Here is an 827,587-nt window from a genome sequence, read left to right on the forward strand (position 1 = left end):
GTTTTTCCTCCGGGAAACTTGGGTTTTTTTTCCAGCAAAATAAAATCGACCACAGAACACACGCAATTTATAGACAGTATATACGGAGCAATATTGCCTTAGTCGCTGATGGCATTATATGCTCCTAAAACTCAACAACATCTCTATAGTGTTATGACTATTATAGTTAGGCATAGACAAGTAATACAATCCGGTTATGTTCTGATACTAGGGAGGTTTCTGATGGAATGTCTGTTCTGCAATACCTGAACTTAGAATCAGGTCGTGACGGTTAATTCCTCTTGTTAGTTCCCCAGTATATATTACAATGGTCATCACTGACCATTGTAATATATACTGGGGAGAGATTGTGTTCCTTAGTCGTTGGAAAAGATTACTCAGATGCGGTGGAAGGTTGCATTCGTGCCGAGTAGATGAGGGGTATTGTAGCTTACTACTTATCCAACCAGTGGTATCGTATCATCTATAGTAGTATCTAGTGTTGGTGGGTTGTAAATTGCAGCTACACCCTACCTTTTCCTTATTCTCTGCTGCTTCGTAGAATAAGGAGTTACTAGATGTCGCGTGATCAAATTTAAGTTTGGCATTATTAATGAGAACGGCAATCCATACCTCCTCTGGTATGGAATCTTGATGTCTAAAAAGATGTATCTCCAGCAGTGGCAACACAGGCTATTGACTCTTGTTCAGGTTAGAGCCTTGTTTCAGAAAGGAAAATTACATCTGCGTTCTTGGACAAAAGGAGTTGTTCGAGGATTTCGAGTTTATTTCGGAATCTCTAGACATTTTAGTAGAAAACTTTCACAGTGGTGTGATAGCGAATTTTGATAAGCGTTGATCTATCTGTTATTGATTTGGGTTCGATGAAAATTATGCTCTGAATTGGTAGTGATCGAGAGGCAGGATAGTGAAGTGTCACATCAGGTTGACTAGCAGTTATTGATGCAAGAATGATTGGAGCGGAACATGTGATGTAGTAGTTTTCGACAGTCAACAGACAATTGGACTGTTTCATGGTTTGTCGGTCATGCAGGAAGAAGGGATATCATCCGTTGGTTTTGTGATAAAGCTGGAGTTGTAATCGTTGGTTTTGACCATTCGGTTCATAATATGGCCTAATAAGGTATCAGTAGCCACACTGATGTAGATGCAGCCGAACTGAAGTCCCGAGTATCGTATTTCACTCTAAAGGAGGTATAATTTGTCATTTTCCTGAGCCTGTTGTAGAATCAATATCTTCAGCTGTTGCCTGTGACTCAATTCAGTAATAAAGAGGCTTGTGATGGAAGGTGGACGAGCTGTCGACTAAGAAGAAGAAGGAGAGAGAGAGAGAGAGAGAGAGAGAGAGAGAGAGAGAGAGAGAGAGCGCTGCGCGAGCGAGCAAGCAAGCAATGGCTATCTAGTTTTTCAAATGCTAGTTGTTCTCTGGATTTTTATCTACGAAGGTAGAGATGTTGTTTAACATTGTAGGTATTACTGGTGTCGATATTGGAATTAGATTGCTAATATGATAGTCCACTGCTTGTGGATTTTGTCTTGGTTCATGCGCTTGTTCATGAACTTATAACTGGGACATCACTGCACTGAGTTCTATATTAGGGAGGTGCAGTTCATCTGTAAAGTGATTAACGTCCTGAATATTTGGTTCAGTTGCTGATTTATCGGGATAAAGACAAGTCAGTGTCTACCTCTGTTGACTGGGTGGATGGTACAGTTGACCTGATAAAGGAAATGGGAAAAGAGAATAAGGCAGCCCACGAGTAACCCATTCTTGGAGAGCAGAATTGGCAACAAAAATGAAGTGAGGGGACAAAGTTGAAAGAACTGGTGAGGAAAGTTCCAAAATATGAGGAAAATGGAGGAGGCTTCTCCAAGTAATGCTATTTGGAGAAGCACAATCCCACACTTAGGATCTAGGAATCAACAGGAAGGAACATGGAGTAGTTTAAATAGATAGGGGTAAAGGCGAGAGAAGAAAAGTAATGACTTACCTACGAGATTCCCACTCCGCAGGATTAGAGATTAACAAATTTTCACTCCTAGGAACTCTAGAGGTCATTAATAAAAGAATAGAACAAAAGCTAGAGATAGGGTAGGAGAAACTGATACTAAGGCCACCTGAGAATGATCTCCCTGTCTGTGTGTATTATGTCGTTTGCGTGTGTTCTCTGGTCGAGTTATTTAATTTTCTGGACGAAAAACCTGAGTTTGTGTAAGGGCTTCCCATTAGATAATCCATCCCTGGAGAACCCAGAGATCAACGTGTTATCCCATGCTAGGTAAGAAAGTATGCAGTACCAGCATGGAGGTTGCCTTGATGGATGGAAGATCTTAAGGATATTGAGGGAAATCCTTTAATTTAGCGGTATTACTTTAAAAGAACTCTTTGGTGGATAAAGACGGATATGGAGAACACAGTAAAATGCTGAAAGATGACTGGTGGTTATAGGGTTTTAGGCATTAGCAACTTGAGCTACATTGCACCGTATATAACATGTTTGTAAATTCCGTTTGTTCTCTGGTCGAAAAATCTGAGTTTCCCGGAGAAAAAAGAATGCTACTCTTGTCTAAGACCGACTAACTCAGCTACGTTGTGCACGGGATCCATAAAAATTTCTCGCTTCACTGACGAACTCAGGTCTTATCCCTGTGTGGTGAGGGCGATGATTATACCAACTGTGCTACCCACAATGGCAAGCTGACTAGATTCCTTAGTAAGACTTAATTCATGTATATGGTGGAGATAGGTAGTAGGTTAAGCATTTAATTTCTGCAATAAAGTTGGGCCCTCGTGGGTAGCACGCATTGATCAACGTCTCGCCACACCGGGTAAAAAAAGACCTGAGTTCGAGTCCCGTCGATGACGTGAGGAATTTTTATGGGCCTTTTTCACAACGTGGCTCAGTTAGTCGGTCTCAAGCGTGGAAGCATAGCCCCCCCCCCCCCCGGAAACTCAGGTTTTTCGTACAGCAAACAGAAAATCGACCACAGAACACACGCAATTTACAGACAGTATACACGCAGCAATATGGCCTTAGTCGCTGATGCTCCTAAAAACCCTACTACAACAACAACTATAAAAGTCGAACGATAAATTTGGGTATTAATTTTATTAAATTTTTTATTATATTTGAGAGCTTTGTCAATCTATTTCGTTCTGCAATCTGCCCATAGAGATAAAAATGATGATCTGACCTTGTCAGTATAAAAGTTTATGCATCACTGGATTTGGTTTTAGGCATATTGTTTATCACCATCAAAAGGTTGGTCAGTAATTAACAGCTAAAGGAATCGTTAATGGAACAATGAGTACAATTTTCTGTTGACAGTTACTAAAATGCAGTATAATGAGGGATTAACACAGTGGTTTTCAACCTTTTTTTTAATAACGGCACCCCTAAGTAATTTATTTTATTTTGCGGCACACCTACTCAATTTTCTGCCTGTTTGATCCGATTCTCGGTGTGTGTGCGTGTGTATATATATATATATATATATATATATATATATATATATATATGTTGTGTTTTTAAATTATTATTATAAATGTCTAAATGATTATTTTAAATTTATCACTTGCAACGTTAATGCTATTGCCGTGTGGCAATTAGACATTATACGTGCTTGATATATTATAGTTTTATTGTTTAAACTACTTCAATTTTCTAGTATTTATTTTCTATAAAGGTATTAAGGTGTACACGGAACAGGAGAATTCAGTTAGAATGTGTAGTCTAACCTATTCCTGAGGGTCTGTAATGGTATTAAAGATATGATTAATACTTAATGAAGTTAAAGTTAAAATTATAATTATTTCAACAAACTTTAAATATCATTAATTAATCATCAAATCAATATCAACTAAACATTCCTTTACCTGGTCATCTATCCGCTACTTCATCGGGGGCTTTGAGCGGATAGATAGCCAGATTAAATTAATGTCTCATAATTACCCGTTTCTGTTAACTCCTTATCAGTTTTGCCATTGTATTGAGATTATTTTTGCTCTTATAAATTAATCTAGCTATCGATCCGCTCAAAGCCCCCGATGAAGTAGCGGGTAAAGGAATGTTTAGTTGATATTGATTTGATGATTAATTAATGCTATTTAAAGTTTGTTAAAATAATTATAATTTTAACTTTAACTTCATTAAGTATTAATCATATCTTTAATACCATTACAGACCCCCAGGAATAGGTTAGACTACACATTCTAACTGAATTCTCCTGTTCCGTATACAATATTATATAATTTATAATTTTATATAATTTTATACAACAGTATATAATTTTATTCTTTATATAGAAGTACTAAGTAAACGTCAATTATAGATCACCACAAAATTAAAAAGATACTATGCACCATTTTATAATGAAATAAACATATAAATTAAAAAATAATAATAAGTTTAAGTAACTTAAACCCAAATTACTTGGCACCCCTGGAATGTTGTTGCGGCACCCCGGTTGAAAACCACTGGATTAACAACTACTCAGTGATGCAAATATTTTCACGAAGTGTGTGAGAAAAGCGGTTTAAACCATTTTCTTACTTCTCATCAACCTACTGCTCTGCCAGATAAGGCACCGCCTTGTAGGAAGGGGCAGGGAAGAATTACACAGCGACCTTCTTTCCGAAACTAAGTAGAGAAACAGCTCGCTTCTGATGATGTTCTGGATTTTATCCACTTTATTTTAATGCCTGCTTTCCAGCTGTTCATATTCGAATATTCCGTAGTTTCAAAATCTCTTTTCAAAGGCCAGCAGAAAGAGAATAAGCATAATGACGGGAAAATCTGTAAAGTTGCCTCTGTAGCGAGGTTCATGACCTTTGGATGAGTTAATATGAATTTCAGTTAGAGAGCGAAAGTTTTGTGCGAGATGTATTTCATAATATAAATTCGTGAAGTGTTGGATCCGGAACGCTTTTTATAAAGCATATTCTTACTTCTCTCTCTCTCTCTCTCTCTCTCAACTGCAATAACCCCCCCTCCCCTATCCTTCTCTATTCTGCAAATATGGTTATAAGTCACGGACTTGGAGGGAAAGAACGTCATATTATTTCGTCAAGGGCAGCGACCTCCGGTAGACGCCACCAAATGCTCGTTCAGCAGGCTTTGCTGATTCACGAGTAAAAGCTTCTGAAGGAGAGACGGAAAAGAAAGAGAGTGAGAGAGAGAGAGAGAAAAAAAAAACTTTTCTCAGCCAACGTGTTTTTGAACTGCTCTGCACATGTAGCAGAAATCTAATCTTTTCGACTATTTTTACCTCTTTGGAAGACTCCTTTCACGCCCAGGTAATTAAACGTTGTCGCCTCCGGCTGAAATTTGATAAATGTTTGAATGTCTCTTTATATTCCCTTCCACAGCTATGACTTCAACCTCAGTCTGTTTTGCAGACTACTTCCGTGATGAAACACATACAAACACCGTGCGATGTACTCATTCGCTTTTATAGAGGTTACGTTAAACCAAATTTTAGAATCAAGTTTTCGACATTTGTGCTGTTTTGCTTGTTATTTATTCCACATTCAGACCCCTTGCTATGAATCTGAATATGAAATTAGTATTATTTATATGAAAAATTAAATAACAAAAATTGTGAAATTTATGTGAATACAGGGTTATTTATTTCACACATAGACCCGCGATTTCGTTCCTGGGCATCAAAACAAAGGATTTATTGACCTGAAATAGGATGCACGTTGCACATGGTTAATAGTAGATTGACAAATTTGATACAAGCTGTACTATCTCTGTTTATAATGGTCATCGAACTGAAATTTTTTCCCTCTGGTTTTCGTTCCTGTTTTTGAAAAACTCAAAATTTCGGTTTAGCTCCAGTTTCGCTGCGACAGTCGCCAGTAAACCCGGTTATTTTGTTTCCCACAAAATTTGGGAATTAATTATTTTGTTTTCCACAAAATTTCGAATTAATTTTAAAACTTTACATTATCGCTGTATTTTATTATTTATAATTTTATTGTATTATATTTCACATTTAATATTTTAAAATTAATTTTACTTTGCTTTACTGAAAAATACAAACGAAATTAAAGTCTAATATTGCAACTTGGTTTATATCGTAGTCAAAGAGGACGAAGATTTCGTGCGGCCCTGGCGAAAATAACTTCAGGATCCTTAAAAAGATTAACTAAAATTTGAATTAGGTATCTTTATTATAATAGATAAAAAAAATAATAATAAATAAATGGGTACATAACATTGAAGGGTTGCCCTTAAAGACTTCAAGGCCAAGGGTTAACAGTGGAAATGAGAGGAAATACTGTATAAAACAATTACCGTTAAATGCATAAGTATATTAGAGTAACATTAAAATAAATATGAGATAAAATTGTAAAAGATAACTAAATTAATAAATGAGCGCACATTGAAATGAAAACTGGTGGTATAGGAGATAAAACATGAAAATAAATACCAAATATTTGCACATTGAAATCAAAATATGCAGCATAACCACATTACTTTTGGAAGGTCAGTAAAAATGCAAAGTTTGTCATTATTCATCATGACTTAAGAAAGTTGGTAACTGTAGTTATCCCACTTCGCGACAGAGAGCGTAGATGACCTTCATAGTGGAGAAAGATCAGGAACAGAAATTTGTAACTCAAAGATGCGCTGTCTGTATTCTCCATCACAAGTGAACTTATTAAAGTCAGCATCCAGTGACTGGACACATGAGAACATCTGAAAGGACAGAAAACGATTTTGCGCTTTAAGACAGCTGAGGGGCAAGCACCTGGTTGGAATTGCTAATGAGGGCTGGCTGAAGGATTCTCAAAGTGTACATATCCCCGAATGATGGTGCAGAAATTTGGTCATATGTTGCAATAAGAGGCTTCCCATAATCAGCTTGGCAGTCACTGAATTTGCAAAGTTAATATTTAACTACAAGAAACAAAACTATTACACGAATATAATAACCCAGAGTAAATTTCAACCCTATCACTTCATCTGTAATACCAGTGCGCTTCATATGTAATACTAGTACAAAACTTTCATTTAAAAAAAAAAAAAAAAATCAGAGACAACAAATTCGCCCGTTACATTTCACTTCATTTACAATTTTACTGCATTACAATTTACTAGAGTAGAAAGAAAAAGAAATATGTAATAGAGTCAATTAAACGAATGTGCCATGAAGATGCAAACGACCCGAATTATCACTTATGAGGAAATAGTTTCTCCATTAATTATATTAATCCAAACGAGACGATTTGAAAATTAAGAGCGATATTATGATGAATACGCACCACGGAAAATAACCACCAGACGAGCTGAATCGCAAGAAGGATTGAGTGCGAACCAATAATGTGTTTGAATAAAATATTTACTTTTGCAGCAGGAAGAAGACTGAGATCTTTCAAGTAGAAAACATTAGCTATTAATTTTAAAGATATTTTAAACATGTACAGTACATAACGTGTGTAATAAATACAAGTTGCTGTAATTTTCTCTCATCAGTTTTTTTCTCTTTTTTCCCTGCTTTTATACGGAAGATAGACTGCATTTAAAATCGATTATACGAAAATAATCGGCTATCCTAAATATTCTCAGTTCATTTGTTTTGGTTAACCATGAATCTACTGTCCACCTGAATGTGAAGCAAATTTAATTCTAAACATTTCGCTGCTTTGCACGTTATTTTAGTTAATTTCTGAAACAGCTAGTGGAAGTTGAAATAAACCACATAGTTTGACCCTTCAGGGTCTGATCCAGACGAATTTTCTCGGTGGAACGAATTTTCTCGATATAACGATGATGATATTTGTTATTAGCAGTAACTGAACTAATATCATAAAAAAGAGGGAATTTCTCCCCCTCACCACTGGATTCGCCACTAGCTTATTTGATCTTTAGACCTGAAAAGGACTACTGTTTTTGCTTTAACGATATTTCTATATTTTCATCGTAAAAAGATATTTCTCTAAACACACTTAACACTTCTCTTTAGAATTACTGCGTATGATCAAAAGCATCAGTTTGTATTTGAAACTGTTTCTAGAAACAGAATTCCAAGGCATGTTGCAATGTTTCACAGCGATAAAAAACCAAATTGTTTATTCTTGATCTGTAATGTTTCTCCACTATTACCCTTCTTCACTATTCCCCATTCTCCTCCATTTAATCCTTCTCGTTGATATCGAGCTTCGTAATTTGCTCCCCAACATCTCTGTTATCTAAATATGCTCTAATTACCTTGTGCATCAAAATTTTGACACATATAACATCAATCGTCTGTTATCAACATACAACGTTGTGCGAATTTGATAATACACTGTTTAAATGTGTTTAATTCCTTGCACCTGTCATCGAAATAGTTTTCAAGAAACATTTAATGCAACCTCTTTCTAGCATTTATCCTTCTCAGAATTTCAGTAACACTTTAGTTTCTATTATACAGTTTATGATTTTTGGTTTGTGTATGTTATTTTAGTATTAGTAGTGACAAATGATGCAAGGAAGCGACATTAGCCAAAAAAAAAAAAAAAAAAAATCCCTACCCACCTGTCACCTCTAATAATTTGTCTAATTCTTCCTTTGTCTAATTCTTTCCTTTGTCAATAATTTGTCTGATTCCTTTAAACAGAACACCACACGAAGGTACATACGTTCCAACGATCAATCACTCTCTGGCTGAAAGTAAATTTTTGTACATCTGCCCTACAATCATCCTTTTTCAGTTTTAAATTTGTCCCTGTGTGTTTTAAAGATTTAAAATACGATCACATTAAGTTTGCTGTATCAATTTTCGTACATCTGTTCTACAATCATCCTTTTTAATGTGACACATCCTTGGGGGTACCTGCAACCGAGTAAATCAGATCGGTCACGAAAAATGCGTCACGGAAGTGACATCATCCTCGGTTTCCTCCAGAAGCGCTTTTCTTTTCACGCATCCACCACTAGTCTGTGCCAAGCACTCACTAGTAGTGTGATTAGAGCGCTTGATGCATTTTTCGTGATACGATATCTAGAGTTATAATGAACCGATTATACAAAATTCAAACACCATTCGTTTGAATTTCGACGATCTGCATTAGAAAAACACAACAAAATAATAAAAAAAAAATGCGTGTATACCTTTGAACACACGAAAGATATATATTATGTGAAAACATCCTTGGTTTGGAAGCAGTTAGCGAAATCAAAGCATATTTGTCATATGACTGCAACGTTACAAATATTTGTCAACAGTTTCGTCTTTTCGTCTCGCATTTTCGTTACATTCCATTGTTAGGTGCCGCTACAGAAGTTTTCACATCAATAAGTTTGGAAAAGGTGTTCAATGACCCTGAAGTAAGGTGTAAGGTATATTGTTGTCATGTGGCACCAGGGGTTTCCCCCATCTCCGCGTTGCTTTCTTTGTGGGTGTACCACTTTGCTGGGAATGCCAGAGGTTTAAAAGTGTGTGGGTATTGTTCCTGTGTAATGTCGTGTACTGTTGTTCATGTGGTCATTTAGCGTTTGACCCCTGCTGGAGCCCAGCGTTACCCCATCTTCACCCCGTGGAGGCAAACCAGGAACCCAGGAGACTTAAGTTACTCTGGCAGGTCCTGCCGCGTAATATCGTGAGATTTCATCGGCTAGGACCTAAAAAAAAAAAAAAAAAAAAACTTATGCACACATGCACATATAAAAACATACATGTATATGCACATATACAAAACAGTGATACATAATATACACGCATCCATGCAGTCGTAATTACTTTGGATGTTTGCATACAGCATGTGTGCATGCATTCATATGGCAGGAGCAGGGTAGTGCGCGGGATGATTAGGCCGAGACTGAGCCAAGATTATTTTTGGGCTAGATTAAATTTAGTGTGTAGGACGTTCGCATTGTGTATAGGTAGAGTGGGCGAGGGGAGGGGAGGCAGAAGGTTGGGCGAGAAAGGGGGAGACAGAGGAGATTCCCACAGGTGGTCAGTGAGGCATGCCCATGCCTCACCAGAAGGAAAGGTGGAGTAGCAGGGGGGTCTAGGTGACTGGTCGTCTCGTCCTCCTGCCAGGAAAGGGTATTAAAGGAGAGCCAGGCTAGTGCTTGGCTCAGGTTATCAGAATGGCTGTTATTCGTCCTTCATTCAGATTTTTTGTCTATCTTCATGGTTGCTTGGTAGGTCATCATTGGTGTTATGCACATTTTTACTTCTAGCCATTATGTGGCTAGTGTGCATTTAGGTCCTGTCTTCTGTACAAGTCTTCAGCGAACTTTGAAAAGGCAATATATTCCTGCCTCCCGTCCAGGAGGTGCTGTTCTCTATTTCTGGGCAAAAAGGTGATCTGGGCGATGAGCTGGCAGCGGAGGTCATCATAAAGCTGGCATTCATGCATGAGGTGGTGCCAGCTCTCTAACTCTCCACAGCAGCAAGGAGGATCATCTCTAATGCCCAGGGCTGTCCTGTTAGCAGGAAGGTCGTGTGGAGTCCCAACATGAACCATGCCGGAGCCATTGGGTAGAGTTTTCCAACGTTGGGGAAGAATCGTTTGGTGACTTCTCCCTTTGGGGAATTCTCTCATCTGGTTTGCCAGGTCTGTATGAGGTGATTTGTAAGTCTCTTTTTCTCAGTCAAACGGTTTGTGGTAGGATCTGCGTCGAAGCCAACAAAGGTACAGGCTCTTCCCTTGGAGAGTCCATATAATACTCCACATATAGCTACTTCGAGGTCTAAAAGTAGGGTTCCCACCAGCACCTGCAGCACGTGCGTGGGTGCTAACTGTGCTGCAGGCCCGGGTTATAGCGAGCAGCATGGCTCTATGGATAGAGTCGAGGATTCTGCGATTTATAGCCATTGTAACTTTGGGGTACCATGCTCCGGAAGCATATGTAGCTATCGGCAGGAAGGCGGCTTTGTAAAAGAACTTGAGGGTCTTCTTTTTCAATCCCCAGTCCCTTTTTGCGACTCTGGTAAGAAGGGCTGTATAGCCCCGTATCTTCTTGGGCATGTATTTCATGTGTGCCTGGAAGGGGAGAGTGGGGTCCAGTATTACTCCCAGGTATCTAAGTTCCTTGGACAGTCGTAGTGTGATACCACCAATCTTAATCTGTGGGGGGTCTCCTGTAATCTAGGGCACCCTTGGGGAAAATGGAATTCGTTTTGGTTGCAGAGATCCTAAGGAAGTGGATATTGGTCCACTTTTGTAGGATTTTAAGGGCATGATTTGCCTTTCTTTTCAGCTGGATTCTGCTGTCTGCCTCTATGATCAGGATGAGGTCGTCTGCAAAGGCTTGTGAAGATGCCTCTCCAATATCAGTATTTAGGAATTCATCCAAGACGATGCTGAAATAAAGTGCAGAGCGTTCTCAAGAGTATCGAGCAAGAATGAAAGCGACAAGACCTAAGAAAATAAAGATGAAGGTAGCAGTGAGTGTGCGAAAACAAAAAACACTATCGAGATTGCTTAAAAGACAAACAGAAAATCAAGCATTGGATTTAGCAGTGCCGCTGCTCCATCTAACAGTGGTGTACCCGAAGTGAGTATTAATTAAATACAACAGAACATTTCTCCAATTGCGGAACAGATGAGTTTAAATGATCAAGCTTCTTTTCCTTACGCCAATTACTATATACATCTTTTCCTTACGCCAATTCTATATACATCTATATACATTTTTCATAAATCTCCTTCGAAAGGAGATTTATGAAAAATGATTTCTGTTCTGTACTATGCTAAATTGCGATGTCTGTGGTCGAAAACGACACAAAGAAACTAGCTGCTAAAGATACATCATCGATACACATTGCATTTTCCGATGTTGACGTTGACGGGATCCTTGTGTGTAATAGCTGTAGGGGATCACTTAAGAACAACACCATTCCAGTGCTATCTAAGTCAGCTTTGTCTACCCGAAAATTCCATCTCATTTACTGAAGTTGGATTTAGTGACATAGAGGCTCATTTTTCCTCTCTTACCGTTCATGCAGATAAGGCGCCTGAGGCACACATACGGCATTCTGGGCCAAGTGATCAATGTGCCTGTTTCAGTAAACACGATGGTCCATCACTTGCCAAGAGAGATTGACGAAGATCATTGTATAAACGTATATATAAAACGCAGGAAAATACACAAGTCCAGCTATTTGATTGGGTTAGTAAGAAAGCGAGTGGTTCAAGTGTGGCTTCAGTATTTGGTTGACACACCTATCTGTTGATTGTATCAAATTACTATAGATCAGTCATTCATTGATGACTGATCTACTGAGTCAATTATATCATACATGATATAATTGACTCAGTAGATCAGTAAATGAATAAAGTCAATTATATCATATATGATATAATTGACTTTATTCATTTCGTTTTGCTGCCGTATCAATTCAAGGGGCAGCTCTGTTAAAGAAAGATTTACATAAAATACCCATGATCATGGGCTGCGATTTCAACGTTAAGTTTGGATTGGAAAAAACTAAACCGTTAATTACTTTCTTGCAAGTAACGTTCGATCTAACTCTAAACACGAATCCCTCAGGATTGTTCCTTCCTATGGGACCCTCTCCAAGATTACATTTCACGGCTGTCCACAGGGTTCGGTCCTTGGACTACTACTGTGGAACGTAGTAATGGACTCCTTCCTAGCCATAGACCTTGACGAGATAAAATCACAAGCCTTTGCTGACGACCTCTTACTAACAGTGTCAGCGGACTCAAGGGCACAACTGGAGACATTGGCAAATCGGGCTTTGTCCACCCTTCAGGAATGGGCAAAGCAAAATCAACTTAGAATGTCTCCTGCAAAGACAAACTCCATTCTGCTCAAGGGGTAGCTCAACCTCAGGCGGCCTCCACAAATCAAGATTGACCAGAAAACAATTAAATTCTCAAAACAGCTAAAGTACCTAGGTGTGATTCTAGATCCGAATCTGTCATTTCAGGACCACCTGAAATACTTGTGCATAAAAGTCAGACGGTACACTGCATTGGTTGCCAGAGTCACTCACAGAGACTGGGGCCAAGACAGACGGGTGCTACGTTTTTTCTATAAAACCATCTTCACCCCAATAGTCACGTGTGCATCTGGCGCATAGTATCACAAAGCCACAACTGTTGTCAATAAACGAATCATTGACTCTATTCACTGATCAATCCTTCTGACCACTACTCGAGTTTCTGACCACTATGCCCTGCAGGCTCTTGCTGGTGTCCTTCCACTGGACTTAGCGATCATTCGACAGGGCCTCACGCACCACCTGGAAAAGGGTATCCCACAGATATGTTTGGGATTCAGCACCAACATCATCAATAGCAAGACTATGGAAAAGAAAAAGCTGCATGCTCACCAGCTGCAGTTGTGGCAGGATAGATGGGCCACCTCGCGAAAAGGCGAAATCACCAGAAAGTTTCTGCCCAACATTGGCCGGGTTTTTCCGAACTTCCCACCCTGGTTTTCCCCGGGCCTACAAGTAACATACCTACTGACAGGACATGGAGCTCTGAATGCAAAGCTGTCCCTACTCAGAATACAGGAAAATCCCACCTGCACCTGCGGGAGGCTGGAGAGCTGGCAGTACCTCATGCATGATTGCCAGCTCTATGACGACCTCTGCAGTGCATTCATCACCAAAATACAGTATCTACCATACGGCCAGGAGCACCACATCTTGGACACCAGGGAAGAATATCAGGTTTTCTCCAGCTATGCACTGGCCCTGTTCACAAGACGCAGAGCTCTTATCGCAGCGAACCGCAACCAACTACTAACACAATAAGGAAATGAACAAATCTTGAAGACAGTCGTCCTGCCGAAGACGCCTGGAACCCTCCGATAATCGTCCCACAGAAGATGCCTGGAAACCTCCGATAATCAAGGCACTAAATCCTGAATCAATGAGAATTTCTCGAATCAATGAGAAATGACTCTATAAACAACATTGACACAAACACCACATGGTTGGGAAATGACACAAGAAAGCCCCACAAACGCCGACAAGCAAACCAGGACCATTTGACTGTAAAGACTGCAGAACGGACGGGAACCATCCCATGAACGATCACGCTTTGTCCGATCTCTACTGGGAACAGACCACCAGCAGCTCCGCTGCCAAATGCTATATGGCGAGCTGAATGGGGTGTCCTATTCAGCTCGCCATATAGCTGGAGCCGGACCTGCTCTACTATTTTGTCTTTTGGGCCACTGCACATTCCTGCACCCGACAGTATTGCACTTTTTCTGTCGGGTGCAGGATTGTGCTTTGGCACTAAAGATCATAATAGTAGAGCAGGTCCGGCTCCACGTGCCGGGGACGGGCATCACTTAGCAGCTGTGGATGACAGCTGCTTCCTGATGGCAAAGTGACCTGACATTTACAACACACTATACACACAAACACTTCTTTAATACAATTTTAACCTTTCCTATACAAAATTCAGTTATTAGTTTTAGATCATTGTTCAAAATTGAATCCATCTCAAAATTTTCTTCTTTTGAATATTCTATTTCTTAGCTATAATTCAGGCCCACTTTACAGTTTTTCTGTTAAAATGTTTTAGGTGGAGATGGGCACATGCCTAGGTACCACCCCGACACAGTATATACACACACACACACTCCCCTGCCGACCACCCCTGGTGCCGTTTGACGCGAATACACTTTACACTTCCCCTGCCGACCCAGTCTGCACAGGTAGCACAGTGGTATCATCACCGTCCTCCCCACACTGGGTGGAAAAGGCCTGGGTTTGAATCCCGTCGATGACGCGAGGAACTTTAATCATCTTTTTTCACTCCGTGCCTGAGTTAGTTGGTCTCAGGCGTAGATAGCAAGGTTTTTCTCCCCAGTAACTGGGGTTTTTTCGTCCAGCAAAACAGGCAAATCAACCATAGAACATACGCAATTTACAGACACAAATACGGGTTAATGTATTTAATTACGGGCAACCCTAAAATAATAATAATTTAAATAATAATCCCATGCTGACCCATCTCTTTGCCTGGTGAAGCATGGGCCTGCCTCACTGACCACCTGGGGTCACGTTCTCTTTCGACCCCATACTTCTGCCTTTCAACCCCCCCAGTCTTCAGCCTCCCCCAATCTACTTGTATACCCTATCCATAGCAGGGGGAGATAACTCTTCTTTGTCTCCCCCACCTGCCATCCAAACTTCCCTCTGGTGTGGCATGGGCATGCCACACTGCCTTGCAGGGGTTATCTCCTCCATCGACCCTTTACTTCTATTTCTATTCCCTAGTCTTCGGCCTCCCCTCCCTCCCACTATTATCTTTCACCTAACATATAGCCCACACGTCTAAATTTAATAACAACAAAATCTGCCCAACCTATTAGGCCTTTTAACACATCTCTCTAGCATTCAACCCCAACAAGCGATTTGCTAACAGCAATCTTATTAAGAATTAATGTTAAACACGTAGATTTTTTATTTAATTATTTATTTTGAGGTCCTAGCCACTGAAATCCCAGGAAACTAGGTGGCGGGACCTGCCAGAGCAACTTGTCATGATTCTGGACACACCCGGCTAGCCTCCACGTGGCGAGGTATGGGCATCATCGGGCCCCCACTAGGGGCCTGGCGGCCAATAAGCTGGACAAACAATGGTTACTACACATCACACTGCACAGACAGGGCCCACACACTTTCAAGTCTGTGGCTTGACAGTGTACTGTCCTCGAGGGGGCTCGGGGTGAAGGTTTTTCTCTGTGCGGTCGCATGTTTTCAGGCTCCTGTTTGATGAATAGTTTAAAGGATTATGCTGAACATCTTGTTGAGTTTCTGGTATCCAGAGAATCAGTTTCTTGTGTGCTTTTTGCTGAGGCAAGTTGTACTCACTAAATGATCAGGTAAACAACTTTATTCTCAGTTTAAAAACTTGAATACATATCTTATTTTGTTCAGCCAAGCAATATAACCAACGGAATGCTTTCCAGCACAAGGTCACGTTGACCAGCATTTTAGAGATCACCTTAATCGGGTCAACCGGCAGGTGGTCTGTATATGTTGTCTCACTGCAGTGGAGATCGGCTTCCCACTGGAGCACTTAATGAAGGGAAACTTAAAAGTGCTAGAAAAAGCAACGCAGAGAGAGACAGCACAACAACTGACCAAATCTCTCCCATTCCTGCGGACTTATCTGTCGAGGAGCTACGATTAGACGAAAGCTACTGCCCAGAAAAGGGAAAGAGAAGTAGTTGTGAACCCAAGGATTCACAACAGTTGACTCTCTTGCACCCGGATGTGACTGAAGAGACCACCAAAGAGGTGAACAAAGATGCAAATAAAGAAACAAGCGAAGTGCCAGAACCAGCTGCAAACCCGAACCCCACTGTACCCCCTCTAACTGGAACCCCAGTTGACCAAATTATGGTTATCAGGGGGATGCTTGAGGAGTATGTGGGAAAATCAAACAAAATTACTGCTGTTATCTGCACTGACCTCATTACTATATTCAGTAAGATGGAGACGGTGATTTTAAACCTCTACGTCGAAAAACTGCAAGCGAAATGGGAGGTTCGCCCTCAGAAAGGGGAAAAACAAATGTTTCAACGCCCCCGTACCTTCGCGGAGGTGTTGCGGAATGGCGCTAAAGTCGCATCCCATAAACCAGATGGACCCCAAACCAAAACACTAACAAGAAAGACAGAATCACATATAATCCTAATTAAGCCGACAGAAGACGCGCAGCTTGACACAAGTGACACTGTAAATTAGACCTTAGCAAAAAATCTAAAAGACCAAATGAAGACGATCCAGATCAAAAGTATGCGGAAGACTAGACACCCAGGCGTGGTAATTGAAACCATCTCCAGAGAAGAGGCACAAACAATCTTAATTAATAAAAATATGACCAAGTACGGTTTAAAGGCAGAGGCTCTCAAGAAAAAAGGACCCTCAATTGTCTTATTTGATATACAGTAAGGTGTAACCCCAGAAGAACTCAAAGAGGAAATTTACCACAAAAACCTAAGTCTCCACCTACCTGAGGACACTGTGGAAGGTGACGTTAGCCCAAAATACAGTACTAAATCTAAAACACATTCAAATGTCAATTGGGTAATCCAGCTCTCCACGCGAGCATGGCAAATCTTAGAAACAGAGTCGCATTTTCATAGGCTGGGGAAGCCATAGGTTTAAGGAGCATATTTCAGTTACAAAATGTTACAAGTGCCTTCGCTTTGGCCACACATCACACACATGCAACCAGCGTGATTCAGCATGTGGCCACTGTGCCCAAAAAGAGCACAAGTACAGAGACCAGCTCCCAGTCTGTGCAAACTGCAAAGCAGTGAAAGCTCCTCATCAACACTCAATCAGGGATGGGAAGTGTATGGTATACCTAAAAGCCAAAAGCCAATACCAAATGAGAATCAACTATGGATAGAGGCCCCTCTACAAACTGCCACCATGAAATAAAAATAGTTCAACTGAACGCACAACGAGCAAGGCTGGTATCTGACCAACTAAAAGTGAAAATAGAGGAAAACCATTTTGATGTGGCCTTATTACAGGAACCGTATGTTCGCTCAGGTGTGGTCACAGGTTACCCTGCATCCTATAAAATGGTATACTGTAAAACTGAAAACCCATGGGCAGCAATAATCATCAGAAACCTAGAAATCAGCACAACAAAGTTTACACCACTCTGCACTGCAAACAGTGCCTGTTCACAAATCATAACTCAGTTAGGGTCCTTGTTCCTGTTAACAATATATACTCACCCTGGTGAAGACATCGCCCCAGCGATCTCAACCATTCAGACGGCTCTTGAGACTCTCCCGGGGGGCACGACTATTAATAGCTATGGATGGAAACTGCAGATCTCTGCTCTGGCACAGTCGCACTCCTGACAGATCTGCACAAAGAAATGGTGCAAAACTAGAAGAATTCTTCCTAGCCACAGGCCTCCAAGTAATAAACCGCCCAGATCAACTTCCAACTTACAGCGGTCCCCTTTGGGACAGCACCATAGATGTTACAGCAGCCACCCCAGACATTGCCAACAAACTAGCCAAATGGACTGTACAAGAAGCCTGGACCACGTCAGACCACAGAGCGATATCATTTTCTCTGGTTCGCTCTGTGGAACGGACTCCTCCGATCCCATGAGATGTGATGCGGTACAATTCAAAAAAGGCAGACTGGCAACGCTTTCGTACTGAGCTAACAAGAAGACTCTCTGAAGCACTCCACTCCCTTCAGACGATTGCGTACGGATTATTACCACTGCGCCATAAGATCTGCATGTGATCTCTCCATCCCATGCAGAAGGCCCTACCGGTATGCAGTTCCCTGGTGGAATCCCCAACTATAGGATCTCAGAAGAAGAGTCCACCATGCAAGAAAAATGTTCCAGCAGGCTGGTTCAAGGCTACCTCCCCATGAGGTAGATGCCGCCAGGGGGCCTTACCGCATTGTCAGAAATGAATACACAAAGCTAATACGTAAAAGTAAAAAGCAAACGTGGCAAACCCTGGTATTCACTTCTCGGAATAAGGACCCCTGTGGCATCGTTTTCAAGATCGTAACAAGCAAGCTGCCACGAGGAGAGGTACTCGATACGACACTAAAGATGGATGGCTCCTCTACTTACACCTGTAAGGATAGCATTAACAATATTCTAGACACCATTTAACCATTGAAGCTGCAACTATGACTCAACAACAACAAGAAATAGTAGATGAAAATCACAACTATCATCCTGCCTCTGTGGAATCCCCCTTCACTAAAATTGAGATGGACTTGGCAATAAACAAAATGAAAGTAGGAAAAACACCTGGTGCGGATCTGCTGGAAATGGATGTGGTTAAAACATTTGCAGAATACTATCCTGTTACTCCCCTAAGCCTTCTAAATAGGTGCCTGACAGAAGGCACCTTTCCAACATCCTGGAAAACTGCAAGCCTGAAATTTATATTGAAAAATCCCGACAAGCCACCGCAAATTCCAACCTCCTACCGCCCGATTGCCTTGCTCTCTGTAATGGCCAAGTTACAAGAACGCCTGCTCCTATTTCGCTTAACCGCCAGATATCAAGAACAAAAACTTCCAAGTGACAAGCAATTTGGATTCAAAGCAGGTTGCAGCACAGAAGATGTCATCAACAGATTAATCACTCAAGCAACTCACACAGCCTTTAAGTACTCCCTTGCAATCGTGGTAGACTTCGCTGGGGCCTTTGATCGACTATGGTGGCCCAGTGTTCTTCGGAGGCTTCGGCAATCAAATGTTTCCAACAACCTATACAACAGTTTAAGGTCATATTTAACTGGTAGAAAAGTCCAATTTACCAACAGATTCCAGACAGTGACTAGGTACATCGATCGAGGCTGTCCACAGGGCTCTGTGCTTGGCCTGTTCCTCTGGTCTATTGTGCTGGATGAGTTCCTGGGCATGGACCTGGGAGGTGTTGAGCCCTTGGCCTTGTGGCGCCTCCGTAGCCAGGTGGGAAGGAGCAGCAGTGCGTAGCACACGCTTCTTGATTAGACCGGGGTTCGAGCCCGTCACCACCAAATACAGAGGATGTGGAAAGGTTGGGAATGACCACCGCATATCCCCGAGCAATATGGCCTTAGTTGCTAATGCTCCAAATAACAAACAAACATACAAGCCCTTGGCCTTCGCGGATGATCTTGTCCTTTTGGTATGTGCTAACACCAGGGCAATCCTGGAGAAAATGGAAAATGGAGCACTGGTAAAATTCCAGAACTGGGCAGCCCTGCACAACCTTACCAAAATCCATACTCCTTAAAGGCAGGCTACAAATCACAAGACCACCTACAATAAAATTAAACTTTACACCCATACTACTGCACACTGAAGTCAAGCTCCTAGGTATCTTCTTAGACTCGGGTCTTACCTTCCACCACCACCTAAAGTATCTAGCCAACAAAATTTAAAGGTACAGTGCTATGATAAGGCGGGTCAGCAGGGCAGACTAGGGGCTGAAGCACAAGGCTCTAACTCTCATATACCAAGCTAATACTCTCATATGCTAACTCTCATATATCTAAGCAACTATACTTAGAAGTGGTTAAAAGAGGGCTTTTTTATCATTTAAGGAAGGGAGTTCCAACCCAACTGCTTAATTTTCAACTTGACACCACAAAGGTAATAGTTAAAATATAAAGAAATAAATTATATATATATATATATATATATATTTTTTTTTTTTGGTTTCAATGTAATTTGAGAATAATACAGTATAGTAACAACAATAATACATATTACACTACAAAGTTATGTTATTATGCTATACAATTGCGTTCGTAGTGTTATAAAATTAAGACACTAATAATACTGTATTAATTATAGTCCTACGGAAAACAATGTTGTAAATCTAAAAAAAAAAAAAAATAAATAAATAAAATGTATATATAATTTATTTATTTATATTTTAACTATTATCTTTTGAATGAACGAAATTTCTTCATATGTGATTTTTCTGCTAATCGGGAGATTTAATTTTCAGATATTACTTGCTTCTATTTAGAGCTGTTTACTTAACTGTTAAATAAAACAGATTTTACTCTTTTTCTTTTCTTTTCTTTTTTTTCTTTCTTAATCTCCCAAACAAGGAAGTTATATTTTACATGTCTCAGCTAATCCGGTTGTAGAACGGTTGCATTTGACACTGTCAGGTAATGGCTCTGCCTTTAACTGGTAAATTTGAAGAGTTCTGTGAGTGCTATTGTTCGTGACATATGTTCCATTACCATCGTGAAATGTGCCTACTGCTCTTTTTTTCGTGTCGGATAAAGTTATTGCTGGAAATCCATATTGCTTAACGCCTTTCACACTCCCAAAACACAAATACAGCATTTGCATGCATGTAACTAACGATATGAATGGTTAGTTAATTCTTCAATAGTTTCCTGATGCTCCGTGACCTTGCATTTTAGTCCTCTATGCACTCTGTTTTGGTAATCAGTCATCACGCCACTCCCATACTGGGCGAACTTCATTGTCTTTCTTTTCTGCGATACATGTCTGGCTAGCTGTTCTTTATTCTATTGTACTGTTCTCGTGATTATTTGCATGGTATTACGTATTCAGCCGTAGTAATTCTTCATTTATGCAATCCTTCAGTATCTTACAGATGGCTTATTCGTTGTGCAGCCTAATTACAGTTATCGCGCATGTGCGCAGAATACCAGATTCACCTTGTCATTTATAAAGCAAATACAGTATTTTCTTTCGCAACAAGAACTTTCCCCCTTTGTATTCAAGGGACTGTAAATAAAAACATCTTAACTGTACGATACAAAGAACAGAAACACGAAAACGTGACGCTGGAATTTTCTTTCTCTGAAAAAGTGTTCTGAGGCGCTGTTCTTTTCCTGCTTTTTCCTTTCCTAAATACAAAGATGACTAAACGGTGAAGAAGAAGAAATAAAGTTATCCGATAGTGGAGAATGCCACATACAGCACATGCAAAATAGCATGCATTCCGTTTTTCAGAGGTGTGCTACGAAGACTGACAGATGCGGACGCCCTCTCCAGATACATTGCTAAGAATTGTGAGAATTTCAGGGAGTGTTATTGACACTCAGGCTAATTGACAGCCACAACTGACATAGCGCATATACAATAACCTCTCAATTTACGAACATTCGATCTTGTCACGAACGTTTAAAAAGTTCTTATCAAAAACATTTGTTGTCTTAAATTCGAGCTGAGAACACAAAAGCTCTATCTTACTAACTTTTTCTAAACTTCACAAACTTTACGTTACATTACCGTTACCTTTTAAAAGAAAAATGGTTGAGAATAAAATAATTTCAACGTTTATGTATTTAAATTGTATTTTACAGACACCTGCAACACGGTACGCTTCGTTTTGTAAAATTAATGTTGCCACTTCAGTACTTTCTTCATTTTCTGTTGATCCAGCATCGGGGTCGGAGTGAACTTTTGTGAGAAAAGAGCATGAAGATTTCGCGAAGTCGCGAATAGTAATTTATTATTCAATATTTCGAAATGTACGTGCAATCGCTTTAACACGAGGCCAGGGTAAGGGTTCCAGTTGTTGCGTCGCTCCTCCGGTTTTCGCGTGATAAATGTTTATTCTGATCTTTATCGTCCATCATAGCGCAGCGTAGTATATCAGTACACTTCACTTTTTTTTTTATAACTTAGAACTTAAAAAAAAAAAGAGAGAAAGAAATAATAAATAAAAATACATAAGTAAATAACTAATAAATATAGTACAAACACTCTTGCAACCTTATCAACATATTTCAGTATACATATATGTATATATTTTTTAACCCCCGTAGTTAGCACAGTGGTTATAATCACCGTTCTTCTATACTGGGTAGAAAGGCCTGAATTCGAAGCCGAATTCGAATTTTTATACGTATACTGAAATACTTTTTTTTCGCACAATGTGATTGAGTTAGTATTGTTATTATAATGGCTAAATGTTTATTTATTTATTTATTTATATACACTTTTCTCACACACAGGGCATACAGACCCTAAATAAAGGTGAGAACGCTAGGAATTAAGGAATTACATAAAATACAAAACAGTAGTAATCAATATAGAACTAGAATTATAATATATACAAAATATAGAACTAGAATTAAAATACAGGGTGTCCCAAAAAGGTGTAACCAATTTTAAATGTTTGTAACAAATGTAATTTTAATGATAGAAACACAAAACCTGCGCTAAATGTGAGAAAAACAGGTGACGTTTTTACTGACATTCAACATGTGCACCACTTGTCACACTAACAAAAAGGTGTAACCAATTTTAAATGAGCAATACAAACAACAGGAAACTAATAATCCGTTCTTTTCTTTTACAGATTGTGACGGTTGTCCTGAAGTTTAAGTAGAGAGGTAACAAATGGATCCCGTGACCAAAGCACAGGTAGTGGAGTGGTTTATCGAAACTCGGTCTGAAACGCAGGTTCAGCGTAATTTGAGGAGTAAATACGGTCTCTTGATGACAAGTTTCTTGGCCGTTGGATTGGGCGTGATGGTCATTGCGTGGCCACCACGTTTACTAGATTTTAGCCCCTTGCGATTTCTTCTTATGGGCATTCATCAAAGACACAGTCTACAAGACCCCTCTTGCAGACATCGCAGACTTAAAGCGCAGGATTACAAATGCAATTACCATGATTAAGCGTAACATCCTTGGAAAAACATGGGATGAATTTTATTACCGATTAGATATTGTTCGTGTGACAAGTGGTGTACATGTTGAATGTCAGTAAAAACTTCACCTGTTTTTCTCACATTTAGCGCAGGTTTTGTGTTTCTATCATTAAAATTACATTTGTTACAAACATTTAAAATTGGTTACACCTTTTTGGGACACCCTGTATATGCAAAATTTACATTAAGAAAAGAGAGTAAGGAGCAAATTCTTATAGATAGATGGATTAAGAGTAAAATCAATATTGTAATAATTCATTACCTGAAAAAAAACGAAACAGAGGACTACCAAGTAAGTGATGAGTACAAGGAACAGGCAGTGAGAAATTAATTTTATAACGAGAATTCAAACGGGGTATAGCGAAAGGTATTTGTTCAAGAAGAGATGGAGAATCGATAACAGAGTTTACGATATTGTAGACAAAAAGAGACCCATAGAGTTGTCTAGAGTGAAGAGGAATGATTCTGAAGCGACCATAAAGAGCTCCATAATTTCGACGGGGAAAGGCAATGTGATTTCGATAGCATAAGAATTTAATGAATTTAGTTTGAATTCTCTCAAGTCTGTGAGAAAGATATTCCTGTTATTGGGACCAGATAATATCACAATAATCAAAAATGGGAAGTATAAGCTGCTTGTAGAGAAGAATTATAAGTTTGTCACTCTTGAAAACAGCGGAAGAACGCTTGATTAATCCAAGAAGTTTAGAAGTGTGAGATATTACATGATCAACGTGGGAAGAGGGATAAAGGTCATATCGAAATAGGACACCTAAATCCTTGAACGAATGAGTACTTGCAATTAAAGGGTTTACAATATAATAATCAGTAAGGATGGAGGGTCTAACTACACGATTCGAGCGAAAGCGACATAATTTACATTTTAACGGGTTTAAAAACAAGTTATCTTTATTGAGCCAGAGTGAGAGGGAATCGAGACAGGCCTGGAGTTCATCTCCGTGAGTTGAAGAACGAATTGTGGGGGGGGGGGGATATTTATAATTTTTATTTATTCTCTTCTTCTATTTATATTTATTTTCTTATTATTCTTTTTGACCTCATTTTAATCTATCCCTTAGCTATTTCTTTCCCCCTTTTCTTTTGGAACCATAAAGGCTGTTGTTGTTATTTTCTTTATTCCTTTAAACAGGGGGGTCCTCACTTCCCTTCCAAGACCCACAATCTATCTGCTGCGCAGTTAATCGGCACGCTTCTTACTCACTCCTTTGTCATTAAGGTTTTTTTTTTGTATCAGAAGATCCAAGTTGGAGGAAATACTAATTTTCTCTTATTTGTGTTATTATCTCCCCGTGCTAGAATAGTTCCCGTGACTTACAGTTAATGCTTGGTGTCAATATCACACTAAAGCTCATGATAAAACAAACTAGATTTATTTACTTGTTTATACAAGATATTTACACACACTATATAATTCATAATATCCAATTTCTTACAACTAATTATTAATATACAAGGGGTGATTCAATTAAGTTTCACCTTCATCCTATATACTCTAGAGAGGAATGTTCTACAGAATAAATATTATACACTGTTATTACTAGTTATACATTCCATAAACTTGACCCTTTTCAGGTTTAACAACTTTCCTTATTTTTCAGATACTTCTAATCACAGATGAGTAACACTCACACACTTTCTTTCTCTCTTTTTCCCTAGTTAGTGACTCTAATTTCTATCACTTACGATAGTGTTCATCTGGTTTCAGTTCTTTACTGACTGTCCTGTCCATTACTTTTTCTTTCGTTTATTTCTTTATAACACCGTTTCTGTTAATAAATATTCTACATAAACTTACTTGCTTTCCTTTTCTACCACCTGGATGAGTTTTCCTTCTTTGCTTCTTCCGCTATTTCCTCGCTGGACTTGGCCACCGCAAACTCGCTAGATGTGCTCCCGACTCGACCTCAGACGTTCCTATTGCGCACAGGATCTTCCTCCAGGACTGTTGCTTTCTTTCCTCAGTGGATAACTCGAACGACCTTCCTTACGCTGACCCTTCCGCCTTTTTTTTTTGCTATTATTCTACCCACTATACTTCCATTTTTTCGGAACTTTCTATATGCGCTTCCCGCACTCCCAAAAATATCTTTCCGCCACTCTCACGCCTCTCCCCGAAATTTCCTCCGGATCCTTCCTTCCAGGCTTCGGGACTCTGACTTTCGGGCTCTCGCTCCGTCTTCTTCCTACATCCGAGTTTTGTTTCCAAATCTCCCTTATTTTTCGTCCAATCATATTTTTCTCTCCCTCTTCATCTTTAATTTCATTCGCTTATTTTTTTTTTCTCGTCGTCCGGACCCGCGTCTGGTAGGTCGAGCTCCCTTCTTTGTGTCGAGAACAGCCAGGCACTAAGCAATCTGTAGAACTATCTTTGGGATGCCCGCTACCACTTACCTCTTCCGTCACGCTTCCTTCCAAGATACCGCCTGTGAAATTATTGAGAGTGCCTCCCGTGTCGGCCTGTTTGGACTGTTTACCGCTCGAACACGGTGAGCTCTCTGATCTGGGTCTTCCCTTTGGATGGAGTACCGAACCACTTTAGGGGTGTGGGCGTTCTTTTGTCCCCCGCTACCGTCAGTAGGCCACAGCCCTTTTTCTGTACACACGAACTGTGTCAAACTGGCCTACCCATTGTATCACAGTTCTGTCAGCGCCCCCCCCTGCTGTTAAGCTAATCTCTCAGTATTGAAAGGTGCACCGCACAAGCAAATCAGCTGAGTGCTTATCTGTTAAAAACATTAGATATTGTAAATTATAAATTCCTAAAAATATATGTAAGAATAGTTCTTACAGAATAACTTTGTAAAGTTTAATATCATCTGCATAGAGTTGCCACTCAACATTAACAGACTGAAATAAGGTTGACAAATCATTAATATAAACAATAAAGAAGAGCGGACCCAATGGTGAGCCTTGAGGAACACCTTGCGAAAGAGTAAACGGATTCGATGAAGTACCATCGTTTATTATGGATAGTTTACGATTTCTAAGCAGTGAATCAAGCAAATCTAGTAAAGGCGATCGTAGACCATACGATGACAGCTTGAACAGCAAAAGATCGATGTGGACAGAGTCAAATGCATGTGAAATATCAAGGAAAAGCGAATCAATTTGATTTCCTTTGCCCCATTTAGTTTGTAGGAAATGAGAAAACAAAGCAAGATTTGAAACAGTTGATTTCCTAATGTTGTAACAGTTGATGTAAGGAAGTGAATTCTTTTCTGCATCTTCCAAAAAAAAAAAAAAAATTTCTATCAATGACACACTTTCCCGTCGCCAAAAAGTGGCTATCGAATTCCGCTTTGAATTTTACAGGAAATTCACTCCAATAACCTGGAATGAACTTCCGGCATTTTCGGACAATACGCTGTCCAAAAAACAATTTATGACATCCAGCCTTCATATACTAACGCCTCATATTCTTATTTGCTGTTGCTCTTAATACACCTAACCTACCTTTGTTTTTACTATGATTCTAGAAACTCCAACTTTCTATGCAGGGAAAACTAACCGTCTGCCGTAAACGTATTCTGAATATCCGTGTGTGTGGAGTGGTGGAAGAACTCATGACACAAATTATAACTTCAAGAAATGAAATGACGCATCAGCACGATTAATTAACAAGAGGGATTCAGTTAAAGTGGTCTGTGAGCTGATATCACCGACCATATCTCAGTGAAAAACTCAAATGTACTGGTTTACTAACACATGACTTGTAAATTGAGAATAAATTCGGAAGATTTCCTTAATCTCTGCTAGAACTGACAAAACATACTTGGACAGATTCAGAAGACAAATGAAAAAGTAAAAATAATTAACCTGTTTCACCAATAGATAAAATATACTCGAAATTTGTGCCTGGTTTTCCATTTCACGTTTTTGACATTGACTGACGTCTACGCTAGACTGGAACAGTTAGTCAAAGGTTTTAGGTGCGTTAGGTTTTAGGCGCGTTAGCAAATGGTAATAATTTATAAAAACAGTGAAAAAGAACGACTTTTATACCCAAACCGAGAGCATTCGTTTCTGCTCGTTCACCATACCGCCGATTCAATTCTAGTCAGCGATGCAAAAATAAATAAATAAATAAATAACATCCAGAGCTTCAGCTACAATATACCGTACATGAGTAGTCTATGTGATTTTAATGGAAAAAAAAAAAGAAAAGAAATACAGTAATAACTGCCGAATTTCTGATTTTAATTAAATTTGGGGAGGCTCGGCGGATTGTCCTAAAAGAACGAAATTTAAAATATCATGAAAATCCATGAACTAGGATTCAAGTTATTACATGCGGACCGACAAAGAAATAACAATGACCAGATTTATTTTGGTCCCATTTTAATGAAATTTGGGATGGCGCTCGACAAATATTTCTACGCTGGCAAAATATAAAATATTATGAAAATCCATCTATTATGAGTTGAGTTATTACATGCCGGCAAACGGACAGACAGTAGGAGTCTTATGCATCTGTGCTAGGTACCTAACAATAGGAGATGTATATACTGTATGGAGATTGATATAACGCTGTAACACATGACTTGTAAATTGGGAATAAATTCGGAAGATTTCCTTAATCTCTGCTAGAACTGACAAAATATACTTGGTATATGAAAAATATAGAAAATAGAGTGCAGTACATGCATTAAATAAAAAATGCTTCAACCATTAATTTCCTTGCATCACTTGACCATTTTAATGCAACCATTTTGTAACAGATGCGCATTTTTTCCCCCATGCATCTTTCCGTTATATAGTAAATTCTGTAAAATTCGGACAGCACCAGTGTGAATCTCTCCTTTTTGATAGCCTTGTTTGCAGCATTAGTGACGAGCTTTGTAATTGCGCATTGATGCTGGTATGGGCTGGGGCCGCTAGGATTGAAGCGGCTGGCTGCGCTGGTCAATTCCTCCTTAAAACGGTTCAAGTCAGCCTTATTCAGAGCATATCTTCTTTGTTTAGTTCGGTTGGGCGACTAGTGAATGGTGTAGATGGAAGGTTAATACCCTATGGTCAGTGATCCAGTCCTCAGGGACTGTCCAGGCAGCAAGGTGCTGGGCAATGGAGTTGAGGCTAAGGTCACATCTATGATAGCTTCCCACAGGGTACTGGAGAAAGTTGGCAGGCAGTTAGGTTTGTTTAGAATGACCAGGTTGCTCTTAGACAGGCAGTCCTCAAGACGGTGGCCATTTCTATTTGCTCTGCGATCTTGAGTCCTGCTGTGCCAGGCTGGGGACAAAGAATATAAATAAATTTTTACAAAAAGCGGATTTCACAAGGTCAAATTACATAAATAACAGCAATAAATAAGAAATATTTACAAATTTAAGTCTCCGATTTAACAGAAAACAAATTTACAAATTTTGGTACAACTTTAACAGCAGGAGGCAGGGCAATTCTAAACACATCTCAGTATCTTGGTTTCTCGGACTTTTTTTTTTTTAATGGTTAGTAGATGTCATAACTCCATCCACTTGAAAGTTTCCTGCAGTTTTTCGGATCTGTAAACTTTTGAGTCACCGAACTTGTCTAGATCAATCGCTAGTCTGTTGATAAGCTAGACAATGTTTCTGGGAAACATATTACTTAAGCGATCTAGATTGTCTAGTGCTGCTTGAAGAGGAAGCCGAGAGTCAGCCTGGTAGCGTCCTGCTGACCTAGGAGTCCTAATGATATCGTCGATTCTGGGAGCATCGATGCGTCCGGTTATGAGTTTAGTGAGTGGTAGAAATTTTTGGGCAGCAATCTGCTGTTTCCTTCGTATCACGTTTAAATTCGAGTACAGCACCAATTTAGAAATGGTATTCTGCCTCCCTGTTATTCTATAAAGCGTTTAAGGATCCAATACTGTAACCCGAGAAATCAAAGTGGGTTTTGGTCCCTTAAGACCAGATGAGTGAGGAACACAATAGTATGGGATAAAGGTAGCGTTGAACATATCGGATGATGAGTTGAGGATCATGTCTTCCTGCAAGCTCTTGACGTAGCAGCCACATTGCTGCATAGGTCTTCGTTTTAGTGATGCTTAGATGCTGCTGAAATGTGAGGCCCTCATCCTACGTTAAGCCTAAGTCCTTATGCGTGATGACTTTTCCGACAGGTTCCCTGCGATATAGATTTCTATGTTGTTCCTTAACCTTTTGTTTATAAAGGTCATTTGAACTGATTTAATATGATTAAGTTCTAACCTGATTGAATCTAGATACATTTTAGTTGTATTTTTTGATTGGCTAGTTGATTGATGGTATCTGCTTAATTAGGATTAGATGAAGTGCCGTAGAATTTAATGTTGTCCGCATAGGACAAAAGGTCATGTTGTGATGCAGTGAAGGGTTCAAGAGCTGCAGCGGACAGTAAGGGCCAAAAGACCCCTCTAGTGACCAGGCACCTATATTGATAGTTTTCATGAGCAACTAGAAGTCGTCTGGGTTTTAGAACTATGTACTTCTAAAATTCGCAGAGCATTACCAGTAACGTTGAAATAGTTCTCCAAGATATCTATTAATGCATCAATACTGACACGGTTATATGCTGCTTTCACATCGAAGAAGACGACATCAAGCTGCGCTCGGGTGCTGAGGGTTCTTTGAATTATTTTAAGTGTCAAGCAGGTTGGTACTAGTAGACCTGCCTTTGATTACCGTGTGGTTACCGTTTTGATAAGAAGCACGATACCACCACCCCTCCTATATTCTCTATCTTTCCTAAATATATTATACATACCATAGTGGAACTCGTCATTCCCAATTTCTGGGTGGCACCACGTTTCTATTAGCCCTACTATTTCAGCATTAGTTGTCTTATCCAGGATTTCAAATTCAGCCATTTTATTGACAAAACTCCTAGCATTACTGTAGACACAGTTAAGGCTAAGTATTCTCTGTAGTTTACTACCCTGACACACCCCTTGAAGTTATTTAGCTTTATTTCCCTATCTTTCTCATCCCGCTCATTTGAAACGTTGCTACCCTCAGAACAACTTGCAAACATCGGCTTTTTGGCAACAAACAAGGATCCTTGAGGTGAGTGCAAGCATTCCTTTTACCCTATCATTAGATAAACGCGGATCTATATTATTCTTCTACCCCAACTAGCAGTTCCCTGAACCCTTAAGACAGTGATTTTCAAACGGGGTGCCACAAACATTCCAGGGGTGCCACGTAACTTGTGTTTAAGTTACTTAAACTTATTATTGTTTTTTAATTTATATGTTTATTTCATTATAAAACGGTGTACAGTATCTTGTTAATTCTGTGGTGATCTATAATTGATGTTTACTTAGTACTTCTATATATGTATAAAGAATAAAATTATTATATACTGTATATATATAATTTGTATTATTAAATGTAATTTTTATAATTATTTATTGTAATAACTATCATATAACATATATATTTTTTAATATTACACACACACACACACACACAGAATTGGATCTAACAGGCAAAAAATTGAGTAGGGGTGCCGCAAAATAAAATAAATTACTTAGGGGTGCTGTTATTAAAAAAAGGTTGAAAACCACTGACTTACATGTTCCGTTTTCCATAGAACAGGGGTCGGCAATCTTTTTTGAGTGAAGAGCCATTTTTGATCTAATTAAAAAAAAAAAAAAGAGAAAAGGAGCCTCACCTCACCTCAATCTATGGGGGGTGGGGTGAGGGAATTTTTTAATAAATGTAATAGTGGGAAGGTGTTTTATTAAAAAAATATATTTTTTGAAATATTATTTATTAACACTGAAAAAACGTACCTAATTAACAATTAGGTACGAATTAATGTGACTTTTGCTGCTGAACTTCTTGAGCGAGTCTCTCAACATCAGGCGAGTATGCCGTAAATTTCATCTTTAAACATGCTGAGAGACTCGCATTGTTCAAACGGTTTCTTGGATTATTTTTAATATAGTTCATGTTCGAAAATATTTGCCTGCAGAAAAACGTCGAACAAAACACTGAGAAGTCCAAACGCAAATATTTTCAAATTTATATACTTGTCTGGTGAGCTACTTCACGCTTCGAACACAATTTGGTCTTGTTTTTTCAACTCATGTATCGCCTTCCATTTGTGTAGAATTGCAAGGGCAGCCTTTTAAATAAATTTTCTATTTATACTCCGGCACGACAACCAAGTCAGTAGAGTTTACAATAAATCGTCAATACAAATATTTATCGTATTTAGTAGTCACGGGCTTGAACCCCGGTCCATTCAAGGAACGCGTGCTATGCACTCTCGCTCCTGACCACTGGGCTACGTCAGGCCTTGCCTTTCCAAATCCTCAATTTTAGTCTTGCACTCCACGTCCTTGATTTTCAAGTCCTCTAACTCCATTTTAAATTGTGCTTCATGTGGGCTAAAAGTTAAAGAGCCGCAGTTACATGTTCAAAGAGCCTCAAGTTGCCGACCCCTGCCATAGAGGAGATTGACATTGCTATTCAGGTTTAAACGGGAAAGCCCCTGTCATAATCTGATAGAGAGTGAAACCATCTTTGAACGCTTCCCATATATTCTGTTCGACATTTTTAATAGTTGTTTTTGGGAAGGAATTTTGTCCCTATTGTTTGAAAAAATCCAATTTCAGTTGCTCTCTCTAATTATTTTCTCTGTTCAAAAAGTATTGGTTGCTGTGGTGAATTATATACACTGTTTTATGTTTTTGTTATGCAATGATCGTTTATATCAATTTTATGAAATTGCTTTTCATAATATATTCGATAAATATCTTTAAAAACATACTCATACGTCATACAAATACACTGAGGTAGTAACACCTACATAATACCTGGTACATCCACCTTTTGCCTGTAATATAATAATAATAATAATATGATCTTTATTGAAAGGTGCAAAAAAAAAAAAAGCTATCATATATGGCCACCTGAATAATCAAATCATATGCCGTGCTGTTTGTCTGATGCCTGCTTGTGTTCTATGGTCGATTTGACTGTTTTGCTGAATGAAAAACCCCAATTTCTGGGTGGAAACCTTGTATCTACGCCTGAGACCAACTAACTCAGCCACGGAGTGAAAAAAAAAAAAAAAAAAAAAAACCCATTAAAGTTCTTCGCGTCGGGATTCGAACCCAGGTCTTTTCAGCCGGTGTGTGGGGATGATGGTGGCGATGCCACTGTGCTACAGCGCAAACTTACAAGGTTCAAAGGTACACGCAGGTCTGGGTACCTGACTTTACAAACACTTCACGGCACTAACCAGGAGTTAACAAGTGGCAGAGATATCATCTCTGCTCCAAGACTGCTGTACAAATTGGAGCGGTATTGCAAGTTGCTACAATGGATAAAGAGATAGTTGAGTGGGAGACAGCAAATAGTGGTAATAAATGGACACTGCTCTACTTAGACTATTGTTAATAGTGTAGTCCCCAAGGGTTCGGTGCTGGGCCCAATGTTGTTTTGTGTATTTATCAATGATATCGATAGAGGTATATCAGGCTTAATGTCCAAGTTTGCACATGATACAAAGGTTGGTAGGGTTGTTGAGCAGATGGGCTGAGAGGTGGCAACTGTAGTTTAACATTGACAAATGTAAAGTACTGCATATGGGTAGCAGTAACCCCAGAGTAACGTATCAACTGTGTTGTACTACGCTCAGAGTGGTAGACAATGAAAAAGACCTGGGGTTATTTGTGCAGGCAGATATGAAGTTCTCTGAGAAGTGGAGACGGGCTACCAGAGCAGGTCATGGAGTTTTGTCAATGATATATAGGAATTTTGCTAGCAAAGAGATGGAGGTGATTATCCCTTTGTATAAAGGCAAGGGTCAGGTCACTGACCATTGCTTTGAGTACTGCGTACAGGTCTGGAGGCCTCATTTTAGGGAGGATGTAGAGTTGCTAGAACGAGTACAGAGAAGGGCAACAAGATTAATGAGAGGAAGAAAGGGATTCGCTTACGAAGAAAGGCGTAAGGTCTGCAAGTTGCAGCATCTGGAGACTAGGCACCTGCGAGGTGATCTGATTGAGTTGTATAAGGCTTTGAATGGTTTGAGCAGGCTCAATGCTGATGGATACTTCCGCATGCTCAGATTAAGAACCTGAGGGGGCATAGATTCAGATTGTGAAAAGATAGTTGTAGAACAGATGTGCGGAAGTTTGCATTTAGCCAGCGGGTGGTTGATTGCTGGAACAGACTTCCATAATTTTTTTTAATAGAAACTTAGTTTTTGAATTTAATCCCTTCTCCTTTAAAATTGGTTGGTGTTACAGCAATATGGTTGCCATATTTGAATTCAGCAACGTGAAATCTACAGAAATCACCCTGAATCTTAACAGCAACGGAAAAAAAATGTTTTTTTTTTTTTTTTTTCTTTTTCTATCCCGACCAGTGCAAGTTATAAGTTACGTGTTGATGAAACAGGTAAATTTTTCATTTATTATATGAAGTAAACAGATGTAATACAAAGTACTTCCTAGTGACAGCAGTGGACTTCGCTGGGGCGTTCGACTCACTTTGGTCGCCGAGCGTCCTGGCGAGGCTGCGTGAAGCCAACATGCCGGAAAACCTCTATAACGCCATCAAAAGTTACCTAAGCAACAGAACCATCAAAGTCACCGCCCTCTATGGCACAACCTCCAGGCATGTCCATTGGGGCTTCCCTCAAGGTTTGGTTATTGTCTTGGACACCTTTCTTAACATCGATCTCTATGAAGTACAATCTCAGGCATTTGCGGACGATCTCATTCTGACGATACAGGCAGACTCAAGAGCCGCGTTAAAGGTCCTCGCAAATCGGGCCTTGATCACTCTCCAAGAATGAGCAAACCGAAATCAACTCAAAATACCCTCCCACAAAAACAAACTCCATCCTACTAAACGGACGCCTTGATCTTAGGTGGCCTCCGCAAATAAAAATTGGCAGGAAACAATCAAATTCTCCAACCAACTGAAATACCTAGGCGTGATGTGGGACCAAAAACCTGTCATTTCAGGACCATCTGAAATATCTCCGTCAAAAAATAAGATGCTACGCAGCCATGGTTGCCAGGGTCACCCGTAAAGAATGTGGCTTGAAAAAGCGAGTCCTCCAACTGTTCTACAAAACTATCTTCACTCCGATCGTCACGTACTCAGCCGGCGCATGGTTTCAAAAAACTACAACAGCAGTAAACAGACGTATCACAGACCAAATTCACAGATCCATCCTCCTAACCATCACTCGCGTTTGCCGCACGGTGAGCACCCATGCTCTGCAGGTGCTCGCCGGCACTCTCCCGCTGGACTTAGAAATCATACAACGCGGCCTACTGTACTACCTAGAGAAAGGTACTCCACAGACTTTTCTGGGGTTCACTATTGACCTAACTAGCAACAGAAATATGGAAAAGTAGAGGATACAAACTCACCTGCAGCAGGCATGGCAGGAAAGGTGGAGCAACTCTCAAAAGGGAGAGATCACAAAGAAGTTTCTACCCAATATTGAACAAAACTACTCAGCCTCACCCAACTGGTTCTCCCCAGGTCTACAAGTAACTTACCTCTTAACTGGACACGGAGCGATTAATGCCAAACTGTCTCTACTTGGGATCCAGGATGAACCAACCTGCACTTGTAGGGAGCTGGAGAGCCGACAGCACCTCATGTATGACTGCCGGCTCTATGAAGACCTACGTAGTGTTTTATTCACCAGAATCCACTACTTACCACAGGGACAAGAATATTACCTCCGAGACACGAAGGAGGAGTATCAAGCCTTCTCAGATTACGCACAGGCACTTTTCGCGAGGAGGAGAAACCAAATGGCCACAACCCACTACCATTATAACCAAAGAACATATGTTCTTTTGCTCGCTTGGACTGGGACACCAGAAGTGACCTACCCCCAAAAATTAGAAAACTCAGGAAACAAACTATACCAAAATAGACTAACATGGATGGGACACATGTCACATGAATGACAAATGGAAATGACTATCAAACTTAGACACCCCACCAGCTGGGTCTATGTGAACAAGACACATTCCTGAGAACTGGAAGGCTTAGGAAATAAACCACACTAAGGTAAAGGACTAACATGGGACCCAGGTCCCACGGATGACAACTCGGACATCACACAAGATTGGACACCACCAACAGGGTCATTGTATAGTTTTCCTGCAACCGCCTGTTGCCGATCGCACCGGGCTCCCTTTCCTGGTGCCTTTCCACGGCCTCCCCCTGCGCCCCTACTTTCTCCTGGTGAGGCATGGGGCCTGCCTCACTGACTTCTGGGGTTGCCTACACTATCATCCCCATATTTCTACCTTAACCCCCCAGCCTTCAGTGTCCCATCCACTCTATCTTTAGCCAGCGAATGCCCCACACACACAAAAACTTAATTATGTCAAAATTACCGTTCGCCCATTTTTTCGGCTTTTATTATGCAAGCGTTATCCCCCTCACGTAACGATAATCAAAACCGACGATGACGTATATATGTATCGCATATATATGGATCTGTCTGTATGTACGTGCATATAAAAGAGCGCGCCCGTTTTTTTTTTTTTTTTCTTTTTTTAAGGTCCTAGCCACCGAAATCTCAGGAAATTAGGTGGCAGGACCTGCCAGAGTGAAACTAAAACTACTGGGTTCCTGGTCTGCCTCCACGGGACGAAGGTGGGGCAAGGTTGGGCCTCAGCAGGGGTCCAGCGGCTAAACGACCAGATGAACAACGGTACATGACACTACACATATACAATATCCATACACATTTAAACCTCTGGAATTTCCATCAAACTGGTACACCCACAATAAAAACTACGCGGAGATGGGGGAAACCCCTGGTGCCGTCTGACACTAAATACACCTTATTATATGAAGTTAAGATATTTTCAAACTCTCTAGTTTTATCTCCCAGAAGCTGTTTTTTCTTTTAGCAAATAGGCAAATCGACCACAGAATCATACAATTTACCGACACAAACTCCTAATTTCTTTAGCTGCTTTGGTGCTCAATGCACAGACAATCTGAGCATGCAAGACATTCGCTGTACTGGCAATATACTACGTACTTGCAGTAATTCCCCCCCCCCCCTGTTATCTGTATTCTGGGAAAATAGCAATTTAAACGCGTTTTCAGAAATAATATGTGGATTGTTTCTGTCAATCAATGTTTTTTTTTTTTTTTTTCTTATGTTAACCCCAAACACTAGAGGTATTAGAACCTATGGTACTTAGTACCGTGCTTGGGTCGGATGTTGAGAAGACGAAAGAAGATATTTGTTGACATTGGACTTGAACTTCTGTAGACTGTAATTTTCAGGAAATACGTATGAAGGAAGGTTGTTCCAGAAAACGGCAGTTGAATGAATAAACGAGGAAGATGAAAAGTTGGTTCTGTGAGTTTGAAGTTGGACAGTTGGCACGTGTTCGGACTGTTTTGAAAGAGAGAGCGGGAATTATAGAAGCCAATTCAGAAGAACAGTGCCCATGGAAGTATCTGTAGAAGAGGCATGCAGCAGAAACAGTACGTGTATGAGACAGCGAGTGGAGAGACTTAGCAGAGATGAATCATTAATTAACCTAACTGCCCTCTTCTGAATGGAATCAAGAATCCTGAGAGAGGTTTTGGGGGCACCACCCCAGATGAGGGAACAATATTCCATGGCAGGGCGGATTTGCGATTTATATAGAGTGAGCAGCTGTTTGGAAGAAAAGGAACGCCGAGACCGAAATAGAAAACCAAGTTTTTTAGATGAAGAGGACTCAATATTTGTAATGTGCTTGTGCCACGAGAGATTAGAAATCAGGGTAATCCCCAAAAGAGACATACATTTTTCCTAGAATTCGGAGTGTCACTAAAGATAAGCATAGGAGCAGAAGAATCCTTTTTGCGAGATATAAGACAAGACTGAGTTTTAGAAGGGTTGAAATCAACTAAGTTATCTTTGCCCCACTGGAGAATTACCTGAAGATCGGCATTTAAGGAATTCGTAGCAGATTTTCGAGAATTTGAAGCTGATTGAACAGGGCAAGATTTCTCAAAATGGAAAGTGGAATGCAATGTGCTATCATCGGCAAAACTATGGATAGAATTTCCATTCAATAGAAGAAGGTCATTAGTATACAAGAGGAAAAGAGTGGGGGAAAGAACTGAACCTTGGGGGACACCGGCATTAGTGGAAAAGTTAGAAGACAGAGAGCCATCTACTAATACCCTCAGTGAGCGATCAGAGAGAAAACTGGATAACCAATTACTAAAAACAGTTGGCAAACCATAAGATGGAAACTTGTTCAGAAGACCTTTATGGCAAACACGATCGAAAGCCTTTGAGATGTCAAGAGCAACTACTTGTGTTTCACCGAATCTTACCATTGAATTAGTCCATAAATGGGTAACATAAGCTAGAACATCACCAGTGGATTGACACTGACGGAATCCATACTGGCGATCGTTGATCAGACGGAAGGTTTCTAGGTAGTTTAAGAGTTGGCGGTTAATTGATTTCTCCATTACTTTAGAAAGAGTAGAAGTAATTGAAATGGGACGATAATTGGATGGGAGGGATTTGCCACCCTTTTTAGGAACTGTCTGGATATGAGCAAATTTCCAAGCAGAAGGAAAAACACCTTTGGAACAAGAAAGTGAAAAAAGGCGGCAAAGAATAGGAGTAAATTCAGGAGCACAGGTTTTGAGAACAAGTGGAGAAATACCATCAGGACCTGGAGCTTTCTTAGCATCAAGATTCGTCAAAATCCTTCTGACATCCTTTTGAAGGAAGACCACAGGAGGCATTGAATGGAGCGTGTTGGGAATGATGGGAGGTATTTTACCAAGATCATTAATATATGAGTTGGAATAAAAATGGGATGCTAGCTGGTCAGCTTTATCCTTGGCTGAAGTGACAACAGAACCATCTGGTTTGGACAGAGGTGGGAGCAGAGATGGGCAAAAGTTGCGGCCAATAGCTTTGGCAAGAGACCAGAATGCTCGGCTACCATTAGGGCAAGAAGCAAGTTTTCTGCTCTTAGCCTGTTCAAACTCTAGTTTGGACTGATTAATAACTGCTTTACAATTGTTGCGAGCTTTGGTGTAGGCAGAAAATGAAACTGAAGAATTAATAACAAGCCAATTACGATATGCAATTACGATATGCAACATTCTTCTCTTGAACAGCCTTAGCACATTTATTGGAAAACCAAGGTTTAGATAAAGGACGAGATTTTAAAGTGGAGTGTGGGATAAAGGATTCAATTCCTACAAGAATAATTTCACTGACACGATCTGAGCAAACGTTAACATCAGAAGTTTTGAAACAGTAATCCGACAAAGGAAAAGAAGAAAAGAAATCTTGCAGGTCATCCCATTTTGCATTCTTGTAATGCCAAACAACGCGAGGTTGGGAATAGCCATGAGATAAAGGCTCCATTGGAGAAGAGACAATCACCAAGTTGTGATCTGAAGTGCCTACAGGACCTCTCACTTCGACCGTGTACTTAGAAGGGTTGTTTGTGAGAAAAAGATCAAGTCAAGCGTATTGGCTGTATGATTAGGATTATCCGGTCTTCTTGTAGGTAAATGAACAGTCTGTGTAAAGTCATTAGTAATTGCAAAAGCCTCAGCAACTCGACCAGCTGGGTCGGTGTGACTAGAAAACGGAAGCCAGCTGGAGTTGTGAACATTAAAATCACCAAGGAAAATTACCTCACTGTTAGGAAAGTTGGACTGGAGAAAGTCAAGTTGCAAAGAGAGGAAGTCAAAAAGCTCCAAGTGATTAGTGGAGTTGGGAGAACGGTAGAGACAACAGATGAATTTTACATAATGGGGTAGAGATGTTTTAAGCCAGAGAAGATCAAAAAGAGCAGATTACAAATTGCGAAGTCTCTGACAGGGAATATCAGAACGGACATATGCACAAGTACCACCTTTGAGGCGAAAGGAATCATACAGCGAATAATTTGGGCATCTGAGATGAGTAGTAGTTGAATCAACCGATAACTGAGATTCTGTCAGAAAAAGTACATGGGGTTTGGCAGACTGCAAGTGGAAATGGACATCGTTGAGATTAGAATTGAGACCACGTATATTTGTGAAATGAATTAGGAAGTACTTGGGAGGTGTATATCTTTTCGCAGATAAGCTTGCTCTATTAGTTTGACAATTCATGGTGTATTCAATAGTAAGAAAAAGTTGGTGGGACATGCTGTATGAAGTCATGAAATTTTTGGATATGGCGTACACATGGTAAGAATATACCCAGATGCTTGACATAACGTGGCCTCGACAATGCTCCCCGTATACACACTACTCGGACTCCCTCCAGTCACTATCTGGCAGAGTAGAGTTAGCAAGGTTATACACTAGCTGATCCGGAAGCCTCCTAGAGAGTTACCATTAGGTTCGGTCGGGCGTACTAACTAGCGGCCGGCCTGCGAACACCGTTTCAGAGCTGTACCCTCGAAATGTAAGGAATAGTGGAGCTCGCCACGATGTTCATCATAACCTCAAAAGTCATCAATCATACGGAATGATGGAAGAGATAGGGAAGGGTTGACCGGAACTTAGCTGTAGAGACTAAACATGGGCATCATCTCGAGTAGTGTATAAAAATGTGCATCATTCTCCCACGAATGCACCAAATATAAACCGTACTTTAATTATTCTGCAATTCATGCATATCCATTAATATTAGAAATACACCTCTGAATCCTAAGATTTCATTGCAAAAAATAAACAAATAATAATAATAAAATATATAATTTACAAAATGTATACATGAATTTTTTGTCTATCTATCTATATATATATAGATATATATATATAGATATATTAACCACGGGCTTTCCTATGGTATGTTGCGCCCGGGTGTCAAATGAAATTTGGCGCCCCCTTTAAAATTTTCTTTATATGTCTATGTAAGTTTCAGGTGCCCCTTGAATGTTCCTTGGGACGGCCCGCCCCTGATTAAACTTTCTAAAAATACGGTAGTACCTTTGTTAAAAACCATTTCAAGTGATAATAAACTAAACATATGCAATGAAGATGTGTTATTTTAATTGAATTTTTCTCCCCTCTGCCGAAGAGAATCATCAATAATTTTATTCTAATTTACGTGAGTTTCAATGGATATGCAGTAATTAATATATTGGTTAGTCGTTCTTGTCCAGTTGTTGATCTAAGGTGATTTTTAATCAATTAAATTTACCGGAGGACCTTTCACAAGAAGCTACTGTTACAGGCAGGGTAAGAAAAATTCGTAATGCTACTTCGGTGTTTGGATAAGATTCGATAACACAATACTCATGAATGAATTGGAGAAGTTGAAAAGGGGTTATAGATTTTATATCCTGCAAAACTGATAAAACATGATTTTTGAAACTTTCAGTTTCTGTTGAAATATTTGACGCATTTAAATGTTTGTTGTATTGTAATGCAAGGTCTGAAGCAGCATTCTGCAAGTCAGATTTATTAATGAATGCGAGTGACTAGATATACAAGAGGGAAAAAAAAAAATAATAATAAATACTGCGAGTAAGTAGTACGTTACCTGCATATAGACCGGCAGATACAGTGGGTGTTGCGCATGCTCAGTTAAGTCGGAACTGCTCCGTCAGAATACGATTAATAGGTTGGAGCTGGCGGTGACTTCCGACACTAGACTGCAGGTAATCCTGCACTTTTGTATCCAGTATAGTTGTATGTTTAGTAAAGTGCAGTGCTGTACAGTACAATACAACGTTTTTGCAAACACGTTTCCCTAAAAAATGTTAACTCTTTTTTTAATAATAAAAGTTTCATAAAATCGACACTTATTTTCTCAATTCGCTTTTTTACGTCAGTTCATCACTATAAATGTATTAAATTTCTGAATTTCAATTGTTTTTATTGAAAATATTTTCATTTTTTTAAATAAGAATTTACAGGGTTCCGCTGTCGTCCTTGTAATCTCTCGAAGGCTTTCAGAGATTCCTTAAGTCCTTGCATAGCACAAAAAGCATTCAGCATCATTAATCACTCCTTTTCAGACAACTACTATTCGAATTCCGTTGATGACGGGAAGAATTTTTTATGGGTTTTTTCACAACATGGCTGAGTCAGTCGGTCTCAGGCGAGGGTAGGATAGTGTTTTTTCTCCCGGAAACTCGAGTTTTTCGTCCACAACAGAAAATGGACCTCAGAACACATGCAATTTACAGACAATATATACGGAACAGCACGGCCTTAGTTGCCGATGCTCCTAAAACAACAACAAATATGATATCAAAAACTGACTTCAAAAGTGCTGAAAAAATGATCTAAATGGACTGAATCCGGTAAACTACCTGACTTCCATAGAAATCGCCGAATTTTCTCAGTCATCTTTTATGAAATCCTCCAAAATATTCATGTATCCGGTAAAATTATGGTACCGTGAATTTGTGTTTTATTTGATGCGAACAAAATACTCGCGCAATTTCTTCAGCTAATTTATCCTTAAACTGAATTTACCTTTAGTTTGACAATGATACATAATTGCTCAATTTTACATATTGCTTATTCATTACGGTTCCCAACCTTTTTTGACTCGCGAACCCCTTTCAATGTAATATTTTTTATCGCGAACCCGTTTCAACACAATATTTTTAATGCGAACCGCTCGCTAAGCCTATATTCTCTGAAATCGTATAATATTTCTGAATTTTTATTATAAAATATTTCCAGTACTACGTTTTTATAAGCGACATTGCATAATAATAAAAATTATTATTAAGTATTATTTATACGTTTGTAAAGCAGTTATTAATAAGTCCAAACTAGATTTCGAACAGGCTAAGAGTAGAAAACTTGCTTTTATTCCAAATGGTAGCTGAGAATTCTGGTCTCTTACCAAAGCTAATTGCTCGCAATTTTTGCCCATCTCTGTTCTCACACCTGACAAAACCAGATGGTTCTGTTGCCACATCAGCTAAAGATAAAGCTGACCTGCTAGCATCCTATTTTTCTTCCAACTCATGTATTGATGATCTTGGTAAATCACCTCAAACCATTTCCAGCACATTCCATTCAGTGCCTCCTGTGGGCTTCCGTCTAAAGGATGTCAGAAGTATTTGTAGCATGAATGAATCTGATGCTAAGAAAACTCCAGGTCCTGAGGTATTTCTCCACTTGTTCTCTAAATCTGCGCTCCTGAGCTTACTCCTGTTTTGTGTCTTTTTTTTTTTTTTTTTCACTTTCTTATTTCAAAGGTGTTTTTTCTTCTGCCTTGGAAATTTGCTCATATCCGGCCAGTTCCCAAAAAAAGGGTGACAAATCCCTTCCATCCAATTATCGTCCCATTGCGATTACTTTTACTCTTTCCAAAGTAATGGAGAAATCAATTAACCTCCAACTCTAAAACTACCTAGAAACCTTGCGTCTGATCAACGATCGCCAGTATGGATTCCGTCAGTGCCGTTCCAGTGGTGTTATTCTGGCTTATGTTACCCATTTATAGACAAATTGAGAGAAAAAGTTTGGTGAAACTCAAGCCATTTCTCTTGACATTTCAAAGGCTTTTGGTCGTGTTTGGCATAAAGATCTTCTAAATAAGCTTCCTATGATTTGTCAGCTGTTCTTTGTAACAGGGTATCCAGTTTTCTCTCTAACCGTTCACTGCAGGTGATGGTAGACAGCTCTCTGTCTTCTAACTTGTCCACTAATGCTGGTGTTCCCCAAGGTTCAGTTCTTTCTCCCACTATTTTCCTTTTGTATATTAATGACCTTCGGAAGATCCAGAAATCCTATCCATAGTTTTGCTGACTATAACACATTACATTCCACCTTCCAGTTTGAGAAACCGTGCCCTGCTCAAACAGTTTCAACTACTCGAGTATCCACTGCCAAATCCTTAAATGCTGATCTCCAGTGGGGCAAAGATAACTTAATTTCAATCCTTCTAAAACAATCCTGTCTTATATCTAGCAAAAAAAGGATTCTTCTGCTCCTATGCTTATCTTTGATGACGCTCCGATTTCTAGGCAAGATCTTGGCGATTACCTTGACTTCTGATCTCTTTCTGTCTTGGCATAAAGCACATTACAAATATTGCTTTCTCTGCATCTAATAAACTGGGTTTTCTCTTTCGCTCTCGGCCTTGCTTTTCTTCCAAACAGTTGCTGACTCTGTAGAAATCGCAAATCCGCCCTACCATGTAATATTGTTCCCACATATGGGGCGGGTTCCCGAAATCTCTCTCTCTTTCAGGCTTCTAGATTCCATTCAAAAGAGGGCAGTTAGGCTAATTAATGTCTCATCTCTAACAGAGTCTCTCCACTCTCTGTCTCTCTGTCTCATAGATTTTCTGTTTCTGTTGCATGCCTTTTCTGTAGATACTTGCATGGCACTGTTCTTCTGAATTGGCTTCTATAATTCCTGCTCTCTCTTTCAAAGCAGTCCGAACACTTGCCGCAACCAGTCAACATCATTTTACTGTCCAAGTTCAAACTCACAGAACCAACTTTTCTTCTTCCTCATTTACTCATTCAACTTCTCTTTTCTGGAACCACCTTCCTTCATAATTTCCTGAAAATTGCAATCTGCAGAAGTTCAAGTTTAATGTCAACAAGTATTTCTTTCAACTTTTCAACCCATTCACGATACTAAGTACTATAGGTTCTAAAAAATTAAAAAATAAAAGTTCCTCTACATAAAAATTATCCTTAAGAATGAAAAAAAAAAAAAAAAATTAGTATGGAATACATTTATTTAACATGATATGCTGTAAGATAATACACTAATTATGAGGAATTATGGAAGATGTAGTTTCTTTCTTTGGCAATTTTTACTTTTTATTTAATTTTATTTTACTTTATTGTTTATTATTAGTTATATTTTGTAGTTTACAATAATATACCTATGTAAATCTAAGCAGTCGACATTGCAGAATTTTTATTGCGAACCCCCCCAGGGGCTGGCTTATTGAATGGAAACTTCAAGAATGAAAATATTACAAGAAGGTGCTTGGATGTATTTGAAAAATGAATAATAATAAACTTACAATTGCAGAACTTGACAGTAATTGTTTCATGTGATGCGCAGTTGTTCACATGCATTTAAACTCTCCTCCTGCTATCATGCATTCGTGCAAATCCGGTGTCATTGTTGCCCCTTAAGCCCGAGGGGCTTAAGGTCATCTTAAAGTCTTTTTATAAGGTCATCTGCAAGATTGTTTCGTACATTATTCGATCACTATTATCCTCTCCATTTTCCCCTTGTTCAGAGAATGTACTTCAGGACACTTATGATTAATTATTTTAAATAAAGGATGTAGAATTATGCCGCAGTTACCGACAGAACAGTAATCATTGAACATATTGCCACATAAACAGTTGGAAGCGTCGCCATCTAGTGAGTAAATATTAATAATGATTTTGCTTAGATCTCAAGACGTTTCATATTGTAGTAGATTTCCTATTCACCAGTACGTTTACATTAATCCAATTTGTTTATCAGAGTTCATTCCTGCTAGTGTATATAGGTTAAAAATCTGCATAATATTAATCTTTCATTGATCTAGACCGGAAGCAAGGCCCAGAAACCGAGTCCTATATAACCGGGAATCCGATAGAGCTGTCGTAGGGTTTCCATTGATGAAAGAAAATTGCCTCTCTCCAATTAAATATAGATTTCTAAGGTAAATTATTTATTATTATTATTATTATTATTATTATTATTATTATTGCTCATAGTATTTCTCCCTGACTGGGGGGTTCCACCCTGTGACGGATATTGCTACAAGTACAAAGGCTGTGGTTCTTCTTCTTATTATTATTATTCTTATAAAATACTTAGAAATAAACTTACAGATATGATTGAAAAACAAAAGAAATTCTTATTATAATCAAATTTTTATGGATAAGCATATTACTCAAAAGGAGAAATGGAATATTATAAATAATCTGGTAAGTGCAAGGAAGAGATTATCTAAGGGAAGTTAAATTAAAACATTATTATAACAGATTTCTCGTACAAATAAACAGTATGAATAGTTTTCATAATCATTACTGCCAATTTTTTTTTAAACAACAAGATAGTCTTCCTAAAATTGTGAATTTTTGTGTAGTTTTAACTCCACTGTATACTGAGACTCTTAGGATAATGAACAGTGCATGTTTGGTTGTCATGATCGCAATTTGCATGATTTCTCATATTTCCATTAATTACGCATTTTATCCTGTGGAAAGATATTTATGGCAATTAGGTATATCAGGTGGAATCTTTTATTGGATTTCATTCACAGCAATTCGAAATGCAATTCGAACATTTCTGCAACCTACAATGTAGTGCAAAACACATTACTTGCAAAATTCACAAGTGATGCAGTTTTTTTGTCCGCCACTGTAATTTAATAAATACGTATTCAGATGACATTGACGCTAATGTTTATAAAGAATTAACGCATTTTATACATTTTGCAAAAAAATGAAAATTTATGTTCACCTTTTTATTGTACGAAGCAATTCAAGGAGGACTAATATCAACTTTTCCCAATGTGAACATACCGTATTTTTAAAAATATTTTTGTCAATTCCTGTTTTGAACGCATCAGCAGAACGATCGTTCTCTGTGCTTAAAAGAGTTAAGAATTATATTAGAAATTCAATTGGACAAGAAAAATTAAGTGATTTGCCAATAATTTGTGTTGATAATGATATCACAAACAGGGTTGATTATAATGAACTGATATACAATTTCTCAGCCCAAAAAGCACGAAAAGTCCATATAAAGTAGTAAAAAAATACAGTTAGTTTAAGTGTATGTATTATTTCTGAATTATTCTTGTGGATTAGATATTTTTCTTATGTCATGTAATATGTTTTGTTGTCACAATAAAATGAAATCGAAAATGTTCTCTATTAGTTTTTTCTTTATATTGGGCCCCCAAATTCCATTTTGCCTTGGGCCCCTTCAGGGTATAACGCGCCCCTGATAACAGGGTATTTCTGCAGGGAAAACCCTGCTATTATGTTGGCTGTAATTTTTCGACATTTCCACTCTTTTTGAATCCCCGCTGTTGACTCAGTAGTAATAAAAAAAAAAAAAATTGAAAAAAAAAGAGAAATCCCTGTATTTTATTTTGTTGAAAAATCCACGTGTTATGTTCTGTGCTATTGAACTTGTGGAAAAATCTAGATTTCAAAGTTTTATTACTATTCGATAGCACACCATGCCGTCCGAAAGATTTAAGTCATCCAAACGTTGAAGTTTTGTTCCTACCGCCACAGCTGTACTTAGGTTAATACAACTCCTTTCATTCAGCCATTAGACCAAGGCATTATATCCACCTTTAAAACTCATTAATTCAGAAAATCGTTACAGTGGATTTTGGAAAAAAATTGATTCCGAATCTATTGAAGTAATGGAGGCATGAAAACATTTCTCAATTGTGGACCGTATCGGAATCATAGCTTTATCACTGAAAGAAGTAAAACCGTCAACATTAAATGCATGTGAAAAAATGTATCGCCAGAGTCAGTTCATTCAGGAAACATGGTCGAACTGGCAGAAAACGGAATCAGTGCGATAGTAGAACTTGCTACGTCGGTCAGTGGCGGATTTCCGCACAGGCACACGAGGCGCGCGCCTGGGGCCTCTTAAATCGAGGGGCCTCAGATCTCAGGTCTCAAAAAAAAAATTGTTTCATTTTAAATTTTTACACTCATCTTTATTACCGTTACTGAATAAAACTATAATTTAAGATGAGAAGTTAGTAAACTCTTATGCGAATATCCCTACATATTATATGAAATATCTATGCGAACTAAGTGAATCTGAAGTAGAATACATATTATCATTAATGCTTAAATTAAACAATTTCAATTTTTTTTCCTAGTGGAGGTAATTCCACGAGCGAAGAATCCTGTGACGATATTGTTCAAGAAACGATATTAGATTTGTTCGCGGAGGCAGTTCAAAACTATTCGCAACTAATTGGGAACCAATAAGCAAGCGCAGTAGTCTTTTAAAGCATCTGAAATCACTACTGCGCTGGCTCACATGTAACGGAGCATCGTCTTTTTAAATAGCTTTCGGAACTAACATTTCACTCACGAATCTGTTACAAATTACTAGTTTGGTGTGGTTGGTGTTTTAGTGTAGGAGTATTTTTGTTTTGTTATCAAGTAAGTATCTGTAATATCTTATGTATTGTTTATGTATTTATCAAAACTGAATTGTTTGACGAGGCTTGACATTTATAGCAAGTGATAATTGGGAATTAATTGTTTAATTCCTAATTAATAAAATATGTATGAAAGAATTGCGCAACCAAATTGATTAAAACCGCAACACCAAGTCTAGAGCGCGTGCGATAGTAAAAACGTGCGCGTAGAACGCACACTGTAGTGGTACTGAAAATATTTAAAGGGGGGGCCTCAAAATTGAATTGCGCCTGGGGCCTCTCAAGTGCTAAATCCGCCACTGACGTCGGTAGGAGGAGAAGGTTATGAAGCCGTCGTGGGTAGCATAGTTGATAGAATCACCCTCCTCCCCACACCGGTTGGAAAAGACCTGAATTCGAATCCCGTCGATGACGGGTGGAATTTTTATGGGTCTTTTTCACAACGTGGCTGAGTTAGTCGGGCTGAGGCGAGGTAGCATGGTTTTTTCTCCCGTTGTCTATAAATTGCGTGTGTCCTGAGACACACGCAATTTATAGACAATATACGCAGAACAATATGCCCTTAGTCGGCGATGCTCCCAAAAAAATAAATAAATAAAATAAATAAAAAAAGATATGATTACTGAAGACGTTCAAGAATTCCTGGTAGAAAAAGAGGCTGGCGAAGCGGATTTGGTGGAAATGGCATCGGAGGTAAAACCAAATCAATTTAGAGGATGATAGAGCAGATGAAAATTCTAAACTTCCAAATTTTTCATAAAAAGCATAGGGGAAGCTAACTTTCAAATCTGCATTCAAAAAATAAGATTCTAATTGCTCGGCTAACTTTATTCTCGGCATAAAGTTAGCCGAGCAATTAGAATCTTATTTTTTGAATGCAGATTATTGAATAAAAGGAGCCCAAAGTTCAAAAGCGAGCTTCAAAAATGCTTAGTTCCATACGATGAAATTCACAAAGATTTATGAAGCAAAAGCAAACAAACCCAGATTACTGATTTTTTAAAGAGAGCAGAAGATGCACGAAATCTAGAATTGTTTGTTTTTGTTAATTTTGGTAAAGAAAGTGTATTTTTGTTTGCTTTTGGAACTAATCTCCCTTTTTGTACTTTTTCTTAGTCCCGTATAAAAGGGTTTCACTAAAACAACATTTTATAGGAACCTAACTACCGTGTTATATGAGGAACTCATTCCTGAAGTTATGCCGTGTATTTTTGAGACACCCTGTATATATATATATATATATATATATGTATTATGTGAGGTAAAAGTTAGGTAAAAGTAATAGAAATAAATAAATATGACTATGTAGCTATCATTAGAGGCAGCAAATGCACATCCTCCACATGATGCCTAATTATATCTGATAATTAAAATAAATATGATATTTAAATAAAATCATCAGCCAGTAGTACGGCAATAATGCAGAGCGAAATGAAACGCAAAATAATATAAAATAAACAAACAGGGAAGGGAAAGTAGAGATAATAGGACAAAAAGGTAGTCGATAATCCCCTGTATAATTTAGTCAATTAAGTCATTAAACCCAATTAATAAAAAACGATATAAATTTAAATAATGCCAATTATAAATAATTTAGCGGTACCGCCCTTGAAGGTACCAGTTCCAAAAGACGTGAAATATCACCAAAAAAGGGTTAAAGAAACTACCAAAAAACTAAAATATCAAAATAATAGACTGACCATCATGCCCCATATCGACAGAGGACCACGAGGCCAATAATGGTCATGGAATCGCTGCATTTCAATCGTCATACAAATCATCGCAAAGGCAGAAATATCGAAGAACCAAACCACCCCTCCATTCTCCGATAGATCAACCAATGCAGAGGATTTGCATGGCGGTGGTCCTTATGCAGCGAAAAATAATCTATAGAACAGACAGCACTCTTGATCAGAGCCACACCTGGTGTGGCTCTGATCAAGAGTGCTGTCTGTTCTATAGATTATTTGCACTCTTGATCAGAGCCACACCTGGTGTGGCTCTGATCAAGAGTGCTGTCTGTTCTATAGATTATTTTTCGCTGCATAAGGACCACCGCCATGCAAATCCTCTGCATTGGTTGATCTATCGGAGAATGGAGGGGTGGTTTGGTTCTTCGATATTTCTGCCTTTGCGATGATTTGTATGACGATTGAAATGCAGCGATTCCATGACCATTATTGGCCTCGTGGTCCTCTGTCGATATGGGGCATGATGGTCAGTCTATTATTTTGATATTTTAGTTTTTTGGTAGTTTCTTTAACCCTTTTTTGGTGATATTTCACGTCTTTTGGAACTGGTACCTTCAAGGGCGGTACCGCTAAATTATTTATAATTGGCATTATTTAAATTTATATCGTTTTTTATTAATTGGGTTTAATGACTTAATTGACTAAATTATACAGGGGATTATCGACTACCTTTTTGTCCTATTATCTCTACTTTCCCTTCCCTGTTTGTTTATTTTATATTATTTTGCGTTTCATTTCGCTCTGCATTATTGCCGTACTACTGGCTGATGATTTTATTTAAATATCATATTTATTTTAATTATCAGATATATATATGTATATATATATATATACTAAATATTATATATATGTATATATATCAGATATCGTGAGGGAAACCGGATGTGCCCGTGTCAGATGAGAAGAAACGTTCAAGAAGCATCTGTGACGTCAGGCGAAAGTTCCAGAGGGACTGAGTCATGGTGGTCGGTCTAATTAACAGAAAGCAAGATCATGTACAGGCGCGTTTTTTGTATTTGCTTGTAATATTCAAAAGAACAGTGGAAATTAACAATAAAAAAAATTAGGTTCTGCTGGTTGAACTTATAAATGTTTGGGCTATTGAGCTAAGTTAAAAAATGTGTTTCTTCTCTGGAAAACGATGTGTAGCCTTGTGCTGGCGTTGACATGATGATGAGCGTATTTCCAGTGAACAAAGTGAAAAATCTTGGAATTCTGGCGAATAAGCCTTGTGTGTAATTCGCGACCGAACTGCACAATTCTGTGTTCACAGTGGAGCAGACCTAGTGAGTTTTTGATTTCAATTTTCAAATGCTCGATTCCTCAATAAAAGCTCTAGAGACACTACCCTTATTAATTTGTTAAATAGTTTTGTGCGCTTACTCATAAGTTTGTCATCCAGGGGGACTCGCTAGCCGTGAGTAAACGTCAACAACAACAACGAAGCAGCCACACCTCAGTTCAATTCTCAGCCCGAAGGCATAAATAAATTGAAATTATAATCTGTAAATGCCATCTATCCAAAGAAAATAAAACCACAAAAAAATCGCGATGAGAAACATTTTTTCCACCTCCTCATCCGAGTGGCGACCCTGACATTCGGTTCATACGGTATCCTAATACAGTACTACTATTACTTTTGAAAGCTTACAAGCTGCAATTAGCGCATCCATTAATACTGAACGAGGAATCGTGTTCTGCGTTGATTTCAACAGAAAATGGAAGAGGATGACGTTGCAACATGCCTTGTTTTGAGTGAAGATGCCACTTTTCAGTAGCCACAACATTGCTATGGGACATTTTAAATCGTAAGCAAGTCGAGCATGAATTTGATTTTCAAAAATAAATGTAAAAAAAATTGAAGCACTTTCTCTTTCATAAAAAAAGTCTATGAGTGGGAACATTTATTTGTACAAGTTAAATAACTGGCCTACGACTCAACTTCTTGAAGATTCCGCACCTTCTCTCTTTCATGTGAAAGATAAGAATGTCTTAATAACTTGCACCCTAGCGATGAATGGGACGAGGAACTAAAGATGATTTTGTCAAATGATTCGGTTAAGTATACCATTTGACAGTATCATATACAGTTCCAAATGCTTCCAAATAAAGTTGAATTGTTGCTTCAGCCTATTTCTATACTGGTGACGGCGAACCTTTTTTTCGACGTGCTTGCCAAAACTGAACTTGAAACAAAAATACTGTATAATTTTTGCCTGCCATGGATGCCAATATGATAATGGTCACTATTTTCTTCCCACTGAAGCTGATTTGTAGGAGGGTTGTTTTTTACTGTTTATTTATTTATTTGTTTTCCCCTTTACCTTTGTATTGCCGTCAGTGGCAATTGTTATTATTTTAGTACCCCAGTTCCCTCATATCAGAATTTCCAGGAGCTGAGGGATTTTCCCATATAATATATATCTTCTTCTTCTTAGGATTTATTGCTATATAAAATTTACATTTTATTGTGCTTTTCTATTGATTTATCTTTTATCCATTTGTTATTATTTATTTTGACATGGTGACCTAACTAGTTAGGTCACCATGTCAAACTTTCAGTGACCTAACTAGTTAGGTCACTGAAAGTTTAAATTTTTATTAATGACATGGTCTTGGCGCATTATAGCCTTAGTAGCTAATGCGCCAATAAAACCAAAACAAACAAACAAACAAACAAACAAATCTTAGGATTTATTCCGTTATTACAACGGTTCTCCTCAGCCTAACATCGAAGAGTCATTCCTTTATTCTTTTGTTTTCATTTTCTTCTAATTCCCAATCTCTATCCACCTCTATTCATAGCTGCTCTCACATCCTCTATACACGCCCTTCTTGGTCTCCTTTTCTTTTTCCTTCTCCATGGCATCCATTCCATGGCTCCTCTGGGCAATCTTTCGCTCTCCATTCTTTTCACATGGCCAAACCACTCCAATCTTTTCTCCTCTGTTTTATCAATGACAATAATTTGGACGTTCATTGTGTTCCTTATCACGTAATTTTTAACATTTTCGGTCCTAGACTTTCTTGCTAATTTTCGCCAAAAATCTATCTCAACAGCCAGTAGTTGATTTTTTTTTTTTTTTTTTTTTGTCTTTCAGTTAAAGTTCAAGTCTCACACGCATATAACAAAACAGTTTGTAGTATTGCATTATATATTTTATGTTTAGTTTTGTTAATAATATTTTTATTCCAAATCCCAGAATTGAGCATTCCTATGAGCTTTCTACCTTCGTCCAGTCTTTTCTAAATTTCCTGCGCAGATCATCCGTCAGCCTGAATACTTGCACCCAGGTATTTAAATTGCTGTACAGTTTTCACCTGTATTCCATTTAAATCCAGAACATCCTCACTTCGATTCATGTACTCTGTCTTATTAAAATTTTCTATCAATCCTCATGTTTTCTATTCTTCTAGCAACTTTCAGCCCATGTAATTTACATCGTCATCGTCCTGTGCACCCATCACTTGGTCGTCTTCAAACAGTAGATTGTAAAGGTACTTATTTTGACCAAGGGGAACACACCCATTGCACTGCCCTTTTGTGACCATGGTTATACACTGAGTGATTACTGAATTATGACCACCTACCTAATACTTCATAGGTCCTCCTTTTTCCCTCAGTACAGCAGCTATCCGATGTGGCATTCATTCAACAAGATGTCGGAAGCGTTCGGGAGGTATGGCCAACCAAGTGTAATTCGGTCAGCAATGCAGGTATGGAGGTGATTGGTGTATCCAGATGCCTGATATGCCTTTCCATAGTGTCCCACAAGTGCTCTATGGGATTGATATCAGGAGAGTTCGGAGGCCAGTCGATATGCTGGTAGTCAGAACTGTGTTCCTAAAACCATTCCTGCACAACAAGTGCCGGATGGCTCGGCGCATTGTCATCTTGGAAGACACTATCGCCATTCGGGGAAAAGTGTAACATAGCGGGGTGTACACAGTCAGCAAGCAGTTGACGATAGCGGAGACCACTGCACCAGGGGTACAGGTTCCCGCCAGTGAAACATGGCCCACACCATACAACTGTCTCCACCAGCCTGTACTTTTGATACCATGCATGGTGGATGAAGAGCCTCATGTTGTTGACTCCAAATTCGTACACGACCATCCAAAGTGTGGAGTAAATAACGTGACTCGTCCGACCAGCACACCTTTTTCCGGTCTTCTGACGTCCAATTTTTTGCACAAGGCGAGTCTTTTATGCCGATGAACCTTGGTTAGGAGAGGATGCCGTAGGGATCGTCAACTGGTATAACCCGTACATGCGAGCGTGCGACGCATGGTCATGCCAGATATTGTTCCGGGTTGGCCCATGTTGCATTGGGTTGCCAACTCTTTAACAGTTCTGCGTCTGTTCACCTGTATGAGTCGTCGGACCCGGCGCTCGCCTATAACATCAACCTTTCGCTGACCTTTGCAGTTTTGCCGTCGGGTCGTTGTTTGACCATTTTGACGCCAGTCCTGGTACACTTTAACTACGGCGGCTCTCGAACTCCCCACCAGTTCAGCCGTTCGGGAAGCGAGGCACCAGTCCGTCGAGCACCCACTATCTGTCCTTTATCAAAGTCCAATAAATCCATCCTTTTAACAATCACGTTCGAAATTTTACTACCTACTGAACCACTGACACCTTATCTATGCTACGTAGGTCGACTAACTGCGCACTCTGGTACCTTACATGGTCAACGGGTTGCATTCAGTTTTTATAGGGGTGGTCATAATTCAGTGATAACTCAGTGCATATAATGTATTTTATATGTGAGCTGTTAGTTTCTCATAAGCAGTGACAAATATTATAAAGCAAAGTCATTTATTATACAAAATCTACAAGTATAGTATATACATAACTGATATTCGTTTACATTTAATCAATTCATTTTTATCATTTAATCTGCTAATACATAACATCTGCTATCATTTCCATAAAATTTCTCTCAATTAACAATGTTAACTCTCTATACAGCTGCAAACATTAATCTAATTTAATCTTAATCACTTACTCATATTTTTCTTAATCAGCAATATCAATTCTCTTCACAACGTCAATCAATTGCTAACTTAATACTCACAATTCCATATATCTCTTTTAATTTAGCAATATCAATTTTATTTACAACTTCAACCAATAAACCAAATCAATACTAAATATTTCCTTATATTTCTCGTAATTTCTTCAACTTCAATCTTACTCTAAAATAATCTACAACTTTATCTAAGTATCCGTTCCAATACAACACAGCTCGAAAGAATTATGTTCTGTGGGGGGGGGTTTATAATGTGTATATATATATATTATTATTTTATTATTTATATTATTTTAATTTATTCCCCTATTTAAACAACTCCCCTTTATAATATCTCCCCACTTGCGCATCTGACTTTACTTCTCAGAAAATTCTAAGTTCATAGGGGAGAAACTCTTATATATGTTTAATTCCCATTGGTTAGGCTTGTGTCCAGTACAACAAATAACTACACAAATGTTATCCAAAAAAAAACACATTTATTATGCATATTTACAGTTAAATCAAAACAAATCTCATTAAGAATAAAATTTCACTGTTTCAACACCAAGGTACTTACAACATATCCAGTCTCTTCCTATCTAACAGGCTCCTTTACAGACTTGACTTTTTTTTTTTTTTTATCTCACCTCTCTCATTATGCATACACAGGTTAAATAGTTACACTCTTTATATGCTCACCTTATTTCTGCTCTTATTACAACACAATCAAATCATACCTCATAGGTGTCATTAACATTTTTTAATCATTAAAGTTAAACATATCATTGATCATATTACTTTTATGTATCATCATAACTATCAATTTATTCTTTAATTCCCTATTCCTCTTTCTTATATATTTCTTTAACCATTATCAGTTACAGAACTTGATTACCAAAATACAATATTACATTCAAACACACCTTTAAGGGTTGGCAATATACACAAATTTTATCTCCACACATTTAGTATTTCTATTTTTTTACTACAATTCCTTTCGTTAACTTTCTCATCTACATTACTATCCTCCTTATTCCAAATTACTGCCTAAACCAACTATAATTGCCTTAGAGTAGAATTTACTCCTATTTGGTTCACCCATCTAATCTTATCTTTATCATTAAATTCCCCAATTATCGCACTACAGTCCTTTCTCTAGCAGTTAACTTACAGTATTTTCAAAAATAACTTTCTCTTATCATTGAATTCCCCAAATATCGCTCTACAGTCCTTTCTCTAGCTTTTAACTTACAGTATTCTCAAATTAACTTTCACTTACTTAATTTCTGTGATCAGGTGTCTTCATAAGGGCCTTCTATTCTATCCTTATCCAGAGCTGTTATCTTCTGCTATCCAGGGCAACATCTTACAGCTTCCAGTGCAACATCTTACAGCTTCCAGGGCATCATCATATGGCATCACAACTGCTACTCCGCTTTCAGGATATTATCGCCTTCCTCTCTGGACTGGGTGTTCTAAGGGAATCTTCTTCTCTCATTCTTACTGTTTGCAGAACTTCCTTTTACTACCCCTTTCCAGTTCATCTCCTAATTTCTCACTCACTACATTACTGATAACCCCACTTCGACTTTTTTCGTCGGCTATTTCTTCATCATCTTTCAAGCAACTCCTCCCGACTCACCCTTTCACTAGCACCGCTCAAAAAATTCTCCTCTCCCCTTCTCTTCCTTTTCCACTCTCTCCCCTTGTGTCCATATCCATCCACAATTTTCTCCAGGAGTTTTCCACGCCTTCCCACAGTGTTTTCTTCCAATCACTCTTTCTTTTTCATTTTTTCTTTCTTTTCATTTGTTGGAAGGCCTAATTCAGCCTGCCCCGTAGCACTAGCACGTGATTCCCAATATCCCTCTCTTTTATTATTTTCAACTTGTTAACACGTGTTCTTTGATGTCGGCCGAATATTCCAAAACAACTCTTCCTGTCTCATAACAGCTTGTCTCTATTGCACTCAAAAAAAACCACAAATTGTGACACTGGCTACTATAGCGTCTATTTTTAGAAACTAGTGTGTGTTGTACAGAATACGTTTCCGGTGTGTGACCACTCATAAACTTTAAGTTGTTTTTGTAGCGCCGGACCCCCTGGTGGGTTTGTCATAGTATCCTCCATCTGTTCCCTGGTTTAACGGAAGTAAAGCTAATGGCTCTGTTTTCGTTCCCGCTACTCTTTTAATTTTTATACCTCTTACCAGAATAATTCTTATTTCTGAAACTGCATATATTACCCATTTATCCTATTAACGGCAAGAATCAAAAGAAAACTAACTTTCAAAGTCTTAATAAAAAAAATATTTTATTTTTGTAAGATTTTTCAAATCTTATAGTTCCTTCTCTTTCACGGTGTAGTTTCTTTGTGCAGTTTCCTTCCATGGAGTGCGATGAAGTCTCTCTTCTTAGTTGAAGTCGACCATATAGCTCCTCCAGCACTACTGTCTTATTTCGGGAACAGTTCTCTGTTAATACTGAAGGAAATTGCCACAGGAGTAGTAGAAGCCAGGGGTTACTGTCTGACTGACTTGTTACTCAACTCCTGGTTAAACTTCTAGCACAGTAACATGCCCAACGACAGATAAACTAAACTTGCCCTAATAACGTTACTGCTTAAGGAGCAACTGGACAAGACAGGTACACGGCGGAACTCTTCACTAGATAGCGGGACTGGACTGGACCCAGAATTGAGCTACAACACCAGCCACTCCAAACAGCAACAAAATTGGGGTTGTGGTTGAGTTAGTCGGTCTCAGACCCAGATAGCAAGGTTTTTTTCTCTCAGAAACTGGGGTTTTTCGTCCAGCAAAAACAGGCAAATCGACCTGAGAACACACTCAATTTGCAAACGCAACATACGGGTTTATGTAATGAATTACGGGTGACCCTAATATAATATTTTTTTTTAACAACTCGCTCATCTCATACGTGAGTATCTCACATTCTGTTTTCCCACACAACGGAACACTTTAATCTTTAACCTCTAGATCACCTGCTGACCATATCTTTGTATGTATGCTTTTTTTTTTTTTTTTTTTTTTTGTATGCAATACTCAGGCCACGTCTTGAGTACTGCATACAGGTCTCTGGAGGCCTCATTTTAGGAAAGATGTAGATTTGCCTGAGCGTGTACAAAGAAGTGCAACAAGATTGGTGAGGGGAATGAAGGATCCCTTTACCAAGAGAAGCTTAAGTTCTGTAAATTGCAGTGGCTGGAGACTAGGCACCTGCGAGGTGATCTGATTGAGGTGTATAAGGCCTTGAATGGGTTCAGTCCGCTGAATTCTGATGGGATTCTTCCACTTGTTCACTTTACGAACCTAAGGGGGCATAAATTCAAATTAAGGAAAGACAGATGTAGAATAGATGTGTGGAAATTTGCCTTTAGCCAGCGGGCGGTTAATTGCTGGAACAAACTTCTATCTGTCGTTGTGGAAGTTGATAGATTAAATAAATTTAAGGAGGAACTGGACAAATATTTAGTGGGATTTGTTTTGTCAATTTTTTTTTTTTTTTTTGGATGATGCTGCATAAGCTCATACACTTGCTTTCTTGCATCACATGCCACTACTACTACTACTACTACTACTATATCAGATGGTTTATTTTCCATATTTGTACTGATTGAGACCGTAGAAGCATTACTTATATGTTTGTCTTAATTCTCGAGCAGTGGCCAGATATTTCACTTGTGTCACGAGAACCGTGCGGTAGTGGGGGAGAGCTATACACTCCACACCCAGTTACAGTTAAATTGGAGCCCTTCTGATGTTTTCTGGAAGTACTGTACTGTACTTCCACACGCTATTCTTTCCAAGAGAAATATATTTGTAGGACTTTGCCTTACAGTTTCAGATACTGTTATAGATGGGAGTGGAGTGTAATTTTTGTTAAGCTGGCCCTACAGGTACAAATTCAAATTGAGGTTCATTCCTGTTATCGCATGTTGACGCATTAGTGTAGATTCTGGTAAAGGCTGAAACAGCGAAAACTGATCAAGGGCAGGGGCCTGGGAAATTTCGTTGAAGTTTTCTTGGCATGAGTGGCTCGAAATGAAACTAATGTCACTTCTGAAACCTTCGCGTGTTGGATCTATACACTTGTGATCACATTTTATTACTATTTCTCAATGAACAGATAATAAAATCTGAGGAAAAGTGCAGTCGTTGGTGTCTCCCCTATTTTGGTAATCATTTTTGCAGCCCACACCTCCGAAATGAGACTGTAGGGTTTAAATTCTGCCAAGCTGAAGACATCTTCTGGTGCTTATTCTGGAGTGGTTGGAAAGTAGGACAACAAAAGAGAGAGACAAAAAATAAAGTAATAAAAATGAAATAAATGAATCAGTGAATGAATAAATAAAGTAATAATAAATCGATTTAACGGTCATATGGTGATTGAAAATCATATAACGGTACTAGCGAGATGTTGCAACCAAAATATCGATATATTGAAAATTTGTTTATTATGTTGTCCAAGTTTTTTTTTTTTTTTTTTTTTTTTTCTGTTTACTAATAGTACTTTTAGTGGGTGCCGATATAAAAGTACGATATAAGAATTTCATTCATATCATGTATCCAAACCCACGCATCGATTTTAGCGATATATCGTTGATAATATAATGTTGTTTAATGCAGAATGTTTGGATATACTAATAGTGTGTTTAGGGGGTCAGACGCCACAATTGGTTTCCCACATCTGCGCCATAAATACTTTTGTGAAGAAATACAGCTGCACTGTAAAAAGCCAGAAAACTGTTGTGTGTTGTATATGTAAAGTGTTGTGTTGGGTTCTGTTGTTCTCTTCTGGTTTTTGGCCGCAGGGCCTCTGATGGAACCCTATGTTGCCTGTACACACCGCTAGGAGGTAAGCCAGGCTGTTCATTATTCTCTGGCTGGTCTCCACTTGGGTCGCCTGAGCTTCCTGGACGGAGGCCAAATTAAAAAAAAAAAAAAAAAACGAGGTAGAGTGTGGGGAGTTAACTCCTCTGACCGTTTGGTTGTCCCGGAGTATAAACAGAAAATTTATTTATTATTATTTACAGAGTGTAACACAGGAAGGTGGGTGAAAGTAGAGGGGATGTAGATGAAGGCATCCCCCTCTAGTGAAAGATGAAACATAAGCTCCACCAGGTGAAAGGGGAAGGGGAAGAAAAGCCACGCAGTGGAGTGCTGAGTGTGATTGCCTTTGGCATTGGTGTGGATTTAAGCCACGGATCCTCATCCCACCCTGGGAAACAGGGTCAGCAGAGATTTGTGGTTGTCAATTACCAGAATAAGTAAACAGGAGATAGGATCAGTCCAGTAGGTGCCACATCTGGGCGTGTGGTCAAGTCCAGGGATAAGTCGATACAGTGGGTGTCAAATCCAGAGATAAGTCGGTACAGTGGGTGTCAAAAGCTTTTTCATCACTGTTGTTTTGGTTTGGTGGGGGAGCGAGCAGGGTTTTTCTCTGTTCAAATAGACTCTGTGCAAAATGGGAGAGGCTTTTTAGCGATGTGCATCATTGATGTAGATATACTCGTGTCCATATACTAATACATTTATTTGTTGTCCTCTTATACATTTATAAGTTGTTTCAAGTAAATAATCAACAACCTCGTTCCAAATAAGATGATTTCCCGCCAGAGAAGTTCGAAATGTGTCTGTGCTTGACTAATATTCCGTAACTTTATGGTACTTTTTACGGTTTAGAATTGTCACCGTAACGATTGAAATTAGAATTTTGTAAAAGAAGGCTGTTTTGATCATTGCGAACTGACGTTTTCCCCCTCATATCGTTACCGGCATCGGTTTGAAGAAGGGGGAGCAGGGGGAAACTAATACAGAAGTGGAAAACCGCAGCAATACTTCTAAATAGCGCTATCAGTTTTATTGTTTTTAACCTGCCATCTCATCACCAAATGAAAGCCTCCAGTTTCTTGATACTAGTTTGTGTGAACCCGTACTGGAATGTACTGAGCGCAATGTGAAAATGCCTGGGTAGATTTCATTGCCGAAAACTAGGTCCTCGAAGCTTCTGCCTGCAACTAAGTATTTCAGTGTTGAAGCTAAACGTTTGCGAAGCAAAATGGCCTTTCTCATTACGGTGTCAATCTTTATTTTTATTACTGGAAATACCAAAGATAACAATAACAAATAACTGACATAGGAAATTCTGTCAAGCTGTTGGTTCATTTAATTTACGCAAGAAATTCACGTGGCATAACCGAATTCTTTTCAGTAACTAGTGTTTGCTCCATTTTGATTTGTTCTTTTTAAAATTTTCCTTTTTCTAGACAACAAAAATAAAGGAGACCCAATTTCTCATTTTCACAGAAATTTTATTAACAGCAACTGAATATCTGCTGCTGATTTGAACACCTATATGTTCGGAAGCGTTCCGTTCCTTGGACGGAGGGAATGTTCTTTACTTACAGCCAAGGTCACTAATTGCTTCAGCGACAGAAAGGTGTGAACTGCAAACATGAATCCTCTAAAGTTTGTGACGTGTTAGGCAGTGGCGTGTTATCCTATAGGCAAAAAAGACATCCGCTTAGGTCTCCGATCAGAGGGGCCCCCGAAAATCACTGTTTCAAAAACTCATTACTGTGTTTACTAATATTTTTATGGGAAACTAAATTTTCTACCTGCCAAAGTCAATGAACTTTACTTGAAGATTAATTTGAAAATTACGTTTTTTTCAAAAATGGTTTTACCGATTTTGATGAAATTTTATATTTAGTTCTTCCTTAAATAGTTGAGTTAACTGAAAAAAAACAAAGACTGCCTTGTATGTAACCGGCGCCCTTATGCAGCACAGTAGCAGGGAGAAGGTAGCCACCATCTTATCAACTAGTCTTGAATGAATGTCCAAGCAGAACAGAGGTGCAGCGTAACAATTCAGCAGTTTTTGATTTTAATGTGTAAGAAACATAAAAAAAACTAGTGTAAGAACATTAAATATTGAGTGACAGAAGAACACGGAGAGTTGAACTTAGTTCAGCTCCCAGTGTTCTTCTGTCACCCAATATTTAATGTTGATGGGGGCCCCTTTTTCTTTAGATGTCAGGTGGTAGATGACTTTCATCAACTGGTGAAATACCACCACTTTGCTTATTGAGGCTTGAAGTGGTGAAACCCATGTTTAGTCTCTAGAGCAAAGTTTCCGGCATCACCCCATACTTCTCCTTCAACCCATGCACGGTACTAAGTACTATAGGTTTTGATACCTTTCGTGTTTGGGGTTTTCATTTAAAAAAAAAAAAAAAAAAAAAACTTCCATTTTTGCCTTCGGCCTCATGAAGGTATAACTCGCCACTGCGTGCAGGGCCAGCTTTATGGCCGCTGTAGCCGAGTGGTCAGCGCGCAGGTGCATAAGTACACATGCCTTGAGTGTCCGGGGTTCAAGCCCATGACTGCTAAATACGGTGCTGTTTCTTGTATTCTGTCTATCTTGTGAACTCCTCTGACCGTTTTGTCGTCCCGGAGTATAAACAGAAAATTTATTTATTTATTTTATTTACTTCGTTATTCGTATAGCCGAGTGTAGATTTTTCCAGGTAAGGACCTGAAGGAAACGCACACGCATTAGCATGATCAATGCAATTCTGTGCTTAATTGTTCTCTGCTTATTTTGAACCGAATACTTGATAACAATTATCTTTACTCCTTCGACACAGCTATGTCTTTAAAAGGCTATATGAATGCTTTGAACTCCAAATCACATGTGACACTCATTCGCAGTGATTTATTGCGCCTCATTTGTTAAACCCCAACAGGGTCATCAAGTTTACCTGTTGTAGACAGTCCAGTTTAACCTCCCACAAATTGACCTTCAGAATTGACTCATTTGATTTCAGTAGCCGTATATGCCCACCTAAGCACGATGAACGTGAAAATGGATGCACCCATTAAGGTTACAAACACTTGACGGGCATCGTTACTGAATGATAGGCTAAGGGAGTGGCTGCTACACAACTATTTATTTTATTTTATTTTATTATTTTTCTTTTCGCTGCTTTTATGATTCGAAGGAAATTGGAATACGACAGCTGGAATTTTTTTTTAATAAATGAATGGTATTACATAGTATGGGTAGTTAATATTGATATATAATGACTACCCGAAATGCCGTTACCGTTCATGTGGTGGTTTTTTTTTTTTTTTTTTTTTATGTAAAAAGAATTAAGTTCAAACTGTTCGAGTTGTTAACTTTAAAAAAAATAATAAATAATAATAAATAAATAAAACATCCAGGATTTTAAGATGCCCATTGCCGATTAAAGTTTGACTCGGCAAACCTATAAGGGAAACGATGTATGATATTTACATGTGTCTAAACTTTTGACAAAAAAAAAAAAAACTATTTAATTCGGTTTTTGCTGACAAATATTAGCGTTCTGGTTGTTAATATTTTTGTAGTTCGAGCGCCGCTTATAACATCTGTGCATTCACTTAACTTTGCGAAGTTCTTTATTTAATTTATTTAGTTTTTTTTATTGTATTTATTTTTTAATCCAAATGTCGCAAAGTATGCACATATAAGAACAGAAAATCACATTTCATAGTTTCAAAAAAAAAAAAAAAAAAATCTTTCTTTCTTAGAAAACCACAACATTATTCATTTTACTATATGATCTTATACGTCATAAAAAAATTGACAATTCATTCGTTTCAGATATTATCAGGACATACTTCCACTTCATATTGTAACCCGCATTATTTGGTAAAATATCTGAAATAAGGATACTGGTTGAGGATAATAGGGCTCATGTAGTGCTTCTACAATTGCAAGTTCTCTGTCAAGTTTACATTACAAAACAAATAAAATATTCATGTTGTGCTGTCCAACTCATACCTAAAGAATTTCAAGACAAGTAAAAGCGATAATCCAATAGAAGCTGTTGTTGTTATTTGGTTTTTAGGAGCATTAGCAACTAAGGTCATATTGCTCGGGGGATATGCGGTGGTCATTCCCTGACCTTTCTGCATCCTCCGTATTTGGTGGTCTGGGACTGGAACTCCGGTCTAATCAAGAAGCCCACCTGGCTACGGAGGCGCCTCCAATAGAAGCACCTTAGCAATACGCCACTGGTTCGAGAGCGAATTGATAGTTACAAGTAGATACGGAAAATTGTTATGAGGATGGGATCAGCACTACTAGTATGTGTCCAATGAATATTATCCACTAAAATGAATATTTCAGAATTAGCAAGGTAGACGATACATTTAAGAGTGGTAAAATTTAATAAATTTTTCCACTCTTAAATGTCATTTCACATTAAAAAAATATCTAATTCCTGTGACTATGCTGGCATTCAGTTAATCGTATTAGTAGAGAGGGAAGGGGGGGAATATGATGTATGGAAGCAAGCAGCATCAGCCAAAAAAAGCAGAATACAACCCATTTTATTTGCCCATTCCTTCTAATAAGTTATTTTATTTTTTAAATTTATTCGAATTGCCCATTTCTTCATCATCAGGTGGAAGTTTGTATATCAACGACAAATGGACAAAAATTTTTCTTCTTTAGCATAAAAGCTTTAAAAAAAAAAAAAAAGAGGGCATGAGAAATAATTACTCCTTATCCTTTAATTTGAGATTTACTCAGTTTCAAAAAATCTTCCGTCTTTTTACGACAGAAGATTTCAATGAGCAATATAATGAAACTGTTATTCATATTAGTACATTGCGATTAGAATCCCTGATTGTGAGCCGCCTTTGTGAAAATCTGTATGGCGCTCCCCACATAGACAAAAAAAAAAAAAAAACCCTTACAACTATGCTCCAGCATTTTACAACAAAAACGAACAGTCCATTAATACCTTAATTATTTATAATAGGATAATAACAGGAAAACAAACAAATAAATTTTTTAGGTATGGTATGCTTATTTTATTATATTTCGTAACAATTTAAAATCGAAAGAAATAGAGTAGGAATAACAATATTATAACTTTATTTTTTGTTCAGTAGAATGCGGCACTATAAAAGCAAGGTTTTTCTCCCCAGTAACTGGGGTTTTTTCGTCCAGCAAAACAGACAAATCAACCATAGAACATACGCAATTTACAGACACAAATACGGGTTAATGTATTTAATTACGGGTAACCCTAAAATAATAATTTGGTTTTTTTTTTTTTTTTTTTTTTTTTGCACCATGGCACAACGCACCACCTCGAGGTCAAGGGGGAGTGCTCCCGCCAGAACCAGCAGAGCATGTGTACTCACAGTGCAGCAGGCCCGTGTAATAGAGAGGAGTATTGTCCGCTGGATGGAATCTAGTGTCCGTCTGTTAACTGCAGTAGTTGCTTTCTGGAACCAGATGGGTGACGCGTAAGTTATGGCTGGTATAAATGTCGTTTTGTAATACAGTCCCAAGGTGTGCCTCTTGAGTCCCCAGTCCCTTTTAGCTATTCTTGAGATGAGGGCGGAATATATCCTGATTTTCTCTCGGATATGTTTCAAGTGTGGGTTGAAAGATTGGTTCCTGTCCAGTAAGATTTATAGATATTTGATCTCACTGAGTAGTTTGATAGTTGTATTTTCTACTTTAATTTGCTGTGGTCTACGGAGATTTAATGTTCCTTTCAGTAGCATTGAGTAGGTTTTTCCCGGTGAGATCTTAAGAAAATGGACCTTCATCCAGTCTTGTAGAATTTGAATTGCTCGATTTGCCTGGGTTCCAATTGAAGTCGATTGTCTGCGGCAACAGTCAGTATCAGGTCATCTGCAAATGCCTGTGAGTGGACTTCCCCCAGGTCGAAGGACAGAAACTCATCCAATACCATACTCCAGAGAAGCGGTCCCAGTACCGAGCCCTGGGGCCAGCCCCTGTAAACAGGCCTGATCAGTTTCTTGTATGGAGTCACTACTTGTATTTTTCTCTTGGATAAATAAGACTTCATTATTTTGTAAAGGTTGATGGGTGTTTTTGCCTTCTGCAGTCTGGCCAGGACGCTCGGCCACCAGATGGTGTCGAACGCCCAGCAAAATCGACCGAAATAACCAAGAAGTACTTCCTATCACAGGCAGCAGCCAAACGTAGGAGGCTGTTGAGAGCATCCACTGTTGAGGTTCCGGGTTTGAACCCAAACTGTGTGGGCATCACGAGATTTGCAGCTTCATAGTGGTGCAGGAGTCGCTTATGAAGCATCTTTTCAAGGAGTTTACTAGCAACTGGGAGCAAGGAAATTGGCCGGTATGATTCGGGTTGTTCGGGTGGCTTCACAGGATTTTTTAGAATTAATTTGACGTTGGCCATTTTCCAGTCGGTTGGAAAGACTCCAGTCTTCAGGCATGTGTTGAAGAGGTTTAGTAAATTCTGCAGAGAGATGTCTACTACTTTTTTAATAATCTCCGGCTCCAGAAGATCTGGGCCTGGGCATTTATATTCCTTATTTGTTGCACTGCCTGTTGTAGTTCTTCTAGGGCAAAAGGTGGTTCCATTTCGTCTATGTGATATGCTTCATTTCCATCGCAGATCTGCAGTTGTTCTGGTAGTTGCGGGTGTGCTGGTTTTTGGAAAATCACATTGAGGATGTTGATGATAGACTGTTCCCAGGTGGTGGCCAATGTTCCCTGCGGGGTGCGGGTGGAGGTCATGACCTCACCTCTGGGGAGCTTATTCGTAGTGACTTTGTACACCACCCCCCAGGGGTCGGCATTTCCAGTCGTGCTGACTAAATGCTCCCAGGCCTTCTGCTTACTTTTTCGTATTAACTCAGTGTATCTGTTTCTCACTGCTGCGTATCTTTGTCTGAGTGCTGTTACTTCCACTTCCGGCCAGGTACGTCTTGCCCTTTGGAATTGTTTGCTTGCCTTTATGACTTCTCTTCTGAGGATCTGGATGTCGCGAGTCTACCAAGGGACTGCACCAAGTGTGGGCAATTTTCGCTTCATCGCAGCTTCACTGGCCGCTATTATGGTCTTGGTAATTTTTCTCTGGATGTGGTCTGGGTCTTCTTGTCCATCCGCTTCAATGCGGTGTTGGCATAAGGTTTGAGTCAGCAGTTCCCCAAAGAGTCTCCAGTCAGTTTTGTTTACTGTAAAGCGGTTAAGCATCTGTTTGGCTATTGGTGTTCTATAGAGAGAACGGTTGATTTGGAAGGTAATCACTTTGTGGTCAGACGTGGTCCAGGAGTCTTGGACTGTCCAGCCAGTCATGTGTTCTGCAAGATTTCTGGTGGCAAGGGTGACATCAATTGTTGCCTCTCACAGAGTGTTACAAAACGTAGGTAGGTGGTGAGGCCTGTTTAGGACTGTCAAGGGAGAATTCGCCAGGAACTCCTCGAGACGCTGCCCATTTCCGGTGCCCCTTCTGTCCTGTGTTTGGCTGTGCCAAGCCGGGGAGCGGCAGTTTACATCCGCCCCTACCAAGATCCGTTGGCCTGGAAGAGTGTCCAACACAACCTGGAGGTATCTCGTGGCAAATGTTATTTCTTCCCCCGGCCTACAATACAAGGCAATCGCGTAGAAGGATCCCAGGGGAGATATTATATGGGCACAAGCAGCCCAGCCTGTGCAGAGTTGTGTGATACAGGTGACAGTAATGGCTGGATTGCGGAACACTATGGCCGCTTTTGGAGTCTCATTCTCAGCCTTTATGATTTTATATGCTATTGGATAGCCACTTACTTTTTTGGAGTGGGTGTAGGGTTCCTGCAACAAGAGGATGTCGGCATTTTCCTCGTCCGCTATTTTTCTGAGTTATTCAGGCACTGCTCTGGCTTGGTGTGCGTTTTGTTGTAGTATTAAAAGCTTGGTTGTATTCAACTTTTTAAATTGTATTGCCATAATCAGTCCTCATTTGGTATAAACTCTTTATCTTGTAGTACGTCGGACATTTTGGGTCCCTGATGGAATGGGTGTGTTCGAGCTTTGAGGATTTACAATTCACACAAACCGGTTCTTGCTCCTTGTTTGGACAGCTGTTGTATTCACGCCCTTTGCTAGAGCAGTGTCTGCAAGTTGGTGTGATCTGAGTGCATGTATGGGAGGTGTGGCCATACCTGCAGCATTTATAGCATTTAGGCACAGTCACATGCTCCCTGAACCTGTGGCTACCCCACTCAATATAGTCTTGTCTGGTGTTTTGGAATCTGCCAAGCGGCAGGAGCCAGTTCCACTGTCCAGTTGTTTTCTCTGGACTTTGACTTTTTTGAATATCTTGGTTGCACAAGATTTGTCATGTCTTTATTTATCCCTTGTAGATTACGAGTTAGCACTTCCTCCGCAAGTTGGGTAGGTGTCACATCTTTGTTGACATCGAAAATTAAGATTGATGGCCCTCTTCTCTTGGGTGGCTCTGCAGTGATATCCAGTGTGGCTGTCTTGGAGTTTTCCACGATATTCGTGATATCCTCCCTTGACTCTGTTTCTATTATTACCCCTACATTTCTCGTCTTTCTAATCGCTTTTATCTTTGTTGTCTTTAAATCATCCTTCAGTTTTTCCCTTGTGGTGGTTTTAAAATCCTCACTTGTTTGTGTTCCTTCTATCCCTGGTGGTCTGAGGACCACAAGGTTTGGTGTTCGAAGCAGCGGTTGTTTTCTAGGTTGTGGGGCCTTTGGGTTTGACTCTTTGTTGTTTGGAATCCTCAGCGCTTGTGCATATGTGGGAGTACGCTGTGGAGACTGTGGTGTAGGAAGATTCGGTAGAGTGTCCAGCACCTTCTGAAAGATGGAGGTTCTTGTCTTAAGTTCCTCCTTAGTGGTTTTTAGTTTCTCGCTGTCGATGAGGAGGGCAGTGGTAATAGATTCCAGGGTGGCCCAGAGTTCCTGGACATAACTTGCCACTTGTCTGGTGAATCGACTATTATCTTGATTAAGAAAGGTCACAAGATTCCTATGTAAAGCAGATATTATTTGATGGGTTGGAGAGTCTTCATCTATAGGTTTGTGAGTTGTAGGGTATGCAGAAGGTGTAGTTGCTGTGACGGTTAGTTTTCTGGATTGGGGGAGGCCTTCTGCCTCAGTCTGATCCAATGCCGTGCGTGGTCCCTCTGGTTGTTTGGCAGAGGAGGTCTTAGGGACCCCTAATGGGGTAGGAAGATTAGTTGATAGTTTGGCTGCAGATACTGTTTAGGACTCTTGGCTAGATTGGGGGAGGGCCCCTAAAGCTGCCTGGGAGGCAGGAGGACTTATAGCTGTTGCAGAGAGAGTGGTTTGTAATTTCCCAGTGTAGGAAGAGCTTGCCTGTGAAGGTTGCAGAGTAGGAGGGACAGGGGCTAGGCGATCTGCTACTGGCGTTGAGGTGTTAAATTGAAACTTAGATGAGATCACAGGGTCAGATTCATCAAAAGGCACTTTGTTGAGAAATTCTAGTATGGTTTGAGGAGACCGGGGTGTTCTGGTTTTTGCTTTCCTCTTACTTTTCTGTTTCTTTTTCTTGGACTTGTTGACTTTGGGAGTCTGGAGGCCAACTTGGTCTGAATCGTCTGCTACAGCATTCTCGTCAGCCGACGATGAGGATGCCTCTCTTCAGCTCATGTCTAAGGGTTGTATGGTTGGGGTGAAAGACCAATAAAGTTAAAACAATTGTAAGGGGTTGCTCCTGAGTAAATTTGATTTCTTCTGAAAGGTCTACAGAAGGAGGTTTAACGGGTACGAAATTTTTTACGTTTCAAAGAGGACTGAAAATGCCGGCGAACGACAGTGCTAGGCCCGCGTGATGACCTGAAGCCGCACGTCAACGCCTCGAAAATCCTTGAGTCACCCCAGAACACAAGTGGGGGGGAAGAACCAGCCAGCGGCGAGCGTGGCCCTAGCGTGAGGAACCGACGGCGAAGCAGACCACTTTCTGATAGTTGCTATAAAGGGATTAGGCAAGATGTTTGTGGTAGCACAGCTCCCTAGTTTATTTCATCCGCAGTCTTTAAAACAGCCGGAGGCAATGACCTAGATACCAAGAGGTGGGAACACTAACAGTCGTCGAACACTGGTTGTCAATAGCCAACTGCTTTTATTCTATAGTCAGGAATTGGAAGTACTGTGTTGTATTGATAAAATCAGCCAAGAAATCATATATAATAAAACATTACCTGAGGAAGATGCAGGCGATTTGGCATCATTACCGGAACAATCAACACCAGAGGAATTCTTTAGAACATCTTTCTTGAAAATCAAAACAGTATAACCGCACAAATTATTAACTTTAATCGGAGATCATTCGCAGGCTGCCACACACTCTCGGTTGGGTTATTGATGCGGGTCAGAACCATTAGATGGGGTCATTCTCGTGTCCTTAATCCACTGCCCGCCCACACGCGCACTTTCCAAGGGAGGCGCCGCACAATAGATTTCTTCCGAGTTCAATTCTATTTTTCCAGCGAGCCGGTTCTAATGTCCCCTGACGTGGTCCTGGGAAGGAAGTCAACCAAGTACTTTCTGCCTATATTCCTTGGCGACTACGAATTTGTAGAGGTCGCCGTCCAAGGACTGTATGTCTTGCAGCATTTGCACGGGTAGGAACTGATCAGTTAGCTTTAACCGGTTTGGAATGGCCTGTATGATTGGATTAGCCCTAAGGCTTGGGACCGGGATCCTCCATCCGCAGTTAGACCCAGAAATCTGGTACTGAAATAATGCCGACCATTTACGTTTACTGAATGAATTAGTGTTCTTATTACGCTTCAAGTTCACACACTGTAATTACACACGGTAATTTGTTCATACACTGCAAAAGGTCAGAAATTCAATCACCAAAGAAGTCATGGCAAGATGTTCAGAGCTACCAGAGACAGAAAGACATTTGCCGCGGTGGTCGCCGACCTCCGTTAGGAGATGGCACACAGAGAAGAAGAAGTCATACAAGAAGTAGTATCACGCTTCAGAACTATATGTATTCCTTCTAGAAATTAATGACAGATTTCACTCCACGCAGGTTGAAGTGCTTTGATTTTCACTGTTCACTAAAATAATAACTGCACTGAATTTTATTACAGTAAAAATGCAGAAACAGTATTTGTAAGTCAAACAGAAAACTTAGGTGGATGCTAATTTTTTTTCAAGTGTTACTTTATGAAATACTGTTATTATTACAAAACAATACAATTTGACATGTTGACATGTCACATTGTAAAAAATTAACCTCATCTGTCTAACGGAGTCCTCTGGCTATCAAGTGATAGACAAATTGATATACTTCTTCAAGGTACCTCTACAAAGGTGTCCGAAACTGTAGGAGATTGAGAAGCGGTGGCGGCGTTCAAATATTCTTCCCAATGCAATGGCAGGCGACAAGAATTATTCTAACCGAATCTAACAACTTTAAAGCTCTATGTGTAACACTGGTAAACCGACAAGTGAGGATACAACTCTGTTTGGTCTACCTCTCCCCTGACCACACTGAAAATACACGGATTGAACTTCAGACCTGGCTAGTACAAATAGTTGTGGGAGGAGACTTCAATATTACTTTTCCAAGATGTGTTAAAACTCTGCAAGACTTAACATTAACCTCAGAAGACATATCACACTGCCCACGAGAGCAGGTCAAGCTTTAGACCTTGTTTTTTCCAACTTTCCCAACTGTAATAACCTTCCCAACTCTTTCGCATTTTCTTCAGATCACTCACCTGTTACCTGTGCCTTCTCAATATCTACTGTATTAGGAACTCAAGTTAGAAATTATAATTCAGATATCCACTCTCAACTGATATTTTCTACAAAATTCTTTAAACCTGAAATAGTCATCAACCATCTCTCCACCATTAATTGGGATAATTTATTTTCATTATCTGCTGAAGAGGCAATCCAATCCTCAGCTGCGCAGTTGAGACATATGGCCATGATTGGTGCTTCTAAACAAGTCAGGATTAGCGAGAGAACCCAACGGTGGACGGTTGTTTCACCCGGACATGAAAACTGCCTTTATACGTAAGCAGAGGGCATATAGAAAATGGATAAGTTCCAGAAACAGTACACACCACGAAGCCTTTAAAGGGGAGAGAGCTAACTTCCTGCGCCTCAAGAGAGGAGCACATCAACAGTACATCTTATCCCAAATTAAGAAATCCCGGAGAAATTCCCGAAATGCAACAATCACTTTAAAATGGAAGGAAAGCTATTTGAGGAGAGGACGCGCATATCTTTTGATCATCCACATGCGACCACAGAAACCGCAATCCTGCCTAGTCTAACTGGGAAAACTCTAACTGCTATGGATCAATAATAGGTACTAAGCAACAGCTCACTGACATGATAAATGGCCTGCCCAACAAGGCTACAACTGGACCTGACGGCTTTCCACTGTTTATGGTCAAGGTTGCTCTGTGTAAATTGTGGATTCCTCTTTAACATCTTCCAGAAGATTCTAGAGACAGGCACCATCCTGAACTCTGGAAATCTTATTATGTCAAACAAGTTCCTAAAATTGGAAACCCCAAGAATACTAAAGACTTCCATGTAATTGCCATAGGTTGTACTTTATTAAAATTTTTTGAAAAACTAATACATCCAGTAATTATCCAACACTGTTTTTCTCACCGACCACCTTACCTCCACAGAGTCCTACACCACAGGTCCACTACCTTAAATCTCCTCGATACTCTCTCTCTTCAAAGCACAAAAAAGCCCTGGATGACAGAGCTCAAACTGGACATTATCTTTTTCGATATTAAATCTGCTTATGATACTGTGTCAATTCCTACTCTTTTATACATCCTAAAATAATATTTCAACATTAATTTAGGATATTTTATATTATTTTAAATTATTTCAATATTTCAAGACATCAAACCAAATAGTAAGCATTTTGGAGCCTTTACTACAGCGGAGAAAGTTAATTATAGAAAATGGATCTCACCAAAAAACTATCTATGCAACGATGGGGATGCCTCAGGGTGGGGTGATGTCGACCACCCTCTTTGCAATTCTACTTGAACTTTTCCTTGCAGCACATCCAAATTTCTGCTCCTTCGCCAATGATTTTTATTATTTCAAAAGACCCCAAACAGATTCAAGAAATTAATAATCAAACTTCCAATATCAAATTCAGCAATTAATAGATTATTTACGGCTAGCTGGACTCCAACTAAACAATGCGAGGTCAGTCCATACGACAATTGCGAAGAGGAAGTTCAGGCATGACATCCGAGTTATAGTTAATGGCGAGACAATTCCAAAAGTTTCATCGCATACTGATCTTGGGCTAACGTGGGAAAAAAAAAAAAAAAAATCAAAGTTCACTGACTCAAGACAAAGAAGGAGACCTGTGCTGCATTCTGGGCTAACCACCAGGAGTTCGTAGGGTGCCAAAACATGAATTTGATTGGTCAATACATTGATAGATGTCTCACTCCTATAACTTTATATCCAGTTTCGAATCCCGTCGATGACGCGAGGAACTTTAATGGACTTTTCTAACTCTGTGGCTGAGATAGTCGGTCTCAAGCGTAGATAGCAAGGTTTACCCCCAGAAACTGGGGTTTTTTTCGTCCATCAAACAGGCAAATCAACCAGAGGACACACGCAATTTACAGACAAAATACATATATGGGTATACCAGGTGATTCACTACCAGTGCGACAAACTTGCAGGAGGTGTAGGGGGCACAAAGACGAATCGGAATCACATAGCATTGCAGGGTCCGAAATGCCTTCGTCATGCGGTAGAGGACGTTGAACGGGAACAGCGATCCCGCTGGAAGTCAGCATTTGCGAACCGTTTCTGTTGAAGAAACCAAGTAGCAAAAGTCCACCGGAGTGGATAATCCGCAGGCTCCAATGATTGGACGCGTTGCAGATGGTATGAACTCATTTGGTTTATTGACAGTATCCTCCATACAGTGGATTGGAAAATACCCAATCGTTGGCCTATCGCTCGAGTACTCGTACTAGGATTGCCTTCTGCAAGACGTAGGACATTCTCCTCATTGCCTGGCGTCCTCGTCGTTCGCTCTCGATTCATGGTACCTCTTATGAAACAACCAGTCTCAATAACCTTCTGTGCACACGTGCGAAAATCGTGTGATGAGGAGCACGCCTGTGCGGGAAACGTTCCTGGTACAAGCGCAGAGCGGCGCGCCCGTTACAGTCCACCGCTCCATACGCGAGGTGCATCTCGGCCAGTTCGACGTTTGAATACTCGTCCATCCTACTGCCTCGGGAACCGGTTCGCAAATGCTGACTTCCAGCGGGATCGCTGTTCACGCGACCTCCCGTTCAACGTCCTCTACCGCATGATGAAGGCATTTCGGACCCTGCAATGCTATGTGATTCCGATTCGTCTTTGTTTCTCCTACACCTCCTGCAAGTTTGTCGCACTGGTAGTGAATCACCCTGTATATTAGAAATAATGGTTAACCCTAATATAATAATTTGATTTTGATTTGATACCTTTATATGCATCTGCAATCTGGTCCTCAGTACCTACCTCTCTACGTAACAGATTCCTGACGATGCAATAATGGATTCTGTGGTGGCTGAACCTTCTGGGAGGGAACCCGTTCACCATATCGAAATCTATTCTTCTAGTCAATCTAGGCATTACCCCCTGTAAGCTGACTGTTCTAAAAAAAAAAATCTGTCCACATTCTCTAATCTGTTAACCCGCCAGATTAATGTCCCGTCGATAGAGGATATAATCATACTTCCAAAATCAAGCAATAGAAACCGCCAGAGCGGAAAACGTCCGCTAAGGATGAATCTCACTATCCTGGATTCCTTAAAAAGAATATTCCCGTGTAATATGATCCAACACTTCAACACCTTCACCATAGATCCAAATAAGTTTCGAGAAAATATAACATACAGAAACCAAATTACGGAAGAAATCTGGACCAAATCACCAGAACTACTATAAAATCTGAGTTTTTATTTACACTGAGTGATCACTGAATTATGACCTAATACTTCGTAGGTGCTCCTTTTGCCCTCAGTACAGCAGATATCCGAGGTGTCATTCATTCAAGATGTCGGAAGTGTTCGGAAGGTATGAACAACCAAGCTGTGTGTAATGCGGTCAGTTATGGAGGTGATTGGTGTATCCAGAAGCCCGATATGCCTTTCCATGGTGTCCTACAAGTGCTCTATGGGATTGATAACGGGGAAGTTCGGAGGCCAATCGATAGGCTGGAAGTCAGGGAAAGGGAAACATGTCAGGGAAAGGGAAACATGTCAGGGAAAGTACTAGAGAAAAGAATATCCTAGACCTCACCATCACCCATGAATCAGATGACATAACAGGGCTGACAGAGGAACCAGTAGCAGGAAGTGATCACGGAGTGCTACGGTGGATGATGATGAGAGAGGTAGCAGCAGTAAAAGGCAAAGGAATGGGTTTTAATTTCAGAAAAGGATATTACGATGCCTTAAGCTACTACATGGCCTCTATTAACTGGGTAGATATCGCGCAGAGAATGAACACATTTGAACTGTGGTACGCCTTTAAAACATTAATCCCAGATGCCTTGAATGCGTATATACCATTAAAAAAATACTCTACGAGGAGTGTTCCAAGTTGGATGAATAGTGAAGTTGCCACATTACTTGAGCAGAAAAAGGTGGCACGGAAAGTTACAGAGCAATAAAAAGTACTGAAGCCTATAACAGCTACAAGGTGATCTGTAATAGAGCCACAGAAAAGGTTCGACAGGCAAAGGCAGTTTATGAGAAATCACTAGCAAACAGAGCAAAGAGGGGGGGGGGATAAGGAATTCTTCACATATATAAATGCCAAGAAGAGCAGAACAAACCAGATCGGACCTTTACGTAAGGGAAAGGCGATATTATTAAATACACCAGCTACCGTTGCAGATGAACTCAACAGTTTTGCATCGATATTTACAAATGAAAAACCTTTTGTGGCAATGGGAATTTGTGGGAGCGAAGTTGAAAAATATGTAATTAATGATATTGAAATTTCGCAAGATTATTTAATGAAAAAACTTTCGAGCCTACAGGCCAGTAAGGCTCCTGGAGTTGATGGAATATACGCCATAATCTTAAGGCAGGCAGCAAGTGAGTGCCTTGAACCATTGAGGCTAATTATGCGAGCATCACTAGACTCTGGGGAGATTCCCTTGGATTGGAAAAGTGCCAGTGTATCTCCCATACATAAGGGTGGCTCTAAAAGTGAAGTGAGAAATCATCGACCTGCTAGTCTGACTTCAGTGGTAGGGAAAATCATGGAGGCAATGATCAGTGGTGGAATTCAGGATCATTTGGATCGAATTGAAATTCTCAAGGATACTCAGCATGGTTTTGTAAAGGGAAAATCATGTTTAACAAATCTGGTTTGCTATTTCGAAAGGGTCACTCACGAGCTGAATTTAGGGAATAATTTCGACATTGTTTATTTAGATTTCAGCAAAGCTTTTGACTCAGTCCCACATGAGCGGTTGCTTTATAAGCTGGAACAGGTTGGAATCACTGGGAAAACCCTTAGATGGATAGCAGGATGGCTTCAGGGCAGGAGGCAGAGGGCTGTGATAAATGGCTATTCCTCAGATTGGGTTGATGTAAGAAGTGGGGTTTCCCAAGGATCAGTATCAGGACCACTGTTGTTTTTAAGTTTCATAAACGACATTGATGAAAGGATAGAGGGCGTGATGTCTAAATTTGCAGATGATGTTAAAATTGGTAGAGTGGTTAATGATCACTGTCAAGCTGAGCTTCTTCAGAGAGACCTAGATAGACTTCAGGAATGGTCAGAAAAATGGCAGCTATGCTTTAATCCAACAAATGTAAGGTATTACACCTGGGAAACAGTAATCCCAAAATAACTTATTCACTTGGTGGAGTTCAACTAAACCCAGTACTGGAGGAAAGGGACTTGGGTGTTACGATAAGGGCAGACATGAAATTCTCTGAGAATTGTAAACAAGTTGCAAGGAAGGCCCATGGTGTCCTATCGATGATCTATCGAACTTTTGCAAGTAGAGATAGAGACGTGATAATCCTATTATATAAGGCTTTTGTTAGACCACACTTGGAATACTGTGTTCAAGTATGGAGACCGCACCTAAAGAAAGATATCGAGCTTCTTGAAAGGGTGCAAAGACGGGTCACTCGCCTGGTGAGATCCGCAAAAGGGCGTCCTTATGAAGAAAGATTTCGAATATGTGGGTTGCAGAGTTTGGAAACTAAAAACCTTAGTGGAGATTTGATTGAGGTGTTTAAGGCTTTGAGAGGCATCAGTAAAATGAATGAGGACGAAATTTTCAAGATTATAAATAATGCTAGAACTAGGGGACATAAATTCAAGATTCGGGGGGAAATGTTTAGATTGGACTGCAGGAAGTTTTATTTTAGCCAGCGAGTTATAAATTACTGGAATAAGTTGCTTACATGGGTGGTAGAGGCTGACAGTTTGGAGAAATTCAAAGGTCATCTGGATAGTACCTTCGCGTCAGGGAAGCGCATAGGATGATAGGTTTAATTTACTTTTTTTTATTAATTATTATTATTTTTTTATCATTGTTTTGTTCGTTTTTTTTTTTTTTTTTTTTTTTTTTGGCTGGTGCAGCATAAGCCATAGGTTTTCTTGCACCATGCGGCCATTACTAATACTAATACTAAGTCACTACTGTGTTCCTCAAACCATTCCTGCACATCAAGTGCCAATGGCTCGGTGCATTGTAATCTTGGAAGACACCATCGTCATTCGGGAAAAAATGTAACATAGCAGGGTGTGCATAGTCAGCAAGCAGTTGACGATAGCGGAGACCAGTAATACGTTGTTCCACATGCACCAGGGTTCCATGTTACTGCAAGTGAAACATGCCGTACACCATACAGCCCCCTCCAACGGCCTGCACGTTTGATAACATGCATGACGGATTAAGAGCCTCATGCTATTTACGCCAAATTTGTACACGACCATCCACGGTGTGGACTCATCCGACCAGCACACCTTCTTCCAGTCTTCTAACGTCCAACTTGTATGCTCTTTGTACCAGGTGAGTCTTTTACGCCGATGAATCTTGGTTAGGAGAGGATGCTGTAGGGATTGTCTGTTATCTATAGCCCATATGTGCGAGCGTGCAACGCATGGTCATGCCAGATATTTTCCAGGTTGGCCCGTGTTGTATTGGGTAGTCAACTCGTCAACAGTGTTGCGCCTGTTCGCCTGTACGAGTCGTCGTACCCGGCACTCACCTCTAACATAAACATTTCGCTGACCTTTACACTTTTGCCGTCGGGTCGTTGTTTGATCATTTTGACGCCAGTCCTGGTACACTTTAACAACGGCGGCTCTCGAACTCTCCACCAGTTCAGCCGTTGGGGAAATCGAGGCACGAGCTCTTGGAGCTCTCATAATCTGTCGTTTATCAAATTCCGATAAATTCTTCGTTTTACCCTTCATGTTCGGAATTTTAGTACCTACTGAAGCACTGTCACCTTATCTATGCTACGTAGGTCGACTAACTCCGCACCTCGTACCTCACGTGATCAACCCTTCGTATTCAGTTTTCATAGGGGTGGTCATAATCCAGTGATCACGTTGTATATATTAGAAATGTTAGCATTACCATTAGTTGAGGTATATGGTGAAAGAAAGCAAGCTTATACAGCATCAGCCAAAAAAAAAAAAAAAAAAAACCCCTTCCCATTTCACCCGTCCGGTTACTCCAAATATTTATCTAGTTCAGCCTTAAATTTATTTAAGCTGTCTACTTCCACAACAACAGATGGAAGTCTATTCCAGCAAACCACCACCCGCTGGCTAAAGGCAATCTTCCGCACATCTGTTCTTCAACTGTCTTTCCTCAATTTGAATTTATGCCTCCTCAGGTTCTTAATGTGAACGAGCGGAAGTATCCCGTCAGCATTGAGCCTGCCCAAAATATTCAAGGCCTTATACACCTTGATCAGATGAGAGTGTGAAGTTTATTTTTCCTCTCCTGCAAATTCGAGTTTTTGGACTTATTTGCTTATTTACTTAGACCACAGAAATATACATATACGACAAATACATGCCATTGTGTATCACGGTTCTTCCTTAATAATAATTCTGTGCGCAGACAAAGTAATTTTTTATTTTAATCTGAGATCGCCAAACCTATCCAAAGGTACAGTCACGACGCCAAACGAGCGTTTGTATGAAAGGAATTATCTATTTCATATAACATGCGGAGTTTGCGGTAGGCTACAGTAGACAACCACTTTGCTTGCGCATTGCGCATGCCATAAGCAATCGTCCAATACAGTACGTGCTATTCCTTCACTAGGCATAGTAAGCAATACTCTCCGAGCAAACTGTTGTTGATATTACTCCAAACTTTCAATTGCGGCTCTATAGAAAGTACAACATTTAACGAACGCTTATTTCAAATTGAGATACCAACAATTCTTCTTTTGTACAAGTTAAATCATAGTAGGCAGTTGTTTTAAACTCTAGACGAGCAATTTTTGAATTGCCCCCCTGAACAATCAAATTTCCCCCATGTGGGGCGTGGGACCCACGTTGGGAAACACCGTGCTAGAACATCCTCCTAGCATAGGAGTGGTTGGTCTTGGTGACTCGGGACCAAAATTACCTATCTCCTAAGAACAGGAGTGTTTGGTCGAAATACTCAGACCATAATGTATATAACTACTAGTTTTTTTTTTTCTTTTTGCTGGCTCTCTGGTAAGGGCAACCTGGGAGCGGGATTGCAGGCACTCGCCAGTATTGCACTACTTCTGGCGGGTGCGAGATTTTCGGTGGTAATAACACCGGTACAGGAGGACTGTTGACCCAGGCCCGGTGCTAGGGATGGGCACCAGGCAGCAGCTGCCCATACGTTGGCTGCACCCTGGTGGAATAATAGCCTTACACAAACAAAACAACACACATTAATATTGCACACATACACTGACACTTTTCAGGCCCATTATGCAGAGTTTCTGCACCATAACAGTACGAAGGTGGAGATTGGCTAAGGCCTAGGAGCCATCCCGATATAAGAACACACACACACAAACACACAGTACCTTCATTACCATTATTAATGTCTATAAAACTCTATATAATCTTGTATATAAATTGTTTATATCATGAGAATGTACATAAAATTGTGTGTGTAAATAAATGTAAAAGTGGAATGGAATGGAATGATAAGCCACCCGGAGACAATCCCGAAGTTTCTCACCGAAGGAATCACATATCTGAAGCCTAAAGACGAAGATACAAGAAACCATCGAAATACAGGCCAATCACCTGCCTCCCAACGATGTATAAGATCTTGACTAGCTGCATAACCAAGAAGATATCAGACCACTTAGAGAGTCAGAATATAATGGCCGAAGAGCAGAAAGGATGCAAGCGGAGGAGCAAAGGATGCAAGCGGAGGAGCAAAGGATGCAAGGAGCAATTAATCATAGATGCCGCAGTTATGGAGCAAGCCTACAAGAAGCACCGCAACCTATACACGGCCTACATCGATTAGGCCTTCGACACCGTATCTCATAGCTGGCTAATAGAGACCCTGAAGATCTAAAAGGTTCCTAGGAGCAACAATGGCGAAATGGAGTACCACCATTAAGGTCGAGAACATCACAACCAGGCCAATCCCCATTAGAAGAGGAATCTTTCAGGGAGATGTTCTAAGCCCACTGTGGTTCTGTCTAGCACTCAACCCGCTATCTACCATACTTAACAGCAGAAGTATAGATATAATCTCAAAGAAGGAAGAAAGAGCCTGTACACCCTCACACACCTGATGTACGTGGACGACATCAAGCTCTATGCGGCAACCGAGAAGCAACTCCAGCAACTATTCCGGATCACCAAAGAATTCGGCAAGGACATCAGGATGGAATTTGGTTTAGACAAATGCAAGACCCACACTCTGCACCAGGGTAAATTAGTTGGCCGAAACTACCAGCTGCTGACTGGTAAAGAGATCGAATCTATGACAGAAGTAGAGACCTACAAATACCTAGGGATGACGCAGGCTCAGCAGTAAGAGCAGAAGGAAATCAAGAAATGCCTGACCGAAAAATCATCAGAGACTCAGAAGCCTGCTGAAAGCAAAATTGAACGGAGGGAACACAGTTAAAGCCATAAACACCTGTGCAGCTCCAGTACTAACATACACCTTCGGAGTGATAGATTGGACTAACATCGAGCTAGAAAACAAAGACAATGATGACCAAGAGCTGCCAACACCACCCGAAGTCAGCAGTGGGGAGACTAACAATAGCTCGGAAAGTGGGAGGATTGGGCCTCAAAACTTCGATGGTTAACCTGAAGGATTACTTCGAGAACAACACAGCACCACTCCACCAGGCCATAAGGAAGATAGATAAATCGTATACCCCACTCAACCTAAGCGAGTAACCCCGACCCACCCAGACGGCACAAGAAACGAAGTTAGAAAGATGGGCAAAGAAGACACTCCATGGCAGACACCACAATGACCTCCATCAAGATTATATCGATAACATTGCTTCCAATGCTTGGCTCACAATCGGAACACTCTTCCCCGAGACTGAAGGATTCATGCTGGCCATCCAAGATAATACAGCCATCCAAGATAAGGTAGCCAGGATAATACAGCAGAAGCTAGCGAGGAAATACCAGTTGACCAAAGAAAGTGTACCATACTACAAGTACGAACCCCAGGCAGTACTAGAGACCCGAACCGACAGGCTGTACTGGGACCGCGCCATAATAACGGATAAGACCATCCCGCACAACAGACCGGACATAACCCTTGTGGACAAGATGGAATAGGCTACATACCGGATTGACACAGCGGTGCCCAACACTAGGAATGTCCAGAAAACCCACGAGGAAAAAATTCGGAAGTACCGTACACGAACCTGAGATATGAAGTGAAGGAGATGTGGCATATGCAAGAAGTATCGACTATCCCGATCATCGTGCCCTCCACCGGTATGATGCCAAAGACTCTACATAGCAGCAATAGGTCTCCCAACGAACACCTACAAGGAACTCCAGAAAGTCGCAATCCTGAACACCTGTAGGATAGTCAGAGATTTCCTCGACCAACAGTAACACCAGACATGACAACCACCCTGTGTACTTGGTAGCAGTACCTGTCACGGAGTGGAATCCCCCAATCAGGGAGGAAATGATCTAAGAGCAACAATAATGATAATAAGCGTGCTAATACATTGTGCGCATTATCTAAGTAGTCATTTCTTAATGTGTATGTATTAATAAATTAATTTTTAAATGTTAGAAAATTTATTCATTCCCACTTATTTCTGAATTATTTCTCATCTTTTATTATATTTCTGAATTTACAGTATTTTTCATTGTTGAAAAGGTCATATTCTTTATGACGAAATTTCTGTTTAACGAAATTTGTTAAGGGAAAGAGAGCGATTTCGTTATATACTGTATGTGTATATATATATATATATATATATTTATTATTATTTTCATTATTAGCAATAGTTAAATTATAGATATATTCCTACTACATTCTACACATAACAATAAAAATAATTTTATATATATATATATATATATATATATATATATATTTTTTTTTTTTTTTTTATTATTTATTTTTTTTTTTTTTATTATTTTTTTTTTAATTTATTTAATTTTTGTGAAGTATAGGTGGCGTGTTATTAAAATATGGCGCCGGATGTGAAAGTTGTTTACACAAGTTGTGCTTGTAATCGTTGCCCTCATGCTCTCGATTGGGGCTATAATAATCTTATTTGTTATGCAGCTTGCAACGCTGTGGCTATCTATGACCCCCAGGTAAGTGAGCTAATATATATACGTGTTTATTTATTTATCATAATTTCATGTAAGAATACGCGTATTGGAGTTTACGGGCGCCTCCGTAGCCAGGTGGGAAGGAGCAGCAGTGCATAGCACACGCTTCTTGATTAGACCGGGGGTTCTAGCCCGTGCTACCAAATACGGAGGTTGTGGAAAGGTCAGGAAATGACCACCGCATATCCCCGGCGCAATATGGCCTTAGTTGCTAATACTCTGCAATTCTGCCCAGACACGATAGGAGGGAGTATATGATGAGAGCCTTGTCGATCAATTCGGCCCTGGAGGGATTGTGCAAGGCTCAAGGGGTAGAATTTTTTTCAGCCTGGACTGTACTTGTTAACAGGAGAGATTGCTTCTACAGGGATGGGATACACTTAAATAGAAAGGGTGCAAGAATTTTTGCTGATGCTGTCGAGGCAGTGTTAGGTGAATCGGAAAACTGCTAGTTGGGGGGGATACAAGGACTAATAGATTAACAGTAGCCAGTGGCAGAGGTGGAAGTGATTCTTGCACTGCTTCTATTGAAATGAGCAGAAGTCTGAAAAACAAGATGCAGGATATTTCAGAGACTGCTGGTAGTCATTGCGGTACAAGTAAACACATGGGTTGTGTTAGGGTAGCTAAGAATAGAAACAGGTGCATGTATATCTGCGTGTACACCAATGCTAGGAGTTTGGTAAATAAATTTGATGAATTTGAGGTATTGCTCAAAACATCAAAGGCAGATATTGTTGGGATATCAGAGACGTGGTGTCACACAGATATAAGTATTGCGGAACTGGAATTTGGGGAATACAATGTGTATAGAAAGGATAGACAGGACAGGAGGGGAGGAGGGGTTATGCTATTAATTAAGAAACACATAAAGTCCAAGGAAGTGAAGCCAGTCGACATCGATGGACAGGGCAGCGTCGAGTCAGTTTGGTGTGACATAAGCATAGGGAAATCAAAATTGAGAGTAGGAGTGTGCTATAGGCCTAATGACTCTGATGAGTATAATAAGATATTGTACAGGGAAATAGAGTGGGCCAGTAAATCAGAGAGTCTTATAATGGGGGACTTTAATTTCCCAGATATTGACTGGAATTTGTGGGTTGGTCACTCGCACACTAGCAAGGCTTTTGTGGATTTATTGGATGATTGTTTTCTACATCAGCATGTTCGTGAGGCAACAAGAGGGAGCAATACTCTTGATCTGATTATCAGTAGTGATTCTTCATGCATTAAGAACCTGCAGATAAATGAACCACTAGGTGGCAGTGATCACAGTGTGTTGAAGTGGGATTTACTCAAGGAGGTAACTACCATCAGAGGTAAAGGGAAGGGTTTTTGTTTTCGTAAAGGCGACTATGATGGTCTGAGACAGTATTTAAATTCTATACAGTGGGACCAACTGATGATGTTACCAACAGCAAACTCAAAATGGGAAGCATTCAAGGAACTAATCTTGGAGGCTACCAGGCTTTACATACCAACTAAGAAATATTGTTCAAGGTTTAGGCCTAAATGGTTGTCAGATGAACTAATGAGACATGTGGCAGAGAAGAAAAATGCATGGGATACATACAAATTAATGGGTGACATGGAAGCCTGTGATAGATATAAGTTGGTCTGTAACCAAGTCACAAAGGAGATCAGGCAGGCAAAGGCAGACTATGAAAAATCCTTTGCAAAGGATGCAAAGAAAAACAGAAAAGAGTTCTTTACATACTTGAACTCGAAAAGGAAAGGGATGAATCAGATTGGTCCACTGGATATTGATGGTTCAACAGTTGAGGATCCTGCTCAGGTGGCTAACAATCTAAACGAGTATTTTGCATCTACATTCACGCATGAGGAGTTATTCAGGAAGGAGAATGATGTAGGTAAAGTAAACATTGGCAGTGAGCTGGATGATTTTGTAATAACTGAGAGGAAAGTGGAGGAGAGATTGTTGAGGATAAACATAAAAAAGGCACCTGGGGTGGATGGGATCTATCCAGTTATATTAAAGGAGGCAGCAAAGGAAGTAAGCAAACCCTTAGCCATAATTATGAGAGCTTCCTTGGACTCAGGGGAGGTACCTATGGACTGGAGATGTGCAAATGTGACCCCAATTCACAAAGGAGGTTCAAAGGCTGACACAAGTAATTATAGACCTGTTAGTTTAACTTCTGTTCCAGGTAAATTAATGGAGGCACTGGTTAAAGAAGCACTGCAGGATCATCTAGACAAGAATTCAGTTATAGCTCAGACGCAGCATGGTTTTGTTAAGGGCAGATCTTGCCTGACCAATTTGATTGGATACTATGATGTAGTCACAAAAGAACTGGATGCAGGGAATAACTTTGATATTATATATTTGGATCTTAGAAAGGCTTTTGATACTGTTGCACATGGAAGACTGCTGCACAAATTGGAGCAGTGTGGCATTGGAGGCAAATTGCTGCTATGGATAAGGGGATGGTTGAGTGGCAGAAGACAGAGAGTGGTAATCAATGGCCACTGCTCAACGTGGACTAATGTTATTAGTGGAGTTCCTCAAGGTTCAGTGTTGGGTCCGTTGTTGTTTTCGGTGTTTATGAATGATATTGATGATGGGATATCAAGTTTAATGTCCAAGTTTGCAGATGATACAAAGGTTGGCAGGGTCGTTAAGGACAATACTGATGCTATGCTGCTGCAACAGGATCTGGAAAGGTTGAACAGATGGGCTGAGAGGTGGCAAATGAGGTTTAACATCGACAAATGTAAAGTGCTGCATATGGGAAACAGTAACCCCAGAGCAACGTATCAACTCTGTGGTACTACACTGACAGTGGTGGAGAATGAAAAGGACCTGGGGGTAATTGTGCAGGCAGATATGAAGTTCTCTGAGCAGTGCAGACGAGCTGCAAGAGTAGCTCATGGTGTCTTGTCAATGATATACAGGAATTTTTCTAGCAGGGATAAGGAGGTGATTATTCCCTTGTATAAGGCAATGGTAAGGCCACATCTTGAGTACTGTATACAGGTCTGGAGGCCTCATTTCAAGAAGGATGTAGAGCTGCTGGAACGGGTGCAGAGAAGGGCAACAAGATTAGTAAATGGAACAAAGGGTTGCTCTTACGAAGAAAGGCTTAAGTTTTGCAAATTACAGAGTCTGGAGACTAGGCACCGGCGAGGTGATCTGATGGAGGTGTATAAGGCTTTGAATGGTTTGAGCATGCTCAATGCCAATGGGATTCTTCATCTTTCTCAGAATAATCACCTCAGAGGGCATAAATTCAAATTGAGGAAGGACGGATGTCGGATAGATGTGCGGAAATTTGCCTTTGGCCAGCGGGTGGTTGGTTGGTGGAACCGACTTCCATCACTTGTTGTTGAAGTTGATAGCCTAAACAAATTTAAAGCTCAACTGGACAGGTATTTCGAACGAACGGAGGGGTGAAATGGGAGTGGGTTTTTTTTTTTTTTTTTTGGCTGATGCTGAATAAGCTTGCTTTCTTGCATCATATGCCTCTGCTAATGCTACTCCTAAAAACCAAATAACAATAACATCTGACGCGGTCCAATAATTTTGGTTCAGACATTAACTGTGGCTCTTGGATACCTTCTCTAATTTCCTCTATTTGAATTCCCTGATCTATAACCTGAATCTGACTTCCAACATTCCCTTAAGCACCTAATGAGGTACTTGGCTCACTGCCTTCTGGCATGGAACCTGTAACCGCACTCTGAACTAACGTGTAACCTACTTTAACACCTTTAAGTTTAGGATCAAGTAATTTCTTAGAAACTTCACCTTGCAATCTTGGAACTCTAGAATGAGAGGGGGGGGAGTGAAAGCATTCAATTCAAATCTTCCTCCTTTCCACCTCCCCACCTCTAGGATTTTGCTTCCTATCCATAGTTAATGAATTAATCCATCAGCCTACAGGTAACCCAATTCACAAGCTCGTTAATCCAACCACGGATCACAAATCCGTTAATACCCAGTGAAACACTGTTGAAATTACAAATTGTTCTCGGTTAAATTAAGAACCTTTTACCTCCTTCCTAGGATAATAACACAATTTCCATGAAAACAACAAACTGGGAACCAAGATAGTGGCCCAGCATTACTAACAATGTAGAATACACAAGATTTTCAAAATTAATTAATTTGTTAGTATAAGTCACCAAACACTTTTATAATTATTAGAAAAACCCAACAAGAAATGATTAAATGCCACACAATCGATGACAGCCCAATGCAAACAAACACTTGAATATTTACCAGAAACTGTAAAACTATAGAACATGTGTACAGAAAGGACAGGAGGTTGGGGGGGGGGAGGTAATGCTCTTGGTTAAGAAGCATATTAAATCTAAGGCAGTGCATCCAGTCAACATGGATGGCCAGTGCAATGTTGAGTCAGTTTGGCGTGACATAATCACTGGGAAAACAAAAATGAGATTAGGGGTTTGTTATAGGCCTAATGACTGTGGTGAGTATAACAAACAACTATACAGAGAAATAGTCGGCCAGTAAATCAGAATATATATAATTGGAGATTTTAATTTTTCAGTTATTGACTGGAACTTGTGGATTAGTCACTCACACAGTAACAAGACTTTTGTGGATTTATTGGATGACATTTTTCTGCAGCAGTATGTTAGAGAGGCTAGAAGAGGAAGCAGTACTCTTGATCTGATTATCAGCAGGAACTCTTCATGCATTAAGAATCAGTAGGTAAAAGACCCACTGGGTGGCAGTGATCACAGTCTACTGATGTAGGATTTACTTAAAGACATATAACTACTGTCAAGGGTAAAGTGAAAGACTTGCTTTCGTGAGATGAGTACAGTGTAGTGGGACTAACCGATCATGTTATCAACAGCAAATTTTAAATGGGAAGCATGGAGGGAAGTAATTATAGTAGCTCCTTGGCTTTTCATACCAAATAAGAAATCCTGTTCAAGGCTTAGACCTAAATGAATGTCAAATGAATTGATTAGACCTGTGGCAGAGAAGAAAATGCATGCGGTGCATATAAATTTTTGAGTGCTACAGTGGCCTATGGTCGATATAAACTATAATCAAATCTAAAAGGAAATTTGGCAAGCCAAGGCAGGTTACGAGAAGGCTCTGGCAAAGAATGCAAAAAAATGCAGCTATGACTTCAATTTTATTAACAGTAGAAGGAAAGGGTTAAATTACATTGGTTGACAAGGTGTGAATGGATTAACTGTTGATTGATCTCGTTCAGGTTAATGACGAACTCAATAGGTATTTTGAATTCACACACAAGGAATTCTTTGGGGAAGGGTTTGCCAGAAGTTTATTCAGGATAGGAAGGGGGAGGGGTAAATGCTATTAGTTAAGAAACACATAAAAACCAAGGAAGTGAAGCCAGTCGACATCGCTGGACAGTGCAGTGTTGAGTCAGTTTGGTGTGACATAAGCATTGGGAGATCAAAATTGAGAGTAGGAGTGTGCTATAGGCCTAATGACTCTGATGAGTATAATAAGAAACTGTACAGAGAAATAGAGTGGGCCAGTAAATCAGAGAGTCTTATAATGGCAGATTTTAATTTCCCAGATATTGACTGGAATTTGGGGGCTGGTCACTCACACACTAGCAGGGCTTTTGTGGATTTATTGGATGATTGTTTTCTACATCAGCATGTTCGGGAGGCAACTAGAGGGAGTAATACTCTTGATTTGATTATCAGCAGTGATCCTTCATGCATTAAGAATCTGCAGATAAATGAACCACTAGGTGGCAGTGATCACAGTGTGCTGAAGTGGGATTTACTCAAAGAGGTAACTACCATTAGGGGTAAAGGGAAGGGTTATTGCTTCCGTAAAGGCGAATACGATGGACTGAGACAGTATTTAAATTCTATACAGTGGGACCAACTGATGATGTTACCAACAGCAAATTCAAAATGGGAAGCATTCAAAGAATTAATCTTGGAAGCTACTAGGCTTTACATACCAACTAAGAAATATTGTTCAAGGTTTAGGCCAAAATGGATGTCAGATGAACTAATGAGGCATATGGCAGAGAAGAAAAATGCATGGGATACTTACAAATTAACACATGACACAGAAGCCTATGATAGATACAAGTTGATATGCAACCAAGTTACAAAGGAGGTTAGGCAGGCGAAGGCAGATTACGAGAAATCCTTGGCAAGGGATGCAAAGAAAAACAGCAAAGAGTTCTTTACTTATGTAAACTCTAGAAGGAAGGGGATGAATCAGATTGGTCCACTTGATATTGATGGGTCAACTGTTGATGACCCTGCTCAGGTAGCTAACAAACTAAATGAATATTTTGCATCGACATTCACACATGAGGAGTTATTCAGCAAGGGGAATGCCAGAGGTGTATTCAACTCTAGCAGTAAGCTACAGAATCTTGAAATAACTGGGAGTAAAGTGGAGGAGAAACTGTTGAAGATAAACACAAGAAAGGCACCCGGGGTGGATGGGATCTATCCAGTTATATTAAAGGAGGCAGCAAAGGAAGTAAGCAAAACCTTAGCCATAATTAGGAGAGCTTCCTTGAACTCAGGGGAGGTACCTCCCCAAATGTGACCCCAATTCACAAAGGAGGATCAAAGGCTGACACAAGTAATTATAGACCTGTGAGCTTAACGTCTGTTCCAGGAAAATTAATGGAGGCACTGGTTAAAGAAGCACTGCAGGATCATTTAGACAAGACTTCAGTTATAGCTCGGACACAGCATGGTTTTGTTAAGGGGAAGTCTTGCCTGACCAATTTGATTGGATATTATGATGCAGTCACAAAAGAACTGGTGCAGGGAATAGCTTTGATATTATATACTTGGATCTTAGAAAGGCTTTTGATACTGTTGCACATGGAAGACTGCTACACAAATTGGAGCAGTGTGACATTGGAGGCAAATTGCTGCTATGGATAAAGGGGTGGTTGAGGGGGAGAAGACAGAGAGTGGTAATCAATGGACACTGCTCATCGTGGACTAATGTTATTAGTGGAGTCCTTCAGGGCTCAGTGTTGGGTCCATTATTGTTTTCTGTATTTATAAATGATATTGATGATGGTATATCAAGCTTAATGTCCAAGTTTGCAGACGATACAAAGGTTGGCAGGGTTGTTAAGGACACTACTGACACTATGCTGCTGCAACAGGATCTGGAAAGGTTGAACAGATGGGGCTGAGAGGTGGCAAATGAAGTTTAACATTGACAAATATAAAGTACTACATATGGGAAACAGCAACCCCAGAGCAACGTATCAACTCTGTGGTACTACACTGACAGTGGTAGAGAATGAAAGGGACTTGGGGGTGGTTGTGCAGGCAGATATGAAGTTCTCGGAGCAGTGCAGACAGGCTGCAAGAGTAGCTCATGGAGTATTGTCAATGATATACAGGAATTTTTCCTGCAGGGATAAGAAGGTGATTATTCCCTTGTATAAGGCAATGGTCAGGCCACACTTAGAGTACTGTATACAGGTCTGGAGGCCTCATTTCAAGAAGGATGTAGAGCTGCTGTAATTAAGTTTTGCAAATTACAGTGTCTGGTCTCTATCAGATCACCTCGCTGGTGATCTGATAGAGGTGTATAAAGCCTTGAATGGTTTGAGCATGCTCAATGCTGATGGGATTCTTCCTCTACCTCAGAATAATCACCTGAGAGGGCATAAATTCAAATTGAGGAAAGACAGATGTAGGATAGACGTGCGGAAATTTGCCTTTAGCCAGCGGGTGGTTGGTTGGTGGAACAGACTTCCATCCCTTGTAGTGGAGGTTGATAGCCTAAATAAGTTTAAGGCTCAGCTGGACAGGTATTTTGAACCAACAGAGGGGTGAAGTGGAAGTGGGTTTTTTTTTTTTTTGGCTGATGCTGCATAAGCTTGCTTTCTTGCATCAAATGCCTCTACTAATGCTAATGCTAAATGCTAACAGGGTGCTAAATGATTTTGAGATAACTGAGAGAAAAGTGGAAGAGGAATTGTCAAAGCTGAACATATAAAAGGCACCTGTGTTTAATGGGATGTATTCAATTGTATTAAGGGAGGCAGCAAAGGAAGCAAACCCATATTCATAATTGTGAGAGCATTTCTGGATTCAGGAGAGGTCTCTGTGGACTGGAGATATGCAAGTGTATCCCCATTTCACAAAGGGAGATCAAAAGATGATTGACATCAGTAATTACAGACCCATGTCATTCCCTTTAACTATGCTTTTTACTATTTTAAACTTTTTTCTTTTTTAAAGGTTAACGATGGAGCTGGAGCAGTTACCAGTGTTTTAGTTAATCATAAAGCACCAGTCAATTCGGTATGTTGGATCAGGAAAAGGATAGAAAGTGAGTGTTGATATTTGGATTATCTGTACAAGTTATACCAACAAATTTGTAGTTAAATTTCTTGCCACTAGTGAAGGAGTTAAGCTCATATAATTTATTTTCTCTGTACTATATTTTACAAGTGACCTATCTAATTTTACTATTAAAAGTAGTATTTAAAACGTGTCACTACGTGATATGTATCTGTATTGTATCATATCACTCTATGATAAATTGTATTATTGTATACATTCCTGGTGCTTAAAAAAAAAAATAATCAGATTTTATTTTTATTATTACTTCCAGAAGTTGAAAACTTTTTGACTAAAAGAAAATTTGCCAAATATCCAGTGTTATCTATCTTTCCTTACTTTGAATTCATGTCTGATTTTTTTAAAAATTATATTCGAAAGCAGAATTATACTTCCAGTATTGGGTGTGCTTAACTGTTTAATACATTCACTGCTACCTAAATGCGAGAGAACTTTTTCAATGTTCCACGATTTTCCAAATATTGAAAAAAAAAAAAAAAATCAGCATTCTGACATTCTGAGCATTCTGAAAGTTTGTACATAATGGTTGACAATTAAAAGTTTGAATTCTTTGCTAAATTTAAAAACACGTACTTTTGTGCTGAGTTGTAAATCAGAACAAATCTCTGAATTTTATATAAAGTTTATTCATGTATATAAACTAACATCAACACAAGCAAAAAACAAATAAAACTGTGTGCAACTTGTTGGTTGACTGCTTGAGACTGACCACTTATGCGCATTATGGCACACTGCTTGGGTGCATTTTGAATGCAGCTGTTCATTTTGGCACATCCAATAAAGGTTAAAGGAGAAGTGAGACAGAAGGAATAGGCAAAGAGATTGGTTCTTTAAGGCTAAAATAAATAAATTTTATCCACTGTTTTGAACATTCTTTCTAACTGCATTTTACAGGCTCGACCATTGGATAATGCTCAGTATGCTTAAGAAGATAGGAATTGAGAGAAAGGATTTAAGATTTATTCGGAACTTATACCAAGAACAGATTGCTGCTTTCGGAATAAATAACAAAATGACAGAGTGGTTCATGGTCAAATGCGACATAAGACGAGGTTGATTGCGGTTACCCTCCTTCTTCACCTTATATAGTGAGGAATTAATTTCGAAAACTTTAGAAGACAATTAATTTCAATAGGATTAGGTATGCAGATGATATTGTTATAATTACTGAAAGTAAACGTATAGTATATAGTAACGTATTTATGTACTCATAGATGAGGAAGAAATACACACAGAGTCGAAAGCTGCTGTGTATTTTATTTTATCAAATGAAGTGAGTGCAGCTCCCTAGTTATTATTATTACTGTTATCATCATTAGCCATATGGTGCAAGAAAGCCTGAGGCTTTTGCTGCACCAGCCAAAAAAAAAAAAAAAAAAAACTTGAGTTATCTTGAGAGAGAGAGAGAGAGAGAGAGAGAGAGAGAGAGAGAGAGAGAGAGAGAGAGTCAGAAGCAGAAGGGAATCACCAAGAAAGAGAAGAATAATGATATCCAGCTCAAGACCATGGGCATGCCAAGCCCACCAGATGTGAACCAGATGATTCACCAGATGTGAACCCCTGGGGTTAAATATAATGCATTTGGTTCAATTTCTTTTATGTGGGCTTGTGCACTGGAATAAACTCCACTCATAGTATTAGCCCCATCATATCCTTGGCCCCGACATTTAGACAGATGCCAATCTGATTTCAGCGTGTTGCAAAGTCATCATGATACCTGCAGTAGTTTTGCTTAGTTAGATTAGTGTTTCCAAACTGGTTTCCGTTAACCAGTTCCAGAGGGTTCACAAAACTTTCAGAAGGTGTCAAGTAATATGTGTTTATTTTCTTAAAAATTATACTGATAGAATCACAATGAATTTTGTTACCGAACATTACTTATTTTCTATATGATTAGTATATATAATTGTATACATATTTCAAATTAGTATATATAATTGTATACACCCACCCACACACACGCATAGTATGAAAACTAATTAAAAAGGAAAAGAAAATTGTCATAAAAAGAAAAGAACAGTAAAAAAGAAAAATTAGTATAGCAAACCTCAGTGGCAGCATTAATGCACATTCCACTTGTAATGATTAAAATAAAAATCCAATAAAATACATGCCAATAGCATGGTAAACCAGTGGAGCAAAAATAAATCAAGGGGGCATCAAGATGAGGGTATTGCAGAAGAAAACATTCCTAAAGTAATTTAGAAAAAGCAGAAAATACAATATCAAATAACGAAAAAATGTTTTAGAAAAAGCCAATTAGATGAAATTTAGCAGCTCCCTCTGACTAGCACCAGTTCTGAATTATGTGAAATATCACTAAGTTCGGAAAGTGTAAACTAACTACAATACATGACCAACAAAATTATAAAGTGAAAGTTTTCTTTTGCAATGTCCTCATCTTGATTCCCCGATTCAAGTTTAACGTTGACAAATGCAAAGTACTGCGTATGGGTAGAAGTAACCCCAGAGAAACGTACCAACTGTGTGGTACTACACTTAAGGTGGTAGAAAATGAAAAAGACCTGGGAGTAATTGTGGAGTCAGATATGAAGTTTTCTGAGCAATGCAGACAGGCTGCCAAGGCAGGTCATGGGGTTTTGTCAATGATATATAGGAATTTTGCTAGCAGGGAGAAGGAGGTGATTATCCCTCTGTATAAGGCAATGGTCAGGCCACGCCTTGAGTACTGTGTACAGGTCTGGAGGCCTCATTTTAGGAAGGATGTAGATTTACTTGAGCGTGTACAGAGAAGGGCAACAAGATTGGTGAGGGGAATGAAGGGATCCTCTTACCAAGAGAGGCTTAAGTTATGCAAATTGCAGTGGCTGGAGACTAGGCACCTGCGCGGTGATCTGATTGAGGTGTATAAGGCCTTGAATGGGTTGAGCACGCTGAATTCTGATGGGATCCTTCCACTTGTTCAGATACGAACCTAAGGGGGCATAAATTCAAATTAAGAAAAGACAGATGGAGATTAGATGTGCGGAAATTTGCCTTTAGCCAGCGGGTGGTTGGTTGATTGCTGGAACAAACTTCCATCTGTCGTTGTGGAAGTTGATAGGTTGAATAAATTTAAGGAGGGACTGGACAGGCATTTGGAGGGAATGGTGCGATTTTTTTTTTTTTTTTGGCTGATGCTGCATAAACTCATACACTTGCTTTCTTGCATCAAATGCCACTGCTACTACTACTATTTGTTTTATAAAGTCTGGTTTATTTTTGCTCCATTGGTTTCCACGCTACCGGCACTTATTTAATTTTTATTTTAGTTGTACACGCACACAGACATATTATATTTATATATATATATATATATGTTAAATTAAATTTAAAATTAAAGTTTCAGTTGATGGATAAAAATAAATAAGCACGGTATGATACTTTATCAGACTTATCTATTCTTACATACTTATATATATACAGGGTGTTTCAGTTAAACGTTTCAGAACTTCTAAGAGGGGTAGGGTACATCCTGACAACTCGAAATCATATAGCAATGTGGGGTCGGAAATGCTTTCCTGAAGCGGTGTTGTACCCAGAAGCACCATAAAGAAAAGAGACCGTAAGTGAGAAATCGTTTTAATAATACATGAAAAGAAGCAAAAGGTACATGGATTAAAGTAAGTGTTCGAAGTTTCTTCCACGGGCTACAATGCACGCCTCACATCTCCGACGCATGGACATCCGAACATTCTGGAATACTCCAGGCGAATTTCGAATTTCTTCGGCAGCTACTGCGATTCTTGCAACCAGTTCCTCAGCATTGTCAACAGGGGTGTCATAAACTAGCGATTTCATATGACCCCAGAAATAAAAATCAAGACATGATAGGTCGGGTGACCGAGCAGGCCAACGCACGGGACCATCACGTCCGATCCACTGTTGACCAAATGTGACATCCAGGTAGTTACGAACATCTCCGCTATAATGGGCAGGGGCTCCATCGTGTTGGAACCACATTGTCTGTTGCGTCGATGCAGAAATCTGTTCATCTCTCAAAAGTTGTGGCAATACTTGCTGCAGAAAGATCAAGTAGATAGGTCCGGTTAGACGACACGGTAACAGCTAAGGTCCGGTGAGGTGATCTCCCATAATACCGGCCCATACATTGACCGAAAATCGAATCTGTGCTGCACGACGTCGCACGACGAATTCTGTGTACAATACCGCTTCAGGAAAGCATTTCCGACCCCACATTGCTATATGATTTCGAGTTGTCAGGATGTACCCTACCCCTCTTAGAAGTTCTGAAACGTTTAACTGAAACACCCTGTATATATGATTAGTATGTATATGGGTCTGCAAACTTTTTTAAAGGGGTCCATAAATCTCGATACTTTGGGAACCACTGGGTTAGATGAACAAAATCAAGAAAAGACTCCTCAATTTTTAATCATGTAGGTTTATTTCCAATATCGCTGTTTAAAATTTTGACGTATTGACAGATAATGCTCAGCTGATGTTTTTTTGAAATGTCTTGAGTTGTGTCTAATATGACAGAAAAGAAAGGAGAGGCTTTTATTTGCATTATTAATTGTTTTTTCAAATACAAATTCAAACATTCTGTCAACTCATTTTGTATTTTATAACTTAGATATTTTGATGTGCCAAGACACAAATTTAACACGTCTCATAGTGTCATCATATTTGGCTAAAAATTTTCAACCAGACAAAATGTTTCCATTATATGTATCTTTTAAACTCTCTCGATGACCTCTAAATCCGATTGAATTTTTTGATAATTTTAGAGTTATTTTGATAAGCCTCTCCAAAACTTTACGTGAAAAATTACGTTCTTGTAAATTCTCTTCTACATTTTTATCCAAACATCTGTTTGCCATCCCTAATTTGCTTCTACAGGGATGGGATACACTTAAATAGAAAGGGTGCAAGAATATTTGCTGATGCTATCGAGGCAGTGTTAGGTGGGTCGGAAAACTGCTAGCTTGGGGGGAGACAAAGACCAATAGATTGACAGTAGCCACTGGCAGAGGTGAAAGAGATTCTTGCACTGCATTCTATTAGAATGAGCAGAAGCCTGAAAAACAAGATGCATGGTATTTCAGAGACTGCTGGGAGCCATTGCGGTACAAGTAAACACATGGGTTGTGTTAGGGTAGCTAAGAATAGAAACAGGTGTAGGTATACTTGCGTGCTAGGAGTTTAGTAAATAAATTTGATGAATTTCAGGTATTGCTCAAAACATCAAAGGCAGATATTGTTGGGATATCAGAGACGTGGTGTCACACAGATATAAGGGATGCAGAACTGCAATTTGGGGAGTACAACGTCTATAGAAAGGATAGACAGGATAGGAAGGGGGGAGGGGTTATGCTATTAGTTAAGAAACACATAAAAACCAAGGAAGTGAAGCCAGTCGACATCGCTGGACAGTGCAGTGTTGAGTCAGTTTGGTGTGACATAAGCATTGGGAGATCAAAATTGAGAGTAGGAGTGTGCTATAGGCCTAATGACTCTGATGAGTATAATAAGGAACTGTACAGGGAAATAGAGTGGGCCAGTAAATCAGAGAGTCTTATAATGGGAGATTTTAATTTCCCAGATATTGACTCGAATTTGGGGGCTGGTTACTCACACACTAGCAGTGCTTTTGTGCATTTATTGGATAATTGTTTTCTACATCAGCATGTTCGGGAGGCAACTAGAGAGATTAATACTCTTGATTTGATTATCAGCAGTGATTCTTCATGCATTAAGAATCTGCAGATAAATGAACCACTAGGTGGCAGTGATCACAGTGTGCTGAAGTGGGATTTACTCAAAGAGGTAACTATCATTAGGGGTAAAGGGAAGGGTTATTGCGTCCGTAAAGGCGACTACGATGGACTGAGACAGTATTTAAATTCTATACAGTGGGACCAACTGATGATATTAGCAACAGCAAATTCAAAATGGGAAGCATTCAAAGAACTTATCTTGGAAGCTACTAGGCTTTACATACCAACTAAGAAATATTGTTCAAGGTTTAGGCCAAAATGGATGTCAGATGAACTAATGAGGCATATGGCAGAGAAGAAAAATGCATGGGATACTTACAAATTAACACATGACACAGAAGCCTATGATAGATACAAGTTGATATGCAACCAAGTTACAAAGGAGGTTAGGCAGGCGAAGGCAGATTACGAGAAATCCTTGGCAAGGGATGCAAAGAAAAACAGCAAAGAGTTCTTTACTTATGTAAACTCTAGAAGGAAGGGGATGAATCAGATTGGTCCACTTGATATTGATGGGTCAACTGTTGATGATCCTGCTCAGGTAGCTAACAAACTAAATGAATATTTTGCATCGACATTCACACATGAGGAGTTATTCAGCAAGGGGAATGCCAGAGGTGTATTCAACTCTAGCAGTAAGCTACAGAATCTTGAAATAACTGGGAGTAAAGTGGAGGAGAAACTGTTGAAGATAAACACAAGAAAAGCACCCGTTGTGGATGGGATCTATCCAGTTATATTAAAGGAGGCAGCAAAGGAAGTAAGCAAACCCTTAGCCATAATTATGAGAACTTCCTTGGACTCAGGGGAGGTACCCATAGACTGGAAATGTGCAAATGTGACCCCAATTCACAAAGGAGGATCAAAAGTCTGACACAAGTAATTATAGACCTGTGAGCTTAACTTCTGTTCCAGGAAAATTAATGGAGGCACTGGTTAAAGAAGCACTGCAGGATCATTTAAACAAGACTTCAGTTATAGCTCAGACACAGCATGGTTTTGTTAAGGGGAAGTCTTGCCTGACCAACTTGATTGGATACTATGATGCAGTCACAAAAGAACTGGATGCAGGGAATAACTTTGATATTATATACTTGGATCTTAGAAAGGCTTTTGATACTGTTGCACATGGAAGACTGCTACACAAATTGGAGCAGTGTGACATTGGAGGCAAATTGCTGCTATGGATAAAGGGGTGGTTGAGGGGGAGAAGACAGAGAGTGGTAATCAATGGACACTGCTCATCGTGGAGTAATGTTATTAGTGGAGTCCCTCAGGGCTCAGTGTTGGGTCCATTATTGTTTTCTGTATTTATAAATGATATTGATGATGGTATATCAAGCTTAATGTCCAAGTTTGCAGACGATACAAAGGTTGGCAGGGTTGTCAAGGACACTACTGACACTATGCTGCTGCAACAGGATCTGGAAAGGTTGAGCAGATGGGCTGAGAGGTGGCAAATGAAGTTTAACACTGACAAATGTAAAGTACTACACATGGGAAACAGCAACCCCAGAGCAACGTATCAACTCTGTGGTACTACACTGACAGTGGTAGAGAATGAAAGGGACCTGGGGGTGGTTGTGCAGGCAGATATGAAATTCTCTGAGCAGGGCAGACGGGCTGCAAGAGTAGCTCATGGAGTATTGTCAATGATATACAAGAATTTTTCCAGCAGGGATAAGGAGGTGATTATTCCATTGTATAAGGCAATGGTCAGGCCACACCTAGAGTACTGTATACAGGTCTGGAGGCTTCATTTCAAGAAGGATGTAGAGCTGCTGGAATGAGTACAGAGAAGGGCAACAAGATTAGTGAATGGAACAAAGGGGTGCTCTTATGAAGAAAGGCTTAAGTTTTGCAGATTACAGTGTCTGGAGACTAGGCACCAGCGAGGTGATCTGATAGAGGTGTATAAAGCCTTGAATGGTTTAAGCATGCTCAATGCTAATGGGATTCTTCCTCTAGCTCAGAAAAATCACCTGAGGGGGCATAAATTCAAATTGAGGAAGGACAGATGTAGGATAGACGTGCGGAAATTTGCCTTTAGCCAGCGGGTGGTTGGTTGGTGGAACAGACTTCCATCCCTTGTGGTGGAGGTTGATAGCCTAAATAAGTTTAAGGCTCAGCTGGACAGGTATTTTGAACGAACAGATGGGTGAAGTGGAAGTGGGTTTTTTTTTTTTTTTGGCTGATGCTGCATAAGCTTGCTTTCTTGCATCAAATGCCTCTACTAATGCTAATGCTAATTCCTCGACAAACAATTTGACATTTTGTTCTTTGCAATTTGAAGTCCGTACATTCCCTGCTTTCTGAAAAACGTAATTTGCAAATGTCTCTCAAATGATCAACTACCCTTGATGCACAATGCACAGCTATGAAAAATGCTATGCTGCTTTCTGCCTTTACAACTTTTGTCTCCCCAATTTCATTGAATGCCAATACGCTATGATGCTTAAATCTAATGGGCTCTTTAACTTTCTTGTGCTTTGTTTTATGATGCTCTTCATATCACTTAATTTGGTTGTCAGCATGCATTTTCAATATTTGCAAAAACACTTTAAATAATCACCATGTAATTTGCAGGAGCCAGTTCTTATATTTAGTGTTCATTGATCACGAAAGTGTTGAATCTATTTTTCACTCATTTTCACAAAGAGGCAAAATTGCACACTATGGTTTAATATAAAATTCACCAGCAAAAAAAAAAAAAAAAAAATAATACTTACCTACTCAAAGTAATTGAATCATGACAAACAAAAAAGGACAAATTTTCATTAACACATGTTACACTTATTCAGAACAGAAACGATGCAGAAATCAATGATTTAAGTTACTGCATCTATGTTTTGGGAAGGATACTCCATAATTCAAAAAGTGAACCCATAAAGCAATCCGCTATATTAGGAACGTTAGACTGCAGAAAGTCGAATTTCAAAGGAAGGAACTTTAAGAGTTCTGAGTGACTGGTAGAAATTCATATTATATCTTTCTCTGATCTGTAAATGATCCAGCAACAAATTTTCAATAAAAAAATTATTGACATCAGAATAATAAAATTACAAATCAGTTTGTCAAACTGTAACAAAATGCAAAGAATAGTAAATAAAATAAAATAAATCTACAGCAATGTGTGAGTAACATATATTAGTATCACAAACTATACAATGTTTGACAATTGCCGACGTCATGGACCATTCAAAATTTGTGAGTGATCCATCATGTAAACTTATGAAAACTGGAATAATAAATTCACTTACATGGAATAATAAAAGCACTTATTACAGAATCACTACAAAGTTAGCGTTGGATTGTGCACATAAAGCAAATCAACATATTTCTCTATTCAGAGGTGCACATTCATTGTTCACTGAGCGCAAAATAAAAAAAAAAAAAAAAAACTAACGGACTGGAAAAATAACTTTTTGAAATTCATATTATAATGTTTTCCTGATCCATAAATGATCCAGCAAAAAATTTACAATAAAAAGAAAAAATTACTGACACCAGAGTAATAAAATTTTAAATCGTTCTATTAAATTGTAACAAAATGCAAAGAATAGTAAAAAATAAAATAAAAAAATAAATCTACAGCAATGAGTAATATATAGTATCAAAACTGGACAATGTTGGACGCTCGCCGACGTCATGAATCATTCATAATTTGTGAATGGTCCATCATATAAACTAACAAAATTGGAATAATTAATTTACTTACATCTTCAGCTTTTCTATTACAAGTTAGAAAATAATGATGGTAATGGGTAAATCTTTTTCATGCTCTGAGAAACTTGAAAATGTAGAATCACTGAATATTACATGATGTTTGATAACAGCTGCAGAACTTTACTTTCTCTGCCAATAAAACAAATGGAAATCTCTGTGTGATTGGAAAATCTTCAAGTAACTTTGCAGCAAATTTTCCCACCACAAACGAAAACAGAACAGATCCATATAAAAGGATTTTAAAATGTAATAGTCATAGCCAGCGACAAAGTCCAAGTCCTGTTGGCTGTACAGAAACAAAGCAGTAGACAAGGGTAGACTGTAGTTGTGAAAATGGCAAATGAACCTCGAAACCATAAATTTAATGAAACTACATGCTTTGGAGGGACTGAAGTAGAGTCTGCTTTACTCTGCCTGGTCATTGTTTATTCCGCTCTCTGAACACCGTGGAATAAATGTTAATTACAGGAAGGGTTCCTCCCAATTCTCTAGTCAGTTTTAAAATGTCAAATGCGAGGATCAAAGGATCCACAATTTAGATGTGTTTCTAGTTAGCATAGTAATAACTCATCCTAGTCCTTTTAGTTTTTCATTTCAGATAAATAAAAAAAGGCTATCTCTAGCATGAAAGACACTATAGCCTTTTGCCAGCCTTTTAGTTGATTGGTGGAACAGACTTCCATCTTTTGTTGTGGAAGCTGATAGCCTAAATAAATTGAAGGCTGAGCTGGAGAGGCATTTGGAACGAATGGAGGGGTGAAATGGGTGGTTTTTTTTTTTTGGCTGATGCTGTATAAGCTTGCTTTCTTGCATCATATTCCTCTACTAATGCTAAAGCGACAACACTAGCCATAGATAGACTTATGTGACAAATTTGTGTATTGTGAAATAAAACATATTGCCCTCTGACAACAGAGTATGCATACACACAAAAAATGTAAAATAAATTCCCAACACTAGAATACAATCAGACTGATATATATTTATATTTGACACTGGTTTTGCTGAATATTTCACGGCGATCTATTTACTAATATTTCTATAAGCATGGCATCAGTCTAAACAATACTCGGGCAGCCAGTCATTAAGTTGATAGAATGTTTTTTGTTTAATTTTAAAAAAATTGCTCATTTATGAATGAAATTCATTAATTATCTTGAGAAATGAATCTGTTCTCCAAATTTCATGGGCACATTTGAAGCTTGGGCCCACAGTGCAGCTGCATTGGCATAGCTACACTACTGGTTGGTGCACTACACAGTGGAGCCATGCTATCATTAGCACTCCTTTCCAAATTTAGTGATTGAATTTGAACTTCTGACGTTATTTACATTTAAACTATATTTGAATTTTGAATAACATATGGTATGTACAGTGTTCCTTAGGGTAAACAATAAAATATTCATTAAACGGTTATTTGTTTTATTTTGTTAAATTGTAAATATTTGAAACGTAAAATGAATGGGTCCTGAAGGATCCATTCATTTTAAGGTCACCAGTTCACATTTTTAATGATAGGTCCAGCATCTGATTGTTAAAAAAATAATTAATAGGGAAAAAAAGGTGACACGGAATATTTCCAAAATTATTTTATTAATTGACAAAGGTCCACAAAAGCTTTAATACTTTAAATTGTTATTAAAAAATAAAAATACTTATCAAAATTGCATTATTTTATCTACTAAATTTTTTAAAATCATTTAAAATTCTATGCTCCCTCGATTAGGGGCCCTGGTGCAGCGCATCCAGTGCACCCCATTTGCATGGCCCTGCAGGCAGATTGAAGTTTTTTGAACAGTGTAAACAGGCAACTAGGAAAGCCCATTGTGTCCTGTTGATGATTTATTGAACGTTATCCTGTAGAGATAGGGAGGTCATAATCCCACCGTATAAGGCAATTGTGAGACCACATTTGGAATACTGTGTTCAAGTATGGAGACCTCATCTGAAAAAAGACACTGAGCTTCTTGAAAGGGTCCAAAGATGGGCAACTCGAATGGTGAGATTGGCAGAAGGATGATCGCTTGATGAAAGATTGATTGTGTGGGCTACAGAGCTTGGTAACCAGGCACCTCAGTGGTGACATGATTGAGGTTTACAAGACTCTGAGAGGGATTAGTAAAATGAATGAAGGTGGAATTCTCACTGTTATAAAAAATTCCAGAACTAGTGGCCATAAATTCAAATTACAGGGGTTGAGGTTTAGATTAGATTGAGGAAGTTTTCTTTTATCCAGTAAATCATTGATTGCTGGAACAAGTTGCCCTTTCAGGTAGTTGAGGCTGATAGTTTGAATAAATTCAAAGGTGAGCTGGATACTTACCCGTGTGTGGAGGGAAGCATATAATTTGTTTCTTATCTACTTGGTTGTGGTTTTTTTTTTTTGGCCAGTGCAGCATAAGCCTGTGGTTTCCTTGCACTATATGGCAAGTACTGTTACTGTAATGCTGAAAATTCAAAATGGACTGATAAGATTAGGAATAAAGAAATTTGGAGGAGAATGGGAAGTGACTACAGTTTATTGAAAGAATTGATGAAAAGGAAGTGGATGTATGCTGGACATATCATGAGACATCTGAAAACAAACTAGTTACTGCAGTGGAGGGAGGGAGGGAGGGAGGGAGGGAGGGAGGGAGAGAGAGAGAGAGAGAGAGAGAGAGAGAGAGAGAGAGAGAGAGAGAGAGAGAGAGAGAGAGAGAGAGAGAGAGAGAGAGAAATGACAAGGGAGCCAAGAAGAGAAGAGAATGGCCAGGATAACTTAAAGGAATGATTCAATAGGAAGAAATTTCTTTGATCTGAAGAGACAGAAAGCTTTGGAGAATCATGACTGTGAACCTTCGACACCGAGACCTCGCCTGATGATGATGATGATTACTGCATATGATTTTCCATTAGGAAATCATTGTGCTCCTACTAAAAACACCAACGCCAAGTACATGGTGCTAAGGCTTGGAGTTATTTATAATAGATTCACCTCTTCAGATGAGTCCACTATAAATGTAATTTCTAGTATTGCTGATATCTTAAAATTTTATGCTATACAACTTAAAAAGCTTAGGCTGAACTATATTATGTTGTGATAATAGCATTTGCATATGAGTTCAACATAAGACCAGGCCTTAGCACCAAGTATTCAGCCTTGGTCTCAAGTGGCAGCAGAATGATTCCTGTGATTTAAAATAAAACCCAGTAAAGCATATGAGTATATTTGATTTCAACTTCTGCATTGAAACATCCTCTTGCAATCCTATAGTATCGCTTTTTAGGGCATACACAGCCAGTTCTAAGGTTTAAAGGCACACATAATGGTTGTTGTTTGTTTAAATGGAAGTTTTTCTTCCTTACACTGTGTGACTCTTTGATTATAGATAGCTGTTAATAGAGACCACCATCTAGCTGATGAGAAGCCAGTTTCTTCAAAACAGCTGTCGTGGCATTTTCTCAGATTTTTAAAGCAGATTCATCTGTTCAGATGATGCTATACAATTTTAGATGATATTAGCAACTTAAGCAGAAACTGTAGATAACAGTATTTATGTCTAACTAAATATAAGCTCAAGAGCCTTACTGCCAGGAACTTATCATCTGCCTTCAGTCAAAGCAGAATGAACCCATAATTGAAAAGTGAACATAGTAAATTGTACAAATTTATTTAAGTTCTTTGCATTGGGATATCCCTTTGCAATTCTATAGTATTGAAACAGCCTTGTTTAATGTGTCTAAAAATGTCTCATTCCATATTTAGTTATCTTGGTAATATCAGATATACCATACTCTCTGGATACCTTGATAATATCAGATTTCCCTCCCGCTGTTGCCGTACTTTGTACACCAGCAGTAAGTGAGAGATATGATTTTTTAATCTGCTTAATTGTTTAAAAAAATTTAAATAATTTAAAAATAAGATAGAACAAATAACACATCACTGCCATAGAGATGATTGTTGGTGAATGTTATTTTTGATGGTCTGTTGCATTGCTGCAATTAAAAAAAAAAAATATATATATATATACAAACAGTGGAACTTCTCTATTACGAACTTCTATTTAATGAATTTCTCTATATTATGAATTTTTTTGCAGAAAATTGCACCTTGAAACGAAATTACATGTAAAATTAACCCCATATAGTGAAGTGTTAGTCTCTCTATAACGAATTTTTAAAAAAATTAGTAAAAGCATTTTTGAAGATTTTCAAGCATTTACTGCTAAACAGCCGCTCAAATATATGGCGCCCTTCCCTCCGAATTGTGCATTAGCATCTGGAATTAATCATCCTTTTAGTGAATACTTGTGGCCATTGACGCCCGTAGGACGGTCTTTGTTTCATTTTTGTTACAGTTATAAAACCAAATGGGTTTCTTAAAAGTGGTCATAAACTTTACAATAAATAGGGTAGATTTGTAAATTGATGTTGGCTCAGGGGGAAAACGAAATTCGCTGCGGTAAACGTTTAGCGTGCTGTGACGGCAATACATAGAATGCTACCATAGTCGGATTTTATTAACGCCTACTGAGTGGCATTTGCTTCGCACCTCAACCGTACCATGTGACCTTCCTGTCAATCATTATATGATATGTCCATTCTCATCTAACTGGACTTCCAGTAGATAGTTTCATGATTTTTTTTTTTTTTTTTTTTTTAAATTTCGTTCTTTTAGAACAGCTTGTCATCAATCACATAGGCTATATGCTCTTGTATTTTTTATTTATTTTTTCTGAAAAGTAACATACAGAATACATTAACCATAAATTTTCTTTTGTGTATATATGAATGAAAGCAGAATAAAAGAAATTCACAAAGTCGTGTATTTCTTCAAAGTGATTGCTAGGAGGGGTCACGTGATACTGTTGAATTGGCAAGTGAACATCATTGAGTAGATGGTACTAACAATTCACTATACGGCCAGCGCACGAAGTTTGCGGTATGTGTATCGGCAAGAGCTGCAGTTGAGTAATTTTTACAATTGCGGAAACAATGTCGAAGAGAAAGTGTTTAAGTATTAATGATAAAGTAAAGCTTCTTCATGATATTGACCAGGGTTTTAAGAAAAAAGATGTTGCGGAGAAATATGGCATACCTGCAAGCAGCTTATCACAATTTTAAAAAATCGAGAATCAATTTTAAATGCCATTGAAGGAGAAGCAGACAAGAAGCTAATTAAGTTGTGTATATACGAAGATGTTGATAAAGCTGTTCTAAAATGGGTGCAAATGATACGTGAAAAGAATATCCCAATATCGAGCCTAATAATTAAGCAACAAGCTCTGAAATTTGCACAGTCCCTTGGACATAAAGAATTTAATGTGAGCACTGAGTGGCTAGATAAATTTAAGAAGTGCCACAGAATTGTGGAAAAGGTTATTTGTGGAGAAAGTGTTAATGTAAGCGAAGAAGATTGCAACAGTTGGAGGAACAATACCAGAAGATTTTGGAAGAATATGAGTGTAAGGATGTTTCTAATGCTGACGAAATGGGTTTATTCTTTAAATGTTTACCGAATACAACACTTGCTTTTAAGGATGATAAATGTTTTGGCAGAAAACAAAGCAAAGAAAGAATCACTGTGCTAGTTGGGGCAAATATGACAGGAAGTGAAAAATTAAGACTTTTAGTCATCGGAAAATCAAAAAACCCAAGATGTTTTAGAGGCACAAAATCTTTGGAAGTTGTCTACACCTTTTAATAAAAAAGCAAGAATGACAAGTGATATTTCTGAAGAATGGATATTAAAACTAGACAAGCATATAGCAAAAGAAAAAAGAAAAATCTTGTTGGTAACTGACAACTGTCCGGCACATCCTGCCAGTATTTCTGCTAAACTTAAAAGTGTGAAGTTGTTGTTTTTACCATCAAACGTAACGTCAAAACTCCAGCCAATAGACCAAGGCATTATTAAAAATTTTAAATTTCATTATCGAAAGAGAATAATAATGAAGATTGTCAATGTGTTATCAGAAAATAGAAACTTGGAGGTTACAATTAACCTTAGAGATTACATCTCCGAACTGGCAAAAGTTTGAACAAACGATGTCACTGAATACACTATTCAAAATTGTTTTTTGAAAGCGGGATATGCATTGAATACAGAAGTCGAACAACAACTGGACGAACAAGATGAATTGCCCCTTTCACAACTGAGAAACTTTTGGACATTATTAGAATCGTCCGGAAATATCGAAAATGAAATAACACTGGATAGTTATGTTTATGTAGATCAAGATCTGACTACAACAGAACATCCAAATGAAGATGAAATACTGCTGAACAGTGTTAGACGCAACCATGATCACGAAGAAATTGACAATGACGCTGAAGACGCATCAGAACAACCCATAGAAAAGCCAACTCGCGAAGAAATTATTAATGCTTTTAAAATGTTTGTATGGGTCTACAGTTTTGTGAAAATGTTCCTGATAATGTTTTTAATGCTCTGAACAAATGTGAGGTTTTCTTTGAGAATCGGACATTTTTTAATTGTACTGTGCAAATGAAAATTACAGATTTTTTTTTTAATTTGTGATACTTACCGGTGAAAATTGTGTAAACATAATTTAAATAAGTGTTTTTGAAATAAAATACATTAAAAATAAATGTAGATTTATTTTCATTTTCTAATTAAATAACAATTTTTAATAAAAAAAAGATATTCTCTATATAATGAAATTTCTCTATAATGAATTTTTTCGCTGGATTTATCGATTGCATTATAGGGAAGTTCGACTGTATATATATATACACACACAGGGTGTCTCAAAAATACACGCCATAACTTCAGGAATGAGTTCCTCATGTGTAGACAATAAAAATATTTTATATCAACATAGTTCCGGAAATGCTTGGTTCCCGAGTTATTAACCGGAATGTCTTATCTCCCGCAGGTGATTTCCTTCATCACAAGGTACTGACAGAATCTGGTGGTTTTCCATTCCGGCCATGTACTCAAATCAGGAACAAGCGGATATGCACTTTATGTACGGTTTGGCAGACGGCAGTGCTCTGGAGGCTTGTCGTTTGTACCACGAAAGTTTCCCAGAACAAAGATGTCCAGACAGGAAAACATTTGAAGGTATCCATCGCTGCCTTTGTGAACATGGGACCTTTACACCTTGTGCTGCCGACAGAGGACCAACAGCTACGACTCCTGAAGTAGAGGAGGAGATTTTGGATGTTGTGCATGCCCCTCCTGGAATCAGCACATGCAGAATAGCAATGCAACTGGCTGTTCAACGTTCGACTATTTGGAGAGTGTTGCAAGAACACCAACTGTATCCTTACCATCTGCAATGGGTACCGGCCTTGTCACCAGCAGATTACCCTGCGCGAGAAATGTTCTGCCTGTGGTTCTTGCAGCAGTGTGGTACAACTCCTCACTTTCCTGCCTTAGTGATATTCACAGATGAAGCACAGGTTCACATGAGACAGAATCCAAAACTTTCACAATCAGCATGTATGGACTGAGGAAAACCCACATGCAATTCTTCCATTACCAACGGCAGTTCAGCCTCAACATCTGGGCGGGTGTTTTTGGTGATAAGTTATTTGGGCCCCCATGTACTTCCAAACAAACTCACAGGGCAGGCATACAGAAACCTCCTGGAAAACAACATGCCTGATTTCTTGGACGACACGCCTCTGATCATTCATCAACAAGCACACTTCATGCATGATGGCGCTCCCACACATTTCAGCCACCTAGCCCGCAATTACCTGAATCGAAGGTTTCCTAGTCAGTGGACAGATAGAGGTGGACCAACTGCTTGGCCTCCACTTTCACTGATTTAAGCCCACTATGTTTCTTCTTGTGGGGCCATTTAAAGTCATTGGTGTATTCGACTCTGGTAGCTGATGTGGAAACTCTCTGCAGTTGAATTGTGGCAGGTTGTGAGACAATACGAAACATGCCAGGAATTTGGCATCGTCTTCGCGAGTCCATGAGACATCGATGTGAAGCCTATATTCAGGCAGAAGGTGAACATTTTGAACAATTACTATAAGGTGATGTGAACAGTTAAATGTCATAGACAGATCTTCAAAACTTGTTAACCAAGCATTTCAGGAACTATGTTGATATAAAATATTTGTATTGTCTACATATGAGGAATTCATTCCTCAAGTTATGCCGTGTATTTTTGAGACACCCTGTATATATATGTGTGTGTTTCCCAACCTTTTTCGAGTCGTGACCCCCTTTTATAATAGCCAAGTAACCTGCGGCCCCTGCCACATTTGCATAAAAAGGCATTTTTAATAGGGTAAAGAAACCACATTAAAAATAGATTTTTCAGAATATAATTCTAACCTAATATTTAATGCGATGATTTTACTTGCATCTGGATAACGACCTTCAAAATTCGCGGCTGAGTGTTTGTTAAAGCCAATTTCATGTCATTCTCAACATTCAGTCTGTTTCTTGCCTTTGTTTTGATATGAAGAAGCATTGAAAATCCACTCTCGCAGAGATATGTAAAGGCAAATGGAAGTAAATCTCGAAAGGCAAGCATGGTGACATTTGGATATGACTTATACATAACACACCAGAACTGAGTCAGCATTTTTTTATAAAACAAATTACGTGCCAAGGAATCATTCCACAGATCAAAGAATTCATCCTGTACTTCATCGGGAATGCTGGCTACATTTAGGGAAGCAGAGAATGCAGCTTCTTCTGTAAGCTCAGGGAAGTACTGCTGAAATTCTTTTCAAGGGATTTAAGGTGCCCAGTAATCTCTTCTTTCAGATTCTCATCCAGTTCACCTTCAGATTCCTCTACTGCACTGCAGAGTTTTTCAAACATGGCAATGTTTCCAAGATTTACTTTCTGATGCCAGTTTTGCAGCTTGGATACAAATGCCTGAAGATTGTCTTGAAATTGGATAATGTGTGTTTGTTTCCTTTCACTGAAATTTCAGGTTCAGCTTATTTAGCTGGTCTAAAATGTCTGCTAAGTAGGCAACTCTTTTCTTCCAAGCTTCATTAAAGTAAGCCACAAGGTCATGTTTCCCTTGCACTTCGAGAAACAACTTGATTTCATCTTTCAACTCAAAGACACGATTGACAACATTTCCTTTTGACAACTAGCATACAGCAGTGTAGAAAAGAAGAATCTCATGATCAGAATTCATGTCTTTACAGAGTTCTTTAAACAGACAGGTGTTGAAGGCTCCAGATTTGATGTAATTCACAATTTTGATTAGAGAATCAAGTACCTCTTGCAGAGGAGCTGGAAGAGAGTCTTACTGGCAAGAGCGTATTGGTGAATCATGCAGTGAATGCCCTTTGCTTGGGGAGCCAGTTCTTTCACTTTTGTCTGAAAGCCCGACTTTGATCCTAGCATAGCTGGTGCTCCATCTGTACAAATCCCACAGATATTTTTCCACTGTAGTGCTTCAGTTTCAAAAAAGGTATTTATCTTCTCCATAATATCTTTACCTTTTGTAGTAGTTTCAAGTGCAGTACAAAACAGGAACTCTTCTTTGATGTTATCTGAATGAATATATTTCATGAAGACAAGCAACTGAGAACATGAACTTACGTCCGTTGATTCATCAACTTTTGAAAAGAAAACAATAGAGAAACTTTGATTTCATTCAAAACCTGCTCTTTCACGTCTATGGACATATCTGAAACGTACCTCTAAATAGTGTTATTGGACAGAGATATTTGTCGCATCTTTATCTTGCTGGCTTCACCATCTTCAACATGCAGGGTTTAATGACCGTTTCTCCAATCGTGTAAAGTTTTTTTTGTTTGGCAATTTCCAATGCGATTTCATATGATGTTTGCACTGCTGTGCTCTGTTGCCGAAACCTTCCTGTAGGATCAAGTCTCTGATGTCTGAGACCAGTTTCATGGCGTCAGAAGAACTCCAAATCCTTTTTAGTGTGTTCTGAATGCATAGTGATTTCTTGCTTGCACTGACCAAATGAAAAGAATTTAATTAGTAAGTGAGAGAGTAAACACAGTAATGCATATAAAACTGACATAAGGCACAGATGGTTAGGAGATAACATATATTAAATTTAGAAAATATAGTTAATATATTTATCTCCTAAATATCTGTGTTTTGTGAGTTTCATGGCGTTGGAAGAACTCCAAATCCTTTTTAGTATGTTCTGAATGCATAGTGATTTCTTGCTTGCACTGTCCAAATGAAAAGAATTTAATTAGTAAATGAGAGAGTAAACACAGTAACGCATAAAAAACTGACACAAGACAGATGGTTAGGGGATAACCTATATGAAATTTAGAAAATACATTAATATATGTTATCTCCTAAATATCTGTGCCTTGTGTCAGTTTTTTATGTGTTACTGTGTTTACTCTTGAACTTACTAATTAAATTCTTTTCACTTGGTCAGTGCAAGCAAGAAATCACTATGCATCCAAATGCCGACCTCACAGGGTTCTTCAATCATGTTCTGAAGGCTTTGTCTCTAAGTGATATTTGCGTTTTGAAAGTTTCATAGATTTAGCACTGAGAACAACATTGCACAGAACACATTTATTTTTTGTTTTTATCATTGTTTTGTTCGAATTTTTTTTTTTTTTTTTTTTTGGCTGGTGCAGCATAAGCCATAGGTTTTCTTGCACCATGCGGCCGTTACTAATACTAATACAATGTGGCTTCTCTATGCCATTGCTGATCATGGTGGTATAGCCAAATTTTAGATAATCTTCTGAATATTTACGTTTTTTCTTCATGAGTACGGATTTAGCACGGACTGATGATGACTTACTGACGCTCTTTAGATTTTAGAAAGTGCAAGCAGTAGCTAAACCTGTGCTCGACAGCTGTGGCTGGTTTCTATCGTGGAATCAACTAAAGGTGGTTGACTATTGGCAAACTAAGTTCGCGCCAGTTTGCATTAGATGGCCCATCGCGGACATTATTGAATTATATCATTGCAAACATGGCGGCATCAGCAAAACATATGGGGTGATCTTCAACTGCGTTAAGAGAGTAACTCACCTTTATTCAACGATCTGTATTCAACAGTCTGTTATTCACACATCGAGACACCGATTAAAAATGAATTTTGATATTGAATTTTGCATCATAGTGAATATTTTTTTCAATTTACTATTTGTAACATAGAATTTTATTTTAATGATAACACTGCATTTGTATATTTTATTTTTAGGGAGTGAATCAAGGTCCACTGTGGCAGAAATTTGAAAAAATATTAAAGGCCTGCCATAGCAAATAATTAAAATAATATAAAATGTTTAATTTGTATGAATACGGCAGGCTTTTAATATTTTTTAAGTATCCGCTGCGGTGGACCTTAAGTCGCTTCCTATCATTTATCAAAAATCAGTGTTACAACCACTAGTAAAATATTGCAGTGTAGCCATATGCCATATTGAAATAAATAAATGTTGAAAAACTTCGTGGTGAAATTTCCTAAAAAAATAATTGCAACTAAAACTAACCGTGGCAACCCCCTTGGTGGGGTCGCAACCCACAGGTTGGGAACCCGGGATATATATATATATATATATTATTCATAATGCTAAAAGTATTAGATAGCATTGTGAAGTTTTTGTATCCTTTATTATATTCTAGTAGGAACTATCTGAGACTCTAAGAATATGGTAATATTCTTCTTGAGACGAAGAATATAGCAAATATAAATTGTAATATTTTAAATTCATAAGAAACAGATTCAAATAACAAAGAAATTTATAAAAATATATAAATTTTTTATACATTTATATTAATTATGCCTCTTACATAATATCCCCCTTTTTTTTTTTTACATCCAATTTGGCTTTAGCATAAATTTACTTCTAATTCATGATTTTATTTTAGTGTTGACTTTAGTTTTGAACTCACTTTTTTTTAGTATATATTTTGTGTTGAAACAGATACATGATATTCTTATATTTTCTTAGTCTTGATCAGAGGTCCCCAAACATTTAGAGAATCAGGCCACAAATGAATTTTTGGAATGTTTGGTGGACCAGAGAAAATTCCTGATTACTGAAAGCTACATTCTCTGCATAACTTTAATGTTATGCAGAGAATCGTAATATTTTAAATAACTTTAATATTATGCAGAGAAACAATTTTTATATCCACCTATATCTACAGATTCAAAAATAAATCGATAGATATGTAATATAAAATTTTAATTATTATTTCTTATTGTACTAATTGTACATAAAAATAGTCGGTAGCACAACAAAATTATAGTTAGTAATACAACAGAATTATAATTAATGTGATGAATGTGGTTGTACAGTGTAACTAATTTCGTAATATTGGGTTTTAAAGTACTAGTTCCAATTCGTAAAAAGTCATGTAAATGTAGGTCAGTTAGATGTGATCGTATTTTTGATTTTACATATTTCATTTTTGAAAAGGTCTGCTCACATATACATATACTTGATGTAACCTTTTGTGCAAAATTTTTAATTTTTGGATAATCCGACTCAGATAATATTGAATAAAATGAATTAGATTTTCATTTTTAAATATTGTCTTCAGTGCATCATTAGATGGAAGATCTACCAACTGTCATTGTAAATTTCCAACAGTAGATGGAAGATCTACCAACTCTCATTGTAAATTTCCAACGGTAGATGGAAGATCTACCAACTCTCATTGTACATCAAATGGATTTTGAAAACGTTCAAACATCTTTGAATTATTTTTAAAATCAGAAAATCTATCCCCAAAATTTTCCTGTAACAAACTATTTTGAACAAAATTTTCAGTGGAAAAATTACAACTAGGCATATTTTTAGATAAATTATTGCAACATGGAAAATGTGAAAAATTATTCCAAAGTAGTTGACTTTTAAATAATTCCAGTTTTGTTTTAAATGCTTTAATATTATAATAGAATTCATTGACAGGTTTGTCTCATCCTTTTTGTTTCATATTAAGAAAATTCAGGTGTTCACATATATCTGTTAAAAAGGCAAGGTTCCACAACCATTCGAGATCTAACAGTTCTGGAACAGGTTTCAATTTTTTGTTCATACATAGACCTATTTCAATCCTAAGTTCAAAATATCGCTTCAACACGTTACTGCAACTCAACTATTGTACTTCAGTGTGGTACAACAAATCACCGTATTCAGCCTCAATAGTTTCAAGAAAATTTTTGAATTGCTGATGATTCAGACCAGTCTTGCGAATAAAATTTACTGTTGATATTACAGTTGACATGACTGAATACATGCCCAAAAATTTTCTGCACAAAGACTTCTGGTGAATTATACAATGAAATTGCATTGGTTTTCTAATATTTTTACTCTCAAGATATTTATTAAGCTGACCCATGAATGCAATTTTAGTACCAACCATATTTTTTGCACCATCCGTCATGCCGACCGGGCTAGCCGAGTGGGTAAAGTACCTGCCCGGCAACCCAAAGGTCGCGGGTTCGATTCCCGCCTCGGGCTTGGATCAGAGTACTGCAAAAACCTTGGGAGGTGCAATATGGCCACAGAAGCCGATGCGCCAACAACTACCAAATCAAAAAAAAACCATCCGTCATAACCACTGCTAGCAAATCCCAATTCAATTTGGGGCTGTCAAATTGCTTCTCACACACTCAAAAATATATTTTCAGCTGTTGTTGTATCTTTCAAGCTTTTTAATGCAACTAACTCTTCAGTTACTGCAAAATTTTGATTTACACCTTAGATATAAATAAGTAATTTAACTGTATGGCTTGTATCGTCACTCTCATCAGTGACAATATGAAAAATGTGTGAATTCACAAACTTTTTCTACAAGTTGATTTTGAACATCAGCTTCTAAATCTTCAGTTCTCATTACAGTTGATGAAGATAAACTTACAGACCCAAAATTCTTTACTCAGGACATACTTCTTCTGCAATTGCCAAACATTTGTTTTACAAATTCTCCATCCGCAAAGGTCCTTCCTTCTTCAGAAATGATTTGGGAGGCTTGAAAACTGATATCTGCATAACTGCTGATAAATTTTGATGAGTAAAAGTTCTAATCTTCTGTTGTTGACTTTGAAAAGTTTAGGTTAGTTCTTGGAGTTTTTTTCTGCCGCGTAGTGTTGCAGTGTAGTGATGTTTCACATTATATTCCTTGAACACTGATAAGGCTTCACTGCAAATAAGACATGTGTAAGTATCATTGAGCAGTGCAAAAAAGTAATTAATTGGCTACCACTCATTAAAGATGCGACACTCAGCATCAACTTTTCTTTTTTTCGACATCAACTTTGACATTTTTTTTTATTCCAGTGGCCTCATAAAAATCATACTCGTGAATGTTGTAGTAATTAAACACTGACGCGTCTTAAAATTTTTATGAAATATATTAACATAAAGGTTATTATTATATTCATATCACTCTTATATCATGTGAAATTAATCTTCTTCTTTGTCTTCGCCTTTTCCCACGTTATATGGGGTCGGCATTCAATGTTCCCATTTCACACTTTACATCCTCTTCTTCTCCTCTAGTTGGATTAACTTCTTAACCGGAACACATCTATTGGTTTTGGCATAGTTTTTACGACCGGATGCCCTTCCTGACGTCAACCCTCACCATTTATCCGGGCTTGGGATTTAAGCTGCCGATCTACTAAACCTGCCGCAGCCATATAAATGGAGTAGCTCTTATTGAGTGATGTCACAATTTAATAATTTTACACAATTTATGCCCTGTGAAATTAATAATATAGTTTATTAGCTTGTTTGCCTAATAAACTACATTATTATAATATAAAACTTATCCAGGTAACCCTCGTATATAACACAGTAGTTTGGTTCCTACAAAATCTCGTGTAATGCAGGACTAAGAACCAGTACAAAAAGAGGGATTACGTTCCAAAAGCTAACAAAAATACACCCTTTTTTTATTTATATATATATATAACTATCGTAAACTTAATTTTTATAATAGTAATAAATTAATATTTTAGCTTTATTTTTATAATAGTAGTAACTTAAATAGTAATAACTGAACAAACATCTTACCTTACAAACTGTGATACTTATATGTGAGATAATGTACTTTATTTAATTTTCTTCCTCTTCATCGCTGCTAAGCACAATCTCTTCTGCAGCATCTAGATTTCGTCTACCTACTGCTCACTTCAAAATTCACAATCTGCACGCTTCGAAGTCACAATTTTTTATGGTCTAAACAAGCACGTTCAATAGCACAGAACCTAACCCAGGCATCTCCCAACAAAATACAGTGGACCCCCACTTTAAGTGATATGTGAAAATCGGAAGAATATTTTCCAGTTAGCAAAATAAATTTATGCTTATGTACATAGCTTATAATTAATACGTATTGTAATATGTAAATGCTAATTGATATTTCTGTTCACTGACTTTTTTTTTTTTTGGGTGTAAAATTTATAACAGTAAAAATGATAAGCAATTAGTAACAAAGAACACGGCACACACAAGTTGCAACAAACACGATACAGAGTAATGAGTTTCTGAAAATTTGTTTTTTATACAATTGAATATTTCATGGAAAGGACAACTCATTTCACCATAATAATGTGAAAACCCACAGAATTCCAGCTATCGGTACTATAGCAAATGCAAGAAGATCAAGTTTACTCTTCTTCTTTATCTTTGTCTTCTTCCCACGTTTATATGGGGTCAGCATTTCCGTCCTTAATTCTTTTCCTCCATCCCTCCCTATCCTGGGCTTCCTCTCTCCTCCATCCTTAATTTTTTTAAATTCTCTGCCACCTTGTCCTTCCATCTCAGCTTAGGTCTCCCCCTCTTCCTCTTCCCTATCACCTCCAACTTTTCACATCTCTTCCCCACATACTCCTCACTTCTTCGTTCCACATGTCCAAGCCACTTCAACCTAGATTTCTGCATTTTTTTACTCAGAGGCCCACCTTAACTATACCTCATCTTAGCATCTTCATCTCCGCCACTTCTATCTTCTTCTCCTGGGCCTTTGTAATCGCCCATGTCTCTCAGCTGCGTAAATCAATGCAGGTCTAGCCACAGTTTTATACAATCTTCCCTTCATTCTGCAATTTACTTTCTTATCACACAGTACGTTGCTCATCTTTCTCCAGTTCAACCATCCACATTGCATTCTATGCTGTATTTCTATACTCAATCCTCCATCCCTCTCCACAACGTTTGATCCCAGATACTTAAATTTCAAAACTGATGGTAGCTTTTCCTCCTGCAGTTTTATAGAACTCTCATCTTCTCCATTCAGTGCCATATATTCTGTCTTTGTTCTACTTATCCTCATGCCTCTCTCTCTCTCTCTCTCTCTCTCTCTCTTCTAACGCTTTTCTCCATTCCTCCAATTTCTTCTCTACCTTTCCTTGGGATGGTTTGCACAGTACGATGTCGTCTGCAAACAGCATACTCCATGTTGTTCTATTCTTCACACCTCTCACCAACACATCCATTACCAGATCAAACAGATATGGGCTGAAAGCTGATCCCTGGTGCAGTCCAACTACTACAGAGAACCCCTTAGTCATACCTACACTACTCTTAACCTGAGTCACCGCTCCCTCATATATTTCCTTCACAAGCCTTACGTACTTTTCTGATGCATCTTCCTCCCTCATGCATCTCAATTCCTCTTGTCTGGGAAGATCGAGATTACTACCCATTTATAATTGATTACACTAACAGAAAATACCAAGAAACCGGAAACTGCAAATTGTTTTTATTGTTTTATGGTAGTGACCTCCAGAAATGTGCTTTAGAAAAATATCACAAAGGCAATAGCAACTAGAGAGTCAACAGCAGGGATTCACAAAAAGGAATGGAAACGTTGAAAATTACATCTACCATAATATCAGGGTTTTCTCAGCACAAAAGCTCAAAAATACAATGTTATGCGAGATTTCCTGTAATTTCAAACTGTGTTAGAGCAAAACCGTGTTGTTGAAGTACTGCGTTAAACGGGGGTTGCCTGTAGTTTTATATTATAATTAATAATTATTTAATAATAAATTAATATAGTTTAATAAAGTGACGTTTCAAGGTATCTTACAGATTTCAATATTTTAGGATATTACAGGTTACAATTACCAATAATGCAATTGCAATTACCAATTTTACAGTTTCAGTTACCAATAATATAATTGCAATTACCAATAATGCAATTGCAATTACCAATTTTACAGTTTCAGTTACCAATAATATAATTGCAATTACCAATATTACAATTTGCAAATTACAATTCTAAAGTATTAAGTTTTGAATTGCTGTTTCATAGAAAACAGGAAATCTAAGGTAATACAAAGAGATTAAATTCATACCTGTCGACAGCCTCCTTTTGCCAATGCTAACAGAAACTTTATTTGCATACAGGCTGCCAGCAGTTAATTTATAACAGAGGGATTAACTCCATTAACCAATAGGATAGAGTTTTGTATTTTAATCCTGTATCCAGGCTTCTTGTATAGTAGAAGCCAGGGGCAACCTTTGCTCTCATGCTTTGCACATCAGGATTCATGTGCAGGCTGGTTCAGGTTCTTACCAATACCAATTATCAGACCATGCTGCTGTGCCAGATTTTATCCGGGATTCTTGTGTAGTGGAAAGTGCAGAGTATGGGAGCAAAGGTCACCCTTTGCTCCCATACTCTGCACATCAGGGTTGGTGTGTAGGCTGGCAAGGGATTGGGAAATCCCTAATTACTGACTCTAACGCCTATTGCTATTTAATGATAAGGTCAAGATTAACAGATTATTTTAACGATGTTTCAAAGAAGAGCTTTGAGTGGAAAAAACAGAATTAATATCTAACAGACTAAGCTGACACACAAGTGTCAACACTATTAATCAACCGACAAATGCAAAATAATCTGTAAAATGTGTTTTTCATAAATTTTATTGTGATCTAATAATAAATGTTAATTTTTACAATCTAATTGAAATATCCACGGTCTGGATAAAATTCTTTCGCGTGCCAGTTTGGGGACCACTGGTCTTGATGACACCTGATAAAGACACCAGGGTTGTAAGTTATGCAACAATATTCTTTTCTAGAATATTGCTTTTTTTTTTTTTTTTTTTAATATTTTATTTTTTTCATATTTTTATTCCTTCTTTATTCCTCTGCTATCTCTCTTCTTTTTCCCTCTTTTTTCTATTACTTTTATCATCAAACTACACGTGTGCACACGCAATATTTTTTATTATATTTCTGTAAGAGGCGAGATAGGTGAAAAACTGAACATCTACATTAATTACTCTGGGATAATGGGCACCGGTAGCATGGTGCAAGGTGGTGCAAACGTACCACCTTTCAATTTCGAAGTAATACACAATTTTTAATTTTTCATTAATTTATTGAAACATTAAAACAATACAAATTCTACAAAAAAATAAATAAAATATTAATTCAAGTATTTTCTTCCACTGATCACGAAACGCTGGCTCAGCTGTACATGTAAATCAGTAAAATAAATTTGACTTAATTAAGATTTGCATGTATTCGAAAATTTGGCAAACAAAAAATATATTTTCACATGCACTTCCTAGCAAAATATCCTGCCAGTGCCCATGTCTGGGATAATTCTTTATAAAAATTTAATTATCTAATTGGGAGAATATACTGCACAAGGGAATACAATAACTTGAATGGTCTGCATTTGGAAACCAATACATTAGCTGGTTATCCCTCCATGAGGTACGAAGTTTGTGTGCTTGCTGTAAACTGAATTATTTTTAGGCATGTTTGCATATACACTGAATTGGCTTTGCATTAGCAGTGTCTACCTTACAGTGAGTGTGGGTACTCTAATATCTTGTGGAGCCACCTTTTGCTTTTAATATAGCCTGTGCATGTCAGGTGTAGAATCCACAAGGATGTTGTAGGGTGTCTAATATAGTTTTCCAATAAGTCCCAAACATTCTTGATTGGGGTTGGAATTGAGTGAGTTTGGGGGTGCCTGTAGAAGGATGGAGAATTCGTTGTCATGTTCCAAAAACCAGCAACCTGCTGGCCTTGTGGCATAGCATGTTGTCTTGTTGGTAGATGCCAGAGTTGTCTGGATGCACTGTCATCACGAAGGGGTGTACTTGGTCGGCAACAATAGACAGGAAAGCTTTCCCATGGGCTATTAATTAATGGTGAACAGAGGGCCAAGAGTATGCTAAGAAAATAGTTCTCAAATCATAATGCCACTGCCTCCAGCTGGCTGAACACCAAAAGTGCATCCTGGTGCCATGGTCTCATGCTGCTTTCTCCAAATGTGGATATGCTCATCAACATAATAGAGCCAACAGCATAATACAGTCAATTTATCAGATTAGGCGACATATTTCCACTCGTTAGTGCTGCAGTGTTGGTGTTGGCATGCCCATGCAAGGTGCAGTTTCTTGTGCCTCACAGTGAGCATGGGCACCTGTGATGACCATTGATTGCCATAATCCATATGAGCTTTTGTCCAGTGTCTTGTGTCTAGTCTATGTGTGTATTGGTCTTGTTATTAATATGTTGTACTGGACAGTTAGCTGGGTAACTGTTCTGTGGCACCTCCTTAGCCAGGTGGGCAGAAGCAGCAGTGCGTAGCACACGCTTCTTGATTAGACCGGGGTTCAAGCCCGTGACCACCAAATACGGAGGATGTGGAAATGTCAGGGAGTGACCACCACATATCCCCAGAGCAATATGGCCTTAGTTGCTAATGCTCCTAAAAACCAAATAACAACAACGACTGTTCTGTGTCACCACTATTATGAAACAAGAAGACATCCTATGCTCACTAAGTGTTACCACACTTGGCTGACTCTTGGCTGGTTGTTTGACTACTGTTCAGCCAGTCACGATAGATTTGTGACACCACAGAATGGTCCATTGATCCTGAAAGGAATGATCTGTAATATAGAATTTCCAGCATTATATGAAATTCCATTTTTAGCTGAAAATGTAACTTATTTGTTCTTTGAAATTAAGTTGGAAATAAAAGCGATTATTTAAAAAAACAAATGTTAAATTATTTCCTTATTAAAAGTTGATATCGTTGTTGAATTAAAATGCAAATATAGTTGAAACCCTTAATCTTATGTGATTAGGACCAGTATTTTGTCATTCAATTGAAAAATTTGGTTTAAGCAGAGAGTCATAAAAAAAAAAAGTAAACATACGTACCTTAAGAATTTTATTCTCACTTAAAACATAATAGATTTAGAAGTTAACATGTGCTAGTATAGAATCTGTGTGATGTGATATGAGTGATAGTAATGTGTAAGCAAGATTGTGAAGATTACAGTGGGAACCTCTACATGTAAATGCAATGGGTGAGCAAGTGTGAATGACTCATGGGCAATTTCGATTTGCTTTAACTGATTGGAGCAAGTGGGATTGATCTCATTATGGGGGACAAAATTTTTAAACTTGATCAATGTTTTTTTGAGAAAGTACAAGGGATGAGAATATTATAGATCTTATCATCATCCATGAACCAGATATCATAGGGCTGACAGTACAGAAATCATTAGCATGTAATGATCACATAGTTCTGAGTTGAACAATGAGGAAGAAGGTAGGAGTTTCTAAATGTAAAGGAATGGGTTTTAATTTGAGGAAATTAGATTGACAGCTTATGGTTCTACATGGCTTCTGTCAATTGGGGAGGTAGCTCACTAGGCATGATTATATTAGAATTGTAGTATATAACTAAAGCTATAGTCAGAGAAGCCTTGAATTCATAAATATCATTAAAAAAACTTTGAAGGATCCGAGATGAAAGAATAATAATCTAGCCAGTTTAATAGGTAGAGGCATATGATACAAGAAAGCAAGCTTATGCAGCATCAGCCAAAAAAAACCCTCTCATTTCACCCACCCTTTTGTTCCAAATGCCTGTCCAGCTCAGCCTTAAATTTATTTAGGCTATCAACTTTCACAACAAAAGATGGAAGTCTGTTCCACCAATCAACCACCTGTTGGTTAAACGCAAACTTCCGCACATCTGTTCTACAACTGTCTTTCTTCAATTTGAATCTATGCCCCCTCAGGTTCTTGATCTGAGCAAGAATCACATCAGCATTCAGCTTGCTCAACCCATTCAAGACCTTATACACCTCAATCAGATCACCTTGCAAGTGTTTACTCTCCAGGCGCTGTAATTTGCAGAACTTAAGCCTTTCTTGGTAAGAGCACCCCTTTGTTCCCCTCACCAATCTTGTTGCCCTTCTTTGTACTCGTTATAGCAACTCTACGTCCTTCCTAAAATGAGGCCTCCAGACCCTTACTCTAGGTGTGGCCTGACCATCGACTTGTACAACGGGATAATCACCTCCATGTCCCTTCTAGCAAAATTCCTATATGTCATTGAGAAGACTCCATGACCTGCAATGGCAGGTCATGATCTGCACTGCTCAGCGAACTTCATATTTGACTGCACAATTACCCCCAGGTCTTTTTCACTTTCCACTTCCCTGAGTGTAGTACCACACAGTTGGTACGATTCTCTTGGGATATTGCTACCCATATGCAGTACTTTGCATTTGTCAATGTTAAATTTCAGTTGCCACTTCTCAGCCCATTTGCCCAACTTGTCTAGATCCAGTTGGAGGAGCATACTGTCGTTAACAACCCTGCCAACCTTTGTATCATCTGCAAACTTGGACATTAATCGTGAAATGTACATAAATCAATAATATTGATGAATACACAAAACAACAATGGACCCAGCACTGAACCCTGGGGAACTCCACTAATAACATTTGTCCATGAAGAGCAGTGTCTGTTGATTACCACTCTCTGTCATCTCCCGCTCAACCATCCCTTTATCCATTGTAGCAGCTTACCCTTAATGCCACACCTCTCCAATTTTTACAGCCTTCCATGTGCAATAGTATCAAAAGCTTTCCTGAAATCCAAGTATATGATATCAAAATTGTTTTTGACCTCCAGTTCCTTTGTGACCACATCATAGTATCCAATAAAATTGGCCAGACAAGACCTCCCTTTAACAAACACATACTGTGTCTTATCTTAACTATTACTGGAGTCTTGTCTAGATGAACCTGCAATGCTTCTTTAACCAGTGACTCCATTATTTTCCCTGGAACACAAGTTAAACTAACCGGTCTATAGTTACTTGTGTCACCTTTTGAATTGGTGATACATTTGCACACCTCCAGTCCATGGGGACCTCCCCCGATTCTAAGGAAGCGCTCATAATTATGGCTAAGGATTTGCTTACTTCCTTTGCTGCCTCCTTTAATGTAACTGGATAGATCCCATCCACCACAGGTGCCTTCCTTATGTTTAACTTTAACAATTTCTCCTCCACTTTGTTCTCAGTTATTACAAAATCACTTAGCTCCCTGTTAGAGTTTGATAAACGTCTGGCTTTTCCCTCATTGAAGAATCCTCATGTGTGAATGTAGATGCAAAATACTCATTCAGTTTATCAGCTACCTGAGCATGATCATCAATAGTCAACCCATCTATGTTAAGTGGTCCAATCTGATTCATACCTTTCCTTCTAGAGCAGGGGTGGGCAACTTTTTTCGTCAGCAGGCCGAATGAAATTTTCGTATCATGACGTGGGCCGGAATAGAATGAATGATTTAACAAAAAAAATCAGAACCTAAAAAATGTTATATTACATGAATTACCAAATTATTAATGTATTTCTTAAAAAAAAGTAAATACAATATTTAAATAGAAGTCGATTATAGATAGGTACAGATAAGAACTACGATTTGGAATAAACATTTTTATTGTTATGATAACAAAGTAAATGCAGAAAACCAAAAAAACTTTAATGTGAGGGATTACATTTGGAATGTTCCTGATTTATGATTTCATCAAAATTGGGATTCAATTTACTAGTGGCTATTCGTAGAACTGCTCCTAAATTTTCATCTGTTATTCTTGATCTAATTTTGCTCTTTGTATTTTTCAATAAAGAAAATGTAGTTTCACATAGGTATGTCGATCCAAAGAATGCCAAATTTTTCTGTGCATTATCCAGAATATTTTTAAATATTTCTGTATTTAACGAGGTATAAAAGTCCGTTATTGTTTTTTCAACAAATTGATTCTTTAATATTAAATATGATTGTAAATTTATCAGTTCCAACTGGATACAAGGATCTATCTTCATACACTTCAGCTGATGTTTTCTTGAAGTGGAAACAAAATTTGTGTGCAACATACTGTTCCTTGTATGTAACATCCATTGTTACATAGGCAAAACTGAACAGGCAGGAACTTGACCAACTGCCAAGGTCACACCATGCGTACGAGTCAACTACGTAGTTGCTATGAAATACAGCTTGGTTTGGTCTTAAATTCTGCAGTTCTGCTAGAAAAAGCAAGCTGTACATTTCTTAATGAAAAATTATGATCATTCTTTATCAAACAGTTTTCTTACAAAAAATGATTCAGTTTGAACAGAAGAGCTCGTTGAAAAACTGTCTATAGTCTTCAGAAGTCTATGCTAGAAAGTTTGTTTACTGTGCTTAATTATGTTGTCTCATTGGAATGATTAAATTTAAATAATTTTCCTTTAATTTTATATGCACTTATATTTATGTGATTTTTAATGAAAATTTCAGTTCCCGAAAGTGAATTATTGTCTACATCAGTGGATAAAACTGCTGTCATATGGAAAAGATGTGGAGAATCGGTTAGTAAATTAACAAAATACAATAATAAATAAATAAAAAAGAATAAATTAATTGTAAGATAAATTTATTAGCCCACTCTTGTTATACATCTGATAGCATATGTAAGTGCAACCTCAGAATAATGCAAGTGTTTAGGAGAGGAGGAGCAGGAGAACTTTTCTATCTTTGCAAAACTGATGTCTCAGAAAAATTGATATGCACTCTTGCTAAGAATATATAAACAAAGGTGAGGGTGGATGCTGCATTTCAAAATAGTGAGTAGGATGATGAAAAGGGGGGGGGATTAAATTAAATTTTAGTTGTGGTTCTGATGCAAGTGTAGTGTGAATTCAATGTCTAGTAAAGAAGAAAATATAAAGTATGGCAATTTTTCAGAATATATTGAGTGTATTATAGAATAGCATTTCATGATGTGCAAAATGAATCAGAAGTCAACATGATATTGCATTCGTTATTTTAGTTTAATTTTTTTGTTTTTAGCAAAAAACTTCTTTTGTGCATATTTTAAATCCTTAATTTCTTGTCTACCACTAGTAAAAAATAAAATAATTAAAATAATAAATAAATATTATTACTGATTTTTTTTTTTTTTTTTAATGCAACATAAACAATTATGATTAACTTTGAAAAAGATCTGACACACACAGCTGCAGGCAGAGAGAAAAAAAAATACCCGGATGGTAAATGAGCTAATGAAATAAAGATCTGTTTCTCCAATATATAATGTACTTTTCTAAATGCTGATAATGCTCTGTTATTTTTTGGGACACCTTTTCCTTAACAGTAAAATTTCAGTCATCAATCTCTCTGTGAGGGAAAAAAATCCACCTCCAGCCTATTGATAAAGTGGCAGACTACATATCGCATCTCCTAAATGTGGCCAAAGACACAATACAGCAGGCCCCCGTTATAACGCGGTTCGCTTTACGCTGATTCGCTATAACGCTGTTCTTATATTATAACCCGTATCTGACTATAACGCTGTCGCAGATCACTATAACGCTCTTTTACATATTACATTTTTGACATATTTAACGAAATCGTTTCATTTGATGGAGTCGATAGCTTGAAAATGGATAGCAAAACAGCATTAAAACGTTTCCCACGCCGACTTGAGCAATTTTCCCACGCTCAGTGAAATTTTCTCTCACGCTAATTTAAGTACAGTCACTTGTTACGTAGTTCCCAGATCAACATTTTAAAAAATGATCAAATATATTGCTTGTAATATTTGCGTTATATGCATTTATCCGAAGTCTAGTTAGTCATCACTCAGTACAGTATTAGACATCGTGCGTAACGGACAGTTTACTTCAACATTGTATCATAATTAATTCAACCAACGCAGTTATATTTTCGAAGAGCTAATAATGACCGACAGGAATGAAAATGCAACAACGTCTGGGCGCAGTACGAAGACTATAAATGTAAGAAAAAGACTGAATTTGAAAATTAAATTAGACGTTTTGAAGCGAATCACTTCCGGTCAACGACAAGCGGATGTGTGCCATAATTTAGGACTCACAAATTTAACTGTAAGAACAATTATGAAAAAATAAAGAATTAATTTTAGCAGCGGGAAAGATAGCTGTTCCACTGCAAGCAACTAGGACTAGACCGGCTATTAGGGTTGAAATGGAAAGACTAATTTTTTTGAAGATAATATTCCAATGCAGAATTCAGTTAAGTTAAAGCCAATACGATGATCTGAAGAAAACTCGCCTAAAAAAAAAAAAAAAAAAGTGGAACCATTTAAAACTGGTAGAATAGATTTAAAATCCTGGGAGAAGCCGCTAGTGCAGATTAAGGAGCCGAAACTTTCAAAAAAGAACTTGTTAAAATTATTGAAGAGGGGTATTATGTGTTATACTTCTCAACAAGTTTTTAACATAGATGAAGCAGGACTTTTGTGGAAACGAATGCCTAAAAGAAGTTTCATATTGAAAGAACAAAAAACATACCAAGTTTCAAAGCGGCGAAGGATCGGTTGACTTTATTGTTGGGTGGTAACGCTGCGGGCCATTTAAAATTAATATCCCTTTTAGTTTATTTGGAAGAGGGCCAAAGTTCAACTCAAAATCCACACATTTTTCATGATTAAATTCATCCATTAAATTAAATCAATTAAATTCATTATTTTAATTGGAATTTTGTTTACTTTTGAGACGCAAGTAGTTACCACATAATTATACGTATGTAATGCAGAATATTTTATATGTGCAAATATTTTAATATTAAATATTTTGACCGACATTTGTGCATCTTTTCATTACCGTTTATTATTGATTAGGAAATATCCTATGGCACCGACCGCAGCTCACAAATACATATGTTACCTTATGGGAAAGCGGCGCTCGCTTAGCGCGGATTCACTTAGCGCTCTGTTTTTCCGGAACGAATGATCAGCGTTAAGCGGGGGTCACCTGTACCATTATCAGATCCCCCAGGCAAAAAGCATTATAATTATTGGTGGAATGAGGAATGCACAAAAGCAAAGAAAGCAAAAAAAATATAGCCTGAAATTTTTTTCGGCAGTCTCCAACCACAGCCAACCTAATTAATTATAAGAAGTTAAGGGCAAAAGCACGTTTCATACAAAGGCAAGCCAATAAAGAATCCTGGACCTGTTTTGCATTGAGCATTAACAGAAACACTGACAGCAAAGTAATATGAAAAAAATTAGCTTTCTGGTGAATTTCCTACTGTACTTTCTCCATTCCTCTCCTGGATTGATCTGTCTACTCTCTCTCTCTTAGATATAACTAATGCTTTGGGCAATACTTTTGCTGAAATCTCAGCTGCATCAGCTTATACTACATCTTTTTTTCCAGCTAATTAAAAACACTGCAGAACAGCATTTTGGCGCCTCTGTAGCCAGGTGGGCAGGAGCAGCAGTGCGTAGCACACGCTTCTTGATTAGACCGGGGTTTGAGCCCGTGACCACCAAATATGGAGGATGCGGAAAGGTCAAGGAATGACCACCGCATATCCCCGGAGCAATATGGCCTTAGTTGCTAATGCTCCTAAAAACCAAATAACAAACAACAAACAAACAGCATTCTCTTAACTTCCAGACTATGCTCATTCTGTCATATAACAAACCTCCGCAATATTCTGAGCTTTCGAAGGCCATAAAAATAGCCCACAATGGTGCTGCTGGGCCAGATGGGATTTATTATGCCAAACTTTGCACCTCCTCCTCATTTTTAACAACTGTATATTTTTAGAAAATGTTTACTATCTCGACACTCTTGACATCATTCTACTGTTTTGGAATTCCTAAAGCCTGGAAAAGATCCCACCAACCCCCATAGCTATAAACCAATATCTCTCTCAAGCTGCCTCAGCAAAATTGTTTAAAAAATTGTCTATGGTAGACTTGTCTGGATCATTGAGTCAGAACATCTAATCAGCCATAGTCAACATGGCTTTCGACAAAACAGGTCATGCTTGGATCTCATGGTCAAGGCTGAATTTGCCATTCATAATCCCTTTGTTAAACATGAACATCTAGTAATGGTTTCAATAAATATAGAGAAGGCTTTTGACACCACCTGGTGACATGGGGCAACCTTCCTATATATGTGAAGATTTTTCTACTTGATTGTTTAAAGTTTGATACCAACATGCCCTTTCTGCAACCTTCATTCGGGAAGAAGGTGTCTTCCCGAAGATCAGCGCTGAGTGCCACTCTTTTTGCTCCTAGAATAGATTCTATAACTAAACAACTTCCAAATACAGTTGAGTCTTACCTTTATGCACATGACCTTTCCATATCCTGCCATTCCCAAAACATGAGATCTATTGAATGACAACTTCAGATATCACTTAATAAAATACAGCAGTGGGCCAGCCTCAACTGCTATCAATTCTCCCAGCAGAAAACAGTTGCTATCCATTTTTGTAGACAATGTAAACTTCATCCTATTCCTGAACTTTAAATCTCTAATATCTCCATCCCAGTCACTAATAACATCAGATTTCTATGATTAATTCTTGACAACATATTAAATTTCTTAGATCATATTAAAAATGCGTGTATTTCATGTCTAAAAAAAACTTAAACATATTCTGAGCTTTATTTGCTCAAGCATGGCGTGCTGATCGTACCTCCCTGCTTCGGTTACACAGCACATCAATCAGATCCTATCTTCGTTTCTTGATTAGACCGGGGTTCAAGCCCATGACCACCAAATACGGAGGATGCGGAAAGGTCAGGGAATGACCACCGCATATCCCCGGAGCAATATGGCCTTAGTTGCTAATGCTCCTAAAAACCAAATAACGACAACAACAGATCCTATCTTGATTATGGAGCTCCCATCTATGATTCTGCCAGAATGAGTGCATTTCACTGGCTTGATCCAATTCAGCATAGTGCTTTGAGGATTGCACTTGGTGCTTTCAGAACATCGCCAACACAGCCTCTACAGTGTACATTGATGCTCATGAGCCCACTAACTTTACTTAGAAAACACTGTTACTGAAGTATGCTGTCAAGGTACAAAGTTGTACCTCGCATCCCATTTGGTCCTTAAACCTATTAAATCCACCATTAGAAAACCTGTACAGAAATAAACCTAGCATAGTAAAACCAGCTGGTCTTCACCTTCTTGAACTGATGCAGGTTTGAAATGTTTCTGTCCATTCTGTACAATAGGTAGCAACTTTCACTCAACCAGCATGGGTTCCTCCTCCTATATCGACTTGTGACATTTAACTCTGCCAATGGGAAAGAATGTTTTGCAAGCAGCAAATGTTAAACAACTTCATACAATTCACACTCAAAGATCTATTGATTTTTCTTGAATTTATACAGATGGCTCTAAATCTAATTCAATGTTGGAGCAGCTGCAGTGTTTCCAAATGCCATTATTTCAGCATCTCTTCCATCTAAATTCAGTATCTTCTTGGCTGAATTATATGCAGTTAATCTGGATTTAGAAAATATCTGTTCTGACTGCTCTTTAAAATGTTATTTACACTGATTCCCTCAGCTCAATCATTGCATTACATAATTCCTCAGATATCAAGTCCACCTTGCTCTAGAGGAAATAAGAAGCTTATTAATGCAAATTGAAGAATGCCATCAACTAGTCACCTTCTGTCTGATTTCAGCACATCCTGGTATTCTGGGTAAAAAACTGCCCAATAAAGCTGCAAAAATTCCAACCACCTTAAATTTAACAAATATCCCTGTTCCAGCATTAGACTATGCACTAAACATTCATACTGCATGCCTATCAGAATGGACAGCACTATGGCTCTCAACTAATAATAAACTCTTTAAGTGTAAACTGGATCCGAAACTTTGGTGCTCCAGTGTCCATACATCAAGACGAAGTAGTCCTTTCAAGGGCAAGAAAGGTCATACTCACCTGACCCACTATCATTTACTTACAGGAGATGATCCACCACAGTGTCCATTGTTCAAAAAATCTGAACACCTAGCTAAACACAAAAACTCTTAAATACATTCTCATTGCTCCTACTGTAAACAGGACAGAACTTCAACACTTCTATCGCTGGTTAATCTTCTTAAACCAGTAACCGAGCAGAATCTTATTGGTGACAAGGCAAATAATTTTGAATTTTCCAACTTCCTCAAGCAAACTAGAGTTTTTAATCTTTTCTTATTGCAGATTTTTCTGACTTTACGAGAATATCTCATTTCTTTATATAATAAATGAATAGGTTCATTGTAGCACATTGAAATAGAAGCATTGCATCTTATGCACCAGTAAACCCCACAGCAACAAAAAAACAACTAGTTTTTGTTCTAGATAAAAAAAAAAGTACTAAACTTACTTAAATAGCCCATTTATTATTATCTAAATTTATTCAATTTTTCAATTTCTTCTCACCAGTAACCCTATCAATAAAAAAGAAATTATACCATTTTATAACAACTTCAGTAAATAACACTGGTCAACATGTAAAATGTTGGAAAAACGAAAATACCCACTCTTGACTAATATTGTGTTGCTGAGCTTGAAAATCACATTAAAATTTGTCAATTGGCTCTTGTTTTCAAATTAGATTCTTTCAGCAAAATGCATGGCAAAACTGCAGTTTCAGTACCGCAATGCTCTTATCACGTGATCAGCAACTGTTGCCTCGCTCTGCATCACATGACAAGTTGTTGCCTCAAATTGTTGACAAGTTGTTGCCTCAAGCTGTATTCAAGGATTACTTCAACTCTGTTGCAGTAATCCTTGAATACAGCTAGATACTGGGTGATTTGTTCTCAGTTAACAGTTCTCTGTGGGATTCCTATTTTCTGCACAGTATTTGTGTCGTATAAGATTAATATGCTCTGTAATTGTGTGAATAGTCCGGATAACTTCTGTTACGTATGTGAAGAAGTCATGTTAGCTTCAAGAAAGTGTCCCTTGATTCAAACCATTAAAATTGCCCATTTCTTATACTTTGGGTGTAAAGTAGGCGACCAGAACAAGAATTGGGGTCCACACATATGCTACACTACCTGTTCATCAAAACTCAACGCGTGGGTGAATCGAAAGTGACATTTTATGCCTTTTGCAGTGCCCATGACATGGAGAGAGCTAACAAATCATGTCACAGACTGTTACTTTTGTATGGTGCCTCCTATTAGAAAAGGGATGACAATGAAGCAAAACTGGACAGTGACGTGACATACCCAAATATAACATCTGGAATTCATCCTCCTCGTGGTGAAGTACTACCTATTTCTGAACCGTGACTTTTTTTTCTATTCTCTGAAGATGAAGACACTGAACAATCAACTTGATATACACAAAGAAGTACATCAGCGGTCTTCGTCAAAAGCTCCACAATTTTGTCAAAACCTTTATCATTCTGAACTACATAAGGTCACAGAAAGTGAGTTAATGACCTCATCAGGGATCTCAAACTGCGAAGAATAAGGTAGGTTTTGGCCTCGAGTCTACTTTAAGATAGTGACAAGAATTACATAAGTAATTAAATTCTTGATGCTCGTTTTTTTTTTTTCCCCCATAATAACACACTTTGCTTGATCAGTGTGCAGAAGTGACAGTTGTGTAATGGAACATGTGGCCACTTGATCCTGCCTCGTATCTCTAGGCAACAACTTTCATATCCCACAGTGCGTGTGTGCATGCACTAGAATTATCAATAGATGTGCATATAACTGAAAAATGAAGTACAATCTTATTCTTTGTGGGAAAAAAACTTTACACAGTATTTTCTTTCTGTATTTCAGTTTGCAGTTAGCAGCGTGCTTTTAGGACACAAAGCTTCTGTTACAGTGGGAACTGCTGCATACTATCCATCAAGCCATGATTTTTCAGATATGTATATTGCTACAGCATCAACAGATTCAACTGTCATAATATGGAAGAGGAGTTTAGATCAGGGTATGTTTTTAAAACTGCAGTTGCGCTGTATCTCAATAGAAATTAAAATATAGTATTACTTATTAACTCTTACTCAGCCATGATTTTTTTGTTATCTATCACAAGTTATCTAGTATTTCATAATCATTGACCCAATAAAGTTTTTTTAAAAATTAAACAAGTGTTATTGTTTTTCAATAGCTTTATGTTTTATGTAGCTGACTCTCCATGCACAATCAGCTCTAACGTTAAGAGCTGATTGTGCAGGCGGAAACATCACTTCCGAAACAAGGAAGGCTTTACTGATTTCAAGCCACATGGGGAAATTTGTTTGAAGAACATGGGATTATGTGCTACTATTCATGAACAAGATTAATAAATTCCAGAGTTCAGTGTCAGTGTTGGGCCCATTGTTGTTTTGTATATTTATCAATGATATTGATGAAGGTATATCAGGGTTAATGTCCCAGTTTGCAGACAGTATGAAGGTTGGCAGGGTTGTTAATGACAGTAAAAACAGTATGTTACTCCCACTGGATCTAGGTAAGTTGGGCAAATGAGCTGAGAGTTGGCAACTGAAGTTTAACCTTGAAAGGTACTTCATATGGGTAGCAGTAACCCCAGAGTAACATATCAACTGTGTGGTACTACACTCAGGGTGGTAGAGAATGAAAATGACCCGGGGGTAATTATGCAGTCAGATATGGAGTTTTCTGAGCAGTGCAGACAGGCTGCAAGAGTAGCTCATGGTGTCCTGTCAGTGATATACAGGAATTTTTCTAGCAGGGATAAGGAAGTGATTATCCTCCTGTTTAAGACAATGGTCAGATCACACCTTGAGTACTGTATACAAGTCTGGAGGCCTCATTTTAGGAAGGATGTAGAGCTGCTCGAACGAGTACAGAGAAGGGCAACAAGATTGGTGAATGCAAGAAAGGGTGGCTCTTATGAAGAAAGGCTTAAGTTCTGCAAATTGCAGTGTCTGGAGACTAGGCACCTGCGAGGTGATGTGATTGAGGTGTATAACGCCTTGAATGGTTTGAGCAAGCTTAATGCTGATGGGATGCTTCCTCTTGCCCAGATTAATTGCCTGAGGGGACATGAATTCAAATAGAGGAAAGACAGTTGTAGAATAAATCTGTGGAAATTTGCTTTTAGCCAGCGGGTGGTTGATTGCTGGAACAAACCTCCATCTGTCTTTGTAGAAGTTGATAGCTTAAAAAAATTCAAAGCAAAAGTAGACAAACATTTGGAGTGAATGGTTGGGTGAATTGAGAAAGCTTTTTTTTTTTTTTGGCTAATGATATTAGCTTGCTTTATTTCATTATATGCCTCTACTAATGCTAAAGTTTTGATGATTCATAGATCCAGCAGCAAGGCTATTACTTGCAGGGCAGGGCGGGGTTCTCACACTGCAGCAGACTCGGGTTATTGTTAGCAGTAAGATTCTGTGGACACTATCTATTTTTTGATTATTTCTGATTATAGGTGCTTGGGGGAGCCACATTTCAGAACCATAGGTAATTGCAGGGAGAAAGGGTTTAATGATAGGATTTTCTTCTTGATGTCCCAGTCTGAGCAATTGATATGGGGAATCATAGCTGCATAATTTCTGATTTTTTGGCCAGATAAGTGAGATGAGGGTAGAATGATAATTTATTGTCAAATGTTACCCCCAGATACTTCAGTTTGATGGTCATTTTGATTGAGGCACTAGATAATGTAATCACAGGAGGGCTCCTGGTATTAAGGGTCCCCTTGACCAGGATGCATTTAAGTTTTTGCTGCAGAGATTGTGATTTTGTGAGCACTTGCCCACTGCAGCAATGTCTGCAGAACAAGATTAGCTCTTCCTTCCATAAATGCTCTGGTGTTTGCTGTATAAGTAGAATAAGGTCATCAGCTGTGAAAGTGACTGTATTTACGGAATCTAGGCGATATTAAGAAATTCACCCAGCATTGAGTTCCAAAAGAAGTGACCGAGTCCCTGAGCCCAGGATATCCATTGGTCACAATGCCACTATTGCATGCAGTGGCAGATTCAGCGTAGGGGCACTTGCCCCCCCCCCCCCCCGTTGTTTTTTGGAAAATATACATCAATCATTTAAATTGCCTTTAGCTACAAAAAAAATTTTTTTTTTTTGTGGCTCAGCTATTTTCAATGACTACAGTTGGCAACACTAATGCTAATGTGATTGCCATTCTAGTGCGCGAAAGATTTCAACGAGATTTCTTTTCTTCTTTACCTGGTCGGATTACTGTTTCAAAACTTCTGATGTCAACATTTGCTCAGATCGTGTCAGCGAAATTATTCTTGTAGGAATGGAATCCTTCATTCCACACTCCACCTTAAAACCTCATCCTTTATCTAACCCTTGGTTTTCCAATAAATGTGCTAAGGCTGTTCAAGAGAAGAATATTGCATATCATAATTGGCTTGTTTCCAAATCTTCAGTTTTATTTTCTGCCTGCCAAAGCTTGCAACAATTGGAAAGCAGTTTGTAATCAATCTAAACTAGATTTCAAAGAGGCTAAGAGTAGAAAACTTTCTTCTTGTCCAAATGGTGTTGAGCATTCTGGTCTTTTGCCAAAGCTATGGGCTGGAGCTTTTGCCCATCTCTGTTCCCACTTCTGTTAAAACTAGATGGTTCTTTTGCCACTTCAGCCAAAGTGACCTGCTACCATCCTACTTTTCTTTCAACTGATGTATTGATGATTTGGTAAACCAGCTCCCACCCCATTCCCAGTACATTCCATTCAATGCCTCCTGTGGTCTTATGTCAGAAGGATTTTTACGAATCTTGATGCTAAGAAAGCTCCAGGTTCTGATGGTATTTCTGCTCTTGTTTTCAAAACCTGTGCTCCTGAACTCAGGCCAGTTCTGTCTCGCCTTTTTTTCACTCTCTTATTCCAAAGGTGTTTTTCCTTCTGATTGGAAATTTGCTCATCCAGCCAGTTCCTAAAAAGTGTGACAAATTGCAATTACTTCTACTCTTTCCAAAGTAATGGAGAAATGAATTAACCACCAACTATCTAGAAACCTTCTATATGATCAATGATTGCCAATATGGATTCCATCAATGTCAATCCACTATTGATATTCTGACTTATGTAACCTATCTATGGACAAATTCAATGGAAAAATTTGGTCAAACGCAAGCAATTTGCTCTTGATATTTAAAAGGCCTTTGATCCTGTTTGGCATAAATGTCTTCAAAATAATCTTTCATCTTATGGTTTGCCAACTTTTTTTTTGTAATTGGGCATCCAGTTTTCTCTCTGATTGCTCACTGCAGTTGATGGTAGATAGTTCTCTGTCTTCTAACTTTTCCACTAATGCTGGCATTCCCCAAGATTCAGTTTTTTCTCCCACTCTTTTCCTCTTGTATATTAATGATCTTCTTCTTCAGTTGACCAGAAATCCTATCCATAGTTTTGGTGATAATAGCACAATTGCATTTCACTTTCTAGTTTGGGAAATCTTGCCCTGCTCAAACAGCTTCAACTTCTCGAATATCCACTACCAATTCCTTAAATGTTGATCTCCAGTGGGGCAAAGAAAACTTAGTTGATTTCAATCCTTCTAAAACTCAGTCCTGTCTTATATCTCCCATAAAAGATTCCTCTGCTCCTATGCTTATTTTCGATGATACTCCGATTTCAAGGCAAGCTCATATATCTCTGTTGAGGATTACTCCGACTTCTAATCTCTCCTGGCATAAGCACATTACACAATATTGCTTTCAGAAATTAAAAATAACAAGGAAAAAATTTTAAAGTTTGCATCAAAACTTGATTTACATGATGGTGCAAAAAAAAGAGAGGAAAGCTATGAGAACAGCTAATGATCCATCCCTCGAAGATGCTATTTTTTGTTGTTGTAGTTGGGTTCTGGAAGCATCAGCAACTAAGGCCATATTGCTTTGTGTGTACTGCCTGTAAGTTGCTTGTTCTGTTTGATTTTCTGTTTGCTGGACGAAAAACCCGAGTTTCAGGGAGAAAAACCATGCTAGCCTAGCCTGAGACTGAACCATATTGTTAAAAAGGTCTATAAAAATTCTCTCAAACTCAGGTCTTTTACACCCAGGGTGGGGAGGACAGTGATTCTACCAACTGTGCTACTTGGTATGAGCAACAAACTGAATACTGTCCAACTCAACTACTCTGGCTGGAAAGAGTTAGAGATCTGGCCGCAAAGAAACAAAGTTCGAAAATGGTGGAGTAAAAAATAAGTAATTATTTTCGTTATGGCCTATACATATCTGTTATTGTGACTGAAAGTTCCATTTGTTTTGTGCCTATGAATAAAAATACATAAGTATTTTTATTCATAGGCATAGGCTGTACTGTATGTCCATTACTGCCTCTTGTCCTACTTTCGCATTAAAATTATCCACAACGATATTTATTTCCTGTTTCTTAGTTAGCTTCATCAAACTCTGGATCTCTTCATACAGTTTGTTTACTTCATCCGTCTTATCAGCTGTAGGGACATAAACTCAAATCAGATTAATATTTATTGGATTGCCCCTCAGTTGAAATAGCATTACTCTATCAGATTTTGGGATGAAATTGCTAACATATTTTATCATGTCCTTGCTACAAGGATGCCAACACCATTTACCCCACTGGAGCTTCCTGAGTTGTATAATCTGTGTCCATTATAAGTGTCACACATTCAATTTTCCTTCCGGCTCACTTCACTAAGCCTAAAATTGAATCAGCCACTTCATTGAATCCTTGAAGACAAAATGTTTTATATGTAGTGCTGTTTAAAATTTTTGTCTTTTGTTAAGAATCATAATTTCAGTTTATTGAATTATATTGATAAAATAAAATTATATTAACAGTATATGTAAAAAAACACAACTGTATGTGTTGTTTGTATCTGTTACCTCCAGCAATGCTTTACCACACACTGTAGGAAGTAATCAAATGATATTTAATCCCCGTGTGTTTACTGCCTATTGTCTTCCCCTTTCTGAAAATGGACTGTATTTTATTGTATGTAATATATTACAATTGTATATAATATATATATATAACAGTAATTGGGTTAATTTTAGAATGCCAGTGACAGTATTATTTTTTAAAAAATGGACCTTTGTTAATTTGTACAGCCTTAATTAGTGAACATTGTAAATTGTGTCACCTAAAACATTAAGTGCTAAAAAAAGTGCTTTGTACGTAATCATTTAAATTTCATCTCAATTTATACATTTTTGCATATAGGCTTTTAAATCAGAAACGTTTTAAATGTCAATGCAAAATCAGCAAAAGAATTTGTGTCGCTGAAAGACATGAAATTTTAAAGTTTAATGCATTACCTCATCCATGTTATCAGCGAGAAGCTTCAACAAAGTTGGGCCTAACATCTGGTGCATATGAGCTTGGCACACACCCAGAGTCATGAGCTGGATATCATCCTTCTTGGTGATTCCCTTCTACTTTTGACTCTTGTTTTCTGTCTCTCTCTCTCTCTCAAGGTAATTCAGAAATTTTTTTTGGTACAGCATAAGGCTAATAATAATAATATCACAAACTACATTTTGCAGGATCCTAAAAAATATCAGTAACTTATGCAATTCTAGTTACTCCATTCAGAATTACAGTAGAAAAGAAAATGCCAAGGAAAAACTGTTGAAAGTGTTTTGTTATGTTGGTTTAACCGAGCTAGGATATTAAATGCCCTCATAAGTAGAGGAATTCTTATGGAAAAAGCTGCAGAGTTTGCAACTGTTCTTGTTGAAGAAAATTTTAAAGCAACCAATAGCTGGTTATCCAGATGGAAGACCAGAAATAACATTGTTTAAAAAAAACAAATTTATGGTGAAAAAGAAGATGCAAATGTACCAGCAGTAGATGAATGGATAAAAACCATTCTTCCAAAACTACATAAAAATTATAATCCAAAGGATATATATACAATACCAATGCAGCTGACTTTATTATTGAGCAATTACCTGATATACTTTTAAAAACATCTCGAACGAAGTGGGGGAAAGGTTGAAAGATCAGGTAACAGTACTGATTATGTGCAATAAAATGTGTAAGTCAGCATTACGTATTGAAGGACTTTGAAAGAGGTTGGATCATTGGGTTGCCTGAAGCTGGATGTCCAGCACAGCATATCACCATTCATATCAGTTGGAATGCCAAATGGTTGAATGCTATTGGCAACAAGGGATATAGAAGGTAATCATGCATGTTGCCTAGACTTTGGTGGCATCAGAATTGGAGGATCGATGGATCAAGCGACCAAATACAGGAAATAGATCTTTTGCAATCTGCCAGATTTCCAGCATCATAATGCTCTCCGACTGAATTGTGTTAGGGGCATGGTTAGCAAACACCTGTGAGAAGTTGGGCTACATTCTTAATGTCCATTGCCCTGTCTGTCTCTGATGCCATTTTATCATCATCAGAGATGAAGATGGGGAAGGCTGGATTACCTCTATCCCCTGCATGTCTCCAGACATGCAGGGGATAGAGGTAATCCAAGCTTCATCAGGGAGTTGCATTTGGCCATTACCTGTAATCATGGTATCAGGGAGCTATCAGTTACAAGAGCTGTTAACCTCTTGTCATTAATTACATGTTAGTGGCAAGACATTATATTGAAACCATTCTGAGACCAGTGCTTCTTCCCTTTCTATGCTCCTCCAATACAGAATGCTGTTTTCCAGAAGGACAGTTGCTTGTCACGTAAGCCCTCGTATCCCAACAGTGCCTATGTAGACAATCTTTCTTGACTTGTATGTTTAACAGACCTGTTGCTTGTCATTTGGACATTTACTGACCTTTGTATCCCAGCCCCTAACACCGATTCCCAACTCACAGCACATGCAAAGAGCATAGCTCAGCATTTGGCTGCTCATGTTGCTGTTCATGGTCATACTTAGTATTGATGTGCACTACATTTCTTAAGTATTTAGTGCTGAATTTATACACAAACATAATCAGTTCCTGTTCTGTTTATATATTACACTCCACTTGTTTGAGCTCAAAACATATACAGTTAACCCCCGCGAATAGTGGGGGTTACGTTCCTGAGAAATGCCGCGAATACTTAATTATGGCTCTCATAGTAATAAAGGGGTTCCGTTCCAAAGTATGAAATATATAAGAAAAACTAGTCTAAAATTTTGTTTATGTATGTATTATATGTACCTTCATAATATGACTATGTACATAGGCAGCACATAGTGAAATGCAAGCATATGGTGTCGAAATGAAAATAAGAAACAATTTAATATTAAATGTAATATTTATTAGAAATTTCAAACAAATCTTTCAAACCAGTGCCTTTGCTAGCTAAAACTTATCCTGCAAGTGTTATCACCAGTTTTGCTAAAGTGTTGATAAAGGAGTTTTGCCTTTTCACGAATGTTGAGTGAACTTAACGGAATTTTATTTTGAGTTCGGCCTTCTATCCACAGATTTTAAGCCTTTTCCATTTTTTCTAATTTAACATCACGAGTTACAGAGCAAATTTTTGAAACAATTAGCACGTTTTCACGGACACTATGGCAGATTTTTCCTTCTGATTTCTTGATTGATCGTACCGTTGACTCATTGATTTTATAATATTTTGCCACTGAGGAGACACTTTCACTATTAGAAATTTTGTCTAATAACTCAATTTTATTTGCTAATGTCATCATCTTCTTTGATCTTTTCATATTTCCCTTGTTATTCGTAGCCATATTTTTATGGCTACGAATAGGAAAGAACTTGTCCACAGTAAAGTCACTTTCTTCCGTTAACACACTCGAAAAAGTGTGTTTTACACTGCAAAACGGTAGATTTATTACTTTTGTAAGCATATCAATTTATAAATGGATAAATTTATTCAATTTATAACATATAAATTAAAAGCAAACGACGAAACCTCCGATGACAAGCGCATAACACATACTGAACAAGGATTAGCGAGAAACATCCACCCTTGCGATTTTGTCACCCCTCTCCCCTCACCCACTGAGCGCTGTTTTGACCGGGGAAGATCATTTTAGCCACGCCCATGCTTTTTTATGGCGAAAAATGTTCACGGCGCTTTAAAATTTACATTTTTTTAGGTTTCATTTTATGTTAAATCAGCGACCGCGAATACAGATACCGCGAATAGCAGGGGTTTACTGTACTCCTTTTAGGTCGCCAATATGGCAGCCTTAGTGTCCGGACACGTTTTATCGCGCTCCTGATTTTTAATGGAATTTAGTAGTTTAAAATGTGCATATAGTACAAAAAAGTGTTCAAGCCGAAAGAACTTAATCGGAGGATTCCCTAGGTGAGACTATTTTTATATTCTACTGGGAATTTAGTAAACTACCAGCGTTTTTATCTGTGTCCTTTGTTGCCAGACCTACAATGGTCACCATGTGGCTGGCGGAAAAGCCATAGAGAGGCACTGATATAAAGCAGTGGCCACGTCGGTAGTTTGCCCTTGACTGGGGAGGTTCCCAAACCGTGTTAAAACCGAGCAGGAAGTTTGCTCCACCAAACTGTGCTGGTAACTGCTATATGTTATATTATGTGTGTATTAACTGCTTTATGTGTACATTAAACTAGAAGCAATGAATTCAGTGACTCCCCCCCTTGCCATAAACTTTGCCTGGCTGACTGTGAACTCCTTACCTATGCATTCCACGGAATTACTAATGGCACTATCGCCAGAGCCGGCCCGAACAAAAGCGGGGCCCGGTGCAAAGTTGACTTGCGGGGCCTTGATACAAATTTCGTACAACAAAATCAAAATAATTTATTGCATTTTGATATTTATTACGTTGCACAAATTGGTTTAGTAAGGATTACATGAAAATGATAAATAATTAAATTATTTTAATAAAATTAACATTTCAATCACAAAAAAAATCTTTAATAAATCAAATAAGAAAAATAATTGCTTCATATACTTATAAAATACAATTTGGTATGCGACTAATCGAATAAGGTCACAATATGTGATTTTGGTTTCATTTTCTTACATGTTTTATAGCAAATTCGTTGGTAATATCATCATAATTTAGTTTTTTGGCTATTTCGGATTCGATAGATAAAATGGCTAAGGAGGTAAATCGTTCTTGACTAATGCTAGATCTCAAGTAATTTTTTATTATTTTCAATCTTGAGAAAGATCTTTCTGCAGTTGCGATGGTAATTGGTAAGGTTAATATAATTTTCAGAACAGTAACAAAATTTGGATACAGTTCAAATAAATTATTTTTCAGTAAATATTGTGATCCTGGAAGGCAAAACTCGATGACAAATTTTGATATCATTAAATAAATCAATGCTACCAATATCGTCTTGCAAGGTCGCATTTAAGTCTTTGCAACATTTAAGAAGATCGTTTTCAGTCAGTTTTTGAATATTATCCGAATTATATAAAAAAACCATATGATGTCTCATGTTCCTGATAAATTTCGAATCTTTTCTTAAAAGAAATAATCCCACTATCGATTATGACTAGAAAATATTGAATTCTGAAATATTCTTCGCCTGATGAAATAAGCTGATCGGTTCCTTCATAACAAAATTGCTTTGTTTTTCGTCCAGTTCTTTGATTCTTAAATTCAGATGTCACTTGTAATTCTTCAGCTATTTCCTTTGCAGTTATTAAAGAAGATTTGAATCCCGATTCACGATACTATTCAAAAAAAATTTAAAAGGCCTTTTAAATGTGAATTTGTAGTACCGATATCTATATTTGAATTTTGAAATATCTTGCTCACAATATTTACTTCATTCAGTATGTCATACCAAATGACCAAACTTAATAAAAATTCAAATGAAGTAAGTTTATTTTCGATTGATTGGATTTCGTTTTCATGTCACGGGTATGTTCATAAAGGTATTTCAAAGCTAGAGAAAATTGTGGTACTTGGTATTTCACAGATTTCACACTTTCGAGGCGACATTCCCACCTCGTTTCTGACAGTGGTTTTGGAGTAAGATGTTTGACATGCTCTTTTAATATATCCGAGCGTATCACAGAACTTGCAAAAATATTATATATGCTTTGTAAAGTCCCAAAAAATGAATTTGCAAGAAAAGATGATTTTGAAATGTCTCCAAGAACTAAATTCAAATTATGACTTCCGCAGGGCATATACTTTGGAATTCTTTTGCAGGATAAGTGCTTGCACGCCTTTATATAAACCTCTCATATGAGCTCCGTTATCGTACCTCTGTCCTCGACAGTTCCCTAAATCTAATTCCTCCTTTTCTTATATGCTTTCAATTTTGGCTGATAACCCTTTTCCTGTCGAGTCTTTTACTGTTTCAAAACAAATAAATCGTTCTTGTATACTTACATCACTTTCAGAGTTATCTACATTAACATATCTTAAAATAACAGATAATTGTTCTTGATGGCTTACGTTTGGAGTGCAATCTAATAAAATTGTGATATACTTAACTTTCTTAACTGTATTTATTATATCCTTTCTAACTTTTTTAGGCAAAGCAGAAATCAGTTCATCTTGTATTCTATGAGATAAATAGGAACGCGATGCTGATTCTACGCACCGATCCAAATGTTGTTTCATGATTGGGTCAAATCTTGCAAGTAATTCTACGAGATCTAAGAAATTACCGTTGTGTGGTTTATATAAAGCATCGCTACTGCCCCTGAACGCCAAATTATGCTCTGATAAATATAAAATTGCAGCCACTATTCATTCACAAACACATTTTAAACGCTGTGTTTCGTTTTTAATTATTTTTTCATGTTCTTTGTCAATAGTGTTTCCAAGTTTCAAATTCTTTTCAAGTTGTAACAATTTGTACATAGTTTGCAAATGATATTCTGATCTTTCATGACTTTGTAATCGCGAACTTAAATGTTGTACCCAATCGTTAAGTCCAGTTAAACACAGAGAAGTGGTATTTGAAGAGAATAACTTACACGCATAACACAATGTGGCATCTTTGTACTTTGAGTAGAGTAACCACCTTCGTTCTTGACCTTCCCCATTTGTTAATTTTCTTAAATAATAATTTTCAGAAAAACTTTCGTTATTTTTATCTTTCGTAAAATCGTAGTTTTTTACTTGTGTCACGCCATTTTGTACGATAGCCATTCTAAATTTATCAGTTATAATTTCGGGCCAAGTACCAGGATCATTGATGTCGACATTTTCGTCTTCGTCGCTTTGTTGATTTTCTTGAAGGTCCTCGGAATAATTCATCTTGTTCTTTGTTCGACGCTGAAAAAAAATCCTCCGTCTGTACATTTCCCTCTGCTTCGTGATTATCTTCCCGTTCTACAGATTTCTTATCATCGCTTTCCTCTTCATTAGGAAAGATAATGTTAATAACATGATTACTGACATTTTATTTCTTATGTATATTAAAAATATGGCCATTTTATGGCGATGTCACTAGATTTTGCCACAGTATTAAAACAAAAAACAAAAAAAAAAAAAAATGAAACAATTTTTATTATTAGCAAAATCAGTCAGCGGCGCGGGGCCTTGTATGCTCGCACCGTTTGCACCCCCCCTCGGGCCGGCTCTGACTATCGCCTCCGGCGCCCCAGGAAGCCCCTATGAGAAGTAATCCTGCTCTTCTGGTAGCATATTCACACTAGGCTATTCCCCCCCCCCTCCCTTAGTGACCGAAGGGGATAGCACAAAACTTCAATTACCACCTGTGTGCCTTCAAATTCAACCACAGATTTGTGGAGGACATCGTCCGACAGCATTTTCAGTGCCCTACCAGATCATCCCAACATACGCCCGATAAACCGAACTGTCCCGGTTATCCGGAATTCGCTAAATGGAAGGGAAAACAGAAAAAATTATGGAATCCTTGATGCAGTCACAAAGTGACCATCTCGACATTTGAAGACCTGACCATCTCAGGTCTTCAAAGAATTGTTGAATTCCCCCCCTAAGCTTTTTTTTTTTTTTTTTTTTAAATAATTTTTCAGAGACACTGTATTTTACATATAATCAGCATACAGAGATGAATTTTTTCCTTCTGAATGTAGATGTTTTCTGTATGGCATCTTGAGAATTCTTGATAGAGAACAGATTGGGTGGAATTAACGGATAAAAAATTAATTCTTTGTCTCCATTGATTCTACCCAGTTGATACTATTTAACCAGCTACTTGGAAATTTTTTGGTCTGGTTCATACTTTCTCTTATGATAGATCTCGCTGAAAATATGATTTGTGAAGCTTGATATTAATATACACTGAGTGATCACTGAATTATGACCACCCCTATGAAAACTGAATGCAATCCGTTGACCACGTGAGGTATGAGAGTGCTTAGTTAGTTGACCTACGTAGCATAGTTAAGGTGTCAGTGACTCGGTAGGTAGTAAAATTTCGAGCATGATTGTTAAAAGGATGGATTTATTGGACTTTGATAAAGGACAAATTGTGGGTGCCCGACGAGCTGGTGCCTCAATTTCCCAAACAGCTGAACTGATGGGGTGTTCGAGTGCCGCCGTAGTTAAAGTATGCCAGGACTGCCATCAAAATGGTCAAATAAAGACCCGACAGCAAAACTGCAAAGGTTCACGAAAGGTTGATATTAGAGGTGAACGCCGGGTCCAACGACTCATATAGGCGAACAGGCACAGCACCGTTGAAGAGTTGACTACCCAATACAACATGGGCCAACCCGGAATGATATCTGGCATGACCATGCAACGCATGGTCATGCCAGATATCATTCGCACGTATCGCCTATACCAGCAGACAACCCCTACGGCATCTTCCCCTAACCGAGGTTCATCAGCAAAAAAGACTCGACTGTTGAAAAGAGCATGCAAGTTGGAAGTTAGAAGACTGGACGAAGTTATGCTGGTCAGATGAGTCACGTTATTTACTCCATGCTGTGGATAGATGTGTATGAATTTGGTGTCAACAACATGAAGCTCTTGATCCATCATGCATGGTATCAAAAATGTAGGCCAGTGGAGGGGGTTGTATGGTGTGGGACATGTTTCACTGGCAGGAACTTGGATCCCTGGTGCATGTGGAACAACATATCAGTGATCTCTGCTATCGTCAACTGCTTGTTGACTGTGTACAACCCGCTATGTTACACTTTTACCCTCAGTGGCGATGGTGTCTTCCAAGATGACAATGTGCCGAGCCATCAGGCACTTGTTGTGCAGGAATGGTTTGAGGAACACAGTTCTGACTTCCAGCATATCGATTGGCCTCCAAACTCCCCTGATATCAATCCCATAGAGCACTTGTGGGACACTATAGAAAAGCATATCAGGCATCTGGATACACCAATCACCTCCATACCTGCATTACTGACTGCTTTACACACAACTTGGTTGACCATACTTCCCGAACGCTTCTGACATCTTGTTGAATCAGTGCCACATTGATAGCTACTGTACTTACTGAGGGCAAAAGGAGGACCTACGAAGTATTAGGTAGGTAGGTAGGTGGTCATAATTCAGCGATCACTCAGTGTATATACGAAAGGGAAGAGTTTAAAAAAAGATTTATTCACCCAGAAGTAATTGTGATTGAAGGTTGAAAGAAACAAAATGTATTACACTTTTTCAACATAGTCACCGGACAAAGTGACACATTTTTGCCACCTCTCAACTCACTTCCACAGACCAGTTTTGTAGAAGTCCTCTGACTCTCCTTCATGCCACAACTAGGCAGCAGAAATAGCCTCACCATCAGCATCAAATTGTTTCCCACGAAGAAAGGACTTCAGGACAGGAAAGCAGAAGAAACTGAAGGTGCAAGGTTGGTGGAATAAGCAGGATGCGGCAATACATCAAACCTACATTAGTGGGCACACCTCATTGCAGAATGCGATTAATGTGCAGGGGCATTATCGGCACAAACCTTTTGACAGCTTTCCCTATCATTTTTCTTTTATAGCAGCATGTAGCTTTATGAATGGATTGGAACGCTTCACCATCACAGCCTAGCCCTTTTTTAAGGTAATCTGTTAGTATTACACCATCCTGATCCCAAAAGAACTGACAGCACACCTTTTCCTTTTGTGTGTGGGGGGGGTGATTCTGCATGCTTCAATTGTTTCAACATTTGTTTCGTTTCAGTATTGTAGTGATGGATCCAAGTTTCATCTACGCGGCACCTAGTCTTGAAAAAACTCCTCTTGCTTTTCCACCACGTCAACAACAGTTCATGTGCACATTTAGCCTTTTCCTTCATTGCTAAGGGATCAGAAGTCTGGGAACCCATCTATCAGATACTCTACTCATGTGCAACTGTTGATGGATGATGTTCTCCACAGACCCTGCACTAATTTTTCACTCTGCAGCTATTTCTTTGATGCTAATACGGCGATCTTTCAGGATTAATGCATAAATTTTTGCAACATTCTCTTCCGTTACAGCAGTTGCTGACCATCCTCGGGTTTTTTCATCATGCACTGAGGTTCTTCCACATTTCATTTGTTTATATGCAGCTACAACAACACTGTAATATGAGAATTGCTCTCCATAAACAGTGACCATTTCTTCGTGGTCACTGTTTTGGGTGTTTTTCCTTGCAGGAAGAGGATCCGTATCACCGATCTGTATTCCACTTTATCCATTGTGACACTTCGCTCACTGCTGCAAGAAAAAAAAAATAATAATAATAATTTTCAGATCAAAACCAAAATTTGTGTGATTCTTACAAAGATTTCAAGGTATGAAATGAAAAAAATAATTCATCTTTCTATCAAAACTGCTTATTTTTGGGTAAATACAAATCTTTTCCCCCCACCCCCGCCCCCTATATAATGGCTTGGAGTTCATATGGTTTTAATTTTTTGAATTTTTTTTTTTTTTAGTTTTTATTAGTTTACTTTTGTTCTAGCAAATCCATCAGTTTAGATTTTACTAAATCTTGGGTTCAGTAGGGATGTTACCATGAGTACATTGAATAGTTTCTGAAGGTAATCTTGTGATTAGAATGAGAATAGAATCCCTTTGTTTGTTTCAGAGATGTGGATGGGTCTTTCTTTCTCAGCATCCTAGAAGACTGCCTGTTCATTTTTGTTTGAAGTTATTTGAACTGGTTTATCTGGAGAAGATTTCCATGTCCCCTTATCTGTTTCATCTGATACTATCGAGGCAGAGTTAGGTGGGTCAGAAAACAGCTAGATTGGGGGATTCACAGACTAAAATATTAACAGTAACTGCAGGCAGAAACGAAAGTGATTCTTGCACTGCTTCTATTGTAATGAGCAGCAGCTTAGAGAGCAAGTTCTGGGAAATTCAAGAGCTGCTGGGAGTCAATGTGGAACAAGTAAATACATGGGCTGTGTTAGGGTAATTAAGAGTAAGAACAAGTGCATGTACACTAATGCTAGAAGTATAGAAAATAAAATTGATGACTTTGAAGTGCTGATAAAGACATCAAAGGTAGATATTGTTGGGATATGAGAGACATGGTGTCGCACAGATATAAGCAGTGCAGAATTGGAATTTGGGGAGTACAGTGTGTACAGAAAGACAGACAGGGTAGGAAGGGAGGAGGGGTTATGCTGTTAGTTAAGAAACACAAAATGTAAGGAAGTGTATCCAGTTGACACGGGTGGACAGTGCAATGTTGAATCTGTTTGGTGTGACATAAACACTGGGAAAGGGAAAATGAGACTAGGAGTATGTTATAGGCCTAATGACTGACGAGTACAATGAATAGTTGTGCAGAGAAATCGAATGGGCCAGTAAATCAGAATGTCTTGTAATGGGTGATTTTAGCTTTCCAGATATTGACTGGAACTTGTGGGTTGGTCATACGCACGCTAGCAAAACTTTTTTGGATTTATTGGAGGATTGTTTTCTACAGCAACATGTTTGAGGGGCAACCAGAGGGAGTAATACCCTTGATCTGATTATTAGCAGTGATTATTCATGCATTAAGAATAAGAATTTGCAGGTAAAGGAACCACTAGGTGACAGTGATCACAGTGTAGTGATGTGGGATTTACTTAAAGATATAATTATGATCAAGGGTAAAGGGAAGGGTTTTTGTTTTTGTAAAGGTGACTACACTAGTCTGAGACAGTTTTTACATTCTATACAGTTTGATCAACTGATGATGTTACCAACAGTGAATTCTAAATGGGAAGCCGTCAGGGACATAACCTTGGAGGCTACTAGGCTTTTCATACCAACTAAGTTCGAGGTTCAGGCCTAAAAGGGTGCCGGATGAATTAATGAGGCCCGTGGCAGAAAAAAAAAATGCATGGGATGCATATAAATTATCAGGCGATACAGAAGCCTACAGCAGACATAAGCTAGTCTGTAATCAAGTCACAAAGGAAGTTAGGCAGGTGAAGGCAGATTATGAGAAATCTTTGGCAAAGGATGCAAAGAAAAACAGCAAAGAGTTCTTTACTTATGTAAACTCTAGAAGGAAGGGGCTGAATCCGATTGGTTCACTTAACATAGATGGTTCGACTATTGATCATCCTGCTCAAGTAGCTGATAAAGTGAATGAGTATTTTGCATCTACATTCACACATGAGGAGTTATTCAAGGAGAGGAATGCCAGAAGTTTATCAAACTCTAACAGGGAGATAAGTGATTTTGTAATAATTGACAGCGAAGTGGAGAAGAAATTATTGAAGTTAAACATAAAAAAGCCATCTGGGGCAGATGGAATCTATCCAGTTATAATGGAGGCAGCAAGGGAAGTCAGCAAACCCTTTGCTGTAATTATGAGAGCATCCTTAGAGTCAGGGGAGGTCCCCATGGACGGGATATGTGTAAATGTATCCTCAATTCACAAAGTGGGTTCAAATTGTGACACAAGTAATTATAGACCCGTTAGTGTAACTTCTGTTCCAGGGAAAATAATGGAGTCGCTGGTTAAAGAAATGATACAGGATCACCTAGCCATGACAGCAGTAATAGATCAGACACAGCATTGGTTTGTTAAGGGGAAGTCTTGTCTGACCAATTTGATTGTATACTACGAAGTGGTCACAAAGGAATTGGATGCAAAAAATAATTTTGATATCATATACTTGGATTTCAGGAAAGCTTTTGATACTGTTGCATATGGAAGACTGCTGTACAAATTGCAGTGGTATGGCATTAAGGGTAAGTTACTGCAGTGGATAAAGGGATGGTTAAGTGGGAGACAGCAGAGAGTTGTGATAAATGGACACTGCTCTAAGTGGACTAATGTTATTAGCAAGTACCACAGGGTTCGGTGCTGGGCCTATTGTTGTTTTGTGTATTTATCAATGATATCGATAAAGGTATATCAGGCTTAATGTCCAAGTTTGCAGATTATACAAAGGTTGGCAGGGTTGTTAATGACAGTAAAGGCAGTATGTTACAGCAACAGGATCTAGAAAAGTTAGGCAGATGGGTTGAGAAGTGTCAACTGAAGGTTAACATTGTCAAATGCAAAGTACTCCATATGGGTAGCAGTAACCCAAGAGAAACATACCTACTGTGTGGTACTACACTCAGGGAGATGGAGAATGAAAAAGACCTGGGGTAATGGTGCAGTCGGATATGAAGTTTTCTGAGCAGTGCAGGTCATGAAGTTTTGTCAATGATATATACTAATTTTGCTAGCAGGGACAAGGAGGTGATTATCCCTTTACCATTAGCATTGGTAGAGGCATATGATGCAAGAAAATAAGCTTATGCAGCATCAGCCCAAAAAAAAAAAACACTTCCATTTCACCCCTCCATTAGTTCGAAATACCTGTCCAACGGAGCCTTAAATTTATTTAGGCTATCAACTTTCACAACAAGGGATGGAAGTTTGTTCCACCAACCAACTTCCCGCTGGCTAAAGGCAAATTTCCGCACATTTGTCTTTCCTCAATCTGAATTTATGCCTCTCAGGTGATTATTCTAAGCAAGAGGAAGAATCCCATTAGCATTGAGCATGCTCAAACCATTCAAGGCGTTCAACCAATCAAACCATTATACACCTCGCCGGTGCCTAGTCACCATGCACTCTAATTTGCAAAACTTAAGCCTTTCTTCGTAAGAGCAATCCTTTGTTCCATTCACTAATCTTGTTGCCCTTCTCTGTACTCGTTCCAGCATCTCTACATCCTTCTTGAAATGAGGCCTCCAGACCTGTATACAGTACTCAAGGTGTGGCCTGACCCTTATACAAGGGAATAATCACCTTCTTATCCCTGCTAGGAAAATTCCTGTATATCATTGACAAGACACCATGAGCTACTCTTGCACCTGTCTGCACTACTCAGAGAACTTCATATCTGCCTGCACAATTACCCCCAGGTCCTTTTCATTCTCTACCACTGTCAGTGTAGTACCACAGAATTGATACGTTGCTCTGGGGTTGCTGTTTCCCATACGTAGTACTTTACATTTGTCAATGTTAAACTTCATTTGCCACCTATCAGCCCATCTGCTCAACCTTTCCAGATCCTGTTGCAGCAGCATAGCGTCAGTAGTGTCCTTAACAACCCTGCCAACCTTTGTATCGTCTGCAAACTTGGACATTAAGCTTGATATACCATCATCAATATCATTTATAAATACAGAAAACAATGATGGACCCAACACTGAACCCTGAGGGACTCCAATAATAACATTAGTCCACGATGAGCAGTGTCCTTTGATTACCATTCTGTCTTCTCCAAAGCAGCGATTTGCCTCCAATGCCGCACTGCTCCAATTTGTGCAGTAGTCTTCTACGTGCAACAGTATCAAAAGCCTTTCTAAGATCCAAATATATAATATCAAAGTTATTCCCTGTATCCAGTTCTTTTGTGACTGCATTATAGTATCCAATCAAATTGGTCAGGCAAGACTTTCCCTTAACAAAACCATGCTGTTTCCGAACTATAACTGAAGTCTTGTCTAGATAATCCTGCAGTGCTTCTTTAACCAGTGCCTCCATTAATTTTCCTGGAACAGAATTTAAACTCACAGGTTTTTAATTACTTGTGTCAGCCTTTGATCCTCCTTTGTGAATTGGGATAACATTTGCACATCTCCAGTCTATGGGTACCTCCTGAGTCCAAAGAAGCTCTCATAATTATGGCTAAGGGTTTGCTTACGTCCTTTGCTGCCTCCTTTAATATAACTGGATAGATCCCATCCACCCCAGGTGCCTTTTTTTTTTATGTTTCTCCTCCACTTTGCTCTCAGTTATTGCAAAATCATCTAGCTCACTGCCAGAGTTTACTTCGCCTCAGGCATTCTCCTTCCTGAATAACTGCTCATGTGTGAATGTAGATTCAAAATACTCGTTTAGTTTGTTAGCCACCTGAGCAAGATCCTCAAATGTTGAACCATCAATATCCAGTGGCCCAATCTGATTCATCCCTTTCGTTCTAGAGTTTACATAGGTAAAGAATTCTTTTCTGTTTTTCTTTGCATCCTTTGCCAAGGATTTTTCAAAATCTGCCTTTGACTGCCTAATCTCCTTTGTAACTTGGTTACAGACCAGCTTATAACTATCATAGGCTTCCATGTCACACATTAATTTATATGTATCCCATGCATTTTTCTTCTCTGCCATATGTCTCATTAATTCATCTGACATCCATTTAGGCCTAAACCTTTAACAATATTTCTTAGGTATGTACCATCATCATTATGGTAGCTTCCAAGATAAGTTCTTTGAATGCTTACCATTTTGAATTTGCTGTTGGTAACATCATCAGTTGGTCCCACTGTATAGAATTTAAATATTGTCTTTCGTAAAGGCGACCATTGTAGTCTCCTTTACGAAAGCAAAGACCCTTCCCTTTACCCCTGATGGTAGTTACCTGTTTGAGTAAATCCCACTTCAGCACACTATGATCACTGCCACCTAGTGGTTCCTTTATCTGCAGATTCTTAATGCATGAAGAATCACTACTGATAATCAGATCAAGAGTATTACTCCCTCTAGTTGCCTCCCGAACGTGCTGATGTAGAAAACAATTATCCAGTAAATCCACAAAAGCCTTGCTAGTGTGAATTTGTGAGTGACCAACCCACAAATTCCAGTCAATATCTAGGCAATTAAAATCCTCCATTATAAGACTCTGATTTACTGGCCCACTCTATTTTCCTGTACATTTTCTTATTATACTCATCAGAGTCATTAGGCCTATAGCACACTCCTACTCTCAATTTTGATCTCCCAATGCTTATGTCACACCAAACTGACATGACACTGCACTGTCCAGCGATGTCAACTGGCTTCACTTCCTTGGATTTTATGTGTTTCTTAACTAATAGCATAACCCCTCCTCCTTTCCTATCCTGTCTATCCTTTCTGTACACATTGTACTCCCCAAATTCCAGTTCTGCATTCCTTATATCTGTGTGACACCATGTCTCTGGTATCCCAACAATATCTGCCTTTGATGCTTTGAGCAACACCTCAAATTCATCAAATTTATTTACCAAACTGCTAGCATTGGTGTACATGTAAGTATACATGCACCTGTTCCTATTCTTAGCTACCCTAACACAACCCGTGTGTTTACTTGTATCGCAATGACTCCCAGCAGTCTCTGAAATATCCTGCATCTCGTTTTCCAGGCTGCTGCTCATTCCAATAGAAGCAGTGCAATTATCACTTTCACCTCTGCCAGTGGCTACTGTTAATCTATTTGTCCTTGTCATTCCCTGGTCAGGGAATGAAAGGTCATTCCCTGACCTTTCCACATCCTCCGTATTTGGTGGTGACGGGCTCGATCCCCGGTCTAATCAAGAAGCGTGTGCTATGCACTGCTGCTCCTTCCCACCTGGCTACGAAGGTGCGATTGGTGAGAAGAACAAAGGCCTGCGCTTATGAAGAAAGGCTTAAGTTCTGCAAGTTGCAGCATCTGGAGACAAGGCACCTGCGAGGTGATTTGATCGAGGTGTATCCTTGAATGGTTTGAGCAGGCTCAATGCTGATGGGATACTTCTGCTTGCTCAGATTAAGAACCTGAGGGGACATAGATTCAAATTGAGGAAAGACAGTTGTATAATAGATGTGCAGAAGTTTGCCTTTTGTTAGCGGGTAGTTAATTGCTGTAACAGACTTGTGTTGTTGTGGAAGTTGATAGCTTAAATGAATTTAAGGCTGAACTAGATAAACATTTGGAGTGACCAGATGGGTGAAACAGGAAGGTTTTTTTTTTTTTTTTTTTGTCGCTGATGCTGTATACGCTTGCTTTTGTACATCATATGGCACCTTCTTAGCCAGGTGGGTGGGCACGAACAGCAGTGCATAGCAATTGCTTCTTGATTAGACCGGAGTTCCAGCCCGTGACCACCAAATCCGGAGGATGCGAAAAGGTCAGGGAATGACCACAGCATATCCCTGGATGACATCAGTATTTAGTTCAAAGTTGACATCAGTATTTAGTTCAAATTCTTTTAAAGCCTTATACAGTTCAATTATTAGCATTAGTAGAGGCATATGATGCAAGAAAGCAAGCTTATGCAGCATCAGCCAAAAAAAAAAAAAAAAACCCTTCCACTTCACCCCTCAGTTCGTTCAAAATACCTGTCCAGCTGAGCCTTAAATTTATTTAGGCTATCGACTTCCACAACAAGGGATGGAAGTCTGTTCCACCAACCAACTACCCGCTGCCTAAAGGCAAATTTCCACACATCTAACCTACATCTGTCTTTCCTCAATTTGAATTTATGCCCTCTCAGGTAATTAATCTGAGCAAGAGGTAGTATCCCATCAGCATTGAGCATGCTCAAACCATTCAAGGCTTTGTACACCTCTATCAGATCACCTTGCCAGTGCCTAGTCTCCAGACACTGTAATTTGCAAAACTTAAGCCTTTCTTCGTAAGGGCAACCCTTCGTTCCGTTCACTAACCTTGTTGCTCTTCTCTGTACTCGTTTCAGCAGCTCTACATCCTTCTTGAAATGAGGCCTCCAGACCTGTATACAGTACTCAAGGTGCGGCCTGACCATTGCCTTATACAAGGGAATAATCACCTCCCTATCCCTGCTAGAAAAATTCCTGTATATCATTGATAAGACACCATGAGCTACTCTTGCAGCCCATCTGCACTGCTCAGAGAACTTCATATCTGCCTGCACAATTACCCCCAGGTCCTTTTCATTCTCTACCACTGTCAGTGTAGTACCACAGAATTGATACGTTGCTCTGGGGTTACAGTTTCCCATATATAGTACTTTACATTTGTCAATGTTAAACTTCATTTGCTACCTCTCAGCTCTGTACTCGTTTCAGCAGCTCTACATCTTTCTTGAAATGAGGCCTCCAGACCTGTATACAGTACTCAAGGTGCGGCCTGACCATTGCCTTATACAAAGGAATAATCACCTCCCTATCCCTGCTAGAAAAATTCCTGTATATCATTGATAAGACACCATGAGCTACTCTTGCAGCCCATCTGCACTGCTCAGAGAATTTCATATCTGCCTGCACAATTACCCCGAGGACCTTTTCATTCTCTACCACTGTCAGTGTAGTACCACAGAGTTGGTACGTTGCTGTGGGGTTACTGTTTCCCATATATAGTACTTTATATTTGTCAATGTTAAACTTCATTTGCCACCTCTCAGCCCATCTGCTCAACATTTCCAGATCCTGTTGCAGTAGCATCCTTAACAACACTGCCAACCTTTGTATCGTCTGCAAACTTGGACATTAAGCTTGATATACCATCATCAATATTATATATAAATACAGAAAACAACAATGGACCCAACACTGAACCCTGAGGGACTCCACTAATAACATTAGTCCACGTTGAGCAGTGTCCATTAATTACCACTCTCTGTCTTCTGCCACTCAACCATCCCTTTTTTCCATAGCAACAATTTGCCACCAATGCCACACTGCTCCAATTTGTGCAGCAGTCTTCCATGTGCAACAGTGTCAAAAGCCTTTCTAAGATCCAAATATATAATATCAAAGTTTTTCCCTGCATCCAATTCTTTTGTGACTACATCATAGTATCCAATCAAATTGGTCAGGCAAGACCTTCCCTTAACAAAACCATGCTGTGTCTGAGCTATAACTGAAGTCTTGTCAAGATGATCGTGCAGTGCTTCTTTAACCAGTGCTTTCATTAATTTTCCTGGAACAGAAGTTAAACTCACAGGTCTGTAATTACTTGTGTCAGCCTTTGATCCTCCTTTGTGAATTGGGGTTACATTTGCACATCTCCAGTCTGTGGGTACCTCCTCTGTGTCCAAGGAAGCTCTCATAATTATGGCTAACAGATTGCTTACTTCCTTTGCTGCCTCCTTCAATATAACTGGATAGATCCCATCCACCCTAGGTGCCTTTCTTGTATTTATCTTCTTCAACAATTTCTCCTCCACTTTACTCTCAATTATTACAAGATCATCTAGTTCACTGCCAGTGTTTACTTCATCTATGGCATTCTCCTTCCTGAATAACTCCTCGTGTGTGAATGTAGATGCAAAATATTGCTTTAGTTTGTTAGCTACCTGAGCAGGATCATGAATAGTTGAACTATCGATATCAAGTGGACCAATCTGATTCATCCACTTCCTTCTAGAGTTTACATAAGTAAAGAACTCCTTGCTGTTTTTCTTTGCATCCCTTGCCAAAGATTTCTCGTAATCTGCCTTCGCCTGCCTAACCTCCTTTGTAACTTGGTTACAGATCAATTTGTATCTATCATAGGCTTCTGTGTCACGTGTTAATTTGTATGTATCCCATGCATTTTTCTTCTCTGCCATATGTCTCATTAGTTCATCTGACATCCACTTAGGCCTAAACCTTGAACAATATTTCTTAGTTGGTATGTAAAGCCTAGTAGCTTCCAAGATAAGTTCTTTGAATGCTTCCTATTTTGAATTTGCTGTTGGTAACATCATAAGTTGGTCCCACTGTATAGAATTTAAATACTCTCTCAGACCATCGTAGTCGCCTTTACGAAAGCAATCACTCTTCTCTTTACCCCTGATGGTAGTTACCTCCTTAAGTAAATCCCACTTCAGCACACTGTGATCACTGCCACCTAGTGGTTCCTGTATCTGCAGATTCTTAATGCATGATGGAACACTAATGATAATCAAATCAAAAGTATTGCTCCCTCTTGTTGCCTCCTGAACATGCTGATGTAGAAAACAATCATCGAATAAATCCACAAAAGCCTTGCTAGTGTGGGAGTGACCAGCCCACAAATTCCAGTCAATATCTGGGAAATTAAAATCCCCCATTATAAGATTCTCTGATTTACTGGCCCACTCTATTTCCCAGTTTCTTATTCTACTCATCAGAGTCATTAGGCCTATAGCACACTCCTACTCTCAATTTTGATCTCCCAATGCTTATGTCACACCAAACTGACTCAACACTGCACTGTCCAGCGATGTTGACTGGCTTCACTTCCTTGGATTTTGTGTGTTTCTTAACTAATAGCATAACCCCTCCTCCCTTCCTATCCTGTCTATCCTTTCTGTAGACGTTGCACTCCCCAAATTCCAGTTCTGCATTACTTATATCTTTGAGACACGTCTTTGATATCCCAACAGTATCTGCCTTTGATGCTTTGAGCAATACCTCAAATTCATCATATTTATTTACCAAACTCTTAGCATTGGTGTTCACGTAAGTATACATGCACCTGTTCTTTTTCTTAGCTACCCTAACACAACCCATGTGTTTACTTGTACCCCAATGACTCCCAGCAGTCTCTGAAATATCCTGCATCTTATTTTCCAAGCTGCTGCTCATTCGAATAGAAGCAGTGCAAGAATTACTTTCACCTCTGCCAGTGGCTACTGTTAATCTATTAGTCCTTGTATCCCCCAATCTATCAATTTTTCCGACCCACCTAACACTGCCTCGATAGCATCAGCAAACATTCTTGCACCCTTTCTATTTAAGTGTATCCCATCCCTGTAGAAACAGTCTCTCCTGTTAACAAGTACAGACCAGGCTGAAAAAAATTCTACCCTTTGAGCCTTGCACAATCTTTCCAGGGCCGAATTGATCGACAGGGCTCATATATTCCCTCCTATCATGTCTGGCAGAATTGCAGACACTTTCGAATTCAACCCTAATTTACGGCTTTTTTTCAACAGTGACCTGTACTTGTTAAATAATTCCGCCGGTCTTCTACTCTTAATATCATTAGTGCCAACGTGTACAACTATATCACCTTTTTTCATGGCGCCTCCGTAGCCAGGTGGGAAGGAGCAGCAGTGCGTAGCAGACACTTCTTGATTAGACTGGGGTTCGAGCCCGTCACCACCAAATACGGAAGATGCGGAAAGGTCAGGGAATGACCACCGCATATCCCGGAGCAATATGGCCTTAGTTGCTAGTGCTCCTAAAAACCAAATAACAAACAACCAGAACATATCACCTTTTGTGCCCTTAAAAGATGATATCCGCTCTACAAACTCATCAACCTTTGCCCCTGGCAGACATACCCTGGTCCTGTTCCACCTATCCTTTTTACAAAACATGTTTCCCGTTTCCCTGACAATAGAGTCACCAACAACTACTAGTTCCTTTGGGACCAGCGCATTCTGCCTTGGGGATTGCCACTGTGTTGCATGATGCCCAAGTGCAAGCTCTGCATTGGTGTGAGCAGCTGAGAGCTTGATGGGCCCCTCAATTTAGATCCTACGAGGGCATCCACCCTGTCCTTCAAGCTCTCATATAGGCCCATAACAACACTGAGTTGTCACCTGATTTCCTTACACTCCTTGCATTGCGCACATACAAAGACATCCCCCATGGCAGTATCATGTTCCGTATCTGACTTTTCCACAAACATCAAACAAATAGTGCATTTTAAAAGGCTGTGATTCAGAGGGCAACTGTCCCCCTCAGCTCTCTCCTGAGCCACAGCACTCCCATTAGCTTGAGCCTTTTGCTTTGTTGCTCTGGTCTGAGTCATGATTTCGATTTAATTTCAATAAAATGTCAAGTTCAGTACAAAATTAAAACCCTAAACTTGTATCCCAGCATAGTTATAATGCTGTATTTATGTTTCAGTATCGAGTGTTATCTACGAAATTTCTTTATATAACTTCCGTATCAAGTTAAGTGTTAATTATTTATTTTTGCTAATTATTTATGTTAAGTAATCTAAGTCGTTATATGTATATAGTTAAAGGTACAATTTAATTGACAATGAAGTTCAACAAGATTAATAGATTTACTGATTAATTGACAATATTATATTATGTACTATACTATACTAAGCTTATGCTATCTAGTTCGAGATATTTTGTATCGCATAACAATGGCGGCAATTTACGAATGGTAAATCTATGGACACTTAAGTATCGATTAACTTCCAAATCTCGCTGTTGCAATTCAGAATAAACTAAAACTAAGGATCCTGACTAGCTACTTACAGAAAATAATTTGATATAACAATTGGTTAATAAATCGGCTAAATATGGTTAAAAAAAAAAAAAAAAAAAAAACCTCTCATTCAACGGAGCTGCAACTTGTAACACGTGGATTTGATACCCTTACCGATACTAAGTGATACCTACAAATCTCTATCTAAGTTAAACTTTAAACTAAGTATCGTAACTAGGAATATAAAGCTACTCTAGAAAATAAGTTAATATGCCAATTTAAGCTAATAAAACAGAAAATAAATCATAAAAAACTTCTCTGTTCCAGGAGCGGCAATAATTATGTTAGTATTAGTAATGGCCGCATGGTGCAAGAAAGCCTATGGCTTATGCTGCACCAGCCAAAAAAAAAAAAAAAAAAAAAAACCAAATTTCAGTCTCTAGAAAGCATCCGTGTTCCACGTGGATGCTTTCTAGAGACTGAAATTTAGAGATCCCCAATCTTTCTTTGTTTCTTTGTTAAGAATATCCTTTTGTGTCCCAAACTAATCTTGTTACTCGTCTCTGCATTCTTTCAACAGATCTATATCCTTCCTAAAACGAGGTTTCAAATCCTGTATGTGGTATTCCAGATGTGCTTTACTATTGCACCATCCAGTGGGCTAATCACATCTTTGCCCTGCAGACAGAAATTCTGTTTATCACTGGCAGAACTAGTTATTCGGGTTGTAATAGTAGTGGCAAAAATGATGCACAAAAGCAAGCTTTTAAAGCATCAGCAAAAGAAAAAAAAAAAAAAAAACTTCCCACATAATCTGTCCATTCCCTCCAATAGTTTGTCTAGTTCTTACTTAAATTTATTCAAACTACAACCATCTTGCTAGCTTGCACTGCAGAGAGAATGTTATGACAGACTGTACATTTACACTCAGATCTATGTCATAGTCTACTATTTTGAGTTTTGTACCACCCAATTGGTAAGTTATTCTGGGATTAATGCTTCCCAAATGCATTACCTTGCATTTAGCACTGTTAAATTTCATTTGCCATTTTATAGCCCATCTATTTATCTAGATCTATTTAAAGACATTAGTTTATCTAGTTCCACTTGAAGTAGCTAACGTGGTTATATCATTAACTTTGTGTCTTTAGCAAACTTAGACATCAAACTTGAAATACCTAAATCAATATCATTAATAAATATTAAAAATTGTAAGGTGAGCCCCAATGCTGCCCCCTGTAGAACTCCACTCATCACATTAGTCCATGAAGAGGAGTGGCCCTTTATAACCACTCTTTGTCTCCTACCACTTAACCATCCCTTTATGCATAGTAACTTCTCTCTAATGCCGCATTGCACCATTTATATAACAGTCATGCATGTGGTATAGTATCAAAGGCTTTACTGAAATCTAAGTAGATAATATCAGAATTATTCTTCGTATTGAGTTCCTTTGTGACTACTTCATAATAACTAATCAGATTTGTAAAGTACATGACTTATGACCCCACTCTATTAAGATGACCTTGTTTTATTTCTTTAATTAATGATTCTATTATATTCCTTGGCACTGAGGTTAAAGGGATGAGTCTGTATTTACCTAATTTACTCTTGTTAATAGGAGACATATTTGCACATCTCCAATCTACAGATGTTTCTACTGAATTTAAGGATAGTGCTATTTCTTATGTCCAATGGTTTAGCTACCTCTTTTGCAGCTGATCTTACATTGGTGTGCAAAATTTAAGGACCAGTTAGGTTTTCACCTGTAGCTTCTCATAGGAGTGGCCTGGATATGGCAAAAGCATATCAAAGAAACCTCATGAGGTACAGAAATGAAGGAAACAAAACCAACACGATAACGGAAACAAAACGGTGTAGAGGGACTTCAAAAATGGCAACATAGCGCTGGCTGCCATGATACAGATGCATCACTGCCAAAGATGGAACAAAGGGAACAGGTGGTCCTCAGTAGGAGATATGGCCACCCCTAATGTTGATGCAGGCTTTGCACCACCTGTCCATACTTAGAACAATGTTGTTGATAAGTTCTTGTGGTAATATCGTCCATTGCTCTGTCAGTGTCATTTTCAGCTGGTGAACATTTTCTGGTGGGTGTGGACGTGCTGCTAGGCGTCTTCCCAGAGCGTCCCATATGTGTTCGATGGGATTTAGATCAGTGGAACGGGTAGGCTTATTCATACGAACAATGTCCTCACTTTACAAAAGCATATCAACAGCTGCAGTGCGATGGGGTGCAGCATTATCATTCATAAACACGAACTCGGGGCCAGTGGCACCTTGGAGCAGGTGCACATGGGGAAGGATTACCTTGGTACAGTTGCATGCACCGGTTACAGTACTGCCTTCCAGTATCTGGAATTCTGTACGTCCATTCAAGAGAACATCTCGACCACCATATCGATCTCTTTGAGTGATGTTTGCGGGACGATACCATGTGCCAACCTCTCGCCAGATTAGCTGACATCCAGAATCGCTGCTGAGACTGAATCTACTCTCATCAGTAAAGAGTACCTTAAGTAAAGATTTTGTGGTTTTAACCTTTAGAAATAGTGTTGGTCCTTAAGTTTTGCACACCGGTGTAATATAATTGGATAGATTCCATCAACCCTAGGTGCTTTGTTCATTTTTAGCTACAGCTATTTCCCCTACAGTTTTGCTTTCTGTTATTATAGTCATTAATTTCAAATCAGTATTCCATAGATTTCTGCTAATCTTGTCTCTTAAAATTTTTTCATTTTTGAATGTAGATGCAAAATATTTATTCAGTTTATCAGAAATCTATAAAGGATCATCTGTAGTTATACCATTTATATATAAATAACTAATGTGATTCATCCCGTTCTGTCTAGTGTTAACATATACAAAAAGATTGTTGTTGTTGTTTGGTTTTTAGGAGCATTAGCAACTAAGGCCATATTGCTCCGGGGATATGCAGTGGTCATTCCCTGACCTTTCCGTATTTGGTGGTCACGGGCCTGAACCCCGGTCTAATCAAGAAGCGTGTACTACGCACTGCTGCTCCTGCCCACCTGGCTACAGAGGCGGCTATACAAAAAGAATTCCTTGTTGCCCTTCTATACACTTTTTAGCAAAGGACTTTTTACCCCCCCCCACCTTGTATTTATTGAAGGACTCTCTGTATCTCTTCACAATTTATAATCATCCCATGCATTTCTTTCTCTGCTGTGAAGCCCATCAGTTCATTTGACATTCATTTTGGTTTAGATCTTGAGCACTATCTTTTAATTGGTATAAAACCATCTGTGGCTGCTAGATTACCTTTCTAAATCCTTCCAATTTAGCATTCATCTTTTTAAAGACTTTTTTACATTTTTTACCTATAGCTTCAACAACTTCTTGTCTTCTTTCCAATTAGTTATCACAAATTCATTTAGCTCCCTCTTAGAATTTGATACATGTCTGGCATCTGAATCCTAAAAAAATTGTCATTTCTGAATGTAGATGCAAAATATCTATTTAATTTGTCAGCAACCCGATCAGGATCATCAACAGTTAACCATTTCATGTCTAGTGGTCCAATGCAATTCTTCCCTTTCCTTCTAGTCTTTACGTAAGTAAAGAAGTCTTTGCTGCTTTTCTTTGCATTCTTTGCCAAGACTTCTCATTATCTTCCTTAGCTTGTCTAACTGCTTTTGTGACTTGATTGCAGATTTGCTTTTGCAAAGAAAGCAAAAGCCTTTGCCTTTGACAGTAGTTAATATCTTTAAGTAAATCCCACATCAACACAGTCATCACTACCACCTGGTGGCAGTGATGACAGTGTGTACTCTTTTATTTGTACATTCTTAAGATATATATATATACAGAGTCAGTGAAACAGAACTCTGTGATTTTCACATTTAATATCTGAAATCTAACACGATGATGAGATTTATTACAATGAATACCCTAACAGTTATTTTGCAGTAATTGATCCTTTCTAAGTAATTCAACTGTTTTCATCTTAACTGAAACTGTTTCTTCTCTATTTGAACAGGTTTATGGAAATGAACATAATTTCTCTCTTAGATGGTAAAATATAGATAGCACCCATAAATGTTCTATATGCCGAAACAGATCTAGAGGATTTTTTAACCACACATTGTGCAAATTTGAGTGTGAATATGTACACATTTGTAGAGAGAGCATGCACAACAACACAGTATAGTCTAAGTCATGGGTCGTCAACCAGCAGCTCTTTGAACATGTAACTGCGGCTCTTTAACTTTGAGCCCACATGTACAAGTGCAGCAAGCGCGGGCGGCAACATGAATATAGGATTAGTTTCAGTGCAAGCTGCAAACAGTTCTCAGTTTAGTTTGCCTGTGCATCACAAGGCGAGCACACGTACTGCATGGTGTCAAAGATTAATCGTTGTGGCGGTAGCGAATATAAAATATTAAAAACAGGAACAAAATAATATCCATGTGTATGTAGTGTTTGTGATAGGTGAATTCGTATTATAAATCACTTGACTTTTTAAATCAGTGACGTGTTATTAAACAAGTGAAACAAGATATCATTAAAATTGCTATCATTTTTAAAATGTCAACTCAAAAGAGAAAGATTAAGCAATAAAACCGGGAATTTAAGAAGGAATGGACTGTCATATGCATTTGTGGCAAATTCTACAGGACTTTTGTTGTGTTTAATAGGTAGTGAAAAACTTTCAAACAATAAAAAAACAAACACAGAAAGACATTTTTTGACTAAACATGATACATTTGCCAAAACCTATCCACCCTGTGAGGTAAGAAAAAAAAAGGCTGTAAACGAGTTGCAACAGGAAATAATTCATCATGAGGCACTTTGCTCACAAATGTTTCCAAAACGGATAATAGTAGTGATGGATATGGTCATAAAGATAGTCAATAAAATAATGGCAAGACCACTATATCATTGACAATTCCGTGAACTTCTTAAAGTTGATTGCCAATATACTGACCTTCTTGTGCATAACAACATTAGATGGCTTTCTAGAGGTGCAGTGTTGACGCCATTTGCCGCTTGTCTTGATGAAGCGAAATTATTTTTAAGACAGAAGGATATAAATGCTGAATATGAAGAGCTAGAAGACACCAATTGGTTACAAAAATTCTATTTTACGGCAGATGTGACTTCGCATTTAAATGTGTTAAATAAGGAAAAGGTAACACGGGAATTATGTTTTTGGAAGAAGTGCTTTCATTTGAACACAAATTATGTGTTTTCGAAGGAGACATAGTAAGTGGCAAATTATTACATTTTCCGATGTTAAAAAGAAATCAAGGAGATACTAAAAATAATATGAATCCTGTTAATGGGCCATTTTTTCAACAGACAGTTGTCAAAATACATACCAAATTTAGCCATAGATTTGAGTATTTTAGGAAGGAAAAGGCAACATTATCAGTTTAAATCACAAACCTCTTGAAAATGAATACGGCTCAGTTAAATTTTTTTCCATTCCTTGAAAGTGATGAAGCACAATTTTAAATGGAGTTAGAGGACTTAAAAATCAAGGACATGTGAAGTGCAAGACTTAAATGTCTTAAAACTGAAATTGAGGATTTGGACAGGTCTACCTTTGCAATTCTACACAAATGAATGGCAATAGATGAGTTGAAAAAGCAAGACCAAATTGTGTTTGATGCCTGGAGTAGCTTCCCGGACATGTATATAAATTTGAAAATGCTCTGTAAGGAGATTAATGGTACTGTATATATCCAGTAATAAATTTAATTACAAATGATTAAATTACACGCTTTACCAGAACATCTAAGAATGGAAGGGACCTGTCTACTTCTAATTCTAAAGTGAACTGGATGAATACTGATAAAGAATTGAGGTACTCCTCCGAACCACATGGGATGATGGTGAAGATGTCATCGACGTATCTGCACCAAACTGTAATAGGTACAGGCGGGTTCAGGAATATCTATTCCTCCATGGTGGTGTTGGCCACAGTGGAGCTAATATTGGTCATTTGTCATTAAATTTATTACTGGAGATATACAGTATCATTAATCTCCTTACACAGTAGAATCCAGTACAACAGGCCCATTTGTATTTATTGAAAATACTGACTGCATTTTGGTTTGGATTTCTCTCGGTTTTTGGTTCAATGTATTTCTGCAAGCAAATATTTTCGAACATGAGCTATGTTAAAAATAAATCAAGGAACTGTGGGAACAATGCGAGTCTCGCAGCATGTTTAAAGATGAAAATTTCGGCATAACTCACCTGATGTTGAAAAACTCGCTTGAAAAGTTCAGCAGCAAAAGTCACATTAATTCACACCTAATTGGATGTTTGTTACATTTTTTCAGTATTAATAAATAATATTTCAAAATACAGTGTAACTTCTATTTAACGAATTTCTCTATATTACGAATTTTTTCGCAAAACATTGCACCATGAAACGAAATTACATGTAAAATTAACCCCATATAACGAAGTGTTAGTCTCTCTATAATGAATTTTTAAAAAAATTAGTAAAAGCATTTTTGAAGATTTTCAAGCATTTACTGCTAAACAGCGGCTCAAATATACTGCCTCCTTCCTTCCTTCCTTCCGAAATTGCGCATTAGCATCTGGAATTAAATAATCATCCTTTTAGTGAACACTTGTGGCTATTGACGCCCGTAGGAGGGTCTTTGTTTATTTTTGTTACAGTTATTAAACCAAATGGGTTTTCTTAAAAGTGGTTGTAAACTTTACAATAAATAGGGTAGATTTGTAAATTGATATTGGCTCAGGGGAAAGCGAAATTCGCTGCGGTAAACCTTTAGCATGCTGCGGCGGCAATACATAGAATGCTATCATAGTCGGTTTTTAGTAACGCCTGCTGAGTGACATTCACTTCTCACCTCAACTGTACCATGTGACCTTCATGTCAATCATTATATGTCCATTCTCGTCTAACTGGACCCGCAGTAGATGGTTTTCGTGAATTTTTTTTTTTTTTTTTCCGTTCGTCATCAATCACATAGGCTATATGCTCTTGTTTTTTTTTTTTTTTTTTTTTTTTTTTCTGAAAAGTAACATACAGCATACGTTAATCATAAATTTTCTTTCGTGTATATATGAATGAAAGCGGAATAAAAGAAATTCACAAAGTCATATATTTCTTCAAAGGGAGTGATACTGTTGAATTGGCAAGCGAACGTCATTGAGTAGGTGGTACCTGTACTAACAATTCACTGTATGGCCAGCGCAACGAAGTTTGTGGTGTATGTATCGGCAAAAGCTGCAGTCCAGTAATTTTTACAATTGCGAAAACAATGTCGAAGAGAAAGTGTTTAAGTATTAATGATAAAGCAAAGATTGTTATGATATTGACCAGGGTTTTAAGAAAAAAGATGTTGCAGAGAAATATGGCATATCTGCAAGCAGTTTATCTACGAATTTAAAAAAATCGAGAATCAATTTTAAATGCAATTGAAGGAGGAGCAGACAAGAAGCGAATTAAGTTGTGTATATACGAAGATGTTGATAAAGCTGTTCTAAAATGGGTGCAAATGATACGTGAAAAGAATATCCCACTATTGAGCCTAATAATTAAGCAAAAAGCTCTGAAATTTGCACAGTCCCTTGGACATAAAGAATTTAATGCGACCACTGGGTGGATAGATAAATTTAAGAAGCGCCACAGAATTGTGGAAAAGGTTATTTGTGGAGAAAGTGTTAATGTAAGCGAAGAAGATTGCAACATTTGGAGGAACAATACCAGAAGATTTTGGAAGAATATGAGTGTAAGGATGTTTCTAATGCTGACGAAATGGGTTTATTCTTTAAATATTTACCGAATACAACACTTGCTTTTAAGGATGATAAATGTTTTGGCGGAAAACAAAGCAAAGAAAGAATCACTGTGCTAGTTGGAGCAAATATGACAGGAAGTGAAAAATTAAGACTTTTGGTTGTCGGAATATCAAAAAACCCAAGATGTTTTAGAGGCACAAAGTCTTTGGAAGTTGACTATACCTTTAATAAAAGAGCATGGATGACAAGTGATATTTTTGAAGAATGGATATTAAAACTAGACAAGTGTATAACAAAAGAAAAAAGGAAAATCCTGTTGGTAACTGACAACTGGCCGGCACATCCTGCCAATATTTCTGCCAAACTTAAAAGTGCGAAGTTGTTTTTACCACCAAATGTAATGTCAAAACTCCAGCTAATAGACCAAGGCATTATTAAAAATTTTAAATTTCATTATCGAAAGAGAATAATAATGAAAATTGTCAATTCGTTATCAGAAAATAGAAACTTGGAGGTTACAATTAACCTTAGAGATTGCATCTCTGAACTGACAAAAGTTTGGACAAACGATGTCACTGAGTAGACTATTCAAAATTGTTTTTCGAAAGTGGATTTGCATTGAATACAGAAGTCGAACAACGACTGGACGAACAAGATGAACTTCCCCTTTCACAACTGAAAAACTTTTGGATATTATTAGAATCGTCTGGAAACATCGAAAATGAAATAACAATGGATAGTTATGTTTATGTAGATCACAGCAGAACATCCAAATGAAGATGAAATACTGCTGAACAGTATTAGACGCGACTATGATCACGAAGAAATTAACGATGACGCTGAAGAGACATGTCAGAACAACCCGTAGAAAAGCCAACTCGCGAAGAAATGATTAATGCTTTTAAAATGGTTCGTATGGGTCTACAGTTTTCTGAAAATGTTCCTGATAATTGCTCTGAACAAATGTGAGGTTTTCTTTGAGAATCAGACAATTTTTGAATTGTACTGTGCAAACAAAAATTAAAGATTTTTTTTAATTTGTGATATTTACCGGTGAAAATTGTGTAAACGTAATTTAAATAAGTGTTTTTTTAATAAAATACATTAAAAATAAATGTAGATTCGTTTTCATTTTCTAATTAGATAACAATTTCTAATAAAAAAGATAGCCTCCGTATAACGAAATTTCTCTATAACGAATTTTTTTGCCAGATTTATCGAATTCGTTATAGGGAAGATCGACTGTATATATTTTTTTTAAATAAAACACCTTTCCATTTCTCATTCTATTCCATTTCTTAAAACACTCCCCCTCCTCCTAGCTTGAGCTGAGGTGTTACTCTTCGGATTCTTCTTCTTTTTTTTTTTTTTAATTACATCAAAAATGTCTCTTTACTCAAAAAAGGTTGCCAACCCCTGGCCTAAGTAGTTGATATGCCAAAAATCTAAACAGCAACATACATAGGACCATAAATCTGTGCTATAAATAAGTATAACCTATACCACCATTTTTCTCTGAAATTATAAATTAAATAATTTTAGCAGAGCCTGTAGAATTATTTTGCCTTTCTGGTTTAACTTCATATTTCATTCTCAATCTGCTAGTGAGCAAATTTGGACAAGCTTATTTTCAACAAAAATATTGTGGCCTTCCTTTCTCCAGTTAATGATAATCACTAATTGATCTCAGGAAATGTATTTGTCTTTGATATCAAAATTGGATTGTGGGCAAATTAGCACTGTTAATATTTTTATAGGACTACAAAAATAGTAACAGTCCCATCAGTAACAGGCACCTGTGAGGTGATCTGATATAGGTGTATAAAGCCTTGAATGGGTTGAGTAGGCCCAGTGCTGATGGGATTCTTTCTCTTGCTCAAATTATGAACTTTGAGGGGGCCATAAATTCAAATTGAGGAAAGACAAGGGATTATTCATCCATCTCATTTAATTCCACCCACCTTAGACTTGGCATGTCTTAATAATGGTCCTTGCATAAAGATACCCAAATTTTTTTTTTTTTTTTTTTTTTTGGAGGCCAGATTGTTGGATTCCTTCAACAACCTCAGGTTTGAATTTCCACATTTAAAGCACCACAAAACATAGCTATTGAAATGAGATGGGAAGTCACTTAGCTGCAAACAAGTGGATTTGAATTTCCCATTTAATATCATTATTTTACATGAAAATAAAAATTTTCAACATAAATTGGCTGAGATGTAAAAAATGCTCAAATTCAAATATGCTATTCTTGTTCATGAGATAGTAAATTTTAAAATGTTATTAAAATTGTTAATAACATTTTAAAAGTGCAGTATTCTTTATGTGAAACCTGATTTTTCATATTGAATGTAATGTTATTTATAATATTCTTATTTTTCAGGTGTCAGCATTGTGAATACTATTTCATTTAATAATGGCTTTGCTTTGGATCTGAAATTTGGTCTATTTCCAGGAATAAAAGGTATGCCAATATATAAATTTCTAAGAGTGTATATGCTACAAAAGCCTTGACAAACCTGCTTCTTTTAACACTTGTGCTATAACTTTTTTTTTTTATGGTTATCAAAGAACAGAAAAGGTTATTTGGAGTCTATGATACTATGTGCTCTAAGTTGCAGAAAGGAGACTATATGTGTAAACAAAAGCGCATGAAATATGCATGAAAAATCAAGTGTTTGTTATGTTGAGATACTGTTAATCCATCATTCAAACTGGCGAACAATAGCTCATTTGGAATTGATTCTGTTGTTTCATAGCATATTTGGGCGGAAAAAAATAGTGGAAGCGTTACAAAAATCTTAACATGCCTGGTTCTTCTGAAATTGTATATAACATTTTTTCTTATGGTAATCAAAATAACTTAATTGGTTACTGTAGTATATAGCAGTGCTTCTGAAACTGTCTGTGGTGAAGGACCAGTTTCTTTTATTTCCAATCTGTTGCGAACTGGTAATGGATGAATTGTCGGGGATCGAAACATCCGCGACCAATTTCCAATTCGTCGCAGACAGATAACAACAGTTCATGTGCTGCATCAGTCTGTGAACCACACTTTGAGTTGAGTAGCACTGGTCTATAGTCACAGCTAATGGAGAAAGCAAATGAATATAAAACACCATTATACCTGGCATTTGTGGATTATGAAAATGCATTTAACTCCATAAAGCGTAAGGCAATGTTTCGGGCACTGGAAAGACAAGGCATAGACACCCCATATATTATGATTTTGAAGAAAATATATGAGAACGCTACCTCCTTTATTAGACTAGACAAAGACAGTAGCAAATTTAAAATTGAGAAAGGAGTTCGACAAGAAGACAATATCTCCAAAGCTGTTTACTGCTGCCCTTGAGGAAGCTTTCAGAAGATTAGACTGGTAGCAGAAAGGAGTCAATGTGAATGGAGTGTACCTAAATCATTTACGATTTGCAGATGACATTGTGGTCATAAGCCAGGATCCCAATGAATTAGAGGAAAATCTTAATCAGTTATGCAGAGTTAGTAAGGATTTTGGACTAAAGATGAATATGGCTAAAACAAAAGTAATGATGAACAAGTATGCTACAGAAAGGGACATAATGATTGAAGGAGCAGTAATTGAAAATGTGGAGTCATATACTTATCTGGGACAAGATATTAGCTGTAATAATGATAAATGGCTGGAAGTCAAGAGAAGAATAAATTTTGGATGGATAGCATTCAGGAAATATAGTCACATACTGAAGGACAATATCCCAGTTTGTCTGAAACATAAAATAATGAACCAATGTATACTCTCCACCAGGACTTATGGAAGTGAAACTTGGGCACTTGCCAAAAGAATGGAAGAGAAGCTGAGAACTACACAGCAAAGAATGGTACAAATTATTTTGGGAATCAGACTGTTAGGTAAGAAGAGAAACACATGGATTAGGCAGCAAACTCAAGTAAAGGACATTCTTATCAAAACTAAAGAACTAAAATGGTCTTGGGCAGGACACATAGCTTGAAGACATGATGACAGATGGACTAAGAAAATAACAGAATGGTACCCAAGAGGAGCTAGAAGAAAACCTGGAAGACAACGGTGGAGATGGATAGATGAAATTTATGAATTTGTGGGTAGTAAATGGATGGCTATTGCACGAAACAAAAGGAACTGGAAAGTGCTGGAGAGGCCTTCACCCTGCAGTGGATTGAAAATGGCTGATGACGACGATGATGATGGTGGTCTATAGTACTTTAGTACTGTGTGTGTATGTGTTTAAAAAAAAAAAAAAAAAAAAAAAAAAAAATGGATATTGGACTTGAATTTCTGTTCATTATAATTTTTAGAAAGGAAAGTTTGAATTGTGAATGGATGTTGACTGGCTGGTAGTCAACCAGGTTGAAAGGGAAAGTAAATTACAGATTATAATTTAGTGGAATGATGTTGTAAGAGTAATCAAGTTAATTTGGTAGTAATATTAGTTAACTTGATTCCTCATTTTTAGCTAAATTTTTTTGAGAGTTTCTTAGTGCCTAGAGCTCTATGATAGAGCAGATTTGTACAGAGTTTGTAGATGTTTAGAGAAAAAATGTAATGCATGAACAAAAGTAAGGGCTTCTCTCTCTCTCTCTCTCTCTGTTTTTTTTTTTTTTTTATGTGAGGGAAGTGATATATATATATATATGATATGCTCATACCAAGGAAGGTTAGAAACAATGATTAGTCCCAATAGAGATGTGGGGTCACGTTTCTGAATCTGAGTGCTTAAGCTAAGCAAGAGAACAGCTGATTCACTGCTGCAGGAATATTTGTTTCAGATAGACTGATAGTCGAGGTTCTGTTAAAACGAGTGCAATAGGATTTGCTGAATAGCATGCGGTGCTTCTGAATCCCATATTCGGCAGTTTTGAGTATTGACAGTCCCATCGAGATAAAAATGGGCCTTATCTCCCCAAAGAATGTTCCACGGCTAGGTATTGTCCACTTCTACTCTGGCCAAAAACGTTAGAGCAAATGCCATTCATTTTTCGGGATCATCTCTTTGCAGCTGTTGCTGGCGACTGATCTTGTATGGATAACAGTGGATTAGTTTCAGAAGAATTTTCCACACAGAATATGGGACATCAATTGCCTGGTTATTCCCCATGCGCTGCTACTAGTTCTAGTAGCTGTATCCATGGATCGGTCGACAATCTAGTGAGTATGGGCTTGGCACACCCAGGATCCTGAGCTAGATATCATTATTCTTCTCTTTCTTTCCTTCCTACATATTTCTCTCTCTGAGGGTAACTCAGAAATTTTTTTTTGGCTGGTACAGCATAAGCCTCACGCTTCCTTGCACTATGTGGCTGATAATAATAATAATAATAATAATAATAATAATAATAGCTGTTGAAACTTCCTCTGCTACCTGAGGTGAATCAGGCTTCCTTCCTCTTCCAGGCTTAACAACAAAGGACTGTTTCCTCAAATTTGTTAATCATCTTTCTAACTGCCGCAGCTGATAAATGACCTTGACGTAAGTTTTTACAGCATCTATATTCAGCGGCTGCTGCATTTCATCCATTAACCTAGAAGAACTTTTCAATTAAAGCACGATCAAGCAGAGTGAAATGCATTGTTAACAGTAAACTTACAGAATATGCTTGCAACGTTTGTGTTGTGCCTTTATAGCTCTCTGCTGCTGGGAAAATTAAATTAACTCAGATTTATGCAAATTTTCTGCTCTCAAATTTTCTGCTGTCTTATTTTTTAGTTTAGATTTAAAACTTTAGTGTAATTCAGTTTCTTTCTGTTTTTGCAAAGTGCAAAAATAAAAATTTGTAATTTCGTTAAGGTTTGTCTTAGTTATTTATTTGTTGGTACTTTGTAATGTCTTTCCTCTTGTACCTTGCCATGTTATCCCCTATTGGCATATTTTGGAACTTTTTTTTTTTTTTTCATGGGGATCCTTCTCCCCATGCCTTGAATTGTTTACTTACTAATTTTGGTGGCATTCTGCTTATTACTTAGAGCTACAGAGAGCTCTGAATAGGGATGCTTTAATTATGGCCACCCTTTATTTATTGAAATTAATTGGGAAGTTTTTGGGCTTGTTTTCTTGCTTAAGTTTGTTTCATTAATGACTATTCACAATGATGTAAACAAAGTATGTAAATATTGGGGATGGGGCATTGTTGAAGTGGTGAGAGTTTTGTAGACATACCCTGCACAAGGCAGGGTACACTAGTCTTAATCTTATGGAATGAACACATGACATCGACATAATTCATAAAAGAATTCTTTTAAGTGATAGGAATCATCAGTTTTGGTGAAATTATTAGAGAAGGTTGATTAAATGGACTTACAGGAGAAATTACATGTGTAGATTGTGGAAAAGTTGATGCAGAGGATTTAAGATATATTCCGCTGGATGAGTTTCATGATGTCTGATCATATCACAACCACCCTGCAGCAGTTAAAGCCTTAAACTGTACCATAATCAATATTACTAGGTTCCCCCAACCACACAGCACTATTATTATATCCTGCAAACTTTAAAATCTTCTACCCCTACATTTTAAAATTTTCTGGTTTGATCAGTTATATCTAATGGTTGGAGTTTTGGAGAAGCACATTATTTTTTCATTAAACAACTGAATTTACTACAACTCTAAACATTTATGACTGAAATGTAGTCATAATTGTTACAAACATTAATAATAGTTCAATTTATTGAATGAAAACAAATGTCAACAAACAGAATCACAGAAATTGTAACATTTAAGATCATGCCTAGTAAAGTGTCAAGTATTAGTGAATGTGCTTTGAGAAAAAATACTCTTGCACTGCAGGATAAAAAAAAATGAAATGTTCTTCATTTTTTTTTTTTCAAATATAATTATTCAAATAAGTAATAATTATAACAAGGTATATACGACATTTGTTCGTTTGCTTGATATTTTGATTTTAATAATTTACTGTGAAGAGATTAGCCAGTTTCTTGCATGTAACAACAAATGTTGCAAAGTTTTTGCTGTCAGTATAATTTATCATGCATTTGATGAGTAGTTAGGGGCTTAGAGGGGAACAGGCATTCTGTATGTTATCAGACACTCAGTCTAAAACACTGATGGATCCAATATTTTTCTATTTCAGAAGATTTAGGAGAAGTCCGGTTGGACTGCCTCCCTAAAATCCACTCATGCACACCTCGATGGTAAGCCCTGTTATGTCACCTAGGTGGCAACGAACGTGTAGAGTGGTTCTCTTCAAGATGCCTGGTCAGCGTGAACAGGAAAAGACCAAACCCTCCATCACAAAACAGCAGGACAAAACAAATGGCCCTCAGTCCCCAATGGCTTTCACTCCCCCTCTTACGGCAGTGAGAGGATCATAGTGAAAGCAGAAGGTGCTAAGAATCTTTGGGTACGACCAGGTTGCCATGCAGAGAAACTGAACTTGGCCTGTTACAACGTAAGATCGCTCGTCAGTAAAGACAGGATATTAGAGCTGGAAAAGGAATTAGAAGATGTGGAATATCATCGGTTTGGCCGAAACAACAAGAAGAAATGAATCACTTATAATATCGATTTCACTGTTTCCACTAATGGAAACAGTGAAAGGAGCAAAGGTGGAGTTGGGTTTCTGGTCCATAGAGATATAAAAAAACAACATTTTGGAATTCAAAAGTACATCACCAAAGGTGTCAAGACTACTACTCAGGATTTCTAATAGGTACAGGCTAAAGGTTATGATTTATGCACCCACATCGAGCCATAATGATGAAGAGGTTGAAGAAATGTGCCCCGAAATTGAGAGTCTTCTAGATGAGCAGAAAACCCCCTACACTATCATTATGGGGGACTTCGGTGCTAAAGTTGGCAAGAGACAAAACAGTACAGAAAGGGGAACTATAGGAAATTTTGGAATTGGTGAAAGAAATGAAAGACGTGGAATTTTTTCAGAATCTCGAGGATTGTCAGTAATGAACACTTTTTTCAAGAAAAGGGTGAACTAGAAAGTGGTCATGGAAGAGCCGAAATGGATTAACAACTAATGAAATCGACTTCATCCTCACTAACAGAAGATATATCGTGAATGATGTTACCGTCCTGAATAAGGTACGTGTTGGAAGTGATCACAGAATGGTAAGATGCACACTTGATATGTAAGAAAAGAAAGGAAAAAACTGACTCGAGTAAAGAATACAAAGGTTTTTGAGATAACAGAAGAGGAGAAAAAGCAGTATGTACTGGAACTTAAGAAGTTTGAGCTTCTGCAGACTGCTCAGAACCAAGATATCGATGAGAAATATTACAACTTTCTGAAAGTGATAAAGTCGAAAGAACCTATGGGTAAAAAGAAATCCAAAGAAGAAAAAATTAGTAAAGAAACACTTGTCATGATGAACTGAAGACCGGTGCCTCCGTAGCCAGGTGGGCAGGAGCAGCAGTGCGTAGCACATGATCCTTGATTAGACCGGGATTCGAGCCCATTACCACCAAATACGCAGGATGCGGAAAGGTCAGGGAATGACCACTGCATATCCCCGGAGCAATATGGCCTTAGTTGCCAATGCTACTAAAAAACCAAATAACAAACAACAAATGAACCGAAGACAACAAACGAAGAGCAAACACTGACAAGGAGAAATTGAGTATACTGAGTTATGCAAAGCCATTAGAAAGAGACTCAGAGCGGACATAAGAAGGTTTAACACAAGAAAAGTAGAACCAGCATTAAGGGAAAACAAAGGACTTAAATTAGCAGCAATGATCAGCAATACATAAAGACAAATGATACTGAAACTGAAGAATAGCGATGATGTACTTATGTATAGCAGAGAATGCATAATTCAAATAGCAGAAGACTACTATAGAGAATTATACAAGGAGCAAGAGAATGATGCCAGAAAAAAATTGTTATATAAGTATATACAATCTGTATTATGAATTGTAATTTTGCTTATAATTATATTATTATATTAACTTTCATATTATTATTAAATATATGTTATTATATTATAATAACATACCGTAAAAAAATTACTGGGACACTAAGGGCGCCATGAACCGAGAAAGTTTGGGAACCTCTGCTGCAGAGTCATAAAAGAAGTTAGGCAAGGTAAGGTAGATTACGAGAACTCTCTGGAAAAGCAGCAAAGACTATGTAAACACTAGAAGGAAGGAGATGTGAAACACATTGGTCCACTATATATGGATAGTTTAATTGTCAATATGTAAGTAGGTGATCTCAGGTGGAGAGAGTAGGATTCCTCTTATTGGTTATTCTGTGTTTTACAGCCTGTACTATGTGTAAATTTGATACGAATGCCCACTCGTACAGACAGATGACATTATACATATAAACAGAAAGTTCTTATGGTATAAAAATGATAATGTGAATTCATAAATAAATGAGCTATAAACACTTAAATGACTCTTAAGTCATTTGATGGCCATCTTGTTTCAGAATGATGGATAGAATTGTCACTATTGGGGGTGCTTGAGTGACTTAAATTCATTCTGTGGCAGAAATGCAATAGTTTTTAGATGAAGCTTGTTTTCATATGTACAGAAATACAAACAAGCAGAACGTAATTTTGGGCTAGAGAACCACCCCACTGTTTTTACAAGAAATGTAGCTAAAGAGATGAAATATCAAGTCATGATTTTATTGGAACTTTCTTCATTCAAACTATTAACTTGAATTGGTTCCACTTTGTTTTAACAATTTCTGCTGCATCTCATGGACACCCATTAGTTTATGCAAGACAGCACCTCACTACATACAGCTAATATATTGGGTTTTTAGCACACTGTTTCTCACAAAAAAAAAAAAAAAGTATACCATTTATCCTCATTGTATTATCATGACTACAAGTAGTTTTGACTGCCTCTTCTGGTTTTCTCATTTTCTTCTGGGGTTTCTTGGAAGAGATATTGTTCCACAGGAAATCTCTTACACTCCTGGGCTTGAGAGTTATAATTTTTAAAGTTGTGTTGCACAAATTGACAAAGTTGTCAGTGTGTCATTACAAATATTGTTGTATGATAATATTTGTGTAGACACGATTATTACGTTATTGTATGGTTTCAGGAACTTATTCAAAAATTAGGTGGGGAGCATATTTGAGCATGGTAAAATATGAATGTTTTTCAAGTATCTGAGCATGAAGATTCATATTTTTTAACAGTTAATGAATAACTGAGTTTCTTGGGAAACATTTAAATGTGTCAACATTTTGTGCAACAACCCTGTATTAGAGAGGAGGTGGTTTGCAGCTTCCAAATTAAGTCTACCACCATCATATAATTTATCAGTGGAACATTTTTTCTTTGCAAACTAAACTTAACTTAAAGTTTGATATTTGGTATTCATATTTTCTCTTTCATAGAACCAATATAGACCGAAACTTCCACAGTACAGTAGACTGTCTGAAATAACAGCACCACAAATAATAGAATATTCGAGCTAACCGCACATTGAGATCGGTGCTGAAAAAAGAAAACGGCAAGTCACGTGATTACTGTATATGTTTAAGTTCACCATTTTGAAAGTGAATTCTGTACTGATAACACGGATTATATGCAGTTTTATATTTATTTTAAAATAAAAACCCCTCACTATGGCTCCTAATGCTAATAAACTTCATACAGAGAAGAAAAGAAGAGCAACATTAAAGCTTAGTGACAAACTTGATATAATAATAGAACGGGAGTAAGTAGTAGCAGAATATAGCACTGGATCATCAACATGTTTATGTTTTTTATGTGCAGTTAATAAAATTGCATTCTTAATCTCTCTATTTCTTATTTAGCCTCATTATATTCTGCATTAAATATATTAAAAATAAAACTTTCTAGATAACAGAAAAATCGGAATAACGGCATCTTGAATCCCCAAAGGTGCCATTATTTTGAATGTCTACTGTACTTTAAATTAAAATTCAGTTACGAGGGCCATAAAAGATCCTGAATGCAGAGAACATTACCCATTTAAACCACTAACATTTGAAGAATGTTTATGACAACATGACAATTGGGAACACAGTTCACAGTTGGTGGTGGGTTAAGCATGTCAGAATAGTGATTTGAAGAATGTGCCAGGGTCAGGGTGTTCTCACGCTGCTGCATTGGTAGTAACTGAGAAGAGAGTAGATAAAATGGTTTGTGAAGACTCACACACATCTCACCTGTATGAAAGTAGGAGTGCTTTTATGCATCAAAAACAATTCTGGTCAATCTGGGATACAGGAAATTTTATGCCAGGTGGGTTCCATGAATGCTAACAATTAGATACAAGCACCAGAGAGTGCAGGCTTGTGCTGATCTTCTTGAGCAGTGTATTATCATGAGTGACTTTTCTTGACAGTATCATTACTGAAAATGAGATGAGTACACCACTGAAGTCTAATCAGAGGAGCAATGTGTGGGGCGATGACACAAGGATCCACCGATAAAGAAAAGCTAGAAAAGTCATGTTCCTTTTTTTTTTGCACAAGAGAAAGAGTATCCTTGTGGACTGACTAGAGAGAGAGAGAGAGACTGAAGGCACAAATTGCAAGTGAGGCCAGAGAAATATGGAAAATAAATATAAGTACTTAAAAGACTGAAGTAAATAATATACAGAAAATAATATACAATGCAAGAAAAAATAAATTCAAAACCTTTGGTTTTGATTTGTCGAAGTGATCATGAGAGTTACACAGGTTTCTGGCAAGGTGTAAGTGAGTAATTCATTGTCTTATTTCTGAAATGAAGTTCTGTTTGTCAGAATTTGAATTTTTTCTTTTATTGTAGCACACATTACTTCCAAAAATGCTTAAAAGAGGTCAGAATTTCAGTTTTCTGTTGATTTAGTGGAGATAGCTGATCAGCATACATTGTATAATAATGTCTAATTAAATCAGTTTCACTCTTCAGCATTTTATTTATATGATACTCTTAGCAAAGTTCTATGTAATATAGCAAGTTCATGTAATATAACAAATTTCATGGTTTTCTCTCTCTCTCTCTCCCCCCCACCCCTGCCCCAATTATTAATACTTTCCTTTAGTTCCATTACTTGCTGTTGGTGGAGATGATTTAAAAGTTCACCTGTATGTATTTGGTGAAGAGGAACGATTTCAAAAAGTTGCTGCGCTTACTGGACACGAAGATTGGATTCGAGGTGTTGATTTTGCAGTTGGCGGTAAGTCTATCTCTTTCTTCTCTCTCCCTCCTAATCCTCCTTTATCTCTTTTCCAGGGATAAAATATATTTGTTAACCTACACCATTACACCATACATAACAGTGGTATTTGGTATCATCAGGAAGAGGAATATTTAGTCTCCAAAATGAGTTTGTCAGCTTCTGAAAGAAGTCATCAGGTAAAGTTATTTTATTAATTTTAGATCTGCATAAGCAACCTTACTGACAAAAGATTTTCCAACACAAGTAGTTCAGCTCGTACAAGAAGGGCCAATTAAGCAACCCCAAGGTCAAGTTAGCACACATATTGGGGCTATACTTTTACCGCTTCCTCCCTGCCACTCTTCTCCGTATGCCTATTTAACCATCTGAGGTAAATACCTCAAGGGTAAAAACCCTTCATCCCACAGAATTGCTTCTTGTCCCTAAAAATTGTATAGTTTCAGGATGACAGAACTTGCCCCGTGACAAAGGAGACTTCTCCATACTGGATCCCTCCCAAGAACAAACCCCCAACGTGGAAGAAAATACAGGCGCCACTAATTTGCGGTAAACACCGATAAGTTTCCACCTCTAGTTTCTTCACAGGAACAAAGTAAGACAAGGGAAACTACAAGTGTAACTGCTCCTAAGGCTAAATCAGAACATCTTGAATTTTCAAGTAAAGTACCAATTTCTATGACCACAAATGTCGCTACTGATTCTTCACAAATAAAACATTTTAGTCCTGACACAACTAGGGCTGCTACTTCAACTGCCAGGAAAATTAAAATACCAAAAGTTGGGACTGTCTTACTTTCTGATCTTTCTCCTGTCGATGCACTTACTTTCCTGCGAGAAGAAATTGAAACTTACTTATTAAATGACAATAGTAAGGTTACAAAAACTGCCATCAAAGCTATTCTTCATTCTTGGAGCGGTCTTGAATTAGTTGTGAATGGCTTGATTACAGAAAACGAAGCTCTTAAGATGAAAATAAAGATGCGGCAGATAAGAAGTGATGACTCAAAAACTATGCCCACACCTCTCTCATATGCTTCTGTGGCAAAATCTTCAACTTCTACAGAATTAGTTGATACTTCTTTGAATGTAGTTTCTCCTGAAAACTTCTCTGAGGCTACTGCACAATCCCTTGCAAAAATTTCTATTAACCAAACAGAACAGACAGTCTGCAATCCACTAATGTTAAAACTACTTCAACCAGAAAACCACATTTATTACTCCTTAAGGCATCTGAGAGTTCTACTCTTACTACGAGCACTGATGTTAAAGAGCGTATAGTGAAAACCTTAAAGCAAGACTTGAAAGAAGTCAAAGTTAAAGCTCTCCGTCTCATTAAAAACAAAGGCGTAATTTTAGAAACTGATTCACGTAAAGATTTGGATAGCATCTCTTGCTGAAAAATCCTACCTGATGTGGAATCACCCCTGAGATACCTAAGAAATTGAATCCAACCTTATTGGTATACAATATTGATAATGATTTAACCAAAGAGGAAATACTTGATGATTTCTACTTCAAAAACCTGAAAGATTTTAAATTCACACGTGATCACTTTCCGATTTAAAATTAGCTCCAAATCAAAGAACACTTCGAATTGGGTGTTTGACTTTACCCCACATATTTTTTCAACTATCTCTACTTTAGACAGGTTTTTTTATTGGGTGGACCGCTCACCGATTTAAGCCGTTAATTGTTGTGACGAAGTGCTATTGTTGTCTTGCTTTCGGACACACTTCAAGTACATGTAAACAAGAAAGACCTTCTTGTGGACATTGCGGAAAACTAGGCCATATCTTTTCTGAGTGCCCCGGCAAGGATCAACCGCCTGTCTGCATTAATTGCAAGATGCACAAACATGATGCTAATCATTTGGTCAGAGTTATCAACTGTCCTGAATACATAAAGGCTCAAGACACAGTAAGGCAATGAACAATTCCCTTCTAACATCACAGTCTTATCGAGTTCAAGCGCTTCCCAGCCAGATATCTCGACTGTCAACTTAAAATTTCTGCAAGCCAATGCTCACCATTCACGCACCTTGGCAGATGAGCTACGTCGTGTATCTGAGGAGGAACTCATTGACATTCTCATTCTTCAAGAACCATATCATAGCAAAGGACGAATTGTCCTTGCTCTTCTCGGATTTTACAACCAAATCATCCAGATCCTAAGGTAGCCATCGTAATATTTAATAAAAATGTTGACGTTTTATTCTTGTCCTGTTTAACATCACAGCATGCCATTTGCATTCAAGTCTTGAGTCCTAATCACTCGACTTATGTTATCTCAATGTATTGCCCCCCCGTCATCTGACTTGATTCCTCACTTACACTATATCGATTCCGTATTCAGTTTATTAGGCCCTATTCCTCTGTTAATTTTACTCGACTCAAACTCCAAGTCTGCATTGTGGCATAGTTCTTTCACAGATGCGCGGGGGTTACTGCTTGAGGATACTGTCTTCTCCCATCAGCTTACTGTCTTGAATCAACCAAACCAGCCTTGTACCTTTTATAATTCCTTGGGTGAATCAAATATAGACATCTCTCTGGCCACAGCCCATATTGCTCCTTATATTACTGACTGGCACATTGAAACTGACCTAACAACAAGTGACCATCGCTCTATCGTCTTCCTGCTGGGATCAACCCTTCCTCTTCAACAACCTCTTTGTAATCTCATACGTTACTCTCTTAGAAACATAAAATGGGAACGTTTTAATCGTTCCGTTCTCTCTCACTTGCCTGAAGACAACCTAGAAAATTTTAATTCTCTTACCACTGAACAACTAGCACTGCAGATTCAAAACATTATCATCACTGCAATTTAGAAATCTACGCATAAAAAGAAACTAAAAACTAACTGCACACCTTGGTGGAATAACAAACTTTCCTCTACTCGGAAACTTGTACACAAAGCCAGAAGAAATTTTCAGCGCAAACGGCGTACTTGGCCTCAAGAAGAAGTCAACAGATTACGTGAAGAATACAAAACTCTCAAAAGAAAATACGTAAAATTGATTTATGAAAGCAATTTGCAATCCTGGCACAATTTTGTCCGTACGTCTTTGAATAATAATCCCTGGGGCGTCATCTATAAAATTGCTAAAAATAAAATGATCTTGGGTGAAATTTTTAACTCCATTGCCTCCAACAGTATGGAAACTATTACACTAACAGACTCCATAAATTCCATCTTAGACCAACTGCTGCCTAATGATGATCTCACTAGTGACATTTCACACCATCTATCTATTCGAGACTTAAACCAAAAATACTGTCCTTTAGAAGAAACAAGTCCATTCACTGCAGAAGAACTTACTTCAATCTTGAATAAAATTCAGTCAAACAAATGTCCTGGCGATGATCTGATTGACAATATATTTATCAAACACTTTTATGACCTAAGGTCCAAAATTTTACTTAAATTATTCAACAACTGCTTAAATACTGGAACGTTTCCCAAACCATGGAAACACGTCATTCTTCAGATTTTACCTAAATCTGGTGAGCCACTAGATAATGCCAGATCCTACCGCCCCATAGCCTTGCTCTCTCACCTGGGAAAAGTGTTAGAGAGATTAATTGCCAATAAAATAACCACACTGCAGGGAGCCACAAGCTTTACATCCTCTCTTCAATATGGATTTAGACAAGGGCTTGGATGTGAAGACGCCTTACTCCACCATCTCATTGACTGCTCCACTTCCAAGTACGTTATGGCAATCTTTATCGATTTTGAGGGCGCTTTTGATACTTTATGGTGGGAGAGTGCCCTCAGTAGACTCTGTTCCAATCACTGCTCTCTTCAGCTTTATAAACTTGTTAGAAACTACTTTGCCGATCGCACCGTCATCACTAAAAGCACAAAGATTCACAGATCTGTCTCCCGTGGTTTCCCCAAGGATCAATTTTGGGTCCTTTGATTTGGAACCTAGTTCTCGATGATTGGCTGCTTAGGACGACTGAATTTCAAAATGTGCAACAACTTGCGTATGCAGATGACATTATCATTTTAGTAAATGGAAACTCAAGATCTGAATTAGAACTCTATGCCAATAAAGTACTCTTTGAACTATCATCCTGGTCCTCTAAGAACAAATTAAAATTATCCCCAACCAAATCGAAGATCATGATTTTTAAACACAAATTAGACTATCGCAGACAACCAGTTGTGAAACTTGACAAGAAATCACTTCCACTTGTCCGAAGCACCGAATTTTTAGGAGTCATCATCGACGACTGCTTTTCCTTTACTGAGCATATTCAACATCTGTCCGTCAAAGTTAAGAGTTTTACCGCAATGCTGCTCCAAATTACCAGACAAGACTGGGGATTGAACACTAAAGCCCTACATCTATTTTATAATGCTGCCATAATCCCAGTTACAACCTATGCTGCCAGCCTTTGGTTTAGACGTACTGCACTTAAAACTGTACAAACTAAGTTATCCACTATTCAATGTAGTTTTCTCCTTAGCCTACTTCATGTTTGCCGAACAGTATCAACTCCAGCTTTACAGACTCTTGCAGGCACCATACCACTTGACCTGCATGTTGTGTTTAGAGGGCTTTGCTTTTACATCCGCAAAGGCATTTCTACAGAATTTCAGGGAATCATTGTTAACTCTCAGGCTGATCCCAAAACTGAGCGAACCAGATGCTGGAATTTGTTAGTGAACACCTGGCAGAATAGATGCAATTCTACCGAAAAAGGAGCTATCACCAAAAACTTCATTCCCGACGTAACTGCACTACTCTCATCATCCAGCAGAAAATGGTTTTCACCCTCACTGTTTACCTCATACATACTAACTGGGCATGGTTCGCTTAACGCAAAACTCTACCAATTCAGACTTTGCAATACAGTCTCCTGTCGATGTGGTTTACCAGAAGACTCTCCTCATGTACTTTTTGAATGCTCCATTTACGAGCATCTAAATTGGCTCTTAAGGCAACAGTACCAAACTTGTGTCCCAGAGGTGAGAAGATACTCATTTCTGTCAACAATTTCCAGGCCCTTCAAACCTTCTGCAATGTTGCTTTTAATCGCAGGAAGGCTTTCAACCTCAATGTTAATTCAAGAAATTAACTGAAAACACATCATAAATCATAATACAACTGTGCGCTGCCTTGTCGTCTTGATGACGTCATATACAAAATTGTTGTGGTTTTCAAGAACACGCAAAGATTTTAACAGATGCTGCACTTTTCTGACTCATCCTTTATCAAGACTCTCTTCACCTAAATCCTTCCTCTGCTCAGTGATACCGTCATCGACCAGAGACTTCTGACACCACTCCAGATTAACAGAATTCAGAATTATATCTAGAACTTGTTCCTGCCGATCATGATTAAATGACATTACTGCTTCTGTTTGACAATACACCTTTTCTCTTTGTGGACCACTTTGGGCAGCACTGCATAAAGACGTGGGCAAGAAATGGATAAAGATTTTTTATTTTTTTTTTGTTATATATATATATTTTTTTTCTTCTTATTTTTTTATTATTTTTTCTTTTTCTCTCTTTTTTTATTTTTTATTTATTTATTATTATTTTTTTTTACTTTATGCTATTCTCATCCTTCTTTCTTCGTCTTCTGCTGTCCTGTCTCCTGGGAATGTGTGCGCGCGTGTGTGCTGGCACGGGGTTCTTTTGAATGGCTCCAAATCCTCTTTGGACATTCAGTACGTGACTGTTGAGGTTGGCCATGGTTCTTGCGCAGTTGTGGCCTACCTCCCCATGGTGTAGACAGACAGGGCAGGCTTTCCAGGTGATCGCCTGCCTGGTGACAAAATGGCCAGAAACAACTAAGGAACACAACAGCACACACACACTGCACAAACATAACATTACACACATTTCTGGCCTGTTACAGTGCTCTGTCACCATCACAGTGTACAAAGATGGAGTCGAACTTTCGTTCAAGTGCCGTCCTACATAAAATACTATACATGTCTACATACTTCATTTTACAGGATAACTTACTCTCCTACCAGTCTGAGAGCATGTTTGAGGGATTAGTAATAAAGAAAAATGTTCTTATCATGAATGTCATCATCATCATTATCATTGTTCTGCTGTTCCACTGGTTGACATAAGAAGCCTCTTCATCATGTTCTGTCAATGAGCTTCTCTCCTTCATTGATTTCACTCCAGTTTCCTCCTTTCCTAGTAACACCAGTCTTTTTAATGTCTTTACACCTCATTCTTGGTTTCACCTTGGTCTTTTGTTCTTATGACCATTGATAGAAAATGTCTTTGCTGAGTTGAAGCTTCATGAAATCTCATTCATTAAATAGTATGCACTTGGATAGTCTTTCATTTATATATTTGTTACATTTCAATTAATTTATCTTCATAAAAATTTGCAGCTTATACTCAATGCCTACCTTAAGCCCAAATGCATTCATATTTGGATGTCAGGAAAGCTTTTGACACTGTTGCGCTTGGAAGACTATTGTACAAATTGGAGCAGAATGGTATTAAGGGTAAGTTGCTACAATGGATAAAAGGATGGTTAAGTGGGAGAAGACAGAGGATGGTAATCAATAGGTGCTGCTCTTCGTGGACTAATGTTATTAGTGGAGCCCCACAGGGTTCAATGTTGGGTCCACTGTTGTTTTGTATATTTATCAATGATATTGATGAAGGTATATATCAAGCTTAGTGTCGAAGTTTGCAGATGATACAAAGGTTGGCAGGGTTGTTAATGACAGTAATGGCAGTGTGCTACTGCAACAGGATCTAGATAATTTGGGTAGATGGGCTAAGAAGTGGCAACTGAAGTTTAACCTTGACAAATGCAAAGTACTGCATATGGGTAGAAGTAACCCGAGAGAAAAGTACCAACTGTGTGGTACTACACTTAAGGTGGTAGAAAATGAAAAAGACCAGGGAGTAATTGTGCAGTCAGATATGAAGTTTTCTGAGCAATGCAGACAGGCTGCCAGGGCAGGTCATGGGGTTTTGTCAATGATATATAGGAATTTTGCTAGCAGGGAAAAGGAGGTGATTGTCCCTCTGTATAAGGCAGTGGTCAGGCCACACCTTGAGTACTGCATACAGGTCTGGAGGCCTTATTTTAGGAAGGATGTAGATTTGCTTGAGCGTGTACAGAGAAGGGCAACAAGATTGGTGAGGGAAATGAAGGGATCCTCTTACCAAGAGAGGCTTAAGTTCTGCAAATTGCAATGGCTGGAGACTAGGCACTCGCGCGGTGATATGATTGAGGTGTATAACGCCTTGAATGGGTTGAGCACGCTGAATTCTGATGGGATCCTTCCACTTGTTCAGATTACGAACCTAAGGGGGCATAAATTCAAATTAAGAAAAGACAGATGTAGAATAGATGTGTGGAAATTTGCCTTTAGTCAGCGTGTGGTTAATTGCTGGAACAAACTTCCATCTGTCGTTGTGGAAGTTGATAGGATGAATAAATTTAAGGAGGAACTGGACAGGCATTTGGAGGGAATGTTGTGATTTTTTTTTTTTGGCTGATCCTGCATAAGCTCATACACTTGCTTTCTTGCATCACATGCCACTACTACTACTATAACATCAGCATATATATTTCCACAGATAGGGCAACTGTTGTTGGACATGATAATATACCTTTTCAACAACATATTGCTTATACTGAAGTAATTCTTTTTGAATAGGTACCTTAGTTCTATATATCAGTTACTTTAGATATCTCCAAAATGAAAAAAAAATCGTAACAGATTTTGGTTAGAAGAATGGAAGAGTGCATGCAATGTCTGTGGAAATCAATTTTTTGAGAATATGAGGCATGTATTCAGACTTGGATATTTCAAATGATTGAGTTTTTTAATGTAAAAAGAAAAAGAAAATAACACTAATAGGAAACTTCTCCCCCCCCCCCCACACACATCTTCTGAGTTAGACTTGTGGAAAATTAACTGGGTTTCTGACCCAGTGTTCATTCTGACCTTCTCATGACATAACCTGTTAGTAAGTAGTTCATTGGCAAGGTGAAAAAAATCTACCTCTGCGATTGTCCGGAACCAGAACAAACTGTCGATTTTGTTACTCGAACAGCTCTCAACATAGATGCCACCTGCATTAGAGCTTAAATGGAAACAAAGTGGAATTAACTGATCAGCCATGTCAGTTTTGATATCCAAATAACAGGTATCGCAGAAAACAAGTGGGTGAATACAGGGAAGTTGCTGGGAATTGTTATCCAGTACAGCTATTTGGACACATTTTAAGATGGAATGTTGTTGATGAATTTTTGAAAAATTTGAGTCGGAGTTACAAATAAAGATAAAATAGTGGATTCTTTAGTATGTTAGAAAGAGCATTATAAACTAATGAAAAAGAAAGAATAACATTATAGATTTAAATAGCAGGGAACGAAAAGACATATTACGTCTGTAGAAATGGTTGAGAAAAATTTGGAGAGGCACATTAACACATTTGCTCTCACCTATATTTGCACAGAGCCTGTAATTTTTGGAATATTGAAAAATAATTTCTGAATTCCGAAATTTGTAAATAATGGTTAAAAAGTAAAAAGTCTGAAATTCTAAAGTTGAATGCATACTTTTGGGCTGAGTGCTGTAAATCAGAACAAGATTTGAAACTGTTATTGAAGGTTTTTCTTTGTACATAAACTAATCTCAAGACAAGCAAAAAAACAAATGTGTTACCAAACTGTAAACAAAAACAAATCATTGATTCTAATAGCTTAGAGTTCATTTTGCCAGCAGAATCAAGCAGTTGATCTCGTGTGCCTTTGCTTTTACACCATGCTCTCCATCCTAAATGAATTTGAGGTCAAGTGATCCTGGTGTAAATTAACTAGTGAACTTTCTCAGTGATAAAAGTTCTTTTTAAGTTTTATGGTTTTCTCTCAGAAGTTCATTTTTAAGTTAGTTATTTCTCTCTTCTTACTTGCAACTTGAAAAGTGGCAAGTAAGAAGAGAGAAAGGAAATTCACCTTTCTTTTTATTACATATGTTAATTACTCTTTCAGCTCTTTGGCCTCCTAGTGGTACTGCTCCTGCCTCCCTGGATCAGGGCCAAGAACCTGGGAGAGAAAGTTAATCTCCTTCTCAGGACAAAAAATGCAAAGAATAACTTTGATATCATATATTTGGATCCTAGAAAGGCCTTTAATACTGTTGCACATGGAAGACTGCTGCACAAATTGGAACAGTCTTGCATTGGAGGCAAATTGCTGCTGTGGATAAAGGGATGGTTGAGTGGGAGAAGACAGTGTGGTAATCAGTGGACACTGCTCTTCGTGGACTAATGTGGAGTCCCCTCAGGGTTCAGTGGAGTCCCCCTCAGGGTTCAGTGTTGGGTCCATTGTTGCTTTCTGTATTTATAAATGATATTGATGATGGTATATCAGGCTTAATGTCCAGGTTTGCAGACGATGCAAAGGTTGGCAGGGTTGTTAATGACACTAACGACAGTACGCTGCTGCAACAGGATCTAGAAAAGTTGAGCAGATGAGTTGATAGGTGGCAAATGACGCTTAACATTGACAAATGTAAAGTACTACATATGGGGAAACAGCAACCCCAGAGCAACGTATCAACTCTGTGGTACTACACTGACAGTGGTAGAGAATGAAAAGGACCTGGGGGTAATTGTGCAGGCAGATATGAAGTTCTCTGAGTAGTGCAGACAGGTGCAAGAGTAGCTCATGGTGTCTTGTCAATGATATACAGGAATTTTTCCAGCAGGGATAAGGAGGTAATTATTCCCTTGTATAAGGCAATGGTCAGGGCACACCTGGAGTACTGTATACAGGTCTGGAGGCCTCATTTCAAGAAGGATGTAGAGCTGCTGGAACGAGTACAGAGAAGGGCAACAAGATTAGTGAATGGAACAAAGGGTTGCTCTTATGAAGAAAGGCTTAAGTTTTGCAAATTACACTGTCTGGAGAGTAGGCACAAGCGAGGTGTATAAAGCTTTGAATGGTTTGAGCATGCTCAATGCCGATGGGATTCTTCTTTTTGCTCGGAATAATCACCTAAGAATACACACACACACACACACACACACACACACACACACACACACACACACACACACACACACACACACACACCAATATATATACACTGGGGCAGCCATTATTTTAAAGAACATGTGGCAGTCCCAAAGTGTTTCAACCGATGCAAGTTTGGTCACACCACACACACCTGCACTCAGGCTGAGTCAACATGTGGGCACTGTGCCCAGAAGGGACATCAGTATACGGACTGCCCCAACAAAACCAGCGAGCTGGTCTGCGCAAACTGCAAAAGCTCAAAACTTCCTCATAATCACTCAGTAAGAGACAACAGGTGTCCAGTTTATCTAACCACAAAGCGAGCACAACAAAGTAGAACTGATTATGGGCCTACGCCTTAAACAGTTCAACACCCAACAGATCAAATTCATCCAACTTAGTGCACAGTGGGCCAAGGTAGTTCCAGACCAGCTAAAAGTAATTACAAATGAGGAAAATATCGACATCATGATCCTTCAAGAACCTTATACCCATGCCAAGCAGGTGTGCGGTTACCCACTTGCATACAAAATAATCCAAGCAGATAATGAAACTCCCTGGGCGGCAGTTGTAGTCAGGAACTCAGAACTCACCACCACCAAAATATCAAGTTCTCTGCACTTCCCGGGCAGTGTGCCTGCATGTCATAGGTCCCCTTGGAACCTTTTATGTGGTCTCTATATATAACAGACCTGGAGGGGATATTCTACCATCTGTACTGTTTGGCTAGCAGACAGATGACTGGCTACATCTCTGGCTGGTGTGTCCAAGAGGCCTGCACCGGGCTATAACCTTCCAAATGTCTGGAATCCAACAGCAACCATTGAATCCTAAACTCACACTGAACAGGTTTAAAATAGAAAATGCTAACTGGAACAACTTCATAGCAGTTCTGGACATTTCTGTCATGCAACCCCCGCCAGGGGACTGTAACTTGCTGCATCCAGAAGTGTACCAGAGAACTGTTACCAGGGTCATTACAAACGCCTGTACCACAACCTTTAAACGAAAAAATCTGCTCCCGAGCACTGTTCCGTGGTGGTCCCAGAGCTGCAGTGCTTCTGCAGAGAGGAGAGGTAAATAGAAAAAGGAAAGCTTTTCAAAGAGCAAGGAGATCATGGCTGCAGCCAGAGGTGAAGGTCTTGAGACAACAATATAGAATAGTGAGGAACACCTATACAGCTCTAATCCGCCAAAGGAAAGGGACATCTTGGGAGCATCTGGTGGCATTGACTGGGAATACTGACCCTTGTGGGGGAAGGGTATATAAAATTACCACCAATAAACTGCCCAGGGGAGAGGTTCTGACAACCACTCTCACACCACAAGGTACAATAACCAATACCTGGGAGCAGTCAATTAATAATATATTCAATACCATTTTCCAGCCACCAATCTCTGACCTCACACCAATACGAGCCCAACTGTGTACCTCCAATGAGTGCTACACCATGCAGGAAACCGAAGAGCCCTTCACCCTGAGGAACTTCATCAAGCAGTATTGAAACTGAAGGACAGAAAATGCCCAGGTCTTGACCTTCTGGAGCCAGAGATTGTCAAAAGAGTAGCAGACTACAAGCCATACTTACTGCTGAATTTTCAACCACTGTCTGGCAAAAGGATCCTTTCCACTTGATTGGAAGACAGCTAATCTTCAACTTCTTCTCAAGAATCCGAATAAACCACCACAATAGCCAACATCATACAGACCAGTCGCCCTCCTAACTGTTCTCAGCCTCCTTGAGAGCCTAATCTTCTTCAGAATTCACAAGTATTGTACAAACAGAAATCTGCAGGCCAACAATCAGTATTGATTCCGTCAGGGGTGCTCGACGGAATTAGAGGTTACTATATAAGCTTGAACAGGTTAAGATTACTGGTAAGATTCTAAGATGAATCGACTAAATTAGAGGTTACTATATAAGCTTGAACAGGTTAAGATTACTGATAAGATTCTAAGATGAATTGCTGGTGGGCAGAAGGCAGAGGATTGTGAATAATGGATATTCTTTAGATTGGTGTAATGTGAGGAGTGGGATCCCTCAAGGATCGGTTCTTGGACCACTGTTGTTTCTCATTTTCGTTAATGACATCAACAAAGGGATAGAAGGTGTAATGTCAAAATTTGCAGATGACATAAAGATTGATAGTCATTAATGATCGGTGTCAAGCAGCACTCCTTCGGGACAACTTGAACAGGCTTCAGGAATGGTCAGAAAAGTGGCTGCTAAGTTTTAATGCAGCAAAATGCAAGGTCTTACATTTGGGAAGAACAACCCCAAAATGAATTACAGGCAGTTCCCGACTTTACGAGTTAATTTGTTCCTAGCGCGCGCTCGTAAAGCAAAAACTCGTAAAGGGGAATTTATAACCTATAGATATAATGTAAAAATAGGGGTTACGTTCTCAACAATGAAATTAGTTAGCTAATTAGTTTTTGTAATCAATGATTGATTTATCCAAAGAAAGAAAAACGTAGCCTATAAAATCAAGCAAATTATAATAATAAAGAAATTATTTATGACTTACAAATGTTAAAGAATGTTTATTCTTCATCATCGTCAACTAAATGCACACTCGTTGATCACTCATTGGTTTGTTGCACAGAGTCGTCTTCTTCAGAAATGCTTCAAGAGGCATTTATTTCCAAGATAATCTTCACTTTTCTTTATAAATTTCAATAGCACGCATAAGCATTTTTTTAACGGAATGCACAAATTGCAACTAACACGATTTGCATGGAGTAACAAGGCATGAAGAGAAGATTCTGAAATTTTCATTAAAGAAGAACACATTTTACCATAATAATGGGAAAAAACACAATTCCAGCCATTGGTATTTTTGCAAATGCAATAACATGGAGTTTACTACCCGTTAATAATTGCTTGTAGTAACAGAAAGGGCCAATAAACCGGAAAGTGCAAATTGTTTTTATTGTTTTATGGTTGTGATCTCCAGAAATGTGCTTTAGAAAAATATCACAAAGCTGTTCAAAATTGGTTCTTATAACAGAACATATGATAACGATGAACGTGTAGTGCATTTTAATGATTTGAATTGGTAACTAATACAATTTACACTATAAAAACTACCTTTTAGAGAGTTATATAGCAAAAATTTCAACTTCCGAGGTCATGGAACAAATTACCAAAAAACAATGTGTTATTGGGTTCACATTATATTTTCACGATATGATGGTGTCTCTGGAACGGATTAATATCGTAAAGCAGGGAACACTGTATTGTATAGCTATGCATGTGGTTTGAAATGCTGTATTTATGAATGTTTAACATTCATTTTTTGCAATTAATGTTCATATTTTCGATTTTGTTGGTACTTGATACCTGTGAAAAAAAAAAAAAAAACACCTCGTAAACCCGGGAACTCGTAAAGCGGGACCTGCCTGTATACACTTGGTGAGGTTGAATTAACAACAGTGGGGGAGGAAAGGGAACTATAAGTTGCAATGCAGACAGATATTAAGTTTTCTGAACAGTGTAAACAGGCAGCCAGGAAAGCCCATGCTGTCTTATTGATTATTTATCGAACGCTGTCCTGTAGAGATAGGGAGGTTGTAATCCTGCTGTATAAGACAGTTGTAAACTACATTTGGAAAACTGTGTTGAAGTACGGAGACCTAATCTTAAAAAAGACATTGAACTTCTTGAAAGAGCCTAAAGATGGGCAACTCTAATGGTGATCTCAGCAGAAGAACGATCATGTGAGGAAAGACTCCGATTATGTGAGCTAGAGAGTTTGGCAACTAGGCACCTCAGAGGTGGCCTGATTGAGATTTATAAGAATCTGAGAGGGATTATTAGAATGAATGAAGGTGGAATTCTCACTGTTTTAAACAATTCCAAAACTAGAGGTCATAAATTCAAACTACAGGACTTGAGGTTTAGATTAGGTTATAAGAAGTTTTTTTTTTAGCCATAAAGTCGTTGATAGCTGGAACAAGTTGCCCTCTCAGGTAGTTGAGGCTGACAGTATGAATTAATTTAAGGGCTATTGGATACTTAACTGTGTGAGGAGGGAAGCATGTCATTTGTGTTTTCTTATCTACTTGGGTGGGATTTTTTTTTTTTTTTGCCAGTTCTAGGTGGTAGATGACTCTCATCAACCGGTGCAATACCACCACTTTGCTTATTGGAGGCTTGAAGTGGTGGAACCCATGTTCAGTCTCTAGAGCTAAGTTCCGGTCAACCCTTCCCTATCTCTTCGATCATGCAGTATGATTGATGACTTTTGAGGTTATGATAAACATCATGGCGAGATCCAATATTCCTTACATTTTGAGGGTACAGGGGGAACACCGTTTTAGAGGGTACTCTAAAACGGTGTTCACAGGCCGGCCACTAGTTAGTACACCGGACCGAACCTATTGGTAGTTCTCTGGGAGGCTTCCGGATCAGTTAGTGTATAATCTTGCTACCTCTACTCAGCCAGATAGTGACTGGAGGGAGTCTGAGTAGTGTGTATGCGGGGAGCATTGTCGAGGCCACATTATGTCAAGGATCTGGTTATATTCTTACCACGTGTACGCCATATCCAAAAATTTCATTACTTCATACAGCATGCCCCACTTTTTCTTACTATTGAATACACCGTGAATTGTCAAACTAATAGAGCAAGCTTATCTGCGTAAAGATCTAAACCTCTCAAGCACTTCCTAATTCATTTCACAAATATATGTGGTCTCAATTCTAATCTCGACGATGTCCATTTCCACTTACAGTCTGCCAAACCCCAAGTACGTTTTCTGACAGAATCTCAGTTATCGGTTGATTCAACTACTGCTCATCTCAGATGCCCAAATTATTTGCTGTATGATTCCTTTCGCCCCAAAGATGGTACTTGTGTATATGTCTGTTCTGATATTTCCTGTCAGAGACTTGGCAATTTGGAATCTCCTCTCTTTGATCTTCTCTGGCTTAAAATCTCTCTACCTCATTGTGTCAAATTCATCTGTTGTCTCTAACGTTCTCTGAACTCCACTAATCACTTGGAGCTCTTTGACTTCCTCTTTTTGCAACTTGACTTTCTCCAGTCCAACTTTCCTAACAGTGAGATAATTTTCCTTGATTTTAATGTTCACAACTCCAGCTGGCTTCCGTTTTCTAGTTACACCGACCCAGCTGGTTGAGATGCTGAGGCTTTTGCAATTACTAATGACCTTGCACAGATTGTTCATTTACCTACAAGAATACCAGACAATCCTAATCATACAGCCAATACACTTGACTTGATCTTTTTCTCACAAACAACCCTTCTAAGTACACGGTCGAAGTGAGAGGTCCTTTAGGCACTTCAGATCACAACTTGGTGATTGTCTCTTCTCCAATGGAACCTTTATCTCTTGGCTACTCCGAACCTTGTGTTGTTTGACATTACAAGAATGCAAAATGGGATGACCTGCGAGACTACTTTTCTTCTTTTCCTTGGTCGGATTACTGTTTCAAAACTTCTGATGTCAACGTTTGCTCAGATCGTGTCAGTGAAATTATTCTTGCAGGAATGGAATCCTTTATCCCACACTCCACTTTAAAATCTTGTCCCTTATCTAAACTTTGGTTTTCCAATAAATGTGCTAAGGCTGTTCAAGAGAAGAATGTTGCATATTGTAATTGGCTTGTTTCTAATTCTTCAGTTTTATTTTCTGTCTACACCAAAGCTCGCAGCAATTGTAAAGCAGTTATTAATCAGTCCAGGCTAAGAGTAGAAAACTTGCTTCTTGCCCTAATGGTAGCCGAGCATTCTGGTCTCTTGCCAAAGCTATTGGCCGCAACTTTTGCCCATCTCTGCTCCCACCTCTGTCCAAACCAGATGGTTCTGTTGTCACTTCAGCCAAGGATAAAGCTGACCTGCTAGCATCCCATTTTGTATTAATGTATTAATGATCTTAGTAAAACACCTCCCACCATTCCCAACACACTCCATTCAATGCCTCCTGTGGTCTTCCGTCAAAAGGATGTCAGAAGGATTTTGACGAATCTTGATGCTAAGAAAGCTCCAGGTCCCGATGGTATTTCTCCACTTGTTCTCAAAACCTGTGCTCCTAAACTTACTCCTATTCAATGCCACCTTTTTTCCAAAGGTGTTTTTCCTTCTGCTTGGAAATTTGCTCATATCCAGCCAGTTCCTAAAAAGTGTGACGAATCCCTCCCATCCAATTATCGTCCCATTGCAATTACTTTTACTCTTTCTAAAGTAATGGAGAAATCAATTAACCGCCAACTCTTAAACTACCTAGAAACCTTCCGTCTTATCAATGATCGCCAGCATGGATTCCGTCAGTGTCGATCCACTGGTGATATTCTGCCTTATGTTACCCATTTATGGACTATTTCAATGGAAAGGTTTGGTGAAACACAAGTAGTTGCTCCTCATATCTGAAAGGCTTTTGATCGTGTTTGGCATAAAAGTCTTCTAAACAAGCTTCCATCTTATGGTTTGCCAACTGTTTTTAGTAATTGGTTATCCAGTTTTCTCTCTGATCGCTCACTGAGGGTGATGATAAATGGCTCTCTGTCTTCTAACTTCTCCACTAATGCCAGTGTTCCCCAAGGTTCAGTTCTTTCCCCTACTCTTTTCCTTTTGTATATTAACGACCTTCTTCCATTGACTGGAAATCCTATCCATAGTTTTTCCGATGATAGCACATTGCATTCCACTTTCCATTTTGAGAAACCTTGTCCTTCTCAATCAGCTTCAATTTCTCGAAAATCTGCTACCAATTCCTTAAATGCCGATCTTCAGGTAATTCTCCAGTGGAGCAAAGACAACTTAGTTGATTTCAACCCTTCTAAAACTCAGTCTTGTCTTATATCTCGCAAAAAAGGATTCTTCTGCTCCTATGCTTATCTTTAGTGACACTCCAATTTCTAGGCAAAATGATATATCTCTTTTGGGGATTACCTTGACTTCTAATCTCTCTTGACACAAGCATATTATAAATATTGCTTCCTCTGCATCTAAAAAACTAGGTTTTCTCTTTCGCTCTCGGCGTTACTTTTCTTCCAAACAGCTGTTCACTCTGTATAAATCGCAAATCCGCCCTGCCATGGAATATTGTTCCCATATCTGGGGTGTTGCCCCAAAACCTGTCTCAGGCTTCTTGATTCCATTCAAAAGAGGGCAGTTAGGTTAATTAATGATTCATCTCTAACAGAGTCTCTCAACTCGCTGTCTCATAGATGTACTGTTTCTGCTGCATGCCTCTTCTACAGATACTTCCATGGGCACTGTTCTTCTGAATTGGCTACTATAATTCCCGCTCTCTCTTTCAAAACAGTCCGAACATGTGCCACCACCACCAGCCAACATCCATTTACTGTCCAACTTCAAACTCACAGAACCAACTTTTCATCTTCCTCGTTTATTCATTCAACTACCGTTTTCTGGAACAACCTTCCTTCATACGTATTTCCTGAAAATTACAGTCTACAGAAGTTCAAGTCCAATGTCAACAAATATCTTCTTTTGTCTTCTCAACCTCCAACCTAAGCACGGTACTAAGTACTATAGGTTCCAATACCTCTCGTGTTTGTGGCTTACATAAAAAAAAAAAAAAAAATCCTGTGGCTTCTACTGTATGGTGAATACTGTTTACTATTACTCAGATGCATAATTTGAATGTGGGAAGTAAAATTGTATACAAAAAGGATAGACAGCACCAGGGGTAGGGGTTATGCCCTTAGTTAAGAAGTACATAAAATCTGAGGTAGTGCATCCATTTAACACGAGTATATAACTGTTTTCTACAGCAGCATGTTAGAGAGGCAACGAGAGAGAGAACAGTACTCTTGATCTGATTATCAGCAGTGATTCTTCACGCATCAAGAATCTGCAGATAAAAGAACTACCAGGTTGCATTTATCACAGTATATTGATGTATGATTTACTTAAAGATGTACCTACCATCAAGGGAAAGGGGATGGTTTTTTGTTTTTGTAAAGAGACTACACTGGTCTCAGACAGCTTTTAAATCCTATACAGTGAGACAAACTCATGTTATCAACAAAAAATACTAAATGGGAAGCATTCAAGGAAATAATCACTGAAGCTACTAGTTTTTCATACCAATTAAGAAATACAGCTCAAGGCTTAGACCTATATGGATGTCGGATGAACTATTGAGAAATGTTGTAGAGAAGAAAAATACATGGGATGCATATAAATTATCAGGTGATACAGAAGCCTATGGTAGATATAAACTAGTCTGCAGTCAAGTCACAAAGGAGGTTACACAACCAGGGAGGATTACAAGAAGTCTCTGGCAAAGAATGCCAAGAAATGCAGTGCTCAAAGACTTCATTACTGATATTAACATAGAAGAAAACTGCTGAATCCACCTGACTCAGCAGTTTTCTTCTACTGTTAATATCAGAAAACCACCTGATATTTGATGGTTTTAACTGTTGATGATCCTGCTCAGGTTGCTGACAGTCTGAATAAGTATTTTTGCACCTATATTCACACATGAGAATTCTTTAAGGAGAGTGAGGATGCCAGAAATTTATCAAACTCTAACAAAATGCATAATTTTGTGAAAACAAAATAACAATTTTGTGATTTTGTGGTAGAGAAATTGTTGAAGTTGAACATAAAAAAGGCACCTGGGGTGGGTGGGTGGGATCTATATAATTTTATTAAAGTAGGTAATCAAACCCTTAGCCATAATTATGACAACACCTTTGGATTCAGGGGAGGTCCCTGTGGACTGGAAATGAGCGAATGTATCCCCAATTCACAAAAAGTTACATGAGTAATTACAGACCTGGAACAGAAATTAGCTTAACTTCTGTTCCAGGGAAAATAATGGAGTCACTAGTTAAAGAAGTAATGCAGGATCATCTAGACAGGAATGCAGTTGTTAAGGCACAGCATGGTTTTTTAAATAGAGATCTTGTCTGATCAATATGATTGGGTACTATGATGCAGTGACAAAGGAACTTGGTGGAAAAAATTTTGCTATTGTATACTTTGATTTCAGGGAAGCTGTTGCATGCAAAAAAAAAAAAACCTGCTGGACAAATTGGAGCAGTGTGGCATTAAGGGAAGGTTATTGCTATGGTTAAAGGAATGGTTATGTGCGAGAAGACATTGTGTGATTATCAAGTAACACTGCTCTTTGTGGGCTAATGTTATTAGAGGATTCCCACAGGGTTCGGTGCTGGGCCTCTTATTATTTTCTATATTTATTAATGGTATTGGTGAACGTATATCAGTCTTAATGTCTTAATTTTGTAAATGGTACAAAGGTTAGCAGCGTGGTTAATGAGTAATGAAGGTATGCTGCCACAACAAGTTCTAGAAAATTGCAGATGAGATGAGATGAGAAATGGCATTTAAAATTAACACTGACATATGCAAAGTATTGCATATGGGTAGCAGCAATCTCATATTAGCATATCAACTGTGTTGTATGACACTTATAGTAGTGGAAAATGAAAAGAGCCTAGGGGTAATTGTGTACTCTGATATGAAGTTCTCTGAACAGTGCTGGCAGGCTGCCAGGATAGCTCATTAGGGTTTTGTTATTATACAAGAATTTTGCTAGCATGAATGTGAAAGTGATTATCACATTGTATAAGGCAATGGTCAGACGATATCTTGAGTACTGCATACAGTTCTGGAGGCCTCATTTTAGGTAGGTTGTAGAGCTGCTGGAATTGGTACAGAGGAATGCAATTAGATTGGTGGGGGAACGAAGGGGTGCTCTTTCCAATAAAGGTTGAGTTCTGAAAATTGCAGTGTCTCGAAACGAGGCATCTGCGAGGTTGATCTGATCGAGATGTATACGGTTGTGACTAGCTTGAGCAAACTCAGTGCTGATGAGATGGCTGTAGAATAGATGTACAGAAGTTTGCCTTAAGCCCGTGGATGGTTGATTGTTGGAACAAGCTTCCATCCATTGTTGCGGTAATGGATAGTTCGAATAAATTCAAGGAAAAGCGAGGCAAACTATCAGAGGAAATGGTTAGGTGAATTTTTTTTTTTTACTGATGCTATATAAGCTTCCTTTCTTGCATCATTTGTCACTATTAATACTATTACTAATTCCATGAGTATTTTGAAATATACATACAGTAAACTCTCGCTAATCTGGTTACAGTTAATTCAGATGTTGGATAATCCGGATCGAAATATGAAAAATTCTGTTCACAGTTAAGTACTTTGAAAGACACCCGGGATTTAGGAAGGCAGATGAGTAACTCTCACTGTGCGCTAATTGACTGTGCAGAGAGAGAGAGAGAGAACATACATTATATTGTCTTGTGTGCTATTCAGTATCGTTGTTGACTCTGAGTCAGACAGATGTTATTGCTTATATCGCTTCATTTGTGTACTTCTTAATATGTATATAAGTTAACATATTTTATATAATTATGGGTACTAAAGAATTAAAAAGCAAAATAAAAAGAGACCATTTTACTTTAACTATCATTAACAAGCTCAAAGTGAGAGAACAACTTGAAAATGGTGTTCCTGGAAATAAAAAGTTGCTGAAGAATTTGGTATTAGTCAACAGGCTGTGCCAGATATTAAAAAACAAAAAGAATCAATAAAGACATTTCCTTTAAAGTTCGATGTGGGGAATGATAAAAGCAGTCTATCAACCACAGATGATGAAGCCAACAAGCTTCGAAGCTGTGCTGTCTGGGTGGTGGTGCCCATCTGAGAATAAGTAACAGTAGTCTTCTCTCTCAGAGAGGTGTTACTTATTTGAAGTAGTGCAATACCTAGGCAACTCATTGTGAAGGTGGATTTAAAAAAGCCAAAAGAAGTGTTGTTGGAAGAAGCTGTATTTCAATGGTATTCACCGCAACAGTTAAGTGGCGTTGGCGGATGATTCTATTGCCACCTCGTAAATGTATAAAAAGAAAACATTTATCCATCTATCAATGGATAAATGTATTGTCTTTTTATAGTTTTTAAATAAAGGCTTTACAGTGATTTTTTTAAAATTTATTTTCATCAGCATTACTTATATCATTAAATTTTCATTTAATGATATAAGTAATGCTGATATAAGTAATTTTATTTGTGTTCTTTTTTTTTTTTTTTTGGCTGTCTTTTGCTTCACTAATCTGGATTATTGCTTAATCCAGATTAGCGAGGGTTTACTGTAATATAAATATATATAATAAAACTTAAACACCAATATAACTTAAACCTACAACATCAACTGACTAAAATCTAAATGTAAAACTGGTATTCTTGCCTCCCACTAGCTTACTGCAACTTATGGACTAAATTGTAATTGCAACATTCACATGCTTCTATTTATGTCATACAATTAGCCAAGTTGTAGCAGCTAGCAGTGCAGATGGAACTGTAATCCTGAAAGCCTTTTGGAAAGTATACAATATCTTAGAAGCAGTCAAAAACATTGATCATTACTGGAAAGACATAAAGCCAGCAACAGTGAACTGCTATTGGAGAAAACTGTGCCTACAGTTAATTTCTAGTTAACAGGAATCTGAAGAGCAAGTAGAGTTTCCCTCCACTTACTCCATTCAGTAAGGGGCAAATCAAACCCATCCATAATAAGACATTCACACTTGTTCACCCATTACAACTGCATAGGGCGCCTCCGTAGCCAGGTGGGAAGGAGCAGCGGTGCGTAGCACACGCTTCTTGATTAGACCGGGGTTCGAGCCCGTCACCACCAAATACGGAAGATGCGGAAAGGTCAGGAAATGACCACCGCATCTCCCGGAGCAATATGGCCTTAGTTGCTAATGCTCCTAAAAAAAAAAACCAAATAAAATAACAAACAACTGCATAAAGAGGACTCTTATCATGTTCTTCGCAATCTTGTGGTTTGTAGCATACTTCCATTTTCATTTTACCTTTGCTTGCTGCTATCTGCCCAGTCCACAGATTGGGCAGTGCTTGCATGCACAAGTTCTGAATCTGGGAAAGTTTTGGTTTTAGTCGTGCTATGAAGCTGCTTTTGATTAGAAGCATGGCCCTAACCCTCCATCCCTTGTATCTTGTTTATCCTTCCTAAATAGTTATACATACCATAATGAAACTCACCATTCCATATTTTTGGGGATACTACATTTCTGTTAGCCCTAATATATCAGAATCAGTTGTCCTAACCAGGAGTTTGTATTCACTGATTTTGGTGAATTAAACTAATTAATATTGAAGTAATTTTATTGAGTTAGTGAATACAAATAATTCATTCTTGTACACTTATGAATTCTTGAACATTTACATATACCAGTGTTACACTGCAACTCTAATTTTAACAAAATTTACTTATTTTTGTTTTGCATGTTAATTGTAAAAAGTGGCATTTAATGCCCTAGTAGGGTAGCCCCTTTTTTTGCAATAATATCATTAATGCACTTCTAGAATATGTAGCGCATAATTACTTAGTTTTATTAAATACGATAAATATTTGTATTGACGATTTATTGTAAACTCTACTGACTTGGTTGTCGTGCCGGAGTATAAAAACAGAAAATTTATTTATTTATTTATTTACAGCACTTCCGTAATTGCAGTAGATGAAGTTCAATGTTCTTGTATAGTTTACTGTACCAAAACACCCATTGAAGTTATTTATCCTGGAGGTGGTGACATCCCCAAGTGTAGCAAAAATGGTGTGCAAGTTACCTGACTTTCTTTTCTTAATGTATTGCAATACTTTTTAAGTTGTTTTAATAAAAAATTTGAAATATGTTGTTGCAGCTTTCATTTTCCAAAATATATATAAAAAAAAAGGAAATTTTAATTCCGTAGAAAATGCAAAAAAAAATGTTTTCATCATAAAATAGAAACATTCTCTTAGTTGCTTCCATTTTCTACTTTAAAAGACCATTAAGTGTGTAAAATTTAAAATGCGTGCATGTACTTACTTATATTTCGGCTTATTATTTATATAAATGTTATTAAAAAATTTGAAAAATTTTGAAAATTTTTCTTCAAGCAAAAAGCCGTGTAGTTGCGAAGAGGGTCACCTGATGAGTTCTTGCATGCAATTTCTCTATGAAAGCTGCAAAAAAAAAAAAAAAAAAAGATCACTTTTGAAACTACTGCAGTAAAAATTTGTCAATATTTGAGGAATTTTTTTACATTTTTAATCATTGATTAAAGGTTAACATGAGAATGTTATTTTTGAGAATCATCTGTTGGGTGACCTTCCTGTTTATTTTGGAAATGAATATATTATATTCAAAATTATTTATTTATTTTTATGATATGCACTTTTTACTCTTTGGTGTTGATAATATAGATTAATCATTTTCTGCACGTGTTCGTAATGTAATTTAACTGTTATATCTTAAATTTTAGCAAACGGAAACCTGTTATTAGTATCATGTTCTCAGGATTGTTTCATAAGAATGTGGAGTATTTCACTTGACACAGCTGTTAATACCGACCCAGTACACTCTTCTGTGAAGAAAGTGAAACCAAGAGAAGTATTATTTACTTCTAGCTCAAATGGTTAGTATTCATAACTACTGTAAAACTTTCATTTTATGAGATTGTTCAAAAATTAGTGGCAAAACAGCCTTTATAAAAAACAGACCTTAATTTCAAATGTTTAAATGTGTGACATGTTCTCAATAACCTTAAACCTCTTAATCTGATTAGCATCAGCATTTTTGTTTGTTGTGAACAAAAGGACCTACTATTTGTAATATCTTTGAATGGCATCTTTTTAAAAAAATCAAAGGAATCATGGCTAGGGAGAGATTGGGTCTCAAGGATTTCCTATTTCCACCATAGCAGTAATCTCTGCACTAAATTATTAAAATCTCCGCACTCCATCATGCAAATTCCATTACATTTTCCTTATGAAATTGCTTTCTTTATCTAAGAGTGCTGATATTGCTTTGTGAACCACTGTATGAACAGGAAAATGTGCCTGTGACACATTTTCCTGTTCTTGAACTTTTGCATGTACCAGTGTTACCACTATTTTTCGAACAACTCTAATATGAATAAAACTTACTTTTATTTTGTTTTGCATTTTATTTATAAAAAGTGACATTTTGTGCTGTAGTATATAGAGATAACCCTTTTCTTGAAATGGGTTATATTAGTCCAGTTCACAGGAATATCCATTGTATTTTCTTATTTTAAATTGTTAAAGCTTAGTACTTACTAGCATTTGAAAGCTCATTTTCACTAAGGAATATGGTTATGGTGGAATTTTTTGTATTTTATTACTGGCTATTGGTAGGGCCCTTTGGATCATCCTTTACAATGATTTTAATGTATTGATCCAAATAAGACAGTTGCAGTATTGTTTTATCCTTTACCCAGTGCTCCAGGCGCCTCCGTAGCCAGGTGGGAAGGAGCAGCAGTGCGTAGCACACGCTTCTTGATTAGACCGGGGTTCGAGCCCGTCACCACCAAATACGAAGGATGTGGAAAGGTCAGGGAATGACCACCGCATATCCCAGAGCAATATGGTCTTAGTTGCTAATGCTCCTAAAAAAAAAAAAAAAACAACCAAACCAAAACCCAGTGCTCCATGTAGTAATGATATGGTTTTAACTTAACTATGAAAACAGAATGTGGTTTGCCCTCAAGACAATTTAGAGAGATGCTATAAACCACCAAAATAGTAAAATATACTAAACTGCAATTAAGGTTATACTTTGGAAGGTACAGTTGTGCTACCTGAACACCAAGATGCCTTGACGTTCAAAGTAAAATAAAATTGGAAAGCAAACTAAAGTGACTTCAAACTCAAGGCAATGCAAATGCATGATTTCCTATCCTAGGGGACACATCCTTACACCCATCAAAGGAAGAGTACTTTATCCTCGATAAATAAAATAAAGACATGTAACCCAAAAGGATCACATTCAGTCTTGATTTCTATTCAGAATACTGTCAGCAGATGTCCCTGTATGATTCAAATATCAAAAAAATAATAAATAAAAAAATAAAGAACAGACTGAACCAAAAACATAACACATGCCATGGCTACTGACTCCATAGTTAAAATGAGCAAATGTAATAAATGGCATACATCCAGGCCTCGCGAATTTGATTAATGCATTTTTCAGTTACCATGATTTGAAAAAATGATACCACTTTTTACTTTACGTGATGCAAATTTCCAGTTAACGCGATCTTTTTTATGTGATAGTTGAAAAAGATTCGAATCGCACGCTAAGCATCTGACTGCCAATAAACAAGTGTTTGCACGCTGCCCCGCTTCAGTGTCTTCCGTCAACATTGGAAGTAGATGTGTTACTTGTTTGTTGCCTGCTAATAAAGTCATGTGCAGACGTATTTAAAAATTCTAATTTTCTACCCCTGTTAATTATGGATAAAAGAAAAAGTGAAAAACAATGTGATTGCAATAAAAAAAAATTACTTTATCTGAAAAACTTGGAAGTTATTAAAAAAACATGAAAGTGGTGCAAACCATGAAAAAATCATAAGTGATCTAGGATACAGTGAGTCTACTGTACAAACTATCTTGAGCTGTAAGGACAAATATAGAAAGGTAAACTTCATTTCATTTCAACTTCATTTGTTTTACAAAATACCAGAAACAGAACTCCAATAATGATTGAAATGGAAAGTCTTTTATCAATTTGGATAGAAGATTGCAATCAAAAAAGGATTCCATTATCTAAGGACAATATTCAGAGCAAAGCTATTAAAATTTTTACTAAGATCAAACGAGACTGAAATGTTTGTTGCTAGTTCAGTGTGGTTTGAATGTTTCAAAAATCAAGCAGGACTGCATAATGTTAAAGTAACAGGGGAAGCTGCTAGTGCTGATGAAGATGTTGCAGCCAAATTTCCTGCAGAATTGTAAAAAATCATTCAGGATGGTGAATATGACTATCGGCAAATATTTAATGTAGATGAAACAGGCCTATTTTTGAAATGGATGCCAACTAGAACTTATTTGGCTGCAAATGAAGCATCCCAACCTGGGTATAACGTCTCAAAAGATCGCTTTTATTAGGAGATTTTAAACTGATGCGGATGCAAGCGAATTCGAGGTCAAGCGTTCTATTGCGAAATAAAGAGTGATTTTCCCATTGATAAGTTTGTTTTAAGTTATATCGTTTACTATTAGCAGTTCATTTATAAACCCGTTCTACACGTGAAAAGCCTCAAGTAAGAAGAAAAAGGGGAAATTCACCTTTCTTCTTTATTACATATATTTATTTATTTACTAATCAACTAATTTTTCTATTCAATTGGCCTCCTTGTGGCACTGCTCCTGCCTCCCCTTGGCAGGACCAGAAACCTTGGCAGATAAGTCCTCTTGCCAAGGGCAAAAAGGAGCAAACATGGCAAATACAGACCATGTCGACACCGAAAATGACAACCCTGAGAGACAGGACTGATCGCATGGAGCAACCCTGCCCATCTTTCTTAATCTTCCACTCTCTTAATAACCAGCCTATGATTATATTGTCTCCATTTGTTATACAGAAACATCTGTAAGGTATTGCAGGATCTCCCATGATGGTGAAGAGACTGCAATCAGGAGACTTACTTATAGAAACCACGAATCAAAGACATTCTGAAAAGCTTTTACAACTAACAAGATTTGCTGGCATTCCTGTAAAAATATCTCCTCATGCAACCATAAATTCATCTAAGGGTGTCATATCTAGTTGGGATTTATTAAATGTCACCAAGGAGGAAATAACCCAAGAACTGCAGGGACAGAATGTAATAGAAGCAAAAAGAATAATGGTTAAAAAAGATAATCAACTGGCACCTACCAGAAATATTATTCTTACATTCAATATGCCTAACTTACCCTCTGCTGTAAAAGCAGGTTATTTATTTTGTTGCATCCGTTCCTACATTCCCAACCCTTTAAGATGCTATAAATGCCAGAAGTATGGCCATTCTCAAAGTGTATGTAGAGGAATTCCTGTCTGCCCCAACTGTGGATCCTCAGACCACATACAAAATGACTGCACAGTTACAAAAATGACCTGTCCAAATTGCAAATGTGACCATCCTGCATATTCCAAAACATGTGAAAAGTGGAAAACCAAGAAAAAAATAGCAAAATACAAGATTGAGAACAAAACCAGTTACTAAGAAGCGAGAAAACTAGTTGCACCAACTATAAACCAAAATTGCAAATATTACCTTTGTACCTAACCCCTGTTGTAAAATAATATCAAGCAGTCTCTGTTCAAATTGATGTTACAGTTCCTACTAATAAATCAATTTCTGATTGGGCAAGAAATGTCCTCTCTGAGCTCCAAACAACTTCACGCAAGCAACAATCCAAGACCACAGACCAAGCAAATAATACTCCTCTGACAATACCAGCGGCAGCTCCTCCTCCAGTGATTGCTACCACATCTCGTATTACAAACTCAAATGCTGTGAAAAATATTCAGGACACAGATGGCACATCTATACAGGAAGATCCTATTTTAGAAATCCATGCGCTGAAGAAGAAGAAATGGACACTGGTCAGCCAGTTTTCCAAAAAAAAAAAAAAAAAAAAAAAAAAAAAAGACAAACAAAAATTGGAACGTCATAAACCAGTCAGATTCAGCCCCATCAGCTAAACACAAATAATGCCTTGTATTTTACAATGGAACTGTAGAGGCTTTCGTTGCAAATATCCAAGATCTAATTAATCATTATTCTCCAGTTGCTCTTTTTTTTCCAGGAAATGTACCTAACCATGCAAATTTCTCCTTCGATAAAGAACTATTGCCTTTATCGAAGAGATCGAAATACAGCTAATGCAGCCCATGGTGGTGTGCAATCCTAGTTAATTCAAAGATCCCAACTAAACATATACCACTTCAAACGGAAATAGAAGCCATTGCTGCTCATATAACTCTCCACATTGCAATAAGACTTGTCTCAATCTACCTACTGCCAAACCATACTTACTCTTTAAAAGACCTTGAAGACCTCTTTTAGGGGACTTTAATGGTCACCGCCCCTTATGGGGGGCTACTAAATTAGATAGACAGGGTCGACTAATTGAAAGCTTTTTAGAGGCACTAAATCTCACCATACTTAATACTGGTGCACCCACATATGTACAGCTTCCAACTGGACACACCTCAGCAATAGATCTCTCAATTTGTTCACCACTAGTGGTCCCGACAATAGAGTGGTATGTATTAAATAATCGTATGGGTAGTGGCCACTTTCCAATAGTATGCAACTTTTTGATAGCACTGACTCCTTCAACTCAACCCTGCAGAAAATGGAAATTTGTCTGTGCAAATTGGACAAAATTTCAGTCATCAATTGCTCTTGATGAGAAAAAAATCTGCCTCCAGCCTATTGATAATGTGACAAATTACATTGCACCTTCTAACTTCTAAATGTGGCTAAACACACAATACCACTAACTAATCCGCCCGGCCGAAGCATTATAACTACTGGTGGAATGAGGATTGCACCAAAGCAAAGAAAGCCAAAAATAAAGCCGAATTTATTTCGGCAATGTCTGACCACACCCAATCTCATTAATTATCAATGGCTGTAGACTTTCACAGCAGAAAACAGTTGCTATCTATTTTTGTAAACAACGCCAAGTTTCATCCGGTCTTGAACTTCATATCTCTAATATCTCCATCCCAGTAGCTAATAACATCAGATTTCTAGGATTAACCATGGACAACAAGCTAAATTTCTTAGAGCACATTAAAAAATTACATACAGCCTGTCTAAAAAAGATAAACATACTTAGAGCACTATCTGACCTAACCTGGGGTGCAGATCGTACCTCCCTACTTTGATTATACAGGGCATTAATCAGATCCCTTCTTGATTATGGAGCTCCCATTTATGATTCTGCCAGAAAGAGTGCATTACCCTGGCTTGATCCAGTTCAACACAGTTCACTGAGGATTGCACTTGGTGCATTCAGAACATCACCAGCACACAGCCTTTACATTGATGCTCATGAACCCCACTATCTTTACGTAGCAAATCACTATTGCTGAAATATCCTTTTCAATCCACCATTAGAAAATCTGTACAGAAATAAACCTAGCATAGTAAAACCAGCTGGTCTTCAGCTTCTTGAACTAATGCAGGTTCGGAATGTTTCCATCCATTCCGTACAACAGGTAGCAACTTATACTCAACCACCATGGGTTCCACCTTCTATACTGACCAGTGACACTACCTCTGTCAATGGGGAAAGAATATTTTGCAACCATCAAATATCAGACAACTTCATGCAGTTCATACTCAAAGATATACTGATTTTTTACCAATATACACAGATGGCTCTAAATCAAATTCAAACGTTGGAGCAGCTGCAGTGTTTCCGAATACAATTGTATCAGCATCCCTTCCATCTAAATTCAGTATTTTTTCATCTGAATTATTTGCAATTAAACTAGCTTTACAAAATCTCTCTTCTGACCAGTCTTTAAAATCAGTAATTTACACTGATTCCCTCAACTTAATCAAGGCATTGTGTAATTCCTCAGATAAAGTTCACCCTGTTATTAATGAAATTAGAAGATTATTACTGCAGATTGAAGTTACCTTCTGTTGGATACCAGCACATTCTGGTATTTTGGGCAATGAACTGGCCGATAATGCTGCAAAAAACCCAACCACCTTACTTTTAATCAATATCCCTGTTCCAGCATCAGACTATGCACTAATGATTAATGCTGCATGCCTTTCAGAATGGGCAGCACTATGGCATTCTCAAACTAATAATAAACTCCTTCAGATTAAACAGAATCCGAAAATCTGGCACTCTAGCATCCGTGCATCAAGACGAGAAGAAGTAATCCTTTCAAGAGCAAGAATAGGTCATACTCACCCAACCCACCTTCATTTACTCACAGGAGATGATCCACCACAGTGTCCTCATTGTTATATAAATATGACTGTTAAACACGTTCTCCTTGACTGCCTCTATTATAAACAAGACAGAATTTCAATCCTGCAATTTCTGGTTAACATTCATCAACCAATAACTCTAGATAATTTGATTGGTGACAAAGCCAATATTTCTGAATTTTTTCGCTTCCTCAAGTAAACTGGAATTTTTAAACTTTTCTGATTAAGGACCTTACTGACTGTACGAGACTTTCTGATTTCCTTTTTATAATAAACGAATAGGCGCATTATAGCCAAGTAGCTTATGCGCCATGAAACCCCCATAACAACAACAAAAATAAACTGAAACCTATGCTTGTGTACCATACACAAAATTCTAGGACTTTAAAAGGATACAGCGATCGAACTCTTCCAGTCATTTTGCATTTGAATAAAAAAGCATAGGTGAACAAAGCCCTATTTGAAGACTGGTGTACAGCTTATTACTGTCCAACAGTTGAAGCTTATAGCAAGAAAAATAATCTTACTTTTAAAGCTCTGTTGCTTTTAGATAATCCACCTGGACATCCTTCTGCACTTGGTGTCTTAAATGAAAATGTGAAGGTTTTTTTTTTTTACTGGCGAATACAACTTCGTTATTGCAACCCATGAACCAAGGACGATTGCAATTTTCAAGGCTTACTATCTCCTTAGAACATTTGCACAGGCACTTAAGCTACAAGGGGAGACAATCCAATTTCTGTACCATTATTTTGGAAAAAATATAACATACGAGTGGCCATTGAAAACATTCATGCTGCATGGGAAGAAGTGACATCCAGCAATGTGAGAACAGTTTGGAAGCATCTTTTACCCCATTGTGCAAACGATTTTACTAGCTTCAAAGATGCAGTTCAAAACGTTATTGAAGACATAACTAATATTGGTAATGACCTTGGTTTCAACGACTTGGTTATGGCTAGCATTCGAGAATCACTGAATTCGCATTCAGAACAGCTAAGTGACAACGATCTCCTTCAAATAGAGGAACAGTGTGCGTACGAAGAAGCTGAAGAAAAAAGAGTGTGAGCCAGATGAAAATGTTACCACAAAGGAGATAACTGTAAAAGAACTGGGCGATCTTTCGTATCGTAGAGAATCTTAAACAAAAGGTAATGGATGTTGATCCTAACATTGAAAGAAGCATATTATTTCGACAGGGCCTAGAGAAGCTTGTTGTTGGCTATCAGAAATTGTATGATGAAAAAAAGAAAGCCAAAACTGTTCAAGCAACTGTGTTCAAATATTTCCCTAGAAATAGTTAGTTTCTTCGTTATGTATTTTATGCAATAAATATTTAACTCTATAATTATTTTTATTATCTTTTACATGGTATACAGTTAAAAAGTATTTTTAAAATTCTTTATGGACATTCCTGAAGGTCACAGACAAATTATAATTTTTTCTATTGATTATTATATTCGATTAATGCATTTCTGTTTTGCGCGATGCACTCACAAGACGAATTAATTGCGTTAATCGAGCCCAGCCTGTATAATTTCTTTGATTTGCATGTTTCTTCTGCCATTACCTTTTTAGTTTCTGTGTTTGTATATTCATAATCACCCCTTGTTTTCTTCATTATGGTTTAAATTAATCATAATGAAAGTTCATAAATTATAATTAAAGTGGTAGTAGGCATGTGTATTAGAAATTTTTGAAGTCCCAAATGTAGCTATTCCACTATCAATGTAACATGCTTGACAATCTGGTTGACATCTAATCAAATATATAATGTTATTGTAATCCTGTGTCATATACTCATGTTGTTCTGTATGAATTAAATTTAGAACCTAATTTATTATAAGATGTAAATATTAACTTGATATCTGTATTCTTAAAAATCTGTCGAAGCTGTCTAGCATATTGTTGATGGTATGGAAGGACAATAATGGGTCTGTGTATCTTATTCAAATGGTTATTAATGTTGGCTATTAATACTATTATGGACTTTAGTAATGGTTTCTTTCATTAGTTGTAATGGATATTTCCTGTCAATAAACTTTTTAGTGTGGTGTATTGCAAATCTGTCGATAGACTTGCTTGTGTGTGACTATATTTAATAGCATTATAAATATGATTATAAAGAACTGCTTTTTTGATGTATAGAGGATGGTGTGAGTAGTAATGTAAGAACTTCCTTGTATGCGTGTTCTTCCTGTATATTTTGGTGCCTAAAATTGAACCGATTTTATTTACAGTGAGATTCAGAAAATAAATTTTATTATCAGTTTCTACTTTGAGCGTAAATTTGAGTCTCTTATGCATTTTATTAAATAAAGTGTCAATAGTTGTTTTATTACCTATTAAAAGGACATCATCTGCATATCTCTTATATAATTTGATAACTAGAGGAAGAGGTTGAAGTACTTTTTCTTCAATAGAAGCGAGAGATTTTGGATAAAGGGGCCAAGATACTGAGGCACATAGGAAGGCCAAAAATTTGTTCATATATATATTATTTCGAAATCTAAATTGCTTGGCATTAAGTAACAGTGACGTGAGCTCTAAAATGTCATTAACATTTAAATCAGTACGTTTTGTCAAAGTGTTGTCTTTAGTTATTTAATAGTCTTTATTTAATACATTTAATACAATGCATGAGAGACTCAAATTTACCATCGAAGTAGAAACTGATAATAAAATTAATTTTCTAAATCTTACTATATAGGTGACCCCCTGCTTAACACTGATAATTCGTTCTGGAAAAACAGAACACTGAGCGAATCCAAGCTAAGCGAGCGCCACATTCCCATAAGGTAACATATGTATTTGTGAGTTGTGGTCTGTGCCATAGGATATTTCTTAATCAATAATAAACGGTAGTGAAAAGATGCACATTTACCGGCAAGACTTTAAATGGAGAGACTTTAACTAATTTTATCTTCAATAAAATTAGTTAAAGTCTCTCCATTTCAATCCTACTAGCCGGCCTAGCCTTAGCTGCTTGCAGTGGAACAACTGTCTTTCCCACTGTTAAAATTAATTCTTTATTTTTATAATTGTTTATTTATTTTATTTTTTTTTTTTTCTTACAGTTAAACCTGCCAGTCATAAATTATGGCACACATTCGCTTGTCGTTGACCAGAATTGACTCACTTCAAACGTCCAATTTAAGTTTCAAATTCAGTCTTTTTCTTACATTTGTAGTCTTCATTCTACATCCAGACATTGTTGCTTTTTCATTCTTATCCTCCATTATTAACTCTTCGAAAATGTAACTGTGTTGGTTGCATTAATTATGATACAATGTTCGAGTAAACTGTCCATTACGCACAATGTCTAATACTGTACTGAGTGATGACTAAACTTTGGATAAATGCATATAACGCAAATGTTACAAGCAATATACTTGATCATTTTTTAAAATGTTGATCTCGGAACTACATAACAAGTCACTGTACTGCAATTAAATTAGTTTGCGAGAATCTTTCACTGAGTGTGGGAAAATTTCTCAAGTCTTCGTGGGAAACGTTATAATGCTGTTTTGATATTCATTTACAAGCTATCGACTCCATCAGATGAAACATTTTCGTTAAATATGCCAAAAATGCAATCTGTACGCTGGTAAAAGAGTGTCATAGTGATTTGTGACAGCATTATAGAGAATCAGCATAAAGCAAACTGCATTATAATGAGGGCCTGCTGTATATAAAATCAGTACAATTTTAGGCACCAAAATATACAGGAAGAAGACACATACAGGGAAGTTCTTACATTACTATTCACACCCTCCTCTACATCAAAAAAGCAGTTCTTTATAATCAGATATATAATGCTATTAAATATAGTCACACACAAGCAGATATATCCACAGAATTGCAATACCTCACTAAAAAATTTATTGGCAGGAAATATCCATCACAACTAATAAAAGAAACCAGTACCAATTAAATTTACGCTCAAAGTAGAAACCGATAATAAGGGGTGATGCCCGTTCCAGTCATCCACGATAAAAAAAGATGGTGACAGCTGAGTAACTAAATCATCCAAATCTGCTAAACCATATGAATGATTGGGTGAAAGGTTTAAGAAAACAACTGTTACTGCAATCCAGACCATAATTCTAGCAGTGATTGCTTCTAAAGTTGTTGCAGTTGGGATAGGCCTGAAAGGAGTTCTGGAGTTTACTAGCAGTGCTACTCTTCCATATGCTATATTAGAGTTGTTCCTGTCTTTTCTAATCGTTATATTATGTTTTATGCTTATACAGGGTGTCTCAAAAATATTGGTACAAACGTTTAGGGGAGATAGGTAACATCTAAAGGATTGTGAATCGCATAGGAACCCATAACTGGAAACGTCACCGTAATTTGGTACATGGCGCTGTTCATCAGTTCGCAAGAGGGAAAATTTCTGGTTTACTCATTCAAGCAGCAGTAGTTGCCGCACGAAGAGCATGCATCGATATACGAACTGTGAGCTGGCAGACATGCACCTAGTGTATGGATTAGCAGAGGGCAATGGACGAGCCGCTCAACAAATTTATGGAAAATGCTTCCCAGACAGACATGTACCAGACCACCGTTTGTTTGTGCGTGTGCATCAAAATTTGTGTGATTATGGGTCATTTGGAGGTAACAAGAGTAGTGCGGGCAGATCACGTTTGACGCGAACTCCTGCCATGGAAGAAAGTGTGTTGAATGCCGTCTAGAATAATCCTACTACCAGCACAGATGCCATTGCCTCTGCCTTTGGAGTGTCTCGTTGCAGTGTACAGCGTGTCTGGCACGACGATTCCTTACACCCCTTTCATCTCCAAAGGGTTCCGTTACCACTCCCCCAAGCTCATCCTGCACGTGTGGCTTTTGCGCAGTGGTTTCTCCAAGAAAGTGTTCAAGACTTGAATTTTCCAGCCTAGGTTTTGTTCACAGATGAGACTTATTTCACTCGGAAAGGCTTATTCAATCCGCACAGTGCTCATGTGTGGAGGTGCCTCCGTAGCCAGGTGGGAAGGAGCAGCAGTGCATAGCACGCGCTTCTTGATTAGACCGGGGTTCGAAATCTTCACCACCAAATACGGAGGAATGGGGAAAAGTCAGGGAATGACCACCACATATTCCCGGAGCAATATGGCCTTAGTTTCTAATGCTCCTAAAAACCAAAAATAACAGCTCGTGTGGGCTCACGACAACCCACACAGTGTGCACCCCCATGCGGCACAACATCGCTTCGCAATAAATGTGTGGGCAGGTATGGTCGGTGACTGCTTAGTTGGCCCATACCTGTTACCATCCCGCATGAACTCCGCTAAATATCAGATCTTTCTTGAACAAGTTCTACCAGGGTTACTTGACGATGTTCCAGCAAATGTGAGATGCAACATTTGGTTTCAACATGACAGGGCACCTGCCCATTATGGAAGGTGTGTTCATAACCATTTGAACAGGTGTTTTGGGCATCAATGAATTGGCAGTGCTGGACCCGTTGCATGGCCCCCACACTCACCTGATTTATCGAGCCTTCATTTCTTTCTGTGGGGGCCCTCAAATGTATCAAGTATGAATCGCCTGTGGAGATGGAAATGAATCTCGTGGCGAGACTCGTCTGCACTGCTGCTACTGTCAAAGAAACTCCAGGTGTGTTCGACCATGTCCGCCAATCCATGCTGCATCGGTGTCATGCATGCATCGCGTCTTGTGGTGGAACCCTCGAGCATCTGTTGTAACATCATGAAATGCATCCATCTCGTACTCCATTGTTAATATTATGTCAAATAAATGTTTGCCACTAATTACTATCTTGTGTCATTTCTGCTTCTTGTGCCTCTGCTACTAGTTTTGTACCAATTTTTGTGCCAATTGGTACAAACAAATGTTTGTACCAATATTTTTGAGACACCCTGTAGATATTTGAGGGTTCAAGTTCGCTTCCTGTAACCAAAGAATAGTGCACTTATATTCAGTAATTAAGCCATAAATGTCATATGAGTTAGCTTGGAATCTGCGACAATTCCACTATGCATTACTCAGGATTATCAGGTGTGTCTCCTTGCTTCTGGGATGCAGATTGTTTTCACCTGTCCAGTCTTGATTTTTCCCTTTTTGGGAATATTGGTCTACTGATGTCCATGCCTTCCTCTGCATGTATTTCAAGAAGAGGATCATCTTTATGTGATTTTGTGTCATCGTCTATGGCAGGGGTGGCCAACTTAATTTGTGATGCCATCGACTTTTTTTCTTCAAAATGTGCCGTAATCTACCATCTCAAGAAGTTCATTGCTCATGGTTAAAAAGGTTAATCAACACATATTGTAAAATGTTGTTTATAAATTTTAAAATTAAATACAATTCAGAATTCTTATTTTAAATTCATACATATTTAAATTTTTTATTTATGTGAAGTTTGTCTTGTCATCTGCCAAGCTTTCAAAATCGGGGATATACCTTGGTAAGGCCAACCGTAAAGAATCTTCTGTATGCAAGTCCGTAAGAGTGGAGCGGTTCTTTGTCTTTTTTTTTTTTTTTGTTTCAAATACAAAGAGGCCGATTCACATAAATATGTGGAACAAAAACAGTAATTTAAAAATTCACTGCATTTTTTTACAGTACTTTTCTCGGCAAACATTTCCAAAAGTCTTTTTCTGATGACCTGGCTTTTAGGAAGATATCGTTTCGCAATGTAATAATTTCATTTTCAAGTAATATTTTCTCTGTGGGAAAAATCTCAGTGATTTTTTCTGCAATTTGTTTCATATCTTAGTCGACCTTAAATGTACAAGAAATATATTGAACAATGTCTTCAATTGTTTTAAAATCACTGAATCTGGTTTCAAAATCATCCACAACTTTCTCAATTTCAGAAATATTTCTCACTATTAAATTCAAAAACAGGATACTTTTGCAAATGATCATGCATATTTGCAAAATGATCGAATTTTTTTTCTTTGAGATCCTTAGCCATTGCCAAAAATTGATATTTTCAGATCACTTAATTTACTCGTAAAATCTGCCAAAAAGCCAGATCACACAACCACTCCGTATCTTGCAGATGCTGATAATAATCTCTACAGTCTCCTTTTAAGAGATTGCCTCTGATGGAATTCATGATTTTGAAAGCTATGTCCATAATACTTTTAGTATTTAATCTTTTGCTGGCTAACACTTGTTGGTGGATGATACAGTGGTAACTCAAAAAAACTGGGAATTCATCATCCTTTTGTCACAATGCAATGAATCTGTTAAGATGCCTTGTCTTTGCTTTAGCTCCATCTGTTGTTATTGATACGAGCGTAAATAGTGGTAATTTAATTTTTTCAATAAAATTTTTGAATGCATTAAATATATCAAGACCTCTAGTTCTTTCTTTTAACGAAACCATACCCAGCATTTCTTCTCTAGTGGCAGAATCATCGAAAAATATACCAACAAAAACGAGCAATTGAGCTGTTTCACTGATGTCTGTAGATTCATCTAGTTGTAAAGAAAAGGACACACAATTAGCAATATCAGCATGCAATTGTTCGGTCACATTTTTACTCACTTTTTCGATGCCTTGCATCACAATATTTCAAGATAATTGCAGATCTTGAAGAGCACTTTTAATTCCATTTTTGTTCTTAAAATTTTCAAAAAAGAGAATCTGTTATTTCTAAAAATGCGTCTTTGATGAACTGACCATCAGAAAATGGTTTGAATTTTTTTGCAATAAGATGGTTCACTTTAAATGATGCTACAGTTACTGCTTTAGATTGTAAATTAAGTGTCATGAAGAAATTTTGTTGCGCGAATAATCTGGATTTAAGTTCTTTTAATTTATTTTTTCTAAGGTCACTATTAGGCGAAAAATCCGATTGGTATTTACCATGGAGTGCTTTTCTTTCATCATTACAAAAAGTATTCTAGTTCCCACTCTTGATGAAAATGATACGTTTTACTCTTTTTCATAGTATTCAAATAAGAATTCAAAACATACGCTCTTCTCTCCTCAACGTAACTGCGTGAATTTTCACTAGAAAAGCCTAGGGGCTGCGCGGCAACAAGAGTGGTCATATAGTTCAATAGATTTGTAATAAGCGTATGCAGTGGGACGCACAATAATAATATTTAGATTTTGACTAATCTATTTTTATATATGTTTAAAATTCATCGTGATCAACCGAAATTAAAGCCACGTCGACTTGTTGGCCACCCCTGGTCTATGGTATCAGTGCGGGATTTTTAATCCTCTCCTTCAGAACTTTGCTTTATTTGGTACCGTACAGAGACTTTATCTGGTGGTATGGTCAGTGGCGTATTTACCAAAAGAGTTTTACGTTGTTGCGTAGAGCTTTCTTTTACTGAGGAAAGGATTGATATTACGCAGTCAGATATTGACATGCTAGGAGTAATTGAACAATCGGTCTGTACTGTTATGGATCATTGTTACTTTTGCACAACTGAAGCATAAGGCAATTTAGTGAACACGGCACTTTGTGTTCAACTCTGTATTTTTTAATTTTCTTTTCTCTCTGCCATTGGATGCACTTCTTTGAGTATGCCAAATGATTTCCTTGGCAATTTGGACAGCATCGTGTTTTAATAGTGCAGTCTGTGTGAATGTGCTCTTTTGAACTATAGGAGGCACAGGTAATTTGAACAATGTCTTCAATTATTTTAAAATCACTGAAACTGGTTTCTACACCTCTGGAGACTACTTGGGTGTGCCCAAATTAATGACACTTAAAACAGCAGACTGGGTTAGGAATGTAAGGTCGAATTTTACATCCCAAATATCCAGCTTTTACAGTTAATGGCAGAATTGGTGTATTGAATGTAAAAATCACTATTCCAGTAGGAGTAAGTACTCTCTATCTCTTTCTTAATGACTGTCCTTTTTGCGTGTATTAGCATTAGCATTAGTAGAGGCATTTGATGCAAGAAAGCAAGCTTATGCAGCATCAGCCAAAAAAAAAAAAAAAAAACCCAATTCCACTTCACCCTTCTATTCGTTCAAAATACCTGTCCAGCTGAGCCTTAAACTTATTTAGGCTATCAACCTCCACCACAAGGGATGGAAGTCTGTTCCACCAACCAACCACCCGCTGGCTAAAGGCAAATTTCCGCACGTCTATCCTACATCTGTCTTTCCTCAATTTGAATTTATGCCCTCTCAGGTGATTTTTCTGAGCTAGAGGAAGAATCCCATCAGCATTGAGCATGCTTAAACCATTCAAGGCTTTATACACCTCTATCAGATGACCTCGCTGGTGCCTAGTCTCCAGACACTGTAATTTGCAAAACTTAAGCCTTTCTTCGTAAGAGCACCCCTTTGTTCCATTCACTAATCTTGTTGCCCTTCTCTGTACTCGTTCCAGCAGCTCCACATCCTTCTTGAAATGAGGCCTCCAGACCTGTATACAGTACTCTAGGTGTGGCCTGACCATCGCCTTATACAATGGAATAATCACCTCCTTATCCCTGCTGGAAAAATTCCTGTATATCATTGATAATACTCCATGAGCTACTCTTGCAGCCCGTCTGCACTGCTCAGAGAACTTCATATCTGCCTGCACAACCACCCCCAAGTCCCTTTCATTCTCTACCACTGTCAGTGTAGTACCACAGAGTTGATACGTTGCTCCGGGGTTGCTGTTTCTCATGTGTAGTACTTTACATTTGTCAATGTTAAACTTCATTTGCCACCTCTCAGCCCATCTGCTCAACCTTTCCAGACCCTGTTGCAGCAGCATAGTGTCAGTGGTGTCCTTGACAACCCTGCCAACCTTTGTATCGTCTGCAAACTTGGACATTAAGCCCGATATACCATCATCAATATCATTTATAAATACAGAAAACAATAATGGACCCAACACTGAGCCCTGAGGGACTCCACTAATAACATCAGTCCACGATGAGCAGTGTCCATTGATTACCACTCTCTGTCTTCTCCCCCTCAACCACCCCTTTATCCATAGCAGCAATTTGCCTCCAATGTCACACTGCTCCAATTTGTGTAGCAGTCTTCCATGTGCAACAGTATCAAAAGCCTTTCTAAGATCCAAGTATATAATATCAAAGTTATTCCCTGCATCCAGTTCTTTTGTGACTGCATCATAGTATCCAATCAAGTTGGTCAGGCAAGACTTCCCCTTAACAAAACCATGCTGTGTCTGAGCTATGACTGAAGTCTTGTCTAAATGATCCTGCAGTGCTTCTTTAACCAGTGCCTCCATTAATTTTCCTGGAACAGAAGTTAAGCTCACAGGTCTATAATTACTTGTGTCAGCCTTTGATCCTCCTTTGTGAATTGGGGTCACATTTGCACATTTCCAGTCTATGGGTACCTCCCCTGAGTCCAAGGAAGCTCTCATAATTATGGCTAAGGGTTTGCTTACTTCCTTTGCTGCCTCCTTTAATATAACTGGATAGATCCCATCCACCCCGGGTGCCTTTCTTGTGTTTATCTTCAACAGTTTCTCCTCCACTTTACTCCCAGTTATTTCAAGATTCTGTAGCTTACTGCTAGAGTTGAATACACCTCTGGCATTCCCCTCGCTGAATAACTCCTCATGTGTGAATGTCGATGCAAAATATTCATTTAGTTTGTTAGCTACCTGAGCAGGATCATCAACACTTGACCCATCAATATCAAGTGGACCAATCTGATTCATCCCCTTCCTTCTAGAGTTTACATAAGTAAAGAACTCTTTGCTGTTTTTCTTTGCATCCCTTGCCAAGGATTTCTCGTAATCTGCCTTCGCCTGCCTAACCTCCTTTGTAACTTGGTTGCATATCAACTTGTATCTATCATAGGCTTCTGTGTCATGTGTTAATTTGTATGTATCCCATGCATTTTTCTTCTCTGCCATATGCCTCATTAGTTCATCTGACATCCATTTTGGCCTAAACCTTGAACAATATTTCTTAGTTGGTATGTAAAGCCTAGTAGCTTCCAAGATAAGTTCTTTGAATGCTTCCCATTTTGAATTTGCTGTTGGTAACATCATCAGTTGGTCCCACTGTATAGAATTTAAATACTGTCTCAGTCCATCGTAGTCGCCTTTACGGAAGCAATAACCCTTCCCTTTACCCCTAATGGTAGTTACCTCTTTGAGTAAATCCCACTTCAGCACACTGTGATCACTGCCACCTAGTGGTTCATTTATCTGCAGATTCTTAATGCATGAAGAATCACTGCTGATAATCAAATCAAGAATATTACTCCCTCTAGTTGCCTCCCGAACATGCTGATGTAGAAAACAATCATCCAATAAATCCACAAAAGGCTTGCTAGTGTGTGAGTGACCAGCCCCCAAATTCCAGTCAATATCTGGGAAATTAAAATCTCCCATTACAAGACTCTCTGATTTACTGGCCCACTCTATTTCCCTGTACAGTTTCTTATTGTACTCATCAGAGTCATTAGGCCTATAGCACACTCCTACTCTCAATTTTGATCTCCAAATGCTTATGTCACACCAAACTGACTCGACACTGCACTGTCCAGCGATGTTCACTGGCTTCACTTCCTTGGATTTTATGTATTTCGTAACTAATAGCATAACCCCTCCTCCCTTCCTATCCAGTCTATCCTTTCTGTAGACGTTGTACTCCCCAAATTCCAGTTCTGCATTCCTTATATCTGTGTGACACCACGTCTCTGATATCCCAACAATATCTGCCTTTGATGTTTCGAGCAATACCTCAAATTCATCAAATTTATTTACTAAACTCCTAGCATTGGTGTACATGCAAGTATACATGCACCTATTTCTATTCTTAGCTACCCTAACACAACCCATGTGTTTACTTGTACCGCAATGGCTCCCAGCAGTCTCTGAAATACCATGCATCTTGTTTTTCAGGCTTCTGCTCATTCTAATAGAAGCAGTGCAAGAATCTCTTTCACCTCTGCCAGTGGCTACTGTCAATCTATTGGTCTTTGTCTCCCCCCAAGCTAGCAGTTTTCCGACCCACCTAACACTGCCTCGATAGCATCAGCAAATATTCTTGCACCCTTTCTATTTAAGTGTATCCCATCCCTGTAGAAGCAATCTCTCCTGTTAACAAGTACAGTCCAGGCTGAAAAAAAATTCTACCCCTTGAGCCTTGCACAATCTTTCCAGGGCCGAATTGATCGACAAGGCTCTCATCATATACTCCCTCCTATCGTGTATTACATTTTGATCATTTAATTCTTGAATGATCCCTTCTTCAGATACATTAACCAGATCCCAATCTGCTATTACACCTTTAGAAGAGTTGAAGGTGGCATGCAGGGTAACCTTTGTGGCAATTCCACCAAATTTTGATACTTTTAAGAGCCTTTCTGAGTGTTTATGCTCAGTCATCTCTACTAGAAGGTCTCCTGATAAGTCTTCAGACCATTTTTGGTGGGCCAGTCACATTTTGAAGACATTTCTTAATTAAAAATTGGGACAGCTTACTCAATGGGTTGTCTGTCAAGGAGTGCAGAATTAGAAAAAAAGGAGCTTTCAGTTCCTTCTTTTTTTCTGCCACTTTGCATATGATGTATTCATATCATCTCTGGTCAGTGGAGCTGGATCAAGGGAACCATACGTCTGTTCATATCCATCGTTGCTCCTTTTAGCCCTGGAAGAGTGAGTTTCTTCTCCCAGGTTACTGGACGCAATATGTGAGCAGTGTCAGCAGTGACCATGGGTTGGAGAAGTTAGTAGATTTTGTTAGAAATTAACACACACACACACACACACACACACACACACACACACACACACACACACACACACACACACACACACACACACACACACACACTAAATAAAGAAAGGTAATTTCCTTTCCATGTTCTTACTTTAATACTTTTAAGTACAGAACCACTTGAAGTAAATAAAGCAGAAAGTCACTAAAAAATAAATAAAACTTTTTCGCTTGGAAAGTGTACTTTAGAAATCATAGGGAAAATTGCTTGATGCTCAAAACAGTTAATATGAATTACCAAATTAGCAAAACATAAACAAATATATTTCTCACTACTGCTACAATAGGTACCCTTAATTTTATGCTGGGAAATAGTTTCTTGCTTTGATTATTATTATTATTACGTGTGCATTTGTATTTTATTATTACAGGAACTCCCCGACTTATGTAATACTAGACTTACAGAAATTCGATTTTATGTAAGTTTTTGCCTGCCAGTGCAAACTTTAAAAAATTGTGGAAACATATTTTGCATCCCGTAGGCATAAATGGAGGTATTGTGAAAATACCATAATGTGAACCCAATAACACATTCCGCAATTGCGGTATGCCTGAGAATTGGGAACATATTCTTTACATTTGTCTTCACTATTATCCTTTTAGATGCAAGATGCTTCAAGCACTGGGTTCTCTTCCTCATGGCAAAGAAATCTTTTTTTGTCACAAACAAAGACCACTACAGGGAACTTTCTAAATTTTCATACAGAAGAACAAACCTCAGAAGAATCTACCTCCCTTAACCGTACAAAACTGTGAGTGGAAAGAGACATTCTGCTGACCTTAACACTACATGAAGACATTGTTAGTGTTCTGGTTACTGGACATGGGATCCTTGACCTTTTACCTGTACACTGTAAAGTGGGTCAGGTTCTGCTTCAGGTGTGGGAGGTCAAATTGATGCTCTACTTTGCAGGGCACCTTAGCCCTGCAATCATTCTACTTTCCTTGTATCTGTGTGGCTTCCCAGCCCAGGGTGATCCAATGCTTTGATCCCTCCATACCTCTCTCTCTGCTGGATGCCTTCTCTCCTCATCTTCCTACTTCTTACTCACTTTACCTTCCACTCTCTTACTATCATTCTCACATAAACTTTTTTTTTTTACTTGGTCTCCATCCAGGAAGCTCAGGTGACCCTGGCAGAGACTAGGCAGAGAAAATGGCACCTTACCCCAAACACTATGCCACTATGATTCATTTATCCACTGTAATAGCCAATATTCACCTCAGTACATTCTTTTGATGTTAATTGTGGCCCCAGATTTCTGTCCCATATAATACCAGTGGATGGAGAACATGATACACATATTCCTCTATGGTTTTATATCTCTATCATGCAGTAGAGCATTGAAAGGAAATCCTTTCATTTTCGGCAAATCTAGATTTGGATGACTGCATGTGCTGATTAAAACAACTTTTTTGTCGAAGATGATCCCCAAATGCTTCTCATGACTGAGATCCCAACATATGCCTCATCATTCAGTTGGTGAGACATATGTTGGAATTGGCTTTAGAGAGAAGGTAATATGGGCAACTTATTAGGATTAATTGCCAGTGCGAAATGTATGTTTCTAGAATTAGATTATTTAAATCATTCATGGCTGTTGTGGAATCCTCGTTTGCTTATGGGGCAGATCTGCTTTATGTCATCAGTGTAAGATATATTTTCAGCTTTATTTGCTGAGAATGATCAACGGCTGTATTTTTATATAAAATAGGTATTTTGTCAATGAAATTTAATTTCTAGTGCAGCGTGGAATTTAAAAAAAGACACCCCTCCTTTTTTTTTTGGTAAAAGCTCCATTTTCTCCTGCCTACAAATATCTAATCTCTGCCTTTGCAAAAGTAAAAAGATCAATCTGGCAGGTGTGCATGTTTTTATTGTTTTTAAACATTAATATGTATAAGAAAATTGGTGTACACATTGCTCCAATTAAAATGAAATGGTTAGTTTATTCCATGATATATTTGCAGAAAGATGTTGCTAATTTACTTTTTACAATATATTCTTGGTCCATCTTACCTTCTCTACTCCTCGAATGAGCATTGGATTGGCTAACCAGGTAGTTGCAGTTTATTTCAGGTAGTCAATGGTGATAAAACTGTACATTGGAACCTCATAAATTGGGCATTCTCAAGGACATAGCATGTTCCAGATTTTCGAAAATTCCAGGTTTTTTTTTATTTTTTTTAACGTTATACATAAAACCTAAGTGTTCAGAGATAATTCATTATTTTTATTACAATATATGGTTACAATAAGCTGTGATTGCTCTAATCTGCATAGAGCAATAGTCACCAGCATATGCTAAAATGTTAACCCTTCTGCCAGATTGATTCAGTGGGTCATACTTTTCTAAGAGATAAAGGTTATTGTTTCAAATGCTGCATCCAGTGCAAGTATTATAATTGTCCTATATTTTTTAATATGAGGTATAAATAGTGAGCTTCGGTTCCATCAATTTGTCAAAAAATTTTTCAAAAACTGTAGAGAAGCTGCTACATGCTCATTTGTAATGTTCTAAAACAGTTTTTCCATTGATCACAGTTTCCCATGCAGTCCCTTGATGAAAACTTCTTGTTTCTTTATTTCTCTAACTTATCTTAAATGAAACTGTGGTTAGGAAAATGAGGATAAGCAAATAAAATTTTGAATTTTAATTTGCTATTAAAAGAACAACGATATGTTTTATTGGTAGTATGATATTTATTGAAAAAGTCAAGTTGCCTGCAGTCATTCATTTACTGAAGTTTTCTGTGGGAAGATACTTTAACACGATGTGCATCAGCTCTGCATTATTATAAGTCACCACAACAGCCCTCAAAAATTTTTGATGTAATTAGTTGCCAATTTAAGATTATTGTTTTCCACATGCCTGTCACATTAGTTTCATTAAACTTACTGTACATCATTTCTCACTGCTCAGCTGCTCTAATGCCATCCAAACTGCCACTTTATTAGAGAAGCAAGTACCACACTCTGAACGAATGTCATATTCCGTGCTTTTAACGTTCACAACTTTCTTTCATCAGCTGCATCTTTCGAGTCAAGTGTAATCCTATTATAGTAGCTTTTGAAGTAGTTGAAAGTTATTGACTACTATCTGTTTGGAGGAAGAGGTTGGAGCTACATGGTGGTGTCTTTATTCATGTATTTATGATAGTTATTGGAGATTTAACTTGTGTAGCTCTCCCCAACTAGCAGCCTTTTGAGTCAATATAATTTAGCTATAAGTAGTACTTGGAATTCACAAGGTTTGGCTATTAAATAATGATACTGTTGCAATAAAATAAATATAATGAAATACACACACTGGCCAAAAAATAGAAACCTTTATTCAGTATTGAATCATACTGCCTTTGTTTCAAATAACAGCAAGTGTGTGTGTGTGTGTGTGTGTGTGTGTGTGTGTGTGTGTGTGTGTGTGTGTGTGTGTGTGTGTGTGTGTGTGTGGCGTGGCATGGCATGGATTCTGTATGGTGTATTTTAGTGTGTTTTGGTTTAATTGTATTGTTGTTGCAGGATAACTCTCTCCAGCATATTCCACACATTCTCAATTGGATTGAGATCATGTGAATGTGTGTGGGGGTGGGGGGGGGGGGGAGTTGGTGGAAATCCATGTCATGTTCCTGAAATGATTCTGGCATGACGTGCTGTTGCTTTGTCATCCATAAAGTGGTCATCACCTTTGGGATAAAAGTGTAACATTGCAGGTTGCAGTAGAGCAGATACAAAATCCAGTTACTCCCTGAATGACATTTGACCTTCCACCAGTATCAACAGACCCAGTCCATGCCAACGAAACATTTCCCATACCATGGTACCACCTTGAGATACTTGGGTTGTCTTAACAATGTAGGCAGGGTCCATCACTTCGTGAGTTTCTTGCCAACTCTCTGCCTACCAATAGGGCAAAACAAAGTGTACCATGATTTGTCTGACCACATGACTTTCTTCCATTGTTCAACTGTCGAATTGCAACAATTTCGGCACCACCGCAAGTAGATTCTTCTGTTTTTCTCTTGAAACAGTTGACTTAAGAATAGGCAGGCGACTGCCAATTTCTTCAATTCCCTGTACATGGTACAGGTTGAAATAGGGAAGTTCTGAGCTTGTTTGAATTCACATGTTATTTGCTGGACATTGGATGTCCTGTGTATTTTTAATGTAGCAGAAAAATAATATTGTTTTTCTGTTACATTTAATCCTTTGAGATGTGGAAGAACTGTTGCCTTTCAGTCATTAAAAACTTGAGAAACCAGTTCTCTCTCATTTCTGAATTGTTCGTTCGTTATTTTCGTTATTTGGTTTTTAGGAGCATTAGCAACTAAGGCCATATTGCTCCGGGCTATGCGGTGGTCATTCCTTGACCTTTCCGCATACTCCGTATTTGGTGGTGACGGGCTCGAACCCCGGTCTAATCAAGAAGCATGTGCTACGCACTGCTGCTCCTTCCCACCTGGCTACGGAGGCGCCCTTCTGAATTGTGACTCCTGCTAAACATGCACCCACAAACAAGCCCTTTTTCAAAGTGTGATAGATGGCACATTTTCCCCATTCTGACTTCAGATTACTGCGGGCAAACAACCTCTGCAATCTTTATACTCAATGAGGCAACTCATTATTACCCCATGCCATAGTTTTCTTTGCATGTATCTGCATTTATTTATATTTCTTTTGTCTGTGACTGTGTTCATACAGTGGTTCATATTTTTTTGGCCATTGTGTACCTTCTGAGTTATCCCCTTCCAAATAATTGCCTTGGGCTTGCACGCACTGTTCCATACATTTTTTCCAAGCACAGAAACATTTCTGAAAGTAGTCTTCTGTAAGTCCCCTTAACACTTTTGTCGTTTTTTTCTAAATGTCTTCAGTGTACTGAATATGGTTCCCTTAAGTACACTTTTCAGTTTAGGGAAGAGAAAAAAGTCAAGTGGCTAGATCTGGCAAGTAAGGTGCATGTTCATACACAGGGATTCATTTTTTGGAAGAAACTGGTGAAAAGAGAGCACACTGTGTAGTGGAGCATTGTCTTCATTCTTCATTGAGCATTCAACCAAACTTCCACAATTCAGGTCTCTTCTTTTGAATCTTTTAATGTTAGAACTTAAATATAGTATGTTTGATTGACAGTCTGATTTGATGGGATATATTCAACCATAATAATTCCTTTAATATCAAAGGAAAGAAGCAGCATGGTTTTAATTTTTTATAGTACTCACAAACTAGGAGTCTTCTAATTCTTTGATCATTGTTCACAATTTTTGGCGTCATCTTGGCATGCATGCACGCACGCATGCGCGCGCGCGCGCGCGCGCGCACACACACACACACACTTCTCAGTTACTTCAACTGCGCCGACCGGACTAGCCAGGTGGCTAAAGTACCTGCCTGGCAACCCAAAGGTCGTGGGTTCGAATCCCACCTCGGACTTGGATCAAAGTACTTGTTGTTGTTGTTGTTTTGGATTTTAGGAGCATTAGCAACTAAGGCCATATTGCTCGGGGAATATGCGGTGGTCATTCCCTGACCTTTCCGCATCCTCCGTATTTGGTGGTGACAGGCTCGAACCCCGGTCTAATCAAGAAGCGTGTGCTACTCACTGCTGCTCCTTCCCACCTGGGATCAAAGTACTGCAAAAAACCTTGGGAGGTTCACTATGGCCACAGAAGCCGATGCTCCAACAACTACCAAAAAGAAAGAAAGAGAAATACTTCAACTGCTGTGCCTTTGTTTAATTGGTGATGCTTATTGTATAGTGACTGCACATTCAGTCATTTTATTTAATAGCCACACCTCATATAATTGTGAAACGTGATTTGATAAAAAATAATCTTATTTCATATTTTAAATGAATATGTATAGGCTAGGATTTTCCATGCAACATAACAGATTTTATCTGATTGATGCATTTTGCTTATAGGTGTTATATACAGATTTGTTGTGATCCTGGAATCGGTATTAACAGCTCACGAGAATTGGATATACAGTATACACTGGGAACCTTCTAGACTTTGTGGTAAGTGATTCTTTGGTGGCCTATGTAATCTCTTCATTTTAAAATTATTTAAAGGAAATAAAATGTTTAGTTAAATAAATATATAAAAATTAGAAAGTTTTTTTTTTTTTTTTTTGTTTTGTTTTACAAATTCATCAAAAGGTAAGCAGAAGTACATTTTGAGAGCAGTTTTTGCTTGCCTCTGTTTTACAGATAAGCATTTTCAGCATCCACTTATCAACTTTTCTAGCAAAAGATTGTGAGTGACATTTTCCTTTATTTAGGAAATAATGATGATACTTGTATTCTGTCTTTAGCTGATGGAAGAAGCATTTGTTTTAGAGAACTTAGCTGCCCCTCTCCCTACCCTCCAAGAAACTTAGAACAGATGCTTGAAATTGTAACTATAAATGTTACAGATAAGTGAGCAACAGGCAAATTGGATGCTATAGAAATATGTAGAAATTGAAGAAACCTTTCTTTCTCTTTATTTCTGACCTACCATTTCAAAATATATACTTGTTTTAATATGGCTCTTGATTAGTATTAGCCATATAGTGCAAAGATACACCTGCCAAAAATAAAATAAAATGATAATAATGCAATAACTAAATAAAAAACAGAAAATAAACACTTGTCTTTTTCCCTCCTTACGTAGGTAACTATCCCATTGACTAGTTGAATTTTCCCTAGATAATTGAGGCTGATGGCCTCAATTATCTATGGAGATAACTTATTTGCATAATTTAAGAACACTAGAAGAAAACTTTCTGCAATCCAGTATTAATCTCCTTCCTGTAATTTGAATTTTTATGATCCTTTGTTCTGGAATCATTTACAAGAGTGAATATTTTTCCTTCAGTCATTTTACTAATTCTTTCTCAGAGCCTTAGCCCTCAATCAGGTCCTCCCCTCTAATGTGCCCAATTGCCAGCTATATAGTAGTAGTAATTGCAAATTATTCAAGAAAGCAGTTAAGGTTTTTGTAGTTAACCAAGAAAAAGTCATTGACATTTTCTTGGTTTACCGGAAATGTGCTTAGAGTTCAAGCTAACTTGTAAAGTACAAATCAGAGATACAGCTAAAAGGTAAGCTTCATGTCAGTTACCAGGACTAGTTATTTGATTTGATTACTGATTAAGTTTTATTGGGGTATTTGCAAGATTGTGAGTGGTGACCCAGCATTGGAGCTTGCTAAGTGCTTGGTTAGCCCTGGTTTCTAATTGAGCTCTAATGTATCAGCCAAAAAAAAATGCAGTTCACCCATCCATACCTTTCAAAATTTTGCCTAGTTCTCGGTTAATTTTATTCAAACTACCCACTTCCACACCAAAAGATGGAACTTTGTTCCAACAATCAACCAACTGACGGCTGAAGTCAAACTTCTGCATATCTATCCTGCAACCATCCTTCCTTCCTCGATTTGAATTTATGCCCCCTTGTATGTAGTCTCAGAAAGTAGGAAGAATGCCATCAACATTTAGCTTACTCAGTCCATTAAAGGCCTTAAACACCTCAGTCTGATCTCACAGGTGCCTAGTCTCCAGACACTGCAATTTGCCAAACTGAATTCTTTCTTGGTGAGAGCACCTTTTGTTCTCTTCACAAATCTTGTTGTAATTCTTTGTACCCATTCCAGCATATCTATATCCTTCTTAAAATGAGGCCTCCAGATCTATATACAGTACCAAAGATGGAGCCTAACCATGGCCTTGTACAAAAGAATAATCATCTCCTTATCTGTGCTAGCAAAGTTTCTATATATCATTGAACTGTCCTGGCAGCATGTCTCTACTGCATAGAGAAAGGTGCCCTTTAGTGATCTCACCAAGCAGATTGTTCATCTTTGAACACTTTGGCAGCTTTTTTTTTTTTTTTTCCTTATGTTCTGTTCTGTTTATGATTGCCTTCTACTTCACTCTCTACAACAAATAGTAGTAGTAGTAGTAGTAGTAGTAGTGGCACTTGATGCAAGAAAGCAAGTGTAGGAGCTTATGCAGCATCAGCCAAAAAAAAAAATCACACCATACCCTCCAAATGCCTGTCCAGTTCCTCCTTAAATTTATTTAACCTATCAACTTCCACAACGACAGATGGAAGTTTGTTCCAGCAATTAACCACCCGCTGGCTAAAGGCAAATTTCCGCACATCTATTCTACATCTATCCTTTCTTAATTTGAACTAATGTTTGATAAATCATCCAAAGGACATCATGGGCTTTCCTCGTCCTCCTGTCTACACTGCTTGGAGAACTGTGTCTGACTTTTGTAACTTCCAAATCCCTTTATTCCTCTGTTGTTTTTAATTTAACCCCACCATTAAGTTATTTTTTGGCTGCTATTCCCAAATTTTAGGACTGCATTTTGCTGCGTTAAAATAGCTGCCAATTTTTTTTTGACCATCCTTGAAGTCTGTCCAAGTTGTTGTAAAGGAGAGCTGCTTGGCACCAATCTCTTCATCACTGTCATTTAAGGAAATCAGAAACAACAGTGATCTCAGAACTGATCCTTTGTAGGATCCCTCTTCTGATGTTAGTCCAATCTGAAGAGTAAACATTAACTGTGACCCTCTTCTTCCTGCCACGTAACCACCCTGCAATCCATCTTATAATCTTACTCATGAATTGAACATGTTTCAGCATATACTACAGTTTCTCATTAACAGAGCCATGTTGTGTAGCCTTGAGAATTAAATTTTATCTGTATTGCATCCTTTTATCATTGCCTCCATCATTTTCCCTAAAACTGAAACTAACCTTTGTATAATTATTCACTTCACTCTTAGAACCACCTTTTGCACTGGCACCTCTAAAATCTGGAGGAATCTCTCCCGACTGCAATGATGCCCTCGTAACTAACCTTAATGGGTCAGTGCAATCTCTCACCACATTCAAAATTACTGGGTGTATGCTGGCTATTTAAAAAAAATTAATTAATTAATTAATTAATTAATTAAATAAACATAAAACTATTGGTCGTTTCCATTTTCAATTTTATAAAACAGGTGTTACGTTTAATTTTGCAAACATTCAAAGTGCCCTCCTGGCATTTTGCCATCCCAGGGTGGTTTCCTTTTGTGAAATTAAAAGATAATAATACAGGAACTCCCTGACTTGCTTAAGGGTTGCGTTCCATGGAATGCTGTGTAAGTCGGAATTTCCCCCATGCTTGTGCAGCACTCGCAACTGTGCTCGCTGAATTGATTGAATCAAAAAAGAAATGTTCGATGAACATGTAAATAGAATTATTTATTGTATTTATACAATTTTTTATCTCATGTGCAGGAAAAAATACAGAAGCTTGCAATTTAAAAAAATTTCAAAATTATAAAATTATAAAAAAAGAGACAGGCATAACGTCAGTAAGTTTTACCTCTCGAGCATCTTTGCCAGAATCAACGTCGTCAGCTGATAAGTGTGCCGCTGCGGAGGTTGAGGGCTGTGGAAATTTAGAAGGGGTCGACCGCTCAACCTTACGAAAGAACATATTAATGAATGACTGGACAGTGGCTTTTTTCTTTTCATCATAGGTTTCTTTGTAGCAAGCAAGCATATCATTCACCCCTCTGTTAACTTTTAAGAATCGTTTGCTGTCAGGATCCATCTTTTCAAACATCACCATTGCTGATGCAATTTCACGAAATGCCATTGCCATCTCTCTGGTGATGAAGCATCTCGGCTCCTCATTTGGTTCATCTTGAGCTTCATCAATAAGTTCTTCGTTAGATAATTCCTTCTCTTCTTCCTCTATTAACTTCTCCACATCTTTGGCATCAACCTCCAATTGAAGTAGCTCTGCAACCTTTACAATCTTATATGTAGCCTCTTCATATGATTCATCTTTTTCAAATCCTTCGAAGCCTTTTACATGCTGTGGGCATATTTTCTTCCATCCGCCATTTAAACAACTTTTAGTAATTTCCACCCAGGCCTTATTAATGTTTAAGATGGCATGGTAAATATTGTAAGATTTCCAAAAGTCTCTTAATGTAAAATTTTTCTCATCAGACAATGCCTGAGCAAATGTTGTGCATAAACAGTATGCTTTTAAATTTGAAATAACACCCTGATCCATAGGTTGGATGAGTGAAGTCGTGTTTGGCAGTAGAAATATGACTCTCATGTTCAAATTGAAATCATCTAGATGCGTACAATGTCCAGGAGCATTATCTAATAAAAGCAAAATCTTGAGAAGAATGTCATTGTCTTTACAATATTTTTCAACCTCGGGAATGAAGCGGCATTTAAACCAATCCTCAAAGAGAGAGATACTGTTATCCACGCTCTCTGGTTCGATCGGAAATGTATGGGTAGGGTGGTTTTAATCTGTAATCTCCCGCTGCATTAGCCCCAAGCAAGAGCAGCCCTATCTTTTGTCGCCCTGAAACCTGGCATTGTATTTTCCTCTTCAGCAATGTAATGTTCAATCTGGCTTTTTTTTTTTTTTTTTTTGATACAGAGCAGTCTCATCAATGATAAAAATTTTCTGAATTGAATAGTCGCCTTCATCAATAATTTTTTTCAACACATCACAAAGTTTCTCTGCAGCTGCAGAATCGGCACTGGCGACTTCACCCCATACTTTAATGTTGTGGAAACCAACACGATGCTTGAACCTATTGAACCACCTGTTGCTTGCCAAGAACTTGGCTTGGGGGTTCACCATACTTATCCTTAATATCTTTATAAATACTTGTTGCTTTTGCTTGAATGGTCATTAGACTCAGGAGCACTTGCTTCTGAATCTGATTTTCCATCCATATTATTAACAGCTGTTCCATTTTCGATATAGCACCCGAACACTGTTTTATGATCAGTGTTGATCCTGTGACATGTTCTTTTATACACGCACTGTCCTTTAAAAGAGTATTTACTGTTGAAGCAGCGAGACTTATTCCCTTGCAATAGATGACAAACTTTGTCCTACTTTGTACTTTTTAATCATTTTCATCTTCATTTCTAAATCAATTTTGTTTTGTTTCCCTGCACAGCCAGCACTTGCACTTTCCATTGGTCCCTTTCCCTTCATCATTGTAATACATAAATAAGAATGAAGAGAAGTTTCTGAAAATTTGTTTTTTATATGATTGAAGATTTCACTGAAGGGGAACACATTTCACCATAACATAAAAACCCACACAATTGCAGTTATCAGTATTATCACAAATGCAGTACGATCGAGTTTACCACCTGTTTATAATTAGATGCACTAACAGAAAAGCCCAATAAACCGGCAAGTGCAAATTGTTTTTATTGTTTTATGGTTGTGACCTCTAGAAACGTGCTTTAGAAAAATATCACAAAGGCATTCAAAATTCATTCTTATAACAGGAACATATGATAACGATGAAGGGTAGCACAATTTCCATTATAAATATGACCTTTTAGAGAGATAAATAGCTTAGTAATATATCGAAATTTTCAACTTCCAAGGACTTGGAACAAATTACAATAAAAAAAAAAAAAAAGACAATGTGTTTTGTGTTCACATTATGGTATTTTCTCGATACCTCCATTTATTCCTATGGGATGCAAAAATGTTTCCATGATTTTTTTAAGTTTGCACCGGCTGGCAGAAACTAATGTAAAGTTGAATTTCTGTAACTCGAGTATTGCATAAGTTGGGGAATTCCTGTAATAATAAAATACAAATGCACGTGTAATAATAATAATCAAAGCAAGAACCTATTTCCCACCATTAAAATAGCATAAAATTAAGGGTATCTATTGTAGCAGTAGTGGCTAGTGACTTTTTCTGCTTTGTTTTCTTTAAGTGTCTGTGTGTGTGTGTGTGTGTTAATTTCTAACAAAATCTACTAACTTCTCCAACCGATGGTCACTGCTGACACTGCTCCTGCCTGCACATTGCATCCAGTAACCTGGGAGAAGAAACTCACTCTTCCGGGGCTAAAAAGGAGCAACGATGGATATGAAAAGACGTATGGTTCCCTTGATCCAGCTCCAGAGATGATATGAATACATCATATGCAAAGTGGCAGAAAAAAAGAAGGAACTGAAATCTCCTTTTTTTCTAATTCTGCACTCCTTGACAGACAACCCATTGAGTAAGCTGTCCCAATTTTTAATTAAGAAATGTCTTCAAAATGTGACTGGCCCATCAAAAATGGTCTGAACACTTATCAGGAGACCTTTTAGTAGAGATAACTGTGCATAAACACTCAGAAAGGCTCTTAAAAGTATCAAAATTGCCACAAAGGTTATCCTGCATGCACCTTCAACTCCTCTAAAGGGGTAATAGCAGAGTGGGATCTTCTTAATGTATCTGAAGAAGAGATCATTCAAGAACTAAATGATCAAAATGTAATACACACACAAAAAGGACAGTCATCAAGAAAGAGATAGAGAGTACTTACTCCTACTGGAACAGTGATTTTTACATGCAATACAAGAACTATATTGCATGTAAAAATCACAGTTGTTTCCTTAAACCTTTCGCCCAATCGTTCATACGATTTAGCATGTTTGGATGATTTAGTTAAACTGCTGCGTGGCGCCTCCGTAGCCAGGTGGGAAGGAGCAGCAGTGCGTAGCACACGCTTCTTGATTAAACCGGGGTTCGAGCCCGTCGCCACCAAATACGGAGGATGCGGAAAGGTCAGGGAATGACCACCGCATGACCCGGAGCAATATGGCCTTAGTTGCTAATGCTCCTTAAAAAAAAAAAAAAAAAAAAGTTAAACTGCCACCACCTTTTTTTATCGTGGATAAATGGAATGGGCATCACCCCTTATGGGGTTCCTTGCATCTTGATAAGAGAGGTCAGTTAATTGAAAAATTTCTTGAAAGGCATAACTTAACATTATTAAACAATGCACTCACAAATACATGCATCTTTCCTCAAGGTCAACTTTTGGAATTGATCTTTCAATATGCTCGCGAAACCTATTTCCACTTATTGATTGGACGATCACTGACAATCTTCGTAACAGTGACCACTTTCCAGTAATATGCACACTGTCAACTAACTCTCCTTCTCAAACTGAACTAAAAACAGTCTGGAAGTTTGACAAAGCTAACTGGAAGAAATATCAAAAACTGACACATTTAGATATGAATGAAACCTATAACAGCTACAAGGTGATGTGTAATAGAGCCACAGAAAAGGTTCGACAGGCAAAGGCAGTTTATGAGAAATCACTAGCAAACAGAGCAAAGAGGGGGGATAAAGAATTCTTCACATATATAAATGCCAAGAAGAGCAGGACAAACCAGATCGGACCTTTACGTAAGGGAAAGGGGATAGTAATAAATACACCAGCTGCCGTTGCAGATGAACTCAACAGTTATTTTGCATCGATATTTACAAATGAAAAGCCTTTTGTAGCAATGGGAAACTGTGGGAGCGAAGTTAAAAAATATGTAATTAATGATATTGAAATTTCGCAAGATTATTTAATGAAAAAACTTTCGAGCCTACAGACCTGTAAGGCTCCTGGAGTTGATGGAATATACCCTATAATCTTAAGAGAGGCGGCAAGCGAGTGCATTGAACCACTGAGGCTAATTATGCGAGCATCACTAGACACTGGGGAGATTCCCTTGGATTGGAAAAGTGCAAATGTATCTCCCATACATAAGTGTGGCTCTAAAAGTGAAGTGGGAAATTATCGACCTGTCAGTCTGACTTCAGTAGTAGGGAAAATCATGGAGGCAATGATCAAGGGTGGAATTCAGGATCATTTGGATCGAATTGAAATTCTCAAGGATACTCAGCATGGTTTTGTAAAGGGAAAATCATGTTTAACAAATCTGGTTCGCTATTTCGAAAGGGTCATTCACGAGCTGGATTTAGGGAATAATTTCGACATTGTTTATTTAGATTTCAGCAAAGCTTTTGACTCAGTCCCACATGAGCGGTTGCTTTATAAGCTGGAACAGGTTGGAATCACTGGGAAAATCCTTAGATGGATAGAAGGATGGCTTCAGGGCAGGAGGCAGAGGGTTGTGATAAATGGCTATTCCTCAGATTGGGTTGATGTAAGAAGTGGGGTTCCCCAAGGATCAGTATTAGGACCACTGTTGTTTTTCATTTTCATAAACGACATTGATGAAGGGATAGAGGGCGTGATGTCTAAATTTGCAGATGATGTTAAAATTGGTAGAGTAGTTAATGATCACTGTCAAGCTGAGCTTCTTCAGAGAGACCTAGATAGACTTCAAGAATGGTCAGAAAAATGGCAGCTGTGCTTTAATCCAACAAAGTGTAAGGTATTACACCTGGGAAACAGTAATCCCAAAATAACTTATTCACTTGGTGGAGTTCAACTAAACCCAGTACTGGAGGAAAGGGACTTGGGTGTTACGATACGGTCAGACATGAAATTCTCTGAGCATTGTAAACAGGTTGCAAGGAAGGCCCATGGTGTCCTATCGATGATCTATCGAACTTTTGCAAGTAGAGATAGGGACGTGATAATCCCATTATATAAGGCTTATGTTAGACCACACTTGGAATACTGTGTTCAAGTATGGAGACCGCACCTAAAGAAAGACATCGAGCTTCTTGAAAGGGTGCAAAGAAGGGTAACTCGCCTGGTGAGATCGGCAAAAGGGCGTCCTTATGAAGAAAGACTTCGAATATGTGGGTTGCAGAGTTTGGAAACTAGACACCTTAGAGGAGATTTGATTGAGGTGTTTAAGGCTCTGAGAGGCATCAGTAAAATGAATGAGGACAAAATTTTCAAGATTATAAATGATGCTAGAACTAGGGGACATAAATTCAAGTTACGGGGGGAAATGTTTAGATTGGACTGCAGGAAGTTTTATTTTAGCCAGCGAGTTATAAATTACTGGAATAAGTTGCCTTCATGGGTGGTAGAGGCGGACAGTTTGGGGAAATTCAAAGGTCATCTGGATAGTACTTTCGGGTAAGGGAAGCGCATAGGATGATAGGATTAATTTCCTTTTTATTTATTTTTTATTTCATTTTATTATTATTTTTTTTTTATTTATTAATTATTATTATTTAGTTATTTATTTTATTTATTTTTTGTTTTTATCATTGTTTTGTTCGGATTTTTTTTTTTTTTTTTTTTTTGTGTCTGGTGCAGCATAAGCCATAGGCTTTCTTGCACCATACGGCCGTTACTAATACTAATATTCGGACCATTGAGGCTCTCACCATTGACTCTGCGGTTACTTACATCACTCAGCAAATAATAGCATCTGTAGAAACCGCCATACATAAATCATCCATGAAAACCCTCTTGCACCCAAAAATATGGTAGAATGAAGCCTCTAGCAATGCCAAAAAAGAGAAGAATAGATACTGGAATTTATTTCGCAAACACCCAACCACAGTTAATCTGATGCAGTTTAAGAAAGCTAGAGCCAAAGCTCGTCATATTCAATGAATAAGTAAAAAATAAACATGGTCCCAATGTGCCTCCACTATAAACAGAACCGCAGACATCAAAACAGTTTGGAATAAAGTGAAAAGAATTAATGGAAAATATCCTACCCTCCTATAACCACTCCGACACTACTTCTAAAAGGGAAATAAATCTGTAATCCTTTCAAGATTGCTAATTCGTTAGGTGAAATGTTTGAAACCCTATCAGCTATAACTGCATACGAGCCAACCTTTCAGTCACGTAAAGTACAGACAGAAAAATATAATCTGAATTTCAATACTACACATAAGCTTCCATATAATGTACCCCTTACCATGACAGAGTTAAGCAGTGCACTTGCAAGACCAAAGAATAGTGCTGCTGGCCCTGATGGACTTTATTATGCTATGATATGTCACTTGAGTGATGAGTCCCAATTTTCTCTTCTAAAACTGTATAATAGAATCTTTGGTGTTGATTACTATCCTGCTAGCTGGTGTCGTTTTATTATTTTAGCTTTTCCAAAACCAGGAAAGGACCATTCTGATCCAACAAATTACTGACCTATTGCTTTAACTAGCTGTTTAGGAAAAATATTAGAAAAAATAATGCCAGTTTGACATGGTTCCTAGAAACTGTAAACATCCTAAGTCAAAATCGCAATGGGTTTCGAAGAACTAGATCAACACTCCACCTCATGATCAAAGCAGAAGGAAACATTTGAAATGCATTTCTTAGGAACGAACACTTAGTGATGATATGCCTGGATATTGAAAAAGCTTTTGACACAACCTGGCTATTTGGGATTCTTCAAGATCTCTATGAATCTGGTCTTTGAAAGCTTCTTGCAAACAAGCAAAAAATAATCTTCTGTTGGATACCTGGACATTCTGGAATCACAGGAAACAAACAAGTGGATTTTGCTGCCACGAATGCCTGCCACATAGTATCACACATCCAGATCCCTTACACTGATTTCAAACACATTATACAATGTGCTAGCAGCAATAAACTGATCCAGATTAAAAACAATCACAAGCAGTGCCCATCAAGCCTAAGAGTGAATAGGAAGGAAGAAGTTATACTTTCTAGACTGTGAATTGGGCATACCCACCTAACTCATGGTTACCTACTCACACAGGATAATCCTTCACTATGTAGCAACTGTCAAACTCAGCCCAGTAACACACCTTATCCTTGAATGCCCATTACACTTGAGAGAAAGAGGAATAGCTTTCTCTTCACATCTGCATTCCTTTAATCAACTTACTTTACAGCAAATTCTCGGAGACTGACCAGATATAAATGATCTTTTTACCTTCCTGAGAATGATAAACAAATACCATCTCATCTGAACTCACCTATTTAGTGTATCAAACCTGTGCCAATGAATATTGTTATGGGTGCGTTATGGCCTTAGTAGCCCTAGCACCAAAAATCCAACAAACAACAATTCATATTACCAAACTATATCAGTGTCCCTCTGGTATCTATTTATTGAGGAGCATTGACTTTGGTCTGAATTCTTTAGCACAACAAATCACTTTTCTACACTTAATCAGGTCACAAAGGAGGTTAGACAGGCGAAGGTGCCTCCGTATCCAGGTGGGCAGGAGCAGCAGTGCGTAGCACGCGCTTCTTGATCAGACTGGGGTTCGAGCCCGTGACCACCAAATACGGAGGATGCGGAAAGGTCAGGGAATGACCACTGCATATCCACAGAGCAATATGGCCATAGTTGCTAATGCTCCTAAAAACCAAATAACAATAACGGGCAGGCGAAGGCAGATTACAAGAAAACCTTGGCAAAAGATGCTAAGAAAAACAGCAAGGATTTCTTTATTTATATAAACTCTAAAAGGAAGGGGATGAATCTGATTGGTCCACTTGACATCGATGGTTCGACTGTTGATGATCCTGCTCAGATAGCAAACAAACTGAATGAGTATTTTGCATCTACATTCACACATGAGGAATTATTAAGGTTTGAAAATGGCAGAAAGTTATCAAATTGTAGCAGGATACTTAATGATTTTGTAATAACTGAGAGCAAAGTGGAGGAGAAATTGTTGAAGTTAAACATAAGAAAAGCACCTGGGGTGGATGGGATCTATCCAGTTATATTAAAGGAGGCGGCAAAGCAACTAAGCAAACCCTTAGCCATAATTATGAGAGCATCCTTGGACTCAGGGGAGGTTCCCATGGACTGGAGATGTGCAAATGTATCCCCAATTCATAAAGGGGGATCGAAGGGTGACACGAGTAATTACAGACCAGTTAGTTTAACTTCTGTTTTGGGTAAAATAATGGAGTCACTGGTTAAAGATGCATTGCAGGATCATCTAGACAAGACTGCAGCAATAATTCAAACACAGCATGGGTTTGTTAAGGGTAAATCTTGTCTGACAAATTTGATTGGTTATTATGATTTGGTTACAAAGGAACTGGATGCAAAAAATAATTTTGATATCATATATTTGGATTTCAGGAAAGCTTTTGACAGGATGACAGGAAAGCTTCCTGTTGCGCATGGAAGACTATTGTACAAATTGGAGCAGAATGGTATTAAGGGTAAGTTGCTACAATGGATAAAAAGATGGTTAAGTGGCAGAAGACAGAGGGTGGTAATCAGTGGGTGCTGCTCTTCGTGGACTAATGTTATTAGTGGAGTCCCACAGGGTTCGGTTTTGGATCCACTGTTGTTTTGTATATTTATCAATGATATTGATGAAGGTATATCAGGCTTAATGTCGAAGTTTGCAGATGACACAAAGGTTGGCAGGGTTGTAAATGACAGTAATGGCAGTGTGCTACTGCAACAGGATCTAGATAAATTGGGCAGATGGGCTAAGAAGTGGCAACCGAAGTTCAACCTTGACAAATGCAAAGTACTGCATATGGGTAGAAGTAACCCGAGAGAAAAGTACCAACTGTGTGGTACTACACTTAAGGTGGTAGAAAATGAAAAATACCTGGGAGTAATTGTGCAGTCAGATATGAAGTTTTCTGAGCAATGCAGACAGGCTGCCAGGGCAGGTCATGGGGTTTTGTCAATGATATATAGGAATTTTGCTAGCAGGGAGAAGGAGGTGATTGTCCCTCTGTATAAGGCAATGGTCAAGCCACCCCTTGAGTACTGCGTACAGGTCTGGAAGTCTCATTTTAGGAAGGATGTAGATTTACTTGAGCGTGTACAGAGAAGGGCAACAAGATTGGTGAGGGGAATGGAGGGATCCTCATACCAAGAGAGGCTTAAGTTCTGCAAATTGCAGTGGCTGGAGACTAGGCACCTGTGCGATGATCTGATTGAGGTGTATAAGGCCTTGAATGGGTTGAGCACGCTGAATTCTGATGGGATCCTTCCACTTGTTCAGATTACGAACCTAAGGGGGCATAAATTCAAATTAAGAAAAGACAGATGTAGAATAGATGTGTGGAAATTTGCCTTTAGCCAGCGGGTGGTTAATTGCTGGAACAAATTTTGGTGGAACAAATTGCTGGAGTAAATTTTTCTTCTGGTGGAGTAAATTTTTATTATTAGTAGAGAAGATCGTTTGGGTACTACCCATTTTGTTTAAGAAAGCATTTTAGAAGAGTCCAAAAATGAATTTTTTTAAAGTTATAATATTTAATATTATATTATATTAATTAATGTTATTAATGTATTATATTAATATTTTATGTTTCATTTAGAATGCTAGTAGCATTATAAAGTTAATTTTAAAAAGTGGGGGACTACTGCCAGTATGACTATATTTTAGCGTTATACAAGTATACAAGACCTTCCAGTGTTTCAAATATAGTTTGTGTCCCCCACCATCCACTAACTTGTGTGCAATCATAGATTTGTATTTCATTGGAGGTTTCCAATGAAATACAAATCTATGATTGCACACATCAAGATTACAACTTTGACACTTTATAAAAGAAATCACCATCGTCACCCATAGGTGACGATTGAGATTTCTTTTATAAAGTGTCAAAGTTTGTAAAACTTTACAGTGTGCCTACTTATAACAAATTGTTTTTTGGTAACGATATCAATATAGAAACTTGGATGTGTATTTTATCAGGTAACAAATGTGCCAGGAAAATTTTATGTTAGCATCTGCAATACAATCTGTCACAATTGTATCGGTTTGAAAATTATTTAGTGTTCATTCCTATGTTGTATGAAAAAGTAAGGCATAAGCTGCTCATAATATATTGGTTTTTTAAAAACTTATTTTCAGAGTATCTTCTTGAATGTGTACAACAGATCTGGTTCCTCATCCTAGGATGACTGGGACCCTGAGAATTCCACTTAAAGTGAATCTACTTCGGGGGCGGCTCATTGATAGGCAATGCAGAACTGCAGCATCCCCCAGCTTTTTAAATCTAAATATACAGTCAACTGAGTTATATCAAATTTTGTGAAGAATAATGCAATGGAATGAATGTTTTTATTAACAGGTACTGCATATAGTATACTCATCCTCTATTTCCAATAATCATTTCATTAATAAACAAATAAAAACACGAAATCATTTTCAACTTTGAAGTTTACCGTAGGCAGAACTGTTATGCTACGCAGTTCCACATTTTGGTCCCAGTGGTTCAATCAATGCCTAGTTAACAGGTTGCCAATATGCATTTTTCAGAGGTGACAAAACAAGGCAAAGGAACTACGAAGCGAGCAGCACCAATTTGAACAGTGCACCAAACTTGAATGAAAAAGTTATTATTTATTTTCAAAAAATTAAAACTGAAGAATGGATTTTATTTTTTAATAAAATTTCAAGATTACCTCCAAGTCTGTTAATGGTAAGTGTCCAGTTAATGTTTTGTAGTATTTTTAACTCTTATTATTATTACTATTTATGTCTACATGTCTTATAACTAAGGCAGTTTAATATAACTTTAAGAAGTAGCACCCCCATACATCAGAGTCACGAGCCGCCACTGATCCACTTCGAGCAGGAATCACATTCTCATACAAAATTTTCTATTGGAATGTGTAGCAGCCTGGAAAGTAAGGTGCTGGGGATTTAAAGGCCTGCTGTGTCTCATGAAACAGGTAAATACATTGACTGTGTTAGAATTACTAAGAGTAACAGGTACATGTATACTTGCATGTACACCGATGCTAGGAATATAGTAAATAAATTTGATGGATTTTAAATGCTAGTCAAGTCATCAAATGAAGACATTGTGGTGTCACTCAGATTTAAGGGATGCAGAATTTGAATTTGGATTTCTGGAAAGCTTTTAATACTGTTGCAAGTAATAGACTGCTTTGCAAATTGGAGTAGTGTAGCATCAAGGGCAAGTTACTGCTATGGATAAAAAATGTAGTTTTGTATATGGGTAACAGTAATCCTAGATTAATGTACTAGCTGTATGGTACTACTGTATGGAAGTGGAAATTGAAAAGACCTGGGGTTTGGTTGTGCAGTCAGATATGACATTCTCTGAGCAGTGCAGATAGGCTGCCAGGGCAGCACATGTTGTTTTGGCTATGATAGGGGAATGTTAGGGGAATTTTGCTAACAGGGATAAGGACATTATTATTCCATAGTATAAGGCCTCACCTTGAGTACTTCATACAGGTCTAGAGGCCTTATTTTATGAAGGAGGCTTATTTTCTCTGTGGGTACAGAGAAGAGAAATGAGATTAGTGAGGGGAACAATTTGGTTGTTCTTCCCAACAGGTTGCTCTTACCAGGAAAGGCTTTAGGCTTTAATGTTATCTGAATTTACTTCCACGGCATTATCTAACATTACAGGAAATTTTAAACTTCGTTTGGTGGACAACTTTAACGGCATATTAGCTTTTGTAAATAACTGAAGTTTAAACTTTAAGAAAACAGAGAAGCAAGTAAAGATTTTTTTTTGCAAACCTTAAAGAGACTTAAAACAGAAGAATTTTGTTTATCTACATTGATAAAATGTGCAGTACTTTCCAAATATTGATATTTACTAACAAAAATGCTGTTTGATGGCATTTCGAAAGATACTTCTGTTTTAACTCTTGAACAGTGGCCACTGTAATTTAGAAATAATTATTTTGTTAAACTAGAGATAGTTGTACAGTGGACTTTCGAAATAATCACACCTTTGGGATTCAAGGTGCCATTGTTTCGATTTTTCCCTTATCTAGAAAGTTTTATTTTTAATGTATTTAATGCAGAAGTAATAAGGCAAAATTAGAAATAGAGAGATTAAGAATGTAATTTTATTAACTGCACATAAAAAAACATAAACATATTGACGACCCAATGTTATATTCTGCTATTAATACACTTCTGGTTAAGGCCAGTTCTATTTTCTTTATTATATCAAGATTCGTCTGCACGTGTAGCTCAGTGGTATCATCACCGTCCTTCCCACACTAGGTGGAAAAGGCCCAGGTTCGAATCCTGTCAGTGACATGAGGAACTTTTAGGTGCATTGTTCACTCCATGGCTGAGTCAGTTTTCAGGTTTCAGGCATAGATAGCAAGGTTTTTCCCCCCAGAAACTGGGGGTTTTCATCCAACAAAAAAAGGTAAATCGAGCAGAAAAAACACACGTAAGTTAAAGACACACAATACACATTAGTCACCCAGAAAGTTAATATGGATTAAATTTCTGGGTGACCCTAATGTAATAGTTTGATTATATCAAGTTTGTCATTAAGCTTTAATGTTGTTCTTCTTTTCTTTTCTGTATAGGGTTTATTAACTTTAGGAGCCATAGTGAGGGGTTTTATTTTAAAATAAATGTAAAACAGCAGCATAATCCATGATATCAGTACAGAATTCACTTTGAAAATGCGAGCGTAAACAAACACAGTAATCACATGACTTGCTGTTTTCTTTTTACTGGCACTGCAAGACATTTGCACTGTATGTATACATCCGATCTCGATGTGCCGTTATTTCGACAGTCTACTGTAGAATCATACTATAGTGTTGAAGAGCATGAGCTCTAAACCTTTTAATCTCAAAAGTTGTAAACTTAATGCTATTTTGCTTAGTTTCCTAAAAATGACTTGTTATTTCTCAGAACAAGTTTAATGATTTTCAAATTGAAGCAGATACAAAAATTGGACTTTGCATTTTGGGCCTGTGTTGCTCGGTATCCCATTCTGATCACTGAAAAGCAGTTTGTGTTAATTTTTTAAAGAAATACTTAGATCTTTTATTAATTTAAGGACAGTTATTTATAGGAATCTGTATGCTTGTTTGACTGTTCACTGCTAATGGCTGTTGCTCTCTTTCTCTGTATTATTTCTTAATTTTCAGGAGAAGAGCACAACAGCTGATTGAGTAATGTGTGTTGTGCCTTCCCTCTGTGGTTTCCTTTGGCAAGTCTGAGAGAGAGAGAGAGAGAGAGAGAGAGAGAGAGAGAGAGAGAGAGAGAGAGAGGATTTCTCCTTTTGGTTACTTAAAATTAGAAATTCATTTTGATTTAAGTAGATTCAAATCAAAATGGGACCACTCTGAACTTGCATAAAATTGATTGCTAGTGTGTAACAGTGCATCCAGGAAGCACCTTCAGTCACTGTATTGTAAAAAGGAGCAAGGAACGTTAAGTTGTTCTTTTGTTTTGGTGTGCTCTTTAAGCTTTAACACCAAGGAATTCATTGAGCATGCACTCTTTTAAAGTGCAACTCCTCATTAATGGTAGTATTCACTGAATCAACACTAATCTTGCATGCCGTGTCAATTCATTCAGTTGTAATGCAATGGTTTCCTTATATGAGTTCTGCTGTCTCTGTGGGTCTGGTTTTACAGTGCAGTGGGCTTGCCCTGGTCAAGAGATTCCTCAACACCTTCATTACCATAGTAACCAGTGTTATATCAAGGTTATGCTGTACTTGCATGTAATTTTATTCTATAATATGGACTCTGCCCCCCCATTAGACCATATTGGTGGACTAATGGGTGAGGAGGCCATATTATAGAATATAATTATATGTCCAATTGCTTATTTTAGTACTTTCAGTACAGTTGATGTACATCATCTAAATAATGTTGTGTATTTATGAAATGAACTGAAATTTTTTGGTTGCCAAAATATAATGTCATGTAATGCCTGTTTGTTTCTTAGGTGAACAAGTGAAACAGCCAATGAGGTTAATCTCAGCATCAATAGATAAGACTATGATTCTCTGGGAACCTGATGATTTATCAGGTGTTTGGCTTGAAAAGGCTAGTGATATAATTTTATATTTTAAATAAAATAATAGCACATTTCATATAAATGCAATTAGAGAATTTTTACCTTCATTTAACTATGTTGATGTTGAATAATACACATAAGTATGATTGACTTGTTGGTAGATGTAATTTTTAACTTCTTTATAGTGATCCTCATTGAGAGTAAATTTTGCTTGCTTGTAGTTCATTAACTATTCATGTGTTATCAGCATCTAGGAGTTAAATTGCATCTGCTAAGGTGATGCTTTCTCTTGTCACAGATCAAAGCTGCTGAGAAAAATTTATATTTCTGCCTAAGGAAAAATTACCTAAGGATAGATTTATTCTCTGGAGCATTGTTTACTCCAAATATATTAAGGGTCTAGTTCTAAAAAAAAAAAAAAAAAAAAAAAAAAATTTTTTAAATCCATTAACCCCAGAAACAGTTTGTAGCTTTTCAGGTGGATGAAATTTCAAACATTACCAAGCAGAAGTTAGTTGTCATTATCGTCCAGATCTGCTGCTGGCGCCTCCATAGCCAGGTGGGCAGAAGCAGCAGTGCGTAGCACACACTTCTTGATTAGACTGGCGTTCGAGCCCATGACTACCGCATATTCCCGGAGCAATATGGCCTTAGTTGCTAATGCTCCTAAAAAAAAAAAAAATAACAATAACCCAGATCTGATATACTTAACAAGTGTATTGGATGTAATACCATGATTTCATGGTATTACATCAATGGTAGGCGCCTCCGTAGCCAGGTGGGCTCCTGCCCACCTGGCTACGGAGTGCGTAGCACACGCTTCTTGATTAGACCAGGGTTCGAGCCCGTGACCACCAAATATGGAGGGTGTGTGGAAAGGTCATGGAATGACCACCGCATATCCCCGGAGCAATATGGCCTTAGTTGCTAATGCTCCTTAAAAAAAAAAAAAAAAAAACCAAACAACATCAATGGTATTACAACTCGGACCTTCTGGACTATCGTCGCCCATTCACTGTTTTCTTCTGTACGATCTTGCTGCCTTACTTTCAGTTAGATTTTTAGGCCTAGCTAGAGTGAGCCCTCTTTTTTGTGCTTTCTTCTGGTCAACTGCCTTTAGACCTATTACTATTCATTTTTGCTTTGGTTATGTATTTCGCTGATCTCCTTCCCCTTCGGAGTCTTATCTGTGGGCCCATGCCAGCTTAAAGTTTCTTTACTTTGATTGGATATCTGTCGTTCCAAGATTTTTTTTTATATATCTTGTTTTTGATCATATTTTTTATGATCTTGTCATTACTACTATCTGTCTGCTATTTTCATTTATTTTTCTTAAAAACTCATTTCTAGAGTTTAATTTTTGATCAATTCCTTCATTTCTTACTCAGCTTCATAGATTGGAATAGGCTTAAAAACTATTATGAATAACTAATTTTAACAGACAACTTCTGGCTAATTTATACTTTGCTTATTTTTTTATTTATTAATAAATAAATAAATTTCTTTATTTATTTGTATAATCCTCCTATATTAAAGTGTGTTCCTAGATAGAGAAAATTACTTTTTCCAATTTTTCATTTGTGAATATCTTTTTCATGCCATATTCTCTACATACTTCATCTGTTTTGTTTGGAGAACACAAAAACGTCTGCATGTAATAATAATACCACAGGAGATGCTAGGTGCAGAGAGGAATTTTGTTGAACAAATTTGGAATGCTTGAAGAAAAGGGTTGTTGCCCTGGAGGAATTAAACGAGGGGGACTCCTCAAGCACCCTACTGCTCACTGTAACAATAGTGAATAAAACAACCATCTTTTAATGGCACAAAATGTGATATTATTGTACATTACTATACTCAGAATGCCTATGCTTAATAAAAAATGCACGTTCTGAGGCATTGCTTAAAGAATGTGAGTTAGGGCTGAATTTGAAATTGTCTTGAATTTTTTGAGCTTTGTCTTGGTAAGATTGCTGATAAACTCAATAAATATTTTTCATCTCTATTCACACATGAAGTTTTTAGAGATGAAGTTAGCAGAAGAATTTTGAAACACTGATTTAGAGTTAAATGATTTTATAATAACAGAAATTAACGTTGCGTAAAATTGTTACAGCTAAAAGTGAACAAAATGCCTGGATCTAATGGAAGTCTAAAATGCTGATGGAACTGATATTCAGGTGACACTCAAGTCATTGTGGTGCAAGTAAACACATGGGTTGTGTTAGGGTAGCTAAGAATAGGAACAGGCGCATGTATACTTGTGAGTACACCAATGCTAGGAGTTTGGTAAATAAATTTGATGAATTTGAGGTATTTCTCAAAGCATTCAAAGGCGGATATTGTTGGGATATCAGAGACATGGTGTCACACAGATGTAAGGAATGCAGAACTGGAATTTGGGGAGTACAATGTGTACAGAAAGGATAGACAGGATAGGAAGGGAGGAGGGGTTATGCTATTAGTTAAGAAACACATAAAATCCAAAGAAGTGAAACCAGTCGACATCGCTGGACAGGCAGTGTCGAGCCAGTTTGGTGTGACGTAAGCATTGTGAGATCAAAATTGAGAGTAGGAGTGTGCTATAGGCCTAATAACTCTGATGAGTATAATAAGAAGTTGTTTGGTTTGGTTTTTAGGAGCATTAGCAACTAAGGCCATATTGCTCCGGGATATGCGGTGGTCATTCCCTGACCTTTCCGCATCCTCCGTATTTGGTGGTGACGAGCTCGAACCTCGGTCTAATCAAGAAGCGCGTGCTACGCACTGTTGCTCCTTCCCACCTGGCTACGGAGGCGCCTATAATAAGAAACTGTACAGGGAAATAGAGTGGGCCAGTAAATCAGAGAGTCTTATAATGGGGGGGATTTTAATTTTCCAGATATTGACTGGAATTTGTGAGTTGGTCACTCACACTAGCAAGGCTTTTGTGGATTTATTGGAAGATTGTTTTCTACATCAGCATGTTCGGGAGGCAACTAGAGGGAGTAATACTCTTGATATGATTATCAGTAGTGATTCTCCATGCATTAAGAATGTGCAGATAAAGGAACCACTAGGTGGTAGTGATCACAGTGTGCTGAAGTGGGATTTACTCAAAGAGATAACTACCATCAGGGGTAAAGGGAAGGGTGTTTGCTTTCATAAAGGCGACTACGATGGTCTGAGACAATATTTAAATTCTAGGCACCTCTGTAGCCAGGTGGGAAGGAGCAGCAGTGCGTAGCACACCTTCTTGATTAGACCAGGGTTCGAGCCCGTCACCACCAAATGCGGAGGATGCGGAAAGGTCATGGAATGACCACCGCATATTCCCGGAGCAATATGACCTTAGTTGCTAATGTTTCTGAAAACCAAATATCAAACAAACATTTAAATTCTATACAGTGGGACCAACTGATGATGTTGCCAACAGCAAATTCAAAATAGGAAGCATTCAAAGAACTTATCTTGGAAGCTACTAGGTTTTACATACCAACTAAGAAATATTGTTCAAGGTTTAGGCCTAAATGGATGTCAGATGAACTAATGAGACATATGGCAGAGAAGAAAAATGCATGGCATCCATATAAATGAACATGTGACACAGAATCCTTTGATAGATATAAGCTGCTCTGTAACCAAGTTACAAAGGAGGTTAGGCAGGCGAAGGCAGATTACGAGAAATCTTTGGCAAAGGATGCAAAGAAAAACAACAAAGAGTTCTTTACTTATGTAAACTCCAGAAGGAAGGGTATGAATCAGATTGGTCCACTGATATCGATGGTTCAATTGTTGATGATCCTGCTCAGGTAGCTAACAAACTAAATGAATATTTTGCATCGACATTCACACATGAGTTATTCAGCGAGGGGAATGCCGGCGAGGTGTATTCAACTCTGGCAGTAAGTTAGATAATCTTGTAATAACTGAGAGTAAAGTGGAGGAGAAATTTTTTAAGATAAACACGAGAAAGGCACCTGGAGTGGATGGGATCTATCCAGTTATATTAAAGGAGGCAGCAAAGAAAGTAAGCAAACCCTTAGCCATAATTATAAGAGCTTCCTTGGACTCAGGGGAGATTCCCATAGACTGGAGATGTGCAAGTGTGACCCCAATTCACAAAGGAGGATCAAAGGCTGTCACAAGTAATTATAGACCTGTGAGTTTAACTTCTGTTCCAGGAAAATTAATGGAGGCTGGTTAAAGAAGCACTGCAGGATCATCTATGCAAGACTTCAGTTACAGCTTGGACACAGCATGGTTTTGTTAAGGGAAAGTCTTGCCTGACCAATTTGATTGGGTACTATGATGCAGTCACAAAAGAACTGAATGCAGGGAATAACTTTGATATTATATATTTGGATCTTAGAAAGGCTTTTGATTCTGTTGAAAATGGAAGACTGTTGCACAAATTGGAGCAGTGTGGCATTGGAGGCGCAAATTGCTGCAATGGATAAAGGGATGGTTGAGGGGGAGAAGACAGAGTGGTAATCAGTGGACACTGCTCATCATGGACTAATGTTATTAGTGGAGTCTCTCAGGGTTCAGTGTTGGGTCCATTGTTGTTTTCTGTATTTATAAATGATATTGATGATGGTATATCAAGCTTAATTTGCAGACTATACAAAGTTTGTCTAAGTTTGCAGATGATACAAAGGTTGGCAGGGTTGTTAAGGACACTACTGACGCCATGCTGCTGCAGCAGGATCTGGAAAGGTTGAGCAGATGGGCTGAGAGGTGGCAAATGAAGTTTAATATTGACAAATGTAAAGTACTACATATGGGAATCAGTTTCCCAGAGTAACGTATCAACTCTGTGGTACTACACTGACAGTGGTAGAGAATGAAAAGGACCTGGGGGTAATTGTGCAGGCAGATATGAAGTTCTCTGAGCAGTGCAGACAGGTAACAAGAATAGCTCATGGTGTCTTGCACTGATATACAGGAATTTTTCTAGCAGGGATAAGGAGGTGGTTATTCCCTCGTATAAGGCAATGGTCAGGCCACACCTCGAGTACTTTATTCTGGTCTGGAGGCCTCATTTCAAGAAGGATGTAGAGCTGCTGGAACGAGTACAGAGAAGGGCGACAAGATTAATGAATGAAACAAATGGTTGCTCTTACGAAGAAAGGCTTAAATTTTGCAAATTACAGTGTCTGGAGACTAGGCACCGGCGAGGTGATCTGATAGAGGTGTATAAAGCTTCGAATGGTTTGAGCATGCTCAATGCCGATGGGATTCTTCCTCTTACTCAGAATAATCACCTGAGAGGGCATATATTCAGATTGAGGAAAGACATGTAGGATAGATGTGTGGACATTTGCCTTTAGCCAGCGGATGGTTGGTAACGTATCAACTTTACCAACAGGTATTTCGAAAGAACGGAGGGGTGAAATGGAAGTGTTTTTTTTTTTTTTTTGACTGAAGCTGCATAAGCTTGCTTTCTTGCATCATATGCCTCTACTAATGCTAATGCTAATTTTGGCGATGTCTGGATGAATGCTGCCCCTCTGTGTTACCAGTCAATACTAGGTGATAGATGACTCTCATCAGCTGGTACAGTATCACCACTTTACTTATTGGAGGCTTGAAGTAGTGGAACCCATGTTTAGTATCCAGAGCTATGTTCGGGCAACCCTTTCCTGTCTCTTCCATTAAGCAGTATGACTGATGACTTTTGTGGTTATGGTGGCATCATGGCAAGGTCCAATCTTCCTTATTTCGAGGGTACAGCTCTAAAATGGTGTTCCCTGTCCAGCCACTAGTTAGTACACCAGACCGAACCTGTTGGTAACTCTCAGCTAGTGTATAATCTTGCTACCTCTACTCTGTCAGATAGTGATTGGAGGAAGTCCGAGTAGCATGTATGTGGGGGGACATTGTCAAGGCCACGTTATGTCACGAATCTGGATATGTTCTTACCATGTGTGCGCCATATCCAAAAATTTCATTACTTCATACAGCATGCCCCCCCACCCCCCACTTTTCCTTATTATTGAATACACCATGAATTGTCAAACTATTAGAGTAAGCTTATCTGCGAAAAGATCTAAACCTCCCAAACACTTCCTAGTTCATTTCACAAATATACGTGGTCTCAGTTCTAATCTCAATGATGTCCATTTCCAATTCCAGTATGCCAAACCCCAAGTACTTTTTCTGACAGAATCTCAAGTATCGGTTGATTCAACTACTGCTCATCTCAGTTGCCCAAATTATTTGCTATTCGATTCCTTTCACCTCAAAGGTGGTACTTGTGAATATGTGTTCCGATATTCCCTGTCAGAGTCGTGGTAATTTGGAATCTCCTCATTTCAATCTTCTCTGGCTTAAAATCTCTCTACCTCATTCTGTCAAATTCATCTCTTTACCTTTCTCCCAAATCCACAATTCATTTGCAGCTGTTTGACATCCTCTCTTTGCAACTTGATTTTTTCCAGTCCAACTTTTCTAACAGTGAGGTAATTTTCCTTGGTGATTTTAATGTTCACAACTCCAGGGCTTCCATTCTCTAGTCACACTAGACCCAGCTGGTTGAGATGCTGAGGCTTTTGCAATTACTGATGACTTGGCACAGATTGTTCATTTACCCACAAGAATACCGGATAATCCCAACCATACAGCTTGACTTGGCGCATTATGGCCTTAGCTGCCAATGCGCCATAAAAAATCAAATCAAATCAAACCAACCATACAGCCAATTGCGCTTGATCCTTTTCTCTGAAACAACCCTTCTAAGTACACGGTTGAAGTGAATGGTCCTTTAGGCACCTCAGATCACAACTTGGTGATTGCCTCTTCTCCAACAGAGCCTTTATCTCATGGCTCTTCCCGACCTTATGTTGTTTGACATTACAAGAATGCAAAATGGGATGACCTGCGAGATCTTTTACTAGGTCCGATTACTGTTTCAAAACTTCTGATGTTGACGTTTCCTCAGATTGTGTCAGTGAAATTATTCTTGTAGGAATGGAATCCTTTATTCCACACAAGGAATAAAGTGAAATCGCTTTATTCCTTTTTAAGGATGTCTACTTTGAAATCTTGTCCTTTATCTAAACCTTAGTTTTCCAGTAAATGCAGTGTCTGTTCAAGAGAAGAATGTTGCATGTCGTAATTGGCTTGTTTCCGATTCTTCAGTTTCATTTTTTGCCCACACCAAAGCTAATAACAATTGTAAACAGTTATTAATCAGTCCAAACTAGATTTTGAACAGGCTAAGAGTAGAAAACTTGCTTCTTGCCCTAATAGTAGCTGAGCATTCTGGTCTCTTGCCAAAGCTATTGGCTGCAACTTTTTCCCATCTCAGCTCCCACCTCTGTCAAAACCAGATGGTTCTGTTGTCACTTCAGCCAAGGATAAAGCTGACTTAGTAGCACCCCATTTTTCTTCCAACTCATGTATTAATGATCTTGGTAAAACACCTCCCACCATTCCCAACACGCTCCATTCAATGCCTCCTGTTGTCTTCAGTCAAAAGGATGTCAGAAGGATTTTGACGAATCTTGATGCTAATAAAGCTCCAGGTCCTGATGGTATTTCTCCAGTTGTTCTCAAAACCTGTGCTCCTGAACTTACTCCTGTTCTTTGTTGCCTTTTTTTCACTTTCTTATTCCAAAGGTATTTTTCCTTCTTCTTTGAAATTTGCTCATATCCAGCCAGTTCCTAAAAAGGGGCAAATCCCTCCCATTCAGTTATTATCCCGTTGCAATTCTACTCTTTCTAAAATAATGGAGAAATCAATTAACCGCCAACTCTTAAACTACCTAGGAACCTTCCGTCTGATCAATGAGTGCCAATATGGATTCCATCAATGTCGATCCACTGGTGATATTCTGGCTTATGTTACCCATTTATGGACAAATTCAATAGAAAAGTTCAGTGAAACATAAGCAGTTGCTCTTGACATCTCAAAGGCTTTCGATCGTGTTTGGCATAAAGGTCTTCTAAACAAACTTCCATCTTATGGTTTGCCATAAGATGGAAGTTTGTTTAGAAGACCTTTATGCCAGACTGTTTTTGTAATTGGTTATCCAGTTTTCTTTCTGATCACTCACTGATTGTGATGTTAGATGGCTCTGTGTCTTCTAACTTCTCCACTAATGCTGGTGTTCTCCAAGGTTCAGTTCTTTCTCCTCACTCTTTACCTCCTGTATATTAATGACTTTCTTCCATTGACTAGAAATCCTATCCCTAGTTCTGCCGATGATAGCACATTGCATTACACTTTCCAGTTTGAGAAACCTTGCCCTGCGAATCAGCTTCAACTTTGTGAATATCCGCTACGAATTCCTTAAATGCCGATCTCTGAGTAATTCTCCAGTGGAGGAAAGACAACTTAGTTGATTTCAAACCTTCTAAAACTTAGTCTTGTGTTATATCTCGCAAAAAGGATTCTTCTGCTGCTAAGCATATCTTTGGTGACACTCTGATTTCTAGGCAAGATGATATATCTCTTTTGGGGGTTACCCTGGCTTCTAATCTCTCTCTTGGCACAAGCACATTACAAAGATTGCTTCCTCTGCATCTAAAAAAAATTGGTTTTCTCTTTCGTTCTCAGCGTTACTTTTCTTTCTTCCACACAGCTGTTCGCTCTGTACAAATCGCAAATCCTTCCTACCATGGAATATTATGCTGTCCATGAATAGACCCGCGATTAGGTTGCAATTGAAATACATCAAGAATTGACCCCTGGTTTATTTTTTCTTAAAGTAGAAGTGTCACAGAAACACAGAGATTTAAGTTTGAGCGAAATGACACAATTCTAAGTCCTTATCATGCGCTCTAAGTGTAGGCAGAAAGAAGTGCATTAAAACTTGGTGTTTCACAGCCTCTTTTTGTAAACTCTAAAGAATATAAAATCTCATGAATTGTCTGCATTTGAGTGATGGAGAATGATTATCTGAACAGGAAAAGAAAAAGATGTGGAAAGAATGAACTTGGGGAAGAAGCATTTCTGAAGTGGCTCACAAATACAAGATCATGACAGGTACAATAAGAATAAAAAAAAAAAGCAGCTTTACATAACTGGGCATGGAGATTTCTAAACTCAGCATATCTTCTGATATGAATGATGTATTAACCAGGCAGTTCAAATCCTGCTAGCATAACAAAAATGAATTTTGTTATGAAATGAGATATAAACAAAAACAATGACACATCTTTTTTGCAATTTTTGGTCCTTGAGGTTGTCACAGACATTCTCTCAGACATGCCAGACAAGCTGTACTTGCTACCTGGGAGTCTAAAACGCTGATGGAACTGATATTCGGGTGACACTCAAGTCAAGTGGACCCAATTTCAGCGAAGTCCGGACTGTCTGTGACAGCCAAATCCTCTGCTTGCACCTTCACGATGGTGGGACTGTTAGTAATCCTGGGTATAACCTCCATGCACAAGTACATGGTGGGTGACCACCCAGGTGTGAACCAACGCAAGCAGGGGTCGAGGTGTGGTGCCCACACCACATCGAGGATTGCCGTCCCTCTATGTTACCAGGCAATACTAGGTGGTAGATGACTCTCATCAAACGGTGAAATACCACCACTTTGCTTATTGGAGGCTTGAAGTGGTGGAACCCATGTTTAGTCTCTAGAGCTAAGTTCCGGTCAACACTTCCCTATCTCTTTCATCATGCAGTATGATTGATGACTTTTGAGGTTATGACGAACGTCGTGGCGACATCCAATATTCCTTACATTTCGAGGGTACAGCTCTTAAACGGTGTTCGCAGGCCGGCCGCTAGTTAGTACACCGGACCGAACCTATTGGTAACTCTCTAGGAGGCTTCCGGATCAGCTAGTACATAATCTTGCTACCTCTACTCTGCCAGATAGTGACTGGAGGGAGTCCGAGTAGTGTGTATGCGGGGAGCATTGCCGAGGCCACGTTATGTCAAGGATCTGGATATATTCTTACCACGTGTACGCCATATCCAAAAATTTCATTACTTCATACAGCATGTCTCACCCACTTTTTCTTACTATTGAATACACCATAAATTGTCAAACTAATAGAGCAAGCTTATCTGCGAAAAGATCTAAACCTCCCAAGGACTTCCTAATTCATTTCACAAATATACGTGGTCTTAATTCTAACCTCAACGATGTCCATTTCCACTTGCAGTCTGCCAAACCCCATCTACTTTTTCTGGCAGAATCTCAGTTATCGGTTGATTCAACTACTGCTCATCTCAGATGTCCAAATTATTCGCTGTATGATTCCTTTCACCTCAAAGGTGGTACTTGTGCATATGTCCGTTCTGATATTCCCTGTCAGAGACTTGGCAATTTGGAATCTCCTCTCTTTGATCTTCTCTGGCTTAAAATCTCTCTACCTCATTGTGTCAAATTCATCTGTTGTTTCTACCGTTCTCCCAACTCCACTAATCACTTGGAGCTCTTTGACTTCCTCTCTTTGCAACTTGACTTTCTCCAGTCCAACTTTCCTAACAGTGAGGTAGTTTTTCTTGGTGATTGTAATGTTCACAACTCCAGCTGGCTTCCGTTTTCTAGTCACACCGACCCAGCAGGTCGAGATGCTGAGGCTTTTGCAATTACTAATAACCTAGCACAGATTGTTCATTTACCTAAAAGAATACCGGACAATCCTAATCGTACAGCCAATACGCTTGATCTTTTTCTCACAAACAACCCTTCTAAGTACACGGTCAAAGTGAGAGGTCCTTTAGGCACTTCAGATCACAACTTGGTGATTGTCTCTGCTCCAATGGAACCTTTATCTCATGGCTATTTCCAACCTCGTGTTGTTTGGCATTACAAGAATGCAAAATGGGATGACCTGCGAGACTTCTTTTCCTTGGTCGGATTACTGTTTCAAAACTTCTGATGTCAATGTTTGCTCAGATCGTGTCAGTGAAATTATTCTTGCAGGAATGGAATCCTTTATCCCACACTCCACTTTAAAATCTCGTCCCTTATCTAAACCTTGGTTTTCCAATAAATGTGCTAAGGCTGTTCAAGAGAAGAATGTTGCATATCGTAATTGGCTTGTTTCTAATTCTTCAGTTTCATTTTCTGCCTACACCAAAGCTCGCAACAATTGTAAAGCAGTCATTAATCAGTCCAAACTAGAGTTTGAACAGGCTAAGAGTAGAAAACTTGCTTCTTTGCCTAATGGTAGCCGAGCATTCTGGTCTCTTGCCAAAGCTATTGGCTGCAACTTTTGCCCATCTCTGCTCCCACCTCTGTCCAAACCAGATGGTTCTGTTGTCACTTCAGCCAAGGATAAAGCTGACCTGCTAGCATCCCATTTTTCTTCCAGCTGATGTATTTATGATCTTGGTAAAACACCTCCCACCATTCCCAACATGCTCCATTCAATGCCTCCTGTGGTCTTCCGTCAAAAGGATATTAGGAGGATTTTGATGAATCTTGATGCTAAGAAAGCTCCAGGTCCTGATGGTATTTCTCCACTTGTTCTCAAAACCTGTGCTCCTGAACTTACTCCTATTCTTTGCCGCCTCTTTTCCCTTTCTTATTCCAAAGGTGTTTTTTCTTTTGCTTGGAAATTTGCTCATATCCAGCCAGTTCCCAAAAAGGGTGACAAATCCCTCCCATCCAATTATCGTCCCATTGCAATTACTTCTACTCTTTCTAGAGTAATGGAGAAATCAATTAACCGCCAACTCTTAAACTACCTAGAAACCTTCCATCTGATCAACGATCGCCAGTATGGATTCCGTCAGTGTCGATCCACTGGTGATATTCTGGCTTATGTTACCCATTTATGGACTAATTCAATGGAAAGGTTTGGTGAAACACAAGTAGTTGCTCTTGACATCTCAAAGGCTTTTGATCGTGTTTGGCATAAAGGTCTTCTAAACAAGCTTCCATCTTATGGTTTGCCAACTGTTTTTAGTAATTGGTTATCCAGTTTTCTCTCTGATCGCTCACTGAGGGTGATGGTAGATGGCTCTCTGTCTTCAAACTTCTCCACTAATGCCGGTGTCCCCCATGGTTCAGTTCTTTCCCCCACTCTATTCCTTTTGTATATCAATGACCTTCTTCCATTGACTGGAAATCCTATCCATAGTTTTGCCGATAATAGCACATTGCATTCAACTTTCCATTTTGAGAAACCTTGTCCTGCTCAATCAGCTTCAACTTCTCGAAAATCTGCTACCGATTCCTTAAATGCCGATCTTCAGGTAATTCTCCAGTGGGGCAAAGACAACTTAGTTGATTTCAACCCTTCTAAAACTCAGTCTTGTCTTATATCTCGCAAAAAGGATTCTTCTGCTCCTATGCTTATCTTTAGTGACACTCCGATTTCTAGGCAAAATGATATATATCTCTTTTGGGGATACCTTCACTTCTAATCTCTCTTGGCACAAGCACATTACAAATATTGCTTCCTCTGCATCTAAAAAACTTGGTTTTCTCTTTCGCTCTCGGCGTTACTTTTCTTCCAAACAGCTGCTCACTCTGTATAAAATCGCAAATCCGCCCTGCCATGGAATATTGTTCCCACATCTGGGATAGTGCCCCCAAAAAACCTCTCTGTCTTCTTGATTCCATTCAAAAGAGGGCAGTTAGGTTAATTAATGATTCATCTCTAACAGAGTCTCTCCACTCGCTCTCTCATAGACGTACTGTTTCTGCTGCATGCCTCTTCTACAGGTACTTCCATGGGCACTGTTCTTGTGAACTGGCTTCTATAATTCCCGCCCTCTCTTTCAAAACAGTCCAAACACGTGCCGCCACCAGCCAACATCCATTTACTGTCCAACTTCAAACCCACAGAACCAACTTTTCATCTTCCTCATTTATTCATTCAACTGCCGTTTTCTGGAACAACCTTCCTTCATACGTATTTCCTGAAAATTACAATCTACAGAAGTTCAAGTCCAATGTCAACAAATATCTTCTTTCGTCTTCTCAACCTCCAACCCAAGCACAGTACTAAGTACTATAGGTTCTAATACCTCTCGTGTTTGGGGTTCACATAAAAAAAAAAAAAAAAAAATTTCTCACTCAGAAATGACAAGAACTCAAAGTTGTATATTAACATATGGTAATATGAAGAGAATTTTTCACAATACTAGATACTTTTTTCTTTATTGAAATTTAAATGGTGTAAAAAGTACTTAGAATGTTGTTAAGCACTGGATGGACATACCCACCTGTCTAATTTCACACAACACTCTTAGAAGGACAGCAGTGGTACATGTACTATTTTGAATGCTCATATACCAATACAATACAGCCTAACCAGGAGATTCAACTTGAAATGTCACCTTGATAATAGGAATGTTTTTATATTATACAGGCGCTTCACCAATCCCCCATATTTTCCAAATTTGGTGTATGCTGATTATTTTCTGTTCCCCAAACTGAAATCCTACCTGAAAGGGCACCATTTCAAAGATCCAAACCAGCATGACAAGGGAATTAAACAGGGTTCCACCGAGCCCCCACATAAGCTGTATGACCATGCAAAGAGGTGTATTGAGTTATGAGGGATGTATTTTGAAGATTACATGGTAATAAATTTTTTCTTTGAGATTGATTTTTGATGAATGTAGTGCTAAAACATTTCAGACACATTATTATTGTTAGCCATATGGTGCAAGGAAGCCTGAGGCTTATGCTGCACCAGCCAAAAAAAATTTGAGTTTGTGTGTGTGTGTGTGTGTGTGTGTGTGTGTGTGTGTGTGGGTTGTGTGTGTTGTGTGTGTGCGCGTGTGCGTGGGTTGTGTGTGTTGTGTGTGTGCGCGTGTGCGTGGGCACGCGAGTGAGTGAGTGAGAGAAGTAGAAGGAAATCACTAAGAAAGAGAAGAATGATGATATCCAGCTGAGGACCCTGGGTGTGCCAACCCAATACTCAACACATCTTGTACTTTAATGTATTCAAATCAAATTTATTCATTTGCTCTGTTTCAAGAAACACACAGAGTTCAATCACAGAGATTACAATACTCTATGCAACAAGTTTCATTTAATTTCTCTTATGATGTGGCATTCAGTCTTGCTGTTTCATTTATAATTTAGTCCACAATTTTATTCACTCTCCTGCTCCTCTAACTCTTATTCCTTTGCACATTCCTCAAGAAAATTCCAGTCATCAATACATGTACTCCTTGCCTCTTAGAAAAAATTATTCATCTATGAGTCTGGTATTTCAACCTATGAAACAATAAATATTCACAAGAATGATAGTTTTGTTCCGAAAAAATTTGTTGTTGTCTTGATATGCTGAAGTAACTTTTTTTTAATTATAGGTTGTTCATAGCTGTAAACAGTTGCATATTCTTGATTACTGTACATTCGTGTTAATTCTTAGTTTGTACTTTTGTATACATGTTAATTAGTGTATGCATTATTCCAAATAAATAAATTACTTTCATCCATACTGTTTTTCTTGTATCACATCAAATTTTCTCTTTCTATGTTTATTGCTTTATATATATAAATATATACATTCAAGCTTGCTATCTTGACAGCCAAATCACTAACACCAATGACAATGTTTACACTCGACATTATGATAAGAGAGATCATTTTAGCTTCCCAGCTATAAAGCTTACCAACTGGGAGAGCAATCTGGCTAAACATATCCATGGCAACACTATTAGAAATCAGACAAACAGGTTAATACATATCTGCAATAATCTAGATAGCATGACGGAAGCAATAAAAAAATTGATAGATATTCTCATCAAGAATAATATACTTGCCAATTACAGCAGACATCATATTAAAGCGGTCATACTTGCGAACCTCATCCTACATCACCCCAACACCAATCCCAATACACTTATTGAAAATACACTGAACCAGTTCAGAACTATAATACCAATAAATGGCCCATAGCCCATCTTTGCCTGGTTGTCTAAAACCAGTGTCCTTCATCAAACTAAGATAAAGATTATTGCCCAGATAAATGACTTCCCAATTTTGATTCCTGGGTTTACTGCACTAAGAAGAGGCTTGTCATCTGACCGCACTGTAACCCGGCTGACTAAAAATCCCTCCCCCTCCAAAAACAGACAATCTAATAATTGGTAATTTATCAACTTGTATCAAACTCCTAACAACAGAATAATTGTGCCTAAGGTATTATTTTAAACACATAATAAAGTTCATGTCTGTTCATTTAATTACAAACACAGTATAAAACCTAGAGACGCAGGGTGAAAATTCACATTTTGAAGGAGGCTGTAAATATGTATATAGCTATCCCCTTAGACATACATGGGTCGTTATGCCTTAGAAAAGCTATACCGGCCGTTGTCCAGGGGATAGCATTTCCTATATATTTACCTTAACACACTTTTTCATTAACATACTTCTTGTAATTAATCATACTAACACTTATTGTACTTGTATAAACACATCATTTCATTTATATAGATTCCTTCCGCCATCAGAGGCAAACCCCCCCCCCACTAACTCAAATAAAAATCCTCTCAAGGCTATCAGAACATTTGCATTGACATAGGGCACATTGCCTACAGCAATTTCACCATCACACCATAGTCAATTAAAAGTACGGCTGCGCAGTATCATTTAATCAGCACACATAAAACAACCAGAAGGCGGGATTTGATCTCTTTTCAGCCTGACCAACACAGTACAAGAAGGAAATAAGAACCCATTCTCATTTAATACATACATACCCGTTGGGCTTTGTGTCGCCTATCCCAGTTTCCTGATTCTGACACTATTTTTACAAAATTTTAATTTAACACATTATTTTTTCTCATTTATTAGCATTTCCCATTTAATTTCTATACAATCACCAAAAAATTAAAATCAGGCAAAACTGGAATGGGGACAACAGAAATGGGTAGGTATGAGACATTCTTTTAGTATGGCTATAGGTCTGCTCAATGCCCCAGAAGAAGTAGCAGACAGATGACCAAGTGGAAGAATGTTATTTACAATTTTATTTTCATTGTTTATTATCATTTTTTATTGTTATTTTCATTGTTCATCATCACTTTTTATTTTTTATTTCCATTTTCATTAATATAATTTTATATAGGCCTTCCAGGCTAAAGCTAGTTTACTAACTTGTTAGTTTGGTCCTTATACACCAATTCCCTACACATAGATACCATTAAATAAAATTGACTAATATATATACTAGAAATATATAACAGTTAAGAAGCAAAATAAGCAGGAAAAGGAAAATAACAAAAGTTATAGTATGTCTAATGCTCCAAAATGTGCAGTGTAGCAGTAGAGGAAGCAGAAGGATATAAATAATGTGTGGTTTGTAGAATAAATAAAGTGTCTGTGAAAATGGAAATGAAAGTACACAAGGTGCCAGAACTAAGAGAAGTTTAAGGGACAGTAGAAAGTGGAAGTAAAGTAGTGGTTAAATAGGTGAAAGAATTTGAAAAACCTAGTGTAAAAATGAACTGGGACTGAGGGGGAAAAAAAAAAAAAAAAAAAAAAGGAATATACAAGTAAATAAATAAATAAATAAATAACACTATATTTTATATTCAGATATGGGAGGGCAATTTTAGCAAGAGGTCGAATCAGGGGATGGCAAATATGCTGAATCTGAACAGAGTACATGAAAATATGATACACATAGCCAGGAAATTCATCAGGGAACTACTCCTGACCATGTATCAGGCACTGTTTCCAAACTTGTCTGTAGTATTAGAAAAGGGGAGGGGGGCAAATATGCGGCCTTTTATCGTAATACTAGTAGACAAGGTAGTCCCCTATGCAGTGTAAAAAATGTAAATTAAAATAAATACAAATACAGTCGAACTTCCCTATAATGAATTCGATAAATCCAGTGAAAAAATTCGTTATACAGAGAATATCTTTTTTATTAGAAATTGTTATCTAATTAGAAAATGAAAACGAATCTACATTTATTTTTAATGTATTTTATTTCAAAAACATACTTATTTAAATATGTATTAAAAAATTAATACATATTTAAATAAGTATGAAAAATTAAAAATTAAATGCAAATTAAAAAAATCTGTAATTTTCGTTTGCACAGTACAATTAAAAAATTGTCTGATTCTCAAAGAATACCTCACATTTGTTCAGTGCATTAAAAACATTATCAGGAACATTTTCACAAAACTGTAGACCCATACGAACCGTTAATCAAGCGTTAATCATTTCTTCACGAGTTGACTTTTCTATGGGTTGTTCTGATGCGTCATCGTTAATTTCTTCGTGATCATGGTCACGTTTAACATTGTTCAGCATTATTTCATCTTCATTTGGAGGTTCTGCTGTGATCTACATAAACATAACTATCCAGTGTTATTTCATTTTTGATGTTTCCGGACGATTCTAATAATGTCCAAAAGTTTTTCAGTTGTGAAAGGGATAGTTCACCTTGTTCGTCCAGTCGTTGTTCGACTTCTGTATTCAATGCAAATCCCGCTTTCGAAAAACAATTTTGAATAGTATATTCAGTGACATCATTTGTCCAAACTTTTGCCAGTTCAGAGATATAATCTCTAAGGTTAATTGTAACCTCCAAGTTTCTATTTTCTGATAACACATTGACAATCTTCATTATTATTCTCTTTCGATAATGAAATTTAAAATTTTTAATAATGCCTTAGTCCGTTGGCTGGAGTTTTGACATTACATTTGGTGGTAAAAACAACAACTTCACACTTTTTAAGTTTGGCAAAAATACTGGCAGGATGTGCCGGACAGTTGTCAGTTACCAACAAGATTTTTCTTTTTTCTTTTGCTATATGCTTGTCTAGTTTTAATATCCATTCTTCAGAAATATCACTTGTCATTCTTGCTTTTTTATTAAAAGGTGTAGTCAACTTCCAAAGATTTTGTGCCTCTAAAACATCTTGGGTTTTTTAATATTCCGGTGACTAAAAGTCTTAATTTTTCACTTCCTGTCATATTTGCTCCAACTAGCACAGTGATTCTTTCTTTGCTTTGTTTTCCACCAAAACATTTATCATCCTTAAAAGCAAGTGTTCCATTTGGTAAACATTTAAAGAATAAACCCATTTCGTCAACATTAAAAACATCCTTATGCTCATATTCTTCCAAAATCTTCTTTAAGGTATTGTTCCTCCAACTGATGCAGTCTTCTTCACTTACATTAACACTTTCTCCACAAATAACCTTTTCCACAATTCTGTGGCACTTTTTAAATTTATCTAGCCACCCAGTGCTCGCATTAAATTCTGTATGTCCAAGGGACTGTGCAAATTTCAGAGCTTGTTGCTTAATTATTAGGCCCGATATTGGGATATTCTTTTCACGTATCATTTGCACCCATTTTAGAACAGCTTTATCAACATCTTCATATATACACAACTTAATTCGCTTCTTGTCTGCTCCTCCTTCAATTGCATTTAAAATTGATTCTCAATTTTTTTTAAAATCGTAAATAAACTCCTTGCAGATATGCCATATTTCTCTGCAACATCTTTTTTTCTTAAAACCCTGGTCAGTATCATAACAATCTTTGCTTTATCATTAATACTTAAACACTTTCTCTTTGACATTGTTTTCGCAATTGTAAAAATTACTGTCCGACCGGGTTAGCCGGGTGGGTAAAGTGCCTGCCTGGCAACCCAAAGGTTGCGGGTTCGCATCCCGCTTCTGGCTTAGATCAACGTACTGCAAAAACCTTGGGAGGTGCATTATGGCCACAGAAGCCGATGCGCCAACAACTACCAAAAAAAAAAAAAAAAGTAAAAATTACTGGACTGCAGCTCTTGCCGATACATACACTGCAAACTTTGCTGTACTGGCCATATAGTGAATTGTTAGTACAGGTACTGCCTACTCAATGACGTTCACTTGCCAATTCAAGTATTCAGTATCACTCCCTTTGAAGAAATATACGACTTTATGAATTTCTTTTATTCTGCTTTCATTCATATATGCACGAAAGAAAATTTATGATTAATGTATGCTGTATGTTACTTTTCAGAAAAAAAAAATACAAGAGCATATAGCCTATGTGATTGATGACTAACGAAATTTAAAAAAAAAAAAAATCATGAAAACCATCTACTGGGAGTCCAGTTAGACGAGAACGGACATATCATATAATGATTGACATGAAGGTCACGTGGTACAAATGCGGTGAGAAGCAAATGTCACTCAGTAGGCATTACTAAAAACCGACTATGGTAGCATTCTATGCATTGCCGCCGCAGCATGCTAAAGGTTTACCGCAGCGAATTCCGTTTTCCCCCGAGCCAACATCAATTTACAAATCTACCCTATTTATTGTAAAGTTATTAAACCAAATGGGTTTTCTTCCCAAAAATGGGAAGAAAAACCATTTGGTTTAATAACTGTAACAAAAATAAACAAAGACCCTCCTACGGGCATCAGTGGCCACAAGTGTTCACTAAAAGGATGATTATTTAATTCCAAATGCTAATGCACAATTTCGGAAGGAAGGAGGCAGTATATTTGAGCGGCTGTTTAGCAGTAAATGCTTGAAAATCTTCAAAAATGCTTTTCCTAATTTTTTTAAAAATTCATTATAGAGAGACTAAAGATGCATTGCAGGATCATCTAGACAAGACTGCAGCAATAATTCAAACACAGCATGGGTTTGTTAAGGGAAAGTCTTGTCTGACAAATTTGATTGGTTATTATGATGTGGTCACAAAGGAACTGGATGCAAAAAATAATTTTGATATCATATACTTGGATTTCAGGAAAGCTTTTGACACTGTTGCGCATGGAAGACTACTGTACAAATTGGAGCAGAATGGTATTAAGGGTAAGTTGCTACAATGGATAAAAGGATGGTTAAGTGGGAGAAGACAGAGGGTGGTAATCAATGGGTGCTGCTCTTCGTGGACTAATGTTATTAGTGGAGTCCCACAGGGTTCGGTGTTGAGTCCACTGTTGTTTTGTGTATTTATCAATGATATTGATGAAGGTATATCAGGCTTAATGTCGAAGTTTGCAGATGACACAAAGGTTGGCAGGGTTGTTAATGACAGTAATGGCAGTGTGCTACTGCAACAGGATCTAGATAATTTGGGCAGATGGGCTAAGAAGTGGCAACTGAAGTTCAACCTTGACAAATGCAAAGTACTGCATATGGGTAGAAGTAACCCCAGAGAAACGTACCAACTGTGTGGTACTACACTTAAGGTGGTAGAAAATGAAAAAGACCTGGGAGTAATTGTGCAGTCAGATATGAAGTTTTCTGAGCAGTGCAGACAGGCTGCTAGGGCGGATCATGGGGTTTTGTCAATGATATATAGGAATTTTGCTAGCAGGGAAAAGGAGGTGATTGTCCCTCTGTATAAGGCAATGGTCAGGCCACGCCTTGAGTACTGCGTACAGGTCTGGAGGCCTCATTTTAGGAAGGATGTAGATTTGCTTGAGCGTGTGCAGAGAAGAGCAACACGATTGGTGAGGGGAATGAAGGGATTCTCTTACCAAGAGAGGCTTAAGTTCTGCAAATTGCAGTGGCTGGAGACTAGGCACCTGCGCGGTGATCTGATTGAGGTCTATAAGGCCTTGAATGGGTTGAGCACGCTGAATTCTGATGGGATCCTTCCACTTGTTCAGATTACCAACCTACGGGGACATAAGTTCAAATTAAGAAAGGACAGATGTAGAATAGATGTGCGGAAATTTGCCTTTAGCCAGCGGGTGGTTAATTGCTGGAACAAACTTCCATCTGTCGTTGTGGAAGTTGATAGGTTAAATAAATTTAAGGAGGAACTGGACAGGCATTTGGAGGGAATGGTGTGATTTTTTTTTTTTTTTTTTTTTTTGGCTGATGCTGCATAAGCTCCTACGCTTTCTTGCATCATGTGCCACTACTACTACTACTACTACTTCGTTATATGGGGTTAATTTTACATGTAATTTCGTTTCAAGGTGCAGTGTTTCACAAAAAAATTCATAATATAGAGAAGTTTGTAATAGAGAAGTTCCACTGTATATACAAATTTACAAAAGTGTAATGTGGAATATAATACAAATGTATGTGAAGCACATGAAAAAGTATAGACAAGCAAATGGTATAGGGAATGGTAAATTCTAGGGGAAGGGGAGAAAAGTTGTTCAAAAGAAAGCGAAAAGGATTAAGGATAGATGGGGCATTTGTATTACCCTCATATTGCACTAATAGTTTTATGAACGGGGGGAAAAAAATAGAAAAAGACAGTATAAAGAAAAAAAAAAAAGTGTAGAAAAAGTCAATAAAAATACTGAACTTACTGGGTGTGTAAGGCCCAACCTTAAAGAAAGGGTTTAGGTATAAGCAAGCATTAGTAAAAATGGGTATTAATACCATAGGCTTGTAGAGAAGAAGGGAAATCGAAACCAAAACTAAAAGTTACCTGGAGTCATTAAGTAGAGCAGAAAAGCGACATACACAGCCAAGATGCGAAAGGGAGGAACAATGACAAGTCACTGAGTTTTTATAGATTTAGAGCAACAGATAGGGATGACCTCTATTGTTGAAAAAAAATTTTTTTAGGAAAGATGGCCTAAAAACATGAAACATCAGAAAGAAGGCCGCGGACATACCAAAATGTGAAGGAACATGCAAAACAGAAAATAGAACAAGAATAATTCCAAACTACAAGAGATAAAAATCCGGTAAAATTTAGATGAACATCTTTTCTCGCCTTCCCTTCCCCTAGAATTTAACCACTGCTTTACTTCCACTTTCTACTATCCCTTAAAATTCTCTTAGTTCTGGCACCTTGCGTACTTTTCATTTTCATTTTCACAGACACTATTTATTCTACAAACCACACATTACATATATACATATAACTTATTTATATATCATTACTTTTTATAATTCATTTTGGTACTACTTGGGAGCATTAGGTTTGTAGTGACCCCAACCTAATACCCTCATTTACGCTATTTAAAAATTTAATATTCAAATCTAATTGTCATCAGACATAATTCCAATATATATATATATATATATATATATATACAGTAAACTTCCATTATAATACTTTCGAGAGAAGTAGCATTAAAAGTAGCGAGACCCCCTTCTTGGAGGATATTTTTCATATTGGTTTTTCAGTTTCTTTTTTAAGCAGCATTAATGAAATTATGGAGCATGTGTAAGTTAAAAACCTGCTTACTTCATGTAATATGCTTGCTTTTTTTTGTTGTTGCCTTGAACCTTTTTTTGCATGCTATTAAACAGCATTAAAAATTTAAAAAAAGATTTTATTAAATTAAGCTAAACAAATCTTGAGTTATAAATATGATAAGTATAGTTAACACTATAGTAATAATAACGTAATCCTTAATTAAATTTATTAATGCTACATTTAAACATACACAGAGATTACTGCACTGGCAAGGAAATTAGACAAATAATGATAAACAACACTGCATATACAAATGCAGTGTTGTTCATCTTCCTGTAAGCCAAACTATATATATACATGTTCAATATGAGAAAATGACAATGAAAAGGACTTCCGAGAAAAAAGTACTTTCACACTGGAGAATAATAAAAAGTAAAAATAAATAATAAATAACTATTCTTCTTGGGGATTTCAAAAAAAATAAAAAAATAAAAAATAAATAAAAAATGTGTTCTTGCATAAAACAGCAAGAATTGCCAAGTTTTGATTTTGCTACAATAAAAGTAATTTGGCTATGTGTATGCAAGCTCTATATTAAAACAAGCACAATGTTGTTTATTATGTACAATTCTACATGCCTGCTAACAAGAAAGAATCCATATTCTGGGATATTATTTTGTCTTTCATATTTGTAATCCATGCAAAAAATGGTCAAATTTCCCTCTTTTAGTTCTGTCACCTATTCAGTAAACATCATAAATGATGTGTGAACTAGTCTTGCCAAATACAATTACAAAAACTGGTCAGATTTTGATTGTGATAGCAACAATCAATTTGATGTTACTTTATGACATCAAATTGGTTGCCCTGAGAGTGAATAGAGGGTATGCAACTGATAAAATATACATTTGACTACAACTCTGAAATTTTACCTTTGTTTGTAGAATTAAATCTAATTTTTTTGTTATTAATAACTGTTTACAAGCTCAATGTACTTTGAATTTTTAATGCAATTAAAAATTCAAAGTTTTAAGAGCATTAAAAGTTAATAAGTTATTATTTTAACAATAACTTATCTTTGTTATTTCTTACTATAAAATAAATGTATTTTAAAATAACTTCATAAAATAATGAAATTTCAGAGCTCTTCTAATCAAACATTTTAAGTATGCTCTCGAAGACAAAAAAAAAATAAACACAAAAGTAAATAAATGGTTGGGAACCCATCCACTCTGAACTCTCTGGATATAATGCATGCAATTTGTTCTGAGTTTATTATAACAAACTACAGACAAGACACATCACTGCCAAGCCCAAAGTCAGAAGAACTTCAATATAAGCCATTTTCAACTAGCAACCATTAAGTGAGTTAAGAAGTAAATCATGCATGCACTCAAATTGCTAATTGTTAGGCTTAAGTATGGCTGTCTCAGGTTTATGGAAATACAGTTTGTAGTTCCATGGTACAAGTTAAAACTGAATAATACCAAAAAAAGATAGGATGGAATGTGCAGTAATGCCAAAATTAAAATTTTTAAAGTTAAATTTAAATGCTAATCCAGTATAATTATTCTCTTGATAAATTAAACAGTCCCAACACCAGTCCTGGTAGAACTCCTACTTATTGCATTAATCCATGAAGAGCAGTGGGCACTTATCACCACTCTTTGTCTCCTGTCAATTACAAGGGCGAACAAAAAGTTCAAAAAGAGATTATAAAGGGTATTAATAAATTACAGAATAGGTTATTTTGACACCTAATATCTTATAAAATAACATGAAAAAAATTGTGTGTCAATATCTTATGCAGTTTCTAAAAGTAAATTTTTTATGTTGGTTTCTGGAAGAAGAAGAATGAATATCCAGCAAATCGAGCATTATTCAGTAATTAAATAATTAAATTTTTAACCAAAGAGGTTGAATGACAAAGAAATCCACAAAAGAATGACTCAGATGCTTGGGGAAGTATCACCTAGTTATGTTACTGTTGCAAAAGTTGGCAGAGTTCAAAAGGAAGGAAGGGTGGGAGTTGGATGAGAATGATACAAGGTCTGGCTAGTGATCTGAAGCAATCATTTCTGAAACAACTGCTACTGTTGAAGAAAAAATTTTAGAAAACAGAAGAATTAAAGTGTTTTAACTTAATTATTTACTATTTCCCAAAGATTTAGCAATAATACACGAATATTTGGGATGTCCAGCTGTTTGTGCAAATTGGTACACAGACATCGTACCATTCGTGATAAAAATCAGAGGGCGAAGTCATTTAAAATGAACTTCTGCTAATCCACATAAATATTTTTTATCCCATTTGATGACTGGTGATAAAACTTGCTTACTTTTTTTTATGATCTTGAATTTGAACAATTAAACCACCTACAGCCCAGATCTGACAAATGTTTGTTCAGAAACTTGCATCTCGTTTTAAATATGATGAGGGGCTAAAAGAGCTGCTTTGATTAAAGGATATTTATTTTTTTTAAGGATTAAACTCTTCGTAGATGAAATACAATAAGTGTATTGAACTTTGAGTTGAGTATATAGATAAATTCAAAACAAAACAAAGAAAAAAAAAAAAAATCTATACCTGTCTCTTTTATACCACATTCTTAAAACTTTATGGGACTACTCTCAATGCAATCCCTTTATCCTAAATAGTAGTAACTTGCCCCTAATGCCACATTCCTCCAATTTATGTGACAATTGTACATGTGGTACAGTATCAAAGGCTTCACAGAAATACAAGAAAATTGTGTAGAAATTATTCTTTCCATCCAGTTCCCTTGTTAAAACTTTGCAGTATCCAATCAGATTGATTTCCCTCTAACAAATCCCTGCTGTGACTGCCTTATGGCCTTACTCTCAACAAGTTGATATTGCATTACTTCAACTATTTGATTTTGTTACTTTCCCTAGCTTTTTTTTTTTTTTTTTGAAAACCACACACAAGACGTATTAGAACCAATAGTACTTAGTACCGTGCTTGGGTTGGAGGTTGAGAAGACAAAAGAAGATATTTGTTGACATTAGACTTGAACTTCTGTAGACTGTAATTTTCAGGAAATACCTATGAAGGAAGTTTGTTCCAGAAAACGGCTGTTGAATGAATAAACGAGGAAGATAAAAAGTTGTTTCTACTAGTTTGAAGTTGGACAGTAAATGGATGCTGGCTGGTGGCGGCACATGTTCAGATTGTTTTGAAACAGAGAGAGAGAGAGAGAGAGAATTTTATATGCCAATTCAGAAGAACAGTGCCCATGGAAGTACCTGTAGAAAAGGCATGCAGCAAAAACAGTATGCCTGTGAGACAGGGAGTGGAAAGAATCTGTTAGAGATGAGCCATTAATTAACCTAACTGCCCTCTTCTGAATGGAATTTCGAAGCCTGAGAGAGGGTTTGGGGGGGGGGCACTGCCCCAGATGTGGGAATAATATTCCATGGTAGGAAAGACAGTGGATACAGTACTGCAGATACACACTGAGATCACTTGATAACTTATGGGAAAACTTCTTACACTTGGATAGTTGATTAAACATCAATAAGTTGTTCATAGTTGTAAAACTTTAAACTAGTCAGTTAGATTTCTCCTCTCCCCATCCATATCACCCAATGGCAAAATCATCGTTTTCTTGTTTGTTCACTTGTTTTTGTTTATAGGCACCTTTCTGCTTTTCTTGAAAGCTATTTGACATATGGCAGGGATTAGAAGTTAAAAGGTATCGCTTTCACATAACAAAGGACGAAGTCATAAATATTATTTGGCATGGGCAGGGTTGTAAATAATCAACAAATTTCTGACTTATACACAATTTTAGGTGTTCTGGAAGACATTTTTCGTAATTGAAGTGAAAAATGATAATGTTAAACAAAGTATGATCATATAAAGCAGCAGAATTTATTTACATTATTGTAAGATAATGGTTTTGGATTTTCATTTTTGATTATAATAAGCAGCCATTAACAATAACCAGCAATAACATTAACCGGATTTTGCATCTACATTCACGCATAAGTAATTCTTTAGGGAAGGGGATACCAGAAGTTTATCAAACTCTAATGGAGAGCTAAATGATTTTTTGATAACTGAAAGGAAAGTGGAAGAGAAATCGTTAAAGCTAAACCTAACAAATGGTGGCCTTGGGTGGATGGGATCTATCCAGTTATATTAAAGAGGCAGAAAAAAAGGTAAGCAAGCCCCTTAGCCATAATTATGTGAGCATAAATACAAGGAGACATGAGTAATTACAGACTTGTTAGTTTAATGTCTGTTCCCGAGAAAATAATGGAGTAGCTGGTTAAAGAAGTAATGCTGGATCATCTAGACAGGGATACATTTATACTGCAGCCACAGCAGAGATTTGATAACAGGCAGCCTTGTTGAATATTGTGATACGCTAACAAAGGAACTGGATGTAAAAAAACAATTTTGATATCATATACTTGGATTTTTGGAAAGCTTTTGATACTGTTGCACATATGAGTGCTGTGCAAAATGGAGCAGTGCAGCATTAAGGGCAAATTGCTGCTATACAGGGTGTTTCAAAAATGATGGTCAATAATTTAAAGGTGAAAAGTACAAACTAAAATAAGCAAAAAAGTCCCAGTGAACATCGGGCCACAAATGAACCATTTTTGAAATAATGCACATTTTCTGTTAAGATCCACCACTGACTATGGGAGCACTAGTGTAGCAAAAAGCTGTGAATCCTTTGCTAAGGGTGGTTTTATTAAACATAAGATAATACATTTTTAATTTTTTGTTTCAACACCATAGGATTTTACAGATATTACATGTTACAGGATGTTCTTTCGAACACCCTTTCCTCAACATCAGGTGTTATGCTTCTGGGCCTACCTGCTCGTACTCCATGTGCGAAGTGCTCACGTTCTCTAAGGCGTTGATGTGCCCTGATGAATGTGTGCCTGTTGCGCTGCCTTTGGCTTGGAAATGCTTCTTGGTACAAATGTGCAGCCTCGAGTGCACTGCCGTTGGCTTTACCATACATGAAGTGCATGTCTGCATACTCTTCTTTGCTGTAACCACTTTCTATGTTGACTATCCTTTGACAAGCACTAGTATGCCTGTTACGTCTCAGAGCATTGAGAGGGGGGAAAGGAAGAGAATGAGCATAACCTAACCTAAACAAACAAGTCAGCGGTGGATCCCAAATAGAAATGTGCATTTTCTCAAAAACAATTCACTTAAGGACCCATGTTTACTAGGCTTTTTTTTGCATATTGTAGTCTGTACAGTTCACCTTTAAATTATTGACCATCACTTTTGAAACACCCTGTAGATAAATGGACGGTTGAGTGAGAGAAAACAGAATTTTTTATCAGTGGATACTGCTCCTAGAGCCCCCCCCCCACCCCTGGGTTCAGTGCTGGGCCTGTTGTTTTATATATGTATTAATAACAGTGATGAATGCATATGAAGTTTAATGTCTAATTTGCAGATGATACAAAGGTTTCCAAGGTAGTTAATCACAGGGTATACCACTGCAACTAGATATAGACAAATTAGGCAGATTGGGTTGAGAAGTGGCAGTTGAAGTTTAATATTGACAAATGCAAGTTGCTGCATATTGGGAGCAGTAATCACAGATTAACTTACCATTTGTGTGGTTCTGCACTCAGAATAGTAGAAAGTGATAAAGACTCGGTGTAGGGGGATAATTATGGAATCAGATATGAAGTTCTCTGAGCAGTGCAGACAGGCTGCCAGAATTCGTGGGTTGTCAATGATATAGGAATTTTGCTAGCAGGGATAAGGAAGTGATTATCCCTTTGTACAAGGTCGTGGTTTGGCCTCATTTTGGGTACTGTTTACAGATCTGGAGGCCTGTAAACAGAACCCCCCCCCCCTTTTTTTTTTCTTTTTTTTTTGCTGATGCTGTATAAGTTTGCTTTTGTCATATGCCATTGCTAATAATGATATCCCCTACCAATTCCTGTAATGCTGATCTTGATTTAAGTAGGGCTTAGTTAATTTCAATCCTTCTAAAACTCAGTCTTATCTTATATTGAAAAAAAGAATCTAATGCTCCTGTGCTTATCTTCAATGTGAGTCAGATTTCTAGACAAGATCATATATCTCTATTAGGGATTTCCTTATCTTCTGATATCTCTTGGCCTAAACACATCACAAATATTACTTCCTCTGTATCTAAAACTGTGTGTTCTTTTTTGCTCTCATTGTTAACTTTTCTTGTAAAAAGCTACTTACTCTATACAAACATCAAATCCACTCCACCTTGGAATATCATTTCCACATCTGGAACATTGTCCCCCAAAGTCTCTCTAAGGCTTCTAGGCTCTATTCAAAAGAGGGAAGTCAGGTTAATTAATGGTCCATGCCTTACAAAATAACTCTACTCTTTGTCTCGTAGATTCTGTTTCTGCTGCATGCCTTTTTTATAGATACTTCCATGGGCAGTGTTTTCTAAATTGGTTACTTTAATTCCCTCCTCCTCTTTTTCACGCCAGTCTGAATACTTGCTGCAACCAGTTAATATCCATTTACTGTCCCATTTCAAGCTCATAGAACGTTTCTTCTTCCTCATTTATCTCTAAGTTCCATTTTGTGAAACAGCCTTCCTTCACACATATTTCTTGATTTTTACAATTTATTTTATTTTTACACATATTTTTGCAATTTATTTTATTTTTACACATATTTTTACAATTTACAGAAATTCAAGTCTAATGTCAAGAAGTATCTTCTTTTGTCTTCTGCACCTTCAGCCCACACGTGGTACTAAGTTTGGGGGTTTCATTAAAAAAAAAATTACTCTCAGATCTTTTTTTCACTTTCCATTACCGTGAATGTCGTACCAGAGAGTTGATGTGTTAAACTGGAATTATTGCTACCCATGTGCAGTACCGTATATATTTGTCATTTAAACTTCAGTTGCCACTTTTCAGCCCATCTGTCTAATTTTTGTGGATCTTGTTGCAGTTTCATACCCTGATTACTGTCATATTACCCTACAAACTTTCATATCATCTGCAAACTTAGGTATTAGCATTAGTAGAGGCATATGATGTAAGAAAGTAAGCTTATATAGCATCAGCCAAAAAAAAAAACCCTTCCCATTTTACCCATGCAATCACTCCATATTTTTGTCTAATTCTGCCTTGAACTTATTTAAGTTGACCTCTATGACAACAGATGAAATTTTGTTCAAACTATCAACCACCTGCTGGCTATACGTGAATTTCCGCACATCTGTTCTGCAATTATCTTTCCTCAATTTGAATTTATGTCCGCTCAAGTGATTAATCTCAGCAAGAGGAAGAATCCCATTAGCATTGAGCTTGCTCAAACTGTTCAAGGCCCTATACACCTCAATTAGATCACCTCACAGATGCTAGTCTCCAGAAGATGCAATTTGCAGAACTTAAGTCTTTCCTGGTAACACCAACCCTTTGTTCCACTCACTAATCTTGTTACCCTTCTCTGTACTCATTCCAGCAGCTTTGCATCCTTCCTAAAATGAGGCCTCCACACCTGTATATAGTACTCAAGGTGTGGCCTGACCATTGCCTTATACAAGGACAAAATTCCTGTATATCATTGACAAGGCACAATGAGCAACTCTTGCAGCCTGTCTGCATTGCTCAGAAACTTCATATTTGAGTAAACAACCCAACCCCAGGTCCTTTTCATTCTCCACTGCCCTGAGTGTAGTACCACCCAGTTGATATGTTATTCTGGGATTACTGCTACCCACATGCAGCACTTTACATTTGTCAATGTTAAATTTCAGTTGCTACCCCTCACCACATATGCTAAACTTTTCCAGATCCTGTTGCAGTAGAGTACTATCATTACTGTCATTAACAATCCTGCCAATCTTTGTATCGTCTGCAAACTTGGACATTAAGCTTGATATACCATCATCAATATTATTTATAAATACAGAAAACAACAATGGTCCCAACACTGAACCCTGAGGGACTCCACTAATAACATTAGTCCACGATGAGCAGTATCCATTAATTACCACTCTCTGTTTTCTGCCGCTCAACCATCCCATTATCCATAGCAACAATTTGCCACCAATGCCACACTTCTCCAATTTGTGCAGCAGTCTTCCATGTGCAACAGTATTAAAAGCCTTTCTAAGATCCAAATATATAATATCAAAGATATTCCCTGCATCCAATTCTTTTGTGACTACATCATAGTATTCAATCAAATTGGTCAGGGAAGACCTTCCCTTAACAAAACCATGCTGTGTCTGAGCTATAACTGAATTCTTGTCAAGATGATCCTGCAGTCCTTCTTTAACCAGTGCTTCCATTAATTTTCCTGGAACAGAAGTTAAACTCACAGGTCTATAATTACTTGTGTCAGCCTTTGATCCTTCTTTGTGAATTGGGGTTACATTTGCACATCTCCAGTCTGTGGGTACCTCTCCTTTAATATAACTGGATAGATCCCATCCAACCCAGGTGCCTTTTTTGTATTTATCTTCAACAATTTCTCCTCCACTTTACTCTCAATTATTACAAGATCATCTAGCTCACTGCCAGTGTTTACTCCATCTATGGCATTCCCCTTCCTGAATAACTCCTCATGTGTGAATGTCGATGCAAAATATTCATTTAGTTTGTTAGCTACCTGAGCAGGATCACGAACAGTTGAACCATCAATATCAAGTGGACCAATCTGATTCATCCCCTTCCTTCTAGAGTTTACATAAGTAAAGAACTCCTTGCTGTGTTTCTTTGCATCCCTTGCCAAAGATTTCTTGTAATCTGCCTTCGCCTGCCTAACCTCCTTTGTAACTTGGTTACAGATCAACTTATATCTATCATAGGCTTCTGTGTCACATGTTAATTTATATGTATCCCATGCATTTTTCTTCTCTGCCATATGTCTCATTAGTTCATCTGACATCCATTTAGGCCAGAACCTTGAACAATATTTCTTAGTTGGTATGTAAAGCCTAGTAGCTTCCAAGATAAGTTCTTTGAATGCTTCCCATTTTGAATTTGCTGTTGGTAACATCATCAGTTGGTCCCACTGTATAGAATTTAAATACTGTCTCAGACCATCATAGTCGCCTTTACGTAAGCAATAACCCTTCCCTTTACCCCCGATGGTAGTTACCTCTTTGAGTAAATCCCACTTCAGCACACTGTGATCACTGCCACCTAGTGGCGGGCTGGCCGAGTGGGTAAAGTACCTGCCCGGCAACCCAAAGGTCGCGGGTTCGATTCCCGCCTCGGGCTTGGATCAAAGTACTGCAAAAACCTTGGGAGGTGCAATATGGCCACAGAAGCCGATGCGCCAACAACTACCAAATCAAAAAAAAAAAAAAACCACCTAGTGGCTCATTTATCTGCAGATTCTTAATGCATGAAGAATCACTACTGATAATCAAATCAAGAGTATTACTCTCTCTAGTTGTCTCCCGAACATGCTGATTTAGAAAACAATCTTCCAATAAATCGACAAAAGCCTTGCTAGTGTGTGAGTGACCAACCCACAAATTCCAGTCAATATCTGGGAAATTAAAATCCCCCATTATAAGACTCTCTGATTTACTGGCCCACTCTATTTCCCTGTACAGTTTCTTATTATACTCATCAGAGTCATTAGGCCTATAGCACACTCCTACTCTCAATTTTGATCTCCCAATGCTTATGTCACACCAAACTGACTCGACACTGCAGTGTCCAGCGATGTCGACTGGCTTCACTTGCTTGGATTTTATGTGTTTCTTAATAGCATAACCCCTCCTCCCTTCCTATCCTGTCTATCGTTTCTGTAGACGTTGTACTCCCCAAATTCCAGTTCTGCATTCCATATATCTGTGTGACACCAAGTCTCTGATATCCCAACAGTATCCACCTTTGATGTTTTGAGAAATACCTCAAATTCATCAAATTTATTTACCAAACTCCTAGCATTGGTGTACACGCAAGTATACATGCACCTGTTCTTTTTCTTAGATACCCTAACACAACCCATGTGTTTACTTGTACCCCAATGACTCCCAGCAGTCTCTGAAATATCCTGCATCTTATTTTCCAAGTTGCTGCTCATTCCAATAGAAGCAGTGTAAGAATCACTTTCACCTCTGCCAGTGTCTACTGTTAATCTATTAGTCCTTGTATCCCCCCAATCTAGGTTTTCCGACCCATTTAACACTGCCTCGATAGCAACAGCAAACATTCTTGCACCCTTTCTATTTAAGTGTATCCCATCCCTGTAGAAGCAGTCTCTCCTGTCAACAAGTACAGACCAGGCTGAAAAAAATTCGACCACTTGAGCCTTGTACAATCTTTCCAGGGCCGAATTGATCGACTTTGCAAATTTACACTCTGCAACAAACTATAAGCATGCATAAGCAAAAGAATCATGCAAAACCATGATTCTTTTACTTATGCATGCTCATTATATTAAGCAAACACATGAAAATCCAAGATTGAGCTATTTGTTCTGTTAACATGACAGCTCTAACTTGTGGGCTGGTAGTTTCTGGCACAGGTCGATCATTCATTGAACTTGCTGCACTTAAGGAAGGTGCAAGGTAAGTGGTAAAATGGAAGAGGTGAATATTTTATTTTTATTCTTGAAAACCTCTTTGAATGTAATCAGAACTACTTCTGACTTTGATTATAAAATTCATAGACTGCGCGTGTTCATCTGTTTGAATATATGCTAACATTAATTATTTGGCTTATTGTGATTTTAAATCTGGTTTTAGAGTACACACATAAATGTTAGTTTTAAAAAAATGTTTCCTTTCTCTTGCTACCAACTGGCTCTTAGCTACTGTCAACAGGCATTAATAACCAATTATCCTGTTTCAGGTTCGTGTAGGTGAAGTGGGTGGTAACACATTAGGATTTTATGGAGGAGTATTCAGTCCTGATGGAAATTCAATTATAGCACATGGATACCAAGGGGCATTTCATTTGTGGCATTATAATCAGGTGATTAATAAATTTTAATTCCTTATATGAATTATATAGTAAGTTGAATCTCTTTATAGTGACCACTTTTTAACATCCCAGCAGGTCTCCCATAAACTTAACATTGACAAGACACCATGAGCTACTCTTGCAGCTCGTCTGCATTGCTCAGAGAACTTCATATCTGCCTGCACAATTACCCCCAGGTCCTTTTCATTCTCTACCACTGTCAGTGTAGTACCACAGAGTTGATACGTTACTCTGGGAAACTGTTTCCCATATGTAGTACTTTACATTTGTCAATGTTAAACTTCATTTGCCACCTCTCAGCCCATCTGCTCAACCTTTCCAGATCCTGTTGCAGCAGCATAGTATCAGTAGTGTCCTTAACAACCCTGCCAACCTTTGTATCGTCTGCAAACTTGGACATTAAGCTTGATATACCATCATCAATATCATTTATAAATACAGAAAACAGTGGACCCAACACTGAACCCCGAGGGACTCCACTAATAACATTAGTCCACAATGAGCAGTGTCCATTGATTACTACTCTGTCTTTTCCCCCACAACCATCCCTTTATCCATAGCAGCAATTTGCCTCCAATGCCACACTGCTCCAATTAGTGTAGCAGTCTTCCATGTGCCACAGTATCAAAAGCCTTTACAGGGCATATTAATCTTACAGGACACAAATACTGTGCAAAAAGTAGAAATCTCTTTTCAACAACAACAGTTAACAGAACACATCACCCAGTACCTAGCCATATTCAAGGATTATTGCAACAGAGTTGGAGACACATTTGAGGAGACAGTTGCCAATCACATGATAAGAGCATGGTGGTGCTGAAATTGGTGTTGCAATGCGTTTTGCCAAGAGCCATAGTTGATAATGTAGAGAACTTGCTAACATGAGAACCCAACTGTAATTCGAAAACAAAAGCCAATCAACAAAGTTTAATGTGAATTCTGTGTTCAGCATCATAAAATTAGTCAACATTGGGTGTTTTTGTAATGTAACCACTGTTATTTTAATCTGAAACCAATTTCCCCCTGTTGGTGAATTGGTATCAGAATGCTGGTAACATTTTCCCAATTCCACTTATGGGGAAGCATTACTTATTTGAAGTATAACCAGAGGAGTCAACTCATTGTGAACACATTTACAATATGAGATGTTATGAAACGATACCATTATATTAAATTCTATACAGTGGGACCAACTAGAAATTCTAAATGAGAGGCATTCAAGGAATTAATCTTGGAAGCTACTAGGCTTTTCATACCGATTAAGAAATACTGTTCAAGGTTTAGACTTAAATGAATGTCAGATGAAATAATGAGACGTTGCAGAGAAGAGAAATGCATGGGGTGCATACAAATTATCAGGCAACCCAGAAGCCTATGTTAGATATAAGCTAGTCTGTAATCAAGTCACAAAGGAGGTTAGGCAAGTGAAGGCAGATTACGACAAATCTTTGCCAAAGGATGCTAAGAAAATCAATAAGGACTTTACTTATATAAACTCTAGAAGGAAGGAGATAAATCAAGTTGGCCTATTTCATATTCAAGGAGGAAAAGGCCAGATGTTTATCAAACTCTAACAGGGTGTTAAATGATTTTGTAATAACTGAGAGAAAAGTGGAGGAGAAGTTGTTGAAGTTAGTAAACATAAGAATGGCACATGGGGGTGGATGAGATCTGTCCAGTTATATTAAAGGGTGTGGCAAAGGAAGTAAGCAAACCATTAGCCATAATTATGAGAGCATCCTTGGACTCAGGGAAAGTCCCAACGGACTGGAGATGTGCAAATGTATCCCCAATTCACAAAGGGGGATCGAAGGGTGACAAGTAATTACAGACCTGTTAGTTTAACTTCTGTTCCAGGGAAAATAATGAAGTTGCTGGTTAAAGAAGCATTGCAGGATCATCTAGGCAAGACTGCAGTAATAATTCAGACACAGCATGGGTTTGTTAAAGGAAAGTCTCGTCTGACAAATTTGATTGGATACTATGATGTAGCTACAAAGGAACTGGATGCAAAAAGTAATTTTGAGATCAGATACTTAGATATCAGGAAGGCTTTTGATACTGTTGCACATGAAAGACTGCTGTACAGATTGGAGCAGTATGGTATTAACGGCAGTTTGCTACAATGCAGTGCAATATGGCCTAAGTTGCCAATGCACCTGATACCCTGCTGCAACCCAACAATCACATGATCATTTGCTATGGAGCTTACCTTCTCCCATGCTAATCCCAAATTTTATGCAGTATCTTTCGTTGTTAATGTTTTCTAAAATTCTAGAACTCTAATTTCTTTTTTTCTTGTTGGTGTTGGAGTTAACAACACCAGCAAGTAGCACACCACAGTAGTAGGCTTTGAAGTCTCAAAAATGCTCTCATCCAAGGGCTGAATTAGTGCAGTTGTGCATTTCTTGGCAGAAATGTGATTCTGAATTTGCCATCTTTCAATTTAAGGATATTCGCCAAAGGATGAGCTGCGCAGTGATCCAGCAGTAACAGAGCCTTTTCTTCAAGATTTTTTGAAAGCAATTGGCATCTCACCGATGGCACACAATCACTTTCAAACTATGAAGCAAAAATATTACTCATCATCCAAGCATTGAAGCACTATTTTTATGTTTTTAATTACTCACCTATTTTTATAAATCATAGATTGATTTCATTAAAATGCTTAAAACACCGAGGATTTCAACTTTTACCGATGCACAATGGCTTTAACTTGTGATTTTCAGTGTTGTTTGCACACAGTAATTCTCTCTTTGTTAGTTCTCAACTTTGTTAGGTGTCTTTTTGATAGCCATTAACATGTCAGTGAGAAGTTTATAGTACAGTGTAGCCTTGTCACATTTGTACAACTGTTTTGTGAATTCTCCTCCTTGAATCACATTATGCAGAAATTCATGAAAAGCTTTTGCTGCTTTAATATCACCAAATGCAGATTCGCTTACAAGACTAACCTGGGATATCCCACGACAAGCCTTTCATCTTCAAAGCCACCTTTTTGAAACTAAGTGTTTCATCATCTCCACCAAGTATCTTGCAGAATTTAAGTGCCTGTACTTTCAAATTTATACCATTTATTGCTACCCGTCATTATGCATTTGTAGGCACCACTTATATAAGCAATGGTCCACATTACTGATTTCACAGTCTAGTTTTCTTTCTTTGGAGGCCTACTTCATCTTCTACCGAGCCTTCGAATGAATGCAGTTTTTTTTCCTCCTTCATCCACCCGTGGGTCATTCCTTCTGGAATTTCAGTAGGTTTTTTTTTCTTTTTTTTTTGGTGGCCATTACATCAGTCCTACTGATTTATTAAAATTGTAATGTATTAATTTCTGATGCCCTAGAATTTATTTTATTTGCAAATTTTTTTGGAGTGTGCAGATTTTCAGTTTGGCTTGCCAAAAACACAACTTGTAAATAAAGCCAAATAAGACTACCTTATGATGGTCAACGGAATTAAAATTATGTTTTTATGTAGGCTACTAATGTTATCACAGAGCAACTTATCAATTCCACATTCAGCAACATTTTTAATGTTTTAAAATCAATGCAAAGTTTTTAGTGCATTTTTAATGTTCCTTCAAAATAGAAAAGAAATGGAAGCATTAAAGGTTTGTTATTTCCTAAATATTCCCTTCCATGCTTACAGTATTATTATACTTTAAGAGTCACCTGCTAAAAAGAAACTTTGTGTTTTCCAAGTTTGCAAAATGGGCCCCCAATCGCAGATTTATTTATTTATTATTATATATATATATATATATATATTTTTTTTTTTTTTTTCCTGTTTAAAATCCCCACTTAGAAATTACTTCAGAAATATTAAAGCTTACTTTTTTTCATCTAGCCAATTGCTCTATACCTTTTTAAAAAATATTTATCCATGTCTTTATTAAAACAAAAACTTCAGATAACAGTCTTTTAACAGTTGAACCTATTAATTGTTCCATTGTTCAGAATTACTTGATGTAATCTTCAGAATATAAACATAGCAAAATTAATGTAGATTAAAACTCGTCAAATATCAAACTTTGATGGGGCACAAACAGAATTCACATCAACATCCATGCAAAATTTGCAGACTGGTGCAAGATTTTATGTTTACCATGCAAACTTTCCATAACTGCCACTAGAGGGCCTCTCCCTGATTGCTACTGAGCAGACTCTGCGCATTCCAGTACTCATCGAGCTAGTGTTGCACGAAGATTTTTTTTAACCCACGTGTCACTGACGATTGTTTTGAAGCAAGTATCATGTCGGACATACAGATTGAACAGTGATATGTGATTTGTTATTGTGTCAAAATGGAATAATTAAATGCATCAGAAACAGTTAGAGGTGAATGAAGCGTATGGCATTTGAGTATCTTGGTAGGGTGGCCATATTTAAATGGCACGAGTGATTCAGTGAAGGTCGTGAGTCTGTTGCAGATGACCCAAGACCTTGTCAGCCTTCCTCTTCAGCAACTCCTGATCAAATTGCAAAAGCCCAGGAAATCTTAGGTGAAGACAGGCGAATTACACTTTGTGAATTAGCTGTTAGAATGTTCATTCCATATGGTACTGCTCACAATATTGTGAAAGATCACCTGAAAATGTTGCAAATTTGTGCCTGCTGGATTCCACACAATTTAATTCCAGAACAAAAACAGCAAAGAGTAGACTTGTGCAAAGAAATGCTTGATCATTTTGAAACAGAGGGTTAAAACTTTTTAAATTGAATAATGACTTGTGATGAAACTCAGATTTTTCACTATGATCCAGAGACAAAACAACAGTTGAGTGAATGGAACATTCTGATTCACCAAGACCTAAGAAATTTTGAACTTCTTGTTCAGCTGACAAACAAATGTTTCTTTATGTTTTTTGACATAAAAGGCATCCTTGTTACACATTTTGTGCCTTGTGGAATAACTATGAATAAGGAAGCATACTCTGAGATTCTCAGAGTATGCTTCCTTCACGTGTCATTCATGAGAAACATCAAGAACTTTCTGATGTGAAATGCCAGGCCCCATACAGCTAATATTTGCTGCCAGCGATTACGGCCTTCGGTGCCAAGGTTCTACCGTATCCCCCTTATTCGCTGTATTTAGCCCCATGTGATTTCTTCCTGTTTCCACATCTGAAGAAAGCTCTGAAAGGCAAGTGGTTTGCATCAGACAACGATGCTCGCAGAGCTGCAATAGAAGCATTTAATGTGTGGGGACGATGGTGGGAAAAGTGTGTAAAGTTCAAGGGAGAGTATTTCAAAAAGTAGAAATCCATAATCTTGCTGATTTTGGCAGAAATTGGAACAATGTCCATTAATTATACCATTAATATTATTACTTGTTACTTAAATGTTACTTCACTTCTATCTCTATTTACGTTGATTTCTTGCCCCTTTAACTTTATATTATTGCTGTATCAACTGATGATCTCTTATACAGGATGTCTCAAAAATATTGGTACAAACATTTAGGGGAGGTAGGTAACATCTTTCGGCGCAAACTCCCGCCATGGAAGAAAGTGTGTTGAAAGCCGTCCAGAATAATCCTGCTACCAGCACACGTGCCATTGCCTCTGCCTTAGGAGTGTCTCGTTGCAGTGTACAGTGTCTCTGGCACGACGATTCTTTACACCCCCTTTCATCTCCAAAGGTTTCAGTTACTGCTCCCCAAAGATCATCCTGCACTTGTGGCTTTTGTGCAGTGGCTTCTCCAAGAAAGTGTTCAAGACTTGAATTTTCCAGCCTATGTTTTGTTCATGGATGAGGCTTATATCACTCGGGAGGACTTATTCAATCAGCACAACGCTCATGTGTGGGCTCATGACAACCCACACGGTGTGTGCCCTCATGCTGCACAACATCGCTTTGCAATAAATGTGTGGGCAGGTATAGTCGGTGACTGCTTAGTCGGCCCATACCTGTTACCATCCCGCATGAACTCCGCTAAATATCGGATCTTTCTTGAACAGGTTCTACCAGGGTTACTTGATGATGTTCCAGCAAATGTGAGACGCAACATTTGGGTTTCAACATGACGGGGCGCCTGCCCATTATGGAAGGTGTGTTCGTGACCATTTGAACAGGCGTTTTGGACGTCGATGGATTGGCTGTGGTGGACCCATTGCCTGGCCCCCACGCTCACCTGATTTATCGAACCTTGATTTCTTTCTTTGGGAGGCCTCTCAAACCTATGGTGTATGAATCGCCTGTGGAGATGGAAATGGATCTCGTGGCAAGACTCGTCTGCGCTGCTGCTACTGTCAAAGAAACTCCAGGTGTGTTTGACCGTGTCCGCCAATCCATGTTGCGTCGGTGTCATGCATGCATTGCGTCTCACGGTGGAACCTTCGAGCATCTGTCGTAACATCATGAAATGCATCCATCTCGTACTCCATTGTTAATATTATGTCAAATAAATGTTTGCTAATTACTGTCTTGTGTCATTTCTGCTTCTTGTGCCTCTGCTACTACTTTCCTGTGACGTTTCCAGTTATGGGTTCCTATGCGATTCACATTCCTTTAGATGTTACCTACCTCCCCTAAATGTTTGTACCATTATTTTTGAGACACCCTGTATAGCAGCTAGCGACAGTAGTGGCAACAAACTTAAATGGACAGTACAAACTTTCTTAACAGTACAATGATTAAAATTGTGTTTTATATGCATAAAATAATGATAGAGAATTACTTTTTATGCATAAATTAATTTATGAAAACCAGTTTTTAAATTATTCTTCTTAGCTTTATAAATGTTTATGCCAAAATTATTATTTTACTCACAAACAATTAAATAATTCATGTTAAAGGAGAAGCACAGGTAAATGCATAATGCAATGATTAACAAACGTCAGTTCAGTTATCTAATTTTTTTTAATAAAGAAAATAGATAAGTGCAAGTAAGTCATTACAAAACCATTGCCTGTATAGTAAGAAAGTCAGCTATGAATTAAAATATTTTGTTTCAGCCATGCATCATTAGTTTAAAAAATAAAACAATCTTGAAGACTCAGAGCAACATAAACAAATAAACCATTTACAATTTATAATTTCTAACTTCCTTTACTGTACAACAGCTCACAAAATTTAACAGTCATTACTGCTGCTGTGTTGTGGAATTGTCACTAGAGGCACTTGCTATTTTACGAGCGATCAGTATGGCCCGGAACGTGCTATCATAGCATTGTCTCATCTTGTACCTGGCCATTTGTTTTTAAGTAGTTTAATACCAGGAAACCTGTGATGTGATCATGTGATCAAAGTACATAAGCATTTCATTGCATTTACTGGGCAGTTTGAATCCTACTGGCCAATAAACACGAGAGAGAGAGAGAGAGAAAGAGAGAGAGAGAGAGAGAGAGAGAGAGAGAGAGAGAGAGAGAGAGAGAGAGAGAGAGAGAGAGAGTGCTTTTACTTTTCATCATAAACAACAAATTGGGGATGTCAAAGATCTCACTTCCCATTTGAGACTGCAATGAATGCTTTTAATCACATTCTTATCTTCATTCATTGATAAAATTAGGGACCACTGGGATTACAGTAATCAGTAACTCATGAGCAGATACCAGAGGCTTTGCAACTTGCAGTGAACTGGTGCAACCCCCCCCCCCCCCAGCTGAAGTGGGTTTCCGCATTCTTATATCAAACCAATAAAATTAAATGATGGGGACCCAAAAATCAAAATTTTAAAATTTTGATTTTGGAACCCCTACTGCTAATTTTATCACTGGGTAACAGGAATTTGTATGCCATTGATATGATAAAGCATTTTTATGTTGCATCTGTTCATTTAAAACCTACACTCTCTTATAAAATAAAATTTTTTATATTACAAAATTTATTACCTTTGTTGTAAAGTTGATTGCTGTCTTCTTCCTACCTTCTCTGACAGCAAACTGAGAGTTGGCAACCTGGTGTTACTGTTGGTGGACATTTTGATGAAGTTCAGGACATAGCCTGGGATCCTGAGGGTAGCTATTTGATGAGTTGCAGTTCTGATCAAACTACTCGCCTTCATTCTCCTTGGATTAGGAATTCTGGAAAGGTAATAATCAGAATGTAGCATAAAAGCAAATATTTAATAGCATTTTAATTGTGAAAATTAATTTTTACAAGAATATTTGAACCATATATGGAACCTGTAGATTTAAAAATGGTGATATTCCTTGTGATATGGATAAGTTCACAACTTGTTTTAAACCTGAAAAGTTTTAATAAAATTTTAAAGAGATGAGTGAAGTATGCTCTTATAAAGTGAATGAATTGATTGAGAAAAAGAAGGAAAATTTAAAATGTGGGATAGTAGGTGTACTTTTGGATGTAAATTTACCATAAATAAATTATATAATGGACTGGAAGAGAATTTTCAGAGGTGAAAAACTCCGGCAAAATCATCAAAACAATATGTTTCCTTTTCTGGACTAAACTGAAATTCTCTGTCTAACTGAAATAAATTTAGAAAGGAATTCATCTAATGGCGGAGGTGAACAGAGATTGTACAGTTATATAGAGAGAAGGGATAGTAAAATTATATGATAAAAATGTAGGAGATTCAACCATAGACACTTCATCTCTTTAGGGAATGATACAAGGCACTCCATGAGATGAAGGAATAATGTAATATTTCTTTAACCCCACCTCAACACAGAAATATCTGAGATGAATAGCTGTTTCTCGGCACTACAGCAACCAGTGAACAAACACCTTTCTGACCATCAAATCTGTAAATATAAACTAAAAGTGTTTTGAATTTTTTGCTGCTGAGTTTCCTTTTAACATTCCTCTGTACTTCTGGAAGATTTTCACTATTTATATGTATGTCGAAAAAGGATAGATGGAATAGGACCAGGGTATGTCTGCCAGGGTCAAAAGTTGATAACATTGTAGAGCAGATATAATCTTTTAAGGGCACAAAGGGTGATATTTTGCACATGTTGGCACTAATGACATTAAGAGTAGGAGTTCTGTGGACTTACTTAACAAGTACAGATCAGTGTTGAAAAAAAGCTGCGAGTTGGGAACCAATGCGCAGCTTTTTTGAAAGTGTCTACAATTCTGCCCAGGAAGGAGTATATGATGAGAGCCTTGTCAATCAGTTCAGCTCTGGAGAGATTGTGCATGGCTCATGTGGTAGAATTTTTCTCAGCATGGTCTATGCTTGTTAACAAGAGAGATTGTTTCTACAGGGATGAGATACACTTAAATAGGAAGTGTGCAAGAATACATTGCACATACTGTACTGAAACTCATCATCCCCTATCTCCTGGTGGCACCACGTTTCCATAAGCTCTATTATGTCAGTGTTACTTGTCCTAATCAGCAGTTCGAATTCACTCATTTTATTGATGACACTTCTGACATTACTGTATAAACAATTAAGACAGTGTTCTTGTATAGTTAACTACCCTGGTATTAGCTACCTGCTCAATTATAAGGCCTTGAATGGTTTGAGCAAGCATCAATGCTGATGGGATTCTTTCTCTTGCTCAAATTCTGCAACTGAGGGGGAATAAATTCAAATTGAGGAAAGACAGTTGTAGGATAGATGTGCTGAAATTTTTATCCAGCGGGCGGTTGATTGATGGAACAAACTTCTCAAGGCTGAACTAGACAAACTTTTTGAGTGAATGGATGGGTGAAACTGGAAGGGTTTTTTTTTTTTTTTCGCCTGGTGCTATATAAGCTTGGTTTTTTGCATCATATGCCTCTGCTAATGTGTGTTCATAGTCACCAGCAAGATATTTTGCAAGGTGGTGCATGTGGGAATAAATTTTTTGCTCACCAAAATAAATTAATTAAAATATTAAAAATCCAAGGGTGGTGCACTTGCACCATGCTGCCAGCCCCCATGTGTGGCTATATATTTTTTTTTTTATTATTTCAGTTCACAATTTCGTTTCTTAAACTTTTTCAGTTTTATAACCTTTGCCCATGATATTGTTTTCCCATTTTTATTCTTTATGTGTCTGTATAATTTTAATTTCATTAAATCTAGTACAGTGATTTTTCTGGTGTATTTTGGTCTCATATTCTGTGTTAGCATGTGATCTGCCTAAGGTCTATCAAATTTTTCCATTTCTCACTTTGTCCTGTTGCTTAGTGCCTTTTTTTTACTTTTTATTTGCTGTTTCCCATCACACTTAGAAATCCTCACTGTTGATTCCTTTTTTCAAAATTACAACGTTGTTTTGGTTAATTTATATTTAGGTGTCATAGGCAATCTTTTATATTTAAGGTTTGAAATAAAATATAAATATTTATATTCATATTCATGCGTTTTATTTCAGTTTTACATTTTTGATGCTGAGGAAGTGTTTTCTTCCTAGTTGCCATAGTGTAGGGCTACAGCTCTACACTATGGCAACTACTAAGAAATCATCTCAGACATTTCTGATTCATGGGTTATTGAAATACTGAATTCTTCTTTTGCCCATTGGAGTGCCCTATATCGTTTCCTGAACAGGGTGTAGGTGGCTGAAACTCTCCTAAATTTTTTCCATTTATATTTTTTTAATCTTTTCTTTATACATGTTACAAAACCTCTGTTTTCTCTCCATTAGTTTATTTCTTTTCTAAATTAACTTCAGGTTGCAAGAGCTTTAGTTCAGTAAAGGCAACGTATCACCTTGCTGGTTTTGCCAGAATTTTTCACTTCTGAAACCTCTATTCCAGCTTGTCTGAAAGAAGACTTACATATCACTGACATTTTGTAGTTTCCTTCTTTTTATCATTTTGTTCACTTTATATAGGGGCAAACTTTATCTCCTTAAAATTTTATTACAGTTTTTGAGATTTCCACTCCCTCTCTGTTTGGTTAAGGATAGATGTAAGTCAGCGGTTCACAATCGGGGGTTTGCTAAAGTGTTCCAGGGGGCTCGCACTAAAAATTCTATAATGGCGTCTGCTTAGATTTACATAAGTATATTGTTGTAAACTACAAAATGTAACTAATAATAAACAATAAAGTAAAATAAAATTAAATAAAAAGTAAAGAATTGACAAAGAAACCACATCTCCCACAATTCCTTATAATTAGTTTACTAGCTTACAGTATATCATGTTAAATAAATGTTTTCCATACTAAATTTTTTTTTCATTCTCAAGGACCATTGTTATGTATAGGTACTTTTTTTTCTTTCTTTTTTTTTTTTTAGAACCTATAGTACTTAGTAGTCGAAGAAATGTACACCGAAATTGAGAGTCTTCTAGATGAGCAGAAAACCCACTACACTATTATTATGGGGGACTTCAATGATAAGGTTGGAAAAAGACAAAACAGCGCAGAAAGGGGAACTATAGGAAATTTACCTTATTCAGGAAATTTCACCAATTCTAAATTTTGGAATTGGTGAAAGAAATGAAAGAGGTGAAAGACTTGTGGAATTTGCAGAATCTCAAGGATTGTCAGTAATGAACACTTTTTTCAAGAAAAGGGTGAACAGAAAGTGGACATGGAAGAGTCCAAATGGATTAACAACTAATGAAATCGACTTCATCCTCACTAACAGAAGATATGTTGTGAATGATGTTACCATCCTGAATAAGGTAAATGTTGGAAGTGATCACAGAATGGTAAGATGTACACTTGATATAAATGTAGGAAAGGAAAGGAAAAAACTGACTCGAGTAAATAATACAAAGGTCTTTGAGATAACAGAAGAGGAGAAAAAGCAGTATGTACTGGAACTTAAGAACAAGTTTGAGCTTCTGCAGACTGCTCAGGACCAAGATCAGGACCAAGACGAGGAATATTACAACTTTCTGAAAGTGATAAAGCCCAAGAAACCTATAGGGAAAAAGAAATCCAAAGAAGAAAAAATTAGTCAAGAAACACTTGTCATGATGAACTGAAGACGACAAATGAAGAGGAAGAAAAACACTGACAGGGAGAAAATTGAATATACTGAGTTATACAAAGCCATTAGAAAGAGACTCAGAGAGAACATAAGATGATTTAACACAAGAAAAGTAGAAGAGGCATTAAGGGAAAACAGAGGATTTAAATCAACAGCCATGAGCAGTAATACAGAAAGACAAATGATACCGAAACTGAAGAATAGCGATGGTGTACTTATAAACAGCAGAGAAGGCATAATTCAAATAGCAGAAGACTACTATAGAGAATTATACAAGGAACAAGGGAAAGATGCCAGCAGTGGGGAAGATGGATTGCAAAGTAGCAATACGACATACCCGATATTCTTCCTGATGAGGTAGAACATGCATTGAAGAAAATGAAGAATCAGAAAGCCCCGGGGGAAGATGAAGTTACTGTAGAGTTGTTAAAATTGGGAGGAAGAGACATAACACAAAAACTGGCAAGGCTCTTCACAAAGTGCATTAAAAAAGGTGTGATGCCTAAGCAGTGGAATAATGCAATCATAGTTTTGCTGCATAAGAAAGGAGATAAATCAGAAATTGGAAATTATAGACCAATTAGCTTGTTATCCCATATCAACAAGTTGTTCACAAGGGTCATTAGTAACAGATTAGAAAGAATACTTGATGAGAATCAACCGAAAGAGCAAGCTGGCTTTAGGACAGGATTCTCAACTATGGATCACCTTCACGTAATAGCACAGCTAATGGAGAAACCAAATGAATATGAAAAGGCATTTGACTCCATACAGCATAAGGCAATGTTTAGGGCACTGGAAAGACAAGGCATAGATACCCCATATATTATGATTTTGAAGAAAATATATGAGAGTGCTACCTCCTTTATTAGACTAGACAAAGACAGTAGGAAATTTAAAATCGAGAAAGGAGTTCGACAAGGAGACACAATATCTCCGAAGCTGTTTACTGCTGCCCTTGAGGAAGCTTTCAGAAGATTAGACTGGTCGCAGAAAGGAGTTAATGTAAACGGAAAGTACCTAAACCATTTACAATTTGCAGATGACATTGTGGTCATAAGCCACGATCCCAAAGAATTAGAGGAAAATCTTAATCAGTTATGCACAGTTAGTAAGGATTATGGACTAAAGATGAATATGGCTAAAACAAAAGTAATGATGAACAAGTATGCCACAGAAAGGGAAATAATGATTGAAGGAGCAGTAATTGAAAAGGTGGAGTCATATACTTATCTGGGACAAGTTATTAGCTGTAATAATGATAAACGGCTAGAAGTCAAGAGAAGAATAAATTTTGGATGGGTAGCATTCAGGACATATAGTCACATACTGAAGAGCAATATCCCAGTTTGTCTGAAACGTAAAATAATGAACCAATGTATACTCCCCACCATGACTTATGGAAGTGAAACTTGGGCACTCACCAAAAGAATGGAAGAGAAGCTGAGAATTACACAGCAAAGAATGGAACGAATTATATTGGGAATCAGACTGTTAGATAAGAAGAGAAACACATGGATTAGGCAGCAAACTCAAGTAAAGGACATTCTTATCAAAACTAAAGAACTAAAATGATCTTGGGCAGGACACATAGCTTGAAGACATGATGACAGATGGACTAAGGAAATAACAGAATGGTATCTAAGAGGAGCTAGAAGAAAACCTGGAAGACAAAGGCGGAGATGGATAGATGAAATTCATGAGTTTATGGGTAGTAAATGGATGGCCAGTGCTCAAAACAGAAGGAACTGGAAAGTTATTGGAGAGCCCTTCATCCTGCAGTGGATTGAAAATGGCTGATGATGAGTACTTAGTATGGTGCATGGGTTGAAAAGTTGAAAGAAGATACTTGATGACATTAGACTTGAACTTCTGTTGAATTTAATTTTCAGGAAAGACATTAAAAGGAAGGTTGTTCCAGAAAATGGAAACCGAATGAATAAATGAGGAAGATTTTTTGTTGGTTCTATGAGTTTGAATTTTGGCAGTAAAAGATGTTGACTGGTTGAGGCACGTGTTCGAATTCCTTTGAAAGAGAGAATAGGAATTATAGAAGCCAATTCAGAAGAACAGTACCCGTGGAAGTATCTGTAGTAAAGGCATGCAGCAGAAACAGTACGTCTATGCGACTGTCTGCGCTGGTAGCACAGTGGTATCGTCACCGTCCTCCCCACACCAGTTGGAAAAGTCAGGGTAATCCCGTCGATGATGCAAGGAATTTTAATGGGCTTTTTTCACTCCGTGGCTGCGTTAGTCGGTCTCAGGCGTGGATAGCAAGGTCCCCCCCCCCCCAGAAACTGGGGTTTTTTCGTCCAGCAAAACAGGCAAATTGACCAGAGAACACACGCAATTTACAGACCCAATAAATATACGTGGTTGATGTAATCATTTACGGCTGATCCTAATATCATAATTCGTTTTTTTTTTTTTTTTTTTTTTTTCAGTGATGAGACATTAATTAACCTAACTGCCCTCTTTTGGATGGAATCTAGGAGCCTGAGAGAGGTTTTGGGGCCACTGCCTCAGATGTGGGAACAATATTCCGTGGTAGGCCGGATTTGCGATTTCTACAGAGTCAACAACAGTTTGGAAGAAAACTAATGCTAAGAGAAAAAGGGGAACCAAATTTTTTAGATGCAGAGGAAGCAATATTTGTAATGCGCTTTATGCCAAGAGAGATTAGAAGTCAGGGTAATCCCCAAGATCTTATCTAGAAATTGGAGCATCTCTAAGATAAACATATGAGCAGAAGAATCATTTTTGCGAGTTATAAGACAGGACTGAGTTTTAGAAGGATTGAAATTAAGTTATCTTTTCCCCACTGGAGAATTATCTGGAGATCAGCATTTAAGGAAATGGTAGTGGATATTGAAGAAATTGAAGCTGTTTGAGCAGGGAAAGGTTTCTCACACTGAAAGGTGGAATGCAACGTGCTATCGTCAGCAAAAATTGTGGATAGGATTTCCGGTCAATGGAAGAAGGTCATTAATATTATACAAGAGGAAAAGAGTGAGAAAAAGAAATGAACCTTGGAGGACACCAGCATTAGTGGAGAAGTTAGAAGACAGAAAGCCTCTACCATTATGACGTTGTAGAGCAGATATCATCTTTTAAGGGCACAAAAGGTGATATTGTTGTACACGTTGGAACTAATGACGTTAAGAGATCTTAATTGAAACTCTCGAACAACTCTTGTTGTCCAACAGCATGGATATAATTTGTCTATCAGAAACATGGCTTGAACCTGACCAGGGGTCAATAGCCTGTGCTCCAGCCGCTGGATTTTCATCGTTCTTCACATCAAGATCTCAATCTAGCGGGGGCAGTGTTGCCATCTTCATCAAAGATTCCAACCTGAAATTTGTGCACATCACATCTAGCAACTCCTTATTTTATGAAGCAATATTCGAAGTTTAATGCCTGTTTAATCGATTTAGCAGCAATCTACATACCCCAGTTCTAGATATTGCCACAATTGAGGATGCTACCGGCTGGATAATTAGTAAGTTACGCCCATCTGCTACTCACATTCTCTCCGGCGATTTTAACCTTCCAGTCCATCTCAGCCCTCTCTTTCAGTGACTAATGAACAATCTCTATCCATTAAAGTTTACGATTATCAATGAGGAGCCAATGAGAGGCACAAATCGCCTCGACTTGATTCTGTGTTCTAAAATTTGCAGAGTCGACATTCCGCCAGAAACATCCTTCAGATCAGATCACGACCCAATTGCATTACTTCTTGTTCTGCCTATTCCCAGCTTCAATTGTCATAATACTGTAGAAAATAAAATCATATTTTCACCGACTTTTCTGGATCCCAAAAAGTGCTTCGAGGCAGTACAGTCCATTCCATGGCATGTGCTTGATGGATGTGACCCAATCCTTGCAGTTGATCTAATCACAAGATGGATAAATACAGTCACCCTCTATGCCTCAGCCAAAACCGTGCACATTTCACCAAGGACTAGAGCTTGGTGGACCAAAGATCTACCGCACAGTTTCCACAACAAGCAGTACCTTCACAGGCTGTGGAAAATCTCTGGCACAACCCAAGATCGAATCCTATACTCTAGAGCAAGAGCTATTTTCAACAGACTCAAGACATCAGCAATAAAGAGATACACCAATGCTACCTTGTCTAAAGGAAAAGTGCCATACTCATCCAGACACAGTCTCATTAATTCAAATCTTGATCTAGATAACTGGATGGACTGCGTTTCAAGGTTCAAAGCCAATTCCGCTTCTGGCTGAAATTCCTCTCCAAAACTCTCAATTTGCTCATACTGACAACCTTTCCATAATTTCCATCACAAGACAGCAACTGATATATGCTCTTAATTCCCTGCGTCCATCTAATACCGCAGGCCGAGATAAGATACCTCTTTTCATAATTAAGTGCCTTAGACCCTACATCCTAGATGCATTGCTCTCAATCTACATAAGTCTTCGAAACTAAATCCGAATTAGCTATTGTGTATGCCGATATTGAAGCTGCTTTTGACAGCCTAGACGTCACAGCCCTTCTCGGTCTTCTGCAATTCTTCTTCAGGATTAATGGAGACCTAGTAGCTTTCTTCTCCGCCTTATTGAGGAATAGAAGTATTCACCTCACAATGAAGAAGACCCACTTTACAAGAAAAATCAATGCAGGAGTCCCATAAGGTGACGTCCTGTCTGGCCTTCTTTTCTCAGCCATTCTAATTCCTTTCATGAGTCCCTGTGATGATGCTCTAATATATGCCGACAATATAAAGTTTCTTACCTTAATCCCACTATCTGCAAACCCAATGGCAATTACGTCTTCAATCACAGAGAACTTGACCACTCTTTCAACTTACCTTGATGATGTTTGAGTTAAACCTTAACCCTTCAAAATCTGCAATAATGATTTACTCATTGAAACAGCAACCAACAGTAATTCACCCATCAGTTTTGGGTACTCTCATCTCAGTGGTTACCTGTCATAAGGACCTTGGTGTCTATTTTGATCCGAAGCTGAAATTTAACGTTCACACAGAATACCTCCGGAAGCAATTTAACACCCTACACTGGAGAGCAAAGCATCACTACTTCATTCCAACAATGCCACAACCACTACCAGATATCTTCAAACCACTGTTTATCTGGTTATTTTATATGCTGCTGAAATTTGGGCATCTGTGTCGCCCTCACTTCAAAAACTGGTGTTCTCGTGTGAATACTGGACCCTGAAATGGGCCACAAATAACCATTGCTTACCCCCTCATTTGAGAACAACTGACATGGCTGAGCAACTAAATGTACCCAGGCTCCCGAGGTTAATTGACAGCAGGCGTTTAATGACTACATTAGCATTAGCATTAGTAGAGGCATATGATGCAAGAAAGCAAGCTTATTCAGCATCAGCCAAAAAAAAAGAAAAAAAAAAAAAACAACCACTACTCCCATCTCACCCCTCAATTCGTTCGAAATACCTGTCCAGCTGAGCCTTAAATTTGTTTAGGCTATCAACTTCAACAACAAGCGATGGAAGTCTATTCCACAAACCAACTGCCCGCTGGCTAAAGGCGAATTTCCGCACATCTATCCGACATCCGTCCTTCCTCAATTTGAATTTATGCCCTCTCAGGTGATTATTCTGAGCAAGAGGAAGAATTCCATCGGCATTGAGCATGCTCAAGCCATTCAAAGCCTTGTACACCTCTATCAGATCACCTCGGCGATGCCTAGTCTCCAGGCTCTGTAATTTGCAAAACTTAAGCCTTTCTTCGTAAGAGCAACCCTTTGTTCCATTCACTAATCTTGTTGCCCTTCTCTGTACTCGTTCCAGCAGCTCTACATCCTTCTTGAAATGAGGCCTCCAGACCTGTATACAGTACTCAAGGTGTGGCCTGACCAATGCCTTATACAAGGGAATAATCACATCCCTGTCCCTGCTAGAAAAATTCCTGTATATCATTGACAAGACACCATGAGCTACTCTTGCAGCTCGTCTGCATTGCTCAGAGAACTTCATATCTGCCTGCACAATTACCCCCAGGTCCTTTTCATTCTCTACCACTGTCAGCGTAGTACCACAGAGTTGATACGTTGATCTGGGGTTACTGTTTCCCATATGTAGTACTTTACATTTGTCAATGTTAAACTTCATTTGCCACCTCTCAGCCCATCTGCTCAACCTTTCCAGATCCTGTTGCAGCAGCATAGTATCAGTAGTGTCCTTAACAACCCTGCCAACCTTTGTATCGTCTGCAAACTTGGACATTAAGCCTGATACACTATCATCAATATCATTTATAAATACAGAAAACAACAATGGACCCAACACTGAACCCTGAGGAACTCCACTAATAACATTAGTCCACGTTGAGCAGTGTCCATTGATTACCACTCTCTGTCTTCTGCCACTCAACCATCCCTTTATCCATAGCAGCAATTTGCCTCGAATGCCACACTTCTCCAATTTGTGCAGCAGTCTTCCATGCGCAACAGTATCAAAAGCCTTTCTAAGATCCAAATATATAATATCAAAGTTATTCCCTGCATCCAGTTCTTTTGTGACTACATCATAGTATCCAATCAAATTGGTCAGACAAGACCTGCCCTTAACAAACCCATGCTGTGTCTGAGCTATAACTGAATTCTTGTCCAGATGATCCTGCAGTGCTTCTTTAACCAGTGCCTCCATTAATTTTCCTGAAACCGAAGTTAAACTAACAGGTCTATAATTACTTGTGTCAGCCTTTGATCCTCCTTTGTGAATTGGGGTTACATTTGCACATCTCCAGTCCATGGGTACCTCCCCTTAGTCCAAAGAAGCTCTCATAATTATGGCTAGGGGTTTGCTTACTTCCTTTGCTGCCTCCTTTAATATAACTGGATAGATCCCATCCACCCCGGGTGCCTTTTTTATGTTTATCCTCAACAATTTCTCCTCCACTTTCCTCTCAGTTATTAGAAAATCATCTAGCTCACTGCCAATGTTTACTTCACCTACGACATTCCCCTTCCTGAATAACTCCTCATGTGTGAATGTAGATGCAAAATACTCGTTTAGATTGTTAGCCACCTGAGCTGGATCCTCAACTGTTGAACCATCAACATCCAGTGGACCAATCTGATTCATCCCTTTCCTTCTTGAGTTTAAATAGGTAAAGAAATCTTTTCTGTTTTTCTTTGCATCCTTTGCCAAGGATTTCTCATAATCTGCCTTTGCCTGCCTAATCTCCTTTGTGACTTGGTTACAGACCAACTTATATCTATCATAGGCTTCCACGTCACCCATTAATTTGTATGTATCCCATGCATTTTTCTTCTCTGCCATATGTCTCATTAGTTCATCTGACAACCATTTAGGCCTGAACCTTGAACAATATTTCTTGGTTGGTATGTAAAGCCTGGTAGCTTCCAAGATTAGTTCCTTGAATGCTTCCCATTTTGAATTTGCTGTTGGTAACATCATCAGTTGGTCTCACTGTATAGAATTTAAATACTGTCTCAGACCAGCATAGTCTCCTTTACGAAAGCAAAAACCCTTCCCTTTACCTCTGATGGTAGTTACCTCCTTGAGTAAATCCCACTTCAGCACACTGTGATCACTGCCACCCAGTGGTTCATTTATCTGCAGATTCCTAATGCATGAAGAATCACTACTGATAATCAGATCAAGAGTATTACTCCCTCTAGTTGCCTCCCGAACATGCTGGTGTAGAAAACAATCATTCAATAAATCCACAAAAGCCTTGCTAGTGTGTGAGTGACCAACCCACGAATTCCAGTCAATATCTGGGAAATTAAAATCCCCCATTATAAGACTCTCTGATTTACTGGCCCACTCTATTTCCCTGTACAGTATCTTATTATACTCATCAGAGTCATTAGGCCTATAGCACACTCCTACTCTCAATTTTGATTTACCTATGCTTATGTCACACCAAACTGACTCAACACTGCACTGTCCAGCGATGTCAACTGGCTTCACTTCCTTGGATTTTATGTGTTTTTTAACTAATAGCATAACCCCTCCTCCCTTCCTATCCTGTCTATCCTTTCTGTAGACGTTGTACTCCCCAAATTCCAGTTCTGCATTCCTTATATCTGTGTGACACCACGTCTCTGATATCCCAACAATATCTGCCTTTGATGTTTTGAGTAATACCTCAAATTCATCAAATTTATTTACTAAACTCCTAGCATTGGTGTACACGCAAGTATACATGCACCTGTTTCTATTCTTAGCTACCCTAACACAACCCATGTGTTTACTTGTACCGCAATGACTTCCAGCAGTCTCTGAAATATCCTGCATCTTGTTTTTCAGGCTTCTGCTCATTCCAATAGAAACAGTGCAAGAATCTCTTTCACCTCTGCCCGTGGCTACTGTTAATCCATTAGTCTTTGTCTCCCCCCAAGCTAGCAGTTTTCCGACCCACCTAACACTGCCTCGATAGCATCAGCAAATATTCTTGCACCCTTTCTATTTAAGTGTATCCCATCCCTGTAGAAGCAATCTCTCCTGTTAACAAGTACAGTCCAGGCTGAAAAAAATTCTACCCCTTCAGCCTTGCACAATCTTTCCAGGGCCGAATTGATCGACAAGGCTCTCATCATATACTCCCTCCTATCGTGTCTGGGCAGAATTGCAGACACTTTCAAATTCAACCCTACTTCACGGCTTTTTTTCAACAGTGACCTGTACTTGTTAAGTAATTCCGCTGGTCTCCTACTCTTAATATCATTAGTGCCAACGTGTACAACTATATCACCTTTTGTGCCCTTAAAAGATGATATCTGCTCTACAACGTCATCAACCTTTGCCCCTGGCAGACATACCCTGGTCCTGTTCCACCTATCCTTTTTACAAAGCATGTTCCCCGTTTCCCTGACAATTGAGTCACCAACAACTACTAGTTCCTGTTGGACCAGCGCATTCTGCCTTGGGGGCTGCCTCTGTGTTGCAAGATGACCAAGTCCAAGCTCTGGTGTTGATGTGGGCAGCTGAGAGCTTGATGGGCCCCTCAATTTATTTCCTTCGAGGGCATCCACCCTGTCCTTCAAGGTCTCATATAGGCCCATAACAACGCCGAGTTGTCGCCTAATTTCCTTGCACTCCTTGCATCGTGCACACACAAAGACATCCCCCATGGCAGTATCATGTCCCGTACCCGATTGCTCCGCAAACATCAAGCAAACAGTGCATCTTAAAAGGCCGTGATTCAGGGGGCAACCGCCCCCCTCAGTTCTCCCCTGAGTCACAGCACTCCCATTAGCTTGAGCCTTTTGCTTTGCTGCTCTGGTCAGAGTCATGATTTCGATTTAAATGTCAATAAAATTACAATTTCAGAACAAAATTAAAACCTTAAACTTGTATCTTAACACAGTTATAACGCTATATTTATTTTTCGGTATCGAGTGTTATCTACGAGTTCCCTTTATATAACTTCCGTATCAAGTATGTATTAATTATTTGCTACGTTTGTACTCTAAGTCGTTATATATATATAGTTAAAAGTACAATTTAATTGACAATGAAGTTTAACAAGATTAATAGATGTACTGATTAATTGACAATATTATATTATGCACTATACTGTACAAAGCTAATGCTATCGAATTCCGGATATGCTGTATCGCGCCACATTAAAAAAGTACACAGGAGTGATAAACACCCCAAACATCTGGGATTTTTGTCAGTGGCACAATCCTCTGCCATCCTTGAGGTCAGACCCCACACTAATCCTCAAATACAACCTGTTGAAACTGTAGTTGGTTCCCACCTGCCCAGGCACTCCCCAAAATTCAGGCACTGCTCCGTCTTGGAGTCAACCTACAGAAAATGGCTACCGACTACAAATACTGTCACATGCTCCTCGAGTGGATTACATCTGTGGAAATGGGATAAATTCCTCCAAACGGGGTTACTACGTTCAGTTCCTCTTTATATTTTCCTATTATTATAATTTCATTTTTACATGTTTAATTTTGTGTAACTCATAATTTCTCATGTAACTGTAATTTTTGCCAATTTATTCACATATATAAAGTAAAACTCCTGACCATGTCACAGTGATGAGAATTATTGTTACTAGTACATGTACCGTACTTAGCAGCAATAAAGAAGTTTATTATTAATGACAGTAAGAGATCTGCAGATTTACTCAACAAGTACAGGTCAGTGTTGGAAAAAAGTCATGAGTTAGGGTTGAATCTGAAAGTGTCTTCAATTCTGCCCAGAGATGATAGGAGGGAGTATATGATGCGAGCCTTATGATGCGTGCAAGGCTCAAGGGGTAGAATTTTTTTCAGCCTGGTCTGTGCTTGTTGACAGGAGAGACTGCTTCTACAGGATGGGATACACTTAAATAGAAAGGGTGCAAGAATATTTGCCGATGCTATCAAGGCAGTGTTAGGTGGGTCGTGAAACTGCTAGCTTGTGGGGGGGGGGATACAGACGAAAGGTTAACAGTGTTTGCAGGCAGAGGCAAAAGTGATTTTTGCACTGCTTCTATTAGAATGAGCAACAGCATGGAAAGGAAGGCAGTGCAGATTTCCAGAACTGTTGGAAGTCATATTCAAACAAATAACTATATGGGCTGTGTTAAGGTAACTAAGAGTAGGAATAGATACATGTATACTTGCATGTACACCAATGCTAGGAGTATAGTTAATAAATTTGATGCGCTTGAAGTGCTAGTCAAAACATCAAAGGCAGATATTGTTGGAATATCAGAGACATGGTGTCACACAGATATAAGCAGTGCAGAATTGGGATCTGGGGAGTATTGGTGTACAGAAAGGATAGACAGGACAGGAAGGGAGGAGGGGTTATGCTGTTAGTTAAGAAACACATAAAAATCTAAGGAAGTGCATTCAATTAAAGTTGGTGGACAATGCGATGTTGAGTCTGTTTGGTGTGACGTAAGCATTGGGAAAGGAAAAATGAGAGTAGGTGTGTGTTATAGGCCTAATGAATCCAATGAGTATAATGAAGAATAGAGTTGGCCAGTAAATCAGAATGTCTTATAATGGGGTATTTTAACTTTCCAGATATTGACTAGAACTTGTGGATTGGCCACTCGCACACTAGCGAGATTTTTTGAATTTATTGGATGAGTTTTCTACAGCAGCATGTTCGAGAGGCAACCAGAGGGAGTGATACTCTTGATCTGATTATCAACAGTGATTATTCATGCATTAAGAATTTGCAGATAAAGGAACCACTGGCTGATAGTGATCACAATGTACTGATATGGGAATTACTTAAAGATCTAACTACCATCAAGGCTAAAAGGAAGGAGGGGCTTTTACTTTCACAAAGGTGACTACAGTGGGATCACCTGAAGATGTTACAAACGTTGAATTCTAAATGGGAAGCCTTCAGGGACTTAATCTTGGAGGCGACTAGGCTTTTCATTTCAACTAAGAAATACTGTTCAGGCCTAAATGGATGTAAGATGAATTAATGAGGCATGTGGCAAAGAAGAAAAATGTATGGGATGCATATAAATTATCAGGTGACACAGTTGCCTATTGCAGATATAAGCTAGTCTGTAATCAAGTCACAAAGGAGGTTAGGCAGGCGAAGGTAGATTACAAGAAATCTTTGGCAAAGAATGCAAAGAAAAACAGCAAAGAGTTCTTTATTTATGTAAACTCTAGAAGGAAAGGAATGAATCAGATTGGAACACTTAACATAGATGGGGTGACTATTGTTGATCATGCTCAGGTAGTTGATAAACTGAATGAGTATTTTCCATCTGCATTCACACATGAGGAGTTATTCAATGAGGGGAATGCCAGTAGTTTATCAAACTCTAACAGGGAGCTTAATGATTTTGTAATAACTGAGAGCAAAGTGGAGGAGAAATTGTTAAAGTTAAACATAAGGAAGGAACCTGGGGTGGAGAGGATCTATCCAGTTATATTAAAGGAGGCAGCAAAGGAAGTAAGCAAACCCTTCGCCATAATTATGAGAGCATTCTTGAACTCGGAGGAGGTCCCCGTGGACTGGAGGTGTACAAATGTGTCAACAATTCACAAAGGGAATTTAAAAGGTGACACAAGTAACGATAGACCTGTTAGTTTAACTTCTGTTCTGGGGAAAATAATGGAGTCACTGGTTAAAGAAGTGATACAGGATCACCTAGACAAGAATACAGTAATAGTTAAGACACAGTATGGGTTTTTTAGAGAGACAGAGAGGTCTTGTCTGACCAATTTGATTGGATACTATGATATGGTCACAAAGGAACCGAATGCCAAAAATAATTTTGATATCATATACTTGGATTTCGGGAAAGCTTTTGATAATGTTGCACATGGAAAGCTACTGTACAAACTGGAGCAGTATGGTATTAAGGGCAAGTTGCTACAATGGATAAAAGGATTGTTGAGTGGGAGACGACAGAGAGTGGTAATAAATGGACACTGCTCATCGTGGACTAATGTTATTAGTGGAGTTTCCCAAGGTTCGGTGTTGGGCCCATTGTTGTTTTGTATATTTACCAATGACATTGATGAAGGTATATCAGGATTAATGTCCAAGTTTGCAGAAGATGCAAAGGTTGGCAGGGTTGTTAATGACAGTAAAGAACTGGATCTAGATAAGTTGTGCAAATGCGCTGAGAAGTAGCAACTGAAGTTTAACATTGACAAGCGAAGTACTTGCCAGGCCAGGTCATGGATCCTTGTCAATTTTATATAGGAATTTTGCTAGCAGGGACAGGGAGGTGATTATTCAGTTTTACAAGGCAATGGTCAGGCCACACCTAGAGTTCTGTGTACAAGTTTGGAGGCCTCATTTTAGGAAGTATGTAGAGTTGTTAGAACAAATACAAAGAAGGGCAACAAGATAAGTGAGGGGAATAAAGGGGTGCTCTTACAAAGAAAGGCTTAAGTTCTGCAAATTGCAGCACCTGGAAAGTAGGCACCTGCGAGGTGATCTGATTGAGGTGTATAAGGCCTTGAATTGGTTGAGCAAGCTGAACGCTGATGGGATCCTTCCTCTTGCTCAGATTAAGAACCTGAGGGGGCATAGATTCAAATTGAGGAACGATAGTTGTAGAATAGATGTGCGGAAATTTGCCTTTAGGCAGCAGGTAGTTGGGTGGAACAGATTTCCATATTTTGTTGTGGAAGTTGATAGCCTAAATAAATTTAAGGCTGAGCCGAACAGGTATTTGGAACGAATGGAGGGGTGAAATGGACGTGTTTTTTTTTTTTTTTTTTTTTTTTTTGTGATGCTGCTTTCTTGCATCATATTCCTCTTCTAATGCTAATGCACAAGTTGAGTAGTCAGGGATAAAACTTGATATCCAATTACAAAAAACAGCTGGCAAACCATAGGATGGAGGCTTATTTAGAAGACCTTTATGTCAAACACGAATGAAAGCCTTGGATATGTTAAGAGCAACTGCTTGTTTTCACCGAACGTTTCCATTGAATTTGTCCATAAATGGGTAACATAAGCCAGAATATCACCAGTGGATCGACACTGATGGAATCCATACTTGCAATCGTTGATCAGACGGAATGTTTCTAGATAATTTAAGAGGTGGCAGTTGATTGGTTTTTCCATTATTTTAGAAAAAGTAGAAGTACTTGCAATGGGAAGATAATCGGATGGGAGGGATTTTTCACCCTTTTTAGGAACTGGTTGGATATGAGCAAATTTTGAAGAAGGAAAAACACCTTTCGAATAATTAAGTGAAAAAAGTGGAAAAAAGAACAGAAAACAAGTGGAGAAATGCCATCGGGACCTGGAGCTTTCTTAGAATCGGATTCATCAAAATCCTTCTGACATCCTTTTGATGGAAGACCGTAGGAGGCATTGAATGGAGTGTACTGGGAATGGTTTGAGGAGATTTACCAAGATCATCAATACAGTCTGTCCTCGTATAGCACGATAGTTGCATTCCTAGAAACTCTCGTGCAATGCAAAATCGTGCAATATAAACAACAGGCCCTATGGGAAAAGTAGGGTTAGGTGCCGACCACCCAAGATTGAACACACATTTGGAACCAAAACATTACCAAACACAATAAATAATCTGGTAATTTTAATCGTTATAAAATACTTACGTATTTTATATCGATTAAAATACGTAATAAAAATATTATATTATATTATAATAAAGTATTTTTAGTATTTTTTACGGATAAAATACGTATTTTATTCGTAAAAAATTTATTATATTAAATAAAATAGTCGTAATAAAATACTTACGTATTTTTTAATACGTAAGTATAAATTATAATACGTAAGTCGTAATAAAATATTGCTAATGCTTTTGCTTCTATCGTAAGCAAACTTGCTTTTTGTTTGATTTTCTATCCAAAGAGATGACAGCCGTTCCATCTCTTCCAATTTCTTTGTGTCTTAATCTAATGGATTTTAATTACACTTTGAGTTGTTCCCGCTATGAAAGTTGTTTTTTTTTTCTCTGCATTCTTTGTAATTCTCCGCGTTGCCTCATTTATGTCTGTAGCACGTGCAATATCACATGGTCTTTCATTTCGCTCAAAGCGTTTCAAAATTTCATATTTTTGCTCTATCGACAGAAGCGGACTGGCCATAAGCCTTACGGGGGAAACCACGGTGGGCCTGAGGCCGGTGTGATTTTGGCCATAAACCGTAGTATGAGGCCACTACAAATTTTCCCGGGTAAGAATTTTTGACCCAGTCCGCCTCTGTTTATCGATATTGCTTCTTTTTTTTTTCTCTCTCTGAATCTGCAGTGTCTTAGCCAGGACGCTTCCTTTTCACACCTTTTAAGTATTTTACTAATTTTTAGGGAGTAAAGCACAATTACAAACGAGGTGGCACGCTTGATACACAGAAACAAAGCTGCGCGCGTGTAGCAACTGAATAAACAACACGGTAAAGGCCGAGATATGTTATTAACACCTCACATTTTGCTAAAGCACATTTCTGGGGGTTACTACCATAAAACAATAAAAACAATTTCCAGTTGCGTTTCTGCTAGTGGAATCTGTTATAAACTGGTAGTAAACTCCATCTAATTGCATTTGCGATTATATCGCTGGAATTGTCGGTTTTTACGTTATTATGGTGAAATGTGTTTCCCCCTCACTAACATAAAACACATAAGTACATTTTCAGAATCTTCTTCGTTCCTATCGTGTTGCGTTCAGTTGGGGTGATTCCGCATTCGACTGCCATTTCTTGTAAACACAAAGGGGAATCGTGTATGATCGAATTCGTGTAATGCAAACACGTGTTATACGAGGACCGACTGTACATGAGTTGGAAGAAAAATAGGATGCTAGCTGATCAGCTTTATCTTTGGCTGATGTGGTAACAGAACCATTTGGTTTTGACAGAAGTGGGAACAGAGATGGGCAAAAATTGCAGCCAATAGTTTTAAAAAGTCATGCAGTCAATTTCAATTCCTTTGTTATTGTCATTAGTACCATATCTCTTGTCATTAGTACCACATCTCTCTCTCTCTCATTTCAGGTGATAGCTGACTTTCATTAACCAGTGAAATACCACCACTTTGCTTATTGGAGGCTCGAAGTGCTGAAACCCATGTTTAGTCTCTAGAGCAAAGTTTCCGGCATTTCCCCCCCCCCATACTTCTCCTTCAACCCATGCACGGAACTAAGTACTATAGGTTTTTGATACCTTTCGTGTTTGGGGTTTTCATTAAAAAAAAAAAAAATTAAATGCTTTTGGCCTACAAAGAAAGTTGTGTACTTTTGCATATACCATCAACTTAAAGAACAAAGAAAGTCTCTCTCTTATTTAAATGCTTTTGGCCTACAAAGAAAGTTGTGTACTTCTGCATTTACCATCAACTTAAAGAATCAAAAGGATATGATACTAAATAATTACAGAATTCTTTGTGGAGCATAACATAATTTTTGGCAGGTACATTGAGTGTTGATGTTAAAAAAAGTTTGGAAAACACTGCTTTTGAAATAACCATGCAATATCAGATTTAATTAGAAAATAATGTTTGGAATTATTAGCATTAGCATTAGTAGAGGCATTTGATGCAAGAAAGCAAGCTTATGCAGCATCAGCCAAAAAAAAAAAAAAAAAAAAAACCACTTCCACTTCACCCCTCTGTTCGTTCAAAATACCTGTCCAGCTGAGCCTTAAACTTATTTAGGCTATCAACCTCCACCACAAGGGATGGAAGTCTGTTCCACCAACCAACCACCCGCTGGCTAAAGGCAAATTTCCGCACGTCTATCCTACATCTGTCTTTCCTCAATTTGAACTTATGCCCTCTCAGGTGATTTTTCTGAGCTAGAGGAAGAATCCCATCAGCATTGAGCATGCTTAAACCATTCAAGGCTTTATACACCTCTATCAGATCACCTCGCTGGTGCCTAGTCTCCAGACACTGTAATTTGCAAAACTTAAGCCTTTCTTCGTAAGAGCACCCCTTTGTTCCATTCACTAATCTTGTTGCCCTTCTCTGTACTCGTTCCAGCAGCTCTACATCCTTCTTGAAATGAGGCCTCCAGACCTGTATACAGTACTCTAGGTGTGGCCTGACCATCGCCTTATACAATGGAATAATCACCTCCTTATCCCTGCTGGAAAAATTCCTGTATATCATTGACAATACTCCATGAGCTACTCTTGCAGCCCGTCTGCACTGCTCAGAGAACTTCATATCTGCCTGCACAACCACCCCCAAGTCCCTTTCACTGTCCACCACTGTCAGTGCAGTACCACAGAGTTGATACGCTGCTCTGGGGTTGCTGTCTCCCATGTGTAGTACTTCACATCCGTCAATGTCAAACCCCATTTGCCACCTCTCAGCCCATCTGCCCAACCTTAAACCGAGAAGGTTGCTCAACCGAGAAGGTTAAGAGTTTTTAACTGTAAACTCTTAGTTATTGATTGACCTTCACAAAGAACGTCGTCTGTTTTGACCTATAAAAGGCATGTGGTAGAGCAGTGCTTCCGAAACTGGGGTCCGTAGATCAGTAGCTGGACTGTAGCTGGACCTTTCTAGTCCAGCTACAGTCACCTTTTTTAAAATTTTTATACAAATAAAGTGTCTCCCATAGAGACCAGTGCTTAACAGTGACTTTTTCACTATCCATAAGCAAACATATAGTAAGAACCATTAACACAATTTTATATGTAGGTACTTCTCTCAAAATATGTGAAGTGTAAGATTACAGCTCCAAAGAAGCAATAAACAAAATAAGCAAGAAACTAAGCTTCTATAATTATTGTGGACTATGTTCAACACTTGCAGGTTGGAGGTGTCTTTTTATGATTCTAAGATACAGTTTGATGAGAAACGTCACTTAGGAGAAGGTTAAGAGTTTTTAACTGTAAACTCTTAGTTTTTTTGTCTTTTTTTCTCTCGCTCTCTGTAATTTTTAACCTTCATAATATTTACCACACTGGCAGGACAGTCTGTAGACCACATCTCTCATTAGGAATGACAGTGGTGGGAGAGGAAGTGAAGGAGGAGGAGGAGGAGGAGGAGGAGGGTAGAATATTTGTTTAAGATTTTTGTTGCAGTAAATACCTTGTACCTTTACATTTGATTTTTCAGATAACCTCTGGACCATTTCAGCTATACTGGGGTAAAAGGGAAATGATTAGAGTATATTGAGATGGGAATGTATATGAAAACTTTTAATGGTTCAGTCCATCAACCTATTAATTAATTTTCCAGAGTATTGATTCTTACTGAGGCAGAATTTGCTTTTACTTAATTTTTTTTTTCTTGCATGAGGATATCAGGGGAATAGCTTTTGTGTCCTCAATGTCAGCACTTCATACCTTTTTACTGATGTTTTAGCAGTAGTAAATGATACCTAGGTGGTAGATGACTCTCATCAACCAGTGCAATACCACCACTTTGCTTATTGGAGATTAGTTTAGTCTCCAGAGCTAAGTTCCGGTCAACCCTTCCCCATCTTTTCCATCATGCAATATGACCGATGACTTGTGAGATTATGATGAACATCATGGCGAGATCCAATCTTCCTTACGTTTCGAGGGTACAGCTCTAAAACAGTGTTCACAGGCCGGCCGCTAGTTGATACACCAGACCAAACCTATTGGTAACTCTTTAGAAGGCTTCTGGATCAGCTAGTGTATAAGCTTGCTACGTCTACTCTGCCAGATAGTGACTGGAGGGAGTCCGGGTAGTGTGCATGCAGGGGACATTGTCGAGGCCACATTATATCAAGAATCTGGGTATATTCTTACCATGTGTATGCCATATCCAAAAATTTCATTACTTCATACAGCATGTCCCCCTCCCCCCCACTTTTTCTTACTACTGAATACACCATGAATTGTCAAACTAATAGAGTAAGCTTATCCGTGAAAAGATCTAAACCTCCCAAACACTTCCTAGTTCATTTCACAAATATATGTGGTCTCAATTCTAATCTCAACAGTGTCCATTTCCACTTGCAGTCTGCCAAACCTCAGATACTTTTTCTGACAGAATCTCAGTAATTGAATCGGTTGATTCAATTACTGCTCATCTCAGTTGCCCAAATTATTTGCTGTATGAGTCCTTTTGCCTCAAAGGAATCTCAGGTGCCTAAAGGTGGTACTTGTGCGTATGTCCATTCTGATATTTCCTGTCAGAGACTTGGTAATTTTGGATCTCCCCTTTTTAAATTTTTTCTGGCATAAAATCTCTCTACCTCGTGTCAAATTCATCTGTTGTCTCTACCGTTCTCCCAACTCCACTAATCACTTGTAGCTCTTTGACTTCCTCTCTTTGCAGCTTGACTTTCTCTATTCCAACTTTCTTAACAGTGAGGTAATTTTCCTTGGTGATTTTAACGTTCACAACTCCAGCTGTTCGAGATGCTGAGGCTTTTGCAATTACTAATGACCTTGCACAGATTATTCATTTACCTGCAAGAATACCGGACACTCCCAACCATACAGCCAACATGCTTGATCTTTTTCTCACAAACAACCCTTCTAAGTACATGGTCGAAGTGAGTGGTCCTTTAGGAACCCCCAGATCTTAGGAGAAGAGACAATCAACTTCGTGATTGTCTCTTCTCCAATGGAGCCTTTATCTCATGGCTTTTCCCAATCTCGTATTGTTTGGCATTAAAAGAATGCAAAATGGGATGACCTGCAAGATTTCTTTTCCTTCGTCAGATTACTGTTTCAAAACTTCTGATATCAGTGTTTGCTCAGATCGTGTTGGTGAAATTATTCTTGTAGGAATGGAATCCTTTATTCCACACTCCACTTTTAAATCTCGTCCTTTATCTAAACCTTGGTTTTCCAATAAATGTGCTAAGACTGTTCAAGAGAAGAGCGTTGCATATCGTAATTGCTTGTTTCCAATTCTTCAGTTTCATTTTCTGCATACACCAAAGCTCACAACAATTGTAAAGCAGTTATTAATCAGTCCAAACTAGATTTTGAACAAGCTAAGTAGAAAACTTTTGGCCACAACTTTTGCCCTCTCTGCTCCCACCTCTGTCAAAACCAGATGGTCTGTTGTCACTTAAGCCAAAGATAAAGCTTACCTGCTAGCATTCCATTTTTCTTCCACCTCATGTATTAATGATCTTGGTAAAACACCTCCCACAATTCCCAACACGCTCCATTCTGTGCCTCCTGTGGTCTTCCATCAAAAGGATGTCAGAAGGGTTTTGACGAATCTTGATGCTAAGAAAGCTCCAGGTCCTGATGGTATTTCTCCACTTGTTCTCAAAACATGTGCTCCTGAACTTACTCCAGTTCTTTGCCACCTTTTTTCACTTTCTTATTCCAAAGGCGTTTTTCCTTCTGCTTGGAAATTTGCTCATATTCCGCCAGTTCCTGAAAAGTGTGATGTATCCATCCCATCCAGTTATCGTCCCTTGGCAATAACTTCTACTCTTTCTAAAGTAATGGAGAAATCAATTAACCTACACCGATCGACTGATGATATTCTGGCTTATGTTACCCATTTATGGACAAATTCAATAGAAAAGTTCGGTGAAACACAAGCAGTTGCTCTTGACATCTCAAAGGTTTCAATCGTGTTTGGCATAAAGGTCTTCTAAAGAAGCTTCCATCTTATGGTTTGCCAACTGTTTTTTGTAATTGGTTATCCAGTGTTCTCTCTGAATGCTCACTCAGGGTGATAGTAGATAGCTCTCTGTCTTCTTACTTCTCCACCAATGCTGACTCCCCCAAGGTTCAGTTCTCTCCCCCACTCATTTTTTTTCTCTTATATATTAATGACCTTCCATTGAACAGTAATCCTATCCATAGTTTTGCCGACAATAGCACATTGCATTCCAGTTTTAGAAACCTTGCCCAGCTCAATCAGCTTCAACTTCTCAAATATCCACTACTAATTCCCTAAATGCCGATCTCCAGTGGAACAAAGAAAACTTAGTTGATTTCAATCCTTCTAAAACTCAGTCCTGTCTTATATCTCGCAAAAAGGATTCTTCATTATCACCAAAGTGTCACCAAAGATTATGCTTATCTTTGGTGACACTCCGATTTCTAGGCAAGATGATATATCTCTTTTGGGGATTACTCTGACTTCTAATCTCTCTCTCTTGGCACAAGCACATTAGAAATATTGCTTCCTTTGCATCTAAAAAACTTGGTTTTCTCTTTCGTTCTCGGTGTTACTTTTCTTCCAAACAGCTGTTCACTCTGTACAAATCGCAGATCCACCCTACCATGGAATATTGTTCCCACATGTGGGGCAGTGCTCCGAAAACCTCTCTCAGGCTTCTAGATTCCATTCAGAAGGTGGCAGTTACGTTAATTAATGACTCCTTTTAACAGATTCTCTCCACTCGCTGTCTAATAGACATACTGTTTCTGCTGCATGTCTTTTCTACAGATACTTCCATGGGCACTGTTCTTCTCAATTGCGGTCTGTAATTCCCACTCCCCTCTTTCAAAACAGTCCAGACATGTGCCACCACCAGCCAACATCCATTTACTGTCCAACTTCAAACTCACAGAACCAACTTTTCATCTTCCTTGTTTATTCGTTCAACTGCCGTTTTCTGGAACAACCTTCCTTCATACGTATTTTCTGAAAATTACAGTCTACAGAAGTTTAAGTCTGATGTCAACAAATATCGTCTTTTGTCTTCTCAACCTCCAACCCAAGCATCGTACTAAGTACTATAGGTTCTAATACCTCTCGTGTTTGGGGTTTTCGTAAAAAAAAAAGAAAAAGAAAGCGAGCTTATATAGCACCAGGCAAAAAATCTTGCTATAACACCTGGCCATTCCTTCTAGAAGTTCATCTACTTCTTCCTTGAATTTATGCAAACTGTTCACTTGCACAACACCAGATGGAAGTTTGTTCCAGCAGTCAACTACCTGTTGGCTGAAGGAAAATAATTTCTGTACATCTGTCCTGGTACCATGCAATCATCATTTCTAAATTTGAGTTTATGCCCCCTGATATGTGTAATACAGTAGATTGACAAAATAACGGTAACCTGAATAACAGAAAATTTGAGCTAACGGCACATTGAGATGTTTACATTCAGCGCAGATGCCTTGCAGTGCCAAAAAAAGAAAACGGCAGTCACGTGAATTCTGTACTGATATCATGGATCATGCCACTATTTTATATTTATTTTAAATTAAAAACTCCTCACTGTGGCTCCTAAAGTTAATAAACCTCATAGAGAGAAGACAAGAAGAACAGCATTAAAGATTAGGGATAAACTTGATATAATTCAAACTATTACATTAGGATCACCCAGAAAGTTAATTCATATATCCATTCATATATTCACAATTCATATATGTATTGTGTTTGTAAATTGTGCGTATTCTCTGTTCGATTAGCCTGTTTTGCTGGACAAAAAGCCCCGGTTTCTGGAGCGAAAACCTTGCTAGCCACGCCTGAGACCGACTAACTCATCCATGGAGTGAAAAAAGCCTATAAAAGTTCCTTGCATCATTGATGGGATTCGAACCTGGGTCTTTTCCACTGAGTGTGGTGAGGACGGAGGGCCGACCGGGCTAGCCAGGTAGGTAAAGTGCCTGCCTGGCAACCCAAAGGTCGTGGGTTCGATTTCCGCCTCGGGCTTGGATCACAGTAAAATGCAAAAACTTTGGGGGGTGCATTATGGCCATAGAAGCTGATGCACCAACAACTAACAAGGGGGAAAAAAAAAAAAAAGTGGTGAGGGTGGTGATGATACCACTCTGCTAGCCATGCAGATTAAACTTGATATAATAAAGAAAATAGAATGGGATGTAAGCAGGAAGAATGTATTAATGGTAGAATATTACATTGTCTCGTCAACATGTTTGTGTTTTATGTGCAGTTAATAAAATTGCATTCTCATTCGCTCTATTTGTTATTTTGCCTCATTATCTCTGCATTAAATATATTAAAAATAAAACTGTCTAGATAACGGAAAAATCAAAATAACAGCACCTTGAATCCTTGAAGGTACCATTTTTTCTGAAAGTCTACTGTAATTGGTGTTGATAATGCTCCTGTTATGGTAAGCCCAAAAGCTCTAGTAGCAAAGGTAGTAATAGAGGAGATTCAGCTCCTGATGATGGTAATAAGCCTCTTTTGGCATCTGATGGTTTGTTTTCATTTGCTCTGAGTAACCTTTGGGAGATATTTTACTGTATTTTTCTAGTGAATTGAGACATGTTTTTTGCACTTCCCATATGTTCTTAGGTCAATGAAAGGGATTATTAAGTTTGTCTCTGTAGACCAGTTCATCCAAAATAAAACTGCTTCCCTTCCATCCTCTTTCTTTCCTTATGGAAAAATTTCTAGTTTTTTGACAAAGTGCATCTCAATATCATTGAAGATAAAGAAATAGATGTTTGTCATTATCAGTTGAGTCAATTTCAGTGTGAGATTATAGCATATGTTATTATGAACGCAGAAAGAACTGATATACAGTAGTCCATTGTTGAGAAAATAACCAGTGCACAAGGAAGCTTAAAATATAACTGATTATCTCGTGTCATGCTTGGCATTTTAACAATTCCTGAAAGCAGCGTTGAGTGTGAGAGGATCTCTTTCTAGTGAAACTTTGGAAATGCTCTTGTCAACAAAGTATACACAACAGGGCTATTATTATAAATAAAACTTCAACTGACATTTCTGAAGAAGGCAGTTTTCTGCAGTATCTTGAAGCAATTTTAATCAGTTGATGTCTAACAGACAATCTGAACAGATTTTACCTAGACAAACAGAAAAATCCTACATAAGATAATAATTGAAAGCATACTATTCTAATGAACTAGCATACTATCCTAAGGCTGTGTTATTGAAATTTAATTTCAAGTTCTGTCTTGATTTTAATCTGTTAGGGGTAGTGAATTTGGCACAAGTCATGCATCTGACTTGTGCCAAATTCCTTTTTAATTTCTGAGGGTTTCTTGAATTCTACTTAGATAATACCAGTATATCATCTTTTTTAATGGATTCTAATACTTATTTTGTGTAACTTTTTAATTTGATTAAAAAATGATTTTTTTTTACACCTTTTATTTTCACTAAAAATTAATTATGAAAATAAAAACTTTTTGAACATAAAACATACAGGCAGTTCCTGCTTTGAGTTTTTTTTTTTTTTTCCCAAGTATCAACCAAATTGAAAATATGAACACTAATTGCAATGAATAAATGCTAAATATTCATAAATACAGCACTTCAAACCAATACAGTACTACTGTGCATGCATTTGTTTGTTCAGGCAGAGATAAGGAGAGAGGTCCAACTCTTAAAGAATTTTGGAAAGAATTCCACATTTTAGATGCAATAAAAATGGCGCCTCTGTAGCCAGGTGGGAAGGAGCAGCAGTGCGTAGCACACGCTTCTTGATTAGACCCGGGTTCGAGCCTGTCACCACCAAATATGGAGGATGCGGAAAGGTCAGGGAATGACCACCGCATTTCCCGGAGCAATATGGCCTTAGTTACTAATGCTCCTAAAACCCAAATAACACACACGCGCGCAATAAAAATAACGAAACGAGCATAGGACAAAATTACAGAGAAGAACATGAAGTGTGTTTTTGAATAAACTCTGTCATCAGTTTATTGATAACTGAAGGATATCAAGAACCAGCAGAGATCGTACAAAATTAAACAATCAGTCGTAAATGTTGCTGACCAATTTCAGCTTGAGGTTTCTACAACTGACGTCACTGATCTGCTTCCAGTACGCAACGGAGAGCTCACAAATGAAGACCTCATTGAAATGGCAAAATGTGAAGAAAGTTTAGCAGCTGAAACTCCTATTCATTCCTTCACTCTCAAGGGGCTTGACAAAGCTTTTCAAAACAGAAAAAGCAACTGAGATTTTTGAGTGCACTAGGAAATATGCTACAGATTTAAAAAATGCTTATGCATGCTGTTGTGAAATTTATAAAGAAAAGAGAAGACTGTCTTGGATACAAACGAGTCTTGAAGATTTTCTGAATAAGGAGACTACTCTCTTTGCTTTCAACAAACCAACAACGAGTGCCAAGCCAACAATAAGTGAAGAACCATCAACTTGTGTGCATTTAGTCAATGATGATGAAGAATAAACATTCTTTAATTTGTATGACATAAATAATTTCTCTATCATTATAATTTGCTTGATTTTAAAAGCTTTGTTTTCATTTCTTTGGATAAATAGATCATTGTTTAAGCATAAACTATTGTTTTGTTGACCTTTATTATACATTACTATGATCAAATTTCATTGTACAGAACATAACCCCCATTTTTAACATCACATCTGTGGGAAATAAATTCCCACTTTAAGAGTTTTTGCTTTACTAGGAACGAATTAACTCATAAAGCGGTACTACCTGTAATCTTTTAGTCCCTTCTATTTGTTGGTTTAAAAGTGTGATTAAAAATGCAAAACTTTAAACTCTTGCATCTACACATTTCTGCTTATATGTATAAATAATTTTAAACCAGATCAAACTTTAAAAAATGTTTTAAATAAATTTTTAAAAATAATATATATGTGTAGTTTGACCATCTGAAAAAAAAAAAAAAAAAAAATTGGCATTTGGGGAGGTGGTGGCCTTGGGGAAGAAGTAGGTACAGTCAGTTCTGCTATAACACAGTACATGTGTATCTAAAAATTTCCACGTTATGGTATTTCACGCAATAAAAACAACATGGCTTATGGGAAAATTAGGGATAGGAGCAAGCACTCAAAAAAAAAAAAGAAAGTTCAGTCTGGTAAGTAAAACACTAAAAGAAGTTAGAGACCCAATAAAATTGCTAATACAAGTTTATAAATTTTAAATTTCTAATAAATAAATGAATATTACAGTAAATATAGCTTAAAAAATAGGAATGATGAGAAGATTCTGAAAATATATTTATGTTTTTTATATGATTGAAGAATTCATGGAAAGGGAAACACATTTTGCTATAATAACGTAAAAACCCACGCAATTCCAGCTATTGGTATTATTGCAAATGCAATAAGATTGAGTTTACTAATATTTTTAATTAGATTGCACTAACGGAAGAGCCCAATAAACTGGAAACTGCTAATTGTTTTATGGTAGTGACGTCCAGGAATGTGCTCTTCTGCTCACGCTATCATGCCTCACGAAGTTTCTGTTCAAACAGGAAAATGTGAGCTCCTGAAAACGTGAGGCGGCCTACAATGTCACGTTATCTTGTGAATACAGCGAATAACAACATTGTGTCTCCGACCAATGCAACTACAGTAAGTGGGAAATACAGCTGTCACACATTTGACATTTGTATTGCTGTGCAGGTCACTACATTCAGCTTGGTGCCGGGTTTTGCATTCATCTGGTGGCACAGATGAAATCGCTCTATACTCGCATTGTTCCTTAATATATCAGTCGTGTTGCAGCAAATTTGCGTTGGAAAAAATATGCGTTATATCAGAACCGACTGTACTGCTGTATTATTTTCTTTTAAATGATTGATGTTATTATGGGAATTGCAAAAATTTTGGTTAAATAATGTACTTATTTTAATATTATAAGCAGTACACGAGTTAAATGTTTTCAACAATTACGAGGGGTATCAAAAAGTTCGTAACCTGATCTATATAAAACATCAGTAGGAAGGTGCTGTTTTTAATATAAGTTGTCTACATATTCAATAACTAGCATGTGAAATTTCATTCCTTTAGGTGATCATACACCAGAGGTGGAGCCCGGAATCTGAGGAAGGACGCTATAATTGACAAAGTGAATTATCGAGCAGTGATCAAGTTCCTGAATTTGCAGGGCAAGAAAGGTCGGGAAATTGATGAAGAAATGAAAGCTGTGTATGGACAGAATTGTCCGTCTTTGACAAGCCAAGAGAAGGAAGTCCATCAACATCTCCAGACAGTGAGATAGTTGCATAGGTTGAGAAGCTGGTGCTGAGTGACAGATGTGTGACAATTCCTTTCATCACAAATGCAGTGGAAATTAGTTATGGGTCTGCCCACAGCATTTTACATGACCATCTGCACAATAGGTTCCAAGATTACTGACATCGTTACCACCACCAATTTTGTTGCCCAGTGTGGCTTCGAACTACAGCAGCACCCACCCTATTTCTCTGACCTAGCACCATCAAATTTCTTGTTTTGAATAATGAAGAAACCATTGCGTGGATGCCGCTTTCATTCGTCTCAGGAAGTCATCAATGAAGTGGCATCATGGTTTCAGGCAAAAAGGCAGACTTCTATGATCAAGGCATTAAACAACTGATCCGTAGATGGGAGGGATTTATTACTATACGTGGAGAGTATATAGAAAAGGATTAAAGTTCCTGTGAAGTTTCACCTTTCTAGGGCTATTATTTCTAGATAAGAGTACGAACTTTTTGATACCCCGCTCGTACTATTTATTTATGCAACTTATCTTAACATTAAAAAGCAATATAAGGACATTGGTCAAAATAATATTTTAAAGTTGTTTCATTTGAATGGTTTTTGGCTTAGTAACTTATTTTTCAAATTATCTTCTACTTAAAATAATAAATTTAACACTGTTTCACTCCTTGCTTCATCACTACACCAGTCCTCTGATTCCATATCTTCGCAGTCAAAGAGTTTTTCTTCCCAATTTTCAAGGTTATCATCACATCTCAAAAGTTAAATTTACTTGAAATTTTTCCACTTCTCCTATCTGCATTAATTCCTTTTCAAGGGTTGATGTCCCTTGTATATCATTTTCCATATTTCCCATATTAATTCCACAATTTTGAAAAGATTTTTTGATGGGATCTTTCAAAACCTACTTTCTACATCCCTTTGATGTATTCAACACCATAACAAAGATTAATTTGCTTTATCAATTCTAAATTTTCAACAGAATTCATTTTTGCTACTAATGTCAAAAATCTGTTTCCTATAACGTAGCTTAAATGTTTGAATGACACCTTGATCCAATGGTTGTAGGGCACTCGAAGTATTAAGCAGTCAAAGTCAATGTGTGTATGTTTTATTGCAGTCTCCAGGGTTTTTCCTGTATACCACTTGTAGCATCTGAAAAGGCATAATGCCAAGACTGGCAAGCATGGTGTGTAAGTATGTGTATTGTTGTGTTGAGTGCCGGCACCTGGCGACATTGCAACCAGGGACTCCACCTTGGTTGTGTGGAGGTGCACCAGGGTTCACTGTCCACCTGAGACACTTTCTAGGCTATCAGGCAAGCCTGGAAGCCCCGAATTTTCAAAGAAAGGAAAATAGAAGGAATAATATGGGAAATGGTAAGGTAGGAAAGTGAATAGAAAGCAAGGGAATGAAAGTAAGAGGAATCCCCGAAAAGAAGAAAATAGAAGTAGAGAGAGAGATAGAGGTAGTACTAGTGAACAATAGAAAATCAATAATTAATTATATACACTACTATATAGAATTACACTGACGCTGCTCAGTTAGCAAAGTCCAAGAATAAGTTTTAACTTAAACTAAACTGGAAACATCCAGCTGCCCACTTGCAGCCATGATTAAATTTTAACAACCTATTAATCACCTGTCACCACCAAATATGGAAGATGCGGAAAGGTCAGGGAATGACCACCGCATATCCCGCAGCAATATGGCCTTAGTTGCTAATGCTCCTAAAAAAAAAAAAAAAAAAAAAAAAAAAAACCTATTAATCATTGCAACAACCCTCCACATACATAATTGACTACAGCCAAGACCGATATACAAAACTAATCAAATTACAGTCCAGAGTCAAACCACAAATATAACTGCAGTCCAAGTTCTAAAACTAAGTGAATATACATCTATAGTGCAAGCCAAAATATGTGCCCTGCTACACTAGAACTGGGACCACAGTGAGAAACAAATCCAGCCTGCTGATCTTATGATCAACCTAACCCTATTCACAATACACACAAACAATTCAACACCCATCATACACAATATACGCTAAACATAAACTATATACACCAAAATATCAAGTTATCTACATTATATATACAGTGGGATGATAACATGACTGTTATTATGAACTGTCCCAAAATGAAAAGTTTAAACTGCAAAACAGTCCCAATCCCCTTCAATTTCAAAGGAAACTCAAAATATTGTATCAACAATTCTCTTCCTGCATCGAAAAAAGCCTATAAGCAAAACTTGCCAAAGCCAAGGTTCTCCTGATTTTCCAGAAATTTTGGTAGGTCACATTCATCATATGTGCTAGTCAATAGTTGAAACTCAGATCATAATAATTACATTGAAAAATTAGATGTTGGACAGTCTCTGGAAAGCCACATTTGCACGTTGGAGAGGAAAGCCACATTGCACGGCGCCTCCGTAGCCAGGTGGGCAGGAGCAGCAGTGCGTAGCACATGCTTCTTGATTAGACCGGGGTTCGAGCCCGTGGCTACCAAATACGGAGGATGCGGAAAGGTCAGGGAATGACCACCGCATATCCCTGTAGCAATATGGCTTTAGTTGCTAATGCTACTAAAAACCAAATAACAACAACCACATTGCACATATTAGACAGTATAAATGCCAACTGAACGTTTGACAATACACCATTTTTTGGATGGCATGGTGCATTATCTAAAAAAAGTAGCACCAAGTTTCTAGCCACTGAGTGAAAATTATATTACTAATGCAATCATTTTTATTTGCATACCATTCAATTCCAAGTTTGGATATGTTTATTTTTTTGAAGCATTAAGGCCTCACTGCATTATTTATAATTAGTGGGCTTTCTTTTTCACCTAAAGTGAATTGGGTGAAAAAGAAAGCCCACTAATTATAAATAATGCAGTGAGTTATAAATAATGCACAAGAAAATTGCAAGTCTCTGTTTCCCTTTTTTAAAATCATGGAATTTAGACCCTTTTAATGCCAGTCATTTTGTGGACAAAGCTGTTTCATCATCATTGAACATGTCATTTGGTTCATAGCTCTCAGTCAAATCCATGAAATCATTTCAAATCTTGAAATCCAATCCTTGATTGTGTCTGAATTATTTGATGCACTTTCACCACAAACAGATTTTAACATGATATTGTTTCGATTACAAATCTTTTCAACCCTCCTGTTACTAGCTGTAAAATTTTTGGTACTTTAGCAAAACCAGGGGTTCACCAGATGATTGGCTGGATATCATCATTCTTCTCTTTCTTGGTGATTCCTTTCTACTTCTCTCTCTCTCTCTCTCTCTCTCTCTCTCTCTCTCTCTCTCTCTCTCTCTCAGGGTAACTTGGGAATCTTTTTTGACTGGTGCAGCATAAGTCTCAGGCTTCCTTGCACCATATGGCTAATAATAATAATAAAAACTCTTCTCTTTAATATTGGTCCATTTTTCAATAAATGTTCTGCACAAGCACTGTCGAACTAAGAACGAATCAAATCATTGATCTTTTTGTAGGTTTGATGAGAGTCCTGAAGATGTCTTCCATTTTTTCTTTATTGCCTCCTTATTTTTCAAAGTGGCCTGGATTTGAATCTTGTAGCAGTGTATTTTTTTTTTTTTTTTTTTTTGAGACATTCCTCTTTCAGCATCTTCTATCACTTTGCTTGTAACTCAAACGTATTCCACTTGTCGCTGACATGTAAATTGCAGCTTGATATTGTATTATTACTGTATTTTTGTTGTATTTATTTTGTTATTATTCTTATTTATTCATTTTTTATTTGTTACTTTTATTGTTGCTAAAATGGGGCTTATCCAAAACTCACACAAGTGAGCTAAAGAAGGGCATTTGTAAATTTCGGCATAAACAACAGGTCTCTTCACACCACTTGTAAACTGTGACTGTGTAACTGAAATTACAGTACGAATGTTTCCTTCCCTTTATTCCAATAGACTCCTCAAATTAATGCCTTGAAATATGAGATGTGAATAATGGGAAGTACAGTCCTCATTAATAGTCTGTTATTTTTTGATGACATTTCATGCTGCAATTGCAAGATCTCCCATTGCTTACAGTGTAATTTACATGTGTTCCCCAGTAAAAAAATGTGGTCATCCGGTACTTAGTAACAATAAGACAATCAATAGTAACAGAAACAGTAGTTAACAGCAGATCTCTTCCCCAGCATACCTCGAAAAATCCCTCTAAACCAGCGTTTCCAGACTGTGTTCCTCGGAACACCAGTGTTCCATGAAAAATCGTAATTAAAAAATAATAATAAATTTTGCATATTTGTAGCATATACCACTTTTGTATCATTATAATTTTTAAATTTTTATTTATTTATTTATTTTTTTTTTTTCAGTTGTTTATATACTGGCATAATAATCAAATAGACCACATTGGCTTGCTTTTGCATAGAGACGTATATGTAGAGGTAATGACATCTACGAAAAAGTAGCAATGTAGTGATCTAATATGCCATTCGTATACGATTTAGCCTGGAGTACACAGGTTGAAGGAGAGGGGAAGCGAACCGATATAACTAAACTCACTTCCTTGTATAATTTTTTTTTTGATAATTATCAGTATTTCAAAATAATATTATTAAATTGATAGTAAAAACCAGAGCTGTGATGCTCAATACGTTCTAAGTTGATCTCGATATTTGTAAAACAATAAGAGAAGTTTACCTCAATATGATACATAGAACACTTCCACATGATGGTAAAAATTTAAATTGAAAACAATCAAAAATCGAAAATATTACATTACAGTAAAAAATAAACTGGAAAAAAAAAAAAAAACAATTGAACACAATTAAAAATTAAGTAAAACATTAACTAAAAGAATTTAACATAAATTTTTCAAAATGATTTTCCTTCCTGAAGCTGACAACGCTTTTTGACCATATGTCGTGATCACAGGAATGAAAATTCAATAAGAGTTTAAAATATGAATTTGATAGTATAAACCAGAGCTATGGTGCTCAATACATTCTACATTGATCTCAATATTTGTAAAAGAATAAGAGAAGTTTACTTAAATATGATATGTAGAATACTTCCGTATGATACTCTACAGAAATTAAAACGAATATAACATTACAGTAAAAAATTAAATTGAAAACAACCAAAAATCGAAAATATTACATTACAGTAAAAAATACTGAAAACACAAAAAAAAAAAAAAAAACACACACACACACAAAAAAAAATTAACTAATAGAATTTAACGTAAATTTTTCAAAACCATTTTCCTTCCTGAAGCTGACAACGCTGTTCGACCCTATGTTGTGATCACGGGAATTTATAGTTAATCGGTATTGAGTTATTATTTAACATGTCCCAAAGAATATCTAATGTGTATTCAACGTTTATATTCATATATATCAAAGTAACAGCCAGGGAAAAATTATCCTTATTGCTGAGTCTACAGTCTTTAAGGTTATTAAATAATGTATCATAGATTATTAAAATAATGTATAACTACATTTTGCCCCATAATTCATGATTTCCTACATAAGATACATCAAAATACATGCTCTGACATTTAGCAGTGCTTTATGGCATTGATCACTTCAGAGTAAAATCTGGAGCTAAAAAAAAGCTAACAAACCAAACACCTTACTTTGAATTTCCAAAAAATATAAAGGAACTGACAAGAAAAATGGGATATATACACTGCCCTACATTTAATATCCAGAATCCCCGCCCCATTGATAGTTGGTTACGTATTGCCCAAGCTCCACTTGTCAGACACAACTGAAAAACATACTTGTAAGCCTTCAAGGAGACAGTAATACGATTGTGAATGCAAGATACATCAATTAAAAGCACATCAGCAAGCAGTCTGTTTGAATGGTGCTGAAGATTGCTAAGATGACAACAGTTGGTGATATGATCTATTAATGAAAGTGGACTGGTGTTGAAACCATCATGAAATGGCCTGAAAACCTCCAAAGCTGATGGGAGAACCCTGCAAAGAATCAGCACCAGTACAGTGTACAAGATGCTACATGGTATGGGTTACCATGGTCATGGTAACCCGTATCATGCAGTATACCATCTAGCTTGGTGTAAGCCCTGCTGTTCTTGGACTATAGACCAATGGAAAAGTATGCTTTGTAGTGACAGGTTATGGTACATGGTCTAGCAGTCTGATGGTTATGCCTGGGTGTGGCAGGTGTCCAGAGGCAGCGTGATGGTTTGGGACTGTTTTTCATTGTTTGGCTTGCCTAGGACCCTTGGCTGTTTTCGGAAAAATTATGAATTTTGAGGTATATCTAGATCTCCTGGAAAATATCGAAAAATGGATAGAACAGAATAACTTAACCCTGTTGAATGACGGCACACATACATACACGCATCTTCCATCGGGAAACAGCACAGCTATCGACCTATCATTATGCTCTCCAACATTATTTCCAATACTTGATTGGTCTGTACACAGAGATCCTCTCAGCAGCAATCACTATCCAATAATCATTACCATGATATATCAGGAACCACATGTCAGTCACGTAGAAATCCCAAATGGAAAGGAAAGTAAATGAAGCGGATTGGGAAAAGTATAAATCCATTGCAAAATTAGATGCAGATATTATCAAGCAAAAACTGTTAGATGCAGCAGTACAATATGTAACAAATAAACTAATCCAAGCTGCTGAGCAGGCTATTCCAAAAACGTCACCACACCTTCCAACACATCCAAAATCATGGTGGAATGAAGAATGTTTACACGCTAAAAGAGAGAGAAATAAAACTTGGAATAATTTCCGAAGATGTCCCACTACAGAGAACCTAGTATTATTCAAAAAGGCACGAGCACGAGCCAGGTATGTTAGAAGAGCCAGTAGCAAAGCATCCTGGATAAAATTTGCATCCACTTTAACAAGTTCCACACCATATCAAACTGTCTGGAATAAAATCAGCAAAATGAATGGTAGATACCAGATTAATCCACCTCCAATCCTATACTGGAATGGGCGAATCACCGCACAGCCTTCAGAAATAGCTAATGCACTGGGCGAAACCTTTGCCAAAACATCAGCAACCACATCATATACTCCTAGTTTTCAAATATACAAGGCAAGAATAGAAAAACACAAACTGAATTTTTCCACAAGAAATGATGAACAGTACCACCTTCTGTTAACTTTTCATGAATTAAAAACAGCTCTGTCGCAGACAAAGCAAAGCGCTATAGGACCAGACCAAATTCATTACATGATGATAAAGGAACTTGACCACCAATCCCAAATGGCATTACTTGAACTTTTAAACAAAATCTTTCTAGAAAACCAGTTTCCAGATAGTTGGCATCATGCAATAATTCTAGCTTTCCCAAAACCGGGAAAGGATCTTTTTAATCCATGCAACTACTGTCCAATTGCTTTAACAAGTTGCCTAGGCAAAGTTATGGAAAAAATCATCAACGCTCGTTTAATGTGGTATTTGAACAGTAATAATCTTCTCGACCCGGCACAGCATGGTTTCAGGAAAAATCGCTCAACACTAGACCTACTTATAAAATTAGAAAACCGTATATGGAATGCCTTCATCTGAAAGGAACATCACGTCATGATCTGCTTTGATATAGAAAAGGCTTACGATACGGCACAGCATTATGGAATCCTTCAAAACCTATACCTCCTTGGTTTACATGGACATCTTCCTAAATATATCCAAAATTTCTTGCAACACAGGACATTCCAAGTTAGGCTGCAGACAATCCTTTCAAAGGTTTTCATCCAAGAAAAAGGTGTCCCTCAGGGGTCTGTGCATAACACTACCCTTTTTGCTATTAAAATAAATACAATAACCGAGCACATTCCAAGAATCGTTGAGCAGCTTTATACGTTGATGATTTCAGCATTTCCTATCACTCTCAGAATGTGCGAAGTATAGAACGGCAGCTACAAGCAACAATAAACAAAATAAGCAAATGGGCTCAAACAAATGGCTTCCAGATTTCCACACAAAAAACTGCGTGTATACACTTCTGTAGAAAACGAAACCTACACCCTGATCCTGAATTGAAACTTGACGGACATATTATCCCAGTAGTACCAAGCATAAGATTCTTAAGACTTCTTTTGGATAAGAAACTAACATTCCTTGATCACATTAAACAACTCAGGCTTTCTTGCTTAAGGAAATTAAACATTCTCAAAGTTCTTTCCGCAACAACTTGGAGAGCAGATCGATATACACTTCTCAAACTTTATCGATCTATAGTTCGTGCCAAACTAGATTATGGAGCAGCTGTTTACGACTCGGCGAAACCAAGTGCTTTGAGATGGTTAGACCCCGTACACCACAGTGCACTCCGTATAGCACTCGGAGCTTTTCGAACTTCACCTATACAAAGCCTTTATGCAGAAGCCCATGAACCTTCATTAGAGCTTAGACGACAGAACTTGTTATTGCACTATGCCGTCAAGATAAAATCTATCAGTAATTTTTAGTATTTAGTATTAGTAACGGCTGCATGGTGCAAGAAAGCCTATGGCTTATGCTGCACCAGCCAAAAAAAAAAAAAAAAAAAAAATCCGAACAAAACAATGATAAAAACAAAAAATAAATAAATAAATAAAATAAATAACTAAATAATAATAATTAATAAATAAAAAAAATAAAATAAAATATAAATAAAAAGGAAATTAAACCTATCATCCTATGCACTTCCCTTATCCGAAAGTACTATCCAGATGACCTTTGAATTTCTCCAAACTGTCGGCCTCTACCACCCATGAAGGCAACTTATTCCAGTAATTTATAACTCGCTGGCTAAAATAAAACTTCCTGCAGTCCAATCTAAACATTTTCCCCCGTAACTTGAATTTATATCCCCTGGTTCTAGCATCATTTATAATCTTGAAAATTTTGTCCTCATTCATTTTACTGATGCCTCTCAGAGCCTTAAACACCTCAATCAAATCTCCTCTAAGGTGTCTAGTTTCCAAACTCTGCAACCCACATATTCGAAGTCTTTCTTCATAAGGAAGCCCTTTTGCCGATCTCACCAGGCGAGTTACCCTTCTTTGCACCCTTTCAAGAAGCTCGATGTCTTTCTTTAGGTGCGGTCTCCATACTTGAACACAGTATTCCAAGTGTGGTCTAACATAAGCCTTATATAATGGGATTATCACGTCCCTATCTCTACTTGCAAAAGTTCGATAGATCATCGATAGAACACCATGGGCCTTCCTTGCAACCTGTTTACAATGCTCAGAGAATTTCATGTCTGACCGTATCGTAACACCCAAGTCCCTTTCCTCCAGTACTGGGTTTAGTTGAACTCCACCAAGTGAATACATTTTTTTGGGATTACTGTTTCCCAGGTGTAATACCTTACACTTTGTTGGATTAAAGCACAGCTGCCATTTTTCTGACCATTCTTGAAGTCTATCTAGGTCTCTCTGAAGAAGCTCAGCTTGACAGTGATCATTAACTACTCTACCAATTTTAACATCATCTGCAAATTTAGACATTATGCCCTCTATCCCTTCATCAATGTCGTTTATGAAAATTAAAAACAACAGTGGTCCTAATACTGATCCTTGGGGAACCCCACTTCTTACATCAACCCAATCTGAGGAATAGCCATTTATCACAACCCTCTGCCTCCTGCCCTGAAGCCATCCTTCTATCCATCTAAGGATTTTCCCAGTGATTCCAACCTGTTCCAGCTTATAAAGCAACCGCTCATGTGGGACTGAGTCAAAAGCTTTGCTGAAATCTAAATAAACAGTGTCGAAATTATTCCCTAAATCCAGCTCGTGAGTGACCCTTTCGAAATAGCGTACCAGATTTGTTAAACATGATTTTCCCTTTACAAAACCATGCTGAGTATCCTTGAGAATTTCAATCCAAATGATCCTGAATTCCACCCTTGATCATTGCCTCCATGATTTTCCCTACTATTGAAGTCAGACTGACAGGTCGATAATTTCCAACTTCACTTTTAGAGCCACCCTTATGTATGGGAGATACATTTGCACTTTTCCAATCCAAGGGAATCTCCCCAGAGTCTAGTGATGCACGCATAATTAGCCTCAATGGTTCAATGCACTCGCTTGCCGCCTCTCTTAAGATTATAGGGTATATTCCATCACCTCCAGGAGCCTTACTGGTCTGTAGGCTCGAAAGTTTTTTCATTAAATAATCTTGCGAAATTTCAATATCATTAATTACATATTTTTTAACTTCTATCCCACAATTTCCCATTGCCACAAAAGGCTTTTCATTTGTAAATATCGATGCAAAATAACTGTTGAGTTCATCTGCAACGGCAGCTGGTGTATTTATTACTATCCCCTTTCCCTTACGTAATTGTCCGATCTGGTTTGTTCTGCTCTTCTTGGCATTTATGTATGTGAAGAATTCTTTATCCCCCCCTCTTTGCTCTGTTTGCTAGTGATTTCTCATAAACTGCTTTTGCCTGTCGGACCTTTTCTGTGGCTCTATTACAGATCACCTTGTAGCTGTTATAGGCTTCAGTACTTTTTATTGCTCTGTAACCTTTCCATGCCACCTTTTTCTGCTCAAGTAATGTGGCAACTTCACTATTCATCCAACTTGGAACCCTTCTCGTGGAGTATTTTTTTAATGGTATATACGCATTCAAGGCATCTGTGATTAATGTTTTAAAACCATACCACAGTTCAATTGTATTCATTCTCAGCACGATATCTACCCAGTTAATAGAGGCCATGTAGTAGCTTAAGGCATCGTAATTTCCTTTTCTGAAATTAAAACCCATTCCTTTGCCTTTTACTTCTGCTACCTCTCTCGTCATCATCCACCGTAGAACTCCGTGATCACTTCCTGCTACTGGTTCCTCTACTGTCAGCCTTGTTATTTCATCTGATTCATGTGTGATGATGAGGTCTAGGATATTCTTTTCTCTAGTACTTTCCCTGACATGTTGATACAAATAACAGTCATCTAGTTGATTTAAAAATTTTGTTCCCCATGTCGAGTTTCCTTCCCATTTACTCCAATCAATTAGAGGCAAATTGAAATCACCCACAATAAGGCATTGACGCTTACTTGCCCATTCCATTTGCATGTAGAGGCTTTTGTCATAATCTTCACAATCACCTGGTCTGTAGATTACTCCTACTCGCATTATACCTTTGTTTCCAACTATCTCACACCATACAGACTCTATACTAGCATGTGAAATGTCTGAATCCGGGAAAGCTATCGTCGTACTCAGGCTGCTTCTGATAAGAAGCATTTCCCCACCACCCCTTCTATCTAACCTATCCTTCCTAAATACATTATACAAGCCGTACTGAAACTCGTCATCCCCAATTTCCGGGTAGCACCACGTCTCTGTAAGCCCTATTATGTCCGCGTTACTTGTTTTAACCAGCAGTTCGAATTCGCTCATTTTATTGATGACACTTCTAACGTTACTGTATAAACAATTAAGATTTACTGTTCTTGTATATTTAACAACCCTAACGCAACCCTTGAAGTTTTTTAGGCTCTCTTCCCTGATATTAGCTACCCACTCACGTGAAACGTCTTTGCCCCCAGAACATCTAGATAATACGTCCAGTTGGGGTAACAGATAAGAACTCTTAAGGTATGTGCAAGAGTTACATTGACCAGTATTATCAGATAAACGTGTGTCAGTATTACCCACATCCCCCCTAACTAGCAGTTTCCCTGAACCTTTAAGGTATCCTCAATAATAGTGGCAAAAACTTTTGCACCACCTTTGTTTAAGTGTATTCCGTCTCTACAAAACAAATTCCTTCTACCTACAAGTGTGGGCCATGCTGATAGAAATTTACCCCCTAAAGCCTTGCAGATTCCTTCAAGTCTTGAGTTAATCCACAAGGCTCTTAACATATAATCCCTCCTATCGTGTCTGGGCAAAATTGCAGACAGACATTATGGCCTAGCTCGCAACATTTCCTCAGCATGGTCCTGTATTTTTCCAACAAATCGTCAGATCGTGTACGTTTAATATCGTTTGTCCCCACATGAATAATAATATTTTCTTTCCCCCCTTTAAAATCTGACAATCTGTTGGTGACATCATCAATAGTTGCTCCCGGCAGACATACCCTGGTTCTGCTCCACCTATCTTTATTACAAAAAATATTCCCCGTTTCCCTGACAATGGAGTCTCCTAATAAAACAATGTCCTTTTTAACCAGAGTAGTTTGCACTTGGTTTTTCTGTTTTGAGGCTCGAATCGGGTGTGCATCACTTGGTAGATTGCTGGAGTTTTGAGTCCCTGACGAGCTCCCAGATGCATTATTTTTGAGGGCAAGCACTCGTTTTTTCAGGGACTCAAATTGTTCCATCAGTGCACCAAATTGTAATTTAAGATCGGTGCACTCCTTACATCGATCACAAAGAAAAGAATCCCCAGGTGAGGTAGGATTAGTCACCAGGTCGACCCTGGAAAACATACCACAGGTTCCACAACGGATTAAATCATGACTCACCCGTAAATCGCCATCTGCTATTTCCGTGTGAGTCACGATACCCTGTGACGTGTTTAAGGCAGACCTCGTAACTACCATTATAAAATTAAATAAATATCAATGAAAGTAACTTTAAAAAATTATATCTATAATATTATTAAAATCAAACAGTTACAGGAAAACCTATAACAAAATAATCCAACAATATCTAAATAAATCAAATATTTAAAAGCACTATCCAAAAGTAAACCACTTAACTGAGGAGCCCTGTCTAAGCGCATCCGCTCACCTCAAATGCCAACTCGTAATCATCCAAATAGAGATTTTCTGTTTTCATATAACCGGGAAAACATATACCAAGCCCATCCATGGATGAATCGACCTGTCAACATCCGTCTGAAAGATTTACTACTAAGCCGAGAGCTTGATTATGACAGCGTAGCTACTGCAATTGCACAGACCATTCCATAGTGCATAGTTCAACCCATATATGATATGTATTTTCACATTAAACAACTCAGGCTTTCTTGCTTAAAGAAATTAAACATTCTCAAAGTTCTTTCTGCAACAACTTGGGGAGCAGATCGATTGTGCAATTGCAATTCTACTGCAATTGCGCAGACCATTCCATGGTGCATAGTTCAACTCATATATGATATGTATTTTCAAACGTGGGGGAAAAGCACTCTATCCAGAAAAAACTATCAGCAGTTATATGCAGCATACAAAGAACAATATCCACATCACACTTTCATATATACAGATGGGTCTAAATCAGAGACTTGTGTAGGAGCTGCAATTCATTTTGAGGATCGTACCTTCATCCAACAACTCCCAAAAGAATGCAGTATTTTTACTGCCGAATTACAAGCCATTTCAATGGCTATAAACCAAATCAAACATAAAGAGATGGCAAACAGCATTATTTTCACAGACTCGCTTAGCTCTGTTACTGCCTTGCAGAACGCAAATACCAAAGGACACCCAATCCTACAACATATCCAATTTTCAGTTTCAAAGCTATTACAAAGAAATCACAATATCAGATTCTGCTGGATCCCAAGCCACACAGGAATAACTGGAAACGAAAGAGCAGACAAAGCAGCAAAAGAAGCTTCCACATCTGATTATGCCTTTCACACAATGTCATGTACAGATTGCAAGTCCTTGATCCACCAAATCCCACAAGTCCTTGATCCCACAATGGGAACAACACTGGCTAGATCAGACTAACAACAAACTTCATCTAATAAAAGAAACACTTTGACCGTGGCCTACTAGCTTCCGATCGAATAGACAGGAAGAAGTGATCCTCGCCCGATTGTGAATCGGGCATACACATATGACTCGATCTTGCCTACTCAGAGGTGAAGACCCCCCCCCCCCAATGCTAAAACTGTCAAGTTCCGCTGACTATACATCACTTCATGGTGAACTGTCCAAAATTACATAGAGAACGTCAAAGAGCCTTTCAATCAATAATGAATAAACAAAACAACCTAATGCTTAAAACAATTTTAGATGACCGGCCAAATATTACCAAAGTTTTCTCCTTCCTTATGTTAACTGGATACTTTCAAAACATAAAATTAATAGTACACTTTTTATAGAGAAGCTACACAAATATATATATATATAGCAGAGTCTTGGTTCTGCCGTAAACCACAAGGAAAGTGAAAAAATGCTGATATACGAAACTCTGCTACCTAGGCTAGGCACATTATAGCCTAAGCTGCTCTTGCGCCAATAGCTTTCAAATAACAACAACAACAACCTGGAAAATAATGCATTACATACTTTCTGGCAGCACATTTGAGAAGGCCCCAAACTGTATCAGCAGGATAGTGTTCCATATCATACTGCTCATGATTTAACAAACTGGTTTGAGGGCATCAGCGTCGAAAAGGACTAGCCGGCCCTAGCCTCAATCCTATATAGAAGCTCTAGGATGAATTTGATCATTGGGTGCATGTGAGGAGAGACTGCCCAACAAAAAACCAGATGAACTGGTCACCACTTTGAAGGACATTTGCCCATTCCAATGGTTATATTATTTTCTGGATTAAGAACTTGTTTGTGGAATGGAGTGCAAAATTTAATAGTTGTGTGTGTGTGTGTGTGTGTGTGTGTGTGTGTGTGTGTGTGTGAGAGAGAGAGAGAGAAATTACTCTGTTGTGTTTTTAGGCTAATGAAATTTATTACTCCATTATTCAATAAATAAATTTATATATTGATTAACAGGATGATTTTTCTACTTGAGTGGCCATCATCTTAAAAGTTATTTTTAGTGCAGTGGTTCTTAAAGTTTATCATATTGTTGGCCGCTTAATTATTTTTCTCTTACTACTGAGATTTTTTTGCCCTTGCTCATCTTACCTGTCCTTATTTGATGTATACTAACATAGATAATATAGATATACAACTTTGCAGTTTTGCAATTATTTTCATATGCCATATAGTTGGATGAAAATATTAATATCACAAAGCAATTTAAGAACCGTCGAACTATTTGGTAATGATGTTCTTTCAGATTAGATGAATATAAAATGCAGACTATTTCCTTAAACGAGATAAGAAATAACTGTTTATTAACTATTTCTGTACAGTCTAGCTGGCATGAGATAGCTCGACCCCAGGTTCACGGATATGACATGAATTGTATTGCGATTGTTAATCGCTATAGATTTGTATCTGGAGCAGATGAGAAAGTTCTTCGTGCATTTGAAGCACCTCGCAGCTTTTTATCAAATGTAAAAAAATTGTGCCAAGTAGAGATAAGTACAGTTGCAAGCAAGGTAAAATAAATATTGACTACCTACTTATATTTGATGAATCAAATTTTATTAAATACCTTTGGTATTTCATAAACTTTGATTTATTTCTTGTTTTATTTAATCTGTAGAATGTTGTCTAAGAAATATTATATAATTCACAAGAAAAAAAATGTATTGAATACCATGCTAAATGCAGAAATCCAAATTTGAAGAATATTATACTACACTGTTCAGTGTTCTCCCCAGGACCTATTGAATAGGCACACTGCCCGGCTAAAATTTAGCTTTAGCATTAGTAGAGGCATTTGATGCAAGAAAGCAAGCTTATGCAGCATCAGCCAAAAAAAAAAAAAAAAAAACCACTTCCACTTCACCCCTCTTTTCGTTCAAAATACCTGTCCAGCTGAGCCTTAAACTTATTTAGGCTATCAACTTCCACGACAAGGAATGGAAGTCTGTTCCACCAACCAACCAACCACCCGCTGGCTAAAGGCAAATTTCGACACGTCTATCCTACATCTGTCTTTCCTCAATTTGAATTTATGCCCTCTCAGGTAATTATTCTGAGCGAGAGGAAGAATCCCATCAGCATTGAGCATGCTCAAACCATTCAAGGCTTTATACACCTCTATCAGATCACCTCGCTGGTACCTAGTCTCCAGACACTGTAATTTGCAAAACTTAAGCCTTTCTTCGTAAGAGCACCCCTTTGTTCCATTCACTAATCTTGTTGCCCTTCTCTGTACTCGTTCCAGCATCTCTACATCCTTCTTGAAATGAGGCTTCCGGACCTGTATACAGTACTCTAGGTGTGGCCTGACCATTGCTTTATACAAGGGAATAATCACCTCCTTATCCCTGCTAGAAAAATTCCTATATATCATTGACAATACACCATGAGCTACTCTTGCAGCCCGTCCGCACTGCTCAGAAAACTTCATATCTGCCTGCACAACCACCCCCAGGTCCCTTTCATTCTCTACCACTGTCAGTGTAGTACCACAGAGTTGATACGTTGCTCTGGGGTTGCTGTTTCCCATGTGTAGTACTTTACATTTGTCAATGTTAAACTTCATTTGCCACCTCTCAGCCCATCTGCTCAACCTTTCCAGATTCTGTTGCAGCAGCATAGTGTCAGTAGTGTCCTTGACAACCCTGCCTACCTTTGTATCGTCTGCAAACTTCGACATTAAGCTTGATATACCATCATCAATATCATTTATGAATACAGAAAACAATAATGGACCCAAACCTGAGCCCTGAGGGACTCCACTAATAATATTAGTCCACGACGAGCAGTGTCAATTGATTACCACTCTCTGTCTTCTCCCCCTCAGCCACCCCCATATCCACAGCAGTAATTTGCCTCCAATGTCACACTGCTCCAATTTGTGCAGCAGTCTTCCATGTGCAACAGTATCAAAAGCCTTTCTAAGATCCAAGTATATAATATCAAAGTTATTCCCTGCATCCAGTTCCTTTGTGACTGCATCATAGTATCCAATCAAATTGGTCAGGCAAGACTTCCCCTTAACAAAACCGTGCTGTGTCCGAGCTAAAACTGAAGTCTTGTCTAAATGATCCTGCAGTGCTTCTTTAACTAGTGCCTCCATTAATTTTCCTGGAACAGAAGTTAAACTCACAGGTCTATAATTACTTGTGTCAGCCTTTGATCCTCCTTTGTGAATTGGGGTCACATTTGCACATCTCCAGTCTGTGGGTACCTCCCCTGAGTCCAAGGAAGCTCTCATAATTATGGATAAGAGTTTGCTTACTTCCTTTGCTGCCTCCTTTAATATAACTGGATAGATCCCATCCACCCCGGGTGCCTTTATTGTGTTTATCTTCAACAATTTCTCCTCCACTTTACTCTCAGTTATTACAAGATTCTCTAGCTTACTGCTAGAGTTGAATACACCTCTGGCTTTCCCCTCGCTAAATAACTCTCATGTGTGAATGTCGATGCAAAATATTCATTTAGTTTGTTAGCTACCTGAGCAGGATCATCAACAGTTGACCCATCGATATCAAGTGGACCAATCTGATTCATCCCCTTCCTTCTAGAGTTTACATAAGTAAAGAACTCTTTGCTGTTTTTCTTTGCATCCCTTGCCAAAGATTTCTCGTAATCTGCCTTCGCCTGCCTAACCTCCTTTGTAACTTGGTTACAGATCAACTTGTATCTATCATAGGCTTCTGTGTCATGTGTTAATTTGTATGTATCCCATGCATGTTTCTTCTCTGCCATATGTCTCATCAGTTCATCTGACATCCATTTAGGCCTAAACCTTGAACAATATTTCTTAGTTGGTATGTAAAGCCTAGTAGCTTCCAAGATAAGTTCTTTGAATGCTTCCCATTTTGCATTTGCTGTTGGTAACATCATTAGTTGGTCCCACCGTATAGAATTTAAATACTGTCTCAGTCCATCGTAGTCGCCTTTACGAAAGCAATATCCCTTCCCTTTACCCCTGATGGTAGTTACCTCTTTGAGTAAATCCCACTTCAGCACACTGCCACCTAGTGGTTCATTTATCTGCAGATTCTTAATGCATGAAGAATCACTGCTGATAATCAAATCAAGAGTATTCCTCCCTCTAGTTGCCTCCCGAACATGCTGATGTAGAAAACAATCATCCAATAAATCCACAAAAGCCTTGCTAGTGTGTGAGTAACCAGCCCCCAAATTCCAGTCAATATCTGGGAAATTAAAATCTCCCATTATAAGACTCTCTGATTTACTGGCCCACTCTATTTCCCTGTACAGTTTCTTATTATACTCATCAGAGTCATTAGGCCTATAGCACACTCCTACTCTCAATTTTGATCTCCCAATGCTTATGTCACACCAAACTGACTCGACACTGCACTGTCCAGCGATGTCCACTGGCTTCACTTCCTTGGATTTTATGTATTTCGTAACTAATAGCATAACCCCTCCTCCCTTCCTATCCAGTCTATCCTTTCTGTAGACGTTGTACTCCCCAAATTCCAGTTCTGCATTCCTTATATCTGTGTGACACCACGTCTCTGATATCCCAACAATATCTGCCTTTGATGTTTTGAGCAATACCTCAAATTCATCAAATTTATTTACTAAACTCCTAGCATTGGTGTACATGTAAGTATACATGCACCTATTTCTATTCTTAGCTACCCTAACACAACCCATGTGTTTACTTGTACCGCAATGACTCTCGGCAAAACGAAAGTATGATGACAGTATTTGAATTTTGGCTTTACACGTGTTGGAAATAAAAATGCTCCTGATGCACACTGCATCATATGTAATAAAATATTAGCAAACAGTTCTTTGGCTCCCATTAACTTGTGCTTCATAAGTGTTCCGTGAATATGTTGCGAGATGAAAAGTGTTCTGTTACTAAAAAACTTTGGGAAATGCTGCTCTAAAATGTGATTTTTACGATGGAAATTGTACGTATTGATTAAAGCACAGCACAAAAAATCACTTCAACTAAAGGAAGCAAAAACAACACACGCGGTCAACACAGTTACAAAGGCTGCTATCAGCTGAGAGGAAGGACCACGTGGTTCAGTCGGAGACAATCACATACCCATTGTAAAGTGAAATAAGTATGCGCCAGTTAACATGATCACTGGTTAGTAGAATCAGCCACTTTATAAAATCAAATTTCAAAAACCAGTTCAAATCATTAAAATGTCTTTTACTACATCTTTAGACAAATATCCTTTGTGATATTTGTCTAAAGCACATTTCTGGTGGTTACTACCATAAAACAATAAAAACAATTTGCAGTTTCTTGTTTATTAGGCTGTTCTGTTAGTGCAATCTATTATAAACGTGTAGTAAATGCAATCTTATTGCATTTGCATTATTATGGTGAAAAGTGTTTCCCATACCATGAAATCTTCATGGAAGAGGAATTTGTTCATGGCATGTTCATTTTTATTGATTGCTTATTTTTTTTACTGTTTTAAATTTTAGAACAAAAAAAAAAAAAAAAGTCAGTGAACAGAAATATCAATTAGTTAGTATGTACCTATTACAGTATCAATTAAACTGTGTACGTAAGTGTAAATTTATTTTTATTTTACTAACCTGTAGAAAATATTCTTCCGATTTTCACGTATCAGATAATTTTGTTAATTGATAAGGTAATAAAGTGTAAATTTGTGCTTTATATCTTTTTTTGCTTCTTTTCTTTTATTTTATTTATTTATTATTTCTTTTATTTATTACTTTAATAATTTTATAGCCCGCAGATAATATTTCTCCTATTTTCGCTTATTAGAATCGGCATTTAATAGAATTAAAAATTCAATTCACAAACATGATCAAAGTGGCCAGTGTTTACCTCATATCATATAGTGAATAGTATTTTATTATGGAGAGTGCATTGTAAAGTGATTTGATCGTACAGTAAACAATCATAAAGCGGCAGTCAGTTGTATTTTAAAGCTATTCACTTGCTCATCAGTGACAAATCAATAACCTACTTAAGTTTTGACTAGGCTGTGACTAACAAGCATATTGCTCATTAGTTACAACCATTCTAACTTAGTATATTATAAAATCCTTTAAATAATGCAAGAAATACTTTTTTGTGTAATTCATATATATATATAAGGTTCATCCCATAAATAATGCCACTTTGACCATAAAAGTATAAAGACAACAACAGATACAAGGTAATTTGAAATTTATATAATTTATTAAACAAACACTAGGAGGCAAGCATATATACATTATAGAATATATATATAATGTAAACAAGATGGATGTATTATATATATCCACTTTATTTATCAATCCTTTTTTTGCCATCATTATTTCTATCTCACATGTGCACTATGGTAAAAGGAAGGACCCTATTGTTGAAGCAGCCTGTTACTGTCTTTTTCAGTTCTTCATTACTGAAAGTATTTTCTATAAAGATATATCTTCATACGGAAAATAAAAAATCAGACAATGCAAAGTCTGGGATGAGGCATTTTATCACATTAATAATATGATATGGTGTCCTGTTAGAACCCCCCACCCCCTTTTTTATCACTTTGTTATGAATATCAAGTGTTTGAGGATGTCTTATTTATAGTCTGACGTTTTGATAAAAAGTCTATCAAAATTAGTCATTCTTTATCCCAAAACACTTTGGTTATAATATTTTGTGTTGGTTCAAGTTTTTCCTTCATTGGAGATGACAGATATATGCATTCCATAGACTGATATTTAGAATAAGGGTCTTAAAGTAAGATCCATCTCTCATTGGCTCTTATCAGGACTTTAAAAATCTCCTTGAAAGTTATTGCACTCTTGCAACAGGTCTTGGCATATCTCCTGCCTAGCAAATTTCATTTCTGTTATTAACAGCATGTATGCCCATTTGCACATATTTTTCTATAATATAAAGCAGCGGCTCCCAAACTACTGAGTTCTATGGACCCCTAGATATATGTGTTTATATATATATATATATATATAGGCTGACCTCAATTAACACGATTAATTCGTTCCACGAGCGCATCATGCAAAACGGAAACACATTAATCGAATATAATAATCAGTAGGAAAAATTATAATTGTCCTTGACCTTCAGGAATGTCCATAAAGAATTTTAAAAAGTACCTTTTAAATAACTTTTTAACTGTATACCATGTAAAAGATAATGAAAATAATTATGGAATTAAATGTTTATTGCACTCTTGCCACTGTTTTATGCAATACGGAATATAAAATAAAAAACAATATAAAACCACTATTTTATGCAATATGGAATATTTTAAATTTTTGAGGGAAACACAGCAATACTTTACATCTGTCAGACATCGCACGAACTACTAGCTCAAGATAGTTCACAGTTTCAGCATTTCTTATTAAGTTGTTTGGACCTAACTACTTAATAAACGGAACTGTTAGGTATTTCTTTTGGTCTAAGTGCGCCTTGAAAAAATTACTGAGACACTAAGGGCACTGTGAACGGAGAAAGTTTGGGAACCTCTGGTATAAAATACACAATGAAGAAACAATTTGTTACAGAAATGTTTGAACAGTGTTGACTTTCTCTTTTCATCAATCAATTTCCGATGTTTGAGGTTCTCTGCGATTCAAAAGATATTCATCTATTTCTTTTACCGTTATCTCTTTCGCAGTAACATTTTCATCTGGCTCATTTAAAAATTAGAATTTTTAAATGCGAGTCTGCATTGACTTGATTACCAGGAGACAAACAAGGAACATGTCTTCTTCCGATGGTTGATGGAACATGCTGAGGTGGGCAGCAGGCAAATGTTTGTTTATTGTTCATCCAACGCGCAGTAAGCTTAACGTGCGATTCAAATCTTTTTCAACTATCACATAAAAAAAAAAAATCGCCGTAACTGAAAATTTGCATTGTGTAAAGTGAAAAGTGGTATTTTTTCAAATAGCGGTAACTGAAAAATGCGTTAATCGAATTCGCGTTATGCAAGGCCTGGCTGTATATACACTGTGCTGCCACTTTATTAGATACACCCCTGTTGTGCACACAAATGGCTTGTCCCACAATGTTGCAAGTCATGACCACAGTTGTGGATATAAATGCAGCAGAACAACTTTTCTAGTTTTCTACGGTTTGTACTCCAGTTAAGTGTACAAACCGTAGCAAAAATGTGGAAAAGGAGTGATCTAACGGACTTCGAACGTGGCATGGTAGTAGGTGCAAGATGCGCTGGACAAAGCATCTCTGAAACTGCAGTTCTCCTGAACTTTTCACGCCACAGTTTCAAGGGTGTGTGGTGCAACGAACAGAAAACATCCTCTCAACAGCACTCCTGTGGAAGAAAATCGCTTGTTGATGAGAGAGATAAGAGGAGGATGGCTAGAATTGTGTAAGCAGACAGACAGGCCACAATTTCGCACATCATATCAGAATACATTCTTGGTGCACAGAACAAAATATCGAAATGGACCACTAGTTGCACTTTGTCACGAATGGGCTACAACAGCTGACAGCCACATCTTTGGCCGTCAGCTGTTGTACCTTTGTTATCAATGAAGGACAAGAGAGCATGCCTCCTGTGGGCACAGCAACACCAGCACTAGACTATCGAGGATTGGAAAACAGTTGCTTGATCTGACGAGTCGAAGTTCCTGGTGCATTATTTTGATGGAAGGCTCAGAATTTGGCGAAAACAACGTGAATCCATGGAGCAGTCATGTCTGATGAGTACTGTGCAAGGTGGTGAAGCAATTCTTATGGTGTCGGGAATGTTTTTTGGCACACGTTGGGTCCATTGATACCCATAGATTCACATCTGAATGCCACATTGAACTTAAACATCATTGCTGACCAAGTGCATCCGTTCATGTTGACAGTTTATCCTCAGTCATATGGTTACTTCCACAGGATACGGCCCGAATCACTATGGAATGGTTCCGGGAACATGACAATGATTTTTCTTTGCTGCAGTGGCCCACTCAGTTCTTCAGATCTCAGTCCTATTGAACATTTTTGGGATGAGCTGGAAAGGGCTGTTCGCTGCAGGCCTACACATCGAATCTCAAGGAACTGCGTGACACACTCGTGTCTGCATGGTACTCCATTTCTGCACAACGTTTTCAGCATCTTGTTCCATCCATGGCTAGATGAATTCAGGCTGTTTTGAAGGCTAAAGGGGGCTCAACATGGTACTAGGTAGGTAGGTGTACCTAATAAAGTGGCAGCACAATGTATATATACAGGGTGGACACAAATTAGTTGGGCAATTTAGTAACTGAATAATTTGCGAAATATTAATTGTAAGGTACCAGATCAATGACAGATAAGTAGTATTGTATCCTAAGTTTGCGGATAGATGGTGCTAGGTGTCCACGTGTGTGTTTCAAGTCCACATATAAGTGAAATGCAGTTCGCGGTTGTTCATAATTCTTTGTGTTCTCGTAACAATGGAGACGTATAATGGCACTGAAAAAGTGAAATGCTGTCTGTGGTTTCATGAAACTCATTCTGCTGTGCAAGTGCAACGAAATTTCGGTTGAGAATACCAGAAAAGTGCCCTGAAAAGAGACACTATTGTAGCATGGTACAAGCGATTCACCAAAATGGGACATGTGGCTCGTAGGCTTATACGGGCAAGCAGACCTAAAATTCCAGAAGAGATGGTTGATGCAGTGAGAGATTCATTTTTGAGAAGTCCGACAAAATCTACAGCACAAGCTAGTTTACAGCTGGGAATTCCTAAATCAGCAGTTAACAAAATCATGTGAAAATGTCTGATGTTCAGACCTTACAAATTGCATAAGCAAGCAAGATCTTATATACATAGACTCCTTAAGTGCAGTCACTGCCATTCAATCTACTACATCTTTCCACCATCCCATTCTGAAACAGATCCGGTCCCAATTATATCAATATGAAACATCCAAACAGGTGGTCACATTCTGTTGGATCCCTGGTCATGTCAGCATCCCAGGTAATGAAAGTAGTAGTAGTAGTAGTGGCATGTGATGCAAGAAAGCAAGTGTATGAGCTTATGCAGCATCAGCCAAAAAAAAAAAAAAAAAAAATCACACCATTCCCTCCAAATGCCTATCCAGTTCCTCCTTAAATTTATTTAACCTATCAACTTCCACAACGACAGATGGAAGTTTGTTCCAGCAATTAACCACCCGCTGGCTAAAGGCAAATTTCCGCACATCTGTTCTACATCTGTCTTTTCTTAATTTGAATTTATGCCCCCTTAGGTTCGTAATCTGAGCAAGTGGGAGGATCCCATCAGAATTGAGTGTGCTCAACCCATTCAAGGCGTTATACACCTCAATCAGATCACCGCACAGGTGCCTACTCTACAGCCACTGCAATTTGCAGAACTTAAGCCTCTCTTGGTAAGAGGATCCCTTCCTTCCCCTCACCAATCTTGTTGCCCTTCTCTGTACATGCTCAAGCAAATCTACATCCTTCCTAAAATGAGGCCTCCAGACCTGTACACAGTACCCAAGGTGTGGCCTGACCATTGCCTTGTACAGAGGGACAATCACCTCCTTTTCCCTGCTAGCAAAATTCCTATATATCATTGACAAAACCCCATGACCTGCCCTGGAAGCCTGTCTGCATTGCTCAGAAAACTTCATATCTGACTGCACAATTACTCCCAAGACTTTTATTTTCTACCACCTTAAGTGTAGTACCACACAGTTGGTACGTTTCTCTGGGGTTACTTCTCCCCATATGCAGTACTTTGCATTTGTCAATGTTAAACTTCAGTTGCCATTTCTCAGCCCATTTGCCCAAATGCTCTAGATCATCTGCAAACTTCAATATTAACCCCGATATACCTTCAATCAATATCATTGATAAATAAAGAAAACAACAGTGGACCCAACACCGAACCCTGTGGAACTCCACTAATAACATTAGTCCATGAAGAGCAGCACCCATTAATTATCACCCTCTGTCTTCTCCCACTCAACCATCCTTTTATCCATTGTAGCAACTTACCCTTAATACCATTCTGCTCCAATTTGTACAATAGTCTTCCATGCGCAACAGTGTCAAAAGCTTTCCTGAAATCCAAATATATGATATCAAAATTATTTTTTGCATCCAGTTCCTTTGTAACCACATCATAATATCCTATCAAATTTGTCAGACAAGACGTTCCCTTAACAAACCTATTCTGTGTTTGAATTATTGCTGCAGTCTTGTCTAGATGATCCTGCAATGCATCTTTAACCATTGACTCCATTATTTTACCCGGAACAGAAGTTAAACTAACTGGTCTGTAATTACTCGTGTCACCCTTCGATCCCCCTTTGTGAATTGGGGATACATTTGCACATCTCCAGTTCCGTGGGGATCTCCCCTGAGTCCAAGGATGCTCTCATAATTATGGCTAAGGGTTTGCTTAGTTGCTTTGCCGCCTCCTCTAATATAACTGGATAGATCCCATCCACCCCAGGTGCCTTTCTTATGTTTAACTTCAATTTCTCCTACACTTTGCTCTCAGTTATTACAAAATCATTAAGCACCCTGCTACAATTTGATAACCTTCTGCCATTTTCAAAATTTAATAACTCCTCATGTGTGAATGTAGATGCAAAATACTCATTCAGTTTGTTTGCTATCTGAGCAGGATCAAACCGAACCATCGATATGAAGTGGACCAATCAGATTCATCCCCTTCCTTTAAGAGTTTATATAAGTAAAGAAATCCTTGCTGTTTTTCTTAGCATCTTTTGCCAAAGATGTTTTGTAATCTGCCTTCGCCTGCCTAACCTCCTTTGTGCGGATCATGCTGCTAAACATCCTGATAATGGATCTTCCTGCCATCAAAAAGTGCCATACACTGATTATAGATCCATTATTAGAACAGCATGTTGGAATCAATGGGCTGAACTGTGGCAAATTCAAGTCAATAATAAACTATTCCAGATTAAAAAAAACCTCAACTGTGGACTTCTAGTCTCATAAGAAACAGGCAAAAAGTCATTTTGGCAAGACTCTGAATCGGTCATTCATATATAACTGTTGTATAGTTTTTGCTTAGGGGAGAGAGAATCCTCCTCAGTGTTCCTTCTGCCAATGCCAATTAACAATCAAACATATTTTCATAGAGTGTCCTCAATATGCAAGTATCCGGAAATCCAGTTTTCATTCTCTAGCTAACTTTCAGGAATCTTTAACTTTACAACACATATTTGGCAATTGTACAGATTTCAAAGCTCTGTTTCAATACTTGACACGCATAAATATATATAATCGTCTCTGATAACTATAATATAAAATATTTAGTCATAAGTTAATGATGAACAGGCACGATATGGCCCAGGAGGCCCTTCTGCTAAAAAATCGTTATAAACACAGACTCTTGATGAACCCGTTTAAGTTGCTGACAAACTGAATAGATATTTTGTATCTGCATTCACACACGAGACTTCTTTAGGGAAGTGGGTGTCAGAAGTATATCAAACTAAATAATTTTGTAATAACTGAGAGGAAGGTGGAAGAGATTGTTGTCGAAGTTAAACATAAAAAGGCAAAGTTTCTATGCTTTCTTTTATAGGGCCATTTATAGTCTGTGAGATTTGTGTAATTACTGCACACATAACAAAGTTGTCTGATGGATTAATGTACTTCGTACGAAAAACTAGAAAATGAACAAAAGTTTAGTAATTAGTTAAAATGTTAATTCAACCTTTCCCCCCCCCCCCACACACACTCTTCTAATTCTGCCTTATTAACTTGTCTTGGTGGTTTCCTTTTTATAGTAATGTGATGTGCAAGGACTAGATGTGAATAATATTAAAATTAATAGTGGCAAATAATGCAAGGAAGCAGTCTTATATATCACGTCAAAAAAAAAAAAAAAAAAAAAGTAGTGTGTGTGTGTGTGTGTGTGTGTGTGACGAGCATGCGTGGTAGATGATTTTATGTGTAATATCCTTCGCATTTCTTTTAGGTATTTTGATTTGTAAATATTTTATTGATTAGCATTAGAGGCATTTGATGCAAGAAAGCAAGCTTATGCAGCATCAGCCAAAAAAATAAATAAATAAATAAAATAAAATAATAATAATAATAATAAATGAATAAATAAAAATAACCACTTCCACTTCACCCCTCTGTTCGTTCGAAATACCTGTCCAGCTGAGCCTTAAACTTATTTAGGCTATCAACTTCCACGACAAGAGATGGAAGTCTGTTCCACCAACCAACTACCCGCTGGCTAAAGCCAAATTTCGACATGTCTATCCTACATCTGTCTTTCCTCAATTTGAATTTATGCCCTCTCAGGTGATTATTCTGAGCAAGAGGAAGAATCCCATCAGCATTGAGCATGCTCAAACCATTCAAGGCTTTATACACCTCTATCAGATCACCTCGCTGGTGCCTAGTCTCCAGACACTGTAATTTGCAAAACTTAAGCCGTTCTTCGTAAGAGCACCCCTTTGTTCCATTCACTAATCTTGTTGCCCTTCTCTGTACTCGTTCCAGCATCTCTACATCCTTCTTGAAATGAGGCCTCCGGACCTGTATACAGTACTCTAGGTGTGGTCTGACCATTGCCTTATACAAGGGAATAATCACCTCCTTATCCCTGCTAGAAAAATTCCTATATATCATTGACAATACACCATGAGCCTCTTGCAGCCCGTCCGCACTGCTCAGAAAACTTCATATCTGCCTGCACAACCACCCCCAGGTCCCTTTCATTCTCTATCACTGTCGATGTAGTACCACAGAGTTGATACGTTGCTCAGGGTTGCTGTTTCCCATATGTAGTACTTTACATTTGTCAATGTTAAACTTCATTTGCCACCTCTCAGCCCATCTGCTCAACCTTTCCAGATTCTGTTGCAGTAGCATAGTGTCAGTAGTGTCCTTGCCAACCCTGCCAACCTTCGTATCGTCTGCAAACTTGGACATTAAGCTTGATATACCATAATCAATATCATTTATAAATACAGAAAACAATAATGGACCCAATACTGAACCCTGAGGGACTCTACTAATAACACTAGTCCACGATGAGCAGTGTCCATTGATTACCACTCTCTGTCTTCTCCCCCTCAACCACACCTTTCTCCATAGCAGCAATTTGCCTCCAATGCCACACTGCTCCAATTTGTGCAGCAGTCTTCCATGTGCAACAGTATCAAAAGCCTTTCTAAGATCCAAGTATATATTATATCAAAGTTATTCCCTGCATCCAGTTCTTTTGACTGCATCATAGTATCCAATCAAGTTGGTCAGGCAAGACTTCCCCTTAACAAAACCGTGCTGTGTCCGAGCTATAACTGAAGTCTTGTCTAGATGATCTTGCAGTGCTTCTTTAACCAGTGCCTCCATTAATTTTCCGGGAACAGAAGTTAAACTAACAGGGCTATAATTACTTGTGTCGCCCTTTGATCTTCCTTTGTGAATTGGGGTCACATTTGCACATCTCCGGTCCATGGGTACTTCCCCTGAGTCCAAGGAAGCTCTCATAATTATGGTTAAGGGTTTGCTTATTTGCTTTGCTGCCTCCTTTAATATAACTGGATAGATCCCATCCACCCCAGGTGCCTTTCTTGTGTTTATCTTCAACAATTTCTCCTCCACTTTACTCTCAGTTATTACAAGATTCTCTAGGTTACTGCTAGAGTTGAATACACCTCTGGCACTCCCCTCGCTGAATAACTCCTCATGTGTGAATATCGATGCAAAATATTCATTTAGTTTGTTAGCTACCTGAGCAGGATCATCAACAGTTGACCCATCGATATCAAGTGGACCAATCTGATTCATCCCCTTCCTTCTAGAGTTTACATAAGTAAAGAACTCTTTGCTGTTTTTCTTTGCATCCCTTGCCAAATATTTCTCGTAATTTGCCTTCGCCTGCCTAACCTCCTTTGTAACTTGGGTACAGATCAACTTGTATCTATCATAGGCTTCTGTGTCACGTGTTAATTTGTATGTATCCCATGCATTTTTCTTCTCTGCCATATGTCTCATTAGTTCATCTGACATCCATTTTGGCCTAAACCTTGAACAATATTTCTTAGGTGGTATGTAAAGCCTAGTAGCTTCCAAGATAAGTTCTTTGAATGCTTCCCATTTTGAATTTGCTGTTGGTAACATCATCAGTTGGTCCCACTGTATAGAATTTAAATACTGTCTCAGTCCATTGTAGTCGCCTTTACGAAAGCAATAACCCTTCCCTTTACCCCTAATGGTACTTACCTCTTTGAGTAAATCCGACTTCAGCACACTGTGATCACTGCCACCTAGTGGTTCATTTACCTACAGATTCTTAATGCATGAAGAATCACTACTGATAATCAAATCAAGAGTATTACTCCCTGTAGTTGCCTCCCGAACATGCTGATGTAGAAAACAATCATCCAACAAATCCACAAAAGCCTTGCTAGTGTGTGAGTGACCAGTCCCCAAATTCCAGCCAGTATCTGGGAAATTAAAATCCCCCATTATAAGACTCTCTGATTTACTGGCCCACTCTATTTCCCTGTACAGTTTCTTATTGTACTCATCAGAATCATTAGGCCTATAGAACACTCCTACTCTCAATTTTGATCTCCCAATGCTTATGTCACACCCAACTGACTCAACACTGCACTGTCCAGCGATGTCGACTGGCTTCACTTCCTTGGATTTTATGTACAGTAATACCCCGACTTAAGCTACCCCGACTTACGCGAACTCGGAGTTACGCGGTTCTTGATTTTTTCGTTTGGCAACGCTGCCGCCCACTATCTTCAAGGTCGTTTTTCATATGTTATCGATACACGGTGCGACGGCCGAGAATGAGAGCGAAAGATGAACAAAATTCAACTTTGCTGCTTTTATGTTTTTTATATCACTGAAGGGAAAAACACATTTCACCATAATAACGTAAAAACCAACACAATTCCAGCTATCGGTATAATCGCAAATGCAATTAGATCGAGTTTACTACCAGTTTATAACAGATTTCACTAGCAGAAACGCAACTGGATTTTTATTGTTTTATGGTAGTAACCCCTAGAAATGTGAGGTGTTAATAGTGTATCTCTGCCTTTATGGTGTTGTTTATTCAGTTGCTACATGCACGCAGCTTTGTTTATGCGTATCAAGCGTGCCTCCTCGTTTTGTAATTGCGCTTTATTTCCTAAAAATGAGTAAAATACTTAATTAAAAGGTGTGAAAAGGAAGCGTCCTGGTGAAGACACTGCAGATTCAGAGAGAAAAAGAAAAGCAATTATCGATAAACAGAGGCGGACTGGATCAAAAATTCTTACCCGGGAAAATTTATAGTGGCCTCATACTATGGTTTATGGCCAAAATCACACTGGCCCACCGGGGTTTCCCCGGTAAGGCTTATGGCCAGTCCGCCTCTGTCGATAGAGAAAAAATATGAAATTGTGAAACGCTTTGAGTGAAATGAAAGACCATGTGATATTGCACGTGCTACAGGCCTAAATGAAGCAACGGCGAAAAGCACATGACAATTGCAAACTTGACAGGTTGAAAATTGAAAAGGGCTCAATTGTAAAGGGCTTAAAAATTTTAGAAAACAGACTCCAACGAAGAATGCGTTATAGCTACAAAGCAAGGAATAAAAAAATTATTAGCTTGCTACGAAGAAATTCTGCGTGAAAAAAAGGCGCTGTGTCGTCAGACGAATTTGTTAGATTTTATGAAGCCATCGACATCGAAATAACTTTTTAACGTAAGTCATTTGTTTTTTTAATACATATTTTGTATTAATATGTATAAAGAACTGCAATTTTATTAATATTTTTCTTCTAAACTAGTGTTTTTGTTAGTCCTTGGTCCCAATTAAGCAAAATTTATATGTATTTATATGCAAAGTTGTACCCCGACTTATGCGAATTCGACTTACGCGATTTTCGTCGGACCCACCTATCGCGTAACTTTGGGGTATTACTGTATTTCGTAACTAATAGCATAACCCCTCCTCCCTTGCTATCCTGTCTATCCTTTCTGTAGACATTGCACTTCCCAAATTCCAGTTCTGCATTCCTTATATCTGTGTGACACCACGTCTCTGAAATCCCCACAATATCTGCCTTTGATGTTTTGAGCAATACCTGAAATTCATCAAATTTATTTACTAAACTCCTAACATTGGTGTACACGCAAGTATACAAGCACCTGTTCTTTTTCTTAGCTACCCTAACACAACCAATGTGTTTACTTGTACCCCAATGATTCCAAGCAGTCTCTGAAATATCCTGCATCTTATTTTCCAGGCTGTGGCTCATTCCAATAGAAGCAGTGCAAGAATCACTTTCACCTCTGCCAGTGGCTACTGTTAATCTATTAGTCCTTGTATCCCCCCCAATCTTTTGCAGTTTTCCGACCCATTTAACACTGCCTCGATAGCATCAGCAAACATTCTTGCACCCTTTCTATTTAAGTATATCCCATCCCTGTAGAAACAGTCTCTCCTGTTAACAAGTACAGACCAGGCTGAAAAAAATTCTACCCCTTGAGCGTTGCACAATCTTTCCAGGGCCGAATTGATCGACAGGGCTCTCATCATATACTCCCTCCTATCGTGTCTGGGCAGAATTGCAGACACTTTCAAATTCAATCCTAATTCACGGCTTTTTTTCAACAGTGACCTGTACTTGTTAAGTAATTCCGCCGGTCTCCTACTCTTAATATCATTAGTGCCAACGTGTACAACTATATCACCTTTTGTGCCCTTAAAAGATGATATCCGCTCTACAATGTCATCAACCTTTGCCCCTGGCAGACAAAGTCTGGTCCTCTTCCACCTATCCTTTTTACAAAGCATGTTTCCCGTTTCCCTGACAATACAGTCACCAACAACTACTACTTCCTTTGGGACCAGCGCATTCTGCCTTGGGGGCTGCTGCTGTGTTGCGTGATGACCAAGTGCAAGCTCTGGCATTGGTTGTGGGCAGCTGAGAGCTTGATGGGCCCCTCACTTTTAATCCTTCGACCGCATCCACCTTTCATTCACAAATTTCCATAATTTCAGCTGGAAGACAAGATACAATGATTTATGATAACTAAAGTAAGAGACGTATACTTGCGATTACAATGTATTGAAGTGTCTCTGGAAAACAGCATCGATTAAGGTATCTGATACTGTAGTTGAAATTGTGGGATTAGTGTTTAGAGTTAGATTGAATGTTTCTTGCAGGAAATGATTAACAGTTTAGTTTCTTCCAATCCAAAGTTAATATCGAAATCACCACTCATGAACATGAGTATTTTATGTAAATCTTTAACAGCACTGCACCTTGAATTGAGTATAGCAGCAAAATGAAATGAATGAAGTCTGTTGTATCACTTGGCTGTTGGGTAACAAGCAGTCTGCTGTACATATATCACCAACGAGCCAAAAGCTGATACTTGAACCAGTCGTTTTTTGATAGATGACATCTAAATATGGCATAACATTGTGTACCTCATCCATCTTGTTGTGATATATTGCGACTGCAGTCCGTTTAGTTTCACACTTGAATTTAACCATGCAATCGAAGTTTGAGATGCTGACATGCTCGTTATTGTCTAACCAAGTCTCAGATAGCAGCGGGATTTGGCATTACTGTGTAAGAGTGTCAGTGAGGTTGGTGTGGTGCACCTGTAGGCTTTGGCAGATAAGTGAGAGGACTGAGAGTTCCTTCCTATCGTGGATGAATTCGACAAGCTGTCCTCTTGGTAGCCAATTAGTCGAGAGCCTGGCAAACTCGTTTCGTAAATCAGTGGTTGATGTAGTGTTTCTCGGGCCTATGGTAGAATATCTTGTCACTGGTCAGTGAGATGATGTAAAGTCCTTTAGTGTCAGTTACATGCAACAGAGCAACGTAAACCAGCTGCTGTTCATGCCCCTTTTCATACTTTTAAACCACTGTTGAATGTGCTGCCTTGTGAGTTGTGTATCATCATTGCACAAGCTAGTATGAGAGAAAAGTGATTTCTTTTGGCAGTTGTTCAATGATATACTTGCAGTTCGTCTTGCAAGCTGCATGGCTACAGGATTGGTGTTTGCTCGCTGCCTTCTTGCAAGTTAACTTTCCAATCTTAGGCGAGGCGGTAAATTCGAGCCACAATCATATCTGTTGCTCTTCGTTGTAATCAATCTTGGATAATTTGCCCATCAGTAACGTTCACATTGGTAGTGACGATATACAACTTTCCAATAGCCAGTGGGAGCTTGTAGAGTAATCTGCCAGTGTGGATAACTGACATTTTATTGTTTCTGGTGAATATGTGCTTCTTGCTCTGCATTCATGCAGCCCACAAAGTTGTCCTGTGTGATGGATTCCACTTTCTCCTTTGCGGCACTGTGGATCATGTGGTTGTACTCTTTGACAGGATTATTTTGCAAGTAGAGTCGTTTACAATTTGGGCAGAGACAAACCACTTCCTCCTGAGCAAAGAAATGTGATAAGTTCTTGCTCATTCTCATAGCTCTATTACCGATTTCGGTTAACATAGAAGATAACGTTCCATTTGACTGGCACTTAATTTGATCAAGCTCGTAGTATTTGAGGCCATGCCAGAGGGTGGGGCCAGTGATGTGCTGTTTTTTTTTTTATTTTTATTTATAGACTAGGGTCACACGAAGCGGACGCAGCTGACATAAGTCCCCGAAGCTCATTTCGACATTTCCAGTTATCTGTTTTTATTTTATAAGTGGATGTCTTGAGGGCAGTGGGCACATTGGTCTATCGCAATGGCAGCCTTACCAGTTGAAAGGCATATATATTGTAGGCATTACAATACCCGTCTATATTGCTGAAGCTCAGTTATATATTTCCATCAAGAGGCGAATCACAAATGTTTTGCCACAACCAGCTTGATCAGTCCAGAATATCTGAATCAGTTTGCATTTGGGAGATAACAGACTCCAAATTACAATCTTTTGCTTGTCATTGGCCATTCTCATTATGTTAAAAAAGGCATCGGTTTGTTGTTGCATTTCTTTTCAATTGTCGCAAGTCGGTTCAGCGTAGCGAGCTTTAGATCCTCTTTCATCTCACTCTCTGGATAATTGTAAATGTCTCAAAAGTATCTTCTCGCAGTCACATAACAAGGCTATACAGGTATTACAACATGCTGCATCGGGGTTGTCATTGTCTTGACACATCACCTTACAAATTTCCATCGATTTGTGAATGTCTTCTTCTGATTCATGCAATTTATGCTGTTCTAGTATAAGCTCTTCATTGTCATCATAGATCTTGACATATGCCAACTCTGACAGTATCTCTGCTTCCTCGTTTCAAAATCGAATGTGCAGCGTTACCATTTTGTGCTTGTACTCAATGTGAACCTGAGCCATGTCATAGTTTTTAATAGCATATTATGCATGGATACCGTTATTTCTTGCAGATCCCATTAGCATTGCATGTGTAATATACGACAAAGCATGACAGAGTGATATGATCCAAGTGTGATCTCTTCTTGTATTTGTAAAACCAATTCTCTTTCCATATGTCACAAGAATCCTCCACAAGGTTTTCCTCGTTCATCCCTTTGTTAGACTTCCTTACACTCTGTCGCTCAATCAGCCAAACTGCGAGAATGTAACCTACCAGTGCGGAGCTCTCTGACATGGGCTAACATAGCAAATACCAGGCAACTTCTTGACTCGTGATCTCACCGCAGTCGAGCATGTCAATGGGTAGTTTTCTTGTGAATTCAACAATGTCGAACTCTGGGTGCTTGTTCATGATTGTGATGATCTGTCGCTGTAAATTGCCCATCCATCGGATTGTCTTGTTCACATACTCAACTACATGTGCAGCGCAAGAGTATTCCTCCCTGATGAATTGGATGACAGTGTTTGATTTCAAAATGTTACAGATGAACAGCTTAAATTGATTGTGCCACTTCTCACTCAATTGACATTTGAGAAATACCTTGGACTGATTTATGCGAGCTCTGAGCATATCCAGTAGAAGTTTATATTCATAGGAATTTACATCGTTCTCCTTGCAGAAGGCATCATTGTCGGCATAATCATTTATCCTCTAGATGTTAACACATCTTGTAGTAGGCGGCGTATTTTACTTTGCGTCCGTCTGTCTTAGGCATGAATGATGCCTTGAATTGACACGTCTGTCATTTATCCAGCGTTATTTTCTTGTAAAACATGAATTTATGTTTGTGAGTTTGAAGCTTGATGCTCTACAAATCCTCGCTAGCGGAGACAGACACTAACTTATTGGTTATTGCAATGGCATCTTCTTTGTTCTCACCCAAAGGGTCTTTGAGAGCATTATTTTGCCACAGAAAAATATGCATGTGTGGACTACTGCGATGTTGAAATTCTATGCATTTCAAAAAGTTGACCACATAAAATTGACCAAACAGGCTATTTCATTTCGACTGCAATATGTTCTTAATTACATCCACAATCTTGAAGTATGTCACACACGTTACAGCGTCTTTATTCACTACCATCACCTTTTGCATGAAGTTCATGTCGCTCGTATCGTCCTCACTAATATCACACACGTTATTTTGTAACTTGTACAAAGCTGAAGCAAGTGCGGCCAACTGATTTCATTCGCACCCAGAGTCAAGAACGCTAGTTTTACCAAATTGTCTGATTGTAGCAAATATATCGCGCTTATGTTGAGCTGCATAGTAGGTCGAGTTTGGAATTGTCCTATTAATGTTTGGATTGAAATTGCTTGCGGGTCAGTTTACTATCTTTACCTATTAGTAAATTAATAAGAGGAGTTTACCTCAATATAGTACGTGGAACACTTCCGTATGATACCCTCCAGAAATTAAAACGGAAAAAACGAAAAAATCGACAACTTACCGGTACATTAAAGTAAAATATAAATAATTAAAGTAAAATATAAATAATTAAATAATCAATTTAACACAATTCAAAACAATTAAAATTCAAATTGTTTTGAATTGTGTTAAATTGATTATTTAATTATTTATATTTTACTTTAATTATTTATATTTTACTTTAATGTACCGGTAAGTTGTCGATTTTTTCATTTTTTCCGTTTTAATTTCTGGAGGGTATCATACGGAAGTGTTCCACGTACTATATTGAGGTAAACTCCTCTTATTAATTTACTAATATTATTATCAACATAGAACATATTGAGTATTACAGCTCTGATTCATACTATCTTTACCTATGTATTTGAAATCCACCATCAAAGAGTCTCTTTCTCATTATCTTCGTTGCTATGTAAAGGAGATGATATGGAGTAACAGTGCATTGGGCAGATCGCTCACTCATTGCCATAATGAACGGAGTCACACAAAAATTCTCTCTGAACATTTTGAATCGTCCAAGATAAATGCTGGGAAAGGACAATTCCTCTGAGTGCTCATCAAACAGTAAGTTCTGCGGTATATATGTTTCTCCTTGGGCGATTCTAAAATACTTATTGTTGCTCCACAACAACATTTGCTGTTGGGTGATGGGACTTTCCTTGATTGGAACCACTTCACTCATATCGTCTTTAGACAAATTCATTTTCGTTTGACTGTCATCAAAGAATTACTGATCTATCGTGATTTGATACAATTGATAGAACGGTGTGTTAACCAAATACTGAAGCCATGCTTTAACCACTTGCTTTCTGATTTAACCCGATGAAACAGTTGGACTTGTATTTTCCTGTGTGTTATATGCTTGTTTATACAATGATTGTCTTCAATCTCCCTTAGCAAGCAATGGACCATCGTGTTGACTGAAACAGGCCCATTGATCACTTGGTCCAGAATGCCGTATGTCTCAGGCACCTTATCTGCATGAACCTCTCTGTCGCTAAATCCAACTTCAGTAAATGCGATGGATTTTCTGGGTAGACAAAGCCATTTGACGTAGCACTGGAATGGTGTTGTTCTTAAGTGATCCTCTACGGCTATTACACACAAGGATTGCGTCGACATCAACATCGGGAAATGCAGTGCATATCTTTAGCAGCTGGTTTCTTTGTGTCATTTTGGAACCATAGACAATCGCAAATGTAGCATACAGAACAGAAATCATTTTTCACAAATCTCCTTTAAAACTCTCAACGTGCATTCTTGTGTAAATAGTAGTTGGCATAAGGAAGAGGAGCTTGATCTTTTAAACTCACCTGCTCCGCATTTGGAGAAATGTTCCGATGTGTACTCACTTTGGGTACATCATTGTTAGATGGAGCAGCATTGCTGGTTGAAGGCGCTGCTAAATCCAGTGCTTGATTTTCTGTTTGTCTTTTAAACCATTTCGATAGTCTTTTTCATTCTCTTGCATTCATTGCTGCCTTTGTCTTTATTTTCTTAGGTCTTGTCGCTTTCATTCTTGCTTGATACTCTTGAGAATGCTCTGCACTTGACTTCAGCATCGTTGAACACCTTTACCAAAATTATTGATGTGAAAATTTCTATAAAAAAAAAAAAGGTAAAGTGCAGCCATTATCAACCCACTGCAGGATGGAAGCCTCCTCAACAATTCATGCTGAGGGAAATGGACCATAATCTGCCACGCTGGTCCAGTGCGGGTTGGCAGATCGACCGTATTCAGCAGTCAGGGGCTTGAACCCCGGTCTACTCAAAGAGCGTGTGCTACTGCACTCCCGCTCCCTAACAATGATGTGTAATGAAAATGCAAGACAAAAAAAGAAATTGTTTACAAATATTTGTATTGTTGCAATCATACTATTCAACAAATGGCTACAATCAAATGAGTAATTAGGCTATTGGCTTGGATTTGACTAACCAATTCCAAGCCAAGGATGTTTTCGCATAAAATAAAACATTTTTCGTGCCTACAAGGCGCACACGCACACACACACACACACACACAGTGTTTTTTTTTTTTGTTTGTTTGTTTGTGTTTCTAATACAATTTGAGATATCGTAGCGGTCGTGAAAAATATGTCATACACTCTAATCACACTTCTAGTGAGTGCTCGGCACAGACTAGTGGTGGTGAGCGCCTCTGGCGGAAGCCACGGATTTACTTGGTTGAAATTTATGTAGGTGCCCCCAAGGATCTGTATACACCCCCCTCTAATAATCTATCTAATTCTTTAAATTTATTGTAATCGATTCACAGTAATTGCTTGTTTGTTCCGACAATCAATTACCATAGCTTAATGCAAATATTCGCGTAACTATCCTCTTTCAATTTGTTTAAATTTTTGTAGGTCCCCAAGGATGTTTAGGATCAAAAAAAAATTCTTACAAGTTCAGTTTTTTAGCATTGAGCAGTGCTGGAACAAGGTATTTTCGCACCCCGGGCAGAAAGATTTTCCGGTGCCCCGTTTACTAAGGATATATATATATATATATATATATTATATGATTTGTAAAATTTGATGGTCCTTAAAGAATGGTGCCCTGGGCAAGGGCCCTTCTAGCCAGTGCCTTAATCCAGCACTGGCATTGAGAAGTAGTTTTTTGTTGTTATTAAGTTTAATTAAAAATGTTTGTTTTGTAATTTGACAGAATAAATCCTTATTCAAAATTAAATTTACAGTATTTCGATTTTCCTTAAACATACAACTAATTTTTCCTTAGTGCTGATTGAATTTTGAAATTGAATATTTTGCCCTTGAATGTTATCCTTAATTAGATTATATAGGAAATTAAATTCTTCTTTTCCATTCATAAGTACATCTTAAAATGATTTTCATCTTCTTCTAAGTCCTGCAGTAAATGATGGAATTTGCCTTTTTCTGTTCTTTTCCAGTTTGTAGTGTATCTATTGTGTACTCTCTTTTGATTTCTCGGCTATGGTAGCTATAAGAAGAGCACATGCATTTTCTAAATCTTCAAAATCTGAAGAAGAGGATGAGCTGTGGCAATTCATTTCGCTTCAGCTTTCCACAAAGAGGATAACATATATACAATGTTACACTAGGGTTGCTAGACGTACCCCATTTCAGGGTATAATACCCCTTTTTTTAAAATTTGAAATGGGGTATTTGAAAAAAAAGGAGATATCATAAAACACCCTGTTTAGATGATTATTTAGGAAGAAAGAATTAACTAACGATAAAGTTGTTGTTGAAATGCACCCTTAAAGACTCAAAAAATGACATTCTATTCTATTTACAAAGCAGGTTATAGAATATTTATATTATGCTTACCTTTTGTAACCTTTTGCATTCTACTTGACTGCTTTTTTATTTCATTGTAAAGTTTTAAGGAAGTACGTAATACAGTAAAAATTATTAATTTTGTTTTTTCTTTGCCTCACTCAAATGCAATGAGTGAGCGAGTATTTAGCTTAATGTTTAACGCATAGAAAAAGGATAGAAATAAATTAGACCTAAAGAATGTTGAAGGAGAACTGTTGATGAAAACCAATCACAATATGTGATTGGTTTTCATCAACCAAGGGCAAAGAATTTTATGCGTATGCACTAAAAAATGAAAAAACAGGTAAAGAAAATTTGCTCGAATGAAATGTATTGCTACGTAAATGTTTTCTTTTTGATAAAATAAATCAGGTTTATTGAATATGTATTGTAAACAATTATGTAAAACATTTGATGTTGATATTTATAAAAGTTTCCTTTAGTATTTATAACTCTTGCAGTAAAATTTTCCAAATTAAGCGAATTAAAGCACAGGCTATAATTCGCTTAATAAGAAATAAAATATTTGTTATTAAAATTATTCGTTTTTTTTTTTTTTTTTTTTTTAAGATATAATGCGAGTACCCCAAAACGAGAAATGAATGCCCCAAACATAAGTAGGAGTACTCCAAGATCAAATTTTTAATCTGGTCAACCTATGTTACAGTGATATGACAAGATTCCCTTGATGTGATAATAGTGTGTTTCTGCAAATCTACAAAGAAAGACTACAAAGTCCTTCTTTGTAGTCCTGTTGTTTGTTGTTTGGTCTTTTTTCCACCACTACATTTATCACCTTTAAATGTAAGTGTTTTATCCAGTAGCAGTTTAAAGTAGAGTCCAGATTCATTAGCATTAAAGATGTCATTGCGGTCGTATGTCAGCAAAGCATTTAAAACGATTTTCCTTCCATTCCTTTGTAGTGTCAATGTCCACAGCTACACTTTCACCACACACTTTTTTTGGAACCATCTTAAATTTCTGGAACCATCCATCTGAATTTTTAAATTCTTTAATATCCATTCGATGCGCAAATATTTCAGCCTTAGCTTTTAAAAGATTGTCATCTACAGGAATGTTTTTTCCATGCACCTTCATTAGCAATTCTAAAAGTACCTTTTCAAGATCCGAATACTTTGCCTTTTGTGCCCGAATCCTACCTGGTGCAGCAGATTTCTCTAAACTTTCGATCTTTTTCTGATCTTTCAGAATAGTGAACAGAGTACTCTTAGAAATGTGAAACTGTTTGGCATCAGTCTTAGAATGCACACCATTATCTACAGCTTGCAAAATCCTATTTTTATCTGCGATTGGCAAATCTGTCTGCTTTCTTGGGACCATACCAATAAACACACACACACACTAACTAATGAATAGAACTTCTAAATGCTGTTCATTTCATTACCGAACTGCTAGAAAAGAGCATGGGAAATCTTAACAAATGAGTTCTCATAGTCAGGCTGCAATTACTTTAATATATTTGAAGCATTATGTCATTTATAAATGCGAATTTTTTAATATAAAAGTAAAAATTCAGATTAAGAGGGGAAAAATTATGTTTATCGAGAAATCCTTTTATTTTCAAGGTCGTTATATTGAATATAATATAACGTTAGGTTAATGAGAAATTGGCCGGGACCTACCAGATAAGACGTTATAACATGTTGGGATGTTAAAAAGAGGGTTACTATAAAGAGCTTTGACTGTATTATTAATTTTACATGGTATCAAGTTTGAATAGCAAAGCTTAATAACTATAATTAATACCACTTTTACGTGGTATATAAGTGGTATTAATTATAGTAATAATCTTAATGGAAAACAACCACTTAATGTTGTTCCCTAACTATATTTCTTTCTTAAATAATTTAATCAAAACTTTAACACTTTTGATTAAATTATCAGCATTACAAAGGTGATTACCAGAATTTTACGGTCCGACTAACAGTACACCAGTGTATTTCTGCACGTCAACATCATTAAGGGATTATGGATTACTATACCTATTGCTGTGTTATAGTTGTATAATTGTAGATAGTGAAAACCTAACACTACAATAAATAAGAAAAGATATTTTGTATTCGAGTTAGATTTTCATATTGAATGTTAAACGTAAAACATATTTTATTAATGGTGGTGCCTATTTTAGGCTGCATCTGTGGCAAGTGCCTCGCTTGCGCACCCCTAGCACCCTGCAAAAAGGATCTATTGTGCCCTTTCAATGATTATCAAATATTTTCTTGATAATCATAGAGATAAAGAGGTCATAATACGTACTTAAAAAATAATATTGAACTTGAACGAATCCAAAGGTGGCCAACCCACTTGGTGCAATTTTCAAAAGTGTGTCCATATGAGGAAAAGACTTTAAATATGTATACTGCACAGCGTTGAAACTGGGTACTTTAGCAGAAACATGGTCTGTAAGTCTGAGGGAATATTAAAATGATTATTCATCATCATCATCATCAGCCATTTTCAATCCACTGCAGGATGAAAGCCTCTCCAGCAACTTTCCAGTTCCTTCTGTTTTGAGTACTGGCCATCCATTTTCTACTCAAAAACTCATGAATTTCATCTGTCCATCTCCACCTTTGTCTTCCAGGTTTTCTTCTAGCTCCTCTTGGGTACCATTCTGTTATTTTCTTAGTCCATCTGTCATCATGTCTTCGGGCTATGTGTCCTGCCCAAGGCCATTTTAGTTCTTTAGTTTTGATAAGAATGTCCTTTACTTGAGTTTGCTGCCTAATCCATGTGTTTCTCTTCTTATCTAACAGTCTGATTCCCAATATAATTCGTTCCATTCTTCGCTGTGTAGTTCTTAGCTTCTCTTCCATTCTTTTGGTGAGTGCCCAAGTTTCACTTCCATAAGTCATGGTGGGGAGTATACATTGATTTATTATTTTACGTTTCAGACAAACTGGGATATTGCTCTTCAGTATGTGACTATATTTCCTGAATGCTATCCATCCAAAATTTATTCTTCTCTTGACTTCCAGCCATTTATCATTATTACAACTAATAACTTGTCCCAGATAAGTATATGACTCCACCTTTTCAATTACTGCTCCTTCAGTCATTATTTCCCTTTCCGTGGCATACTTGTTCATCATAATAAAACACGCCTGCGTGCTCTGGATTCATAATTTATTTTATTTTTGTTACACAGAGCATTAAATTTTAATGCTCTGTGTAACAAAAATAAAATAAATACTTGTTCATCATTACTTTCGTTTTAGTCATATTCATCTTTACTCCAAAATCCTTACTAACTGTGCATAACTGATTAAGATTTTCCTCTAATTCTTTGGGATCGTGGCTTATGACCACAATGTCATCTGCAAATCGTAAATGGTTTAGGTACTCTCCGTTCACATTGACTCCTTTCTGCGACCAGTCTAATCTTCTGAAAGCTTCCTCAAGGGCAGCAGTAAACAGCTTCGGAGATATTGTGTCTCCTTGTCGAACTCCTTTCTCGATTTTAAATTTGCTACTCTCTTTGTCTAGTCTAATAAAGGATGTAGCACTCTCATATATTTTCTTCAAAATCATAATATATGGAGTATCTATGCCTTGTCTTTCCAGTGCCCGAAACATTGCCTTATGCTGTATGGAGTCAAATGCTTTTTCATAATCCACAAATGCCAGGCATAATGGTGTTTTATATTCATTTGCTTTCTCCATTAGCTGTGATATTACATGAAGGTGATCCATAGTTGAGAATCCTGTCCTAAAGCCAGCTTGCTCTTTCGGTTGATTCTCATCAAGTATTCTTTCTAATCTGTTACTAATGACCCTTGTGAACAACTTGTAGATATGGGATAACAAGCTAATTGGTCTATAATTTCCAATTTCTGATTTATCTCCTTTCTTATGCAGCAAAACTATGATTGCATTATTCCACTGCTTAGGCATCGCACCTTTTCTAATGCACTTTGTGAAGAGCCTTGCCAGTTTTTGTGTTATGTCTCTTCCTCCCAATTTTAACAACTCTACAGTAACTTCATCTTCTCCCGGGGCTTTCTGATTCTTCATTTTCTTCAATGCATGTTCTACCTCATCAGGAATAATATTGGGTATGTCGTATGTGTTGCTACTTTGCAATCCATCTTCCCCACTGCTGGTATCATTCCCTCGCTCCTTGTATAATTCTCTATAGTAGTCTTCTGCTATTTGAATTATGCCTTCTCTGCTGTTTATAAGTACACCATCGCTATTCTTCAGTTTCAGTATCATTTGTCTTTCTGTATTACTGCTCATGGCTGCTGATTTAAATCCTTTGTTTTCCCTTAATGCTTGTTCTACTTTTCTTGTGTTAAATCTTCTTATGTCCTCTCTGAGTCTCTTTCTAATGGCTTTGCATAACTCAGTATACTCAATTTTCTCCCTGTCATTGTTTTTCTTGCTCTTCATTTGTCGTCTTTGGTTCATCATGACAAGTGTTTCTTGACTAATTTTTTCTTCTTTGGATTTCTTTTTCCCTATAGGTTTCTTGGGCTTTATCACTTTCAGAAAGTTGTAATATTCCTCGTCTTGGTCCTGCTCTTGGTCCTGAGCAGTCTGCAGAAGCTCAAACTTGTTCTTAAGTTCCAGTACATACTGCTTTTTCTCCTCTTCTGTTATCTCAAAGACCTTTGTATTATTTACTCGAGTCAGTTTTTTCCTTTCCTTTCCTACATTTATATCAAGTGTACATCTTACCATTCTGTGATCACTTCCAACATTTACCTTATTCAGGATGGTAACATCATTCACAACATATCTTCTGTTAGTGAGGATGAAGTCGATTTCATTAGTTGTTAATCCATTTGGACTCTTCCATGTCCACATTCTGTTCACCCTTTTCTTGAAAAAAGTGTTCATTACTGACAATCCTTGAGATTCTGCAAATTCCACAAGTCTTTCACCTCTTTTATTTCTTTCACCAATTCCAAAATTTCCTATAGTTCCTCTTTCTGCGCTGTTTTGCCTTTTTCCAACCTTAGCATTGAAGTCCCCCATAATAATAGTGTAGTGGGTTTTCTGCTCCTCTAGAAGACACTCAATTTCAGTGTACATTTCTTCAACCTCTTCATCATCATGGCTCGATGTTGGTGCATAAATCATTATAATCTTTAGCTTGTACCTCTTAGAAATCTTGAGTATTAGTCTTGACACCCTTGGTGATGTACTTTTGAATTCCAAAATGTTGTTTTTAAAATCTTTATGGACCAGAAACCCAACTCCACCTTCACTCCTTTCACTGTTTCCTTTGGTGTACAGCAGATTTCCACTTGATAAACTTATAAGTGATTCATTTCTTGATTATTATTATAACAGTGCAAATTTCACCATTATAAATTCATTTTATACTTATAAATTTGCACTTTTACAAATTATGCCAAAACTAGTGCAATAAATTCAAATTATGGAAAAATAGGCTTTGATTGGAATGGAGAAAGCTTATTTTAGCAGCAAGTTTTAATTACCTTGATACGTAGTTGAGGCTGGCATCTTGGTAAAGTTCAAAGGTTAGCTGGATGAGTATGTACATGAGGAGAGGAACAGGTAAGAAGGATTTTATTTTATTTTGCTGGTGTGAAACCTAGGTCTTATTTGTACCATATGACTACTACATAACAAGTTGATACATTTATTTCTGACTTAGAAGCGTAAAATTTGATTGCCATTCATTTAGCAGCTTTTGTTTCCCTCCTTACAGTTGCCTGAAGGTGCCAATGTTCCAGCTTTAGGTTTGTCAAATAAGGCAGTATTTGAAAAAGATATTGAGATTTCAATCAAAGAAAAATACAAACATCCTAAGGACCAGTATCCAGACTTTTATTTTGTTCCTGTTACTCTTGAATGTAAGATTTTATTCCTTATTCTTGCAAGTAAAATATTACATGCATATGCATTTAGCTTTTTTTATATACAGCTAGGCCTCGCATAACGCGATTTTCAGTTAACGCTATTTGAAAAATTATACCACTTTTCACTTTACACGATGCAGATTTCCAGTTAACGCGATCTCTTTTTTTATGCAATAGTCGAAAAAGATTTGAATCGCGTGTTAAGCTTACCACGAGTTGTACGGTCAATAAACAAACGTTTGCCTGCTGCCCGCCTTGGTGTGTTCCATCAACCATCGGAAGAAGAAGTGTTACTTGTTTGTCTCCTGCTAATAAAGTCAATGCACACTTACATAAAAATTCAAATTTTTAAATGAGCCAGGTGAAAATGTTACCACGAAGGAGATAACGGTAAAAGAATTAGATGAAATCTTTCGTATCGCAGAGAACCAAACAAAAGGTTTGATGTTCTCTGCGATATTTATTTCGCCAGGGCCCAGAGAAGATTGTTGTCGGCTATTGGAAATTGATTGATGAAAAGAGAAAGTCAACACTGTTCAAATATTTTCGCAACAGTAATTTCTTCATTGTGTATTTTATGTCAGAGGTTCCCAAACTTTCTCGGTTCATGGCGCCCTTAGTGTCTGAGTAATTTTTTCAAGGCGCACCCAGACCTAAAGAAATACCTAACAGTTCTGTTTAGTAGGTAGGTCCAAACAACTTAATAAGAAATCTGAAACTGTGAACTACCTCGAGCTAGTAGTTCACGCGGTGTCCAACAGATGTCGAGTATCACTGTGTTTCCCTCGAAAATTTAAAATATTCCGCGGCGCACAGTTTGGGAACCGCTGTTATATGCAATAAACATTTAATTCCATAATTATTTTCATTATCTTTTACATTGTATACAGTTAAAAAGTTATTTAATAGGTATTTTCAAAATTCTTTATGGACATTAAAAATAAAATAAATTTTCTGTTTATACCCCGGCACGACAACCAAGTCAGTAGAGTTTACAATAAATTGTCAATACAAATATTTATCGTATTTAGTAGTCACGGGCTTGAACCCCGGTCCACTCAAGGAACATGTGCTATGCACTCTTGCTCCTGACCACTGGGCTAAGTCAGGCCTTTATGGACATTCCAGAAGGTCAAGGACCAATTATAATTTTTCCTATTGATTATTATATTTGATTCCCGCGTTTCCGTTTTGCACGATGAGCTCGCGGGATGAATTAATCGCATTAATCGAGGCGAGCCTGTACTTCCTCATGAGCCAAAATATTATGACCAACCCTGTATCCATGAGTGGACACACCCCAACCCACAGAACCTAGCAGTTATTTCACTGACCAGCACAGAATATAAAGTGATGGCACAGCTAGTGCCTGCCATTACAAAGCCCATGCAATGTGGAAAGGGAAGGATCCAAAGAGTTTGAGCAGGGAATGGGTTGTGGTTCTAGGAAGGTGGGCCAGCCTCTCAGCACAGCAGGCATTGTCAGTTGTTTAGGGGCTGCCATAGCAAAGGTGTGGCAAGAATGTTCCAAAGAGGGATACACAACCGCCCAAAGTGTCAGGATGAGGAGACCACCACTGGCTGACAGTAAAAGTGAACATCAGTTGGCACGTACTATCTAGAACAACAGATGACTCTTGATCCCTCAGTTAATTGCACACTACAACCAGGACACAGAAAGAAACATTTCTGAGCACACCATCCTGCAGATTGGCCTACAGGGTAGGTCACCATAGTGGACATAATTCATGAACATTAGTCCACTCAAGAAGAATTTCTGGTCTGATGAATCAAGGTTCCATGGTTGGGTGTGTATTTAACAGTGAGCATGTGAACAGCTGCAACTTGACCACACATTTGGATGAAAACAGGCCAGCAGCAATGGTATCATGGTATGGAGGATGTTTTCGTAGACCTCATTGGGTCCCCCCCACTCTTACCTACTGAACACATCCTCACTGCTAGCTGCTACCTGGCCTTGCGTCAGACCAAGTTTTTGCTATGTATCTGGATGACACACAAATGTCGAATTCTTTCAACAAGGCAATGCCTCTATTCTGCAGAAATGGTTTAAGGACCATGTGCTCTGCTGACCAACAAATTCCCCCGGAATAACGTCATTGAACATATGTGGGATGTTGGGGAATGCTGAACTCCAAGTTGTTCTTCTGTCAAGCCAGTCCAGAATACCTAAGAACACTATCTTCTGTGGTTTCATGGAGTTGATGCCATACCAGGTGCAAGCAGACACCCAACACGCTATTAGATAGGTAGTCACCATTTTGGCTCATGAATGTATTTCTAAAAATGTAAATGATTTATATTAATTCTAATGAATATGTAAAAATCAGTAATAATGTTAGTAATGTGAAGCTAATTTTTTTTTTTTTTTTGCCCTGTATATTATTTGTGTTGTAATTTTTTGAGCAGTTTCCCCTTGTGATAATTGTTTACAGCTCCTCCAACAGAAGAATTGCTCTTACAAAACACTCTGTGGCCAGAGATTCGAAAGCTGTACGGTCATGTCTATGAAGTATTTTGTGTAGCTGCTAATCACAAAGGCAATATTGTGGCTTCAGCTTGTAAGGTGAGTGTATAGTACCAAAGATCTTTACCCTAAGTGAATTAAGTCTCAATGCATGTTTAATTATTCATGTATGCATAAATAATTAAATATCACCAAGTCTTGTGAAAAAGAATATGCCGAGATAGTGCCTTTAATGGTATAATCGTGTTACTGTTGGCTTTGTTTTTCCATACTCTGACCTTAAATAAAAATATAGAGAAAATTTTGTGGAAAAATCTTGATTTTTGTCACTTAATATCTGTGGAAAAGACCATTTTCAAATCATGTCAGTGGTGTGAAGAGGCCATTTAAGTGGAGTTGAGTTAGCCAGTGTCTAGTGGAAGATTTCCTCTGGATGTTTTATTTTCAAAAGGACAAACCAATCGTAGAATACATGTTAGCTCACAAATACATTACACTGATGTCTCATATCCTGAATGGCTGTGGTGTTCTGATTAAAGATAATAAACAGACTTATTTAACCTCTGCACATTTTCGAACTGAATAATTCCTCCTAGGTAATTCACTCAACCACACAAGTAGTTCATCTGTTTTTAAAACAGTAACCAAAAAACTAAACTGAGAAACCCTTTTCTTAAAATTTTTAAAATAAATACACTTACTGCACTAGTCTGCACTTCAGAACTTAATATCCGATTGCACAATTACCCCCAGGTCTTTTTCATTCTCCACTACTCTGAGTGTGGTACCACACAGCTGGTATGTGAATCTGGAATTGCTGCTCCTCATACGCAGTACCTTGCACTTGTCAATATTAAACTTCAGTTGCTACTTACTGTGTTCACTGTAGTCGCCTTTATGAAAGCAAACCCTTGCCTTTTATAGTATTTACATCTTTAAGTAAATTCCACGTCAATACATTTGATCACTGCCACCTAGTGGGTCTTTTATCTGCAAATTATTTATGCAGGGAGGATAACAGCTGACAATCAAATCAAGTATTGCTTCTGTTGTTGTTTCTCTAACATACTGCTCTAGAAAAGTCATCTGACAAATGTCTTGCTATTGTATGAGTGACTAACTCACAAGGTCCAGTCAGTATATGGGAAGTTGAAGTCCTCCATTATAAGACATTCTAATTTACTGGCCCAAGTCTGTACAGTTGTTCATGATACTCATCACAGTCATTAGGCCTATAACACACTCCTACCCTCATTTTTGGTTTCCTAGTGCTTATTTCAAGCCAAACCGAGCCAATGTTGCACTGGCCACCCATTCCCAATAGATGCACTTCCCTATGTTTTATGTGATTGTTAAGTAAGAGCATGAAAGTCAAGTAACAAATAAATTCACCAGCTTAATCAGAGAATCACAAATAATAACTACACTACTAAGATTAAATCAAAAATTACAAAAAAATAATTTTTAAGCAATAAAGAAAGTTCCACTTAGGGGCTCACAAGAAATTGATTCCAATACTAAGCAAATTATTTTATTAATTAAAAAATCCAGCACTTGCACATTAAATGTATAATGCTTTTGGTCATTTTCTGTTGTAAAATTTAAGTGAGAAATTACTTATGTTGGCCACCACGGAATTTCTCATGGAATAAATTATAATAGATGCTCTCTTTGTTATCTAGAATGAATTTACATTAACTAGATAATGTATATTAACATTTCAACAACTACATTATGCTATTCATCTGTGTAGGCTAAAAATTAAGATTAACTAAAATAATGTAAAGATTTTTCCAATTCAGCAAAAAATTAAAAATAAATTATGGGAACACTGCAGGCGAATGTGGCTTTTACAGTAATACTCTGTAAGTTATGGTATTTTTATGGAGTGAAAACTTTAATTCCAGATTGCTCTGTCAGGGGCAGTGTTACACAACCGAAGTTCAGTTTAATTTATTAGTATTATTGTTATAGCAGTTGTTAATTTATTTCGATAGTTAAAAAACATTTGGAGAAAGATTTATAATATCATATTTGCATTTTAGGCAGCAAAGACAGAACATGCTGTTATAATACTCTGGGATACCTCATCTTGGCAACAACTGGGTCAGTTAGTCTCCCATAGTTTAACTGCTACCCAACTTGCTTTTTCTCCTAATGATAAGTTTCTGCTCTCTGTATCACGTGACAGGACTTGGTCCTTGTTTCAGTTAACATCCGGAGAAGGTAAATTGATAATGTTTCCCTATATTCAGTTGAATTCTATTCCATTTATTATTTGAAAACATTTTAGTGATAATGACTTTTTATAGCTCTGTGGTTAATATCAAAGTCTCTAGAAGCACAGTTTTACATGAATATGTTTTTCTTAAATAAATCTATTCATATTATTGATTGTGTGGCCATTTATGTAGTCTGATCAAAGCCATTGATTAGGCTTACTTGAGTTTGGTGAGTAGTGATGAAATGTCAGCAGTTTATCCAGGCTGAAAGTTAATTCTAGAGAGACTAGTGGAACACTGACAGAATCCTAGATGTCCAGGATTCTGTCAGTGTTTATGGTGAAATTTAGTCTCCTTCACTGTAAAGCTAATTTTAGTGCTCTGAAATGATGAGCAAGAGGAGGATTAAATTCTTTAAGATGCTAATATCTGCCAGGCTAGTAAAGAAATTGGCATGTTATGAATTTGAGGTAGCATAATGCTGTCTAGAGATTGGCAGCATACCGAATTCCAGGAAATATATGTATGCAATGGGTGGCCAGAAAATAAGTTTTAAAAATTTGAAATTATTACAAATCATAATATGAGCAATGCAAGGTAACTGTACTTCTATCCTACTACCCATTGACATACTTAAAAAAAGTAAGAGATAACCTCAATCTTTTTTGTGCAATGCTTCCAGTCAATTTTCTCCCAAATGTGACAAATAAAATAAGATGAAAAAAATAAAATAATGAATTCCTTCACTCATAGAGATACGACCAAATCCGATGCGCAACGGAATCGAAAGCCGAGAGCCCTAACTCGACCCCAAAACATCAAACCACCGCAGCAAGACCATGAGTGCGAGAAGACATTGTGTCAGAATAAATAGTTAAAACTGCTTCCAATAATAAATAATTAAAGTCACAATTAAAAAGATTAAAAACACGATTAAAATTAAAAGGATTAAAAGTTACAATTTGAATCTTGCTGCGGTAGTTTGGTAGTTTGGTGTTTTGGGGTCGAGTTGAGGCTTTCGATTCCGTTGCGCATCGGATTTGGTCGTATCTCTATGAGTGAAGGAATTCATTATTTTATTTTTTTCATCTTATTTTATTTGTCACATTTGGGAGAGAATTGACTGGAAGCATTCCACGAAAAAAATTGAGGTAATCTCTTACTTTTTTTTTAATATATTAAAAAATCGTGGAAGTTATTGGGTCCTGTAGCTCTGGGTTTTTTACTAATTGACATGGTCTATACAAAGGCCTAGACATATAACATATAATGGACAAGTTTTTCTACTTCATGTTGACAGAAGGCCACATTCGTTTTGCTCATCCATCATCATTTAAAAAATGTGTTTCCAGTGCATTTCTTCAGTGATGAAAAAAAAATTCCAACTGTCAAGTACTACATCAGAGATATAAGCAGATACTCCGACATTGAAGTGCACCTTAGGGAAGCCATTGCCGTATTCGTTTAATTGCTGTGTGTAAATGTCAGTGTTGCACAGTTACTCACTACTATATTGTTCTGTCTGTGTGCATGTGCATAAGGTCTACGAGCAAAGTGGCTTTGTGGTCTAAAAACAGCATCCGTCATTTTGTCAGTAAAAACTTCAGCCTTGACCTTTTTTTGTTTGTGGAAAGCCAGGGTGTTTCCATTTCATGGTGACCCATTTTATTTATTTATGAATCCATGTGTTGTCTTTTGTGACAATACAATTGAGAAATTCTTGACCAGTAAGCAGAATAATGTTTCAGAAATGACAGAATGCAAGCCATTCATTTGTTCTTGTGGTTTAGTACTCAAGGGCCCCAGAGATATTTTTAAACTCTAATTGGTATTAATCATCATATTTTAGCCATCTGCTTCCCAACACCAGGCACATGTTTATTCTGAAAGTCACTCATTCTCTTTCTAAAAATGTATTTCTGCATCTGTCCTGCAACCATCTTTTTTCTAATTTAAATTTATGTTGATGTCCCCGGCGCCTCCGTAGCAAGGTGGGAAGGAGCAGCAGTGCGTAGCACATGCTTCTTGATTAGACCGGGGTTCGAGCCCGTCACCACCAAATATGGAGGATGTGGAAAGGTCAGGGAATGACCACCGCATATCCCGGAGCAATATAGCCTTAGTTGCTAATGCTCCTAAAAACCAAAAAAACAAAAACAAACGTTGATGTCCCCCTTATATATGTGTTGTCTGAGAAAGAGTAAATATGCTAATGTTTAGTTCATTCAGCCTATTTCAAAGTGTTAAAATCAGGTCTCCAGCAGGTGTGTAGTTTCCAGATATTACAATTTCCAGAACCCAAGTCTTTCTTAGTATGAGTACCCTTTTGTGTCTTTGACTAAACTCATTGCTCATCTCTGAACCTGAACATTTTCCAACAGATCTAGATTTTTTCTAAAACGAAGTTTCCAAATCTGTATCATACCCACCATCTCTCTGAATTTACAAGACAGACTGTCTTATGGTTCACATCTACCTCTCCTTCTCTGTCTCATCTTCATAACATAGTTTACCTGACTTTTTTTACAAAAAGAAAAAAAAAAGTAAAACTCAGCTTTACTTATATTCGGAATTGTTTAAAAAAATTCCGCAAATTTCCGCTTATTTTCATTGACGAATTGGCTATGGGGGGGGGGTTGCATAAATTTTGTTGAATATGGAAAACACTTTGCCTTGTTCATTGTTATATGTAGTGTAGTGGTAAGTTTAATGATGATTTTTACTTATTAGAAATTGTATGGAACATTACGTAAGGATATATAGGTATGCCGAACTTAACAAACTTTAGCAATAGTTTTATTAAATTACCTAGATTACTTTATTAAGTAATATAAAAGTTATGATTTGTCCTTTTTTGACTAAAACTATCAATATCTCTAATGGGCATTATATTATTATTTACATTTAATTACAAAAGTTCTTTATTAGAGCTTTAGGACTGTATCTATCACTTATAATTCCAGCTTTTGAGAACAAGCAATTATGAGTACTGATTAGGTTAAACTTTGAAAATCTTTACAGATTAAGCAGGGTTTGAATAAAGATGTTCCACCTTCCAAGCACATCCCTTATACTTGTTGTTACCCTGTAAAATTAATAAAATACAGTCAAACTGAGTTAAAGCAATAGTGGAAATAATGATGACTCAGCTATAATGTCACAATTAAGAAAAATCTGTGTATTTTGTGCCATTTTACTTTGGTTACAATATCATTTCAAAATTGAATACCTCAGCTGTATTGTCACATTTTCCAGCTAACTGGCCAGCAGTATGTGTATAAGTTAATCACCTGTTTTACAGTTACCTACTGAATCTTGCATATTGTATTTCAAAAAATCTGCATTGAGAACCACCGTCTACTTTTAGTTCAGTTATTTCTGCTCTTTCTTTTAAAAGTTTATATTGTAACATTTTATTACACTCAACTTTTGATGTTATGTGTGTATAGGAAGAGCTTTCATTATGTAACCAAGGTATTCCTTGTGACCTCTTTAGTACTCTACTGCAAATTGGGTTTGGGTTTTCTGTAAATAGTGCTTCAATGTGGAAGGAACCTATTCAAAAAAATCTCAAAAGGTTACTTTTTTAAAATAAACAGTTAAGGATTTAGTATTACCCAGGCATGAAATGTTCAGGAATAGAAAATAGAAAGAAGAAATATGTCATAACTGTGTTCATGAATTTAACTAAACTCGATAGTGCACATAATTTGGAATTAAAAACAAAACCTTATCAAATCATTTGAAAACAATGGTAGCAAAATGAAATGCGTACTTAAGCCCAAACAGCACTGAAGTGAAAATGTCATTGTATTTGGTCCACTTTTAATGATTAAAGCAGAACATTTTACCAAATTATTATTATTTTTTTATTATTAGTACTAGCTATATAGTGCAAGGAAGCCAGAGGCTTATGCTGCACCAACCAAAAATTTCCGAGTTACCCAGAGAGAGAGAGAGAGAGAGAGAGAGAGAGAGAGAGAGAGAGAAAGAGAAAGAAAAGCAGAAGGGAATCACCAAGAAACAGAAGAATGGTGATATCCAGCTCAGGACCCTGGATGTGCCAAGCCCATACTCACCAGATGTGATCCCCTGGGGTTAATTTTGAGAACTTGGTATTCCACTCAGTGGTTGTTGTTATTTGGGTTTTAGGAGCATTAGCAACTAAGGCCATATTGCTCTGGAGATATGCGGTGGTCATTCCCTGACCTTTCCACATTCTCCGTATTTGGTGGTCACAGGCTCAAACCCCGGTCTAATCAAGAAGCATGTGCTATGCACTGTTGCTCCTATCCACTCAGCGGATAGATTGGTTTAATTTATGTATTATGTATATATGTAAATAATGTATGCTATGTCTATGAAATTAGCACTTCATTTAATATAACTAGGGTCATAACTATGTGTTTATATGTATGTATTTTATATATGTTAATTAGAATTTATAATTTCTATGAAATTTTAAAAAAATCACTGAATTATAATGTCAAGAATATTGCAGTGTCACTGAAATATTGAAATATTGCAGTGTCACTGAAATATTGCAAGAATATTTCAGTGACACCATAATTGAGTTTGATTGTATATACTTAATATACAATCATATAGATGCCTCCGTAGTCAGGTGGGCAGGAGCAGCAGTACGTAGCACACGCTTCTTGATTAGACTGGGGTTCAAGCCCATGACCACCAAATACAGAGGATGCAGAAAGGTCAGGGAATATTCCTGGAGCAATATGGCCTTAGTTGCTAATTCTCCTAAAAATCAAATAACAAACAAACAAATTTAACATATATAAATACAGTAAAAGCCTCTTACAGCAAATACCATTTTAACAAAATTTAATTGCTTTGTAAGTTTCATTTGACGAAATAGTTTTACGAAAAATTCATTAAAACAAATTATTTTCAAAGTTCACCTGTAAATTGTGTACTAGTAAAGTTATTTTCTAGTACAAATTTACGGGTGAAGTTGTAATTATGAATAGTGTTGTGTAGCCCAAATTGTAAATATGGTTATTGAAGTATTTGCTTAAGAATAAAATATATATATATATATATATATATATATATACAGAAGCTTTAAAAAAATACAGGAAAACGATTCAATATTACACCCTCTACATTTTCTATATTTTTGAATGAACATACCCCCTCCCCTTCACACACACACAAATACATCCACAGAATGCAACCAGTACAGAATTCCAGCATGTTTCACAAGAAATGGTTGAGGGTGTATTTACAAATCGAATTTATATGCCTGTAATTACTGATCCCTTCCACCTGTTTTGTAGAGTAAAGTTTTGGAAAAACATCTGAAAGCAGACAAAGAAAATTGCAGGCTGTACTGAAATGGGCCTTGTTTTTTCATGATTTCTATCTCTTCTGCTTACATTCATGTAAGAAAGTTCACTCAATTGGCAAAAGAAGTATTGAAATTAGTAATCAGATTTAACACTTGGTACTATTTGAAACTACATTTTTCCACATTAATCTGGGGATAAAAAGTTTCACCATTAATGTGGGAGGCAGTTCACTCGATTGGCAAAAGATGTAGCAAAATTAATAATCAAATTAACATGGGGCTAGTTGAACCCATGTTTTTCCCACGTAAAGTTTCAGCATTGTTGTGGGAGTTTTGATGTGTGCCATTTCTTATAAAAAAAATATGCTTTCAATGATATTCTCTGGGGGGGAAAAATTTTGACTGTTGTAGTACACATTTCCCCATTTTATTTATTTACTACTGATTTTAAAGGTCAATATCTAAGTAAAATATAGCAGAAATTATTACTTCTACATACTGTATTATAAAAGAACAACTAAGTGCATAAGGATTTGAACAAAGAACAAATAACAATCTATTTGAAATGATTTATGCATCCTGTGAAAGTTCATTGTAACAAAATTTTACTGTATTAGTACAAAAATTCTACTGAATATAATATCAAATAATACCACTCCGCATGGTTTTCAAAGTTTGTAAAATGATAGCTGTTTTTTCCTCAGTTTTTTACACTGATTTCAGAAATGTTATTTTTTATTTTTATTTTATTTTTTTCCCATTGTGTACCATTTTTTCACAAATCACTTCAGTTGATGTCATGAGTTGTATAATTTAATGTATTAAGTTAGGAGTAAATGCTAGGAATTTGTAAACTAAATCTTGACATGGTGGCAACGCTACATTCAGTCATTTGTTTGTTGTGAGTTATTTTGGGTTTGCTTTCCCCTACGTGTAAGGCATTGCATTTTTCTGCACTAAATCTTCTGCCACTTTTCTGACCATCTCTGAAGTCTATCTGAGTCATCCTGAAGAAGCTGTGCTTGGCACTGATCATTAACTACTCTACCAATCTTGATATCATCTGGAAATTTTGATATCACACCATCTGTCCTTTCATTGATGTTATTTAAGAAATTAAAGAAGAGTAGCCCAGTACCGAACCTTGGGGAACCTCACTTCTTATGTTAATCCAGTGTGAGGAATAATCATTAATCACAACCTTCTGTCCTGCAGTCCATCTGAGGATTTTCCCCTATGATTCCAACACATTCCAGCTTATACAGTAGCCCTTCCTGTGGGACTGAGTTCAATGCTTTGTGAAATCTAAATAAACAATGTCAAAATAGCTAACCATGCTGTTTCCGGAATTCCATTTTTTATCTAAATGATCTTGTAGTGAACTCTTTATCATTGCCTTCATGATTTTCCCTACAATTAAGTCAAACTGACCAGTCGGTATTTACCCACTTCACTATTAGAGCCACCTTTATGTATTGGCAATACATTGGCAATTCTCCAATCCAAGGGGATAACTCCCAAGTCTAGTGACAACATCATAATTAACTTCAATGGTTCACTCTCTTGAAACCCTGTCAGAATTACTGGGTATATGCCATCAACTCCTCCAGGTGCCTTATTCAACTTTAGGCCCAAAAGGTTTTTTTGATAAATACATAATCTTCTGAAATTTTGATATGACTAACTTCATGATTTCCAGCCTCACTTGCACAATTTCTCCTTGCCATGATGGGTCTTTTTTCTCTGAATATTGATACAAGTTTAATTGCCTGCAATGCCAGAAGGGTTGATTGTCAAGATTATAAGGGTCCTCTATGATTCACTCTTTCTTCTTCTGTTTTTTTTTTTTTTTTTATGAAAAACCCCAAACACGAAAGGTATCAAAACCTATAGTACTTAGTACCGTGCATGGGTTGAAGGAGAAGTATGGGGGGGGGGGGGAATGCTGGAAACTTTGCTCTAGAGACTATTTTTTTTAGTTCAAATATGAGAAAAACTCCTTATTACAGATCAGTTTGTAGCTGTTATGGGCCCAACTTTTTATCTCTCTGCGACTTCAGGCTAAATCTTTTTCTACATTGTTAACTGGATAGTTCATTATTAATCTATCTCAGACTCCTCCTTATGCCATATTTTCTTAGTGGTGTGTATGCACTTTCAAGGCTTCACTGACTATGGCTTTAAAGTTATACCTTCTGGTGTATGTACACCTGTGAGCTATCACTTTTCCTGAAATTGAAACCTATTCTTTACTTTTAACAACTTTTACCTCTCTCCTCATCATCCATCTTACAACTTCATTACCATTCCCTGCTAATACTCACATCTGGTGAGTATGGGCTTTGGCACACCCAGGGTCCTGAGCTGGATATCATCACTCTTCTCTTTCTTGGTGATTCCCTTCTACTTCTCTCTCTCTCTCTCTCTCTCTCTCTCTCTCTCTCTCTCTCTCTCTCTCTCTCTCTCTCAGGGATGGAGCAATATGGCCTTAGTTGCTAATGCCCCTAAAAACCAAATAACAACAACTCTCTCAAGGTAACTCGGGAATTTATTATTTATTTATTTTATTGGCTGGTGCAGCATAAGCCTCAGGCTTCATTGTACCATATAGCTAATATTAATAATAATAATAGTTCCTATATTTTCATCCCTATAATGTCATTTTGTTCATGGGATCAGATCTAGAATATTCTTGTCCCCTAGTACTTTCCCTAACATGCTGATACAAATAGCAATCATCTAGTTTATTTAAAAATTTTGTTTCCAATAGTGAATTTCCTTCTCACTTGCTCTCTCATTCCATTTGCATGTAGAGGCTTTCATTTTGATCTTCACAGTCTTCTGATCTGTTGATAACTCCCACTCTCACTATATCTTTGCTTAAATATTATTATTTACCGCCAATTTTTTCCTTTTTTTAAGATAAAGTTTCATTAGACAAGATTAATAAAAAAAGAAATGATCTAATTTTGGACACAATCAGATAAACTTAGTACAATAGTTATCAAAATCCTATCAAAGACTCAAATTTTAAAAAAATTGTAAAGAAAAATGTTTACACATTCACAAAACTAATGAAAGGGTTCTGGGTGGTGAAATCATAATATGCCAAGTGTGTTTCCCTTAAATGCCAGATTAAAAATTGTGATAATTTGTCAACCTACTTATTATTCATGTAACCAATTGATGTTGGTGGACAATGCAGTGTTGAGTCTGTTTGGTGTGAAATAAGCACTGGAAAAGGGAAAATGAGAGTAGGTTTGTGTTATATACCTAATCAATCTGGTGAGTATAATGAGCAGTTGTGCAGAGAAATAGAGTGGGCTAATAAATCAGAATGTCTTATATTTGGGATTTTAACTTAACAGATATTGACTGGAACTTGTGGATTGGTCACTCGCACACTAGCAAGACTTGTGGATTTATTGGATGACTGTTTTCTACAGCAACATGTTTGAAAGGCAACCAGAGGGAGTAATACTCTTGATCTGATTATCAGCAGTGGTTATTCATGAATTAAGAATTTGCAGATAAAGGAACCACTGGGTGACAGTGATCACAATGTACTGATGTGGGAATTACTTAAAGTTGTAACTACCATCAAGGCTAAAGGAAAGGGCTTTTGCTTTCGTAAAGGTGACTACAGTGGTCTCAGACAGTTTTTAAATTCTGTACAGTGGGTCAACTGATACTGTAACCAACGTTGGATTCTAAATGGGAAGCCTTTAGGGACTTAATTTTGGAGGCTACTAGGCTTTTCATATCCAACTAAGAAATACTGTTCAAGGTTTAGATCTAAATGGATATCAGATGAATTAATGAGGCTTGTGGCAGACAAGAAGAATGTATGGGATACATATAAATTATCAGGTGACACAGAAGCCTATAGCAGGTATAAACTAGTCTGTAATCCAATCACATTGGAGGTTAGGCAGGCAAAGGCAGATTATGAGAAATCTTTGGCAAAGGATACAAAGAAAAGCAGCAAAGAGTTCTTTACTTATGTAAACTCTAGAAGGAAAGGGATGAATCAGATTGGACCACTTAACATTGATGGGTTGACTATTGATGATCATGTTCAGGTAGCTGACAAACTGAATGAGTATTTTGCATCTACATTCACACATGAGGAGTTATTCAATGAGGGGAGTGCCAGAAGTTTATCAAACGCTAACAGGGAGCTAAGTGATTTTGTAATAACTTAGAGCAAAGTGGAGGAGAAATTGTTGAAGTTAAACATAAGGAAGGCACCTGGGGTGGATGGGATCCATCCAGTTATATTAAAGGAGGCAGCAAAGGAAGTAAGCAAGCCCTTAGCCATAATTATGAGAGCTTCTTTGGACTCAGGGGGCGTCCCCATGGACTGGAGGTGTGCAAATGTATCACCAATTCACAAAGGGGGTTCAAAAGGTGACACAAGTAACTATAGACCTGTTAGTTTAACTTGTGTTCCAAGGAAAATAATAGAATCACTGATTAAAGAAGCATTGCAGAATCATCTAGACAAGACTGCAGTAATAGTTAAGACACAGCATGGGTTTGTTAAAGGGAGATCTTTTCTGACCAATTTGATTGGATACTATGATGTGGTCACAAAGGAACTGAATGCCAAAAATAATTTTGATATCCTATACTTGGATTTCAGGAAAGCTTTTGATACTGTTGCACCTGGACGACTGCTGTACAAATTGGAGAGGTATGGCATTAAGGGTAAGTTGCTACAATGGATAAACGGTTGGTTGAGTGGGGGATGGCAGAGAGTGGTAATCAATGGACACTGATCTTCGTGAACAAATATTGTTAGTGGAGTTCCCCAGGGTTTGGTGTTGGACCTATTGTTGTTTTGTATATTTATCAATGATATTGATTGTGTATCAGGTTTAATGTCCAAGTTTGCTGATGATACAAAGGTTGGCAGGGTTGTTAAAGATAGAATGCTACTTCAAGTGGATCTAGATAAGTTGGGAAAATGGGCTGAGAAGTGGCAACTGAAGTTAACATTGACAAATGCAAAGTACTGCACATGGGTAGCGATAGCCGAAGAGAAATGTACCAACTGTGCGGTACTACATTCAGGGAAGTGGAAAGTGAAAAAAAAGACCTGAGGGTAATTGTGCAATTCTAAAACCAGAGAAGATTCATATATATACAGAGATAGCACAGAGATGAAGAGAGAGCACAGATATGAAGTTCCCCGAGCAGTATAGACAGGCTGCCAGGGCAGATCATGAAGTCTTGTTAGTGGTATATAGGAATTTTGCTAGCAGGACAGGGAGGTGATTATCCCGTTATACAAGGCAATAGTCAGGCCACAGTTAGAGTACTGTGTACAGGTCTGAAGGCCTCATTTTAGGAAGGATATAGAGTTGCTAGAACGAGTACAAAGAAGAGCAACAAGATTGGTGAGGGGAATAAAGGGGTGCTCTTACCAAGAAAGGCTTAAGTTCTGCAAATTGCAGCACTTGGAGAATAGGCACCTGTGAGGTGATCTGATTGAGGTGTATAAGGCCTTGAATGGGTTGAGCAAACTGAATGCTGATGGGATTCTTCCTCTTGCTCAGACCAAGAACCTGAAGGGGCAGTTTCAATACTATAATACATCCCTTGTTTCGTCTGTTTCTATATCTTCAATGACATTGAGAAGTACTGAAAAGTTATTCATAAAAAATTAAACCTTAAAATAATGCATTGCTAACTGATAAGCTCTGTGCTATCTCTGTATATATATGAACATAATCTTCTCTGGTTTTAGAATCTCCATGATCTTGGCAGTAGAAATGCCTATGACTAAGTCAGAATCATTCTTCTGATTCTATGTAGTTTTGGTAATCTAATTCCAAAATGGAAGTTGAAGATTTAATTATGTAGGTATACTAAATTTGTACATATTATTCTTCAACATATCGATGGGTAGTGACCTCAGTAAATGGATGTGAAGATTTGACAACATGCAACAGTAAAGTACTTCCTTGGTGAAGAAAAGAACAGAATCTTCTCTTGTTTCAGAATCTCTGTAACTTTGGTAGTAGAAGTGCCTATGACCAGGTCAAAATCATTCTTCTGCTTCTGTCTGGTTTGGTAATCTACTTCCAAAATGGAAGTGGAAGATTTAAAAATTGTAGGTATACCAAATTTGCACATATCATTCTTCAACATATCTAAGGGTAATATTTTTGGTAATGGTTTCTTTATTTAAGTCAGTAACATGAGCAGAATTTTTGCACAAGTGAGAACAACGTGCTTAGAGTTATCAACTTTCTTGGCCTATGTAGGATTGCTTTCATAAGAGGTTTATGATTCAGAAACTGTTTCTTGGGTAAGGCATTTGTCTCCTTTCAAAAATTCTCTTAGATCATGAATGAGTCAACGACACTCACTAGTGATTGCTTGTAGTTTTCAATTGGTTAACTGTCAAAAGTGTTTACCTGGATTTTCTCAACAGGCTAGTTAAACATTTATCAAAAGATTGCCAACCTACACACACAAATTGTCTTAACTGTGTATACAGTAATGCCAGAAGTGTCATCTGTAAAGTGAGTGAATTCAAACTACTGGTTAATACAACTAATGCAGACATAATTGGGCTAATGGAAATGTGGTGCCACCCAGAAATAAGTGATGAGGTGCATAAAGTATACAGGGTACATTTTTAAAGTAGCCTCTAATTGGTGCATTTAACTGTCTGGACAACAATGGGAAGGATAACTGAACTTCCTGAAGCATCAGTATATTAACAGATAGAGGACTCCTCTCAACATAACAAAAATTCACCCACTAGGTCTGTCACAAATTTATCACTTCCCAGATGGAGAATACATGCCACACTTCTTACCACAATAAGTGTGAAGATAGATGAATAAACTTTTAAAGCTCTATTAGACAATGATACACAGATTTCTCTGATTAACACATGCGATAGACCTACTCTCACTGAGAGACCTGGTCTGTACACACCCATTTATATTATATTTAATATATTTTATTTCTTTAAACTATTGCTGTTGGTTGTTGTTAACTTCTATCCTATTGAAGTCACGAGACAGACACAAACCACAACTCTGACTGCAATTTTCAGAAAATTCCAAATTGTAGGGTGTGTAAAGTGGTAAGTTAGCAGAGCATTATTAAAAATGACACAAAATTTACATAAATAACAAACGTTTTAATGAGAATTATATAACAACATTTACATAAATAGCAGTTTTTCTTTTATGAGACTTATAAATTAAAATTTACATATATACATACAAATTTAAATTTACATATATATTTATTTATTAATTAATATATATTTAAAAATTACATATATAAATTTATATACAGGGCTGTTAAAATTAAAGTATCCCTATGTAGAGGGCTCTGGAGCAAATTCTAAGGCTCATACTGAAGAGAAATTTGGACAACAGGTATGATAAAGAATGCACTCACCATTTATTGGAAAAACAAAATTAATTTAAAAATTTGTCACTATGTGGTGCTGTGGCAATATAAACCACTTGAACAGCACTACAGTTGTTCAGTGTGTCCTCCATTTTGGTTAACAACAGTTTCCATTCGAAGAACAGCATTTTCTACAGCAGAACATAACATGTCAACTGGAATAACCAGCACATGATATCTAATGCTGTCCTTCAGATCTGCCAGAGTTTGACATCCTTCCCGATACACCTGGTTCTTCAAAAAACCCCACAACCAGAAGTCACATGGGGTTGAGGTACGGTGATCAGGGTTGGCCAAGATGTCTGGAAACAATGGCTGATGACTTGTTTGTCTGTAAAGTGTTGCCTTAACAATCTTTGGACACAACGGTGGATGTGGGGTGGCGCACCATCTTGCATGAATATGGTATCCTGAAGGAACCCATGTTGCAGCTCTGGTTTTGCGAAATTTGCCAACATTTCATAATATCGCTGTCCAGCAATGGAACAGCTGCAGTGTCCAGTCGGTGTTACCTGTTCAAAAAAATATGGCCTGATCATGAATGTAGCCATAAATCCACACCACACTGTCACTTTTGGAGAATGCAACATGACCTCTTGGATAACTCGAGGGTTTTCTGTTGTAGTACCTAAATGCAACAGTTGTGCATATTCACTTGTCCATTTAAGCAGAAGTGGGCTTCATCACTCCAAAGGATGTTCCATGGCCAAGTGAAATCCACTGTCATTAGCACCAGAAACTAAAGTGCATATGTGAAATGAATATTTGCATCACCATGCTTTACCTGCTGTAGCATGTGCATTTTGTAAGGATAGTAACACATCTGACACATTACTAGCCTTACAGTGGAATGCAGCATGTCCACTTCTCGAGAAACAGCTGGCACACTTGCGCTACCATATGGAGATTGACTTGATAAATCCACGACAGCCATAGCCATGTCTTCAACATGAGGGGAGTTCACTCGTTTTTGACCTCTACCTGGTTGAACAGAGTGTAGAGTGTGTTTAGTGTCAAACGGCACCAGGGGTTTCCCCCATCTCCGCATAGTATATGTTGTAGGTGTGAAACAGAACACTGTCAGTGCCGGAGGTTTGAAAGTGTATGGATCTTGTATATGTGTAGTGCAGTGTACCGTTGTTCCTCTGGTCATTTGGCTGCTGGGCCCCCCTAATGGGACCCGACGTCCACACTCCGCCGTGTGGAAGCAGACCAGGTACACGAGTATTATAGCTATTTACTCTGGCAGATCCTGCCATCTAATTTCCTGAGATTTCAGGAAATTAGGTGGCTAGGCCTTTAAAAAAAATAATAATAAATAAATAAATAAATAATAATAATAATAATAATAATAATAAAACAACCGCTATAGATAGGGATCAGCCAAATGGAGTACTAGTTATGCGTTTGATGTCATTAAGTTTTTGGGTGTAGGGCTCAGGCAATTTAACAATGATTCAAACGCTAGTAGTTGTGGCGCCTCTGTAGCCAGGTGGGCAGGAGCAGCAGTGCATAGCACATGCTTCTTGATTGGACTGGGGTTCGAGCCCGTGCCCACCAAATATGGAGGATGCGGAAAGGTCAGGGAATGACCATCGCATATCCCCGGAGCAATATGGCCTTAGTTGCTAATGCTCCTAAAAACCAAAAAAATAACGATAGTAGTTGTAGGTTAGAGGGGGGAGACTGAAGGCTGGGGGGAAAGAGAGATATGGGGTGCATAGAGAAGATGGCCCCCAAATCAGTGGAGTGAACCTGCCCCACCAGGGCAGCGAGGGGGGACGAGACCAGAGGTAACCTCCCTCTTCCACCTGGGGAGTGGAGGCAAAGGACCACGCAAGGAAGCGTGTCTGGGAATGCCTAATGGCAGCAGCTGAGCTGTGCTGGTGGTTGTATCCCACCTGGGACAGCATGCCGGCTAGGAGCAGCCAACTGCATGGATGACCTTGTGGGTCCATAAGGTTCCCATGACCATCCATCCATCTGGTGGAGAGGCTAGAACAGAATATGAAATTTATATTATTTGCTCACACAAAAAAAAAAAAAAAAAAAAAAATTTTTTCCCCCACATTTTATAGGTTCTCCCCCTACATTTCTAGGCAACATTATTAAAAAAGCAAAACTGACACCAAGCTGTCAATCTTGCCTGTCCAATTATTGCTTTTAAAATAATTTAATGCTTGTTTAACCATTGCTTTAAAGACAAAGCAATAATTTTAAGAAAGCTCACACACTTTAAATGACATACAAATAATAATAATTAAAAAAAAGAACATACACATTTATATAACAATTATACTAATGCTAAATTTTTCCCTTTTTTTTTTTTTTTTTTTTTAAACAAACTTCCTGTCATACTTTTACATTCTGCTTTTGACATTTATACATTCAACACATTATTTCTTGCATTCATTCCTCATCCAGGCACACACTTTTACACTCTTACATTCACCCAGTCCATTTCACTCCAACTCCCCAGTCATTTGCTGATTTTACTCAGTTTCCACATTTACTCTTTCAGCACTCACCCCTTCTCACACATTCATCCTTCACACACTCAGAGGCATAAATTATCATCCACTCACCATTCCTAGCATTTCCTTTCATACTCTCGCCTTTACATTCAATCCTCATTCATACTAGCATACTTCAGAAACCTGCAGCTTACTAGTTTTTTCCAGCTGACAGGTAACCCTGGCTGCATGTCTATACCAGTCTCTTTAAAGTCCTTTCTATGAGTGTTGTCATGTTTGGGAACTCAATCTATTTTGGTTGGACATATGCTATGATGAGGGCAGTACCAGCCAGCCTTTATTCCCATCAGTCACATTTGGTTATTTTCCTACCTCTATGGCGCCTCCGTAGCCAGGTGGGAAGGAGCAGCAGTGCGTAGCACATGCTTCTTGATTAGACCGGGGTTCGAGCCCGTCACCACCAAATACGGAGGATGCGGAAAGGTCAGGGAATGACCACCGCATATCCCGGAGCAATATGGCCTTAAGTTGCTAATGCTCCTAAAAAAAAAAAAAAACTAAAAAAAAAAAAAACCTACCTCTATGGTCCACTGGAAATCAGGCAAAGGAGTTCCCAGGGTCAGGGTGTCAACTCTAGTAAAGTCCCGGTAATTTCTGAGTCAATTCAGGTATATTCAGTCATGCAGAGATTTTGTCATTCATTGGGCATGGGGAGGGAAATGGGCTGGTTATATATTTGGTCTATTGATTTGCCACAGGGACTGGTTGAAGAGTGTCTCTGCAAGGTTTGGCGGATTTCAAAAATGGTTTGAGCATACTTGGTGAAGGCCTTGTAAAAAGACCTCCTCCATGATGAATTGGTGTTCTTGGCCCCTAGGAAGGGGTCCAATTTCTGTGATTAATGTCTACGTTGATTTTCGTAGATTACACAGTCATATAGAACTTGTGTCCCTAATCCTCACTTTTGCCACAGGTACAGTGGGGGTCATTGGCCAGTCCCAAAGAGTGCAATTTAGCTTTAACGGATCCATGACCTGTCAATAGAAATGTGGTATAAAGTCCTGGAGCATACCACTTAGGTGGTTTTGGGATAACCATAGCCACCTGTGGAAAAAACGTTTTGGTAGTAGCACCTTTGGTCTCTTGCTCCCATTCAGTTTGCCATATCTGATGTAGTTGTGTGGCAATTTGTCGTTTCTCTGCCTTGATGTCATTGGCAAAGTTTGGGGTTATGCCTAGGAAACCCATGGGGATTCCTTTTATAAGTCTATAATATAGCCCTTTTTTTGCAAGTTCAAGGTGCAGTGATAGGATACCGGCCAAAACTTGCAGGGCCGGGATACTAACTGTACAGCATGCTCTAGTTATTATTAATGAGATTGTTCTTTGAATGCTATTAAATTTTGCTCTGTTTCTAACTATGGCTGTGCGATGGAACCATACGCCAGCACCATAGGAGATTACAAGTAAAAACACTGCTCTGTAAATGAGTGCCAGGGTTCTGCGCTTGAGACCCCAACTGGCTCAGCTGATTCTGGCAATCGTTCCAGCATAGTTTTGGACTTTTTTAGCCAGGTATGACAGGTGTGGATAGAAAGTTAATTTGGAGTCTAGAATTATGCCTAAGTATTTCAATTCTTGGACCATGAGAATTGAGGTATTACCTATTTTTATCACTGGTGGTTGTCTTATATTTAGATTTCCTTTCACTAGGATACACTTAGTTTTTTCTGCCAAGATTTTGAACATGTGGATTAGCACCCATTCCTGCAATTGTTTGAGTGCCACATTTGCTCTTTCTTCCTCCACCCTTCTGGTGTTACCTTTTACCAATAAGACAAGGTCATCATCAAAGGTGACCCTGTCTGTAGGGCCTAAACCTTTTGTAAGGAATTCATCAAGCACACAGGTCCAAAAGAATGAATCTAGTACTGAACCCTGTGGGCAACCTTTTGTTCTTCAAGTAATAAATTCCAAACTACCCTATAACATAGCACCGGTCTGGAATCTCATGCACCTGAGATTTCCACGTGTATCCAGGAGCATCGCGGGAACCTAGTCTTCTTAAATACACACGTTTACTCTCATTCTACCATTGCCAACTGAAGACGTGTAAAACGAAAGCCACTTGTTATGGCTATTGGCCTTGTGTTTCCAACCGTATAACTAAAATCGTTTCAAATTTCAACATTGACAACCAAGGACGAAGATGTGCACTTCTACTTCCTTGCGCACATTTTAATTCTGTTTTTAAATCCTAACTTATTCATGCTAACTTAAATTTAAAATTATCATCCAATTTATTCCAACATCAATGCAGATTATAAAAAGGTGAGTATCATAATAAATTAAATGATCTAATATGTTATTTACGGAGTCCGCCCAAGTGTGAGTTGCAGTTGCATCTGCCTTAGTTGTAGAGTTCACCACATCACCTCTTGGCAGTTTGTTGGTGACAATCCTGTAGACCACACCCCAAGGGTTGGCATTATCAGATGTACCCACCAGCCCGCCCACATTCCTTCTTTTTTGTCCTTATTAGAGCAGTATATGAGTTTCTGAGATTCCTATTGGAATCTCTCAGAGCATCAACCTCATTCTGGGGCCAAGTTGCCCTTGCTCTCTGGAAGTGTTTTCTGGCCTGGTGCACCTTTTGCCGGAGTATATCAAGTTCAGGGCACCACCAGGGAACAGCATTTTTCTTCAGTTTTCTTTTGGGTATTGGATGCTTTTTGAAGATTGGATGCTAGATTGGATGCTTTTTGAAGCATAATTGTGACATTTAGGTTGTGTTCATCTGGGCTATAGTTGTTATGGATCTGAGTCTGCTGCTGTTATATTTGATTTTGGATTTCAACTGTGAAGGTCTGCCAGTTGGCTTTCTTTAAGTTGTATCTGATTATATCTTGAGGCGGCTGTATCTGGCTGTCTATTTGTCTCTTTAAGGTAAAAGTTATAGCCCTATGGTCTGAGGTGGTCCAAGCTTCTTGGACCATCCAATCTGTAATTTTGGTAGATATGGAAGCAGTGGCCAAAGTTATATCTATATCACTTTCCCACAGTGTACTACTGTAGGTAGGTAGGTTGTGGGGTCTATTTATTACCTGTAGGGTAGAAGTAGCTAGATAGTCTGTTAGTAGTTTGCCGTTATGTGTTCCTGGTCTGTCAACTGTACATGGCTGTGCTAAAGGCTTGACCGACAGTTGTCATCCATGGAGACTATTATCTTAAAATTTGGAAGAACTCTCAATACATTTTGTAGATAATGAATGCTGGGATTTATATCCTCTCCTGGCCTACAGTAGAGGGATACAACATGGAAGGATCCTGTTTGACTAATTATTTGTGCACAAACTGCTAATTGGACACATGGAGAGTTAACCTTTGTAACTGCAAGAGAAGGATTTCTAATTACTATTGCTGTTAGTGAGGTTTCATGTGAAGATTCTATTATTCTGTATGTTCTAGAGTATCCCTGAACCCTACCCTGATGAGTATATGGCTCTTGAATTATCAGGATATCTATATTATTTTCCTCTGCTTTAAGCTGGATTTGATCCACAACTGTACGTGCTCTGTGAGCATTTAATTGGATGAACTTTAGAGCTTGTCACAAGTCTGGTTTAAATTAAGGTCCATAATTGGTTCTCAATTTAAGCTGTTTTACCATTTTTTGACAGCTGGGACAATTATTGTCCCTAAGACTATGGTGAAAGTCTGTTTTGGCCAACTTACATGTAGCACACTTAGATTGTGTGGTTCTACTGTTATAGTTTTTATAGTCATGGCCAGTGACTGTGTAGTGGCCACAGATAGGGTCTTTTTGCTGGCACTGCCTGGCTGTATGACCAAATCTGTGGCAGTGTTAACATTTTGTAACTGGAAAATATTCCCTGAATCTATGGCTGGTCCAGCCAGCATAGATTTTCTGCTGATTTTTTAAGATTGTCCATGGCCTTGGAGAAAGTTCCACAATGGCATTTAATTGGCCATTTTTTTTATTTGTTGTTCCATGTTTGATTTGGGATTCCTTAGCCATTTCATCTAAGGTTAATTGCTCATTGAAATTTTTATAATAAAAGTCTATCATGACTTCTCTCATGGGGGTGGTCTTAGGCATGTCAAAGACAAATATTTGGGTTTCTACCCTTTGGCTTTTCAGCTTTTAATCCTAGTTTTTGGATATCAGGATGTCCCTGTATAGTTTCTATATCCTCTTTAGTGGCTGCTTCAATCAGAATACCATTGTTTCTGGTTTTCCTAAGGCTATTAACTTTCATTTCCTTCAAGTGAGGTTTCAGTTTAGTCAATACTGTTTCTTTGAATTCTTCACTATTTTTAATGAGGATTTCTCTGTCACCTTTAATATTATTACATTTGCATCCTTTTTGGGAGACTCAGTCTTTTTTGTCCTTGTTATTATCTCTTTAGGTTGAGCCTGATCTTTGTTTGTGGCAGCTCCAACAGCCTGTGCATAAGTTTGCACATTTATGCTTTTATATGCTTCCTTTTCAGAGTTTAAAGCCTCAACTCTGGCTTTTGTTTTCCACATTCAGTTTGTTCACTGTGCTTTCTAATATTGTCCAGTATTGGACTATTTGTAAGCGTACTGCAACTATGATTCTGCTAGCAGCCATGAGGTCTTCCAAATGTTGTTTGGTTTATGGGTCCTTTATGTTTGCAGTAGAAGCCAGCTTTTCTACAACTTCTTTGCCCAGGATTTCATGCATTTCAATTGCTTCTTGAGTTTTTGGCTTTCTATTTCCCTTAGCACTAAGAGGCCCGGGTGGGCATTTTTCTATTTGCAGGAGTGTTTTCCCGTGTTTCGCGATCGATGTCTGTTTTTAGTGCATTTTTAGTTCCGGTTTCGAAATCAACATCTTGTGTATTTTCGTGCTTTTTTTTTTTTTTTTTTTTTGCATTTGTTTGGAGTTTCTGTATCTTAATAGCTTGTTAGAACACATTGAAAACTATCCAGCGATACTAAAATTGTGCTAAAATTCACAGGATAACTGGAGATATTAGCGTTTAAAGTTTTGTGGGGGGATGGAAGTTTCTTGAATTTCTAGTTCTATAACAAAGAAAACTATTTTAATTTTGTGTAAAATCCCCAAATAAAGTATATTAATGTACTCTATATGATAGATAAGCTCTCTTATTTCACCATTTATAATAGTAATATTTCTGTTATTTCGACAGTTCTGAGCCTTGACAAAATAGTAGGTGGTTACTGCACAATCGCTGCCGCTAGCGATATGGCGATCGCAAAGCAATGCAAACGGGTCAGAAATGTGTAAATAGGCTAATGTTATAACAAGAAAAACACTTACCTGTGATTCTTCAGCTTCAGTCATAAATACTTACCTTTAGTTTCCTCTGGTCCATGTTGGAAAATGCCAATCCTAAAAAATCTAAACATGTCTTACCTCCTCGATGACTTGTGCGCCTAGGTTGAACACCAACAATATGTCCTGTCGCTTCAAATTTTGCAATCATTTTGCGGACAGCACAAACAGTCATAGGTTCACACCTTATGGGCTTCTGATACCGGAAATCTCTGATAGTCACAGCTGCATTGGTGCTGTTCTGATAGTACAGCTTCACTAATAATGCTTCACTAATCTGCAACGTTGTTGGCATTGCTGCCATAGTGCAGGCAAACATCTATTGTATGATTTTGAAGAGACTGCTTTGCTTTTATACAGTACAGTAGAGCTGAGTAGTGGCACTGTGGCATTAACTTACGATTATGCAAATAACGTAAGTTATTTGCATAATCGTAATGAAGATAGTTATGCGCCATACAGTAACAAATTTTGTAACTAATTTTTTTTTCTTAATAAATGCCGAGCGCATTCTTTATTGTACCTGTTGTCCAAATTTCTCTTCAGTACAAGCCTTAGAACTTGCTCCAGAGCCCTCTACGTAGGGATACTTTAATTTTAACAATCCTGTATAACTACGATGCAAGACAATTCACCATCTTACACACATCATCAATTATTCTCAAATATTCCTCATATGTATACATGATTTACGTTGATTAACACAACCCTTCTCTTCCTTTACACATATCGCTTTACATCAGTTATCTCTTACTACAAATCAATGTAAATGATTTCATCACTTATTTCTATCTTAGTTACTCTCTCTTCTGATACAGGGCCGGGTACCCCTTTTCTCTCAAGGTTTTTCAATAAAATAAATTTTTTCTTCCATTTTCACATTAACACATTACCTAGAATCTTATCTGTTATATTAGCACATGTTAACACATTGTCCAGAATAATAAGATAGGTTACCACATTCTCATCCTACTATGCCTATGATTTATCCTATTATTAATTCCCTTATATATATATATATATATTTTTTTTTTTTTTCCCCCTCTCTCTTTACCCCTTTTACATTATTTCATGGTCATTAACTTTATCTATAATCTAACCCAACTTAATAACTCACTTGTACGTTACAAAAGGACTTCCTTTAAAAGACACTATCAAACAAATTTCTCACAGAGTTTAGCTTATGTGTCTATGAGTTTGGGGTTAAATAAAAACTGGAACACACTTACGTTCTGAATTGGGCTGCCTTCAATTCCTTTGCGCTCTGGATTTCCTCCATGGCAGACAGACTTTTTACATCCGTTTCAAATATCTCTGGCAGTCTATCTCTTCGGGGCTCTTGGACTGGACATTCCTTCCACATAGATTCTCGGCTAAAATATCTACACATCTGGCTCTATCTCAATGGGCCTGACCCTAGATGCACTTGTAGATTCCTACACATTTATTTACTTCAGAAATACATCATGTGATTTTGTTGCTAGGCACGCTGATAACCCTACCAATGGCCAACTCTACCTTTACTTTACTCTTCAGAATATTTTTTTCACATGTGCACACTTCCAAAAAAAATTTACAACTCTCCATGTTCTTTCCATAACTCTCTTGTTTCTTTTTCTTTTCTCTCATATCTCACTATTTCCAAACTCCAGACTTTAACTCTAAAAAAAATTCTCCATGTCCTCTCTGCTTCACTATTTTTTATTTATTATTATTTTTTTTCTTCCTCATCTTACTTCTCTTTCCCAGCTCGAACAACTCAAAACCAAACTCGAATCCACAACTCACAAACTCTCATCCAAACCAGTTTTCCTCAGCATTTTGGACTTCCTCCCACAAGATTTTCAACCAATCCCAATACTATGCTTAATTTTTCATTGCTTCCTGTTTGCTAAAAATAAAATTGACCACAGCCGTCCTCCTCGTTCACAAACGAAACCCTTTCTTGTAATTTCCTTGTTTTTTCTGTATATTTAACACCCTAGAAATACGCTCTTTCAACTATGCCGATTGTCTCCCAAAAGTAGCTATTTTCTTGTTTACACTTTCCATGCTAAATGTTGTCAACTTACCAAAAAATCCGCCACCCTGGCGGATTTTTTGACCTGAATACCAGACCGTCCACACGTGCCCAGATGTGACTTAGATCAAAAGTTCTTAATTACCTGGTCCTGTTGTTTATGCTCCTATTAACCCTTTCTCGCTTGTTCACAATTGACCACTCCTTCCCCAGTACCGTCCACTGTTTTATTTACTTTCAGTTCACCCTCTTTCCACACATCTGCATATACAGTACTTGTTACTCTTGTCTCTATTTAACTTCTATATAATTCACATCCTTTGTATCCTCCTTATTTCCAAAATCCAGTATTTTCCAAACATTAACATTTACTATATTCAAACCTCAATAATAATTTTCACTTTTCTCTGCCCTACAAGCATTTAATTCAGATTAAAAAAAATACAGTAAACCCCCACTATTCGTGGTTTCACGTATTCGCGAACGCTGATTTAATATAAAATGAAACCTAAAAAATGTGAATTTTAAAGCGCCGTGAATATTTTCCGCCATAAAAAAACATGGACGTGGCTAAAATTATCTTTCCCGGTCAAAACAGCGTTCAGTGGGTGGGGGAGGGGGTGACAAAATAGTGAGCGTGTATGTTTTTCGCTGATCCTTGTTCAGTATGTGTTATGAGCTTGTCATGGAAGGTTTCGTCGTTTGCTTTTAATTTATATGCTTATAAATTTATCAATTTATAAATTGATATGCTTACAAAAGTGATAAATCTACCGTTTTGCAGTGTAAAACAGACTTTTTTGAGTGTGTTAACGGAAGAAAGTGACTTTATTTGGACAAGTTCTTTCTAACCCGTACAAAAATATGGCTACGAATAACAAGAGAAATGTGAAAATATCAAAGAAGGTGATGACATTAGCGAATAAAATTGAGTTATTAGACAAAATTTCTAATGGTGAAAGTGTCTCCTCAGTGGCAAAACATTATAAAATCAATGAGTCAACGGTACGATCTATCAAAAAATCTGAAAAAAAAAAAACACAACCGTAGTGTCTGTGAAAACGTGCTAATTGCTTCAAAAATTTGCTCTGTAACTCGTGATGTTAAATTAGGAAAAATGTAAAAAGCTTTAAATCTGTGGATAGAAGACCGAACTCAAAATAAAATTCCGTTAAGTTCACTCATCATTCGTGAAAAGGCAAAACTCCTTTATCAACACTTTAGCGAAACTGGTGATAGCACTGGCGGGATAAGTTTTTTTGCTAGCAAAGGCGCTGGTTTGAAAGATTTTTTTGAAATTTCTAATAAATATTACATTTAATATTAAATTGTTTCTTATTTTCATTTCGATGACATATGCTTGCATTTCACTATGTACTGTCTATGTACATAGTCATATTATGAAGGTACATATAATACATACATAGACACAATTTTAGACTAGTTTTTTTTATATATTTCATACTTTGGAACGGAACCCCTTTATTACTATGGGAGCCATAACTCAGTATCCGCGTTTTCGGTATTCGCGACATTTCTCAGGAACGTAACCCCCGCTATTCGCGGGGGTTTACTATATATCCATTATATTTGTAAGAGTATAGTAAGGTTAAGTTCTGCAAATTACAAGTCTGGAGACTAGGCACCTGTGAGGTGATCTGATTGAGATGTATAAGGCCTTGGATGGTTTGAGCAGGCTAAATGCTAATGGGATTCTTTCTCTTGCTCAGATTACAAACCTGAAGGGGCATAAATTCAAATTGGGGAAAGACATTTATAGAACTGATGTGCATAAATTTTCACTTAGTCAGTGAGGTGGTTGATTGCTGGAACAAACTTCTATCTGTCGTTGTGGAAGTTGATAACTTAAATAAATTTAAGGAAGAACTAGACAAAGTTTTGGAGCGAATGGATGGGTGACATGGGAAGGGGGTTTTTTTTTTTTTTTGGCTGACGCTGTATAAGCTTGCTTTCTTGCATCATCTGCCTCTATTAATGCTAATGCTAATATGAGCAATATATGAGCTTTGCAGGCTCCTGCAGGTTGCAAGAAATTCTGTCTAGTTTCCATAATTTGAAGAATCAAGCCTTGGAAGTTTGCTCAGCAAAGGAGTTATTGCATGTCAAGATGATATGCTGGTATATTCTCATGATATTGAAGGACATAAAAGATTGCTTAGAGAATTTGTGAAGAGGCTGGCAAGAACGTATCTAGTACACATTGATGATGAAAGTGGTGCAAATCCAATAGATAAAAATGTTGCAGCCATACATAAAGAAAAGCCACCTACAAACACCAAGCAAGTTAGGAGCTACTGGAGTGCAGTAAATTATTATTATTGTAAATATAGCTTTAAAAGTTTGTTCACCTATGTTCACACTTATTGTGAAAAGTTGGCATGCATGCTCCCTGTTGGAAGTGAAAAATTAATAACAGACTTGGTGCGTGAATTCTTGTTATGCTGAGAGGATTCCTCTATCTGTAAAGATGCTGACACTCTAGAAGTTCAATGTAGTTATCCTTCAGACAACCCTGATTAGTTCTAACACTGTTCAGACAGCTCTATGCACAATTGGAGGTTACTTTAAAACAGGTATATTGTATACCTACTGCAGCGTCATGAGGTTGTTCAAACTCTTTGAAGTAATTAACTAATTTGGTTTGAAGAAGGAAAGATAGATTGTCATGGCTTTGATTTGACTCCCTTAGTGGAAACAGGCTTAAACCATATCTGATTCTGTTTATCTGTAAAAAAAAAAAAAAAAAGGCAAGTACATACAAGAGAAGCAAGTTATATACTTCCTTTGTTTTTGATGAGGATATTTAGAACTTTCTTAGCCATTCTTCCACATAAAGCATTTGTAATGCATTAAACAGATAGGTAGAGTTTATTGCAACATCTACTTGTATGTGCTAAATTCGTAGTGATAACATGCATAAAGAAAGCCCAAAAGAATTTGGTTGTATTTACCTGTTTATATTCCAGTGCCATATATTCATGAAGGATATCTTTGCTAAATATTTGGTATGATATTACTATTGTATAAAGCTCTTGTAAGTTTCGCAGTTCTGATACACGTCGAAAATAGAAAAAAAAAATAAATGGCTAACAGCATGAGCAGAAACACAAACACACAAGTTATGATGCCTTACAGATGTGTAAAACTGATAGTATAATTGAGAACATATCTAGTACACATTGTCATTGCCAGGTGAGATGGAACACATTTTAGGAAGAACACTAAAATGGCTTTCTAAATAAGCTCTAAACTATGTTAATCTCAGAATACAATGTTTAAATACATTGTTGCAATCTTTTATGGGCAGCTTGCTAAAGCATGAGGTAAGTATTAGCTATTTAAGTTATGTGCAAGCAAAATCATAATACCTTTAAATTAAATTAAAGTACTTGTAGTGAAACAAAACATCAAAACAAAAGTTTCCAACAACATAAGCAAGAACAAACTTTACTACAAATGAAGGATAATGAGATAATCAAGGTTTGAAAAATGAAAATAGATTTGTGCAGAACAATGCCTTCACCAGTAATGCTAGCTTTGTGGTTGCCCCTTTTATTTCTGTTAGTAATGTATAGAAGAACATTAGAGGGAGTACTATTGTAAATATTGTAAGAAAAATAGTGGCTGTTTCTTGTTTTAGAAGAACACTGCAAGCCTGTAATTTAGATCTTGATAACATTAATTTCTGTGAAAATGGAACAGAAAAACTTCAATATACAGCAGACTCGATTTACCAGGATAGGATTAACCCAGACACTTCAAGACTCCAAATTAAAAAAAAAAAAAAAAAAAAAGCATAATTCAAGTAATAATTAGAATAGGTATAAACAGATGTTTTGCAAGTTGTAAATAAGTGACAAAAAGTGGCGTTATAAGTGGTTATTGGGAGATTAATATACCTATTATCTTGCAACCCCCGCTGTCTTTCGCACCCACGACTCAAAAAAAAAAAAAAAAAGCTCTAAAACTAAAACAAACTAAACATTTAATGTTTAGTTTGTTTTAGTGCGTCGTGCCAGTTGTGTTCTGTCGCACTGCAAAAAGACAAGTTTTGTTATTTATGTCAGAGATGTCAATTTTTTTATAGTAAATATATTTTTTTTATTTGGAAATCGCGAAAATAATGGGTAAACACAAAAGTGTTGTGCTCTCAATTAAACAATCTTGAAATTATTCAAAAGTTTGAAAACAGTGCATCCATTAAATCTTTAATGAAACATTATAACGTTGGTGACCAAACCATACACAACATTGAAAAAATAAAGGGAAGCTATTAGATTTAAAATCAACCTTGTAAAAAATAAAGGAAAGCACTGTATTGGGCACGTGAGTAGTGTGTAGTAAGTTTTTTAATTTTTTATCTATCGCCATATTTTTCATGTAGGTTGCTGAACATTTTTTGTTCAATAAGTCCCCGACTTACGTAAATTTTTTTTCACTCAAAAATTTTTTTTTTTTTAGGATGGTAAAATTTAAAACAGTGGGGGGAAAAAAATAAAATAAGCAATCAATAACGACGATCATAGCACACAAATTTTTTAAAAAAAGTGAGGTACAGAGTAACAAGCTTAAAAATTGGAATGAAGAGAAGATTCTTAAAATTTGTTTTTTTATACGACTGAAGATTTCAGTGAAGGGGACACACATTTCACCATAATAACGTAAAAACCCACAAAATTCCAGTTACTGGTATTACCTCAGATGCAATAAGATCGAGTTTACTACCTATTTATAATTAGATGTACTGACAGAAAAACCCAATAACCCGGAGAGTGCAAATTGTTTCTATTGTTTTATGGTGGTGACCTCCAGAAATGTGGTTTTGTAAAATGTGAGCTCACGTGCAGTGATAATGGTGAGTTTATGCCTTAACCCCGTGAAGTTCTTTAGAGAGAATTTCATTTTGACCATTATCATCGTGCCGACTAAGAGAATAAGTGACAGCGGTACTAGTAAATCTACCAAGAAAAGGAAAGCTATCGAGTTGGATCAGAAAATTAAAATAATAAGGATGTATGGAAATGGTCAAACATTAACAAGTATCACACGGAATTCAGATTTGTCAGTGTCAATGGTGAACACAATAATAAAGGACAAAGACAGAATACAAGAAATGGTGAAGGGATCAGCACCAATGAAGGCAACTATAATAACCAAGGCTACAAAATACATATCAGTTTTTACTGTACAGTAATTTGCATTTTTTTCTTCATTCTTCTGAGAGGATATTATGTGGTTTTTGTAATTTTGGCATATCAGAGATATGGCAGCAATGTTTTATTAGTCATTCCGAGTTACGTAAAACTCGACTTACGTAAGAAGCCCTGGAATGTATATCTTACATATGTTGGGGACTTCTGTATTTTTGGATTAACTGGGAAATCAGTTATCCTGCATTTTTTATTTTTTTATTTTATTTTTTTTTTTTACCATCTATCCCAGAAAATTGAGAGTACTGTATGTCATTTTCTAAATATTTAAAACGAAATTTATTATGTTGATTTGTATTTATTCTTGATTTGGACACATCATAAATAAGCAAGCTGCCTAAAATTGGCTATTAAAGTAAAACACACTTGACTTATCATGTTTACATCACTCAGAAAACTTTGATAAGTTAATTGAAGGTGTAGACTTTTTTTATCATTTTTTTACAAGGTAAGCTAATGTTTAAAAGCATACTATAATGATAAACCTTGGTGCTTTTTAAGCTTGCTTTCTTGCATCATTTGCCAGTACTATTACTGATACAAGCAACTTCAATTACAAATGTATAATATAGGTTATAGATTTATTATCTTTAGATGTTGTTGTTAAATTCCAGAAAACTCATCAAAATTTAGATTCCACAGAAAAAGTGACTATAAAAATTTTAAAAATCTACAACACATTAGCAAAGCTATCTATGGGGTTAGGCATGGTCATTTTGAACATTCTTGATTTCAAGTCCAAAATTATGAAGTTATTTGACAGTTCCATCACTTGTACTTACACTAAATATTGAATCGAAACCTGAATTTTGTTTGGGGGGGGGGGGAGACCTCACCTAAACTTAAGAGTAAAATCAGCATTAACACCTATCTATTATTATCATCGATTTCGAACTTGCTATTATTTATATGAAGACTCAGAATGACAGCTTTCCTGCTCATCTATTAGTCAGAATTCCACCCCGGACAAACTACAGTATATTTAAATGGCTTTCCTCATTCTTTCTGCTTCCCTCCTTCAACACCAACAATATTTACTTAGCAAAATTAGGAGTCGTTACTATCCACCTTATGATATGCTGGTTTGCTCTGACGTTGAATCAATAAATTTAACATTCTCCATGCATTCTAAAAATCGTAGATTTTCATTGGGAAGGGAGATTTAAGTCTGAGGACCCATCTTCACTCCTCCCCCACCTGATCAACAAAATCTTCATAGAGCAGCCTTCATAACTTCAGGGCTTTCTTTCCAAACAATCCAGGTGCACCAGATTATGATCCAATTTGTGGACAATGCCTTTATCATTTGGCAACATAGTTAGAAGGAATAAGCCTACACCACTTTTCTGTAGAAGTGGTGTAGGCTTATTTTTTTATTAATGTTTGAATTTACATCAGTACTACTGTATGCAGATAAACCTGTGGATATTGGCTCTATTTTAATGACCTTCTGTAGTTTAGTTTCACTAAAAACTGAAACATTCAAAAACTATGCACATGATGATTCTCGGGAATGATATCTTGAATTTGACAACATACGAAATACATCCTTCACATTGCATTGAATACTTGTTATTCAATGAGATTATGCACAGAACTGTTTCTAATCTCTGTTCCCTCATCAGATATCACTCCTCTACACTTGCAAAATGGTCCAAATAAGAGAAACAACATAAAAATGTTCTTAAAGGTTCAAAAGAAAACAAATTTTTAGTATTCTTCTTTCTCCCTGCCTGCACCACCATTTAAATTAGAAATACTGTGCATAAAGCTGCATGCCAGAATGGCCATATGTGCTTAATCACCAACTGAAAACTAATTGAAAAGATAAAAACTCATCATCATTCAGGTAGATAGCACTAAGGTCGTTCATTTAATAACATGTTAGATTTGCTGATGAGGGTTTATCTGTAAAGAAAATTAAAGGGACGAATAAATCTGAAGACCTTTTCAGTATTCATATGAATGCAAGTCTTTTAGACTGGAAAAACTATGTGGGGATATGCCATGGCTAAACATGCTTTATATCAGAGTATCACAGAGGACTTAATGAGATTTAAGTCCTCTGTGATTTGAGGACTTAATTTTTAACATGGTGCTGGGCATGCAGGATTGGTCATGTGTCTCACACATATCTTGCCAACCTTTGTCTCATCTGCCAATTTAAACATTGAGTCTGATATTAGATGAATATTTGAGTCTGATATTCATCTAATAATTATTAAAAACAGCAATGTGCCCAATAGTAAAACATGGGAAACTTCACTGATAACAGTCCAAGAGGAGCAGTGCCTATTGGAAAGTTACTCTATCTCTTTTCCCACTGAACCATCCCTTTTATCAACAGTAATTTGCTCCTTTATTTTCATAGCAGTAACTTGTCCCCCCCCCCCCCCCCAATTCCACACTGCTTCAATTTGTATAGTAAAGTTTCACATGGAATAGTATATGTTTAATAAGAAAACAAAATTAACAATTTCACGTACCTGATAGAAAATAATAATAATAATAAAAAATGTGGTTGTGGAAGGACAAAGATAATTTTTGTTTGAATTTTAAATTTTTTGTGGACAAGTTTCATTCAATTCTTGATCTTGTCAGGTAAAGAAGTAGATGAAGTAGTAAATGTTTTGTAGAATTAGTTCTGTCAATCTCAGTCAAAGAAAAATAATTGACATAAAGTGGACCTTGGTTAGAGAACTGGCAGATGCACAAAGAAGCTTGAAGTATAACAAATTATCCCATATCATGCTTGGCATTTTAACAATTTCACGTCATCATCATCAGCCATTTTCAATCCACTGCAGGATGAAGGCCTTTCCATTTCCTTCTGTTTTGAGCACTGGCCATCCATTTACTACCCACAAACTCATGAATTTCATCTATCCCTCTCTGCCTTTGTCTTCCAGGTTTTCTTCTAGCTCCTCTCGGATACCATTCTGTTATTTTCTTAGTCCATCTGTCATCATGTCTTCGAGCTATGTGTCCTGCCCAAGACCATTTTAGTTCTTTAGTTTTGATAAGAATGTCCTTTACCTGAGTTTGCTGCCTAATCCATGTGTTTCTCTTCTTATCTAACAGTCTGATTCCACATAGCAGTGCTGAATATGGGGAATGTTCAACCAGGTTAGAACCATGCCAGTATACATTACTGCACATAAGTAAAGTTATACGATCTTTTGATATGTTTATATAAGATTAATATTTCTTTATTTTTATAATAATTATAAAAATGACTCTTACTAAAAATTCTAATCTTTCAGCTGTACCTTACAGGAAGATTGCTTACAGTGACAAAACAACTGGAATTCATACTAGGATCATATGGTCATGTTCGTGGTCCCATGACTCACAATATTTTGCTACATCATCTAGGGACAAGAAAGTAAGTATTTTAAGTTATACTTTAACTAATTGCCAGCATTTTTGTGTAGCCACCGGCGTGTCTATACATAGGACCCATACAGTTTTTTCACTTGGCAGCCACAGTGAGATAATGCTCTTTGTGAAGCCCCTGGTGTTCCTGTGGATTGAAAGAGATTTGAGTTAAGATTTATTAGTTCTGTTTTTGCTTAATTTTGTTCCTATCTCTTAAATTTTATTTTGTTAATTTTTGGACATTGTTTTCTGCAATCCTTTTTAAATTTTGTAAAGCTAATTCTTGTAAGTTGCATTCTTTTCAGTATCTTATAAGTTTAAATTCTTTATGTTTCATTAATAGGTGAATTTTTGGTATCTGCTTAATTCTTATGATATTCAGCAAAATATCTGTAAATATGGGAATGAACGACACAGGCTATGATCTTGTGGTAGATTAGTGTCAATAGCAAACTAATCTACCATGTGAAAGATTAAGCTGTTTTAACCAAAATGTTGCAATGGATAAATTAAATATACTTCAATAGAAACACTTAAAGAGTATAGCGATGTCTGAGGAAGTCACTTTTTTCTCATCATCAGGTCCAAATAATAATATGTAAGAATTAATTACAGAAATTAATTACAATCATTATTTAAACAAAGGGCAGTCAATAATTGTTAATTATTTACCTTCCTAGAAAAAGAGTTAGATTTGATATTGTGTGTGTATATATACACACACACACACACACACACACACACACACACACACACACACACACACACACACACACACACACACACACACACACACAAAGTCTCTAAGTACTTATTTCTTCTTCTTCTTCTTCTTTTTTTTTTTTTTAGATTCATCAGGTACTGAACTAGAGCCATAAATACAGTAAGAGGTAGGCATACTGTACAAGGTTGAAGTCTGTTCCATTATAAACTTTTCTCATTTGCAAGGCAAAGAAGCAAAACAAATGAGACTGGGGGGGACAGTTCAGTTATAGGCAAAGCAGAGTGTGCAATGACCCAAGAGAAGAAAAGCCCCATCTCCACCACAGACTGCCATTATGGCTAAGTGGAACAGTTAGTCCTTGAAGACATTCATGACTATAAATTTTGTAGTAGATGAAGAGAACATTGGCCATGGGTCTGTTTGCACCATAATGCACAAGTTACTGCACACATTTAAGGTGGCAACCCAGTGGGTTCTGAGAAGTTCCACAGGAAAGTTTTCTGTACAATTGTTCTAGCTTTCTAGAGAGAATGTCTGAATTGTTTGACCAAATTTCATGATGGTTGTATGCTGGGTATGTATGGATATAAGCTAGTCTGTATTCAAGTCACAAAGGGGGTTAGGCAAGAAAAGAAAGGAAGATTACAAGAAATCTTTGGGAAAAGATGAACTATGACCCAGTAACAAAACAGGTGAACAAACAGTGCAAACCAAGGTTCAGTTATCTACTAACAAGGTCATGTTGCCAGACATCTGGGACTCTAAAGGTTACAGCATTACTGAGAGTACTAGAAAAACCTCTGCAAATAAGTTGAGGTTACGAAGTTGAGGAAACAGTCAGTTTGGTATGATATAAGCACTGGGAAAGCAAAAATGAGAGTAGGAGTGTGTTATAGACCTAATGACTTTGATGAGTACAACAAACAACTGTACAGAGAAACAGAGTGGGCCAGTAAATCAGAATGCCTTATAATAGGGGATTTGAACTTTCCAGACATTTTTCTACAGAAGCATGTTCGACAGGCAACCAGGGGAAGTAATACTCTTGATCTGATTATCAGCAATGATTATTCATACATTAAAAATCTGCAGATAAAAGAACTACTAGATGGCAATGATCACAGCGTACTGATGTTAGATTTACTTAGAGATGTAACTACCATCAGGGGTAAAGGGGGGGGGTTGCTTACGTAATGGTGACTCTGGTGGACTCAATTTTTAAATTCTATACAGTGGTACCAATGGATGAATTACCAATAGCAATTTCTAAATGGGAAGCATTCAAGGAATTAATCTTGGAAGCTACTAGGCTTTTCATACCAACTAAGAAATACTGTTAAATTTTAGGCCTAAATGGATGTCAGATGAACTAATGAGACTCGTGGCGGAGAAGAAAAATGCATGGGATACATGTAAAGTATCAAGCGACACAGAAGCTTATGATAGATATAAGCTAGTCTGTATTCAAATCACAAAGGGGGGGGTTAGGCAAGAAAAGAAAGGAAGATTACAAGAAATCTTTGGAAAAGGATGTAAAGAAAAACAGCAAATACTTCTTTACTTATGTAAACTGTAGAAGGAAGGGGATGGATCGATTGCTGCATTTGGTATCAATGGTTCAACTGTTAATGATCCTGCTCAGGTAGCTGACAACTGAGTGGGTATTTTGCATATAAATTCTCACATGGGGAATTCTGTAGGGAAGTGGAGGCTAGAGGTTTATCAAACTCTTAAGAGGGAGCTAAATGATTTTGTAATATAACTGAGAATGCCAACAGGGCTAGCCGGGTGGGTAAAGTGCCTGCCTGGCAACCCAAAGGTTGCGGGTTCGATTCCTGCCTCGGGCTTGGATCAAAGTACTGCAAAAACCTTGGGATGTGCATTATGGCCACAGAAGCCTATGCGCCAACAACTCCAAAAAAAAAAAAAAACTGAGAACAAAGTGGAGAAGAAATTGTTGAAGTTAAACATAAGAAAGGCACCTGGGATGGATGGGATCTATCCAGTTATATTAAGGGAGGCAGCAAAGGAAGTAAAACTCTTAGCATTAATTATGAGAGCATCATTGGATTCAGGGAAGGTCCCCTCCCCACGGATTGGAGGTGAGCAGATGTATCTTCAATTCACAAAGGGTGACACGAGTAATTGCGGACCTGTTAATTTAACAAATTTCATTTGATACTACGATGCGGTCACAAAGGAACTGGATGCAAATATTAATTGTGATATCATACACTTGAAGTTTTCGCGTTTCTTTGCAGTTATCACAGTACAAGCACGTTACCATCTCGTGCTTGTTTGAATCATTGAGATCCTGAGCCAAGTCATAGTTTCAATAGCGTATTATGTACGGATACTGTCATTTCTTGCAGACCTCGTAGCACTGCATGTGTAATTTGCAACAAAGCATGACAGAGAAACATGATAGTATCAATACAAATACGTGTATTGTTGAAATCATACTGTTGAACATATGGCTACAATCAAATGGATAATTAGGCTATTGGCCTAACTTCTTCCAAACGTTGATTCGGCAGAGTAAGCAGCGGAGGTGTGTATCCTATTTATCACTAACATTCACAGTAGAGTAAGTAGTAGGCGTGAGCATAAATTACATCGTTCATGATTTCGGTTCTAGCTGTTCGAAATTTATTAGGTGTTGTCACATAAAACATCTTTTGTGCATACAGAGTACACACACACATGATATATATATATATTTTTTTTTTTTTTTTTTGTGACTGATATTGTACAAGCTTGCTTTTTTGCATTGTATGCCACTGCTGAAGCTGATGTCGACATCCTATACAACAAAGCTCCTGCTCAAAAGGCTACTTTCACAGTGGACTTTGTAATCAGGTGTGGCTTTGAACATCTGCAGCAACTACCTTATTCTCTTGACTTCTCACCTTCACACTTCTTTCCTAAAATGCAGAAACCATTACAGCGTCACAGATTTCTGAATTAAAAGGGGGTAACTAAAGAAGTGAAAGCCTAGTTTTCTGCTCAAAGTGAGGAGTTCTATTCAAGAGGTCTGAATGAGCTTATCCACAGTTGAGAAAAATATGTAGTTAAATAGAGGAAGATGAAATGGCCAGTAAAGTTTCAAATTCCTAAGAAATATTTCTAGGTGAGGGTAAATACTTATTAGCTGCTGCCCCTTGTATATGAATAAAATTTCAAAAAACAAAATTGATTTAACTAAATCACTGAAATAGTAGTAGTGGCATGTGATGCAAGAAAGCAAGTGTATGAGCTTATGCAGCATCAGCCAAAAAAAAAAAAAAAAATTACAAAACAATTCCATCAAAATGTTTGTCCAGTTCCTCCATAAATTTATTTAAACTATCAACTTCCACAATAACAGATGGAAGTTTGTTCCAGCAATTAACCACCTGCTGGCTAAAGGCAAATTTCCACACATCTATTCTACATCTGTCTTTCCTCAATTTGAATTTATGCCCCCTTAGGTTTGTAATCTGAACAAGTGGAAGAATCCCATCAGAATTCTGCGTGATCAACCCATTCAAGGCCTTATACACCTCAATCAGATCACCTCGCAGGTGCCTAGTCTCCAGCTGCTGCAATTTGCAGAACTTAAGCCTCTCTTGGTAAGGGATCCCTTCATTCCCCTCACCAATCTTGTTGCCCTTCTCTGTACATGCTCAAGCAAATCTACATCCTTCCTAAAATGAGGCCTCCAGACCTGTACACAGTACCCAAGGCGTGGTCTGACCGTTGCCTTATACAGTGGGACAATCACCTCCTTTTTCCTGCTAGAAAAATTCCTGTATATCATTGACAAAAACCCCATGACCTGCTCTGGAAGCCTGTCTGCATTGCTCAGAAAACTTCATATCTGACTGCACAATTACTCCCAGGTCTTCCATTTTCTACCACCTTAAATGTAGTACCACACAGTTGGTACGTTTCTTTGGGGTTACTTCTACCCATATGCAGTACTTTGCGTTTGTCAATGTTAGACTTCAGTTGCCACTTCTCAGCCCATTTGCCTAAATTTTCTAGATCCTGTTGCAGTAGCACACTGCCATTACTGTCATTTACAACCCTGCTAACCTTTGTATCATCTGCAAACTTCGACACTAAGCCTGAAATACCTTCATCAATATCATTTATAAATATACAAAACAACACTGGACCCAATACCGATCCCTGTGGGACTCCACTAATAACATTAGTCCACAAAGAGCAGCACCCATTGATTACCACCTTCTGTCTTCTTCCACACAACTATCCTTTTATCCATTGTAGCAATTTACCCTTAATACCATTCTGCTCCAATTTGTACAGTAGCTTTCATGCTCAACAGTGTCAAAAGCTTTCCTGAAATCCAAGTATATGATATCAGAATTATTTTTTTGCATCCAGTTCCTTTGAAACCACATCATAATATCCTATCAAATTTGTCAGACAAGACTTTCCCTTAACAAACCCATTCTGTGTCTGAATTATTGCTGCAGTCTTGTCTAGACGATCCTGAAATGCATCTTTAGCCAGTGATTCCATTATTTTCCCCCGAACAGAAGTTAAACTAACTGGTCTGTAATTACTTATGCCACCTTTTGATCCCCCTTTTGTGAATTGGGGATACATTTGCACATCTTCAGTCCATGGGGACCTCCCCTGAATCCAAGGATGCTCTCATAATTATGGCTAAGAGTTTGCTTACTTCCTTTGCCGCCTCCTGTAATATAACTGAATCGATCCCATCCACCCCAGGTGCTTTTCTTATGTTTAACTTCAACAATTTCTCCTCCACTTTGCTCTCAGTTATTACAAAATCATTAAGCACCCTGCTACAATTTGATAACCTTCTGCCATTTTCAAAATTTAATAACTCCTCATGTGTGAATGTAGATGCAAAATACTCATTCAGTTTGTTTGCTATCTGAGCAAGATCAAACCAAACCATCGATATGAAGTGGACCAATCAGATTCATCCCCTTCCTTCTAGAGTTTACATAAGTAAAGAACTCTTTGCTGTTTTTCTTAGCATCTTTTGCCAAAGATTTTTTGTAATCTGCCTTCGCCTGCCTAACCTCCTTTGTGACTTGCTTACAGACTAGCTTATATCTGGCGTAGGCTTCTGTGTCGCCTGATGATTTTTGTGCATCCATGCATTTTTCTTCTCTGCCACGAGTCTCATTAGTTCATTTGATAACCAGTTAGGCCTAAACCTTGAACAATATTTCTTAATAGGCATGAAACTTTTAGTAGCTTCCACAATTAATTCCTTGAATGCTTCCCACTTAGCATTTGCTGTTGGTAACATCATCAGTTGATCCCACCGTACAGAATTTAAACAGTCTGAGACCACTGTACTCAACTTTATGGAAGCAAAAACCCTTTCCTTTACCCCTGATGGTAATTATTATCTTTAAGTAAATCCCACATCAGTACACTGTGATCACTGCTAATAACCAGATCAAGAGTATTACCCTCTCTGATTGCCTCTCGAACATGCTGCTGCAGAAAACAATCCAATAAATCCACAAAGGTCTTACTAGTGTGTGAGTGACCAATCTATAAGTTCCAGTAAATATCTGGGAAGTTAAAATTCCCCATTATAAGATATTCTGATTTACTAGCCCACTCTATTTCTCTGTACAATTGTTCATTATACTCATTCGAGTCATTAGGCCTATAACACACTCCTACTCTTATTTTTGCTTTCACAGTGTTTATGTCACACCAAACTGACTCAACAGTGCACTGTTCATCTGTATCACTCACTGGATGCACTTCTTTTGATTTTATGTTTTTCTTAATTAACAGCATAACACCTCCTCCCTTCCTATCCTGTCAATCCTTTCTGTATGCATTGTCCTTCCCAAATTCCAATTCTGAATTCCTAATATCTGTGTGACACCACGTCCCTGATAACCCAACAATATCCGCCTTTGATGTCTTGACCAACACTTCAGATTCATCAAATTTATTTACTATACTTCTAGCATTGGTATACATGCAAGTATACATTGGGTTACTCTTGTAGGGGGGAGAATTGGGGCCGGAAAGGAGATAACAATGATCAGAACACTACCTATGTGAAATTTATTACTTGTAAAACTCTGAATAGATGGGAAACTACAGTAAGAACAGTGCAGTCAATAACCTCAGAAAATATGCTGAAGGCTTACCTGTTATATTGGCTCCTGCTGTAGTATGGAATGAACTACTGGAACTGGAGAAAATGTGTGAAGTTACTGGCTTATAAAGCTTAGGAAAGTCCTGAGGAAACCAGGTGGGATTTCCTAGAGACAATCAATGTGATTTAAACAGGGATTTAGATTAGCTGTTTAAGGATTATGAACTGGGAAGTAACTGTTTTTGAGAATGGAGAAAATTTGGATGAATTCCAGTAGTAATGAATCATCAGTTATGTGATGGGGTGGGATGATGTAGGAAAGGGGTATATAGAGAGAAGAGAAGGTTGAATACTGAAGAATAAGTTATGGATATGATATTGGCTGCCTGGTGGAGGCCTGGCATCTTTTCTCTCTCTCTCTCTCTCTCTCTCTCATGAAAACCCAAAACACGAGAGGTATTAGAACCTATAGTGCTTAGTACCATGCTTGGGTTGGAGGTTGAGAAGAAGATAGAATATATTTGTTGACATTAGACTTGAACTTCTGTAGACTGTAATTTTCCAGAAATACATATGAAGGAAGGTTGTTCCAGAAAACGGCAGTTGAATAAATAAATGAGGAAGATGAAAAGTTGGTTCTGTGAGTTTGAAGTTGGACAGTAAATGGATGTTGGCTGGTGGCAGCACGTATTCGGACTATTTTGAAAGAGAGAGCAAGAATTATAGAAGCCATTTCAGAAGAACAATGCCCGTGGAAGTATCTGTAGAAAAGGCATGCAGCAAAAACAGAGCATCTATGAGATAGAAAGTGGAGAAACTTTATTAGAGGTGAGTCATTAATTAACCTAACTGCTCTCTTTCGAATGGAATCTAGAAGCCTGGGAGAGGTTGGGGGGGGTACTGCCCCAGAAGTGGGAACAATATTTCATGGTGGATTTGAGATTTGTATAGAGTGAACAGCTGTTTGAAAGAAAAGTAACGCTGAGACCAAAAGAGAACCATGTTTTTTAGATGCATAGGAAGCAATATTTGTAATGTGCTTGTGTCAAGAGAGAGATTAGAAGTCAGGGTAATCCCTAAAAGAGATATATCATTTTGCCTAGAAATCGGAGTGTCACCAAAGATAATCATAGGAGCAGAAGAATCCTTTTTGCGAGATATAAGAAAAGACTGACTTTTAGAAGGATTGAAATCAACTAAGTTGTCTTTGCCCCACTGGAGAATTAGCCCTGTGTGCCAAGTGAATCTTGAGGCCAAGCGATCTTCTCTGCGACTTCTGCTGCAATTATAGAGAGATAAGTTTTCCCCTTGGAAGAAGTTTCCAGAAAGGAAAGTAACTTTTCTTAATTTTTCTGTGTACTAACCTTCTATTTTACTCACTTGGTGGCACTACTCCTGCCTCCCTGTGACGGGGCTGGACCTGAGTGAAAAGACACAACCCAGGACCAAAAGGAGTTTCCACTTCTAGTATCCACTTTATCTTATCTAAGTCAAATTTCGTGGCTGTTTCAAGAATGATTCCTTTGTCCCTGATCTTGACATTACTTAGCTTTGGTTTGATAGTCTGAAGGATTTTGTGCATGTATGCGGAAAAAAATGTAGTCAACCCTCACATGCAAATTGGTCCATTATTCATGATCCACTGTGGACGAGTAATTATGATTGCAAGCCAAATGAAAATAAACCGGTAGGACTGTGTCTCAGACACTTAGCTCGAGTTTGGAGTAGATATAAACTCAGAACCTCCTTGGATGCCGACTGTGCCTTTGTCCATATCACATTTTACAAACAGGAATAAAAAAGAGATCTCTCCAATCATTATACAGAAGCTCCACGCACTGCACAGTTATGAAAATAGAAACAGTCATCAGATTTACATGGATGGATCAAAATCGAATAACTCAGTAGGTGCCACAGTAGGTACCAGAATATACTTTTTTCGAGGTTGGCATTCGAGGTGAGCGGACGCGCTTAGACAGGGCTCCTCAGTTAAGTGGTTTACTTTTGGATAGTGCTTTTAAATATTTGATTTATTTAGATATTGTTGGATTATTTTGTTATAGGTTTTCCTGTAACTGTTTGATTTTAATAATATTATAGATATAATTTTTTAAAGTTACTTTCATTGATATTTATTTAATTTTATAATGGTTGTTACGAGATCTGCCTTAAACACGTCACAGGGTATCGTGACTCACACGGAAATAGCAGATGGCGATTTACGGGTGAGTCATGATTTAATCCGTTGTGGAACCTGTGGAATGTTTTCCAAGGTCGACCTGGTGACTAATCCTACCTCACCTGGGGATTCTTTTCTTTGTGATCGATGTAAGGAGTGCACCGATCTTAAATTACAATTTGGTGCACTGAGGGAACAATTTGAGTCCCTGAAAAAACGAGTGCTTGCCCTCGAAAATAATGCATCTGGGAGCTCGTCAGGGACTCAAAACTCCAGCAATCTACCAAGTGATGCACACCCGATTCGAGCCTCAAAACAGAAAAACCAAGTGCAAACTACTCTGGTTAAAAATGACATTGTATTATTAGGAGACTCCATTGTCAGGGAAACGGGGAATATTTTTTGTAATAAAGATAGGTGGAGGAGAACCAGGGTATGTCTGCCGGGAGCAACTATTGATGATGTCACCAACAGACTGTCAGATTTTAAAGGGGGTAAAGAAAATATTATTATTCATGTGGGGACAAACGATATTAAACGTACACGATCTGACGATTTGTTGGAAAAATACAGGACCATGCTGAGGAAATGTCGCGAGCTAGGCCATAATGTCTATGTGTCTGCAATTCTGCCCAGACACGATAGGAGGGATTATATGTTAAGAGCCTTGTGGATTAACTCAAGACTTGAAGGAATCTGCAAGGCTTTAGGGGGTAAATTTCTATCAGCATGGCCCACACTTGTAGGTAGAAGGAATTTGTTTTGTAGAGACGGGATACACTTAAACAAAGGTGGTGCAAAAGTTTTTGCCAGTATTATTGAGGATACCTTAAAGGTTCAGGGAAACTGCTAGTTAGGGGGGATGTGGGTAATACTGACACGCGTTTATCTGATAATATTGGTCAAAGTAACTCTTGCACATACCTCAAGAGTTCTTATCTGTTACCCCAACTGGACGTATTATCTAGATGTTCTGGGGGCACAAACGTTTCACGTGGGCGGGTAGCTAATGCCAGGGAAGAGAGCCTAAAAAACTTCAAGGGTTGTGTTAGGGTTGTTAAATATACAAGAACAGTAAATCTTAATTGTTTATACAGTAACGTTAGAAGTGTCGTCAATAAAATGAGCGAATTCGAACTGCTGGTTAAAACAAGTAACGCGGACATAATAGGGCTTACAGAGACGTGGTGCCACCCAGAAATTGGGGATGATGAGTTTCAGTACGGCTTGTATAATGTATTTAGGAAGGATAGGTTAGATAGAAGGGGTGGTGGGGTAATGCTTCTTATCAGAAGCAGCCTGAGTGCGACGATAGCTTTCCCGGATTCAGACGTCTCACATGCTAGTATAGAGTCTGTATGGTGTGAGATAGTTGGAAACAAAGGTATAATGCGAGTAGGAGTAATCTACAGACCAGGTGATTGTGAAGATTATGACAAAAGCCTCTACATGCAAATGGAATGGGCAAGTAAGCATCAATGCCTTATTATGGGTGATTTCAATCTGCCTCTAATTGATTGGAGTAAATGGGAAGGAAACTCGACATGGGGAACAAAATTTTTAAATCAACTAGATGACTGTTATTTGTATCAACATGTCAGGGAAAATACTAGAGAAAAGAATATCCTAGACCTCATCATCACACATGAATCAGATGACATAACAGGGCTGACAGTAGAGGAACCAGTAGCAGGAAGTGATCACGGAGTTCTACGGTGGATGATGACGAGAGAGGTAGCAGAAGTAAAAGGCAAAGGAATGGGTTTTAATTTCAGAAAAGGAAATTACGATGCCTTAAGGTACTACATGGCCTCTATTAACTGGGTAGATATCGCGCAGAGAATGAATACAATTGAACTGTGGTACGCTTTTAAAACATTAATCACAGATGCCTTGAATGCGTATATACCATTAAAAAAATACTCCACGAGGAGGGTTCCAAGTTGGATGACTAGTGAAGTTGCCGCATTACTTGAGCAGAAAAAGGTGGCATGGAAAGGTTACAGAACAATAAAAAGTACTGAAGCCTATAACAGCTACAAGGTGATGTGCAATAGAGCCACAGAAAAGGTTCGACAGGCAAAGGCAGTTTATGAGAAATCACTAGCAAACAGAGCAAAGAGGGGGGATAAAGAATTCTTCACATATATAAATGCCAAGAAGAGCAGGACAAACCAGATCGGTCCTTTATGTAAGGGAAAGGGGATAGTAATAAATACACCAGCTGCCGTTGCAGATGAACTCAACAGTTATTTTGCATCAATATTTACAAATGAAAAACCTTTTGTGGCAAAGGGAAATTGTGGGAGCGAAGTTAAAAAATATGTAATTAATGATATTGAAATTTCGCAAGATTATTTAATGAAAAAACTTTCGAGCCTACAGACCAGTAAGGCTCCTGGAGTTGATGGAATATACCCTATAATCTTAAGAGAGGCAGCAAGCGAGTGCATTGAACCATTGAGGCTAATTATGCGAGCATCATTAGACTCTGGGGAGATTCCCTTGGATTGGAAAAGTGCAAATGTATCTCCCATACATAAGGGTGGCTCTAAAAGTGAAGTTGGAAATTATCGACCTATCAGTCTGACTTCAGTAGTAGGGAAAATCATGGAGGCAATGATCAAGGGTGGAATTCAGGATCATTTGGATCGAATTGAAATTCTCAAGGATACTCAGCATGGTTTCGTAAAGGGAAAATCATGTTTAACAAATCTGGTTCGCTATTTCGAAAGGGTCACTCACGAGCTGGATTTAGGGAATAATTTCGACATTGTTTATTTAGATTTCAGCAAAGCTTTTGACTCAGTCCCACATGAGCGGTTGCTTTATAAGCTGGAACAGGTTGGAATCACTGGGAAAATCCTTAGATGGATAGAAGGATGGCTTCAGGGCAGGAGGCAGAGGGTTGTGATAAATGGCTATTCCTCAGATTGGGTTGATGTAAGAAGTGGGGTTCCCCAAGGATCAGTATTAGGACCACTGTTGTTTTTAATTTTCATAAACGACATTGATGAAGGGATAGAGGGCATAATGTCTAAATTTGCAGATGATGTTAAAATTGGTAGAGTAGTTAATGATCACTGTCAAGCTGAGCTTCTTCAGAGAGACCTAGATAGACTTCAAGAATGGTCAGAAAAATGGCAGCTGTGCTTTAATCCAACAAAGTGTAAGGTATTACACCTGGGAAACAGTAATCCCAAAAAAACTTATTCACTTGGTGGAGTTCAACTAAAGCCAGTACTGGAGGAAAGGGACTTGGGTGTTACGATACGGTCAGACATGAAATTCTCTGAGCATTGTAAACAGGTTGCAAGGAAGGCCCATGGTGTCCTATCGATGATCTATCGAACTTTTGCAAGTAGAGATAGGGACGTGATAATCCCATTATATAAGGCTTATGTTAGACCACACTTGGAATACTGTGTTCAAGTATGGAGACCACACCTGAAGAAAGACATCGAGCTTCTTGAAAGGGTGCAAAGAAGGGTAACTCGCCTGGTGAGATCGGCAAAAGGGCGTCCTTATGAAGAAAGACTTCGAATATGTGGGTTGCAGAGTTTGGAAACTAGACACCTTAGAGGAGATTTGATTGAGGTGTTTAAGGCTCTGAGAGGCATCAGTAAAATGAATGAGGACAAAATTTTCAAGATTATAAATGATGCTAGAACTAGGGGACATAAATTCAAGTTACGGGGGGAAATGTTTAGATTGGATTGCAGGAAGTTCTATTTTAGCCAGCGAGTTATAAATTACTGGAATAAGTTGCCTTCATGGGTGGTAGAGGCCGACAGTTTGGGGAAATTCAAAGGTCATCTGGATAGTACTTTCGGGTAAGGGAAGCACATAGGATGATAGGTTTAATTTCCTTTTTATTTTATTTTTTTATTTATTAATTATTATTATTTAGTTATTTATTTATTATTATTATTTTTTTTTTGTTTTTATCATTGTTTTGTTCGGATTTTTTTTTTTTTTTTTTTTTTGGCTGGTGCAGCATAAGCCGTGGGCTTTCTTGCACCATGTGGCCGTTACTAATACTAATACTAATACTAATACTATACTGTCTCCTTGCCTCATGATTGCAGTATTTTCACAGCAGAATTATATGCTATTAAACTAGCACTGGATGATATTACCGAGCACAAACTTCTACCTACTCTAATCTATACTGACTCTCTTAATGCAGCAGCAGCTCTACAGAATAGCAAATATTCCTCAAATTCCTTGATTCAGCACCTTAAAAAAACAACTCGGAATTTTGCATAAAGCAAGAAAACAAGTGTCTATCTTTTGGATTCCCAACAACGTTGGAATCCCAGGAAATAATCATGCAGACCAAACTGCAAAAAATCCGGATATTAATATACAAGATAACTTTCAGTTTGTACCATTTACAGATTATAGGGATGTATTTCATACCAAATATACTTCCGTTTGGAAATAACTTTGGAGGGACCAACCTTGCAATAAACTCTGCAGAATAAAAAAAAAAAAATCTATGTTCATGGCGTACAAGCTCCTCTCTATTTGTACGTGAGCTTGTACGCCATGAACATAGCGTACAAGCTCACGTACAAATAGACAGGAAGAAGTTATATTGACAAGACTGAGTATTGGGCATACCTTCCTCACTCACAAACATTTACTTCTATGAGAACATCCCCTGCTCTGCTCTGTCAGTCAGATACAACTTACAGTAAGGTACATTCTGATTGATTGTCCATCCTATTCAGCCATTTGAACCACTTCCTTCCAATCATTAGCAAACTTGCAAGCTCCTGTAACCCTCTTTCATATACTTGGTGACAAAGCAAACCTAAGTGAGTTCTTTATGTATATTAAACATCTTGGAATAATAAATACATATTGATATATCCAAAAATCATTAAAATGAACATAGTGACTCTGACAGACACATATTGGCCATAGTTGCCATTGTGTCATGAAATTTGCATAACAACAACCCACTGGAGAATTACTTGGAGATCAGCATTTAAGGAATTGGTAGTGAATATTCAAGAAGTTGAAACTGATTGAGCAGGGCAAGGTTTCTCAAAATGGAGAAAGTGGAAGGCAATGTCAGTCAGTGGAAGAAGGTCATTAATATACAAGAGGTAAAGAGTGGGGGAAAGAACTGAACCTTGGAGGACACCTGAATTACTGGAGAATGTTAGACAGCCATCTATCATCACCCTCAGTGAGCAATCAGAGAGAAAACTGGATAACCAGTTACAAAAAACAGTTGGCAAACCATATATAAGATGCAAGAATAAGAAGAATAAGATGGAAGCTTGTTTAGAAGACCTTTATGCCAAACACAGTCGAAAGCCTTTGAGATGTCAAGAGCAACTGCTTGTGTTTCACTGAATTTGTCCATAAATGGAAAACATAAGCAGAATATCACATGTGGGTCGACACTGGCGGAATCCATACTGGCGATGGTTGATCAGACGGAACGTTTCTGGGTAGTTTAAGAGTTGGCGTTTAATTGATTTCTCCATTACTTTAGAAAGAGTAGAAGTAATTGCAATGGAACGATGATTGGATGGGAGGGATTTGTCACACTTTTTAGAAACTGGCTGGATATGAGCAAATTTCTAAGCAGAAGGAAAAACAGAAGGACCTTTCTTAGCATCAAGATTCATCAAAATCCTTTTGATATCCTTTTAGTGGAAGACCACAGGAGCCGTTGAATGGAGCGTGTTGGGAATGGTGGGAGATGTTTTATCAAGATCATTAATACATGAGTTGGAAGAAAAATGCGATGCTAGCAGGTCAGCTTTAACCCTGGCTGCAGTGACAACAGCAATCTGGTTTTGACAGAAGTGGGAGCAGAGACAGGCAAAAGTTGCGGCCAATAACTTTAGCAGGAGACCAGAATGTTTGACTACCATTAGGGCAAGAAGCAAGATTTCTACTCTTAGCCTGTTCAAAATCTAGTTTGGACTGATTAATAACTGCTTTACAGTTGTTGCGAGCTTTGGAGTACTCAACAAATGAAACTGAAGAATTGGAAACAAGCCAACGTTCTTTTCGTGAACAGCTTTAGCACATTTATTGGAAATCAAGGTTTAAATAAATGATGGGATGTTAAAGTGGACATCCTTAAAAAGAAATAGTGATTTCACTTTATTCTTTGTGTGGAATAAAATATTCCATTCCTACAAGAATAATTTCACTGACACGATCTGAGCAAACATTGACATGAGAAGTTTTGAAACAGTAATCCGACCAAGGAAAAGAAGAAAAGAAATCTCGCAGGTTATCCCATTTTGCATTCTTTTAATGCCAAACAATACAAGGTTGGGAATAGCCATTAGAGAAAGGTTCCATTGGAGAAGAGACAATCACCAAGTTGTGATCTGAGGTGCCTAAAAGACCACTCACTTCGACCATGTATTTAGAAGGGTTTTTTGTGAGAAAAAGATCAAGCGTATTGGCTGTGGTTAGGATTGTCTGGTATTCTTGTATCTCAATGAACAATCTGTGCAAGGTCATTAGTAATTGCAAAAGCCTCAGCATCTCGACCAGCTAGGTCAGTGTGACTAGAAAACGGAAGCCAGCTGGAGTGTGAACATTAAAATCACTAAGGAAATTTACCTCACTGTTAGGAAAGTTGGACTGGAGAAAGTCAAGTAGCAAAGAGAGGAAGTCAAAGAACTCCAAGTGATTAGTGGAGTTGGGAGAATGGTAGAGACAACAGATGAATTTGACACAACGAGGTAGAGAGATTTTAAGCCAGAGAAGATCGAAAATGCTTATGGTGTGACATAAGCATTGGGAGATCAAAATTAAGAGTAGCAGTGTGCTATAGGCTTAATGACTCTGATGAGTATAATAAGAAACTGTACAGGGAAATAGAGTGGGCCAGTAAATCAGAGAGACTTATAATGGGGGATTTTAATTTCCCAGATATTGACTGGAATTTGTGGGTTGGTCACTCACACACTAGCAAGGCTTTTGTGGATTTATTGGATGATTGTTTTTCTACATCAGCATGTTCGGGAGGCAACTAGAGGAAGTAGTACTCTTGATTTGATTATCAGTAGTGATTCTTCATGCATTAAGAATCTGCAGATAAAGGAACCACTAAGTGGCAGTGATCACTGTGTGCTGAAGTGGGATTTACTCAAACAGGTAACTACCATCAGGGTTACCTATTGTAAAGGTGACTATGATGGTCTGAGACAGTATTTAAATTCTATACAGTGAGACCAACTGGTGATGTTACCAACAGCAAATTCAAAATGGGAAGCATTCAAAGAACTTATCTTGGAAGCTACTAGGCTTTACATACCAACTAAGAAATATTGTTCAAGGTTTAGGCCTAAATGGAGTCAGATGAACTAATGAGACATGGCAGAGAAGAAAAATGCAAGGGATACATATAAATTAACATGTGATACAGAAGCCTATGATAGATATAAGTTGATCTGTAACCAAATTACAAAGGAGGTTAGGCAGGCGAAGGCAGATTACGAGAAATCTTTGGCAAAGGATGCAAAGAAAAACAGCAAAGAGTTCTTTACTTATGTAAACTCTAGAAGGAAGGGGATGAATCAGATTGGTCCACTTGATATCGATGCTTCAACGTTGATGATCCTGCTCAGGTAGCTAACAAACTAAATGAATATTTTGAATCGATATTCACACATGACGAGTTATTCAGCGAGGGGATTGCCAGAGGTGTATTCAACTCTGGCAGTAAGCTAGATAATCTTGTAACAACTGAGAGGAAAGTGGAGCAGAAATTGTTGAAGACAAACACAGGAAAGGCACAAAGAAGGTGGATGGGATCTATCCAGTTATATTAAAGGAGGCAGCAACGGAAGTAAGCAAATCCTTACCCATAATTATGAGAGCTTCCTTGGACTCAGGGAAGGTACCCATAGAACAGAATTTAACTTCTGTTCCAGGAAAATTAATGGAGGCACTGGTTAAAGAAGCACTGCAGGATCATCTAGACAAGATCAGTTATAGCTCGGACAGCATGGTTTTGTTAAGGGAAAGTCTTGCCTGACCAATTTGATTGGATACTACGATCCAGTCACAAAAGAACTGGATGCAGGGAATAACTTTGATATTATATACTTGGATCATAGAAAGGGTTTTGATACTGTTACACATAGAACTCTGCTGCACAAATTGGAGCAGTGTGGCATTGGAGGAAAATTGCTGCTATGGATAAAGGGGTGGTTGAGGGTGGAGAGAGAGTGGTAATCAATGAACACTGCTCATCGTGGACTAATGTTATTAGTGGAGTCCCTCAGGGTTCAGTGTTGGGTCCATTATTGTTTTCTGTATTTATAAATAATATTGATGATGGTATATCAAGCTTAATGTCCAAGTTTGCAGATGATACAAAGTTGGCAGGGTTGTTAAGGACACTACTGACACTATGCTACTGCAACAGGATGTGGAAAGGTTGAGCAGATGGGATGAGAGGTGGCAAATGAAGTTTAACATTGACAAATGTAAAGTACCACATATGGGAAACAGCAACCCCAGAGCAACGTATCAACTCTGTGGTACTACACTGACAGTGGTAGAGAGTGAAAAGGACCTGGGGGTAATCGTACAGGCAAATATGAAGTTCTCTAAGCAGTGCAGGCGGGCTGCAAGAGTAGCTCATTGTGTCTTGTCAATGATATACAGGAATTTTTCTAGCAGGGATAAGGAGGTGATTATTCCCTTGTATAAGGCAATGGTCAGGTCGCACCTTGAGTACTGTATACAGGTCTGGAGGCCTCATTTCAAGAAGGATGTAGAGTGCTGGAACGAGTACAAAGAAGGGCAACAAGATTAGTGAATGGAACAAAGGGTTGCCCTTATGAAGAAAGGCTTAAGTTTTGCAAATTACAGTGTCTGGAGACTAGGCACAGGGGAGGTGATCTGATAAAGGTGTATAAAGTCTTGAATTGTTTGAGCATGCTCAATGCCGATGGGATTCTTCCTCTTGCTCAGAATAATCACCTGAGAGGGCATAAATTCAGATTGAGGAAAGACAGATATAGGATAGATGTGCGGAAATTTGTCTTTAGCCAGCGGGTAGTTGGTTGGTGGAAGAGACTTCTATCCCTTGTTGTGGAAGTTGATTGCGTAAATAAATGTAAGGCTCAGTTGGAGGGGTGAAGTGGAAGTGTTTTTTTTTTTTTTTTTTTTTATCATCTAATGCTGCATGAGCTTGCTTTCTTGCATCATATGCCTCTACTAATGCTAAGAGGAGATTCCAAATTACCAAGTCTCTCAAGGGGAATATCGGAATGGATATATGCACAAGTACCACCTTTGAGACGAAAGGAATCATATAGTGAATAGTTATTATTATTATTAGCCATATGGTGCAAGGAAGCCTGAGGCTTATGCTGCAACGGCCAGAAAAAAACTTCCGAGTTACCCTTAGAGAGAGAGGTAGAAAAGAATCGCCAAGAAAGAGAAGAACGATGATATCTAGATCAGGACCCTGAGTGTGCCAAGTCCATACTCACAAGATGTGAGCCCTTTGGGCAAGTGAGCTGAGCAGTAGTTGAATCAACTGATAACTGAGATTCTGTCAGAAAAAGTACATGGGATTTGGCAGACTGCAAGTGAAAATTGATATCGTTGAGATTAGAACTGAGACCACGTATATTTGTGAAATGAACTAGGAAGTGTTTGGGAGGTTTAGATCTTTTCGCAGATAAGCTTCCTCTATTAATTTGACAATTCGTGGTGTATTCAGTAGTAAAAAAAAGTGGGGGGGAGAGACATGCTGTATGAAGTAATGATATTTTTGGGAATGGTGTACACATGGTAAGAATAAAGCTAAATCGTTGACATGATGTGCCCCCCCCCCCTGCATACACACTACTCGGACTCCCTCCAGTCACTCTCTGGTAGAGTAGAGGTAGCAAGATTATACACTAGCTGATCCGGAAGCCTCCTAGAGAGTTACCAATAGGTTCAGTCCGGTGTACTAACTAGCAGCCGACCTGCTAACACCGTTTTAGAGCTGTACCCTTGAAATGTAAGGAAGATTGGATCTCGCCGTGATGTTCATCATAACCTCAAAAGTCATCGGTCATACTGCATGATGGAAGAGGTGGGGAAGGGTTGACCGGAACTTAGCTCTGGAGACTAAACATGGGTTCCACCACTTCAGGCCTCCAATAAGCAAAGTGGTGGTATTGCACCGGTTGATGAGAGTCATCTACCACCTAGTATTGCCTAGTAACAGGTGTGGGCGCCACACCTCGACCCCTGCTTATTGGTTCACACCTGGGTGGTCACCCATAGTGTGCTTGTGCATGGAGGTTATACCCAGGATTATTAACAGCCCCACCATCGTGAAGGTGCAAGCAGAGGATTTGGCTGTCCCAATATCAGTTCCATCAGCATTTTAGACTCACAGGTAGCAAGTACAGCTTGTCTGGCATATCTGAGAGAATGTCTGTGGCAACCTCAAGGACCTCAACCTGTTACAACTCTCTAAGGCATCTTCTAGGTTTTCCTAAAATTTTTGTGTGGGATAAATTGTAGTGTACTATATCAAAGATCTCTTGCATCTCCATGGGGGGGGGGTTGGATGTCCATCCAACCACAGAAGTTCAGTCTATTACGTGCATTGCCAAAGCAATCCATCATACCTTGGTTATTCCTAAAGAAGACTAAAAAAACAATGGAAGACACAGGAAAGATACTCAATATGGAAGAATTGATAAATCTGAAACTGCAACCCATGCCCTTAGTTGCAGAAGCTCAGTCTATTACGTGCATTGCCAAAGCAATCCATCATACCTTGGTTATTCCTAAAGAAGACTAAAAAAACAATGGAAGACACAGGAAAGATACTCAATATGGAAGAATTGATAAATCTGAAACTGCAACCCATGCCCTTAGTTGCAGAAGCTCATGGAATTTCTCTAACAAAGCCATCCTTAAAACTGACTTTATACTCCTGAAAGATCTTCTGAGAAGCATGCTTTATTAAGCTCATCAGAGGTTCAGCAATCAACAAAAAGAGAGAGAGAATTAAACTTACAAAATAAATTATGTAAGTTTAATAATAATTTTATACATATACAAGGGGCAGTTAATATGTTAGTAACTCACCTAGAACTGAAATAGTTCTAAGTGGGTTACCCTCACCTAGAACTATTTCAGTTATGGATTCGAAACTTGGCTGGCCCCTTCATCCTTCTCTCTCAGTCATATATGCTCAGTCAGATTTAACTGACAAAGATGATATTCCTCAGTTTTTAACTTTTTAAAAATCACAAACCTTTATACACATCTTGTATATTCTTTTTTACCTGAATTTATCTTTATCTAAATCTACTTGTCTTTTAGCCATTTGTATATACTGATATATCATTTTTACGTTACTTGTGTCCTGTTAATTTTTAAATATTGGACTTCACACATCATGGCCTTAGTTGCCCATGCACCAGTGAAAACTGAAATCAAATCATAAACAAAAAATATTTCACTGGGGTAATCTATTTCAAATGTTACCAGACGTATTTTGACACTTTGATATTTGTCAGTAATGCAACAAAACCTAAACCTGTGTATGTACTCAAAGATCAATTTAGTAGCTAATCCTAACTCAGCTGATGATTATTTTAATTGTCATCAATGTAAGGAGTATATCAATCTTAAATTAAAATTTCCTGCATTACTAGATGAAATTTGGTAACCGAAGAGATGAGTGGATGCAAGCGCATGTTGAGAATTTTTTGATAAACACAGTATCATTCATTATGAAATAGAGATTTACGTTACATGGTGGTAGTAAACATCTTCAGCTTTGACAAGCAGAGAATTCCACCTTTAAAAATCTTTAATTATACACATTAAAAATAAACCTTTAAATAAAAATTTCTGGTCACTTCTTAAATGTATCTCATTGTCAGTTTTGGCATGAAAGTGGATTAGCTGTTAGCTACAATTGTCTGAACTTAAATGCTATATTAAATTTATTGAACTCAGATGCAATTTTGGTGTGTACTTACTCTGGCATTAACTCAAATTATGATGTTTGTTTTTATAATGTAGCATGAACTGATTTTAATTACAATTTTGCTAATGTTTTCTCTTAAATAGGTAGTAGTATGGGGTAAATTTGACAAGGAGACAGGTGTTACAAAAGGATATATTCCTAGTTCACAGCCCCTGGAAAATTGTGATGCAGTAACAGCTGTTGCATTTGGCCCATGTTTCATATCCTGTGATAGGTAAGAAGTTCTACTTTTTTTTATTTTATTTTTTTCCCTTCTCCCTCTGAGCATATTTCCATGAAATCAGAATATTTTGGTGCATCATTTTTGGTCCTGCACCAGGCTAACTTAGCCAAGTTCCATCAATCTTACTCTGGCATTCAAGTTGCTCTAGAACAGTTTAAACATGAAGTCATGCTCTGACATCATAGTATTCAAGATTCAAAGAGAGCCCCCCTTTCAGTATTTTAAAGCATAACTTACATTTAGAAATTTTTTGAAAGGTTTATACGGTGATTGGTATTAATACCATAAAAGCCCTAAATAATAAATAGGCTTAAAAACAATGCTATGAACTGGCTCATTTCACCTTTAATTTAAGTTCTTTTTCGCTTAAAGTGAATTAGCTTAACTGGCTTGCTACACATGCCCTGCTTTTACTTATTAGTAAAGGCAAAATGATGCAAGGAAGCAAGCTTATACAGGAGCCCTCATTTTGTGCTGGTTTGATTTGTGCCAATTCACAAAGCTCCAGTCACTAACTATGAGGCCATGAATATTTATTTTTGCAGTTTTATTATAAATTGAAAGTTTAAAATCATCAGACAAAATTTAACGGCATCGTACTGTACTATGTATTATGCACTGTTCACGTGATCGAGGACAATCTGAGACAGTCACAGATGAGAAACTTACCCACCCACAAACTAAGCCAGTCATCGATTAACCTGTCCGTATCATAGCCAGTCGGAGATGAGAAAGCTTCCCACCCTCAAAGTAGTCACTCGTGGATGCAGGTGGTAAAGGTCCATGCTGTGAAGCATTCAGTTGGTTGTTGTTTATGCCACTTGCATGTGTTGGAAATTCATTACACTAACTGTTTTTTTTTTTTTTTTTTAATTGTGCTATTAGTGATAGCCTTGTGCACTTTTTGCCAGTCCACTAGACAGTGTGTTACGTAATTAATAAAGTTTTTAATTTAATAGAATAAAGAGACGCAACATCTGGTAAAAGAAGTTCAATGAATCCTAGTGCAAATGAAAGCATGAAAAAGGCACGTCGATCTATCACATTGGAAGATAAGACAGAGGTTATTCTGGGGATGGAAACTGGTGAAAGCAGTGTGTAGAGCTATGAATATGCCTCCATTGACTGTTACTACAATTACAAAGAATGCTGATAAAATAAAAGAATTGATGCAAAGTGCTACACAAGTTAATTATAGAAAACGTAAGCTTTTAGAAAAAAATGAAGCAATTGCTGACACTTTGGATCAATGATTTGAACCAAAAAAACATTCCCTTGACCCAGGCTCTAATAACTAAAAAGGCTAAGTCAATTTTTGAAGACTTAAAGAAGAAAAAAGGAGGTCAGTGCAATGAAATATTTTTGGCTATCAAGGGCTGGTTCATGAGATTTAAAGCAAGAACCAAATGCAGAAGTGTGAAAATTACTGGCTAGGTAGCCAGTGCAGATGCTGAGGCGACTGCTACATTCCCTGCAGAGTTTCAGGCCATAGTAGAGGAGGGTGAATTATCCTTCAGATCTCATCTTCAACGTTAATGAAACGGGCCTTTATTGGAAAAAATTGCCCTCAAGAACTCTGATTGCCCATGAAGAAAAGTCAACTCCTGGGTTTAAAGCATCAAAAGACAGGCTGACTCTTTTGTTGGAGGCAAATGTGTCAGGCAATTTAAAATTGAAGCCAATGTTGGTGTACCACTCTGAAACACCATGTGTTTAGAAAGACTTAAATAAAGCCATGTTGCCTGTGTACTGGAAGTTAAACAAGGTGGCTTGCGTGACAAAGGACGTCTTTTTGGATTGGTTCACCAACTATTTTTGCTGTACTGTTCTAAAATTCTGCAATGACAAAAATTTACCAACCAAGGCTATTCTTCTTTTGTACAATGCCCCTGGACATCCTACAAATCTGGGTGAAATCAGAACACATCTTAAAAGTTAATGTTGTCTACATGAGCCCCAAAATACAACATCAGTTTTGCAACCCATGGACCAGGGGGTAATAGTTGCCTTTAAAACTACGGCAAACATTTAGAGAAATGGTAAAGGTTTTAGACCTATCCAAGATTACCAGCAGAGAATATTGGCAGTCGTTTGATGTCTTGAAGGGCATCAATCACATTAACACAGCCTGGAAAGAAGTAACTGTCAATTGTCTAAATGGAGTGTGGCATAAACTCCCCCCAGATTTCATGCATGACTTCAGAGGATTCGAGCCACAACACAATGTTGTAGAAGACATCAGCAGGCTCTCACAAAAGGCAGCATTAGAAGAAGTTGCAGTTTAAGATGTAACTGAGATCTTGAAAAGTAATGCAGAGCGTCTTTCAAATGAAGACCTTGAAGAGTTAGCTGCAGAACTTAGCCATAAGGCAGGAGGAAGGGAAGGAAAAGAAGACCCTCCTCTAAAAATTAAGACCTACAACAGATTCTTGCAAGTGTAGAGTCCCTCACTAATGAGCTCTGTGACATTGATCACAATTTGACAGGAGTGCCACAGTTAAAAGGGGTGTCATATCAACCCTGAGCCCTTATTTTGAAAGAAAGAGGAAAGAAATCCAGGCAATCAACACTTGCTTCTTTCTTCAAAAATAAAAAAAAATGGCCTACTCAACCAGAGTCTTCAAAAGCCAACTAAAACTGCAGCATTGTGCCACTGTCAAAATGTTCTATGTATTAATTTATTTTTTTATTTATTATATGTACTGTTTTTATGTAAGTTAAAAATAAAACTTTTTTTTTAATTAAAAAAGTTTATTTCTGAGCTTTAAATATTCCAGTATTGAAAAGGGTAGATAAAATTTTTGTTGCCCGGAACCTATCCCTGTGATTTCCCATTGACTCCAATATATACAGGGTTCCATTTACACTTTCCCCCCAGGAACCTAACCCTGGCATAAATCTAGGACTGCCTGTACAGCATCAGCAAAAAAAAAAAACCACTACCTACCTCATTTCCCCATCCTCCTAATAATTTTTCAGTCATTCAAATTTATTCAACCTGCTCGTGGTAACATAGACTACACGAGATGAATCCTGAGGAACCTGTATATTGAAGTACTGTTTATTGAGAAACCACTTTGCAGTACAGTACTAAACAGACAACAAAGAATGGCCCAGTTATATAAACAGAGCTTTCCATATACATGCATAGCATCAATAAGAGTAATGCCATCTGATCACATATGCCAGTACATGTGAAATACTTATTAATGATGACCAATGAAATGAAGTTTGAAAAAGTCAACAACACAGTATGTCTACTTAAAACACTACATTCTTCTTCTTTTCCAGCTGGAATTCCTTGTAGCTTTCCCCTGAAAAGAAGGAATTGGCAGCTAAATTCTTCTACTTTCTCCCAGCTATTTCCATTTATTTTTGTATATTACACACAAATTACATCCTCACTTCATTAACTGGATTTCATTTTATTTTTATTTTCATTTCATTTAATTTTATTCTTCTCTAAATTTGTTATTTCTATTTGTAACAAAGAAGGCGTACCATTTCACTGTCATTTTGGAGTTTTTCTTCCAGTCATGCTATTTACTTTTGTTACATTGGTCTTTATCTGGGCATCTGCAGATAAAAGAACCACTAGGTGGCAGTGATCACTGTGTACTGATGTGGGATTTACTTAAAGATATAATTACTATCAGGGCTAAAGGAAAGAGTTCTTGCTTCCGTAAAGGTGACTACAGACAGTTTTTAAATTCTGTACAGTGGGATCAACTGATGATGTTACCAACATCATCAGTTGATCCCACAGCAAATTCTAAGTGGGAAGCATTCAAGGAATTAATCGTGGAAGCTACTAAACGGTTCGTACCTATTAGACAAAATATTGTTCGTGGTTTAGACCTAAATGGTTGTCAAATAAACTAATAAGACTCGTGGCAGAGAACAAAAATGCATGGGATGCATATAAATTATCAGGCGACACAGAAGCCTATGGCAGATATAAGCTAGTCTGTAATCAAGTCACAAAGGAGGTTAGGCAGGTGAAGGCAGATTACGAGAAATCTTTGGCAAAGGATGCTAAGAAAAACAGCAAGGATTTCTTTACTTATATAAACTCTAAAAAGAAGGGGATGAATCTGATTAGTTCACTTGATATCGGTGGTTCGACTGTTGATGATCCTCCTCAGATAGCAAACAAACTAAATGCATCTACATTCGCACATGAGGAGTTATTAAGGATTGAAAATACCAGAAGGTTATCAAATTGTAGCAGGGTGATTAATGATTTTGTAATAACTCACAGCAAAGTGGAGGAGAAATTGTTGAAGTTAAGCTTAAGAAAGGCACCTGGAGTGGATGGGATCTATCCAGTTATATTAAAGGAGGTGGCAAAAGAAGTAAGCAAACCCTTAGCCATAATTATGAGAGCATCCTTGGACTCAGGGGAGGTCCCCATGGACTGAAGATGTGCAAATGTATTCCCAATTCACAAAGGAGGATCGAAGGTGACATGAGTAATTACAGACCGTTTAACTTCTGTTAAATGGTCTGTAATTAGTTTGACTTCTGTTCCAGGTAAAATAATGGAGTCACTGGTTAACGATGCATTTCAGGATCATCTAGACAAGACTGCAGCAATAATTCAGACACAGCATGGGTTTGTTAAGGGAAAATCTTCTCTGACAAATTTCATTGGATATTATTATGTGGTTACAAGGGAACTGGATGCAAAAAATAATTTTGATATCATATACTTGGATTTCAGGAAAACTTTTGACTCTATTGCGTATAGAAGACTACTGTACAAATTGGAGCAGAATAGTATTATAGGTAAGTTGCTACAATGGATAAAAGGATGGTTCAGTAGGAGAAGACAGAGGGTGGTAATCAATGGGTGCTGCTCTTCGTAGACTAATGTGTTATTACTGGAGTCCCACAGGGTTCGGTGTTGGGTCCACTGTTGTTTTGTATATTTATCAATGATATTGATGAAGGTATATCAGGCTTAGTGTCGAAGTTTGCAGATGATACAAAGGTTGGCAGGGCTGTTAATGACAGTGTGCTATTGCACCAGGATCTAGAAAATTTGGGAAGATGGGTTGAGAAGTGGCAACTGAAGTTTAAAACATTGACAATTGCAAAGTACTGCATATGGGTAGAAGTAACCCCAGAGGAATGTACCAGCTGTTTGGTACTACACTTAAGGTGGTAGAAAATGAAAGACCTGGGAGTAATTGTGCAGTCAGATGTGAAGTTTTCTGAGCAATGCAGACAGGCTTCCAGGGCAGGTCATGGGGTTTTGTCAATGATATATAGGAATTTTGCTAGCAGGGAAAAGGAAGTGATTGTCCCTCTGTATAAGGCAATGGTAAGGCCACGCCTTGAGTACTGCGTACAGGTCTGGAGGCCTCATTTTATGAAGGATGTAGATTTGCTTGATCGTGTACAGAGAAGGGCAACAAGATTGGTGAGGGGAATGAAGGGATCCTCTTACCAAGAGGGGCTTAAGCTCTGCAAATTGCAGTGGCTGGAGACTAGGCACCTGCGCGGTGATCTGATTGAGGTGTATAAGGCCTTGAATGGGTTGAGCACGCTGAATTCTGATGGGATCCTTCCACTTGCTCAGATTACGAACCTAAGGGGGCATAAATTCAAATTAAGAAAAGCCAGATGTAGAATAGATGTGCGGAAATTTGCCTTTAGCCAGTGGGTGGTTAATTGCTGGAACAAACTTCCATCTGTCGTGGAGGTTGATGGGTTAAATAAATTTAAGGAGGAACTGGACAAACATTAAAGCAGTGGTTTTCAACCTTTTTTTAATAATGGCACCCCTAAGTAATTTATTTTGTTCTGCGGCACCCTACTGTTTTCTGCTTGTTAGATCCGATTTTCTCATTTATCCGATTTGATAGTTATTACAATAATATAATTATAAAAATTACATTTCATAATACAAATCATATATATACAGTATATAATTTTAAGTCTAAGTAACTTAAACCCAAATTACATGCCTCCCCATGGAATGTTGTTGCGGCACCCCTGTTGAAAACCACTGGTTTAGAGGGATGGTAGGGGAATTCTGTTTTTTTTTTTTGGCTGATGCTACATAAGCTCATACGGTTGCTTTCTTGCATCACATGCCATTATTACTATTACTAACTTTATTATGCTGAGCTGGGTTTTAATATTCTGAATTATCTAAAATGCTTCGAATGCTGCCTAAGTTCCGGGAATGGTTTGGATGCTACAAAACCTTGATTAAAGCATGTCCCAGAAAAACGCCAATGGACTTATGTGACTGCCTAGTGGTACTTATAATAGGACAATGATCTCGTGCCCTAAAGATCTATTCAGCTACGTGGAGAATCGAACTTGCAGCATTGGATCAGCGTTGTGTTTTGCACTCCAAGACCCTATCTGTCATAGTCAGATCTTGGAATGACACAATAATAGTTCTTTTAATATAAAACTTATGCTGCGTAATGTGTAGCAAGAGGCAAAGATACTTAAACAGAACATAATTTATTATTATTACTATATCAGAAACGTACATATAATAGACAAATGAAAATACAACATCTTTTTCTTACACTTACATTACTACCATGAATAAGAGAGATACTTTATGTATTTCTAGCTGGTGGTAGTGTGGGTTAATGACATGTTTATGTTCTTCCTGTGTTTCTTCTATGGTATCTTGCTCAACATCTGGTTTGCAATCCACATCTCACAGGAGTAAACAGGTATATACATGTATGCATAGGTACTGTACTAAAACTTTGAGTAACGAGTGGGTATTGTGTAGTCACATTAATACTAATGTATTAACTAGATAAGACAGTAAATATGCTAATGAGGAGGGATGCTTATGTATAAATACAAATAGGGTAACAGTAAGTAAAACTTACCAGTATAAGGAATGATTTGATTATTTTCAACTGTGTCTGGAACAGCGACTGTATTGTTCCGTTCTATTCAGCTCTGCTGTAAACTTCAGCTAGGTGATCTCATGGCAATGAGGTTCCTAGGTAACTAAGGTTGGTCCTTGTGGTTGTCACAGACATTCTCTCAGATAGGCCAGACAAGCTGTACTTGCTACCTGGGAGTCTAAAACGCTGATGGAACTGATATTCGGGGGATCACTCAAGTCAAGTAGACCCAATTTCGGTGAAGTCCGCGCGGTCTGTGACAGCCAAATCCTCTGCTTGCATTGCACCTTCACGATGATGGGACTGTTAGTAATCAAGGGTATAACCTCCATGCACAAGTACATGGTGGGTGACCACCCAGGTGTGAACCAACGTAAGCAGGTGTCAAGGTGTGGCACCGACACCACATGGAGGAACGCCGCCTCTCTATGTTACCAGGCAGTACTAGGTGATAGATGACTCTCATCAACCAGTGCAATACCACCACTTTGCTTATTGGAGGCTTGAAGTGGTGAAACCCATGTTTAGTCTCTAGGGCTAAGTTCCGGTCAACCTTTCCCTATCTCTTCCATCACGCAGTATGATTAATGACTTTTGAGGTTATGATGAACATTGTGGCGAGATCCAATATTTCTTACATTTCGAGGGTGTTTGCAGGCCGGCCACTATTTAGTACACTGGACTGAACCTATGTAACTCTCTAGGGGGCTTCCGGATCAGCTAGTGTATTATCTTGCTACCTCTACTCTGCCAGATAGTGACTGGAGGGAGTCCGAGTAGTGTGTATGCGGGGAGCATTTTCGAGGCCACGTTATGTCGAGGATCTGGGTATATTCTTACCACGTGTACGCCATATCCAAAAATTTCATTACTTCATACAGCATGTCCCATCCACTTTTTCTTACTATTGAATACACCATGAATTGTCAAACTAATAGAGCAAGCTTATCTGCGAAAAGATATAAACCTCCCAAACACTTCCTAATTCATTTCACAAATATACGTGGTCTCAATTCTAATCTCAACGATGTCCATTTCCACTTGCAGTCTGCCAAACCCCATGTGCTTTTTTTTTCTGACAGAATCTCAGTTATCGGTTGATTCAACTACTGCTCATCTCAGATGCCCAAATTATTCGCTGTATGATTCCTTTCGCCTCAAAGGTGGTACTTGTGCATATGTCCGTTCTGATATTCCCTGTCAGAGACTTGGCAATTTGGAATTTCCTCTCTTTGATCTTCTCTGGCTTAAAATCTCTCTACCTCATTGTGTCAAATTCATCTGTTGTCTCTACCGTTCTCCAAACTCCACTAATCACTTGGAGCTCTTTGACTTCCTCTCTTTGCAACTTGACTTTTTCCAGTCCAACTTTCCTAACAGTGAGGTAATTTTCCTTGGTGATTTTAATTTTCACAACTCCAGCTGGCTTCCATTTTCTAGTCACAATGACCCAGTGGTCGAGATGCTGAGACTTTTGTAATTACAAATGAGCTTCCACAGATTGTTCATTTACCTACAAGAATACCAGACAATCCTAATCATACAGCCAATACGCTTGATCTTTTTCTCAAAAACAACCCTTCTAAGTACACGGTCGAAGTGAGAGGTCCTATAGGCACTGCAGATGACAACTTGGTGATTATCTCGTGGCTATTCCCAACTTCGTGTTGTTTGGCATTACAAGAATGCAAAATGGGATGACCTGCGAGACTTCTTTTCTTCTTTTCCTTGGTCGGATTACTGTTAAAAAACTTCTGATCTCAACGTTTGCTCAGATTGTGTCAGTGAAGTTATTCTTGCAGGAATGGAATCCTTTATCCTGCACTCCACTTTAAAATCTCGTCCCTTATCTAAACCTTGGTTTTCCAATAAATGTGCTAAGGCTGTTCAAGAGAAGAATGTTGCATATCGTAATTGGCTTGTTTCTGGTTCTTCAGTTTCATTTTCTGCCTACACCAAAGCTCGCAACAATTGTAAAGCAGTTATTAATCAGTCCATACTAGAGTTTGAACAGGCTAAGAACAGAAAACTTGCTTCTTGCCCTAATGGTAGCCAAGCATTCTGGTCTCTTGCCAAAGCTATTGGCTGCAACTTTTGCCCATCTCTGCTCCCACCTCTGTCCAAAACAGATAGTTCTGTTGTCACTTCAGCCAAGGATAAAGCTGACTTGCTAGCATCTCATTTTTCTTCCGACTCATGTTTTAATGATCTTTGTAAAACACCTCCCACATTTTCCAACACGCTCCATTCAATGCCTCCTGTGGTCTTCCACCAAAAGGATGTCAGAAGGATTTTAACGAATCTTGATGCTAAGAAAGCTCCAGGTCCCGATGGTATATCTCCACTTGTTCTCAAAACCTGTGCTCCTGGACTTACTCCTGTTCTTTGCCGCCTTTTTTCACTTTCTTATTCCAAAGGTGTTTTTCCTTCTGCTTGGAAATTTGCTCATATCCAACAAGTTCCTAAAAAAGGTGACAAATCTGTCCCATCCAATTATCGTCCCATTGCAATTACTTCTTCTCTTTCTAAAGTAATGGAGAAATCAATTTACCGCCAACTCTTAAACTACCTAGAAACCTTCCATCTGATCAACAATCGCCAGTATGGATTCCGTCAGTGTCGATCCACTGGTGATATTCTGGCTTATGTTACCCATTTATGGACTAATTCAATGGAAAGGTTCGGTGAAACGCAAATAGTTGCTCTTGACATCTCAAAGGCTTTCAATCGTGTTTGGCCTAAAGGTCTTCTAAACAAGTTTCCATCCACAAGTTTTTATGGTTTGCCAACTGTTTTTAGTAATTGGTTATTCAGTTTTCTCTCTGATCGCTCACTGAGGGTGATGGTAGATGGCTCTCCATCTTCTAACTTCTCCACTAATGCCGGTGTCCCCCAAGGTTCAGTTCTTTCCCCCACTCTTTTCCTCATGTATATTAATGACCTTCTTCCATTGACTGGAAATCGTATCCATAGTTTTGCCGATGATAGCACATTGCATTCTACTTTCCATTTTGAGAAACCTTGTCCTGCCCAATCAGCTTGAACTTCTCGAAAATCTGCTGCCAATTCCTTAAATGCCGATCTTCCGGTAATTCTCCAGTGGGGCAAAGACAACTTAGTTGATTTCAACCCTTCTAAAACTTAGTCTTGTCTTATATCTCGCAAAAAGGATTCTTCTGCTCCTATGCTTATCTTTAGTGACACTCCGATTTCTAGGCAAAATGATATATCTCTTTTGGGGTGTACCCTGACTTCTAATCTCTCTTGGTACAAGCACATTACAAATATTGCTTCTTCTGCATCTGAAAAACTTGGTTTTCTCTTTCGCTCTCGGTGTTACTTTTCTTCCAAACAGCTGCTCACTCTGTATAAATTGCAAATCCGCCCTGCCATGGAATATTGTTCCCACATCTGGGGGTGGTGCCTCCCAAATCCTCTCTCAGGCTGCTTGAATCCATTCAGAAGAGGGCAGTTAGGTTAATTAATGATTCATCTCTAACAGAGTCTCTCCGCTCGCTGTACTGTTTCTGCTGCATGCCTCTTCTACAGATACTTCCATGGGCACTGTTCTTCTGAATTGGCTTCTATAATTCCCGCTCTCTCTTTCAAAACAGTCCGAACACGTGCCGCCACCAGCCAACATCCATTTACTGTCCAACTTCAAACTCACAGAACCAACTGTTCATCTTCCTCGTTGATTCATTCAACTGCCGTTTTCTGGAACAACCTTCCTTCATACGTATTTCCTGATAATTACAGTCTACAAAAGTTCAAGTCCAATGTCAACAAATATCTTCTTTCGTCTTCTCAACCTCCAACCCAAGCACGGTACTAAGTACTATAGGTTCTGTTTCCTCTCGTGTTTGGGGTTTACATAAAAAAAAAAAAAAAAAAAAAAAAAAAAACACTCCGTTTACGTCTAGTTTGATCTGAACTGGATTTCTCAGCAATTCTAGAACTCGGGCCAAAAGTAGCATAGGAGTGAACAAAAGTTATATTCAAAAGCTCTGACAGAAGAGTGTCTAAAAAGTCTGTTTCAACAAAAGCTATCTAGAAAAGGCTGTAAGTGCCGGCTTCTCTTTCTCTCTTAACTCTGATCTAAACTCTTAACTCTCAACTCCTCACCCCCATCCTTTGTCTCACCTGAGTATATATAGGTCCCTCCCCCTTTCACATTTTCCATGCTCCCATTGGTCCGGAGCTTGTTTTAATGGGGGAATTAAATTTCCAGGGCTGATATCTTAGAACCAAAAACAGCAATAGAAAGGAGTTACAACTACGTGAAAATGAAACTCATATTTGTCCGGGGTGAGAGTTCCTGATCTCTGAACTCGAGAATCGAATTCCTGCAAAAGGGACTGCCCGATACAATCCACTCTGCAGTTATTAGATTCAGGTTTCCCTTTAAAAGTCTGTTTTCAATAGTCATAACTTCTTCTTATGTGATAAAAAATAATCAAGCACCTCCTTTTTATCCTTACTTCCATCTCCCATAATGGTCAGAAGCTGATCAAGTAACGGCCTCCTGTTGTCCCGTGACTCCACTAATAAAGGCACAATTCAATCACACTTACTGACCTTACTTAATGTCATGCTGGAGAGGCATGCATTCTAGTGGGGGAGAAGAAGGCAAGAAACGCTGATAAGTGCGGTATTGTGTTTCGTACTACCTAAACTACAGTGAAGGCAGATGATGGGTAAAATACAGGTATTTTACACTCCTCATTACCACCCCCCAGAATTTCAGGCAGGGGCAAAAAGACAAAGTCCGCAATTCTGAGTGTCTTCACTGGGTTCCGAAACTTCTGTAAAGGGGTAGCTTGTGAGGTAAAACAAAAACATACCTCCTCTTACAAAACTAAGTAGATCTTAACTGACAGTATATAGTAAAGCTAAAGCAAACATGCTATATAAACTCTACATCCTATTCCGTTAAGTTGATACATTTCAAAGTGGTTCAAACAAAAAGATTACAAGGATAATCAGTCACTTGAGAAACTTATCTGACAATGATCTGAAAAGGCATATGTTACACACAGGTTTTCTTCACCATGACAATAAGTTGATGTTCTAAAAAAGTGTTCAATTGTTCAAAAAATGTTCTTTTTATTACACATTGAAAGATGTGGGTCTTCCATTGTGAAGTTGTTCTTCATGATTACTAAACATCTGGGAACTAGGACATGTCGATTTCTTCTCTTGTTTCACTGTAGGATTAAGGCGATATGACCTTCAGCTGTCTATGAATTGAAGAAGCAGTCTCCCAGTGAGCTGGAAAATCCAGGTAGCTCACCTCTTCAGGGACTCTCTGGAATACGGCTTCCATTTCACAATCTTCACTTGACTCAGAAATACAATATGAAACATGAGCAAACACTGAATTAGAATTAGTATCTGTTCTTCATTAGTACATTCATACACATAGTATTATCTATACCTAATGCTAGATAAACATTTTATATATATATATATATATATATAAATTATATATATAAATTATATATATATATATATATATTCGAATATATATATATATATATTCGTTGCTAACACAATTTGCCCTATTCAATTTTTACCCCACTTGTCATGCACTACGTCTCTTTAAATAATACGGCGAGTCAGCACTGTGTTGCCCCTAGTTCAGCTAGAAAACGTGTTGCGCTACATCCCACTCCTGAGGATGTAGTGTTAAATATTAAACAGGAGAATCATTCCCTTTACCCTAACCAACCTGAGTACAATACACATATTTTAAACCAAAATTTGTTTTTTCAAAAATGTTTAGATAAACGATGTCTCACTTGTCCCATGATAACTCCGAATCCAAATCTAACTCTATTTATCCTCCTTTTTGTAAAACTAAAAATGTCATATATTTGCTCATATGCAATATTTGCAATGTTAAATACGTAGGCCAAACCACAAATTCTCTTAACATCAGAATTAATGGGCACAGATCTAAAAGTAAAAATCTTTTACTTGATACCATTTTAGATACTGAAATAGAACTTTTCCATTTTCACCACCATGGTTTCAACAACGTTCTTCGTGATTATTATGAGTTTCTATTTATGTGCACTTATAAATCTTTATATCCCTACGGCCTAAACAATAGATTTTTTAACAAAATCTTTTAAGCAATGGTTGTTTAAACACCAGCCATTGCATTTACAATTTATTCCATCTTAGTCATTTCTTCAATAACAATAAGCGTAGATACAAACGTGGAAATAAATCAAATCGTCATCATAGGCATATTCGGCACAATTTTCGTAATATTATTAACTCCTGGGACAATACCATACTCGATGTACACAACATTTCTCTTTTTCTCTTTAATATCAAAAACTCTATACTAAAAGCCTTAACTTTATTTATTAGCAATTTTAAATGTAAAAATATTCAACTTAAGCATATTACTTTAGATATCTCTCTCTTTAGACTAGGTCGCATTACTACATACAGTAATGAATACTGTACTATTAAATTTATTCACAGTTGGTTCGATAAAATTCCTTGGCATTATTTACTTAATAATCGTAATAATTTTCTCCCATTTTATAATAATTTCAAGTTCAAGATCCATCACTGCTTTAAATATGAATCTCCTATTGGACTCAAAATTTGTAATTATAAAACTCTAGCTACCAATTTAGGCAACTTACAAGCTTTAGATCTTCCATGTCATTGTGATGATCCCATATATGCTCCTTACGTTGATCAACATCATAAACATATTATTACTGGTAACCTGGACATTATTAACAACATTCCACTAAAGTCCGCTATGGAAAAAGGTTTTAAATTCAGACCAGTCCATAAGGCCAACCTCAATAATATATATAAAGATATTTATCTGAATATCTTGAACTTTTGCAACAAGTTAGCATATAAATATACAATACCCCACGAAGCTTTTTATAATTGGATAAACGTTACATTTCAGGACATTAAAAAAATTATTTCTAAAACTTACTACCTTTACAATAATTCGCATATCAAGTACTTTAACCTGAAAAAAGCCATCTCAGATTTACAGCAAAAATTTATTATCACTCCGGTAGATAAGGCTTCTAATAACTTTGCTATCTTTTGCAAGCAATTTTATTACACCACCCTCAAAAAGGAAGTAGAAAGTAGCTCCACCTTTTTACGCTGTAATCTCGGCATCAATACAATCATCAAAAAAATTATAGCTTTGCATAAAAAATTGCATACCAAAATTCGCAATTCTACTTTGCCTTTCTTGTATATGATAGCCAAATTCCATAAACATCCAGTTGGCTTCAGATTCATCACTAGTGCCAAAAAAAGTGGCTGTTATCATCCAGGTAAACAATTTTTCAAATTATTAACTACCATTCTTATCAATATCCCTTCCACTTGGATCATTAACAATAACCACAGTATCATCAAAATTTTTAATTCCAATTCCAATACATATTCCAGCATATTTAGTATTGAAACATATGACTTCACCAACTTATTTACCTCCTTACCGCATCACTTGATTGTTAATGTACTTTATCAATTGTTCCTCAAATACAAAAACGTTATACCAACAGATGAGGTTACTTGGAATAACTATATCAACCTCTGTATTCTAAACAATTTTATCTACGATGGTAAATATGCTTATAAACAATCCATAGGAGTTCCCATGGGTTCACAAATTTCTAGCATAGTAGCTAATCTATTTCTTCATTATTACGAACATCTATATATGCATAACAATCCGAACCTTAATTTTTATGCATTCCGCTATGTTGATGACATTCTTATTCTCAACATTCATTTTGAAAATATTGCTAAATCCATATATCCAACTGAACTCACTCTCAATAAAGAAAACCTTGGCAACCAACATGCAAATTTTCTAGATTTAAGTATTACTCTAAATAGTCCTCCTCTTCGTCACAATTTGGAACTATTCGACAAAAGAAGCGAATTTAATTTTAATATTATCTATTTAACAAATTGGAACTCGAACATTTCGATTAAGGTTCATAAAAATATAATCTACACACAAATTATCCGTTTGGCTAATATTAGTAGCAATCAATCACTTTTCGCTGGTGCTTTAAATGATCTTTATACCAAACTTCGCAATAATGACATTCCCATTAATTTTTTAAATTTTATTATAAAAAATCTCTCTGATTTCATTAAAGAAAAATTCGGTTTCACCTTGCTCCACCTTGATTAGGGTTAATTCGATACCTGTATAGTTGTATAGTTGTACATTTGAATGGTGGTATTTCCACTGCTTGGAAAGTGATCACACATTATGACTTCTATTAGAACGATGTCCGTGTTCTTTCACTTCCTAAGTTTTTCTTTTCATTTTTCGTAATTTAATATCAGTATTTATTTATGTCCAATCTTATTTTCTCTATTTTAACCACAGAGGGCTCCCACAGTTCTTCTCTTCTGAGCAACTCCACCATCGTTGTCATAGTTTTCCCTCTGTGTACATTCCATTCTTATTAATCATATTCGCATAATTGTAGCTTATTAATCATGATCGCAAATTTGTATCTTCATTTCTTGATTATGTCTCACTCAAATATCATAGGTATTTAATTTTTCTCCTCTTCATATTTTTAATTTTTCTCCTCTTCATATTTTTTTATTATATTTCATGTCTATCACTCAAAATATACACTACAAGCTAGCGGTATTAATTTCCACTTCTACTAACACTCTCATAGCCAAGGCCCTCTCTATGAGGTTGGGTACTTACACACCCAGCTTGCCTAGTATCCTTTAAACTCTTTTCCTTCTCTTTACGTCTTTCTACTCTCTGATCTTCGTTTTTCCGTCCATTGAACTATTAGTGTAATAAGAGGGTGATTCGGACATTCTCACTTTTCTTATTCTCACTATCTTCGCCTCTATATTTTTAACTTCTTTTCCCTCCCCTACCTTGCATTACTTCCTTTTTCTATACCACTATCTTGTTATCTTGTTATTCATTATTATTTAACTTACATACTTTTGATTTAAACTTACGTTCTTACACACTTAATTTACTAAACACACTGCGTTTGCGTTCTTACATACTATCGACTCAATTTATTTCTAAATACACTACGTTACATAATTTATTAATCTAAATACACTGCGTTGGGGCTACCTCACTCATTTTTGTGGAGTCTTAAAAAATTTTAAAAAATTATTTTTATATCCATTTAATTTTTTTTATATCTATTTCATTTTTTATATCCATTTCATTTCTACAGCTTCTCCATCAGCATGAGTTTGCATAGAAACACAGTGTTTGGTACATGATCAGGTGTAGCCCCCTGATGAAATACCTGATCTATGTACCAATTTTTAATTTTTAATTCTTTAATTTTTATTTTATAATTTTTATCTCTATTACCCTCCCCTCTTTTTCTTTCAGCTTTTCTACGTATGATTGGCCTGTTAATTCGGCATTAATTCAGATTTAATTCTACTTAATTTTATATAGGTTCTTAACATTCTTTTTTTCTTCAACTAGGCTCGGCATTTTGTGTTTAATAACTTCTCCATCTATATTTATTTTTATTTTTATTTTATTTTATTTTACTTTCATCGATGACACATATTTATATACATGTATCCTGTTTTGCTGCTTTGCGCATTCAGGTACACGTACTGTTTTTCCTTTTTTTCCACTTCTTCGTTTTCATATTTCATATATATATATGCCATTTGGTAAGCCAAATGGCATATTAGCATTAGCATTAGTAGAGGCATTTGATGCAAGACAGCAAGCTTATGCAGCATCAGCCATAAAAAAAAAAAAAAAAAAAAAACCACTTCCACTTCACCCCTCTGTTCGTTCAAAATACCTGTCCAGCTGAGCCTTAAACTTATTTAGGCTATCAACCTCCACCACAAGGGATGGCAGTCTGTTCCACCAACCAACTACCCGCTGGCTAAAGGCAAATTTCCGCACGTCTGTCCTACATCTGTCTTTCCTCAATTTGAATTTATGCCCTCTCAGGTGATTTTTCTGAGCTAGAGGAAGAATCCCATCAGCATTGAGCATGCTTAAACCATTCAAGGCTTTATACACCTCTATCAGATCACCTCGCTGGTGCCTAGTCTCCAGACACTGTAATTTGCAAAACTTAAGCCTTTCTTCGTAAGAGCACCCCTTTGTTCCATTCACTAATCTTGTTGCCCTTCTCTGTACTCGTTCCAGCAGCTCTACATCCTTCTTGAAATGAGGCCTCCAGACCTGTATACAGTACTCTAGGTGTGGCCTGACCATTGCCTTGTACAATGGAATAATCACCTCCTTATCCCTGCTGGAAAAATTCCTGTATATCATTGACAATACTCCATGAGCTACTCTTGCAGCCCATCTGCACTGCTCAGAGAACTTCATATCTGTCCAGCCATTGATTACCACAATCACCCCCAAGTCCCTTTCATTCTCTACCACTGTCAGTGTAGTACCACAGAGTTGATACGTTGCTCTGGGGTTGCTGTTTCCCATGTGTAGTACTTGACATTTGTCAATGTTAAACTTCATTTGCCACCTCTCAGCCCATCTGCTCAACCTTTCCAGATCCTGTTGCAGCAGTGTAGTGTCAGTAGTGTCCTTGACAACCCTGCCAACCTTTGTATCATCTGCAAACTTGGACATTAAGCTTGATATACCATCATCAATATTATTTATAAATACAGAAAACAATAATGGACCCAACACTGAGCCCTGAGGGACTCCACTAATAACATTAGTCCACGATGAGCAGTGTCCATTGATTACCACTCTCTGTCTTCTCCCACTCAACCACCCCTTTATCCATAGCAGCAATTTGCCTCCAATGTCACACTGCTCCAATTTGTGTAGCAGTCTTCCATGTGCAACAGTATCAAAAGCCTTTCTAAGATCCAAGTATATAATATCAAAGTTATTCCCTGCATCCAGTTCTTTTGTGACTGCATCATAGTATCCAAACAAGTTGGTCAGGCAAGACTTCCCCTTAACAAAACCATGCTGTGTCTGAGCTATAACTGAAGTCTTGTCTAAATGATCCTGCAGTGCTTCTTTAACCAGTGCCTCCATTAATTTTCCTGGAACAGAAGTTAAGCTCACAGGTCTATAGTTACTTGTGTCAGCCTTTGATCCTCCTTTGTGAATTGGGGTCACATTTGCACATTTCCAGTCTATGGGTACCTCCCCTGAGTCCAAGGAAGCTCTCATAATTATGGCTAAGGGTTTGCTTACTTCCTTTGCTGCCTCCTTTAATATAACTGGATAGATCCCATCCACCCCGGGTGCCTTTCTTGTGTTTATCTTCAACAGTTTCTCCTCCACTTTACTCCCAGTTATTTCAAGATTCTGTAGCTTACTGCTAGAGTTGAATACACCTCTGGCATTCCCCTTGCTGAATAACTCCTCATGTGTGAATGTCGATGCAAAATATTCATTTAGTTTGTTAGCTACCTGAGCAGGATAATCAACAGTTGACCCATCAATATCAAGTGGACCAATCTGATTCATCCCCTTCCTTCTAGAGTTTACATAAGTAAAGAACTCTTTGCTGTTTTTCTTTGCATCCCTTGCCAAGGATTTCTCGTAATCTGCCTTCGCCTGCCTAACCTCCTTTGTAACTTGGTTGCATATCAACTTGTATCTATCATAGGCTTCTGTGTCATGTGTTAATTTGTAAGTATCCCATGCATTTTTCTTCTCTGCCATATGCCTCATTAGTTCATCTGACATCCATTTTGGCCTAAACCTTGAACAATATTTCTTAGTTGGTATGTAAAGCCTAGTAGCTTCCAAGATACGTTCTTTGAATGCTTCCCATTTTGAATTTGCTGTTGGTAACATCATCAGTTGGTCCCACTGTATAGAATTTAAATACTGTCTCAGTCCATCGTAGTCGCCTTTACGGAAGCAATAACCCTTCCCTTTACCCCTAATGGTAGTTACCTCTTTCAGTAAATCCCACTTCAGCACACTGTGATCACTGCCACCTAGTGGTTCATTTATCTGCAGATTCTTAATGCATGAAGAATCACTGCTGATAATCAAATCAAGAGTATTACTCCCTCTAGTTGCCTCCTGAACATGCTGATGTAGAAAACAATCATCCAATAAATCCACAAAAGCCCTGCTAGTGTGTGAGTAACCAGCCCCCAAATTCCAGTCAATATCTGGGAAATTAAAATCTCCCATTATAAGACTCTCTGATTTACTAGCCCACTCTATTTCCCTGTACAGTTCCTTATTATACTCATCAGAGTCATTAGGCCTATAGCACACTCCTACTCTCAATTTTGATCTCCCAATGCTTATGTCACACCAAACTGACTCAACACTGCACTGTCCAGCGATGTCGACTGGCTTCACTTCCTTGGTTTTTATGTGTTTCTTAACTAATAGCATAACCCCTCCCCCCTTCCTATCCTGTCTATCCTTTCTGTAGACGTTGTACTCCCCAAATTGCAGTTCTGCATCCCTTATATCTGTGCGACACCACGTCTCTGATATCCCAACAATATCTGCCTTTGATGTTTTGAGCAATACCTCAAATTCATCAAATTTATTTACTAAATTCCTAGCATTGGTGTACACGCAAGTATACCTGCACCTGTTTCTATTCTTAGCTACCCTAACACAACCCATGTGTTTATTTGTACCGCAATGGCTCCCAGCAGTCTCTGAAATACCATGCATCTTGTTTTTCAGGCTTCTGCTCATTCTAATAGAAGCAGTGCAAGAATCTCTTTCACCTCTGCCAGTGGCTACTGTCAATCTATTGGTCTTTGTCTCCCCCCAAGCTAGCAGTTTTCCGACCCACCTAACACTGCCTCGATAGCATCAGCAAATATTCTTGCACCCTTTCTATTTAAGTGTATCCCATCCCTGTAGAAGCAATCTCTCCTGTTAACAAGTATAGTCCAGGCTGAAAAAAATTCTACCCCTTGAGCCTTGCACAATCTTTCCAGGGCCGAATTGATCGACAAGGCTCTCATCATATACTCCCTCCTATTGTGTCTGGGCAGAATTGCAGACACTTTCAAATTCAACCCTAATTCTCGGCTTTTGTTCAACAGTGACCTGTACTTGTTAAGTAATTCTGCCGGTCTCCTACTCTTAATATTATTAGTGCCAACGTGTACAACTATATCACCTTTTGTGCCCTTAAAAGATGATATTCGCTCTACAACGTCAAATACTAATATAATAGCACAGTCACTAATAAAATAACACAGAGGTGACCAACTTAATTTGTAATGCGATCGACCATCTGAAGAATTTCATTGCACATGGTTAAAAAAGTTAATCAACACATTGAAAAATGTTGTTTATAAATTTTAAAATTAAATACAATTCAGAATTCTTATTTTAAATTCACACATATTTAAATTCTTAATTTATGTGCGATCTGTGTCTTCATGTCATCTGCCAAGTTTTCAAAATTGGGCATATACTGTGACTTTTCACATCTTCTGTGTGCAAGTCCATAAGAGTAGAGTGATTCTTCATTTTTGTTTGTTTCAAATACGAAAAGGCCGATTTACATAGAGATGTGGAACCAAAACAGGAATTTAAAAGTTCAATTCATTTTTTTACATTTGGGTACTTTTCTCGGCAAACATATTTCCAAAAGTCTTTTTCTGATCTGGCTTTTAAGAAGTTATCATTTAGCAATGTAATAATTTCATTTTCAAGTAATATTTTCTGCATGTTAAAAATCTCAGAGATTTTTTCTGCAATTTGTCTCGTATCTAAGTAGACATTAAATGGATAAGAAATATATTGAACAATTTCTTCAATTGTTTTCAAATCACTGAATCTGGTTTTAAAATCATCAACAACTTTCTCAGTTTCAGAAACACGTTTCTCACTATTAAATTCAAAAACAGGATATTTTTACAAATGATCGAATTTTTTTCTTTGAGATCTTTAGCCATTGCAAAAATTGATATTTATATGCAGAAATACTACTAATCATATCGGCCACATTTTTATTTTTTCCTTGTAATTCCAAATTCAGATCACTTAATTTACTGGTGAAATCTGCCAAAAAACCAGATCAGACAACCACTCCATATTTTATGCTGCTGATAATCATCTGCCCTTCGATCAACAATTTTTTTTTAAATTTCATTCAGCAAATTTCGAAATCTCTGTAGAAACTTGCTTCGACTCAGCCACCTCACATCTGGTTCATTTTCATCGAGTTGCATTTTGAAAAGTCTCCTTTGAAGAGATTGTTTCCTGTGATGGAATTCATGATATTTAAAGCTATGTCCATAACACTTTTAGTATTTAATCTTTTGCTGGTTAACATTTGATGGTGGATGATACAGTGGTAACTCAAAAAAATCTGGGAATTCATTTGGCACAATGCGATGAATCCATTAAGATGCCCTGTCATTGCTTTAACTTCATCTGTTGTTATTGATACGACCTTAAATAGTGGCAATTTTTGTTCAATAAAATTTTTGAATGCATTAAATATATAAAGACCTCTAGTTCTTTGTTTTAACGAAACCACACCCAGTAGTTCTTCTCTAGTGGCAGAATCATCAAACACCATACGAATAAAAACGAGCAATTTAGCTGTGTCACTGACGTTTGTAGAGTCATCCAGTTGCAAAGAAAAAGGACACACAATTAGCAGTATGAGCATGCAATTGTTTCCTCACATTTGTACTAATTTTTTCAATGTGTCACATCACAGTATTTCGAGATCATTTCAGATATTGAAGAGCAATTTTAATTTTATTTTTGTTCTTGAAATTTTCAAAAAGAGAATCTGTTATTTCTAAAAATGCATCTTTGAACTAACTATCAAATAATGGTTTGCATTTTTTTGCAAGACAGCTCACTTCAAATGATGCTGCAGTTGCTGCTTTAGATTGTAAATGAAGAAGTTTTGTTGTGCGAATAATCAGGATTTAAATTCTTTTAATTTATTTTTTCTAAGGTCACTATTAGGTGAAAAATCCGATTGGTATTTACCATGGAGTGCGTTGAAGTGCCTTTCTAAATTTCCTTTTTTCGGTATAGCCACGAAAGCATTGCAAATCAAACAACATTACAAAAAAGTATTCTAGTTCCCACTCTTGATGAAAATGATATGTTTTACTCTTTCATAGCATTCATTTTAAATCAAAGGGTATTAAATTAATGTATAAGCCCTGTCCAGTTATTAATATTAAGTAAGCTAAATAAGAATTAGACACATACATGATGCTCTCTACAATGTAACTGCGTGGATTTTCACTATACAAGCCTAGCGGCTGCGTGGCGACAAGAGTAGTCACGTGGTTTGGTGGATTTGTAATAAGCGGGTGCAGTGGGATGCATAATAATAATAATAATAACATTTAGATTTTGACTAATCAGTTTTTTATATATATTTAAAATTTGGCGTGCTCGAACGAATTTAATGCCGCGATCGACTTGTTGGTCACCCCTGCAATAACACATACTCGTGGATAAGATAATAACTACAGATAGTTGTCCATATATCTGACAGTGATTTATATTCCTATCTATATGACATACATATTAATACTGGTTAAATGACATAGTAATACTGGTTATATATAAACTTATGGTTAAAAGACAAGTCATTTTTCTCTTCATCAAACAGTACTCTGCACCTAGGATTTTCTCTGGATCGGTCCTCATTCATCCCACTATTCTTCCGACTGAATGGGGCGGCATCTTTTCTTTGCAAGGCACGAGTATGTTCAATGCCTCGTGCTCGAGCCATTGAACATACCGATTTGAGGCTCGCACAGCGCAGTGAGTCACAGGATGGTGCCAATAACACCTAAATTGAGCTTCTTCATCTGGTAATGTGTCTTTTCCAGACAGGATAAAACCCTGATGTCGATAATGGTCTTGGATTTTAAAATATTTCGAAGGAAATGCGCTCTCTCTCTCTCCACCCCTTCTGTGAAGATCACCTGGTGAAAAAAGAATCAAAGGTCACATCGGAATTTTGGATCCCTCGAAGGTGTGGGATTCCCTTGCTCTCTCCTTTCAGGCGAAAGATTCACTTCATTTGCACGTTTAATTTTTTTTCTCCTTTTTTTAAAAAAAAAAAAAGAGAGGGGCATCTTATCTCATTTTCGCTTCTTGCTCTCTCTCTCTCTTTCTTTCTCAAATATATCTCTCTTGATCCCATTCCTTTTCTACTTCCCATTATGAATGCAATAAAAATTTATTTACGGAAACATGCCATACCTGAAGACAATAAATAATCCTAATCCTAATAGAATTACTGATAGAAGTATAATAGTTATTTTGATCCACGAAGTGAGTCCTTCACCAGTTAGTTGATGAAAACATTGTCCAAGGTACTTGTCCAGGTGCAAAACTTTATATTTGGGAGACCTGTGAAAAGTTTGGGTGGCTAACTTGTAATGCTGGGTCTTCTAACAAAACTCTGTCTTCACAGGCTGTAATAGTTCTGCCAACTAGACAGTTTCTCATTGTGACATTTAGTATCTGTCTTGAATTGGACAGTGAAGGTCGTTGGTTCCTGTGTGTGATCGACTTAGTGGCCACCAATATACCTTGGAAGTTAACACAATTGCGGCAAGGCATGTTGTGACAATGCTTGAAAGGTGAGCGCAGCTAGTGTACTGCATGCAAAACATCCTGTGGGTGTGGTAATGTTCTCAATAAATTGAGGGCATACGGTATGAGTTTCCAGGTAAAAGTCGAATCCAGTAATCGATAAGTCCAATGTTAACGATGCTGTTTGCAACATTTTAGATGTGAGTCTGCCGGAAGGTTCAATTTCTAGCTTGTGAGAAATTTGAGTTTTTGGGAGTTTATTAATTTTGCTAGCTACCATCTCTAGATATGACTCACTTTTCTGACATTTAACTTTGTCTTCATAGAAGTGACATTGTATCATTCGGTCATGAAAAATGAACTGTTTGGAAACACTGTAATTTGCTTTTGTGTCACCAAGTTCACTATATTTTGGTCGGGATACTAAAGCTGTCTGGTCAGAGTAAGCTTTGTCGATTTTTCCGACTCTTAAGATTAAATGGTGTTCAAGAACCAGTCGGTGGGTTGATCGAATGTTCCTAGATAGCAAAATTCTTTAATGATATAGTCTCAATTGTTTCATTGGCACGAGTTTGCACTTCCACTATGTACTTACTACTGGAAAAAAACTCCTTAAATTTTCCGAACTTCATAAACTCTAGCAAAGTCTGGAACCAACCAAACCCGGTAATGTAAACAGGGTTGGCTATTGATGATGTGGCAGTTTGAACCACTATCTCCTGCAATACAATTTGTAATTCCTGGCCAGCTTTTAGGGATTCCCAGTTATAGCTTCAAACTTGTATCCTGGATTACAATGTGCAATAAGCATTCTGTGGGCATGCAACCTGACATTAGATGCAGTTCTGTGGGAAAAGGATAGTACATCCACTTTGTCTACCAGTGGCATCGCAGTTGTTTAAAGGTTATGTGTAGTTGGAAAAGAGTCTGTTGGGTGTCAGTGACAAACCAAAGACACTGCTTGTATTCTAAATAAAAGTGCTCTGATTGTTTGTCCTACAGATTTAAGGATAAACTTAGAATACCAAGGGTTACATATATTCTATAAGACATAATGGGAGGAAAACAGTGCCTATTGTTTATCAATTCCCAACTAAAGATTCAGCTCATTCTCTGCATTCATCTCAAGTGTATTGTTCCTTGTATTACCTTCCCTTGTTGTTGTATAAAAAGGAACTTCAGTGGTCCTGGAGTTAGTACAACTCACGAGGCACCTCTGCCTGTAATGGTTCTTCATTTATCATGTAAGTTCTTTCATTACCAAATTTCCTTATTATCAATATACCCTTCTCTAATGTAGTGAAAACTGGATCTGTAAACATAATTTCCAACCCTTGCTCTTCAAAACGAGCTTGCTCGTCTGACATCAAATGTCTCACAAATCTAGTCTGGTGCAAATTATCCTTTGACACTGTGTCAGGGAATGTCACCAAACACACCCTGTATGAAATGATTGGCAGATTCCTGACAAACTCTGCAAGCCAATATGTCTCGGCTGCTTTTCTCTGACATAGGGGCGCCTCCATAGCCAGGTGGGCAGGAGCAGCAGTGCGTAGCACACGCTTCTTGATTAGACCGTGGTTCGAGCCGCAAGCCACCAAATATGGAGGTTGCGGAAAGGTCAGGGAATGGCCACCGAATATCCCCGGAGCAATATGGCCTTAGTTGCTAATGCTCCTAAAAACCAAATAACAACAACTCTGATATAGGCAAGAAGCCTGTTGATCATAATCGGATTCATAACAATATTCAAGGTTTCCCTTACAACAATCTTTACTACACTCACAGACCTCTCCATCCCTTTTATACTGGTATATGACTGAAGTGCCATTTTATTTTAAGAACTGTTTCAGTATAAAATGCTCTGGTGGGATCAAAGTGCCATTTTTCAGAAGAATTCTAGATACATACTGTTTGAGACAATTTCCACAATTCACTATGGAACAGCTACTATGGGGAATCAGCTTATGCAGAGCCACAGAAGGCTTGCGCATTTCACAAATATAAGCACCATGTTTCACTTGACAAAGTTCGATATCAGCTTGTCTAGACATTAAATATATCTCGAATGTCAAAATCTTCAGCAAATCTTTTAAGACTGAATTTCATGACTGGATCAGATTACTGCAAACAGTCTACAAAGATAGAAAAAAAAACTCACTTTCGGTAGAGGCTAGTAGTCATTATATTGATTTTTTTTTTTTTTTACATGACAAACATTCTCCTCGCTTGTCGATTTCATTTTCAAGAAATTCGATGTTGGAGACAATCTGCTCTCTCATGAGATCACAACAATGCGAAACCTGTTTCCTGTCACCACCAAGCATCTCTGAGTAAGCCTGCCAAATCAAATCCTTTGGAGTTCTGATCGTTCTGTGGATCCAATCTTGATGCGAGTTGACCTAATATCCACTGTATTGTTTTCTCTAGTCCACTTGGCGGTTCTGCATTATCTGCATTCCCTTGTACTCTATAATTTTGATTTGAGGCACATCATTCTCCATCTCTTTCATGCCGATGGGAATACCACATTCTGCTTCTGCTCTACAACAGAAGCTGTCTCAGGCACTAATACTTCATTCTGTGACTGAGGTGTTACAGTCATCTCCTGTGGGATATGAGTCATATGTTTGCGACTACGCAAATTATATCTATGGGACTGGGTAGGTACTTGGGTGGTTCTTTCTGAATTCGTAGACTTCTATTTTTGACTGCTTTTTCTGATTCCTAGATGGGAGAGATGATAAAGGAATGGATACTGGAATGCTTACAATTCTAGTTGGTTGGGTTATTATTGGTCTGGGATCTATAGGTGTGATCCAATCGCACACTTCTACCTTAGAATCGTCAAAGATCCATGTTTCTTTTGGCACTGTCTCCATAGGGTGCTTACACGTAGAACGCAGGTGACCGCTTACTTGGAACCAGCAGCGATACGCAGCTAAAGCTTCTCACTGGGGTAGGTTTTACGGGCGCTACCGTATTGCGGAACGTTAATCCCTTTAGCTCTCAGGTAAAACAGCTACCGTAAAATTTTCGATTATCTCTTCCTGCAATTCAGTGGGTGTCCCGTAATTTTCAGGTGAAACTTATCAAAAGATAAATAATTAGGGGAAAAGAGAGGGAGTGGGTTGTTTACTAATGCCCATTGCAGGACATTCGATTAAATATTCGTTGGAATGAGCGCTGAAATAATTGAAAGAGGAAGGGAATAATTGCTGCAGGGGAAGAATTAAAAATTTATCGAAGGGGAAAAAAAAACGCTAAAGTTGCGAGTGTTCAGAAGTTACTACACATAAATACGCGTTATGTATTAATAACGGTTGAGGAGAATGAAAAAAAAAAAAAAAACAGGAAAGATGAGAGGAGGTAGCATAGCTAAAAATCGAAAAATGAATAATTTTATTCTCTTCCCTCCCTGTTGGTTTGATCATTAAGTATAATTTCACAATTTTCGCTCTTCTGTCTTGCCATGCCATTTTTTATCATTATTCTCATTTAAGTTTATATCTCAAGCGTCGTGTAGAGGAAAATGCTTTTTGCTGCCTCTGATGTATGTTTTACCCTTTTTTATGTAAGATTCAGTTTCTAATTATTTCAAACATTTTTCAATTATAAGTATATATATATATATATATATATATATATATATATATATATATATAAATTGAAATGAAATGTATATTTATTTTCTTGCCCAATTATCATCTTTTTCTCTGAAAAATTCCTTAAAATTCATAATTTGGTCATATAATCTAATATCATCGATTTTCGATTATACAGTCCACACAAAATATTTATAAAAAAAACCAAAAAAAAAAAAAAAACCCAGCGTAATACAAATATTAACCAGGTTATATACTTCTGTACCTCATACCATATATATTTAATATAAAATAGATTTCATATATATATATATATATATATATCAAAGTACGGCCTCCGTAGCCGAGTGGGCAGGAGCGGGAGTGCAGTAGCACACGCTCTTTGAGTAGACCGGGGTTCAAGCCCCTGCCTGCTGAATACGGTCGATCTGCCAACCCGCACTGGACCAGCGTGGCAGATTATGGTCCATTTCCCTCAGCATGAATTGTTGAGGAGGCTTCCACCCTGCAGTGGGTTGATAATGGCTGCACTTTACTTTTATATATCAAAGTATTAGAGATATTTTACTGGATTTATACGTTATCGTTATATATATATACCCACACACACACACACACACACACACACACACACATACACACACACATATATATATATAAATAAATAAATTTTCTGTTTATACTCCGGGACGACCGAACAGTCAGAGAAGTTTACAAGATACACAGAATACAAGAGACAGCATATTTCCTTCCAACATTTCTCCACAGCATTCCTGTTCGAATGTAGTTTTTCAGTTTTATCCCCATACTGGTCGTCGAAGATAAACTTTGGAAATAAGAGCTTCAATGTCCATGTTGCAATGAATGTGTGGCGTCGACAACCAGCGAGCTTAAATAAAAATTCATTTAAGCAAGCAGGTGGGTCAGCACAACCAGCACTAACCAATTCCGATACGTTTTTGCGGACCCTCACTGTCTCGCGTGACTTGGTGGACAGGGGGATGAATCGCATTTTCCATTAACGGATTAAATTTCGATGATTATCAGTGATTTTTAGGTATAGCTTAGTAATGAAAATCATACAACATACATTTTTCATATTAATTAATTTTCATTTAATGTTAACTACAGAAGGAAAACCGAGATGAATTAGAAGGGAGGAAATATGAACCGACGGGTGTTATCAGTTACTGTCTTCATTTAAAATATAATGCATATTTTACGCACCGTGCAGGCTGCAATTTGTTGTACAAAGCAAAACAATAAGAAACTTTTTTAAAAAAAGTTTCTTATTGTTTTCAATGATAATAAAATTTAATGTGATGTTTTTAGAAACAATAAGTATAAATCTAGAAACTGACGTAATGAAAAGTTCAATTTAGATATTCCAAAACTATTTCTTCGTTGTCATAACGACTATTTATTTAATTTTTTTTTTTCAAGATTGAAAACAATAAGGAACTGATGGGCATACCCAATGTCTGTACATTACAGTAGGCAAAATTTTGAATATCATAATTTATGTAACGAATTGGAAGTTTCTAAATATTTAGAACGAATAGAGAAACGCTGTTTCCATTTCGAATAATAAAAACACTGACTGACCGACTATTTCTACATACGGTATTTATTAGCACTTTACAAATAAATATAAGAAGAAAAGAAAGAACTGTTGTTACTTTGAGAAAATAAAAAAATATAATGGTATTTTTTTATTATTTTATATATATTTTCAGCATTTCTCCATGGTATTTAACGCAGTTTGACACTTTTATCCCATATTGCACGTTAAACATAAATCCATAAAAGTCAGTCTGAAATCAAAATTTCAGTATCCATGTTTAAAACTTTTGGATTACAAGTTTTTTCTACAGCAACAGCAGTTCTAAAAATTGCCTGAAGGCCAGATTAATATCAGAGGTGTGAACAACGCGTACCCAGTTGAGTGACATCTGTACTTCCCTGAGACCAGTAAGCTTAAATTGTTGAGGTAAGCTGGGGGATTAAAACAAGAAGCGATGCCGCTGTCCACACGCTCTTATTGTATGCACTCCCATTGACTTACATTGTTCATTTAGGCTGCTGTTTCCAAGTAAGCGGTCACCTGCGTTCTACGCGGTCACCATACACGTTTGATCTGGAAGTTCAATATCTTCCAATTCCTCTGTTCTTAGTTTGGGAAAAATTTTCCGAACAGTTACCTTCATCAATTGATATACATGCACTAGTTGATTATCTTTAGGACAATACAAATGCTGTATCCCAAAGTTAACTGGTGAGGTTTGACTGATCACTGGATAAGGACCTGTGCTCAAACTAGCCAGTTTCTTCATAGCACCTACTTTTACCTTAGGATAAAAAGATAAACAAGGCTTCCTACACGGATATTCTTGTCCATGGCTATTGATGCTCTACGATGTTCTTGCGCTTGCACTGCTTCTTCCAGATGTTGAGAGACAATCTCATAAATTCTCCGAAGAAGTGCACAAATCTGCTCTGAGTAATTTTCCAAAGATGCGTTAGTAGGTCTTACTTGAGTGTGCCATAGGTCTGAGGGCAACACCAAATCCCTTGCGTACATCAAAAAGTTGGGTGATTCCTGCATGGAACTGTGGGCCGCAACATGGTACACAGCAACAGCCATGGGAACCATGGCATCCCAATCCGATTGAGCATCGTTGACTACGTGTGACAAAAGTGTTGCCAGCTTACGATTCAAACATTCCACTTTAGCATTGCACTGAGGATGATAGGAAGACATGCAGTTGATGGATATTCAGCTTCTCACAAACCTGCCATAACGACGACGACGTGAAGTTAGTACCTTGGTCTGTGAGTGTGTATTTAGGAATTCCATGTCTTGTGACCACATTGTTAAAGAAAGCTCTGGCAACTTCATCAGCTTTTTGAGTCTGGAGTGGAATCACTTTGGCATAATGTGTAAAATTATCCACTGCCATTAACAGGTATTTATGCCTTTTCAAAGACATTGGAAGAGGTCCTAAGATGTCCAGGGACACTCTTACCCAAGGAGAGTTTTCAACAGGGACTCTCATCAGGGCCGCTTTGGCCTTAGGCTTATATCTTTTGCACTGCATGCAAGATGGGCAAGGCTCAATGTACTTCTTGACAACACTATACATACCTGTCCAGAAAACGTTTTTCCTAAGTTTCTGCAATGTTTTCTGGAGGGCCATATGTTCTCCCCTAAGAACATTATCATGACATGACTTCAACATCTCTGCTCTCAAGCCAATGGATATTACTAATTGTTCAAAACTCTCTTGACGTGTAGCTCCCAGGGTCAGATAAAGAAAAATGATACAATACTCCATCTTCCCCAAATAAAATTAATCTGGAATTTTCGTTAATGCCTGGAGTTCTCCCTCCATCTATTCAGTTAACTTCTTCAAGTTCAGGTCTTCTCTTTGTAGCAATTTGATCAAAGATCTGGTTTGCTGTTGTGGCATAACTAATGATTCCAAAGTTACACTGGTTGATATAGGAGCGACTAATTCAGTAGTTTTGGTTTCTTTGGCTCTTTCTGTTTTTCGTCTTCATCTAACACCGGTCTGGAAAAAAAATCTGCATTTGAATGGACTCTACCAGGTCGATATAATACTTTTTAGTCGAACTCTTGTAGAAACATACTCCAACGTGCTAAACAAGGTGATGGATTCTTCAGGTGGAGTAGGTAACCCAATGGGTGATGGTCCATTATTAGTGTGAAATTTGTAGAAACGAGGAAAGGCCTGAATTGTAGAACTGCAAAACCTGTTGCCAAGGTGACCTCTGTGGTTCTATACATTCTCTCTGACTTCTTCAACAGTCCAGAAGAGTAAGCAACAGTCTGCCTTAAATCACCTACTTGTTAGCATTAGCATTAGTAGAGGCATATGATGCAAGAAAGCAAGCTTATTCAGCATCAGCCAAAAAAAAAAAAAAAAAAAAACCCTCTCCCATTTCACCCCTCCGTTCGTTCGAAATACCTGTCCAGTTGAGCTTTAAATTTGTTTAGGCTATCAACTTCAACAACAAGTGATGGAAGTCGGTTCCACCAACCAAACACCCGCTGGCCAAAGGCAAATTTCCGCACATCTATCCGACATCCGTCCTTCCTCAATTTGAATTTATGCCCTCTGAGGTGATTATTCTGAGAAAGATGAAGAATCCCATTGGCATTCAGCATGCTCAAACCATTCAAAGCCTTATACACCTCTATCAGATCACCTCGCCGGTGCCTAGTCTCCAGACTCTGTAATTTGCAAAACTTAAGCCTTTCTTCGTAAGAGCAACCCTTTGTTCCATTTACTAATCTTGTTGCCCTTCTCTGTACCCGTTCCAGCAGCTCTACATCCTTCTTGAAATGAGGCCTCCAGACCTGTATACAGTACTCAAGATGTGGCCTAACCATTGCCTTATACAAGGGAATAATCACCTCCTTGCTAGAAAAATTCCTGTATATCATTGACAAGACACCATGAGCTACTCTTGCAGCTCGTCTGCACTGCTCAGAGAACTTCATATCTGCCTGCACAATTACCCCCAGGTCCTTTTCATTCTCCACCACTGTCAGTGTAGTACCGCAGAGTTGATACATTGCTCTGGGGTTACTGTTACCCATATGTAGTACTTTACATTTGTCAATGGCCTCCTCTGTAGCCAGGTGGGCAGGAGCAGCAGTGCGTAGCACACGCTTCTTGATTAGACCGACGTTCGAGCCCGTGACCACCAAATACGGAGGATGCGGAAAGGTCAGGAAATGACTACAGCATATCCTCGGAGCAATATGGCCTTAGTTGCTAATGCTCCTAAAAACCAAATAACAAACATTTGTCAATGTTAAACTTCATTTGCCACCTCTCAGCCCATCTGTTCAACCTTTCCAGATCCTGTTGCAGCAGCATAGCGTCAGTAGTGTCCTTAACGACCCTGCCAACCTTTGTATCATCTGCAAACTTAGACATTAAACTTGATATCCCATCATCATCAATATCATTCATAAACACCGAAAACAACAATGGACCCAACACTGAACCTTGAGGAACTCCACTAATAACATTAGTCCACGTTGAGCAGTGTCCATTGATTACCACTCTCTGTCTTCTGCCACTCAACCATCCCCTTATCCATAGCAGCAATTTGCCTCCAATGCCACACTGCTCCAATTTGTGCAGCAGTCTTCCATGTGCAACAGTATCAAAAGCCTTTCTAAGATCCAAATATATAATATCAAAGTTATTCCCTGCATCCAGTTCTTTTGTGACTACATCATAGTATCCAATCAAATTGGTCAGGCAAGACCTGCCCTTAACAAAACCATGCTGCGTCTGAGCTATAACTGAATTCTTGTCTAGATGATCCTGCAGTGCTTCTTTAACCAGTGCCTCCATTAATTTACCTGGAACAGAAGTTAAACTAACAGGTCTATAATTACTTGTGTCAGCCTTTGATCCTCCTTTGTGAATTGGGGTTACATTTGCACATCTCCAGTCTATGGGTACCTCCCCTGAGTCCAAAGAAGCTCTCATAATTATGGCTAGGGGTTTGCATACTTCCTTTGCTGCCTCCTTTAATATAACCGGATAGATCCCATCCACCCCAGATGCCTTTTTTATGTTTATCCTCAACAATCTCTCCTCCACTTTCCTCTCAGATATTACAAAATCATCCAGCTCACTGCCAATGTTTACTTTACCTACATGATTCTCCTTCCTGAATAACTCCTCATGCGTGAATGTAGATGCAAAATACTCGTTTAGATTGTTAGCCACCTGAGCAGGATCCTCAACTGTTGAACCATCAATATCCAGTGGACCAATCTGATTCATCCCTTTCCTTCTCGAGTTCAAGTATGTAAAGAACTCCTTTCTGTTTTTCTTTGCATCCTTTGCCAAGGATTTTTCGTAGTCTGCCTTTGCCTGCCTAATCTCCTTTGTGACTTGGTTACAGACCAACGTATATCTATCATAGGCTTCCATGTCACCCATTAATTTGTATGTATCCCATGCATTTTTCTTCTCTGCCACATGTCTCATTAGTCCATCTGACAACCATTTAGGCCTAAACCTTGAACAATATTTCTTAGTTGGTATGTAAAGCCTGGTAGCCACCAAGATTAGTTCCTTGAATGCTTCCCATTTTGAGTTTGCTGTTGGTAACATCATCAGTTGGTCCCACTGTATAGAATTTAAATACTGTCTCAGACCATCATAGTCGCCTTTACGAAAACAAAAACCCTTCCCTTTACCTCTGATGGTAGTTACCTCCTTGAGTAAATCCCACTTCAACACACTGTGATCACTGCCACCTAGTGGTTCATTTATCTGCAGGTTCTTAATGCATGAAGAATCACTACTGATAATGAGATCAAGAGTATTGCTCCCTCTTGTTGCCTCACGAACATGCTGATGTAGAAAACAATCATCCAATAAATCCACAAAAGCCTTGCTAGTGTGCGAGTGACCAACCCACAAATTCCAGTCAATATCTGGGAAATTAAAATCCCCCATTATAAGACTCTCTGATTTACTGGCCCACTCTATTTCCCTGTACAATATATTATTATACTCATCAGAGTCATTAGGCCTATAGCACACTCCTACTCTCAATTTTGATTTCCCTATGCTTATGTCACACCAAACTGACTCGACACTGCCCTGTCCATCGATGTCAACTGGCTTCACTTCCTTTGACTTTATGTGTTTCTTAATTAATAGCATAACCCCTCCTCCCCTCCTGTCTATCCTTTCTATATACATTGTATTCCCCAAATTCCAGTTCCGCATTACTTATATCTGTGTGACACCACGTCTCTGATATCCCAACAATATCTGCCTTTGATGTTTTGAGCAATACCTCAAATTCATCAAATTTATTTACCAAACTCCTAGCATTGGTGTACACGCAGATATACATGCACCTGTTTCTATTCTTAGCTACCCTAACACAACCCATGTGTTTACTTGTAACGCAATGACTACCAGCAGTCTCTGAAATATCCTGCTTGTTTTTCAGACTTCTGCTCATTTGAATAGAAGCAGTGCAAGAATCACTTCCACCTCTGCCAGTGGCTACTGTTAATCTATTAGTCCTTGTATCCCCCCCAACTAGCAGTTTTCCGACCCACCTAACACTGCCTCGACAGCATCAGCAAAAATTCTTGCACCCTTTCTATTTAAGTGTATCCCATCCCTGTAGAAGCAATCTCTCCTGTTAACAAGTACAGTCCAGGCTGAAAAAAATTCTACCCCTTGAGCCTTGCACAATCCCTCCAGTGCCGAATTGATCGACAAGGCTCTCATCATATACTCCCTCCTATCGTGTCTGGGCAGAATTGCAGACACTTTCAAGTTCAACCCTAATTCACGGCTTTTTTTCAACAGTGACCTGTACTTGCTAAGTAATTCCGCCGGTCTCGTACTCTTAATATCATTAGTGCCAACGTGTACAACTATATCACCTTTTGTGCCCTTAAAAGATGATATCCGCTCTACAACGTCATCAACCTTTGCCCCTGGCAGACATACCCTGGTCCTATTCCACCTATCCTTTTTACAAAGCATGTTCCCCGTTTCCCTGACAATAGAGTCACCAACAACTACTAGTTCCTGTGGGACCAGCGCATTCTGCCTAGGGGGCTGCCCCTGTGTTGCCTGATGACCAAGTGCAAGCTCTGGCGTTGATGTGGGCAGCTGAGAGCTTGATGGGCCCCTCAATTTATTTCCTTCAAGGGCATCCACCCTGTCCTTCAAGGTCTCATAAAGGCCCATAACAACGCTGAGTTGTCGCCTGATTGTTGCTCAAGAACCCCAGCAATGGCATAACTAGATGCAGCCATGCATCTAGTTATGCCATTACAAAAAATGGCTTTGTGAAATCTGGATAAATCAGCAGAGGCTGTGCTGTCAAAGCAGTTTTCAGCTTATCAAAGGCTTGCTCGGTGGAACTATCCCAAGTGAAAGGAGTGTCTTTCTTCGTAAGCTGCATCAAAGGGCTAGCTGTTTCTGCGAAATCTGGGATGAACTTTCTATAAAATCCTGCCATCCCGAGGAACGACTGGACCTGTTTGACTGTCCATGGAAGTAAACAATATCAAATTGCAACGACATTGTTCGGATCAGGGCAGACACCATCTCCGCTCACAAGATGACCTAAATATGTCAATTGCTGTTTCAGAAATTCACATTTTTTAGGCACCAGTTTTAGATCATATTCTCTTAGATGCTTGAAAACCGTCTACAGTTTTGCAAGATGGGATCAAATCACTGGAAGCGACGATGATATCATCCAAATATGCAAAAATTGAGTCCTTTTTCAAATCTTGTACCAATGACATAGCATGAACGAGCTTGGAGCATTTTTCAATCCAAATGGCATTTTGTTATATTGAAATAACAATTCACCTGTGGTAAAAGCTGTCTGAAGGATGGACTTCTATCTGATGAAAACCACTTTCTAAGTCTAATGAACTAAAATAACATGCATTACCCAGCTCATCCAAAATTTTGGGCATGTTTGAATTGGATAATTGTCTGCAAAGGTCTTTGCATTGAGTTTGCCGAAGTCAATACATAGACAATAAGATTCATCTTTCTTCTTCACTAACACAATCAGTGCTGAGTATGGAGAATTCTGGGTTCAATGATACCAGTTCAATGGAAACTGGGTTCAATGATACCAGTCTCTAAAAGATTGTGTACTTGATCCTCAACTACCTTCTTCAACATATAAGACACTCTATAGGCTGTCTACTTAATGGGAATTCTGTCAGTCACCCTAATTCTGTGACAAAAGATCCTTGAATTACTAAGCTGAGCTGGGGATTTGGTGAACACATCTTTATATTCACATAATAAGTAGGCCGCCTCCGTAGCCAGATAGGAAGGAGCAGCAGTGCGTAGCACACGCTTCTTGATTAGACCGGGGTTTGAGCCCATCACCACCAAATACAGAGGATGCGGAAAGGTCAGGGAATGACCACCGCATATCCCGGAGCAATATGGCCTTAGTTGCTAATGCTCCTAAAAATCAAATAACAAACAAACATAATAAGTGACAATTTGCATCTCTGATCGCCTGTTAGATTATCAAGCTCAAAGTCTTCTATACTCACAGGAGTTATTCTTTTCTAATCTTTTTTCTCACCTACAAAGTTAACTTAATTATTTTTAAGGCTCTCAAGGCTAACAATTCCCATGCCTTTCGGAAGGTGAAGTGGCTGAGTCATCAAATTCGCAATAAGCACTGAGACTTTTCCATTTTCCCTATCTTATCTACTAAGCATCTTACCACTAAATCATCCCAACTCAAGTTAATGTTAAGTTCTGCTAATACTAGTTGCTCAGTAGGAACAGCAAGCTGGTCACAATATACTGTTACCACCCTCTCTGTGGATGTTGGAAGCACATGCGTACAGGTAAGTTTAACTACAGTGGGTTTGGAACCCAAAAACTGTTCCCGACTACCTTCCTCTCTTAAACAAATCCTCAGTGGAACTGAATGCACTATTCCTTTACCTAAGTCTATTGAAAACGAAAATCTCTCTAACACATTTAATCCCAATATTATATCATACTGGCCCTTAAAATTTCCAGAAGCTACTAAAACATTATCCTGAAAAGTCGCACTATCTAACTTAAGATTTACTGTAACTTCAGTGTGTATAGGCATATTGCCTGAAACACCGATTACGGTTAGGTCTTGAGACCTTTTATTTAATGATCTATCATGCTTAATTTTATTAAACAAATCTACTCATTAAGATGATACTTGCTCCAGTGTCTATAAGATATCTGGCTTCAACGTTTTGAACATATCCTGCAGAGATTTGATATATGTGTTTCCTGGTTAGCATGGTTAATATTGAGGTTCATTAGAAATCAAATGAAATTCTCTTTGTTTACAACAGCTATACAAGCAAACCAAAATTGAAATTTCCCCTAAAAAATTAAATGCGTTTGTAATAAATAATGATATATTCCTTTCAGTAGTTTTGACTAGTGAAGAAATGTGGATTCATTACTGGAACTTGCATTACTGTGACAAAAGAATATCTCTATGGTCAGTATGACAGTCAAATCTTGGGTGGACCAGAATTTAAATATAAGTAATTTTCCCTCGAAAATAAGTGTAAATTGGCATCCACTTGTAGCTTTCTGTTGCATATACCTTTATTTTCTTTGGTACATGGGTAAAAAAAAAGTGGGGAAATTATAAAACTGGACGATATACTTTGTTGATATGATTATTGCTAACATGTTTAATATATTAGCAACAAATATATGTTTTATTTTGATATAAGTGTGTATAACTTCATAAATATATATGTTTTCCTTATAGGTACTTAATAGCACTTGGACTAGAAAAGGGCAGCATTTTATTATACACCTGGTTACCTTCTGTGGGAAAAGACACTTGGCAGTTATATTATGAGCTACATACCTTGTATCCTTTGTTTTAGCATTGAACATAAACCCTCGATATAACAGATGTCATGGACCGAACAAATAATAATACAGTAATGTACATATTAATCTTCACCAAATAATTTTTTAAGGTATACAAAACTTCAGTGTTATTATTAATTAAAAATTAATAATAATTACCTATTTCTATTATTGTTTTGATAATTACCTACTTTTATTTTTATAATCAAATTCAGAAAATTGTAGTCAGGAAACTGTTTTTTATTCTTTCTGAAAACGTGTTCAAACAGCTGGTTTCCCAGATTACAGATAAGAGCAAGCAGTGACTTGCGAGCTGAACGTGACTCGGGACATTAAACTGCAGGTTTACCAACTCACTTTGGTTCTGTCTCAGTCTGCCTCAAGTTATCTTGCGGTCAGGTTGTATACAGAGTGTTTCTGTGATTTCTGAATTAGCATTAGTAGAGGCATATGATGCAAGAAAGCAAGCTTATGCAGCATCAGCCAAAAAAAAAAAAAAAAAAAAAAAACACTTCCACTTCACCCCTCCATTCGTTCGAAATACCTGTCCAGCTGAGCCTTAAATTTATTTAGGCTATTAACTTCCACAACAAGGGATGGAAGTCTGTTCCACCAACCAACTACCCGCTGGCTAAAGGCAAATTTCCGCACATCTATCCTACATCTGTCTTTCCTCAATCTGAATTTATGCCCTCTCAGGTGATTATTCTGAGCAAGAGGAAGAATCCCATCGGCATTGAGCCTGCTCAAACCATTCAAGGCTTTATACACCTCTATCAGATCACCTCGCCGCTGCCTAGTCTCCAGACACTGTAATTTGCAAAACTTAAGCCTTTCTTCGTAAGAGCAACCCCTTGTTCCTTTCACTAATCTTGTTGCCCTTCTCTGTACTCGTTCCAACAGCTCTATATCCTTCTTAAAATGAGGCCTCCAGACCTGTATACAGTACTCAAGGTGTGGCCTGACCATTGCCTTATACAAGGGGATAATCACCTCCTTATCCCTGCTAGAAAAATTCCTCTATATATCATTGACAAGACACCATGAGCTACTCTTGCAGCCCGTCTGCACTGCTGAGAGAACTTCATATCTGCCTGCACGAATACCCCCATGTCCTTTTCATTCTCTACCACTGTCAGTGTAGTACCACAGAGTGCTCTGGGGTTGCTGTTTCCCATATGTAGTACTTTACGTTTGTCAATGTTAAACTTCAATTGCCACCTCTCAGCACATCTGCTCAACCTTTCCAGATTCTGTTGCAGCAGCATAGCGTCAGTAGTGTCCTTAACAACCCTGCCAACCTTTCTATCGTCTGCAAACTTGGACATTAAGCTTGATATATACCATCATCAATATTATTTATAAATACAGAAAACAATAATGGACCCAACACTGAACCCTGAGGGACTCCACTAATAACATTAGTCCACGATGAGCAGTGTTCACTGATTACCACTCTCTCTCCACCCTCAACCACCCCTTTATCCATAGCAGCAATTTGCCTCCAATGCCACACTGCTCCAATTTGTACAGCAGTCTTCCATGTGCAACAGTATCAAAAGCCTTTGTAAGATCCAAGTATATAATACTTGACTGGGTAGTGGGAGTCAGATGTGTTCAAAGCTGCTAAGTGGATTTTGTTATTTATTGATTTGAAATTATTGTTTTTCTAAAAACTTTTGATTTAAATTTAATTGTATAGCATTATTTTGTGATTTTCTGATTAATCTGGGGTATTTCTTCTTTTCTCGGCCTCGTAATTGCATAAAAATATTGGTAAGGGTATCAAAGCCACGTGTTACAAGTTGCAGCTCCGCTGAATGAGAAGTTTTTTAGCCATATTTAGCCGCTTTCTTCACTAATTCATTAAATTATTTTCTATAAGTAGCTTATAGATCTAGTCAGGATCCTTAGTTTATTCTGAATTGAGACAGGGAGATTTGGAAGTTAATTAATACTTAAGTGTCCGTAGATTTATCATTCGTAACTTTCCGCCATTGTTATACAACACATTATATCCCGAACTAGATAGCGTAAGCTTAGTATAGTACAGTATATAATATAATATTATCAGTTAATCAGTAAAATCTATTAATTTTGTTAAACTTCATTGTCAATTAAATTGTACTTTTAACTATATACATATAATGACTTAGATTACAAACGTAACATAACTTGATACGGAAGTTATAAATGGAACTCATAGATAATACTTGATACTGAAAAATATATATAGCATTATAACTGTGTTGGGATACAAGATTAGGGTTATAATTTTGTACTGAAATCGAAATTTTATTGAAATTAAATCAAAATCATGACTCATACCAGAGCAGCAAAGCAAAAGGCTCAAGCTAATGGGAGTGCTATGGCTCAGAGGAGAACTGATCGGGGCAGTTGCCCTTTGAATCACAGCCTTTTAAAATGCGCTGCTTGCTTGATGTTTGTGGAGCAGTCGGGACGGGATATGATATTGCCATGGTGGATGTCTTTGTGTGTGTGGGATGCAAGGAATGTAACAAAATCAGGCGACAACTAAGCGTTGTTATGGGCCTATATGAGAACTTGAAGGATCTAAATTGAGGGGCCCATCAAGCTCTCAGCTGCCCGCATCAACGCCAGAGCATGCACTTGGTCGTCACACAACGCAGTGGCAACCCCCAAGGCAGAATGCGCTGTTCCCACAGGAACTAGTAGTTGTTGGTGACTCTATTGTCAGGGAAACGGGGAATATGCTTTGTAAAAAGGATAGGTGGAACAGGACCAGGGTATGTCTGCCAGGGGCAAAGGTTGATGACGTTGTAGAGCGGATATCATCTTTTTACAAAGCATAAAAATGATAAATAGTTGTATACATTGGCACTAATGAGTAGGAGACTGGTAGAATTACTTAACAAGTACAGGTCACTGTTGAAAAAAAAGCCGTGAATTAGGGTTGAATTTGAAAGTGTCTGCAAAATAGGAGGGAGTACAGTAAACTCCCGCTATTCACGGTCACCGATTTAATATAAAATGAAACTTAAAAAATGTAAATTATAAAGTGCCGTGAACATTTTCGGCCATAAAAAAACATGGGCGTGGCTAAAATTCTTTCCTGGTCAAAACAGCGCTCAGTGGGTGGGAGGAGAGGGGTGACAAAATCCCGAGCGTGGATCTTTCTCGCTAATCCTTTTTAAGTACGTGTTATGCGCTTGCCATGGAAGGTTTCGTCATTTGTTTTTAATTTATATGCTTATAAATTGAATAAAGTTATCAATTTATATGCTTACAAAAGTGATAAAACTACCGTTTTGCAGTGTAAAACAGACTTTTTCGAGTGTGTTAATGGAAGAAAGTGACTTTATTTGGACAAGTTCTTTCTAACCCGTATACAAAAATATGGCTACGAATAACAAGGGAATGTGAATGTCAAATATCAAAGATGACACTGGCAAATAAAATTGAGTTATTAGACAAGATTTCTAATGGTGAAAGGGTCTTCTCAGTGGCAAAACATTATAAAATCAATGAGTCGACGGTACGATCAATCAAAAAATCGGAAGAAAAAATCCACCCTAGTGTCCGTGAAAACGTGCTAATTGCTTCAAAAATTTGCTCTGCAACTCGTGATGTTAAATTGGAAAAAATGGAAAAGGCTTTAAATCTGTGGATAGAAGACCGAACTCAAAATAAAATTCTGTTAAGTTCACTCATCATTCGTGAAAGGGCAAAACTCCTTTATCAACACTTTAGCGAAACAGGTGATAGCACTGGCGGGATAAGTTTTTTTTTTTTGCTAGCAAAGACACTGGTATGAAAGATTTGTTTGAAATTTCTAATAAATATTACATTTAATATTAAATTGTTTCTTGGCGCCTCCGTAGCCAGGTGGGCAGGAGCGGCAGTGCATAGCACACGCTTCTTGATTAGACCGCGGTTCGAGCCCATGACCCCCAAATACGGAGGATGCAGAAAGGTCAGGGAATGGCCACCGCATATACCCGGAGCAATATGGCCTTAGTTGCTAATGCTCCTAAAAACCAAATAACTAACTAACTAAATTGTTTCTTATTTTCATTTCAATGCCATATGCTTGCATTTCACTACGTACTGTCTATGTACAGTGTCATATTATGAAGGTACATATAATACATATATAGACAAAATTTTAGACTAGTTTTTCTTATATATTTCATACTTTGGAACGGAACCCCTTTATTACTATGAGAGCCATAACTCAGTATTCACGGCATTTCTCAGGAACGTAACCCCCGCTATTTGCGGGAGTTTACTGTATATGATGAGAGCCTTGTCGATCAATTCGGCCCTGGAAAGATTGTGCAAGGCTCAAAGGGTAGAATTTTTTTCAGCCTGGTCTGTACTTGTTAACAGGAGAGACTGCTTCTACAGGGATGGGATACACTTAAATAGAAAGGGTGCAAGAATATTTTCTGATGCTATCGAAGCAGTGTTAGGTGGGTCGGAAAACTGCTAGCTTGTGGGGGGGGATACAAGGACTAAAAGATTAACAGTAGCCATTGGCCGAGGTGAAAATGATTCTTGTACTGCTTCTATTGGAATGAGCAGAAGCCTGGAAAACAAGATGCAGGATAGTTCAGAAACTGCTGGGAGTCATTGCGGTACAAGTAAACACATGGGTTGTGTTAGGGTAGTTAAGAATAGGAACACGTGCATGTATACTTGCGTGTACACCAATGCTAGGAGTTTGGTAAATAAATTTGATGAATTTGAGGTATTGCTCAAAGCATCAAAGGCGGATATTGTTGGGATATCGGAGAAGTGGTGTCACACAGATACAAGGAATGCAGAACTGGAATTTGGAGAGTACAATGTGTACAGAAAGGATAGACAGGATAGGAAGGGAAGAGGGGTTATGCTATTAGTTAAGAAACACATAAAAATCCAAGGAAGTGAAGCCAGTCGAACATCGCTGGACAGTGCAGTGTTGAGTCAGTTTGGTGTGACATAAGCATTGGGAGATCAAAATTGAGAGTAGGAGTGTGCTATAGGCCTAATGACTCTGATGAGTATAATAAGAAACTGTATAGGGAAATAGAGTGGGCCAGTAAATCAGAGAGTCTTATAATGGGGGATTTTAATTTCCCAGATATTGACTGGAATTTGGGGGCTGGTCACTCACACACTAGCAAGGCTTTTGTGGATTTATTGGATGATTGTTTTCTACATCAGCATGTTCGGGAGGCAACTAGAGGGAGTAATACTCTTGATTTCATTATCAGTAGTGATTCTTCATGCATTACGAATCTGCAGATAAAGGAACCACTAGGTGGCAGTGATCACAGTGTGCTGAAATGGGATTTACTCAAAGAGGTAACTGCCATCAGGGGTAAAGGGAAGGGTTATTGCTTTCGTAAAGGCGACTACGATGGTCTGAGACAGTATTTAAATACTATACTGTGGGAACAACTAATGATGTTACCAACAGCAAATTCAAAATGGGAAACATTCAAAGAACTTATCTTGGAAGCTACTAGGCTTTACATGCCAACTAAGAAATATTGTTCAAGGTTTAGGCCTACATAGATATCAGATGAACTAATGAGACATATGGCAGAGAAGAAAAATGCATGGGATACCTATAAATTAACATGTGACACAAGCCTATGATAGATATAAGTTGATCTGTAGCCAAGTTACAAAGGAAGTTAGGCAGGCGAAGGCAGATTACAAGAAATCTTTGGCAAAGGATGCAAAGAAAAACAGCAAAGAGTTCTTTACTTATGTAAACTCTAGAAGGAAGGGGATGAATCAGATTGGTCCACTTGATATCAATGGTTCAACTGTTGATGATCCTGCTCAGGTAGCTAACAAACTAAATGAATATTTTGCATCAACATTCACACATGAGGAGTTATTCAGCAAGGGGAATTCCAGAGGTGTATTCAATTCTGACAGTAAGCTAGATAATCTTGTAATAACTGAGAGTAAAGTAGAGGAGAAATTGTTGAAGATAAACACAAGAAAGGCACCTGGGATGGATGGGATCTACCCAGTTATATTAAATCAGGCAGCAAAGGAAGTAAGCAAACCCTTAGCCATAATTATGAGAGCTTCCTTGGACTCAGGGGAGGAACCCATAGACTGGAGATGTGGAAATGTGACCCCAATTCATAAAGGAGGATCAAAGGCTGACACAAGTAATTATAGACCTGTGAGTTTAACTTCTGTTCCAGGAAAATTAATGGAGGCACTGGTTAAAGAAGCACTGCAGGATCATCTAGACAAGACTTCCGTTGTAGCTCGGACACAGCATGGTTTTGTTAATGGAAAGTCTTGCCTGACCAATTTGATTGGATACTGTGATGCAGTTACAAAAGAACTGGATGCAGGGAATAACTTTGATATTATATACTTGGATCTTAGAAAGGCTTTTGATACTGTTGCACATGGAAGACTGCTGCACAAATTGGAGCAGTGTGGCATTGTAGGCAAATTGCTGCTATGGAGAAAGGGGTGGTTGAGGGGGAAAAGACAGAGAGTGGTAATCAATGGACACTGCTCATCGTGGGACTAATGTTATTAGTGGAGGCCCCTAGGGTTCAGTGTTGGGTCCATTATTGTTTTCTGTATTTATAAATGATATTGGTGATGGTATATCAAGCTTAATGTCCAAGTTTGCAGACAATACAAAGGTTGGCAGGTTTGCTAAGGACACTACTGATGCTATGCTGCTTCTAAATTAAATAGTAGTGAAGAAATTGTTTTTGTCATCAATGAAGCTCTGATTGGGCTGATGATCAGATTTACTTGTGGAAATCCTCGTTCACTTTCACTCAATGAAATTGGTATCGTACTCAGAGCATTCATCAAATGCTTTAATTCTTCTGAAATCATCTTTTCCTTTAGGTATTCCCAAAATCCATGAATTGTATCTCTTTCATTTAACTGTAACCTAATTGACAATTTTCTAACTTAATTTGTACCAAATACTAACATTTCACGTTTAAGTTTAATACCTTTATGTCCTCATTTTCCTTCTCTCGTCATTGAGATTGTCACTGGTTCTTTGAACTACATGTAGTTAAATTTGATTTTTTTTTTTTTTTTTTTTTTGAAACTGTACAAAATTTCAGTGTTATTTGGATATTCAGGTACCCATGTGACTATGTAAACAGAGATAGAGAAAATTTACAGAAAAATGTGGATAGCGCACTTCTGCAAAACAACAGATGATTATTTGTTGGGGTTAAAGTAAATCACTCTCCTAATTCTCGAACAGGGTGCTTACAGTTGATTCGCAGTGGTGTCCAACCTACGGCCTGTGAAAGAGTGAATCAAAGCAGCATTTTAAATTGTATAATTTAAAATGTTGGTTCAAAGTTAGATATCTTTTGCGGGCCGCACTGAGTGATTCGAGAAAAATTAGTGTGTTACATTTTCCATATCTTGTAAAAGTAATCTAAAAGTGTAAAAGTAAAAGTAATGTAAAAGTGTAAAAGTAAAAGTAAAATTGAAAATATTCAAAAATTTTATTAAAGCTGGCTGCGAGAATTAAGAGAGCTAATGGGATTACCATTCTACAACTTTATGGTACTTGTAAAACCTATCCGACAACCTGTTCCACATACAGAGAAGTCGCGCTCGTCAACAGTGAGAGATCAAGGGGTATTCCCAATGCTGACAATGGGCTGTGGTTAAACCTTCTACTGCAGTTGTGTCCAAATTTTTCCCATCCAGTGGCCATATTCAAAAAAAATTCAAAGTTAGATTTCTTTCATGGGCTGCACTGAGTGATTCGAGAAAAATTAGTGTTACATTTTCCATATCTTGTAAGTAAAAGTTAAAAGTAAAATTGAAAATATTCAAAAATTTTATTAAGTTCAATACACAATTACATTTATTAAATGTTTTGTTCAATAGCTTTCTTAATTCTTGCAGCCAGTAGTCTAGGAACGCCTTGGCACTGGGGCAGGTGCCAAGGGCGCCACTTACAGGCCACATCAGTTCTGTGCCAAACTATTTCAATATCTGAGGTTAGTTGACGAAATGGTGCCCCTAAATGATGTTGCATCAATATGAGAGCAGAGGGCGGGGTGAAAATTAATTTTTGCCAAATGGCATATTTTCAGAGGGTGATGCAAGCTTGCATGCATCATCTTTAAATAGATCTATTAGCAGTTCATAAAGTAACTTTTGACCGGACCAATCAGGTAACCACTACATCATCACATGCTGGAATGCAGGGCAGTTCTCAAATCACACATTATGTTTGGTATGGATGTTTTAGGGCACAAGGGCAAAAATGTGCCTATTCTTATATTATAATTTTATGTACTAAATCGCTCCGATTTTTGCATCATAGCAATTCATATATTCGTATTTGCTTAAGAAAGCTAAACGATTCATTTAGATTCGCATTATTTCCAGTAATATGGACGAGTGATACAGGTTCTTGCAGTCTTGACAATGAAAGGAAAGCACCTTTTTTTTGATATGACCGTAATGCGTACAATCTAGGAATATATGTTTAACAGTAAGTGGTGATGAACAGTGCATGCATAGCAGTGGGTCATTCCCCATGAACAGGTACATATGGGCTGGGTGCGTATGCCCTATATATAATCTTGCTAGTACAACCTCTTCCTGTCTGGTTTGCCCGTAGCTGGAATTCCATACTTCTGGTTTCTCTTTGATTTGGAGAATTTGTTGTTTTTTTGTGACCTCCAGATTTCGGTCCACTGAATTCTACATATTTTTTTAATAGCTTTAAATAATCTATATATGGTGTTATATTGTTCGCTTTGCTGGTGTTATACTGTTCGGGTGTTGGGCTGCCTGATCTGCTCTTTCATGCCCTGAGATCCAGCAAAATTTCACTGAATGATTTTTACTTCATAGCTGATTTAAACAGGATAGGATTTGTTTTATGATGGAATGCGATATATTGAAAACTTATTGTCCAATGCAGAGACAACACTCATGGAATCGGTGTGTATTACACTGCTAGCTGCCTGATCTGCTCTTTCATGCCCTGAGATCCAGCAAAATTTCACTGAATGATTTTTACTTCATAGCTGATTTAAACAGGATAGGATTTGTTTTATGATGGAATGCGATATATTGAAAACTTATTGTCCAATGCAGAGACAACACTCATGGAATCGGTGTGTATTACACTGCTAGCATTGTGGAAAGTGTTAATATTCTCTAAGGCTAATTTTATTGTGTATAATTCTGCAGAAAACTGCTGCATTCAACTGGTAGTGATATGGAAACCCTAAAAGAAGAAAAGACAGCTGCAGCACCAACAGCAGAGTCTGTGTTTGAACCATCTGTATATATTAAGCAACTTGGAGTACAGCAAACCCCCGCTATTCGCGGTATCTGTATTCGCGGTTTCGCGTATTCGCGATCGCCGATTTAATATAAAATGAAACCTAAAAAATGTGAATTTTAAAGCGCCGTGAATATTTTCCGCCATAAAAAAACATGGGCGTGGCTAAAATTATCTTTCCCGGTCAAAACAGCGCTCAGTGGGTGGGGGGAGGGGGTGACAAAATCGCGAGCGTGAATGTTTTTCGCTAATCCTTGTTCAATGTGTTATGCGCTTGTTATGGAAGGTTTCGTCGTTTGCTTTTAATTTATATGCTTATAAATTGAATAAATTTATCAATTTATAAATTGATATGCTTAAAAAAGTGATAAATCTACCGTTTTGCAGTGTAAAACAGACTTTTTCGAGTGTGTTAACGGAAGAAAGTGACTTTATTGTGGACAAGTTCTTTCTAACCCCTACAAAAATATGACTACGAATAACAAGAGAAATGTGAAAATATCAAAGAAGGTGATGACATTAGCGAATAAAATTGAGTTATTAGATAAAATTTCTAATGGTGAAAGTGTCTCCTCAGTGGCAAAACATTATAAAATCAATGAGTCAACGGTACAATCAATCAAAAAATCGGAAGAAAAAATCCGCCGTAGTGTCCGTGAAAACCCGCTAATTGCTTCAAAAATTTGCTCTGTAACTCGTGATGTTAAATTAGAAAAAATGGAAAAAGCTTTAAATCTGTGGATAGAACACCGAACTCAAAATAAAATTCCGTTAAATTCACTCATCATTCGTGAAAACGCAAAACTCCTTATCAACGCTTTAGCGAAACTGGTGATAGCACTGGCGGGATAGGTTTTTTAGCTAGCAAAGACGCTGATTTGAAAGATTTGTTTGAAATTTCTAATAAATATTACATTTAATATTAAATTGTTTTTTATTTTCATTTCGATGCCATACGCTTGCATTTCACTATGTACTGTCTATGTACATAGTCATATTATGAAGGTACATATAATACATACATAGACAAAATTTTAGACTAGTTTTTCTTATATATTTCATACTTTGGAACGGAACCCCTTTATTACTATGGGAGCCATAACTCAGTATTCGCGTTTTCGGTATTCGCGGCATTTCTCAGGAACGTAACCCCCGCGAATAGCGGGGGTTTACTGTATTGTTAATGAAGTGGTTCCTAAGGAACTTGGAGCATGGCCGTTATGAAGTTGTTTAATCCTTTCATATTCGAGACATTTCTTACCCCATTGATGAAAATAGGTATCACAGTGAATGAGATTTACAGGCCAGAGTGGATCAGGTACATCGGTCTCTTGGTGTATATTGTTAAATTGATAGTTCCAGGTATACAATAAATCTTTTAGATTAATACCAGTGGATCTATTTTCTGCCGGTTGTAGAATGCGATCCAATCTGGATTGAAAAGCACTGGAAGACTTTGAATTTGACTGCATAATTGAGGAGCAGAATTTCCTTCTAAGGTGAAGTGGAGATTCATGTGCCTCTACATAAATATTTTGGACAGGGTATGTGCACTTTTCCTAGCCGAGTCATAGACAACAGCACCATAATCTAGACGAGACCTGATAAGGGCACGATACAGATGAAGAAGAGAGTATCTATCAGCATCCCATTCGTGGCAGAAATGGATCTGAGGAAGTTAAGTTTTTTCAGGCAGACAGTTTGGAGATATGTTGCGTGAGAAACAAAGTTAAGTTTGGTGTCCAGCATTAAATTTAGGAAATGAAGATTACTGGTGAGAGGGATCAGGTGATTCTTTAGCCGAAGTTCTAGAGAAGTGAATTGTAACTGTTTTTTGTTCAGGCATACGATACCCATTTGCATTGTCCATATTTCTAGCTTATTTAGGGATAGTTGTAGCTGTTTTTTTAATGGTATGAATATTTTTTGAACTGCAAGATATAGTTAGATAATCGGCGTACATATATAATTCTAGAGTATTGGGAATGTTCTGAGTTATTGTGTTCAGCCTAAGTGAAAAAAAGAGTAGCACTAAGTATTGATCCTTGTGGGACCCCTTCTTGAGTAAAGATATGAGAAAGCACTGTTTGGTAACATACTTTAAAGGTTTTGTGTTGAAGAAAGTTTTGAATGAAGTTTGGTAAATGTCCTTGTAATCTTAGGGAGTAAAGTTCTTGCAATATGCCATACCTCCAGGTTGTATCAAAAGCCTTTTCAATATCCAAACTTACCATTACAATATGTTCATTTTTCACATAAGCATTACAGATATTAGTCTCTGCTTTCACCATGAGATCCAAAGTGGATCTATTTTGTCGAAATCTAAATTGATTGTTGTTTAGCATCTTGTCAGTTTCAAGAACCCAGGTAAGTCGTCTGTGTATCATCCTTTCTAGAGTTTTATGTAAACAACTGGTTGTTAAGGGAGATTGGTGGGTAATTTTGTGGGCATGATTGATCTTTTCCTGGTTTGGGAAAGGCTAAAATATTGGAATGATGTCAGGTAGAAGGATATGTACCTTCAAGAAAGATCTGGTTAAAGAAAGTTATTAGTAAATTGAAATCTGTATTGTTTAAATGTTTTAGCATTACATAAAAGATTCCAGCAGCACTATTAAGTGATCTATTTAATGCTGTTTGGAGTTCAAATAGACAAAAAGGTTGATTGTAGGCAAGAGACTGAGTAGTTTGGAAATTTACCTTATCTTTCTGTTAAGGCTTTGATTTGTAGAAAGGAAGAATCATAAGTTGTAATAGCAAACGTTTTAGAGAAAGTCTCTGCAAGTGCATTAGCTATTTATTGTGGTGAAGATATTTCTTGTCCATTCTTGGTTAAGATTGGAACAGAAACCGATAGATATTTACCATTTAGTTGTCGAATTTTTTCCCTAACAATTAGACTGTCCTTTGCGACAGAGGAGGCAAACTGTATCCATGACTCTTTAGCTTTTCTTCTGATTTTTCATGCTTTTGTCTTAAACCTTTTAAATTGAATTAGGTTGCTGGTGGTTGGAAACTTACGGAACAGATTCTAGGCGTTATTTCTTTCCCTTTTTGGTATAGTACAAGTGTCATTCCACTAGTGTTTAAGGTTTCTGCATTTGAAAGCAGAAGACTGTGGTATTTCTTCAGAAGCTGCTGCCAGCTTCTGAAGAAATACCACAGAAGCTGCTGCCAGTATTTGCTTAATAATGTGCTCAGCTACATCGTCAATGGACGCTATTCGTATCAATTGGCTATCAAAGGAGATGGAGGCAGAATACTTTTCCCAATGTGCTTTAGAGAATTTCCATGTTGCCTGATGATCAAGGAACGGCATTTACATTGTTTGAATTCTGTATATAATTGGGAAATGAACACTGTTGTGCAGATCATTTAAAACTACTCAGCAGAAAATAACTGAAAAGAACAAATAGATAACATAGATCCCGTAGAGAGGTGCGTGTATGTTTTATGACTAGTGTTCAGCAACATTAGGTTCAGCTGATCTATGATCCATGTGAGCAGATCCCCATAGTGGATGATGTGCATTGAAGTCACCAAGAAGACAAAGGAGGTGGTATTTGTTTTATAAAAGCTTCCAATTCTTTAAACCTGTAGATATTGTTAGGTGGAAGGTATAATGAGACTAGAGTTACTGTTTGTCCCATTGATACACATACTGCAACAGCTTCTAAGTGGGTCTGAAGTCAAATGTTTCTAGCTGGTATTTTACAATCCACTGAATTGCAAAGCCTCCATGTGCACGGCTTGAAGAATTTCTGATTTTTCTGTAGGCTGTATAATTTTTAATCGTATAAGCTACCCATGGATTTAAGTTAGTCTCTTGTATGAAAATGGTTACAGGGTTATATCGTGAGATCAAATCATAGATATCATCATTGTTACTGCATAAACCTCTGCAATTCCATTGTACAATGTGCTGCATTATTTGGTTTTAGAGAAGGAAGATGAGTCTGTCTGTTTCTTGTGAGAGGGAGCAGTTTGCTTTTGACAATCATATTTAGTCTTTTGCTTTCTAGGAAAAGAAGGAAGGGCATCCGTAATCTGTACTCTCTTCTACATCATTGATTCCAATAGGTGAGCATCTGGTTTCCATGTCGTCTTCTGCATGAAGATCAAGGTTTGTTTCTTCTAGTGCATTTACATCTTCCTTGAATTTGATTGTGCCGATTCTGTGTTTAGCATTGTCTTTGCGGTTTCTTTTGTATTTTATCACATGATGTAATTTTAGATGGAACTAAGATTGGGGTATTGTTTGTTTCATTAACTGAAACAGGTTTGTTAGTAGGCTGATTTGCAAACAGTAAATTGAATTGAATCATGCCCATTCTGCAATGGATGTGTTAAGTGGGATTGAAACTTCTGTTTGGTTTGGTTTGGTTTGGTTTGGTTTGGATAGACAATTTTGGGTTGCAGAAGCATAGTTCCAATTTGGCATAGTTACCTTAACTTGCCTTCTTGCTTCTTGGTATGATACTTTAGTTTCAATCTTATATTTTTGTATCCTTTTTTTCATAGGTCACATGATTTTTAATAAGCAGCTGTGTAACCCCTCTTGCAATTCTGGCATTCAGGAGACTTTTCTGTACAATCTGCTTGAGCATGATTTTTTGACCCACAATTAGGACATGTAATTTTGCCCCCTCCATGTTGTTTGCAAATGACCAAATTTTTGGCATTTGAAATATCTTAAGGGATTCAGAATATGTGAACGGACTTCGCAGTTCGGATACCCTGCCTTGACTGAAGTTGGCAAATTAGGTGTACTAAAGCTCAAAATAATATTTCGTGTTGGAACAAGTTTATCTTCCTTCCAGATCATAATTCGCCTTGCTAGCGTTACGTTGTTCTTCTAATTCCAGAAATATCTCCTCTTTGGTGACATTCAATAGATCAATCAATCGTTCAATGGAGTCCTGTGCGTGCGTGTGATTGTTCGGGTTGGGTTATTCACACGCTCCGCTTACTTCAATTGTTTTAGTTTCTTAAACTAGTCTAACCATCTTAATTTTCATCTAATGTCTTAGATCTATATTCATAGTTCGTGAAAAGTGAGAATCAAAGTGCTTTTTGCTACTATTTCGTCCCGTAATTTCGGATTTCCTGGCAGAATTTCTAAAGTTGAATCGGACCTTGTTGTTCGTCATTGTGAGTACAGTGTGTATTCATTTACCCGTTGGAGCCCACATACTGCGAAAAGTAAGCGGTCAGCTCTTCACCACCCTACTTAATCGTAGCCTGAAGGAACATTCCTGGGTCAGTAAGTACTCTGCTTTTATTTTGTCAGCAACCTTGCCATCTCTCCCTGTAGTGTTTAGTGAATTTTGGGTACAATGCCGTCTAAAAATATGCAACCCTACTCGAGCTGCGAAAAACTTTCCGACTGCCTAATAAAATGTTCTTCATTATCATGCCAGCTTCTTTTTTGCAATTTTTGTAGTGGCATTAAAGACCTAAAACGGACTGCGCAACTTAGGAAATCAAAATGGAGATGTGTAATCTGCCGCAAGCAAAATAGGGATTCATCAGATACAGCTGACATATTAGCTGCTCCCTTAGTGCACCTGCCTCCCTCCCCCACAGTCTCTCCCTCTAGAATGCTGAATGTTGTTAATGACGTCACCACACAGATCAATTCCACTCTTAGTGAACCCGCTACGAAGAACAAGTTTTTGCCTGGAGTTACTGATAATTATTGTCAAACGGAATCACAGGCTCAAGTCAGCTGCGCTTTCTGCGGGTGTAACACTGAGAAACTTGAAACTATTGAAGGCATTCTAAGAAAACTGTATTCAGAAAATAGCTCGCTAAGGGAACGTCTGAGCCAGCTCGAAGATTATCAACGAAAGTCCTTGAGCCTACTACAAGGTCTCTTGCCCGTGAACACTAGGCTCCCTTGTCCAGGCCCACTGGAACGCCCATCTCCCACACCTGAGTCATCCCTACTACCCAAAACGAATATAGTTACACTCTCTAAAGACAGCGCCTATAGCGCCATGCTAAAATCAACGAAAAGGAACTCTGACAATGCAGGCATGAATGGAGCACAGCAAGGCCAGATGCCTGGACCTCAACCTCAACCGCCGCAAGCATCCCCACGCCAACGGTATTCCAGAAACAGCAAAACCACCTTGATTGGCACGAGAGTAGTTAACACTAGCCTCAGAATACGAGATCGCCAAGCCACCAGCAATACTCATGCAAATATCTTCATTAGCAGGCTAGATCCGTTGACAAAAGTTGAAGAAATTCAGGCACTGTTGATGGAACTAGGCATACCCGGTAAGCCTTTCAAAATCAATACCAAGCATCTGTCTTATGCTTCCTTTAGGATTCAGATTGATGGGCCTAATTACCAACAATAATTACCAACAATACCTGAATGCCGAATACTGGCCCAGAGGGCTGTTGGTAATGCCGTACTATGGGACACCAAAGACCAAGAACTTATCAAGCCCAAACCCCATTCCACAACAAGGCATAACTACAACAGCATAGCTACCTGTCCTCTCTAGCGGAGTCTCCCAAATTATATCCGAGAGCGAGTGCAACTTACGGATGTCTAACGTGGAGATGACAAGCGAACATCGGACCGATCGCATTCCAGTCAGAATATCCAGTAAGAGGGCTCATCGAACGCGACATCGATCCCGGGATGAGATTTCAGATCATTATGTGAAAAGCAAATACGGTTCCAAGAGTAATCTCATCATAGTACAACCTTCTGTCGAAATAAAAATTCAATGTTTCCTAAAAAACATCAGGAGTGTCAAAAACAAATTAGATGGCCTACTTGATTTGCTTTCCTGCTCAGACTACGACTTCATCATTCTGATAGAAACCTGGCTCAGAGATGAAATGGAAATTTCCGCCTTCACCTCAAATCTTGGTTATCACACGCTGGCTGCTAATAGAATTGGGAGACGTGGCGGTGTAGCAATCTGTCAAAGGAGTTCACTACCCCTGATTAAGGCATACACATATCCTGGAAGTGACATAGAAGCTGTTCTTGGAATCTACCGAATTGCTGGTTTGTCGATCTCTGTGTGTGCCGTGTATTTACCCCCACCAGTTTCTGAGGATTCTGTCCTTAATCTGACAGCATGGCTGTCATCCACAACCAATCATCGGCAAAAGCTCATCATCCTCGGAGACTTTAACCTTCCACTGCCAGCCACAAAGAAGCTCCTAGATACTCTGTCATCGAACATGTCGGATATGGGCATTGGTCTTATTCATGATCCTCCCTCACACGGCGATGCCACCCTGCAGCGCATCTTCTCAAACTGTTTAGTAAAGGAAACCCTGACCATAACTGAGAACTTCCTCCCGTCCGATCATGTTCCGATTGCTGCGATGATATCTATGCAGGCACCTAAGGATGAACGTAGAAAAGTACAAACTACAAACACTGTCAGGAGAATATACAATCCCAAATACATCAACATTGGAAAAGTTACTACCCTTTTCCAACTTTACCCATGGAACATACTGGCTGAGCTTAACATAAATGAGGCTGCCTACTGGCTTTCGAGATGGATGGAATTCATTACAAGGTCTGCAATGTCCAAAACTTGCATCCTAAGTCCCCACTCAAAGCCATGGTGGAATGACTTCCTGACCAAGGCCTTTAGGGAAAAACAGGCAGCCCATGCCTCTTACAAGAAGTCGCCTTCACAAGAGTCATACACCAAATTTTCCAAAGCAAGGATGGATTTCCAGAAGAGGAAACAATTTTCTATTGACAATTTCATGAATGGCTGGCTATCCAGGGGAAAACGTGTGTGGTCCACTAGTCATACTTGCACCCCTCTATCTTTTGATGTCCAGGAATGGTGTGAGCATGTGCTCCGTATTAAGCGAGATCACCGTGAGTCTGAAGCATATCCTTGGAACGAAGCGTTTAACATTTCTTCATCTACTAGTAATACAGAAATTTCCGAAGAACAACTAATAAAAATAATAAATTCTCTACCTGACAAGTCCACCATAGGAATTGACGCAATACCTCTTTTTAGTCTAAAAATTGCTTCTTATTTCATCAGCAAAGAGCTCACTCAACTCTACAACAAAGTTCTCAAATTTGCACAGGTACCTTCAAGCTGGTTATCATACAGAGTCGTGGCAGTTCCGAAAAAGCCTCATGCGAAAAGACCGGCTGACTTCAGGCCAATATCAATTGCCTCTCCCTTCCTGAAATGCCTCGAGAAGTGCATCTATAATGATGTAGCACTCCCAATCTTTGCGCATAGGCCAGAACATACCCATTATACCATGCCTAATAGATCTACCGTAACCTGCCTACAGTCATTATCACAGAAAATACTTCAGGCCTGGAATGACAACGAAGATCTTCACACCATTTTTCTGGACATGAAAGCTGCTTTCGACTCAGTCCAGATAACACCCCTTCTTGCCTTACTTGAAAGATTCTACGGGATATCCGGAAATATGCTCGAGATCCTCAATAATTTGCTATCTAGGAGAATGCTTCACTTCAAAGGTGATGGCATTACAGTCACTAAAAGCGTCGAAGTCGGGATCCCACAAGGTGGTTGTCTCTCAGCCTTGTTATTTGCAGAAATATTCGTTCCACTAATGGATCAAATTCCAGCCTTCCTATCGTATGCTGATGATATTGTTTGCTACTTGCCATGCAAATGCCATGTTGGTGATGCACAAGAAAGACAAACCGCCTCTGAATCTGTAAACAGCTACCTAAATACATTCTATAAGTATGCTAAATTTTTTGGCCTGTCAGTCAATCCAGAGAAGTCAAACTATCTCATCTTTACGCCAAGTCGAATGACTTCTACTGATACTGCATCTTCTCTACTTCCGGAATTGGCAGGAAAGGTCCTGACTCCCACAGACAGCGTCAAATTCCTAGGAGTAATCCTTGATGCCAACCTCACATATAAAAAACAAATCCAAGCATAGTATTCCAAAGCCCTAAGAGCATTCTGTGGAATGAAAATTGATCTGTGCAAAACGCACAATAAGAAAATAATCAAGAAGTACCTTGCAACTTACTTCTGTAGTGTGCTCTCCTATGCCGTGTAAGTTTGGTCGGCGGCACCACCCACCAGCCTCAGGAAACTATGGGGCCTCGAATTCTGGGTGCTGAAGTGGGCCAACTTGTGGTCGCACCAGAACTACACAACATCTAAATCTACTCTCTGTTGCAACCTGCAATATACGCCCATAGTCCACAGAGCCCATGTGCTAAAAATAAAGTCATTCCTTCATCTGCGCTCAGCTAAGCAGGATCACATCAACATCTGGAACACGGTTGGTTGGCGTTTGCCAGGCAGACATCTCCGTAGTACTCCCTCCCTGTGCTCAAGGCTCCAGCGGTTACAGAATTTCAAAAGACACTTCCCTAATGTGACTCTGGACACTCTCAACTCGCTCAACATCGACATCGACCTGTGGACTATAGACAAGGCATATCGCGATGGCATCTTGGCCCAACTTGCTGTTTGTAAAGGACATTTATGTAAGTGCCGATCTTAGCTAGCCGATGTCATTTCATGTTCTGCTCAACTTGTAGTCCGTTTTCGCTGTAATTACTACTTCATTCATTTTACATTCTGTTTATCATCTTTGCTTTGATCTATTAATTATTATATAGTTATTATTATTATTATTATTATTATTATTATTATTATATATACATATATATTTATTTTTATTTTTTTTTTTATATAAAACAAAATCACTTGTATAAACAACAAATTGTAAGATTCCTCTGGATTTCTGTGTACGGAATCATTATCGTATAAAATTTATGTTAATAAAGAATCTTATTATTATTATCCCACTCACACTCCTTTTAAAGAGTTCAATGTGTTATGTGGCATCACTTTGATTGGATTCCACTTATAGAGCACATTTTTAATAATAATTCTGAATGCCTTGCTTGTGTAGTTTCAATTAATAGGTCTCCTGGCTGAAGTCGTTTTACCATTTTTGGTGTACCTTTTTTTTTTTTTTTTTTTTTTATGTGAACCCCAAACACGAGAGGTATTAGAACCTATATACTTAGTACCGTGCTTGGGTTGAAGGTTGAGAAGACGAAAGAAGATATTTGTTGACATTGGACTTGAACTTACTTGTACCTGCCACATTTTAGAGACATCTCTGGATAACAAAGGGTGAGAGTCTGCTTGCCAGCTGAGTTGATAAAGAATGCATTATCAAAAAAGTTGGTGGTTCTGATTTGTTAGAATCCGTTCTCATTCTTTTTGAAAGACCTATATCGTGTTCCCTTTTACGGGTGTCAGTATGATGAGAACCTGTTGGCTCTAGTGGTGGAAAATCATTCCAATACATTGTTGCTCCTTTTCGTTCCCTGGGAGAGAGACTTTCTTCTGCCAGGTTACCTGCCCCGCCACGTGAAGGCAGGAGTGGTGCCAACCAGTAACCAAGCAATCAGAAATATAAGAAAGCAGTACGTTGCTAGTAGAGGTAGATTGGGAGAATTTTTTGACTGGCGAAGTGTTCAGAAAATTATATGGAAAATGTTTTTCGTTCAACAGAAACTGTTTAAAATGTAATTACCAGGGGGAATTCAAAAAAATTAGCTAAACAAAAAAATTCACTATAAAGTTCATTAAATTCATTTAATGAAAGAAGTTCATTCAACGACAATTCAGGATTTATAAACTAAAGCTATTTTATTATCCGAAAAATACCTTTAATCATGACCAATTTAACATTGAAATAAAATGCTTTAAACACCAAGTAATTGAAATACTAGAAAAAAAAAATCCCATACAATATATCAGATATTTTAAATATATTGGCTAAATGGGAGTAGCAAGAATCCTATCCAAATATTGAAAAAGCTCTTAATTCCTTACAATGCCAACAACAGTAACCGCTACTGAAAGAAGTTTCAGCAGGTTAAAACTTAAGAATTATTTGAGATCAGCATCAGGGCAAAAATGCACATCACATCTACACCGATGAGCCAAAACATTATGACCACCTACCTAATATGATGTTGGTCCTCCACATGCACCCAAAACAGCTCGTACCGGCGAGGCATGGACACTACAAAATTTCTAAATGTCTTGTGGTATCTGATACCAACAACTAGCCAGCAGTCCTTTAACTCCTGTAAGGTCCATGGTTGAGACGCCGCAGATGGGAGTTCCTGTTGCAACACAAACCACAGATGCTCGATGGGATTGATCTCTGTGGAATTTGGAGGCTAGGGCAATACCTGGAAGTCTTACTCATGTTCCGCGAAACCAGTCTCGAAAAATCCAGGCAGTGTGGCATGGTGTTTTATTCTGCTGAAAGATGGCGCCGCCAGAGGGGAACACCATTGCCATGAAAGGGTGTATCTGGTCAGCAATGATGTTTAGGTAGGTGGTAGATGTCAGAGTGCCCGGCGTAGAGATGACTGGACCCAGGGTATCCTAGCAGAACACCGCCACCACTGGCTTGTTTTTGTTCCACAGTGCATCCAGGTACTATCACTTCCCCAGGTAAACAATGCACACTTACCCGGTTATCCACATATTGCAACAGGAAGCATGATTCATTGGACCAGATGACCCTCAAGATCCTCTCTCAATCACTCAAGGTCCAGTTTCGATGCTCGCGTGCCCATTGTAGGCACTGTCATCGGTGAACCATGGTTAGCACAGGCACTCGGAACGGGCTGTGGCCACGCAGCCCCATTTTCAGCAGGGTTCGATGTACTGTGTGTTAGAACACATTGCTCCCATCACCAGCATTCAAATTACCGGCTAGTTGTGCCACAGTCGCCACGTACCATCCGGGAGAGCCTTCGCTCACCTCAAGCATCAACAAGCCATGGTCGTCCAACACCTCTCCAGCCGTTCATGGGTTTTCCCTCCTCAGACCATTTTCGGTAGGTACTAACCACTGCTGACCGTCAGTATCTCACCAGCTGTGCATAACGACTCACGAGTTATAATTTTTTGGCTCATCAGTGTATGTCTCCTTTTAATTGAACATGAACTTGCTAGCAAAATAGACTTCGATGAAAATATTACAAACTTTGTTAACACTAAAGCAAGAAAATTTAAGCTTTGTTGCAATTTTATAATTTTATGTATATAATAACTATTGCCTAAATTGCTTGAAGGCCAGAAGTGCGAACAATGCATACCATTGTCTAGTAATCCATCATTATATGGAAAATTTTTTTTGTTCAACGGAAACTATTTAAAATGTAATTACTAAGGGGAATTCAAAAAATTCGCTATAAAGAAGTTCATTAAACAGAGGTCCGACTGTACGTATTGTTATTTATTATGATATTACCATTTATCAAAAAAAAGGATTTTTTTGGTGCCCTTGGCAAATGTGTAGCCAAAAACCTAGCTATGCCTCTTCTTGCAGCAGCACTAATTGTCTGAAGGCCAGAAATTAAACTGTGTGTACCGAGTTAAGTCTGTCCTAATCCGTTCGTTATATGAAAATTTTCTTCACTCAATGGAAACTATTTTAAATGCAATTTCCAAGGGGATTTTAAAAAAAGTTCACTCTAAAAAGAGTTTGTTAAACACAGGTTCGACTGAGTAATTTAGAATTATAAATTATAATTAGAATTAGAATTATAAATTATTATAATTCTAAATTACTCAGTCAAACAATATACAGTGAAAAATGCAAATTTAGTTAAATAACTTTAAGCTTATTTGAATAGTAGGTAAACATCTGAAAAAAATTTACAGAATATTATAAATTTTGAAGTGTACTGCATCCAAATGTCACTGTCAGTAAAGGTGCTGGTACGTACCTTTTGCATACCATCCCAAAAAAAAGCACTGGATGTACCTTAGCAAAACAAACTGTTTTGCTAAGGTACATCCAGTGAACTTACTGTTTGGCCTCCATGACAACATGGTGGTTTTGCCACTTGTTCAGTGAGGTCTGTGTTTGAATCCTGTCAAAGACTAGAGGAATTTATCATATAATTTAATAGTAATAATTTTGATATTGTACACTTGGATTTCAGGAAAGCTTTTGTTACTGTTGCACATCAAAGACTGCTATATAAACTGGAGCAGCATGGCATTAAGGGCATGTTACTGGTATGCATAAAGAGATGGTTGTGTGGGAGAGGAGAGTGGTTATTAAGGGACACTGCCATTCATTGACTAATGTTATTAATGGAGTACCCCAGGATTTTGGGTAATGTATTTCATCATGCATGAGTGTTAAGAATTGTAAGAACAAAGAAAATACAATGGACCCCCCCCCCCCACTTTACAATTGGTTCACTGAACAATCAAATCACTTTACAATGGGCTCTTCATAAACAAATACTGTTCGCTATAATAATATATGTAGTAAGCGTCAGTCGTGATCGCATTTACAAATTGAATTTTAATTCTATTAAACGTCGATTCTGATAAGCCCAAAAAAATAGGAGGAATATTATCCACAGACTATAAAAGCAAAGATATAAAAGCACAAATTTACACTTCATTACCTTACCAATTAACAAAATTAAATGATGCATGAAAATCGGAAGAATATTTTCCACAGGTTAGTAAAATAAAAATAAATTTACACTTACGTACATAGCTTAATACTGTAGTATATACATACTAACTAATTGATTTTTCTGTTCACTGACTTTTTTTTTTTCTTTTTTTTTTTTGTTGTAAAATTTAAATCAATAACAAAGAACATGGCACACACAAATTGCAACTACCATGATACATGCAAGTGATATAAAGAGTAACAAGCTTTAGGAATGAGAGGGAAATTTTATTTGTTTTTTATATGATTGCAGATTTCATGGAAGGGGAAACACATTTCACCATAATAACATAACATGTACAAAATTCCAGCTATCGGTATTATCGCAAATACAATAAGATCGAGTTTACTACCCATTTATAATAGATTGCACTAACAGAAAAGCCCAATAAACCGGAAACTGCAAATTGTTTTTGTTTTATACAGCAGAAATGTATTTCAGAAAAATATCACAAAGGCATTCAAAATTGATTCTTATAACCAACCATATGATAACAACGAAAGTGTAGTGTGTTTTAATAATTTGAATTGGTTTTTTTTTTTGAAATTTGACCTAATAAAGTGGCTGATTCGGTGCCTACTTATTTCACTTTACGGTGGGCTTAAGATTGTTTCCAACTGGACCTCGTGCTCCTTCCTCTCAGACAGTAGCAGTGTTTGTAAACGAGTTGGGCATGTGTTTTGTTTTTGCATCCTTTAGTTGAAGTGATTTTTTGGGTTGTGCTTATTTGACATAAATTTACTGTGTGTATTGAATTCATGTATGTACAACATTGTGTAAACTGATAAATCAACTTTTAAAGAGATAGTTTGTTATAGAACAAAAACTTCAACTTCCAAAGTCTTGGAATGAATTACCAAAAAACAATGCGTTATTGTTTTAAGAGATAGTTTATTTAAAGAGATAGTTTGTTATAGAACAAAAACTTCAACTTCCAAAGTCTTGGAATGAATTACCAAAAAACAATGCGTTATTGGGTTCACATTGCAATATTTTCACAATACAGTGATGTCTCGGGAACAGATTAATATCGTAAAGCGGGCGTCCACTGTATAGAATGCAAGAATTTTGCGTAACTATTACACAGTAAGCTCTTTAAAATCTGGCACGTTTGGGGAATCAGATGGCCGATTTCTGCTTAATAAATATTAAGCAGAACTGATTTACATCTGCAAACATTTGTAATGACATTGTCCATCTGATTCCCCAAAAGTGCCAGATTTTAAAGTTTTAAACTCCCATAAAATACATTTTGGGAAAATATTGATGATTAATTTTTTTTTATGTATATTTTAAATCCCCTCTGATAATTAAACAATAAAAGCCTTACCCCGCCGGAACTAAAACTGGTTTTCTCGCTTGTTTCATTTCAGTTCCACCTTACTTTTACTTCCCGTGCTTTTGCAACTGTATTTGTTTTGCATTCCTTCCATTGGAATCCTAAAGTTTAATTATTCATTATCAAGTTCTTTCACTGCATTTGGTTTTCTAGGAATTTTTTTTTATCTTAGCAATTCAATTTTTACAGCATAAAACTCATTGATGATGCTTCATGTTACACATTTGTTGAAATCATCTATAATACTTTTGGGACATGGATTTGGTCATTTAAATAACTTATCTTCTAATTCCTCCTTTTTTAATTTGGTATGGTAAACTGTTTACTCTGATATGCCAGCTAATGCTAAAATTCTTTTGACTGATATTGTCAGTGGTATTAAGAGACTTTCCTCGCTTTCACAGTAATCAGCTACATCAGACATTATTTCTCTTGCCTGTCTGTCCAAAATTTAGTTTTTTTAATGAAGACAATAACTATTTGAAACAAAAAATTGCTTCAAGTTCACTGAATGCAAAATCCAATCCAAATGACCCCTTCATCATCTCTATTTGTTTTGAACCAATCCAACTATATAACTTTAATTGGTCAATCACTGCACATGCTCAACCCTGCCAAGCACGCTGTTTCTTTCAGTATTCTTAAAAACAAATCTGTGATCGTTGATATGAATGCCAAATTGCTTTCCAAATATTTCTGGATTGTAAAGTGCTGTATTTTACGGTATTATATATTACACACACACACACTTGTAAACAGTTAGAAATACACCGACGAGCTAAAACATTGACCACCTGCCTAATATGATGTTGGTCCTCCACGTGCAGCCAAAACAGCTTGTATCCGGCAAGACATGGATACTACAAGATTTCTAAGTGAGTCTTGTGGTATCTGGTACCAACACATAACCAACAGATCCTTTCTCTTGTAAGGTCCGTGGTTGATATGCCGCAGATTCGGAGTTGCTGTTCCAACACAATCCACAGATGCTTGATGGGATTGATGTCTGGAGAATTTGGAGATCTGGAAGTCTTCCTCATGTTCTGCGAACCAGTCTTGAACAATCCAGGCAGTGTGGCATGGCGCATTATCCTACTGAAAGATGGCACTGCCAGAGGGGAAGACCGTTGCCATGAAAGGGTGTACCTGGTCAGAAATTATGTTTAGGTAGGTGATAGACGTCAGAGTGCCCGGCACATGGATGACTGGATCCAGGGTATCTCAGCAGAACATCAGCCAAGGCATGACACCGCCACCAGCAGCTTGTTTTCGTCCCACAGTGCATCCAGGCACCATCACTTCCCCAGGTAAACAACATACACCGTCCACATGGTGCAACAGGAAATGTGATTCATCAGACCAAACCTTCTTCCAATCACTCAAGGTCCAGTTTCGATGCTCATGTGCCCATTCTACACACTGTCACCGGTGAAGCATGGACACTTGGAGCGGCCTGCAACTATGCAGCCCCATTTTCAGCAGGGTTCGATGTCCTGTGCGTTGTGACACATTACTCCCATCACCAGCATTCAAATTACTGGCTAGTTGCGTCACAGCTGCCCTTCTGTTGCCACGTACCATCCGGGAGAACCTTCGCTCACCTCAAGCATCGATGAGCCATGGTCATCCAACACCTCGCCAGTCGCTCGTGCCCCCCCCCCCCCTCCTCGGACCACTTTGGGTAGGTACTAACCATGGCTGACCGTGCGCATCCCACCAGGCGTGCCATTTCGGATATGCTCTGACTGAGTTGTGTCTGGGCATTACAATTTGGCCTTTATCAAACTCGCTTAAGTCTGCTGCCTTTCCTGTCTGAAGAACAAGAGTAACACTGATTAATGGAGCTCAGTATCAGGTGTTTTTTATACCGTGTCCCGAACACCATAGTTCATCTGCAGTTGCTTCGATTTGCATAACGACTCGCTGGTCATAATGTTTTGGCTCATCGGTGTATGCATACGTGTTATTTTGAAATTTCATGTGCTTACAATTTTATCAATTTGTTTAATGTCTATACAAGATATTTAATTTTTTCTTTTTTTGGCAAAATTAATAAACATTTCTGCTTCCATACTATGTAAGAAGATATATGCTCCTTTTTATAGTTGATAAAATCAGCTCTAAAATGGCAGCTCCCAATACTTTAATGTTTATACTCTTTATATCATACAGGGTCTCCCCCCCCCACAGAATTAATAAAAAAATGCTGCATAGTTCCACTTCTACAAATAAGATATAAGCACGAAATTTAAAAATTAAATTTTGGGTGCCCATATCAATTTTATAAATTGAAAATGAAATTGCTTATATTTTGTGTGTGGAGTGTACAACCTCCCTTATTTTAAAAATGGCGCCTCCGTAGCCAGGTGGGAAGGAGCAGCAGTGCGTAGCACACGCTTCTTGATTAGACCGGGGTTCGAGCCCGTCACCACCAAATACGGATGATGCGGAAAGGTCAGGAAATGCCCACCGCATATCCCGGAGCAATATGGCCTAAGCTGCTAATGCTCCTAAAATCCAAAACAACAACAACCTTATTTTAAATACAACTAATAAAATTTTTGTTTAGTCGAAAATTAATTACATATAATAATGCAACTCATTCACGTTTTATTAGATAGAATACTAGCCTTCCACTCCCTTGTGTTTTAGTATTTGTCATATGGTGCAAGGGAAGCCTTAGACTTTAAAAAAAAAAAAAAAAAAAATTATATGTTCCTCCTCATATTGGTGCTGATCCAACTGCTGGCTTTTGAATGTTCCTAAATTTGAACTATCTACAGAGGTAACATATGCCAGTTATTTATAACTTGCTGGCTAAAAGAAAAGTTTGCTGTGCACTATAACTTCTAATCACTTTTCTACCTCTTCTCCCTGCAATTTTAATTTATATCCCATAGTTCTATTATTTATACCTATCAGAATTTAACTCTCATTCGATTTGCTATTCTCTCTGAGCTCTATAGACCTCAGTATTTTAAATTCTAATAAGTTCCCTCTAAGATGCTTAGTTACGAAGCTCTGTAACTCATGCATTTAATATTTTCTGATGTGGGTGCCTTTTTGTCTAATTTACCAAGCACATCGTCCATCTCTGAACCACTTCAAGAATCTGTCTTTATTCTATGCTGTCACTCGCAGCCTTACTTTCTTTTAAACAGTCCTCTGTAAATTCGATTTTTCCACTTACATTACCACTCCATTTTACTCAGTTTCTCTTCTCTGCAAAAGAACTTTAATTTGCATAACTGCCAATTCTCTGGATTTATGACAATCTTTTTTTTTTTTTTTTTTTTACTTAATTTGATCCTTCTCCCATTATAATGCAGTTTACCGACAAAGAGTTTCTCTATATTTTTGGAAAAAACTTTGTTTTTCTCAGGTTTTTTCTTTTCACACAAAGTTGGATCTGCTTCAATATCCAGCATACATCACATCTCATGTACTGAGGTCATTACTCCTAGATATGTTCAAAGGATGTCATATGCAAATTTATTTTACCAACAATTTTAAACTTCCACTTCGGAAGTTGATTACTATAGCTTACTAAGTGAGGTGGATGATTCTGACTTAGTCTTAGGCATATAATGGTATGTGATTGGTAAATTGACAAGGGAAAAACAAAGCTTGAAATATAATAAGTTATCCCAAATCATGCTTACTGTTTTAACAATTCCTCATAGCAATTCTGAGTGTGAAAGAATTTTCAACCAGGTTAGAGAAACAAAAACTGAGTTCAGATCTCCTCTTTCTGGTGAAGCTTTGGAAATGCTCCTGACAGCCAAGTCTAGATAGCAGGGCCATTGTTATAAACAAAACTTTGTCTTAGCATTTCCAAAGAGGCAAACAAAGCTCACAATAATATCTTTATTGAAGCAATCAAAATCAGTTATATTTAATAGAATATCAAAACAGAAATCTGCAGACAGAAAAATGTTGGATAAGCTATTTTTATAAGCATCTTTTTATTTGGTAAACTAGATATTAAATTTCATTAGAAAATATATTATGTAGTGTTGACTTTTAAAAAAAATAACTCATGTTTCACTTATTTTGGCCCAAAATCATCCTGTTTTCGATCGCCTGATCACCAGCTTTTGAAGTTTGGAAGGCATGTGTTTTTAAAGATTGGCGAGGCATACACCTGTTTAATTCAATAACAATGTTTAACTGGGTTATCTATTACTTCTATCCATTTTTCAGTAAGTTGATTTTATTTTGTTCTTTTGATTTATATTTGTATACATGAAAAACTCCATATTGCCATTCTTTACTCTCTTAGGGCAAAGCTGAGGCCATTTATTTTTCAAAAACAACTTACGCCAACCTAACCCTTTGTGGCATTATTACAACTTAACTTATAAGTGTGGTGGCCAAATGTACTTTTCATTGCTCTATAACTCATCCATGACATCTTTTTCTGTTCTATTAAACTGACCAGCTCTGTATTCACCTTCCCTTTGTCACCTGCCCAGTTAACGGTTTATCTTAAACTGTTATAGTCCTGTTTCCTGAAATTAAAATCCATGCCTTACAACTCATTATCTTTCTTGGTTGTTCAACTACTGTGTGATCAGTCCTGTGATGATCATTCTTCTTAATCATGTTTATTAAGTCAAATAAGTTTTGTAATGGTGTTACTATACTTACCATCTATTATAAAGTTTGATTAAAAAGTTCATTGAATAATCTTATATTCTTTAGCTACAAGATAAAAGAGCAGGGCTTACGATATCTGAAAAATTAAATAACATACAAAATTTTAAAAGCTTCGTTGTGAAAGTCGAAAGTCAGCCAGTGCAATATATTCATTACCCGGAGATGAGGGAAACCCCTGGTGCCGTTTGACACTAAACACATTCTACACATTATACTTGTTACAGTTGAGATGATATTACCAAAAAGTGGTTTCAGATGTTTTGAGGGAAAATTTTCACTTGAAGATGAAGAAAGAAGCAGTTGCCCATCAATGTCATAAAATGATCCACATGACCGTTTGAATTTTTGAAGGGACATCTTTTCATTTGGTTCAGTTAACACCATTTTTGCACAAGGAGAATGAATGCCAAATTTGTTCTACATATATCCACTCAAGATCAAAAAGAGCATGGACTATTCATTTCATCTGAGTTATTCAAGCAAACAATTAGATTCTGCATTTTTAACAATAATTATAACAGGTGATAAGCTTTGGTATATGGATATGACCCATAGCAATAAAATTTATTTGAAGGTCATGCATATTTTGACAAGGGAGGTGGTGTTATCATAATTCATTCCATGGGGTGTCGCTCTCAGTGCCACCTCTTACCAATGTTTTAAAAGGGTTAACAGTTCCATCATAAACAATCCAAGACAGTTCCATCATAAACAATCCAAGAAATTCCTCCTCCATGAAAATCACTTGCAATTTTCATGGAGGAGGAATTTCAATGTGTCATGTCACACTTTACTCATTTTGTGTCAATTTTTGGCTGACAGGCATATTTCTGTCATGGTTCGCCTGCCTGATTTGGTGCCATATGACTATTAGCAATTAAAACAAGACATGAAAGAAAAACCATTTGCATTGATTTTAGAAATCCAGTCAAACATGCACGATGGACTGCCTAATAGCATTCAAAAAAGACTTATAAAAATGTTTTGATCAGTGGCAGGCTTGATGGAAAAAGTGTGTAGTTCACAAGAATTTTATTGACAAAATATTAACAATGTAAACATTTTTCAGTGAAAATATATATATATATATTTTTTTTTTTTTGCAACTTTCACCAAACTTTTTGATCAGACCTTGTATTTTTCCTTCTTATGCATTTAATTGGATTTTCTTTTTATTATATTTTTGCATTCCTGAATAATATTAGTTCTCTTTCTCACAATATCCTTTTTTTGATCGCTTAATATGCTTTATGCATAAAATCAGTAAAATATGACATTTTTTTTATGATCACTAGCTAATTGATTTGATCAGTGAATTTCATTATTAAATTTTGAAGTTTGATAAAAGTGAAAGCTTATACATAAGTGAATTTAAATATTTATTTCTTCTTAGTTTTAATTGGTTGACTGTTGTCAAAAGTGAAACCAGAATTTAAAAAAACTTAATTGATTCCTCTTTTTTTTTTTTTTTTAAAGCAATATTATCATCTACATCCATTTTTGTATCATTTAATTTGATTTCATCAACTTATGAATTTTGCCATTTTGAATTTGTGGTGTTCAGTTTATAGTTTTATTGTGAGTTTCAGCTTTTTTATAGACTGCCAGGCCTAGCATGGTTGCTGTGTTCATTGATCCTTGTTTGTAATTTTCTTAAGTTTCTGCCCTGTTGGGCAGAAATGTAAGAAAATTTATGAACGGGGAATTAAGGATACTCACACCTAAAACTTTAAATACACACATACTTCTAAACAGTTAGTACTTGGTGAGGCTTATTAACCAAGTTATTAATTGGACCATCCACAACTTTCATAAATCCCCACCCCAAGATACCAGTTCCTCTTCATATTCCATTGCTATTCAGTGGTTATCGATACAATAAATAGAATGGCCAAAAAACACAATGTTGACATTGATTTTCTGGCAATAAAAACTTGAAGCTACTCCTACACCATTCACACCCTCCCCAACAGTTAGGGGATGTCTGGCCTGTGGTCTTTTGGAATGAATTACCAAACAACAATGTATTATTGGGCTCACATTATGAATTTTCATGATATGATGATGTCTCTAGAACATAAAGGGGGTTCCACTGTACTTTTCTTATATTAATATTTCCTGTATCCTTAAGATCTTTAATAATAAAAAGGATAGTTAAGACCCCTCCACCATTTTAATGGATAATATTTCTAAAGGTATAACACAGGCTGATTATTTAATTTGCAGAATGGACCTATGTTGTTTTTAATCTTTGTTGCTGAGGTCTGCCAGTGCTATCTCATTCAACACTTGCTCATTGATGAGCCCATTCCTAGACACTTTCAGAAGCCATTTCATGATGTCTTTGAAAGTAGTTATTGTGATCACAGATTCTTGACATTCTTTTATGCACTTGTTACAATTTAAAATTTCAGTTTTCTTCCAGTACTTGTCTCTGTAAACCTCTGACCTTTCTCTCACATTTTGAACACATACCATGTCCAACACAATAGCATATAAAATGTTTGGCATATTCTCAAGTATAGTAAATAAATTTGATGAATTTCAGGTGTTGGTTAAGACATCAAAGGCAGATATTGTTGGGATATCAGAGATGTGGTGTCACACTGATATTAGGAATGCAAATTGGAATTTGGGGAGTACAATGCGTACAGAAAGGATAGACAGGATAGGAAGGGAGGAGGTGTTATGCTGTTAATTAAGAAAAACATAAAATCAAAAGAAGTGCATCCAGTTGATTTATAGATGAACAGTGCACCGTTCGGTCAGTTTGGTGTGACATAAGCACTGCGAAAGCAAAAATAAGAGTAGGAGTGTGTTATAGGCCTAATGACTTGAATGAGTACAATGAATAGTTGTACAGAGAAATAGAGTGGGCTAGTAAATCAGAATGTCTTATAATGGGGGATTTTAACTTCCTAGATATTGACTGGAACTTGTGGGTTGGTCACTCACACACTAGTAAGATTTTGGGGATTTATTGGATGATTGTTTTCTGCAGCAGCATGTTCGAGAGGCAATCAGAGAGGGTAATACTCTTGATCTGGTTATTAGCAGTGATCACAGTGTACTGATGTGGGATTTACTTAAAGATATAATTACCATCAGGAGTAAAGGAAAGGGTTTTTGCTTCCATAACAGTGAGTACAGTGGTCTCAGACAGTTTTTAAATTCTGTACAGTGGGATCAACTGACAATTTTACCAACAGTAAATTCTAAGTGGGAATCATTCAAGGAATTAATCGTGGATGCTACTAAAAGTTTCATACCTATTAAGAAATATTGTTGAAGGTTTAGGCCTAAATGGTTATCAAATGAACTAATGAGACTTGTAACAGAGAAGAAAAATGCATGGGATGCATATAAATTATCAAGCGACTCAAAGCCTTTGGCAGATATAAGCTAGTCTGTAATCAGGTCACAAAGGAGGTTAGGCAGGTGAAGGCAGATTACGAGAAATCTTTGGCAAAAGATGCTAAGGAAAAAAAAAAGCAACAATTTCTTTACTTATATAAACTCTAAAAGGAAGGGGATGAATCTGATTGGTCCACTTGATGTTGATGATCCTGCTCAGATAGCAAACACAAACTGAATGAGTATTTTGCATCTACATTCACACATGAGGAGTTATTAAGGTTTGAAGATGGCACAAGGTTATCAAATTGTAGCAGGGTGCTTAACGATTTTGTAATTACTGAGAGCAAAGTGGAGGAGAAATTGTTGAAGTTAAACATAAGAAAGGGACATGGAGTGGATGGAATCTATCCAGTTATATTAGAGGAGGCGGCAAAGCAACTAAGCAAACCCTTAGCCATAATTATGAGAGCATCCTTGGACTCAGGGGAGGTCCTCACGGACTGGAGATGTGCAAATGTATCACCAAGGGGATCGAAGAGTGACACGAGTAATTACAGACCAGTTAGTTTAACTTCTGTTCCGGGTAAAATAATGGAGTCACTGGTTAAAGATGCATTGCAGGATCATAGACAAGACTCCAGTAATAATTAAGACACAGCATGGGTGTGTTAAAGAGAGGTCTTGTCTGACAAATTTGATAGCATATTATGATGTGGATACAAAGGAACTGGATGCAAAAAATAATTTTGATATATATTTTGATTTCAGGAAAGCTTTTGACACTGTTGCGCATGGAAGACTATTGTACAAATTGGAGCAGAATGGTACTAAGGGTAAGATGCTGCAATGGATTAAACGATCGTTGAGTGGAAGACAAAGTAATTAATGGGTGCTGCTCTTCGTGGACTAATGTTATTAGTGGAGTCCCACAGGGTTCGGTGTTGGGTCCTCTGTTGTTTTGTATATTTATCAATGATATTGATGAAGGTAGATCAGGCTTAGTGTCAAAGTTTGCAGATGACACAAAGGTTGACAGGGTTGTTAATAACAGTAATGACAGTGTGCTAATGCAACAGGATCTAGATAATTTGGGCAGATGGGCTAAGAAGTGGCAACTGAAGTTTAACCTTGACAAATGCAAAGTACTGCATATGGGTAGAAGTAACCCCAGAGAAACGTACCAACTGTGTGGTATTACACTTAAGGTGGTAGAAAATTAAAAAGACCTGGGAGTAATTGTGCATTCAGATATGAAGTTTTCTGAGCAATGCAGACAGGCTGCCAGGGAAGGTTACGGGGTATTGTCAATGATATATAGCAATTTTGCTAGCAAGGAAAAGGAGGTGATTGTCCCTCTGTATAAGGCAATGGTCAGGCCACGCCTTGAGTACTGCGCACAGGTCTGGAGGCCCTCATTTTAGAAAGGATGTAGATTTGCTTGACCGTGTACAGAGAAGGGCAACAAGATTGATGAGGGGAATGAAGGGATCCTCTTACCAAGAGAGGCTTAAGTTCTGCAAATTGCAGTGGCTGGAGACTAGGCTCCTGCACGGTGATCTGATTGAGGTGTATAAGGCCTTGAATGGGTTGAGCACGCTAAATTCTGATGGGATCCTTCCACTTGTTCAGATTACGAACCTAAGAGGGCATAAATTCAAATTAAGAAAAGACAGATGTAGAATAGATGTGTGGAAATTTGCCTTTAGCCAGCGGGTGGTTAATTGCTGGAACAAACTTCCATCTGTCGTTGTGGAAGTTGATAGGTTAAATAAATTTAAGAAGGAACTGGACAGGCATTTGGAGGGAATGGTGTGATTTTTTGGCTGATGCTGCATAAGCTCATACACTTGCTTTCTTGCATCACATGCTGCTACTACTACACTCTCATGCTTTGTACAGTGACACTGTCATTCTGTGTATTTATAATTTTTGCTTTATTAATGGTTAATACAAATGGATTGGAATACTCCAACACTAAATTGCATGACTTCCTTTCTTATATTTTGTATAGCCTGTGGCATGTATTTCAAAGTAACTTGTGTAGATAATCCTAGTTAAGCTGATTCTTTTTTGTACCAGATGTAAGAGGGGTACTGATCTTAAACTAAATATTAGTGCATTATTGGATGAAATTGGGAAACTGAAGTTTTGTTTTAGTGACAACTGGTTTATCAGGGGCTCGGTTATCTAGTAATCTAACACATGATGTAATCCTGGTTCCAACCTTGGGGGAGAGTTGTCAAATGCAGACTGCTCTAGTGCATGAGGATTGGGGGGGGGGGGATTCCTCTCATTGGCAACTGTATTTTAATGCTACATAATGTAAGGTTTTACACTTGTCAAGTAACATATGTGGGTAGGAGCAGCACACGCTTCTTGATTAAACTGGGGTTCGAGCCCGTGATCGCCAAATACGGAGGATGTGGAAAGGTCAGGGAGTGACCATCACATATCCCCAGAGCAATATGGCCTTGGTTGCTAATGCTCTTAAAAACCAAATAACAACAACAGTAACATATGCCAAAATAAAGAGACCCATAGCCTCCTGTTGATAACACTAGCCAACAAAAAAATATTTTTTTCATACCTCAAAATGAAAATATGTGATTCTGGAGGAAATAAATGCACTGATTCCAAAAATCACCATAACAAAGTCTATCACATCTACTGATGTTTAATGTTAAAATAAAGGGATATATACATGTAATGTGAGGGGCTGTTTATATTTAGAGGATAAATTTACAACCCTGAGAACATGTTATGATCAGTTAATACTTGGAAAACCTTACATAGCCTACAGCAATCCTAACCAAAAACACTGTACTCTCTCTTCATATTGTAAATTGTTGCATCAGCAGTTGAACTTAAGAACCATTGGTAGAAGTCTGATTATGTTTATCACGAGAAAAATGAGACCAGAATCAATTGCTAAAATTAAGAGAATTCGCTTATATTTGTTAAAATAAATCAGTATGTCATACATTACTGAATGGATTACACGAAATTGGCATATTTTGATAAAATGTAACTCTCTATATTCAGTAACGGTGACGTAATGTGATTTTCGAAATCTACGTGTAAAAATTGGTTAAAAACAGCATTTAAGTTCTTGGAGGTAAAAATCATGTTAGCTAGTGTAATTCAATTATGTGAGGCCATATTTTACTGACAGACACATTTCACTAATCCTAAAAGGCATATGGGTGGGATTTCTTGAAAAGGTCCCAATGCTTGTCAGTGCACTTGTAGAGATTGGCTAAATGGTATCCTCATATGGGTAGATAGACTTTGATTATACAGCTTCAATTATGTTTGTTGTTTGTTTGTTATTTGGTTTTTAGGAGCATTAGCAACTAAGGTCATATTGCTCTGGGATATGCGGTGGTCATTCCCTGACCTTTCCGCATCCCCCGTATGTGGTGGTGACGGACTCGAACCCCGGTCTAATCAAGAAGCATGTGCTACGCACTGCTGCTCCTTCCCACCTGGCTACGGAGGCGCCAGCTTCAATTATAGGCAATTTAGCCTATAAGTTTCCTCTGTGTGGTAGTTGAGGCCAGTGATGTGGAAAAATTCCAAGGCCTGCTGGATCAGAAATAAAAATCTTGAGTTTTTTTTTTAATGCAGCAGAAGTGTCTAGATTTTTTGTACTATAGGACTAATGCTAATATCATATATTGTGATGAATGTCAGTTTTCAGGAATCAGCATATCTTCATCTATTGGATAAGAACCTTAACTTTTTTTTTCAGTAATGCACACCATCTTGGAGTGAAAAGATTGATGTTCTCTCCCAAAATTGATTATACAAGTTATGTTGGAGATGAATTAAAAGAAAAGGTTGTACATTTAGCTAGTTGTGGTAGTGACCATTTTGTTAGAGTGTATGATATTAGCTGATGTACATAAAATCTCTGATTTAAGATTAAGTGTAATTTATTCTAGTTATGAGAACACAATACCGCATGCACGCACACACATGCATTAACTTATGTTTTCCTTCTTCTGCTTAACAGAAAACAGAGGTGCTGACGTCTTACTTGCTTCATTTTTAGGAACAGAAAAATAAAATCACAGAAGCATGATTGAGTATGTGTTACTACAGGTAAGTGAGTGCCCATAATAACAGTAGATGCTTTAACTGTCCAGAATCACACAATTGGGTGAAGGGATTTCTGCTGTGCAAATCTCAGAAATTTTGTACTGTAAAGAGTAACAAAGTGCCTAATTTCTGTGTTGACCAACTCCATCACATATGTGCACTTTCCATTCATATCGTTTCACTTCTACAACCCTTATACTATTTTCTAAGTTAGTTTCTGTTTGGAACCAGAATAATTTATTTTCATTTCTTACTTTGTGATAAACAAAACTTATGTATTCTATAAATTATCATGCATTAAGAATCTGCAGGTAAAGGTCCCAGTGCATGGCAGTGATCATAGTGTACTAATGTGGAATTTAATTAAAGACATAACTGCTGTCAAAGATAAAGGCTTTTGCTTTCTTAAGGGTGACTGCAATGGGACCAGCCAATGAGGTTACCAAAGCAAATTCTAAATGGGACGCAGTCGGGGAAGTAATTGTAGAAGCTACTAGGCTTAGACCTAAATCGTCACTACTATAGAGTGACGTGCAGAGAAGTAGAATGCATGAGATTAATATAAATTACTCCGTAATCAACTTACAAGTAAAATTAGGCAGCAAAGACTTCTTGCTTATATTAACAGTAGAAGGAATGGCGTAAACCCCATTGGGTTAACTGTTGATGACCCTGCTCAGGTTTCAGAGAAAAACAGGATCAGACATTAAAGACATTTATTTTTTCACAAGTAAAAAACATCATAATAAATCCATTCATTATTTACAGGAAGATCCACAGATTAAGACATAGTAATAAAAGATGAATCAAATGAGTGATGTTTCTAAAATAAGCACTCTTTCGACATTAATGTGAGTGATCTGTGGATCATCATGTAATCTTTACTTGAAATTTTATAAAAAATAATTTTATTGGTTACTTTGATATTAATATAGGTAGTGGAACATTCATTTATAAAAACAAATATATTTACTAATTGTACACTTTGTACTCTTATCACATGATATTTATTACAAGATGCAAAGTATTAAGCTCCACATTATTTAATCCAACTCTGGTGGCATGTGGAAAGTTCATAAAATATATATATATTAGCACAGAATTCTTAACTAAAAATTTAAAAAATAATGGGTATGTCCTGGCAGTTAACATTATTTGTAGGTTACTCATGTGATTTTAATAGTCAAACAGTTTGAAAGTTTTCTTGACTTTTGAACAACAGAAAAACCAGAAAACTTTACATTATTAAAGATGATGTGTACTGAGTTTTTCTCTACCCATTTAAAAAAATAATTTAAAAAAAAAAATCCTAATGCTGTACATACAACATCACTTGCTTTTTACCCCATCATTAAGAATATGTTATTGGAGTACAATTCATTTTTCACAATTAAGTAGAATGTCTTATTTTCAGTATGTACATTATGTACTGCAATATTGTTGTTCCATTTTCCATTACATACTTATTTAAATATGATTGATTTTGGGGTGTACTGTACACTGTTAACAGTGTTAAAACAAATATACAAAAATGTGCAAATCAACGGGTCTTTGGTTTCCTTTCTTATTACCAATTGTCTAAAAAGTAATTTTCTAGTAAACATATTGATACCCATGTGTTTTCCAGAACAGCACAAAGTTGGTTGACATTTTTTCTCTAATTAAAAGCAGAAGTCACTGCTCATATGGGAAGAGGTTCCATGTCCAAAATTTTTAGTGGTCCCCAACCATTTCTCCATTTCGAAAAAATACTAACCAGAGATCAGGCTGAGGACGTTGGAGAAAGCTCTTAGTTAATAGTGAGAGTAGTACAGCGTCTGAAGCTACTGTTGTGAATCAGGTATGGCATCAGGACTGTAAGAGCTATTAGAGAGGCTCCCAGGACATTTATTACCAAAGCTTGTTCCGGTAGATCACTATAACTTGAGCTATTAAAAAAGATAAATATATACATGATAAACTGCTTTCCACATTATCTAAAGACATATCAGCAATGGAATATTCAAATACTACACACTTTACTTTTAAAAAAAAAGTGGCATGGTACTCAATTTATAATACATAGTGGGGGAAAAAAAAAAAAACATTAAGACAACTTATTAATGCATCACTGTGCACATGGGGAATTCAATAGCATTAATATTCTTTACTTCACAATTTTATAGGATGTTTATAAGGTGTATAACACAACTGTAATTGTAATCTTGATCTCAACATTATTTTCATCTGTTTCACTAGTCCTAATTTCTGTTTTATGCTTTTGAATAACAGAGGCTAAACTGTTCGGCCAACAAAGTATTGGTGAAATAATGCAAGGAAACAGAGCTTTTACAGCAAATTTCTGTATATATGATCTGCAGCAATCTTTTCTTTTCTTTCTTATCGGACAATAAGTAAAGATGCCATCAGTATTCAGTTTACCTAACGTTTTTAAAGCTTTATATACGTTAATTAGGTCACCACACAGATGCCTAGTTCAAAACTCTGCGGTAGGAATAGTTCTCTTCCTCCTGCAGAACAGGTTAGCCAGGCAAATTATATAATAATATAAATATGAACATTGGCCTTGTTAATTTTCGTTTCAGCAATTTGGTATGCAAATTTTGTAATCCAGCAAATGGACATTTATCATGATACATGTGCATCATGCTGTTAGTAATGACAACAACTGCTGATGATCAACTGACAGATCTGTGACAGTTGAACTCAGTGTACCATCTGAACAGTTTGTACATGGACATATTATATATTTAAACACTACTGTAAGTTATTTCATATGATAACATGTAGCTTTCAAGAAGATCCTTATACCATGTTGCTCCCAAAAAAAGAAGAGCTGTCTATATTCACAAGATTATTTAACATTGGGATCTTTTTCTTTGCCTAGCAATGAATGAATTCCACTATGAAACCATCAAAAAATTAGCATAACTATTAGCAGCGGTAAATGATGCAAGAAAGCAAGCTTAAACAGCATCAGCCAAAAAATAAACATCTCATTTCATCTATTCATTCCCTCCAATAATTTGTCTATTAGCTCTTCCTTGAATTTATTTAAGCTTCCACAACAGGAAATTTGTTTCAGCAATCAGCCACTGGCTAAAGGCAAACTTCAACAAATCTATTCTGCAACCATCCTTCCTCAATTTGAATTTGAGCCCCCTCATTGTGTGTAATCTGAGCAAGAGGAAGAATCCCATCAGCATTGAGCTTGCTAAATCCATTCAAAGCCTTAAACACCTCTATCAGATCACCTTCCTGGTACCTATTCTCCAGACACTGCAGTTTTTGGAACTGAAGCCTTTCTTTGTATGAGCACTCCTTTGTTCCCCCTCACCAATCTCACTGCCCTTCCCTGTACTCATTCCAATAGCTCTATATCCTTCCTAAAATTAGGTCTTCAGACCTGTATGCAGTACTCACAGTTATGGCCTGACCATTGCCTCATACAATGAGATAAAAATCACCTTATCCCTGCTAGCAAAATTCCTGTATATCATTGACAAAGGCCTATGAGCTGGCCTGGTATTCTGTCTACACTGCCCAGTGAACTTCATATCCAACTGTTCAATTACTCCTAGGTATTTTTTATTTTTCCATTACTCTGGGGTTACTGCTACCCATGTGCAGTAACCCCAGCTAAACTTTAATTGCTGTTTCTCAGCCCATCTGCCTAACTTTTCTAGATCCTTTTGCAATAACATGCCATCATTTCTGTCATTAACCACCCTTCCACCATCTAGAAACTTCAACATTAAGCCTGATTTGCCTCTCTCAGCCTTGTGTTATTTGGAATTACAAGAATAGAAAATGGGATGATCTGATATTATTCTTGCAAGATGAAATACTTTTTACATATTCCATTGTAAAGTCGTCCCTCATCTAAACAAAGGTTGATGACATAGGGCAGATATCATCCTTTAAGGGCACAAAGGGTGATATTGTTGTACACGTTGGCACTAATGATATTAAGAGTAGGAGACCGGCAGAATTACTTAACAAGTACAAGACAATGCAGAAAAAAAGCCGTGAGTTAAGGTTGAAGTTGAAAGTGTATGCAATTCTGCCCAGACACAACAGGGAGTATATGATGAGAGCCTTGTCGATCAATTCTGCCCTGGAGAAATTGTGCAAGGCTCAAGGGGTAGAATTTTTCTCAGCCTGGTCTGTGCTTGTTAACAGGAGAGACTGCGTCTACAGAGATGGGATACACTTAAATAGAAAGGGTGCAAGAATATTTGCTGATGCTATCAAGGCAGAGTTAGGTGGGTCTGAAAACTGCTAGCTTGGGGGATACACTGACTAATAGATTAACAGTAGCTGCTGGCAGAGGTAAAAGTGATTCTTGCACTACTTCTTTTGAAATGCAATTGAGCAGCAAGGCAATGGGAATTTCCAGGACTGCTGGGAGTCATAGTGGAACAAGTAAATACATGGGCTGTGTTATGGCAACTAAGACTAGAAACAGGTGCATGTACACCAATGCTAGGAGTATAGTTAATAAATTCGATGAGCTTGAAGTGCTAGTCAAGACATCAAAGGCAGATATTGTTGGGATATCAGACATGGTGTCACACAGACATAAGCAGTGCAGAACAGGAATTTGGGGAGTACAATGTGTACAGAAAAGATAGAGAGGACAGGAAGGGAGGAGGGAGGAGGCTGTTAGTTAAGAAATACATAAAATCTAAGGAAGTGCATCCAATTGATGTGGGTGAACAATGCAATGTTGAGTCTGTTTGCTGTGACATAAGCACCGGGAAAGGAAAAATGAGAGTAGGTGTGCATTATAGGCCTAATGAATCTGATGAGTATAATGAGAAATTGTGCAGAGAAATAGAGTGGGCCAGTAAATCAGAGAGTCTTATAATGGGGGATTTTAATTTCCCGGATATTGACGAATTTGTGGATTGGTCACTCACACACTAGCAAGGCTTTTGTGGATTTATTGAATGATTATTTTCTACAGCAGCATGTTCAGGAGGAAACTAGAGGGAGTAATACTCTTGATCTGATTATCAGTAGTGATTCTTCATGCATCAAGAATCAGTGCCTCCATAGCCAGGTGGGCAGGAGCAGCAGTGTGTACGACATGCTTCTTGATCAGACTGGGGTTCAAGCCCATGACCACCGCATATCCCCGGAGCAATATGGCCTTAGTTGCTAATGCTCTTAAAAAAAAACCAAATAAATAAATAAATAACAATAACAGCATCAAAAATCTGCAGATAAAAGAACCACTAGGTGGCAGTGACTGAGACAACAATTTCTCCTCCACTAACTGAGAGCAAAGTGGAGGAGAAATTGTTGAAGATAAACATAAGAAAGGCACCTGGGGTGGGGGGGGAATGGAATCTATCCAGTTATATTAAAGGAGGCAGCAATGGAAGTAGGCAAACCCTAAGCCATAATTCTGAGAGCTTCTTTGGACTCAGGAGGGATACCCATGGACTGGAGATGTGCGAATATAACCCCAATCCACAAAGGAGGATCAAAGGGAGAGACATAATTACAGACCTGTTAGTTTAACTTCTGTTCCAGGGAAATTATTGGAGGCACTGGTTAAAGATTGCAGGATCATCTAGAAAAGACTTCAGTTATAGCTCGAACACAGCATGGGTTTGTTAAGGGGAAGTCTTTTGTCTGACTAATTTGATTGGATACTATGATGTAGTCACAAAGGAACTGGATGCAAAGAATAACTTTCATATAACATATATTTGGATCTTACAAACCCTTTGATACTGTTGCACATGGAAGACTGCACACAAATTGGAGCAGCATGGCATTGGAGGCAAATTGCTGCTATGGATAAAGGGATGGTTGAGTGGGAGAAGACAGAGTGGTAATCAATGGACACTGCTCTTCGTGGAGTTCCCCGGGGTTCAGTGTTGGATCCATTGTAGTTTTCTGTATTTATAAATGATATTGATGATGGTATATCAGGCTTAATGTCCAAGTTTGCAGACGATACGAAGGTTGGAAGGTTGTTAATGACAGTACACTGCTGCAACAGGATCTAGAAAAGTTGAGCAGATGGGCTGAGAGGTGGCAAATGAAGTTTAACATTGACAAATGTAAAGTACTACATATGGGAAGTAGTAATCCCAGAGTAATGTATCAACTCTGTGGTACCACACTGACAGTAGTAGAGAATGAAAAGGAACTGTGGGTATTTGTGCAGGCAGATATGAAGTTTTCTGAGCAGTGCAAATAGGGTGCCAGAATAGCTCATGGAATCTTGTCAATGATATAGGAATTTTTCTAGCAGGGATAAGGAGGTGATTATTCCCTTGTATAAGGCAATGGTCAGACCACAACTTGAGTACTGTATACAGGTCTGGAGGCCTCGTTTTAAGAAGGATGTAGAGCTGTTGGAATGAGTACAGAGAAGGGCAACAAGATTAGTGAATGGAACAAAGGGTTGCTCTTACGATGAAAGGCTTACATTTTGCAAATTAGAGTGTCTGGAGACTAGGCACCTGTGAGGAGATCTAATTGAGGTGTATGAAGCCTTGATTGGTTTGAGCATGCTCAATGCAGATGGATTTTTCCTCTTGCTCAGAATAATCGCCTGAGAGGGCATAAATTCAAATTGAGGAAAGACGGTTGTAGGATAGACGTGCGGAAGTTTGCCTTTAGCCAGTGGGTGGTTGATTGGTGGAACAAACTTCCATCTGTCGTAGAAGTTGATAGCTTAAATAGATTCAAGGCAGAACTTGATAAACATTTGGAGCGAGTGGACGGGTGAAATAAGGGGGGGTTTGGCTGATGCTATATAAGCTTTTTGCGCTGATGCTATACAGGGCAGAAAGGGGAACTATAGGAAATTTTGGAATTGGTGAAAGACTTGTGGAATTTGCAGAATCTCAAGGATTGTCAGTAATGAACACTTTTTTCAAGAAAAGGGTGGACATGGAAGAGTCCGAATGGATTAACAACTAATGAAATTGACTTCATCCTCACTAACAGAAGATATGATGTTACCGTCCTGAATAAGGTAAATGTTGGAAGTGATCACAGAATGATAAGATGTACACTGATATAGATGTAGGAAAGGAAAGGAAAAAACTGACTCGAGTAAATAATACAAAGGTCTTTAAGATAACAGAAGAGGAGAAAAAGCAGTATGTACTGGAACTTAAGAACAAGTTTCAGCTTCTCCAGACTGCTCAGGACCAAGATATCGATGAGGAATATTACAACTTTCTGAAAGTGATAAAGCCAGAAATCTATAGGGAAAAAGAAATCCAAAGAAGAAAAAATCAGTCAAGAAACACTTGTTATGATGAACCAAAGGTGAAAAATGAAGAGCAAGATAAACACTGACAAGGAGAAAATTGAGTATACTGAGTTATGCAAAGCCATTAGAAAGAGACTCAGAGAGGACATAAGAAGATTTAACACAAGAAAAGTAGAACAAGTATTAAGGGAAAACAAAGGATTTAAATCAGCAGCCATGAGAAGTAATACAGAAAGACAAATGATACTGAAACTGAAGAATAGTGATAGTGTACTTATAAACACCAGAGAAGGAATAATTCAAATAGTAGAAGACTACTATAGAGAATTATACAAGGAGCAAGGGAATGATGCCAGCAGTTACAAATTAGCAATACATACAACATACCTGATGAGGTAGAACATGCATTGAAGAAAATGAAGAATCAGAAAGCCCCGGGGGAAGATGAAGTTACTGTAGAGTTGTTAAAATTGGGAGAAAGAGACATAACACAAAAACTGGCAAGGCTCTTCACAAAGTGTATTAGAAAAGGTGTGACACCTAAGCAGTGGAATAATGCAATCATAGTTTTGATGCATAATAAAGGAGATAAATCAGAAATTGGAAATTATAGACCAATTAGCTTGTTATCCCACATCTACAAGTTGTTCACAAGGGTCATTACTAACAGATTAGAAAGAATACTTGATGAGAATCAGCTGAAAGAGCAAGCTGGCTTTAGGACAAGATTCTCAACTATGGATCACCTTCACGTAATATCACAGCTAATGGAGAAAGCAAATGAATATAAAATACCATTATGTCTGGCATTAGTGGATTATGAAAAGGCATTTGACTCTATACAGCATAAAGCAATGTTTCGGGCACTGGAAAGACAAGGCATAGATACCCTACATATTATGATTTTGAAGAAAATATATGAGAATGCTACCTCTTTTATTAGACTAGACAAAGACAGGAAATTTAAAATCGAGAAAGGAGCTCGACAAGGAGACACTATCTCCGAAGCTGTTTACTGCTGCCCTCGAGGAAGCTTTCAGAAGATTAGACTGGTCGCAGAAAGGAGTCAGTGTGAATGGAGAGTACCTAAACCATTTACGATTTGCAGATGACATTGTGGTCATAAGCCACGATCCCAAAGAATTAGAGGGAAATCTTAATCAGTTATGCACAGTTAGTAAGGATTTTGGACTAAAGATAAATATGGCTAAAACAAAAGTAATGATGAACAAGTATGCCACAGAAAGGGGAATAATGATTGAAGGAGCAGTAATTGAAAAGGTGGAGTCATCTGGGACAAGTTAGTAGCTGTAATAATGATAAATGGCTGGAAGTCACGAGAAGAATAAATTTTGTATGGATAGCATTCAGGAAATATAGTCATATACTGAAGAGCAATATCCCAGTTCGTCTGAAACTGTAAAATAATGAACCAATGTATACTCCCCACCATGACTTATGGAAGAGAAGCTGAGAACTACACAGCGAAGAATGGAACGAATTATATTGGGAATCAGACTGTTATATAAGAAGAGAAACACATGGAGTAGGCAGCAAACTCAAGTAAAGAACATTCTTAACAAAACTAAAGAACTAAAATGGTCTTGGGCAGGACATATAGCTCGAAGACATGAAGACAGATGGACTAAGAAAATAACAGAATGGTACCCAAGAGGAGCTAGAAGAAAACCTGGAAGACAACAATGGAGATGGAAAGATGAAATTCGTGAGTTTGTGGGTAGTAAATGGATGGCCAGTGCTCAAAACAGAAGGAACTGGAAAGTTGCTGGAGAGGACCTGCAGTGGATTGAAAATGGCTGCTCAAAATAAAAATGTAGCATTTCACACTTGGCTTGTATCAAAATCTGCAGCTTCATTTTCTATCTACACTAAATCTCACTACAATTGTTAAACAGTTATTACTTAATCCAAACTCAATTTTGAAAAGGGTAAAGTAGAAAACTTGCTTTTTGTCCAAAATGGTAGTCAAACATTCTCATCCTTTGCAATGCAGTTGGTACAATCTTCTGATGGTTCAATTGCATTCTTGTCTAAAGCAAAGCAACTTACTAGGATCCTATTTTTCTTTTATATCAACGGTCTTTATAAATGACCTCCTGATACCCAATACAATCCACTTAATGCTTCCTGTGGTATTGAAACAAAAGGATATTATAATTCTAAGCAAACTTGATGCTAGATCCTGACTTTGCTATTATTCTGTTTGGCCATTTACACTTTCTTATTCTACTAGTATGTTTCAGTCAGCGTACAAATTTACCTGTATATAGCCAGTTATCACCCTCATTGCTCTTACCTCTACTCTTTCCAAATGCAGAATGCCATCAACTGCCATTTCTTTAACTATCTCAAAACCTTCCATCTTATCAACGATTGCCATTATGGATTCTGTCAGTGTCAATCCACTGGTGATGTACACTGAGTTGGCTTTGCATTAGTAACACCCTTTTGTGTTGGAATGGTCTGGTCTGTAACACTGGTGAAGAATCAAAGTCGGGAACAGCTAATATAAGATTTTAGTTCACAAGTGTGGAAGTCAATTTTTGAGCATTCTGCAAGGAAGAATGCCCTGGCATTGAGAACTTTCCAACTTCAAATGTGGAATGATTGTGAGGGTAGGATGTGCAAGTGCCAGTATCTCAACAACAGCCAGAGTGATTAAGTGCTCTATTCTGTGGTACCATGAGTCTACCGTGACTGGCTCACCATTGGCATTGACCACGTTTGAGGCAGCCATGTGTGGTCATGCCCATTACGAGAATTCACGTGTCTCATCTCATGACATAGCAGTGACACAGTGAAATGGCCCTACTAATCATCAGAACAACGTATGAATAGCAACCCCAATATCCACAATGCTTGTATAGCCATAGCCTATGCAAGCTAATGGCTGTCTGGGTTCTCATCCCTTGCACAGAATGTCAGCGCCAACACTGGGCCACTGACGTGGAAATCTATCACCTGGTCTAATGAATTCCATTCCCAACTTTATCATGCTGATGGAAATATTCACATTTAGAAAAAGCAACATGAAGCCATGGCACCTGGACGCCACGGTGATGTTGTGGTTTGGGAACTATTTTCATGGCGTGTCTTTTGATCACATTAATCAACAGCTCGATGGAGACACCTACCTTTCTGTTGTTGTCAAACAAGTATATTCTTTCATGATGACAGTACCTATACAACTCCAGCATCTATCATAAAAACAATGTACCATGCTGCAAGGCCTGGCAGGTTCCTAACTGATTTAAGGAATGTGACAGTAAATTCTTCATCCAACTCATACATCCAGCAATGTGTAGGTATTACTGGATACATTTGTAGCACTGCGACAGGACATCCTGCAACTGTGGAGACCATGCCAAGATGTGCATGGAGTATATACAAGAAGTATTAAGTAACCTTTGGGTATATGCAAGAAGTATTCGGTTAACAGATGCATCAAAGAACTACCAATTTTTATTGGAAGCTGGGAAAAGTAAAAAATACTGTACATTCATTATCTACTGTAAATCCTACTTCCAAGAGGGAAAATTAGCTGTATATTTGCTTCTATATATTCAGTTTGTTGTTGTTTGTTAGGAGCATTAGCAGCTAAGGCCATATTGCTCCAGGGATATTCAGTGGTCATTCCCTGACTTTTCCGCATCCTCCTTATTTGGTGGGCACGGGCTTGAACCCCAGTCTAATCAAGAAGCATGTGCTACGCACTGCTGCTCCTGGCTACGGAGGTGCCATATATTCAGTATTTAGTTGCAGAGCAATTTTTCTAAACAACAGGACTTGTAAGAGACTAATTACTGTAACCACCCAGTTTTTCCCCTCGACTAGAAATGCATCAACAGAAAATATCAGGGAAATGCTAATTACAGACAGCTACCTCTGGGGGGGGGAGTACAGCTACCATTTGTCAAGTGCATTATATTAGCTACAAAGTAAAGTTTTGTAAACAGCACATGATATCATTTCTTTGACTAGAAGTTACATTTAGGATAACAAAAACTCCTAGGGGCTAAATTGGGCAAAAATATACATGTACTTCCAAGTGATTTATGGAGAAATCACACGACTTTACTTCGGCACTGTGATAGGCTGGACAGTTTGGTTTTGATTTAGTTTTCTCAAAATCAATAAATCAGTAGGATTGAAGTAATGGCCACCAAAACAAAAAATTATACAGCTGAAGATTATCAAAAGAGTGGTGAAACAAAATGCAAAATATTTCACAAATGTAGTATCCAGAAGGAAAGATCTCTGGTTGGATGAAAGAGGAAGAAAAACTGCATTAATTTGTAGACTCCGTAGAAAATGAAGTTGTTGGTTTAATAGCACAGGGGCTACTATGGCCAAATAGCACCTAGAAGATGAAGTAGGCCTCCAAAGAAAGAAAGAAAGCAAGGCTGGGTGAAAACATGAAGAAATACCAATAAATGGGTAATTTTGAAAGCCTGGGCACTTAAATTTCATCTTGGTGGAGATGACACATTTAAAGCTTCTGAAAGGTAGCTTTGGAAATGGAAGGCACGTCATGAGGTATCCCATGTTAGTCTTGTAGGCGATGCTGCATTTGGTGACTTTATAGCAGCAGAAGCATTTCCTGAATTTCTGTGCAATGTGATTGAAGATGGTGAATTCACAGATGAACATCATAGAGTGCTGTACTATAAATGTTTTCCCGACAAGTCACTAGATATTAAAAAGGCACTCAACAAAGCGAGCATGAAAACTAACAGGAGAGTTACTGTGCAAACACAAGACTGAAAATCACAAGCTAAAGCCGTCGTGCATCCGTAAAAATGCACATGAATATGAAAGCTCTACTTGTGATTTATAAAAATAGTTCCAAAGCTTGGATGAAGAGTCTTATTTTTGCTTCATGGTTTGAAAGTGAGTTTGTACCATCAGTGAGGCACCTCTTGCTTTCCAAAGAACTTAGAGACTCTGTTACTGTTGGATCACTCGCTGCCCAGCTCATCCTTTGGCTGATGTCCTGAAATCAAAAGATGGAAAGATCAGAATTGCATTTCTACAAAGGAACATAACTGCACTAATTCAGCCCATGGATCAGGGTATTATTTGAACCATCAAAGCATACTATCACGGTGAGCTACTTGCTAGTGTTGCGAACTCAGAAATTCAAGTTCTAGAATTTCTGAAAACATTAACACTGAAAGACGTTGCATACAGTATTGGATTAGAATGGGAGAAAGTAAGCTCAACAGCAACTGATGAGATCACTAATAATAACATTGAATTAGCAGCATTCTTAGAACAAACAATGGCTGCTTGTAATGTATTTTGTGGCAGGCTTAGAGCAAATGACCTGACTGCTTGGGTGAGGTGAATGCAGAAGCGGCAGTTGCACATTACCTGAGCAAGAAAAAATTTGCAGCCTCTGTGAACATTGGGAAGACAATCAACAAATAAAAGGCCAGTGACATAGGGAGTGGCTCAGAAGATATTGTGTGGAGGACTTGTATAAGGAAAAAACACCAGAAGTTAAAGTGCTTGAAAACATTAATGAGATGGTGTGGTTAGAAGGTGATAGTAGTGAACATCTTCATTTATTCCATCTGACCCCTATTAATATAAAAAAATATTTGGCTGTAATGACCTTTGCTTATAACGTGAGTATTAAAAGTTGTCAGCACCTTATATCGAGATTGCAATGTATTATTGTTTTCTTTCTTACCAGTAGAATTGGGGGTGGGGGGGACTGGTTAACTATTTTGGAAAATTGCTTGTTATAACCCAAGTGAGTGCTCAATATCAGCACGATTGATCTCTCACTTTCTTGATTTGTAAAAAGAACATTGGAAATTTGCAACTAAAATTTCTATTTGCATTAAAAGCATCTATTAAAATTCTGTTGGAAACATGTTTCCAGAGAACAAGGGCCTTCTGCCATATAAATAGAGAGAGGGAAAGACATTTGTTCCTTTCACCACTAACTTTAAGTTATTATAAGAATATGTAAATGACAAATCAGTTTCAAACTCTTCAATGCAACTTACCCAACTCTGTGTATGCCAGTCTGAGTAAGGCCAGTGACACAGGCTGCTACAGACATGGTGAAGACTGTAATGCCAAAAACAACATGTGTTGGTAGAAGACGCTGGCGAAACTTTGCAGTCGCAGTATCACAGCACAATAGCACCAGGAAGGAAATGAAGCCTACCACAAACTGGGAAATAAAAATTATTAGCTACAAGCAAAGGATGTGTGCTACAACTTGTCCCAAGACAAAGTAAAAAGAATTGTTTTATAATAAAAATGCTTAAGTAAAATTCCTTTTTTCATGTATTATAGCAAGTAATCAAAATTATTAATTTGTGCTGGCAGAGAGAGAGAAATGTCTTATAATTTTGTAACAATTTCTATATGATTAAGTTGATGTAAAGAGGCTTGTACAAAGAAAACAGATGACTGTTTTTCCAGGCGGGGGGGGGGCTAGATAGAAATTGTTTTAGAAGTTGCAACAAGTCATTATTTTATTAATAATAATAAAAGTACAGCACTGAATTAATTTTGATTTGTGTTTTATTCTGTGAATATGCACTCTGCATAATTTGTCAAGATTATCAGTTTCATTTTACATCTAAGAAACCAATTTCTTCCTTATTACATTTCTGCTGAAGACCATAACCAAATTAGAGGATATCAGAACTTTAACCAGAGGACTGAGTTCATATCTACAGTGCTAGGATGGACAGCAAATTTCAGTTAGGTCTTCAAGCAGATAGTATTATCTAATTAGTATGTACACAGCAACGTTTGTGTGATGGTTTAAACAACATGCAGGTACAGTGGACCCTGGGTTTACAAATGGTTCTTTACAATGGATTCTCCATAATAAAATATGTAGTAAGCACCGGTTATTGTGATCACGTTTGTGAATTGAATTTTAATTCTATTAAATGGTGATTCAAATGAGCGAAAATAGGAGGAATATTATCCACAGACTAAAAAAGTAAAGATATAATGCACAAATTTATGCTTTATTACCTTATCAATTAACAAAATTAAATGATAAATGAAAATCAGAAGCATATTCTCCACAGGTTAGCAAAATAGAAATTGTTTTGGGGGGGCTAGATAGAAATTGTTTTAGAAGTTGCAACAAGTCATTATTTTATTAATAATAATAAAAGTACAGCACTGAATTAATTTTGATTTGTGTTTTATTCTGTGAATATGCACTCTGCATAATTTGTCAAGATTATCAGTTTCATTTTACATCTAAGAAACCAATTTCTTCCTTATTACATTTCTGCTGAAGACCATAACCAAATTAGAGGATATCAGAACTTTAACCAGAGGACTGAGTTCATATCTACAGTGCTAGGATGGACAGCAAATTTCAGTTAGGTCTTCAAGCAGATAGTATTATCTAATTAGTATGTACACAGCAACGTTTGTGTGATGGTTTAAACAACATGCAGGTACAGTGGACCCTGGGTTTACAAATGGTTCTTTACAATGGATTCTCCATAATAAAATATGTAGTAAGCACCGGTTATTGTGATCACGTTTGTGAATTGAATTTTAATTCTATTAAATGGTGATTCAAATGAGCGAAAATAGGAGGAATATTATCCACAGACTAAAAAAGTAAAGATATAATGCACAAATTTATGCTTTATTACCTTATCAATTAACAAAATTAAATGATAAATGAAAATCAGAAGCATATTCTCCACAGGTTAGCAAAATGAAAATAAATTTAAGCGTACATACTGTAATATGTACATACTAACTCATTGATATTTCTGTTCACATACTTTTTTTGGGGGTTGTAAAATTTAAAACAGTAAAAAAGAAAAGCAATCAATAACAAAGAACACGGCACGCACATATTGCAACTAACATGGTATGTGCAAGTGAGATACAGAGTAACAAGTTTACGAAGCTTAAAATATAGGTATGAAGACAAGATTCTGAAAATTTATTTTTTTATGATTGAAGATTTCGTGGAAGGGGAAACGCATTTCACCATAATAAGGTAAAAACCCACAGAATTACAATTATTGGTATCGCAAATGCAAAAAGATCGAGTTTACTACCCATTTATAATACATTCCACTAATAGATCACACAGAAAAAGCCTAATAAACCAAAAAGTGCAAATTGTTTTATGGTAGTGACCTCCAAAATGCGCTTTTGAAAAATATCACAAAGGCATTCAAAATTTATTCTTATAACCGAACATATGCTAACAAAGAAATTGTAGCGCATTTTAATGATTTCAATTGATTTTTTTGAAATTTGATTCTATAAACTGATTCTACTAACCAGTGATCATTAGCGGCCCCTACTTACTTTACTTTACTTTACAATGGTCTTACAATTGTCTCCGACCTGACCATGTTGTGCTTCCTCTCAGACAATAGCAGTTTTGTAAACATGTTGGCCATGTGTTTTGTTTTTGCATCCTTTAATTGAAGTGATATTTTGTGTTGTGCTTATTTGATATAAATTTATTGTATGCACTGAATTTGTGTACATACATTGTGTAAACTCTTTAGAAGTTTTCAGAAGGGGGGAAAGACAGCAAGTTTAATCCGGTACATTTAGAAAAAGAATCAAATAAGTGAATCTTAAACAATATAGAAATGTTACTTCAATAGGATAACATGTAGCCCTCACTGCAGCCATGCAATGTTGGCAAGAATTTCATTGCTGTGAGTTTAACATTGTTCCTCATCCTCCTAATAGTTCAGATTTGGCCAAAAGCATAATGAATCTATGGGGCTATGTGATTCCAACAAAGAGTGGCGAAGAGAAAAAGCTTGTTAAGCATTTGGGCAAAACGTTTTTTTATATATATATATCAAAGAATAATTTTTTTTTTTTTATTTACACCTATCTCTATTCTTTCCAAAGCAATGCAGTGAGAGGCATATTTTACTGGGAGCGGTATAGTAACCCATATGTTAGTTCATGTCAGGACCACCTTGAAATTCAGGTAATCTAGTTTAATTATCATGAACATAAAAGGAGAAATTAGAAATTAAAATATTATGAGCAATTTAGCTGACACAAAAATTATTGTAAAGCATAAACTGGTAAACATTTTAGAGAAATATCCATTCAATATTTAGACAGTAAACCTCTTTTTAAGAATGGTAGTAACTGGCTCTAGAGTGAAAGCTACTGTTAATGCAGTTAAAAAGATGAGATTCTTTATTTGAATGCATGATTTCTCTGCAAGCCTGTTGGCAGAAAGAATATGTGTATTGTGTAATGCACTTATGCATCATATGTGATTTTCTTAGTTTCTGGATAAACTTTTAAGTTTCTGTTAGAAGAACACAAATATATCCTAAAATATATATACTTGAAACATTCCCCACCAGTTTTTTTTTTAAATGTACTTCCAATATTTTCTGTCTTCAGGTGCCGACCATTTCAGTTTTTTTTTGGCAGTCTCTCCTCACATGCACTTATTGATCTAATTTTACAGGATTGAGATAAGGACTCTGGGATGGCAGTCCAACTATTTCACACCCATGTCCTCAAGCCAGTCTGTAACAACAAGAAGTGTTGACATGCTGATACAAATATAAAGCCCCTCCCCAACATGCCACACAATGCAGATAACCATGACACCTCTCCAAGCTTTGTTGTCCAACAGTTAGCATCATCTGGGCACCTACCACAAAGTTTGTTATGTGTTATTTGGTTTTTAGGAGCATTAGCAACTAAGGCCATATTGCTCCAGGAATATACGGTGGTCGTTCCCTGACCTTTCCACATCCTCCGTATTTGGTGGTGACAGGCTCGACCTACCACAAAGTGCAAAGTGTGTTAGTTGTCTGACGGCAGCAGGGGTTTTCCCCATCTCCTCATTGTGTACTCTGTTTGTGTAGCACAGAATTCTGTGAAGGCCAGAGGTTTAAAAAGTGTGTGGGGAGTGGAAGGATGTGTGGTGTTGTGTACCGTTGTTCTTCTGACCATTTAGCCCTTGTTCGGACCCACCGTTACCGCACTTGGCCCCGGGGAGGCCAGTCAGGTATCCAGTAGATTTTATTTTGTACTCTGGCAGGCCCTGCCACCAAGTTTCCGAATATTTCATTAGCAAGGGGCTATATATATAAAAAAAAAAAAAAGGGGGGGGTTAACACTACAATATAAAAGGCCAAGAGAGGTTTATGTAAGTGCAGTTTAAATTTGGACATTATTGATAAACTGTGTGGGGGTGTACACTGCAAGTTAGACAGATGTATGGGGACGATAGAAAAGGTGGCCCCAGAAAGTCAGTGAGGCAGGACCATGCCTCACCACCAGGCAGGGGAACCCATCTCCTCCCCCCAGCCAAGGAGGAGAGAAAAGAACACCAGGCTAGAGTACTCAGTTTGATTGCCAATGTGGCTTGTGGCAGAGAAGCTGCTGGGTCTCCAATGTATGGGTTTGGAGTCAGGTCCCGGTTGATCTTGCCTGCAGATATCAGCCCGATGGAACTTGGATGAAGGGAGTAAATTTCAATTCAATTCAGCTTCGATGAGGTTGGTTGTTGATACTACTGGAGAGGGGTACTCAGAATCTGTCCCAAGTTTTTGGTCTTGGTGGTTTAATAGGCTCCTTAATGTTCTTCGTCTGTTGAAGACATCCTGTGCAAAAGTGGTGAAGTATTTATAATTGTCATGGGTATGAATTAGTATATGCTCTTGGTCTTTTGGCAAATTAGTAATCTTTGTGATCAGAGTAAATCTCAAGTCTTCATAGTCAGGACAGTCGTACATTATATGGTGCCAAGATTCGTCAGTGCCACAGTGACAGCGTAGATCATTTGTGATGCCCAGAGACATTAGTTTTTCTTGTATTGACCCATGGCCTGTAAGGAGGTACGTTATGTACAGGCCAGGGGAGGGCACCTACCACATCCAATGAATGACCATCAGACTGATAGACCATGTATTGTGACTAGTCGCTTCAAATGCATACCATAACTTTCCATTGATCTATAGCCCAAGAATGGCCAGTCTTACAGTCCAGACAGTGTCTGCCATTAGTTGATGTGATTAGTGGCTTCTGGATGCCATTCTGCACACTGTATTCCAACGCTGATTTCCAGCCATGTTTGAATCCCAGAAAATAATAATGTAGACCAACTGCCAAAATTCCAGATCTTATTATGCATGATACTTTCAGTTCATACCTTTTACAGATTGTAGAGACGTCTTTCGTATCAAATATACTTCCATTTGAACACAACTTTGGAGTGAATAATCGTGCAATAAACACCACAGAATAAAAAAAAAAAGATCTATGTGTATGGCATTCTAGTTCACGTACAAATGGATGGGAAGAAATGATATTGACAAAATTGTGTATTGGGCATACCTTTCTCACACACAAACATCTACTTCTAAGAGAAGATCCCCCACTCTGCTCTGTCTGTCAAATACGACTTACAGTAAGGCACATCCTATTCAGCCATACGTAACCACCTCTTTCCGATCATTAGCAAGCTTGCAAGCCCCTCTGACTCTCTTTCATATACTTGGTGACAAAGCAAACTTAAATGAACTCTGTGTATATCTTGGAATAATAAATATACTTTGATATATCCATAAATTATTAAAATGAGCATAGTGATTCTTACAGACACACGTTGGCCATAGTTGCCCTTATGTCATGAAACCTACATAACAATAACAACAACAACTTCATACTTATATTAACAGTGGAAGGAAGGAGTCAAATCACATTGGTCCACTTGATGTCGATGGTTTAACTGTTGATGATCCTGCTCAAGTTGCTGATAGTGTGTTATTTGTTTAGAAGTTTTGTCAAATAGTACATGTTTCCAATAAGAATTAAAAAATCTTTTGTTACAAAACCACTGGCATTATTAAAATAAGTTAGTTATTATTTTATGAGAAAAGAAAATTAATGTAAAAGCCAGAAAGTATTAATTAGTAATAACATATACAGTGTAACAAATTCAGCACTAAAAAGCATCGCTCCAAATAGTCTCCAAAAAGCCTTTTGCCATAGGAGAAAATAATTTCTTGCTTATTGCTTAGCAGATGCATAAAAAAATATATATTTTTTGGAGAGAAAGCAGCAAAACAAGTGAGACAGACTGCAATGAATAATGACCTTCATCAGCAACTGTTGGAACAAGTGAAAAAAATCTAAAAACCTTCACTTTTCATTTAGACAAAGCTATAATACTTATGTACATTCAATATAATGGCTGGGCCAGTGAAGTGATTGAAACAGAATTACTGCAGAGCTTTTACTTGCTGCTGTTGAAATGGATTCAAAATATTGAAAATAATATCTGAATATTTCTACAGCAAATATACTGATATTTCAAATTGTTTCAATTTATACTGTATTAAATATATTAATCTTTCAAATGGGTTAAATTTATCTCTAAAAGGATCTGAAAAATCTTTCATGTGCAAATCAAAATAAATGAGTTTAAAAAGAAATTAAAGTTATAGATTAACAGATGCTGAATGAAGCTAAATATAGAAATATTCACTTTTCACTTAAATTTAATTTTGCAAATCTTTAACTGATCTTTGTCAATCACTTGAATATACTTAAGTATTTGATAACTATTATCCTACAAACAAAGATCCAAAAGTAGTTTTTTGTGGTTATTAGATCATAGATCCATTTAAAGATAATCAAGGGATAACTTATCCCTATAAAAAGGAATTACTAGCTGATCTTTCCTGAGCCTGCACATTAAAAATTTTAGAGAGGGATTGTTCTCTTGCAATTTTTTGGATTAAAGCTTACAATGAATTTCAAAGCTAGGTGAAAATATGCTCAAAGTCCTTCCATTGACATATCTATTGGTTTTTCTGTCTCTGCCAAATTCTTAGTCCAAGAATGGATGAACTATGTTCAAGCATGCAGGCTTATTAAATATCCCAATTAAGTAGGTATATTATTAATGAATATGCTATGTAAAAATTTTAAAAACCAAATTAATAATTTTATGCTGAATATTAATATTACTCTTTATTCTAATTATTTATTCACGTTTTGTGTCTTTGGTAGGTTACCTAACTTTTTTATTATTATTGTTAATGATATTTTTGTTACATCTCTTCTAAATCCCAGCATCTCCATCACTTTGTAAACTTTACATTTTCAATTTCAGCCTATTTGGATTTACAAATGATTCCCTTTTATCACAAAACTTTAGCAGTGTAAGTAAAGTCATAAAGACTACTTTTGCTGACTGCTGCAACTATTTGACCAATAAATTCACCAAAACAATTTGTTCTCTAAAACAAGAGCTGAAACATGTTCATTCCTCTGATTTATTCATTAGATATTTCAGTACTTAATTCATTAGATATTTAAGTACCAATTCAGTACTTAAACTCAACATTTTATACGCCTCATCCATATGGTAACTTCAAAAAGATTTTTTCTGTTAAATATTGGTTTTTATGCCGGGCCTTCTTTAAAAATTTAATGTTGAATCAGCAAGATCGAGAATTCAGGGATCCACGATTGAATGCCTTGATTATATGGAATTACAATGAACAGTGTAATCCATGCTGCGCTTTACAATTCTGATATGTACTGACTGGAGTTGATTGTGGACTGTCACTGGATGGAAAATTACAATTAAGCCCTCCCTAATCCATATCAGTTCATAACAGACTTTGTACGGCACAATTGTAGTTCCTACTTAAATTATCAAAGGTGTAACTACATTTAACACTGATTTAACCAGTTCAGTTACTAATAAGAAACTCCTGGTGAGCATGCAAAGTTTTTTTTTTTTTTTTTTTTTATACAAAGGCATAAATAGCTGTCAGTAATTTAGCAACAAATTAGTTACAGTAAATTAGCAAACTTCCATCTACTCAAGTAATTGTAATCATCCATAAGATGAATGATTTCTCTTTCTGTCTGATTTTATATCAAAGTATCTAAGATTTCTGATAAGATTAGTCAAGAACTTAAGTTAACACATTTATGCCTGTTTAACTACGTTGTTGTCATAACTTTCCCTTCAAAATACAATTAAAATATGATTTTATCCTACTTTATATTAATAATGTAGCCTCTATGATTAATATTAAAGACTTACTTGAAGAGCAAATAGCCCTAAGGTTCCCAGTCCGATCCAGGAATGCAAAGTATAAAAATGTCTGGGTTCAGCCTTTGATTCATGGCCTTGAATGGCAGAAACCATTCCTATGGTGACAGCAGAGATTGAGAGAACAAAAAGAATTGTATGGATTACCTTATTGTATATTACTCTGCAGCAGGGAAAAGTACGGTATACCAGCATGGCTGAAAAAAGAAAATGGTTTGTTAGGAAGTTATATCAAATGCCATCAACAGAACATTATTACAGGTAATGATTAAAGCATAACTGGATTTTAGTGTTTGAAATCATGTCACTTTAATTTAGAATTAAATAACATACATATACACTGCTATGAAATCTGCAAATTTTGTTCTTTAATTATCTTTAAAAATTATTACTAAATCTATTACCACTCTTATACCATGTTAAATGAATAATATAGTTATTAAGCTATTCGCCTAAACTACTATACCATATACAACTAAACTACTATACCATAGCTTAATAAACTATATTATTAATTTAATATGATATAAGAGTGGTATTATATATTTAATAATAATCTTAATGGAAAACAACCATGTAACATCCTTCCCTAACTATATTTAAAGTAATAAGTCACAATTTTTACGAATAATAAATACTTATATAACAGATAACTAGGGGGCTTTTCCCCCTATGTTATCTATTGTATAAGTATTGTAAGAGGTAGAGGTATGACGGAGTAAGTCAAATCTTTTCTACATAACAGACACCTGTCGAAATGCACTGATCGATATCTATTGCATTTGTAGTGATGTAACTGCCCCATCATTTACCATGTGACCTGCATCCCTCTTTTTCCGTTGGCTGCCCCACTCCAACCATGCATCATTCTTAAGGTCAAATAAATATCACTATGTAATTATTTACCTACGTTTACATAGGTCACTTAGGAAACGGCCTTTTGCTTTGGTTCCATAATGCATGAGGAATACTGTTGCATCCGAAAGAGCAGGACTAAAATATTTACAAACTATACAAATATATTTAAAATATTTACAGTATACTAAACTATTTACAAATATACAAACTATATCCTAGGTGTGTCCCTTCTTATTAATATACAAAAAACGTTACAATGGAACATCAAATGATGCTAAACATGGTCATGTATTACACAGTGAAGCACTTGCATGAGGTTGGTGAACATTATGGAGGCAGATGTCTTGAAATGCGATGTATGCGTCACATGCACACTCTACATTGTCAACAGCAAGTGTCTGATTCTGCCCAGTATCCCATTTGTGTGCCTTCCATTTAACGAAAGAGAGGTATGATTGTAAATATTTTAATTTATTGTACATATTTGTATTATATAATGTTATTATTTGTATAATAACATTATACTAACATATAACATACTGATTGAAATCTAATCAGGAAACCTATGTAATTATTTACCCTCGCATTTGTAGTGACATAATTGCCCGCCCTCTTCTCCCACTGGCTCAAATAAATATCACTAAGAGGAAAACTTTATGTATAGATAATAGGTGCAAATAATATAGACTTATCCAGTTTGAAAAACAATGTTTAGGTCAATTGCATAAAATTGCTTAGTCAGACCTCATGGTGTAAACTTTTTGCAGCATGGCCTGCTTTTATAGTAGTAGGATACGCTATATCCTGATCAATCGGTAATAGGTCGATAGCCACCAGACAAGGTGGGGTTGCTCTTCTTAGGAATCAAGATGGTGTATGCCTTCAGAAGAGATTCAGGTAAGGTGTGCAATAATAGAAAGATATGCAGCAGGTCAATTAAGATCTGAATGTGAATATTTCTTAGTTATGTAGGCAATATCCCATTGGACCTAGGACTAGCAGAGAGAGCAAGGTAAGCACCTCTAATCTCAATCAGAGTGAGGAGCTTATAAAGCAATGTCATAAACTCCTCATCCCCGGTGTAATTCGATGGGAACCTCTGGATCTCGAAGATCTCCAGGATTCCTCCGAAGACTGGAAGATGTTGGTCCAGAATTCAAACTCAGAAAATCCCACAGGAGGAGCATCAACACCACCATCCAGAATAGAATGAGCACATCTCTTCTGATTTTTGTTGTAATGGCTGACCCTTTTACAGAGAGCCTAAATTTCCTCAGTCAGAGGAAATTTAGGCTACCTTCACAATGAGATACCTGGTATCTCATGAAGGTAGCCACAATATGAGATACAATTAAAAAACGATGCCTTTCACGCTACGTACATAGTTTAATTTATGGGTAAAGTATGGTGTATCTACACCGATATTATATAGTTAATTTAAACCCATATCGTATTATGCCTTGCATTTAATCTTCAAATATTGTATCATTCAGTACACCATTTGGCATCTCTCATATTGTGGAACCACTTTGCAACTGTGATGGCATGTTTGCATTATTTGGGTACCTGCCCACCCACCGATGATAGGCCAACAGCTTTGAAACGGTGCCATCCGGGTGGTGGTATCCACTGAGAATAATTAGCATTAGTCTTCTCTGCTAGAGAAGCGTTATTTATTCAAAGTAGTGCAATACCTGGTATTTCGTTGTGAAGGTAGCCATACAATTAAAAAAATGATGCCTTTCACGCTACGTACGTAGTTTAATTTTTGGGTAAAATATGGTGTGTATATATACCAAGGTTAATTTAAACCCGTATCACATTATGCCTTTTGCATTTAATCTTCAAATATATACATAAATATACTGGCATGCCGCCATCTTGTTCTTTTTCAGTCTTACAAGCTAGCAGTAAGTTCCTTTCTTCTTGCCTATTCCTACATTTCAGTATTATTACTTTAGTTTTTAAATTCTTTTGCTTACTTCTGTAAGGTCATCCATGATCTGTATGCTCTACTAATAATAATTATATTTATTGGCACAACTTATTAGACCCTATTCTAGCCACAAAATTTCAATTTTCGAGCATAATGTGTCTACAGCATACAGAACATGTCGGAAACAGAAGCAAACACATTGCCACTGAAATTATGAAAAAGATGGACTCTGACAAAGACACTGAAATTGTGAAAAACACTGCATCATTGTCATCATTTGCTTCTATCAATGAGACAGCAAATTAATTAGAAAATTTATTAATAATAATTATCGATAATTCAAATTTTTTTCAATCATTTATCGATAAATGTACTTTTGATAATTTGCTTCCTATAGTTCTACCTCATCGGGGAGGATATCAGGTATGTTGTAAGTGTTACTAATTTGCGATCCATCTTCCCCACTGCTGGCATCATTCCCTCGCTCCTTGTATAATTCTCTATAATAGTCTTCTGCTATTTGAATTATGCCTTCTCTGCTATTTATAAGTACACCATTGGTATTCTTCAGTTTCAGTATCATTTGTCATTCTGTATTACTGCTCATGGCTGCTGATTTAAGTCCTTTGTTTTCTCTTAATGAAGTAGAAGTTCTACTTTTCATGTGTTAAATCTTATATCCTCTCTGATTCTCTTTCTAATGGCTTGACATAACTCAGTATACTCAATTTTCTCCTTGTCGGTGTTTATTTTGCTCTTCATTTGTCGTCTTCGGTTCACATGACAAGTGTTTCTTGACTAATTTTTTCTTCCTTGGCTTTCTTTTTAACTAGAAAGTTGCGATATTCCTCATCGATATCTTGGTCCTGAGCAGTCTGCAGAAGCTCAAACTTGTTCTTAAGTTCCAGTGTGTACTGCTTTTTCTCCTCTTCTGTTATCTCAAAGACCTTCATATTATTTACTTGAGTCAGTTTTTTCCTTTCTTTTTTTACATCTATATCAAGTGTGCATCTTACCATTCTGTGATCACTTCCAATATTTACCTTGTTCAGGACAGTAACATCATTCACGATATATCTTCTGTTAGTAAGGATGAAGTCGATTTCATTAGTTGTTAGTCCATTTGGGCTCTTCCATGTCCACTTTCTGTTCACCCTTTTCTTGAAAAAGGTGTTCATTACTGACATTCCTCAAGATTCTGCAAATTCCAAAATTTCCTATAGTTTCCCCTTTCTGGGCTGTTTTGTCTCTTTCCAACCTTAGCATTGAAGTCCCTCATAATGACAGTGTAGGGGTTTTCTGCTCATCTAGAAGACTCAATTTCTGTGTACATTTCTTCAACCTCTTCATCATCGTGGCTTGATGTTGGTGCATAAATCATTATAACCTTTAGCTTGTACCTCTTAGAAATCCTGAGCTGTAGTCTTGACACCCTTGATGATGTACTTTTGAATTCCAAAATGTTTTTTACATCTTTATGGACCAGAAAGCCAACTCCACTTTCACTCCTTTCACTGTTTCCATTTGGTGTACAGCAGATTTCCACTTGATAAATTTATAAGTGATTAATTTCTTCTTCTCGTTTCGCCCAAACTGATGATATTCCCATTCACATTTTCTAATTCCTTTTCCAGCTCTAATATCCTATCTTCGCCGATGAGCGATTTTACATTGTAACAGGCCAAGTTTAGTTTCCGTGCATGGCAGCTTGGTCCTACCCAGAGATTCTTAGCACCCTCTGCTTCCACTCTGATCCTCTCATAAGAGGGGGAGTGAAAGCCACTGGGGACTGAGGGCCACTTGTTTCTTTGTGCTGTCATGTGCTGGAGGGTTTGGTCTTTTCCTCTTCACACTGACTAGTTGTCTTGAAGAGAACCACTCTACCCGTCCGTTGCCACCTAAGTGACATAACAAGGCTTACCATCGAGAAGGTGTGCATGAGCCAACCGGACGTCTCCTCAGTCTTCTAGAACAGAAAGATATTGGATCCATCAGTGTGTTAGACTGAGTGTCTGCTAACACACAGAATGCCTGTTCCCCTCTAAGCGTAACATGTGTCTACAGCACACATACACCATAGCATACAGAACATTGCAGTCTTTTTCATAATTTTGGTGGATGGCCTCTGACAAAGACACTGAAATTGTGAAAAACAATACAATGTAGTCTTATTTTGGTCACTTTTTCGTATCTTACTTGGTCACTTCATCCTACCATATATTGCTACATTTCTTATCCACTTCATCGATTTCACTTCTCATGTATACCACAGATTCAATAGGATTAATCAAAATATCTTCTTCATACCATAAAATATATATACATTATGGCTGTAGGGTACATCTGCTTATGCAGTGTCCCTGATCCATAATTAATGTTATCTTCATTTTCGCTACAATTACTCTTACTTATTTTCTTAATACTATTATATATATATATATATATATATATATATATATATATATATATTCAGTATAGAGTATTATCTCCTATCAAGTTATATGTATTAATTTATAATGTTACGTTTGTAAAATCTAACTAGTTATAAGAGAAATAAATTTATCTATCTAGTGCCACCCACGTGGTTCAAACTCTCCGCTAGCTATCTATGCCAAATCACCAATTCTAAAAGCTCTACGAATATTACTGTCCTACATTACGATCTACATGACAAGTTAAATTTTTAAATCACGTAAGTAGTGCTATAATTTATGATCCTCTGCTGATACTAGTTACGTAGAGACTACTAGTATTTACTGTATCGATATGAAAACAATGGCTTTAGATTCGAATGCTACTATCGACTGTGGTTTTCTACGCAATTACAAAGCCGAGTAAAAAATAAATGCACCATGTTAATCAGCAAAGCACTAAAAAACTATACTACCAAATTTAAATCAAAAGTTGTACGAAAACAATTTCAAATCAATAAATAAAAAAGTTCATTTAGTGGCTTTAAACACATCTGGCTCCCATTAGCCTTGTCAGCAAACTCCAATATATATATATATATATATATATGTTATAAACAAATCTGTGTATTTATGAATGTTATAATAAGAGAAAACAAAATAGGAAAAAAAGGAAATATTTATTATTTAACTAAATATTAATAGTCAGTTCACAAAAACTACATTACTGACAATAATCAGTTTAATAATATGAAAATTACCAATTAAAATTTGCAAAAAAAAAAAAAAAAAAAAATCATACAAATTATAATCATCTTATTCTTCTTTCATTTTTTTTTTTTTTGCATATGTATTAATCACTTCATTTATTAATTTTTCCAATATCTCATTCGGGCCTTCTATGCTTATCTTCATGCAATCTTGCAATATTACAGTACAGATATATATATATAATAAAAAGATCATAAAACGTATTGTTCATAGGCTGGGCCCAAACCATCTTATTTGCAGTATACAAAGGAAGAATTACTACAAGTGAAAAAAACAAATAAAGGGATTGTGAAAACCATAAAGCGAAAGTGCTGATGATTGAAATAGTGGCTGCAGTACACTCCACTCTCTGCCTAGACATTGTTTAGCCCTTCCCCTGAAAGTCATGGAACACTAATTAAAATAGCATCCATCACTGAGGAACCAAGTCAGGCGAACCTATTCACCACCTGTGATCTAGTCGTTCTCATGTTTGCGATATACAAACAAAGAATTAGTCACAAGTAGATCATTTGTGTGAAACACTATCAAGAGATGGTTTGTGTGAAAATAAAGAGAACTTGAAAACCAAACCATAAAACAAAAATGCCAACACTTGAAATAGTGGCTTTTAGTTACAATTTGTGCAGCCAGAAATATTGTCTATTTAATTATTTTGAAAATTTCATGTCTTGAATTTTAGTGATTTATTTTCACTGTGTACCACACTTAGTTGATGTGAATTTTTGTGTTGTGTTTATTGGACATAAGTTTGTTGAATTCATGTTTTATAATTACAAAGTTTTGCATGCTGACCCAAAGCTGCAATTATCTTTATTTGCAACAGTGACATTCTCTTCAGAATTCACTACACTTACAAGTTGTTGTCTGAGGCTTGGTGGTTTATTGATTTCTGCCTAAAGACTATATACAGGTGATGTGTAAAATGCACCTGTTGCTATACACAGTGCACTACAATGGACTGGGTCTAGCCATTTAGTATGCTCTTTCTTCCTTCCCGAGTTGAAGACTAGTACTCTAATCCAGTTTAGACATAATCAGTGCTTTCTTTAGGATGTGTAATGTTTATCTGTATGCTCTCTATGTTGTTCCTGACAGGACTTTGGGTATGTTGAGACATTTTGTACAGTCTATTCAAAACTGTCTTATATGCTCAAGGAAGTTCAGTTCTTATATCAAGTATTAATCTTAGATAGAAACTTAACAGGGATAGCAAACATAAGTAGGGTCTGCGTGCAGATTTCATTTTCATCAAGTGCCACATCACAATACTGTTTTTTTTGTGTTATTCTAAATCCCATTTCTTCAGGTCCATCAGTCTGTTTTCTTGATTGCATGATGTAATTACCTCTATTCCTCTCATGTTCTGTGATTGGCTGGATATGCCAAAGTCACCTACAAACAATGTGTGCAACATTGTGGGAAGTTGTTTTGTGAGAGAAAATCTTTATGACAAATAGGGTAGCTCTCAAGACTGAGCCCTGTGAAATTTCTTTTTCTTGTTTATATGTTTTAGAAAAAGGAGATTCTTATTTGGACTTGAAAAGTTCTCTTCAACATAGTTTTATATGAATGTAGGTAAGCGTCCTCATAATCCTGCATTATGTATATCTTGCGTTTCTATGTAATGTCATATGCTTTTTCAATATTGAAATGTACTGATACTAGATGTTCTGATGGACAAATATTTTGCACTAGGTGATCCAAAAATAAATATAATAAATTACAATAAAATTTTCTAATATTTGTTTCCACTGGCATTAGGTGATCTAAGATTGACCTGTTATATCTAAATTTCCATTGCTCCTTGCTGAACCAGTCTTTCACTTCTAAGTACCATACTAGTCTCCTGTTAACCATTTTTTCTAATACCTTCCCTATGCACCTGGTGAGTGTAATTGGTCCAATTGTTTTTTTAATTTCTGCATATCTTTTCTGGAGTTTTAGAAAAACAAGAACTAACTACCATATGTTACTTTTCCAGGTATTGGTTTTCTAGAAATATGTAGTTATACAGAATGGGAAGGTTTTCTAATTCCATTCTATTTAGATGTTTAAGCATGTAATGTACTTCATCTGTTCCAGTAGCAGACGAAGGTCCAGTAGCACTTGGTTTTGTCTGTGCTAGTTCATGGACCAACTAATTCTACTAATGTCCATGATTATTTAATTTACATAATTTGTATGTTATGAAAGGTTCACTGTATGACTCTTCTCCTTTAGATGCCAAGTTGAGTTTAGTTCTTTCAGTATTTTCTTTGTGAATCAAGAATTCCAGGAAATATGACTCACGTGCAGATATATCAGCAAATGCCTGTCCTGGTACATTTGTTATCATGTCTCCATTCCATTGGAGCATTGTCTTTTCCTATCCAGGAAAAGACAATGCTTCATGCTTGTTTGATCAGATTTGATCAAACAAGCATGAAGCATTTTTTCCAAAGTTTCATGCACAAGCATTTTCAAAAAAAATGCTTGTGCATGAAGCACAAGCATTTTTTCCAACTATTGCTTCATGCTTGTTTGATCAGATTTACTGAGTTAGGATATCTATCTACAGAAGTGGTTCCACGTCTTTTTTTGTTGTTTTCTGGTCTCTATGATTTTCATTCCACGAGGATTTTTAATTTGACAGAAAGTGAGTGAGAAGTTCCAGGTATAGCTTGTTTTCCAGCTTAATACTGGAAAGAATGAAGAAAACAGTGTAAGGTCTATTGTTGAGTTAGTGTATGTGATAAAATAAAAATACAAATGTACCTTTGTTGAGTAAATAGAGATTGTGCTGATCTATGAGTTTCTCTATCAAGTTCACATCTGTTGACTTCAGCACTACCCCCACAGGGGACTATGACTACTGAAGTCTCCCATTACACAAAAGGGTGTGGGGGGGTGAGTAATTAATTTTCCTATTTCACTGTATGAACTGTGCAGTCATCTCTAGTAGAGTCTGTCTGGAGAGATGTTGATTTGCAATGTGATTGTTGACTATTAGGGCAACTCCTCTGTACACTTCCTTTGGCATTTATCTTTTTTGTATGTTAGGAACATCCTTTGTCTTCAGGCATTCCTTAAAAATAAACTGACTGGTGTATATTTGGCCATCAGATATTTCACATCATGTTAGAACATAATCCTCTATGGTTCCACTGAATTAGTTGGTCCATGGTTATTTATATATGGTTTGTAATCTTATGCATTCAGGTTGTGTCCTCTTAAGAGGTCTTGTCTTTCAGTTTTAAATCTTTTTTTTTTAGAAAAAAAAAGGATTTCCCTCTATCCATATCATCCTCTGCAAATATTTCCAATACTGGATCATGAAGTGTACTTGTATTTTCTAGGTCCAACTGTTTAGTAGTGTTGCCTTTCTTGGTATTGCACTGTTTTTGGTTGGATGTGGATTCATAGGTAACTGGTCTGGTGGAGTTATAACTTGATATGTTTGCCATCTGTTGCTGCTTTTGAAGTTGTGATGTTTGTAGGTATATAGAACAATCACTTCCCACATTTGAGAGATAAACTCAAGGCAGTCAAGAATGAAAACAACCTAAGGGCAACTGTACAGTTTGACATCAAGTTCTGCTGTTGTATCTCACATTTGAGAGAAAGCAATGGATGAAACTTTTGCAATTTGGATACTGCTTTGCTTATTTACTTGTCCACTGATGGCAAATTGCACAGTTCAATGCTTATTTTCTGTACTAACAATTTAATTTATATTTGTCAAGCTTTTAGTGATAAACTGCTTTCCATGGCAACATAACAAACCACTGGTGAAGTAAACAGTGCTTTCCAATGGTGATTCACAAATTTTATTTTATACTTCTACTTTCATTCTTCTTAATTGTAAATTATTAGGCTTATTGTTTATTGAACAAGTTTTAAAAGAGCTTGTTCTGCCATGTTTTGTTAAATTGCTGATCACTTATTTGTGCTTTGAATTTTTTTATCTACGAGCACCAACCCGACACAGGTACTTTTTTAAAAACTTACAGAAAAGCTGGGAAGAAGGCACTTGTTATGCAAGAGTAAAATTTCTAATCAGATGAAAAGCAAGTCAACAGTGTTCAACAATATCTTCAAAAAAAAAAAAAAAAAACTGGATACAAAAACAAACCTCTAATTGAATTATCAAACTGATAACTTGCCTTCCAGTAATTACGAACATGTGATGTACTGTATATAGCAATTGTCCTCACAGGTAGCACAGTAATTATAATCACAATCCACCTCACACCATTTTAAAAAATCTCGGCTCAAAAGTGCATACTTCACCACTGATCAATGACATAGCAAACTTTTTTTCTCTCCATGACTCAGTTAATTGGTCTTAGGCGAGGACAACAAGCCATTTTCCTCCAACAAAACAGGCAATCCTACCAGAGAACACAATTTATGGACATAATACACATAGGTGGATGACTTTGTTCTCTAGGGTAACCTATAAAATAGCTGCGTGTACAGTAATTGTGCTAGTGTTGTCTACAGCAAAAGTTGTAATTTGTAAATGTTTAGATCACGTTCACTGTTTAACATGGTCAACTGATAAAACAAATAAATATTTATTTATTCTCTAGCTGCCAAAGCCAGAAGATTTCACAAATTCATTTCCACTGCATTACATACTGAATTATTAATGCAGCCAGATTTTCAGTACCACAGTCACAATGGGCCATGCACTTTTTGTGGCAGTGTATGGACTCAAACCCGCAATCTTTTTACTTCTGGCAGCACCTACTAGCCAATGCATAATGCCAGGCTTGATGCTATGTAAATTTTATTTTCTACTACTAACTCATCTGGCTCTAGCCACGTGCCCTAAAAATGATTCTCCAAAATGTATCAACTGTAAGAGATGTGGTAGAGATTATAATCAAATCATTCTGTAAGGGAAGTTAAGTGTTCAGAATACTTGAAATCAGTACAGCTTATGGACAGTAGAACAAAACATGAGTGATAATGGTTAATGGTTCAAATTCAGTGACAGAGTGGCTGATAAGAATCCAATTTTGGGTGATGTTATATATGAGGATTAAAAAGTTCTTCAGATAAATGGTCAGCACTCAAGAGTGGCAATGGATGAGATTAGAATATAGGCATTTGAAAATAACTTTTGACATTATTTGCAAACAGGAACCCTTCCATTCTTTGCAGTACCTGCAAAGAATGGAAGGGTTCCTGTTCCATAACTTTGGGACCCATAAAATTATGGGTTTTCCAACCTCAGCAAGAATTATTCATTCCCTTGAAAAACCTCCAACAAGTGCAATAGTTGTTTTAAATAATGATCTGGTGGTTACCAACATTGCAGATCTGTGTACAGACACTGACCTGTTTAATGGTCTCCACATCTTTCATAAGTTTTTATATTGGGTCTGTTTATTGTCCGCCAACTGAGGACATACAATCGAGTTTCTATCAGATTCATGTTTTGAACTGTCCATTGTACTCTCAACCTACAGTGGATTTAATATCTGTACTTCACAAAAAGACAAATGATTAATGTGGAAACGGAAGATTTTTGTCAATTGTTATTGTGGTGATTTAGGTCAATTGATATCAGCAGGTTTGGAAGTTCTAGCGGAAAGACTAGATAGTGCTGTTAACTGGAGGTGGTCTTTCTTTGAAGAGTTTCTGTAGTTAAACAGTCTATTGCATGTAAACCAATTATATATTGTTTTCCAGATTCTCAGGAATTCTGAGACTGAGCACATTTAAAACAAGTGTTGTATATATCTGTTTATATAATAATTACTGTTTCTTGGTGGACTGAGGATAATTTGTGGAATTTTCTCCACTAGTGATTCACTTTTCATTTTATTTAATTATTCGCTCACTCCAAGTTCAGGGTAACCTGGAAGCGAGACAGGCACCCACCGGTATTGCACTACCTCCGGTGGGTGTGGGACTTGTGCATTTGGCACAAACAGACAATGTAAACCCGGGCCTAGAGAAGGATACCAGGTAGTAGATGCCTTGTATTGGTGGTGGTATAATACCACACACATTTTTAAGCCAACTTCGTAGAGGTTCTATGGCTGTACAGATGAACTAGGTGGAGATGGGCTTTTGCTTTGGAGCCACCCTTGATTCTGGGATACACGAATTCTATGCACCAGGAGGTCATATATAATATAGTATTTTATATATGTATAACGAGAACGTTAATGTATATAAAATTGTATATATATTTTTTAACTTTTGTATATAAATGTAATAATTTGTCTGTACAAATAAATGGGAAAAAAAAATGCAATGCACTAAATGATTACACAGGTCTGCATAGATTTTTATATTTCCAAAATTAATGTTGTTTCTTTGTGCACTTTTACTTCTAATCTAAAAATGCAAACTGATTTTACCTATCACATACAGTTTTTTACAATAGTTTACTTGTAAACTATTAAACTCTGTGGATAAATGAGGCAAGTTACATCAAATATTTCATTCTTATATACACATTCCATGTAAATGTGATATGCATACTACTGCTGCTATTGAGGCAGTGTTAGATGGGTCGGAAAACTAGCTTGAGGAATTCACAGACTAATAGATTAACAGTAGCCACAGGCAAGGTGAAAGTGGTTCTTGCACTGCTTCTGCTGGAATGAACAGCAGCCTGTTTGATTGGCTGTTTGGTTTTTTTATTGCACAAAAATGACTATGGTTATAATGCACCACATCACAAGCAGCAGTCTAGAAAGCAAGGTTGGTTGGTTTGGATTTTATTGGTGCATTAGCAGCTAAGGCTATAATGCACTAAGACCAGGTCGTAGGAAAGCAAGGTGCTGGGGATTTCAAGAACTGCTGGTAGTCATCATGGAACAAGTAAATATATATATGGGCTGTGTTAGAGTAACGAAGAGTAAAACATGCAAGTATACATGCATGTATATGCATGTATACTTGCATATACACCAATACTAGGAGTATAGTAAATACATTTAATGAATTTGAAATGCTGGTCAAGACATTGAAGGTGGATATTGTTTGGATATCAGAGACATGGTGTCACACAGATAAAAGGAATGCAGAATTTAAATTTGAGGGGTACAATGTGTACAGAAAGAGGAACGAGTTTACAGTGGCCACCCAGTTGACATGGGTAGCCAGTGCAATTTTTAATCAGTTTGGTGTGACAAACACTGGGAAAGCAAAAATGAGAGTAGGTGTGTATTATAGGTCTAATGACTGATGAGCACAACAAAAAACTGTACAGGGAAATAGTGAGCTGGTAAATCAGAATGCCTTATAATGTTGTTTATAATAATGTGGGATTTTAACTTCCCAGATATTGACTGGAACATGTGGGTTCACTTATGTGGGAACACTTATAAAATAGCAAGCGTTTTGTGGATTCATTGGAAGATTGTTTTCTGCAGCAGCATGTTCGAGAGGCAACCAGAGAGGGTAATACTCTTGATCTGGTTATCAGTAGTAGTAGTGACATGTGATGCAAGAAAGCAAGTGTTTTTGGCTGATGCTTATGCAGCATCAGCCAAAAAAAAAAAAAAAAAAAAAAAATCACACCATTTCCCTCCAAATACCTGTCCAGTTCCTCCTTAAATTTATTTAACCTATCAACTTCCACAAGGACAGATTGAAGTTTGTTCCAGCAATTAACCACCCGCTGGCTAAAGGCAAATTTCCGCATTTCTATTCTACATCTGTCTTTTCTTAATTTGAATTTATGCCCCCTTCGGTTGGTAATCTGAACAAGTGGAAGGATCCCATCAGAATTCAGCATGCTGAATCCATTCAAGGCCTTATACACCTCAATCAGATCACCGCACAGGTGCCTAGTCTCCAGCCACTGCAATTTGCAGAACTTAAGCCTCTCTCTCTCTTGGTAAGAGGATCCCTTCATTCCCCTCACCAATCTTGTTGCCCTTCTCTGTACACGCTCAAGCAAATCTACATCCTTCCTAAAATGAGGACTCCAGGCATGCACGCAGTACTCAAGGCGTGGCCTGACCATTGCCTTATACAGAGGGACAATCACCTCCTTTTCCCTGCTAGCAAAATTCCTATATATCATTGACAAAACCCCATGACCTGCCCTAGCAGCCTGTCTGCATTGCTCAGAAAACTTCATATCTGACTGCACAATTACTCCCAGGTCTTTTTCATTTTCTACCACCTTAAGTGTAGTACCACACAGTTGGTATGTTTCTCTGGGGTTACTTCTACCCATATGCAGTACTTTGCATTTGTCAAGGTTAAACTTCAGTTGCCACTTCTTAGCCCATCTGCCCAAATTATCTAGATCCTCTTGCAGTAGCACACTGCCATTACTGTCATTAACAACCCTGCCAACCTTTGTATCATCTGCAAACTTCGACACTAAGCCTGATATTTTTTTTTTTTTTTTTTTTTTTTTTTTTTATTATGAAAACCCCAAACACGAAAGGTATCAAAACCTATAGTACTTAGTACCATGCATGGGTTGAAGGAGAAGTATGGGGAGAGGGAGATGCCGGAAACTTTGCTCTAGAGACTAAACATGGGTTTCACCACTTCAAGCCTCCAATAAGCAAAGTGGTGGTATTTCACTGGTTGATGATCTACCACCTTACAACCTTCATCAATATCATTGATAAATATTCAAAACAACAAAGGACCCAACACCAAACCCTGTGGGACTCCACTAATAACATTAGTCCACGAAGAGCAGCACCCATTAATTACCACCTTCTGTATTCTCCCACTCAACCATCCTTTTATCCATTGTAGCAACTTACCCTTAATACCATTCTGCTCCAATTTGTACAATAGTCTTCCATGCGCAACAGTGTCAAAAACTTTCCTGAAATCCAAATATATGATATCAAAATTATTTTTTGCCTCCAGTTCCTTTGTAACCACATCATAATATCCTATCAAATTTGTCAGACAAGAATTTCCCTTAACAAACCCATGCTGTGTCTGAATTATTGCTGCAGTCTTGTCTAGATGATCCTGCAATGCATCTTTCACCAGTGACTCCATTATTTTACACAGAACAGAAGTTAAACTAACTTGTCTGTAATTACTCGTGTCAACCTTCGATCCCCCTTTGTGAATTGGGGATACATTTGCACATCTCCAGTTTGTGGAGACCTCCCCTGAGTCCAAGGATGCTTTCATAATTATGGCTAAGGGTTTGCTTACTTCCCTTACTGCCTCCATAATAACTGGATAGATTCCATCTGCCCCAGGTGCCTTTTTTTTATGTTTAACTTCAACAATTTCTCCTCCACTTTGCCCTCAGTTGTTACAAAATCATTAAGCACTCTGCTACAATTTGATAACCTTCTGCCATTTTTCAAACCTTAATAACTCCTCATGTCTGAATGTAGATGCAAAATACTCATTCAGTTTGTTTGCTATCTATGCAGGATCATCAACAGTCGAACCATCGATATCAAGTGGACCAATCAGATTCATCCCCTTCCTTTTAGAATATAAGTAAAGAAATCCTTGCTGTTTTTCTTAGCATCTTTTACCAAAGATTTCTCGTAATCTGCCTTCGCCTGCATAACCTCCTTTGTGACCTGATTACAGACTAGCTTATATCTGCCATAGGCTTTGAGTCGCTTGATAATTTATATGCATCCTATGCATTTTTCTTCTCTGTCACGAGTCTCATTAGTTCATTAGATAACCATTTAGGCCTAAACCTTAAACAATATTTCTTAATAGGTATAAAACTTTTAGTAGCTTCCACGATTAATTCCTTGAATGCTTCCACTTAGAATTTACTGTTGGTAACATTGTCAGTTGATCCCACTGTACAGAATTTAAAAACTGTCTGAGACCACTGTACTCACCTTTACCGAAGCAAAAACCCTTTCCTTTACCCCTGATGGTAATTATATCTCTAAGTAAATCCCACATCAGTACACTGTGATCACTGCCACCTAGTGGTTCCTTTATCTGCAAATTCTTAATACACGAATGATCACTGCTGATAACCAGATCAAGAGTATTACCCTCTCTGTTTGCCTCTCGAGCATGCTGCTGCAGAAAACAATCATCCAATAAATCCACAAAAGTCTTATTAGTGTGTGAGTGACCAATCCACAAGTTCCAGTCAATAACTGGGAAGTTAAAATCCCCCATTATAAGACATTCAAATAACTAGTTCCTTTGGGACCAGCGCATTCTGCCTTGGAGATTGCCGCTGTGTTGCCTGATGCCCAGGAGTGAGCTCTGGCGTTGAGTTGGGCAACTGAGAGCTTGACGGGCCCCTCATATTTATTTCTTCGAGGTTCCACCCTCAGTTCTCCCCCAAGTCACAGCACTCCTGCCACTTTGTGCCCATTGCTTTGCTGCTCTAGTCTGGGGCATCATATCTTAAATTAATAAGATCAATAAATATAATTAATTAATTTTCTATACTACGTTATCTAATAGAATCCTAAATGCAGTGATGCGTATTATGCTATATAATTATACGTTAGAGCTGCCTAGTTACCACAATTAAAAATTTGAATTCCCTACTACTCTATACAAAAATAATGGCTACAAGATTCGAACGAAATAACGGTTTTACGTATATTAAGTGGTAATCTACAAAAACTCTTTATCTAAATTAAAAATAACCAGCGTAAAAATAACTATAAGACTACATATAAAATACCAATTAGGTAAGTAAAAAGGCAAACACTTATCGCGTTTTCGGAGCCTGTAATTCAGAGCCGTAATTTATACATGAATAATGTATAAAGAATTTGCAGATAAAGGAACCCCTAGGGGGCAATGATCACAGTATACTGATGTGGCATTTACTTAAAGATGTAACTGCCATCAGGGGTAAAGGGAAGAGTTTTTGCTTTTGCAAAGGTGACTATGGTGGTCTCAGACAGGTTTTAGATTCTATACAGTGGGACCTTTACCAACTGATGATGTTATGGAAAGCAAATTCTAAATGAGAAGCATTCAAGGAATTAATCTTGGAAACTACTGGGCTTTTCATATGAAGAAAAGCTCTTCAAGATTTGAGTTTAAATGTATCTCAAATGAACTAATGACTCGTGACAGAGAAGAAAAATGCATGGGATGCATATAAATTATCAGGTGACACAGAAGCCTATGGCAGATATAAGCTAATCTGTATTCAAGTCAGAGGAGGTGAGGCAAGTTACAAGAAATTACAGATTACAAGAAATCTTTGGCAATGGATGCAAATAAAAACAACAAAGACCTCTTTTACTTATGTTAACTCTAGGAGGGGGATGAATCAGATTGGCCCACTTGATATCGATGGTTCGACTGTTGATGATCCTGCTCAAGTAGCTGACAAACTGAATGCATATTTTGCATCTACATTCACACATGAGGAATTCTATGTTATGAAAATGACATAGAATTCTATAGAGAAGTGGAGACCAGAAGTTTATCAAACTCGTAAGAGGGATCTAAATGATATTGTAATATAACTGAGAACAAAGTGGAGGAGAAATTGTTGAAGTTAAACTTAAGGCACCTGGGGTGGATTGGATCTATCCAGTTATATTAAAGGATGCAGGCAGCAAAGAAAGTAAGCAAACCCTTAACCATAATTATGAGAGCATCCTTGAATTCTGGGAATGTCCCCACAGACTGGAGATATGCAAATGTATCCCCAATTCACTAAAGGGGATAAAATGGTTACACAAGTAATTACAGACCTGTTAGTTTAACTTCTGCGAAAAATAATCGAGCCACTGGTTTGGTTAAAGAAGCATTGCAAGATCATCTAGACAAGACTGCAGTTATAGTTCCATCAGCATGGATTTGTTAAGGGGAAATTTTGTCTGACCAATTTGATTGGATACTATGATGTGGTCACAAAGGAACTAGATGCAAAAATAATTTTGATATCACATACAGGTAACCCTTGTATAAGATGTTAGTTAGGTTCTTATAAAATCTCATGCAGTGTGAAACCATATTATATGGGACTAAGAACCAGTACAAAAAGGAGGGTTTTGTTCCAAAAGATAACAAAAATACATTTTTTTTATAATTATTAGAAACTTAATTTTTATTAAAAATAGTAATAAACATATGCCAGATAATGTATGTTCATTTAATTTTCCTCCTCTTCTTCGCTGCTAACACAATCATACAAGAAACATTGGCGCCTCTGTAGCCAGGTGGGAAGGAGCAGCAGTGCGTAGCACACGCATCTTGATTAGACCGGGGTTCGAGCCCGTCACCACCAAATACGGAGGATGCGGAAAGGTCAGGAATGACCACCACATATTCACGGAGCAATATGGCCTTAGTTGCTAATGCTCCTAAAAACCAAATAACAAACAAGAAACATTTTCTCTGTTGCAGAATATCTTCACCTTCTTGGGTTTCTGCTGCAGCATCTAGATTGTTTATCTTCTGTTCTTTAGAAAAAAATCAGTATTCTGTGTTTGTTTGCTTTTGCTTGATAGATCTTTGTAAATTTCGTGGTATGGAGCTAAGCATTTTTGAAGCTCCCTTTTGAACTTTGTGCTCCTTTCATTGGAAGGATCTGCATTTAAAAAATAAGATTCTAATTGATCGCTAAGTTTATGCCTTCCCATATGCTTTTTAGTATAAAATTTGGAACTCCAGAATTTATCTGCGCTATCATTCTCTGAATTTATTTGGTTTACTTCCACCAAATCTGCTTCGCCAGCCTCTTTTTTCTACCAGAAATTCTTGAACGTCTTCAGTAGTTCTATATCATCAAAACCTTCCCCTCCTACCGACTTAGCAAGTTCTACTATCACATTGGTTCATTCATTCAGGAAATATGGGCGAACCGTTTTCTGCCGGTTCGCCCATATTTCCTGAATGAACTGACTCTAGCCATACATTTTTCCAGTATGCATTTAATATTGACAGTTTTACTTCTTTGAGCAATAAAGCTTTGATTCTGATACAGTCCACAATTGAAAAGTGTTTCCATCACTTCAATAGATTCAGAATAAATTTTTTCCAAAATCCATTGTAATGATTTTCTGATGTAATGAGTTTTAAAGGTAGATATAATTGCTTTGATCTAATGGCTGAAAGTTGTAATAACCTAATACAACTGTGGTGGTAGGAACATTACTTAAATGTTTGGATGACTTAAATCTTTTGGATGGCCTGGTGCATCCAATAGTAATAAAACTTTGAAATCTAGATTTTTCCACAGCTGGCACAATATAATTTAGAAACCATTCTTTAAATAAAATGGCAGTTACCCAAGCTTTTTTATTTGCTTTCCAATATATACCGCTAACATGTTTTTATTTACACTTTTCATTTCACGGGGATTAGAGGGTCTATAAACTAGCATAGGTTTTATCATGTAATCTCCTGATTCGTTACTACACATAAGTAACGTTACACAATCTTGTGATGCCTTAAAACCTGGTGAAATTCTCTTTTTTTTTGAAATAAACATTCTATTGGACTTTGTTTCCACCAAAGACTGGTAAAATGGCATTGAAAACTTGATGTGGTATGTATCCGTGCTCTTCAATAATTTTTTGAAATTCCTCTGCATGCTTCTTGGCGTGCTTAATTATCAGCCAATGCACTTTCCCCTGGAAGTCGTAAGTTATCTAATGAGAAACGATTTTTAAATCTCTCAAACCAACCTTCACTGGCAATAAACTCCGGGTTAACAGAAGATTCTCTATTTTCTTTTAAATGGTTATAAATTTGTAGTGCCTTTTGTTTAATTGCATTGCCATCTAATGGGATCTATTGTTTTACTGCTATCAATTATTGGCACTTGAGTACGAGCCATCATATCTGCAGAAATGAAAGATCCTGCAGAAACAGCAGTTCTAATTTTCTGTTCATTTTTCTTTATAGTCCAGATTGTAGCTTCATTTAAATTTAAACTTTTTGGAATGCATGTAACCTTTTCCCCATTTTTATGATAATCCAAAATTTGTATCTTTGATTCCAGAGAAATTAAGTTTCTTTTGAGTGGTGCTTTTTTAATTTCCTTAGGCATAATTTAGGGCTGGAATTTAATTCACAACAAAGAAATTATTCCAATACAGTTCTTAAGAACAAAGTTTAGTAATACATACCCAGAAAAATTTATAAACAATCAAATAAAAACCAAAATAACCTTAAAAGTCAAGAACTGCGTGCTTCTAAGTCACAATTTATAGTCTCAAACAAGCACAAGTTCAATAGCTAAGAACCTAACACAGGGATTTCCCAACAAAATAAAATACGGGGATTTTTCAATTTTTTTTTTTTTTTTTTTTGCATAACTAGCAAGTCAACAGCAGGGATTCACAAAAAAGAATGGAAATGTTGAAAAATTACATCCAAAAATAATAGCAGGGTATTCCCCACACAACAGCTCAAAAATACTGTGTTATGCAAGGTTTGCAGCAATTCTCTAACCATGTTAGAGTGAAACTGTTATATGAGTACCGTGTTGTGTGAGGATTGCTGCAATTTATCAATTGTGTTAGAGTGAAACCATGTTATACAGGGGTTGCATGTATATATAAAAGTAACCTATTTGTAAACTCTAGAAAATAAACCTGAAGCACCCCTCTTTTTTTTTTTTTTTTCTTTTTTTTTTTATAAAAAAATTCTGATGTGATAGAGCAGATTTCAAGTAACTTGTAAATTTTGCATTAAAAATGTGGTTCAGATTTCTTATCAGCAGAAAAACATCAGAGAACTTGTCTTAAAATGCAGATTGGTGTTATTTATTTGTTTAATTTTTCAGTTCAATTTTGAACTTTCCTTCATCTGGCAGCAAGTGAAAAACTTAGCATAATAAATTACCTACCTTGTCCATTCAGGAATACCATACCACCTAACATTAACACATAATGCAAATTAAACTGTTTTGAAGTATCCTTTGTCCAAGCAACACCTTCTCCATGATGCCATACCCAGTAGATACACAGTCCTAAAGTCCCAGTTAAGAGTACTTCAACCAAAAACATCAACCAACCAAAGCCACATCGGACTGGCAGGGAAACCTCAGCATGGTTACTGTCATGCATCCTGTAAAAAAGGTTTGTATTAATAAAAAAAACTTTCCTGCACATAAGAAACATACATTATATAAAAAAAGGTATTTGAACCCCACCATAAATATTGTGTACTATGACAGAAGTCACCATGAAAGGGTATCAGTTCAGATATACCAATCTAAATCTCATGGGTCTACGTGTACGTTATTGTTAGAATGCCAGAATGGATTTATGGAGCATGGACTGGAACTCAAACTTTCAAGATGTGATGGTAGTTTGATGGCAATTAGATGTGCACTCCACTGCGACTTGAGTGTATCCCACAAAATCCATCGGGGCAGACGTTATTCTAAGATGGAAGGTTGTAGATAAAACCACAATGCAAGAAAGGTCTGCACAAGACCCTCACAAATTATATAAGCCATAACTTAGGGCCTTGCTATGCTGGGAGGCTAGCCATTTCATTTTTTTTTTTTTTTTTAGGATAAAAATCTGTAATTGCATATTTTTGTGCCTCATCACGTGCTTTTGTTTAGGACCGTATCGTGTCTAAACACAGAATGTGCTCTAGAGTGACAAATCTCGCAATACAATATTTCATTCAGATGGATGTGTTTTTTATCATCTTGACTAAGACATTGGTGAAGGTGGTATGGGTCTGTTGCACCTGGATTAGATTTTGTGCATTGGTGGTAGAGTGTCCAAAACTGTGACATTCATGGCCTACTTGAACAATTATGCATTACCTACTCTTATTCATATCAGCATGGCAATGGACTGTGTCATTCAGTAAAGTTCACACAAGGCCACTGCGACCCTATGTGCCGCCAGTAAGCAAAATCCAATTTATCACCCCAAAATATTTCAATTAAAAAATAAAATAATATGTAAATAATTATTATTAATTGAAAAAAGGAAACTACAATACAGGCTAGCCTTGATTAATTCGTCCCGCGAGCGCAAAACAGAAACGTGTTAATCAAATATCATAATCAAAAATTATAATTGGTCCTTGACCTTCTGGAATGTCCATAGAGAATTTTAAAAATACCTTTTAAATGACTTTTTAACTGTATACAATGTAAAAGATAATGAAAATAATTACTGAATTAAATGTTTATTGCATAAAAGAGCGGTTCCAAAACTGTACGTATGCCACGGAATATTTTAAATTTTCGAGGGAAACAGCGATACTTGACATCTGTCGGACACCACACGAACTACTAGCTCGAGGTAGTTCACAGTTTCAACATTTTTTATTAAGTTGTTTGGACCTAACTAATAAACAGAACTGTTAGGTATTTCTTTTGGTCTGGGTGCACCTTGAAAAAAATTACTGAGACACTAAGGACGCCGTGAACCGAGAAAGTTTGGGAACCTCTGACATAAAATACACAATGAAGAAATGACTGTTGCAGAAATATTTGAACAGGGTTGACTTTCTCTTTTCATCAATCATTTCCGATAGCCGACAACAATCTTCTCTGGGCCCTGGCGAAATAAATTGCAGAGAACCTCAAACCTTTAGTTTGAGGTTCTATGCGATACGAAAGATTTCATCTAATTCTTTTACCGTTATCTCCTTCGCGGTAACATTTTCATCTGGCTCATTTAAAAATTTGAATTTTTATGCAAGTTTGCATTGACTTTATTAGCAGGAGGCAAACAATGATGTCTTTGGAAGTTTGTCTTGGGGTATTTTGTCGTACAATGTTATCATTTAACTCATCTGGTGAGTATGGGCTTGGCAAACCCAGGTCTTGAGCTGGATATCATCAATCTTCTCTTTCTTGGTGATTCCTTTCTACTTCTCTCTCTCTCTCTCTCTCTCTCTCTCTCTCTTAGGGTAACTTTGGAATATTTTTTTTGGCTTGTGCAGCATGAGCAGGCTTCCTTGCACCATATAGCTAATAATAATAATAATAATAATAATAATAATAATAAGTAACACGTCTTCTTCCGATGGTTGATGGAACACACCGAGGCGGGCAGCAGGTAAACGTTTGTTTATTGACCGTACAACTTGTGGTAGGCTTAACGCATGATTCAAATCTTTTTCAACTATCGCATAAAAAAAAAAAAAAAAAGATCGCGTTAACTGGAAATTTGCATCATATAAAGTGAAAAGTGGTATAATTTTTCAAATAGCGTTAACTGAAAATCGCGTTAATCGAAGCCTGGCTGTATATCTCCCATGTAATATAATGAAACAAACAAAAATAACAAAATCATTCTGAAATTCTGGAAATAAACTTTAAATTGTAAATCACAGTAATCATACTCTAATCACAATAATAAAATAAAAGGAAAATTATAATGTTAATTTTTTTACAAATGTGTTTCCTTGCTTTGAGATGCAAATTTATTAATTATTTCATTTATATTTATTTGTTCCAAATGATCATTTTCCATTGAAATTATTGCCAAATTAGAGAGTCGTTGTTGTCACATTGTCGATTGTAAATAATTTTTCATTAATTTTAAAAAAATTCCATTCACCTGAGCCAACGGAAACTGGAAAAATTGTCAGAAAAATTAGCATTAGTAATGGCATATGATGCAAAAGTAGAACAAGCATTAAGGGAAAACAAAGGATTTAAATCACCAACCATGAGCAGTAATACAGAAAGACAAATGATACTTAATTATTATTATTATTAGCTATATGGTGCAAGGAAGCCTGAGGCTTATGCTGCACCAGCCAAAAAAGAAAAAAAAAAAATTACTGAGTTACCCTGAGAGAGAGAGAGAGAGAGAGAGAAGTAGAAGGGAATCACCAAGAAAGAGAAGGATGATGAAATCCAGCTCAGGATCCTGGGTGTGCCAAGTCCAAACTCACCAGATGTGAGCCCCTGGGATCAACTTAAACTGAAGAATAGCGATGGTGTACTTATAAACAGCAGAGAAGGCATAATTCAAATAGCAGAAGACTACCATAGAGAATTATACAAGGAGCAGGGGAATGATGCCAGCAGTGGGAAAGATGGATTGCAAAGTAGCAACACATACGACAAACCCGATATTCTTTCTGATGAGGTAGAACATGCATTGAAGAAAATGAAGAATCAGAAAGCCCCGGGGGAAGATGAAGTTACTGTAGAGTTGTTAAAATTGGGAGGAAGAGACATAACACAAAAACTGGCAAGGCTCTTCACAAAGTGCATTAGAAAAGGTGTGACACCTAAGCAGTGGAATAATGCAATCATAGTTTTGCTGCATAAGAAAGGAGATAAATCAGAAATTGGAAATTATAGACCAATTAGCTTGTTATCCCACATCTACAAGTTGTTCACAAGGGTCATTACTAACAGAAGAAAGAATACTTGATGAGAATCAACCGAAAGAGTAAGCTGGCTTTAGGACAGGATTCTCAACTATGGATCACCTTCACGTAATATCACAGCTAATGGAGAAAGCAAATGAATATAAAACACCATTATGCCTGGCATTTGTGGATTATGAAAAGGCATTTGACTCCATACATCATAAGGCAATGTTTCGGGCACTGCAAAGACAAGGCACAGATACCCCATATATTATGATTTTGAAGAAAATATGAGAGTGCTACCTCCTTTATTAGACTAGACAAAGACAGTAGCAAATTTAAAATTGAGAAAGGAGTTCGACAAGGAGACAATATCTCCAAAGCTGTTTACTGCTGCCCTTGAGGAAGCTTTCAGAAGATTAGACTGGTCACAGAAAGGAGTCAATGTGAACGGAGAGTACCTAAACCATTTACGATTTGCAGATGACATTGTGGTCATAAGCCACAATACCAAAGAATTAGAGGAAAATCTTAATCAGTTATGCACGGTTAGTAAGGATTTTGGACTAAAGATGAATATGGCTAAAACAAAAGTAATGATGAACAAGTATGCCACAGAAAGGGAAATAATGATTGAAGGAGCAGTAATTGGAAAGGTGGAGTCATATAATTATCTGGGACAAGTTATTAGCTGTAATAATAATAAATGGCTGGGAGTCAAGAGAAGAATAAATTTTGGATGGATAGCATTCAGGAAATATAGTCACATACTGAAGAGCAATATCCCAGTTTGTCTGAAACGTAAAATAATGAACCAATGTATACTCCCCACCATGACTTATGGAAGTGAAACTTGGGCACTCACCAAAAGAATGGAAGAGAAGCTGAGAACTACACAGCGGAGAATGGAACGAATTATATTGGGAATCAGACTGTTAGATAAGAAGAGAAACACATGGATTAGGCAGCAAACTCAAGTAAAGGACATTCTTATCAAAACTAAAGAACTAAAATGGTCTTGGGCAGGACACATAGCTTGAAGACATGAAGACAGATGGACTAAGAAAATAACAAGATGGTACCCAAGAGGAGCTAGAAGAAAACCTGGAAGACAAAGGCGGAGATGATAGATGAAATTCATGAGTTTGTGGATAGTAAATGGATGGCCAGTGCTCAAAACAGAAGGAACTGGAAAGTTGCTGGAGAGGCCTTCATCCTGCAGTGGATTGAAAATGGCTGATGATGATGATGATGCAAGAAAGTAAGCTTATACAGCAAAAAAAAAAAAACTCATTTTCCATTCACCTCCCCATCCGCTCCAAAAGTTTGTCCAGTTCTTGCTTGAATTTATTTAAGCTATTAACTTCCACAACAACAGATAGAAGTTTGTTCCACATTTAACCACTTGCTGGCTAAATACAAATTTCTGAACAACTGTTCTACAACTGTCTTTCCTCAATTTGAATTTAAGCTCTTGCAAGTGCGTAATCTGAGCAAGAGGAAGAATCCCATCAACACTGAGCCTGCTCAACTCATTCAAGGCTTTGTACTCCTCAATCAGATCACCACGATGAGCCTAGTCTCCAGAAGCTGCAGTTCGCAGAACTTAAGCCTTTCTTGGTAAGAGCAGCTTTGTTCCCCTTATTTGCATAAATTTTTAATCCAACTGCTACATTTGAAAAAGTATCTGTAAAATTTTTTAAAAAATATTGTAATACTTCAAATGGAGTAATATTGTCTTTAATATAAATTTGAAGTACTAAGTTCTTCAAATAATGCTAAACCATCAATATCAGACTCATTATGATTAATGTCACTTAATTTATTATGTAAATATTTGCAAAGATTTAAGAAATCGTTATATTACCTTTTTTTTTTTTTTTTTTTTAAATTCAGAAATATGAAAAAAATTGTTGTGTCCATAATTTGAAAGAAAAATTTTATTGAAATTTTGTTGTGGATCCTGAATAGCTTCCTGTCTACGTGTTTCCATGTTCATAATCGAAATGACATCTTTTCAATCTTTTGCTTATTCTGGAAACGAAGCGGAAATGCCAGTGATAGTAACCATATTATTAATTTTTTTTGAATGCTTCCTCTGTTCTATTTACTTGAAAATATTCCATGATTTCCCATTGGTAGGGGTGTAAAGCAAGGATGTTCCATGTCCCCCCCCCCTTACTATTTGATTTATACATAGAAACACTGTGAAAGAGTACCAAGAAGAGAAGAAAGGAGGTGTAAAAGTAGGTTTGTTTTTTTTTTTTTTTTTTTTTTTTAGGAGCATTAGCAACTAAGGCCATATTGCTCCGGGAATATGCGGTGGTCATTCCCTGACCTTTCCGCATCCTCCGTATTTGGTGGTGACGGGCTCGAACCCCGGTCTAATCAAGAAGCGTGTGCTACGCACTGCTGCTCCTTCCCACCTGGCCACGGAGGCGCCTTGTAAAAGTAGGAAGGGGGAAGATAAAGACAAAATTTGTATATGACTATAGATTGCTAATAATGAAGAATTATAGAGCTCCTTGGAAAATCTTGAACAGCACAATAAAGGAGTAAAATATGAAGATTAACAGCAATAAAACCAAGGTAACATTAATTTCAAAGTGGCCGGTAAGAAGAATCAATACAACATTAGATGGAATAATATTGGAACAGGTCGACAGATACAGATACTTGCGAAATGTAATGACAGAAATTGGGAAAAGCCTAGAAGAAATAAAAACAAGAATTACAATGGGAAAGAAGTATTTAGTAAAAGAAGTATTTAGTAAAAGAAAAGAACTATTGAGAAGAAATTTCAAGGAGGAATTAAGAAAGCAAATGATGAAAACATTAATATGGACTGTTGTACTATATGGCTCCGAGATATTGACACTGGGAAAGAGGAGATTAGATGCCTAGAAGCTTTCGAGATATGGGTGCGGAGAGTAGAAGAGGACGTTTGTAAAGAATTAAGGAGACAAAATAACTTTATAGGACATGTATTGAGAAGAGAAAGCATGCTAAGGAAAGAGATTGAGCAGTAGATATGTGGGAAGAGAACTGTTGGGAAAAGGAGAATTGGAATGATGGATTGTACGGTAAGAGGAAATTATGCAGGAATTAAAAGTATAGCACAAGATAGAGAAGCATGCATCAATGAAGCCCTGAACCTGCCTAAGGGCACAGATCTTGAAGAAAAAGAAGATTTTATAACTGCAAATTATAAATATGAAACACAGATCCGGATAAGCAAATTAATGCGCCTGCAATTTCATGTACTGTATTTATTTCATTTCAAATGAATTATCTACCTGTCGTGTTGAACACTGGTAAACAATGGAAGTCGCGTTGACTGTATAAAACCAATCAGATAACCAGTGCGACTTCTGGGTATGTGGGACAAGCGGTTGAATAGGTTTTAAGAGTAACACTAAGTTGCAGAATGGCAGTTCCTTTGGCTCTTAATTAGTGCTTAGCAGCAGCACTAATTGAATCAATAGCCTCAATAAGTGTGAACAATGCGTTCCCAGTAAAGTCTCTCGTAATCTGTCTGTTATATGGAAATTTTCTTCATTCTACTGAAACTATTATAAATATAATTATCCACGGAGAATTTTAAAAAAATCGCAAATATCATATTTCTCTATAAAGAAGTTCGTTAAACAGAGGCCTGACTTGTATATGTCAAATTTTTTTGGTGCCCTCCTGAACTGCCACCCATAAGCAACGCTTACCTCACCTACCCACTTTCAGTGGCCCTGAGTTCACATAGGGCTGGCTTGTGGACAAAAGACAAAAAAATTGGGCTGGCCGGCTCAGAAGACTGATTTCAACCCCATTGAACACCAGTGTGAAATTCCAGTGCCAGATTAGGTTGCAGCCAAAATGCCCTTCTTCCAAAAAAAGCTCTGGCAGTTGAAAACAACTTCCAGCTGACATCTACCAGAGGTTGGTAGAATGTATCTAAAGAGAATATGAGTATGCAGGCCAAAAAATACCTATGTGTGTCTGAATACCTTTGGTCATACAGTGTACATTTATAATACAGGTGGTGGGCTTTTTTTTTTTTTTATTGGTTACACCTTCACCAGTCCAAGGGGTATCCAGACATTAGAATATATACCAAGTCCAAACTGCTATGGCTCCCACTATGTAACAGTTCCAAATGCATGAAAAAAATCAACAGAAAAACTGGGCTTCCTACTGAAGACAACCTTAAAATACATGCTAATTATTCAAGATGCAAAAAACCTGCTGTCTCTGCCCAAGAACAACAAACTTGAACTCTGGGAGCTCCCTGCTATGTCCAATGAGACAACCTTTCATTTGGGCAGAGAAACATTGGAGGGAGCTTTGCTCCCTTGACAAGCTAGGTGGAACAGCAACCATCCTGACGCTAGTAATGGAAATGGTATTCTTTCAGCAAGTGAAAGAATACCATTAATATTCAGCTTACTCAATCCATTCAAGACCTTAAACACCTCAATCAGATCACTACACAGGTGCCTAATCTCCAAAATCTGCAAATTGTAGAACTGAAGCCTCTCTAGGTAATAGCACCAATCCGGTTGCCCTTCTCTGCAGCCAGTCCAGCAGATCTACATTGTTCCTAAAGCATGGCCCCTAGACCTGTATACAGTACTAATGCCTTATAAAAAGCCTTATAAAAAAGCCTTACTCATGGCCTTATAAAAAGGGATAATCGCCTCCTTATTTTTACTAGCAAAGTTTTTGTATATCATTGACAAAACCCCATGTACTTTCCTGGCAGCTTGGCTGCACTGCTCACAAAAATTCTTATCTGATTGCACAATTACCCCCATGCCTTTTTCATTCACCACTACCATGAGTATAGTATCACACAGTTAATAAGTTACTCTGGGGTTACCACTACCCTTGTGCTGTACCTTGCATTTGCCAATGTTAAAGTTCAACTGCCATTTCTCAGCCCATTGATCCAATTTCCCTAGATCTTGTAACAGTAGTTCCCCCTAATGACTGTCATTGACCACCCTGCCAACCTTTATATCAACTGAAACCTTAGAGATTAAGCCTGATATATACCTTCATCAATATCATTGATAAATATTGAAAACAACAATCAACCCAGCACTGAACCCTGGGAAATTCCACTAATAACATTTGTCCACAAAGAGCAGTGCCCACTGATAACCACCCTCTGACTTCACCATCCCTTTATCTATAGCAGTACCTTGCCCCTAATGTCACATTGCTCCAGTGTGTAGAGCAGTCTTTTATGCGCAATAGTATCAAAAGCCTTCCTGAAATCCAAGTATATGATGTAAAAATTATTTTTTGCATCCTTGGTCATTGCATCATAGTAACCTATTAGATTGGTTAGACAATACTATCCCTTGACAAATCCATGTTGTGACTGCAGTATAACTGAATGATTCTGCATTACTTCTTTAACCAGTGATTCCATTATTTTCTCTGGAATAGATGTTAAGTTAGCATGTCTGCAATTACTTCTGTCGCCTTATGGTCTCCCTTTATGAATTGGGGATATATTTGTACTTCTCCAGTCCATAGGAACCTCCCCTGAATCCAAGGGTGCTATCATAATTATGGCTAATGATTTGCTTACTTTCTATGCTGCCTCAATTAAATAGAAAGGGTACAAAAATATTTGCTGATGCTATCAAGGCAGTTTTAGGTGGGTCAGAAAACTGCTAGCTTGGGGGGTTACAAGGACTAATAGATTAACAGTAACCACTGGCAGAGGTGAAAGTGATTCTTGCACTGCTTCTATTGGAATGAGCGGAAGCCTGGAAAACAAGATGCAGGATATTTCAGAAACTGCTGGGAGTCACTGCGGTACAAATAAACACATGAGTTGTGTTAGGGTAGCTAAGAATAGGAACACGTGCATGTATACTTTCGTGTACACCAATGCAAGGAGTTTGGTAAATAAATTTGATGAATTTGAGATATTGCTCAAAGCATCAAAGGCGGATATTGTTGGGATATCAGAGACGTGGTGTCACACAGATATGAGGAATGCATAATTGGAATTTGGGGGGTACAAATGTGTACAGAAAGATAGACAGGATAGGAAGGGAGGAGGGGTTATGCTATTAGTTAAGAAACACATAAAATCCAAGGAAGTGAAGCCAGTCGACATCGCTGGACAGTGCAGTGTCGAGTCAGTTTGGTGTGACATAAGCACTGGGAGATCAAAATTGAGAGTAGGAGTGTGCTGTAGGCCTAATGACTCTGTGAGTATAATAAGAAACTGTACAGGGAACTAGAGTGGGCCAGTAAATCAGAGAATCTTATAATGGGGGATTTTAATTTCCCAGATATTGACTGGAATTTGTGAGTTTGTCACTCACACACTAGCAAGGCTTTTGTGGATTTATTGGAAGATTGTTTTCTACATCAGCATGTTCGGGAGGCAACTAGAGGAAGTAATACTCTTGATTTGATTATCAGTAGTGATTCTTCATGCATTAAGAATCTGCAGATAAAGAAACCACTAGGTGGCAGTGATCGCAGTGTGCTGAAGTGGGATTTACTCAAAGAGGTAACTACCATCAGGAGTAAAGGGAAGGGTTATTGCTTTCATAAAGGTGACTACGATGGTCTGAGACAGTATTTAAATTCTATACAGTGGAACCAACTGATGATGTTACCAACAGCAAATTCAAAATGGGAAGCATTCAAAGAACTTATCTTGGAAGCTACTAGGCTTTACATGCCAACTAAGAAATATTGTTCAAGGTTTAGGCCTATATGGATGTCAGATGAACTAATGAGACATATGGCAGAGAATAAAAATGCATGGGATACATATAAATTAACATATGACACAGAAGCCTATGATAGATATAAGTTGATCTGTAACCAAGTTACAAAGGAGGTTAGGCAGGCGAAGGCAGATTATGAGAAATCTTTAGCAAAGGATGCAAAGAGTTCTTTCCTTATGTAAACTCTAGAAGGAAGAGTATGAATCAGATTGGTCCACTTGATAGCGATGGTTCAACTGTTGATGATCCTGCTCAGGTAGCTAACAAACTAAATGAATATTTTGCATCGACATTCACACATGAGGAGTTATTCAGCGAGGGGAATGCCAGATGTGTATTCAACTCTGGCAGTAAGCTAGATAATCTTGTAATAACTGAGAGTAAAGTGGAGGAGAAATTGTTGAAGATAAACACAAGAAAGGCACCTGTGGTGGATGGGATCTATCCAGTTATATTAAAGAAGGCAGCAAAGGAACGAAGCAAGCCCTTAGCCATAATTATGAGAGCTTCCTTGGACTCAGAGGAGGTACCCATAGACTGGAGATGTGAAAATGTGACCCCAATTCACAAAGGAGGATCAAAGGCTGACACAAGTAATTATAGACCTGTGAGTTTAACTTCTCTTCCAGGAAAATTAATGGAGGCACTGGTTAAAGACGCACTACAGGATCATCTAGACAAGACTTCAGTTATAGCTCGGACACAGCATGGTTTTGTTAAGGGAATGTCTTGCCTGACCAATTTGATTGTATACTATGATGCAGTCACAAAAGAACTGGATGCAGGGAATAATTTTGATATTATATATTTGTATCTTAGAAAGGTTTTTGATACTGTCGCACATGGAAGACTGCTGCACAAATTGGAGCAGTGTGGCATTGGAGGCAAATTGCTGCTATGGATAAAGGGGTGGTTGCGGGGAAGAAGACAGAGAGTGGTAATCAATGGACACTGCTCATCGTGGACTAATGTTATTAGTGGAGTCCCTCAGGGTTGGGTCCATTGTTTTCTGTATTTATAACTAATATTGATAATGGTATATCAAGCTTAATGTCCAAGTTTGATACAAAGGTTTGCAGGGTTGTTAAGGACACTTCTGACGCTATGCTGCTGCAACAGGATCCGGAAAGGTTGAGCAGATGGCCTGAGAGGTGGCAAATGAAGTTTAACATTGACAAATGTAAAGTACTACATATGGGAAACAGCAAACCCAGAACAACGTATCAACTCTGTGGTACTACACTGACAGTGGTAGAGAATGAAAAGGACCTTGGGGGTAATTGTGCAGGCAGATATGAAGTTCTCCGAGTAGTGCAGACGGTTTGCAAGAGTAGCTCATGGTGGCTTGTCAATGATATACAGGAATTTTTCTGGCAGGGATAAGGAGGTGATTATTCCTTTGTATAAGGCAATGGTCAGGCCACACCTTGAGTACTGTATACAGGTCTGGAGGCATCATTTCAAAAAGGATGTAGAGCTGCTGGAACGAGTACAGAGAAGGGCAACAAGGTTAGTGAATGGAACAAAGGGTTGCTCTTACGAAGAAAGGCTTAAGTTTTGCAAATTACAGTGTCTGGAGACTAGGCACCGGCGAGGTGATCTGATAGAGGTGTATAAAGCCTTGAATGGTTTGAGCATGCTCAATGCTGATGGGATTCTTCCTCTTGCTCAGAATAATCACCTGAGAGGGCATAAATTCAAATTGAGGAAAGGCAAATGTATTATAGATGTGCGGAAATTTGCCTTTAGCCAGTGGGTAGTTGGTTGGTGGAACAGACTTCCATCCAACCATTAGGTTGATAGCCTAAATAAATTTTTTTTTTTTTTTGGCTGATGCTGCATAAGCTTGCATCATATGCCTCTACTAATGCTAATTGTTTAGATTTCATCCACCCAGGTGCCTTTTTTATGTATAACTTCAACAATTTCTCCTTCACTTTCCTTTCAGTTATCACAAAGTCATTTAGCTCCTCGTTAGAGTCTGATGAACTTCTGGCATCCCCTTCTATAAAGAATTAGTCGTGTGTGAATGTAGATGCACAATACCTATTCAATTTGTCTGCAAACTGAGCCGGGTCATCAAACAGTTAACCCACAGACATTGTGGCCAAATGTGACCAAATGTGATTCAACCCCTTCCTTCTACTGGTATTTGCTGTTTTTCTTTGCTAGTTTCTCATAATCTGCATTAACTTGCCTAACCTCCCTTATGACTTGATTACAGACTAATTTATACCTACCACAGGCTTCTGTATCACCTGACATCCATTTGTGTATACCTTGAACAGTATTTCTTAGATGGTATGAAAAGCCTGTTAGCTCCTATGATTACTTCCCTTGAATGCTTCTTACTTAGAATTTGCTATTGGTAACATTACCAGTTAGTCCTGCTGCATGGAATTTAAAAACTTCTTGGACCACTATAGTCACCCTTATGAAAGTAGAAGCCTCTCCCTCTACCCTTGACAGTATTTATGTCTTTAATTAAATTCCACATTAGTACACCGTGATCACTGCCACCCAGTGGATCTTTTGCCTACAGATTCTTAATGCATAAAGAATCACTGCTGATAGCCTGATCTTGCTTGCTTCCAACCTACTGCTGTAGAAAACAGCCATCCAAGAAATCCACCAGTCTTGCTAGTGTGTGAGTGACCAACCCACAAATTATAGTCAATATCTGGAAAGTTAGAATCCCTATTATAAGAAATTCTGATTTTCTAGGCCACATTATTTCTCTGTATAGCTGTTTGGTGTTCTCACAACAGTCATTAGGTCTATAACACCCTCCTACTCTCTGTATTTTGGTTTCCCAGTGGATATGTCACACCAAACTGACTCAACATTGCACTCTCCACTCATGTCAACTGGATGCACTGACTCAGATTTATCAGTTTCTTAACTAACAGTTAAGAAACTGATAAATAACCCATCCTCCCTTCCTGTCCTTTCTGTACACATTGTACTTCTACCCTACTCTTCAAATTCTGCATTCCTTATATCTATGTGATGCCATGTCTCTGATATCCCAACAATATCTTCCCTTGATGTCTTGCTTCGAATTCATTGAATTTATTTACTATACCCCTAGCATTGGTGTACATTGGTGTATGCACCTGTTCATACTCTTAATTACCCTAATGGCCAATTTATTCATTTGTTCCATGATGACCCACAGCAGGGCCTGAAATCCCAGACACCTTGCTTTCCAGGCTGCTGCATGTACCAATAATAGCATTACAAGAATCACTTTCACCTGTGTACAGCTCTAGTTAAACTATTTGTCTGTGTATCCTTCCCCCACCAAAGCTAGCAGTTTTCCAACCCACCTATTTTTTTTTTTTTTTTGGCTGATGCTGCATAAGCTTGCATCATATGCCTCTACTAATGCCTTGATAGCAACAGCAAATTTTATTTCACCCTTTCTATTCATGTGTATCCCATCTCTGAAAAAACAATCTCTCCTGTTAATAAGCACAGACCACAATGAGAAAAATTCTATCCCCATGAGCCCTGCAAGGCTGAATTGATTGACAAGGCTCTCAACATATACTCCCTCCTATTGTGTCTGGGCAGAATTTCAAACACTTTCAAATTCAATCCTAACTCATGACTTTTTTACTAACATTGCCTTGTACTTGTTAAGTCCTAGGATCTTTTACTGTTAATAATTAGTACCGACGCATACAATAATATCACCTTTTGTGCCCTTAAAAGATATCTTCTCTACTTTTTCCACTGGCAGACATACTCTGGTCCTTTTCCACATATCCTTCTTGCACAACATATTTCCCTGACAATAGTGTCACCAACAATAACTAGCTGCTGTGAGACCAGCATATTTTACCACTGTGTTGCCTGATGCACAAGAGTGAGCTCTGGCATTGAGTTGGGCAGCTGAGAGCTTGATAGGCCACCCATTTTAATTCCTTCAAGGGCCATGTACCCTACTCTTCAAACTCAAATGCCTGTCAGAATGCTTAGTTGGTGCCTAATTTCTTCACACACAAAGACATCCTCCTTAGCTGGATCATATCTTCTTCCAGAAAGTCTGCAAACATTGCACATTTTTTGAGCTGTGATGCATTGGAGAATTGTACCCTTTGGTTCTCCCCTGAACCACAGCACTCCAACTACTTTATGCCTGTTGCCTTGCTGCTCTAGTCTGGAGCATGATTTCCATTTAAATACAATTTAATTGATGATAATGAAAATTAATTAATTTAACTGATTAACTGACAATACTACAGTACACTAATAGATTCCTAAATGCAGTGATAGGTAGTCATCTAGTTTTACGTTATACCTTACGCTATCAAGTTCAAGATATATGTTATGCTATACCATAACAATTGAAATTAAATTCATTATATGCTTACTGAAAAGTAAAAATCCCTTAGCTTAAACGTAAAAAAGATATAAATCCAACAAGTGATTAGAACCTTTGAGCTACTTATTTATCACAATTAAAACCCTGGTAATCATAATCATCCACAACAAAACACCGATACAATAGTGGTACAAATAGTAAGTAGTAACTTACAAATCACTAGCTAAATTTTAAAATAAACTAACGAATGTGACTAAGATTATTTAAGCTATTTGTAAGACAATTTAATATGTTAATTAATCAAAAATATGGTAAAAATTTCCAAAAAAATTGTCTGTTTCTGTGTATGAAAGGACATAATGTGAACGTCCTATGAGTCGAGCAGTTTTTGACCAACTGACAACGTCACTTAACTTCTTCAGCGGGGGACAGGCTAATTGGCACAAAAGTGTTAGATTTGAAGGAAATTGGAATAACGTAAGAAGTGAGGTACCCCAAGAATCAATACTGTGACAACAGTTATTTTTCTGAAATTGAAGAAGAAATACAGGGCTTGATTGATATAGTAGTTAATGATCATTGCCAAGCAGAGCTTTTTAAAGATGACTCAGACTTCTGGGATGGTCAGAAAAGTGGCAGCTATCTTTTAATGCAGCAAAATGTAAGGTTTTACACTTGGGGAATAACAACCACAAACTAACTTATACACTTGCCGAGGTTGAATTTAAAAGCAATAGAGGTTAAAAGGGATTTTGTGTTTTTATATGGTCAGACATTAAGTCCTAGTAGTGTAGACAGGCAGCAAGGAAGGCCCACCGTTTTCAGTTGATGATTTATCAAACATTTACTTGTAGAGACAGGAAGGTCATAATCCTTGTACACTGAGTTGGCATTGCATTTGTAACACCTACCTAATAACATAGTGGGGCCAACTTTTTGCCCATAATACAGCCCCTCTTGGCATGGACTACACAAAGCAGGATGTCCTGTTGTGGTTCCCATATGTTGCACAATGCATCCAGTAATGCCTACACGCTGTCAGGAGACCCCCAACCATGTTGAATTGGGTGGAGATCGAGTAAGTTTGGCAACCACAGGAGGATAGAAAAGTCATTGTCATGTTCCTGAAACCAGTTAATCTGCCAAACCTTGTGGCATAGTGCGTTGTCTTGTTAGATGCTGGAGTTGTCTGGTACACTGGCATCATGAAAGGGTGTACTTGGTTAGCAACAACAGAAAGATATTTAGACATATAGTATCTTATGTAAGGCAGCTCTGAAACACTAGTTCAATGGCGCCTCCGTAGCCAGGTGGGAAGGAGCAGCAGTACGCAGCACACGCTTCTTGATTAGACCGGGGGTTCAAGCCCGTCACCACCAAATACGGAGGATGTGGAAAGGTCAGGGAATGACCACCGCATATCCCAGAGCAATATAGCCTTAGTTGCTAATGCTGCTAAAAACCAAACAACTAACTAGTTCAATTCCACCTTGGTACACTGTGATGAATATAGATGTGTATAATGTTATGTTTGTGCTGTGTGTGTTTTGTTTATGATGATAGAAAGACAGGCATTCCCATCGAGCAGTGATCAGAAGCCCATAAAATAATACCACAAAAACCACAAAAGGTAATACCACAAAAACAATCGCCAAACACCAACAGTGCATCTAGGTGCCATAGCCTCATGTTGCTTTCGGTAAATACAGATATGCCTGTCAGCATGATTGAGTTAGAAATGGGATTCATCAGACCAGGAAACAGATTTCCACATTTCAGTGGTTCAGTGTTGGTGCTAATGTGCCCATACAAGGTGCAGTTGCTTGCGTTTTGCAGTGAGAATGAGTACCCGTGACGGCCGTCGATCACCATAGCCTCTATGAGCTAATATCCAGCTCATAGTTGATATGGATATTGCTGTTGCTGTTCCCCTGTTGTACTTGGTGGTTAGCTGGGCAACTGTGCTGCGTCGCTACTGTGTATTACAAGACAAGACACACTGACATGAGTCACATGTGCCTGTTCCATGTGTGACCTTTGGCTGGTTGTTGGCCTGCTTTTTAGCAGGTCCAGGTAAAATCATGACACTACAGAAAGGGAACAATTAACCATGTTCACTGTGCCAACATACCTGCACGTCTTGCTCCCCCCACAATCATTTCACGCTTGAAGTCGATGCACACACTTAAAATTAATCGCCAAGTGTGTGAAGTACAACTTGTATCAACTGTTCCCAACTAAGAGCCTTTACCAGCATCAATTGAAAGAATACTGTGTTCAAGTATGGAGACCACATCTAAAAAAAAAAAAAAATACACACACACACACGCACACACACACAGTGGGGCCCCAACATCCGATGGTAATTTGTTCCACAAAACCCACAACATACCAACAAATGGTATGTTGAAAATATTGGAAGTTGAAACCAATAATACATTGATTTCCTGTAATTCGTTCCCAACTTTTGGCAGACAACCCAAAACAACGTGTAAAATAGTTATTTCTTAAATGCTATACTGCACTTGATTTTTACATTAAAAATGAGTGTTTTATACATATTATTTAATAAATGGTTATAAAACATCTTAAAATAAAAACCAAACAATAAATTAGCATTTAACTTAGACTTGAAGTGCAGGGCTTATGAAATCAATGGTGACATAGTGGTGGTGGGATTAGATTAGATGTGTGTGTCTTTTCAGTCTTTTGTGTTTTGCTGCTACTGGCAAAGAAACTGTCCGAAGTGGACTGTTTTTACGACTTTTTTACACATCACGAGTTCAGTGTTTTCAATGTCGGAGTGTTTTTTTACCACTTCTTTTAAACGCTCCCAACAATAAATGACAGTCTTCAACTCTTCAGCTGACACTTTGTGCTTGTCTTCTTCCTCTCCAGTGTCACTCTTCGTAATTTTCTCCAACACTTGTAGCTCCTCTGTCGTTAGCTCATGCCCAGGAGCATCAATAAGGTCCTCCACATCCTCTTTGTGAACCTCCCCATTGATTTATCAAGAGTGACAATATCATTTGCCAAAGCACCATAATCTTCAAATCAGTCAAAATTATGGAAGATTAAAGGCCTGATGTTTTTCCAGGCTGAATTTAAGCATCTGGTGGAAGCATCATTCCAAGAACTTACGATTAGCCTCACAAAGTGTAGGATGTTGAACTTAGACCTCTAAAAATCTTTGAGGGTGACAGCATTTTCAACAGAGGTTGCTGCAAAGTAACTTGCAAACATTTTCTTGGTATAGATTTTCTTGAAGTTTGCAATCACTTGCTAGTCCATTGGTTGAAGAAGAGAAGTAGTGTTGGGTGCTTGAAGAGATTGAACAAAGTCTGGATCATGGCTTGGCACATTAACCAGCAGGAGTGCCTTCGCAGGAAGCTTATTTTTCTCAAGATAACTCTTCACTGAAGGACAGAAAACTTCAAGCGCATGTTCATTGAAGACATATCTTCTAACCCAAGCCTTCTTATTTCTTCGGCAAAACACTCCCAGCATGCCTTTGTTGATGTTTTGTTGTTTAAATACCCTGGGGATGTTAGAGTGATACACCAGCAAAGGCTTCAGCTTAAAATCTCCAGAGGCATTGGCACCCAACGGAAGAGTGAGCCTATCTTCTATAAGCTTATGTCCAGGTAAACTAGCCTCATCCTTAGTGAGGTACATTCTCCTGGGCATTCACTTCCAGAATAGGCCGGTTTCATAAAATTAACAAAAATGCACTTTGCTTACACGCTGGACAAGCACATCACACAGAAGATAAACTGTTCAAAGTACTGTAACACATGGGAATGTTGTGCTGAACAATAACAAAGATGCTAATTGGTCAAAAATAATCGCACGAATGATGTTCCGCGTGCCACGCATCTGAAAATTTCCACCAATATTGGGAAAGCCATTGGTTCCTGCAAATATCATTGATCCTTAAAATAAAAGATCGTATAGAAGGTAAATCGGTTCCTGAGAATATTGGATGTCGATGTCATTGGAAGTTGAGGCTCCACTGTACAATAGAGGAAGTCCGAAAATCCGAACTACCTCCAGTCCCAATTAGTTTGAATTATTGGGGGGTGTGTGTGTGTAATCTTATATGAAGTAATCGAATGGTAGTAAAAGGAAGAGTGGTAAAATGTATATCAGATCAGATTAATGCCATCATTATAAATTAAACATTACACCAGTCTGTAATCCAATTACTACTGTAAAAGTGTAATTTGTACCATATTCAAGGTATCCTATTATTCATAATTAGCCTCATAATAATTATTTTATATTTTATTATATGTTTATTTCTAGAGTATAACAAAGTAAACCAACACAGGCTATCTTAATCTTTATAAGTTCATTTTGCCTAATGGCCTGCTTTGTACTTTTATCATACATCTGCTTTTTGGGTCTATAGACTCACTTTGGGCACCTATATGGCACAAATTACACTCTTACAGTAGTGTGTGTGTGTGTGGGGTATATATTTTGAACTTCTTGAAGGGGTCCAAGAGGTGCAAACGAGCTTGGTTAGATTAGCTGAAGGGTGTCCAATCAGAGGGGAAGGACTTCAAATGAGGAGACTTGACTGAAGTGTATAAGGCTCCGAAGATAAAGTAAAATCAATGAGCTTATAAATAATTCCCAAACTAGGGACCATAATTCCAATTATAGGGAAAGACGTGTAGACTGGATTGCAGGAAGTTTTCTTTTACACAGCGAGTTGTTGATTGCTGGAATAAGTTGCCTTCATGGATGGTTGAGGCTGACAGCTTAGGGAAATTCTAAGGTCAGCTGAATAGATGCATGTAAGGAGAGAGTAAAATAGTTATTTCATTTTCTTATTTCTTATTGTATTTAATTAATTTTTTTTTTCCTGGTTCAGCAAATACTTCCAGCTTTCTTCCACCATGCTAAAGTCAAATTTTCAAAAATATTTTATTGCCTAATAAAAGAAAAGTTTTTAAAGATTATAATTAGCAACACTTTTATACACAGTACTAGTTTTAGTTTAGAGTGGACATTAGCAACATCTTTTCACTAGAACTTTATAAAACTTATTGATAGACAATATTTTTGGTGTACTTTTTGTCGATGAATGCTGAGCTTGCTTGTAATACATAATTAAGACAAGCTCAGAATACATAATTAAGACAAGCTCAGAATACATAATTGTAATTTAACCATTCATATTCTTTAATTGATAAATATTTCATCGCATATTTAATTTGGTATTAAAAACCTGCCTCTGAACTACAGATTTTAGGCCTTATACATAATGATAATTAGCCTCAATCTGTTCAAAGTTCAGGCCTAAATGGATGTCAGATGAATTAATGAGGCTCGTGGCAGAGAAGAAAAATGCATGGGATGCATATAAATTATCAGGCAACACAGAAACCTACAGCACATAAAAGCTAGTCTGTAATCAAGTCACAAAGGAGGTTAGGCAAGCAAAGGCAGATTACGAGAAATCTTTGGCAAAGGATGCAAAGAAAAACAGCAAAGAGTTGCACATGGAGACACTAGAAGGAAAGGGATGAATCAGATTGGTCCAGTTAACATAGATGGTTCAACTATGTTTTAGTTTTTCAGCTTATCAGTTTATTCAGTTTATCAACTAAAAACCTGTTAGGTTTTTAGCTGATAAACTGAATGAGAATTTTGCATCTACATTCACACATGAGGAGTTAATCAAGGAGAGGAATGCCAGAAGCTTATCAAGCTAACAGGGAGCTAAGTGATTTTGTAATAACTGAGAGCAAAGTGGAGGAGAAATTGTTAAAGTTAAACATAAAAAAAAGGCACCTGAGGCATATGGAATTATCCAGTTATATTGAAGGAGGCAACAGTGGAAGTAAGCAAACCCTTAGCCATAATTATGGAAGCATCCTTAGAGTCAGGGGAGATCCCCACGCAGTGGAGATGTGCAAATGTATCCCCAGTTCACAAAGGGAGTGCAAAGGATGCCACAAATAATTATAGATCTGTTAGTTTAACTTCTGTTCCAGGGAAAATAATGGAGTCACTGGTTAAAGAGGTGATACAGCATCAGACAAGACTACAGTAATAGTTCAGACACAGCATAGGTTTATTAAGGGGAAAGTCTTGCCTGACCAATTTGATTGGATATGACGATGTGGTCACAAAGGAACTGGATGCAAAAAAATAATTTTGATATCATATACTTGGATTTCAGGAAAGCTTTTGATACTGTTACACATGGAAGACTGCTGTGCAAATTGGAGCAGTATGGCATTAAGGGATGGTTGAGTGGGAGACAGCAGACTGGTAATAAATGGACACTGCTCTACGTGGACCAATGTTATTAGTGGAGTCTCCCAGGGTTCGGTTGTTGTTAGGTTTTTAGGAGCATTAGCAACTAAGGCCATATTGCTCCGGGAATATGCGGTGGTCATTCCCTGACCTTTCCGCATTCTCCGTATTTGGTGGTGACGGGCTCGAACCCCGGTATAATCAAGAAGTATGTGCTACATGCTGCTGCTCCTTCCCACCTGGCTACGGTGGCACCCAGGGTTCGGTGCTGGGCCCATTGTTGTTTTGTGTATTTATCAATGAAGATATATCAGGCTTAATGTCCAAGTTTGCAGGTTGGTGGGGTTGTTAATGACAGTAAGCTACTGCAACAGGATCTAGTCTAGAAAAGTTAGGCAGATCGGCTGAGAAGTGGCAACTGAAGTTTTAACATTGACAAATGTAAAGTACTGCATATGGGAGCAGTAACTCATGAGAAACGTACCAACTGCAGGGTACAACACTCAGGGAGATGGAGAATGAAAAAGACCTGGGAGTAATTGTGCAGTCAGATATGAAGTTCTCTGAGCAATTCAGATTGGCTGCCAGAGCAGGCCATGAAGTTTTGTCAATGATATACAGTGTGACCGCAACATCCGATGGTAATTCATTCCACAAAACCCATTGTAAGTTGAAACCAATAATACATTGATTCCCTGCGATTCGTTCCCCAACAACACATAAAATAGGTATTTAATAAATAGTTGTAAAACATCTTAAAATAAAAAAAAAAACAATAAATTAGCATTTACCTTAGACTTGAAGTACAGAGCTAATGAAATCAATGGCGGCATAGTGGTGGTGGAATAATCGCTGCTACTGGCAAAGAAACTATCCAAAGTGGACTATTTTTGACAAACTTTTTGTAGCTTCCTGAAGTAAGAAATTACTTCATCTTCCATTTTGCCCATCGTGAGTTCAGTGTTTTCAATGTCGGGGTGTTTTTTTACCACTTCTCTTAAACGCTCCCAACAAGAAATGACAGTCTTCAACTCTTCAGGTGACACTTTTTGGGGTGTCTTTTTCTTCCTCTTCAGTGTCACTCTCCATAATTTTCTCCAACTCTTCTAGCTCCTCTATTGTTAGCTCATGCTTATGACATCAATAAGGTTCTCTCCACATCCTCTTCGCCAACCTCCAGACCCATTGATTTACCAAGAGTGATAATATCATTTGTTAAGGCACCTTCATCTTCAAATCCATCAACATTAATTATCCATAAAGGCCAGATGTTTTTCCAGGCTGAATTTAAACACCTTGTGGAAACATCATTCCAAAAACATACATCAGCTCTCACGTTGAACTTTGATCTCCAAAAATCTTTAAGGGTGACAGCATTTTCACCAGAGGTAGCTGAAAAGCAACTTGCGAACATTTTCGTGATGTAGATTTTCTTGAAGTTTGCAATCACTTGCTGGTCTATTACTTGAAAAAAAGGACTGCTGCTGGGTGGCAAAAATTTGACTTGAACAAGTTTGGGATCATGGCCTGGCACATTATCCAGAAGGAACAGTGCTTTCACAGGAAGCTCATTTTTCTCAAGATAACTCTTCACTAAAGGACAGAAAACTTCAAGCTCCAATTCATTGAAGACATATCCTGTAACCCAGGCCTTGTTACTGCCCCAAAATACTCCCAGCATGCCTTTGTCAACCTTTTGTTGTTTAAATACTCTGGGGGTGTTAGAGTGATACACAAGCAAAGGCTTCATCTTAAAATCTCAAGAGGTATTGGCACCCAACAAGAGAGTGAGCCTATGCTACGTTGCTTCCAGAAGAGGCCAGTTTCGTCAGTGTTAAAAAAAACCTGCTGGTGAAGTTCACTCTCCTGATCAACAAATTCAATTTTAAAGGTCTTAGCTGTTTTTTTTTTATTTTTAAATCAGCACTGGATGCCTCCCCATGCTTTTCAACACTTTTGATATTCGCCCTTTTTTTGAAGTGCTCGAACAAGCCTGTGCTGCCTTTAAAGTCTTCAAAGTGCATAGCACTGCCACTAGTTGATGGAGCTTTAAGTTTCAGATTGTCATAGATCTGAAATGATCACACGAGTGACATTCCATGCATTGAACAATAACGTTGTTGAACAATAACAAAGACTAATTGGTTGAGAACAACTGTACAAGTGATGTTCTGTACGCCACGCATCTGAAAATTTCCACCCATGTATCGTTCCAATTATATCGGAAAGTTATCAGCCCTTGAAATAAGAGATTGTATAGAAGGTATATCAGTTCCTGAGAATATCGGATGTCGATGTCATCGTACGTCGAGGCCCCACTATATAGGAATTTTGCTAGCAGAGAAAAGGAGGTGATTATCCCTTTGTATAAGGCAATGGTCTTACTGCTTGAGTACTGCATACAGATCTGGAGGCCTCATTTTAGGAAGGATGTAGAGTTATTAGAACGAGTACAGAGAAGGAAAACAAGATTGGTGAGAGAAACAAAGGGATGCACTTACAAAGCAAGGCTTAAGAAGTTCAACTTGCAGCATCTGGAGACTAGGCACCTGCAAGTTGATTTGATTGAGGTGTATAAGGCCTTGAAAATGGTTTGAGTAGGCTCAATGCTGATGGGATACTTCCACTTGCTCAGATTAAGAATCTGAGGGGGCATAGATTCAAATTGAGGAAAGACAGTTGCAGAATAGCCCACAGATAGCTGATTGCTGGAACAAACTTCCGTCTGTTGTTGTAGAAGTTGATAGCTTAAATAAATTTAAGGCTTAACTAGACAAACATTTGGGGCGAGTGGATGGGTGAAATGGGAATTTTTTTTTTTTTTTTTTTGGCTGATGCTGTATAAGCTAGCTTTCTTGCATCATATGCCTCAACTAATGCTAATTTAATTTGGAATTTAAATGTTTTTTGAAATATCAGCTTAATTCAAAGTTATATGAGAATGTGCGAACAACACAGCATAGTTATTTTACTTTATCGGGAGGTGATTGACTTGTGATATTTATGATCAAAGTGGGTGGCAGAATGCCATGGATGGGCTGTAAAGGTCAAAAATAAGGTCGCAATTTAATATTATGATTAGTTTATTTAATCAGTAAATTCCCTTCATATATATCTATGATTTATATCACTTCTTTAAATTTTTCTACCTAACGAATACACAGTTAGAAAAACACTTAATTCTGGATTTGATAGCATATACAAGAAGGAATAATACACAAAACACTTTTATCCAATTACACTACTGGTTCAACTGCTGTCATTGTGCATATAATATCCAAATTTAGGTTAGTTCGGACAACTTCGCAAATACATCAATTACTTAATTTCTCATTTAAAAATTAACACATTAAATTCTGGATAATATCAAACTGGTCGCAACTTTTTGAATGATAGATAACATTGCTGATGACTGTGAAGAACTAGAACAGTGCTCTGGTTCATTCCAAGCCCTAACATTAATATCATTAAACAATAGTGAAGAAGTTTACATCTGAAAGATCAATGTCACTGCAGAAAAGTTTTCTTCTTACATAAAACTTCGACTTGTAAGTCTAGTAAGTACAGCAAAAGGACACAAGTCGAGATATTATTAATGTATTTTACTGATATACATAATACACTACAAATATTCAAGCAAATGTGTTTTACGTTTAGCTCTTATTCTAACTTGCCTTCGGCAAATAAACTAAACATGTAAGTAAGTAAGAGCTAAGCAAGTGAGAGATAAGGGTATTTTACATTTAGCTCTTATTCTAACTTGCCTTCAGCAAGTAATAAATACCTTAGTCAAGTAATGGGCTTTCCATAAAAGCAAGTAAATACTACTTTTTCTCTTTCTCTAGTTTCAAAGGATGCTTAGTCTTAGAGCTATACTACACGGGCGCTTAAAGCGCGGCGTCGTTAACGCCTTCGAACTCGCAGTTTTTAGAAAGCAGAGGGTAAAGGCATGCAAACTAGGCGGTCCCTTCCAACGCAGCGTTGAACTACATTAGTGGTACTGAACGCCTGCCAACGCCATTATAGGCGTTGCAAGCGTCGACGCCTTGGCGTTTGTATTGCCTGAGGGGAAACTCTCCCCGTGCATGGAGTGTTTGGCCTTAATTTGTTTGTTTGTTATACTTTGGGGAAGACGATGTTTGACACTGAGAAACTTATTTGTGAGGTGGAAAGGAGGCCTCCCTTGTACAACACGTCATTAAAAGACTAAGAAATAAAGGCAAAGTGTATTATTGAAATTGGAAAAGAAATGTTTCTGAACTGGGATGAAAATAAATGTTTGTGAACTGAACGATTATGTATTGATCAGAAAGCTCAGTTCTGAACCTTATATTTATTGTAAATATTATTTCTATTTTAGTACTATTTCATTAGTTAACGAAATACCAGTTTCCTCACTTGTACAGATAATTTATTGTTTGATTCCTCTGGTTATCCGTATACGGAATCACGAATGTATATAATTTAAGTTAATAAAGAATCTTATTATTAATAAAATCAAAACAGTAATTGGAAACTGCTGAAGAATATCCGCTGCAACAGCACAACTAATGTCGGCGTTAAATGAAAAATACGTTAAATATGCTAGCGGCAGGACACATTATGTACCCGGTACAGAACTACTATTTTTAATTATAATTAATGTTATTATAATACATAATGTATCTTAATCTAAATTTGGTTGTTGTACATAATTATCTAAATCTGCTGTAGAACTGATATAATTTAAGTAATGTAACCCCATGTGTCATTATTAAAAAAAAAAAAAAAAGCCTCTCGCATTGTTGGCCATTGAGGTAATTTAAATAAAATACATTTTAAAAAAAGTGGTGGAACGACCTCTTCGGAGTATCGATCAGCAACCATCCAATTTGCAACAGCTGTGGCAAGCACCTGAGTTAATACGTATGGACCAGCATCCCCGATCAAGCTTTCGACACCTCGTTGAGTCCAGGCGCTTTCTCATGGCATGGTCTTATGCCTGCAAGGATTGCGGAGAGCTAGGGGGGGGGGGATAACGTATAAATATTTAATCAGACACCTGTGGTTGTATTTTTTTGCACAGTTTTCTTATTTCAGGTTCAATTGATGATAATTGCAAGCGAATGTCTGGTTCTGCATTTAAGCGACTTATGTATTTTGTCTTAGTACGCATATAGGCAGAAAATCCCGCTTCACAGAGATATGTAGTTGAGAAAGGCAGCAATACTAATTTTGCTTTCTCAGACAAGATTTTGAATTCATCTTGCAAATGCAACCAAAACTCTGGTAAACTGATTCTGAAACGCGATTTTTAGTTCGCTGTGAGATGTCAAATCTATGAGGAGCCCGTATTCTGCTAGGTGTTTTTTTGTTCACGCTAAACACATTCAATACCCAATTAAAGTCATCAAGCGCCTTCTCTTGAGCTGTCGGAAGATAAATGTTCAAACGAGTCTTTCGATGCTTCGAGATGCGCCTGAATATTTTTGTATTTTTTCTTGAATCTTGATATTATTTTCGTCCAAGAAGCTTTTTGTAAGAGGGAAGCAATCAATATCTTCCTTTTCCGCGCACACTAATTTTTAATTCTTTAATTTCATTCAATTTTTAGCTATTTTATTTTCCTGGAGCGGTCGCGGAGCACAGGTTGGGAACCACTAAGATAGGCGAATTAGTCTATTGAAGTGACCATTCAGGGTATAATTCTTGAACGACTACGAAATACATATGCAGTCGATAGATTCTAGTGTTGCCATAATGGTTATAATTAAAACTTCCATGCATAGAAAGTGTTACAGCGTCTTCTTAAGAATGGCAGGTCCAGAACTTCAGTCAGGGCTAAAAAAAAACAGTTTATCAAACATCTATTGCAACCAGTTTCGTGCACTTGTATGTTGTGTTCATGGAAAAAAAAAAAAAAAAAAAAAATTTTTTCATCCCTTCAAGGCTGCAGGGCTAGGTGCCTGCTCTTTTCCTAGCTACTGCTTCACGACCAGCGAAAGAATTGTGTCAGGGCAAGCAGGCAGGTGGTATGTAGAGAGGGATGGGGGGGAGGTAAGTCGGCCTACGATGGCACCAAAGTGGCATCGAAATGGGCTGAAAGGAACTAAAAACCGGTATGAAGAAGAGGACGCTGACTCTAACACTTGTGCTTTACGGCATGTCTTATTTTGTGCTTCCTCTCGATTTTTTTTCCAGATCTCCTTAGAACAGGGGTGGGCAACCTTTATAAATAGCGGGCCAAATAAAATGTCTGTGAGGTACACACGGGCCAAAATTGTTTTTCAGTTGTCCACGATTTTTAGGATTATTAAAACTGTATATAATGAAAAAATTGTCAAAGAGTTTTGTTATTTATTGCAATATTGATACATACATGTACATATAATTAATTTTATTAATAAGAAAAATGAAATACAAATTCAAGATAAAAATATAATTCCAGTAAAAAAAATGTAATATTTTATTTTTGTAATATTTAATGAGAGATTTGATACTGTTTATTTTTATCAGTGAATCGATATTTGTCGTAGCAATGCGCAGAGTATTTTCTAAATTTACGATTGAAATTCCATTAATTCTTGTACATAATAATACGAAACGTATATAATACCAGTCGTTTATTATATACGACCGCTGGCCGTATATTTCCCACCCCTGACTTAGAATATCAAGATAAACGTTACGTGAAAGGTGTACTTATAATTGCTGTTGTTCAGCACTTGTGAGACGTGTTCAACACTTATACATATTTGAAAGAATTTAGGCCTCTTTATTTTATTGTTAGTATACTCGTATATTGGGATTCCTGTGGAGTTATAAACCAAAATATCTTATTCTTATTATTAGTCATATGGTGCAAGGAAGCCTGAGGCTTACGCTTCACCGGCCAAAAAAAAAAAATTCCCAAGTTACCCCCTGAGAGAGAGAGAGAAGTAGAAAGGAATCACCAAGAAAGAGAAGAATGATGATATTCAGCTCAGGACCCTGGGTATGCCAAGCCCATAACTCACCAGATGTGAGCCCCTGGTTCGTGAGTATGTTCTAACTTGCGGCGCTCGTGCTACTTTGTGTCTTGATGGGCAAAATACAAGAAATGATTAATAATCAACGATTTCGATTATGAAATCGAAAACAACAAAAACGTTTTAAAAGAAAAATGAAACGACAGTGGCGAGAATCAAACTAATGTTATCAAAACTAAAGCTCAAGCCCTGATACAAAACAATATACCTTTCCTATACCGATACCTTTACACGTTTCTTATCCAGCAGCACCTTATCTCTCTCCCCACCCCACCTCCTCTCCTCTCCTTGAGTAGCGATTTTCGATTATGGATTTCAATTCGATTATCGAAAGTCCCTAATGAATGATGCCCATAACTACTTGGAGTACACAAAGCTCGTGACCCACCTCTCAAGTCAGGAAAAATAACGTAAAAAAAAAAAAAAAAAAAAAAGTGAGGTAAACACGTACAGTTTAAATTCTACTTTTGTAGAAATTACGACCCAGGCTTCAACGTTAGGGAAACCTATGGTACATATTTACCCTCCTGTTCGCTTGAGTTTAGTGGAACATCAATTGTAATGACGAACATTTGATTAACTGCGAACATTTGGAAGTTATAATACCGTTCAAAAATTATCAGTAAAAAAGGGGAGGTTGACAGTGTAGAATGTTGTTATAATTATTAGCCATATCGTGCAAGGAAGCCTGAGGCTTATGCTGCACCAGCTAAAAAAAAAAAAAAAAAAAAATTCTGAATTACCCTGAGAGAGAGAGAGAGAAGTAGAAGGGAATCACCAAGAAAAAGAAAAAAAATGACAATATCCAGCTCAGGACCATGGGCTTGGCACGCCCATACTCACCAAATGTGAGCTCCTGGGTAAAAAAATAAGAAAAATTACGAAGAAAAAATAGCTACTATTTAGATAAAATATTTGCTCTATTTTGAAGAGGAAATAAAAAGGAGATGAACTTAAACTAATTATAGGAAGATATTCGATAACACAAAAGGAAAGGTAAACAATCAATGGGGGGGGGGGAGAACAAGCCGTTTAAGGTAAAACTGAAGTAAAGCAGAAACGGCTTTACCGACAGTCAGTCGGATCGGGTCTGGCCTCTCAACAGTCTGATGTTCTTTTTTGTAGCTTTCAGTCAAATTCGGCTTAGTACACTGGGAAATGAAGCTGCTCGGATAAGAAATTTGTTGAGATCTGGGTATATGAAAGGCTTGTTTTGTATCAGCCGTTTGAAATGTGAGGAGATACTGAAAGTGTAATACTAGAACCTGTCTAGTGAAGATACGATGGAACTATGTGTGAGATGTAAAACCCTACTAGTTTCAAGTGGCTAATCTGAAATTTTGGCATAGTTCATTGTAGAAGGCCTTGTGGTAAAACATCAATCTTCGTAATGAAATAATTGACGATGTGACTTTGAATTTGTTCCAGTTTTTCCCACATTGACTGTTTTGAGGATTTGGTGATTCCAAAGAGGAGAGGCAATTTCAGAGTGGAAGTACAAATGCTTTGAAGAGAAGGAATTAAGAATGTGAGGCTCCTGAATATGTATGCCCGCCTCTTTTTTTAACAAATCCTGCTTCTTCGCTTGACAAAGCGTGTTTCTGACATGAAGAGTTGCTCTAGAATAAATCCCCAAGATCGCTGACCTCTGAAATCATGGCAGTATCTGAGATGTCAGTTTTATACTTCAAGGGCTATACTAGACGGGCGTTTAAAGCACCGTGAACGCCTCCAAAATAGCAAACTACAGGTAGCACTCCTAACGTCTGATAGGAGTGCTACCTGTAGTTTGAAACTAGACTTCTAACGTTTCATTGGGTACCACCGGCGACTCACTTTTTATATTCTCAGTTTCAAGATAGATGTTGTTCAAGTTGTATGTATTGCGCATTTATGTATAGTGTTGATTGCGAGTAGAAAGAAAACGACGATGGTGGCTTCATACAGAAAATTCAATAGGTTAAAAACAGGATAGTTTTATATCACGTTTGAGAGAAGGCTTTTTTTTTTTATTTATTTTACAAAATAAATAGAGTTTTGATTAACTTCTAATGTTAATTAGGGAAAAAATCGCAAAATTTGATACCGTGATGCCGAAATCAATACGGATGTTTACATCTATGCTGTATGTTGGCCTGTACCGACAGGCCAACTCCCGCTAATTGAAATACAGTATTTCTGAAATGTTTTCTTCGTTTGTAAAATTACTTTATTTCTACCCGCTGTTCTTATTCAGAGATTAATCTGTAAGACTTGGTAACTCACAGGATTACTTTCGGTAACAAAGGGTAACTTCCTGTTTGATTTTACCGCACGGACTTCTCAGAATAAAATACCTATTGTTACTGTCTTCCCACCACTTGACATTGTTTCCAGTTGGAATATTGACAAATACTTCCATCCTTTTGAATCAGAAAACATTCTCCACTACCAAAACACTAACGGATTACTTTCCGTGTAGTAAAGGATTAGTGTTGTTTGATTTTACGAATGTTCATGCGAAGACAGTTTTCGAAGTTTATAAGGCAGCTATCAATAGAAATATTTTCTTGAAATTTTGTTAGAAGATCAAATATACATCCAGGATATGTGCTGTACCAATATTGTTCCCTATAAACAATTACAATAAAACTTTATCTAATGCTCATTGCAGTGTTATCGGTTTTACACCAGTTTATAGTTTCCAGGAGATAAATTTCTTTGTGTTAGTAGATGACATATAAATTCAAGAAAGGAAGTACGTACTATCTTTTCGTTTTTAAAAAACAATCCGTTGCAATTCTTTCGGTCATGTTTTTTATGCCAAGAAACAGTTGCGTGCATTATTATTTTTATTTTTTTTACCTGTATCACGCTGGCAACAACGCTGTACTTTGCGGCTTACTGCTTCTTTTCATTGCTTTTGCAATACTTTTCAAAAAAATGAGAGAGAAAAATAATTTTCTGTATCAGAAAATTATTTCTGAAACGTTTTAATTTTCAGATATTAATAAAAATCATTGATAACAATATAAAAATGTCTTTATTTTATTAATGCTAATTACATGTCGGTTACTGAAAGTATTGGTCTGTGATGACTAAAGTACGATATATAATTTTTTACATTGAAGAGTTCACGCATTTATTAACGCATTTCACGACTAAATACACCATCTATAGTTGTTCCATTACATGCAGTATTTATCGAAAGATCTGATGACATGTCCAAGTTGAATAAATGTACAGAACTCTTTTCCAGCCTCACAGTTTAATTGTAAAGGAAAAAAAATTACATTCAGTCTGAAAACTCCAGGTCACTTGAAACCAGATGCGTTTTCGAAATAACGCATTTCCCACTTTCCGAAAGATTTTTTTTTTTTTTTTTTTAAATCTTAAAATCTTAATATTTCTGTTTCAAATTCCTTAGCTTTCCAACGATATGCTATATGTCCACATTATCCCGTTTATTACGGGAGAAAATTTCCTTGAACACATGTTCATATTTTCCACTATCCTGGAAAAAAAAAACTACTGCAAATTTCAGAGGTTTGAAAGTTTTTCCCTAGCATAGAGCTAGGATGAAGAAAGCTACGTGCAAAATTTCATTAAATTTGGTCTAGTAGAAGATAAATTATTGTTTGTATCATACATGTATGATTGCAACAATACAGGTTACAATAATTCGCTTCTGGCGGAAACTGAGGTGACGTCACTTCCGTAACGCTTTTTCATTACAAAATTTTGAAATAACTCCAGTAAAAACATCCCACGGGTGCTCGAGTGGATTGAAATCTGATCACTACACGTTTTTTTTTCGGGAGCCGCTAAGTGGAACTTTATTTATTGATTTTTTCTCTAAGTTTTTTTTATTTAAAATTAATAGTGTATGTATGTATGTATTTGTCTTGGGCGGCACCTGGAACGTTAGTTCTTCTCCGCCTCGTTTCACTTTTAAATTAGAGGATTCTACAGAAATGGCCAGAAGTGAACTGGCCGTTTGGCTACCCGGAGTCAGCAGGTCGGAGACGCGCCACCACCACTACCCACCACGGGAAGGTAGACCAAGGGGCGGCAGCAGAAGAGAGAGACGACAAGAGCCCAACAAAGTACGAGCCAAAAATAGTAAAAAAAAAAAAAAAAAAAAAAAAAGGAACTTATACAACTATACAAAGATTAAATACTGTACAAAAGATAACCTCAACAGATTGAGGTAAACACAGATGATACTTTGAAATGTCAAAGTAAACAATGAAAAGTTCAAAGAAAATAATTAAGGATAACAGTACCATTCAACCGACAAAACTTTACACAAGCCCAGAAGCAGGCGCAAAACTTATAAACAGTTGAGGTTAAATCCAGTAAGTCCTGCAGTCATTAGTAGCAAAGTCACAGTCAATCACCAATAACAAAGTCACAGTCAGATAACAGCCATCCGAGCAAAGGAGCACAGGAATTTTCATCGCCAAATTGAGTTGTAGGACACTTGTAGAGTTTCAAAAAAAAAAAAAAAAACTCTACAAGTGTCCTACAACTCGATTTGGCGATGAAAATTCCTGTGCTCCTTTGCTCGGATGGCTGTTAACTGACTGTGACTTTGTTATTGGTGATTGACTGTGACTTTGCTACTAATGACTGCAGGACTTACTGGATTTAACCTCAACTGTTTATAAGGTTTGCGCCTGCTTCTGGACTTGTGCTCTGTGTGTTGTGTTTTTTTTTTTTTTTTTTTTTTTGAAAAACACAACACACAGAGCACAAGTCCAGAATTGTAGATCTTGTTGAGAAAATGGACGTCATTGCAGTGAAGGTGAAGAGTCTTGAGCTGAATTTGAAACATTCGCATGTGTAGTCATTGCAGAAAGGATTGCGAGTCTTTTACTGAAGGTTGCCTTAGCAAAATCCTGAAGAGCGCGGTAACTCGTGGCATTTGATACAAAATTAGGTTCCAATCCTGATGAAAAGTTGGGAATTGCATTCTGCAGAATTACTCGAAATTCGTTGTATGAGGGACAAGAGTACAACACGTGCTGCCAATCTTCCACACCGCCACAATGGCAGAGTTCCGTAGGAGACAAGCGAAATTTAAACAAGTTCTTATTTAATGATCCGTATCCTGATATCAAATAGGAGGTAAACAAGTCAAGGCTAAACCAGACTGTAGATTTTTTATCCGTAAGAGAGTCAACTTCAGGAAAAAACTTACGCGTTACACTGCCCAGTGTTGTGCCATCCCACCTACTCTGCCACAAGTTGATCAACTCTTGCCAAATTCTTTGTCGTTCAGCTTTAACATCGACTTGAGTGTTAATAGAAATACCAAGGATCTCAGTGGGAATCTGACGTTTCAAGCGATAACATAGGCCTCTGAAAATTACGTAGAGATCGAGTGGTAACGTCCCGGCTAAAACCTGTAAAGCAGGTGTTGAAACTGTTCGACAAATCTTCAAAATACAAAGTAACATTGTACGCTGGATTGACATCAATTTTGATTGAAATTGTACAGTCCGCACCCTATGGAACCAAGCGCCAGCAGCATAGGCAACCATAGGGAGAAACACAGAGTTATAGTAGATTCTTAAACATCTAGAAAAACCCCACTCAGTTCTAGAAACTCTGACAAGAGCGCCGGTGAAATTTATGATCTTAATTCGCAGATTGGATAAATGAGGGAGAAAGTTTAACTTGCTCTCAATAGTTATTCCCAAAAGTTTAATTTCCGTTATTAGAGGTATTTGTCTATTGTTTATTTTAACTCTTGGTGGTCGACGAACGTCCAATTTAGAGCCAAGGATCATAATTTTTGTCTTGTCATAATTTTTAACTTATTTTCAACTGTCCATTGTTGAAGATCAGATAGAACTTTCTCAGCGGATATTTCAATAGAAGACCTTGAATTGCCAGTATTTGTTTATTTTTTATTTGGTTATTTGGTGATTAATTTGGTGTATTTGTACTTTACTTGACCCTCGTTTAAAAAACTACAGTCGACTTCTGCCGCCATTGTATTGTTTCGATAAGAACGTTCGAATTTTGCGGCAATTGTTTTAGTATTGATAAATACTAAAACAAGTACTGGAGATGGTAAAATTCCAGTCCACATTTCAACAAATAACAGGAACAAAGCAGTGATTGGCAGATGCTACCCACTGCTTTCTCCGTCAAATGTCCTAGATTGATATGCCTAGGGTGTTTCACTCCCCCCCCCCACTTGCCGCTGTTTTTAAATCGGGAACTCATTTTCCGATTTTCAAACAGTGGGGTGGGGGATAAGCACCCTACATAAACTAAGCACCACCTTCACAATAATTACCCAATCGCAGCACTTGACCGTACAATCAATCCGTTCTACGACCACGCCCACTGCACGGAGACAAGTGGTACCCAAATATTGGATTTTAGCCCCGGAGATTTCTACGTAGCTTTGTAGCCGTGTAATCGGTATCAGAAGAGGCTTATCAACTATAATTTAAAGCACTACATACGTATTTTAATAACATAACTTTATCATATAGTCCGTAACATAATACATTAAATATTCATAGAGCTTTTAGTATCGGTGATTCGGTCGCTCAAATAGTTACGCAAATAGGTCGCTCAAGAGTTCGAATCACGTAGGTTGGCGGTAGCTAGTTTAATTTATTATACACTATAACTACTTAGAATTTACAAACGTAACGTAACAGCATACTAATTATAACTTAAACTTGATAGGAGGTATGGAATTCACATAAACTAAACTTGGTAGGAGATAAGAAATACACATACCGTAAGCTCGATATTAACATATATAAATTCAACAACGTAAACGTCATGGCATAACCAGTGCATAGTGTTATAACTGCATTAGGATATAACTTTGATGTAGTGTTTTTAATTATATTGAATTTGAACTGAAATCATGGCTCAGATCAGAGCAGCAAAGCAAAAGGCTCAAGGAAGTGGGAGTGCTGTAGCTCGGGGGGGGGGAGAGAACTGAGGATGTGGTCCTCTAAATCACAGCCTTATGAAAGTGTTGATTGTTTGATGTTTATGGGCTACTAGGAATGGGACATGATATTGCTATCAGGGATATCTTTGTGTAAACTCGATGTAAAGACTGCGGATGTTAGGTGCCAACTCAGCGTTATGGGTCTTTCTGAGAGCTTGAAGGCAAGGGTGGATGCCCTCGAAGAATTTAAATTGGGGGCCCATCAAGCTCTCAGCTGCCCCAAAGAGCATGCATTGATCCCGCAGGAGCTATCTGTTGTCGGTTTTGAAAATGTGACTTGGTGGTTGTTTCACCTTCGAAACAACTGCTGATAGAGGGAACGTTTTACATTCTATCAACTGCTGATAGAGGAAATGTAAAACATTCCCTCTATCAGCAGTTGATAGAGAAAATGGACTGCCAGTGATATCTAGGATACCTAGATATTTCATACAATTCTTAATTTTATACTTTACTGGTACGATATACATGTAAAAACTGACAAATTAAAATGAAAGTCTCTTATCCAGATTTAAATCAATACCTGGGGGGGGGGGAAGGAACTGTCACTCTTTGTACGGAATTTCACGAACAGTGATACCGTACACTTAAGCAAGCTGCAATTATAGTAAATCTACTATGAAAAATCCCACACTTCTTTTGCTTGAATCCCATACACTAAAGCATGCTGTAATTATAGAAAATCCACAGCTATAAGCAAGCTGAAATTATAGAAAATGGACGGCCAGTGATACCTAGAAATTTCATACAATTCCTAATTTTATACTTTACCTGTAAAACTGATAAATTAAAATAAAACTCTAATTTCCCGATTTAAACCAGTATCGAGGGGGTAAGCGAGGAACTCCTCACTCTTTGTACGGCATTCCACGAACAGTGAAATCGTAAGTCGCATAGAAACCTAACCTTTTTATTTTTTATGAAAGTCTAATAAAAAGCCCACACTTCTTTCACTTGAATCCATCCCGAAGGCGCGTAAACACAACCTCTTTTTCACTAATGAAAGTCTCTTAAAAAAACACACTTCTTTTCCACGACAAAAACAGCAAACCACGTAGTTTCACGTTTATTCATCAGACCACCCACTTAACAGCATTGTTACTTTTAAATACTGAATACAAAAGTGTAATCCAGTTAATTGTAATAAACTGGTAATAAATGTAAAAAACGTTATTATATACAGGGTGTTTCAAAAATGGTCAATAATTTAAAGGTGAAAAGTAAAATAAGCAAAAAAGTCCCAGTGAGCATCGGGCTGCAAATGAACCGTTTTCGAGATAATGCACATTTTCTGTTAAGATCCGCCACTGACTATGGGAGCACTCTGGGAGGGTAGTCTGTATTGCTGAGACGTACACGCTGGATATGGTAGGGGTACAGTAATTGGCGATGTAAAATTCGCCACACACTATGGCTCAGTACACGCTCTTGCAGAGCAACCCTCCTTGTCGAAATTCCTGGATTTTGTTCTAACATCGTGTCTGGAAACTCACGCTCTGCCCTGGAAGCTAATGCTCAGCATGTTTTGTCCAATCTCTCCATCTGGACCAGGTTAAACAAGCTCCACATAAATCCAGCTAAATCCAAAATGATGATCTTCAAGAACAAACTTGCCCTGTGGAGAGCCCCGCAAATCAAGATCTCTGGTGTGCAACTGCCTTTAGTTACGCAAGCAAGGGTCCTAGGGATCACTATAAAGCACAAACTCTGCTTCTTCCCACACCTCAGCACCAAAGTTAAAGGTTTTTTTCTGCCTCCATCCTCAGAGTCTGTCGAAGTGATTGGGGTTTGTCGAAGAGAACGTTATCGCTATACTACAAAGCATATTCCTACCCGTTGTAACTTATGACGCCGGCTCGTTATTATAAAAATGAGAAACAAACTGAACTCCATTCAAAGAGGAATGATCCTGTCTATCCACCGTATGTTCAGGACTGTCTCCACGGCAGCTATTGAGGTAATTGTGGGAACTCTCCCGCTTGATTTGTTTACAATCATATTCCTACCCGTTGTAACTTATGACGCCGGCTCGTTATTATAAAAATGAGAAACAAACTGAACTCCATTCAAAGAGGAATGATCCTGTCTATCCACCGTATGTTCAGGACTGTCTCCACGGCAGCTATTGAGGTAATTGTGGGAACTCTCCCGCTTGATTTGTTTACAATCTCCCGTGGGCTCTGCTTCAGAATCAGAAAGAAAATACCAACCTGTATTCTGGATATTGAGCTTAACCTGCAGATAAGCATGAAAATACAATTACAATGAACTGGTCAACATCTGGCAAAACAGGTGGAATACGTCGCCACAAGGCACAGTAACCAAAAGATTCTTCCCCGAGGTAAAGTTTGCAATGACGAAAACTGCAGGATTCTGGTTCTCTCTCAGCCTTGAGACATCCTTCTTGGTGACCGGCCATGGCTCCCTGAACGAAAAGCTGTACCAACTGGGGCTTCTCGCTACCGACCTATGCTTTTGTGGAGCCAAGGAAAACTGGTACCACCTTTTTTGACTGTCACTTGTACGAGGATCTCGGAGAACTTCGGAGAGACATTCCGAACTTCTCCTCAAACCACGTGGATCAACTAATTCAGACTCCACACAATCTTTTCCCCCTGCAGGCCTTTGCATCTGGCATTTTCACCCGGCGAAAGACCTTTTATGCCAATGCCAACCAAAACCAAACAAACAATTCTACAGCCTAGATTTCACACTTGTGAATGAGAAGGCTAAATTCAAATTTTTTATTTATTTTTATTTTAATTATTATTATTATTTTTTTTATTTTAATTCGATTTTTTTTGCTAAATTTGCCATAAGTATCAATTTTTGTTTTATTTTATTTTTCATATATAAATATATTTTATTATAATATATTACCTGCACCACTAGCTTTTTTTTATTTAATTAATTTATTATTTATTTTAATTATTATTATTTTTTTTTATTTATTTATTTTTTTTTTTTACAACCTGCACCACGGGTAGTTATTTTTATTTTTTTCCTCCTATCTTCCCTCTGGAGTGGGCCCCCAGAGGTTCCTAGCCTACCTGCTGACAACACCAGGTGGGTTAGAGTCTCTTTCGAGACGGTACGTGTTTTACTGGGACTGGCCCACCTTCCCATGGTGTGGACGAGTACACAGAATCATCTGTCCAGGTGACTGATGATTCTGGGTAGCCAGGGCGCCTCCGTAGACAGAAGCAGCAGTGCGTAGCACACGCTTCTTGATTAGACCGGAGTTCGAGCCCGTGACCACCAAATATGGAGGATGCGGAAAGGTCAGGGAATGCCACCGCATATCCCCGGAGCAATATTGCCTTAGTTGCTGATGCTCCTAAAAACCAAATAATAATAACAACAACAAGCGGCCAGACACAACAGAACACACACACATATCTGGCCCATTTGTAGTGATACTGTTCTTCACAGAGATACGAGGCGAAGTTGAACAAACGTTCTAGGTGCCGCCCTTACATATACACATGTACAAATTTGTATTCTTCCTAACGCTCTTTTCTAAACATCAAATGTTATGCTTCTGGGCCTACCTGCTCGTACTCCATGTGCGAAGCGCCTATGTTCTTTAAGGCGTTGATGTACCCTGATGAATGTGCGCCTGTTGGGCTGCCTTCGGCGGGTAAATGCTTCTTGGTATAAACGTGCAGCCTCGAGTGCACTGCCATTGGCTTTACCATACACAAAGTGCATGTCCGCATACTCTTCGTTGCTGTAACCTCTTTCCATGTTGACTATCCTTGGACAAGTACTAGTATGCCTGCTACATCTCAGAGCATTGAGAGAGGGGAAACGAAGAGAATGAGCATAACCTAACCTAAACAAACAAGTCAGTGATGGAACCAAACTCTGTACAGTTCACCTTGTTAGTGGTGGACCACAACTAGAAATGTGCAATATCTCGAAAACGATTCACTAAGGACCCATTTGTACTAGGCTTTTTTTGCATATTGTAGTCTGTACAGTTCACCTTTAAATTATTGACCATCACTTTTGAAACACCCTGTATAATAACATTGTTTCATGTAATTTTCCCCCTACCTCTATAGTCACTCTCTAATAAAAAAAAAAAAAAAATGTACAGGGTACATTCATGGATTCAAAGGTAGGGCTATCCAGTTATGCAGTGTGAACAATTACTGCACTGATTTTTACACTTGATTAGTATCGCTATCAAATTTAGTTTTACGTTTAGCATTTGGAAACAACAGGTTCGAATTCTGCTTAAGCAGTCGTAGCCAAGTGGTAAAGGCTATGTCAGTACAAGCGCTTTAGTAACCGTGTTGAATATAATTTAGTAGTCACGTGCTCGCGTGACTACTAAATTATATTTAAATATTAACTTGTAAACCCATGGGCGCGTTATACCCTCATGGGGTCCAGGACAAAATGGAATTTGGGGGCCCCATATAAAGAAGAAACTAATATGGAACATTTTCATTTTATTGTGACAACAAAAAAAAAAAAAAAAAGACATAAGAAAAATATCTAATCCAGAAGAATAATTCATAATAATACATACACTTAAACTAATAAATTTTTATACTACTTTATATGGACTTTTTGGGCTGAGAAATTGTATATCAGTTCATTACAATCAATCCTGTTTGTGATATCATTCTCATACAAATTATTGCCAAATTACTTAATTTTTCTTGTTCAAGTGAATTTCTAATATAATTCTTAACTCACAGATACAGGAATTGACAAAAATATTTTTAAAATTATGTCCACATTAGGAAACGTTGATATTAGTTCTTGAATTTCTTCGTACATTAAAAAAAGATTAATATAAATACAAACGGAGGCCGTGAGTTTATCGCTATATATCGGATATCCGCTGTATTTGTTAATATAAATCAAAATCAAAGTTCTAAAACAAAATAAAACTACCTACGATATTTAAGTTAAAATATTATCGAAAAAGTTCAGCTCTCTCTCAGTGTTCTTCTGTCACTCAATATTTAATGTTCTTACACTCGATTTTTATTTACGCATTCAAATCAAAAACTGCAGAATTATTCCTCTGCACCCCCAGTTCTGCTTGGACATTCACTCAAGACTGGTCGATAAGTTCGTGGCTACATTCTCTCTGCTACTTAGGGTGTTCACACGAAGAACACAGGTTACCTCTTACCTGGAACTAACAGCTAAAGCTTCTCACAGGCTATGAATACATAGAAACAGGTGACCAGTGCAACTTCTCGGTATGCGATTGGATAGGTTTACGGGCGCCACTGAATTGCGGAACGTTAATCCCTTTAGCTCTCGGATAAACTAAAATTGACCACTAAATTGCCAATAAACCCCCACCTGCAATTCGGCGGGTGTCTAGTAATTTAAGTGAACTTATCAAGAGAGAAATAATTATAGAGGAAAGAGGAAATTACTAATGCCCATCGCAGGACACTTCGATAAAATGTTCGTTTGAATGCGCACTGAAATAATTGAAAGTGGAAGGGGAAAATATTTTTGCAGGTGAACGATTTTAAATTAAGATTATTACTATATTTAATACCACTCATATACCACGTGAAATTAATAATATAGTTTATTAAACAATCGCATAAGCCACTATACATTAACGTGACGTTTCAGGCATCTTGCCGATACCCATCATCAGACCATTCCACAAGATGCCTGAAACGTCACCTTTACGCTTATTAAAGTATATTATTAATAAATTTAAATTCGTTCGCAAAAATATTTTTCTCTTCCACTTTCAATTATTATCACAGCCTGAGAAGCTGCGTTTCGCTGCTACTTCCAGATAAGCAGTCACCTGCGTTCTACGTGGGGACACCCTTAAGCATAAGGCTATCAGGGGCGCTGGTTCCATACAAAGCAGTCTTTACTTTTTCAATTAACTCAACTATTTAAGGAAGAACTAAATATTAAATTTCATCAAAATCGGTAAAACCATTTTTGAAGAAAACGTAATTTTCAAATTAATCTTCAAGTTCATTGACCTTCAGGTAGAAAGTCAGTTTCCGATAAAAATCACTTAAAAATATTAGTAAAAAATAGCAGTAAAAAAGTAAAGTGCAGCCATTATCAACCCACTGCAGGATGGAAGCCTCCTCAACAATTCATGTTGAGGGAAAATGGACCATAATCTGCCACGCTGGTCCAGTGCGGGTTGGCAGATCGACCGTATTCAGCAGTCAGGGGCTTGAACCCCGGTCTACTCAAAGAGTGTGTGCTACTGCACTCCCGCTCCTGCCCACTCGGCTACGGAGGCATATTAGCATATTAGCAAAATAGCAGTGAGTTTTTCAAACAGTGATTTTGGAGCTCCCCTCTGACCGAGGGTCACTAGGTAGATGTGTTTTTTGCTTATTGGATACGCGTCCCTCTAACCTTGTATGATCGTCCCATAGTATAAACAGAAATGTAATCATTGCACAGGTGACGTATACAGTATACAATGTTTCATGCGTACTGAGTTGAGGCAGCTTCTCACTTGATTAAAGTGACCAGACGTCCCGGATTATGCGCAACAGTCCCCGATTTCAGTCTTTTGCGCCGCGTTACAAACTGTCCCAGATTGGACATGTGGCAAACATAATGCAAATCATTTACATTATATTTTCCGGGAACTAATGGCACAACGGAGTTTTTTCGGTAGTAAATAAGCCGTGGACGTTAACAAAAACACAGCTGACCGTAGAAACGCTGAAAGCAATACTACAAGTTCAGTGCAATTTTGCTAATTCTTGTGAAGAACTTTACGAAGAAATTGCAAACAATGAATTATTAAGAAAAATTCACTCAGCGGAAAAATATATTTAATTTTTCCTCTTTATTGTTAAAAGTAGGCATGTATTATTATTATTATTATTCCTCTTTTATATTATTTCTCCCTGAATGGGGTTCCACCTCGTGACGGATATTGCTACCAAGTACACAGGGTGGTTGTTGTTATGTCTGGTGTTACTGTTGGTCGGGGAACTCTCTGACTATCATACAGGTGTTCAGGATTGCTACTTTCTGGAGTTCCTTGTAGGTGTTCGCTGGGAGACCTATTGCTGCTAGGCTGTTATGTAGGGTCTTTGGCAACATACCTGTGGTAGACACGATGATTGGGATGGCCGCTACTTGTTGCATATGCCACATCTCTTGATCTCCCCTGTTAGGTTCGTGTACCTCCTGCTTTTTAACTCATGGGTTTTCTGGAAGTTGCCAGTGTTGGCTACCGCTATGTCAATCAAATAGGTAGCCTTTTCCTCCTTGTCCACGAGGGTTATGTCCGGTTGTGCGGTATTGTCTTATCTGTTATTATGGCGCGATCCCAGTACAGGCTGTTGGTTTGGAGTCTTCAGTACTGTCGGGGGTTCGTACTTTTAGTACGGTACACTTCCGTTGATCAACTGGTATTTCCATGCCAGCTTCTGATGTATTATCCTGGCTACCTGGTCGTGTCTTCGAGTGTATTCTGTCTGGGTGATCACCTTGCATCCTGCGATGATGTGTTGGACCGTTTCTGAGGCCAAGTGGCATCGTCGACATGTGTCATCAGCACTCCGGGCTCCTTGGCGATGTATTTTCTATAATTTCTAGTGTTGATTACCTGATCTTGGATGGCGAGCATAAATCCTTCAGCCTCAGGGAAGAGCGTCTCGCTCGTGAATCATGCATTGGAAGCAATTTTATCTATGCGATTTTGATGGAGGTCATTGTAGTGTCTTCCATGGAGTCTTCTTTGCTCATCTTTCTAGCTTCGTTTGTATACCTTCTGGATGGGAGGGGACTCCTCGCTTAGGTTGAGTGGATATACAGATTGTCTATCTTCCTTATGGCCTGGTGGAGTGCTACTGTGTGTTTCTGGAAGTAATCCTTCAGGTTAGCAATCGCTGTTTTCTGTTTCTCGATGAGGTCTCTCAGGCCCCCCTTCCTCCTTTCCGAGCACTTGTCAGTCTCTCTACGGCTGACTTCAGGTGGTGTTGGCGGCTCTTGGTCATCACTGTCCTTGTCTTTCTCATGATATCCTCCAGCTCGGTGTTAGTCCAATCTCTGGCCCCGAAGGAGTATGTTAGCACTGGGACTGCATAGGTGTTTATGGCTTTAACTGTGTTCCCTCCATTCAGCTTTGCTTTCAGCAGGCTTCTGAGTCTCTGATGGTATTTTGCGGTCAGGCAGGCCTTAATTTCCTTGTGCTGTAACTGCATCATCCCCAGGTATTTGTAGGCCTCTCCCTCTGTCACGGCTTCGATCTCTTTACCAGTCTGCAGCTGGTAGTTTCGGTTGACTAATTTTCCTTGGTGCAATCCGATGATCTTGCATTTGTCTAGACCAAATTCCATTCTAATATCATTGCTGAATTCTTCAGCGTTCCGGAGTAGTTGCTGGTGTAGCTTCTCAGTTGCCGTGTAGAGATTGATGTCATCCATGTACATCAGGTGAGTGAGGGTGTACAGGTTCTTCCTTCTTTGAGGTTAGTACAGGTTTTTCCTTCCTTCTTTGATGTTATTATGGCTGCCATTATTATTATTTCACAGAAAAAAAATCTAACCTTTTGTCACTAAAAAAATGAAAATCGATTAAAAACGCGTTATTTTCCCCCTTCTAATTACAATTATTTTTCTCGGCTCACATCCTTCACGCAACCCTTTTTTCGTTACGTAGCGTAACATGAGGAGCACCGTATACTGAATTTAATCTTTTCTGTGAAAACAAAAAAATTATATATATATATATATATTTTTTTTTTTTTTTTAAGTTTGATATTTTATTTTATAAGTTTAGTTCAAAGAAGTCAATACATTTAATTTATATTTTGTATGTGAATATTTTTATAAATAAAAAATTTTAAAAAATATGTGCATATAGTTTCTAGGGGGGATGGAATGCTAAGGATCTGGTCATTTTACACTTGATAGCTCTTAAAATGCAAAAGTACGCTGACGACTGTTCGTTGCAATGAAATTCTGGAATACCTTGTTCCCAATCACGTGTACGGCTGAAACTGTATACCATCGTTGGCTCACTAATTTTGTCAATCCACATGGCTGAACCATTCTGCACCATTATTTAATTATCTGCGCATAGAGAAAAGTAGCATGTGCATTTAGTGGTATATAAACTAGTTTACAATAATTAAGCTTTCCACGAGTTATCTGAAATTAAGGTCAGTACCAGATGGCGAAAACCTGTTTGCCTGTGTCTTTAGAACTAAATTTCAGGTTTATACCAGTTGAAACTACAAAAAACGGTACTAACAGTATATGTGTGCGTGCGTGCACGCACACACAAAATTAGCTTCAATATTCCCGCCCTTAAGGCTTTTCCATCTAAGATGTTTATTTTGGTCTAATTAAAAGCTTCCCGGTTTAAATCTCTTGAAGCTTTTTCAAAGTGTTACTACTTGCATAACTCTCCCTATTATTCAATCCGTGGCCGGTCAAAAGTTCGCTTCTTTCTCTTGGCCTTATATTGCTCATGCAATTTTAAGCTGTTCAATTTTTGGAATTTTTGTGGAAATTTTGTCACCAAACATGTTACGAACAAAAAACTTTCCAAATGTGGAATAACGCAGAGCAATTTCTCTAAAAGAGAAATTTAACATACTGGAAAAGATGAAATAAGTTGTTGTTTCATGTGTAGCATGGCCAGCCAATTAATAAGCACAAACTCAGTGGGGTATTTAAAGAGAGAAAGGAACGATAAACGGCAATGTAAAACACAGAATTTCTGGGAAAGGAGGCCAAATTACTATGTCTGAGGCACAATAATTTCATCCCCGAATTAACTTATATACTTGGTGTGGTTGAATTAAAAACAGTAGAGAAAGAAAGGAATCTGAGAGTTACGATACGAGCAGATATGAGGTTTTCTGAGCAGTGTAAACAGTTGGCCAGAAAAATCCATGGTGTCCTATCGATGATTTATTGAACAATATCCTGTAGAGATAGGGATGTCATAATCTCACTTTGTCCTACCAAGTATGTAGACCTCATCTGCTAAAAAGACAGTCAGCTCCTTGAAAGGGTCCAAAGAGGGCAACACGCATGGTGAGATCGGCAAAAAGTCGACCTTATGAGGGAAGACTTTCCATTATATGGGCTACAGAGACAAGTAGATACCTCAGAGGGAACCTGACCGAGGTGTATATAAAACTCTGATAGGTTAGTAAAATAAATGAAGCAGAAATTTTCACTGTTATAATTCCAGAACTATGGGCCATAAATTCAAATTACAAGGAGTGAAGTTTAGACTAGATTGTAGAAAGTCTTCGTTTAACCAGAGTTGTTAATTATAGGATCAAATTGCCTTCGCAGGTAGTTCAGGTTGACAGTTTGAAAAAAATTAGAAGGTTAACTGGATACATCAGGAGGAAAGCGCATAATTTGTATTTTCTTATCTAACTTTTTTTTTCAGCGGTGCAGCAAATGCATGTGAATTCCTTGCACTATATGGCTAATAGTAATACATGCCAAAAACTCTTATTGACACTTCGATCGGCCATGAATTTTAACACTAATTCAATTCAATTCTACGAAATATAATGCTTTAATTTCAAGCTTAATTTGCAGATGATACATAGGTTGGCAGGGTGGTTTACGACAGTAATCAGGGTGAGCTACTGCAACAAGATGTAGGAAAATGAAAATTAGGTCGATGGGCTGAGAAATGGCAGATTGACAAGTGCAAGGTACTGCATAGATAGCCGTAATTCCAGAGTGTAACTTATCAACTGTACAGTACTACACTCGGGGTAGTGGAAAATAAAAAAGACCTGGAGGTAATTCTGCAGGTATGAAATTCTGTGAGCAGTGCAGACAGGCTGCCAGGACAGTTCATTGGGGTTTGTCAATGACATATGGAAACTTTGCTAGAAAGGATAAGGAGGTTATTATCCCTTTGTACAAGGCCATAGTTAGGCCGCATCTTAAGTATACAGGTCTGGAGACCTCACTTTAGAAAAGAGGTAGATCTGCTGATACAGGTGGTGCAGAAGACAACCAGATTGATGAAGGAACAAAAGTGTTTTTACCAAGAAAGTCTTCAGTTCTTCAAACTGCAGCGAATGGAGACTAAGCACCTGCAGAAAGATCTGATGGAGGTGTTTAAAGCCTTGAATGAACTGAGTAAACTAAATGTTGATAGCATTCTTCCTCTTGCTGAGAACATGAGGGGGCATAAATTTAAGTTGAGGAAGAATGGTTACAGGATAGGTGTGAGGAAGTTTGCCTTCAACTAGCAGGTGGTTGATTGTTAGAACAACCTTCCATCTGTCGTTTTGGAATTGGATGGTTTGAGCAAATTCAACGAAGAACTAACAAACCGTTGGAGGGGATGGATAGGTGAAGTGTGTTTAGGGTCAAGCGGCACCAGGGGGTTTCCCCCATCTCCGCTGGATAGGTGAAGTAAGTAAGTGTAAGTGTGTGTTGTTGTCTTACGGCACCAGGTGTTTCCCCCATCTCCGCCTTGCTTTCATTGTGGTGAACCAGTTCACTGGGAAATGCCAGAGATTTAAAAGTGTGTGGGAATTGTTCATGTGTTGTGTTCTGTACCGTTGTTCATCTGGTCATTTAGCCGTTGGACCCCTATTGAGGCCCAACGTTGTCCCACTTACGCCCCGTGGAGGCAGACCAGGAACCCAGTAGCTGTAGATTCACTCTGGCTGGTCCTGCCGCTTAATTTCCTGGGATTTCGGCGGCTAGGACCTTAAAAAAAAAAATAATAATAATAAATAAAAGAAAAGAAAATAAAAATAAAAAAAAAAATAAAATAAAATAAATAAAAGAAAAGAAAAGAAAAATAAAAAAAATAAAATAAAATAAAATAAATAAATAAAAATAAAAAAATAAGAAATAATAAAAAAAAAAAAATAAATAAAATAAAATATAATAAAAATAAAAATAATAATAAAAAATAAAAAAAAATATATAAAAATAAAATAAATAAATAAAGAAAAAATAAATAAATAAAAAATCTGCGCTGTTGTAGGGGTAATGTCGCTTTGGTTTGCTAGGCCGAGTTTTGGGCGTAAGGTAATTTTATCATATTAAGTTTTTTTTGACGTGTGGGGCTTTCGCTATGATGAAGGTAGAGAGGGGAGGGAGACCGAAGATTGGTGGGGGGGAAGACAGAAATATGGGGCCCAATAGAGTAGATAGACTGGATAGGTGAAATGGGAAGGTGTTTTTTTTTTTTTTTTTGCTTATGCTGTGTAGGCTTGCGTCATTTGCCACTACTAATTCTACTCTTAAGAAGCGCTGAGCCTTGTAACCATTAAATTTTACATGAAAAGTATAAATACAGTTGCGTACTTTTACATACGAGGTGTGGCAATAAAGCTCAAGGACAGGTGGAATAAAAAGAACACCGTGTGAAGCAGCTCAAAAATGGCTTTATTTTCATTCAAAGTAATCACCCCTTGATATATACACTTATTACACAGTTCTAAAAGTTTCTGGAAAAAATGAGCGAAGGCATCCAAAGTGATGCAATTCAGTTCACCAGTTACGTTTTTCTTTATCCTCAACGTCATGAAATCTCTGAGGACAGTTTAACTTGGGAAAGTTTGTTTGTTTGTTATTTGGTTTTTAGGAGCATTAGCAACTAAGGCCATATTTCCCCGGGATATGCGGTGGTCATATCCTGACCTTTCCGCATCCTCTGTATTTGGTGGTGACGGGCTCGAACCCCGGTCTAATCAAGAAGCGTGTGCTACGCACTGCTGCTCCTTCCCACCTGGCTACGGAGGCGCCTACTTGGGAAAGATTAGGTAGAGTGCTGATGCTAGTTTGGAAGAGTAGGGTGTATGATTCGTCTGTACAATGCCGGGTGTCATTTGCCATTTAAAAGAACCTTTATCCCAAGACTGCCACCTGCACTTCCACCCATATGCAGCTTGGTTCTCAGGCAATGACTTGTGTCTTAATCACAATATATCGTTAGTAATATTAACAAATTAGTGACTTATCACAAATCATTTTTTTCAACTCTAACAAAGACACTATTTAGAAAGGAACGACCATTTGCCCTCAAGGCGGGGACGGCATCTCTGCCCCCACCACGAGGAGGTAGGTCGGCCTATCTAGCAATTGGATATCGTCCAAATACAGTGACTACGAGTCAAACAGTTCCAATGTTTGAGTCAACTCAACCAAAGTTGCTCTGGAGAGAGCGAACATCCCTCCTTCAAGCCTCGCTCGGAGGTCATCATAATTAAGGCATTCCAGCACGATATGGTGGCCTGTCTCCAGCTCTCCAAAAGAGCAGAGATCTGAGGTAACCGACCACAACAGGCCATGCCTAGTCAAGATGGAACAGACCGCCAGTCCAAACTGCAGCCAAGGCTTGCACCGGCTCATGGTATGCACAGAGGGGGATGAAGCCTTCCTTTATCCCCCTCTGTGCATACCATACAAATGCCTTCCTTTTTTCAGACGCAGTCCATTGGGTCTGCCATATGGTATCTATCTCATCATTAATCCGTCTCTGCTCAGTTGTTATGTTAAAGGCCACATTCATCTACCCAGCCAGGCAGGACCAGATGCTAAATACTAGTCTGGGGATTCCTCTCTTCAAGAGGTACCTTAGGTGGGCCTTAGCAACCTGCAGGTCAGCCGGCAATTTACCGGCTAACACACAGAGCGTCAATTGCCACTGTCCTACAGGCCCTGGTTATCCCCAGAAGAGCAGGTCGTCTCTGTGTGGGGAGAAGGATCCGACAGACATGACAGTGCTCGACTCTCCCTAGTGTCATCAGAAATGTCTTCATAACAAGTACAGAATGGGTGGGAGCACTGTCAAGCAACAAGAACCAGCTGCCTTTCTCTCGAAATTGCAGCCTCACCCAGGAAATGCGCTTCAAGCCTTTGAAGCACCTGTACGCAGAACAGCAGCACTGATACCCTCTCCCTCGTGCAAATTTCTGGTGCCGAAAAACAAGTAATCAGCATCATCTTGAGCCTGGGCTTCTGTAAATGAAACTTTTTGGACCTTGGTGATGATTTTGAAGTCCACTGCATGCTCTGACTCTTCGTTTCTCGGTCGTACTGAAACACCCAACGCTCACCTCCAGCTATAATACAGTCGAAGAAATTAGGATTGTCTTGACAAGTCTGGAAGAAGTCTTCGCATGGTGACACTCTTTGTTGCTTCTGCTGCTCCTCCGTGAGGCTGTGTGGCACAAATTTTGCACAGACCTTGCTTTTCGCTAACTCTTTAAAGAATCATCTCCTTATTACACAAAACCCATCAACCATTATTCTAAGAGTCAAACAACGATCAATTGCCACGATTTCCGAACTTTTATAACTCTGTCATCATTTCGACAGGTTGACGGACACCCACTTCTTGGACATCGCGAAAATCCTCACGTCCGTCTTTGAACCGCTTATACCATTCAAACACACTTGTACGACAATGTTTCATCACCATAAGCAGTTTTTAATATTTCATATGTTTCAGTTACAGATTTTCCCAGTTTAAAGCAAAATTTAATATTCGTTCGTTACTCCACCGCAAAATTGTGACCCGGAACATGAATGCTACTAACGAAACTTGTTACTTGAAACCTGTCAGCTTGCTAGACAATATTCATTGCAGGAAGTTTGTACTACAACATGCCACGTCCGTTTATTTTCAAATTCAACCAACATGACCGCAACAGCACCAATCCAGGAAATGTATTGCCACACCTCAAAAAATGAGCTCTAAAATGATCGTATCCGTAAATTACTACTATTCTGATCCTCGCTTGTGTTGTGAAAGTTCACTCCTCTCACCGGGTTTTTGGAAGGGAGAGTGAAAGAAACATGTGTCCCTCTACCAAAACTACGAACTTTCACAAGGTGGGAAAAATGTCTACAAGAATTCCTTCCGATCGGAGAGGATCGAACTCGGGCCTTTTCCCACATGGCGTGGAACAGCAGTCATAGCTACCGTGCTAGTTATGAAGGCACAAAACCAAAACTACAGGGTAAAGTCTGCCACCAATATTCGAGAAAACAAATAAAATACATATGGCATACCATTGGGAAACTAACAGCACGTCAGGCCAACAAACGAGATAACCTGCCTTCTTCGGAAAACAGACTGCAGCCATTACTAATCTTTCCTGTTGCCGTTGTTACCCGCGAGATGGAAGTGACCTCTTATAGCATGAATAAAATTATTCCAAAATCAATATAAATAAAGTGGGATGTCGATTATCCAACCAAATAAAAGAAAGTGGCAGATAGTGCTGCTTTCGTTTAGCAATATCAGATGGTGAACACACACTCTCTCTCTCTCGTTGGGAACTTTTGGTTGGGAATACCCAACCAAAACTTGCTGTACCTTTGTCTTATTTGTTTTTATTTCTACTTTAAGCAGCGAAAATTTACAAGAGCTTTTCCATTGCTAGCAGAAAACAACCTGGACTGGATTAGCTGAGCTAAAACTTAAATATAAAAACATGGTGTCCCTTACTATCTATCTTTTTTAATTAATATTTAAGATACTGAGTGAATCGATGTAAATACTGTATATTCCAACACGCACCGCAGTGCAACGAGCTCTGAAAGAAGTGATGCTTATTATCCGAATAGCCAGTATCTTGCTCACGCCGGATCAAAATAAAAATACTATGGTCTTTCAATGGAGCTCAGGACCCTCCCCCCCCCGCCATCATACTACATAACCACACAAGACTGGTTTCTATTTTTTGGAAGGATCGAACCGGGGCCTTTTCTTACATGGCTAGAACATCAATCATGGCAACTATTCTAAGAAGAGAAACTGCAGGAAGAGTCTGCCACCAATATCCGAGAAACAAATAAAATACATACGACATACCATACGCATTTTATAGGTTAAAAATTGAATGATGCAACCACAATCGGAATATATCAAACGGCGTCGCAAAATGTGTTTTGCATTATACTGTAGGTGAGTATGATAATGTTAGCAATTATTTATTCATTCCAAAAACGTTTTGATTGCAGTAAAAATAGTGCTGCGCCTAAGCTTCGAAACTGGGATGTGCTCCTAGATGTCAATTTCGGAGCTTTACTACTACTACAAAGGACTTAACAAGTGGTTCTAAAAAATTTTTGGTCATTGCAGATCGTTCACAAATTTAATTAAATAAAATTTCTTTTTATACTCCGGGAAGACACACGGTTCAACATTCACAAGACAGATAATACAAGAAACAGCACCGTATAGTAGTCAAGCGAGCTTAAACTACGGTGACTCAAAGCAGGCCTACATATGTATCTGGCGTTGACCACTCGGCTCCAGCATTTTGTAAACCACCAAAAAAAGCAGCAGCCCTTTTCAAGGACCGCAGTTTCAGAATCACAAGTGAAAAGCAGCGTTTTCAATACTTATCTTGACCAGAATCCTAATACCTTTAGAAACAGTAATACATGTGTAAAATTTAAATATAAAAAAAAAAAAATGGTAATAAAAAAAAAATAAAAAATAAGGGAACGTTTTCAGAACTGGGATCACTTTGTGAAACCCCATGGTTCCAAAATCAGCATAAATCAATACGGAACACACTTTGGAAACCACAGTTCTAAATAGTCCTCAATATTTCGTATTAAAATATAGTTAATGAATTTCAAAAATCCTTATATTAGACTTCTTTCTACGTTTACTACCTCTGTTACATCAGAGAGAGAGAGAGAGAACTCGTAAATCAGATCCTTATCTCATTAAAAACCTGACAGAAGACAGTTTGAAAATCTATGGAGTACGACTACGACTCACACGCTAGACCAGACGTGGCCAAACCGTGGCTTGCGAGCCGCAATGTGGTTCTTTGACACTTGATTTGCTGCTCCCAGGGCAAATATGGATTGGAAAAATTCATGTCACAACACAATAGCTTGATTAATAAGAAATTATTATTAAAACAGGAAGGAAAAAAAATCGAGGTAGCAACCAAATATCTAATAATTTTAATACTAGTTGAAAATTTTCAAGAAATTCGCACAAGGCATACCGTCGGTATGTCTTGAGTTATGAAAATACCAAAAATTCACAGGGAAAAAAAAAAAAAAAAATTGTGCCTTCATTGAAGTGCCATTTCATTATTGGGAAACACAATTTTGCTTTCAAAACATCTGTTTAGCTACTTTTTAATCAGACCCTAATATGTGAAATTAATCATAATAATTCAACTCGAGTTTCTTTGGCTGTATTTTCTCCCGTCATTTACGACGGGTTATAAGATGGCATTTTTTTACTTCATCCATTAATAAGATATTGACTTAAAATTTGAATTAAAAAGATATTGAATTAAAAAAATATTGACTGTACTTAAAAAGAAGCTGTTAACCAATTTTGAAATCGGCTCGAACTGAAAATAAAATTCACTACAATATATGCCTATGTGAATTGTATTTATTAAAAATTAAAAAAAAACCTACACTTCGAAACAGCCATTATCAACCCACTGCAGGATGGGCGCCTCCTCAACAATTCACGTTGAGGGATATGGACCATAATCTGCCACGCTGGTCCAGTGCGGGTTGGTAGATCGACCGTATTTAGCAGTCAGGGGCTTGAACCCCGGTCTACTCAAGGAGCGTGTGCTACTGCACTCGTTCTCCTGACCACTCGGCTACGGAGGCCTTCTACACTTCGAAGGCTTGCGTCTCTCAAATCTTCGAAAAATATCTTGTGTGGCTCCCAGGAGTATTAAGTTTGTACAACCCTGCACTCTACTATGGTGCTGCCACTTTTCCATGTTATGTTTTGCCATTTGAACACCCTATTGTTGGCCCTGACATAGCTCCACGTGCCATCGAGGTTCACGCATATATGACGACAAAGGAGATAACCGGTTATTCTGACTGCAGCTCACCGTGATTTTGTTTCGAGCTGAGACGATACAGCGAAACATGATGGAAAATGAAGAACCAACGAATTACAAAAAAAAAAAAAAAAAAAAAAAAATATGCGCGTTACAAAGATAAACGGCTATGTTACATTTCCTGTGCACTGGAAATAATAGCAATACTATGATGACATGCCGTTCACACCTGTCGAAACCAATAAAATGCTCATGCATGTCCATTAATCACCTTTCTTACTGCTATGATCATCTGAATGTGTACAATATATGTAAGGTACGAGTACTGTTCCTCTGCCCTTCCTTACATTTCGTCTTACGAAGTTCATCGCGAAGTCAAAGTTGAATACTCCTGATCAAAAACCAGTTGTACCCTGGCCATTCAACCCTGCAGTACGCTAAGAGAGGGAGAGAAAAAAAAAAGAAGAAAGGTTAGGGATGCCTAACAGAACGTAACCCACAGAAGGGAACGAATATCTGCAGAACAAACTTGTAGCTAAGACTACTCCGGGCGGTCTCATTCAGAGCGTGCAGTAAACGTCACGATAGTAGCTCCGCCTTGCGATGGCTTTTGGCTCGTCAGGTGAACGACCTGTCGTACATGCAAGTGGTTGAAGTCACGGAAAAATGGTCCATCCCCCAAGGAATTTTTAAACTGGTGTGAGGGACATATAGACCAAATAGATGTTAAATGCTTTTCCTGCAATATATACCCTCCCCCAGGTGTCTTCACTACAGACTGACAAAGAATTGCTGACCCGCTTCAAGAAACAGAGTTAATGGGAGATGGAAGCGTTACATCTAATCACTTTAGGGAGTAAACTATTAAAACACATTTCTTACTAGCTAATGCTCCGTAACACAAGTCAGGTCGCAGCAGTCAGGAAGACCAACTTCGGGATATGACAGCATGCTTTCAGGTAGTAGCAGAAGTTGGAGGGGAGGAAGGGGTGCGCGGCGATGCATCCCCGTTTCCTAGTCCATCAAATTCCTTCACAAGGAAGTAGACCAATTTTTCTGTTTATAAATCACCCGCCTTAGTTATGAACCGTGCTCTTAATTCTAGAAACCCATTTTCACTCCTGCATGTATCATGTATGGGAGCGAATTCAGGAAGAAGAGGTTGCCTCTAGCGAAACTTAAATGTCGTCGTTTGGCTACAGGCATGTTACGTTAACATTATAATCCCAAGACATCCGGGACACAAACATTTTCCTTATCAGTTTTTTCAGAAGTATCTTATAACTAACTTTATTAGTTAGTTATACTAAATTATAACTAACTTTTATGTATGTAGTGCATTATATTTCAGGCAATTAGATATTTATTTCTTTAAGTTATTTTTGTTTCTTTTCCTGCAAAGCGTTAGCAGTACTATCGGTTATTCCATGCAGTTATATGTTTACCGAGTGGGCATTCAGTGCCTTGAGTGACCGGGGTTCAAACCCGTGACTGATGAATACAGTGCTGTTTCTTGTATTCTGTCTATCTTGTGAACTCCTTTGACCGTTTGATCGTCCCGGGATATAAACAGAAAATTTATTTATTTGTAAATTAAGAAAAGGGATATTTCTTCTCTGCTTTGAAGGTGAAAAATTACGTGGGTTTATTAAGTATTGTACAAATGTCGAAGACAGAGAAAAAAGAAGTGTAAGGTAGGGGCGGATGTCGTTCCTAGTCTGCGATGTAGTAGTAGTAGTAGTGGCACATGATGCAAGAAAGTAAGTGTAGAAGCTTATGCAGCATCAGCCAAAAAAAAAAAAAAAAAAATCACACCATTCCCTCCAAATGCCTGTCCAGTTCCTCCTTAAATTTATTTAACCTATCAACTTCCACAACGACAGATGGAAGTTTGTTCCAGCAATTAACCACCCGCTGGCTAAAGGCAAATTTCCGCACATCTATTCTACATCTGTCCTTTCTTAATTTGAACTTATGTCCCCGTAGGTTGGTAATCTGAACAAGTGGAAGGATCCCATCAGAATTCAGCGTGCCCAACCCATTCAAGGACTTATAGACCTCAATCAGCTCACGCGCAGGTGCCTAGTCTCCAGCCACTGCAATTTGCAGAACTTAAGCTTCTCTTGGTAAGAGAATCCCTTCATTCCCCTCACCAATCGTGTTGCTCTTCTCTGTACACGCTCAAGCAAATCTACATCCTTCCTAAAATGAGGCCTCCAGACCTGTACGCAGTACTCAAGGCGTGGCCTGACCATTGCCTTATACAGAGGGACAATCACCTCCTTTTCCCTGCTAGCAAAATTCCTATATATCATTGACAAAACCCCATGACCCGCCCTAGCAGCCTGTCTGCACTGCTCAGAAAACTTCATATCTGACTGCACAATTACTCCCAGGTCTTTTTCATTTTCTACCACCTTAAGTGTAGTACCACACAGTTGGTACGTTTCTCTGGGGTTACTTCTACCCATATGCAGTACTTTGCATTTGTCAAGGTTGAACTTCAGTTGCCACTTCTTAGCCTATCTGCCCAAATTATCTAGATCCTGTTGCAGTAGCACACTGCCATTACTGTCATTAACAACCCTGCCAACCTTTGTGTCATCTGCAAACTTCGACATTAAGCCTGATATAACTTCATCAATATCATTGATAAATACACAAAACAACAGTGGACCCAACACCGAACCCTGTGGGACTCCACTAATAACATTAGTCCACGAAGAGCAGCACCCATTGATTACCACCCTCTGTCTTCTCGCACTTAACCATCCTTTTATCCATTGTAGCAACTTACCCTTAATACCATTCTGCTCCAATTTGTACAATAGTCTTCCATGCGCAACAGTGTCAAAAGCTTTCCTGAAATCCAAGTATATGATATCAAAATTATTTTTTGCATCCAGTTCCTTTGTGACCACATCATAATAACCAATCAGATTTGTCAGACAAGACTTTCCCTTAACAAACCCATGCTGTGTTTGAATTATTGCTGCAGTCTTGTCTAGATGATCCTGCAATGCATCTTTAACCAGCGACTCCATTATTTTACCCGGAACAGAAGTTAAACTAACTGGTCTGTAATTACTCGTGTCACCCTTCGATCCACCTTTGTGAATTGGGGACACATTTGCACATCTCCAGTCCGTGGGAACCTCCCCTGAGTCCAAGGATGCTCTCATAATTATGGCTAAGGGTTTGCTTAGTTGCTTTGCCGCCTCCTTTAAAATAACTGGATAGATCCCATCCACCCCAGGTGCCTTTCTTATGTTTAACTTCAACAATTTCTCCTCCACTTTGCTCTCAGTTATTACAAAATCATTAAGTATCTTGCTACAATTTGATAACCTTCTTCCATTTTCAAATTGTAATAATTCCTCACATGTGAATGTAGATGCAAAATACTCATTCAGTTTGTTTGCTATCTGAGCAGGATCATCAACAGTCGAACCATCGATGTCAAGTGGACCAATCATATTCATCCCCTTCCTTTTAGAGTTTATATAAGTAAAGAAATCCTTGCTGTTTTTCTTAGCATCTTTTGCCAAAGATTTCTCGTAATCCGCCTTCGCCTGCCGAACCTCCTTTGTGACCTGATTACAGACTAGCTTATATCTGCCACAGGCTTCTGCGTCACCTGATAATTTATATGCATCCCATGCATTTTTCGTCTCTGTCACGAGTCTCATTAGTTCATTTGATAACCATGTGATGAGATCACCTTTCCCTTTCATTATTGGGTTCTTCTGTACAGCCCTTCCAAAACTCCTGCAAACCTCTTACCGAATGATGTTCGTTTAGCTGTATGTGGTGACTCGTCCCATCTTTTGTACATCAAAATGTTTTTAGCTTTTAAATTGCTCAGAAAAAAGCTCCTTGCTCGAAATTTAGCCAAAGATGAGGATAAAGAGAGCATCAGTGAACGACTCCCAGCTAACAGCAGTAGCCCGCAGATTACTTGTAGCAGTGACAGTACAGTTGGGCAGCAGTGCGTATAATAATACGGCTCGTTTCCGATTATATTCGGTAGCCAGTTGAATTAAGAAACCAAAATCACACAAATGCCTCATATTCTGTAATTTGGCTGACTCAGTGCTTCAACTCTAATTGGGATGATACGATTACGCTAATTAATGTTTACTGCCGCTCGCTGCTTTCTGAAATCTGATTGTATTGGGCGTTCATTTCTAGTGCTGCTTGTCGACCAGTGAGGTGTATAATAAACTGCCGAGAACTGGATTAACTGGAGACAAGAGAAAAAAATAAAATAAAAGTGTACAATTGGAGCAGAATGCCTGCTTGTACTTGGTTTCTTTTCCTGTTTAGTTCCGCCTCGTTCTTTATCTATTCCACAAAAATTTTCCAACTATACCTATATCAGATAAAAGAGAACGTGGAATGCTTACTCGGGTGGATTAATAATGGATAAAGCTATTTGAAAGTGGCTTCTTACTTACAAAAATGCATTTCATCTACCGGACTGCATCTTACATGAACGATCTCTCTTCAAGTTTTGACAATTCGCTCGTGAGTTCAAGAGACTGATTTTTATTGGTATTACAAATGTTACGCTTTACGAAGCAGAACAAAAAACCTCGTTCCAGGAGAACGCCAAAAAATCCACAGGGTCGACATAACAAATCCACCGAGAACGTTTTACATAAAGTTTATTTTAAATGTACATAGCGCGTGATGTTTCAGGCAATTAGACCCGATAAATTTTTATTTCTTTAATTAACTGGTTTTTTTCCTTTTCTGTGATTAGCAGAAGGAAAAGTAAACAGTTTTATTCTTATCAGTTAATTAGGATTATAACTTTAGAGAACCCCGAAACAACGGTTTTTCGTCTCTCTCTCTCTCTCTCTCTCTCTCTCTCTCTCTATATATATATATATATATATATATATATATATATAGAACTTAAATAAAAGGTAAAGTAAAATAAAATAAAATGTATGCTGGAATATAAAGAAGAGGATACTGTTGGAGAAACGCTCCTAAATAATTTTAGAAGATGAAGGCCAGATACAAAGAAATTTAATGGCGCCCCCTTGATGGCACCTGTTTCTGTATTGTGTGAAATATCATTAATGTGTTACCGTAATCAACCAACAATTCATGACCAATAAACAAAAATAATAAAATAAAATAGACTGACCATTATGCCCCATCTCGTTGGAGGACCACGAGGCCAATAACAGTCCGGGAAACACTGCATTTCGAAAGCTAAACAAATCCATGCCACGACAGAACGATACTTTGCTCGAACTACCGATGTAAAAGATTTATTAGCATTAGTAGAGGCATATGATGCAAGAAAGCAAGCTTATTCAGCATCAGCCAAAAAAAAAAAAAAAAAACACACACACCACTCCCATTTCACCCCTCCGTTCGTTCGAATTATAATAAGACAGAAAGCCTGGTACTCACATTGTAAAACCACCCCACTGAACAAAGCAACATCTAAACTCACATATATCTAGAAATAAATTGTGCTGTAGAGGGCAGAATTCATCGCGCTACTACCATGTAAATATAATCCAAATTAAATCCAATTGAATCGAAGAATAAACAGCAAAAGTAAATAAAAAATAATGAAAATAGTAAAGCAGACATCAGTGGTAGCAATTTGCTGCCACTTATGTCTGCACAAATAAAAATCAATTAGAAAAATGAACCGGATATGTAAATAAAAGCAAGGATTGAAATGGCTAGGCAGTATTTCCTTAAAATGAGATCGCATTGTGCAATGTGAACCTCGATCTCCACATTAGAATCCGTATGAGACGTTGTGTTTGGCCGGTTTTGTTGTATGGTGCCGAGACATGGACACTGAAAACTAACGCCTCCAAGGAACTAGAAGCATTTGAAATGTGGACGTACAGAAGAATGTTAAAGATACCATGGGTGACCAACAGGGCCGACCCGAACAAAAGCGGGGCCCGGTGCAAAGTTGACTTGCGAGGCCTTGATACAAATTCGTACAACAAAATAATTTATTGCATTTTGATATTTATTACATTGCATAAATTGGTTTAGTAAGGATTACATGAAAATGATAAATAATTAAATTATTTTTATAAACTTAACATTTCAATCACAAAAAAAAAAGAAAAATAATTGCTTCATATACTTATAAAATACAATTTAGTATGCGCCTTAATCGAATAAGGTCACAATATGTGATTTTTGTTTCATTTTCTTACGTGTTTTATAGCAAATTCGTTGATAATATCATCATAATTTAGTTTTTGGGCTATTTCGGATTCGATAGATAAAATGGCTAAGGAGGTAAATCGTTCTTGACTAATGCTAGATCTCAAGTAATTTTTTATTATTTTCAATCTTGAGAAAGATCTTTCTGCAGATGCGACGGTAATTGGTAAGGTTAATATATTTTTCAGAACAGTAAAAAAATTTGGATACAATTCAAATAAATTATTTTTCAGTAAATATTGTAATATTTGTAATATTGTGATCCTGGAAGGCAAAACCCGAAGACAAATTTTGATTTCATTAAATAAATCAATGCAATCAATATCGTCTTGCAAGGTAGCATTTAAGTCTTTGCAACATTTAAGAAGATCGTTTTCAGTCAGTTTTTGAATATTATCCGAATTATATAAAAAAACCATATGATGTCTCATGTTCGTGATAAATTTCGAATCTTTTCTTAAAAGAAATAATCGCACTATCGATTACGACTAGAAAATATTGAATTCTGAAATATTCTTCGCCTGATGAAATAGGCTGATCGGTTCCTTCATACCAAAATTGCTTTGTTTTTCGTCCAGTTCTTTCTTAAATTCAGATGTCACTTTTAATTCTTCAGCTATTTCCTTTGCAGTTATTAAAGAAGATTTGAATCCCGATTCACGATGCTGTTCAAAAAAATTTAAAAGGCCTTTTAAATGTGAATTTGCAGTACCGATATCTATATTTGAATTTTGAAATATCTTGCTCACAATATTTACTTCATTCAGTATGTCATACCAAATGACCAAACTTAATAAAAATTCAAATGAAGTAAGTTTATTTTCGATTGATTGGATTTCGGATTTCGTTTACATGTCATTGGTATGTTCATAAAGGTATTTCAAAGCTAGAGAAAACTGTGGTACTTGGTATCTCACACATTTCACACTTTCGAGGCGACATTCCCACCTCGTTGCTGACAGTGGTTTTGGAGTAAGATGTTTGACATGCTCTTTTAATACATCCGCCTCCGTAGCCGAGTGGGCGGGAGTGCAGTAGCACACGCTATTTGAGTTAGACCGGGGTTCAAGTCCCTGACTGCTGAATACGGTCGATCTGCCAACCCGCACTGGACCAGCGTGGCAGATTATGGTCCATTTCCCTCAGCATGAATTATTGAGGAGGCTTCCATCCTGCAGTGGGTTGATAATGGCTGCGCTTTACTTTTTTTTTTTTTTTTTTTACTTTTAATATATCCCAGCGTATCACAGAACTTGCAAAGATATTATATATGCTTTGTAAAGTCCCAAAAAATGAATTTGCAAGAGAAGATAATTTTGAATTGTCTCCAAGAACTAAATTCAAATTTTGACTTTCGCAGGGCATATACCGTGCTTTGGAATTCTTTTGCAGGATAAGTGCTTTGGTCAAACCAGTATTATTAACTTAAAATTTTCTCAGAACAAAATTTAAGTCGACTTTTTGAATAATTTCGAATTCACTCGATCTCTCGAAGGTAGAAAGCGAAAAAGGGCCGAGAAAACCTAGTCGGTGGTATATATAGCCTTTAGAGTACGATAACTATGCAAACGCTGGAAACATATAATCGTACGTCTGAGCGACTTGTAAGGAGAGATACAATTTTGTATTTTAAATATATTTGAAAGAAAAAATATTTTTCCGTGTTCTTTGGAGAATTCTTGGCGGACTTTCAGATAATGTTAATAACATGATTATTGACATTTTATTTCTTATGTATATTAAAAATATGGCGATTTTATGGCGATGTCGCTAGATTTTGCGACAGTATTGAAACAAAAAAAAAAACAAATGAAAACATTTTTATTTTGCAAAATCAATTAGCGGCGCGGGGCCTTCAGAAACGCGGGGCCTTGTGCGCTCGCACCGTTCGCACCCCCCTCGGGCCGGCTCTGGTGACCAATGAGAGTGTCCTGAAGAGAATTGAGAAAAAAAAAACATGGGAATTGCTGAAGAACGTAAAGAAAAAAAACAAAAAAAAACATGGGAATTGCTGAATTACTGAGGAGAGAATAGAGGGGAAAAGGAAGCCTGGGAGAAGATGATATCATAGCGAGATAACATCAAGAACTGGACGGGACTGAAATACAGAGCAGCAGATGTTCAGAGCTACCAGCAATATTTGCTGTGGTGGTCGACCTCCGTTAGTAGTGGCACACGGAGAAGAGAGAAAGAGCTATATGGCAAACTTGCATTAAGGCAAGGCAAGGCAATTGCTTCGGAAATAGTAAGGTTGAAGTTGAAGAAATTACGGGAAATATAAGGAAATGTTTAGTATTGAGTTGGTTTATTGTTGAAGTTGTAAAGAGAATTGATATTGCTAAATTAAGAGAAATATATGGAATTGTTAGTATTAAGTTAGCTTATGGATTGCTGCTGTTGTGAAGAGAACTGATATTGCTGATTATGAGAAATATGAGGAAGTGATTACGATGGAATTAGTTTAGTGTTTGCAGCTGTAGAGAGCTGATATTGTTAATTGAGAGAAATTTTATGGAAATGATAGCACGTATTATGTATTAACAGATTAAATTAGAAAAATGAATAGATTAAATGTAAATGAATACCAGTTATGTATATATACTTGTAAGTCAGTGGCGTAGCTACCATGTAGGCAGGCAGGCAGGCAAGGCAATTGCTTCCGGGCACTTTAAGGGCCCGGAGTCTTTGGCTGTCTCCTGTTTTTGCAATTTTCATTAAGTAGGGGGCCCGAACATGTTCTTTGCCTCCGGGCCCGAAAAAGGGTAGCTACGCTACTGTTGTAAGTATTTTGTATAATAAATGACTTTGTTTCATGATTGTGTCGTTGCTCATGAGAAACTGAGCTCACATACATATATATGAGAAAATCCCTCAGCTCGTGGAAATTCTGATATTTTAACGCAGTCTGGTTACTTGTGGACCTTAGTGGTCGAGGGGAGTTGTATTAAAATAATAACAATTGCCACTGACGGCAATACTAAGGTACAAGTGAAATATGAAAATAAATATAAATTAAAAAAATAAATAGTAAAAAAAAAAAAAAAAAAGAGAACCCCCCCCCAACCAAAAGTGAAAACCCAGTTTTTTGTTTTTACATACAGAAGAAACAATATTTGTGATTGTTTATACAAATACCTCCGTTAGAGAGAGAGAGAGAGAGAGAGAGAGAGAGAGAGAGAGAGATCAGCAGTCAGGGTAACAGAAATATGTGACCTTGTCTAGAAATCTGAATGTCATCGAAAGCATACAACAGATGAATCTTTTTGCGAAATTTAAGACAGGGCCCAGTTTTAGAAGGATTGAAATGAACTAAGTTATTTTTGCTCCACTAGAAAATTACCTGGCGATCAGCATTTAATGAATTGGTAGTGGATATTCAAGAAGTTGAAGATGTTTGTGCAGGAAAAGATTTCTAAAACTGGAAGGTGGAATGCAATATCCTATTATCAGTAAAAGTAGGGATAGGATTTCTGATCAGTAATATACAAGAGAAAACGAGTAGGAGAAAGAACTTGGAGAACATTAGCATTAGTCAAAAAGTTAAAAGACAGAGCCATCTGCCATCACCAGCAGTTAGCGGTAAGAGAGTACACCAGATACGCAATTACAAAGAAAAAAAAAGTCGGCAACCATAACCTGTAACCTTATTTTGAATACCTTATGCCAAATACGATCAAAAGCTTTTTGAAGTGTCAAGGACAACTGCTTGAGCTTCACCAAACTTTTCCATTGAAATATGTCCATAGATGGATAGCATAAGCCAATATATCACTGATGGATCCAATATCGGCGATTACTGATCAGATAGGGGTTTCAAGATAGTTTGCCCAAAAGAATGGCGATTGTCAATTTTTTTTTATTGTTAGCTGTGTGGAGGTGAATAAGCCTGTGGTAAAAGCAGTGGTTGGAGATTGTCGAGTATAGCAGTTTTCAAATATTTTTAGCAAGGTGCAGCCTATTGAAATGGGTTTGAAATCATTCTGGGATTTTGGATTCTTCCGGACTTCACAGTATGTTGCTTTCAGATTGCTGGAAGCAAACTGGTGCAAAGGATTTCTTTGAAAATATGCAGCAAAAGATTAACTATAAACGAGTTGCATATTTTTATAACAAAGGAAGGAAAACTGATCAACTGATTGGAGGGCATTTTATTAATTACTGTGAGCTCCAGGGATATCAATGGAAAACAATGCAGGCCAAACAATGAAGGAAAAGTCATAAACAAGGCCACCGTAGTCGAGTGATTAATCGCAAGGGTGCATTAGTACACGTGCTTTGAGTGACCGGGGATTCAAGCCCGTGACTCCTAAATACGGTGCTGTTTCTCGTATTCTATATATCTTGTGAACTCCTCTGACCGTGTGGTCGTCCCGGAGTATAAACAGAATATTTATTATTTTATTCAAATTGTGTTGCTGATGAATCTTTACACAATTTGATGCTCTTTGTTTCTTCAGAAAGGTCGGCCTGTCTTTTGAAGGTAGTGAGGTCTGAAAGGGATCATGATTTTTGCTGTCTTCGGAATTGTTGTTGTGTCTTATGTAAGGCGGCCACATACTGTACATTTGTTCTAGTACTCCGCAAAATTAGGGAATACTCCACAGTCGACAGTCCACAGGAGATGGTGCTCCACAGAATACTAAAGGTTGGGAAACGCTGGTTAAGGATATGCACCCCGCGAAAGTGCTCTGTAACAGACGTATCACGTACCCTCGAGCAGAAGAAACAAAACTAGGAATTTTAGCATTAGTAGAGGCATACGATGCAAAAAAGCAAGCTTATGCAGCATCAGCCAAAAAAAAAAAAAAAAAAAAAAAACCCTTCCATTTCACCCCTCCATTCGTTTCAAATGCCTGTCCAGCTCAGCCTTAAATTTATTTAGGCTATTAGCTTCCACAACAAAAGATGGAAGCCTGTTCCACCAATCAACTATCCGCTGGCTAAAGGAAAATTTCCGCACATCTGTTCTATAACTATCTTTCCTCAATTTGAAACTGTCCCCCCCCCCAGGTTCTTAGTCTGAGAAAGAGGAAGAATCCCAACAGCATTCAGCTTGCTCAACCCATTCAAGGCCTTATACACCTCAATCAGATCACCTCGCAGGTGCTTACTCTCCAGGCACTGCAATTTGCAGGACTTAAGCCTTTCTTGGTAAGAGCACCCCTTTGTTCCCCTCACCAATCTTGTTGCCCTTCTTTGTACTCGTTCGAACAACACTACATCCTTCCTAAAATGAGGCCTCCAGACCTGTACACAGTATTCTAAGTGTGGCCTGACCGTTGCCTTGTATATATAACGGGATAATCACCTCCCTGTCCCTGCTAGCAAAATTCCTATATATATTGTGAAAAGTCAACTCACGGACTTAGACTTAACGTGGGATGAGGGCCTCACATTTCAGCAGCATCTAAGCGTTACCAAAACGAAGACCTATGCAGCAACGTGGCTGCTATGCCAAGTGCTCACAGGAATACATAATCCTCAGCTAATCATCCGATATGTCCAACGTTGCCTTTATCCCATTCCATTATATTCCTCCATCTGGTCCTCAGCGACCAAAACCCACTTCATCAAATTTCTCGGGTTAAAGTACTGGATCCCTAAATAGCTTAACAGAATAACAGTATACCATCTCTAGATCGGTGCTCTACTCGAATTTAGACATGATGCCTTGGAAACAGCAGATTGCTGCTCAAAATATTCTAACACTCACTAAACTCATAACCAGACGCACAGATGCCCCCAGAATGGACGACATCGTTAGGACTCCAAGGACAGCAGGACGCTGCCAGACGGACCCTCGGCTTCTTCTTCAAACAGGGCTAGACAATCTAGGTCGCCGAAGTGCTATGTTCCCCGGAAACACTATCCAGCTTATCAACAGACTAGCGATTGATCTAGACAAGTTCTGTGACTCAAAAGGATACAGAACAGAGAAACTACAGGAAACTTTCACGTGGATGGAGCTATGACTTCTACTTTTACTGAAAAAGCTGTACCTAAATTTGTAAATTTGTTAAATCAGCTCTAAAATTTCTAAATATTTCATATTTATGGCTGTTATTTATGTAAGTTGACCTTGTTACATCCACTGATTGTAAAACTGATTTATATTTTTCATATTTAATGTAAACTTGTTTGTTTATATAGAATGTACTGTAAATAATTAATTGCATTAACGGATCACCATCCTGGCTGAATGGCCGTATAAGGGGTATAGACCATATTTATTGGGTCAATAAACTGATTTAATAATAATAATAATAATAATTGCAGCGTCGTAACAGCGCCACCTTAAGAACATCAAAGTCGTACACATATTTTAAGAACAAGCAGAAGGCGTCGTGCACACACTAATTGTTGCACTCTTTATCAAGATTGCACAAAACTTGTCAGAAGACCGAAACAAATAGTTGTAGGACGTGTATATTAGAAGATAACATTAGGAGCCAGCACCCAGGCCGACACAAATGTGTGCAAGTGAAGTTTAGGCGGCACTAGGGGTGCGTAAGCGAGGCACTTGCCACAGGCGCCGCCTCTAAAATAGGCGCTGATAGATGCGCTACTGCATATATATGCGTGTTAAGATACGATAGGAATTAGGCGCCGTTACAGGGTTTGCCTCAGGAGCCACAAACGCTAGCGCCAGCCCTGCCAGCACCACTAATAATCTGTAATGTCAACCCAATTTCAGGCTATCGTCACAGTATAATTGAGAAGCGAACAAGCAAGAGCACACAGGTCATTCATGCTATTACTGCTAGTTTGATGCAACTCTCGTTAACAGCAACACGCAGGGCTGTGCAAACGTACTTCCACCCCCATTTGCACGGCCCTGGCAACACGGCACTATGTCAGCAAGTTTTCTGTTTGTCTTAAATTCGTACGATCAGCACTTAAATAGCATCAGCAAAAAAAAAAAAAAAAAAAAATATATATATATATATATATATATATATATATATAACCTAAGATATGGAGAGTTGATCTGAGAAGTCCTGACAAGCTGAATGCTTCGCAGATATACGTATCTCGTGCGTGACATCACGAAAAGTGAACAATAAAAATATCAACTCGAAACATCGAGTAGATATTTTTATTGTCCCAAAGGGCTCCGGCTATTACTTGTATGCTATTTAAGACAGAAGAAAGGTTCGTTTCCTTGCTTTTTACACTTCCTAAAAGGATGGAAGAAAATGAAGGAGAAGTCTAAATAAGATGAGCATAGCATATGTCAATCAGAATCGTTGACCTTCACCTCAGGCGTATTTTTAAAATATTAAAATTAAATTAATAAAATTACTAAAATGACGTTGCGTAAACTGAGTTGCTGCATACTTTTAATCCTCTAATTTCTCCAAGCACCTCGACGTCAAGCTAATATCAACTATCCTACTTTGGAGAGTTATAAATTGTCTGCCGTGACTGTTCAGTGTTATTCTTAATCGAAGGAAACATGCGTTTCGTCATTCTTCGCGTCCCACTGAACTTAAGGAAAACGATTGCGACTGCTCTTTCATCTGGTTTTTCGCTCCATACTTAGACTTCGCAGCTTGCTAGTTTGGTAACGTAATTTTCTTCGTGGGTATCGCACGGCGAAGAAGGGAAGGCTCATGGCAGTTTTGAGGTGTATTGTTCCATGAAAGCTGCTTTGAAAGAAAGCTATTGCATATCTTTGAAAAAAGTGTTTGATTCGTGCAGGAAACCCCCCCCCCCGCCTCGATCTAACAGTGAGACACTTCCCATCAGGTTTTCTTCGTCACAGAGAAATATTTATCATTATGCCTATGCACCTCACCTCTATGACAGGTAGATAGCAGAACCAGTTAAAAGTAGAATACTAAAAGACATGCATACTCAATGACAGAACAGGAGACAATAAAAAGACCTAGATCCCTTTCACAAGAGCACACTTTCCCACAGTTAGCGCGTCCATTCGCCAGTCACAATGGCTATGTGTGCATGTAACCCAAAATGAACTCTGGAAACTTAGTACATCAGTGAAATACAGCAGGTTTTGCATTGGTGGCGGATAATGAAAGGAAATCGCAGGGTTTCCTTAGACATGTAGCGAAAAGAAATCCCAAGTGTATTCTTACTGAACTGATTTGAAACATGAATAGTTCCAATTCACTACCTCAAAAAGTTATTGTTATGTTGTTATTTGGTTTTTAGGAGCATTAGCAACTAAGGCCATATTGCTCCGAGGATATGCGGTGGTCATTCCCTGACCTTTCCGCATCCTCCGTATTTGGTGATCACGGGCTCGAACCTCGGTCTAATCAAGAAGCGTGTACTACACACTGCCGCTCCTGCCCACCTGGCTACGGAGGCGCCACCTCAAAAAGTAATCAACTTTAGTTCTACCCAAGCCTTGTTACATCATACATTCTAATTGACCACAGTTCTTTGAATGCTCGTCTTCAATTCAATCTAGCTATGTCAGATACCTGTTTCTGCGGCGCCTCTGAAGACTGGAGTCATGTCTTATTCTTTTGCCCAGTTTACCAAGATTCAAGAGAAAAATTATCTAGTACAGTACATAATTTTTCTCCTGAAAATGAAAGATATCTTATTGCAAATCACAATGCCTTCTCAGCTCTACAGGAATTTGCTACACGTTTTTAACAGACGACGCGGATTACTGAACTGACTTCTGTACTCAACAAAACTATTTTTACGACCCTCCTGTGTTGAAGTTCCGCGTCATTATTTTCCTAGGATAGTGAAAGAGAAAATCTTTATTTATAATGTGCCCGCCACAGCTAGGAGGCAAGGGGCTTGACAAAGATATAGGGTAATATAAAAATATGTACAGTATAACAAAAAAAAAATAACATAACATTAAATTAACTTTAAAACGTAGCATTAACCATTCAATAGATATGAGTATAAGGCAGATATACACCAAGGTACGTACACGTTCATATGTACAAAGCACATATTTCAGAATATTCACACAAGTCAGAATATTTCACAGTGCCAAATTGATGTTCGGTATAGCATTTTCTTGTGAAACAGTTCATCGATTTGCCTGTGACGTGCCGTTCTGCGCCTCATAGGAGATAGCAAGTGGAGATATCAGTAACAGTCGACATCAGGGGCCAAACAAAAGGGGAACAAGTTCGGCCAACGAGCGCCTGTAATTGCGATCAGAAGCGAATTTCAGGAGATCAACTCCGATCGTTAGCAGGGCTTTTATTGTAGGAAGTACTTGGCCAGGTAGGAATCTGTCACTGATCTTCAGCCTATTCCGTTGTAGATGAAGAAAAGGGGCGGCTCGTAAGGAAGGAAGTGGAACATGCCACTGACATATATCCCAGAAGTCAGGGGAGTTGATTTTGCCAACAAGCATTTTGACTGCGGTCACAGTTCTCATACCGATTATTTGAGGCAGCCGCGGGATTTGAAGTTGGTCGGCCATGCTGGTAGTCCTCTGTTGGGGGGGAGTCGATGTTTGCGGGTTGCCCACTTCAGTATCCAGTATTCACTGGCGGGGATGGGCTTCATGAGAGAAGGTACTGCGGAGGCCCATATTTCAGAGGCATACAGAAAGGTAGGATACACAATGGTTTCCAGATATCTAATCGTGGTTCTTGCGTCTGAGTTATGAAGATGTTGACGGGCAATCCAGCGCATTCGGATGATCTTGCGTAGAACACATTCGATGTGACAGTTGAACCTAAGGTTTGGGTCAAAGGTTACACCGAGATCTTTGTGTTTAGTTACACTTGGAATAACTGCACCCTCCAGTGAGGGTTGTATTAATGTGGGACACTTCTTGAGAGAAAAAAACATAATAACGTATTTTTGAGGGTTCAGTTTATGACCGAAATGGTTGAGATGGCTACAGAAAGCTGTGATCTTATTACAGATTTCCGAGGTGATCACTCCTCCGTCGGCTGATGGTGGTATTTCTGTTAGGAACTTTATATCGTCGGCGTAGATAATAACATCATCTCTGTTACACACAAACGGAATAAGGAATAAGAGTTACTGGTATATGGCACTTTGCCTTTGGATAAGGTCTTGTCGGTATATTTTTTAATGGCTTGAGATTTCAGTCTGTTAAACAGTGCTCTAGCTTTGGAGGACTGAGTTCGGTCATATGCTGTACCAGACTGTTTCCATTGTTTATGGAGGGACTGTTTGCACTTGAAACTGTAATTTAGCTCCGAAGACCACCAAGCATTAGTTCTAGCAGAGATACTGACCTGTTAAGCTGCTGAGAACATGGTAACAGTGTGCAACCATCTAGTTAGTATGTCTAGAGCCAGTTCGGTTGTAGGAAGGTTGACGTTGTGAGAGACATTAAAATTGGGCGTTGGGCGCTGCAATAGGACTACGATGGGTTCATGATCGGATTCAAAGTGAGTTTCAGGTTTAATGTCGACGCTACAGGAACCAGACGATAATATGAGATCGAGGCGATGAAGACCTCTAGTTGGGCCTTCATTTATGATCCTGAGGCCACTAGGTGCAATCTTAGCCATAAGTGACTGATGATGTTGGAAACTTGGTGGTAAATTAAAGTCTCCGCAAATGAGGTGGACGGCAGATGTGTGGAGCGTATTTATTAGCCAAGATGCAATATCATTGATTATCTGAGCATCGGGGGTTGGGGGTATATATACTGCACCGAGATCTAATAAGCAGGAGTTGTTAACCTTTATTATCTCTCTGTCTCTCCTTTTTTTTTTTTTTTTGTCTTAATCATTATATTTCTTATTCTTTAATAATAATTTTAACATTTCATCTAATTAAATTTATTAATATTTTTTATTTTTATTTTTGAAACAAATATTATTTTGTCCTTTTAAATATTTTTATTCTAAAATTGTTAATTATCCTAGTCCCTTTGGGACAGTTTTTTTTTTTTTTTTATTTATTTATTCTAGCCCCGTCGGGGGCAAGATTCGCTGATCTCCAGTTTATTAGAGACGTGATTTTCACGTGCTTGTACACAGATTTGGGCTTTCTAGGTACGGGAACTGCTATTACACTTTCTCTAGTGGATGCAGGATTCTGGGTGGTATTCACCACCGTACGTGATTATAGAAGATTGCTGTACCCATAGCACTTGCGCTTCTTCTCATGCTAGAAATATTACATTTAATTTAGTACTGTATAGTTGGGCCCGCCTCCTCGTGGCGTGGACGGGTACTGGGAAGCAGCCTTACTGGTAGCTAAGCGGCCAGAAACAACTAAACAACACAACAAGATACACACTACGCAAACATAGCACTCATTTCTGGCCATTGTACAGAGTTTTGTATATCATCACAGAGAACCATGGCGGAGATAAACTAACGTTTAGGGGCCGCCTTACATAAGACAACACACGTCCACATGAATGGTTCCAAACTCGTTTTGGACATTGTACTCCCAAATTCAAGTTCTGCATTCCATATATTTGTGTGACACCACGTCTCTGATATCCCAACAATATCAGCCTTTGATGTTTTGAGCAATACCTCAAATTCATCAAATTTATTTACCAAACTCCTAGCATTGGTGTACATCAGTGTTTCTCAAAGGGTGTGCCGCGTCACATTAGTGTGCCGCAAAATTTTCCAAGTGTGCCGCGAAATTTAGAAATTTCTTCTTCTATGACTACGTAGGTGTGCCGCGAAATTTTTCTTCTTTGGAAAATGTGCCACGAGAGTAAAAAGATTGAGAAACACTGGTGTACATGCAAGTATACATGCACCTGTTCCTATTCTTAGCTACCCTAACACAACCCACGTGTTTACTTGTACCGCAATGACTCCCAGCAGTCTCTGAAATATCCTGCATCTTGTTTTCCAGGCTGCTGCTCATTCCAATAGAAGCAGTGCAAGAATCACTTTCACCTCTGCCAGTGACTACTGTTAATCTTAGTCCTTGAATCCCCCCACCACGCTAGCAGTTTTCCGACCCACCTAACACTGCCTTGATAGTATCAGCAAATATTCTTGCACCCCTTTCTATTTAAGTGTATCCCATCCCTGTAGAAGCAGTCTCTCCTGTTAACAAGTACAGACCAGTCTAAAAAAAATTCTACCCCTTGAGCCTTGCACAATCTCTCCAGGGCCGAATTTGGTTGTCATCATTGCAACACCAGGGTACCTGCCCGCCCGCCCACCCATCGATGAGGAGCCGACAACTCCGAACCGGTGCTGTCTGGTGAGGGATCATGATGGGGTGCTCGTTACTGCGAATAGGTAACAACAGTCTTCACTAATAGGGAAACGTTGCCTATTGTAAGGAAGATCCCCAGACATAATAGCCGGTCTATTTTTTTTTTTTATCAGCATGCCTGTAGCATCCGTAATAAGCCCAAAACTGTAGAAGAGCTTTTACTCTCACGCAATTATGATTTGCTTTGCATAACAGAAACTTGGCTTGACCGTAATGAAGAGGACTTTCCATTTGCAGTGTCGGCTGGTTATAATTTTTAACTTAAAGGAGATTTCAACTTAACCCGTCTACTTGTGCATCTTCAGTCCAGTATGCTAACTAACCTTCATCCGTTAGGAATCCATCTAATTAATAATCTCCCGACCAGGGGTTACAACCATCTTGATCTTGTGCTATCATCAAGTGACTGTGAACTTGATTCAACAGCAGAAACTGACCATATGCCAATTTTCATTAACGTCTTTTCCGACTCCAAACTACAACGTTTTGTCTTGGGTCCACACTAGAGTTATAACGAGCCCGAAATTAATCACCATTAGTAAATGCCTTGAAACAGCAACTGAAATCTATTGGAATGAGAAGTGTGATAGTCAACTTGCCTTGGAAGTTCGGTCTCAGTTTCTGATATGAAATATACGTAGCACGGAATAAAAACAATGAAACTAAGTTGAAAAAAGTGCATATGGAGACCAAATCAAATGTAGCGATAAATAAAGGTAAGTGAGAAGTTAACGTATATTTCATAGCCGACCCAAATTATTATTATACTGTACAAATTTGTATATTAATGTAAAAATAAGAATAAAGTTGAGTTGTTTTAAATAAAAAAACTTTGAATTTTTTTTTCAGAAAATCCAGTGAAAATCCATACATGGGGTCACTTTTTCAACTTAGCTTCACTGTTTTAACTCTGTGCTACGTATATTTCATATCAGAAACAGAGACCTTACTTCTTGCTATATTTCCTTTGGTCTTGGCTGCTGACCCTTGATGAAGAAGTTAAATTCATCATATCTATAGCATTAAGTATTACTTGTAATATATTACTTTTATTTTTCAGGTACTTAATGATTTTTTTCAGTTACTACTTCCGGTTTTGTCAGCTTTTCTCCATTTTCCCCAATTTACTTTATATATATATAAAATGGGGTCTGCAAGCTTTTTTCGATCTTTGAAGGGGTCCGTAAGCTTTTTATTTTTATTTTTGAAGTGGTCCGTAGATCTCAGTAGTGTGGAAACCACTGTGTTAACTAGCTGGCTCGTCACAATTTCTAACTTTGCAGCCTCAAAGAAAATAAGGATCTTGGAACGCACGAGAGGGAGATTGACCCCTGAGCTGAGGAACAGCAACTCTACAAACAATGGGAAAGGACAGGACAAATTCCAGACCGAACTGAATACTCCAAAGTACGAGCAAGCTTCAATCGCCTTAAGTCTCAAGCCATAAAGAATCACGTTGAAGCCACACTTTGTAAGAGCGCCCCATCATACCCACAGAAACTCTGAACTCTCCTCACAGCTCGATCCTGAATTCTAGATGGACTTTATTGCACTATTTCAGACAAGGTCAATATGAGTCCAGTGACATTCACATTTGATGATGTGCCCAGAGATGCACTTGCAAGGCATGATCTGATATCTGCACTTAATCAATTGCCAGCAATGTACTGCAGGGATTGATAAAAGTTCCACAGTTTATTATTAAATGTTTGAGCCCATATCTAATTGATTCTCTCATAATGATTGTTAACACCATATTAAAAGGAAAATTTTTCCCTCTAACATGGAATATGTATTCTGTTAGGCCACTCGTAAAAGTTTCCCAGCCAACTAAAACCAAGCACTTTAGATCCATCTCACGCTCCTCGTGTTTATTGAAGTTGCTTGAGAAAACATTGCTGAAAACACTTACCATGTACATACTCCCTCAGAGGCCTCAGCAAATTCATTATGCTCTGCAGGATAGACCAACAGTTAGTAATCTACTTATGACTACCAACGCCATCCTTGAATCGTTTGAGCAGAAAGAAGAAATGACTAACTTATCTAGATCTACAAGCTGCGTTGGATAGTATTAACATCTCAGCCTTGCTTAAGCTCCTTCAAACTTACTATCACATTACAGGCCAAGTATTGAAGTTTCTGACATCCCTTCTTCAGAATAGAACAATCCAACTATCCATTGGAAAGCAGACATATACTAGGCAAATACAAGCAGACGTACCACAAGGGGGAGTCCTGTCTGGCATTCTTTTTACAGCTATAATTAACCCGCTAATATACAACGGAACAGATATGTTATCATATGCCACTGACGAAGCTCCTAACAAAAATAAAATCGGCCGATGAAGCAATTGACACTACAGTACACATCAACAAGACTTTATCAGAAATGCAGCAGTATCTCACGAGATTTGACTTAAAGTTAACCCTGAAAAATCCGCCATCACGGCCTTCACTGAAACCCACACCAACCATAATTCACCCAGCAATGGATCGATCGCGCGCATCGAAAAGCAAATTGATCTGGGTGTAATTTTTGACAGAAAACTAAAATTCCATATCTTCATATGGAAGAGATCTGTGCCAAATTCAATAGGAAACGGTGGATTGCCAAGCAGCACTTGTTACATATTCGGAACACAAATCTGATAAAAATGTATATCAGAATGATCATTTTCGAAGGCGTACTGTATGGAGTAGAGTTGTGGTGCTCTGCAGAAAACACAACAATTAAACCATTAAAAGCCTCAGAATACTGGCTCCTGACGTGGTCGACCTGGAAGTGTCATATCACACCACAGCAGCACCCATCACCAATGGCCAAAGTAAAATAAACTTAACCAGATTTTCAGCCTTAATGCACGAAAGGAGACTAACCTTCACCATCAAAATGATCACTTGAAAAATCTCAACGCCCAACATTTGGGACATTGTGTGCTGGCGGATCCCCCAACCAGCGCCCCACTCAACTCCGCAGTTTCTTACTCGTCCTTCGAGGCTACATTTTAAATATCGGTTCGTCCCTTATTAGAAGCTCCATCTAGCTCAATCCTTGGATGCCGACCTGTGCAAAATCGTCGATGACAAAAAAGTATAGACGGTTCATCCTAGATCTGCACACGTGTTCCACAATCATCAAATGATGCAAGATCGCTCCGGCTTGGCAAGAATTTGACGGAAAACCGAATTCAAGAGAACTATTCTGTGAAATTTATGTATTTTATTATTTTAAATTGACATATTTTATTTTATTCATTTTTAAGGAAATATAATCTACTCTATGTTATTTATACTGTATTATATTTCCAGCGAGATGATATCTCAGCCGCTTGTTAACCCCTGGCTTAGTGCCGTGAAGGGTATTGTAAAGTCTGGTACCTGGGTCGTATATATTCGGGAGATTTATGAGTGGTTAGTTCAGTGAGTGAGTGTGAGGAGTAAACTGTCCCTTTCCTCTGTCCTATCACTTTCCTACAAATTTTTCCTAAGTCTAATAGGAACAGTATGTAGATAACAGTGTTTTATCCCATACCATTTTTCAAACGGTGCCGTCTGGGTGGTGGTATCCGCCGAGAATAAGTAACAGTAGTCTTCTCCATTGGTGAGGCGTTAGTTATTCGATGTAGTGCAATGTCATGGTAACTCGTTGTGAAGGTATTCACAATATGAGATATATTTATTGGATACCGTTTTAACTAAGTAGTAGTTGGTTACGTATAGACATGATGCTCTAGCACTAACTTACACGCTAGATAAATAATAAATAAATTTAAAAAAATAAATAAATAAAATAAAATAATAATAAATAAAAATAAAATAATTACTGTTTGCAGACAACCAAGCTGTGGTAGTAGAGGATGATGAAGATGCAAATTCCATGGGCAGAAAGTTACTAGAAGAATATAAAACATAGGGACTGACAGTTGATTTTAATAATAGAGTACATGAATCGAAGTGAGGATGTTTTGGATTTGGATTTGGATGGAATATAAGTGAAAACTGTACAGCAATTTAAATACTTGGGATGTACAGGAAATTGAGAGAAGACTGGGTGAAGTTAGAAAGGTCATAGGAATGCTCAATTCTGTGCTAAGGTATAAAAATATCATTAATAAACTAAACATCAAACATATAGTGCAATATTACAAAGTATTTTATTATATGGATGTGAGACTTGGATCTTAACTGAAAGACAAAAAAAAAAAATAATAATAATAAATAAATAAACTACTGACTGTTGAGATTATTTTTATCGAAGATCGGCAGGAAGGTCTAGGCCTAAAAAAGTTAGAAATGACGTGATAAAGAATACAATGAACGTCCAAAAAACCATCATTGATAGAATATAGGAAAAAAGATTGGAGTGGTTTGGCCATGTAAAGAGAATGGATGACGACAGACTGCCCAGAGGAGCAGTCTGTCGTCATCCATGGAGAAGGAAAAAGGGAGGAAGATCAAGACGGACGTGGATAGAGGGTGTGAGAACAGCTATGAATAGAAGAGGGTAAGTGGACAGAAATTGGGAAGATAGAACAGAGTGGAAAAAAAGAATAAAGGAATGACATTTTGATGTTATTATTATTATTATTATTAATATCAATTTATTTTCCGAAGAAATGTCCCTAGGTTGAGGATAACAGTTATGATAATGGAATAAACCCTAAGAAGAGAAGATCTTAAAATAAGGTATTACCTGATCAAACATTTATGAGTGTGGTATTGTGTATTCCAAATAGCCTCAGCAAATACAAAAGACCAAATTAAATAAAGACGTAGCGACACAACCGAACGGTCACCTCTCCCATAGAAGCCAACGCTGACTCACGACGCTGTCGGGAAGTATAGCAGCACAGCTCACTTGAGCAAGCACACATTTCGAGGGTTTAGTATCAGACAACGTTAACTACAAAATCATTTTGTAGTAAACAATTTTTAAATTAACCAAGAAAAAGTCATTTGACATATTCGTGAAAAGAATTCCACGCTAACGTGAAATTCTTTTCACGTTGCTACTAGAGAAATACATTTCTATGATATGATATGTATTGTTATTTGTTTAAAGTTAAACTAAAGTTGTCTCAAAACAAAAATGCAATTTTGTAGTTAACACTGTCTGACACTAAGCCCTCGATTTATTTCCTATATTTTCGCTTGATAATCGTCCTTGAATTCACGACACTAATATGTTGAGAACGTGGGGGAAAGAATTTTTTTACGACTTCGTGGGGGAAAAAAAAACATTTTGACAGATGAGTCGATCCTTCTTCATCTAAAAAAGCTTTTGGGTACGAAACGTTTTGAAGAGTTTCCTCTGAAAAAAATCTCTAGCAGCTGACATCAACTTAATGACCTCTGGTGTATGTATATTAACACCTTGATAATTATTTGTCACCAATATTATAAACTTAATATTCCGATGACGTGGGGAGGGAGAGGAACCGTTCATTCACCAGATGATCCGGCAGTTTTCCTACAACGAAGCCCTGAATGATGTGACTTCGTATGTGACCAGAAAGTGGATGTCGCTGTTTCCCACACTACTTGGGAACCGAAGTTAGGAAGCTAGAGAATTTGTGAGACTGAAATTCTCTAGCTTCCACATTTTCTTAAAGAGGTCAATGTCTCGTGAATGCTTCCCCCTTTCACGTGCAGAATTAATGCAGCATTGACACGATGCTAGCGGAGTAATTAAGGAACACTGCGGTCATTACAAACTGGTGAAGAGATGTTGCTGTCACTGACATTTTCACTGCGCTGTCAATTGAAGTCTAATGCTATCTGAAGTTTCGCACGCGACTACAGTCGCTAAATTCAACCACCGTTGCTATTTTTAGCAAAGTCATTTTTATCCTCTCCATCTGCATGTGCCACGCACGTCCATCGCACTCGCTTTATTCATCGGATTGCTGCAATTCTGTTCTTCCATCAGTTTCACAGAAAGGCAGTGCGATCTAGAGAAAATGGAATAAAGCTGGCTGGCTGGCTAGCCAATGACCTAAGAAATAAATTTTATACTGCTGGCATAAAGTTTGGTATAACCACAACTTTATTTTTTTCCCTCTCCTCCCAACGCCATCCTCCCTCAGCACTCAATGCTTCTTGGTCTTTTAGCATAGTAAAGAAGGACATAGAAGAATTAAAAAGGTTCTTTCTTTACCATGGTAAAGGGCCAATTTTCTAAATACAGTACAACAAACATACAACAGGCTTTTCCACCATTATTGTGGATGAACAAGCAAATCGAATACAGTAAAAATAATCATAATCACAAAAATAAGTATTAGACAAATATAATTCACTTCAGCTTACGTTTATAATTCTAAATGGTTTGGCAAATCACCAAATCTGTAAATGCATCTATTCATATTGATTTATGATCTGAAATGAACATTAATCGGACTATAATTGTCCGTTGTCGGTTCTAGATTCTACAGCAACTGCTTTAAACGAAGGATCACTTCGAGCAGGCACAGGCAAACCAAAACATTTGAATAAATTCACATTAATTACGTGTCCATTTATAATTTTATATAAAACGTAAAGCTCTATGGTGACACAATGAATCCAATTAAAATTTTCTCTAGGCCATAATATATAATAAGAGCAGAATATTATTATTTGGATAGCAATATTATGGCAAGGCAATGAATGTTTCAGGCACTGGAAAGACAAAGCATAGACATTATGATTTTGAAGAAAATATATGAGAATGCCACCTCCTTTATTAGACTAGACAAAGACAGTAACAGATTTAAAATTGAGGAAGGAGTTCGACAACGAGACAATATCTCCAAAGTTGTTTACTGTTGTCCTTGAGGAAGCTTTCGGAAGATTGTATTGGTCGCAGAAAGGAGTCAATGTGAATAGAGTACCTACACCATTTACGATTTGCAGATGACACTGGGATCATAAGTCACGATCCCGACGAATTAGAGGAAAACCTTAATCAGTTATGCAGAGTTAGCAAGGATTTCGGACTAAAGATGAATATGGCTAAAACAAAAGCCATGATGAACAAGTATATCACAGAAAGGAATATAAAGGGAGTAGAAATTGAAAAGGTGGATTCATATACCTATCTCCCACATGTGCCAATTGCAAGGCCCTAAAGATGCCAGCCAACCATTCACTCCATGACAGCAGTTGCCCAGTTTATCTCAACGCCAGAAGCGCTCAACAATAAAGAATATAATATGGGGAGTAACAGACCAAACCTAAATATACACACCGTGAAAATAGCACAACATAACGCTCAGAGGTCCGAGGCTGTTGCTGCACAACTGATCAAAAAGGCGGAAGAAGAGAACCTAGATGTGCTGCTCCTTCAGGAGCCATACACTCATAACAAAGAGGTAAAAGGCTATCCCTTGAGATTTAAAGTGGTCCAGGTTGATGGTGACACACCCTGGGCTGCAATCGTCATTCGCAATCCTGAACTGATTGTCGCCAAAATCGCTGATCTGTGTTCTAGCTGGGCTGTGCACGCACGCATGAAATTTCACCACTGGGGCAATTCTACGTAGCTTCGATATGCTGTCTCGACAATGGCTGCTAGCTAAGAAACCCGTCACACAACATGACATCACACTAAATAACACTAATAACTGGCTTAGCAGTGTTCACTCATTGGTATTCGGCAAATTTGTGGGAAACCATTAGTATTGCTTAGACACACAAAACTATGTCTTATTATCTTCTTTCATCCTCTAGTGTTCATTTTATACCATACCTTCTCATCTTTTTTTTTTTTTTTTTCTTTATCGATTTTTTTGCAGGCCTCTTCGAAGTTTTTTCTGTAACTCCCTTGACGAGTGGAATTTGCTAAGTTCTTGTGGTAGGATTTGTTGCTCGTACCACTGATTTCAGCTCCTAGTTGTATGACATCAATATCTTTTAGCTTTTGCCTTCCTGTGGGATCTTCCGCCCAATCCAACCAAATAGGACAATACGTGCAGTAGATGGACTGCCTTCATGTGGCAGTGACTGGTACCGGGAAGCAGTTTTCCATGTGACAATTACTTCTTAGCCCCTAAGCGGCAAGAAACAACATACATACAACACCACCACCACAGTATCTGGCCTTTCTACATACTTCTATCATCACGAGGCAATATTATTGAACTGGTGTTTAGGAGCCACCTTACAAAAAAATATACATATCCCTACATGTACAACAATAAACATACTATTCTGCGTTATTCACCAGGACTGGGGACTTAATATCAAGACACTTCACGGAGTTCTTTTTAAAACTATCATTATTCTACTTATTTATTATTTATATTTTTTCGGGTGTGGATTTTTTGGGTCAGGACTTATTTACCATAAAAGCACAACTAATCTCCAGCCAAAGAAATTTCCTCCTCGCCCTTCTTCGTATTCAAAACTGCAAATTCTGGGTCCCCAGCCCTGGACAAATACAATACACTGAAAGGACAAAATTCATGGGATACCTGGTTCCTGGGCAACGCGACGCTATCATCCCTCTCGCCAGTAGACGAACCCGCCACTTGGCAGGTATATAAGTACACTGCATTCACGTAGACGGTAATTCGATGTCAGTATTGATAAACGTCGTGAGTTCGATCAACTTCGTTTTTAACAGAATTTGAAAGAGTTGATAGTGGGTCACTATTGCGGGGATGACACAGAAATTTTTTTTTACGTCCGCTAGGTGGCGAAGGTCAGTGAGTTACTGAATTATGTGCTCCTAAAAATACTCAAATACCTAAGTTAACCTGAAAGGATCATAAATGAACTGCATATTGACAGAGAGCTTATGAGAAGTGGAATCTGGATATAGTGTCTACTAATGGAATCCTGAACAGGTAATATGTCTAATCTTGATTTTAAGCATTCATACTTCGCGTAATAGTTGAAAGGAACGGTTGGTTTATAGCGATTCAGTGCAGCGGAACATAGCAATATTCTGCTTAAGGCAATACGGCACTTAAGCTCTGAACAAGGTCAAGCGGTGACAAAGTTAGGGATTAAAACCTCCCCCATTTCCACCTGCATATTTCATAGGCTAGTCATCGAACGGTAGAAGTGCCCTATCTTGTTGTACTAAAGACTACCTGCCTCGAAATTACTGAAATTCCAGCCCCCATTTGCATTTCAGAATGACAGATTTCAGCGCATCAGCCGTGCCGCTTACTTGCTGTATATGTCTGACCAATGATGACTTCATAATTAAATGCGTTACTTGTCACAAAAACTATTGCAATAAGCCTGATTGTACTTCTGTAGATATTAAGAAATTAAACAAAACTAGAAAACGCAAGTTTGAATGTAACGCCTGTAGGCAACAAACAGGGAAAAATAATGAAGAATTACCTAATGAAGTCATTTGTGAAAATTCTTGCACAGAACAGATTAATGACCTTGAACAAGCAACAAGAGAAATCCTCTCGCAGACTGACCTTGGAAATGGCATCTTGGGCCATCCTGAAGGATCAATTTTTGAAACCTTGGGATGCGATATTTGCCCGGAAGACTGCGAGCACTCTGAAGGGGGTTTCGCTAGACAGAGGAGCAATCATAGCCCGAATGAAAGGCAGGAAGAGAACCGTAAAGAATATGTCTCGCGTACGGAATTAAAGGATATCCTTGCAGACTGCATCAGCCCCTTTTCGATGCAGGCTGTGGAATACGCTGAAAACCTCGCGAGCAATTTCATCCCTGTACATAAAATGCTACAGGAACTGCAGGAAGAGAATTTTCTTCTCAAAGAACAAAACAGTAAAATATTGCACACCCTTAAACGACTGGAGGAAAAGCTAGGATGCTTTGAATCCGTCCTCGTTGCACAAGATGGCTCAACGGCCCCCGTAACCGACGAAACTTGCTATGCGAGGCAGAGCTACCCAAAGAAAAGTAGAAGTGATATGCATGGATTGTACAGGAGGACAGAAAGCATTGAAAATCAGAAACAGAAGACAAGAAAAGAATTGAATTCGGGGGAAAACATATCAGAAAGAATTGCAAAACTACAAGACAGCCAAATAATATGTGAATCTCAAGCCCAGCCGCGAACTGTCTGTTTGCAGCAGGACCTCGCAAGCAATAGCACCAAACCCAGTGAAACTTTAGGGGCAGCACAAGGAAATGGCTCCACACATTCCACTAGGAAAAGTCGAAACCAAAATAAAGAAGCCTCAGAAATATTAGGACAACAGGAATCAACTGAAATGATTGGAGCATGCATGTATTCCAAGAGTACGAACTCCAGAGTTACATCTTCCCCCTCAAATCATGTTCCTGCAAACCCACTCACTTTTGCGCACATCACTACGCTACCTAAAAAGCATAACACTTTTGAGGGTAGAAAAACCCGCCCATCCCAAAATTTCATGCCTACTCTCGCCGAGGACAGCCGACGACGTAATCCAGTTCACAGAGAAAGTATTAACGTGTCTTCCTGTAACACACCTGAAACAAACAAACGGTTTTCTGAAATGTACAACATTACTTCCGTTGCAACCAGAGAGCAAATTTTTGTATCAAGGCTGGGACCCACAACACAGCCCAGAAACATTAAAGCCATGTGTGAGGGCGAACATGGGATAACTGTGGAAGTAAAGCAAGTGAAAACACGACACCCAGCTTACTCCTCCTTTATAATCTCTTGTCCACCAGATAAAGCAACTCGCCTACAAGACATAAGCGCCTGGCCAGTAGGTACCTTAGTCAAGCCCTACAGAGACAGATGGGCCAGACCACTGGTTAAAAATGATGCAAGGAATCGGGCTCAATAGCAATCAAAAAAACCACCCCAAGCTGGGGATGCAGAACATCACATCCACCTGTTTGTACAAAACGTGAGGAGCATCTCAAATAAGCTCCACACCCTACAAACGATGATGATGTACGAGGACCTGGATTTCATTTGCCTAATCGAAACCTGGTTGGGAAATGGAAAACAGTTAGATCGGCTAACTGCGGCAGCAAACTGCAAATGTGTGGGAACCGGAAGAACAGATAGGCGAGGAGGGGGAGTTATAATTTGCTATCAAAATAAATACCAGCCTATAAGAGAACGAACAACCAATTCAAATAATTTTGAAGGGATTTGCGTTACCTTTTCAAAAGAGCACGTGAAAATACAGTTATGCATCACATACCTCCCACCTGAGCACACAAGGAGACAAGAAACGAACTCTATGCTTGGCTTGCTGCAAATCTAAAGCCATCAGTCGACACAATAATAGCGGGAGATTTTAATTTGCCTTTTCCGAAACACAGGGAGGCCAAGAAAGAGCTGGATGCGACATTGGGTGCATTGCACTTAACGCAGCTCCCGACACCAGTGACAAGGGGAATGCAGCAACTTGACCTGTTGTATCATAGTTCCTTAGACATAAGGCTAGCGCAAAACTGCATAAAATTTAAGTCGGACCACAATCCCATTGAAATAGAAGCAGCACTAAAGATACACAAATGCATGCAGGGTAACCACACGAACTGGGAAAAGCAAAGTAAGTATCTTTTCTCCGTGAAGTATATTAATGCAGAGGTCATTCTCAGTCACCTGACTAGTTACAACTGGAATGACCTGCAAGAAAAGCCAGTAGACGAAGCTTTAGAAATGATCACTAAAAAGCTATACCAAACAGCATTGGAAGGAGCAGCAAAAGAAATCAAAATATCTGAGAAAACAAAAGAATGGTTTAACCCACAACTGAAAGCAAGTTTCCTCAGGAAGCAAAAACTGTATGGAAAATGGCAAAGAACGGGTCATCCTGCCGATCACATTCGTTATAAGAAAGAAAGAGCACATTTCATCAAAGCAAAACGACAGGCATACTGCAGTGTTGTTCATAATAAACTAAAAAGAGCAAAAAGAATTACTAGCAGTAGAAATAGCACAGAGAATATGACCGAATGAATTTTCAAGGAATGGGCTAATAACACTTTTAGTAACCTGCATGGACTGAATCAAATTGAGAACACTGATAATGGTAACAAAATTTTTGAATTCCTGAAAGATTTAAACAAGCGAAACCATTCGGCAATAGAGGAACCAACAAGACCTCCTTTGAGTGAAATACAAATCACCAAAGAGAGCTTAATGAAAGCAATCAACGATCTGCCCAATAAGGCCACTGTTGTACCAGACAAATTTCCAATGTTCATCCTTAAGATAAGTAGCCCATTTATAATAGATCTATTACTGCACATCTATCAGGAAATCATTAGGTCAGGAGCTTTCCCGCAAGCCTGGAAAAATTACATTGTAACCCCAATACCAAAGATTAAACACCCAAAATTGGCTAAGGATTACAGACCAATTTCTGTCAGTTGCACCCTACAGAAGGTATTCGAAAAAGCACTGCTTCCCACCATCAACGAACACTGCTTCAGCCATAGACCACCACATTTGCACTCAGTTATTTCCGGTAGATCAACAATAACAAACTTACTGGAAACCCTTTTTCGCGTGCAGAAAGCACTAAATGAGAAAAAGCAAATCGATATTATTTTTTTGGATATCTCCGCAGCCTACGACAACGTCTCAATTCCAGCGCTCATTGCGATTTTAAAGAATTATTTTAATGTAAGAGGAAATTTGTTAACTATAATAACCAGCCTGCTAGAACATAGAAAACTTATTGTTAAGCACCAAAAGCTACAATCTTGCTTTACCATCTCGCGAGGAGTGCCACAAGGGGGAGTTCTTTCGGCTACTCTCTTCGCGGCCGCCCTGGAGCCGTTTCTTGCACGGTACTACAATTTTATAACATATGCTGACGATGTAAAATTCTTCATCACTTCCAAAGACCATGAATCAGCAGAAGGTATTTGTCAGATGGCAAATAGCACAATCCGAGAATTTGAGAGCTACCTGGATTGCATCGGGCTCAGTATTAATGCGCAGAAGTCTGCCCAAATGACCATAACTTGCAAGCAGAATAAAAATGACATCTCGATCTCTGTGAACGGGTCTAATGTGGTAAAAGTGCACTCTCACCTGGACCTGGGTCTTAAGTGGGATGACAGACTCACCTTTGCTCAACACTTCGCCCATATGAAGACAAAAATATTCGCCGCTTTATGGGCTACCAGACAGGAACTGGTAGGAATTAGGGATCCTCAGCTAGCGACCAAGTACATTTTAATGTGTGTCCTGCCAATTGCAATGTATGCCTCGCAAATCTGGTCATCAGCTCCAGATTCACATTATAAGTCCGTCCTTGGGATCGAGTACTGGTTCTTGCGATGGCTTAACAGAGTTGCTGGCCACCCTTTTACTATCTCAAGGGCCATTCTCTACTCAAACCTTAACATCACACCCTGGATGCAGCGGACAATTAACAGGAACATACACACTCTCGCACAAATGCTCACAGGCAGAGTGGATGCTCCAGTCCTGGATAATATTCTAGTCAAACCGCGTGCCACTGCTAGACGTTGCGGAGAAGTAAATAATCCACTGCGTTCAGTCCTGAACAATCTTAGTAGCCTGCAAAGATTCTTCCCATCAAATACAGCGAAAATATTTAACTCACTACACATAGATGCCGAAAAACTGTGTGAGGATGCAACATACCGGAAAGAGATCTTCCAGGATTCGTACAGACTTACCGAAATATGAATCGGCTGCAAAGTACCAAAGAATTTAGAGTAAAAGAGAAACTTTCTACTTTAAGAACAATAATAATTTGTTGACTGTAAAAATATACCTTCTGTAACAGTTATGTTAATATGTAATTTATAGATGGAATTATTAGTGAATTGTAAATATATCAGTTGTATAATGTATGTACAGAATCATCAATGTGTAAATACTGTATATATTAAACATAAAATGTGTATATAATATTTCGGGACGAGACTACGTGTTCAGTATATGTAACCCACTGCACGTAGTATCTCGCACCCTGATATGTACTTAGCACCCTCCTGGCACTTTGCCGTCCCGGGGTGGTTTCCTTATGGAAATAAACGGATAATAATAATAATAAAAAAAAAAAAAATTGCACTTTCCCCTTTCGACAGTATCAAGAGTGTATCGGGAATACGTCATTTCCGGAATAACGTCTCATCGTGGACAGCGGTGTGGGCGGAGAAAGGTGGTGGATGAACGTGGCCGTCGACGACTGTCTCGCATTGCTTCAGCCAACCGGAGAGCGACAGTGGCACAAATCACTGCCGACTTCAACTCGGCAATTATACAGCCTCTTCCAGAATAATTTTTTCCGACCGAGCAGTTATTCGCAAGTCAAAATTCCAGCAAGTCACCAGATCAGTAAATCGAGATTGTCCCCAAGGGTCAGCCCTGGGACCCCTCATTTGGAATATAGTCCTCCAAGACTGGCTCTCCCGCACCTTCAGGAATGCGAAAATTGTGGCCTTCGCTGATGATCTCACAGTGGTGGCATCAGGGCATTCACGGAAGGCCATTGAAGAAAACGCAAACCAGGTCCTCGACGATTTCTCAACTTGGGCCGGACTTAATAAGTTGCATATCAACCCAACAAAAACTAAAATGGTGCTATTCAAGAATAGACTGGATCTCAGGCGCCCACCGCAGGTAAAGATGTTTAATGCTCAACTGCCAATTGTCACCGAAACCAAGATACTTGGGGTGATTATTGACCACAAACTCAGCTTTCAACCACATCTTGTTAATCTAAGAAACAAAGTGAAGAGATTCTCAGGAACCATCATACGCATCTCTAAAAATGATCGGGGACTCTCCAAAAGATCCCTGCGGTTGTATTACAACGCAGTATTTTTACCAATTGTGACCTATGCAGCCGGAGCCTGGTTCCATCGGGTAACTCTTGTAAAGATGCGAGACAAGCTTGGAACCATCCAGAGGTCAATGTTAATGGCAATCTGCCAAGTGTGTAGAACACAGTTTACAACGCAGTATTTTTACCAATTGTGACCTATGCAGCCGGAGCCTGGTTCCATCGGGTAACTCTTGTAAAGATGCGAGACAAGCTTGGAACCATCCAGAGGTCAATGTTAATGGCAATCTGCCAAGTGTGTAGAACGGTCTCCACTCCTGCCATTCAGGTCATTGCGGGAGCACTTCCGCTCGATCTATATGTCTTCTTCCGAGGGCTGTGCTTCCAAATTATGAGCAATATCCCAACAAGGATCCTCGACATTGAGGTTAATCTGGATGCTGATCCCAAGGCTGAGATGACCCGTTGCTACAACGAGCTCTTCAACATTTGGCAAACTCGATGGCATAACTCAACACTGGGCATTGTCACAAGAGGGTTCCCACCTGATGTTACCTACACTGCTACTAAATCTGTACAGTCTTGGTTTACCCCTTCACTAGAAACATCATACCTAATTACCCGACACGGATCCATGAATGAAAAATTACACCATCTGGGTCTCCACCCAACAGATCTCTGCCATTGTGGAGCCAAAGAGAACTGGTGGCATGTACTGTTCGAGTACATTACGTATGCTGATCTAAGACACAACCTTGTCAGCAGTACACAGATCTCTGGCGAGCATCTAGAGCTCTTCCTACAGAACCCTAGCAACCTCCCTGCACTGCAAACCTACTCAGCTGAAGTATTTAAGCGCAGACGAAGGATTAACAGGCCCCCAGTGGCAAACATCGATAACCCAGCAGTGATCTGAAACCGATCATCATGTATTTCCCTTCCCCCTCGTCCTGGTACACGGGCTGAGGAGCTTGTTTCTGCGGCCTGTGTGCAGGATGGAAAACACCATCTCTCTCTCTCTCTCTCTCTCTCTCTCTCTCTCTCTCTCTCTCTCTCTCTCCCTTTATTATTATTATTATTATTATTATTTTATTATTATTATTATTTTTTTATATATATTATTTTTGTTTTGTTGTTTCGCGTTCTACAGTAATATCACATTTTTATTTTATTATTATTTTTTTTCCCCTCTCTCCTTATTGCGTTCTTCAGGGTTGCTGTCATACTGTTGTTTTTATTATTATTATTATTTTTTTTTTCTTTGCACCACGGGAAAATCTAAATATATATATATATATTTTTTTTTTCTTTTTTCACCACGGAAAAACCTAAATTTTCTCTTTTTTCTCTCTCTCTCTCTCTCTCCTCTGGAGTGGGCCCCTAGAGGAATCTGCCCACCTTTTGGCAACATCAGGTAGATCAGCGTCTCGTATTGAGACAGTACGTGTTTAGCTGGGACTGGCCCACCTTCCCGTGGTGTGGACGAGTACCCAGAATCATCTGTCCAGGTGACTGATGCTTCTGGGTAGCCAAGTGGCAGAACATAACAACAGAACACACACATAATACACACCAACCTACGTCACACACATCTGGCCCATTTGTAATGATACTGTTCTTCACAGAGATACGAGGCGGAGTTGAACTAACGTTCTAGGAGCCGCCCCTTACAAAAACACATGTCCACATGCCGACTTCAACAAGGAAGGTGCCAGAAACGTCTCCACCAAGACCATCAGGCGATCATTAGCCGCAATAGATTATGGGAGCCGCCAACCCACCAGAGTCTCATTGCTAACACCACGACACAGAACTCTACACCTCAACTGGGCGAAAGAACGTCGGCACGGCACTGGACCTTGGATGATTGGAGACGGGTCTCCTGGTACGATGAGTCCCGTTTCCAGTTATTTCGAGTGGATGGGGGATCGTTTCCAGTTATTTCGAGCGGATGGCGGAAATCGCACGAAGCTATTCACCCGTCATATCAAGGAACTGTTCAGGTAGGTGAACGGTCGGCAATGGTCTGGGGCATGTTCAAATGGCACACGTTGGGACCTCTGGTACGTCTAGACACATCTCTGAACGGTCCAGGTTACGTGTCCATCCTTGCGCACCATCTGCATCCCTTCATGGTCATCGTGCCCCAACAGGGCAATGGACTCTTCCAGCAGAACAATGCGCCTCCCTACAAAGCCGTGATGACTAGAACATGGTTCGAAGAGCATTCCGCAGATTTTACCACCATGGAATGGCCTTCCTGGACATGAACCCTGTGCAGCATCTTTGGGATGCTGTGGAAAGGTCCGTTCGAGATTTGTATCCTGCACCCAGGAATGCGACGGAATTATGGACAGCGGTGCAGCAAGTATGGATGGAAATACCTGTGGAAGTCTTTCGCGAACTAGTGGACTCAATGCCTCGCCGTGTGACTGCCCTTATCCGGGCAAAAGGTGGGCCTAAATTTACTAAGTAGGTGTTCTATGGTTTCTGTCCACTCAGTGCATAGCAAAATACCAACACTCTATATTTTGTGGAAAATATAGAGGGTTACAGAAAAACTTGTAACCCTCGGTAAGGGTGGGGGAATTCAAAATAAAGTTCTTTTCATCATATCCGAACTTCGGCCAGTGACAGAAATCGAATCCGGTCTCTCCCCCGCTCAAAGAAAACCACCACCAATACGAAGAATGAAGAAATAAATGTGTAGATTTTTAATAGATTAATTTTAATCAATTTCATCCATATATGCAGTGAACAGAAATCAGAGCGAAGACTGTGCCGAATATGATGCAAAAATTTGGCGATACGCTGGTGAAGTGAACGTCACCCAATCACTAGCGAGTTCTTCGGAAATCAGAGACCACATTTATTCACTCATTTGGCAGGAGGATATATACTAATATTCTGCTGAAGGTCGCAGAACTTCAAACGGGTTAGAATCCGAACTCACCACTAAGAAAATTTTTGTTATTCGTGGTCAACAGGGAAATGCGGGTTATCATACGTTGAACCAGCAAAGAAAGGAAAGTTGGAAACAGTTCTCATTCAAGTCCACCAATTAGGCCATGAAAAGCTGATAAGAAAGTTGTGCTCAGCAAGCCGGTTCTATAGAAAAATAGACTTAAGAAGACTGCAAATAATCGAATTGGCTACGGAAGGTCTGTACTGTGGTAGAGTCAAGATTACTCTACATTAATGTGAGGCGACTTCCTTGTTCAACTCCTTTCCCTGCAAATTATGTATGGGTGAAATCCGCCCCTTTTCCCCCCAACAACACAGCAATCTCCGACTATGCGCATATATGTCCATTTTATACGATAGGAAAGCATGTCGGGCAACAATGGCGGATGTCAACAAAACACGTGGCAGGGTCATTAGCCTCTACAAGGGCAAACAACGCCAACTCGTGAATACAGTACAATATTGTGGAGCAAAGGTATGAAAGCCACTTTTGAAGTTTATCTGACATAATTCTTATTAATTAAAAACATTCTGTACCAGAACACGTATTATTCGTATATACTATGAATTTCTCAGTGTTTAAACATTCCTCCTTCTCCCCACACCTCCAAATTCTGCTGCTCATGCAAACCGAAGGAGTCTCCATGAAAGCGTAAATATCTGGGTGAGAACTCAAATAGTTAAGTTTTCGTGTAGACTCCGTCGAACTCAACTGCTTGATAATTAGAAATACAGTAGTTCAATGATACAATGAAATCAACTACAGTTGATCAATACTTAGTGAACATTAAGCTTTCGAACAAGTTACTTTAATATTATAATAACCATTACAATTATTAAGCACTTAAAGAGTACAGTAAATGCTCTAATTGATCGCTTTAATTGATCTCAATTTCACGGACTTCATAAATAACGACAGCGTCCATGAACCAGGTTTTCCGTCCGTACGGTACTCGTGGACGTAACTACCTTTACGATGCAATTTGCCTTCAGTTAAAATATTTTCATAATAAAGCAGAGAGAACCAGTTGGCCAGGAATTTTCCTCACCATCACCCTCACCTTGCATCAGCCTGCTGAGTTCAGATGACTCCATTATGATGTCAAACATCAGCAAGGATTTCATCTAAGCTAGTGATGGGCATAATCGATTACAATTATAGCAATGGCAATTTGATTACACCCATCACTAATCTGAACTCGCACTCTAAATAAACTTCAGGAAGAGTATCCACTGCTAGTAACAAGACAGCAAAATTTCAGCTCTTTTATTCCACATAAATCGTAAATGAAGTAAAATACAGCATGACATTTAATGTTCTTCTATTTTACAGTAAATTTTTTCATAACATTCCAGCAACTTTGACAACTATGTGTACTTTTTTGGAGTTTAACGGTCAATCGGATTTAGCGGACAGTCATTAACCCCCCCCCCCCCTCCCCATATAATCAATTAAAGTAAGGCTTAATGATAATCCTGTTTCTAAATCTCTTGCTATTTTATGTTCTTCTATCTTCAAATCAAAGTGCTGGAATTTGGTCCGACCACCGTTCCAGTTGAGTTTACATTATAAAATTAACTGTAAAGAGTTTCGGTTGTTAGCCTTCCCATTAAAGTTTTCCAAAATGTTAAAACAGCCATTGCCGATTACCTGTCAAAATGATCCTGCATTATTTCTTCAACCAGTGACTATCTTCCCTGGAACATAAGTCAAGCTTATAGGTCTGTAATTACTCACCTCATCCTTTGATCTCCCCACCCCCCTTTTTTTGAATTGGGGTGACAGGCGTACATCACCAATCCATTGGGAACTCCCCCCGAATCCAAGAATGCTCCAATAATAATGGATAAAGGTTTGCTTACTTCTTTTAATATAATTGGATAGGTCCAATCTACCCGCCCCAGGTGTCTTATTTACGCTTAGCTTCTCCCCTTTTACTTTCCTCTTTGGCATCGCATCTCCTCATCTAAAAATTTCTTCAAGTGTGAATGTAAATATCTATTCAGATTGCCGACAAACTGAATCTAGTGAAATAATTTATACCTTTCCTTTTGGTGTTAAGATGAAGTCTGCTACCTTGGCCAGTGTAATCTGCTTTGTCCTTCGTGACTTGATTGGGCTAGTTTACACTTGGAAGTTTCTGTATTTCCTGTATTATTGGAATTTCTGTATTTCCAGGAATATTGGAAATATAGGAATATTGGAAATTTTTGTATTATTGGAAGTTCATGTATTTTTATTCTCTGTCACCAGTTTCAACCGACATCCATTTAGATCTAAGCTATATCTCTTAGTTGGTATAAGAATCTAAATCAGGGGTCGGCAACCTGCGGCTCTAACTTTTAGCCCACATGTACGACAAGCGACTTATTTCTGCGAGCAAATATTTTCGAACATGAACTACAGTATATTAAAAATAAATCAAGAAACAGTCTGAACAATGCGAGTTTCTCAGCATGCTTTCATAGAGTGGGAAGGTGTTTTTAATAAAACACCTGCACAGGTGCGGCTCTTCGTTTCGAATTCTTTTTTTTTTTTTTTTTAATTAGATCAAAAATGGCTCTTCACTCAGAAAAGGTTGCCGACCCTTGGTCTAGGTGGACCCTCTTGAACTCCAGCCCTATCGCAGCAGAACTCGTCGTCGGAGATTTCTATGTACATGGATTTTGAACCCCAAGTACTGTGGAGCAGATAACTATAGCTAAGGTTCAGCACCTTGCTCAACATCAAAGCACAATGCTCTCCCATAACCTCAAATGGTGCTGCCCCTTTTCAATAAGAAACAATACTAAAGACGATACTAATAGTTTTTTAAATCTAGTCTTTTCTGACTTCCTGGCAGCTATCCGACAAGCTCCAGTCATTGTAGTTCAATTTATTGAAATAAAGTTTATATACACGCGTACATTGTCTATTGGAGTTCGCCTATAGTACAGTAGTTTTATAAAGGGGTAATCGTAGCTAACGCAAATTCTCACTTGCGTGAGAGTACTAGGAACCTAACCATTGCATACTTTGAGGTCCTACTATATATGATTTAACTCTAGGCCTCTTTTTCTTTATATATATATATATTGTAGCCTGCAGGATTTAAACTGTTTAGACCCAAAAAGAATGAAGTGCCTTGGAATTAAATATTACAATCGATTTTAGAATTCAGTACTCTGAGAAAAACACAGGAAGCTATTGCTTCACTTCACGCTGCCAACTAGCGAGCCTTTACGTGTTTCCTCTCCAGCTTCAATTGAAGGGGGAGGGGGATTTTCATATTAAATCCAAATGACGTCGTTAAAACACTACTGAACACTCTCGGATCTGATATAAGGGCGTTCACTCCATCTGATATATTTATGTCAGATCAAAACAGTTCTCTTACTGGATTTCCAGGAATATCCGTGTGTGAACAACTACAAAATAAGCTCCATAAAAGATACAGATCCGACAGTATCACCAAGTAAAAAAAAAAAAAAAATTCCTATGATAGCGATCTCATCTGCAACTAGTATAGCATCATGCGCAATCCTATTGTAACTTAAATGGATTCATCAACAAAAGATCAACTGTAACCAATTTAATTGTGCTTCGGAAAGATATTACAACGGCACTGGACAGATCTCTGCGTGTCGTCTATATAGACCCTTCAAAGGCGTTTGACTGTCAACTAAAGCCTACTATAGTCCATTTAATTTTACTTTATTCCTGATGTAAACAATTGACAGTTGCCCTCATTCTTGAAAGCAATCACCTCATACGCTGAATAACTATCAAGCAGGGAGTCGCTTAACTAAGGGGATAACATCGGGAATAGACTAAACTAAGGGGATATATTGTTTACATCGGGAACTGACTACAGTAACCAACTCTCTGCCTGTGACACTGGAGTCCCTCTCCTCAGCTGGATCAACAGCTACCTTGTTGGAAGGCGGAAAAATAGTTAGTGAAAGGTCACTCCTCCAGGACATTCATCTTGGCTAAGGACATTCCATTCCCCAAGGGTCGTATGTGAGCCTTACAGCTTTTGTTCCGAATCTACATGAATGACGTAACGTAAATCTGTACCATCCCCAAGGTTAGTTGCTACTGTGAATGATCAGGATGTGCCTGATCTTCAGTTTACTAGACAATCCAGCAGCATGGTGCGACAGATAAACTCCGGCTGAATGTGGAAAAATGCCATGTCTTTTTTTTTTTTTTTTTTTTTCAGAGATAAACAAAACTTCTTTTTCCTATAAAAATGGTCTGTTAGGCAACACGACCAATTCTCAGCTATATGGATCCACTTAAAACCTGAAGGTAATTTTTACTCCTCGCCTTCCTTTAGATATCACATCCTCAATCTTTTAATGAAACCTACCGCATTTAAAACGGTAGCCTTCATACTACCATCTTCAAGATATATTTCTCTATCAACACCCAGTGCTTCTGTCTGCAGGTCATCGATAACGCATTGATAACATTAAATTTACGCATCGCTGTCTGTTAATCAAAGACTGCTCAGAAAGCAATACTAAAATAAATGCGTTTTGAGAAATGGGGATAACCATCCTGACGCCCGAATTCTTCAGTCTCACTTCCGTACGAGAAAACTCAGACTCAAGTGTTCCTGTATAAAATACACAAGTATAATATTGACTGTCTGGTTCTCCTGAACCTAAATGTTAGTAGTAATTCCTATTAGTATAGGAATTTTTAAACTCAACAGACTTTAGGAACTGATTAACCATGGCAAATATTCAACCTCACCAGGACCGTCCATGATGTAAATTTTTCACTGATTTATCTAAGATGCAAACCTTGACTTCTCTCTCCATTCATTTCGAGCCAGCCTCAAGCCTCATTAATACCAAAGACTCTTAGCTGCCATCTCAATTTCAGCAGCCTAACTAAGCAAAGTAATTACTGTATTTTATTAATGTCACTTCTGCTGTATGGTTTTAGCACCGTTGTATTTGCTGTTTTATATATATATAGCGCATAATTAACTTAGGCCATATTGCAGAGAGAAGATTATATAAAAAAAAATTGGAGTAAAGCAATGCACATTAGAAAGAAAAGTGGAAGTCGAGAATGCCAATAGCAGATATTAGTGCCCAGCTGATTAATAATACTGAAAGGAAATAAGTGCTCTGAATTATAACCAAAAGAGAAACCCCCTAAAAAAAAAACTAATAAAATAATTAAACATTATTACTAAAATTATTGTTAATTATTAGAAAAGGATACAATGAATGATCCATGATCAAGGGCTCACCATTCAATACATCCAAATAATAATCAGCAAAGGCTGTTTCTGATTGCAATCTACAGGACTTAACAAAGCCCATTGGACCTGCCATTAAGAAAAACCTAATAATATATCAAAATTTAGCAACTTACTGGTAGAATAACAACTGGCCCAACACACAGCGGACTGAACAAATGCATACATAAGATGAGAGCAGGATGTGTGAGTAAAAGGTAAGCAATAAGCCAAGGCCAAAATAAGCGAAGGAAAGAAGAAGAAAAAAAAAATATATAATATATATACAGTGCTGTAGTCGTAAAATTACAGAAGGTATATACCTGTGAATGTCACATACGCAGAGAGTATACTGTGCTTATTAATCCAGTTCCAGAGGATATACGGTGTATACCCTCCACACATAATGCCAGCAGTACGGTAAGACAGAGCGAAAATAATCAAAATTAAACCTAAATCAAACCGGGGAGAAAGAGAAGGGTAACTTGTTTGTTTGTTTGTTTGTTATTTTGTTTTTAGGAGCAATAGCAATTAAGGCCATATTCCTCTGGGATATGCGGTGGTCATTCCCTGACCTTTCCGCATCCTCCGTATTTGGTGGTGACGGGCTCGAACCCCCGTTTAATCAAGAAGCGTGTGCTACGCACTGCTGCTCCTTCCCACCTGGCTACGGAGGCGCCAGAAGGGTAACAAGAGTAAAAATATTGCGGTAGAAACTCTAAAAAATTTAGAAAATCTAAATGAAAGAATAATAATTCGTTGAATTTTGAAAGCCAATTAAACAGAAATTTAGCGGTACCCCCCTCTGATGGGTACCAGGTCCAAATTTATGTGAAATATCACCCCACAGATGTTAACCACTACAATAAAATAAAACAAAAATAAACCAAAAATAGACTGGCCATTATGTCCCATCTCGACAGAGGACCACAAGGCCAATAATTGTCAGGGAATCGCTGCATTTCAATCGCTGGACAAATTGCCGCAAAGGAGAATCGATCGAAAGATCAGCCCGCCATCTGATCCTCAGATCAAACCACCAATGCAAAGATTTGAACAGCGGTGGTCCTGATGCAGCGAAAATTAAAGAAATAGAACAGCTACGAGCACTCCAGTGCAAAGCCACACTACTGACAAAGCAATCTTAACCAGGTTATATAGACGAATAATGAACTATGGATGGCAGCACAGGCGCAGCGTTAGCAATTCGCCTACTACTGTCATGTGATATAATTATACATATAGCATTAGCATTGGTAGAGGCATTTGATGCAAGAAAGCAAGCTTATGCAGCATCAGCCAAAAAAAAAAAAAAAAAAACCACTTCCACTTCACCCCCCTGTTCGTTCAAAATACCTGTCCAGCTGAGCCTTAAACGTATTTAGGCTATCAACTTCCACGACAAGGGATGGAAGTCTGTTCCACCAACCAACCACTCGCTGGCTAAAGGCAAATTTCCGCACGTCTATCCTACATCTGTCTTTCCTCAATTTGAACTTATGCCCTCTCAGGTGATTATTCTGAGCGAGAGGAAGAATCCCATCAGCATTGATCATGCTCAAACCATTCAAGACTTTGTACACCTCTATCAGATCACCTCGCTCGTGCCTAGTCTCCAGACACTGTAATTTGCAAAACTTAAGCCTTTCTTCGTAAGAGCACCCCTTTGTTCCATTCACTAATCTTGTTGCCCTTCTCTGCACTCGTTCCAGCAGCTCTACATCCTTCTTGAAATGAGGCCTCCAGACCTGTATACAGTACTCTAGGTGTGGCCTGACCATTGCCTTATACAAGGGAATAATCACCTCCTTATCCCTGCTAGAAAAATTCCTATACACCATGAGCTACTCTTGCAGCCCGTCTGCACTGCTCAGAGAACTTCATATCTGCCTGCACAACCACCCCCAGGTCCCTTTTATTCTCTACCACTGTCAGTGTAGTACCACAGAGTTGATACGTTGCTCTGGGGTTGCTGTTTCCCATGTGTACTACTTTCCATTTGTCAATGTTAAACTTCATTTGGCACCTCTCAGCCCATCTGCTCAACCTTTCCAGATCCTGTTGCAGCAGCATAGCGTCAGTAGTGTCCTTGACAACCCTGCCTACCTTTGTATCGTCTGCAAACTTCGACATTAAGCTTGATATACCATCATCAATATCATTTATGAATACAGAAAACAATAATGGACCCAACACTGAGCCCTGAGGGACTCCACTAATAACATTAGTCCAAGATGAGCAGTGTCCATTGATTACCACTCTCTGTCTTCTCCCCCTCAGCCACCCCTTTATCCACAGCAGCAATTTGCCTCCAATGTCACACTGCTCCAATCTGTGCAGCAGTCTTCCATGTGCAACAGTATCAAAAGCCTTTCTAAGATCCAAGTATATAATATCAAAGTTATTCCCTGCATCCAGTTCCTTTGTGACCGCATCATAGTATCCAATCAAATTGGTCAGGCAAGACTTCCCCTTAACAAAACCATGCTGTGTCCGAGCTATATATTTGTATATATATATTTGATATATATAGATATATATTTGAATAGCGTTTAAAATAGTTGGAAACGGAATCTTTCATAATAAAATAAAAAAAAATATAGTTCATTATTCGTCTATACAAACTTTTGTATAATCTGGTTAAGATTACTTTGTCAGTAGTGTGGCTTTGCACTGGAGTGCTCGTAGCTGTTCTATATTTTTTAATTTTCGCTGCATCAGGACCACAGCTGTCCAAATCTTCTGCATTGGTTGTTTGATCTGAAGATCCGGATGGCGGGCTGATCTTTCGATCGATTCTCCTTTGAGGCGATTTGTCCAGCGATCGAAATGCAGCGATTCCCTGACAATTATTGGCCTTGTGGTCCTCTGTTAAGATGGGGCATAATGGTCAGTCTATTTTTGGTTTATTTTTGATTTATTTTATTATAGTGGTTAACATCCCTGGGGTGATATTTCACATAAATTTGAACCTGGTACCCATCAGAGAGGGTACGCTAAATTTCTATTTAATTGGCTTTCAAAATTCAACGAATTATTATTCTTTCATTTAGATTTTCTAAATTATTTTAGAGAGTTTCTACTGCAATATTTTTACTCTTGTTACCCTTCTCTCTCTCTCCCCGGTTTGATTTAGGTTTAATTTTGATTATTTTCGCTCTTGTCTTACCATTCTGCTGGCATTATTTTATTTTAACTCTTATTCTTATTTATATGGTTATATATCAAGCATCATGTAGAGGAATATGCTTTTTGCTGTACTATTTTATTTTATTATGAAAGATTCCTTTTCCAACTATTTTAAACGCTATTCAAATATATGTATATATATATATATTACAGGATGATTCACTACCAGTGTGACAAACTTGCAGGAGGTGTAGGGGGCACAAAGACGAATCGGAATCACATAGCATTGCAGGGTCCGAAATGTCTTCGTCATGCGGTAGAGGACGTTGAACGGGAGGACGCGTGAACAGCGATCCCGCTGGAAGTCAGCATTTGCGAACCGTTTCTGTTGAAGAAACCAAGTAGCAAAAGTCCTCTGGAGTGGATAATCCGCAGGCTCCAATGATTGGACGCGTTGCAGATGGTATGAACTCATTTGGTTTGTTGACAATATCCTCCATACAGTGGATTGGGAAATACCCAATCGTTGGCCTATCGCTCGAGTACTCGTACTCGGATTGCCTTCTGCAAGACGTAGGACATTCTCCTCATTGTCTGGCGTCCTCGTCGTTCGCTCTCGATTTATGGTACCTCTCGTGAAACAACCAGTCTCATGTAACCTTCTGTGCACACGTGCGAAAATCGTATGATGAGGAGCACGCCTGTGCGGGAAACGTTCCTGGTACAAGCGCAGAGCGGCGCACCCGTTACAGTCCGCAGCTCCATACGCGAGGTGCATGTCGGTCAGTTCAACGTTTGAATACTCGTTCATCCTACTGCCTCGGGAACCGGTTCGCAAATGCTGACTTCCATTGGGATCGCTGTTCACACGACCTCCCGTTCAACGTCCTCTACCGCATGACGAAGGCATTTCGGACCCTGCAATGCTATGTGATTCCGATTCGTCTTTGTGCCCCCCTACACCTCCTGCAAGTTTGTCACACTGGTAGTGAATCGCCCTGTATATGGCATATTTACTTGTTTATTATACACATATATACCGGATGGTTATAAAATAAGTTTTCCTATTCAGGAGACCCTAATGTCTAAACGGTTAGAGTTGGCGCTGTAAAAATCGGTGGCTCTGATATTTGGGGAAGCGATCTGTAGAAGAAAAAAAAATTAGTTCAAATTTCCACCACCAGGGAAATGTAAAAGTTGTCATTTACTTCAAGACACGCTCCTTATGCAAATGACATCCTGTTAGATAAAAGCAGAAAGGCCAACGCCACCGTCAATAACCATTATGGCTCTTACAAAAAAGGGACGTGCTCTTTTAGTAAAACTGTTCTACTAGAATAATAAAAACGCTAATGCAGTACTACGTGAATATCGGAAATTTAAAGGTTTACGTAAAGAACCTTTGACGTCAGTGGGGCTTCAAAAACTAATAAAGAAATTTGAAGCGACCTGTGAGTTAGGTGTAATTCCAGGCAGGAGACGATCATGTATCGGAACGGAGGCAATGGATGAAGTGGCGGTTGCAACGGTCAGAATGCGAAACATTACCAATCAGTAGTGTCAAGAGACCTGACCCTTCCATGGTCTACTGTACGTAAAGTGCTTCGAATAATTTTACGCTCGTTCCCGTACAAGATTCACGTAGTGCAAGAAGTAGTCTTGTGATCAGCAACAACGAATAGATTTTGCTCTACGATTTCTGGTTCGTATGGAACTTGACGATACGTGAGCTGGAATGATCTTGCGGTCTGATGAGGCACATCTCACCCTTCAAGGGGCTGTAAATGAACAAAACTGCTGAATATGGGGAACTTCTCGTCCATCTGCTGTGCATGAAAGACCATACGTTACAGTATGGTGTGGATTCACAGCGGAGTTTATAATCGGACCATTTTTCTTTAAAGATGGGGGTTTGATGGCGCATAAGCTACTTTGGCTATAATGATTCTTTGAAGAGTCTACACCTCATGGCTCCATAATGTGTATATACCGGTAACTAGTGCACGATACTGTGCTAAGAGATCACATTATTCCCGCTCTGCAAGCAAGGCAATGATTGGAGACTGTACTGTTCATGCAAGATGGTGCCCCTCCTCACGTTGCTCGATAAGTGAGGAACTGCTCCGTTCAACATCCGGGGAAATGATCGCATCATTTCTAGAGACTTTCCACAGTTCTGGCCAGCCCGATCACAGATCTCAATCCATGTGATTTCTGGCTATGGGAATACCTGAAAGACAGAGTTTACCGTTTTCAGTCCTCCATTTTCAGAATGTCATCTGAAGTGGAGGAAAGCACATAGAATAATATCTGTAGATTTCAAAGTTCTGATATTAAAATCTAATCCTAAGTTAAGTATTCCATCTCATGTTTATAGTGCCAATTTCTCCCCAGGTGGTGGAAATTTAAACTAATTTTTTTTCTTCTACAGATCGCTTGCCCACACCCTAAATGACATACCCACCGATTTCCACAGCGCTATCTCTAACCGTTTTGACACTAGGGTCTCCTGAATAGGGAAACTTATTTTATAACCACCCAGTACATACCGGTATATACACATACATGGTTGAGCCAAAACATTATGACCAGCGAGTCGTTATGTAAATCGAAGCAACGGCAGGTGAACTACGGCACGTGCGCGGGTTGGGACTTGGTATAAAAAACATCTGATATTGAGCTCCGTTAATCGGCGTTACTCTTGTTTTTCAGATGGGAAAGGCAGCGGACTCAACCGAGTTTGACAAAGGTCAAATTGTAATGGTCAGACAACTGGATCAGAGCTTATTCGAAACAGCACGGTTGGTGGGATGCTCATGTTGAGCCGTGGTCAGTACCTACCAAAAGCGGTCCGAGGAGGAAAAACCCACAAACTGCTGACGAGGTGTTGGACGACCACAGCTCATCAATGCTCGAGGAGCGCGAAGGCTCTCCCAGATGATATGTGGCAACAAAAGGGCGACTGTGGCGCAACTCGCCAGTAATTGGAATGCTGGCGACAGGAGTAATGTGTCACAACACACAGTACGTCGTACCCTGCTGAAATTGGGGCTGCGTAACCGGAGCCCGTCTGCGCGGGTAGCATAGTGGTATCGTCACCGTCCTCCCCATATCATGTGGAAAAGGCCCGGGTTCGAATCCCGCCAATGACGCGAGGAACTTTAGTAGGGTTTTTTTCCACTTCGTGGCTGAGTTAGTCGGTCTCAGGCGTTTTCCCCTAGAAACTGGGGTGTTTTCATCCAGCAAAACAGGCAAATTGACCAGAGAACACATGCAATTTACAGGTGGCCCTAATATAACAATTTGAATTTCGAGGACCAACATCATATTAGGTAGCTGGTCATATATATATATATACACATACATACACTGGGTGATCACTGAATTATGACCACCCCTATGAAAACTGAATGTGAACCGTTGACCACGTGAGGTACGAGAGTGCAGAGTTAGTCGACCTACGTAACATAGATGAGGTGTCAGTGGTTCAGTAGGTAAGAAAATTCCGAGTGTGATGGGTAAAAGGAAGGATTTATCGGCCTTTGATAAAGGGCAGATTGTGGGTGCTTGATGAGCTGGTGCCTCGATTTCCCAAACTGCTGAACTGGTGGGGTGTTCGAGAGCCGCCATAGTTAAAGTGTACCAAGACTGGCATCAAAAATGGTCAAACAACGACCCGACGGCAAAACTGCAAAGGTCAGCGAAAGGTTGATGTTAGAGGTGAGCGCCGGGTCCGACGACTCGTACAGGCGAACAGGAACAGCACTGTTGAAGAGCTGACTAACCAATACAACATGGGCCAACCCGGAACAATATCTGGCATGACCATGCATCGCACGCTCGCACATATGGGCTATAGATAACAGACAACCCCCCTACGGCATCCTCTCCTAACCAAGATTCATCGGCGTAAAAGACTCGCCTGGTGCAAAGAGCATACAAGTTGGACGTTAGAAGACTGGAAGGTATGCTAGTCCGATAAGTCACGTTATTTACTCCGCACCATGGACGGTCGTGTACGGATTTGGCGTCAACAACATGAGGCTCTTGATCCATCATGCATGGTATCAAAAGTACAGGCCGGTGGAGGTGGTTGTATGGTGTGGGGCATGTTTCACTGGCACGAACCTTGACCCCTAGTGCATTTGGAACAACATATCAGTGGTCTCCGCTATCGTCAACTGCTTGTTAACTATGTACACCCCGCTGTTACCCCTTCCCCCCGAATGGTGATGGTGTGTTCCAAGGTTACAATGCGCCGAGCCATCGGGCACTTGTTATGCAGGATTGGTTTAAGGAACACAGTTCTGACTTCCAGCATTTTGACTGACCTCCGAACTCTCTCGAAATCAATCCCAGAGAGCACTTGTAGGACACTATGGAAAGGCATATCAGGTCTCTGGATACACCAATCATCTCCATACCTGCATTGCTGACTGCATTACACACAGCTTGGTTGGCCATACCTCCCGAATTCCGACATCTTGTTGAATCAATGCCATGTCGGATAGCTGCTGCACTGAGGGCAAAAGGAGGTCGTACGAGGTATTAGATAGGTGGTAATAATTCAGTGATCACTCAGTGTGTGTGTATATCTATATATATATATATTAAAAATTAATAAAACTATAAGTATTGCCTAAGAATCAAATTCAACTTCAATAAGCGTCAACTTCTCGAATATCAGCAATGAATTCCTTAAATGCCGATCTCCAGTGGGGCAAAGATAACTTACTTGATTTCAATCCTTCTAAAACTCAGTCCTGTCTTATATCTCGCAAAAAGGATTCTTCTGCTCCTATGCTTATCTTTGGTGACACTCCAATTTCTAGGCAAGATGATATTTCTCTTTTGGGGATTACGCTGACTTCTAATCCCTCTTTGGCACAAGCACATTACAAATATTGCTTCCGCTGCATCTAAAAAACCTGGCTTTCTCTTTCGCTCTTGGCGTTACTTTTCTTCTGCAGGGAGAAGGAGCTGTTCACTCTGTACAAATCGCAAATCTGCCCTACCATGGAATATTGTTCCCACATCTGGGGCGGTGCCCGCAAAACCTCTCTCAGGCTTCTAGATTCCATTCAGAAGAGGACAGTTAGGTTAATTAATGACTCATCTCTAACAGAGTCTCTCCACTCGCTGTCTCATAGCCGGACTGTTTCTGCTGCATGTCTTTTCTACAGATACTTCCATGGGCACTGTTCTTCTGAATTTGCTTCTACAATTTGGCGCCTACGGAGCCAGGTGGGCAGGAGCAGCAGTGCGTAGCACACGCTTCTTGATTAGATCGGGGTTCCAGCCCGTGACCACCAAATACGGAGGATGCGGCAATGTCAGGGAATGACCACCGCATATCCCCGGAGCAATATGGCCTTAGTTGCTAATGCTCCTAAAAAACCAAATAACAACAGCTTCTACAATTCCCGCTCTCTCTTTCAAAACAATCCGAACACGTACCGTGTTCGGACTGTTATGAAGTTAGACAATAAATGGGTGTTCGGACTGTTTTGAAGTTGGACAGTAAATGGATGTTGGTTGGTGGCGTACCGCTACCAACCAACATCCATTTACTGTCCAACTTCAAACTCACAGAACCAACTTTTCATCTTCCTCGTTTATTCATTCAACTGCCGTTTTCTGGAACAACCTTCCTTCATACGTAATTTCCTGAAAATTACAGTGTACAGAAGTTAAAGTCTAATGTCAAATATCTTCTTTCGTCTTCTCAACCTCCAACCCATGCACGGTACTATAGGTTCTAATACTTCTCGTGTTTGGGGTTTACATTTTGTCACTTTTACATTAAAAGTGACAAAAAAAAATTTGCTCATCTGTTATTCTGTTTCTTTTTAAATATTTATTTAATTTTAAGAGGGAAAAAAATCTGCTTCCAAACACGTTGATCCGAACAAAATAGCCATTTTCATGGCATTTTCTTTTATTAGCGGAAAATCTTCAGATGGGAAAGCTTGTAAAATTCAAATACTTTATTTCTGCAGTCTATATACTTATTTTTGAATCATATTTTGGCTTGAATATCAATAATTTCAAGTTGCAATCTGGGATTGTAGTTTTCAGCCATAGAAGTAAATGGGTTCTCAAACAAAAGCTTATGTTTTTTCATGGGATTTTATATCAGAAAATCGACTTTTAAACTTGTCAAAAAGTAATTGTAATAACGAAAGGCAACGATTCTTTGGAAATGTGTTTCTCCTTTAGCTCCTTTAATGGGAGAAGACAGAGGGTGGTAATCAATGGGTGCTGCTCTTCGTGGCCTAATGTTATTAGTGGAGTCCCACAGGGTTCGGTGTTAGGTCCACTGTTGTTTTGTATATTTATCAATGATATTGATGAAGGTATATCAGGCTTAATGTCGAAGTTTTCAGATGATACAAAGGTTGGCAGGGTTGTTAATGACAGTAATGGCAGTGTGCTACTGCAACAGGATCTAGATAATTTGAGCAGATGGGCTAAGAAGTGGCAACTGAAGTTTAACCTTGACAAATGCAAAGTACTGCATATGGGTAGAAGTAACCCCAGAGAAACGTACCAACTGTGTGGTACTACTGTACACTTAAGGTGGTAGAAAATGAAAAAGACCTGGGAGTAATTGTGCAGTCAGATATGAAGTTTTCTGAGCAATGCAGACAGGCTGCCAGGGCAGGTCATGGGGTTTTGTCAATGATATATAGGAATTTTGCTAGCAGGGAGAAGGAGATGATTGTCCCTCTGTATAAGGCAATGGTCAGGCCACGCCTTGAGTACTGCGTGCAGGTCTGGAGGCCTCATTTTAGGAAGGATGTAGATTTACTTGAGCGTGTACAGAGAAGGGCAACAAGATTGGTGAGGGGAATGAAGGGATCCTCTTACCAAGAGAGGCTTAAGTTCTGCAAATTGCAGTGGCTGGAGACTAGGCACCTGCGCGGTGATCTGATTGAGGTGTATAAGGCCTTGAATGGGTTGAGCACGCTGAATTCTGATGGGATCCTTCCACTTGTTCAGATTACGAACCTAAGGGGGCATAAATTCAAATCAAGAAAAGACAGATGTAGAATAGATGTGCGGAAATTTGCCTTTAGCCAGCGGGTGGTTAATTGCTGGAACAAACTTCCATCTGTCGTTGTGGAAATTGACAGGTTAAATAAATTTAAGGTGGAACTGGACAAGCATTTGGAGGGAATGGTGTGATTTTTTTTTTTTTTTTTTTGGCTGATGCTGCATAAGCTCATACACGTGCTTTCTTGCATCACATGCCACTACTACTACAACGTTCAAAGTGAACTAAATTGTGTTGCTCAATTGGGATTTTTTAAATAACTTATTCTGAAATTATTTGATCTCACCAAACAATTCAGACCAATTTTCCTTTCTCTTGTAGTTTTAAATTAAAAGCATTCAAATGGCTAGAAATGTATGTAAGAATTTGCAAGATCAAAGAGCCACTCCATATTTGATAGTTGTTTTATTGGTTTCCCTTATTCTGTGTTTAAACATTTGGTGATGTTTCAACAGCCACATTGAGGCCATGCGATCTTGTAAAATTTATAATTGAAATTACCACTTCATAAAGTGTTGGAGATCCAATATTTTCCCATAAAGAGCTTCTTGATGCACAATTCAGTGAATTCCAATCTTGAGTTTCAGCTCCGATATTTATCATTTTCTTGGTTATTCTACCCATAAGCCCAATGTTTTTACCAATCATATTTTTTGCACCGTCAGTTGTGACTCCTACCAGGTTTTAAATTTTTAATCCTAACTTTTCGATAGATTGGCAAAAATTTTCAAAGAAGATTTCCATCTGTAGTTGTTCCTAGCATACTCTGTAGATCGACTAAATCTTCAACTGATACAAAATTATCATTAATTCCACGTATGAAGATGGGGAGTTGGGCTGTGTCATTTACATCAGTATTGTCATCCTGTGCCACACTAAAATATTTCATTTGTTTTATGTTTTCCAAAAGTTGTTCGAACAAATTCTTTCCAATATCTTCTACTCTTCGCATAATTGTTTGTCGAGACAAACTAATGTCTTGTATCATTGTTCGTTTCTCCGGACAAATTTCTCCCACAACTTTTTAACAAATTCACCCTCATTGAACGGTTTACTTTCAAAAGCGATCAAATGTGCAACTTGATAACTGGTACGTACAGTAGATAAATATCTTGACTTCAGTATGTTTTGTTGTTTTCTTAATTCGTTTTGTAACTTGGAACACTTCTTTTCGCAGCACTCCATTATGTTGATCATAAGATTTATGATTCGAATCAGTGTCGTTTTAAATTATATTCTTTAAAAATTCACACAATCTCCTGACACACCAAACACACTGCTCTTTCGTGGTAATCAATGAAGAAATAGGGTTCAGTCCACCTTGGATAAAAAACACGACACTCCAAATCGATTTTCCCCTTTTGGAACATTTTTAAGAATGATTTTTTTTTTTCAATTCAATACAGATTAATAATTAATTCAATGCAATGAACAAGCTATATCAAAATACATAACTGTATTTAGTGTACATATGACTGCCCTGAACCACATGTACCTGTTTGACACAGTCGAGCTGGACACTTGCATGCCTGTACACGCAGTCGCGATCGATGCTGTTTAAGTTCACTTTCCGCGCGGGCCCGATCCGGCCTGCAGGTTGGACACCACTGTCTTAAGGGAATCTAAAACTCAAGCTAGGGATACAAACCTGTAAGGGACTTGCTCAAACTTGAAATAAAAAATCTGTACTTGATCATTTTATCAGCATCGACTTGCTAACTCTGGAAAATCCAGGGTACGATTACCGGCTAACTTTCCACATGGTTGTGGAATACTGTGGGTGGTCTTGACCACTCCACCGCAAAATATAAGTCACACTCAGCACTCTCGCTGAGTGGCTTTTCTACCCTTCTGGAGTTATTCCCTCCCACCCTTTTCTCCTGGTGGGGCATACACTCCACTGTCAATTTAGGGGATGCCCCACCTACATCCCCTTACTCTTACTTTCATCCCCGATCTTCTTCCGTACACCCTGTACTGCAGCACTCTACCTTATTATTTATTTATTTTTATTATTTAATTTTTTTAATTATTTCATTATACATATATTTTTAATTATTATTTATTTTTATTATTATTATTTTTTTTTAATTGGTCTCCGTTCGGGAAGCTCAGGCGACCCTGACGGAGACCTGCCAAAGAATAATGGGCAGCCTGGCTACCTTCTAGTGGTGTGTGCAGGCAACGTGGGGTCCCATCAGGGATCCCGCGGCCAAATGCCAGGACACACAACAGAACCCAACACAATACTACACATTTAACACACTACACTTTTCTGGCATTTACAGTGTTCTGTATTTCTTCACAGTCCCACATGAGCGGTTGCTTTATAAGCTGGAACAGGTTGGAATCACTGGGAAAATCCTTAGATGGATAGAAGGATGGCTTCAGGGCAGGAGGCAGAGGGTTGTGATAAATGGCTATTCCTCAGATTGGGTTGATGTAAGAAGTGGGGTTCCCCAAGGATCAGTATTAGGACCACTGTTGTTTTTAATTTTCATAAACGACATTGATGAAGGGATAGAGGGCGTGATATCTAAATTTGCAGATGATGTTAAAATTGGTAGAGTAGTTAATGATCACTGTCAAGCTGAGATTCTTCAGAGAGACCTAGATAGACTTCAGGAATGGTCAGAAAAATGGCAGCTATGCTTTAATCCAACAAAGTGTAAGGTATTACACCTGGGAAACAATTATCCCAAAATAACTTATTCACTTGGTGGAGTTCAACTAAACCCAGTACTGGAGGAAAGGGACTTGGGTGTTACGATACGGTCAGACACGAAATTCTCTGAGCATTGTAAACAGGTTGCAAGGAAGGCCCATGGTGTCCAATCGATGATCTGTCGAACTTTTGCAAGTAGAGATAGGGACGTGATAATCCCATTATACAAGGCTTATGTTAGACCACACTTGGAATACTGTGTTCAAGTATGGAGACCGCACCTAAAGAAAGACATCGAGCTTCTTGAAAGGGTGCAAAGACGGGTAACTCGCCTGGTGAGTTCGGCAAAAGGGCGTCCTTATGAAGAAAGACTTCGAATATGTGGGTTGCAGAGTTTGGAAACTAGACACCTTAGAGGAGATTTGGTTGAGGTGTTAAGGCTCTGAGAGGCATCAGTAAAATGAATGAGGACGAAATTTTCAAGATTATAAATGATGCTAGAACTAGGGGACATAAATTCAAGTTAAGGGGGGAAATGTTTAGATTGGACTGCAGGAAGTTTTATTTTAGCCAGCGAGTTGTAAATTACTGGAATAGGTTGCCTTCATGGGTGGTAGAGGCCGACAGTTTGGGGAAATTCAAATGTCATCTGGATAGTACTTTCGGGTAAGGGAAGCGCATAGGATGATAGATTTAATTTCCTTTTTTTTTTATTAATTATTATTATTTATTTATTTTTTAGTTTTATCATTGTTTTGTTCGGATTTTTTTTTGGCTGCTGCAGCATAAGCTTTCTTGCACCATGCGGCCATTACTAATACTAATATGGCGCAGATGTGGGAAACCACAGGTGGCGCCCGATCCTAACACTATGCCTTATGGGAATATTTTAATATAACTGGGCACGTCTTTGCAATAATGACGAGCGCTCTGAGGGAGAGACATGTCACAGCCATTAACGGAATTTCTAAAGTGACATTCCAAGTCAACGGGGGAGTCCCGCAAGGTGGTATCCTCTCTGCTAAACTCTTTGCAGCAGCACTGCATCCTTTTCTGGCTCCAAATCAAAAACAATTTGTCGTTAATGCAGACCACTTAATTTTTCATCACCTCGAACGATCAAAACTGCCTTGCAATGTAACAATTAAGCAAACTCCAAAATCTCCCAGTTGCAAGAAGACCTCCATTGCATGGGACTCAGATTAAATGAACAAAAAGACGGCACAAATGGTTTTCACCAACAAGATAATAAAGAACCAGATTTCAATATGCGTGAATGGCAACGAGGTCAAAAAAGTTCAAACACATGTCGATCTTGGTCTGAAATGGGACAAAAACTGAACTTCACATCGCATTTCGGACATGTAAAGAAGAAAACTTATGCAGCACTATGGACCTCCTGACAGGAGCTGGTAGGTATCAGGAACCCCGAACTTGTTAAGATATATTTTAATATGCGTCATCCCCATCCCTCTCTACGCATCTCAGATTTGGTCTTCTGCCCTGGACACTACCATCAAGGCTTTCCTGGGTTTAGAGAGAGATCGCTGGTGGCTCCTAGGCATTTGCCGATCTCCACTTTGTTTATCTGTGGTGGTGCAGTACGCCTGCAAGCGTCCCAAAAAAGTGTTGGCGCTTGTGTGTCAGCCTAATGTGCGTGTGTTGCTGTATTGCTTGTGCCAGGTCACCCTGCCTCCAGGGAGTAGCTAATGGGCGGCTGCTACCCAGTGCTCCTCTCTAGGGATGATGAGCCTGGTCTGGGTCCACCATCACCAGTAGTGCTGAAAAGCACAAAATCCCATCACCGCTTTCGACAAATTTGCCCAGAGCCTCTATGCCAGACGGCAAACCCTCCCACCACCAGCAAACCCTGAGCAACCAGAACCAACATAGCTCACTGCTCGTACGACCACACCAAGCCGCACTGACCTGCGGAATAACCAGCACAACAAAAACGGGAGTCTCGAATCCCTATTTCCCCATTGTGACTGAATCCAAACATCCCGACTTTCACTCCCGGACAGGCCATAGGGCCCACGGAGAAACCACGACTACCAAAGACAAGTCCAACCTATAGCGTGCAAATGACTATACATACCCAGGTTGGGACCAAAGCACAAAAATGAACATGTAAAGACTGCCACTATGACGGGAACAGATCCCACAAACAGTGATCGTAAAGATCTGACTCTTTTAACCCACAGCTGGGACGTTGCCCAATCTATAAATACTAACAACCAATCGCGCTGCACAGACAACAAATGGACATGATTGGACCTTCAACCCCTGATGAAAATTCTTCTCAACTGACACACGGACGGGACTCAGTCCCATGAGCGACTCTCACCAAAAGATGAAGAACCTGCACAGTCGTTGTAGGGACCTGACAAGAAAGCCTGAGCGAATTCCATTAGCCCTGGATGGTAGGCCACTGATGATAGACGACCACTTCGCAGCCACAAGCCTTCACGCCCTATTGGCGATCTGGGTCAACTCCCTTGTCTGGCCCACTATTACTTCCCTTCCCCGGTGGGGGAGGGAGACGGCTTGCCATCTCCTGCAAACCCCACCACCCTTCTCTTCTTTCTGGTGGGGCATGGGCATGCCCCACTGCAAGCTGGAGCTACCTTCCCTATCGGCTCCTTTTCTGACTATATCCCCCCCAATCTTCAGCCTCCCTCCCCCACGCTAACTATACACAAGCGACAGTCCCACACAATCCAAATTTAACCATCAAAATAAATTTCGCCCAAAACTCTCGGCTTCTCATTCTAGCGCCTTCACCACGCGAACTAACCTATACCAATTGATGTGTATGTATATGCATTTTTGTATGTATGTATATGTGCATTTTTTTTTTTTAGGTCCTAGCCACTGAAATCTAAGGAAATTAGGTGGCAGGACCTGCCAGAGTAAATAATTACAATACTGGTGTACCTGGTCTGCTTCCACGGGCAAAAGTGGAGCAACGTTGGGCCTCAGTAGGGGTCCAGCGGCTAAATGACCAGATGAACAACGGTACACGACACTACACATGTACAATATCCATACACTTTTAAATCTCTGGCATTTCCAGCAAACTGGCATACCAATCACAATGTAAACAACGCGGAGATGGGGGAACCCCTCGTGCTGTATGACCCTAAATACACTAACTTTACACCGCTTTCGACAAAACTGGAACTCTTCTGAGAAGTGACAAAACTCCACTTCCCAGAACATTGACAACCCGATGGGACTGTTATCCCATGAATGACTCCCAACTATGGCATTTTGCACAACCTGTTCGTCCAAACCAACATTGGATCGCCTCTGCTGGGCTTCAAGTTTTTCTGGATGGTGCGGACCTGACCCTGTGGTCTGGTTTGCTCCCACCCATGCACACAGGCAACATTGGCAACCTGAGCCAGCTCCCTTGTCTGGCTCACTGTCTCACCTCTTCCTGGCAGGGTGGGGAGGGGGAGGGGGACAGTAAACTGTCCCCTCCCCACCCTGCCACCCTATTTCTTCCCTCTGGTGGGGCATGGGCATGCCCCACTGTAAACTGGAGTTTCCTTCCCTTTCGGCTCCATATTTCTGTCTATTTGCCCCCCAGACTTCAGCCTTCACCCCACTATCTGACGTGAACACGCCCCACACAATCTAAAATCACCAATCTAAATTAATTTTGCCCAACATTTTAGACTTCTAGCGCTTCCGCGACGAGTACGAGATTTTTTTTTTTTTTTAGGTCCTAGCCACTGAAATTTCAGGAAATTAGGTGGCAGGACCTGCCAGAGTGAATTATATACTAGTGAATACCTGGTCTGCCTCCACGGGGCAAAATTGGGACAACGTCAAGCCTCGGTAGGGGTCTGGCAGCTAAATGACCAGATGAACAACGGTACAAGGCATCACACATATACAAAGTCCATTCACTTTTAAATCTCTGGCTTTTCCAGTCAATTGGTTCACCCACAATGTAAACTAAGCGGAGATGGGGGAAACCCCTGGTGCCGCTTGACCCTAAACACACTTTACACCGCTTTCGATTCCTCCACACAAGCAGTGTGGATTCTGCGTGAGGGCGGCGAAATCCAGTAATTTTGCATTGAATTACCGCCCTCACGGAGAATCCCCACTGCTTGTGTGGAGAAATCGAAAGCTCGGACCATATAAATGTACGACTGCCTTCACAGTACGAGGACTTGATATGCACACTAATTACACGGGTAAGATATAACCCAAAAGGACAGGAACACCACCTCCTCGACAACGAAGATGAATACATAGCCCTAACGGACTTTGTGCAAAGACTCTTTGGAAGAAGGAGAATACTAACCGCAACACACAATGATTGACAAGATTAAACCACCAATAAACAATACAATAGTAAGACAATGTAACACAATAGTATGACAAGACAGTAAGATAGAAGAAGCTGGAAGGTAAAACCAACTAAACAATTGCCGCAGGCCCTGAGACTGAAATGAACGGTCGCGAAAAAACATTTCAATGACAACCAATGAGGGATTTACAGCTAAGAGGGAGCCAAACAACAACCTAGCACAGAAAACTAATGGTAGGAACAGGGAATCCTAAAGAATAAATACCAACCAACATGGAAGGGACCCTGTCCCGCGAAAGATCCTTGAACTGAATTTGACTCCTTAACCAATGTTAATGCTACTGAAACTGGCCTAACCACTGCTTGGCAACGTAAAACCAACCACGAATGGGACCCTGTCCCAAAATTGTACCAACTGATAGGACACTGAACATTAGACTTGAAAACTTGGTAGGGACCATGTCCCTGATATGACTCCACTGAAGTCAGCAGAAACATCCATGTGACCATTAACCATAGACGGGACCCTGTCCCAGGAACGACCCACTGACTAGGACTCTGCACGAACAGCACAGCTCTGCTGCCATCTGCCTCATTGACGATCTGCGCTGGGTACAAGCCCAGCACACTTTCATCACCTTCCCTGGTAGGAGTGGCTACGGTGCTCCCGTTCCACCCGCCAACCCTATTTTCTTCTCCTGGTGGGGCACGAGCCTGACCGACTGTCTTGACCTGGGGTCGTCTTCTCTATCGTCCCAGTCTTCAGCCTTCCCCCCACTCTACCTATACACCAGCGTACACCCTACACTGCAAAATCTAATCATGTCCAAATTAAATCACGTACACAAATTTTTTGGCTTTACTAATTATAGCGTTTCAACCCCATGACTTTTTTTTTAGGCCCTCTCCACTGAAATCTCAGGAAACTAGGTGGCAGAGCCTGCCAGAGTGAACTAAAATAAAGCTACAGGGTACCTGGTCTTCCTCCGCTGGGCCAAGTGTGGCCAATGTATGGCCTCAGCAGGGGTCTGGCAGCTAAATGGCCAGATGAACAACGATACACAACACCACACATTTACAAAATCCACACATTTAAATCTCTGGCCTTCCCAGTGAACTGGTACACCAACAACAATGGAGATAGGTGGCGTAGTGATGGTTGTGTTAAGTGCTTATGGAATTGTGCTCCCCTGTTTTGATGTAAAAGTGTTGTTTAAAGAGTTGTTACGTTTATGAAATATATGACATGGATAGAGATAACATTGGTGAGTCATAGGATAAAATTTTATTGCAGGTGCTGAAGAGACATACAAGATATTGGTGTTTGAAAATTTTGTCTCTAATAGCAACAGATATACAGGGTGTTTCAGTTAAACGTTTCAGAACTTCTAAGAGGGGTAGGGTACATCCTGACAACTCGAAATCATATAGCAAGGTGGGGTGGGAAATGCTTTCCTGAAGCGGTGTTGTACACAGAAGCACCATAAAGAAAAGAGACCGTAAGTGAGAAATCGTTTTAATAATACATGAAAAGAAGCAAAAGGTACATGGATTAAAGTAAGTGTTCGAAGTTTCTTCCACGGGCTACAATGCACGCCTCACATCTCCGACGCATGGACATCCGAACATTCTGGAATACTCCAGGCGAATTTCGAATTTCTTCGGCAGCTACTGCGATTCTTGCAACCAGCTCCTCAGCATTGTCAACAGGGGTGTCATAAACTAGCGATTTCATATGACCCCAGAAATAAAAATCAAGACATGATAGGTCGGGTGACCGAGCAGGCCAACGCACGGGACCACCAAGTCCGATCCACTGTTGACCAAATGTGACATCCAGGTAGTTACGAACATCTCCGCTATAATGGGCAGGGGCTCCATCGTGTTGGAACCACATTGTCTGTTGCGTCGATGCAGAAATCTGTTCATCTCTCAAAAGTTGTGGCAATACTTGCTGCAGAAAGATCAAGCAGATAGGTCCGGTTAGACGACACGGTAACAGGTAAGGTCCGATGAGGTGATCTCCCATAATACCGGCCCATACATTGACCGAAAATCGAATCTGTGCTGCACGACGTCGTATTGCATGCGGGTTCTCGACCGCCCAGATATGGTCGTTATGCGTGTTGAAAATTCCTTCCCTTGTGAAGGATGCCTCATCGAAAAACAACACTTCAGCAGGAAAAAGGGGATTTGTAGCACATTTTCCAAGGTACCACTGTGCGAAAGCAATACGAGGTGCATAATCCTCCGGTTGCTGTGTCTGGACACGCTGCACGTGAAACGGATGCATGTCTTGTTCTCGGAGAATCCTCCAGACGCTGCAATGGGAAACCCCGACTGCGTTTGCTAGACTTCGTGTACTCGTTCTTGGATTCCCCTGTACATGCTGCAGCACATTCTGTTCGACGGCTGGAGTCCGTGCTGTTCTTACCCTGTCCCTGTCAGCTCTTTCAAATGAACCTCTCTCAGCTAACCTCTGGTGCAGTCTTGCAAAGAAATTATGACTGGGAATACGCCTCGTCGGATATCGTTCCGCGTACAAACGCTGTGCGGCTGGCCCACTACAATTTGCAGCCCCGTACGCCAAATGCATATCGGCTAACTCTGCGTTCGTGTAATCATCCATCCTACTAACTTGGCGTTCTTGTTCAAGAAATTCGAAATTCGCCTGGAGTATTCCAGAATGTTCGGATGTCCATGCGTCGGAGATGTGAGGCGTGCATTGTAGCCCGTGGAAGAAACTTCGAACACTTACTTTAATCCATGTACCTTTTGCTTCTTTTCATGTATTATTAAAACGATTTCTCACTTACGGTCTCTTTTCTTTATGGTGCTTCTGTGTACAACACCGCTTCAGGAAAGCATTTCCGACCCCACATGGCTATATGATTTCGAGTTGTCAGGATGTACCCTACCCCTCTTAGAAGTTCTGAAACGTTTAACTGAAACACACTGTATAGACCATAGCCTCAGAGGATTTTCCCTTGTGAAAATTCCCATAAACTTTACATTGTCCCGTTGAAATAACATTACACAAAATGGAGACTTGATACCTTGTTGCCTTGGATATTTACTGGCTTGGGTTAGCCACCTTTAGGGAGAAGCCATTAAATATTTATATGTGATCATATACTGTGAACATATTAGTGTTTTATTACTTAGAATTCACATTTACATTTTGGTAAATGTCCCAAGGGCTAACATGGGGCTACTTTTAAAGAAACTTGAAGTGGTTATAGTTCTCTTAATTTTGGAGTTGAGGATCTTATATTTGAAAAAAGGAAACTTCTTGAAATTATTTATTTGGTGCATAATTTTGTGACGCCCCTGTGCATTAGGAGCTGAGATCTGAAAACCCGCTTTAGGGAAATCTTCAATTCTAATGTAGATTTCATGCCGGATTGGAGGAAAGTGTCTATATAGACATATATTGATAGACTATGGGAATTAATTGGTTTTTGTTGTCTAGATTACTTTTCTAAATACTGTAACATAATGTCAGAAGAAGACAGAGATATTACTTGGTCCCAGGAATTTGAAACATATTCATCATCTTCTTCTGAAGCATATTCTTCCTCTCTGGATTTTGCAACAAGACAAGTGTCTATCGAGAAAGAATCTTCTCGGACACCAGTAAGGAATAAATGTAAAAGAAAATCAAAGACCCCCCCCCCCCTAAAACTATTATACTAAGGGAAAAAGACAAACCGAAACTTCATGAAACAAATATGGAAAAAATTATTACCTTGAATGATGAAGAAAATATGAACCACCCGTCTCTCGTTAAAGTAGTTCAAGCAAGTACAGCCGAGAACGGTGAGGGTTATGGATATTTTGATTGCCCAAGTGGTGTAGGGAATAATATAATTACTGTTTGTAGTAGGGAGGGCCGTAGGATTTCTTTTATAGATAGTTTAAACTTGGGAGGATCATTAAATGCCTCTGGGGTGCATGTGGCATTGGCTAAGATAAGAAAGGCTTTAGGAGAAATAATGTCTAAAGAGTCAAGTAAAATAACAAAACCAGCGTCCAATAGAATTTTGGGTCTCTGGGCTGACATGGAGGCGGTGACAACAGCTTTGGTCGTGGACAATAAGCGCCTCAAGGTACAAGCTAGGGATCTGAGGGAGAGTTCTTGTCAGATAAATCAAATTTTAGATTGCCAGATTGAACTTCATAAGAAGTTTTATGAAGAGATAGTACGGCAGGATCTCAATTTAATTGATCCTGTGGACACCAAGAATAAACCAAGATCCAAAGAGGGGACTGGCAGTGCTAGTCGGGATAAATCCTTATCAGTTCCTAGAGGCGTGCCTAATCCTCAAAATCTGGTTATTCTCAGGCCTACTGAGGACTTCCTTCAGTTCGAGTCAGGACATAAAGCAACTAAAGTCATTAAACGTGACCACAAGGGGATGAAAGTAAAAGGTATTCATCTCCTTTAATAAGGGGATCCTTGTGGAGACCACAAATTCGGTGGATGCTAAAAGGATCTCTTCTGCTCCTGCCTTGAAAGAGATAGTGCCTTACAATGGAGAAACCTCGGTTATCAGATCCAACAGTGTTAATATATGGTGTCCCTCGTGATTATGTTAAGGAGGATATACTTGAAGATTATTCTTTAAAAACTTAAAAGATTTTGGATTCTTGCAGGATGAAGTTAAAGACGAGATGACTTTCAGATTTAGTTCTGGATCAGGTACAAAAGTGGTTAATTGGGTGATCGGATTTAGTCCTCGTATGATGAGGTATATTCTGAAGAGTGATAAAATTTATCTTGGATTCACATCACACAGGTTCGGTAGGTTTACGATTGTAAGCAAATGTTTCCGTTGTTTGGGGTATGGCCACTCGGCCCAATTTTGTTCCCATAAGGCAGTTTCTTGTTTTTTTTTTTTTTTTTTTGGTAGTTGTTGGCGCATCGGCTTCTGTGGCCATAATGCACCTCCCAAGGTTTTTGCAGTACTTTGATCCAAGTCCGAGGCGGGATTCGAACCCGCGACCTTTGGGTTGCTAGGCAGGCACTTTACCCACCCGGCTAGCCCGGTCGGCGCAGTTTCTTGTGGACACCGTGCAGAGGGTGGTCATGTCTATGGAGAGTGTCCCCATAAAGAAGATTCTCCAAAATGTATCAACTGTAAGAGACGTGGTAGAGATTATAATCATTCTGTAAGGGATGTTAAGTGTCCAGAATACTTGAAAGCGGTACAGCTTACGGACAGTAGAACAAAACATGAGTGATAATGGTTAATGGTTCAAATTCAGTGACAGAGTAGCTGATAAGAATCCAATTTTGGGCGATGTTATATACGAGGGTGTAAATGTTCTTGAGATAAATGGTCAGCACTCAAGAGTGGCAGTGGATGAGATTAGAATATCGGAATTTGAAAATAACTTTTGACATTATTTTCAAACAGGAACCCTTCCATTCTTTGCAGGTAGTAGGTGGGGCCCATAAAGTTATGGGTTTTCCAACCTCGGCAAGAATTATTCATTCCCTTGAAAAACCTCCAAAAAGTGCAACAGCTGTTTTAAATAATGATCTGGTGGTTACCAAAATTACAGGTCTATGTACGGACACTGTGACCTGTTTAATTATCTCCACACCTTTCATAAGTTTTTTATATTGCGTCTGTTTGCTGTCCGCCAACTGAGGACATACAATTAAGTCTCTATCAGATTCATGTACTTTTAAACTGTCCATTGTACTCTCAACCTACAGTGGATTTAATGTCTGTGGTTCCAAACCTATTGGAAACCAATGTAAATATCCTACTTGAAGAAGATCGCGATAACTTGACAGCTCCGCAAACCTTCTCAAGAACTCTTTACATTGAGGACTCAGCTAAGAACTTCAGCTTCTCCTGGGAATTGACTTCACAAAAAGACAAATGATTAATGTGGAAACGGAAGATTTACGCGAATTGTTATTGTGTTGATTTTTGTCAACTGTTATTGTGTTGATTTATGTTAATCAATGGTGATTTAATGGATTTAGGTCAATTGCTATTGACAAGTTGTCAGCAGGTTTGGAAGTTCTAGCGAAAGACTAGATAGTGCTGTTAATTGAATGTGGAGGTTGTCTTCCTTTGAAGAGTATTTCTGTAGTTAAACATAGTCTATTGTATGTAAACTAATTATATATTGTTTTTCGGATTCTCAGAAATTCTGAGACTGAGCACATTTAAAACAAGTGTATCCTGTCTCCTGGAAATGACTGTGTGTGTGTGTGTGTGTGTGTGTGTGTGTGTGTGTGTGTGTGTGTGTGTGTGTGTGTGTGTGTGCGCGCGCGCGGTTGCCGGCACAGGGTTCTTTTGAATGGCTCCAAACTCGCTTTGGACATTCAGTGCGTGACTGTTGAGGTTGGCCATGGTACATACGTAGTTGTGGCCTACCTCCCCGTGGTGTAGACGGACACTGGGCAGGCTTTCCAGGTGATCGCCTGCCTGGTGACAAAACGGCTAGAAACAACACAACACACACTGCACGAACATAATATTACACACATTTCTGGCCTGTTGCAGTGCTCTGTAACCATCACAGTGCACAAAGGCGGAGTTGAACTTTCGTTCAGGTGTCGTCCTACATAAGATACTATACATGTCTACATGCAGGTTAAATTTCGATTTGTTAGAAAAAATGACGGTGTCCTATTGCTCTTTTGTCCATGAAATATGCGTTTTAGCCCAAACAAGTCTCTTCTTCCTCATTTCTTGGGTCAACAAAGGCTTCTTCTTGAGCCGATACGCATGCAGACCACATTCCGAAAGCCGTTTTTGGATAGTTCGTGCACTTGTTTCAACACCAGAGGCGATCTCAAAATACAATTTTAGATCAGGAGCACTAGCATGGCGATTACGAAGGCATCGCCTTTTCAAATATTGATCTTAGGAAGGCGTAGTCACTCTCTTACAGCCTGATCCAGGTGTTCTCTTAACGTCACCGGTTTCACGCTTTCATTTCAGCTCCCGGGATACTGTTAACTGTTGGCAGCCTATTTCATCAGCGATAGCACGCGTAGAAAGCCTTTCCGGGACAGAGCAACAGCTACACTTTTTTTTTTTCTTGGTGTCAACTGAACATATGGGGCCATGCTTACACCTCCGCAAAACAGGATACTAATGAGCGTGTATACCCTTCCAACGCCGTATTTATAGAAACGGCTGATGCATAACTTGCAATTACTGTCTGATGCAATAGAAGCGTTATCTGACGCAATACCTTTGCTTTGCGACAAACGAAATGACTAATCAAACAATATCTTATATTTCACTACAAATGTTACTTTTTTTTAAGGTGATGCATTTTTTTTTTGTCTGCCACTGTACTTCCAGAGTCCAACAAGCAGGAGGTTACAAGATTCAAATAATGAACTTAAGTTTTTTTTCCCCCAAGTATCCCAAGAAGGTCTTCCCACCTAGTATTGATATTTTTATTATTTACAATGTTTACTTGACATCTGCCTTATTTACAACAAGTGTATCCAGGTATTCCAATAAATCACAGTAGGCTATTTTATTCATTAAAATGCAGCTCATGCAACTTGTACACCAATTTGATTTCAAATTAATTAACCAAGCTGATTCCTAAGTTCAGTTCTCTTATGAAAAACTGACACTGAAAAGGTCTGGAGGGCGGTAAAATTTTGTTCATTTTCTAGAAGGATATGAACATTATGCACTTAGAGACCCTATTTAAAAGACGTCTCTATTCCGAGTAGAGTGGACACATTAACAGGACATGTTACCAATCCTCGTTCTGACCACAAGTGCGGAACGGATCTGGCTCCAGCTCCATCTCATGGAGCTTAGCCATAAGAGACACGTGACCTGTTATAGTCATAGATGGTGTGAACCATGAATAGATTACAGGAGAAGTCATAAATCACTTGTTGAATGAACTTTTATGTTACCAGGCCAAACAGAGATTCGTCCCATTTGGACTGACAGATAGCTGTTATTTCAGTCCACATTCTTTTCTTTTCTGCTTTAATGTTATTTGCTGGGTCTGAGGTTATGCCCAAAAACGTTGTAGATATCCCTTTTTTTTTTTGTTTTTTAACTTGTAGTTTGTGCCTCTGAATAAAATATATAAATATCTATGGGCATTTCATTTCACCACCAAGAATTTGGAGTGCATTATTTGAAACGATATGAAGGATGCAGTGAACAGTTAGAGGAACAGATCTTTGAATTGATGTTAACAACAACATTCTGATACCAAACGCTTGAAACGTACGATACAATAGGTAGGAATATCGTCTTTTAATACAGTCTCAATGTTTTCTTATTCAGACCCCATTCTTTCTTAGAAAGTCTTGTTACAGCGGCTGTAAAATTTCGGATTTTATGTACCAAATTAGTTGCATGTAGTAAAAAGTCAGTTTGTCATACAATAATAAGCCGAGATATTGGGTTTAGAGTACTGGATGCTAAGATAGTTAAAATAGGATTGCTATGCAGCCATTTACCATCTCATTTACATCTCAAGGACTATTTTATATGCCACGCCGAGGTCTCCCATAATTGTCACAAAGAACATTCTCACGCTCGCGAAACTGCTGACCGGGAGACTCGACTCTCCGAAAGCTGAGTACTTGCTGACTCTACTTCGCATGACGCAAAAGTGGGAGAATAGGACACCATCACCTCCACTCAGTAGCGCGCTCATGCAGCTGAAAGGTCTTCAGCGATTTTTTCCTTCTAACACCATTAAGATGTACAACGATCTCCAAATAGACCCAGAAAGGCTTTGCACAGAGAAGTACAGGACTGAACTATTTCGGAATGTATTAAGCAGGTGAAGCCAACAGATGAAAACAGAATGCAGGAAATGAAGAGTGAACTGAAGTCGGGACTTTTTGTTCCGCACTGGCACTCCTATTATGTTTATGTTATATCTTTTTGTTATCTCCCTATATATAGTATTAGTATTAGTAATGGCCGCATGGTGCAAGAAAGCCTATGGCTTATGCTGCACCAGCCAAAGGAAAAAAAAAAAAAAAAAACCGAACAAAACAATGATAAAAAAAATAAATAATAATAATTAATAAAAGAAAAGGAAATTAAACCTATCATCCTATGCGCTTCCCTTACCCGAAAGTACTATCCAGATGACAATTGAATTTCCCCAAACTGTCGGCCTCTACCACCCACGAAGGCAACTTATTCCAGTAATTTATAACTCGCTGGCTAAAATAAAACTTCCTACAGTCCAATCTAAACATTTTCCCCCGTAACTTGAATTTATGTCCCCTAGTTCTAGCATCATTTATAATCTTGAAAATTTCGTCCTCATTCATTTTACTGATGCCTCTCAGAGCCTTAAACACCTCAATCAAATCTCCTCTAAGGTGTCTAGTTTCCAAACTCTGCAACCCACATATTCGAAGTCTTTCTTCATAAGGACGCCCTTTTGCCGAACTCACCAGGCGAGTTACCCGTCTTTGCACCCTTTCAAGAAGCTCGATGTCTTTCTTTAGGTGCGGTCTCCACACTTGAACACAGTATTCCAAGTGTGGTCTAACATAAGCCTTGTATAATGGGATTATCACGTCCCTATCTCTACTTGCAAATGTTCGACAGATCATCGATTGGACACCATGGGCCTTCCTTGCAACCTGTTTACAATGCTTAGAGAATTTCATGTCTGACAGTATTGTAACACCCAAGTCCCTTTCCGCCAGTACTAGGTTTAGTTGAACTCCACCATGTGAATAAGTTATTTTGGGATTACTGTTTTCCAGGTGTAATACCTTACACTTTGTTGGATTAAAGCATAGCTGTCATTTTTTTGACTATTCCTGAAGTCTATCTAGGTCTCTCTGAAGAAGCTCAGCTTGACAGTGATCATTAACTACTCTACCAATTTTAACATCATCTGCAAATTTAGACATCACGCCCTCTATCCCTTCATCAATGTCGTTTATTAAAATTAAAAACAACAGTGGTCCTAATACTGATCCTTGGGGGACCCCACTTCTTACATCAACCCAATCTGAGGAATAGCCATTTATCACAACCCTCTGCCTCCTGCCCTGAAGCCATCCTTCTATCCATCTAAGGATTTTCCCAGTGATTACAACCTGTTCCAGCTTATAAAGCAACCGATCATGTGGGACTGAGTCAAAAGCTTTGCTGAAATCTAAATAAACAATGTCAAAATTATTCCCTAAATCCAGCTCGTGAGTGACCCTTTCGAAATAGCGAACCAGATTTGTTAAACATGATTTTCCCTTTACAAAACCATGCTGAGTATCCTTGAGAATTTCAATTCGATCCAAATGATCCTGAATTCCACCCTTGATCATTGTCTCCATGATTTTCCCTACTACTGAAGTCAGTCTGACAGGTCGATAATTTCCAACTTCACTTTTAGAGCCACCCTTATGTATGGGAGATACATTTGCACTTTTCCAATCCAAGGGAATCTCTCGAGAGTCTAGTGATGCTCGCATAATTAGCCTCAATGGTTCAATGCACTCGCTTGCCGCCTCCATTAAGATTATAGGGTATATTCCATCAACTCCAGGAGCCTTACTGGTCTGTAGGCTTGAAAGTTTTTTCATTAAATAATATTGCGAAATTTCAATATCATTAATTACATATTTTTTAACTTCGCTCCCACAATTTCCCATTGCCACAAAAGGTTTTTCATTTGTAAATATCGATGCAAAATAACTGTTGAGTTCATCTGCAACGGCAGCTGGTGTATTTAATACTATCCCCTTTCCCTTACGTAAAGATCTGGCTTGTCCTGCTCTTCTTTGCATTTATATATGTGAAGAATTCTTTATCCCCCCCACCTCTTTGCTAGTGATTTCTCATAAACTGCCTTTGCCTGTCGAACCTTTTCTGTGGCTCTATTACAGATCATCTTGTAGCTGTTATAGGCTTCAGTACTTTTTATTGCTCTGTAACCTTTCCATGCCACCTTTTTCTGCTCAAGTAATGTAGCAACTGCATATAGTCGTGTAGATGTGAACATTCTTTAAAGGCTATTATTATTAATTTCTTGTAAAAGTACAGATTATTCTCTCTGGGGGCGGGCAGAGAGAGCATATGCCATTCCTTAACCAAAAATTTGAAATCAAAGAAACAGAACGCAGGAGAAGTTTAAAAAAAAAAAAAAAACCCTCAAGACTGGTCGCCATGATCCCCCTTACGATGATACTTGGATACGCCACTGATGCTCTCTATCTGCCTGTCATGTAAAAATAAGGCAATGATATGTATAATATGATTAGACAATGTATAATTTGTATAAAGACAATGATATGTATAATATGATTAGACAATGTATAATTTGTATAAAGACAATGATATGTATATTAGTATTATGATACGTATAAATATAAGTGGATAATTATATGTGTAACTTATATTTGCATATCTGAATGTACATTCCCTAGTCAACAGCCGTAAGCAGGTGCCTCTTAGGAGAAAATAAAGATAATAATAATAATTTAAGATTTCTGTAATGCATAATCATTAACATTCGTTAATATGCGCTATTCCAAAACTACTCAATTTTAAAATCCATCACGTCTCAATCCTTGAGGATTTTAAATTGTTTACTATTACATGTAATAGCACGCTGCCTTCTAGTTTGGTCCACTTCCTAACAAATGAAGTTCGAAAATCTACGTAAATTTTAGGGAAGCAATCGCAAAAAAACGGCACAGTTCTTTTCGTTTTCAAACCAAACTAAGAAAACATTAAAGTGACAGAAATTCTATTCACCATTTCACTACTCAAGTTCCAGGAGATCGACACAAACTGTGCAGCTCGCTTAGGGGATGATTTTAGACCAGTTCCATTAACTGTCTGGGGATTTCCAGCAGTTTGATACTTCGGTGGTACTACCTTAAAAGTGGCCCCCTAATAACCTAAATTACACGGCCGAATTTTCCTCGAGGGTCCTTCAAACTTGGATACTTTCAAGAACAGAACGCTCCCAGAAACTCGTGGCGATCGTTTATAATTTCTGACGATAACGAAAGGTTGTCTAATAATACAAGGCTTTTTTATGTCACGTATTCCCCTTGCTGACTATAGATGAAGGGAGTTATATCGTGTATTTTAGCAACACTACACAGTGAACATGAAATTCCACGTTTTACCCTCGGCACCTAGCAAGTTTCCGACGCAGAGAAGTTTGCCACCCCTAAAAGTGGCAAGGTTGGTATCGATGAGCACGGCTACACGTAATAGGTGCTGTTCTGAAATGGAAGAAATTTGCTCCGAGACCTCGGGACAGTGGGCAGTATCAGTACTACAGGAATAACTCTCGATATGAATTTCGGATCGTGTGCTGTACTTACAAGCACATGCTGCACCTCATTCTCACCTCGCATCAGCCTGAAAATTCTGTAGTAAGCCTTGAGTTCTGTAGAAAGTTTGAGTTCTGTAAAAAGCCTTGAGTTTATTAAAATCATACTTTTCATATTCATGAACAAGTAGCCCTCGGTTTACGACAGGATTCCGTTCCTGAAGGAACTGTCGCAAAAAAAAAAAAAAAAAAAAAAAATCGGTGAAAAATGATTATATAATATATAATAATAATAATATATAATAATTATATTATATAAAATAAATCGGCGTAAAATAATTATATAATGTAAGTCAATGAGTTATGTACCAGGCTCCTCTCAAAATTGACATAAGTAACATAATGTTATATATTTAAAGCTCTGTAACGAATGCTATGAATATAAAAACAGTATTTTTATGAATATAAATCAATTAAATGTAATACAATGTAAATTAACCAAACTAAATTTAATTAAATAAAAAATTAAAATGTACGTTTACTTTGATATGTTCGAAGCCCAGGCCGAAAGTTTTTGTAAGCGCCAAAGCAAGGCCCCATTGATCTTTACTGACGGTGGCGTGATGCAGAGATTTTACTTCTCTGATGAAGTCACTTTCCATCTGTCGTTGTAGAAGTTTATAGCTTAAATAAATTCAAGGCAGAACTATGGCAAAAATTAACCCCGGGGGCTCACATCTGGTGAGTAGTTTGGCTAGTGCAGCATAAGCCTCAGGCTTCCTTGCACCGTATAGCTAATAATAATCTCAGAATAAGGGCTAATGGATATAATTACGTTCCCAGTCGTGGTCGATCTCACAGAGCTCATCAGTGAGGGTTTCCATGGCTGAAAGGATGCAATGATCGCTTGTATACATCGATTTTAGAGGAGGCTCTTTGTCTTTTTCTTTCTTCTCCTCCTCCTTCTTCTGTTGGCTCAGTTCTTTAGACAATTCTTCCAAGTCTTCATTGGAAAGCTGCTGTCCATGGCTATCCAACAGCTCTGTTACATCTTCAGCTGTAACTTCATCCAATCCCGCCTCCCGCGCTATCCTGCCAACGTCTTCAACAATGTTCTCCACTGACTCTAACCCTGTGAATTCGTGCATAAATTGTGGGAGAAATTTGCACCATACTCCATTCAAACAGTTCACTGACACTTCCTCCCAAGCTGCGTTGATGTTATTAATGCCCTTTAAAGTGTCGAATGAGCGCCAATAATCCTTGATATTTTGTCTGACCTGTTCAAAATTCTCACCATTTACATGCTTTGGCGGAAGTAATAGGCTTTAACGGTTACTATTAACCCCTGGTAAATTGGTTACAAACCTGAAGTGGTGTTTGGCAGCATGTAAACAACACTGACGTCCAGATATGTTCCGACTTCAGCATGGTTTGCAGGAGGCCAGGGGCATTATACAAGAGAAGAGCCTTGGCTGGTAACTCATTCTCTTGACAAAAACGGAGCACAGTAGGGTAAAATAGTTTGTGCACCAATCCAAGAAGATTTGTGTCACCCAAGCCCTCCTGTTCCTTTTCCATTAGACTGGCATCATGGCTTTGTTTAGGCCTTTGACAGCATGTGGTGTCTGTGATGGTACACAAATATTGGTTTTAATTTTAAAGTGCCAGAGACATTTGCACCCTGCAGAAGCGTTAGCATGTCTTTTGCACGCCTGAAACCTGGTACAGAGTGCCCTTCATGGGCAAAGGTTTGTGATGGCAATTTCTTCCAATAACGCCCGGTCTCGTCAACATTAAAAATGAGAAATGCTGCAGCTGCCTCAGTATTTGCACTTGCCGCCTCGCCATTTCACACAAAGGCACTTACTTCGAGATTTAAATCGCATGAACCATCCCTTGCTAGCTAAAGTCTCATCACAACCCTCTTTTTTTTCTTAAGATCTTCAAAAATTGACTTTGCCTTATCACTAATAACGCTTGAGTCAACAGAGTGTTTTTTTTTATTTAAGTCAACCACCCATAATAACAATAATTTCTCCATTTTTCTCTAAAGGTTTACTTCTGCCATAACTCACTTGCGTCGCACTTACTATTGTAGCGTGTTGCATTGACTGTTTTCTTTCATCTGCATTTTTCATTATGGTACTAAACAGTCAATGGAGGCAACCTCGCACACGCACACACACACACACACACACACACACACTAGGACGTGTCTGACTATCTTCCGTTTTGCGAATTACCTTACTCTTTTTTTCAAACATGATAGATCTATGACTTTTTAGCGACATTTTCACATTCACTTCTCTTACTAGACATGGCAGCTCTTATTTCATTAATTTAATCGACAATTTTTAATTAAAACTCAAAAATTTACACTGTAGAATAGTGGCCCAACCATAGTAAACCAACAAACCGAGTGTTCCTCTCCTATTTCCGCCCACCTCTTCTCTGACTGGCTTAGATGGTAGATGGGGATAGCTCTCGTCTCTGAATGACTGTGCTGTTTCTTTACATCATATCCGGTATTTATAGTTGCGCATTTTTGAATTTTTTTTATAGTTTTGATATTTTTGGCCTTATGGTTTCAAGACCATCGTTATTGTGAATCATCGCAAAACAAACCATTGTAAACCGAGGACTACCTGTATTTAGATAGCAATCCGCAGCGCGAGAGAATAGAGAACGTAATCGCAAAAGTATAAATAGAAATATATGTGGAAGTTTCGATATTCCTCTGAAAACTGTATTAACAATAAACAACATATGCAGCAGCAATGACTGCTGCCACTGATGGTTGCCAGGAAACTCGCAGCCCACCCAGGAAAGAAGTAAGGTCAGACTGTTTAGAAGCTACAATGCTAATTCAACAGTACATTTCCAAGCATTGAGAAGACGTCATAATCCTTTTTCTTTTTTACAAGAGAACAATGAGAACAGGAAGTTTGTGGTAATTACTCCACCACTCACAAGTACTGCAGCATTCATTCTTTAACACTTACTTCCGTCAGCAGTTTCCTCATCATGCAATGCATACAACGTTCACCAAATTAATGTCCGCGTCGGGGAACGTTCTGACCACATATCCTCATTGCTCTAAGATGCTCTCAAATAAAAGCGCTGAAATGCCCTTAAAGTGAAACCAGTGATGTGTATTATATTACAATTCATTTTCTAGTATCTAATGATTTTTCCAACGACCATTCTACACAACAGTTCAACTACATATACCACCATTACTTTACCAATACAGAGTGATCATGCCTACTTAAAGTTCAACCTCATTTACATTTATTTAGGCTTTGTTTATAACTGTCAATAACCGAGATACCAGCTACTAAGTGGCCAAATTCACGAATTACGTACCGCGATTTTTGAATGTTTTGTACCCTCTCCCGTAACGTTTCATCCTAACAGAGTTGAATCCCAGACATTACATAAATAAAACTTTAACCACCCCTTGTAACTTGCATTGTTTCTTAAGAAGAATTGAAGAATTCTTTATTATATACAGAAAGCACATTGCTGTATACAACTCCCTTCACGGCTACAAGCCAGGGGTTTACATAAAAGAAATCATATAATACAATCAACACAAAAAAAAAAAAAAAAAGAGCATTATGACTCTTGAAAAGTTTGTACACTGAGATGATGGATTCAGGGCAGTGATGAATAGGTCTCCGGGAGCAGGGTCTACTGTCCTCTAACGTGGTCCTGGGAAGGAAGTCGACCGAGTACTTTCTACCTATATTCCTTGTCGACTGCGAATTTGTAGAGGTCGCCGTCCAAGGACTGTACGTCTTGCAGCATTTGCACGGGTAGAAACCGCAAAGAAGAACGTCAGATTTGTAACGAGATAATACATTAGGTAAACAGTTTTAGGAATACAACCCTAGTGCACTTCCGCTATTCTCCTTCAACAGCAGCATTTCGCTTAGACATGGATTCTACAGAAAGTGGTAATTCTCCAGAAGTATCGGTCTCTGTTCTTAGATATACCAAGTTGATATTGTTACGCTTAAAGATCCTTTCATTGTTTGTTTGTTTGTTAGTTATTTGGTTTTTAGAAGCATTAGCAACTAAGGTCATATTGCTCCGGGAATATGCGGTGGTCATTCCCTTGACCTTTCCGCATCCTTCGTATTTGGTGGTGACGGGCTCGAACCCCGGTCTCATCAAGAAGCGTGTGCTACGCACTGCTGCTCCTTCCCACCTGGCTACGGAGGCGCCCGGATCCTTTCATCTCACAAATCATATCAACAAGCAGGATTACATATCATGGGAGCTAAGTAAATTTATTTTTAAAAAAAATAACATAAAACAGAAGTCTTATTAAAAAATTTAATTTATATGGAACAGGAGGGATAAAAGGCACTCATCTCTGTGCTTATATTTACATAATTATTACTCTAGAGCAGGGGTGAGCAACCTCTGGCCCACGGACATGCGTGATCAGTCCGCGGTCGTTTTCAAAATATATATAATAAACGGCCCGCCGAAGAATATATCATGAAATCATGTTTATTGTATTTTTTATTATATCTGCTGTTATTAAATTGTTTTTAACATTTTGATTGCACGACGTCTAATGAATCATTTGAATTTGTGCCATATATTACGACTCAAGTAGCAGTGTTGCCAAATGGTAAGCAAGCATAGCTTCTGGCAACACTGGTGGTAAGCAGGCATAGACTTTCACGCAGTCAGAGTTGTTCCCGGACTCTCGGCTCTGCAGAATGTGACTGCAGTGGAAATGCATCGCGTGTTTGACGGCAAATGTCAGTGAATAATCGACGGATAAATGTAAATAATTTGGAGAGGATTTACCATTTTATTTTTATGAATTCTTTAAAATTATAATAATTTTCAATTTAATTCTTTTATAACTGTATAATATAATTTATTTTTGTTATTTTATCTTGAATTAGTGTTTCATTTTTCTTATTAATAAAATTAATTATATGTACGAGTATGTGTAAATATTACAATAAATAACATAACTGTTTATGGCAATTTTTTCATTATATACACCATTTTAATAATCCTAAAAACATGGAAAGCAAAAAAAATTTGGCCCGGTACCTCAAAGATATTTATTTGGCCCGCCATTTAAAAAAGGTTGCCCACACCTGCTCCAAAGTCTAGGCGCTATATTCTGTAGTGCTGGAGAAAGAGAGGGAAAAAAAAAAAAAAAAAAATGTAAACTTGTAATAGTAAGAGGAGTGTGATAAATTGTTCGAGAAGTTGGAGAACGGTCAGCAATCGCCGTATCGTCAAGAAAAATTGGTCCAAAAATACTACGAGCCGAAACAGCACACAAGCGGTGCATTTCTATGGAGACAATTGAGTCCTCATTACTTTGTACAGTTTTCCCCAATTACGCATGATCTGAAATTCAGGTTTTGTGAAATTCTGAGAATAGCATAAAACTGGTGGTTTGACTGGCTAAGTTGGCCACATGATGAAAAATGCTAAAAATTCAAATTGAGGCCTTTTGAGTTTAGATCGAAGTAAATAAGTTTAAAGTGGAATTTACGGTATAAAGTGAGTAAGAAGAAAATAAATATACTGAATGGCTGGAAAGATTACTACCTGAATGAAAAACCTAACACAGGGCTGAACTAAAAAAATTTTTTATAGAGCATCTTCTTGAACTTCTGCTTCTAAATAAATGCAAATAGCATTATAGACTATACTGGTATATGAAGAATAAATAAAAACAACACAGTGAAATGGAAAGAAAATAGGACTTGGTGACTCGTGAAAATTGTTACTCTGGGTTTCTCATTTCCATTTTGAGGAAGGAATCGACCCAAAAGTTGATCAATTACGATTGTGTATGGAAGGTGTAACCTGATGAATATCTACTTTATTAAGTTTATAAAATGTTGGTATTTTGGGAAATATTTTCTTTTCCTAGAACAACTTGACCAAGTTGTGTTAATTGAGTGGTAGAAAATTTAACAGATTAAATACAGTTCCTCTTTCTGTTGTAGATGAATACTTCAAGTTCAATTTCAAGGACTAACATGGCATGTGTGCTATGGAGAATCTAATATCAGGAAGTTGGATATAACATTTAACTGCCAACGAGTATGAAAATTTCAATCTTACATTTTAAGAGTAATGGCATTTTGTGCTCAAGAAAATCTATGGACTTTGAAAATGTGTTTAGTGTATGACGAAACTGCTGATAATTGTGTTCTACTCTGTGACCACTGGAAAACTTCCAGAAAATGACTGTTGGACTATTATGGTTGCTGCGGCAAGAGTCTCATTGTGACTGCTGCTCGCAGTGACAAGATCTATTCGTTCGATAAGACAAAATGGCTGATAAATGTCTTCTTTGCCTAGTGTGACCAATGGAAAACTTCCATGGTTAAGTTTTTGTAGACAATAATGGGAAGAAACCAGCGACTAGACAGAACAGGGTATAGCTTGAGTAAACAATTTATTTGACGATAATGAAGACTTCCAGAAAACGACTGTTGGACTATTTGGTTGCTGGGGCAGTGGTCTCATTGTGGCTGCTGCTCGTAGTGACAAAATCTGTTCAAAGGTTATTGTTATTGTTATTTTTGGTTTTTAGGAGCATTAGCAACTAAGGCCATATTGCTCCGGGATATGCGGTGGTCATTCCTTGACCTTTCCACATCTTCCGTATTTGGTGGTGACGGGCTCGAACCCCGGTCTAATCAAGAAGCGTGTACTACATACTGCTGCTCCTTCCCACCTGGCTACGGAGGCAACTCTGTTCAAAGGACAAGACAACCTGCCAACAGTTAAACTGACAAACTGTCAGTTTGAAATTAGTGCAAAAGCACCTTTTGTTTTGTTTTGGGTACGTATGTACCTATTAATTTATTTTTGTCTCAGATATGCTGAGAATATTTTGGTTTTTAACTACAATTAACTTAACTATACTGTTTTTTTTTTCAAAAGTACTGAGCTTTTGAAACAGTGATTTCGCCATTAGTTTTTTTTTTTTTTTTTTTTTCTGGCTCCCAGGTATGAACAATCTGGGTGCGGGATTTTAGTGCGTTGAGCACTGACAGTGAATAGTAGACCCGGGCCCAGCTCCTCGTGCCTAGGGACGAGCATTTTTTTTTTTTTTTTTTTTTTAATAGTATGATGTGAGCAATACACGAAGGAACAAGTTTTTTCCTGCTTTCCTTCTCACGGCCACGATACAACCGGAGAGTGCGGCACCATCGTAATATCCAAGCCCGAGACGGGATTCGAACCCACGTCCTTTGGGTTGCTAGGCAGGCACTTTACACACCCGGCTAGCCCAGTCGGCGGGGAAGAGCATTATGAAGCAGCGACCCAGGAGTTAGCTGCTCCCTGATGACGAAGAGGCCTGACACTAACATATAATAACGCACACAACACTAACACATACATAACACTTTTTCCAGGCCCGTTTTGCAGAGGTTCTGCGCCATCACAGGTGACCAAGGTGGAGTGGGCATATATGTCTAGGAGCTATCTCGAATCAAGGACACACACATACCTGCCAAAATATCGCACCACTTGATTTCTGTATGAATACAATTTCATCAAGTTTCGAACCTAATTTGATAATCCTTTAAGTCAAGTTGAAATTTTTGAATAAAGTAACCTGTTGTCCATGACGCTTCTCTATTAAAAAATAATAATAAAATAAAATAATAATAAAATTAAAAGGTGATGCGTTATAATTTGACGTTTGCTCATTTTTAAAAATAGGAAAGTTTAATGAGACATTAAACATACTGGTTTTTTTTTTATTTATTTCTAAATCAGGTCTTGCTATTAGATTCCATTACGTACAGTACTTCCATTGCATAGGGCGGGTCTCTAATATAAAACTTTGCTAATTCAGGTTGTTCAAAAAGATATCCGATTTTCCAGGTCTCGCAGCAGTGCATGCTGAACACGTGCCCTCCTTTTATTGACAGTTCCATTCTTATTGGCGACCGTGTTATTTGTTATTTTGGTTTTTTTTAGGAGCATTAGCAACTAAGGCCATATTGCTCCGGTGCAGTGGTCATTCCCTGACCTTTCCGCATCCTCCGTATTTGGTGGTGACGGGCTTGAACCCCGGTCTAATCAAGAAGCGTGTGCTACGCACTGCTGCTCCTTCCCACCTGGCAACGGAGGCGCCTGGCGACCGTGAAACTAGTCATTGCAAATTGGGTAGTCTGTTTATTGCATGCCTTGCAGCAGCTTTCCTGTACACAGTTGAATTTTATTAAATTTACATTGAATTTGAATAAAATTAGCAATTTTGTAAAATGCTTTCTTTACCCAAAGCTTTCAGAAAGCCTCGGGTATAATAAGATGTATTAGGGTAGCAAGAAAAATACAAAAAAAAAATATATATATATATATATGATATTGTATGATTAACTGAGACAGTTAATGTTGACAGTAACTGAGCCAGTTAAGTGGCAGGAGACAGAAGCTTGTTAATGGAGACTCAGGGTTAAATGCGAGGGAACCCTTATTGTTTTCAATATGTATTAACAATACTGATGAAGGCACGTCAAATTACCGATGATACAAAGACTGGCAAGAACAGTTAATGAGAGGGATTACAAAAAGACGGAGAAATTAGGCCGATGGCAACAACTAAGGTTACACTGTTTAAAACTCAATTATTGATTATCAATTATAATAAAATATCAATTATTAAGTTGATTGGTGGAACAGATTTCCATCTTTTGTTGTGGAAGTTGATAGCCTAAATAAATTTAAGGACAGGTATTTGGAATGAAGGGAGGGGTGAAATCGGAGCGTTTTTTTTTTTTTTTTTTTTTGGCTGATGCTGCATAAGCTTGCTTTCTTGCCTCGTATGCCTCTACTAATGCTAATAATATGAAATGAAGAGAACAAAATGTCATGGAAAATTGAGTTCACGAAAGATGACGACTAAACTATCGCTCATGGTTTCCGAGAAACCCATTATTCCTAATCCAACATTTCAGCAGATATACAACGTAAAAAAAAAAAAAAAAAAAAAAAAAAAAACAGATAGAAATACTCCCCTAGCATAATAAACAAGAGAACAACAAAAATCAGCATCTCAAATTATCCCGGATAACCGACGTTCTACTGTATTTTCCAACAAGCGTGGGAAGTACAGTACTGTGATTATAATCATCATATACATTTGTACCGTAGCCTAGTGGTCAGGCGCGCGGGTGCATAAGTACACGTGCCTTGAGTGACCGGGGTTCAAGCCCGTGACTGCTGTTTCTTATAATCTGTCTATCTTGTGAACTCCTCTGACCGTTTGGTCGTCCCGGAGTATAAACAGAAAATTTATTTATTTTTATATATCCACAAGGGCCACACAGAGTAGCAGAGAATCAAAAAACTAACGATCATTGTCATTCCGATATAAAATTCTCTGAACAGTACGAACAGCTCATAGGGTTCTATCAATGATTTACAGGAATTTTGCCAAATGAGACAAGGAAGTGATTATCCTGTTGTATAACGCAATCGTCAGGCCGCTTCTTGAGTACTGCATACTGGTCTGGGACCCTCATCCCACGAAGGATGTGGATGTGTGAGAACGGGCTGCAGAAAAGGGTAACAAGATTAGGCATCGGGCACAAAAGGGTGGTCTTACCTAAGAAAGACTTCAGTTCAGCAAATTGTAGCATCAAGAAACTACGCACCTGTGAGAAGACTTAATTGAAGTACTTAAATGATTTTAATGGATTGAGCGAACTAAATGCAGATGGCCTTACTCTTTCTTGGATGACACAAAACAAGGGGATATAAATTTAAACTGAAAAAGGATGGTTGAAAGATAAGTGTGTGAAAATTTGCTTTCAGCTAAAGAGTAATCGATTATTGGAATAAATTTCTGGTGTCATGGTTTGAATAAATTTAAGAAAGGATTAGACAAATTATTGAAACAGATGATGTGGTTCTTTTTTTTTTTTTTTTGCTAATGTCGTATCATTTGCCGCTACTAATACTATTACCAACAAGTGACATTCCGAAATAACGAATAGCGAATTTCATTAAGGTGGGTACAGTACATTCAAAACAGAGAGGGAGGAGTGAATAGTTCATGATGCTTATTAAAAGCAACTTCTGCAAGGAGTACTTTCATTTTCGAAAATGAAAATACTAACTTATTGTAATATCAACTAGTTCCACAAAACGTCACAAAACTGATGAGCAAGACAAGCTTTCTTTCGTGAAAGCTCCAATACATTTATAGTCACTATATATATATATATATATATAAGTTGTGTAAAAGAATATAAGAAACAGAAAAAGAAAGAGCTTCAGCTAATTATTGATGGAATATATTGAGTGGAGCTAGCCCTCGTTAACGTTCCATTCAACGTAACCATATATCTATAATTAGCTATATTATCATTTTACTATTTCATTTTTATATATGTGTTTATTTATAGCGTACAACAAATAAGCCAAACTTGGGTTAATTAAATTTGGCACTTTAAGCTAATGAGTATAGCTTTCACCCCTAATACTTTTGTCCAATTTATCTAGTTGGTATTATAATTAACTAAAAAAATAAAATAAAAAATATATATATATTAGGGTGGTAGAAAATGAAAAAGAACTGGTAGTAATTGTGCAGTCAGATATATTTTCTGAGCAGTGCAGACAGGCTGCCAGAGTAGGTCATGGGGTTTTGTCAATGATATACAGGAATTTTGCGAGCAGGGATAAGGTGGTGATTATTCCCTTGTATAAGGCAATGGTCAGGCCACACCTTAAGTACTGTCTGGAGGCTTCATTTCAGGAAGGATGTAGAGTTTCAACAAGACTGGCGAAGGGAACAAAGGGGTGCTCTTATGAAGAAAGGCATAAGTTCTACAAATTGCAGCTTCTGGAGACTAGGCACCTGCAAAGTGATCTGATCTGATCAAGGTGTATAAGGCCTTGAATGGGTTGAGCAGGCTCAATTCTGATGGGTACAAGTAACCGCAATTCGTCCTCTTTCTCAGATTACGAACCTGAGGGGGCATAAATTCAAATTAAGGAAAGACAGTTGTAGAATAGATGTGCGGAAATTTGCCTTTAGCCAGCAGGTAGTTGATTGCTGGAACAAAACTTTCCTCTGTCGTTATGGAAGTCGATAACTTAAATTCAAGGAGGAGCTGGACAAACTTTTAGAGGGAATGGATGTGTGAAATGGGTTTTCTTCTTTTGACTGATGCTACATACGCTTGCTTTCTTGAATTATATGCCTCTACTACTACTACATACCGAGAAGTCAAGCCGGTCAACTACTTTATATGTATCCATAGCCTACTCTTCGACTGTGCAATATAAAATGACTCCAGAGAAAAGCTGAGGAATAACGTCCAGGGATTCTTCTCAACTGCAGTGGAACAACTAATTCAAACAGCAAGTAATCTTGCAGCACTCCAGGCCTTTGCAAAAGACGTTTTTGCTCGAAGGAAGAGGCTTATTCTGGGGGCGAACTTGGTTCTGCCCCAGGAAAGTGGTTTTCCTTTATCCCAACAAGGAGTCATCCACACTTTGCCATAAATTTTCCCTATTTCTGTTTACATGGTCACAGTAATTGAATATCCGAGTGTCTCCGACATTTCGTACAGTTTCAAAATAATAATAATATTAAAATTTAAGCCAGTTTTGTAAACAAATGGAATGTGTTGTTTTTTTTTAATTTCCTCTTTATGCAGTCTTTCTATGCCGCACTGCTGTATGCTTCTTTTCTTTGGTGGCATGTCTAAAATTAATTTGTCTTTTTTTGTTTTATTTGAATTATAAATCATAATACTCAAGATTACGTGTTTATATAGCAAGCACAAAACCACTATACACACATTATAACTTCAAACTTATTCAGTATCGCAGAACGTACACTGTGCGTGAATTGCGAACTGCCGTGCATTCGAGCATGTGCCGATGCAGTGGTCATATGATTGGTCTCTTAAAAGTTGCGTTCTGGACAGCAATAGATCTCTGAGTACATACTATACAGTATGTACTCAGATTTAAGGATGCATGCCGGTTTGAATCGTCCTCTGAAAACATTTGGCAAAAATTAATTTTCACCCCACCCTCTGCTCTCATCCTGATGCGACATCTAGGGACGCCATTTCGTCAGCTAGTCTCAGGTGTCGAAATAACTTGACACAGAACTGATGTGGCCTGTTAATGGCGTCCTGCTGATCCCAGTGCCCTTGGCACCTGCCCCAATGCCAAGGCGTTCCTACACTACCGTTGAGCAAAGACAGTTGTAGAATAGATGTGCAGAAGTTTGTCTTTAGCCAGCGAGTAGTTGATTGCTGGAAAAGATTTCCGTCTATTGTTGTGGAAGTTGACAGCTTAAGTAAATTTTAGGCTGAACTAGACAAATATTTGGAGTGACTAGATGGGTGAAATGGGAAGAGTTTTTATTTTTTTTTATTTTCGTTTGGCTGATGCTGTATAAGTTTGCTTTCTTGCATCATGTACCTCAACTAATGCTAACATTTGGAGTGAACGGATGGGTGAAATGGGTATTTTTTTTTTTTTTTTTTTTATTTGACCGATGCTTGCTTTCTTGCATCATATGCCTCAACTAATGCTAAATATATAAATTTCGTGCAAAGATGTCCTTGGTAAAATGTTATTCCAACAGGCACAGCCAAAAGGTTACTTCATCGAGTTCACCAGTCCTCACAAAAAACATTTAATTGGTAATACTGTTCCCTCTGGAAAATTAGTTGAGGCATATGATGCAAGAAAGCAAATCTTACAGCATCAGCCAAAAAAAAAAAACTTGCCATTTCACCCATCCGGTCACTCCAAAATGTTTGTCTAGTTCAGCATTAAATTCATTTAAGCTATAAACTTCCACAACAACAGATAGAAGTCTGTTCCGGCAATCAACTACCTGTTGGCTAAATGCAAACTTCCGCACATCTATTCTACAACTGTCTTTCCTCAATTTGAATATATGACCCCTCAGGTTCTTAGTCTGAGCAAGGGGAAGTATCCCATCAGCATTGAGCCTGCTCAAACCATTCCAGGCCTTATACACCTCAATCAGATCACCTCACAGGTGCCTAATCTCCAGATGCTGCAACTTGCAGAACTTAAGCCTTTCTTCATAAGCGCACCCCTTTGTTCCTCTCACCAATCTTGTTGCCCTTCTCTGTACTCGTTCTAGCAACTTTACATTCTTCCTAAAATGAGGCCTCCAGACCTGTATACAGTACTCAAGGTGTGGCCTGACCACTGCTTTATACAAAGGGATAATCACCACCTTGTCTCTGCTAGCAAAATTCCTACATATATCATTGACAAAACTCCATGATCTGCTCTGGCAACCCGCCTGCACTGCTCAGAAAACTTGATATCTGACTGCACAATTACCACCAAGGTCTTTTTCATCCTGCATCTCCCTGAGTGCAGTACCACAGAGCTGGTACGTTTCTCTTGGGTTACTGCTACCCATATGCAGTACTTTGCATTTGTCAATGTTAACTTTCAAGTTGACACTTCTCAGCCCATCTGCCTAACTTTTCTAGATCCTGTTGCAGTGGCATACTGTCTTTAGTGTCATTAACAACCCCGCCAACCATTGTATCATCTGCAAACCTGGACATTAAACCTGATATACCTTCATCGATATCATTGATAAATACACAAAACAAGGGGCCCAGCACCGAACCCTGGGAGACTCCGCTAATAGCATTAGTCCACGTAGAGCAGTGTCCATTTATTACCAGTCTCCCACTCAACCATCCCTTTATCAATTGCAGTAGCTTGCCCTTAATGCCGTACCGATGCGATTTGTACAGCAGTCTTCCATGTGCAACAGAATCTTTCCTGAAATCCAAGTACAGTATATGATATCAAAATTATTTTTCGCATCCAGTTCCTTTGTGACCACATCGTAGTATAACAATCAAATTGGTCAGACAAGACTTCCCCTTAACAAATCCATGCTCGTTCTGAACTATTGCTGCTGTCTTGTCTAGATTATCCTGCATCACCTCTTTAACCAGTGACTCCATTATTTTCCCCGGAACAGAAGTCAAACTGACAGGTCTATAACTATTTGTGTCACTCTTTGAACACCCTTTGTGAATTGGGGATACATTTGCACAGCTCCAGTCCATGGGAACCTCCATGGGTGCCTTTTTTTTTTGTTTAACTTCAACAATTTCTCCTCCACTTTGCTCTCAGTTATAACAAAATCACTTAGCTCCTTGTCAGTTTGATTAACATCTGTCATTCCCCTCCTTGAATAACTCTTCATGTGCGAATGTAGATGCAAAATACTCATTCAGTTTATCAGCTACTTGAGAAGGATCATCAATAGTCGAACCATCTATGTTAAGTGGACCAATCTGATTCATTCCCTTCCTTCTAGAGTTTACTTAAGTAAAGAACTCTGCTGTTTTTCTCTGTGTCCTTTGCCAAAGATTTCTCGTAATCTGCCTTCGCCTGCCTAACCTCCTTTGTGATTACATCTGTCTTAGGCTTCTTTGTTGCCTGATAATTTATATGCATCTCATGTATTTTTCTTCTCTGCCACGAGTCTCATTAATTCATTCGACATCCATTTAGGCATGGACCTTGAACAATATTTCCATTCCAATTTAGAATTCACCGTTGGTAACATCAGTTGGTCCCACTCTATAGAATTTAAACTGTCTGAAACCTCTGCAGTCAACTTTACGAAAACAAACGGAGCAATATGGCCTTAGTTGCTAATGCTCCTAAAAACCAAATAACAACAAGGAAAACAAAAAACCCTTCCCTTTACCATTGAGCGTAGTTACATTTTTAAGTAAATCCCACATCAGTACACTGTGACCACTGTCACCCAGTGATTCCTTTATCTGCGAATTTCTAATACATGCATCATCACTGCTGATAATCAGATCAAGGATATTACTCCCTCTGGTTGCCCCGCGAACATGTTGCTGTAGAAAACAATCCTCCAATAAATCCACAAAAGTCTTGCTAGCTTGCAAGTGACCGACCCACAAGTTCCAGTCAATATCTGGAAAGTTAAAATCCCCCATTACAAGACATTCTGATTTACCGGCCCATTCTATTTCTCTGCACAACTGTTCATTGTAGCCATCAGCGTCATTAGGTCTATAACATACTCCTACTCTCATTTTCCCTTTCCCAGTGTTTATGTCACACCAGACTCAACGTTGCGCTGTCCACCCTTGTCAACTGGATGCACTTCCTTAGATTTTGTGTTTCTTACTAACAGCATAACCCCTCCTCCCTTCCTATCCTGTGTCCTTTCTGTACACATTGTATTCCCCAAATTCCAATTCTGCACTGCTTATATCTGTGTGACACCATGTCTCCGATGTCCCAACAATATCTGCCCTTGATGTCTTGATCAGCACTTCAACTTCATCAATTTTATTTACTATACTTCTAGCATTAGTGTACATGCACGTGTTCTTACTCTTAGTTACTCTAACACCGCCCATGTATTTACTTGTTCCATGATGACTCCTAGCAGCTCTTGAAGTCCCCCAGCAACTTGCACTCCAGGCTGCTGCACATAACAATAGAAGCAGTGCAAGGATCACTTTCGCTTCTCTCTGCGGCTACCGTTAATCTTTTAGTCTGTGAAACCACCCAAACTAGCAGTTTTCCGACCCACCTAACACTGCCTCGATAGCATCAGCAAATATTCTTGCACCCTTTTTAAGTGTATCCCACCCCTGTAGAAGTAGTTTCCCCTGTTAGCAAGCACAGACCACGCTGGAAAAAAATTATACCCCGTAGCCTTGCACAATATCTCCAGGGCCGAATTGATTGACAAGGCTCTCATCACATACTCCCTCCTATCGTGTCTGGGCAGAATTGCAGACAATTTCAAATTTAACCCTAACTCGCGGCTTTTTTTCAGCATTGACCTGTACTTGTTTAAGTAAATCTGCAGATCTCTTTCTCTTAAAGTCATTAGTGCCAACGTGTAAAACAATATCATCTTTTGTTCCCTTAAAAGATGATATCTGCTCTACAACGTCATCAACTTTTGCCCCTGGCAGACACACCCTGGTCCTGTTCCACCTATCAAAAGCCTCACTCATTGTCATCGATTAGCGTTTAAAACAATTTCGCCCTCCACATCTTTAGCAGAATAATTCTAATCGCAAGAACATTAAACTTAAATAGATTTGGCAGAATCAGTTTAGGAAAATGTTTATCTCGCTCTGAAGTGCCCCACCCATTCTTTCTCGTATAACTACAAATGTATTACCAAACTATGAGACTTGTTGTGCTTGTTACTGTCCTAAAAACACCAGAGTACACCTCAATACATTGCATTTAGAATACGACCTTCCAGGTGCAACAAAAAAAAAAAAAAAAAAAAAAAAACTGAGTACATTAAAAAGGCATTGAAAATGCACAAGACCGCAAATTGTTATTACTTCGTTAATGGCATCTGATTTTCCATGTGTATTTCAATAAAACAAATTGGGTCAAACTGGAAAAAAAAAATTACACAACTGAAATACAAGTGACTAAGGTTCGTTTTCTCTTCAATTCAAAATAGGTCACACTTTGTTGACGAAAATATTTCAGCGCATACGAGGGATTGTGACATTATCTGGCTCTCTCAGAAATTCCGTGTCTTGCATACTTATTCCTTTCAGAAACAATGTATCACTTTATTTGAAAGTTATTTTTTTTTATTGAAAAAAACAAATCAAAACTATATCCGTCCCTGGTATACACTACATGATAGGGAATTACTTTATGCACCATGTTTTTACACCAGTTTTTGTGGACCGGGTAAAATCTAACAAGGTTTTTCCTCGGCGGAAAAATAATTTTGAAAATTATTGCTAGCCAAATCTTAGAGGCAAAATATAGAGCTACAGTTTCGCACGACACCAGTCGGTTTCAAGACTGTTTAGATAAAAACATGCATCTCAAAATTTTGATATAACACGTGACAACTGCCAGTGCTTCTAGATTTTATTTTTTTTTTCAAGTTAAGCTTAAATAGTAAAAGTTCTTTTTAATTTTACCGATATTTAGTTAAAAGGATTTTAAAATTGATATTTATGTTTTAATTCTGCAAGTTAAATTATTTTCCGAGAAAGATGTCTTGATTAGCTCTTGCGGAGCGAAACATTATGAATCAACAATTTTCATATCCGGCCAGCAGAACCTCAATGCAGCCTATCGGCGTATGGTTGAACACGTTGCGCGCAAAGTAACCTGGTAACCTGTAGTGATTAAATTCAAAATTCCAGTTAGCCGAATTTTAAAAAAATATAATGAAAAAAAAAAAAAAAAAAACTAAGTAAACTGTGAATAAATGCATGCAACATTAAGTGCATACATCACGCAAACTTCCTTGCATCACAGAATTTTTTTTAAAACCTACTTTCCTGTTTTATGTACACTAAATTTACAGTTCATGTGACATGTGTTCCGATGCAGCAGAACTGCATTTACAAATGCAATTCGGTCGAAATAATTAAGTAACAGTAATCGCTATTAGTGCAAGGAAACCACACTGCCAAAAAAAAAAAAGAAAAAAAGTATATTAAGAAAATACAGTGTGTGCAAATGTATCCCTTCTCACATAGGTAACTATCCAGTTGACCTTTGAATTTATTCAAACTGTCAGCCTCAACTACCTGCAAAGGCAACTTGTTGCAGCAATAACGACTCGCTGACTAAAAGAATTTTAATTAATATTATATTCATTTAAACTTCACTATCATTAAAATGATTATGGCGACTACAGCTATATACACAGCGTGTGTGTAAGTAAAATTATATGCAACAAAGCATCATATCTTTAAGAGAATAATAACATATAAATATTGGTGTAAACACACCATAGACAACTCTTAAATAAAAAACTACGTTAGCAGTGTGAAGGGCACCATTTTATCTGTTCTACATTTTATACCTTTGTTATTTTATATTTTGACATGGTGACCTAAGTAATTAGGTCAGTGAAATTTAAATTTTTATATATATCACCTGGTTTTGGCGCATTATAGTTGCTAATGCGCCAATAAAACCCAACAACCAACCAACCTCTTTCAGTGAAGCGTTACTTATTCGAGGTAGTGCAATACGTGGCAACTCGAAAGTATAGAAAAGTATAAAATGTAGAAATTTTAATTAATATTATATTCATTTAAACTTCACTATCATTAAAATGATTATGGCGACTACAGCTATATACACAGCGCGCGCGCGCGCGCGCGCGCGTGTGTGTGTGTGTGTGTGTGTGTGGGTGTAAGTAAAATTAAATGCAACAAGGCATCATATCTTTAAGAGTATAATAATCTATAAATATTGGCGTAAACACACCATAGACAACTCTTAAATAAAAAACTACGTTAGCAGTGTGAAGGGCATCATTTTATCTGTATCTCATATTGTGCTCTTCCTTCACGAGTTGAAGCAAAAACGAATGAGTCAAATGACTATGTCCTATGCGGGTCCGGGCATCACTGAAAGAGAAGACTATTGTTATTCTCAGTGGGCACCATCCAGAAGGCACCGTTTCAAGGTTGTTGGCCTTTCATTAGCGTTACTTATTCGAGGTAGTGCAATATATGGCAACTCGTTGTGAATGAAGAGCACAATATTCGATACAGATAAAATGATGCCCTTCACACTACTAACGTAGTTTTTTTTTTTTTTTATTTAAGAGTTGTCTATGGTGTGTTTACATCAATATTATATATATAAAGAAACCATTAATTTATATTCCGAGGAATGAAAATACCAGAGTGAAAGATAAATCAGCAAATGTAACAATAACATATACATGTATTTGAGCCGAAGGTAAGTGGGTCGGCTTATTATGTTGCTTGAATATAGCAGAACTATAATAACTCTTCCATGAGAGTGAAAATAATCAATTCGTTTAAAATGCGACTCTAGTGGAGGAATGGTCTTCCCCATTAATATTTGTTTCAAGGCAGCTTTAAAAGCAGGTTGGGGGGATCACAGTACAGTAGTATACACTTGAATTAATGATGCCGTCATGGTTCGTGCAGTTTAAGAATTTGAGATAATGGAGGAAATAAAATCAAAATCATACTAACCCAACAACTCGACTGCGAGACTTGCCCTGTTTACAAAACTATTAACAAGTAACAGTGTGCACCAGTTCCTCAGATTCCGTGCACGCAGGAGCGCGTGACACTAGGAACATTGATGTTAAATTGCCGAGAAAATGCGAGGGATACCAGAAAGCCTAGACTTTCGAACCAACACTACAGTGGACAACTTTCTTTGATCAGTGCCTAGGGATAATCGATTTGTTTCCCGAGGGGCTTAGCCCTTCCTCATTCTTTTTAAAAGCAGGGTACCCAACTCATTCGAGTATGCCCGAATATATCCCTCCAGTCAAAGTTATGTGTTCAATATCTAAAATACCAGCGATCATAACTAACTATTCCGTTTCTTTCCTGAGCAGGTTTGTGGAAGGTTCAAAATCCAGATCAATTATCAACCTACTGATAAGAAAACATGTTTTTAATTGGGGGGGGGGGGACTTGTCCTCATTTTGGTTTGACAGTTCCGCAAAAGAATGCCGCTGCTGTAGTGTCTTGAAGGTTCAATAAGATAATCAAACATTCAGTGGACAGTTCTTAGAAATACCACCTCAGTGAAGTGTGCGCTCTTCATTCTCCTCTTTCAAAACAGCAGCTATTCGCCTTGTCATGGACTCTATAAACGGCGACATTCCTGCAGGATGGTTATGCAGACTGAGTAATGTACTGTAGGTCTATTCGGACAGTATACGAAATCATCATTTTCTTGGAACCACTACTGGATGATGAATAGTGCCACCCTAATGCATCATTCTACTGGAATTAGTAATTTTTAGAAGGAACAGGAAGCCATCATGGTAGAATGCACCTGGTCCCCTACGATGTTTAAGTTGTTTCTGCTGCCCGGACATTAGAGGGTATCAGTCTATTAAAAAATAATGATAAAAAAATAATGAAAAAATGCTTACCCTCTCATTAATTAAGAGAGGTACTGTATGCTAACCTAGACATCACATATTGATGCAAATAACAAGAAGAAACATTAAATGTAGTTTTATTAACAGTTAGACTGGATGAGCCTAAAGTAAAAAAAAAAAAAAAAAAAAAACTGGAGAACTCTCCTTCGGGTGATGCAACAGCAATGAACAAACTTAAGTTCAGCTTGATACAATCGGACAGTTAGTACAGGGAGATCGTTCTCAAAATTTTTTTTTTTTTTTTTTTTATAATCCAAAAATCGACTCAGAGAAACTATATACAAACAAAATATACTAAGCGGAAATCTTTGATAATGAATACTGCCAGGTTCATATACGAACTAGAAACAAAACAATCAATAAACTTCCTTTCTAATGATAATAGTCGAGAGAGAGAGAGAGAGAGAGAGAGAGAGAGAGAGAGAGAGAGAGAGAGAGAGATAATAATAATAAAGCTGCTTTCTCCCACAACCTGCAATGTTTCGAAGCACAATGGTCATACAGCTTCGTGTTTGCTATACACTCTGGACCTGCCACCTACATTATGGAACTGCAACAGATTCATAAAGATCCTTTATCCAGTTTCGGCGATCCTCAGACCACTGCAAGTATTTCTTCCTGTGTATATTGTTATTGTTCGGAATTCCAATATTGTTGTTATTTGGGACATTCAACGACGCGAGTACTGCTGAGGCTATGTTGCACTTATCATATGGCTGGTAATAACATTGACGCACGTTCCTAATCAAGAATAATCTACACATTGATAGTGGTGTGCGGCGGAGACTCCACTACTACAGCACACAGCCAACTCATAATGCATTGGGGTAATTACGATGTTATTTGCAAAGCCGGAACTAGGATGGGGCGAGCGGGACGCCAGCCCCCGGTGCAGCATTTTAAGAGCGCATCCGACCAGTTATATATTTTAAAATTGCTTCATTTTTGATTTAATTACAGTCGGACCTGTATTTAACGAACTTCTTTATAGCGAATTTTTTGAATTCCTTTTGGTGAATACATTTAAAAGTTTCTGTAGAATGAAGAAAATTTCCATATAATGGACGGATTACGAGAGACTTAACTGGGTATGCTTCGTTTCCACCTCAGACCGTTAGGCAATTTAAGACTATGTTTGCAAATTAAGAATTAAAGGGATTACGGTTCCGCAATGTAAGTGGAACGTAAGACGTATGCAGCCACCTATCCCACATACCAAGAAGTCATGCTAGTCAACTGCTTTCTATAGCCAGTAAAAAGATTAAGGCGTATTCCCGACACGGATAATAGTTTCTGGTAAACTTGTGTTCTTCGTTTAAAATAAAAATTTTATTAAAACAAATACTGCATTATCTTTGTACGTGCTCCTTATGATTCCAGATATTTTTGTGATTTTGTTGAGAGTGAAAAAAATTAAATTCTGGATTTATAATCACAGAAAAAAATATCAAGAAGGAAATGTGTTTAATAAATTTCTAAAATAACAGAGAAATCCAATTACAAACTTCTATAAAGTATAGCTCGTTTTGTGACGTCACACCTCTGAGCTTTTTCGTTTGTCCTCCAGTGGTTAGCACTGGAGGATGTCTAGAATTGTAGACCGTTGCAATAGTAATTTTTATATATTCATAAAGATTACAGAGGCGTAGCAAGGGGAGTGCAAAGAGGGATTTCCCCCTCTGCGCTCACCGAGCTTCAGGGGCCCAAACTGAAGGAATCATCTATCACAATCAGGGGCGCCAGGAAGACATGTTGCCCCCGGGCGTCGACGATCCTAGCTACGCTACTGAAAGATTGACTGCCTGCATATAATGGGGGGGGGGCGTAGGATTGCCTAGTTCCGGCTCCAGTTATTTGGGCGAACTGGCCTCGTCCGTACACCCAAATCTCTGCAAGCCACTCGGGCCTCTATCACCTGATTGCATCCACTGATTTTCTGCTGAAGGCTCGTTTTCTCGGATTCTGAACACACCTGAAAATCCCTCATGCTGCTGTACACGAACACGTCACCATGTATGTTGCGTAAGTGATACTAGGAATTGCCGTCTTCCAATACTATCCACCAATTATGTTTAATAAAGCGGCTAGGTTACGTCACTTGTCCATAATACTAAAGATTTTCGCAAATGTTCTCTAAAGAACTTCCGGAGATGTCGGCTGTCTGACTATCTACAAAGCAATAATACCGACAGGTATTGGGTCGAGATTAATTTCCTTATGGGAGGAGTGGCGTTTCTAATGAGTTGTTTACCGAGCATTTATCCCTAACTAGGTTGAGACAAACTTCTCATACTGCGGAGAATATTGAATTTCGCGCCTGGTTAAAGGTAAACTTGTTATCGATAATTCCAATTTTCCCTATCCTCAGAGTATGTTCTCGTATCATAATAGCCTCATCCCATAAGTTCCTAATGGTATCCATCCTTTCGAATACACCAGCGGTTCCCAACCGCTGATGTTCGCGAATCCCTAGGGGTTCGCGAAAGTGTTCTAGGGGGTTCGCACTAAAAATTCCGTAATGGCGTCTGCTTATATTTACATAGATATATTATTGTAAACTACAAAATATAACTAATAAACAATAAAGTAAATTAAAATTAAATTAAATAAAAAGTAAAGAATTGCGAAAAAAATAAACCACATATCCCACAATTCCTTATAATTACTTGACTATCTTACAGTATATCATGTTAAATAAATATCTAAAATTTTCTTGACTAAACGTCCAAGAGTATGAAAAAGGTTGTTTAGCATGGGTAATGCGAGATATACACTGTGCTGCCACTTTATTAGATACACCCCTGCTGTGCACACAAAGGTCCAACAACGTTGCAGTCACATGACCTCAGTTGTGGATATAAATGCAATAGAACAACTTTTCTAGTATCAGTTAAGCGTACAAACCGTAGCAAGAATGGGGAAAAGGAGTGATCTAACGGAGTTCGAACATGGCATGGTAGTAAGTGCAAGACGTGCTGGACAAAGCATTTCTGAAAAGGCAGTTCTCCTGAACTTTTCACGCACCACAGTTTCAAGGGTGTATCGAGAATGGCGCAACGAACAGAAACATCCTCTCAACGGCACTCCTGTGGAAGAAAATCGCTTGTTGATGAGAGAGGTCAGAGGAGGACGGCTAGAATTGTGAAAGCAAATAGACGGGCCACAATTTCGCATATCACGTCAGAATACAACCTTGGTGCGCAAAACAAAATATCGCAACGGACCACTAGTCGTACTTTGTCGCGAATGGGCTACAATAGCCGACGGCCACATCGCGTACCTTAGTTATCAATGAAGAACAAGAGAGCACGCCTCCTGTGGTCACTGCAACACCAGCCCTGGACTATCGAGGATTGGAAAACAGTTGCTTGGTCTGACGAGTCGAAGTTCATGGTACATCATGTTCCGTAGCCGAGTGGTCAGGAGCGGGAGTGCAGTAGCACACGCTCTTTGAGTAGACCGGAGTTCAAGCCCCTGACTGCTGAATACGGTCGATCTGCCAACCCGCACTGGACCAGCGTAGCAGATTATGGTCCATTTCCCTCAGCATGAATTGTTGAGGAGGCTTCCATCCTGCAGTGAGTTGATAATGGCTGCACTTTACCTTTTTTTTACCATGTTGATGGAAGGCTCAGAATTTGGCGAAAACAACATGAATCAATGGACCCGTCATGTCTGACGACTACTGTGCAAGGTGGCGGGGGAAGTGTTATGATGTGTGGAATGTTTTCTTCTGATACCCACAGATTCACGTCTGAATGCCACATCGTACCTAAACATTGTTACTGACCAAGTGCATCCGTTCATGTTGACAGTTTATCCTCAGTCAGATGGTTACTTCCAGCAGGATAATGCACCGGTGCACAAAGCCCGAATCACTATGGAATGGTTCCAGGAACATGACAATGACTTTTTTTTGCTGCAGTGGCCCGCTTAGCTAACGGATCTCAATCCTATTGAACAATCTTCAGGATGAGCTAGAAAGGGCTGTTCGCTGCAGGCCTGCACCTCCGTCGAATCTCAAGGAAATGCGTGACACACATGTCTGCATGGTACTCCATTCCTGCACAACATTTTCAGCATCTTGTTCAATCCATACCTAGACGAATTCAGGCTGTTTTGAAGGCTAAAGGAGGCTCAACACGCTACTAGGTAGGTGTACCTACCAAAGCGGCAGCACAGTAAGTACACGTGCCTTGAGTGACCCGAGTTCAAGCCCGTGACTGCTGAATACGGTGCTGTTTCTTGTATTCTCTCTACCTTGTGAACTCCTCTGACCGTGTGGTCGTCCCAGAGTATATAAAAAAATAATAATAATTTTTTTATATAATCAGATACATGCATACTACCTGGGTAGTAGAAATGATGGAAGTGCATTACTCATGCATAAACAACCTTTTTCATACTCTTTGACGTTTAGTCAAGAAATAGTTTAAGATTAAACCATGCACATCATCAAGCATCTCTCATGAGTAAGCCAAAAAGCTTCGAAACGGTGCCATCTGGGTGGTGGTATCCGCCGAGAATAAGTAACATTAGTCTGGTGAAGTTACTTATTCAAAGCAGTGCAATATCTCGGTCACTTGTTCTGAAGGTTCATTCACAATATATATGAATAAACGATGCATTCATATTACCTGGGTAGTAGAAATGATGGAAGCGCATTACCCATGCCTAAACAACCTTTTTTAAATAAATGTTTTCCATACTATTTTTTTTTTTTTTTTTTTTATTCTCAAGGATCAATTGTTATGTATAGGTACTTTTTTTTTGTTTTTTTTTCAGAACTTATAGTACTTATTACCGCGCATGGGTTGAAGGTTGAAAAGATGAAAGAAGATACTTGTTGACATTAGACTTGAACTTATGTAGACTGTAATTTTCAGGAAATACGTATGAAGGAAGGTTGTTCCAGAAAACAGAAGTTGAATGAATAAATGAGGAAGAAGAAAAGTTGGTTCTGTAGGATTGAACTTGGACGGTAAAAAGATGTTGACTGGTTGCAGCAGGGGTTCGCGAGTCAAAAAAGGTTGGGAACCGCAGGAAAACACAATACCGTGGTTCACAGACTTTCCATTAGTTAACTATTTATTGCGACTGTTTAAGATTTGCTGAAGCAAAAATTAATCACTTTAAAACCTGATAAATACTGTAATATAAAAAACAGAAAACACATGCCAACTAAGAATATATATTTACTTGGTAAACTCTCTCTAACTTTGTGGTGTGCTGGCTCTCCACAACACTAAACTACCGTTTACAAACAAGAATGTCTGACACGACAAATTCGATTTACGAATTCAAACATAAATAACACACTTTTGTTCTCCATCACAGTCGTTACCTTTCGAAAGCAAGATGAATGAGAAAAGAAATACTTTAAAAAAAAAATCACCATCAAACGGAACACATCCAACTTATATTTCTGTCTCAAGGCTTTGTCACTCTTTACGTCAGTGTCATCGACTTGTCATTCCAGGGACTGTAAGTATTAAGCATTTGCTCATAGAAAAGTTAGCCACTTTTTCTTATTTTTTCACATATAACGCGGAAAATTCTTTTCGCTTGGTAGATGGTATGAAAAGCTGGCTGGAATTCATGAAGTGCAGATCAGTTGTGCGAAAATGCAGGAGGCTTTTTATTCGTGGTCATCAGTGTATGTCTTAATGAGAAATGCATTTGTGTTAAGGCCAAACCAAAATCTCTGAATCCTTGGTCATCTTCTTAAACACCGATACGACGTAGCGGAGTGCGAAATAGCTCCGCACAATACTGACCCCAAGATAAACTTCTGAATGGAAAAAGAAGGCCAAGTTGATAAGACATTCGTGAAAAAAATAATAATAATAAATAAATAATAATAGTCGTGAGCAAAATAAGAGTTCGTGTCATTAAAAATAATAATTAATTATATATCTCAAGTACTCTCAAGCATTTAAAAATTCGTGAGACCTTCCGCTCATCCAGAAAATGGATTGATTATCTTCTGCGCATCGATACGTTTACAAACTGTAAATAGGTTGCTCCTATACAGCTAATAGTGACTTGCTGTCGCAAAGTATACTGTAATCAGTAGCGAGATTACAATATCGTCAGTGTCCAGTCATTGGATGTAGTATGCTTGTTAAAGAATAAAGGCTCTAAATCTTGTGGGGGAGTAGAAGGAAGAGATTGCAATTACTAGTTTGGTAGAGGTAGGTATCCCGACAGCTATCTCCTGGCCAAGGACAGAAGGTTGAGACAATTTTTTAAATTGCGAAGCCAAAATGGAATCATCTCGTTCTGTTGTTGTTGTTGTTTGTTTGGTTTTTAGGAGCATTAGCAACTAAGGCCATATTGCTCCGGGATATGCGGTGGTCATTCCCTGACCTTTCCGCATCCTCCGTATTTGGTGGTGACGGGCTCGAACCCCGGTCTAATCAAGAAGCTTGTGTTACGCACTGTTGCTCCTTCCCACCTGGCTACGGAGGCGCATCTCGTTCTGTTAAGGTACTTCGAGAAACTGAGTCATTGTTATCCTTCTCACTTTGTTCTCCTGGAGAAGAAGAGTTTATATCTGTATCACTGTGTTTCTAAGGGAGAAATTCTGTAAGGTGCTAGAGAGGGGATTTCGCCCGTTTTGTTGTTTGAGTTGCACATTGTATCAAAGATTAGTCGATTGTAGTGATATCAGCTGATAATCAGAAACACTGCCGCCACTAACAAAATTTCAGTAGAATTAACTTGCCCCTAAGATCAGTTTATTTTGAAGATCTACTTTGATACCTCCTCTACAGGTCACTTCAAAAGACAAATTCTGATATAATGAGGTTTTACAAAAGTAAAGAAAAGATGAGTTACTAGTCAATATAAATATCACCACCAGTTCGTGATTTTGGAACGATTAGCAAAGTGACCAGCCAGTCGCCTTACTCGTCCCGATACTCACTGTAATTCCACAGATAGCAAGGGTAAGAGGTAGGGAGAGGAAAAGCGGTTTTGCAAAAAGTTAATGCCGTTTCAAGGTCACGTTGCTTAATGGAGCAGAAAAGAGCACGAATAATTCATTCAATACTTATCTGTTCTTATTATTAGTCATATGGTGCAAGGAAGCCTGAGGTTTATGCTGCATCAGCCAAAAAAGAAAATTCCCGAGTTACCCTGTGTGTGTGTGTGTGTGTGTGTGTGTGTGTGTGTGTGTGTGTGTGTGTGTGTGTGTGTGTGTGTGTGTGTGTGTGTGTGTGAGAGAGAGAGAGAGAGAGAGAGAGAGAGAGAGAGAGAGAGAGAGAGAGAGAGAGAAGAATGATGATATCCAGCTCAGGACCCTGGGTGTACCAAGCCCATACTCACCAGATGTGAGCCCCTTATTCAGAACTTTAATGTTGCATTTTCAAGGGTCGATCTTGATGAGGTAACACAATAAATAAGAAAAACAAACACATTATATTAAAAAAAAAAAAAAAAACGCTTTAATATACAGTACAGCTTGGTTTCATGCCGGGAAGAGGAACAACAGATGCCGTCTCTGCTTTAAGGCAGGTGATAGAAAGATACAGGGAGATGCAAGTAGCGTTGCACATGGTGTTCGTAGACCTGGAAAAAGCATATGAAAGAGTGCCCAGACAAGAGGTATGAAGATGCATGGCAAAGTGACCAGCCTGAGGGGGTTCTCTGTAGAAGTTGGACTACACCAGGGATCAGCTCTTAGCCCATATCTGTTTGATCTGGTAATGGATGTTTTGGTGAGAGAAGTGAGGAGTAGAGCACCATGGAGTATGCTGTTCGCGGATGACATCGTACTGTGCGAACCATCCCAAGGAAAGGTAGAGAAGAAATTGGAGGAATGCGTTGGAAGAGAGAGGCATGAGAATAAGTAGAATAAAGACAGAATATATGGTATTGAACGGAGAAGATGAGTTCTATAATGGAGGAAAAGCTACCATCAGTTTCGAAAATTTAAGTATCTGGGATCGAACGTTGAAAGGGATGGAGGATTGAGTGCAGAAATACAGCATAGAATGCAATGTGGATGGTTGAACTGGAGAAAGATGAGTGGGGTGCTGTGTGATAAGAAAGTAAATTGTAGAATGAAGGAAAGAGTGTATAAAACTGTGGTTAGACCCGCATTGATGTACGGTGCTGAGACATGGGCGATTACAACGGGCCCAGGAGAAAAGATGGAAGTGTAGGAGATGAGGATGCTAAGATGGGTGTGTGGTGTGACGAAGAAGGACAGGATAAGAAATGACTACATCAGAGGTACGGTTAAGGTGGGCCTCTGAATAAAAAAAATGCAGGAATCTAGGTTGAGATGGCTTGGACATGTGGAACGAAGAAGTGAGGAAGAGGTGTGAAAAGTTGGAGGCGATAGGGAAGAAGGTGGCAAAGGATTTAAAAGAGAGGAAGCCCAGGATAGGGAGTAATGGAGGAAAATAAATAAGAACGGAAATGCCGACTCCATATAAACGTGGGAAGAAGGCGAAGATAAAGACAGCGAAACCTCTCTAAAGCGAGCGGTTTCACTGTACTGCATATTAAAAGGGATTTTTTTTTTTTTTTTTTTTTTTTTATTTTGGTCGCCATAAGTTTGCCGACCCAATACGGGAAATGTGGTATCCTTGTGCCTCGGGGGAGATGGGAGTAGTTGGTTGAAACGAAAGACAAGATTCTTGCTTCACAGTATCTTTAATGACACAAAAGAAAGTGCCAGGTGGGCAGGAGCAGTAGTTCCGCATCCACCAAATACGGAGGATGCGGAAAGGTCAGGGAATGACCACCACATATCCTCAGAGCAATATGGCCTTAGTTGCTAATGCTCCTAAAAACCAAAAAAACAACAACAAACAAAAGAAAGTAAAGTATACTAAAATACAACTAACTGTAACAAGAAAATAAATTCTTAACCAATTAAAGTACCAGTTTTATTTTATTTTTTGTCATACTTCTGAGCATTTCGCATTTTTGAGGAGGGCTTTCATTTTTAACACACTTGTAAAATTTTGCACATCTTAAGATGTGCAAAATGTTAAAATTACAAAAAATCTGAAGAATAGCTTCAACAGTATCAGGAGACAGTCGTTTTTCTCGTCCGTCCACTGCGCCTTCATCAAAGAAAATATTCTTTCTACAGAGTCATTGTGGCCTGCAATGGCAAAAATATACTCATATAATTTTATTAGCCCTAACTTCTGCTCGTTATGTTTTGTTTCCTTAAAAAACTTGAGCCCCTTCTGTTGCATATCCATTTCATTCCATTATTTATCATCTGACAATTTATTTTCCTCTACGTACTCTCTGAGCTAAATAAACTGATCGAAATACATGTTTGAGCTTCCCATATCTACGTTTCTTTTTTTTTCTTGGAGATAAAGAAGGGACTTTTCTACAGATTCCAAATTCGGTGTAAGCATTGGCTTACCAGTAATGAAAAGAAAAAAAAGAAAAAAAAAACTTTTATTATACTTATAATAAAATTTTGGATATTACACTTAAAAATAGGCTAGCTAATAGCAATTATTTATTCGAATAAAATAGAAAAGGGCAATAAATATTTTAAGAAGGTGCGCAAAAGGTCAAGGACCGTTTCTTCGAAAAGACCGTTTTCCTAGAAATGGACAAGCCAGAGGAATTATAGGGCAAAGTGGGCAGAAAGAGCATTAAAAACTCAAGGGCGACGGGATTAATGGGGAGAAGAAATGTGAATATAAGTTGATAATTGAGTGGCGGGAAAACGCGTTGGTCTTTCGGGTAAAGCTTTGGTGGTGTCTAGAGGCTGTGTAGTAGTTGTGTACCGGGGAGTATGCCGAAAAGGGTTTTGGATCAGTGAAAATTAGCTGAGTATGAGAAGAGTAGACTAAAAGGGTTTTGAGTGATTTTCGACTAGCTGTAGTTAAGTATATGCGAAAGGTTATGAATACCAGATGGTCCGCTAGCACCTGAATCCAGTCTGATAGTCCTAAAAGGGAGGAGAAAGGGGAAAAAAATATAGGGATCCCCAGAATTGCAAGCCCCAGAATGGAAAATTCTGTCAATTGATAGCGGAACTGGCCCAACCTGGCGATGGGAAAGGGTACTTATGTAAGTACACTTTATTCATACTGTCTAGTCCTAAAATTTGTCCTGAGAAGAGGAATTAAACCTTAATTTAAGAACTAAAAGAAAAAGGTACTCTGTGTTCCTGCTAACAAAAAAAAAAAAAAAAAAAAAAACTCAATTGACAAGTGTAATAAAGAGGGGAATTTTATCTGATTTCTAGAAGAAAACTGTTTAATGAAGTAGCAAGGGTCCCTTGCTGAGAACTGGATTTATTGTAAAAATGTAGCAATTCTGTATACAAAGAAAAAGAGAAAGGGGTTTATACAGTAGCGGTTTAAGGTCGGTTGAGGCCCAGGGCGCAGAAGAAAATATTGGGCCCTTTAAAAAAAAGAGAGACAGAGAAAATAAAAATACATATTAACCATTTTTTTAAATAAATAAAAAATATTATGTACTATTAATGTTTTATTTACAATAAAATTTGAATATAATATATGTATAATATAATTAATAATAATCACAAAGTTTTGAACTAATAGTTGAACATATTAGTTCAACTAATTTGTTGGGGTTTTGCGTGGGCCCTTCAGAAGTCGGGGCCCAGGGCGCGCGCCCGGTGCACCCGCCGTTAAATCCGCCTCTGGGTTTATATGTTACAAATAACTTGCTTGTGAAGTTAAAAGAACACGGGAAAGTTAATCTTATAATCTGTAACAATATGGTATAAACCCATGCCTGAAACCTTTATATTAATCATGTTGAAATTACAGTATATTTGTGTCTATGTCAGTTGTTTCACTTTATTCTAGTTTAACTTAAGATCCCTGGACACCTATACACAGTCAGTGGCCCAAGGTAACAAAGTTAACTTAAATAAATAACAGTAGATGAACAAAAAATATATATAAAAATAAATAATATATATATAATATAGCAAAAACGCAAGGCGTACATCGGATTATTGTTTAGACACATCCACTCGAAGATGGAGAACGTTTGAAATGACACCACTCATTTCTGCATGTAATCATAGGCTGAATCATAAAAACTATTTACCTGCTTCAAAAAATTTTCAATTGCTTTTGAAACATAGTCACGACTGTCTTGTTTTTTCAATTTATTTAGGGTTGGTTTAGTTTGCAATCCAAGAAATTTAGAATTTTTACACTCGATAATGAATTTGATAGACTGCTCTAGTGGAACTTTCACTTCAATCACTGTTATATTGGATTTCTCAATTTTATTTTTTTTTAATTTACTTTTCAAGTGTATAACTGAGAATGTACGAATAAAAAGTACACCTCTGCCAGAAGATGTGAAAAAAATTCAATTTTTTTTTTTTTTTTTTTTTGGAGGTTTACTCTCGGCTGCAAAAAACTCTTTCAGAGGCTCCCAAATCTTCAATATTCGTTCGACAACAAACAGTAATGATATGTAAGGACCTGTCCTTACAACTGTTATTAATAGTGATTTTGTTAAACATTGGAAAATTATTTGTATTTTAAACAGTCAGCCTTCAGTAATATACCGGGTTTTAGAAAACAATGGATTTTGAAAATTGTAGTTCAGCCATTCCTCCCAGCTTTAATTATATCCCTTGTTTGGCCTACTATCCTTAAGTAAGTTGATGACTGAAATAGCAACGGGGAGAGAGCGGTTTCGAACTCGCGGAACAATGAGTTCACCGATCTGGAAAAATTCATATTAAAAGTATATTAAAAGTATTCATATTAAAAGTATACTCCTGAGCGAAGGTAGCACCTCACCCTTAATCAAACAATAGACGGTTACGAAACCAATTTGGGGCAAGAGACAGCACACGACAGAGGAGAAAATTCGAGAATGGGAGTACGCACTTAAAATTTTCATGGGGCGAATAAGAGCATGTGAGGTCACAAAGAAGATCCGGAAACTTCTAGAACTTCCGGTCATCCTTCTAGAACGTTCGAGAAAATTCTGGATACCGAAAGTTCAGGCAAAAAAGTTGGAGGTCAAGACAATAGGATGGGAATGAGAAAATGAGATAGCAGATGAAAGGGGTGAAATAGCTAATGATTGGTCAGAAATAAGGGGTAGGGGATAGAACAAAAAGGCGATGCGAAGCGAGGAAAAGGAGAGACAAAGTCAGTCAGTTGAGCAAGTGCTGAAATGGTTACGATGGAGTAATCAATTGAGAAAATTCCAGTAAAGTTTAAGACAGCTCAGTCTGTCTGTCAGTCGTGAAAGTTTAAATATGTTTTATGAAAGCCAGTCAGTTCAGCAAGTGCTGACAAGTTTAAGATTAGCATTAGCATATGATGCAAGAAAGCAAGCTTATGCAGCATCAGCCAAAAAAAAAAAAAAAAAAAAAAAAAAAAACACGCTCCCATTTCGCCCCTTCATTCATTCCAAGTACCTGTCCAGCTCATCCTTAAATTTATTTAGGCTATCAACTTCCACAACAAAGGATGGACGTCTGTTCCACCAACCACCCGCTGGCTAAAGGCAAACCTCCGCACATCTATCCTACATATGTCTTTCCTCAATTTGAATTCATGCCCTCTCAAATGATTATTCTGAGCAAGAGGAAGAATTCCATCAGCATTGAGCATGCTCAAACCATTCAAGGCTTTATACACCTCAATCAGATCACCTCGCAGGTGCCTAGTCTCCAGACACTGTAATTTGCAAAATTTAAGAATTTCTTCGTAAGGGCAACCCTTAGTTCCATTCACTAATCTTGTTGCCCTTCTCTGTACTCGTTCCAACATATCTACATTCTTCTTAAAATGAGGCCTCCAGACATGTATACAGTACTCAAGGTGTGGCCTGATCATTGCCTTATATAAGGGGATAATCACTTCTTTATCCCTGCTAGAAAAATTCCTGTATATCATTGACAAGACACTATGAGCTACTCTTGCAGAGTCTGCACTGCTCAGAAAACTTCATATCTACCTGCACAATTACCCCCAGGTCCTTTTCATTCTCTACCACTGTCAGTGTAGTACCACAGAGTTGATACGTCACCCTGAGGTTGCTGCTTCCCATATGTAGTACTTCCAGGAACATCACTAATAATACTACCGACTGGTCCGTCCAAGAGGCCTGGACAACGTCCGATCATTGAGCCAATACGTTCCAACTCAACAGATCACTGACTATGGTACCTGCAGCTAGACAAACCACTCACAGATACTTCATCTCCAAAGCAAACTGGGAACTCTTCCAAAGTACCTTAAAAATCAGCATACAACAGAGACAGAGGGAGCTTGGGCGCCTTGAAGATCCAGATCACCTCCAAAGCAAGATAATAGTGATCATAACGCACACAAGCCACATCGCTATTAAAAAGAAAAATCCAACCCCTGGGGCTGTGCCCTGGTGGAACCTAGAACTGCAACGACTCCAGAAAGAAACACAAACCAGAAGAAAGGCCTTTCGGCGGGCCAGGCACTCCTGGCCAACGGCGGAGGTCGAAGTACGCCGACAATACTACAAAGAAGCAAGGAACACTTACACAGCCCAAATCAGAAGCTGTAAACAGCAATCTTGGGAACGCCTGGTCTCCACTACAGGAAACAAGAAGCCCTGGGGAATCATCTACAAACTGACCATGAACAAACTCCCCCGAGGGGAAGTTATTTCCACCACCATATTGACCCAAGGAGGCATGTCCACAACCTGAGAGCAGACCATTTCCAACATCCTGGACACAGTCTTCCACCCGGCTATACAGCCGGAGACAACAGAGCAGATTCAACTCTGCTTAGGAAATGAAAGCTATCAAACAGCAACAACAGAACCTCACTTCACCGTGGAGAAGCTCAACAGTGCTGCCACCCTCATTAGGGGAAATAAATGCCCTGGACCGGACCTTTTGGAGCCCGAGATCATCAAAAAGACAGTGTGAACCTGTTGCTCAACCTCTGTCTTCACTGTGGCACCTTCCCAACCTCGTGGAAGAAAGCAAACGTCAAACTAATCCTGAAAAATCAGACCAAACCACCACACCTCCCAGAGTCGTACAGACTGATCACACTTCTCGCAGTTGCAAGTAAACTACTCGAATGCCTCCTCTATGGACGAATACAGCAATATTATGACAGGGCTGGCCTGGCCTCACCCAACCAATTTGGCTTCAGGTGGGGTCGCTCAGCTGGATACCTTAACACACCTACAAGAAGAAGTAAGAAGATGCACCAAGAAGTATTTCCTAGCGATTGCCGTGGACTTACTGGGGTGTTCGACTCACTTTAGTGGTCGAGCGTCTTGGGTCTTGGCAAGGCTTCGGGTCGCTGGGATCCCAGACAACCTCTAAAGCGTCATCAAGAGCTACCTCAGACACAGATCCATCAGGATTGTTGCTCCCTATGGGACCCTCTCCAAGAATACATTTCGTAGTTGTCCACAGGGTTCGGTCCTTGGACCACTACTGTGGCCTTTGCTGACGACCTATTACTAACAGTGTCAGCAGACTCAAGGGCACAACTGGAGACATTGGCAACCTGGGCTCTGGGCTCTGTCCGCCCTTCAGGAATGGGCAAAGCAAAATCAACTTAGAATATCCCCTGCAAAAGCCAAACTCCATTCTGCTCAAGGGGTGCCTCAACCTCAGGCAGCCTCCACAAATCAAGATTGACCAGAAAACAATTAAATTCTCAAAGCAGCTAGGCATGATTCTAGATCCGAATCTATCATTTCAGAATCATCTGAAATACTTGCGCACAACAGTCAGATGGTACACTACATTGGTTGCCAGAGTCACTCGCAGAGACTGGGGCCTAGACAGACGGGTTATACGTCTTTTCTATAAAACCATCTTCACCCCAATAGTCACGTATGCATCTGGCGCATGGTATCACAAAGCCACAACTGTTGTCAATAAACGAATCATTGACTCCATTCACCGAACAATCCTTCTGACCAATACTCGAGCCTGCAGCACAGTGAGAACACATGCCCTGCAAGTCCTTGCTGGTGTGTCCTTCCACTGAACTTAAAGATCATTCGACGGGGCCTCACGCAGCACCTAGACAAGGGTATCCCACAGACATATTTGGAATTCACAACAAACATCATCAATAGCAAGACTATGGAAAAGAAAAAGCTGCATGCTCACCTGCTGCAGGTGTGGCAGAATAGATGGGCCACCTCGCAAAAAGGCAAAATCACCAGAACGTTTCTGCCCAACATTGGTGGGGTTTTTTCCAAACTTCCCACCTGGTTTTCCCCAGGCCTACAAGTAACATACCTAGTGACAGGACATGGAGCTCTGAATGCAAAGCTATCCCTACTCAGAATACGGGAAGATCCTACCTGCACCTGCAGGGGGCTGGAGAGCTGGCAGCACCTCATGCACGATTGCCAGCTCTATGACGACCTCCGCAGTGCATTCATCACCAAAATACAGTATCTAGCGTACAGCCAGGAGCACCACATCTTGGACACCAGGGAAGAATATCAGGCTTTCTCCAGCTATGCACTGGCCCTGTTCACAAGACGGAGATCTCATCGCAGCAAACCACAACCAACCACTGACACAATAAGGAAATGAACAAACCTCGAAGGCAATCATCCCCCAGAAGACCCCCGGAACCCAATGGCCTCCGATAATCAAGGCACTAAACCCTGAAGTGGACCTAAAGTCGAATCAATGAGAAATGACTCTATAAACAACATTGACGCAAACACCACACAGATGGGAAATAACGCAAGAAATACCCCACAAATGCCGACAAGCAAACCTGGACCTTTTGACTGTAAAGACTGCGCGTGTGTGTGTGTGTGTGTGTGTACTGTGTCAGGGTGGTTCCCAGGCAAAAGACCATCTCCACCTAAATCATTTTAAACAGAAAATCTGTAAAGTGGACCTGATAAATAAAAAGATAGCTAAGAAATAAGAAGACAAAAGCACAATTTTGAAAAGGAATAGGAGAGGGAAAAAAAAAAAATTTTTTTTTTTAAGTTCGTAAGCTAAGTCAAGTGTATAAATGATTTTTGTATAGGAAAGAATAAAAGTATGAGATATGTTTGTGAGTGTAGTATGTTGTTTATGTCAGGTCACTTTGCCATCAGAAAGCAGCTGGACTTTTCAACTGCAATCTGATGCCCGTCCCTGGCACGAGGAGCCGGACCTGGTACTATATTTAAAAGCTGGAGCGCCGAAGCACAATTGAACACTCAACAGAGAAAGAGCAATACTATTGAGTGCCAGCTGTCCAGACTTGGGCCGCCCAAACCCAAGAACTGAACAAAAAAAAAAAAAAAAAAAAAAACCACTGCAGTGGTCCATGCCCAGGAGCCCCAGACCCGATCAAAGGCTTCCAGGTCTGAAGCTCCCAAGCCCCGATGCAATCAATGAAGATTCTGGTTGTAAACAGCCAATTCAATGTCCGTAAGGTTTCTTATTATACATCTTCTGGAAAACACAACATTTGCATACACCTGTAAGGCCTGAAAGTTGTTAACTCCTTGCACCAATGTATGTACATTATCTTCATCAAGATTAGATATCTGTTCTTTCAAAAGACGCCTTTCAACATAATAGTAAGGACAAGAAAATAGAATGTGTTGCCAAGTCTCTACCACTCCACAAGAACACCATGGATCTGGCTCCAACCCCCTAGAATACAATTTATCCCGGAACGACCCGTGCCCTGTTACAGAAAACTGGTATACATAGTGGGGCAAAACCACGACGACACTGGTTTAGAAATAGCGAAATCTGCCTCTGGAATAATTTTTCTAGTTATCGCTCCCACCCTCAGAAGAACTCCATCGGGCTCTCCATATTCCAACCAAACCAGTCCAAATTCGAAGTTTCTCTTCCTTAACGGTAACCGTCAGATTTAAAGACATCCCTAGATATTGGGCAGGGATACCCTTCCTCATCGCGTACAACATTCTTCGGTAAACCACATATAAATCCAGAGGTAACAAGCCAACTATCACTTGTAGCGCAACCGTAGACACAGTCCGTGGCGCATTCAAATAAGTCAGCATCATTGATCGCTGCAGCGACATTAACTTACGTTGAGTTTTGATCTTAAACACAGCCTCCACCCACACGCCAGCAGCATAAGCGATAACTGGCAGAAAGATCGTTTTGTAATACAAGCTCATAGTTTTTTTGCTAAGTCCCCATTCTCGCCTTGAAATTCTTATAACTAAGCAGATAAACTTCTTAATTTTATCGTTAAGGTGTGAAACGTGCAGATGAAAACCCATCCTGTCATCCAGAATTATCCCTAAATACTTGATATTAGACACAAAAGGAATTTGTTTCCCGTTTAACACAACTCTAGGTGGGCGGTTATAATCAAAATGGTTTTTAAACACCATGAATTTGGTTTTAGTAGATGAAATTTTCAATTTGTTCAGAGTAGCCCAATTAGAGAGATCCTCCAGGACATCCTGTATCCTGTGCTCCAACACGATTCTAGACCGACCTGGGACGGGAACCACCCCATGAACGATCACGCTTCGGTGCGATCTCTCCTGCGAACGGACAAGGACCACCAGCAGCTCCGCTGCCAAATGCTTTATATCAAGCTGAATGGGGTACCCTAACCCTATTCATCTTAAATTCCCTATCCCCGGGAGGAGGGAGAGCAGACATGCTCTGTTTCCTCCCTCCCCTGCCGACCCATCTCTTCACCTGGTGAAGCATGGGCCTGCCTCACTGACCATCTGGGGTCGCCTTCTCTATCGTCCCCATGCTTCTGCCTTTCACCCCCCTAGTCTTCAGCCTCCCCCCACTCTACCTGTATATCTTATCCATGGGAGGGGGAGATAACTCTTCTTCGTCTCCCCCACCTGCCATCCAAACTTCCCTCTGGTGTGGCATGGGCATGCCACACTGCCTAACAGGGGTCATCACCTCTATCAACCCCTTACTTCTACCCCCCAGTCTTCAGCCTCCCCTCCCTCCCTCCCTCCCACCATTATCTTTCATCTAACGTATAGCCCACACATCTAAATTTAATAACAAAATTTTGCCCGACCTATTAGGCCTTTTAACATATCCCTCTAGCATTCAACCCCAACCAGCGATTTGCAAACAGCAATCTTATTAAGAATTTTATTAAGAATTAACGTCAAATGCATATATATATATATATATATAAATAATGGCTGTAAAAGTTTAACATGAAGTTTAACATACTTAATGGCTGTAAAAGTTTAACATACTTTCCCCTCCGTGTTTGTTTATTTTATTTTACGTTATGTTTATGTTAATTTTTCGCTCCGTTTTTTGCCATACTATTGGCTTATGTTTTTTGTTATTATCGGAGATATATATATATATATATATATACACACACACACACACACACACACATATATATATATTTGTATATACAGGGTGTCTCAAAAATATTGGTACAAACGTTTAGGGGAGGTATTTAACATCTAAAGGAATATGAATCGCATAGGAACCCATAACCGGAAATGTCACAGGAAAGTAGTAACAGAGGCACAAGAAGCAGAAATGACACAAGATAGTAATTAGTGGTAAACATTTATTTCACATAATATTAATAATGGAGTACGAGATGGATGCATTTCATGATGTTACAACATATGCTCGAAGGTTTCACCATGAGACGCGATGCATGCGTGACACCAACGCATGGATTGGCGGATACGGTCGAACACACCTGGAGTTTCTTTGACAGTAGCAGCAGCGCAAATGAGTCCCACCACGAGATCCATTTCCGTCTCCACAGGCGATTCATTCACGATAGATTTGAGGGGGCCCCCACAGAAAGAAATCAAGGCTCGATAAATCAGGTGGGCGTGGGGGCCAGGCAACGGATCCACCATGGTCAATCCATTGACGCCCAAAACGCCTGTTCAAATGGTCACAAACACACCTTGCATAATGGGCAGGCGCCCCGTCATGTTGAAACCAAATGTTTCATCTCACATTTGCTGGAACATCATCAAGTAACCCTGTTAGAACTTGTTTAAGAAAGATCCGATATTTAGAGGAGTTCATGCGGGATGGTAACAGGTATGGGCCAACTAAGCAGTCACCGACCATACCTGCCCACACATTTATTGCAAAGCGATGTTGTGCCACATGGGGGCGCACACCGTGTGGGTTGTCGTGAGCCCACACATGAGCATTATGCTGATTGAATAAGCCTTCCTGAGTGAAATAAGCCTCATCTGTGACCAAAACATAGGCTGGAAAATTCAAGTCTTGAACACTTTCTTGGAGAAACCACTGTGCAAAACCCACACATGCAGGATGATCTTGGGGGAGCAGTAACTGAACCGTTTGGAGATGAAATGGGTATAAGGAATCGTCGTGCCAGACATGCTGTACACGGCAACGAGACACTCCTAAGGCAGAGGCAATGGCACGTGTGCTGGTAGTAGGATTATTCTGGATGGCATTCAATACTTTCTTGCATTGCGGGAGTTCGCCTCGAACGTGGTCTGCCCGCACTACTCCTGTCACCTCTAAATGACCCATAATCGCACAAATTTTGATGCATACGTGCAAACAAATGGTGGTATACATGTCTGTCTGGGAAGCATTCTCCATAAATTCGTTGAGTGGCTCGTCCATTGCTCTCTGCTAATCCATACACTAGGTGCATGTCTGCCAGCTCACAGTTCATATATCAATGCATGCTCTTCGTGCGGCGACTACTGCTTGAATGAGTAAATCAGAAATTTTCCCTCTCGCGAACTGATGAACAGTGCCGTGTACCGACTTACGGTGACGTTTCCGGTTATGGGGTCCTATGTGATTCACATTCCTTTAGATGTTGTGTACCTCCCCAAAACATTTGTACCAATATTTTTGAAACACCCTATGTATATACAGGGTGTTTCAGTTAAACGTTTCAGAACTTCTAAGAGGGGTAGGGTACATCCTGACAACTCGAAATCATATAGCAATGTGGGGTCGGAAATGCTTTCCTGAAGCGGTGTTTTACACAGAAGCACCATAAAGAAAAGAGACCGTAAGTGAGAAATCGTTTTAATAATACATGAAAAGAAGCAAAAGGTACATGGATTAAAGTAAGTGTTCGAAGTTTCTTCCACGGGCTACAATGCACGCCTCACATCTCCGACGCATGGACATCCGAACATTCTGGAATACTCCAGGCGAATTTCGAATTTCTTCGGCAGCTACTGCGATTCTTGCAACCAGCTCCTCAGCATTGTCAACAGGGGTGTCATAAACTAGCGATTTCATATGACCCCAGAAATAAAAATCAAGACATGATAGGTCGGGTGACCGAGCAGGCCAACGCACGGGACCACCACGTCCGATCCACTGTTGACCAAATGTGACATCCAGGTAGTTACGAACATCTCCGCTATAATGGGCAGGGGCTCCATCGTGTTGGAACCACATTGTCTGTTGCGTCGATGCAGAAATCTGTTCATCTCTCAAAAGTTGTGGCAATACTTGCTGCAGAAAGGTCAAGTAGATAGGTCCGGTTAGACGACACGGTAACAGGTCCGATGAGGTGATCTCCCATAATACCGGCCCATACATTGACCGAAAATCGAATCTGTGCTGCACGACGTCGTATTGCATGCGGGTTCTCGACCGCCCAGATATGGTCGTTATGCGTGTTGAAAATTCCTTCCCTTGTGAAGGATGCCTCATCGGAAAACAACACTTCAGCAGGAAAAAGGGGATTTGTAGCACATTTTCCAAGGTACCACTGTGCGAGAGCAATACGAGGTGCATAATCCTCCGGTTGCTGTGTCTAGACACGCTGCACGTGAAACGGATGCATGTCTTGTTCTCGGAGAATCCTCCAGACGCTGCAATGGGAAACCCCGACTGCGTTTGCTAGACTTCGTGTACTCGTTCTTGTATTCCCCTGTACATGCTGCAGCACATTCTGTTCGACGGCTGGAGTCCGTGCTGTTCTTGCCCTGTCCGTGTCAGCTCTTTCAAATGAACCTCTCTCAGCTAACCTCTGGTGCAGTCTTGCAAAGAAATTATGACTGGGAATACGCCTCGTCGGATATCGTTCCGCGTACAAACGCTGTGCGGCTGGCCCACTACAATTTGCAGCCCCGTACGCCAAATGCATATCGGCTAACTCTGCGTTCGTGTAATCATCCATCCTACTAACTTGGCGTTCTCGTTCAAGAAATTCGAAATTCGCCTGGAGTATTCCAGAATGTTCGGATGTCCATGCGTCGGAGATGTGAGGCGTGCATTGTAGCCCGTGGAAGAAACTTCGAACACTTACTTTAATCCATGTACCTTTTGCTTCTTTTCATGTATTATTAAAACGATTTCTCACTTACGGTCTCTTTTCTTTATGGTGCTTCTGTGTACAACACCGCTTCAGGAAAGCATTTCCGACCCCACATTGCTATATGATTTCGAGTTGTCAGGATGTACCCTACCCCTCTTAGAAGTTCTGAAACGTTTAACTGAAACACCCTGTATATATATATATATATATATATATATATATATATTTATTATTTTTTTTTATATATATTTTTTTTAGGTCCTAGCCACTGAAATCCCAGGAAACTAGATGGTAGGACCTGCCGGAGCAACATGTCATGATTCTGGACACACCCAGCTAGCCTCTGCGTGGTGAGGTATGGGCAACGTCAGGCCCCCACTATGGGCCTGGCGGCCAATAAGCCAGACAAACAATGAGCACAACACATCACACTGCACAAACATGGCCCACACACTTTCAAGTCTCTGGCTTGACAGCGTACTGTCCTCGATACAGCAAACACGCGGAGATGGGAGAAATCCCAGGTGCTTTCTGACACGAACATACCTTATATCGTTGTTCCTGGAAAATCCCGCTTTGACTTAGAGTGTAAAGCAAATCGTATCCTGTCTGATCTCAACTCCTGGACGGTGCTCAACAAACTACAAATCAATCCGGATAAAACAAAAATGATGCTCTTCAAATCCAAGCTAGATCTCAGATGCCCACGACAAATTATGATCTATGGAAAGCAACTCCCGATCGTAACACAGACGAAAATCCTGGGGATGATTATTGATCACAAGCTGGCTTCCACCAACAGCTTAAGTGCTTAGGGATCAAGGCTAAAAGATTCTCAGCGACCATCATTATATTTTACAGATGCTACTGGGGACTCTCAAATAAAACTCTGTCCTTATACTACAGAACGCTCTTTTTGCCTATTGTGACATATGTGGCTGGAGCATGGTTTCATAGAGTGAAGCTAGTCAAAATGAGTGACAAACTTAACTCCATCCAGCGAGGCATGCTTTTGTCTACTCATAGAATTTGCCGGACAGTGTCCACTGCTGCAATTAAAGTGATTGCCGGAACATTACCTCTAGATTTGTTCGTCATCTATCGAGGTCTAAACTTCAAGATCAAGAAGAAAATTCCAACTAATATCCTTGAAATTGAACTGGATCTAAACAGCAACCAGAAGGGCGAAAGACTCAGGTGCTACAATGAACTAATAAACATTTGGCAGACCAGATGGGATACCTCTGTAACAGGCGCCGTCACTAGAAAATTCCTTCCAGAGGTCTCGTTTACTGCAAAGAAAACTGTTAAGTCCTGGCTGTCGCTGACCTTGGAATCCTCCTTCTTGGTCACTGGACATGGCTCCCTCAACAAGAAGCTATTTCAGCTACGACTGTCTACAACAGATAGCTGTTTCTGCGGAGTAAAGGAGAACTGGAAGCACTTCCTACTTGAATGTCCGCTGCATAAAGACATAAGTACTCGTACACAGGCAGTACTCTTACGCAGTACTCTTACCAAACATCACTGAGCATCAACCAGATCTCCTACTCCAAACACCAGAAAATCTCTCAGCGCTGCAGTTTTATGCTGCACAAGTCTTCGAGCATAGAAGGCGAACCCATGCTGAAGCAAGATACATTAGCAGCGAACTGAATACTTCGCTACTCATGCAGCGAACGGAAAGTCCACAGTGAAAAACTTTTTTTTTTTTTTTTTTTTTTTATCTATTTAGTTATTTTTATTTTTCCGTTGCGTTCTGCCTGGAGTTATTTAATCCGGTGCAGCTGGTTTTATTTTATTTTATTTATTTATTCTTCCTGCTTAATTTGCCATTTAGATATGGCCTTATTGAAATTTATTGTCTACTTATTTTTATTAATTACCTTTTTTTTTTAACCAGTATCACCAGTTTTTTTTTTATTATTAATTTTCTTTTTCCTTTAATTTATTTATTAGTATTTTTATTTTTTCTTATTTTTTTCTTCTTTTATTTTATCTATTTATTTTTCTTATTTTCTTCGTAACATGCACCACGAATGACTTTTCCGTTTTTTCTCTCTCCCTTTCTCCCCACCGGAATGGGCCCCCCAGAGGATCCTGGCCCACCTTCTGGCAACACTAGGTGGATCAGCATCTCTTTTGAGATAGTATGTGTTTTGCTGGGACTGGCCTACCTTCCTGTGGTGTGGACGAATACCCAGAATCATCTGTCCAGGTGACTGATGCTTCTGGGTAGCCTAGCGGGCAGACAACAACAGAACACACACATAATACACACAAACCTACGTCACACACACATATCTGGCCCATTTGTAGCGATACTGGTCTTCACACACGGAGTTGAACAGACGTCTTGGGTGCCGCCCATTACATATACACGTAAAAAAAATCAAAACAACAGTAGTCCCAATACTGATCCTTGGGGAAACCCGCTTCTTACATTAACCCAATCTGAGAAATAACCCCCTGCCTGGTGCCCTCAAGCCATCGTGCTATCCATCTAAGGATTTTCCCTATGATTCGAGCCTGCTCCAACTTATAAAGTAACCACTCATGTGGGACTGAGTCAAATGCTTTGCTGATATCTAAATAAACAATGTCGAAATTATTCCCTAAATCCAGCTCCCGAGTGACCTGTCAAAATGGCTAACCAGATTTGTTAAACATTATTTTCCTTTTACAAAACCATGCTGTGTATCCTACGGAATTCCATTTCCATCTAAATGATCCTGAATTCCACCCTTGATCATTGCCTCCATGATTTTCCCTACTACTGAATTTAGACGGGCTGGTCGGTAATTTCCCGTTACACTCCTAGAACTGCCTTTATGTTCCAATTTACACCAATTCAGCGGAATCTCTGCTGAGTTCAGTGATGCTCTCATAACTAGCCTTAATGGTTCAATGCACTCACTTGCCCACCTCCTTTAAGATTATAGGGTAAAAGTAAAAAGTAAATTGCAGCCATTATCAACCCACTGCAGGATGGAAGCCTCCTCAACAATTCATGCTGAGGGATATAGGGTATATGCCATCAACCACAGGAGCCTTACTCGCCTGTGGGCGCGAAAGTTTTCTCATTAAATCAACATGTGAAATTTCAACATCATTAATTTTTTTTTTTCAACTTCACTCCCAGAATTTCTCATTGACGTGAAGGGTTTTTCTTCTGTAAATATCGATGCAAAGTAAATGTCGAGTTCATCTGCAACTTCAGTTGGGGTATCTAATACTATCCCACGCAATTACATATGCATCCGATCTGATTTGTCCTTCTGTTCTTTGCATTTATATATGTGAAGAATTCCTTAACTGCACTCTTTTCTCTCTTCTTTATTCCTTATCCCCACTCTTTGCTCTCTCCCAGACTCAGTAAAGACACTATAGTGAAAATTGTACTTCGCTGAATAAAATGTCTTTCTCCTTCAGAAAATGATGAACAGAATTCAACCATGGAAGACCAACATGGAACAGAACACCAGTATTCCGCAAATTCTTTCCAAAATAAGAAATTGCCCGACTCCAATGAGATTTTAAAAGATGAACTTGAGTCGGAAATTAATGAAATACTTTTAACTATTTTTGCTAAAATAGTTCAAAGCCTAGAAAATATGGACTGAGATCGTCTACGATTATCTCAGTACCAGAATAGAATCCGAAAGGGTGTTTTCTGCCGCTAATCGAATATGTACCAAAATTAGATCCATTTTAAACGATCATACTATTGGTTGCTTATATTTCTTAAGAGCTCACTTTATTCGGACACGTAGTGTGGATGCTTAAACATAACTAAACTTTGCAGTAACAATATGTATTTTTTTATTTTTAGAATAACTGTATTTTAATGGTTTTTTTCAGAATATTTATTATTGCAATAAAAGTTTATTTAAAACATGAATTCAAGTAATTACAGTACTTTTTTCTTTCTTTTTTTTTTTTTTTCATTACCTAATTTAACCTAATTATTTATTTAACCTAATTGTCATCAAAATTTATTGAGAAAAAAAACGTTTGTTTTTGGAATACCGGTATTAATACCGGTATTAAGATTTTGATCGGTATTGTAAGCCCTACATCTTACCCTTCCTCTAATAACGCAGACGGATTCACGCCTTAAACGATTGTGGTTGTATCCCCGTACAAAACACACCTCAATTTTTTGCAATATTCTTTACAAAAATGGCACTTACTTTTTGGCATTTTATTTCACTCTACCCTATACACACACAAAAATAAACTTGTAATGATGCAGATAAATATGCAGCGCGAGCGAACGTTATAGAAAGGCCGCCGTAGCCTAGTGGTCAGGCGCGTGGGTGCATAAGTACACGTGCCTTGAATGACCGGGGTTCAAGCCCGTGACTGCTGAATAACGGTGCTGTTTCTTGTATTCTGTCTATCTTGTGAACTCCTCTGACCGTTTGGTCGTCCCGGAGTATAAACAGAAAATTGCCGACCGGGCTAGCCGTGTAGGTAAAGTGCCTGCCTGGCAACCCAAAGGTCGCGGGTTCGATTCCCGCCTCGGGCTCGATATCACGATGGTGCCGAACCAATCAGTTGGTTGGATATCCCGGCCACGATACACGAAGGAAGCAAGAAAAAAACTGGTTCCTTCGTGTATTGATTACATCATACGAAATAAATAAATAAAAATAAACAGAAAATTTATTTATTTATTTATATCCTTACCATTGTCTGAGTCAAACTAAACTGTCACAAGGGAAGATGCCGCCGCCGCACTGTGCTGAGTTAGAAGTTAGGCTAGTTAGCGACTTAGCGAAAATTCCTTTATTAGGCCCATTCGCATGACTTGGGCCACGCGAATGAGTGTTCACGTGTTCAATTATTTTTACGCTAATTATCTTACATTTGATCGCCTTTTTAATAAATACGGGACAATTTGCATGGCATACGGAAAACGAGACAATACGGTGAAATCCCGTATATGGGACGTATGGCAATCCTAATTATAGCCTGTTTCAATAATTAGGAAAAAAAGAAATTCACTGTATTAGTTACTTAATCAGTTCTTTTATTGAATATAATTGTACATAGATTAATTTTAATTTACTTTAATTACCTTTTAGTAAATTTAAATACACAACGTTTAGTAAAAAAGAATATAAACTTTGGAGCATTTCGTTTTGGCAATTTCATTTTCGTTATGAATTTAAGTTTATTTTTAGAATGTATACACACAGCCCTGCTGCAATAGCAAGAAATTTCGTTAAAAAAAAAAAAAATAGCACAATGTAATGCATAGGAAAACTTCGACCAGTATTCCACGAGGAAAGCCTGCATTCACAAATTTAGATTAAAGCGTCGTATAGAGCTACTTAAATAACCACCACTTTTCACTAATGAGGTATGCTAAAGTGGTATGCCACTTGAAGATTCGCTAAAGCAATTATGAAAGTAATGTAAAGCATCACATACCGTTTTTATTGAAGTATAATATATTCACGAATGCGTAAAAATTTCCGTGAGCTACTGGTCAAAATTATCTAAATCCTTGCTATAGTACTGTTTGTTTTTTTTTAATTCTGGGAACAGCATCTAGCGGTTTGGCTCTATTGCATTGCTAAGTGATGCGCACCAGTGGGACTACAACGGACAGTCCAAACACGTTTGTACACATTCCTTACCAGCAGTGGTGAGCCTATTATGCCATTTGCTCTGTGAGAATCCATGGCCATCACAAGTCTAATTAGTATCACTGTAATGACCTTGACCTTCACTTGGCTTCACTATTTTAATATATGTGATGTCCTTGTCGATAACATGTTCAATTGACAAGGTTGCCAACCCAATCAACCAACGCAAGTCAATAGGAAAAAAGCTACAGAAATCACGGGGCTTTCTACGCAATTCCAAAGGGATCACATTAAGTTTGGAACTGAAGCAAAAAAAAAAAAAAATCTGCCGTCACGGAATATTTCTCGTAGCAAGGTTTTCGATATACTCTTCAGTGTGTTAAACAACGTCAAGTAATAAACTTAAGTTTTTACTAAGTAAAAAACTTTTTTTTTCTGAGAGACCAGCATATCTCATTAGAAAGCTGCATGAAACGATTTCCGAACTCAAACCTTTTCAAGGACATTTGTGAACATTTTTCCGGGGAAGTGATTCCTCACACCCCCCCCCCCCCACCTCTCCTTCCTTCTAGTAGCGCAGCAACACAAACCGCCTATCTAAGCTTGCTAACGGGGACACAGGAAATGAAGCCACATAGGTCAATGCTTAGATCATTTTAATATCACATCACTTGATGCGGTCGTCCTTTACGCGTGTTTGTGTGTGAGAGGAAAACGTTACGTAGCGCAACAAACAGAATATGCATGAAACAACTTCCTTTCTCCCTATGACTAATTGATGACTGAAGCACACCAAAAAAGTACCGCAGCTCTCTGATTCCTCTTATTTGACAGACTTTCTCAAAAATGAACTGTCGTATATCAAATACTGTACTACATAAAAGAGGGTTGTCAAATACTCTAAACAATGGTCTTTAATGTAGGCGCTGAAGCTCCCCTCCCCTTGGGAGGAGGAAATCTTAGGATTCTTGGTTTAATTACCTGCTTTTTATTCAGCATTTTATTCGTTTTTATTTTTACAATGAATTTTTTAAAATTCCATTTCATTTTATAGAATTTTGTATTATACGTTAAAATCCAAACTATTTTCTTCCGTGATTTGGTCATGAACAACATAATTAGAGGCTATGGTGTGTTTTGGATCAACGAACGAATTTCCAGCCTTCTCAGATTGGGCAAGTAGTTACGAAACAGAACACACTTTCATAAAATCTTAATTTTAATAATCAAGTACTGTATGTACGATGACATTACCAGGGCCGTGCGGTAGATTTTCTCAGTATGATGCAAGTCTTCGAAATGCCGCCTCTTAAATGTTTTTTCTTTAAAATAACCTTCGATTGTGATTTAAAAAAAAAAAAAAAAAAACTGCACAAAATGTACGAATACTATTTTTATTTTGAAAATATAAACTACTTTAAAATAATGATATCAACTACAATCTACTACAGTTTTACCCTTCTAACTTTAACTTTAGCAAATTCGTTAATTAGGGATGTGTAGTCTAGAGTGGCAGCCAATGTAGATTCAATAGAAATTAATGACAGATTTCTAAGTTTTGTTTGGCTTATTGGACTTCTTAAGTAGTGTTTTATTAATTTTAATTTGGAAAAACTTCTTTCCCCACTAGCTACAGAGACAGGGAGTGTTAATAAAATTCTCAGAGATACAACAGTATTCGGATACAAAGTAATTAAGTTATTTTGGCACAAATAATTTAAAACATCCAAAGTTTCATAGAATATGGTAGCATTCGGGATACATCACGTAATTCTTCTTGAAGATCATTTGCATTTATATCTGATTCATTTTCGACCGAAAGTATTGACTGGAGACTGGCACATGGTACAATAATTTTCTAGTGTTTTGTCATCTATATCCTTGAGTTTTAAAATGTCATATAAAAACTGTTTTTTTTTTTTTTTTTTTTTGGGTAGTTGTTGGCGCATAGGCTTCTGTGGCCATAATGCACCTCCCAAGGTTTTTGCAGTACTTTGATCCAAGCCCGAGGCGGGATTCGAACCCGCGACCTTTGGGTTGCCAGGCAGGCACTTTACCCACCCGGCTAGCCCGGTCGGCATATATATATAAAAACAAAATTTTTGCTATGGGTTTCCAGAAGCGTGAATCGTTCATTCAGAGAATTAAGGGTAATGTCCAGAATATAATTGAAAAGGTTTATTTTAAATTTATTCTCCTCTGTTAAGGGTTCATCGACAGCTTCTTCATAGTCAAATTGACGCTTTTTCCTTCTGGCTCTAACTTCAGTTTCGGCAGGAAATTCTGTGCTGCATTCAAGATTCTCTGCAATCTCATTAGCAGCAATTTTCATCTGATCATATCCAGATTGTCTATAACTTTTCACTTTTTGTATGGTTTCTGATAACATCCTTACCCAATCTGACAAATTTATAGTTACAGATTGCAATAGCATCGAGACTGAATTTATTTGAAATAAAATATCATGCCAAAGAATTACACCGCATATAAACTTGTAATTTTTAATAATTTTTGCTAACCATCTTGCTTTAACTTTAGTTGCTGCATCTTTGTTGACGTCTTCTATTATTTGGAATAATGCATCATAGATTTCGCAAAGTTGAAATCGTAAAGGTTTTAACGCATATACTCTGCTTGACCACCTAGTAGCACTCAATGGTTTTAGAGTTAATTGTGAAACTTTTTTTAGCACTTCCCAACGCCTTGTAGAACCAGAAAAAAAAAGTGTAAAGTTCTTGAACGTAGAAAAAAAAGTTGTTTCTGTAGAAGAAGACGCTGCATCATTCACAACTAGGTTTAAAGAATGACATGCGCAGGGCACATAAAACGCCCTTGGATATTTTTCAAGTAATGTATTCTATTTTGTACACCCTTTCTTATTCCTTTCATATTAGCTCCGTTGTCATAGCCTTGTCCTCTAAGCCACTTTAACTCAAAACCTAACTTTTCCAAATGTGTCAGAATAAGTTCTGTCAAACCCTCTCCGGTTGAATCACTAGCTTCAAAAAAACCAATAAAGAATTCTTCAATTTCATATTTATTTTGAATAGAGTTAAAAGCGACAACTCTTATTGTTAATGAGAGCTGTTCAATATGACTTACGTCTGGGGTACAATCGGCGATTATCGAAAAATATTTATCGATTTTTGTTATTTCGACAATTTTGCTTAAAATTTTACATTTCCCATCAAATTTATCAATTCATCTTGTATATTATTGCTTAGATAAGTCACAGACCATTTATCAGACTCGCGTTGAACTTTCCTGATATGTTCTTCCATAACTGGATCAAACTCAGAAAGCAATTCTACCAACTTTAGGAAGTTTCCGCTATTAGGCTGAAACAAATGTTCAGTTGTTTCAGCCTAATAAGCCACGAAAAGCTAAGTATTGTGAGGCCAATAGTCTAATTATTGACATAATTCTTTTTAGAACTCCTCTCCAATGCTGAATTTCCATATCCATAATTCGTTGATATTCAGCATCAATAGTTTTTTCTGCTTTAATCGAATGTCCAATTCTTTCCATGCTCTAAAAGCATTTCTGTGATTTACAGACTTTTCGTGCATTGTGAGGGCTCTTATAAGATTTCCCCAGTCAGAATAGCCTTTTTTGGGCCACACGAATTATCAAATAACATACAACAAAAGCAAAAAACGGCATAATTTGTAACAGAGTAAATCAACCAACTTCTTTCAATGACTTCACCATTGCTCAACACTTTCAAATAATGCTAGGGCGAAAATCTACGCCTTCCTTTATTAATAGGAAACTCGAATTCTTTAATTTGATGTGGATCCCTCTCAACCAGTATTTGACGAGTTTCAGATGACATGCAGAAAGCATTCCATAATGCAGGATCAGAAGGAATTTCGTTTAATATCGGCTGGCTGCCACTGCTACCCGGCTCTTGATGAACTTCTGATGGTGTTATTTTTTGGCTCTCTTCAACAACTTCTTCTGGAAGTGATTGGGACGGCACTGAGTTTTTATTTGCCAAATCTAAAGCAGTCGCTGTTGATGTGGATGGCTCATCTAAACAGAACTTTTGTACTAAGAATTCCTTCATAACATAGCTTAGCTTTCTTCCTTCCTTGTTCTTCTTTCTTTAAGCGTTTCTTTTTATATTGACTTCCAGACAATTTTTTACTTTTCTGTTCCATACTGTAATAAAAATATTAAATAAAAATTCACAGTCCTTCGCAAAGATGCAACCGGGGGGGGGGGGTCATTGAAAATGATTAAATATGATGATGCTTATCATGCTATTAAAATAGGGTAGATAAAATAACGATAGAAATGAGTTGCAAAGCTAGTAAGATTTGTAGGTAACAGAGCATAATAAATAGATAACGAATATCTGTCAAATTGACAGCTAGCAGCCGTTTTGACATATGCCTTTCTTTAACTTGTTATTGTATTGTCTCCACTTCAACATATATGAATTTGGTAAAAATAGAGCAGTAAATAAAGAACACAAAAGTAGGCAAATGCAAATATTTCCGAAGCAACTCTCTCACTCACACACACACACACACACACACAGAACGCAAAAGTAGCCCAATATTACCTAAATAACTCTATCTATCACACACAGGCACACGTTCCGCACCTGAGATATACCCAGTCCATGCAAATGCTACTTTTTAATTCGAGTCCCTATTGTCATAACATAATAATTTTCAATGATAATAACTACAATTGCTTTAAAAAAAACAATAATTCTCTTACCTGATATACTTTTTAAACACAAAAACTGAATTAGTATAAATGCAAAAATATTATACTGATACAGATATACAGTATTATATATCTGATTTAAACACAGCACAGCCACTTCTCGAGACAAACTAACATTAAATCAAATATTGTCAATAATCGTAAGCTCAAAGCAGAACTATCAACACGTAACACGTGCAATTGTCTTTTGTGATAATTGCGCCGCCTCAGCTTTTAGGAGCGGCCGCGCGGTATATTACAAACAAAAATAATAGCTTCGCGCTGTCAGATCAAAAGTCTTTCGGCGAGCGCTCGCCAACGATGCACCTGCACCAGAAACCGAAATCAAAGGGTACCGAAAGTGCTTAGGCAGAGCCTTGCGATAAATCATATACATCAATATCGGAATAACATAGACCAATATAGAAAAGCGTTGCGTAAAGATTTTTAATTATTGAATGGTTCAAATTGTATTTTGATTTCGCTGCTTATGCCGCCCCTTACGGTGCGGCCGCCTATCTGTATCATAGCACGGCACGGCCCTGGACATTACCGATAACGTATGACGAACCGGTACGATATTCAAGTGCATTTCTGTCCACATCGAGCCCTGAACTGAACATCAAAACTTGCGATACAAAGGCAGCTAAGAAAAGAAAAATTGAGTATTTGACAATCTACTGGATGCAAATAAGCAAGGTGTAAATATAAGTGTGCAGGAAATACTTGTTTCCAAAAATATCAAGCAGCAACCAACACAAGCTGCGGCAATTCAAATTTATATAAATCTAAGCAACAAGCTAAAGCTGTACACAATCGTCTGGGATGTCATTTCTCAGAAGGGAATATTCCCTTAATGTAGTGAAGATGAATAAATGTTCATAAAAATGCACATGTAATTATGAAATTTACCCTGCTAGCATATAGCTGACCAGAAGTAGCGGATTAAGGTCGGTTGAGACCCCGGGCGCAGAAGAAAATATTGGGCCCCTTAAAAAAAAAGAGAGACAGGGAAAATAAAAATACATTGTTAACCATTTTTTTTAAATAAATAAAAAATATTATGTACTATTAATGTTTTATTTCCAATAAAATTTGAATACAATATATGTATAATATAATTAATAATAGAATAATAATAATCACAAAGTTTTGAACTAATAGTTGAACGTATGTAAAAGCATAATTAATGATAGTAACAATCAAAAATTTGAACAAAAAAATCATGGCATTTTACTTGAAATTAAAATTACAAATGTGAAAATATTTAAATAAATTTTTTTCTTTATTAATTTCATCTTAATATAATTTCAACAATATACGCGTATTTGCGTATATCGTAAGTCTGCACTGCAGGAGAACCTTTGTAAGTACAAAGTAGCAAATACGATTCTATTGCTCCGATGAGCGGTAGCGCAGCCGCGCGGGGCCTATGCAGCGTAGTAATGAAATAATGAAAATAAGCGAATATAAACATACAGGTTTTACCGCCGATTGTAAACTTGTACGTAATTAAAATTGCACATATGAAACCAAACTTGGTGTCATTAGAAAAAAGTGTAAAGTCGGGGTTTTCCGGGGCCCTTCAGAAGTCGGGGCCCAGGGCGCGCGCCCGGTGCGCCCGCCGTTAAATCCGTCTCTGCTGACCAGAAAGGAACGTAGAAATATTGTCTTACGTAGGGCGGATCTTGACGTTAGTTCAATTACGCCGTGATACACTGTAATGATACAAAACTCAAAAATGGCCACAAGGTAGGAAGGATAAGGCTGTTTGTTCATGTAGCAGTCCATCGCCACTCCGCCATGGCTGTTTGTAAAGTGGGTGTACTGTCTAGTTGTTTCTGGCCACTCTGCTACCAAGAAGACGACTTCTTCCTAACACCCGTCCAAGCAGCGAGGAGGTGGGTCACAAGATTTCACACACTGTACTCAGTGGAATAAATTCCGCTCGCAAAAGTAGTGCAAATCATACTGGTGTCATGTGAAAGGGAGGGGAGGTTATTTGAGCTATTTCATTTTCCTCTTATTTGCCCGTAACCTCAATACTGCCGACAGTGGAAACTGTTGCGTATATGTTAAGACCGGTGCCGCCCAAAATACCGCTTGTATTTAAAAAAACAAAGTTAGAGTTCATATATCAGAAATTGTTTGCGATAAAAAAAAATGTTTTTCATGTAATCAAAACGGCCGCTAAAAACATTAAAATTTTATTTGAACAGATGGGACATGTACATTTCAGTTATGCTAACAGTATATGATATTAATATTTTAAGTCATATTAATGAACACACACGCACACTAAAAATAAATAAGAAAAATATATTAAAAATCAATAAATAAGAAAAAATAGTAGAAAAGCTAACATCAGTGGCAGCAAAAAAACACAATCCACTGCATGTTGCTTATAATAAGCTAAAATAGGATATTTGCCAGTAGCATAGCAACCTGTTATATTCTATGTGTTTATTTATAGGATACAACAAAGTCCAACTTAGGTTACCTAAATACTTAGCCCTTTGACCTAATGGGTATAGTTTTCACCCCTAATACTTATATTCTAAATTCTCCAATTTATCCAATTACGTAATTGAATAAATTGGTATTATATTTAAAAATAAGGTTATATATATATATATATATATATATATATAAGAAAACTATACCCATTAGGTCAAAGGGCCAAGTATTTAGGTAACCTAAGTTGGACTTTTGTTGTATCCTATAAATAAACACATAGAATATAATGAAACAAAATAAAACAGTAATATTAAAATGATGTAGATAATTATAGATGTATGAATGCATTGAATGGAACGTAAACTAGGGCTAGCTCCACTCAATATATCCCATCAATAAGGGGGCGCCTCCGTAGCCAGGAGCAGCAGTGCGTAGCACACGCTTCTTGATTAGACCGGGGTTCGAGCCCGTGCCCACCAACTACGGAGGATGCGTAGAGGTCAGATGAATGACCACCGCATATCTCCGGAGCAATATGGCCTTAGTTCCTAATGCTCCTAAAAACCAAATAACAACAACAACCCATCAATAATTAGCTGAGGCTATCTGTTTCTGTTTGCCAGTTTTTCTATGTTCAAATATACTGAGAATTTACTGCGAATATACATGTATTATCAATTTAGTTTAATTACTTTAATATACTTTAAATTTAGCAGAAAACTGCAGAATAACCGCTAGCCCGACAGATAGCAGTGAAAATTAATAATAAAAATAATGGAAGTGAATCAAGAATAATAAATGTGAGTACCAACTATTTATTTATGTAGTGAAAAGGAAAGGCTTATATATATATAGTTACCGAATGGTTATAAAATAAGTTTCCCTATTCAGGAGACCTTAGTGTCAAAACGGTGAGAGATAGCGCTGTGAAAATCGGAGGGTATGTCATTTAGGGTATAGGGAAGCGATTTGGAGATGGAAAAAAAAAAAAAAAGTTAAAATTTTCGCCACCAGGGGAGAAATTGCCACTGTAAACATAAGATGGAATACTTAACTTAGGATTAGATTTTAATATCAGAACTTAGAAATCCACAGAAATTATTCTATGTGCTTTTGCTTTCCTTCACTTGGGATGACATTCTGAAAATGGAGGACTTCGTGCGACAGTTTCGCGTAGCATCTCATTGGGGATGTTGGCTACATGCTGTTTAATGATTGCTTTCAAATCGAAAAGCGTCTGTATGCCGCCGCGGTAAACTGTCTTTTAGATATCCCCATAGCCAGAAATCACAGGGATTGAGATCTATGATCGGGCTGGCCAGAACTGTGGAAAGTCTCTAGAAATGATGCGATCATTTCCGAACGTTGAACGGAGCATTTCACTTGTCGACCAACGTGGGGAGAGGCACCAGCTTGCATGAACACTACGGTGTCCAAGCATTGCCTTTCTTGCAGAACGAGAATGTGATCTCTTAGAAGAGCGCAGTACCGTACACTAGTTACAGTACACCTTACGGAGCAACGAGTCTTTTTCTTTTAAGAGTCTTTGCAGACTCTTCAAAGAAAATTGGTCCGATTATAAACTCTGCTGTGAATCCACACCATACTGTAACGTATGGACTTTGTAGTGGTCTCTCGAAGATCATTGAAGTGGTCTTTTCAAAGTGGTCTCTCGAAGATTCGAGCCCATGTATCGTCAGGTTCCATACGAGCAAAGTCTATTCGTTGTTGCTGATCACAAGACTACTTCTTGCACGACATGGATCTTGTATGGGAACCGGCGTAAAATTATTCGAAGCACTTGATTTACAGTAGACCAAGGAAGGTTCAGGTCTCTTGACACACCTCTGGCACTACTGACTGGTAGTGTTCCGCATTCTGACCATTACAACCGCCACTTCATCCACTACCTCCGTTCCGATAAATGGTCATCCCCTGCCTCGAATTACACCCAACTCAACTAACAACGGTCGCTTCAAATTTCTTTATTAGTTTTCATAGACGTCAAAGGTCCTTTGTGCAAACCTTAATATTCATGTAGTGCTGCATTAGCGTTACTATTATTCTGGTAGAACAGTTTTACTAAAAGAGCACGATCCTTTTTTGTAAGAGCCACAATGGTTATTGACGGTGGCCTTTCTGCTTTTATCTAACAAGATGTCATTTGCATAAGCAGCGTGTCTTGCTTTTATCTGCCAGGATGTCATTTGCATAAGCAACGTGTCTTGCTTTTATCTACCAGGATGTCATTTCCATAAGCAACGTGTCTTGAAGTAAATGACAACTTTAACATTTCCCTGATGCGGAAATTTGAACTAATTTTTTTTCCTTCTACAAATCGCTTCCCCATACCCTAAATGACACAGCCACCGATTTTCACAGCGCTAACTCTAACCGTTTTCACACTAGGGTCTCTTGAATAGGGAAACTTATTTTATAACCACCCCATATATATATATATATATATATATATATATATACACACACTGTGCGCAATATAGCAACGGTAATCCATCACAGGTAACCCATCTCGTTTCTCTCTCGACTATCGCCTTCTTGCGTTTTGGACAGGATTCGCCACGAAGTATGCATTCAGCCTGGTTATCGACATGTTGCTGTTCTTTCTGAAATTCCTCGATGATCCTATAAACGGCAATATGTGCTCGTCCAACTATACACTCCCATCTTCTATGCCCAGCCACCACACTGTTTTGGGTGTGTGGAATTCCCAGTTGAATGCAATCGTATATGGACCATAACGTTGGTGGAAATAATGGTGGAGCGCGTATTACCGTACAATTGCGCATATACCATCTAATTCTTCCATATACAGTATATAATTGTCTTCAAACAACTCTACCATATCACTAGATTCCCTCGGTAAATGTGGCTTCCGAACATTAAATGCTTGTGGTAATCTCACCAGAAGGAATAAATTCCAAGGCACACAAATTCGGAAGCAGCAAACTAAATTCTTCATCGTTGCCGTACTAAGATGCCAGTCCATTTAGTTGAATTTTAATAAAGTGTGAGGCCTAAGGAGTGGAATAATGAAATCATAGTTTTGCTGCATAAGAAAGGAGATAAATCAGAAATTATAGACCAATTACCTTGTTATCCCACATCTACAAGTTGTTCACAAGGGTCATTACTAACAGATTAGAAAGAATACTTGATGAGAATCAACCGAAAGAGCAAGCTGGCTTTAGGACAGGATTCTCAACTATGGATCACCTTCAAGTAATATCACAGCTAATGGAGAAAGCAAATAAAACACCATTATGCCTGGCATTTTTGGATTATGAAAAGGCATTTTACTCCATAGAGCATAAAGCAATGTTTCGGGCACTGGAAAGACAAGCCATAGTACCCCATATATTATGATTTTGAAGAAAATATATGAGAACGCTACCTCCTTTATTAGACTAGACAAAGACAATAGCAAATTTAAAATTGAGAAAGGAGTTCGACAAGAAGACACAATATCTCCGAAGTTGTTTACCGATGCCCCTGAGGAAGGTTTCCGAAGATTAGACTCGTCGCAGAAAGGAGTCGATGTGAATGGAAAGTACCTAAACCACTTACGATTTGCAGATGACATTATGGTCATAAGCCACGATCCCGAAGAATTAGAGGAAAATCTTAATCAGTTATGCAGAGTTAGTAAGGATTTTGGACTAAAGATGAATATGGCTAAAACAAAAATAATGAACAAGTATGCCACAGAAAGGGATATAATGATTGAAGGAGCAGTAATTGAAAAGATGGAGTCATATACTTATCTGGGACAAGTCATTAGCTGTAATAATGATAAATGGCTGAAGTCAAGAGAAGAATAAATTTTGGATGGATAGCATTCAGGAAATATAGTCACATACTGAGGAGCAATATCCCAATTTGTCTGAAATGTAAAATAATGAACTTATGGAAGTGAAATTTGGGCACTCACCAAAAGAATGGAAGAGAAGCTGAGAACTACACAGCGGAGAATGGAACGAATTATATTGGGAATCAGACTGTTAGAGAAGAGAAGAGAAACACATGGATTAGGCAGCAAACTCATTTTAGTTCTTTAGTTCTTATCAAAACTAAAGAACTAAAATGGTCTTGGGCAAGACACATAGCTCGAAGACATGATGACGAATGGACTAAGAGAATAGAATGGTACCCAAGAGGAGCTAGAAGAAAACCTGGAAGACAACGACGGAGATGGACACATGAAATTCATGAGTTTGTGGGTAGTAAATGGATGGCCATTGCACAAAACAGAAGGAACTGGAAAGTTTCTGGAGAGGCCTTCATCCTGCAGTGAATTAAAAATGGCTGATGATGTGGTCTCGATTCAGTTTCATTTTCTTCGGCAAAGTCAATCACATCTTGAAACAAACGCTTCACTATTATTCATCCAAAACAAACTAACCACGTTTATTTGTGAAATGAATGAGAATGTTTTTGGGAAATTTAGATTTTTTCGCAGTTAAGTTCTATTGGTGTGACTATTGATGATGTATTCAGTAGTAAAGCAAAAGTAGAGGGGGGGGGGACATGTTGTATCTCCCCTTTACAACTTCTGTGAAGTAGTTGTATGAAATTTTTAGATATGGCGTACATTCAGCAAGAATATACCCAACTCCTTGATATGGTGGATTACTAGATGCAAGGAATAATTTTGATATCAATAATACTTTTGATACTGTTGCACATTGAAGACTGCTGCACAAATTAGAGCAGCGTAGCATTGGAGGCAAATTGCTGCTATGGATAAAGGGGTGGTGAGTGGGAGAATACAGAGGGGTAATCAATGGACACTGCTCATCGTAGACTAATGTTATTAGTGTAGTCCTCCAGAGTTCAGTGTTGGGTCCATAGTTGTTTTCTGTATTTATTAATGATACTGATGATGGTATATCAGGCTTAATGTCCAAGTTTGCAGACGATACGAAGGTCGGCAGCGTTCTTAATGACACTAATGACAGTACGCTGCTGCAACAGGATCTAGAAAAGTTGAGCAGATGGAATGAGAGGTGGCAACTTGAGTTTAATATTGACAAATGTAAAGTACTGCATATTGGAAGCAGTAACCCCAGAGTAACGTGTCAACTGTGTGGTACTACACTGACAGTGGTAGAGAATGAAAAGGACCTGAGGGTAATTGTGCAGGCAGATATGAAGTTTTGTGAGCATTGCAGACAGGCTGCAAGAGTAGCTCGTCCCCTTGTATAGGGCCGTCGTCAGGCCACACCTCGATTACTGCATACAAGTCTGGGGACCTCATCTAGAGGATGTAGAGCTGTTGGAACGAGTACAGAGAAGGGCAACAACATTAGTGAATGGAACAAAGGGTTGCTCTTATGAAGAAAGTCTTAAGTTTTGCAAATTACAGTGTCTGGAGACTAGGTACCTGTGAGGTAATCTGATTGAGGTGTATATAGCTTTGAATGGTTTGAGCATGCTCAATGGTGATGGGATTCTTCCACTTGCTCAGAATAATCGTCTGAGAGGGTATAAATTTAAATTGAGGAAACAGTTGTAGTACAGACGTGCAGCAGTTTGCCTTTATCCAGCGAGTGGTTGATTGCTGGAACAAACTTCCGTCTATCGTTGTAGAAGTTGATAATTCTAATATGGTTGGAGACAAACGTTACGTGGTTTCTATCCATTTAAACTATAATATATCTAAATTACCACTCTTATACCACGTGTCATTTTAATATATTTTATTTATGTGTTACCTAAACTAATATACATAAGGTATGTTCGTGTCAGACGTCACCTGGGATTTCTCCCATCTCCGCGTGTGTTTCGCTGTATCGAGGACAGTACTGTCAAGCCAGAGACTTGAAAGTGTGTGGGCCGTGTCTGTGCAGTGTGATATGTTGTGCCCATTGTTTATCCGGCTTATTGGCCGCCAGGCCCCTAGTGGGGACGTTGCCCATAACCCTGCCACGTGGAGGCTAGCCGGGTGTATCCAGTATCACAACAAATTGCTCTGGCAGGTCCTGCCACCTAGTTTCCTGGGATTTCAGTGGCTAGGACCTATTAAAAAAAAAAAAAAAAAAATGGGCGTTTGACATTAATGCTTAATGGGATTGCTGTTAGGAAATCGCTGGTTGGGGTTGAACGCTAAAGAGATGTGTTAAAGGCCAAATAGGTCGGGCAAAATTTTGATGTTATTAAATTTAGACATGTGAGGCTATACGCTAGATAAAAGCTAATAGTGTTAGTTGTCTTAGAGATTTACACAAAACCGGTAGAATTTAGACGTTGATTATAATTTGGCGGCATTGTTAAGGGTGTATTCCGTCGATTTAGTGAGAGGGGGGGAGACTGAAGGCTGGGGGAAAACAGATAGAAGAATAGGGACGATAGAGTAGGCATCTCCAAAGAGGTCAGTGGAGACGAGCCCCACCAGGCGAAGTATGGGGGAGGTGTGTGTGTGTATATACTGTGTCGGGGTGGTTCCCAGGCATATGCCCATCTCCACCTAAATCATTCAAGTAACAGAAAAAGTGTAAAATGGGCCTGATATTTAGCTAAGAAATTGAAAATCCAAAACAAGAAAAATTTTGAGATGGTTACTAATTTTAAACAAAATGTCGAAAAATAATAATTGAAATTTTGTATAGAAAAGATTAAAAATGTATTATAGAAATGTTTATGTGTTTAGTGCGTTGTTAATGTCAGGTCACTTTTCCATCAGGAAGCAGCTGACATCTACAGCTGCTTCCTGATGGAAAAGTATTAAAAATGTATTTAAAATGTATTAAATACATTTTAAATGTATTATATACATTTATATACATTAAAATACATTAAATACATTAAAAACATTAATGTAAAAACATATAAATACATTAAATACATTAAAAATGTATTATAGAAATGTTTATGTGTTTAGTGCGTTGTTAATGTCAGGTCACTTTTCCATCAGGAAGCAGCTGACATCTACAGCTGCTAACTGATCCCCAGGTCCAGCACGTGGAGCCGGACCTGCTTCTACTAATATAAGCTGTAGTGACTAAGCACAGATACGTCTTCTCCCTCCCCTGCCTGGGGATGGGGTTTTAAAGGGAACCAGGTTAGAGTACCCAGTTCAGATCGCCAATGACGTGTTGGCAGCAAAGCCGCAGAATGTCTTCGTCGGTGTCATGTCAAAGCAGTGTCGAATCCGGTATGAAGGTCAAGCTGCCCATCCCGCTCCGGGGGTGGAATATGTTAGCTGGCAGTGGGGAACCCAACAGGCGAGTGGGTGGGAGAGACACACATTTACTTCATTCATAATCTGCATTCTCACTCTACTTGCATTCTTTTTTTTTTATTATTATTTTTTATTTATTTATTTTTAAATACTTTTTTCTTATAATTTTTTTTCCAAGTTTTATATATATTTTTTTTTCACTCAACTCATTCATCTTTTTCTCACACACCAGGAGGGGATGCAATGATGTGTAGTGTAAATTTAAATACTAATTAAAACTAGGGTTAGTGTGTACTTAACTGTAGCATTTATGGTTTGTGTTCTTTTTCTCACACGCTTACACTTTTATTCATTCTTCTAGCTCTCATCTCATTTATTCGACTTTTACTTTCTGCACTGCACTCTCTGGGCAATAAAAAAAAAAAAAAAAAAAAAAAACCCGCAACTTACTGTTATTCTTCAGTTGTGGTGCAGGCCTAGCCGCAAGGTTTTTTTTTTTTTTTTTTTTTTTTTGCAGGCCAGGGGAGAATGCAGTGATAGTGTTTATGTGGTTAGTAAATGTTTGTTGGTACAGTATATATAAAGTAATGTAAGTTATTTTTAACTTTGTATTCTTTCGGCCAATTACATTTGCTCTTCCACTCATTCCCATTCACTGTCTCTTTCCCTCATGCTAGGTCACTCTTTCTTTCACCAAAACTGCCATTTATTCCCTTTTACCATAATTCCTAGTTCACTCAGTGCCCAGCCTATTCATTCTATCTTTCATTTTATCTTTCATTCTACATTGCATCCCCTTGCTACTAGCTTACTGATATTTTTCAGTTAATCTGCTTCCCTGGCTGCCTGTACATCTCCCTCCACTACATGGTCACTTATTTGGTGTGGGGCCCCAGGTTCCTACACATGGCAGGGTAGTCCTGGGGAGTTTTGTTATGTTCGGTTTCTGTCAGGGTGCAGAATACTACTATCCTAACAGTTTTTAAGTCATCGTCTGGGCGTTGTGGGAAACTTGGACAATTTTAAAAAAACTAATATACAATGAGAACGTTTCAGGTATCTTGCCGATACCCATCATCAGACCTTGCTGTTGGGAGACAAAAATAACTTATATTTTACATTGAGCAGATCTAAATAACAATCAACTAAGATGTATTTACATATGATCAATTCTAATTTACAAAAAATAGATTAAAAGTTTAGTTTATAATAACAAATTAGCAAATCTAAGTTATGATTACGATGTAAAGAACAATTCTATGTTAGTTATGTTGCAATGAGCTATTTTTAGTTGCAATTACGGTTAACCTATTATTTGGTCAGGAGATAAGTTTATTTATTTAATTAAAAATAGGTTAACCGTAATTGCTACTAAAAATAGCTCATTGTAACATAACTAACATAGAATTGTTCCTTTAGATCGTAATCATAACTTAGATTTCCTAATTTGTTATTATAAACTAGAATTAGAATTGATCATATGTAAATACATCTTAGTTGATTGTTATTTAGATCTGCTCAACGTAAAATACATAAGTTACAAAAGGTACTAGGAAAGTTTTGCAATACAGCTTTGTTTATTTAATTTTTTCAAAGTAATTTCCTCTACATTCAATACACCTCTCCATCCTCCGAAACCAATCTTTAAACCAGTTCTGCCAAGTTTCACTAGGGAGTAAAGCACACTCGTTGTCCCAAGCCCGTAGAAGGTCCTCATCACTGGAAAACCGCCTCCCTTTTAGCTTCATTTTCACATGCTGGAACAGTGCAAAGTCGCAGGGAGCAAGGTCTGGACTGTAGGGAGGGTGCTCGAGAAGTTTCAGTCCTGTCGTGGTCAAATATTCGGTGCAGGCTTTGGCGCGGTGAGCTGGAGCATTTTCGTGATGGAAGTACCAGGTGTCCATTCTTGACTTTGGCCGCAGGTTCTTCATAGATCCAATGACTTTAGGCAGGCATTGTTCAGTATACCACTTAGCTGTGACTGTCTTCTGCGTGTCCAAAACGACACGTTCCACAATTCCACTCGATTTGAAAAATACAGCTATCATTTTCTTCTTTACAGATCGGGATTTTCTGACAATTACGGGTGTGTCGTCATCATCAAAGACCCAAACTTTGTTTTGAGCCTTGGTCGGCAGATCGTAATAGTACAGCCCAGTCTCGTCACCTGTCACGATGTTGTTCACATACCGAGATTGTCCCTTATCAAACTTTTTTAACATCTCCCGGCACCAAGTCACACGTCGTGTCATCTGCTCTTCAGTCAGTTGATGCGGCACCCAGAGAGAACAAAGTTTCTTCACGTGCAAATGATCTTGCAGAATCGAACGAATTGCTGGTGCATTTAGGCCCAAAGTATCCTCTATCTGTTGGTAGGTCACTCGCCTGTTTTCGTCAAGCATTTTCCTCACAGCAGTAACGTTTTCCTCTGTAACTGACGTTCGTGGCCTTCCCGGCCTCTCAGAATCCTCCAGAGTGAAATTTCCCCTTTCGAATTCTCTATACCACCTGAATATCGTTGTAGATGTGGACAATCATCATCTAGTGCAAGAGTCATTTCTTCTAAGCACTGGTCTATGGTTACACCACGCACGAAATTATACAGCAAAACTGTCCTTATCTCATTTCGTGACCACGATGCCATCGCAAGCAATTTACACTCTCACTACTAATGAATAACTGAGCCCATCGAGTTGGCGCGGCGGCTACTATGCACGTATGAACATGTCTCAACATGCAGCAACAAGCAGCTTCCTGTGATTCATTGTTGCGTCATATTGCAAAACTTTCCTAGTACCCTTTGTATTTTTGTCTCCCAACAGCAAGGTCTGATGATGGGTATCGGCAAGATATCTGAAACGTTACCCATTGTATATTAGTTTAGGTAACACCTAAATAAAATATATTAAAATTCCACGTGGTATAAGAGTGGTAATTTAGATATATTATAATTTAAATAGATAAAAACCACTTAACGTCCTTCCATAACCATATTAGAACTAGGGGCCAACCAATGTCCGTCTTATCCGCGAATTAGAAAATACTAGCGTAAAGACCACAAAACTTAAATGTAGGCATATATTTCTCGTAAAATGAAGAAACAAAAAAAAAAAAAAATCACTCCTACCAGTCTCAACATAAAAGACCCCATTAAAAACAACTTTTCGGGTAGAATTATTAAGATCACGCAGTTAAAACTATTACGGAGCGCAATTAGACAGGTTAGATTAGACATATCAAAAACGACACACACACACTTATAATAAAAACCTTGAGGGATTAAAAAATAAATTGAATGAAAATGATTTCTCAAACATGGTGCGTCTAATAACCATTCGTTTCACAAAACCACACATAGATCTAACCAAGTATCTCGAAGAAAAATTCTCTTCGAGGATAATCTAGCCAAAGATACGATCAATATCACAGCCATGCAGTTAATATACAGCTCAAACTACAAGATCTACAATAAGAACAACAACCTATCCACCGAGGAACGGAAAGCATTGAAAAACCTGAAAGAAGACGGAAATTTACATATATCTAAAGCAGACAAAGGGAACAACAACATTATTAACAAGGAAAATTACATAGAGAAAGTAGAAGAGTTTCTAAAAGACACCAGCACCTACAAAACGTTAAAAACAGATCCCACCAGCAACCTCGAGAAAAAAGTAAAAAAAAAACTACAAGTCTTACTGGACAAAAAATTTATCGATGAAAACCTACACAAGAAGTTAAACCCCAACAATTCAGAAACGCCGTACATGTTTGCCAACATTAAAGCGCACAACCAAGATTCTCTGCCAGACCCATTATTAGAGGTAGATATCACCCAGGACAGAAGATATAAAAATGGCTGACAACTCCTCTCCCAGATAATTCCGAAGAACTAAAGATCAACAAAAAATAACCAAACTCAAGGATGTCGAAATCAACAAAGAAGATATTCTAGTATCATTTGATGTGGACTTCACTACCATCCCCTTAGAAGAAGCAAAAACATGTCTCCTCCAAAATATAGACAGCCATATCACAACGGGATACCCAAGACCCCTTCCAGCCACAGAAGTAATGGATCTCATAGATCTCTCTCTCTCCATAGGTAAACCTTACTTCACCTCAATGGGAAATTCTACACGAAGATATCTGGTCTCAGCAAGGGTAACGCCCTATCTCTTCTCCTGGCAGAAATTTTTATGACTGAATTTGAAGATTTCTTAGAAAACCAACAGATAATACCAAAATTCTGGAGTAGGTACGTGGATGACGTCATAGCCATCTGGAATCATGGCACAGATAATTTACAAAAATTCTTTGAAGTTCTCAACAGTCACCACCAAAAATTCAACTTCAAAATGGAACAACAAGAACAACGGCCAAATTCCGTTCCTGGACATCCTTTTTTCAAGAAAGGCCAAAAAACTACATTACTACACTACAGTATTTGCAATGAAGATACTATACAACTGGAACTAAATACAATAACCAGGGTTGCCTTAATTAAACAACGGACACCCGATCCACGTCATCATAGACACCTCCAAGTCTATCCAAACAACCACAACCTAGCATCGAAAGAAGCAGCCCCTCCATATGTATACGTACATACCTTCAATCAGCTCTAAAATAGCCAAAGAAGCCAGGAAATTCGGATCTTCACTTTTTACAAAAGTTCAGCCTCCATCAAACAGATCATGAAGCTACAGCCCAACTAATCCAGATAACCAGATACCCAGATAATCCTAGAGGTCCTATATTTAAGATAGTGTGGATGTGGTAGTATATATATATATATATATATATATATATATATATATATAGGGGATTCATACAGACGCCTACAGTGTAGAATAAAAGAGCACAAAAAAAGATGTAGAATATGGCAGAATTCAACAATCTGATACAGCTCTCCATGCCTTCCAATGTGGTGACGCCTGGAATTTCCATAACACAAGCATCGTTTCCACAGATAGACAGTATAACAGAAGAAAATTTAAAGAGGCCTTTCTTATCAAATTATCTGGATCCTCAACAATCAACAGAAAACAGGGGGTTGATTTCAACCTCCAGTATATTCATCTCTTAAAAAAAAAAAATAAAAAAAATAAGTGAAGAAATAAGGTCCCAGGAAAGAAAAAGAAACGAATCAACCAAAGGAGCACACAGCGTACACGGGTATCCTTGCTTTGGGAATTACCCTGTAGTCTTCCTATTTCTGGAGACAATTGGAATACCTTCGCTTCGTCTCCTTGTTAGCACCCAAAGCCTGTGGACATCTGAACCACAAATGTACTTTGAAATTCCATTCCTCTGGATTAGCATTGCGATATTCTATCTGGTGAGGACTCGTTTTCGAATAAAAGTTTGTTTTCTAAGAACAGGGAAAACGTAAGTAAGAGGGTTTCGCTCAATGCAGTACGAATAACCAACTCTGATACGATGAAAGAGTTAGGAGTTGAATTCTGAACCTGAATTATTTAGCAAGACTCGGCAAAGCCCTTGTTACATACGATAGAAACATATGGTATAAAACTGCATGTACAAACTAACATGATGCATCGACAATTGTCCTCTGTCCCAAATACCTATATAGGGAAGTTTCTCGGCCTGGAGTGCTGGGTGCTCCGATGGATGAACAGGATTTCCAAGAATCCTTTTACAATACCAAAATCCATATTATATGCAAACTTGAACGTAGTCCCCGTAGATGATTCATCTGATCACCATACGAAACATCTGCAATGTTGCTCAACTTCTCACTGGGAATTTATATGCCCCTCAAATTGAGAACCTTGTGATCAGACCACGTCCTGAGCCAGGCTTAACTATCCCCATTGCTTACGTAGTTCTCTCCATAACACAGAGCGATCAAGGCCGCTGTTCCCTGCTAACACACTGCAATTTTTTAGAGACCTCAAAATCGAACCGAACAGGTAACGACAAAGAAGATCTACAGGAATCTTATTGCAGCTGAAATGTACTACAAATTCAATGAAAAATCAGGAACGAAGAGGAATCACAAAAGAAAATTAAGGTCGTATAATTTCTGTATGGAACATTGGTTAAGGCGCTTATAAAGTGTCTGAAAAGACTTAAGAGAAGGATGAAATACTGTACAACAGATTTACTTCTTGTGATTCAGTTAACAGTGTAAATAATTGTTTTTATGGAATTATTGTTCTTTATTTATTTTTATGTTATTATCTATTAAGAACTGTTGGATGTAAATCCCATCCTCCTAAGTAATTTTTGTACATGGATGTTTGATCAATAAAAGGATAATACTGTAATAACATTAATTAAAAATATTAACCTCGTTTTGGTTTGGGAAGCAAGCGAAAAAAAAAAAAAAAAAACGGATGAGCAGATGCATGCAACTAAAGCTAAATCCTGTGCTGTAAACTGTAGGTCAGTTGGACACTGTAGAGTATAGCACATTCGTTACAGCAAGTGGTCCAATCCTCTCACACGCAAAAACTAAATAATGGGATTGTCTATTACAGTGTCATTTCCTGCATTGCTATACCAATGGTTGCTATTGTCTTCTGGAAGGCAATGCGAGGTGAACAAACGAAACAGAAAGAAAATATGAAGAATGGAATATAACGAAATAGGCCTACGCGCTCTGGATTCATTGAGGAATTTTATTGTGGCTTAAACACAGAGCGTACAGATAAAGCAGAAACATATGAGTTTTCGGCTATATGGTAGCCTTCGTCAGAATTAAAATACATGAATGGCAGTTGGAATGAAGATGTGCACTGCCAGGTGCGTGAGACGCGAGGTTTAATTGTTTGTTGACGTCTGTGGCTGTGACGCATGATGACGTGGCCAGCGCTTGTCCAATGACAGAACTACTGACTCTGTGATCGGGTTCACTTGGCAACCACTGTTCCTGTTTAAGGATTTATCCGAAGATTTTATATTTAATGATTCCAACCAGGTACGCTTTAGGTAATGGTGGGATCTGTCTACCACCACGACATCGCGGTGTGGGTCGATGTCGTGGTGGGTTGTCCAGACATGTTCGGCGATAGCTGAGTGTTCTATATCCGCTAAACGGATCGCTCTTTTGTGCTCCGAGAGACGTTTCTCGAGTCGACGTCCAGTCTCTCCGAAGTAGCAGCTAGTGCAGTCACGGCAAGAGATGCGGTAGACTAAACCGCTCTGCAGAAGGGTGGGGACAGGTGTTTTCACGTTGGAAATGAAAGAACGCAGTTTCCTGCCTGGGAGCTGGATGCACTTTATTCCGTGCGTTCTCAGGATTCTACCGATCTGTTGTGACAGGTTGGGGTAGTATGGGATGAATGCCCTTGTGGATGGCTCGTCACTGTTGGTGTTGTAGCTGGATGTCACGTGTCTGTAGATCACACCTGTCGAGGACGTCAATGGGGTAGCCACACCTCGTAAGGTCTACTTTGACCCTAGTGACCTCTTTGCGTCTTTCATCAGCGGAGCTGGAGTGTGTCCAGGCGCGAGTAAGCAAGGTTCGGGCCGTGGAGAGGAGGTGGCCTCGCGCGTGTGCTGACCGGAAGTTGGTAAACTGGCCAGCACACATGGGCTTACGATAAACTGTAGTCCTCAGGTATGTGCCTTCACGTCGGACAAGTGTGTCTAAGTATGGTAAAGAGTTGTTCGACTCCAGCTCAATCGTGAATTTTATGAAGGGCGATAGTGAGTTGAGGTATGATAGAAGTTGCTGACCTGAGTCTCTAGGGATGACCACGAACACATCGTCAACATAGCGACACCAAAAGGCGATGTGATCAGGTGCGTGTGCAAACGCACGTCCCTCTAACTCCTCCATCACGATGTTTGCTGTGACTGAGCTGACCGGGGAACCCATGCCCGTGCCATGTATCTGCTGGTAGACTGAGTCATTAAATATGATCGCACCCCCTGTTAAGCACAGTCTGAGGGCGGTGGAAATGTCATCGGGTGTGAGACCAGTTCTTTCGTTGAGGGTTCTATCATTGTCCAAGAGTTGTTTTGCACAAGAAATGGCAAGTTCCACAGGGATGGAGGTAAAGAGCGATATGACGTCGAACGATGCCATAACTTGATTCTGCGAGATGGATACAGTGCGAATCCTCTTTATGAATTCAACACTGTTGGAAACGGTGTGGGTGGTCTTGCCAACCAGAGGAGAAAGAAGTCTCGAGACAAATTTAGACAGCTCGTAAGTCGGTGATCCACAGCAGGATACAATTGGTCTCAGTGGTGTGTCTTCTTTGTGCACTTTCGGTAGGCCGTAAAACCGTGGGATCTGACATCCGGAAGCACGGAGGTGATTACGGGTTGACTGTGTGATCTTCCCTTGTTTCAGCCAACTGTTGACGAGGATATTCACCTCTGATTCCCATCGTTCTAAAACTCTGTTGGGGTTGATGGTCAGGGGTTTGTATACAGTAGTATCCCGTAAAAGTAGTAGCGCTTTCGCCATGTAATCAGTGTGATCCATTACAACCGTACGGCGGCCTTTGTCTGCCGGTAGAATGACGATGGACGAATCCTGTTTCAATGCCTTGAGGGCAGAGAACTGTGTACGGTTGAGGTTAGAAGAGACGGGGCGAGCACGGTGTAGAACTGCTGCAGTCTTCAAGCGGATTGTGTTGGCTACATCTTCTGGGAGGCGTGATAAGCTGGCTTCCACACCTAAGGCGATGTCGGTGATCGGCGGGTGCTTAGGAAGAACGGCAAACGTCATGCCAAGAGTCAATAAGTTTACTTGGTCCGCAGATAACTGTTTGCTGCTTAGGTTCAATACGAAGTCCGTGGAATTAGTGAGAGGGGTATTACATTGGCTGCGCAATTGACGGGATTCATTAATCAAATTACAAAACTTACGTTTCTGTCGGGTACAATAAAGATCTGATTCTCTGATGGCCTGGTGACATAAAGTGTTGACCACATCGGTGTAAACGGGATCGGGAATCAGAGTCTTAAGGTCGGCTAGTAGGGTTGCCTTGCTCGCTGAAGCACGTTGTATGTCATGATGGAGGCAGCCGATCCATATACGTAGGGTTTTGAGGCCGAAGTTCCGACAGGCACGTCTCATGCGCTCATTAGAAAACGGTTGTTTGTAGCGAAACCCTTTCGGTATAATCTCGTTAGCTTTGCACCTATGTGCAAACCTCAGGTGTTGTCTACTACGGGCTATGAAGATAAAATCTTTCTGTAGTCTCACGACCATGTCGTATGCTGGTTGGCCAAGAATAGTACGAACATAACGAAATAGGCCTACGCGCTCTGGATTCATTGAGGAATTTTATTGTGGCTTAAACACAGAGCGTACAGATAAAGCAGAAACATATGAGCTTTCGGCTATATGGTAGCCTTCGTCAGAATTAAAATACATGAATGGCAGTTGGAATGAAGATGTGCACTGCCAGGTGCGTGAGACGCGAGGTTTAATTGTTTGTTGACGTCTGTGGCTGTGACGCATGATGACGTGGCCAGCGCTTGTCCAATGACAGAACTACTGACTCTGTGATCGGGTTGACTTGGCAACCACTGTTCCTGTTTAAGGATTTATCCGAAGATTTTATATTTAATGATTCCAACCAGGTACGCTTTAGGTAATGGTGGGATCTGTCTACCACCACGACATCGCAGTGTGGGTCGATGTCGTGGTGGGTTGTCCAGACATGTTCGGCGATAGCTGAGTGTTCTATATCCGCTAAACGGATCGCTCTTTTGTGCTCCGAGAGACGTTTCTCGAGTCGACGTCCAGTCTCTCCGAAGTAGCAGCTAGTGCAGTCACGGCAAGAGATGCGGTAGACTAAACCGCTCTGCAGAAGGGTGGGGACAGGTGTTTTCACGTTGGAAATGAAAGAACGCAGTTTCCTGCCTGGGAGCTGGATGCACTTTATTCCGTGCGTTCTCAGGATTCTACCGATCTGTTGTGACAGGTTGGGGTAGTATGGGATGAATGCCCTTGTGGATGGCTCGTCACTGTTGGTGTTGTAGCTGGATGTCACGTGTCTGTAGATCACACCTGTCGAGGACGTCAATGGGGTAGCCACACCTCGTAAGGTCTACTTTGACCCTAGTGACCTCTTTGCGTCTTTCATCAGCGGAGCTGGAGTGTGTCCAGGCGCGAGTAAGCAAGGTTCGGGCCGTGGAGAGGAGGTGGCCTCGCGCGTGTGCTGACCGGAAGTTGGAAAACTGGCCAGCACACATGGGCTTACGATAAACTGTAGTCCTCAGGTATGTGCCTTCACGTCGGACAAGTGTGTCTAAGTATGGTAAAGAGTTGTTCGACTCCAGCTCAATCGTGAATTTTCACCTCCGTGCTTCCGGATGTCAGATCCCACGGTTTTACGGCCTACCGAAAGTGCACAAAGAAGACACACCACTGAGACCAATTGTATCCTGCTGTGGATCACCGACTTACGAGCTGTCTAAATTTGTCTCGAGACTTCTTTCTCCTCTGGTTGGCAAGACCACCCACACCGTTTCCAACAGTGTTGAATTCATAAAGAGGATTCGCACTGTATCCATCTCGCAGAATCAAGTTATGGCATCGTTCGACGTCATATCGCTCTTTACCTCCATCCCTGTGGAACTTGCCATTTCTTGTGCAAAACAACTCTTGGACAATGATAGAACCCTCAACGAAAGAACTGGTCTCACACCCGATGACATTTCCACCGCCCTCAGACTGTGCTTAACAGGGGGTGCGATCATATTTAATGACTCAGTCTACCAGCAGATACATGGCACGGGCATGGGTTCCCCGGTCAGCTCAGTCACAGCAAACATCGTGATGGAGGAGTTAGATGGACGTGCGTTTGCACACGCACCTGATCACATCGCCTTTTGGTGTCGCTATGTTGACGATGTGTTCGTGGTCATCCCTAGAGACTCAGGTCAGCGACTTCTATCATACCTCAACTCACTATCGCCCTTCATAAAATTCACGATTGAGCTGGAGTCGAACAACTCTTTACCATACTTAGACACACTTGTCCGACGTGAAGGCACATACCTGAGGACTACAGTTTATCGTAAGCCCATGTGTGCTGGCCAGTTTACCAACTTCCGGTCAGCACACGCGCGAGGCCACCTCCTCTCCACGGCCCGAACCTTGCTTACTCGCGCCTGGACACACTCCAGCTCCGCTGATGAAAGACGCAAAGAGGTCACTAGGGTCAAAGTAGACCTTACGAGGTGTGGCTACCCCATTGACGTCCTCGACAGGTGTGATCTACAGACACGTGACATCCAGCTACAACACCAACAGTGACGAGCCATCCACAAGGGCATTCATCCCATACTACCCCAACCTGTCACAACAGATCGGTAGAATCCTGAGAACGCACGGAATAAAGTGCATCCAGCTCCCAGGCAGGAAACTGCGTTCTTTCATTTCCAACGTGAAAACACCTGTCCCCACCCTTCTGCAGAGCGGTTTAGTCTACCGCATCTCTTGCCGTGACTGCACTAGCTGCTACTTCGGAGAGACTGGACGTCGACTCGAGAAACGTCTCTCGGAGCACAAAAGAGCGATCCGTTTAGCGGATATAGAACACTCAGCTATCGCCGAACATGTCTGGACAACCCACCACGACATCGACCCACACTGCGATGTCGTGGTGGTAGACAGATCCCACCATTACCTAAAGCGTACCTGGTTGGAATCATTAAATATAAAATCTTCGGATAAATCCTTAAACAGGAACAGTGGTTGCCAAGTCAACCCGATCACAGAGTCAGTAGTTCTGTCATTGGACAAGCGCTGGCCACGTCATCATGCGTCACAGCCACAGACGTCAACAAACAATTAAACCTCGCGTCTCACGCACCTGGCAGTGCACATCTTCATTCCAACTGCCATTCATGTATTTTAATTCTGACGAAGGCTACCATATAGCCGAAAGCTCATATGTTTCTGCTTTATCTGTACGCTCTGTGTTTAAGCCACAATAAAATTCCTCAATGAATCCAGAGCGCGTAGGCCTATTTCGTTATGTTCGTACTATTCTTGGCCAACCAGCATACGACATGGTCGTGAGACTACAGAAAGATTTTATCTTCATAGCCCGTAGTAGACAACACCTGAGGTTTGCACATAGGTGCAAAGCTAACGAGATTATACCGAAAGGGTTTCGCTACAAACAACCGTTTTCTAATGAGCGCATGAGACGTGCCTGTCGGAACTTCGGCCTCAAAACCCTACGTATATGGATCGGCTGCCTCCATCATGACATACAACGTGCTTCAGCGAGCAAGGCAACCCTACTAGCCGACCTTAAGACTCTGATTCCCGATCCCGTTTACACCGATGTGGTCAACACTTTATGTCACCAGGCCATCAGAGAATCAGATCTTTATTGTACCCGACAGAAACGTAAGTTTTGTAATTTGATTAATGAATCCCGTCAATTGCGCAGCCAATGTAATACCCCTCTCACTAATTCCACGGACTTCGTATTGAACCTAAGCAGCAAACAGTTATCTGCGGACCAAGTAAACTTATTGACTCTTGGCATGACGTTTGCCGTTCTTCCTAAGCACCCGCCGATCACCGACATCGCCTTAGGTGTGGAAGCCAGCTTATCACGCCTCCCAGAAGATGTAGCCAACACAATCCGCTTGAAGACTGCAGCAGTTCTACACCGTGCTCGCCCCGTCTCTTCTAACCTCAACCGTACACAGTTCTCTGCCCTCAAGGCATTGAAACAGGATTCGTCCATCGTCATTCTACCGGCAGACAAAGGCCGCCGTACGGTTGTAATGGATCACACTGATTACATGGCGAAAGCGCTACTACTTTTACGGGATACTACTGTATACAAACCCCTGACCATCAACCCCAACAGAGTTTTAGAACGATGGGAATCAGAGGTGAATATCCTCGTCAACAGTTGGCTGAAACAAGGGAAGATCACACAGTCAACCCGTAATCACCTCCGTGCTTCCGGATGTCAGATCCCACGGTTTTACGGCCTACCGAAAGTGCACAAAGAAGACACACCACTGAGACCAATTGTATCCTGCTGTGGATCACCGACTTACGAGCTGTCTAAATTTGTCTCGAGACTTCTTTCTCCTCTGGTTGGCAAGACCACCCACACCGTTTCCAACAGTGTTGAATTCATAAAGAGGATTCGCACTGTATCCATCTCGCAGAATCAAGTTATGGCATCGTTCGACGTCATATCGCTCTTTACCTCCATCCCTGTGGAACTTGCCATTTCTTGTGCAAAACAACTCTTGGACAATGATAGAACCCTCAACGAAAGAACTGGTCTCACACCCGATGACATTTCCACCGCCCTCAGACTGTGCTTAACAGGGGGTGCGATCATATTTAATGACTCAGTCTACCAGCAGATACATGGCACGGGCATGGGTTCCCCGGTCAGCTCAGTCACAGCAAACATCGTGATGGAGGAGTTAGAGGGACGTGCGTTTGCACACGCACCTGATCACATCGCCTTTTGGTGTCGCTATGTTGACGATGTGTTCGTGGTCATCCCTAGAGACTCAGGTCAGCGACTTCTATCATACCTCAACTCACTATCGCCCTTCATAAAATTCACGATTGAGCTGGAGTCGAACAACTCTTTACCATACTTAGACACACTTGTCCGACGTGAAGGCACATACCTGAGGACTACAGTTTATCGTAAGCCCATGTGTGCTGGCCAGTTTACCAACTTCCGGTCAGCACACGCGCGAGGCCACCTCCTCTCCACGGCCCGAACCTTGCTTACTCGCGCCTGGACACACTCCAGCTCCGCTGATGAAAGACGCAAAGAGGTCACTAGGGTCAAAGTAGACCTTACGAGGTGTGGCTACCCCATTGACGTCCTCGACAGGTGTGATCTACAGACACGTGACATCGTGACGACCAGCTACAACACCAACAGTGACGAGCCATCCACAAGGGCATTCATCCCATACTACCCCAACCTGTCACAACAGATCGGTAGAATCCTGAGAACGCACGGAATAAAGTGCATCCAGCTCCCAGGCAGGAAACTGCGTTCTTTCATTTCCAACGTGAAAACACCTGTCCCCACCCTTCTGCAGAGCGGTTTAGTCTACCGCATCTCTTGCCGTGACTGCACTAGCTGCTACTTCGGAGAGACTGGACGTCGACTCGAGAAACGTCTCTCGGAGCACAAAAGAGCGATCCGTTTAGCGGATATAGAACACTCAGCTATCGCCGAACATGTCTGGACAACCCACCACGACATCGACCCACACCGCGATGTCGTGGTGGTAGACAGATCCCACCATTACCTAAAGCGTACCTGGTTGGAATCATTAAATATAAAATCTTCGGATAAATCCTTAAACAGGAACAGTGGTTGCCAAGTGAACCCGATCACAGAGTCAGTAGTTCTGTCATTGGACAAGCGCTGGCCACGTCATCATGCGTCACAGCCACAGACGTCAACAAACAATTAAACCTCGCGTCTCACGCACCTGGCAGTGCACATCTTCATTCCAACTGCCATTCATGTATTTTAATTCTGACGAAGGCTACCATATAGCCGAAAGCTCATATGTTTCTGCTTTATCTGTACGCTCTGTGTTTAAGCCACAATAAAATTCCTGAAGAATGGAATGATGAAAGCCAACTTGGAAATGCGGAAGGCTCGGAAATCTTGGTAAAATTTGTAAATTACAGGAATAAAAGTGCCATTTCCACAAAAGCTGCATGATATAAATAATAATTGCCTTCTATATCAGTATATGTTATTTAAATTTCCTATGGAAGCTCTACTTGCAACATAGTGCAGTAACAGAGTAAGCGAAATTTCATGACAGCTGTAGCCCGCGACAATTTGTCAGTGCGGAATTAGATATTTCCACTTATACAGAAATATGCATTACAAAATATCCATCGGCGGGCCTCAGTGGTAGCTTAGTCAGCACAATACATCGCATTCTGCCACTCACGTATCCAGTTCCGATATCAGGCGGAAGAAGTAGAGTCCCACGTGACTTATTCCGGCGTTCTCAGACCCACAACATACAAATCGGTCATGAACGGACTTTTATAAACAAAAAAAATCCAAGATGTATATAAGCTCCAGTGTCGTTAAAAACATTTCGGTTCTTTTGATAAAATTATGAAAGGAGGACCACAATTTCCGCATTATTTTCAAGCTAAAATAACCGCAACTTTGTCTCGTCTCTCTTAACCAATCCGCTTGGGGAATTCCCATAGGAGGGGAAAAAAGTCAAAACCGCTGTCCTCAATGATTCCACTGTGCGAAGAAACGTTAACGTTATTGCACTTCCTTAATGAAAACTCAAGAAACTTCATACAAGTTCAATATAAAGAAAAAATAGTCCCTTTAACGCAAGGCAAATATCCCACTAATATTATATTTCCTAACATGTTGACATTATTTACAAGCCTCAATTAATGTAGAATGTAATCTCCACATCTTTTCTAGCCTTGAAGCTGTCCGGGAGAGTATTTCACTCATGCAAATAAAATGATATTAATGTTGGATTCACTTTAACGGCTGGTCGCTGGATGCGGTTGCTTCCATGGTCCTGAACATTAATCGCTCTTTGCAAAATGCACAATAGACGAAAAAGAATTCAGTGAATCTGAATGAATCAAGTTGGAAATATCTGTTTATACGAACAATTTATGGCGACAGAAACGTAAACGCTTAAAAGCAAGAAAAGAGACCAAAACATAACGTGACTTAAGGCCGTTCTGCAATATTGATATTAAATTTTATGTTTTGACACAGCTGTGAGATCACCCATAGGTTACGTGGAAACTGCGTGGGCGGCTTTTCATGCGGCCACTTATTGCTGTTCATTTTACGCGAACAAGTTGATACGAAGTTCAGACCAATGCAAGATTCAAAACCTAAATTAGGGTGGTCCGCAGGATGCAGCATTCAGGAACTTTTGGGACAGGGAAATGCATATAGAAACACTCCAAAGGAACACAAGTGAATTAATACACAATATTCAGAAAATGTAACTGGTTAAAATTGTTGCTAAGAGGGTTGCAACATACACTTATTAACACAGCAGACCTGCATACAAATGCGCATGCTCGGACCCTAAACTGATGAGAACAGGATATTACATAAGCAACGCCCACTTCATGTTGCTTAACATGTCTTTGCTATCGTGAACTACAGTTAAAGTGACGCTTACAGCTGGTTTTCTTTACGTATTTTGAAACAGCAACTGCTTTCTTCATGTATGAAATTAAAATCATCGGGAGCTAGAAGAGTTCGGAATCCACCTTTCACGGAGTGATTTATTGCTAAATAATGAACAACGCTAACTCAAAGTGAGCCCAGGAAACCTACAGCAGAATTTCGGGGGGGATGAAAAAATTGTTTATTTGTAACTCAAGTATAGACAGAAAAACAAAGCGAGAGGGTTGTCAATATTCCACGATCTGTACTCTTACCCATGGTCCGAGGATAGCAAACAAGACCGAGCGATATAATTAGTTTAGGTGGCTGTTACCTCTCGGATAACTATATCCGCTTCAGTTTAAACACTGACATAGAAAACATTCCTGTTGTGTCAGAGTGCATTTCTTCGTGCTTTCTATTCCAAGCTATTATATAAGAATACAATAAGGGTGTTCATCACATTCTTATAAACAATAATCTCAATCTTCATTTTTATGGTTAATTTTCCCTTCTCGTATACACCGATTTAAATTTTATATTTATTTAATGAGTAGGAATCTCTGCTTCAAAGAAAAAAAAAAAAAAAAAAATATATATATATATATATATATATATATATATATATATATGTTATTTGTGAGTTTTTTGTATAAGTAATTTGCATGAAACTACTCGCCTATCTTGCGACTGGCAGCACAGATAGCTATTAAGTACATATACGGTATTTTTTTTTTATTTTTATGTAAATGTTGTGTATTAGTTAACAAGTCATTGTCTGGCTGTTTAACTAACGGGGAGCGCGGATGACTGTTGCTCAGGTAGCGCATTATACAAGTAATGCAGGTTAGTGATGTAGTTACTAGGTGTTTCAGATGTTCAGCTTACGGACACCTGACTCAATTCTATACTCATGTTTAGCTAACAGGAGGCGAAATTAGGAAGGTAATTGGAGAGAAAATATATATATACTCCTGCTTCCGTATTACACTAATAGCCCAGAGTGTCGAAGAATTTTAGTTGTAACAAAGTAAACTGTGTATAATTGAAGAATATAAAGTTGGTGCTCAGGTTATCCGAGAGCACAATTTCCAGTCCGTGTTAGTAATGGCCCTGGACATGGTAGATATGTGCATTCGGAAGTGGTTGTCTGTATATCTATATGCACCAAAATCTTATAAGTAAAATTATACTTCAAATTAAAATTCTGTAATATTTAACATTACTGTATACTCTTATACTTATGTTATAATTTTAAACTAAAGTTTTAAACTTAAATTAGTAGGTAACTGGCTGATATACATGAAAAAGTATCTCTTCAGTATGCTACGCTATTTCACTAAAATATGCTGAAAGAGTCCATATCAGCCTTTAACGTTTCATTAACTTTCTGGACATATACCTTATTAGTGTTGTAGCCAAAAAACTTAAAACGAAATTAGTTTTTTATGAGTTTATTTAAATATGTACAACTGTGGTATCTACGTTACGTTACCTTTACTTTAAAAAAAAAAAATTAATTACAATGTGAAATATGTTAAAAATTAAAGTTAATCAACAGTATTATTTAAATTTAATTAAAAATATAAAATGCCGAAATATATTAAAAAAAAAAAAATTCCAAGCCACAGCAAGGATTTACCGTACCGCACGTTGCCGACTGAACCAAAAATTGATCGAGTTACTTTGCTACTTAAATTTCGAGATTGTCGCCCTTTTTCGTGGGTTTTCTCGTAAGTGGCGACCTCTTACGAACCAGGATTAACCCTATGTAATCTGGGAAACGCACGTGAAAACGCACAAAATGCGAAAATGTAAAAATAATAAAAACTATCTATACATTAAAAAAGTTTTCTTCCTAGTGATATTTATTCGAGCCAATGGGAGAAGAGGGCGAAGCAATTACATCACTACAGATGCAATTAATTATTGGCAACTGCCTCCATAACGTTCACCAACCTCGTGCACGTGATTCACTGTCTAACATTTGATGGTCTATTGCAACGTTTTTTGTATATTAATGAATAATGTATATTTGTAAATACAGTGGTTTAATATTTTAAATATTTGTGTAGTTTGTAAATATTTCAGTTAAATATTTTAGTCCTGCTCTTTCGGATGCAACAATATTCCTCATGTATTATGGAACCCGAAGCAAAAGGCCTTTTCCTAAGTGACCTAGGTAAACGCAAGTAAATAATTACATAATGATATTGGCTGAAGTCCAGTAGACTATACACCGGCAGGTACTTCGATGAAAGCGAGGAAGACGGCGATAATTGACAGGTGAAGGCACCTCCCTTTTCTGATTGTTTTGTGTCGTCGAGGAGGGGGGGGCATAGCTTAGGTAGGATGTTTACCTTCCATTCCGCTGTTTTAAAATAGGAAAACGAGTTCCCGATTTAAAAACAGCAGCAAATGTGGGGAAAACACCTTAGGCATATCAGCCTAGGAGGACAGTGGGCTGGGAGAGCAGTGGCATCTGCTTTCCCACTGTTTTGCTTGTGGCTATGTTGAAGGGTGTACACCGTTCTGGAATTTTACTGTGATATTTATTCGACCTTGAGAATGCCGCGCACTACAAATGCACAGGTAAATAATTATATAGGTCATTTCCTGATTAGATTTAGATTTAAACCAGTGCGTTTCGATAGATGTGTCTTTTATGTAGAAAAGCGTGCACAGGGGTGGGTGAGCAGGGGGAGAACCCCTAGTAACATATTTTTTAAAAAATGACACGTGGATAAGAAGTTTTCCCCTGTACTAGGTTTGGTTTCTAAATTTCAGGGTAAAAAGTTCTTCCGTAAAAAAAAATTCGTGATAAAGAATACACAGTGTATTATTATAATGAAGTTTTCCCACTTATTACGTTTTTTAAAATAAAAATTCTTTATTTTTATATTAAAAAAATATAAACATTTTGGTAATCGAACAAGTTAGTGTCAATCATCATTTTAGTTCGTAGTAAATCACCGAAGTAGGTGAAATGGCATCGTTTTTGTTACATCTTATATTGTGAATGGAATGTCTTCACAATCAGTTGCCCTGATATTGCATTACCTCGAATAAGGAACGCTTCGCCAGTGGAAAAGACTAATGTTACTTATTCTCGGCGGATCCTGGGTTGTGGTATCCACTGGTGGTGTTGCCTATTAGAGAATCCACTGTCGAAGTGATATTGAACTACCTAATTAGAGGTAGTTCAATATAAGGGCAACTTGTGAAGGTATTCACAATATGAGATTTAACAGAAACGATGCCATTTCAGTTACTTCAGGAATAATTCGACTATGGGAATAATTCGATTATTCCCATAGTCTGAGGCTTTAGGCTTTCAGCGCCAAAACTTTAGTATAAACATTTTAATATAATGGAGGTGACATATTGCAATTGTTTTCATCGATATCCATAACTGGATAGCGTCGAGCTCGTGAAGTATTTTCCGCGAAGTTCCGATGGTTGCGAAAGTTCTGAATTTCTTAATGAACTGTCGCTCTGTCTTATTACAATTGTGACCTTTGAAGGTACGTTGAAACTCCAAAGGAGCTCATTCTTCCAACTTGGTAATGAGTTTAATGAACAGAATGCTGAGCAATTAGAAATCCTCTGTTTAAAATTGTTTCCCATAGGCAGAGTAAAATAGTTATAAATTCTAAAATAGCACTTAAAAATGATCTTTAACTTATGTATGTGTATCTTTTCATTTTTATTTGTGTAGTTAATACAGTATTTCATACTCTTGGGTCATTTTCCCTTCTAAGAAGTTTTCCCTCGTAAGAAGTTGTAAACCTCCAGTCTCTTGGAAAACGTCTTATCCGGGTTGTACTGTATTTGAAATTAAAGTTACTCAATAGCCCCTACCTCTAATTGAATGCAATAACTACAAAACGAGTATTAATACTGAATAATAATCAATTTTAATATTGACCACCAAAATCAAGCAAATGACTGGAATACATTTATTGACCTATTTCACCAGAAAGTAGAAGTAACAGAATGAATATTTAAAAAGAATGTGTCCACATGAAAAGGGTAATCTATGCAGAAGGCATATGTTTAGGAAAACGTTCACTAAGAAAAAAAAGAAAATCCGAATAAGGTCATCTCACAGTACACTGTCGAAATAACAGCACACTGAGATGGGATGTATACAAACAGCATAGAAGTCTTGCAGTGCCGAAAAAAGAAAATGGCAAGTCACCTGATTATTGTATTTGTTTACGTTCGAAATTTTCGAAGTGAATTCTGTACTGATATCACGGATTATACCGCTGTTTTACATTTATTTTAAATTAAAAACCCCTCACTATGGCTCCTAAAGTTAATAAACCTCATATGTAAAGAAAAGAAGAACAACATTAAAGCTTAGTGACAAACTTGATATAATCCAAACTATTACATTAGGGTCACCTGGAATGTTAATTCATATACCCATGTGTAGTGTCTGTAAATTGTGTGTTCTCTGCTCGATTATTGCTGGACGGAAGACTGTGGTTTTCCGTCCAGCAATGAGACTCACTAACTCAACCACGGAGTGAAAAAAGCCTATAAAAGTTCCTCACGTCATCGACGGGATTCGAACCTGGGCCTTTTCCAACCGGTGTGGGGAGGACGATGACGATACCACTGTGCTACCGCGCGGGCTAAACTTGATATAATAAAGAAAATAGAACGGGACGTAAGCAGGGGTGTATTAATGGCAGAATATAACATTGGATCGTCAACATGTTTATGTTTTTTTTATGTGCCGTTAATAAAATTGCATTCCTAATCTCCGTTTCTTAATTATCCTCATTATTTCTACATTAAAAATATAACTTTCTAAATGACGGAAAAATCGAAATAACGGCACCTTGAATCCCCGAAGGCGCCGTCTTCGGGGATTCAAGGTGCCGTTATTTCGACAGTCTACTGTACATCGAAACAAAAATCAAAGAAGTTTTTCCAAATATCTTCGTTTAAAGACATTTATTTGCTTTGTCTGTTAGCGCGACGAATGATTATTTTCAAAACTGAAGGGGATAAAAATATTTCTAAGCTCCACTGGACAACAAAGACTGAACGAACTTGAGTGCTTGGCATTGAGAATGAAACAGCACTGAATTAACGTCTATAAATTATGAGAAAAATTTCCAGATTAAAAACTTTATTTTAAAAAGTACTTAATTTTTTCAATAAAAATTGGAAATTTGTAGAAAAAGCGCACAATTTCTCATATTCGTTCTTTCATATTCATTGATATACTTGGACTCAAATTTTTCAGCTTGGGCCGACCGACAATAAACACCAAGGTAACTGCAAAGCACTACGTATTCTGATAAAGTTGAACATTGAACAGAGACGATGTAAGTTACGTAACATATTACTGACAGTGACATATGGGGAGAATTAAATCGGCTTAGCTTATGTTGGAACTAATAATTAGCGTATAAATAGTGTGTTGCATAAAGGCTGCCGTAGCCTAGTGGTCAGGCGCGCGGGATCATAAGTACACGTGCTTTGAGTGACCGGGGTTTAACAGAACGGCCTCTGTAGCCGAGTGGGAGTAGAATAGCACACGCTTTTTGAGTAGAGGGTTCAAGGCCCTGACTGCTAAATACTGTCGATCTGCCAACCAGCACTGGACCAACGTGGCATATTATGGTCCATTTCCCTCAACATGAATTGTTGAAGAGGCTTTCATCCTGCAGTGGATTGATAATGGCTGATGTTTACCTTTAAATTAACAGACTATTTCGACACTAATGATTACACTTTCCTGTTAGAAAAGTGGTCTAAAGCGTAACCTGAAAGTTTTTCGTAACTTTTTTTTTTTTAAACATAGCCTATAAATTAAGATTTCGAAAGACATGCTATACCGAATATTACCAGTTGTTTTAAAAAGCGGGGAGGGGGCCGAGAAGGTAAGAATTTCTATGATAATGGGAAGTTCTAAACAGATTTAGAAAATCACGTAAGATTCGAATGAATTAGAGCAGCTGCCAAAAAAATGCATTGTGTTTTTGGAGACACTTCGGCTTACTGTATACTTTTCAACAAGCTGTTAAACAGTTCACGCGTACTGACGAGAGGTCTGTATTTCCTCATTCCATGACTAAAGCCTAAGTTGCGCGCCACCTCCCAGTGGTGGTGGCGGGCAACATAGAGTTTAGAGGCTCTGCGGCCAGAAGAACAACAGAACATAACACAACCCAAACACAAAACAACACTGCACACACTTCTGGCATGTATAGAGTTCTTTTTCTTCACAAGAGTACAAATGGCGCAGTTGTGGGTAATCATCTGTGGCGCCCATCCCTAAACACTATGCCCCAAGTGACTAAACTGAATTATTAACTTCCTAGTTTGTTGTTTGCCTATCCGTAGCCGAGTGGGCAGGAGCGGGAGTGCAGTAGCACACGCTCTTTGAGTAGACCGGGGTTCAAGCCCCTTAACTGCTGAATACGGTCGATCTGCCAACCCGCACTGGACCAGCGTGGCAGATTATGGTCCATTTCTCTCAGCATGAATTGTTGAGGAGGCTTCCATCCTGCAGTGGGTTGATAATGGCTGCACTTTACTGCCATCACTATTGTATCCAGATTCCATCGTAAGGGGGCACGACGACCAGGTTTTTGAGTGTTTTTTTTTAAAGTAGACTACCGAACACTTATACACATTGTTGAGGGGGCATATTCCCCTTCTGAATACGCTTCCCTGCTGCCTGCCACCGAACGTAGAATATGATTGATCCATCCTAAGGTAGATGGATCACATTCTACGAGTTAATCATGGCAAGATGGCGTTAAGTAGAAACCACTGTTTCATTATGTTCACGTAATATAATTTGAATCAAATTTCGTACAGTTAACCTGAGTTTGGGTGCGACCATGGGGAGACTTTCTGCTCTCGCTTCACAGGCGAAGAGTACGAATTTTGATTTCGACCACTGCATTTAAATACTCTGGCAATCCTACGGTAATATATCTGACTTGAAGGCAGTCTTGTACGAATATATATCTTTTTTTTTTTTTTTTTTTTGTTAGCGCATCAGCTTCTGTGGCCATAATGCACTCCCAAAGGTTTTTGCATTTTACTGTGATCCAAGCCCGCGAGGGGATTCGAACCCGCGACCTTTGGGTTGCCAAACAGGCACTTGACCTACCTGGCTAGCCCGGTCGGCGAATATATATCTCGTATCACAACAAAATATTAAGATATGAACGTTACATCTAAAACCACTTCTCGTATTAGCATGTTTACTTTTCGTGTAAATTTGCCTGGCAATGGCCACTGTGAAAATAAATATGCTTATTCAGCAGTGCACATCTAACACAAGTTGACAGCGGGCTATGAAAGGCATCTGTAACTCACAGAAGTGGGAGGACTGAAGCTCTGGTGGAAAAAAAAAAAAAAAAAACTAAATGAAAGAACTCTTATAGCAACTGTCAAGATTCCTAGATACGAGGAATCTAGAATTTAGTGGGTAGCAATTAATACAGTAATTGCTACCCACTAAAAAAAAAAAAAAAAAATCACAAGTCTGTGATTAGAAGTGTCCTCGTTTAGGAAAGTTGCAAAAATTTGAATAGTGTAATAAATGAATTCAGAATTTATGACACACAAGATACGAACTATTTCCTTTAATAAAGCAGGCTGCTTGCTTCTGAATAACTCAAATTGCAAGAAAAACTGTTCTGATGGAACTTTGGGGAGGGAGCAGTACAATCCTCCCCGTCCCCAGAGGGGAAAAATCTCAGATATGCGATCTTCTACTGTATTGTTACGAAATGGTTAGAAATAATATTTAATATTCCCTTTATGTCAACTGTTGCGTTTCCTTGTTTTAGAATACAACATTCAGTTGTCAGTCAGTTGAGCTGCTTACAAACTAAATGAACTCTGAAGTGAAGAAAGAGCACTTACTTGGAAGCCATGATGTGCAGCAGGAAATTCCAATACAGAAAAAGGGGTGTTGCTTGAGGATAGATCCGAATGAGCAAATATTTTTGCACAAACAAACGAAAGAGCCACAACCTCGATAAGGCTACCTCTGAGTTAGCATCACCGCTATCCTTGCCTGCCTACAGTGCGCGAGACGGAATACCCACGCCTGCAAGTCCGCATTTCCATGTGACCCCGCCGATTCCTTGTGATTGGCGGTTCCTCTCCATGGACTGCGCGCAACGCTGTAGGGCACGTGTAGAAAACCTTTGCAACAGGACCACTCGCAGCATCGGGTCGTGGGACGACGAGGGAAAAATCAGAAAGCTGGTCAGACTACTTTCTAGGCAGCCGTCATTACCGTGTCCCAGGTTGAATACACTAACAGGACCAAGTAGGTTCGGGTGGTGATGAAACGCAAGGAAAATCTAGACGAAAAGGTAATATGCATGATACAGGGCAAACGGGGTACACTCAGGGCGAATTTAGTCGTCCCGCTTGCTTAAACTTCCAACTCCACGAGCTGCCTCTCTGGGATAGCATCACGTTTATGCTAGCTCAGAGGTTCCCAAACTTTCTCGGTTCACGGCGCCCTTACTGTCCCAGTAATTTTTTCACGGCACCCCTAGGCCAAAAGAAATACCTAACACAGTGGTTTTCGACCTTTTAATATGCCTATACAATAATTTAATTTTTATATAGAGGTACTAAAATAAAGATCAATCATAGATCACCACAAAATTAAAAAGATCGTACAATGGATATTGTACCGTACCCTTTATATAATGAAATAAATATATAAATTTCAAAAAAAAAAATAATAATAATAACTTTAAGTAATTTAAACCCAAATTACACGGCACCCCAAAAATGTTGTTGCGGCACTCCGGTTGAAAACCACTGTGCTAGCCTGTCGACTAACGAGAAAGAAGACATTTTTAACCGGAAACTTAACAGAAATAACAACTCGATATCCATTCATTGTCCAACTACAAACTCACTGGACTAACTTTTCCTCATTTATCCCTTAAACAACATATGAAGGAAGGTTGTTCTGTGAAACAACCTTCCTTCATATGCATTTCCCGAAAATTACAAACTACAGAAACTCAAATCTAATGTCAAGGAGTATCTTCTCAACCTTTAACCCATGCACAGTGATAATTAATACATATTGTAATACCTTTCTTGTTTGGGATTCTCATAACACACACATAATAAAGGACAGAATTAAGCCAAAAGCCGGCATTCTACCACAATGTTAATTCGTGAGTAATTTTTATAAGTTGTTTTGGAACAAAGTGCCAACTCTTCCGAATTAGAACGGTGAAATCGTCTCTTTTACTCGATTTGATTTTTCACCGTCGTAATACGGTTGGTCACAAAAAGTTAGTCCGTCTTTTTACAAAAAAAATAATAAAAATAAATTATTTATTAGTTAGCGAATTCAGGTGTTCCCTGGTGGTCTGCGTTGCAAAATAGAAAGGCACGATAACAGCACTGTGCAGTGCGAAGCTAATTAACAGTGTCTTTCAGTATGATGCAAAAGAAATACGATGTAAAATTTCAGAATACATATACACAAGATTTTCCATGTATTGTACAATCTGAAAAAGATAAGTTTGCCTTGTGTATCGTATATAGATGCGATTTTTCAATATAAAGCGACGGAAAACATGATGCAACCAGGCATTTATAAAGAAATGGCAAACGACAGAGTTCGGCACATAGGAAAAAAAAAATTCAGGCTGGTTTTTAAAAAATAGCGAAATCCCGATAGCGAAAAAAGAAAAAGAAAAAAAAAAACAGTTATGGAAAACCAAAAAACAAGCACTGCATTGGGAGAGATCTTTATTGCAACTGAAATTAAGATGGCTACAGTACACAATGTTGCAACCTACCCATCACGGCACGCAGGCCAGGGGGCTGACATGCTAAGAAACAATGAGAGAAAATTACATACAAAGTAAAAGGCAGGGCCGGCGGTAAACGATAAGCCTGGTAGGCAGGGCATAGGGGCGCCAACGTCTGGGGGGCACCGAAATTCAAAATTTTTATTATAATAATATTTAATAAAAGTATCTCAAGGGCGCCAAAAACCTTAGCGCCGCGCCTGGTAAAAAGTACTGTATTTACAAAGATAAAATGAGGTAAAGAAGAGGTAGTAATGTCTCTGAAAAATAGGCCATTTTCGTGTGTCATATGTGGTAACAATCAAAGTGATTCAAAGGTCAAATGTCATCACAAATCCTATTGTGGCGAACATTTGTCGAAAAAAAAAAAAAAAAAAAAAAAGTCAAATCGAAAGTAGGTGTCGCTACAGAATATAACTTTGGACATCATCTTCTAATTAACTCGAAAGAATCTCGAATTCCTTAAAAAAAAAACTATCTGGTGTTTAGTTTTGATAATGTATAATGTATAATATTTGATAATGTAGTTTTGATTATGGTAAGACTAAGAACTATGGCAGCAAAAAGGTATCAAAAGAGGAGATCGAGCACTTAGTGGCAAGCACTACTCATTAAGATGACAAGGACAATCTATTAAGGTTGTCCTTTTCATCTTAGTAATTTCTGGGCCGAAAAGGCATCTGCATACCCTTCTGTGAAAGGTTATATTTTGTGGAAATTTACTACCGTTTAGAAAGAATTGCTAAAAAGGAAAGACGTAAATAATTTGAACTGATGCACTCAACATTTACACACTTTTCAATGGGGGTACACATTGGCCATATGCAGTTAAATGAAAAACCAGACTGGCAGAATAGTAGCAACCTTTGATGGGTCTGTTTAAGGAAGTTAGAAGTTGTGAGAAAAGCAATATCAGCACTTTTCGGAGTTATCAAATTGATAAGTGCAAGGAACACTGACTCATGTTCAAACCCAGTCCATGATCCAAAAGGTTTAAAGACAAATTAACGAATTCAGGAAAAAGAACTGAATTGCAAGCTTCTAGTAAAATCAATCTGATAAAGCTAAGTAAGCTGATAATTCTAGGCACATTATCGTCACTCTTGCAGAAACTAGGTTCACGTTTCTCTCTTCTGGCTTGAATGAAGCAATTTGCTCGTTTTTTTAAAAAAACAATTTATGCCAAAGTTTGAAAATCCGAACACAGATCTTCAATCCAACATACCAAACATCCATGTAAAAAATATCCCACTTCCATTTTGGTAACTCATTACCATAACAGACTAAACCGGAAACACGATTTTTACTGTCATAGGTATTTCTACTGGCAAAATCATACATTGGGGGAACTGAAAAGTGCACAAGGAAGCTCGAAATATAACAAATTATCTCAAGTTATACTTGGCACTTTAATAATTCCTCATAGCAGTGCTGAGTGAGACATAATATTCAGCCAGGTTAGAAAACAAAAACCGAGTTCAGATTTCTTTCTGGTGAAGCTTTGGAAATGCTCCTGAAACAAGTCTAGTAAAGAGGGACATCGTTGTGAACAAAACCGTGACTCAATATTTCTGAAGAGGGAAAAGTCTGCATAACCTTTCTTGAAGTATTAAAATCAGTTATTGTCTAATATAATAGAACTACACAGAATTACACAGACAGAAAAATGTTAGGTAAGCTAATACACTGAACGACAAATTTTGGGTCATATCTTAAAAGTAAGTTTACTTGATAGATTTTGGGGTGCTAAACACGAAAATAGTGGTTAAAAATCAGATTGGCTCTTGTTTTCGAAAAAAGTAGTTTTTATACTTATACAAGGTATTCTTATTTATTATGGCAGTAAGATGTAGCTATGAACATACCTACATCAAACATGGGACCATTTCGCCTTTCACATGTATTCGGCATCTGGAGCATCCCATTTCACCATGAAACAATGGGCTAACATGGCGGCACTCCATTCGCTTTCGTATATTTGTTCCATCGCTGCGATGTCTTGATGGAAGCGCTCAGCATGTTCTTTGTGAGTGCAAGAAATGCATCTTCAATGACATGTTGCACCCCAGTTTTTGCTAAGAAGTAATGAGATCCATAAGCTGCCTGTAGCTGCCGGCTTTAACATTTTCTAGGAAACCAGTCGAAACGTTTCGAAAGGCTTTCCACGCTGATTTCTCGTTATCACTAAGGACACATTCAAACTGCTCGTCTTTGAAAAGTTGCCTATTTGTGGACCATTGAAAACGCTTGCCTTAATCTTCTCTGCACTAAGTCTTGGGAATTTCTCTTGCAAATATATGAATATGACCGTTCACTTCCAAAGCCTCCGCAAAATTGTTCACGAGTCCCAGTTTGATGTGGAGTGGTGGAAGCAAAACTTTATTTGGATCTACCAGAAGTTCAAAATGCTACGTTCTTCATTCCAGGTGTTATTGATTTTCGTTGAGGCCAACTCCCTCTTCTCGTAGTGCATATCCTTGGCACGACTATCCCACTCGCAGAGAAAGCAATAATAGTGTAACCCTTTTGTAGTCCTAATAAAATGGCGATTACCTTTAAATCACCACATATCTGCCACTCATACTTCTGATAGTGTACACCTAAGAGGATGTTCTCCATGTTTGCGTATGTTTCTTTTTTGTGGGCGGGATACGCAAGAGGTATTGAAGGAGAATACTTCCATTGTGTAATAACCCAGCCTTAGCGTCCATAAACAGTCGCCATTCTTCGGGAATGTGCCTAATGTTCATTGCTGCCATTAGACTATCAACATCCTTAGTAAGTTCACATTCTGTTTGATAAAATTTACCATAGCTTTATTTTGAGTACGAAATGTTGTCACTTTCACAGAATGATCTTGAAGATTCCACCGTTGTAGCCTCGAGGCCAAAAGCTCTTCCTTATTCTTTGGCAGTTCGAGAATTCTGATGAGGTCATTAAGGTCAATTTCTGTGATCCTATGTGGTTCAGAAGGTAAAAGTTTGGACAAAATGGTGGATTCCTTGACGTAGACGGCTGCTATACTTCTTCGTGTATATCAAGTTGATGTTCATCAGTGTCTTCATCTTCTTCAGTGTACAGAAAAATGGTCGGGTGGTTCGAATACATAGTACTTCACCGTGAGGCATCTTCATCAGAGTCTACTGAAAAACGGTCGGGTGGTACAGGAATACGTTGTACTTCACCGTGAGGCACGGAACGAATTGCAGATGGTATATTTGGGTACGTCACCGTCCACTGTTTTCTTCATTGTCATACCTTTTCTAACAGGAGACACCATACAAAAGTAAGTCTGTGACGTGATTTTGTCGGCTCCTTCCATATCAAGGGCACTGCAAAAAGCATAAAACTTCTCTTTCGGTTCACCCACGTGTTGAGTTTTGATGAACAGATAGTGCAGCATAAGTGTGGAGCCAGGGGCATATTCAGGGGTGGGAAGAGGGGTCATATGCCCCCTTAACCAAAAAGCAGGAGGCAGGCGTTCTACAAAAAAAAAAAAAAAAAATCAAAAGCATGGTCGCCATGCCCCCTTATGATACCTGGACCTAGTTGCCAGGTTCTCTCCTTTACGATGATACCTGGATACGCCACTCTGTGGAGCTCAGTTCTTGTCCTGATCACCTACTTTACACCCAAAGTACAAAAAGTTTTTTTTTTTTGTGGCTCAAGTTAAGGGACGCTTTCTTGAAGCTAACGTGACTTCTCCACATACGTAACAGAATTGTAAGGTGGTAGATGACTTTCATCAACCGGTGAAATACCACCACTTTGCTTATTGGAGGCTTGAAGTGGTGAAACCCATGTTTAGTCTCTAGAGTAAAGTTTCCGGCATCCCCTCGCCCCATACTTCTCCTTCAACCCATGCACAGTACTAAGTACTATAGGTTTTGATACCTTTCGTGTTTGGGGTTTTCATAAAAAAAAAAAAAAAGAAGTCATCCAGACTATTCCCACAATAACGGGACATATTAACCTTATACGTAGCCAAAAAAAAAAAAGCAAAGAGATGATGATGGACAGAGGGGAAGAAGTGAGTGTAAAAGGGTTAAATAGGGAATGAAATAAATAAATAATAAATTTCTGTTTATACTCCGGGACGACCACACGGTCAGAGGAGTTCACAAGGTACAACAAACAGCACCGCATTCAGCAGTCACGGGCTTGAACCCGGGTCACTCAAGGCACGTGCACTTATGCACCGCGTGCCTGACCACACAGCGGTGCACAATTTTAAGTACCTAGGGAGTGTATTGACAAAGAATGGCAACCTAGGTATGGAAATAACAAGGAGAATAGCAGCTAGTCAAGAGTTTCATCTGTAACATTAACAGTCTGTTATGGGCCAGGGAAGTTCTAATGAAGTATAAAAAGCTGATAAATGGGGCATATTTTGTCCCTATTTTGACCTAAACTGCTGCTGAGACGTGGAGGATGAATAAAAAGGATTCCAGCAGAATCCAAGCAATGGAAATGAATGTGTCAATGACTATGCTAGCTAAAACTAAAAGAGACAAAATTAGAAATATTGACATTATAAGGTGGGAATAGAAAGTTTGAGGAAGAAGACGACTGCATCACTTCTGCGATGGTTTGGACACATGAAGAGAAATTTTTTTATTTTTTTTTATTTATGAAACCCCCAAACACGAAAGGTATCAAAACCTATAGTACTTAGTACCGTGCATGGGTTGAAGGAGAAGTATGGGGGGAGGGGGGGATGCCGGAAACTTTGCTCTAGAGACTAAACATGGGTTTCACCACTTCAAGACTCCAATAAGCAAAGTGGTGGTATTTCACCGGTTGATGAAAGTCATCTACCACTTGATAAAATCGAACAGAATACCAAGAAGAATGTTTAAGATGAAAATGGACAAGAAGAGGCCAAGAGGAATATCCGGAAAAGCTGGAGAGATCAGATTAGGGAAGATGTGGAAACGAAGGGAATTGATTGGGAAAGAATGACAGAAGATAAGATTTGGGAAGATAGAAAAAGATGGAAGGCTTTGATTCATCTGACCCAACCCTAGGTTGGAACATCGAGGAAGATACAGATTAATCTTACAAGGCACTAATACTCTGTGAGATTCCTCATTAATTACTCTGTGAGAAATCACACAGAGAACAACCGTTACTGGGAACAAATAACTCAGTACCTAGCCATATTCGAGGATTACTGTAATAGAGTTTAAAACGCATTCGAGGCGACAGTTGTCGATCACAGGATAAGACCATGCAAGAAGGGAAGTGCATTTTGGAGAGAGCCGTAGTTGATAATGTAGGGTAACTCATTAATATGACACCCTAATCAATTGTAATTCGAAAACAAGAGCCAATCGACAAATTTCTATGTGATTTTCGTGTTTTCAGCAGCACGAAATTAGTCAAGATTGGGTATTTTCGTTTTCGTAACATTTTACGCGTTCAGATTGACCAGTCATATTTAAACGCATACTGTACTGGGTAAACAATCCTGTGGCTGCGTTTTAATACAAAATGTGTATACTGCTTGTTTCAACTTCTAGTGCAGCATGGACTTCAAAAAAACCTCCTGCTTTTTTGCAAAAAAGTTCCTGTTTTGGCCCAAAAACCTATTTTCCTCCTACTTAGAAATGCCCGATCATTAAACGCCCGAGCATTTTGAAAGCTAAAAATTCCCAGCTATGAGTATTTATTTATTTATTTTAATTCGTTTTTTGACATTACTATAGATAATGACAGCACAGAAAAAATGCAAATGGCAAAAAAAAAGTCATACTTTCCCTTTTGTACAGGAAGGATTGTCACATGTTTCTGTTCCCATACCTATACAGGGTGTCTCAAAAATACACAGCATAACTTCAGGAATGAGTTCTTCATATGTAGACAATAAAAATATTTTATATCAACATAGTTCCGGAAATGCTTGGTTTGTTTGTTGTTATTTGGGTTTATAGGAGCATTAGCAACTAAGGCCATATTGCTCCGGGATATGCGGTGGTCATTCCCTGACCTTTCCGCATCCTCCATATTTGGTGGTGACGGGCTCGAACCCCGGTCTAATCAAGAAGCGTGTGCTACGCACTGCTGCTCCTTCCCACCTGGCTACGGAGGCGCCTCGAAATGCTTGGTTCCCGAGTTATTAACCGGAATGTCTTATCTCCCGCAGGTGATTTCCTTCCTCACAAGGTAGTGACAGAATCTGGTGGTTTTCCATTCCGACCATGTACTCAAATCAGCAGCAAGCTGATATGCACTTTATGTACAGTTTGGCGGACGGCAATGCTGTGGAGGCTCGTCGTTTGTACCACGAAAGGTTCCCAGGACGAAGATGTCCAGACAGGAAAACGTTTGAAGGTATCCATCGCCGCCTTTGTGAACATGGGACCTTTACAACTCGTGCTGCCGACAGAGGACGACCAAGATCTACGACTCCTGAAGTAGAGGGGGTGGACCAACTTGCCTGGCCTCCGCGCTCATGATTTAAACCCACTAGATTTCTTCTTGTGGGGCCATTTAAAGTCATTGGTGTATTCGACTCCGGTTGCTGATGTGGAAACTCTCCGCAATTGAATTGTGGCAGGTTGTGAGACAATAAGAAACATACCACGAATTTGGCATCGTCTTCGCAAGTTCATGAGACGTCGATGTGAGGCCTGTATTCAGGCAGAAGGTGGACATTTTGAACAATTACTATAAGCTGATGCGAACAGCTAACTGTCATAGACAGACCATCAAAACTCGGAAACCAAGCATTTCCGGAACTATGTTGATATAAAATATTTTTATTGTCTACACACGAGGAACTCATTCCTGAAGTTATGCCGTGTATTTTTGAGACACCCTGTATAAGATGCAGTGACTAGTTGAAATTGATTCTTTCCATTGCAGGAAATAATAAGAGACCGGCACAAAGACCCGATCGCCTTTACAGAAAGAATATACGTAGTTATAAAATATTCACCATGAAAATATTGAATTACATTAAGCTATTATATAAATTTGTTAAGCTATTATAAAGACTTAAGTTGTAGAGAAATGCTGAAGCCAAGTAAGAAGCAAAATCAATAAGCCGATTAAAACAGTTGTAGGTGTTACATACATAAAAAGAACATTACTAATATCAATAGGAAATACCAATGCAGTACATTTAGAGCACTTGCTCCACTGGTGCCGATGCTATGATATAGATCCCATTATATCAACCACAACAACCAGACAAAAATTAATAAATTAAAATTTAAACAAACCACTGAATATCAATACCCCCCCCCCCCAACCAGAAAGCCAAACCAGTTTACTACACCACTGATTTAATTATACTGTAATTATCATTTATGTTATGAAAAAACATCCTGGATAGCGAGAAGAATGCTCAAGGATAAATTGAGACTCATCATAGAAAGGGTCACAAAGCATTAAGCATTAATTAAGCAATTAATAAGTGGTACAATATTTATTTTGTACCACTTATTTTTGTATAAACTGCCTTCACAATACTGCTTGCAATTGGTTTTCTTGTTTATGTAAGAGAGGACTCTCGTAAAACAGAAATCCATGGATTAATGCGCATTATTACGTCCTTTAAAAAGATATTAAACCGAAGCTATTTCGCCATCAATTTTATCATTACCTCTGCAGCATTCAGTCAGTTTACTTAAAGCTCAAGTCGGTTTACTCAACTCAATTGGTTTATCAAGTGCAAAGAGGCTGCACTGTGATTTATTACTCACATACCTTTCCACTATTTCAATTGCCTCTTTCAACGTCCCAAGAGCTACCATGGGCGACAATTTGCAATCGGCCTCTTAATAGCTTATGAGTAGCATTCTGCCCATAAAAAAAAAAAAAAAAAAAAAGGTAAAATGAAGGACGATGTACTCCCTCCGACATGGAGGTAAGCAAAACATTTGTAAAGCAGATTGACAAGTTGTGACTGCGTTCCTCTTCTTGACGTCACGTGACGAATCCTTAATGCAGCTGAAATATCACAAAACAAACAGAATAATAAAATGAATCCACGTGCACTAATGACGAAACAGCTCTTTCTCAATCTACAAAATGTCTAAATAAATACATTTCAAAACAAAAGCTGGATATCACCATTCTTCTATTTCTTGGTGATTTCCTTCTAATTTTGACTCTCTCTCACTCAGGGTAACTCAGGAATATTTTTTTTTTTTTTTTTTTTTTTTTTTTGGCTGGTGCAGCATAAGCTTCAGGCTTCCTTGCACCATGTAGCTAATAATAATAATAATAAAAATATTCGCGGCTCCTCCCGCAAACCACTGCTTTTGCAACCCACCATTACCAAACGGTGCCAAATGCGTTTACAATGAAATTACTCTTTTTACATGCACAAAGTGTCCAAAAAAAAAAAAAAAAAAAAAAAGAAGCCTTTTCGTGAAATTCCAAAATCTGATGATCTCCCCCCCCCACACCACATTCGGCGATAAAATCGCTTCTCTTGCTTCAATTCGTCCCAAATTATTACCGTAACATAACCCAACCCACGCAAAAGGCGGACCGGGTCAACAATTCTTACCGGGGAAATGGACAAAATCACACCGGTCTCCATCTGTCTCCCGCCTTCGGTCCACCGGAGTTTTCCCAGTAAGTTTTATGGCCAGTCCACCCCTGCACACAAATAAAAATCACCTCATGAGTCCTAGCCGCAACCAACGACCAGCTTTTTTGCTTGAATCCCTCCTGAAGTCGCGTAAAAATCTAACCTTTTTTCTCAAGAAACTAAATGAAAACGGCCCCAAACCCACGCTTTTCCAACCCACCACAACAACACGACGCCACGTAAGTTTACAATGAAATTACTCACACGCACAACAAGTCCAAAAAAAAAAAAAAAAATGAATTTTCCTGAAACTCCAAAATCTAATCAACCCCTCCTTGCTTCGGCGATAAAATGGCTTCTATCGCTTCAATCCATCTCGAATTATCACAACAACATAACCAAACCCAAAACAAAAAACCTACACTTCTTAAAATTTAGCACACAAACAAAAATCACATCATGAATCGTAGTCGCAATCAACGAGAGGTTTTTTTGCTTGAATCCTTCCGAAGTCGCATAAAAACAACCTTTTTTCACCAAAAACTAAACGAAACCTAACCCTTATTCTCAAAAAACTAAACGAAAACACAGAAAACTCACCTCGTCAGTCCTGGCTTGAAGGCTGATATACGTTGCGAACAACATTCAGAAACTCCATAATCAGATTTTCGCTACCTGAGTGCCTATGCCAGTGGTCCCAAACATTTTTGGTTGCACTCCCTTATTTTACTTAATAGGACTAGCGCGCATCCTGAAACAAAAAATTAAATGTATAAGCTTTAATATATTTTATAAATCATTTACATGGAAGGCATTATATCTAAAATCACAAATAAAAAAATACAGAACAAAATTAAATTGAAGTTTAAGTACAAAATGCATGTACATGAACATGCATGATCGACGGTATGATCAAACAAAGCCCCATATTGAAGTATTAAAAAAACATTTATTTATAATTTTTATTTTCAATTACGTTTCGAAAAACTAAAGTTTTCATAATTAATAAATATTGATTTATTGCAGATTATCTTGTGCACTCCATGGATCAACTCGCGCACCCCTAGGGATGCATGCACCCAATTTCGGAAACCACTGGCCTATGCCGCCACATATATTCTGCGAGGTAGGAGTCAAAATGACCACCTAGAGCCCTCGGTGGCAGTTGCCATATAATACCATTCCACGTACCCTTGATACAGTTGGTGTTACCACCACTTTCCGGACCGAATTACTACCATAACATAACCCAACCCATAAGTCGAATGCAAATTCACAAGATATACTTGCAGTTAGTAGAAAAATGCACATTTCGTCCTTTTCAAGTTAGCAACAGAATACAGCTTCATAGTATTAGTATTAGTAATGGCCGCATGGTGCCAGAAAGCCCATGGCTTATGCTGCACCAGCCAAAAAAAAAAAAAAAAAAATCCGAACAAAACAATGATTAAAAACAAAAAAAAATAAATAATAAATAAATAATAATAATTAATAAAAGAAAAGGAAATTAAACCTATCATCCTATGCGCTTCCCTTACCCGAAAGTACTATCCAGATGATCTTTGAATTTCCCCAAACTGTCGGCCTCTACCACCCACGAAGGCAACTTATTCCAGTAATTTATAACTCGGTGGCTAAAATAAAACTTCCTGCAGTCCAATCTGAACATTTCCCCCCCGTAACTTGAATTTATGTCCCCTAGTTCTAGCATCATTTATAATCTTGAAAATTTCATCCTCATTCATTTTACCGATGACTCTCAGAGCCTTAAACACCACAATCAAATCTCCTCTAAGGTGTCTAGTTTCCAAACTTTGCAACCCACATATTCGAAGTCTTTCTTCATAAGGACGCCCTTTTGCCGATCTCATCAAGCGAGTTACCCGTCTTTGCACCCTTTCAAGAAGCTCGATGTCTTTCTTTCTTTAGGTGCGGTCTCCATACTTGAACACAGTATTCCAAGTGTGGTCCAACATAAGCCTTATATAATGGGATTATCACGTCCCTATCTCTACTTGCAAATGTTCGATAGATCATCGATAGGACACCATGGGCCTTCATTGCAACTTGTTTACAATGCTCAGAGATTTTCATGTCTGACCGTATCGTAACACCCAACGTCCCTTTCCTCCAGTACTGGGTTTAGTTGAACTCCACCAAGTGAATAAGTTATTTTGGGATTACTGTTTCCCAGGTGTAATACCTTACACTTTGTTTGATTTAAGCATAGCTGCCATTTTTCTGACCATTCCTGAAGTTTATCTAGGTCTCTCTGAAGAAGCTCAGCTTGACAGTGATCATTAACTACTCTACCAATTTTAACATCATCTGCAAATTTAGAAATCATGCCCTCTATCCCTTCATCAATGTCGTTTATGAAAATTAAAAACAACAGTGGTCCTAATACTGATCCTTGGGGAACCCCACTTCTTACATCAACCCAATCTGAGGAATAGCCATTTATCACAACCCTCTGCCCTCCTGCCCTGAAGCCATCCTTCTATCCATCTAAGGATTTTCCCAGTGATTATAACCTGTTCCAGCTTATAAAGCAACCGATCATGTGGGACTGAGTCAAAAGCTTTGCTGAAATCTAAATAAACAATGTCGAAATTATTCCCTAAATCCAGCTCGTGAGTGACCCTTTCAAAATAGCGAACCAGATTTGTTAAACACGATTTTCCCTTTACAAAACCATGCTGAGTATCCTTGAGAATTTCAATTTGATCCAAATGATCCTGAATTCCACCCTTGATCATTGCCTCCATGATTTTCCCTACTACTGAAGTCAGACTGACAGGTCGATAATTTCCAACTTCACTTTTAGAGCCACCCTTATGTATGGGAGATACATTTGCACTTTTCCAATCCAAGGGAATCTCCCGAGCGTCTAGTGATGCTCGCATAATTAGCCTCAATGGTTCAATGCACTCGCTTGCCGCCTCACTTAAGATTATAGGGTATATTCCATCAACTCCAGGAGCCTTACTGGTCTGTAGGCTCGAAAGATTTTTCATTAAATAATCTTGCAAAATTTCAATATCATTAATTACATATTTTTTAACTTCGCTCCCACAATTTCCCATTGCCACAAAAAGTTTTTCATTTGTAAATATCGATGCAAAATAACTGTTGAGTTCATCTGCAACAGCAGCTGGTGTATTTAATACTATCCCCTTTCCCTTACGTAAAGGTCCGATCTGGTTTGTCCTGCTCTTCTTGGCATTTATATATGTGAAGAATTCTTTATCCCCCCCCCCCCTCTTTGCTCTGTTTGCTAGTGATTTCTCATAAACTGCCTTTGCCTGTCGAACCTTTTCTGTGGCTCTATTACACTTTTCTGTGGCTTCAGTACTTTTTATTGCTCTGTAACCTTTCCATGCCACCTTTTTCTGCTCAAGTAATGTGGCAACTTCACTATTCATCCAACTTGGAACCCTCCTCGTGGAGTATTTTTTTAATGGTATATACGCATTCAAGGCATCTGTGATTAATGTTTTAAAAGCGTACCACAGTTCAAATGTATTCATTTTCTGCACGATATCTCCCAGTTAATAGAGGCCACGTAGTACCTTAAGGCATCGTAATTTCCTTTTTCTGAAATTAAAACCCATTCCTTTGCCTTTTACTTCTACCTCTCTCGTCATCATAATCATCCACCATCATCATCCACCATAGAACTCCGTGATCACTTCCTGCTACTGGTTCCTCTACTGTCAGCCCTATTATGTCATCTGATTCATGTGTGATGATGACACAAGACTACGCCCATAGTTAAGCCGAGAAGAATACACTTTTTGTTTCCCCCAGTCAGTTGAATGGAAATGAATTGTGTTTGTCATCATATGCACATTCCATGTAGTGTTTGTCCTTTTCAGTTAGATGAAGGGGAATTTGCAAAAATACAATCTATGTTCCTCCTTTCAACCCTAATCAAACACGAACATCACACTGCAATTATTCATCTACATTCCAAGTTTTTTGTCCTTTTCAGTTTGTTGAATGAAAATGAACTTATTTTCATGTTAACTTCAGCACAAGGCTACACATATTGTTAAGTAGAGAAGAATACACATTTTTTAGCTAGCTGTTATGTTATGTTATGTTATGTTGGTTTTTAGGAGTATTAGCAACTAAGGCCATATTGCTCTGGGAATATGCAGTGGTCATTCCCTTGACCTTTCCGCATCCTCCGTATTTGGTGGTGACGGGCTCGAACCGCGGTCTAATCAAGAAGCGTGTGCTACGCACTGCTGCTCCTTCCCACCTGGCTACGGAGACGCCTTAGCTAGCTGAATGGAAACACAAACTATTTACAAGTTCAACCGACAGAATGCAAATTTCACATTGTCATAGGAGATACACACTTGTATTGACTGAACATACATTTTTGTCCTTTTTCTCTTATTTCTAGGGTGTGGATTGAGGTTTAAATAATATGCAGCCCAGCAACCATACAAACTATACACGCAAGATCAATTGACAGAATATAAGTTCATATTGTAGATATTTTCCCAAAGTTATTATGCAGGATGAGAAGCTGAAAAAATCTGACTTATGTGCATTGAACTTAGAATTTCCACACCACCGCTGATAGTGGGATGAAATGCCAACACCACCGTCTTTTTTGTAGGTATTTTCCCAAAAGTCCTTATGCAAGATGAAAAATCTGACTTGTGTGCATTAAACTTAGAATTTCCGTCCAAACAATTATAATGTATTGGCAGTGGATGAAAAACTAACATATCCAAAATCTTTTTAAGTGTACATCTGACCAATAAATAAGTGTTTTCTCAACTGTTTAAAGCTTCCAATGTTAAAGTTTGAAAAATATGCTGTTAAGTTTATTTCTGTCAATAGTTCAGCCCTTTAAAACCACTTAAGTTTATTTTTAGTTTTTGCTTTACAGTTTAACCCCTTTAGTTGTTAATTTTAAAAGTTTATCCTCTCAATAGTACTTAACCTTAAAAATAAGGAAGACACGGACACCATTAAATTTACAAAAGCAAAAGTTTATTGTTAACAACAAAACAAAACAATTTACAAACTTATAAGCTTCAATGTAAATTCATTGTCATAAGCAGTTTGGCTTACCGATTGCATACTGAAAAAAAACTGAAATCAAAAACTTACCAGGTCGGACCCAGAGTAACTGCAAAATCCTAGTTGCGCAGTAGCATCTTGAACCACACACAAATGACACATTGCAATTATTTGTCTACATTCCAAGATTTTTGTGTCTTTTTTCACTTTGTTGAATGGAACTGAGACAGATTTTCATGTTAACAGCAGCACAAGGCTATGCATATTTTTAAGTAGAGAAAAATACACATTTTTTCCAGTTAGCTGAATGGAAACAAACTATTTAGGGGCTCACATCTGGTGAGTATGGGCTTGGCACACCCAGGGTCCTGAGCTGGATATCACCATTCTTCTGTTTCTTGGTGATTCCCTTCTACTTCTCTCTCTCCCTCTCTGGGTAACTTGGAAATTTTTTTTTTTTTGGCTGGTGCAACATAAGCCTCAGGCTTCCTTGCACTATATGGCTAGTAATAATAATAATAATAATGTAAATTTCATATTGTAAGGAGATACGCACTTGGGTTGGCAAAACATACATTTTTGTCCTTTTATTCTTAATTCAATAACTTGGATTGAGGTTGAAATTATATGCAGAGCAGCAACCATACAAACTATTCACACAAGATCAATCGGCAGAATGTAAGTTCATATTATCACAATGTTTAATACCACCAAACATCAAGTGGCACATTGCTTAGGGAACCTCCGATCAAAACAAAATTCCTTTTAACTATGTTTAACTATGGTTATGGTTATGAACAGGAATTAGAAGGTATGCAAGAACAGAAGATAATTCTGAGCTTGTACACCAAAGTGTTTTGAGAAGTCCATAAAAATTTAGGTATCACCAAACTGAAGGTAGTTGATAAGGAAAAAGACCTAGGGGTAATTGTAATAAAGTCCAACATGAAGTGTAATAAAGTCCAACAGCCTATTTGCCCTTTTACTCTGAAAAGGGCAATAGGCTGCTAGAACAGCTCATAGGGTTCTGTCTATGGTATACAGAAACTCTGATACAAAGAGATGACTATCCCATTGTAATGATAGGCTACTTCCAAAATACTGCATACAGATTTGGAAACCTCATTTCAGGAAAGATATAGATCTGTTGTAAAGAAGGCAGAGAAGGGCAACAAGAGACACAAAAAGGGTATTCTTAACAAGAAAGATTGGGGTTCTGTAAATTGCAATCTACAAACTAGACATATGCATGGTGACATAATTGATGTATTTAAGGCTTTTAAGAGATTAAGTAAAAAATTTTTTCCAATATAAATTGAAAAAAAAATAATCCAGAATAAATATGCAAACATTTACCTTCAGCTGGAAAACAATAGACTATTGGAACAAATTACCATGGTCAAATTAATTTAAAGAAGGATTGGACAAATTACTAGAAAGAATGAACAAATGCAGTCAGTAAAAGTTTTTTTATAGTTTGATTGATCTTTATAAGCTTTGCTCCCTGGCAACACTAATTCTAATATGAAAGCAGTCAAAAGACCAGAACTTTATATCACTGAAATATCTCTTAGATGATTTATGAAAAAAGATCTGAAAGTACTGGCTCTACAGGTGCAGCTTGACCAACGATAAGGTTGATAATGACCTTCATCTCTTCACAGATAATGACCTCTTCACAGATAATGACCAAATTTTGAAATGAGTAATGTCCGATGAAGTGCATTTTCATTTAAATGGTTTTTTTGAATAAATATAACTGCAAATTGCGAGCCACAGAAAATCCGCAAAGTGTGCAACAGAAAAAATTACACCCTAAATGTGGCAATGTGGTGTGGAATTATGCAGAGCAGAGTAACTGAGTAATTCTTATTTTTGGATGTTTCAGATGTTCAAGGCATGGTACTAACGGTGAAAGATATTTGGCACATCACTGCAAATTTATAATTATTATTTTATATTTTATTTAATTATATTTTATAATTATAATATAAATATAATAATTATAATTTATAATTATATTTTATAATTATGAAAGCTTTCTTGGGCTCAGCAGAGGTCCTCATGGACTGGAGATGTGCAAATGTGTCCCCAATTCACAAAAGGGGATCAAAGGGTGACACAAGTAATTGCAGATCTGTTAGTTTAACTTCTGCTGCAGGGAAAATAACGGAGTCGCTGATTAATGAAGCACTGCAGCATCATCTAGACAAGACTGCAGTTATAGTTCAGACACAGCATGGATTTGTTAAGGGCAAGTCTTGTCTGACAAATTTGATTGGATACTATAATGTGGTCATAAAAGAACTGGATGAAAAAAATAATTTGATATCATATACTTGGATTTCAGGAAAGCTTTTCATACTGTTGCACATGGAAGACTATGTACAAATTGGAGCGGTGAAATACCACCACTTTGCTTATTGGAGTCTTGAAGTGGTGAAACCCATGTTTAGTCTCTAGAGCAAAGTTTCCGGCATTCCCCCCCCCCCATACTTCTCCTTCAACCCATGCACGGTACTAAGTACTATAGGTTTTGATACCTTTCGTGTTTGGGGTTTTCATAAAAAAAAAAAAAAAGTATGGCATTAAGGGCAAGTTGCTGCTATGGATAAAAAAAGGATGGTTGAGTGGGAGAAGACAGAGAGTGGTAATCCACGGACACTGCTCTTTGTGGATTAATGTTATCAGTGGAATCTTCAGGGGTTCGGTGTTGGGCCCCAGTGTTGTTTTCTGTATTTATCAATAATATTGATGAAGGTATATCAGGGTTAATGTCTAAGTCCAGATGATATGGTTGGCAGGGTTGTTAATGACAGTAATGATAGTATACTACTGCAAAGAACTTGGAAAAGTTGAGCAGATGGGCTGAGAGGTGGCAACTGAAGTTTAACATTGACAAATGTAAAGTACACCTTGAGTACTGGTCTGGAGGCGTCAGGCCACACCTTGGGTACTGGTCTGGAGGCCTCATTTCAGCATGTGGAGCTGCTGGAATGAGTACAGAGAAGGGCAATGAGATTGGTGAGCTGAACAAAGGGTTGCTGTTACTAAGAAAGATTTAAGTTCTGCAAATTGCAGCATCTGGAGACTAGGCACTTGTGAGGTGATCTAATTGAGGTGTATAAGGCCTTGAATGGTTTGAGCAAGCTCAGTGCTAATGGGATTCTTCCTTTTGCTCAGATTATTCACCTGAAGGGACATAAACTCAAATTGAGGAAAGACAATTGTAGAATAGATGTGCGGAAATTTGCCTTTAGCCAGCAGGTGGTTCATAGTTGGAACAAACTTCCTTCTGTCATAGTGGAGGTCAAAAACTTAAATAAGTTCAAGGCAGAACTGGACAAGCATTCGGAGTGAATGGATGGGTGAAATGGGAAGTGGTTTTTTTTTTTCCCTTTTTGGCTGATGCTATATAAGCTTGCTTTCTTGCATCATATGCCTCTACTAATTGGTGTAGTCTTGTGTTGATATGAAGCTGTATTCTGTTGCTAATTTGAAAAGGACAAAATGTGTTTTGCTACTAACTGTGAGTACATTTTGTGAATTTGCATTCTACTTATAAGTTTGTAAATAGTTTTGTACACTTGATGTGGTATTATTATTATTACCCATATGGTCCAAGGAAGCCTGAGGTTTATGCTGCACCAACCAAAAAAATTCCCAAGTTACCTGGGGAGGGGAGAGAGAGAGAGAAGCAGAAAGGAATCGCCAAGAAATTAACCTCAGGGGCTCACATCTGGTGAGTATGGACTTGGCACACCCAGGGTACTGAGCTGGATATCATCATTCTTCTTCTCTTTCTTGGTGATTCCCTTCTCTCTCTCTCTCTCTCTCTCTCTCTCTCTCTCTCTCTCTCTCTCTCTCTCTCAGGGTAACTCAGAATTTTTTTTTTTTTTTGCATGGTGCAGCAAAAGCCTCAGGCTTCTTTGCATCATATGGCTGATAATGATAATGAAAAGAGAAAAATGATGATATCGAGCTCAGAATGCTGGGTGTGCCATGCCCATACTCACCAGATGGTGAGTCCCTGGGGTGAGTTTTGATAAGAAGTTTAAATATTAAATGCTAAACAGCATAATGCTGACAAAAACTTAACTGATTTTAAAGAGGTTCACAAAATAAACTTAGTCTGATTTTCAAACATTTGAATTTTTTAGTTTCATAAACACATCAGTAAACTTTAAAACTGTTAAAGAGGTTAATGCTAACAAAACTGAACTGGTTTTAAGTGGTTAACTGTTGACAAAATAAACTCAACTGCCTAATTTTCTAACTTTGGACACTAAGTTGTTGAGAAAACAAGTTCATTTGCTGGTCAAAATATACACTTAAAAAAGATTTTGTATATGTCGCATTTTCATCCTGCTATCAATAGATAGTGGAAATTCCATGTTTAATGCCCACAAATCAGATTTTTCATCCCGCATTAGGACTTTCAGGAAAATACATACAAACAAGATGGCAATGTTGGTGTTTCATCCCACTTTGAGCAGAGGATGGAAATTCTAAGTTTAAGGCCTACAAATCAGATTTTTTTCAGTTTTTCATCCTGCATAAGGACCCTCAGGGCAATGTCTGTAAACAAGATGGTAGGGCCCCTGCAAAACAGAAGTGTGGCAGTAGCAGGCCCCCCCCCCCAAGCAAAGACAGCCACAAACCTTTCATCCCAGACGATTCATAAATAAGTTTCTCCAGAATAGATCTTCCTAATTACACATGCACCCCACTGCCACAGAATTAACTTTCGAAAAAATTCAAAGTTCTGCTTTTGACATCACAACCGACACATTCAAAGGTACCATCTAACGTTCCACTAACGAGGGACACATCAGCCGTGTGGTTACATCACCAGCAGCCAAGCACACCAACCCAAGTTCGAGACCAGCTCAAGGTGAAATAAAATTATGAAAATACTGCTAATTCCATCTAGAGAGAGAGACAAAAAAAAAACAAAAAAAACCCAGTGCCACAAAGTGGAAGAAAACAATCAGAAGTATGCAGTGACAGCTGGCAGGCTATAGGGTACTATAGCCCGCCAGCTATACTATAGCTAGAAAGCTATTATGCTTTCTAGGCATTTTTGCAGTATAAATGGCGAGAGTTTGCCAATAGGTTGTTCTTGGTCGAGTGTATAATAAGGAAAGTTGACGTTCTGATTCTGACTATGTCAGTCATCTGACGTTTAGCTGCAACAAAATCAGTCTCTGACTGTTTTTGCCCTGTAGGGGTCTCATCTATGCACCTAGTGGATTTCTGGGTTTTAGGAACTGTTTGCTCCATTTTGCCCCGGAAGGGAGAGCTTTTCCCTTCAAGGTTACCGGCCCCACCACATGGAGGCAGGAGCAGTGCTACTACCTTTGTGACCAAGCGATAGTGGGTTAGTAATAAAAGTAAAAACTAAGAGAAGACAGAAAGAAAGGTTTCTTTTCCTTCGGATCTAGTAAAGTGTTCTCTTTACTGAATTAATTGAGTGTTAATGTAACACTGAAAACAAGGAAAACGATTTTATTTTACCAAGAAAAGTGCAAATTTACTGGCAAAAACACTTGATCACAAAATCACTTGGCACCTGGGGCCAGAGTGGGAGTAATCTACAGGCCAGGTGATTCAGAAGATTATAATGAGAGCCTCAACATGCAAATGGAATGAGCAAGTAAGTGTGAATGTCTTATTATGGGTGATTTTAATTTTCCTCTAACTGACTGGAGCAAATGGGAAGGTAACTCCACATGGGGGACAAAATTTTTAAATCGACTAGATGATTGTTATTTGTATCAGCACGTCAGGGAAAATACTAGGGAAAAGAATATTCTAGACCTTATCATCACCCATGAATCAGATGACATAATAGGGCTGAGAGTACAGGAACCAGTAACAGAAAGTGATCACGGAGTTCTACGGTAGACGAGAGAGAGAGAGGTAGCAGTAGTTAAAGGAAAAGGAATGGGTTATATTTTCAGGAAAGGAAATTAGGACAGCTTAAGATGCTACATGGCCTTTATTAACTGGGTAGATATCTCACAGAGAGCAAATACAACTGAATTATGGTATACCTTTAAAACATTAATCACAGAAGCCTTGAATGCTTATTCATTTATACCATTAAAAATATACTCCACGATGAGAATTCCAAGTTGGATGAATAATGAAGTTGCTAGATTACTTGAGCAGAAAAAGACGGCATGGGAAAAGTTAAAGAGCAATAAAAAGTACTGAAGTCTATAACAGCTACAAATTGATCTGTAATAATGCCACAGAAAAGGTTAGGCTGGCAAAGGCAGATTATGAGAAATCTCTGGCAAAGAGAGCAGACAAGGGGGATAAGGAATTCTTCACACATATAAATGCAAAGAAGAGAAGGACAAACCAGAACAGCAATGACTCATGTGAAATATATAATATTTTGGCGAAGGTAAAGAAAACCAACATGAGAAACATTGGATAACTTACACGGAAAATTAGTTTCCTGATACGGCACTCTAGTGCTGCTCACTCAGTAAACAGACAGTAGGTATTATCAGTCTGGAGCAAAGTCAAGAATGATATATTGATTGACAGGTAGGCGTGGCAAATGATGTGCTGACTGGTGCGCAAACACAACACATGATAACATCGGTTTGGTATCACTTTAGTAACACTAGAAGCACTAATGGCAACTTGCCCTAATGAACGTTTTCCAAAATGGTGAAAAAAGGTCATTACCTCCACTTGAATCCCATGGGAGCTTAACCCCCTCCTGAAGTGGAAGGGGTAACTAACCTTTTTTGTTTAGAATCGCAGTCATATTTAGAAATACATTCATAAAAAAATAAATTTTTTTATGACTGTATTTTTATTTTCTTGTTCAATAATATGCTCTAATGGTGAAAAAAGTCAGGTTACCTCCACTTGAATCCCATGGGAGCTTGAACCACTCCCAAAATGGAGGTAGTAATCTAACCTTTTTTCTTTAGAATCATGGGTGGACTAGCGCATACATTGTTTATTAACAAAGTATTAATTTTTTATTACTGTACTTTTATTTTTAAGGTCAGGTTACGAAATATAACGAAAAATAAAGAAACCTTTCCCTTTTTTTTTTTTCATAACCAAACCTAAATCAACAGTATAGTAAAAACACTCATGAACTCCAAAAATCTGCTTTTAATAATGAGAAAAAACATAATCAAGAACATAAAAATGAACAGAATGAAACTTTTATGAATTTAGCTTTCATCAAAAAATCAATCAACGTTTTATTTTCCTAACAAATTTCTTCCATCTTTAAAAGATTCATTGCTACTATTACCTGTTTACCGTTCATCACAAAACTATTATGCACCGTTCTTTACTCATAAATACACATTATAATGCCAACCAATGACTACACAGTAGCTTGTCGTCTGTTGCGCCCACCACCAATCATTTCATCGTTTGCCACGCCTACATGTCAATCAATATATCTTTCTCAATTTCGGCTCCAGATCGATAACACTTACCGTCTGTTTACCGAGTGAGCAGCGCTAGAGTCCGGTGTCAGGAAACTAATTTTCTGCGTAAGTTATCCAACGTTTCTTGTCGTTCTCATGTTGGCTTTCTTGACCTTAACCAATATTTTTGAATGTTTATTGCTAATGTGTATCTAATACTATTCCATGTCTATTGTAATAGACATGGAATAGTATTAGATACCCCATCTGAAGTTGCAGATGAACTCAACAGTTACTTTGCATCGATATTTACAGAAGAAAAACCCTTTATGTCAATGAGAAATTATGGGAATGAAGTTGAAAAAATGCAATTAATGATGTTGAAATTTCACATGTTTATTTAATGAAAAAACTTTTGAGCCTACAGGCCAGTAAGGCTCCTGGGGTTGATGCCATATACCCTACAATCTTAAGGGAGGCGGAAAGTGAATGCATAGAACCATTGAGGTAGACTCGGGAGTGATTCCATTGGATTGGAAAAGTGCCAATATATCTCTAATACATAAGGACTGTTGGAAGAGTGAAGTGGGAAATTACTGGCCAGTTAGTCTAACTTCGGTAATAGAGAAAATCATGGAGATAACGATTAAAGTTGGAATTCAGAATCATTTCAATAGAAATGGAATTCTGAAGGATACTCAACATGGTTTTGTAAAGGGAAAAACATGTTTAACTAATCTGGTTGGCTATATTTTGACAGGATCACTCAAGAGCTGGACTTAGGGAATAATTTCAACATTGTTTATTTGGATTTCAGCAAAGCATTTGACTCAGTCCTACATGAGCAGTTACTTTATAAGCTGGAACAGGTTGGAATCACAGGGAAAATTCTTAGATGGATACCTGGATAGCTTCAGGGCAGGAGGCAGAGTGTTGTGATAAATGGTTATTCCTGAAATTGGGTTGATGTAAGAAGTTGGGTTCCCCAAGGATCCGTATTAGGACCACTGTTGTTTTTGATTTTCATAAATGACATCGATGAAGGGATAGAGGGCATGATGTCTAAATTTGCAGATGATGTAAAGATTGGTAGAGTAGTTAATGATTGCTACCAAGCAGAGCTTCTTCAGAGTGACCTAGATAGACTTCAGGAATGGTCAGAAAAATGGCAGCTATGCTTTAATCCAGCAAAGTGTAAGGTATTGCACCTGGGGAACAGTAAACCCAAAATAACTTATACACTTGGTGGATCTGAACTAAAGCCGGTAGTGGAAGAAAGGAATTTGGGTATTATGATATGGTCAGTAATGAAGTTCTCTTAGCATTGTATACTGGTAGCAAGGAGGGCTCATGGTGTCCTATCAATGATTTATCGAACAACTGCTAGTAAAAATAAGGACATCATAATCCCATTATATAAGGCTATTGTTAGACCACACTTGGAAGACACCTAAAGAAAGACATTGGGCTTCTTGAAGGGGTCCAAAGAAAGGTAACTTGCCTTGTGAGATCGGCAAAAGGGCATCCATATGAGGAAAGACTTCAAATATGTGGGTTGCAGAGCTTGGAAACTAGGCACCTTAGAGGAGACTTGATTGAGATGTTTAAGGCTCAGAGAGACATAAGCAAAATGAACGAGGACAAAATTTTCAAGGTTATAAATGATTCTAGAACAAGGGGCCATAATTTCAAGTTACAGGGGGAGATGTTTCGAATTGCAGGAAATTTTATTTTAGCCAGTGAGTTATAAATTACTGGAATAAGTTACCTACATGGGTGGTAGAGGCTGACAGGTTTGGGGAAATTCAAAGGTCAGCTGGATAATTACCTACGGTAGAAAGGAAACACAGGTTGTTTATTTACTTTTCTCTTGTTATTATTTTTTATTATTACCATTTTATTTCTTTATTTTTGTGGGCTGGTGCAGCATAAGCCACAGGCTTCCTTGCACCATGTGGCCATTGCTAATACTAAATATTATCCACGTTAATACCATTTCATAATTTTGAGGAAACAGTTTTATTGGATACAATTTTTGTAATTGTGCCTTGTGCTAGAAATTACTGGCACAAGTTAAATAACACTGTTAGCAAATTTATATTGCTAAAATAACTTTAAACACTAGGGAAATGTAAAAAAAAAACAAAATGGGGTACTGGATTTCTGAACAATTTCCATTATAAACTATTCTGTACCAAGCATCCTGAATATAAATCTAAACTAGACTGAAAATTTAACATAAAACAATCCGCCAAAAAATATTAAATCACAAAGACTCGGGGGGGGGGGGGGGGTTAATATATAGTTACGTGTACTTGCATAGAAAATTATTCTGTGAAACAAACTGAGAACTGAGTGTATTGAAAATACGGCTGAAATGAAAGAAAAAAGAAAAGCCCATAGCACTTGCTTGGGTTGGGGAGTAACTTTTGAAGATGTGATAATAACAAAAAATTATTGGCACACCCTTTACGCTTTCCACATTCCCAATAATCATGTTCAAATCTATTTTTTTCCCCCTTTGATTAGAATTACAAGTTATATGGCATGAAAAAATTCTTCAGATAATGTAAGTAATGACAAATTTCATTCAAATGGTGTTATTGTCTAGTGTGCTTAGTGTGCTAACTGCATCGTCAGTTCTCACTTAGCATTTAGCATTAGCATTAGTAGAGACAGATGATGCAAGAAAGCAAGCTTATGCAGCATCAGCCAAAAAAAAAAAAAACTTCCACTTCACCCTTCCCTTCTGTTCGTTTGAAATACCTGTCCAGCTGAGACTTAAATTTATTTAGGCTATCAATTTCCACAACAAGGGATGGAAGTCTGTTCCACCAACCAACTACCCGCTGACTAAAGGCAAATTTCCGCACATCTTTCCTACATCCGTCTTTCCTCAATTTGAATTTATGCCGTCTCAGGTGATTATTCTGAGAAAGAGGCAGAATCCCATCAGCATTGAGCATGCTCAAACCATTCAAGGCTTTATACACCTCTATCAGATCACCACGGCAGCGCCTAGTCTCAGACACTGTAATTTGCAAAAATTAGCCTTTCTTCATAAGAGCAACCCTTTGTTCCATTCACTAATCTTGTTGCCCTTCTCTGTACTCGTTCCAGCAGCTCTATATCCTTCTTGAAATGAGACCTCCAGACCTGTATACAGTACTCAAGGTGTGGCCTGACCATTGCCTTATACAAGGGAATAATCACCTCCTTATCCCTGCTAGAAATATTCCTGTATATTATTGATAAGACACCATGAGCTACTCTTGTAGCCCATCTGCACAGCTCAGAGAACTTCATATCTGCCTGCACAATTATGCCCAGGTCCATTTCATTCTCTACCACTGTCAGTGTAGTACCACAGAGTTGATACACTGCTCTGGGGTTACTGTTTCCCATATGTAGTACTTTACATTTGTCAATGTTAAACTTCATTTGCCACCTCTCAACCCATCTGCTCAACCTTTCCAGATCCTGTTGTAGCAGCATAGCATCAGTAGTCTCTTTAACAACCATGCCAACCTTTGTATCATCTGCAAACTTGGACATGAAGCTTGATATACCATCATCAATATTATTTATAAATACAGAAAACAATAATGGACCCAAAACTGAACCCTGAGGGACTCCACTAATAACATTAGTCCACGATGAGCAGTGTCCATTGATTACCACTCTCTGTGTTCTCCCCCTCAACCACCCCTTTATCCATAGCAGCAATTTGCCTCCAATGCCACACTGCTCCAATTTGTGTAGCAGTCTTCCATGTGCAACAGTATCAAAACCTTTCTAAGATCCAAGTATATAATATCAAAGTTATTCCCTGCATCCAGTTCTTTTGTGAATGCATCATAGTATCCAATCAAATTGGTCAGGCAAGATTTCCCCTTAACAAAACCATGCTGTGTCCAAGCTATAACTGAAGTCTTGTCTAGATGATCCTGCAGTGCTTCTTTAACCAGCGCCTCCATTAATTTTCCTGGAACAGAAGTTAAACTCACAGGTCTATTGTGTCAGCCTTTGATCCTCCTTTGTGAATTGGGGTCACATTTGCACATCTCCAGTCTATGGGTACCTCCCCCGAGTCCAAGGTAGCTCTCATAATTATGGGTAAGGGTTTGCTTACTTCGTTTGCTGCCTCCTTTAATATAATTGGATAGATCCCATCCACCCCAGATGCCTTTCTTGTGTTTATCGTCAACAATTTCTCCTCCACTTGACTCTCAGTTATTACAAGATTATCTAACTTACTGCCAAAGTTGAATACACCTCTGGCATTCCCCTCGCTGAATAACTCATGTGTGAATGTCGATGCAAAATATTCATTTAGTTTGTTAGCTGCTTGAGCAGGATCATCAACAGTTGAATCATCAATATCAAGTGGACCAATCTGATTCATCCCCCTTCCTTCTAGAGTTTACATAAGTAAAGAACTCTTTGCTGTTTTCTTTGCATCCCTTGCCAAAGATTTCTTGTAATCTGCCTTCGCCTGCCTAACCTCCTTTGTAAATTGGTTACAAATTATATCTATCATAGGCTTTTCTATGTCACGTGTTAATTTATATGTATCCCATACATTTTTATTCTCTGCCATATGTCTCATTAGTTCATCTGACATCCATTTAGGCCTAAACCTTGAACAATATTTCATAGTTGGTATGTAAAGCCTAGTAGCTTCCAAGATAAGTTCTTTGAATGCTTCCCATTTTTAATTTGCTGTTGGTAACATCATCAGTTGGTCCCACTGTATAGAATTTAAATACTGTCTCAGACCATCGTAGTCACCTTTATGAAAGCAATAACCCTTCCCTTTACCCCCTGATGTTAGTTACCTCTTTGAGTAAATTCCACTTCAGCACACTGTGATCACTGCCATCTAGTGGTTCCTTTATCTGCAGATTCTTAATGCATGAAGAATCACTACTGATAATCAAATCAAGAGTATTACTCCCTCTAGTTGTCTACAGAACATGCTGATGTAGAAAACAATCATCCAATAAATCCATAAAAGCCTTGCTAGTGTGTGAGTGACCAACCCACAAATTCCAGTCAATATCTGGGAAATTAAAACCCCCATTATAAGACTCTCTGATTTACTGGTCCACTCTATTTCCCTGTACAGTTTCTTATTATACTCATCCAAGTCATTAGGCCTATAGTACACTCCTACTCTCAATTTTGATCTCCCAGTGCTTATGTCACACCAAACTGACTCGACACTGCACTGTCCAGCGATGTCGACTGGCTTCACTTCCTTGGATTTTATGTGTTTCTTAACTAATAGCATAACCCCTCCTTCCTTCCTATCCTGTCTATCCTTTCTGTAGACGTTGTACTCCCCAAATTCCAGTTCTGCATTCCTTATATCTGTGTGACACCACGTCTCTGATATCCCAACAATATCCACCTTTGATGCTTTGAGCAATACCTCAAATTCATCAAATTTATTTACCAAACTCCCTGCATTGATGTACACGCAAGTATACATGTACCTGTTCCTATTCTTAGCTACCCTAACACAACCCATGTGTTTACTTGTACTGCAATGACTCCCAACAGTCTCTGAAATATCCTGCATCTTGTTTTCCAGGCTTCTGCTCATTCCAATAGAAGCAGTGCAAGAATCACTTTCACCTCTGCCAGTGGTTACTGTTAATCTATTAGTCCTTATATCCCTCCAAGCTAGCAGTTTTCCGATCCACCTAACACTGCCTCGATAGCATCAGCAAATATTCTTGCACCCTTTCTATTTAAGTGTATCCCATCCCTGTAGAAGCAGTCCCTTCTGTTAACAAGGGACTTTACACACTTTTGTGTTTAAATAACAGCAGCAAATGCAAAGAATTTTGAAAATTATTCAAAAAATATATTTGAATAATTCTTTTCTCCATCTTCACAAAAAAAAAAAAAAAAAGAAAGAAGAATAAAAATTTCTATATACGTGATTATACATGGTTCCACGAAGACGTATCAATATGCCATGTGACAAAACAAAAGTTTGACAAAAGGTCAATTTGCCTTTTTGCCAGGACACCAATTTCTTTCCGTTTTTTGAATTAGTTTATTTTTTTGCTGAGTTATTAAATGAAAACTGCTTGTTTACATAAATACCAACCAAATAATTCAAAACTGAAAGAATCCAATATGTCATCAGCGGAATTAAAGAAATTTAAGTAATCCGTCAGAATATCCTCTGTGACTGGGCCTTGTGACAATTTAAAACTTTGATGTGGCTTACGAAATTATTAATAGCAAAGCAATTCCAGCTGTCACAAGAAGTAATATCTTGGTGAGATACAGATGCTGTTCAGGTTAAAAGCTGTACATGGACTTCATTGATTAATGTTTTTAATGCTTTGTACCGAATTACTTGGAGCACTCATTCATCTATCATTACTATGGTCTCAATCATCTTCCTTTTCTCTTCCTCCTTGGGTTATTTTACTTACTTATTTATTTTTTATTATTATTTCCTATTCTTGCTATTATTGTTCCTTTATCAGTACGGTAACTATACATATTACACTACAGAGTTGTCATAAGTTGGTCAGGGCCGCATATCACAAAAAAAAAAAAAAAATGTAAGTCTTGAACATCGATTTTCCATAAATGACTACACAATTTCACCATTAACAATAAGTAAATTGCCAAAACTGGATGAAGGCCTCTCCAGCAACATTTCATTTACTTCTGTTTTGTGCAATTGCCATCCATTTACTGCTCACGAACTCTTGAATTTCATCTGTCCACCTCCGTTGTTGTCTTCCAGGTTTTCTGTTAGCTCCTCTTGGGTAACATCTGGTTATTTCCTTAGTCCATCTGTCATCTTTGAGCTATGTGTCCTGCCCAAGTCCATTTCAGTTCTTTGCTTTTGATAAGAATTTCCTTTACTTGTGTTTGCTGCCTAATCCACACGTTTCTCCTCTTATTCAACAGTCTGATTTCTAATATAATTTGTTCCATTCTTCGCTGTGTGGTCTTCAGCTTCTCTTCCATTCTTTTGGTGAGTGCACCAGTTTCACTTCCATAAATCATAGTGGGATATTGCTCCTCAGTATGTCACTGTACTTCCTGAATGTTATCCATCCAAAATTTATTCTTCTCTTGACTTCCAGCCATTTATCATTATTACAGCTTGAAATTACACACTAATACGTGTTATTAGACTGTATCAGTTATACGTGGTATTAGATTGGTTTCCTGTAGGCAGAGGGCAATAAGATCATATTGTGTGAGGAGATCTTGTATGTCATTTAAATTGCTGTGATATCCTCTACAATTCCACTGCAGAAATTACAGACTTGTCCAAGATAAGTGGCATAGTATTGAAGGTTAGGCACCACCTGTGGTTTCCCACAGCTGCACTGCATGTACTCTGTGATGGAATGCAGAACTACTGCATAAACCAGAAAAAAAGTGTACTGTTTGGTTTATGCAGAATTGTGTTATGTTCTGCTGTTGTGTCTCTGGCTACTTGGCTGCAGGTCCCCTAGTGGAATCCTACATTGCCCACCACCACCACTGGGAGGTGAGCCAGGCTGCCTTCATACTCTGGCTGATCTCCACCAGGGTCACCTGAGCTTTCTGGATGGAGACCAAACAAAAAAAAAAGGGGGGGGGAGGAAGAGAGTGGGGATGATAGTAGAAGTGGTGCAGTCAAAGTAGGCAAAAGGAGGAGGAAGAGGAGGAAAGAAGGCATCCTCCAGAAGAAAGAAGAGGTGGGAAGGGAGCAGTAGGAATCACCCCTGGTCTGAAAGCCCATCGAAGGCCAGGGAAAGGAAGACAGCTTGCAGACAAGGGAGGTCTGCAAAGTTGGAAAGGTGCAACGGGAAGTGTCTGAGTTTGATTTATATCAGTTCAGTGCTGTCATTCTCTCCATTCACATTAGGGTACTCTCCATTCACACTAACTCCATTCTGCGACAAGTCCATTCATCTGAAAGCTTCCTCAAGGGCAGCAGTAAACAACTTCAGAAACATTGTCTCCTTGTCGAACTCCTTTCTGAAATTTAAATTTGCTACTATCTCTTTGTCTAGTCTAATAAAGGAGATAGCGTTCTCATATATTTTCTTCAAAATCATAATGTATGAGGTGTCTATGCCTTGTCTTTACAGTGTCCTTAACATAATCCACAAATGCCAGGCATAATGGTGTTTTTTATTCATTAGTTTTCTCCATTAGATGTGATATTACTTGAAGGTGATCCATAGTTGAGAATCCTGTCCTAAAGCCAGCTTGCTCTTTTGGTTCATTCTCATCAAGTATTCTTTCTAATCTCTTAGTAATGACCCTTGTGAACAACTTGTAGATGTGAGACAAGTATTTTGTGAACAGTCTTGCCAGTTTCTGTGTCATGTCTCTTCCTCTCAATCTCAACAACTCTACAGTAACTTATAGACCTGTGAGTTTAACTTCTGTTCCAGGAAAATTAATGGAGGCACTGGTTAAAGAAGCACTGCAGGATCATCTAGATAAGACTTCAGTTATAGCTCGGACACAGCATGGTTTTGTTAAGGGAAAGTCTTGCCTGACCAATTTGATTGGATACTATGATGCAGTCACTGGATGCAGGGAATAACTTTGATATTATATATTTGGATCTTAGAAAGGCTTTTGATACTGGTAGCATTAGCATTAGTAGAGGCATATAATGCAAGAAAGCAAGCTTACAGCATCAGCCAAAGAAAAAAAAAAAAAAAAAAACTTCCACTTCACCCCTCCATTCGTTCAAAATACCTGTCCAGCTGAGCTAATTTATTTAGGCTATCAACTTCCACAACAAGGGTGGAAGTCTGTTCCACCAACCAACTACATGCTGGCTAAAGGCAAATTTCCACACATCTATCTTACATCTGTCTTTCTTCAATCTGAATTTATGCCCTCTCAGGTGATTATTCTGAGCAAGAGGAAGAATCCCATCGGCATTGAGCATGCTCAAACCATTCAAGGCTTTACACACCTCTATCAGATCACCTCACCAGTGCCTAGTCTCTAGACACTGTAATTTGCTAAACTTACGCCTTTCTTCATAAGAGCAACCCTTTGTTCCATTTCTGTTGCACATGGAAGACTGCTGCACAAATTGGAGCAGTGTGGCATTAGAGGCAAATTGCTGCTATGGACAAAGGGATGGTTGAGGATACAAAGGTTGGCAGGGTTGTTAAGGACACTACTGACAGTATGCTGCTGCAACAGGTTCTGGAAAGGTTGAGCAGATGGGCTGAGGGGTGGAAAATGAAGTTTAACATTGACAAATGCAAAGTACTATATATGGGAAACAGCAACCCCAGAGCAACGTATCAACTCTGTGGAACTACACTGACAGTGGTAGAGAATGAAAAGGACCTGGGGTAATTGTGCAGGCAGATATGAAGTTCTCTGAGCAGTGCAGATGAGCTGCAAGAGTAGCTCATGGTGGCTTGTCAATGATATACAGGAATTTTTCTAGCAGGGATAAGGAGGTGATTATTCCCTTGTATAAGGAAATGGTTAGGCCACACCTTGAGTATAGTATACAGGTCTGGAGGCCTCATTTCAAGAATTATGTAGAGCTGCTGGAATGAGTACAGAGAAGGGCAACAAGATTAGTGAATGGAAAAAAGGGTTGCTCTTACGAAGAAAGGCTTAAGTTTTGCAAATTACAGTGTCTGGAGACTAGGTACCGGCGAGGTGATCTGATAAAGGTGTATAAAGCCTTGAATGGTTTGAGCATGCTCAATGCCGATGGGATTCTTCTTCTTGCTCAGAATTATAACCTGAGAGGGCATAAATTCAGATTGAGGAAAGACAGATGTAGGATAGATGTGCGGAAATTTGCCTTTAGCCAGTGGGTAGTTGGTTGGTGGAACAGACTTCTATCCCTTGTTGTGGAAGTTGATAGCCTAAATAAATTTAAGGCTCACCTGGACAGGTATTTCGAACGAACGGAGGGGTGAAATGGAAGTGTTTTTTTTTTTTTTTTTTTTTTTTTTTGGCTGATGCTGCATAAGCTTGCTTTCTTGCATCATATGCCTCTACTAACTTTATCTTCACCTGGAACTTTTTAATTCTTCATTTTCTTCAATGCATGTTCTACATCATCTGGAAGGATATCAGGTATATCAAATGTGTTGTTAATTTGTGATCCACCTTCCCCACTGCTGACATCATTCCCTTTCTCCTTTTTTAATATTTTATAAATAAATATGTAAATGCACAAGGCATAATATGTTATGAACTTGAAATTCACCATAGAACTTTGGTGAAAATACACCATTCTTTGTTCATAAAAGCGAACTATAATCATAGTGTAAAAGGCATTGATTTAATTGTATCTCATATTGTGACTAACTTCAACAAAGAATTATGACATATTGCACTACCTTGAATAAGTAACGCTTCACCAAAGGAGAAGACTATTGTTACTTATTCTCAGTGGGCACCACCACCCAGACAGCACATTTCAAGGCTTGGCCTATCATTGGTGGGTGGGCAGTATCCTGGTGTTGCAATCTACCAATCCCATTACGAAGTTAATTCCACAATATGAGACATGCCAAAAGGTGTAAAAGGTAATATTAAATAAAAATATAAATGCACATCTCTCATATTGTGGAATAAACTTCATAACAGGGTTGGCATGGTTGCAACAACAGGGTACTTTCCCACCCACCGACGATAGGCCAACAAGCTTTGAAATGGTGCAATCTGGGTGTTGGTGCCCACTGAGAATAAGTAAAAATAGTCTTCTCCATTGGTGAAGCATTACTTATTTGAGGTAGTGCAATACATATGACTCGTTGTGATGGTATCACAATATGAGATACAATTAAATTGATGTCTTTTACACTACTATTGTAGTTCACTTTTATGAGCAAAGAATGGTGTATTTTCACCAAAGTTCTATAGTGAATTTCAAACTTAAAACATATTATGCCTTTGGCATTTATATTTTTATTTAGTATTACTTTGTACACCTTTTGGCATTTCTCATATTCTGGATTAACTTCATAACTGGGTTGGCACGATTGCAACACCAGAGTACTTTCCCACCCACCGATGATAGGCCAATAAGCCTTTAAACAGTGATGTCTGGGTGGCGGTACCCACTGAGAATAAGTAACAATAGTCTTCTCCATTGGTGAAGCATTATTTATTCGAGATAGTGCAATACAGGGTAATTTGTTGTGAAGGTAGTCACAATATGAGATACAATTAAATCGATGCCTTTTACACTACAGCCGACCTGGCTAGCCAGGTGGGTAAAGTGCCTGCCCGGCAACCGAAAGGTCACGGGTTCGAATCCCGCCTCAGGCTTGGATCAGAGTAAAATGCAAAAAAAATTTGGGAGGTGCATTATGGCCAAAAAACAAACAAAGAATTTTACATTACAATTGTAGTTCACTTTTACGAGCGAAGAATGGTGTATTTTCACCGATGTTCTATAATAATACTTCATAGTAGTCTTCTACTATTTGAATTATGCCATCTCTGCTATTTATAAGGACATCATCAGTATTCTTCAGATTCAGTATCATTTGTCTTTCTGTATTACCACTCATGACTGCTGATTTAAGTCTTTTGTTTTTCCTTAATGCTTGTTCTACTTTTCTACTTGTGTTAAATCTTTTTATGTCCTCTCTGAGTCTCTTTTTAATGGCTTTACATAACTCAGTATACTCAATCTTGTCCTTGTCAGTGTTTATTTTGCTCTTCATTTGTCATCTTCGGTTCATTATGACAAGGTTGCTTGACTAATTTTTTCTTCTTTGGATTTCTTTTTACTTATAGGTTTCGCGGGCTTGATCACTTTCAGAAAGATGTTTCATTCCTGTTGTAGTTGTTGTATGAAGAGGAATACAATAAAGTCGATATCTTGGTCCTGAAAGATTTGTAGAAGCTCAAACTTGTCCTTAAGTTACAGTACATACTGCTTTTTCTGCTCTTCTGCCATCTCAAAGACCTTTGTATTATATACTTGAGTCAGTTCTTTCCTTTCTTTTCTTACATTTATATCGTGCATATTCTACCATTCTATGATCACTTCCAACATTTACCTTGTTCAGGATGGTAACATTGTTACAATATATCTTCTGTTAGTGAGGATGAAGTCAATTTCATTAGTTGTTAGTCCATTTGGGCTCTTCCTTGTCACCCTTTTCTTGAAAAAAGTGTTTATTACTAACATTCCTTGAGATTCTGCAAATTCCATAAGCCTTTCACCTCTTTCATTTCTCTCACCAATTCCAAAATTTCCTATAGTTTCCCGTTCTGTTTTTTTTTTGTCTATTTCCGACCTCAGCATTGAAGTTTCCCATAATGATGGTGTAGTGAGTTTTCTGTTCATCGAGAAGTCTCTCAAAATTAGTGTACATTTCTTCAACCTCTTCATCATCATGCCTCGATGTTGGTGCATATATCATTATAACCTTTAATTTGTATCTCTTAGAAATCCTGATTATTAGTCTTGACACCCTTGGTGATGTACTTTTGAATTCCTGAATGTTGTTTTTTTATATCTTTATGGACCAGAAAGCCAACTCCACCTTCCCTCTCTTCGCTGTTTCCATTGGTGTACAGCAGTTTCCACTTGATAAACTTATAAGTGATTCATTTCTTCTTCTTGTTTCAGCCAAGCCAATAATATTCCAATTTGCATTAGCTAATTCCTTTTCCAGTTCTAATAACCTATCTTCACTGATGAGCGACTTAAGTTGTCACAGGCCAAGTTCAGTTTCAGTGCATGGCAGCCTGGTTGTAACCAAAGATTCTTAGCACCCTCTGCTTCCACTCTGATCCTTTCACTGCCATAAGAGAGAGAGTGAAAGCTGCTGGGAACTGAGGGCCATTTGTTTCATCATGTTGTCATCTTTAATAAAGTGCTGGAAGTTTGGTATTTTCCTCTTCACGCTGACCTTGAAGAGATAGCTCAGAGAGAGACAATCTCAGAAATAACTGTTTCAATTTCATTGTAAAATCAACTTGCAGCATGATTAGTGGCTCATTCCATATTTCTGTCATCAAAACTGTACTCTCAAAATGTAAAAACAGGATCCATTATGTACAGTATTAAGTATATTTTTGATTAATCTGAAACTTTTCAGGGTTCACCTCAAATCAAATTCTTTCTCTATTGACCGACTGAGATAAACTCTTAGATCGTTGTTACAATGCTTGCCTTTTGGAAACCAAACAATACATCTGCTACAGCTGTATACAGTATAAAGAGAATAAACAAAATAAAAGAGGCCTCAGCGGATGCACATGTATAATTCAGAGTTATAATCAAGTATGAAAAGCGTTTAAAACAAAGTAAAATAAACTAATAGTCCAGAGCCGAGCCAGCCTTCGCGCACTGCACCTTCATTATGAAATCGAAAAGCATGCAGGCAAAATCCCAACTAACTTACGCATGTAGCATGTATGCAACAAAATATATCAATGAGGAGTGTTAACTGTAGCGTCTTAAGTGTGACATATATACAATGCAATTTCTCAGATCCCATATATTGGAAATTTGATAAGGCCTGTGAGGGATGCCATTCAATACTGTATATAGAGTTGCACAATACACAAGTACTTCCAGCAAAGTCACAATGTAACTTATCTAAACTCTGTTATGACCTCACATAACCACGCTTTCATGTCATAAACTAAGTTCTAGATGGGAACTAGTTCTTTACTCAGTTGACTTTTCATTCAAAATCTGTATTTCCACATAGGGTAAAATGGGCAATGATACCACACTATAAAAGATGTGATGCCCTGCCTTCTGTTCCTTAAATTAGCCATTATGTTGAATATTGGAGACAGCTGTTATTTCTTTTAGATGGAGATAGTAAGAGTTTCAACAAAGTTTCTTCTTTTCGATTTGAATGGCAAACTAACTCCATTTTCAACTTTAAAAGCCTAACCAACTGTACGTAATGTTTTAAAACTGAAAAGGCTTACATGTGTAGAAAATAGACTTTTTAAGATAAAATTGGCCATGTGTTTGGAATTTATGAACCGAGTACAGAATCATGTAGCCATTTGGGCATATTTGCATTAGCCGAATGTAAAGATTCCCTAGACATTGAAGCGTAGAAGGGGAATGAATATAGTGATTGTTGAGAGAATCAAGCACATTGCAATCACCGAGTATCTTCATTTAAAGGGGATACTGGCAGAACAAAATTCATGAAACCATGAAGCAAACATTAGGAGAATCTTGTCCTTTGCCACGGTCAAAAACTGTTTCAGAATTTAAGCATGGACGAGACAGTGTTGAAAATGCACCCTGTAGACACAATTCATGATGTAATCATGCAAGACTGCAGAATAACACTGAAGTGCACTGAGACAAAATTCAACATCTCCCATGAATGAACATTAGCATTAGTAGAGGCATATGATGCAAGAAAGCAAGCTCATCCAGCATCAGCCAAAAAAAAAAAAAAAAAAAAAAAAAAACCCACTCTCATTTCATCTCTCCATTCGCTCGAAATACCTGTCCAGCTGAGACTTAAATTTATTTAGGCTATCAACTTCCACAAAAAGGGATGGAAGTCTTTTCCACCAACCAACTACCCACTGGCTAAAGGCAAATTTCTGCACATCTATCCTACATCTGTCTTTCCTCAATTTGAATTTATGCCCCCTCAGATGATTATTCTGAGCAAGAGGAAGAATCCCATCGGCATTGAGCATATTCAAACCATTCAAGGCTTTATACACCTCTATCAGATCACATCACTGGTGCTAGTCTCCAGACACTGTAATTTGCAAAACTTAAGCCTTTCTTTGTAAGAGCAACCCTTTGTTCCATTCACTAATCTTGTTGCCCTTCTCTGTACTCGTTCCAGCAACTCTACATCCTTGAAATGAGGCCTCCAGACCTGTATACAGTATTCAAGGTGTAGCCTGACCATTGCCTTATAACAAGGGAATAATCACCTCCTTATCCCTGCTAGAAAAATTCCTATATATCATCGACAATACACCATGAGCTACTCTTGCAGCCCATCTGCACTGCTCAGAAAACTTCATATCTGCATGCACAATTACCCCCAGGTCCTTTTCATTCTCTACATTAGTTAGTTAGTTAGTTATTTGGTTTTTAGGAGCATTAGCAACTAAGGCCATATTGCTCCGGGATATGCGGTGGTCATTAACTGACCTTTCCACATCCTCCGTATTTGGTGGTGCCGGGCTCGAACCCCGGTCTAATCAAGAAGCGTGTGCTACGCACTGCTGCTCCGTCCCACCTGGCTACGGAGGCACCAATTCATTCTCTACCACTGTCCGTGTAGTACCACAGAGTTGGTACGTTGCTCTGGGGTTACTGTTTCCCATATGTAGTACTTTACACTTGTCAACGTTAAACTTCATTTGCCACCTCTCAGCCCATCTGCTCAACCTTTCCAGATCCTGTTGCAACAGCATAGTAATCGCAGTAGTAGTAGTGGCATGTGATGCAAGAAAGCAAGTGTATGAGCTTAAGCAGCATCAGCCAAAAAAAAAAAAAAAAAAAATCACACCATTCCCTCCATATGCCTGTCCAGTTCCTCCTTAAATTTATTCAACCTATCAACTTCCACAACAACAGATGGAAGTTTGTTCCAGCAATTAAAAACCCGCTGGCAAAAGGCAAATTTCCGCACATCTATTCTACATCTGTCTTTTCTTAATTTGAATTTATGCCCCCATAGGTTCGTAATCTGAACAAGTGGAAGGATCCCATCAGAATTCAGCGTGCTCAACCCATATTCAAGGCCTTATACACCTCAATCAGATCACCGTGCAGGTGCCCAGTCTCCAGCCACTGCAATTTGCAGAATTTAAGCCTCTCTTGGTAAGAGGATCCTTCTTCCCCTCACCAATCTTGTTGCCCTTCTTTGTACACGCTGAAGTAAATCTACATCCTTCCTAAAATGAGGTCTCCAGACCTGCACGCAGTACTCAAGGCGTGGCCTGACAATTGCCTTATACAGAGGGACAATCACCTCCTTCTCACTGCTAGCAAAATTCCTATATATCATTAACAAAACCCCATGACCTGCCCTGGCAGCCTGTCTGCATTGCTCAGAAAACTTCATATCTGCCTGCACAGTTACTGCCAGGTCTTTTTCATTTTATACCACCTTAAGTGTAGCACCACACAGTTGGTACGTTTCTCTGGGGTTACTTCTACCTATAGGCAGTACTTTGCATTTGTCAAGGTTAAACTTCAGTTGCCACTTCTTAGCCCATCTGCCCAAATTATCTAGATCCTCTTGCAGTGGCACACTGCCATTACTGTCATTAACAACCCTGCCAACCTTTGTATCATCAGCACACTTCGACATTAACCCTGATATTCCTCCATCAATATCATTGATAAATATACAAAACAACAGTGGACCTAACACCGAACCCTGTGGGACTCCACTAATAACATTAGTCCATGAAGAGCAGCACCCATTGATTACCACCCTCTGTCTTCTCCCACTTAAACCATCCTTTTATTCATTGTAGCAACTTACCCTTAATACCATTCTGCTCCAATTTGTACAATAGTCTTCCATGCACAACAGTGTAAAAAGCTTTCCTGAAATCCAAATATATGATATCAAAATTATTTTTTGCATCCAGTTCCTTTGTAACCACATCATAATATCCTATCAAATTTGTCAGACAAGACTTTCCCTTAACAAACCCATGCTGTGTCTGAATTATTGCTGCAGTCTTGTCTAGATGATCCTGCAATGCATCTTTAACCAGTGACTCCATTATTTTACCCGGAACAGAAGTTAAACTAACTGGTCTGTAACCCTTCGATCCCCCTTTGTGAATTGGGGATACATCTGAACAAGTGGAAGGATCCCACCAGAATTCAGCATGCTCAACCCATATTCAAGGCCTTATACACCTCAATCAGATCACCGTGCAGGTGCCCAGTCTCCAGCCACTTCCTTGTGCACATCTCCAGTCCATGGAAACCTCCCCCGAGTCCAAGGATGCTCTCATAATTATGGTTAAGGGTTTGCTTAGTTGCTTTGCCGCCTCCTTTAACATAACTGGATAGATCCCATCCACCCCACGTGCTTTTCTTATGTTTAACTTCAACAATTTCTCCTTCACTTTGCTTTCAGTTATTACAAAATCACTAAGTATCCTGCTACAATTTGATAACCTTCTGCCATTTTCAAACCTTAATAATTCCTCATGTGTGAATGTAGATGGAAAATACCCATTCAGTTTGTTTGCTATCTGAGCAGGATCATCAACAGTCGAACCATCAATGTCAAGTGGACCAATCAGATTCATCCCCTTCCTTTTAGAGTTTATATAAGTAAAGAAATACTTGCTGTTTTTCTTAGCATCTTTTGCCAAGGATTTCTCATAATCTGTCTTCGCCTGCCTAACCTCCTTTGTGACCTGATTACAGACTAGCTTATATCTGCCATAGGCTTCTGAGTCGCTTGATAATTTATATGCATCCCATGCATTTTGCTTCTCTGTTACGAGTCTCATTAGTTCATTAGATAACCATTTAGGCCTAAAACCTTGAACAATATTTCTTTTAGTAGCATCCACGATTAATTCCTTGAATGCTTCCCACTTAGAATTTACTGTTGGTAACATCATCAGTTGATCCCACTGTACAGAATTTAAAAACTGTCTGAGACCAGTGTCAGTAGTGTCCTTATCAACCCTGCCAACTTTTGTATCATCTGCAAACTTGGACATTAAGCTTGATATACCATCATCAATATCATTTATAAATACAGAAAACAACAATGGACCCAGCACAGAACCCTGAGGGACTCCACTAATAACATTAGTCCACGATGAGCAGTGTCCATTGATCACCACTCTCTGTCTTCTCTCCCTCAACCATCCCTTTATTCATAGCAGCAATTTGCCTCCAATGCCACACTGCTCCAATTTGCGCAGCAGTCTTCCATGTGCAATAGTATCAAAAGCTTTTCTAAGATCCAAATATATAATATGAAAGTTATTCCCTGCATCCAGTTCTTTTGTGACTGCATCATAGTAACCAATCAAATTGGTCAGGCAAGACTTTCCCTTAACAAAACCATGCTGTGTCCAAGCTATAACTGAAGTCTTGTCTAGATGATCCTGCAGTGCTTCTTTAACCAGTGTCTCGATTAATTTTCTTGGAACAGAAGTTAAACTCACAGGTCTATAATTATTTGTGTCAGCCTTTGATCCTCCTTTGCGAATTGGGGTCACATCTGCACATCTCCAGTCTATGGGTACCTCCCCTGAGTCCAAAGAAGCTCTCATAATTATGGCTATGGGTTTGCTTACTTCCTTTGCTGCCTCCTTTAATATAACTGGACAGATCCCATCCACTCCGGGTGCCTTTTTTATGTTTATCCTCAACAATTTCTCCTCTACTTTCCTCTCAGTTATTACAAAATCATCTAGCTCACTGCCAGAGTTTACTTCACCTCTGGCATTCACCTTCCTGAATAACTCTTCATGTGTGAATGTAGATGCAAAATACTCGTTTAGTTTGTTAGCCACCTGAGCAGGATCCTCAATTGTTGAACCATCAATATCCAGTGGACCAATCTGATTCATCCCTTTCCTGCTAGAGTTTACATAGGTAAAGAACTCTTTTCTGTTTTTCTTTGCATCCTTTGCCTGCCTAATCTCCTTTGTGACTTGGTTAAAGACCAGCTTATATCTATCATAGGCTTCCATGTCACCCATTAATTTATATGTACAGTCAGTCCTCGTATAACACGTGTTTACATTACACGAATTCGATCATACACGATTTATAAATAGGGGAAAGGCCTTGGATGGGTTCAGCATGCTGAATTCTGATGGGATCCTTCCACTTGTTCAGATTACGAACCTAAGGGGGCATAAATTGAAATTAAGAAAGGACAGATGTAGAATAGATGTGTGGAAATTTGCCTTTAGCCAGCGGGTGGTTAATTGCTGGAACAAACTTCCATCTGTCGTTGTGGAAGTTGATATGTTGAATAAATTTAAGGAGGAACTGGACAGGCATTTGGAGGGAATGGTGTGATTTTTTTTTTTTTTTTTTTTTGGCTGATGCTGCATAAGCTCATACATTTGCTTTCTTGCATCACATGCCACTACTACTACTACTACTACTATAACACGAACCGAATTCACTTATGCACGATTCTCCTTTGTGTTTACAAGAAATGGCAGTAGAACGCAGAATCACCCCAACCGAACGCAACACGATAGGAATAAAGAGAAGATTCTGAAAACGTATTTATGTGTTTTATATCAGTGAAGGGGAAACACATTTCACCATAATAACGTAAAAACCAACAAAATTCCAGCTATCGGTATAATCGCAAATGCAATTAGATCGAGTTTACTACCAGTTTATAACAGATTCGACTAGCAGAAACGCAACTGGGTTTTTATTGTTTTATGGTAGAAGAAATGTGAGGTGTTAATAGTGTATCTCTGCCTTTACGGTGTTGTTTATTCAGTTGCTACACACCCCCAGCTTTGTTTATGTGTATCAAGCGTGCCTCCTCGTTTTGTAATTGTGCTTTATTCCCTAAAAATGAGTAAAATACTTAAAAGGTGTAAAAAGGAATCATCCTGGTGAAGACACTGCAGATTCAGAGAGAAAAAGAAAAGCAATATCGATAAACAGAGGCAGACTGGGTCAAAAATTCTTACCCGGGAAAATTTATAATGGCCTCATACTATGGTTTATGGCCAAAATCACACCCCAGTGGGCCGGAGGCCGGTGTGATTATGGCCAGTCCGCCTCTGGGATAGAGAAAAAATATGAAATTGTGAAATGCTTTGAGCGAAATGAAAGACCTTGTGATATTGCACGTGCTACAGACCTAAATGAAGAAACGCCGTGAATTACAAAAAATGCAGGGAAAATAAAAACAATTTTCATAGCAGGAACAACTCAAAGTGTAATTAAAATCCATTAGATTAAGGCACAAAGAATTGGAAGAGATGAAACAGCTGTCATCTGTTTGGATAGAAAATCAAACAAAAAACAAGTTTGCTTACGATAGAAGCAAAAGCATTAGCAATATTTTATTACGTAATAGTCGTAATAACAAAAGTATTTTGTTACGATTATTTATTGTGTTTGGTAATGTTTTGGTTACAAATGTGTGTTCAATCTTGGGTGGTCTGCACCTAACCCTATTTTTCCCATAGGGCCTGTTGTTTATATTGCACGATTTTGCATTGCACGAGGGTTTCTAGGAACACAACTATCGTGCTATACGAGGACTGACTGTATCCCATGCATTTTTCTTCTGTCATATGTCTCATTAGTTCATCGGATATCCATTTAGGCCTAAACCTTGAACAATATTTCTTAGTTGGTATGTAAAGCCTAGTAGCTTCCAAGATAAGTTCTTTGAATGCTTCCCATTTTGAATTTGCTGTTGGTAACATCATCAGTTGGTCCCACTGTTTAGAATTTAAATACTGTCTCAGACCATCGTAGTCGCCTCTACGAAAGCAAAAACCTTCCCTTTACCCCTGATGGTAGTTACCTCTTTGAGTAAATCCCACTTCAGCACACTGTGATCACTGCCACCTAGTGGTTCCTTTATCTGCAGATTCTTAATGCATGAAGAATCACTACTGATATCAGATCAAGAGTATTACTTTCTCTAGTTGCCTCCCGAACATGCTGATGTAGAAAACAATCATCCAATAAATCCACAAAAGCCTTGCTAGTGTGTGAGTGACCAACCCACAAATTCCAGTCAATATCTGGGAAATTAAAATCCCCCATTATAAGACTCTCTGATTTACTGGTCCACTCTATTTCCTTGTACAATTTCTTATTATACTCATCAGAGTCATTAGGCCTATAGTACACTCCTACTTTCAATTTTGATCTCCCAATGCTTATGTTACACCAAACTGACTCGACACTGCACTGTCCAGCAATGTCAACTGGCTTCACTTCCTTGGATTTTATGTGTTTCTTAACTAATAGCATAACCTCTCCTTCCTTCCTATCCTGTCTATCCTTTCTGTAGACATTGTACTCCCGAAATTCCAGTTCTGCCTTCCTTATATCTGTGTGACACCACGTCTCTGATATCCCAACAATATCTGCCTTTGATGTTTTGAGCAATACCTCAAATTCATCAAATTTATTTACCAAACTCCTAGCATTGGTGTACACACAAGTATACATGCACCTGTTTGTATTCTTAGGTACCCTAACACAATCCATATGTTTACCTGTACCGCAATGACTCCTAGCAGTCTCTGAAATACCCTGCATCTTGTTTTTCAGGCTGCTGCTCATTCAATAGAAGCAGTGCAAGAATCACTTTCACCTCTGCCAGTGGCTACTGTTATCCCTGCAAGCTAGAAGTTTTCTGACCCACCTAACACTGCCTCGATAGCATCAGCAAATATTCTTGCACCCTTTCTATTTAAGTGTATCCCATCCCTGTAGAAGCAGTCTCTCCTGTTAACAAGTACAGACCAGGCTGAAAAAAATTCCACCCCTTGAGCCTTGCACAATCTTTCCAGAGCAGAATGATCAACCAGGCTCTCATCATATACTCTCTCCTATCGTGTCTGGGCAGAATTGCAGACACTTTCAAATTCAACCCTAATTCACAGCTTTTTTTCAACAGTGACCTGTACTTGTTAAGTAATTCTGCCGGTCTCCTACTCTTAATATCATTAGTGCCAATGTGTACAACTGTATCACCTTTTGTGCCCTTAAAAGATGATATCTGCTCTAAAACATCATCAACCTTTGCCTCCCGGCAGACATACCCTGGTCCTATTCCACCTACCCTTTTTACATACCATGTTCCTTGTTTCCCTGAGAATAGAGCTCACAATGTCGTGGTTAATGTTTCAGGAATGAAAGTTTCTTTAAGGTGGTCCCTAAAGTATTGAATGTAGATCAGAAGTGAGAAAGAGTGAGGTGTTGTCATAAAGACTGTACAGCATTGTGAGGCTCAGTTTTGGAGGCGGTATGTCACTATGGTTGAAACATGGGTACACCACTTCGACCTTGAAACAAAAGAACAAACAAAACAGTAAAAATGCATCTGTCTCCCCTCCCTCCCAAAATTTCAAGTCCAGATGCCATCTTGGAAAATCATAGGATCCATCTTCTGGGATATAGGAGGAGTGATAATGGGAACGAGGTGCCACTATCAATGCCAAACATTCTTCTAACCTATTGAGGCATTTCCACAAGGAATTGTGAGGGTCAAGAGGCATGAGCAATTGACAAAAGGAGTCATCTTGCATAGAGACAACTTAAGCTATTACAACATCCACCCAGACTTCGGATTTGGCTCCTTTGGATTATTTTCTATTTCCAAATCTCGAAAAGGACCTGAAAGGGCAGAAATTCTACACTGACAATGCTGTGATGGATGCAATCAACAATTAGTTTGAGTCAAAATCTGAATTTTATTTGAGTGAGTCACAAAAGTTAGTGAGTTGTACCAGGAAGTGTGTTGATATAAGGGGAGGCTTGTTGTAAAAGAAATGGGTTTTCTTTTTTAACAAATGACCTAAGGTTATGAGATATTAATTACACAAAAAGAAATGAAAAGATACATATACATAAGTCAAAGATGATTTTAAGTACTATTTCAGAATTTATAAATATTTTACTCTGCGTATGGGAAACATTTTTAAACGGTGGATTTCTAATTGCTTAACATTCTGTTCAGTAAACTCATTACCAAGTTGGAAGGATGAACTCCAAAGGCATTCATCCTTCCAACTATAACCCTTCAAATTAGAAAAATATAATATAATTAGTATAATCAGTATGATTAATAACTAGTATTTGTTATATTAAAATAAAACTGCCAATGAGGGATGAATAATTATGGCCAATACAGTAGATAGAAAAAATATGGTTATTCTTTAAAGCATTGCCAAAAATTCTACTGATAATCTACAGAAATAAATAAATAAAGTATTATAAACACAGCTTTTAACATACCTTAAAAGGTTGAAATTAGAATAAGACACAGCAACAATCCACTACGTAATTCAGAACTGTTCAAAACCATCAGAACTTGGGGAAATGGGAAGCATTCAAGGAAGTAATCTTGGAAGCAACTGGGTTTTTTGTCCCAACTAAAAAATACAGTATTCTTCAAGGATAAGGCCTAAATGGATGTCAGACGAACTAATGAGACTCGTGGCAGAGAAGAAAAATGCATTGGTTGCATATAAATTATCAGGTGACACAGAAGACTATGGTAGATATAAGCTAGCCTGTAATCAAGTCACAAAGGACAAGCGAAGGCAGATTATGAGAAATCTTTGGCAAAGGATGCAAAGACCTCTTTACTTATGTAAACTCTAGAAGGAAGGGAATGAATCAGATTGGTCCACTTGATATAGATGGTTCGATTGTTGATGAACCTGTGGAGGTAGCTGACAAATTGAATGAGTATTTTGCATTTACATTCACACATGAGGAGGTCTGTAGAAAAGTGGAGGCCAGAAGCTTAACAAACTCGCAGGGAGCTAAATGATTTTGTAATAACTGAGAGCAAAGCGGAGGAGAAATTATTATTATTATTATCCATAAGGTGCAAGGAAGCCTGAGGCTTAGGCTGCACCAGCCACAAAAAAAAAAAAAATCCTGTGTTACCCTGCGAGAGAGAGAGAGAGAGAGAGAGAGAGAGAGAGAGAGAGAGAGAGAGAGAGAGAGAGAGAGAGAGAGAGAGGCAGAAGTAGAAAGGAATCACCAAGAAAGCAAGAAAGAGAAGAATGATGATATCCATCTCAGGACCCTGGGTTTGCCAAGCCCATACTACCAGATGTGAGCCCCTGGGGTGACTGTTGAAATTGAACATAAAAAAGGCACCTGGGGTGGATGGGATCTATCCAGTTATATTAAAGGAGGCAGCAAAGGCGGTAAACAAACCCTTAACCATAATTATGAAAGCTTAGAAAGCTTCCTTGGAATCACGGGCGGTCCCCATGGACTGGAAATTAGCAAATGTATCGCCAATTCACAAAGGATCAAAGGGTGACACAAGTACTAACAAACCTTTTATTTTCCATGGAACTTCTGTTCCAGGGAAAATAATGGAGTCATTGGTAAAAGAAGTACTGCAGGATCAATTAGACAAGGCTGCAATTATACTTCAGACAGAGCATGGATTTGTTTAAGGAGAAATCTTGATGACCAATTTGATTGGATACAATGATGTGGTCACAAAGGAACTCTATAAGGCCCATAATAGTTGCTGCAAAGAGCCTTAAAAAGATTATGGCCAATGAGTAAACAGAAAGCCTAAGGGATCAGGATTGGGCTGGATTGAGTTGTTTTAGACATGTTAGTGATTTTCCTGCGAGAAGCACTGCAGAATCATCTAGACAAGACTTCAGTTTTAGTTCAGACACAGCATGGATTTCTTAAGGGGTAAGTCTTGTATGACTAATTTGATTGGATACTATAACGTGGTCACAAAGGAACTGGATGCAAAAAATAATTTTCATATCATATATTTGGATTTTAGGTAAACTTTAAATACTGTTGCACATGGAAGACTACTGTACAAATTGGAGCAGTAATGTATTAAGGGCAGATTGCTGCATGGGTAAAAGGATGTTTGGGTGGGAGAAGACAGAGAGTGGTAATTAATGGACACTGCTCTTCATGGACAAATGTTATTAGTGGGGTTCCCCAGGGTTTGTTGTTGGGCCCAGTGTTGTTTCTGTATTTATCAGTGATATTGATGAAGGAATATCAGGGTTAATGTCTAACAGATAATGTCTGTTCATCTCTAACAGAGTCTCTCCACTCGCTTTCTCATAGACGTAATGTTTCTGCTGCATGCCTCTTCTACAGATACTTCCATGGGCACTGTTCTTCTGAATTGGCTTCTATAATTCCCGCACTCTCTTTCAAAACAGTCCGAACACGTGCCGCCACCAGCCAACATCCATTTACTGTCCAGCTTCAAACCCACAGAACCAACTTTTCATCTTCCTCATTTATTCATTCAACTGCCGTTTTCTGGAACAACCTTCCTTCATACGTATTTCCTGAAAATTACAATCTACAGAAGTTCAAGTCCAATGTCAACAAATATCTTCTTTCGTCTTTTCAACCTCCAACCCAAGCACGGTACTAAGTACTATAGGTTCTAATACCTCTCGTGTTTGGGGTTCTCATAAAAAAAAAAAAAAAAAAAAAGCAAGCTTATATAGCATCAGCCAAAAAAAACCCTTATTTCACACATCCCCTTGCTCCAAATGTTTGTCAATTTCTGCCTTGAATCTATATAAGTTATCAATTTCTACAATGACAGATGGAAGTTTGTTCCAGCAATCAACCACTCGCTGACTAAAGGCAAACTTCCACACATCTATCCTACAACTGTCTTTCCTCAATTTGAATTTATGCCCTCTCAGGCAATTATTCTGAGCAAGAGGAAGAATCCCATCAGCATTGAGCATGCTAAAACCATTCAAGGCTTTATACACCTCAATCAGAACACCTTGCAGGTGCCTAGTCTGCAGACACTGTAATGGGCAAAACTTAAGCCTTTCTTCATAAGAGCAACCCTTTCTTCTGTTCACTAATCTTGTTGCCCTTCTCTGTACTCATTCCAACAGCTCTACATCCTTCTTAAAATGAGGCCTCCAGACCTGTATACAGTACTCAAGGTGTGGCCTGACCATTGCCTTATACAAAGGGATAACCACCTCCTTATCCCTGCTAGAAAAATTCCTGTATATCATTGAGAAGACACCATGAGCTACTCTTGCAGACCATCTGCACAGCACAGAAAACTTCATATCTGCCTGCACAATTACCCCTAGGTCCTTTTCATTCTCTACCACTGTCAGTGTGGTACCACAGAGTCGATACGTTACTCTGGGATTACTGCTTCCCATATGCAGCACTTTATATTTGTGCTCATCTGCTCAACTTTTCTAGATCCTGTTGCAGCAGTGTACTGTCATTAGTGTCATTAACAACCCTGCCAACCTTCGTATCGTCTGCAAACTTGGACATTAAGCCTGATATATCACCATCAATATCATTTATAAATACAGAAAACAACAATGGACCCAACACTGAACCCTGAGGGACTCCACTAATAACATTAGTCCACGAAGAGCAGTGTCCATTGATTACCACTCTCTGTCTTCTCCCACTCAACCATCCCTTTATCCACAGCAGCAATTTACCTCCAATGCCACACTGCTCCAATTTGTGCAGCAGTCTTCCATGTGCAACAGTATCAAAGGCCTTTCTAAGATCCAAATATATGATATCAAAGTTATTCTTTGCGTCCAGTTCCTTTGTGACTAGATCATAGTATTTAATCAAATTAGTCAGACAAGACTTCCCCTCCCCTTAACAAACCTATGCTGTGTCCAAGCTATAACTGAAGTCTTGTCTAGATGATCCTTCAATGCTTCTTTTACCAGTGCCTCCATTAATTTCCCTCGAACAGAAATTAAACTAACAGGTCTGTAATTACCTGTGTCTCCGTTTTGATCCTCCTTTGTGGATTGGGGTCACATTTGCACATCTGCAGTCCATGCGTACCTCCCCTGAGTCCAAGGAAGCTCTCATAATTATGGCTAAGGGTTTGCTTACTTCTTTTACCGCCTCCTTTAATATAATTGGATAGATTCCATCTACCCCAGGTGCCTTTCTTATGTTTATCTTCAATAATTTCTCCTCCACTTTACTCTCAGTTATTACAAGATTATCTAGCTTACTGCCAGAGTTGAATACACCTCTGGCATTCCCCTCCCTAAATAACTTCTCATGTGTGAATGTAGATGCAAAAATATTCATTTAGTTTGTTAGCTACCTGAGCAGGATCATCAACAGTTGAACTAACGATATCAAGTGGACCAATCTGATTCATCCCCTTCCTTCTAGAGTTTACATAAGTAAAGAACTCTTTGCTGTTTTTCTTTGCATCCTTTGCCAAAGATTTCTCGTAATCTGCCTTCGCCTGCCTAACCTCCTTTGTAACTTGGTTACAGACCAGCTTATATCTATCATAGGCTTTGTGTCCCATGTTAATTTATATGTATCTTTATATATTAATGTATAATTTATATGTTAATTTATATGTTGTCACTTCATACAAAATCAAAGCATAAACACAGTAAAGTGTATTTCATATTTACTTTACTGCTATCATTTATTCTGTAATAATTTCAGATGGAAACATTTGTGATCATATGTTCATTAGAACTTTTTTTTTTCTCTCATTTTTAATCATGGGAACTATCCTATCAATTAGTTGGTGACTTTTTCGAGCAGTGTTGAATCCAGGGCGGAATGCCTGGGAGTCAGTTTCATCCCCGGTGAAAAATAGTAATTTTTATTTTATAAAACATGAATTCAATAAATTTATGTCAAATAAATAACACAAAAAATCACAACTAAGTGTGGTACTTGTTATGTGGTAGATGGCAAAAATAAATCACTGAAATTAACGATACGAAATTTTCAAAATAATTAAGTGGGCAATATTTCTGGCTGCACAAATTGTAACTAAATGCCACTATTTCAAGTGTCCGCATTTTCATTTTATAGTTTTCAGGTTCCTTTTATTTTCACACAAACCATCTGTTGATAGTGTTTTGCACAAATGGTGCATTTGTGAATAATTCTTTGTATATTGCAAACAAGATTTCAGGCCATGACTAGGTTTGCCTGAATCGGTTCCTGACAGATGCTATTGTAATTGCAATTATAAAGGGTCCCGCAGCTCTCAGGGAAGTCTGCAGCCACTAATTCCATCGTCAGCAGTTTCATTTTATGGTTTTCACATCCTTTTTTTGTTTTTTTCACAGAAAGAGTCTACTTGTGGCTAATCCTTCCTTTGTATACCACAAATGAGATGGTTTGATCACAGCCTATAGACAATACATTTTATAAGCATTTATTATATATGCATCTGTACTGTGATATTGCAAGATCACATAAAGATAAGCCGAGGGCCCGAATGAGTTACTGGAAAAATTAATAAATGATTGATTCACATGCAAGGAAGAATAATGTTATTACAATACAGTACTTGCATGTTTAATTATAATTTGTATAATTTTTATTTTGCAAATTTTAATCAGTGATTGTCACATTAAACTGTGATTATTGTCAGTAATGTGGTTTTTGTGAACTGACTATTAGTATTTAGATGTTAAATAATAAATATTTCCTTTTGTTTCCTATTTTGTTTTCTCATATTCTCTTATTATAATATTCATAAATATGCATAATCAGTATATTTATATTTATGCATATTGTGCATAAATTAATATTTATGCATAAATATAAATATATACAGATTTGTTTGTAACATATACATATATTGCAAATATTAAATAATAATAAAAAAATATACTTCATATACCCAGGAGCGGATTAAGGTCAATTGAGGCCCCGGGCGCAGAAGAAAATATTGGGTCCCTTAAAAAAAAGAGAGAGACAGGGAAAATAAAAATACATGTTAACCATTTTTTTAAATAAATAAAAAATATTATGTACTATTAATATTTTATTTCCAATAAAATTTGAATATAATATATGTATAATATAATTAATAATAGCATAATAATAATCACAAAGTTTTGAACTAATATGTTCAACTAACATCTTACCCCGGGGGCTCACATCTGGTGAGTATGGGCTTGGCAAACCCAGGGTCCTGAGCTGGATATCATCATTCTTCTCTTTCTTGGTGATGCCTTTCTACTTCTCTCTCTCTCTCTCTCTCTCTCTCTCTCTCTCTCTCTCTCTCTCTCTCACACACACACACACACACACACACACACACACACACACACACACACACACACACACACACACACACACACACAGGGGGTAACTCGGGAATTTTTTTTTTTGGCTGGTGCAGCATAAGCCTCAGGCTTCCTTGTACCATATGGCTAATAATAATAATAATAATAATAATAATAATAATTTGTTGGGGTTTTGCATGGGCCCTTCAGAAGTCGGGGCCCAGGGCGTGCGCCCGGTGCGCCCGCCGTTAAATCCGCCTCTGCATATACCCCCAGAAGTTTACAATCTTCCCCCAAGTTTTACCCCGGGGGCTCACATCTTACCCCGGGGGCTCACATCTGGTGAGTATGGGCTTGGCAAACCCAGGGTCCTGAGCTGGATATCATCATTCTTCTCTTTCTTGGTGATGCCTTTCTACTTCTCTCTCTCTCTCTCTCTCTCTCTCTCTCTCTCTCTCTCTCTCTCTCTCTCTCTCTCTCTCTCTCTCTCTCTCTCACACACACACACACACACAGGGGGTAACTCGGGAATTTTTTTTTTTGGCTGGTGCAGCATAAGCCTCAGGCTTCCTTGTACCATATGGCTAATAATAATAATAATAATAATAATAATAATAATAATAATTTGTTGGGGTTTTGCGTGGGCCCTTCAGAAGTCGGGGCCCAGGGCGTGCGCCCGGTGCGCCCGCCGTTAAATCCGCCTCTGCATATACCCCCAGAAGTTTACAATCTTCCCCCCAAGTTTTACCCCGGGGGCTCACATCTACCCCGGGGGCTCACATCTTACCCCGGGGGCTCACATCTGGTGAGTATGGGCTTGGCAAACCCAGGGTCCTGAGCTGGATATCATCATTCTTCTCTTTCTTGGTGATGCCTTTCTACTTCTCTCTCTCTCTCTCTCTCTCTCTCTCTCTCACTCTCTCTCTCTCTCTCTCTCTCTCTCACACACACACACACACACACACACACACACACACACACACACACACACACACACACACACACACACACAGGGGGTAACTCGGGAATTTTTTTTTTTGGCTGTTGCAGCATAAGCCTCAGGCTTCCTTGTACCATATGGCTAATAATAATAATAATAATAATAATAATAATAATTTGTTGGGGTTTTGCGTGGGCCCTTCAGAAGTCGGGGCCCAGGGCGTGCGCCCGGTGCGCCCGCCGTTAAATCCGCCTCTGCATATACCCCCAGAAGTTTACAATCTTCCCCCCAAGTGTTACCCCCAAAGTTTACATAACATACCCCAATGCAAAAGCTCTGGATTTAACACTGTTTTCGAGGTAACAGGAAAAATAATCCCCAGAAAAAATATCCCATTTTCTTCTTATTATTATTAATACTTAAGATTATTTAAGTATATTAAGGTTATTATAATACTTAATCATTTGATTAAAATTTTTATGATTTTTTTCTAAGATTTTGATATTAGTGAAAATTTTAATCTGAGATTTTGATATTATTGAACTCCAATTATTGTCACTAATTTGGTTTTTGGTTAGTATTTAACTGTTAAAAAATAAATATTTCCTTTTGTTTCCTATTTTGTTTTCATATTCGCTTATTACAGTCATGATATTAACAAAAATGTTTCACATAATTTTAAAAATGATGAATATAATATAGTATAAATTTGAAAAAGTGAACAATTCGTAAATAAATTGATTTGTACATATATCTAATAACAACAAAAAAGACAGTTGTAATTATATATTTATTCAAATAAGAAAAAGAACAAAGGTACACATGGATAAAAGGAGACATTTAAATAAATGAAAACAACAGATTTTACATGCAACGTATACAGTGTGCTACTGCTCTTAAAAATTCTAGAATGTCTGGAATAAGTCTGGAATAAAAAATCTAAAATGCCGGGAATATGATGATTACCTTCATTATATTCCTGGCATAACATTTTTAGTTTACATTGCATTTTGTAATACATGGCTTGCTTTTTTTTTTTAAAATCAAATAACCTGAATCACGTTAAGCCAGCTTAGTTTCATCTGCTGCCACATCCAGTAGCATCTTCTGGATAAAAGGGACCAAAAGGATGGGTGAGAGAGAGAGAGAGACACTAAATTGGAAAAACAATGATTCCAACCTGCAAATTGTTTGTTAGTTCTTTCTTCATCAGCAAGAGTAGAATCATGTACATTCTAAAGCATTGGAGGAAAAAGAGCAGAAATTTTACAAACCTGTGGGAAGTATTATAGCCTACTCATCTAAAATCGCCTCTAACATACGTGCAATCAAAATAATCCATGAGATCAACAACAGCAGCAGCAGCAGCCATAATTCTTCTTAAAAAATCCATACCACAGAAAACATCAGAAAGGGGCAAGACTGTCTAACATACGGCAAAATAAACTAAACTAAACTTGGAGTCTTCTCTGTACGTGCTTTCTAAACCCAGAGACTGGATTTTACGATGGGTATTCTGGCATAAATGGTAAAAGCATCCACAAACAGCAACATGATCACCTAAAACACTTTTAATGGCGTTAATGACAGACTGTTCAAAATCAACGTGAATTGCCGTGGGAACAGGATGCATATCGCAGACAAGACACTCATCATTAATCATATGGAGCATATTTCCATATGTCCATTGCGTTTTTTGCAGAAATGAAAACTTTTTTAACCAAAATTCCTGATTATGTAAAGCTGTTGAAAATGACGTGGAGCCACAGTGAAATTGCTATCCATAAACCATTCTTTGGATTCAGATAAGAAAGACTGTTGTCAGTTGCAAAATTTGCAATTCATTCTTTGGAGTGAGGCCCATTATCACAAAGGAGAAATCAACGAAAGAGGGGAGCACCAGTAGAACATCAATCATCACAAAAAATTAAATTTTGCAAACTATGAGGTTCGAGGGGGAACCTCTTTGACCTTTGATTATGAATTGTCCTCTTTGCCGTCTCTTCAACTGGCATACAAGCTTTTAGAAACAGGATCCAGTTTTAATGTTGAAGTTTTCAAACCTCCTCCACACTTAAGGGTCCTGAACACGTGCGCTCTCTCTCTCTCTCTCTCTCGCTGGTGCAGCATAAGCCTTAGGCTTCCTTAAACCATATGGCTAATAATAATAATATTTCAAGCAACGTCAATGAAAGTGTTTTGCAAATCTTAACAACAACATACGAAAATCCATTTAAACAGTTTATTTTTTCCTTTGTTAGACTTAATAAGTTCCATATTTAAAAAAAAAAAATGGCCTAAGCAACAATCCTAAAACTACACACAATAACGCACATGCATATACGCATCAAATCTCAACCAAGTGACTGTCGGTAAGCGTTCAGAGCAGGGGTAGAAAACCTTTTTAGTAGCAAGAGTGAATTGAAGTGCATAAGAACCTGTGAGGGTGCATTTTTGCTGAGAAAAATAATGAATCTCAAATTTTACAAATTCATAAGTATACACGTGATCACACTAAGCAATATTAATTAAAATGTTATAATGTTTTAATTTACCACACAGTTATAATGCTTTAATTACCAAAACACCAGCAACACCACAGTTATAATGTTTTAATTTTAATGAAAATTTTTACCTTGTGCCTTAATGAGAAGGTTAGCCCTGATTTACTTTGGAAAGCTCAGAGATGTTAGATGGCACTGATAATGCAGCAACTCTTAGTTGGTTTGCAAGATCATCATCCGTAAGTCTAGCACGCAAATTGTTCTTGGTTAAATTTAATGTTGAGAAAAACTGTTCACAGTGGTAAGTGGCAGAAAACAGTAATGCAATTTTCAATGCATGATTACTCAAAAATGGATATTTTTCAGTGTCTACATAGGATTTATAAAATTCCAAAATACATACACTATACTATTACATTTGGATTTCAAAGTATTATCCGATTGTAAATGAATAAATTCTAGTTGCAAGGAATCAAGAACTTCATCTGTCATCACATCAAATGGAGCTTTGCATATTCTTAGTTTGAGTTCATGATTTCTTAAATCTTGAAACCTCTTTTGAAATTGATTCAAAAGATTGGAACACTCTGCAGCATACTCCACCATCGATTCTGGTTTCAGTTCTTTCAGTGTTGGAAAATGCATCGTGCAGCGTTTTTTCAGCTCAGTTATAAACAATTGCAGCATTGATTCAAAGCTCCTGATATGAGAGAGGTAATAAAGAAAAGAGAGGTAATAAGCTGATTTGGCCCTTGTAATTTCAAATTTAGATCACAAGTGGCTAGTGATATCGACCAAAAATGCCAAATCACATGACCACTTTTGGTTCTCTAATTCCATAATGTGGGAACCTTTAATATTCATGAAGAGTTTCACTTCATCTTTCAGCTCACAGAAGTGCTTGAGCATGTTCCCTTTGCTAGGGGGTGCCTCCGTAGCCAGGTGGGCAGGAGCAGCAGTGCATAGCACACGCTTCTTGATTAGACCGGGGTTCGAACCCGTGACCACCAAATATGGAAGTGCGGAAATGTCAGGGAATGACCACCGCATATCCCCGGAGCAATATGGCCTTAGTTGCTAATGCTCCTAAAAACCAAACAACAACAACAACCTTTGCTAGGATGCATGCTCAATGGCAATGCATGACATAATGGCAGATTCATTTTTAATGTCAGTTGAAGTGAATTGAAATGAGTACAGCAATACCCTGCATAACACGGATAATTGGAACCGAAATTGTTCCATGTTATGTGAAACCGTGCTGATTATTGAGGTATAATCATAATGGGTTTTAATTGAATGAATACCATAGAAACAGTCTATTAACAAATTATAATAAATTATAACCAATTTGTGCTCGATAGCCAATTAAAAGGATTTGAAATAAAAAATATTACGAAAATTTTATTAATGAAAAGGTAACATCATGAGAGATAAGAAAAAAAAAAAGCTTTATTGTTTATTTAGATATTTCAATAATGAAGTCTGGTTAAATCATCTCTTCTTTTTCTTGGGGTACAAGTGTTTGTAGCATTGAATCCCATCTTGTAAAATTTGTCGCATCTTGATGCTACATTCAACATCTGGATCTCCATTCATAATCACCTCACAGAGTATGTCAACCCCTGAAAAACTCCAATTCTTATGTTGAAAATTCTTTTGATGCCACTTCAGAATTGTTTTCCTCTTCATATGCAGTTTGCACATCAATTTCAAGGAGAATTGCATTATTTAAGTCATTTGCATGCGAGTCAATGCAGTCACGTACATTGGCAGTGTCCAAAGTTTTGAATCCCAAGTCTTTTCCGATCTTCACAATGTCTTCAGCAATTTTCTGAACTTGCGATTAAAAACCTGTGAAATCATTTGCCAAATGGGGCAAAACACGTTGCCAAACAGAACGCATATTGTTGGCAGTGATTTCTAACCAAGATGCAGATATATTTTCGATCATATTTCGAGGGGAAAAAAATAAACTGTGAAATGTGCATGTGAGACAATAGAGTTGGCACTACAGCATGTACGTGTACCTAGCCTACGACAATGCAGCATATATGTAGAGTACGTGTCTGAGCTATTGAATCAGTTGATATGTACAGTAAATTTCTGATTTAAACTTAATTTAAAACCATGTTATAGTGAAACCTGTGCTAAGCGAGGTATTGCTGTAGTTATTTTATTTTTTTTTTCAACCATACAATTTAATTTTGAAAGTTTAAGTTAACTTTCAGTGAAAACACATTAAACCAAGTCCATCCTGTGAACACATAGACATCGGATGACCCTATGAGGTCAAGAGTTCTTCTTGTGCAATGATTCACTTCCATTTTTCCCCAAGAAACAAAGAAAAACGTTTTCCCATGTATAACGGAATGTATTGCTTTACTGTGAGCAGACTTTGTATTCTGAATAGGCATTGTGATTGGTCAGTTTGTACACAATTCTGGCCTTCTCATTGGTCAAGACCCTGGTCATTTAATTTCAAGCTTTCTCATTGGACAGCAACAGTGGACCTTTCAATCCCTAGGTTGGGTTTAACAGAGGGGGAGGTCAATTTGGCGATATTTTCAATTGCTGTCCTTCACTTTGTTGACATTTATAGCTGTTTACTTATACTTCTGTTTTGACTTTGCCATGGATCTGAAGAGATTGATTTTTACTTTGACTCTGAGGAAGAGTTGTAAGAGGTCCAACTCAAGGCTGAAAATGAACTAGCCAAGCAGATCAAAGCCGAAAAGCTTTTCTGTCGGGAGCTGATTTATACTAGAGTAAGTGTTAAGTGACTTTTTTCTTGATGGAATTTAATTGAGTTTAAAAACAGTGGCTTGCACGTTGTTCTTTTTTTAGTGCCTTTTTCTTGCTGACATTTAATTTTAATAATTTTAAAAACAGCGACTTAACATGTTTCTTCATTGTTTTCCAAGAATGAAGATTTCTTTAGCGAGTCACACTTGAGGTTTTGAGAAATGCGGGTTGCACTAGCAATGTACCTCAACTCCTAGGCACTGCAGAATACTCTAGCGGCAGCCCCCAGCTTCTCGGCATTGTAGGGAGCTTTAGCGAATAGGCAGTGTGGAACACTCTAGTGGCAGCCTCCAGCTTCTCTGTAATGCGGAAACCTCTAACAGTAGCCCCCATCTTTTTGGCATTATGGGGAGCTCAAACGATGGCTCCCAAATCCTGGTTAACCCATACAACTAGGATTTGGGAGCAACCAGATGAATTGATGTCTAAATTTGTTTCTAAAGTGAATTTTTTTCTTGTGTGAAAAGCATAGCTTATGTTGTTACTTATTTCTTTTTCAGGTGGGGGAAGGTAATGAGCATGTTAGTGGTTTGCGGTTCAAGCATTTTTATAGCGTTCAAGTTAGTATTGAGAAATACTCAAAAAAATAGCATATGTTATTTAAACCTACAAAATGCGCTTCATTAACATGGCCCATCTTGATGATGGGGGATGAGTTTTTTGAAGCTTTCAAAATGCTTGAAGAGATTAACAGATGCGCGAGTGCACAGGGCAATTATTTGCATGTACACTTGTGCGCCAATGCTCCCACCTTGAAGATGCCAATCAATTTGGTGTTAATGGCCCTGTCTGAACTTACGTTGGACAGTGTGATGGCAGAATTCATTGCTGTGAATCAATCCAATGACAGGTTTATGATCACAGATGATATTGCATTGGACGTGATTCTTATTAACATCGCCAATAACCAATAGGGGTGGCAGTGGCCATCATTCTAAGAATATCAAGAAAAGGCCTCGTTGCCTTTGAACGATTTTTTTTTTAAAAAATGCATCATTCAGATCAGGAATGTTGATAACCTGTGTCTATCCTGTGCACTAGCTATCGGCATTTCGGTCCATCAGGACGATGACAAAACTTACCAGCAAGTGCGGGAGGATAAATGTCATATGCAAACTACAAAGGCTATAGATTTGCACAAGATAGCAGGGGTTGCTTTAGGTTCTTGTGGTCTGGCTGAAGTGGAAAAGTTTCAGCACGTCCTCACCCCCGATTTTCAAGTTATGTCTTCCGAGTGCGGGCTTGAACAGATTTATTGGGGGCCCAAGGCCACTAAACAGATTTTTATTCTCCACCACAACAACCATTATGATTTGGTGCACTCTGTGAAGGCCCTGCTCAGCGGCAATTGTTATTGTGCACTCTGTTTCAATGTTTCAAGGTTTTTGCTAATCTGAAATGTCTTTCGACTCACACATATGTCCACATACATGTAATAGGTGCAGGTCACATGCCCATCATAACGAGAGCAACCTTCACTTGTGTGATGCCCCAGCAGATATTTCAAAGGCAATGAATGCTTAGATAGTCCAAAGGGCAAACAAAATAAAATATGCTCTGAACTGTATCGCTGCACCATTTTTTTGCACACCTTTCTCACTAAAAGCACGCACAAATGTGTGCTTTTAGTGAATCCTGAATCCTGTAGCCACTGCAAGGCTGTTCACAAGTCTCAATACAGTTTTGTGCAAAACCAGAGGAACCAAAAAATTCAGTTTCTGGGGTTTATTTTGACACAGAAAAGATCTTATTACACAGCAATCACGTGGCTGACCTTTGCATTGCCTCTTTTGGAAACTATGAATGCGTATACTGGGCCGATTGTGTATGGCTGTGTTTCTGGATGAGCTACAGTGAAATGTGCTCATGACAGTTGAAAATTTTGATGCATCAAACCGAAATTTAAGAATGTATGAGTAGTGGTGCATAACCTCCATGGTTTTGACGGGTATTAGCATTAATATTAGTAGAAACATATGATGCAAGAAAGCAAGCTTATGCAGCATCAGCCAAAAAAAAAAAAAAAAAAAAAAAAAAAGGGTGTTTCGTATACTTTCTTATCTCTTCGGAAGTCACATGATTCCTCACGTGAATTACGATAGTCGAAGATTTTGGGCATTTTCCTTGGAATATTGAACATTGTCTTTTTGGATCTGTATTCTTTCCTCAGTACTCTCCCCCGCAAAAACTGCCAGCAATGTTTGAGCTGCCTGAGGTCCGCAAGGATTTTTTATCATGAATTCCACACTTTAGAAACTTTGGACTATGAGGGTGCAAATCCGGATCAAAAATAGTTTAAACCGAAATTCATGATGAAAGAAACTCGTTCAGAATTTCAGTTATGGTACCAACAGAAGTCACGTATAGTGTACAGCCTGAAGTCAGAGATTTTGGCCTACATCATCGATGATGTTAGGGTATTGCAAGATTCGTGCAATAAATTTCGATCTCTCTTTATAGCCGTGTTGCAAGTTGACTCTTTTTGTACAGACATAACTATCACCAGGGCCTGTAGAAAGATCTTTGCCCACAATGTTTTAGAACCAAACACAATGGCAGTCCTGCCGTCAGGCAGATACATGGACACCAACATAGAGTCACAAAGCGTTGGTCTGGCTTTCATGGTTGGAACAAGATTCGCATTCAACATGGAGTGGAGGTAAGAGTAGGTCCTCTTTTGATTGTGGGGTTCATGGTAACACTGCTTACAGACACAAGATGATGGAATTCCTATTTGATGAAACTATGGACCATGGGTCTTTCCTGAAGACTTATAAAATAATTTCCATATGGGAATGCCAGTTTGACGAACAACATAAAAACGATACTGCCATGAAAGAATTTGTTACAGCTTTCACAATGCACAAACTGATTACAGCACGTGGCACATTCTGAGAGGTGGCAGAGTTCACTGCTTTAAACTTTACAATCAGGTGACAGGTGAGGATATACATTATTTTGATTTCTGTTCACTCTATCCATGGGTCTGCAAATACTGAGTCTTTGCTCATGGGTACCCTAAAGTCATCCTTGGTGACTTTGACCATCGTCCAGAGGCATACTTTGGAATTATCCATGCCAGGGTGCTTGTGCCAGGGAAGCTATTTTTGCCTGTCTTACCAATAAGCTCCAATGGCAAGCTTGTCTTCCTGCTCTGCAGAGCATGTGCAGAGCAGATGTTGCCCAAGTATAACCATAGGGACAGAAAGCTTTTCTGGAATCTTGTGTATGCCCGAGGTTTATCTTGCAATTGAAAGCGGTTACGAGATTGTTGAAACCTACGAAGTTTGGCATTTTGGTGTTTCTTTGGTGACTACATCAATACCTTCTTAAAAATTATGTATGAAGCATCAGGATGGCCCAAGGGGTGGACCCTGATGCATATATTCATGATTTTAAGAAGGTATCACATTGGATAGGCACGAAATAAAGCGAAACCCACAAGGTATGTATCAGTCAAATTATGTTTGAATTCTCTCTGGTGATGCTTCACTATTAGAAGAGGAGGAACACTAAAGTTTAATCTCTACGAAAATGTTATAGAACTTTTCTTGGATGACACTAAAATCATTCACGAGACCATGTTTGTAATGGATGATATAATCGTTGCTTCCTATGGCTGGATAAAACTATAAAAGTCTATGGCCACTCTACACCAATGCTTGTTGTACTGTGACACTGACAGTCTAATTTTCACCTACAAACAGGGCGAAGAAAGTCCACCGATTGGTCACTCACTTGGGGAGTTGACGGACGAATTAGACGGTGACCACATTGTTAAGTTTTCAAACACCGATCCCAAGTCTTATTCCTTCAGGACCTAGGAAGGAAGAACAGTAACTAAATGCAAGCGTGTGATGCTGAATGCCAAAAATGCCAGGCTAGACAACTTGGACGTTACCACTGCAGCACAAGGCCAGCCTGTTAATGTTTCCATTGATGTACCATTTTCTCTCCATCAAGACAAACAATCATCTCTTCTCCTTGAGCCTCTGTCAAAAAGAGGTTTACATTCACCTTCACTAAATGTGCAGTTTGAGACAATACACAGACCTTTCCTTTTGGTTATTTCCATGACACCGAGTGAAGGATGACTACCTGTCATGTCATTACACTTTCAACATCGGAAAATTCCTGTGAAATTCCTATATTTAACACTAAGTCTTCAGTGGTTCCCTGGCGATGTCTCCTTTCCAAGGAACCGTTGGCATGCAGGGATTCCCCTCACTCCATCTGCCATCGCTTTGTGATGGCCCAGGATGCACATGGGGCCTGTTTGGTTCACAGGGTCCCCTTCTGCAATCACATCGTGATGGTCCAGGATGCACAGGGATGCCCCCGTGATGGCAGAGAATTTCTTTGGTTTTTAAAATCAATGTACCCATAAAAGGTGTTTCTATGGACACCATAAAAACCAATAACTTTAAAAAAAGCATGTCTTTCTTTAAAGTTATTGCTCTTTCTGATTTTTAAGCGTATGGGAATTTGGTTCCATTTTAAAGTTCCCATATGCTCTTAATTTCCCCCATTTTTATCCAGAATTGTTAGATATGATAAAAATTAAGAGCATATATATGGGAACTTTAAAATGGAACAAAAATCTAATATGCTTAAAAATCAGAAAGAGCAAGTGAAACGTTTCAAATTCGGACCACACACTTTTTTTTTCTGGAGACGTCACCTGTGTTTTTTTTTTGTTGCTAGCCCAGCTGCACTTACATGAACACACATAAATACCGGGTTCAAACTCACATGCACACACAAAAATGTTCAAGCACCCATTTATCCGCACTGTGGCTGGTGCCACTCAATCTGGAAAAACCCCATTTGTCTTGTGACTGCTTGAGCGTAGTCAAACTTTAAGTTCCCCGCTTTCTCAAAGATTTGTTTATTGCTTTCCGCAACATCAAGAAAAGTTTTAACAGTACCTGTAAATCAAGTTCATGGAAGCTTTATACATACCCAAATTCAACCCATGAGTGAACAATCTGCTTGTTTTAGCCAATCTGATCAACCAAGTGAAAGATAGTTCTCTAGTGGCCGAAATATTCATAAAAGACTCAGACTACAGAAATCTCAGTGTTATTCTGCTCACTCAAAACTTGTTCTATCAAGGTTCACAATTCAGAACCATCAGCTTGAATTCATGCTATTTGGTTGTGTTCAAAAACCCCCGAGATTCTCGTCAAATGACCCATTTGGCCACACAGGTGTTCCCAGGCCAATCACATGTCCTGGTGGATATTTATTAAGATCCAACACGCCTACCACACCCATATCTGCTTTTTAACTTCTGCCAGGATACAGACGAGAGATGACACTCCCATACACGTTACCAAACGAAGGGGGTCACAGTTGTTTATGTACCTTCATGACCAGGAAATTAGTACGTCATGCTAATTTCATCAAGTATCTCTCTGAGGCTCATCCCAGGCAGGGTACCACGCTTTTGAAGAATTCAACTCCAAACCAGATAATTGTGTTGTGTGAAATTTGCAAAAATTTGATTTGTGGAAACATATGTCACTTTCCAAGAAAAATGCAAGCTCAAACAATATGAAGCTTCTGCGAACCCTTGCAGATAAAAAGGTTACATTTAAAACCTGACTGAAATTAATCCACCAGCAAGGTGGAATGTTGTTTTCTCTTTTGGGCAGTCTTATTGCGCCTTTGATTACAAGCCTCCACCAGAGCAGCAGACTGTATCTTTAGACGAGCAGATGTCGTTGATTTTAAAAAGACAGGATCTGCCTGCAGAATCTGAAGTTAAGACGTATCTGCAGACCCTTCAATTGTGCTTGGGTTTGAAAACGAATACTGCAATGCAGAAATCTGTCTCGATGCCCAACATTCAGCTTGAAGAGTGACAGTTGTAGAACCAAAGGAGAAGGAAAAAAAATCGGAAAAAAGAAATATGCAGTGCTCACTTCGCTTCACTACCTAAGAAGCAAGTTTCAATGGATTGGCATGCATTTATTTAGGTAGTAAATGCTGAATTACATCTAAAGTGGCAATTACATCGTTCGCATACAAATCTTTACAATAATATTGGTTTACAATCTTCTGCAGAAATATCCCTCTACATCGATTTGTTAAGAAAAATTTACAGTGAATGCCGCATGCTACAGATTCTGGATATTGAATTAACACTTTGTTGTAAATCCATATTGTTCTGTTTGCTTACAAAGGCTGCGATATCCATTGGCGATGGTCGAGCAAAACTGTCAAAGTATTGGCTCTCAGCTTTTCTGAGGAATATACACAGCCAGTGTATGCCTTGTTGGTGTGAAAAATCGAGAGTGGTAATCAATGGACACTGCTCATCGTGGACTAATGTTATTAGTGGAGTCCCTCAGGTTTCAGTATTGGGTCCATTATTGTTTTCTGTATTTATAAATGATATTGATGATGGTATATCAAGCTTAATGTCCAAGTTTGCAGACGATACGAAGGTTGGCAGGGTTGTCAAGGACACTACTGACACTATGCTACTGCAACAGGATCTGGAAAGGTTAAGCAGATGGGCTGAGAGGTGGCAAATGAAGTTTAACATTAACAAATGTAAAGTACTACATATGGGAAACAGCAACCCCAGAGCAACGTATCAACTCTGTGGTACTACACTGACAGTGGTAGAGAATGAAAAGGACCTAGGGGTAATTGTGCAGGCAGATATGAAGTTTTCTAAGCAGTGCAGACGAGCTGCAAGAGTAGCTCATGGTGTATTGTCGATGATATATAGGAATTTTTCTAGCAGGGATAAGGAGGTGATTATTCCCTTGTATAAGGCAATGGTCAGGCCACACCTAGAGTACTGTATACAGGTCTGGAGGCCTCATTTCAAGAAGGATGTAGAGATGCTGGAACGAGTACAGAGAAGGGCAACAAGATTAGTGAATGGAACAAAGGGGTGCTCTTACGAAGAAAGGCTTAAGTTTTGCAAATTACAGTGTCTGGAGACTAGGCACGAGCGAGGTGATCTGATAGAGGTGTATAAAGCCTTGAATGGTTTGAGCATGCTCAATGCTGATGGGATTCTTCCTCTTGCTCAGAATAATCATCTGAGAGGGTATAAATTCAAATTGAGGAAGGACAGATGTAGGATAGACGTGAGGAAATTTGGCTTTAGCCAGCGGGTGGTTGGTTGGTGGAACAGACTTCCATCCCTTGTCGTGGAAATTGATAGCCTAAATAAGTTTAAGGCTCAGCCGGACAGGTATTTCGAACGAACAGAAGGGTGAAGTGGTTATTTTTTATTTATTTATTTATTTATTTATTTTTTTTTGGCTGATGCTGCATAAACTTGCTTTCTTGCATCAAATGCTTCTACTAATGCTAAGTCTGTGTTCCCAACGAGCAGGGCCAGCTTTCAACACATTCTTGATGGTAACTCATCACAGGCGCACACTCCGATTGGAAGTTCCAAGATTCACTGCCGGCTTCTAGAACTTATGATTTGTTCAGTGTTCCTAGTCAATGAGTCTGGATCTGTCTTTAGTCACAGAAAGAATAGTTTCGAATTCGGAATACAAAATCACAGTTACATTCTCGGGAAGAGGGGATGCAAATTTCATATCAATACAAACACTTCTGCGATGTGTAAAGTTCACATGTTCAGCGACGGCATTCTGATCAGGAGATAAATCGAATGTATAAAGAACGTTGCCTTCTGTGTATTCCAAATATGAGATATCATTCCTAGTGTCCAGGTTCTACTTGTTTAAAGCTGTAAAAAGTGTGAGGTAGGATCTCATGTAATGTCCATGCTTGAAATCAGGCGTGAGCAGGATGGAAGAATACTGAACACTGTCAGTAACACAAGTTGTATTGGGAAAAATTAAATGGGTTAGTTTTAAAGGAACCATTGAAGTTTTCACTGGACACAATACCTACAATCAGACATGTAGGGATTTGACCCAATTAATAATGTCTCAGGTTCTACTTGTTTAAAGCTGTAAAAAGTGTGAGGTAGGATCTCATGTAATGTCCATGCTTGAAATCAGGCGTGAGCAGGATGGAAGAATACTGAACACTGTCAGTAACACAAGTTGTATTGGGAAAAATTAAATGGGTTAGTTTTAAAGGAACCATTGAAGCTTTCACTGGACACAATACCTACAATCAGACATGTAGGGATTTGACCCAATTAATAATGTCAGGTCGAATTGCTCATTCCTTTAGGAACGGAAAAACAAGTAACGTTAACCCTATTAATAGGGTAAACAAGTGGATGCTTTTTCTAGAACACTCATGTGGGCAAGTTGAATCTGCGGGTTAAGTTTGTGGACAAAAAGACACTTCTCAATGTGTATTTTTGCTATAGAGTCAAGAGATAGAAGGCAAAATTCCAGGGAACTGCGAACCATTTTCAGGCAGAGTGACAGGTTCTTAATGATGTACAGTCAGGCCTCGCATAACGTGAGTACGATTAACGTGATTTTCAGTTAACGCTATTTGAAAAATTATACCACTTTTCACGATGCAAATTTCCAGTTAACGCGATTTTTTTTTTTTTTTTATGCGATAGTTGAAAAAGATTTGAATCGCACGTTAAGCTTACCGCGAGTTGTACGGTCAATATACAAATGTTTGCCTGCCTCGGTGTGTTCCATCAACCATAACAGTAAAATAACTAGATGAAATCTTTCGTATCGCAGAGAACCTCAAACTAAAGGTTTGAGGTTCTCTGCGATATTTATTTAGCCAGGGCCGAGAGAAGATTGTTGTCAGCTATTGGAAATTGATTGATGAAAAGAGAAAATCAACGCTGTTCAAATATTTCCGCAACAGTCAGTTCTTCATTGTGTATTTTATGTCAGAGGTTCCCAAACTTTCTCGGTTCACGGCGCCCTCAGTGTCTCAGTAATTTTTTTAAGGCGCACCCAGACCAAAAGAAATACCTAACAGTTCCATTTAGTAGTTAGGTCCAAACAACTTAATAAGAAATGCTGAAACTGCTAGATTGGGGGGATACAAGGACTAATAGATTAACAGTAGCCACTGGCAGAGGTGAAAGTGATTCTTGCACTGCTTCTATTGGAATGAGCCGCAGCCTGGAAAATAAGATGCAGGATATTTCAGAGACTGCTGGGAATCATTGGGGTACAAGTAAACACATGGGTTGTGTTAGGGTAGCTAAAAAAAAGAACAGGTGCATGTATACTTGTGTGTACACCAATGCTAGGAGTTTAGTAAATAAATTTGATGAATTTGAGGTATTGCTCAAAACATCAAAGGCAGATATTGTGGGGATTTCAGAGACGTGGTGTCACACAGATATAAGAAATGCAGAACTGGAATTTGGGGAGTACAATGTCTACAGAAAGGATAGACAGGATAGGAAGGGAGGAGGGGTTATGCTATTAGTTAAAAAACACATAAAATCCAAGGAAGTGAAGCCAGTCGACATCGCTGGACAGTGCAGTGTCGAGTCAGTTTGGTGTGACATAAGCATTGGGAGATCAAAATTGAGAGTAGGAGTGTGCTATAGGCCTAATGACTCTGATGAGTATAATAAGAAACTGTTCGGAGAAATAGAGTGGGCCAGTAAATCAGAGAGTCTTATAATGGGGGATTTTAATTTCCCAGATATTGACTGGAATTTGGGGGCTGGTCACTCACACAGTAGCAAGGCTTTTGTGGATTTATTGGATGATTGTTTTCTATATCAGCATGTTCGGGAGGCAACTAGAGGGAGTAATACTCTTGATTTGATTATCAGTAGTGATTCTTCATGCATTAAGAATCTGCAGATAAATGAACCACTTGGTGGCAGTGATCACAGTGTGCTGAAGTGGGAGTTACTCAAAGAGGTAACTACCATTAGGGGTAAAGGGAAGGGGTATTGCTTTCGTAAAGGCGACTACAATGGACTGAGACAGTATTTAAATTCTATACAGTGGGATCAACTGATGATATTGCCAACAGCAAATTCAAAATGGGAAGCATTCAAAGAACTTATCGTGGAAGCTACTAGGCTTTACATACCAACTAAGAAATATTGTTCAAGGTTTAGGCCTAAATGGTTGTCAGATGAACTAATGAGGCATATGGCAGAGAAGAAAAATGCATGGGATACATACAAATTAACACGTGACACGGACGCCTATGATAGATACAAGTTGATCTGTAACCAAGTTACAAAGGAGGTTAGGCAGGCGAAGGCAGATTACGAGAGATCCTTGGCAAGGGATGCGAAGAAAAACAGCAAAGAGTTCTTTACTTATGTAAACTCTAGAAGGAAGGGGATGAATCAGATTGGTCCACTTGAGATCGATGGGTCAACTGTTGATGACCCTGCTCGGGTAGCTAACAAACTAAATGAATATTTTGCATCGACATTCACACATGAGGAGTTATTCAGCGAGGGGAATGCCAGAGGTGTATTCAACTCTAGCAGTAAGCTAGAGAATCTTGTAATAACTGAGAGCAAAGTGGAGGAGAAATTGTTGAAGATAAACACAAGAAAGGCACCTGGGGTGGATGGGATCTATCCAGTTATATTAAAGGAGGCAGCAAAGGAGGTAAGCAAACCCTTAGCCATAATTATGAGAGCTTCCTTGGACTCAGGGGAGGTACCCATTGACTGGAGATGTGCAAATGTGACCCCAATTCACAAAGGGGGATCAAAGGCTGACACAAGTAATTATAGACCTGTGAGTTTAACTTCTGTTCCCGGAAAATTAATAGAGGCACTGGTGAAAGAAGCACTGCAGGATCATCTAGACAAGACTTCAGTTATAGCTAGGACACAGCATGGTTTTGTTAAGGGGAAGTCTTGCCTGACCAATTTGATTGGATACTATGATGCAGTCACAAAAGAACTGGATGCAGGGAATAACTTTGATATTATATACTTGGATCTTAGAAAGGCTTTTGATACTGTTGCACATGGAAGACTGCTGCACAAATTGGAGCAGTGTGGCATTGGAGGCAAGTTGCTGCTATGGATAAAGGGGTGGTTGAGGGGGAGAAGACAGAGAGTGGTAATCAATGGACACTGCTCATCGTGGACTAATGTTATTAGTGGAGTCCCTCAGGGTTCAGTATTGGGGCCTTTATTGTTTTCTGTATTTATAAATGATATTGATGATGGTATATCAGGCTTAATGTCCAAGTTTGCAGACGATACGAAGGTTGGCAGGGTTGTCAAGGACACTACTGACACTATGCTGCTGCAACAGGATTTGGAAAGGTTGAGCAGATGGGCTTCGAGGTGGCAAATGAAGTTTAACATTGACAAATGTAAAGTACTACATATGGGAAACAGCAACCCCAGAGCAACGTATCAACTCTGTGGTACTACACTGACAGTGGTAGAGAATGAAAGGGACCTGGGGGTGGTGGTGCAGGCAGATATGAAGTTCTCTGAGCAGTGCAGACGAGCTGCAAGAGTAGCTCATGGTGTATTGTCAATGATATATAGGAATTTTTCTAGCAGGGATAAGGAGGTGATTATTCCCTTGTATAAGGCAATGGTCAGGCCACACCTAGAGTACTGTATACAGGCCTGGAGGCCTCATTTCAGGAAGGATGTAGAGCTGCTGGAACGAGTACAGAGAAGGGCAACTAGATTGGTGAATGGGACAAAGGGGTTCTCTTACGAAGAAAGGCTTAAGTTTTGCAAATTACAGTGTCTGGAAACTAGGCACCAGCGGGGTGATCTGATAGAGGTGTACAAAGCCTTGAATGGTTTGAGCATGCTCAATGCTGATGGGATTCTTCCTCTAGCTCAGAAAAATCACCTGAGAGGGCATAAATTCAAATTGAGGAAAGACAGATGTAGGATAGATGTGCGGAAATTTGCCTTTAGCCAGCGGGTGGTTGGTGGGTGGAACAGACTTCCATCCCTTGTCGTGGAAGTTGATAGCCTAAATAAGTTTAAGGCTCAGCTGGACAGGTATTTCGAACGAACAGAGGGGTGAAGTGGAAGTGGTTATTTTTATTTATTTATGTTACTTTTTTTTTTTTTTTTTTTTTTTTGGCTGATGCTGCATAAGCTTGCTTTCTTGCATCAAATGCCTCTACTAATGCTAATGCTAACTGTGAACTACCTACCTCAAGCTAGTAGTTCGCTCGTTATTCGACAGATGTCGAGTATCGCTGTGTTTCCCTTGAAAATTTAAAATATTCTGCGGCGCGCAGTTTGGGAACCACTGTTTTATGCAATAAACATTTAATTCCATAATTATTTTTATTATCTTTTACATTGTATACAGTTAAAAAGTTATTTAAAAGGTATTTTTAAAATTCTTTATGGACATGAGGGGAATGAACGGATCCTCTTACCAAGAGAGGCTTAAGTTCTGCAAATTGCAGTGGCTGGAGACTAGGCACCTGTGCAGTGATCTGATTGAGGTGTATAAGGCCTTGAATGGGTTGAGCACGCTGAATTCTGATGGGATCCTTCCACTTGTTCAGATTACGGACCTAAGGGGGCATAACTTCAAATTAAGAAAAGACAGATGTAGAATAGATGTGTGGAAATTTGCCTTTAGCCAGCGGGTGGTTAATTGCTGGAACAAACTTCCATCTGCCGTTGTGGAAGTTGATAGGTTGAATAAATTTAAAGAGGAACTGGACAGGCATTTGGAAGGAATGTTGTGATTTTTTTTTTTTTTTTGACTGATGCTGCATAAGCTCATACCCATGCTTTCTTGCATCACATGCCACTACTACTACTACTACTACTACTACTACTATTCCAGAAGGTCAAGGACCAATTATAATTTTTCCTATTGATTATTATATTCGATTAACGCGTTACCGTTTTGCGCGATGCGCTCACGGGACGAATTAATCGCGTTAATCGAGGCCAGCCTGTATATGGCCTGATGGTACAAATGTAATCTGAGACATCCCAGTAGCTCTACAGACTGACTTTAAAAAGAATATCCACTGATGCATGCCACTGTCAGTCCTGGAACCCACCTGATCCATCTCACAAACATTGACTTTAACAAACAGCTCTGTACTAAGTTGTGAGTTTTTAGCTCTTTGGTCAAAAGTTCAAAAGCATTTCGAAATAAGCATGGTATTAGTGTGAGGTGGGATTGACGAGTTTATCCTACACAAAAGGATCAACACGGCTAAGCAGAGTGTAAGAAATTATTAAAAACACCCACGTTTTCTTGTACATCTTTAATGTTGCTCTGCATAAGCTGTACCTTGAGATGCAAATAAGATTTCCTTAGGTCTAGATATTCTTCGGACGTTCCCGGGATGAAAAATCCAATCGGACTTGGCGTATTCACCGAAGCAATAGGAAGGAATGTGACATAGGAAGAATGCTTAATGCAAAGATTAGTTGTGGGTTGGGCGAACAGATCAAGTTCTGACGTTATGAGCTCCATTACTGGAAAATATCATGTTTCTGACGTCTGCCTCCTTTCTGATTGCGAACTTTTTGCTTAATGGTTTGTACCACTTTAGATGCACGACTTATAAATGCTTGCTTCACGGGCACTCCAGAAATGACATCGTCGACAATATTACACTCTCCGGCCAGAACTTGGCGACCAATGAACTAGCTGAGGGTTTCAGAAGAAGAGAAATAAATGTGTATGTGGAATGGAAAAATACTTCCTAGTCCATAACCTCTCTGTTTTGGGTGTCCCATGAAGTATGGACTTCCTCCCGCCTGCACGGAGCAGTAATAAACATAGGCATTCATAGTGACCAGAAATGCAGTTCAAGGTTTTTCCTCCTCTGAATGGAAAAAGCTGGCCGTCATCTGTGCGAATTTGAATAGATACGGAGTCAAAAGTTGGAAGTAACAAGGGGAAATAATCTAAACGCAAGAATTCACCTTTGTTTCCGTATGGTACTACTCCCTAAAGAGGAGCCTTGGTATTGCCTACAATCTGGTCTTCGATCACACTGCTGTATATTATTATTATTATTATTATTATTATTAGCCATATGGAGCAAGGAAGCCTATGGCTTATGCTGCACCGGCTAAAAAATTCGCGAGTTACCCTGAGAGAGAGAGAGAGAGAGAGAGAGAGAGAGAGAGAGAGAGAGAGAGAGAGAGAGAGAGAGAGAAGCAGAAAGGAATCACCAAGAAAGAGAAGAATGATGATATCCAGCTCGGGATTCTGGGTATGCCAAGCACATACTCACCAGGTGTGAGCTCCTATTAATATCACTCAGATATTTAGAACACAGAGTTCCTTCAAAGTCAGTATCTAGGTTGTCGAAGCCTAACAGCTCACCTAGTCCAGTCTTAGGGAACAAAGACATACATTGCTATTGATTTCCAGAGAAACAAACCCATGGGTATTTACACTTCCCTTAATTTCAGGAACAATATTCATCATAGCCTGCAGGACTTCTGAAACAGTGCTGTAATTACCATGTGGGATTTTACACTCACATCAGGCTCCACTCGACAGCCCACCAAACGCGATTCTCCTTTCGTCGGTGTTCGAAGAAAGCAATTTTATCTTTAAGTATCCATTTTCCAAAGTGTAGTCCTCTGAATGTTCTGTATTTGCTATTTATCTCATTCTCCATTTTTAATTTGCAGTTTAATCCTATAATTTCCGTCATTCAGAATGGAATCCCCAACTCACTTCCATTCCTGATGTTCAATAAAAATCTTTCTCTTAACTCAGTCTGAACAACTTTCAACTCTATGTTGTTATTAAGACTACACGAGTTTTCAATCGGTTTGGAAGAATTTTCATACTCTGGTTCCAAAATGTAATGCTCTGTATGTCGGGATGAAACATTTCCAAGAATTAGGAATGTGGATTTCTGCTAATGCAAATTCCCATTTGCCGGTGAGCTACATAGTGCTAGGCAAAACAAAGGTAAAATTAGACTGCATGTTTTCCAGATGTAAATCCATACATGCGTTACTTGAAAGCGTTATGTAGGACATCGCTGGCATTAATCCACGAGTTATACAAGGCATAATATCTCACTTTATGAGAAATTGATCCTGACCATGTCTCATTCTTTTCTTACGTACTTTTTCGATCAAGAAAACTGAATGTTCCTTCGATTTTGTCGCCAGTACAGTCTTTAACTATATACACTACTGGCTGTCTTAGTTTTAAAACTTAAGAAATTGTAAACACTTCACTACTCCAGTTGCCCCACAATTCCCTGCAAAACAGATAAGAACCACTGCGTAACACGACACCTCCAGTGGGTGCGAGATTTTGTGCACATAAGCACATATAGGACAGTAGACCCTGGCCGGATTCATCTTGCCTGGGAACAGGCACCAGCTGCCCAGGTGTTCGCTGCTTTCTGGTGGCGAAGTGGCCTAGAGTTTCTACACCAACACAGAGAACAAAGGAGGATATGGGCAACTGCCTTGGAGCCACTATGTACACGTACACTGATACAAGCATACAAGCCCTGGATGATGTAAATATATATATATAATTGTATATACAGATTGGATATCATCATTGTTCTCTTTCTTGGTGATTCCTTTCCACTTCTGACTTTCTCTCTCTCTCGGTAACTTGGGAATTTTTTTTTGGCTGGTGCACGGAAGCCTGGGGCTCATACTGCACGACATGGCTAATAATAATAATAAAAAATCGCACTGAAAAATGTGATGAAGTACGAGAAAAATTATTTTGTTCCTCATAAAATTAATTCTTTGCTTATGCCGCACATAAGTTGGCTGACTGGTCAAGTACTCTTTCACTATTCGTTGGGGTAACTTTGTATGTTTTTGTAATGCATTAATGCCACTGAAACTACCAATAACACTAGGTGCAGTGTAATCTTCTAACGTGTTGTTCTTTTTTCAGATAACATGATTACGAGAAAACGCTTTTTCGTTCTAATGCTGGTCATATTGCTTGTCATCAGGGAGTTTCACGATGTGCTGCTAGACGAACTGTAGACGTGTGAACGTCACAAAGGATGTTGTCCAAAGTGGCATTAAATCTGTCGACGACCAATTTCCTCTAATGGAAAAATATTTACATTGGTTTTCAATAAAACTATGCTTTTGTAAATTTTATCAGTGTCTGTGTTCTTTATTTTTAGGATAATTATTGCTGAGAAGATAAACTTTTAAAATTAACTGCTAAAGAAGTTAACTGTTCACAAAACTAAAAATAAGCTTAACAGGTTATAAAGGGATTGGCAAATAAACATAGCCTGATTTTCAGACTTTAACAATGGAAATTTTTTGTTTCAAAAAACATTCTTATTTGCTGATATACTTAATTCTTGGGAAGGACTCAAATTTGTACAAGTCAGATTTTTTTAGTTTTTACCAACAGATGGAGCTACAGATGAAATATTGGGTTAATTATTGAGAAAAATTCCAAGTTAACATTTAATGGCCACAAGACATTTGATTTTTCAACAGACACTTTTATGAAAATGCCTACAAACAAGATGGCTGGGGCTTTCTGCTGTGCAGAAGATGCCACGGTGGCCAGAACAGGAACCCCCTCCCCAAATACTTTCAAAACAATAAAATTGAAAAATTCCCAGCATAACCCTGATTAAATATGCACATTTAGCTTTGACGTCACAAAATGTTACTGCCAGGTCCCCCTAAAACTACTGGGGTACCTGTCAGCTGTAAGGATACGTTGAAAGCAAGCACGCTGACCCAATATCGAGACCACCTCAAGGTAATAATAAAAATTTTTTTAAAATACTACTAGCGCCACCTAGAGAGCAAAAATAAAAACAAAAAAAAAATAAATTGGCACCACCTGATGGAAGAAAAAAGAAATAGAAGTGGAAGTGCACAGCGCCGCCTGGAAGACTAGAAAACAACCGGAAGCAGTGCCACCCCGGGGACAAAAGTGATTCGGTTCAAACCCTATCCTGATACTACTCACCCTGTACAGTATTTGCAATCAACTAAAAATGTTGATCTATTCTCTGCTTCAAACACCTTATAACATATAGAAAACTAATATCCGTTATAAAGCGGGTATGAAAATATATTGCACTTATGATTTTAGTAAAGTTTGATTTTATTGAAAGCATTTCAGAAATAATTTAAACAAAATAGTATTGTTCTAACATATCTGTAATAGCATGGCTTCGAACTAGTCAGGACGTAGGATATAACTGGGAAACATCTGCTAAGATTTTAGCAAGAATTTCCACTAAGAGCACTTTTCTAAAATACCAATTATGTGTTTTAGAAAGAACTTAAACAAAAACACCACTTTCTAGAATATCCATTATATCGTTGTTTTGAACTGTTTGTAACATGTGTGAACTCAGATGTCTGAACGCAAATCCGTCAGGTAAAAATCCATTAAAAGTAGTATGGTAAGAATTTAATATTATATACCACAGCTATGATTCTCAATACGTTCTAGGATGAAATCAACATTCGTAGAATAAGAGAAATTTACTTCAACGTGATACGTAGAACACTTCTGTATAATGCTCTCCAGAAATTAAAACGAATAAAAGATTAATGCAAAATGATTTTTTTTTTTTTTATGTGAATCCCAAACACGAGAGGTATTAGAACCTATAATACTTAGTACAGTGCTTGGGATGGAGGTTGAGAAGATAAAAGAAGATATTTGTTGACATTGGACTTGAACTTCTGTAGATTGTAATTTTCAGGAAATACGTATGAAGGAAGGTTGTCCCAGAAAACGGCAGTTGAATGAATAAATGAGGAAGATGAAAAGTTGGTTCTATGGGTTTGACGTTGGACAGTAAATGGATGTTGGCTGGTGGCTGCACGTATTCGGACTGTTTTGAAAGAGAGAGCGGGAATAATAGAAGCCAATTCAGAAGAACAGTGCCCATGGAAGTATCTGTAGAAGAGGCATGCAGCAGAAACAGTACGTCTATGAGAAAGCGAGTGGAGAGACTCTGTTAGAGATGAATCATTAATTAACCTAACTGCCCTCTTCTGAATGGAACAAAGAAGTCTGAGAGAGGTTTTGGGGGCACCATCCCAGATGTGGGAACAATATTCCATGGCAGTGGAGGATTTGTGATTTATACAAAGTGAGCAGCTGTTTGGAAGAAAAGTAACGCCGACAGCGAAAGAGAAAACCAAGTTTTTTCGATGCAGAGAAGGCAATATTTGTAATGTGCTTGTGCCAAGAGAGATGAGTAGTCAGAGTAATCCCCAAAAGAGACATATCATTTTGCCTAGAAATCGGAGTGTCACTAAAGATAAGCATAGGAGCAGAAGAATCTTTTTAGCGAAAAATAAGACAAGACTGAGTTTTAGAAGGGTTGAAATCAACTAGGTTGTCTTTGCCCCACTGGAGAATTAATTACCTAAAGATCGGCATTTAAGAAATTGGTAGCAGATTTTCGAGAAATTGAAGCTGATTGAGAAGGGAAAGGTTTCTCAAAATGGAAAGTGGAATGCAATGTGCTATCATCGGAAAAACATGGATAGGATTTCCAGTCAATGGAAGAATGTCATTAATATACACGAGGAAAAGAGTGGGGGAAAGAACTGAACCTTGGGGGACACCAGCTTTAGTGGAGAAGTTTGAAGACAGAGAGCCATCTACCATCACCCTCAGTGAGCGATCAGAGAGAAAACTGGATAACCAATTACTAAAAACAGTTGCAAACCATAAGATGGAAGCTTGTTTAGAAGATCTTTATGCCAAACACGATCAAAAGCCTTTGAGATGTCAAGAGCAACTACTTGTGTTTCACCAAACTTTTCCATTGAATTAGTCCACAAATGGGTAACACATAAGCCAGAATAATACCAGTGGATCGACACTGACGGAATCCATACTGGCGATCGTTGATCAGACAGAAGGTTTCTAGGTATTTTAAGTGTTGGCAGTTAATTGATTTCTCCATTACTTTAGAAAGAGTAGAAGTAATTGCAATTGGACGATAACTGGATGGGAGAGATTTGTCACCATTTTCAGGAACTGGCTGGATATGAGCAAATTTCCAAGCAGAAGGAAAAACACCTTTGGAATAAGAAAGTGAAAAATGGCGGCAAAGAATAGGAGTAAGTTCAGGAGTACAGGTTTTGAGAACAAGTGGAGAAATACCATCTGGACCGACTTGAAGCTTTCTTAGCATCAAGATTCGTCAAAATCCTTCTGACATCCTTTTAACGGAAGACCACAGGAGGCAGTGAATGGAGCGTGTTGGGAATGGTGGGTGGTGTTTTACCAAGATCATTAATACGTGAGTTGGAAGAAAAATGGGATGCTAGCAGGTCAGCTTTATCCTTGGCTGATGTGACAACAGAACCATCTGGTTTGGACAGAGGTGGGAGCAGAGATGGGCAAAAGTTGCGGCCAATAGCTTTGGCAAGAGACCAGAATGCTCGGCTACCATTAGGGTAAGAAGCAATTTTTCTACTCTTAGCCTGTTCAAACTCTAGTCTGATTAATAATTGCTTTACAATTGTTGCGAGCTTTGGTGTAAGCAGAAAATGAAACTGAAGAATTAGAAACAAGCCAATTACGATATGCAACATTCTTCTCTTGAACAGCCTCAGCACATTTATTGGAAAACCAAGGTTTCGATAAAGGACGAGATTTTAAAGTGGAGTGTGGGATAAAGGATTCCATTCCTGCAAGAATAATTTCACTGACACGATCTGAGCAAACGTTGACATCAGAAGTTTTGAAACAGTAATCCGACCAAGGAAAAGAAGAAAAGAAATCTCGCAAGTCATCCCATTTTGCATTTTTGTAATGGCAAACAACACGAGGTTGGGAACAACCATGAGATAAAGGCTCCATTGGAGAAGAGACAATCACGAAGGTGTGATCTGAAGTGCCTAAAGGACTTCTCACTTCGACCGTGTACTTAGAAGGGTTGTTTGTGAGAAAAAGATCAAGCGTGTTGGCTGTATGATTAGGATTGTCCGGTATTCTTGTAGGTAAATGAACAATCTGTGCAAGGTCATTAGTAATTGCAAAAGTCTCAGCATCTCGACCAGCTGGGTCGGTGTGACTAGAAAAGGGAAGCCAGCTGGAGTTGTGAACGTTTAAATCACCAAGGAAAATTACCTCACTGTTAGGAAAGTTGGACTGGAGAAAGTCAAGTTGCAAAGAGAGGAAGTCAAAGAGCTCCAAGTGATTAGCAGAGTTGGGAGAACGGTAGAGACAGATGAATTTGACACAGTGAGGTACAGTGATTTTAAGCCAGCGAAGATCGAAAATACGAGATTCCAAATTACCAAGTCTCTAACAGGGAATATCGGAACGGACATATGCACAAGTACCACCTTTGGGCGAAAGGAATCATACAGTGAATAATTTGGGCATCTGAGATGAGCAGTAGTTGAATTAACCGATAACTGAGATTCTGTCAGAAAAAGTACATGGGGTTTGGCAGACTGCAAGTGGAAATGGACATCGTTGAGATTAGAATTGAGACCACGTATATTTGTGAAATGAATTAGGAAGTGATTAGGAGGTTTAGATCTTTTTGCAGATAAGCTTGCTCTATTAGTTTGACAATTCATGGTGTATTCAATAGTAAGAAAAAGCGGTGGGACATGCTGTATGAAGTAATGAAATTTTTGGATAATGTGTACACATGGTAAGAATATACCCAGATCCTTGACATAACGTGGCCTCGACAATGGTCCCCGCATACACACTACTCGGACTCCCTCCAGTCACTATCTGGCTGAGTAGAGGTAGCAAGATTATACACTAGCTGATCCGGAAGCCTCCCAGAGAGCTACCAATAGGTTCGATCCGGTGTACTAACTAGTGGCCGGCCTGCGAACACCGTTTTAGAGCTGTACTATCGAAATGTAAGGAATATTGGATATCCCCACGATGTAGTAGTCGTAGTAGCATGTGATGCAAGAAAGCAGGTGTATGAGCTTGTGCAGCATCAGCCAAAGAAAAAAAATTTGAATTTATGCCCCCTTAAGTTCGTAATCTTAAGGATCCCATCAGAATTCAGCGTGCTCAACTCATTGAAGGCCTTATACACCTCAATCAGATCACCGCGCAGGTGCCTTGTCTCCAGCCACTGCAATTTGCAGAACTTAAGCCTCTCTTGGTAAGAGAATCCCTTCATTCCCCTCACCAATCTTGTTGCCCATCTCTGTAAACGCTCAAGTAAATCTACATCCTTCCTAAAATGAAGCCTCCAGACCTGTACGCAGTACTCAAGGCGTGGCCTGACCCCTTATACAGAGGGTCAATCACCTCCTTTTCCCTGCTAGCAAAATTCTTATATATCATTGACAAAACCCCATGACCTGCCCTGGCAGCCTGTCTGCATTGTTCAGAAAACTTCATATCTGCCTGCGCAATTACTCCCGGGTCTTTTTCATTTTCTATCACCTTGTGTATTACCACACAGTTGGTACATTTCTCTGGGGTTTCTTTGAGGTTATGTTCATCATAACCTCAAAAGTCATCAATCATACTGCATGATGGAAGAGATAGGGAAGGGTTGACTGAAACTTAGCTAAAGAGACTAAACATACTTCAGCTAATTTTAATTACATTTCTATTAATTTTGGCGATTTTCAGAAAATAGCGAAAATAAATAGGAAAAAAAAAGTCTTGTACACAACAAATGGTTGTCGACGTTTTTCGTATGTCTAAATAAATAGGAAAAAAAAAAAAAAAAAGTCTTGTACACAACAAATGGTTGTCGACGTTTTTCTTATGCCTGTAAACTGAGGTAAGTATTCGGGCATAGTTGTAAGAACAAAGGTCCTAACCTCGTGCGCGAAGTATATATTGCTCATTTTCCTTTTAAATTTAAAAAAATATGGTTACTTATTTCATTGAACCAGCTTGTTTCTCGCAACTTGTTTGCTGTTCGCATATGAAAAATGAATTGCAATAATAACTAGTAAATGCTAGAAAGTACAAATTCTTGTGAATAATCTACTAGTTTTTTTTTTATAATAAATTCATACAGAATCTTAATATACTACTTCAGCTAATTTTAATTGTATTTCTATGAATTTTGGCGATTTTCAGAAAATAGGGAAAATAAATAGGAAAACAAAGTTTTGTACACAACAAATGGTTGTTGACGTTTTTCGTATGCCTTCAATATGAAAAACGTCGTATTTCCTATGCCCGAATACTTACTGAGGTAAGTATTCGGGCATAGCTGTAAGAACAAGGGTCCTAACCCCTGAGCGAAGTATATATTGCTCATTTTAATTATATACTGTATACCTTTTAAATTTATAAAAATATGGTTACTTACATTTCATTGGACCAGCTTGTTTCTCGCAACTTGTTATACACAAATATAATTCAGTTTCGTTTGGTATACAAAGCAAACATTCACCGTTAGAGTACCTCTTAGAACTAGTCGAAATGGACAAATACCAAGAATAACCACTTCTACATTATAAAAGCACAAATAAATAAATTGTAGGAAAAAATGTTTCTGTTTTAATAAAAAAAAATTAGATTACATTGTGAATTCAAGAATTTTCAAACTTTGGGAATGTACTGAGCTTTTTATATATACTATACTGAGCTTTTTATATTCTTATTCAATTTATGATTTTCAATTCCAGGGGCTCACATCTGGTGAGTATGGAATTACTGATATCCAGCCCAGGGTTCTGAGCTGGATATCATCATTCTTCTCTTTCTTGGTGATTCCCTTCTGATTCTTGTTCTCTCCCCCACCCAGATAACTTGGGAATTTTTTTTGGCTGGTGCAGCATAAACCTCAGGCTTCCTTCACCATATACCAATAATAATAATTCAAACACTGGCGTTTGAAATTTATAATGCAGCTCCCGATGGATGAATTCCCTTACATTTTTGTTAGTTAGAAATGTGACCCTATCGCCCGAAATATGAACCTAGCTGGCAAAATGCCACAACGATTCCATTTCGGGATAGGTAGGCTATAGCGCGCGCGCGCGAGAGAGAGAGAGAGAGAGAGAGAGAGAGAGAGAGAGAGAGAGAGAGAGAGAGAAATGAGGCTTTAATAAATATTTAAGCGTAACAGGGAAGAAAAATGCATGGGATGCATATGAATTATCAAGCGACTCAAAAGCCTATGGCAGATATAAGCTAGTCTGCAATCAGGTCACAAAGGTTAGGCAGGCGAAGGCCAATTACGAGAAATCCTTGGCAAAAGATGCTAAGAAAAAGAGCAAGGATTTCTTTACTTATATAAACTCTAAAAGGAAGGGGATGAATCTGATTGGTCCACTTGACATCGATGGTTCGGCTGTTGATGATCCTGCTCACATAGCAAACAAACTGAATGAGTATTTTGCATCTACATTCACACATGAGGAATTATTAAGGTTTGAAAATGGCAGAAGGTTATCAAATTGTAGCAGGATACTTAGTGATTTTGTAATAACTGAGAGCAAAGTGGAGGAGAAATTGTTGAAGTTAAACACAAGAAAAGCACCTGGGGTGGATGGGATCTGTCCGGTTATATTAAAGGAGGCGGCAAAGCAACTAAGCAAACCCTTAGCCATAATCATGAGAGCAACATTGGACTCAGGGGACGTTCCCACGGACTGTGCAAATGTATCCCCAATTCACAAAGGGGGATCGAAGGGTGACATGAGTAATTACAGACCAGTTAGTTTAACTTCTGTTCCGGGTAAAATAATGGAGTCACTGGTTAAAGATGCATTGCAGGATCATCTAGACAAGACTGCAGCAATAATTCAGACACAGCATGGGTTTGTTAAGGAAAAGTCTTGTCTGACAAATTTGATAAGATATTATGATGTGGTTACAAAGGAACTGGATGCAAAAAATAATTTTGATATCATATATTTGGATTTCAGGAAAGCTTTTGACACTGTTGCGCATGAAAGAGTATTGTATAAATTGGAGCAGAATGATATTAAGGGTAAGTTGCTACAATGGATAAAAGGATGGTTAAGTGGGAGAAGACAGAGGGTGGTAATCAATGGGTGCTGCTCTTCGTGGACTAATGTTATTAGTGGAGTCCAACAGGGTTCAGTGTTGGGTCCACTGTTGTTTTGTATATTTATCAATGATATTGATGAAGGTATATCAGGCTTAATGTCGAAGTTTGCAGATGATACAAAGTTGGCTGGGTTGTTAATGACAGTAATGGCAGTGTGATACTGCAACAGGATCTAGTTAATTTGGGCAGATGGGCTGAGAAGTGGCAACTGAAGTTTAACCTTGACAAATGCAAGTACTGCATGTAGGTAGAAGTAACCCCAGAGAAACGTACCAACTGTGTGGTACTACACTTAAGGTGGTAGAAAATGAAAAAGACCTGGCAGTAATTGTGCAGGCAGATATGAAGTTTTTTGAGCAATGCAGACAGGCTGCCAGGGCAGGTCATGAGGTTTTGTCAATGATATATAGGAATTTTGCTAGCAGGGAAAATGAGGTGATTCTCCTTCTGTATAAGCAATGGTCAGGCCACGCCTTCAGTAGGTTTGGAGGCCTCATTTTAGGAAGGATGTAGATTTACTTGAGCGTGTACAGAGAAGGGCAACAAAATTCGTGAGGGGAATGAAGGGATACTCTTACCAAGAGAGGCTTAAATTCTGCAAATTGCAGTGGCTGGAGACTAGGCACCTGCGCGGTGATCTGATTGAGATGTATAAGGCCTTGAATGGGTTGAGCACGCCGAATTCTGATGGGATCCTTCCACTTGTTCAGATTACGAACTAAGGGGGCATAAATTCAAATTAAGAAAAGACAGATGTAGAATAGATGTGCAGAAATTTGCCTTTAGCCAGCGGGTGGTTAATTGCTGGAACAAACTTCCATCTGTCGTTGTGGAAGTTGATATGTTGAATAAATTTAAGGAGGAACTGGACAGGCATTTGGAGGGAATGGTGGGATTTTTTTTTTTTTGGCTGATGCTGCATAAGCTCATACACATGCTTTCTTGCATCACATGCCACTACTACTACTACTATTTCGGCGTTTTTCACAAATGCGCAGTTAAACAGTTCGTCAAGCTTAGTTTGTAAAGAAAAAATGGAAGTGTTACAATCAGGGGCACCCGCAGGATATTTTGCAAGGTGGTGGATATGGAAATAAATGTTTTTTTTCGAACCAAATTTTCGAATACATGCAATATCTTTAGTCAAATTTGACTGATATGCATGTACAGCCGAACCAACGTTTCGTGATCGGTGAGAGAAAGCACTGCTAGACTGCAATGCATTCGGGAGAGCGATTTTTGTAGAGTCTGTATTGTTTTAATATTTCAATAAATTAATGAAAATATTAAAAAGTGTGTATTACTTCGGATTAGGAAGCATGGTGGTGCAAGTGCACCACCATGCTTCCTAATCAAAATTATTTTGATTAGGAAATACTAAATGGAGTTCCAAGCTTGCCAACGAGCAACAACGGGGGAAGTGTCGCCATGGGATTTTCAGAAACAATTAAAAAAAAATTAGAAGGGAATGAAAGGATAAAAAGTACCCCATTTTTAAATCTCTGAAAAAGTGAACTAAAACAAGTCGTGGCATATCTTCTGTGGACAAATTCGATAGAGATGTTATAAGGCGAGCTGTCCAAGACTTTTACATAAATGAGAAAAGAGTTCCAACAGTCCCTAAATTAAATTAGGTTCTGAAAGAGGAAATAAATTTTACTTTTAAGAGATAACCTCTACGAAAAAATTCTTCATGAAATCAGATTTTCTTGGAAAAAATCTCAAATCGAAAGAAAACTTTAATGGTAAAACAAAAAAAAAAAAAAAAAAAAAAAAAAAACACGAAATTATGTGACTTACAAGAGAAAGTAAGGCTATCGTTTATATTGATGAAACTTGGATCGATACTAATTGGACATTTAGAAAATGCTGGCAAAGTCAAAATGTTTGCGGCATATATTAATCAGGAAATGCATCAAAACAACTTACTGTTTTATGTGCAGGGAAGAAATGGAATTTATTTCTAATTCAAATTTAGTGTACAAAGCAAGCGCAACTATGGGGGATTATCACGGTCAGATGAATTCAGCAATTTTTGAAAAATGAGCATCAGATAACCTGTTATCCAATTTACCTGAGAAGGCTGTCGTAATTAATTACAGACAATGCATCCTATCATTCCATATGGGTTGAGCACGCTGAATTTTAATGGGATCCTTCCACTTGTGCAGATTACCAACCTAAGGGGGCATAAATTCAAATTAAGAAAAGACAGATGTAGAATAGATGTGCGGAAATTTGCCTTTAGCCAGCGGGTGGTTAATTGATGGAACAAACTTCCATCTGTCGTTGTGGAAGTTGATAGGTTAAATAAATTTAAGGAGGAACTGGACAGGATTTGGAGGGAATGGTGTGATTTTTTTTTTTTTTGGCTGATGCTGCATAAGCTCATACACTTGCTTTCTTGAATCACATGCCACTACTACTACTATATAGTTAAACTAATTTCCTAACTCATCATTCAGAAAATAAGAAATAACGGATTGGCTTTTCCTGAAAAATGCTATTTTCGGTGATGATTTTAGAAAAGTTTGTCTTTTAAATTTGGCAAAACGCTATTCTCAAAATAAAAAAAAATAATTTGATTCTATGCTTGATCAAAAACAATTCCTAGTTTTAAAATTGTCACCGTACAACTGCGATATTAATGCCATTGAATATGCATGGGAATATTTTATAAAAATATTACAAATTTTAATATTTTTCTGGGGATATATCGATGGAGAGGTTGTTAGAATTAACTATTCGTCGACTGACTTCGATCGACAAAAGAACGTACGAATTGGGAAGAATATTCAATAAAAGATGCCGTGACGTAACACTTGTGCTACCCTCTAATAATGACAATTGACGGCAGTGGTGAAGATACAAGAAGAGCCGCGCAAACCTGCTGGTGCAAGTGGTGTACCGCACCAGGGTGGCAATGACTGAGGCGGTAAAGACCAATGTTCTGTAAACACTAAAAGAAACGGCAAAGACTAAAAGTTCAATGTATCGAAGAATGTGCTTTGTCGTATTTTATACACTGGTGTGCAAAATTTAAGGACCTGTCAGGTTTTCACCTGTAGCTTCTCATAGGAGTGGCATGCTTTTCCCCTATCCATCTGGATAGGGGAAAAGCATGCCAAAGGAACCTCGTGAGGTACAGAAATGATGATGGAAACAACACCGACACAACAACGGAAACAAAACGGTACAGAGGGACTTTATTCAAAAATGGCTACATAGCATTGGCTGCCATGATACAGATGCATCACTGCCAAAGATGGAACAAAGGGAAGAGTTGGTCCTCAGTAGGAGATATGGCCACCCCCTAATGTCGATGCAGGTTTGCACCGCCTGTCCATACTTTGAACAATGTTGTTGATAAGTTCTTGCAGTAACATCGTCCATTCCTCTGTCAGCGCCATCTTCAGCTGGTGAACATTTTCTGGTGGGTGTGGACGTGCTGCTAGGCATCTCCCCAGAGCTTCCCATATGTGTTCGATGGAATTTAGATCGGAGGAAACGGGCAGACCAATCTATACGAACAATGTCTTCACTTTCCAAAAACATATCAACAGCTGTAGTGCGATGGGGTGTGGCGTTATCATCCATAAACAAGAACTCGGGGCCAATGGCACCTTGGAACAGACGCACATGGCGAAGGATTACCTCAGCACGTTAGCGTGCACCAGTTAGAGTACCGCCTTCCAGTATCTGGAGTTGTGTACGTCCATTCAAGATAACGCCTCCCCAGATGAGAACACCTGGACCGCCATATCGATCGCTTTCAGTGATGTTTGCGGGGTGATACCATGTGCCAACCTCTCGCCAGATTATCTCACGTCCAGAATCGCTGCTGAGACTGAATCTATTCTGATCAGTAAAGAGTACCTTAAGTAAAGATTTTGTGGTTGTAACCTTTAGAAATAGTGTTGGTCCTTACGTTTTGCACACCAGTGTATTAACAAATAATGAATTTTAAATTTCAAACTTTGTTTCTATATTTCTCAGATGGTTGAGTAAGGAAACGACTCTCTGGTTATAAACACGAAAAAAAAAAAAAAAAATGAAAAGCGACCAAATAAAAAAAGTAACAAGTTCGATTATCAGGTGTCTGGATATCCGGCCACAGTCAGGTCCATAGACTTCGATTTCCTCTAGCTTTACTACTATTGATGAAGAAACTGAAACATGTGCCTTATCACCTGTACAAGATGATGACATTCCAATTCAGCAACAAACACCAAATGCAAATGAAGGAAATTCTGGTGAAGATCACAGTAATGGTATACAAGATCAACTAATTTCACTTAGTGATCCCGGTAAATAGACGCAAATTTTAAACAATAAATAAGAATGATGTTAGTTGAAAACAAAACAGAACAATTAAAAGTAATTTGATTTTCCAAAAGATAAAGATAATAATAGAAGAAACTTTTCGATTGAATATTACACTAAAAAAATTACAAAATGGTGAATCACTTTCGCGTAATTGATTACTGCATTCGATTTCGCAAAATGCTGTGTTTTGTCATAATTGTAAATTATTTTAAAATAATACTATTTCAATTTCACTTGTAAACGGTGGATTCAAAGATTAGCAAGATTTAACAAGACAGTTGAATATTCACGAAAAAAGCAATATGCATGCTGAATGCACTAACAAATTAATTAATTTGCATAAAAACTTAGAATTACAAAATACAGTAGATGCACATAATCAAAGTCTGATAAATCAAGAAAAAATAAGATGGCAATCAGTAATAAAGAGAATTGTTCTTTGCATTCAACATTTGGCAAAACCAAATTTGGCTTTAAGGGGTACTAATTCAAAAATTTTCAATAGCAATAACCGAAACTTTTCGCAATTAATACAAATGATTGGCAAATTTGATATCACTTTATGGAACACATCCAACGTATTCAGATTGATAAACTTCACATGCCACATTATTTAGGAGACAAAATTCAAAATGATATTTTAAATTTAATAGGAAATAATATAAGGACAAAAATTTTAGATAAGTTACAGGAACCTAAATACTATCCTTTGATTTTAGATTGTACACCCGAGGACAGTCATCAGGAACAATTGACAATTATTTTAAGATTTGTAATTTATAATGATGAAACGCAAAAAATTGAAACTTACGGATGATTACTCCATTATCTTCCAGAAGTCGGTCTCCCGGCTGTTTTAGAGCAGTTAGGCTTCGAAATAGATCTAATAGAATGGATGACAGTTCAAGGGGCACCCCTACGTCGTCATGCAGTAGATCCCCTCAGCTTAGGAAAAGTGCCAAAGATAAACGTGTGCAACGCTCCAAAGTAAGTAACAGTTTGAAAAATACTATGCACAATGTTCAGAAGGATCTTGACTTAGCCAGGGCAAATAGGAATTTGGAAAAGTTGATGAAATGCACACCAACTGTTTCCCATGGAATTGTCTCCATGCGATAGAACACAGAGTATGCTAAATCAAGGGGATTTTTACCTGGATTGTGCGAGGGAACCTGCAGATTTAGCTCAGAAAATATATTTTAAAACATTTAGTTAGCTTTCTCTCTGCCTGCACAAGGACCTGAAGGAATTTCTTTCTCAGGAGAAAAAAGGTGTTGGTAGGAGGATTGTAAATGGGGTACTTTCAAAATGGCGCACACTTGAAAGTGCTCTACATGATGTTGTCATTGAAAATGAACGTCTAAAGGAGAAAGTCACTGGCTTAGAGAGGGTACTAGATGTGAATGAGAAACAAGCGAGAGATCCAGATCAAGAAAGACTGGCCTACTAAGGAACTGTTTAATACTTCCTTGTTGGGAGCAGAAAATAAATGCTTAACATTACATCCTTGGAGGTGAAATTGGAGGAATACAAACAAAAAATGAAGGACTGAAAAATAAAGATAGTGATATGGTAAGAGAACTATATAGTAAGGTAATCCAGCATAGAACACCTCAGAATC

At 38.3% G+C, this 827,587-nt stretch overlaps 2 protein-coding genes across 2 annotated transcripts; one reads left to right on the forward strand and one right to left on the reverse strand.

Moving 5' to 3' along the window:
• The first annotated feature begins 81,522 nt into the window (after positions 1-81,522).
• Elp2 (elongator complex protein 2) lies at positions 81,523-489,062 on the forward strand. Its single transcript, XM_090382492.1, has 19 exons — positions 81,523-81,651; positions 89,890-89,980; positions 123,005-123,075; positions 130,302-130,455; positions 166,808-166,888; positions 176,435-176,569; positions 199,917-200,069; positions 225,029-225,124; positions 242,527-242,627; positions 275,435-275,557; positions 283,448-283,600; positions 328,744-328,932; positions 358,167-358,311; positions 360,773-360,903; positions 362,850-363,030; positions 394,108-394,229; positions 415,322-415,452; positions 452,850-452,954; positions 488,892-489,062. Exons 1-19 carry the CDS (start codon positions 81,523-81,525, stop codon positions 489,037-489,039), a joined length of 2,439 nt encoding a protein of 812 aa, XP_090238618.1. The 3' UTR covers positions 489,040-489,062.
• A 1,074-nt stretch (positions 489,063-490,136) lies between these two features.
• On the reverse strand, positions 490,137-740,061 carry nemy (cytochrome b561 family member no extended memory). Its single transcript, XM_090374583.1, has 5 exons — positions 739,865-740,061; positions 531,317-531,537; positions 510,580-510,785; positions 502,523-502,692; positions 490,137-491,169 (listed from the first exon to the last, which is right to left on the reverse strand). Exons 1-5 carry the CDS (start codon positions 739,873-739,875, stop codon positions 491,031-491,033), a joined length of 747 nt encoding a protein of 248 aa, XP_090230709.1. The 5' UTR covers positions 739,876-740,061; the 3' UTR covers positions 490,137-491,030.
• Between the last annotated feature and the right edge of the window lie 87,526 nt (positions 740,062-827,587).

The sequence above is a fragment of the Mastigoproctus giganteus genome, chromosome 1, assembly GCF_048544385.1.
Source record: "Mastigoproctus giganteus isolate SK-2022 chromosome 1, ASM4854438v1, whole genome shotgun sequence".
NCBI classification, from domain to species: Eukaryota; Metazoa; Arthropoda; class Arachnida; order Uropygi; family Thelyphonidae; genus Mastigoproctus; species Mastigoproctus giganteus.

Excerpts from the sequence above, each read along its gene's own strand:
- Elp2 (XM_090382492.1), top strand. The coding sequence starts at position 81,523 with ATGGCGCCGGATGTGAAAGTTGTTTACACAAGTTGTGCTTGTAATCGT. Across the intron at positions 225,125-242,526 it reads GGAACCTTCTAGACTTTGTG|GTGAACAAGTGAAACAGCCA; the intron begins GTAAGTGATTCT and ends TTTGTTTCTTAG. Across the intron at positions 363,031-394,107 it reads TCAGTTAACATCCGGAGAAG|CTGTACCTTACAGGAAGATT; the intron begins GTAAATTGATAA and ends CTAATCTTTCAG.
- nemy (XM_090374583.1), bottom strand. Across the intron at positions 510,786-531,316 it reads GGTATTCCTGAATGGACAAG|CCATGCTGGTATACCGTACT; the intron begins GTAGGTAATTTA and ends TTCTTTTTTCAG. Across the intron at positions 491,170-502,522 it reads ACTGGCATACACAGAGTTGG|CTCAAGTTATAGTGATCTAC; the intron begins GTAAGTTGCATT and ends CTTTTTTAATAG.